Raw genomic sequence first — 887046 nt, 5'->3', positions numbered from 1 at the left:
TGGTACATGCTCCACTGGTTTGTTCCCCTTGTCGCCTCTGTCCTAAGCAGTAAGTTCCGAGTCAAGTGTGTACGCCCGAGTCATCTGAAGAGGAGGCAACAAATAAACAGAGACACGATCTCAAGGGTTGTGGTGGTTTGTTTAAGACAACTCGTTATTACCCTCGGTGACACCTAGTACATTACACATGTAGCACGATGGTTCCCGTCATTTACAGCACTGCATGCCATATGCCATGCTGTTAGGACACCAGCCTTTACGTTACCTTCGTCGTAATCAAGTACATTAGGTATTTTCGAAATAACTACGCACCTCCATGGCAAAGGAACTAAAGTGAGGGTAATTACTAAACCAAGCTATCTCGCCTAACCCACGCGACTACTGGCATTTCGACTAATTAGTACTCTCAGTACTACTAGTACCTGAAAGAAACGGGTATAAGGGGGTATCAAACTTCTGCCAGGAAAAACAACCAAACCATAGGCCTCCCCAGCAAAGGCCGAAATGTCAGTCAGGACGGAGTGACAAAGAAAAAGGATGTAAAACGAATGTCGCCGGTCGGAACGACCCACGTCCCTGCGCCAGGTCAACTCAAAAGCCGAGCCACCACCCGTTCCCTGAATATGACCCTCCCTTACGCCCTCGCCTTTTCCTTCCCCTTTTCCTTATCCCTCCCTTCTCTTTTGTCCTTTTCCTTTTCCTTTTCCTTCTCCTTCCCGGATTTCCCTTTGCCCTTATTATCCTTCTCTCTGTCCTTGCTCTCCCTATCCCACAGCTTCGCTCTTCCCTGATGCCGTCTCCACTCGGCATGCGCAACTTTCATCAGCAAATCCTCGTCCTTGACCGGGATCCACGCCGTCAGAGCCTTCATGGCGTTCTCGAAGTCAGAGTCAAGCAGCACGTCTCGCAGCGCATGGATCAACGCGGCGCTGGTGGCGTGAAGGATATCGAGGCCTTTCGGTCGCGGTGATGGTGGCAAGATGCCATCTGGTTGGTTGTTGTTGTTGTTGTTGTTGCTGTTGTCGTCATTCTCCGGGGGACAGTCGCCCAGGAGCATGAAGACGTCCCACACGCGCAGCTGGGCGGGGAAGGGGATGGAGAGGTTGAAGAGGGTGAGGTACCAGCGGGTTCCGTAGGCCGTCGCGTCGATGGACAGTTCGTTCTGGCGCGCAATATCAGTTTCCACAGCCCAAGACTAGGACTGGATCGGCGGCGGGAGAGAGGCGGATACTTACAAGCTTGGCAGCGACATCCTTCCCGGCCCCCGCCAACCACCTCTTCTCGAAGTCCTCCAGCGCAGCCATCAGCCCGGCAAAGCCAGGCTTGTACAACCTCTCCAAGCCCCGATATCTCCATAGCCTCACCAGCATCACAAACGTCCTCTCCTCGTCAAAATAGCACAGCAGCGTGGCCGCCGGCGACGCCATGCCCTGCACGTAGCCCGTCTCGGGGAAGTACAGCGATATGGCGTGCAGGACCCGAAAAAGCAGGCGCTGCCCGCCGCGATAGCGCCTGCGGAACATGATGTGCCCGTTCACGGTCCGCGGCACGTCTAGGTCGATCTGAACGTCGTCCGGAGATGAGACACCTTGGAGGCGTTTGAACTCGGCGATGAGGTAGTCCTCGGTTTCGGCGTTCTCCCACGCTTTGGCGCTCGTCGCCAGGAAGGAGTACCACGCTGCCGAGCGCCAGCAGTCGGGAATTCCCTTCCAGGTACGCTCGATGAGTTTGGAATTTTTGGTGTCGAACTCGTAGTCCATTCCTTGGCCTTGGGCTTGGTGCACCGGGCGTTGGTTTTGGGTTTGGCCATCCTTGCCGATCTTGACGGCAGTAGCCATCTTCCTCCACTTCTCGGATCGTTCTGCCTCCTTGCGCTTCTGGGCCTCGAGAATTTTGCCCATCTTCTCATCGTCTGTGATGCCGGTCAGACCTGCTTGTAAGGAAAGCATCTCACCAGCCTCGTCCATCCATCTGCGGTCGCGGCTGTGCGTCAGGCGGTTTGTGGCGGAGCGGATAGAGGACCGTGTGGACTGTCGCGAGGTAGTCGATAGCTCGGATGTGTACGTGTTAAGTGACCGTGCCGAGACCTTGCGGCTTGGCGGGCGGATGAGACCGCCTGGTCCTGGTAGTGATACTGAGTAGGAGGTGGAAGGGCGCTTCGTCAAGACATTTCTCCTCCTAGACGAGAAAGGCGATGGCTTTGCATGGGCCGTCTCCGCGCGGGACACGGGCCGCTTGGGGCTGATGAAGCCATAACGGTCGATCTCGACGCCGTCGAGATCTTGCCAATCCTCGATGCCTCCGGCGCGCTCGTACTCCCTCCTAGCCTGGCTATCTCGTAGCGGAGACAAGGAATTGGCCGAACGCGGTGAAATTGTAGTGCGCGTAGGATTGGGCGGGTCGCTTTGTGCCGGACCTGCCGAAGCTGAAGGAGCATCGGAGGGACGAGACGGTCTAGACGTGTCACAAGCGGTCGTGTCAGCATTAGCAAGGACACAAATGCAAGCCGGAGAGCTCAAGGAAAACCGTACACGACGTTCTCTTCCTCTTCCGATGGGACCTCCGCTGTGGGCTCTAGGCGTTCGGCGAACGAGACGCGCCCCCCATCTTCCCAATTCAGGTCGTCGCCGGATTCATAGAGCGATCTCACCTTTTGTGATTCCCTCTCTACATCCATCGACGAGACGCGAATGCTGGGGACTGGCGGCGGCGGGTCCGCTTGGATCGCCGCCTGGGGTTGCTCTGTCGTCGCGACCCTTTCGTCGCCATTGCCAGTGCCTGGCCCCGTCGCGGTTGGCCGAGGCTGGGGTTGGGATGCGGATGCGCTCGTGCGCTGCTGCTCTTCGCGGAATAACGATGCGTTCGCTTTCGCTTCGGGGGCAGACATCATCAGCGACTTAAAGGGGTTGCTCTTGCTGCCGACCATGATGCTCCCCCTGTTGGAGAACGAGACAGTGCCCAAGTCGTCCCATAGACTGTCACTGGGGATCGGGGTGGTGATCGGCGCAAAGGAGTTGTCGGTTGCTGTGGCAGAGGATAATGTTAATGTTAATAAGGGGCGTTCGAGGTCCTGCTCCCTGTCCGCGCTAAAGCGACCGGGCCCTGGCGGCAGCAGGGGGCCCTTGGGGGGTTCAGATTGGGGAGATTTCGGCGATTTAGGCGATTTTGGCGGCTTGGCCGAGCCCCGCACGGGCGCCGTCTCGCCGTGGGATGCAGCCCTGTCGGAATCAAACATCTTTTTCCGCAACCGTTTCGATCCCTCAGGCGCCATGCCGAAAGTCTTGCTGAGTTTCCTAACGAGCGAAAAATGGCGTGTGGGCGACTGGGCCTCCGACGGTGTTGGTGAGTCGACCGTGGTTTCCGGGCTTCTGGTGCGAGGCGGGATTGAAACCGTTAGCGGGGGCGGTGCGACGCGATCGTTGCTTGACGGGGCCGGCTTGGGGATCTGCTCGTCACTGGGATACACTGGTTGCGTGTCGTCAATGTCGCTTATTAAAAGCTTTTGATACACTGAGTCCGCACCGCCTTCTTCCCGAAGCGTGACCGATGACGATGTCGGGGCCCCCGAGTCTCTCTTCCATTCCTCGGTGTGCGACCGCCGTGGTTGCCTCTGGGCCCGGAAAAGGGGGTGCTCTTCCTGGGGCGGAGGCACTTGTGGAGGGGCGACGATGATGGGAGAAGTCGGAGAAGTCGGAGCAGTTGAAGTTGTGAATGTCGATGGGGGGCGGTTGAGGCGGCGCGGGTTTCGCGGCGGAGGCAAGGGAATGGGCGGCTCTGCCTGTTTGGTCTGTTCGTACCGTAGTGCAACCAGGCCGGTGTCGTCTCGGAAAGGAGTTAGACGTGCTGCTGCTGGCTTCGCCTTGTGGCGCACACTGGCAAATTTCTGAGGCACCATCGTTGTGAGAGCTGAGGTTCAGCTCTTTCCCGAAATGCCGTGATTGCTGGTTCGCTCAGCTCTTCGGATCTCCCTTGCAATACGTAGATTGGAAACCTCGTGTTCTTGGTGGGTATGGATGACGACAAAGATCAGAGAGAACTTGAAGCATTGGTAGAGAGGCCTCTTTTAACGATCCAAGGACGTAACCAAGTACCGGTACACTAATCGAGAAAGTAGTCTAGGCCAAACGCTCAAACAAGTGTTGTCTCGTACTGCAGTGTCCCGGTTATGCACAGCTCTCCCAAGTTCAGTCCTTCCCAGCTTGGAGGAGGGGCACAACTTGTTTCACTGATGAGAGGGGCCGAGAACTCATGTCAAGCAAAGAGGGGTTCAGCACAAAACTGTTTCTGAAGGGCACATGAGTTCTATTTGAACCAGAAATAGAGAGAGAAAGGGACTTCTTGTTATTCCCTCATACCCACCATCTTGGCCACTTCTCTTTTACCATGCCGGGGCAATTGGGCCTGGGTTTGCCCGGTATCGTGGGAGCCCAATAGTATCACCTATGTGGACGTGGCTTCCTGCTACCCCGGTCTAGTACTAGAAGTAACTCTAAACTTTGTTTTCTGAACTCCTCCCACCCCGCCACCCCCAACGTTCATGGTGCGGGGAGCTCAGTGCATGTTTCCACGGCCAGCCAGCCAGAGCCAGCCACCTGCCCAAAACGCCGTCTGCTGCACTTCTTGGTGGTCCTGAGTGGGCTCTCGTCACTTTGAGCGGGATATGTGGTCATGTTACGGACTAGTCTCTCGCATCTTTTATGCAGAGCTTTGTTAGCTTTATCAATGACTCAGAGATGTACAAATGCTCATGGTATATACTACCTTACCTCCTCTCTCCTCCATGCAAAGTATTAGGCGTTCATTGATGGCTAAAGGTATTGGGTAGGGACTTGTTGCCCATTCCAGTACACCCGTATGCTTTCTTCGCTAACACTTACACAGACCATCTTCGGCTCCAGATACCTTTGGAGAAGCGGTCCAACATCCGACTTTCGGATACAACAATACTATCATAATCTATGAATATTCTAATTCCGTTTCTTCTTGATTCTCGCTCCAGAGCATGATATCCTCGACGTACGGTTCCCTGTCATTGAGACCGCATAAAAGCGTGGATGGACCATCAAGAGACGAGAACATCTGTGGAAGTTCTGGACTCTGACCCACACACACGATGACCCCATTTTGCTTTTCCAACGGGCCGGCGCGCCCTCGGGGGTCGTCCATCACTCACTCTGAACTTGGGTTCATAGATTACTACATCTCTCTCATCTTCCAGTCGCCAACCCACCAGCGCAATCCGCCCCGCAAAGACCGAATAAGGTCGCGATGACAGACAGTTGACGAGACAAAAGACGAGTCAACCAACGAGTCACGTTCTGCGCATGACCTTCGCCAACGGAAATCCAGGGTCCGATTCGACGAGTAGTCGACCACTGATTGGGCGTCTTGACGTGGCGGCAATTTAGCCAACTCATCCGTCCTTCTTCTCCGCCCTTTTCGAGACACGGAATTGGGAGGAATGACTGGGCAGGAATATTCAATTGGCGGGAAGGCCTGATGCTTTTTCCTCCGTGCTCCCATATCGGGCTTGTCGGACTGAACTGATCCTCTGCGTGTCTAAAACGATTTCGGCGTCATGGGTCACGGAAACGTCATGATTGAGGCAGGATGAGTGAAGCGGCCACATAAGAACCAGAATAAAGCCGTCGTCTTTCCTGTCCGGCTCTCATCGTCAATCCTGGAGAAGAGTAAGAAGCAAATCGCACTTGAGCCCCACAGGAACCACGTTGAGTGCTTGCAGAGAGCTTGGAACATCGCAGTTTACCAACAGCAGCATTGGGTGTCAACGGACGCAGTCAACCCCACGATAACCAGGTGCAAGTCATGGCAAGTCTGCATGTCTGACGACGCCAACGACATCACGCAGCTTGAGGTGACCAACCTTAGACGCCACGATGCAGATGCTCAACAACACACCTATCGGACGCCCGTGCCTTACATATAGACGGGGCCGGAGATTTGCACTTTCGCAATCTCACAATCTGTCCTCCGCCTGTCCGTGTCAGCCATCTGGCACCAGACATTTCACCGGTGTTCCCGTACCAGACGAACGGGAAGGGGAGAAAATCCCTCAAGAAGCCGTGTCCATAGATACGTGGATACACACGCTTCGCGTTGCCGTGCAGCTTGCATGAGTCCACAAAATAAGGAGGGCCAGTCCGAACCCATCAAGGCTTGCTCTGATTCCACGGACGGGTCTGGAAGCACACATCTTGGCTGGTCGGAAATAAGAAATTGGTTTCGCTATCAGACCAGAGACAATCATGTAAAGGTCACTCACTGTATCTCCTCGTTGAAAACAAACACGTGGCCACCGCCATTCCGAATGATGGCTACACGTGAAAGAGCCTCGATTCAGCTGGCAAAGTCCTTGATGACACGACATGACACGGGATCGAAACATTAGAAACTTCGAGACCGAGGGCGAAGCAATGTTTTGATCTATCCTGATTATAGTTGATGCGCGCTGATATTGTCGTAGCAATGATACCTCCCGCCCCGTTTATACCTCCCTCGCTCATTCTTTCCAACCAGACGTTTATCTGCATGTCGTGCGTCCGTTAGCGCGTTCAATTATCCGCCGGCCCCTCCCGGCGGTGTGCGGAATCTCCGCTCCCAGAGTCAGAAAGCGAAACCACTCCAGACGACTGCGTTGAGGTATGCGACTTGCCATGCCCCTTCTCGCCCCGACCGACGAGGAGTTGAATCGTTTGCTACACTTCCTCGTTCTCCCAATCCCTCCCCTCATACAACGACGTCTTCTTGCCTCCGGAGCCCCCCATACCCGCCTCGACCTTCTCTAAAAACTCAGCCGGGATAGTCGGAATGTACTTCCTCTCCCGCTCCCGATTCACTCCTCCAAACCCGGCCCCGTAACTCACCAACATGTCCGTGACGCTCGGCAGGGTGAACGGCAGCATCAGCGCCGGGTCGAAAAGCAGGTTCGCGGGTGCTTCGTCTGCGTCGTCCTCTGCTGACGGAGATTCGGGTTTGGGCGTTCCGGGTGTGGATTGACCGTGACCGTTCGACTTGATCGATCGGCCCGGGGTAGCGGGCGGAGAGGAGGAAGCGGCTGCTGCTGCCGCCGCGGCGCGGTTCCTTTCCCGCCGCAGAGTGGCTTCCTTCTGGATCGCGACGAGGTACTTCATCGCACTCTTTGGGAGACCCTTCTCGCCTACTTCGGGTCGGTAGTGCGTTGCCGCGTGGATGAGTTGTTGTGGGCTGAGGGCTCTGAGCTGCTGCAGAGTACCGACGAGGGCTTCGAGATCGTCGGCGCCGAGAGAGGAGAAGCACTGTAGCCATTGAAGCAGCTGGATGACGGGTGCTAGGTGGCGCCTGGCGGCTTCGACGGTCGTCTCCCCGCTCGATTTCATCTCGCCCTTCTCGTAATGTTCGGGTTGGCGGTTGTTCTGGCGCGCCCAGTCTTCTAATGTGGAGATATTCATGCGGATCTGCATGGCTTTGGTGCGTGCTAGGTACTTTCGGTTGGACATGATGCGGTTGAAGAGCTCCGCGCCGAGCCAGTATATCAATTGTGATATGATTTGAGCAGTGATGACGGAATGAACGTCATAGAGGTCTAGGACGAAAAGCGTTGACGAGAGTAGTGATGTGACGTTGCGCGGCGAGGGCTTCGCTCTCTGCTTCGGAGACGGCGGCCGTAACCGCTTCTCTAGAGGTTCCTCCTTGACCTCCTTTTTCCGCTTGAAGATCTTCCATTCGTTCTGGAATGTGATGTCCTCGAATCCCGGTATTGTTTCATGATCCAGCATGGCCACGTCCAGGACTTTGTCGAGGCGCCTCTCGGCATCTCTGACTATAAGGATGAAGATTTCGTTGATCAGCTCGGCGAGCTGCGCCTGAAACTCGGTTGTGGCCTCGACAAGGCCAGCATCCTTCTTCAGGTAGTGTAGTAGTAGCGTCGCGTTTGACATCCAGAACGCCAGGATGGTCATATCCCATTGGTGTTTCTCTACCACGGAGTTGATCTTGTCCATGGCGGTGACGAGCAGCTTTGCGAGCAGCTCCTGACTCGAATGATAGTGCGCGTATCTCGCGCCCAGGAAGATCATGTTTGCTGGCACTGGTTTCTGAGACGGTGACCGCTGAGGGGTCATGTTGGTGATGACGATATCGAGGATGCGCTCCAGCTCGTTCTCTTGGAAGACGAACATTTGGTCATGCAGACATCTCGACCAGTCAAACTCCTGTTGCTCCTCCTCAAGGTCCTCCAGTGACTGACTGAGAGTCAGCTACGGTGCATCACAGATACGAGATAAGGCGGCGCAAGGGCACGAACCTCGGGCTGATCATCCATGCCCACATTCCCGAGATCGACTTCCAGGTCACGGGCACTCTCCATCATCATACGCCGTCGCATCTCGTTCTCGGCCAGCTCCTCTTCGAACCTATCCTGACTGAACCCCGGGTTGTAGAAGTCGTCGGCTGCTCCGGCGGTCCCAATCCCATATCCGCTAAGGTAAAGTGACATGTCGCTGTCGGGCCCGACAAAGTCGAACGCTGTCCGCCCCGTCGACGTCTTCGCTTCTGTCGAAGCACCGTTATTCAAGAGCACTTTTGCAATGCCCTTGTGTCGGTTTGTCATGGCCCACATCAGCGCGCTCCACTGGTTTCGGTCCTGCTTGTTGACGTCTGCCCCGGCATCAATGAGGGCTTGCACAACCGACTCGTGGCCCTGCGGTCGGTATTAGCGGAGGACCGGGCGCCCCGCGAGCATAAGACTCACAAAGCAGCTTGCATATATCAGGGCGGGCGTGCCCTCGTCGTCCGGCGCATTGATATCGACATACTGTCTCGCCTTGCCGTTCAGGATTTTGTTGACCGACTCGACGTTACCATTGCTCGCAGCCATGATGAATGTCTTTTGCAGGATATCTCGCTTCTCGTCCTCTGATCTCTGCTCATCGGTTGCGATAGCATCTTCGTCGTCGAAGGCGGCGCTTGCCGCATGGGCAGCCTGGGCGGCGAGCATCTCCATCAGGCGGGTCTCGCTGTCTGGCCCGCCTTTCGTCAGATCTTCGCCATAATTGTCCTCGAGCGTCAAGTCACTGAAGGACAGGGGTTTCGCAACTATGGGCGATGTCAAGAACTGGGATTGTCCTGAAGTGGCCAAGCCTTAGCGCAAGCCATCGCGGGTCGTGTGGCAAGACACGACGAGGAGGACAGGACAAGGGGCACCAACCCTGCCATCCATCATACATCTCCGTTTCAGGCACCAACTCGGTCGGGACGTGCCGCCTGTCGTCGAGAGACCGTGGGAGATCGTCAGGCAGGACCCTGTTCTTTGGCGGCAGCCCTCCCACGCCGGCATCGAAGCCGCCATCCGAATCCCCTAAATCCCCTAGGTCCATGGCTCAGGGTGACGCTGTGCGGCGTGCAACGGCGATTTATGGGCTCATGGGCGGATACGTTGGGAAACGGTGGCTGGCGCACATTGGGACGTACTCGAACTCGAAAATCCGGTGTCGGCGTAGCGGCTGATTCGTAGACAGCTCACGGGGCGCGGGAACAAAAGTAAGATAAGGTTGTGACGTTGTCCAGTTGTGTCCCCTCCAAGGCGATATTTGGCGCGCCTGAAGGAGCATCGCTAAAGGCGGCCACCCCACACTCGAGGGTCCGTGCGGCCACATTGTTAATCGAGAAGGCCTGCGACTGGGCCCACGAGCCGCCGGAGATGACGCCTTCTAGCCTTGTAGGTCGCTGCCACTCGAGTCCCGTCTTCCGTCGAGGAGAACATTTTAGAGATTACAGGAAAGGCTTCGATTATTACATTATCACATTAAACAACTAAGGCATTTCCTTCGGACACTCCAGGGAAAAAGCATATCGTCTAGGAGATTAGACTTCGCTTTAAGGAGCGCACAGTGGCCCTCCAGGTTCGGCGTGTCCTCGAATAATAAGGGTGCTTTTCTACTTTTCCTAAACTTGTGTGCTCCTTGTGACACTACTAGTATTCTCTAGCTCCTTCCAAGTATCGGTAGCCATCCAACATTCTGCGACGTCAGACCGCCCGCTTCGCAAAGACACGCAGTCTCTTCACGCCTCCGTCCGGGACCATGATGAGCTTCGCGTGAGTAAACGGGCTACTCTTCACCAAGCTCTCAACCGGATGCTCCTGGTCGGGGCCGCACTTGATCGGTTCGGCCATATTCACCCACCCCTCGGCATCCGCTGGCGGTTCTGATTCACCCTTCCACTCGATGGCCTCCAGCTTTACCTGCTGTGGATAGTTGCCTCGAAAATGTGCCGTGTCGACGATGAAACTCTGAATGTATCCGGGGGCTCCTAGCCTGATAATGGCCCAATCGAAATGACCTTTGCTTCTGGACCGGGCAGTCTCCCACCCATCCCCCATATCCTTGCCGCGGCCGGGGAGGACCAGGTTGTCCTTGGTCCCGAAATGTTGGTCGCTGCATGACACTACAACGCCACCGTTCTGCGCAGCCGCAAGATCAAAAATGGCCTCCTTGTCTTCCGGAAAGACGGGTACGGCATGTCCAAACAGCCGGAACCTGGCGATACCACCGTCGGGATACATGTTCAGCCGAACATGGGTGTATTGCTTCGTCGTCGGACTGTCAAGCTTCCAGCCGAATCTCTGACTTGGGCCGCACTCCTGTATACCGAGGATAGTTTCCCAGCCGCCGCGGGTCCCACCCCAGGACAGAACCTCATCATCCTTCTGGCTGAAGCACCCTTCGACCGAAATGGCCGGCGCGTGGTTTCCCGAGAAGAATGCGGTGTCCACCTCGACGCCTTCAACTGTGCCCGAGGCGACACCCAGCCGGATCACAACCCAGTCAAATGGCTCCGCATTGTGCCTCCTGGTCTCCCACCCATCGTACCAGGCGCCAGTGTAGACCATTTTGCCCGGCTGGCGGATAGGGGCAGCCGGGTTGATGAGGTTCGAAGCTTCGGCGAACCACTGATCTGAGAAACCCAGGACCTTGCCGCCGAGGGCAGCAGACACGAGGTCTACACGGTCTAGTCAGATCAGGGGCATCCCGTCCGGGACTGAGCGTATACTAACCAATACAGCTGGAGCGGAAGGTCTTGTCAATATCTTCCGCGGGGACTCGCGTGGCCTTGACGGCCTCGAGCTTGTACTCGATGTCTTCCATAGTGACTGGACTGGAACTCCCCGCAATTGCCAGTGTTGGAATATGATCGTTGCTCAGGTGAAAGGAGTAAGCTCGCAGACAGGAGTCATACGCAACACGAACACAATAGAGGCAGGGCAATGGAGATTATCTTATCTGGCTTCGACGCTGGCGTCTTCCAGTAGTGGAATGTTCCACCATCCAGCCGCTGCTCAACGAGTCCCGTGGCCGTTCGGCCGGCTCCGACACCGGTCCAAAGCGGAGAAAACTTGATGGACCCATCTCGACCCTTCGGACAACTGTGATAACGGTAAAGGGGAGCAGTTTCCACCCGGCTTGCAAGTTTCCATCTTGGGCATGTGCTCGTCTGCGGAAGCGGGGCAACAACTGGGTCCCCGTGCATGGAGAACAGGCAGCCCCGCCAAATCGGAGCTTTAAAATCGGATCGATCTCATTGGCAGATTGAACACCAGCTCGGTGCCGTCATCGCCGGCCTGGGGTACGCCATCCTTCGATTTTGGTTGACTCGGTTCAGCCGTAAAGCTTCACGACAATGACCACTCCGGTATAGAGCTGCGTCTTGAAACAGTCAGAGGCCAATAGCCTCGTTCCTCATGCAGCTGACCGAGCAGCTGGTTGTGTGACACGGATCGAGCCCCTTTTAACGCCCGGAGCTTCCCTGCTCCTCGTTCCCCGCAACTCCCATCGGACGACGAGTTACGACGTCCAGGCTTCTTCACTTAGATTCTCGCGCTTAAAAGCGCTGGGAAGCTTTACTTGATCCTCGGACAATTTTGACTTCAGGTTTTCCACAGCCCACGACCAAGATGGCTTCGACAGAACCAACACATCCCGCACAGGGCGACGCTCCCGCCCCAGCCGAGAGCGAGCCTCTCCTCGGAAGGCCAGGCGATGCGACACAAAGGCCCGATGCGCCCATGATCAAGAACATCTTTCTTGGTGAGCCCACAACCCAAAGCGTCCCAATTCCTCCCGTCCTTCTTACTTACCGCCGTCCTCTGCAGGAACGGCCTGGATCTCCCAACTAGGCGGCGTTCTCCTCCTCGCAGTGACCTGGTCATCGGTCTTCACCCACCCGAAGCTCCCCTTAGTCTCCCCTCACCCCTTGCTCCAGACGCTCGGGGTGTTCACTGGCCTCCAAGCCATTCTCGTCCTCCAACCAACCAACACCCCGCGCACCAAATCCCTCGGACAGCGCTACCACTTCATCCTTCATATCCTCTCCTTCGCCCTCTTCGTTGCCGGCACGACCATCATTGAGGTCAACAAGCACGCCAACCACATGCCGCACTTCCACTCCCCGCACGCCTACCTCGGCGTGAGTACCTTCGCTCTCCTCGTGCTCCAGTACCTGTTCGGCTTCACCATCTGGGCCGTGCCTCGCGTCTGGGGCGGCGAGGAGCGCGCCAAGAGCATGTGGAAGTACCACCGCTGGGTGGGCTATTCTGCGCTGGTGCTGCTGCTTGCCACGGTGGCGGCCGCGGTGGAGACGGATTACAGCAAGGCAGTGCTGCGGATTAGGCTGTGGGCGGTGCTGCTTGCCGAGGGTTTGATTGTCGTCGGGGTGCTTCCGAGGGTGCACTTGAGGAAGTTGGGCATTCAGAGCAGGTGAAGGGCTGAATGGAAGATTTACAAAAAGACGTTTACTATGCTATGGGAAATACGGTTCGAGGAAATGGCTGGCGATATGATTGGGAGCTAACTGGAGGAAGGAATCTTGTGTGCTCTGTTTCCCCTAGGGTCTTCTGATTTGCCAGGCGGTATCATTATCATTGTTTTCCTTACTTAGCTCCGCTTGGATCAAAGCTCGGGAATAATGAGTTCGAACGGGTTCAGGGCGTTGGATGACGTGAGACTTTTGCATGATCTGGGAACTAGACGGCTTTTCCTTTGTTTTCCTCTTCAACTTGATCAGTGGCCAAAGGTGGTCAATGAGAGTCGAACATGTCCACGACGCTGAAAGCAGCATATGCACTTATGAAATAAACGCATCCATAGCCCAAAATTCAGCCTGCGAGGTTTGCTAAGGCTCCGGAACAACTGGCGGCCAGAAATTGCGCTTCGCCATTCTCATATTGTAAGGCTCCTTGCCAATTCGGGAAGCAGCCGTTGTCAGAGGAACCTCACGGGTCTCATTCCACTCTATCACGTCCCATCCGTATCAAACGTAGCGTTGGCGGACATGCATTATAATCAGTAAGTCCGCGACTAACTATCCTATTCCTCATTAAACTGTGGCATCAACTCTCGGGTATACAGACGCCAAACATATTCTAGCCCCATGATACATCTCGGTACAGCCCAATACACAGAGTCGTAGAGAACATCCAACGCAGCAATCGTATCCCTCCCCACAATGGCCTGCCCGGTCATTAAGTCGTCCCCGTTTATCGCTCTTCAATGCTGAAGCTAACCGGAAATCTGCCGCTTTTCAACTAAGCTTGCGGTTCGAGCTCCGTTGGACACAACGGCCGACTCGTCGGCCTGCAACCCAACCCGTGCCCGCCCGCACCATGTACTCGTATTATCCCTCGGGTTTCGAAACCCCGGGTTTCAGCTTTTTGTTGTATATGTCCGTGTGTTTTGTTGCTTTGTTTCGTATTCGTTTGGCGTTGGACGACGACATTCCGCCAAGCAAAAGTTAAGATCCGCCACCAAGCAGAAGAAAAAGGTATCACAAAAAAGAGCGTCATGAAACATCCCGTCACAGAACTCCAATACTCCTCGCCGCCCGGCTTGTACGTCAAAGACGTGGGTATCTCGATCGTGTTTAGGGATAGGGGTTGCCCGGGTCCATCGGCCAGTCGTCCTCCGTGATGCTGGACCAGAAAAGCCAGACGAGAACGACGGACACGAGGGTAAACAAGGTCTCAAAGAGAGCCCCGTCGATCGCTCCGGAGGTACCGTTGCAAATGTACGGGCTGACGACAAAGTCGAAGACCTGTCCCGCGGCGAAAGCAACCGCCGCCGAACACAGGAAGAGCATCGGCCTGATCTCGCCGAGTACCCTCAGGACAAGGACCGTCTCCAAGACGAAGTAGAGCACGATCCACAAGAGCGGCAGGAGCAGGTAGAGGACGTAGAGCGCAATATTCCTGTTGGGCGTATCATAGCTCGAGTTCCAGTAGCCGGTAAAGGAGAATCCGGTATCGAGGGCGATGTAGCCGACACCGATGAGGAAAATCAGTGCCGAGCCGAGAACCAAGCCGATAGAAAGGGGCGTGCCGTCGTCCATCAATTGGTAGCCGACAATGCCATTGAGGAATAGCATCCACGTGGTAGCTGCAATAGCGCCAATGTGGACAGCACTGAATGCCTGTGAGGCGCCAGGGTCAGCTCGAACACGGCTTCAAGTTTCCCTCGAACTGGCTTTACTTACCAGCCGCGCTTTTGAGTTCAACGGAAATTCTCCCACCGAGAAAATTTCGCATATTGAAATTAGTAGGTACCCAAGTAGGAATGCTTGCATTTCCCTATGAGGACCGTTAGCTCCCAGACATACATCGCAGAGTGAAGGCACACTGACCGTCGACCAACAGCAGCCCGTTTCCTCTCGGAGCGAAGCAACAGCAAAACGGTTGTAGCTATCGCAATGCCGCAAAGCAGTATGGACCCTAGGGCGTGTTAGCTGATCAAGCATGGGATAAGGCGGTCGTAAAGGAGCATAACGGACCCAGGTTGCCCAGATGCCGGTTATCGGACAAAGGGATGCCCCTCAGCTCGCAGCCCTGCCATGGTCCCGCCTGGTTATCAGTGGGTGAGAGGAGCTGCAGAGTTCCGTCAGTAACGCTGGTGGAGATGGGATGAGTAGTTTTTGTTCAACAGAGACTGACGTTGCAGACAGGGAGTGTTGTGTCGCGACAGAACTCCTGCGCGGCGCAATCGATTAGTTAATGGCGCTCAGCCAGTGAGAACCCTCCGCATTGCGGACTGTGTCGCTCACATCAAAGTTGCCAAACTTTGTTGAACCCATTGTGTAATGTGGAGCGGAGCCGCGGTAGGCGGTCTGTTCGAGCGACGCGACCGAGATGCGACCGGCGGATGGTTGTGCTTCGGCGGCGGCGGCTCTAATGCTGCCCTGTGCTTTTGTAACGTCTCGAGCTCTGCCAGTCCCGTCGTTTACCGTCCGTCACAATTCTGAGTGACCATCCGTTGTTGTTGTTATGCACAATGTTCGCCGGGTAACGTTGAGGAAGTTGGCGGTGGAGGTTTTCGAGCTAAGCCCAACACACCTGGCGGCAATGGATTCAGCTGCCTGCGTCGCTCGGGAATACGGATTCCGTCTCTTTCTATCGCATACACCTCTCAACGGACTTGGCCATGCGAGGGGGGCCACCGCAGCTTCGTCGGGCGTGATTGAGGGATTAGTCTCGTGTTCTGTTCGTGCGGGAGGCCGCGCTGTTGCGGGATGATTTCCGTAGGACGGTAGGAATCGAGAAGACGGAGGTTGTTAGGACCCGAACTGGGGTTTTGGTCGGGCTCCGCAATATAAAGTCAACGTCAATGCCCCGTCGCAGGCTTGGGCAACTGGCACTTTTCTCAGCCCACCACCCACTTTGCGGCAGGAACGCAGGTGGCTCGCCCCGTTTTTGTGGCACTGGGGAATGGCCCACACTCCGATCGCGAGATTTCAATTGGTTTGAGGCAGGGTCACTTTTCTCGGTCCATGGCCCAAGCCAGCCTCTTCGCGAAATGACAGTGAGACTCAAACCAACCAGCTTTGAATCGACTCGGTTGGAACCGTAACATGGAACGTTTCTTTTACCTGGACCGAGGACATTCATTCAAAATGATAATCTCTACAGCACTGATGCTGACTACAGGAATGATGGCAAAAGTACTGTAAGGGTTCCGGCAGAAGGGAGTTGATATATATAGACAATAGTATGCGGCGTTCCGCCTTGTTGGCCATGCCAGGTCGGGATGGCGTAGCTCAGCAGCTCAGCGTTGTGTCTTGCCGCGTCAGGCCGTGAAAGGATGAACGAGAACGCCCTGAAATACGGATACCGGGTGCGCAGATCTCTCCTCCGTATTCCGTCCGGCCCCCAAACGGTCAGATTTCCCCACATCAGCATCCTTTATTCATTGTAGGGGTGTTTCACCAACAAAAGGCCCAACAACAGTATGCGGGGACTGCAGTATGCGAGATTCAGACTCTTCATTGTTGGCCGTGCAATACCATTGTTACGAGTTTACAGTCTGTACTGAGTCTGTAGGCTGCTTACATTCTCGTTATCCTAGTGAAAGTCGCACTTTCAAGCAGGCTTGATGCTCTTATTTACGCCCGAACTCTCCTCTAGCCGTCATCAAGAAAGGAGAAAGGCGAGTTGATTGGCCAGGAGAACTCCTGAAAGTACCTGTGGGAACCATTGAGTTAGGTTACTCACTGTGGAACTATGAGCCCAGGTTTATGGGTTGCGGTGAGCTCAACGACTCATGAGAGAGATCAAAGAACAATTTTGATAATAGATAGTTCGGTTGTGCGAATGTTCTTGAGACGTCTCAGAGCATTGGCGCACTTCGTTCCGCCGGAGATGTGACGTCACTTTATGAGACATATCACGGGGTTACTTGAACAGAGCGACCACTCCAAATAGGGTACAAACAGACAAGACAGCCTACAATTCAGGTACAGGCAGGGTGGAAAACAAGAGAAGGAGGAAAGGGAAATTCAACCAGTTGTGAAAGACATCTTTCTAACGGCTAACGTGGTGGCGCGGTACAAAAAGCCCAGGGACTCTTACTTCACGGCAGGCAGGATTCAATGGGTGTTCTATCAGCTCTATCTGGCCATGTGATCATACCGGCCAGGGCAGTGCAGTGTTGACTTCACCGCTCATCCCTCTCATTCCTCTTGGCAACCTTACCTCTAGGTTGATTTGAAAGTTCCGGGGAGGCTAATAGTATGGGAATGCTGAGCTTATAGTCTACGAGGTATTTAAGGACTGAGGCTGGCGCCGTGTCCGGAAATTACGCACATACCGCGCCGTCGATTCTCTTTCTCTGACTAGTTGGCAGCGTGTCTTGTAGTCAGTTAGCAACTCGTTGCGAATCAAGTTGGATAAGCCAGCACAGGAATCGTTGCTTCTAGTGCTGCCAAACACTACAGTGCTGACTCTGGGGAGAATGGCAAGGTCAAGGTAGTATCGCTTGGTAAGGTTCTGTCAATGCGACAATTCATCTACTGATACAACATAGTCCCAGATTGCAAAGCGGGGGAAAGTCAAGTCGTGATATCTCCAGACGTTGACAGGATTATAGGCATAGTAGGCCAGGAACCAGACCCCAAGACTCCTTTATCTAGATAGTCTGCTGCGTCAGGTTTTGCCGCAAGCGTTGTAATCAAGACAAACGTACTGCTCATCTTGTTATTTGCTCGACTTGAATTACGGAAGCTGAATCACGCAAGTCTTGGCCACTGGATGTTCTGAAGGGAAAATTGGATATAACCCCAAGCACTTTGCCATTCTTGGTGCATTCTCAAGCTAGTTGCCAGCGCCGTCTATTCCCCAGATGGCCTCCGAGTTTTGCCAGATCGCCTTTGCGTAACCTGGATCTATCATACAGTATGTGAGCTGATGAAGCTGTAAGTTGACATGCATGGCGTTGGTAGGTACCTACCATAGCTAATAATTAGACGGTGATTCGACAACTCAACCAACACTACATCTCGGCATCGCTCATCAATCAGGTCGTAGGTTGCACTAGATCTGCAGAGAGACATCTATTACTGTTCTTTTCGCTCGCTAGTCGGCATTATATCGTCATGTCAGATCGAAGCTTGATCCCTCTAGCTTGGTATTATGATTCAGGGCCGGGAAAGGGATTTTGAAAGTTGAGATGACGTACTACAAACCAAAATTATTTCCCGCTCTCACTGCCCCCTGTAGTCCGCTCGCCTTGATAAATGTCCAAGAAGCTTGAAACGACCTTACCTGTTACCTTAGACTGTTCCCACTTCGGCTCTGTTCCTCCCGCTCGGCGAAGGACGTACTCAGATCCTTGGTACATATATAGTCGTCTATGACTCCGTGTAGTGTACCCTCTTGTCCAGGCAGCCTTATCTGTCCGGGGGGCGCGTCTCTAAGAGAGCGTAAACCATTACGCCCGACATAGCGTGATAGGGGATTACCGAGTGGTTCTGAGCACTTGTATCGAGCTTGAGCGACAGGGCTTGAAACTTGAAAGAGACATCCATATGAGGGTTCTTGTAGAATTCAACCATACGTGACCAAGACATTGTCTCCTTCGTAAGGCGGGATTGGTCATTGTTGTCACCATAGCGAAGTTTGATTATGCCAACGGCAGTCCTAGGCGAGGTCAACCCTTGCATGGCGGGTTGAAGTTAATTACTTCACTTAGGGACTTGGTCACTCCGGGGACACGATTTTAGAAGGAGCTCGTGTCCTACCTCGGTATCTGCAGTGATCTTCCTCGGTCTCTGCAGAACCTTCTAGGAGATGATACTCAGCAGCAGATACAGACTGCTGGCGTATACTTGGGAGGCCGATGCCTTCCCGAATAGCCGAGCAGCGTTTCAAGTGTTTATCAGGTAGTTCAAAGCATGTTGGCAGTGTCTTGTCGTAAGTAAGTACATTCAACTCTTCAAGGCTCTATCTTCAGTTCTGTGCAAGCGCCCCGCAACTGCCACTATTCCCCGTGCCGCCTTCCCAACGTATGTTCCCGGCATCGCTGGGGGTGAACAGATGTCGGGTAACTTAGCAGAGCGCAGTTCCGTTGGTTTGCATCGACATGTGGACAACTTCGTAAGCAGGCTTTGAGTTTCCTTATACCTAGTCAAAATCAGTTGCTACGGCAAACCCGGCGAGACACAGCCGGGAACTGTCACGCCGGCTGTCGTTATGAACTGTTTCGCTTCCGGCGGATTGCCTTATGTTCCCTGGTCTGTCTGTCCTACGGTGGGCAAACACTGAAGTTGCCACAAGAAGCGACGCATCGGGCTGAGGCTGACACGGCTGCCTTACCTACCCTATGTAGGTATGTAGGGCCATGCCAATGGGTGTTGGATCCAGCAGTGAGAACTTGATGATGGCACAGATGACCTGGGCCCGGTCAACCTCTGGGTCGGGATGTGATGGACAGTCCGGAACTGTGCGAGGCCAGAAGCGGTCATACTACGGTTAACCAACTCGAAAAAGAAATGGGGACTCCTCCGGCCCAGATCTCGCGTATCTGCTCCGAGTCTGTTACTTCAGGGCGGCTGGCTTGATTAGCCTATGTAGGCTTGATCGTAGCCGCCGGTCTGCAATTGTGGTCCTTTGAGAGGAGTTTCGTCGATCCTTGCCAGCCGCGCCTCCAAAGAGTTTGTTTCACAGGTGGAGCGTCCTGCCAATTCTTGAATCGATCTGTCGCTTGTGTCCCGTGATGCAATGAACGTCCCGTGAACGTCCCAGAAGCCTTGGAAAAGGGGGAAAGCAGAACTGCATTTTGTGGGTAATTGAAAGGCCCTTTTCGCGCTTTTTTGTGCCGTGAAGCCGAGTTCTGGCAGTGATTTGCGGTGATATGCACATGACAGGATTACTTGGCGACCCGTGGAGGGCAACGTGAAGTCCCGCGGGTTGGAAGTGGACCGTGAAGACCCCTTGATGGCGGGTTAGCGGCTTGGCGACCAGGGGGGTGCCGCCTGCTATTGCACACGGCGCGGTCCTCACACGTCGAACTGCCAACTTTGACCATTCTTCTTGCACCACCGCCAGTGACCCCGAGGCCCGGAGACCCGATACACCGCGCAGCAGTCTTTGCACAGCTGACCGATGAGTCCCCCATCTGCGGAGCCCGTCAACCTTCAAGGACGCTCCCCGCAACTCCCCGCAACAGAGACCATCGTGCATCTGCACTCTCCGCGGACGAGGGCTGCTGCCAAACAGCCCCATCTCGCCCAAGATTCCGCACCCGAATCCGACCCGTCTTCCCTCCAACATCCCACTCCGAACACTCAGCGTGCACAACGAGCGGCGTCCTCGGCAGAGTCAAGAGCAACACTCTTCGCTGCTTCCGTCGCACCGGCATCGACACCCGGTGGATGAATCCGGTTACTCCGACTCTGAAGACGACGGTTCCGACGAATCTTCCTGGGCTGACACGGGCGACATTGCCGAGCAGCTCGGCGAGGAAGATCCGTTGCGCGAGCAGGTAAAGGCAAACGGGACCCTCGACGACGACGACACATTAGCCGGCGTATTCAAGCGCCACCCGAAACATCACCGTCACCAAAAGCGAGTCAGGTACCGAGAGCCGCTGTCCTCGGCGAGCAGCAGGTCCACCTCTCGACACGGAGGTCTCGTTGATAAAGAAGCCATCCATATCCCTAGCGTCGACCCTCAGAAGCCGTCTAGGGCGGAACGCCTGCTAGCCGCCATCATGACGGGCGGTTCGAGTTCCATCCATGGCCTGACGGGCAAGCCATTACTGTTGGTTTGACCCGGGAAACATGGTGTTTTCAGGCCGTGTCTGCGTGCTAACGCTTCGCCAATAGGTACTTCACTTCTATCTTTGTGTCTTTAGGCGTCTTCCTGTTCGGATATGACCAGGGTGTTATGTCGGGTATTCTTATGTAGGTCTACGTCCCGGATTTTCCTTCCCTCGGTCATCGTTGGGGCTAACCTTATTTCCGCAGCGGTGATTATTTTAGAGAGTATTTCCACCACCCGTCACCTGTGCAGATTGCGACCATGGTCGCCATTCTCGAGGTTGGCGCTTTCATTTCTTCTCTCATGGTCGGCAGGATTGGAGATATCATTGGTCGGAGGAGGACGATCTTCTACGGATCCTGCGTCTTCGTCGTTGGCGGTGCTCTGCAAACTTTTGCAAAGGACATGGCCATGATGATGACGGGCAGAGTCCTGGCTGGTCTGGGTGTTGGGATGCTCTCAACCATCGTTCCCGTCTACCAATCCGAAATATCCCCGCCCCATAACCGGGGACAGCTCGCCTGCATCGAGTTCACGGGGAACATTATTGGGTATGCGACCTCTGTTTGGGTGGACTACTTCTGTGGCTTTATTAAGGGCAACTTGTCCTGGCGCCTGCCATTGTTGATGCAGTGCATCATGGGCGCACTACTTGGCCTTGGAAGTTTGATAATCGTGGAATCGCCCAGGTACGCAACCCACTGCTTCAGAATCTGCCCGTGTGCTAACCAACCTGGAAGATGGCTACTTGACAACGACCATGACGAAGAGGGCATTGTGGTCATTGCCAACCTCTACGGCGGCGGTGACATCCACAATCCGCGTGCCCGGGATGAGTTCCGTGAGATCAAGATGAACGTCCTCTTGCACCGGCAAGAAGGTGAGCGCACCTACAGCGAGATGTTCAAGCGTTATGGCCGGCGGGTCTTCATTGCCATGTCGGCGCAGGCGTTGGCTCAGCTCAACGGCATCAATGTCATTTCGTACTACGCCCCTTACGTTTTCGAGAAAGCCGGCTGGGTGGGTCACGACGCAGTGCTGATGGCGGGGATCAATGGTATCACATATGTCTTGTCGACCATCCCGCCGTGGTACGTCATAGACCGATGGGGACGTCGGCCGATTCTGCTGTCGGGAGCCATAGCCATGGTGACTTCGCTTTCGCTGATTTCATATGTTTTGTACCTCAACATCCCGTCTACGCCGAAGTTGGTCGTCATTCTCGTCATGATCTACAACGCCGCGTTCGGGTATTCGTGGGGTCCGGTCCCATGGCTCTATCCTCCGGAAATCCTCCCGCTCAAGATTCGGTCCAAGGGTGCCAGTCTGTCGACGGCCACCAACTGGGCGTTCAACTGGCTGGTTGGCGAGATGACGCCCATCCTTCAGGAGTGGATTGCCTGGCGACTGTATCTTTTGCATGCATTCTTCTGCGCTGTCAGTTTCGTTGTTGGTACGTATTCCACCTCCATCCCCTGAACCCTCCCCTAAACGTTGGGACTAACCCGCTTGTTCAAGTATACTTCTTATATCCCGAGACACGCGGCGTCCGTCTCGAGGACATGGACGCCCTCTTTGGCGACTCTACGCGGGCTCTGGGCACCCCGTCCGCGGCCACTCCAACCGTGCATGCCGAGTCGGATGCGCTGCTACGCCCGGCGTCGCCTATACCGCCGCTCAATATCAGGAACCGTTCTCCAATGAGAGCGGCGAACGCGGCCATTCCCGGTCTTAACATCAACCCGCCGGATGATGTCGAAGCTGACCGCAAGCCGCGCGAAGCTAATAAGAGCCCTGGCGCGCAGGCCGACGGTGGGGTTGGTGGCTTTTTCTCGAGGCTTATGGGCCGTGGCCGTGCTGGTGGGTCAAGTAGGGTTGGGCAGTATGCGCCGGTTGAGCAGCGCGAAGATTGATTGACTCATATAGATGGTTGAGGCCATCTAAAGGTAGGCGCTGGACCTGGATGCTCGTGTTGGGGAACTGTGGACTTCGGTGATACATCTTGGTGCATATAGATGGCGGGGGATGCGTGTGGCCTCGCCCCGGGTGGCAGGCTTCTTTGATATTGGTGTGTTTTGTGTAACGTTCTGGATCTACGTGGGTGATCAGGGTTGATTACCTAGGCATATAGAGATGCATCACTGGTGCACAGCCGGCCTGTTCAACGTGGGGTATGTCAGCTCGTAGGTTTGACATAGATACATGGGGCCAAGGAGGATTGTATCCCATTGTTATGGCATATTAGATATTCTGATTCAATATCATTATCGGAACTACAGTATCCGCAGGACGAAGTTCCATTTTCGAGTGCTACTATCCGTACCAAGGGCGGTCTAATACGTGTAAATGTGTAAGTCATAGCCAGATGGTCCGTGCAGCTAGGCTTCCAATCTCATTCTAGTTCAACTTTCACGTTCTAAGAAATCTCACGACACAACCCCAACCTGAACTCACTGCTATCATAATGTCACCCAACCTCGAACTCATCCACGCCTACCGCCGCCTCCTCCGCGCCGGCCTGCGTGCCGTGCAATTCTCACAACCATCCCGATCGACGCTCACCGAGCGGCTGCGCGAAGGGTTCCGCGACCCAAAGGGCGTGTTGGACGCCGAGCGGGTCAGGAGAACGGTCTGGTTCCTTAACGCGGCCGCGCAACAGCGGGGGCTCGAGCACAAGATCCTCAAGAATCTGTGCCGTGTCCACTGGGACAGGATGCGCGAGGCGCGGAGGACGCCGTGGAAGATGAGGCTCAAGAAGGAGCAGGAGCAGGAGCAGCAGCGGGCGAAGGGGAAAGCGAAGTGGGTTTCTTTCTTATTGCCCTTTTTTTTTCGCTCTGTTTTCTCCCATGGAGAAACGAAGTGACGGGTTGTGTTTGGCAGCTGCTAACTACCCGGCCTGGGGAAAAGGGATCCCGATGTCATCAGCGGGACGGAGTATGAGCATTATGAGCGCACGATTGCTATGCTTAATGACACAATGGGGTTGTGTTTGCGCTGAACACCTCCCTGTCGAGGTGGTCGCAATGGAAATGACCCTCATGGCCCTCATCCAAATCAGTCAGCTGCTGGATGACAGCTTCCTTCGACGAGGTGATCAGGACCCTGAAGGATCCGGTGGTAAGATGATGCCACGGTGCGCCACTAGAAACGGAAGCCCTCGGGTGTCTCAAACAAGCTTTAGCAGGTCGGGTCCTTTTCGTCGCTGCAGCTGATGTCGGTTGGGAGCGAGCTGTTGCAGTGGGAGATCTCACCACTAGATGGGCGATGATTCTCGCGTTCAGACAGGATCTCAGGGTCCTCTTCGGCATGGGAGAGTTGCAACTTGCAAGGCCAATGAAACGGCAAACCAATCCAAGGCTGCCGTTGTCCGATCCGTTGCATCGGATCGACGCATGTGCGGCACTGTGCCGGTGGAGTGGGGCTTGGCTTGTCAACTGCAAGCTGTTGTCCCTTGAGAGGGGAGAGGAATGCGTCGAGCCCTGCTGGCGTTGGGCACTTTGTTGGAAGGCACTTCGGACGAGAAGATGATGGCGAAGTGGATAGTACTAGTAGTAGAATATCTGGCCACGCCTCGAGCAAACCTCGCCAATCTGAAACTCATACCTACCGGTAGTACCACAGTATACGCGGTAGTGAGTTACTACTACTAAGGTCCAATACTCCGTAGAGTCCCAGACACTAGCCGTGGTCTGTGCAGGTCGCAGGAGGTTGCACCTCAATCGGGAAAAGCGGCGCTGCAGCAATGACGTTACCAATACCTATCCCCCCGGTCCACTCTAGACCGGCATGAAGCCATCGTCAACCGAGACCGTGCGGGCTCAAACTCTGCACCTGCACGGCCCCGGCAAAGTGTGCCGTGATGTTCTAACCACAGTTGCTGGCCGCCTAAAAGACAACATCCTGCTACCAAGTGCCCAATTTTGGTCGGCTGACGCCGAAGGGTGGAAGCCTGATGCTGCTGCCGAGGTCGGCCGAGCGTTGAGTAAAGCGTCTGGGATAGTGTAGTGGACCGTGTTTCTGAGCTGAGCTGGACGATCAAGCCAACCAGCGACCAACAAGGGGAGCAGAGCTTCCCTTCTTTGTGCTGCAAACCCCGCATCGTCGAGCAACGCCGACCACACCGTCACCATTTTCCCCAATTGTGAATCCCGTTGCACAACAGATTCGACGAGCCGTCTGCGTTGTCGATCAGCCAATTGAAGGCCAAGCGGCGACTCACCAGGGTATCTATATCGACGCCTGGCCTCCGCCCCTCACCTCGAGCATTTGAACCTTTCAGCAACCCGACTCCCGTAATTTTCATTTTGCGGAACACGGCGACCTTGCATACGACGTCCGAGTGCGCGAGAGACGGAAAGGAAAGCCCTCCCGACCAGGACGGCGGGGGTTCTTATGGACCCTCACCCGCTGGCAAAGGCCCTTTCGCGACCGCTCCGCTGAGGACCTTGGTCTCGGTTGCCGCCGAGGCCACCGTCTGCTAGCTGACGGCTGCTCCGTGAGAGGTGCCCTGCCGCGACCCGCGATACGCGAAAGCAAAGGCAGAAAAACGGAAAGTGCGAGACAAACTAGCAAGACAGAGAGAAGGAGGAGGGAGCTATTATGCCTGCTGAGCTCAGGCCCGCCGCCCTCAAACACGAACACGATCACCGCGCCCAGCTACTGCAAGATGATCCGACCCATGCAAGCCACCCCGCGTTTCCGATCATGTCTGGCTCTTCTTCGAGCTCCGAGTCTTCTCAGCAAAACGACGGCCAGCAGCGGCGAGGACAATGCCAACAGCCGCGCACCAGCGTGAGCGAGCGCGGCAGCACCAAGACGAACTCGAGTGCCGACAACAACAACAACAACGAGGGAGATGATATCTGTCCAGACCCACGCCTTGCCGTGTCGGCGGCGGCAGCGGCAGCCGAAGCGCTGGATCGCGATCCGGCCACTGGTGCCAAAGCAACAGCCAGCACGAGCGCAAACAAAGCCGTCCCAGACTACCAGCGTCTGGTCAAGCGCTACCGTGTTGAGGTGGCCGCCTCGGCATCGAGCGTGCTGTCGAGCTTCACGACCTTCCCGCTCGACAGTGTCAAGACCAGAATGCAGACCTACCGGTATGCCGGGTTCATGGACTGTGTGAGACACACATATCACACCGAGCACTTGAGGGGTTTCTTTCGAGGTAGGACCGCAGTCAGAGATCCGAGATGGCATCGGTCGTCGAAGCACTAGGGCATGGTGATTAACAGTAGTATGCAGGAGTCACTGCGCCCATGGCGAGTATTACTCTCGTGCGGACTACGTCTTTCTCGATCTATCAGCGCTGCAAATACGTCTACTGCGACTGGGTTAAGCGCAACTTTGGGTACGACGTCATGGCCCACGTCTGCCAAGGAGGGACGTATCCCAATCTCTGGTCTGTCGCTACGTTTGGAGCCGCCGGGGCGACGGCGGGGTCTTGTATAACAGTCATAGCCTGTAAGTTCGCCGTGGGATGGCATGGCTGGCATCGAGTGGGTGCAGGAGCCAGCGATACGGTTGTTCCGGATGCTGATATCGGTCGCCATCAGGCCCCTTCGAGTTGACCAAGCTCAGCGCTCAAGTGTCTGTTCTGATGGCGGACAAGTCAAAGTGTCCGAAGCCAGAAAGCTATGCGATTGCCGCGAGTTACCAGAACAAGGGAACCCTGAAGACCCTAGCCAACATTATCAAGCATAGGGGATTTGGCGGACTGTATACGGGTTTCAGGTTCCATTTCAGTATGTTTTCCCACTCCCCTTTTTTCCCAGCCGTGTCAACACGATTACGTAACTAACTCGCCCTCCCCGTAGTGCGTGACACCCTCGGGACGGCAACCTATTTCATGACCTACGAAAGCAGCAAGCAGCTTTTGACGACCTTCGGCGGTGACGGCACCCATTCCAATCCGCTTGCCGTCCTGGTAGCAGGCGGGCTGTGCGGCATCGTGTCGTGGGCCCTGATTTGTAAGACGCCCATCACGTTGTACTTGTATTCTGACGACACATACCAACTAATGCCTCCCGACACGCAGACCCGGTCGACTCAGCCAAATCGATCTACCAGCGCAACTCGCTCATGTACTCGAAAGGCGAGAAGGTCGAGCCCGTCAAGATCCAGTTCTTCCAGCGCAACATGTACCGCGGCCTGGGCGTGTCTATGGCGCGGTCCTGCGCGGTCAATGCCGTCTTCTTCTCGTCGTTCGAGTTCCTGAAGAAGCGCATCAAGGCTTGGGATGGTTGAATTACACTGATTTCTGGTCCTCACCCTCCTCGGTCTGGCTTGACATTCTTCTCGCTGGTCATCCTCGTGCAGATTACTGTATTGTTTATTTCTCCCTTTTTTTTCTTAAGTACATGTGTCGGATTAGGGTCTGGTTTTCGGGGCGAAACTGTACAAAAGACATTGCGCGGTGTGGTCCGCGTGGAAATGGAACGGGAGGGGTTGGGCTGTGGCGCATACAATCGGATTGTTTGTTCATTGGTTGCATTGGTTCGCGGCTGAGGCAACCTGGAAGGCACCTTATTTACATCCTAGTGCTCAATGGCGTATTTCTTTTCTTCTTCCCTGCCTGATGGTTTTCATTGTCTGCTGTTGCCGCGTCGGTCATCTTCTGTAAAGGGCAGTTGGCGTTTCTGTTTCTGACTTTCCCGAACTGGCGGGCGGGACGATCACTCGGATCCAGCAAAGCGGAGCGGGCTGTATCGCTTTCGTGTGCAGTGGCATACATATCTACTACGGGATTTGACAAAGGGGAGACATTCGGTTCTCAGGAAATACATTGCTCCTGCCCTAACGATCGGCGGGGTTGCCGTATTGTATTGTACCGGAAATATCCCCGTGCCTCTCGCCGGTTTATTGACACCTTGGTGATCCAATGTGAACAAGCAGGAACAACAAGCAAACCCTTTCAGGCCAGGGTGAGGATCTCTGTCTCGAGCTTCTCCTGCGCCCAGGCATCGACATGCATCATGCCCGTCCCGAGGCGGAAGGCAACGTTGCCGACGCGTTCAACAAACAGGAATTCATACATGCAGAACGGCTTATAGGCGTCGTACCGCTGGCGGTCAAACGGCAAGGGGTGCGCTGCGTCTTCTGTGCTCACCTCGTCCGGGTATGACGCTGCCTCCGTCAACACGTCGTCGTCCTCATCCGAGTCCCTCTCGAATCCATGGTCGGTGGTGGTGGATGCTGCAGGCTCAGCAGGCAACGGACGCGGATCTTCCTTCCCGTCCTTTTTCCGTTCCCGGATCTGTTGCGGCGTGAGATAGTGTGCTCGCACCCTGGCGATGCGCACAGCCGAGTACTTCTTCTCGTGGCTCAGCTCGTTTGCCAGATGTGTGGGCACGCGGAAATAGCCCATGAGTTTCCGGTCATCATTCTGGAGGCTGAGTTGCCAAACGGGAGGCATCGTGTCTTCCCGCGTTCCTGCATGCAACACTGCTGTGCTCTGCGGGTTCCAGTCCCTGGACATGTTGACCTGGAGGGTCTGAGCTTCCAGCCACAGGTGCTGGGGGGTGTCTGGGTCGCAATTCGGACCCCGGCGTGGCCCAGGCGCAGTGGGATTGAGGAACCAGGCGTCGGGATCGGAAGGGTGGTGGAAGAAGCGGATCCCCCTTTTCGTCTTGTCCTGCTGCCATTCCTCCCACCACTCCGATTCCGTTGTACTTGTACTTGTACCTCCATTTCCATCCTGGGGGCTCGGACCCCGGTACTCGGCGCTGGTGAACGTCTGCTCTGTCGATGCTTGTCCAGCAACTCCAGGACGCGATTCGACCCAGCGCACACGAGACAGTCGGTCCCGGAGAGGATAGGTCACAGCGCCCTCCCAGCCCGCCCAGGACCAGCTAGGGAATATGGGATCGAGGCTGTTGGGGCTGGGACAACCGAGGTTCTTGCAATCTACGTCCCGACAGACGCGGCGCTTGATCTCCCCGACAGGCTCCCACATCAAGCCATAATCGAGCTCGGACTGAGGCAGTCCGTAGAGAAAGCCGCTTCGGAAAATGGGCTCCATCCTGGCCTCGATGCCCCTGAAGGCGTTGAGGATGTCGCACTTCTTGGTGATGTCGCGCGAGGTGAAGTTCTCCACGGTTCTTCGGTAGGTTTCGGTGTTGATGCTCCCATGGATCGGGATCCGGTCCTCTCCCGTGTCGTCCATAGGCCAAGTGACCCGTCTGCGAACCTCGGGCTCCACGTTCAGATCCTCTTGCGCCAGCGAGGGGCTATGGTCGCACCGGAAAAACATCATCTGAGGCGTAATGAAGAGCGTCCTCTTGGATAGCACCCGTTCCTGGAATGTCCAAGCTCTGGTGTTCCATTTGGATTCCGAGACAGACTTGTCGAAGTCCCAGGGGCGGTTGGCCAAACGGAGGCCCTGGACGATCTCCATTCTCTGGATAAGCTTCCGCGGACCGGCACTGACACCCGGCAAACTGGCCTCGGCCCCATTCCCACACGTCGCGGCAATCGTGAGGACTGATGCGCCGTAGATGATGTCCATGGCCCGGATCTGGGCCGACTTGTCCCCGTCGATACGGTCGTCGTCCTGGATGATGCAGAGAGCATCGACCCACAAATAGCGGTCGTTGATGCGGCGACAGATCTCCATGGCATCCCGGATTGTCTGTGGAATTCTGTCTCTGAACTGCGGCTTGGCCAAGGGCCTACCCGGGCCCATGAGATCGTCTCTGTTTCCCATCTCGAGCTTCAGTTGTGGAGCCTTGGGCCAGACATAGCTCAGGGTGACATATTGCATGGAAGGATCAGCCTCGACGATGCGCATGCCCTGGGCATCGATGAGCCGGAAATTGGGAGGCAGCTTCCGCCGCGACTCGAGTTCGTCGGAATCAGCCTCTTTCTTGTGAACGCCCCAGCCCAACCGGCAGGACCGGACCCAGTACATGGCCAGGAGATAATCCAGCTGCTCGTGGTCGACCGGCCGGCCGCGCGCCGAGCCGCGGGCCGAAGCTTCCCCCCCTTCCCCTTCCTGGTAGAGAAGCTGGATCTGTCGAGTCGGCCCTGACTTCGTCGCTGGCGTGCCCTTCTTGCGCTGAGGATCCGGCGTGAGAAACACGGACAGCAGGCGAGGATGCGACGCATTAAGTGTCGTGCCCAGGGGGGTCCCGTCCATCGAGAGCATGACCGGCTTCCCCTCGTGTTCCGTGGGCACGGCTTCGTCTTCAGAATTCCGCGAACTGTCCAGGGCGGCCTTGACCAGTCGACAGAAGGCGCAGGATTGCCGTTCCAAGACGTCCGAGTAAGACCCCAGCGGTATCTCGTAGTCTCCGCGTACATCGAGCATGGGCTTTTCAAAGAGCATGAAGCGGAAGTTGATGTGTCTGCATGTCTCGCAGAGGAAGGACTTGTCCGACTCGTCCAACACCGCCGGATCCTTCAGCCACCACTTCCGCTGCGACAAGTCGTCTTGGGCTGGCATATTGGACTCTTGGTTCTTGGAGTCTTCTTGAGCGCCGTTCGGGGAAGATGGATCTGAGCCGACTGACCGCAGCGCAGGCACCGCCGCCCAGCCAAGCGCCGAAGCAGCGCCACCATGAGGGGTATAGCTGATACGCCTAGTTTCTTTTCGGGAAATCGTCCAATTACTGTCTAGACAGTAGTGGGAAGATCCATAGAGAGTTCTTGTTTCCAGAGAAAGATCTGTTTACCATTTGGCTAATAATGGGGAGGATCTTTTGACTACAGCCTGCGATGCTCGTCCTATAACCTATTTCTGTTGACTTTGAATGTCCAGCAGTATACCTTAATCCAGAAGCTATTTAAAAATACCTGTTTCGTAGCAGCTGGAGCGCGCATTTTGCTAGACCACAAACTTCCTCTTAATTCGGCTTTTGAGTTGTTGAATCCGTCGGGCTCGTCTCCTAGATACGACTGCAGCAGTGCAAGATCGCCAGTTCTCTCATCATCTTCATCTCTGTTGCTCACATGATTGGTGACTCGTTTTGATATCCAGGGCGATCTCACAGACTCGCACCATCAAACGATGGTATCATGCATACACCTCAACGCGTAATCTGATTCTATGATCTGGCGTGCAAGTTAGTAAAGTAGAATGGCCGATTGGATTCCCTCATTGCCCGAAGGCAGCGATTGATATTCCCGGACTTACCCGTCTCAACAAAGCGCGAGGGCGTGTATCAACACCCTTATTACTCTCATTAACACATGGGGCAGGCTCCGCTACCGCTTAGACTGGGACAGCCAGCATACATGAAATAATTGATCAAGACTCGCCTTGTGAGGAACGGGCATTTCCTCCTAATGGTATCTACCCTCGTCGACAATGAAAAACAAAGGACGTTGTCACAATGCGCTGCCTGTGTCTCGAAGCGGTGGTGTTCCTATTGGGCCGGGATTGGTAGAACAACGTTCCGGAAGCGATACAATGAGGGGTTGAGGCTGAGACAATATGCGGTTAAGAGAAGCGGTTGGAAACAAACATACAATGGGGCAGAAAGGTGGAGGAGAGATGATGTGTCACATCGAGGCGGGCTTTGTCGCAGGCCGCGCTGTGGTCCGAGTTCGAGGATGTGGCTTCCCCCTATGACAGAGTATGGTCAACTGGCGTCGAGATGGATCATGGATGGCTGTGCCTGAAAGACCGTAGGGCCGGGACGATACAGGACGCTTCTCCGCCTGGGCCTGTAAAGGGCGATGGGGGTGATGTTGACGGCTATTTTAAAGTGATGAATGTCCTCTCGGTGGTTTGGCTTGCTGTGTCGTCCAGATACGGAGAGCGTTGCATAGGTAATCTTGAGAGAAATACGCCATAGCAGAGCAGTCTGTGTGTCTAAATCACAGTCACTCTCCCCGTTTCACGAAGATGCGATATCAACTCCTCAGCGAACTCGGCCGTGGCGGATATGGGACCGTGTACAAGGTGCTCGACAACTACAGACATCAGCTGTTGGCCGTCAAGATCATGGCCCAGAAGGACGAATCTGACGACACATGGGAGCGGCGTCTGACTTCGGCTTTCAAGGGGGAGGCGATCATCCTACCAGCCCTCCACCATGTAAAACCACCCGCTTAGTACCCTGCCCGTCTCTTAAAACAACTACTAGTAACTAACCACCTTTGTTTATTTCCTCCCTCCCTCGCGCAGGCACACATCATCCGCTGCTTCTACTCCCACGGCTGGGGCACACCGCGGGTCGAGATCTTCATGGAGCTCATGGAGGGCAGCCTCGCGTCACTCATGCAATGGCCCCAGCCGCCGTACTTGGAGTCCGGGGCCGTCGCCGACACGGTCCTGCACCAGATGCTCCAGGCACTGGAGCACCTCGCCTCGCTGGGCTATGTCCACCGCGACGTCAAGCCAGAGAACATCCTCTACACGTCGTCGCCGGGCCTTCTGCTGGGACGACCGGCGCCGCACCCGGTAGCACGCTCGCTCTATCATTTCCGCCTCGGCGACTTCGGCCTCTGCGACCTCGCGGCCAACATTGACGCCATCCGCGGCAGCGAACTCTTCATGGCGCCGGAGCTGCTCGAGCGGCCGCGCCGGCACATGCAGTCGCACAAGTCGGACGTGTGGGCGCTGTATGCGACCGTCTTGTGGACGCTGAAGGCGGACTGGTTCCGCCAGAGGGGGCGCGGGAAGCGGCAGACGGTGGCCGATTTCGCGCAGGCGGTCGAATTGGACGGGAGAATCACGTCGCTCAGCGAGATGGCCGTGGCCGATCCCGGGGAGAGGGCGACGGCGGCGGAGATGCTGAAGAACTTGTACCCATATATGGGCGGTTGTGCAGGTTGAGAGGGTAATGACGGTTGCCCAAGGTGCTTGCAGTTGTAGGGGCGGGTTGGTTTCTCTGATGTATTGTACCCCCGTCACTCCGTACACACACAGAAGCCCTTGTGAGACAATGTGGTTTATATCGATGTGACTAATCGTGTGTCCTGCATCTCCCAGTGATCACGGAACACGCGACCGAAATAAATGCCAACCCTGCGATAGGTGTCAGAGCCCGCACTCTCCAATATCAGAACCACCTCGTCAGAATCTTCATGACCAGGGAGCAGTAGGCGCAGGTAGAAGCAGTCCTCCCGCGCCGGCAATCCGGACTCGAGATCGGGCATCACGCTCCTGCTGTCACCCGAAGCTGTTGCACGGCGTTCAAAAGCCCAATCCCCTCCACAGATGATCTTCCCGCTCAGAGTAAGCCTCCAAGGGTCACCGCCTAGAACAGGACTAACGGCGGGCTTAAGGTCAAGCCAGAGTACGCACCCCTCAATGCCTCCGTCAAGACTTGCCCACGACCAGGTCGGGGCCCTTCTGCTTCGTACTTGGCTTGGAGGTCGCGCACTCCAAGCCAGGCTTTCTGGCCACCACGTCGGGATGCCGAAGCGGACAGTCCGTCCGTGGAGCGACTGGATATGGTCCACTACTCCCTGGAAGGCATGTAGCCGATCCTCAGGGTCGGTTAGGAGCCGGCAGGTGTAATCTGCCAGCACGTCCCTCCAGCCATCCGCCATCGTCTTCTCACGTCGAAGCGCCAACAAGGTATCATTCCTAGACCGGTAATACGGATATTCCAGCATACTGCCCCGCAGCGACCGCTTGGAATGCTTGCGGCACTCAACTAGAAGCTCGAACTGCGCAAAGATCAGTTTGCGGCGCGGGAGCAGGTATTCTTGGCAGGCTCATGCCCTCGAATCAAGCGGGTGCACCGGGTTGAGCCTCTGCTGCGGTACGACCCGAATGTTGCCGGCGACACCATTGGGGAAGGGCACGCCGACGTCGAGACCACCGTCCCGGAGGACGGAATCCCGGTTACGCCGAAGGAATCCGTCGTTCGAGCTAGCTGCAGTCGCTGCGAAGATGGTCGCCGTCGCGTTGCTGTATATCGATGCCATCTTGTGGATCTCGGCCTGCTTGTCCTCTTCGCTGTCTTGTACAGTGCAGAGCGCGTCCACCAACAAATATCGAAACCCGAGACGCCGAGTGGTTTCTATGGCGTCCCTGATCGTCAAGCCGATCTGGTCTACGGGGATGCTGTCCTGGAGCCGCTCCAGAGATGCGCGGGTAGCCGTGACTCTCTGTGCGCCACCCCAGCAGTAGCTGAGGCAGAGATACTTGGACCGTTGGCCAACCGCGGGCATAATAAGTCGGGCCGCCGTGCCAGGTTCACCGGGTTCCACGTTGATAATGCGTGTCGGCATCGGCGGGTCGGCTCGATCCTTGCACTCGGCATGTGTTTCTTCGCACTCGCCGAGCCATGACTTCGCCAGAGAATAGACGTGCTCGCTCGTGAGATCGGTCAGGACGGGTCGAAGACCAGCAATCGACGTTGCCGGGTCGCCTGCGCATATTCCATATGGGTAAGCTTCCCATTCAGGAGCACCTGTAATACAATATACCTTCATTTGCAATCAAACAGAGGCAGCTCCCCATCGCGCCCACGCCTGGGGCACTGGCTGTGCACTGGAGCCTCTTAATAGTATGACCCCCTTCGGGAACATCCTCAATCCCCCAGTACTTTGAGAGCCTGACTATCGCGGATCCCTCCAGATCTTCGTAGAAACCATCGTCCATGCCTTCTAAGGATCCTCTGATCAACAGACAGAGCGGGCAAGGGTGACTGCTCGAAGTATTGTCACGCATATTTTGGATGTTGCCATGCCGAAAGTCACTCCCTGACTGGATTTTCGAGAGCTCATCGTACGTCATCAACTGCATGCAGCTTTCACATAACGCAACATCGCTCCCGGAAGGCAAGCCGGACCCAGCGTCTTCATTCGGGGTCGAAGCGTTGAGTGTGTCTTGGGGAGGGATCACCGGAGACGGAGAGGCGCCGACAGCTCGGACGGTGTCACTGAGCATATCCATCGGGTCAGTACCACCACCAATACAGGGCGGAGGTCGACAGGAAACACAAGAATTTCATATAGGGACTAAGATATTGCGCGTTCCGGTGAGATGGGATGGCTCTCCGGACCCGGGGCTGACGGACCGCTTAAATCACGGGCGGTTGTTAATGATGAGGGGTTGATGAGGGGGTGATGTTGCCCAAAATGGCCAAATATGTACTTCAATGGTGCAGCCTTTGCATATGACTTTCTAGCGGGCCTTTTGTAGAGGGATATTGCACACCTGGCAGGTTGTCATGTCTCCCATCTTGTGGAAAAGGAAGGGAAAATACGGACACCGTTCGATTCTGATCTCCGAGTCATACATAGTAGTACCCCTAACCCTAGTCTTCGTGACCAAACCTCGGAAGCACAATTCGAAATTACCGAACCTTGAAATGTAATATTACGCAGTGAATTGGTGGTGAGACAGTATGAATCCGGTCAGCTGCACGATACGCCGATACTCATTTCAACACAGAGATGACTTGATTAGCAGTCTTGAATCGGGAGCACGAATAACAAGGAGCTTTCGAACTTCAATCAAATGTCGCTACTCAGATTTTCCCTTTCAGACACGCTGATACAGCATCCTGTCGGGAACTTGTGAGACAGGCCTCTCAGCACAAGCGCCGCACAGTACGGCTGCGGTACCCTTTGCACAGTTTCCGTTTTTTCTCTCTTATGGATCCGTCAGCTTGCACTCTCATCACACATGGAGTACGTAACTGCAAATTCCCATCTTGGGCAGCTTTCATGTGATAAAGTTGTCTCAACGAAGCCTGTCTCAAATCACATGTTGTAATCTCGTTACTTAACTCTTTTTGGTTCCCTTATCATTTATTTGATACCCTCCTTGGCTTCCAAGACAGCATGTCGCGTCGGTCCTCCACCAACTTAAGATTAGGGATAGATCGGGACGTCTACCAGATCGTTCTTAAACTCGAGGAGCAGGAGGAGGAGGGTGGACGCAAACATCGCCTCACAGTGGGATCGGTCTACGATAGCATCAAGCGCTCGAACTCGAGCTTAGCACGGCAGAAAAAGCGGTCGCTGGAGGACTCGATCGAGCGGGTGCTTGCGGTGCGGAAGCAGCAGTCCAAGGTTGACGAGGAAGAGGACTCGGACGATCTACTCGAGGCACAGGAACTCGAGAGGGCAAAGGCGGCAAAGGCGGAGCGCGACGCCAATCTGCTCAACAGGCAGATCGCCAAGTCTTGGGGCTTCGCGGGCAACGAAAAGGGGGGCAGCGGCACAAACTCTGCTGCAACGCCTGTAGCAACGCCAGACATCGCGGGGGTTGCAACCAGCATGGAGACGCCCAGCGGCGCCGTCCCCGCTGCCTCGTCTGCGTTTGCCCCTGACAGACAGGCGAATGGGGAACCAAGGCCGAAGAAGAGAAAGGGAACCCCCAAGGAGGTCGACCGGAGCCCCCCCACCAAGATCTCCATCCGGGATATTGCCGGCATCGGGCCCACGCTGAAGATGCTGTTGAAGGAGGTCTGGTTCCCGCTACGCGGCGGCGAGGCTTGCGAGAAGATGGGCTACCGATACGACAACGGCGTCTTGCTCCACGGCCCCTCGGGCTGCGGCAAAACTACCCTTGCACATGCTGTCGCGGGGAGCATCGGCGTCGCCTTCATACCCGTTTCTGCCCCGTCCGTGGTGGGCGGCACTTCCGGCGAGTCGGAGAAGAACATCCGCGACGTGTTCGACGAGGCCATTCGGCTCGCCCCCTGTCTGGTCTTCTTCGATGAGATTGATGCCATTGCCGGCAAGCGGGAAAGTGCCAACAAAGGCATGGAGGGCCGTATCGTGGCCGAGATCATGAACGGGATGGATCGGATCAAGCAGAACACGCCCCTAGGCAAGAATGTGGTGGTACTGGCTGCTACGAACCGGCCGGACTTCCTGGATTCTGCCATCCGTCGCCGGTTCAGCACCGAGATCGACATGGGCATGCCGAGCGAGCGGGCGCGCGAGCAGATCCTCCGGTCGCTGTCTCGCGACCTGAGCCTCGCCGACGACGTCGACTTCAAGCAGTTGGCGAAGATGACACCGGGCTATGTCGGCAGCGATCTACAATACGTGGTCAAGGCAGCAGTGTCTGAGAGCTTCCAGGGGAATCTAAGCCAGCTCCTGGACCAAGCGCGGACTTTGCATTCCGAACGAGTCCCCGACGACGTCGAGGAAGAGCAGCGCGACTGGCTACTCCTGGAGGACCACAACCATATCTCGTGGGGCGACAGCCGCATCACCATGGCCCAATTCAAGACAGCCGTCGCGCGGGTACAGCCCGCGTCCAAACGTGAAGGCTTCAGCACCATCCCCGACACCACCTGGGCCAACGTCGGCGCCCTCGAGGACGTCCGCAAGAAGCTCGAGATGTCCATCATAGGGCCCATCAAAAACCCCGAGCTCTTTGCTCGCGTGGGCATCAAGCCCGCGGCCGGCATCCTCCTCTGGGGCCCGCCGGGGTGCGGCAAGACGCTCGTGGCCAAAGCCGTGGCCAACGAGTCCAAAGCCAACTTCATCTCCATCAAGGGGCCCGAGCTGCTGAACAAGTACGTCGGCGAGTCGGAGCGCGCGGTGCGCCAGCTCTTCGGCCGTGCCAAGTCGTCGGCGCCCTGTATCCTCTTCTTCGACGAGATGGACGCGCTCGTGCCCAAGCGCGACGACTCGCTGTCGGACGCGTCCGCCCGCGTCGTCAACACCCTGCTCACCGAGCTCGACGGCGTCGGCGACCGCTCGGGAATCTACGTCATCGGCGCCACCAACCGGCCCGACATCATCGACGAGGCCATCCGCCGCCCGGGCCGCCTGGGCACCAGCATCTACGTGGGGCTGCCCTCGGCCCACGACCGCGTCGCGATCCTTAAGACGCTGTACCGCAACACGGTCGCCAAGGCACGGAGGGAGGCCGCCGCACCGGATGCGGACGTGGATATGCCGGATGTTGCGGGCGGCATAGCGGCAGCGGCAGCGGCAGCGGCGGGCACGCGGGAGGCCGACCTGGAGAAAGTGGCGCTCGATCTGCGCTGCACGGGCTTCTCGGGCGCCGACCTGGGTAATCTGATGCAGGCGGCTGCTCAGGCGTGCCTGGAGAGGGCCTATGCGATGGCGGCGCGGGGAGAGGAGAGGGATTCGGTGGCGTCGGACCCGGTGATTACCATGGACGACTGGGAGAAGGCGCTGAACGAGGTGAAGCCGAGCGTCAAGGATGCCGAGAAGTACGCGCTGGATGGGTAGGAACCATTTGACCCGCCGGGGACATCTGGCAACGGAATAGAGAATGGGGAGTCGGGAGTTCTAACGTCAACTACCTAGTACTTACGTACATGTATAAATCTGATCAATTCAACGTTTCGGGCGGATAGACAATGACCATGTCTCGTATACTTACCACCGCAATATGGCCGCTGATGAATGCCCTAAATCTGTACGGTGTTCTTCCTGCATCGCACAAGGTCCTGGCAGCCACCACTGCGTAACCAAACACTCGGCGTTCGGCATCTCGGCAATGCAATCATTGCATTGAGTGCCTGCCGATCACCACCCGATCCGAGACAACTCAGAGCCGCATTGGAGCACAGACGTTTTGAAACACAGATGCCATCATTAGCAAGAGCAGAGAGTCATTTCAATCAAGTCACCAAAAGCACAAGTCTAGTAGCCGCCCCTCTATGGTACAGATAATGTGCTTTACATGTGCCGCCCCGTCTAATGCAAAAATATGTAGCAAAAAACGGACAACGCCTTCGAAACCGAGCCGCAACCGTGTTGGTGGCGGGAAACAGTTGGTATTAGTACAACGACGCCCGGACCCGGGTTCTACTCCGAAATCTATGCCGTAGCCTCCTTGAGGTAGCTATTGAACGGGTGATTAGTCCATCTACATAATCCGTCAAGAGGTGTTGGGTGGGGGGGAAGGATGCATACGTGATCAGGTCGTTCCTCTCCTTCTCCTTCTTCAGACCACCGAAAGCCATCTTGGTGCCGGGGATGTACTTCTTGGGGTTCTCAAGGTACTCGAACTATACGAGCGTTAGAAATGCCGGCCAACTTAACCTTTTTCCTTGTCCACTTTGAATGCGGAAAACATACCAGAGTGTTCTCGTCCCATGTGATGCCCTTCTGCTTGTTGGCGTCGGTGTAGGCGTAGCCGTCGACGGAGCCAGTCTTGCGGCCAAAAAGGCCGTGCAGCGCAGGGCCGATCTTGTTGCCACCGCCCGCCTCGAGAGTGTGGCACTGCGCGCACCGCGTCTTGAAGAGGTTCGCACCCTTCTTGGAGTCACCTGCGGGACCATCATGTTAGCCAGTTGTCTCTGTCAACGGTCGTCGGTACGTGTTCCTGGTAGTCTTCCGAGACGGCCACGCTCCCGCGGTGCAACACGTCGGCCGTTATATCTCGCGCAAGATCTTGGCGTCTTGTTTGAGTTGAGCAAAATGACGCAATGGGTCGTAGCCCGCGCAAGACGGCGTTCGATGGCGACAGCGGAGGAAACCACATGTTTCTCGTGACACTGGGCCAGTCTCGGCGTTGCAGGGCGCTCTCAGAGCCACCTTGCCACGTACAGAGTGCCAATGGCTTGGGGGAGGCTTGTAATAATGGGTGCACTGGCAAAGGCCGGGAAACCGATAATATGAAGAATTGCTAGACACGTACCAGCAGAGAAGCCCATTTTGACGGTTGGGTATTAGGAATAGTGTGTATGGAAAGGAAGCGCTGCCGAAGAGTAGCGTATGTTGCTTGGAGAAGGATCTGGTTGCAAAGGAGGCAAAAGTGAGCAGAGAGAGAAAAACCGGACGGAGTGATATGTAGTTGGCTGCCGCGCCGCGCCGGGGCCGTGCCGGAATTTTTTTGCAGGTTTTCAGGCCATCCATGACCCTGGCCCAGCACGCATCATCGGGGCGAACCACTGTGAGCTCGAGTATGTATCCACTCTTTTGTTCATCCCACCAATCACATTCATGAGGTTAGTCAGTCGCAAGTTTGCAACGGGCGATTTCGGGATTGACCGGCACTTTCTTGGTCCGGGGATGCGAAGAAGTGGCCCGGAAACGAGGAGCCGCTAGTCCCAAAGAAAAGCGACACATGCGGTTTTTGCGGCCCGCTCACGATCGCCAATTGAGCCGCACCAACGACGTCCGCTGCTCCGGGGAATAGCGAAGCTTGCCTTGCCTGCCCAGTGTCTGGAGGTCACCCGCCGGCCGTCGAAGGCATTGCATTGTTTGCAATCAGTCAAAAGGCTATTTCTTGATCCGAGCCGTACCGGATCCTTAAGGACAGCCATGGCATCCACAACAACCTCCATCCCCCGGTTCCTCCTCCCGCAATCCGGCCTGCTCTGGCGCCGGGCGGGCCCCTCTTTCTCCGGCTCCGCATCTGCCTCCCGCCGGCTCTTCCTTCGGCTAGCCAGCAGCAGCAGCAGCAGCAGCAGCAGCAGCAGTAGCACACCAAGTAACCCTTCTGGCCCACGAGTACTGGCCAAACCCGAACGCTTCAACCCCCCCTCCCATGGCTCCCGCCTACCCAAGAAGACCCCGCCGCGGCACTACGGGGGCGACCTCAGCTTCGAAGAAGCCGCCGCCCAAGCGCAGCGCGAATATCCGGGGTTGCCGCCGCCACCAAACACCCGCGCATACTGGTTCATTCACAACCGGTGGATCCACGTCTTCATCACCGTGGGCACGCTGTCCGGCCTGGCCATCTTCACCTTCGCCATGAACTTCAAGCACACCTCGCCCTTCGCCGACATGCTGCCCCCGGCGTCCGACTACCTCTACCACCCGATCAGCTCGGTGCGGATACTGATCGAGGTGCTGCGGCTGCACGAGGCGCACAAGACGGCAAAAATCAACGAGAAGCGCAAGCGCAACGTCGAGGACGTAGCCAAGCGGGCGGCGTACCGCAAGGCGCACGGCTTGCCGGACGAGATGGGGCTGTTCAACCAGCCCATGGCGAGGATCAAGACGGATGAGGAGATGGCTGCGGAGCGAGGTCAGGCTGGGGAGGGCGCGCCACAGCAGGTAGGAGGGGAACAGCAACTGGAGGAGAGCGGGCTGGCTGCTGCTGCGGTTGAGACACAAAAGAGCGCGCCTGAAGTGAGGAGGCTCACGGAGGAGGAACGGCAAGCGGTAGTGAAGGAGGCAAAGCAGAAGTGGCTGGGTATCTTTTGATTACTCCGGCGTTGTATACATCCATGGGATGGACAGTCCCTGTATACTACATGGCCGGGACATATGGTTTGGATGGGTAAAAAGGGCAAAACGGATCATGGCAGCCTTGCTTCTTTTTTTTTCCCAGGCCGCTTAACTCCCTACCCCAAATCTACCCCCTCCAATGCATCCAACACCTCATCTACCACTCCTCCCCTCTCCAGCACCTTCTGCACCAGCGCCCCAAGTACCATCCTCTTGGCGCCGCCCCTGGGCGCCTTCCAGACCCCTTCGACAACCTCTGTCTCAGCCGTCCTCGCCTCGAGCATTTTCTGCTGTGTTGCGGCCCCATTCGCCGTGCCGTAAGCCGCGTTCGCAGCGTTCGCGACGCCAGGCGGTGTCAACCTCGAGGGCGGGTCAATCGTCCTGATGGACAACAGTCTCAGGTTCCTCCCGACCTTCCCTTCTGCTTGCACCGTATCCTCAGCATGAGGTGTTGTACCTGTGACAGACACGGCCAGAGCAACGTCGGCGACGGCGAGCTCTTCCTTGGAGGGGTCGAAGATGATGTTGTTGCCCACCGCCATGACGAGGAGGGTTATTGGTGGTCGGCTCGCTGTGGGGTCTTCGGCGGTAGATTGGGCGCTGGCCGTGACGGAGCGCGGGAAGAGGTAGGGCGCCGCGGCCCAGTCATCATCGAAGAAGGGGTCCTCGTCGCCCTCGGATTTGAGGCGCGGCAGGCGGGTGGACAGGAGGGCGAGGTGGGTCGTGAGCGAAAGCAGAGGGAGCGGGTATGAGAGCGGTGGTGAGATGAGAATTATCTGGTCGGAAGAGTCAGTCAGTGCGCAGATGGTCGGGTGTGGAACTGGCATACGTCGAGATAAAGCTTCCAATGGAAACGCCTGTTGATCCACAACCTCTTGACGAACTCGCCATCCGCCAGTAGCGCCTCGCTCAACATGGCCGCCAGAAATGCCGTCCCGGAATCGTCGTCCCTCAAACCCGGAATCTCAACTGTCATCTCCACCCACGAGGAGTCGCCCCTCCTCTTGTCTACCCCCTCTTTTGCTTCCCCGTCCTCAACATCCTCATCTTCATCCCCGCCAAAGTTTCCCTCTGTGAAGGTGGTTTCCTCCCCCGCCCGTTGCGCCGTCCGCTCCACTTCGGCCTTCACGCCGACAATGGCCTCGGTGCCGTCTGCAAAACATATTCTTGCGCTGCCATTGGTGCCTGGCAGGATGCCTGTCTCAGCGGCGAGCGGGCGGAATTGGGTTGGTGTGCGGCCATCGGGTCGGATCGGCGGGGTCAGCGAGAGCGAGGCATGCAGGTAGGCTAGCTCGGCAGGGGAGAGCAGGACGTGCTGGCTTGATGCCATTCTGCCCGCTCTTCTCTGTTCTTTTTTGCTCCCTTTCTACGACTTCTCAGCGGAGTTCCTGGGTTTCAGCCTTTTGACTGCTGGATTGTTTCGTGGTTACCGTGATCGCAGGGGACGGAACGGTGCTAAGCTGTCTTAGAAGCTTTGTTAGTTGACAGCGTGAGCTAGAGGTCGGGTGCTCGGAAATTTTGGGAACTGAGGGACGCGGCTGCGGATTGGCACGAGGCTGATGTGGGGCGAGGCTGCCTGCATTGTAGTTTGTGTAACCTACCCGTCTGGGCGTCGCCTTGTAGATCTACACACAACTCCGTACGACGCCCAATATCAATGTCCTTTCGCCCAGCTCCTGTCACATACGACCATACCTGGTAGAAAACACGGGATCCCGTCCGCTCTCCCTTAGTTAAGCTACCAAGGGCCGAACCAGTACTCAGGTCGGTGACGACTGGGGAATCCTCGGTGTTGTATGTTGGCTTTGTTTTCTTTTTTCCTCTCCTATTCCCTCCCTATACTTTGTGTTCCATTTTGGCCTAGAGAGACGGATGTCGTGCGTGTGATCCGGTCCCTTTTCAGTTGTGTTGTACAGTACTGTACATACGATTTAAGTGCCCTCAGGGGGTTCCTATCCTAACATACTGGCTCCCCTTGGGTAAAACAACCGACATCGGAAATTCTCCTCGGGTTGGTAGCTTTTCGATAAGTGAGACTGTGACTCGTGAGAGCGGCCGGAATCTACAATCTCTCCCCAGTCCCGCCTGCGATCGACAGTGCGCTTTATGATTCTGGAAGTGGGTTTTACAGTGTCGAGTTGCCTTTACAAAGAGGTCTCTGTGCGGACGGGGCCTGTACCCCATAGATAAGCTGCCAAAAGGCCAGCGCCGGTAGTTTACCTAGGGGAAAAGGAGGACCGGGGAGCCAAAGTAGATGAGCCACCTCACGTTGGCTGCAGAAACTGAAGTATGGCTACATCATTGTTTGTTTACTTTCACCGGAGATCGATGGTACTTTAATCATTTAATGGTAACAGCAAGCTCGAGGCAAGTTTGTATTCATGGGACACGGAGTCGTGAACCCAAAGGGAGCATCTCCGAGAATGCTCCGTACTGCTATCCGCTGGTAGAAAGCTTACATGAAGAGACTTCCCCGTAACCATTCTCCGTAACCGTTCCCCGTAACCGTTCCCCGTAACCGTTCCCAAGGACGCCGCAACCTCAGACGCCAAGCGCCGTGACACGCAAATCCTTGGGCACCTCCCAACCATGCATGTTCGCTGCTCTGATGTACGCATCAATAGCCTCGCCAACAGCATAATCACCAACTTTCTTTCCCAACCGGACCGCCGGGTCTAGCCGCGCAGGCTGCGGTTCCAGATTGCAGAGCGCCATGCGCACCTGCAGCAAGACGCTCTCCATGCTACTGGCGGGGCTCCACCCGCTGCTGGTCAGCAGTTCCATGCACATGGCGCCGCCCGCCGTGACGTGGCCGCCTCCGCCGGCCCCGAAGGGCAGGAAGCGCGGGCGCACAACGCGTACGAAGGGCGGGCTGAATGGGAAGTCCGCCCCGAAGCGCAGCTCGAGCACGATGGAGGTGAATCCAGCGCTCTTCATGTCTTTGGCGAGCGGGAGGGACTCGTCGAAGGTATGTAGCTGGACGATCCACTGGAAGAGGTTGGTCACTTCGTCAAAGTCCATGTACCAGCCGAGCTCGTGGAGTGGGGTGTTGGCCTGGACGGCCTGAAGGCGCTTGAGCTCGGAGCTGAGGGCCTTGGTGGCGGCGTAGGTAGCAAAGGACGGGGGAGCTAGTTGAGGGAGGGTGGAGAGGTCGAGCGAACCAGGTTCGAAGTCAGTCAGGGAGCGGCTGGTGCTGCAAGGTGTGGGTGGACCGTCGCCGGCGATCTCAAGACGCCCAGTCGACGTCGTGTCTATGCTAGGGGCACACGACGCGGATTTCTTCCTCGGCGGGCCCTGGGCGGCGTCAGATTCGTCGTCTGTATCCGTGAACAGGATGCCGACTTCTTCGGTATGCTCATCGGCACCATCTTCCAAGCGCTCAACGGCTCGCTTAGAGGGGCTTGACGGAGACGCCGCAGCTGGTGAGCCAACAGTGCGGAGCGGGATGGCGGACAGGGGAATCTGCAGTATCTTTCCCGACTGCCCATAGACCTCGCTTCCGGGTGCTTGCTGGTGGAATTTCGGGTCACTCGCTTGCTGCTCTGCTGCATCGGTCTGGTGATTTGTGACCTTGCGCCACCAGCCGCCAGATTGGACCCCTGCGGGGGCTGTCTGGACGAACAGATAGCGGCATTGGTGCCAGTCCAGTTGCGGAACCACATAATGCGGGTCGCGACTGACAAACTCGTCTGGCGCGTTGATGATTTCGTTCAGACTAAGGCAGCTAGTGATCCTGAGGGCTGAACCTGGCCAGGAATGTGCTCCCGCAGCCGAATAGCCCATGCTCGTGGTGGCATGCCGGCTAAAATAGACCCCGTGTCCATAGGCGCGGCCGCACCTGATGTCCTTGAAGTCCAAGCCAGTCCTCACGATGCTATGCCAGTTGGACAGACTGCTTCCGTGCCAGGCAAAAATGGTGGGATGGGCCCGGAGACCTTTCCTCGCAGCCACTTCTTGGAGCGCCCGGCTGAATCGCAGTTCCTTGTCGGGCGAGCCTTGAGCAAAGCGGAACTGTACCCACCCGTCCATACCCAATATTCGCTCGTGCTCTCGGTTCTTACTGCCTCCCACGGCTCCCAAGTTTTCATTGCCTTTCCGGGAAGGATCCTGCGGCCGATCGACTTGAAAAATACAAGACCGGTTCGAGGAGATAATCCACTGCAGGAGCGAAGCGGCCGCCGGGGAGATGCGATCCATGGAGCGGAAGCTGCTATGCGGATGGCTGATCAGCCACTCTTGGATCTCAGTTATACGCGGAAGCGTATCCAGGGCGTGGCGCATGGCGACGGCCTTGCTGCTGTTATCCAGGGAGTCGAAATCAGTATCGTAGAGAAATACCTCGACGATGCCAACGTCCGACCCAACAGAGCCTGGAGTTGGGGAATGCACCGCGCTAGACATTGGATAAATTGGATCATTGACCTTTTTGCCCCAAGCGGCAGCGGACTGGCCCATCACTTCGATGTGAACCGTCTTTGCGGCGCTGTTCACTTCATGGATACGGGCGTGCTGAGTCAAGGTCTGTCCGGGTCTCCGGAATGCCAGCCATTTCATCGGTGCCACACGCTCGCCGAAGATTTTCGCCCCTTCTGCCTCGAACACAAGCTGAGTGCCATCCGCGCTCACTTTTGCCTTCAAGAAATCGGATACTTCGCTAGCCAGATTTGGGACCCGAAGACGCAACCCGACCGGAAGGGTACGGATGGGGAGCACACTGCTGGAACCCCCAGGGTAGATGGAACCGCAGGGTTGAATCGCGGCGTAGCAGAAGCTGACAAGAAGGTCGACAACATAGGGCTCGGAGAGAATCTCGTGCTCGATGGACGGGCCAAACCCCATGGCCATGTATTGGAACAGGCAGAGCGGGTCAGAACAGACGTACGGGCGTAGAGCCTCGAAGCCATTCTCAAGCCGCCGATGGCAGCGCAGGCAGTACTTCGTACATTTGACAAAGTAGTGCATGGCGAACTGCATGGCGATGAGCGGGAAGCTGCGCTCGCTTGCGGACTCCTTTTCGAGTAAGTGGTCTTGTTTCGGAACAGGGTGCGGCTCCGGTGACGCATCCGGGTCCGGAGAGCTGTTCCCAAGATCCGTAGGCTCAGTCGGCCTCTCATCTTCGGCGACGAGGCCAATCCTGGACAGCAGAAACTCGTTGGCCTGTTCCCAGTTGATCCCATAGGTTTCGCGGAGCTTCAGCAGAGACACGAAGCTCTCGCACAGGAATTGATCTAGGGAGTTGGATATGAACAGTTTCTCGAAGCTTCCACTGCCATGCTCCGAGCCCTGGGCTGCCAAACTCGAGCTTGCAGTTCCGAGAGCAGAGTTGGACTCTGAGAACGCGACCAACGCTTGGCTGAGCGAAGGTTTATAGGTATCACACCTCCCGATGCGGAGATCCACCTTCGTATGTGAGGCGGGGTGCTGCAGGATGCGCTCCAAAGGGGTGTACGGCCTCTCGAACCGGAGAAGGAGGACGACATACTCGGCGGGCTTCAGGTTCCAGGCCTCCATGGCCTCGTTGGACAAGGCTAGTTTATCGACACGGATGGAGATAGAGAGGATTCCTGTGGTGGAAGTCTTGCCAAACTCATCGACAAAGCCAACTTTGAATCCGGCCTGCTCCACCCGTCGGAGGTCTCGCCTGATGCGCCGAAGCAGGGGTTTCCGGCTCTCTGTGGACTCCAAGTCCTGACGAGAGTGCCGCCTACCAGCCAATGATGGCAATCCGAACTCTTCTCCGTCGGAGGAGAAGTCTTCATCATATGCGGCGTCGTAGTCGCTTGCATCGTCATCGTCCTCGTTGTTGCCGTCGACGTTTATGTCATCGAGCTCAATGTCGCTGGTCTGACTCTCACTATTTCCTCCCTTGGTGGTACGAGCAATTTCCTTCTCGACACGTGTGGCCACTTCGGACACCATCTCGCAGACAGACATGCCCAGCAGATAATCTTGAGCCACTTCGATGGCGGCCACAATGGGCTGCGGAGGGTCAGGCTCGTCGGTCCACAGCATGAACACGTTTCCGTCGGGATACTCGCTGACGTACTGGGCCAGCGCCTGAATCCGTACGTCTCGTGGTAGTGCCTCGTCGCGGTATTTGATCACGACCTCGCCATCAGACTCGCCGTGCCCCACGAATATGACGCCAGCGAAGCCGCCCTTGGCCGCCTTCTGAGCGGCCGTCGAGACATCTGATTTGAATTTCTTCAGGCTCATCGCTGCGGCAAGTGGGCATACCGGAGCGATAGCCACTGGGTAGAAAGAGGAAATGTAATGGTGGGTATTTCTGTTGGGGTGATTTGTGCGCTGCCAGCCTTGTGTGTGGCGGGGCTGGTTCTTAACAGGTCGAAGGTCGGTTGTGAGGTGTTCCGGGAAATCGGTCAGTCCTGTGTGAATAGGCCACAACCAAGGCTCCCAACTCAGCGTCCTCTACCTTACTGGATGCCAGTCGAAACGCCCAATGACTCTCCTCACATTCAGAACTAAGACTTGAATGAGTGCAACACGGCAGCCAGTCGTGTCTTTCTATTGACTTCGAGGCTGACAATAGACGGGGATAGGAGAATCACGGGACCCTTGCATGCGGCCGTGATTTAGGTATTAGGGTGGATGACTGCAGCAAAGAGGTTTTCTGGGGACGGGAGGTATTAAGAAAGATGTCCTGGCTCTCGCAAACAGGGCTGAGGTTGTCCGCGTAGGTAGGTAAAGTAGGGTACCTCCAGGGCGTACCTACGGTATGTATATAGGTAAGGTAGGTACTGTACGTGGGCGTGCTGGTTGACACTTGACAGGCAGCAACGGCGGGGTTGTGCTGTGAACAGGGACATTTCGAAAGGCCACCCCAGCGCCACCTGGGACATGCAAGACCAGTCCAAACTGCCCGAAGGGCACATTGACGGGGTGTTTCTGTCATCTATTGAATAGATGACGCACATTGAGAGTATCTCATGCTCAAGCCCCGCTTGAGCTCACGGCCAGGCGGTTACCCCATGCCAAAACAAGGACGATGGAAGGTACTGTGAGATAGTGCTAGTACCGAAGTATACTGTATATACCGTGTGAGCCACGCTAAGGATGGTGCACCGTGAGGGCCGGTAGGAACTCACCAACATGCCGGAATCACCGACAAACGACTCTTTTACCCAGAGGACATCAGCAAGGCATCGTAGACACCTCGTTCATCACAAGCATAAGAGTTGCATGTCGTTCATTGATAGGTGGAGTTCCTTGCTGAAAGGCATGAAATAGTGGTGTAACCCTAAGTCGAAGCAAGTCAGCTGCTAACACCTGGCACCGCTTGACGTAGGACTCTGGAGAAACCTCCCGTTCATTGGTAACGTCAGCCGTCAGGCATCTCACACGGCGATAACAATCAGCTAAGGTTAGAGGTGCATACTACCTAAGGTATCCGTAATCCGTAATGTTGCCTCGGTACAGTACCTTTCTCCTGCAATGATCGTTGAATAACCTTTGCCCAGTGAGAACCCCAACAGCAAAAACAAGCAACCGCTTCTTTGGGCGGTATTTTGGCAGGCAGTCCGATTATAACTCGGATTGAAAGCGGTTACGAAAGGATCAAGTTGCTAGAGCAGTTGTGCCGTTGGATCTTGTGCGAGACGATGGCCTGGGACTCAAAGGCCTCACGTCGGCGCCAGAGCAGCGCCGCATCAGGGACCAAAAACATTGCCATACAAGCCAGACAGCAGTCAAGACGGGTCGTCCAACCGCAGTCTCCGCATGTGGCCGACCCCTTTCTCCAGCACTTCCTGGGCCCAGCATTTGACCCTGCTGCCTACCTCAACGCCGCCCTACCACCCTTACAAACGTCATCCAGAGTTCCAGGCAGCCAGGGTGCAACTCAACCGGGCGCGGTGCCGCTCGCAGAGCTCTCCATCCAGGCGCAGTCCGTGCTCTCACAGCTCAGCGCTCATACAACCAGACTCACCAACACCTTGACGGAGCTCACAAACGACATCCTGAGGAGCGGCGGTCGCCTAGCCTACGAGGTGGAACTGTTGCGGGGCGAGACTCTGGGACTGGCAGAGACCCTGACGGAGCGGCTGGAGGACGACATTGCGAAGTTTGTGCCAGGCGGCATCCGGGACAACCTCGCCGAGCCAAAGGCAGCAGCCGACAGCCATGGCAGCTCGTCATCACACCAACGGCGCATGTCGATTCTCGCGCCGCCGGCCGCAGCGACCACGGCCGGTGCGAGCACTCCCAATGAAGCCACGACCGCTACGTCCGCCGCAGCCCAGGCACCCTCACCAGACGAACCCGCTTCCATCGCACAGCTGCGCACTCTGACACTAGTGCGCTCCCGGCTCGACTCGGTAATCAAGACATTCGGCGAGGCCATGGAATTCGTATTCCCACCCTCCGAAGTCTCCGTGAGCTCCTCCTTCTTGTCCGTCTCGGCCCCCGACGCCGGCGGCGAGAACCACAGCACCGAGGAGAAAGGGCAGCAGGTTCTCCAGGCGCTCCGGGACGAAATATCCCGGCTACTCAACCACCCTTCGGACCCCATCAAGGGCATTGAGGACGCTGCCCGTCGCATCGAAGAGCTGAAGGAGCTCGCGACGGTATGGAAGGGCACCGCCGAGGAAAAGGGCCGCACCAAGTTCATCGAGAGCTTGGCTAGGACGGTGGAGGACCGGCACAGGGAGCTTCTGCGGGAGGTGGAGCAGTCGAGTAATAATCGACGCGATAATACTTCCAGACCACCGCAACTGGAAGCGGGCGCAGCGGGGAAGGCTGCTGCCGACGCAGACGCCGGGCAGGCCGAAACTAGAAGCTACGGTGCCTATGGCCTGATCAGCCAGCTCCAGAAGTTGAGGAATGGGCTATAATCTGGGGCACACCTAAGTAGACTTGATATCGTATGTGTATCCGGCGTACCGGTCTGCCGATCTAAACCTGTGGTCCGTTTTTCAAATATGTGCCTACTCCTTGTCATAACTGGCTTTGGTCCTGAAGCTGTGTTATACCTACTAGTACTTAACCTGTGACCGCCGCCCAGTTGCTAGGCAAGAAGTGTATCATGCCCTCGCAACCAAAGGTTGGATGGAGCTACCTCTTGTTCACCCAAGGGAGTCCATTAGCTATGCATATAACTTTACTAGCACGGTCCTCCGCGAATCCTGACCCGCCAACTCTCAAAAGAAAAGCACACAGTCTACCACCCTAATACATGTCGAACTTCCCGGAAGACAGAAAAGCCTATGAAACCTCCTCAACCATCTTTCCCGGCGCGAGCCCCCTTCCCTTTCCCCGAGTCCCACCCGTAAACACCCGCCCAGCGGGCCCGCTAAGCAACTCATCCGGCACGGCTACACGGCTGCCGTCTTTGTTGTTCAACCACCGAATGATCATGGGATCCGGGCGCTGGGCCTCCGTGTCGGGCGTCTCGTCGCCGGCGGCCAGGAGCGCGGCGTTCTTGCGGGTCGTCTTGGGCGCTTGCTTCTTGAGAAGCTTGTTGATCGTTTCCATCTTGACCTCCTCGTTCCGCTTCTCGCTGAGGTTGCGTCTGCGCCGGGCCATTTCGGCGCGCCGCATGGAGAGTTCCTCCGCAGTGAAGTGTTTCTTAGCCTGGACCTCTGTTCCGGCGTTAGAAGTACGTCCTGCTGCTAGAGTTTCGAAACGAGCATATGAAGTTCGAAGAGGGGGAAGATTGTGTCAAGTGTCAAGCTTACCATCCGACAGCTTCATGTACTCGTGCGAAACGTCTCCGAGCTTCGCCCGTTGCCGGGCTGTTAGTTTTGACAGATCCGGCGTGTCGGGACGGCTGATATTCTCCTCATCGCTCAATAGTTCGTCGTCCTCTTCGCCTTCCGCATCCTCATCGGCAACTTCGATTTCCTCTTCGCCTTCGGCATCGACGTCCTCGTCGTCTTCGCCCTCAGCGTCCTGATTGCCACTGGCGACCTCGACGGTCACATCTTCTGGCTCGCTCTCGAGCTCGCTCAGTTCCTCGTCGTCCTCATCATCTCCGGCCCTTGCTACGCCCTTCGCTACAGCCGTGCCCTTCCCGCTCGGCTTCGCGGGTGAGCCCTTCCCTTTGCCGCTAGGAGCGGATGTGCTTTTGGGAGGTTTGGTCACCTTGATGATGGGGGGCTGCGGAACAGGAGTGACGTCCATGTCGACATCCCCATCGGCATCCTCATCGTCTTCGCCTTCCGCATCAACGTCCATATCATCGTCGTCATCATCGTCGTCATCATCGCCCTCGGCATCCTCGTCACCGAGGTCCTCCATCTCCTGGTCTTCATTGTCATCCTCCTCCTCCTCTTCATCTCCGTCCTGCTCGTCGACCTTGGCAAAACCCGCTCGAGTGCCAACCTCAATCTCGTCCTTTTCTACCTCTGCCTCCTCTTCCTCCTGGTCATCCTCTTCCTCGTCTTCCTCCTCCTCCTCTTCGTTCTCCTCGTCCTCTTCCTCGTCTTCACTGCTCTCGATCACGTAGCTCTTCTTACCGACCCTGCTCCGCTTGCTAACAGGGCCACTGCTACCTCTGCTTTTACCTGCCTCAGCCAAGCTACTCGGAGACTTGCGCTTGGTCCTGCCGTTGTCGTTGCCGTTGCTGGTAGCCTGGCGCAGCTTGCTCGACGGAAGCTTGACGGTAAGATGAATATGCCGGTCGCCGTCGCCGGCGCTGCTTGCGGGCGATGAGGAGGGCAGGCCCCTCGACACCGAGGCGATGCCGTTACCCGAACGGCGTCCGCTGGGGCGTGACGACATGGTGCGCTGCTCGCTAGTGTCTCGGTCTCTATCGGCCATGTCAGTGATTGCCATGGTGGCGCGCTGGGCGGCCGAGCGGCGCGGCCGGGAAGACATGATGATGATGTGTCTGATGTGTCAAGGGGGCTGCTGGCTGCTAGCCTGATGAGAGACGGTATGTGCGATGAAGTGAGATGTGTGTGAATGATGTTGATGAGGACGACAGGCGGCGGTGGCGGTAGTAGATTGTGGTTGGTTGCCCGGGGCGGCAGAAGTGGGAGGTGCGCCGCAAACGAGATGGCGTTGTGTGTGCGTTTGCCCTTCTAGGCCACAAAGGGTGTGGGGGTTCTTGCTCAGTGATGTTTCGGGGCACCCGGCATGTCGTTGGAATAAGGTTGCCGTGGCCGAGAAGGCGTCAATCAAAGGCTTCCGTGCCAATGGAGAAGCCGCAGGGGATCAAGCCCACAAGCCCACGGAACTGCAGTCTGCCATTCGCTGCCCGGGTCATACGGCTTTGCAGCCCGAGAAATGACGCGACCTCGTTGGCGTTGAACCGCAGGACCGGTTCCGGTCTTTTTATCGTGCGGCGTGTTGTTGGAGCTCAACTCGAGTCGCGACAACACGGCAGTAGTTGGCAGGTTTCACAAGTGATCAAGGCGTGGCCCGATGGATGGAGCTGCCAATCAACATCTGTGCCTTACAGCAACAGGGTCGCGTTCCTACCGGGTAGTTCGCCAAAGGTATTTATCCCATCTCGCATCAACACCGTGGATGGAGGTCCCAACCACAACTCACAACTTACAATAGCAGAATCAAACCACAGCCGCGCAGCCCCGGTGCCTCCAGCATTCGAAACAGTGTATTAGGGAATTAGGAATCACCATGCATGAGCTACTCACATTGTGGTTGATAAGATTCGGCTGTGGCTGGGCGGCCAAGCAGCACTGCAGCACTCGGGTCGCACAGCTCGCGTCGCAGGCTAACTCAGGTATCTTGCATTCGGCGCCTTGCCTCCGTTTGGCGGTCTAATCGACAGGTTGGTTCAGATGGCTGCTCTGCAGAGTGTTGATGTCATATTAGCATCCTAAACCCATATGGGTTTGAAGATTTCGTCTTGTACGTACGCTATGCTCTGAGAACGCGGCCTGTCTCCGATCCTACGTCCAAGACGGTCAACGCAACGTGGATCTGCGCTTGCGAATGGCTGTATCTCCGTGTTGTAGCAAGTATCAATCGATCCGACGATGGACTAAAATATGATCAACTCTCATCTATAACTTTGGAGATGTGTGGATCGTGAACTGACAACCACTACGGAATACAAGATCTTGGCACATCCAAGAAGGCTGTTTTGCCTCTCATCAGTCCACAGTCGTGACAGGCCACACACTGGCGGCCCGCCGTTCTGTCGACTGGTCTCCACTTACTAGTAGCGTGCACGGACCAGATATATGGAAACACCACGGCCCCGGCCCTTGGCAGAGCTGCAGGCTGGCGAGCCTCGGCAAAAGGCAGGCATCCCGGTCACAAGTTCCGAATGACAATCACGTCGCGCTTCTCCGGTCCAACAACACCCAGCCTTGCTGCATACAACCAACGTTCGCTTGATACGATCCAATTGCTGTTCTGACTAGACCTCCAGATTCTCAAAATGGGTGGCCTGAAGAACGAAACCAAATCACAGTCCCCGGACGCGCCCTCAACCTCACCAAGCGCAGAGCTGAGCGCCGAACAATGCACGTCACACGAAGAGACACTTAAGCAAGCCAGGAAATTCCTGCAAGATGACCAAGTACAGAACACGACGCCAGAACGCAAAGCCGAGTTTCTCAAGAGCAAGGGCCTTTCCGACGCCGATATTGAGGAGCTACTAAAGGAGATCTCTCAAGATGCGCGGCCAGAGTCACAAGCATCAGTATGTTGCACCCCTAGGCACTGATTACTCGGACGCACCAGATATATGGACTGACACCATTATCAGAGTCAAATTGAAGAACAAAAGATAGAAACTCCTCTCTCGAAGAAGGAAGACCGGCCACCTATTGTCACCTATCCAGAGTTTCTCACGAAGCCTGCACGGCCACCACCCCTCGTAACTGTCAATGGCTTCCTCAATACCCTCTACGCTTTCGGCGGCCTATCAGCGCTTGTATACGGCGCAAGCAAGTATGTGGTCGAGCCCATGGTCAACACGCTTACGGAAGCGCGGATTTCTTTCCACGACACCGCCAATCAAGACCTTGCAAAGCTGGTCTCGAAACTAGAAAGCATCGTCTCCGAGATCCCAGCCCCGAAACCCAAGCCAAGTTCCGCCCAAGATGACGATGCAACGAGCAGCTACGACGACCCGACCGAGCTCTTTCACCGCGATATAGGCGTGCAGACTTCCCTTCCGACCTCCCCCTCCCCCGAGCCATCCCAACCCCACAAGGAGAGCGCCACAACCATTCACAACCGCCGCCTTAGCTCTCTCATAACCTCTCTGAGATCGCTCAACGAAGGACTTATTGACCACACAGAGTCCCTCGGCGACGTGCAGACGGTTCTAGATATACTCAAGCAGGACCTCGACAAGCTGAGTAGTGCAGCGGCAGCAACCGATTTTGTGGGCGGGTTCTCGCTGTACGGGCCGTCCGGTAAGAACGAGCCGGACGATGAAATTAAGAGGGCGAAGGAGAATATCAGGCGGGTCAAAGGGGTGCTGTTGAGCACGAGAAGCTTCCCGGCGAGCAGGTAAATCGCCCCTTGGGATTGCAGACGTCGGGCGGTGTGGACACTGGGGTGCGGAGGCTGCTGTGTGGTCGCCACCGATAGCCACGCTGCAGTCCTACGGAGCTTCGCATCATTTGTGAGGAAAAGGGGCTCATGCAGAACTACAATCCATGGTTTGCTCTTCGTGAGTTGTGGGCTTCTTGAGCTGCTTGCCAGGGCCCACTGGCTGGGTTGCTTAAAGCGGGTGCAGGCCGACTTCCCACACAGAAACGCTACTGCAGCTGAAGAGGGGCTGTCATGAGGTGATCAAGCAGATGGTTCCGGCGTGAGGATGGGCAATGCGTACTTGAACGAACTGCTGTGGTACGCTACACTATTCAATCAAGCACATGCTGCATCTCGTCTCCGCGGCGCCTGTCGGAGTGGGCGATGGTAAGCTGTTCCGCCATGGGACGCTCCGTTTCCCCGCTCACCGCTGTCCATCACTTGGGGAAGCGGGGACTGGGCAAACTGTTCACACAGGGGACCGCTGTTTTAACAACCTGGCTCAAAGTTGCACTGTGGACAAGTTGCATCTGATCGTCTTCCATACGGACGTAAGGCTTGCGATGAGTAGGGGACTCGGAGGTTTCCAGCTACGAATTGATTGAGCGATATTCTGAGCAACAGCTTACTTGTGAGCGCGTAAGTAAACATGGGGATTGGATGCAGGTGTCCAGTCTAGAGACATGCTTGGAGTTCCGATCCCTGGTCACACGATCGTCGAGAGCGGACGCTGCCGGTCCCCGCAGCCAGCAGCGTTGGAGCTCCGCATCCCCACTCATACCATGTCGTATTTTTCGCTTTCAATATCAAGCAGTTCGAGGCGGCAGAGTTTGTCTCTCCTGACTTCCAGTCTGCCAGTGTGTCACAGTATATTGTCGGATCAAGCCGGAATCACCTGGGCAGGAGTGTGCACGAAGCACAACCGGAAGCGGAACGGGAGGTGGAAAGCGGTGAACCGCCATCCCACCACTTGTAGGTCGAACCAGGCGTGCAGCCCCCGGGGGCCAGACTCGACAGACCAATCCGGAAGCAGCAGACCTTGGATCGAGCTGAAGAGGGAGGGCAGCGAGCGAGAACAGGATGCGACGGGACCAAGACATGCTAGTGCTCCCATCAGAAGCGCCCGAGCTGTCCAACAAAGCGCTGATCCCTGGAAGGCAAGGGCACGAGTCATGCCCCTCGACCTGGAGCCCAGGTCCTGCTGCGCTGTGCTTAGATGAAGCCGGTGAGCATGTGCCGTGCGCCACAACCTCTGGTATGTCACTTCAAGTTGTCGCTTGTCCTTTCCTTCCTCCACCTAGCTAAGACTATTGTCTATACCTGAATCGATATTTCTTGGCGGGAGCTCCCCCGCCTCTCACGATTCCCATCTTTTATGTTTTGTTGTCCTGGGAAGAATTGCTCTCGTTCCATAACGAACAAGGAATTCTTCGTCAACTCCAACTAGACGAGTTTAGCACAGCCATATGAGGCTGCAGTCAATCTGCAGATCGCTAACATCTGTCACCCTTGCCCAGGTCTAGGCAAGCTCGGCCTGCTTGGCAAGGGCATCATACCACCATCAAGGCTAGTCACCCCGCACCCACCCAATCGCCAAAACCCTGTATCGCCAGCCCCTATAAGGGCAGGCTCGCTAGGGCCGTCGCGCGAGAGCACCGGTGGCGATCACAAATCACCCGCCGCTCAAACACCAGGAACTATGATTTTCACCGACCTATATAAGTCGCCCCGGTCGACTTTCAACAAACTCCGGAGTTCTCTGCCTCACGGTGTCCCGCCGCCGCCCGACATCGATCCAGATCTTGTCAGCAGAGACAAGGCCAAGCAGAAGGAGGCCGTGAAGAGGCACCTCGCTGAGAAGATCCGCAATGATTGGGAGTTTACGTGGCCGCCTGTGGTAGCTGCAGCGGCTGCCACTGCAGAGCCTACGATTGCTGCACAGGATGGAGTGGTTCCCCCAGTGACGGAGGGGGATGTCACCAATTTGACGCCAGTCCCAGAAACAGCAGATGGAGATCCCCTCAGGGATGCCGGGGAAGAGGCCGATTCAGATTCGGATGCAGAGTCGACATACAGCACCATCTCGGAAGACCCTGAGCGCTTCCGGCCTCGCGCAGAGTGGACTTCAGACCTCTCCGACAATGACGATTTTCATGTGCCTACCTCTCCCTTCCGTTTCGACAGCCCAGAAGCCGTTGGTGCGGCTGTGCGCGACTCCATTGAGTCCAAACGAGCTCAGCGGCGGAAGGCGGTTCGCGAGGAGGCGAAATGGAACCCGGGGCTGGCATGCTTTGAAGCACGTCGCAACGCCTGGACAGGTGCAAGGATTGTACGAGTGAAGCCGAAACCGCCAAACGCAGTATCTCCCACCTCCGCTCGCCGCTTCTTCTGGCGCCATTCCCGGACAGAGTCCACAGTCATTTCCAGCTCCCCGCCGAGTCCTACATCTCCTCTTCAGCCCACAGCAACCCGCACATCGACTACAACTGCCTCAGAGTCGGATTCAGGAAAGAGCGCAACATACGTGCAGAAAACGGCCTCCCACAACCAGACCCCATCCATCCCCTATCCCGTCGAGACCGTCATTCCGATTCCTCCCCCACTCCTGCCACCGCAAAACCCAATGCGTGCCTCGATACAGCCTTCGATGTACGGATCGCTCTACGACAAGGTCGTGGTCCAAAGCATGCAGCCTTCTTGCCCGGTCAATCTCTCCGATATGCTACGAGCCTGCGTCGTGGGCTGGAAACGAGACGGCGAATGGCCGCCGAAGTCGAGCTACCCGGCCCCGGCTTCCTCCCAGACAGCGGCAATCACCATGCGGCAGCGTAAGGCGCAGCAGCAGCGCAGCAAGAATGCTGCTGCGAGTGCGTCAGCATCGGCCGCGGGGAACGGATCAGGGTCGAGGAGGCTAAGTTTGGTTGGCTTCTTCAACGGAACTAGCAGGTCGGCGGTGACGACGCAGGAGGTAAAGGATAAAGATAAAGAAGGCAAAGAGAATGGCCTGGACCGTTCTCAGTCTCACTCGTCCGAAAGTGCCGGCTCTCCAGGCAAGACCCTATTCAGAAGGAGCTTGCACCGGGTTCTTTCCCTGGGTCAGCATGGGCATGGAGCTCATGGCAGCAACGGGAACGGGGAGGCGAACGGTGCGGGTATGCCGCTGAGTCCTACAAGTCCGACTACCAAGGAAGGCACCGCGGCTAGCTGATGTCTCGGCGGGTCTGCACTGTGGCGTGCTGCGTCGTCCGCACGCCTGTTCCCACTAAACATACTACTAGTACTTTACGCATATGTTTTGCTGGACTCCCGCTCGGCCGTCAATACGACTGGTAATGAGACGTGCCGTACTGGTTTGATACCCCGGTCATTTGCTATGAGTTTATATGGTGCTGGGTTGGAGGCATCAACAGGATGGTAATGATCAGCCTCGCCTGGAGCAAATGGCCAAGCTGACGATGATAGTGAATTAAATAGAATTACTCGGACTCTGTGCTCCCCTCTTGTTGTCGTTTCAAATCGCTCTGCACCGTATTCTCTGTAACCCCAAAACGGGAGTGTACTCAGGCGGTTTCGGTCATACCCCTGGTACCAGCAACCCAATATTGATGGGCACTCTGGCCGCCAGCGGCTGTCACATTGGAGCTGGACGTATCCGGAAACTATGACTTAGGTATCTATCCATCCGTGCACGTCTTTCCAAATGATTAGAGAACGCTGCATTACACTCCATAATCTAGTGGTACCGCCGGCTCATCTCCGAGATCACACACAGGAAAATCCACTGGCTTCCTTGTTTGTGGCCTCTTATCTATTGCACATGTGATTACATACCAGTTACCCTCATGGCAGCATACCCCACAGTAACCACCACCACAAGGGTAAGTAAACTGCTGGGCACGCCGACTTTGATGAAGTGCTTGACCTGCAAGTACCGCTGGCCGGCCGGGTCCTCCTTCATGATGGCAGCTAAATAAAACGGAACAACCCCGGATTAGCCACTGTCCCTGACACGAAAAGAAGGAGGGAATGGACTTACTCATGTTAGGAAACCCGCTCGTGGGGAGGGCCATGGCGGCGCTGCACATCAGCACGCCCGCCATGACCAACAGGTTAGGATGAGGCTGCTCCAGACCCTTTCCGACGTCGTATACCAGCGGCAGGATAATCAGGGCGGCGACGGTGTGGCTGATGAAGGTGGCGATGACGAGGATCAAGCTCGAGAACACGACCAGGATGCCATATAGGCTGTACTCTTGGACACGCTCCGTTATGATCTTGGTAACGGTGTGTAGCAGGCCGGAGGAGTTGACCGCCTTGCCTAAGGAGAGACCACCTGCGGCCAGCATGATGATGGTCCAGGGAAAGTTGTTGAAGTCTTCCTTGGTGAGGATTCCGACGCCGAAGAACAATACGATGGGAATGATGGCGATGACGCCCATGTCGCCGAAGACGCCTTCTAGGCTGTGCGAGGCACACCACAGTCCGATGATGGCGATGGTCACGGCTGAGACGAACCACTGAATCCCCGTGAAGGGGTCGCGGACGGGGCGGACAGGGACGATGGTGGTGCCCTTGCCAGGCTTGAACGACACGAGCAAGAGGACCCAGATCAGCAAGATGGAGATAACGCCGACGGGGATGACGATGAAGAACCACTGGCCCCAGGTGGGCTCGGGCTGCATGATGCCAATGGCGACGACATTCTGCGGGGACGCAATGGGCGAGAGCATGCCACCGATGTTGGAGGCGAGGGCGATGCCGATGATGACGGCCTTGGACATATCCGAGCCGGCCGGGAGATTGCGGAGCATGGGTTCGATGATGCCGAAGCAGAGGACGGGCGCGGCCACGTTGCTGATCAGCATGCTGGCTACCGCGGCGACGGCCATGTTGGCGATGAGGACGGTTTTGGGGCGCGTGCCGGCTTTGCTGAGGACGAAGGTAGCGATGCGCTTGTCGATGTTGCACTTGGAGAGGGCTGCTGCCAGGGTGAAGCCGCCAAGGAGAAGCATGATGACCGGTGTCCACATGGCGGAAAAGACGACGGCGGTAGCTTCTTTCGAGCCCAGCCTCGCATGCGGCTTGTCTTTGTCGCGGAACACCTGCAAGACGACGCATAGAAAGGGGATGATGAGCGAGGTCACAAATAGAGGCAACGCCTCGGTGGCCCAGAGCAGACTGACGAGCACCAGCATCGCCAGGCAGTTCTGCTGTTCGGGCTTCTCCATGATTGGAACGAAGAGGAGCGCGAAAAAGAGAGAGACGATGATGACGAGATTGAGCGTCGTTGTCGTGAACAGCCAGGTCGGGCAGACAACGCGGCCTAGAGGTGTGGATACAACTTTGGTCGGCAGCACTATCTCCTCGTCACCCTGAAGCCGCGTCGTTTTGGGGTCGGTGTCTCGCCCAAGAAGCGCGGGTCCTAACCTAGCAGCCTCGGCTCGCCGCTCCAGACCGATCAATTCTCTCCAGACTGTGTTCCGCTCCCAGACGACGTGCTCCCTTAAGTGCGATCTCAGATCCCGAAGTGCTGCGTCGCCGTCGCCCTTGGTCACGATAGAGGTGTATGCATCGACAATGAGAGATATTCGCTCCTCCAGCCCCTTGGCGGTATCAGGGCGGAACGGATGAGCAGTGTCAACGAAGGTGCTCATGTACCTCGGCCGGAGCCGGCGATCGATGATCTTGTCAAACTTCTTGAGGACCTTGCGGAAGCCGGTATGGTTGAGCTGGATGTACGACTTGAGCTCGCACAGCTGAACGTAGAGATTGATCATCCGCTTTTTCAGCATGATGCCCGACGAGAACAGCGCGGCTTGCTCGGCATAGTCATCGTAGTTCATACTATACCGCCGCAGTGATCGCGTGGAAGCTGTCATGTTTGTCGAGGCCATCATCGAGTCTCCCAGCGACCTCCGCTTCCCAACGCTGCCCCTCCGCCTCCTGGAGGTGAGGCCAGTCTCTTCGTCGTCCCCTTCGTCATCGCTATCCTCGTCCATTGCGTCCTCGGTCGAGTGCTGACTGCGTGCGCTTTGGCTCTGGGGCCGCTCCGAGCGTTGCCTCTCGCTGGACGGTCGAGCTCCCTCGGCTGCGCCAGGCCCTTCCTCGAACTCATCGATGTCTTTGAGAAGTAATGCGACCTCGTCGAACAGCTCCTGTTCTTTGAGGCCGTAGAAGGACGTTATCTTCTCCAGTTCGACATCGAGAGCGCGGCCGAAGATGGCTTCCGGGTCATCGTTCTGGATCAGCGGTCGGGACTCGGCGTCGCCCGCCGGTAGGTGGATGGCCTTCTCGAGCTGATATATGCTAGTAGTGTACGTCAGTGCAACGGCCGGCGAGTTGGACAAGGTCAGTCACGCTTACAGCTTCTTGAGGTTGCTATACGCAATGTAGTGGTTGCTCCAGTCCGGAACGGCGTTGAACTGGATGCTATGGGAGAACTTCATTTCGTCTTGCTCCTCAAGCCACTTACGCTTCTCGGCCCGCTTGGTGTCGTACTTGAGTTGACGCTCCCGTATGGCGCCGTGGTACTTTCGGTTGGCGGCCGGGTATTCTGTAAGCTCAATTTGCTCGGGAGGGCTGTCGAACGTCGCACACTGCGTGCTCCCTCCCCTGTCGAGAAAGCCTGAGCGTGTCTGTGGGTGCGATGTGGGTTGTCGTTGCGCTCGAAGACCTGTCGTTCGGCTAGAGGAGGGCTCCTGGGATGCGGCCGGTGGTGGTATTTTCAATGTCTTGCCTCCAGGGCCGTGGTTGACGGATTGGATCAAATCACACGCACATCGATGGCGTTCAACTGATCTCAACTGGCGGCGCTGACGACCAACGCAGACAAGGCAATAGGTGGGTCCATATCTGCACTGTTCGGCTCCTAGCCTCCTACGGCTTGGCACGGCTGATCACCGAAGCCTGGAAGCCTGTAGTGGAGTGGGGTCTTGTGGGTTTCTGCCCAATCGGAGAGGATCTAAGCACACGTGTGTTCCACAACTTGAGGCCGGCGAGTTACCGGTATTGCGGTACGGACTACGAATACCAAGGGTCTTCGTACGGGCGTAACTACCCTCAAGCTACCTTCCAGGTAACTGATGCTTGAAATGATGCTACACACGTGTTATTAGTACTATGGTAGATGTTGTCAGCTGCCAGTCTCGGAGCCGGTTCATCACAGCTTGTGCTTGTTACTGTCGGCAGGTAGTTTAGAGAACTATTTCCAGGAAGCAACACATTGCGATATCTCCGTATTCACTCTGTCATCCCAAGGTACACTCCAAGTTAGATTGCCGCCTTACGTACCGGACGTGTAAGAAAGCCTTAACGTATCACGCTACCTGCTACGGATACAACGTAGTACAAACAGTATTGATGCTTCTGATGTCGTCGTGTGACCTTGGACTTGCGTGAGGTTGTGACGAAGAGAGTTGAGCTCAAAAGACTCCTTAAGCCTTAAACACTGTACTGAGATGGCGAGCTTGCATTGTATAGCGGAATGAGTTCCGATGTAACAGAATTCAGGGCGATAGGTGTTGGTGTCCCGATTACCGATTAGGTAGGCAAGTTGGAGAACCTTGACGGCCGCGGCTGTTACTATCAGTCTGTCTTGAAATGGGAGTCGATGCACCGTTGGCGTTTTTCTGCACCTCGCCGTTGGACTCGATGCGGACAGTGTCTGTGTAGTATAGTCACCACATTGCAATGAAGACCATGTAAACACCGCGGATTTCGTTCAGCCGTTGAAGACTCCAACCGCTTCGGATTCGCAGTTGAACTCTGCGGAGCAGCCACATACCCTAACCCGAACCAGCCAGCTGCCTTGCACGGGGACGCCAATGCCGTCATCCCCCGATGCGCCAAGGAGGCAAGCTGCCGACCCTGAATAACCACCTCCAAGCTACTAATACGTCCAACATACTGAGACCGTGCATTTCTCTCTCGCCGAACTTGCACGTTCACGGTTCACAGCCATATCTGATGTACCAACAACCGCGCTGAGCGCACGAAACCCGACGAGCTGGCGACCGCCATGCTCTCCGCATTCACAGCTCGACCCATCATCGAGCTCAAGCAACGGGACAAGTCCAAGATCGAGTCTATCCTCGCCTATGGTATACTTGTTCTGCGTGCCGCGATCAGATGAAGCTTGGCTGACTACGGCGCTCAGGTGATCGTGTTCTCGTCGGCCTCAACACTGGCTCCCTGCGCATCTACCGAGTCAACGACCCTCCTGCTGGGCCCGACGCGACAGCCGACAACGGCATCTCCTCCGTTCCGCCTGATACCGAGGATGCAACCTCTGCGCCTCCAGCCTCCCAGAATGGACAGAAAGCGCCAAACTCACAGGCAGGCAAGCCAACAGACCTCCTCCGCGAGGTAGAGAAATTCTCGACACGTGCTATCGAGCGGCTCGCCAGAATTAAAGAGGCCAACATCCTCGTGTCCCTCTCGAACTATGCCGTGTCTCTGCACGACCTCCAAACCTTCGAGCCCATCGAAGCACCTATTGCCCGCACCAAGAATGCCTCCACTTTCGCCGTGACCAGCAACATTGTCAAGGACCCGGCCACGGGCATTCCCGAGATTATCTCCAGGCTAGCTGTGTCCGTCAAGCGCCGCCTCCTTCTCTGGTCGTGGCACGAGAGTGAACTGTCACCGGATGTCACCGAGATTGTTCTTGCCGAGTCGATCCGGTCCATTACCTGGGCCAATGCAACAAGGGTTGTTTGTGGCATCAACAGCGGCTATGTCATGGTTGATATCGAGACCGGAAATACCGAGGATATTGTCTGGCCCGGCGCCATCGGTGGTGTGGCAGGTGGACAAGGGCGCTTTGGAGCCGTCAGCGCTGCCGGGATGGGATACATGGGTCTGGGCAGCTACATGCCGAAGCCGCTTGCAGCAAAGCTTGCTGATGGTGAGCTGCTGCTCGCCAAAGATACCAACTCCTTGTTCATCAATGACCAGGGAAAGGCTACTGAGAAACGTCAGATTCCCTGGCAGGCAGCGCCCGAGGAGATTGGGTACAGCTACCCATACATACTAGCGCTGCAGTCTCCAGCAAAGGGGAGTCTAGAAGTCCGAAACCCCGACACCCTCAGCCTGTTACAGACTATTAGCCTTCCTGGGGCCTCCTCGCTGCATGTCCCGCCTCCCACCGGCAGTCTCGCACACGCCGGGAAGGGCTTCCATGTCGTAAGCGAAAGGGTGGTGTGGAAGATGGACGCCACGAACTATGACTCTCAGGTCGATGAGCTGGTCGGTAGTGGTAGGCTCGATGAAGCAATCAGTGTCTTGGGTATGCTCGAAGATGCTTTGCTCAAGAACAAAACAGAAACATTGCGTGAGATCAAGATGCAAAAGGCGGAGGTCCTATTTCGCCAAAAGAAGTACCGCGAATCAATGGACCTGTTCAATGAGGACGAAGTCAACGCCCCGCCGGAAAGGGTGCTGCGGCTCTTTCCCAAAATCATCGCCGGCGATCTGTCAGCGGTCGAGGACGAAAGGCAAGATGAATCGGAGCAGGAGAGCTTCGACGGGAAGGCGAACGGGGAGCAGGAGGCAAAGCAAGACGTCGTCGATGTTTCCTCGCCTATCAAGGCCGGGGGGTTCGCCAAGTATCTCATGGGTGGCAACCGGAAACATAACCCCGAAACATCCTCGATCGCCTCGTCCAAGAGGGGTTCTGACGACGAGGCAGCAAGCATCAAGGCAAAAGCCCAGGACGAACAAAGTCAACGGGAAAAGGACCTAATGGCCTCCGTTCTGGAACTGAACAGCTACCTTGCCGGCGCCAGAGCACGACTCCAGCGAGTCATCGACCCAGCGACGGGCAAGCTGAAGCCGCGCAAATCGCACAGCGGCTCGGCTGAAGATGCGTTCAAGAGCTTGATGCTGTCCTCCCCGGACGAAAGCGACGAGCAGCTCGAAAGGGAGCTGCAGAACACGTTCAAGCTCGTCGACACCACCCTATTCCGCGCCTTCATGTACTCACGTCCAACACTAGCAAGCTCGCTGTTTCGCATTCCCAACTTCTGCGACCCTGACGTGGTCAACGAGCGGCTCGTCGAGCAAAACCGCTTCAACGAGCTGGTCGACTTCTTTTACGGCAAGAAGCTCCATCGCGAGGCGCTCAGCCTGCTGCGCAAATTCGGCTCGCCGGATGAACCCGACGAGGCGGCGCCGACCTTGCACGGCCCGCAGAGGACGGTCATGTATCTGCAGGGCTTGCCACCCGACATGATTGACGTTATCCTCGAGTTCTCAGAGTGGACGCTAAGGAAGGATCCCGAGCTTGGGATGGAGGTGTTCCTTGCGGACTCGGAAAATGCAGAGACGCTGCCGAGGGACGAGGTCATCGCCTTCCTTGATGGGATTGACATTGGACTCGAGATTCGGTACCTGGAGCACATCATCAACGAGCTGAATGACATGACGCCCGACTTTCACAACCGACTGGTTGAGTTGTTTATCAGGCAGCTGATGGGGAAAGAAAATGGAGACGAATGGGATGCTCTCATGGAGCGACTGGTGCGCTTCTTGAGGGAAAGCAAGCAGTACAGCCTCGGCAAGGCGCGCGGCCTGATCCCAAGGAATGGTGAGTTTACCGCCTGGTTTTGCTGTGCTTGGATTCAGACTGACAACCCTGCCAGACCCGCGCTTCTACGAAGCACAGGCCGTTGTGCTCAGCAACATGGGCCAGCACAGACAGGCACTGATGATTTATGTCTTCAACATGAAAGACTACGCCAAGGCCGAAGAGTATGTTCCCAATCAACGCCCCTTTTCTACCTCTCTCTGCCCTTTTAGACTCCTCTGACTTTCCCCCATAGTTACTGCAATCGTATCCACAAGACCCAAGACGCCCAGTGTCACACAACCGATGGCATTGCCCCTTCTACCACAAAAGACGAAGCCCAACCAACTAGCACCGAAAAGCCGTCCATCTACCACACGCTGCTCTCCCTCTACCTGACCCCGCCGCCAGAATACTCCCCCGAGCTCGAGCCAGCCCTCGACCTTCTCTCGAAACACGGCTCCCGCCTCCCTGCGGCCTCAACCCTCTCTCTCGTCCCAGACACCCTCCCCGTGGCTCAGCTTGAGTCCTACTTCCGCGGCCGCATGCGCAGCGCCAATAGCGCGGTGAACGAGACCCGCGTGCTAGCGGGCCTGAGGAAGACGGCGCTCTTCACCAGCCAGTCGCTGCTCTACCTAGGAGACGGAATTCCCGGCGGACAAGGAGGGAGGAATAGACGGGTGCTGATTGGTGAGGAGGAGGTATGCGGTGTGTGCCACAAGCGGATCGGCGGTAGTGTTGTCGCCGTGCTGCCGGATAATGCGGTGGTCCATTATGGGTGCTTGGGCAGGTCGGCTGCTGGTACTGGGATGGGTGCCGGGTTGAGATCGTTGTCGCCTGGAGATAGCAGGACTGCGAGCATGAGATCAGGGTCGGCGGGGCTTTCAGCTGGTTCGTGGGGGAGGGTAGGCGGGTGACCAGGGGGATTAATGCTGGGTATGGAAGTTAGGACCGACAGGTTGGGCGTAGGTATGGCGCTTCTGATATCGTGTCATATCTTGATCGGCTAGTCTGTATTGCGAGCGCCTTCTCCGGTCCAGTTAACCTGAGGGCTCGACTTCGATCATGGCAAGCTTGTCTACACCGAGACAACAGCATTACCGCTCCGATGCTTATTGCTGTTCTTCGTCCTGCACTTCCTCCCCGTAGTTCTCCTCTTCCTTCTCGTCATCGATAATCTTCTTGACCCCGTTGGCCTTTGTGGCGCTCGAATTTCGCGCCTGGTCTTCCTCCATCCGGGCCGTCAACTCCTGGTTGATCTGGTTTTGCAGAACGATTATGGACCGTCGGAGCTCGGCAAGGGATGCGATTTTGTTTTCGACAGTTGTGCTACTTGGCGGGGCCGTCAGGGGATGGTGTATGGTGAATGAGGCATTCCCAGTGGACGTGTAGTTAGCCGACAGCGTCGGTTGTGACTGTGAGGAAGTCATGCTGGGGTCAAGCTCAGAGGGTGGATGTGGTGTTGTTAGGCGGTGGACGAGTTGTCTAGGTAGGTCTTGTATAGTATGTACACTACCGTTCCGATCTTTAGATTTATGACGCGGCGCGGGAGAGTGGAGGAAATCGACTGTAGCTTTGATGTAAAGGGCTGGTACAGATCCTGTGTGGTGTATGGTGGTAGGAGTGTCGCGAAGTGCCCCGCGGAGAATTTGGGGTGGACTGCGGGGCTTCTAGTCATTCAGATGTCTGCCCCTCTTTGCGTCCTTGGCTTCGTCACTGCATCCCACTCACTGCATGCAGCAGGGTTCGTTACCTTGGGTAGCGCCGAGTGCCCGGTTTGCTAACGCCTTAGAACCTCCCAAGTGCTCGGGACGTTTACCCAACCTTGATCGCTTTCACTTTCTATCCCTGAATAGTTACCCGTCCGCAGCATGATCGGCTGAGTAGGTCTAGTATATCGCATACGGCCCAGGGACCATCCCGCCAAGATGTAACAGATCGCTTCACCGTTCCAGCGAAATCCTTACCCATGCAGCCAGCAAGACCCACGCCGAGGGCACCAGGGAGCTTCTCGCCCCTGTCAGCTGCCAATTCAGCAAGCGCGACCGACCTTTCAAGATCGAGACCGAGCCGGCAGGATTCGTTGTCGAGCGACGAGCCAGCGCCATTGAATGTTGTGAAGACACGCGGCCAACAGGGACAGGCGCCATCCCCAACGCCCATCTACTCCAGCTTTATGTCGGGAAATAACAACAGCACGACCAGCCTTCAGAACTTCTCGCGACCCACGCTGTCCACCGTTGTTACCCCCGCCCGGTCCGTCGCTGGCGCACATTCGCCCAGCGACGGTCTTCCGCGCAACGCGCCGTCCCCGCTGACGCTCCCGCCGGCTACCTCGTCCCCCGTCACGCCAACCTTCGGGGGACGGTTCACCCATAACCGCAAGCACTCGCAAAACGCGGGCCTGTTCGAACCTACCCTGCCGTCGACAGGCACCTCAAACCTGTCCCAAGTCGGCCTGACGCAGCCCTCCCCGAGGGCCACTCCGGCACCGCACAGAGAGATGTCCGCGAGCCAGATCGCTGCACAGGCGGCGGTGATGCAGCATCAGAACCAGCAGCAACAGGCGCAACAAGCACAGCAACAGCAAGCTCGGCATCGATCGCAAACGGTGCCGCCTCACGGGCAAGATGAGCAAGGGCAGACAACTAGACGTGGAAGTGGGCCGATGAACCCCCCGATGTTGAGCCTTACCGAAGCGAGCGTTCCCCGAGATAGTGCGCTTGGGGCGCAGACGTATCACAATGGGCTTCCTGGCAACCACACTCTTGCAGCGACGGCCGCCGCCAATATGGTCTTTCCGCGGTCGGGTCAGACGTCTCCCGCATTGCCCGCGCAGTCAATGCCCCCGCCTCCACCCCCAGCCTCCGAGAAGCCGCTGAAGCAGGAAAAGTCAAAGGTGAAGCTCTTCGCTCGCCAAGTGAAGATCGGTGGTAAAAGCGACACGAAGGACAAACCGTTGCCCAGTCCTGGAAAGGTCTCGAACCCGTTTGCCAACCTACAACGGGCCAACTTCAGCACAACCAGTCTCGACTCGATGTCTCAGTCGTTTTACAGTCTGCCCAACACTTCCGCTGCAACAATTCGACCGACGGACCTACAGCCCGAGAAGGAAAGCAAAGAGAAGGAGAAGAAACACCACTTCTTGTCACGCCAGAAGCAGAAGCTTAAGGATGACTACCACCTGCCCCTCTCGTCTGCGATGAGCAACTCCAGGCCGACGGATCCCAGTGCACCCAGCAGTTTGTATAGCTTCAACGTGCCGCAGAGTCCCGGCACGCACAGCACCAGCTTCAAGTCAGCCTTGGATCTGCGTCATGGCGGGCGGGTATTCCGGGAGAAGAGGAAAGAGGAGAAGTCGCTTGATGACGCCTCGAGTTCGGCCATCGGGAGTGAGTGGCCTGGTGCGAGCACCGCTCCTTCGGGTTCCGCCACGGCCGCTTCCACGCTTTACCTCAACGAGCCGTTCGACAGCCACAAATATGGCTTGAACAACATGACACATGATGATGCATGGCCATTCCTGAAGGCCAAGCTACTTGTCGTATTCGAGGCCGAAGATCTCAGGCTTCCCGTCGAGGACCTGAACCGCGTGGTCACGATGCACATCCAGTATTGCATGGCTCGCCGCAGTCCAAACATCATCGTGGATGACCTGAGGGAGCTATTGACTACCGGTTTCTCCAGCCTTGACCACACCCTGCGCAAGACTCCGGAGGACAGATTGATCCCTTCGCTAGTCGAGCTATGGATTTTCACCTTCACGGGCATCCTACCATACATGCAGGCCGTGTTCCTGCCGCTAGACCAGGAGTTCTCGGGTCACGGGCCCCTGATGTCGCCCGAGCAAGCACGCGATTTCTGGGGCGGCATTCCTTCGTCTACCCCATCAGTTGCCCCGTCAGCTGCCGCCAAAGCCGATTCCTCCGCTACTCAGAAAGCGGGCCGCAGCCAAAGCGTCAGCGTATCTCCAGCCTCGTCAGTGCTCGAGGTACGCCGGTTCGTGCTCCTCGCTTTTCGTGACATTGTCATCCTCCCCCGCTACGACCTGCTCAAAGGGATGTTCTCTCGCCTCTCCCTCGAGTTTCTGCCGCAGTCTCTCGCGTCCATGGCCCTCGCCTCCCCGCCGCTCCCCATCCCATCGCCAGGCTACCACAACCAGGCCCAGAGCCTCAACCAACAACTGTCTGCCTCCCCTTCCGACTTCCACGCTTCCACAAGCCTCCCCAGTGCGCTCGGCTACCGGCCAGGCACCGCCGCCTCCGTCGACCCGTCCGTGGCGAGCTACAACAGCACCGGAAGCACCCTGCTCGGGGACAGCTCAGGAAGCGGCAACCGCAGCCGCGCCATCAGCAACGTCAGTTTCGGCAGTGACAGCGCCGCACACCCGATGCGGCCCTTTACTCCGAGCAGCTTACACGCTCTCGGCGGCGCCGCCCCAACTAGCAACACTACCATGAATTACGGCGGCGACGGCGGCAGCCTCCGCGATCAGAACGTCGAGGACTCGAAGCAGGTCACTGAAATGGTCGGTCGCATGCTCCAGTGCATGAGTGTGCTGGCATCGGTGGGGGTGGCGCTTACCGCGGGGGGCCGGGATGAAGAGGATGGCAACAAGAAGGTAGAGGAGCTGAATAAGCTGCTCAAGCTCAACTGGCTGGGGCGGGGCCGGACGGGTCGGAATAGAAGGGGCATGGTTGGGGGCCGGGTGAAGCGCGGAGGGGTGACTGGGACTGGAACCGGGATCGGTGCGCCGCCACAGCAACAGCAATCTACGGTTGGTTTAGGATTGTCTACAAGTGCTGGGTAGTGCGTACGCGTGTGGCTATAGGCTGATGGGGCTCTGGACTGGACGGTATGAGAAGAAGGTGTTGCGGGTTCATACTTCAGCGGGGCAGACGAGGCTTTGGAAATGTCGGATTAGGCAACTACGGTACCTTACATACCACACACAGGCGTTTGCGGACTTGAGGTCTGGAGTAGGGGTCAGGTAGGCGATCAAAGGGTAGGCAAGGAGACTTGGGCTGGGGGTAAGGAAAGGCTACAGATATCTCTCAGGTACGTGGTTATGGAATGTCAAGACGTCCTGAAGTGGTCGCAGGGGTCTGACGGTGGTCTTGTGCTTATGTAAGGGTCCAAAGCCATTAAAGGTAAGGTAGGTCAGGTACCTTACCTGCATGTAGAAAATCTACACGTACCTCCTTATATAGGACACTCGACTCTGACTGTACCTTCCTTTGCTACGTATTGTGTAACTTTAATTTATGGGAGGCGCATGCGCCGAATCCTACTACGAATTCCGTCCGGATTGAGAGCTCACTTTGGGGGTAGAGCTGGAGCGACACGATGAACCGGCCATGTCTTGGGAACAGATGGTGGGATTTGTAAAAGGTTACGACAAGAGGCACGCCCACAACACAGCAAACGCATGAACGGGCCAGAGGCTGTCAATGGTACGGCAGATGGGTGTTCAACAACGCCATGTATTATTATCATGGTACTTATGTTATCCTATGGAACTTGGAACAAGGCTACGCAAAAGCAATGTGGGAGCTGATAAGACCGGTTACCTAAGCCAGCATGTTAGCGCCTGGTTTCTTGCACTCAGCACTCAAGTGAACAAGTGATTGACTTTGCGATCAGACATCCAAGGAAGAATTGCCCCTCATCTGTCCCGAGAAAGGCTCTGGTGGGACTCAAGTGGAAACTGCGAATGTAGGGAAAATTTTCATCATGCAGAGTCGAGAGGGAGGTAGAAGAAAGCTGCGTAGACTGACCTTGCTGTTTGTTGCGAATGTCGTTCACTGTTGAATCAGTATGTGTAAGAGTTGAGGAACCCAGGAGGCTGTCGCGAGAGAAAGGGCCAAGATATATTGTCTTCGTGGGAGCTGCTCTCGAAGTGTCTACTGTTGCCGGGTCAGTGACTGGGCTTGGAGAAAAACCAACAGAAAAGGTGGAGATGGAGACAAAGCAGTCGTGAGCTCCACCGACCCAAACATCGAAAATGATGTTCCGCGGTTGTCAGACAAATATACTGGCAAGTAACAGGCCCGCTCCCGTAGGAGAGAAGCCCGAGACAGACTGACTTTCGTTCATGGTCGATTCAGGTGGGAAAAGAAGACATTTCGAATGTTGTCATCATTCAACGGCGGGGGAGCGTCATATATGCAGAAAACGGAAGAACAGAGAAGGGAAAGCTTACCTTTGCCTTGCAGAATGTGTGTCGTTGCAGCAGCTCAAGCTCCCACAGGTGCTGAGGATGCCTTCCACAAACCAATCAGCCCTGACTCGCTCACTCACTAGTCAGGCAGTAAAAAATAGGCGCAGCACCAAAGCATCGCCATTGACGATTAGACTGATGGATGGACATAGCGCGGTGTCCTAGGCGGGCAAGCAAATCTGGGTCGAAGATGTTTCGAGTGAGGAAAGGAAGAGGAGGATTGGGGTTCTGAAGTCTGCAGGAGTTCTAAAATACCTTCGTCACGAGATAACGATAAGAAAATTTGGCAGCTTTTCTGCACATGCAGCTCACGTGAGTTTCCGCTCTAATCAGCTGCCTGTGGGGCACGCACGCTAGCTTCTGATTACCACATCACGTGGGCACCTCAACTCGGAGCCAATCAAAAGTTTTGACTGCGCATGAATATATTTCCGGAGCCAAATTCGAGCATTCCATTCTGTTTACATCTACACGGTATGAGGAAAGTAGGCTTCTGCTTACAACACGTGCGGTGGGCTGATTCGATATCACTTTCAACAAACTTGGTGTATAGTAGACTTGGCTGACGTATCTGCTTTTGCGCCGCCTGAGATCACTATTTTGCTGCACGGTAATGCTACCAAAAGCAGGTGTACTGTAAGATCACTGCTGATTCAGATAAAGCCCCGGTTGCTCCAGATTTGCAGACTACCTGAATCAACCGGCTTGAAGAGAGGACTGTGCCACAACTGCCACAGAAAGGCTTTCCCATTTGACCCCTCGGGAAGATTTCAATCGGGCAACCACCCGGGACTCCTTGGGTTCCGCGTTCCCACCTTAACTAATCATCTTGCCAATCCCCTACAACCAACCCCCCGTCCCCAAACTCCACAGACGACCGCACTTCGCACCGCGACACGTCGTTGCCGCAACAAACGGCCTCACCCCAACGTTCGCTCAACTCAACCATAAGCTGCACGGCAGCGCAATTACGTCGCGTATTGCTCCTCGGCCGCTGGAGTCCGGAACTTCCATTTGCACCCGTCACGCCACCCGCGACCGGGCCATCCAAGCACCATCGCGACTGGGACACACATCCGACAATCCACGCTATCGCGATCGCTTTCTCGACTCCGCCTGTGGCGGCAATACACTCCCGCCGGCCGCGTAACGCTTGCGCATACACTTCGGACACCGCACGAGCGTCCCATCTTCTCAACGCCTTCGACCCCCGGGTCAGCTTCGCATGCGATAACTTGGAGGACTTCGGGTCGGTATCCACTCTGTGGATAGTCGGCAGTTTTGGAGATGATGGCGAGCATGCCACCAGGCTTTTCGCCGCATCCCGGTGCGATGCAGCAGCACCCAGGTGCTCCGCCGGGCCATCCTATGGCTCCGGCTATGGGCCATAACCCGAGTCAGCCCGGCGCAGCACCGGGTGGCATCCCTCACCAGCTCGTGGGGCACATGGGAGTGTCGGGTCCAGGCCCTCAGATCAATGCTGCCGCCCTCATGGGAGGCATGCCGCCCGGGGCGGGAAACCCGAACGCCCATGCGATGCAACATCTGAGTCCGGCGCAGGCCCAGATGTTTCATCATCCGCAATTAAACCAAATGTGTATGTACCGCGGTCCCAATTGCTGCGCAGATCCCTTGTATGGCGTGCTGACTTCTTTTCTAGATGCCGCAAACAACCCGGCATTGCAGCAACAGATGCAGCAACATCGGCTGCAAATGCTTCAACAACAGCAGCATGCGAGACAAGCGCTGATGACCCACGGGGCCTTTGGGGCCATGAACACGGCGGGCATGGGTATCCCGCTTGGACAAATGAACCCGGCCCAAGCTGCTCAGATGGCAGCACTTAGAAGGATGCCAGTAGCTTCCCCGATGCACCTTCAACAAGCCCAATTGGCTCAACAACAACAGGGCCAGCCTATGAATGTAAGAGAACCTCAACCGGCTCGATACCCTCAACTTGGCTTCCTGAACGTTGCGCTGACCCGTATCCGCAGCCGAATATGATGGCCCACCAGCTGGCACTACAACAGCAGCAAATGCAGATGAACCAACAAGGGGGTAATCCGAACCAACACCCGATGAACCCCCAGCACCTGAACCAGATGCAACAAGCCCAACTGGCCGCGCTCCAGGCTCAGCAGGCCCAGCAAGCGCAAGCGGAAGCTCGCATGCAAGCGCAGGCGCAGGCGCAGGCCCAACACCAGGCAGCGCAAGCAGCTCAAGCCCAGCAGCAAGGGCCAGGGCAGTCACAGCAAGCGCAACAAGTCCCTCAACCACCGCCTGGTCAGCAGCAACAACAGCCTCCGCCACCCGGACAAGGTGGCCCCGGAGCCAACGGATCAGCGCCGACTCCAGGCGCTACCCAGGGTCATACGCCACAACCCAACCCACAGCAACAGCCCCAGGCGCCGCCCCAGACGCCGCAAGTCACACAAGCACAGCAACAGGCCCAGATGATTGCGCAGGTCCAGCAGGCCCAGCAACAGCAGGCCCAACAGCAGCAAGCGCAACAGCAAGCGCAACAACAGCACGCCGCAAACCTAGCGAGCCTGATGCAACAAAGGCGTGATCAGATGGCGTTGAAGGGCGGCATGCATCAGCTCAAAATGCTGCAGTTCTGCGAGCAGCTGAGCGGGTTTCCAGTAAGTCAGCCCTCCCCAGCCCGGCGGGCATTGATCTCGAGCTCACTCAGCCTCACTGTAGGGATCGAAGGGCAGAGATGATTTGGACTACTGGAACAAGTTTGTCCAACACTTCTTCTCACAAAAGGGCATCTTTCGCCATACAATCCTCGTCCGGGATGGCGAAGATCAAGGCCAGGAGAAGCAGTATGAAATTGCATATCCCGCACTCGCCCGATACTTCCACACCCATTTTGAAAGCGGCGTGAAGCACATGCAGTTGGTTTTGGATAAGGGGACAGCAGAGCGACCGCTGCCAAACGACTGCCACCTGATTGAGAACCAGAAGGCAAGCCTCGTCTACTGGTTCGAGGACAATTCGCATGTGAGCTTTACTTCTCCCGCCCTGGTTTCGAATAAGGTATTGACGCAGTGAAACAGCTTGTAGCTCAGGGCATCCTCCGTGTCCAGTTTGACAGTGAGTCAAGGTTTGATCTCTTCGAATTTCAAACTACGGCGCACGAGGAATACATTTCCAGGCGAGTAGTAATTCAGGCCGCCCGGCCGGCGCACAACTGGGTTAAGGAGTGGCGAAGTCTCAACCAGCAAGACCCAAAGCAGTCCCCGGAACTCACCAAGAAGGGGAAGCCTAAACCAGCAAAGGTACCTGCTCGTGCTCCTCCGGATCTTGACCTCCCGCACTCTGTTGTCAAGAGCGGCATGGGAATCACGGAGGCTGTCTATCAATTTCTCGAGGTACCCTCACCCGCTTCACTCCTGGCCTTTCCATATGTGACTGACCCGTTAACAGATGGTCGAGATTATGAACCAAATGGGCCCACTCTTTGGATACTACCACGCCCACCCTGGACTGGCTCCTTATGCTGCCCTGGATCAGTATGTCAGCCAGATCAATGCCCAGATCAATGCGTCTGCACCTCAAGGCATGAACGGCCAGCAGATGGCCCAGGGCGGGCCCAGGACGCCCGGATTTGGCCAGTTCCAGATGGGTGCCAGCCCTGCCATGGCCAATTCCATGCTTCCGGGTTCTCCCCATATCACCGGTAGTCCGATTCCAGGACAGATGGCTGCGCCGACGATGCAGCTCCAGCCTAGCCAGCAAGGGAGCTCGAGCGGGCCGAGCGCTAATACTTCGCCCGCCCAAAACAGCAACAAGCGGAGGAGGCCATCGACCGTTAAGAACGAGGACGAGGCGCCCACGTCAGCCCCAACACCGGCGGCCATGGGTACTCCACAGTTAAACGGAGTGCAAATCAAGGGGAAGCAGCCCCCGACCCCTCGAATGCAGAAGCGGCACAAGACTGGGAACAATCCGGGGGTATAGAGACCTCCCAGATGTGTGAGTCTTTCTCGTGCGCTAAGGGGCCCCTTTTCCGGAAGCCCCGGCATTCCGCGCTATCCTTGTCTGGCATATTGTGACGCAGGTGACCGTTGGGTCATGGTACGCCAAACAGTGCTGGCAAGCGATATGGGGCTGTTGAGTCTCAAAAAGGTTGTTGCGCCACTTCACCGATCCCCATTTTTGGCCACCACTATCAGACCGTCGTAAGCCCTCTGATAATCTCTCTGATAAAGAGTTTCTGTTTCTCCAAGGTCTCTCCTGCAGGATCCTGCGCTGTGTTTCCTCGTGGCGCTGCACTCGAACGCTTGGGAGATTCCAAGGAGATCCCGACGCGCTCGCATCCCGCCTCTTCCATATACAACTTCTTCCACCCGTTGGGCGTCGGGGGAGTTCCGCGTCTTTACCGTTATGTCTTGGCGTAGGGATTTTTCGGGATTCTAATGTGGTTTCTGGTTGGAGACGTCCCTGGAGTCAAACGTGTTTCGGGGGGTAAAGGATAAAACCAGCTTGTTTCTTATTTTCTCGCCTGCATCTGTGACTCGGCTGTCGTGTTGTTTATACTGTTTTCTGGTTCTGTTTCTGGAGACCGGCGAAGCATATTTTCTGGAATTGGACCCTGCATATACCCCGTCATTGTCCCCATATCACTCGCACATACTGACTGTCACGCATGTCGTACGCACGCGTGTTGGCAGTGGCAGGAGGAATTGGGACTCATATTTTCTATGTGGCCCAACCCGGTCGTTCTTCCAGTCGCCGTCGTCAGTGTGATTCTGCGCGGTGGCGTAGCTTTTGTCAGGCAAACAGCAAACCCCTTTGCCGTTGCCCCGACCGAGGGTTGATCTGATCGGCTTCTCTCCTACTCGGCTGCCTCGTCATCAAGAGCAGATGGGCCGCTGCCATTCCTTCAATGAGAAGCCGTCCACAAGGGGCCGAGGTTGGAGAGCAACGTGGTCCAGCCTTTGCCTTAAATGGGCAGTCTCGGTGGAAGTTGGTCGTTGGGCGAGCGAGGCGGGAAGACAACGGCTTAAGGTATCCCTGTGCGGGTTGGACAATGACTTAATGATGATGCGGTGGACAGTACGGGCTTGTGGTAACGACTGCCACAAAGCACTGGTTGCGAAGCGAGAAGTGTGAAAAGAAACGGGCGAAGGTGGTAGGGGCAAGGGGACGCTAGCGGCCTATAATCATGACCTGTTGTTTCTGCATCTCTGTTTAGGAGAAGGAAGAAAAGGAAGCAGACGGTAGTTTGCTATGTGGCGCTGCGCTTGTGTAAAATTATATGGTGTCATGTTTTGGTCATGTCTTCTAGTTTGGTTTTACCTTACCTCATTCCATCATAGCACGTTAGGCAGTTGGTCTTATTTATTATCAGTCTACAGCGTTATAAGCATCGAGTTTTAAGCAAAGCGTCAATTGTTATCTGTCAGGAGTCGCCTTGCTGTTGTGCTTGACATGGTGACTCTCAAGAAGAAGATGTCTAACAGCATCGACTGACTCGACCAGGGCACTGAGCGTCCGAGTGGAGGAATCATAGGTAATGATTCTCCTGACGAGGCTTTTGTTGACTGGGTGGACGCCTCTACGAGCGTTGGCGATGTAAGCTGTCTAAGACAGCCATCCCCGGACTTCAGTCATCTTGAACCTTCGGTACGTGCAGTTGCCACGATGTTGAAGATGATGATGATGCTGATAACTGTGGACGACCAAACAATGTCTACACCAAACAAAGCCCTGATTGAATCCGGGATGCCCGGAGACATTGCTCCGTTGCTCTACCAACGATAACAAGAGCAGCTTCTCTCGCTCGGTTGGTCCCTTTCCGTGGAGCAGCGCCAAGTCCGGGATTAGGTCCACCCCCGACCCGGACAAGGCAGCCAAGCCGGGCGTGTGGGGATGGTGGCACTCAAGAAGTCAAGATCGCTTGTGGTTAGGTATCTAGCCGGCGATAGCAGATTCATGGGATCTAGGCATCAAAGAAAACGATAGTAGATTATTACCCAGTGTCGGCACTGAAAAGAATACTCTCAGGGAAAGTTGATGATCTAGCAAGCCGGTCCCGGAATGATCCTTCTCTGCCCTGCCTTGGTGACTGCTGAAGTTGCAAGGAACTTAGGTGAGTAACGTGCGGCGGGAAGACCGGTCACCCATAGTCCAGTCGCAGATGCCTCCCCGTTTCCCCGTAGCTTATCTCCTCCCTCAAAGCCAGAAGCCACTACCGGAAAAGCTAAAGAAACTCAAACCATGATACATATTCAGTCCAACCTCTTCCCAGTGGTGAGCAACCCTTGTGAAGCAGAACCCTACCAATAACCGAGAACGCCAGTATCGCAACTAGGAAAGGCAGGACGACGATCGTCTCCAAGAAAGTAGTCAGGAGTTTCAGGATTCCGTCGTCCATGGCAAAACAAGTTCCGTCTCCAGGCGACGCCCACGCCCCGAAGCGCCGGGGTTGGCCATCTAGGCGGTCTCGAAGTTGCCGAATGTGTTCTCGCCTGAGTACGTGATGTAGAGGAACCTGTGCGCAAGGGTTAAGGTTAGTGTCACACTGCAGGCTGCGAGCCGCGTGACCGGTGGATTCCGGCGGACTCACCCGTCCTCGTCCTTGTGCTCTTCATAGATGCTGCTCATGAGTGCTGCAGTTGGAGGCAGGACCTCATCAACGAAGATGAAAATGGCCTTCTCCGGAGAGAGCTTGATCCGTTTCCGGATGACGTAGACGAACTGCCCGACCGTGAGGTCTGCTGGTACCAAGTACTTCTTCTTGTCGATCGTGGCGATGTCGCTCTTCTCGACCTTTTCGCATATGACCTAGAGAGGAGGGCGTGTTAGTGATATACCGGGGGTTGTGGTGTTGTGCGACGGGTAGGGAAGCAAGCGGGCTCCGCGGGGGCTCATCAAGCGGAATCCGGGAGCTGCTTCACCGCCTGCGGACGGATGACTTACGGGAATGCGATCAGAGTACTTCTGTCGGATGCGTTCGGCCTCTGCCTTGCGCTTCTCGAACGGGTGTTCGTCCTTGAACTTGCTGCGCATTTTGGTGGGCGGCACCTCGCGATGTCTAAAAGATGGTGCGAAGATAGATGTTACCTCTCAGCGTATGCCTGGACACAAGCAGATGAAACGTCAGCAACGTTGTTCTAGAGCGCAAATGGCCGCGCGGTCAAGCGGTAGCGGCCCGGGTCGAGGGAGGTTGTGTACCTGAGATGAAAAGCGATGGAGTTTGTTGAAAGGGAGAAGGTTGATGTCGGGCAAGCTTGCGTCTGCCTGTAGCCTTGATAAACGCTGGGGGTTAGGTTGCACTGACGCTGTTGGCGGAGGCGGGGCTGACCGATGACTAAATGGGGAGGGGCGTGCATTATCCGCTTTTGGCTTAGCGTGATGCCCATGCTTGGTGAATCGGTGTGCACAGTGCGCATGCGCATGCCAGGTGCTTATGCTCATGATGCTTGTTGAACAGCTGGTACAGCACCGGTATGACCCATCTCCCAGCTTTGATGAATCCAGTCCACTAGGGTTGACATCAACGACGGGCTACCAGTGACATAACTACCTTATGCATTCAGTATAACTACTACTAGTAATACACAGCAGCTGATGATTCATGAATGCCATGCTATGTTATCGATCCTCTTGGCAGCCGGAGTCACATGGTCCCCACACACGTCATTTACATACCGTATTACCGCACCTATGTAGGACGGATGTGTCGCTGTGTGTTCCACAGAGTACAAAACAGCTCCCTGTTTCCTAAGTAGAACGACTTGATCCGATTGCGTGTGGTGTACCTGCAGCTGTAGATGGAGTTATCGCCGGATGACCCGCCATGCCCGCTTCCAGGTTGCGGCGGCTCCCAACCTCCGCTGTGCGCGGATGTCGCAAGACCGGCACGTAGCTGGTTCGTGCCCTGGCCCGATCGGACCGGATTCCACTTGGCGCCGGCGAGTCCCCGGTTCCCGTTAACCATTCCAGTCCCGAAGCGCTGGATTTCGCGAACATCCGATTTTGACAGCCAGATCAGCCGAGCAAGACAGGCAGCGCAACGAGCGGATCTTCTAGACGCGTAGGCGTGGATCTCGGCGGTGCATTCCGGTCCGTGGGTTGCTTATCCGCAAAGTGGCCTTATGTCTGCGCCTAGAATCGCCTGATGCTCCGAGGTACCGTCAGTTTGGTAACCCGCCCGCCACCAGAGTGTCGGTACATAAAGGCCGTCGCGATGGCTTCTCGGAGGCCGGCCCTTCGTTTCCTCGCGCCGTGCACGCCACGCAGTCAATTGAGCGTCTCGCTGTCCCTCGCTTCCCGCTCGAGCTCTCGGAGGGCGTTGTCAAGCCTCCCAGGTCCTGCAACCTCTGGTCAAACATTCGCACCTCGGAGGAGATACTTGGGCTGGGCTGCCTTTGGTCTCCTGGTTACTGTGCCCCTGACGTATAAGATGGTATGCTCTCCGCCGTGCTCGCCAACTAGGATTGTGCCTCGCTGACAGGTCGCTGAGCGCAGGCCATCGATGAACCCCTCAACATGGATTCGCTCGCGGAGCGTGACCAGCAACTCAAGGCCGATCAGGGCGTGTCGGAGCTCTCGCCGATGCGTCTGCGCATGGAGAAATTCGTCAAGGAGCAGCAAAAGGCCATTGTGCGCGCGCTGGAGGAAGTGGACGGCACGAAGTTCCGGGTAGACGAATGGCAGCGCAAGGAGGGCGGCGGCGGCATCACCTGCGTGCTGCAAGAGGGCAAGGTATTCGAGAAGGCGGGTGTCGGCGTCAGCGTTGTCTACGGCACCCTGCCGAAGGCGGCCATTCTGAAGATGCGCGCAAACCACAAAAACATCGCCGACGAGAAGAACATCCCAGACAGCCTTGAGTTCTTCGCGGCAGGGCTCAGCTTGATCGTGCATCCGCACAACCCAATGGCGCCAACGGTGCACCTGAACTACAGATATTTCGAGACCGCGAACCCAGACGGGTCGCCCGGTGCTTGGTGGTTCGGCGGCGGCTGCGACCTGACTCCATGCTATCTCTTCGACGAGGACGCGATAGAATTCCACAAGTCGATCAAGGAGGCATGCGACAAGCACAACAAGGACTACTACCCGAGGTTCAAGAAGTGGTGCGACGAGTATTTCTACAATAAGCATCGCGGCGAGTGCCGCGGCATTGGCGGCATCTTCTTCGACGACCAAGACGAGTCGGTGGCGGACAAAGAGAACCTCTTCGCCTTCATCCAGGACGCGCTCAAGTCGTTTGTGCCGACCTACGTCCCCATCGTGAACAGGCGCAAGGACATGCCATTCACGGAGAAGGAGAAGGAGTGGCAGCAGATCCGCAGGGGCAAGTACGTGGAGTTCAACCTGGTGCACGATCGGGGAACGGCATTCGGGTTGAACACGCCTGGGGCCAGGGTAGAAAGTATTCTCATGAGCATGCCGCTGACGGCGAGCTGGAAGTACATGTATGAGCCGGAGCCGAAGAGCAGAGAAGCGCGGTTGGTTGAGGTGCTGAAGAATCCCAAGGAGTGGGTATAGTCGCGCTTGACGGACGTCTACGATCTACCTAGTGTGCTTGCGAGTTAGACTTGTATGTACGTGGGCCATGAGCGATCATGTCAATCTATATGTTCAACAGCTGAAAATCTTGCCCCTTTGATTGCGTTGTTGTCCTAGTTCGATGCCTCAGGATAAACCGTGACAATTCAACTATTACTAGTAGTACTACCCAAGTACCTCAATGATGCTCCATCTCTGCCTCGCAAACACCGCCCAGACAACGAACTCACAGCCAATCCGACTTGCACGCCAGAAAACCGCATGACAATCCTATTATAAATAACCGAAGCTCTCCCTCGTCAACAATGCAAACAACACACAGTCACCCAACCAGTCCGCCTCTCCCCACATCCCGCGCCCTGCTAACCTCCCTGATCACCTCCATCTCCAACATCCCCCTCCTGGACGTACCCGACTCCGACAGCCATGGCAAAGCCAGCCACAGACTCATACAGTCCGAACACTACAACAGCAACCCGCTCCGTCGCGTGCCCCCTTCCCACAGACATCTCATCACCACCCTGCACGTGCTCTTTCCGGGGATGGTTCTGCCCGCTCTGGATCTACTTGAGCGCGGATTCGTGAGTCGAGTGATTCCCGAGCATAGGGACCCCGCCGACGGAGATGCAGCCGTGAAGCGAGGACGCCCTAAGAATTCCGGAGCCGGAGTTGGAGCCGGGGTAAGGGTGGAGGAAGGGGAAGGGGAAGCGGAGGGCCACGACGCGTCCTCGTCATCCGCTTCGGCGCATGTCCCTCCTTTTGAAGCGGTGTCCTCGCGGGGAGCAGGGAACGCATTTTATTTCGTCGGTTCTGCCTCAGCAGCGGCGGCGGCGACGCAATCCAGCATGCGTGGAAGGAGACGAGGAAGGAGGAGGGCAGACAGTGATGGCGGGGCGGGCACGGCGATTGCAGGGAAGAAGGGGTATGTTGTGCGGTTGGAAGCATGGCACTGCACTTGTGCTGCGTTCGCGTTCGCTACGGTCCAGGGGGAAGCGGTAAGGTCAAGCTGGGAGGTGGAATCGTTAGAGCTTGGGGCAGAGCTTCGGGAGACGGGGGTGGAGAGGGAGATCGAGCCGGAGTGGTCGTTTGGTGGGACGAGTCTCGACGGGTTGGTGGCTGGCGAGGGGATCCCCGTCTGTAAGCACCTGCTGGCGTGCGTGCTGGCTGAGAGGTGGAGTGCTGTGTTGGGGGGCTATGTGGTTGAATGCAGGGCTGGAAGAGAGGAGATAGCAGGCATTGTTGCGGATGTGTAGGCGGTAGTTCCGCAACGTCAATCGGTATTACGAGTGTACTTGCTAGAAAGGTGAGGATGACGGGCAGGAAGACCCTCGACGAATGCCACGGGGGAAGACACCGCCATCCTTTATCCTACCCCAGTGCAGTCATCCCGAACAATGGATGCCGTTGTATAACACGCCCGGAGATTGTCTCGAGCAACCTGCGAAAACTGCATACAGCCATTTTCCATGCCCTCGGGTGTCAACCGCCTCTAGCCTATTTCTTCTTCTCCTTGGGCCCTTCCTTTTCCTTCTCCCCGGCACTTTCTTTGGTATCACCGTTGACCGCCGGGCTGCCTTCCTTCTTCTCGCCCTCCTTGACCCCATTCTCACCCTCCTTCTTCGCCGCCTCCTTTTCTTCCTGTTGTTGCCGGTTCTGAATTTTGTTCTCAATCAGATCGTGGAAAGCGGTGATCGCACGGATGAGACTGCTGAGGTAGATGGCCATGAGCTGATCGTTGGTCTTGACACTCATTGCGTAGTTGAGCTCGGTGTCGGCCTTGGCACCATTCGCGCCAGCGCCGGACTTGGGCGTCGAGAGGTTCGGTAGCAGATTGAATACATCTTGGAGATTGCCGAGGATGGCATGGTTGACCGGGAGTTGCCCTTCAAGGACCTTCTGCAGGTATGCTGCGATGTCTCGCAGGCGGAGATGGAGGCCTTGCAAGGATTGGAGTTGATTGGTGACGCGAGTAGACAGAGTGCCGACCGCTACATCGCGGATGTCGCGCAAAAGATGCTCGACGCCAATCTCTTCGGCTTCCTCGGCCTCGATGGTCGACGGTGTGTGGACGAAGGTCTTTGATGTGGTGGTTCCATCCTGTGCAGGACCAGTCAGCAAGATCGCGCGGCGCAGGGCCGGTCAGCGGGCGAGACGCACGTCCTTAATCTCCTCCACAGCGAAGTACGCATCCGTCGGAACACCCGCCTCCTTCGGTTGCACGTCAATGATAACCAGCAAGGGGTTGGGCGTGTAGCGCTTGAAGAGCTCGTTGATCTCGAGGTCCGATGCCCGCAGCTTGGGGCCCGAGTGGTACCAGCCTATTAACTTCTCGCGCGCATTGACCTTCTTGAACATGTCGTTCATCGATTCAACGTAGTTGTGGTCCAGGAACCACACCGATGGATCCTTGTCATCCTCCTCAAACGGAACTGTGCATTCGTGTCAGCAGGCGATCGCAGAACACAAGGCGGAAGGCTTCCTGCTCACCTGCGAAGCTGTTCGAGACGCGGACGTTCTTGCCATCGTTCTGCCCTAATAGTACGCCCACAACCCGCTTCGTTTTGCTCTTGTAGGCTTCTGTGCGGTTGTAGTGGTCGACGACCGAGAGGAGGACCAGTGGGGCAACTGAGACGTTGCGCGTCACCAAGGACAGCGTCTCTGCGGTTGTGGCTGGCATGACGAGAACCGACTGCGGAAATGTGAAGGCGGATGTCGGTATGGATCGTTGTTCACGGGGTGAAGTTTGTCGGTTAGGGGAAGCGTGCGGCGAGCTGTGTCGCTTCAGTTAGCAGTCCGCCGTCGTCACTGTTCGCTGCCTCGCCCAGATTAAAAGGTAAGTACCCAATAAGGTTAGTTCGTGCTTCTGTTGTTGCTACACTAGCAGCTCGGGTCCGCTCAATACAAAGCTGGAAGGCGCTTGGGCCAACAAACAGCTCGGACGGATTACCTCTGGAAGCTTTGGCCTTCCGAGCCTGCCCGCTTGAAGCAGCAGGTTACATAAGCGATGCATGGCCGTTAGCAGCTGCCTGTTACGGCACTTCGCTGCCCGCCGGCAGATCGGCAGGCCACTTCGCAAACGGGACCGACTGCTCTCCCTTTATACACCCAGATTCTGGAACCATCCTCTCCCAGGCAACGCAGCACCAACCCCCATCGAACGCAGCGCCACCTCTTCGACTTCAACTCGGAGACCAATCTTAGACGTTCACACGGTCTCTCACTAAGTTACAAAGCCGAAACTAAGAGCAGCAGACGATTCCACTCGAAGTCGCAACCATGAGACTGTACTCCTTCTTTATCGCCGCCCTGGCGCTCCTCTCTGGGGTCACTGCTGTCGACGTCCATAAGTCGGTCCTCATCACCTACCCACCCGAGACTCCCGACTCGGTCGTGAACCAGGCAAAGAAGGCAGTTGTCGATGCCGGCGGAGTGATCACACACGAATATACCCTCATCAAGTAGGTGCCCGGCAACAGCTTCAGCCTGGGCCTGGCGGTTCCGGGATTGGCGGCACCGCGTGCTGACAAGAACAGGGGCTTCGCCGCTAAGGTCGGCGAGAAAGTCATTGATACGGTGTCGGCGTGGGGTCAGGAATACCAGGTGCTTGTCGAGGAGGACGAAGAGGTGCATGCCCTTTGAAGGGACCGATTTGGGGAAGACGGCTGAGGAAGGAATTGCGCGATCACGAGCCATGAGCCACCTTTCTAGCGACGGGTTGTTCGGGGAAGATGCTTTTGCTGGCGTGCTTGGGACATTCTGGGGTTGGCTTGGCGTTTTGGAAGGATATCCTGCAAGCGGTTTCATAGAGTACGTAAGTATCGCAGGTAGCACCCGACTGGTTTTGTTGGATTCAGTCCGGTTCAAGGTTTTCGATACTATTCATCATCTTCGCAATGCAAACCGCTTGATACTTTCGCGAATGTGCCATGGGGAAAGCATGACTAACCGAAATAGCGAAGGTCTTGAATCCATTCAACGAGTAGACCGTCGGGGGTGCTAGACGAAGACCGATGAGCAGGTTTCGCTCAAGACACCCACGGCACGCTGTGTTGACATGGCTGCAGCGATCACAGCACATTCTATATGCTGTACAGAGTACTCCGTACAGAGTGTCCATACCGTCCTCATCCTTCTCGAGTCTCATCTCAGGGGCAGGAAGTGCAATGGTCATGGCTCACTCGGCGGGGCTCCCGCTGGGGATGTCACCCTGGAGGGGTTATGAAACAAATCGCTTGACCGTGCGAGTGTCCACGAGTGCGGACTCCCTGAGCAGATCCGGCACTGCTGTCCTCCTTGGCATTGAATATCTTGATGCAGCAGACGTGGGTAATGTTGTGCGGTGAGAAGGCCGGAGCTATAGAGTCGCAAAAGTGCCAGCAAAAGTCGGGTCCCAGAACAATGGAAGCGACTCTTCGAATCATGCATGATGGAATGGCGGTGTCTTGCTGCCAACAGGGGCCGGGACTGCCCCTGTGCTCCACATCGAATGGGGACAGCCGCAACGCGCCGAAGCTCCACTGCAGGGACCGCGCCCAAGCGAGCAGCAACCCTGAACAATGCCTTCTCGGCGACAAATGCGACCAGCACAATGATGAAACACGGGAGCCCTGACAGATGCAAGGTGTCTCATAAGTCATAACGGATCTGTCACTCGCCAATGACCTCTACAGCAATGTACCTGGGAAGATATCAATAAACCTCTCTTTCTCGCTTCAACATCAGTGCGTGAACGATCCAATTCAACCCCTGGATTGGAATCTCCGGCTGCGCGTCTGTGAACTGGCGCGCGAGAGCTGGACCTAGGCACATACACAGTATCTGTTGGAACCCCACGGCGACGGGACTGATCTCTATCTCTACAACCGACACCGAATTTATGAGCCCATCCAGTCTTGTGAGAACCGGAACACCCTTCCTGCCATGATTCAGTACGGCCCCCTTACCCAGGTGGCCCTCTTGAGATGGGTCAACTCGTTCGAGACCCGGCGCAAGGCCGAGACGCTGCAGGACCTCCGAGACGGCATCATTCTCGGCCAGATCCTCGAGCAGATGCTGGCACCCGAATTCCACTCCTCGGCGCTCATTCTGAACCCCGCCTCCGACCACGACAACCGGCAAAACCTTGAGACAGTCTACCGGGGCCTGGCCGGATTTCTCCGTACCGATAACCCGCTCCTGGCGCCATCACCCTCCGAATTCCGTGCCATTGCCGAGAACCCAACCGACAATGCGCTATGCGAGTTCCTCACGGCCTTCGTGGCCGCCGCTTGCATGGGCTCCCTCACCAAGACGTACGTCCCCAAGGTCATGGAGCTCGACCAGTCAGCCCAGAGCGAAATTGCAAAAATCCTCAACCAGAAGGCCCAATTGAAGATGGACAAGGAGCGGAAGGCGGCGGAGGAGCCATGGGCAGGGGACAAGGTTGACGTGGATGTCGACATTCACGCTGTCAGAGATCCGGAGTTGATGGCCGAAGAGCTCGAACAGATGAAGGGCAAGGTCGAGGTTCTCAAGAAGCAGAATGCAGATCTGCAGTCTCGCCTGGACAAGCTTCTCGACACGCGGGAGGCCATGCTGCACGACCTGAGGCTCGCCCAGGATGAGCTCACGACGCTGAAGCGTGCCCGGGGTTCTGATGTGACAACCGCCATTCGGGACCTGCGGAACGAGATCCGCGAGAAGATGGCCGAGATTGACCGCTTGGAAGACCTGGTTGAGAAGGAAAGCATGCGCGCAACGAGACTCGAAAAGGAGAACGAGACGTTGCGTACAAAGGCTGAGCGGGTAAAAGACCTCGAGGACAAGGTCACGGTTCTTGAGCACGAGACGAAACAGCAGCAGCAGCTGATCAAGGGGCTGGAGAATTACAAGAAGAAGGCCCAAGATTTGACCATTATCCAGCAACGAAACCGGGCCTTGGACGAACAAATTCTTCAGCTCGAGCAGGAACTGAAGAATTTTGACGAGGTGAAGGCGCAAAATAGGAAGCTCCAGAAGGAGATCGAGGAAAAGGTCAAGGTCCTGTCGACCAACGAGCAGGAGATCATCTACACGCTGCAGTCCAAGAATGTCCTGCAAGACGCCAATGAGGAACTCAAGAGGAGGATCGAGTATCTCGAATCGAAGCGCCAGCTCGACGAGAGCACCATCAGGGAGCTCCAAGAGCAGCTTCAGCTGGGCGATATCCCTCAGCCAGGATCCGACAGCCCAGGCGCCAGCACTACCAAGTTCAGCCTCGAACAGGAGCTCGAGACCACGGCGGACCCGGCAACTGTTGCCCTACGCCTGGAAGTCCAGCGGCTCAAAGCCGAGAATAACCTCCTTCGTAACAACATGGCGGTGGCGTCGGAAAACGAGCGGCTTCGCAGCGAGCTCGAGAGCGCCAGCCAGAGGGTGGAACACAACCGGCTCAAGTGCATAGAGGCGATGGAGAAGCACGCTGTGGTACAGGAGCAGATCAACGCTCTGGTCAACAACGCCACCGGTGAAGGGTTAGTCCGCTTCCTCCGCGGTCGAGACCGCCTCCGTCTTGATCAATCTTCGCGTGCTAACTTCCGGTTGCTTCAGGGACGCCGCATTCATTAACATGCGCCGCGAACTGCTCGATACAGCTAAGGACCTCGAAAGACTTCGCAAGCGCACACAGGAGCTCGAGCGCGAATCGGCGGATCGGGAGCGCGAGCTGCTGCGCCTCAAGGCAGAGCGTAGGTTCCAAACCGCACAGATCGAATATGTATTCAGGGGGAATTTGTTAACATGAGCATTCTTCTAGTCGATGCGGTCGGGCACGAAGAGAGCGCCGCTCTCGCAGCGCTCAAGTCGTCAGACGAGCTCATTTCCGACTCGCTGCGAACAGAGCTCGAGGCGACGCGCAAACAGCTCACCCAGAAGGCGTTTGAGCTCGACGAGACGAAGGAGCAGCTCATGGGCACGCTGTTGTCGAAAGACAAGGTGCAGCGGAAGCTGGATGATGCGTTGGCGTCGGCAGGACAGCAGCAGCCTGAAGAAGCGCAGCAGCCCAAGAGCAAGAAGGAGGATGCTGAGAAGATGGAGAAGCTCAAGGCCGCGCTACGGCAGAAGATCGAGGTGAGCAGAGCAATGACCACGGGGCGGAGATCTATTCGCATTCATGTGGCCCTTGTTCTGGCGATGCTGCACACATCTATCTCTTATGCGCGGATTTTCTTCTAACTCTCTTCTCTTCTAGCAACTGGAGAAGTCGGAACAAGAGAAGTATGACCTACAACGACGGCTCAAAGTCGCTGAGAGTGGCGGTGCATACGCGGCTCAGAAGGTTCGTGTTTATCCCCCGACTTTCTACAAACCCCCCCGAAGTTTCAATCTGGCGTTTGACTGACCCACCCTCATCCCAGACCGCCAATGAGCAGATGATCCGGAACCTGCAGCGCGAAAACGCCATGATCACAACCGCGTGGTACGACCTCACTAGTCGTCTGCAAAGCAACCATGTCGTGCTGCAGAGGAGGCATGACGCGCCCCGGAGCTGGCTGAACAAGCAGCGACAAATGGTGAATGGTGAGTTCTCCCTGGCTCTTGGGTGGTCTTTACGCCGGTTCTTGGCTAATAATATCGTCTATGCTAGCTACACCAAGGAGGTAGTAGCTCCCCAGGGCTATCGACTGCCTGAGATAGTAGCATTGCCTGCCCGATTTCCCATCTTCTTGTATATTTCTTTCTCTTGGAGGGAGAGACCACCGTCCTTCATCAAACGGAGGGCTGGGCCGGTGGGCTGTTCTGCATAGCGTGGGTATGGACACATTTTGTGTTGTCATGGCATGCCGTTGATCCGTTTCTTCACTCCGGTGGGCGTTATACCTTTGTGGTAGCTTAGATCTACTAGGTACTTATAGGTTATGTCCCTTGGTTTAGTTCGCCAGGCAGGGCATGCATTTGGAATACCCTTTTCCTCAAGCATAGGTAGCGGAGGGTTGAATATTTATTAGGTGGGGGGGTTTTGGTTGCCTCTGCTTTATTTGATCCATGAGCATACCACTTGCCCGCCTTGGGGATTCGAGTCTGGCAGGGAGTGGACTAGTGGAGAATCCTTTGCATACCTCCTGAGTTCAGATACTGCTATCAATTGAGTCGTACGATGGACCGGGAGTTGTCAATACGATGGGTAAGGTAGGTATTCAAGCTAGTGCGTCTAAATACCTGTCAGGAGTAGTGAGAGATGGACAGCAGTAAGACGGCGAAGGCGGGTTGTCTCCAGAATAGCTTCCTTCAGATCGCGACATGGCGGTTCCCCGCCCCTTGGCAGAGCTTGGACCCGTCAGCTTAAGGTTTCGGGATTACTTACCTAGGTCCTGTACCTAAGCATTTCACAAACTGTGTGTATGCAGCAGCGTAAGGCATAAAGCTTTTCTACAATGTGGTTAAGTACAGTGCTCTAATCATGGAGCTCTCCAGCCGCTCCGGAGAACCTTGCCCGACACCCGCGCTGGGTATACGCCGTTTTCCATGACTCCTTTGGACCAACCCCTAAGAAGTTTCTTGATCATAAAGCGTTGGGCGACAGGATAGAAGTATTGGGTAACCGGAGCTGATTCCCTCTTCCCAAGGTCCCCATATCAGGGACGAACAAAACCTCCGGAAGAACACCTACCATCCCCCACTAACCGCGGCTGAACTACAGCAGCAAGTCGAGCTCATCAAGCTTCGGATACTTGCCCTTCTTTCCCATACCAACTCCGTTCCCATTCCCGACCCCGTCCGGACCCACGCCGCCGATCTACGAGCTGGGCGCGAGCTTGCTGAGGATGCCGCTGCCAGCCTTGCCGGCCTTGGCCTTGTCGCCGTCGAAGATGGCTAACAGTTGTTTCCAGACCTGGTTGGGCTCCTGGGCAGCGTCAACAGCCTTCCAGATACCCGTCTTCTTGTAGTAGTCAACCACGGGGCCGGTCTGCTTGTGGTAGGTCACCAGGCGCTTCTTGAGGGCCTCGGCGTTGTCGTCGCTGCGCTGGATCAGCGGCTCGCCCGTGATATCGTCCGTCATGGCCTTCTTGGGCGGGTTGAAGGTGGTGTGATAGCTACGTCCGCTGGCGGGGTGGATCAGACGACCCGTGATGCGCGAAACCAGCAGCTCGTCGTCGATCTTCAGCTCGACGGCGTGCTGCAGGGCCTGGTTGCGATCCCGCAGCATCTTGTCCAAGCCCTCGGCTTGGGGGACGGTACGCGGGAAGCCGTCGAGGATGAAACTATGATAGAGAAATGTCAGCCTGGATAACTGGATCCCTTTTTGCCCGCGGAGCCTGGGAAGAAGCCATACCCGCCCTGGCACTCCTTGTTGTTGTCCAGCTCCTCCTTGATCATGCCAATGACGATGTCATCACTGACCAAACCGCCCGCATCCATGATCTTCTTGGCTTCTCGGCCGAGGGTGGTCTTCTTGGCGACCTGGGATCGCAGCATGTCACCCGTTGCCTGATGGTCGCAAAGGGGCGATGGTTAGCGATCACACGGCAGTTCCGGGACCGCATTTCGAGCCAATTGGCTTACCAGATGACAGCAGCGGAACTTCTCCTTGATCTTAGGTGCTTGCGTCCCCTTTCCTGCGTCGTGTGAGCGCACCGTTTACGTGTTTGCGGCGTTTCTCGTTCCCTCTGAAGCAGCCGGACAGCTTCACATACCAGCGCCGGGAGGGCCGATGAGGATCATGCGGACCTCCTCTGCCGTCTTCTTCTGGCCTCCACCAAACTGCCTCTCTTCTAGGGCTTGCACCCGGTTCTCCAGTCTGTTGATGACGCCCTGGAGGCGCTTGACCTCATCCTCGATGATTCCCATCTTGTCGAGTATCCGGTATCGGCTAACGTTGTTCGGATGGAATGCAAAGGGGAACCAGGCAGAACCCGAGCTCGCTAAAGACGGAGGAGGAGGTAGAAGGGAAGGGCAAGCGCAATTGACCGTGGGGTCGGCTGGGAAGTTGCGTCAAAAGCTCAAGAGACTGGCTCCCGAAATTTCGATGCGACTGTATCCTGTACGAAGTAGGCCCAGCAGGTGGTCGTTACGGCTAGGCGATTTTTTGCCGATTCGCAGCGCGCATTACTTGGGGGTCCGAGCGTTGTTGCACCGATGGCCCCTCTAAAGAGGGTGCAATAATTCGGAGACATGCCAAAAATTCGGAGACATGCAGAGACAAAACCACACCAAATTTTGCAGCGAATACGTCCAACATCGATGCGTTTAGTCCCTACATGTCTCCGAATTTTGGCATGTCTCCGAATTATTGCACCCCCTAGAGGGGTGCGTCATTGAGCTATTGTACCTTACATACGGAGTACAACTACTGTTGTCAACTTGTCATTGTCTGTTCCGCGGTCCGGGTGACAGGAACGGTTGCACTTCGGCTACTAGCATCTAGCTTTGTTCCTATTCAATGTTGCTGTGGCATGTGAATCGTGAGGCCACCCAATTGGTCTTCTGTCCTTCACAGCTCGGTGCTCTACGATCAACGTACACTATAGCACCATACCTCCCTTCAAAGCACATCTTCCACCTAAGTACCTTAGTCACCATACAGGGAGGACGAGATTGTTGTAATGCATGGACTCAACAACAACATTTTAGTACATAAGCTTGCAAAGGTATTTCAACTATGAATGGGCTGCTCCTTCTGAGTTGTAGCTTCATGATCTTGGTGCCTCTACTATGTTTCCAATGCGATCGATCTAGCGCAGGAGGCATGTACTGGCGAATGCCGCAGTATGTGATACTCATCGGGCATTAGCTTGTCTCGCATGACTTCAGGCGAAGTCGAGATTATATTGGAGATTGCTCGCAAAGAACAATGCAGACAATCCCCTGGTGGCCTAGTTCTTGAGCGGTCGTTAAGCTAGCTGTAGTGAGACGGGAGTTTATTCTAAACTCGGAACCACTGTCAACCAGGTTGGACAAACCAGAGCGGGTTGAGGGCGGTCCGGTGAGGCCGGGCCGGCTCAATGGGTCGCTCGGCCGACCGGGGGACGCAAGCTCGACGGCCCGCCCGTCCGGTTTCCGTCAAGTTGGATCGTAGGCCCCGAACAGGGTCCAGCTGTCTCGTGATCCAGCGGTGGTGCAGGAGGTCTCGGTTCGAGCACGAGATCAGGTACAATGAATGATATGAGTCAGGTGATACCGAGGGCTTTGGTGAAGCTAAGGGCCTAAGAGTGGGACGGGAGCTCGGGGAAGCCTTTGCTGTGTAACTGCCAAAAGTTGAAAAGATGTCCAGATCATTGAGTCTACACTAACTACGACCTCGATAGTGTAAGGTAAGGGGGTTCTCTGGCATGGATATATTTTTTACTCTCCCTTTGAAAGGTTAAGAAACCGGCACCATCGGTTAGCCCGTCCTTCCGGCTCGACCAAAGGCAGCCGACGCCACTCGGAGCCACTCGGCATTCGCAGTCATCGCTAGTGTACGGAACGCCGGAAAGAGAGGAACCTGATATTTCAAGTTTAGCGCCCAGTACAATGTACAAGAACCTATCGGTATCTCCGTGCCCTGTAGCGAGCAAAGGCCGATTTCTCCCAACTGCCATGGCGAACCGAGGCCGAGGGATTTCCCGGCCCGCCTTGAGTCCCCGCAACCTGAAAATCCCAGCGGGCGGTTTCGCCTTGCTGGAGAGCGCAGATGGTCACTGCAGCTACATGCGAACCATCCATTGAGCCCCTCGAGAGCCCTCCTTGCCCGTGCCTCGCGGCTGTGCCGCGCTAGTTATCGTAGTGGATGCGTCAATGCGGAGCTGGGGAGCTTGGGCATGGTCTGGGGAAGAAGCAAGCTCGAGGCAAGTTCACGCATCGAAGTGGCGTTCGAACACACCACCAGATTTCCCCGCAGCCCGCCCGTGACAGCGGCAGCCTGACCAGTGCCTACGACAATGTGAATGTGCTGCACAATATGCTTGCAAAGAGCGGTGTGTGTACTGTACGCCATACACCCTAACTTGGTCAGGTATTGGCTGATGGCTCGGCCAGCATGGCCGTTCATACAATGTGCCGTATTAACAGTACTATCGTAAGGCCCTCATGGCAACCTGGTACTCCGTAGGCGGTATCATGTTGTCAGCACACGCAGGAATGGAACCTAGGTTGACACACTAAAGTACCATAGGCTGTAGCTCTCCAAGCTTCCATCCTCAATGGCTTCGGAACCCCAAGGAGCGCCGCCCTGCTATTTAAGACAGTCATTGGCGAGCCGATGGATTGCACGCAGGTCGATAACTTCTGCAAAAACAACCCGGCGAATGAGACATTGGGCAACAAAGGTGGGAAGCATCGTCTTCTCGGTTCGTCGAGTTGCTGCATTCAGGTTCAGTTGCTTTACTAGCGGCAGTCCCACACATTCGGTCTTGGCTTCGAGCAAAGTGGCTGGGCACCCCTCCTGTCGAAACACTTAACTGTACGGAGACTGCGTCCAAGTTTGAGTTTCATCCCCTTATACATACGGATACCTACCTACCTACAAACAGAACCCCTCCATTTTACCTACAGTATTACGACATTCCGTGCAGGTGGGAGTGTGGTCATGTCCATAACAACCTCGCATTCCAAGATCATCTTCACTCTGCCAATCCCATTGACAAACTACCAGGTACCTGAAATAATAAGCTCGAGTTGCTGCCCCGCTTCAGGCACACCGGCATGGCCATTAGGGTACAAGTACCTATGCGTACCCGACGTTAACGAACACCCACAAATGCACGAGAGCAGGTCAAGGAAGCTCGATCCTCATGAGAAATGTCTTGAGTAGAGAAGTCTCAGTACTTCGTGTATATGTGAATGTCACTGTAAGGCCGCGAACCAGTGGTGAATTCAGCCACACCGTACCGAGAGAGCCGTTTGTTAAACCGAAGACGACTTCCTTTGCTACCTTCAACTCCATACCACACATTCGGTACATACTGTCTCGGAAAGTGTGTCCGGGTTTGCCGGCTTTTCAGGTACAAGCCCACCACTTGAATCGTGCGCTACTCTTACATAGAACTGTACAAGTTCCTGGCGACGGGGCGGTAAGTTGGACTTTTAGTAGGTATATATTGTTGCAACGCGGATCTACTGTTCTCCTCGTTCATGACAGACCCATCGTGACCAAGGTAGTCCGATCTTGGGACATCTCAACCTGGAAGCGCCCCGCGTTGGACCACTTTCATCCTGCATCGCCTGTCAGCGCAAAAGGCGCCTGGTGGAACAAGCGAACGGCGCCTATCAGCCAGGCATCATATTGATAGTAATCTACATACCAGCGGACGTTTAGACGCACCTCATGCACGTAGAGTTAGCTGCGGGCTGGCCATTCAGGGGCCTTTAGCTTCATTCAAAACACCATACCTTCGTATGTACATTACATACCATGGTAACTGTACTTTTGCCCCAGGTGGGAACCGTGGGGAATGATACCTACATGTAGCTTGGTACCTTGGTTATTAGCACCTACTGTAGTATCTTGCTGCAGGCGTCCCTCGATGACGATACCATGGTTCCGCTGTGGGCTCTCCTTTGCCAGACGATACATGATGTGCAAATGGCTCTATCTTTGTATGCAAGCACTTTACAATCTCATACAGGAGCAAGCGCATCTCACCTCGTCGTCAGTACCTACGGAACACCGCGGCCAGGAACGATCGGCGCCGTACCTCACATTCCTTACCACGCGCCCGTACGGTAGCCGGAGGTGGTCTGCCCGGAGGTCTCGAGAGGTCGGTGATGTTTTACCATCCAGCGGCGACCACTCAAAGCGTCCCGACCGGAGCCCGCGCCACAAGGCTAGACAAGTAGGTCTCTGATGGGCATTCCATGATGATCATCTCGAGGTGCGACCGCAGTAGTGTACGTATGTGCAGCGCTCCACAGGAACCACGGACAGTCTGAACCAATCGGTCGTAGCGCCTACACAGTAGCTCCAGCGTTCCACGGCGCCTGACTGCAGTTTTACCGCGCACCAGAGACCATGGACATTCGAAAGCCACAAATCCGGTTTCGTGACAGCGTCTCTGTAGTATAGTAGCGCAGTTCTGCAGGTAGTAGGTAAGGGCCGGAGCCCTGACCGAGCCCCTGAGACATACTACCTAGTAAACAAAGAACCCAGCGATTGAGGACCTGACACTTGGGACTAAAAAGTAGCAAGCAAAGAGAGCACCCTTTCTTCTATAAACAGGTCGGTGCTGTTTCGTTGAAGCCGGCCCAGATGACCAAGCAGGTGCAGCAGGTTTGTGCCAGACCACGTCGGATCGCAGTTGTGGACAGGAGTAGGTTGGGTGGAGCGACGAGGACGACTGTCAGGCTTCGCAGAAGCAGCGCCTCAAAACATTTACCTCCGGCTCCAATCAGAAGGAGACAGGCCCAGGAGCCACGAGTCGGCGAGTCCAGGCCGTTTTCGGCACTGAATTGTTGTTGAATGCGGCCAAAATTACACGACAGCAGCTCCAGCAAAGCTACGCCGGTTTAGCTCTAGCGTATAGCTTCAACCAATCGCCAACGTTGTGGCCCCACTCGTAGATGCGGTCTCGCCACCCAGCTCGGGAGGAGAGTGGTCAGTGCATGCGCAGGTGAGGGTCCTGCCACTCTTGTGCATTAGCACGGACCTCAGTGTGACCCCACCCATGTCGTTAGACTGGTTCTTGTCCAACCTTTCGCCCCCCGCCGACTTGTTTCTTCTTGCCTTTGCCTCTTCTTTACTTTACCTTCCACCTGCCCATCCCACGTCCCACCGAATCCTATCACAACAACCGCTTCCCCAACCACACCCCCCTTTCAAAGGCGCAAGCAAGAACAACAATAGCTTGACGAATCTCAGGATCCCTACCTTCGACTTTCCCTCCCAACGACACAGCGTGCTGAATTCGGCTTGACTCACTACCACATTGCTCCATTGCCACAACAGTCCGGTCTATGTTCATCTGTTTTTAGACGATCTTGTCTGCTATTCGAATTATTGGACTGCCGGTTGCATCGCCTCGTTGACCCCTTACGGCCTATAATGTCTGCATACTACCACTTCAGCGCTCACCAACAGCACCCAACACCGGCGACGGCAGCGGCTGTCTCGCACAGCCACCACGGCGGTCGAAATCGCCGAGCGCCGAGGTTGTCTGTGTCGCAAAATCCGCAGAAGCAATTTCGTGGTGCGAGAAGTATGAAGGAGCTTACCGAGTCGACAAACCTCTGGACGTTTCGAATGAGATTCGAAGCTGTGCGGTCATTCGACTTGGAAGACGACATCGAGTTCTGCCCGGGGCTCTTGACTGAGAGCGATGTGAGTCCCCACCGCTGACGCAGTCCGGCAGTCTTTGGCTGGCTTCGGGACTGACACTGTGGCCAAAGCTTGTGTCGATACACAGCTCTTCCTCGGAACGGTCCTCGTTGGCAAGCAACTCGCCGCGAGGATCCCCGACCCAGCAACCCACCCAGGTTGCGCCAACCTTCTCGTTCAACTCGTCATCTCCGTCGTTCATCCCCCCGGTGTACCAAAGTCATCAGTCGCCCTTAAAGATCCACCAGCCCTCTGCCACGCGCGCCCGCAACGCCATCCCAATCATCAACCCTGCCACCGGCGTTTCCCTGTCGAGCCCGTCCCCTTCGGTGTCGCCCGCCAGGATGCAGCCGCAACCCGTCGGCCGACGTTGGTAAGGTAGTTGGCGTCTCGCTTCTGTGACACCCAGACGAGACCTAACTAACCCGAAGCCGTCGTCACGTTTGCATCATGCTGATGGCAAACCTGCTCTGCACATTCGCTCATCGCAACGGTTCATCTTGGCGGGCACCGACTTCTACATACGTCGCAGGCAGCGATTGCTCCTCGCTCACTCCGGCAGACCACAAAGGCTTCGAGACCTACTCTTCGTACTTTCCGACACATTACGAATATCGGCGGGAACAGAACGCATTATCCGACCGCGGCGACGATCAGCTTTCCTTTGCAGACTATGGGTCCTCGACTTACACTGACCTCCCGAATTGGTACTCACGTGTATGAGAATCTCCTGTTCGACATATGCCTCCAGTCAGTCCATGACATACGACATCCTTCAGCTGCAGTCGCACGCCAAAGAAACCTTCGCTTCTAAGCGACGAGCCTCGGACATTTTCGGCGGACGTCTCACGAATTGCGTAATCTTCGTCACGTGCCTCTCCGGCAGCGGCGGGACCACCGCTCGCCCCTGCTTGGCGCGATGGAAGATTAATCGATACCTCCTGCGTTGTTCATCCCTACCGATCGATCCCCACTACCAAAAAAAGCCCTGTTCGGATACGGTGTTTCGGGCCTTGAAAGACGGAGGCTGCTTTTCCTCTTTTTGCGACCTGGGCGTTTCCACGGCGGTTTTGCATCATCAAACCAGCTTTTGCATCAATGCCACGACGGAGTTTCTTCGGGTTTGATTTTTCTCGATACCATACATATGGTGTTTTGGGTGCTTGTTTTCTCCATCACAGAAGCGGCGACTTTCTACCAATACGGCAAAGATAATGGCTCACGGGTCCTATGAACATCAGAAAAGATACCGGCTTATAGAACGATTCGAGATGGGCGGGGTGGTTTTTTTTCTTGGCGACCTTTGGTGTTTCTCGACTTTCTGGCGTACTGGGACGCGAAAGGAAATCGTTGACGGAGGAGACAGCGTCGCTAGGCTAAGGCGAAGCGAGGAGATACGCATCTTAACCGTTGGGACTTCATGATTAAGTACGTCGGTGCGGCGCGGGTTGTCAAAGACATTGTGCGGGTTTTTGTTGGAGAATCTGGTGAGCTGGCATTTCTGGAACGGTTCAAGGAGGGCGGGCTGAGGAGTTGGTTGATATTTTGCGTTCTGTTTCCATTTTCCCAATTTGCGTTTCACTGTATCATGGGTTTGACGGTGGGCAGCTACGGCTTGCTTCCCGCCTTATATCCTCTTTACATCTCTACTTGTCTGAACTTTCAAGGCCTGCATCTCGGGTACGGTTATGGCGGAAGGAGAACGTTTGCATTAGCTTGCTTGTGTTACGCGTCACCGCATCTTGGGGCTGGTGGGATTGGCTGGCAAAGCATTCGGGAACTCGGGAGCTGGGTGCGTCGGTGTTGAATTTGTCAGGCGGTCGGTGTTGATTTTGGCCAGGTGGCAGGTGTTCCATCGACTTGTCTGTCTGCTGCACGGTCTTGGTGTTGCTTGTGGGATAAGTGTGGTGTGCAATAGGTTCTGGCTCTCTTGACTATCCGGCTTTGCTGCTTTCCCCGGTCTGGACTTTGGCGGGCGGCGAGGCGTTCCAATATGCCAGGATGTGAAGCATTAAGCAAGCGAGCAAGCGGTTATTATGGGAATTGAAACATGGTGACGTGTCCGTCTCACGCTCTGATCCCCCATGCGTTGTGTGTCATGTGTTGATGGGGCTCTCTTGATAACGGCCCCCCATACGTCCAAGTCCTCAGTACAGGTCACAACCCAGGACCTACTGGCAGATGGCAGATATTATCTAGGTATTGTACTTAGTGTTTCTGCTTGTCTGGTATGTCCTGTTCCATTCCTAAGTTCCCCTGAACTCGGTAAACATCCCACGTGCCGCCCCATGCATTGAGTAGGTACCTTACTGTGTCTAGGGAGAGGGAGACGAAATTCTTGATCTCAAGCGTTTCCCGGGCCTATGATTGAGCACCAACTCGTAACGGGTAGGCTCCCAGCCAAGGAGGCAGTGGAGATGGGAGCACTGGCCCGGCACCTGCTGTGAGAAGCTCGAGAACATGATGCCTAGGGCAACGACGACGATTTTAACTAGGGTGTATCCGTAGGTGTAGTCCCATTTGTTTGGATAGCCTTTTCCCTGACTCACTCTTGAATGTGATTTTCTGTATGATGGCCATGCTGTATGTGGCACTTCTTAGACCAGTACGGATATGGCTCTGGTATTTGTGTTTGTCACATGGTCGTCTTGAGCAGATCCCAAGGGCGCCTGTCGCCGCGGCGATGGCGAAAGTCTTGGCGCAACTCAGGGGTGTCAACAAACGGCGTTGGCCGTTCTCGAGCGTGCTTATATGCATACGTATGAAGTCCCCTTTTGGATTGGGATGATTCACGTTTATAATGCTGCTTCTCTCGTGTTTTTGGGTTTCTTGCACGTTTGATTGCGTTCGAGTCGTTGTACACCATCATTAGGGGTCAGGAAGACCGTGTGACTCTCGGGCTCGCTGCTCGGGCGCTTCTATATCGAGCTGGCGGGCCATGTTTCGGGGTGTTGAATCATGCCTGCGGATGGTTAAATTTACTTGGAATCAGGCTTGTTGCAGATGAGCCCATGAGTTCAACAACGCCTAACTCCTGGCCTCTGCTGGGTGGTGTCTTGGTGTGGGAGAGATGAAGTGTTTGTCAGTCAGGACCTCTGACGACCATCTGGCTTTCCCCTTGCTCCAACCCTGCCTTCACATCTCCGATGCCTGTAAGATGGAGCAAACAGTTATCACTCGTCCGATCTCTTGATGAGCGGGCACCTTTATTGCATTTTCTGGCCTAGACCTTTCTATTCATCTGCACACACTCCCATTGTTTATTTCCTTGACTGCCTTCTACTCCCAATTTCCTGGACGGCTTCAAAATTCATATTCACCCCTCCTGCGTTTCCTTTTTTCCATCCTTCACCCACACCTCGCACGCCTGCGTGACATGCTGCTCGGGCTTCTGCATCTTTATCCTCATCGCTCGAATAATTCGCCCTTCACGTTGGCAGTAATCAGCAACAAATATCGTCAGTGACCAATATCTTTCCATTTCTGCCCCGCGAATTTAAGTTTCCGGCTTTCCCACTAACTGCTTCTCGCCGTGATGCTCAAGATGTCCGACCGTACCCAGAATACGCAATTGCCTTGGCCGACAGGCTCCTCAGGCAGCCATGGTGCTATTGAGCAAAATGCGTAAGTCGCGAACACTCCCTTGATGCATTTCTTGGAGCCAGGAGTAGGCGAATGCTAACCTGCCGGCGCCGGACCAAGCTGGCTGAACGACCCCGTCGTCACCATTCTCGTCGGGGCCCAAGACAAGCGCTTCACCGTCCATGTTGCGCTGCTCACTAGGGAGTCGGAAACTTTCAAAAATTGGTTCAGCCAGGGCCGAGACGAGATGAGGCTCCCCGATGAGGAGCCGAAAATTTTTACCCTCTTCGTCGGCTGGCTATATGGTACAGCATTCACGCTCTCCGGGGGACCGCGGGGATACCGGTTCCCGCAGCCGGATGGCGTGGAGCGAACCGTCCGAGACTAGTATGTGGCTTGTCCCTTCTGTATCATCTTTCGAGCTGTTGATAATATGATACTGATAATCGCCTTCTCTAGTCTCGGCGTCTATGTCATGGGATTCAAGTTTGGCATTACTGGCATCCGCAATGCGGTGGTGGACTGCCTCTACACCTACTTCGGCACGTCGTCCGACGATCACAAGGCGCCCGCCTTCTACGATGTCAAGTACATCTTTGACAACACCGAGCCCGGTGCTCCCATGCGCCGCCTTCTGACCGCTCATCTGCTATTTTTTCTTTTCAGCAAGTCCCGGCGCAACTCGCCGCTGCCCGGGGACTGGGTTGAGGTGCTCAGCAAGGATGCCGCGATCGGCTTCGCCATGATCCAGATGCTCGCCGAGTGGAACTGGGTCATGGGCGACAACGCGCCGCGCATGAACATCCGCCCCCGTGCCGACTTCCACGAGAAGGTTCCCTTCGTCAAGTATGAGCCGGATGAGGACCTCACCGAGCTGTGAGCGCGCAGCCACCATCCCGAGCAAGATGGACGTCTGGTCGACAAGAGAGAACGATAAATCTCCTTCGCTCAATTTGCAGGTAATACTAGGTCGCTGGGATAATGGGCTTTTGTGGTTGCATGGTCTGCTGAAGGGATGGGTGGTTCTGATTCTGGTTCGGGTTCGGGTTCTGCTTTTAGGATCGTGCTTGCATTGCGTTGGCGCAAAGGCGTTCATCGGTTCGTTGAGGAACCACCTCATCCGGATTTCTGCTCGCTAGATGGCAATAGCAACCAAAAACACGTTCTTTCCTACTTAAGAAGGTGCCTGACCAGCCTGGGTTCAGGTACGCAGCAATCTCCGGTCTTGCCGCAATGAATCATGAGCTTTCTAAATTCTGGTACTGCATCGGTCTTGCATTCATTCGCACTTGCCCAGAATCAACGACACGATAATCAGTTGAGGTGCCTTGCTACTGTTGCGCTTGTCCGTGAGAATGGATCGAGCTAAGGGAAAGAAGCTCAGGTTGCGGACGCCCTCCGCTGTCTTGCTCCTTCTCCCTGGTGTCTGTACCTCCTTCCTTTAATTCGCAGTGTTGCGCCATGCGTAGCCTGAGGAAACCACATCTTTGGAATTTGAAGGCCCCATCCGGGCCTCATTCCACTCTTGTCCAGTCTTCTGCCGCTTTTTTTCTTTGCTCTCCTACCATCCATCCTCTCGTGCTCAGTCAGAGCAGAATCCTGAACATCGTTACACCTCCCAACAACCTCACGCACACCGTGCTCCTGTTAGATTATCCAGGCCGCCAACATGCCAGTCCAGAGAGACACCAACGGCCAACCCGACGACACCTCCCGTTCATCACCCATCCGGATCCAAACGGTCGTCCCAGAGCGGGTCAACTACGGCACCCCCATTTCAGGCGTGTCAGCCGGATTGTCGACGTCTGCCCCAGCAGGACCGCCGCTGTCACCAAGCGAGCTGCCACCAAGCCGCCCGGCCAGTGCCATGTCCGATTCATGGTCCACTATTACCCAGACAGAACACGGCAGCCCAGCACCCATGGAGATGCCGGCTGGGACCATGTCACCCTTGCCCCTCACCGCGTCACCGTACGCCGAGCCGTTCCCTGTACTGCCGTCGGCGTTCGATATTCTGCTGGATCTACTACCGCCACCCTTGACAGTCGATGACTTCGAAGATAGATTCCCAACCGGAACCTCAAGTGGACCTGGAGCCAGCTCATCCTCATGGAAAAGAGACTCAGAGGTCGATCGTGGACACGATGAAGAGCGCAAACATATTCAGCACCGTTTGCTTACGCTCGAAAAGCGCCTGGACCAGGAACAGAAAAAGATTGATGAGATGCTCAATTCCGGCACGGCAGAGACTGCGGACGTCGAAGTCACAGAGTCTGTCGCGGCCTTGCTTCGGAAGAAGATGATGCAGGAGCGTGCTAAGCTTGCCAAACATCATCCACAGCTCCCGCGTCAGCCTCAGCATGCTGTACCACAGTGGCTCCCGTTAACGGAGCCGCCTTCCGGAAACGGCCCTCAAATGCGGGCGGGGGATCACAGGATGCCGGAGCCGGACCGGGGGGGCAACGGCTCCGATGGTGGCAATTCCCATGAAGCTCACGCCGGAGATCAGCAAGTGGGAGAGCCAGAGTCAGACAGGGGGAGCAACATCTCCGGTGGCACCAGCCCCGGAATCTGGGTTACGCCCGAAGCCAGCGGCGAAGATGACCAGCCGGGAGAGCGGGACACGGAGGACAACGGGTCCTCTTCCGACGACAACGGCACCGGCAATGCTTCCGACGCCAGTGTCATAGATCATCATGCGAGCGAGTCAGACAAACAGGGCAGCACCTTTTCCACGGGCAGCAGCAGCACTGAACCCAACAAATTCAGTTGGGCCGACGATAGCCCCTTCGAGAGCGAAGCTGCCGATTCTCCCAAGATCGACACCTCCCCAAAGAGCAGCAGCCCTGGATCGAATGAACTCAGCTGGGCCGGCGATAGCCCTCCCGTGAGCGAACCCCCCGACTCCGACGCCTGGGCCGTCGGGCTTGACATCGACAAGGAGGCTCCAACGGGCGCCCCGGTTCGCAAAGTTGAGCATCCCATTGAGAAGAAAACTCCAATAAACGCCCCGATTCCGAAACCCGTGCTGTCTTGGGCACAAGTGGCGCGCAGAGGAATGGAGAAACATCCCACGCGGAGCTTACGCCAACCCGTGAAGCCTGATTGTCCCGTTCAAGGTTCCAAGGGCCGGCCCGCTTCTCCCTCAGGACAGGGCAGCTCGAGTGATGCGAGTCCGCACGATACTCCAGCAAGTGGCGATGAGCCTAGCGGCGGGCAGTCTTCCTCGGAGTCTGAACCGGACAAGGGCGACAGCAAGAATGAGGAGAAGAAGACGGCAGAGTCGGAGAGCGCGTATGCGCAAAACACGCCGAGCAGCTCGGGCTCGGAGACGCCTTCAGCTCCAGGAGAGCAGAGCAAGAAGAAGGATAAGAACAGGAAGAAGAAGGGTTCAAGCAAGGGGAAGCAAGAGGGTGAGGAGGAAAAGAAGGAGGAGGTCGAAGCGGATTGGACGGTACAGGACTGGCCCGAACAGGACCAGGGCACGTGGTGAGAGCCTGTTACGCGGCTGTTGGTGCTGTCTGATGGTGGTTTGGAGAAGATGTTTAGTGATAGCGATGGGCGGTATTTCGAAACGCCATACTGACCAGCGATAAGAATAGCCTAGTACTTCACAGCGATAGGGTAGACATAGAGTAACAGCATGTTTCTGTTTCTACAAAGCTCGCTGACCAGCCCTTGGCATCGAGGATGTGTGTAACCAGTCACCTCGATACATGTGGCGACTCAACGATAGGTTGTAGCTCGATGTGCATTGAGCTGCCAGAAGGAAGACACAGGGAACTGAAGCCCCGTCGCCATAGATCAATATAGCAGAGCTCGGGACTGACTTATCCAAGGTTCTTGTATCACCTCGCGCGAGCTAGCGCAAGGATGCTCCTGTCTCGACTCCGCTCTGTCGCTCGCCCCCTGGACTTAAAGACCAGCATCATTCCCGAGCAGCCTCACTTGCTATAAGAACACCAACTCCCCTTCAATCTTTCGCGCTTCTTGTGAACACACTTTCCTTGGAATCGAGGCATCCCGGCCTGGCTGGTTTGCAGGCGCTTCGGAACTGGAGCGGAAGTCTTGGAAGTTGACGTTGGGAGACGACAGAGGAGAAGACGAGGGCACCTCTCCTCAAACAGCCATACTGAGCATGATTGCAGCACCCCTCGATGGTCACCCTCGAATCGCGGTTCTGGCTTTGCCTTTCACAGCCCGAACAATGTCGGCCAGATGCGAGCGAAACTCTGGGGGGAGCCCATGCTGCGTGAATCGCGGCCCCTGAGGGGAGAACTCGGTGAGTATGATGGTTCGGCCCGCTGCTTGACGGATCTTGATCCGACTGGGACCTCTCGGTTTTGTTGGATGCCACCGCGGATATCCCGGCTGGCGGGAGACCCGTATTTCCTTCGCGACTCCCTCGTCGTCTGTTGGGGTTGCGCTGAGATGATGAGAAGATGAACCGTTCTTGCTGGGAACCGAGGGCGTGGGAAGAAGTAATCTCTCAACCGCTGGGGATTCTCATTTGTCCAGACTCCGTGCCTTGATGAACCGGCTGATCTGTTCCCGCGTGTGCTTGTCGTTGTACTGCTCGTGACATTCATAAAATGAGATCAGCTCCTGGGTGCAGTCGACCATGGCCTCGATGTCGATGTTGCTCTCTGCCAGCCACGCGGCAAAGCGCTGCACTTTGGCCAACCGAGGGTCCGTCGCTTTCTTCGGCTCCGCCGCCTGGCCCTCTCCCTGCGAGGCCCCCTGCGAGTAAACCATCTGCTGCGACTGAGATCCCTGTGAAGCGAAACCCGGCGTGCCGCCCGCCATAGCCGCCGCTCTGGCCTGGGCTTGCGCCAACGCAGTAGCCGCCATGGCGACCCCTCCAGCCGCGTTCGCCGCCGCCGCCGCCGCCGCGGCACTCCCGCCGCCGCCGGCAGCGCCCGCTCCACTACTGCTCGGCCTCAGCACGAGCGCCAACAAGACGGCCGTGAGCGCCACGACGTGCGGCGGATGCAGTAGCGGCAGGTCGGTCATGTAGTGGTCGTTGATGACGGTCCAGGCGAGCGACATCTCGTCGTGGGTGAGCGCGAACTGGTCCTGCACGGCCAGCAGCGTGCGGTAGGGCTGGTGCACGATCAGCTGCGACTGCATCTCGGAGATGAGGCTGAACTCGCACTCGCCGACGCGGGGCGCGTCCAGCCCGTGCATATCGGACGGCCACAGCGAGCGCGCCTCCTGCGAGAGCAGCCGGATGTGCTGCGGGCACTCCTCCATCTTGCAGGCCAGGTACAGCGCCGTCGTGATGACCAGGTACGGGTTCGTCTGCCGGATCGGGACACGCGTGTAGAAGCGCTTGATGTAGACCTGGGCCGTGGCCATGGCTTGTTGGCGCACGCCGAGACGCTTGCCGAGGCGGTTGATTTCTGAGAGGCAGAAGATGTCAGCTTGGGCTGTAACAACGGTGGTTTATTCACCAAAAAAAAGGTGCATACGCTGGTTGAAGTAGATGTTCAGATGACGAAGCTGCGGCAAGGGGAACATCTGGACCACGGCCGGGTCTTCATCGTCGAGGCGCTGCCGGATGGCCGCGAGCTCGTCCTTGGTGAACTGCCAGTGCTTCCGCTGTGTCGATTCCCAGTAGTTGGCTGCCATTTGGGCAGTCACCGCCCCTTACGGGCCCGTTCTCGATGCCTCGATGTTCTCAGGAGCGGTTGGTTCGGGATGCTGAAGGCGTTATCTTATCGCAGCTGAGGTTTCAGGGGCCAGGGGTTGTGGAATGGGAGGGCGATTGTTTCCGATCTGTTTTGTGGAGCTGCCTCTGGCACTGTCAGTGCGTGAAACGGGCTCAACCGTAACTTACCGTACCGACCAGGTAGTTGCGGAGTATTGCCTAGTGCAACGATGCACCACAAGTTCTCGAGACTGTCGTGTGCAGCTTGAAGAGTATCACAGAGAGGTGTCTCTAAAATACGACTTATCGCTTCATGTTAGAACATTGGGTTTCACTTACATAGTTCAGCTAGAGACGATACACGAAATAGCACCAGGCCCGGCGAGTACTAGTATCTATGAGACGTATTGTTACTTGAAAGATAGTAACCGGGACCACGGCCTTGAGGCTTGCTCCGCTCCTTTTTCTGCCTGCCGCGCGGAACCCAACATCCCATTCAATGAATTTCGGTAGCAGCCCAGCAAGCTGCAAAGCATCCAAGCAGTGATCGCCCGTGGTCCCGCGCAATTGGTCACCATCCTCCAAGGTACTACTTCTCTCGCTTTCCACCAAAGCTATGCGATAGCAACAGCGGGACACTGCAAACCAATTCTCTTCTGGTCGGGGATGTTGTGTCCGGAACCTCGATTGGACAGGTTGTTTTCTCGAGCCTCGCATCCTGAACCGGGCATCATCCGGTATTTCCCTCATACGTCATAACAAGCGCGCTGTTTTCGGGTGCGCATCTCGTTCCGCGCCGACGCCGACTCCGACGCCCCACGCCGAGCCCACGGAATTTGCATGCCGCGGGTACCGGCGCCGTCTCTTCCGGTGACGAGGGATCCATCAATGGCCGAGTGCGGGAATGAAGATCTCTGATGTCGTCTCAGAGCTAGAGGTGGAGATGGAGGAGCCGCAGAACCAGCGCGACAAGCGCGTCGAGGAGCTCTGGAGGAAGCTCGACCCTGCTGGACACGGGGAGCTCGACTTCAAGGGGTTGCAGAAGGGTTTGAAGCGGATCGACCACCGTGAGCTCTCCGCCCCTGAGGGGCCGTGGATATCTTGCTTATGCGTCCGGCCACAGCTTTGAAGAACGCCGATCAGATGCTCAAGGGCATTATTAGCATGGTCGACACGAGCGGCGACGGCAAGATTCAGTATGAAGGTGCGTTGATGGCGGCGGGGGGTCAGAGCACGGAGAGGAGCCGGGCGCAAGAGCTGAGACAACATGCCTCTAGAATTCCGCGTCTTCGTCGAGGCCGCCGAGAGGCAGCTGCTCCTGCTGTTCCGGTCCATCGACCGCGACAAGGACGGCCGGCTGAACAAGCAGGAGCTTCACGCTGCCTTCGAGCGCGCTGGACTATCGGTTCCGATGAGACGGCTGTCGGGCTTTTTTGACGAGATCGACATGAACAATGACGGCTTCATCACCTTTGAAGAGTGGCGGTAAGTCTTGCCTGCTCTGTGTGTTTAGCCCCTTTCCTCTTTTTTCCTGCTTTCTTCGCTACCTTGCGCCGCTGTCTCGAGACCCACCCCAAGGTGGATTCTCCCTGTTGTGTTTTTTAGTTGTTTATTCAAGGAGTCCCGCTTCGTGAGTCCTGTCTTCATGCTTTTGCATGTGATGTATGTCGATGAAAGTTCATCTGGACTCGGAGTCGACGGTTGGAAACGGAAGGGTGCTTCTGAGTTGCTTGGTTCCTCTTGTGAGCATGGAGCCTCTCCGAATTGGGTGCTAACTCGCATTAATAAGGGATTTCCTATTGTTTATGCCCACCAACCACAACGGGTCTCCCTTGGAGGCTGCGCTCTCGTTCTATTCCTCTATTGTCACGGTCAGCTCGGAGGGCGATTCGCTGGTCAGTGATGAGACACTAGAGGGTCTAGGTACGGCCGGCTTCCTTCTTCAAGCTCTTTTTGGTTCGCTTCTCAAAATCGCGAACCCGGACATGATCTACTCTCGGCGGCGCTCCCCGGACGCAACCCGCCTGACGACCTCTGGATCGCCTCAATCCCTCTTCGGCAACGACCAGAAACCGGAACTGCCCGCCGACATGGCCGCTTCTGCTGCAGCCGTCCGCTACGGGCCCGTTGTCACCGGCCCCTCGCAAGTCCTCCCCCACGCAGCAGTCAAGCGACCTATTCTGCAATACGAGGGCGCGCAGCAGTCTGACGCTCAAGAATTTTCTGATGTTATCGAGGAGGACGAGGCGAGCGCAGCCATCAGACTGACAGATCTGCTCCCTGAACCAGGATATTTTCTTGCCGGTGCCGTTTCGGGGGCTGTGTCGCGAACTGCTACCGCGCCACTGGATCGTTTGAAAGTCTACCTTCTCGTTAGCACGAAGACCAGAACTGTGAATGCGGCTATTGCCGCTGCGAAAGACGGCCGCCCTGTTGCCTCGCTGCGGCATGTGGGCGGGCCCATCATTGAGGGTATTCTGACCCTGTGGAAGGCCGGTGGGCTGCGCACTTTCTTCGCAGGTAATTCCATACCGTGAATCTGTGTTCACGATTGAACGGGCGCTGATGGCCTTTTAGGAAACGGCCTCAATGTTGTCAAAATTATGCCGGAGTCTGCTATTCGGGTAATGGGCACCTGATTGGGATTCCAAACCAGCAAGGAGGTGCTGACAGTGAACTAGTTTGGCTCCTACGAAGCCTCAAAGCGGTTTCTCGCAGCATATGAGGGTCACAATGATCCTACACAGATCAGCACCGTCTCGAAGTTCGTCGCCGGTGGCGTCGGCGGCATGACTGCGCAGTTCTGCGTGTACCCCATCGACACCCTCAAATTCCGACTGCAATGTGAAACCGTTCAGGGCGGGCCTCAGGGCAATGTTCTGCTCTTCCGTACGGCCAAGAAGATGTGGGCAGATGGTGGTCTCCGCGCAGCGTACCGCGGCCTTGGACTCGGACTTATCGGCATGTTTCCCTACAGCGCCATCGACATTGGTACCTTTGAGCTTCTCAAGAAGTCGTACATTCGTGCGATGGCGAAATACTACGGCATTCACGAAGATGATGCGCATCTCGGCAATGTTGCCACGGCAGTTTTAGGCGCGAGCTCGGGAGCGCTGGGCGCTACCATCGTTTATCCGCTTAATGTCCTCCGTACGCGGCTGCAGACTCAGGGCACTGCCATGCACCCGCCTACATACACGGGCATAGCCGATGTGGCAACCAAGACGATCCGCAACGAGGGCGTGCGCGGTCTCTACAAGGGCCTGACGCCCAACCTGCTCAAGGTGGCGCCGGCCCTGAGCATCACTTGGGTGTGCTATGAGAACATGAAGCGTCTTCTGGGGCTGAATTGAGGGTGACATGGTTCCGCACAAAAGAAAGGAGTTGGGTATGGAAGGCCGTGCCGCTTCGCCGCCCTGCCCGCGTAGGACGTCGTGCAGTACCGGTGATGGGCTGTGGAGGACAGAGGCGAAGCTTTAGCATCTACGTTGGCGTCAGGGTGATTGGGAAGCGCTTGGCCCATTGCAAATTTTGCATCTTTTGAAGGCCACCATGGCCGCGGCGTTTGGTTTGGCGGCTACCGAAGATACCAGTTAGAGGGCCAACGGGAGCCTGCAGGCACAGAGCCTTGGATGCACTCGGTAATTCCAAGGAGGTGATAGCTGAGATGACGACGAGGACATACTACCTCGGTGACTAGTCGGAGATGGAGACTTAGAGGTTTCCCACGGCGCCGGTGATCAAATCACTTATCCGTAACCTGCCTCGTCAGCCCTCGCACTCCTCCCATCCATAACCGCGTCCCACTTAACCAAAATGCCAAATACATAAGCTGGAAGGGTGATGGATGAGGTGTCCCAAGAACCGGGGGTCATACAGCAGCTGCAGTGAACTACTGGAGGTGAGGCGCCAACTTGGTATGCTGCGTCATCCGAGTGAATCCCCGCATCTGCCTGCCCTATCGTCCCATGGGCTGCATTCGCAGCTTCCTAATTCGGCAACAGCGTGATAGCTAGGCCAGCTTTTGGTGTGAGGACTTTGTGCAAGCTCTTTACAGGATTTTTGGCTCCCCTGCTGAATGCCCCGGGCATTGTCGTATCAGCAGCATGCTGACGAGGCCATGGTTACGGCGTGCATCCCCCTCACCTCAACGGAACCGAGCGTGGTGAGTCCAATCTGTCCTCGAGTGTTCTGTGTGTTCCGGAGGTCAGTATCGATCCCAGGACTGCGGAACACTCTTCACTTCCTCTCGGTTTCCCGAACCAATTGGTTCCAGGCCGCTGCGGTGTCTCGAATTTCGCACTTCATGAACGTTGACTGTGGGGGGTTCTTTATTATTTTTGTTCAATTGGCTTCACCAGGTGCTGTCTGAAGTGAGACGTCTAAAGAAGCTCTGTGCACTGTTTCATCGCTGCTTGGCTCCCCGAATAGCGTCTCGTCCACGGAGCCTTGGTCAGTAGCCATGCCTTACTCAGACAACCTTTACTCAATGGTGGACGATGAGTCGGATATCGAGCAGATTGGTGACTCTCCAGCCCAAGATGGGAACGATGGATCAGGTGTAGCTTCCCGGGCCTCGCGGCTGGACGCCCGCGACAGCTATGTGCCTACGCATATGGACGCACACGAAGCAATAGGCTCGGTTGACGCTGTCGACGACGGGGAGCCACATGCTCTCTCGCCTACTGACGGCTACTTTGGCGCGGCGACCGATACTCCGTCCGGGACCGCGGTGCCAACGTCATCCAATGTCCCCTATGTGCCCAACGTTTTGGTCGAGGATCCGTCCCTGCAACGGAGCACGGCCGAAAGCAAGGCGAGAGAGGCTGAACAAGAGAGACTTCGCAATGCAGAGGGCCGCGCAAGCTCAGATGGCGGAAACACACCAGCTTCTCCGTCTCGTGGGACGGCAGCATCCCAGAATAGATCCTCATCCGCTTACGGCATGGCCCCTGCGGCCCGAAGCATCGCCTCTAGCTTGCAGTCCGTAGGGGCCACGTACTACAGCTCGTCGTCATCCACTCACAGTCCGACAGCTGCAACGTCAAGTTCCCCCACAGTCTATTCGACGCGTACGTCCGCGTACGATGGCGAACACTTCCCGTTCTTGCCGAGGGAGGCGCCCCCTGCTTATACTCCGTCCCCGACCTCTCCCTCCAACGCTTCTGGCCTTGTCCCCTCGAGGAATTACAGGACATTCTCACAGGACACGGACGCCATCGCTATCAACATGGGTCGACCGGAAGAGACTCAAGGCCTCTTGGCCCACCAGCCCGAAAGTATGCGGGACCACTACCCTGAGGGGCGTGACGACACGTCAGGAACATGGAGAGCCCATGCCAGGAGAATGCGGCAGCATGCCAACTGGGGATGCTGCAAGACAGCGTTGATCGTCCTGCTCCTTCTCCTGGTTACATCTGGCTTTCTGAGTAGCATCTTCACTGGCACAAAGGGACGGGTGAGTTACTACGGGTCTCTTATTGTTCCATCTTCTGATTGTTAAGCACTGTGTCACGCATATGGGTGCATGTCTCGAACATGTTCTATCTCACGATGCACTTCTGCGCTGATGAGCTGATGAGCCCGGCTCTCCCACCCGTCACTGACAGTAGTATTATAGACTGGTCCTCATGACCCTCCCGTTGACAAGCCTCAGACCCGGCCTGGAGAGCCGAACACGAGCTACCCCGAGGTCGACGGTGGTTTCAGCTGGGATGCTGTGTCTTTCTGCAAAGACACTCAGATTCACCGCCACATCCAGGGTTACGACTTCTCATTTGGCTCCGACAGGGAGCTTGTCTTGGTGGAAAAGACCACCGAGGACGACGGCCGCCGCGGTTGGGGCGAAGTCCACACCCAAGGAGCCGTCATCTTGCGCAGGGCTGGGCCTGGGGCACCTGACACTGCAGTGACTGTAGAGGTTACCGTCACTGACGAGCGTCTCCAAGTCCCAATCAGGTGGGATGGAGAGGCTGGCGGGAAGCTGAAGATCACAGTGCCGCACCGAGTCGAGTGGAGCCCAGATAAACCAAGGGCGTGCGTGAATGTTAAGGTCACCGTCTGGGTTCCCGAGAACAGTGAGCTCGAGAGACTCACCGTCGATGCTGTGCACCTTGACATCAAGCTTCTTGACAACCTGGCGCTGTCCGTTAGCGACTATGCCAAGCTTGACAGCATTGTTGGCTCAGTCGTTGCAGCCTCCACGGGCACTAGCAACCGAGACGACAAGCTTATCGACTCCGGGGCGCCCGAATCCTTCCTCTTCCACTCGCGCAGCATCGCGGTCAAGACCACGTCGTCCCCAATCAAGGGCTCCTGGCCGCTATATGACGAGCTCAGCCTACAATCCGTCTCAGGCGACATCAGAGTCGGCATCGAGCCCAAGGAGGCCGACGCCAACGCCCCTGCACCGGCAGCCCTCTATGTCAAATCCCTCTCCGGCGACGCCGAGTTCCGTGAGCCAATCCTCGCCGCCGAACACTCCTTGCGCATGAGCCAAGCCTTCCCGTCTCTGCCAGACCGGGACCTAGCGCAGCACAAAGCCGAGTCCGTCCTCCCTCCGCGCGACTACCGTGTCGACGTGCAGACCACGAGCGGCGATATCACGGGCGCCGTGGCCTTCAGCTCGTGGGCCAGCTTCAAGTCGACGTCGGGGACCGTCAGCCTGGATCTGCTTCCTGTCCTAAACTCGTCGCTGGCGGGGCAGACAGGAAAGCAAGGGGATGTCGAGCTGAGGACGTACAGCACGAGCGGGGCGACGGATGTGAGGGTCTTGGATCCGCTCTGGGTTGATACCTCCGCCCCTGCCCCTGCCCCTGATGAGCCGGTCAAGGAGATAGGGGATAAGAAGGAGAAGGGTGGGAGGGCGACGCCGGGGTATGTCGTGCTAAGCTCTTCTTCTTCTTCTTCTTCTTCTTCTTCTTCTTCTTCTTCTTCTTCTTCTCCCTCCGTGTATGGGAGTGAGGGGGGGAAGCTGCGGTGTCTGTACAGCACGCACAGCACCACCTCGGCAAATATCAAGCTGCGGTATCCGGAGAGCTGGGAGGGGGATATCAGCCTGTCGTCGCTCACGGGGTTCTTGCAGGTGGCCGGCGATGGCGTGAAGCTGATCAAGGCCGGCAGTGATTGGCCGGGGGTGAACAAGAATATGTTGGCTAGGAAAGGGGAGAAGGGCAAGGGCGGGATGATGACGGGGAAGAGTACCAGTGGCGGGGTGGATGTCTTTGTTGGGAAGAAATGATGTCTGGGGTGCGGGGGATAGGGGGTATAGGTCGGCGAAGTAGTAGGGAGGGAACCTGGATCCTGATGGCAAGGACATACTTGCGTTATGGGTGAAGATATGGGCATTTCTGTGTGTGATGGGGGATATTCTATGATTAAAGTCGGTCAAGGCATCTGGTTTCATGGTTTGTTAATTTCTTCGGTTCGTTTGGCTTTGTTACTCAATTTTGTGTCCTTACCTACCTATACAGCCAGCCTCCACGGTGCGTTGCTAAAACCTTCTCGGGGGAGATCATGGTTTAAGCTAAGGTAGCCTCCACAGTTTACAATAGGACTGATACAGAAACAATTTGTCTGAAAGTGACATTACCAAGATGCTTCAGGATATGAAAGGTAGAGAGGCATTAACGATGACGTGACAGACACATGGACGGCAGCAGGGTGCTGGGTTCACGTACCGCCTTTGCCTGTTCTTCCTCAATACTGAATGTCGTCAATCTAAACCTACCAGGTTTCCTGCGCCAGTTGGAAAAGCTCGGTACCAAGTCCTCTGTTGTATTTTGCTGCGGGGGAGGTCGGTGGCACACGCTCTGCTTGGAAAAAGCTCGCATGCCAACGTCTGTACCTGTAAGTAAAGGACATCTCCCATCGCATTTCTTTCTTTTCTTTTCGTCTTCCTCTTCATCTTCGTCCTCCTCCTCTTCATCTTCGTCCTCCTCCTCTTCATTTTCCTCTTCCTGTTCTTCCTCCTCGTTGTTTTGTATTTCGTCTTTTCATTACTTTTCTCCTTTTGGTCTTTTCCCTTTAGATTAGTTCTGTCTGATTGACCCCTTATCGCTTGAACTGTCGGGGTGATATGGTGTATGCAGGGCCCTTTAACCTTTTGCCCATGGCATGGGAAGGGTGGTCAAGAAACCTTCTGCGTGATCCGCCTGGCATTGTGTGCGCTGCTTAATCACGGAGTGCAACTCCCCCAGCATGGGCCTGGCTTGAACTTCAGCGAGCTATGATGTTGGAGATTTGCCACGACCTGTTAATAAGCTGTTCAGCGAAATGTGTGCCGCACTAGGGCACGGGACCTACCCTCAACGTGACTTACACGCGCGTTTACAGAGTTACGCAACTTCTGGAGATAGATAGAGATAGTGACTTATACGTAATCACCAGCGTGGCCGAATACCTACAGCAGGAGCAGGCCGTTACAGGAGGCACACTCCTTCGTGACTGGGTCTGACCCTGTGAGCCCTTGAAGGGGGGAACACATACCTTATACAAAGATTGATGGGTCCAGATAGATAGCAGTTCCTGGACAGCGTCGTGACAGGGTGTGAATGAATAGGAAGGGCCGTAACTAGCTTAGCCTACTAGTATACCATAGAAGAGCTGAGGCTTCCACCCAGGGGAGGGCCATATCTGAGTCCATGATCTGCTATCCAGGCACCTCGCCTTTCGTCTGAACACAGCGCGTTAAGGAAAGATAACCGCGTCTATCTGGATACGCGTCCCTTCTAAAAACGCGTCCCAGCAGCTTCTATCCGATGACTAGCCCTACTTTCACTACTAGCTCGGGACACATCGAATTTCTGGCTTGCAGCCGCGTCGCGGGATCCGGCCGCCGTCCACCACGCCGGATACTCCGGCACGCCCGTGGGCTCGCGCCCCCGGCCGTCCGCCACCGCCACCGCCACCGCCCCCACCAGCAGCAGCAGCACCAGCCACTTCGGGTACCATCCGATGATGAGACCGTACGAGGCCGAGGTGGTGACGACCAGAGCGGGTAAGGTTCCCCCCCCTTCCCAAAAAAAAAAGTAATAATAAAGACGAGAGTATAAGTACCTGGTGGCTAACTACTTCGAAATATTAATTTACCTTACTACAGCCGGGCCAGGCCACGCCGACGGCGCCGAAGCGCGGCCGCAGATGCTGCCCGCTCTCTACCGCCCGGATCGTCCAAATGAGCCGGGCTACCTAGATTTCTGCAAGAGATCGTCTACCGTTCATCCCAATCAGACCATGTCTGGCTCAGATACTGGCTAAGGGTATCCGGTGGTATCCTAGGATCAGTGAAGTCCATTGGCTACCATGCTTGAGGCTTCGATCTTCATTTCTTTTGCATATCAGCTTGTTTTGATTCGTGGAGCAGAATGTTACCGGTGCAGCCTGTCTACATGTCCTCTGAAAAGGATGACGGCTAAAGTTTCCGCATGTTGGGGAGGGCATCACACAACTCCCGGGTGCTACTACAGCAGGTTATACGCCGGGAGAATGGACTATACAAACCCGCGAACGGTATTTTGACCCCCCTCTTCCCCCCGGCCAAGATGCACTTGATATAAAGACCAAATGGAAGGAAGGGGTGTTTGCAGTATCGGGCTCTTCTGGGATTGCTGTCATTCCACCCACGACGCCATGTTGCTTTTACTCCTACTTGCCTCGCATGCTTCTGCGGCATGCACCCGCGCCTCCCTCCAAGACGCCACGGCGAGCTACCTCGCAGCGCTGAGTGCCGGGAAAGGGCCAGCGGGCATCTCGGGCCTGGCAGAGGGCAATGTCACGTACCAGGAGAACGATGAGGCCATCGACATCTCCAAGGGCGTGCTGTCGCTGGGCATCAAGATCGACTTCAACCGCAGTCTCTACGACACGACCGAGTGTGCGTCGTACACCGAAATCGTGGCCACCACGGCTCACCCGTACGTCATCGGGACGCGGCTCGCCTTCAACGCCGACGACAAGATCGACAGGATCGAGTCGGTCGTCTGTGACACGGGCGACTGGCTGTTCAACGCCACGAGCTCCCTCAGCTACAACAAGCGGGAGAACTGGGATCCCATCCCCGAGCCACAGCGGGACTCGCGCGCCGTCATCAAGGCGGCCGGCGACGCCTACATCGACGCGTGGGGCGACGCGACCGTCAACCCGCCCTTCACCAAGGACTGCGCCCGGCTCGAGGGCGGCGCGTATATCGGGGGTGGCAACTGCAAGCTGAACTTCCCGCCGCCCTTCAACGTCACGAACCGGCGGTACACCATCGACGAGGAGCTCGGCGCGGTCGACATCTTCCACAATTTCCCCTTCCTCGACGCGTCAATCCCGCGGGAACCGGGCACGCAAACCAACAATCTGATCAGGGTCGAGCGTGGTCAGATCAAGTACATCCATGAGAATACAGTCTGTGTTGCGAATAACTGTGGGAGATGAGAGCAGGATCTGTATGTAATCCAAACATTTATTAGGGAGATCACGGCCCAGGCAGGCATCTTACCATTTTACCGCTCCTAGGATGTAAATGCGATGAAAATTCTCTCGCTGGAAAGATTAACGTCTCGGCTGCCGCTATTAACGGCCTTGATAATTTGCAATGAATTATCGAGATCATTACCATATACGCATAGAGAGACATCATTTTAGGAGGAGCAAACTACCGGCTATTAGCACGACTGCTATTGCTAACTTAGCAAGGCGACTTCTCGCTCGCCCGATGTTTTGCCGGCCGAGACGACCGCATTTACGTTCCCGATTTACGGCCGCCTCTATAACAACTACAAATAGCGCCGGCAACGGTGGCCGGAAGGCATCGGTCTGGTGTCGATCTGGAGGTGATATTTTTCATCGTTCGATATTCTGCGATGATGTGTGAGTTTACACGTGTAAGTGTAAGGTGCCTGAAACCTCGAAATCTTGCACTAGCTGATACTGATGCTGGCACCTTGGCATTTCTTGCGCTCTGTCGGCAGTGTGAAAACCCGAAGCCATGTGGCACCCTGGCTGGAGTTTGTGGACCTCTTTACTTCGTAGGGCATGAAGGGTACGACCGCCAGATCCCGGCCGACAAGGGTGGTGACGCCCTTGGGAAACGTCACAAATGCCAATACGGACCGAGTGAGTCGTGAGTGTGAATGCCATGGGGCTGTCGAGATAGACAAGGAAGATCTGTTGTGGTACAATACAGATAAGGTGAAAGACAACAACTTGACACAAGTTCTGCTTGACCAACATTAACATCACGGGAGAGGAACTTGCGGATACAAAAACACCAGAGAGGACTGGACCGATGGAAAAGAAAAGAATGTTCGCTACATTGTTTTAAGAATATAAACTAACACTACAACCGCTAACAATGTCACTACCCAAAACGCCAAAAGCCTTGACGTCCAGTCCCCCTCCCAATCGAGATGCCACACAGAGCCCCCCCGGATCTCCGCCAAGTCCCACCGGCCCGCCCCTCCCGACGGCACCGACACCCTACCCTCCTCCAACCCCCGGGCTGAGACCGTGCCGCTGCACCGGCCTCAAGCTGGTCAGGGAAATCGAACGTTAGCTTCACAAGCGGAGTGAGGGGATGTGGATAGCGTACATCTATGGTGGCGGGGGTGGGGGAGGGTCGGGCGCCGGCGACGCCGGGTGTGGGGTCGCGGCCGGTCGGCGGGGATGGAGCCGGCCGGGTGGGCTCCGTGCGGAAACCCGATTGGGAGAGGAGACCGGGCGCCAGGTCCAAAAAGATACTGTTCCGGTCGTCCAATGTCAGCGTGAGCTCAATACCATGAGGAGAGCGAGGTTGGAGTCCTTACAGTTTAACCATGTTGTAAAATGATTAAAACTTGACGATGTTAATTTTTCTTTTCTTAAGAATGTGCGTTTTCTTAAGCAACTGACCGTGCCGAGAAAAAGGGAAAAGGATGAAGAGAGACGGCGAAGCGGTCAATATATACAGACTGTCTCCAGCCTCTCTACTTACTTCTACAGCTTGTCCGTCCTCGCCAAATGGCAAGAACGCAGAATGAGCCGCGCCCAAGCTTCTTCCAGGACGGAAGTCGCCAGGTTGGAAAAGCGGAAGCAACCAGCGTCCAGCATGTGGATCCGACAAGCCAGGTAAGTACGACATAGGACCTCCCATCTCAGGTGAGGGAGGCACGATGCAGCATGGAATGTTGGATATGGTACATATCCATGGTCCTGTTTTGCTTGTGACATTGCATGACTTTTGCTTCAGAATATCGCCTGCGGGCAGTCCAGATTAAGATACCCGGGTAGTTGAGGTCGAGAATTCAGCCACCGTTTACCATGTTTATAATTACTGGAGAGTGTGCCTTTGATCTTCCATTTTAGACGAGCAGCATAAGTGGGCTCTGCCTCTCTGCTTGTGGCGAGCATGACGCCATGCTGCTGCTGATTGTATGCATCGCACTGGCATAAAAGCCGGCACCTCCCGACTCTTCCCTCCCGTCCTCCCTCCTCCCTCCTTCCTCCAATATTCCCGACCGACAGAAACGTGCTCAGCAAGAATCATGCAACTGCCGCACCTTCCACCCACCTACGAGAGCGCCGTGGCTTCCTCAACCACAGCCACATCGCCCATTAGAGAAGCCACAGGCGACGCCAAGCAAAGTGGTCATTCTTCAGCGCAAGAATTGAAGATGCCAACAACCACCCAGGGATGGGCCACTTTGTGGCTTAGGATGGTCACCAACCCCAGCATCCCAGATGACGCTACCACGTTTAATTCTAGTATCATGCCGTGGGTGGCCACACTTAACGCCAAATGCGAGGATCTGCCGCGGTTGATGAGAGAGGGTTTCTTCTGCTCCGCCGACAATGTTGTGCCCGAGAGAGGCTACATGTCGAGCTCGATCGAGCCGGAGTGGACCGCCAAAGGGTACCATCATGCGCGCAAATTGATCCTCGTCGACAAGACCTGCAGCCCGGACGAGACTCCCCGGTGGGCTGCCAGTCTCGAAGTCGTTGCCACCTCGGTCGAGCTTCTCTCGAAATTCCGCGTGGAGAACCTGTCACCCGAAAACGTGCTCAGTGCCTACGCCTGGAACACGAGAGGACAGGATTGCTACAGCCATCACCGCCAATTTCCAGACTTCAACTACAACTGCATCTACGATGACAAGCCCCTGGCTGGCTGGTGGCCTTGGCCAAAATAAGGTGACCTCCCGCGGCGCACGAACCATGCGCCGGCGGAGGTGCACGGCAAGATTGGTGTGTTTGAGTTTATTGTTTGTTGATAACCTACCTTAGATAATTGAAGGTTGTCCCTGTATCCAAAGGCCTGCGGAGACAACATCAGTTCGAGCCCTGCTGTAAGACATTGCGTAGATACCCATTCCGGAATCAGAATCTGGCGTCATGGAGTGGTCATTTCATGCCATGAACAATGGACGCTGCACAGCTGCAGTGACTGCGGTTCGCAGCTCAATGGCCCATACAGCACACGAGGGAAAATCATAAAATATGAATCACCATGATTGATTGATGCCTTGTCTGGCCTTGCTGCTCGAGCTCTACCTAATGAAGATGAGGTGGCCTGAAGTGCTAGGTGATTGCTCTAGTGACCAATGCTTCTGTCAGTGCACCACAGCCCACAAATTCAACTATCTATTCTCTCTTCTCTTTCCAACCGTCACCGCTAACATGTCGGAACACGGCGATGGCAATGACAAGCTCACACGCGATCGCCCAGCAGGTGGACGCGGCTGAACAGTAAACATGCATATGTATGACACGTAATAAACACACGAAGACGGGCACCGGCAAACTTGCAAGGGACCGGCGTCGGTGCGAGCACATTGTCCGGGCCGACGAGAACAGCGATGACCGCCAGCTGAGATGCATCGCGTAGAATTCCTGCCCTTGTCAAACGTCATAGAGGCCAATACCGAGCCGTGGCTGCCACCACCTCAGCGATGGGTTTCACTGAATGGGCGGTACTTTTGTAATGGGCAATTGCAGCTCGCTCGCAATCTGCATCGCAAGTTTTCAAAGCTCAACTGCAGACCCTTGTTCATCCCAGGAAGAGAAGCAACTTCTGCTCTTGAAAACTACCTATGATGTGATCCAAACTCTAGGCTGCTGTACTTTATTCGGCCTTTTTGTAAGAGGTGGGCTTTTCGGACTGTGTTGGGCCCAAATGACTGTAGCTAACCGCATCTGGACTAGCGCCGCCCAAAACTCCGCGCATCGCACCCGCGCATCGTATCTCGACATGACAGTCAATTGCCATACATTCTACTCCGTATTGCCATTCGGACACTTCAATTTACACCATATTACGGAGGTATATACATGCATATGCACCAATTGCGCGCAAAATGCAGTAAAACTAGCCGTCTGTCCGTTCTGTCCATTCCGTACATGTGGCTTATCTAACCGCCCTGCCCTGTGCCATGCCCTGTGCCCTGTCAGGTTGCCCTTTGCGTATTGGGTACTCTGTCGTTATTATCCAGCTGTTACGGATATAGGTCAATTCCTTCCTACTAAGACACGTTGCGGCATATCGATAGGCGTGTTCGTGTCCCGGGCGCCGGCTGAGTACTTGGAACAATTATTGGCTGCGACGCGGGCACCTATAGTGCTTGGGTAGTGTTCGGGAACAATGCGGTCGTCGTCTATATGGCCTGGAAGTGCTGTAAATGCTGGTATCCGTAGACAATTGGATGCGTGGGCAAAAATGACTGGCAAACTAGGTGCAGTGGATAAGTGCCCCGCCACTATGCCCGCTTCCCCGCTTCTTCCATCCATGCATGCCAAGACTAACAAGGGTCCTCCCGCTCTATGGCACGTCTTGGGACGCGCGCGATAACAGCTGCCCATTTTCTAGGTTCAATTCAACCAATACATGCATCTTTATTCCAATTGCGCGGTCTTACCTTCTTTGTGCAATGCTCTCATCGTGCGCCTTGCGACAGGGTTAGAACTGGAATCTTGTTCAGCTTCGGACCGGGCCGCCCCACAGGTCCGGACCTCTCGGCAGCCCACGGACACCGACCTCAGAAGCGGCTGTCTAGACGCCTCTTTGCTCGAGACTGCCTTTGCATGGTATCAACTCTGGTCCCGTTCATAACATGGCGAAGAAAGCTCGCCAGAGGATAAGCTATGGTTCGTCCTTTTCGTTTCCCCAGCTGTCCCTGCCCCCCATCTCTTCCAGACGGTTGTGTAGGACCACCCCCGCACAGGCCGCGTGGTGCCCATGAAACATGACATCGGCATGGGACTGGCCCCGCGATCCGGACTGTAGCCACGTCCATCACACAGCATCGTATTTATTGGATATCCGTGCATGAAGACACCTTGCATTGACCTGTTTGCTGCTTTTCAGTCCTTGAGCTTCCCAATTCTTCGCCTGGTGGCCATCGCCTTGGTGTCAATGGCTTGGCTGTCGATCGCGACAATGCTATCCTGTGAGATCAACCTAATTAGGGATCCATCTACCACCCCGAGAACCTGTCTTGCTCCGGGGCTTGTTGCTGACTGTCTCCTCACAGTTATTCTGGCGGACGAGATGGCGTGATCTGTGCTTGGGATCTGAACCGCAGTGTGAACAGTGGTCGTCAGTCCGCCGTGGTTGACACATCGGCCCAACCCAATGGCAGTAAACCAAAGGCAATCACCCGGTTTCGTGCGCAAACTCAGGCACACACCCACTGGGTCAATGATATTACCCTCGCGAAGCAGCACACCGCCCTGGTGTCGGCCTCTTCTGATCTGCTCGTCAAGGTCTGGCGCCCCCTGGCCAGTGATGCGGAGGAGCCCGCTACCATCGGTCAGCATGCCGACTACGTGAAGTGTATCGCAACACCAAGTCAGTCCACCAACTGGGTGGCTTCAGGAGGACTGGACCGCAAGCTGTACCTGTGGGATCTGTCAGGCGCCGGCAAGACGCTTGAGATCGATGTCCAGGGCGAGGAGGTGCCGCAGAAGGGAAGCGTCTACGCGCTCGGTGCCACCCACGACATCCTGGCCAACGGCGGGCCCGAGAGCATTGTCCGGTTGTGGGATCCGAGATCCGGCAAGCGCATCACCAAGTTCGTAGGCCACACCGACATGGTCCGCGCCATCCTGATCAGTGCGTCCGGGGACATGGTCCTGTCGGCGAGCGCGGACCAGACCGTCAAGGTGTGGAGCGTGGCGGCGGGCCGCTGCATGCACACGCTTACCATGCACGACCACAGCGTATGGGCCTTGTTCTCGGATGATCCGGGCCTGAACATCTTCTACAGCAGCGATCGCTCTGGACTGGTGGTCAAGACCGATGTGCGCGGGTGCATGGGCGATATGGACAGGGGTCTGTCTTTAGCCATTGCGAAGGAGAACGATGGCGTGAGCAAGATTGTGGCCTTTGAAGACAGCATATGGACGGCAACGGCCCGGGCGTCTATTAATCGCTGGAAGGATGTGGATACAAGCGAGAACCTTCAGCTCCCTGACGCGTACAAACAACACCGAGCGTCGATGGTGACGGTGCGAAGCAGGGAGAGCGTGGCACCGTCCATCCCCTCTCCACCTACGACAGGGGAACCGGTCAAGGCCGCAATCCCTGCGAAGTCTATTCTTCGGATCTCTAATACAGCATCCTTCCCACTGGTCATCGGCCGAGATGCTGACGAACCGTTCCCGGGCCTGGTGCGGAAAGGATCAGATTTTCTCACTGAGCCTGTGGCTAGTCTCGTCGAGCCGATCCACCATCTGCCGGAGGAGACCATTGAGGGACAGTTTGGCCTCGTCAAACACAGGCTGCTGAACGATAGGCGACGGGTCTTGACGCTGGATACCGCCGGCGATGTCTTGCTGTGGGATCTGATTCAGGTGCGACATATCTGACACTCAATGTCCCTGCTTCCAGTCCTCCCTTGTGCTAACTGCCACTCTCCAGTGCCGTCCCGTCAAGAGCTTCGGAAAACGGCACCTCGAGGACGTGGAGCCAGAGGTCAACACGCGGGAGGCTGTCGCTCCTTGGTGTTCGATCGACATCAGCTCCGGGAACCTGACGGTGGTGCTGGAACCCTACAACTGCTTTGACGCCGAAATGTACGCCGATGAGTTAGCTTTAGATGAGCCTGTGGAATTTAGGGAAGATCAGAGAAGTATGTTGTCTTTTGCATCCATCATTGAGCTATGAAATTGCTGACCACTCACAGTCAACCTCGGAAAGTGGGTGCTTCGATACCTATTTTCCAATCTCATCGACGAGGAGATACGGCGTGACGAGACATTCAGGCAAAAGCTCAACGAAGGCGCGGCCAACAGAAAGGCGGCTGGAAGGACCGCGCCGCCACTGTCAATATCCATACCTTCCCGACCGAGCTTTGGCTCAGCAGACTTGTCGTCGGCAACCCCTCGGCCGAGCGGACCATACCCGCCCATGACTCCGGGATTGGCGATAGGGATAGCCACTCCCGGCTCGCCCGTGCCACCGGTGCCTGAGGGATTCGCAAGCAACTTTACCCCGCTTGACGGCAGGTTATCCCACGCCAGCCGGCCATCACAGGACAGAGAAGATTACTTCTCGGATGCGATTCAGAGCCCCGAGGGAGCGCAGAGTGCCAAACCAGCCCAGACACCTGCGACGGAGGCACCTCCATCGGAAGACAAGGCGCCCAAGACGCCCGGCGACAACGGCAAGGAAAAGGACAAGGATGCCAAGGATGCCAAGGATAAGGATAAGGATAAGGATAAGGACAAAGACAACGCAAAGTCGCCCACGACATTTGGCAAGAAGTTCCGCATGGGCATGTCCTTCGGCACTAAGAAACTGGGACGGTCCTTGTCCACGGTGACGGCTGAGAAACCGGCGGTCTTGGACGAGAGGGCAGAGGAGTCGGAGTCGTCGTCCAACCACGAAAAGGAGTTCGACGACAGCTTTCTCGGCGTGATTCAGAAGATCCGAAACGAATACGAGAAGCAGGCAACCGAGAGCCCGGACCAGCTGGTCGAGACCAAGCTCACGCCGAGCTTGGCCAACGACACGCCCGTGCTGAAACTGCCTGCCGGCACAAAGGTCATCATCCAGGAGGAGACCACGGGCGGTTCGGCCGAGATCTACCGCGGCACGGTGGCATCTGTCGGCGCCGACGCCGACGCCATCGAGGAGCGGGCGCCGCAGTGGCTGGGCGAGGTGCTGCTGCTCAACGCGCTGCCGCCCAAGGACCCCGTCAAGATCTCGTTCATGCTGTACCCGTGGAGGGACACGCTGCCGGCCATCGTGGCGGCTGACGGCAACAACCGGCTGAATGCTAATCGCATGCTGCGCGTCAAGAAGATCCTGGCTTATGTGGCCGAGCGGATTGACCCGGTTCCCGAGGGCCAGGAGCCGGATCCAAATGCGCTGAAGCCGGAGGAGTATTTGGAGTTGTACTGCAACGATCAGGTGAGTTTTACTTTTTACCGCGCATCAGAAGGTGTTGTTTGGCTCGGCTTGGAACTGATGGTTCGTCGTCTAGTTGTTGCCCATCAAGATGACGCTGGCCACTCTGCGGACCCATGTCTGGAGGGGCGGTAACGACATCATCCTCCACTACAAGGCCAACGGCAGGAAGGAGATCCCCATGCCCGCTCCGGTGGAGGAAGAGGAACAGGGTGCGCCTGAAACCGCTGCTCAGGGAGCATAGTGTCTGCCTTGATGAGTCGCTCAGCGCTGCCCATGGAAGCCAAGCCCGTTCTATGATTAGGTTCTGTATGCCCAAGTCTATAGGGTATATCCGTTAGCCCAACATAATGTACATTACATCCGTAGTTTTTACATGGGTAGCGTTCGGAAGATACCCCTCGAAGGGAGCCGCGAGGATCTGCCGTGGTGGCTCCTGGCTGGGGGCGTCCGTCTCTTCCCAGCACTGCTTGCTGGTCGGATCATCCCTATTACGAGACCGTCTCTCGTCATGATACTGGCCCCCTTTTCTCCAGGGAATTCACCGCCCACTGGTAACTCCCCAGGAAGATGGCGCCGCCGGCACTGATCCACATCACGCGCGGCCCGATGCCGGCGAAGAACGGCCTGATACCATTCTCCTTCAGGATCGTCCTCACGATTTCCACCATGCTCTCGCGGCGCGTGCTCAGCATGATCCGCGTCTTGAGCACATCCAACGGCGTGGTCACACCCGCCGCCACCCCGCCCGCTATGCTCCCGTATAGCGCCGACTCGGCCGCGCTGACCTCGCCGCCCACCTCCCGGCCGCCCGCTTCGTTCGTTGCCGTCGCAGCACGCGCGCTGCTCACATCGCCAAACAGGCCCCTCCCCGTCCGGACCTTCCTCTCGCGCCCCCACGCCTTGAGCGCCTCCCACAGCGGGAACTGCAGGATCGTGAAGGGCACCTCCCGCATGACGGTGACCCCCCACCCGCGGTACAGCTCCCGCCACATCCCGACGAGCCCCGCACTGCGCCGCAGGCCCAGGATGTGCCGCAGCGCCGACGCCGAGCTGCCCCCGTGCTGGCCCGCCTGCGCCCGCTGCTTGACCACCTCGGTCGGCACCCGCACCGCGCACGCCGCGATCTCCCCCGCGGACGCGGCGAGCATGTGCTCCACCGGTCCCGCATGACTATTGATGACGACGGAGGAGGAGGACGAGGAGGAGGAGAAGGTAGAGAGAAAAAAGGATTTGCTTGCTTCGTACGTGCAGAAGAAGAAGGCCGCGCCCGGGGCCGACCCGACCACGGCGGATCCGACCCCGCGGTAGATGCCCCGGAAGCCGCCCGACGCGAAGAAGCCGGCTGAGGATTGTAGGCGGGTCTTGAGCGTGTCGAGCGGGAAAAGCGAGAGGTCGACTGTTGTACCTGCCAAGGCGCCGGCTAGGAGGGCGGTTTGGAACGGTGGCGGGGGTGGGGAGGTGGATGGTTTTGGGGGGGTTGTTGACATGGTGGTCTTGATTTTTGTTTTTTAAATTAGGATGCTTTGGAGTCGGGAGTGGTGGCGTATAGCCAACAGGTTCGCGCAGCTCGGGGGTTGGTGATGCACAATACGCTAAATGGGTTTCGTCGGAGGGGATGGTGCTAAACTAGGCCTAGTTGATGAAGGATGGGATGGGATGGGAAGGTTCTGTTCGGCCGTGCTGGCGGATGCGATCATTGGGTCGTGGTGTTCATCGTGGGTCCGGACAGCAGCCACGATGAGTCGATGAGTCCAATGTTGGTGTTTTGCCCGAGATTTTGTCTCCGGTACCGACAGGCAAACGGCCTTGTGAGGTCATGGGCCAGGGTCTAAGCTACAACCTACCGTAGGAGCTTGGACCACTTCGCTTCATGCATGCATCCAATTGAGGAAGGAAACACTTCAATACTTCCCACACTTTCAACTGAATCGAGGTGTCAGTCTTCAGTCCCAGAGACCTGACTCTGTGATGGAATGAGCACAATACCGCCGGTCCTGCACCGCAGTGCGCGGGCCATCACCCCCCATGAGTTCCTCGAGGCTCTGCAGGCCACATGTGCCCCACGCTTCCCTCTGGCGCGTGGACGCACTCATCGACCAATCGGTGGGTCCCCCCCCCTTTTTACGCACATGGTGCAAGGTTGACGACGATGGTGGTTAACGCGCAAAATACAAAAGCCCTGGCGGTGAGTGGCGGAGTAGACTCTATGGCCCTCGCCTACCTCTGCACCACCATCAAACAGACAGATCACTGGTTCAAGGTTGCGGACCATCCTGTCAGCAATGCCTTCGGCCTCATCATCGACCACGGCTTGCGCGAGGGCAGCGCCGACGAGGCGGAGAGTGTCGCCAAAGTCCTCAGACAGCTTGGCCTGAGGCCGAAGACGCTGAAGATCCGCTGGGGTGACGTAAACGCCGGAGATGCTAACCCAAATGACCTGCCCAATGTTGAGACGGTGGCTCGCTACCTCCGCTACCGCCGTCTCGGCACATTCTGCAAGGCTTGGCGTGTGGCCTCTCTCTTTACCGCACACCATGAGGACGACCAGTATGAGACTGTCATGATGAGGCTGCTCTCGGGCCACGGGCACCGCGGCTTGCAGGGGATGCGTCCCGCAACTGATATCCCGGAGTGCTACGACTTGCACGGCGTGTACCAGAGCGGATTCATCGACGACCAGCGGCGCGACAATCCCTTCTGGAACCTGACGCCGAATGAGCGCCAGAGGAGGGAGTTGAGGAGGGGCCTCAGGCATGAGATAGACCCTGCTGTTCTCGCCAAGGAGGTTGAAGAAGGCCTGAAGATCGACGCTGTCGCCGCATACGCCGACGATTATGACGGTATCGCAAAAGGAAGCAAGCGTGCCCCTGCTGTGATGCCGCTGGAGTTTGAGGATGGCGGCGTCATGGTGTACCGCCCGCTGCTCCGTTTCAGCAAGGAGAGGTTGATCGCAACGTGCCTTGAGAACGGCATTCCCTGGTTTGAGGACCACACCAACGCCGACCAGACGTTGACTATGAGGAACGCTGTCCGATACATGCACAAGAACCACAAGCTGCCTGTCGCTCTGCAGAAGCCCGCCATTCTTCAACTCGCAGAGCGGTGCCGAGCAAGGGTGGCTTCGGCCGAAGCCGAGGCGGGGAGGCTCCTTAGCCGCACCGCGATCCACGAGTTTTGGGCCAATGCCGGCACCGTGGTGCTGACTCTTCCCAAGCTTTCTTTTCCGTCTGTGCCCAGGAGGTCCTCAGCTTCTCCGACCGCGCGGCGGAGGCGCGCCGAGCATTACCGCCACATCGCCGCGCTCCTGATCCGCAAGCTGCTCTCCATGGTGACGCCGGAACGGGAGCTGAGCCAAGTTGCCCAACTGAGCCACCTGGTCTCCATGTTCTTCCCGTCCTTGGCAGAAGAAGACGCAACCCCACCGGAACCCAAACCCTATGTCATCTGTGGCGTGCACTTCATTCCCCTGGCCGCGGACGACTACCCCCTCCGCTGGCTGCTGACAAGAGCACCGCACGCCTCGAACGTCCCGCGGCCCTCAATCACCTTCCGGGAACTCCCGTTTGCGAAACGTCTCGGCAAGCATCCCAGCGCGTGGAAGACACTGGGCTGGGCCGAGCCTGAGCTCTTCGACGGCCGCTACTGGATCCGCATCCTGCACCGCCTGCCCTGCAAAGTCGTTGTTGCTCCTTTCGAACCGGAGCACCACAAACCGTTCAGGGAGGGCCTCGCCGACGACCACGCCAGGAAGGGGCTCGCTTCAATGCTCCGGCGATATGCGCCGGGCAAGACCCGATTCACCCTCCCAGCGATTTACGCCACCGTCGACATGAGCGACCTCCTCGCTGGCGGCAGCTGGTGGCCGAAGGACCTGCAGTGCACACAGCCTCAGTCTGCTGCTGCTACCGGCGATGGTGGCGCGGAATCTCACGGTGAGGAACACCTGGACGAACCGAAGGTCGTTGCTCAGATCAGAACGGGCGGGTTGAACAGTCTCTTTGCGGGCCGGCTGGAGTGGGAAAGGCAGCTGAAGGAAGAGGAGAAGCTGCAGCTGCTGGCCTTGCCTACGCTGGGCGTTGCCCTGCCGGGAGTGGAGGATTGGTTGCGCTGGGAAGTGCGGTACCGGAAGGTGGATGACGAGCTGTTGCGGTTGAGCAGGCTCGGCGGGCGGATCATTGAACGGCGGGGGTTGAGAGGACGGGTGAGGTGGTTGTATTGGTGGTTAAAGCTGGGGCGAAGGAAAGGCACCACTACAAGGCCTAGGCGGTGGGGGTATAGCGATTGGCGAGCCTCGAGACGAAGAATTACACGCTAATGAGCCTGGATACACGCCTTTCAGACCGTTATTCTGCATCCCTTCCCTCCTTCAGCCCCAACTCCGTTTCAACGTCAGCCCATCTTCCCTTTCGCATCGGATCTAACCGCTTGAGCTTTCCTAGCCACGCTACTAGGTCTGCTCGCTCGCCGGCATCGGCCTGTCTCCCCTCGAGCTGGCAAAGGTAGAGTGTGTACTCAAACAGTCCCTCGTAAATCAGCTGCACGTCGGTGTAGTCCTCCAGCAGATCCTTGATCTCATCAATCTCGCGCGTCAAGTAGGCGATGCGGTCCTGTGTCGTGAGCCCTCGTGTCATGACGGGGTGTTTGTCCGGGTAGACCAGGTTGAGGACCAAGAACTGGTGGTAGTACCACAGCGACTGGTCCTCAGGCCCGACATTGAGGGCTTCGCGGATCTTGCTTAGCTCTGCGTGGCACCGTTAGCTCCGTTGTCTTCGGTACACCACATATGGTGGGCTATGTTAGGAGAGGTAATGTAGGCGGGTGCATGCTGCAATTTGGCGGATGGACCAGAGAGGAAACGGAAACATACCCTCCTCTAGGAATGCCCTCCTCGCCGCGTCGTCGGCACCCCTCTCCTCCAGCAGCCGCGGGATCAGCTTGCTCCGGCTGTGCCACGCCGAGAAGTTGGACAGGTCCGTGTGGATCATCCGCTCGGTGTATGCGAACTCGGCCTCGACCATGCTGCCGCCCTGCAGGGTCGCGCTCTCCAGCTGGGCGACGACGTGCCGGCGATAGCCCCAGGCGTGGAAATTGCGCCGGTCCTTGCCCAGCATCTTGGACGCCAGCCCCAGCTCCTCCTCCCATATCTGGCGCGATACGCGGCTGCGGAGGCGCTGGATGGCTTGCTGCAGGATCCAGAGGCGGTAGCTCCATATCCAGTAGCATTTGGGGCTCTCCAGGAGGAGCGGGATCGTGAAGCTGAGCTCGGTCTTGATCGTTGAGAGGTCCTGCTGTTCCGCGGCGGCGGCGGCGGCGGCAGCAGCATCGCAGTTGCTGTCCCCCCTGGCTTCCGACGCTTCCGGCCCGCTGCTGCTTGCCTCAGCTGTTGTACCACTCCTCCCAGCTGTCTGGGAGGCGGGGCCGCGCGGGGTCGCGGCCGAAGACGAGGACGAGGAGCTGGTGGAAGATGGTGTTGTAGTGGCGGTAGGAGAAGTATTCGAGCACGCCGTCGAGCATGATGACCCAGCCGATGGTCTGGAGAATAAGCCAGAGATTAGGCAGCGCCTGCGGACGTTCCATATTGTGTAATATTCCGGGTTGAGGCGCAGGAGCTTGGACGTGAGCTGGAAGACGGAGGCGGAGTAGTCGCCCCGAGAGACGTACGACCGGACTTGGTCCTCGAGCTCGCGGTATTTCTGGATGCGCTCGAGGTCGCGCTTCTTCTGGTCCTCTGTGCGCACGCGCGATGTCCGGGCTATGCCGTGTTGCGACCCGCCTTGCTAGTCGCGGCCTTGCTATCAGTCAACTTTCCGGCCAGTGGCTGCGCAGGCGTGGTGCGGGGCTAGATATCCTTACGTCGGCCATTATTGCCCTCAAGCGGAGTGTTCGAGTCGGCTTGCGCCGCCCTAGGCTTGAAGCTTCGAGTGTCTTTTTCGTCGCTACTTGAAGTCGAGGATGGACTGATTATTCGATGGTCTCGGACCGGGACCACCGGGTTGTCTGCAACCGCAGGGTTGTCGCTTGATAGAGTAAGTAACGCTAACTACTATCGATAAGAACCTTGGACCCACTAGTTCAATAACGGACTTGAGGACTCGAGACCGATTCCGGAACTTGTTGACGTCTCTAACACGTCCGTGCCTTCCTCTGTGCTCCGGGCTTCAAAAACTCTCCACAACCACGTTCGTTCCTTCCAGAATCAGGGGATCGTGGTTCGAGTCGCGAATCGAGGTCCTGCCCGGTGACTTGTGTCCGATTGGGTCAGGCGTCTCGGTTGCCACAGTGATCCCCCTGAGGTCGAACTTGCTCTGGTTGAACCAAACCATCATCAGTCACAGGCCACTCCTCCTTCCGTGAATCTTTGGAGTACCCGACACTTGTCTCAGTTACAGTCCCATTGTGACATAACCTGTTACAACCAAGCTCCCCTATGCAACTTACATAATATTATTGATACGCCCATCGCAATATCGTTCTCGGTGACCAAGTGATCCGCCTTGGACAGTCGGACAAGGTTGCAGCCGCCGTACGCTGACCTCTTTGAGCATTGTTGTACTCACTCGGCGTGCTTGTTGGACCACAAGGCTCCCATGATCGTCTACCTGTGACCAAGAAGATTGCAATCTGGGGCTGCCATTCTTTTGTCCCCTTGCGTTTGCTTGCTTCCGTTTCCAATTCACGCAGTGGCCCGGAACCTCGCCCGTGGTTGGGGCGGTGCTTAGTGTTGTGTTCCGAGAAACAGCAGCAGGGCCCGCAGCCTGATCCGAAGAAATCATGCCGCCATCTGACGACTTCCGTCGACGACCCAGTCATGGGAGCCATGAACTTCGCTCTACGCCTAGCCCTGTCAGCCCAACGGACTCTGGTTATGGCTCTGCTGCTACGACGCCGTCCACACCAAGGAAATCTGGCAAAGAGCATCAGGGACGATTGATAGACCACTGGACCGATATTGACGGCGACCAGTCTGACTCGGACGATCCTTTCATCGACAGTGATGACGAGCAGACATTCAGCGGTAAAGTAGCCAGCTCAGCAGCCTCTGCAACAGCAAGAGAGGTACGGGAGGATCAGGAGACAAAATTGTTCACTCTGCCAAACCGGTGCCGTCTAATCTTTCCGGCATACCCTCCTTCGACGGCTAAACTTGGACAACGGGCTTCTAGCAGCACCTCGCTGCGTCATCTAGACCGCTTCATCCCTGCGAGACCTCAAGGGACAGCGTCCTCCGAAAGGTTCAGGACAAGCAAGTCACCGCAACAGTTGACCGCTGCAGAGAAGATTCTCCGACACAGCGGAGCAACCGAAGACGCATTTGTCTACCGCCGGAGGATTCTAACCCCCCTTGCCCCCGAATTCCGCTCACTATCCCGCGCTGAGATCGCAGCAAGCCGGAACAGAGGTCAGTCTCTCAATGTTGGGGTTCGAGCTAAATTAGTGCTTGCTAACTGCCCAGTAGTGGGCACTGTCCTTAGCCCACTGGATCAGAATAATGTGGAAGGCAATGAGACACAAGTCAACGACAACATGGCGTTGAGCCCGGGACTTGGAGGAATTGCCGTTAACAACGGCCGAGGCGAGTTAGTCAGGAGTGGGACTAACGCTCGGCTTTTCCGCGCCACATTTCCAACGGTGAAACCGAAAAACGATGAGCAGCTGGAGAAGTATCGGGCTCGGCTCGCTGCCGCACTCGGATTAGATCGAGCGCAGCGCGTGCTCGATGTCGGCTTAACGGTGAGCCATGACGGCACCAGTTCCAACAAATTAGGCCGCGTCCTGACTCAATGGGACGGCTCGCAATGGGTTAACGAAGGCCCCATCCCGAAGGCTCAGAGGCCCCTGGGAAACCGAGCATTGCCCGTAGCTCCATTCAAGTGAGCGATTCCGTGCCTGTGATTGATAGTGTCGCGGATAGCTGACGATTGTTAGGGTTCTCGATGCCCCTAATCTGCGGGATGATTTCTATTGTTCGAACCTAGCATATTGCCCTACCGCACAGACGTTGGCTGTTGGCCTGGGCTGTTTGCTTTACGGCTGGTCTGAGACACGGGGCGTGCAGCTCCTCAATGCTGGGACTGATGCCAACTGCTATCTAACTAGCTTGTCGTTCTCATCGCCTGAGGGGTGCAAAGCAATCCTCGCTTTCGGGCGATCGACCAGCACAGAGAAGACCCTCTGTTTGATGTCATTATACGATGACCCAGATCGGCCACTTGGCTGTCCCACGCCACGGTTTGAGAAGGATTGTCCGTCCCCCGTTTCCTGTCTAAGCTGGAAGCCAGTTTGCACAATCCGGCCGTCTCTGAACCCATTCAATCCTGGGGTTCCCGTCAAGACGGAAGATCTTCTCGTCGGAAGTGAAGCTGGCCATGTTTACTACTATTCCGTCGAGTGGCCCGAGAGGTGGGAGGTGGAGCGCAACAACTGGAAAGGGGAAATGACGATGCTGGTCCATATCTCCATTCATTCCCAGCAGATCTGCGGGCTGGCTTGGTCGGCCCACGGAGAAATGTTTAGCACAGGGGCAAACGACAACCTGTGCTGCTTATTCGAGACTGCCAATGTCGTTGGAAAGCCAGCCAACGGCCACGGTGAGGAAGAGGAACACCAGGCCGAGTCGTCTTCTGCGGAGTATGTGCGTACAGCCAGCGGGATATCAGACGCCCAAACCGAGATCCAGGTCACTGAACTTGGCGGGGCCAAAGAGCTTAGGACTGGCGACGAGAAGCACCGGTGGGTGCATGGAGCCGCGGTCAAGGCCATTGCATTTTGCCCCTGGCAAACTAGCCTGGTGGCGACTGGAGGGGGTTCCAACGATATGTGCATCCATTTCTGGCACACCGGGTCTGGTGCCGCGCTGGCATCCATCTCGGTTTCAGCCCAAGTGACCAGCCTAATCTGGTCGACGACCCGCCACGAGATTGCCGCCACCTTCGGCTTCGCCCAGCCAGAGCACCCGATCCGCATTGCTGTCTTCTCCTGGCCGGACTGCCGCCAGATTGCCGCCGTACCTTGGAACGGCGAGCATCGGGCGCTCTATGCGATCCCGTACCCTTGCGTATCCCCTAGCGGCCCGGCCACGGAAAGGTCGAATAGTAGAAGAAGGGACAAGAAGGCGCGGGGTAGCAGCCGCACACCTGTCGAAGGATGCATTATGGTTGCGTCAAGCGACAGGAGCGTCAAGTTTCATGAAGTATGGGCGGCAGACAAGAAGGCAACGCCTGTTGGGGTCGGCGTGCTCGGGGGCAGTGCCATCCTCGAGTTTCTGGAGGATATTAACAAGGATGAGATGGTAATTCGCTGAATGTAGGGTTGCGGGCGTTTTAATCGGGATGAAAGGTGTGGTTTTGCGAAGAGGGAATACCCGGAAGGAAGACCATAGGTGCCGGATTCAGGAACGCTTCTCTGTCGGGGTCACACAGGCCCAGGGGTGGTTTGGAGATCACGTTGATCCTGGACGCACCAGAGGAGAGCATGCCGTGCTGCAAAGCGTTGCTTGACCAGAGCTGAGGAGGAGCTGCTACGTGAGGATGGCCACTCGACGGGAACAGAATGCAGACTTGATGAGCAACATCAATTTAACCGTATCTTGTAACGCCGGCTCCTTGACCTATTGCTGATGCTGACGGTTGGTGCCATTCAATATTGTCCTCGATGTAGCAACCCAGCTGTTGGCGATGATGAGCTTCCCAAGGCTATCCCAGGACTCGGTTCACTCATTTCGTACCAAGGACAAAAGAATAAGGGGCACAAAAGAAACGGACCGCAGTAAGCAAAAGGAAATATGCGCAAAAGGAAAGGCGAATGCCCAATAACAGGATTGAACTGTTGACCTTCGCATACCATATACGGGTGGAACCGGTATTAGTACGACGCTCTAACCAGCTGAGCTAATCGGGCTTGTGGATTGGTGATGGTTGAGGGTCCGATGCGGGCTCCATCAGAGTGGAGAGGACCGGTGATGACTCTGTCTTGGTGTTGTTCCTTGAGCGCGACAGGTAAGTCAATAAGCTTGGACACGGACATCCGTTGAGAAAGGTGGGTCTTTATCAGGGGAGAAATCATAAACCCCAAAAGAAGCCGCCAGCTAGCTCTCTACCGGAACGCCAAGACGCCGTGCATAAGTTCCAACCTAGCCGCAACTCCCGAAATGACACGGCGGCTTTGCAAGACTCATCAGGTAGCGAGCCCAGACTGGGAAAAGAGACACTTGCCTCTTCCACGATCATTGTATCGCAGCTCAACCGTGCCGGGAGAACTAACCCAACCCTGAATCGTCCCCCATTCCCCAAACCTTCCAGTACATCGCTCTAAAAGGAAAAATGAACCGCGACAACCCTGATGTTGTCCGAGCCTGGGCTACTTCAAGATAACAATAAGCAGCACCAGCACGATAATCAAGACGATGATGGCGCCCATCTGCCTCCCCTCGCCGCTCCGCGCCGCCCCGCGCGCAATCCGCCCCACCTGCCGCCGCGCCCGGCTGAGCGCGTTGGCCTGCCGGTCCGCCGCCCGCTCGCTCTCGTCCAGCATCAGCACCTGCTCGTCCAGCTCGTCGCCGATCTGCAGCGAGAGCTCGCGCTGCCGCGCGATCGAGGCGCCCAGCGCGTCGAGCTGCGCGTCCTGCTCCTCCAGGATCTGCTGGTGGTACGCGTGGATCTGCGTGTTGCTCAGCGCCGAGGCCTCGATGGCGTCGCGGTACCCCGCCGTGTCGTCGTCTTCTCCAGGGACGGGGTCGTCGCGGTATCGTCCGCCCTGGAAGAGGTGGGAGCGGGGGGTGGTGGTTGTTTGTTGGGTTTGGGATTCGAGGTCTGTGGTTGGGGAGGAGAAGCGGACTGCTTTTTTCTGAGTGTGTGTTTGAGGGGCGATCGGCGTGGAGGGTGGCGGTGATTGTGATGGTTGGGTTTGGGGGTGGGAGGAGGAGGAGGATTGAGCGTGGGCGAACTCGGCTGCGAGGGAGGGGTCGTTGGGATGGGTGAGGGTTGAGGCGGTCGCGGTGGACGAGTTGCCCTGGAATTGCGACGAGAGGTCGGAATACTGCTTGCGCAGCAAGGCGATGGTGTCAGCTAGCGTGGAGGCTTTGCTGCGCTGTGTCAGCAAGGACAAGGCCGGATTGTTAGAGAGTAAGGGGGGACGCACGAATCATCGCCTCCGTCTTGTAGTCGTTGATGCTCTTTCTCGAGGGTTTCTAGCCCTTCCCGGAACTGGTCCAGGGAGCGAGAGATGTGTCCATCTTGTGAGTCGCGCCGCAGGTTCAGCGTCTTGGCACGCTGCTGCTCGAGGAGTGACAGCTTAATGTGGTCGGCAAGGAGGAGCAGCGCATTGGGATTCGACATAGTGGAGCGAGTGAATGGCAGTCGGCAACATGCGCTGGACGTAAAAATGTATCTCGCTCAGCGAAGGACTGAATTCGGCGCAATCGACGGTTCAAACAAGTGCGCAATGTTGCTGTTTCGGTTGGCACGGCGCAGGCTGCCGTTCCAAGTTATCGGCTAATGCCGCATTGGCCGTCGCATTACGTCGGCGCTGGAGGGTTGGCGGCGTGGCGCCAGTTGGTGTAAACCCCTGACTAATTGTTACCAGTAGTCACGGACCGCAACAACACTCCTAAACTGCGAAGAAAAACTAACCCAGCGCATGAGTATGGAGAATCTCACATTAACTAAAAGCTTGAGCTCATCTATAAACGTTTCCCGTAGAGAAAACGGCGGTTTTGATGTCGAGGTTCAGATTTCGGGGCAGACCCTAGTCTTCAAGTAAGCGCTTGCACAATGCAATACGGATATACGGAGTACTGTGAGGTTGTACTGTATTGTATAAGTACAATACCTGCGCTGCGCTGTGGCCGGAAACCACCAAGTCCTCTTGGCATTGCATTTGACGGCACAAGTAAGAACAACAAAGGCCGGGCAGATATGGTAAAACGTATCAAACTGGCCAAAACAGTGTTTTCTGGGCTTTTTGGGCCATTTTACATAGTTCCATAGATCCGGGGACCTCGAATTACCCTATTCCAAGTGCCCGTAGTCACATGCGCGTACGTGATAGCCCTGTCCGCTATGGTAGGTCAACCGGGTTCGCAATCCGGTATGTCGACTGGCTTCCTAGTGCCGTAGGTCGACGGCATTCGCGATCGGGTATATTGACTAGGTTTGTAGTGATGTAGATTGATCGCATTCGCGATCGGGTACGTCGACGGCATTCGCGATACGGTATATCAATGGCATTTGCAATGAAGGATAGTTACTACTAGTATTAACTATCTACGGTAGGCTTATAATATAAGATGTTAGTTCTGTTCGCATAGCACTGCTAGCTTGGTTAACATACTATATTGCAATTGCCACCGACATACCATATCGCAAATATCATCAACCTACGGCACTAGGAAGCCAGTCGACATACCGGATTGCGAACCCGGTTGACCTACCATAGCGGACAGGGCTATCACGTACGCGCATGTGACTACGGGCACTTGGAATAGGGTAATTCGAGGTCCCCGGATCTATGGAACTATGTAAAATGGCCCAAAAAGCCCAGAAAACACTGTTTTGGCCAGTTTGATACGTTTTACCATATCTGCCCGGCCTTTGTTGTTCTTACTTGTGCCGTCAAATGCAATGCCAAGAGGACTTGGTGGTTTCCGGCCACAGCAACACGTGCATGATCCACAATTTCTGCATCCTCCAACCAACCTCGACTTGACATCGCGACTACAAAATAAGCGCCCAAACCACTATCTTCATCACAGCTTTCTTGTAGCCGACGGTCCATTAGCTCTGCATCGCCAATCAGGGCTGTTTGCAAGATAAATCCACATGCCAGACACGGGAGACGAAGCAGGCGACACGCCCATGACGGAAACGCCTGCCGCCAACAACGCCGTGCATGAATCTGGTGGGCATTTGCCAGAGGAAGCATCATACGCGCAACACAATGACCAGGAAACTGAACAGCAGAGCGACCAAAGCCTGCAGGAACAGTCCCCACAAGAGTCAACCGAGAGACAGCGTCCCGCGCTGCTAGTAGAAACGCTTCTGTCGCAAGATGGTCAGCAATCGGATCCGGGCGCTTCCACAACATCGCCTCTGCCAGCGGAGTTCCCCAAGAAACGCCGTGGTCGGCCCCCAGGACGTCCAAACGCGACGGTGCGCGAGGCAGATTATGAGGGAAACCCTTTGGTGCAGGCTTGGAACGCGGCCAAGGGAGAGCGGGCCGTCCCCGTCGTGTCCATCTGCATCCGCGCCGCCCTAACGGAACAGTCGCTCGTCCACGAAACCCAGCGGGCCATCTTCCGCCTTCCCAGCCGCGAGATCATTTACTTCGTGCAAGGCTGGATAACGTCCAAGCACATCGCTTCGCAGCGGCCGAGCTACGTGAACGGGCTACTGATCCACTCGCGTGGGCAGGATGCTCCCGTATCGTGCGTCCAGTGCAACGAGAAGCGGGCCAAGCATGCTCTGGGCCCCTTCGTCACCTGCCGAGTATTGCCGGGGAGCTACCACAACAGCTGCTCGAACTGTAAGTGGTTTGATAACACTTCCAGCTGCTCGCTGTACACGGGGCCCAAGCCGAACCGGAAACGCAAGGCAAAGGAACAGCTTCCACCGCCGCCAGCCGATGGAGTCGGTCCGCCTCCCAACGACGGCGACACCCATGGCAGTCCCGCCGGGGTGCCTTCTGCCCAAGGAAGCTACAGCTATGTCCCATCTGCTCATTCACAACCCAACACCGACGCCAGCAGACCCGAGTTGGCTGAAGTTCCGAGCCAGCCCGACTCTCTGGCAGAGTCACATTACGACTCAGAGTGAGTACTAAAGGTCCCTGGCACAGCACCTGACCTTGCTAACCGGCCCAAAGCTACGTAGCCGCTCAACTTGCGGCTCAACTGCAATAATGAACGACTTCCGCGGCAGGAGGCGCCACGGTCTCCCCACTCTGGCAGATACCGCAAGCCCTGTCAGACTCTTGATCCCCAGCGGCTTTCTGCACCCTGTGCACCCACGGTTGATGTACATTTACCCTTCTAGCACCCTTACTTGTGGTCATATTGTTTGTAGTCTCGCGGTGACTCTGGCCGCGGCCAGCCTCGGCTGGTGTTGGATTCTGGGATCGGAAAGAAGCCACGGCCATGACAACGACTTGGCCATAAAATCTTCTGTGCCTCATTAAATTTAATATACTTCATTACGCTCCTAGTACTCAAGCTAGTACTTGTCATGTCGGTTGCAAGCTGAAGTGTAACGTATCTTATAAGCGAGCGGGACATATAAGCGAGCGGGACACTAAGTTCTTGGCACGACGCGTCCTTCTTCCACCTCCAACAACGCGTTTTTCCTACAACTAAAGATGTCTTCCGCTTCAAAGGAAGCTAGGGTAACCTTAGCCCTCAAAGCTCTTGAAAATGATACGAAACTAAGCCTCCGAGCCGCGGCCAAGCTCTATAACGTGCCAGTTTCAACCCTCGGCTACCGACGTACCGGCCGGCCTATACGACGCGATCTTCCAGCCAACTCACGGAAGCTTACCGATCTAGAAGAGAAGACTATAGTCCAGTATATAACTGAGCTATCTGAGCGAGCTTTTCCACCAAGGCTACGTGGTGTGGAAGATATGGCCAACCAACTGCTACGCGTACGCGACGCGCCCCCTGTCGGCAAGCTCTGGGCTTATAATTTCGTTAAACGCCAGCCCGCTCTCCATACGCGTTGGTCACGTCGATACGACTACCAGAGGGCCAAGTGCAAGGATCCAGAGGTTATTGGCGAGTGGTTCGCGCTCGTATAGAATGTCAAGGCCAAGTACGGCATTGTGGTTGACGATATCTACAACTTCGACGAGACTGGGTTCATGATAGGTATCATCTTCCCAGGCATGGTAGTTACGACCTCTGATGGCCGTAGCAAGGCAAAGCTGACCCAGCCTGGTAACCGCGAGTGGGCTACGGTAATCCAGGGAGTCAATGCCCTCGGCTGGGCTATCCCACCCTTCATCATCTTGGCCGCGCAATACCACCTTGCCAACTGGTATCAAGAGTGCAACCTCCCGGCCGACTGGCGTATCGCGACCACCGAGAACGGCTGGACCACCAATGCCGTAGGCCTCGATTGGATCAAGCACTTTGACTTCCATACAGCACCCCATACAAAGGGCAAATATCGGTTATTGATCATCGACGGCCACGAGAGCCACCACTCGACCGAATTCGAGCTCTACTGCCAGGAGCATCACATTATCACACTCTGTATGCCTCCGCATTCCTCCCACCTCCTCCAGCCACTCGATATTGGCTGCTTTGGGCCGCTGAAGCAGGCGTACGGTCGCCAGGTCGAGGACTTGATACGCATGCATATCAACCACATAAGCAAGCTCGAGTTCCTCTATGCCTTCCGCGAGGCCTTCTTCGCCTCTATAACGGAGAAGAATATACAGGGTGGCTTTACAGGTGCTGGCCTTGTGCCGTACGATCCAGAGAGGGTACTTTCTAAGCTGGATATCAAGCTTCGTACACCAACACCCCCAACCTCACGGCCTAGCACTGCACAGTCTTGGGTCTTCCAGACACCACACAACTCCCGGGAAGCCAATGCGCAGTCTACACTCATCAAGACTCGTATTGCCAACCATCAAAATAGCTCCCCAACCTCGATGTTGGCTGCTGTGGACCAGTTGGCCAAGGGTACAATGGCTGTGATGCACCAGATGGCTCTTCTTCGCGCCGAGGTCTCTTCGCTCCGCAAGGCCAACGAGGCACTCAGCAAGCGCCGGAGAGCCAAAAGAACACGCGTGCAGCTTGGGGGATCGCTTGCGGTACAAGATGCAAAGGATCTACTGGACCAGAAGGCCGTGGTTGGGGAGATGGCGCAAGAAAAGGAGCCGGATAGTGGTGGTGCAGGGGGGGCTCGTACGAAGGTTCGGTGCTGTGGTGTGTGCGGCAAGCCTGGCCATAATGCCCGTACGTGCCAGGAGGTTGTAGAAGGGTCTGATTCAGCTGTTTCTGATGTAATTGTAGTTGGTTAATGGTCTTATTGTATTGCAATTGAGGATGGTTGTTGTAGAGTGGTGGAGAGTGTCCCGCTCGCTTATATGTCCCGCTCGCTTATAAGACACGTTATACGTTCAAATCACCGCTGCTGACACGGATCCAAGCGTCGGGCCTTACGTATTGTGTTATCCGCCATGCATCGATTTGACATGGCGCTTGTGAATGGAGCAGGCCATCAATGACACGTGGGATAGTTATCCGAGCAAGTTCAGCGATGGGCAAGGTGTCCTGGACGGTAGGGGAAACTGCAGATGCTGGAGGCGGTATGACTGTCGAGGGTAACAAGAACAAAGACGTGCCGGGCTCCTCCCTGGCCTCAACTCCGAGCGCAATCACTGTAGGTGCGCTAGGCTTCGGTGATTTGAGAGTAAGTCCTCCAACTGGGCATCAGGTGTTGATGTCTTCGCTCCTGGAGTCGACGGGACTAACGCCTGGATTAGAAGCGATGATGCAACTAAAACCATCAGCGGCACGAATCATATGTACGTTCCCTTCAACTTTCAAACGTGGATTCTTGAGTTCTCACAATTTACAAATAGAGCGTGCCCCCATGTTTCCGGCCTTGCGGCCTACTATATCCGACTGGTCGGCCTCCATGGGAAGGCTGTTAAGGACATGATCATTAAATCGGCGACCCTGGACGATGTGATCGATCCTCATGGTAGCCCTAATCGTATTGCCTGCAACAGCAGTAACGCCGAGAGTGACGCCTATTAGCCAACGCGATCACTTCGTGACAAGGCAAGAGCGATCTGGCAAGAGCGGGAGCGGTGACGGGTCTGCCAGGGGAATCAATGTAAGACGCATCTGAGAGAATGCCTGGCTGCCTGGCTATTTTGCCAGGAACTTGAAAACTGAATCAGCCCTCAATACTACCTCATTTCCGCGGTGAACAAATCAGATATCACTTTCCTGATCAAAACCTGCATCCGCCTTCATCCAATCTTAACCCGCGTTACCCGCCTCATCATGCATAACCGAGGGGGTCTGGCACAGCCACCTACTTACTGCGTAGCGCGAGGCTTCAGCTCTTTCAGGTTCTCCTTCATCATACTGTAGGCAGTCGTTGACTTGTTCATTGGTTGCTATCGCCCGTATTACTTGCTAGACACCAAGAGTCCAAGACAGTTAGCGGCCTGTGTTCATACCGTCCATTTCTAGTTCACCTCTCACATAGCCGTTTCCCGGCATTGCCTGGTATATCGTTCGTTAAATTACCCCAGCACGCATTACATTGTGTTCATCACATCTGCATACCACGGCATCTTCACCTGGCCGGGTGCCATCCGAGATGTCAACGTCAACAATTGAGCCTAATGCCAGACCTTCCAGGCGCAGGGTAACGTTCGCTAGGAGCCCTCAACGGCCTGCAGAAAATGCCGAAGACTCGGGATGTGCTGCGCGCCCGGGAGCCGTGCCACCGAGGCCGGACGCAGCGACAAGGAACCTTCGTTGCAAACGCCTCGAGATCTCCAGACGGGATGGAGAAGTCGTCAAACTCGAGATACAGGACGTGGTCGATATCAGAGCGTTGGGCACAGACGAAGTCCTTCCTGACACGAACGTGGACGACGTGATATATCTGTTGGAAATCACAGACGAATTGGACGAACTGGTGAGGACACAGCTGAGCCGCTCCGGGTTAGAGGTGCCCAAACAGGTGTTCGACGCACACCTGGGACGTGACGTGTCCGGTAGCTGCTTCGTGAACGAGGCCTTCTTCATGTATTGGCCCGTTCCGGTCCAACAGGACTTGAAGTACTGGGAGATCGAACAGAGACTCCGGTATGAAGGCACCGAGTCTCTGAGCACTGATCTAGATCACAACCTGATTTGGACGGGCTACGAGAGATGGCCGAAAGGACTCCCTCGTCGGCCATATTATCCATTACTTCCTGCCGTCACCGGCAGCAGGATCCTCCACTACGCGATGACGGCTGCCTCCTTCTATTCACACACCAGAGACAACTCGGGACGGTCCGTGCACGGCTGCGTGCTTGTTGATCCTAGGCGTCAGTATACGATTAAGAGATTCAACTACGAATCTCCAGTCTCCGTTTCGAGTCTCGAGGTTGTTGAACTACCTCCGAGCAGCCAGTTTTGTTTCTTGGAGGAGCAAGCTAACCTTGAACGGATATGCGACATGATCGAGTCCAGACGCGGCTATTTCTCGAGGCAGAACACGTCAACCGCAGTGATCCAATGCATCACGAGTCTAATACTTGATGACATGTTCGGCGTCATGTTTCAAGTCAGCAGAGGACTAGACTACATCGAGCTCTCGCTCTACATGGACGATCTTCCGGCATCAGTTGTATCAACTTGGCGAAAGTACCTGGGGCACTGGCGGAATTCCTTGGTCTACTTCCGCACTTCCGCATCTACTCTGCTGGAGGTATTCGAGCACAGCTTAGGATACGATAAGCAACATGCCAGGGGCTTCCATGGCCAACAAGCATCGGAAATGGATCTGAGAACCCTCAGCAATCTCAGGCGACTGAGCAAAGACGTGGAGGCGACACGGGCTAGGGTTGAGACGGTATTCCAGGCTCTAATGTCGACACTTAGCATCATGGAGAGCCAGCGAGCTATCGCCCAGGCTAAGGAGGTCTCAAAGCTGACAAATTTGGCCTTCTTTTTCATCCCTCTGAGCTTCGTAGCCACCGTCTTCGGGACAAATGTTGTGGTAAGTTTTGCTTTTCCTGTGGAGGGACGTTTACACTTTCAACCCTTGGCGCCCCTCGTCACCCTATGCCACCTAGACACTCCCGCATATCCTAAACGCTCATCAGCCGCACAAGCGGACACACGAATGTGCTTGCTAACCGAATGATCATAGGAGTTCCAAGAACATTTCACCTGGCGACTCTGGGTCGGCGTGTCTATCGGCACGACCGCTATCACATATTTCGTGCTGTACTTCGCCGAGATTAGCAACGCCTGGCGGAATATCACCGACTTCATCCTCAGATGGCTCGTTCCCCCGCCCATCTTCACGTTGATGTTTCTCCGCAAGATGAAATTCAGAAATCCAGCTGGCCCGTTGGTCACTTTATCGCGCCTTCCTGCCCTGGCTGTCTTTGTGGTCGACGCCGCTGTCCTGGCCGGCCTGTCGGTTGTGGCGATGCGGTTTCCTCTGTCGACTGGCGCGGCAGTTGCAGTGTCGTTTGCAATGGCCATCGGCGCCACGGCATTTTGCCTTGGGCCTGCTATTCGGTTTTACAGCTGGCGCTTGTTAAAGTATCCACCGTATTCCCGCCCCTCGAGGATGCCGACTGACAAACAAGCCGGTGGCCGTCGACCTTGGCTGTCGCATTCGGAGATTCTGCGTCGACTTGCCCGCCTCCCGTACGGGGGCGTGGACGATTCCGCAGAGCTCCACGCCAGGAGAGCAGCGGACCCAGCAGTTCGACTTCCGCAACCACAACCTAAACTCATCAACCCGGCACCTGGACGACCAACAGATTCGGTGGCCAAGGTTGGCAGCCATGGCAAGCTAGAAGCACTCAAGACTAAGTTGCCTACTGTCTAGGTGCCAAAGCTGGAGTCCAGCACGTGCCACTGCCAGCCCCAACTACATATTAATGTTCGACTTAACCTGAGCCTTTTTTTTTTTTTTTTTTTTTTTTTTTTTTTTTTTTTTTTTTTTTTTTTTTGGCAATCAGCCCAACCCGGTGCCCGAAGTTGGGCTTGATTGGGTTTGATTGGGGACGCTCCCGGAAAGACAGTTAAGGGGCAGGGCAATTCGGTGGATTGCAAGATCGTGGGGCACCCAAAGGCAAGGCTTCGTGGTTGTCCCGAGAAGTCGATAGAAGTCTAGCGGGGCCGGTCTTTGCACGCTGGTTGCATAATCAATGCATGCTTCCGCGGAGGTAACCGAGCATGCATGCCGAGTTTCATAACTGTGGGCACGGTGAGGCCGGCGAGCGGCCCCGCAGGCGGCCTCGGTACGGCAAAGAAACTGGACGTCGGAGCGGATCTTGCCGCTCGGATCATGCGGCATCATCCTGCGGCATATCTGAGCGGCTCATACATACACTAGGTGGTTTACATAGGCGAGGCGTGTCGAGCAGGCGGGTGGGGAGGGCGAATACGAGTGGGTTAGGTGCCGGGAGCATTGTATGTACTGCGTGTACATCCGTACTGTACTCACCGCGTCCGCTCAGCCACGGTAGACCGTGGTACTGTGTGAGTCTACACTACGTTAGTGTGTAGAGACATGAAGGCTAAATACGAGGCCAAGTCCTGGACTGATCTGCGAGGACGACGCCACTTCCACGAATAGGAGACGAATTGGAACAGAAAGCGGTAGGTAAGCCAAGAGTTTACGGTGGGGCTCGACCTTCAACAATGTCAATTGTCAATGCGATTTCCATGTTTACCCTACATCACAGCTGCTCTCGTATCTGCTTCACCGCCAGCCTGGATACTACCGGGTTTGGCACATGTCTTGCCGCCTTGCGGCATGACGATGGTTGAGAGAAGGGGGATGGACGGTATAAAGAGGCCGGACTAGAACTGGCCCAACATCCATCTGAGCCATCAACACAATCAGATCGACTTCCACTGCAACAATCACTCCATCGCCTCAGTCTCACTCAACCTCTCAACTCTCGCATTCTCAACCAGCGCTACACTAGCCAACAACAAACCCACACAGCAAACATGCAGCTCAACGCCGTCGTCCTCTCCCTCTTCGCCGCCGCGGCTTCGGCTGCGCCCACCGACAGCTCTGAGCGCAAGTTCGGCATCATGGCCCTCCGCTCGGCCTCCCCCATCCACTTTGCCATGGCCGGCGCCTCGCAGGGCAAGCTCGGCTTCAACTTCCCCGACAGCAAGAACGACGCTCAGTGCACCGACGGGCAGAAGCCCACGGCGGCCACCTTCACCCTCAAGGACGGCGAGCTCTACCTGTACGGCAGCGACCAGGTGCAGCAGATCTACGTCGACCGCTCCGGCATGGGTACGTAAACTAAACCCGTCTTTCTTCAGCTGTGTAACTATCATATCAGAAAGCCAACTAGTCTAACAAACCAAAAAAAAAACAGGCCAGGGCGTGCTTGGCTACTTCAACAAGGACGTCTCGCGCCCGCCGAGGAACGGTGAGCTCAGCGGATGGTCGGTCGACGAGAACGACAACCTCACCTTCGACGGCACCCCGCTCAAGGCCTGCCCGGGCACCGACAACGCCTACTACATCTGGGCATCGGGCGCCGACAAGCCCGCCGGCATCGAGGGCTGCCTCGGCTTCTCGGCCCGCACCGTCACCAAGTCCGACGCCGTCCAGTGCACCTACAGCACCTACTCGGCTTAAATCTTTTTGTTTTGGTCGGCGTGAACTAACTGGGTTGGAGAGAGGGAAGCCGCGGGGGCAGGTCTTTTTCAAGATCATGGTGGTGCTTCCGAGGGGAGTGTGTGTGTGCGCGTGATGACAACCTGCATCGTTCTCGATATTTTTAGTATCTATTATCTAGTATCAGCATCAAAGCACAGCGGCATTTGATATCTTTATCAATTTTTAGCCCGACTGTTCTGCAGGCGTTGCCTTTTTGTGAAGAATGAGTGCTGCTAGTGATACACGATTGACATTAACATTGATACAAAGGGCATTATTATTATGGCCCTTCTGCTCACCCAAGTGTGTGTATTTCAAACCCCGCCTGACCGAACCGCGAACCAGCTGCCAGTGTTACTAGCTAGAGGGTCAGCATCGCATTACCTAGGAATTCCAGTATCATTTTCGAAGAAAAGGAGCAAAACTGACTTGACGGGATCCAATCCCAAACAACCAAGGGTACCTCTGCCTGAGCTCTTGCTCCCACTCTTCGCTGCGGCGCGCCTGGTTCAGAGCCGAGATAATCGTGCCACCACCACCACCACCACTGCTTTGTGTTTGTTGGGGCTGCGGGATTGTATTTGTCGGAGCTTCGCAGCGGTGTATCCCTCCTACTTCCGTCCTCCTCGCCGCCACCGCCACCGCCACCGCATCGAACGGGTCCATGTCCAAATCCATGCAATCCAGCTCCGTCGTGGCGGAAGGCGTGGAAAGTGCGCTGATATCGTTGAATGTCGACGTCGATGCGGAGCAGGATGGTGAGAGACTATCGCGTGTCGGCGGCGCGTAGTATGCGGACAGCGCGTCGGAAAGCCGCGTTTTTTTCGCGATGTGCGTCGTCGCGTCCCCGAAGTCGTCACGGCATCGCTTACGGTTGCACATCTCCATTTTCCTTGATTTATTAAGGAAATTATTTAAATGGTTATGCGGCAAGTGAGGGATGAAGAGTTGGAATGATGAAGAAAAACTAATCAACAATTGCCGTGTGAAGATGGTGTGTTAACTAGATTCCGGGGAACGCAGACGGGAGTAGGGATGGTTTGAAGTTTAATTAAACGTGACAGGGGGTTTAGGGAGGTCACCCTAGCGACGCCCCAGCAACGACGACAACTGTTGCACTCAGCCTCACGTTAGCTGAAGTCGGGAAGCTGAAGTTGAGAAGCAGAACTCTGCTCTATCGCAGAATTCAGCCGGTGCGCACCACCATGTCTGATGCGAATCATGCGATCGGTCGCACCTTGATGCTTGATTGCCTGATATGCGTGCGCTGCAGCATGCGCTAGCCTCTAGGGCTTTAGCTTTAGCCTGTGATAACGTGTGGACGAGAAGGGTTCAAACATGTCTCAAAAGGCTATAGAGTGAAGTAAGTTCTCGTTCTACTACGCACGAAGAATCATGAAGTTCTTCCCCTCTCTGTCCTAAGTTTTCTTTTATCTGCTCCAGGAGAAAGACAAACCCAAAGTCCCAGACTCCCAAATGGAACTAGGCGGACGCCTAGGATGAATGCTCGCTGATGATCGAAGCTTCATAGTTAATCAATGCTCTTTCAAGAATGTGTGCTATCCCTTACTCTGCAACAGTTATAGGAACTCTGGGCTTTCGGTCCCTTCCTCAGTCAGTTCCCGGCAGAATTGGGTACAGCTTCACCTTCAATGATTCATGAGGTGAACTACTAGTACTAGTACTTCTACATGTCATGACCAACGCCCTTGTCTAGGAGGGCCTATGGTATGCGAATCGCCGATTTTCAACAACCGGACCGCTTTCGTCTCGGACTGCAAAGAGGCAGCAGGGTTGTGTGCATTCTGCGCTTGGGACGAGCAAGCATCTCTCCAACATTCTTGCTACCATCATCCACCAGTTCCAGACTCCGCAGTAAATACCTGAGATAGCTTTGGGAACAGTAGTTGGAGACCAGAGCCAGCCAGCTGGATACGGCTAAATGGGAATACCATTCACACTAGGTCACAAGCTCGACGATGGACGCGGCAATCTTCGATGGAGGTATTGTGAGAGTAGGGCTTCGATGGTATTTGAAGATACAACTATCTAAACATGTCATTGTCTATTCCCTTCCTTTCGATATGCACCATGATCCAAAGTCACCCTGACACCCCACCCAGCCACCCAACACAACACAGCCCCGGGAACTCCCTCCACCAGCCGACCAGGTGGTTGTAGCAGGCGTGCCCCGTCGCGAAGGCGGCCAGGATGCCTTCGACCGTGGCGGGCGGGAGGAGGGATTGCAGCTCGGCGAGCGGGAAGGCGACGCCGCACGTGGCCCCGTTGCCGATGCAGGTGATCGCGGAGGCCGAGGGGGAGAGGGCCGCAGGGCTGCACACCGCGACGAAGCAGGTCGCGCAATACACATGGCCGCACGACGTGTGGATTGCGCCCTCGGCCGGGGTCAAGCAGACCGGGCAGTCGCTGCTGTCCGACTCTGCTGTGTCGGCGGCAACAACAGGCCCAGGGACGGGCGTGGTGACGGTCTGCCGGCTGTTGGCGAGGGAGGTGGTCGCGGCGTCCTCCCGCAGGCTCAGCAGCTCGCCTTCCAGGATCCGCTCGAGCGCCGCCTTAGCCCGGGCCACCGCCTGGCCGTCGGGCCCTTGCAGCTCCAGCAAGATATATCCGTCCTGCCTACGCGAGAGCACCGCGACGAGCTCCGCCTCCCAGACCTTTGCCTGTCTGTCGAGGTACCGCTGCAGGGTGTTGTTGTTGTTGTTGGCTACCACCCGGTCCTCCTCGATTTCGAACGCGGCCGACGTGACGAGCTGTGCCGTCATCTTGAGGTCCTCCGTCGTCGGCAAGTCCTTGTTGTCGAGCCCCGCAACGGCCCGTCTCGCGTGGGACTCGTTTGCAAAGCGTGTCTCGACCGTGACGCGCGTGCCCCTGAGCATGTGCCCGGCACGCCCCCCCCCCCCCCCCCCCCCCCCCCAAAAAAAAAAAAAAAAACCGCACCAGCCCCCGGGACCTCCGCAGCATCCTCTCGACCGCGCGGCAAGCAGTGTCGGGGTGGTCCGTATACGTCGGGTAGCCCAGCTTGACCTGCTCCGGCCAGCAGCAGAACGGGATGGCCGCGTAGACGTGCGCCACTCCGGCCTCGCTCAGCACCCGGTCGAGGACGAGCGTAAATCCGGGATGCTCCTCCCGGACGCACTCGGCGGACACGATGAAGTGCCGGCCGTCGCCGCCGCCAGCGCGGCACGTGAAGATGCGGGAGGCGGCCGAGAGGTCCGACGGCAGGTCCACGTCGATGACGGCGCCGCGGAGGTTCCGGAGGAGGAGGAGGAGGAGGAGGCTGGTGTTGACCGGCGCGCCATTCTGTGTCTGTGTTAGTAAAATCGTCATGTTGGGATCCCACAATAGAAGATGCAAAAAATGGAGATCGGCCTGGGAGAGGTTACGGTAAAGGTCGCCTCCTCGGCCTGGTGGTCTTTCCCTTCCGCGATGCTGCCGGGCGTGGGAAACCCCCGCTGCGAGGCGGAGGCGGAGGGCGAGGAAGGTTGGGCGGCCTCGTGGCCTGCGGTGAGGTTGCGACAGGGTGCCGACGGCGTGGAGACCCTCCTGTCGTCCATGACGGTGGTAGTTAATTATTTTTGGATCAATACCATGAGGAGAGCGAGATTGGAGTCCTTACACTTTGACCATGTTGTGAAAATTGTTGTTTCTTAAGAATCTGTTTTCTCTTAAGTAACTGGCCGTGCTGAGAAAAAGGGAAAAGGATGACGAGAGACGGCGAAGCGGTCGATATATACAGACTGTCTCCAGCCTCTCTACCTCGAATATCGTAAAGTATCGGTCACTATGAGTCGACTCGACTACGATATCGATCCGGAAAGCCGTGATGGTAAGGAAGAAGCAAAGAGCAGGAGAAATTCGGAGGGCGGCCAGCTTCTTATACCCTCCCATGCTGGGAGCAGCAGATGCCCCTGCTGTTCGGTATCGTGTTCCGCAAAGCTCAACGTCAACGAATGATATGAACAGAGGCGCCGATGTCAACCAAAGGGTCGGAGCGCTCGCCAAAGATGGGATGACGACAGATTTAGACGCCAGAATTCGGATGGCGCCTTGAACAGACTTGAAGTTCAGCAAAGATAAACCGGATGCTCCATCTGAGCAACGAGTGTGTTCGTCATCCTGGGATTCGTGGCGGTTTTCTGAACGTCACGACTGTTCGGTCCTGGGATGTATATGCCGTCCTGGCGCACCATGAGTATGGTTAGTGGTGAGGTCATGTGTCTCTCCCGGGGAGTCCTGGGACTGCAATCAGCCCGTGCTCGGGCCATCTGCCGTGCCAGCGTCCTTCTCCCTCGCCACTCCGCTCAACTAAGTTGAAGGGCTCGATTAGAGGGTACAGCAAGTACTTACGCAGGTGATATGCCACTGTCTATACATCATCTCCTCCTGGGGGTATTAGGTAAGGTAGTTTGGGAATGACCTGCGGACTGCGTGTGTGTTTCAGAACAAAGGTAGGGTACCTAGCAAAACGGTAGCTCCTATCCGTGTTCATGACGTGTATCTGTGCCCGTAGAGTGGTGCGGGTAGCGTTAGGGGTTAGGAAGCAATATTCGACTGCCCACTGCCATTTAAGTTGATTTGCATGTATATAAGCCAAGTGGACGGGGTAGAAGTAGACGGTTTTGATATAATCGCGTCAGCTAAGGATACCTACCTGGAAGATAGAGAGATCGCTGGTGATTGCTAGAGGGTAAACATACCTTTAACTACCTAATTTTGTTTGACCCTTTCTAACTCAAACCCCAATCAGCTTGGATACATCATGGACATGCTACGGTTTCTGCATCTAGCCGGTAGTGTCACAACAACAAGCGACATTGTTATCTGCACACCGCGCGTCACACATCATTTCCGTGTAAGCCACAGCTTGCTGTGAATCTAGAATAAACCACGAGAGAGTAGACCGTAAGTGCTGTGATAAATAGAAGAGACTGGCGCAATGTCGGTTGCCATCCACCATTCTCCATGACTGTGTTCTCTCCGAGGAGCGAGTCTGTGGAGTCTTGGTCCCTAAGTCTGCGGCCGCTGTTCTGGTCCGGCGCGGGAAAGTATATTTCGACGGCATGTTGCGAGTTACCGGGCAGATGAACAATGTCCGTGTTTGTGTTGAGGAAGGGAGCTGCATATTAAGGTGAGAAATGAAAAAAGAGATAACAAGCGTTTCAGTCAGAAGGTTTGAGCGCAGTTCCGAGGTGTTCAATGGGAAGCGCGAGAGAAGACATTTAGCCCCTTTTCCCCGCAGGAAGTGAATTCCGACGACCTAACTGGAAGCCCACGCTTCTGGCTCGCAATTCATACTTTGTTCATCACAAACCATTGGCAGTGGTCATCCTCGGCTTGAAGTTGTCACCTACAGGCTACTCACTGCCCACCAGTAATGATTATTTTGGAAGGAGGTAACAGATTGCTTTGGCATTGGTGGAAAGACCAACCTACACCGTTCGGCTCGTGATGTGACAGACTGGTGGAAACTGAACTTGCAGATTCTGGGACACCGTGCGAGTGGACATGGTGGGCGGCTTGTCACTTATGGATCTCGACCTCAGTTCAATACCTTTTACCTTCCCTACCTACCTATCTTAACGTGTACAACATGTGGTGACTGGCTGTAAAGCCTCGCCTCTGTTAACTGTAGCTGGCTGACTCCGATGCCAGATACCCCCTCATGGATCCATGGCTGTCGGTCGTAGTGACCGTACGTAACCTAGTCAGGACGTCTTTCACTACTCGGCTATAATGGCGATGGTTGCATTGACAGGGGGGAGACAAGACGAGAAGACAGCTGCGCGAGTTTCGAGGATTAGGCTCAACGCACGAAGGGAGTCTCAGTCGAGGGAGTAAGAAATAATGGTACTAGACACGTCGGTTCAACCATAACTACTATGTGTCGAGAGCGGAAATAAAGGGCTGGATTGTTTCGATGGCTGAGGGCGGTGCCTTCTTTGAAGTTCGAACTCTCTATCTCGAGGGCCAATCAATGCCCCCATTTCATGGCTGCGCAGCATCGACCTTCGCTTTCTTTTGTCACATCGGGTGCGCAAAGTCGGAAAGTCGGAACTGGATGGATGGTTCTTAGATATTATATAACCTCGAAAGCTCATAGGTAACTCGATACATTGCGCAGTCTCAAGTGGTGATTCTGACCGCTACGGGTCTTCCTTGCTGGCGGTGCCGCACTGGCAATATATTATTATTTGGATATTCCGTGGACTTAGTTAGGTACTGCTAGTGGTAGCCAGTCAACCCTACACACAGAACCACTCTCGATCCCCATCCACTATGCCCACCTGTTCCCCGGATTACTGCGCCAAAAAGCCCCCTCTTACAGCCTTCACTTTACAGAGCTCTTGGGAAAGGTCATAGCAGGGGTCATTGTGGGTTGTAGGTTCGGTCGGAGGAACTTCTTCTAGGCGCCTGTCGAGTTTGTTGTTGTTGGCACCGCTAAGGGCGGATGGATTGAGCTGAATGTGTGCAAGTCGGTTTGGGTGAGGATTGTGGTGGCAGGATCATAGACTTGAAGACGGGAACGCAGTGACCTGAACTTTGACGATGAATCAGGAATGCCGCCGGTATATGCCTTGCCAGTTGCCACCGTATGTTGGCAGTGTTACCCCATCCAACGAGCCGTTGCTTCGGATTTGATTGGGCGCACGAGAGGATGGAGGTGCGGCAGGGTAGGTTGCAGCCCAGATCAAACGGGCCGTGATGAGCTTGATACAGTTACAGCACAACACAAAACCCTTGCTGTAGGCCTCGGTGCGTCCCGTCCCGTCGCAGCCATCCCTCCTCGATACGTGGTCTCCTCGCGGGCCAATGGCCATAGTGAGTCACGACTGCCCGCATTCGCATATCGCTGAACGAGTGTTTGATTTGGCACCCCCCTTTCTTCTGCCTGAACTGCTCGCGACTTCAGACAACCTGGAAGACATGAAGCTCCATGATACTTACCTGTTCGGAGATACTGCATTGTCCCGGACCACAGCCGGATTGCTGCGCCAATGAAATCCGTGGTCTTGACCGGTTACACAGGACCAACTCAGTTTGACGCATCTGGGGAGCCTGGAGATACGCATCGGGTCGACGAGGCTCTGGGCTCGTCGACAAACAGATGAGGCATACACAAGGCCGGAGTCATACAGCTGCAGCGCAGAAGGAGGCAAACGGTAGACCCCAGAGATGATCAGTATGCCCCCCCAAAGTATCAGCCAATTGCAGGCTGCAAGGTGTGCTGTGACTTCTGTGAGCCTCCTCAAACAAACGGAAGTCGTGGCCCTGGGAGGACGAGCTTCGATAGCTCGCTCACGTGGTCGGTCGAGGGTTTGACTCATCGATATCTCAAGTCTCTCGAAGGAAAGGCTGCGCACAGGTGTCCCAAGGAAAGGTATAAAGTCGATGATGGGTGCTGTTGCGGAGACGGTCTCGATGGCTTCTTCTCTCTCCTCGAAACCGGTCAACGCCATTTACGTTGGAAAGACCACCAGTCAGCTCGAGTGATCCTCATCATTTAGCCCCTGTTGACCACCATGCTTTACATTACCGTTCTGTTGGCGGTCATCTTCTGGGTTGTCGCCATCCTGCGGATCCAACGATTCCGTCTCTTAAGACTCCTGACCCCGGCCCGGCGGCAACAACGAGTTGGAGTTGAGCAGTGGACCAAAGAGCAGCGCAACATCGCGAGCTTCGGCTACGCGGGTGAGACAACTCCCCAACAACGGCTGCGCCTGCGCGCCAGGGAGAACCGCCGGCTCAGGGCCGCGTTTGGCATCACCAACTCGCTCACCACCGAATCGCTCCACGAACACAAGGCCTTCCTCACGACAGCAACTCGTCTGGTGAACAACAAGAGCCGGAACTGGGAAACGCTGTACGGCGTGGCCGAAAGGTTCCTCCAAGCTGAGCTGCGAACAGCAACAACAGCATCCGCAGACAAGAATGGACAGCGCAGCCTGCGTCTCGCCGAATCTGTACGGTGCATGGTCCTGGCCGTCGTGCTCTTCGACAACTTCGGCATCGACCCGGCCACCATCCCGCGCGACGCCCTCGTCACCATCACCGAGGAGATCAACACGCAGTGGCTGCGGAGCAAATGCGCCCCGGACGTCGTTCTCCGCTCGGGCTTGCTCAACGCCACCATCGACTCGCTGCACCTCACGTCCCCTTCCCCGCCCCCCTTCCACCCTCCTCCCGAGCACCCGACCGCGACCGAGGTGCTCAGTCTGCTGATGCCGCAGTACGAGACCCTCTGGCGGGTGGTGCTGCTGACCTTCGCGACGGCCTACCACCACCAGCCCGGCGCGCGCCAGGACGCGGAGCAGCGCACGGCCGCGGTGCCCTCCTGTCTGGGCGGCGGCGGCGACCGGACCCGTGAGAAGGAAGCTTTGAAGCTAGCCAAGGAAGGACTACGCCTCTACCCTTCCAACAAACACCTCTACCGCTCCCCCGCTTTATTAGCTCCTCGGTCCCTTCTCCCCCGTCTTCTCCCTAGGTTCAACAACCATCGGCCGCCGCTCGCAGCCGATATCTCGGCGCTACACCGCCACCCTGGAATCTGGGGCAACGACCACAACAACGACAGCGACGACGACGCGGCGCATCTCTTCCGCCCTTCGCGCTTCGACGACGACAAGCTCACGCCCGCCCAGCGCGAGGCCTACATCCCCTTCTCGGTCGGCAAGCACAAGTGTCCGGCCGGCGCGGCGAGCGGGTTCGGCGAGAGGATGGTTACGCTGTTGGTTGTTGCTCTGGGCCGCCGGTTGGGGCCTTCGGTGGGCCGCGTTCAGTTTGGTGGTACCGGGGATGGCGATGCGGAAGGAGATGGGGGTGGGGATGGCAACTTTGGTAAGAGGAAGGCGGTGGGGGAGGGGGAGGGGGAAGGAAGAAAGGAAAAGGAGAAGGGGAAAGGGTTGCCCACGGGAAGGGATGAGATGGAGGGGTGGAGGTTTTGGTTTTGAACTTTTCAGTTGGAATACACAGAGAGAGTGCGGGGAGGTGTGTGATGTGGGAAGGGAAAGGGGGGGCAAGTGCGAAGTTGAGGATTATTCTTGTCTGTTCAACTTCCGCCCGGACCCTGACAGCAGCAAGGTGGTACTGATTTTGCATGGCAGGAGACTCGAGTGCAATCAATGATGAGTTCTTGTTATCAACCCGGCGAGGCTGCATCCACGTCGCGGATGTCCGCAACTATTTGGAGAACCTGACCACCATCTCAGACACGGAAGAGATGACGCGGCCGCCGGCAGCCTGCGCAGGCTCAGCGTCATCACCGGGATAGAGACAGATAATCTCCACCTGCGGTACATCGCCCGTTGTTGAACGCGCTTCTGCCGCTCGGTGTACCACGAACAACTCTCGATAGCCGGTAGGCGTAAAGCCCAGTCTTTCAAACGTCCTCTTCCCTGCCGGCGTAGCCGTAAGCGCTGCCTGCAGTCAGCATTTCCATCACGAACTCTTGTTACCGGTTACCCTCATTCGTGGCAAACTGATCGACAGAAGCTACACGTACCTGACATACCAACAACCCTCCACCCCGACAAAAGCCGCATCCGTCTCTCAATTTCTTCCAGCGCAAGCTCAGCAAAGCGCCTCCCCCTCTTCCGTCCCTCCTTCTCAACGCCCGTGACACCCGAATCGAACCGCTCAATGTGGTAAACATGCAAGCCAACCTCCTCCGCCTGTCCTACTTCCTCCTCCTCTCCAACGCGGCTTTCGTCGGAAGCAGGGAGAGCAGGGAACATCTGCCTGGGATCAATGTCCATCTCCCTCAGATGTCCCGCCAACAGATCCTCCCAATGCGGTCGCCGGAGAGGGAGCACGATCACGACGCCCACGGCAGCCGCAGCCCGGCTTTCATTCTCCCAGAAGAAGCAAATGGACAGGTCCGGACATGTGTCGACCCATGCCCTTAGCCGCGTGTAGGAAAGTGACACGGGGTACATCGCCTGGTCTGACGCGTAGACGGCGCGCAGGACATCATCGGGGATCTTCTGCGCTTCCATTTCCGTCGAGCAGGCCTAGTCTGGTGGGCGGGATCGATGAATTGTCGTTTAGGTCGCCGGCTTTGTGCTTTCGGCTCACTTTCGCATGCGCATTCATCAACCGCAGCACGGAGCAGTTACCGACCTCCGGTCAACTTCGGAATCATACAAGACGGGTTCCAGAGTGCTGCCAACATTTGAGATTGCGTTTTATCTTGACATACAGCTCCTTTCTTCCTCACGTCCCGAGCAAGCCCGAGACTGCAATGAAAAAAAGAAGGATTTGGCCGGTCAGACTTCCATCGATACCCACCCCGCCCGAGCGCCCGAAGGCAAGACCTCAGGAAAAAGCCGGGGTACAGATCATCGCCACTCTCTATACAGCCGCCAGGCACAAGGCCAGCGACCGCCACCTTTGCAGGCAGAGCGAGAGTAAAAAAAGAGGACCTCACTGTAGGGTACCGAGGATCTCGTTCATCAACCCGGGTGGGATCTGTGGCTCCTTTAGGGAACACAAAAGAGGACAACTACTATAGAAATGATTCTCTGAAGTATTGTCGACATGAAGAAAAAAAGAAGAAAAGGAAACCCCAAAAGGTTGGGGGCAGAAGCTGAATAAATAGGCAGAGCAGGTGGTCTGTGCACGCTTGCAAATTTGCAAGTCGGCGCCCCACTCGGGCTTCGGAGCCGGGAGAAGGGAGCGGCCGCTTGGAGCCGGCGCACGGGCGCATCGGCAATCTGCCGTGCCTGCCTCGCTTTTTCATCAGCATGCAGGCGCTGTAGGTCGTTTTCCCTGGCTGGCACAGATCTCGCCCGAGGTGGCGGCCGAGAACTCAAAGCAGACATTCAGAAAACTTGCGACGGAGGCAAAAATCTGGGAGATAAATCACAAAAGGAAGGTCCTACCCGGACTCGAACCGGGGTTGCCGGAATGCTCTGATTGAATCAGAATCCGGAGTGATAACCGCTACACTATAGAACCTTTGTTAGTTCAGAGGGGTTGGAACATGCTGTTAAGGCACTCCACTCATGGCTATCATATACCCACATGTGACTACAGGCACTTGGAATAGGGTAATTCGAGGTCCCCGAATCTATGGAACTATGTAAAATGGCCCAAAAAGCCCAGAAAACGCTGTTTTGGCCAGTTTGATACGCTTTACCATATCTGTTTGGCTGCCCGGCCTTTGCTGTTCTTACTACCTGTGCCCGTCAAATGCAATGCCAAGAGGACTTGGTGGTTTCCGCCCATAGGGGAACACTTTAATTGTTTCCCTATGTGCTTTGTTTGCTTGCATCTAATGAAACGCACTGCGTTGCCGCCGACGAGAATGGCATTGCGCTCCAAGAGCGCGCCGAAAACGCTGCGTGCAGTGTGCATCAATGCAGTGTGCTTCATTGACAGCATGAATTGGTCGATTGCTGCCCGCCCACTAAAGTCTAAAACTGAAAGGCATCCTGGCACATCCAGTGACTCCAAGCCGCGAGTGAGTCGAGTCTGTTCTTCGTAAAGTTAGCTAGTATCCGTAGTTACCCCCGTCTGCCGTCGAAACAAGGATGCGGAGTGGCTCAGATCGTCTCCATCTGGCCGATGCCGCAGATCTCGGAATCGAGTCTTGGCTTCTCGTCGGGGGGCGGACGCCACGGCGGGAGGTGCCGCTCTATCGCTCAGACCTCGTACGTATTCGGTGCCACGACGGGCTCAAGGTGGTTTAGTCAATCCTGGGGCTTTTAGATCTTTAGTTTCTTAAAGCGGGTATGGTGATGAGTTGGTGAATCGGCTGCTGGCAGCGCATCGGGCTGTGGCTTTATCCGGCAAGAGTAAGACGATGCTCTACAGAATTACAGCTGGCCGCTGTTAGCAAGTATCGTGAGGTTCAAAGCTCGAGTCCCTTTGTTCGACCCCGACATCTTAGCGTCCCGAATATGGACGAGATTGGTTTGTTGACTGACGCTGATTCTTCAGTGCAGGTTCCTTTGTGAGATCGGCCCCATGTCCCGAGTTACGCAAGCGGAACAAGTAAATCGGCGCCGCCACCGTGGCACCGGGACCCAATTCGCCCGTGGTTTAGAGGTAGAGTCCGAGACAACCAGCGATCTGAGCTGAGTCAAAGAAATGAAGAGTGACAACATTCGTGGTCCGAGTGTTGCAAATGTGTAACAGACCTCGACCGTGTTGAGATTGAGTTTTGAATCTTGCTGATCATGGCTTCGGCGACTCGAAGCCCTAATAATTAACGCGTGAAGCGATTGCTTGAGCCAGTTCTCCGAGTGGCAAGACTCGGGTTTCTTTTCCAAAGCTTATTCCTCTGGCGCGGAAAGACTCCGGAGTTCTCGTGCTCCTAAGATAACAAGCCCTGCTGGAGAGTAAGGATGTTGTAATACCAAGCCGGCCGAAACCCAGCAGCCAGGTAGAGTCCCTCATGGAAATTGAAGTGAACTGACCGCTGCAACGGGAGATTTGACGGACAGTCCTTGAGCTGAGGCTGCAGGCATGGTTGGTCGATCGGGATATGGCAGCGCCGTTTTCCTGCCACCTGCGAGGTCCCGCCGTCCAAGCACATCCTACGTACCATTGATTTCGAAACAGTAGCTAGGTATCGTTGGGTTTTCAAGGTCGACAATAATCGTCGTCACGGCTCGTGCCCACGGGTTTCTACATCGGGTACTCGGCGTCCTTCCCACCTTCGGCTCTCTAAAGGCCCGGAAAGAAAGACAGAAATGCAAAGATATCCTCAGCTAATTCACGGAGGTGCCTGGCCGACCCAGGGTGGCTTCATACGATCCTGTAGTCGGAAGAGCCTCGGACGCGGTATGTCTGAGCGTACACCGACCTGTTTCACAACACACTGCCCATTTCGACGAAGAAGGAAAGATCTATCAGCAATACCACTCAGGGGCGGTCAAGATCTGCGGAGGCCCAAGCAATGGCAGGATGGACTGGGGATGGACATTACGAGAATGAGCCAAATTTCATACGACTGCCGGATTACAAGACGGACAAATAACTATATAAGCTGCCATCTTCCTCTCCTACCGCCCCTCGACATCACATCCAACTCAGCAGTCAGCAGTCCTCAGCATCTCAACCCACCACCCTCAAAGTCCCAAACACATTTTAAGCCTTTTTGTTTTCTCAAAAGCATAACCTTGCTACAACCGCAAAGATGCAGTTCACCAGCATCGTCTCCCTCTTGGTTGTTGCTATGACCGCGGCCGCTCTCCCCGCAGCCAACGTCGGCGCACGCACCGACGGCGGAAACTGCAACAGCGCGATCTCCAACGTCTGCTGCAACAGCGCTCTCGGCTGCGTCGTCACCCTCCTGGGCAAGAACTGCGAGGGCTCGTCCTACTGCTGCGAGACCGAGGCTGACCAGGTAAGCTGTGCTGTGCACTTTGACACTCTCACTGGAAAAGCGGGGGACACAGCAGTCAGTCCATCGGCTGGGTGGGAGGTGCTTGCTGCCTTTCAGGGGAACAAGGGAGTCGAAAAGAGTGTCAGTGAGGAAATGAAACAGGATGCTAATCTCAGTTTGCAATGCACAGAGCGGCCTCATCGACATCAGCGCTCTCAACTGCGTCAAGGTTCTCTAAGCGGAGACTGCGGCACAGAACCTAGGTACCTCGGACGACAAAAGGCGGAAAGTTGGGGGGGGGGGGGGGGGGGGGGTGGCACGCCACCAGACAACAACAATGATAAAGCCGCCCCCTATGGTGTGGAGGTTAGGACCGGAACAGGCACACTAGGTGAAGAACAACTTGTTTGGCGATACAGGCTTTCAAGGGAGATAATTTGGGCGGGGTTCTATTTGCTTTCCTCTAACGTTAGCTTTTGTTTCCTCGGCGCTGGGGCATTAACCCCAGCGCCACTCGTTCACACAGACATAAAACACACATGGACATACCAAGTACCTAGGGCATTCTCAGTAATTTAGTAATTTTATGCTGGCCATCTGTACTAAGTCCCTCTTTGGTCGATCTGCTGGAAGTCTATAACTACAGTATGTGCCCTTAACATGTTGTCGCGTCTTCCTGGCGGCTGGGTCATAGAAACGAGATTCTCGAGAAGTCTGGGCTCCTCACTTATTGGTTTCACAACAGCAGGAAACTATCGTCCCACTCGGGCATTGCATGCCCCTGCATTCGGCATTGCAATGTCTCGGTATATTGTCAGACAACATCGGAATGTTTAGGTAATACAGAGGGACAAGGCCGGAACACATACAAGCTGATGCAATGTGGTTCGCGTTCACAAAACAACATTGTCATCTCGGTACGGCTGCTCGCTGAACGGTAATTATGTGGGCTTATGAACTCAGGCTTTGTTGATAAGGGAGATAGGTACTGTATTCGTAATCAGCAACTAAGGTACCTTACTGGTATGGGCTGAGCCCGGGTTACACATCTTCCAGGTTGTGAGCGCGAAGCCTTCCAAGTCCGAAACCCGTCGGACCGTCGACATCCTCTTCGTCCACTGTCCCGCCGGCGGTGAAACATCGCGTATCACCAGCCTGGCCATCTTCGACAGAGGCGAGTCGCTCTACCGTACTGAACACCCGCTCGAGTCTCCCCAGCCAGTCAACGGGCATTCGGCCATCCTAGCCAACAGGTCCTGGGAGCCTCTCGTGGACCGTCTGAACAAACTCCAAATCGAGTGGGATCCATCCACCCGCGCCATCTTTTACCCCCGGGCTGAGGTTGAGGCCCTCATCACTGCGGAAGAAGTCGCCCGAGGTCATCAAACAAGGAAGAGTGTTGCTTGAGGAAGCAAACAAGACTCTGACGAACGACGAAATCGACGAGTATGCCTTGCGCGTCTGCCGAGACACACTCCCCGACGGCACCCATGTCAGCTACAAGAGAACCTTTGCCATCTTGCTTCTCTTCCGCCGGGGCTACGACATTGTCTTGTTTGTCGACGTGCGGATCCATGACGCAAAGCTCCCTCTCGAAAAGGTTACAGTCCAAGGCAACGTGAGGATGCGCCACGAAAGCGACGTCGGGACTGACCTCCCTTGCCTACGCCACTGGGATACCACGGCCCACAGGGATTTCGGCGAGAAGCAGTGGAGTATGCTTGCACCCTTCCTGGCCAAAGGCAACCGTCGACGCGCTTGGTTCTACCAGCTCTCCGAAAGGGACATCCTCCCGTGGACCAGCAAAGAAGTTTCTGTGCGCGAGGGAGGCTATGGCTCCATATCCAAGGTCAAGATCTATTCAGGCCATCATAACTTTGACGGGGGCAATGGTTTCTTTGCCGTCAAAGAGTTCAAGCCTAAGGCCACGCCAACCTCCGGAACGGACCTGTCGGAAAGCTTTGAGCGCGAGATTGAGATCCTCATGGTAAGTCAAATTCGTGATGTTTCTACTGTGTATACTACCCCAGTCTGTTTGTCTCTGGAATTACTTGTGCTCCTGATCCAGGCCTTTTACTACTCCCGAATTCCTCCCGAGACATCCCGACCGGGGAAGACTTGACTGATATTATTGAATAGCGATTCTCTGGTGACGTCCACCCACACCTGATATCACTTCAGGCGGCTTACCGGCAAGGTGACACTTACTGTGTCATCCTGCCCTGGGCAGATTGCGACCTTAAGTCTCTTTGGAAGAGAAGCTCGCTCGGAGACCCCTTGCACAAGCCCAACCTCGTATGGATGCTGGGTCAGTGTGTGGGAATAGCCAGCGGCCTGAACAGAATCCATCGCTACACAAGCACCGAAACCGCGACGGATGAAGAGGCCGATGCTTCGCCACGCAACAACAAGATCTATGGCCGGCACGGAGACATCAAGCCGGAAAACATCCTCCTATTCCGCGACCATCAGAACTCCCAAGACCTGGGTAGGCTGGTCCTCACTGACTTTGGCCTCTCTCGCTTCCACAGCGAGACCACCAAGACATGTTTCTCATCTAAGGATATCATAACAACAATAACTTATCGACCGCCAGAGTGCGACATGGAGAAACGCACCGTATCCAGATCCTTTGACATCTGGTCGCTCGGGTGTGTCTTGCTGGAATTCGTTGCCTGGTACCTTGGCGGCTGGGACTTGGTCAGCGAATTCGTCACTTGCCGCAAGACGACGAACCCTCTCTACGCCGGCTGGCTGGTCGATGATTTCTTTGAGATCATCAGACACGAGCAAACATCACTCGGAACCGTATATGTCCGGGTAAAATGCGAAGTCCATGATGTATGTGTGTACCTCGAGGAACCTTTGAGACGGACAGTTTTCTAACCTGTCAGTTCGTTCACAACAACCTGCACGCTCACCCAAAATGCCCGAAGCCAGTTCAAGATCTCCTGGACTTCGTTATGGAGAGGATGCTAGTCGTCGAGTCAAGGGGTATTAGGAAGCGAGCTCAATGTGGCGAAGTTGACGCGACCCTCCAAGCCATCTACCACGCGGTTGAGGATAGCAACCTCCAGACGCTGACGGCCCAGCCCCGGTCAAAGGTGAACAACCTCCCGGAAGCGGTCGAGATGTCCCCCAACACAATGGCAAGGCGGATTGCGCTGCACAGGTATGCGGAGCTTCCCACGCATACTGGCGATACTCGTACAATCTTCCCCTAGTTTGTTCGTTAGTGTTAATTAGACTTTGAGACCAGGGTCAACCTCAATACTGCGATCGTAGCTGATATGGAGGTACTTGGGAGGTATATGATGTATTTGGGCAGGGGCTCACGATGGGTTATGAGGAATCGTATCAGACTTTTGTCATTAATACACTCTCAAATCGCTATTCACGGAGCACACTCCTAAGAGTTCTTTCGAGCTTACAGCAGAGAAGCATGCGAGGCTCGAGAACTCACTAGGGGTTCCGTTACTTCCGTACATTCTATCGATTTCTCAATGGCTAAGGTAGGAGCTGACTGAAACCGGCGTTGCACTCCATCAGCCTCATTATCCCAAGTTCCCAACAGGAGCGCTCGTCAGACCCAATCTGACTGATCCAGTCGACTTATTAGAATCAGTGGTTTCATCTTCCAGAACAAAAAAAAAAAGAAAAATGACAAACAATTGATAATGGACGAACCGGGGTTTGAACCCGGGACCGTCTGTATTCGCAGGTGCCAATGAAGCATTGCAAAACAGAAATCATACCACTAGACCATTCGCCCATCGATGGTTCTTATAAGAACGAGCCACCTTTCTTTTTATAGGGTTCCATTGCAGGTCTCGACTTCGCTCAACCGTGTACTGTCCAGGCGGCAGTGTGATCTGAACACTTTTGCATGTCCAATTCGTCTTATTACGAATGGACTCTCCGTGAAATGTGGTAATAGTAAATTCCTGGGAGTTTCAGCAATGACGCACTCCAGGTTCGGGGGGTTTGGCAGTGAGTGGTTGGGCAGCATTCGTCCAGGATAGCGTCGGGTGGCGAAGGCAACTGCCCAACATGCAATCACACTTGGCACTCGGGAGTCGGGACATCATCAATGGGCTGGGCTTCTCTTATCTTCCCACTGGTATTTTAAATCGACGACATTGAGAGATCTAGGAGACAACTAATCGAATATTCTTGCATCCCGTCAATTCAATCCGAAGCCCCAAACCAACAACCTAAGTTTCAACTTTGAAGATGCTCGCCACGCCATACATCCCTCCCCCTTTACCTCCATCTCATCATGAATCCGACCAGCGCAACAATAACCCAACAAACGACCCATTCCACGCCCTCTACTACTCCCTCGCCAACCTCACCCTAACCACGAGGGAAACAACAACTGACCCGCCGTCATCATCATCATTCCCAACGGTTCCTGCCCAAACCGTTACCGGACCCGAAGAAGTAATCCAAGTCACCCCGCTCTTCCCATCAGGCGACAACGTGGTGTTCGCACACTCGTCCTTCTTCTCCCGTCACCACCGCCGCGCCCCCCACGGCCTGCCCGCCCCGTACTGGCAGCAGCAGCAGCCCGACCTACCCTCTCCCGTCCAGGTCCGGGAGCGGGCTGCTGCAGCCCACTTGGGACCACTGCTCAGTACGTATCATGGAGGGTCGCATGCCCAGCAGCAGCAGCAGCAGGAGGAGGGGGGGAGGAAAGAGGAGGAGAAGGGAAAGGAGGAGGTGCTGGTTCCCTTTCCCGAGTTCCCTGTCCGGTTGATGGTCAAGTATCACTATCACCGGGTAGGACGGAACGGGAATAGTAGTAGTAGCAGCAATGGGAATTGGAATTGGAATGGCAATGGAAGCCAAGCGGCGAGCAGTGAGGGAAAGGCGATGATGCTCGTCCGATCCGTCGTCACGGGATCTGAGGCGGCGGTTGTGGTGCCAGAGGTGTTCGGGTGGCGGCGCGATGCGGGGAGTGGGGATGGGTTTGTGTACATGGCCATGCCGGAGGGGGATGTGTTGGCGGACCGGTGGGAGGGGATGGGTGAGATGGAAAGGGGGCAAGTGTGTGCGCAGCTGAGAGGGGTGGTGAGTGAGTGGAGGAGGTTGAGGTTGGGTGGTGTTGGGTTTGTTGGTGAGTACCTTACCTACCTTATATAACGCTTCGGAGTTGCTTGGGTGAGACGCAAGGGGGATACTGATATGCATCTTGCGTTCTAGGGAGCGTTGATAACGGACCGCTGGGGGATCTAATCTTCCAGCGCTGCACGGCGGCGGGCGCACCGCCGCCCGGTCCGTTCCCTACGGTGGCCGCCTTCCACGACTATTTTGTCACCATGGCGGTCAGCATTTCGCAGGACAAGTATGGCGGTGCTGGGGGGTCCGGTCAGATTCGGTATACCCCTCATCATCTCTTCCCGGACGATGTTCCCGTTCTATTCACGCATGGAGCCCTTCATCCGCGGAATATCATTGTCTCGGCCGGTCAGAGCCCGCGCTTGGTTTCCATCATCGGGTGGGAGCAGGCCGGGTGGTATCCGGCGTACTGGGAGCTGTGCAAAGCAAGGTTGGAGTGTTCCCGGCATGGCGGCCTTGGGAGCTGGGAGACCAAATATCTACCGTGGATTCTCGATGTCGAGGGCTTGAGCAGGGAGACGCGGGGATGGCAAGTGGGTTCATTGTGTCAGTATTGGGATTACTTTGTTGGGTTAATGTGAGCACCGGGGAAGTCATGTGGTCAAACTAGGCGTTGGAACTGGGGCTTTTGGGATTGAAGAGGCAAGAATATGGATTTCGAAGCTTTTGCTCATACTTTCCATCTTTTGAACCACGGAGACGGAGCTGACAGACAACGCACTACACCATCCTCTCCGCCCAGCTCTGAATAACACCCTCAACGGTAGGCTCGTATTCCTCGAGAATAACTTTGATCCCCGTTCAGGAATGTGGCGGAATCACGTAGCATAACCTTATAGAACGCAGCATCATTGTCCCAAAAGGTCATCTCAATCCAAATAGGTTTTGAGCGGAGGGGTGACGACAGCCATTTCCCCAAGAGACCGGGCCAACTAGTACAGAAGTGTGTAAAGACCAATCTCAGAAGAGAATCACCCAAACGCGGACTGAAAGACCCAGCTCATGTTCTCCGTGCCGGTCGGATCAACCAGGAAGTCCGACACCTAGACCGAGTCAGCGCCTTTCCCCAACCGGAAAAGTCCACGCAGCATCACTTACCATATAATCCATATCCCACTCCTCGGCGCCCCACGTTTCCGGCGGCGTATCCAACATGCTGCTCCCCGTCCCACCGCCAACACTCACTGCCTCGTTTTCCTGAATGGGCCTGGTCCTCGCTTCGGCCTCCTCCAGCAACCGCATACTCCTCTTCTCAGCCTCCTCGGCCGCCTTCTCCACGTACGCGGCAGTCTGCGTCTCGTCCAACCCCTTCCGCACGGCTTCCACCTGCGCGAAGACCATACAGGACACCAGGTAGCCCTTGCTATTCGTCTCGCCCGCCTCCATGGCCTTCCACGACCAGGCCTTGAAGTCCTGCAGCGCAAGCAGCAGGTCCGGCCGCACCTCCCCGGGACCGAGAAGGACCAGGCTCTCCTCCTCGCGGATGAGCGTCTTCAGCTCGACGGCGACGGCTACGAATCCCTGGATCGCCACGGTGCCGAACAGACCCGACCCGGAGGTTGCAATCCGGGCGACGGGGTCATCCAGATCGGCCGAGTCGGCGGACAGAGAGAGAGGCATGAGGAAGGCGGCGCGCCATAGGCGGAGGGCGGTGTCGACGACCACGCGGCGGGAGAAGGCGAATTCGGAATCTCGGAAGGAAGGGCCGAAGAAAGGGAGGTGGAGGCAGAGGAGGTAGCGGCGGAGGAGGAGCTCAAGGAGGCGGAGCGCAACGTCGGAAGGACCGCCTGAGGGCGCTTTCATTGCCTGCAGGCTTCGGGTGAGACTCTTGTACGCTTCGCGGAGTTCGGCATCGAGTCTCAGGGTCTCCGTGTAGCTCGCACGGGAAGAAAGATCGTTGAGGTACTTGACAATGGCTAGTCGTTGTGGCAGCAGCTTGCGGAGCGCGATAGCGATGGTCGTCTGAGTGAACTCGGCTTGCGGTTTGGGGACCGGAGGCTCCAGCGATTCGCGGCTTAGCTGCTCGTCGTCAAAGTTTCCCGGCGGCTCCGTGTCGAAGTCGTCTAGATTGAATAGCGGCGGTCCGCCCGAGCTAAGGCTTGACTGTAGCGCTAACTCGAGGATGGTATTCCACAATCGCCGACGCATCTCAGCTATGAGTGGGACCTTCCTCCTGGGCCCCAGACCTGACGGATCCCGGTGCAGGCCCATGTACATTGCCATGCGAAACGTAGTGCCGACGCCGGCCCAGACCATGTCCTCGCCAACACCTACTGTCTCACGCGCCATGTGGAGCAGTATGCCGGTCTGCAGCGAGGGGAGGACCAGCTGGTGCTTGAACTCTGGGGCTGAAATCCAGGTTTGAGCCTCGTATGTCCATCGTATGGCGAAGGGGCGTAGTGAGAAGATGGAGTCATAGGCTACCGCACCAAGGGCTAGAACTAGCTTGAGCTGGACGCGGAACGCTGGATCGGGGTTGCTGCTTGGGTCCCAAAGTGCTTCGTAGTCGCGTCTGAAGCTGGGCACATGCAGCACGCGCATCACGGCTTCGCTTGTGCGGAGATAGCAGTCGATGAGAGCGTCGCACATGGCCCGGGCCGGCAACTCAGGGGAGGGTGGGCAGGGCCAAGCCGGGGAACGGCGAGCTTTGATGGTCCTAGCCAGGGCCTTGCATCGTTTTTCGTAGACGAAGATGTTGGATCTCTCATTTCGTAAGTTTTGTTCGAGGACGTGGAACATGTCATAAAGCTAGATCGCGCATTAGTTGATTAGGGAGACAAAGGCCACGTTGAAGCTTGGGGACAGACCATTACTGCGGTATTGGCCCAGTGACTCGGCCCAAACAGGCGCGTCTTGTGTGTGACACTCCTCTTGACGGCTTGGGGCTGGCCAGCCAGGCGATGCTCGGAGTGGAAATAGAAGTCCCCGGAGACATGCATATACCGTGTCTCGACCCGCGAGCTTTTGGTAAAGGTCGAGTACGGAGTGTCGGCTGCTGGACATGTTGACTCCTCCGGTGCTGTCTGGCTGTTGTTGGCCGTGGCATTGCCGAGGGGCGGCCAGTTAGTGTCGACAACAGCATTACTTGAAGTGTCGACCGTGGTGCTAGTGGGAGCCGCGGTACTGAGAGTGCTCGGAGTTAAGGGGGAGGTTGTCTCGGATCCGATCAGCGGCGTCTCGCGTGGCTCGACAAAGGTTCCCTGCTGCCCTGTCTTAGACGCAGGAGGCGGCGCGTCCCTGTAAGTGCACGTGGCATTTTTGGATCTCATGCAATTACTGCACGGTGTTCCTCTGTTGCATTTGATCTTGCGTCTTCGACAAAGGGTGCAGGAGCTATTGCAGGTTAGTCAGCTAGCTGCTCGTCGGTGGTGGTCGGGGGAATGGTTGCACCGCCAAGCGAGGCTAGTGCACCGAATGGCCTACACTGCTGGTCTTCTCCGCCGTCGTTGTGGTTGCAGCTCCATTGCCCAGAGAAATGGTTTATCAGATCAGATAAGATGCCTGATGCTGAGTCGTGTGGAACTTCAGAAAGATCGGTTCGGAGATGTTGGAAGGGGTGGCGTCGTGGTTTGAATGAATGAGAAGAGTCGGCAATTTGTGGAGCCGAAGGATTCAGGCACCACCAGTTTCCCGGAAAGTCGAGATCTTGTAACATAATTGGTCGAAAATGCCGATTCCAGTGTATCGGGTGTTGTTAACTCCGACCACTCCAGGAGTCGCCGCGGGACGTGTGGGTTGCGTAGGTGTTTTCAGCCGCGGATGGTCCGATTGTGCGACCTCGGAGCCGAAGCTGTGCTTTGCGGAAGACCGGGTGTAACATGTACATACCTAGGTATATATATTGATTCTTAGACTCTCAGACCCTTCCCTGACTTGGCTGTCTTGTTTGATGTATCTCAGCGGGCCTCATCGACGTTCCAGAAGAAAGTTGCAGAGACAGCGGAATTCGAGCTGCCAATAACCCTAGCTCATAGAATTCAACCCCTTGTCCATCTTTACTCCGTCGTCTTTTTCGGCCACCCTACCCTCACCTGCTCACCATCACCGTCCTTACCCTACTCCAACCAGATATCGGCACCAGTTGCCGCCCAATTAACCGCCATGGCTACGCTCGACGCACAACCCCAAAGCTCCCCAGCTCTAGCAGTCCAAGACGAGAAACACGAAAACGTCGACACAACAACAGACACCGAGTCGGCCCTCCCTCCGAACCCTCCCGACGCGAACCCGGCCTTCTCCCCGGCCCCGGACGGCGGCGCCCGCGCGTGGCTCGTCGTCGCGGGAGCGGGCTGCATCTTCTTCAGCTGCCTCGGCTTCATGAACTCGTTCGGCGTGTTCCAGGAGTACTACCTGTCGCACCAGCTGGCGGACGAGCCGCCGGACAACATCGCGTGGATCGGGTCCCTGACGTCCTTCATCCAGTTCGCGGGCGGCGCGCTGGCGGGGCCGCTCTTCGACCGCTACGGCGTGTGGGTGCTGCGCCCCGGCGCCGTGCTCTACGTCTTCGCGCTCATGATGACCAGCATCTGCAAGGAGTACTGGCAGTTCATGCTCGCGCAGGGCGTGCTGGCCGGGTTTGCCATGAGCCTGGTGCAGGTCCCGGCCTTTGCGGCCGTCGCGCAGTACTTCGATAAGAAGAGGGCGGCCGCGCTAGGCATTGTGGCCTCCGGGTCGTCGATCGGCGGCGTCATCTTCCCGATCGCGCTGTCCAAGATGTTCAATGGCTCGACGCTCGGGTTTGGGTGGAGCGTGAGGGTCATGGCGTTCGTTGTCGTGCCGCTTCTGACGTTCAGTGCCTTCACCGTGGCGCCGAGGCTGCCGCCGAGGAAGACAAACTTCTTCATCGCGGCTGCGTTCAAGGATGTCAGGTTCATGTTGGTCATTGCGTCGGCCTTCTGCTGCTTCATCGGCATGTTCACGCCGCTCTTTTTCATCCCGACGTATGCGGTGACCCGCGGCATCGAGCCCACGTTCGCGTCGTATCTTCTGGCCATCGTCAACGCGGCGTCGACCTTCGGGCGGATCATCCCGGGCATTTTGGCCGACCGGTTCGGGAAGCTGAATGTGTTTGGCATCGGAGGTATCTTCACGGGCGTGATCGTGATGTGCCTCACCACCGCCACGAGCACGGCGGGGCTGGTCGTGTACTCGATCGCGTTCGGCTTTGCGTCGGGCACCATCATCTCCGGGGTGTCATCGGCGCTTTCGATCTGCACCGATGAGCCCCGCAACCTAGGAACATACATAGGCATGGGCATGGCGCTGGCCGCTTCCGCCTCCTTGGTCGGGCCGCCTGTGGATGGCGTCATGTTGAAAACATACGGCGGGTTTCTTGAGGCGACGCTTTTCAGTGGTGTTGTCTGTCTCTTCGGCGGCGCCCTGGCAATTGCCACGAAGGCCACGACACCGAAGGGCCTCTTTGGCAGAGTTTAAGGTATCATGAGACACAGTTGGGCATCCATGTATGTGCTGGATATGTGATTTAAGAGGCGTGTATATGAAGGAGTTTGCGCTTGGGGGGGGGTATAGAGTATAGACAAATGTTAGATATAAGGACACACTAAGATACTTCCGATATACTTACCTAATCAGACACTCTCTGCTCTTCATACCTGCCCCGAGTGCCGGTTCCTGGAGATGAAATGAGCACCAGACAATCAAATCAGGTCGCTCACAGAAATAGAGCGACCTTGTGGTGGAATACGAGGCAGGTTCGGGTATCGATTTGACTGCTTTGTGCTAAGTTCCGGTCTTAAACGGAAAGCGAATATTGCCAAACATACCTCCCGCGAAGTTCAAAATTGAAGGCACACACACGAAGTGCTAGGCGAAAAGGGGGGCAATGGGTGACCGGAACGCCGGAGCTGACGTAACCGAAACGGGTTAGGGTTGAACCGTTGCCCCTTGTGCCCGGACATCGAATACCGGTACACCTTGTCAAGGTACAAGTCCTGCAAGATGAGTTCTCTGATGAAGACATTCATGTGGTAATTGGAGAACTCTTTGTATTGTGAGCAGATTGCCTGACTCAAATCCGAGTTTCCATTATCCGTCGAGTAGTACCGTGGCCACCATGAGGCATAAAGATTCCGGTACATCTAACCAAGCAGAGCCAAGTCAGCATTGACTTCGTGATCAACATGACTGTGCACACAAACAAAGAAAGTATGTGCAACAGCTAGCCTCTCAAAAGGAGCCTGAAAGTCATGCTTGTTCCAGGAACCCGGTACTGCAACCGCACGGCGGAGCAGGTGAGCTCTGCAAGCACTTCGGACGGTCGTCCCGTTCTAACCGACTAGAAATGGAAGGCTTTCTTGCTTGCCCCCTTTGTGGTTCACAACCTTGGGACGGAGATGATGTACTAGACAACTCAGCCCCGTGGTTCCGGACGGTTGCTGTGGCACAAATATGGATGGATTCTGGGTGTAAATTGCCGTTCGCTTGCACAATCCATGGAGCAGCCCGGCCGCTGATATCTCTTGGAAGCGCACTGAACCTCACCCAAGTAATCGCTTCATGGTTTTGATAAAACAGGACGCTTGAGAATTCTGTTAAGGGCGCTGGACCGTTGTCGTGGTTGCTCGTTCCCCATCTCTGCGATCCTGGCAGACAGTCCCTATCTGCGATAATGGGCTCGCAATACAAAGGTACCGACATCAACTTTCCGATTCGCGTATCAAGCACCCAGCAGCCATCCAAGTCCCCTGCGCGTGACCTGCACCGGTACTGGCGGAGCAACGCAGACGAAGGGTACCTTGAGCGGTACTGGCCAGACGACCACAGTAACCATGACGACTGGATTACCATCGTCCGCCGGCTTGTGGCCCCCCTCTTCCCGGAGTTCGCCAACGCCGAAGTCAGGTACGTCGCAAAAGGAACGTTCAACCGCCTCTACAGCCTCTCCGCGCACAACCTCCTCGTCGACCGGGACACCTTCACGCTCACGGCCGTCATCGACTGGGAATGTGTCAGCGTTGTGCCCGCGTTCGAGACCTACGACGCCGTCCCGGCGTTTCTGTCCGACAGGGAGTGGATCAGGCCGACCCCGCTCGTCCTTCTCGCCCACGGCATCCCGCCCAATGATGAGGTAATTGCCGCCGATAGGTTGAGGAGGGAGGCGGAGATGGGGCCGGCGAGGCGTGCGTATCATCGAATTGTCGGCCCGCTGTATGACATTACTACTACTACTAGTACTAGTAATAACTTGCCCGGAACACGCGAGCGGGTCAAGGGGAAGCAGGGTCTTGCCAAGCAGCTGGAAATTGCGAGTTTCCAGCATCGCCCGTGGTGGACCGCGGCGTGGCTCGCTGAGAATGGATTTGGCGAGGACAAGAGGGTTGGCGTCATTTTCCCGCCGATGGCTGCCACTATGCTGTGGTGCTTCCAAGCCATCGTAGATGACGGGGGTGATACCCTCGCCGCGTATGACAGCGAGAGGCGGGTCAGGGTTGGGAAGTTTATCGGCATTGCCAGGCTCACCGGGCAAATCCTCAACCAAGTCGGGCAGAGGCCACTTAAAGGGACCAGGGAAATTGTTGCGAGCATGAACTTGCTGAGGGGCCGCCCACGCCCAGCCACTTGGCCCACATGCCGAGATCGCCTGTCGCCAACCTCGCGCGCGTCGCGGTGAACCCCTCCTGCATGGTTGGCGGTACAGGTCCTCGACCGGCACGAGCACGCGGTGCTCTGGCTTCCGATTCAGCGGCGCCAGCTCCATAAGGTCCTTGTACACGCCTCCGAGCTGCAGAGCACCGCCCTCTGCGGCGAAGTTGAAATGGGGCACCACGTGGTACGTGGGTATACGCTGTTTGGACGTTGCCATCACGGGAGGCCTGAGGACCAACGTGTGAGTAGGGATAGAATCGGGCTGGGCTGGGCTTTATTTTGGTACTACTTACCTACCTAGGTAAGGTGCCTTATCCTTGCGTATTAGGTAGGCTGGCGGGATTTATGTCCAGTACTTGTAGCTGTAAGTTGAGGCTGGGTTGGGTACTATCGAGGTTAGTTGTGCTGAAGGAAGGAGGAGGGATATATGCTGCACAGAGCGTGAAGTCTTGAGTTCAGCCGGAGGTCATCCAACTCGGCCGAGCGAGTAGAATGCAAGGTGACTGAACGATTGGTCTTGAGAGTTCCTGTTGAAAGCCTCACATACCTTATGGAGGCCTCACCAACATTCTGGGTCTCGGAACGGAACTGGGCTCATGCTGTGTTACCTAGATCGGAATCATCTGAATCATGCAAGCAATGCCCAACATCAGAATGATCAGATGGTGTGACAACAACCACGCAAATCCAACTTCTCGGTAATATCCCATCTTGAACTCATGGCAACGATTTCTCTGCAGTACTAAACGCATATGTCATCATCACCATACTCCTTGTTTACACATTAGCGAACAACAGCCAGAAGCCCGACGCATGACGGCACAATATCTGCATGTATTCAGTACCGTCCTCTGATCAGTCCATCCCAGCCCTACCGCTCCCATTCCCACACGCGGGTTGCTGCCTGCTAGACGGGTGCGGGAGCAGCTATTGATGATTGCGCCGGGGGAAGGGATTGTTCATGGCGCGGGTAGGGGATCACACTCCCTTCCCATCACGTCTTCTGCTGCCGTCATGGGATCGATCGTGAAGTCCATTGACACGTATAATCCAGTTACCTACCTTACCTAGGTACCTAGGTACCTTAAAATACTAGTACAGTAGTCGTGTGCGAAAATTACCTAAGGTACCTGGCACCAAGTTTCGTACACCATAATACCACGAGGCATCGGGTAACTTACCGTACGCCATTCACTATGTGAACGTCAGTACAATACAATACGTATGAAGCAGACATGTAGATTGGGTCTTTACAAGGCACAAAACTATCAGCTATTCCTCCATTGCATGAATTTCCCGTCGTCCAGGACTCCAGATACACTTCTTTTCTTCATTGTTTTGCTCAATGCTTACCAACATACCAAACTCTCGCGGCGCTCTATTTCTGAGTGATTCTGACCGCTCCCCTTTCTTCCGGCGTTGTCAAGTCCACAATAGCCCTTCTCTCCGTCCAATCACCTGCCCTTGTAGGGGCCCTACTAACAAGTAACAACCCAGTTCCCAATGTAACCACTAGTCTACTCGTAGATATCATCATCACCATGGAAAAACCTCAACACCGCCTTCGCAACGACCAAACCATCATGCTCCCAATCGGCCCGCTCGGCGGCCTCATCGGCATCCTCCTTACTGACGCTGCCGCTCTCGACCCGCATCTCCAGCTGCCGCTTGACCAGCTTCTCATCAAACTCCATATGCCCCTGCGTCGTGAAGAGCCGCTTGTGGATGTACACGCCCTGCACGCCGGTGTGATCCGACGTGCCCCAGACGTGGACCTTGGTTCCCTCCGGCAACAGATCCGTCTTCTCCTTCTCGGGCGACGGTGGGTCCACGACGTGGTCGACATGCATCTGGTGGACATGGATTATGGCCTTCTCTGCAGTATTGGGGAGGTTGAAGAGCCTGCGGCCGAGGTCGGTGAGGGACACGGGCGTGTGGCCGAGCTCCCATTCGCCGCTGGGCGCCGGTCGGACGGTGGAGCCGAGCACGCGGCAGATCAGCTGGTGCCCGAAGCAGATACCGGCGAGGCGAATGTCAGGCCGCTTCGTCCAGACGTCTGTGAGAAGGCGGGTGGGGGGTTTGTTTTATCAGTAAAGGTAACTTAGAGTTTAGGCAGTCAAGAGGAGTGGAGGATCAGACGTTTCATCTCTTTTACCTTTGATGAGACTCATTAACTTATGTATCCAGGCATCATCACCATGGGCATCCCAGGTACTGCCAGTGATAAGTATAGCGTGTATATCTTCGCCAATCTCCTCCAGTGTTGGAGTCATACCCCCTTCGGACTCGACGACGTACTGCATCACCGTCTCGATGCCCAAAGTCGGTTCGTGCTGGTCCCCAGCCTTTTTCAGTAGCTGGCCGAGGACATCGCCAAAAGAGCCAGTTTCTTTCTGCGTCTCTGGACTGCAGTGTCCAATAATGTCAGCCCTTTCTTGGCTGCTGATCGACATGTCACAGGGGCAATTCGGGAGTAAACAGCCCTGTCTCAGAAGCACAATGACTCCCGAGACAGCCAGATTGGGGCATAAACAGCGCCAATTTGACATACTGAGTTTCGTCAGTCTCTAAAACGAGTAATCTGACTTTGTCTGGATGTTCCGAGATTAGTGTACGTGCTGCTGGTGGACTCATTGTCTGACTCGTGGAGGTCAGATGAAATATCTTGGTATATGTAAACCGACACTGTTATATCGATGGAGCCTTCGGAGGTGGTCTTTGAATGCTGTACCTTGAGTAGGTGTGCGATGTAATGTACAGACCTCTTCTACTCGCTAGGCTACTATGGCGTTCGGTTCGATATCTGGAATGATATGACGTCAATTGCAGGACAATGACCCCCCAAGACCACCTCGGGGCCTGGGCATGATCCACACGATCCCACTCCTACACTCTTGGCGAGGTTGAGTTGCTTCATTTTCTAAGTTCTCCGAGACGGTCACCGTACCCTCATCCATAACATTCATTGTGATGAAGGCAAACTTCACCAAACTGAAGTAAACTGTCCACATTTCAGACTGTGCTTGTATCTCTTCGGTATAGTATATAGACGTACAAGCTTCACTCCACTTAACATAATATGCATAGGTACTGCCTAGGTCTATTACCCCTAACTACCTGGTAGTGAGTGAATCCTAGTCCTGTACTTTAGTCATTGCTCTATTCCTATTATGTCTCGATCGATCATGCTGCGCCGTAGACAATGAACTGCCATGGTTCGGCCGTCGAGGGCACACCACGCTCCGCACATAGACGACTCAAACTCGTCAAAGTCCGGGGCCCTTCCGGCCAGCTCATCCTGTGAAAATGCCCACTATGATCATGCTCAACGCCCAAACTTAAATCAAACCGCCGCCCTCATGCCGTATCCCGAATTAAAAGATCCCCATGCCAGCCATTTACGCCCTCCATCCTGCCGTGACTGCTCATTTCCTTCAAGGACAAGAGTCGGATGTGGATGTTGAAGCCGCCTTCGACTCCTGGAACCAGAATGAATCAAATAGGTATCATGTCCATCGCCCGAAAATGCAAATCAAAACCCTCGTTTCCCAACCTGCTCTCTCATGAGCAGTTCATCGCATCCGAAGCACCGTTCCTCGCCTCCGACTGAGGCGCGGAAGGGCTCATACCAGCAGTCTTAACGTTCTTCCCCTCATCCCTCTCCACCTCGATGGACCTCCTGCACACAGGGCAGGTGTTGTGCTGTTTCAGCCACGGCGTCACACACTCGCCGTGGAAGAAATGGTCGCAGGGTAACACGGCCGCCTTCTCGCCCTTCAGCAGGTCGTCTACGCAGATGACGCACTTGGAGCAGACGCCAAGCATCTTGTCGTCTAGCTCCTTCGTCTGCAGCCGGTCGATGGCGGCCTGCGATGCCGGCGGAGCCCCGCCCGCAGCCTCCTGCTCGCGCAGCTGTGAGATGATGCGGTCGAGCGCCTCCTGTGAGTAGACCGCGTCGCCGAAGATGGCGTTGGCCGGGTTGAAGAGATGCCCGGTTGACATGAGTCTGAAGAACAAGGATGGGACGTGTTGGAACCAGGCATCTATGCCGGGTTGCAAAGGTTGTTGCGCCTGAGCATCACTCTGCTGGGTCTCGCTGTGCTGGTTATTTGTCTGCTCGTTATTTTGGTCATGAGTCGTCGGGTTTGTTGAGCTTGTGTTCGTTGTTGGCGGCCGAGAAAAGGTAATGACGAAGGGGAAGATTTGCGTGTCAAACACCTCAGGATGTGTCGGCGGCGGCACCTGAGACCCCTGCGGCATAGAAGATAGCGGGACGCTGAACGATACGAAGGTAACCGGTGAGATCTGGATCCTTGTGGCGGCAGGCTGTGGCGTGCTACCACTCGTGTGCTGTGCGGTGCTACTTGAATTCGCTCCTTCGAGGCCGGGCTGAGAAGGCGGACTGGAAACAGTGGAAGTCGAGGATGTGTCTGAGATGTGCGGTGCAGGGAGAGGGTCGGAATTTACGGCAGTCCGTTGCCGGTTGTGGAAGTTTCGTGGGTCATGTTGAGAGTCAATCTGCAAGGCAATTTTTAGTTGCTGCGTTGGGGTCATCTAGAGTCGTCTAAACGTACTATTTCCGTTGACATGCAGCCACAAGCCGGGCATTCCATGCCGTTGCCTTGCCTTCGCCATTGGTGATGGCAGGCGTGGCAATACATGTCTTCATGACGTCCTTGGTCGGCCATTGTGATCGGTGTGTGTGTCGGGGAGAACCGAGCTCAGCAGCACCTTGCGTGGACTGGCCTTATGCGGGAGGAATGTTGTCTTTAGTAAGAGTTGCTGATTAGGCCGGCGAACCGATGCAAGCTGCAAAGTGATCCTGCACTTGCAGCTTTGGCCAGAAGTGTAGGTGTCGATCAATTGAGATGTTGTTTGTGAGGAAAGTGAACAGGAAACCGAGACCAGTAGGCATCTTGCTGAGTTTAATAATAATAAAGAGCAGTCGGTCTCCTGTCATCGACCAACCTGTCGTCACTCCACGGTTCTGGAAGCTACTACCAGTACGGATTACAAGGATGACATATTCCGAGGCATTCTAGTTGCTACTGTGGGGCTGCTCATTAACTAACCAATCAAAGTGCAATCTCCCGGTGATATGTACTGTGTACACTAGCTGGTTCGTGCGCAAACAGTGCTGAACCTCTGTGGGTACTGTACCTTCTGGAAGACCGTGGCATTCCATTCAAAATCCGCATGTAACTGGAGGGTTTACCATGTAGCCGGCTGGTCAAAATCTGACGGCCGCAGATCCCACTCACTCCAATTCCGTCAGAACTCCGGAACTATCACAGACGCGCGTCAGGAATGAGGAATCAGACACTGCCGGTCAACCGCCGGAAGAAACGCTGTCTTGAAACTGTGAGTGCCAGTGTGTAGCACACTGCACAGCCATGAATGACATCAATGAGTCCACACTCAGAAATTGGCATATATCCCCAAATTCATCCCTATTTACGCTGTTACTTCCTTCCTAGAAATCCACCGCCCTACAGACCGCCATAACTTAACCCCAAAACAAAACAAGCCCCGTTCGGCACATCGACCACCTTCCTACCCTCCCGATCTTCAATCTCACCACCACCACCACCACCACCACCGTTGACCTTCTCCCCATCTAGGCCAGACTGCAGCGTCCGCGGCACATCGTTCACCCGCGCCAAGAACGGCACGATCCGCGTGTAGGCCAGCGGGGCCTCGTGCGACTTAACCCAGTAGCGGGGCCGCGCGAGCCGCTCCAGCGCCAGCCCGCCGGCCACGCCCAGCATGAAGCGCATGCCGAAGGAAAAGTTGTCCTTGAGTGCGTGTAGGATAACCAGCACACTGATGCGGCTCGTCTCTTCGTTGCTGTCGTTTGACTCGGGCTCGTCTAGGTTCTCTAGGAAGGTTGTCAGAGCCGCCTGGTCCGTCTTGATCCCGTGCGGTGAACACAATAGCGCCTCGTGCTTCTTCATCTTCCCCTCCTCAGGAGGAGACGAAGAGTAGACGATGGCCGTGGCGAAGTTGAGCTCGTGGTGGCCCTGCAGGCGGAACACGTTCAGCCTGTGGGGCAGGCCGCCGCCCGGGTGGAGAGACGGCCAGGTGTTGGCCGGCGCGGCCGGGTCGAGGTCGAGTGTTTCCGTGACGTGGGAGAAGTAACCCCAGCGCTGGACAATGGCGGCGGCTTCGGGCGTGGCGAAGACGGGGATTCCGTGGTGGAAGTTGAGGAAGATTGCGTCGAGGAGCGGTGGCTGTTCGGTGGTGGCCGCTGTGTGTTGGCGAGAGGAGGCAGTGCGGTTTGCTAAGGCGGCCGCGTTTTCGATTTTTTAAATGACCCCTTCGACAGCGGCGCCCGAGCTGTTGCACGGATATATAGGGTACCCCTAGGAGTTTGCAGGCAACGATGTCGTTTTGCCGTGTGACACGAGCCAATGGCTGCCTCCTCGGTCCTGATTGTCATCATCCAGGAGGTAATGAGTTCTGCATGTCCGGACAACCAGGGGTCGGACACGATGTGGGAAAAGAGCTTGCTGCCGGGGCGGGCGCGCTTGGACGCCGGGCCCGGAAATGATATGAGCCATGAGTTGTTGCCGTTCAGCGATGTGAGAATGGGGCGGGGAATGGCATTGGCAGAACCGAGATGCGCTCGAAGTGTATCAGCGCGTGATTGTGACATGATGGGTGTGGGTGGTTTATTACTAGTAGTTGTACCTCAGGACTGGAGCGGGTTGCGGCCATGTTGGGTTTAAAAACCAGATTCCAGCCCGGGCGATGAAGATGAACTCGGGACGATCGGAACCACAGCCCTTCCCATTCGTTGTGCGTTGTTATTCAGCCAGAACTGTTTTACACGCAAGCATGTTGACCGGGCGACTACCTCGCCTCACTGGCGTACCACAATCAGGGAGCTGAGCTGGCTGATTGTGAAATAAGGGCAATGTTAACATGCGGGAGTACTTCCCGTATATCTAATTCTACAGTTCCGGCCGTCTATACAGGACATTCTGCCTACCAGGTCTTCGGTTAGCAATTTCCATTTTAATGCCACTGGAGTGTCTCATCCACTTTTAATTGTGCCGTGAATAGGCAACCTGGAAGCAACAGTAAGTCCCGTGCGAGTAGAGCTTAGCGAGCAGAACCGATTCGGGTTACCTATAGGTACCCGGTAGGGAAGGTGTAAAGGAGAGATCCTCGCGCTCTTTCTTCCTAGTGCCTATTTTGAAATGATTCAAGTCGTTATTATAATTCTGAAGGAGCCCGTTTTGGCGGAACGGAGACTGAGCTGCAATCTTCAGTCTGTTGCAGGCGTGACAAACTTACCACACACACTGTGTTGTTTGTCAAGCCCTTCCCTGCACCCGAGAGGTAGGTGGCCGTGTCATACCTGCCTCGCAAACGTCTTCTAGAGTCCAGACCCCACAAGTTTACCTAGATGCCCTCCCTCCGGCTCACTCCCTCTCTCCCTCCCTCCCTCCCTCCCTCCCTTTTCACCCGAGCCTTACACTTCCGAAATTCAGGGTCACTTTTGACAGACGTTCCCGACAGGTCTAATACTTCATACCAGCAAGGTACCTTACTACCTATCCAGCACCATCAATTGCATGACAATTTCACACCCTGATTCTCCGGCACTAATTACATAGGTGCATTTTGTAGACAACGGCCACATTAATCACGTCGGATCCCGCAGCGCAGCGCAACATGGCTTCCAAAACGAATCGAACCGTCTCGTCATCATCCGCGGCTCCTACCTTCGACACAAATCTGACAGCCCCTGACCAGCAGCCCCCTTCCTACGAAGCTGCCACTTCCGAAGGACAACCTACACCCGCCGCCTCCAGCACGGATGAAGCCCAGCCCAGCCCGTCCTCCGCACCTTCCTCTGAGGAGGCAGTCTCCGGTCAAGAGGCGGTCTCGGAAACAGCACCATTTCTCCAGCAACGGGAACAGCCGCGACACCAGCGGGGAGAAATTTAATGGCCACCATGGCAACAGTGGCGACAACGGCGACAAGAACGGCGGGAACAACGGCGACATTAACGTGAACAGCGGCTGCAAAAACGTAAGAACAGCGACAACAGCGGCTGCAAAATCTAGAACAGCGACAGCAATGGATAGACAACTATTATCGCGACCAACCCGTCTGGTCCCGTCCCCTAATTTACTCTCCGCTAAGTCCCAGCGAATTTCAAGCCATGTCGCCGAGTTCAAGGGAGCGAGAAGTACAAGAGCGACAGCAATGGCTAGAGAACCATTATCGTGAACGGCCCTGGGAACGTCCGGCAGGCTACCGTCCGCTAAGCCCCATGACTCTCGAAGCCACGCTAGGTCCAAGTCCAGAGGGACGCGGGATCTGCTGTCGCGATGCGGGCGCCTGCTTTTGTTCCGATACGCGCGGGTGGTTCTGTTCCAACACGAAGGGGTGCTGTTTCTCTCGTAATGGCGGAATCTGTTTCAGCGACAATGCTGGGTGCTGCTTCTCTGATAACAATGGTGTGTGTTGCTCTGACGCAGGAGGGGTTTGCTTTTCTCACAACGGTGGATGGTGTTGCAGTGATAGAGTCCGGCTGCCGTTCCTCGTGAAGCGGGCGTAAGATTTGCTGGGGGAGGGGGTGGAGTTGTTTCTCAAGGGAGTGGGCCTGGCGTCCTGCGAGTGCGATGATGTTCTCGATTGGTTTTGTTGTGAGTACTAGTAGTTGGTGGGTGAAGCGGCCTTATTATGGGGGTTTCATGTAATGGAGGAAGCAGCGGGGAAAGCCTGCCAATAAGGCATTTCGCTCTTTATCAGGATAGATGTATGGCTAATAGGGTATTCTTTGGTTAGGGTGTGGAATGCATAATCTATTGTTGGTTTTTAGGTTGCGTTTGGACTTTCTATAGCCGTTCGAAACATTGACCTATTCCTTCGGGAGAGAGTTCGCCTTCCCTCGTCCCTCTATTGAGGCTGGACGGTGCAACACACATTGGGGTTCCAATGCATTTCTCACTGCAGGCATTGCCCCGGGGCTCCGAGAACGAACTCCTGTAACCAACCTGTACCTCTCCACAATATTCAAGCACTTCTTGGCCTTCCTTTCCACCTCCTGAGTCCCGGTTGCTAGATCAGCTGAGCCGCTTCCTCTCTTGACGTTCCTTTCTTGTGCTACTCTTGATTTCTTCTCAGACAACTTGCGGCCAGTGCCGTGGGGAGTGCGTCATGAGGGGGATCTGGTAGAGCACGGATAGCTAATTGGACATCTGATACTTACGATATACAACATAGATTCCAGCAAGGTCAAGTCCGGCGTCAAGATACACTCCTATAAAAATCAAACCCCCCGAGTTTAGAGGTCGTTCGGCAGATCGATTGGTGATTCCTTGGACCTATGAACATCCCTCCGGTGATTCACTTTCTCGACCCAAGTCATAAAAGTCGTATTGCAGCCGTCGCAACGCACATCAGACTACAATGCAGCGCAGCAATGGTTTGCCAAAATTAGTATGGATGTAGCAGGAGTGCACTCGGGGCGGGATCAATGGAGACTTGCCTTGCGAACATATGGCTCTTGAAACCAGTACGACTGGTCATCGGTATTGATGACGTACATGGCAGTCAAGTCGTCAGGCTTCAATCGGGGCTGCTCTCGCTCCTGTTCATTGGCGTAGCCTATAATCTCGTTGCACAACTTGGCGAAGCCTGGCGGGGGGCTTGGGGGCAGCTCCTCGGGGAGGATCTTCCGTTGCGCAAACACAAAGATTGAGCCGTAGGCAACGTATGCGAAGGCGGACAATCGGTGTCCCAGCCGGTGCGGTATGAACAGGCGCGTTTTGGAGTCGCCCAGTTTCGTTCGCAGCAACTTGGACGGTTCATCGAGCGTGTTGTAACGCGGTGGCCAGCCGCATGTTTCGTCAATGCCGTTTGCCTGGAGGAAGCGGTCGAGGACGGCTACGGGCACTTTGAAGCCGCGCAGAATGGTGGTTACAGGCCCTTCTGGCATCGTCCTTCTTGTTTAGGTTTTACGCGCTGGCGGGTTGTTCGACGTCGATATGCGTTGCAATAGCAGAAGCGGGCAGGACAAAATGTGCCGAAAGCGATCAAGCGATGACTGAGGTTGGAAGTGTGGAATGAAGGTCGGATGCAGCCTGCAGGTGCTGACAGCTGACCACGGATTGCGACGCCTCTATTAATACCTTGATCTACCTTATTGTTGGTTTAGGTTGGCTTTGGGCTTTCTGTAGCCGTTCGAAACAATGTATTGCTTCGGGAGACGGTTCGCCTTCCCCGTCCCTCGGTTGAGCCGCAACACACATTGGGGTTCAAATGCATTTCTCAAGCATCGGCCGGCCGGGCCGGGGCTCTGAGAATGAACTCTTGTAATCAACCTACCTCTGCAATTTCAAGGTGAGCTACGGCTGCCTAGGTACGAGTAGGTAAGGTAGGTAGTAGTACCTGCGCCGGGTAGTCACATTCCCATTCCATAACGGTCCAAGTGCTCCCTCCACAACCTCTCCTGACAATCAAGACACAGGGTTTCCCTCCACAGCCCTCGGACTATGCCTTCACAGTCCTTGCCATTGCTGGAGTCCCAGCAGGTCTCCGTGAACACCCTCCAAGAGTGCATCTGTCCGCACTCGGGGCATTTGAAATTGACAATGGACACGTTGCACATCTTATAGAATAAAATTTGGCTTGAGCGTAGCCAAACTCTGTGTGTGTGCGATGTATAACGTAGAAAGTCTAGAAAGTGGGAGGTGGGCATTGGTTCCTTTTATTACCTAGGTAGATAAGGATAGACGTGCGAATCACGGCCTGGGGTGTGTCGTCTGGTTAGAGACGCGTTATTCATGTCAACAAACAACTAATAAGGTACCGTACGCAACGCGTAACGGATCCCGTGCAACACAGCGCGCTTGCCATTAACCACCCGACACCAACTGATCTCTTTGCCACTGCGCGGTGCCCACGCCACACCACGCCACTACTGTGCTCCGCTATCCTGCACCTGCTAACGTCAGCATTTTCACGATAGAGCGTTGAAAGCCACTCAAGTGCGCAGGGCTGCCACACCTACGTGACTCGACACGTGACCTATTTACGGTGTAAGTGCTGAATGAGCCAATGACATCCATCAGCCAGGATCGCCTCCACCACACCATCACCCCTTTAGGTTGATCGGACCAGACTGCACGTCCATGCTCACAGATGCAGAATAATGGTTTCGACGCAAAGTCTCCTTTTGGTAGACGCACACCAAGTGTCCCAAGGGTGCTTTTACGCTCAAGCTGCTGTGTGTTATTCATGATAGTGGCCTGCCAGGAGTCAGGACCGGCATGGGGCAGCAAGGGGGTCGGTCCCGTGGCGGGGGGTAGCGACGAGGGAGACGTAGGCGGGTGGATAGGAGGGGCAGGGGCGGCCTTGAGGGCGGCAGCGGCGAGCGCCGAGGGGTGCTCTTGGCGGCGACGACCTGTGGCGGTGGGGCGCGCAGATGTCGAAATGCTTCGCGGCAGATCGTCGCCACGGGGTCACACCCCATGCGAAGATCTAGCGAACCCACTATGGCCCCGAACTCATTATAATGGGTAGGCGCTCTAAGTTTCACATCCCACACACACACAGAGAGAGAGTGAGTTCCACTACGCTCAAGCCAACTCTTACAAGATGTGCAACATTTCTATTGTCAAATTCAAATGCCTAGAGCGTGGGCAGTACACTCTTGGAGAGTGTACACGGAGACCTTTCTAGATCAGGTTTATGTGCCTAGAGTGTGGGCCCATACAAGCTGCCACGGTCACCACGGACACGTGTGCTGACGCGATCGAAGGGAAGCAGTGCGAGGGTGTCTATAACGGGCTATGGAGGGAAAGCCTCTGCCTCGACTGACAAATACCTAGTTGCCGTAGAGCTTTACAGATGACATATACAGACGTTCCGGACTGAACCCCATCGCTCAGAGCAGACTGGGAGTGTATCGAAGGCAAGGTATACGAGATTTTGCAGGCGCACTAGGCAACTGCAAACAAAATCACCGAGCTCGCCCTCCACACCTACAGACTCTCTAGGCATTACTTCAACAATCTCCTCACGGTTTTCATCACGGTTAATTACGAATCTAATAAGGAGGCCAGATGGCCCATAGTCATCAGTGAGATACAAGAGTACCTCAGCACATTCCCATACAATTTCCGCGTGCACATGGAACATGAGTATACATGTCATAGAGCGAGCTCTGGGAATCGGCCTTCAGTTAGATAGAAATATTCTGGAAGGAGCACTCTTAGCTAGGTAGATGCTAATGATAATGGGCTAAGTGGTGCGTAAACAGCGTATACTTGATTCTAACTTCTACGTCGACATCTGAGGGGCTCCCAATCAACGCTCCTTCTCTACATGCTCTATCTCCTTCTCTACATGCTCTATCTCCTCCACGGACAGCCTCTTCCCGCCGCTCGCAGCCTGCGCGAACGGATCGATCTTGGCGCTCGCGAACTTCCTCGCCGGCACGCCCTTCTCAAACAGCAGATCCAGCTCGGCATACGTCCTGCCCCTGGGCTCCGGCAGCCTGAAGTACACCCACACGGCCGAAAGCAGGCAGCTGCCCGCCCAGAAGAAGGCCGTGCGGGCGCCCCAGTTCCACGCCGTCGAGCTGAGCTGGTAGTTGGTCATGACGTTGACAAAGATGTTGCTCGCGTTGTATGCGGCCCTCGCCAGCACGATGGTTTTGGCTTTCAGCCGCGTAGACGAGAGCTCCGACACGAGCGAGTACGTCACGGGCCCGACGGTGAAGTCGTACACGAACGTAAAGACGATCAGCATCGCGCCGATGGCCCACACCGACGCCTTGGTCTGCCCGAACGAGAGGCAGCCCACGATGAGGAGCAGCGTGAGCTGTGCGCAGAGCCCGCCGAAGTGGATCGTCCTTCGCCCGACGCGGGCCATGAGGAACCACGAGCCGGCGGTGCCGATCAGGCCGAGGGCGTACTGGCACAGGGAGAGGGTGAAGGAATTGCTCGGGTCCATGCCGGCTTGCGTGCTATCATCAGGAGTAAGCAATGAGGGATACACATGTGAGCCATGACCTAAATTGGGGGGCTTGACTCACAGGAAGTAGGCGAAGTAGCCCATCAAATTCTGGCCTCCTAGCGTTTGGACGAGCCAGATCCCGACGACGGTCTCGGTACGGCGGAGATCGACGCCGCTGAAGCAGTCTCGGAAGCGAACCCCTTCCTTCATATTCTTCTCCAGCTCATTGGTGTGTTCCATCATAGCAATCGTCTCCGAGACATCAAAGCCCGGCTGGTTCCGTGAGGTCAGGCGCAGGAGAGACTTCCTGGCTTCGTCCCTTCTACCATGTCTCACATACCACCAGGGAGATCTGCAGCAATATTATTAGATTTCGTATTCGAAGAGCACAGGGTAGGTAAGGAGGCAACTGACTCAGGGGCAAACAGGAGGGGTGGAAGTATGAGCACCGGCCACACCCACTGGACGGCGAATGGGATCTTGTAGGAGTAGTCGTCGGTCCTGCTCACCGAGCCCTTGTTGACCGCGACGGCGAAGAACTGCCCAATCACCCAGCACATGTTGATGAAGGTCGTGAGGTACGGCCTGAGCACGAGCGGCGCGACCTCGGACGCATACGCCGCCGTGACACTCTGGAAGGCGCCCCATGGCATACCTGGGACTATCAGTTAATATCGGCCCGTTACAGTATGCTAGACAAGCATCAGGGAGTAGAAAAGGAACTCACCGCATAGCACCTCGCCAACAACCAACACCTGCACGTTCGGTGCAAAGAACAGCACGAACACAAAGCAGGTCAGCATGATCAGCGACCAGAGGGTCGTTTGCTTGTATCCATAGCGATCCGAGAACCAGCCGGCGACGATCAGGCCGAGGATCTCGCCCGCCCGCGCCCCGTTCGAGAGGCCCGACTGCCACGCGGCCGAGACGACGTACTTCTTGGCCGCCTCGTCGTACGCGCCAAACTTGCGGTTGAAGGCCGGCGAGGCGTATAGGTTGCCCAGCAGTGCCAGATCGTAGCCCTCCATGATAATGGTGGCTGAGACGAGGACTGACCAGCCGATCGCGTTGGGGTACAACTTGAGGGCTGTGAGGAGGGACATGTCGTGCTCCTTATCCGTGGCGTGCTTTGCGTCGACGACAACATGGCCGTCTAGTGGCATGCTGGGCATGTTTACCTCGGCTTTTTCCTGGTCTTGGGACGGAATGGGAGGTGCTCGAGGCGGTGTTACTGTGTCGGCGGCCATGGTGGCGGCGGAGAATCCGAGTATAAAGTTAAGAAGGAAAAGGGGATCGGTTACTGTGGAGGTCGAGAGGTCGGTGTGGCAGACATGGCCGGGCTATTTATCGCTGTAGATTGCGTCCGCGTGTCTTTGAGGTACTTATGGTGTAGGCCGTGAACTCGTAGCTGACCCGGGGAAAATTGGCCCAAGACTATGGCGAGTCAGGGGTTAGCTTCTAGCGCGATTGATTGAATTTTTGATTGGCTTGCTCCTAGGTAGTGGTTCGATTGAGAAACCTGAACAACCTTACCGCTGACGAAGGTAACAAAATCCAAGCAGTTTCCTCTTCCCCGCATCCGAGTATGTGGTTCCGGGAAAGATCCTCTCGTCCTCGGCCATTCCTCGTGGAGGTTGTGGTGGGCCAAGCGCGAGTGGTTGGTTATGCAACAGTACCCCGGATCTCTTTAGCCAATTAGCGAGCGCTAACTCCGCCCATGCGTCCGACACCCTGGGATGGACCCCGCTTTTAAGAAAGGCTAACTTGACCTCTTGTTTTCAGGTCTCGCTAGTTTTCTTCTCGTCTTGAGGTTTTGAACTCCGTAGGCGGGGCTTCCACCTGAGAAGTGGCGATCGATGAACTGCTTTGGCTGTCAGAGTTCAGATTTGCTCGAGTTCAGCAACTGCCAAGAGACTATCTACATACCCATATCAGGTTTGGCGATGCAGCTCCGATCCCCCTGACCCTGCCGCAACTCAAAGATGGCAGAACCAGGTTGTCGGAGTTTTGACCGCCGGCCCGTTGGTGATTGCACATGCCGGGCTGAGCCAGGGTCCGGTACAGTACAGTTTATACATACACCGCGGTGGTCACGAGCTGATGCGCGAAAACAAGCGTCGCCCTTTTCTGCGCATTAGTATACAATAAATACCTTTATAAATCCTTCCCTGGCCTCCCACCCGACCTGCGGATATCGAGGTCAATCGACCATGGGCTCCAACTGGCATCACCATCCAAACGGCTGGGTCGGGAAAACACCATGGTGGAAGGACGCCGTCTTCTACCAGGTCTACCCGGCCAGCTTCAAGGACTCCAATGGCGACGGCTGGGGCGACATTCCGGGCCTCATCTCCAAGATCGATTACCTCCACCACCTCGGCGTCGACGTGGTCTGGCTCTCCCCGATGTTTGAGAGCCCGCAGCAGGACATGGGCTACGACATTTCGGACTACCAGGCCGTGTACTCGCGGTATGGCACGCTCGACGACGTCGACCGCCTGATCGAGGCATGCCACCTCCGCGGCATGAAGCTGATCCTGGATCTGGTCGTCAACCACACGTCGGACCAGCACCCCTGGTTCCAGGAATCCCGCTCCTCCAAGACCAACCCCAAGCGCGACTGGTACATCTGGAAGCCGCCGCGGTACGACAACGAGGGGAACCGCATCCCGCCGACAAACTGGCGCGGCTATTTTGCTGGCTCAACCTGGACCTGGGATGAAATGACACAGGAGTATTATCTCAACCTGTACGGCCCATTCCAACCCGACCTAAACTGGGAGAACCCGGCCTGCCGCGAGGCCATCTACGACACGGCGATGCGCTTCTGGCTGGACAGGGGCGTCGACGGCTTCCGCATCGACACGGTCAACAAGTACTCGAAACGCACTGACTTCCCAGATGCCCCCGTCACCATCCCCGGGGCGCCGCACCAGCCGGCGCCCGAGATGTGGTGCAACGGGCCGCGCATCCACGAGTTCCTGCACGAGATGCAGACGCAAGTGCTGAGCCGGTACAATAACGCCGTGTCGGTCGGCGAGCTCTCCAACACGCCCCTGCCCAGCCAGGTGCTGCCCTACGTGTCGGCCACGGCGCGCGAGCTGGACATGGTGTTCGAGTTCAGCATGATCCGGCTCGGCACCGGCGATCTCTTCCACGGGAAGTACTTGTACCGCCCCTTTGCGCTGCGCGAGCTCAAGCGACACGTCGCTACCTGGCAGACCTTTATCGAGGGCACCGACGGGTGGCACACGGTGTTCTGCGAGAACCACGACAACGGCCGGGCGGTATCGCGTTTTGGGGATGACTCCACGCCGGAACTGTGGGAGGCCAGCGCCAAGACCATCGCGCTATGGCAGGCCACGCTAACGGGCACCCTGTTCCTGTACCAGGGCCAAGAGATTGGCATGCGGAATATGCCCGCGTCCTGGGGCATCGACGAGTACAAGGACGTGGAGAGCCTGGGGTTCTATAACGAGGCCGTGGCGTCGGGCGATGCGGAGCGGGTCAAGGCGACGATGCATGGCCTGAGGATATTGGCTCGCGATCATGCCAGGCTGCCGTTCCAGTGGGACGACTCGCGTAACGCGGGATTTACCAACGGGGAGAGTGCTACGCCGTGGATGAGGGTGCACGACGCATATGGCGAGCTCAATGCCGCTCGACAGCTTGACGATGCGGACTCGGTGCTAGGCTTCTATCGGAAGGTCTTGGCGCTCCGTAAGCAGTACAGAGATCTCTTCATCCACGGAGCATTCAGGCTGCTCGATCCGGAGGATGATTCGCTGTTTGTGTATGTTAAGGAGAGCGAGATCCCGGTTGATCCCGGGTCTTCGGATGTGGTCATCAGGAAGGCAGTGGTGGTGTTGAATTTCACTAGTCGTGAGCAGGAATGCCCCGACATCAGCAGCGCGCTGGGATGCAAGGCGGCCAAGGGGAAGCTGCTTGTCAGCACTCTCAGAGAAGGGCAAACTCCAAGGGATACTGTGTTGAGGGCTTGGGAGGGCAGGGTGTATGTGAACTTCTCATAGAGATAGAGTATTGCCTTAGCTTTGGGAACGTAAGATGAACAGATTTCCGGTGTGCTTAACTGTTGGTACCGGGCTTATAATTAGTGGCAGGTGCCACCCACTGCGGTGGGCTGGGCTATTTCTCGCAGGCGGGCATTTCTTGAGTCGCACAGCTGGAATCGTATCATCGATTATGATGCTGTCGATATAATAACTTTCGAGACCATCAAGATGAGACTATCAAGATGACTGCCATCGATATCCCCCTCACGGACAATCTGGGGTACACGGCGCTGCTGCAGATCTGCCTAGCCTGAAATGGCTAGGCAAAATGCGGGGTGGGTACCGTTTGGAAATTGGACGTCTTGTCCTGCTTGACTTCCCTATTTCACTCAACCAAGACATCCCCAAGCATGAGTGGCATGACCAAGCCGGGTCCCGATTGCGCCGGGAGGCGGAAAAGAGTACAAGTATCCAAGGCCTGCCACCGATGCAGGAGATTGCAAAAGGGCTGCAGCGAGACCAGGCCATGCCAGCGATGCGTCAGGGTCGGCTTAGAGGACCAGTGTAGCAGCACTGGGCGGAAAAGAGGCGAAGAACGGGCGCAGCAACCCCTTGACGGAAGAGCCTGGTTGTCCTACCCGCAGCTACCGGCAAGTCTCTCTCCAGAAACCCTCTACGCCACCAATCCCCTTGTTGGGCGCCTAGACGTAGAGCAGCCGCGATGTTTGCCTCCAAACTCTGTCGTCATTCACTGCACCCGGGCCTTTTTCGCAAGGCTATATCCGACGATCCCTATTCTGAGCAACGAGTATGTCGACATGTTGGTTGAGGAGGCAGAGTCGATAGAGTCGCCCCGGTGCGACGAAGCGCAATGCCTGCTGACGGCTCTCTGTGCCGTGGTCCTCATCCAAGTCGAAGCACCAGCCGCGCGCCTGTTCGAGGCTGACGGCATCCTCAATACCAACGCCGATTTCGGCAGGATCCTGTTCGAGAAGGCCATGGCGGCCCGCAACCGTCTCTCATTGCGCTTCAACCCATGCTTGGAACGAGCCCTTGCAACATTCTTTCTCTATGCCGGACACGCATCGCTCTTCCACCACAGTCAGGCCTTTTGCTTCCTTCGAGAGGCTGCCACTCTTTGGATGGTGCTACGCGTCGATGAGCGGGACGTTCTACGGCGTAGACTGGCCGACAGACTGTTCTGGGTCATCTTGATATCAGAGCGTGCCCACGGGATCCGATACAGGCGGCCACTCACATTGCAAGTCACCCCGTCACAACGGCCCGATCTGGGTGATAGCGATACCGCTACATCCGCGGACGACTTGAGTTTATCGGGGCTGCGGTGTTTGGTAGCTCTCTTCTACCCCCTAGACACGACCTTCTTTGCGTTGCTGAACCAGGAGAGCACACCAGCGTTGGCATCGTCGGCCCTCCTCATTCCGTTGCTGGACGGCATCCAGGCTTCCATTCGAAACGCCCTCGAGCCACAGCAGACCAAGGTACTCTGCGAAACACAGCTAGCTAACCTCAGGGTCACTCAGCTCTGGTTACTGGTCATTCTCTGGCAGCTCAGGCTGCGTTTGGGACTGCTTGTCGAGGAGCCCGGAGTGCCGTGCCACCTCGCATTCCACTATCCCGTGGAGGTGGGTGACGAGTTGGTCGGTGTCTTGCGGACAATGTCTCTGGAGAGCATGCGTGTCCACGGTGTCGGCATCAACGAGAAGATCTTTGACGTCGCGTGCGCCATGGCAGATGTTCTGTCTCGCGTGCTAACTGTTAAGGATAGCGGCGGCGCGTCCGCGTTAGAAAATATACGCTGTCTCCGGCGGCTTATCCATCACCTTCCGGGCGGAGAATCGACGTACGATGCACTGCTGGACGAGCACATTAGCAATACGCTGCCGAACATGCTGGACAATGACCCTGGTTCCGGCAAGGCGTTTTGACTCGAGAGCAGGACTTTCAGGCTACGCCACGCAGTGATTTGGTCCAGTACTCCAAAGACAAGACAGATTTGGCGAGTCGAGAAAATGAGCACGCCGGCCCGCTGCACTCAAGTATCATTGATTACGAGTGGTTCAGTGCGCACCACGCAGCGGGTCATTGACGATATGAAGTAGTTCAGGCACAGCCGCAGCCTTCACCTGGTCGGAACCACAGTCGGAACGGTACGGGTAATTGCGGGTTTTGACTGCAACCTAACTATGGCAGTACAAATGAGGCACAGTCCAGCCATCGTGCCACGCAATCGCCTGTGTGTGTGGCGACGGTGGAATCCCCCTGAGCGCTTCGGCGCTTCAGCCTCAAGTTGCGGCCGAATGCAGCGTCAAACTCCGTCAATACATCCAACCCGGGATACTCGACTCGACATGGCGGAACTCCAGCAAGGACAACTCAAGGAGGCACTGAAAGACTTGGTCGCTGCCTTGGAGACGCAGAATCGACATTTGCAAACTATCATTTCCCTGTTTGGGTCGCAAGCAGAAGAGGGCGAAGCAGAAGGAGGAGCCAATGATAACGACGCTGGTCCGATTCAGGATGTCGAGGAGAGTGGACACCAGGATCGAGGCGATCGGTCGAGTGACGCTGGTGTAAACCAGGACCAGGACGCTACAGGTAACGGGGAGGACCAGGATCGGAGCGGCCGGACACCGTCGATCGACTCTAATCGCGAAACCGATCAGGGACGTCAACAGTTCTATGAATACGCAGATGTCGGCCCCTTTAGATGCGCCGGAATCGCTCCGTTCAAGACATGGAGCGCTACGCCTAATTGGAAGTACTGGCGCCCGCGACCCGACCCCCGACGGGGGGATTATTCGGGCCGTGGTCGGCCAGGTTATGTTCCAGAGTGGGAATTGATTCAAAGGGAGGACGGAAAGTGGTATCACTTTGTTGACACCATCCGTGCAACTCCAGTGGTGTACGAAGGGTGGGCTCGCTCCGAAGGTAACGAAGATGGACCAACCTTCATACCCTATGCTCGAGCATCGCCAAGGCCTATCGAACGCATCTCCCGCGCCAGTCTTGGACATATGAAGAACCAGCTTGACTCAACGCTGGTAACGCTTTATTCAGTGCCTCCTGATGGAAGACTTCCATTGGCGTTTGAAAGCAATCGACTGCGACAAGCTTGCGAAGACGGAACGCTGACCGAATATTTGAGCAAGGTGGACAGGCTACTTGGTGCCTTGCGCCAGGTTGGCGGTTCTTTCATTGTCACGGACGTCGATGATCTCATGACTTCGGCAGAATACACGAATTTGGGGGCATACGAGCCGACGGGCTGTGACTGCAACGGCTTTCTGGCCCGATATGCGCTAGAGGCCGAGGAATCCTACTTGAACGTTCGTCCCGGTCTCTACAATGTTGGTCGAGACGGCGCATCATGCTTGTCGATAGGTGATTCTGGCTCCAGGGAGTGGCATCGGATCATCCGTCTCCAAGGACTCGCCCAATCTTCCTTCATAGGCGGTGATGCGCAACAGAGCCCACGGAGTCTCAGAGGAGCTTGCGGCCACTTGGGAGCTGCTCTTTCGTCCATACCTAGACTCCGCTATTTGCCACGTCGTGGATAGGACATTCCGTTACACATCCTATGCAGTCCCCGGCAGGATTTGATTAATCCCTACCTCAAGAGTTGGGAGCCGTTTCACGTCGCGTGGTACCGAATCATAGAAACAAAGGAGAAGGATCATTCAGTCTGGAAATCCGGGACTCTCTACCGAACCAACCAGGTTGTGGAGCAGGCGTCCTTCACCCTTGCAATTTCCCCTGATTCTGTAGATGTCTGGCGGTTGAATTTGGTGCCGGACATCCGCTCGTGTGGCTACTGGACCATTCTTATTTTGTCCTCGCTTTACACCACCAGAACCGAGCGCCCTGGCCGTCACCCCTTTATGACCGTCCTGCTCTCAGTCAACGACGCTTTGTACGATGCAGTCACATCCTGGCAGAAGATCGAAAAATCCCTTTCCGAGATGCTTGTGGACGACGAGGATACACTGCTTAACCCCGACAACTGCGACCGTCTGCTTTTCGATGACAACACATTCTCTCGGTCACGGCGGTACTTTTGGGCCATCAACATGCTGAGTGCATTTCGAGGATACATTCGGGATGCCATTGTTTAGTGGAGATATTGGTGGATTGCGTGGGAGGATATTGTTCGCGCTTGCGAGAAGGAACAGTGGGAAAGGGCAAAGACTCGTAAATGGGCAGACTTTGAGGGGAAGCCTATTGTTAGGAGGGTTGGCAAGTTGGGTTGGCCACCCACGGACTCGATTGATGACCATATACTACCCAAGATCGAATCCCAGATTGTGGAGTTGGAACATTTAGACTCGCGGTTTCAAGGGTATCTGGAGAGGGTGGAGAAGCTTAGAGACGGTGTAAGTGCCCCCTTTGCGGCGATTCCTAATTTAGCTTACACCCCCCTTCTCTCGTTCGCTAAAGTATTTGAGGTGTCACTAATGACAGATCTCCCAAACAGCTCTTTAGTGCCAGTAGCATCATCGAAAGTCGAGCGGCAACGGACTTGGGCCGATATCATGCCGTCCAAGTGGTTCATCCTCTGGTACGCAGCTTTGAAGCCTGTCAGACAGCTTACCTTCCGCCGAGCGGAACGAGAGAACGAGGACATCAGCCAGGGCAACGGGGTATTGGGCGAGCATAACTCACCCACATCTCCCTCGATATCCTCCTCTACCAAGCGGTTCTTCCTCCGTAAGCCAAGGCGCTTCAGGGGTTGTAACCAATGCGTCTTGGTCGATGTCTGGGCAGGTGCTGACCGACCCGTCGAGCTATGCCCACTCGCTGAGTTCTGTTCCCTTGATGTGCTGCATTCGCTCATTGAGCTAAGTGCACTCGCTGGGGAATAACCCCACAACACCTCTTAGTTAGGCATTCATTGTTTTCTCAGTGATAACTTATGAATGTATCCGTCCAGTTCAGATTTAACATAACAAGCGTGCGTCCCTCTGGAAGAAGGACGTCGGGGCCGAAACGAAATGAGATGGTATCTGGTGGACATGTCGTTTCCACAAATATATAGAAATCTCTCGTTCTTGATAGGATATCCAAGGAGTTGCATCTCCAGCCCATATCGCTGGCCATGTGGAACTCCTAGAGCTTGATACCCCAATTCTGTTGTGGATTGTAGCACTGTATGTAGAGTAGTGAAACATGGTATGCGACCTATTGATGTTGCTTGGGCTCATAACTTAGAAGATAGGCCGAAAAGTCAACCATCGATCTTATTCTGTATTTCTTCCGTGAGTTCCATCGAAATAGTATGAGCCTACCTTGGACAGATCGCACGGCATAGGACACCCGGTACACCAGCACTTCTTTTGTTTATGGTCCTGCGCTACTTGGGTTTGCCCCCTTCGAGAGGCCAGCGATTATACGCTTCATGATTCAGGCCAGACACGCAAAAAACAGGAGTTTTTATGTTGAACCCGTCCTGGACCTGCCAAAGGTTGCGAGTCGTGTTGGGACCCTGCCCATATTAAGTGATTAAGGCAAGTAAATGGCTTTGTTCCAGCAGATGGGATGTAGAACGACCATCCACTTGCACATGGTTTCCGTAGTTGACGAAGTAAATAGCGTTCATAGAAGCTTCGACTTTGAAGGAAGGTGCAAATTGGAGTGCTAGTAATTTCAACCTTGGGGTGACATGGCCAACTAAGGTACCCTTCCTCCGTCCTTTTCCAATGATTCACCAAGCTCTTTCTCTTCCACATAAACCCCTAGGATTGACAGGGTCACTCCGTGAGGACGAGTCTGTCTTTAAGAAGCGACGCGGGTCGCAGCTGGGGGCTGGTCCTGAGGCTTGGCGGGAAAGGTAAGGGTATATGTGGCAGCCGCCGAGAGACGCTTACCATAAGTGATAAACGGGAATCCTAGCGTGGATGCCAACACCTTTTAGCCGAATAGGTGGTTAAAGATGGCAAGCCACGACGTCCTGGTGGCTGGCCTGTAATGGTCGAATTGACCTCACGCGCGAATATGTCGCGCGAATATGTAGCGACAGGTGGGATGTTGGGCATCAATTTCGGTGTTTCGACGTCTCAGGATCGTGGCCGTTTGCCGCCACTGGGGTTAAGGGCTCGGATAACGAGGACGAAGATATGGGCGGCGTCGACCTCGCCACGGGGTTGCACGCATGAAGCTGGACGAGAACACGGATCGAGTTGACGAGAAAGCGATCCCGCGTTATGCCGGGACAGTCGCACCGGTGTGTTGGACGTCGCGGGCTGGCGTCGTTTGGTACGGGGACGAGCCCGCCGGATGGGAAGATGACGTGCGCCTTATAGAAGGTCTTGACTCTTGAGCAGATAATACAGTGAGGATGATGCCATCTTCGCGGGTAGCTGGCTTGGGTTACCTGGACCTCATGTCTACCGACACCGAATAATATGGTTCGGGAGCTCCTGCCGATGAGAACAGTCACAGCCTCACAACCTGCTTCCCCGCGGCGGCTCTCAAGGCCAAGGTTGACGGCGATGGAGACGTCGCCATGGATGAGACCGCAGTTGCCAATGACAAGACGACGGAGGCAACCATCAAGAAAGAGGAGCTCATCTCACCCCGAGATGGCGATGGCCTTCTCTACTCGCATCCTGTATTTAAAGCCTACCTTGCAGTCTCGAGGATTTCTTTCCTCCTGCAAGTTCAATATTCTTGCAATGCAGTCAGTTTACCACCAGAGGCTTGACCCTGGCCTTGAACGACGGCCCTCGTGACACGGTCTCTCTATTAGCATAAGTATGGTATTTAGCTTGACCCGCCTGCTGCCGATAGGATACTAAGTCTAGGTCTTCTAGTCCGAAACATAGTTATTTGATAAGATACTTAGGTTTTCTATTCTCGTCACGTTGACGTTATGACCTACTTAAGGCTCGATATCGAACGGGCTGGTATTGCCTATAGATGCTCTTCCCCACTCGCCTTATACAGCTCTCCTAGTAGGTGTTGGAAGGCAAACGCACGCCATTATTATTTTCCTACTATACGCTATTCTTGATCCTGCCGGGTACACCATCCAAGTACTATACTACTGAGTAACGCTGCAACTATGTTCGCCCTACGAGTGCCTGCTATATCCGCTGCTCTGACTTTTCCCGCCGCGAAATGTTCGCGGCTGCTAAACTTATCGACGACCTCTAGCTCGTCCGGCCCAGTAATAGTTACCGTAGCGGTTAGGGCAGTAAGCGAGATATAAAGGCCTAGTCTATAATATATGCTAATTTACAGTAGACCAGGCACATCTTTACTCTATACGAAGCCGAGGCTAATGTCGGCAACATAATTAATAAGTCCTGGATTACCCTTCCTAGTCCCCGTTCTATTCAGCCGGACTCGACTTACACTGTCTATACTTCCAATACCAAAAATTCAACTTCTACCCTAATGGCCATCGAGTTGCCCACGCCGAATTTAGATGGCCGTATATCCCATACAAGTACGCCAATATCAATAAAGCGGGCTTTTACACCGGCATTTTCAAGCCGCAGGTGGTTTCCAACAACATAAGGACCTCTCAACATCCCTAACAGGTCACGCTAGAGAGTTAACGATCCTATAGCTACCGAACTACCAAGTCAGAGTTAATAATATAGAACCTATCTTCTTCTACTATATAGCATCCGGCTCCTGCGTCGACTACCGTATAATAGGCGTCATTAATCTCAACACAACGCAGACCCTTTATACACAGTTGGCATTCGCCGGAAACGCTACCTACCAGCTTGTGCCAGGCGACCCCTTCCCCTCAGAAACCCCCGTCCCGAGACCGGCACCCGGCTCAGGCCCATCCTACTCAGATTCGAACTCGGGAGGAGGTGGGGGAGGAGGCTCCTCAGGCGGTCTTAGGCCCCGCGCGATTGCGGGCATCGCCATCGGCGCAGGCGCTGTGCTTATCGCGGGAGCCGGCCTGATCTACCTCTACAACCGGAGGCACCGCTTTGAGAAAGCCTACCGCAAATCGGCACAGTCCTGCGCGGTATAGGCGTCTCCCCTTGGGTTTGCTATGGCACCAGGTAGTACTACTCCGGGTAGACCCTGGCAAACGACGCTGCCCGGATATGAGGTTGCGACGGGCGGTGAGCCTAAGCTCCTTGGTGCTACTACGCCGTGAGTTTCCCGAGATTGGTGCTGGCAGCTAACAACTAGGGTCTGACGGGTGTTTAATATAGGCCTCCGCACTCGTCGCGGCCCCATCAATACAGGGTTTCTATCCGCCCCCCGGTGGAATTGCCCACCGGGGATTCGCCTGCGCGAATACAGTCCCCCCTCCCGGATACTAACTAGCGAAATCGGCTTCTGCTTTTCACTCCTTCGTTTATTGCCTGAGGGCGCATTGTTTTGGGATTCTTGGCACTTGCCCCGTCCCTGTCCCATGGTTGGATGTACCGTGAGGCACTGGCTGGCTTTTGCTTACGAAGGCACGCAGAAGCAAGAAACTGCGACGAGGACGTGGCGGCGGCGCCAACTTTGAAGTATGGCAAAGGTCAGCGTGAGGAAGTTCTGTGGTGGATGGCGACATGCCAGCTGCTTGCTTGGAAATGTACGATTTCATTGAAATGCAGAGCTTGCAGACACATGGCGAGGCTTGCCGTGGTACGATCTGAGTAGCGAACAGCCGCTTGCTGGAAGCATTGCTCCAGTGACCTCTATGACGTGTGATGAGAAGTGTCTCTCAAAGTCGAACGGCACCACCGGCATCCGTAATCTTGGCCATCAGTCAAAACACTGTTCCGCGTTGACCGTCGTAATATTTCGCAGTTGACGCCGCACCGATGTTCCCGGCGCGGTCGTCACGCGGTCGCGACTGCTCCATTAGGCGCACTGCCGATTATCGTCGACAGGACCTCGCCCATCTCCATAGTCCGACGCACCTCCCGAAGCATCCGCGCTGCAAATCTGGACAACCTCCGCTGCGCCTGTCGCGGTCTCCAACCCTCTGTCCCCAGGGCTTGGAGACCGTGGCGGAGGGCAGCGCTGCTATAAAGTCGAGTAGGTCGCCGCCTCTGCCCTGCCCTCTCGGAAAGCCTAGCGTGTCGACCACCTCGTGCATTGGTACCTCGTGTTTAGCGAGTCCTCAGCTCACTGCTTCCCTCTCGTAGTCTCATCACCGTCCATTGCCTCAACGGCCACCGTGACAGAACCTGGACCGCAAGCAGCGGTGTCCACTGGCCCTGCGATTTCCCCCCGCACGACATCCCTTACGCCTGCATCCTCTGCTAGGGTTTACGACGCCAGTACCCATGACAGCTCCCGAGTCAGCTGCCAATACCTCTACGACGATGCGCCGACGCTCATATTCAACTTGTGTAGGAAGTGGAAGTCTGATGTAGGAGCTATATCTGCCTGCTGGCAATCGGCGTAGCTTGGGAGGCTGCTGATGAATGTTGCCTCCCTGTTCATGGCTGCGGATGACCGGATTCTGAGGCACCTCGAATGGGACTCGGAGTGGCTTCAGCAGCAGCTGGGCAGTATGGGCCGATCAGCGGCGATTTCGTGACGAAGTTTGCGTTTGACGAGAACGAGACTCCGACGGCCTTTGGCCGCTCTATCATGGTACTGTACGTTGCATTTGCCTTGCTAGATAAGTAGCAGCTAACGAAAAGCAGGGTAGTACCCCGCGCGTCCGCCATGGTGCTGGGCTAGGCGAACACCGAATCGACTTTCATACACGCGGCATACCAACATGGTCAGATACAGGTCAGGAGAAGACGTCAGGTACAATATTATATTGAACACCTCCAGATTATGGAGTGCGTTGCGCCTGTGGAGATTCAGTGGTGCTGGAGGCGGAGAAGAGGGTGGGGAAGGGTAGGCGACCCTAAAACCGACAGCATTCTAGAGCAGACTATTATGATTAACGAATTCGCCCGATCTCTTGCGTTTCGGCAGTTCCGGCTCGGCATTTGCAATCCACTTCAGCTTGTTCGAAGTCAGCGATGTCTACTATTTCGTAGCAAGGGAGGAAGAACTTGCCGCAATTCGCAAGGTGTTCGACGAAGCCGGCGGTGGCTGGCGGACCGCTATAGTTCATGGACTGGGAGGAATGGGCGGTACCAGTTGGCGGCGGCTTACACGAAACGACACTGCTTAGAAGCCTCTAGCGACGTCCTCATCGACAGTTGCACGAGCCCGTGCATCTCAAACTCGTCCTGTGCCTCGTCCGCGACGATGAGACAGTAATCCGTCAGCATCGCCACATCGTCTTCGAATGCGCCGTCATCTCTTCGTTTTCTGTGGCACTGTTGTCATCATCGGAATCCCGGTCTCCTGCCTCGTTTGTGCCTTTCGCTTGTTTTGCGTCCTTGGCGGTCCTAGAAGGGTTCAGAACTCACCCAGGGATATCCTGTCGGTCGAAAAAGCTCATAAGTGACAAGAGATCCGCCGCCAAAGGTCGCTTGGACCGGATATGGTCAAAGGATATCTGCCATATCGTGAGAATCGCGTTCGATACGCTTCCATCCCGCCGTAGGTCCCTAGCATCGTGCTCTAAAAGCCTGCTCCTTTTGCGCTCACTCTCCCGAACTCGGCCAGGTACAGTACTTCTCAGCCGAGCTCCGCGGCGCCCTCGCCTATATATACGCGGCAGCCTGGCTGATGGCCAGCGGAACGAGGTGGAGTGCCTGTATAAGATCGAGCGCCTGCACTAGATCGAGCGCCATATCTCTGCCTGAGGGCGATCCTAGCTTTTTCTCTAGAAGCGTGAGGGCGTCCGCCTGCACTATCGGTCCGATCTCGATGATGTTTTGGCGGCGTCCGGTCAGCCTGAACGCTAGGCCCACTTAGGCTTGCTCTGCCTGCGCCCGAAGGCAATCAAGTGACATTTTTTGCCGGGAGTTTACAGATATCATTACGAATCAAGGACTAACTATAAGTAAGCTCTAAATGATAGTTATCCAGGTTGTACAAAAAGAACGTTCGTGCCAGTCTATTGTGAATACCTTCCCATCTTTACCGCATACAAATAGGTCGAGATGGTCGTTCTTGCGAGTCACAACTGCCACCGGGGCCCGGGGGGAATTTGCCTCGCAAGGATTGCCAGCTTGGCAATCTTTGAACGTTCGTGCCAGTAAGCTGCATATACCTTCCCGTCCTCCCCGCAAACAAATAGGTCAAGGGCGTCATTCTTGCGAACCACAGCTGCTGCCGCTGCCGGGACTAATAGTGGACGTTCAAGTGACTGCGTTGTCCAATCCGAATCTAAGAATATGTTAACAAAAAAACAACCGCCAAGTGGTGGCCAAGGGAGCCGTCAAGGTAGGACTGCGGAGCCCACTTACATAACAACCACCCGACTCTCCGAGGACTTCGAGTATTTTTGCCCTTGCTATTGGGTATCCAGCATTCCAAAACGTAAACGCAATCTAGCGAGATCAACCTCGTGCCCGAAGGTCCTGTCCGCACCGCCCGCTGCGTGGCCGTGCCAACGCACTCGCGGTGGAAGGGAGCCAGAGGACCCTTCACCCTTGCGAGGCGTGTCGTCGCTACGGCAGTCCTACACAGGGTGATGTCCGAGTCCTAGCTCATGGACAGCTGCATATGGTCTGTCATTGTCTGCTTGAGAAGATTTCGAGCGAAGTGTAAGGAACTCTATCCATGAACTGGGAACAACAGAGATCTGGTCCCGGTTGTTGGCACTTAATGGGATCCAGCGAGAGATGCCAGGGCTTAGTTAACATCTTACAGCTGCTATGCACGGGCCGGTAGCCGCGTACCGCCTTTTGCATCAGCCCATAAGGTAGCTAGGTAGTGTATCCCACTTCTCTAGACGCACATGGTTAAGGAATCGGTATATAGTTCAGCCAATGTGAACTGCCAGGATGAGGCCACTATGAATTGCGGGGACAGAACAGAACAGTTGAGTGAGAAAAGGGTCCATTTCATCGGAAAGATCGGTACATTATTCCCCCTACCCTTGCCGTCTTCAATCGAAACCCTGCTGCTTCACTGCTTTGCGGGCCTTCACTGGAATATAGGCCATGCGCTTCTGGTTGCCGAACTTGACGGTGATGGTCTCAACCTCATATTTGTCGCTGATACTTCCGTACAGCCCGATAGGTACAAGGCCCGCCTGGACAGTGCCCAGGCTCTTCCCCTCCTCGATATCGTCGTAGATTCCCAGGATGCGGTCGACGGTGGTGATCTTTGTGTTCGGGCCCGCCATCTTCTTGATGTCCGTTGCGATGGCATCAGGCGACTTGTTGAAGACCAGCACAACCGACGGCTCCTTCTCGGCGTTGGGCAGCGACTTCTGCCAGTGCTCCTGCCAGTAAAACTCCTTCTTTGATTGGGCTTCTTCGTATTCCGGGTCCTTCATGTCATCGTGCTGGGCCGAGGTCGGGCCGGACGTCGACGTCGCCGCCGCCGCCTTGCCCTTTGCTGGGCGAGCTGCACTTCTCGCACTTCCTGTGCTTCCTGCACCTTGGCTAGACATGATGCTGCTTTTTTGAGGTTGGGGCTGCTTGTTCTGGGCCTGGCGGAAAGAAGGAGTCAAGGACTCGAAAAACCAAATGTCAATGATGACAGACGATGGGAGGTGCGGACTTGATGCTGTCGTTTTGGACTTTGTGCGGATCGCTTAAGTTACCAGTTCTCTTATAGAGCATAGATTCATACATTTGTTTCTGTTGCCTAGCGGCGCGGGTCCGGCGCTCTTGGTTGGGGCGCGTCAAAGCCTCTTGAGAGGATGAAACATGAGATGACCTGTTTCGCCGCCATTGCGTTGCGTGATGCGGCGTGAAATGGCCGCCAATTCCTGCCGTCGGCATTTCGGGCCCCATTGACACAGGAACATTAGCCCATTACTTTTTCTATGTTTTTGAACCATGGGACTGAGATCTGCGACTACCTAAAGGTTTATTACACCTGATCCACGGTGACATCCACCCTATGGCCCCATCGATATAACGTTGACCCCAACCGGGCCACTTGCTCGCACCTTTCTTTGCATATACTTCGCTGACTCGAATACTCGGGATTTACATCGCCGTCTACCTCTCACGTACTTCGGTGCGGGTAACAGTTAAATCGCTGCCCACAAAGACGCTACTATAGTCTGTCAGCGGGCCTGCACCGCGACTTAGACTATCTTTCTGAAATTCTGTTGGACTCAGCTGGGGCAGATCGCAAGAGTCCACTTAGTAATACACCTGACCATAAGCCTGAATGGCACTTAGGGTGTTTTATGCCTATCTGTCTGCACGGGACCGGAGAATGGTGATATCCTATGTAGGTAGGGAACTGGACCAGGTGTCGATCCATTCCGGGCGAGCGATAGCAACGGTATCAGGCCATGGACGACACAACGCACATCATGACACATTCATGTGGAAAAGCAGTAGCCGGGGGCTACCCTGAGCTGCGTCGGCCGAGCAGGAGGCCCACCGGGCAGGTAGTCCTGCCCAACCAACACCCCCACGGGCTGAACATCAGGTTCCGAGGAGGGAAAGTCTCGATGAAGGGCCGGCCTAGAAGTAGAGCCGCTAAGGTGATCTGCCCCGTATGCGATCCCGCCCCGGTCCTGTGGTCGGGCTCAGGACCGCGGACCTAGCTTCCAGTTGCGGTCGCAACGCTGCGTAAAACGGTAACAGGAACTTGCATGCGACGGGCCAGGTGCTCCCAAGGTCTCGGGCTCCCGGGCAAGATGGCAGTGGCCCGTTGTTCATACCAATCTGAGCTGATCGACGGTGCGGACGGTTGTCGGGGTCCGAGCATAGCTGCGGTATCTTATGAAGGTAGAGTAATCGCATCGTATATAGTGGTCCTCTTCGATCTTCAATCCACGGCTTGATCTCTGTCTCAACACCACCAGCAACCCCTTCAAACGAGCTCGGGCAGCGCCTTGGCTTCCACACTCCTTAATCCACGCTCCTTAATTTGCACTACTTACTCTCACAGTCTCACTTCTTAAGCCACAGTGCTTACACTTCACTGATTGGAACTGCACTCCTTACGTCCGCGCTCTTTGGCAGCCGCCTCTTCCATTCCACGCACTCCTTTTTTCGCAGCAGTCGTTGCTAGCTACCATGGCATCCAGTCGCTCAGCGAGAGCGGCCCCGTCGGCTGGACCGGCGTACAGGCCGTACTTTGGTGTTGAGATCGAGATATTCGTCAAACTCCGCGATGGCCTCGAGCAGAGGCTCAAAGACATACACCATGACCGATATAACGGACGCGCTTATCAAAATTTGCCTGCATATTACCAACAGTGGAACTTTACACTGTCCAATGCTGCCGACAACGGGTCACGAGAGATAGCTGAGCAGAAAGCTAAGCAGCGGTTATGTGTTGGCCTGGCCGTTGAGCATCTCATCAAGGAAGTCCTCGGTAAAAACAATGGTTGGGCGTGCAAGCCCGATGCCAGTCTGAGGGAATTCGAGATCAAGGACGCGGAGAGCCGGTGGAAATGGTGTATGTGTTCTAGCAATTCCTCCTCTCTGCGGGTACGCTAACAGGTGACGATGATTACAGGGGGAATCGAGATCGTCTCGCCGGCTATGTCGACCAGCAGGCCCTGGCGAACGGAGATAGAGAGCGTCTTCAAAGCCGTCGGCAAGGAGTTCGAATTCTGGACGCACGAATGCTGCTCTACCCACGTACATGTGTCCCCAGGACCCGATAAAAAGACCAAGTATAGACTCTCCGACCTCGTGGACAAGGCAAAAGGGGCCTACTTATGGGAAGAGGCGCTCTGCGAGCTTATCGAGCCCAAGCGCCGCAAAAGCGTATGGGCACGGCCGAACCATAAGGTCTACGCAGGCCTCGAGTACGCCAACGTCGCGAACTATGGCTGGAAAGTGGTCTTTGATGAGCTCGAGAACGCTGCCATGGACGGAACAGAAAGGTTTCTTAACCGCATGAGGGGCGGGCCTGTGGGCACGAGCGATTGTACCAGGTACGTCTCGACCAGTTTCCATCCCACCGATAGGTTAGGGACCGTCGAGCTCCGTCGGCAGGCTGGCTCTGCCTCGGCCACGACCGTCATCTACCGCGTACTGTTCGCCGTCACGTTGCACGTCAGCGGGCTGAGCTACCCCTACGCCAAGGCTTCGGACCGCCGAGACCACCCGACCGCTCAGGAGCTGATCGCGGAGCTGAGCTATTGCATGGGCCAACTCCCCAAGACATGCAGCAGCACTAGTTTCATCAACTGGCTCAGGTGGTGCGTAGCCAGGTACGCGGGCGGCTACCAGCCCAGCGAGCTGGAGACCAATGTACACGAAATGAAGTTGCGCTTGGGAGCCGTGTACCCGAATGTCAACCTGCCGGCGCGAACGAGACCGCAAGGCCCCTCAATTCCCGACGCCACCAGTCGGGACTCACCGTCAGGATCCCGAACGATAACCCGGCCCGCGCCCACTCCCACTCACGCCGCCTCGCCGCCACCGTCCCGACCGGTAGCCGGGATAGTCCGGTATGACCTCCCCGAACGTCCGGCGCCGCGTCGTGATAGCCGTGACGGTCGGGCTAGGTCTCCGCCTCCTCCCGCCACTCAGGGACGGCGAGCCGTTTCCCGGCCTCCGCCCGGCTCGAGTTCGCGTGCGGCTCCGGAGGCCCGAGCACAACTCATTGCATTGGATGAAACCCGAGCGGGCCGTAGTCGGCGTCCACTGTCGTAGATATAATCATAAATCGGCGAAAGACTGGGGGTCTAGTTCTTGCTGGCTCATACTATACTCGGGCAATTACTATGAGGAGTAGTACGTAGGCCAGAATTGAAATATCATTTGCCCCGAAGCAAACGGACCGACTCTGAAGATGCAGACCAAAAAGTCCTGGATTTGCGGGATGATAGGTTGCTCACACCTAGGAATCGTTTTTTGTCCGGCGAGACCTTTCCTACAGTCCGGAACGCCCTGCTCTCATTTTTTTTTTGTTAGAGCCCGCCAGCGAAAACTCTTTTGTAAGTCCCCCGGGTATGTATGCATTACACCTTCCATGCAACAAGGAATGCGCAGAGGTGCAGATGACGAACGCCGGTTAACTATGACTCGAGCGGGACGGACGCGGTCTGAACACCAATTTACCGATACCGGTACTAGTACTGAATAGATGTGCCCAGGCAAACCCGAAGAAGATCAGTAACTACCAGTACTACCTACTAGTAGCAATGAACCCGTAAAGAAGGATGTCCTCGGGATTCAGTAATACTACTCGCGAAAATCGCCAAAACCGATCGAGTGCCAACCTTCCAGGCGCTCGTTGATCGATTCTGCCATACCACAGTCGATGGGTCACACGGCGATCCTCTTCAAAGGAAATGGAGAGCCAGCACAAGTGAGATGGAAAGAGAAAAGGAGCCTCCGGATCCCGGATTCAAACAGGCCCCTTATTGTATCGGCTCCCCCGTCCCCCTAGGCGGGCCAGATCCAACTGGATAAGAAAGGCATAACCATGACAGCATTGACAGCACGGGGCGTGATGCCGGTCAAGTGCGTATCAGGTTACCGATGACAACTCCCCCATGGTACTGGGAAACAAAGAGCCCTACGGCCTATGACCGCCCTCATCAACCAGGCGAGCAAACGCTCGCTTAATGCCTACCAGTCTATATATACGGTCTATAAGTAGCCTGCTCTTCTGCCTCTCTCCTTCACTCACAGCATCCCACTCGAAGTTTACCAACCACTCAGGCTCTTACCCTCTTAATCCGAGACTCCGAAACCTAATACTCCGACTATCAAGAAGGCCATCCTTCTGCTTTCTGGACTGGGAAAGAAAACAATTCGTCGCTGGCAAGCCGACGTATCCTCCCTCTGCGGGCACCAGTACCGCGAGACCTACCTCTCACGCTGCCCGGCCAGCCTGGTGGACGCCGGGCGGTACCCCAACGGCTGCGAGAACACGGTGGGCACTCCCGACGAACCGGTCGACGGAGACACAGTCCAGGACCCGGATTTCCTCTGCCTCCTGTCGCGGATGGATTGCCAGAGGAACTACGACCTCACCGAAAGATGGATCTGCTGCGGGTGTTACCATAACAATGAGAGCACCAAGAACTGCGCCAGCTGCAGCCACGAGTTCTGTCTTCGGAGGTGCATGGTCCAACAGCCCGTGACAAATGGCGGTCGTGTGAACTACAACTGGCTGCCGGCGGGGTATGGAGAGGAGCAGGGTGCCAGTGATGAGGGATCGGGCGACACGACCATCTCGGCGGCTGGGACGAACGAAGCGAACGGCGCAAACGGAACGAATGGGCACTGATGACGGGGGGGAGCTTCACAATGGGTTGTATGTAGGTATGTACTGGCAGGTTCCCAGCACTACCACTACTACCTGCTTGACCCCCCCTGAGGCACGGCGGACACCCGTAGTCTCAACAAAATACACACACAACTCTTTAACAAAACGTTACCAAGTTCCGCATAGGGTTTTGTTTGACGTACAAGTGTGATTTGCCTTTCGATATCGCTGTAATCATCCCGGCCGGGAGTGAATATTTGTGCTCAATACATGTGTCCAAGAACGGAGGACGCCACGCTTGCTACCCCCCCGGGAGAACCAGGGGTAGAGCAGCGCGAGCTAGTCATGGAGTACTGGGGCCATCCTTCTTCGCCCGGAGCAGCCATCGGAGACGACGAGTACGCTGGCAGAAGTTCAGGCGCGCGGGCTTCGCGCAGGTCTTTTGACTGACGGTGATGGCGGCCTGACGATTTGAGGTTGGTGGAGCTGGTTTAGCGCTGTGCTTGCATGGATGTATTGTAATGTAACATACCTCTTGATGCAGAAGCTGTTGGTGGTTAGGATTGAACACCCGGGGCTCCGTTCCCTGTAACAACATCAATTTTCGATGACCGACACGAATGAGTGACGAACACTAACGCCCTCCATAGCCAGCGCAAGGGTAAAGGTATACTTGTAAGAAACGGTCAGGTAGTGTGGTGGCTGATGATACCTGGCACACTCCCCATATCACAACATCAACAGCAACCCATTGGTACAATACAATGCAAGTAACTGGTAGTCGGCAACAGCAACTCGACGGTTGAACAGCGCAGACGCCGCACAATGCTTGCTATCTATTCGTAGCGTGGTATCATTTCATCAACTGCTAACATGACATAGCCCCCTAACTTGAAAACGTTTTTGACCCATGACAAAAGATTCCATGGATGCTTGCTTTCAGCAGCATCTCATCTCCTCTCATAACCCTAAACAAACAGCGTGTGGAAAATCCTCTTGAGCGCCGGCATCGCCGCCAACTCGGCGCGGTACGCGTTGATGGCATCCCAGTCATGCTCGCGAAGGCCCGTGTCGACGTCGATCTGGTCCGTGCGGAGCCAGCCGGTGCGCTTCCACAAGAAGCCGCCAATCCAGAAGACAATGACGACAGGCATGGCGAGGTACGACTTGAAGAAGCCCTCGGCATCGTTGAAGCCGCCCCCGACGGGGCAGATGGCAACGTAGAGCTAGAACCAGGTCAGTAAGAGAAGGACGGCGGATGGGGGAAAGAGGGGGCGTTTGCCGTACCTGAGCGATAAGAACGAGGACGTTGAGGAAAAGACCTAGGTAGGAGCCGTACACGCCACCGACGGCCTTGAAGGGAATCTCGTCCAGGGTGTGGCCCTGGCGGAGCCATGCCTTGCGGAAGCGAATGTGCGCCAGGCAGATCGAGCCCCAGGTGAAGAGCGCGGCCAGACCGGACAGGGCAAGAAGCCAGTCGAAGACGGTGGGGCCTTCGGCAGCAAGGCTGACGTATGCCAGCGGGCCGAACGCGCAAAGGAAGATGACCGAGATCAGAGGGCGGCCGGAGCGGTCAATGTAGCTAAAGATCTTGGGCGCGTAGCCCTGCTGCGCGAGGGCCGTGAGGGTGCGTGAGCCGCCATAAACCGCAGAGACGCCAATGGACAGGACCGAGACCAGGATGATCACGTTCATGAAGGAGTCGTAGCCTTTCAGATTGGCATACTTGCCCACCAGAACGAACGGCGAGGCGTTAACGTTCACATAGGGGTTGGCCCCCAGCAAGTTGTCGTCGTTCCAGGCGATGAGCAGACCGACGAAGAACAGCCCGAGGACGTAGAACAGAGTGATCCGCCAGAAGACCTGCTTGATGGCACCAGGCAGCGACTTGGCCGGATTGCGAGCCTCAGCGGCGGCCAGACCGACAAGCTCCGTGCCGGAGAAGGAGAAGGCAGCCGTGACGAAGACGCTGCAGAAGCCACGGAAGCCGTTGGCAAAGGCACCTGGCTCGTACCAGAGGCGGGCACCCCAGTACTCGCCGTAGCGACCATCTTTGGGACCGCCGCCGCAGACCAGGACGAGGGCAAGGATCATGAAGACAACGATCGCTCCCAGCTTGAGAACTGACGACCAGAACTCCTCCTCGGCGTAACCGAGAGCTCCGAAAACGTTAACTATGATGATGAGGACGAAGAAGACCGTGATCCAGACAGCTAAAGCCAAGGTCAGCAATTGAACCGAAAAGTTCGATCTCCCTTTTTCGTTCCCAAAGAAATGCTACTTACCAACGTTGATATCAGGGTTCCAGTATCCTATCGTGAAGGAGCAGACCGTGAGTTCCAGGGGTAAGACGGCGGCCCATTGCATGACGTAGTTCCAGCCCATGGCGAAGCCCCAGGACGGGTCGATGAAGCGGGTCGAGTATGTGTAGAAACCACCAGAGACGGGGTACATGACGGCAAGTTCACCCAGAGCGTAAACCGTGTTGAACATCATGACGCCGACAATGAGGAAATCAATCAGCATGGAGGCCGGGCCGCCCGTGTTGAGCGCCTTGCCGGAACTGACGAAGAAACCGGCGCCGATTGAGCCTCCAATCGAGATCATGTGCATGTGGCGCGTCTTTAGGCTGCGGTCGAGCGAGTCGACCACGCCCGAGCCCATATCCCTCTTTTGGAAGGAACGGAGGTTCAAGCCATTGCGCGTGAGAAAGTCCTCCTGGTCGCGTGTGCGGACGGAGGCGCCCTCGTCGAAGTTGTATGCTGGCGACGCATCCTTCTCGGGCGTCGAGGCGCCAGCGGCGCCTTTCTCTTCCAATGACATGGTGGAACTTGCGTGTACAACCGGGTTGGGGATGACGGCGGAACGGGTGACACGAAGAGAGGAGAGAGTGGGAGGGGAGAGGAGGTGGGAAGGAAGGGGATTTTAATAGCAGTCCGGAGGTTCAAATGGTTGCGGCCCGAGCAACACAACGTTGCGGCTCTTGTCTGCTACCCTACTGTGTAAGGCCTGCACTGTGTAGCCCCTCCCCTGGGACGGTACGGTATCTTGGTGGATAAGACGGTAAAATGAGCTGAGGAGGGAAAGCGGAACCCTGTCACTCCAGTCGGACGCACAGAAAAGGGCTAGAAGCTGCACCGAAGGAATTGATGCGCTAGCAAGTGCACTAATGTCAGGAGGGGAACTGGTTTGCCACACGCAGATTGGAGTCGGTCTTCGAGTTGAAAAAGGCAGCTCAGGGCAGGCCCAAGTCAATAGCCCGAAGGGCCAAGGCAGACGCGCCCAAGGCGCAACACGTATTGTTTGTGTCCTAGGTGGCGGACTTTTACAGCCAAGGACGCCAATGACGCGAGTGGTTGCAATCGACATCTGAGGGGGGGGGGCTCCGGCGGCCACCGTGATTCGTACGTCGGGCCATCCCAAAGAACGTTAAGCTGAACGCACACCTCTCCTTCGAAACAGGGAAGATCGCCGTTATCGCAGGGTCCGTCTCGGTGGCTCAACTTGGGAAGGCTCCGGAGCAGACGGCCAATGGCAACGGACGCCTGGTGGTTGAATCCTTTGGTCACGGATTTCACTTTCACCAGGCGCAAGCTGACAGGCTGCCCGTCACAGGCAGACTGACGGGAAAAGCGCCAAGACGGCTCCATAGATAACCACCCTTGCGCAGGACATGCAATGGAGTGGAATTGGCTGGCCGGATTCTGGGGTAGAGAATCCTCCCAAGGCAGGGACCCCGCCGTGATAGGATCTCAGCAGACAGCGCAGCACGAACAGTATCTCGCCTCTCTCTATCCATTATTCAAAATCCCCAGCGAGGCCTCCGGAAGGCTAGGTCCCGTGTACGGATGTATAGATGACCAGTAAATAAGCCACTGGCGTAACAAACGTAGGTTTCCGATGACGTCGTGCGACGCGACGCCAGCAGAGCCACAAGACCACCCGCTGTGTACTGTTGCCAGAGCTACCGTCCCCGGGAGCGCAAACAATCGTCAAGCTCCAATGTGTTCCCCAAACCGGCGCTTGTTGACTGAGACCTGTTGTAAACCGGGCAATCTTGACTTCTTGACACATCAAAAGCCAGCCCGCGAGTTAGAGCAACGGCTCCGGCCAAGTCGGCGGCATCCCGGTGTGGCTAGCGCAGTCTGCATCAAGCGTGGAGAAAATGGACCGAAGCCAAGCCTGATTCATCTTGGCGTTGCTTGGACTTTCTTGCCAGCTTCCTAACCTAGAAAAGCTTGGCTACGCCCCCTGTCGGCTGGTCCGGGCTCGGCCAGACCGTCGCGCGCCAGTGGAGTCATGATAAGGACGACGTTGCCAAGCGAAGGAGGGCTCAGATAGGCGAATTAAGACATCCCGCGCACTTTATTACAGAGATATCGTTCATCGATTGAACGGTAGGGAGCTGATATCGACTGACGAACGTAAGATACAAACTTCAAGTTTCCTAGGGACCTCGGTAGACAAAGAGCTTGCGAATGGAGTCATTTCATGTGCGTATCTGGCAACTGCGGCGTTGCGAGTTCTCTCCGCATTGGTTTACGTAAGATCAACAGTTCATTTTGCGGGGGAAAGCCCGGTCCCCAAAGTGCCCCGGATGTGGAGAGTGGCAACAAAGTTGCGGGGAACACGTGAGGAAAGTGGCCCAGAATCTCGCCTTCCATAACAACCAGCACAACTGATGCATCATGCGCGGACCAATATTTTATTACACTAGCATTCGGGGAAGCTGCTGTAATTACCTAGGTACGCTGTCGTTGTCAGCCCGTGGAATCGTCTAAAAGCGCGGCATTTTGCGAGCATCTTCAATTTTGTGCACATGCCACGGGTTCATCGTCGCCGAGGTTGATGCGATTCATCAGTTGATACCGCGCTCCAATCCTACTAGCGTACCGCGCGAGCTAAGTCGACCTAGACAGGTAAGGTCAATACGTAAATCGAGGCGAGCAGTGCTCAGCCGCACGCGTCTTTCCGCCCCATCGTCGACATCAGCAGATCTGGTTGATGGACACACGACAAACTCGAGGACATCGCATCATCCTTGCCTAACACGTGCAGGCACTGTGGTAGATGAAACATTGATTGACCTCTGCCATGTTCACCGATCCCCGTTTTCAGCCCACCCGAACCTGTCTAGCCTATTCCTCGGGACGCTCTAGACTTCGAGAGACATGTGTGAACCGACCTTTCCTCAAATTCCGCTGCCGCAGCTTACCGATTCCGTCACACCATGATTAACGGCGGCACGATCAACGCAGCATCTTCCCGTCGATACCTACCTGGCATGTGCTACCGGTACTAGGTACTAAGTGCCCTGACTGAACGCTGTCCATAATCCGGCGCACGAGATCCTTCTCCAAACAGGCAAGGGCCCGCCACGATCACCGTAGCATCTAGGTACGCTAGCACTGGGACTTTCGTAGGTGTGAGGGGCCTAGCCGCTGCTGGCGGAAGATATTCGGGGGGAACACTGGTACCTATGGGAACGAAGATCGAGCCACTGCCGTCACTAGGGGCACGGGAGTGGCAAGAACGGAAGCCACAAGCGAAGACGCAGTGAAGCCCAAGCAAAATCGAAATGAATGACCCGAACAGATGTTGAGGGGAAGCCTCGGTCCCAAGGTTCTTCATCCACGGATAGCCCCTGGTCTTGCAGCATTGGCCCCGGTCACCGGGTGCAACTTGGGGACCTACCGCTCGCCCGCGGAAAGCCACCCGGCGTAAAAATACGACTTACGACAACGGAATAAGCCCCGGCCACAAAACACAACGGGCACAAGAGAAGGATCGTTTCATCTTCAGGGGTCATACGGCCGTTCGATATCCCGCCAGTGTTTCTCGGTCAAGAAATTCAAATTGATTCAAACAGGAGCTACCCGATACATAGTGCACATCGCACCGCGCGTCAGTTCATGTTTGCCTTGGCCTCGCGCGCTGTGGCACAGATCTTGCGGGGACAGAGCGATCGTAGATTCGTAACCTGGGCCAAAGCGATCCGTCAATCGCCGGCAGGGCCGTCCATCACAGCTAGCCCTGCTGCATATTCACCAACCATGAGGATGGGACAAAACTGACCCCCAACCACTGCTCTTTGGGAGCTAGATCGGCGATCCGTGTCGCATTGGGAGTTGACGCGCGTAACGGTCGCAGTCTGTGTAACCCTTTCTTTGCTGCAGAGTTTCAGCACAGCCAGCCTGCTGAGATAATTCCCATTTGCCTGCTAACAGCTTGTGGTGGGCAGGCGGGAGGGATTCCCATTTATCTCAAGGAAGGGGGGTAACGTGACGGGAAGTCCGAACCGCACAGTCGCACTCGCACTTTAGCTTGGTTCCCGTGCAAGCAAAGATAAGGTGCCGAGGCTACCGAACGGGCAGGTCCGCTTGCGTGCATGGATCACATCAGCCTTATTGGATTTGGCAGGTGTGTATGTATGGTGCTAGCTCTACTAGCCTATCTGCGGTGATCTGTGAAGGTTGGTGGGGAGCAACGAGCTCGACAACTCATTCTTGCGGAGGTGGGAAGAACGGCTGGCTTGAGCGTTTTCCAAACATGGAAATGCGGTGCTCACAACGATCACAACATTGCTCCGTCTTCTACCTCACACCTCAACGCCCACACTGTCCATAAAGTCTTCGGTTGTCTGGCAAAGGTTCGGCGTCGAGTTTGGTACAAGACTCTAGCCGGCGTTGCTGGATCAAACACTACCAAAGCGTGTTTCTACCACTTTCAAGAGACAATCCGTTGATATGTCTGGGTCGTAGGATAAACGGTCGGTTGGTTGCCACCAAATCGGTGTCAGGGAGGTTTCCCCTCGATTGTCGAAGGAGTATGGCACTAGCCGTTGATGAGTAATCTTGGGAGTTGGAGATTGAAAGTGTTAACACCATTGACCATTTCCTCCCCAGAGACACCCACGATAACGGCAGGGACTTTGAAAGGCTTTTGTGGGACACAAGGTGTTAGGATCTTGGACATTTCAGCGAAGAACACAGATCGGTGGCGAAGGATAGAACCCCAACCACGGGTAGGAGTCGTGTCTCAAAAGCGAGACTCCAGGCCGAGAACCGAAGTATAGAGGAGGCGCCAGGGTAGTCAAGCGCGTCCACCAGGGATCTCCAAGACTAAATATTATATGTTCTAGGCCACAAATCTGAGACGAGAGGTACCAATGTCCTTAGGAGCAGCTTTCAGATTCAAAGGCGTCTGCGCGTCCAAAACTTCAATCATCAGGCTCAGAAATTTACGAATCGTTCAGCAGTCAAGGTGAGCCAGGGAGATAACGCCACGAGAGCCCTCTTCTGGGCCAAGGTCAAAGTACTCGCGTACGGATCACGGGGTTGCCGACCTCTCGACTCGCCCTAGAGACCGCTCATACTACTCAAACTACAACTCCATGGCCCCTGGAAAGGCTATATATCGTTGTCCAGTTGTTGCTCCATACGTAGGACCTGCGTTTGAAGGGGCAATATCAGTCATGGCCAAAATCCTATCATTCGGAAGGGCTCGGGTAGTATTCGGAGCGCGATAAAAGTTGATTAAGTTTTGAATGTTGAACGTGAAGGGAAGCGATCGGTTGAGGTGGAGGGTGCGTGTAGGAAAGCATGACCTACAAGAAGCTTACGGATCTCTGATGGCCACAGCGTTGCAACGCAAGGCATCCTACACGGACGGCTGGTCCTCGTATATGTCGGCAACCCTCTCGGTGCCGCTCTGCTAGATTGAACTCTCTCTGTCTCGAGACGAGGAATTCCGAAGCAACAGTCCCACCCTGCCGGCCACCCCCCTGTTACAGAAAATAACACATCAACTGCTACACTGGTGACAAAAGTCAATTATAACGGACCGCCTGCTGATTAATATCCATAGAACAATAAGGAGAAACGATAACCATCACGACCTGTACTCCCGAAAGAAACTCCTTTCAAACCGTGGACCGGCGCAGTACCTGTTGGAACAAGACCCGGGCCCAAAACCAAGGTACTCCAGGAATCATCCACCCGCTCAAGTACACACACACACACACGCACACACACCTATACTTCCTCTATCCATACCGGATAAAGCAACTTAATACCACCCCTCAACCCCCGGATCCCTTCCTCACCCATCACTCCTCCTCCTCGTCGTCATCCTCCTCATCAGCATACTGCACATGGAACGCAACCAGCAACCAGTCGGCGCCAGCGGTCTGCCTCCAGGTGGAACTGGCACTAGCCACGATCTCGCGCGCGCCGCCCTTCCTGCTCTGGCGGAACAAGCTGACCTTGTACACGAGCGCGACCGCCATCAGGCCGACCTCCACCACTAAGGGGTCACCGTGGAAGCGAAAACCCGTGAACTTGCCGCTCTTGCTGGCGGCCTGCAGCACGTCGACGACGCTGGGGTGCGTGTCCTTGCTCAGGGCGGACGAGTCCCGGCCGTTGGGGAACAGCACGGGCGCGATCATGATGCAGTCGTGGGCGAGGTACTCGCGCAGCGAGTCCGGGTCGTCGCAGAGGGCGCGCCAGAGCAGCGTCTCCATCTCGCGGGCCGACGCGTGGTTGCGCTTGGAGATGGTGTCGAGCCGCTTGTTGGAGCCCATCGTGGTGGAGGAGGAGATGTGCGGTCCGTTCTTGGACTTGTCGTTTGTCATGCCGAGGACGGTGGGCATTTTGTTCCTTTTTTTCCCCCTCTATCTGTTCTTGTTGTTCTTGTTGTGATGTTGGAGGGAATGAGAAGAGTGAGAGTAAGTGATAGTGTCTTGGCGTGTGTAGACAGCGAAATCGCTAACAGTTGGTATCGACTTGGCAAGGCAGCAGCAGCAAGCAGTCGCGCGCTTGATGAGGCAAAATTGGATACGACGGTGATATAAAGGCAATAACGATCTAATGAAGGACAGACCAAATGACGACAATGTGCTCTACATATCAGCTTTATACCAGGGCAGAAAACAGGAATGAACGTCCAGGCGGACGGGTGCTGAAACCAAGTCCAAGCAGGTGTGGTCGGCGCTGACGTCACAGCTCCGGACCCGAAGCTCAAAGCCACCTGCCGCCGGTCCCCGCCCTCCATCTTCAGATGATCTTGTGCACGCCAAACACATGCTCGAGACATGCTGATGGTTCATGGCTCCCAGGAACATGGGTGGAGCTTGATTCCTCCTATATGCAGACAAATTCGAACAAATACACAAAAAGGTAACGAGACATACAGAACTACATATCGACGGAAGTCACACATGCGATTCTGAAAATACCATGTTGATACACATATCGCGGCATGATGCCTTGACAGTTAAACACCAAAAGCACCTGTCTTAAACGCCGCTCTTTCCCCCCTTCGCAAAAACGGAAGCATACCGAGATGAAAAGGATATATTGTCCCCGCCAAAAGAACACCGCCTCCCTTCCCAAGCCAGAAGAGTCTAAGAATTGCATGTTCGTTGTACGAACGTGAGTGAGTAGTCCATTGTGCTTCATGTCTCATCCCTGATCCGGCCCGAAGCCCCCAAACTGCATGCTTGCCCTGCGAAGATTCATCATCACCCTCTCCACGTAAATATTGTTATCCTGGGCGTCCCCGGTCGGCGGTATCGCTGGGCTCCCCTGGAGCGGCTGTGCCTGGGCGGGTTGTGCCCACGATTGGAAGTCCAGCGATGACTGGGCAGTCGGACCCGGCGTCGACCCGGGTGCTGGAGGTGCCCAAGGCGCTGCTGCTGTCGAGCCAGGCTCATTGGCACTCGGCGGTGTCCAGTGCCCGTTCGGTGACGGACCCATGTGAGCCTCTGTTGGCTTGCCATTCGCTTGCGGCGGAGTCAGGCCCGGGTTAGATGCAGAGGCTGCCTGAGGCGTGATGTGCCAGGCGGCATTCTCTGTGCGATCGCCCAGCGGAGAGGGTCTGGCCGCGCTTTGGGACGAGGTCGGTATCGGCTTCACATACGGCGGTAACGGGATCGGGCTGTGGCTTTGCTTCGCAAGCGCTGGTTTCGCTTGTACCGAAGCCTGTAACGGTTGCGTAGCCGAACCTGGCGGCTGTGTGGCCGGTGTCCGGACTTGATGATTGGCCTGGGTTGGGAGTTGCGTCTGCGCTGCCCCGTAGTGCGGCCGAATACTAGCTGGGTGCAGCTGTCCCGATTCGGGCTGCCTGACCTCATAGGACTCACCGCCAGGAACCATCGGCACTGGGTATCCCTGGTTCTGATACGTTTGCGGCTGATGCGGGCTAGGGCTTGCCATTGCGACGCGTGGTGATGGGGTTTGGGGAGCGTTGGATGACGGCCGAGGCAATATTTGGGCGTACGGAGCGGCGTGATGGGGATAAGACGGGGTGTTCGGTCGCGGTGAAGCACTGAGCCGTGGCTGCAGAGGCTTCAATAGTGAGGGAGGAACCTGTTTGATCTGAGTCTTGCCGGAGCCTCCCGAGAGAGCCTTTTGCGCCTTGATCAAAAACTCTCGGAGGTTGCCTTCATATCCGTTGGTGAAGCCGCCCCATTGTCCATACGGGGTCCGGTATCCGGACGAGTCTCTGAAGCAGTGTTAGCTGTAAGTCATGATACCTAGGACCGCTTAAAGTAGCGTACCTGTTGTGATGGACCTGGAAGAAGCTGTATTTCTGACATGCACTGTTTTGTGGCTGCGCTCCTGCTACTCCAGCCTCCCGGTCGCCAACATTTGGGGATCTCAAAGCTGACGAGGTCATCGGCGCGGAATGTAGCATGGAAGGAGGCGCGCCCGTCGATGAAGACCAGGCTCTTGACTGAGGCTGAACATATTGCCCTGATTTCATGTGAGCAGGGGGCCAGGTCAAGCCAGGAAGCTTCGGGAATCCATTACTACCTCCGACGGGCGCGAAACGGTTTGATGAATACAGCGTTGATGGACTCTTATTCTGGGTGTGCAAGCCAGGTGACTGCTGCTGCTGCTGAACGGAAGGTAGTGCCTGCTGCAGTTGCGGTTGCGGTTGCGGTTGCGGTTGCGGTTGCGGTTGCGGTTGCGGTTGCGGTTGCTGCACGTATTGGTGGGGTTGTTGAGAAGACATAAGATGGAAGGCGGGCTGGAATGCCTGTTGTTGTGGCCGGAGCTGCTGAAAGCCCGCCGACGGTGAAGGTGTGTTGAGTGCGAACATGTGTGATGTCAACAATGCAGTATGCGGGCTGGGACCTGGAGTAACTGGCTTTCTCGGCTTGTAGATGTATGGCTTCTCCTGTTTGGCCGACGTGGTCCCTGGCAGCAACCCAGAGACGGCCTGATACGCTGGATACTGTGCGGACATAGATGGCCTCGCCCGAGGGGCAGGCTGCATTCGCGGCGCAGCCACCGGCTTTGGTATGGTGTCAAGGAAGTTGGCCTTGGGGTCGTGCCACGGCCTTGACGGTTCCCCGGTGTACTGAGCCTTGGCTTCGGTCGACGTCTTCCCAAGATAATGCCAGACCTGGTTTTCCTTGGATAAGTCGACCTTAGCCTGCTCCCGGTTCTTGACAGCATCAGCTGTATGGAACTCGGCCCAGACATAGCCGGGAGCAAACTCGTCGTCCTTCCTAGGAGCTTCGTCCACAGCGCGCTTCGCGTTGATCTCCTTCTGTGCTTTCCTACATGTCGGCATCGGGACGGCGTTTGGCGATGCCTTCGGGAGTCGGAAGTCCGAAGGATCCGGCAGAAGCAGCCACTTCCACTCGACCTCAAGCCGATCACTGCGGATTGTTAGTCCACGTTCATAGAAGCCGTCTCGGTATCCATACCCGTTCGGGATGATGTCGAGAAGAAACGTCTCCTCATCAATGCGGTTCTCAACCACCACGCCAGCGAATATGTCCCCACGATAGTATTGCAGCTGGCAGATATCGTTCTTCCTGAGAGCCTTCGCGGCCTCGCGGACCTGGTGATTATTCTCCAGCACATCTCCCTCCGCCTTCCTATCCCTCTTGGTGCGATGGAACCGGCAACTGAACTCGAAGGCCTGTTCTTTGTATTCGGTCCCATCCTCTCCAAATACCGGGACTTCCCCTTCCTCCACGAAGACGCCCGCAGCCGCCGCACAGGTGGCGTGGTATGCTCTGGGACACTTCTTCTGGGAGCACTGGAAGCATGCGCCCTTCTTGGAACGGCAGTACAGGCACTTAAGTTCCAGACGGGCCTTGTCGATGCCTCCCACGTTTGCAATAATCTCCGTGCCGTCCACCGTTTCGATATACGTTTCCGGAAGGTAGAGAGCACACATGCGATGGGCCTTGCGGCCGTCGTCGGTGGACATGATCTCGACCCCTGGAATGTCGTTCGGGCAGAGACAGCATGGAGGCTCGATATGTGACTTGAGGCGTAGGCGAACTTTCCTCCTCCTGGCCTTTGGCTCCTTCTCGTTCGCCGCCCGCTTGCGTTTCCGGCCGGGAGCCTTGACTCTGACGGTATGGCTCGAAGGTGGACTGGGAAGACCGGTTTCCTCTTCTTCATCTTCCTCATCCTCTTCGTCCTCGTCTTCCGTCTCTTCGTACTCTGTCTCCTCACCGCGGAGTTTACGTTCAATGTCGTAAACATCAACCCAAACGCTGTCTTGGGCCTGCGCGCATTGGCACTTCTTGGCGATCTTGCCCATTGGCAGCCAACTGTCGAGCGCGAAGTTGACTGCCTCGGCGCAGTTGTAACCCAGGTTGTATCCGGAGTGGTAGCCGTACGGGTAGGTGACAACAAACTCGCCGGGATATGAGACCACTTTGTTGACCGTGATATTATAGTGTTGTTTGAGGTGCGACGGGGAGATGAGGAAAGACTTGTGCCTGAGAAACTGATCGCAGGCTTTTGCTTCCTGCGGCCAGATGTTCTTCATGGCATTCTCGAACCGACGGGCGTCGGCTTGGGAGATGCTGTACCATTGTTTTGGCGCCCCAAAGTGGAGATAGTTGATGCTGTAGAGATCGACGTCCTCCAAGTGCCAGGCGAATGTTGCCTTCCACATGCCGAGGTAGAGGTATGCGGTATTGACGCCAGGTACTTTGGTGCCAATAACGTCGAGAAGATTCGGTAGCTTGTTCAGATTCCAGAGCTTGGTGTCTTCGTCGAACAAGGTGCCCGGGAGGTCCGCACCATACAACGGCGGTGCATAGGTGAGCGTCTTCCAGTAGATCTTCTCCAGCTCTTCGCAGCGTTCCGGCGTGAATTCCGAGATATCCATCCGATAATCCCAATCCTTGAAAGCTGCTTCATCTATCACGGCTGAGCCTTCCCGGCGAATGTTTTTCCGACGAGCCGAGGTGGACTGAGTCTTTGGTTTGGATTGTCTAGCGAATCCCATTCGCCGGACAACTGGGGCATCATCTTCGTCTTCGCACTCCTCCGCCTTGACGCCGGGGTCGTTTTCCACCGAGTCCACGATTTCCTCCTTTTCAGGAACAGGCGATACCGGCGTCATCGGGCGGTCCTCAGGTTCTTCAGTCTCCTCCTTTGCAGCCCTAGCCGATCGCCGGGTCACTCTTCCGCCTCGGCGCTTCCTAGTCGAAGGGGCGGATGGAGCAGGCCGAGTGTTCTGATGTGCGGGCGCGCGGGACCTGGTAGGTGGCTTTTTGTCCGCGTTCGCACGACGCTCGCCTCGCCTCGCGGGAGGCTGGTGTTCGCTCTGATCACATAGCTGTCTCCATTGCGGAAGGTTGTACGTGCGCTGGTGGAGAACGTTGACTTGACGGTAGGTTCCATTTGTCCCCATGATCTCCTGCTTGATCGGCTCGCGAACTCGGATGTGCTTTATCCTGTCGTCCAATGGCCCCAGCGACTCTTTCCACTCCTGCGGGGGAATAATCTTGATGATGCCAGACTTCATGCCGTAGTCGTTGACTGACTCCATCTGAAATAGTAGCTGTTAGTGGAGAGGTAAAGGTTGAAAGTGCCTTAAAGCGAGTATTGACGTACGAAGCGGATGAAATCCTCGAATTGCTTCATGGTCGGCTTAAACACCGGCACATTGCCCGACCAGTGATCCGGCAGGATCTCGCCAATGTCCTCGACCGGAGGCTGCGGTTCAGGTTCGAGCTCAACTTGAGCTTCGACCTGGGGTTCAATTCCCAGACTGACATCGAGCTTGCCGGCGATCTCATCATCAAGGTCACTAAGCTCCGAGTCGCTGCCGTCAACACCGATGGCGTTATTACTGTCGGGGGGCGAATGCAGGCCGATGGGCTTGAGGCCGTCGGGGGACGACATGTCAACATCCATAGCCACGGGCGCCGGGGCGCCAATCGCTTCGATGGACATGGCTTGTGTCGGGCGCTACATGCGTCGCAATTCTTTTTTGCGATGAATGACGGCAGTCGAAAACCGACAAGGAAAAAATCCAAGGGTCGAGGTGTCGTATCACCGATCGACAGAGGAGATGCGCCTAGCGCTAACAGCTGCCGCGTCGGAGAGCGGCAGGTACGGCACTCGGATTCGATGATCTGGAGGTTTCGTCGTCGGACTGCAGGCGGGGGCTGGGGCTTGCCAATGGGACGATGTGGAAGGGAATCTGGGCTGATCGGCTCCCTGGCACTGCACAAAATGCAGGCGAGAGCAAAACGGGAAAAGTGCTGGAGCTTGCGGGTTTCGGTGGCTGCAGTTTGAGCAGGGTTGTGTGTAAATCGCCTAGGTGGTAGGTACTCACGCCTGTAGCAACTGGCAGGCGGTTTCAAAGAGGCAAGCAGAGGACAGCCACCAACGATGTAAGAAGTTATAAGAGACGGGATATGCCTGGCCTTTCTTGCAAGGTGGATGCACTTCACATGGCAGTCGCAGGCTGTGTGACGCGGGATAGACGAAATCGGAGATTCATATCGAAGGGAATGGCCTTGCCACTTGCGTCAAAGCAGCAGAAGACGCTAATGCAGCGATGCACGGACCACGTCAAGCAAGACCATCGTTATCCCTGGGGCTTGATTGGGCAAGAGGCCCGCTAATAAATGACGAGGAAGTACTTGCTTAGGTTTTTGAGCAGCGTCACCATCATTGATCGCTACCGATCTGTTATTACGGGCATCATTTCATTATTCTGAGGGAAGCGCGTAGACTTGGCTTTCTGATGTGGTAGTATTGTACATGAATTAGTTTAGTGAGGGCAACGGCTGGAACGTTGAGAATCATCACATTACGGAGGAGTTGTCTCTGACTCCTTGATGTTGCTCCCTTTATTGAGAGGAAGACGTGGACTGGTTGAAGGGACCTTGCAGCCACGCTCCGAGTCTACTGATTGTGTGACTGCAAGAGTGCCGGTCGTGCGTTACTAGCAACATCTAGAGAGAAGCACTCCCAGCCTATACTGAAGGAGTGACGACAGCACTGAGAGGGCGGCTGCCATAAAACATACACCATCACATGCTGTAACAATGGAAATCTTAGTGTAATGGCAGCGGTCCCGGGAGTCGGACCTCTGCAACGTGCAATAACCACTGATGGCGAGAGCAAATCGGGTTGAGGCGGATCAGATAAGATCCAAAGAGCCAAACAACGCGCACCGAGTACCCCCGGCAGCCCGGGGTACAGGTGCCGTGCCGAGCGTGCGTGGGGTTCGACGGTTGCTCCGCCGATCTAGGGGCGGGCAGCCGACATTGTGGATGGTGATACACAGATTGGTCATCTGGTCGATGAGGGCGTCTTAGCTGCTGATCACCACGTTTACCTAGGTACCTAGGTACCTACTGCCTTCACTTGGTACCCGACGCAACACATCACATCACGGTGGTAGTGTGTGCGGCATCCATTTACCAAACCAGGCCATTATTCATTACCAACATAGCAAGGAGCTAGCCCAACTCCAAGCGACAAGAAGCGAACACAGGTATCTGCCTAGAGTACAGCGATGTCGGGAGACCATCCTATGTCATCGCGTGCTGAGATGACCTGCTCCTAAGCCAATGGCCTCAAAGGCGACAAGAATACCATCTACCGCCAACCACGCAATGCCTGTGCGAAAATGTTAGCTGGAGGTTCATCGCCGAAACCGGATCGCTTTCATGATAGTTGTACGGGAACTCACCGGTATAAACCACCAACTTGGTCACCACCTCAACATCGTACCTCACTCGCGGCTTAACCAAGTTCGAAAAGACCTCCTCATCATCCAATTCATCGTCCTCTCCCAGATACATCCCTGCTCGTCCCGCGACACCACAATTCGCGTCCTGGACCTCAAGCGTCGGACCAGCAGCTACCGTCCCCGCCCCCATCATCTTCTCATACTCCGCCAACCGGCCCCCACTCTGGACTCCTGAGACCTGCGAACACTCTCCGTCCTTGGCAGTAGCCTCGACCTTCTCGCGCAACCTACTCAAACTCCTCTTCCCCCGCACTCCGCCACCGCCACCGCCAGCGTCGCTTCCCAAGCTCTCCCTCCTCCTGCGCTCGCGGTACGCCAGCGTCTCGTACGCATCCGCCGCGCTCTGCGGGCCGATGCTGACGGACCGACCCCGCCCAGGACCCCTGATGCTGCGGACCAGTTTCGGCAGGTCGCTCACGTTGGGCAGGACATTGTCGTCGCGCACGTGCAGGGGCACGTCCTTGTACTCGGACGCGGGCACGAAGAAGCGGCGCGGCAGCGACAGGCCGTGCGTCTCGATGACGCGGTACAGGTGCGGCAGGAAGCGCAACAAGGTAGGTTTCATGACCTCGCGCCAGGCAAAGACCACGGCGACGCCGAAGACCAGCCGCGCGATGACGCGCGGCCAGCCCAATGCCGACAGGTCGAAGGACGCGTCGGGCCCGTTGTAGATGTGCGCGAACCGCGAGAAGCGCGCGAAGCGCCAGGTGCCGCCCTCGACCCCGATCATGACGCCCGCGAAGGCGACGCTGTCGTCGAAGCAGGGGCAGTCATCGGCTGGTTCCGGGTGGACGCGGACGAGCACGATGATGAGCAGGGCGATGGCCAGAGGGGCGAGGTAGCTACTGGAGTACAGCCAGGCCTCGACCCCCGGGGCGTAGTAGAACTCGACCAGAGAGATGGCGGCGCCCGTGAGCGAGCCGATGATGACGTCGACGAAGCCGTGCATGCCGCAGTACAGACGGCCGAACACGATGGAGAGGGCGTAGAAGTAGGCAAGACCCTCCAGAGCGAGCGTCGTGGTGGGAGAGAGGGTGTTTGTGTCCCGGCGGAGCATGAGCATGCCGTAGACGGCGACGGAGACGGCGTTGGCGGAGTGGGTGGACGGGAAGCCGTACTCGAGCGCGGCTGAGCCGGACATGGTGATGCGCTGTAGGGGCGGAGACAGCGGGCGCGGGAGGGAACACATGTCTTTGATGAAGCCCGTGAAGAAGACGCCCGAGGCGAGGATGTGGACGAGTCTGTCGGTCCCGTTGTCAGCGGTGGTTCATCCTGCCTGCTGCTGCTCTCGGCCGCCCTACCCCTTGCCAAACTCCCGGAAGCCACACCAGAACAGAATAGGCAGGAAGACCATGAAGAATGTATGGGTGCCGAGATTGGCCGTGATGGCGAAGTAGCTGTCAAGGGCTGGGGTGCGCATCGAGCTCTGGATCGCGGCGAGATACGGCGTCTCCCATCGCACGATCGGGAGCAGTTTCTGTCGCAGGTCGTACCGCCATTTTGGAAGCGCTCGCTTGTCTGGGAAGCAGGCGTCAGTGATCCTGCCTTCCGAACAGCATGTCCGAGAGCGCTAGGTGTGCTTCCAGGCTAGAGTTGCTGCGTTGCGGCACAATGCGGGCGCGATAAGACGAGGGAGGGACTAGGGGATAGACGGAGCTCTCCTCATGCAGTCGGCGCGGTTAAGCACGTACAATGGTGTATGCTTCTCAATCCGGCGTCAACAACGCCATTGTGTGTCTTCGGTTCGTCGATAGCGGGCGTCGAGAGTGTTGTACCGCACTGCCCTACGCCGGTGCCGGTACCGTGGTTCGGTGGATTCATGGGAACGTTGTCTTGCCGAGGCGCTGCCCGCCGGTTCGACCGCGGAGCAAGCAGCAGGAACAAGCAAGCGAGCAGCGATGCGATCTGGTGCTTTGGCAGCCCCGGCCGTGAGACATTGGCGTGGAACTGCGACGCTGGGAATCGAGCGATGAGGGAGAATGTCTGGATGTCTGGTCATGGGTGCTTGAGGTTGCGAAGTTTCATCAAATTCTCCAACCTGTGAAACTGTCCACGAATCCAATGCCGGGCACCATTGGGTGGCCGTTCTTGGCTTCGGCGCCTTGGACCGAGGCCAGCAACGCCTGCAGCGGGATTTCCACTGTCAACGGACCACCAAAATCTGATTCGTCTCTCCAAAACACAGACGCACATCCTTGTCCTGCCCCTGACGTTGAATGTAATAATGTATCCGTACATACAATACAAACCTAGCTAGCCGTTTTTGCAGCATCAAAGTGCATGTGATATCCATAGGCACAAGGTAGCTCACACATCGTCTCAACACAAGTGAACCATAACTTACCGTGTCTGCGGGATCCCCACAATAATGAGTCCGCTTTCCCTAGTAGGCAAAAAAGCCGTTATCACCGGAGGCTCGCGCGGGATCGGCTTTGCCATAGCGCAACGGTTCGCCCGAGAAGGCGCCAGCGTTGTGTTGGCCGCCCGAACTCTGTCTAAGCTCGAGACCGCGCACAATGAGATACGCAAGGCGGTACCGCCACTAGAGGGGTCCGAAGAACCTGAAACGGCCCAGACTCACAGCATATTCCCTCTCAATATCCAGGGAGAGGAAGGGTGGAAGCGCCTTGTAAAAGACCATCCGGTCTGTCCCTCCCTCTCCCCGCTTGCTCAGCATGGAGTAAGAGTACACTTACTCACGTATGTGGCTGATATTGGGGGGCACAGCGAATCGATATCCTAGTTAACTGCGCCGGTATAGCACAGCAGTCCCTGCTCGTCCGAACGAGCGAGGACCAGGTCGAGCAGCTGCTCGATGCCAACCTGCGCGGCACCATCCTGGGATGCAAGATCGTCGGCAAGCAGATGATCTCCCAGCGACAGGGCGGATGTATCATCAACCTCTCGAGCCTGCTAGCCATGCGTGGTTCTATCGGGACAGCGGTGTATGCCGCCACCAAGGCTGGTCAACTAGGTGTGCATTACCTGTCCCGTGTGCGTTGGTGTTGGCATCCATTTAACTTACATCTACATGCACCAGGCTTGACTACTGCTTTGTCCCAGGAATATGGCAGCTACGGGGTCCGCGTCAACGCCATCGTACCAGGCTACATCAACAGTGACATGACCCAGGGTGAGTCACCTCTTCCGTGATACGATGCCTGTCAATCCCCTAGTATTCCACCACACATATCGTGCTTGGAGATTCGTACACTGCTCAGGCCTAATTCTACATACACTGACATGGTGGCGCAAGATCTCGCGAAGAAAGACGAATTGACCGGAAAGATACCCCTCCGACGCTTTGGTCATGTAGACGAGGTCGCTGATGCCGCCGCCTTCCTCGCCAAAAACGAGTATGCAAACAACTGCATCCTCCATATCGATGGCGGGCTGAGCGCCGTCTGAGATACCATCATGCGCCGGTTGCCTTTCGCTGCTCCTGGTATCTCCCATGGGAGCTTTCAATCATCGTCAATCACGATGGCACCCCCTGTGCTATCGTCAACGACGACAATCTCGTCATCATCTTGGCCTGCGGTCGGCCCTGCAGCAGTCCTCGCTTTCTTGATCGCCCCTGTATCCTCGGCCTCATCCGGGTGTGGGCGTTTAGCTGGCGTAATCTCGGGTACTACTATGCTCTGCTGCCTGCTGCCGTTCTCCATCACATGTCCATTCTGACCGTTGATCTCGGGCACCGGCGTCTTCTTCGGTTTGGTCGGAATCTTCACCTCTCCCGAGACAACGCTTTTGATTGGCTTCTCCTCCAGGGGTTCCTTGCTAGAGAACTGTCAGCAGTGTGAAGCACTTTTGGGGCCGCGGGGGCATACGCTTCTTGGATGGCGACCACCACATTGACATAGGGATTCTCGTCATCCTCGTCCGTGACCGTCAAGAAGGAATCCGGCTTGATACCTGTACAGTACTGTGAGATACTCTATTCGTTTGCATACTGGAATGCATGCTTACCAAGCTCGCTCAGCTTCTTCCCGAGGTTGTCAGTTTCGTCAGGGTCGTACAGAATCCCGACCTCATTGCTGACGGAGATCTCCTTCTCGCCGTATCCCAATTGAAGCTTCAAAAAGTCCTCCACGAGATCGTTTAGCGTCGCCCTCGATAAGTCGACGTAGGCCCGCGTCTGGAAGACACCGCAAACCGGGCAGTCAGGGTTTGGCTCTCTTGACCTGTCTGAGGCTAGGAGCCTGGCAGGTGCGAAAGGCGTCAGGAACACCTCCTTCGCCTTGTCGTACTTCCCCTTGAGCACCTTGAAGGCCTCGAGAACACAGAGACCGGCCACGATGGCATTGGTCGTCGCGATGGCGGGGATGATATTGCCCGCCATCTGTTTGATGTCAAACTTGGACTTTCGGTCAATGCCAAAAAGCGTTGACCTGATGTTTGCGCTTGCAGCAACGAAGTCCAAGGTGTCGGCGTCGTCCTTGTCGAACGTGATGATCGTATTTTCCGACCCCGCCTTCTTCATGTCGAGGACGCGCTTGCTCAGCCGGTCCAAGCTATCCTTGAAGACAACCAGGTTCTCTTCTAATGACCAAACCTTCTGGTCATCCTTCAGCACAGCATCCTTGGCTGCCATCGCTTTCGAAGCCTGCGCTAAAAGGGTCTTGTAGTCGAGGGCCTCTGGGGGCTTCCTGTTCTTCCACATGTCCTCCATAGAGCGCAATCGGACAATGTCTGTGTTGAAGACTTTGTCGAAGAGCATCTGATGGAACTCTGGGCTGCCGACGGATTCGCGGATCTTTCTTAGCGCCTCGGATTCCCTCTTCAGCTCCTCGATCTCCTTCGCATTGTCGGCGTCTGAGGAATGGTCGAAGGCTGATTCCTCCTCGCTCGTGCCGAATATCTCGTTGAGCAGATAGCTCTTGCCCCATACAATGCAGTGAATTGGCTGGCTCGGGGTGCTGCGGATTGTGCAAACGGGAAACGTCTTGGGCGTCTCCTTCGGCGTGCAATCGTAGCACGCCGTCACACCCTTCTTGATGACCTGGACCTGCCCGTTGAAGCCCGTGGTCCCGCTCTCGATCAACGGTACGTCTGCAGCTAGGCACATCCTGTTGACATGCCGCCTTGCCTCCAGGTTATCCAACGCATTGAAAACTAGGTTGAACCCACTAAACCATTCGATGCTAAACTCTGGGTCCTTAATGTTGGCATGGTGGGCGACAATCTTGACAACCGGGTTGAACTTCTCGGCGACCCCTTTTGCGACCTGGACAAATTAAGGCTATTAGTCCGGCAACCACGATCTAAGGCACTGAGGGAGGTTCGCACCAATGCCTTAGACTTCTTGATGTGTTCTTGCCGGAATAGGAACTGCCGGTTGAGATTGCTCAGGTCGATCGTATCGAGGTCGACAACGTGAACCTCTCCGAAGCCGGTAAGCACCAGGTTTTTGAGCAATTCGCAGCCAATTCCTCCGGCGCCGACCATTAGCACGCGCGACTGTTCGGTCTCGGTTAGCGGCGATGGACAATCGAGCTCCGTGTCAGAGGACATGGTTAGTTCAGACGAATATGGTAAAGGAAACGTTTAACAATCCCCAAGCGCGAGTTGAGCTTAGCGTGGAGAAGAGTAGAGTTTGGATGAGTGTTTTCCCTGGAAGTCTTTGCAGGAGCACCGAACATGGGGTTGAGTGTGAGTACAAGGGAGCAGTTGACTTTCGGCTACCCACCTGCTTGACATGCGCATTTAAACTGCGGCCTAGCGACTGCGCGTTGAAGCTATCACGAGTCAAAGAAAGGCTTGCCGGTGGCGCAACCGGCGCCATTGGCACAGAGAGCACCGAGCTGTCGGCTCCATTTGTTGGATCCATGATGCAATGGTGTAGCGATTCAGAGCGAAGAGAACGCCAGGTTAGCGAGGAAACGGGCAGAAAGCTATATGGTCGTTCGCGATAATGTCGTCATGAGAAAGAGGAACAGCTGGACTCGCAGCCTTGTCATGGCGTGGATTCCGTTTTCCAAACCCGGTTGCGACCAGAATCTGGAACCGCCTCAGGAACATTGATCGGCGTTGCGAGTGGGTCGACACGCGCAGGCGCCAACGCGCCGGAATTGAATTGAAAGTGGCCCAAGCGCCTGCAACCAACGGTACACGTACCGTAGATCTGTACAGTACGTGACGTTGCCGAAAAAGTATCCAATCGCTGACGTTATGATGATGAGCACTCCACTTCCAGAGATACACCAAACAGGCCGTTAGGAATCGAACCTAATCCTAATTGATATACCCGGACAGACAGAGAGCTTCCAAGATAGTACATTCACGGATTACAGTACCAACAGTCGTATTACTGACAGTATCCCATAAGACTACCTTACCCTTCGCATTGTATCTATTGTACTGAAACGGCCATGTAAGGTGGGTTAATTTTTCTTCGATCCCGTGGCCAAATCACACTTACCTGGTGAGCCTGGTAAGGGTTAGGTGAGCTTGAAATCTGAAGCTCTGTTTCCGAGCCGTATCAAAACCCACTTCTGTTTGGCGTATTACGACATCTTTCATCCACAAACCTAGCTAACAGCTTAAGACACAGCCTGGACTCTGCTTCCGTCCTCGATCTTCACAGCCCTCTCCGTTCCACCCCAAAATGTCGGACGACGAAGCCGACCCGGAACTGCTTGCACTCCTCCGGCAGCACCTGCAAGGGAAACTCACCATCAGTGAAGAGCCCGAAACAGGGGTTCTAGAGGGGGCGGAGTATGTCTACAACAACGCCATCGACGTTGCGATCGACATGCGCTCATGCAAGAACGCGGCCGCGGTAATCTATTCGCGGATGCAGCGAAAGCAGTACTCGCCGGCGACCTGGTCCGACCATGAGCTGCACCCCAAGGCGGCGCACGATGGCGCGGAAGGGGACAGGGCCACCATCGCCTTCATCTTCACCATGGACCTGCTCAACTTCTCCTTCTGGTCCGAGAGGCCTGAGGCTGAGCGGTTTGCGATTGAGTACCGCGGCAAACGGTGGACCGGGTACTGGAGCCTGGTTGCCGCATTGCAGCGGGCGTTGGAAGAAGGTAGGCGGGTTCCCGTACGCAGGTGTCTAACGGCGTTTTCGTCGCTACCGGCCTATGCTATGAAACGTATTTGTTCCTCATGGAGCTTAGATATTGATACGACTGTCATAAGGAATCCCCATCACGGACTCCCACTTCTGGCAAGATGAAGAGGAGTTCACTTTGGACATCCTAAAGCGGGTCTTCAGGTCTTGTACAGACGAGGAGATACCGTTGCTGCCGGAGAGGTTAGCCTGTCTGCGTGAGGCCGGCAAGGTGCTGTACGAAGTATGTTTCCAACCGTCGGGCTCCAATGGGTTCTTTGAGCCCAGTGTAGTCGCGAGCCGGGATCTGACACGGGCTCCATCCAGAGATACCAATGCCATCCTGTAAACCTGATTGACGCCGCCAACGGATCGGCCGCCCGTCTGGTCAACCTGATGGCGCGGGACTTCGACTGCTTCCGAGATGAGCATGCCTTTGACGGACGGCGCAAGCCTATCCGTATTCTCAAACGAGCACAGATATTGGTTGCTGATTTGTGGGCCTGCTTTGAGGGTGAGGGATACGGAGAGTTTTGGGATATCGACAAGATCACCATGTTTGCGGACTACCGCGTGCCCCAGATCTTGAACAGCATGGGGTGTCTCACCTACTGCCCGCCACTCAACTCGGCAATCCAGGAGAAGAAGGAAATACCGTCAGGCGGGAGCTGGGAGGTGCAGCTGAGGGGTAAGCATATTGTGTCTATTACGGAACCATTCGGCAGTCTGACAGCATTTGCAGCATGTACCATCTGGTGCGTAGAGCTGATACGGAGGGAGATTATCAAAGAGCACCCGGAGTCTCACATCAACGCTGTGCTCATCGATTTCTTCTTGTACGACACCATAAAGGAGATGGAAGCTGCAGGGCAGGAGACGGTCCCGCACCATCGAACAAGAAGCATCTGGTACTGAGCGAGCAGAGCCCAACCGCTGCAGAGCACAGGAGAGCTAGCAAGTCCATAGGGGAAAGAAAAAGCTCGAGGTAGAACCCAGTTAACTAAACACATCCTCTTCCTTTAAAAGAATCTTCTTCCTTCCCCTTCCTCAAAGAAATGTCCTTCCCCAAAGAGATCCCTTTCCTTCCTCAACACCGGAACGCCAGCCCTCAAGCCATCATCACCGTACAAACCACGTACTCCATATGATCCGAAGGGAAACGCGGCCAATGGTCGCACCGCAACAGCTCAGACCCCAACTGAGCCCACAGCAGTTGAGTTTAACAGCACATCCATATGTGCCTTCTCAATCCCCTCATTTCCCTTCGCCTCCTCCTTCAGCAGCACCGCAAGGGCCTCGAGAGGCGGGTTCAGCCCTAATCGCTGCGCCCGCTCCCACCGCTTGATCCGCGAGATTCCGATGCACGGCTGCAGCACACGACGAGTTAACGGTGGCCCTTCCAGAACAGGCAGTTACCGAAAATGCAAAGCGGATACGTACCCCATACTGTGAACTGACATCAAAGTACCTGAGAACCTTCTCCCCAGTCGCCAAGCCCTCCGTGTGCTTCTTATGCACAGCCCTCGCATTACGGCTTGCTTCAATGCGGTCCCAGTACCGCTGGATTTCTCTATCAGTGATCTCACTAGCTCGGAGTTCAGCCTCAGATTTGGTTTCGACTTTGGGCTGTGCTTGTACTTCAGGCTGAGCAAGACCGTGGTCCTTCTCATTGTCGGTGGCCGGAGAAGCCTCCTCCTCCTCGAGCTTCTTGTTCTCGGGCTCGGGGGAGGGTTTCGGGAGATATTCCCGAGTGCGAGGTGGAGACTTGTAGCTCCCCTTCCCCGTATTAATGGCCTTGGAGACCTTGTGTTTGAAACTGAGTTTCTGTTGTTTGCCTTTGGACCCTTTGCCTTTGGCGGCCGACGGTCGGATAGCCTTGCTGGCGATCGGCATTTTGGAGATGACGTCAACGGGTGGTCTTTTGAAAATGATTAGATCGAGAAACTGGACTACTAATAGTCCGGTGAGGTGGTCGGAATAAGGGAAGTGGGAAGTGAGCGAACCGCCTGGATGGAGTTGCAATATATCGGTCGGAAGTTGATGCAGGAGAAAATGACGACACGATTGTAGCGATTGCAGCTTGGACCCTTGGCACGGTCTCTTTGAAAGTGCTGGCGGGGCAACCGAGGTGTCACGACAGGTGCGCCAACCCACGTGACCAAAATCAAGTGAACGCATCATCGGGTACCACCTTCGCCACCGTACCAGGAGGCCGCAGCCCTCATCGTCTCCTGATAAACCGCTCAATCAGAGTATGAGCGAGCAAAGCAGCTGTTCTTGGAGGGAGTCCCTGAATACCATCAATAACAAGATATGCTTATTGGACTTGTCGCAACCCAAAGGAGTCGCCCTCGGACTGGCAAATGAGCAAGCAGGAGGGGAAAATGTATGGAAGCTCATTAGCTGGCTCAATTGCCATTCTGAGGGAACGTTCCCTGTGGTGAGCAGAATTATGCCAGTGCACTGTCAACCCGACAAGCCCTTTACAGAACTTGGTCTATGGAAGGATGTCTAGCACAGCAAGAGCTTGAGCCGCGGAGCCCGTAACTGAGTTCCTGGAGTCAGAGGGACCGAAATCTCGTAGGTCAGTCAGCTATGGCTGCCATTAACAGAATCGAGCAACTCCTCTGGCCGAGCGCCGTGTCCATGCATTTTCTCTATCCCACCCACCAAGCAGTTGGGCAAATGACATGCCAACATTCCTCTCAGCTTGCCCATGCCGAAGCAACCGATCCCGAAGCATCACGCTCATGACCCAGTCGCTTCCCGGTAGAACGAGAGACTGCGGCTCGCACCCGCGGCGCAAAACATCTCGCTCTTGCCCATGCCCGGCCCCAGGGCCCGCTCCGTCTTGGGAAGCCACCTGACACTCCACAAAGCTGATTCCGTTTCGCTGTGTGTCGCCACGCAGGCTCCGCGTGCCACATCCCAGACCTTGACCTTGCCATCGAGCGACCCGCTGAGAAGGTACTCGCCCGTGTCGTTCCAGTCCAGCGAGGTAATCCACGCGGGCCGGCCGCTGGGCGTCGTGAGGTTGCCAACGTGCTCGCCATGCTCCATGTCATAAAGCGCAATGATGCCGGCGTTGCCCGCAGCAGCAAGACGCTTGCCCCCAGGGGAAAACGCAACAGCCCTCACAGGTTTCGCCAGGCCTACCACCGCGTGTCAGTTCAGCTCTCCCCTTACAGGCCCGACGTGACTCACCGGAAAGCGAATAAACCATCCTCCCCGCATCGTTATTGAACACGTACACGGCGCCGCTCTCGTGCCCACTGGCCGTCAGCCTGCCGTCGCGACTCAGATCCACCGCCATCGCGAAACTGCCCCCTCCCCTGGCGCCGGTCTCGTATGTCTGGATCTTCTCCCGCGTCCCGATCTCCCACACGTGAATCCTCCCGTCGCTGGTCGTGCACGCGAGGTACTCCTCGTCGGCGCTCAGCGCCACGGCCCAGACATCGCCGCCGTTGGTCTTGGACGGCGGCAGTTCCCACTCGAGCTGCCACTCGTTTCGCTTTTCGCCTTCTGATGATGATGGCCCCAGGCGCCAGACTTTGATCTCGCCGCCAAAGCCGACACTCGCGGCGACGTTGCCCAATCCCCCGCGCGCCGTGCAGACGTGGTGGCATCCGAGTTTATGCGCGTTTGGAATCGTTTGTTGGAGGGGGAAGGACGGGTCGGTCGTGCTGTGGACGTGGAGGGCTGAGGAGCCGCTTGCCGACAGGAGTGAGGTCGGCGTGGGCGCGAGGGAGAAGATCTCAGCGGGATGGGCTGGCGTTCGTCCTCGGGTGTTAGCAGGACCTAGGATATGGCGGGGTAGTGGAGCTTGCCTTCGTCCACTGTGTGGGCGGTGAGGTATTGTTTTGACTGCGAACATGTCAGCAATAATGTCTTTAGGCCGATTGGGAGTTCATCTTACCATTGCTGCTTCTATGGATCGCTTTGGATCTGGAAGTGGTTTGTTGAGAAGTGGTGAGGAACTGGGTCAAGTTGCAGCTGCAGGAGAAATGGTGGGGTTCAAGCTGATTGCAGCTCCTTATCGAACATGATCTTAGAACCCGCGATCTGCTTTAGACCCTGGCCGGAAGTGCGAAGTGAGTGATTCCAATCTGAATTTCAAATACGAATTATCTGTCCGTACATAACCGGGCGTCATTTCAATGCTTTCCAAGCCGCTTCCTTTTGCTTAAACTAGCTGCTTACTCATTCCAGGGCGGGAGCCAACAACACCTTACAGCAACATTGGCATTGGCGCTGTTAATGTTACAGTATATATACATCAGGTCCTGTGAATAGCCCACTCCCAGTTTCGAGCTGAGGGGGTGCCATATATATCGGCCCTTGGGGCGTGCCCTTCTACCAATGAAATGAACCCGCAACGTAGCGACGTGAGCACAACGCTTCAAGCATTCTTTGCCCGAGCCTCCTTGTTCATGAACTCCCTCAGTCCTGTAATCCCTGTCAGCTTGGACATCATCGTCCAGGGCACGGCTATTCTCACTTGATGCGCAGTGCGGGCATAGAAAGTGCATCCTCTTGATCTCTCCGCACGCAGGGCATTTGCACAACGATGTCACGTCTTTCAACGCCTTCCCCGCCATCTGCCTATGTCTCTTCTTCATATGTGAGGTCTTCTTCTTGGGTACCGCCTTGAGGATCGACTCCCATATCCCTTCGAGAATTGATGGTAATGACGGCAGGCCGAGCTGGAAGCCGACAGGAACGGCGAGGGCGAGAGACGGGAACAGGGGTAGCGAGAACTGTTGGACATATATCTGTATCCTCGATGTCGAGAACAGAGTCGTGGGTAGGCTTCTTGGGAGGAAGGCGCTGGAGGATGCCATCCTCATCACCGGCGCTGCTACCGCCATCTTTGATTCTCGCGAAGTCCGTCGAGGATCCCTTTTCTGTCGTAGACTTGGTCCGGGATGCGCTCGGCCCTCAGTCGTGTCCCCTAGTTATCCGCTGCTCTTGTTGGATAAATGCAACTACGGCATGCCCTCCTATTGTCGTTTCGCCGGGGCCTGTGGTGAATCTGAGTGATCGCGCCGTCGGTTGCAGGTCCCCAGAAAAAATGTCAGCAACGGAATGTTCCATCCCTGAAGACTGGAGACAGGGCTGGCACGGCCCACCTGAGCTCGCTGCATGCCTTAACCCAATTTGGCTCGTGCCTGGGGCGGGTCCCACAAGCCAATCAAGAGCCAACAGCTTCCCTACCCCTTTCCCAGCCAGCTCAGCGACCCCTTGATGGAAATTATTGCTTTACGAGGATCTGTCAGGACTCGGAAGCCCGCGAAAGGAATCCTCCTCCAACACCACACTCGAGCGCATCCACTCGGTCTCAATTCGTCGCCAGCGGACTCTGTCGTCCTCGACTTCCACCTACCGACTTGCGCGATCACACACACGGCGCGTGACTCTCGATCATTACTGTATTTACTTTTTGGATTTGAGACGCCGTCTCCCCAACCACAGAAAAAATGGCGTCGATGCCCGCTGCGACCATCTATCCCCAAAGCCATGTCGGTTTCGACAGCATCACATCCCAGATCGAGCGCAAGCTGCTCAAGCGTGGCTTCCAGTTCAACGTCATCTGCGTTGGTCAGTTTCCCCCTTTAGTTCAGCTTGTATTCTCCACTCTCTATCACACGAGCTGGGATTGACGTGTCTCGTGTTGCAGGCCAGACGGGTCTGGGCAAGTCGACACTGATCAACACCATCTTTGCCTCGCACCTGATCGATTCTAAGGGCAGGCTCAACCCCGACGAGGTCATCCGCTCGACCACCGAGATCCAGTCCGTGTCGCACATCATCGAGGAGAACGGCGTCCGCCTGAGGCTGAACATCGTCGACACCCCCGGCTACGGCGATCTGATCAACAACGACCGGTGCTGGGACCCCATCGTCAAGTACATCAAGGACCAGCACTCGGCCTACCTCCGGAAGGAGCTTACTGCTCAGCGTGAGCGGTACATCCAGGACACGCGAATCCATTGCTGCCTGTTTTTCATCCAACCCTCGGGCCACTCGCTCAAGCCAATCGATATTGTCGTGCTTAAGAAGCTGTCGGACGTTGTCAATGTCGTCCCCGTTATCGCCAAGGCCGACTCGCTCACTCTTGAGGAGCGGATGGCGTTCAAGGAGCGCATCAAGGAGGAGTTTGCTTTCCACAACCTGAGAATGTACCCGTACGACAACGACGAGTTTGACGATGAGGAGCGCGCAGTCAACCAACAGATCAAGGTAGGCCTTCCGTGTCTGCGGAGAATCACGTGCAGAGAGTTTCTAACCCCGAGGACAGAGCTTGATTCCCTTCGCGGTTGTCGGTTCCGAGAAGTCCATCATTGTCAACGGCAAGCAGGTTCGCGGTCGTCAGAACCGGTGGGGCGTGATCAACGTGGAAGACGAGAACCACTGCGAATTCGTCTACCTCCGGAACTTCCTCCTCCGCACACACCTCCAAGACCTTATCGAGACGACATCTCAGATCCACTATGAGACGTTCCGCGCCAAGCAGCTCCTGGCCCTCAAGGAGAGCAGCGCCCAGGGCCACGGCAGCAGACCGATCAGCCCGGCAGCGGATCGCGAGATGAGCCGCAGCTCGCAACGGATGACCATGAACGGCTACTAGGAGTACTAAATCCCGGAATGCCATTGCCGAGAGACACAGCGGAATGTGTTCGTGTGTGTTAATGACTGCGAAGACCTCTTGATATCCCGGCGAAAAGAAGTGCCAAAAGCTCTTGCAGCAATAGGCGACGGCGCCGGAGACAGAGTTTGCGGGGAGGAAATAGCGCGGCGCAATTCGATGCGGTTTAACAGGTCAATACCCGCTTTGGCCTATGGTGTTTACGTCTTGTTGGCGAAGCCGTATTCCCCGTGGTCCGGAATTCTTTCACTACTATTTTCTTTTAGTATCCGAAGCTCCTTCGCACCTTTGCTGCTCCCTTTTCTTTTACCTAATTACCCCGGCCCTCGATGCTTAATTAGAGAGCTAGCTACTAGTTTCGATACCTGGCGGAATACCATTTATGATGTGTTGCAGAATGACTCGGTGGTGTTAAAGTGTTCGCAGAGGCTTTCGGGTGCAGGACCTCCTTTGTTCATTTCCTGTGATCTCGTTCTGGCCCGGTTCAACCTAATCTTGCAGATTGAAAGAGGGTCATTCTTAGAGACACGACAGCCAGCAATCCATCCGATGCGAATAGCTTTACAGATGTGGTTGCTCCCGCTGTAGATGTCTTGAACTGCTTTGGTTGTCTGGGTTAGGGTCTAGGACTCTCAACTTCTCCTTAACCAGACGCTTCCTAATAGTTGCGTTAAAACGCGGTCCCCTGCCAGAGCCTGCTTGGAAGTTGGAACCACACTCATCAACCTGTTCAGGTCAACTGCAGGTGTCACCCAGAGCAGCGAAATGGCATGGCACTAACCACCAAACAACGATAATAATTCCCCTGCCTCTTTCGTTTCTCTCCAGTTCCATACACAGAAACCATGCATTCTCACACGCTCATTACCTTACTACCAACCCCGCCACAATGCCCAACCCCGTACCTCACCCACCTTCCTCCTCTTCAACTGCCTTAAATACCAAGAATAAGAACAACCCCATAATCCCCCTGGACCCAGCCCAACCCCTACTCCTAAACCCGCAACCGCTCATAGCCGACATCCTGCGCACAAAGTGCTGCATGCCGGGGTCGGTGTTCCTCGTCGAATCCATCGAGCGACAGATCCCCATACCACCACCACCAGGCTCAAGCTCAGCCGACGATGGTCGTCCGCGTCGTCGTCATAGTAGTAGTCACCACCGCAGACGTGCCGTGCGCTTGCTGCTGGGCGACGGGGAGCTGTGCATCCAGGCTTTTGTGAAGCCTGAGATGCACTGCCTCGTTGATCGAGGCAGTGTGTGGGAGGGATGTTATGTGAGGGTGGATAAATTCCGGCTTGCCTGGTTTGATGATCTTTTTGTGGAGGAGGAGGGAGTGAAAGGGGAAGGGGAAAGGGAAGGGGAAGGGAAGGAGCGCGGGGGGTTGGTTGATGATGGGGTTGGGGATCCGGCAGTTCTGGAGAGGGAGAGGGAGCGGGAGAGGATGAGGAAGGAAGAGGGGGAACAGCGGCGGAGAATGCGGAGGGTGGTGTATCTTGTGGTGGAGGACTTGGTTACCGTTGGGTGGAATGAGGAGTATGTTGGGATATTGAAAAGGGAGAGGGAGGCGAAAGCGGAACTAGGGAGGGCAGGGGAATCCCAAGCGAAGGAGGGACCTGAGGTTCCCGAGAAGGGCGAGGAAAGTAGTCTCGTGGATGCGGAACCGGCGGATGGCAACGGGGAGCGTGAAGATGGCAGCGGCGAAGAGGATGGAGTGGACGATGATATTATACAGCAACTTATGGCAGCTGAAACTTCGGCGGCGGTGGAAGATGAAGCTTCCAAGACTCGGCCCTCAGAAACGCCAGTTCCGGGTGAACCAGACGGCATCATCGACTCCGACTCCGATTCTGATTCCGCCTTCGAAAGCCTCGTTGTCGCAGCAGCCAAAGTCGCGCAGCGCCGCATCGCCATCTCCTCTCCCGCTCCCGCTCCCGCTCTCGCTCCCGCTCTCGCCTCTGAACCCGATCCCAGGCAAGAGCTCGAAGCAGCCATCATCAACCAAAACCGAAAGCAAAACCAGGCGCTAAACCACTCGACAACCTCAAACAACAACAATCCGCGCCCTCCGCCTTGGATGCCCATCAACCCGCTCCAGCCGCTCCGACTCACCCCGCTCGCCTCGATCCCGCACTTGCCCTACCGCCAAAACTGGATGGTCAATGTCCTGGCCGTGGTCACGTCGCTCGGCGGCGTCGAGCCCGCCCACATCGCGCCGTCCTTCAGGCAGCGCACGGCGCGGCTGGCCGACATGAGCACCGCGAAGCGGGTCCACCTCTCCGTCTTCCTCGACCCGGAGGACTTCGCCCCCGAGGTCGGCCGCGTGCTGCTGCTGTTGGGAGTCAAGAACCACTTGTTCGACGGCGGTTCGCTGAGGAAGTACGTCAGTGATAGGCCGAGGAACGGGACCAGCTGGTGGATTCAGCGGCCGGAGAGCCTGGCTTGGTGTCGCGCGGAGGTGGAGCGGCTGAGGGGTTGGTGGGAGGGGAATTTGATGTTGGAGGAAGGTGAAGGTTGAAGGCGGATAGTTGGACGGAGGACAACACAGAGGAGAAGACGGGCAAGCTTCGCTCCACTCCTTACCACTGTGGCGTTTCTCCTGTGCATACAATGGAGTAGGCTATGATCTCTCTGATCGTCTACTTCAATGCATTTGTTCCGTCATATGCTCCTAGGTGATCGTCTACCCCTGGCTGTTGTTGCTGCTCGATTGTGCATAGCTTTGATTTACATTCATACCGCGTGGACCGGGAATCGAAGACTCTAACCAAACTAAGGTCCTCAGCCTAAGGTAAGGTAACCTTCAAGCAGGGAACAGCCATTTTCCGCTGAGCCCATCGAAAGTTTACTTCGGGGTAGGTAATTGTCCCTCTCATCCGCCAAGTCACAACCGTGTTTTATAGTATAGGCCTATTAGAGGGGGTGAAGTTATCGAGTTATCGACTTCACACTTAGTTATTAGATGGCTTGGAGTTGAACTCCACGCTCACTGGCCATGGTGCACCGAATCGCACGCAGGAAGGAATATAACGAACGGGTGTTCTAATACCCAGTACTGCTGTGATGTCTACCTGCTTGACCTTTTCACCCGGCTCTCCTTTAACGCACTCCCCTCCTCCCCGTCCACAGGCCCGGGTATTGTAATCTAGAAGTTGAGAGTTATGACGAACAATCTAGTGAAGAAGGGGTATGACCCTGTCCTGATGGGAGGAAGTGAGGGAAAAAAAAACACCAAGACTCCCCAAATGCAGTGCGCTAGAATGGATAAAAGCACAAAACTAACAGGCAAACCATCCGAATGCTCCGGATAACTGCATATAGATCAAAGAGAGGGGCGGTGCAGTGTCTGTCGACGGATCCATCTCCATCTCTGAAACGCCATGCCACCCGGTGAAGCTCGCACGCAACTCATCAGCTTTGCTTGACCGGATTCAGTATCTCCTCCGTGATATCCTTAGGCTCCGCCGCCCTCCTCGTCGCCAATAACGGACCCCGACGCAGCTGATTCCCCACCTTCACCGTCATCCTCCGGCGCCCGCTCTCCGCCGCTAACAAAGCTCGGCGCACGACTAACACTCCTGCTCGGAGCTCCAGTCGCGATCTCAGGACTGACCACAGCCGGGGCCGGCGCACCGACAGCGACGACAGCAGCCGGCTTGTTGTTGTTCTTCATCACAGACCGCTCACTTGACAGCCGCTGCTGCTCCCTAGCCTTAACCAGCTCCCTCTCGCCCTCGATCGCCTTGCGCCGGCGGACCTCAATGTCCTCGCGACGGACGAGCCGCCGCAGCGCCTCACTCGCCTGCACGAGCCCGTCGATGCTAATGGCGTGGTTGGTCATCTGGTGGTTGATGTAGGTGTAGACCTCGGCGGGGCTGTCGCAGGCGAGGAGCAAGTTCTCGTTGAGCTTGAGCAGGGCGAGGGCGACTTGGAACAGAAACGCGCCGCCGTCGTGCGGCGAACAGAGCACGACGTCCCAGACGCGGAAGAGCGCCTCGGCCGAAAGGCAATCCGTGAAGAGGGAGAGGAACCATTGGAAGGTCATGGTCTCGAGGTCGATGGAGAGGGCATCGAAGTGGGCGGATAGTTTGGGCAGCACCTCGGCGACGTATTGCCGCAGGACGACCTGGTCGGCGCGCGAGGCCAGCAGGGAGTGGTCGAAGTAGTTGGGCGGCAGGATGTTCTCGACCACGGAGACGAGGATCCAGAAGGCGTCCTCGGCCGAGGGCGTGATGAGCAGCAGGTTGGCTACCACCAGATTCATGCCCTGGCAGTAGCCAACGTCCGGGTTGCGGCGGGAGTAGGCGAGGAGGACCTCGTGGAGCTTCTCAACGCCGGGGCCTTTGCGGAAGAAGATGTTGTCCGTGAGGGTGCGGGTGATGTCGGCCTTGATCTGCGAGACCACTTGCGGGTCGTCTTGGTCTTCGGAGCGGTTGACGAGGGTGACATAGTAGCCTGGGATGCGGAGCGCTTTGGCGCCGCAGCACTCGGACCAGATCTTGGAGCGGTAGGCAACCGGGATCCCACCGAGGACGAGCGACCTGAACTCGTTGGCTTTCGCGCGGCCGACTTTGCCTTGGATGCCGAGACTGGCGACACCAATGAGTTCGCCATCGCCGAGTCGAGCTTCGGGCATAACGGCAGTGGCTCGTTGAAATCTTGCCTCGGCTGCTGCGGCGGCGGCTGCTGCTGCAGCCTCCCCATCTCGTTTCCGCTCTGCTCTAACCTTTCTGAGGAAGTCGTTCCACCGCACCGTCTTTTCCCGCTGGAGAGTATCATGCAGTTGGTTGAGGTTCTCAAGCAGTAGCTTCACCGGCTCGGCATCCTCCTTCGCGAGGGTTGCAGAAGGCTGCTCGCTCTCGGAAGGGGGAAGGGTCTCGGTGTCACTTGGCGTTATGGCGGCGGTAGTCGTGGCGGACGGCAAGAAGCCGCGATCTTCCGACATGATACTCGGCGAGCAGCTCGGCGACTTCGGTGTTTCGGCCGCTTCTAGCACCACAAAGCCCTGGGCGCTGATCGAAGGGGTGTGCGAGAGCAGCTCCGTAGGGAAGGTCGCGATCTTCAGGTAGTCCTGCCACCTTTTGGGTTTGGCGTCCTCGCGGAGCTCTTCAGATGAGCCTGGCGTGCCGGGTCTGCCGTCGCTCCCAACACTCATTTTGCCACTCGCGCTGTCCTCCAGCAGCGGCGGGGAAATGCCGTTCCGACCGTTGGATATCATCTCAGTGCGGCTGCCCTTCTTGGCGTGGCGGGCCATCTGGGCGGCTTCCCGTTGGCGCTTCTTCCTACGCTGATCATAGATGAAGCCGAAGCGGTCAGTTAGATAATCGGCGCCCGGATAGTTGTTGTAGATATGTGTTAGGGTCGGCGGCTGATCTTCCGGCGGAAGAATGGCGTCCATCTCCACGGGGCCATAGCTCTGGTGCTGGGCGATGAGAGGCCCGCCAGGCGTAGAAACCATCGCGTCCCAGCGCTCCTGGGGTTGGGTCCGCAGAGGTACATCTATCGGTCGGAGAGAACCAGTGGGCCGACGCATTGACATCAACGCTTTCGGGCCTCCTTGGGCTGAGACAGCACGGGCGGACCCGCTCGCGTTCAAGCTCGAGCTTGACGGCGTCCTCACTGAACCCCCGCGTTGCGAGCCGCTGTTGGCGCGTCCGCGGATCTCGCCATCTCGTCCTATCGACGCCCCTCCTGCAACGAGCCGCAGGGCCATGCTTGCCAAAGACGGTTTCCTTGCATTATGCGCAGAGCTGACACTAGAAGCTCTGCTAGAGCTTCGCACGGGATTATCCTCCGGCGGGTCGAAGAGGTCGTCCTGCAGCGCCGGCCGGCGCTCTACTGGCGTGGCTTTCACCACAGTCGGCTGTTGCTTATCGGCCTCTCTCGTTGTGCTGCTAGCCCGGCTGGACTTCTTCGCAGTGCCGCTCCCCCATAAGTACTCCTTCCAGCCTCGCGTGCTGCCTCTTGCAGTCTCGGCCTCGGCGTCTGAAGGGGCAGGCAGCGGCACCGAGCTTGCGCGAAGAGTTGCGTCGTCTAGGGCGTTGCTTGCGTAGGGTCTCACATCCTCGGCCATGGCATCCGTCATGAGATCCGAGATACCCTCTCCCGAGATGCGGCTCGGCGTTCCGTTGGGCCGTGCTTCCCGTTCGATGGCCCGCAGGCGCGTCTCCAGATCTAGGCTGGAGAGACCGCATTCCAGGACAATCTTGCGCAGGGCGCGCTCGCGCTCCTCGGCCCGACGGCGCAGCTTTGCGATCTGGGCATCTCGTACTGCCAAATCTTCGGCAATTTGTCTCACGAGATTGACAGCACCGTGGCGAGCGATCAAGCGCTCGATGTGTTCATCGTCTGCATGGTGCAGCGCGCCGGGGATCTTGTGCGAAGCCAGCGGCGCATCCTCAAACAGAGCGCTACGAGCGGCTTCGGTCGGTGAGGACGTGGTAAGGTGGTCGACGATCGCTGATGGTTGTGGGCGCTCCTGTCCTTGTGCCTGTTCTTGCCTCTCGCCCTGCTCCGAGTTGGCGAAGCTCTGTCCAGATGTTTTGCGGGAAGAGGTCGCCGTGGTTGAATCGTCATCGCCGCGGAAGAAGAAAAAGGAGGATCTCTCTTGACGGGGCGAGTCTGGGGAGAAAGATGGGAACGAGGTCAGCGACTTGTCGGAGGGCGCGATGGAAGAGGCAGAGCTTGAGGGCTGTGATGTGAGCTTCTTGCGGGTGCGAGCGCCGGATCGGTGGCTCCTGATTGAGGTGCCAGATTGCTGCGAGATGGAGCGCTCAAGCGGAGCCGATAATGAAGCGGCCGTCACCTCCATGTTGCCGGGTCAGAATGTCGCATCCTCCTAGATTGTATCACAAATTGTGACAGCGGCGGCGGCAGCAGGGTGATGCCGCATGCGCATTGCGTGTCTTATCACCGAGTCATTCCACCGCTCATTCCGAGGGACGTTGCGCTTTCAACCCGGTTGTATCGAATATTCGGACGGAAACGGCGTGTTGCACTTTTCTAGGTTATAAACGGCCGGCGGTCGCTGTCGTCATCGGCGGTCCAGGCTGAGTCCGCTGCTGCACTGGCGTGTCATGCAAGATGATCCAGGATCACAGTTCATGCACCGTCGATGATGTCTGGAGCTTGGCCCCTCGCCCAAGCCGTCATTGGGCCGCAGCGACGGCAGATGGCAGATGTGGCAGGTCGCTCATTGGTCAATCTCCGCCAAGTCTGATGACCAACATTCCCCGCTGCTCCGCATGCGTCCCACACTGTTCCAGGCCGTTGGAAGAGTGGAAGCTTCGATTGCTTCCAAAGGTTGCATCAACTCGATGCTAGGCTTCGGCTGTTGCACCGAGCTTTGCATCCTCTCTATCACGGATTTTAAGAGGTTTGAGCTTGGATCACGTGCCAGCAGAGACAAGATAACATCTCGGGTCACTTTGAGACGACGCTGCCATGGGCGTACTAAGGAGGTAAACATTCGATCACGATCAGCAACCGCTAACCCTGGTCTGGAAACTGGGAACTCTGCGTCCTCTAGAGGATTACCGGATTCAATAGAACGTTCAACCTGGAGGATCCTCTAAGGCTACCTCGGATATAGACTATTGAGTAACCAGTGTACATGGTAGAAAGCAATTTTAATCCAACAATCTCGATAACGGTACGCCCCTCCCCTTGTTCGCTGAAAATCCATCCCATCACCCAGGAGTCCGGGACTGGGTTGACAAACCTCCAACCAGTGATCTGAGTTAGATGGTCAGCAAGAATGGCTTCGGCGGCTTCGGTGCGAACACGCGCTTGGCCAACGCAGTCTTCTCCATGCTGTTCCTCTTAGCAGTCACGTTACCACCGCCCTCGAAATACTCCAGTATCTCATCAAATCCGCTCGTCCCCGCAAACAGGGGGACATGCACGTCACAAATCGTTCCAGGCTCGGGCAACGTGCCGTTCACAAAGTACGCCCGGGTCGCCAGGGCGGTGCACAGCGAGGCTTGGGCGAGAGAGGAGTGCTATGTAGGGAGTGAGTTTCTTGTCAGCCATTCACACGTCACACACCACACATCACACATCAACAAACCCGCCAAAGACAAAGAGAAAAGGTAAAGAGAAAGAGAAAAAAAGGCATACCCCGTAACCATCATGCTGCAGGAGCACGCTCCCCTCCAGCGTAGCACTGACATTCCTCGCGGCGACAAGCGGCGTGACAGGATCATACGTGTTCCCAATCACCAGCACGGGCTTCCTCGTCTTCACACGAAAGTCTCCCCGGTAGCGCTCCTTGGCATCGATCCGCCACTGCGCGCACCACATGGGCAGGTGGTCGGCCGCGTCGCCGGCGACCTTGCTGGCCCGGTGCCGGCCCTCTACCACGGGGAGGATGCCCTCGAGCCCGGAGGAGGAGGAGGAGGTCCGTGTTAGCACGTCGCCGCACTTGATCCCCGGGAGTGCTTCGGCCGCTATCGGGGAAGGTTGGGCGAGGAGGTTGGTGAGGTACGCCACGACGGGGTCCATGTTGCGGGAGAGGAGGCCGTCGAGGAAGGTTGCGAAGGCCGGCCAGAGGGCGGGCGCGTACAGCATGTTGAGAGTCAGTTGGCGGATCAGCGTGTACTCGAGCAGGTAGTAGCCTCCCCCGAGTTCCCCCGGGCCCCCCGGGACGTGGACGACGATGGGGTTGTACTTGAGGTCGTACATGAAGGACAGGACGGCCGCTTCGAGGGAGGCGGCGCTGTGGTTGCGGCCGAGCGGGCAGCGGGCCGGGTCGGCGACGCAGCCGGCGCAGAAGCCGGCGAAGACCGCGTCGGTGTCGGTGAACATCTCGACTTCCCTGTGGGCGGGTATCAGTTGTCATAGCCCCCAACATGGAGGTTGGGATAGCAAGAGGTGTATCACATTGCGTACCTGTTATGGTAGTACTCGTGGGGATTGACCACGCCGTCCAGGATCACCTTGTCCATTCTGTCGGGGAACATGGCAGCGGCGGTTGCTCCGAGCAGCGTCCCGTACGAGAGGCCTGCATACAAAATGAGGCAAACTCATGTCAGGTTGAGCCCCTTGGCCAGACTCTGGGATCACTCTTACCCCAGTACCGAAGCAGTCCGTCTTCACCGAGCGCGTCCACGATGCGCATCATGTCCCTGGCGACGAAGGAGGTGCCGACGAGTGCGCCGGTCTCGTTCCGGGCGGCATAGCAGCTCTCGGCCAGGATCTGTGCATTGCCCCAGTTCCTTCCGGCAGCGACGTCGGAGGAATTCCCCGCGGCCAAGGCTAGTTGGGCCATGGTTCGCTCGGCTGCGTTGTTGTAGCACGAAAAGGGCAGGGTGTTGTTGTCGGTCCCCCTGCGTATTTGATTAGCCTTACTAAATTACGAATGAAATGTGTAATGACCCGGCCACCCACCTCGGCACAAACACCACGAGATCATGGTCGCCACCCGTCAAGCTAAGGTAGGTGGGTAGTTATTCCCAACGTCAGCACCACCCTACACCCCTAACGTTTATCTCTGAGGAGAGCAGGTACGAAAAGGATAAGCGGAAGTCTTACACCCGCAGCACATCACCCAAAGCGACCAAGCTGTCGATTCCCGGATCACCGGGACCCCCAAAGTTGAACAGAATGCTGCCTTTCGACGGCGTATTGGCAGCCGGGATCCTAGCGAGCTCGAGATCGATGGCCGTGTTTGACGCTGCGTTGGTGTAGTCCAGGGGCACGCTCAAGCTGCCACAATCGACCGGCACAGTTGCCCCCTGGATGTCACATGCGTGCCACGCGATGCTCGATTGGCCTCGGGAATGATGCCTGCTGTCCGGTCGCGGAATCTTCGGTTGATGAGCAGCAGCAGAAGTGAGCAAGAACGCTTGCACCAGCGCCAGGATGAGAGGAGCCATCTTTTCTGGGGGGTCGAGAGTCGGGAGAAGGTGTGGGTGTAGTTTGTAGGCGAGTGGATGGGGGCCTTCATAGTTCATCCAGCTGGACCTGCGTCGCGTATGGCATTCTTTTATAGTATTCTTCAAGCCTCGATTCCGGATATCTCGGTGTCCCGACTCGCGGGTGTGGGAGGGATGCACGTCCATGATCCATCATCCATGTGGTCGGGTGGCGTGAAAGCGGTGCTGGCGTGCGGCGTGCCTTGGATTCAATGGCTCTCTTGACGATTCGCCTGGGTAAGGCATTGTATCCGGCGATCTCATCCGCTATCATAGGGAATCATTTCCGAAGTTGTGAGAGAAAGGTTGTCGTAAGCTGTTGTTGACTTTCCCAATTGGGAAAGAGGATGTATACCGGTACCACGGTCTGCGCCACCTGACCGCACCGCCCCGCCCTTTTTGCACGACACGACTTGCCTGCTTGCTGGACGTTCCATGCAAGGCAGATTCCGGGTACAGAAAGCTGGCGTCCAAGACAGCCCAAGCTGGTCTGCTGCAGCTATTGGCCCACGCTCCGAGCGTGGCCGATCCTACGGAAGAGCAAGGCTAATACGGAGGTTTGGGCACAAGTGTGGATACAGCTACATGTATTTTCCTCATGCGGAAACAAGGTTATGGGAACTTTCCTATCCGTGTGTCTGACCCCGGCGTTTACTAGTGCCGGTAACTACTAGTAGTTCCTGCTAATGTGAAGGGGATGAGTTCAATCTTCTTCTACAACTGTTCGCTAAGGGTAAACTCCTTGTCCCTAACACCTTTCTCCTCTTGACTTGGAGTTCGAAGCAGGGCATAACCCGGATCGTGGACTTGTATACTGATATTTCGCCAAGATCGGAGACCCGTTTGAAGTGACGTGGAAGCATATGTGAGAGTAGTAAAATCAGGCCGAGAGAAAAATTGTGGCTCGTTGGGATAAGACGGAAAAGAGATCAAACGTAGAAGATCAGAGGTAGAGAAAGGCAAAACTGCCAAATCATCTCCATAGTAATTGCTATTGGATGTTAGGTACTAAGACGGGGCTAGATGGATGATTTGGAGCCAGAGGGTCCGAGTATCGGTCGAGTCGGTCACTGATAAGGCCACGGTATATATAGAAGGTCCGCGTGCCAGATCATCAACGGCCCTCACCTGGAGTTTCCTTCGTGGTCGAGCGGTATTAGGAGGAGGGCCAAGGCACCTGTCCTGCTCGCTCTGTGCGTTCCGCCTGATCACTGAAAACCTGCGCGGTCGAGCCACACAGAGGTAGCAAAAACCTCTGGGTTTTTCGTAACCGACTACAGTCTGGTCCTGCGTACCCACCAAAAGTTACCCGGGCCAGAATCTAGTCGACTAGCTTTTTGGAGAGGGGATTAATGAATGAGTTTGGGATATAAGTAGAGACAAATCAAAACGATAATGTGGTGGTGATAGCAAAGTGAGAGAGTCTACGCTCCTTCCCCAAGTGTGGCTGGCATAATCATTTCAATTGATGGAGCTCCTCAACGTCGTCGAGTGCTGGGTTCACCATATCGGCGACAATGAATTTCAATTCCATCACGAGACAGACGCCTTTTACACTTATTGGATGTTTCTCGAGCCCCGGGCCGACTCTGAGCGATTTTGAGCAATGTGCTGACTCTGCTGAGGAGGTGACGGGATTCAGACCGGGATAAATGGTCGGAATGGTTGTTGAACAAGCTCAGTGCATTACCATACGATCGTACATCTTGATCCCCTCATCTACTCAACCCATCTCGTTCCCCTACTATGAGTCTATGACGGGAGCGGTGTTCTGGCTTGATAGGCAATGGGCCATTCCTCCAATCACCCCGTATAACCTGCCAAAGCCCCCCCAACAAGCGCGAGGTTCTCAATCGCCGCCAGGCCATACTGCGCAACGTCATTCGTGGCAAACCAGCTGGCCTCCTCGACGCCCCCCTCGCCCAGCACCGTCTGGCCCTTCCCATCGATCGTCGTGACATTCCACGGCGCGCTCTCCTTCAGGCCATCCGTGGTATAAAACTCCTTCCAGGCGCGTTGCCGGAGCGCCTCATCATCCCCCCTTTCCCTAGCCACATAGGCCGTGAGGCGCGAATGGCCCTGGTACAGATTCAGATTCCCAAAATCCACCCCGTACCGCGCCTTCTGTTCGGCCTTGCCGGCGTTGAAGTAGTAGCAGTACTCCAGCCACGCGTCTTTAAAACCCGCGGGCAACTCCTCCTCCTCCGAGTCGCCAAACCAGTCGATCAGCTCGGCCACGACCTCGACCAGGCCAAACACCGCCGACAAGTGCGACACGGCCACCACGGTGCCCTCGTTGCCTGGGTCGGCCGGCGGAGGCCCCAGCGTCCAGTCCGACAGGTTATACAGCCCGCTACCCGTGACAAACCCATTTTTCAACCTCGCAATCCCGGCCATGGTCTTCACCAACTTGGTCCTCGACCCCCTCCACCTCTCCCCCCTCCGCTCCCAATCCATCAACCACCCGGCCGCCAGGGCACTCCAGTCCGTGCCCAACCCAATCGCCACCGCCCTACCCGGAGCGGGCGTCCACCCGTCGGTCCTGACCTTGCGATTCGGATCCAGCACGCCATACGTCACATCCGTATCCAACGCCTCCTCGAGCAACTCCCCAACCCTCTCATCCCCACCACTCAAATAGTAAAAATACTTCCGGTACTGCGGCTGCGAAATGCGCGCCTGCTTCGCCGAGTCGCTCCAGTGCTGCACGCCATGGCGCGTGCCCAGCCCCTTCCACTTCCCTAGATGATAGACGTCCACCTCGGCGGTGTGCCGCGTTAGGGCCTCGGCGAAGCGGTAGATATCTTCCCGCCCTGTGCGGAGGAAGTACAGCCAGAAGAACAGGTCCGGCGAGAGCTCCGAGTTGTCCCATGCGTAGCCGCCCACGTCGTACCGCCAGGTGTGGCGGTCGGCGTCGTACGTGTGCATGATGTCGCCGTAGTCGAGGAAGCCGTACCAGCGCCGCTGGGCGGTTTGGGTTTGGTAGAAGGTTGCGAGGAGGGAGAGGTGGGCTTCGATTTTTGTGTGGGCACGCCCGGTGGTGGTGGTGTTGCTATTGGAAGAAGAGAGGGGGAGGTCCCAGTATGTGCCCAGCGCGGCAGAGGATCGGATATACCCCGGGGAAGCGACCAGGACGGGCGGGTTGTGGAGATAGCCACCCGCCAGCGAGGAGAGGGTTTCCCGTGACGGGGTGCTGTCGAAGGCGAAGAAGGAAATCTCGCTCGTGCGGGCGATGCCGTAGGGCGTGTCGAACCCCGGCTCGTAGTCCTCGTACGTGATGTCCAGCGCGTCGAGCTGCTCCGCGTAGGTGTCCTCGCCCAGGCCGTCGTGGTAGGGGCGGAGATCCAGCGGCGGCGCCTGGGGGCTGTACAGCCAGAGGGTGATGGTCCCGGTGTCGTCCGAGGAGGCGTTGGCAATGTCAATACCCGTGGGATAGCGCTTCCAGAAATCCCGCAGCCCGACCGCCACGCCGCCGACGGTGGCGCCGCCGAGGTAGGCCAGCCCGTCGGCGCGCGTGCCCCCCGGGATGGTGAGCCACGACTGGCCGGTCTTGGTCCGCTTGCGGAGGGTGAAGCCGTCGGGCGAGAGCTGGCTCAGGCTATAATCGGCCCATGTCGGGATCCAGCGCAGCCGGGACGACACGCGCGCGTCCCACGTCGAGATGTCCGGCAGCTCCCGGCCCTCGACCTGCGCCGTGCGCACCGCCTGCCCCGGGTCGCGCCGCAAGCCCGTGATACCCTGCACGGCTTCGCTGAGCAGGCCCCCATCCACGCCGGCGAGCCGCACGTGGCGGTTGTACTGCGCTTCGCCCTGCAGCGGCACGTCGAGACGCACGCCGAGGCCGCTCACGAAGTTGCTTGTGGCGTTCCCGTCGAACACGATGCTGTGCACGAGCCGGATGGCGTGGGAGTTGGCGTACAGGTAGAACCGCAGGACAAACGGAAGCCAGGCGGCGTGCGAGGAGCCGTCCAGGGGGGAGTGCGTGCCCCGGACGGTGACGAGGGCGCGCACCGAGGTCGGGTCGCTGACGGTGACGTTGCTGACGCGGCTCTGGAAGTGGAAGTAGTTGATCGGCGTCTTGCCGCGCGCGTCGGGCGTGTCGTAGACGGCGTCCTGCGACTGCAGGACTAGCCGTCCGTTCTTGCCGACCGTCTTGCCCGCCGCCGTCTCGATGGCGGCAATGACCACGTCGCCCGATTTGGGGAACGAGACTGCGATCTTTCCCGTGTCGACCTTGATCTGCTGCGGTGTCTCGCTCACGGTGATCCCGGGAGTTGACTTGCGCGGATGCGACGACGAGGAGGATGCCGATGACCCCGAAGTTGCCTTGACCGTGTAAGTGTCCGGCACCGTGTCTGATGCCGGGATGGCATGGCCCGTCCATTTGAAGGAACCGTCCGGCCAGTAACCCGTGGCCCAGGACTGGAGATCAAGACTCTGGCCGTCCGAGTCCGAGGCCGAGAATGTGGTCTGCTCGGGGAAGTATTTGCCACGCGGCCATGGCAGGCCGAAAGTAGCGCCCAGGTTCACCTCGGGCTTGGATCCCAGCCAGTGGACTGTGGCGGACGACGAGCTAGAGTTGGAGATGTGGACGGCAGTGACCGTCTGGCCGAGAAGACCTAAAACGCCAGCAAGGCAGGCGGCCAAGGACGCCATCTCGACGGACGTGGTGCAGAATCACTGCTGCAGCGGCTATTCCGCTGACCTCTCTGGGCTGTGCCATGCTGCAGAGCGTCCGGGTATGAGCCGGTTAAGTACTGCAGGCTCGTTCGTAGTCCGTTCCCGGGAATATGTATTGTACAAGTTGTCACTTTGTTGTCCGATGCCGACGATCGAGCCGATCCAGCAAATCTCGGCCCAGATTCTAGTTCCCCTGCTTATCGCTAATGATAATAAGAGTCCAATGCAAATATCATGGGGGCGATGACGCCAGTACTGAGTACCTTACCAAGCAGCCCTACTAACCATTCTCCTTTGCAGTGAAAATTTACGGGGGAAGTTACCCCGAGATGTATTTGATTCGCGGAATGCCACTGCAGAGACTTCAACCGTCGTTGCATTCGCCAGCGGCCTTTCCCCCCACACGCCCCGACTCTCTCCATGTTTCCCCCCGCATGTCGATATGTCGATCTTGATTACAATACGACAATACTAGAGATACTCGGCATTCTTTACCCCGAACGTTGGCTGCTGTGTCTGCATCCGGTCGGATATTGCCGCTGCTGGAGGATAAGACGAATACCAGGTACACTAGAAAGTGGCCTGCACTAATGACAAGATCTGGAAGCCAAGCTGCCGGCTACCCCGTGTACTCTCCACTGCTCGGTAATATACTTGTCGAAGTGGATACCGTTACTATCTTGTAAGTTGTGGCTTCGAGATTCCGTGGTGTTACTTTATTGGAGCATGCATAGTTATAGGTACCATCCCTCAAGGACGCTATGCTGATCATTAGCCAGGACTTTTTTTTTTAAAAAAAAAAAAGGCTGTTGAAGTGCAGCTCGGGTTTGGCTGCCTTCAAGTTTGAATTGAAAGAGCGAATTGATAGAACTCATTATGCTAAGAGAAAATCATAAATACACCTTAGACCATGCAGCATATCCGTCCCAACTCCCATTAGCCCAAGAAAAAAGATAAAGTCAGAAAGATAAAAGAAAATCCCTTGACATCCTACGTGCTTTTCCAAAAAGACACTCGCAAAAATCTATCGCTCGTCCAAAACGTCTCGAACTCAACGCTCCACGGAGCGGAAGTGGCTGCATCGGTGGTTGCCCCTTTTCCCGTGCAGACTGCTCTGGTTGGCTGAGCAGTCCCGCAACCCTGCGAACACACTCTCGCCCTCAACGCTCGCGTCTTTCGTCCTCGTCGGTACTCGGTACCCCATCCTCCTCGCACGACGCGTCCACTCCGGCACGGAATGAGCCTGGGAGGGGGCCCCGGGGGGCTGCTGCTGCTGTAAGCTACGGCAGCGGATGGTAGAAACCCGGGGGCAGGAGATGGAGCCGGGGCGGCGGCGTGTTGGTGAAATGCTCCAACAACCGCTGCCGGAAAAGGGGCATCTCCTCCGCGAGCCCGCATCCGTTGCACGGACACTCCCTGCACGCGGGGATGGCGGCGCAGAAGGCGGCCACCTCCCGGGTCAAGGGACACGGCTCGTCGGCGTCCCAGTCCCACTGGATGGTGATGGTCTCCAGGGTTGAGCAGACGAGGGCCAGGAACCGGCAGAGCTTGACGAGCCGGGTCAAGCCGCCACCGTAGGGGGGGTCCGAGTCTTGCCAGATCCATGCGACGTGCCGGAATCTGGGCAAGACATCGGCGTCGAAGCCCCCCAGCACCTCCGACGCATCCGCACTGGTCCGCAGATGGACGACGGTGGTGTCCAGGTTGACCCAGTGCGGGCGCCTGGACCACGGGCTGCTGGTGCCCATCACAACACCGGCGGGGCCGAAGATCTGCTGGACGCCCGAGCGGTTGGGCCGCCGCAGCAGCGCCATGGCCTCGCGGCAGGCCAGGCCCACGAGGTACGGCGCCGGGCCGACGAAGCTCATGGCGTACGCGGGGGCTTCCGCGTCGATGTCGTCCACGGCGTCGGCGTCTGCGGCTGTGGGCCCGCCCACGTGGACGGCGGCCAGGACTGCTGGCGCGGCGAAGGCGGCCTCCCAGATCTGGAAGCGGAGCTCGGCGGGCAGGTCGAGGAAGCGAGGGAATCCGACTTGCGAGGACGACGAGGGCGACGACATGTTGGCAAGGGGTGCGGAAATTGACGAGCAGAAATGGCTGGTCGGGGGGTAGCTCCTTCTCACAGTGTCGGTCAGGAAAGTGACAGGTGAGCGGAACTGAAAGAGAGGAAGAAAAAGGTTCGTCGGTGAGTGCTAAGCCGAAGGAGGCCCTCGGTATTTAAGGCTGCCGCCGGGTGCGGCTGCACTAGTTCGTGAGATCAGACGGTCTAACCTCTAGAGTGATTAGGTCACGACTCACTGGCGCAAGGTCAATCAGCGCCCGTTCGCCATGGATTTGCCACTGCAGCTCGCCCCCATTACGCGTATACTTTGCGCTAGGATCCTGCACCATCTGTAGCTGACGTCAAGATAGAGCATGTGATGTACGTAGGTAGCTTAGGCAGTACTCAGTGCGCAAGACCCTCTTGACGGGGACTCATGTAACCTGTGACGCCTGTGTTAAAAGCGTACTTTAGCTACTACCTTGATACCTAGTACTATATAAAACCCTCAACGTGTCGAATGTACCACCCCGAGCACCACCTAGTCAAGTAGTCGGTCTGCCCCAGCTGCCAGCTTACCGACGACTTCAGACTTATTAGAGTTGTTCCGCCATCATCCAGCAAATGTTAGCGTCATCAGTCATCATCCAGTAGATAGTAGCGTCACGGCACTTGCCACTGTGCGGTCGGGCAACCGCAAAAACCAGTTTATGTGAATCAGCGGTTGCTCTCGTACTGGGCCGAATGATGAATCACCATCGCCATAAGTTCATCAGTTCAGTAGCGTAGAACTAACCTGTCTCACAACGGTCCAAACCCGTCCCCTTGTACGTAGTAACCCTCTATTGCCCGAATCCGAGATGCGTCTCGAATGCCTTGATATATCCCTTGCCACCATGTCCACGACAGAGTTTGAAAAGATCACCGAGGCTGCTCACTACAGTGACCGAATAGCACCGAGTCATGTTGTAACTTGTATCCCAGCCGGTACCAGCCCTGCGCACGTAGCAGTGAAAGTATTCATCTGGATGAACCCAAATCCGTAGAGTCGGAATATCTAGTCCGATTGCCGATGCGGGCAATACGCGTAGGGCTTTAGATGACTCTATTGTTTGATTGCTGTGTAGAGTCTTCGACTGAAAATCTGCCAAGCAATACCAAGATATATTGAAGAATCCGAGCTTTGAGTCGTTAGAGAATTCATCCAAATCAACGGGGAGATTATAGACTAGAAATTTCGATTCTACGGGTTCAGTTATAAGGGCCAGTCTAACACTTGCATGTGTATGCTGTAGGTAATCCGTACATTGCCACGTGATTGCCACATGCAAATGCAAGTGCCAAAAGGACTTGCTGTTGGTATGATCGAATAGGAAATGGTGTTGTGCTTAGTCATCTCGATAAGGTGGTGCGATAAGCGGCACCTTCACAACGTCACTTTGTCTCAGAAAGCTGCACTGCAGAACCGCTCGTCGTCGCAACAGAGCTGCGATGAGATGCCAAACTGAGCGAATTAGGAGCTGAAAAACAGCCAACTTCTTTCTGGGGGCCTTATTATTATTACCCAGCTCAAGCAACCCACAATCCGGCCAATATGGCTCCCGTAGACGACTTACAGCCGCCCGAAGGGCTCAGATCCAAGCTCACAGCATGGGGAAGTAAGTTCAAAACACCACTTCATTGCCCCCGTTGGGCTTCTTGTCACCGAGCATCTCCAAAGTCTCAAAACACCACCACACCCAACAACATGTTTTTTTGCTTTACCTCTCTCTCCTCTAGACCGAATTCAGCGACTAAACAATTAACAAAATGGAAAAATTGCCCATAGCCTCCGCAATCCCCCCCATGACACTAACCTCCCTGATCATCGCGCTGCACGCCCGCCCCTTCCAGCCGTTGCCCATGCTCTTCACCCCGCTCCTGATCTTCAGCAGCTACCTGACGCTGGCCGGGTTCAAGATCGACGGGGCGGGCATGACGGCGGCCTGGAGCGGCGTGTACGCGCTGCTGGCCGCGCGGCGGCGCCCGGCCTCGCTGCGCAGCCGCTTCTCCGTGCGCGGGGCAGTCCGCGCTTCGGCCATGGGGCTGGGTGCCGCGAACTCCGTTGCGGGTCTGTACACGTACGCAACCGGGGACCGCAAGCGGGAGGAGGAGGAGCGGAAGGCGGCGAACCGGTGGGGTGTCTATAGAGATTAGCCATGAAGGGGCTCGGGAGGTATGAGGAATGTGTGAGGAGGGTATGAGCCAGAAAAGCATGGAGTTGAGGGCGGTTTGGCTGAGTGGGTGTTTGCTGGCGTGTTATGCGGTGCATTCGGAAGAGTGAGCAGCGAGAGAATTATGCGCAGGCTGGTGAAGGTAACCGGATCGTGCGGATGGAGACAGCATGTTTGTCTCTTGTTCTATTAATATGCTGTACGTGCATTCACCTCTTAAAAGAACCTGGGCATTCAGGCCCCTGAAGACGAAGAGGAAAAGCCATCTGGACAACCCTGCGCCTCGAGGACAGTACAACAGATCCAATACATATACAAGAGGCAAAATACAACAATAAGAACCCGCAATCAAGACAGAGTAGCATACAGAAAGAGAGAAAATAAATAAAGCCAACCACTCGAACGCCATGGAGACAGCTCAGCACTTGATAGTCTCCAACCTATCCCACCGTCTTCTATGTGTCCCAATCTCATGCAATGTGTATGCTGCGCCGGAAACGAAAACGCTCAGATAGCCAACCCGACTGCTTTCTCGCACAAGCAGTGCATCTTTCCCTTCTTGCAAGACCTGAGGCACCCAGCGTCGTCCTCGGCGGAGATCATGGGCCCTTTCCTAATCTTCGTTCTTTCACATCCCGGTTCCTGAAGGCGGGGGACGCGGCGGGGCGCACCGGTCTGGTAAAGATTGGTGTGGTTGGTCCCTGAACTTCGTCCCCAATAACTGAAGAGCTGATGGAATTGATATGATACAGGGGACCGCGGTTGTTCTTTCCAGTGGAAGGGATGACGTAGCGGTATCCGAATGAAGCCGTATAGGCAAATAGGTGCGGTGAATGCCGGGTGCCGGGAGTGTGTCGAGATTCACAGCCCAATGGGCAGCGATTCACCTAGCAAGTGGCGCTCCGACGCCGGTCCAGTCCTAGCCTTGGTAATCCTGGTGCTCGAGGTGAGCCAGACGACGACCATGATAAGGGCGAAGAGGCTTGCGCGCAGGAAGCCGGCGGTACGAAAGGGCCAACTAGCTTCTCGAAACAGGTTCGAGATGTTGGCCAGCTCAAAGCCCGTGATATACTTAATATCACAGTCGCGCGCCTTCGGATTGGCGTACGTCTTGTACTCGCTGACGATGGAATTGACATCCCAGCCTGACAGTTTGCGCACGATACCGATGACACAGCCAGTCCGGTGCTGCTTGAGATCAGCATCCGCATTCAGGACCTGGCGAGGACAAGGAACATACCTTGCCGTGGTTGCAGTGCACAAGGAGAGGGTGATTGCGCCGGTCGAGGACCAGACGAAGAATGGACTTCATGGTCTGGAGCGGAATATCTTGCTTCTTCGTACCCTGCATGTCGAACACGCAGTGCCTGATACCGTTCTTCTGAAGAAAGGCATCGTATCCCTCAGGGAAGTCCTTCCGTACCAATGTGCTAGGAAGAGGGTCAGTAGGTCCGGACTTCCAGAGCACAGAATGCCGGTACACTTACACAATGGTCTTGAGCTTCAAGCCCTCGAGAAATGCATAGTCCTCCGACTGCGGAAAGCTGCTCCGATAGACACCCGGCACCACAACACCAAAGTTGCGCGGTCGGCCTTCGGCCGGGAGGCTCTGCTCCAGCTCGTACGCCGAAAAGGCGGGATGCTGGTTCGCGAGCGGTGGGTGGAATGCCTCTCGGAGTTCGGAATCGCTTCTGCGTCGTCCTAAGCCGCCTAATACCAGATTGTCTACCACTTGTATTCCACTTGTGGGCTGGACAATCGGCGACGACTCAAGGCTCGATTGGCTGGCATGCCTTGTCGTCGTGGAGGATGAGCTTTGTTTGTCCCACCCTTCGACCTCGGTCTCTTCGCATCCGCCATTCCGTTTGGGTTGGTATTCTTCTGTTCCTTTGTCCATGCCGTCTTCGACGTACAGCCTGCTGCTTCGCTTCGACACCACTGCCTTCTGGACCGAAGCCATGTCAGTCTGCTCGGGATTGTTTGACTGACACCACGAAGTGTCGCAGTCGTGGGGCGAAGGAGACCGGATCCTGCGGCCGGCGGCGTTTGGGTCAGGAAACGCGCGGTGGGATTGCTCGAAGGCGGCGTGGTGGGGTGAGCTATCGGGCAGGGCCGGATTGGACGGTGCACACCAAGCGAAGGCGAATTCCGAGACCAAGAATGGGGCGCAAGACTGGGCTTTGCAAAGAGGATGGCTCGAGCGAAAGGCGAAGCGGAATGTCGAGCCTGTTCAGAGCCCTGACGGACCTCTTGGCGGCGCACTCGGCTATATCGACGTAAACATTTTGGGAAGTTGAATCAGTAAAGATTGAGAAAGGGACAGCGCGTAGCACGTCGTATGAGAGAGAGAGGGGTGTCTTGGTGATGCAGAATGTGGATGGATCTGATCTGTGTTCGCGTAAACAGAGTGAAGAACTTGAGTTGGTGGGAAGTTTTGGTTATGAAGGTCGTGTGAGGAAGCACCTGCTTTGCGTTTTGTTGGCAGGTGCATGCGGGTGGCCTTGCAGGGTTGCTGAATGCGAGTGTGGGGGTTTCTGAGGGTCTGTGCACTGAGCTTCCGGCAGGGTAAACCACAAGGAAGCAGTGGGAGGTAATGGACGATCGTTTATTTGTTGCCACAGTACCTATGTTGAGCGGCCATGAGCGATCAGGATCACTCGCATTAAACCCGGATGTGGTAGTACGGTAATTCCGGCTTACCTTACATACACAGACACTGACAGAGTGAATGGTGCACAAAGTGCTCAACTTTAGCGTTTTATGTACCTTTCATGGCGTAAGGTGGTTCAGTCTAATGATAATGATATATGTTTTCGAATATTGCATTTCTTGGCTGTTACTAATTGTAGGCGTGGGTTGTTCATTCTCGGTGATCCAAGATCGGAGGCTCGCTCACACGTTGATCGAGGATAATACAGTACAAAAGACTGGGCCTGAATATCAAGCATTGACAGCGCGGTTAGCAATCCGCCGTATAAGACACAAATGTCGTGAGTGTCTCCGGTGCGCAAGTGCAAGGTTCCCCAATCGACCGGTGGAACGTGTTCATCGGGACTCGACGTCATCCATTCAACGCGCAACCGCATTGTATTGGTCGGCTGGCGGGAACATACCTCTGTATATACCTGAAGACCTATGCACCGGTATGCGTCTCTCACTCATCTAAAAGACGAAGTCTTGTGCTGAAACTTCAGCGAGCTTCCCAAAAGTCCGAATGTCTCATACATATCCGTACACTGCAATTGCAAGGCATTGAGGCAGATCGAAACTTTAGGTAATGAACCGCTGCGCTGGGCACTCAACATGCACCCCAGACACGGCCCCGCAATGGTGTGGATACATCCCGCGCCTGCCGACAATTTGAGGCGTCCGCTCCTTTTGGTAGCGAACGACCTGTAGCTGGTACTGGGTGCATTGTGCTTCAAATTCTGACTCCTTACCAGAGACTTCAGTTAGGTGATTCAACCAGAATAACGAGACAAGACGGTGAAGCTGCCAAGATGAAAAATAGGAATTGAAAACACATACATCAGTGTCTTCTCATTGTCATTAATTACCTCCTTTTAGCAAACAGCCACTAGCTCGCTATGAGTCCTTCCTTAACAGAATTGCCAGAGTTCTGCGGAAGCAGCCTTGGCGCAACGCCTCCGTGCACCAAACCTGGAACAAATGCAACCCGCTCAGCACCCACACAAGTGGCTGCCGGACGTCTGAGACACATTTTTGTGCTTTGCTCGCCTCATCTGCTTGTCATCTGACTTGACTCTCACTTCCCCTTTTGAGAATGTCGATGTTTACCGCTTCGTATAGATGCCTGTCGGGTTCACACCGCCAATGGCAGCCAGCCAAGAAAACCGACTAGTGACCCCCTTGGCCACGGACCTGACCGTTGCTGGCCTCAGAATTGCTTTTACTTTTAGGGAGATGAAGAGAGATTGCGAATTACAGTCCATGACTACCAGACTGCACGCAGCCTAAAATGTGTCCTTAAATATCTATTATGATGCGAACAGCGTCTTCATGAGCAAGCCTCAAGCACTCAATGAGTCAAGACACGCCCCCAAGAGTCCAAAAAGCCACCGGATCAACCCAACCGCCCCGGCACGTACGGATGGCCCGCGCTCAGCCCACCATCCACCGCCCAGGCCTGCCCGTTGACATAGCTGCTCTCGTCGCTGCCGAGGAACAGCGCGACGCGCGCGATCTCGTCGGCGTGGCCCGCCCGCTTGAGCGGGTTGAGCTGGCCGATGCGGCCCTGAGTACCGCGGGCCCGCGCCATCTCGAAGACGGGCGCCGTCATGCCCGTCTCGATCAGGCCCGGGCACAGCGCGTTGATTCGCACCCCCGTCCCCGCCAGCTGGAAGGCCACCGTCTGCGCCATCGAGACCACGGCCGCCTTGGACGCCGAGTAGGGCGTGCTCCCCGCGTTGGAGCGCAGGCCGGCCACCGACGCCGTTGCGATGATGCTCCCTGAGGGGGTGGGTTTGGTGGCCGAGGTGACTTGCATTGCTGGGGCGGCGTGCTTGGCGGCGAGAAAAACCCTGGAGTTTTGTCAGCGGTGACCAGGTGTGTGAGCATCTTAAAGGGGGAAGAGACAGAGTCTACGTACCCAAGTGAGTTCACCCGCATGGTCTCCATGAAGTCGTCGGCGTCAATCTCCGTAAACAAGGCGTGTGGGCCGATTGTGCCGGCGTTGGCGAAGAAGACGTCGAGGCGGCCATATCGCTTCATCGCGTCGTCGATGACTTCCTTCACGGCCTTCTCGTCGGCCGCATCAAACTGCCGCGTGTGGACGTCTACCTGGGGAAACAGGGCGTTGATCTCGCGCTTGTGCGCCTCGAGGTTGGTGTCATCGTAGTCGCAGATGTACACGGCCTTGGCGCCGTGTTCTGCGAACTGATGCGCCGAGGCGCGGCCGATGCCGAGGATGGAGTTCGTGCCTTGATGAAGATTTGTGAGTGAAGGCCCTGTAGACCATATATATTGATGAAGAATTACCGGTGATAATGACCACTTTGCCGGCAACTCGCGGGCCGCTCGGGGCGACCTTGAAGATGGGTGGAATACTGGTCTCGCCGGCAAGCTGATCGCCGATCGCTTGAACACGGCGCTGCGCTGAGTCGGACATGGTGCTCACTCACTTCGCCTCATGTGTTTGATGAAACCGCTCTTCCTCTGAGAATGTAAAACAGCAGTTCAGTCTTACATTGAGAGCTAAACGAGACTTGAGAGGCGCAGGATAAGCGCTCCCCGTGACTCGCTCCTTCGTAGCATCAACCCCAGGTTACATCGTGCCAAGCCGGCCTGGAAGGCGGGGGGCCTTAGTGGGCCGAGGTCCCGGCCCGACCGGGTTGGGGCGCCTCGGCCGGATTCTCTTAGCGGATTCGGGGCCTCACACCTCACCGCCTTTGTTAGGATTCAGGGGTACAGGCGCTTCTAGACTGTTTCCAATCTCGCAGCCGCTGACGAAGCTTCTGCAATCTCGGATAGGGCAGACTCTCTTGTCTCTCTCTTCCTCCTTAGCAGTCGATTCCAAGCACGCGAATGAGCGCCCGTTGGAATACAGCGTAGCGTCTTGGTAGGGTCCGTACTCCGTCGGGCTTGCGGCTTTACGTATGAGTCAGCGGTGCTTGTTCAGTGGATATACGAGATCTTGTCGGATACTAGTACCTGGAGGCTGGTACTGTATATATCTTGGACTACGTTAGAACTTGGTACTAGGGAGTAGCCCCTCCGACTATCCCTGATGGTACCTAACTTTAAATGCACATCCTTCTGGGCTGCAATATTCCGTAGCAAAGCATGCGGAGAGAGCATGAATGGAATTGGAATTGATTGGAATTGGATGTGGTGTCAAGCTGCAGGGAATGTCTCGGTGTGCTGGCCGACATGTTGAGCACTTGAGTACACTGAGCGCAGTGTATAAAATTGAAGGACAAACTTGTTCTCCAATACTTGATCCTGCACTACTAGTATAGAGCCAAGTACCATAGTTAAAGGATGGAAACAAGTGTGAATTGGTATAATGGAAGTAGCGCCCTCAGAAATGTGGTTACACAGTGGAGGTGCCTCATGTGAGAACGTCGGTGATGCCCGGACCACCGAGTTATCGCAAACTGACCTGAGCAGCGGTAGAGCGGAACAACTCAGCTGTCGTGAGCGGCCAGTTGCGGACGAATCGGACGGCACTGCCTCATTGAATGTGCTTTGCACAGCGGACAAGCCTCGCCGGTTCAGCTGGTTTCGCCTGCCGCACACCTCCGAGTCGGGAACTCGGTACGGCCGAGTCGTAGCTGAAAAAGCCTGAAACCTATCTTAGCTGATAGTCGTCGACAAATAACCACTGCAGCAAGCATGTTGCATGAGCATAAGGTTACAGGTATTATTGGATGGCAGTGCCTGCAAAGTAACCTTCTCTTTCCATTTTTGCGAGTTAGATAGGGAGCACTTCGGGGTGGTGTTCTGCGGGGGTTCCGGTTGCCCGTTCATTGTATAGGTACCAGGTAGGTTTCGATGTTGTGGAACAGATACCGAGATCCCATCGAACTCGGAGACGGAGCACTTTCTGCCCAAGATGGAATATGTCCAGCGCTTCGAAGGGCATTTCGGACTTGGGGCGAACATTCTGAGAGTATAATAACTCCCGTTGACCACGGCGGATGGGGGTGTGATTCACATGAGAAGACAGCACTACAATTTCTTGCAATCCGCCAGGTCTTCGACTAGGTACTTCCCAGTAGCACACTTGTAGGTCCCAGACGAACAACTTCACAGCCTAAGGTCCCAAGATGCCCTCCACCACTCTGCATGCCGAATCTGCCCACCCCCTGAAGGACATTGTGCCGCCGACCGTTCTCTCCCAAGCCACGATTCATCCCAATGCCGAGGAAATTGACCGCGAGGTTGTCACCTACCTCGTCGACACGTGGGAGTGGCCATCAGAAAAGCATAAGCAAGGCTTCATCAGCTGGAAGCTGAGCGAGGTCGTCCTGTTCATGTTCCCAACCGGCGAAACCAACCGGGTCAAGCTTGCCACCGAACTTCTTCTCCTGGGGTTCCTGATGGATGGTTTGTCATGTTCCCCATCCCGAAAGCCAGCGGCTCGTTATTGACTTCCTCCAGATTGGTTCGACCACCACCCACTAGCCGAGAACTCGCTCGTGGTCTCACGCCTGCAGTCGCTCCTCTCCTCCTCCTCCTCCTCATCACCACCGTCCCCGCTCTCAAACTCAATCTCCCCCTTAACACTAACAACAACAATCGACCGAATGCACGCCTCCCTCTTCGCACGCATCCTAGCCGTGCCCACGCCGCGAGACTCGTCGTCCCGCCGGGTGCTGGAGGCCTACATGGCCATGCTGGCGTGCCACTGCGAGGCTTCGCGCGGCACGGGCGCCGCGTCGGCCGCGCTGGGCGACTACCTCGCCTTCCGCGAGACCGACGTCGGCATGCCCATCTGCGCCGAGCTGCTGTACTGGACCGAGCCCGACCTGGACGCGGCGCTGGGGGGCGCCGCCGAGCGGGCGATGCTGCGCCCGCTCGACAGGGTTGCGAATTACCACGTCAGCATTCTGAACGACGTGTTCTCGTTTGAGAGGGAGTGGAAGGCGGCTCAGGCGCTGGAGGACGGTGCAGTGCTGGTCAACGGCGTGGCGGTCCTGGCCAAGGAGGCGAACCTGTCGGTCCACGCGGCGCGGCAGCTGTGTCTTGGGCTTGTGAGGGCCTGGGAGGTGGAGTTCTTGAGTATGGCGGAGGGGCTGCTCGGTTCATATGGTCTGGGTGGTCAGCAGGGCGAGGCGAGGAGTCTGATGGATAGAGCGATCAAGGGGATCGAGAGGAGGATGACGGGCGCCGAGGCCTTTTCGTGGCGGACTTCGAGGTATCTTTAGTAGCGGAAGGTCAACGGTGTATTAGGGTGTTTTTGGGACAAGGCTAGAAGGCACCGCGTACTCAATTGTATATGGACGATTCGAATGACTGGCTAAAGCAACAGCATAAACTGAGGATAAAACATAGCCCCTCCAAAGATGGACGCCGTAAGTTGGAAGTGGATTGAACATAGGTACCCAACGACCTTCATCCCAAGGCGGAAGCACTGCAGTGGCGTGCCCGTGTAACGGATCGTGCCTGCCTTGCTCTCCATAGACGCACCAGCCCGGTCAGCCAGCAATGCCAATGATCGAACTTGTCTAATAGTGACGGCGATTTTTTCAGTGGACCAGACATCTAGACACCCTTGAAACAGTTTCCGGTCCTTAACAGCTGGCTAAAACCTAACTTGAAGCAGCATCAGTCCTCGCGTTCTTCGTGCTAACACCAACTTCTTGTTCGTGCCATTCTCCGCGTTTCTGCTTCCTTGACCAGAGGCGCTCTATCACACCCGATGGAAGACTTCGGTGCCGAGTGTGTCTGATACGCAACCTGAAGAAGTCATCGACAACAAACCCGTCCGATTTCGACTCATGAGCAGAACACCGGGCTCGTCACACCGATGATCCTCAGCTCGACAGCCTCAAGTTACCGCGAGTTGACTCGTGGATGCATGCGTGATTGATCGGGAACTTCTTCCCGCCATGCACGCGGACTCCCAGTGGCTACTAACTGCCCCTTAAGGCTGATTGAAAGCGGCGTTCGGTATGATTGATTCCGACACGAAATGCCAAAGGTGCTGCTATTAATACTTATTTTCACAGTAGGTAGTGCTGTTCATGTCGTACATATTGCTCAGGCCCCGCTGATAAACGGATGAGTCGGGTAGTCGAGTGGACCAATGCCGAATCGTTCGAGTCAAGGTCCCAAGGTAAACGCCGGCGGAGTCACGGAGGTCCGCCATCATCGCCTCGCAGGTCAGAAGATTTTATTGTTTGCGTCTCCCCTTGTCAGCCACAAACTCTTCGTGTCTTCGTACTCGGCCTTACGCCACAAACGGATAGAAGCATGGAGCGCTGTACCGAGCCGTTGAGACACGCCTGTGCCAGGCCGGCAACTGAGCTTCGAGAAGGGCTCAATTCTCAGCCACCGACACTGACGAGCAGGGGGGTCTGCCTGCCGCAATCCACGAGACGCGAAGCATTCACATCATGCGGAGACTAACAAGCATGTAAACTGGAATCATCAGACTAGTTGTGCTATTAACCATCTCAAAACGTACAGGTAGGCGGGCTCGAGACCAGATGCTATGCCATGCGATGCAATGTAGTTGTACAAAAATCAAGCAGGAGTTTTCTTCGGCGACGCCGACAAGGCGCTTCGTGCTGTTCCGCTGTGCTGCCAACAAACGGGAAATGCGATGCAAGAGGAGCAAACACTGCAAGAACTCGAAACAGGCGGGTCACTTCAGAGATGAAGTTACCTTAGTAAGGTACCTACCGAACCTTCAAGAGATGGAACAAAATTAACCAATGGCCATACGAACTGTTTGATCCCCCCTTATCTCGGTGGATTGAGGTATCACTTGTGTTCTCTCAAACTGAAGAACTTCACCTGATGTCCTCGGGTAATCATCACAGCCATTGGTTGCGGTGGACATGCAGACCAAACGCACAAGCTTTGATTTTCCGGAGCCACCTAGTGAGACACACAGCCCGGAGTCTGGTGGCCGTCATTTACAGCCTCCGTTTCTGTTTGTGCATAGGTACATATCATGAGCAGTGCCGTGGTCCAAAAAGTGATTGGCAGAAATGGCATCATTCACAGCCAATGCTGGTAAGGTGAGAGATGACTAGTATTTCTCACCTCCCGAGATCGCCCTTCTCTGACATATCCGTTTTCGTCTTTTTCCAAGCAGCAGAACACCAGATCTCGCATCGGAATCCTAAGCTCCATCAAGAGACCGGGAAACTCAACACAGCATGACGGGTACCGGCTCGTATTGTTCCCGGGCCGTGCCCGACACCCAAGGAGCCGTTCCCACTTTCCAGATTTTCTGTGATCGGATCGGCAGTCACGTCACAACACAGAGTGATGGATCAATCGGGTCCCTCTACCCGCTGCTGCACCTTCGCCCTTCAGCAAGTCTGGCGCCCACACATGCTATGGCCGTTCTGCCAGTGTGGGGGTGGCGTTACCTACTTGGGGTGAGAATGGGACACGCGGATTCTCTCATCTCGTCCCCTCGGCGACCTCTCCCGTACTGATGATACTCCCTCCGGCCGCACGAGAGAAACGGCGGGGTGCAGCTTATAGCTTGGGGGTACGGTCTTGTCCTTCCAACTTTGACAATGGCCGTTCCCCCGCTGATTCGCTTCCTGCTGGTCTTGTTCCTCCTGTCCGCGGTGGCCTTGTCCCCCATTGTACTACTTGCAACGAAGATTCATCATTTTCCTGGTACGATACTTTTCTCTCTCGTTTGAGACCCTTGACCTGTTGAAGGGGACAGGACGGAGAGGTGCAGCAGGAAAGAAACGTGTAACGTGCGTATTCTGCCTGCCTGTCTGCCCATTCCCCCCCCCTCCCTCCACAATGCGCAACCCTTTCTGCCCAGGGGGAGGGAGCCAGGGGGAGTTCTGTGTGAGGGGAGCGAGCGTGGAGGGACCATACTATCATCTCATTCCTGTTGTCCTTCGGTGGTGCGTCCGTCTCACTGTACACAGGTCTTCGTGCGCTACGTTAGGCCAGGGCAGTTCCCTGTGTACTGCAGCAGGACTTGGGTTTCGAAGACAGCTACCAGCTCTCTCTTTCGTGCTGCCCCCCTCTCTCGGCCATGTTGTGTGATGTGCGTGTGTGTGTGTGGTCTCTGTGCCGTACCTTAGTTGCTCAGCGCCTGGGTTGCCGGACACACACAAGTACAGCACAGGTTAGGTAACGCCGTTCGCCTTTCCTGGCTGGACGAGAGGCTGGTACACCGTACACCGCGCTATTGCCGGGACGGGAGAGCAATTACCTTACTTTACTCACTCGAGGAAGTTGTGTTGCGTAATGTCCCGGCCGGGGGGGGGGGGGGGGCCTATATAGCTCCCCTCTCCCTAGCATGGGCCGCCTCCCACGCATATGCGTTGCACCGTTCTGATTCCTGGACTCGGATTACCTACGTTTTTTTGTCTGGGCGGATAGGACCTGTCATCTTCGGATTCTGATGACGAGTCTTGTTCTGGTCTGACTCAGATACCCGACACCAACCGGAAACGAAACCTTCTTGGTCTCGTCCTTGGAAGGGTTGTCGAATCTGTGTTTGCTCTCCTTGTGTCCGTTTGCTTCCCCCCGTCGACGGGCCAACTGCCCTCCCCCGTTTTCCTGCGCGACATCGACATGCTCTTAGCTGGCTCCTGCTTCCACCTGGAATTGCAGATACTAGTAGTGCTATGTCAGTAGTGGCTGCCACTGCCGCTTCCCTCGTCCCTTGTCCCTTTACCTCAGGAAACACAGCTCCAGAAACCGGCAACCCCGTCTCTCTGGTACTATGAAACGGACAAGAAGGGCCACGGCGACGACGTGCGAGTGCTACCTCGACACAGCCGAGATCAAGCGGGGGAGATGGCAGGAGGATTCCAGCGAATGTCTACGCAACTGCAAGGAGCACGTCATGCGGAGCGTGTTGAAGGGCTGGGGGGAGAGCTCGGGCTGGGTTGATGGCTGCCGTATCCTCAACGACACCGTGCCGGTCCGCGATTTCTGGTCCCTCTACTGGTGCGACGAGACCTTCTGCGGCGTGGCGATCAGCCAGACGGGCGGGCTCGGGCAAGACCGTGAGTATTACTAGCGGAGGTTTTGGTGGCTCCTGTTTTCTCGGGCTAAGGATGGTATTTTGTACTAGCCAACGTCGACCTCATCATCAACACCTGCCAGAAGTGAGCGGTTCCGCCTCCTCTTGGAAAGGGCCGTCTTGCGCTGACCGTTTGTTCTCCTTAGTATTGGGTTCTACTCGGTGCTCGACCCGGGCCCTCGCCCGCCGGGTTTCAAATGCAGCACGGAAGCCGATACATCGGACGGCTGTTCGTTCACAGCGATGGGATTGCCCGGGGCTACCAAGGCGCCGCTGCCGGATGCTACACAGCAGCCCATACCTGCCGACTCGGCCGTCCCGAGTGCGGCAAGGACACAGGTAGCCCCCACGCCCGCTGTAGTTGCGTCAGTGGCTAGCTCGGCGCCCGCTGCTGCTACCGAGCAATCATCGTCAACCGCCGCGGCCGGAACCACGTCAACAACATCCGGGAGCGACCTGACCGACCAAGGGAAGGCAGCGGTTGCAATCTGCTCCGCTCTCGCGCTGATGCTGCTGGTGACCTTCGCCCTGGTGTGGCTCCGACGGCGGAAGCGACGCAAGGCCTCCTTCGACCGGGCTCTGCGCTCACGACGGGCGCCAGGTCACGGTATCCCGCCGGCCGGATCCCCTACCCCCTTAATCTCCCCGGCCCAGTCCGCGGTCGGCACTCGCACAGTGCTCACGCCGCCCCTCCGCCTCCGCGACCGCAAGTTCCTGCTCCCGTCCATCCTCCGACACGGCAGCCGCTCGCCTTCCCCGCCGCTGACGCCACTCACGCCCGCCCACGGCCCGCAACCGGGCGGCGGAGGCAGCAGCAACAGCAACAAAGGCAGCGCCGTCTTCCCCGCCTCCCCGATCTGCTCCTCAACCACGACCAAACTCGTGCCGCGGCCCGAGCGCACCGTCGCACTCACAAGAGTCACAACAACAACAGCAAACTCCCGCACACAGGCCACGACCACCACTACCACAGCCGGCTTCCCACCTGCACTCTCGCTCTCCTCGCTCACGGGGGCCGACTCAACCCTCTCCCTGCCGATTCCCGTCCCAGGCTCCTGGCCGGCCGAGCGTCATAACCATAGCCGAGCCAGCGCCAGCGCGAGCAGCTGCTACACGGGCACGTCCACGGCTCATTCCTCGCTCCGCCACGAGATCCCCATTGGCGTTCCCCTGCATGCTTCTTCTTCTGTGCCGCAGAATGGCAATATCAGCCCCAGTGGTGGTGGGAGTGGAAGTGGAAGTAGCGCATATACCACCCCTCCTCCTCCTCCTCCTCCTCCTCCTCCTCCTCCTCCTCCTCCTCCTCCTCCGCCTCCGCCTCCGCCATCGCGGGTCTCGCCCTCCCTCCTCCCCCCCTCTCATCAGCAATCCAAACAGTTCTTCCAGTCCCCACCGCCCCCACCTCCATACCACCACCCCCACCACCACCCCCACACACACCAAGACCACTCAGAGTATCATCATCATTACCATCATCCCTCCTCCCCTGCCCGCCCACCCAGACCGCACGAAAGCATGCTGGAGATCCCGGACCTGCTCACCCCCGCCCCGTCTCCAATTCCAGGCGGAGCGGGAAAGGGTTGGGGAGGAGGAGGAGGGAAGATCGGAACGTCCCCACCGCCACCGCCGCCGTTGCCGCCGGTGAGTCCGCCCCCGACCAAGGCCCTCCCTCCCCGTCCTCCTCCTCCTCCGCCGCCTCCGCCCCGGCGAGGAGGCTCGGGGAAGGGTGTTAACAGGTTTGGAGTCGGTGGTGGGGTGGGGATTGCGAGGGGTTCTGGGCTCGGTTCTGGTTCTGGTTTTGGATCTGGATTTGGTTCTGGGTCTTTCTCTGGGAGTGGTGATGGTGGTGGTCCTACCACAACTACTACCACTCCTTTTTATCGAGACCATCACCACCACCGTACGCTGTCAGGGCCGCACCATCCGCACGGATCTAGTACTCATCCGACTCAGGAGTCGTCCCTGAAGCGGTTCCTAGAGCCGGACCCGGATCCGGATCCGAGGGGGAGCTGGGGAAGCTGGAGCGGCGGCGCTGGTGTTTGCTATGGCAAACAAGCTGGTCATTCTGGTGTTACGAAGAGAAGTTTGGCTCGGAATGGGCATGGAGGAGGAGGAGGAGGAGGAAGAGGAGGAGGAAGAGGAGGAGGAAGAGGAGGAGGAAGAGGAGGAGGAAGAGGAGGAGGGACTATTAGTACTAATATGGCTGACGATGACCTGGATCTGGTGAGTCCTAGGACGAGCGAGAGCAGCAGCGACCGGACGGCGACGGGGGGCACCATGGTGTCTGCTGTTTCGAGGATGTCTAGCACGAGGGGAGGGAATGATACCATTGCTGGGAGGATCTGAAACTGGGCTGGTTTAATTAGGGTTGAGAATTGCTGTGCTTGGGCTTTGGGGAGGTAGTAAATGAGGCGTTGCGTTGGGATAACTTGGAGTTATTTGCTTTTAAGGGGGAAACCGGTAATGGAACCCGCGAAGCAGAGGTCGGCTGGCTGGCCTTGTTGAAATGAACTGGAGGATAACAAGGATTCTGCGTGGTAATTCGCTGTTTCTGCCTCAGCTCTTCGCCATGCGTACAAGCAGTCAGTGACTGGGCTGAGAAATTGAGAAATGCGTGGATTTGATCACCTAGAAGAAGGAAAGCAAACATCGAGACACGTAAACTCCAAAAACTTTCAACGAAATTGACCGAGTGGAGGAAAAGAAAAAGAAAAAGGAGAGGTAACCGACTTGGCCGCCCTCCGTGGAGGGCAGGTTGCTCGGCTACTTTAATCCCAGCCGTACTGGCCATTGCGGGAAAGAATCCGGTACCAGGTCCGGTTCGAACTGATGACCTCTCGGTCACCAAGTTCACCCCGGCCGGTGGTCGGCACCGAGCCCCCGTAACCGCTAGGCCATGTCACCTGGGAAGTTGCTTGAACATGCCTGTGGCGAACTTGCTTATTAGGGCCCAGAGCATGGACGTCGTTGGCCCCACGTGGAATCAATCGCGGGTCCTAAAAAACACTTTCTGATACCATCCATTTCCTTTGCTAGGCGTCAAGGAGCATGCTTCAGTCCCGAATTTTGAACTTCCTTTCAACCAAATCATTAGGTGGTCGCCCCCCTCCTTCCCACCTTTGTCCCTGCTTCTTCTGCCTGCCGTATTGGTTTTCCGTGTCCGTCCACGTCGAGAGCGAAGAGTTGAACAATCCCTGTTCGATTCGTCGCTAGGTCTGCGATAGGCTGCGGCTGAAGCTCGTCAAGCTCATCTGGAGTATGGTGGTTGGGGGCAGTGATCCACCGTGAAAGTCATCGTGAGGGTCTAACGAGCTCTGGACAGCATTTCCGCTGCCACCTGAAAGCGTGGAGCACTATGCCACTTATGAGGTGTAGATGTTGGTACAAGCTGTCGTATGCTTACGCATGTTGCTGTTGGGGGGCAGTGGCACTGTGTCTTCCAAGTCTTCTTTTTTAAATTCGCCTGAGGGTTCTACTGACAGCTTTCCATGCCGTGTCAGAAAGCTAAGACGGTCATGTTCCTGTGCCGCAATGTTGCCTATATCGCCGAGCAGAGTTAAGGTAGTTACAGCATATGGGCTCAATCTCGAACACATCGTATGCTTTGGGGGCCTCGAGCTGCAGGTCCGAGAGAACCTGGATCGCCAGTTTGAGCGAGGATCGGGGCTTGGTTTCTTCAAGCAAACAGTTCTGTTATTCAGGGTGAGAGCTAACACACTCTTCTCGGCTTGTGGGCTCATGCTACTCCAATTGTCCTTGCTGGGACAGGTTTGGACCTCTGTAAGATGAGGGAAGAGGATCAAGAGATGTCGTGAACCTGCCACTTACACGTCGCTGGCTATCGGAAACGATAAGCAGGCCATCCCTGCTCATGTCCCACCATTTCCTGGTGGGCCCTGATGAATGCCAAGAGCGCACAGACACTGTGCCCGTCTGTCAGCTGTCTTTCTGGAAAGTGTCCAGACATCCTTCGACGTGGAAGAACGGCATCGCCAAATTCCCGTCAGCAGTTGACGACAATATCTGTATTTTGTCGCCAACGGTGTTCTCACTAACTGAGGCCCAACCTCTTTAATCACTCCGACTTTCAACGCCTGGTGGCCCGCGCAGTTTCGTTTCAATCGCCGCTCGAGCAATCGGCGCAAAAGATCTCTCGCTACCGCTCCCGAACATCCAACCCAGCGAGCAAGCGCCATCGACGACCCCATAGCACGCTGTACACAGGGCAGCATGCCCGCCGACGCCTCGGCCTCGGGGGCCGCGACTTCACAGAACGACGGCTCGGCGCGCAGCCGGCGCGAGCACAACCAGGGCAACCAGGAGCGCAAGTACACGGCCGAGCAGAAGGCGGCGGTGCTGCGCATCCGGCGGTGCCAGCCGACCGCCTTCTACGAGATTCTCGAGCTGCAACGGACATGCACCGACGCCGAGGTGAAGAAGGCGTACCGCAAGCTCTCGCTGCTGACGCACCCGGACAAGAACGGCCACGAGCACGCCGACGAGGCCTTCAAGATGGTGGCGCGCGCCTTCAGCGTGCTGGGCGACAAGGAGAAGCGCGACAAGTATGACCGCTTCGGCACAGACCCCGATAGCAGATTCGCGAGTGCCCAGGCGCAGGCGCAGGCGCAGAATCCGTTTGCTGGGTTTGCGGGGCGGAGAGCGGGCGGTGGTGGTGGTGGCATGTGGGAGGAGGAGATCAGTCCCGAGGAGATGTTTGCGAGGTTCTTTGGCGGCGGCGGTCTTGGAGGTGGGTTTGGTGGGCCGTTTGCAGGTGGGTGATCCGCTGTGATCCGAGTTCCTAATTCCTTTGCCGCAAAACTGACATCGATCCTCAGGCTTCGATGGCGGGCCGCAGTTCGTCTTCAACTTTGGCGGACCCGGTATCAGAGTACATCAATTCGGGGGGGCTAGGCCACGAGCCCGACCCCGGAACCCCGGGCAGGAAGAGCCGGCGAGCATGTGGAGCACCATCATCGGCTTGTTACCCATTCTGCTGCTCGTTGTCTGGCCCATCCTCTCGTCCATATTCTCAGGCATGACCTCGTCGACCCCGTCAACGCCCAGCATGGTCTTCGACGAACCCCACCCGCCACTGTACACGATGGAGCGCACGATGCCCAACCTCAACGTGAGATATTACCTTAATCCGGCCGATGTCCAGTCGTACAGTCCGTCCAAGCTGTACTCGCTCGACAAGAAGGCCGAGGTGGTGCTGGTGCAGCAGCTCCGCATCAAGTGCGAGAGTGAGATGGCGCATAAGCAGCAGCTTCAAAACGCGGCCCAGGGCTGGTTCTACCCGGACCCGGAGAAGATGGAGGTGGCGAACGCGTACCCGATGCCCGCGTGCCAAAGGCTGAATTCCATGCGGTTATAGTGGGGAAGCAGAGATAGAAGTAATATTTTAGGACGCCCTTGAGGGGACATGCTGTGTGCCCCATCTAGATCGTTTATGTTGGTGGTGACTCTTGGGCGGTCTTGCTATACTAGACCAGGACGGCGTTGGAGGGCATTTGCATACGAGGCGCAGTGTGTCCGGAAAGCTGCTTATGGCGGACGCAATGGGCGTTATTCATGTCTTGTCTCTAGTCACATGCGGGATGCCATGATACATCAACTCATCCCCATACATGAGCAACTAATGTAACGTCAATCACGGGGAACTCGAAATTAGGATATCTATGAGGCGGTAGCTGAATTTGGCCGCTTAAGGGCGGCCCTGATTCAGCGACACGCAATCCAATGGCTCGGTGACCAGAACGTCCGGACACGCAGCTCCCGTACTTGGCTGATGAAGCCTGGTTAGCGGGAGGGATGACGACAGCCTGGCAAGCGGCCGGTCCCTCCGGTTCATTGGATTGGTCGGAGCTGGATCTACCCCACATGCCACCGACCGCCCAGGGACTCCCCGCCGTCGTGAGTTAGCGGACCTTAACTATAAGCTATGACGGATATGCGCGGGATGTCCTCTTTACTACTAGTAGTAACTGCAGGTCCCTGAGGTCGTGTGTTAAACCACTTCATTTTCTCGAACTGTTTCCAGAAAACGTAACGGACACACAGGCTTCTCAAGTTTGAACTCTTGAATTACTTCATACACTCCAGATCTTGAAAACTGAAGTACACTCCCATCCGCAACCCCACGGCATCACTTCCTCACTGCAAATCGCATCCGAACCGTGCCAGCGACCTAGAGCCTATTGTTACCAGATAATGCGAGTCCGTTCTGCGACTTGGTCTCAAACGCAACAGTAACCATTACCATTTCCGTTGAGCCTTGTTCGCTTTATCTGCGATTGCTACGGAATAGGATCGAGTCTGATTTTCGTTTTGCTGTGGACCAAGTGCGACACCCGTGCTCCCCGATCGGCTGGCTGCCTCCAAACCCAGCCTCTGGCCTGATCCCTTTGCTCTGCCACGAACCTTTGGCGAACGGATATACAACGTCATTTGCACATCGACATAATGGTCATTCGAAAACCTCTCCCTGAGCATGCCGACCTCGACTCGGCTGTGCCCCAGCACGTGCGAGATACATGGTCGGGCAGTAACACGGAAGAGGAGGCAATATGGGGGGACGTCGCTCAACACCAGCACGGCCAACACAGTACATCAGGTGGTGACGCACAAGCAGAGGTACCAAACTCCCTGAGACCCGGCGGCGCCGCCAATCTTGCCGACTTTAAGGAAGACGGGAATGTATGGGCTGAAGGCGTCCCCGCGCTGGCCAAGCCAGAAGATCTGGGCGCTGTGCCCGACGTACTCAGGCCCGGCACCAGCCATGGAAAGCAGGCGGCAGACACCGCCAGTCAAAACACTGGGGCAGACCAAGGATCTGTTCCAATACCGGCAGCTCTTCGGCCAGGCCACGGAGTGCCCAAACCCGAGACCAACCCGTTCAAGAGGAAGATGTCCCTGCGCGGCCAGTCGGGGGTCGACAAGCAGACGACAACCGATGTCCCACCCGTTCCCTCCCTTCCATCACTTCCCACCGCGGACTTCCAGCAGCTCAGTATCAACGAGACGGGCGCCAACCCCTGGCAACCAGCGGTGGACGAAAACAAAGCGAGCATGCCCCCAGTTCCGAAGTTACCGGAGCAAGATTCCGTGGGCGATAATGTGTGGGCATCGGCAAAGCCGTCGCGCCAGCCAACGCCTGGGCCGAGGTCTACGTCGCCAGCTCTCTTGTCTTTGCCTTCAGAGGAGGGATCGGCTGGTTGGGAAGAGGAACCCAGAAAACCGGCCAATGCTCCAGGGCAACTCATTAGCACCGGCGATGAGGAAATGCTCGGTGATGCGCATGCGTGGGATGACCTCCGAACCGTCGACAAAGGGAAGGGCCTCGCGCAGCCACCACCAGTACCAAGCAAGGGGGCCGCTGGGGCGGAGGACTGGAATCTAGTTGACGCTGATACCCGGCTTGGACCTCCTTCTAGGCAAAGTAGCTGGGAGAACTTCAGGGACAAAGAGGAGAATGCGAGGAAAACGACCGCCGCGGCGCAGCCGACGGCCCAGGAACCACCAACTCTGCCTCCCCGGACATCGGGCGAGGCGCCAGCACCACCCCCATTATTACCTCCCCGACCGGTGGACGACTCTGAGACGTATCAAATCAAAAACATCACATGGCACGATGGCTCAGCTTCCAAAAATCCCAGGGTATCGCCTATCCTCGTCCAGAATGCAAACGGGCCATGTCCGCTCGTCGCCCTGGTCAATGCCCTGACGCTCACAACACCAGACCAGGCAAACACAGCGCTTGTTGAGGCGCTAAGGTCCCGTGAGCAGGTCAGCTTGGGCCTTCTTCTGGATGCCGTCTTTGACGAGCTGATGTCGGAACGGAGGACGCAACCAGACGTGCCTCTGCCGGACGTGACGGAATTGTATTCCTTTCTCAAGGGCCTACATACCGGCATGAACGTCAACCCACGCTTCATTCCCGCACCGGAGGTCGTCACGGCTTTCAAGCGCACATCGCTCACCCACCTCCACCCAACGGAACGCACCGACATGATCCCGGGGACGTTTGAGCACACGAAGGAGATGGCCCTCTACTCGACCTTTTCAGTACCGCTCATCCACGGCTGGCTGCCCTCCAAGGATGATGCTGTATACGAGGCATTTGCACGGCAGGCAGCGTCGTATGAAGATGCGCAGAACCTGCTATTCAGGGAAGAAGAGCTCGAAGAGAAGCTGTGCAACCATCACGAGGGGCTCACTCCAGAAGAGCAGCAGATCTATCAAGACATCTTGACCATCAAGTCGTTTTTGAGCATATCCGCTACGCAGCTTACTAGGTTTGGCCTGGATGTTATCAAAAAGGCGATGAAGCCTGGTTCTGTGGCTATCCTCTTCCGCAATGACCACTTCTCAACGCTGTATCGACACCCGCAGACGCTGGAGCTGCTCACTCTCGTCACCGACGCCGGATATGCTGGCCACGCCGAGGTCGTGTGGGAGTCTCTCGTCGACGTCAACGGCGAGAGCGCCGAGTTCTTCTCGGGCGACTTCCGCCTCGTCGGCGGCGTCACCCACGACCAGCCGGGTCCTCCCGCGGGCGACCAGGGGGGCAACGACGGATGGACCACCGTGCAGGGCCGCCGGGGCCGTAGCCAGTCGACACAGCAAAACGGCTCCCCGGAACCCCCGCGGTCTCCGCAACACGAGCAGGAAGACCGCGATCTTGCCCTAGCGCTGCAGCTGCAAGAGGAAGAGGACGCGCGCGCCCACGCCGAGCAAGAGCGCCGCCGCCGCGAGAGCTTGCTCTCAGAGCAGTACATCGAGCAACAGGCGCGCTCCGGCGCCGGCGCCGGCAACGGCAGAGCAACCACCACCGCGCCGGCAAGCACGGGCGCCCTCCCGGCCAACCAGCAGCGCAACCGCGGCGCCTCGTACAGCTCCGCCTCCCTCGCCTCCACCGCGACCACCACCACAGGCTCCAGCGGCCGACGCACCACCCCGATCCAGCCATCCATCAACCGCACACACCCGCGGCCCGCCTCGGCGTCTGCAGTCACATCGGTCTCCACGCACTCGGCGTCGGGCGCCAACGCCAGCCGTCCCAGCCGGCCGACGACGCAAACTGTGCGTTCGCTTCTACCCCCTCCCACCACCGGCACGAACGCGAACAGGCTGGATGACGATGACGCGCCGCCGAGCTACGAACAGGCTGCCAAACAGCTGCCGTATGTCCCGCCTGCAGGGCACCCGAGCCATCCTACCAGTAGTCCGGCGACTGGTACTGCTGGTGCTTCTTCTTCAGCCTCGAGTTCGGCAGTGCCGCAGCAGTTGGGGAGGGGTGGCAGGCCGCAGCAGGGTGGGAACGGGATGGGGCACGGAATGATGAGTCCGCCCCCGGGGTTCGGTCCGTTTAGGAGAGGGGTGCCGCCGCCTGTTGGGTCTGGCGTTGGGAATGGAAATGGAAATGGTAATGGTGGGAGGGATAGAGAATGTGTTGTTATGTGAGAGTTGAGTCACTTTATGGAGTAAGCTATGTATGTTAGGGATGACATGGTATGGTATGATATGATGATGGGTTTATGGTGTATGTGTCAATGGGATTTGGGCAGTAGCAACGGCAGACGGTGTGAGGGAGTTCGGTTCCTTTTTTTTCTTTCCTTTCTTTTTGACCGGTGGATTGGCGGGAAGTTACTTACTCTATGGGCTGGTAGATGGGTTGCTTGGGCTGGCTGGCGTAGTGTGAGGGACGTGGTGTCGAACAGGTTATCGTTGGGGGTGGTGTTCAATGGGATGACTAAGGTACCTATGAAGCAATAGCTGGTCGGTTGGTTGGGCTTTTGAGTGTCAAGGGGCTTGGTTCAAGGAGAGAAACTTCGTCGACGCTGAAAAGGGAAGTCTGTTTTCAGCCCAGTGTCTCTCCATTTGTTGCTGAGGGTTTCACCGTTGAATCGTCCCTGGGATACCTCACTCTCAGCATCAGTTCTGGAAATGAAGGTCCACGCTGCTTTGCGAACTCTCGCGGTACTCTATACACAGTAGACGGAGCTTGTTTCGAATGGAGGTACACACCTGGGTACTGTACGGATTACGGAATACATTGAACTGTATTGTAACGCTCGTAATTCCACCTCTGCCTTCGCTCCTCTAGCGGCCAGAACGACGATTTCCTCCCGCTATTATATTCACCATGTACACAGTATCGTATAAACGCACTACTGTCTAAAGGTTCCTCAGACGAGTAAGGTAAGACATTACCTACCACAATCGAATCGTAATCTTAGTATAGACTATAGCGTGTTATATACTAGGTACTATGTGCATGTGATCTGATACTTACAATGCAATAGTCACAGTACATAATGCCATCACGATTGTAAAAGTGGGGCATAGCCACTACCCCTGACATCATGCCAGGTTGCTTGGCTCGAACCGCCTCAAGGACGTGCATGGACAAACATTGGACATTGTAACGGTGGTACAGAGGGGGACACGGCGGTTAATAAGTTGACGGGAGTCTCGGCAATCCTGTCCTCCCTCTCATCATCCGGAGCTGCTTTGTTGTTTTTACTCTTTCCAATTGCCCACATACAACGCGAGCGACGAAAACAGTGTGAATTGGTCCTCCCGCGGTGTAAACAACTTCGGATCTGGGAAAACTCATCAGCGGGCCACGTCGGACTCACCCATAGCTCAATTGTGATCAATTAGGTGCAGTCAGACTTTTGGACGTTCAGAAAACAGCGAACTAGAAAGACAAGCATGGCCACCTCAACAGTAGGCCTCATCAACAACTGGCTCCCGCCGAGCCGGGCCAACTACGACCTGATCATCTCCCTCTGGAAATGGTTCCCCGTAGTACGCGAAACCCGTCTTCCCCCCACTCTCTGCCATTCCCATGGAACCCAACTAAACCTCCCGCAGGCCGCCTCTCTCCAATGGCTAATCCCCTGGTACGGGATGGGCAAAACCTCCGTCACGTCCCGCCTCAACCTGCCCGGCCGAGTGGGGTGGCTAGCGATGGAATGCCCGGGCTTCCTCACCCTCCTATACACCCTGCGCACCCTCCCCTCCCAAACCCTGCCGCACCACCTCCTAGCAACCGACGGCCTCCCCTGGCAGAACAAGGTGCTCGCGGGGCTCTTCGTGCTGCACTACACGTACCGCGCCATCCTGTTCCCCTTCCTGCAGCCGTCCATGTCGCCGCTGCACCTGATCATCTTCCTGTCGGGCGTCTCGTTCCAGGTAATCAACGGCCTGGCCATCGGGTCGTGGCTGGGCGGGTACGGCCCGGCCACACAGGCCGACTGGGCCTCGCAGTCCGGCGGCGGGACGATGCAGTTCGCGGTGGGGATCGCGCTGTTCTACGTCGGCCTGGCGGCGAATTACTACCACGACGACGAGCTGCGCGAGATCCGGCGGCGGGCGCAGCGAAGGAATAGGAACGGGAAGGTGGAGAAGCACTACGAGATCCCCCAGGCGGGTTTGTTCAAGGTGATGCTGTACCCGCATTACTTTGTCGAGTGGGTCGAGTGGTTCGGCTTCTGGATGGCGGCCGGGTGGGGGTGTGTGCCGGCGCGGAGTTTCGTGTTGAATGAGGTCGCGGCCATGCTGCCGAGGGCCGTCAAGGGGAAGAAGTGGTATGTCGACAGGTTCGGCGAGGAGAAGGTGAAGGGGCGGTGGGCTGTGATTCCGGGGATCTGGTAGGGGAACGTGTGGTATGATAGTATGGTTTGGTCGACGGAGCTGGTATGAGGATGAGTTAGTGGGTAGGCTTGTGATGTTACTTTTTCACGACACTGATTCCTCTCTGGGTTGCTCTGACGTTGAGCATGCTCTATGCTTCGCTGGGAGTGGTAGAACTTAATGGTACATGTACCTGCAGCCAGTCCTGGTGCAGTCCAGGCAGGCTTCGTCCATCAATGCTTTTCAGGCTCCGAACAGGCTGGTAGGGATGCACATACTGCTATGACGCCTTGTAAACACACAAAGAAAATATACACATCGCCATGGAGGTAGAGAGACCCCTCGAGTGATGAGAAACACAAACGCCTCCTATGCCATTCCGTCCGTTCCCTATCGTCTCATTCTCGGCAGCAGACGCTTCGAGCCCACTATGGGGAACCATTCTGCCACGCCATTCCAACCCAAAGAACCCCATTCATCCGCATCCACCAGGTGCAATACCCCCAGCTCGTGATCGTAAAGCGACCGACTCCCCCTACTCCTGGCTAATATCCGGCCCCGATATTTGCCTCGTGGGTGCCGGGGGTGGGGGCGCCGGCGGCGGCGGACTTCCCGGTCCCGCACCGTCACCAGGCGCACCAGGCAGCGGCGGGATCAAGCCAGGCTCAATAGGCTCTGTAGGCTTGGGCACTGCCATCGGCCCAGGCGGAATGGAGATGCGGCCCTCTAGCTTCTCACCGCGGATGACCTTCTCGACCTCGGCACGGTCAAGCGTCTCGTACTCTACAAGGGCCTTGGCAAGGAGATCGAGCTCCTTCCTCTTGGAAACCAGTAGAGCGCGAGCACGCGCATAAGACTCGTCCAGCAACCTCTTCACTTCGGCCTCGACCATTGCGCGCGTCTCGGAGCTCAGCCGATCGTACGCGCGAAGGTACTCGACAGGGCCAAGACGCTCAGACATGCCGAGCTGGCCCACCATCTGCCAGGCCGTCCGGGTGGCCGAGTCCAGATCCTGAACGTCGGTTAGCGTTTGAAAGATGAGAATAAAATTGAAGATTTAGAGAGAATTACGCACCGAATGGACGCCACTAGTCACATACTCATTGCCGTAGACAATCTCCTCGGCAACCTTGCCACCCATGGCGCGGTCAATGATACTCAAGTAGTCGCGGACGGTATATGAGTACTTGTCCATCTCGGGAAGGAAGGCCGTGTGGCCAAGGCTTTGGCCGCGCGGGAGGATAGTGACCTTGTAGAGCTCGAACGCGTTGGGCTTGGAGTAGTAGGCAACCAGGGCGTGGCCGGCCTCGTGGTACGCCGTCATCTCCTTCTCCTTGGGCGTGATGACCATGCTCCTCTTCTCGGCACCCATGATCACCTTGTCCTTGGCCCACTCGAAATGCGTCTGCAGAACGGAGTTGGCCTTGGCCTTGCTAGCACGGATAGCCGCCTGGTTGACAATGTTCTCGAGCTCGGCACCAGACAAGCCCGAGGTGCGGGCAGCAATAGCTTCAAGGTTGACGTCGGGACCCATCTTGATCTTCTTTGCGTGGTGGCGCAGGATGGCGATCCGGCCACGGACGTCGGGGAGGGAGACGACGACGTGGCGATCAAAGCGGCCAGGCCGGGTAAGCGCTTTATCGAGTGACTCGGGGAAGTTGGTGGCGGCCAGAATGATGACTCCGCTGTTCTGGGCGAAGCCGTCCATCTCGGTAAGTAATTGATTCAGTGTCTGCCGGACGTAGGTGGCATCGCGCGAGTTGCGTCGGCCACCAATAGCGTCCAGTTCATCGATGAAGACAATGGAAGGAGACTTCGATTTAGCCGCATTGAAGAGCTCGCGAACGCGCTTAGCACCGACACCGACGTAGATCTCGTCGAACTCGCTACCGGACATGAAGAAGAACGGCACGCCAGCCTCGCCGGCGACCGCCCGAGCCAGTAGGGTCTTGCCAGTGCCCGGGGGACCAACCAGCAGGACACCCTTGGGAAGCTTGCCGCCGAGGTTGCTGAACTTATCAGGATTCCGCAGAAAGTCGACCAGCTCCTGGAGTTCTTCCTTAGCTTCGTCGCAGCCGTGCACGTCAGCAAAGCGGGCTTTCTGGTTCTCCGCTTTCGCCTCGATGCCGTCAACCTTGCTGCCTGGTCGCTTGAACGTCGTCATGCCCTCCACGACCATGGTGACGATAACCAAGCTGAGGTAAGCGCAGAGACCGAACCAAAGGAGAAACCGGATCCAGCGAAGAGCAGACGAACCAAACGTCTCGTCGACGATGACGTGCAGAGGTCCGTTCTTAGCGCCGTTGCCTGTCGAGAATGCCATGTTGCCGCCGGTGCGATGGGCCGCAACCGCCTGACCGACCATCTGCAGTCCGGTGGGGGTAAGCCCAGAAGCATTGGCAGTCGAATCGCCGAGAGAGTTCACAGTCGTACTACCGTTGATCATCGAGAGCGCCTTTTGGTAAGCCTCGTCCGTAGCCTCGTTGGTTGCAAACCGGCCTAGCACACACGTTAGCACATTGTGGGTAGAGAATCCGGGTTGACAAGATATGAAGTACCAGACTGGTAGCGCTCAACAACAATTGCAGGCATGTTCGCCTTCAAGAGCAGCTGATAGAACGAGTTTTGGGCGGTGGCGCTGTTGGGGTTCCGGTTGGCAGCAGCCTCGCGGTTAGCGAGGAGGTCGCGGGGGACGCCACCGGTGCCAAAGCGCCGAGTCTGAATGTTCCGAGAGAAGGGCTGACTATCGATCCAGGTGAACTGCTGCATGCGGCTCGGCTGGTAGGTGCTCATCGACCGGAAGCCGGGGAGCGTAGTCAACGGGCGGGCCATCAGAGCCGCGTAGGAGCGGCGCATGAGCGGATTCGCCATGTTGATAGAGGTCCTTGAGCTGTTCAATACTTCGGAGAAGATGTTGACGGGCGATGCATTTGCGAGGCGGCGGTCGAGGAAGGGTGACGAGACCATCGCATCCCGGAGGAATTCGGGCAGCTCGGTTTTCGTCTGGGTCGCCGCATTCCTCGGCGCTTGGGTAGAGATACCGTCCTTGACATGTTGATTCGCTGTCGCCACCGGCGACTTGCCCGCCGGGGTATAGTTTGGTCGGGTTCTTGAGGTTGCACCGCCGTAGGTTGAGCTTCTCCAGGGGATTGCGAGGGTGTTCGCGAGCGACGGCCACAAATCGGACGTCGCGGCCGCGATACTCTGGAGAGGGGCTGTCAGCTTTAGGCGAAGAGAACCTTTGCTTTACAAAATTGACTCACCGGCAACCCACTTGCGTGGAAAGCCATGATGTTGCGCGGCTGTCTGCCCCCGAAGTGTCAGATGCGGGATGCAGATGCAGAGCGAAGAGGTGATGCAAGGGCCACCGAAATGTTGGGACGACCAGGCATTGGCGGGCAGGTGTCAGGCTTGGCGAAGCGACCTCCCCGGTTTCGCCCCGATATCTCACGTGATGTGGCGTTAAATTGCTGCGTCGCCTGCCCAGGTGGGCAGTCGCGTCGCGAGTATTCATGCCTTAGACTTTCGTGCCAGTGAGATTTGACAACGGTTTTATAAGGAACCAGAGATACCGAGAAGCCACGCATATGTGCTACAAGTTTGCATGTCACAGCAAGCCTGACGGTTTTAGACGATTTTCATCTCCCCTCAAAATACAGGCTTCAGTTGTTAACTCATCATGAACCGCTCAATTGAGCAGGCGCTCTTGTCGCTGCTGCCCACTCATAACTCCGAGCTGCCGCCGCCTCTCGCGGACCTGGCCAGCTCCCTGCTCGCGCAATCCCGCCATCGCGCGAGCATCCTCAAGGCAGAGGAGGAAATCGCCCGACCATACGCGTGCGCACACCTGGCATGCGACAGGCTCAAGACCACGCTCAACCTCCCACCCATCGCCCCGCGGCCGCCAATCCCCCCGCGCATCTACAAGCGGCTGTACAACCACCTGGACAAGATCCTGCCCGCTCCCTCTTCCACTCCAAGCCGCAGCACACCGGGCGGCGCTCTGGGTCTGGGGGGCAGCGGACGCACACGAACCCCCGGCTCCAAGCTGCGCGAGCAGCAGCACATCCTGGGCACCTCCCCCTGGCCAACAAGTTAAGACAGACACCCAGCAAGGATAAATCCCTCTCCCAGTTCCGTAACAACTCCACAGCAGCAGCAGCAACAACAACAACATCTGTACCGGACACCCCTTCCAAAAAGCGCACCGGATCAAAAAACAACAACAGCAGTATCAACGACTCAGTCAACCTCCCGCGCTGGATCCGCCCAACCCTGCGCCTCCTCCTTACCCGCCTCGGCCCAGCCCACATCGGCCCCGTGGTCGCGACCGGTCTGGAATCCATCATCACGCCGCGCGGCAAACTCACCGCCGACGCCTGGGTGCGGGACAACTTAGCGGCCGTGGTGGGCGGGCTATACGTCTACGTCTGGCGGGGCGTGACCTGGCCGGTGGCAGGAGAGAAGGTGGATCGGGCGCGGTATGTCAAGTTCCGGAATGAAGTCGCTTCCTGTCTTGGGGTGGCGAGGGGTCAAGTCGAGATTCCTCGGAATAGGGATGACGATGATGAGAAGGAGGAAGCGTGGGAGGGGTGGGGGAAGGTTACGGGGAAGGAGTTGGATGAGGCGGTGCTGACGGGGAATCGGCACGGGTGGTTTGACATGGAGTGGGTGAAGGGGGTTGGGGATTTGGTGGAGAGGGAGAGGGCTAGAGCGGAGGAGGATGCGGATGCGGACGTGGAAGAGGAGGAGAGGATAGCGGCGGTGCAGATTAGCCGGCCGGATACCATGTTTCAGGAGAGGTATGATTACCTGAGCGAGCGGAAGAGGAAGGCGTATGCCGAGTGGAAGGAGGGGGCCTTGAAGCGGATCAAGGAGCTAGAGGCGCGGTAGACCCGGCAGGGGAGATGACTCGGGGGAGCGTTGTGGTCAGAAAACATGTCTACCACTATCTATCACCCAACCAAACCGACAACCTCACGCACCGAGCTTCTTCAAACTCTCCACCGTGTCTACGACACACTTCTCAAACGGAGTCCACTCGATCCCCAGCAACCGCGTCGTCGCCGAGTTGTCAAACTTGTACCGCTCCCCTTCGGCCGGCAGCTCCCCGCCTTTCGTCTGCTCCGTCGGCAGCCGGTCCGCATACTCGGGGAAACGCCTCCTCACAATCTGCGCCAGCTCCGCGTTACTGAACAGCCCGGCCGTGGTGAACAGCCTCTTCCCGCCGGCCTCGGGCGCCTCCAAGCCGGCCTTGACATGCGCCGCCGCAACGTCGCGCACGTCGATCCAGATCACCGCCGCCCCCGTGCTCGGCACCTCCTCCTTCCACTTCCCCCGCAGAAGATCCACCACCCGCTCATTACTCGTGTTGACCGCATCCAAGCTCCCCACGTTGTGCTGCAGGACGGGACCGAAAACCATGGGCGGGTTGACCGTGACCAGATCGAACTTGGCGCCACTCGCGGGGTCGCGCACAAACTCCCACGCGGCCCTCTCGGCCAGCGTCTTGCTCGCGCGGTACGCCGTGGCGGGCGAGCGGTGGATGTCAGCCAGCGTGACCGGGTTCCACGAGGCTTCCGAGAAGGTGTGGCTGCCGTCCGCGATGTGCGCCTCGTCCAGGATGGCCGCGAAGGACGAGGTCACCACGACGCGGCGCACGGTCGGCGCCGACCGCGCGATGGCGCGCAGGATGGAGGTCGTGCCGATCACGGCCGGGTCGATCAGTTCCTTTTTGGCGTCCGCTGTTTTTATGGGCGAAGGAGAGGGGAGGGGTTAGTTACATCTTATTTGAGAGAAAAGGGGGGGAAGGGGGAAAAGGGGGAAATGGGGTGGGGGAAAACGCACTCCACTTGAAATGGAAGGGGGATGCCGTGTGCAGGACGACTTCGAGCCCGGGAGTCTTGACCACCTCGTCAAAGGCGTCGGGCTGGGCGATGTCGGGGACGATGGCGACGGCGAGATCGCCCGAGGCGGCTTGCGACGGGTAGGCTTCGCGGATCTTGGCGGCCTTTTCCTCGCTGCGGACGGTCGTCACGACGCTGTGGCCTTTGGCGAGGAGCTGGTCAAGGACGTGGGCTGTGCACATGTCAGCCAAATCCACTTCCCTCCCTCCGGCGAGGGATTCCGAGTGTTGTTTTGGAACTTACCGGCAATGAAGCCGGAGCCACCTACGGTACTCATGTATCAGTTATTTCCCCGTCCGTCCCCAAGAGTGGGTAAGTCACTACAAGCGCTCACCTGTCAAAAGAACCTTGGTCATCGTTGTTGCTTTGCTGTACTATCCCGTCAGGAAGAGATTGGATGTCGAGGCACAGAATACCTTAGGTATACAGCGCAGAGTCCCGAGCGGCAGCAACCTGTTCCAATGCAGAACGAACCTCATATATACCTTCCATCATTCCATGGGCATACGACATTGTCAACCCCGCTTAGCAGCCCCTCTTCGGTACCTAGTGAGTGGGGGTTGAACTTCAGAGAGCTACCTTACACGCTGGCGGCGAGTGTTCGGGTTTAGTAACTCCGATGAGCGGACTCGTGCTTGCCGTATGTGCGCTGTAAACTGTAAAAGTTTATTAAACCCCTGATTATCTCCGGCACCGCCAGCCGAGCCGCAGATTTCGTGTGTTGCTTATAATGTATTACACGACGTACTTGCACCATGTCTGGTTATGACAGTCTGTCGAGAGCGAAACGGGTGACGTCAGCGGTAAACATGTTTGCCAGTGGAATAACAGGATAGTCCGAGTCGGCACTGCAACCTGACGGGAACCACAGATCACTCAGTAAGCCTCCCCCCGAAGTCCTTGCGTAATAAGTAAGGCGGAAGAAAGAACTCGGTACGGCTGGGTACTGTAACCAGGCCCCGAAGTAATGAAGGAACCCGATTCCCTGAACACTCTACTCTTCAGGAGAGAGTCTGGAACGGACAAGCCTAGGGAGGTACCCTGCCATGGAAGGACGACGTCCACAACCAAATTTGATATTGGAAACATTAAACGCGCAGCACACCCGACCCATTTTTTTAAAGTATCCTGGCGGGCACTGGCCTCCATGTTGAATACGTTAACTGATCGTGGCGTCACAGATTCGATGTCTCTCGGATCAATGATAAAAAGCAATACTACACTACAAAAATCCAGCCTCCCCTTTCCCATCTTAACACCCCAACCCCGAAGCAAAAGAAGTTCTCTATCCCATCATGATGATGCCAAAGCCGGAATCCGAGTACCATCAACCCACCTCCTACCCAGGCACACACACACACCCCAACCCTACCCTAGGTACAAATAACCCGTGCACAAACCGTTACCCTACTTTACTCAGTTGTATCCATAGCCTCGGCATCCGCAGCCCTGGCTTTCGCCCTCTTCTCCGCCTTCCACGCCTCAATCCTCTCCTTGAGCTCCACATCGGGCACGACATCATCCACCGTCATCGGCTGCCTGGTATACGGGTCCTTGGGGTCGCTCAGCAAGTGCTGCACGATCGTCGACCGATCGACGACATGCTTCGACGGCAGGATCACGGGCTCGTTCATGAGGATGCCCATGATGGGATCCTCGAACTCCGGGGGCACGTCGTCGTACTCCAGCTCGTAGCGGTCTAGCGCCTCCTTTGCGCTCGCGAACTGGGCCGCCAGCACCTCCCACGCCTGGATGTCCTGCTCGTCCTTGAGGTGCTTGCTGCGGAGGATGTGGGCGGTCGCCGACATGGTGGACGGCTTGTAGGACCGGCCGTCGGCGGCCACAGCCTCGACAAAGGCCTGGGAGGAGCCCAGGTTGATGTAGATGTCGACCAGCTCCGGGAGGAGCGTTTTTGGGTTGAAGAAGTACTTCTCCGGGTTTTCGACCTTCAGCATCTTGGACTTGGGCCCCGTCAGGATGTCGAGGTTGTAGTCGAGCATACCGGCCAGCCGCTGGACGATCTCGGGCATGGTGAAGGCCTCGCCGAGCGTCGTGGTGAAGAGCTTCATCATGCTGACTGTTTCGTTGGCCAGTTGCATGTAGGACTGTGCTTGGCCCTCTGCAGTGCGCAGCTCCTCCTCGGTCTTCTCGCGGTCCTGTTGGGACATGTTTGGGTCCCTCAACTTCATCTGCAAGTCGTGGATCTTGGGAAACTTGCTCAAGCCTTCGTCCAACACGTAGGTAGCGTCGTTCATCAGCAGGTTGACGAAGCGGACGAAGAATGCCCGGTTCGATCTGCATTTGGTGTCAGCTGGAAACAGCAACTTCCCAGCTGCGTCGGATAACCCAACTCACCTGCTCGACTGAACCAGCTGCTGCCGGTACAAGTCATTGGGCCAGACACACTTAATTACCTGGAAGATCTCGTACCGTATGTTGAACTTGTCGTAGAACTGCGTGTGGGCGCCCGTCGACTCGCACTCAATGTAAAACTTCATGACCGCATGCAGGAGGTAGTCGTTGGCGAACTTGGTGTTAGTCATGAGATCGCCCAATACGCCCTTCTTAAGGTGATATGTGGGCCACGTCCCTTGGAAGAGCAGCGTGACGAGCGACGACTTCAGATAGGGGTTCTTGACATATTCCGACGACTCCAGGAAGGTGATGCAGAGTGCAATCATCTCGTCGCCGGCCGCCGTGAGAATGATCTGCGGAAGATGGCGGAAGACGAACTTGAAGTTGTCCACTATATCCTGCAGGGCATACTCCGGCAGGCACTTGAACGCGTCGGGCTGGTCTGCCGGCAGCGGAAGCCGCAGCGGCTTGTCCGGAGTGTACTCTGTCTGGCTGGCTACTCTTAGCAGCCAGACCGTCACATACCGCATAAACTGCAGCGATCGGGTCTGCATCTTCTGCTCGAGCAGGACTCCCTCGATGGAAAGCCTCAAGGCGACGGCCCGTTCCAGGACATTCGTGTGGCGCTTGAGAGCTGCTTCTAGTACCACAAGCTGCTCGGGCCGACTGGCAAGCTTGTGGCGCTCTGCCTCCATCATGGCGATGCTCTTCTCGTAATACTTGATCTCTCTGTCGAGAGTCTTCATCTTGGCGTTTGCCGCCTCGCTGCCGTAGTGGTGCGCGGCGAGCGTCAAGAAAAAGACCTCCGTGATGAAATTCGACTCCCCATCTACCTTGTTCGCGTAGAAGGAATCCGACTGCGCCTGGTCCGCGTTCAGCTTCGTCTCGTCCTTGATGTCAATCCTCGGATTTCTCCTAAAGTAGTTGACATCGATGCGGCCCACTTTCGAGAAGGTGCTGTCCATGAAGGGCTCGCATAGACAGTCTAGGATGACAGTCACGTTCATCATGAAGCCGTCCGACGAGACCTCCCGGTGGTCGACCTGCATGGCGCGCCGCTTGTGGTTGACGTTCATGATGTAGGCGAACCAGTCCAGCACCTTGTTTCGGGCCTCGGGACTTGCGCGGATGAAGGCGTTGACGATCGTCCTAAGATCGGACTGGTGCGCCCCGAGGGACATCTGGAGAGCATCCTGCGATGTCTTGATGCGCCCTTTGTCCATCGTCCTCGGCCCTGGAAAATACACTGCGGTCACCTCTGGCTGGAGAGGGGATATCCTGAAGAAAGGTCCGAGGATGGTGTTCTTCTCGATCCCGGGTGCTGACTGCGCCATTTGGAAGCACGGATGCTGTGTCAAGGCATTGAGCAGAGGCGGGAATCTCGAGTATGTTAAGAGTGCCTAACAAAAGATCAGCGACGGAGAGAAGGCCATCCAGTCCATCCTGCCCACTCACGTTGACGCAAGGCTTATAATCATCGTTCATGGACATGGTAGCGAGTTTGCTACTGATGTCCGCCATAGCCTTGGTGAACAGCGGGGCAATAGTCTCGTCCTCATCCAGGCGAGCCACAGCCTCCGCAAAGAAGTCCATGCACAGGCCATTTTCACTCTCGACCTCGTGCAACAGATACGGCACCAATGAATCGTGCTGTGGGTTCGCCTCGCGACTTGAAGTGGCACATAGATAGTCAGCGCCAGGGACGCAAGTCTCGTCAGAAATCAGCCAGCCTCACCTGAACAGCTCGGGCACCGTCAGCGCAAAGATGCAGTTGCTGAAGCACAACCGCCGCGCCTCCTTCAGCAACGCCTCCTTCTCCGGGGCGGGAGCACGCAGCACCTTAAGCGTCCTAGTCACCCGCTTCCAGCAGGGCAGCAGGTAATCCAACAGCGGCCGGTCGGCAGGCCACGCCGTCGCCGCCTCCATGATCGCTTCCTCCACGCGGCCGGCCGACAGCTTGAGCGGCGCGCCCTCGTCCGCCAGCTCCTGGCTCAAGTTCGGTAAGAAGGTGAGTTTATGTCCGTGGCTGTCCGTCGCGCGGCTCGGGTCGAGGGTGACGCGGAAGATGGACGACAGTACCCGGTCGCCGTAGTCCTCGATCGTCTCCTGAGCGACCGGGGTGTGCTTCCGGGCCGGCGGCGTCGCTGAGGGCCCGTCAACATCTGATGCTCGTCTTTTCGCTCCAGGCTCCTTCTCGATGTTACTACCTGGTCTGCTGCTGCCCGCACTGCCGGCAGTCTGTGGGGCGGCGGAGGCGGCGGGAGTGATGTTGATTTTTGGGCGGATCTCTGACGGCACGGGCTTCTCGGACTCGTTTATCGCGGCCTTCTCTTGAGCGGGTATTGACGAGGCGGCGCCCGAGCCGGACGGTGTCTCAGTGCTGGGCGACCCCGCCGTTCCTGTTGCGGCTGACGCCGGGGGTCCGCCGAGCTTGGCCAGCCGTCTCCGGCGGATCTGCTCCATCGTTTCTTGGTCCGGCGCATCGGGCGTCGACGGCGGCGGTGGCTGTTCGTTCGGATCCATCTTGTTGATCGTCGACGTTGATGTTCGGGAATTAGCGTGTCGAGGACGACAGGGGAAGTTGGTAAGGGAAGTTGAAGGAAATCGCCGGGACCGATAAGGCTGAGACCGGGGGGGGGGGGGGGGTCAGAATGTTGCCCGAAGCTTCCAAACCTTAAGAACCCGGTCGGGGTTGTATTACGGCGGGGTAAAAGTTACAACGCCCCAAGCTAAGTCGGTTGGAATCTTGCTGTAACCTACCAGTGCCTGCTCACAGTCACAGTCGTGTCAGTGCAGCGGCTCAGCGTGCGGGCTGGGGATCGAAAATGACGTATTACTAATCTGGTTCCAAGTCTTATCGCTAGGAGTAACAGTACCACTTCTCGAGCACTTTTATCAAGATCGATGTTAACGACGGGTGTTGCACTCACAACAGGTGTAGGCAGTGACAACTCTACCTCACTAAATATAGATATACTAGTATCATTTAAACAATCACCTCACTAGTTTACTCTAATTCATTATCTAGATTTGGAACTAGGCGGATACCTATTGGCGCTTGATCAACCTATCGACGGTGAACCCCCGGCCCCCCAACGAGCTCAAGCAGCTACGTTCTATGCTCGGCGTTGTAGTAGAGGTCGAGATATGGTGAATAATAGTACTACTATCGGTCCACGCTGGAAGCTCAGCTACAACCCGCCCAAGGTGTATAACAGTGTTGCGTTTGGGGAGAGCATTTGGGTTGGAAGGAGAGTTCGGGAGCGCTACTTTGGGCCGCTGACACAGTTATAACTTGATCAAATAATAAGCTTGCTTTCGTTAAGTCATCTGTTTCGTCAAGTCATCCGATCATATCGTCGTAAGCGCCGATCCATATCCAACTCTTTGCCTCACAACTCTCTAGCCCCAGTCCCAAGCAATTCACATCCACATCTCTAAACCGGCGGCGACCCGGGCAACGGCACCGTCTCAGGCCCACCGGCATCACTCATCGCCACATCTCCCTCTCCATCCCTCCTTTGACTTGAACTCCCCCCTGATATACCCTCGCCATCCTCTTCCTCCCCTCATAATCCTCACTCCCACTCCATTCACTCCCACTGCCCTCCTCCCCCCCTCCAGAACCCCCGCCATTCACCAACCTCAGCGTCTCCTCGAGGATCAAGAACTCGCGCTCCAGCATCTCGGCCCAGTTCTGCACATTGCCAATCTCCTTGACCTTCCCGGCGTGCGTTTCGGCCAGCTTGCCGAGCTTGTCGTTTTCCTTGCGCAGCGCCTCGGTCGCGCGTGCCACGTCTCGCTCCTGCTTCTCGATGGCCGCGTTGTTGGCGTGCAGCAGCCGCGCCCGCGACGTCAGCTCCCGGTCGAACAGGTTGCCGATCGACGCGATCACCGCCGACCGGGCCTGCTCGATCTCCCGCTGGCCCGACGGTCCTGAGAGGGGTCCCGATCCGGACACTGGGTCTGGGCCTGATGTACGTCCTGATAGAGATAGAGGAGACCCCGATCCTAAAATAGGACCTGATCCTGATGGAGGTTCGGATCTTAAGATAGGTTGGCGGGGTGGGAGTGGGGAGGAGGAAGAAGCGATCGTGGTGGATGGTGGGATGGACGAGGAGGAGGGTGTGGTGGGGAGAAGGGTTGTTGCTGTTGTTGTTCTTGTTGTAGTTGAGGTGATGCTTGTGCTGGGAGGATGGGGACGGGAGGTGGTGGATACTGAGACCGAGACAGAGGAGGAGGCGACAGATGGCGGACTGGAAGGCTTGGGCGTGGGCCTGGTGGTTGACCTGGAGAGGAGGGAGGAGAAGATGCTTGCACGCCTATAGGCGCTGCGAGTATTATTGCCCTTGTCTGTAGACGGCGAGAATGCTGTGGCAGTCACGCTGCTGACGGAGGCGGCGGACGGTTGCGCCGGTGTGATGGACGCTGTTGTCAAGGAGATAGGAGCCGCTGCTGAAGAAGGCATCTTGATAACCTCTACCTTGAACTTGGGTACACAACGGAATAAGTCTGAAAAATAACTGGACCCTCAATTGACGGCCCGCAAAGACGCTTATCCACTTGAGCCAAGCGATCCGTTTGCTTGAGCGAGCTCTTAGCTGTTAGTGTTTCGCAGCATGCGATGAGGGATGTCGTGAAATGTGTCGTGATGCGGGGCAGTTGTGTGCTCCGAAGATCTGCAGCTGTTCATCCAACCCCATGTGACCGGCCCACGTACACCCGAGGGGGCCATATGAGTTGGGTACACAAGCTGTTGCGGCAAGATGATTGAACTCACCACCAGGAAGTCCATATTGTCATACAGGTAAAACTCACTTTGGGAAGCTTCATTGTTTGATTACCCTGTCTATCCATTCACCACGCCCTCATCAACCCGCTCAGGGTGACACATATGCGTGCCCATCCAAAACCCCCCTCTCCTTCCAATGCGCCCAATTGACAAAACACTACGGATATCCATTATGCAACCAGGACCGTTGTCTTTCCTGCGCCACCATGCCAAACCCTGTCTCTCCCCGTTCCCATCGCAGGACCACCAGACGCCAGACTTGCTTCGAAACAGGATACAATGTTCCAAGAATCCGGTCGTCTAAATTCAACCGTGAATCACAAGGCCGGTAGATCTCCCCCATATATCAACCCCACTGCCCTCATATCACCCCCCTAGAATCCGCCCACTTTCATATTGCCTCCGCCGCGATCCCCTAACCGAAAGGGCAACTGCCCAAACGGCCCGCCGCCCGGACTCAGTGCCGACGATGGGGTAACTACCTCATGGGACGACCCGACACTGCTCATCGAGTTGAGACTGGACGCGGTCAGGCTCGCCGTTGAGCTGGAATTCATAGTTCCGCTGCGCGACATGCCGTTCCCGTACCCGCCGCCGCCGCCGCCGCCGCCGCCACCCATAGAAAGCATCGTGTCCGAGCGGTCGCGCTCAAATACACCCGAGAACGCCGACGAGAACGAGGCGCTCTGCGGTGTAGACGGTACGGTGGCCTGCACCGCAGGACCCAAGGCCGCGCTCTGCGGTGTCATGGGAAGGGGTACCGGCGTGCTAGATTGTGTGCTGCTGTAGGGCGAGGCGATGGGTTCCGCGCCCGGGTGGCGGAGGAAGTAGGACCATGGAGACGACATCATGAGGTCACATGTTTCTTTCATGCTGCGTTGGATGGGGCGTAGGCGAGACTTGGTATCTATGGGCAGTTGTATGTCGTTCTGCAGGTGCATGATCCTCTTGATCAGGACGTACCACGAGTCGACGAAGCTGTTGCAGAGGCGCCAGAAGGATGGTTGCGTGCGGATACCCGGCTCCTTTAGCTTGATCGTTGAGAGTTTACCCTTGAGCATGTCTGTTTGCTGGATCGACGTAGTGCACTTAGCAATTAGCGTCTTCCAACAGTGGACTTGGTGATCAGGGGAGCGCTGTGCCGCCGCTGCCCGCATCGCAGATACGAACTGGCCCCTCATCGTCGGCAAGACACGCATCACTAGCTCTGTGGTCTTCTGCAGCGAGAGGAATATCCTCTCGAAGATGCGATCCTCCTCGGTGAAGTCGGCCGATAGGTTGCGGGTGCCCGTGGTGCTCGTCGACGCGAAGGATTCTCCGGACCTGGGCGTAGCGGCCCCCGCAATCGCTGACCGGCTAAAGCCGTTGAAATAGGGCATCGAGACATCTGTGGCAACCCGAAGATTGCTGGGGTTGTATACGAACATGCCGTTCCGCGGCCTGCCGTTCGCAAGCACTCGGTCGATCGTTGGCGTGGTCGAATTCTCACGCGAATGAGGCTTAATAGTCTCCCCAAGATCAGGTCGAGCAAGGGTAGCGGCGGGCCGCGAATTACCGTCCGGTGCTATCTGGGAGCAAGTTACACGCAGTTCCATAACGCTATTATAGAGCTGCGTCAACAACGTTCGGATGTATCGCGGGTCGCCGTTGTCCAGAAACAGGTCCACGTTGCTCATCACGAGCGAACACACATGCTGGTAGGCATGGATAAGTGTGAGGCAGGCCCGTTGTACGTTTTCGTTCTCTTTCTGACCGTATCCGTCTTCGGCCGCCTGTTCATGTTTCTGTATTTCCAGTTCCAGCTGCTCAACATGGGCATTTGTGTTGTGCACCACAAACTCGAGGTTCGACCGCCGCGACGTGCCGTCGTTGGTCAAGCCGACCAGCGTCTGAATCATAGGATGGATCTGGAAGATGGAATAGAGAACACCCTTGGCAGCTTCAAGCACAGGGTCGAAGACCTTAGACTCGCGCCGTCTCTCGGGCAGGACCGATAGCCTACGGATGTAGACAGGGCGCTGCAATGCCGGCTCGGCCGGGCTCCCATTGCTAGGGCTTTTCGTCTGCGTAGCCGCACCGTTGCCCTGCATTGCGGAGCCATGACTGAGGCCCCGATAATGACTGAAGCGGTTGTTCACGTCTTCTTCTAGCGTACTGAGCTCTGACCTCTTGGACACAATCGTGGCCATGCGCCGAGACCGGCTTTCGGATCGCTCCCGGCTCGAGGTCTGGAAAATGGTTTCGGAGTTGCTACGCACCCTTTCATTTGGGTTTCCGATGATCAGAGGCATGACCCCTGGCCTGCGCTGCGCTGCGTTTTGTTGTGAGAGTCCGCGGTAGTGCGACCGATTCGGGATCGGTGGCGGGCGAGGAGCAGCTGGCGATCTGAGGTCAGGCACTTCGTTGCCATTGACTTTGATTGGGAACCGTCCACTAAAGACCCGCTTGATCGTTGGTCGCGGCGTTTCTGTGCCTTCAGACGCCCCGTCGCCAGGTGAATCCGCCTGACCGCTGGCCTCTTGCTTCAGGAACTTCTTGAGAAGCGCCGTGGCAGCAACCTCTGATAGCTCGCTCTCCTTCCCAGTCCCGTCATTCTGCCCGCCGTTCCCTTGCACTCGTAGTATCTCAGGCGGTGGAAACTTCAGCGGGTTGCCCTCCAACTTCACGACGGATAGGGACGGCATGTCGGCCAAGCAAAGCGGCAGGTGGGTGATCTTGTTCTTCGGGATTGAGAACACCTTGAGAGATGATAGCTTTACTATCTCTGGTGGCAGGACTTGAAGCATGTTTCGCCCCAAATCAAGGATCTCGAGTGACTTGAGGTCACAGAGCTGGAAGCGGCTTGTCAGCACCTGAACGTTGGGGCTGAGAACCCCACAGAAGAATCCATGCTCACCGCTAGAGGAAACTCCTTTATCCTGTTCTGCCTGACATTGAGATACCGCAGGGAGGTGCATTCGGAGAACCTGGCCGGGAGGGTCTGCAGGTAGTTGTGCGACAGCGCAAGACTGTTGCGGCGCATTAGAAAAGCCAGGGCTGTAGAAAGCAGGGTAAGGAGGGAACCCTACCGCTCCAATTCGTCTTTGATTATGTCCACGATCTCCTCGGGCAGTGTCTGGATTTTCTTCCTGCTCAGGTCTATGGTCAGGCCCGGCTTAAGCGTATTGCTGACCCCGCTGGCCTCGGCTGCCTTGGCCTCGTTCTCGTGAGCAGTCCGCATCGCTTCTCTTGCCAGCGCAAGCACCTGGTTGGGCGAGATGGGTTGGCCCGCCGAAAGATTCGACGTCGACGGAACATCTCGAAGGCTCGGGACCGGAGGCGGAGGCGTCGGGTTTGCGAGCGCGGCAGCTGCAATTGCCCTACGGGCCTGCGCCGGATTATCGGGCAGCCCCCGGGGAAAGTCGACCAGGAAGTCCATCGAGCCGGTCTGCCTTTGGTCGATACCCGTTCGATCTCTCGATCTCGAGGCCAACAGCAATGCCGCCAGAGAAGGGCGCCCGTTCGAAGTTTTAGTCCGGTAGTACCTTTCGATACCTCGTGAGACCGGCAGTTGGACGACAGATTTAAGCCGTTGGACAGAGTGGTGGCAGCCGGTCGGATGGATTCATGGCGAGACCAGCCTCCTTATGGTCGGACAGGGGGGGCCAGGAAGCGACCTAGGCGGTGAACTGTCTGCTAAACCGCTACGGGCACAGCAAGCGGCACGTTCTCGCTGAAGTTCGGACGCGGCGTTGTCGTTGAGGCGAAGGAACGGTGCAAGTAGCGAATTCTCGTAACAAAAAACTGCCTTGCTCTGTCTGAACTGCTGAGTTTCCAGTCTCGGGCCCATGTCGGGTAGCAAAACGCCCAACATAGGGGTTAGCGTAGGCACACAGTCGGGGTGCATGTCGCAAATAGACAAGGGGTGTAGTGGGCTGCTGGCGGTGCATGGGCCAGACCAATGGGACCCCGCTGTTTAAGGACAAGGAGGGGCGTGCACCTAGCGAAGACCTGCGGCAAAACTGCAAGGGACAAGCAGACTTCCAACGTCACCGTCGCGGCAGCCGGTGCACCATTCAACGCCCTTTCGTAGCCAAGATCTCAGTAATTGGCTGCTCGCGTAGTCGCGACTGAGCGCGGATAACCACCAAGAGCCCAGGCGTCTAGTTGAAACGAAACACACACGGAGGAGCTGGCTGGGCGTGGAAAAGCATCTCGAGTTACACACATCAATTGGGTGCTTACCTCCCCTATCTCTCCAGATCTGATCTTGTTGATCTGCCTTGTCCTTCTGTTCGTGGTAGACGTAAGCCAATATTTGGCAAGTTTATCCGAGGCGCAGTGCTTACTCGCGTAACACTGCACCGAACGATGGTTTGGTGTAATTGAAGATGCTAAATCGGATCATACGGAGTAGTAAGTACGGGTACTCGTGCCTGAATGCTCTCCTGCACTCCCGGCCAACCCTCAAATCCGGAAAATCGTAGCTGACGAGTCTGAACCCACAATCTTAAAGGGAACAGCTCTTGGCATGGGTAGGAACATGGGTTCTTGAGGCTGTCCAGCTTCATTCACAGCTTCAAGCCGGATATCCCCATCACCTCAGATGGGCTTCTTCCTCAACCCTAACCCTGTCTTCAGCCTTCAAGTTCACCCAACAAGCGTCCTGCAACTCGATGTCGTACTACTAGTAATAACTCTTTTGATGGCACTTCGTCGAAGTTTGTGCTGGGTCAAAGTAGAAGTTCAACTAAAATCGAGACAGTTCTGTTAAGGCATCTTGGATCTCGACTTCACTTCACCTCTCCACCCGGCTTTTGCAAAGCCGAACAACCAAATCAAGTCCTCATGCTGACCATCGGATGAGACCCAACATCGCTCCTGGCCTGCTACCTACAAGTCATCAGTCCCAGCCCACAAATGCATCGGGGACTTTGGAAAGGAGATTAATATGAAGCATTTATACTCCTTTTGGGGAAAGCAGAAGGGGCCAAAATGCCTCTCGCCAGGAGCGACTCGTTCCACGACATTGACTTTACTCTCCGACGGCAGTTCAACAAGGAGACATTCAGGTATCTAGAACCCCTCAACGTACTGCTGGAGTCCGCGTGCTAACATGGTAAGGCCGTATCAGCGTGAAATCATTCTTGCCGCACTCGAAGGCAAAGATGTCTTCGTCCAGGCAGCAACGTCGTTTGGCAAGAGCCTGTGCTTCCAACTGCCTGCTGTGATAGACCGGGGGAGTATGTTCTGCAACATTTTTTTCAATTTAGGGAGCGATGAGTGGGTAGCTAATGCACGCTCAGTTACGATTGTCATCTCTCCGTTGCTGAGTCTCATGGCAAGTCTATCTCCGACTGCCGTAAGCAATCTCCGTATAGTACCTAACCAGGCGCGCAGATCAATCAAGTCGAAGCACTGCGTGCAGCCAACGTAGACGCGCGCACGCTCAACAGTAACACCCCTTTAGCGGAGCGAGACTATATCTACCAAGACCTGGCCACGGGTCACCCGCACACGCGCCTCCTCTATGTGACCCCCGAGCTCTGCTCCTTCGACCGCTTCCGCGACCGTCTCAAGCTGGTCCACGAGCAAAAGGAGCTCGCCCGAATCGCCGTAGACGAAGCCCACTGCATCTCAGAATGGGGCCACGACTTCCGCAGGGACTTCAAGCGCCTGTCATGGTTCCGCGACACCTTCCCGGACGTGCCGATCATGTGTCTGACGGCCACAGCCAACGACCAGGTCCGTCGGGACATCCTGTCCACGCTTGGGCTCGACAGGACGCCCGATAGGCTGCGGAACTTCACCATGACCGCGCACCGGCCGAATCTGCACCTCGAGGTCCGCTTCACCAGCGACGAGGCCAACGACCGCTACGACGACTTCGTCACCTGGCTGAAGGGCGTGTACGCGCGGCGTGCGGCGCCCGACCGCAGACCGGAGCTGGAAGCGGCCGGCGAGCGCGTCGAGAACGTGCCGGGAATCATCTACACCATCTCCCGCGACGAGTGCGAGTCGCTGGCCGCCGCGCTCCGCCACGACGAGATCGGCGCCCGACCGTTCCACGCCAAGCTGCCCAAGGAAGTCAAGGAGGAGACGCTGGCGCGGTGGATTGCCAACGAGCCCGGCTACGACATCATCGTGGCCACCACGGCCTTCGGCATGGGCATCGACAAGGAGAACGTGCGCTTTGTCGTACACTGGCGGCTGCCGAAGAGTTTTGAGGGATACTATCAAGAGGCTGGCAGAGCGGGGCGCGACGGGAACGCGAGTTATTGCTTCTTGTACTATGCTCGCGAGGACAGGGACCGCGTGTGCAACATGGTGATGAGGGACGGGCAGGCGGCCAGGGACGGGAGTGTGGATGGGAATAAGCAGGCGAGGATGCAGAGTCTGAACCGGCTGGTCGAGTACTGCGAGGACACGAACACCTGCCGGCACGCCGCGATTTGCAAGTATTTTGGCGAGGAGCGGGTGCCTGAGTGTGACTATGCTTGTGATTGGCACAAGGACGCTCCGGGGCTAAAAAGGAGGATGAAGAGGGGGTTGGCGAGTGAAGAGTGGGTGAGCACGCAGAGGGAAGAGGGCATGTATGATGACTATTATTACAGCGATTAGCTCTAGAGACGGCGACGTGACACTTAGATATGATACCCAGTTGGTATGAAAATTACGGGCAAAATGCACTTCTTTCTTGGATATGCAGCACCATCTCCGATTCACTATCTATCTTTCGGATCACTGGCCCCCTGTACTGTACCCTACCCAAACTCTTACATCTCGGTCGTTTCAAGCAGTTCCGGCCGCTCCTTCACCAGCCTCTCCAAGTTCCTCTGCCACTGGAGCCAAACCGCACCCTGCAGCACAGCATCTGACAAGTCATCCATCTTGGTAAGGATCTCATCCACCGCGTCCTTCTCCTCCTTCGACTTCCTCCCACGCTTCCTCTGCCCCCTTGCCGCCAACCCCTCCAGGAACAACCCCACCATCTCCCTCGCCTGTTCCGTCTGGGGCACAACCAACTGGCCCTCCTTCAACCCCGCCCCCAGCACATCGACCTTGCCCTTCTTCAGCAGCTGATACGCCCCATTACCCCCCCTCCCCTTCCCTTTCCCCTTTCGCTTCCCCTCACCTGCTCCTGTCAGCGAACCGACACCGGCCACCTCCGGCTCCGGCACCGGCACCGGCAGCAGTCCATCAGGGAACAAAAACCCGGCCACCCGTCTGGGCAGCACCGAATCCACCACCAACGGCATCCCATTCGGCAACCCATCCCCGGCCGGGGCCGCCCCTCGCAGCGCGGCAAAGACGGCATGCAGCATCGCCTCGAGCGTGTTCACCCGCAGCGTCCACTCAAAGATGGCCGCGGCGCCGCCCGTGCGGAAGCGCTGCCGCTCGATGAGCACGTGGGTCGGCTGCAGCGGGAGGAGGTGCGACTTGACCAGGTCGACAGTCACGGCGGAGAGCGTGGCCGGGGAGAAGCCATCTCCTCCTCCTTCTTCTTCTTTTTCGTTGTCCTTCTCGGCGGCTTCTCCTCCTTGTTCATCGGGCGTGCTTGAGGGCGGAAGGGTCAGGTCCAGGCGGTGCCAGGCGTGCAGGTGCACTGGGGAGATGTTCAGGAGGGGTGAGGATGGGGTTGGGGCTCGGGGTGGTGCTGGTGCTGGTGCTGGTGTTGATGCTGGTGCCGGGCTGAGGAGGCTGAAGGCGAAGTTCTTGAGGCCGAGGTCGATGCTGAGCACGCGGGTATTTGGGGGCAATGGCTGGAAGTGTTTGGCCGCGAGGGAGAGGCGTAGGACCAGCGCGGCTTTGGTGCCGGATTTCTTGAGGCCGCAGGACGCACAGAGGGCTTGCAGTGAGGCCGCGGAGTGTTTGAGGAGGGGTACGTTGGTCATGGTGGCATTGTCTTGTGGTAGAGATATGAGGAGGTGATGTACGTGAGTTGGTTGTGAGTGGATGTAGTGGGCAATGGCGAGGGGAGATGACGAAAGGAGCAGGGCCAGGAAGGTCGTGAAGAATAAGACTTCAATACCAGCGACTAAGTTACCTACCAGGTAGTATTACAGGATGCGCAGATCCAGTTGTCTGATATAGTAATCCTTCCAGTCACTATGCCACCACAGTTAAGGTCAAGGAGTCATGTCTCCAACTCACACCTCCATGGAGCCAAATGTGAACAACTGAGTGAGTCCGGCGAAATGTCAAAGCCCATGCGGACACTCGGTGCCTCCTCACAAAATATTCCGTACACAGAGGCCCTCACCCCGGCACTTGAGCCGACGGGTCACGCAAATACAGTCAGGCTTACCATAAGAAAAACGCGAGAATGGAAAGAAAATAGGGAGAAAAGAAGGAAGGAAGAACCAGCCGCTAAATGACTGTCTTTTCATCTCTTGAGATTCCGGTTGACATCGGAAGGTGTACTTCTGTCCGGCGTTGTCCCGCAGAAGTGGGACCGGATTCTCAGATCAGATCTCAAAGTCCGTCGTCGGCGACCTGGGGTTTCGAACCGGACAGCTTACGAGACCAGTCAATTTTCTAATCAACTCGTTGCTGATTCATCAAGTGTTGGAGTCGGAGCTAGAATACTACTAGTAATTGCTGCATACATTGGGCTCCGAGTCAGCATCGCGCATTGTGCAATCGCAAGGCCGAGGTTTCTGCGCGCCATCGGATTTGTCACCCTGTCCGTATCTGTATAATAACCCCTCCAACCCCGCGGCTCCTTCTCCGTTCGTCAACAAGACGATACCTATTTCCATGCAACCACTTTCTGTACTAGCTAGACGCTCCCTGCTCTCGTCTAGACCTGCCGCAGGCCGCATCAGCAACATCTCCCGCCACTTTTCCCACACATCACTCACCATGGCGCCGATTTCGAAGGAGACGGATTTCCTCGTGATAGGAGGCGGCAGCGGAGGACTCGGCGCCGCCCGCGCGGCCAGCTCCAGGTACGGGGCCAGGGCGATGGTCATTGAGGGCAAGCGGCTGGGAGGGACATGTGTTAACGTCGGGTGAGTGTTTACGGGACCCAATGCAAACGCTGCGCTTCAACATGCTGACAGCATCCTGCTTCCAATAGCTGTGTTCCAAAGAAGGTCACCTTCAACGCCGCCTTGATCGCCGAGACGATCCACGAAGCCAAGTCATACGGCTTCAGCGTCCAAGAGACAGCCCCGTTCGACTGGACTAGCTTCAAGAAAAAGCGAGACGCCTACATCCTGCGGCTCAACGGCATCTACGAGCGCAATCTCGCCAACGACAAGGTCGAGTACGTGCATGGCTGGGCGAAGCTGTTGTCTCGTAACCAGGTCGAGGTGACGCTCGACGACGGCACTAAGACGGTGGTCAACGCCAAGAGAATACTGCTCGCTGTTGGTGGCAACCCGACTATTCCACCACAAATTCCAGGGTCTGAGCTCGGCACAAACAGCGACGGCTTCTTCGACATCGACAAGCTACCAAAGAAGGTGGCGCTTGTTGGCGCCGGCTACATCGCTGTTGAATTTGCGGGCATGTTCAACGCGCTTGGCGTCGAGACGCATCTGTTTATCCGGCATGACACCTTCCTGCGCGCGTTTGACCCGATGATCCAGGAGGGCGTGACGAAGGAGTACGAGAGGCTGGGCGTCAAGCTGCACAAGCGGAGCGCGGTGCAGAAGGTGGAGAAGGACGAGAAGACAGGCAATCTCTCGATCCACTACAAGGAGGGCGACAGTGAGGGCGTCGTTTCGGATGTGAACCACCTCATCTGGGCGATCGGCCGGACCCCTGCGACGAAGGGTATCGGGTTGGAAGACGCTGGCGTCAAGCTCAACGAGAAGGGCTATGTCGTGGTGGATGACTACCAAAACACGAGCGTCGACAACATCTACGCTCTGGGCGACGTGACCGGGCAGGTTGAGCTCACGCCGGTGGCGATTGCCGCGGGCCGGAAGCTGGCCGCGCGGTTGTACGGGCCGGAGCAGTTCAGGACGGCAAAGCTCGACTACAACTTCATCCCGTCGGTCGTGTTTGCACACCCCGAGGTAGGCTCGGTTGGCTTGACGGAGCCACAAGCGGTCGAGAAGTATGGGCGCGAGAACCTGAAGATCTACAAGACGAATTTCACTGCCATGTACTACGCCATGATGGACCCTGAGCAGAAGGGCCCTACCAGCTACAAGCTGATCTGCGCCGGTCCGGAGGAGAAGGTGGTGGGCCTGCACATCATGGGTCTGGGCAGCGGCGAGATGCTACAGGGCTTTGGCGTTGCCGTCAAGATGGGCGCCACGAAGGCCGATTTTGACAACTGTGTGGCCATCCACCCGACGAGCGCCGAGGAGCTGGTGACGATGAGGTAGACTTGGGGAATGTGATACCAGAACCTTAGAATAATCGAACAGATTTTGTGTAATATCTATGTGCCTTCTTATGCCCCGGGTTCCGTCTCGCAGCTTGCATTGAGATATAAGTCAGTGGTGAAGATATGGACACCAGAGGGGTGAGTTTGATGTTGTACAATACAGGATAGTGCCAGCTCGGCAGCGTACGCGAGCGTTTTCAGTACCACATACATATCGGCTCAAAATCTAGGATAAGCTCAAGATTATACTCCGGTTCGATCCTTTCACACGCTAAAGTTGCTGTGTCAGAACTCATACTTGCTGTCGACGATTTCGCTTCAACTAGCCGCTCTCACACTAAACCCTAACCCACGATTTGCGACTCCGGCAGGCCAGTTCCGCGCACCTCACAAAAAGTCACACCACCCTCAGCCGAGCTCCCGCCAATCCGAATCGCTGGCGTCACAATCCGGAAGCAAGCTCGAATTCACCTCACTACATCACCACCTCATTGCTCCGCGACAGCAACACAGAGACTCCCCACTCATTCAAGGTAGCCCTCCAGACCTCCTCTCGCCCATGCTCTTTACGCCCATCGCAATTGCGCAATCGGACAACTCATTCTGACTAACCCAATTCCTGCGTTGCAAATTAGATGCTCGCCCGCGCGACCCTCCGCACCGGCAACCAGCTCGCCGCCGCGACCGCCCGCCGCGGCTTCCACGCCACGCGCGCCCAGCTCTCCTCGCCGTACCACTACCCAGAGGGCCCGCTGTCCAACCTGCCCTTCAACCCGCGCAAGAGGGGCCCCGGGTTCACCATCGGCTACTGGACCTTCTGCGTCACCGGGTTCGGGCTGCCGTTCGGCATTGCCTGTACGTCTGCCCTGCTCTGCCCTTGCTTTTGCTTGCTTATATGGCTTCCGCTTTGCTCCTATTTTGGTACCAACGGGTTGGGGAGGAGTAGAACGGGGTCGGCGGCAAACAGTGGTTGGAATTGCAGGACGTTTTGCTGACGGAATGAAACATAGACTGGCAGATGCACCACCCTGCGAAGGCATAAGCTGGTGGCTGCCTTTGCGGGTTATCGGGGAGGTTGTGGGAGAGATTCTTCGCGGCTTTGGCGCCGTGAAGAGCGACTGGGGCTATTTGGACAGGCGCTGCAAAGGGAAAGCGCTGTGTACATCTGCACATGACATGGGGCCGATAGAGAGGTAGACATCAAGACGAACTGTTTCCTTGGGTCGGTTACAACATGTCTCGTGTCCGGTCCTGTGTGCACGGCGCCAAGTGGAGGCGGCCAGAGCGGTACGGACGAATAGGTGCTGGCCAGTCGGCTGGGAACAATGATGGCTGCGGAAGCTCCTTAGGACTTCCTTCCGAGAGATACGAGGTCCCTTAACCGTTCACCCATGACGGTTCGCCTAGCTTCTCACCCGTTGTTGGGGGAGGGTCTTCCCGAAACTGAGTGAGACATCAGTTGCAGCACAATTGCAGGCAGAAGCAAGCTGTCCTGTCCTGTGCATTCGCCATCCCCACTCCCTGTGCATCCTTCTGGCTGGTTTCTGGAGATATCCGGCGCATAGAGGTGGCAGCTATTGTCTCGTTGGATCTAGCTTTTGATACAATCCGGCAATGACACAGCGGGCGTCACCGCAGCTACTGTAGCTCGGTATATTGACCACTAAGCAAAAGTGTCAGTGATGGCAGCTGCGGGAGAATATCTTGCCTGACTCAAACTATCTCGACCTTCTTCTTCCTTCTTCACATTACTTCTTCTCTATTTGTTCTGAACTTTCCTCCGTACTCTGTTTTGGTTGCCTTTTGAGCTGGCTTTGCTTGAGGGATAGCTAGCGCACGGACCATATCTGTGGATGCTGCTTGTCCGTGATCAATCAAGGGAATGTGTGTCGCTTCGCTGCGCCGACCTGCAGCGACCGAAACTCGAGCCTGCTAAATAAACACCACGGTATCTTCCAACGGAGGACCGCACCACAACATAGCACGCGATGGTTTGACATCGGACTACGCAGACACCCAAACAATGGACGTGCCGCCGGTCAAGCTGTCGGAGCTGCTTCGGCACCCTGACGACCTCGACAAGATCGCGGCGCTCAAGGCCGAGTTCGCGCGCAAGAAGGCGGCCGTGGACTCGCAGCTGCGCGGCGGCCTGCGCGAGCAGCTCGAGACCACGCAGGCCGGCATGAATGGCTTGGCCGACGGCCAGAAGACGGTGCAGCAAATCAAGGAGGAGATGATGAAAATCGACAAGATATGCTCCGAGTCGCAGAACATGATCACCGACTTCGCGACCATCAACCTCGTGTCGCAGGCCCACCGCAACTTTGGCGCCGTCGAGGCGATGCGCCGCAACCTCGAGACCTTCAACGAGCGCCTCAACGGCATCCAGGAGATGCTGCGCCAGGACGACGAGGACGCCGAAAACATGCCGAACCTGCTCGCCGTGCACTACGAGCTCACGCAGCTGCGCAACATCCGGGATGATGCGATGGAGCAGATCCAAAGGGGCGACGACCCGAGCTTGCAGTCGACGTTGGAGGATTATTTTGAGCGTCTCGACCAGGCCATCGAGTGGTTCGACGAGCACATCGGCCTGATTGCCAGGAGCCTGATCAACCTCGTGGTGGCAGACAATACGAGTCTGGTGGTGCGCTTTGCACTGATAATAGAGGCGGAGGAGAAGAGCGACCAGAGGGTGCTCGCGCTGCAGGAGGCGCTGAAGGACCACAAGGAGATGGCCACGCGGTTCCAAAGCATTACCGACGGGGCCAAGACAGTGCGAGGGTACAAGGACAGGTTCCTTGAGTACATCAGGAAGATCGGCGAGGGGCAGTTTGAGGAGAGCAAGGAGAAGTTTATGGAGGACCCAGGGGAGCTGGAGAAGAGCCTGCGATGGTATTTCAACGACCTCAACACGGTCAGACTAGGCATGGTGCCCCTGATGCCCAAGAAATGGAAGATTTTCAGGACGTGGACAAACATCTACCACGGGATGATGCACGACTTCCTCATAGGCATCATCAACGATCCCCAGACCTCGTCCGCACATACGCTGGAAATCGTCGGCTGGCCCGAGAAGTACTACCGCAAGATGACCAAGCTCGGATTCAAGCAGGAGGAGCTGACACCGCACGTCATCGACAATCGCGAGGCGGAGCTTGTGCGAGATTTCCGCGCGCTCATCATCAAATACCTGGACGAGTGGATCGGGCGCATCTGGGAAACGGAGAAGAAGGACTTTGCCGACCGCAACGTCGAAGGGGGCAACCTCGACCAGGATGAGTACGGCTACTTCCGGAACAGAAACCTGGTCGACCTCTGGCGCATGCTGCGCGGGCAGCTCGAGGCAGCTGCCAATTCGAAGCGGGCCGACGTGGCCGAAGGCGTGGTGGATGCCATGTTCCAGCGGCTCAGACAACGACAACAGTCGTGGCAGAAGATGCTCGAAGAGGAAGCGTCGCGCTACGAGACAGACAAGGTGGCTGACCTCGAGGGGTTCCAGCCGCTACAGGACTGGCTCGTGGCGACAGCCAATGACCAGATCGCATGCATCGACGACAACGAGGACGAGGGCCGGGTCGCATACCTGACCGACTTCAAGAAGGTGGTCAGCACGATGGTCACGCCGGCGTACATGGACCGCGCCGAGGCCGAAGTGGCGATGCTGCGCGACGGCTACCTCGACCTCAGCACTTGGTGCATGACCAAGTTCGCGCAGCTCGTGTTCGCCGTCGACTTCAAGTCCGTCATGCCGGACTTCTTCACGCCGCGGTGGTACACGACGACGCACATGGCACGCATGATCGCCACGTTCGAGGAGTACGTCGGCGACTACCGGCAGGTGCTGCACCACTCGCTGGTCGACATCTTCATCGAGATCTTTGCCGACGAGCTGCTGATCCGGTATCTGTCGTCGGTGCGCAACAAGGGCGCCAAGTTCCGCCGGTCGGACCAGTTCCAGGACAAGATCTTCGACGACCTCAAGACGGCGTTTGACTTTTTCAACACGCTGAACCCCGCCGTGGGCAACTCCATCAAGGAGACGTGGCGTGTGACCGAGCCGTTCCTGCAGTTGCTGTCGGTGGAGAAAGAGGCGATACCGGACACGTTTGGGGCCTTCAAGTCGGCGTACTGGGATCTGCAGATTAGCTGGGTTGAGGCGGTGCTGAGGTCTAGAGACGACTTCGAGCGGAGCATGTTGAATGCTGTCAAGGCGAGGGCTGCCCAGATGGACGTAGTCCGGGGGCCTGAGACGATAATGAGCAAGGTGAAGTAAAGTATGATGTACTATCCACGAGCGATGATGATGATGATGATGGTATCATGGTCCGGTTGCCGGCAGTGGCAGTGTGTAACGGCGGCTGGAAGCGTCCGGACCCCTATTGGTGGTCTGTCTCTTCACCCGGGCAACTGCCTGATTAGGAAATCAGCACAACACTCAAAGCCACATCATCGAGTTTGAAAACATTTGAAGCACAACCACTCGGGCCTGCCACCGTTCTTTGACAGGATGTTCAGATTTCTCCCTAAGGGAATGGAAATCGCTTCGAAAGGGGCTTGCAAGCCACTTCAGCATTGATTTTAGACTCGTTCTCGTCTCGAAAAGCATCTGGCATCTTTGAGTCATGGCACGAAACTTCAACACACAAAACGGCGCCAACACCAGGGTCATCTCATCCTGGCTACATGAGATTCCCTCCGATGCAGGCGGCGGCAGTGAAGCGACCTTGATCGAACCGTCTGTGTACGAACAGCCTGCCCCTCGGAGGCGCAAAGATCAGCCACGGAAAGCCCAACCTCGATCCGCAAAGCCCCCACCTCAAACACCGCAGAAACTACCCCTGCGCCCTTCCGCCCCGGCTCCGAGCCCGGCTTCTGTTAAAACCGAAGATCATCCGCGCCCCACCCCGAGCCCAACTCGCCTCAAGTCGGCTCCGGCCCGGGCCCAACGCCAAAGCCCAGTCCCACCAAGACCATACCAGAAAACAGACTAGACCACATCAGCACTAACCCCCTCCGCCAAAAAATCATCACCAACTTCCGCTCCCACTGCCTCGTCTGCCACCCGCCCGGAGGAGGAGGAGGCGCTCCGAAATTTACTAGTGCCAACCCTCCTCCTCCTCCACAGACCGCAGCCTCCCCTTCTCCTCTTCTTCCGCCACCCACCACCACTACTACCAACCTCGGCAACAATAACAATAATAGCAACAGCTACAACAACAACAGGAAACCATGCCCCCGCTGCGCCGCAGCGAGATCCTACACGCTTCGCCCGCACCACCACCAGAAATTCCTGGCCTGTCACCTGCTGCCCATCTCGGAGGTGCTCTCCTTCGACGAGACGGTCGCCTATCTCAACGAGGCGCTGGTGGCGCGGCTGGCCGGGGTGCTGGAGCGCGGTGGAACGGGGGACGGGGTGAGAGGGGTGGCAAGACCGTTTCCGACGTTGGATGACTTCGATGTTGTGAGGGGCCTGGCGGAGAGAAGGAGGAGGGTTTTGGAAGGGTTCGAGGGGCTTGGGGTGGACGTCTTTTGGGTTGGCTCGGGATCGGCCTATCCTGCCTTAGGGCGGGCCGGGGTGGTGTCCTCGAAAGGGAATGCGATGCACTGGATTGAAAAGATTGATGTCGGGTATGTTACAGGTTGCAGGGGGTGTGGCTGCGAGAAGTGGTGGGATGAGTTAAGATGAGGAACGTTGGTTAGTGAGAAGCGGGTGTCTCGCCGCTAATAGGGGATATGGTTACGGCGGTTATTCTGAACTTGGGAGGAGGTATTGTAATGGTGTTCCAGGTTAAAGATGACAGTTCCCAAGGTCCCCGAACTTATGCCCATGTCCAAGTAATCCATGCAATGCAGTGTAATAATAGTGTCCAAGTACACCGACCGGCCCTCGCGTAAGAGATAGATAGGTATCCCCTAACCAACCAACCAGTAAACCAGCAAACCATACCCATGACCCAAAGAGAACAAAAGCATCCAACCAACGCTGGTACTATTATGCCAGAAGAAAACCCAGCCTCCCTCCTTATCATGCCGTTTATCCATCCCTCGGCCCTATTCCCGACCACCAACAAACCTCTTCAGCCACCCACCCCCCTCTTTAGACCTCCCCTCCTCCAGCTTAAACCCCTTCCCAAACATACTAGACAACTCGTTACGCGGATCGCTCTTCGCACGCTCCCCACCAACCACGACATCGGCAAAGAAACTCGGCTCCGCAAATGCGACCGGTTGCTTCTTCTCCGCGCTCGTCGCTCCCCCGGTCCCCAATCCCATCATCCCAACCGCCTTATTAGTAGTAGTGCCACCACCGTCCCGCGCCAGTGTCGTCCCGTCCCCGCGAAAGCGCACCTGCTGCTGCTGCTGCCGCTGCCGCTGATCGACAGGGCTCGGCCGCAACCGCGGCTGATTCGGCGGGTTGAAGACGCGCTGGGCCGGGGTGGTGGGCGCGGGCGGGACGCGGTACCAGAAGGGCTTCTCGCGCGGCTCGGTCGGGGCGGAGCCGAAGGGCTGGGATTGGCGCTGGCCCTGCGTGTTGAAGGCGCGGTAGGGGGACTTGAAGTCGGATGTGAAGTAGGAGGAGGAGGAGGATGCGGAGGAGGAGGCTGGGGTGGGGGACCAGTCCATTTCTTCCGAGGCGTAGTATGACGATGAGTGCCTCGAGGAGGCAGGGTGGTCAGCGAAGCTGAGAGAGTTGAGGTGTTGGAGGGAGCTGGAGATTGTTTGCGCGGCTTGCGTGTGGGCGTGCCCCATGGGAGGGTGGTTGGAGCGCCGTGGGATGGATGGAGAGAGGTCGACGGGGCTGGGTGGGGTGGACGAGGTTGGAGAGCGGATGATCTCGTCGAGAAGTTCGGCCATGACCTTTGTGTCGTCGGGGCGGGAGGAGGAGGAGGAAGAGATGGAGGGTTCTGATGGTTCGCGGAGTTGGATGGGTTTAGAACCAAATAAGGGAGCAGTGTCGATTTTGATTGAGCGGGCCGCGAGGTTGAATATCTATGGAGGTCAGCGCCTCACTTCATATCGTTCGCATGTGTGAGGTGAGAGCATGACCTACGATTAGAGAGAAGGCCGCAGCAAAGGCGTGGCCGGCAATCTTCAGATGATGCAGCCGCGGGCCCGGAGTCGTCAAGTCCACCTTTGGCAGGCATATGCGGATAACGAGGGCCACGGCCTGGAAGAAGTACCATTTTGTGACTCCGCTGATGTGTCTGGTGAAGCCCCTAAACACCTGGGCGAAGCGCGGATTCCACCACAGCCCGAGAATGCTGGCTAGAGTACTCCATCCGAGCAGCCGCTCTGCGGACGGGAGCCGGGCCACAAACGGCCCGCATATCCTCAGCAGCCTGAAAGTAAACAAACTCTCATCCAGCCCAGCCCACAGAAAGTACTCCGACACAAGCATATGTACTACGACAGCGTGCCACGCCAACTGCAACACAAACCCGGCGATCCACAGCCACTTGCCCGCCGCCTGGAACAGCTCCAGCCAGCCCTGCGTCTTGAGGGTCTTCCTCGCGCTTGCGCTCCGATCAAGCATGCGCCGCAAGAGGTCCGTCTTGGCCGTGTAGACGGCTTGCTCGAGGCGCTCGCGCACCTTCGGCTCGCACTTGTCGCATATCTGTGGATAGAGGTTCTCTTGGTTTCGCCGGAAGCGGTAGAAGTTCCTCTCGCGCTCGGCGTACTCGGGGTCGTCCGGGTCAGGCAGGTATTGCGCGAGGGATGCGCTCAGCAGATGCTGGTTCTTGAGGCAGGTGGCGCAGAAGATGGGGTCGCGGGACGGGCTCAAGGGAGGGGATACAGGCCGGGGAACGGCGTATTGTCGCGGGGTGGCCTCCTTGTCGGTTGCAACCGGCGGGTCTGCAATGTCGCCGTTCTGTTCATTGTCAGTCGAGTGCTTAGGGACGGTTCCCACATGCAAAAATGAGGCTAGCAGGGGCCATGTACTTCGTCGAGATAGTTCGTCGCATCGCAAGTGGGACAATCGAAGCGTCGTATCCTGCCATCGTATGGTGTTGACGTCCTGCGCCCGCAGTAGAAACACGTCAGATAGCGATTGCGCCGGAGTCGCGGCATCTTGTTTGTGCAGCCAAGGGGACAAGCATGGCACAGCGACTGCACAATGGGACAAGCAAAGGAGGTATTTGAAGCCGGCGGCTAGATGCGAGTTGTTGGCGTGTTGTGCTTGACAGATCACAGGCATGGAGTTTCCAGGTTCTGCCGGGCGGTCGTGATTTCCAGCCCGTTCACGATCGGTCACCATTGCACCACTGCAGGTTAGGGGTGGGGCGGCGCGCCAATCGGATGGGATCCAACTTGTGGCAGTTTTGAGCCGCCCTTTCAGGTGTGCGACAGCCCTGTCGATTGAGACCGAAAGCACCTCAAGGCATGTTTCAATTACTGGTATCGCTGAACGGTAATACGATACCGGCAAGCGTGGTGTAATAAGACAAAGGTGGCCGCCAGCAAACCTCTCAGCGTTCACCCAAGATCAGTCCACGAGTTCTTTGAGCACCGTACCATTACCCAAACGTGTCATTTGACGTTGAAGCAATTGGTCCTGTTTCACAGAAGTGTCTTTGAACGGTCCGTGACCTTCGAGTATAACTCGCTCCAGTTCAACTTCAAGATATATAGACGCACGCTCCAGGAGTATACCTTCCTGATCCTTCCTTGTTTGGTGGTTAGACCCGGGTACTTTACCACAAGTCTCTCGTATGTTCTAACTTTTAAGTTCTGGACTAGGTATACTAGAGCTTTAAGTTGACATGTCATGGTCCTAAGCCGAGCTCTCATTGCAACTAATAACACCTCGGCCCTGTTAACAACTGTGGGTTGCGAGCTGTCTATCATTGTCGGACTGCCCCTTGAGCTTCACAGTTCACACCAGCTACGCAGCGAACAGCCTCGAGTCACTCACATACATCAGGACGTGGTCCAACTCCCTTAAGTCCCGATCTACTCGGGTTCTGGACACCCCTTCAACCTCCCTTTCTGGACCTTCATTCGCGGCTATTATATATGTGCCTCTGGCGCACAGGGTGCTTACGCAGGAAACCAGAGACAATCACTGGCACTCTTCCTAAGGTGGTGTCTTACCCCTGAAGAAACACTTGCTCCTAGGACCCGTCATTCCGGAGCGTCAAGGTCGACGTTGACCAGACACGTGCTGCGGCTTGGTCGTGACCCCCTCTCACTGCCGGCCGCCTGGCTGCGGTTGACATCGCCGCCGCTTAGTCGGCGACATCATACACCTGAACAGAATGGGCTCGCACAGGAGCGCACGGAGCGATGCGATGGACCCGCATCAAAGAGAAGAGAATGGCCAAGCAGATGGTCTGCCGCAAATTCTCACCCAAACACCCGACGACAAGACCAGGACAGCCGGGCATCAAGGGGTCACCACGCCTCAAACCGAAGAATCATCTCGAATACCCGTTTCAAACGCAGACATGGAGCGGCTCGCCGATGTACAGGAGTACTTAAGGTATGAGGCACGGCACGACCTCGGTAGGGACGACTTTGCTGTTCTCTTTGCCCTTGGTTTCATCTGCGTCTTGATCAGCTCGGTCATCGCCTTCTTCTGCTTCTCCTGGTCCCAGATCACCGCCGCTGTCTGCGTCTTCGTCGGCTTCCTCATCGTAAGTCCATCAAGGTCCAACCTCTATCATCTCTCGCAGAACTGACCACCACCCTCAGTGGCGCCATGTCTCCATCACGCGCGAGCCGTATCCTCCGCAGAGGGGACGTCGCTGGATCAGCGACGACGGCAACACCTCGGTGCCCGATACCAGCCGCCTCCCCGCCGTCTACTTCTTCTACGTGCTCGGCTCCGGCGGCCACACGACCGAGATGCTCGACATCATCAAGCAGAAGTTCCGACCGCAAGCCAACCAGCACCGGCGCTATCTGGTGACCATCGGCGACCAGGATTCGCTCAGCCGCGTCGCCAGGCTCGAGGCGCAGATCCACAACGCGTGCGCCGGCGACAACACGCGGGGCACGCTCGACACGTTCCAGGTCCCGCGCGCTCGCCGCGTGCACCAGCCCTTCTGGACGGCGCCCCTCACCTGCGGCCTGACGGCCGTCTACTGCATCAACGCGCTGACGCGCGAGCCCGAGATGCGCCCGCGCGCCCGCCACAGCACGCAGTTCAAGTACCCGCACGTGATCGTCACCAACGGCCCCGCGACGGGGTTTGTCGTGTGCGCCGTCGCGCACCTGCTCAAGATGTTGTACCTCGTCCCGGACAACCGCCTTAAGATGGTGTACGTCGAATCGTGGGCCCGCAGCCGCACGCTCAGCCTGACGGGCCGCCTCTTCTGGCGGACCAACATTGCCAACATGTTCTGCGTGCAGCACGAGGAGCTGGCCCAGCGGCTCGACGGCGCCGTGTACCTGCCGGCCCCGGCGCTGAGGGGTTCCGGTTAGGAGCCGGAGGATGGTGCCGCAGAAGCGGAGGCGGAGGCTGAAGTCGGTCAGTCGGAGGAAGAGGTCTCGGTCTCGGGCGACGTCGGGCGGCCGGAAAGCGAGCCGGGATCGGACGTTGACTTTGGACCGGATGATGAGCCCCCTTATCAGGGGCCTGTGGTCGTCAGGTCCAAGCTTTAGGGGAATGGTTGAGGCTTCTCAGGCGCCGCGGCGCCCCCTCTGCGTTGATTTCGAATGGATTTGAATCCCAAAGGGGCAGCAAGCACCCTTTAGTACATTGGTCTGATCTTGACCCCGCACCGCGAGTCGGACGGTATGAGCTATGCGTCTGGCGTTTAGCGAGGGGCCTGCGTCTAAATGCAGAAATTCGCCCTGATATCTCATGTTCCCAACCGTGGAGACGTACACACTGACTTTCAACATTGACAAAATTTTATACAGGTATACACGAGCGGGCACAGGTTCTGTCCCAGCTCAAGCGGCTGCCACCAAAATAAGTCACCCTCACAAAGCCTCAGCCTCATCCAAATCGTCCTTCGGATCCTCCTCCACGTCCACGACGTTGACGTACGCGGCGCTCCGCTCGGCCTCGAGCTTGGCGATCTGGTCGGTGGCCCACTTCTTCCAGTGCTCGTAGACCTGGTCCTCGAGCTCCATGCCGACCTGCAGGTTGTTCTTTCCAAAGTAGGCGCCGTAGTGGCGCGCCTCCTCGACCGCTATCCTGCGCTCGATCTCCTCCTGCTGCCGCAGCTTGTAGAACTCCTTGCGCGCCACGTCGTACGCCTGCTGCTTCGGCATGTCCCTGGCCTCCATCAGCCAGAGCTGCCGCTGGACGACGCTGTGGCACGGGGTGTGGTTCGTCAGCATAACTATGCTTTTTCTTTCCTACCTGGAAAAAATGGGACGGAGAGTGAAAAGAGAGCAAAAACGACGTACCTCTCACCGCTGAGCGCCATCCCTGGCTGCCGCAGGCCCTTGCTCCAGTCCCTGTACCGCGCATCCTGCCCGTCCAGCTCGAGCACCAGCTTCGGCCGCGCCAGCTCCCACGGGTGGTCGCGGTAGAACTCCTGCCGCAGCTGGTCCTCCGGGTGCACGATCTTGGTGGGCCGGAACAGGTTGCGCGGCTGCCGCCCGGGCTTCAGCGCGCGGTCGCGCGGCGGCGTGTGCTGGATCGGGTACGGCCGCGTGAGCACCTCGGCCGGCGGGATGTGGACCACGGCTTTGAGCCACGCCGGCGCGCGGTTGGACGTGTCGCCCTTGATGATGGTGGAGGAGAGGTACGCTTCGGCTCGGTCGTAGACGCGCGCCGCGAGGAATTGGCGGCCGCGGGCCATGGTGGAATTTCTTTCTTCTTATCTCGACGATGTTCGGTCTACAAAGCTGCGGAGGTGCTCGCTCGAAGGGTGGGGGGGATTTGGTGAGAATTACAGGTCCGGAGGCTCCACAGTCAAGTCAATCGAGCATCGCAGGATCGTCTAGGATCGGACCATTGGTCTGGACCACGCTCATACGGCACTTCTACTGCCCTGAAGATACCAGGCCGTTTTCTGCTCGAGGTTGTCGGACTCGAAGCGCACGTCGGGTGTGGAACTTTGCGGCTTCTTCTACTTGTAAATTTCAGTGGGGCCTTTCTAACGTTAACGTCCGCGAGCGCGGGACCCAAGCCGCGGAGTCGGCCCCGGCGGAATTTTGTCCCTCACCAAAGCGGCCATTCAGCCCCACTTAAGCCCCATGCAAAATGATCCCTGTCGATGCGGATGCTCGGCGCCCCATGGCATTCGATAAGCTCCCGTCGTCTCGACTTTTTCTCGCCGCAGTTGTATCAAAAGCCGGGCCCGAAGCTCAACACACATCGCCGTCCCTCAGCCCCCTGACTGCACCACGCCGACTGCGATACCCGGGGCGAGAGGCTGGGCTAGACCACGGGCCACCATGTTGGACGACAGCTCATGAGAGCCACCAGCCGATTTGACGGGTCGATATGCGGCGCGATCCTCTCTTTGCACCGCCCGTCGCTGTCGTCGAACCGGTTCGCCGCCGCCAACACACTTGCGGTTTCCGTCTCTAGGCCCGGACTGGAGCCCGCGCAGAGCCCTGACGGCAGTTGCACGCCTCGACGCAGCATCAGCACGGGGAATTCTGGCCTCAGCTCCCCAATTCCCCAGCCCCGCCCGCTATCCATCCCGGCCCTCCGCACATCGAGCACCGGCTTTGGCAGCTCTCCCGGACCCTCCATATCCGGCACCCGCGTGAGCCACACGGCCACGGCGGCGGAACCAGACTTTGACCCAGAGATTCATGACGATGACGCTTCGAGGCATTCGCGCTCGCAGTCGCCGTCCCGCAGGCCGAAACCGCTACGCAACTACACCAAGAAGGAGCTCCTCGACCTTATCGACGACTACGATGGCGAGCAAATTGGCCCGGTTGATGAATACCTCGAGTATCTCCGCGACCCCTACCTGCGGGGATATGCCCAACCTTACGCCCAAAGGTTCACCTTTGCCCGCACTGCCGAGGACTTTGCATACCCAAACCTCGAGCAGGTGATCCACGCCGGCGAAGAGGAGCAGAAAACCCTCTGGGAGCTCCGATTCGCCGTACTTACCCGCCTCAGGACGCCTCAAAAGGTCGACCTCGACCACATCTTCGAGCTTTACCAGCGCCTTCCCGAGCCGCGCATGCTCTACATCCACGCTCGGTTCCGTCACCAGCTGCTGCGGGCCCTCGGCCAGCCTGACGAGCGCGACTTCACGTCGATGCTGCGGTATTTTGCCGTCATCGCTGATGTCAAGAACACCGGAATCACCCTAACCACTGCGGAGTGGAATTGCGCCATTTCCTTTGCCACCAAATATGTAGGTACCGTGACAGAGACGGAAATCGAGGCGGCCCTGAAGCTGTGGCGCGAGATGGAGCTGGATGCCGGCGTCAAGGCGACCAACGTGACCTTCAACATCCTCTTCGACGTCGCCTGCAAGGCCGGTAACTTCGCGCTGGCCGAGATGATCTACCGGGAGATGGAGGGGCGTGGGCACCAGTACAACCGCTACCACTACACCAGCCTGATCCACTTCTTCGGCCTCAAGCACGAGACGAGCGGCATGCGCGCCGCGTACAAAGAGATGGTCAACGCGGGCGAGATGATCGACACGGTGGTGCTCAACGCCATGATCGCGGGCCTGTTGCGGTCGGGCGAGGAGGCCCCCGCCGAGCGGCTCTACGAGCGCATGAAAGCCGCGAGCCTCGGCGACGGGGCCGCGGACGCGGACGGGAAGACCCCTGACGGCGGCGACATCCCCGTCCGCACCGCGCCCTCCGACCGCGTCATCACACAGGCACTCCTGATGTTCGCCAAGATCGGCCGGCGCCACCCTCCCTCGCGGCCTTCGCTGCAGCGGATGGCCCCGCTCGCGCCGGACCTGCAGACCTACCGCATCCTGGTCAACCACTACGGCGTGAAGCGCGGCGACCTGGCCAAGACGGCGGCCTACATCGATGAGATGAAGTTCTTCAAGATCCCGCTGCACCACGCCATCTTCCTGGCGCTGTTCAAGGGCTTCGCCCTGCACGGCGGGTACCCGCGCTCCGCCTGGAGCGAGCAGCGGCTGCACGGGATATGGAACGCGCTGCTCGACGCCCTCGACTCGGGCGCGGCCGGGCTCGAGGTCAAGACGTGGTTGGCCGTGTGGGCGCTGCGGGCGTTTGCGCGCTGTTCCAGCAAGGAGCGTACGCTGCATGTCTACGACGCGCTCAAGGCCCGCTGGAGCTTGAGTCACGCCGATGAGCAGTTCATGATTGATTTCCTGAATGGGCTGGTTAATAAATCGCGGGGGCGGTAAGCACGGGCTAGAGGCTGGGTACGGTAAAATTATATCAGGTTATATAAAAAGAGATGATGGATGGATAAAATGCAAGCATCATGAGGGTTTGCGGGTTGGGGGCGTCTGTATAATACTGTAAGGATGTACCTCGCATACTGAATGTATGTATTCTAAGTAGGTTGTACAACCTGCGTTGCGGCTGACTTAGGAATTAAAAAGCTGCTCCAAGAGAGCTTGGTCGAGATGACAACTCAGATGATACCGTTATTCCTGTGTCTACATTGGAGCACCAAGCAGATTTCTTCAACACTCAACGGATGGGCATAGGTTTGATGGGATCCCTTCTTCCAGCCCTTGAGTCGAAAGCTACAGTAAGAGCTGCAGCTAAGGGGGAAAATGAGAAGATCAAAAATATCTGATCATACACGGGTATCGTCTATAATATTCCGTAGGAGAAGCCTCCTCCAGCTAACGACAGCAAACACCTCCCCTTTTCTATCTCCATGCCATCATTCCATAATCCAGTGTTCGGGGATCTTTTTATAACCCCCTCCGAACGCCATCGCCTGACATGACGAATACCAAAAGATAAGGGACCAGTCTTGGTTCTGGGAAAACACCTACCTGGTCCCATTCCACTCCGAGGTCCAACAAGCTCAGAAGAAAACACTTACTAAGCACTAGGATAGAAAGACAGGAAGTAAAGGAAAACGAATGAACAAAAGATGAAAGAAAACAGGCAAGAGATCACCTCGGAGGCCCAGCTCTTAACAAAGCCTCCCAGTCCTGCTCAACACCACTCGCGCCACTCTCTCTCTCCGTAGCATAGGAATCATCCCTTCCGACCGCCCTCCTTGGGATTAGAATTGGCTTTGGGTTTGGTTGTCTTGCAACAACAACAACCGCTGCGGGCGGCACCAATACACCGCCCCTCCCCGCTCCTGCTGCCATGGCCATAATGCTGCTGCTGCTGCTGTTGCTCCCAGTGCTAACCCCGGTTTTATCACCAGCAGCAGCAGCGGCGACTGCAGCAATATACTCCTCATTCAGCTCCTCGAAGACCTCGACCTCGACCGTCTTGATGATCCCTCCGCGTGGCCACCAGGCTTCCAGGTCCATATCAGCGCCCCGTCCTCTGTCTTCGTCGTGGTCGTTACCATATCCATACCCTTCCCCCCTTTCCTTCTCCTCCTTCTCATCATCCATGCCCCTATTCTTGTGCGTCACATACCCGAGATGTCTCTCACCCTCCACCCCCGGCGGTCCGTCCATATCCGGACGCTGTCTCTTTCGTCTTCCTCTTCCCCTCCTCCCGCGCTCGTCATCATCAAACCCCAGTGCTAAATCATCCTTCCGCGCTCTCTGCTCCACGGCCACAACACTAGAGTCGCGGTCCGGGTGGCGGTCGTCGTCCCGGGAACGGGAACTGCCAGTGCCAGGCCGCACAATAGTACTCCGCTTGCTGTCCGTGCGACTGAGCGGGGATGATGATGCCGTAGTAGTAGTGGTAGTGGTAGCGGTGCGGTTGGTAGACGTGGACGTGGACTTTCCGCTGCGCCCAGACCGGGATGCTGAGCGGCTTGTTGTGCCTGCAACGGAGGAGGAGAAGAAGGAGGAGGAGGAGGAGGAGCGGTAGGGATCACGCCCGCTTTTGTTGCCGTTGGCCTTGCGGTCGGTGGACGATGTCGTCGTTGTCGTTGAAGTACTTCTACTTCTTCTGCCGGCGGTTGTGGTGGCTGCCGTGGTAAAGGAGGGACGAGTGGGGGAGAAGAAGAGGGGCCCGAGGGTGAGGAGATTGGAGGCGGTTAGAGAGAGGTTTTGTTCTAGGCTGATGGGTGGTTAAATAGAGTGAGTTAGGGTGTTGGTAGTAAGGAAATAAAAGGGTGTGAGACCCACTTGGCCATGAGCGAGGCGTAGAAGAAGTGGAGGGTGTAGGTCGTCACGCCCGCTGTTTGGGAGATCTGTGCGGTTCGGACTATGACGAAGATCCCGCAGCTGGATGGGATGATTAGTGGTCGGGAGAGAGAAATTCAACGAGGGCCAGAAAACAGTGAGAAAGCAGGACGGAAGGAAAAGAAAATACTTACACCAAGCTCAGGACGGATGTGACATAGAACGGCCATCGTGGCTCGCCGTCACGCGAGATGTCGCGCAGTATCAGCAGCGGGAAGAGGGCAGAGAAGACCCATGAGAAGACGGAGAATGCTGTATCTGTCAGCGACCGGCACATGAATATTCCAGAGAGAACTAGCCCACCCCCCTGAGCGTAGCCAAGACTCATCTGTGTACCCGGCCCCGAGAGGCAGTCGCCCGGGACATCCGGATCCCACATCTTCTCCAACGGCCGGCATTGCAGATACCCAGCCAAGGCAAAAGCCAGGTTGGTGATGGCCATTACCACAACAAGCGCGGCGAGCAATATCCTCCACTGCCGCGCCCTCCTCAAGAGGTCCATGAAGAAAAGGCATATCGAGATCTTGCTGAGGGTGACGCTGACGAGGTACCACGGCTGCCCGAGCACGTTGAACTGCAGGGCGCGCGCCGGATCCGAGGCTGTGCTCTCCAGGATGCCGAAGACGGTCCCTATTAGTGCTATCACCTGGCACAGAGTTAATGATTACCACACCTAGATTCCCAGTTTCCGTTTGATTCAACTCAGACTCACACTGGCCGCCCCGCTCGTGTAGTCGTCGGCTCCGTACCCGCCGTGGATTCCCTTGCGGGTGCAGAAGCGGACGAAGGTGGTGGCGAAAACAAAACTTGCAGTGGCCAGAGAAAGGGAAAGAAGGATCGGCCCTCGGGAGAGGTTGGCTGTGGGGTCTGCCATGATGGGGTGGATGGGTAGAACTTGGGGGTATCAACGTGTGTAAGTGTCATTGCCTCATCATAGTATCATACCGGGGTTGATGAGAAGAGGAGAAACGATGAAGAAACTAAACGCAAAGGGGAGAGACTGCCCGCGATCTTAAAGGCTGGCTAGCTGGCACAATGGAACAGGGCTACTAGCTGGAGACGGGAGGGACGGGAGAGTCGCGGCTAAGGTTGTTTTTGGGGGCAGTCAATATGACTCGCCAGAGAGAGAACGGAAACGACCGAGAGCTTCTCCTAGAGCCAGGGCCGTATGGGGCTCGGAAAATCGAACTTCAAACCTGGCAGAGGACACGGCAAGACGAGACCGCGTGGGGTTGGAACTTCTCATCTATGGGGACATCTCAAACGCCGTCTACCCTACTTCCCTGCGCAATGCTCATCCTCGAGGTTGTTGCTCGAACACTGCGTGAAGGTTGAGGAAGGACAGCATGACAAGGGGACTCCCTGACTCCCTTGCTTCGTCGAGAACGTGACGCCGATCGGAAACGGAGCTTCTCTCATGGCCTTCCCATGACCAGTCCTCGAAGACAGGCTTGAACGGGTCGGAGGAATAGGCTGATGGAAAGAATAAGGCAACGATAGCGATTAGACCGTCGAGACACGCACAAGAGCCGGGTCTCCGTGTCAATTGGGATTCATCCATGCGCGGGCTAGTGTAGACGGCAGGGAAACAAGTGCCGTTGGTTGAAATGCCGTCTTACCTTATTGGAGACAGTCCAGCCGTGAAACGTTGTGCTGTCGGCTGATCGCCAGAGCTTACAAGTTTAGTACAGCAGGAAGCATAATCCAGGAGGTCAGACCACTTGTTGGTGTGCGGGAACTGAGATTGGACACGGGTTAGCAGTGAACGCACATTGGATGGTGGCTGACTGAAGAGCGGAAGGTGCGAGCGATGCATTCAGCGCCATCCTGCAACGCATAATCCGTGGCTTGTTTGGAGGCGCGTGATCAGCCGAATCGAAGCTTCAGGGAACAATCTCAAACACCACACGGACCCCTTGACTTTTGGTGTGGTTGCCGAGATGGTAAATCTTCGCGAAACCGCTCGCACTTATCATAAACAACCTAATATTGTCTACTTATTCTAGTTGTGTTGTTTAAGTCAGCCATGGGCCGAACATATGCTCTAGATAGACTCACACTCGTCGATCTCAAGGGATACCGAGAACAGAAATTTTCGACAACTCCGAGAATGAGCGTCCTGGTCATGACTTGGCCGGGCCATTTCTAGCAAGAAACAAGCCGCAACGCTGCAATCAGCATGGAACTCAATTTAACCTACCTACCTACCTGGTAGCTGCCTGGTAGTCATTACTCATATCATGTACATATTGACAACATGATGAACACAACCCCCCCTTCCCAGCTACACCTTGGCCTGCGCAGCCTTCAACATAGGCAGCGTAGCCGTCATGGCCCAGTCATGCGTCTTATCCTTACTCCGGACCCTTCTCGCCTGCTCCTCGGTGAAGCTGCGCGCCTCCACGGCCGGGTTATAGCCCAGCTTATTCGCCCTCCCAACGTCCTCCGACGCAACCACCTGCGCCTCCTGCCCATCCGCCCGGCAGTAGACCGTCACCACCGCCGCGCCCCCCAAGCCCAGGTTATGCTGCAGCGCCCACCGGGTGCGCGGAACGGCCCTGTTGTTGGCCCATCCGCGCAGATGCCACACTAGCTCGGCGCACTGCGCGATCCCCGTTGCGCCGAGCGGGTGGCCCTTGGAGATGAGCCCGCCGCTGGGATTGACCACCACCACGCCTTCACCCTTTTCCCCGTACGTGATCCCGCCGGCCCGCACCAGCTCGTGCGCCTTCCCCGGCTCGGCCAGGCCCAGCGCGTCGAGGAGCACCATCTCGTTGGCGCTGAAGCAGTCGTGCAGCTCGCACACGGCGAAGTCGCGCGGCGTGACCCCGGCCTCGGCCATGGCGGCCGCCGCGGCGCGCTGGGTCATTTCGCGCCCGACCAGGTCGATCGCGCTCTGCGAGAAGAGGGATGGCCCGTCCGTGGCCAGGCACTGGCCCGCGATGAGCACCGCCTGGTCCTTCAGGTGCGGGCGGGCGTCGAGGAAGGCCTGCGAGACGAGCACTGCGGCGGCGCCGCCGTCCGAGGTCGGGCAGCACTGCAGCTTGGTCAGGGGCGAGTGGATCGTGGGCGACGAGAGGATCTGCTCGAGCGTGTAGACGTCCTGGAACTGCGAGTAAGGGTTGTTGACGCTGTGCGCGTGGTTGATGCGCGCGATTTCGGCGAAGTCTTCGGCCGTGGCGCCGTACTTCTCCATGTACTCGCGGCCGGCGTTGCCGAAGATCTGGGCCGCGCCGGGCGCCTTGGTGATGCCCCTCGTCGTCGCCATCATGGCGTACGTGGTGCCGATCGGGTTCTCGCGGTCGTTGAAGAAGGACTGCAGGCTGCCCGGCATCATCTTCTCGAAGCCGACTACCAGGACGCAGTCGGCGCCGCCGGAGGCGATCGTGTTGCGCGCCATGGCCAGCCCCGTCGAGCCCGTCGAGCAGTTGTTGTTGACGTTGTAGATGGGGATCCCCGTCATGCCGAACTGGTAGAAGACGCGCTGGCCGCAGGTCGAGTCGCCGTAGCAGTAGCACGCGATCCCCTGCTCGACGTCGTCGTACGTGATCTGCGCGTCCAGCAGCGCCTTGATGCCCGCCTCGTAGCCCAGCTCCGTGTAGTCGACCTTGCCGCGCGGCTTGATGAACTTGGTCAGGCCCACGCCGAGCACGTAGCACGGCTGTTTCGGCTTGGGGGCCATGGTGGCGGTGGACGGTGGTGCAGGAATTGCTATGTGAAATTTAATTTACAGAAACCGCTTACTAGGACGATAGACCTATGGGAATTGATCATGCCATAGGTAGATGGATTATCAAGGGAACGGCTGTCCTTTAAATACGGAGACAGCCCATTGTCGTCGCCGCATGGATGTGCTATAAGTAATCCGTACCGTGACCCCTGTATGCCGTTCTTTCCCCACTCCTACCCCAGATGCGGGGGTCCGCCGAAGTGCCGAGGCCGAGGCACACTTGCCACTGTCCCGCTTTCTCCTGGTCCCAACCTCCATATTGCGCAGTATGGGGGGCCTACAGTACTACACGTGCAGGAGGGTAACCTGGGAACTGTAAATGCCTCGAAGGGCCTTCACACGCCCTTTGCTCCCCGCACTATCGCTCAAGGGTTGGTTGATGGTCTTTTGTTTCCTCCGGCCTTGGCAACTCCGAGCGCTCCACAACCGGCTCCGGGTACCGGTGTAGAGTGGAGTTGGACCTCGGGGTTGGGCCTTCGGCGAAACCTCGAGGGGATAATGATGTGTAGACCACCGGCATCGCGGGAATATAACGACTCTGCTCCCTTCCTTTGAACGCTAGGCAGTATGTGTGTTCGGCCCGGTGTAGCGTTCTTTAACTAAGCCTGACGTCCATCGAGAGCATTTAACAGTTTGCCCTGCTGGCTGGGACAGGCTTCGAACCGTCTCTCATTAATTCTTCCATAGAAGGTCCTGTCCTACCCAATCTCGATCTTTCCTCTGCCAGAGAAGTCCTGTGCTCTCCATACTGCCTCAGTAGACTTCTCGCATAAGCACTTTATTTTAGCCCGGCAGGCTTGCCCATTTGATGGATATCGGAACCCCGGCCTGTAGCTCCTCCTCCAGCCCGCCCATGTGAATAAAATCCCGGAACGTGCTCATGTGCTCTCTCATGCCCGCAAGGCAATGGGCCAGCCAATGGACGGGATACGGCGTGACGTCTACCTCCGGCAGGGGGGCTTCCGCCTCCTCCCAGTAGGGCCGCGCAACCTCAGTCACCTCCCAGCGCGCGTACAGGAACCCACCGTAAGGGTCGGTCCTCTTCGACTCCGGAACTTTCCCCCGTCCCCAGTTGAAGCCGCGCTCCGGGCGAGGCCGGTTGAGCACCACGCCCTCCCAGCCCTCCTCGAGGCGGTCGATGACGACCAGGGCGCGCCACCAACCGTCCGTGTGGAACGTGGCGGGCAGGTAATAATCTCGGCGGCGCGTCGCGATGCGCGCCGCCACCTCCGCCATGTGGTGCGCCTGGCAGCACTCCACGCGCCGCCCGTCGGGCACGTCGGCCGCCATGGGCAGGCCCACCACCTGGACGCGGTCGCGCATGAGGTCCGGCGCGGCCGTGGCGTCGCACCGCTCGAACTCGGTGCCCGTGTGCAGCTGGAGGGCAAGCTGGCGGATGCGCTCCGTGTCGCCCGCCGCGGGCATGGTGTCGTAGAGCATGATGTCGTAGATGCGGAGGGCGAATAAGGGCGGGCGATGCCTCTCGGCGCTCCTGGTGTAGGCCGTGAAGCAGGGGGCTCCATCGTGGCTGGGTGCCTGGTCGACGACGACTTCCTCCGGCGGACGTTTACGCGGTGGTTTGCCGCCCAACGCTTTCGGAGGTGTCATGGGACCTGCTGGCCTGCTACGAGCCGGTGATAATAGTATGCTGGTGATGGACTAGATGCCGCAGACGCCAGCGGACTGTTCGTTCCCTGTTTTGAGTGGATATTGTAGGTTCAGATCCCGCAGTTTTTGATGGTTATTTTATCAGCTGTATTCAGAACGTGGGCCGGGAATTACAGTGGGATGGTTAAACATGTTCCGTGCAGACATGCCTGGCTTCACCGCACTAGTTGCTCGACGACGGGACTCACGGGAGACAACAGCACGCCGGTCTCTACCAGCCATCTCAATCTCCGGAGCTGCCACAACTCGAACTGCGTGGGCAGAGCTGCAAGATCCGAAGCGACATAGCCTACCTGCTCCTAGCCTCTTTCTAGAGGCTCGTGTGAAGCCTCTCTCACCGACAGAGTTTCAACTTTCAAACGGAGATATTCGTGGAGTGTCGGAGTTTCAGAACGTCCATGCTTCACTCCGTACGGCGTACGCTGCCCACATAGGGTTAGGGTGTGGAGGCTCCGGCCCCCTCCGAGTCCCTCCCCAACGGCGGCTGCCGACGGGCTAGGGCGCTGTGAGGTGGGGCCGATAGTTAGCGACTACCCCACCTCCCAGATAAGCTCCCCCGCGGTCAACCAAGAGCAAGAGCAAGTTGGAGCAGAACACTGGCAACCTCATTCGCCATGGCCAGTAATACACCAGCTATTGAGACTTATCTGCTCGACAAGTAGAGGGACGTGCGGAGTTCAAGGTTTGGGTGCCATGGCGCACTCCGCAGCGGGAAGCTTAGGTATTAGTAAAAGATAAATCCATTGCTATAAGGTGGTATCCTCAGCTTCCGGTTCGCCACCCAACAGACTCGAGAGACATTCTCGCATCTATCTCACCTCGCCGGACGGGGTGTCTCTGATATTGATCCTGCAGCGTTACTGCCCAAGTGCTCTTAGTAGTGTCAGTTACCCCCTCTGGAATGCTACTTCAAGACCGACGCGACCGGTCCCAGCGATTACTCCTCCGTCAACCTCCAGGTTGACTCCCTGAAGCCAGCATCGGACCTTGGTTAATTCTTCGCGATGACTCCTTCTGCTGTTCTCCCCCAGCGGCCAAAGGTGCCGGCGGGGACGCTGACCACCGACTTCGACGACACCCTCCGCTTCTACCTCAACGGCACCCGCATTGTGCTGGACGAGATTGATCCCGAGGTGACCTTGCTAGAATACCTCCGGGGCATCGGATTAACAGGCACCAAGCTGTATGTATATCCCTCCACCTACCTACGTACGTGACCATCACCGCATGAAGCTGACCAACCGTCCGTCACGTCCAGCGGCTGCGGCGAAGGCGGCTGCGGCGCCTGCACGGTCGTGATATCCCAATACAACCCGACGACAAAACACATCTACCACGCGAGCGTCAACGCCTGCCTCGCGCCGCTCGCGTCCGTCGACGGCAAGCACGTCATTACCGTCGAGGGCATCGGCAACGTGCAGCGGCCGCATCCGGCGCAGGAGCGCGTCGCCAAGGGCAACGGCTCGCAGTGCGGCTTCTGCACCCCCGGGATCGTCATGAGCCTATACGCGCTGCTGCGCAACAACTCCGCGCCGACCGAGCACGATGTCGAGGAGGCCTTTGACGGGAACCTGTGTCGCTGTACGGGGTACAGGCCGATTCTGGATGCCGCGCAGACGTTTAGCGTCAGGAGGGATACGAATGGTGTCGGGGCTAGTAATGGGTGCGGAAATGCGAGGGCGAATGGGGGCAGCGGGTGTTGCATGGAGAACGGCAATGGTGATGGGGGGTGTTGTATGAAGGATGGGAAGGTAGACCAGCCGATCAAGAGGTTCACGCCGCCGGGATTCATCGAATACAACCCGGACACGGAACTCATCTTCCCGCCGGCGCTGACGAAGCACGAGTTCCGGCCGCTGGCGTTTGGCAACAAGCGCAAGAAGTGGTTCCGCCCCGTGACGCTGGACCAGCTGCTCGAGATCAAGAGCGCGTATCCCGAGGCCAAGATCATCGGCGGCAGCACCGAGACGCAGATCGAGATCAAGTTCAAGGCGCTGCAGTACCCCGTGTCGGTGTACGTGGGCGATATCGCGGAGCTGAGGCAGTACTCCCTAAACGAGGACCATGTCGAGATCGGGGGTAACATCACCCTGACCGACCTTGAGACCGTCTGCCAGGAGGCCCTGGCGGAGTACGGAGAAGCCAGGGGCCAGGTCTTCAGTGCCATACACAAGCAGCTCAAATACTTCGCCGGGAGGCAGATCCGCAACGTCGGCACCCCAGCTGGGAATCTGGTCACGGCCTCTCCCATATCGGATCTGAATCCTGTCTTCATGGCCGCAGACGCCGTCTTGGTTGCGAAGACGGTAGGCAAGGACATCGAGATTCCTATGGCGGAGTTCTTCATGGGTTATCGTCGGACAGCGCTACCAGACAAAGCGGTGCTCGCTTCCATCCGCATTCCCCTTACCCAGGAAAAGAACGAGTTCTTCCGCGCCTACAAGCAGGCGAAGCGCAAGGATGATGATATCGCCATCGTAACGGCCGCCCTGAAACTGCGGCTCAGCGATGACGGAGTTGTCGAGACGGCTAATCTCGTCTACGGCGGCATGGCACCCATGACCGTGGCGGCGAAGCAGGCGAATGCGTACCTCGTCGGGAGCAAATTCGCGGAGCTCGAGACGCTCGAAGGGGTCATGAACGCGCTTGGTCGTGATTTCGACCTGCAGTTCAGTGTGCCCGGCGGCATGGCCTCCTACCGAAAGTCACTGGCCCTGGGCTTCTTCTACCGCTTCTACCACGAAGTTATGTTGACAGTGGGCGCAAACGCCGATAAGGAGGCTGCCTCGGAACTGGAGAGGGAGCTTTCCACGGGCAACGAGGACAGGGAGGCGGCGGCAGCATACATGCAGGAGACGGTCGGGAAGTCCAACCCGCACGTGGCCGCGCTGAAGCAAGTGACGGGCGAGGCGCAGTATACCGACGACATGCCGCCGTTGAAGAATGAGCTGTACGGCTGCCTCGTGCTGTCGACGAAGGCGCACGCCAAGCTCAAATCGGTCGACCACACGCCGGCGCTCGAGATTCCCGGCGTGGTGGACTACATCGACAGGAGCCACATGCCCAGTCCGCGGGCCAACCGCTGGGGCGCGCCGCATTTTGAGGAGACCTTCTTTGCCGAGGACGAGGTGCACACCGCCGGGCAGCCCATCGGCCTGATCCTGGCCACATCGGCGGCGCGTGCTGCTGAGGGGGCCCGGGCGGTGAAGATTGAGTATGAAGAGCTACCAGCCATTTTCACGATTGAAGAGGCCATTGAGAAGGAGAGCTTCTTCAACTTCTTCAGGGAGATCAAGAAGGGTGATCCCGAAGAAGCCTTCAAGCAGTGCGATTATGTGTTCACGGGGACGACGAGGATGGGCGGCCAGGAGCATTTCTACCTGGAGACGAACGCCGCCGTCGTGATTCCCAAGCCGGAAGACGGAGAGATGGAGATCTGGTCGAGTACACAGAATCCAAACGAAGCGTATGTTGTCCTTCTCTCTCAAGATGGTGTAGAACGAACGATGCACTGACTGACACTGTCTTTGAAGTCAAGCATATGCCGCGCAAGTCTGCGAGGTCCAGTCTAACAAGATCGTCGTCAAAGTGAAGCGCATGGGTGGAGGCTTTGGGGGCAAGGAGAGCCGGTCCGTTCCGCTCAGCACCATCCTCGCGCTGGCAGCGAAGAAGACGCGCCGGCCTGTCCGCTGCATGCTTACGCGTGAGGAGGACATGGTCACGTCCGGCCAGCGGCACCCCTTTCTGGGGCGATGGAAGGTGGGCGTCAACAAGGACGGCAAGATCCAGGCGCTCGACCTCGACATCTTCAACAACGCCGGCTGGAGCTGGGACCTCAGCGCGGCCGTATGCGAGCGCTCCATGACCCACTCGGACGGCTGCTACCGGATCCCCAACATCCACGTGCGCGGGCGCATCTGCAGGACTAACACCATGTCCAACACGGCCTTCCGCGGCTTCGGCGGGCCGCAGGGCATGTTCATCGCCGAGTCGTACATGTCCGAGGTGGCCGACCGCCTGGGCATACCGGTCGAGCAGCTGCGCGAGATCAACATGTACCAGCCCAACGACCTCACCCACTTCAACCAGCCGCTGACCGACTGGCACGTGCCGCTAATGTACCGACAGGTGCAGGAGGAGGCCGACTACGCTGCGCGCCGGGAAGCCATCACGCAGTTCAACGCGTCCCACAAGTGGCGCAAGCGCGGGCTCGCGCTCATCCCAACAAAGTTCGGCATCTCGTTCACGGCGCTGTGGTTCAACCAGGCCGGCGCCCTCGTGCACATCTACCACGACGGCTCCGTGCTGGTCGCGCACGGCGGCACCGAGATGGGGCAGGGGCTGCACACCAAGATGACCATGATCGCGGCGCAGGCCCTGGGCGTGCCCATGGAGGACGTGTACATCTCGGAGACGGCCACCAACACGGTCGCCAACGCCTCGGCCACCGCCGCCTCGGCCTCGTCCGACCTGAACGGCTACGCCATCTACAACGCCTGCGCGCAGCTCAATGCCCGCTTGCAGCCCTACCGCGAGAAACTAGGCCCCTCCGCCACCATGCGCGAACTGGCGCACGCAGCCTACTTCGACCGTGTCAACCTCTCCGCCCAGGGGTTCTACAAGACCCCCGAGATCGGTTACACGTGGGGCGAGAACAAGGGCAAGATGTTCTTCTACTTCACGCAGGGCGTCACCGCCGCGGAAGTGGAACTCGACACTCTCACGGGATCCTGGACCTGCCTACGGGCAGATATCAAGATGGACGTGGGCCAGTCCATCAACCCGGCGATCGACTACGGCCAGATCCAGGGCGCCTTCGTCCAGGGCATGGGGCTGTTCACCATGGAAGAGTCCCTCTGGCTACGCAACGGTCCGCAGCGGGGCACTCTGTTCACCCGCGGGCCGGGCACCTACAAGATCCCCGGGTTCAGGGACATCCCGCAGGTGTGGAACGTGAGTCTGCTCAAGGGCGTGGAGTGGCAGGACCTGAGGACAATCCAGCGCAGCAGGGGGGTCGGGGAGCCGCCGCTCTTCATGGGCAGCGCTGTGTTCTTTGCTATCAGGGATGCGCTGAAGGCCGCGAGGAAGGAGTATGGGGTCGAGGCGACGCGGGGCGTGGATGACCCCGCCGATGGGCTTCTGAGGCTGGAGAGCCCGGCTACGCCCGAGAGGATCAGGCTGGCGTGTGTTGATCCCATTATGGAGAGGGCTAGGGTCAGGCCGAAGGAAGGGGAGAAGAGCTTTTTCATAGCTATTTAAGTGGTGGGGAACTTGGGGTTTTGGATTGAGTTGTCACAGTTCAGGTTGGGTAAGGTAACCTTACTGTGTATGCCAGATTCCGAGTCTGACACGAGGCAATAGCACACCCGATATGGCATGGTTTGAGCTGGCTGCCTTTGCCAACCTATATACATGGATCAATGCTACCTAGGTACCTAGCCGGTGTGACTTGATACCTCCGAAGTAGTTCCCCTGAATCTCTGTTCTGCTAAGTCGTCTTGAGGACTGTTGCCAACCAGCTCAGATCAGACGCGGCAGCTCTCACTGACTACTAATAGGTACCACAGAAGCTATTTAACCTGATCCCCCATCGAAGCTCAACCGCAGATATCTGCTTTGCAAGATCTCTTCCAGCCTCCCATCGTTGCAATAATGTGCCAAGTTGATCGCCTTGGTCGCCCACTCCTTGGCCCGCTCAGCCTCATGAGCACTGTAGCAGTCGATGGCGTGGTTAAATGCCGTGGTAGCCATCCATTCCAGCTCCTCTTCCGGCCATGTGGCTTCACTCTGCTGTCAGTGTCAGAAACCTTTCCCTTTCTAGCTTTTTCAGAGGAAAAAATGTCGAAGGTAGGTCATGGATGGGTGCAAGGACAACGTACCTCTCGCAACTCCCTTGCCTTACTGCACGCCTCATCCAGCAGCTTCATCGCCAGCCCATCATCCAGCGGCAATGTCGCATGGAACAGGCAGCGCGTGTACTTGGCCAGCTTGACCGCGTCGAAGCTCTCGAGCACCCAAATTTCGTTGACAATCTTGCGCATGGTAGAGTACAACACTTTTGAACATCGTTAGCCTCTGGGTCAGGAAATGGAGGATATTGAGATACCAGTAATCATACCTTGTCCCGGAGCCTTAGCTCGCAGCAGGCTGTCTGCCATAGCCTGGAACGCCGTGATGTTCTTGCATGGTACCGCCCTGTGCACGATGCCGCCCAGGTCTTCCCATTGTTTTAGCGCAACGGCGGCTTCAAAGTCGAACGCAAGCAACGTGGCGTGCTTCCGGAGCATGTCGTCCTTTGACTGCTCGTCCAACTGGGGCAGGTGCTCGGGGAGCTCGCTGTCAAAGGCCATGATGTGTTTCCGCATCTTAGTGTAATCCTGCCGTTGCTGGTCGACACTGTCTTGCGTCCTTGCCAGGGCGACTAGTGCCGACGAAATGACAAAATGAGAGAAGAGAGACTTGAGGGATAACTCAACCTTGTCTCCTATATCGGACGGGAAATGGTTGATGATGTTGACGCATGCCGTTAGCATCTGTACGACACAACGGAGCTCCCAGAACGCCGTATTCTTTAAGGCTAGGTTGTAGGCATTTCTACTAAACCACTCGAGTTCCTCAATTGTGAATAGTTTGCGCCCTGGTATACTGTCTTCCTTCTGCCGCTCGAGAGCAAGCACGACTGCTGTGGTCAGTATGCTATCCCGTAAAGTCTCAGAGAAAAGTGCTCACCAGCATCAAACTCCTCACAGAGGCCATTCACGATCATGTCCGTGTCAACTCCAGGCCTCTCAGCCAGCAAATTTAACAAGCGGATGGTGCACCGAAACAGAGCAGGCAGATGTATTGGATTTGGTTCCTTGTACTCGTATTTCTCATGGAGCTTTCTCAAAGCGTTGATGGCACACAGAATGTCGCCGGCCTTCTGTGACTCTGCGATGCAAGCGCCGAGGTAGTCGACGTGGTCTGGTGCCTGGGCCACGTTCTCGAGACATTCCGCAGCTAGAGCACGATCCTCAATGCGGACGGCGACCTTGAATGCTAGGTACGCCGTCATGGGTTCCTTCCGGCTCTGTGGCGACATCTTGTGGACGATGGATGCCGCTAAATCCAAGCTGTTCCTTGCAAGAGCACATAGAAGTAACTTCCTTCCCGTTGTCAGCATTCTCTCGAGTCGGGATTAAAGCGTAGGTCTACCTTTCTAATTTGGACATGTTGCCAGGGCCGCAACTCCGGAAAACGCTGTTCAAGGAAAGCTGGCACCAGCTTTCAGCCAGATCATACTGCCCCTGATTATAGTTCGACTCCAGCTTCTTCCAGAGCAGCTGCCGCGCTCATTAGTACGTAGCCAGTACCTAGACCGACGAGGTAACATACCGCCTGCGCTGCGACGGCCGCCTCCGCGCTCAATGGACCAGTAAGATATCCAAGTACATTCCTCGCGGCATTGATAGTCTCGACTGTATCCCGCTGGTTGGTGATCATCCACATGCGCGTCACCACGGCCTTTTCCATCCACCCGCTCTTCTGTGCACAATTGAGCGCCATTATGAAGTCGTCCAGTACAGCGCATCCGGCCCCAGGGCTCTTGTCGTGAAGCTTCCGAATGTGGTGCATGATCACTTTGAACCCGGACTCGGAGAAGGAAAAGTTCCGTATGATATGCCGTAAGACGTCAGCATATGCTTCGCTATCGAAGACCTCGGCAGGTGTTTTCTGAAGTAGTTCGAGCTTGAGCAACGAGACGACAAACTTGTTGCCTGCTTCCGCCTCGATGAACTCGACGTAGTGTTTGGCCTTCTCGAGTCCCTCCGGAGTGCCCGTGCCTAGAAGGGCGGTAACTATGGCCTGCAAGGTTGCCAGCCGCAGCTCAAGGCCTTCTCGTGATAGCCGTTCCAGCTCTTGGGCGTTGATGATTGTGTTCGCCCGCTCCAACCACTTGACCGCTATTGCGAAGTCGCTCCGAGCAGACAGAGACTTGCCAATCTCGTACAGAACGTCGGCGAGTCGCTCGGCATATTCGGGGGTAAGAAGTTCTTGGAGACACTCAGTCTTGGTGTACATGTGTTCCGCGACGTCGAGTCTGTCTTCAACCCAGGACTGTCTCTGTCAGTGCCGTAGCGCATTTCTCTGTCAAGAAAATACATACCAACGCCGTCCGCATGATGAAATATTCCACCTCCATGCATCGACACTCTCTGACTTCGTCCTCCGGCAAAGATTCCATCATATCTTGCAGCCACCCCTTATAATCAGCTGCCATCTGCATCACCTGCCCAGCGAACTTCACCTCCCCGGAATCTGCTTGTGTCAGCCAAGTATCACAACCCTCACAGAAATGACAACCAAACCAACTCACCAATGCAATCCCTAACCACCTTCAGAGCCAACCTCATCAGCCTCACCACAACCCCAACCCGTCCATTCTCCTTCGGCCTAGCCACTCCCAACAGACGGAAGGCAAGGACCCTCCCGTAAAGGTATAGCCGCCCCAATAACCCAAGCTTACTTCGCCCCTTCCCATCTCCTTCCCCGTGTCTCTCCCTCCCAGCACCACCATCCACTTGACGTTCACCACCAACCTTACAACATTCCTTCTCCCGATTCAGCCTCCCCAGCCGCGTACAAACGTTCCACAACCCCGTCGCCAGCTCATCGATCTCCGGATCCCCGCTCAGTCCGGGCACGTAGGTCTGCTGGCACACGTGCAGGCGCTCGACGTGCTTGGCGACGTCGGCCACGAGCTGGTCGGCGAGCGGGGTGTCGGAGGGGTCCGGGGCGGAAAGGAGTTTCTTAAGGTGAGTTGCGAATTCTATACCCAAGCCAATCACATATAGGTTAGCCAGTGAGTTTTCGCTTGTGGCAGAACCAAAACGGAAGGGAGGGTACCGGCATGCCTGGATATGTATGTATGTTGCGGCGGTGTGGGGGTTCTAACTGGAAAAGGGGGACGGGGGTACTAGAGATAGACTGTGGAAAAAGGGGTAAGGGGGGAGGAGATGGATAGACATACCGACGGCTGCTTCTATGTGTTTCGCCGATTTACCCGATGAGTGGGACGCTGGTTTTGGTGTCCGTACGAGTGGCATGGCGAAGGGAAGTGGGCGGTCTTAGAAGAGAGGGGGTTTCGCTGGATGGATGTCTTTCACTTGAAAGTTTAGATGTCATGGGACGTGAGACAAAACAAGTCGCAGAGGATCAAGGGATTCCGTCAAGTTGAGAAGAAGCGCGGAGCGTTCCGCTGGGTTGGTTGATTTCTGCCTGGGCTCCTTCAATCTATCTAAGGAAGGTGCGATCGACCACCATCCATCCGCCTTATGGCAGTGCCTCAGGATGTGAACGTCCCGTCCTCTATGAACGATAAATGTAACGGCGTCCCATCTCGTGGGTATCACATATACGAGGCCTAGTAATCTCAACTACAACGGTCAAGCTATCCAAATGTATCCATCCATATTGGTTCGTCACGGAACCGGAACCAGTACACCAACCTTCGTTGCTCTTTGACGCAGGACAAAAACTTAGAAGCATGGTCGGGGTTAACTGGCATGTAGTGATAGTTGGAGCTTTGGCAACAACGGTAGTTGTTTGGTGTTGGTGGATGTCCACGACCGGCTCCGTTATTGCTCGGGTTCCGGGTCGTGGGGAAGGAAATTGCCAATGATCAGGCTCGGACTGCGACGGTCAGCGGAAGGGTTTGCTAAGTCGGGCGAGCCAGGAAAGCATACATCTTGTGCTCATCCTTGCGGACTCGGAATGAGAAACAGCAGTTGACGCGGTGATCTACCCCATCAATGGGGCTCTTGAGCGAGCAGGCCGTGAGCAGAGTGTCGTGCGCCGGATCGAAGGCGATGGTTCCGAACTCTTCCCAGTACCGCACGTTCGACTCCTCTGTGAGTATCTGGTGCAGGGCAATTTTACCCTGCCAAATATGTCAGTCGAGCTACACGGGGACCCCAGCAACGGCTCTGTACTCACGCCCCGCAAATCCTCGACCGGCACCTTGATGAGCTCGGCCATCTCTTTGTTTCCCCGAAAAATCTCTCCTGTGCGCCTCCAGCAACAGGCGGGGACGGCCATACTGGCAAAGACGCGGTCGAGGTCCATCAGCGTCCTCTCAAACCACATCTCGACCAACACGAGATCCATGTCGGTCAGGTCCTTCATCTTCTCGCGGAACTTCGGTCGGAAGCGGTCCAGTTGCCTGAGGATCTTCTGCTTCGACGACGCGGCGACGTGGGTGTCGAGGTAGTTCTGCAGACGAGTGTACCCCTTGATGTAGTTGAACGGCTTCAGCAGCCCCGCTTCGTACTTGGCCTGCAGCACCTGGCGCATGCGCTCCTCTGGCGTGGCGTTTCCGGAGGGGTCTGCCGCCTGGAGGTAGTATGCGCGCGTCTTGTCCGTGGGCAGCGCACTTGTGGGCCGCGAGATGGTTTTGCCCTGCTCGGCATTTGGCGCGGGCATCGAGGTTCCCGGGACGGCACTTGGTGGGAGCATGGCGCTGCTGCTGGGAAACAGGGAGGCGGAGTCAGCCTGGTTCGGGTCTTCGACCAGGAGAGCGCCGTCATCGAGCAGGCTTGTCTGTAAAAAGTCGTTCAAGAGGCTGAACTCATTTGAGACCTCGGGCGCGATCCCGAAGGTGCTGTGGAAGTTATGCATGTCGTGATAATGATTCTGGGACGCCAGCCAGGCATCGGACAAACCGGCAACTGCGGAAGGTAGCTTCAGCTCCTGTCGTGTCTCAGGCATAATACGGTGTTTCATGGAAATTGAAGTCACCTACACTGGCTCATTGCGCTGCCCAGGGTACTGGCCGCTATGCCGGACACTGGTGTGGGTTGCACGAGCTGGAGGGGATTGGCACTTCGGCTTGCTAGCGCCGCGGCGTCGAACGCGGCCTTCGCCGCCTGCCCCGGTCCGCTACTCATGGCCGAGTCGAAGGAGGGCGGCCTCATGGAGCCGGCATTCTGGTTGACGCTGCTGTGTCCCGTGTCCGGCTGGGATTCAGTCTCGTGGACTGTGGACAGGCCGCTCTTGGACTTCCTCGACTCGTGGTCACGAGGTTCGTCATGACACAAATGGCCAATGTTGCGTTTGATGCATCTCGTACACGGCCTCGCCTGTCCACGACATGGCCTCGGGTCAACATCTGCCCGTTGCCGGACCAATAGGTCGAGGCATGGAAGGAAAGGGAAGAGCACGTACAAGATCGCAGGTCATGTGCTAGGTTTAGCAGGACATGGTTAGCCACTAGAACGACCAGAGGATTGTGCGCAGGCTGTTGCCGTATCCGGCCAGGCGAACGTCTGTGCGCCGCAGCAGGACACCCTTCGCGGCGACAGCCCCCAGCAGCGCCACTGAGAATCGTGAAGCAGAAGGCCGACTTGCGGACAGGGGGTTGCGTGGTATGCCCGGCGCATTGGGACGATTGACTTACAGATCGACGGCAGTAGAGACAGGCTGCGGGGTACAAGCAATCGATGTTAGTTTATTACGGGCACCATCGTGGGGACAAACAGCGCGAAGGCCAGCTCTCACCATGATTCACCTTGCGCCGCTTCTTGGGGGTCCTCTGGGCATCATCTGCGGCTGGTGCACGCCGATCCTGGGCCTTGGCCTCTCCCTCGGACTTGGAGGCACTGCCCTCGTTCCCGCTCGTCCTCTCCATGGCTTCGGTTGCCGTCATTGTCTATTGGATGCGGCTCCCATTGGGTCTTGTGGTTACGCAACGGACGTCGAGTTCGCAGCTCATTTGAGCAGGGCCGACGGGTCCTCGCAGGGCTTGGAAGCGATTCGAGGGCCCTTCCGACGCAGCACCTGCTGCTCTGTCGGTTGTGCTGCCGCTGCCGCCGTTCTACCTAACGCTGCTGCTATGCTTCTGCTCCCTTCCCAGCTGCCCTCGCTGTCTCGGTTGTTCTGCGACACTTGGTGGGCGGTTGTGCGCGGCTGCGATCGGCTCGGGTTGCCACGGTGACGGTCGCGTCGTTTGTACTTTCTATTGTGGCCGTGGACAGAGCATCGTTGCGTGCAATTGACCGCATTACGTGGGCGGTCTTGGGCAGGCGAGCAAGCAGAAAGCAGTCCGCTTCGCTCGAGTTAAAGAAACACTGCCTCTCCACCTTCAGGCCGACCTTGCGCGCCCACTGCGGGACCCGATGACTAGGGCGCAACTTGCACAGCGGGTCCGGACGACCGGCCCACCTTGGCGGTTGCCGAGCGGGGGGCGGGTTCCATCAACCGAGGGGCAAATTTTTGAAAAGGCCGAGAACGCCCAGGCTCGGCGGGCGCCATGGTGATGGTTCGTCACACGGCTGACGGTTTTAAAATTCCCAGTTTTCCAATCGTTGTGTCCCATGTTATCGACTTTCAAGAGCTACGATCTCAGCTTCGTGTTCCCGCCCATCAAGCCAGCAATTTACTAGCGAATCAACGTTGGGAAAGCCTCAAGGCATGCCTTTCCCTTCTCGTGGCTCCGTTACTCGCTAAAATGCTCTATTCCTAGCGTGCAGAGATCAGACCGTCATCATGCGAGTTCTTTCCATATTGGGTTGGCTTGGGAAGCTGCGAAGTCAGCTGGGCAGGAATCGCTGTGATTGCCTGCTTGAGGCTTGGTATTCCGTAATGCCATCCCCCATCAATTCCTGCCAGCCATTCTTCCCGCTTCCTTCCTTTTCATGTGACGGTTTTCTGAACGCTACTGGGGATATTGCATTCAGCTTACAGTTCACGGAAACATATGAACTTAGGAAATCAGTAGCGGGTGTCTTGCACACGCATTGAGTAGCTTAGCTAAGTAGATATTGTACAATACACATATATAAGTATACAATACATACCGTACCCAGCATACTACCTACGTATCGTATAACAGCAATGATATCTTAAGACAGCGGGAGTACCTTACCTACCTACTATACACGTACCGTACCTTGCCTGTGTAAGTTACTACCGAGTCTCGTCAATCCCCTATATATGAGCCTCCAACAATCATTCCACTCTTGGCTTAGATATTCCCTTCTCGCACAAGCATTGCGCTAATAATGCGACTGTCGTATTTCAGCCTGGCTCGGCAGGTGTCGAGACACAAAGCGGGTTGAGACAGAAATACGATCCCACTGCTACCTTCGTGCCTGACGAATCGACAAGGCGTCTGTTTCACAGCAGCTGATCACCAACCGTCCCTTGGGAGATTGGTTCCCCGCGGAGCTTCCAGCCACAAATCCTACCTCCGCTGGGTTGGTGCTATGACCAAGCAACCATGGAAGCTTCGGACGATACACAGTATGCACAATACCAGCCTTCTCCTTAGTCTTACCAACTGCCACAGTACCACTTCATGAGGCAAACTTCCAGATCGAATGGGCTTGGCAGTTGTCAGTGCAGACTTGCCACAGCAGCAAGACACCTACACTAGGTTGGCCTTCAGCCGCAGAAGGTGGCACTACGATGACCATGGTCGTGCACCTCTTGGGTGTTCTTGGCGCGTCTTAAGTGAAGTCATGTCTCAACTGAAGCTACCGTGCGGCGTGTGCTGTGGTAGACAGTCGCGACCAAGATGCTCAGAGGTGAGCTCATTGGAAATGTACCCTTCATGATGCATAGGGTACATGCAATTCACGAGACCAAGCACGATATACAGCAGATCGTGCCCGAGGAATTTCTAAGTTCCGAGGGGGACCTCGGCATTGAGAATGAGACACCTTGATAGTTAAAAGATACCTTAGGTATTTCCTTACGGAGGTGCATGATCTGTACGCGACTCTACATAACCCACAAAACTAAGGAGCAGGTTGTCTCTGTGTAGACAGTACAAAAGGAGCTATGACGGGCTCAATGTCGTTCAAATATATTACGCCACACTCTACGTAGCTTCTGGACGATGTCTTCCTCCTTGGCTAGGGTGGCATTCTTGTTGCCCAGACTTGGTATTTGGGCCGTGTCTAATGCACTCATAGAGGTGTGGTGAACGGCTTCCGCCGCACGGTATCATTGCGATGGCCCCTTCCAAGGTCAGGAGAGTAAGGTAGTGATTAACCAAAGATGACAATGTACGAGGTAGGCATGTGCAGTAACGTTATTTGTCTATAGCAGTGTAGCTTTATGATAAACGGATTTCAGGAGCTGACTTCCTGAATACTCCGACAGCCGACAGTATCTACACTACTGTGGTAAGGTAAGCTACCGTCTCCGTAGGTTCCAATAGTGCAAGTGATGATCGCTTAACAACCTAAATTACTCGACTTCCTCATTCAGTTTCAAGGGCTGATAGTAGCGTAACCAGGATTCAAAATAGTAATGAATGACAATAAATGCGGCAAGACAAGAATTTGAGGTAATGAACCAGTCTAGTACTCTCACTAGGTAAAGTTCACTACTCATACTCTGCGTCTGTTTGTTAAGACAGTATCGTGACCTCCACGACTCCTGGTGGGGCCGCAGCTCAAGTGGGGCCGTCTGATGCGGGCAGTTGCGGGATCGATGATGCTCGCAGCGACCAGCGGGGCACCATCATTCGTAATTGTGTACGTAGATGATAGGTAGGTAAATATCGTCTGAACTCAAACACCACGAACTGCAACGCGTCGGCCTTCCAAGCATCCACGGATGGGGTACGTTGCTAGATCAACCAGGCGCTCAGACTACATAAAAGCAAGAGGTCTCTCGCACCGTATTCTCTTCCTTCTTTTCTCTCCATCGTTCGCTCGCTCAACGGTTCTCACTCTCAACCCATCACTTAACAGACTTATCTCATCATTCTCCGACGCGCATTTCCGAGATGCCTCCTCCTAATACCCCCGAAGGAGTGGTTACGGCGCCGGCATCGCCACCGGCATCTCCTGCTGCCTCTCAGCCAACAGCACTACTTACGGGCGGCGGGGCCGGTAACACGCCGCTCCCCGAACCTGAGATTCTGGAGCTGGATTATTTAAGCATCGAGTACGTCGGGCCTGTTGATGAGACACTGCTCTGCCCGATCTGCCGCACGCCCTTCCACTCGCCAGTAATGATGCCCTGCGGCCATACATTCTGCGTCGGATGCATCAACCAGGCGCTTGAGGCGCGGTCGGTCTGCCCGCTTGACCGTCAGCCGATCAACAAGACACGGGACTACTGCCGATCACCATTGATCGTCAAGGAGCAGCTTGATCGGCTCAAGGTTAAATGTCCAAACAGGCGTTGCGACTACGAATGCAATCGCGAGCATCTGCGGGGACACTATGAGCGCCGCTGCGAATATACTCCGGTCCGCTGCCCCATACCGGACTGCACGAAGTACGTTGCCCGACGAGACGCGAAATCTGAGAATGGTTGCCTACACAAAGAGTTTCCCTGCCAGTACTGCGGAGAGGCCGTCACATCTGCGGATTGCGACGATCATTACACCGACAGCTGCAAGGGCGCCATAGTGTCGTGTGACGAGTGCGGAGAAACAGTAGTACGTCATCGCCTGGGGAAACATCTGGCACAGGACTGCCCTGAGGGGATCGCACGATGCAAGTGGCATGCGGCTAAGTGGCATCGGGCTAGGTGCCAGGTGAAGGGCAAGCGCCGAGACGTTCGAGAGCACGAACGTGGGTGCGCGTATGAGTTTATCAATGAATTGAAGGACCTGCGGGACCAGCGGGCCCGACGGGAGGCTGAAGATCGCCAGATGATCAATGATCTTGCCGCCCGCCTTGCCAGAGTAGAGGCAGCCAGCAGGAGGAAACGCCGGCCTCGTGAGCGGCGTGAGAGGCATGAACAGGGGAACGAACCAGCGCCGATGAACGAAACACCGCTCAACCCTGGGAACACTGAAACTGCCAGCCGCTCAATCCCCACCCGAAACGACGAGACGTCTCTATTACCAGATTTCCCAGTCGATAACGGAGCCCGGGCCTCCCCGGAAGCCCCTTCTCCAGAAGACTACATGCTGGCGCAATTCGAGCGCATAGAAGGTCATCTTGAAGATCTCCGAAAGCAAATGATGGAGATGGACGCCCACCAGTCGTTGGGCCTGTTGCGGACGACGGCTCGCTTCAACGAACAGTTTGCTGAGCTCGGCAGCAAAGTGGGCGTCCTCAACATGCACACTACTTGGCTGATGAACATGCAGCGGCAGACCCACGTGCAGCAGAGGACCGGGTCGACGACGGCGGGGCCACCTACCGCTGGGATATCCCACACTGATGACACGAGTACCACAGGGGCGTTATCTTCTGGAACCGGCGTTCGTTACCAGGCTGCCAGTCGACGGAGTAGCAGTTCCGGAAGGGGAGAGCATCCTCCACGGCTCTAAGGGGTGAGAATGGCTGATATCTTTTACCGGGTTTCTGAGTTGCACAGGCGTCTGCGTGTGGAGTTATTTGGTCATGGTACAACAACGAGCATGGCATATGGACAACGTACCTCGCGACGGGCATTTCAGGCATTGGATGGCTAGGCGTGTTGTCACTTCTTTGAGTTGGGTATTCGTTCGGGGAAATGCATCACCGGGAGACATGCAACGGCGCATCAGGAGGTGGCGATATTATATTAGAGATATGACACAAGTCGATGAGCGTGAAGTAGACAGGATGTCACACTAATCAGGAGAGCCTAGATAATTAATAACAATTCGAAGATCGAAACTATCACAGGAGTTCAAGCGAGACGTGAGCTGCCCTGGGTTATACTCACGACCCACGCTTTCCCTTGTGTTCCAAGTGCGCCTCTCTACTCGTCCACCCAATCCCCATCCTTCACCGCCTTCTTGGATAATGCAAGGAGCAATGTCTAAATCTATAGCCCATACCCATCATGGCAGAACGCTAGTGGCGTGCCCCTAACATCACAGTTTTTCATCGCACAGCTTACACCTGAACAGTCTCAGTGGCTCAACCATACATGCCGACTAGATCAGCCCCGGCAGCATGGTGTACCGCTTCTTCTTGTACCTGTCGCCAAACTCCTTGCGCAGGGCCTTCTCCTTACCGCGGGACCAGCTGCGCATGTAAATCATGCCGGTGCAAATGAACAACACGACCGCCCAGCTGCGGCTGATCAGGATGACGCCCACCCAGGCAATCACCTCGAACATGTAGTTGGGGCTTGTGACGAGGTTGCTGCCGATGCAGTTCGGGATGCCCTTCTCGGTGCCGCCGGGCTTCCTAAGACTGGCCAGGTGCTTGTGGACAATCAGGTTGCACGTCTCGCCAACCACAAAGATCGCCATGCCCAGGTAGTCGAGCAGGCCGAGCTCATTGCGCGTGGACATGCTGCCGGGGGCGTAGATCTCGAGAGCACAGAGCACTCCCGCGATGAGCCAGTAGAAGGCCGAGTTGCGGACAATGTTGCGAGCGGGCATCGTGTTGGCCGAGAACTTGTGCATGAAGACGGTCTCGAACTCGCGCTTCAGGAAATGGAGGTGGAACAGGGCGAATAGCAGCCATTGCACCTGCGTCATGGGCGTCTCGCTCTCGTTCCTATACAAGAACGGCGGGAACCGGTAGATGTATGGCCGAGCGAGGGGGATGAGGGCGTGGAAGATAATTGGCCCGAGGTACTCGATGATATATACGGTGCGCCATGCAACCTGGGGGCCTTCTCGAAGTTAGCAAAGCGGTCAGGCCTGGAACAGACACCGGCGGATACCGTACCCAGGTCTTTGACGACCAGCTCACGGGCCTGGGCAACGTCCGGATGGTCCCAAACGATAGCCTTGCGGTCCTTAATCGTTTGCCTGTAGATCGGGTCGTACAAGCCAATGCGGTTGTAGTCGCTAATACCCGACTGGCGGGCAATCATCCGCTTCGCATCCTCGACAGTGGCGTCGCGGGGCAGGTCAATCAGCTCCACGAGCCCCTTGAGAGGCTCGCTGGACTTTTTGTTGGTGATCTTGAGTTTGTTCCTATGCTCCGCCATCGTGCCGAATTGTGGTTGTCGGACGCAATGGCAAAAGGATGCTAGTTGGACCTAATTGGAGTGGAAGTTGGATTTATTGCTTGATGTTGGAGCGGCAAGAAGCATGTTCAACAACAAGAATTCGATCACCGATTCCTCAATATTTACTTGTTGATGTGGGTCCACAGCGGCCGCGGAGCGACTGCCTCGGCAGGGTCCGGTCACTCCGGCCGGTACCCACTGCCAGTGTGACGCGGTAATGTAGGGTAAGGGTTGTATATGGATGCACTGATTCCGCTCTTTTCACCGCCCTGCGGAACTTTGGGGGTGGCTGGCAGAATGTGGGGATCCGGATCACTGCAGGGCGACGACTTTTTTTATCAAGCAGCATCGAGCCCGCGCCGTATCCAGGATTGGCAAGAGCGTCCTTCTCGCACCACATCCGTCGCCCGGCGACAGCCAAATCTCCCTTGTAATAAACCACAGTGCATGAGAGCTGGTACCTTGCAAGATGGATGACCTCTTCGCCGTCTTTGAGGAGCAGCCCCGCGCTCCGAAGCGCAAGGCCGATGAAAACGTGCAAATGGCCGACGGCCCCGACAATGGCCAACAAGCTACAATCAAAGATGAAGAGATGACTGCTCCGGACGACCATGCAAACGGCGAATCCGATGCCCAAGCGCAAAGCGACAGCAAAAGGCGGAAGGTGGAAGAGGAGGCCGAAACCATCATCACCGACACATTCGAGACCGCCGAGTCCCGAGAAGTAACTGCTGCACAGGGCTTCGCTCCTTCGACAGGCGAAGGTTCGCTCGTCCTGTCGCACAATATCCAACATCAAGTCGCGTTGCCACCAGACCTCGACTATGAATACATCCCTCTTTCAGAACACAAACCACCTGCAGAACCTGCGAGGACATATCCCTTCAGGCTCGACCCATTCCAAGCCCTGTCTGTTGCCTCAATTGAGCGCGAGGAGAGTGTGCTCGTCTCGGCACACACCAGCGCCGGCAAGACAGTCGTTGCCGAGTATGCGATTGCTCAGTGTCTAAAACGGAACCAAAGAGTCATTTACACGAGTCCGATAAAGGCCCTCAGCAACCAGAAGTACCGCGATTTTGGTGAGATCTTTGGCGACGTCGGCTTGATGACCGGCGATGTCACCATCAACCCTACGGCAAGCTGCTTGGTCATGACAACCGAGATTCTGCGATCCATGCTGTACCGTGGCTCCGAGATTATGCGCGAGGTTGCTTGGGTCATCTTCGACGAGATCCACTATATGCGAGACAAGACGAGAGGTGTCGTCTGGGAGGAAACCATTATCCTGCTTCCGGACAAGGTCCGATATGTCTTTCTCTCGGCCACTATCCCCAATGCCTTCCAGTTCGCCGAATGGATCGCCAAGATCCACCGCCAGGCCTGCCATGTCGTCTACACCGATTTCCGGCCAACTCCGCTGCAAAACTACTTCTTCCCGGCCGGTGGAAGTGGCATCTACCTGATCGTGGATGAGAAAGGCAATTTCAAGGAGCACAACTTCAACGAGGCCATGACTGCCATCGAAAGCAAGAAGGGGGCTGACCCTGCCGACTGGAGCACGAAGCAGAAGGGCAGGGGGAAGAACAAGAAGACCGACAAGGGAGGCGAGGCGACAAACGAAAAGTCCGACATCGCCAAGGTCATCAGGATGATTATCAAGCGAAATTTCCAACCTGTGATTGTCTTTAATTTCAGCAAGCGCGAGTGCGAGCAGCTGGCTCTACAGACCTCGCAAATGAAGTTCAATGCACCAGACGAGGAGGAGATGGTCAACAAGGTGTTCGAAAACGCGCTGAATCAGCTGTCTGAGGAAGATAAGGGCCTCCCCCAGATCTCAAACATTCTGCCCCTGCTGCGGAAGGGCATCGGTGTCCATCATTCAGGACTGCTGCCGATCCTAAAAGAGACGATCGAGATTCTGTTCCAAGAAGGCTTGATCAAGGTTCTGTTTGCGACCGAGACTTTCTCCATCGGTCTCAACATGCCTGCAAGGACAGTTGTCTTCACCAAGGTGACAAAGTGGGACGGCGTGCAACGACGGCCGCTAACCTCGTCCGAGTACATCCAGATGGCAGGGAGAGCCGGCCGTCGTGGTCTCGATGATCGCGGTATCGTGATCATGATGGTCGACGAGACCCTTGAACCCGATGTTGCGAGGGCCGTCGTCGTCGGGCACCAAGACCGGCTGAATTCCGCCTTCCATCTCGGCTACAATATGATTCTAAACCTCCTCCGCATTGAGGCGATCTCGCCCGAATTCATGCTCGAGCGCTGCTTCTTCCAATTCCAGAACGCTGCCAGCGTGCCGCAGCTCGAGCGGGAACTGGCGAGCCTGCAGCAGGAGCGCGACAACATGATCATCCCCGACGAGAGCACCGTCAAAGATTATCACAGCATTCGCCAGCAACTCGACGGCTACCAGAAGGATATGATTACCGTCATGCAGCACCCAACTTACTGCATCAATTTCATGACTCCAGGTCGTGTTGTGCAGATTGCAACGCCGAACGGGACTGACTACGGCTGGGGTGTCGTCGTTGAATTTGTCGAGCGCAAGCCCCCTAAGAACGGGAAGGCCGATTACCCGGCGCAAGAATCCTACTTCATCGACGTCCTGCTCAAAATCTCCTCAAACAGCCCAGAAGTGAACTCGGAGGCTAAGGGAGACCTTGCAGTGCCCGAAGGCATCCTGCCGGCGAAGCCCGGCGATCCGGGGAGGTGGGAGGTTGTACCGTGCCTTCTGTCCTGCATGAAGGCGCTCGGCCAGATCAGGCTCAAGGCGCCCAAGAAGAAGGATCTCACCAAGCAGGAACTGCGGGACAGATTCGGCAAAATGCTTGAGGAAGCCAAGCGGCGGTTCCCCGATGGCTTCCCGTTGGTCGACCCGCTCGAAAACATGGGCATCACGGACGACTCGTTCAAGAAGCTGCTCCGCAAGATCGAGGTGCTCGAATCGCGCCTCCTCGCCAGCCCGCTGCACCACTCGCCGCTCCTCGAGGAGCTGTGGCAGAAGTACGAGGCCAAGCTCGCGCTCAAGGACAAGATCAAGGAGAAGAAGCGGGCCATCATGAAGGCGCACAGCATCGCGCAACTAGACGAGCTCAAGTCGCGCAAGCGCGTCCTCCGCCGGTTGGGCTTCATCAACGAGGCCGAGGTGGTGCAGATGAAGGCGCGCGTGGCGTGCGAGATCTCGTCGACCGAGGGCCACGAGCTGCTGCTGGCCGAGCTGCTCTTCAACCGCTTCTTCAACGAGCTGACGCCCGAGCTGTGCGCGTCGGTGCTCAGCGTCTTCATCTTCGACGAGAAGGTCGAGACGCAGGCGCTCAAGGAGGAGCTCGCCAAGCCGTTCCGCGAGATCCAGGCGCAGGCGCGCATCATCGCCAAGGTCAGCGCCGAGAGCAAGCTCGAGGTCAATGAGGACGAGTACGTGCAGAGCCTGAAGTGGCAGCTGATGGAGACGGTGCTGCAGTGGGCGAACGGGCGGCCGTTTGCCGAGATTTGGTAAGCTTTCTTTCTTGCCTGTCTGTCTGTCTGTCTATTTTGGATTAGCTCGCTAACATTTGCGCCAAAAGTAAAATGACCAACGCATACGAGGGCTCGCTGATCCGTTTGTTCCGCCGGCTGGAAGAGCTGCTCCGGCAGATGGCCGAGGCGGCCAAGGTCATGGGCAGCGAGGAGCTCAAGGACAAGTTCGAGCTGAGCCTGGCCAAGATCCGCCGCGACATTGTCTCGTTCAACAGTCTATATCTCTGATCTGAGACAGGGCGAGGGGAACGAACTGCTTGTATGGGTCGTTTGTTGTGTTGGGTTGCATTGCATGGTGCTTTTACCGTCTGGCGTTTTTTTGGGTGGTTGGGAAAAGAATACCATGACTATACTAGGTAATTCGTTTCACGTACGCATAGATAGAGATCAGGCCGTAGTTGTAGTCTAGCTGTACGGCGTCAGATATCCGTGGACGGACGTTGGGGTTGAACACCAAGCTAAGGAACCCGGGGAAGGCCCTCTTTTCAAGGTCTTCCTTGATGAATTCCTTACCTGGAGTCCAATCCCGTAACGGACCTCGGCAAAACACGGCCACCCGCCTAGCCGGGCGCCATCGCCCATCTCTGACGACTTCTTCGCATTACAGTATTAGTTCTCTTGCGGTCTGGGGTATCTGCATAACACAAACGCCGTACACCTGTCTAACAACTTCCCAATGCCTCTTTCCGTCTCTCCTCGTACACAAAGGGGAGGATTGCCCAGCATCCAGGGTTGACCTCCTCTTCGCTCGCAAAACTCCCCCGATCATAATCCCGTCGACCATCCAACATCCTCTGTTTACACTAAACCCCTTCCTTTTTTAGCCCCTTTCTTAAAGATCGACCCAAGGTAAATTTCACCCTTCCCCGGTCAACCCCCTAACCAACCCGACCGAAACGCTCAACAACACCCCGAACACCACAAACACCTGCATCCTCCGCGACCACACGCCGTCTTCCTTGCCCAACCACCCAATCACCCCGAGGGGGAACACAAACCCGATCAGCATCCCCTGGATCAACGGGCCCGCGACGGCACTCAGCCCGAACGCGTCGTCCATCGCCCCCTCCCCGCCGCCGCCGCCCTGATCACCGTCCCCGACGACGACATCGACATCGCCGGTGCTCGCGTTGTTGTAGCCATGTGCAGTAGTAGGAATAGTAGTAGTAAGAGGCACATGCGACGACTGGCCGCTGTTGTCGAGCCAGGCGTCCTCCATAGCGCGCAGCGTGTCCGGGCTGGGCATGGTGTCGGGCGTGAAGCGGGCCGTGTGGATGGCACGGAAGTGGGAGCGCAGCGTCGAGATCTCGGCCGCTGTCAGGCCGGCTTGCTGGAGTCGGTCGAAGCCTAGCGGTTGCCTTTCCGTCTGGGCTGCTGCTGCTCCTCCTCCCTGGGCCAGGGCGTCGTCGTCATTGTTGTTGTTGTTGGTGGTGGTGGTGTTGGTTTCTGGGGGTGGGAGGTTGGTGGTTATTAGAGGATGAGGAGGACGGGGGCCAGGGGAGCGCGATGGGGAAGGGGAGGGTAACGGGGAGGTGGGGGTTAAGGTCGTTAGAGGAGGAGGAGCGGAGGCTGCGGTGGCTTCGGCTTCGAGGTCGGTGGTGGAGAGCTCGTCGCCTATGCTGCAGTTTATGAAGACGCGCTGTTGCTGGCGAGGGCGCACGCCGGCGGGTGATTTGCCCTTCGGGTCGTTGTGTTGGTGGGAAAGCGGCGGGGGTGGGGGCGCTTTAAGGACTGCGCTGAGGGCCGAGGCGTCCGGGAGGATGCGGCCGTTGTGGATGAAGCGCAGGCGGGCGCGCGAGGCCTGCGCTGCGGGAGTGGGCTGTGTGGAGGGCTCATCGCTATCCGCTTGAGATCCGGCGTCGGCTGCCAGGCGGCCGCGTATGAGGTGTTTGAGCGCAACGACGGTGGTCTGCTGTGGCGAGGGGATATCGAGTTCTACGTCGGGGAGCGCGGTGCTGAAGCGGATGGTGATATGGAGCGGAGGCGGCGCGGGCGGGAAGAGCAGCGCAGATGGGCTCCGCGGTATGAGATGATGCCTTTCTCGCGGAGGCCTGGTCGGAGAGGAAGCGGACGAGGAGTTCCCGCTGCCGCTGCCGCTGCCGCTGCCACTACCGCCATTGTTCCTACGAGAGCTGCTCATGACGGCGAGTATCTCTGAAAACACACCGCCTGATTTATGGCCAGTAGGGGTCAGCTATGGCAGCAAAATGCGCACATTTGCAAGACTGTATTGCCCTATACCACGGGTCCGGCTCAGAGGAGGGTTGGTTTGCGACTCAGATGAGCTCACCGACCAAGAGCAGCTCAACCGGAAGTTAGGATGATAGCCGGGAGTTTACATACACTAGGTTGCATGATCGACGACAGATCAGATGGGAGTTGCGCCAAGACCCTGACGTGGAGCTTCTCCAATTCTTTTCCCGCTTGTGTCAGACTGTCAGTGCTTAGCGGTCTTGGCATGCATCTTTCGAGGTTCAGCACGAACGTCATTCTTCCGTTGATGCAATATACGGGGTAGTAGTGGAATAGGCAGGTCCCAATGAATCTGCGAGATATTCCGAGATGAAAGAGGACGCCAGATCAGGGCATTGGACACCAGGTTGAGATACGCAAGAGGCCAAACAAACGCGAGTTCAGTTAGGTATGCATTTAAGGCAGAACGAGTCCGTGGCTAAGGTATTTAGTGGTGAGTTACCATATGAGGCCATGAACCATTCACAAAGGTAGAGATTCGTCATACACCCCAAACTTTCCAAAGTCTTCTACTACTGATATATGACCTATCAACATTGTTATTCGCTTTTTGGAGCGGGCATCAATCAATTCAATTTGTATCGGAGAAATAAGACAGCTAGAAATTTGAAAGGCTGGAAGAGGTCCAAGATACCCTAGTAGATCTAGGCCCGTCATGACTGCGAACTGAAAGTCCCGGCTCACTATGAGCCCATTATCCAACTCTCGGGTCCTACCAGCGGTTGCGTAAACCTAGTAGTACCTGCCAGCTTGTCCGCTGGAGGACTGGGGGCTAATCACAAACACAGGTGGCTGCCAACTCAAAAGACCATTCCTACTAGCAGTGGACCATCGTAGCCGCCTAACTTCTAAGTGTGCCTAAGATTGGGCCTCCCTTTTTCAATAGGAAGCAGAAAGAGGCCAAGTCTAGCTCAGGAGAGCAATCCATACAACTCGCGGCGCCTCAATCTTACTCCTCTTGCGTTGCAGATGATGCGTTGCGGATGATAAGAATGATTAGTCAATATAACAAACCTGGAGGGCTACAACACACTGCGCACCTTGCCATAACGGAGGTTGTCGTCGATGACGATCCACAATGGTCCTATGCAGCAAGAGATGGAGCTTTCATTGCTGTGCTTCGGAGAGCCGAGAACAGTACAATACATCTTGGTGCTTCTGTACAAGTACATCTCCAGCAAGCAACTGTAGGCACCTAATTAAGGTATGCGCCCATGTCCGGGTACTGTACATCCCCGTGAGCCTCAACAGCAGTTCTTTTTTAAATGACATTAATTCCCCCAAAAGCCACCGGCAGGAGTCCTCCACAGTCAAAAAGCTTTCAAATAGATACAGCATCTCTCGATCTCAAAACTCATCCTCCCACTCAGACATGAAACTCAAGACAAAAAGTTCTTTTCACAGCAAACCATAGACGAAAATCCCCAAACCGAGGACCACCGACAGCGCAACAGACTGGGCGTGGGGCTTGCTCGCGGCGCCAGCCGTCGACACAGCCGAGTCCGCCGGGGCATCACCACCCGACGTGGATGATGGCGACGAGGACCCGTTTGTTGCCGCGGTGGTGGTGGCCGGTGCCCGCGTCAGGGTCGAAGGAGACGGCGCGGCCGAGGGCGCGTAGGTTGGGGACGGCACGCCGGGCGGGCAGTGCCAGTGATCGTGGTGCGGCGTGCAGGTCGCGGTGGAGGCCGGGGGTTCGTCGTCGTCGTCGTCATCCGGGTCGGATGAGGAGGAGGAGGAGGTTTCAGCAGCGGTGGTGCCGGTGCCGGTGGGCGAGGGGTGGCAATGCCCTTTTGCGGCGGAGAAACCAGGTTATTTAGCCTAGACTCTAATGGAGGTCTGTGGGGTGGGTTGGATGAAATGGGAAATTTCTCTTTCCACTTACAGTGATCTCCGTGCGGGCTGCAGATGGACCCCGTCGGCGAGGGCGGCAGCGTCTCGGACGGCTCGTCGGTCTCGGGCGGCTCGGTGGGCTCGCACGACGTTTCCGTGACGGTCTGGGTCACAAAGTTGAAGCCCTCGGATGCCAGGGCGTCGGACTCGTAGATGCCGTAGCCCGTGAAGCTGCCTCCCGGGTAGGTGTAGACCGACGTGTGGATGAAGACGGTGTTGGTGATGTCGCCGCCCGTTTTGGAGTACTTGGCGTCCATGGAGCTCTGGAAGGCGGACAGGTCCGACACCGTCGTGGCGATGCCCACCTGCGTCGTGGTGACAGTCTTGCATTGGGCCGCGGCGAGCTTGAACAGCAAGCCTGCGCTCCCCGTGAGCAACGTGGCACGCATCTTGGCTTATTGTTAGGTAGGCTAGTGTCCCTCCCTGCAGCTTGGAGTCTGGGGCTGGTCTTGTCAACTGTTCGTGTGCTTGGAGAAGGTTGATGAGATCCAGCTGCACTGCTAATAAGCTCGGCGAGTCGCACATGTATGATTTTCTCTCACATGCGGCCGACCTCTTATTGATCGGCGTGGCCAAGCTGTTTGTTGACTGTATTCACTGTAACGGTGCACCTTGATGGCCGAGTCTGCTCTCCCGCCTTCCTGTTCCGGTCGCCTCCAGCCCTCGTACCATCGTTCCTTCAGCTTCCTCGCTGTCTCGGAGCCAATCATGATTCACACATGACGGTGAGCTCTGTCCTTTTGGTAGCTCTGCGTTTCCGGTCCTTGTGCCTGAGAACCTCTACGGCCCGTACTAACGATTCGGGCTGCCACTGCATGCCTTGGCTCCGATGCTGATTGGCACGACTTACAGAAGGCCATTGTAGATGCGAGCTTGTGGATAGTTCCTGGTACTCGGTCAGCACGTCTGCTGAGGGTGGTGCTACTCCGGCCTTCCAAGTTTTGTGGCAGGTATCACGGGATCGAGACCCGTTGCCAAAATGCATGTGAGATGGTGGGCTCACAGATGTCTTCAAAAACCGTCTAACTCGCCGTCTTGGCGCGTGGGAAAGGGCGTCTTCAGCTCTACGCGATGGCACTGTGATGGGAATCATGGACGTCTGCCTAACCACTCAGTTCTCATCGTCGACCGTCCGAACCTTAATGGCTCGTTCTAGGTTGCGGAAGGAGCAGACCTCACATGCAGTTCACCACCACCTCAGATCGGTGGTCACGAAGGAAACTGCTACTGCAGATATTCGTTTGGTAATGAGTGAGTGTCATCATGAATGTCATGGTAATAAGCCGCTGGAAGCAAGAAGTATAAAGCCTCGAGAAAATCCCAAACGGCATCAACCCATCTCCTCTGTAAACAAACCACCTACCTCAGTTTGCAACCAAAGCCACACAGACAGAGATCTGCCAGATCCTCTCTCTCGAACATCTTCCACCTACCTATCTTTTCCAAATCGCGCAACACACACAAACACCCGACCGCCCAACATGGTCTCCCTCAAGTTCCTCATCGCCCTGCCGTTCGCCCTCCACGCCCTGGCCAGCCCCATGACCTCCAACCTGGTCAAGGAAGGCGAATACCTCATCACCCGAGTCTGCGTGCCGCCGTCCAACTGCGGCGCCCCCGTGGGCGCCTGCGAGTTCTGCTGCGGCACCGTCCGCCCCAACAACAACGTCTGCCACTCCCACGGTGGGAAGTGCCCCGACGGAACCACCAAGTGGCACTGCGATGACGCTTCTCGCTAAAGGAATATTCCCTAGAGTACGTTTTTTTCCTCTCTTTTGTCTGGGAAGGTACTGAGGGGGTTGATTCTGTGACTGACTAAGAAGCTAATAGGCTGCCAGTACTCGGAGGAATTCTCACTGCCCCGAGGGGGGGTCAGGAATACTCTCAAGGGCTTGGTTGGGACTGCTGCTGTTGTGAAGAATGGGAAGAACAGAAACAACGAAGGGAATGCCGCTGGAAGACAGGATTTCATGGCACACTCTTTTTTTGTAACACGTCTGCTTTCCACTGGCCCCTCTCGTTTGGCACATAAATCAAACATGAGTCTTTTTGCCTTCACCGGACTGAGAGACAGACACTTTCTGTGAATGAATGCGTCCCCCCAGGCAACGCGGTGACAGTGTCTCGGACTCTAGGAATGTCTTTGCAACAGGAACCGTTATTTGACACGGTGTCTCACCCTCTTACTTTCTGCCGCTCTCCCATGGCTGCTCACGTGCATGCATGATGCCCCCGATGGTGGAAAAAATCAAGAATAAAATGCTGTTGTTCCTGACTGATGTATCATGATTCATGAGTACTTACCCAAAGTATGTTCTTCACCAAGACTGTAGCTCACGGGAAAAGGTAAGATAATGGAGGTACATACCTTGCGTACATACCTTAGGTACTTCGAGTTATTACCTTGGGCTAACTCTGAGCAGGGGCGGTTATTGTCAAATAGCACTGCACTTTGTTACGAGGTGTGATCTCGGACTCCCGAGTGCTTATTTTGCGGCACAAGTGCTTGGCCTTTCGCAGCGCCGAGACAATGCTCCCTCAAAGGAGGAAGGTAGTACCTTACCTACTAGTAGTGCAGGGAGGCTCCCAGTACCTTGATGGCCATGGCCAACCAACAGACGGCATTTTCTTTTGGCAATGTAAATGGAAGGCATCGAGCTCGGTCAAGCTTTGATGTTTCTTCGACAAATCACCTCCTACCTTAAGGTACCTTACCTTACCTCCCTACCTTGAGTCTTTGGTTTTGGGGAACTTTCAATTGCCTCCAGCGACTCAGAGCTGGCGCAGCGTACACCCCACCCAAATCATACCTCGTACATACCTACATAGAAAATGCTCGCCCCAAAACGTTGCGTGGGCCAGGATAGGTGAACCTTTTCGGCTCTCCCTACACCGTGTACAGCAATGGAGGGACCTGCCTTTGAACCTTGATGGAAAACCTTGATGGTCGTAGACTCGTAGGTTTAGAATTGCTGGCAGATGATCCTTTAAAATTAAGACAATCCGGGAAGGAAAAGAATATATGGTTGGTTTTGATATTCCTGGCCGTCCCCTTCGAAAACCATCCGTCTAGGTAATCAGCCAGCGGCTTGTCCACCAATTTGTTAAATTTCACCATCCGAACTGTCCACCGCCATGGGGCTCTTCAGCAGACGCAACTACCTCTGCCCGGCAGTCTTCTGCCTCTCCATGATGCTCTCGGTGTCGGCCTTTGGCGTCCACAGGTCCCAGTACCAGGTCGTGCGTCAGGCGAGCCCGACGAAGGTACCGGTCACAGCCGCGGCGGACCCAAGTTTTACCGCGGTCTCGGAATGCCACATGCATGGTTCCTCGGTGTGGGTGTTCCCCAGCTCGGAACGTTAAAAGGGTTCTCTTCAGCGTGGAGCTGGCCGCGTCCGTCGTCCGGGTACTGCGTGGCTGGCACGGCGGAGTATCAAGTCGTCGTGACCGGCACATCAAGCCCGGCTCCAGATTACACGGGCTGTCATCACCACGGCGCGGACACATATGTTGGTTCTTGTCCTGTTAAGCGATTGAAATAGCAAAAGGACAGGAGCTGACGGTATTATTTGTTTAAAAGATACTGCATTGGCCCAGACGGGGAAGATGTCGAAGTTCTTGTCGACGGGACAGAGGGCTCAGCCACGCCCGCCCCGACTACGGAGGACAAGCCCGATGAACGTCATTGCCACTTCCATGCTGGTGTCGAGTAAGTCGTTAACGATATAGCCCGGCATATGTGCAGCTATGCGAACCCGAACATTAATAACCTAATCCTGCTACAGACACTGCGTTGGAGGCGGATCCGACTCACATGAATCCAAGCGCTCGTGTTCTCGCACGGACCGAGACTACAATATCCCCGTGAGAATTGGCCTACTATTTGCCATATTGGTTACGAGCTTCGTCGGTAAGTGCGTCAAAAAACCCAGCACAGCAGCTTCAGCAGATGAGACTTACAGGTCGATAACAGGTGTCGTCATCCCCATTGTTCTGGATCCCTTACTGCCGGCCCGTTTCGGCATCATCTTCGTCGCCCTGAAGCAGTTTGGTACCGGCGTAATCATATCCACCGCGTTTGTGCATGTTAGTGTCGTCTCCCGTCAATCTGACAACATGATATCCAATGTTGGCCCCTGTTTCCGAGTGCTAATAAACCCTCACCCGCCAACTAGTTGTTCACGCACTCATACCTCATGTTCACGAACGAATGCCTCTCACTCGAGTACGAGGGCATCACGGCAGCGATTGTGATGGCCGGCATCTTCCTCTCCTTCGCCGTCGACTACGTAAGCCATCGCCTGTCGAAGATGGCAGCGACCACATGGGGGCCCGGCGCGAGCTACAACGGCGATTTCGTGACCGTCATGGTGCTCGAGGCAGGCATCATCTTCCACTCCCTGCGTAAGTACTCTCTGCTTTCCGGCCCCTGCGAAGTGAACTCACACAAAAGGATTTGCAGTGATTGGCCTCGCCCTGGTAGTGGCGGGGGACTCGTTCTTCATCACGCTCTCCATCGTGATCATTTTCTACCAGATGTTCGAAGGCATCGCCCTGGGGAGCCGAATTGCCTCCATCGGTCGAGCGATGCCGCGCCACGGGCATCATCATCATCTCACTCCGTCATCCGAAATCAACATCAACAGTGACAGTTCGGGAAGATTCAGTATTCTGAAAGCAACAGACGAACCGACGACGACGACAGCGCGTGTTACGGAGAATGACGAGACTGCCACTCCCACTTGAATATGCGGGCAAGTCGCTGTCAACCGGCGGCAAGATGATGATGGCGCTGGCCTTCGCGCTGGTCACGCCTGTCGGCATGGCCATCGGCATCGGCGTGCTGCACCGGTTCAACAGGAATGACCCGTCGACGCTGATCGCGCTGGGCACGTTGGATGCGCTGTCCGCCGGCATCCTCGTCTGGGTGGGAATAGGTGATGTCATTTTACATTTTTGTTTTTGTCACCAACCACACCTTTGTGTGAATTTTCCCTACGAGATATGGGGACTGACCGTGAGTACCTACTTACTCTTTTAACACAGTGGAAATGTGGGCGCGCGACTGGATGTATGATGGCGAGCTCGTCGAGGCGGGCGCGGTTGTGACCTGGCTGGCTGGATTTGGCCTCGTGGCGGGGATGGCGTTGATGAGTTTCTTGGGGAAATGGGCTTGAAGGGATACGTAAAGACTACTGTGGTAGTTGCCCGTATAGATCCCGAGTTGCAGACATCGAAGGTAAGGTATGGTATGTAAGGTATCTTGGCTCGTCATCAGTCTCTAAATACCTCGGCCCTGACCATCACGTAGACTTGGATGTCTTCTGCGGTTTCGCTATATGCTTAGCAAAGGAAGGTTTAGATAGAGTCTAGAGTACTAGACACCAGGACGTCCTTCCACCGTCGATCACGTAGGCTCCTTAACGGAATCTGGCCACTGGTGACGTCCAGCAATCAAGGACAATTCTCAATTCCGTAAAAACATCATTAACTAGAAGCAAACGAAATGTGCACGAGAGCCTTCCTTGCATGATGAAACCCTTGGACCTAATAACACCTCACACGAGTCCTGAAGCAAGCAAAAGTCCCAACGCCTCCATGACAATGCAATGCGACCCCCGGGGTATCATTGAATGCCCTTCCATGCATACCTGGTACTCTCCCATCGTCCAATATCAGTGAAACCAGTGTGAATGCATCTACTCTTGTCCAAGGAGGAGAGGGGACCGGTAGAGCGAGGTGGCCTGAGATTGAAATCAGACTGCAATCATTATCTCTGCGCCGCGGGATAGAGGGGCGCAGTGCTTTGCAAAATGAAAAGGAATTTGCGAGAAATCCGACATGGCAGGTTACTGTTGTGGTTACCCCCAATCCTCCTTGCTGGATGAGCAGTTCTTATAAGCTCATGACATCGCGACTTCCTGAAGGTTAAGCATCGTCCTCATGAATGATTGAGATCTTATGGCTGAACGTTGTGATCTTTTTGCCACGTGTGAGAGAAAGCCCGGGGGATTCGGTACGTGACGCCCTCAATCTGTGACATTCACTTCGTGATTGATGTCGTGCGAGGAGATAGCTTGCCGAAGTTGTCGCATGCAGGAAGAACCAGTGGACCTAAAGGAGATGGGAAATTCGAGAAACTAGCATATCGAGAGTCGAAGACTGGGGGGATGGGGGGGGGCGGGTTTGTAGTTTATCTCGTCGTCATTCTTGACCCTTTGAATCTTGAGAAAGTCGGCGGTAAGGTATAGCCTTCTTCAGCTTTGCAATCTCAGCCTCTTAAATGGAGGATCATAATCTCGTAGAACGCCGCGATCCCTTAGAGGGTGAGCACAGTTGATATTTTCAGCCTTTTTTTTCCGCGACGGTTGGTCTTGAATCGTGATATTCCCCGGTCTTTGATCACCCCGGGATGAAGGATGGTGATAAGTTAGGCGCCCTAGTCTGTTTCTTTTCTCAAAGGCTGCGTGACATAGCCGGGCGGCACTGGTACCGTAGTATTCAGTTCCGCTCTCCCCGCACGAACCGACTCAGCGCGCAGTTGGCAAGACAGCGCTCAAACGCCGCCCTTGCGCGTCCACGCCTTCGGCTCCTGCTCATATCCCTCTCGTGTGCGGTGAGACCGTTGATCACCTCGTTGATCATGCCGTTGAAAGCCTCCTGGACGTTGTCGTCGGCCATGGCGGAGCATTCGCCGTAGCCGTTGGCGTGGATCGCCCGGGCGGACTCCACGGCGAGTGCCTGACTCACTGGCTCTTTCGCGGGCAGAAAGGGGAGGTCGAGGGTCGGGAAGGACGGGCGTAAGTCGCGCTTGAGACCGAGCACGAAAAGAGCGCCGTCATGCAGCGACCCGTCGAGCTTGGGCTTCCAGACCTGGGAGAGGGCGGCAAGGTTCCCCTTATCTTCCAGGCTGAAACAAATAATTGCCGCATGGAAAAAGGTGGAGAGGAGAGGACCCCGGGGCTCGCCAGCCACGATTCCCGGGAAATCCCAGAGCTCGACGTGCACTAGGGTGTCGTCCTCGGTGTGAACGGTGAAGGTCTTGAAGTCCGGAGCCAGGGAGGGGGAGGTCTATGAGGGTGTTAGTTTTGGTCTGATGTCGGAACCAGGAGATTAAGTGAAAGCAAACATACCGGAGTGAAAGGGTTGCCGACAAGACGGCTGGCCAAAAGAGTCACTCGTTAGCGCCACATTCATAATTTCATGTTCCGTGTGGTCCAGTCACAATCACTCACTTGAAAAAAGCAGTCTTGCCCGCGCCAACATCTCCAACCAGGCACACCTTGATGGTGCGCGGGACAGCAGACGCACCGGTGCCGGAGGCGATAGTGGCTGCAACGGCCGAGCCCGCGCGGAAGAAGACGCGGGAGATGGCACTCGGACCGCCGGGCGGGGCGGACATGTTGCCGGTTGCGGCAACCGGGGACGAGGCGGTCGTGGCCTTGGCCCTGTTCCTTCTGAATATGCTGCCCACGCGGCTACGCTTGGGCGCGGGCTGGTCAGTGTCGGCAACCGCGTTGTTGTGGCCATCGGACGGCTAGAGGAAGAGGCAGGGTTGGTTAGCTGGTTGAGCTGCTCCAAAATCGCAAATAGCGGTGAGAGGGTGAGATGGTGAGGCCGGAGGGCAAGCCATAGCCAGGGGATTCAAAGCAGCGGTGTTTTGACATGTTTTGACATAAGGGATGAATGGAAAGGAATAACAGAGGGTGTGAGCTTACTGAACTTCTCTTGTCGCCGGCCCGGGCATTCTCGCTGCTGCCATTTCTGGCAGCGTTCTCACTCGCGGGGCTGATAACAGCGGCAGCCACAGCCGAGCCCCCAACCACTTCCTGCTGCTGCTGCTCTTCCTCTTCCTCCTCTTGCTGCCGCTCGAGCGACAGCACCTGCAACCGGCCGATCCAGTCGTCCATGCGGGAGGTCTAGCAGACACAGTTATTAGCTTCGTAACCTCTCTTTGTGCCTCGCTCTTCTCCCGCTTTCAAGAAGTCCATGTTAGGAAGCAAGTCCCGGGAGGCGCAACACACACGGCGCCTCTCCACTCCACTTGAAGGCAGTCTGAGTATGACAGGTATTGGTGGCAACAGCGCTCAGATGGTCCCCCCGTGCAACGTCATGACACCATCTGGCCAACAGATACTATGCCCCTTCCAAGCAGCCCAAGGCAGATTTCAACACCCCAAATACACTTGAAAAATCCGCATGCTCCACAGCCCGAAACGCAGGGAACAGTCCTCCAACAACAGTAGTACCGCGGAGGGGGGGACTGTGACCGTCATGGCATTCGATGTTCATGTCCCCTGTCCCCGCCACGGAGTATGGCGACAAGCAAGTCCGACCTCAGAGGATCGGACGAAATGAAGTGGTCCAGCGCGCACTCTGCATCGTGTGTACGCACAAGCAGCTCCAAAGGACACACGCTTCCGAGCGTAGCGCCGCTTTGGCTGGATTTTCCATTGCCAACCACACAACCAAAGGACAACGATGTGTCTGGATCCTTGAGGGCGCTCTGGGGCACATAAAAGGGCCCACCCTAGTGACAAGGCGCACGAAACGGCAGGACATGCAGCTACCTAGCTGCGCTTCAAAGGCCTTCTGCTACGGCCGTGATGTTTTTTCTCATCGAGCTGCCGCTGCAGTCTCTCAGGGCTGCTGCTGCAAGGAGTGATGGCAACCAAGTGGCCTCAACCGGTGCACATCCGGGCAACATACAGGGTCCAAGAAAAAAAAGCCCTAGAATAATGGGTAGAACTTACGGCTTCGTAGTGCAGCCGCCCCGCCCCAACCACGTACGCCTGGCCATAAAGGCCACCCGCACGTGGCCCCAGGGCCGGGGGCCGGCGACCGGGAGGGGGAACGGGAAGGGCGCGGGGCGGGTCAGGGACAGCATCAGATGCCTCCTCCTCCGCCTCCCGGTGGTGGTGGTTGTCCACCCCGGCGCGGACAGAGCCGGCCGGGGAGCCGGGAGGGGCGATGGTGCCGCGGGTGACGCCGCTCTCGAAGGTAAATTCGAAAACGGCGCCCCCCGCGGCACCGGCGCCGAGGGCGGGCGAGGCGGAAGGCGGCGAGGCGGCCAGCGGACGGCGCGTGTGGTGGCGGCGGCGGAGATGGCCCGGCTGCGGGCGGCCGCCCGCCATCTGCAGCGGGATGGGAGGCCTGGGGCGGCCAGACATCGTCGTCTTGCGGAGGGGGGAGGGGGAGGGGGGGAGCCGGCTGGTGTCGTCTTGGTTTATTTTTCTTTTAAAAAAAGAAATAAAAAAGCTTGAGCGAGGCGAGAAAACTTGGTGGTGATGTTATTGTCGGCGGAGAGATGAGGAGGAGAAAAAAGAGCACAATGGGTCTGGCACAAATGGAAGGCAGGAGAAAGTCGGTCGCGTCACGGTTGGGATGGAAGATTAGTCGCGTCTCTTGACGCGCGTGCTACGCGATGGAAGGACTACACTTACAATGGCCCAAGCGTGTTTGCTCGGATTTTGCAGTGCCTTCTAGCTTTGTGAATAGTCACAGGCGGTGTTTTGGTTGGTTCAGGGGCAGATAGGGCAGCCCCTTATCGCCTTGTTTACATGCTTGCACAAGCCAATAAGAGTGGTGAGATGCTCAAGAAGCTCTTTGCAGAGAATGCCTGGTGGATCTGGAATAAGAGTTTGTTGAGATATTCATGGCAAATGAAGGCCATAGTTGTGCAGTTCACCCGAAGAATCAAACATCTGTGGGACGAATCAACCATATATGTGTGCGCTGAACAGTAGTGGCTACATAACTGTAACGATATGAGAACTGGGAGAATTTGACAGTTAATCGTGTCTATTTACCCGCCAGCAACAAGGTGAACAATGGTCAAAGAGACTTCATTAATTTCAATCTAATGGCAGTCAACTTGGATCAGTTGTGGCCCTTGTGAAGTGTAAGAAGGGGCTCTGATAGACGATAGCAAGGTGAGCTCCAAGCACAGTAGAGTCGTAGCCTTGACGGGACTCTACCAGATACAATTAATCAGACCAAATAAGTAGAACATACACCTTGATTCGAATCAAAACAATGCATCCGTCAGGAGTCGAGCCGGCGTTGAACGGTTGGCGTCCATTCAACCGTCGGCAAATCTGCTGCAGACTTTCCAACATGCGCATAACATGCCTTCCCTCCTATGACTCCAGCTACATCCCATTCTGAAACCGAAAACCGCTTCTAAGAGTCCCTAGGAGCGACGACATCAACCGCATGTAGTCGCTTGATATCTAACTATCGCAGCAGGACTCGGATTGATGCATATAAGCGCAACCCCTGCCCTGTGCCAAGCACGGACCCCTCCGGTCCCCCGCCGGCCGGATTGCGCCATCGCACATCAATCCTCAAGGTACCGGGACAAGTCGCGTGCCGAGGACGGAAAGGCGCTGATTGTGTACGGATTGCCTGGTAGGTATTCGGACGGTGACACCCGGTAGTGGCCGCTGCAAAGCGAAGCCCGAGGAGGGATCCGCATCTGAATAGCGCGATATGACTGTGTCCAGTATGTAGAGTGGTGATTGGCTCTCGGTTTTGACAAAATCACTCTCGAGCGACAATCTCATGAACTCGTCATTCCCGGCACTCGCGCCTCTCCTCCGGCGGCCCTTGACTACTGCGCTTAAGTTCCCATTGAGACGACTACACCAATCCCGACCCGCCATGAGTGAGAAGCTGAAGCCCGCTGCCCGGGTGTCCGGGCGACGGCAGGATGTCTGGTGAGCTTTCATTCCGTCTTTCTTGCTTTCATTTTTCTAGATATTGTCCTTCCAGCCCCCCCACTAACGCGCACCCCAGGACCATCATCAACGAGGCCGCAGCTGCCTCGCCCAAGCAGCCCATCATCAACATGGGCCAGGGCTTCTTCGGCTACAACCCGCCGGAATTCATCCTGAATGCCGCCAAGGACGCGCTCAACCGGGTCGAGTGCAACCAGTACTCTCCCACCAAGGGGCGTCCAAGGCTGAAGAAGGCCATCTCCGAGGCCTATGCACCGCATTGGGGACGGAAACTGGACCCGGAGACCGAGATCACCATCACCACGGGGGCGAACGAGGGTTTGCACCATCCCGACTTTGGCCGGGCGCTGCGCCTGTTGCTGACTGGTATCAAGGCATGCTGAGCGCCTTCATGGCCTTCATCGAGCCGGGGGACGAGGTCATTATCTTTGAACCCTTTTTCGACCAGTAGGAACACCCTCTGCACCCGGCAACTAAGGTACCTTAGCTACTAGTACTAACTCCTCTCAGATACATCAGCAACATCGAGATGCCCGGCGGCAAGATCGTCTACGTGCCCATGCACCCGCCCAAAGAAGGCGCCGTCAAGACGCTTTCGGCGGGGGAATGGACCATTGACTTTGACGAGCTCGAGCGGGCCATCACCCCCCGAACCAAGATGCTAGTCCTCAACACGCCGCGTATGCTTCCCCCCTTCCCCCTGGTCTTGTCACTAAGTTGCTGTCCCCTTGACACTAACCGGAGCGAAAAGACAATCCCGTCGGCAAGGTCTACTCCCGCGACGAGCTCCAGAAGATCGCCGACCTCTGCCTCAAGCACAAGATCATCATCCTCTCCGACGAGGTCTACGACCGCCTCTACTACGTGCCCTTCACGCGCATCGCGACGCTGTCCCCGGAGGTGGAGCAGATCACTCTGACAGTGGGCTCGGCCGGCAAGAACTTTTACGCCACGGGGTGGCGGGTCGGTATGTTTTCCCCCTAACTTTACTCTGTCCATTCCCGGCCCGTGATAGTAAAGTTGACCAACGGTCGGTCAACAGGCTGGTTAATGGGGCCTCCCCATCTGATCCAGTACGTCTCGGCCGCCCACACCCGCATCTGCTACTCCTCCGTCTCGCCGCTGCAAGAAGCATGCGCAATCGGTACGTCCCTTTCCCACCTTAACCTTCTTTCTTTCTTTCTGTCTTTCCTTCTTTCCTTTCCCCCAAATCTAAATCTAACTGTGACGCAGGCTTCGAGCAAGCCGACTCCCACAACTTCTGGACGCAGTGCATCACCGACATGAAGCACAAGATGAGCCTCTTCAACGCCGTCTGGGACGAGCTGGGCATCCCCTACTCGGAGCCCGAGGGCGGGTACTTTGTGATGGTGAACCTGGCGAAGGTCGCCATCCCGGAGGGCTACCACTTCCCGCCCCACGTGGCGGAGCGCCCGCGCGACTTCAAGCTCGCCTGGTTCCTGATCCAGGAGTTGGGCGTCGCGGCCATCCCGCCCAGCGAGTTCTACACCGATGCGAACTGCCATATTGCCGAGGACTATCTGCGGTTTGCGGTCTGTAAGCCCGATGAGGTCCTCGAGGATGCCAAGGAGCGGTTGAGGGGGTTGAGGAGGTATCTGAAGTAAAGAGGGAGGGAGGTAGGGGGGTATTTACCTCTCATAGCTTAGGGCGCCAAAAAAAAAAAAAAAAAAAAAAAAGAATCCCTACCTGAACAAGCCTCTCTCACACACTGCCACAAACCCGGCGTCCAGGTATCTACATGTTGTCTGGCTCGACGCCCATACTTGCTGTCTCGGACAGGGGACCTCCGCCAAGACCGGCAATGGAGCAAAAGTTCAACAAAAACATACAACACCGAGGATTCCCCAGTCGTCACCGACCTGAGTACTGATTCGGCCCTTGGTAGCTTGACGAGGGCAGAGCGGACGGGATGCCGTACTTTCTACCAGGTATGGTCGTATGTACTGGACTGTCTCCCGAGGGGAATATTATATCCAGATGTCTTTCCTGCTGGTCTCAGGATCTTCAACCTAACGCCCCTCATCACAGCCAGTCGACACCAAGTGAGAGAGAGAGAGCTTTCAGATCAAGATGGTGTATGCCTTGATTTTCTAGACGGGACCTTAGGCTGCAAAAGCAAAAGCAAAAAAGAGAGAGAGAGAAACACCGCGCTAGCTACCGTAGGCAAAAAACTCAACCCAATCCCAAAGAGAAAAACCCCCCCTTAACAACCGCCCCCCTTGCGTAGAGACTCCGGCTCTACCATCCGCCCCCGCGCGCGCATGACATGATCCATCTATTTTTCTTCATTCAGCCGGCACGTCAACAGACTGCGCAACGCCATCCGCCTCGCCGCTGTTGACCTTCTTGCCCGTCTTGGCGATCGTGCGCAGCACCCTGTCGTAGGGCAGCGACTCGTCGGCGATGACGGTCGCCGTCTGGGTTTCGAGCGAGACGTTGTAGCTCTTGACGCCTATTTTTGGGGTGTGTGTTCCACTCTTGTCAGTCACTCGATACTGTATTTTCTAATATACCTACCTAGCGAGGTAGGTACTGCGTAGGATAAGGGGGGTGAAGGGGGAGGGGGTTGCGGGTTGGGGAGGAAGAGATGTGCTCACCCTCCAGCTTCTTCAGCACGCGCTCGACTGCGCCCGAGCAGCCGCCGCACGACATGCTCACGTTGAATTGGTACTTGTGCTCAGCGACGGCGTCGGCCATTGTGTCTACGTAGTTTGGTTTGCGGTCGGGTCGAAGGGGGACGGTAGAAGTGTACGTTGGTGAAATCTGCAGAGCTGTCTGTCGGGAACTGCGGAAGTTGGTTTTGCTGCTCTAGAGTTAAGAATCTCTGGGGTAGGCGTGAACGGTAGCCGTGAGACGGTTTATATGTAAGAGTACGAGTTTATCAAGGTGCCAGAGTGTGCAGGAAGTAGGTGGGTGGTCTCCGTTTTAAGGATGAAGCTGCCCCGCGATCCAGGAGCGGGTGGGGAGGGGTCCTTGAAGGAAGCTGCCAGATTGCGACAATGGCGCCATCCGTCCCTACAACGCAACCGCGTGGATTGTGCCGTTGAGCGCCTGAAATATTCCGCCTTGGAAAGAACTGGACATTCATTAATAATGTATTTGCTGACGCTTACTGTCCCTTATTTCTTCTTCAGGCTACTCCCGAGTCTCGTGCCACAGTAGGGATGAGTACCTAGGTACCTTTGGCCCTTGGCAGCCTTCCACATGGCACAGATCAGGGGCCCCGGCCTCGTGCCGATTGGGAGTCGGACCATGCTTTGAGCAACGGGATTACCAACGTGCAGACCGGTAATCCGTACTCCGATCTTTGCGCTTGTTTCGCTGTGGCACAAAACTGTGGGAACGTATCTCTCGGTACCTGCCAAGATATGGAGCTGATCAGTGAATGTGGCCGACCGGAACATGAAACGTGCTCATCTGACTCACTGTTACTCCGTACACCTCCAAGTTTCGGGTCTCCAAACTTGCTCGCAGCGGACAGAGACATTCCGGTGAGGGGCGGATGCACGGCAAGTTCAGATACGTACCAGGTACCTACTATTATCTTGTAAGTATCTTAGGCATCCCGTCGCTTCGGGAAACTTAAACACCTGCCAAGACTGGTGATGCGCCAGGGAATTGCATTCCCACGTGCTCACAAACGAGTCAAGGTCTACGATACCATGTCTAAGTGGAACCGTGATCCCCATGCTTTCTCCCTTATCCGTATCCCAGAGACCTTGCTTCAAAGAGAGTTCCGTTGCCCAGTCAAGCTCCACTCTACCTCCTCCCGGGCGCCTCGGGACGATGCTCATCGCCCTCACCGTCATCACCTCCTCCCCCCTCAAAATCATCCACCCCCTCGAAGTCATCCTGGCCCCAGTAATCATCGACCTCATCCTCCTCCCAACCATCTCCCTCTCCCCAGCCACCAGGCATCGCAACACGCGCCTGACCCTGAGACGGGCCGGTAGGTTCCTCCACACCGTCGGCGTCCTCCTCCCCCGGCCGGCCAAGAATATACCTCAAATAGTTCAGCACGCCCGGTGCTATGTTCGGCAAGGCCTCACGACGGGCAGCCTCCTCGCCCTCCTCCCAGGCCTCTTCCATAGCAACCTGCTCATCAATGCCCGGCTCGCCCTGCTCCCTCAGCCACTGATCAGCGAACGCCCTGGCCTCGGCCAGCACCTGTTGACGCTCCGCCTCGGTCCTGGCTCTCCTGATCGTCGCCGCCTCTGCGCCTGCGGGTCGCGGCGCCTCCCTCCACGGCATCTCCTGTGTCGCACTCGAGAAGATGTTCTGCTCCTTGGGCGGCGGCAGCGGGTCGAAATCGTAGTTGGGTGACGCGTGCAGCATCCCGCGCGGGACCAGAGACATGAGCGCCGGCGTGTTGTCCAGGTAGATGAAGCGCGCTGTGGCGAGGTCGACGCGCGGGCCCGACGGCAGCGTGGCGGGGTCGGCGACTCTGGTGGCGGAGGTGGCGGCGTCTTTGAGGAGAGAGATGGTTTGCGGCGTGTTCCAGAGGTCCTTGGTCATGTGGATGTATAGCTCGGTGTGGAGGCGCTCGTCTTCGTCGCGGGGCTGGATGCCCCAGATGGACTTGGGCGCGTCGAGGTTGAGGGCGCTGAAGAGGGTGCAGTAGAGCCACGGCAGCCTTTCCATGCCCTGGATGAGCGTGGATTTGGCCTTCTCTGTGTCCTTGAGTTGGAGGTAGGAGAGGGGAAGGCTTTGCTTGACGTAGGTGCTGAAAAGGTTGACAGAGTCCCAGTCTTTGTGGGAGTCCAAGTTGCAGAAGTCTATGAACCATTGTGCCTCGTGGGCCCGGATGGCGAGGACATGAATCCAGTTGCGCATACCGTAAGGGTCGGCCTGGTCGAGGCTCAGGAAGAGCTTGGCCCATTCCAGTGCTGTCCGGTAAGTGCCCTTCAGTATCAACCTCTGGATGTAATTGTAGCCGGCGAGGAAGAATTGGCGGTTTTCGGGCCTTCGGAAGTCCATCCTTACCAAGCCCTTCTCCAGCTTCTTGCGGAATTCGCTAATGCTGACTCGTCCGAAGGTGAAGAGGGCGCGCTCGATGAGATCGGCTGCGAGCGCAGAATTTTGGTCCTGGCGCGCAACCTTGCTCACTTGAATAAGCGTTGAGACGTGGTAAGGGTACTGGTAGAGAAAGTGGACAAGCCGCATGGGATCGTATGCTTGGACCTGCAACATGAAGCTGCATTCTAGTTTGTCGTAGTGGTCGTCGTGCGCGAAGGCGAACTCGACCTCGCCCCGTCGCGTTCCACTCCGTCCCGGCTCACTGTCACTGACACGAATCATCTTGAGCCCTTGCGCTGTGCCGCGCGGCCATGTCTTCTTGCCGTCAATGAAAGGGTTTGCGCGCAGGACAGTGTCAAATAAGCTCTTGTTGGCCTGGTGTCCTTGGCCAGGATGCGCTGCCCGGGCGCTCAGGAAGGTCTCGAGGTCCATGTTGTCAGGCAACGCCCGACGTCGGCGGTCTTCTGTGCGCTCCTCCCCTTCGGCCGCATCTATGGCCTTCCCAAACAGCCTGCGCATCTCGTTGATGGCCTTGAGATGCTGGAAATTGATGCTCAGGAGAGCATTGAGGGCGTTGGCCGTTTCGTCTTCTCCCAGCTGCATAGCAGGGCCAGAGCTCGGGTCGTTCGACCCTTGAGCTTCCAGTCGGAGCTGTTCAAGCACCCGGTCGATCTCATCGACGGAATCGCCCTCCTTCCGAGCCGGTGTGGATGCTTCAGCCGGCTGTTTGCCCTTCTTCTTTTTCTTCTTGGACTTCTTCTTGCTCTTTTTAGCAGGATCTCCCTGTTCGCCTGCCTGTTCCTGTGCTCCTTGCTGAGGTGCAGCGTCTTCTACCTCACTCCTTTGCTGCTCTTCATCATCGTCATCCCCACCATCGCCCTCATCGCCGAGAGCAGCAAAACCAGAAAACGGGTTGCCGCGGGGCTTTGTAACAATGGGCTCGTCTTCAGATTCCTCGCTCCCGCCTGCACCTTCATTCTGGAGGTTGAGCAGCTCCTGCTGCTTTCTAAGCTTGCGTAGTTGTCTGCTAGCCATGTCGGTCCTCGGATATGACGTGCGTTGGGATTTGGTTGTGGCGGGGTTATGGAATGGCAGTCGGGTAGTCGAGGATACCTATCCTGGGAAGTAAAATCCAGTGATGTGTCTAAGTGGAATGTTACGCAATCCTTTTCAATACAGGTTTCATATGAAGAATCGAGCATGAAATGGGCAGTCAAAGACGATCTCACGGATTCTCACGGATGAATCATGAATCAGGCTGTCCATGCCTTCACTCAATTGCCACATCGCCCCACTTCTTGATGTACGGGGGTATAAAATTGTGTAAGTGACGAGCTGTGTGTGGTAAGATACGTATGGTATGTATGATTCTATCGTATTACTAACGATACTGCATATCTTGTACATACCAACGACTGCTTTCTGGATCTGCTTTGTCCTTCCATGTTTAATAGTCTTACTCTCCTTCTATTCATCATCTACTGACAGATATGTAAAGGTAGATAGTGAGTTTTAACAGTCTTATATTGCTTCATTATAAGTTTGATGTCTGAATATACCCCGTGTTGTTCTGCGTGTGCATATTATACACAGTGTGTCGAAAGACTGAAACTTTACACAGCTGTTACTGGTTGAACAACCCTGGCAGTGACTGCCTTCCTGCTCACTCCCGGAGTCCAGTCTCTCGTGGCCTCGTCTCTCGACAACACTGCAGGTCAGTCAAGGATTCCAGACAACCTGGCCGAACGACTAAGGAGATGCCGTGGTCTGCCAGTGCGGGCCGATATGTTTCTGCTTTTTCGCTTGAGCTCTTCGTTGGTTCTTCTCTTGAACCGAGTCCCAGACTCCCAGTCTATCAAGTGATGGATGAGCGATCTATCGGGAGATGAGAGAATACCACCTGGACACAGGACATGTCAAACAATGTGGCTGGCTTGCGCATGGTTCCCGCATGGCGCACACTAGTTTGATGCGGCATCGGGTCGTGGTTCGGTTAGGCTCTTCAGCTACCTAGCCTTTCCATTCTCGTCGAGCTGTCTCGTGAGGCTGAATGACCCATGTTTCCCCAGCAGCGGACGCATTCAAATGATGGCGAGGCTCTCCGTTCGCTCCTCTCCTTTTGGGCATGTGCCCCAGTGGATCTGGGTTGAACTACCTTACCTTATGCTTTCCAACCGACAAGAGATGGGGCTACACGTCTGCTATGGCAGCCCAGAAACACGATGATAGTGTCTTGACGAGAACTTGGTGTTTATGTGGACTCGTGTTGAGCTGGATTATTGGAATTGGCGCGCTCCTGGCCGGTGGTATATGCGTTTATGTTGAGGTTCGAGATGGCAACGCCACACATATCATCATGTCGCACTATTGGCGGGAGGTGCTTCCCCTGGGCTTGAATATTCTCGGTATGTCCTCACAGCACCTTCTTGCTGCCCTGACGACTAGCATCCATGACTACGGATTGTCCAGTCACCCTGCTCAACGACAGTATGGGCTACGTCCACACCTGTTCTCTCCGCTGGTCCTTACAACGAGAAGGGAAACTTGACTTCAACTCGAACTTGCGTCTCCTCACCGCGCCGACACACAGCCGCCCGAACGGTGTGATTCCCAATGCCGTCTACCTTGTTGGCATTATCCTCTCATATGGGTCGACGTCGCTTATCTTCCTGAGCCTGAACCCTGAACTGGCCAGACTGTTGAGTAAAGAGTATGACAGCGCGGACATCAACGGCGTGCAGATCAATGCTACCGCGCTCTTCACATTAGGCGGAGGCTTCTTGCTGCAAGCCATCATCACGAACTGGGCGCTAGCAAAGACGAACATTCCCACCTGGAGCTCCAACCCCCTCGACGTTGCCCGAGCATGTACCGTTGAGGAGCACGATGGATACCGCGTGGAGCCACGCATCGGCCGGTGCATGATGGGAGTCCATCTGGCCAAGGAAGACGCGAGGTGCTACAAGCCGAGGCCGAAGCAGAAACCCATGATCACGGCACATTCGCGGGTCAGACGCATCCTGATCCTCCTATGGATCCTCCCGATACTGAGCGGTATCTGGGGAGGCGGTGTTTATGCCTACCTTCTGAAGGGTCCCAAGGACGGCGTGTTTGGACGATCGTGGTCGCTGCTCCCCTTCTTCACTGGCAGCACGGATTCCAAATGCGCGACTCGCCAATGCACGGATGGCACCTCGGTGCTCAACGTTGGTTGGAGTGCCTCGAATGGGGCGGCCGGAACCGTCGGCGCCGTGTTCCTTATCATGGCCTTTCAGTCCATCGTCACGCTCTCGCTGCACTGCGCTGAACTGATTGTCAACTTGGCTCGAGACGAGACTGTGTACCGCGCCCTGATTGGGCCAAGGGGGACCAACGGTCACTACAACTCAATCCTTGCTGCCTTCACATCCTGGCGGACGATGTTCTTATTTGCCCTGAAAGCTGGCGTCCACTGGATGTTTGGTCTTGCCATCAATCTGCAGTTCCAGCTCGGCGTCAACATGCACCTGCCACAGATCTTCTACTTTGCTGGCTTCTCGCTGGCAGCCGCCATCTTCGGGCTGCTCCTCTCGGTCTGGCGCCCAAGCGGATACCTGCCTGCCTCGTATGGACACATACAAACCATTGCCGATGTGGTGGACGAGTGGGCCGACTCCGGGTGCATGTTCTGGGGTGAGAAGTATGCGGGAAACCCGGCTACACAGGGACGAGCACTCACCGACTGCCGCAGCCAGACGAGAGAAGATGGTACGGCGGCCAGCACAATAATCAGCATTCCAGAACCCGCATCAGTGCAATTCCGACCGAACTGCAGAGTCTCAGCCCGACCCCGACCAAACTTATGGTGCAGTTCCCCTCGTTCCAACCCCCGCCGCAATACCCATCACCGTATAACGTATTTTATAAGCGAGCTGCGCATACAAGCGAGCTGCACACTGGTAAGAGCTGCACAGACATTTAGTGGTGGCACTAACAACCGGGATTAAGCCCGGAATTAGCTGTTAGTATTGCGACTAAATGTCTTCAGAACTCTTACCAGTGCGCAGCTCGCTTGTATGCGCAGCTCGCTTATAAAATACGTTATGCAACAACAGCAAAACCCCTGGGCTCACCAGGCCCAAACCCGACCGAGTCACAACAGCTTGAGCAGCGCTTACTCGGGCTACTCTGAATATTCGAGGGACAGCAACCAGAGCACGCAGCCTTTTCTTTCCAACCATCAGCGGGGTTGGTGAACATGCCGGGCATTAGGTTAAGCTTGGCACGAGGAGGTCTTTGGGGCATGTATGGGGTCAACCAGCGCGGCGGGTTGCGAATGAGTGAACATGCCTTTGGCCACTCATGTAGTATATAAACTGAGAAAGAGAATGTAGAATCGGAAATGTAAGGTAGAATTGTGTTGAATTATAAGTTCTGTCTGTTAACTGTTGAATTCTCAATGAATCTCGCGAATAGTACGGAGTCGAGATGTTTTTGTGACGGGACCCCATGATGAGATGCCCTGGCCGTGGCTGCACTGTGGCAGTGCAACCAGTAAGCTGGACACCTGGCCTGTTATTTTGTACATGTACTACAAAAAAGCGCACTGGCCAACCCCGCGAATTTGCGCCTCCATACAAAATCGGGAGGCTGAGGTTGCTGAGTTTTCATAGGTTGAGCCGCCTTCACCTCTCGAGCTTCCCTTTCCAACTTCAGGGCTCGGAGCCAACACAAAAACAACCTCGGACGATGGTGCCTGGCGCGCGTGGCCAGAACACTTCTTAACCTTCTCGCCTTCCTCCAGTTCATCTTCCCAACACCCTTCTCTTTCATTCTTCTCGTTTCGATACCCCGCAACTCTTCGTACCGTAGCGCAGTCGACGCACAACTTTGCATTTCGTCACGCATCTTTCCCAACAATGTCCGAATTTCTCGGGTTCGTTTCGACGCCCAATGGCTCCTTCTGGTTAACCGACAGATTCACTTACTGGCTCTTCATGCTACAGTTCCAGAATATCTCTCATATCGCGGAGCGACATTCGGTAAGCGAGAATTGCATTCTTCTTGATAGACTCAGCTGACAATTGCTCTGTCTAGTTATGTCGGCATCCTGCATAGCATCAACTCGGATGACTCGACCGTGTCCCTCGAGAATGTGAGGTCGTTCGGCACCGAAGATCGGAAATCGGACCCAGATGAATTTGTCCCGCCGTCCGAGCAGCTTTATGAGTACATCGTTTTCCGTGGCACAGATGTCAAGGACTTGAGGATCGAAGAGGCACCTGCGGCGGTCAAGGAGCCCGAACCGCCGGCTATGCCCAACGATCCTGCTATTGTTGGTGTAAGTACTGTCCATTTCCCGCGATCGTCGTTCTGCTCGGCCTATCATGATGAACTATTTTCGGATGTAAAACTTTGCATGTCTGAAATGCGCAAACAAACAATGTTGAGATTTCCGTTGCCTTCCTTCTGATCTTATGGCCGAATCAATGCTCCACACAGTTTTCGAAGCCTTTGGGTGGAGAAATTGCTAACTGACCTCGTCAAAGGCTCGCCCACAGCCCAGGAATGCCGCTCCTGGGCCCCCGGTTCCTCCTGGGCCCCAAGGACCCCAAGGACCCCAGGGACCGCAGGGACCTATGGCTCATCCAGGTCTACAGAATCAGCAGGGTCCGCCACCCGGTGCGCCAGGCTTTGGCTATTTCCCACCGCACATGGGAGGCTGGGGCCGTGGCGGTGCCCCCGGTCCTGTGCCATTCGGTGGCATGCCATATCCGCCTCCGGGGTGGTTTCCTCCGGGACAAGAATTCCCACCCATGGGTCATGGTCCGTGGAATCCTTATCCGTTCCAGCCTGGCCCTGGGGCTCCTCCCGGAGCCCCTGGCGCTCCCGGCGCTCCTGGACAAGGTCGACAAACTGCAAATCGTACGCCTGGTACACAAGGGCCTCAGCAAAAGCCGGCTCCAATTGGGCCTGCTGCCGACAGGAAACCCGCGACCCCTTCTCAGCAAGCCAGGCCCACTTCTGAGCCGAGGGCCGTAGGCCAGCCGCCCAAGCAACAGGTGGCTACAGGTGCGCCTACGCCGCCGGTGGAATCGAAACCTAGTGTGGAGGAAGTGAAGGCAACCGCAGCGTCTCTGGCTAACCAGTCTCCCGCAACGGCGGCAGGCGAGCCAGCTAAGGCCATTCCCACGGGACCGAAGAGCAACCGACCCACTCAGATCCTGCCGGCAGTTCCTCTGCCCGCTGCACTCACTGCCAAAGCCGCTCAGGCGACCCAGGCTGCCCAGAAGTCAGTTACTGAGCAACCCAGTGGTGCTGCGGCTGCAGCAGCTTTGAAAAGTGCCACACAGGCTGCTAAGGAGGCCGTGGCAGTTGCTATGGCGAAGCTCGATACTTCGGCTACCTTGCAACAGGCGCAAGCGAATGGCATGGACAACCTGGCCAAGAAGGTGCAGGAAATGAGAGTCAATGCCGCTCGTACAGGCCACGGCAACAGGGGTGATAGGGCTGATAGGGCTGATAGGGGTGGTCGTGGTCGTGGCGGTCCTCGTCCTGCGAAGGTTGACGTTCCGGACGCGGACTTTGACTTTGCTTCGGCGAACGCGAAGTTTAACAAGCAAGACTTGGTCAAGGAGGCCATCGCGGGCTCGCCGCTCACTGAGATGCCTGTCGGTAATGTCGTCACATCGGACGCTGCGGAGGACGCGCCTGCCCCTGTTGAACCGGCCTACAATAAAAACAAGTCGTTCTTCGACAACATCTCGAGGGAAGCGAAGGACAAAGAGAATCCGGCGGAGAAACTTGGTGGCCGCCAGTGGCGCGAAGAGCAAACGCGCAAGAACATCGAGACGTTTGGTCAAGGCAGCGTTGATGGAGGCCACCGCGGCTATGGTCGTGGTCGTGGCCGTGGTCGGGGTGGTCGGGGCCGCGGGTACCGTGGCGGTCGCGGCGGCGGCGGTTACCGCCCGCGCGAGGGCTCCCAGCAGGCTGCTCAGTAAACGACCTATCTCTCGGTACATACTCCTCAGCCGCCTCGTGCCTTTGGAGTCTTCTGTATCACTAGTCATTTCCTCTGGATTTGGAGTTGCTTTCTTTATCGGCGGCGGTGGCGGCAGGCATCAGGCTCCTAGCATCATTTCTTTTTGGGGCCGGGAGTTGGGGATGAACGACAGGACAACGGGGTAAACATAACTGGCTTTCTGACGATTTGGCGAATCTGGGTTCTACGCAGTCTTTCACATGAGGGCGGTGGCGGAAGGGAACCCGGGGCGCACAGGCACACATAATGCAGATGGCCTGAGATGGAGGCGGACTGGGCTGGTTTCACTTGGTGAAGGGGTCACATCATCGCGATGCCGTCAGTGAATCACAGATATCATTGTCTTGGTGCTGTCACGGCACTGGACGGAAGGCTGCAGACAGATACCTACCTCAGTAGCTAGCTGAGATTCGGTTGAGTTGGTCGCCAATTATGCGGCTCAACCTATCCGGCTGTCATTGACGTGGGATGGCCATGAAATACCGTTAACTCCTAATCGGGCTTATGCTGTTTTGTGTGTGCTGCTGCTTCGCCGCTGCGGTTGGTGTTGAGAGCATCCCCGATGGTGGGCGTCACCTCATGATATTGGGCCTAGCTTGTATCGTTATGGGGAACTCCTGCTTACTCGTAATAACGGTTGAGTCAGATGCCCATTTCCAATGCTATGACTATACCAACAACTCGTGACACAGTCGTTGACTGGTCTGTCAGTACATGTCTCACTGATCTGTGTAAAACCGTCTGAAATTGGGGCAACTATGAACTACCTCACTTCTGGCGTGGTTTTGGCAGTTGTTGCAGTTGGCTTTTCGTGCGGCATACAGTTGCACTTAGAATAACTATGTCGACAGAGGGTCTCAGGAGAATGTAATGTACACCCGCTTTCTCCTCGATGCTTGCACGACTACTCGCTCCTTATAGACTCACCATAACAATGACCTTGTCCTCGAGCAGCAGTTGATACCGTCTGTTGTTGGCACTAGGCGATCACGGGATGCACCTGACAAGCCAAGGGACGGGACTAAGTTTGTAGATCACCTCTTTGGTCAACCCTTCTTGCGATAACCTCGACTACGATGATTGTAAAGCCAACGTATCCCTATCGGTGAGTCTTACTGCTAGGGCTCATATGTCTACTGTCGAATTATCTGGTGTATAGGTTATACATCCGACCTTGAGGACGTAGAACGTCCATCGATCGATCGGAGCGCTGCTTTAAGGAGCCGTCGGTGTCCAGGCATACGACGCCGCACAGCGTTGGGTGGCCGCAGACTCGACCAGCGATGAGGCTCTGCCACCAATGCCATTGCTCCTTTGGGTTTGCAAGTTGTTCCATCGGCAACGCATGCTGAGCGCCAATATCGGCAACTCGCAGGGAATCCTCTGTGATGGTCAAAAGCTCGACGCTGTGTTTCTTGCGTCTCAATGTTTGCGACGGCTGCAGGCATGGTGAACTTAGAAATCTTATCAATCTTCATCTGCTGCCAGCCGTCTTATAGATATTCCTCTGTCAGACATGCTGTCTCGTTTGTGCTCCGTTTGTTGCAGGCCGATGGCAGTCAACGCTGAAGCGAACTGCATGGCAAACAGATCCCCACCACCAAGCTTTTTGCGCGGCACCCCACAGCGGAGTTGGATTTCCCCCTCCACCGAGGCGGGACGGGAGCTGAGATGGAGCCAGATCAACGAACACGGTCATAGCGGCCTGGCAGGCAAAAAGCAAGCAACACATCCCAGCTCGCAACCCCGCTTCGCATGCAGTTTCAGGAACCGCGTTGTTATGCGCAGGTCTGAGCTTCAATTGCTATGACAGGTTGGCACAGCGTTTGTTTTGCTGCAAGCTGTCGGATATATTGTGAAGCCGATGCAGTAATCGGGCTGGGCGCCCGTCCGCAAGAGTGTCGTGGCCCGTGGGGGCATCACCTGCATGGGTGGAACCCTCGCCCATGCCAAGGTGTGCGTTCTCGCTGGAACTTTCTTCCTCAGAGGGCCGCAGACCTTGGATGGAAATGCTTGTTGGATTGATCATTTCAGTGCCCGCCTGTGGGAGCGACCTCGTTGCGTCGCCGTCGTCAGTGACTGCCGTCAAATGGGTCCGGGCACGCCATTGCTTGCCGATCTCCACGAGTTTCCATTTTGGTGCATAGCGGCCGACGCCAACCTCCTCAGATGAGACGTCTCGTCGCGTGCTGTGTGCGAAATAGATTTGTGATGCCGTGCGCCGTTTTGTTTGATCAACTTCCTAATAACGGCAGGGAAAGCTGCAGCTTGTTCTCGGACCCCTCAAGGCAAGATTGAAGATGCCCTCCGTTGACCCGTCAGACTGGCTCACCGCAGTCACCTGGCCCAAGAGGCGAAATAGGTATACTGAGGAAGCAAGGTGATGTGCGAGCGCTATGCAGGGGCAGTCAAGAAGTGGCCCGTCGCGGTCACGGAAGCCCCTTTTCAGCCTCCGACCTCTCCGAGTAGGGTTTCTCCGCCGACCCTCGTTATTCCAGGCTACATACAATGCCATCAGAAAAAGACAGATGCTGTTGTCATCTTATTGTCCAGCCCGATACCTTAACTTGAACATTCGAGAAGGCGCACAGTGACAGCCATTCGGAGCAAGGGCTACGCATTGACGTGATCTGTGAAAGAGCCGATTTCCTGCATGCACAAACGAAAGCTTCTGGCACAGGATCCACAGAAAAAGAGAAGGTTTATCGAATGAAAGCAATGTCAACAAACGGTAAGGAGAGCAGGGCCAAGTACCAGGTACTAACCAGCTTGGCGCATTTTGCATTGAGATTGCATGCATTTCCACAGCTCCAAGTGCTCCCGCCGCTCAGGAAGGGCGGCGATCTTGAAACAGAATCCGAAGCCGACAGTACCGAGTACCCACGTGCCGAAACCAACCATGATCTTGGCGCACGGAACCCTGGTTAGCTTGCCCTTGCTTCTGCTGCAGTGCTGCTCCTTTCCCCTTGCATGGGTGCGCCGTTAGCTCCCTCCACCTTGCATTTCCCAATTCCGCATTCGCCGACGCCATTTCCTAAAGTTGCTTGGCTGCTTTCCCTGACCTTGCAACCTGCAGGCTGCCTTTCTTTTGCAGGCCCTCCTGCTGCTGCGACGAATTGGCGAATCCGTCTCGCTGAGCGCGGCGCACCTCAACTGCCCTCATTTGCTCCGTTTTTCTCATCCCATCCTGGCCTCGTGTGTGTGGCCCGGGCAAAGGCGCTCGGCCCTTCTCCCCACCCCGGCCTTGCCTCTCCTCAACTTTTCTTCGTGCCTTTCGTTAGTGAGCTCTCCCACCAACAATCTCCGCGCCCTCTTTTCCCTTTCCAGGGACAACCCAGCAGAGCAGCGTGGGAAGCACCAAGACTGGGAGCATCAACAGCGAGTCTGTCGTGCCTGTCTTCCCCGTGCCTGTCTGTCTTAGGACGCGGTGAGATTGCGCCGTCTCCTCCGTCTTCTTACGCCGGGTTGCAACGAGACACACCAGGCGCCTGTTTTCCGCGACGAACCGGCAGCATCGCGGCACGCCGGCTTGTGGCTACAGTTTGCTGAACCGGTGTCAGAGAGTTAGGTATTGCAGTCCAAACACCTGGCTGCCGCCAGCGGGGTTGGTGATTGATTCGCAAACAAGCTGCAACGATAGGGACCGACTGACGGCCTCAGACTCACCAAAATGCCGCCCTCACTCAATGCTCATTCTTCGTTTACACGCCCGCGGACTGGCGACCGCGATGGCCGTCCCGTCACCCGCGATCAGGCCGACGCCAACCTAATAATCCCGAGCCGGACCTCGTCCCTCCACTCTCGCATCACCCAGCCAATTCCTTCAACGCTGAATATGAAGCCGCAGCAAAGGACGCCCAAGACGCTTACTCATGCCTATATGGTCTGCGGCGTTGGCCGGGAGCCGTCACAATGGGTCAAGGCCCCGGCGCCGGCTCAGGGAAAGATCGGGCACATGAAGGGTGCGGTTCCCCAGTTCTGGCTCCCCGAGATTCTGGGAAGCAGTCCGAGGTTGGAACAGGACAACGAGATCGCCCGGGCGTTACATGCTGCTATGAGGGTATGTTCTTCGATGCGCGCCTGCCGGGAACCGGCTCTACCCCTTCCCCCTTCCCGAACTCGTTTGCTGACTGACCATAGGCGTGCTTCCCTCATGACGTGGAGATCTGCACTGGCCGTAGCCAGCCACACTGCGTCCACCATGCCTTTGTTCTCCAGCAGGACTCGTCTCACACTCTTTACGGTATCTGCCTGCGCGTCTGGTCGCGCGCTGATGAGAAGCGGGCCGAGACCATCCGGGAGCTCAGGAAGCGGACGGAGCCCGACTTCTACGACAACCCGGAGGAGCAGTACTGGATCCCCTACTGCCTGTCATTCCTTTCGCGCTACCCGCTCTATAATCTGCTCGGGGACTACCTGCGCGGCATGTGGATTCACTGGAATAAGGCTACTAACCTCTTCCACGCCGAGGAGGTGTCTCGAATCCTGAGCTTCCCCGCGCCTCGGCTGAATGATCTGGTCCGCATTGACATGAAGGACTATGCGCTCTGCTATCAGTTCCCTTCCTCGCCAACCGGTTTCCAGAACTTCGCCATGTGGCCGCTTTTCTGCTGCCTCTCGATCCCCAACATTGTTGGTGTGATTGAGGCAGCCATCTCTCCTACACGCCGCATCATCTTCGTCAGTCATTACCCCGCCATGCTGACCATGGCTGCTGAAACGGTCCGCTTCTGTGTTCGGGTCTACGAGTGGAGCGGCCTTTATGTACCGATTGTCCATGCCCGCCACGCCAAGGATCTCGTCGAGGAGCCTGGTCCGTACATCCTGGGTATCACAGCCGAATGCCGGTCCCTGTTTACCGCTCCTCAAGACGCCTTGGTTGTTGACCTGGACCGCAACTTCGTTCTCACCTCGAACCCGCCGACAGCTCTTAACCCAGGCCAGCGCAATAAGTTCGTGACGAGACTCACCCAGGCACTCAACGGTGATGTCACACCATCCGGCGTTCCTCAGCACCTGCGTTCGGCCTACGGCGGCGGAAAGCTAGTTCCGGCTGGACAAATCATTGTTATGCGTGGGGAAGTAGAATCCATTCAGGATCCTGAGTGGTGGAACCAAGACGCGGTGATGGCGGTCATGGACCATGTCTGCGAGAAGATGGTGAGTCACGAGCTCGGTGGCGGAGCTGCGGAGTGACTGTTAAATGCTGACGATGCGCAGGGTCGCAATACGGGCCTGAAGGCCGTCTTCGGTGGATCCGTTAAGAAGCCGCTGATGACGAAGGTTTCGATGAGGCATCTGAATGAGATCGTGCGTGAGCGGAACCAGTACTCGAGAGATGCGCTGGAAGCGTGGCAAGATTTCATCAATCTCAAGGGCCGCCTGGATACGGAGCTCAACAAGGTTACCAAGCGCAACAACTACCTGAACGAGGAATTGGAGAGCTGGAAGCAACAGGTGAGCTTTCTAGAAACATGGCGGGAGTGTAGCGCATGTGCTGACAAGGATGCAGTTCCTTAAATTCCAAGCGTTCGCCGACACTCTCACAAAGGAGACGCAGGATCTTAAGGTCAAGATCGAGAACCACAAGCGTGAGAACCGCCGTCTGGCCGGCCTCATCGACCAGCAGAAGGATGATGCCTCTAGACTCTCGGTCCGTCTTGCTGGCACTGAGAAGCAGCGTGACGATGCACTTGAGGCTCTTGTTCTTCAACAGGAGATTGCCGAGGAGCTAGAGAGGGAGCGCAAGAGGAATAGGAAAGAACTAAGCGCCCTCCAGCACACCAACGTGACGATCGTTAGGCAACGAGATGAGGCCCGCCGTGTCGTGCTGCACCTCCGGAGCTTGATCTCTGGCCAGCACCACCACATGGAGCACCTCGTCAAGACGCTGACGTCCCCAGAAGAGCTTGCCGCAGAGATCGAGGCCGGTTTTGCCGCCCAGGAAGAGGCCGAGGCTGCTGCTGTTGCGGCTGCTGCTCAACGTAAGATGCCCTTGCCCACCACTGATTGGAACGGTGGCACTCACAGTATCGTAGAAGAAGGTGTGGACGAGAACGACGCCCGCTTCATCAAGAACCTCACGCTCGCCAGCCGGCGCATCTCGACCCAAACGTTCATCGACGTGGCCGACCGTCATCTCAAAGACAAGACGGATGCCATCGCCCACATCATCCGCAACATTGCGGAACAGTGCCAGGCCGCTGTCGAAGGCCTGCAACTCGCACAAGATGCCGAGCTCGGGAGGCCGCAATCGTCGGCCTCCAGGGCTCGGGAGAGTTTAAAAAGCAGGAGAGGGAGTTCTCTCTCAACTGCCCCCAGTGACGACGGAACCGCCTCGGCGGCCACGTCCGACGTCGGTGATGATTCCACCCTCCTCAGACCCAATAGTGCGCGCCTCTCTAGCATCCCACCCACACCGGATCTCATTCCCAACCGCAGCAGCACTAGCATGTCTTTCGCGAGCACCACGGCCACGACCCCTGAGCGGACCTCCCAGCAGTACCTCATCGGAGGCGGAGCGAGTCACCTCGCCGGACATGACATCCCCACCAAGATCGTGGAGGACGACGAGGACGTCGATGACCTCGACGGCGACGAGCGCGTGGGAGAGTCCGAGGGAAACCCCATCCCCGCGCCCCCGCAGGAACCGGGCGTCGTGGGTAAGCACGCGGAGAGTCTGATCCACCGGCCCTCGGGCGCGAGAATCAGCGCCCTCGGGGGCTCGCGCTAATCTACAGACTCGCTGGAGGAAAAAGGTAGAAAATGGTCTTTGGGTTAGGCCAGTGGGAGCCAGGAAAGAGAAGTTCAGGCCCCGTCTGTCTGTCTGTTTGTCTTGATCTTGTAGTGCAATGTGGATTTGTATATCCCTGTCTGTTTATACCACTTATGCGAGGAGGGCGATCCTATTTCCTTTTCTTTTGGCTTTCTCTATCTTCAAAGCTCATGGGCTTGTTGATATTCACGACGACGACTTCCTCTCATTTTCCTCTCGTCCTCTCTTCGATTCACATATGCCTGGCTGGCTATTATTCTTATCCCCTAGCCTTCAGCATAGGTAGTCCCTCCAGATATCATTTTAGTTATCCTGTTCATAACGCTTTGGCCCGATTTTTATTGGGGTCGATGTTCTATGCCTTCGTGCCGGGTTGTATGTATCGTGGTGTGAGGGTTTGGTGTGCTACTGTAGCTGTGTCTGCAGGACCTAAATCCATGACTACATCAGTCAGTAAGATTCCCATCTCGCTCTCACATCCCATGACGCCATGCGTTGATTGGAGAGTCGGGCGCTATTTAAGCAGACTTGCGGCGCATGCTACCGTCTCCATACCTTGAAGAGGGGTAACATCCAAGCGGAGTGGAGTAATAACGGGTATAAGGTAGGGGCAATCACCGTTCCGGGGCCTTTGGATTCATGTTCTATCCTCACATCTCACATCTAAGGTATTGTACCACTGATCAACTCCAGTCCAAGTTCTTCTACAGATACCGTTAACTTCGTATCATGTTTCACTAACCGGCTCCCCTTAACAGAGCTTAATCCGTTAGGTGATTCCTCTGGACTCACGTCCTGCTGCTTTATCATGTCTCAAGAGGAAGGGAAAACGCCCGTAGACACTCCTCCGAAGCAGCAGAAAGAGGAAGAGCAGAAGAGCAGCGGCACGTACGAGGCGGGCTGCCATTGCGGTTATATCAGATTCAGCGTCACGTTGACGCCCGCGCTGCCCCAGTACAAGGTGCTGAACTGCAACTGCTCGGCGTGTACACGATTCGGTTATCTTCTCGTTTGTGAGTCGCTGCTTCAACTACTCCACTCCCACAGTTGGCTTGGAAAAGGACCGGGATGGGGGAGAGGGGGAGAGAGGGAGAGGGAGAGAGAGAGATGGAGAGACTAAAAGCAGTGATTTATATTTCCCAGACCCCGAGGCCTCAGCTGTTACGTGGCACAACGACAGCCGCGCCCGCTGCAGTAACTACCGCTTCAACACAAAGGCTAAGGATCAGATGTTCTGCAAGCACTGCGGCGCCAGCATCGGCATCGACTTCCGCGAGGTTCACGCACCGAAACACATTTATGGTATCAGTGTAAGTCCTCTTAGTTAGGTAGTCTTTGTCCCAGCTCTTCTCGTCTGTGTTGTTATTTATTTTATTCCTTTCCTCCCGCTTCTTGTCTCAATGATATGAATAAGTGGGTGAGGCACACTCGGGCAAGAGACGGTTCTTAGAGTTGGAAGCTGATGAGTTGTAAAAGGTTCGTACTTTCTTCGACGTCGATCTCGACTCCCTTACTTACGAAAAGTTGGATGGACGCAACATGGTTCGGCCAGCGGGAGATCTGTCCGGTCAGTATTGGGACGAGGAGGCGCAGAGGCTGAAATAAGGGTGAGGGGTTGAAATAAATTCCAGCTTGGAACCTGGAATGGCCGAGTTGGAAATGACCAAGCCCAACCCATAAGCACCTTCTACACTGCCGCAGCGACAGCGGTCTTGACCATGGCTTTTCTGCCAGCAACTCTCCTGGCTGTGAGCACCCTTTGTATTATCATCGTCTTCAAGAAATAGAAAGCCGCTTGCACCATCGTCTGTGACATCGACTAACGGCACCGGCGGCGTTTCTTCAGACATATTTCGCCACCCCTTTCATGACGGAAGAAGCGCCCGGCCAGAAACCATTTTGGGCAACAGCATGCCCCTAACACTGTTCGTTTTCACGTTGGCAAATTTATTGCATGGGGGCCTGCGGTGCTTCCTGGGTAGGCTTCCATGGGATTCCTGTTGGTCAAAAGCGAAGGCGTCACAGACGAAGCGCTCTGCGGATATAAGATTGCGCGAGACAGGGTTCAAGTTAGTTGAGTACGAGGGGAGAATATACCGATCATTATAGCATCGAAATATCCCACTGCCCGAACAAATGGATAAACCACAGGCAATGAATGCTTAACCCCCAGATTACCCTGAGAATAGGTGCGTCTAGTCACTAGTCACGGCCAGGCTAATTGAGCTTCCTCTGACTGAGGTCATCTTTTTACTTTAAGCCTAATCTACGCGAGATTCGTAGGTCAGGTCCTCATCAAGTGCAGATGAGTTTAGCGTGGGGGATTTTGACCATGGAGTGTTCGTTTTCATCCGATCTTTTTCCTGGTGTTGTCATCCGGCTAGATAACGCCGGGCTGCTGAAATTGTTGTCCGTCGCATCTCGAGACAGTTTCGTTGGCACATGCGTGGGCTGGTTGAAGTTCACCGTGGAAGGCGGCGTGGATTCTGAAAGGAGGCAGTCGGCAGAAGGCTGCAAGTGGCCAAAAAAGTTCCGATAACGCTTATCGGCCATCAAGTGATCTGCTCCTCGAGAACCGCTTTTCAGACCACAACTCGCGGAATCAGACCTCGGTCCCGAGACTCGAGAACCCGCGATCGCCCTCGCCATGTCCGGGACGGTGCTCAGCACTCTCTGTAGCATCTGCCATGCGCAACCCCCCAAGTACAAGTGTCCACGATGCGGCGCGCGCACTTGCTCTGTGCCGTGCATCCAAAAGCACAAGGCGCGCGCCGATTGCGATGGTGTCCGCAATCCCCGAGCGTTCATGCCTCTGAGCCAGCTGAAGACCGAAGCCGGAATCGACCACGACTTCAACTTCCTCACCTCTATCGAGCGTGCACGTGAACGGGCTGAGAAAGACATCGTTGAAGCGCGCCGACTGCTGAGCGAGAAGGACCTGCGACCGCCCAACGAGGACAAGCTGTACGAAAAGGTCTGGCACGGCGACGAGCTGCGCCATGTCCCTGTACAACCGCAGGATCATATCAAGCATGGCCGGCCCAACAAAAGCTTCTCGTTGGCTGACGGTGGTGGCTTCGAGAAGCGTGTGCGCAGACGGCTGCGGCACTTGAACATCGAGGCGCTCATGATGCCCAAGGGCATGGCACGGCAGCGAGAAAACAAGACAGCTTTCAACAGGCGCACGGAGACTATCAATTGGCAGGTGGAATGGCTCGTCTACGGAGCTTCCCAGCTCGGCCTGCCGGGTTTACAAACCGACCAACAACAGCAGCAACCTCTGCGCGTCTTGTACAAAAGTCTTGAAGGGACGCCCCTCAACACCGCCCTCGCCACAACGCTCGAGTGGCACCGCGGCCAGCTCAACCGTCAGGCCCGCGAACAACAATACGACCCCGAGGGCAGCGAGAACAACGAATTGGACGATTCAGCTCCGCGAAAGAAGCGCAAAACCCACCATCACCACCACCACCACCACCACCACCACCACCACCACAAGCGCAACGAAAATAAACCCGCCTCACCACCAACAGTCCAAGACCCAACAACATGCACCTGGCCCGCGGCGCCATACCCGTCCCAATACCCGCTCACATCAGCCTGGTCCCAAACCAGCAACACCTCCCCTTCCGTCCCGTCAACGTTCGAGGAGCAGCTCAGCCGGTCTTGGCGCTTCTACCTCCTGAAAGTCGGGCGGCCGATGCCGACGCCCAAGACGCTCATCCCGCTGGCCGCGACAGAGACCCTGGCGAGCGCGCTTGCCGGACGGACAGTCCTGGAGTTCCCTACCGTGGTGGTCACCCCTAGCTGCGGTGGTAGTAGTAGTAGTAGTACTATACCGGAGGGTTATGTGGTTGGCGACCCGGCTGAGCGGAGGAGCGAGCCGGCGGCTGTGAAGGAGGTGGGTGAGGAGGGGAGAGCGAGCGGGTATACTACTGGTGGTCGGGGCGATAACAGGGTTAATGGTACGAAAAGAGCCTTTGATGAGGGAGGGAGCAGGAATTGGAACGGCAATGGGTATGGGTACGGAAGGGGAGGGAAGCGGGTCAGGTTTGAGCAGCGCCGCCCTCCGCAGGCGCGGGAAGCTGTTGTTGAGGAGCCGGAGCCGGAGCCTGATGATGAGTTCGAGGAAGGCGAGGTTTGTAGCGACGAGGATGAGGCCGTGGCTGAGCCTGACGGGAGGGTTAGCGTGGGAGTGGTGGATGTTGATGGGAAGAGTGGGGATGAGAGTGAGAGGGACAGCAGCGCTATGATTGGGGAAGGCAACGAGGAGGGGGAGATCCGTGCGACCAAAGGTGTCAAAGTGCAGGGTGGCCTGGTTGACTACGGGTCATCGGATGATTCGGAGTGATGGGCGTGATGGTAAGCGGAGGAAGTAGAAGGAAGGGGGGGGGCGGGGGCAGTAGGGGGGAGAGTAGGATCTGATACCCTTGGCTGGGATGCAACAGCTACGATGCCTACTTCTGCAATTTCCGCTCGAGGTGGCCGAATGTAGCCCACTTCGGCATGCTTGTATATTCGCAAACTATTATACGATATAGAAACCCCCTGGCCAGAACAGACCGTATACTTAACATCGTTTGTCAGCTAGACCTATACCCTAAGAGATAGAACGAGCTTCAATCAGCTACTAATTCATCTCTCCTCTCTTCCTGTTATTTCACGCTTAGGTGTCACTCGATCGTACAAGTGAGAGTATACACATTTGAAGTCTAGGTATCTTGCTCCCCAACACTAGCACACAACCAAGCAGTCTACCCGGCCCCCTTCCTTCCTTTACAAGCCATATTCGCCTAATGCACCATGCTCTTCCCAATCTCGCTCTCCCACCCGTTGGCCCTCTCAAATCCGTTCGAGTGCGTCTGGTAGTCCATAAACGCCTGGTACACCTCCTCCTGGCTGGTCAGCACAAACGGGCCGTACTGCACCACCTTCTGGTCGAGCGGCGTTCCAGCGACCAGCACAAACCGCGCGCTCTTCTCGGCGCCCGGGTCCACCGCCGCATACACGGCCTGACCCTGGGACTCGAACACGACGTTGTGGAACTCCCCGACCGTCCGCTGGCTGCCTTCCTCCCCGATCAGCACCTCCCCCTCGAGGGTGTACGCGAACGCGGTCCACCCCTCCGGCAGCGGCTGCACGATCTTGCCGCCGGGCTTCACCTCGACATCGAGCAGCCAGACGGGCGTGTACGCCAGGTCCTTGACCGAGTCCACGCCGTGGCTCTGCCCGCTGATCACCTTGACCCTCACCCTCCCGTCGTCCACGTCCACCTGGGGCACCTCGTCGGCCTTGAGATCCCGATATCTCGGCTCGCACTGCTTCAGCCGCTTCGGCAGGTCGACCCACAGCTGCAGGCCGACGTTGACGTCGGTGTCCTGCGCGGGCATCTCGGCGTGCACGATGCCGCGGCCGGCGGTCATGAACTGCAAGTCGCCCGGGTCCAGCCGCCCGCGGTGGCCCGCGAAGTCCTCGTGCTCGATGCCGCCCTTCAGCAGGTACGTGATGGTCTCCTGCCCGCGGTGCGGGTGGTCCGGGAAGCCGGCGCCGGGCGAGACCGAGAAGTGGTCGAGCATCAGGAAGGGCGACAGGTTGCGCAGCCGCGGCGTGCCGATCGACCGGCGCACCGTGGCGCCCGCGCCTTCGGATTGCTCGATGGCGAGGAAGGTCTGGCGGATGGCGCGGGGGATGAGCCGTGTGCTGGTGGTGGACATGTTGTTGGGATTGGTTGTAGTTGTGACTGAGCTGTTGCTGGAAGTTTTAATGTCTGCTGGGAAAATATGGGAAAGAAGGGCTGATGATGATGCGTTCGTGAAGCTGAGAATGTCTTGGCTAAAGAGGACAGCTAAGATGGAGCAGATTCCCACGATGATGGAGATACTTGCAACGGTGACTGGAGAGAAGGTCCTCATCGAGTCAATCGAGATGATGAGGCCTTATATAGAGAACTAACGTCTTAGTCTGTTTTTAATGTACAACACCGGCTGTGAGACCAGTTTCCCAAACAGCGACAAAGCATCCGCTCAGCTTTTTATAACGGCCACGGAAATCTCATGAAGTTTCTCATCGCTGCCCCTCAATGACTAAGGCTAAGGTAAGAAAACCGCCGGAGCAGTTTTGGTGGCTAAAAGGGAGGTTGTTGCCGGATTGGCTAGCGCCAGTTGCATTTGCTGCTTACGTCATGTGTCTGTCATCAGCATACACAGTAGAGGGGGACTCGAGGAAGGAAATAAGAGCGCGTCAATCACCTCATCACCAGTCATGTCGGTTGTGTTGGTTTGTCATGAGAGTAATTATCTCTCTATTCCATATTTACCAACCCGCGCCTTAATCAGACAGTTTCCATCCTACTAGAACGATATTAATCTTCACCAAGGAGAAGCCTGCACTGAGTGGCTCCGAAGCCCAATGAGGGGCTCCTTTCGCCGTCGAGGCACATCCGAAATCCCAGGATAAAGCTCCAGCTCCCTCCATTCCGATCCGGCAATATGCACTTTCTCACCATCCACAGGACTAGCCGCTGTCTCTTTGCTGTAGTTGAGAGTTTTTGGGGGTTTGACGTTTGACGCCTACTAGATCTGCCACCGATTATGCCCACACCACACCTTCTCAAGAGCTCGCGCTCTTCGGCTGGCGTCCGTTCTGAGACTCGGCGTTCTGCTCTTGCCGGGCGACGGCGGCCTCGAGGTTGTCGACCTTGGCCTTGATGGTTTCGCCGAGGTGCAGGGACTCGGTCCACTTGAGGAGGCTGCGCGCGGCGTAGACAAGGCCCTCGCCCGTGATGACGGCCGCTGTCATGACCGCCGCCTTGCCGCTGGCGACGGCGTACCCGCCGCTGGTCTGCTGGTACTTGCCGTTGTATACCTCGGTCACGTGCTTGACTGGGCCGTAGACCACCTGCTTGGCCTCGTTTAGGAGCTCGGGCGACGGCTTCTTGACGACCGGAAACTTCTCCTCCACCTTGGACAGCGTCTGGTCGCCGAGCTCGTCCACCCGCTTCACGTAGGGCTCCACATACCCGTACGGCTTGTTCAGCATCGACAGCATGGGCGCCGTCATGTTGTACGCCGAGTTGCTAAGCTGAATGGACATCCTCCCAAGCGGGTTCGACTTGAAGACCCTGACGCTATCCTGAACGGCGGGATATGTGAGAAGGTGCTGTGTGTTACGCGTCAGCCCGCTGTACTGGGAACGGCGAGATGCGATGTAGAGAGAGGAGTTAGCATACGCGGAGGGTGTTCAGCTGCGGTACATCGCCGTCTGGCACAGAGGTGGTCTTTGCGCTGGACATGGTTTTGGTATTGCCGTTGATCTTTGGAGCCACGTTAGAACTTTGCCGTCCTGTAACGAGAGAAACAGGACTCCGGTGGATTAAGACAGAAGCGAAACAATGTACGAGGGAGATACGACGCTGTACCCGAGTGGACAGAACTGCAGGTTTCGGCTCACTTTTTGTGATGGTTGGGATTGGAATAGGTTGAGGTCAGCCAACAGGGTGCCGTGATAAGCCAACAAACAGTACGTGAGGTATGTGCGACCACAAGCTTTGGGAAGGAACGTGAGACAATCAAGGGAGGAGACCGGGAGAATGTGGGAAGGACGGGTCTGGAATGCCTTAATATGTCTGCAGCAGAACGGTTACGCCACTCCGACAGTGGGAATCTCCATGTGCTCAGACAGCCAACCAATGTCCGCCATGACGGCTCGGTCTCTCGTGGTGGGCTGTCGCAAGTTGGATCTTTATCGCCGGCAGCTGTCCTGCATGGCCGGTGGGGTGGTTGAAGTGGGCTGAAGCGCAATGGATTGCTTCATCGACCACTCAGAACCACCAGAGCCCGTATGCATTGATAACGCCCTGCCCTCTTGGCTGGCATGTGAAGTGGCCCAAGCTCCCTAACGGTCTTCGAATGCGTCAGACCCAAGTAACTACCGCCAGAATATGCCTGATTCGGCATCGCAAAGCCTCTCCCTTAGGAGTTGGTTCGTTTCCGGAATCAACAAAGGCGCTTGGCTGCCAGAAGCTGAAGAAAGGCCTGACGCTCCAGCCTCGGTGAAGCTCGGCTCGGAGAAGAAGCCTCGCTCTGCGCCTTTCTCGAGTCAAAGAGCTGCGTGCTATCCGTATAACTGCATCATCCCTGATTGCGATGTCAACAGTGAGGGGAAATGCAAGCCGCCGCGTCACGATAACGTATTCATATCCTCTCCTCGTACGATAGATAGTGGATAACGTAGTCAGGCCTATGCATTAAGCACCGCGGACAGCCATGCAAGCCCCGAGGAACTATCCCTGACACTTTTTTTTACAATGAGATCACGTCTTGACTTCGAAATGAATGTCCTATGGAACCGCTGCGGTTGACATCAGAAACAGAGCAGCCCCACCCGAAGCACGGTTACCCTTTCCGTTACGTTGGGCCCACACCTCGATGCAACCTCAAAACTTTGACAGGGGTGCGTTTTCACATGCCAACAAACGATCCATTGACTCTCTGGCCTGGAATGCCACGAGGGTTCCCAATCAGGTGATTTTCTGGCGGCAAAACATCGAGAACGTGCAAATACAAGCCCTAACTAGTGTATTGCTTTGTTTTGCCACCACGGCCGAGGTAATTGAAGATTCTGGCGGCGAATAACTTACCCGGTCAACAAGGTATTTGTACACGCCGGAAAACTCAAATCTCTAGTTCATCATACCGAGTGGCGTGCCATCTACATACATATGTAAAATCTTGCACCTGAATTTCCAGAACGTGTTGGTACCATGTCCACTTCGGACCGAGCGGCATCGGCAAGGTAAATGAACAGCAGTCGCCTGTGAAGCCGACGCCCCACACGCCTTCAGCTGCTTGCCTCGTTGCCCCGAATGTCATCATGATAATACATAAGGTAAGGATCGAAGAGAATGATGGAATGGACCGATGAGATAAATATCGAGTGGTTGGATCTACATACAGACTCCATACATATGCACCTGGGCAAACCAAGTCGTATACTGTAGTATCAAGCGTCACGATCGAGGCCAGCTGAACTCAAGTCCCAGGCCTCAGGAAACTGGACGATACTCATCAGGCTGCTGCTTCTTTCCATTCCAATCATCCATTCATCTACCTATTGGATTTTGATTCCGTCTGCTAGACTCCGTTGCTTCAACGGTCAGCATATCTCAAGAGACAGATAGCAGCTCGAAGGGTGGCCTGTACGCTTCGCTTCGTTCTCGGTTTTTTTCGACTGAAGTTTTCAGCACATATGCAGTGTTTGAATAACCTGTTTCTGTATACGCAAACTCGCGCCAATCGGGTAAGCGCTGGGTTGCTAGCATGCATGGTATCCCATGACGACATGGTGGCATAATAAGCAGTCTGCCTGTGTTGTCAGTGTGAAATCATATATCGAATTAACATTGACCCCAAAGCATGCTGACAACACGGGTATTCATTTAGTAGTAACCAATTCCTCCAAGAATCAGGTGCCCTGATCTCTACTAGTATCACAAGTTCTTTAGTTGGTTTTTGTTTGTGTTCACCCCTGTGAGTGTCAACCGCTATGGAAGCCACCGCAAGCCGGTCCATGAGCAGACGCATTATGTACGACCTTACATATATTCAACCGTGATTGCCCCGTGATACTGCTCCCTATCCTGAACCATCCATTCCGTCGCCCAACAGTGTAGTCAACCCGCCTACCAAGGTTTCTCTGAATCCATTGTAACGTCTAACTGTTGGTGTCCGACAACATCTGGTCTTGCAGATCGTATATTTGCTGCATTAACATATCAGCCAAGCCCTCCTCAGGAATCGATGGCAAAGCCGAGGGCAGGCCGACAAGCAACTGATTCGATCTCGAACGCCGACTAGGACGCTTCCTTCGAACCCATGCCTTGGATGATGCAGGGTGCCGAAAAGGTCGTGACCATTGATGCCGGGTCCCTTCTTTTCCGGAAAGATGCTTCCTTCCCACAACTGATGTGTGGATAGGCGGCACGTGGGCCTCGGGAGGGTTGCGGGCAAAGTCCCGGCCCGCAGCAGTTCTCCTTTTCGCCGACGTATCGTCGGGACGCGACGGAGCCAGAAGAACGGATCCGGTAGCAGTTCTCCTTATCGTCGCCGTCTCGCTGGGGCACGACGGAGTCAGAAGAGCGGATCCGGCGGCAGTTCCATTTATACTTCCACCGCATGCCGGACCTGGCTGCGAGCTTGATAAGGGCCGGGCATATACGGGGAAGAAGGGGCTCGCGGTCTGGTCCGGGAATGCGGCGGTGTCGAGCGGGTCGTCCCCGCGCAGCGCGCTCTCGCACGAGCCGCGCGGGAGGTAGGCGGTCTCATGGGCCCAGCGGCCCAGGGGGCGGCCGTGTGGCCCGCGGGGGGCCACCCACTGGAAAAAGTCCCCGCACGACACCGGGGCCCACGGCCCTATCCCACACAGTTCCAAACAGAGGGCGTCGGCCATCTGGTCGTAGAGGCGACGCCTCAGCTCGGCCCGGTATTCCCGGTTCGCGTCCGGGGGGTGAAAAAGACGGCACAGAAGTGGTTTAGTATCGAAGTTGAATAGTTTGTGGTTGTTCGGGTAGGGGTGACGTCTGAAGCCCCCCATGCCTGTAAGAAATGCCATAACGTCGTAGCAATCCCCTGTAACTTCCGAAGGTGGTGCGCAATGCGCGGGTGCCCGGGGCGTTTGCGCAGGCGGTTGCCGAGGGCCGAGAGGAAATTTCCGATCTTCGAGCGGGGGGGTTCGGGGTCGTCCTCGGTCTCGACCTCCAGGTCGGCCCAGTTGCCCGGGTCGTCGGATATCCCGAAGATATTCACGGGGGACGGCTCGGGGGGCGGCTCGGGGGGGGGCTTGTGCACTCTCGGGGGGCCGGTGAAGGTAGAGGTCGAGGGCCGAAAGCCACACGCCGGATCTGGAGGGGAAGAGGGAGAGGGACGGGGAGGCAGCGCCACCCCTATCGAGGCCAGCTCGGACAGCTCGGACAGCTCGATACCTTCCTCCTCCACGGAAGGAGCATGACGAGAGAGTCGCCGGCGAAAGCGGCGTGACGACGGGGTGTTGGCGACGGGAAATCGCCGAATGCTCAACTTCGCCGGGGCAGGGTGAGGCAAAGCCACCCCTGTCGAGGACAGCTCGGGGAGCTCGATACCTTCCTCCTCTGGGTAAGGTGGACGACGAGCGGATCGCTGGAGAAAGCTGCGCAACGACGCGAGATTGGCGACAATGAGCTCGGGTAAGGAGGCCCCTCGAACCAGCTTGGAGGCTAGACGACCCATGGTGAAGGTGCGGTGCCGGAATAAAGATTAGTTGATTAAATATTAATCAGCTCAAGTAATAAAGCTGTTGGCTCAAATACGGCGTCTGGGAGAAGCTGCGGCCCTTCGAGGGATGGATGGTGAGTTTATACACAAGAGCGCGCTCAGTTGGGGTGACCCGCTCAAAGCACAGTGGCGAGGGGTGTTTATACAGAAGGATAGTGGCAGACGTAACCCATGCGGAATCGCAAGTTTCCCAGGCATCCTTGCTGCAGGTTTGAGAACAGACGGGTCATGGGCCCAACCATGCCAAGGCGAAGTTGGACGCCGTAAGCCTAACATCCAAGGACAGCCCAGAACGGCTGAGTGAATCGTCATCACAACCTCACAGTGGCGACGAAGACAGTGCGAGGTCAATGTGCCTTAAAACGGGAGGACACGTGCAGCCCCACGAACAAGCAGGGGCGTGTTGGATGGAGCGGCATCTTGCTGTGATGATATTCGAGCCCAGACTAGAGTAAGCTAGACAGCACCATCTACGGCGAATTCGCTGCGGGCGCGTTGTAAGTGGGCGGGCTCCTGTCCCCATCGCACACCCTGCCGCTGCCGTCGTATGGTGTTTGCACCTTGCGTGGCCCCGACCACGCCGCCTCGATTGACGGTAAAACCGGAAGGCCGCCTGCACCGATCAGCTGGATGTTTGGCGCCGGGATCGGCAGCCTCCGCGAGGGGTCGTCGTTCAGCATGCCGGGATACGAAACCGAATTGTTCACGGCTAGCGCATTTTCCGGGTCCTTGTTCTCCGTGTAGCCGGCCAGGTCCGCCACGAACTGAAAGACGTTCGCCCCAACATCGTACCTGCCCAGGTTGTGCAATCCCCAGTTGGCCTCGACGGTCGACAGGATGCTGTAATGCGTGTAGAAGGTGTCGTCCCGCGTGCCCCTGAGGGAGCGCGGGATGGCGCTGCCCAGGAGCAGCGTCACGATGTGGTTCGGCTCGCTGTACGTCTCCGACTCATCGTACGTCAATGCAATCAGCGTCCGCTCATTGAAGGCCTTCCCATCCAGAAGCGGCTGGAGGAACTTGTGCGACCATTTGGTCGCAAAGTCAAGGGTCGTGTTGTGACCGTCGTTCATCATGTTGGGCGACATGAAGACGAACTGAGGCACCTTCTTGGCCGCAAATGCCCGCCTGAAGTCGTCGAAGGACCCCAGGTTCAAAAGCCGCTCGCCATTTGCGGTGATGCTGTCATACGACACAAACGGGCTATATCAGAGAACGGGTCAGCGGGACTGTCCCTGCTATGGATTTTAGAGTGGCGCTGGTTTGTTATTACTTGTGTTTCCGGACGTAATCCCACGTGCCATTGCCGGTTGGCCCGTCACTATAATTCCCCATGTAGCCCGGACCGGGCAGGTTTTCAAAGTATCCAGCCCATGATATGTTTTTGAACTCCAACAAATCGGCCACAGTTGCGACGCCCTCGGGGATGCGCACGAAGTCGTCGTGGTTTAGACCGAAGTAGTCCCCGCCCACGGCAGCAAGGTAGTTTGGCTGGCTCGGATGGGTGTGGGCATAGTACCGAGTCAGCAGAATGCCGTGCCTCTTCAGGTCGGCGATGCTGGGGTCCGCAGCGACTTTGGCGTAGTCCTGCGATGCGATGCGTCGTCAGTTTAGAGTTGTGGGGCTCATCGCGGGCATGCAAGCGACAATCCGGAGAGACGAACCTGGTTCTCCAGCCAGATGGTGATGAACCGCTCAAACGCCTTGCCTGGAATGAGGGCCGCCGCAGATACGACCCCCAAGCAGACCCATCCGAGGAGGGATGCAATCAAGCGCTGCATGGTGGTCTCCTGTCATCGCATTTTTCAAAGATGGGAGATGGGTGCAAGAGAACAAGTTTGTGATGCCAAGAGGATGGTTAGGCGCCCTGCCAAGCAATTCAGGTGTGCTTGGATTCCTGGAAGGAGCAACGAGATGCTGACCAGAACCCGAAGCAGCCATGGGATGGATATGAAAGTGACCTTCATTCTATTTGAGGACTCAGAGTAGATAATGTGAGCCTTTGCGACATATAATGCTTCGCTGTTGCACTGATCTCTCCGACCAACCTCATCTTGTTTCCGACGAGTCTTAGACATGCGTGTCCTCGTGGCCCAAGAAAGCTGGACACTATGCCGGGTAGCCGACAGCTTAAGCAATGAGTCATTCAAGCAGGACCAAAATGGAAGGAAAAAAAGAAAGATGAAGGAGTATCCTGGGGAAAAAAGAAAAAGAAAAGAAAAAAACCCAGGGTGACCTAAGAGGATGACGAGGAAGAAAGAGTGGAATGAGATGAATGAGGTAGTGGATTTGTTCGAGTTCCTATTGAACTTTGGCGGTAGCTACCTTACAACGTTTTCTGGCCAGACGGAGGCATCATGGAAGCAGGGGTAAGGGTTAGGGTTCTTTGCGATAGCAGCACCACTGCCAGCCGTCAAAGTCTCTTCCAACCTCCAACCACGCACGACATCTCGTCCCGGCTCCTCCTCGAACGAACCGTGTCTATGATGCGTTGGCAAACCTGCTGGCATGGTGCATGATCAATTGTGACGGTCTTGCTCGGCGATGCTCGGATTTATTTATTCATCTTACTCTTGTGTCTCTATCTGGCAGGACCGCTCGGCGCTTGCTCGGAGCTCCGAGGCAAAGCTGTGACAAAGAAAATCCTGCGGCCCTGGAATGGCAAGAGGTGAGAGCAACGTCAATCCCTCGTCCTCAGAAGTCGTCCGGAATCGGCAGGGTTCGTTTTGATCATTTGTCATCCTCGTACAAAATCCAGCAGAAGTGATTTGGGGAAGCCGACGGTTTTTTGACTGTTGGAGTGTAATGGAGGTGTTACTTATCAGATCGATTGATAAAACCTCGGCTTTCACCTCGGGCTTGTCGAGGACAGCGCCCCCTTGCCACCGCTGTGTTCCGGCTTAATAACACCAGTGCGCGTGTTTTCATTTGTTGTTGTCTGTCTCAGTCCGACGGCTGGGCCGAATCGCCGATAGCGCGGATCCGGTGTGAGACAATGTCGGAGCCGAGCGAGCGCAGTGAAAGCCCCGCCGGCACCGAGTCGCACCAGGACCACCAGGAGCGTCAGGAGCGCCATGACAGCGGGGAGCGGGACGATCGCCCGCCGCCGCGCAAGCGCCAGCGCGTGAGACTGTCGTGTCTCGAGTGCCGCCGGCGCAAGCTGTCGTGCGACCGCGAGTTCCCGTGCTCGCGCTGTCTGCAGTCCGGCACGCCGGAGCGGTGCGAGTACGAGACGCGCCCCGGCTTGGCGCCGCCGAACAAGCTCGGCCTGCCGCCAACCGCCCTGGCCGGGCTCGATGCCCGCCTGTCGCTGCCGAGCACGGGCGGGGAATCGCCCTATTTCCGCAAGGATGGCCGCGAGGCCGACCGCATCCGCCGCCTCGAGCTCGAAGTCGCCCAGCTCAAGAGCCTCCTGACCAAGCAGATCTCGTCGCTCGACGGCAGCACAGTCCAGGACCGGTCGCCTCCCGACCATCCCAAGTCGGACGCCGACGCCGAGGCCGAGCACGAAGTGGTGCTGCCGCCGTTCTTGCAGACGCAGCAGACGTGTGCCGACAGGGAGGAGCTCCGCTTCTTCCGCGGCAAGGAGTTCAAGACGCGCTACTTCGGTCCGCACAGCGCATTCCTGGCCTTTCAGGAGCTTACCGGGCTGTGCCCCTTCATGAAGGAGACTTCCGAGGAGTGGCTGCGGCCGCTGTTCATCCACAAACCCAAGGACCGCCTCCGGGGCGCCGAGGAGAGGGAGCGCAAGTTCCGCGCGCCGGATCCCACTCTCGAGTCCCTCCTCCCTCCCCAGGAAGAAACGGATACCCTGGTCAATATTTACTTGGATCAGTTCGAGCAGGTCCACCGCATCGTCCACATCCCCAGCTTCCGCAGAGACTATGCGAAGTTCTGGCTGCCGGGGGAAACCCGCAATGCCGCCTTCACCGCGCTCGTCCTCGCCATTATGGCCATCTCCAGCTGCCTCGGGACACACGGGCCGGGCAGGTTCGAGAAGATGATGTCCACGTCACATGCCACTGCCATCAAATGGGTAGAGGCCGTGGATCAGTGGCAGGAGCGGCAGAGCCAGAAACACCGCCGGCTGATCCACTACCAGATCGCCTGCCTCGTCTATCTGGCCAAGAGGGTCAACACGGTGAAGAAGAAGCGCTTCTGGAAGAACGCGGGCGCCATGACCCAGGACGCCGTCAGCGTCGGCCTACACCGCGAGCCCAGCCACATGTGCGACAAGATCTCGCCGTTCATCCAGGAGATGCGCCGCCGGATATGGGCCACCATCCAGAGCTACGACCTGCAGGCCTCCTTCGACCACGGCCTGCCCTCGATCCTCTGCTCGTTGCACTACGATGTCAACCCGCCGCGCAACATCGACGACGACGAGTTCGACGAGGACACCAAGGAACTTCCCCCTTCGCGGCCGCCGACCGAGTACACCTTCTCGTCCTACCAGCACATCAGCCGCCACAGCCTGCCGCTCCGTCTCGAGCTCAGCCGCGTGCTGACGGGCCCGCCCGGCGAGCTCGACTACGACCGTGTGATCCGCTACACCAACGAGATCAACCAGGAAATCGACTCCCTCCCGTCGTGGGACGTAGGCGACGCCTCCTCGTCGCAGAGCACGGTCCTCAAGAAGCCGCTGCTCGCCTACACGCTCCTGCACATCCAGCTGCGGCAGTACATCATCCCGCTGCACCAGCCCTTCCTGCGCTTGCGCAAGGCCAACTCCAAGTACCAGTACTCGGAGATCATCTACTACAACGCGGCACGCGACATGGTGCTGCTCAACGACCGGCTCGCGCAGCTGGGCATCCGCACGCTCAACTTCTTCCGCGAGGACTGCCTGACGCTCGCCATCAACCTGACGAGCGTCACTATGCTGCAGCCGCGCGGCAGCACCAACATGATCATGATCAACAGCCAGCACACGCTGCAGCTGCTGGAGAAGTGCCTCGCCATGAAGGAGGACCGCATCCTGCGCTGCGGCAACAACGAGCCCTGGGGGTACAGCATCATGTGTGCCGCCTTTGGCCTGCTGGAGGCCCACCTGGGCACCAAGACCCCCGAGGCCGCCAAGGCGGCGAGTGCGGAGCGGTTCGTCACACTGCATTACAAGCTGTTGGCCGGGCAGGATCCGCCAGGGTCGAGTCAGCAGTCTGCTGCTACTGGTGGTGGTGGTGGTGGTGGTGGTGGGTGTTGTGGTGGTTCTGGTGCTGCGGGAGGGGTAGACCAGGGCAGGACGACGACGGCAGTGGCTTCTACACCGTATGGACCGGTGCCGTCGGAGGTGTTTGTCAGGTCCAAGGTTCGTCTTGATTTTACTGCCGTATTTTTCTGCGATACTGCATTGTATAGTACGATGCTGACCTCGGCTGTGTGTGTGTATTAGTCAGTCACTCCGTTCGCTCCGCCGTCTTCCCAGCAGGGTGGCGCAGCAGGGCAGCAGGTCGAGGTGCCCGGCACGCCGTGGTGGCTGCCAAACGCGGCGGACCCGTCTGCTATCCCACAGGTTGGTGCTTTTCCCCCTCGTTGAAGGCTCTTTTCTATTCTGACCACTGAAATTCAATTCTCCTTTGCCAGATGCTGCCTCTTCATCCGGATTTCAGCCTCGAGACCCTGGGATTCAGCCTCAATGAGCTCTGGGGGACTGGCAACTTTGACTGGGACGCCATCATGTCGTGATCCCTCTGCCTCTGCCTCCATTAGGGTGTTGTATTATGGCACTTGGCGTGTCACGGTCGGCGTGATGTTTGGCGGGGGGGCATGAGAGACTATCTGGGTTATTTTGGAGATGCAAGGGGGGAGAGAGAAAAAAACGTCATTGTACAGTTTTATACCCAACATCCTCGCTCGATCAGATCTTGTTTGCAATCCGAATAGTTAACTCTCTTACCTAAACCTACTTCGTATCAAATTGCTCCGACAGGTTAAGTAATCACGGGTCAAGTCGAATAGAAAGAGATCGGGATAAAGACAAGAATGGAACGTGAGAATTGGAAAGAGGATGGAGAACAAGAACATGAAGACGGAGGAGGCGGAGAGGATGAAGAGAAAGGAAGCAAAGAAAGAAATACTAATAAGTCACTCATTCTTTGGTTTCTATTCCCGTCTATCTCTTCGGTCCGGCTGACATCGAGGTTTGGTTAATAAGAGCTGGTTTGGCCAGAGGGTGCTCTTGCCTCGTTCCCATGGCAGCTATCATCTTTGAAGTGTCCAAACCACCAAAAAAAACCTCGATGGTCCACAGGCTGCTGCTTTGCTTGCTCCGCCTAAGCATTGGAACATGGACTTTCCTCGTGCGCCCTGCATGAACGGAGCGGGCCGTTGCCGAAGTTCGACCGGGCCATGGCTCTGATTTTCCGGCCAAGGCCCCACTGACCCCCGGCTCCCCTGCCGTCTTGGCAAACAGGGCATGTCAATTTCCACCTCGTCCTCACCTCATCCTTCCTCCTTACAAAGCATAACCTCTACTTATTCTCTCTCTTACAGTCCCGAACTCCGAATTGTGAAACCCCACGAGCCTGGTTTTGTTCGCTCATTTTTCATCCACGTCTAGGGACTTTGATACCCTAGAACAAGACAAAACAAAACGGGGCCCGCCCAAGATGCCCAGTAACGAAGAAATCCCCCCGGCCCAAAAGGCCCGCACCATCGCGCACATGAACAAAGACCACCGGCGCAACATGCGCCACATCCTACAGCACTTCGGCTCCGTCCCGCCTGCGCCTTCCCTGCCGGCGGAGGATGAGCAGGACGCCCCAGACTCGGACTCGGACCCCCTGATGGTCGACATCGCCCTCACCCACTTCACCGTCTCCCTCCCACACTTCAACAACGCCGCCACTGAGTACTGCATCGCCTTCAACCCGCCCCTGGCAAGCTGGGACGAGCGCCGGCCGCGGCTGGTGGAGATGACGCGGGCTGCGTGCGCGGCGCTGGGGATCCAGGACCCTGAATCTCCCGGGTCTGAGGCGAAGAGTGGTGGTGGTGGTGATGGTGGGAGGAAGGCGGTGGTGGTGGTGGTGAACGAGTACATGCCGCCTCGCATCCCCGTCGACATAACCATCTTTTCCTCCGTCCTCTTCTATTACGCCTGCTTTATCGCCGTGCAGCTCGGCTATTTCGCGCCCGGGACGCCGGCGTCGCGGATCGTGGAGGAGGTGGTGCGGTTTCCGTACGGGCCGGCCGGGTTCACGTGGCTTGTCAGGGCCATCTTCGTGCCGGTGCTGGCGATCCATGTGGCGGAGACGTGGTGGCTTGAGCGGAGCCGGCTGAGGAGGTTTGGGGTCAGGAGGGGGAGGAAGGTGTGGTGGCTTTGGATGGGGAGTGTCTTTATTGAGGGCGGGATGGCGTTTAAGAGGTTCGATCTTGTTGTCGAGCGGTTGAAGGGCGAGAAGGCGAGGAAGGGGCTGTAAAGGGGGGAAGGGAATGGGGATTGTACTATTACGCTACTCCCGAGGTCCGGACATGCTCATACTGGACTGTCTCAGCAACCTCCTGGATGACGCCGGGCATCGATATACGGTCTTCGGGCTCGGCAATCTGAGCATCCGTCGAACCTAGCTACTACCAACTCATGCCTATGATCTGACGGTATTGCCGACTCTTGGACCTTAGTCCGTCCTGAGGTAGTAGTATGTTCGAAATGATCATCGAACGCCAGCTTCCCCCGGCGGCAAAAAGAATGGGGTCAAGGCCACCAACAGCAATCCGACACAAAAGATATCATCCAAAAGACATCGGCTTTGCCCAATAACAGGATTGAACTGTTGACCTTCGCATACCATATACAGGTAGAACCGGTATTAGTACGACGCTCTAACCAGCTGAGCTAATCGGGCTTGTGTTCTGATGGTCATGCGTAAAGCTTTGAGGCATTTATGAAGAAATGGTTTGGTTGGTTGTGCGGGGACCGAAAGCTTTTGTGGTGGGGTTAGAGGGGGTTGTGGAGGACCGCGAGCGCAGACCACAGTCGCTGAGTTGTTCAAGAATTACATGGGATCCTTCGTGCAGCCCACCCTTGTGCTTACAAGTTCGAAGTTAAACTGTCTGTCTGTCACGACTCCAGGGCTGGTTCCCCTGGCTCCCATTCCTGTGCTCCGTCCTGCATTGGTTAGCGGGGCCATCGGAGTCGGCCCCACCTTTCCCGTTGCCCGCGATACTCCGGCGGACTGAGTTCACTCCGGCCGAGAGCCAACATGGCACGGCCTCCAAAGAAGAAACAGAACCCAGTCCACGCGGCCATCAGCTCATGGCTAGACACCCTCCCACTTCCGCTCTTGGAATCCCTTGCCAACCAGCTCAACACCGACCCCGCCGATGCCAAGAAGTTCCTGGTCGAGCGCGCGCCAAAGCGCTGGGTCGTCTATGAGCCCATGGTTCTCCTCCCCAGCGGTAGCTTCACATCCCATCCCTGGCCGGCCCTCCTAGAATGTGCGACGCCATCCCAGAAGGAAGCCCTGTGGATAGGCATCCTCCAGCACCTTTCCCGCGGCAACTCCAAACCAGCGCTGACCCACCTGGCCATCAACGAGGGCATCCCTTTGCACCTCAACAACGTCACACCCTCCCAGTCAGCATGCGAGCCAGCACAACGACGGACAGAACAAGATACAGAAAACCTCCTCCGCGCCCCGACAGCGCTACAACCCCTCCACGGCTCCTTCGGCCCCGACCCTCCTACCACCACCACTTCCTCCTCCTCCTCCCGCCCAACCCAAGAAGACTTCCGCTCCGCTCTCTGGGTATCCACAACCCAGAACGGGATCGTCCAGACCTGGGTACCGCGGCACACCATGTTCAGCCGGGGCAACATCAAGGAGAAGGCCCGTCTCTTGTCCTTCCACCACCACCACCAACACTCCCCCTCCTCCCCTTCTCCTCCTCCTCCTTCTCCTTCGCCTTCGTCCAGCAGTTCCCCTGCTGCACGGCGAGCGCGAAAAGGAGGCGAAAAAGACGCACTGCGCGGCAAATGGGCGGTGGACCTCTACGCGGGGATAGGCTACTTCGCCTTCTCGTACGCCCGGCTCGGGATGCGGGTGCTGTGCTGGGAGCTGAATCCGTGGAGCGTCGAGGGGCTGAGGCGGGGCGCCGAGGCGAACGGGTTCTCGGTTCGAGTCGTTGCTCCGCCGCCGCCGCAGTCTGGAACTGAGTGGGAAGGAGGAGGAGGAAGAGGAGGAGGAGGAGAAAGTGAGGTGGATGATCTGGCTGAGGTGCTTGGGGGAGGGAGCCAGATTGTGGTGTTCTTGGAAGATAACCGGCACGCGGCCGGGAGGGTGCGGGAGGCGAGGGAGAGGATTGTTGGACCTGCGCGGCTGGAGGTGGTGCATGTCAATTGTGGCTTCTTGCCGAGTAGCCAGGGCGTGTGGAGGGATGCCTGGGAGATCATGCAAACAGGGGGTTGCGGTGCTGGGTGGCTGCATCTGCACGAGAACGTTGGGGTGGGCGATATAGAGGGGAGGAGGGAGCAGATCCAGGCGCTGTTTGATCGGTGGAAGAGGGAGGGCGGTGATGGCGGCGCAGGAGATGCCAAGGTAGAACATGTCGAATTGGTCAAGACGTACGCGCCGGGGGTATGGCACTGCGTCTTTGACGTCTTTATTAAAAAGGACTAGTGTGTAAAATAATGATACTCGTGTGCGTCGTCGCGGCCCGTGCCGGAGTCATTACCATTAGGTGTATGCCGTCTGTTTCGTGTATATATCTCGGTTCTGTCGCTCTCCTCAACCCTAGTCGCGCCGGAACCTGGCCGGGATGTTGGCCTCGATGATGCTCTGCTTGTTGAGCTGCTCTAGCCGCTCTTGCTCGGCTTCCATTTGCTCGTGCTTCTTGAAGTGCTCAATGTCTTCGGGGTGCGTAAGGTCCTCGAGTTTGGTGTTTTCATCGTGGTATCTTTGCTCATCAGTCCCAAGTCCACATTCACAACCGGTTGCAAGTTCTGAAACTCACTTCTCCCAATGGTGAATCTCATACTCGTATTCGTCGTCGCCGTGATGCCCGGGCCCTGTGCCCATGTCCGGCAGGGTCTTACCCTCTGCCTCGATGGCCTGCACAAACTCGTCACGACTGATGCGCCCATCGTTGTTGCGGTCGAGCAGCCTCAAAACGCCTTGCGTAATTTCGGATTTCCGTTCCTCTGTGACATGCTTGTTCGACTCGTCCATCAGACCGTACGTCCGGAGAATCTCCTCCGCCTCCCAGTTGCCGTCGGCATCGAAGTCGTGTAACGCGAAGAATGAGGCTGCGTCGAAGCCGCTCATATGGTGCTCCTCTGGAGAGCTGGCCGTCAGCGATCAGTGGTGATACTCAAGCAGCGCGTTGAGGGGAATGCGCAGCACAGTTCAAGGCTGAAGCATACCGGCCATGTGTTTTTGCATCCAGCTGGCATTGCCGTCCACAATCGGCTTCTCCGACCCGCTCCCATGGTTCCCGTGGGCAAGGGCGTGCCCGGCTATCCCAGCAAAGAGGATGAAGGAGGGGCGCATGTTTTCTTTCTGCTTTGGTACAGAACAGTCGATATCGGCGCTTGTCCGAGTTATCTTGGATTGGCTGTTGTTGGTTTGGCCGAATGCGAATCGCGAGACTCCGATGCCGAGACCGCGCTTGGCACGCTTGGCAAGCCGTGATCAAAAGAGACCCACTCCGGAACGGTGATTTTGGCACGGCACTTAGCACTCGGGGCCGGGACGGCTATTTCCGTCAGATCCGTTCAGTTGCCTGAAACTGGCATTCTACCTAAGGAGGAAACGTATATTGTATAGTATAGGTAGGTAGCTACGTAATACCGAGGCTTGCGTCGATGCGGTCATCCTAGTCCTTTAGCTAACGCTGCCAAGCGGGGCATCACGCACGAAATCAACCTGCCCCACCACCTTAGCTGCCGCTTTCTAAGATCACCAACCTGAGCGCTTTGTGACATGGCGCCGACATGGCGGCACCACACACCCAATCACAGGCACCGTCAACGGTGGCAGTTCGACGCTAACAATGGCACCTTCGTCGTCCATAATCCTGCATTGGGCATGTAGAAACCCTCGCTGTGAGAGTTGGGGACATTGCCGGCAATGTGACGGGACCTCAAGAAGCTTACACACCCGGCTCAACTTGTTCCACATCTGCCTCTCTCTGCCAGTGCTTTGAGCAGACGACCTTCTCTAGCTGTCAGTTGGCACTGAACGAGACTTCGTGCAGGCAGGTGACCCCTCGAGCCTTCTTTGTACGCAGTCTCTTCACAAGTTCAACTCCTCGGCTCCGTCTCATCACTCCCTCCCTGCGCCGAGGACCGGCTATGTAGCGAAGCTGAACGACGGCAACCTGCAGCGGTATTACCCGAACCTCGGCGCTACAGCCTCACATTGCAGCTTTACCCAAGATTGAAGCCGCGCGGCAGAATTCTTCCAGAAGGGAATTCAAGGCGTGAAAGACGGGAACAGACGCCGGGCCCAAGCGAACCATCTGATTTACCTACCTTGCAGTTGCATCAGCGTCTGCATCTGTATTGCCATTGAGCCGGAAAGCTCGACGGTTGACGCTTTACCGTTTGCGCGTGTTATGCCCGTCGATTGGCCGGCCTTGTGCCAACTCCGCCGTACAGCCGCCTTGCAGATGAAGGTCTGCCAGGCAGCCAGACGGCATGGATACCGGTTACGAGCGAAGCGGCCAAGTCGACAATACTACATGCGGCACGGCTCAGCTGGAAAGCAAGCAGATCTACTGAGGACATCTACCTATATCTGGCATCGTAGGACGGAGATAGCGGTTCTGGAGCTTGGTGTCTCTTCCCCGCTGACATCGGCATCCGTGTTTGTCCCTTCCCACGACCATCGGACGGACATTTCATCGTGAACGAGCTGATTCATATCAAGCTGGCAATCACTTATTCTTAGCGTTGACGGCTAAATTGGGTTGGTGTGTACGATACTCCCTTCCACGCGCCTTCCTCTCGAACCCTACACCTACATGGTTGCTGCCGCTCGAGCTCTGTGCAGGTGCGTGTGAGAGATTTCAGATGAAGATGACCTCCAGTTTCCCTCCCATTTCCTTGCTTCCACCTACTGTACTCACCGCTCCTGCCGTTCGGCACTTCCACTCTGTTCTCGACGAGCCGGCCTCAGGTTCAGGATCTACTCTTGGACATCATAAGCAGACCGCGCCTCCTCTGGGCAACAGCAGCATGGGACTCGAATTGTCTGGTCCGCTAAGGGGTCAATCTTTGCCGTCTCTCTTCCTCGTCCACCCCAGGGCACTGTCCACCGCCTGGTATCATCGCTTGCCCTTACCGCCCGTTCTATTGCTCAAGGAAAAGCACTCCCCGCCAATGGAATCGGCTCAGGCGCCATTGCATGCATATTCTGGCCTCGCCCCAACGGTCGACCGACTCGGAAGTGTCACACGAGGCGGATTCCCAAATGCGAGGGCGGCGAGGAGGAGCATGAAAATACGCTTCGAGCCCAGAAAGCCTTCGAGAGTCGCTCGAACAGCAAGGTGGTGCGTTCAGTTGAGAGGACACAATGTTCATTAAAAAGGACGACGTCATGCCGACAAACTCCGGTCGAATCCGAATCCGCACACCGAGCACGAGTCATGAAAACCGGTCACACCTACGATATTCCTCGACCTCGCTACCACCAGGATTACCTGATTGTTCAACCGTCCAACATTACCAAGGGCAAGGAACGGCTTGAGAGTAACGGCCTAGGTATTCACCGTCGCACACAAGAGATCCAACCACGATAAGGTTAGGTGATACCTATCATAGACTGATCAAAGACAGATAAAAAGGTAACGTACATGTGCAAACATAGTCTGATCCATTCTTAAAGACTGATCAAAGACAGATAAAAAGGCAACGTACATGTGCAAACACAGTCTGATCCATTCTTAGATTCTCTCCGACACTTCCTCCCGTTTTGGTTCCTTCCTGCCTTCCTTCGTCGCTGTATAGAACGCGGGGTATAGCAAACACCTCTCTGCCTCGTCCGTCCCATGATATCTCCACCGTTGTTAATATCCCATCATACATAGAGACCCAAACCGACCATGGGGATATCTCTGATCCGACCCGACCGTCGAAACCTTGCATACGCCCAAACGCCACCAGCCAAGGGAAGGAAAGCACAAAAGAGAAACAAGAGGGCCGCCTCCGTTTTCCGTCCCGCCTCATCATTGAAAGCCAGCACCAATTCGACGCATCCCAATTTAAGACATCCCAACTGCGCCATGGTACAACCAGCAGTGGGAGACCCAACCCTGGCACCCATCCACCATGTCGAATCAGTCGGTGATGCTCTGAGTTATCATCAACCGAATGACGACCAGGGCGTGGACGGGCCCAGCAAGTCCGTTCCCGCTGGTGTGCAGGCCGCTTAGGGTAAGAAGCACGCAAACGACAAAACACGCAAACGACAAAACACGCAAACGACAAAACACGCAAACGACAAAACACGCAAACGACAAAACACGCAAACGACAGTACACGCGAGTACTTCGCATCGAATCCAATACATGAAACAGCAAGTTAGGCGAGCGACGGGAGGGAGCGAAAGATCTCCGAAACCCGTCAGCAGCGCAGAGAGGGTCGCCCAAGGGCCGCCCGGCTCAAGTCATCGATAAGGTACCCGAACTCGGCACCTGGACGTCGCCATGCTTAATGGCTTCATTCACACATTAACTGGCGCGCCGTAGACCTGCGCGATCAACTGATATGCGTCCGGCAGCAGCGGCATATGGTTGATGGCAGGTGGCGGCATCAGGGGATAAGGGAGCATCCCGTATCCCTGCGGGAGCGGCGCCTGGTGGCAGAAGCCGGAGAACGCTGGTGCCGGCTGTGCGTTGGGATACGACTGCTGCCCCGCTGGTGCCGGCATGACGACGCTGTTGTCGTACGACGGATTCAGAGCCAGCTGAAACAGCGGCGTCAGCGGTGCCGGCTGCTCGGGCGTTGGCGCGGTACTGTGGCTCATCTCTGGCGTGCTTGCGGCCAGCTGGTTACGCGACTCGGGGCCCAGGTTGTGGACTCTCTTGCGGTGTTTGACGCAGCTGCTTTTTCTTGCGTAGCTGCCAGTTCACCATGATGGTTAGTGCCACATCACTGGTAAAGCCTTGCAGAGAAGGGGTCGCCTACCTTTTGCCACAGCCGGGGACGGTGCAAGGTACGTGGCCCTGTCTCATGTGGATTTTTCGATGGCGCGCCCGGCTGGACGACTATACTGAAGTCAGTATAAGAGGTCGGCGACAAAAAGCCCAACTACAAGTGGGTTACGCACATCTGCGAAAGGTTTCTCGCATATGTCGCATTTATGCGGCTTTTCGCCCGTATGGATGCGCATGTGCACGGTTAGTGCACTTTTTTGTATGAACTCCTTGGTGCACCCGAGCCATGTGCACTTGTGCTCCTTCTCGCCCGTGTGGATCTTCACATGGCGCTTGAGATCCGACGCTCGCACAAAGGCCTGTAAGGCAATCAGTCAATCAGGGTCTGTCCGAGCATCACGGACGCTTTGAGCACGGAGGCAAAAGCTTCAAAGCGTCAAGGCGTCAAGGATGCACGCACACTCTCACACAGCTGACCGTTCGTGAGCCGGAAGTTGCACCGGTGGTTCTTGTCCTGCGGGGTCTTCTCCTGGAAAGCTGTGTTCATGGCCTCCATGGTTTCGATGTCGGTTATATTTCTGCTTTGGTGTCAGGAAAGTAAACGAGCGTCAAAAAGTTCGAAAAGAGGGTAGACCAGCGAAGCTGCCAAGATGAAGCGAGAGTGGCGGGGAAGAGGAAGCTCGAAGGGGGCAGCAGCCGTAATAAGGCCATCCAGCAAGCAGAGAGCCGGCATCGATGACTCAGCGACAGAGAGCCGACATATGACATCGACGAGGTCATTGTCGACGTCACGATGTCCAACTTGAGTTGCCACGGAGCAGGAGGGCCAATGGTGGCCGAGTTGGGACGACGGGAATGGGCACAACGAGCTGGACACCCAGTACGTGACTTAACGTACTCAGTACATACCTTCTGTGGCACCCTAGGATGGCACGAGCGCGCTTTGGTTCTCAGTATTAACGTTCCGCCCGCGCGTGTCAGGTTTCAGATGAGGGATGCGCGGAGAGATGAGAGACCTGATATGGGGAGGGAGAGAAGATCAAGGCTGGGTCGGGGCCTCCCAGCACGTTTGGCCACACACCTCTGAGTTTGCCAGTCTTCGAGGCAGTTCAAGTTTCTCGGCCTGCGGTCCTTGGCGGTGGGTTCGGTGCAGACTTCTGTTGGCCTTGTACTTGTACCTCACGCGAGTCATCGGCTGATGGGAGACGTTGTTAGGCGTTACCTGAGGCTCAGCTGGCACTGATCCGGTCGAATTAGTGCCAACCCGAGATGCCCCGCGAATACGTCTCTTTCCCGTGTTCGCCACCACAGTGGGATTCGATCGAAGTCCCGCACTGGCTGCTGTCATCAACGCGTGGAGCAAGATAACCGAAGGCGTCCGTCTACGTCGATGGCCAGGTCCTGACGTTAAGAGGAGCCAGTCATCGAATGCCTTGGCACGGGCCGACCTCTGGTGCTGCTAATTTTTTGCTATCGATTTCTGCTTCGGTAGCCGCAAGAGCCCGGCCAGCGACTGTGGGACTCCGGTCTGGATCCAGCAGGGAGGTAGGTCGTGGATTGGTGACTTATGTACACTGGCGGAGGACGATGTGGAATATGATAAAGGTGAGGTTCGCCATGCACCGAAAGTCCCAAACGACGGGCTGCCGAAATGCGTGTGCGCCGGAGTCCCAAGCGCGCCGCGGCTCTGATGAAGCTATATGAAGAAGGGTCCTATCCGCGGCCCTCCGCTCGGCTAGCTGTCCGGTGCGGGGAGAGGAGCGATGGTGATGATACCACGGGAGGGAGATGGTGGATTAAGAACAAACGGCACGAGCGTTCGAGTTCCTGTCGCTACAAGCTGGTATGTGCTCCGGAGCCACAGCAGTGCAACGTGGATGGACGTTCCCCTTGGGCTAGGTTGCACCAGAATATGTACGCGCGGAATGGCTGGCAGGTAGTCTGGACGCCCAAGCACCAGCTTCCTGGCCGCCGGTGCTGCTGGTGCTGCTGGTGCTGTGAGATCGCTGATAGCCCGCGTACAGAATGCTGGGTCGCTTGAGGAGGCTCAACGGCGGGACCCTGGCGATCTGTAGTTGCCTCCCTGTGAGTGTGGATGGGTCTGGTGAGGTCCGTCCAGACTGGAAAAGCTGCACGAAGAGCTGCACGCCCGAACAAGCTCGCGCAAGACTGAATATGGCAACAAGGGAAGAATTAGTCCCGAGCAAGAAGGAAAGGCTTGATCGTGCCCCTACATAGGTAATAGCTTCCTCCTGCGCAGATGCACCTACGACACGGGAGTCGGCTGGGGCGGGAGCCCCACGCTTACACGATCCGATATGCAGGTTCGTCTGGGCATGAAGTACATGTACAATACCAAAGGGGTCGGGTGTCTACGGAGGGGCCACTCTCACAATACGTACCGCGCTTTTTCGAGGGCGCAAGAAGAAACCGCAAGGCAATAAGCGTAACATCGACGAGGTGTAGTTTACAGCTAGAGTATACGGGCGCTAGCTTGATAACCGGGGACAACTGCCCACATGGGATAAAGTGTGGAAAGCGTCTCCCTCACTACCATGTTCTTAAAACAAGAGGCCTGGCCCGGTGATGAGCGCGCGGCGAGCTAGTCAAGGGTAGGGGTTGCTGGTGAACACCCACCCCGGCCGGCTAATGGATGCAGGTCGCAGTCTTCTCCAGCCTCCAGCCACTCTCCCCTCGACGGGATCTTTTCCGTCTTGAATTTACCCGAGTTTTGTCTCGAAGAGGCAAAGGTTGACACCAGAATGAACAGAAAGAGGAACAGGAGAGGCAGACAGTTTCTTGTGGTTGGTCCATAACTATCTGTACCTAGGTATGTATTGTAACAAGCGTTAACATCCGGAAGGGCTCCGGCGGGCCATCTCGAACACCGGACAGCTCGCTTCGAAAACGAAGAAAACTTGCGTTAGGTTAGGATGGCTGGCTTGCCCTCGAACATCTTCGATTGATTGCGGCACAACTTTTTGATCCCGAGTGCCAGAACAATCTCTTTGCAGATGCACGAAGCTACCAGCACCGGACAGAATCCGGAAACCCTCCCGCTCCGGCAATGATCTCAAACATGATGGATCTGGATGAGTCTTGGGTAGGGGATGGGGCGGCTGGTGACCGTGGCTTAGGTTGCTCTGTTGGACAGAAACAGGAAGCCTTAGGGCCAGAATGGAGGTGACGGGATTTCCGTCCCTTCCAGCGGTCAATTGACCGGGTGGGTAGTTACATACCTCGTATGTGAGAAGTAACCTGAAGTGCAGAGGCGGGCAGGTGGGAAAGCAGCGACGGGAGAGTCGAGACAGGTGACACACGCGGCTTATTCGTGTATGCCCCGCGGGCTGCAGGTGCTGCCCAATTGGCGAATCGGCCAACTGCATCCAGCACCCCAGACGGGACCCTTGCCGGCTTGCCCACCTGTCTGGCTAGGCTCAGGACCCACTGACTGCAAGGGACAGGCTCACATCGAGGCGCGGTAGTAGCACCGTACAGTAGTCCGTGTTTTGTAAGATCTGCACAGTACAGGAGTTGGCTCCGGACCCGGGCTGTAAGGGTCCAGGATTCCCCCGCATAAGCTGGAAGCGAGACCTAGCGTGAGGCTTCTGGCCAGAGAGGGACGGGAATATCTTCAAAGGGCTGGCACTCTCTCCTGCGCTATTAGCTGGCTAATCCTGTGGCAATGAGATTTTGACCGGAAACGTTGTTACACTGAGTACGGTACCTAGTTTTTCCAACCTAGGTGTGCTGACAACCTCCCAATATCCTGCCCTTTCTTTTTCGGCATGCGGTGGGTTTTACTCGTCGCGAGTGGGCGATCGCTAAGGAATAATTTCACGCGCAGGACGAGATCGAGAGGTGCCCTACGATGCAACGGCGAGATACGACTGTGAACGCCATTTTCGCCTGCATCAAGGCGATACCCTCGCCCCCGCGGTATCAATGGACCCTATCGCAAGGGATACTGCGGACAGTGTATGTTTTCTCCCCCTTTCCTAGCTTCTGTACTCAAACCGCACGAGATAGAATCGGAGAACCGGCAGCAGCAAAGAAAACGGAAATCTGAAAGAGAGCCGCCAGATTGAGATGCAACTCTCAGCTGCGGCCAGCCTCCGCTGCGTGTCTCATATCGTGGATCCAATGTCTCATGAATGCTTCCGCTGCTCCGGCTCCATTGTATGACAACAGGTTCGGAGATCAAGAAATCTACGGTAGATACGTTGATCAAAGCCTTGCGTCACCGTGGCCTCACCTCCCAAGCAATGGAAACGGACCACACAAGCCACTTCGCACTACCAGAACCCAACACTCTGGATCTCCTGGTGCCACACGCCACCGCCATCTCGGGAACCAAGTCATGACAGAGTACTTTACCTACTAAGACAATTGGCAGCTCGTCCCAGCCGGATGATGAACTCGAGGACTTACTAGTACTTTTTCTTCAAAGCAATATGTTGTTTTAGGAGAGACCCCCGTAGTCAAGCCCGGCCGACCAGCTGCGGCCGAGATGCAGAACACACAAATCTGAAATGGCAAGCGACAATCGCGGCAAGCGACAAGAAACATCTCGCAAATGAAAGCGCGACGAGCGGGAAACCGCAGATATACGCGCTCGGCTGACGCTTACGTGGAAAGCAGGGATACCTTTCCCCTTCCGACACAGGTTGGTCCTTTTACCTACTTCCCTATGCCAGCTATTCGATCCGAACGGAAAATGTGCGTCCATACCAGCACCGCTCACTCATCGCAGAGGGTATACTCAACCGGGCGGGAGAGGATCTCTGGCCTGTCTTGCAAGTGTTCCATATCATGCAGTGCGGCGAGACAAATCTCACCGGTTACCTACCTTACATTATTAACGTGCGGATCAGATAAGGTAAAACTGCACCTGCGGTGTCGTCTGTCGCTGCGCGGTTCCGTACGATGGTGTGACGACTGACTCAACTACCAATGGCCATGAACCCATGCTGATGAGCCTCGTAGTCCAATTGGGCTGCATGAGCCATGCTTGATCTGCTTGCCGCGGCCATCTCCACCATCAACACGACCTTGGGCCCTTATTGACTGTAACCGAGTGTGGATTTGAAGGGATCGGGTGCTGTAATCGTAGTAATTTCTCCGAAATTATTAGCATCGTTCTTAAGCTGAGTTTGGACGTGGGCCGTGTCAGCGAATCTCGCGACGTCGAGACAGGTTTCCAACATCAGTCCTGGTTAGCAGGCTGTTCCCCTATCGAAGGCCGGGATGAGACAACTGCAGCCATAAACTATGACCAACCGTGCCATGCGAGGATAAACCGGCTCTCGATGGATACGGCAGGGATTCCCCAGACTCGAGCTCTAGGAACGGGAAATCTCGAACCAGACAATTGACCCGCTGGATCGAGCGTCCTCGGATGGCTGACTCGCTGCAGCCATCCACTGCTTCACTATAACCTCACGAACGAATGGACAAGCACTAAACAAGTCTCCTTTGTTCCTGTCTTTGCTGGAAATGTTCACCTTAGACCCTGAGACTCCGCAGCACCATGGGTAATTCTGGCAAAATTGGTCCGCCCCTCTTTTGATACCGATTCGACAAGCCGCATGCTTGTGTGGTTGAAGTGTGTTGCGTTACCAGTTCGCTGCGGCGAACGGCTCCTCCAATGTCAGAGTGGCGCCATTGAGAAAGGCGGGTGGCTGAACGAGAGGAATGAGTGTGGTAAGTCTGGGGTACATACATACGCGGAAGCCGTGCTAGGACGGCGGCAACCCGGCAGACACGGGAACGGATTGGCTGCCGGCCTGATCTTAGAAACGACGAAGGGCCGTGCCAATATGTCTAGTCGATGATTGTGATGAGTTGGCTCGAGTGCCGAGCCGAAACGGGATGAAAGCGGCCCCGGGGCATATGTCTGGCTTGACCGGAGCGTCCTCACCAGCCGGCCGCTGATACAACAGCAACAAAGCCGTCGTGGCATCGTGTCCTTCAACTGTCAAGGCCTCAACGGCCGTCGGAGCTTGCCGGTGCGAGTATTGGCTGGTTTTGGAAGGCCACATGATGAAGAAACGGCAGAAGTGGTAAGTTTTGGCCGTTGTAAGGAGACTCTTGACCGACTGCCATGGCCAGCACCCCGCAAATCGAGCCGCTCCAGTCTGCGACCCTCGTAGAGACCTCCCGTTGAAGGTTGTAGTTGCGGGTGCCGGAACAGAACAAAATGCGGGGTGCTTGCCGAACGGCAACAGACCCACGGCAGCCAAATACCGCTGTTCCCTGGCGAGCGCCTCATGTGAAGAGAAGCCCATGCAGACGCGGCTGGTAGCGTGAACGGGCGCAAATCCTTCACCACATCATGCCTTGATGTCGGATATGGAATCATCTCTCCGCATCCAGTGCGCATCCCGACCATGAACGGTGCCGCAGGTGAAGTATGTAGAGATCCATTTAGCCAGCCATATCAAGGCAAGGTAGGACGTCGCCGACGAGGGAGGGCGCAAAGGGGCGAGTGAAAAGCCTTTCGCGACGCAGCTTCGAACAACATCCATTTCCATCGCCTATACAGAGCGCCGCCTTGGGTGAAGTTGCATGAATTGACGTGTACGCTACAAATCCTCAAGATGGGTGAGGTACTACATAACCAGAAGTTGGAAGAGGAAACCGCCGCCTTCAAGATCAAGAAAGCTCCAACTGGTCCGTGCGCGCGCCTCGGGGGCGCTCATGGCCGGACGACGCTGATAGGCTGTACCGAATGCCCCGCCCACTCAAGCTTCAGAGACAAGAACTCGATCTCGGTACTGTAGTACATAAAAGCTTTCTTGTGTTGCTTACAGTACGGTGTAGATGCAACCTTACTTGTAGTTAACTGAGTTCCAGATCAAGAATTCGTCAATGGAATCCCGCCTTCCAATTCGCAGGTTGCCCTTGAGAGTCGAACAAACGCGGGGGTGGGGTAGGTGGGGCGCGCGGTATGAAACTTGCCTCCGCAAGGCAACTCCGTGCTTAACCGATTCGTCGGCCATCCGTTTCCTCGAAGGGCAGCTCGGTTATTAGCGCCTTTGTCTTTTAAATGCCGTAACTTCGTCCTGTTGATCAGCGCTCAGAGTTTATGTACTAGTTATTTGCGTAGGTACCTAGGGTTCAACTACCGACCGCTGACACCCTATCGCCTAGCATACATACACTGCCCCAGGACCAGTAGGGTTGGAATCGGTAATGAGGGGCACCAGAATGCAACTGTCAGGGCGGGATAACCACTTACCCGGCTAGTCCGTGGGGACCAATGGAGACCTGGAGTATCTTCGCGAGTGTATCAGATGTTAGAAGGCCGACGCGGCCTACAACGAAGGTGTCATCAACCTTCTGTCCCGTCCTAGCGAAGCCAAGACACTTCCCTTCCTGTCGTCGGTGGCATGCAGGAGCAAGAGGTGCGAGTTGCGCCACCACAATCGCACAACATGTCAGTGCCAGAGGTGTCTAACGAGACACTTGTCTTCCTAATTAGGTAGCCATTGGAACCCTTGAATCTGCAAGCTCGGCACAGCTGACACCCCACTAAACGTGAACAGGAGGCATCCATGACACTCTAACAATCCGTGAATCGTCTAACACGGCTCGTACGCAGCACTCCGTACACCGTTTCTCACCTGCGGACACGATCGGCTATGTATTACATAGGTATCGAGGCATGCCACAGCCAACAAGGAGCCAAGACGGGACAAGGAGATCCGTGGTGGGTTCTACTAGCATGCAACATCAGCAAACTCTACTGTCCTGGCACTTATCGGCTGGCCAACAAGAGGCATAATTCAATACGTTAGCTGCAGTTGCCAGGACAGAAGAGTTAAATTTAGACAACTTCTAAAGACCTCGCCAGCCAATAGACAGTGATGGTCGACATCGCTTGACCTGAAACGGGGTCGAAACAGTAACGCCGGGCCTTGGTAAGTTTCCACATCTTTAACATTGCGTATCGCTCGCCTCCAGTGTGTCTTCACTCTCTTATCGGTCCGAGTTGCAGTGTATAAATTACTGTGTGAAGGCTTGAAAAGATAACCGAAGGATTATTAAAGGAAATAATTCTGGGATGGTAGCAGTACTACCGTATAATTCGGACCAGCCAGCCGAATGTCTCCAGCCTGGAGATGGAGGGAAATCGGTTACCTTCATCGGCATACCTTCATTGCGACAATGTTCTAGACATTGAGGATGTGAAAGACTGGACCCCGCACCAGATCCAGAGATCGACGATGAGCCCATTGTCCCCACCAACCCCCCTAGCTACGCTACGAGGCTACATAAGCGGCCCCGCTATCGATAAGAGTCTAAGGCCCGCTTTACGCTTTACACACCTGATTACCCATACCTACACTATTGCAATTGCACTTGTGAGTGGAAATGTAGTGTTTCAGAATCACCGGCATAAGAAAAATTCACCTTTAGAAAAGATCAAGCTCAAGGCAAGATATATTCCATACAGCGCATGCATCTTTCATCCATCCAGGCTGTCCAACGGAGATGCACGACGATTGTGATCTTTCCCCGAAAGCTGGCTGGTACACATTTTGGCTATCTTGTCTCCTTATTCTCCTCCCGATTGCATCTCATTTACTTAGCGTGCGAAAACCTGTCGAGAACCATGGCCGTGTGATCTACATCGAACCTTAGCAATTGGCCAGGTAGGTATAAAGTGAGGCTCACTGTTGGTCTAGAAGCAGCATGCTCTCGCGTCCCTGAGCCGCAATTGTGGTTACGGGTCTTGCCGCGTCCGATTTGCGGCTTGTTTTCCCCAATTCGGCAATGTTTCCGGTTAGCTTGCTGCAAATGCAAAGTCATATCACTTCGCGGACTACGAAATATCAACTGCAAAGTATCTGCCTGCTCAGTTGTGGAAAGATGCTTGATGCTTGTCAGTAAACAAGGTAGCATTATTACGCAATGCCACCCCTTCACTCTCCTAGACATCTACCTACCGTAGGTACCTACAGGTAGGTAAGTAGTCCGGTGTCTGAGCAGGGAAGAGTCCGACCCCGGTGGTTGCATCGCGGCCGCATCGAACGAGGCCAATATCAACGCACCGATCCGTCTACGAAACAATCTAATCTCGACATGGAAGAGGCTCACGATTGCAGGTTATACATACAGGTCACCGCCCGGCTACCCCTATCCTATGAGACAGGTCCTCTTAGAGCCAGGTTCCGGGACCATTCCGCGGGTGGCACAGAGGCGATCTCTGAGACATCTTCCCAGTTCGGTGTCAACTTGCGGGACAACTGCAGTCTGCCACCAAAAATTTCCGAATCGCCGCAGCCCTGCAAGATATCAGATGTCCGGTTTCACACACGTCACATGAGTAAACTACCTATCCCTTTAGACTCGGAAGCAGAGCGGGTACAGAGGACGCAAGATGCAGGAACACCGATCACTCAGTCATCCGCATCATGCATCGTTTACCGAGGAGTTCCATTCTGAGAAGGAGCGACTGCCTCTTTTGGGATTACTTCGTTAGCTCCTCGGAAATCCGCATCCCCAATGATCTTTAAGCGAGTCGAATCGAGTCGGTCTCAACGGCCGCTGAGAGCTGTCCCGCAATTGGCCTGCTCGCTGCTGCCGCCGAGTAAAGGATCTGCCCGGCCACCAGCTTAAGATAGATCGTCCGCAGGGTCCCATCATTGCCATGGCCCACTGCTCCGGCTGCATGACCCTGGCCGGCTGCCGAACAGCGCAGGGAAGGACACGGCCCGGTATCTATCTGCGCAAATTTTAGTTCGAGACCATCGGAGGCACAGTGCCTACGCGGCGGCTCTACACAATGGCACTGCGGTTTATCATTGAAGGCAGTCCAGCATTTCGCCGATGCCCAACTGTGTGTCTGATGACTTTTGGCCCCCAATATCAAAAGGGGCCTCTCCCCGGAAATCAAACGCAGATCGAACCCACCGGGTAAGTGGGGCCAGAGACAAGCACCTTTGTGGCATGCATATGTACACTATAGCTAGATCGGTGCCGATTACGGAGACAGAGCCGAGTTACACTAACCCCGTCGCTCTGCAACTCGTCGGTGTGCGTGGGCCTCCCATCTCAACAGCTCAGCGAGTCTCGCTTCCAGTAGCGTGAATCGGAGGGGCTTGAAAGGGAACCCTCCCCCCCCCCTCCCCCCACAAAAGACACCAAGCCCATCGAAGGATAGCGTCACGTCTCACTAGACAATGTGCGGAGAGAAACTATGGGTTGCAGCACGTTACCCAAGAGACCTACATCTCTTTGGTGACTTGGTCCAATACTGCGCGTTCCCATCACACACCAAGCTGACAAATACAGACAACAAGCTCCTACAACCTACTGCTCTCTCCTCTCAGGAAAGCAAGGCTCCCGACCTTACTTCACTTGCGTGTCTCACCGGGGAAAATCTGGTGGTTCCTCAGCTGCTCGCTACGGGATGCTCAGATGGGCCTAATCTTGGACCAGGCAGCTGAATCCCAAGGCGTTTCTGCACATCCAGGATAAGAATCATATCGTGGTGAAGTCATCTCAAGACCGGCTAGTTGCACTTCCGATCAATACTCGAAGCAGACTCGGAAGCTCGGGAATCGAGCTGGAAATGCAGCTGCCCGAGAGGGTTCGTCGCTTAGATGGCGTATGCTCGACGCTTCCTTTGCCGCGTATTCGTCGATAATGTTTCTCCTGAACCCCGGGCTGTGAAACATTGTGGCTGCCAGAGCGGCCCGTCGCGTCCTCACGGATGGCCATTCCGCTTCTGTCTCTTTCTTCTGATTCTGTTCTCCGGCTTTCAGCAGCCCGGATCCCGGGGGCTATGGCTAGCACCGACGCCGAGTGGCGTGTGCTGTGAACCTTAGTGAGGAGACAATGCCCTTGCTCGATAGACAAGAGGGATATCGACACACCTGCACTTTGCCCTGGCCCCATCTCAGGGCATCTTCGAGCAGCAACATTTGGCCGCGCGATGTCCGGAGAGTACGACCATAGCCCTGATGGACCGCGAGTGACACAGGCTTTGTTGGCCGGGCGCAGCATCGAGCGGTGAGCAATGAGATGCAGGTACCCTGGTGAATATTGACGCCCCCGGTCTTTACCCGTTAGAGGACAATCCGGGTCCATCGGAGGCTTTCCCAGTCTACGAAAGCGTAGAGTTCGGACAGCTGAGCAACTGGCAGCTGGCAACGGAGATTCGGGCATCCCTTCAAACGCATCCATCCACGCGGCAATAGATGGACGATGGGGCACGCCCTTAAGTGACGGTGGTTCTCTTTATGGAAGACAACGAGGGATGGCATGAGGGGTGTTGAAGCGCCGGGCCGTCCAGGAAAGAGTCAGATGCGCCAACCGGTTCCGGGGAAAGCTTGGTCGGGCTCCGATGGCCAGTTGTGCCCATCGGACTCGGAGACGAGGACATGACCGTAGAGAAGCTCTGCGTTTCTCTAGAAGGGCATTCTTCGTGAGTATTCGCGCATACGAGGTAAGCCAAGATCTCCTGAGGCTCTGCGGCAACGATGAACTTACATGATGCCTTAGCTATACCGAGAGACAGAGCCTCACAGGCTGCTACTTACTCCTGGAGGACGCCGATAGCCCTTGTGTGGCCCGGAGGAAATGGCTTGCTCAAGCTGGGGCGACCCTCTGCAGGCCTTCGCATCCCCGGTGATGTTGGGCCAACGTTAAAGTCCACGAGCCGCACTCGCTAGCCAAGTCGCATGCGCAGACGAAGCTTCAGACTACTATTCCCCTTCCTACTCTGCAGGCTACGTATCTTGAATGGTTCGTCCAATCCGGGTCTTCGTCCTGCGTCCGGGATAGGGACAGGGGCTGGCAAGGAGGTTCCGGTCCCGGCCGTTAGGATGGACTGTGCCTTCCTACCAGCTTTCCCCCTTCAGCCCGGGACCTGATCCAGCGATCTAGATCCTGATCGATAAGGGATATTGGTCGTACTTGTGTGGGCACTCGAGGATGAGGAGTTTTTGGCTATGCAAGGTACTACTAGTATTTGGTCTTTCCGTCATGACTGGGGTCAAGACAAGCACCCCCGGAATTCAGCTCACAAGGGCTATTCTGTTAGCCTCGGTCAACACAGGCTTCTAGAGATTCCAGCACCATCGGACTTCGACGTGCGCCAGTGGAGGGGCTGTGGAAAACAGCCATGGATGCGCAGTGCATCTGGTACTATGAGCTTCTTTCTCGGAAGGACTGCCTGACGTCCTTTAGACGGTACAGACAAAACGTTGGTACAGATAGTAAGTTAGATACCCTTCAATCTACTCTGTCCGCCAAAGAGAATGACGAACAGTGGCCAGAAAGCATTTGCGCTGCATAAGCCAAACAGAGATACTCTTCTTCAGAGCAGCAATCAGACACATCTCGCTAACACTCCTTAGTGTAACCACATGAGATTCGTTAAGAAGGGACTGATGAATGGAGTCTGGGGTCCCGCCGCTCCCGCTCCCCGCCCTCTCCAATCCCGGCCCGCGGAGGTCCGGCCGGCTTGGAAGGGAGGGTTACACACGGTTCTCATCAGTCAGGATTTCCTATCTAGTCTTACGGGAGGTTAGCGGATGTACCTATGCTACAGACGTGGCCGGAAGAGAAGCCCCTTGCTAACCCACGCTTTCGGCAGCAGCACATCGGCAAAGCGCTTGTCCCTCGTGAACAGCTCGTTGCTCTTTTTCTTTACACGGCCCGAACCCTCCTCGGCAGCCCACGGAGGTTTTGGAGGGGTTGAGTTACTGAGATGTTGTCTTCCACGTGTAGCTGTCAGATGGCTCGGCGCTTTTTCTCTCGCTGACTGCGACAATACTCCATTACATGAACACTTTCACACTGGACTACCTATGATGCTGCTGCCTTCGCCTTCCGAACTTGCCGGGAGACACAAGCTAGCCGGGCATCCCTAATCCAGTCCATGCCTTGTGAGATGGCAACGTGGCTCGCTACGGTTCTGGTATCCAAACAGGCAAACAGGGGGTAGTGTTAGGTTGTAGGAACTACTACCTGCTGCAGGAGCGTTCAGCTGGCAACTATCCAGCAAGCTAACTATATATCGTTAATAAGAGACAGCGGTGTTCGAGAACCATGGGACTGTCGGCATCGCGTAGTCCCTTGGCGCTGTCAAAGGGTGCCAAGCATGACTATCTACCTATCTGGGAGTCCGCTTGTCAGGACCTCCCCTAATAAGGCCCGATCTCTGTCAAAGAGTTGACTGCCAGGGAAGGGTTCAAGGGGGGTACATACTACAAACGTAAGCCTGAAGCATATAAGCGGGACAACCACACCCGAATAAGACACAAGCAGCGAGACGACGCTAACTACTAGTAGCGCTAATTAGCTCGGAAACAGGATGACAGCGACCAGGTCCTAAAGGCTAAACCACGCAGTACCTACATCTACTAAGAAGCGATGGGCACGACCTTCCCATTCAGGTACAAGTACACACAATACCGGGGATAGCTTGTGCGTGTTGACCGCGCAGAGCCGTAAGGGACCTGCTCTTGAAGAATACTTACGTGGTACTTTTTGCAAGTACGAACACGCTGGTCAAGAAGTTTAATCCTGCTCGGTGGCAGACAAGTAAGCAACAAGCGGACGCGGCCCGGACAAAGAACGCCTACCTAGACACTCGGGCGAGAGATACAATACTTCACCGAGTCCGAAGCATCTCATTCTTCGGTGGGAAGGAGCCGGGCGACTCGGCCCTGCCGTCCCCGGCGGTGTTGGAAAGAGGAAAAAAAAAGGATTTGGACCGAGGCCTCCGAAGAGATGAGATTTCGAGTCTCGCGCAACTTACGATTTCTTCAGTTCCTTTCTGGTTTGTGTGTGTGGGACCCGTTGTGATTTTAGGATAAATAATAAGACCCTGTTAACTTGGGAAGTGTGCTCGATTCGGGAGTTGCATAGGTATGCCATGCAGCCGGAAATGGAGGCGTGCAGCGGGAAGCGGGCGAGGAAGAAAGTGAAAAAAAGAGAGTTGCCAGTGACAACTTCTCTTGTGACAAGATGGAGATGCATATGCAGATGCAGATGCTCTCCTGCAGGTGCGTGCTTGGGAACCAGCCTGAGATGCCCCTGAACACACACACGTTTCAAAGTTCAAACTTTCCCTCAGGAGAAGGGGTTGTGTTGTTGGTGAATGACTAGAACTAAAATGACAATAGCTGCAGCGCCCTTTTCTTTAGCTGCCGTTCGTGCATCCACACTAGGTACTGTGTAGGTATGTACTCCGTATGCAGCGCCATGTGTGATGTTGAACAGTAGCGTACCTCTGAAGTGCGTTAGCGAAACACGGGATGTGTGCCCGACTTGGGCGAGCTGCATAGCGTAGTGTTCTGGAAGCAGTTGGGTATCCGCGACGAATTGGAAGCTCGCCAAGACAGAGCCGGTGTGATGTCTTGACCGGAGTCACAGACGGGAACGAGATGGGCGATGCCTCCCCCGGGGGCCTTACCTAGGTTGTCCCCGCACCTGTCTGGACTCTGGCTACCTAAAGAGGTCCTTGAGAAGGTATAATCTTGGTAAGCGGTTCTGTTTTAGCAGTCTAGCGATACCAGTGTTTGAGCTCAGAAGTGCTGCACTGCAATTCTGTCCGTCGAGATGTGTTTCATGTCTCAAGTGGCTCTCTCTGCCGCCGGGGCTATCACTATCCGGTGCTGTAATGGTTGTTACTTGTGTGGAAATGGTTGTCCTGAGGGCGGCAGAGTTGGGTCATTGTGATATGATGTGACGTGATGTTGTCTCTCCTAAACGAGGCCATCGGTCCCAAGGTGGAAATCTGGAATCTTCGATCGAGTACTTTTGATTGCTGTAGTTCTCGAGATACTACACCAGTTTCCTGGTCTGAAGCGGAAATAAATGCCTCGACTACAACTCAGTCGAAAGACTTGCTATGCCTTCGTAAGCAAGCTGAACTGTCAACAAGTGCTGTCTCTACAGCTTAGTACCGGAACAGGTGATTAAGGATCGCCTTACACCTAATGTACAAACAGGAGCTATACGACAATGATGTGTATTAGGTCGGCAGGGGCAACTGACCACTACTGAGCTACGCGCTGCGTTACCTTACTGAATGTCGAACTATCTAGGGAACTAACTCTCACAAAACACAGCCCCTGAATTCTCGGTGAGATTGCTTAGAGCTAGCTCACATACTGAAGAGTTGGGATATTTCTGACGGGATCTGATAATATGGAGCTTCAAGAGAGAATGGTTCTGCTGACAAGATGCAGCTCACACGGTGTTTTCCTACCTTGTTGGTGCTAAGGCGTACCTCAAACGACTGAAGACGCTAAGGAGAAGGCCATGGTGTAGCTAGTCTCTTCCAGGGTTTGTGGGCGTTGTTGGTGTGAAGCTCACATTCTCCCCTTAGAGCTCTAAACACGGAGTATCCTTCCAAGACATACACCTGCGGCTCTGAGAGCGTGAACCTACGAGGCGCTGGCGGAAACGTTAACGCAGATAAGGACTCGGCTGCGAGGGTTGCTGCGTAGTCTCTCAACGGTGCTGTCTTGTGATCGACGACGGCAACATATGCATATGCCGCCGTTCTTCCGTCTCCAACACTCGACTCAGGCTTTGCTTGAATCACACGACGGAGTCGGCATCGGATCTGTCCCCCACAATGCTCTTTGACCAGTGGATAGGTATCTATTCATAACATAACCAATACTGGCGGTAATAACCAAACCTCCTGATATCAATCCAAACGCCAGAACCCGAGAAAAGTTGAGATGTTTCGTTTCGATTCATACAACGCTAGGCGTGACATGCCCGCGTCCAACTCGGAATTCTTGGAGCATCACAACTGCTCATAGAAGTCTAGGAGCTTCTTGGCACCGAGCTCCCAAGTGATATCGTTCTGTAGGTGGTGCCCAGCTCGAGGAACGACGCAATACCTCACGCCCAGGCCGCTGTCGTCTAGCCCACCTTCCCCAGGGAGGGACTTGACCCCATCTTCCTCGCCGTCAAGCTTCTTTTGCTGGACCATGTCGCGGTACGTCTTGCGGTACGTCTCTGCGAGGTCTTCCATGATGGGCAGCCTCATGATCTTGTCGACCTCGCCGCTTAGCACTAGGATACCCTGCCTGCTGCTGCCCCAGCTGGAGATCTGCCCGACGACTTTTTGGTAGTGGATAAATGGCTTCATCATGCCCAGTGCCCAGATGAAGCTCTCATACGGAGCGGCTCTCTCCTGGAACTTCTCGACGTAGGCATCCGACATCTCCGGGTTGAAGAAGGCCCTCTTGGTGAAGGCCGGGTGGGAGAGCGGCGAGTTCGGATGCCAGAGGTGGAAGATCATCCTGGGGATGAACCAGCGATCCAGAGCGTACCAGCTGTCGTATACCCGTTGCCTATAGCAGTGCGTCAGTACTACTCATGTACACCACGTCCTCCACCTCGGATGAATAAGGTGGGCAGGTAAAACTTACGACCCGAACCCGGGCACGGCGGCCACAAGCGCCAGTCCCTTCACCTTCGCCTCCTGCTCCGAGAGGATCATCTGGGACAGCCCGCCGCCGCTCGAGTGTCCAACGAGGACGACCTCCTTCCCTCCCTCGCGCTCCTGCACCCAGCGCAGGCCGGCAAGGACATCATCCGCTAGGTGGTGCTTGGTGGTCGCATACACCATGCGTAGGAAGGACGGATAGTAGCTCCCGCCGTGGCCGCGCATCGACACGGCGTAGCAGGGGATGCCGCGGGCAGCGAAGTACTCGAGGTACTCCAGCCATACCCAGGCACCGCCCATGCCTCCGTGGACAAAGAATAGGGGCGCAGCATTGGACCGCTGTGTTGTTGCTGTTGCTGTTGCTGATGAGCGCTGGGGGTTCCCGCGCAGCACCTCGATCTTGCCGCCGGGCGTGTCGACGAAGTGGCGTTCGATCCCGTCCGGCAGCGTGGGTAAGGGCGCGGTTGGGCGGCGCCAGCGAAGCCATCTGAAGGTGAAGTTTTTGAACATTTTTAGGAGTCTCTTCTTCTTGGCAGTTGATGTCGTTCGATCGAGTCAAGTGTCACTCAGTGAGACAAGTGCAGGGGGGCTGAGCTGAGGTTGGCGAGATTCTGTCACAAGCAGCCGGATCGAGAAGACGAGTTGGGGTTCTCAAGAACAAAGACATCTTCCAGGCTGTCTATCCTGGCTTGTCTTTATATCCCCTACATTCCTGAGATGTTTGCAAGCCTCCGAATTGAACCGCAGCTGAGGCGGAAATTTTAGGGTGTGACTCCTTGCTGATGCCGCAAACGGCAAAGGGCCTTTCGTATGCGGCTCTTGGCTGTGCGCATCAGGCATTGACTGCGAGAACAGAGCAAACCGGATCCAGAACGCCATACACGGTGCGATTGGGCGACTTGAGAAGACGTGGAGGCCCTCCATTGTACTCGAGCTCTGGTAAAGGATGAGACGCAAACTTTGAAGGCTCAAGGCGATTGCAATGGCTCACTCAAAGGGGTCTCGAGGTCAATTGCATTGCCCTGCTCCAATCGCAGCGACAAAATTTCGGCCTCTCCAAGGGGCGCACTTGCCTCATTCATCAACAAGCGGCTCAACGTACGTTCGTCTCCACCGTCATTGCTCGACGCTTGAGGGCATCCAAATGACCTGAGGATATTTCTCATAAAGAAAATACAGGTCCTCAAAAATCTTCACCGAACGGGATGGCTTCAAGCGGTGCGCACGAAGTTAGCGGTGTTCGTATCGCCGTGGAAGGCTGTGTAAGCAAAATAAATAGGATGGCCCCTGCATTGACCAGCTGCTGACCATATCCAGGGACACGGCACACTCAACGCCATCTATGCTGCCGTCGACAGGTCATGCAAAGAACGCCAATGGGATGGCGTCGACCTGCTCATTATCGGCGGCGACTTCCAGGCCGTCCGCAATGCCGCCGACCTCAACGTCATGTCGGTGCCGCCGAAGTACCGACAGCTCGGCGACTTCCACGAGTATTACAGCGGGGCCCGCAAGGCACCCTATCTGACCGTCTTCGTGGCCGGTAACCACGAGGCCTCGTCCCACCTCTGGGAGCTCTACTACGGTGGCTGGGTTGCTCCCAACATCTACTACATGGGCGCGGCCAATGTGCTCCGCCTGGGCCCGCTGCGCATCGCCGGCATGAGCGGGATCTGGAAGGGCTTCGACTACAAGAAGCCGCATCACGAGCGCCTGCCATTCAACGCCGACGACGTCAAGAGCTTCTACCATGTGCGCGAGATCGACGTGCGCAAGCTCCTGCAGCTGCGCACCCAGGTGGACATCTGCATCAGCCACGACTGGCCGCGCGCCATCGAGAAACACGGGAACCAGAGGAGCCTGTTCAAGAAGAAGCCCGACTTCGAGCGCGAGTCCCGCGACGGCACACTAGGGAATCCGGCCGCCGAGTATGTCCTCGACAGGCTGCGGCCGCGGTTCTGGTTCTCGGCGCATCTGCACTGCAAGTTCGCGGCGATCAAAGTCTTTGCGCCATCAGAGCCCTCAGGGGCAGAGGCCGCAGAAGCCTCGCAACCGGTCCCTGAGCCTGCTGCAGAGCCGGTCCCAGTCGCCAACCCGGAGGAAATCGACCTCGGTCTGGAGGACGACGAAGACAACGCGGGGGGTGAGGCTCCAGCAGCTGACACAGCCGAACCAACCGTGAACCCCGCTGTTGAAGAAGATCCCGCCACCACAACAGAGGACCTGCGCGCCCAACTCCCCGCCGCCTTCGCCAAACCGGCCCAAGTACGACAACCACATGTCCCCCGTCCCGTCCCAGGCCAACCTGTCCCCCCAGGAATCACCAACACGACCACCCGCTTCCTGGCGCTCGACAAGTGCCTCCCAGGCCGTAAATTCCTCCAGCTCCTCGAGATCCCCTTCTCCTCCTCCTCCTCAGAAGAAGAAGAAGGAGGAGGAGGAGGAAAACTCACCCGCCCGCTCCGTCTGCAGTACGACCCGGAATGGCTCTCCATCCTGCGCGTCTTCCACCCACTCCTCAAAATAGGCGACCGCACCGCACAGACCGAACCCGACCAGGGCGAAGCGCACTACCTGCCCCTGATCGAGGCCGAGCGGCGCTGGGTCGAAGAGAACGTCGTCGCCAAGGGGCCGGTGAGCCTCGACGTACCCCTGAGCTTTGAGCCGACCGCCCCTCCCCACAGGCCCGGCGTGGATGCAGAACGGGTGGACGAGCAGCCGCTGGAGTGGACGAACCCCCAGACGACGGTGTTCTGTGAGATGTTGGGGCTGGAGAACCACTGGCATGCTAGCGAGGAGGAGAGGAAGGCGAGGCGGGAAATGGGCCCTGCGCCGGCTGAGTTTGGCGGTGGCGGTTGGGGCGGGCAGCGCGGAGGGGGATGGGGATGGAGAGGAGGTGGAAGGGGTGGTGGTAGGGGCCGAGGAGGACGAGCGGGAAGGGGCGGTGGCGGTGGTGGGAGAGGAAGGGGTAGAGGAGGCAGAGGAGGGAGGTGGTAGGGGGGGCTTTCATCGATCGTTCAATACTATTCATGTGATCGAGGTTGAGGTTAAGGCGTAAGGTCATAATTTGGTCTGATCTGGTACGGTTATTGTGAAGTGTCAACCTTATTATTTCCTTTTTTTTCTACATGTCTCCTTTCGAATAAAAGCGAGAGCTCAACGGGTTCAATGAGCCAGGCAGATCGCGGAGGACTATTGTCCATCTTCCATCTATTTTAGACGTCGTGCCCATGGGGAGCGAGAGCTAGACGCATATGCTAAGATGGGAGGCAGAGATCAATCACGGGCAGCGCACAACAAGAGGGACGAGGAGGCTCAAACATTTGCCTGCTCGTTGAGGCCAGAATATGAGGAGCTTCCGGTTCAACCACGGACCGCTCCAACACTTCCTCAAGCCGGGAAGCGTTCCATTACCGAAACCGTTCCCTGTAACGCCATACCATACCCAGATCCTTTAACCGTACCGTAGCAGACGCCATAGTCGCAATAGCATGGCAGATGCCCTCGTAAAATGCCTTGTCGAAAATGCACTTCGGAAACATCGCTCACGTCCAGTCTCTCAAGCCTGTCGCGGGTTCTAGATTCAAGTAGTTGGCCGCCATCAGCAGCTCCAGGCACAGCTCGACGGGGATCTCCATGTCGGGCACCTCCTCCTTGTCCCGGTTGCGGTACCAGTAGTGGAAATAGTCTACCACCTTCTCAAGAATGACACCGCTATCCGATTCTAAGTTAGCAATCTTGTTTCTCGGCTGTCCTCATGTGGCAGAGGGAAGGCGGGGGAAGGGGAGCTGTGCGGTCAGATCAAGTGTAGACGACGCTCATGCAGTCCTTGTCTCTGGCCCCCCCTTGGCCGTCGTGAACGTGCCGGGAGGAGAGCGGTCTGTCAGAAAGAACACAGCGAATATTTTCGGATCATCATCATTTTGCAGCGGAAGTCTGATGAATGAAAGTATGGTGGTGGCGGTGATGATGAGGGACCTACTCGATCTCAGGGAAGCAGCACCGGCCCGTCCGCGCCTCGATGAACTGGCTCCGCAGCATGCCCTTGATGGTCGGGCTGACGAGGGCCGCTTCGCGCAGGACGACGAACTCGAAGCCGTCTCGCGAAACGAGCGTGATGTACTTGCTGTCCGCCATGGTTGTGTCCCTTGGCTAGGTGCCTAGGGTGAAGAATCTTCAACCCGGGAGAAAAGTTTGCACACGCCGGCAACTGGCCGTAGATGAGGGAGTAAAACCTTGTTTTGGGACAAAGATTGTGTAATCCCGAACTAGGTGTTCGTCATCTTAGACAAAACCAGAGGAATCCTGAATCTTTGGTGGGAGCTTGGGTCCAGTGTCTTGGACTCCAAACACGCCACAAACACGGTGGAAGAAAACTTGGACTTCACTTTGCGAAGGTGAGAACTTTGCGCGATGCCCAAAATCGCACTAGCCATAGCGAACCAAGGCAGCTGAAAATCCACAGCGGGGCTGTGACGGTGGGGCAGTACGCGGGTACTTGGCTGGCTACGTAGGGCTGGCGCTTGTAAACGCTTCGTGTATTGGCGAGAGAGGAGAACGGCTACAGAAAGTAATGGTTTTAAAAAGTTATCCGGTAACCTCAACAACTGAACTATTGACAACCCAACATTGCGAATCAGTTTGAAGAAGCGCAAGGGATGAAAACCTACCCCGCTTCATCCAGCGCTGGAAACTGTTCTGCCTTGATTCAGATTGCCCTGGACTGCAGTGGGTCCCTGCCATTTTTAGCGCCGGGGTTGTGCATTAGGCGATCAGAGCAACGGTTGCCCAGCCGACCGTTTACTTCCCGCAAGTTGCAGTTGGTCGGTTTCTCATCACCACACGATTCCCTCGAACAACGCAGCACTGCAGAGAACCTCGGATCAACAACTTACATCACACCTCGCATCACGCACGTCAATTGACTCGGGAGCAGACTAACTCGACACATCATCCTGGCGGGGCGGGGAGATCAGCTTTGCATCGATTGCGGGTGCCTTTCACTGAGTCAACAAAGAAAACAGGCGGCCTCGACCTCGGTGGCTTATCATCCAAATTCCACCTCCGAAACAAACATCCGATCATTGCCTACCTGACCTTTTTTTACACACCATGGCGTCATACCAGTATCGCAACTCGACCTACATGCACGAGCGGCATGACAGCAATGCTTCGCGGCGGCCTGACTCCCAGAGGCGAGACACGCGCGGCACAAGGTCAAGCGACGGCACAGTCAGCACAATGATGAGCACCAACTCGAGTGGCAGGGAATCTTCGGCCACGGCCATGACAGAGGGCCCCGCCTACTCCAAGAAGATTGTCGTAGTTGGCGACGGCGGCTGCGGGAAGACGTGCCTGCTTATCAGCTACAGTCAAGGATACTTTCCAGAGGTGAGTGTCGATGTTTTCTGCTCAGTTATGCTTGGGTGCCCTAGTGTATCTCTACGTATACTTTTTCATTCCAACCTGTGCATCGGAATCGAGACCCTGACCGCTTTTCCACCAGAAATACGTCCCAACCGTCTTCGAAAACTATATCACCTATCCCATACACCCTCCCACCGGTAAGACGGTGGAGCTGGCGCTGTGGGATACGGCCGGGCAGGAGGAGTACGACCGACTACGTCCGCTCTCCTACCCAGAAACCGACTTGATCTTTGTGTGCTTCGCCATCGACTGTCCGAACTCGCTGGAGAATGTTATGGACAAGGTTTGTCTTCCTTCCCTCCATCGCCCCGTGTCGACCTTGACTGGTATTAATTGTTCGTCTTCAGTGGTACCCCGAAGTGCTGCATTTCTGCCCCTACACCCCGCTAATCCTGGTCGGGCTGAAATCCGACCTGCGCTACAAGAAGACGTGCATCGACATGCTCAAGACACAGGGCCTCACGCCAGTAACCACCGAGCAAGGGCTGGCGGTGGCCAAGAAGATGGGCGCGCAGTACATGGAGTGCAGCAGCAAGGAGATGAAGGGCGTCGAGGAGGTGTTCGAGCGCGCCATCCTCACCGTTGTGGCTAACGACCGCAAGACGCTCGAGGCCGAGGCGGCCGCCAACGGTGGCCGGAACAGCAGTCTCGGGAGGAGAGGGAGCGTGGGCAACGCCCTGCAAGGCGGGATAACGTTTGGGAGCGACGGCGTGCCCATTCCGATTGTTAAGAAGAAGAAGAGAAAGTGCGGTGTGCTCTAAAAAGGGGGGGGAAGGGACCGAGGTTTTTAAACCTTGTCGGCCTGGCGATGCGAAGAACTCACCCAACTACTACAGCAAAACCAAGGCAGTTGGGGGGTGGATCATGATCTTTTACTCATTGCATGCGATGATGCCCGACACGACATGCGCTGCTGTCATTTTTTCTTTTCTTATTCTTCTTGCATGTCCACGCTTTTCCTTTTTCATTCTGTCATGACCTTACCGATAGCAATGGCGAGGCATACAAAGCGGGCGATTGACTTCTGGGACACTTTTTTTTCTTATTTCCGCTCTTCTAACTGTTTTATCTTATTGTTGTGACTGAGAACCGGAACGATGGACGATGGATGATGGAGCGTGGGTTGGGGAAGGGATGGATGATGATGCTGACGGGTTGGGGAAGAGATAACTGGAAACTGATGTATTACTGGAGTATAACTTCTCTTCGTGAACACTGCTATAGGGTTTTAGAAGGGATGCGATACCCCCCTAGGGATGGATGGATGAGACAGGACGGGGGGCGAGGCATGGGGGAAGTGGACGTTCGCCTGGATGAAGGCGGGGAGAGTTTGGATGGGCTTGTCGAGGTCTCGGGCTCTGCAACACCAATGCGGGTATTGTTCCTTGGGACCGTTTATGACTTGCGCAGCAGGGTCTCACTGAGTTTCCCATCGTTCGTGCCTATTGATTAGGGGTAGGGAAGCATCTGAATTGAAACGATATTAAACCATGTGTGTTACTTGTGAATCAGCCTTCCGAGCCGAACATGTGATTGCCTTGTTTTTGGGTATCATTTTCGTAACCGTTCTATGTCTTCTTCTATCACGACGTGATCGCTCGGAACCCACCATTTCCCAAATAACGCCTACCTCTCCCAACCTTTTCCGCTCAAGACTTCTCGTCTTCCTCGTTCTTGGTCTGATCACCCTCGTCATGCCCATCACCCTGCTCCTCCTGCTTGGTATTGCCCTCTTCGGGATCCTGGGCCATGACATTCTCAAACTGTGACCACAACGCCTCTACCGACGAGAACTCATTGCCCACCTTATGTCTCTGTCAGCTCATGAGATGGAACGGGAGAATTTGTACGGGCAACTACGGACAGCAATAACCGCCTCAAGAGACCGGTTCAGCTTGTTGATGTTGGCCAGGACATGCTCAAAGCTCTGCGGATCGTTAGCACTGGTCGGTTCGTCTTTTACACATCCCTCGCCGAGGCCTTCTCACCATGGCAATCTCCCCTATTAACGCCTCCCTCTGCTGCTCAAAATAGGTCTTCTCCCTTGTGCCGGCCACGGAGGCCGACCGCTGGTGTGAAGCCATGATTATTTCTTGGCTAAGCTGAGGCTTGCTTAAGTGGAACGCGACACGGGCTCGAAGGATTGGCGTCGCGGTGCGAGAGATGTCGTGGGGCACTGACTCAGCTCACTTGCCCCGCGTTATACAAGCTAGAACCCTAACCCTTCATCGTTGCTGTGGCAACGCTTCAAGTTTCTTCCTCCCCTACCTCTGCCTTGACCGATTGCCCGGGCATGTTTGAGATTGATTAAAGGGACTGCTGACTCAGATTCTGTCAAAATCAAATCAGCTGATGAGGGGTAAAGCAGATGCTTGAAGATTTTTCTCACGTCATCGGCATCGTCCCTCGGGAAATAGCTACTCAGGTTTGTTTGGCTCTGGATATAGTTATGGGGGTCGCTGACAACAGCGATAACCGGAGTTATTAGCGAATTTGTGTACGGAGTACTCGGCGCAGCACCTAGATTCGTATCTGATCCAATCGGACAACATTGTTTCCGATACCGCCTGCCGAGTATCAAGACCAGGATCGTTAGCTTCCATCAGTCCCGGACTCAGCTTCCGTCTATCTGCTCGTCCGCCCGGCATCTTCCTCGAAACACTTGTGTACTAGTAGTTTGAAGCAGGCTGATCCATTGCTCCGCAAGTGGGAAAAGTTGTGAGTTGTAAGACCCCGGTCGGAAAGCCGAACAACTCTTGACTCGGACGCATGAATTTGCGACAACTGAACGCCGGTGGGAACAGAGCATGCTGCTACAATACAACTACTAATAGGTACTCATTGCGGCAACATACCATTGTTCCGGGTGCTGGTCTGGTCTCGGTGGCCATGCTGGTTCGTCCGGTAGACTCTCAATGGAAGGCAGTAGGTTGTGATTGTTGGCGGACGAATCGCTCACCCGATAGTAGTAAATCCGAAGCGGCAAGGTGCGGTATTAAGGTGGCGTAGACGGACTTGGTTCGTTACTGTTCAATACGTGAACCCTGTGCCTCCTCGAATGTTCGCAAACCACCTGCAAGACTGGAGCCTTGCCATTATACTCCGTACACCACCACCATCCTCTCACATGTCGACCTTGTTCATCGGATGCGTCATGGCGGTCCATTTATGTCATCATGTCTCGAGATTGATGGTTTTCCCGAATCTGGCATACAGCTCGACCTTTAGTTGCGTCATCTCCTCGCGGATGCTCTCTAGCTTGTCCTCAAGCGCCCCGATTTCTTCTTCTATCCTTGCCGTAGAGGAGCCAAGCATCTCCTGCGCCTTCTCGAGGGAGACATGGAAGAAAGCGTCGCCGATTTTGTAGCTGCGGGGTGCTTAGCATGTTTTCTCAATGTATCCTTCCCTATCGGTGTCACTCACGGGACGGTTTCCTCCTCGTCAGCCAATTCCAACTCGGTAGTGATATCGTCGAGCTCCTCCTTCTCTTTCTGCATTCCAGAATTAGCTACCCAGCTCGCCCAGCGTCATCCGTGCGGCTCCCTCACATTTTTGGCCTTCAGTTCTTCGACTATTGTCAACTCATGTTGGTGCAGACGGCTGAACTTGTTGATCTTGTCCTGGTCCTCGCGGCGCACCTCGATTTCGTCGCCCATCGCATCCTCCTCCTCCTTCGTCAACTGCAAAACGGAGCTGTCAGCTGGTTCTCGACTGCGTCAAGATCAAAACAAATTGGGCGCACCATTCGACGGCTCATCATCTTGCCGTTTTCTGATCGAAAACTGTGCCCAACAATACCTAACCCTCTAGTTGTTGTGCGATCACGGGCTTGAGCAACCACAGCTCTCAACTGGCCGAACTTTGGCGGGGATCTAAAGCTTAGTCGGCAAAGGTGTCAACCCTAACCCTTCGAAACCTCCCGCGGCAGGAAGTTTCCAGGGCTGGGCACGTGCTGGGGTTGTGTGCCATATGCAAGGGTAGCTCATTTACGGAAGCCGATAGTGAACCAGTATATACGCTCACACCGACCGTAGCACGGTCTGACGGACCTCCTCGGCCTTCAGGTCCTAGCTGGACACGGAGCCAAGATGATGCAGGAGTTCGACCTCTCTGGCAGCGGCCGCGAAGGGGTCGTCATGCTGGATGCTGAAGATACAAAGATTGACAAGGTCTAGTCTATCGGGTCACGGGGTGGTCCGCCGACACCGATACGACAGGCGTCAGCGAACTCAAAGGCAACGACGTCCACTCTCCTATGCAAAACGGAAACCATAAGATTTTCCAAGATTCCAAATTGACTGACGATAAGAACCTCATCGACGTGCTGAAACGTGAGGAGATCGTCAACTAAGGCTGGCGTCCCATGCGCACGGCTGACCAACGTTCGACCTTGGAGGGTTTCAGGGCGGCAATGGCCGAAAAGAGTACCTAACTTAGGAAATTAGGATAGGAAACAGCTCTCAAATCCGAATTCTGTCTGTCATTGTCGATACGATGCTCGCAGATTCGATATTATTATGCATCTCCTAGTTCACTTGCCAAGAACGTGCTGCCGGCCCTTCCTCCCCTATGGTACCATTCTTCCTCCGTAGTATATCAGTGCCGGCTTTAGTTGACAGGGAAGCTGAGCCGTAGCCGTGAACGCCTAGGGAGCGATCTTTAGACCTAAAATGAGGCCGTCGAGTATTTTAATAGAGGTATTATTCGTACCCCCAACTCCTACTACTCCCTTGCGTCCAGGCTTGTACGAGATGCCATACCGGAGGAACGATCCAGCTAGTCTCGCAAGCCGAATTAACTCCATCTTATATTGGTACACCCCACCGACCATTTCGCAGAAAACCCTCCAGAATTGATCCTGTAGGTACTCAGCAGTGCCATGAAAAACCCATCCGTTAGGTGTTAGGTAGCCAAGGATGCTGTCCAGCGCATAAAGAGCGAAGCCGAACGGCTGGATGCTTGCCTCGGCCCAGTCGACGATTCCCGTAATCTCGCCGGTCCTGGGGTCGGCGAGGATGTTTCTCTCGTTGAGGTCGCCGTGCGTTAGGACCAATGGATACTCCCAAAGAAGAGAGTTAGGAGGTTTTCCTGAACTTGGCTGACAGTTTTTTTTGGAAGCGTGGGGGGAGGTTGCTGCACAGGTCATTGAAGCTGGAGCAGCAGCATTCAAAGCAGGTAGAAATAGTATTCGGATCCGGTCGGCTGCTCTTCAGCCAGGATTGCGCAAAGAACCTATATGTTTTGATTATTGGTATTATTAGCGGGTTTGAAGTGTAGAAGAAGTCATAATATCCGCGAACCTCGCCAGGCTGTGCACAGTGGCCAGCTGGTGATCCAGTTCGTCGCCCAGCATAGAGAAGGAGATGTTGAAATAGCTGTCTCCTGCGAGCATGTCCATTGAGTATATTAGCAGCGCCGGTGATGAGCCAATCGTCCCACGGTAGCTACAGCCAGCCACGAAGCCTGGATGAATGGTTTGGACTGTCGCTAGCATTTGTGTATCCAGCGGTGAGTCCGGTTCTCGGAATTGGACGATGACCGTGTCATTCGCTGCCGCCACGGTGTAACTATATACGCCCTGGACTGGAATAGGTTTAACCGGCCCACCGAAAGTGGCGTTGGCAAATGCGTCGCATTGACTCCTCGTCGTGCACGCTCCCGCCTTCGAGAAGAAATCGGAGATGGACTCCTCAAGTTTGCCGTCGACAGATGTCATTATGGAGTATGGGAGAGGGACGCAGCGATGGGACTTTGATGGTGCTTGGTGATCCTCGGCTCGTGAATGAAGGTACCTGTCTCGGTTGGAGAATGCGACACGATGTTGAAAAAGAAGATCACGTGCAGCGCACAGGTCAAGCAGAGGTCTGTTGGATTGGCAGGTTAAACTTCTCGAAGGTATACGGAATATCGTTGGCTACGATAGGCGTTCTAATCCTTATACTAGAACGCCTATTAAATTCGCAGCGTAGCTTTAAGGTAGAGTCGTTCAAATAGGTAACGTCGTCAACAGGGATCCGGCCCCTATATAAATCCGGGCCACTCCATTTTCCCATACAAATGAACAGATTTTGAAAGATCATTGTAAATTCCTCTTAGGCCCAAACTTAATGCAACTTTGAACACAGTTGTATAACTCATAGGTCTATAGCATATAATACCCCGTGAGGATTATCTCCCAAAGCTAAGTGGGAAAAGTGAGAAATACCGGATATAAGCATGCTAAGAGTATCCTTATATCCAGTTTTCCTCAGTTTTCTCATTGGCCGCGTCTCTTGAAGTCAACAAACCGTTCGCAACTCCCCTGCAAGTCCAAACAAGACCCGAGCACGATGCTGGCGGACATGACTACCGGTTGAGCTGCTCAGTCCGCCTCCACATTACCTGTCTCGACTCATCAGAATGGCCGGCCAAAAGTTGTACCCTCGCGCGACGGTCAAGAAGATCGTTAAGGCTCACTCGAATTGCAACGTGAGCAAGAACGCTGATGTCATGGTACGTTCATCCATTTACCCCAAACAGCCGCGTGTCTGCTGAAGCGCTTCTTCACCAGTACTGATAACAGCCCAGATGTTCTTGGATTATATGCTTTTTATGCAGACGTGAGGAAGCTTGCGACTCGAGCGCCCATCTCGTCCGCTGACCTTGTTTAACAGCCTTATGAGAGAGGCTACTATTGAGGCAAAGCAAGGGGGTGAGCGAGGCATCACGGCAAGGAGCGTAAAGAAGGTTACAGCGGTAAGAGAACATTGCTCTCTGATGGTGCATGTTTGCTGCGAGGAGTTGTAGCTTACACAACCTCTTGCCGTAGGACTCACTCGCCAAGTTTAGAGGATGAGACATTGTTGACGGCCATAAAGTCGACCGGAACGACCAAGCCTGGGACCGCTGGCTCCGTTGACCGTAGCGAAACGGAGCATATCGGAGCCGCGCCAGGGCTGGATCTTGATGGAGCTCGCGGTGTTGAGCGCTAGAGGTTGTGGTTACTTAGTTACTTGGCATGGATGTCGACCCGCGGGCGGGCCCAGTCGGAGCACGCGACACCGATGTAAAGCTGCGGTGTGGGGCCGAGCGTCGGCGCCGGGATGCCGAAATGCGGACTGTCAAGTAGTTGACCTTGAAATCTGATATCAAGGGCAGGAAACCAAGTACCTAATACGGATTCCCAAGCTGACGCTTGAACCTCGTAGCGCTGTGCTACCTACCTTCAGCTCTATGCACATAGTGTGACCTGTTTATGAGCTCATATCGATATTCGGGGTGCTTCTGTATCATTCTGCCTGAGCGTTAAAGGCGGGGGTGGAGTGTGGTCCGTGTTGGGGTAGCTGCAAGAAATCAGAGCTGAGGTTGGAAGCCTCGCCATCAGGCACACAACTTAAGCTACCAGAAAAATTTCAGACCGATCTCAGTTGAATCCTTATTATCCAACAACACATCCGCATCTCTCCACGAGTCCACTACCGAACAACCGAAAACCTTCTCAAACCCCGCCACTTAGATTTCGTCGTCCGAGTTAGCTTTCTCCCAAGCTTCCATCCTCCTCTGACCCAGTTGAGGAAACCTTCGTCACAATCCGACCAGCGCGAAGCTTGCTCCCTGGTTTCGACCGTAAACAATACCTACCTGCGTTGAGCAATCTACATAATATCGATATGGCAGCTTCAGATGTTCAGAACCCCCCGGCGCCGGTCGAGTCCAAGTCGGCCAAGAAGAAGAAGGCGAAGGCTGGCATCGAGTCGCCCGCACCTGCTGCCTCCATCGCTGAGAATGCCGGCTCGGTCGCTGCCAGTGACGCGCATGACGACAACGAAAACGCCTACATTCGCGACCTCCAGAAGTGAGCGCGCCATAGCATATTGCGCTTGTCCACATTGCTGACTCGTTTCTGCAGGAGCATCCGCAACGTCACTAAGAAGATTGTAAGTGGTCCCGTGGCTTGCGCACTCAAACTTCCGTTGGCCATGCCATGGATACTGACATCATCACTTAGACCAACGCCTCCAGGATCGACCACATCGTCGCCGAGCACGGTGGCAAGTCCCTCGACGAGTTGGTGTCACTGAAGATCATCAATGCCGACCAGAAGGCGGCCCACCTGAAGAAGCCCCAGCTGGAAGCCCAGCTGTTCCACCTCGAAGAGCAGCTTGCTCAACATAAGAAAGTCGCCCAGGAATTCAAGGCTCGTCTCGGAGAGCAGGAGAAGGCCCTGACAGACAAGTTCGAGAAGGAGAAGGCGGATCTTGTTGCTGAGCTCACAGAGAAGGCTGAGGCGGATGCTAAAGCCAACCTCCACGACAATCTCCTGATCCTCTCCCAATTCCTTCGTCTCGCGGCGGCCCGCCGCGCAGAGGATGTCGATAGCACATCTGACGAGAGCATGGCTCTCGAGGGTGTCCTCCTTCACATCTACACCGGCGACGAGAATGCCGTTTCCGCCATGTTCAAGCTCGTGCAGGGTGCGGAGGAACCGACGCGCAGCACCACCGGGGAGACGCTGCAAACGACTTGTAAGTTGTGCAGTTCAACTTTACTTCCTTCAGCTAATACTAACCGTTCTCAGTCGCTCAGGTCAAGCAGCTGGCCATCGCCCATGCTGCACCGTTCACGCAGACCGAAGCCTCGCAGCCGGCCGAGTCCAGCATCGTCGACTCCAAGCAGGAGCCCCAGACCGATCCGACCGTCGCTAACGCCGGCCTGACCGAGGTTGAGGAGGGATCCGCCACCGCCCTGACCAATGGTCATGCCCAGGAACCTTCTTCCGGCAGTGCTGGACTGAGCAACGCTGATGTTGATGACAGCGCTGCCAACGCGGCGGGCGAGAGCCAGTGGGATACGGGCAACGATGCGCCCTCGTCGCAGGAATGGGTGGACGTTAAGATCCCGCGCGAGCCTGGCGAAACGGAGACGGGCGTTGCCGCAACTCCGGCAGCCCCGTCCAACACTCAGTCCTGGGCGGACGACCATCCCGAGGCCGAGGCGGGTGCCCCCGCTGCCCCTGCAGACGACGGCTTCCAGTCTGTGCAGGGCCGCAACCGCGGTAACCGCGAGAATGGCTGGCGTGGTCGCGGCGGTTACCGCGGCCGCGGCGGGTTCCGCGGCGAGGGTCGCGGTCGCGGCCGCGGTGGCCAGCGTGGCAGCTTCCCGACGCGGCCGCGTCGTGGCGGTGAGCCGCAGCAGCAGCAGCAGTAATCTGCCTTCGTCCCATCTTCTCGGGGGCGCGCGCACAGGGAAGGTATTTCTCGCTTGATCTTGTCTCCCATCTGTTTGTCAGCGGGTCGTCATTTGCACTCATCACTGGCGTTGCATGAACGGGGTTAAAAAAAGCACAACTTGTCTGCATGTACATTTAGGGGGTAAATATGGGGCGACCTTCATGAGGGCAACTGTCCCGAGGATCGAGCAAAGGGGACATATGACTGGGAATTAACAGAGACGAAATGAGATCAGGTTTTGCTGGCGTTCGGGATGCAGGGACGGTTTTGCGAGGAAGGTCTGGTGCGCGGGTCAACCGGGTCAATAGGATGGATGTATCATATGGATGGGTAGGCCACCTCAATGGACGATGTTGTGGCTAGGTGTGGACATTATTGCGGCACGCCCTGGACATGAAGCTCTTCTTACATATGGTGCGATGAATAGGCTGGATTCCGGAGTCAACCCACGGCATCCAAGGCCAACCCAACCACCCGCATTCCATACCATATATCCTTCGTGCAGTTAACTAACAAAGTCGCGCCTTGATTAAGACTGGTGTCAAAATCTATTTTCCTATGAACATGGGAAGATCATATTCGACGCCAGACACCAACCCTCCGCCCGACTCTCCAGCCTCTGACCAGTTACGCACTGGTAACCAAACGCCCCCTCCTCCCCGTTCCCGAGCTTCTTCCACCACACACACAAGGCAAATACCCGTGAGACCGAACGCAACCTATACCTGACTGGGACTGTACTAAATAGTACAGATACCTAGAGAAAGCCACGGAACGGAGTGCCCAGGACCTTGGCGCCCGCAGCATCGAACTTGACTCCTTCTTTGCGCAGCAGCGCGCGCTTCTCGACCAGCGTGATGCCCTCCCCGTCGCGGCGGGCGATCTTGCCTTTGAATCCGCCCAGGCTGCCGCCTGTTGCTACGACGCGATGGCTAGGTAAAGGTTGAGGGGGGGGCCGAAAATGTTAGTCAGGGGAACGTCGGTTCGTTGTTTATTTGGTTATTGTTGATTTCTCTTCTTCTCTTTCCTCCCTTTGCCCCCTTCGCTATGTCACACATACTGTCTCTATGTCCCTGTCTCTCTGTGTGTGTGTGCGGGTGGCTGGGTGCTGAGTTTTGGGTGGTGGGGTTTACTACCTCCCTCCCTTAAATAGAAGGGGTCTCACGGAGGAGAGAGAGGGGGAAAAGAAAAAGAAAGAAAGTAGAAGGAAAAAGAAGAGAGAAAAGAAAAAAAGAAAAACGTACCAAGGTATCTCGGGCGCAAAAGGGTTCCGGCGCAGGGCATTGCCCACTGCCCGCGGAGAGGACCTGAGGTGGGCGGCGAGCAGGGCGTAGGTGCTGAAGGAGCCGGCGGGGATCTGGTAGGTCAGGCACCACACGGCGCGCTCGAAGGGGGTGCCCCGCGGGGAGGTCTGAAGTGGTGGTGGGAGGGGAAGGGGAAGTTTCGTCAGGGTTAGAGACATGGACGGAGAGGAGCCGGAGGAGGAGTCTGCGGATTTCGCGGTCCTGGAGATGGTTGTCGTCGTCTTCGTCGTCGTGATCATGACTGCTTTTTTTTCCGTCTTCTTCTTTGACTTGTCAATCGCTCGACGCGCTCGAGACCACTGTGGGAGTCGCGGAATCTCGTCTTTTCTGCGGCTTGTGGTACGGGAAAGACAATCCAGCGTATTCGGTCCTATGCCTTGCGGTTTTTGACTGTTATGGGACAGGTCATAGGTTATTGGAAGCAAGAAAGCGAAAAGACGAAGCAGATGAGGGACAAAGTGGCAACGCGGTTGTCAGACCAAGGGCGCGCTTCGGGAACAATGGTGCCTTCCGAAGCGCGTGACTGGTGCGCAATCACGTGAAGGGCCCATTAAAATGCTTGATGTTGGTTCATCGAGCGTTGTCTACTGTGCAACTTCAAGTTCCCGTCTTATCAACACTGCCGGGTTTCTCTGGCAGCCACGTTTCGCTGATACCGCAGCCAAACGTGTCTGCCGCCATGCGTCGGAATGTGGCACTGTATGGGGAGCTTATTTTGCTTTCTCTTCAAACAGAGTGTCAGACTGCAGTGCTTAGATGAGCAACGGCCATCCTGCACTCCTTCCAAACCAGTCGTTATTAGCGGAGAGGACCGGGACTGGCATTGGCCCCGTCGCTTTTGTGCCCCGCGTTGGAGGATGCTTGTGCCCGGCAGAGATGTCTCAGGTTGCAGCCACCACTTGACCACGAGCTCCATTGAAGACACCAATCATCGACCCCGACTTTCCTGCGAGACCTGTTGCCCAAGATGCAGGGTTGGCTGATCGCCTTGTGGTGGCGCAAGTGCGCCGAACCTTGGCCTGCACTGCATATCGCCCGGTTACTGTGATGCTGCTCAGCCTGCTTAGCGGATCGTGACTGATAAGTGTGACATATGCCGTCTAGCTCGCCCAACCAGCCCCAGGCATGATGTATTCCCGTCGACTGGTCTTTCCCTCAGTTCCATCCCCCATCGTTGGCGAAGTTCTGTATTGGCATTGTGACCGACTCAACAAAGACGTATGACGATGAACCGAAGGATCAAATGTCAGAGTGAAGGATGCCCCAACGAGGTGCTCTTCAAGACGCACGACGGGGCATTCGACGACAGGAGAGGCAGTGGCGGGAGGTCTCCTCTATCGCCCCATGATAGACACTCGACCGGCCCCTTACAGGTCTCCCCTTACTGCAAACAACGTAGGATACTCCTCTAGAATTGTACCTGATGCTTACCAATTCGGCTCACGTTCCATGACTCTCATCAGACACGTGCATCCACTTCTACGGCGACGAGCGATGCATCTACAAGAAGCCGCCGCACGACACAGTCTGCGCCATCCGTAAGCGCATTATTCGATGTCTCTAGATCAGCTCCAAACTCACTGGATCGTGGCAGATGCACGATGTCCCGTCCCAAACTGTTACCAAGCCCGCGCCCAGTACCTCGCTCCCAACTTCGACCCCTTATCCAATGCCGCCCCGCGATATGCTCGCTATGAAGTCTGCTCCGATCGTGCGTTCCAACGTCTCCGTTTGCCTATTGCCTATCCGGGAACTGATGTCTATCAGACAAGTGCACCATTCCACGATGTCCCGCGAGCCGAGCGTCATCGAGGACCACCTTCTGTCAAGCTCGTATGCATATATGGCCCATTATCCAAGTCCACGACAACTCGAATGTTTCTGACGACAGGAAGACGCCTGCCAGGCCGAAGGCTGTGCAAGGCAGCGCCAGGATCAGCGGAACTGCTGTGTGGAGCGTAAGTTGCTCAGCTATTTTCCGAGGACGATGGCAGCTAACAACAGCGCATGCAAGACCAATGCAAGACTAGGGGCTGTCGGACCATCGTGGAGGGCGAATTCCCACACTGCGCGATCCGTAAGCCCACCAGACTGATAACCAGCGTGTCCAAGGATGTATGACGGACTTTGTCAACAGATATCAAGTGCCAGATGAGCGGCTGTGGCGAATCAAGACACTTCTCGGCCAAGGCCAAGGACTATCTTGCCTACTGTACCAACCGTACGTTGTCCGCCGGTTTTATCTGTCTGGAAGGCCTAATTTGCTCCAGATTCTACCTGCTCCTTCCGCCGATGTACTGCTATCAGAATAGAGGGCTCGCCGTTCTGCGACGTCCACACTTGCCGGGAGCGAGCCTGCGATAAGCCGACAGCTGCTAAACCATTCTGCGAGGATCGTACGTCTCTCAAAATCCCCGATACGCCTAATCGTTATAGGCTCCGCAGCTGTTCTCCTCCTGACCTGCCTCAGATTGCTGCGCCGAGTCGGCCTGCCAGAACCCCCGACGCTGGGCTCCGAATACCGAGCACGCGGGGAAGTACTGCCCCTTGCGTGAGTATTCGTCCTCACTACTCACCGGTGTTTGTCCAGCAACGGCCCCTAACCGTGGAGTCTGTTGTTTAGACACATGCCGCAGCCAAAAGTGCCACGAATATGTCGACAGGCTGGCTCTGTTTTGCGGCTCCCGTAGGATCCCCTCCCCCGTGGCCCTTTGGCACCAATCTCGTAGCGTTGCTAACACAATAAACCAGACGGCTGCGCCAAGCCCAAATGCCATCAGGAAGCCCTCGCCGAGCGTCTTTGCATAGACCGTAGGTTCTCCCCAGGCCTGGATCTATTGTATCAGTCCCACTCCCCCACTGACACTGTGCCCTCCAGACTTCAAAGAGCACTACATAGTCCAGGGCAAACGCCAGGCCCATGGCAGAAGACATACGAACAGCCGTCCCGACCAGAATCCGAAACGGGAAGATGAGCAGCTCCACGATGCCCTCAACAATAATATCCGTCCAGACACAGCAGGCGATTCAAGCGATGACGAAACCCTGGAGAGCCGGCCCATAGCAATAGCAGGAAGCCCGCTATCTGCCCTCAGCCAGGCCCTGAGACAGAACCCGCCCAGCTACAGGGGGCCGAGCCCGACGAGCTACACGAAGCAGACTCCTCCTGTTGAGTACGCGACCGCTGCTGGCGGGGTCAAGAGTGTTCGCGGTGGCGGAGGCGGAGACGGTGACGGTGACGGTGAGAGGCCGGATATGCTCGTCAAGATCCCCGAGACCGCCAGCAATGAGAGCGGCTCCACGGGGCGGCCAATACAGGGGAGACGGGTTGAGGTTGAAGAGGCGAATGAGGATAGCGAGGGTTGGTGCGGTGATACTTGATGGGATGGGTATTGCTAGTAGTAGTTTGCATATATCCTAGTCTTGGCTCAGACTGATGACCCAGGAGACCTGAAACTCCAGTATCTCCCGGTCTCTGCTGAGCGCGCGCTGCTTTCCCGAGGAGTGGTGCTACGCTCCTATCAGCAGCAAGTCTCTGCCCTATACCATAAGACACTCCTCTGCCATCAGAAGTAACAGGTCACACCATGGACCCAACCACTGCCATCCCACATCGCGATCGCACTCGGGCAATCCTCCTCAGCTCCGCGCTAGCCCTTCACTGCCCCAAAAAAATAGCGTACCCAGACATTCCAACGACAACTAGCTGTAGCACAGCAGCAAGGACGACAGTACACAAACCCCCAACCCACCACCACCACCTCTCACCCGCACATCGCATCGCACACTTATCGCGTCGTCGTCGTCGTCGTCGTCCACCACTGCCTGAAACCCCAGCCCTTACTTATTTACTTAAACTAAGGGCCCTTCTTCGTCTCACGTCAATCAATCAATCACCGGTATCAACCTCCAAGTCCAGCTGCACGCCATTCGACACCCCGTAGTCGCCCAGGCTGATGTGGTCCTTGAACGGCCTCTCCCCTTGCCGCTTGAGCAGGATCTCGTGCGGCTCCCGCCCGATCTTGGCCGCCACCATGATCTTGAACTGTCCCACCGTGTCGCTAGGGAACGCGGGGATCTGGGCCTTGGTGCCCAGCCGGTCGTTGACCGTCACGATGATCATTTCCTCCCCTTGCTGTCGTTGTTGTTGTTGTTGTTGGGGTTTTCGGAGTTTGGGTTGTGCTGCTGCTGCTGCTCCGCCTCCTGCTCCTGCGGTGGGTCTTGGTGGGTTGTCAGAGGAGGACGACTTGTCGTTCTTTGGTGGTGGTCTAGTTGAAGTCTCGCGGTCTCTCGCGTCTCGTGGATCTCTGCCCCCGTCTCTGTATCTGTCGCCGTGCCTGGTGGTGTTGTTGTTGTTGTACCTGTCTCCATCCCGTTCTCGGTCCCGCCTGGGTGATCGGTCACGGTATCTGTCTCCTTCTCTAGTTCTGTCCCTTCCATACCCGCGATCGTCCCTCCTGGGTGACCGATCGCGGTACGAGTCGCGGCGCGGGCCCCTGTCGTCTGCATCGTCGGTGGAGCGCTTGTCCTTCCATTTGAAGCCTTTGCTGACTTTGGGCCGGCGCGCGGGTGAGCGCGATCGTGAGCGCGACCGTCGCCTGGAAGAGTCTGCCATGTTTGATGATGTTTGGGTTGTGGGGTGGAATCGGCAGGGAGGAAGTAAGGTACCTGGAAGCAGGTGTGATGGACCATCGTGTAGATTTCAGGTTAGTGGGGCGGATGAATGTTTTCGACGTCAGGGTTAGGGGTCACTCAGAGGCGTGAGAGGTCAGTACGTACTGCCACACAGCGGTTCTGAGTTCACCATGACGACTCCTTGATAGCAATCCAGCTCCGGGTGAATCGCTTCAAGATGCCATGCTACTAAAGCAAGTGAAAAACAATCAGCCAGTCTAAGGTACCATCCTTCTGGGGCTTCACCGCTGTGAAACCGTTCTATCGTTTTAGAGCCCCTAGTTCCCTTACACAGGCTCTCGTCAACGTCACCACCAGCTGCTGTTATCGTCAAGCATGGGTCTATTCGTCATCTATGGCTTGAGGAAAAGCTTTATTGCACAGTAATCTCGTACAGTCTCCATTAGCCTTTTTTCGGGGTCGTTTGACTACTTCTCTGATAAGATAGCAACTGTCACGACAGAGTCACTGAGCAAGCTTCTGTGAGCAATAGATGTGCCTGTATACGTACCTGGTAATCCTGAAGAACTGGTAACCTGCGTTAGGAGCCTATCCGTGTGCTCTGGTCCAGATTCACAAAGTTAGATTGTGAGCTTCGAATATACAATGGAGCTCCCTTTTCTAGTGAAATGCAATACGTCCGTCCATAGATGATCCTCCGTGGTCGTGTCTTGCTACACGTACGGATCGTATGTGTGTTGACGGTTATGAGTCGTCACTGTCAGGTCCAGGAGGAAATGTACAAGTAAGCTACGCAGGGTCGAAATCTTATGCTTCTTCTATTTGATTGATCATCGCTTCCATACCTTACCTTCTCCAGACCATGGTATCTCATTCTCTCTGACTATTATCAGAGAGTGTACATTCCAGATCTCAAGCCATGATGCAGCATTGGTGCTTCAGTTTAGTCGCAATGTTCAGGAGACACAACGACACGTGCCCGAACGGCGAATGCAGCCAGCGGCTTGCCATCTCCCACTCACTGCCTGTTCCGCAGCCTTACCTTACTCCTTCCCTTGCCTCCTCGTTGATATGTTGGGTATCCTCGAGAAGTCCACACAAAGTGAAAGAATGCACCGCATAGATCTCCATTACCTCATACATAAACTTGTTTATAGATCTCGCGCATACGAGCACACACCTTGCGCAGCCGCCAAAACCGCGCGAGCCCCTCCTGGCAGTAGACCTGCATCGAGTCCTTCCACAGCAGCTTCTCGACGTCGCGGCCGAAGCCGTCGACCATCCACCCCGGGTCGCCCCAGAGGCGCACGTACCTGCCCTGCTCGTCCGTCTCGACCATGCGCGACTTCCTGTCGAGGATGCGCGTGAAGTCCGGGTCGACGCCGTTGTGGTGGAAGAACATGACCCGGCTGTCGCCATGGTCCTTTAGTGCGAGTGTCAGGTTGCCGAAGGTGTCCAGGGGGGTTGTGTCGGTGAGGAAACTTTCCTCTTTGACTGGGGCCACCGTCTCATTCCGCCAGCGTGGAGGTGGCGGCGGCGGTGGTGGGTTGGCGCTCGGCCTGGATTTCGCTTCGCTCCCTTCTTTTTTCTTCTTGGCCTCCTCGATGACAGACATCACAGCGCGGTAGTCCGCCATTGGATCCTTCTGCATCATGAACATCCCATCCCATTTCCCTTTGGCCGACCGCCCGTGCACCGTGGGCAAGGTCTTCACGTCGTAGTACCCCTTCTTGACGCCAACGCCAGGCTTCATCCACGCGGTCGGCTGTTTGTACCTCCCTTTTTCCCGCAGCGCTTGCAGCACCTGCGCCGCCCGGAGAAAGCTCTCCCTATCACCCTCGCCGGCGCCCGCCTGGCTGAACAACGGGTAGTAGTGCTTGGGCCCGTTGTAGTTGTAGTAGGCGGCAAGGAGGAGCGTGTCGGCATGGCGCACCTTGTCGTACACCATCATGCCGGCCTCCGGGCTGGTGCGCGGCGTCACTGGCGGAACCTCGATATCGCCGGCAATCCCGTAGAAGCGAGGCGAAGTGTTGGTCACCCAAAAGTCGGGCCAACTGATGAACCCGGCCGACGTGAACGGTTCCGCGCCTCGGTCGAAGATCGGGTCCGGGTTCAAGACGGGCAGGCAGTCGGCATCGAGGAAGAGCACGTTCTGAAACGTGGAGCCAATGATAGAGACGATCTTCCACTGGAAGCGCACCAACCTTCTTGGCAGCGGCCGGCTCATACCGCCCCACGTATCCTCCAGCGACACGCACTTGGCGTTGAAGCGCGGCATGGTGTGGGAGCAAACCCAATCGACCCAGGGGGAGGACGAATCGAGGAAGATCTGTATGGGCAAGCGCGAGCCAGCCCGCCGCGTCATCAACACCAGCGAGACCACCTGCCCGAAGTTGGGCACGCCGGCCGTCGTCACGATGCCGGTGGTGTTGGCGTGGTAGGGAAGGTGACTGGCGAACAGAGCAAGCTGGTCGACGAAGGCCGCGTGCGACTGCCGGAACTTGGCTTCGTCATCTTCGCGCAGTTGGATCAGGTCGGGGCGCGTAGCGTCGATGTCGGGTTTCCAGTTGATGCTGGGCCCTCGGTCGCGCATCCGAAGTGCCCGTGCGGTGACGCGGGTTTCTTCGAGGCGGGCGAAGAACTCGGCCCACCAGCCGCCATGGCCATGGTTGAGGGTATCGCCACGATGGCCGAGGATCCGAGCGGAGACGTAAAAGTCATCGTAGATGCCGTAGCGGTAAAAGAAGCCGGCAAATGTAAACAATAGGAGAAGGGCCAGGAGGGACTTGACGCCGCGGAAGAAGAGGGCTTTGAGTACGAAGTGGCGGAGGAACGCCACGCTTCTTCCCCAAGGCGTTTGGGCATACATCAGGGCGTAACGGCGTGGGCGCTATTGCAGCGATACCCGTCGCTATGGATTCATATCATGTTTCCCATGTTGATAAGGTAACAGCGTGGAGGGGACGGGATTCGGACAAAGAACGCTGGTAGTACAAGACGCGAGAAGTTAAATCACAGCGCCAAGGCGCAAGTCGCGTATTCGGGTATTCGCCTATAGCATGTCCCTGTCCGATCCATATCAAGCATACGTCAAGACGTTGCTACTGCAGTAGCTCATTGCAGTGGTGATTGTCGTTACTAGTAGGGACCTAAAGTATGGAAGGTATCTAGTAGTACCAAACATCCTTCCACGAGAATGATGCGCGAAAAGTACTAATACCTATGCTATGTACTGACAGCGATCAGGCCACAGCAACGTCATGGAAAATCCCGTTGATTTCCGTGTGAGAGGCTCACCCTCCAATGTACCAAGAATAAGTGCCGCTTGAAAGCAGGACACTGAGGAACTAGCCAGCCAATCCTGCGTTTTTCATCACCGTGTAGTTGCAAGCGCGGTATGAATATACAGTACACAAAACCCACCCCCAACGCCGTTCTTTCTTTCGCCCCAACCAAACGCCAAAACCACCAGCCGGTACGCCAGAAGGTGTGTATCATACAGGAGAGAAGCAGCGAAGAAAAAGAGAAGCTCAGAAGACGCGGAAATAGCCTACTCCTTGCTGTGCTTCTTCTTTTTCTTCTTCGGCTTCTCCTCCTTGGCCGGTGTCTCCCCGTCCTCCTCGTCGCGCTGGCGCTTCGAGCTCTTGGCCTTGACAGGCGTCTCAGCAACTTCCTCCTCCTCGGCCTCCTGAGCTTTGGAGTCCTTTTTGCCGAGAACTTCCACCGTGCCATCGGCGTTCACCTTAATCTGTCCCTTTGCGAACCGCTTCGCAAACTTAGACACCGACATACCAGCTGCCTTGGCTAGACGCTCATAGTCCTTCTCAGTGATTTCAGTCTTGACCGGCGCAGCAGACTTTGTCTCCTTGGACTTCTTGGACTTCTCCTTCTTTTCCTTCTTATCCTTCTTGTCTTTCTTGTCCTTCTTGCTCGTCGCGTCCTCCATCTCTGCGTCTGATGGTTCCGCGCCATTGGCATCCACCATCTCCTCATCAACCTCCTCGATGAGAGGCTGCTTCGGTGCCGGCGCCTCGGTAGTAGCGAGACCGTCAGCATCAATGTTGTACTTGCGAGCCTCCTTGATGTCCCACTTGCTGGGCGCGCCAAGCGGGATGCCGTTGGGCCCAAGGGAAACGCCCTTGTTGAGCGGCTTGCCCTCGAGTAGCCGCAGGTCGTTCTCGAGCTTGGCTCTGGACCGGATGCCTAGAGCGGCACGCGTCTCGTCATCCGCGTCGTCTTCGAATTCAGCCAGAGCGTCGGTGCGGACACCAAGGGCCGTCTTGGCAGCGAGTTTACGAGCCATCTTGCCCTTGTTCGCACCAGAAGCCTGACCGACTAGTGAAGCATGGTAGATCAACCCGTACTTGGGAGTCGCGTGCTTTGTCTTGAGCGCTCGGAAGAGAGCCTTCTCGGCACCGAGAATCTGGATGGTGGAACCAGGGTTCTTGGCGAGATTAATGAGAGACCCGGCATGGGCGATGAGCCGAGCACCAACGAGGGCGCCAACAAGCTCAGTCATGTTGGGCGAAATGGCTTTCATGCGGTTTTCGAGGTACTCAGCAAGCTGTCTCCGGTACTCTGAGTAGCTGATGACTTGCTCAGCAAGGAGTTTGATGTTCTCGAGATCCTCATCAGTGATCTCGGTGCCCATGCTAATGTCGGCGGCCGCCTTGACCGCTGTCTCAATCTCGTGAGGGAGAATTTCGGACAGATCGGCCTTGGACGCGTTGGAACGCATGCCCAGGGTAACAATGACCCTAGCGTACGACAGGTTGTCGGGAAGGATTTTGCCCAACTCGGGGAAATGCCACCCGTACCACTCCTTCACACGCATCGCATAGATGTTTAGCTCCTTGTCGAGGTCATCCAAAAGCGAGACAGCGTGCACGATCATGACGTCAACCTTATCCGGAGAGAACTTCAGCTTATGCCGCGAGAGCGAGTGCGACAGGCCCAGAGACATCTCCTGGAAGTTCTCGGGAAGCATGCCGGGAATGAGGTCGGGCAAGTGCTGGCGAATGGCGCGGAACAGCTCCGTGGTCTTTGAGTCCGAGATAGGCTTGATGTTGAGGCCCGGGAGCTTGACGATGGAGCTTCCGAGCTTGCTCTCGGCCACGGCCAAAGTGACCTTCTTCTCGTCCTTGAACTCATTGAGGAGGCTGGACAGTTTTGGCGTGACCTTGCCCTCAATGACTCCGGTAATCTCCTCAAGTGCGCTCGCCGCACTGTCGAATTTGGCGAATTCCTTGTACTTGACCCTGCACGGCGTTGGCAAAGGAACATTGACGCAACCATTTCCGCTCGCAGCTGGATCCACTTACTCCTTTACAATCTTGTCGACGGTAGATAGCCGTTCAGAGAGGTTATCCGAGTCGAGTAGCTTCTTGTCGGAGGCTTTAAAGAGACCGTAACTAAGAATACAAGTTAGATCGGCCGGTTGGCTTTCTAGCTGTACAAGGCAACGACGAGGCAGCGCACACGCGTTCCGCCACACTTGCTGCCATTGATCAAGATGCACTTACCCGGCGCTGGTCTCTGTGAGGATAAAAAGACCCATTTTGGCGACTTTGTGTCTTGTTGCCCCAGCCGCGCTTGCAGTTTGTCGTGGGAAAGCGGCTCGATCGCGGCTGTACTTGCACTTTCTGGCGGTTTCGCGGGCAGGAAAAAAGTCAAGAGCGAGGAACAATTTTTTTACCACCAGTTGAAGCGTAGGTGGGGCATAAGGTCTGAGCTCAGTTAGCTCCGTGCCGGTCTGGGCAGGCAAACGGTACGTACCGTTTCCCAGTGTCTGTCTTGGCAATTTGAAGGTTGCGTACCATGCACGGTCCAAGGCTCTAACAAGCGCAGGAACCAACGCCGCTTTGAGCCGCATCTCGAGCTTCCAACAACCAGGCAGCCCGAAGAAGCGATCATCAGAGCTTCACAATTCAAGGCAGCGCAGCATGGAGGGGTTACTATTTAATGTGAACAATGGGTATGTTGTGGCTCTCTCTCTCTGGTCACAGGATCGAGGATATGCGCTAACAATTGCTTTACTCCGCGTGCAGCTACATCGAGGGCATCGTCCGCGGCTATCGCAACGGACTGCTCACTGGCGGCCACTACACCAACATGACACAATGCGAGAACATCGATGGTACCGAAACCCTATCCGAGATACCCCATATACGTGACCCTAACAACCTCCCTGCAGATCTCAAGTTGCAATTAGGCCCAGCCTATGGCGACTTTCTCGCTTCCCTCCCACCCAACCCCTCCACATCCAGCCTCGCAGCCAAGGCAACAGACAAGCTCGTCTCCGAGTTCCGCTACGTACGGGCGAACGCCGTGGGCTCGCTCGCCAAGTTCATGGACTACGTAACATACGGCTACATGATCGACAACGTGGCGCTGCTCATCACCGGCACGCTCCACGAGCGCGACACGCGCGAGCTACTGGACCGGTGCCACCCGCTGGGTTGGTTCGAGACGATGCCGGTGCTCTGCGTGGCGACAAACATCGAGGAGCTGTACAACAGCGTGCTGATCGAGACGCCGCTCGCCCCATACTTCAAGGGCAGCCTGAGCCACCAGGACCTGGACGAGCTCAACATCGAGATCGTGCGCAACACGCTCTACAAGAACTACCTCGAGGACTTCTACCACTTTGTCAACTCCCACCCGGACATGGCCGGCACCCCGACCGCGGAGGTCATGTCGGAGCTGCTCGAGTTCGAGGCCGACCGGCGCGCCATCAACATCACGCTCAACTCGTTCGGCACCGAGCTGTCCAAGGCCGACCGCAAGAAGCTGTACCCCAGCTTTGGGAGGTTGTATCCCGAGGGCACGCTAATGCTGTCCCGGGCGGACGATTTTGAGGGCGTGCGTTTGGCTGTGGACGGGGTGGCTGACTACAAGGCCTTCTTCGACGCGGCGGGGCTGGGCGGCGGTCCTGGCGGGCCCGGGAATATGGCCGGCGGCACGGGGTCGGACGGCAGGAGTCTGGAGGACATGTTCTACCAGAAGGAGATGGAGATCGCCAAGGGCGCCTTTACACGGCAGTTTACCTACGCCATCGTCTATGCGTGGGTCAAATTGAGGGAGCAGGTAAGTTTGGCCCTTTTCGCATACTCGGGGGTCGCTACTAACCAGATTCTAGGAAATCCGCAACATCACCTGGATTGCCGAGTGCATAGCGCAGAACCAAAAGGAGCGCATCGGCAATTACATCAGTGTCTTCTAATGGAAGCTGTGCTTGGTATATGGTGTTGAAGTGTTTATTTGTCGGGGAACTCTGAGCATGTGTTTTTGTTTTGGCGTATGGCGAAGGACTGCGGGAATCTGTGCTCGCTCGTGTCTATTCTGTCGGTATGATACATAGAAGTTACACATCTTCTTGGTTTTACAAGCTTTCTGCTTCCCAAATGAACTCATGATTATCACAGTGAGATCTGCTCCTTGTACGTAGCTGGTGTCAGGCCTAGCGTCTCAACCAGATGCTGCCACCTCCCGCTTCCCCGCTCCTTCCTCTCCAGATATTTCAGCAGCTTCTGCCGCTTGTGACACAACCTCCGCAGACTCCTCTTGTTGTTCTTATCCCGGTGTCCCTTAGGCCCCTCCAACGCCAACGCAAGCGCCCGAATCTTGGACGTCAGGATGGCAATCTGCACCTCGCTGCTCCCCGTGTCCGGCCCGGCCCGGATCGGCCTCGGCTGCGGTACGACCCCGCGCGCCGGTGGCGGTGCTGGATTCTCAAGCTTCTCGTCCGTGACATGCCGCCCAAACGTCTCGATGCAGCGGCGGATGTTGGCGTGCTTCCGGTCCTTGGCGCTGGCGTTCTTGAGGTCGGTGATGCGCTGCAACGCCACCAACGCCTTGGCGTGCTTCTCCTCGTGCTCCTTCAACTCGTGCGTCTCCAGCTCCGGGTCCGATGTGGTGTTCTCCTCGCCCACCAGCGGCTGTGTCACCCGCCGCGCATGCTCAATCGCTTGCTCGAGTTCTTCCTTGGTAAGAAAGTTGTTGATGATGTGCGGCGAGGTTGGTAACGGGTGAGGCTCGTCGGACGCGCTGCCCTCGCCGGCTACGGGCTGCTGACCGGCCGTGTCGAAGGACTCGACGAAGGGCGTAACGATGCCGTGTACGGGGTCGCCCCAGCCGGCCTTGCGCTCCTTCTCAAGCTCTTCTCGCCGCTTGAGGTTTGCGTTCTTGCGCTGCTGCGCCTGGGCCCAGCCGTACGGATCCTGCTTCATCAGCCGCTTCTTCTCCTTCGTCGAAAGTTTAGCCGCTTGCACCAGCGGCGTGAAACTGGGAGCCGCAACGGGCGCCGGGCGCAGGCAGACTACAGAGCAACTGTCAGCTAATCCTCTCCGATGCCGAGGGCGCTAGGTTCGCATTCTCACGCGTAAGACTTCGCAGCCCTTGTGGGGCGGGTATCCGAGGAGGCATCGTGAGGATCTTGTCTGGGTCAACCGTCTCCTCAGCGGTTCACCTTGCGTCCGCGTCTCACGGCTCGCAACTTTCTCGCTGCGGCATGCGACCCAGATTTTGGAGCCATATACGCTAAGCCTATTTGAGATTAGCTTTGAATCATCGCTCGTGGATTCCTCCGTCGGCAAAGCTGTGGCTAAAAGCAGAGCACGGCTCAACAGCCCAACAGCTGGTGCCGGCCCGCCTTGCCCGATTCATATGTGTCGTCAATTGCACGCAGCGCAACCCTGGCGGGGCACCCCACAAAATTGAATTTGTGCGCCAAAATCGCAGAGCTCCGCCTGCAGCTCGCGCCGATAGCCAGAAAAAATATCCCACCCTCGAACGCCTCAGCCTTGACATCTTTCTCCCGTCGTCACGTCCGCGAGAGAAAGCACAGTCAAGATGGCGCCCGCTAACCTCCCCTCCATCTTCAATGCCACCAGCCAGGACATTGAGCAGCTGCTCGCTGCTCAGTGCCACATCGGCTCTAAGAAGTGCGTTGCTCGCGAGAGATTACCCGTGTATGCAACTCGGGCGCATTACTGACAGTTTTCAATAGCCTCGGTGTGCACATGCAGCGTAAATATCCCCGACCGATGATCCAGCGGAAGAGCTCTCTGACAAACCCTTGCGTGCAGCCTACCTTTGGAAGACTCGTGCCGACGGCGTGAACATCATCAACATCGGCAAGACCTGGTGCGTGGACTCGGTCCTGTCTCGGGCGGAGAATCCCGGTCAAGGATGGCGAGAAGGGAGAATGCTGACGGCGGAATGTCTACAGGGAGAAGATCGTCCTTGCGGCCCGGATCATCGCCGCCATCGACAACCCGAGCGATGTCTGTGTTATCTCTGCCCGTCCCTACGGTCAGCGTGCCGTCCTCAAGTTCGCCGCCCACACCGGCGCCCAGGCCATTGCCGGCCGCTTCACCCCCGGTTCCTTCACCAACTACATCACCCGGTCGTTCAAGGAGCCCCGTCTGATCGTCGTCACCGACCCACGCACCGACGCCCAGGCCATCAAGGAGGCCTCGTACGTCAACATCCCGGTCATCGCCCTCTGCGACACCGACTCGCCCACCGAATACGTCGACGTTGCCATCCCGACCAACAACAAGGGTCGCCATGCTATTGGCCTGGTCTGGTGGATGCTGGCCCGTGAGGTCCTCCGCCTCCGTGGCACCATCTACAACCGCGAGACCCCTTGGGACGTGATGGTCGATCTCTACTTCTGTATGCTTCGCGTGCTGTGAAACTATTGGGATTACAGGTCAAGCTAACAGTTTGCACAGACCGCGACCCTGAGGCTGAGGCCGAGGACAAGGTTGAGGAGGAGAAGCTTCCTGACGTCGAGGAAGTGGGCCCTGTCGCCATCGAGTCCGGCTTCCCTACGGCTGGCGCTGGTGACTGGGAGGCTGCTCCCGGCGCTGGCTTCCCGGCGGCCGCTGCTACCGAGTGGAGCGAGGCCGCGCCTGTGACCTGGGAGACTGGTGCCGCCGCTGCGACCACCGAGTGGGCTGCTGATGCCCCCAAGGAGTCCGGCTGGTAGACAAGAGACGGCACATTAAAATAAAAAAGGCGATTTTTCGGGGTCGGGCGTAACGGCGCGGATACAAGGGGCACTGTCTCTTCTGGCTTGATTCTCCCTGACCCATTCCCACAACACCCGCAATGTCTTTTTTCGTCTGGGTTCGGATACTCGCTTGCACAGTAGCATCCCCTCGGCGAAGGTAACACATGTACCGCACTAATGAGGGAAAGATATCCTCTCCGGCACGCTGGAGAGGGGGAATGCCCTGTGGGGTCATGAGGGGTGGACTTAATCGTTATCCCGCCTTGCCTTGGAGGAAGCTCGCTCTGCCCTGTTTCCGACTGACGAGGAAAGTGGCTAGATCCTCTTAGCAACTGGGAACGGACGAAACTTGGACTCCTGATTGCTGTCTCTCCGTGCGCGATTGTCTAGGCTTACAGTGCAGAACCACAACGTGCTTGCGCCTCAACGCTGTATGTTGACTCGGATGTGCAAAGTTGAATCGAGGATGACTCCCGATATCGTGGCAGGATAGGGTTCATGGGAATAGTGACTGGAAACTGGAACCAAACACAGCAATCCATCCTATACATGGCGCTGCGGAGGGGGAAGGGTGAGAGTAAGTCTACTGTGATAGGCGATCTGACTGTTTCCCAATCCCTAGCCGGCGGTTTCACTCATTGTATATCAGCCACCTCCTGTACCCTGGCCCGGTTCATTCGGTCGCGGGTTCATATGCATCTGGTCTCCTATTTCGTCCCTCTTGAGTCCCAGCCGGCGACGTCTCCATTCCTATGGGCCGGGGTGACCAAGGCAAGTAAGGTAGTCATCGCCCGAGGAGGTTTTCAACGGGGATTATAGAAACCATTTGCTGCTGTGTCAGACAATAAGACTTTCCCCACGGAAGTCGAATGATATGTAAGAGGGATACAGTGTCCGTATAACGGCAAGGTTAGGGGACAACGATATGGTCTGGTTAGCTTAATAGAGGCAACTCTACAGACACCAGGACGAGGGGATGAGACCGTTGCCTTCACAGTTTGTTACCCTGAAAAGCAGAAGACCTAGCTAGGCCATCCCCAGCTCCCATGGTATGAGGTAGTACAACGGAGTACTAGTTGTCATACATACAAAGGCCTAGATCCATCCACCTTGATGGTGCCGCTGAGCGGGTGACATGGACAACGTCGATTTCGCCTAACTGGGATCACGGGTACTTGAGTGCCTAAGTAAGGTAGACAAAAGACTCAGGCAGATACGGGGCTTGATCTATTCCTTGGACTCCGTCCCCCTTGCTGTAAACGACATATGACCTTTCCTCACTGGAACGTTGCGCCAGCCCGGGTTACGTATGAACTGCCCAGCAAGGCTTTAGGGCGTAACCCATGGATACTAGTAGTAAGTAATGAATCACAAAACGCATGCCATGAACTTTAACATCTTCGATTGCTGGCCAATCCGCTAGTCCAATCAGTGAGACCGAGCTACGGCAGGTACAATACCTAGCCAAACCCTCATCTGCGATGGAAGGGAAGTCAGGTCGAACTCTCTGTCCTAAACATCCCTCTTCGCCGGGACATCTGAGTTCAGATATCCTACATGGCCAGATCAGATCAACCCCCCAATCCCCCAACCCCATCTTGCTACCGTATATTACCCCTTCGGGTGCTCTCTCTCCTTGGTATCACACCACCTAGATAACAACAAATACACAACACCAATCAAACCATAGCTGACTTCCCACGGTGCTAGAGATATCCAAAACTCACGAGAAAGGCACAACAAGCCCAAAAAAGAAAAAAAAAAAAAACGTACACATGTCCTCCCATATCCGCTAAAAATCCCACTTGATCGACCAGCGCTCACCAACCACAAATAGCAAGGGGGCGAAAAGGGCCAAGGTATCTTTTTCCCTGATTCGCACACATTTCAACAAATAAAACATCAAAAAGTAACTTGGAAAGAAAGGAAAACTCCTATTGCGCCTCGCCTTTGCCTCGCCGGGCCCTTTCATAGCATAGGGCGGCTTGTTCCCATCCCATATCACCAGCAACCTAAAAATCATACGGAGACGGAAAAGGAAATAGATAGAGCCAGACACAGGTAGGTTGGTTTTTAGTTTAGTTTAGAGATTAGGAAATAGGTGGCAGGTATCGGTAAGGGGTATCGAGGTAAATAAATAGATCGCAGTACGGTAGGTAAACGAGAGGATGCGCTTGCAAGCGGATTCCAAAATCTGCAATGATGCTCGTACAAAGCGTGAGCGTCGACGGTCTAATGATGCGATGCGATGCAATAAATGATGCCGTATGCTGGCCGAGTTCCTTTCCCGGGATGTGGTGTTGGGTGGTCGGAACTGGGTGGAAGTGCATGTACAGAAAGAGATGGCGCATGCATGTAAGGTATATATGTCGATACGCTCGTACGTTTCGGGTTTCATTCATGTAGGTAGTCGTCCTCTCGGGGGTCATTACGTCGTCGTCACTCGCTCGCTCAACGGCTCTCACTCCAACCCGTCACTCAACCGCCGGATCTCGTCATCTTCCAACGCGCCCATCCACAGACACCGCTCCGTTATCCCCTCGATCGGTTGGAAGGTGTACAGCGTACTGGCTTCCAACAACCTCATCAGCGTCTTCACCACGCCGGCCGCCGTCCTGCACCTCTCAAAGTTCACCAGCGGCGCAGTGGTTGGCGAGCTCGCGATCTCGCTCGGCTTGTTCGCATTGAATAGCAGATCATGGGTGTAGATCCCGACGAAGGGAATACACCCCATCTCTGCCCCCGAGACACCTCCGCCCTCCATTTCGGCGCGCAGGTTGTAGAAGTTCCTTGTGGGCGACATGAGGGCTTCCAGCTCGCTCAGCGTACGCTTATCGCTAGCAGGCACCATTTGCCAAGTCTTGCTGAGCCGACTGACTTCGTTGCTGGTCAGGGCAATGGTGATCTGGCTCATGGTCGCGAAGTTCCGGTAACGACGGCAGTGGGCCGCAACGTGGATGAGCTTGATGATGCACCGCGCGCGCTCTTCGATATTCTGGGTGAGAACGACTTCTGAGATAGCCCATTTCACCATGATATTGAAGCGGGCGATGACCACCTCGACGCCGCGTGCGTTGGTATCGCGCAGGAAGGAGACCCAGCTGCGCATGTTGACGCCGTTTTGTTCGGCATTCTTCCAGCGCATGTCGATCAGCTCTTTCCAGTCGATCTCATTGAGCGCGTCCTTTTCGACGAGAGTGAACTGCTGCGCAAGGATTTCGCTGTCGAAGGCGAGAATGAAGGGAAGGTGGACCGAGTAGTTGCCGTTTGGCTCCTTGGAACGTTCCGAGATTGAGTCCGAGACCTCGGGCTTGGGCGCATTTCGCAAGGCCTCTTTCGTACCAGTCGGGTCCGAGGGCGACGAAAGGGGATACTGATCCAAAGGCGCCCCTGGTGTCGTCGGCGTGGTCTCAGGCGTGGGCGGTAGCGGCTTCTCCCAGAGCTGGTGGTCCTGGAGCGTTGGGACGTCGGCGGCCTCTGGCGACATCTGGAGGGCCTGGACGAGAGTGATAGGTGGGGATGGGGGACTAGCGGAGGGTGGCGGGTTCTCGGCAAGAGGATGTGCCGGTAGCGTAGATATGGCGATCCCAATACTCGAAGGATCAATTTCTTCCGCGTTCTGAATAAGTTCTTCCGCAGACAACTCGGAGGAAAGGTCGCTTTCTATGTCGCTCTCAATGTCTAGAAACGACTGTTCCAAACTGTCCCGCAGCGGCTCGGCTGCCTGTGCCGCATCGCCAGGTCGGGTCTCGTCCATGCTCTTTGTCTTCTCGACAAAATCGTACGACGGATGCTGCGAATCGTGGACGCTGCGGTCGTCTGGTGTTACCGGATCTTCGTCAGGTCCCTGTAGGACGGAACGATCTGTCCACTCCCGGGTGTCCGTCCGTCTGCTGCGTCCGTCATCTGTCAGACCGCGATCCAACAACGGTATCGACGAGTACGATGCCCTAGAATCATCGGACAGGAAAGATTGCACGCCATTGTGGCGTCTTTCACCGGGGCCGATGACGTTCAGCAGGCCGTCGTTGGCAGTGATCGTCGAGGGTGCGGTGGTCGATGGCGCGGAGGACGAAGGTGGCGGATACGGTTCATCGCCGAGCTCCACATTGCGATGCTCCCTTTTCTCTTCCTTTGTCGCGATGTGGTCCTCGACTCCTTCCAGTTCGGGTTCAGAAGAGACATCGAGCTGGGGAGGGCTGTTCCGCAGATCCATCGATAGTTTAGCGCCAATCTTCCTATGATATTTACCCTCCAGCTTCAGCAGGGCGGCCTCGACACCTCCATCATCGTCCAAGTCGTCCGGGATCTGAGCGAGCTTTTGAGCTTCGCGCTCGAACGAGGGTCGCATGATCGGCTTGGATGAGTGTGTACTGAACAGAGACAGATGTGCCTGGGGGTTCCGCTCCGTAATAGCACCGAGGGAGAACGCTTCGGCATGAGCATGGCTGGGGGAGCAGTCGCTCGCCACGACATTGACATAGCCGCCAGAATCCGCACCCGCGCCGCGGAAATGTGAGCTGCGTATGGACTCCGAGTACGTTGTTAGCGACGCGTCTGAACGTGATCTTCTGAGGCCTGTCGAATCTAGCTCGCCGACGTTAGCAACAGCACGAAGATCGCCGCCCGGTCTTCTCCTGAGCACTCGAAGAGGTTGTGGGACAAGAACCGCGGAGGAATCGTCAATAGACTGCCCAGACACTGTTGTAGCATCGAAACTGCGAACGGTGGGCTGCTGGAAGGTGTCGCTGGTGAAAGATGCGTGGACGGTATGGTGTTCTGAGCGATTTGAGGCGTCTGAGTGATTCGAAGACTGCCTTACATGCCCTTTCACACCACTGAGCGCTTGTTGTTGTGCGTCCTGAATTAGAAATGATAGCGAAGGGTGGGCTTGGTCCTGAGACGGGCGTCCGCTCGGTCCTAGCGTCGCCATATCCGGGATAAACGGCGGTAGCGGGTCCGCGGATAGAGAACGGCGTAGTACATGCTGGCCCAGAAGGTGTGAGGACCTCCGAGGCGTCCCCGTAGGGCGGCCAGGAGGCGTGTTAGGCGGTGTCGGATCTGCGCCGTTTGGCACATAAGCCTCGGCGAACATCTCCACTGATGGGTTTACCGCCGGCAAGGCACCCGTCATGATCGGGTAGTTCGCCGGCAGCGAGGTGTCATCGACAATGACGATGGACTTGCTGCCGGCGGTGATGCCCATATCACTTGTTGGTCGGGTTATCACGTAGTCGTTGGAGGATTCGAACGGAGAAGGTTCTGTAGGCGCCTCGGAGGGCTGCGGGTTTGCGGCGGCGGGAAAGTGTACGGATTGTTCACTCCGAGCTTGCGAGTCTTCTCGAACAGCTTTCTTGAAATCCTCGGCAATCTCGGCCCCGAGCAAATCAATGCGAACCGAAGGGCGACCGCCGTTCCGCCGGCCGTGCGCCTGCGGTACTATCGCAGTGCCGGGAAGCCTGTTGGTTGTCGCGCCTTTGGGCCCGATTGGGCACATGTTGAATGTCTCCTGCGTGGGTGGTGCACTTTGTCCTCTAGTGCTCAAAGCCCGCCGGACGCTGCCTAGAAGCCTTTTCATGCCTTGTCCGGACATGGCAGACGCTACAGTCGCCTCTTTCGTCAGCTCGGGCGGCACCGGCTGAAAGAGCGTGGTTTGTCTCCCATTATTACTCGGTGGGTGGACTTCGGCGAGTGCCTGAGATGGAGGTAGCAGGTTTCCGCGGACCAGGCTTCCAGCATATGGCAGCGCCAAAAGGATATCGGCGAGCCCTCTCTCCGTCGTTGTCGGATGCTCACGCAGGGAATCACTTAGGCTTCCGTTCCGCTTGTGGCCCCCCTGCGAACGGACACGCTTGCCAACGACGGAGCGGGGAGTGGTGGCGACCGAGTCGGTGTTGGGTACAGATCTCAGATCGACTGGATGCGCGGCTGGATACTTGAGGCCGGATTGTGTGGGTCGTGTACTCTTGGTAGGAAACGAGCAAGATACAGCGTCCACCGTCGCGATACTGGTCGGCGAGATGGCGCCGTTCCTCTCCAACCCGGCGTTATCCTCGGTATTCTCGGGGGTCGCCGGCCTGTCGCCGGCCACAATCGCGTCGATATTCCCAGGAGTCGCCACTGAGGCATAGAAACTGACACGCCCTGGAGAGCTGGCTGGCACGAACAGGTCGTCCAGCAGCGGCGGCGTGCTGTCAGTGGTGAGCCAATATGTCGGGTCCAAGTTTGGATCGCGGTGGCCTGCGATACCCCCAGGTGTAATGGGAACATCCGGCCCAAGTGATGCATCGAACATTGACCCGTCCCAGAACTGCGCGCACACCCTTCGCCAACACTTCATGAGTTCCCCAAGAATCTTGAGGGGCGATTTCCGTGTTTGCAGTTCCTGTGACAGTTCCTCGACAAGCTCGTTGAGTAACATGCAGAACGTGACTCGTAGGTTGTAGTCGACCAGGAAGTCGTCCAGGAAATAGTTGAGGATCCAATGGCGTAACGCGACAAAGGTACGGACCCTCACCACTAGGCCGATCTCATCATCCCTCCTCAGCGCCCATTTCAACCGTGCAAAGAGCATACGAAGGAGGTCTTGGACTTCGAGGAAAGAGCGGTAGGTCAAGAAGAAATCTGATAACAACTCGTAGTCGAGGAAGCTGGGAGATGTGATCTCGGCGACCAAGCGGGGCGGGGTGGCTGCTATCACAGATCCGGATGCGGAGTATCGGACAATTGTCCGGTCGTCGCACGCGGGCTTGAACGTCAAGCCATCGAACATGGAAGGCTCGATGACCAGGTGGGTGGACATGTATGTTGCTCGTAGCCGGGGCGGAAGGCGAGGTGTTTGAGGACTGGGACGATCGGAATTGGCCGACGGGGATAGGAGCCCCGATCTGCGAAAGAAAAAGCTCTGCCTCCTAGAGTTGTTTGACGTACCCTCTAAGGGAGTGAGACGTAGAAAGGAAGCACTGCTCGAGCGCATCTCCTCAGTCGGGGCATACGACGAGCCCCGGAAGAACGGGGTCCCTCGAACACTGAATCTGGGAGTGCCTATCCTCCACGATGGAATGGCCACTTCCAATAATGGCGGGGGGGTCGTGTCCATTTTATCAACGGTCCTCGGGCGTTCCTCCTCGCCTGGTCTCGTGATGACGACTTTGAATCCTCCTGGTTCTGACTCTCGGGCTATACTAGTATCGGGCACTGTCGAGTCAGACATGGCGCGACGGTGCCGTTGACGTATCCTGATCTGTTTCTCGTTCGAATTCCCCCGTCCAAGACTGGGCGATGAAGATCGGGGGTGTGATGGCGTCCAGTCTCGAGGTGGCAGCTGGAGTCGCGCGGCCCCATCTTGACCCAAGCGTTCGTCCGATGTCAAAGCCTCCAGTCCGGCAGTGCTAGGTGGCGTCATTGGGAACACAAAGGGCGGCTGCGGGTAGCGCTGATATGCGGGGCGGACAGTTGGCCTGCGACTCGTCAGAGATGGTTGGGCGACGTAGGGCGCGCTTCAATAGTATCAAGCATAGCTGGAAGCCCATGTTTGGCCTACCTCAGATATATGCGACCATTGTTCCCAACGTTGGCAACAGCAAACTGCCTGCCCTCCCGACCCGCAGAGCCCCCGTCTGGGGTAAGATCCCACTTCCCCTCATCCTTGCTGCCCTTCCTTGCCCTCCGCCCCGCGAGCGTCTCCTCGTGTGACTTGCGTTCTGTCACAGGTACTAGCGGCTTCGGCTGTGGATTCTTGGACGCCCAGAGCTTCGCCGCTCCTAGCCCGAGACCCGGCGCTGCGCGTCCGGCCTTGGATCGATCGCGGTCCTTCCGTGGCTTGGGTGGTGGGCGCAAGATGCGCACGTCCCTCAGCAACCGCTCCGAGCGCGATGCCGTGACACGCGGAGGAGATGCGGTCAGTGGAAGTGGTTGCTGAATGAGCGATGTTGTCGATCCCATCGCTGCGCGTGGCGGCGACGAGTTGCGGTCCATTGCGCGCGACCAGGGCTATATCGCAGGGAGCTAGCTGCGTCTGGTGCTGATGCTCCTGCTGCCGACGGCGGAAAGGACTAGAGATAAGGCATTGAGTCAACACGCGGGGAGTCGCATTACGGGTGATGCGTCATAGGAAATCCATGGTGTGGTTTGTGGCAATTGAAGTGAAGCGGGAGCGGGAGCGCAGCATTCGTGGTTAAAGAGACCCAGTCGATCTGTTTACCCAAACTCTGCGGAAGAGCAAAGGAGGGGGCCCCAGGAGGAACAGCGGAGCAAATGCAGAAAAGGGGCCACATACCGGTACACGCCATAAAGTGGCTCGGATCACAGATTGTACACAGGATCAAGAAGTGGTATTTTTCGGTGATTCTACTGGTCAATCAGAGTGCGACCGATCCAGAGCTCTCATCAAGACAATTTGTTGCGAGCCGAGAGGTTACTGTAGGTAGTGCAGTGGCCGAACGGGAGACCAGCCATTTCATGGGCGAGTGGGGACAGGACCTGACCCTTGAAAGCAGGAACAACCGAGTTGCTACCCCGGCCACAGATCAGCGTGTGATGAAATCTGCACTGACGATAAAGCCTCTGGCAGGTGGGGCAGCTTTGGTATAGGATCCCTGAACTTTCGTTGAGTTTCCTCAACGCCGGTAATTACCATACCAATGCTATACACTACTACCACGAATACCTAGTGTACGGATCTACCTTGGTTATTCTCAACCAGTCTGAGTGCGAGATTCGATTCAATGACTCCAGGCGTGTCAATGTAGGCGGATTTAAAGTTCCCCCAGTGCCGGGGTGCTAAACTCAACATTCGGAGACTAGGCTGCTATGGACGATGTCCACAACCGAAAAGCCTGATCCAGGCCGGTGCTTTGGACCCAGGTTGTCTCGACTGAGCACTTGATGCTGCTCTAGCGTGTGAGTATTCGTTGCTAGTCAGCCTCGATTTAAGCCTCTACCCCTCCTCGGATCTCGGCGTGAGCATGCAAACACTAGTAGTACTACTACGTACCCCGCTGTATATGTAGTTATCCGTAGATTAACGACGGCTGGACCTCGACGAGGCGGAAGGGAGCGATCCCTGGCAGCAAGACGGAGTCGGATTCGACAGGAACAAAAGGAATGACCCGGTGCTGCCTGGGCGCTGGCACCGGCAGAAGATTGGACGCATGATGAATCCGCTCCTGGCACAAAGCACTGCACGTGGTTCGACCAAGTTTAGCGCACCCGGCCGTCGGGGCGTGCTGGGTCCCCGATGGGGTCCATGATGCGCGTCGTGGTTCAGGGCCAAGAGGGTGTCCACTAGTGTACGGAGTATGGTTCGGCGTATCCTACAGTTTTCTGCATCGCAAAAAAAGCCTAATTTCCTCACTCGGTACATCAGTCGCCCTTTGACGGAACGTAACGTCTGCACTACGGTTGCCAGATGAACAGTTTCCATGCCGCCGCTTATATCGGTACCGCATGTATGATTATGGTGTAACTTACACCGTTACCTTTACGGTCACGTTCCTTGCAACCTCCCCTCGCTCCCCTGCACTCGCTTCCACGCGGGCCAGCTTCCGGTCCCGCTTGGCGCTTTCCGTCATTTCCCAGACGGCCGGATTCGTTCGTGCTGAAGTGACGGAACCTTCATGTTGAGGAGATGAGCTGTGCACGATGCAGACAAACTTCAATTTGTTTGCTGCCACTATCTTTCTTTTTCCTTTCTTCTTTCTTTGCTTTTTCCCCTCTATCGATGGAGACAGAACCAGATTGGCAAACAGAAGGCACAATGGCACTCTGCTGCGGCTCTGTTCACCGTCGACTTCGTCGGCCAGGAGTTGGAAAGTCACTCTTCCAGCTTACCGGGACGACAGTGGCGCCTTTCCGGGACCAGCGTTTGAGGAAGATCGGTGTGGAGAAATGGTCATTTAATGCCCAGACGCATGAGGAGGAAGCATTGTGACCGGACCCCCACGCCACTCACCCATCCCGCCGGCGCCGACCGGGATCGCCGGAATCCCCACGGTGTACGGAGTGTACACTACAAGTATGGTCTCGGGCCCGCAGAACTGTCGAATGATGATGTCTGACGACAGATTTTGCGATGGATGAACCAGTCCTGCGTCATGCACTGCTTCCGTTGGCCCAGATTTGCGTTCCACAACAGACGGAAGAGCGAGCTGATAATGCGAGCATTGCCGCAGCTACCGCAAAAAAGCCTTCAGGAATACACTGCTCGGTTTCGATGTATTTCCATGTCTATCAGACATGTTTGCTATGCTCAAGTCGAGCAATGACGAAAGACCCTCCCGTTATGCCCGGCCAGAACCAAGGCCCAACGGTTAAGCGAACAACCGCCGGTGCCTGATCGTCGTCAAGCTAACCCTGTTCTCGCCATGGCGAGGGCATGATGCGGAGCAGATGAGGTCGATCACTCAAACCACAAGGCTTCCGGCATGTGATATCCTCAAATGAGATCAGAACAGGCCTCACACAGTAAGCAGCTGCCCTGTTCAGCCATCCTCTGGTACTATTATCATCAACCATTCTGGCAGAGTCTCATCAAGCCATCCAAATGCTGTTCCCCAACAAGCCGTGATGTGAAAAGTGCAGAAATACCACCTCTTTTCCTGTTGCACGGAAGGAATCGGGGGTCGCATCATGCTTTCAACCCCTGGCTGCTCCCACTCGAGTGCTACCACACGCCCCAATTCTGTCCAATCCCTCACCACTGCCGCTTGAACACACCCCAAATGAGCCCATCAATACCACCACGCGGGGAAACGACCCGAGGAGAAATACACAACCAGCTGCATGCAGGAGCTTGTGCATATCTAGACTACAGTGTGCTGCGAGGAACCGACTGCATGACGCAATCTAGTTACCAGACAGGGGATTTCGTAGGGGTTCTGGTCGGCGGAAAGACCTTCCAGGTTGACTCCCAAGGAAACCATTCCAACTTCACAGTACAGCACCTACAGTCGAGGACATAATGATAATGGCCCTCCACGAGTGTAAAGGGGTTGGAGCCTAGACACGACCGACGTCTTATAAGCCTAAGTCCCTTCAGGCCGCTCCAGGTCACTGATTCAGAGGATCGGTGTCGGTATTGTACTTGTACAATTCATACAAGGAAGCAAGTGGCCATCATAGATAGCCGAGTTGGCAATGCTTTCTTAATACTACTTAGTTAGGGTGTCGTTAAATTAAATACAAATCAAGCTTCTCAAGGAGATCTCGTCAATAAGGTTAAGCAAGTATAGAGAGGAGAAGTCATCGCAAGAGCAAAGTTAAACTCCTTGTTCTAAAGGTACGAGGTAGAATCTTGCGGAAGAGCACAACACAACACTACATAATAGAATGTAGAATTAAACATCAAAAAGCTCACCCAACTCGGCATCCCGCCCGAGCTGGGCTACGAAAACTGCGTCCGGTTTTACCATTCTTTCCCTCCCCTCCTACCCTTTCTACAGGTAGGAGGGAGGTACAGAGTCAGGGGACACACTCTTTTCTTCATGTTCCCTTCTTGGGTCGAACTGGCGACCTTCAGGTCCTTCTCTCAGTTCTTTCTTGAACCGGCTCTTTCCTACTGGGCAATGGCCCTTGCTTGCCCAGTGGGCGATATGAGATGATGTCGAACTCCTACATATAGTGCGGTCGAGGATCGCTCCTTCCTAACGCGAGAAGAAACTTCGGGCCAACCGCTCGGACGAGAGCGCGGGACTGAGGTGCCCTTGCCCACCAGCTCCTTCTCCATTGCTCAAGTTCTATTCGCAAAGCGGCGACTTAGGTAAGGCAGATGAAGATAGTGGAATGAAAGAACATCATCGTCATCATCAATGTATTATTCCAGCTCTATTTCCCGTCCGTCCCAACTTTAGATTTCATCCAACACAACACCTTGACTTCGTAAATACAGCCATTATTGCCCCATGGACATCCCCTCACCATACGGGTTATACCGATTGATCTGCCCGGCAATCTGCTCAGCAAACCACTCCGCCGGCTGGGCACTCAGCCGCGCCGTCTCGGCCGTCGTGAGGATCGTCTTGATGCCCACGCCGACCCGCTCCGAGTTGGTATACTCCCTCACGCGGTTCAGCACCTCGTTGACATCAGCGGGCGACTCAAACGTGCCCGACTCGGCCAAAACGGCCTCCATCTCGCGCGTGTTCTGCACCGCGGGGACGCGGATCTGCCGGTCAAAGGCGGTCGTGATGTCGAGCTGCTCCATGACCGGTAGCTGGGAGGTAGTGGCCAGGATGAGGAGGCGGTGGCCCTTTGGAGGAGGGGTCTGGAGAAGGGTGACGAGTGCTTGGAGGATGCTGTTGGAGAGACGGGGCCCGACTGGGTTCCATTCTATGAGGCGTTCGATGTTGTCTGCGGGCTTGTTAGAGGGGTGTGAACGAAGGGGATGCTGAGCAGAAACATACCGATGATGAGCAAGCTCAGGGGGGACTTGTAGGCGTCGGTGAAGATCTTGTGTAAGTGGTCTTTCTTGGCCACCTCATCCCTAAAGCCAACCATGGATGCGGGTGTGATGATCTTGATGAAGGGGAAATCTGATTTCATGGCAACGTGTGCAGCTAGCGCCGTCTTGCCGCTTGCTGGCGGACCATGCAGCAACACAGACATGTGCCGCAGCCGCTCCTGCTGCCGGACGTTCTCGACATACAGCATGCCATCGTTGAGGATGGCCGAAATGCTCGGTGAGAAGTGGATGACGCCGTACGGAATGGCATCCTCGAGCTCCGAGTCATCAGCACCAAAGGCGGGCTTGACTTCGCTCAGCGCATGGAGGAAATCCTGCCGAACGACCTTCATGTTGACCACATCCTCGCTGACGCTGGCCATGGTGCCGACTTTGATATTCCGCGCAAAAGCGAAGGATGTGGCCGACTTGACGAGACCGCTCAGCTCGGCACCAGAGAAGTTCTTGGTTAGAGCGGCCAGCTCGGTGATGTCGACGTCGCTGCCCATGACGCCGTTCTCCTTCATCTTGGCCGTGTGGATCTTGAGGATCTGCGACCGGCCGAACTCGTCGGGCAGTGAGATCTCAATCTGAACTTCGAGACGGCCGGGACGCAGCAGAGCGTCGTCGATCATGTCTTTGCGGTTCGTCATTCCGATAAGGAGGATATTGTTGAGCTGATCGACACCGTCCAGCTTGGACAGAAGCTGGTTGACGACGCTGTCGCCTACACCTGTGCCACCCCCGGCACCTGAGCCTCTTTGCTTACACACAGCATCCAGCTCATCGAAGATGATGATGTGCAGGCCCGACTCGTCACCCTTCTCCTTGTACTCCTTCTCGGCGTCCGCGAAGAGCTTCCGGATGTTCTCTTCGCTCTGGCCGACGTATTTGTTGAGGACTTCAGGGCCGTTGATGATCTTGGGCTCCCTGGCATTCAGCATCTTACCAATCTGCCGCGCAATAAGCGTTTTGCCTGTCCCGGGCGGTCCATACAGCAGCATGCCCTTCACGTGCATGATGCCGAGCTTGTCGATGAGCCCTGGCGGAAAGATTCGCGAAGCGAAGGCACGGCGAAAGATGGTAGAGAACTCGGTATCCAGCCCGCCGATGCCCATATCCTCGAACTTGAAGTCGGGACTAATGATGGCGTTGGCGGCCGGGCGCTTGTTGGAGCCCTTGAGCTTGATGGGCGATTTTGCGTCCTTGTAGAAGCCTATGCTGGCCTGGTTGGTTAGGATACCCCGCGCCCCTGGATCGCTGCGTGTAGGGAGCTCGGCGGTCTGTTTCTGCTGCATGGTGAGATCGATCAAGGTGATCGTCTTGACCATAATGGCCAACGGCACGTTCTTCACGTCCAGCAGCAGCCTCTGTCCGGGCGAAAAGATCTGGTTCTGGAAGGTCTTGGTGAACATACTGGCGAGCTCATCCTGATCGTAGGGGGCGTCCACCAATTTCTTCGCGGATGCAAAGCCGACCTCGACATCCATGGAGCCAATGTACACCGTACTTCCTTGACTGAACGGATCGTAGATCTCGCCAATGACCTCGTCCATCATGCCAATACTGGCCCATGTTCTCTGGGGATCGGACAGGCTGATGCAGCTGTCAGGGAAGCCGGGGGTAGGGCGTGCAGTCACGACGTAGTCGCCCCTGAGCTGGTTGCCCGTCAAGCGGATGTACAGATCAGAGCCGTCGCGGTTCGGCGGGAAGTCGTTGGGTGACACAGCGCAGCTGAGCTCCGGTTAGCGACGGAGTCTTCGGAATTAGACCGTCTGTGTCGTCCACTCACATATTCCCAAAGATGTACTGCGCTTGAAGCGTCTTGTCTTCAACTTTTGCAAGCCGAAGCCGCACCTGTCGGCCTCTCGGCTGAGATTGATATGACCCTGGCCCATCGGCATATCCGCCACCGTAACCAGCACCACCGTAGCTCCCCCTTCCGTAACCATCGTCGGCGTAACCTCCACCGCCAGGCGGGTTCTGTGGCCTTGCCGGGGCCGGGGCCGGGGCCGGGGACCGTCCGCCATATCCGTCATAGCCAGTGGGCGCGGGCGAGTATCCCCCTGGGCCTCCACCGGGTGGCCGCTGAACCTGGCGCCCAGGTAAACCGGGCGCTCCGCCACGGGCGGCCGGCTTGCTAAAGAGGTTGTTGCGCAGATCCATGGTAGGGTCCCGCGAGAAGATAAAGGAACGAGATGTATTTAGAAGGACAGTTGCTTTTGGAATCGGATTGGGTTGGGTCGTAGAGATCAAAATTCCGGGTGCCGGGTGCCGGGTGCGGGACGCTGGCAAGATGTAAATGTCCAGGCAGAAGTGATGTCCGGGCTCGAGTGTTTCCCGAAACGTGGCCTGTGGCTGGCTACTCGCTGATCTTTATCGGTGCCTTGTCCTGGATGAATGTGGCACGGCCGCACGCAGACGACTAACCCAGAGCCAACAAGTCACTATGGCTATGGAAAGCGAAAGTCCGTTGGTGATGTGCGCTTTGTTGCCGGAGAGCTCAGCCAGCTGCCGCTGGAACAGGATGCCGTTTCAGCTGAGCCCCGCGACCAGGTGGCTCTTGGCATCACATCACTGATACAGTGTAAATTACAGTACGAGGACACACCATGGGGATGCTGGCTGTCTCCACTATGGTTCTTGGATTCGTCTGAAGCTGTTCTGGGCTGGCCATCAAGGTGTATCAAGACTGTACCTAAATTCAAGATCGAGTCTTCGTCCACAACCTGATAGTCGGACCTTTGCCGAGCACCGCGATTATGCCTCTGTATGTCCTGTTCTGCGATCATGCTGAAATTCTGCTAACACCCCGTAGCCATCTCCTAGGCAAAAAGTCATGGAACGTCTACAACCCCGCTAACATCGCCCGGGTGCGGCGCGATGAAGCCGAGGCAGCGGCTCGGGAGGCCGCGGAAGAGCAGCGCATGCAAGAACTTGACGCCGCGCGCCGTCTAGCCATACTGCGCGGCGAGGTCCAGCCTCCACTTGAAGAAGGAGAACCTGACGCAGCCGCCATCCCGCCAGTCCGGGACTCAAATGACCGCCGGGGCTTCGGGCGCAAGCGCAAGCGCCATGGTGAGGATGACACTGACTTTGAGATGCGCCTCGCACGAGAGCGCGCTGCAGCCGGCGACCACGCCGCGCGAGAGCTAGAGCTAGCTCCCAACACCCACCCTGCTGCCGCCCCAGCATCGCTGGTCGATAGCAAGGGGCACATTTCCCTTTTTCCCGAAGTCGAGACCGGCCGATCGCGCGAGAAAAACGAGGAAGTCACCAAGGAGGCCGCGCGTAAAGAACGTGAGCTCAAGGACCAGTACCAGATGCGCTTCGTGAACGCCGCTGGCCGAGACGGGCAGGGGCTGACGGACGGCGGGCCGTGGTATGCCTCGGCCGATGGCGAAGCCTCCGGTGCCCTGGTGCCGAGTAAGAATGTATGGGCGAGGGAGGACCCAGGGAGGAAAGTCAGAGAGGCCGCGAGGCTGGATGCGGGTGACCCGCTCGCGATGATGAAGAAGGCCGCGGCGAAGGTGAGGGAATTAGAGCAAGAGCGGAAGAAGGAAGTGGAGAGGAGAGAGAGGGAATTGAAGATGCTCGAGGATGAGGAGAAGCGGGAATGTAGGAGGAGGGACAGGAAGAGGAGGAAGGAGGGTGATGGCGAAAATAGGAGAGAACGGCCATCCAGTGTGGATAAGAGGGCCGACAGCTCAGTAAGACGTGAGCACTCCCACCGGGGACATGATCGAGATCCTGGAAGGCATAGAGATCGAAGCGAGGAGCGGGAGAGGCACAATCGTGGTAGGAGGTTTAGCCCGGATAGAGGCCGTGACCCAGATAGGCACGAGCCTTCTCGTAGGCACCACGAGGAACGGCACAGACATCGAAGCAGGGAGCGAGGGGGTCGAGGGGGTCGAGGGGAAGAGGGCAGTCATGAGAGACGGCGCCATAGGGACGAGGAGAGACGCCATCACCACCACCGTGACTATAGCAAAGAGACACCTGGACACGGGAGCGACCATCGCTAGGACCTTTAACGAACATACAATAGGTATCCACAACTCAATATCAGACAGCGGTTTGATACCCTAACCTACACTTCCTTCCAAGGCAATTGTACAGCCACAGCCTTCATATCCCGCTTGACCATCTCGCCCAATTTCCCCTTCCCCTCCGTCACCCGCCCCAACTCGGCCATCACCTCCTCAACCAGCCCTTCACTCCCGCCCCCCATCCGATCACTATACACATCCACCCCCTCCGCAGTGAAAAGAGTCGGCGCGAACCACGTAACAACCCACCTCTCCTTCTCCTTCTCCCCCTCCCCTTCCCCGTTAGCACCGGGTACCTCCCACTCCCCCCACCCGAGCACCTCCCACTGGCTGCCCACGAAAAAGAGCCACCCACTGCCCCTCCAGTCCCAAACACTCGTGTCGCCCGCCGACGAGGCAGTGTCGACGCCCGCGACCCGCCTGACCCCTCCCGACGACCCGGAGAGGGGCTCATACTCGACCAGGTCGGAGAGCCGGTCCCTGGACTTGGACGACGGTAAGGGGCCGTAGGTGATGCGCACGTTGCGGGCGGAGCGCCACATGCGCAGGGTCGAGTGGGTTACTGTCCAGGTGCGGTGGAGGAATCCTAGAGTCGGCGGGGTGAATGAAGGGGCGGGGGAGCCTTCAGAGGATTGGGAGGCGTCACGATATTTTGAGGGGAGACGGAGGGTGATAGGGGCCGCCATGGTGAGTCTGCGACTGAGAGATAGTGGGGTTCCTTCCGTTCAGGTTCCAGGGCTTTTGTTTCAAAAGTGGTTTGACAGGAGTTGAGGCGGTGAGGGTGTGATGATGTTTTGAGCCAAACTTTGAGAGAGTTCTGGCTCTTGAGATCACAGGGTTCGGTGCCAGTGACTGTCGCCGGATGTTGTGAGGTTGCAGGGTAGTAACTTGAAGTGACAAGGTTCACTTTGTGGAGCAGCCATGGAGATCCGTCCCTACCTTATGTACACAATGCCAAGAGAACTCTCCATGCAATTGACAGGAAGTGCCGGCTTCGATTTCACACTCCTAGAGAAGACCGTGTACTACTGAATGTTTCGAAGACTTGCTGCTCCTTTAGCGAGTACTATACCTGGAGGAAAGATATGTCTCAGCCTGTCTTAACCGGTATATCCTCAACGATGCCGTTACACGGTGCAGGCCGCCGCTGACTTCACCAGATGGAGTGCGGCTCCAGACTGTCTCTTTAGTAGCCCCACAAGGCTGATGAACGACAAAAACAATCATTTAACAAAAGTTCGAGGTACGGAATCACGGAGCTTCGAACTCCATTGATGATATTCGCCGCGCATAGTGCTTGAAGATAAACCCTTCATCGAGAGGTCACAACAAACCTTTGGTTGATTGGCTTACATAAGGAACCATTGCAGGTACTCGGCCCGGGCCCTTTTTCAGTTTTAGTTACAACCGCAAACGGACATCTCAACAAAGGTCCACGGGTGTCGTTTCAACAATTGAATGGCTCATAGCTTCCCCTTGATTCATTCATTCACAGGAGCTGCATATATCAACCTCAGTGCATACACCTCCGCTTTCTCATTCTAATTCACTCATTCCGGCGCGCTAACCCGCCCAAATGACGAGTAAACCGCTTACCTCACATCCTCACACCATGTCCCAGCCAAACCCAGATGAGGTCAACCTCTCGGACGGGGATTTCTACGATGACACCGGCGCCAGTAACAACGACTACGAAGTAGTCCAAGATCCCGACATGGCCGCAACGCTAGGCTTCGTGAGCTTTGGCGCCCAAGATAACGACTTACGCCCCGCCAAAAAGCGACGCTTCAACCCCCAGTCCGGCAGCGCCATCATCGCGGACGACGCCTCCCGCTCAATGGAGGCCACAGCGGAATCGACCTCCACACTGGCGGGCTACCACAAAGCACAGCTGCCCAGCAGCAAACGGACAAAGCCAGCAACCACAGACGAAATCACCTATTCCGACTCCGACGACGGAACCGGCAAGGGTGACAACGCCAACAAGAACGACGACGATTTCGAGCTGGACCTCGACCCGGGAGCGCCGCCGTCGCCATCCGCCGAGGGCACATCCACCCGAACCCCTGCTGCAGCAGTGGGGGCAGTGGACGCAGGAGGCCCTACGCCCACCTCAGCCTCGGCATCGGCGTCAACTTCAGGCCCATTCCAGCCCTCCGCCCGCGGTGGCAGAGGTGGTGGACGAGGCGGCGGCGTGAGAGACGGAGGAGCAGGGGGAGGAGGAGGAGGAGCCAATCCGCAGTGGTACATCGACTACTACGACCCCAGCAGCAATGAGAACCCGTGGGAAGGGATGGAGAAGTTCAAGGGCCTAGAGCCCGTGGGGACGTGGTTGCCATCGCGCTGGGCTTCTAGTAACGATGCCGCTGGGGTTGGGGCGGCGCGTCAGGAGGTTGGTGCCGGAGCGGGAGGGGAGGGTACTGTGCTTGCTTCCACGGCCACGGCTGCTTGAGTGAGCGGTCGCCTCATCTTTGAGGTCATCGGTAGCAGTATGGTGGTAACTATGTTACTTCGGAATGGGTAATGGGGAAAAGGGGGAAGGGAGAACTGAGAGGTGCGTCACGTGACACGGTCAGGGGTGAAACGCACTTCATACGGCAGCAGGGCAGGTCCCCGACCGGGCCGGGTTGGGCAGCACCACGTCACCAGGCGGTCTAATTCTACGCTCGGTGCGGCTGGAGTAGAGGGAAGGACACAGTGCCCACTGCCGGGGCGAGACCCGTTCGTTGGTCGAGTTTCCACATCACAGACACTGTGTGTCTCTGCCAAGAGCAAGGAGAGACGGGTCCAGTCACGGGGAACCAGCTCGCACTGGGCAGCAAGAACGAAGAGGATCATAGTTCTACCGTGTGCTTTACGACCTCCCTACGGACAGGAACAAGCCAAACAAGAGAGACAAGACGCCTGGAAGCACCAAGAGCACGTGTTCCACCACCTGACCCCGTACCTGTAGAGTAGTAGATTCCCACACACCCGTGCCGTGTTTTACGCTCCCAGCCTCTCGTAAAAGCAAGCCAGCCCATCCCTCCGGGGTGTCCGAAAAAGGAAAAGGTCAGCCCTCCACTTAGGTTCCCTCCCCTCTACCCCGTGTTCTCGTCTCACGTGGGCTGGTCCCGCTGCCCCGCCTGCTTATTAGCCGCTCCGTCGTTCTTCCCAAGTCTTGGTCCTGTTGCTCCCAAGGCAAGGGCCACAGACAAGCGGAGCCGAAAGCAGCCCCGGATACCTAGGGCGGCCAAGCCAGCTCACACCCACTCCCCATCTCGTCCCAACCCGCTGGGACTGCGCTAGCCCTGGGCCGCGCCATCAACCTGCAGCCTACAAGGTTGTCAGGGGATCTTCCCGGTCTGCCGAGGGAGGACCCGCCGCAGTGCGAGGGTAAAGGTGGGGGGAAGGAAGGGGGGGGGTTGTCTGGTAAGCGGAAGCGGGTGGATGCCCACGCGAGCGAAGCGGGCCGCAGGCGTGAAAGCTGACGGGAGAGCCCCTGTACCGGTACTTTTCCCCATCCATCCATCCACACACCCCCCTCCCTTGAAAACGCTGCCCAGTGGCCCCCATCCTTGTTTTTTCCCTTCCCCCAGTCCGTCCGCCCAGCCGTATTTCCAGAAATAAGAAAGCCCGCTGCCAGTCCGTCCAATCATAAAGCCATAACAGTTTCGTGAAACAGCCGCGCCCATGCGATGCAGGAAACTTGAAGCCAAGGACAGGGTTGGGTTGGGTTGGGTTGGGTTGGTGGAGGGCGGGGAGCGGGCGGGTCGCCCCGTCGCGAGACAAGCGCCGCTCGGGTTGCCCCCCCTGGAAGAGCTGATGGGAAAGGGAGGGGGCGTGTGAGATCTGCCTCCAAAACGGCGGAGGAGGACCCCGAAAAAAAGCTGCAGAATCGCACCGCGCTGCCACACTACACGGCCCCTGCCACGTTTTCTCCCCCGCCATAATGGAAGTCGGAAACGGCCGTAAAAAGCGGGCTGGTAAGGGGGAGGGGGGGTGTGTTTGTATAGCGCGCGCGCGGGGGGCTGATTTTGCAGCCTCGCCCGTTTTATGGATTTGCCCTGGGATCTCCAACGTCACCTCCCTCGCGAGGCTCCGACTTACACACACCTCAGGCTTTCCTCCTCCCGGAGGTGCCATCATTTTTGGCGCTGCCCCTGTCAATTAGAGAAAGAATGATGAAAATGTGAGTGACCGGGTGGTGCGAGATGTGTTTTTTGTGAACAAAAGAATCCGGGAAAACGCCAAAATCACCCAGAACGCCGCCGGGCGAGAAATCGAAATCGAGGCTCAGGAGAAATTTAGTTTAGTACAGAGGAGGCGACGGGTATCGCGCCCGTGCCTTGGCGTATTCCTTGGAATGCTTTTTGGAAGCCCTCGCTTTCAGGGATCTGCCATTTTTCCGTGCTGTTAGCCTTGAGACCTGGAGATTCTGCGAATACAAGGGGCTCGCCGCTCGCGATTTTAAGTCCTCCAAAACCAACTCGCGCGAATCCGCGAGCGGCTTTAAACTCTAGTCGCCCCCCCACATCGTCAGGTCAGGATTTAGGATTTTTTTGCGGACTTACGAGACTTTCTTCTGCGTCCACTCGAGGTCGGCGTGCACCTCTCGCGCATCCTCGAGCCCCTGCGCAAACCGCGCGCGGGTCTTTGCCAGGCGCGCCTGCGCCTTTGCCTGCAGCTCGAGCAGCTCGCGGTGCTTAGCGTTCAGATGTCCGGATCTGGCAGTGCGAAAGTTCGCGAGTCAGCAAGCCAGTTTTTTCAACAGCCCGTTTGTAGCAGCGCTCGCGGGCAACAATTACAGAAACACGCGCGATGCCGCTTGCAGTGCTCAAACTTGAACTCTGGGGGGAGGGGGGGAAGCAACTTACGTCTGGGCCTGCTTGGCAGTGCACTTGTCCAGGGCAATCGGGTCAAAGGTGGCCGCAAACCGCTCCTGCATGTACTCGTTGAGGTCGACGCCGCTCGCGGAGCCCGCGCTCTCGTACTCCCCCTGGCTGCTGCCGGCGTAGCTGGTGGTCACAGAGTAGCTGTTCCCATAGCCGGACGCGGAGCTGACAGAGGTATCCAGATCCTCGGGCGGCGATACCGAGTAGGTGCTGTCGCCGCCGGTGTAATAGCTGGGGTTTGGGTGCTGGCCTTTGCTTGGAGGAGGGATGGGGAGCGCGCCAGCGGCATAGTACTGAGTGGAGTAGGAGGCAGACATGGTGAAGTGTGTAAGGGTGTAAAGGTCTCTAAAGAAGAAGTAAGGGGGGTTCAAGAGGTGTGACGACGCTTGTGGTCGGTGTGAGGCTCTCCAAGGGCTTTGGTGATGATGTGTTTGTGATAGTGATGAACGGTGTCACTCGGGACCACGCAGCTGGGGTATGTCCAAGACCTGTGGGGGCAGTGTGCCTTGTGCTTCAGAGTGCGGACCTGTTGAGGAGCAGGGAAAAGTGAAGAAGAGAAAAGGAGAAAGAAGAACTGCCTCAACCCCGTCAACAGCCACCCTTTTTATACTTTTCTGATGCCCTTCCTGACCCACGGCTCGCCGCCATCACGGGCAGAGCAGGATAAGAGCCGGTGACTCTATTCGTCGAGGTCCTTGCTGACCCCGCTTGAGGCTAGGAAGAGTAGGATGTGATGAGGGTTGATGGCGAACGGCGAACGGCCGGTCTTCATGGAGACACACCTCTCACCCGTCCACCCTCCGCGGGGACAAGCCAACCAGAAGACGGGATGGCAGGGTCAATGGGGTGATCCCTGAGCAATTGGCCGAGGAGGCGGTCCCGGATTGGCTTCAGGCCAAGTTTCCATTGCTCAGAGAAAGAACTGAATGAAACGAGCGCATATGCCGGGACCGACTATCACCCGTTTGTATTGGTGGAGCCATGCCCATGAAGGGGGAAACGGAATGGAATCCTGCCCGCGCCCAGGACAAGTCGAACTGGTCCTCAGTTCTAGCCCCCGGACCCAGGGACGGACAAGTCCAACAGGAGGCGAAGGGCGCACTAGGTGGGACTGTGAACTGGAGGCTCAATGGTCAAGGCCTGGGAGGGAGGATCCAGGCGGAGGGGTGAACGTAGCGGTGCCGGACGAGCGAGGGATGGACGGCCAGAAGAGCTGCCGGAGGCATGGGCAGGGGTGTGTGATCTCTTGCCGAAGACTAGGCCGAGAAGGCGTAATGGGGGATGGGGACAGAGCATGACAGGCTGAACCAGCGGTGGAGGTCAAGGATAGACCGTCCGGCTTCTTGGAAAATTCGGAGGTCATGGGCCATCTGCCCGCAGACTGGCCGATAGCACTCAATGTGAATAACGGCGAATAACGGCGGGCAGGATGGTATGAATGGCGGCCGAGCCGGATGCCGGAAGACGACGAATGGGCCATGTAGCATGGGAGTACAAAGACCTCCACATGAATTGGATCAACCACCCGCAGGGGCCCCAGTGAACGGGGGGACGAACGAGCAAACGTGCCATGACGCTAATCAGACCTGCAAAAAGCGGCGTGAGATCTGGACCCTCAAAATTGGCACCTCGTTGGTCCGTTGGGGTTCATGACGAGGTCAAACAGATATCAAAAGTCGGGTTAGGCAGTGATGCATCAGGTCGGGCTATGTGTTGTCCACAGAACGCCCGCAGCTGGGCTTATTTTTTTCTATTTGGATTTTGGAGGGGCTATTTAACGTTAAGAGGCAAAACGGCTGCGTGGCCTGTGCGCCTCCCGAGCTCCAAGCGGGATAACAAGCAGGGCACAGCACTTGCGATGCTCTGAGTGAGACGAAAAGGGAAATTCCGGATGGTCAGGAAGGGGATTTAAAAGCCTCGAGTACTCACTCTGCAAGAAGTGGCAAAATCGGTCAGAGATGGATGCGTACTGTAGGTATATATTATACCAGTATGTATGTACAATACAAGTACAGTACCTGGCATGCCGGCCAAACAAATGCTTGGCACAGAGGGTATTATCCACGGCCGGAGGCATCGAGGACGGGTGCATCTTGATAAGCCCTGCCGTGTGCCTCCCTAATGTGGCATGAACTTGCAATTGCTCTGCATTTCTCTAGGTGAACGTATTGCGACCGAACCACGACCAGGATCTGTGCGTTTGAGTCTGAGACTGCCTTCTGTTCTGCCCTGCCAGATTGGTTGCAGGTCTCAAGATGTAAAAGCAGCGCTAGCCAGCCACGAATGCTACCGTGAAGGGCTCGGGTAGTATACTTCCTTGAACTCAGCCAACCGCTGAGCAGAGCAGAAAAAGGTCTAGGTAAGGCAGGTCGTCCTTAGGTTGTGCGTAGCAGTGTCAAATGATGTACGTCAAGAGACAGGAGATGGAAACCTGAGGTCCACACGAAACGGTTGCAGCAGGTCTAAGACAAGCTGACTGCGGACCGTATGCGGTCCTGGGGTTCCCGGCTTGATATGCACCGCCTGGCTGATCAATGTTTGCCGTGGTGATGGCCCAGGATTTCTTCCCTCACTCCGGCCCAGCCAGGGCTTCGAGAAAGCCGCCCATGCACGCCGCCTGCCAGGGGCTATCTCGGCGAGACAGGATAGGTTCGGAAGAAGCCCGTCTGTCGAACGTCATCCACAGTTACACACGTCCGGCATCACCAAGGGAGGCTCCAGCAAGCCGACTGCCTCAGGCTAGGGCGTCCGTGTAGCAGGCAGCGGCAGGAAAGGGGGCATGACTTGCGGGCCATGCAGAGTCAAGGAGACTGGTGCCTCGTTCGCCCGTCATGGTATCCATTGGGGCCATACGACGGCTGCCAATTGGGCCACTGGTCGATAAAGTCAAAAACCCGGGCCCGCCAGGATGGGAACTAACCTTGGCCCTTCCAAAGATCCTCTGCATAGCTGACACGACCGGCTCGGCTATGGAAATCCTCACGCTAATAAGGAAGCACCCAACATGCCGCAGTGAGCATTGCATCAGAGGGGTTCGCGGAAGGGAGTCCTAGAGAGAGAAAGAGCAGGCTGAGAAGCCGCAGGCAGCAGTTGGAGGTCAGATGGGATCAACACCTTGTCCGTCGAAACGGAGAGCGACGGCCGTTGAACGGTGGGACGGACGAGATGCAGGCTGAGGCCAGCAATGAGAAAACGCATCAGAGGTGTGTCCTGCACGTCGGCGAGGTGTTGCAGCACCGTGCATTCCCCATTCCTTGATCGCAGGGTCCGCCGGCTTCGAGAAGGAGTGGAGAGAGCAGGGTAAGAGTGACGATATGTTGGAACGGCGAAATGTAACATAAAAGGGCTGGCGTGGAATTAGGAAATGCAGTCAAACCAAACCTGCGCTGCCGATTGATGACTAGGCACGATGCTATAGGACAGCGACGCCACAGCCGGGTCTTGACGGCGCCTTCTGAGAGGTGGAGGGAGGAGAGCCTATGTACAGTACATGAACGTACAGATGTGCCCACTCTACCCTCCAGCGTGGCCGACGTTGCCTTCTTGGCCGGGCGGAGAAAAGGGGAAGGCAGAACAAGGGAAGTTCACATACCCCTGGCATTGTTGTGAGGTAGAGAGTCGCGATACATCTTTCTGCCTTGCGCAGCTATACGTTCAAACACTTGAGAGACACCGGATGCCAAACGCGGGCGATTTCGGACATTTCGGGCATTTTGTGTGAGGTCTCCCCGTTGGTGCGAAAAAGGGCAGCGGTTCATGAGATGCTGCGGCTACTGCTGTGCTCAAGTGGAAGCTCGTCTGCACAAATCAGACATGCTTCATGCGGTGAGAGCGAACTGCTTGTAAGACGAAGAATTTGTCGTATCGGAATTGAAAGAGAGGCACGTCTTAATCTTCCCGCATGCTGAGGTTCGGAACACGGCGACGGCAAAGCGCGAGGACGGCGGCGGTGGAAAGAGGCCGCCCCACTCTAACTTTTTCGTTTCGGTCTCGTCCCCCCTGCCGAATGGTCCCTTTCCGCTCCCGTGTGGTGATCCCCGCGTCCAGACGCAGAGGGTAGAATATGCAAGACATCTGTACTTGCGTGGCAGCTGCAGAGCCAACGGACGCCCAGGACATTATTGGACGCCATAAAACCAAAGCTCCCCATTCTCGGGGCCGTAATATATGCCTTCCAAACAGGAGGGATCCGGGACGGCAGAACCACAGCTCCGCATGCTGTCTCTCAAGAGACGCGGGGTAACGCAATAATGAGAATGGCTCTCGGTTCTCAGGGTGCGTAAGCAGAGTCCGGGCAAGGTGAAAGGAGAGAGACAGTGAGATTTGATATGACCTCAAGATCCGCCCAGATTGTACCACACCCGACCGCACCGCAAAAACCGACCTCCGTCCACTTCCCTTCCCTGCCTTCCAAAACGCCACCCCATGCACCTGATAAACATACACGTCCAGCCCATGCCGGTCATTACGTATCACGGTCATCGGCCATATTTGTCTCCGTCGTCTCGTTTTTTGCACCCACCCCTCAACCAAAAACCTTCAGGAACCCCCAGATTCCCAGACCGCTCAGAACGGGTATCGTCAGGTTGTCATCCCACCCAAACACATCCACCGCCTCACTGACAGCAGCCACCAACCCGGACCAGACACTCATGATGCCCAGCGCAAGCCCGCCCGAAACCGCGGCCTTCGCCGGCTCCAGCCCGACCGCATCAGCCAGGGCCCGAGGCAGGCTCAGCGCCCCAGTGAACATGAAGTTCTCGTCCCCCGGGAACGGGCCCTTCGTGGGCGCCAACCACCCCCAGAAGAACATCGACGTGCCCACGCCGACAACAAACGCGGCGAGCGACCCGGCCAGCGACTTTCCCCGGCGAATGCGCGGCGTGTACCGGCCGTACAGCCTGCCAAACGTGCTCGCGGCGGTGTCGCACCAGCTGAGCAGCAGCGTGCCCATGACGCCGACATCCTTGGGGAAGAGGTACAGCACGGCCCAGGCGCCCAGCAGGTAGAAGATGACGCCGTTGTAGCCCGAGAACTCGGACTCGCGCATCAGCGCGCCCAGGACGCGCACGTAGAGGCGGTTGAAGGGCGCGTAGTGGTGGCGCAGCACGTCGACGGCCGCGATGGGCACCAGCGCGCCCATCAGGTAGGGGCACACGGCGCGGGTCTGCGTGCCGGACAGGTAGAGCCACACGACGAAGAAGCCGATCGAGACGTGCAGCGCCTTGCGCGGCACCTCGTGCTTGTGCACAAAGGTGCGCCAGTGCCGGTGGATCGGGATCAGGCCGAGTGGGCTCGGGCTGCGGCTGAAGTCGCGCCAGCTCGGCCATCCGTAGTAGTAGTAGGAGGAGGAGGGCGTTGGCAGGGATAGGTGACCGTTTCCGTTTGCTGCGCCGTCTGCCTTTGCTTCTTCGGGGATGTGTCCGTTTGTCGTCGGCCCGGCTGTCGCGATCTTGGTACCGTTGGCGCCACCCTTCGTGGACTTCTTTGTTGTGAGCTTGCGAAGGGTTTGTGTGTCAATCGGGCTGCGGCTGCGGCTTCTGGCCCTCCGGAGGTCCGGGCTGTCCTCCTCGTCGAGTTCTTCCGGCGCGGGCTGAGGGGTAGCCGCTAGCCGCCTCCGCGCGGCTGATCGCGTGGTCGGGCCATAGTATGACGAGGACTCAGGAGCGCTCCCGTCTCTTTCTGACGGCGTCGGGCTCGGAGAGATAACTCGCGGCGTAGCCGGGACGTTCCGTCTCGTGCGGGTCGACATGTTGTAGGGGAATGGCGGTAGTGCGGGGAGCGGGATTACGCCGGCGAGGATGCGCCGGAAGTCGCAAGAAGGTAGTGGCCAGAGAGCCGCTGAGCTATTATGCTTATCTCGTCTCGACTCGCGCGCCCCGGTCAGCGGGCTGGTGACTACGCGAGACTCGGAGTGTCGGTGTTGGCAAAAGGCCGAAGTGTTCTGGGTGATAGAATCCAGTGTGATGAGGAAGATACGGCGGAGTGTGTGTACTCCACCGCATGGCTGGGTCGAAGCCTGCCGAGAGGATGATGCTGGCGACAGCTGTCCCTGCGCCGAGGCAGACTCCGTTTCGAGCAGATGAACTGACGGGTTGGGGTATGTTGCGGGCGGATAGGCCGGGCCGTGTGGTGGGATGGGCTGTACAAAGAAATTTCGGCTGCGGCGGAAGCCAACCAACAACACGGCTCATGCGACAGTCCGTGCCAAGATTGCATGTGACACAAGACTTGAGGGAGCCCGACGCAGTTCAAAGTCGTCTTGTAGTGATCCAAAATCGTTGAATGTCTTTACGGATGGGTAAGTATAAGAACAGGATGATGTGAGGTAGTGATTTGCAATGACCAGCGCGGCCTGGCGATTGCTGAGCTCCCCAAATCAAAGCCCTTTTGACGTCTGCGAAGGTACGATGACGCAAATCCTGGAACTGCCACGTGAGCCTGAACTAACCACTTCCACCCTGGTCACTTCGACTGTTTGATGAATGAAGATTCCACAACGTTTGATTCATAGAATGCACAAGCGATGACAATTGACCTACACTATGCGCATCTCCGCCATCGTTAGATCCTGATGGTGCAGTGGAGTGCTCTATCAACTTATTACGGGCTGGACGAAGTACCTTGTTCTCTGACGCACAGACCAGCTTTTAGCTACAGCAGCTGTCAGCAGCTGGCACGCGCCCGTCGGCCATAGCAAGTCTAAGTCCAAGTGTAAGGTCTTGTACTTGTACAAGTCAGGTGGTTGAATCAACAATCCGTCCTTGAGTCCTAGGTTTGTTTATTGATTAGTTTGTGTATTCGCTCTATATCTGGGAGCAACTCTGGTAGATCCGATTTTCTCCGGGCAATTATAAACTGATAAAGTCTCTGTCTTGTCTTACTCTTTGCAAGCCAGTACTCAGCGCGTGTTGAGCTTTGACTTGAAAATGGTAACAGGACGAGCAAAAAGAATCCTTAGAAAAGCCAGGATCCAATATGTTGTCTTTTCAGCCATACTTTACCTACCGTACCAAATCGGAGGCGCTGGCGATGGAAACAGCTTGTAAAGGCGTAGGTGCTGTCACTGTCACCCTCCGAGAGGCTATAGGCTTTGGTCATATACTTCGGGCCTGGATGTCTGATTAAATCCATGGCACAATGAGGCGGAACAGACGAATTTCACGAGCTCTATCTAGGTGTAGTGTCCGCTGTCCTCATAACGCTCTCGATGTCTGTTCAGCAGAGGAAAAGCCAGTCTCAACCCACTAGCATAGAGAGAAGGCTGAGGCCTGGCCCTGAAGCTCGTTCGTTTTTCCAACGCCTTTCTGAGTCTCGTACTTTCAATGCCAAACATACAGATCTACACTATCACAGATCCAAACTATGACAGTATCATAAGGTGACCGGGAGATCTTGAAATTTGACGATGCATACTAAAAAAGTCACGTTCTATGAAAGACATTGCAAGTTGAAACCAACCAACCAACTAATTACTTAGTACCGACTCGTCCACATCAGCACTCCTCAATAGGTAGCCACACTGAGCCCACCTACGGTAATCATACAACGCACTTCCAGCTATCAGGCTCCCTCGGATCCCCCTGCCCCGTATAGGTATTCCTCAGCGGGTACTTACAATGCCTCCTCCGAAAGGCAACCTCGGTGGTGCCATTAATAAACGCCGTGCCCAGGATCCCCTCGGGCGCCGTGCCCTGCTCGACCCACCTCACCACCGCCATGAGCACGTTCTGCTCCGGGTCCAGGCTCGCGGTCGAGCCGCGCGCCTGGCCGATGAAAGTGGCGCCGGACCCGCCCGTGCAGTGGCCCATGCCCGAGATCTGGAAGAAGCGGTAGAAGTCGTCGAGCCCCGCGACGCCGCCGCCGGACAGGTGGGCTTGGGCCATGGTGCGGGCGACGTGGTCGTAGTAGCGCGGCGAGTTGGCGCTGGAGATGATCTGGTCCTGCAGGCCGTGGTAGTGCAGCAGCTTGGCGCCGCGGGCGCGGAAGGCGGCCAGGTCGCCGGACCAGGTGCGGATGTCGGACGGGTTGAGCGCGTCGGCGCGCGCGTAGTCGTCGGGCCCCAGCGTGGCCGGGTCCCAGGCCGGGTCGTTGTAGACCGCGTACCTGAACCAGTCGGCCGCGTAGGGGAAGGGCCGGCCGCCGTAGTAGAGGTAGGGCGTGCCGAGCTGCTCCGAGCCGGGCTGCATGCGCGGGTAGACCAGCGTGCCGTTGGCGCCGTGGAGGTCCGAGAACACGGCGCGGACGGTGCCGGCCTGTGCGCCGGTGATGCACGTGCTGCTGCTGCTGTTGGCTGGCGTGCCGGGCGGGCAGATCAGCGACTCCGGGCGGTACTGGCAGAGTCGTGGCTCCTCGATGATCCCGTCGACGTAGCCGTCGAGGCCGTCGCATTGGGCCATGATGTCGTCGTGCACGGCGGACCATTGCTCGGGCGTCAGATAGGTGGGGGAGCCGGCGGGGCCGGTGAGGAGATAGAAGTGGCCGGACCAGGAATTCAGGTTGTTGAAATCGACGGCGGGCGCGCCGGCCACAATGCCGTCAAAGTCCTCTGGAAAGGACTGGGCCGACTTGAATCCCTGGCGGCCGCCGGTCGAGCAGCCGAGGTAGTACGACTTGGTGTGCTTCCTGTTGTAGAAGGCTTCCGAGATGCGCTTTCCGACCACGACGTTGGTGTGGACAGACCGCCAGGCAAAGTCCTCGACCACGTCGGGGTTGTTGAGGAAGGGCTCGCCCGACGTGCCGTTGTGGCCGTTGTTGGCGCCGACGGTTGCGAAGCCGAGCTCGGTCGCGTAGGCCATGTCGTCGTAGCTGAGGCAGCCGTTGAGCCCGCCGTTGCCCGTGCTCAGGAAGCGGCCGGTCCAGTTGCGCGGCAGCCAGGCTTCCATGCTGATGCCCGAGCGGCCCGACGTGGCCACATACAGCGTGATGCGGCAGAAGTCGACGCCCACGGCCAGGGCGGTCTGGCCACATGACGGGTCCGCGTCCGGGAAGGTCAGGTTGGTGCCCGCGGCCACCGGCTGGGCGAGCCAGACAGTGGCGTTGTCGATGTCCAGCTTCTGCGCGAACTTGGAGCACTGCTGCTCGAAGCTGCTGCTGCTGCTGTTGCTGTTGCGGCTACATTCACATTGCCCTGCCGCCACGACCGAGGTGAGCAACGCTGCAAACACCGGGCTTCGCATGATGACGACGTTTTCTGACGGTTACCACCGTGGCCGACGAGAGCGCTGCGAAACGGGCGAAGGGACGGCAAATTCCACGGGTGACCATCTTGGAAGACTTGGATCCTGGACGGCCTTTATGTTGTCCTCCTGAGGGTTAAACGCTTATCCTAGGTACCTGACTTAATTTACTTGCCGTGTCAAGGAGCCGATTAAGATGCTACCTAGGTGCTGGGGTCTGGAGGGGGGATCGGGGCCGGGCACGCGGCTTTCCAAGGAAAGCAGGGTTCTTCCCCGGAACTGGAGCCCCCTGCAACTGCGGAGAATGGAACGCTTCGGCAGCACTGCCGGTACCGGGTCTCTACCCATCGCCGTATGTAAAGTAGTTCCCGCAAGCGTTTCCAAGTCAGGTTCCAAAGCCGAGGAGACAGTATGCAATCGCGCCAGCAAGAGCCCTGTACTGGGCCGCCTGGGCTGACCGTTGATGCGTTGAGCCTTTAGAGACCCACATGTTGTCACATAAAGTACCTCCTGTTGTCATGCTGAAGCTTTATACTAACTACAGTACCTATCTTAGGTCGCATTCGTCTATTGAGGCGAGTCTCACCTTATAGGAGCCAAATGGGACTTGGTTAAGGGATGAAAACATCGTCAGCGAGGTATCTTGGCTTATGGTGTATAGACTCTATACTACTACAATCAGTCGAGCCTAACGTGCAGTGTCCCACAGAGAAGCAGCTGGCCAAGGAAGGCAGACTAACATTTCGCATTGAACGATTGACACATAAGATTGAAATCTGGGTTTTGCCCCGATTCGGAATCTAGGGCGCATCCAGGCTACAGAAACGAGCGTAACGAAGCACTTCAAAGGGAGGGACACTCAACGTCTGCGTTTTGGAGCAATGCTGTGGAATTCGACGCATCCGCGGAGCATACCACGACAGGCGGCAAACAAGTACAAACACTATCTACTAGGTCTAGTGTCGGCTGTCCTCATAGCGCTCTCATATGAGGCCACGGGCGGGAGATGGAAAGGACCTGTGACCACGAGGATCATGAAGGCCTCTTGGTACGGCAAAGAACCATGGGTAACACATCATTACCAATGCAGTCCGCGATGAAATCAATGTCATTAACGAGCGACTAATGTTTCATAAATCATGCCCGTCGTGGGATTCAACCCTAAACATCCACCCAACGGAGTAAAGTCGGGTATCTCTCCCAGCTCATAAGAATCGAAAAGACTACCAGCATGGCCTGTGTACGAGAGCGGTGTGGGTAGGCGGCCAGATTGCTGTCACTTGCCTGTAAAACAGTGGTTTTTGTAAGCACTATTGTTCATTCATTCATTTCCAAAACGGATTTGACTCGAGAGAAAGGCACGCACCATCCAAAGTACCTAGGTAGCAGTGCCCAACTTATATTTAAATACCTAGCACGGGACAAAGATGCAGTTGGTTCTGGCGGCAGAGTCGGTGACGCAGCCGCCGGTTCCGTCGTCGGTGAACCAGGCCGCACCGGAGCAGTCCCGGTTGTCGTGGAAGCGGGTACGAAGTCCGTTGGCAAAGTTGAGTCGGATGCCGTGGATGAGAGGCGAGAGCGGCATCGGGTTGGGCCCGCAGGCCAGAGTGCCCGACCCGACCACGTCGCCGGTGCACCGGTTGCCCGTGTAGTAGACATAGTCTTCCGCTGACACGGCAGCGACGAGACCGAGCAGGATTGAGGCGAAGGTCTTCATGGTTGATATGGGGTTTGGGCTTTGGTTTGGTGCAAAGTGGTTTGGTAGGTTCAAAAGTCAAGCTGTTGTTGCTCAGTGGAGGACTGGATGTGAAGTGAATCTAGATGGTTGAAAGGGCCCGAGGTGGACGTCCTTATATACATAGTCCCTCCTCGCAAAGCCTACCGCTCTCGGGTGCCCTCCCACCATGTCTTGTCATGATGCAGCAGTTCGAGCCGTTCGCCGAAGCCGGCGAGACCCATGAGCAGCGTGTAGGTTCACATGCGCAACATGCCCTATGACAGCTACAAGATGGAACTAGAGCGGCTCGAACGCGGAAGGTAACACAAACGATATAGGGAGGCGGCTTGTCCTACAGCTAGCCTTATTTGCCGATCAGTGTAGTAAGCGCATGACAGCAATGTAGCACAATACTCGAGATGGGCCCAATGGCATCGTTGGATTTCCTATCCCAACTGAGACGCCAACTTTCTCTTGATGGTTTTCGGGCAAACACCAAGCCGATTACTCTAGATCAGCAATATTGTCGTGGTATTCATGACCGCAACAAGAAACCCTCACACACGAGAAATGGCGGGGAAGGCAGCACAAGGGTTCTAGATTCAAGAAATGACCTCCCCTGTGTCTGGTGTGCCAACCAATTCTCAGATACCCGGACACTACGAATCACGGGGCCGGCGTGTTGCGTCTTGACTCGTCACCCAGTGAAACAAGCACATGCAGAGACAAGGGATATGCAGTAGCGAACGACTGCTGACTTAGCACAGAGGTGGAAGGCTACGGTAGAGACGTGAAGGATAATGGGAGAGCGGGGCCATAAATCAGGACTCGCCAACTGCCATGTCCACGTTCGCCGGATATTCGAGTAATAGACGAGGAGATAGTTGAAAACGTAGGTACCTAGGTATGTGATGTTGAAGACAAAATGTGACAAAATAATCAACCTAGCGGTGTAGCAGTTGGAAAACATCTAGAAGACTTGTCAGGCAGATACAACCTCAAATGAAGAGTATGAATCTACGTTTAGAAATGGGCCTATAGAATCATGGTTAACAGTCGTACAACATAGTGGTGAGTGCACTTCTGGTGCATACAACGCGCGGAGACGGAATAGGAGTTCATATGACAAATGGAAACTAGAAGGTCGGTGATCTCCTCCGACGAAGTCCATAACGAGTATTCTCAGCTTGGAACAAATCGATGGTTAACCCTAGTTAAGCACGGCAACCGACAAGAAGACTGCTCAGTCTATCTGCTAGGCAAACTTCTGCCCTGTTGGCTCGGCTTGGGTTTCTACCTCGGAGATACAGGTTTGGTTTTTCACCTTACTTTTAACACTAGGAGAGACGTGCTCAACCGATGTCCCGGACGGAGTGGTGGTACTTAAACCTCCTTCCTGTTTTGGCTTCGGCACCGCAACTTGTGGTGGCCTATCCGGCATTGTCCAACTACCTAGGTACAAGTCGCGTCCTGTTATATCCGTGATCGCTGTCCAGCTGAAAGCCTCTTTCAGCACCCTTCGTGTCGATCATAGACTTGGCGCATCGGGATATGTCCGATAAAGCGGGGTATATACATCTTGTAGGGCTGTCGTTTCTGTCGTGAATCACATACCGCATACTGAGTACGGACTGATTGTCGACAACACTCTATCCATGAGACTCCTACCAACTGCCGTCGTCCTCAGATTCTGCCATCGTCAAAAACCGCATGCTGGTCAGTTTGACTTTCCTTTCGCCTCCCCTATTTGTTGGTACGGCTTAGCTGAAGCTTCGTCTTAGTTTCTGGGGGTATACTTACCGTATGCCCCCCTTGATATATGAGTGGTGTGACTACCCTAGCTACTTGCAGTTCCTAGCTACCTTAGAGGCTTAGACAAGGTGGGTAGCTCCCAAGGATGCAGAGCCAAGCGGCCAGTGTCGCCTTCGCTGCTTCGACACATGCCGTGGGCGTTTGGCTGTAATGTTGACGATCAGTAGAAGGCACGTGCAAATGTACACTGGTAGTAGTTACGTGGTAATCATCATCCACAAGTCGGTGGTGCTCTGTTTGCTAGTACTGTTTACTTGGCCACTCGGAATCCTCATCAGGAAATGCTGGTTGCGGGTACCTAGTATGATGGATTTGTAAATTGTAACTGTTGCCGCGCCCTAAGACGGTCTATGTTCCCTAGCCCCAGCCTGCTTCGGCGTCCAACGTGAAATAGCACAATAAAAAGGCAAAAACTCCATTGTGTCTTCTTTACCCAGTGTCAAAGCGGCCGTCCTCATCCTTGCAACGCCGCAATAGCTGTTTGCGACCGCCTTCTTCTCTCGTTCCGCTTACCAGCACGAGTTTGACCTGCGCCATTGCGGTCCGCGACTCGCAGGTCTCAGCGATTGTAGAGCTAGCCTTTCAGGAGAGACACCTCGGACACTTTCCTGACTGCTTGGAGGCGCCCATCTGCATGACCTTTGCCATTCTCTCCTAGAGCGGGAGCAGCATTGTCACATATGAAGCAGCTCTTCAGTGCTCTGTCGCACTTCTCATATTTGCGTCTTGTAACGACGTGTTTCGAAACCCTTTCGCAGTCTTTGAAGCTGACCTTGATCTCGAAGTATTGCGCATGTTGGTAGATGAGGTCTTTGGTTCGTAATGCTGGATGCCAGAGGTACTCGCTCGCTGGTCCTATTGCTGCAGGGCAGGGGCAAGGGCAATAGAGGGCGAACAAGAGCGACTGTCTACCACCCTTACTTATAGCTCGCAAGCCCGTCCGCGGAGTTCAGTGCATGTTACCACTTTGTCCTGCCGTGGGACGGAGCCTCGATGGAAGGCTCGTTGTAGGCCTAAGGCCACATATGGCGGCCAGAGGCCCAGAAGAGTGATGCCAACACTCGTGCGTATCTAGCCATCAAAAGCTTCGCTAGACTGCCCGTGTCGTACAGGAGAAGGTGGTCGAGATATCTCATAGGTTGGTTGCTGGGACGGGTTGGCACATCTTCCCTCTGATTCCACGCCCGGTTCATTTTGCGTGAGCGTGACAAAGGAATGCATCATTTTTCGGTCCGCAGAAGTCACCAAACAATCTCCCAAGACTGGCTCAGCCCGTGACTCTTCTGTGTCTTATTAGACAACCAAGACGTTTCGAGGTTGCCTATACCGACGTGGCTACGGTGGCTGTTGATTCCCATTGAGTTTGAAAATCGGGAATCACCAGAAGGCCGAGGAGGCTAGACACTGATTAATGAAACCACGTCCGGATTTTGAACATGAAGAGGTCAACTACCTGGCTTGGTCACATTGACAATTCCGCCATCCATTGAGGGTTCTCATCGCGGTCGTCCTAGGTTGATGGAGTGTTTACACAGTGCTCTCCAGTACAGTACGAGTAGGTACTTACTGTACAGTACTACCTTCACCACGTGGGTCTGGCATGTACTGTACCAATCAGCCGCAGTCGCAAAATAAAGTTATCGATAAGATATCGCTTGATCACCCATCGCCTTTACTACCTGAGTTTTTGGTAAGAGGGTCTCCCGTATTAAAAAGTGACGAGCATCTCGCGCAATGGCGCCAACACAACCCCGCGCCAGGAAGGCTCCCAGGTCGTGGGACGCCCTTACCCCGAGCCTTGCGCAATGGATCCTTGACTACCTCTCCTCGATGGGCTTTGAACAGCCCACACCAGTGCAGAAATCATGTCTGGACATCTTCCGCGGCAACAAGGACGTCGTGGTGGAGGCCGTCACTGGCAGCGGGAAGACCCTGGCGTTCTTGATACCCGTGGTCGAGGTGCGCGTTTGCTCTCCTAATGGGTACGAGGCTGCATTCCTGACAAGATTTTAACAGAAACTCCTGCGCTGTGAGGAGCCCGCAAAGCGACACCATGTCCAGGGCATTATCATCTCTCCGACCCGGGAACTCGCGTCGCAGATCTACAACGTCCTCGTATCCCTCATCAAGTTCCATGCCCCGTCCGCCGATCTCCTACCATACTCGAAAAGCGATGAGAAGCGGCCTGCGACGGCTGAGCCGGTGGTTGTCCCGCAGCTCCTGGTTGGAGGGACGACCAAGGCCGCCGAAGACCTGAGCACATTCCTGCGGCTGTCACCGAACCTGCTCATCGGCACCCCCGGGCGCCTTGCAGAACTGTTGTCGAGCCCCTATGTCAAGGCGCCTTCTTCCTCGTTTGAGGTGCTGGTTATGGACGAGGCCGACCGCCTTCTCGATCTTGGCTTTTCCCAGGAACTTACTCGGATACTGGGCTACCTCCCGAAACAGCGACGTACTGGGCTGTTCAGTGCCTCATTAAGCGAAGCGGTAGAGAGGTTGATTACTGTGGGCCTACTATACCCGCACAAGATCACGGTGCGGGTGAAGAGCTTAAAGGACGGCGGTGTCATCCAGGAGAGGAAGACGCCCATGTCGTTGCAGATGTCTTACATTGTGACGCCGGCAAGCCAGAAGATCCCCGCTCTGTGCCAGCTGCTAGAAAAGCTCGAGCCACGCCCGTCCCGGTCCATCGTCTTCTTCTCCACCTGTTTCGCCGTCAAGTACTTCGCCCGGGTCCTGCACGGGATACTACCCTCGGGCTTTTCCATCGTCTCGCTCCACGGCAAGCTCGAACCGCAGGTCCGCGAGAAGAACTTCGAGCGCTTCGTCAACGCCACCTCCCCCACCGTCCTCCTCACGACCGACATCGCCGCCCGCGGCCTCGACATCCCCCAGGTGGACCTCGTCGTCCAGCACGACCCGCCCACCGACACCAAAGTCTTCATCCACCGCTGCGGGCGCGCCGGCCGCGCCGGCCGCCGCGGCCTAGCCGTCGTCATGCTCCAGCCGGGCCGGGAAGAAGGCTACGTGCAGCTCCTCGAAGTGCGGCAGACGCCCATCACCCCCCTTGAAAAGCCGGCCATCTCGGTGACCGACGCCGACGCCGAGTCTGCCGCGTCCAAGATCCGCGCCCAGGCCCAGGCCGACCGCGAGATCTTCCAGCTCGCGCAGCGCGCCTTCGTCAGCTGGGCGCGCAGCTACATCGAGCACCAGGCGAGCTCCATCTTCCGGGTGGCGGACCTCGACTGGGCCGACCTGGCCAAAGGGTACGGCCTGCTCGAGCTGCCCAAGATGCCCGAGGTGAAAGGGCTCGATCGCTCGCTGGGGCTGGGCATCGACACGGAGAGTATCCCGTTCCGGGACAAGGTCCGCGAACAGAAGCGCCTGGCCGAGCTGGAGCGGTGGAAGAAGGAGAAGGCGGAACGGGATGCCGAGCGGGCGGCGGGGAATAGTAGTACTGGCGCTCCGTCGTTGAAGAGGAAGAAGAATGAGGCGTGGAGCGGGAAGCACGAGGCTGAGGATCTCAAGCTTGCGCGGCGGGAGAAGAAGAGGAGGAAGAGGGAGGCGCAGCGGCTAGGGAAGATGACGGAGAAGGAGAAGGAAGAGCAGCGGAAGCTGGAGGAGATGATTGGGCAGGTGAGGAAGAGGAATGAGGAGGCGGTTGCTGCTGTTGCTGGGGGGGCAAGGGCGGTGGTGATGAGTTTGAGGGGTTTGATGATTGAAGGGGAGGAAGGAAGGAAAGTACAATAAAGGGGGCGGGGTGAGACGAGGTTATAGTGTAGATACCCACAAGTAGTTCGGTCCTATGTATCTGGACCGATCATGAACCTGCCCAAAATGTGTTTATCTCGCTCCTCCCATCTTACCGTCCATTTTAGCCCTCGAGCCTCAAGATACCTCAGGACATTACGCCCTCAAGATGGGATTGTCACCTGTAGGGGCACAGCTGGCACCCTCCTTGCGAGGAATGCCGGCCTGGACAACTTCGGCACCGTGGTATCTTTCGGTCCTGCTGTCCTGGAAAGGTGGACCTTCGGGGGGAAAGGGCTTGGTAAGCCGGCCGAGAAAATGAGCTGTATGCAGGTCATGGGGGGGGCGGGTTTCCTCTTACAATAATCAGATCCCTCGCAAATAATGAAGGTTCGGTACTAGACAGGCCTGTCATCTAACCTAACTCTTTTGGTATAGGAAGCAAAGGGGAGGTATCATTACTCAACGACAAAACACAAACGATGGTGGTCTTAAGCAATGCCCCTTTCCGTGTCCCGCTCCAAAAGTCTGCTAATTTGGGTATCCCCCGTTTCATTCCATCCCTTCCCCCCCGTCAAACATTCCATCAATAACATGTACAGGAGTAGAAAAATCTGTCGAAACAAGTCGTTATGGTATCGAAAGCCAGAGCGAATCATTCCGGCCCCACTCCCACTGCCACTCCAGGTCATACAATACAATTCCAACACAGTGAACAAACTGTTCGACATAAAAAAAGAATGATAAGAGACCACGGTCATAATATTATCCCATCAATCTCGACATTTCAACATATCCGCGGAGACTGTACAGCGACGCGAGAGATCGAGTGCCACCGGCCCCCCACTTGAGAGGAGAGGGGATCATCACATACTCAAATATTCTCGATCACGCGCGCGTTCATAGCTTGCTGGAAGCCGGTGTCGTGCGTTCCAAAGTCGTGGTCGTTGGACTTGCCGGCCGAGCTGCCGCCCTCCTCGAACGGGTTGCCGTGGCGCTCGCCGGCCATGGCGGCATTGAACGCCGCGGAGCCGGGCATGGTCTGGTTAGCGGCCGGCAGGAAGATGACCTTGCTGTTGGCGCTCTTGGCCATGGCCTGCATCGCCTCGAGATAGCGGATCTGCATGGCCGGCGCCGATGACAAGATGTCGGCCGCCTGGCGCATTAGCTTGGCGGCTTCGACCTGTGTGGGGAGGAAGGCTGTTAGTCATCATGATGGAAACTGGCGAAAGAGGGGATGGCATCCGGAGCGGGGGGGACGGGATGTAACGTACCTCTGCCTTCGCGGCAATGATCTTGCTCTCTCCGATGCGCTTGCTCTGCGCGGCCATGGAGAGGGATTCCTGCAGTTCCTGGCTGAAGATGATGTCCTTCATCAGCATACTCTCCACCTGCACTCCCCAGCCGGCCGCGACCTCCTCGATGATCTCGCCGATGGCCTTCGCAATCTCCTCACGGCGCTCAATCACATCCTGCAGCACGCGCGCACCGATGACGTGGCGGAGGGTGGTCTGGGTGCGCTCGATGAGTGCCTGGCGGATGTTGGTGATGCCGAAGGCTGCCTTGTGCGGGGCAACGATGTGGTAGTAGATGACCGAGGTGAGGTGCAGCGAGACGTTGTCCTTGGTCATGCAGGTCTGCTGGGGCACCTCGACGATCTGGATCTTGACGTCCACCTGGATCAGGGACTCTGACAGGGGGTTGATTTTGGTGAGACCAGGATCCCTACAGAACGTTCAGTCTCTTGTCTCAGGAGATCAACTATCGGGGATCACTTACACTGCTTTGTAGAAGCGGCCGAATTTCTTTTCAGGTTCCGGCGGTCAGCATACCCATTCTATAACGACACTCCGGGATGAGGCAGGGCTTACCGTGACCAGGCCAACATTTCCCTGTGAGACCTTCTTATAAGGATTCGGAAAGCAGACGCAAAACGGAATGGCGCCAAAGCATCCAATGACTTCGCCGAGGACATTGACTGTTGTGTATTAGCGGGCAAGCAATCCTGGGACTACCGAGCAAAGATGACGTACTCATGCCTCCGTACCAGCCGGGACTGTGAACCTCGTCAACAACGCTGGCGTAGCTCTTCTGGAGGTCCTCGGGCTTCGGTGGCCTGACTTCCATGTTCACTTGCGGGCGGAAACCGCCGGCGCCAATGAGATCGGCCGCCTTGCCCTTTGACGAACTCTGATCGGAAGCGTCCATGTTTCGAAGATACAACAAGGGTATAGAGACTTGGGGGATGTTGATTGCGTGTCACTGTCTTCAATTTCCGCAAGAAGACAGCGAGAAAGTTATGAGTAGACCGAAAGACGTATGCCTGAGGGACGTCTGAGGTGGTTTTAAGTGTTTTGAAACGTCATTCGAGCCGGCTGTATGCAGCGTGCCATCGTGGCATGGGGTGTCATGTGCGACAGCTTGTAGCGCGGCGACAAGGGTCAAAGCTCCCTGCAGGCACCACTGCGGGGGCGGGGCCTTGGCAGTCTCCACGGCGGTAAGTGGAGGCGTGGCCATGTTCAACAGCGTTCATTGGACCAGCAGCTGAAGGTTACCGGTTTCGCCCCACCCGGGATCGGATGCCCGGCAATACGGCGGATACGATTGTCGGTTCGCAATTGTGCATCGCCGTTCTGCCTTGTATGCCAACCGGGCAGAGCCACTGCTCAGCCAGCATAATTGTGGCAAAAGGCCTATGTGAAAGTATGTCATGTCATGTCATGTCATTCGGACTCACACTCAAAGATGCCCTAAGCGGTACAGTTGCAGTAAGGCATCATTCCAATCTCAACATCTTGCCATGCACATTGGCACCCATGCGAGGCTGTGCTCCTTGGCAGTTGCTTTGGGAATTGCTATGCCGTAAGTTGTAGCTAACTGCCATCACCTGGCAATGACAGAGTATCTTATTACAGGACTTACCTCTGGTAGACAACATTCGCATCCTCTCTCTCTCTCATAGATTTCGCCACAGAACTTGGACCGAGTATCCCTGCGTGAAAACACGCGGGCAGCAAGCAACGGTGGAAAGCACATAACATCCAACGGGGCAGAGCCACAACACAGGTTCCAAGCATGTCAACCTCAATACTTAACTAGGAACCGGAACAGCCGTCTTAACGGATTAAGTTACTCCATAATAGTCAACGCATGTCATGCTGGGGCGGTTGTATGTAGATCATGTCTCCACTCCGAAGTCTTCCAGAATCCTTCCTCTTGGGACATGGTGGCTGAGTTCCAACTCTGTGATGCTAATTGGTAAGGCCGACCGGTGGGCGGCTCCCGGTTCAAACGAAGTTCCGGGCCAGTCCTGAGCCCGGGCTTCCCGTCGGGACGACGTCCCCAATTAACTGTGGAGGATGTGGCTCCCAGCTCCCTGGGACGGGTAAATACCTAGTATGTGGTGATCAGAACTGTGAGGTGTTACGGTCCGTGATAAGTACCGACCTGAGACGAAGACGCCCGCTGGTATGCCCTGTCAGCTTATCCCTGAATCCAAAGACAGGCCATACTCGGCGCGAAGTGCGCCTCTAAGCCATGTGCAATAACCACAGATGTGATGCTTATGTACACTTGGTCGATTACTCCAGTGTTTGTAGAAATACCAACCGGTAACCATGAGCCAGACCGGGATCTAGATAAGAGTCACCAGCAGAAGATCGTGAAAGGGCCGTGGTAGGCCCCTTGGAATAACACGCCTTTGGGCTGGTTTAGCGACAGATCGACCAGCAACACCGCTCACCTTAACCCGATGTTTTGCGATAATGTCCAGTCCTGAAATGCTGAATCTGCTACGTTTGACTAAAGTAGGTTCACTGACAGCTCCAAGTCCAGCTCTGACAGGTGACCCGTCAGCCCGCCTATGTCTTGTGCAGCGGGCATGAGCCCGTCAAGCAACTTCAACACGTCGGGGATGGGAAAGTTAGTGAAGGGCTTTCCGCTGTTTCTTTGGAGAAGCTGATGGATAATGACACACTTGGAAACTCTGCGCAGCTTCTCCGTTAGAGGTCTCGGGGTTGCATGTCATTTATGAAAGAGGTGTGTTTATCGATTGCGACTGACTCTAGCTGGGAAAGTATAGTTCGTATGGGACCTAAATTGATATAGAAGCAAACTATGGAAAAGCAAAAAAAAAAAAGGAAAAAAAAGGAAGAGATGCAACCGCGAATCGAACATGTGTTCCCACAATCTCCGCAGCAGGGTTGCGCACGCGGAGGATGTTAGACGATTTCTCACAGCTCGACCACTACGCCACGAAGAGTTACGTGACGTTCTGTGTGCGGTTGCGGGGGGTGTTGGAAGGGGAGCCCACCAAGCCGCCTTATATACCCTATCTTATCTTCTTCCCTTCCAGCGAACATTGTGACACATAACTGGAGCAGCTCGCTCTCTTTCTTGGTCATACCACTTACCATAGACTGTTTATGGTCCTCAGATCTCACGGTGACGTGCGCAATTCAGCCCATGAGGACATTTGCAAAGCTGCTTACGGTAGATGAGAAACACAAGAGGGCCAGACACTACTTCAACCTAGACAACCCAACCAGTCAGCCCATGGGTCTATATCAACATGGAAGGACGAGGGTTACGGGACTTGCCTCTCCCCTGAGCGCCGGAGCCGGCGATAATAGCCCACATGCGTCCTCTCCTAATGGAACCTTGAATGGTTCTTGCCTCTGAAAAGCATAACGAGAAAACCTTTTACAGCTGAAGGCCAAACTCCGTCTTGCCCGATTCTAACACACTGGCACTTGGTGACGGGGATCACGGATCGTCTCAAGCTCCGTTAGTCGTCTGACACGCCGTTTTCTCCGTCCCAACCTCCACATCCCGCGAACCCCCGGTTTCATTCCGCTCACAGCGCAACAAAGCGCGCCCGTCCTCTCGCTCCTCGCGTTTTAGTTCCCGGCTCATGGAGAGGCCCAACAGGGGGCTATGTCGATGACCAGGATGAGCAAGCTGGCGAGGCCATCCCATGACGAACTCGTTGATTATATCAATGCGGCTCCAGAGGCGTAGGGGCTCAGCGGTCATGAGCGGGACAGCAGTGGCCTGGTGGGCAGACGAGGCACCCTACGGCGAGCGGGATGGATGTGTCCTTTCTTGCTGAAATATTCGCGATGTTCTGATAGCTATATGTTCTTTGACGCTGGGTAGGTAGGTAGTCTGGGAGCCGGGTTTAGCAGTCTCCTTCCCAATTCGGAAACTCCCAGAGCGGCGGTAACCAATGACAACCCATGATGAGAGGGCCGTTGATGGGGCGTGTGGGGCCGGACCGGCTCCGACTCAACCCCGGGCGACCTCCGGATCCATCCCGAGGGGCATGTGTGCCCTTTCAACAATAATCTGCAGACGCACATCGCCCTGACGTCTGCAACCTTGCGTAAAATAGGCTAACTGCTGCTACAACCTCTTAACACCCTGCAGTTAGCTCAGGATGCGGCCCCCAGAGATTGCCCCAATGCAAGTGTTTGATTCATCACGATGTAGTTCGACTGACAGGCTGAGGAAGGCGTTCCTCCATGCAATGATGTGGCTACGCTACCAGCTGCATACCTCCTGCTTTGAATGAGCGTACCAGAAAAGTACCTATGGTAACCCGTAAACCATACTCCCACTCGCCTCCCTTTTTTTCACGGATTGCATCGAGGTAGGAAGATTATCTGGATATCTGCTTTTAATTGAACTCAGTCCGCAAGCAGAAGGAAGGGGCTTCCTCAAGGTGAGCTATCTAGCGGCATCTGGGCCGCCTTCACCCGACTTCTCACCGTTTCAAGGCAACCCGGCTAACTGACGCTCCGTTCCTTTGATAGGTGAAAGGAGGAGGTCTCGTCCAACACCACGGCACCGCCTTATTCTCTTGCCATCCCATTCCACCACTGAGATCGGAACACCTTGAGTCTACCGACCGGCTGTCCTTCTCCGCGGCGCTTTAATTGGGAAACGAACGGACAATAGTATCCTTCCCATCAGTCGTGAGTGGTCCTAACAATACTGTAATGATGGCCATCGAATACAGAACTTCTGTCGTTGAGGAAGGGACGCGGAAAGGATACCAACCCACGTCATACGGCACCGTACTCAAAGAATTTAATGTTACTTCCCCGTCCATTTTCGCTAGTACTAACACTCGTGATATTTGATAGTAGGCATCATATCATAATCATCAGCAGCAGCAGCAGCGTCTCAACATGTCCACTCCCTAGGTACCCAGATAGCAGATACAGCACCTACCTAGGTAATCAACGCTTATATTATATTTTATTTTCCTACACCGCTATGCCCATCATAACAGGCGTGCCGGACCCTCATATGCTTTGTCAGCAGGAAAACCGCACTTATTGCTAGGCCGGGTGAAAAACCTGCATCGGATGATCTAGGTACGGTACATGGTTCGGTGCGTACCGCTCCCGATTCGGCTAGTTGCAATTGAAGAAGGCCGTCTCCCTATACGACCTTGTACGGGCTCACCCTCCGCACCGCATAAACCAACGCTTATATTTATTTCACACAACGCTAAGCCCGCACATCTACACACACACCAACCAGCCAGCCTTTCTTCGACAACCTAGGTGACACACACCTCATCCTAAGACCTGTGCACCCTAAGCTTCGTCCCAGGCGGATGATCCTCCTTCGCAAATCTGCAAAACGGGTGCGTACACGCTCCGTCACGAACGCTAGGGCACTGATTCGGTTCGTGCGTGTCCCTTGCATGTCAACAACCAGAAGCACTCCATTGACCAAGAGGCTGCCAGAAAAGAAACAGCGGGAAAGGAAATAAGGGGAAAAGGAGAAGAAGAAATAGGAAAAGAGGAACGTACGTGATGACCATAGATACAATCGGGAATATCACACTCCTGGCCCTTGGAGCACGGGTTCAGCCGCGTCAAAAATGCAATGGCCACCAGCTCATCCCTGGTCGGCTTATAATCGTGCTCGAACATGCAAGCGCTGCCCTTGGTGCATGGCCCGCGAAGGTAGTGGTTGTTGCACAGCTTGTGGTTGTCGCGCCGCTTCTTGATGGTGTCGAGCGCCGTCTGCGAGACCAGGAGCGGCGGGTCCAGTCCGCGGGGCCCTGGGTTCCTATTTTCATGCCAGTCCATTTAGTTTGCGGTTTACGAGGAAGAGTCTTCGTTGGGGTGAGCGGGAAGCAAAATTACCATGTTGCTGGCTTTGACTGTGGTTGTTGGGAAGGACGAGCTGAGGCGGTAGCTGGCTTGAGCTGCATCGGGAGCGTGATCTGCGGCGGGGGAGTGGCATTCTTAATAGCTCGGGCATATGTTGTGGCCGAAACCTGAGCCGGTGTCGAGGCGATAGATGTGGAGGGCGTCAAGATACTGGCGCTTGTGACGCTGGCGGCCACACCTCTTACATCGGAGGGCGCAGGTATTAGGGTAGGCCCGAGTGAAACCTTATCCACGAGCTTTTCGGACCGGAACAGCCGGTCATTCAAATTCAAGATGTTCACCCCGGTTGCTACAAGCTCGCGAACTGTTGGGAAGCCTTCCAAAACGGTCACCCGTACGCGGAGTGAAGCGTCCTGGAACAGCTCGTCCAGAAAAGGGGCGTATCCGGCGTCGTGCGATATGCCGAGAATAACCTGTTTGCAGTTGCTATTGCGGAGGTGCCATTTCGTTGTTTCTGGTAAGCGCTCTCATCAGCGCGTGCCCTCAACAAGCCAGCCCTCTTAAGAATGCGATAAAACAATATTCCTACCCCTTATCTTGTTGTCTGCCCGCTCTTTGCCATGGCCGACGTCGACAAAGTCAAAACTAGCCTTGGCCTGGGTAAATCCCAACGAGAAATCCTTGAGGTCGCTCTCGTTGCTCGAACAGCCGTCGCGGCGCATGGCCCTACAAAGACCGGCGAGGTTGGCGTAAACCTTAGCAATGATCTCGATGCTGCTGGCGTGGCTGCCACACTGCTCGAGGATGGCGGCACGCAGGGCGTACGCTGCCTTCTTGCCGCCTTCAATGCCCTGCCCGATCAGGGATTCTTTGAACTAGCCGCGACATCATCTGAGCTACACGGAATTGGTGGGGGTCAGGGGAAGGCCGGGACATCTCACCAGAAGGCAGTCACCGTCAATTAAAACAGTAACATACGGGTTACTGTTCTGCGGAGGAGTGAGCAATGGGCGTACGTCCCCGTGCCGTGGGGTTGTATGTAAAAGTACATACTTTCAAATAGCTGTCTTGCAGTGCAGCCTCGTGATATGCTTCTAGCTGCTGTATCTGTTGCTGGAGCTCCCTTCTCGACCTGGTGGCATCTTCAAGGTCAAGCTCTGCGTCGCGAAGCCGGCTCATCAAGTTGGTATTCTCCGCACGGAGGCTGGATTCTACCGACTCAGAGTAGAGAATAAGATCCTGCCGGCCAAAGAGTCAGAAGTGGGATGAAGTATTTGCATTGAGGCTGTCACCCTGGTCCAGGTTGTTGGGGGCACATACCTTGATCAGCTCTTCCTGTGAGTCCCGGTGCGCCGAAAGGCTCTGGTATCGGCGGACAAACTCGGCCATGGGGCTACTTAAAGGGATACCCGCCGTCGGAGAGACGGCTTGGCCATTCTGTAAGCCGTCCATGGCGCAAGGAGGCCAGTGCTTAAGAAAACCAATATCTCGACTATTCGTGTATCTGGAATGCTGAATGGATTTATTTCGTTAGTCTCGGAGGTCGGCCCTCTTGCTATCAGGCTGGGTTGAAGAAGACCAGTGACACGTTTGGTAAAGCTGAAGGCCCTAGTGGTTGAATTCGAACAATTATCTCAGCCCGGAGTCGGCTGCCTCGTCTACTGCCACTTGTGAACCCTCAACCCGAGAGTAAGCGAAGCTCGATCTGATGGAGATGGATGTCTAGCGGACCTCGTCGGGATTGGTTGTCAAGAATATGCAAAAGAGGCAATCAACAGCTGCTCAATGAGACGTCGAGCGAGTAAGCGATTGATAATACAAGCGATGAGAAGAGAGCAATGGGAGGACGAGCTGCAATGTCAGAAGCATGTCTGGAACAGGGAAAAGAGGACGAAGGTGCTCTTTCCATGAACGAGATGGAGTGGGAGCTATGGCCGAGCTCTGATCGTTGTGGCTGTAGCTCCCGACGTCATGATCCCATTCGTCGGTTTTCTGGCTGCGCACCTGTCAGATGTTCCCGAGGTGGCATGCGGTCCCGGGCCCTCTGCTGAACCATTGGACATCCCTTCCAGGTTGGTACGGTGCATCCATTGAAGTGAGGTAGTGGCGCAGTCTCGATAATTTCGAGCTCGCCAAAATGGTAAGGCCTATGGTAAACTTTCTATGGCAAGTGGCACGAAGAAACATGAAGTCATCTGCAACCATGTCCACCTGGGTGTTTTGGGGTCTCAGGGGCGTTGCCAGGGTTCGTTTGATTGAGGGAGCAGTTACTATGTATAAAGTGTAGCACCAAGCGCATAAATCCCAATCCCACAGCCACCCTACAAATTGCTACTTCCACGAACTTCCCACCAACCCCACGCACAGATCTAACCTTAATCATCGCCAAGGGGACCCCACTATGAACCTCTGTTCATTAACGTTCATCCCCCACCACCATCTACTACTCGACAACAAACCACAAACCCGCCGTCACCGCAAACATGTCCCACCCGCGGGTAGAAGAGGTCTCCGACAGCGACGTCGACATGTCCGACCCGTCAGAGGGCGACATCGACGACTTTGTCGAATCGGACATCATGCGGCGAGTCCACGACAGCAAAAAGCCACCATCACAACCACCCCAACCGCAGTCTTTCTCCAGACCATTACCATCCGTGGCCCAAGGAGGACTCCCACAGGTCCAAATGCGCACCACCACCGACGAGAAAGCCTACAAGTCGTACCAGTGCCTCTACCCAGTCTACTTCGACGCCACACGCACGCGCGCCGAGGGCCGGCGCGTGCCACGCTCGCTCGCCGTCGCCAACCCGCTCGCCATCGACATCGTGCAAGCGTGTGCCCAGCTGCGTCTGCAGACCGTGCTCGAGGCCGGCAAGCTGCACCCCAAGGACTGGGCCAACCCGGGCCGCGTCAAGGTCAACCTCCGCGGCGACAACCAACCAGGGTCGGGATCACAACTGGTGAAAAACAAACACCACCTGTACGTCCTCGTCGCAAAGCACCTCCGCGCCAACCCGACGACAGACGACTCGCCCGCGCTGCGCATGCGGGTGGGCGGGGCGCCGCCGCCGCCGCAGGTGGAGCCGGGCAAGCCGTGGCCGCGGCCGGCAGTGCCGCGCGGGTGGAAGATGGGCGAGCTGCTGCCGTACTACAGCCCCGCCATGACGGGCGGCGGGGTGAGCGAGAATTTCCTGAAGGACATGATGAAGGAGATGCAGGCGGCGGGCGGCGGGGCGGGAGGGATGCCGGACATGGCGAGTCTGCTGGCGGCTGCTGGAGCGGGTGGTGGTAGTGGTGCGGCGGGAGGGGCTGGGGGAGGCGGGGGGAAGAAGGAGAAGAAGGGGAAGGGGAAGTAAAGCAGGGTTCGTTACCGCGAGTGTAGTGAATTGCCCAGTGGAGAGTGTGCGGGTCACAGCACGGGCTACCAAGTGACAGTCATGCTGGCGGGGACTTGAATTGCTAGCAAAGGCAGCTGCCTCGCTGCGTGTCTGTCATCAACATAGTGATGCTTGTTTGCCATCATTCAGTCCCATTAGAACTCCCCATCTCATGTCCCAACCACATCCAAACCCGAGACTCTCAGGCTCCTCACGTAAACAACGCTTGACCACTAAAGGCCTCCCATTCTTTTCGATCCTGCACCTGCACCTCCCGTTCACCACTTCACCCTCTGCCTGAAAAAGCAGCTGCCTTCCGCTCCGGGATTTATTCTGGGTATGCTCTCATCCAGTCTCATGAAACCACTCCTCCTCCGATGCGACATTACAAGCCCAAGGGCCATTTCCGAACCAGTTCCCTGAAAATCATCGAGGGGAATGTCAACTGATTTCCATGAACGCGCAACAGATGATGTTTTCCAAAGCACCGCACAATGCACCCTTTAAAGATCCGTCCCGCCATACGGATACATGCCCGTCACCTTTTGATGTGTTACCACTATCTCCCTTCCTGTCCGAGCAATGTTAGGACCTTTCTCCAAACACCATGTCCGAAGGGGACCGCACTCCTCAGTCTTTGCCTCTTGACACAGATATACAATACAATACAGGTAACTCAACGGCCCGCCGGCGTCTTGAAACAACCGGAAGGACTTATAGCCCTCGGCCTGGATGGTTGCATAGTCTCGCGGTGGTTTTTTTTTTGCCGGCGGCCCACGCTCGACTGCCCAAGCTTCATCTGGTCTTTGTCATCTTAGACTTGTCAATCTCGGTGGCGGAGGCGAGAGGGACAAGGGTGGGAGAACATACTCGATAAGATCCAAGGGAGGATAGATCGGTGTTCGTAAAAGTTGTACTTCCACAGACGAAAGGGATGATTCTCGACGTGGTCGTCGGTGAGGCCTCTGGAGCGGGCTGGGGGCGGATTGTTTAATACAGTATGAACAGGCAACCCCCCTTAGGAAGCTGAGGGGAGGAGGAGCAGCCTTGGGGTTTTCTGAATAGGTAGTACTCAAGGTGGACTGAAGAAGAGGAGGAAGAGGAGAGAAGAGGATCCCAGAGGAAAGGACAAGAGGAAAGGACAAGAGAGAACAAGAGGAAGGCACGAAAGAACATGAAAATGGGCAATAAGAAAAGAAGAGAAAGGTGAACAACACAAACGCAAGTCACGAGCTGAGCACGGGTACTGCAGATCCAGGGAATTTACTCTTCAACTTTATTTAAGATCGTGTACTTGATTTATTCAAGCCTCTTATTCAAGCCCCTTTCCTGTCTCTAAGAATGTGTGTTTGACAATGCCACCCCCTCATTCATCTTCCTGCACAATGTGGACTTCGCCACCGTGCTCGCCATCATGAACCTTTTGGTCGTTCATCCGGGGCAGCCGGACTTGCCGGGCTGCCCCGGGTTTCCTCTCCTTCCTCACACTCCTTTCCTCCACCTTCCAGGATTCGTAATCCTCTAACTGGATTGCAGCATGATGCTGCGGAGAGTGCTTGGCCGGTTTCCATGCGGCCTTATCACTCGGTAACCTCGCCAAGTTGTAGACCCTAGCATTGCTCGACAGGTTGACCAGCTCCCTAAGCACGGCCCTGCTCTCCGACCCAACCTTCGCTTTGCGCTGCTCAGCCGGCGGGACGTTCTTAGCGAGGGGCTCGGCAAGCCAGTCGTAGCTCGGCTGCTCAATCAACCTGGCGCGGCGGTTATCCTCGCGCAGGTATAGGACAGCGGCTTGAAGACCTTGGAACGCAGACTGAAGACCATCCATGGCACGTGCTCTGGCGGCGGCGCGTTCCTCGTTTGCTTTAGACCCTGCCTCTTCGGCACTAGTGCCAGCGGACACACGGCTGCTGCTGCTGCTAGCGACCTGCTTCCATTTGTCGCGGTCAAGCTCGAGCGCTTTGAGCTCGCGGTCCTGCTTGGAAATGGTGTCTGAGAGGATGGCGGCGTCTGCTTTGGCCGAGTCGATTTGAGCTTCCAGCTCCGAGATGCGAGAGGCCTTGGCCTTGGCATCACGCATGCGGAATTCAAGCGTTTCAATTTTGACTTCAGCTGTGCTGAGGTCTTCCTTGAGCATGGCAATTGTGCGGCGCGCGCTACCAAGCTCATCCTTAAGACGGCGGGCTTCGGCCTCAACCTCGATCGGAATCTTTTTGAGCTCCTTAAGCTCTTGGCTGCGCAGAACCCAGGGCGCCGGACCATATTCGAACTCTTGTGTCTGGGTCAAATCGGTGCTGAGCGCGGCGAGATCAGAAATCTGCGAGGTGGCGGCACGCAGTTTGCTGAGGTAGGTTGAGAACAGATCGGTCTCGCTGGAGTTGAAGACAGTCGTGACCATATTCTGGATGCAGGACTGCACTTCGGCGTATGTGTATGGTTCGGTTCTGCCCTCGTCATGAAGGAACTGATGGAGCTCCAAACCAATTCTTCGAGCCATGTCGGCGAGCTCAGCGGTGGCACCCTCACACTGCTCGAAAACCTCGAGGGTTTCGGGCAGGAGGGACAGGGATCTCGTTTTGAGATCCTCCAAGCCGCGAGCACACTTACCGGCAATGACCTTGGCGCTGCGTGTCTGGGTGACAACAGCGTCGGTCATGCTCAAGAAGTATTGGGTGAATTCGTCGTCCTCCTCATTGGACAGAACAACCCGCTGCACCATGGCCTTCGTGGTTGTGAATGCGAGGGCTGCGGATTCCAAATGGTTCTGCATGAGAAGAGCTCGCATGTGCACGTCGCCTGCGAAGCTCTGTAGATCGGTGGGGATGTGCACCTCGGCGAGGTGTGTCATGAGGGCAATCGTCCTCTGCAACTCGACGGAGCATTGTTTCTCCTTGAGTTCATCGCGCCGCAGGCCGTCGATCCAGCCGTTCAACGCCCTCTCCGCTGGCTCAAGCTCGTACAAAGCACCTTGGTATTTGGCGAATTGCTCGAGCGAGCAGTGGCTGATAGCGCTGACAAAGCGGTCGCACATGAAAGAGACCCAATTGAGTTTGTCGAGAGCAGCGCAACCCTCGAACACGTCGTCCTCGTGACCAGGATGCGGCTGACCACTGACGCGCTCCTTGATGAAGCCGTTGACGAGGTTCGCTTTGAACGCGAGGCGCTTGAACCTGAGCAGCGCGAGAACCGAGTCCTTGTCGTCCTTGTAGCTCTCGGGCAGGAACAGTTTGACGATTTCGAGATGCTGCTCGGCCTCTTGCGCCTCCATATGGCGCAATTCGAGGTCAATTGTCTTTGCTTGGGCCTTGGCGGCCGAGATCTGCAGCTTCTGGTTCAGATCCAGCATGGCGCGGGAGCGGTCGTTCAACTGCTCTGACTCCTTCTCCGTCACGGCATGCGAAGCGCGCATGTCTGCTAAGTCGCTCTGCAGGCTAGTAACCAGCTCTCGGAATCTCGACAGAGTGTACTCCATGTCGTCCTTGGCCTGCTTCTGCAGGGCGATCTGGCGGTTCTTCTCCGAGATCAATGCATCTTTCGCATCGATCTCCTGCTGCAGTTCCTTTGCGTTCTGAATGTGGTTGATTTCGAGCTCATCACTGATCTCCTTGAGCTCTTGGAGATCAGAAATCACCGCCTTGAGCTCCTGGATCTCCTCAGAGAGGTTCATGTTCCGTTCAGTGAGGTTTTCGATCATCTCTTCAGCGCCAAGAGCGTTGTTGAGCTGTTCGCGGAGGTCTTCGATCGCGGTCTCTTTCTGAGCCAGGTCCTCCTTACAGGCGGCAAATTGCTCCGCGAGAGTCTCCAGCTCCTGCATGTCTTGCTCCATGCTCTTGATCTTCTCGTTGAACTCCCGTTGCTGTTCCTTCGAGATGTCGCGGAGGTTGATCAACGCTCCACGGAGGCGCTCGTTGTCCTTCTGCATGTGCAGCCATCCAGCTTTGGCCCTATCCTCTGATGACATGCCCTGGCAGAGTTCTTCCTTCTCCTCGCGGAGGATCTCGACATCAAGCTCCAGCGACTCGTTCTTTTGCTTGAGCTCTTCGAGCTCAGCCTTGTGGCGTTCAGCCATCTCCTCGGCTATCTCTCGGTCGAGCGTAGCCATCTCCAGAGCGGTGTCATGCTCCGCTTGCTTCTCTTCGAGCTCGCTGATGCGAGACTCCGCCTCCTTGAGCTGCCTTTTTAGGTCGGCAAGCTCATGCTGTTGGGGCTGATACTTGATTGTGAGAGTCTGGATGATTCTCTCGAACTTATCGCGCTCGCCCTTAATGGTGTCGAGCGTGGCCAGTTTGTCCCGGTCCTCGATCCTCTTCTTCTCCAGGACGCGGAGCTTGGCCTTGAGATCCTCGATCTCTTTGTTGGTGGCAGGGGGTTTGGCCGCAGGCCGTGTTGCTGCCGCTGACACAACCGTGGATTTGGTCGTGATGGTAGGTACCACAACGGTCTCCTTGTCGGAGTCGCTGCTCTTGCGCGAGGAGACGGAGCTTTCGCTGGCGCGTTTGTTGCTGGGACGAGCGCCGGCAATGCCCGAGAGGGAGACAGCAGATCCATGTTTGGTGGTGGGCGGACGAGATACGGCCGGCTTTGCAGCTGTCGGCAGCCGACCGCTCAGAGTGCGGGTAGGAACGCCAGCTGTCTTGGGCGCGGCGGAGGTAGATACCTGGCGGGCTTGTTTGGCTGCAGGGACAGGCGGAGCAGCCATGGACCCGCGGCCCGACGTGACCGAAGGACGGGGCCGAGCCCCGGCAGCAGGTTTGGCATTCGAAGGTGTGGTGGTGCGTGACGGCACCGAGCTGGAAGGTGCGCTGCCCAGTTGCTTCGTGGGAGATCTGGTAGGAGACTGCGATGGTACCAATGTCAGCTTCCAAGGCCGTAAACAAACAGAGCTGGTGCGACTTACTCGAAGACCACTCGGCGGGCGCGCCGGACGCGGTGCGGGGGTGGGCGACGGATCATTCAGGCTCTTGCGACGCGCCAGGTTCGCGTCCGTGACGCGTGAGACCGCGTTGTTGTTAAACGCGCTGACGCCAGGACGATCGAGCTTGGGGGCCGCGGCGTTGTCCACAGCGGGCTGGTCGACAACGCGGAAGTTCGAAGGTCTGACAAACATGCCCCGACCCATCTGACAGTCGAAGTAGCGAGTACCTTGGACGCTCCCGTCATTCTTGCCGGAGTCATCGTCAAGCTCGATGCCAACCCAGTCTCCGGGCGCAAAGGAAGTCTGACCCAGGAACCGGATGGTGGCGGTGCGATTGTCCTTCATGTGAATCTTCTGGCCAATGGCCAGATCACCGATGGAAGACATCTTAGCATTCTAGGCTGCGACTGCCTTTCCGTTGGCGTTGAGATTGACTGGGATGCTGGACGAAGACATTCCGAAAATGCAGGCGAAGCCGATTAAGCTGAGAGCTGATTTTTGGAAAGAGTAGATTGAGTAGAATTGAGTATGTTGCAGTTGCTGATAGCTTTGATTCTCCAAATTGAGCGCGCGCGCGATTGAACTGGTTCAATTGCAAAGTGAAGTGCGATCGAGTCTGAAGTTTGTTGGAAGAAGGAGGAAGTTGGGAGGGACTGAGGGGAGAGGGAGCGGCTTCTTAATGCTGCCCCAGGTGGCCCAAGCTCCAAAACGATCAGCACTGGCAAGCACGCATTCAGCAATACTGGGAGGAAAGAACCCAACGACGTGCCTTCCCAATTCAAAGAGACAGGAGGGATCGGACGGCGTGCCTTGCCAGTTGGTGAATTGCGTGCTCAGCAAAGCTCACTGAGAGAAGGAGCCCTCCAGCGTCCCTGCTCTGCTCCGGCTCCCTAGGGCCACCCCCTCAGGCCATCTGGGGGGGTGAGCTTAGAGTCCTCAGGTTGCGCATGTGATGCCCTCACCTGCTTACTTTGGAGAGGTGGCATGGCATGAGCACTCTCGCGAGGCATTAAGGCAAGGTAGGTAGATAGGTAGACAGGTAGATAGAACTAGAGGTGACGACCACAACTGTCCTTCCGGTCCTTCTGTGTCCATGCTGCCGGTGTGAGTGAATCCGTAGATGTTCTGTTGCGCGAGATGTCCAGCCCAGCCCAGCTCCTGCCGCGACCGTGCCAGTGTGGTGATGTCAAGCGTACTCGGGTCCCCGAGACGGAAAGGCCGCCATGCTGGTACAGACTACAGAGTACCAAGCACATGTGGTCTCTCAATATGTGCGATTAGAATGGGAGGGAAGGAGCAGATGGTCTTGCTCTTCCAAGCTCCCCGTAGGCAGCAACAGTAGGAACCATCACAATCTCCGTCTAAACAACTTGAATCCGAGAGCCAACGGTACCAGCCATCAACAATAACTTGAAATCTAATATTCCATCGCCGTCTGCCCGTCCATTCCTCTAACGATGTTCACCCATCCAGCACTCCGCACCCACTCGACAACCTCGAACCCTAACCGCCGTTCCATCTTCTCGTCCACCACGACCGCGACCCGTTCGCTCCTCGCAACCTCACCGCTCTCATCAAGCGCCGAACCGGGCCCAACAACAGAAACAGAAACAGGTGCGGGAACGGGGACCTTCACAACAATCAACCCAGCGCTCCTAACCTCCACTGCCCCTCCTCCTCCTCCTCCTGCCATAACACCGCCGCCAGTAGAAACCTCATCCACACTGGATTGATACGGAGCCTGAGCCAGCGGCGAGACATACACAACTAGATCGGGCCCCACAATCCCCCGCCACAGCGTCGCCATCCACTGCCAGTGGTCGACGGGAGCGTAGGCGTCTGAGATGGGAGCGGCGCAGGCGAAGCGGTCGGATAAGGTGAGTGAGAACCCCGAGGGGAGGAAGGCGATAGGTAGCTTGGGCTTTGGTTTCTGGTTCTGGCCACTCGGAGGGCTGGCAGGGACGGGGTGTTTGGGCAGGGGGTGACGCTGTGTTGTCGGGTCTGTTGGGAGCGCAGTTGATTCCCTTTCAGTCTTGTCATCATCGGTGGTGATGCTGCGTTTTTGCGTGGGGGTAGTCGAGACTGTTGACGAAGTCGTGATGGGGGTGCCAGTAACGAACTTGACGATCTCAGCGGATTTGGCGTGCCACTCTGTGATGGTGCGAAGATAAGCCGTGAACGGATTGATGCCGCTGCAGCAGCTGCTGCTGCTGCTGACGCCACTGGCACTGCTCGCAGCAATACTGGCCTGACTTCCATGCCGCGAAGCCGCAACAACAGCATCAGGCATGTGCACATCCTCCCCACCACAACCACCATCACCCGATCCCAATTCCCCTTGTTGCTGCTGCCTCCAACCGTTACGAACGCTCTCGTCCTCCCAGCACCGAACCAACCACGCGCCATCCTCAGCCGCCGACGCCGCCTTCAACGCCCGTTCCACAACCCGAGCGACAGCCTTCACCAACCTCGCGTCGGGGCCCTCCACCGCAATGACCGGCCCTCTCCCCGTCGCGTCAGGAGCAGCCAGGGGCGGGCTAATCCTCTCCAACACCCTCAACTTACTCACGAACGAGATACTCATGACCATGGCCTCGACACTCCGCGCCTGTGCCCGCTCGACAGCATCCCGCTCCCGCTTCGTCACCACTCCACCATATCCCAACGACGAATAAGAAGAAGAAGAAGAAGAAGAATATGAAGGGATAGTCGGCGTGGGATGGATGATTCCCAGCCCCGTTGCCCCGCCTCCTCCTCCTCCTCCACCACCTCCTACTGCTCCTCCTCCATGCTGGCCGCCACCACCTGTGCTCGGCTCGCTGCCGTTGTCCGGGGAAGTCGGCAGGTGGGATGTTTGCAGCGGGGGCAGGCGGAGGGATTCGTCGAAGTCTGATGACGGCGGTCCTCCTCCTCCTCCGGCACCGCCTCGGTAGGGAAGCGGGCCGGACGGGTAGTGAGGCTGCAATTGTGGTGGCACGGCGTGCATGGGCCGCTGCGGAGGGGGCATGGGCCCTGCTGCGCTCGGGCCGGGACTGCTGCGCTGGAGCATCGAGGATGGGCCCGGGAGGGATGGCGGAGGCGGGTAAGCGGACGGAGGCATGGATTGGTTGCGCAGGGATAGTTGTTGTCGTGAGTGAGGGTGAGGGTGGGAGTAGGAGGCGGTGGAGTGCTGGTTGGACGGCGGGAACGGGGGCGGAGGTGACGGCAGGGCGTGGTAGCTTTGGTAACCTCCTGCGGAGTTGTACCGGCGACGCTTGGCTTCGTGGGGAGAGACGGTGCTCTCGTAATCCTCGTGGATGTTGTACAGGCCGCCGCTGCCCGAGGGTTGAGAGGGTCCCCAGTGCTGCGAGCGGCTGCTCCGGCTCATGGCGGATCTCGACTCGGACGTCTGGTGAAGCCCCGACGGAGGACCGTAAGGGGTGGAGCTCCCCGACTTGGCGGCTGTCGGCGTCATGAAGGGCGTGGAAGGGGTTCTCGGCGTGGCGATGTACCGCCCGCCGCACTTGGGACAACGGTGGGGATCTTCGCCCGGCGCCACCGAAGGCCGGCCCGACTGCGAGCTGCCCGGCTTGTTCCCTCGGCGTGGCTGGTACCGGTAGTCCGGGTACTGTCGCTGGTGGCGCTGCTTCTCCTCCTCGGCAAGCAGCTTCCACTGGTTCTTGCGCTCCTCGGGCTCGTCGCGCCACTGCTCGCCGATGATTTTGGAGATCTCCGGGTTGGCGAGCCCCGGGTTCTGCTGCACCACCTGAGCTTGATGGTGCTGGCGGTAAAGAATGAAGGCTGGATGAAATTGTCTGTTGTCAGCGGGTGGTCCTGGCTATGGAGATGGCTCTCCATTGTATTGTATGGCTGGCCTGGGTCCACAACACAAAGAAAGAGGGACAGAGACAGATTTTGACTTTGCCAAGTACATGGCCAAGTCAACAAGAGATGCCAAATCTGCCGTCTCATTTTACCAGGCCAGGGCACGAAGAGAAGAGGAGGCGGCAACATACCGTTTCGCGGTCGTGGAACTTTAGGTGCCGGGGTGCAGAGGCAGATCAGGTCACGGCCGGCGTCGATAGCTGGCCGCGGACTCGCCGTGGTGGGTGTTCTGAGACTCAGGCTCTCGATTTTGGAACGGTTAGCCTCCTCCGTGTCGATGGAAGCAGCACGCTTCTTAGTTGTAGTCCTCCGGGCAGATCCCCGAGAACCGGAGCCGGGTGAAGGTGGTGGAGGAGGAGGAGGAGGAATAGGCGGGCGTGGGCCGGAAGAGAGAGATAAAGGGGCTGTCGGTGAGGTCTCGGATTCGTGCTGTCTCGCAACTGCCGGCTCTACTCCTCCGGTCTCTCTCTTAGTCGCCATGGCAGAGCTGTTGGGCGGCCCCGTCAACGCAGAATGGTGATTCCTCGGTTGGGAAGGCGTGGTTACTAGTTCTGTCATTTTTGCCCCCGGCCCCTGGGACCGAGCGACAGGCAAGAGTTGAACAAACGGAGGAGAAGTGGAAAGAAAGGAGAAGGACCAGATTCAGAAACACCACCACCACAACCACCACAAAACACAACTGTGACCGGGAGGGTCTGTTCCAGATGGGTGGGAACTTGACCTGTGTGTCTCTCCCTCTGTCTCTCTACACGGACGGGGAGAAGAAAGGGAAAGAAGTGGATTTGGATGAAGGAGAGAGGCTAGAGAGGTGGAAAGAAAAAAAAAAGGGCCTGTCCCCAAATTGCCATTCAGAATGAATAATATAACAAATCACAGTTGGAAAGTCGGTTCGATTGTCTCCTTTGTGATCTATCCCTCCCACTAACACACTCACCGGCCAGACAATGATCCCGGCCAACAACGGTGAATGGCCTTATCGCATTGGCAAAACCCACTCACTGTTGCTATGATGAACAACGGGCAACGCACCAGGCCGGCCCCAGTTGCCCGTGGCTTCAAAGTGTGGATAGGCTCGCTCCCTTCAGATGTCTCGGGAATGCGCCGCAGAGCAGTGGAGAGAGTGCATCCATCGCCCATGGTTCTTTGTCTTCAGGGCGTTTGCAGTGATTTTTTCCGTTCGCAGTTCGGCGCAGCGGCGGGAGGACATCTCCCCCAAAATCTTCAAACCCAGCCTCCCCCTCAGCCATGGCGGACAATGCCAAAGGAATTTCCCAGAATGCTGCCCTCTGGAATGCGCTGCACTGAACAAAGACCATGTCAGCCGAATCGGGCCTAGTCCACCCTCCCACAATTTGCTCGCTCTTACTTGTTCATTTCCATTTCAGTGCTCCTGCTGGCTGGCCGGACCGGCGGTTTGAACGATGCGGCAAAAAGTCATTGTCGGGTGTTGGTGGTTGTTGTGATGGGATACCAAGTTGTCTTTGACGGGCGGAAGAAGCAGCAGCCGCGCAGCCAACGGCCAGCCAGCAGTAGCCCGTGCAGTAAAGGCTGACGACATAACAAGACAAAAAAGAACATCCCGCGCCAACTCCAACCTGCAACGCGACCTTTTCCCAACCTGCCCGTGCCCTCTTCTGTCATACATGCACAACCTAGAAATCAGAGATGTGACTGCCCCTTGAGCCACAACGCCACCCCTCCCCCTCGGTCTGCTACCAGTAACCTCCAGTAGCATCACTTCAGTGCACCTAGGAATCAACGTACAGCGAGATATGTAGGCCCCTTCCTTCCACCACGGCCTACTACTGGCCGACTGGCTGAAGAACGCTTGTGAGTCTCACGATACCTACTGCCTCCGATACTTGCCCAATGGCTACTCGGGGATGTTCACTTCGCCAGCATCGACATCGCAGACCTCGCCAATCAAAGTCTCGGCTCAATGAAGCCCCGGCCAGCTTCACTAGCCAAGACATCGGCGCTCCGCCGGGCGTCCAGGAAGAGGTCCTCGCACTCTGCGACATCCTGGACGTCGATCTGGCTGCGGCCATTGACCCGCGCGAGGATGCTGTCAACTTGGTCAGCGCACTGATCCCTCCTCTCCCCACATCCCATCCTCCACAGACACAGCGGGCATCCGAGACATGGCTGAACGTACCTCGCAGGGGTTAGCAGCTGAAGGCAGTAGCGAAGGCTGATTCGCACGCCGTGCTCGGCAATCTTGTCGATAGCAGGGTCCGTGATCTGGACACCCTCGGTGGATGCGCGGATGCGTACAATCCGCTTGATCTCGTCGGGCTCGTACGGGTGGGTTGGGATGATGAGAAGACGGGTTAAGAAATCTGGCGGGATGCCGTGGGCGGCTACGAGGTCGTCAGCACCGCGGATGGTGGCCATGCCCCTGTTGGAAGCAAGGATCACAATGGGCGAGATGGGCGACTCCAGCGCCTTGTTCAGGTACGTGAAGCATTCGACATCCAGCATGTGTGCCTAGAGATAAGTCAGCTTCCACATACGGCCCCACTCCCATCACATCTGATGTGAGACACACCTCGTCAATAAAGAGCACACCCGGCACGAGCTCGGCGACACCCTGGTTGATGTACTTGCTGACCACCTTGTTGATCTCGGCCCGCAGCTTGTCCGTGATCTCGGTCATCTTGGGCTTCATCAGCTGACCCATCATCGACATGATGTCCTGGCCGCCCTGCGGACGCGCGTTTGCCACATCCAGGTCGTGCAGTGACACGTCTTGGACGATCTCCTTCTTCTTGTGCACCTCGCCCTTGGGAATCGGCACATACTCCTCGGCCTCGAGGTCGAACTCGGTCGCGTAGGCATCCGACCGGCCGACGCGTTTGCAGGCGCCCGTGTTGGTCTCGATGTAGATGACGTCGCCCACCTGGACCCTCTCCTTCTGTATCGCCTCGTATATGCTTGGGTCGAGCCGCAGCTTCTTCTGTCCCCTGGCGCTCTTGAGCCCGATTAGCAGGGTGCTGATGGTCTTGCCATAGCCGCCGAGTGGGTTCTCCGCCTCCTCCGGTGTCAACTCCGTGACCTCGCCCTCGTAGACGTCCTTGGTTTCGCGGACCCTCAGCCCGATGGCGCGCCGGAAGTTCTCCATGAGCACCTCGGTCTTCTTCACTTCGGTCGAGTAGATTTCGCTGCCAGTGATGGGGCAGAAGGGGATTTTGGTGCCGAGCTCCTGGCTGATAGCAAGTGCCAGTGCTGTCTTTCCTGTGCCTGGACCGCCTGCGAGCAGCACCCCCCGGCCAGCCATCTTGTGTGCTTTGATGAGGTCGACGACGACGCCGCAGGCCTGCAGTAGAGAAAAATCGTCAGGTCAAGGTCCAAGATAGGATGAAGGTTGATCTGTATACTCATACCTCACGCGCGGAGGCTTGGCCGACAAAGCCAGCAGCTTGCTTCTCGGCGATGCCATTTGTATTGAGGCCCAGGCCTTTGATATGTGTGTGCGCCGCTGTGCGGTGGTCGCGACTGTTGCCGCGCACTTCGCTAATTTGGACCATCGTGTGCTGGTGCACTGCCGGATCTGGTTTCACGAACTGAATGGTGCAAAGGCGGCGGGAAGGTCTTTCGGCGTCGCGAAAAACAACGAGGCTGACGAGATGCTACAATAGAGTTGAAGGGAACTCGACTCTTGAGCTCTGGCGAAGCATCGCAATGGATTTTGGACCAGATCTTGGCAACTTTCCTGTTTAGGCTAGGCAGCCAAGGTACCTGCTTGCCTGCCACCGGGAACGGCCCGGCACGGCCCGCACGACAGCTGATTCCATACACTTTGATGAGTCTCACGTTCATAACATCACCTACATGAGACGGATCATTGTGTTTATTAGAACTACTTTAAACCCCTAGATGAGCATCAAGTTGTCGGCTCTTGCTGGCTTGGGACAATCTATATTGCCTAGAACCATCAAGTTCACTCCTTATTTCCAAGCACTCATCCATACTTATTCAAAGCGACCACCAGTCAGTGCAGTCACCACCTTCATTACGTCCTACGAGTTTTCCACACACCTTTTTCTATTTCAGGTGGCCATGGTTGAGGTGGTCTTATTAGGAGATACATTGCATTGAGTAGGTGCTGACCAACCGGTATTTTTCAAGTACATGATATCCATATACACAGTACACTAGTGCAGTACCAGTCTAGGAGTTTATATTTAGTTATACCGTATACGTCTGAAATCGGCGACCTTCACAATCGTGGGAGACTGGGAGTTGAGTACTGAAGCACCCGGGTGCTCAGCACTTAACGTTCAGCTCTCATACCTTACTTGAACACGATGGGATATAGACATCAGCAGAAGATGCAGGCTCACAGAGTTTGGTCGGGCCTAGGATACTTCCGCGTGTTGTCTATGGCAATTAACACCACGGAACGATCGCTCCGAGGACTATTTCACAATTTGGAAGAAGCTTTCGTGATACTGTCCTGATTCAATAACCGTGTTACGCTGTGCATGCTCTCTTAAAGTTTTAGGCCGACCCAGTAGCCTCCCTTTTCAGATGCCGCTCGGAGCAGACCACCATAGCCTGGTATGTAACCCTGCACGTATAGCCACATAGAGGTACTTATGATCTCTATGGATGGTTTCTCGGTGAACGCCGCTGCTCGCCCTCTGCTTCTTCCTCCCCCTCGTCCCCGACACCACCATCGCCCAGCATAGGCACGGCCTCCTCCCCTCCGCCCACCGCATTCCTCTCCACATCCCCGCTCCGCTCCCTCCCCCCCCCTCCCTCACCAGGCGACACAGCGGGGGTCTTCTTCCCCAGAGCAGCCCACAACGCACTGCCGACGATCAACCCACAGCCGACGACGCTAACGACACCCATGCGGTGGTCAAACACCCAGCGATCGAAGGCAGCCGCAAACAGCATATGCGTGTAAGTCATGGCGGTCGCGCGGTTCGCGTTCCGCCCGTCGGAGCCGCCCAACCCGGCCGTCATGATGAACTGCATGACAAACCCGCACGTGCCGAGCGACAACAGCAAGAACCACTCGTAGGCCGACGAGAGCAGCAGGCCGGCAAAGTTCATATCTGGCCAGCCGACGTGGGGGAGGACGAGGAGGGCGACGGTGCTCACCACCGTGCTGCACGCCGAGAAGTAGGTTACTGTGATGAGCGGGTGCGCCCGCTTGCCGATGCAGCGGATGGCTGTGTAGGCGCCTGCGGCGCCCAGCACGCCGACTAGGGCGACCATGATTGCGAGGAGGCGCTGGGCTGGCGTCGGTTCGGTTTCATTAGTACCTGCGCCGGCTACTCTGGCGAAAACGGTGGGGATTTCGGGGATGATTGTTGAGTTGGTTTGGTCCGCGGGGAGTACGCCTCCGTCGTCCGAGTGCCCGCTGCCGAACAGGGAGGTTGGCCTGGCAATGAGAACGACACCCGCAATGGCGATGAAGGAGGCCAGTTGTTCTCGGCGAGTGAAGGGATCTTTAAGGAGGAGGTCGCACATGTAGCCTGAGAGCATCGGGGCGAGGAAGGTGATGACGGTGGCTTCGGCAAGGGGTAAGTACCGCATTGAAAACCACATGCCGTAGATACCAAACTATAGGTAGTGTTCATTAGTGATGGTCGTTGGTATAAACAGAAGATTGTAGTCATGGATACGTACGAAGCCCGAGATGCCCCGGATAAGGAGCACTCCCCTGACACCTCTCGGGCCGAGTGGGAAGTCGGGAATCATATTCCACCACATGTACAGGCAAGAGAGAGCAGTAGTCATACTCTGGCGAGCAAAGAGGATCTGCATCGGACGCATCCCGCTCTCCATTTCCAGCAGCTTCGCCGCCAGGTTCATGAGAGCACCGAAGAACTGGGATACGCCCACCAGCAGCACAGCTCGGTTGTCGGCCCAAAACCGTCGCAAGCATTGTGCGATAGCCGCCCTCCGCGTCTGTAGAGGATGGGTGTACGGAGCAGGCGACAAAGCTCTCGTTTGGCACGGCGAGAGTCGGCCATGCTCCGAGAATGGGCTTGCAGACAGAGACCGAGAAACATGTGGGTTTAGGAACGGCGAGGAAGGCTTGTTGCTGCTCAGCTCCTCGAGGGGGATACTATCGAGAGCATCGTCACTGTCATCTCCCAACCGCGTCGTCTTCCGAGGCGTTTGTCGTGGGTTCAAAGACGGAAGCATAGCTAGGTGTTGTTGACCATCCTAATAGAAAACTGTCAGCAGACACGAGTTGACGAGAGGCTATCGGTCAGGGAAGGAGTCGGTCCCAGAAGAAGGATCCGTCCAAAACCCTGTAATGTGGTGAGGTGAAGTAACCATGTCGTCGGCGAGTAATCGGAGCTGAGGATAGGCGAACAGTAATTATTTCAATCAAGCCTCTGGCTCCCGAGTCCCGCCAACCATTGAACTCCCCAGAACTGGGGAAGCCGCGTATGTCCATGCTATTCCCCCAGAATAGCACATCTCTGCGCTGTCAGCTCCGCGCAAGCTCTCGCGCAGGCTCTGGCGCTTCAAGCGGGGCGGACAAGCCATGGCACCTGCATGGAAGGTCACGCTCTCTCTGCATGGCACTTGCTGTTGAATTGGCATCCTCTGGCAAGGAAAAGCGGCGCATATACTAAAAGATCAAGATGGACGAAATGGAACATCATGGTGGCTATTTATCTCATTCCTCATTCTTTCTTCTTCATCCTCTTCCTTTTGATTCTTATGATTCTCCGCTTGGTTCTTTCTTTGGTGAGGTTGGCTGCTGGTACCGTAAACTGCCCACCCCTCACAATCACGTTAACCCCTCTCACTTTTGCTCACTCTTCCACACATCGCATACCAACGAAGGTATCTAGTTCCCCTCGATACAACCTGGGATAGATTTCAATGCCTCCTATAAGGGGTTTTCAGCTACTATCCTGTGCTTAGCCTTTTCCATACTCTTTCCTTCTTCCCTCATTTTATTATTTCTCATTTCTCCTTATTTTTGATTTTCTTTTGTCTAATCTCGACCATAGTGAAATGGATCTTTCATAGCCTTGACAACTTGCTGGGCATCCCGAAGGGGTCAAATCCAGCTCCCGCCAGAGAAAAAGCACGCCCTGTTAATAATAAGGGTCGTAGCTGATCTAGACCCTAGCTTGTCACCATCTGAAGATAATCACCAGGCGTGCGGATACTGTGAGGTTCGGCTGACAACACCTTTGTCGGCACTTGCCACTGAGAATACTACGACTGTCTGGGAAGAAAAGGCGAAGTGTGGGAGAGGGGGCAACTTCTAGGTTACACTAATCAGAATGAGCAAATCTTGTGGTGGTCACTGGTCAGACTTCGATTGCTTGGCAAGTTTACATGTACTTATCAGGGATAAATTAGACGCGATGCATTGTTGATCAGTTGACCATTTCCAAACAAAAACACTAAACAATTCTCGGAAGGTCCTCATCAGTGAGCTCACCACAAATCGACATCGATTCAAATTCACCAGTCTCTCCGGCCCAGAACCTTACAACTGAGGGATCAACACGAAACGTTAACTGTCTGGCTTCCTTGGCTTTCTCATCCCGCCAACCATGTCTCGCAAACATCCTGCGGGCACTGACGGCGGCGCGTCTGATGGACCGCGTCAGTTCAAGCAGATGAAGCTGGATTTCTTCACCTCGTCAACGAGGCAGCCGAAGAAGCCGAGGACCGAAACAGAGGCGCACCAAGAAAAGTCAACAAACACGGCCACGGCGGGAACAGGAGACGGAGACGACGACACGGATCCGAAGCCAGCAACTGTGTCATCAAATCCGTCTGTCGATGTGACAAAGCCAGGGCGGCAGACAGACATCATCATCACCCACGCGGAAGCCAAACCGCAAGAATCCGAAACAGAACCGCCACCGACCCCAGCGTCACAACCACCAGCAACGGCGACCGCCACCACCACCACCCCCCAAAGCCGCCCTCACCAGCAGCAGCAGTATCTGCATCAAGAATTCGCATCACCGACCGCACAGGCAACCTCTTCGCGGCCCCATCCGACAGCTTGCTCATCCACGCCTGCAACAGCGTCGGCTCCTGGGGCGGCGGCATCGCCCTGGCCTTCCGCAACCTGTACCCGGAGGCATTCAAGATCTACCGCGCCCACTGTGCGCACTCGACGCCGGACCAGCTGGTGGGTACCGCGCTGCTTATCGCCCCGCAGCCACGGGGAGGGGGTAAAGAAGGTGAGGGAGGAGGGAAGAAGAGGCCGCAGCAGCAGCAGCATTACATCGGGTGTCTGTTCACCAGTCGGCGCTATGGCAAGGCCAGGGATTCGCCGGAGAGGATTTTGAGGGCTACGGGCCCGGCTATGAGGCATCTAATGAGGCTGGTTGCGGAGGAAGAGCGGAGGAAAGGGGAGGGGGTTATTAAGGAGGTGAGGATGTGTAAGATCAATGCTGGACTGTTTGCTGTTCCGTGGGAGAGGAGTAAGAAGGCTATTCAAGGGTTGGAGTTGGATCAAGGGGAGGTACCCCAGTGTGCGGAGGACGGTGTAGTGAAGGTTGTGGCTTATGAGAGGGAGTAGAACTGGAGTGGGTGTGAGAGGATGGAATCTTTGCGGTAGGGATACCGGGGTACGCTGCTTCGCGAGAGAAGACAGCCGTGTATGATACCAAGCATGTCGATACTCATGTTCATATAGAATCAGGTCTCGACTGGCCCTGCAGTCTTGTTTCTGACGGAAGCCAACTCTTGCCAGGTCAGGTTCTATGACCCATCCCGTCGTCCGGAACGCCACTCCTGTCCTGTACCCAGTCCATAATGACCCAAGGCCCCAGACCCGAACTCCGTCCCTATGCATACTAATCCTAAGCCAAAAAGAAAAAAAGAGAACCGCGAAGTCGAACTCGCCTTACTTCCTCCTACTCGAACCCCCAGCTTCCTCCAGATCATCATCCACGTCATCCAAATCATCCTCACCGATCTGCATCTGCGACGACACGGACTTGCGCCCCCTCTTCCCCTCGGCCCCCTTCCCCCTCTCCTTCTCGGCCGCCTTCTCTTCCTTATCCGCATCCTTCATCAGCTGATCCTCGATGCTGAAGTTCTTCCTGGCCGCCTCGATCTCCCTCTTCTTCTCGAACGTCTCCTGGATCTTGCCCATGTACACCGGGTTCCGCCGCATGGCGAACTCAAAGTCCTCGAACTTGACCTTCTGGCGGCCCGCGTGATTGGCCACCCGCATCGCCTCGAAGCTGACATTCTGAATGAACTCGGTCACGATCTCGTCCAGCACGCGCACCGTCTCGCTGAGCGGCGCGCGCACGTCGCCGTGTGCGTAGAGGAGCTGGGCCACTGTGGGTTTGATGAAATTGTGAGCTGCCTGTTTGTGTGGGAAGGAAGATCAGACAAGGGGGAGGATAGATGAGGGTCCCGTACGCTCGTTGTGGCCGAAGTTCATCTTGCCGACATTCTTGCCGGCGCGAGCTCGAGGCTCCATCCTGATTATGACGACAGAGTGTTTGGTCAAAAGCTTGCGTTGTGGTTTTTATCTGGAGGCCGAGTAGCGTGGCAACGAGAGGTTGTGAATGACCCAAGATAGCAGGTGTGCTGTTAAATGCTTCTGTCAATGCTTTGGTGCGAAACTGGGTACCTAGGTTGAGATGAATCGGCAGGATGATAGTTTAGACAGTGAGAAAGCTAATGTACCAGGTACGATCCTCGGATCGAAGGCTGACCTGGACGGTAAGGCGGCTGCGGCCCGCCTAAGAATCAGCTCCCCACCGACCCACAGCCAAGCTGCCCCACTCAAGCAGCTACTTGACCCACCTAGGTACTCCACCGAGCTCACTTCCAGGTTGGAATCTCCTCACGAGTCACGAGCTAGACGAGCGAGTAAGGTTTCTCACCCCAGAATGGAACAACTCTTTGGATGTCAGGTGGATGTATATTGACGAAAAGACCGCTAGCGCTGGCTTAACCAGCGCTTCATCATATGTAGACGTGGTTGTCCCTCTCCAACAATTCGAACATCGCTCCTCAACGCACGCATGCCCCCCTGATTACCTCGCTAGTGCCGCCCCCTCCCCAAAAGCATCCCTCGCCTCCTGCTCAAGCACGCTCCTTCTAATGCTCCTCGCTTTGACCCTGACGAACGCAACAAGTACAATGCCAATCCCCAGTCCCAACCCCAACAACAGCAGGTTCACCGGCATCGGATCTCCCTCAAACGTCTTCTCAAACAAGTAATCCAACCCGGACTGTGAGAAGTTTAGTATTCCCGACAGGCAGATAATCGTGCCGTAGACGGTCCCAAACGTCTTGAACCCGAACACCTTCGCGCTGTAGTCCGAAACGGCCGTGTAGTAAAACGGGCGAAAGAGCACGAACAGGATCACGTTGGCGTACCCGGCCCATATAGCGCGCGGGATGATGCCCAGCACGCCGATCGTCGTGGAACAGCTGACCAAGATGACCAGCACCGTGAGCGTGCTGGTGTGGTCGAGGATGGTGCCTATGAAGGGTATGGCGAGTATGCCACCTACCGGCAGTGCGACGTCGAAGAAGTCGTTGAGGGCAATGGCGTCGCGATGCGAGGCGAAGAGGCTTTCGTATTGGCGCCGTATGGTCGCAACGAAGAAGTTTATGCGGGTCATTTGGACAACTTTCGGCCCTCACAATCAGCTGGATATCTCATATGATATCCGGGGATGGGAGGGGTGGCTTACCTGTGAATAAGCAGATGAGGATGAACCAGGGGGACTTGATTTGTTCCCAAGCCGAGTAGCGATGCATCACGCCCCACACACCCGACGATTTGTTGATGTCCTCCTCGCGCCGTGTCTGTTTGTCGACATTGGCGGCACCGAGGATACTCTGGACACTTTCTATCACCTCGGCCCGCTGCTCCCGCTCCTCTTCCTGCAACAGGGCCGTCTCTTCGTCGACCTGATCGTACGGCCCAGCGTCTGCGGCAACGTGTAGAGGCGCCTCAATTTCCTCGACCAGCTCGCCTACCGTCTTGTAGGACTGCGCTGGCATCAGTGTAACCTGCAGCAGGAGTAAAGTGACGGGTACAGCGAGGTAAGCAAGGAAGAAGTCCCGCCTACCGAACGCGCCTTCTGTCGCTTGATAGATGAGGCGGTAGATGAGGAACAGAGCACTCGAGGCATCGAAGGCACCCGTCAAAAGGGCGAGGATGGAGCCCGAGTGGCGGGGGAAAGCATTGGACAGCTGGAAGGAGGGGATGTAAGTGAAGGGACCGCCCAGAGCCAGAAAGAGATAGCCGAACAGCAAGCCGTCGAACGGCAAACGCTCCTCGAAGGCCATCAACAGCGCGCCCGCCGCGAGGAAGAAGCTGCCGAGCAGGCCGCAGACCCGCGGCCCGTAGTGATCAAGTATCGTCCCAACCGGCAGGGCGACGACATTGGTAGCTACGGCAGCCGTAGTGAACATCAAGTTGAGATGAAACTCAACACACATATCCTCATCGTCAAATAACTCGTCCGAAACGGAACATAAATGCCTGTAGGCTCCCTCTGACTTCAACACGGGCTTAAGTGCCGCATACCCAAAGACGATACCGGCTGCGAAGAAGCAGACGACGACCGCTGCTGCGACTTGGACTGTTCCAGAGCGTCAACATTGGAGTGTTGCGGGGTGCGATCGACGGCTTATGGACCTACGTAGTCTCTTCCATCCAGGCACATGGAATGCCCCAAGAGCCTGGGGCTGGACGACTGCTGGAGGATCCCATGACGACGGAAGAGGGTTGAACGTCAGTTTGCGAGCACGAGTCGCCGCATCTGAGGCCCTTCTTGACCGAGGCACCGTAGAGACGGTGGTGAAGGTCTCGATGGACGAAACGCGTTGTAATGACATGGCGGGCGTTCTTCACGGTGAGGCAGGGAACTTGTCTACAGAGAAGAACGGATGGGGAAACGGTGGTGTCAAGTAATTCAGTTCTCCAATGACGTCAAGCGGGGCCGCAGCATTGTGGGGCCGCTGCGGCTACTAGTCCACCCACTTTAAGCTGAACGCTCACGAATCTCTAGAGAGAGCATATATATCTCGTTTCTCAACCCAAGCAAACATAGCGATGTTTAATACAAGAGCGGCTAGTGATTCGGGTTTTTCCGTCGTTCTCAGATGTATACTAAGAGGTATAGAATTCCGCTTCCTCTGATAGTCTGTCGCCGGTTGTTGTGGGTGCTTATCAGATACTACTCAAATGCGTTACCTCATGATCATTTGATAACTACCTAATAGGGCGGTCGTCCTGGAAGCGGGAATTATGCGAAGAATTGTTCAGCTCACCTGATGAGTGCGAGTAAAGTGATGCAAGATGGGTTCATGGACCTCTTGACTTTTGAAAAGCGCAGGAACGCCATCTTGGTGATCCGGGTAGCGTACCTTAGGGTAAGTACGATTGTACGAAGTAGATCGGATTATGAGGTGAGGATGGAAACGCCAGAGGATGCTGGTTAGGTGAGGGCATGTCCCTACGACGTAGCCACGCTCCGCCTGAGCAATTTCATGGAGACAGATCCCAAGACAACGATTCAGGGCATAGTAGAAAAGGTAACAATGTTACAATATTGTCACCAAGTAAAAGAAGGATCATAGGCTTCAAAGCTATTTCAACTGCCTGTTAAGCCCAGATTTCGTACCAATCGAGTTGGCATGGCAGTTACCAAAGCAGTATACTAAGGGAGTGCCCTGTTTCGACGATAATACGGTGAAGGAGCGCGCGCAGGAAGGCTGGGATGCAGTCAACCAGGAATCTATCAATCATTGGATTAACAGGATCCCTTTTAGATTGAACAAATACATAGAAGCCGATAGAGGATTGACTGGCTTTTAGATAGATACATTGTTTACCATCTAGTTGTGATGTGTGGTATGGTGGTGTAATACATTTGGATCTGTGTCCATTAAATTGCTCAGGAAGAGCCACGGTAAGGCGATCGCGGGGCGGAGGCTGAAGAACAGCTCCCCACTGACACGGTTGGACGAAGCCAAGCAACCCCACTCAAGCTACCTTATTGGACGGCCCCCCAGCTCCATGCATCTGTCTTGGCACCTCCGCTGCGCTGTCGCAAGCAGGAAATGGTGTTCTTTCCCGGGAGCAGCTCTTTGCGCAGAAAGACAACATCGTGATCCTCGGCGCCAACCACCCCTTGAAGGGCCAATTCACCGCCTGTTCATTAAGGACACGGAATAGGTAATCAAGATGGTACGCTCTGGCGCCTCCCCTGAAGCAGAACAACAAGCGGCGCGCATCCAAACTGACTCGAGATCTTCCCCTATTCCAGACAGCGCTCTTCAACTTCTCGAGTCTGCTGCTCGTCATTGTTCTCCTCATCTGGTACGGCTCCCCATGAAGATGACCTAGTTCTGATTTCTTCAAACGCCCGTCGCATATTGTTCAACACCAAGACACTGCGTTGGTTCAGGAGCAAGGGAAGCTAACCGATGTCTGTCGCCGCTAGCACCTGCGCCTACGTGCACCAGCTGTTCCCCGCCATCCTCGACCGCAACAAGACCGGGTGAGTCCGACAGATGGAGTTGCAGCAGGAGAGATTATATACTGATAACTGCCGACAAGCGTGATTGGTATCTTTTGGAAGTGCGCGCGGATAGGCGAGCGGCTCAGTCCCTACGTGAGCCTGTGTTGTGGGTTCATGGCGGTAAGGATCACTGAAGCCTTGCTGGCGGACGGGGTGGTCAGTACGTGTGCTGACTTTACAATGGTGGTAGATTTCGATATTCCTTGGGATGTAACTGCCTTGGATATTTCTACGACCGACGTTCGGAAGGTACCGGCGCTGCTACTGGAGGAGTTTGGTTGCTTTTCCCGGGGCGTTCAAGGGTTGGGTTGACTTGGGGCGTCATGAAGCGGCTTTTTTACGATCAACGATGACAACTAATCATTGGGGTATGTTTGCCCACGACGACAAGCGAGAAGACCTACCACCACTCTGCGGCTCGTGTCCCAATTGCTCCTACACTCCGCCATAGCAAGGGGATAAGGAAGGGGGTTGGGCGGTCGAAACCGGTCCTCGAGAGTAGCCTCCGCCTTCGACTTCAGGTTCCACAGCTCCGCCTCAAGTCGGACGTTCACTTTAGGCTTGTTTGTGCGTTGTTTGCCTTCGGGTGAGTTACACAAACTTTGAAGGTCACTTGGAAAAGCAAGACTGCGGGATCGGGTTTGCGGGGAAGTCTTCAGAGCTTTGGCCGCGACCCATGCCATGGGGGTCGGCATATTGCAGCTATGTACCAGGTGGGCAGGTGGGCAGGTGGGCAGACACCGCAGCTCAGGTCAAGCTGTGGAAAGGGGTTGAACCGCCGTTGAAGGATGCCGCGAGCCGCGACTAACACAGTAATGAGGAAGACGGGGCATAGCTCTTGCGTCATTCAATAGATGCGCTGATCCGCTTTAAGGTTGTTAGGGTTCAATCTCTGCGGATGCCCTCTCCCTTCTCTCGGTTGCCTTGTTCTCTGGAGGTGCCGCTGCATGTCTCCCTGTTTTTGACAATGGCCGCCGTAGGGCGGCCCCTGCTGGGTACTTTGGTGCATATTTGAGAGATCCGTTGTGTCTCCTCCTGAATGGTGATTATAGCCTGGGGAACCGGTGACCCCTTGGAGAGCGGTCTTGTTCAGGATCAGATGCTCACTCACCATTTCTCTGCGGATATAGAGTGGTAAAGCTCTCACAGTAAGGCATCAGATGCGGACAAGCGCACTGGATGCCTTCATTATGTGCAAGGAGACGGCTCACCGCAGCACGATGGAAGGCGATATCACACCGAGGCGCCGTGCCTGAATAGGTAACCTGCCTGAGACATCTGCACTGTAGCATACAGCTGTACTATGCCGCGCAGGGGAGGCATTTCGGCGAGATGTCAAAGTTGCAAAGGCCGAGAATTTGCTGCTTCCCCAAGCAGCTGGGCCGGTTGTCGATCCCTATTCCGGAGATGGGGAAGCGGTGTTCCTCGCCCTGCGCTCTAGCTGCGTGACAAGGTTAGGATTAAGATCGCTACGATGTGAAGGGCATATCTATCTGCATCCTTCAACTGTCTCAACTGGAACGTCGTCAAACTTCAAGATACGGAATTGTGTTTGACTCGGTTGAGTACGTATACATCCCTCGATGTGCTTTGAGATATAAACCCTCATCTCGTAGTACCGGCGCACAACTCTGCTTCGACTGCCGGGATGGGCGATCCATCCTGATATCACTCATTGGCTGGCCCTGTTTTCAATTGAATCTCAGCTCGTGTCCAGGAACGGGCAGCGGCAGACCCCGGCCGTGACCCGAAGCTCCCTCAGACTGATGCATATTGACCTGTCTAACTCGAACAGATGGAATAAGCATTGATAAGCGACTTGCAGCACTTCCGCGCTGTGGCACGTGTGGCAATACATGTACATAGCTGAGAGGCGCACGGATACAGCACGGGAGGCCTGTGTAGTTACCGTAAACGGCAATCCACATGAAACAGACACTGCAGGACCGCTTGGGAGCCGAGGAAATGCCGCATCCAAATTCTCAAGGGATCACGTGATTTTGGATCAGGTACGAAGGGTTCGGTTGTTCAGGGCGAGTTTCATCTGACCCCTGCGCCTTTCTGCCTGTGAGGGAGCTCTGCCGCCTCACTCACTTCAGCTACACTAGGCTCCACCCTGAGCTTTGGAGGAATTTGGTGTTTGAGGATGCTGGATCGAATGAGGCGGCTGGGCGGCAACACGTAAGGCGAGATCCGGTGGGGATACGATGTACATACGATTGTGGCAACGGCATCGGCCCGGAAGAATCCTGACTGGGATCACTGGATGAGACGGACAAAGTATTAGGCGCCGCAGAAGCCGGGCACATATCAGTCGAGCCATCGCACTCGGCCTGTGCGATCGATGCGGCACGCGTCTCGTTCTATCGTGCAACTGCTTGGGTCTCTAAAGCTGTGGCCCAAGGTCTTCGCGACACCGTGTACTAGTATCTGGACAAAATGCGTTATCGGCCCGAGGAAAGCTGGCCTTGTGCAGCACCGGTGGTAGTCGTTGGCCGGTGATAGAAAGAATACGATGACTCGGTGGGCACCGAGTGCGAGACAGTAACTGATGGCGTCGATACTTCGATTTCGGTGCGCTTTGGGCTCCGAGGTGTGCTGTCCGCACATACATGCGCAGCCAGAGCCTATACAACGCATCGCAAGACGGGGCGTTGTCGCCGAAGTCTCTAGTAGGCGTGGCGCCATCAAAGCATACCTATGCAATGGATGGCTTTGGGCTCACGCAAAAACCAGGGACTAGGTAGTTATTGCCAGAGACCCCTTGGTAGCAACGGCATATCGGCGAATGCGTTGGCGGCCACAGCAGTTGGGTGATAAAGTGGAAGACTACCGCCCAATACCACAACTCTCATCTCGCATGCCGGGCTGCAACGTCGGGTTGAGTCAAAGACGGTGTGTTTTCGACTGACAGGTATTGAAGGAAAGGAGAGGCTCTCATCTCGTCTCGGGGCTGCAGTCTGCAGGTGTGGATACCTGACACCTTAGGTGGACCATGGATGGGTGGGTAGGTAAGTTTCGGCAGGAATTTCAGGGTATCCGGCTGTTATGTACCGTCTTCAGATGAACTTGAAGTCCACATAGGTTACCATCCAGCTCCGAAGCCGTCACTACTTGCAATAGTTAGTTGGGAGGAAAAATAAGATGTTCACCTCTGCCTCCTACGATGATGCCTGTGAAGTATCGCGTGTCTCCTCCCAGCCCCTTGACACCGGCAGGATCGGGAGGTGTCCGATTGCCGGCCGGAATGATGGAGTTCGCTCTGCAAAGTGGTGGCCAACCTCGCGACCCGGGTGGGGTCCGCGCCACATGGCCACCGCTGGGATTGTGGATCCACCCAGCCGTCTGGAACCGGGGCAAGTTCCGCCTAACGGCTTTTGTACCGCTGGATAGAGAGACAACGCCATTCTAGAGTCTCTTTTCCCGTCCTCTCATCTGCTTCTTCTGGTGTAGGCAGTTGGTATTCTGGTTGGGCGTGGCGATTGGGCCAATTCATCCGGGAAATTTCTCTCTGCTTTGGGGACTCGAAGCATTGCGGCTGAGGGAGTGGTGCGAAGGATGGACAGCGCCACCAGAGAGCGAGAGCTGCTCAATACAGTCTAATATTATAGGTAATCTTGCCGAGCATTCAACGCATGACAGCACTAGTGCTAGTGTCGTGGACTGATGAAGTAGCCATGCCTAGGCGTGTTAGTGATCACCTACTGATCAGCGAGAGCGACAAGAGCACAAAATATACCAAGCAAGCCCTGGATTCGAACTTATTCTGGCTCAACGCCGAGAACGTGGGGCGAGGCTTGAGGTGGCTGGAGCTGGCGTGGGATGATCCAGACAGCTGGTACCTCCCAAGGCCCAATCTGGAAGGCACCTCTACAGCTGATCGCTTGACCCGTGCTCGGTGACGGGAATTCCGGGGCGCATTGACTGCCCTCAGTTAACGTTAGTTCCATTCCCTGGCGGCTTGCTAATTGCGATGTTGCTTTCTTCAGAAATCGGCTGCCGCCTATCGTCTCGAGACTGCTGCAAAGAGTCACCTGAACTGGCTCATTAGGGCATGCATGGTTAGCCTCTTGCTATCTGCACCTCTTTCATTCAGGATGCATATCCAAGCGGCGAGACTCCACCAGAGTCCTCTCCGCGGGTCTGTCGGCGGCAAATTGATACGAGCCGCGAGAGAACCACACCTGGAAGCCAAGGGTTGGGACGATTTGACGGTTACCGTTCAAAAATCGTCGATCGCATCTGCAGAGATCAGGAGAGATCTTCACCTTCCCGCCCCACGCCCCATGTTAGAGCCACAGACTCCGTCCTCTGAGCACTGGCAGCAACAGCACGGCGGTCTCCTTTGCTTGTATCAACCGCGAACATTGCATCAAACATCGCAAGGGAGTGCGCAATACCTGCCACATACACACTGCTACGTGCGATGGGCGCTTCTCCAGAATCCATCGAGCAGAGCGAGGTCGCAGAGGATCGGATCGGCGACCTATGAAGCTGATCCAACCCAAGGGCGAGCAGCAGCAGTGCCCCAGGGCGACATCGATTCCGTTCCAAAAATGCGCCGGAGGAAGATGATGACATGAGAAGCAGCCCAAGCGTGGCATGCGCCGTCCAACCACCTCAAAGCTAACGCTGAAGGCACCTAACACCGCATTGCGCTGCGGTGTAAGAAACGTTTCAAAACGCTGCCCAGAGATGCCGCCGCAGTGCTTTTGCAACCCTACTGTGGTATGCATTAGGCGTGCCCACCCTCGGAGGCATGGGCAAGGCAGCGATGAATCATGCCCTGACAGCGCATCACCCAGCGAAGCCAAAACGGCTCCGTTGTTTCCATTGCCAGTTCGCCGTTGCATCTATTCATGGATGCCCAGCGACGTGTTGTTCACCTTTGCATTGCTGAGGTGTCGGGTCCTTATTGCCCAACTGGGTTGCCGGTGAGAGGGTCCGGGCCGCTCGTTCTCTCATGGATCCCCTGCGTTTGCACCGTCGAGTTATGAGGCTTGCATTCGCGACGCACTTATCCTCGGTAGCGTTAACGTAAGCCCTGATTCTCACCTTAGTTGCCCCCATCAGGCCATCTGGGTGCGTCATGTGGAAAGCACTCGCGGTGCGGTGCCAGACGTGGTGGCATTGGGCGGTGGTATCACAATCTTAAGAGGACTGAGGGAACATGATCATAGCGGTACCGCACAAAAGATTGTACAGTAACTGTGTACATTCCGCCCTTCAGTGCCCAGAACAACCTAGCAGCCTAGAGTGCGAGGCAAGGGCGACATCTCTCCTATGTAGGACGGAGAATTCCTGCCCTTGAACCCGGGGGAGGCGGCGTTATCGTTCGCCTGAACAGGCAACGGGTACCTGGCTCTGGAGGGATGGACCTGGCGGGTGTGGTGGCGTGGACTTAACGATTTCTAGGCTCTGATTTCCGCGCTGACTTTTGCCTGCTGCGCAGCGTGCTGGCACAGAACGCAAAAAGAATCTCACAAAAGCACGGAGCGCCGAGTGGCCCAATTGCCGCTAACGTTAGCCCCCAGCGAGTTGCCGCACATTGTTTGGAAGCCAGTGGAGGACCCATGACCCACACCCAATGTTCCAGGATAGGCCCACCTCGCCAGTGACCCCTTGCTGCTTCCGCTCATTGTCTTTCCTCTCTCATCCTGGTCGCCCCCTTTTGCCATGCCCATGCCTCGCTCTGTCCGCTCTTTTAGCATGTAATAAATAATAATTCAAGCTTTGCCACACCTCGCAGTTTACATTCGTTTGTTTCCTCTCCTGCTCTTTCCGTCTTTCTAGTTATTCTCCGGTTCCTATTTGCGGCTGTTTTCCCATTTCCGCATCCACATCCGCACCCGCATCGCAGTGCCTTCTCGTCAGGCATTGGCTTCTCCCGTGCCTCACCGACTACCCTACGCATCCGGACCAGGTCCCAGTTGCCAGTTGGCTTCACTGAAAACCAAGGGTGCATCGTCGACTGCTGCTCACCGCCCAACGCACTCGGGCCCTCGCATGCGCCTACTGTGCTTTGTTACCAAGTCTTAATAAGACCCCTCTCTCTTTCGAGCATACCCATATCAAGGACACCGACGCTCACTCAGCCCTCGACGCTTGTGTGGTGTTTGCTTCCCGTCTGCACTCCAACATAACACCCTGGGATCGAAGGCCAGGAACCCTGCAGGTAAGTCGGTACATGGGCTTCAACGGACCTGTACACAACAAGTTCCCCTCCGCCGCTGCCCGAGAACCTCTCCTTTCCTGCCTCAGGCCGGCCACGGCTACATTGCTTCATGCAGCGTGCCGCTCTCACGAGACCTCGCCACGAGATGATTGTGTTGCCACCTGCTTGTTTGCACCCTGCACCGTTCCCGTCGCCTTCCCGCCTCTCGAGTTCGCCGCACGGACGCTGACCTGGAATATCCAGCTGCCTCGTTTCTCTATATAGACGCGACAGAACTAATTGGTGCTCTGTCCATTCCACTGTTGCTTTCTATCTCGGCTTGCCACCATACTTCAGCCGTTAGATATCAGCACTCACACCGCCAAGTCTGTGGACGGGTAGCAGCTGCCCGAAGATGAGCGATCAAGGCGCTGGTGGGGGAATCGAGAGCCATATGTCGACTCACAGGAGACAGGATTCCGGGGAGGAGCCGATACCCACCGAGCCCGCCCCGGAGACGCGGAATCCGCCGTCGGAATCGGATTCCGTAACCCTCTCACCGCCTCTCCAACATCTCCCCCGCGGCTCCCGGAAGCTTAGCCAAAGTGGCTCGGACAGGGGGACGCAAGTAGTCGGGACTCCACAGGGACTGTCAAGGAACCCATCCAGCTGCTCGACAGCCTCTAACTCAAGGCCACACACCGAATACCTTCCGGGACGCACACAAGGATCGGACAGGTCACCGCAACCACCGACAGGTCAGAACAATGACAACACCCACACATCCCCCCAGCTAGAACCCCCAGTGACCAAGACGACGCTCAGCGAGCTTGATGTACACAAAATAGTGCACAATCCCAAGCTGCGGCACGATATCAACTTCGATCCCGAGCTGCATTTCAGGCCGAACCTCGATGGCGACAAGGGGAGGAAAAAGCAGGAGAAGGCAAACCAGTTCTGGAACACGCTGTTCGAGCAGCTGGTGCTGTTTGTCATGGACAGGGAGACGTTCCACGCGAGATACGGGTATGGTGATTGGTGTCTCCCGGTGCTGCTCCGGGCGATCAGGGAGATCATCGAGACCTTGGTACCGCAGCGGGACCGAGAGCTTCTCAACGAGGGATTGAACGTGGAGCTCCTGATGCAGCAGTTTAACCGCGGCGTTGCCGACCTCGAGAAGCTGGCGTCGTGGTTGTCGAGTGTGCTGAAGCTGCATTGCGCCCCGATGCGCGACGAATGGGTCGATGAGATGTACCAGGAGCTGAGCAACGGGAACCGCAACAACGACATGGCGGAGCTCGTCAAGGGGATGCGAAGCCTGCTCAGCGTGCTGGAGGCGATGAAACTTGACGTGGCGAACCATCAGATCCGGTGCCTGCGTCCGGTACTCATCGAGGATACGGTCTCCTTCGAGCAGCGCTTTTTCATAAAGAAGATGGAGTCGAGGAAGCTCAGCATCAGCCAGTCCAGGATGTGGTATCAGACAGCACGGGCGGAGATGGAGCGGTTGTACGCCGGCTCGCCCATGCCATACCTACATGCGTTTGGCGAGATGTCTGTGTTCTTCGAGGCGCTGTCCAGGCTAGTCCTCCCCTCCACGGACCTGAAAGTCATACCCCACACCTTCATCTTCGACGAGGACCGGCTCCTCAAGCTCCGGTCGGATATGCACGACAGCATCTGCCTTGAGATCTGCATGCGGAGGTACGAAGAGTTGGAGCGCCTATCCAGAGTAACCCAGATGTGCGCCCAGGTTCCGTCGTATGCCAGCGAAGAGGCCGCAGGCAATCGTTTATCAGGCACCTTCAACTTCATGGCCGCGGGCGCGTCACGTCCGTCCAGCCTCGCCTTCAGCGACCACGGCTCGAACTTCTCGTCGCCGCGGACGTCGGGCGGTTTCTTCGCACAGCCCGCCCCCGATTCCGCAGACTCGCGTTCCAGGGCGTCAGAGCTCTACAACTCGCTCCTCGCGCTTCTCCACACGGCGGCACCGGCCAGCAGCCCAGCCGAGCGGTGGAAGGAGCTCGCAGGCGCGGTGGCCCTGCAGATCCTGCGCTACGCCAACGCGCCCACCTCGCTTCCCGGATTCGAGAACCAGCTCGCCGCGTGCCTGGACGACTTGAACTCGAGTATCTTCCGCGAGGTTGAGTCCCACTTCCAGCAGCGGCTGATCGCCGAGCTGGCGAGAAGGGTGAGCGAGTTCAAGAACCTGTCAGGCGTCGCTCTCTTCTCGGTCGCGACTGGCGGGGCCCGGGTCTTGGGGCACGGCCGGTCTCGCGATCAGAGCCGGGCCCGCGTCATCGGCCTGTTTGGCGACCAGCCACGCGATCCCCGTGAGGAGGCCGGCGTCGACGACATTGCCACCCGGCTGGCGCACCTCGGCATCCTGCACTGGAGGGTGTGGGCGCCCCTGGCTTACGAGGGTGACATTGAGAGCGAGCTTAACGCTGCTGCTGCTGTTGCTGCTGCCGCTGCTCAGAGCGCTGCTCTATAAGCCGGCTCCAGACCTCGTTTACCAACTCTACTTCTCTCACGGACATGCAACTTCCCGCAATACTACCCTTTTAATCAGCAACCCTCTGCGCATCTGGGCAAATCGGGGTTGCCACGCTGCTCAAGGGGGGTCCACATCTTCCTCTCTACCTTGCATCATACCTGTCGTCCCACTCTAGAAGTTGTCTCTCTCTCTCTCTCTTCTTATTCAGTCTATCGTCAGAAATACCCCATAGCATACCCCATCTACGACTGTTTAATATGCATCTCTCTCTCTCGAGGTCGTTTTTATCCCCGATGGCTCATTCATTTTGTCTTGCTTTTTTCTCCCATCTTTATGCCAGCCGGGGAGGACCGAGAGATAGAACACGGAGTTTATTTGAGTTGCGAGCACTACATACATACACTGCATGGCGTTTTTCGTTTTTACTGTCTTCTCGCTTTGGGGGGCAGGCAGTTACACTGGAGAGACTGGGCGGAGAGGCAACAATGATTATTTGAGTTTTGAGTTTGAGTTTGGGAGATTGGTTTGCCCTGCGCTGCCCTTGTGCAGCGTGTCAGGGCGGGGGTAGAAAGGGATATGGCAGAAAGGAAAGAAGCAACGCGGATTAGACAATTGGGTTTGGGTCTGGTGGCTTCTGGTCTCAGAGACTGTTTTCTTGCTAGCTGTGATTCTGAGTCTTGAGTTGGGTTGAGTCTGCTATCAGAACCAGGGCGTGATACCTTACTAGAGAGAAACAGGAAACATACCACCCACGCGGTTTATAATACCGCTAGACTAAGCTCATCAGTGCCCACATCAACTCGTTGCTGTGTCAGTCTTTTGCTTGCCTCTATGGGACCTTCATCACATCGCGACTACAACCACTTCAAGTTAGGTCCCATAACACCGAACTACCTACATGTACATGTGGCAGCACCTGGCAATGGGTAGCCTGTTTCAGCGGCAGGCAGGCAACTAAAGCCGCCATCCTTGCTTTCCCGCTTAAGGCGATGATGGATGGTAGCGTTTTCCCACGATGCTACCTCTCTCTCGCCTGCCCGTGCCTCAGGAGAGGGTCGGGTTGCATAAAAAACGAGGCGAGCCTCGTACATGCAGGCAGATCCAGCGATCTTTCGGTCTTAGCTTTGCCTATATCACGTAGGTACCCAGAAACAGGTTGCCTGTCGAGCCGGTGTTAATCCGGTTCGATCAGGTTGCATTTGGAATCGGTGATGGTGAAACGAGGCTGCGGCGTGGTAGGTAAGTAAGGTAGTAGGTGCTGTTGGTGTGTGGCGCTGGTGTTAGTTACCTAGGTCAGGTAAGGTTGATGTCAAAGATTCCTTTTCTGGTAGCACGGGATTGATGCCCTGGGGGCTATTTTCGGTGGTGCCTGGATCTGATGCTTCCAGAAGAACATCCAATATCTGCACGGAATTTTGAGGTCTCGTCTACTTACCTATTTTCCGCCCTTGTGGGCTTTATGCATCCGTGTGGTGTGGTGTGTTCTCTGTTCCGTTTCTCTCACGGACCGGCCACCAAAGGAGCCGTAGGCTACAGTGTCGGGTTGCAGACTGAGATGCGCAAGGACAGGAAATCAGCATAAGCAACGGCGCAAAATAGATGACATCCGTGGGGAGGATGCGAATAAAGTCGTGTTGTTAGCCTCGCCTACAAGGTTGAGAGGACTCACTTACATACTCTAGTAAGCTTGCGATCTCACCCGAAGTGGTGGGTTACACGACATGCGGTCAACATACGGTGGTGAGGTAACGGGGTGTGTGTATCAATCTTGACGGCAGACGCTCATGTACAATACATAAAGACTGCACTGTACGTGCCGCGGATGTGCTGCTCACTCAAGATACGCATAGAAATTGCTCATAACCGGTCACTCGCTGTCATCATCGAGCGTCGCCCCACACTGGTATGTTAAATGTGTCCGTCCCTTATTCAACTGCCTGTCATGCAGTCCAAGACATGGTAGTCAAGACTCAAGAGGCACCCAAGGGGTGGTTACACAAGATTAAGATTCCGCTTGGCACTTCTCACGTCACGGAGAATGGAGGTGGAAGTTTTGTCACATAGGAACTTGTTCTCCTGTGCCACATCATGCTCAACCTACGTTGTCGCTTGGCCGTAGTAACGTCGCAAACCCGACTTCAGATGCCGGGTGCTAAGTCTAAGCGGCGCAGGATGCATACCTCATATATCTACCTAACATAGTGTATACAGAGCTAAGATATGGCACGCATGCTTGAATCCATCAGCCACAGTGCTCAGCTGCGTGAACTCGCTCATACCCTTTACCATGGATCACTGAGAGGAAAGGTTATCTTGGAACATGGCCTAACAAGGCAAGCCGGCAACTAGCCATTTGCAGGTGTGAGTAGATATCTAAGGTATTTGAGGATCTGTCTAGCCTAGGGGGCAACCATCTGACTAGACCAGACGCTATAGAAAACGAAAGAAATCGCAAAGAAAACAAAAACCGCAATAACATCCCCTGCCTGCTTAGTTGTAAGATCACAGCACGAGGCAGGCCATCACACAACATCATCCCCAAGCATCGGCAAGATCACCTCACTGTACACTGTATGAGAAAACAGATTGCTACTCTATTGCAATGCATGCTAACAACTATTATACTTCTACAAATCGCACACACCCCGACTCGGACCCTATAGAAACAATCTGTTACCCTAGGAACTCCTTCAACTCATCCGTCTCCTCTAGTAGCTGCTTAAACGAGAAGGGCGCGAACGGCCACCCGCCGAACTCGGCAAACTTGGAGAAGGACTCGACCCAGGCCAGACGCAGCGAGTGCAGCATGGCCGACACACCCTCCATGATGATCAGGATGATGCAGCTGAGGCAGAAGAAGGCGGCGAACACGACCACCAGGAAAATGGCACCGCCGACCCCCGTCCCCTTGAGCGCGATGTCCATGGTCATAGACCACAGCACGGCCGACAGCTGCTGGTGGGCGAGCGAGAGGGCCCAGAGACGGAGGTACGAGGCCGTGTGCGAAACGCAGTTGAGGCAGAATTCTAGGAAAATCAAGAGTCAGTAAACTTTCTGAAGGTAGAAGGAGGAGGGCGTGTGTATGGGAAAACGTACCAATGGTGTGGATAACCTGATGGATCATGACCTCGCCAAACTCAAACTCCTCCCCATGCCCGTGACCAGCCTCGTCATCATCCGCATCATGCGCGATCATAGCGACGCCCTCGCCGGCGCTGTCGACACTCGGCCTCCCGTTCGCATTTCCGTTCGCATCATCATCGTCCTCGTCCAGCGCACTGACCCTCGAACGCTCGCCGATCCCGCGATAGCCTTTAGCGCGGGCGCGGTTGTGCTCCCAGCGCAGATAGAACGGCTTGAGGAACAAGAGAATGGGCACTTGAACGAGCGCGAGCAGGAGCAGCCCCACCTGGACATACTTCTGGCCCGGGTAGAGCGGGATGTCGATGTAGCCCGGCTGGAGGAACATGTAAATGAGCATGTTGAGCAGGCCAGGGGGCTGGCGGCCGGTGCCGAACCAGTCGACGGACCACTTGTAGATGATGCAGACGACGAGATAGCCGAAGATGGACTGGAAGAAGATCATGCCGGGGACAAAGTTGCCCCAGATGTCGATGGGCCGCTTGAAGTGGCGGGCGTTAATGTACGAGAAGCAGAGCGAGTACGTCATGTGCGCCCAGCCGAGGATGATGCTCATCTTCATCTTGTAGCTGTTGGAGAAAAGGAGGTCGTTTTCGGTGCCGTGCCACCTCCAGTCCAGGCCGAACGGGTACCGGTAGTTGGGGTCCCGGATCCTCGCGGTCACCGTCTGACCGGTTTGGTAGTCGGGCGGCACGTCCCACTCCCACGAGCTCTTGAACAGCGTCATGGACTTGGAGAAGATGTCGTTGTAGATGAGCCCGGTGTAGACGGAGAAGACTGCCATGACTAGAGCGATGTACCGACCGTAGTAGACCATGGCAAACAGCTCAAAGGTAACCTTCTTGAGCGGCTTCTCCCAGTAAATCATGGCCAGCGCGGCACACAGCATGATCAGGGCATGGCCGAGATCGCCAAACATGACGGCGAAGAGAAAGGGGAAGGTGACGATGACGGGGATGGCAGGGTTGACCTCCTGGTACGTTGCGGTGCCGTAGGCATTGACGATGGTCTGGAAAGCCTCGGTGAACTTGTTAGTCTTGAGGTATGTCGGCGGCTTTTTGTTGGTTCGGATTTCGTTGATGATGGACGGTACCGACAAGCCAGCTCGGTTGGTCACGTCCTGCAGGGTCGACCGGATGAGTGGCAAGTCGTGCGTAGGACACCAGCCCTCGGCAATGAGGGTCCGGCGAGCGCGGTCGTAGGAGAAGAGGTTCAGTGTGTTGTACACGGCCTTTTCCTTGCTGACGAGGACCAACCAGGCCGACAGAGAGCGCGAGATCTGGGTGAGTTCCACTTCGAGCGTCTGCTGGGTGTTGCGGAGCACGCTCTGGACGTCGTGGAGTCGAGCGTTCACCTCGTGCACCTGGTCCCTCCGCAGATCGCTGTTCTCATCGACGTTGTACACATCGGCGCCCATGGACTCGGAGATCTTCCGGATCTTGGCCAAGATCTCCTTTCCGTGGGCGAAGATAACAAAGACATTCTTCTGCACAGGCTCGTTGTTGGCGGGGTCGATCAGCGGTTCGGGAATTTCGGCCTGATTCATGTAGAGGTTGCCACGCAGGGTCCGCCACAGGATGCGCTCAAAGGCAGCGACGCGGTCCCGGGCAATGACGCCGGCGATGAAGCCGATGTTCATGCCGGAAAAGGACCGCTCGACCTCGGGCGCCGCGATGTGCTGTTCTACGTCACGCAGCAGAGGTGCATCGTCGTTGTCGGTTGAGGCCCGGATCTCCTCCACGTTGCCGTGCGCGCGGTCGAAGAACCCCCCGGCCTCCCTAAGAACCCAACGCCACTCCGTCAGCTCCACCTCGCGCTTCTTCAGCGTTTCGTAGCTCTCGTTCAGTGAGGAGATGCGCTGCTCTAGGCTCTGGCTGCGCTCGGCTAGCTCGTCGATCTCGGTGGTCGTCGGCGCGGCCAGTGTGTCGACATCCAGGTCGAGTTTGCGAAGAGGGATACCGGCCTTCTCCATCTGGGCGTGGAAATAACCTGCGTAATACTGTCAGCGAGTGGCGGAGTGGCGGTTGCTGTGCAGCGACATACGAAGCTGGCGTTCGACATTGTCGAGGCGGCGGATATCCTGGGTAAAGGCCCGCTGGAAGGCACTCAAATCGCCATTGAGCTGTAGGGTTACATCGACGTCAGCAAACAGTCAGTATCTAAGAGAAAGAGGAAGGATGATGCGCACATCGCGGAACTGGACAAGGCCAAGTTCGCCTAGAGCGTTGACGACTTCGCGGCCAATTTCATTCGAGATGTAGAGTTGAACCATGCTCATGTCCGCCGAGCGGAACGGCGTGTTCCGTGCGGGAGCCATCGCGACGGTTGCGCAGGGAGGAGACTGCGATGGCCACGGCGATGGTAGTTGATGATGTTAGTCTTGGGAGACGGGTTCGGAGGGAGTGTTGGATCGGACGTCAGACCAACAGCTTGCCTTGCCTTGTCTCAGCCGCGTGTCGGCAGAGCTTCGGCAGGCTAAAGACCCGCTTATTAGAAAGCAATGATTGGTTAATGGATCGTAGCACAGTGCCAAAAACGATATGTGCAAAGGCACACGGTACCATATATGTATGTATGTACAGTATGGATACTGAGTACAGATATTGGAGTACGTATGACGTGAAGCATTGAAACCGATGAGTTCCAGAGCTGCCGGCTATCAGAGTCGAAACAGCCATCCAGTTCATCCGGAGGATTACGCAGTGCTTTGGGCAATATGCGCAGTTTGAAAGCCTGAGGCGTGTGCATCGAGGACTTATTCTAAACATTACCTGTACGCACAATCCGCACCCACTCATTACCACCCCAGAAGTGGCTTCACGCAGTATGCAGATTCCGTAGACACCCAGCAGGACCGTCCATGGTACGACACATAATGGTGGCTACTAGTACGGGAACATCCAATGCCGTCCTCTTCGCTGTCAATGTCTGGAGTCCCGAGTCGATGTCCGCCCAACCGCCATGACCCCGTACTGATGTCTGACATACCTTTATCAGTTCTTTTTTTCGCAGTAGACTATCAACCTGAGGTCAAAAAGGCCACTGGGGTCTCCTTCTCACATCAAGCCGGTGAGGACAGAACAAGAGCATGAGATCGTCAGCCGAGGTAATCTTCAGGAAGCTAAAAATGTAACTACTGTGTAAGTTGCTCATGATCGCCATCCCACGTTTAATGCCGCATCGGGACCCCAGAGCAGCCACAAGTCACAAGGAAGCATCACAGGCGACCCGGCACTTGCACCGCACCGCACGTGGGGGTTGATCGTGATTGGGCTGATTCCGTAATCTGCATGGCTAAAAGCTTCACCTCTTATCTCTGGCCTTGTCTGGGACGAGCGATATATAAAGTTCAAGCTGCCCTTCCCCTCCACACCCTTTGCCGTGATATGTATGAATCGTTGAGCTGATTCAACCGCTGGGTATAGCAACCTATCTCCTCAAGCTATTCTCGAAGCCCGCTATTACTTTCTGAGACAATACTATGTACAAGACATGCATATCCTTCCTGAACCAGAGTACAATAATTCAAGCCCCCTTTCTCAAATCAGGCCCGCTTTATCCTGTTCTCGCTCGCCATGCCCAACATATGCGCCGCTGTTTTTCAAAGTTTTTTGTCCATGACCATGCCGGTTGTCAAACTAACTCCCAGGAAAAAGAACTCCGTGCAAATGCAAATGATGCCAGAGACAATGACGAAAGAAGCAGGGAAACGACCGCTCGAAACTCCGCTCCAAACCCCCCCAGCCAGAAATCGACTCCCACCCGCTTCGCTTTGCAATGGTATCGAAAGAGAAGAGATGATAGAGAAAACCCCTAACAATGACCAACCAACGAACCCAAATATATGATCAAAGCTTCCGTCCGAACATGAACGACCCATACATGCCGCCCACCTCGGCCTTCGCGACGGGAATCTTCCGCATGCCCCAGGACTCGGCGCCCATTTTCCACCCGCGGCGCCCATCGTCCGCCCTAGGGCCGGTGGGATTGCGCACGAGCCAGCCGCGGTTGCCGCACTCGGACTGGCGCCAGCCTATGCGCTGCAGCGTGGTCGCCGACTTTCCGACCCGCCGAAAGGCCTCCTCGGCCAGCTCGACCACTTCGAGCGGCTCCGAGTAGGGCTTCAGGACCGCGCAGGCGCTGCTAAAGAGATATACCAGGTCGAGCTCGGCGGCGCCCCAGAAGTCAGACAGGTCGAGGTACCGGAGCGTGTGCGGCACCCAGTCGACCTGCATGGCTACGGCCTTGTCATCGTCGTCGCTGCCGTCGGGAATGAACAGCCGGTTGACATCCTGCAGCGTCAGGGACCGGCCGAGCGCGAGCTCCTCTAGGTGCTTTGTGAGCGGGCGCAGCAGGTCGATGTGCGAGGACTCCATCTTGGCGCCCTTGATGCTGAGCGACTTTAGGGTCCTCGGCAGGATCGGGAGGAGCTCGGTGATGTTCTCGGCGTCAAAGGCCTGGTGGCTCCGGGCGTCTGTGGCCAGGCTCAGGAACTGCAGCTCCTTGGCCGCCGGATGGTTCGCCAGGAAGTCGATGATGGCCCGGGACGAGAGTAGCGTGCACTTGGCGAGGTTCAAGTGGGTGAGCCTGGCGGTCCGTGGAATCGAGGCCAGCGCCGCGTCCGTTATGCGCGTGCCGGCGACGTCGAGATGGGTGAGTCGGGTCAGCCGTGGCAGGATGGCTTCGAACACCGACGACGGCAGTGTCAGACACTTGTGCATCGAGAGACGGCGGATCGACAGCTCCTTCGGCCAGTTGGGCGAGATGATCGCGACGAGGGCCTCCTTGAAGCGGTTCGAAGTGCAACCACAAAAGTCCACCGCCTTGAGCTGGGGCAGCCCAAGGAACAACTTCTGTAGGACGCCCGCGTCCAGATCATCGTCAATATACTCCTGGGCAAGGAACTCTTGGAGGTGCGGCGTGAGCTCCAGGCACTGGAGCAGCGTCTCCGATGTCAGGTTACGTGCTTGCGAGCGCTCGGCGGCCGTCGAGAACAGTTGCGATGGGTTAAAGTGGCAGAAATCGAGTCGCCGCACGATGGTGCCCAGGTTTGGGTGCGCGGCGATGTGGGTCAGGAATTTCTGAAAGATCCGGGAGTGGGGGATGGTGATCTTGCTGTACAGGGTACTGAGGGTCGCGACGTGCAGCGTCCTCGACGTCCGCAGCAGCGACATCAAGTCCACATTGCGTCTCGTGAGGCCATTGGTGGGCACATCAATAACAAGGAGGCTGATGATGGAGCCTGCGTCCGGTATTAGCAGCCAAGAAACGAGGCGGGTGCAGGATAGACTTACTGAGGATCTCTGCCGGCAGCCTCTCGATCGGAGCCTCGCCGGGTCTGCACCGGCCACGCTGGGCCGGCCTGGGCGGAGGGCCGCTGAAGACCTGATGCAAGACCTGAAGGTCGCCAAAGCTTTTGCTGGCGAGCTTGCCCTTGACCTGGATGCCCTTCCAGCCCTTGAAGCTGTCTGCTGGGGTCCAGTAGCCGAGGAGCTTGCTGTTGGGATGAGTGACAGGAGGTTGAAACTGGGTCTGGATCATGTTGATGTCCCGGCCCGAGCGGGTACGTGGGGTGGTCGGTCTGGACGATGAGTCGTCGATGGCGTCTTCACTCTCAAGGCTGAAGTAGGACGAGACTTTGGAGCGGGAGAAGGTCTGGGGAAGCGTGTCTTCGTCTTCGCGGATGGATGAGAAGGAAGAGCGAGATGCCCGGTCCGGGGTGCGAGGCCGGGCTTGTTCGTCGGCCGCCATGGCTTTGTAGTCCGGGGACCGAAGGGATTGCAGACGGTCTGCGGTTGGTCTTGGCTTGGAGACCGCCATGGAACGAGCAAGAGCCAGGGGTGGTGGAGGCCGACAGGGGCTTGGCGGTACGTGGTCCGGGGGGAAATTGCCAGCCGGTCAGGTGCGCGATGCTGCACTGAGATGGCGACAGGCCGGTTGGAGAAGGAGGCAGCACCCGGACGGGTCGGGGTCCGTGATTCGATGCGGAGCTCAGTAGACTATGGTCTGGTCTCGCAGGGTGGTGGAAGGCCGGCGGAAGGCTGCCGGACCCGTTTCTATTAGTCAAGGAACCAGCTTGTTAGGTAACAACAAGAAGGTTCGCGACACAGTGGTGCGGGGAAGGTGCAAAACCCTCTTGACTGGAATCCGCAAATTGTGAATATCGTGTCTCGGATAGGTATGCTAGCGGTTGGTCGCTGGTGCAAATTCCCAGTGCTGAACGAGCTCCGTGGAATCGTTGAGCGGGTAGTGTTGCTGTCGAATTCCCGGCGTTGTGGTTGGCTGCGGAAGTAAATCGTCCCTTCTGCTGGATGAGACGGGATAAAAATGTCACCAGCCTGGCCGTATGGGTGTCTGCGACGTTGCCGGATGAGAGTTACTCGAGGCCCGCGGAGAAGAAAGGATATCGAATCCGTATGGTGTTGTCGCACAACAGAAACAATGCCTACGGCAGATGCAAGACAATATACGAAGTAGATGTCGCAAGTGAAAGGTGTGTGGGAAGTAATATGTGTGAATATGCCAGGCGGGCGCCGATGCAGGCCGAAGGAAAATCAAGCTCACAAAGACCCCAGTGTTTTGCAAGTTCAACGACAAGGAATCGCTGGCCGAACTGAGCACAGATTTTGTCACTTGGACTCAGCCGGTGTCTTGGCTACAAACTCGGTCTGCCAGCGAAGCGGTCGGGGGCCGAATTGCGGAACAAAGCAGCAATGGAACCTGGAAGGCGCGAAGCGGCGAAGACCTAACGAATTCGGTATCAAACTCTCGGCGACTGGCCCGACCGAGCGGATTTAAAAGCAGGGCCTTGCCACTTGGCAAAAGTTTGAATATCTGAGTTTCCATGACATAACTGGCACAACATCATGCTGCATCTGGGAATGCCAGTGAACTCCATTGGAACACGGATTTAACACCAAAAGTTCCTTCAGTTCCCTCAGTTTCCTCCCGATACCAGCTTGCACCATTGTGCCACCATGAGCTGCACGCTCCTCGGCGGTTTTGACATCCTCCCAATGAACCATCAAGTCATCCAATGCATCAAAGCTTTGTCGTCGCCTGATCTTGCCTGCTGGGCTGATGTGACGTTGTTTGTTGGAAGTTGAACTCCCATTGGCTCAGAGACATTTATCTTACCTAATCAACAAACCGCCAACCGTTTCTGCCCCGTTCGACCAGACGGTCATTCGATGTCGCCTCCTCTGGACACGAGCACGACGAGAGAGACACTGATCGTAATGAAAATGAAGTTCAATACGCCGTGGTAAATGTGGTAAGAATCGTTCGGCCGTCAACCCGAAGCCTAAAACTCATCACCTGCGCTTCAAAGGTTGCCGCTGAGGATGAGCTCTCCGTTTCGCGCCTGCCTCCTCAGTTCTGGCCGCCTATTAAAGCTTCCGAGCCCATCAAAGAAATGATGCTGCCGGGCCATGGATATGGGTCCAACCGACTCCAACGAAGACATCTGCTGGAATGGCCGTCTCAACGACAACAAATCCAAAGTTCACGTGGTCTCAAGATCAGCTGGGAGATTCCACTTGGCGCCCTAGTGCTAATGCAGCAAGGATTAGGAGAGTCCGGGGGAGCCGCTTGCAGCCGCGCCGCGTTTGCAACCCTGCCCCTGGATGAGTCCCCTCCTCTTTTGGCGGTTCTCCCTCCCGCTCTGGGATGATCCCAGACTCCTTATTCCAGACTCCGAAGGGCTCGGCCGACAGATCGGACGACCCCATGGGTTCATTTGAGAACTGCAGATCGTGGTTCGAAGAGCTCGAAGCTCCCTTGTTTGATGTCCTTGTGGCAATGATCAGCTTGAAGTACATGTACGTACCGCCCGACCTCAATCTCCCTCACCAACGGACCCGGACCGTGAAATTGCCAGACACGCCATGGAACTCGACAAAAGACACATTCACTTATACGTAGTGGATACCACTCTTGCAACGTGGTAGTCAAAGAGCTCACATGACCGTCCTCCGCATGCCAGCTAAGCGGAAAGACAGTTTCGCCTCATGTTGATCATATCTCGGCATCAAAAGATGTGGCCGTCCCCAACTAGGAAAAGGAGGTCTGGATGGGATATGGGAGAACTCCATCCGTACCATAGAGATGACATTTCAAACTGTAAAGTCGAGGGAGAAGAAGAGTTGAAAGGGACGGTCCAGTCTCCGCTGCGTCGACGCACCGGAAAATAACAGCTGCCCGATGTTGTGCAAGACGCACTAACTACGGTACCGAGCAAATAACGTTACGTATTGTACGACAGTACCAACAACAGTGACTTTCGAATCAACCCAGGGCGATGATACTGCAGGAACCCCCAGCTGTGATCATGCAAGGTATGCAGGCAATCCTTTGATAGCTGCAAACTATAAGTAAAGGAACGCGGAACAGCCAAGCAAAAAAACAAGATGTGTCCCGAGTATGCATTGTATCCTACTGTACACTGCAGAGACATAATATCTCTCGCTGTTACACAACTGAAAGCCGCCAGCGTGTCCTGCCATCCATGCGTTGCAACACATTATATCTCAGCGCAAAGCCGTCTGATTTCCTACTTTGGGAAGCAAAAGAAAGCCGAGCAACTCAGGTGTTGGAATGCCAAATCCCAATGCCCTTTTTGCTGCGATAAAAATAAACTCTGTTTGGTTGAATGAGAGGGTAGGGAGGACCAACTAGAGGATCCCGCCCACTTTTGCGGTGGTATATGCGTATATAGACGGCCGCCGTGAGGGGCCACGTCTACCAGGGAACGAAGAGCTGACGACTCCGGGTGTAGGAAAAGAGGGATAGAATAGAAAGAGAGCAGCCAGAAGGAAGCTTAGCTCATCTCCGCTCGGCGATCTTCAACCTCTTCTTGCAGTCCTCACAGTACCATTTCGCTGGGGAGTCAACATGCGTTAGCATTCTCCAATTCGGGCTCACCCACATGGGGAAAGGCAGGCAATAAATGTGAAAGCAGAAACAAAGAACAAGTACTTACCATCTCTCTTCGGCGCTACCTTCAACCCAACACACTCCAAGTGGAACCACTCCCTTGGACACCCCTCGCCATCGCACGCCACCATCTCCCCGTAGCTGCCCTGGTTGCAGAAGCAGTAGAGCTCGTCGTCAGCAACCGGCTCGTCGTCGCCGTCTTGCTCCTCGTCGTCCTCATCATCGGCGCGGGCCCCACTGTTGGCCTTTTCCTTCCTACTACTAGTCGCCGGTGCCTTGTCCTTTTCTTTGTCCTTGTCTGCCGCGGTGGCGACTGGTTGCGTTGCTTGGGATAGTGCGACGGCCGTTGCCGAGATAGAGGCCCCTTTTTTGTGGCTGCGTTTTGTGGTAGAGCTCGTCGCCGTTGTTGTACTGGAGGATATGGAGGCGGTGATGGAAGTGGTCGTTGCTGTGTTCGCGACGCCACTTCCGCTGCTTTCTGTGGTGTTATTACGTGATGGCCTCGACCGGGAAGATGTTGTCACTGTGGTGCTGGAAGCCGCTTCGGCAAATGTTGCCGTGGCTGGAGTAGACGGCTTGCTTGCGCGGCCGCTCTTAGTCCTTGCCATAGCAGTTGACATGGGCTGGATGATAAGCGGCGCCGTATCCTTCCTCTGCTGCTCCCGCTCGTCGGTCGGTTTTGTGCCGACCTCCTTTTTGTTGCCATTCTGTGCCGGCTCCAGTGCCAGAGGAGGATTTTCAATCTCCGGTCTTAAAGGAGGCGGCTTGCTCAGAACAGAAAGACCCGCCGCCTCCTTCTGAACTTTCATGTCGGTGTAAGCCCTTGCGCCGTTAATCGGCTGGCCTGGGTCAGGGATTTCTTGAGAGTTGCCATTCGACTTGTTCGTCATAGTCGATGGCGGGCGCTGTCGCGTGTTCTCGACGCTTGACTGTGTAGAGTTCCGCCGAGCGCGAGACGAAGCAGGTCGGGGGCCAGCAGCTGACGGGGCAGGTGAGCCCCTGCCAGCTCTAATGACAGGGTCGGGGAGCGATCCGATGACAGGAGAGGACGTGAGCGACGGAGACATCGTTGCATTGGCCCTACTGTGAGATCTGGTCAGCGGCGCGATCAGAAATCCAGTTGAAGAGAAGGGCGGTAACTTGCCTCCGCTTTGCCTGATTGCTTGACGTAGGGAGCGCCTTGCGCTTCTTGTTGCCGCTCTCGGGAGCTGGAGTCTCCCTTGGACTTGTGGTCTTTCCCTTCGAAGCATTGTTGTTAAAGACCGTGCTCATCGCCCGCTCTGTAGGCGTCCCTCCGTTTGGCTTTGTTGCCTCGACTTTGCGTCTCTTGTTCGGCGGAGCACTCGCCGAAGGTGTAGGAATATTGATGCCAAGGCCTACTGGCCCCGAGTCCGGGAGAGGTTTCCTTGCCTTGCCTCCTTGTGTTCTCTTTCCCGAGTCTTGCGCCTTGTCGCCGTCGGTATCGGCCGTTTGGTTCTTCGAGTTCTTCTTGGCTGCCAGGGCCTGCTTCCGGTCATTACTGCGGGCGGCCGCCTCTTCAGCCAGCTGCTGGGCAGCAGCAGAAAGACTGGCCGCGCCTTCTCGACGCGAGCGCTCTACCTGCTTGTCATTGGCCTTTGCTTGCCTATTTTCCACGTATGCCCAGTGTGTGGTGCTGCCCCATTTGGCCTCGTCGCTGAATTCGCCTTCGAGGTGGGGCCAAATGTCCTCGATCCGCGACAACTGCTTCTGTAGGGCGTCATTGGCAGTCGCAATGAGATGGTTCTTCTCCTCCATGGACACAAGCATCGATTGTATCTTCAGTGCAGTGTCGCGGAAGAGGGTACGCCGAGGGATATTGGCGGGATGGAACACTGAGCTGACAGAACCCTCAGAGGGCGCAGCCGGCGGGTTGGCGACCCCGGTGGTGCTGTTCTGAGCGTTCGCGGCCGCAGAGACCGACGCAGTGGTGCTCGATGCATCATTGAGTGGCCTGTTGAGGTCCGGGGCCGCGGTGTTGAGGACTTCGTTGAGGAGTTCGAAGAGGGCGGCTTCGGGTGCGAAAATCTTGGCGTCGACTTCTTTGAGAAGCGTGAAGTGCCGGACAAGCTCTTTCGGGAGTGCTGTAATGGCATCTGCGAAGTGCGTAACGCCGGGTAGGATGCTGATGGGTTGCTCTGGCGCGGGGGCGCTCGCCAAGGGGTTCAGGCGATTCAGCGACGACGTGCGCGGCGGGTTGACTCGCGTCTGGCGCACCGGCTGAGCTCTGCGACTGGAACCGGTGGCGCCCTCAGGCGCAGGCGGCTTCGCCGTCTTCATCGTACCGGCTCTGTCGAGGGAACGTGTCTGGGGAAGAGGACAGTAGTCGTGGGCCGGGAAATGATGTGGAGGGCGGTTGCGAGAGGGTGGAGAGGAAAGAGAAGGGCCAGAGGAAAGTTACCTCTGAGCTTGTCGCGACTCCTCGTCGAATGCCGAAGGGCTGCAATAAAAGCCAAGACACAGATTATTGAAGGCAAACGCAGTTGTAAGAGCATGTCCGATCCGAAAAACATGAGCCTGCAGACTGGAAGACATGAGCTGCGACACGGTACCTATTTTGCTCGGGCGCAGGAAAATGGGCGACCCTCGAAGCGGCTTTCGGCGCGCTTCAACATCACCCGCTAACAACCAGGGCCCGGCCCGGATTGTGCAAGGTGTGGGGTGTCTCCAATGAAGTGCTCTGATACGTCACCGCCAGTTAGAGTAGATAAGATAAGGTAAGAGCACATGAAATCATTGAAATGCCCCTGCCCGTGGTGCATGGCCCCGGCAGCTCTCATCTGAACTTCTGAAGTCCCGACAAAGTGAAAAGGTTGATTGCGAACAGGACACAATCTAGGCAGTATCCAAGACAGAACCAGTGTATAAGGATCACATTGAATACCGCTCTCTTTCGCGCCCCAACGCCTCGCCTTGTTTGACAGCTAACGGTCTATCCTTCCGCCACCCTACTACTCCAATGCTTCTGCAAAATCCCGTCATTACGACTGCTTCACCCGCCGGCGAGGCCTCTCCTCCCTCGCTTTTTGCTTTTGCCGCCACTGCCATTCGACCAGCACCGGGAGGAAATGCCAGAGATCAAACTCGGGCCAGAAACATTTGAGGAAGAAGATATGTGTGTCCTGGTGGCACTGCCACAGCATGAAATCGCTCAACCTCTCCACGCCGCTCGTTCTTACAAAGATGTCGAGGGGTGGCGCGCCCGCCGTGTACATGTGCTTGTCGATAGTCTCGGACGTGATGGTCTCCGCATTAGGGTAAATGGCCACCGTCTCCGCAGCGTCATTCTTAGCGGGTGCTGAATCGGAATGGAGGGTTGTCGCGGTGGACACGGCGTCGTCTTGATCCTCTGGCTGGCTCGGAGTTGGCGACGGAGTAGGCGACGGCGATTCGGTGATCGAGTCGAGCATGTCGGCTTTTGCTGATTGCTTAGACATGATTTTCTGTGTTATCCTGTTCTGAGCAAAGGGAGTGCTGTGAGGCCGTGGCGTGGTCGAGTACTCCTCCACGGTAGTTCGGATGGCTGTGGTCATCTCTTCTCTCGAAGTGTAGGGGAAGCAAATGTTGAGAACGCAGCTGAAGGGGGGTGTTAGCATGGGTAAATGTCACCACCTACAACCTAGCCACATACTCTGTATTGTGCTGCGTCGTGGCAACCGCTCGTTCCACAACTTCGAGGACATCTGGAGGAATGAGATCAAGACGACCTAACACCTTCACACTCGCACCGTATCGATCCAGCAGCTCTCCATGCTGGATGATCTGCTCGAGTTTGAGTTTGGCAAGCTGCATAAGCCCGTCGACCTCATACTGGGGCCGGTGAAAGTTCTCGAGACTGAAAGCGTAGACCGTGACGACCTTGACGCCGCACTTGTAGCAGACCTCTAGCACCTTCGCGATCTGTCAGTCCGGTGTATACGCCAAAGACCGGCACCAGCGTACGCACCCTGGCAAGGGCCTCGAACCCCAAATGATGGCCCTCAATCGTCTCAATCTTGTGGCTGCGGGCGTACCGCCGGTTGCCATCCATTTCGAAAGCTACATGGCCTGGAATCGGTCCCTGCGAGAGAGCCCCGATAAGCGTCGACCTTAGGCGATTGAGGGCCCATTCGGCAGGCGGTGAGCTGAGAAGCCAGCTTCGTAAGCGCGAGAGGTAAAGATCGGACATTGTGTTGTTCGGATGATGGCCGAACCTTCGCTCGACGTGCTTATCCGGAATAAGGATTAAATGATTCTCGACAGCATCGAGTCGTCGCAGTCAAGCCGCTACCTTAGAGTATGGCTCGAAAAGGGCCATTAAGTTCCGGACAACTTTAAGAGGGAGAAATTGTGGCTTGTGAACTAATAAACCTGCAACTTGCGCGTCTGATAACGTGGAAGCTTCATGCGCCTCGAGAAGAGTGGGTCTACCGCAGCATTGTGGAATCGACCGATGTCATTTCCGTGGTATTTTTGGTGGGTCTGGTCTTGGCTCAGGAACGGCGCATGTGGCATGTTCGGCTGCGGGCTGCCGTTGTTCTGGGCAACACCATTGTCAACGAGCTTGACGAGGACGAGTACTATCTTCAAGAGAGGGGTTCACAATTTTTGTTCACTATTACCATTCCATTCCTCCACTAGATCGCCAGCCGGCGTACCGTCCTTTGATAAGGCTCTGGGGTAGAAAGAGCGGGCAACGTTCGACCTAGAAGTCGTTGGCCTTGTCATTCATTCTCTTTCATTCATTCTCACGTCATTCCGGTGCCCACAGATGCAGATAATGTTGAGGTAGCGACTCTGAGGAGCACGCCGCGCAGCAATGTCGTTTGCCAGCACGCCTGTGACTCGCACCCTAGTGCTAGGCCTGGTAGGGTCTTCCATTGCGGCCAGCCTCTTCGACATCAAGCACTACTTCTACATCTCGATCGGCACCCACATCCTACAGTACCGCCAAACATGGCGTGTGTTGATTTGGCAGTTGTGCTACACCAACTCGTCCGAGGTGCTGTTTGCCGCCATGACCCTGTATAACCTGAGGGTGGTTGAGCAGCAATGGGGCTCGAGGAAATACGCTGTACGTCTAAGTGTCTCCTAGGCATTCTTTTCCCTTTTATCTTCGGAAAATAGATTTGCTGACAAGAGAAAAGTCGTTCATCCTCGTCTCGGGACTTCTCACTTCCATCATCCCGCCACTTGTTTTGACGGCAACTCTCCGGCCTTTAAGCTGGGGTGTCTTCGACTTCTTGCCTGCCGGACCTACCCCTATTATCTTTGCCATCTTGGCACAGTACCATGCCATGATCCCGCACATTTACAAGTACAAAGTTGCGCTCAGCACGGGTGCCCCGACCGACAACGCGGCCGACTCCGGGCTGACGTTCTCGGACAAGTCGACCAAGTACCTGATGGCACTCCAACTGGCACTGTTCCAGTGGCCTGGCTCCGTCCTTGGGGCAGCGGTGGGCTGGATGGTGGGGCAGGCGTGGCGCAGTGAACTTCTCCCGGGAGCGCTTACGCGCTGGCGCGTGCCGGCGTGGCTTGTGGGAATGAGGAGTCCGAAGAGCAGTGAGCGGTTCGAAGGGATGCGGAGGAGACTCGAGAGCGAAGGCGCTTCTACCGGCGCTGCTTCGGGGGCCCAGCAGCAGCCCGGAGGCGAAGGCAACAGGCGCAGGACCATGGGGCAGCAGCTTCTTGATGAGGTACGGGGGGCGTTTTGAGAGCCAGGACGCAGACTTACTGGGCTTGTTGGTTCTGTGCGGTTCCTACCTATCAAACGTTCCATTCTTGTCCGTTGTGCATACATATAAGCGAGACTGCATCAAACATCACTGGGATACCGTATCCGGAGATTCACACTGGAATTGCATCTGCTCGTGAATCTTGCTGGCCAGCTTTCAGCCCGAGTGCTGCTGCTTGAAAAGCGCATGCATGTGTAAGTCAGTTTGATTTGCTTGATCCTGGACTGGATGGCCACCGGTCTGTGACCTCACCAGCCGCCTGCGCCCCTGCCGGGGCAAACAAACAAGAGGATGGGATGCAGCTTGCATAACTCTCTGACGCCAGATCCGGGGGTTGAATAGACCTCCGCCGAGGCTGGATTGTAACGGCAGCATCATGCGCTGGCAACGGCAGACGGGACAACCTAAAAATACGGCTGGCACAGTGGCACGGCTCCCCCACATGCCAAGGAGACGCAGTCCGTCGGGTCTGCAAACACACATTGGATGGTGACGAGGACAGGTTGGCGGACTGGAATCCAGGGCTTCGGGATCGGCTCAGCCCGGACAATCCACAGACCACAGCGCCTCCCAACAGTACCGTAATTTTGCTTCGGCCGGTTATTAGCGTGAAGGTACGCAACACGCAGGGCATTGCTTATCTCATTATTGCTGCATTCATAATTCGTTGCAAACTTATAAACCGGACCTCCGTGTCCAACATCCCTCGCCATCTCCGGTTTGCGCTACCTAATAATTACAACCGATCCGGCAGCGGAACCGGCCCGCGGCCTGCAGCGTAATTTCCACGTGCAACCTGAGAGCTGAGGAGACATCCCGTTTTGACTGGCTTCAAGGGACCGAGATCCACTTCCGCGCAACCTCACATCTTTCTTTGAAGCAGCGCGCCGGAACCCCTAGCTCCAACTCATTCGCTGCTCTGCTCACTTCATGCACCCGATTCAAGTCACAGGCACCGAAGCACCCGTTCTCACCTCTGTCAAACGCCAATTCGTCGCTATCATTACGCATGACTTAGCAAACTAGGTCCTTCGAAGAACGCCCCCGCGAGAGAACAGAATATAGAGCTTCATTGGATCGCACTCGTCCCCCTTGAAATTGAATGATGTCTGTCTGAAGCAGCATTCCTGGTCCCGAGCTTTTGCTTTCCAAACGCCCACGATGAACGGCGCCGCGACGAGGAGAGGGGGTTCGGCAGGAGGGGCGGTCGGACAGAGTTTCAATGGCTTCACTCCCCCGGGGAGGATGCTTCCTCCAGGTGGTCCGCCCGCCGTAACACCGACGGCAAAGGCGTTGGTAGAAGGCTACAGAAAGGACATTTTCAGCGGCTTCGCGAAGGAGAGGCCACAGTCCATTCCCGTATGATCCCTCCCTTGAAGCGTGCCTCGGAGTGTCTTTTGTCTAACCAGCTTCCATGCGCAGTCCGATGAGAACCGGCCACAGAGTTCCGCACTCGTCGACCTAAAAGATCCCATTCAGGTGCATCTCCTGACCGAAACCGCCCTTTCCGACAGCAGGACGTTCGAGATTCTGTCGCAAGAGGAGGTGGACGACCTCAAGAAGCAGATCCAGTCCCTTTCCATGCGCATCGAGCAGGCCCGAGCAAACCTCGCGATACAGTCCAAGTACCGTGACGCCGCGATTTCAATGGCTAAGCTGTACTCGCCCTCCAAGGCGGACGGCAAGAGGAGGAGTTTGCTGAGCAATCGGATGAGCGACTCGGCGGCCAAGGAGGCGGAGATGGAAAGGCAGGCCAGCGAGCGTCGCTGTGAGGAGCTGGCGGCGGAGTTGTTCTCCCTCGAGAAGCGCCTCATGGAGCCTCAGCGGCGTCTACTGCAACACACAGCCGGCATTCTGCAGATGACGCACCGCGCCTCTTCCAAGAAATCCGGGCCGGTGCCGGTCACGCCAATGATGAATGGCATCCCTAGCAGCCCCGAGAGCCTCTACACCTACACGAACACCCGCAACAGCATGGAGATCCCCAGCGACGAGCTTGACTTCAACGACAGGAGTTTGTACCTGCCGCTGGACCAGCCGGAGGGCCCAGGTGCACGCCGGCGCAAAAACACCATCGAGATACCTCTGAAGTCGCCTATCCGCGAACAGAATGCGCAGCTGCGTGACCTGCGCGAGGAGCTAGAGAAAGTGAAGGAGGAGAACGAGCGGATTATGGAGGAGAACATGCAGCTCAAGACGGCGGAGCAGCAGTTGAAGAATGACTTGGCGGGGCTAACAGCATCGGAGAGTAAGCTCAGGGAAGACGAGGCACGTGCCAGAGACGAGATATCCCGGTTACAGTCGAGAGAGCAGGAGCTCAGGGAGGAGCACGCGAAAGCCCTGGAGGAGAGCTCACGCATCAGGAGCGAGACGTCACAACTGATGGACGAGACGTCGCGACTCAAGGATGCCGACTCGCGGCTCAAGGCGATCGAGCAGCATATGAGCGCTGAAACGGAGGCTCTCCGGGCGCAGATCACAAGCCAGCTACGCACAATCTCGGATACGGAGGCGAAGCTGGAGGTCTTGAACAGCAAGCTCCGGGATGTTATTGTGGGATTTCATCCAACGAAGAACGGGACATACGGAGGCCCTGGGGTTGCGGCCGGCTCTGGCGAGACCTTGCCAGGCCAGCTGGAGTACTTGGAGAGAGGCTTGGCCACCGCCTTGGAAGAGCAGAAGTTATATGCGGCTGAAGCATCCAGGGCCGCTGAAGACGCCGCCGCTGAGGCCTCGGCAATGGCGTCCTCTCTCAGCCAGGTGGAAGCGTCGCTCGACCAAGCCAGCGCGCGCGTCCAGGCTCTGACCCGGCAAGTGCAGGCCGTGCTGCAACAGACAGGTTCCAGCCTACCGGCGCCGGCTGAAGCTGATCTAGATCAGCAGCTCGAGTACCTAGAGGAGTCCCTCAGAGCCCTGGAATCGGAGCTTGGCAAGGCTCGCGAAGCGTCATCGTCTGCTTCTGCCAAGAAGCAGAACATCGAACAGGTTGACGCGGTCCTCATGGGCTTGTGGGAGATCATTCAGACGGGCTACGCCGAGATCGAGCAGCAAAGGGCCGCTCGACGGCAGAACCGCGCCCTGGGTCAGGGCGGCGATGACGACGACGAACTGTCCAGCAACGAGTTCGAGGGCGATACCAATGAGCCGTACTCCCTGCAAGCCTTCTCGACCAAGGTTCAATGGCTATACGCACAGGCAACCGGCCTGAGGGAGCAGAAATACATCCTGCAGCGACAAATCAAGCAGCAGCGCGAACTCAACAACCGCAGCGAATCCGAGAAGGATCGCGAGCTCAAAGCCAAATCCGACGAGCTCGAACAGACGCACCACCTCCTCGACGAAGCAGAGCGCGCTGCTCAGGAAGCCCAAACCCAGCTCCAACGGGTCCTCGCCGACATGGACACCCTCCAGAAGACCACGGCCGCCAACGAAGCCGCCTCGGCCTCCTCGACCAAGGCGATCCAAGACCAGCTCAAGGAGCGCACCGCCCGCATCGCCGCGCTGGAGTCCGAGGTGCGTGAGGCCGAGTCCCGCCTCGCCACCGCCGAGGCCAACACCTCGGCTACGCAGTCCCAGCTCCAGCAATCCAACTCGGCCCGCACAGCGGCCGAAGCCGAGCTCGCCACCCTCCAGTCCCAACTCGCGTCCGCCACCGAGGCGGCCAACACCGCCTCGGCCGAGGTCAGCAAGCTCCAGCAGGAGCTCCAGTCCAAGGACGCCGAGCTCGAGAGCATGAACACGATGGTGATCGAGCTCAAGACCGAGGTGGCCTTCACAAAGGCCGAGCTCGACGGCGCGTACGGCTCGCGCAAGCAGCGCGCCGCCGAGGCCGCCGCTGCCGCTAACAACAGCAATAATAACAACAACGGCAACACGGAGGAGCTCAACCAGCAGATCGTGCGGCTGCGCGCCGAGCTGGAGAATGCCCTGCGCGACCTGGAGGAGATCACGCGTGAGTCGATCGCCGCGGAACGGGACCGCCTGGAGATTGAGAGCAAGCTGGACGAGGTCGTGGGCGTCAAGTCGGACCTGGAGGCCGAGGTGGGTAGCTTGAGGGACCGGCTGGCGCGAGCGCAGGAGGAGCTCGATAAGGAGCGACTCAAGCCTGCTGCCGCGGGGACGAGAGGCGGGGCGGGGGCGAGTATGTTGAGCGAGCAGTTCCGTGGCATGATGAAGGAGGAGCGGAGGAAGTTCCAGGAGGAGTTGAAGGTGAGTTTTCTCTTTTCTTTTTCCTTGGTGGTCCTGACGGGCTTGGAAACTGGGAGAGAGAAAGAGAGATCGATACTAATGATTGCGTTTTTCTTTTCTTTTCTGCAGGAGGAACAAGCGAAACGCCGCAAGCTGGAGGACGAGCTACGCTCGATGAGGAGGGGCGGTCTCAGTCCCCTCCAGGCCACGCGCGCTTCTACTGCAAGGGGTACGCTCAGCCCCAGGTGACCTCTCCACGGAGGGAAGTGGATGGTGGGCAAGAGGGAGGAGCGGGTGGTTAGAGATGGCTTGGATGATTTACGGCTGCAGGGGGGTAGATGGCTTTTTCTTCCCCCGGGGGAGCACTTTTTCTTTTTTGGATGATTTTAGCAGTTTCTCATGTGGTGCCGGTTGGTATATACCCCATCGCTCTATTTACTTTCTGCCTTGAGCCTTGTTTGCAGGGCGAGCTAGCAGCGGATGTGTTATCTCTGGGTGTTGGTGGGTTTTACCGGAGAAATGGGCTTGTATGCTGAAAATTTGTTTGGATATGTCTGTCCTGCTTCAACCCTCGTAATCACTCTTACTACTAAGCTTTTGCATATGGGGGTACGAGATAGATAGAAAAGATACCTTTTTTGAGTTCATAGGACTTTTCATCGTTTAGCATAACAAGGAAATCAACATACCTGGTACCAGGTATTCTCGGCGACGAGGTGGAAGGACGTCAGTGAGGGAAGTGTTCAGCAGCGCATACACTCAATCTTATAGAACTACCAGTCGAGACGAAAATAGAGATACAATACGACGTATCTCCAAAAAAAAAAAAAAAAAAAAAAAAAAAATTGAAAAGCGAAATGACCTAGAAAACAGGACGCTATCCCATAACTACTAGTACTTCCTTTCCCCCTTCCCACCCTCTCTAACAAGCTCGTCACATCCACCCTCCCCCTAATTCACCATCTGTATCGATCTTCATCTTTCCCTTCATCGCACCCTCCTCCGCCCCCCAATCCCCAACACAAACTCCTCGTCTTTTTCTAAGTTGGAATAAGCGTTTTGTCTTACCCCCACAGCGGCGCCGTAACCTCCACGGCCCGTTCCACCACGGCCCTCACCCGATCGGCAAACACCTTGTTCCCGCACTCGACCTCCAGCCCTTCCAACCACACGTTCGCCTCCATCTTGTCCACCTTGATGTGCACCCCTGGCACGGGAATGCCCTGCTTATGCAGCCGCGCCAGCTCGCGCTCCTTCATCATAAGCAACCTCCTCCTCCTCCTCTCCTCCTCCTCCTCCTCTTCTTCTTCTCCTTCTTCCTCCTTCTCCTTGCGGTTGTTGGCTTGCTCATCATCCTCTGACACGTCCATGGACGCGCCCCCGTTCTCGGAGGAGGGCGACGGGGAGGGGGCCGGGGAGGGTTTTGGAGGAGGAAGTGAAGAAAGGGTGTGATGATGGGGGGGCAGTTTGGGCTCGGCGATGGGCGAGACATTGTCGGCGCCGAACTGGGCTTCCAGGAACAGCATCAGGCGCTCGAGGCGGTCGGTCGGGGTGAGGTTGGCGTGGAGATTGCGGTGAGGGAGGGTTAGCATGTCGGAGTCCGCGTGGGAGTGGGAATGGGAATGTTTATTTCCGGAGCCTGTAGGGCGGGTTTTTTTTTGTTAGTTCGGATAAGAAACTAAAAAGAAAAATAAAAAAATGGGAAAGGTTAAGTAAGGTAAACTAGGCTTACGCTTCACCGCCGCGGGACTGCTTTCAATCCCCAGGAGCACGGCCATGACGGCGTCAGCGATGCCGTCGTTAAGCATGTTGCCCTCCCACTCGAGCTCGACCTCGCCACTGGCGCGGTACCGGACGGTCACGCAGCCCATGACCAGGTAGGCGGCGACGACCTCGTCGATCGGGAACTCCTCGTCCACGTCCTCCTCCATCTTCCCGTTGCTCTTCTCGTCGCCGCTCTCGCCGTTCGCGCCAATCCCGCGGCGCGGCTTGCCCTCGAGCAGTACCTCGATGCTGCCAAAGGTGCCCTCGAGGCCCCACTTGATGAGTTCGATGCCCGCTGCACTCAGCCGCAGGCGCTGCTTGCAGGTGATGGTGGTCGTGGTGAGGCCGGCGTATTCGCGCAGGTCCTCGGGCGCCATCAGCGACATCTTGAAGTCGTTCTGGACCAGCACGCCCGTGATGAGCTGCGGCTCCTGCGTGCTGTCTTCCCGGGCCGTTTTCATCGGGTGCGGGATCGAGGCCAGCTTGCCGACCACCTTGGCTGTCTTGTCGGTCTTGAAGGGGATGCGAAGCTCCTCGCAGTTCCGGGGGCTGTAGACCTTGACCTTGTTGGTCTTGTTCGCGTTCAGCGACAGCAGCTTGGACTTGAGGCGCATCATGTTGTGCACCTCGCCGTGCACCAGGATCTGGATTGCTTTGTTAGCTCCACACTCCGGGACCGAAATGTGAGTTGAGACGACCAGGAACGGACTTACCACCACCGGCGCGGCAACCTCCTCGATGAACTCCCTGTTCTCGGTGCCGTCAACGTGGGCGGCAAACGAGAACTCCTGGACGGTACAGCGGCGAGGGATCATGACCTTCTCGGCATCGCCGCCAGGGGCCCGCCTCCCTCCGGCGGAGCTCCGGGTCATGACGGCCTGGATCTGCTCCGGCTCCTGCATGATCTGCTTGGCCATGGTGCCCTCGACACTGTAGCCGGTAATGATGACGCCGTTCTTCTCGCTCGGCGCCCACCGCTCGAGCAGCTCGCGGCTCACGCCGTTCTGCAGCATACCGGGGCTGGCGAGCATCACACAGCCGCCGACATCCTCAAAGCGGTCGATGCTCTTGAGCGAGCGGATGAACTTGAAATCCCACGGCCCGCCCTTGCCGGCGGCGTCCCCGGATGCCTCGGCCTCGGCCATGCGCTCCCGGAAGAGCCGCTTGATGTTGTCGTTCATGGCGCCGACGTAGGTCTGGTAGACCAGCATGCACTTGCGGGCCAGGTTGCTGGCGTAGTAGATGGGGTACTTCTGGTACTCCTTGTGCTTGGCCCAGTACTCGTCGAGGATGAGCAGCAGCTCCTGGGCGCGCCCCAGCGCGAAGACGGGCATGAGTACCCGGCCGCCGCGGTTGAGGATCCCCGTGATCGACTTCATCAGCGCCTGCTCCCTCTCGACCCGCGGCACATGCGAGGCAATGCCGTAGGTGGACTCGGTGATGAGCACGTCGACCCGGACCCCCTTCGGCACTTCGGCAGACACCAGATGCCGGTCCTGCTCCCGCGAGTAGTCGCCCGTGAAGAGGATGTTGAGGCCCGCGATTTCGATCAGGAACATGGCGGCACCGAGGACATGGCCGGCCGGGTAAGGGGTGATGCGGATGGAGGAGATGGTGTGCGTGGTGTGGTAGTCGATGGCCTCGATCATGGGGAAGGTGTTGAGATGGTCCTGCTCCGTGTAGACGAGCTGCGTGGTCGGATTGGATGACGTGTTGCCGACGCGCACGCTGTCCTGGATCAGCCATTTGTAGATGGCTTTGGTAGGATGTGTCATGAAGACGCGGCCGCGAAAGTTCGTCTTGGCCAGGACATAGGGTAGTGATGCCGCATGGTCGATGTGGAAACTGCCGCAGTCAGTCAGGAGGTGCCACAGAACTGCACTGCGAGGGGGGCGAGAACGACTAAGGGTCGCGGGCAAGCTTTACAGGGGGTGCATGCAGCGCGCAGAGTCAAAGCGGGCAGGCGAGGAGCAGCTCTGGGCAACGGGCGAGAAGATATTGTATTTTGATATCTCTTGAGTACACACAGAATGGTGGTGGATGGTACATGATGCGGGAGCGGGCAGGAGACTGATGAGCCTGCAATCCAGTGACAACAGAGTGCCACGGCGACTCTACGCAATTCCGGCCCTATCCCGGGATCCCGGGACGTTGCCCCAAGCCAAACGCCGCAAGACTAGTGTGCTGTAACGCGGGAGGTCACTCGGAGAAGACTTACTGGCTGATGAGAAGCACATCCACAGTGCTGAGATCAAAGTCATCGAAGAACGGGAGGGCTGCGAGCCCATCGTATGCTGGGTGCTGACCGGCATCAAGCTGCGGGCGTTGCATCCATGTCAGCGGATACAGCTGTCCATACTCAGACTCTGGCAATGAGAGCAACACACCATGACGGTCTTCCCCTTGTATTGGATGATGTGACAAGACCGGCCAACTTCGTTGCCGCCGCCCAGGCAGAGAAACATCAATTCATCGGCCGGATCGACTGGCTCTTCAGGCGCGGCCGATGCCATCGCAGAGGCCTTCCTCTTGGAAGCCATGGTGTGTGACCACGACGCTGGTCGTGACGCACGCCAGGACTTTCAATGTCTAATCTGCGCGTGTCCAACGCGGGTCCGAAAGGTGAAGATGAAGTTAAGGTAAAATATTGGCTTCCCGTCAATCAAGAGATCCTGCTTCTGTCATGCGACTTGTTGCTGGCTATGCAATTCTTGGGCTGCAGAGCGTCAAGCAATGTGTCTGGAGTGTCGAGATTGCCATTCGGCAAACCGATGACCCAAATCAAATGGCGATGCAGGACCCGTTTTCTTATGCGACACGCCTACACAGAGCCGATATTGAATAGGGACAATAGGAAGCGGGAGCAAGCTGATAAGGCGGCAAATCGAGATGCGGATGCGCGGTCAAAATGGAGGTTGGCCACCGCAACACCTTCTTTCCTTTCACAACACAACGTTTCCGATTCAGCACAAGTCCGGCCTTGCAGCTGCCAGAGAGCCGCAGAGCCAAGAAGTTCGAGACCCACAGCAGACGAACCGGCCTGACACGTGACCAATCTGAACGCGACAGACTCCACCGCGAGGCAACTGTCGCTAGTTTTGAACCCGACCTCAGCAAAAGCCCGGCCTGGCTTCTGCGGCACCTACGCTCGCACATCTATCGAACCCGCCGATTCCGCAGCTACCGAGCGCTCAGCGATTTCGAAAAGCCCATCGATTTGATTTGCGCCGACTCCGAGAAAGTGAAAACGTCGGATGGGCTCCGAAAAGCGCAGTCTTGCCGGCGAACGCAGGTGCGCCTGCCCGGGTTGCAAGTGAGCTCGCCAACGCGCCTCTGGAAACAACCGACTTCCACTTTTGCGCTCTGAATTTACCGACTTGGGCCTTTCTCGTCTCCCACAAAACCCGCCGCCGAAATTCTGAGCAACCCACCAAGCAACAACGCTCTTCCCGCTGCTATGCTTCTTCCACCTTCCGACACCCGCATCCCAAGAACGGAGCCGCGAGAGCAAACCGCGCCGCAACCTACCATGGCGCAACCGCAGCCGCAGGTGCCGCCGCAGATGTCGCAACCTCCTCACATGCAGCAAATTTCCCAGATGCCGCAAATGCCACAGATGCCGCAGATGGCCCAGATGCACCAGCGGCCATCGTACTCGCCGCCTCAGCATTCGCCAGCCAGCACCCCTCAACAGGCATATGCGATGCCTGCGATGCCTCCGAATAAGCGACCACGCACTTCTCCCGCCTCTCCGCCCCAAAATCCACAGTCACCTTACGCCGCTTCGCCCTACGCGGCCAGTCCCCAAATGCCGGCGGCTTCCCTCCCGCCTACTCCTTCTCAATACCAGAACCTCGCTGCGCCTGCTGCAATGCAGCAACACCAACAACACTATGCCCCGCCGCACACAAACGGCAACTCTGTGCCATCTTCCGCGCCGACGCCTACTCTTTCCCTTCCGGAAACACGGCCGTCCTACCCGCCGTCTCCGGCGGCTCAGGGTTCGCAACAGTACACCGCAGCAACGTTTGGACCGGTTGTCCCCCCGCCTCCCCCAACGCCAGGCACTATGGGCCCTCCGTCAAAACCTCCGGCAAAGGAGATCGAGTACGACGTGGCCGACTCGCTCGCCGGCACTGGGATTGACCTCCGCGCGGAAGAACAATATATGGCCGAGTTGTACGGCGGCTCCTTCGCTCAAGAGGCAAGGACCGGCCTACCAGCGAACGCCCCGGGAAGCAAGGGTTCCTTTTATGGTGCCGGGTTTGCGAATCAGCCTGGCGAATCAATCGTCGCTCCTAGCCAGGAGGCTTACGAGGCCGAGCTGGCGCAGAGAGTCTGGGACGAATCCGCTCAGCGGTTGGCTGTCATACGCAGCATCGAGATCCTTAACCCTTTCCTGATAATTCCTAACCTGCATCACCGGGTTGAGAAAATCGCACAGGAGCACGGACTTGGCGTGAACCTTGAACTGAAGAACGCGAACCCGGCCGGGAAGCTGAGACCTCCCCAGGAATTCCCACCTCCGAAGGTCACGGTGGGCACGAAGCTTGGACCGGACGGGGCCATGGTGGTAACCACAGGCTCATTCATACCGCATGATGCCTATCTGGTCGATCAGCTGGCGCTTCTGTCTATCGCCACCAAGCATCGACTTAGAGAGTTGATCGAGGACGCCAACGGCGTCGCCACCATTCGCCAGACGACGTCGCATGGAGAGATACCCGCAGAATGGGGTGACGTCGCAGTGCCTCTCCGGACCGGTCTGGATTCTCTCCCGGATGGCCCAGAGGGCGCTGCGGGCTCAAACCCACTCAAGCGTACGGTATCACCAGTTCTCTTCTGTCTCTGTCCCTGTTAACATGACGGTGTTTCTAGGCTCCTTTGATGCGTTCACACAAGGCTCGACCGCTAAGGGCGGCAAGCATGGTTCGAGAAACATCATGGAAGCTGTGCGCGACGGCGCCAAGGCCGATCGCGACGTCGAGGAAGCAAGGCTTCGGAAGCGGCAGAAACGCCTCAACCCCGAGCCAGCGCACAACGGATCCCGTGCCGGCTCAGCGGCGCCTGGCACGCCCGGCGCAGGTGCAGCCCCAGAGAACGAGGCCGGCGCCGCCAAAGCACCCTCCAAGAAGGAATTGAAGAAGGGCGCCGCGGCGGCAAGACTCGCCGAGGCTTCGAGCACGGCCAGCACGAATCAAACGCTCAGCACGCTCATGGGCGGATTCGGCAAGAAGAGGAAGGAGTATTCTTGGATGCAGAAGTCGGGCAGCGGCGCCAGCACGCCCAGGCAAAACACGGGAGACGCGGGCGCGGCTACGGCCGGAGGCGGCGCAAGGGTACCCGAGAAGACACAGCTTACGGGAGATCCCAGATACCCGCGACTCGGCACGTGGCGCGAGGACAAAGAGAAGGGCAAGAACATACAGCTCAGGGACTGGGTGACGGCGCTGGAGCTGGACGCCATCGAGATCAAGGCCATCCAGGACGCTTATCTCAAGTTGGACTCGTCGACTCCCAAGGACAGGAGCTAGCCCGGCAGGTAGACTGACTACCTTACTGGGCTTTCCACGCCCATCTTCTCCGTCCGTTCCTCTTTACCGGTGTTCTCCCGTCCATCATCATTGGAATCAGAGAGAATCTAAGGAGGAACAAGGGAAGAAATGGCAGGGGAGACGATGATAACATTATATTCCTTTCATAACACGGCAAAAGAGGAGAGAACCGGAAACCTCACCAACGGAGGCTGCCAACGGATAGGAGCCTCTCTTCGCCATCTCGAGACTTTGTAATTCCTGTTTTTTTCTCCCCCCCATTGTTTGTTTTCATCACCGGCTCTTTGTTTGGGAGTCACTCATACCTAAGGTAGCCAGGCGTTCTTGGCACAAAGGATTCTTCACACTGGTTTGGTTTGGTTTGGTTTGGTCTGGCTCTTAGTCTGGGCACAGCATCCCGGGAAGGAAGGGAAAGAGAGTGTGTGTGTGTGCTGCACATTGCACTTGGCCGCACTGAAGGCTGTTTTGTGTCTCTTACTCTCCCTTAGGGGGAAGGGGGGGAGTGGAAGGGCAGGTGGAAGGGGGGTTGGGTTTCTGCACTGGGAGTGCACTGGCTTGAGTGCGTGAAGGCATCATGTCCCATTGCCCATACCCGTACCCACACCCATGCGATACTCATTTGCCAATTAGATAGATCAATGGTGGATGACTGCTTGCCTAGGCCTAGGTATGGTATCTATAGAGTTGGGTTGGGGCACAAGTGAGAAAATTGGAGTATGCATAGCATAGCCTTACGAGGCGACCCTGTTCTCACTTTGGCTTAGGTGATCCTCCTAGTGAGTGAGTGACGGTCGCTATGTTGAGTGTGTGGCAGACAAGACATCGGACATTCAGCCACTAGGTTGCTCCCCAGACTCCCCAGACTGCCTCAGTGTCCATCCCTCTTTGCTCAGCCCAAGATGGCCATGCTTGGTCATATTTTTTCGCTGTGGAGTGTGGACTTTCTTCAGACCGGGTGTACAACGTGGTCTGTGTTTCAACGAGGCTGGTGTAGAAGATAGTGGCACTGGAGATAATGGCAGTACTTAACCAGGCACAGATGATGTGTTAAGTCCCCAAGTCCCTTGTTACTGTCACTTTATAATGGAAGAGTCGGCACTCTACCCTCAATCGGGTAACATCTCCTGATTATAAGCGTCAGTGGTTTAGTGGTAAAATCCATCGTTGCCATCGATGGGCCCCGCGTTCGATTCGCGGCTGACGCAGTGTTTTTGCTGCTTTTCTCCTGCTGTTCTTTTTACTTGCCTTTGCGGAATCAGTGCCATTGATTGTTTTTAGACGAGATAGATGGTAAAGTGATACGCCTGGTACCAGTCGTGAAATGATGATATGTATGGCTTAGGTAGAGGCTAAAGCGACGGTCTGTCTAGCTACCAGATGAAGTATGGTATATACTCAGGGTGAGTGAGCCTCTGTGAGACTTTTATGTTGTCCTTATCCTCGTAACCGTTTAAAGATCGTACATTGACTCGTACTTGAGAGCTATGAAACTGTAATTTCTCCGGGGCCGTACCAGGATAAATATTCTATCTCGATCTGGGCAGACGAGAACACCTTCAAGACTACCACCAGCAGCACAGTATACCCGGGTTCCGCTGGGTTGGTAATATTATTCCTAGAGCCGTGATGGTAAGCTAGGGTCTTTTAAGATGTAGTTAAAGCGGCGACTTATATGATCAAGCTACCTAAGTCTTAAGCAAGGAGTCACCCCTTTGGACGCCGTTGTCACGGCTAGGCAAAGGCACAGCTAGAGATTTGTGCTAGCGAGGCTGCTTTCTAGGTGGATGGAAGATTTCTTGTTGGTTAGGAGGACATTTCTACTTCGGGTAGCTTTGGACGTCTAAGCACAAGGCTGGATCCCCTTCTCCCTCCCTTTTTCGCCCCCTCTGAACGCGGCTCGAGCGAGCCATGCGAAGGGATACTATACCGGCCCAAGATTCCCATACGATTTCTCCCCATTACGAGCGTCTGTCAGCAGCGGAAAGATATCCGGCCAAAAGCCTCAGGGGCAAGCATAGGATGATCCGTTTCCTCAACGTGTTTCCTCAACGTCTCGCTCAGTGTCGGTGAAAAGATCATCAGATGCATCCTCCGCACCCTCAGTCTCAAGAACCCAAAGAGCTATCGGGTGTAGAAACTGTAGACAGCAAGAAGGCATTCGGGCTCCTCGAACCCGGGGACGTCTTCAGTCCGAGCAAAGGCATGTTATTAACGGGCCATGCCAGGTTGCAGGTTGTGAGTAGATTAAAGTCTACAAAATGCTGGTGCTGACAGTTAAGCAGACACACAGGAGAAGACCCAAGGTCCTTCCACTGTCGGTATACACAAGCTGGATGATTTGGTCCGCGACTACTGTCAGGAATATCTGAGGGCAGTAGACCTACCCGTTACACCCGGTAATATCCCCCGCGTTCCTGATCCAGATCAGAACCTCGGCGTCTATGAACTCGTAGTCCCGTTCAACATATATCAGAGTCGGGTACTGGACCTGAAGAGCTGCATAAACGGAGACACAGGGTACTCGCCGTCTGCTACCAGGTTCACCGGATGGCCGATTCTATACACTGGCAATACTAGCAAGATGACCATTCCAAGGAGCTTGTCTTTCTCAAAAGAATAGTAGCTGTGGAAGAGTTTGAACCACAACCTACCTTGGATTTCTCCTCTATCTGAGGCCGCGTATGAGAACCATTGGCTACTCTTCAACGAACAATTCTCATTCCGCACATTCGATTAGCCGTGCTTGACAGCCTCCTGGCCTGAGAACGGAGTTATGAAAATTCACGCTCCAAGTATTTGGTATTGTACTCCTAGTGATAGACTAGATCTAGTCTGTAGAGTGGGTAGAAAGTGCCTTATCTGGTCTTCACCCCGACCCTTCAATTGACGTATGTAGTGTATTCAACCAAGAAATTCCAGCATACCAGACTAGTCAACCAGTCGGCCGGCTCACCGGATGAGCTCAGTTTGGACATTTCGATCAAGCACGTTACTCAGATACTTACTGTGAGGCAGGCAGATATCCGAGCGACAACCATGATTGAGGGGAACTTTCAGCCTCCCGAGCTTGTTTGTTTCATTACAAGAACCACTACAAAGCTTTGTGGCTGGCAGAACTTTTGTCATCTTGCTTGCCAAAGATGAAGGCCGATGCCCTGGTCACGTAGTTGGTCAGGTAATTGTTGCTGTTGGTCCTCCGTATCTTAGTTAAACCAAGTCAGGATCCACCAAACACTGGACTGATGGTCTCAGAAATTATGTATATGTTAACGTTAACCAAGGTACCTAGTTACTCAGTCTTTGCTTGACCCACGAGCCAAAGGAACCATCTTTGCCGGATAAAGAAGGGCTGCCGACAACGGGAAAGAGATGGCAGCCTGGGTACATATCATTCTGCCGGAACACGGAAGTTACAAGTCGAACTGGAGCCTTTTGTTTTCATCATTTTTTTCTTTTTCTTGTCTTTATCCTTTTCCTTCCCCTTCCCATCTAACTAAGTACCACACAAGTCGCCGTGCTTATGGCTCTCACCCGGTAACCGCAACGCAACCGAGAGCATGTAGTTAACAATAAGATGGGCTGCCGGCATGAGGCAAAGAGCAACTTCGCCAACCCCCGTTATCAATCAGGCTGTTGTTCACTAGACAGGTAAACGAAGCGGCACCAGCGATATAGCCCTTGGCATGGCAACGCCTCGTGCATCGTATCTAACACATCAGCCGACCCGACCCCAGAATCCCGAGTATTCGGGCCTTTGGGCTAGCTGGTTACGGATCTCGGGAACATCCAACGGCTGCTGAAACTGTGCCAGAACACGCGGCTTTTGCTTGGATGACAGGAAAATGTTACATACGGCAAGGCTACCTACCTAGGTACCTAACGCGATCCGTCAAAGCCGGGTGCTCGACCCTGGCGTCTGTCGTCGTTGTTTGTCTGCCCCAAAGAAGAAATATAAAAAAATTGAAGAACTGGCCCATGGCAGAAGAGAGAGCGAAAATTTTTCCAATAAATAACACCACAGTTATGATTTATCGAAGCATGGATGGGACGAACTGGAACACGACGCCGGCAGAAATGTGGGTTTTGCTGCAAAGGCGGAATTGCTCCCCGGTCCCAGTTTGTTTCCACGCGGCGCCCGTTCGATGGTCAACGGTCCCAGGATGATGCAACGTCGAGGGCGCGCATGGCTGACTTGGGGCAAAGTGAGGCGAAAAGGTGAGAGGTGAAAAGGTGGGTAGGTGTTCCAGCCCGGGAATGTGTCCGACCGGTCGGTGAGTCCCCCCTTGTTGGCATCTCATCAATTCCTTCCCACACACAACCATCACAATGGGCAGGCTCCTACACTAGGCTTCCAGAAGTGTTCTTTGGGATCCGCTCCCGCACGGAGTACCCTGCAGCTCTTGGTACCGGCCGGCCCCCCCTTCCAACACAACCCATGTCGGTTCATCTGTGACCGGGCCGCCCATACGCTAGCGTGGGCCGTCGCAAAACTCACCCATCGGAATCCTCCCGGCCAGTTTTGCAAACACAACAGGGGAAGGAAAACCCTCGGAACGCCCGCTTTGCACTAACTACCCACAAAGCTGGGTTTTGTCTACTTGTGCAATGCGAACCACTGCCAGGACTCGGGACTCGGGAGTCAGGAGTCATCGACGTCAAGGCCATTTCATCAATGGACGGGAACAGCGCACCTTGTGGAGTTGCGGGTCGCCGACAGCGTGGTGAGCGGAGCGGCAGGCTGCCAGAACGGGCTTAGTCGCATCGCGCGTGAGATTCCGTTGGGCCTTCTGGAAATTTGGATCTGAGTTTGGCGCGAACCGAGCTGTGGGCCCTCTGTCATTGAGGGAGGGAGGTGGTGTCCGCTGCCGTTTCGGTAACGTTCAAGGTGAGTGGCACCGTTATATTTTAATGTCAACGTTATGCCGGACGGTGAACATTTTTGTCCCTGGCTTAACTCATCTCGCCGTGCAATCCCGTGATCTGTGTTGTTTCGTCCATCATTACCCAAAATCGACAGTGAGATTGCAAACCGGCATGCGTGATCTGAGATGACCAGCTGGGGCCGCGATCGATACATCACATTCTCAGGCTCCGTGTCGCACAGCTGACTGCTGCGGCATCAGAGACATGGCTTGCCAAGAGTGACCACTCCCTTTGCCATTCCTGTTGCTGTTTGCTGAGATCTGATTTCTCTGGGGTCTCGATTGGGCATGTTCCGGCCGCAACACCTCAGCTGTCAAGCAATCGCCGGCGACTTCAAGCGTTGATCGTGAGGGATGAAACATCGAGCGGCCACTGGACGCCCAACCGTAGTTATCCCTTACATTACACAAAACCCAATCGCCCATCGTTGTCGTCAGGTGATCAAAAGCAAATGCGCCGGGCAAGCCTCGGTTCTCACCTCCAGGGTGGCCGCCAATCGATCAATGGGAAGACTCCCGGAAGCGCTCGCTTCAACCCGCATGGCCTGCACAGGGCGATCCGGCGTACAAATTGTACGTACTATTAGAAGGGATAGGGAGTTCTCGGAAACGGTCCTATGTCGAGTGTACTGTGTACAGTGCTCTGTGAAGTCCAATGAGCTCAATCTGCTCAGCCCCCATACCCGGCCTGTGGTTCTAATTTGCGCTCTCGATGTTGAAGCAAACGAATCAACTGCAGCAAAAAAAGCAACGGAACTGCCGACTCCCAATCGCAATGCATAACGTTTGAGTGATGAGGGAGGTTGAACCAGGTCTCACGTCAACTTGACGTACTGTACAAGTACAGTACATACCCGGGAACTGCCAGAGGCTAATGCAGGTACGAAGACAGTGGCTCGGCTTCGCGTCTAAAGGATCGTCCGTTTTCCGCTTCTGGACTCCAGATTCCAGAATACCGTCACATTACCCTACTAGTACTGTATATGCACTCCAAATGGACGTGCCCGGTTTTCTGTAATCGCAGTGTCAACTTCAGATGTAAGTGGCGGGAGGAGAAACGGGATTAAATTGCGGTCATTGTGTAGTTACAGAGTACTCGCCTGAAAGACAACCGCTCAACTTTTAGCAGCCGCATGAAGCGTTGGAAGTGGCACCATAATAACACGTGCTGGCCTTCCGGTCCGGGAGCTCGACCCGGAGGTCAAAGCATGTTTCCATGTGGCATTACCCTTAAATTTACCGTGCCGCGGCCCGGTTCCACCAGCCACTTTGCATTTGTGGGCTGTCCCCGAAGAGCAAAGAGCCGTCCTCGAAAAAATTCCCATGATGGTAACGCTGTGTCGTTGCATGCTTCACGGGCTGCCGCGTCATCGTTCTGTTGATTGCAAGGTGACGGAGGATCCGTAGATATGACAAGGCGCAATGGCAAATTCTGCGGATTCTGTGTTTCAGAAGTCCTGTGCATCTGCTCAAGGGACGGCGTAAGGCCACCGAGATTCTGCCGTGATGTGCTGCGACACCCGTGTCAGCTCGGAGGTATGCAACGGGAGGTGACGTATGACGCTACCGAAGTAACCGAGTCCCAAGTTTTCCGAGCATCACACAACAGCAGCTATTTCAAGCGGCTGGAACGGAGGAGTATGATTGCAGAGAATACGGCTTCCTGGTGACACAGCCAACTCCTCTGCCCCTCGCACGCAACCAGACGTGCTCAGACGCGTTATTGTTGTGCACATCGCTCATCCGCGATGTCCCCTGAATCCGTATGGAGCACTCTTCTATCGCTGATGAACCGTTGAGGCGGCGCGAGCGGCTTGTTGATAAGTTATTGTATGGAAGTGGAGATATGTAGGCCCCTCCCCCTGCTGAGGTTCATGCTTCTAGAAGTTTTCTGCAGGACCACTGCGGGCACTGCGGCAGAGACGGGCTCCATTCGCCTCTCCTCGGCATCAACACCGCACCGAAGCTGTCAAAAGCGTCTCCACCAGATAAAGGATGTGCGATCTCTGCGATGCGCTATGCAGGATCGGGTTATGGGGCTTGTGCTCCGCGAGACTCGGCTCCCCTTTCCCTCTTGCTGATGCGAGACGTCGCTTAAAGCACTAGTTCGCTTTGAGCCCGGCTCAAGCCTCAGCCTTGCTTGTTCGCTTCTGCAATCGTGGATAACATTACCGGCCGTTTGGTAAAGACAGACATGTTCGTGCACGGCAGCTGGGCCAATGTCCGATGCAGCAATGTTTCTCAAGTCAGTCTTCTTGTCTGCGGCTGCCCTGCTGTCTCGGGCACAACGTCTGGCGGGGTCCCGGGCATATTAATGAATCCAATATTATGTAGAGAGCCTCATCTGCTCCCGCACTGAACGGCCGACGCATACAGCGAAGCCCGCGCCGTGTGATGCTTGGCGATGTCGATTTATTTGGCTCTGTTCGTCCGAAACAACACGGGCCTGCTGAGATGCGTCCGAACGCAGGTCGGACAGGGTTCAGCTCGCCTCACTTCCGCTAGGCGTGATCCGTACCGCTACGGCCTCAAGCGGCCGGGTCTCGAGGAGGGAACGATGTATGCGTTGAAGCCAAGCTCTTTAAGGACCCTACGTGTACGGGCGCAACCTCATTGACTGCGTGCGTAGAGCCCGTGATACAAAGCTGTCCATATGAAACAGAGGGCAGGGTCTTCAGGCATTGCAACCTTGGAGAGCCCATGTTTTGTGTCGGAGCATCGTTCTTTCCCTCCGCCTGCTCTTAATCGGGGCCATCAGTGAAGTTGCGGTGGGGATGCCAACGTGCACAGATATGCACCTAAAGTTGCTGCTTTCCACTGCCCTGCATGCAAGAGGCAGGATATTGGGCATCATCGCATTATTTTGACATTTTAGCGTGTCTCTCCGGCATGTCTCCAGCATCTTCACCTTGTCTGTGAGGAGCCAACAAATCGGCCGCATGCCGGACCTCATTCTGTTTTGGTTCACCGCTGCATGCCTAGGTCGATGTTGCCATCCGACCCGGGGCATCGGATGATTCCCCCAACTATTTGGCCGCTGCCGTAGTTTACGGGGGCAGGTGAAGCAGGTTTCGGGCTGCCCTCAGAGTCGTTGTATCCGCGCGATGTCAGGCAGGTCTCCGGTCTAGCCCCGTTGTCTTTGTCCGGCTCTTGTTTGGTTGCATGGCGTCGCAGAAACGGACCACAATTTGTGTCTGCATATTCGTTGTATGCCGATACTTACGTAGAAAGGTCGGAACAAACCGTCACTGCTGGTTTGGGTACTAGTACTAGTAGGTAGTAGTCATCGGTACACCCCAGAGCCCGGCTGTGGCAGTCCTCCCGTTTTCGGACCGCCCCGCAACGGCCATGGCCGGTGCAACTCGGAACCTCGACCGGCCAATGAGTATATCGTGTTTCTTAAGAAAGCGGTACCGTAACTCGGAGCTGCAGAACTCCGCCTCGGCTTGGATCAAGACCTCTGTACTCGGCGGAGTCTTCGACAATCACTACCCGTCAATGTTGCGGAGGCCGGGACCGTTTGTTGCGTGTATGTACTTTTGTGGTCCGTTGGATTCGGTGTCTCGATGGGCCTTTGTCCTGCCCGCCAACTGGACCGCAAACGCAACTCATGCGAGCGCGGATAGGCGGATAGCAAGCCTACCTATCATCTTTTGTCGTAACACCCCCAGAAGTCGCGCGATGCAGGAGTCCAATCACCCCGGAGGCGCCTTGCTCGGATCGAATAACGTGGCCCCTGCATCATGACGTCCGACATCATCGGACGCAACACCTCCCACATGCAAAGGCCGGGGAACACCTCCGGCAAACCTTTTTGTTGTGCCAGCGCGTTATGCGATGTCGAAGGGCATCGCCTTCGCTGCGAGGACAGACTGCTCTCAACGCTGCCTATTACCAGGTTACCGCTACGCTCGTCTCGGCTAACAACAACCTTGGTGCTGGTGATCTGGATTGCACGGATAGCCACCGTTTAAAGTTCTGGGCCAAGCCTCGATACTGTGCGAGTCTCGAAGCCTGGAGTGCGGCAGGAAACGTGGACTGCAGTTAGCCAACATTGCGGCCGGCCGGCGTCTTCACTATCAGGGCAGACGAGCCCTAAGAATAGTGTGCATCCGATGCAGTGCCACGACAACCGGCAGTGAGCCTATCTTATGCAGTGTACAGATGCAGGATGGATCTACCGGGGCATGTCCTCTGTCGGCCGGGGTGTGTGGACGAGGGGGTGGGTGTCTCGAATGAACGCTTCCGCTGTCTCAATTGGACGTTCGGAGCTGGTAGAGCACCCGAGTTGATCTCCCGTTGCCATGGCTCCTCGATGCGGTCCTGGAGTGGTGAGTCAAAGGGGTACCAGTTGGGCACCGACTGCACGAGAGATCGTAATGGACTTCCTTCTGCGACTAGATGAACCGTATGCCTGAGCAAACGGTGATCGGTAATGTAAGGGAAGTTGTTGTTCGCAGACGGAGCGAGCTGGTGTGAAACCGGAAGAAAATCTCAGAATTGAGAGAGCCCGAGTCAATTTTCTGTGACGGGAACCACGGCCGGTCCCGAAGTGTGCAACCGGTCTTTTCGTGTTTGCTCCGCAGAGTGACCGCAAGACTCAGGCTGCTGCTTGCTTTTTCATCAGATTAAAGCCATATTCTCCTAAAGTTCCCCGCGCAGCCCGGGATGGATGGAAGCTTGTGCTGCATTGATGTGCGCTGTGGCTGGTGGGTGCATAGGTTGTGAGGGCATCCGTCCCCATCATCTGACCGATCGGGCAAACCCGTGGCTTGTGTATCTCCAATCCTAAGGCAGGTAAGGTAGGTAGGTGGTCGTCGGTGGTAGGGTAGTGCTTTCATCTTTGATCGAGATTGCCTCACACCTGCTCCCAGGTTCCATTGGAATTGTTTACCAGTGTGGTAGGACGACTGCGAGTAGTAGAGGTGGCGGCCTGCTTTTGGATCCCTTCCTTCCGCGGCCCCAAGCAGGCAGTCAGGTTCTTAGTCCGCCTGACCGGCCGTGTCCCGTCCCGTCCATCCAACCCTTCAGCATCTACCAGGTACCTAACTCCCGAATGCTGATTTGTTGCGAAAATAATTCGCACCGGAAATTCCTATACAGCACTAGTACGCTAATCGTACAGCACGAGCACCTCCCTCAGTCTTGCATCCACGGTGAGCTGTCCCAAAAGAGAAATCTAGTCCCAAAGCTTGGGCATGGATTTCACCTTCACCTCGCTCGGACATCCCGTTAAGTTAGCCTCAGCACAGGCCAAAGGACACCATGACGATGGAGACACGCGAAATCCACTGGGCCTTCAGCACCAGCTAAGCCGAACGTCGCGCTTTTTGGGCTGGAGAGAATCTGGGTAACGATGCCGCGCCGAGAAGCGTGGCTTTGACGCTGTGCCTGGCAGTTTTATCGTTCTGCCGATACGGTGTGCATCGCTGCTCACATCATCTCCAGCTGAGAAGGACGCGCAGGTACCCACGAGCTGCGGTACCTCCGTTGTGGAACAGGGTACCACGACCGCGGCCTGGTAAATCCGCCGAGACCTGGGATCCTGAAATGGAAGCCGCTCGGGTCATAGCCGTCAAAGCAGCACTGCCAGAAAGGGGTTCAGGCTTCGAACAAACGGTAACTGACCGGGACGCCAAGACTCGTAACGGAGCGAGTCCAGGGGTAAGTGATGTACACTGGAGCCAGGTACCCAGCTCAAATCTCTCGACGCCAACACCCACTTGTGTCCGGGGTGCAGGGGCAGGGTAGGGAAAAAAGTGTCTGTTGAATTTCGTTTCCCTGTTGTCCCATCAATCCCATCCCCTTCGTTTTATGTTTATAAGGCCGACGGCTCCCCGTCGCATCCTGCTCCTTCTCTTTGGATTCCCCATCACAGCATTTACACCCTTTCTATTGGGTTAGCTTTACCGGTCCCTTTCGTGGTTACCGTTGACACTCTTCGAACAACACCCTAAGTCCACTCGTCTCAGTCTCCCGTGACATTACTCTCAACTCTCTCGAAGTTGTAGAGCTGAAACCACCACGAGACCAACAACCCAGACCGCCATTGCCGACACTTGGGGAAAGAAGGTTCTAAGAGGAAGAAACCTCCGGACTCATCACCTTACGCCCACTGCGCCGCAGTCTACGGATCCCAACTGTTACAGACATCCCCTGAACGGGTGTCCATCACGGAGCCACTCAGATAGCACCGGCAAACCCGCGCTTATCTCCAGTCTCAGACGATTCGACAGCACTATACCTGCTTGCTTCATCGCCTCGGCACCTTCGCCAATCCCGCATTCAGTTTGTCTTTCGACGAGGTCTATTAGACTGTGAGTCACTGCAAAATGCCATTGTCCGCTCAGCCTAGACTCAATCTCGGCTCGGCTTGCCGACCCTTTTGGGCTCGGAGACTGGCTGGTGTTCCCGTGCCGCGGGTCGTATTTATATCTGGCGTTTTGAACATTGTCGCTAACATGCATCCTTCGCGCTGCAGCTCCACCCTCATCAGATCCAACCGTGACCATGGTTGTCAAAGAGCCAGTACAGCAGTCCAACTTCGGCCGAGGGGCCTACGACACAACTGGCGTTCCGAAGCCGCCGCCGCCCAAGCCCCGGTAACGTCTCGCAGCTTGCGACGGAGCGTAGCGATGCACATCCCTTGATTTGCGCCGATGCAGATCACGGGTGCATCACGGCCAGTCCAAGTTCGAACCACGGAACACCAACATCGGACCGCGTCGGTAGCGCTCGCAGCATGAGCTTGTCTGACCGAGTATCCCGAGTACACATTCAGCATGACATCCATTTTCATTTTCCTCGCTTTGACGACTACTCGGTTTTAATCACGCCTGTAATACTGCACCATTTCGCACCCTGGTCCTAATGGCGTGGGACATTCTCATTCCGATACCACATTTTAATCATCATTCCTCGCACGATACACAGTACGGCTCGGCGCCACTTGCTTCCCAGCAGCAAGTAATGGGATACTTCAGGGAGGGCGATTTCCGGGATTTTCTGATCGGCGTTCAAACATATAGACGGCACCGGCTCGGGGGTTTCCGGCGGCGTGACCTAGGTCACTTGCACTTTGCTTCCTGTTTACACGCACCACATCAGCAACACAGCGCCAGCGCAACAAACAGCTGGCACAGTGCTTGAATCCCACCGAGCGATCTCGATCATCTAATTCGCCGAGCGGAGCACCAGAGTTCCAATGGACATGCGGCACCGGCCGTACCCACTTGGTCAGAACCACGCTGGTTGCCCTTCGGCCTGGGAGGGAGGGCATATGATGCCCTTGCTCCACCGTGAAGCGAGCGCGCATTTTCCTTTTACAGTTCAACGGTTATAGGGATTTGGCTATCTATGGATAAGACTTGGTGGGCGGGAAAAAAAGAACTGATTTGCATATAGACTTTTGTTGTGTTTTCCTCACCCCCTGTAACACTTCTGTTTCTTGGATGGCTTCGTCTCCTCGCGGGGATGGGCCATCAGCACCACGGCAATGACTCTTTTTCCTTTTCAGAAATGTTTTCACTACTGTATACAACTGGTTGGAGCGGAGGAGTCCTTTACATTTCGGCCCACGACGGTAGCTGGGCTGGATCCAGGCACAATGGAGATACCCCCTTGGTGTTTAGACAACTTGTACAATACAATCCATATAAGACGCGAGATAGCTTCACAGCCTAGAGCATGGCTCGATCTTGGGGGTTTATTCAAGAATCTTATTTCAGAGTATGCTTCATATGTGCCGGACCACTTTGCAGGTGCGACTAGCTTTCTTTCCGCCTACACTCATGCATAGTTACTTGGCTATAGTGGTATATATGACGTGAGTTTGGTCTCAGCGATGATATGAGCGTATACTGCTGGCCACCAGTGCATCGACGTCGGACTGCATCAGTAGCTCCGGTTGCACATATCACACAGGACTACAAATGGCAGCCTAAAGTTCCTTCCCCCGTGACCTTCCCCATAATAACAGTACCACAGAGCCTGTTCAACTCGAGTTGAAGGCCTTTTACTACAATAAGCAAGACTCGGCTTCGGGATCAAGACACCATAGGAGGGAGTCTTGCCGGGAATCCACTGACGATACTGGCCGGACTCATCGCGGTTGTACTACACTATGCGGTGGACTTTTGTCATCAGGGGCCGCACATAAGCACGGCGCATGCGACGCCGCCATGAGGTCATCCACATGGTATGGGACGGGACGGGAAGCGCCCACGCCCGGAGCGAGGCGTGGATTCGGATGGTCCCACTGGAACGAAGCCGGAATCTGTCAGCCTTTCCTGGAAGGACCGGGAACGCCGGAGTTGACTCCGTCATCGTGCCAGTGCGGGTGATTCATCATTCTTAGACGAAGGTGTGTTACACAAAGGCGGCGGGGTTATGCACTGTGTCATGACCCGAGGATACCCAACCGAACCAAAATTATGTTCGCAGTTTTCAGCCAGAACCGCGGGTCGGATGGCTATAGTTAGCAGGCATCCAAGAGGAAGAATGCATCCATCAAGTTCACCGGTCCGTCTCATCCCGCGCAGCATCTTCTCATCTCGTGTGTCCTCCTCCTCCTACATGCGCCTTATCGGAACACATTCTGTCGAAGATCACTCTGTCGTCAGCACAGTTCGGTCCCGACTCCAAGGGCGCGGCGACACCGCAGCGTCCCATTCCCCAGGAGCGGCACTAATGCACGCTTAATGAAGGGGAACAAAATCCAGACAGCATTCCCGGGACCAGAGGCCTGGGTCCGCGTCTGCTGCACCGGGAACGTCCGCCGGGCGGGGGCCTGCTTTGCTTCACTCATGCAGGATCCCCACCCAAATTTCCCTCGCAGAGAGAAGCATGGCGTCCAGGATGGCTAGTCACTGCTAGTGTAGAGTTCAAGTTTTGGGAAGTGGCTGTTGCAGCCACAGACTCTCCACTCTCAGCACCTGAGACGGCTATGATCTTAATTTCCCCCATAACACCACCACACGTGTTGGGATGTTTTCATCGCGATCCGCACATCAGTCGATCACCGTTATCTCTGTGATGAGTCGATTACAACTGTACAATATGTACTTCGCCACAGTCATCTTGCACTGCCACCCCGGCACTGGCTAAATACCGTTCATTAGAAATGTCGGCTCGCTGCATCTGTGCCGCTATGAGCAGCGTGAGAGCGTATGCAAGGTCAGGAAGGTTGTGCAGCGATTATTATGGGATGCCGTCATCATAATGTAAGGTACAAGGCGACGAGGTTACAGTGAGCATACCCTTTCTCCTCACCGAAGTGTTTCCGTTCGTCTCATCTTCCTTCCATCCGTTCGCGATACGTGGGGGTTACCGTCCATAGAACCTTTTCCGTTTCGAGATAACACTCACTGGCACCCAGCCATCCATCACCTCAGCCCAGGTAAGGAAATGCCGATTTCCTCCCCAGAATCAATCGGCAGTGGACTTGATCTCCCGTTTTGACTTCTGGTTCAGGAGGAAAAGACAGCTCGTCATTTCATTTCAAGTTCATCGCATTTTCATTCCGTCGTGGTATTTTCCCATACGCTAACGCACTGATCTCCCCCTTAACGCTCATCGCTAACGCGGTTTTCGCATGATCGACGGGGCGCGACCCACTTCGGTCCCCGAGCGCCCTGCATGAGCGAACCGCGGATTGATCCCGGTGGATTGGGTCGCCTTTTCCCGTTCGTCGGTTTGACACCGAGCCCGCACGGGCGCTCTGGTCACCAGGGGACCCGCTCAGCAGTTGCCAATCCCAATCCCATCGATCTTGTCGAATCGTTCCTTGCACGCCTCGTTGGCGCGGTGATCCATCACCTTGTGCCCTCTCTTTTGCTTTCTTCAGTTTTGGTGTGGATATCGGTGGTTTTGGCATAGCAACGCCGGCCAGATCCTGCGCATTCCTGAAGGGCGAGAACCTTCCTTGCCCAGCTGGGCCTCAATGGGTCCTCGGACTATTACGTAGTTCTAGAAGCTCCACTTTCTTCTATAGCATTTCTAAATAAGGAAGTGTGATTCTCCATAGAACTCGGCGCCGCGTTGAGCAACCTCTTCAGGATCAACAAGTGTCCGTTTTCTCCAGCGAAGTGCTTCAATTCTTGTCCCACGGATCTGGTACCGTTCGCTTGGCTCGTGCCAAGCTGCGATCATGATGCATCATTTCGACGCGGGAGGTCTTCCCAACCAACCATCTTTTCTCTGCTTTTTTGCCAGCTTGGCAGGCAGTTGCAAACAGCCAACCTGGGAAAAAAAAAAAGAAACAACACTGCACACGCGGAAACAGAGAAGTGATAAGGAGCACCAACCCAACCTGAACGACGGTAACGTTAGAGCACGCAATACAAGCTTCCAAAGTCACCATGCCTCCACCCATGGGCAAAACGGAGAGGGACTCAAACATGGCCCTTCAAGATCGTCTCAAACCCCTGAGAGTCCCTGAACTGGCAAGACCCAACCTGCAACGAACTGCGCCCGGTTCCCCTATGTAACGTAACTACCGTCCGTTATTCCCATCTGCATTCCCATTCCTAGCCTTCTCACTTCCCTTCCCCAAATTCCCAGAGACAGAACGCACCGGTATCCAAGCCACCGGGTCCGACCCCTTATTAGCCTAACCCGCACTAGTATGGCGCTAGTGACCGCACGCACACCCGCGCTCGCCCTGGCATCGCTGTCCCGTGGTCAGCGATTGGCCGTGCAGCTAGAAGCTAGGACAACCGGTGTGTTGCCGGCGAGACGAGCCGGCTGCGTGGACGCTACGCTAACCGTACGTTTAGGTAGCTCGCCGGCTTGCTGAGGTTGGCCAAGGGGGGCGGAATTTGATGTAAAGAGTTGCGATGTGGTACTGTGGGGTAGGGAATAGGCGAGAGAAAGTTTTCGCGTCGTGGTTCCTGGTCGTGACCAGTGGCTTCACGGTGTCTTATTACCGTGTACGGACTGTAGTTATGGTCAGGTTCCAGGTTGTTCGACGAAGGTATCAGCTAGACTGCTCCGTTAGCTGACCATTGCATTGCGATGCTGAGAGCAATGCCGAACGTAATCCGTCAGAGACCCCAGGGCCAGGCTCAACCTTGATGACTCGCCAGGGGACATGGGACAGAGCTTGTGTTGGCGGATACCGTACCAGAGACGCCAGGGAGGATCCAATTCCCGTGAGTGCCGGTGTCCACCCTGCTGGCACTTTGTTGCCGGGAGTGGTTGCCTGGCGAGCCTGGGGCGGGATCCAACAACGGTTTTCTCCGGGTCACTCAGGGAGCTCCTGTTTTGTTGCATGAGAAGTGGCAAACATTGGCACCTCGGAAGCTCAGTAATAAGTGGGCATTGAATTTGTGATATGCTGCCGGCTCTTCGATGCTCTCAGGGTTGAATGAATAGGGAAGACTGATCCACCACTGCAGTTTACTTCATGAACGACTAAGAGTTGTTCAGTTGACTAAGAGAGGAGGCTGCTAGATGAAAGCCGTGGACAGTAACTCTGGGCAGATCACGATACCTTGGGCGGCATGATAAAGAGGTTGACTACCTGGGTAAGTAGGGACCTACGACACCAATATCGAGTTTCCAGGTTTCATTTTTCGGCGATCTAGTACATACCTAAAACCAAATCACCATACATGCAACCATGATGGCACCGATATCACTGCGTGTTACCATTCTGACAGCAGGAGCCCATAGTAGGTTGAAGATGAAGGGAAGAAATGAAGGGCAAAAAAGTTACAAAAAGCTCAGCTAGAAGCGGGATTTGAACCTACAAATCTGAGGCCTACAAAAACTGCCCTTGCCCATACCACACATGGCATAAAGGTCGTTTTGATAGTCGTGCACACTTGTGTTGAGCACAACACAATACCACTTGACCAGACGGCCTCTGGAAGGGATGCTGACCTGACAATGTGTACGGATGTCGCTACCAAAAGAAAATGCTCACCGCCTTCAGTGCCAAGAACGCCACCACTGTAAACCACTGTAAGGCGGTAAATTACCTCCTTCCCCTATCCTCCTGCATCTGCTAGTTACTGGTTATTCAGTACTGGGCCCGGGTGCCAGAACCACATCTTGACGGCGGTTCTTTGACCTCCCTTCTGCGTATTCGTTCCCGCCTTTCAAGCGAATGACCTCCTGGATATGATGCGGGATCCTCTCAATCCAACGTTGTATCCTCCACTGCTCTAGATCATCCCATGCCTGCTTCTATACTATCTCTGCTTGGCTCTTGCTCTTTGGGGCTCCCTTCTTTGTCGTCTCCCGCTTTAGATACGGCCAACACGGCTCGATCATATTAAGATCAGGCGAGTTGGGGCACCAAAGTAGTCTTAATACTTCAGCCGCTGAGAAGACTATAGCTTATGCATAGTGGGCGTAAGACGGTGCAAGGTCTTCCTGAACAAGAGCATCCGGACTACATTGCTTAGTGTACGGAATAAGCTTCTTCATTAGGATCTCCGTTTGGTAGCGATACCAATTAATACTAGAGCCTTCTCGTCGTATAAGCTTGCCGTGCTTTGTATCCCACCTCCATTAAGGAGCTCGCCCGCCTTGATTCCGCAGTTTCAAACGCCTTATACCAGTCTCTAGCTCCTATTGCTTGCGGAGGATAGGTTCTAGCTTTGTATTCAGCTCCTTAAGGTCCTTCTCGGCCGCCTTCCTCTCTTGCGGGGTCTCTGGATGCCAGATATAACATGGCCCCTTTGAATCGTATAAGAAACAGCCCCAGAACTAGAACTCGGCATATCCCTTCTATCGCTTGCGAATGCAAGACTTAATAAACTTCTCCTTAGGGGTCCTCCAAACTCGGTAGCCACTACGACGGTGATTTAAGACGATAGATGTCTCGTCGGACTAGATAACCCGCTTCCAATCTTTAAGAGTCCAGTACTAATAGCGAAGATAGAACTCAAGGCGATCCTTCTTCATCTTCTCTGTCAGACCAGGCTTGCGTGTTGGCTTTGTCTTCTTTATCCTAGCGGCGCGGAGGATACGCCAGATAGTCATCGGCGAGATAGTATTACCTAGCTCTATGGAGATATAAGCGCAGGTTATCTTACGACCAAACCGGTCCTGGCGAACCTTCTTAAGAACCGCATCTATTTTATCGCCTTGCTTCGAGGGACGGCCAGTCTTTAGAGTATCGCGGACGTGTTCGTCGAGGATAATAGGGCGGGAGCTATTTGGATCGAAGCCGCGTTCAAGAGCTCTGTTAGCGAGGTTGTTAAGAGCGCGGGCCTTGACGCCGGTAATCGCTTCAATCTGCTTATTATCGAGCTGAACAATAAGCTTGAGAGTAAGCGCTTGAGCGCGCGTAGCGATATCGTAGTAAACCATAGTAAGAAGGTTCGTTGAAGGAGGATGCTGATGGAAAAGGACGTACGACTGCGGGGAAGGACCAAATACAGCTGTTGTAAATACCGGCTAATTCTGCCGGTTGTTTTTTAAAGCGGTGAGTATTTTCTTTTGGTAGCGACATCCGTACACGAGACGTTCCCCATATACTGCCTTCCCCAAACTTTTATTTGAGGGAAGAACACACCACCTCATCTCACCTGTTCTATCTTTCCCCAGATAAACACTCATCACACGATCCATTCACAACATCCGTTCACGATCCTTGACTGCGCCTTGGAGTCCCATCACGCTCAGTGATAATGATTTTACCGCCATCACTTGGGAAGTTCGTAATTGAACATCACGTAAAGGAGGATCGGCCTTTCAAACAATCAGGCTCCTAATACTCTTAACAACCTAATTTTAAAACGAAGAAGATAGTGGCATGTAGTAACGATGTGGCCACCTTTTCGTCTTGGTACAATAGCACTCTGATACTCTGGGTACAGAAGAGCTCGATCAAACCAAGGAAATGCCGCTTCTTACGTTTTAGAGAAGCTGTTTTCAAATCCGACATCACCTCCGGCTTTCGGATCCGGCTCCGGCATAATTGCAACAGGCTCCCGCGCCGGAGTGGGTCGCACTGGTCCGGCCAAGCTCGGCCCCACAATCACCGTGCGGGGCTTGCTTTCCAGGTTGCAACGTCGAGCAACTCCAACTGCTGCACCTCTGTCAAAACCAACGGCCCAACGAACCCCGTCTCGACTTCAAGCAGCATTTGCTGAATAGCCGGATTTTGGCTCGAGCCCACAACTCCCACACGATCAACATCTTACCTAGGCAAACGACCAACAGCACCCGGGAAGCGCCGCATCATCGTCACCGCAAACCCGACCGCATCCACCACGCTCCGCCCGCTCTTGCACCTCCCCCCGTTCGAACCGCCCACCATGTCCATCATCCGCGAGCACACGCAAGCGACGCTAAGCGACGCGTGGCGGACCATCAACATCGACGCGCTGCAGGAGGACTCGTCGGTCAACTTCGACACGGCGACGCTGCACCCGCCGCAGCCCGAGATCAGCGAGGGCGACGCACGGCAGATCCAGTCCCAGGTGCGGCAGCTCCTGCGCGGCGGCGACGCCGAGGGCGCGCTGCGCGGCTGCCTCGAGACGCCCGTGTACAACGGCGGCGAGCTGGCGCGCGAGACCCACCTGCAGACCGTCATCGAGGTGCTCCAGAGCATCAAGGCGAGCGAGATGACTCCCATGCTCCAGAGGATCTACTCCAGCCCCGGGGGCAGTGAGTGCTTGGATGTTTTGATGAAGTACTTGTATGTTTTTTGGCCCTTTCTCCCTCGTCTCTTCGTTACGATTCCAAGATTGCTGGCAATTTGGCTGATGCTCGATGTCTTGCAGATACAAGGGAATGGCTGGGTCGTCATCATCTTCTGCTGGTAGCGCTCCCCGGACACCGAGCCGCATGACGCCTCAACCGACCGGCTTCAGCCAGGTTGGAGCGAGACCTGGTGCCCCGGCCGAGTCGACGGGCGCGGCCATGAGCGTGTTGCTTAGCTGGCACGAGAAGGTGGTGGAAGTGGCGGGGCTGGGTTGTATAGGCCGGGTCATGACCGACTGGCGGCGAGTGTAAAGCGTGCTCTTGCGGCGTTGGGGAATATAGCGATAAGGTGTTTAAAACGCAAGTCTTCGGCTGCCTATAGACATGGTTGGCGTTCTGCAACGAGGGATGCGAAGACATGCTTGCCGGAGGATCCAGCTCATCCGTTATGACTGCATTTCATGGACTTGGACAACCACCGAGAGAAGAGATGAAGAACCGACCGCTAATAGTAGGCGCAGTAACGTCAGTCAATTCGCCGTCTTTCAAGGTATTCCTACATAAAATGCCCTATACAAAATCGAACCCCCTACTTCTGCTCTAGGATATCCTTCAGATTCACATCTCCGCTCCCCCTCTTCAGCGGCTTCGGTTGGTTCGCACCCTCCTTCCACCCGATCATATGAATGATCCTAAACGTCGCCGGCAGTGTCCCGTCCTCATTTCCGTGCAAAGCACGATAGATGGCCTCATTCGCCAGCAGCACATCCCGCCGTATGGCACCCATCTCCCGCCCCAACACGGCGTTCCCCTCGCCCATGGCCTGCAGATCCTGCATCAGCGCGAACGTGTCCGGGTAGTCCACCACGATGTCCTCCACATCGACCGTCAGCATCTGGAACCCGGCCCGCTGCAGCAGCCCGCCGACGTCGCGCACGTCCGCGAGCGGCGAGACGTGCGGCGAGATGCCGCCACGCCGCTCCTGCTCTGCCAGCTGCAGCGACGTCCGCAACTCGAACAGCGTGTCGCCGCCCAGCATGGCCCCGATGAAGGGGCTGTCCGGCTTCAGCACGCTGTTGATCTGCGCCAGCACCCCGGGCAGGTCGTTGATCCAGTGCAGCGACATGCTGCTTAGGACCATGTCGAAGGAGGACGGCTCGAACGGCAGGGACTCGTCGTCGGCTAGCACGTGGCGCGTCATGTTGAGCTGGCTGTTGAAGGGGAGGTCGGCGTCGCGGTGGAGGAGGGCGACTGATGACTCGGCGGCGACGAGCTCGTCTATCTTCGCCTGCGTCGCAAGGGGCGGGGAGACCGGGCTGGACGGGTCGGGATCGGGGTTCTCGCGCGTTAGAGCGCGGGCGATGTTGCACGAATTCGCGCCGAGGTCCAGCACGCGGGGAAACTGGCGCTTGATGTCCTGGAAGCCATGATGATGCTGTGTTAGTGTTTCGTGCAGTAGGGAACACTATCAGGGGCCGGCGGGGGAGGCATGCCAGTAACCGCTCACACACGCGCATGGCTACCTCGTCCTTGAGGTAGTCGGCCTGCCTGCTGATCTCGGGATGGGCTGCTGCCCGTTCCTTTTGCAGCCATTTCGTGCGGCTGTTGAACACTTTGAAGACGGTGCTGCCTGAAGCCTGGACGGCGTATGTCCGTCGCGTGCAGTGGGGTGCTGCAGGCAGTCGTAGACTCTGCGGCCGGCAGACCCGAGGCAAATTCAGCCGCATTGTCGGAGTCCTGGCAGGCAATGGCCTAGCATTGCCGCAGTTGTATGATGTCAGGAGCTGATTGCGGAAGTTGACAGCTTAATCGATAAGCGGCAAGAGCCACACATCGCATCGCAAGCCACAGATGGTGGGCCACGAGCAGCTGCGGCTCAAGTGGAGCTTGGTCCATGCGGGGCGCCAAATTGATGTGCAGGGGGTCGGCAGCTAACGCGACGGGAGGACGGACGACCAGTCCCACTGCAACCCCCTGAGCGACGTTGTCGCCGCCGAGCAACTCGACTTACTCGAGACATGCACCCGTTGTCTGACCGAACTCGATTGGGCTTGCTGAATTAATTCACTTCTTCTGGACGCTCAAGTGAGATGCAGGTGACCGAGGCGCCCGTTTCCCGGTGACCTCCACGCGCACGCGACGAGTCAGGTCTTCCGCTGTTCCGCTCTCGCCGAACCCGCCCCCGAGGTATCGATTCTCCTCGACAATGAATTTCTTCTGAGAGCCTGTCACCATCACGTCTGGCAGCCAATATCTGAAAATTAGCCGACGGGACTGCGAGCACGGCTGGATCAGTATAGGAGGAAGAAAGTCGTCCAGGTCTTGGCTCGATTGCGGATTCTGCCTGCACGCTGCAGTTGTGAAAGGGAGGTGCTGCCCTAATACTCCAAGATGTCGTCTTCAGGGCCAACCGGCTTTCTGGGCCGGTCCAGCAGTAGCAACTCGAACATGCGAGGACTCGTCCAATTCATCGCCGACCTTAGGAACGCCCGTGCACGCGAGCTGGAGGAGAAGCGCATCAACAAAGAGTTGGCCAATATCCGGTATGTCCATCCGTCATCTCGGCGTTCTATCCCAGTCATGCTGAATTGAGTGTCTTTTAGGCAAAAGTTTAAAGGTCCGCATGCTCTGCTGATTGTCGCCTGGCATGTTGCTGACACACTGATGCAGATGGCAATCTGAGCGGATACCATAAGAAGAAATACGTCTGCAAAGTGGGTATGGCATTTCTCTTCGTGACAAGGACAGGAAGCTGACTCGGGAGCAGCTCCTTTACATATACATCCTCGGTTGGAACGTCGATTTCGGCCATCTTGAGGCTGTCAACCTCATCTCGGCGACGAAGTACTCGGAAAAGCAGATCGGTTATCTTGCAATGACGCTCTTCCTGCATGAGAAGCACGAACTCCTGCATCTAGTGTTCAACAGCATCAGGAAAGACTTGCTGGACCACAATGAGCTGTTCAATTGCCTGGCACTTCACGCCATAGCAAACGTTGGTGGTCGGGAGATGGGAGAAGTGCTGAGCGGAGAGGTCCACAGGCTCCTGATCTCACCGTACGTTTTCGTTCCCGGATTTGCCCACTGCGGACTTGGGACTGACCCGCGGACAGGACTTCCAAGGCGTTTGTTAAGAAGAAGGCTGCATTAACATTGCTTCGACTCTACCGAAAACACCCTGGCATAGTTCAGCCACAGTGGGCCGAGAGGATAATATCCCTAATGGACGATGTCGACCTGGGGGTGGCGCTGTCCGTGACGTCCTTGGTAATGGCCTTGGCGCAAGATAATCTGGACCAGTACAAGGGCGCATATGCAAAGGCTGCCGGGCGGCTGAAGCGAATCGTAATCGACGGAGAATACTCGCCGGATTATCTGTATTACAAGGTCCCATGCCCTTGGATTCAGGTCAAGCTTCTGAGGCTGCTGCAGTACTTCCCGCCTTCAGGTATGTTCCGTTACCGGTAGCCGTCAATGGGACGCAATCTGACAACATGTAGAGGACAGTCATATCCGGGGAATGATCCGGGACTCACTCCAGAAGATCCTGGATCTCGCCATGGAGCCGAACAAGAACGTACAGCAGAACAATGCGCAAAACGCGGTCCTTTTTGAAGCCATCAACCTCATAATCCACCTGGACACCGAGCATGCCTTGATGAAGCAAATATCGTCTCGGCTTGGCCGTTTCATTCAATCGAGGGAGACCAATGTCCGTTATCTGGGATTGGAAGCCATGACCCATTTGGCGGCCCGAGCCGACACGCTGGAGCCGATCAAGCAGCATCAGGATGTAATTATCGGGTCGCTGAAGGACCGAGATATCAGCGTCAGACGGAAGGGGCTTGACCTCCTGTACAGCATGTGCGACGCCACGAACGCGCGGGTCATCGTCGGTGAACTTCTACACTACCTTCAGAACGCAGACTTCGCCATACGGGAAGAGATGGTGCTCAAGATCGCCATTCTGACAGAGAAATATGCCACCGACGTGCAGTGGTATGTCGACATATCCCTTCGCCTCATTGCCATGGCGGGGGACCATGTGAGCGACGAGGTGTGGCAGAGAGTGATCCAGATCATTACGAACAACGAGGAGCTGCAGGTCTATGCGGCGAAGAATACGCTCCAGTACTGCAAGCAGGATCACTGCCACGAAACGCTGGTCAAGATCGGTGCCTACATTCTCGGGGAATTCGGTCATCTTGTTGCCGAGGAGAGGGGATGCAGCCCGATCGAGCAGTTCCTGGCGCTCCAGAGCAAGCTCCCTGCCTGCTCGTCGAGCACCCGGGCGATGATCCTGTCGTGCTTCGTCAAGTTTGTTAACTTGTTCCCCGAGATCAAGCCGCAGCTTATCAGCGTCTTTAGCGTCTATAGCCACACGCTTGATCCTGAACTCCAGCAAAGAGCATGCGAGTATCTCGCCCTGGCGACGATGCCCACGGACGATCTTCTTAGAACCGTCTGCGATGAAATGCCGCCGTTCCCGGAGCGCGAGTCCGCCTTGCTCTCCAGGCTACACCAGAAGCACTCCAGGACAAGTGACAAGAGGACATGGGTTGTCGGCGGGAAGGACGCCAACGCGGATGTGGCCGAGCTCACCATGGCCAAGCAGGGCAGTCTTAGGAGAACCTTTACCGCGAACGACCATCCAAACGGTGCCTCGTCCGCCACCGCGGCTAACGGAAACTCAGCAGCCAACGATCTCATGGGTCTCGATATGAGCAATATCGGACCCGCCGAGGCCAAGGCACTCAAGCCGCCCAACCTTGCCAGCGCTGCCCATCTCTCACCCGGTTGGGAGAAGGGCTTCAACCGCCTCCTGCTCAAGGCGGACGGCGTTCTCTACGAAGACGGTCAGCTCCAAGTGGGCGTGCGGTCCGAGTACCGCGGCCAGATGGCGTGCTTGATCCTCTACTTCACGAACAAGACACCCGCACTCATCAGCTCTTTCACCACGACGCTCGACCTCGACGCGTCCGAAAAGGGCAACCTGACCTGGGACATCAAGGGCCTGCCGGACACCACGCTGGCACAGGGCGCCCAAGCCCAGCAAGTCATTGTGTTCGAGGCGAAGAAGGTGTTCGAGAAGAGCCCAACCATTCGCATCAGCTATCTGGCCGGCGCGCTGCAGGCCATCACGCTGAAACTGCCCCTGACGATCCACAAGTTTATGGATCCTGCCGAGCTGTCGGCCGAGGATTTCTTCAAGCGGTGGAAGCAAATCGGCGGGGCGCCGCGCGAGGCACAGCAGATCTTTGGGCTGGCTGCCGGGTCCAAGAGCAGCGGGCGGGAGATGACAGAGAGTTTCGTGAGGGGCGTCGTCGAAGGCTTCAGGTGGGGGGTGCTGCAGGGGGTCGATCCGAACCAGAAGAATTTCGTCGGAGCGAGTGTCGTGCATACCTCGGAGGGCGGCAAATACGGGTGCCTGCTGCGGTTGGAGCCTAATTATTTAACCCAGGTAAGATTTGCTCTTATCCCTTTTCTAAGGGGTTGAAGGTCACGTCTGGCTGACGAATATTTTAATTTCACAGATGGTGCGATTGACGATTAGGGCGACTGATGACAGCCTCCCGCCGCTGCTCTTGAAGCTGATGGAGGCCAGGATTGCGCAGGGGGTGTCGACAGCGCCGGAAAGGCCTGTGCCGCCCTCTGTGACCGAGATTTCGGATTCGTTCAGGAATATCATGGTTACTACTAGTAGTAGGTGAGGTGAAATCGAATGAAGCTGAGGTACGGGGCCGCCCACGCTGCGTTTAACAACTGCAGGCGACCGGAGGGAAATTGTGAGGAAGAAGATCAATGCAACAGCTGTCTTGGGACCGTTGTCAATCGTTGGAGAGCTCCACAGTTATTAAGCTAGCTCTGCCTTGGGCACAGAAAGGTGGATGTCCGCCATTATTAGCCTTGCTTATTCTTTACATGGTACATCTTGGGCCGATCAACGTAGCTGTTGTAAATTGTAATGGATCAAAAACCGAGGCTTGAACACGACTTGGACAGGTGGTGGCCCCTCTCCATCGCTCAGTTTGAAGTAAGAGTAGTAAAGCAAAGGAATGCCCTACATCAAACTCCCGGCCTCCCTGGCAATGAGCAGCGCGGGAGTCGAGCACTTCGCCTTAAACTGTAGAGACGAACTAGAAGAAACCAGCGGAGCAGTAGAAAATGATAAAAACTCAAGACGGAAGAAGAAACAAAAAGAGAATGAGGAAAGCAGAAGAAAAGCTAGATTAATGATTAGGATCGACAGCCAAGTGATTCTGGTTCCCGTCTCCTTATTAGGTGCGAATTCGACCTTTATATCGATGCTCTGTGCACGGTTGCTTGGCCAAACAGCGGCTCTGCGTGTGACGGCCGAGTCATGACGACATGGCCCGAGCTCCTGACGGGGGGTTGGTTTGGAGGGGGGTGCGCTTCCACAACAGTTATCTTCCCCAACGGGAATGGCAGCTGATCGTTGATCCCTCCAACAGCATCTCTTGTCGCACCAGGCAGTCTTGCCAAAGCCGGGGTCTCCACGAATAGGTTGCCGTTCGGAACGATTGACAGGACACAACTGCATGCACAGATATAGGCAGGCAAACTTAGCGATACCGCCGCATCTGATTGCAGCAACGTCCTCTTCAGCCCTACAGCTTTCACCGACAGACACCCCCGCACTCGCCGCCACAGCAGCCTGCCTTCTGACCGCAGCCGGACGCTTCTCACGACAGCTACGCCACCATGTCGGGCAGCTCACTCAACTTCGTAACGTTCAACCAAGACCACAGCTGTATTGCTGTCGGCACCACCAAAGGCTTCCGTATCTACCACACGGATCCATTCTCCAAGGTCTTCAAGAGCGATGAGGGTAGGGTCTCACTCATCGAGATGCTCTTCTCGACCTCGCTGGTGGCACTGGTGCTCTCCCCTCGCCAATTGGTGATACAAAACACAAAGGTCTGTTGACGGGCGCTGTTTGCATCGTACTTTTCGCCATTAGAGACTGTTCTGACACCGCTTGTAGCGTGGTTCCATTATCTGCGAGCTCACCTTCCCGACCGCCGTACTGGCCGTGCGGTTGAACAGGAAACGCCTGGCTGTGGTGCTTGAAGAGGAGATCTACCTCTATGATATCTCCAACATGGCCATGCTGACCACGATCGCGACATCGCCGAACCCGAACGGCATCTTCGCTCTGTCGCCCTCGTCAGAAAACTGCTACATGACATACCCACTTCCCAAGCCGCGTGAGGACCAAGGCGAACGGCGACCCGCCCATGCTCCTCCCCTGTCAGCCCTTGTGCCGCCGACGTCCGGGGAGGTCATTGTCTATGACACGGTCGGTCTGAAAGCCGTCAACGTGATCGAGGCACACCGATCGCCCCTCTCCTGCGTGGCCCTGAACAGCGACGGCACCCGGCTCGCCACAGCATCCGAGACTGGCACGATAATCCGAGTCTTCTCCGTCCCAGACGGCCAGAAACTCTTCCAGTTCCGCCGCGGAACTATTCCATCCAGCATATACAGCATGTCGTTCAACCTCGCCTCCACGCTGCTCTGTGTCTCATCCGCATCGGAGACAATACACATCTTCCGCCTGGCCAGTCCTAGAAGCAGCACCGGCGCGGGAGGTACCGCTCGCGCGGAATCCGAAGCCCCAAGCTCGCCCCGCACAAACCGCTGGTCCCGAGCCCGCAGCATCGACAGCGCCGACTACTCGCCCAGCGGCAGCACGACCGGCTCGTCACCGCGCGGCGGCGAAGGGCCCGAGTATGCCGTCCCGCCAGCCGCGGGTCCCAGCAGCAACAACGGAGGCAGTGATGCCGCGGCGCCGTCCAGGGGTCTGCTTGGCAGCATGCTCCGGCGCTCGTCTCTGATCGTGGGTCGCAGCGTGGCCGGGGCTGTCGGGTCCTATCTTCCGCAGTCGGTGACCGAGATGCTGGAACCGCAGCGCGACTTTGCGAGCATCAAGATCCCCCGGCCGACCAACACGCCGGGGGCGAGGAATAACATGGCGCGTGGCGCCTCTGCGCCTCTGAAGAGCCTGGTCGCCATGTGCAGCAATGCACCGCAGGTCATCGTCGTGACTAGTGATGGCGGCTTCTACATCTATCATATCGACTTGGAGAGGGGTGGTGAGGGATATCTCTTGAAGAAGTTCTCGTATGTTTTGACTCTCCCCCCTCACACTCTTTTGTAGTCGATCGAGTACATTACTTACCGATTCTGCGCTGTGTAGTATCCTCGATAGCGACGACAAGCTAGAGTCCTCGGCGTACGGTTCATAGGAGCGGACCGACGCTGATTGGGAGCGGTATCGTCTTGATACAATCTTTCCGCTAAGGGACCTTGCAGCAGGGGGGGATCGGCGAAGTGGCGAAGGGAACACACCCGAACCGTCCCACGATGGGCCATCCACAGAGGATGATGAACGAAGCTTATCGCATTCATAGGAGGTTGTTGATTAGTCGGGGTTCTTTATTTTGTTATTGATGGAGAGTTGGTTGCTTCGGGGGCTTTTTTATGGGTCTTGCGGCGAAAAGGGTAGGGCAATCCGTGGCGTTCTTGGGAATCTCCGGATCAGGGAGTCGGGAAGGTTATTGGAGTCTCACCTTTTGCTGCATAGCGGTTGGCGTTTTGGTCTTTCCTCTTGCTCCTGGTCTGTATTAACAGTCAAGCGAGGGGATCTGGATATCGAGGTAATTCAGTATTGTTTGGCCCCAAGTAGGTGATTTGGGAGCATTGATAATTCAGAATTCCAAGTTGAGGGGAGCCTGACTGGGCTTGCTGGTGACGCTATCACTGTGTGATTGCCCTGTTCCGGGATGAGCAAACTGCATTTGACTAATAGCATACCTTCCTCCGCCTGCTTGTCTTTCATGCAGAGATGGAGAGTGGGACGAATACACTGTACACCTCGCCCACCTTGGCTACAAGGAAACACTCCCCTTCTTTGCTTTTACCCCTCCGACCCACCGCCGTGTCGTAGGATATGTCCGCGGCTCATGTGCCGCAATAGGTGAGGTTGGCTTATGGCTATGTGTCCGTCTGGCTGATGGATGGCTCACGACGGGTCATGGATGTATTCGACCCGACCGCTTCCGTTTTCATGAGTGGTACTATGCCATATTCAGAATCCACACAATGCAGAGCAAAGGCAAACAACAACACGCAAATAGGTAGGATGAGATTGTACCCTTTTCCCACCATCACTACAAAGGCACCTTGCTATCCGGGTGTTCTGAACCGTTTTCCATTTCGTAATACCTGAGCCAGTCCATTCCATTTGATATCCACCTGACCCTGGAGAGAATAAAAGAGGCCTAAAATGACAAACCCAAACAAACAGAAAGACCCAAATCCCCAAGGAAAAAGGAAATAAAAAGGCAATCCAACCCAGCCATATTTCCCCCAAACGAACAAAATTACAACGCGGAGAAGCAGAGAAAGCAAGACGCCGGTCGTCAATAAGCGGAACCGATCCCTTCCTTGTATTGTACCAAACCAATCCCGCCCCGATCCCAACCCGCCGTTCCATCCCTGATATCCAATCCGTTGCCCATCCCCATCCCAACAAATAGAACCTCTCGGACATTTAGAGGAGGAAGATTGGAGACGAAGGTAAAACATGGTACTAAAATCGTGGTAGGTAGATAGATAGATAGATAGCTGTGATTCGGAAACTCAAAACGCTGGAATAAAAGAAGTATGAGAGAAATCGAAACGGTCGTGTCGTATAGTTGTTTTGTGATAGATAAAGCTGGTTTTCGCTTGTATGCGTATGCGTGCGTATGCTGGCGCTGATGTGAAATTCCAGGTAGTGAACGTTGTGACGAAGCAATATACGCAGTCGGGTGGTTGAGGCAGGATCGGTTGAGGACGGAGGCAGCCCTCCTTCTTGAGCCTCCCTTGCCTTTGTTGTTTCAGTGGGACAGGTGCCCTCCATGTCGGAACAGGGTGTCTGTTGTAGGTCGGAGGCGAGGCTCGTCGCCTGCGATCAGGAAAGCCACAAGCAATCAGTCTCCCGCCAGGGGTCGACTTTCCCGCTGGCCATTCAGCTTCCCTGACACATTGCACCACCGGGGGATGCTATCCTTCCCGTTCATCGCGCGTAAGGCCTGTTCATCAGAGCGATCTCGCGCGCAATCTCGGCCCACTCGAGCTCCCTCTTGAAGCCGCCTGCTTCCTCGCTCGTACTGTCGCCGGCACGCAGCAGCTCCTCCCACTTGAGCAGCTCGTACGCGAACCGCAGATGCGGTTGGATGATGACGTTCAGCCGTCGCGCGCGCACGAAGCAGTATGCCCGCGGGAACGACAAGCCCATGCTGCGCATGACCTCGGCAATGCAGATGGTGGCGCTGCGCGAGACGCCGACGCGGCAGTGCACCAGCGTTGCTGTGCTGTTTGTGCGGCCGCGGTCTGTTATCCCACGCGTTAGCCTCTCTCTTCATCTCATCTCATCTCAGAGTCACCAACGCCAAAGTAACCCGGACAGGTCAGGACAGACAAAAGAGGGAAAAGAACATACCAATGAAGGCCAGACATCGCTCAAACTCGCTCGTCAGGGGGTCAATGCCGTTATCCTGCACCCCCTGCACGACGCAGACATTCTCGGGGCCCCACGCCTCGAGCTCACCGTCGCGCCACATGGCCGTCTCGCCCACGCTCAGGATCTGCCCGATGCCCATGGCCCGCAGCAGATCCGGGTTGTTCGCGTGACCCAGGTTGCCGAGGTACATATACTCCGTAATGCGGCTGGGGAAGGAGCCGTCGAACCCGGCAGCGAACCAGCGCGGCTCGTTGCGCGCCAGTTCGCCGATCTCCGTCAGGGAGAGTTGTTGTCCTTGCCCGGATCGTGCGGGTGAGTCTTGCAGCAGCCGTGGCGTGATGGCGCTCAGCATGGCCACGTCGGATGGATAGGCGAAGCAGTTGCGCTGCTGGGTCGTGTGCAGGTCCAGCCAGGCGTCCGGCACGGGACGGCCCATGCTGAAGCTGTGGTAAGCCACGGCGAGCATGGTGGATTCTGTGTAGCCGTCCCCGCAGTGGATGAGTATTTTGCGCGGACGGGAGGTCGGGCAGGGGGGAGCTGACGAGACAGTCGTTGCTGTCATGGGAGTGTCACCGTCAGCGTCGACTTCCACCTCGGGTTGCTGTTCCTCTGGTTGTTGCTGGTCCTTCGTGGGGGTGGGGAGAGCAGGACGGGTGCCGTGAGCGAGGTGGTAGATCCATTTGCAGGTCTCTATGATGCCGTCTGCTTCGGCATGGGACCAGGTAGGAGCGAGGATGCTCCCGGAGGAGGGGAAGTCTACGTGGAAGTGCTTAGTCTCGTCGTCAGGGGCCTCAGCGATGCTTTGCAGCAGAGCAGGGTTCAGTCGTCCCAAGTCGCTGCACTCTATCAGGACGTCGTAGTCCTGCTCCTCCTCCGATCCGGACTCGGGCGACGGCCCCAGCCAGACGTTGTGCGAGATCTCTGACGCCCGCGTCATCTCGTACATCTCCCTCCTCTCCTGGTTGAAGAAATCTAGCACGTTGCCCGTCAGCAACCCCTCCGCGTTGACGGCCACGATCTCGGGGTGTTTGTCCTGGATCTCGGCAAACGGGCTGACGCAGACAAAGGTGTTGTACCTGGGCACGTGCTGGCGCAGGATTTCGTTCCTGTCGCGCCATCTCTGCTGGGCGCCGGCAATGTCCCAAGCAAGCTTGCGCACAGCCGCATCGTCGTCGCCATAGACGATGATATCGGAGGTCATGGCCGATTTAGCCGCCTGTATCTGGAAATTGCGCACGGAGAAGCCGTCCCGGGGATCAACCTCGAGGAACTCGACGGTGGCGCTCCCGACTTGGAGGAACTCATGCGGCGCGATGGCGCCCTTCAGACGCGAAGCGTCCAAGTTACCGTCAGCCTTGACAACGGTAATCCCGCGGAGGCAGGGAGGCGTCCGCCTCTGGGAGCGTCTCCGGGCCATGAAGAAGGTCTGCTGAACATGGTTGTCCGGATGGAGGCCATGGAGCCAGGGGAAGACCCGGGAGGGGTCGGGCAGGGGCTGTCGCGCGAGATGATCCAGGGCGGCAGCCACGTCGTCGGCGTCCACCTTGTAGAGTGACAGACTGCCCATGTCCACCCGTGGGAACTTGTCCGGGGGATATAACAGCGAACGTTGCAGCTGGTCCTCCTCTTTGACCGGAGACAGGGGCGGTGTGGTCGGCTTTTCTTGGGGAATCGGCCCCGGCGGGCACACAGGAATGTGCTTGTTGGGCACGGGAGCGGGACACTGCGTAGAGTGGCCATCAAGTGTAATCGTCGGCGTCGTGAGAGAGCCGATGTTGGATGTCGGCCGATGGGGTGTAATGGGCCGGGAAATGGTTATTGTTGCCATGATGGTGCGCTGGCGAGGAGTTCACGGAGTTGTGGTTATCCCAGAAGCGTGGCCGGCGACCATGGACACGCGAAACACAGGCCCGGAGAGCGAGGCTCGGAAGGAGTGCGTGATGGATGACGTTTATTACAGGAGATAACCAGAGGCGATTGTAGGCTCCTGGAGGGCTTAAGCGCCTTTGGGCGATCCCGTGCTGGTCGATGTTTACAAAGATATCGCCAATGACTGAGGTAGTAGTCCTAAAGGAAGAGAGGAAGACGTCCCTGCAAGCAGCCACTACACGATCGCTTGATAATTCTGATGTCTTCGTCGAGGACGGGACGAGAGAGAGACGCAAGTGAGGAGTTGAGGGGGAGGGAGGATGCAGCCTTATCACAGACCCCTGTGTCTTATGTGAAGCGGGTTGGCTGTCTTCCAGGTTGTTGCTCATAAACGACACAGTGCAGCTACTGCGCGGCAGATAAGACACTTGTGGAACAGCAATGGCGTCAGTCAAAGCGTCAGTCAAGGCGCATCTATCCGCAATGCCTGCGAGCGATCGACTCCAGACTCTAGAGTGCTAAAGGACAACGCTACCATGCATTGGGGTCGAAGCAACAAAGAAAGGGAAAAGGGTGAGATTGCGACAGCGGAGACAGAAGTAGGAACGAAAGTCAGAAAATCAGGCAATCAAACATGGGATGGAATTGGGCCCAGGAGAGGCGTCAGGTGAGCTGGAAGAGAGATGGTAATTTGACACGTCCACGGCTATGCTGATCCTAGTTTCTTCAACAGTTTCACCCTCACTGATGCCGCAAATGAAGCGAATTGTTTGATGGGGATACAGATTATCATCCTGTGAATCAAGCTGGCAGTGGCCAAACGAGGCGATCTTTGAACTCTGAGAGCTCCGCGGCGCCGGTGGCGGGCTGCTGATAACGCTACGTACCTACGCAGATCTGCGCCAGGGACCCATCACCACGCGAGTCATCACATACCACAATAGGTTTCGCGGCGGACATGCAACAACGAAGCATCAATCTTCCGAAACTAACTGGTAATGATCTCGCCTCAAGTCTGTCCCTATCCATTGTTTTATCCTCACTTCTATCGACTTTCACACGTCAAGAAGCTCGGATGGAGAGGAATCTGAGCGCGGGTGGTGACGTTCCCAGAGCGTTCCCAGCGTTCATTACGCGGAGAACGGACCCGCTGGGCAGAACAAGGGGGTGTGTGCGGGCTGCGCTGTCATTCGTCAGGCGCTCTCGATGGTCTCGCGCTAGCAGATCCACCTCCCGCTTTAGCCTCCGGCTTCCATCCCAAGCCAATGGCTCACAACATCGCCCCACCATCGTGCTTAACCTCTTGCATTTGCATGGTGGGTGACCAATTGTCGGCCATCACCAATCCAGTCATACAGAGCCGTAATCCAGCGCAGAGTCGCAGCTCGTCCCTTTGAGCAACGGTCAAATCCCACTGCTTTATGCTAGTCTCCTGTAGGGCAGGCTCATAGCGGGGCTATGATGAAGGCAATTGGGATCGACCTACGTCAATCCTCTGCGAAAGTTCTTTTTGACTTTCCCTCAGGTTTCTCATGTAGCGGGGGAACCTTTCCTGTGAGCATGAAACCATTAAATCGCCCCTGTTCTCTCTTGACAATCGGGAGAGAGGGGGGAAAGGACGGTGTGTTGGGTTTTGATCGTCCCGAGATCTTGGGTTTGTAACCCGGCCTTGTTCCGGCTAGGGGTGTGTGCTCGTAGATCACGAGACGAACGAGGCCACAAGCTTTACCAATCGGTCAGCGCATTTTCGCCGGGATTGCCATTGTCGATATGGCTCGAACGAGTTACCCCGTCCCATAACCACCCGAAAGGAGCCAGTGACTAGGGGAAGCTTGCAGACTTGCAGCAACCCTAATGTAATGGTGACCAGACGACCTTCAGCTGTGGGCATTTCTTATCTGATCGAATTCCGATATTGAACAGAGCAGGAAGCGGGAGTCCCACAGGTCAGTTATCCGATTCGAGACACCATTGTTGAGAGTTATCGAGTCTGAAGCTTTACCATGTAACTCTAGGTCTCCGGCTTGTCTGTCGTCTTCCATTGTACTCGTAGCATACATCAATGGGACGAACCTACACAGTAAACAACTCTAATACGTTGTCTCACATCGGATGAGACTGGCGAAAACTGGCCCCGCAATTCGGTTGGCGTGCCAGTGCGGGGCAAATTCTGCTTGTTTCCCGCAGTTTTTGCGGCCCCGCCCGCCGATGCTCGGCACCGCCTTCCGCTCGCCAACCTTCTGACTCTTTTTCCATCTTGCTGTCCGCTCCGACCCCGAGCAGTTGGGTCTAATCACAACACCGACCGCTCGCAAGCAGTCTTTATTGATACTGGTAGAGCGGCAGCATGGCAAACAGCGCTGCCACCAACGGGTCTGCGGACCAGACGCACACCGCGTCCCAGCGCTACCTGAGCACGCGGGGTGATGATAGCGGTGTAGGCCGTCCCTTCCCCTAGTACCAAACAAGTCGCGCCGCTCACCAGATGAGAACTTGAAACCGCTAATACGTTGAGGATAACAGCTGTCCTTTGAGCAGGTCGTCCTCAAAGGCCTCGCGTCCGACGGCGGCCTGTACATTCCCGAGCAGATCCCCATCGCTACCGAGTGGCAGGATTGGAAGGACCTCTCCTACGTCGACCTCGCCTTCAACGTCTTGTCGCTCTATATCTCGCCTTCCGAGATCCCACCTGAGGATCTCAAGGACATCATCCGGCGTAGCTACACCACTTTCCGCTCCGACGAGGTCACCCCCTTGATCCAGCTGCAAGGAAACATCCATCTGCTGGAACTCTTCCACGGGCCGACGTTCGCTTTCAAGGATGTTGCCCTGCAGTTCCTCGGAAACCTCTTCGAGTACTTCTTGGTGCGGCGGAACGAAGGGAAGACGGGGCGGGACAGGTATCACCTTACCGTGGTGGGGGCAACAAGCGGTGACACGGGCTCGGCCGCCATCTATGGCCTGCGGGGTAAGAAGGACGTCTCGGTCTTCATGCTCTATCCCAAGGGTCGCGTGAGCCCGATCCAGGAGCTCCAGATGACCACGGTCCTCGACGCCAATGTGCACAACCTCGCCGTAACGGGTAACTTCGACAACTGCCAGGTGAATTTTGCTCCGCCTTCCCAGTTTTACTGTACCGTTGTTCTTACATGTACAGGACATTCTCAAAACCCTGTTTGCAGACCCCGACGCCAACTCTACCCTGAAGCTCGGCGCCGTCAACTCGATCAACTGGGCACGCATCCTCGCCCAGACCGTCTACTACTTCTATTCCTACTTCTCCCTCGCCCGCCAACAACCCGACACGTTCAAGATCGGCGACAAAGTCCGGTTCTCTGTCCCATCAGGCAACTTCGGCGACATACTGGCCGGCTACTTCGCCCACCGAATGGGCCTGCCGGTCGATAAGTTTGTCATCGCGACAAACGAAAACGACATCCTCGACCGCTTCTGGAAGACGGGCCGGTACGAGAAGAAACCGACCCACGGCCCTTCGGCCGCCGGCGGCCTCCCTGAGGACGGGGCCAAGGCGCACGAGGACGGTGTCAAGGAGACACTTTCTCCGGCCATGGACATCCTGGTTTCCTCCAACTTCGAGCGTCTCCTCTGGTTCCTCGCGTACGAGTTCGCGTCGAGCGCGGGTATGGACGACGACTGGAACAAGAAGCAGGCCGGCCAGGAAGTCTCGTCCTGGCTGCGCGCGCTCAAGGTCAAGGGCGGCTTCGGCCCCGTGTACAAGGACGTACTGGAGGCCGCGCGCCGGACGTTTGAGAGCGAGCGGGTCAGCGACCAGGAGACCCTCGACACCATCCGGAGCCTGTACCGCGAGGTCGGATACGTGCTGGATCCGCACACGGCCGTGGGCGTCGAGGCCGCCAGGAGATCGGCTGCGCGCGCCGGCTCCGACGTGCCCATCATCTCGCTGTCGACGGCGCATCCGGCCAAGTTTGCCGGCGCCGTGACCCTCGCGCTCAAGGACGAGGAGGGGTTCGAGTTTGATGCCAAGGTGCTGCCGCCCGAATTCGTCGGGCTGGATCAGAAGGAGAAGAGAGTCAGAGAGGTGGAGAATGACTGGACGGCGGTGCGGGAGGTGGTGAAGACGGAGGTGGAGGAGGAGCTGAAGGGAGAGAGGTGACAGGGGGAAAGGGGGTAATGTGTATTATGTTGGGGTGATTCCACGATGCCTCCCGTGGTTGTCAATTCTTTTGCATATAATTCACAGATAGAGATATGCTCGAAAGGGGTTGGGTGAGATAGGGCGGTATATAGACGGCGGGCGACATACGGATCGATCGTTTTAGGACAGCCCCATAGCAGCATGGTAGTCACCTAGGGTATGATATCCCGCATTCCGCAACTTGAACTGCAAGCATTCATCAATAACAGCATGCCAAGCTCAGTGCAGCGCTCAGCCAAAGGTAATCTGCCCATTACGCACATGGCCCTGAACTCGGGATCCGTGGCAGTTCGAACGAGAGACCGGGTAGAAGGGTATCTGAATGCCGCCTGTTTCTCATTCGAAACCATAATATACAAGACACGCTATTCCCAGTACCTCATCCGTTCGCTCCAACCCGTTACATGCATCCATCTCACAAGCCGCACCCCTGGAAGAAACCTCTAGAAGCCAACAAAGAAGGTCACCGACCAAGAGGGCCGGTACCCCTTTGAGGCCATTTCCAAGACGGCGTGGGCATGGTGCTACCCGCTTCCGCCCCCTCTCGGCAGGCTCCTTCTTCTCCCGATATTCCCACATTATGCATCGTCACCATCATCATCATCATGGTCACGACCTTGACCACGACCAGTCGTCAATCCATCAATAGGAGCATCCCGTGGTTCGCTAGCCCAGGGCTGACTAGAGAAAATAGTCGCCGGCGCCGCGGCGGCCGCCGGGGATGTGGCGCTGGTCGTCGGGCACGGCCGAGAAGATGGAGAACTTTGTGTTGAGGCAGCTGTCGACCGTCATGATGGAGGCGACGTTGCCGCAGCGATAGCAGTAGTTGGGGGCTGACCAGACGGTGACGACTGACTTTTCGGGGAAGTGGAACTATATTGGAAATAGTGAGCGGGTGAGTGAGTGGGATACAAATACATATCCCAGGGGAAAGACAGCGAAGAAGGGGAAAGAGAGAGGCAGTCCATTGTACTAACCTTGTACCCCTCGTTGACCAGCTGATGGGCGCGCGCGATTGTCTTGAGACCGTTGACGTGGTTGAACTCGGTGGCGACCTTGTGGCCGAACAGCCAGCCGGCGCCGCGCGGGCTGACGGCCCACGTATCGATGTCCTCCGGGTCGCTCCAAACCAGGTCGCAGAAGGCGCCCTCGTGGGGAATCTCCTGGGCCCGCGCCACGACCCGGATCTGGTCGATGGTGCGGATCTCCGGGCTCAGGCCGCCGTGCACGCACAGCACGGTCCCGTCGACGATGGCGGCCAGAACCAGGAAGTCAAACACCTGGCAGCAGGCCTTCCAGACCGAGGCGTTGCCGTACTTCTGCTGGCACTCTTCGTAAAATCCATACACCCGTGTTATCTGGCGGGATTCGTGGTTGCCGCGGACGAGGACTATCCTGTCTGGGTATCTGTGGAAGGGGGGAAAGAGGATTGTTAGCTAGGTGAGCCCAGCTTTGATTGGGGAATTAGCTGGTGATCCCTCACTTTGCTTTGAGACACATGAGGAGAGTGAACGTCTCTAAGCTGAAGTATCCCCGGTCGACGAAGTCACCGAGGAAGACGAAGCGGGTGTCCGCTGATTGCACGCCCGAGTCGGCGGGCGGCGGTGAGTGCGTACTTGTATTTGCCTCCTGCTGTTGTGCTTCTGTCGCGGCATCATCGTCGTTATCGTCACCGCCAGCATCGCCCTCCCCCGGTGACTCGGCATTCTTAACTTTGCTTTTGAGCTTTGGATTTGTGATCTCTGACGGCGGCTCGATGTCGTCGGAGGTGATGACGGTCGTGCTGGTCATGGGTGCCTGGACATTCGATTCGCCAGGCATACCGCCCGCCACGCGGAACATCTCGAGCAGATCGTAAAATTGGCCGTGGATGTCGCCGCATATTGTGACGGGCGTGACGACGGGCTGGATGTTGGACTCCTCCATCAGCACTTCCTTGACCATTTCGCACAGCTGCTTCATGACCGGCTCCGGCAGGTAGTGGCATTGCTTGGCCTCCTCGAGCCATTCGTCCAGTCCGGCGCCTGGCCGGAGGTTTGCCGGGCCCGGCTTTGGCACGGTAGCCATTATGGTGCCGTGTTGTAGAATACCAGGAGTTGTGTTTGGGGGTTTGAGTCTGGCCTTGGATTCGGTGGAACATGGAGGTGTTGACGACCCCCTGTGCCCGCCATGCACGCCTGAAGGCTCGGCCCCACTACGCCATCCCGGCGGGGACGATAAGCTGTCCCCGCAGCCTTATCGGAGTTTTTGGGAAGCTGCATCACATCAAGTTCATGCAGCTTGTGATGTGACTAACAACCTGAGATCAGATCCCACCTATAAGTTCAGCCCCTGCTAACATCTCGCCCCGGACGTCCTCTTGTGACTAAGTAGTTCCTTCACTCGTCAGCTCAACTGCCGAAACAATACCAACCCCCATTCACCACCGAACAAACTCACGGAGCGGGGCTCCATAATCACCCATGAGCACATCACGTACACCACAGCTGCTGTCTAGGCATACAAATGGCGCCACAAGCCGCCAGTCCGTCAGCGATGCGGCAAAAGCTCCTAAGACGAAACCGCCGCAGCAGGGTGAGAAAGTCGTGATCCGCCGCTTGCCGCCAGGCATGACTGAAGAGGAATTCCTTACGATCCTGGGCGACGACTGGAGATTGGGAAATGGAAAAGTTGACTGGTTTTCCTACCGGCAGGGGAAGGTCTCAAAACAGTCAGTTGTCAGATCTCGGCCGTGGCTGTTCTGCAATGCAAGCGCTAACACGAGATCTTCCTAGTGCGTCAAAACCATCAGCGCCCTCACGGGCTTATCTGCATGTTGTCCAGAGAGACCTGTTGTCCGCGCTCGTCCAGGTGCTGCAATTGGCAAAATGGGAGGACGCCAGAGAGACGTACAACGATCCGGTCCTGGTTTCACCACCTACGGTCGAGTTCGCGCTCTTCAAGAAGATCCCTAGCGACAAGAAACGTGTTGACGGGAGGCAAGGCACGATCGACCAAGATCCGGAGTTTATGGCATTCCTTGAGGCGCTAGCGAATCCCGACGCACACAAGGAGGCGCCAGAAGCTGATCAGGCCGCGCAAGAGGGTAACAAGGCCGACAAAACCACGACAACGCCGTTAGTGGCATATATCAAGGAAAAGAAAGCGGCTAAAGCCAAAGAGACGGCTGCTGGGAAGCATGCCAAACATGCGCGGCAGGATTCACAGGGGGCCAAGGGCAAGGCCACCCCGGCGCCGCCCGAGGAACCTAAAAAGAAGTCCAAGGATGGAAAGAACGAGAAGGAGAAAGGCCCAGAAAAGGCACCTGACAGGGCCGCTGAGAAGCCAAGGGAGTCTGTCAAGGTCCTCACCAAGAAGGCCGCCGCTGCGGCGGCAGCCGCTGCCGATGCCGCAAAGGCTGTTGTGGCCCAGATGCAGCCGAATACCCAGTCCGCAACACACGAGCCGCTACCCAAGAGCCGCAAGGCTGGGATAGCAGCTGCAGCCAAGATCTTGCAACGCGATTTGGGCCTAAGTCCGGGCAACGCTCATCGCAAGGCCCGTCAGGATGCGGCCAAGGCGGAGGCGGAGGCGAAGGCTACCGCTGCGAAGGACAACAAGCAGCAAGCCACACCACCCCAGGCTGAGGTTGCACCTGCTCGCAGCCCTATCGAAGCCTCGCAGGCGTCTGCTCCGGCCAAGTCGCAATCACCCGCTCCTAGCAAATCTCGGAATCGGAAACGCGGCGAGGATAGCGGTAAGGCCAAAGCAGACGCTAAGGGTGAAGGCGCCAAAGGTGAGAAGGCCCTCGAGCCGCCAACAACAGCGCCGGCAAAAGCGCCCATTGCAATGTTGAAGAAGAAGGACGGTCAGCAAGGGGCCGCGTCACAATCCCAGCCCACAGCGGGTCCATCCGCGACAGCTCCTTCGCCGGCTCCACCCTCAGGGCCCAAGGCGACGTCGCAGAAGCAAGGTGGAAGTTCCAAGAAAGCGAACCCAAACGCGACACCCAGCCCGGGTGCGACGCGAGCTTTCATTAAACATGCCAACCACTCCCAGGGCGTCACCGAGACGCTCCTCAAGGAGGCCCTGCAGGCGTTCGGAACCGTAACGAGCGTCGAGATCGACCGCAAGAAGGGGTTCGCCTATGTCGACTTTGCCGATCACAACGGCCTCGTCAAGGCCATGGCTGCCAGCCCGGTGACGGTTGCCCAGGCCACAGTGCAGATCCTCGAACGGAAAGAGATGGGCAAAAAGGCCTCGAATTCGGGAGCGGCAGCGGGACAGGCGAAGAACGCTGCAGCGGCTACCCCGTCGGGTCCTGCTCAAGCCCCCGCGCCGGCGCCGGCCCCGGCTCAGAAGCCTGCTCCCGCAAAGCAGACTGCTGCGCCGCCATCGTCGGCCCCGGCTTCGACTCCCTCTGGTCCATCTGAGAAGCCGGCTGGTGAGCAGCAGAGCAAACGGGGTGGCAGGAGAAGGGGTGGGCGGGGCAGAGGGGATAAAGAGAGCAAGGAATCCAAGGAGCCTGCCGCGAAGGACGGGGCCGCGAAGAAACAGGATGGAGGCGGCCCTTCGGCACCCGCAGCCCATGCTGGTTGAGCGTCGGCGAGGCCGCCGCAAGGGATCTTGAAACGGGGAGGATGGTAGGGGAGATCAGGGCGGAATATCTAGGGTACCCAGTGGCGGCGGGCAGATCGGGTCTTCTGTAGGAACGGACACCAAGTGATCAGCGGAGACCTCAGGCCGCTCTCTCTTCCATAGCCGTAGAGTCCAACATCTATTTAAATACGCATAACTACCCTTAATATTTCCCAAGTAGGTCGTCTTCGAGTTCTTGTAGTTATCGTCTTGCGCATTCCTGACCGTCCTGGGATAACTGAAATCTGCGTACAACGCTGAAGGGATCAAGAATGTTTGGAGCCATGGGGCAATTGGGAAGAAGACACAGATGGGACACCAGACATGAGCGCGAATCTGTTATTAATCTGCATTCCACTTTTGTCAAAGGCTCATTCGGGTAACTAGAGCCTTACCACAAAGTGCCAGATACATACTAGCAACTGTCCAGCAGGAATTCTATCGTGGTACAATACACCGCTTCTCTACCTGAAGCTTTCTCGTCCTTTCTTCTTTCCCTTTACACCTTTCTTTTCTCCTCTTTCTCTCTCTTTCCCTGCTCCGTTCTGTATGACTTATGGATGCGCCCGCAAAATCATTACTGGGAGAGGTCCTCTCGTTGATACACAACGGTACCACCGATATGGTAAGCTTAGTTTGGCGGCACTGAACAGGGCCGGTGGGCATGTCATGACATGAGCGGTGCAGCAGAGACTCAAAGCATAGCAGACAGTATGCGTCTTCATTGTCACAAGACAGGAGCAAATTCTACTTTGGGAGAAACCAAAGTCTCAGATATTTTGATTCCAATTCCATCTTCAGCGAGGATGTGTCGCATCTATTGCAGTGGTCCCTAGTAGTCCCGTAACCCTATCCCGTGAATCCCCACTTCAATGCAACAGCATAATCCGTACTACATGTTTGTCATACAAAAAAAAAGGATAAAGCCGTTTGCCGTGGGGTCAAACACAAGGAAATGTCTATCTAAGCTCTATAGTGCACACATCCCAGATCATCCCTTATATCTTCATCCATGCCCAAATGTGAAGTGGTGAAACCCGTGTCCGCCTCCATTCATCCTTTCCCATCCATCTACCCTCCCTTCTGAAGACAAGACATACATGCCAAACGTAATATGTGACGTTGATACAGACATGAAAAAGACAACATCACACGGGGTATATGAGAAACAGATATCCAAGAGAGATGCCCCAAAAACCAAAAACCTAATGAAATGAAACAATGCAAGAATGACTTTGTGGGAACTGTGGGGTGCGGTTGGTTCGCCCGATGGAGTCGTATGGGGCCTCCCGCTGCCGTTCCCGAGCCGGTGGGAAAGGGGGGATCCATAAGGAGACGGCCCGGTGTGGAGTGATTTTCAATGTCGGGTTGCTTGGCTGGACCCACAGCTTCCGGAAGGCTTGTGGCTGATGCGGTGAGGCGGAGGGCTGAGTGCGGCGTAGCATCCTGTTCGTCTGGTGCCGGAAATGAGCTCAGGAGGCCGCCTGAGAATTTTCCATCCTTCCACGCTTCCAAAGTTGTAGTGTGTGTGGGCTGGGGTCGAATGCGACGTTAGGTTCCGGGTGAAAAGGTGGGGCGGCATTGGGTTGGGCCAAGGTTGGGCAGCAACAGGAAAAAAGCGTTGGATGCGCGCCCGACGAGTAAACTTGAAGAATTGGCGGAGATCGAAACGCTCGCAGCAGCGCATCGCAGGGCTGCAGCAAGGAAGGGAATCCCCCGTGCAGGTACCGCCAATCGGCGGATAGGCGTCAGAAATGCAAAACTCGGGACCAACCGAAGATGCTGCTGCTGTCGCATTCGTCGCGCGTGTTTAGTCGCCAGTGCATCACCTTGCGTGCCGTGTAGATCGCGGGACTGCGTATTGATCGTCCGCTACGCCATAGGTATCGGCGGCGACGTAGACGGCGGGATGATGTGGCCGCGGCGTGGTCGCCGAATAGGGCTCACGAATGCTTTGGTAAGACTGTGCTGTTGAGTAGGCCGGGGTGGTCGTCGGCGCGTACGACGAGTACTGCCGTGTGGGCGCGAGAGGGCCAGTAACTGAGACTTGTGGCCTCGGCGCCGGGTGGCCGAGGGGCTCGATGTAGCTGTCGCTTCTGTTGCGCTGGCTCCTGGTGGAAGTGCTGCTGCTTTTTGCATCGCTTTCCTCGCCGCGCGAATCGAAGCGCTGTCGAAGACGGTCGAGGCGGTCTTGCTCTTCCTGCGCAGCCTTCTCTTCTTTGCGCCGCTCGCGGGCGCGTTCTTTCTCCTTTTCTTTCTCCCGCTCCCGGTCGCGCTCCTTCTCTTTCTCCGTCCTCCCAGACGGCTCTTTGCGTCGCTTGCTTGAGCTTCTGTGTAACTTCTTCTCATCCGACGACTCGGAGGCGTTGCCGCTGGACCCTGAGGGTGACGAGCCGCTGTTGCTCTTCCGGTTGGCCTTCTTCAAGTCCTTGTTCAACTCCTTGACTGTCTCTTCTAGTTGCGCATTCTGCTCGGCAAGTTCTTTGTTGGATTTGGTGAGCGACTTCTTCTCCTCGACAAGATTTTCATTCTCGTTCGACAGTGCCCTCATGCGCGCCTTGGCTTCTTCGAGTTCGGTGGTGACTTTCTTGAGGGTGCGCTCGAGCTCTTTGGCTCGGGCCTTTGCCTCGTCGCATTCTTGCCGGCTGGACTCGAGCGCTCGTCGGATGCTGTAGATGCCGGGTTCCTCGTTCCCAGGGACTAGGTAGCCGCGATCAGGAGTTGATGTGTGGCTCTCGCAATCACTGAACCCCGAGTCGCTCCGCTGGTGCTCGTAACCCCCATTGGGGGACGACCTGCGGAACTTCACGCTCATTGCGGCGGAAGTGTTAGAAGGTGGTGCGAGGCGGTGAAGCGGTGAACAAGCTCGATTTATGGCTAAAGCAGCAGAGAAGTGGGTGTGTTGTTTGCTGGTTCAACGAGGTGACTGCGACAATGCCAGATCGTTGGCGAGGGAGGTAGAGAGGTATATAAGAGAGAAAAAAAGTGTGGGCGGGTCCCAGTCCAGGGGTAAATTTGGGCGCTGCAGCCGGGGCGCAGGTGAGCAAGGCTAGATCAGGAATGCTCGTTCCTTCCGGTTGGGCGTGTAAGAGAAACAAAGTTACTCCTTGGGCAGGAAACAAATCTCGCTTGAATGTCTCACTTGTGAATCTCAGTATGGGGACTAAGAGAAGACTTTAAATAATAGAACTAAGCTCTTCCGCTGAGGACAACCGTCTTTATTAATGTAGGACTTGGAGTGAGAGAGGCTGTTGCCTTCAAGAGGGCAATGCAAAAGCGGCCGCTTGTCAATGGAGGTGGCATGCAGAAGGAGGGGAGGGGTGGAACTATCAACCGCCGCGGTGGGCGAGTGGAATTCGAGTCAGACTGTGGCCCGGCGGTCGCAAGGTTCCCAGGTCCGAAAGCAGTGCCTCAGAAACGCCCCGCAACGTCGATGGGATCCTGGCCAGACACACCAGGCATTTGCGCAAGGCAGACAGCGCTTGTGGTCGTACGTACGGATTAACAATCAACAATTCCGGATGCCTCGTTCCAGAGGAAAAATTTTATAGTGCAAAGGAATTGTCCCGCTCCGGCACCGGGAACCTGAACGGATCACGCCACTACCGTAGTTGTGAAGGGTGTGCGAGGCTAAGGTACTTCCTGTTGTTCACGCCAGCATCTTTCCACGCAACGATGGGAGTCCGACATTTGTTGTTTTGAGCAGGAATATGTGTGCTGAATTTCGACAGCGACAAAGGGCTGTGTCACCAAAAGTGGGTTGGTGCTGAGCAGACGAATAAAACTTTAGCCGTCTTGCTCACCCCTGTCAATGATCCTCGCTTGTTTTGGTGGCCGCCGGACGGTGAGTCACGGCGAACGTGATGCCACCTTTCATCCTTTCTTCACATTCTTCCCGTAACTTCCCAAAGAGGTTCCGTCTTCGTCTGCCTCCCAGGCAAGGACCGCAGCGCTTGTCGTTCTGCCAAGATGCCAGGGAATGGGGCCACCTACCTGGTGAGGAGCTCTTGTTCTCGTCCTTGACATCCACTGCATGCTAGTTTCACGCCCAGGCCACAGCATCCGTTCTGGCCTATTCTTGATGTTTCGAACGTCATATGAAATGGACTAGAAGGGCGCACCTGCGCCTTCCGACTATCTTCTCAACCGTCTCGTCGCCTTCACTGTGGGGTAGTAATGGACTGTATCTGGGGTCAGAATCAAGGGCAACTGCATGTCATCAAAGCCCTTATGGTTATCCCTTGTGGTGATCTTAGCTGGATCCTGACTGGAGGAGGTCCGTAGGCATTGGCAGGGAGCAAGCGACAAGAACGGATGAACATCATCCAGCCTTACCACAGGATCGCTCGCTGCTGTCTCCCCGTCTCCACCGATCAGAATTGAGTTAAACCACTCCAACCCCGGTTCTGCCCGAAAAGGCATGCGGCAATCTGCAGCGGGACGGACGTGGGGCGCCGTGGTGGGCTCCATCGTTTTGCTCGTCGTCATGTGGACTGTGCTAGTAATCGACTGGACGAGTGAGGACGGCTGCCTTCCTAACGTACCTGGTGGATGCCACCGTTTGACTCACGGACCGGCCGCGAGAGCTGGAAGCTCGGCGGTCATCGGGAAGCTGCCGTCGAGAGGGTTGCGTCGGGGTACGCAGACAGCCAGTTAGGCACCAACCTCATGGCTGCGGGGCAGCTGCAAGCTCTTGATTGAATCTTTGCTCAGATGAGCTCGATTGATAGGCAGCGGGGAAAGCAGAACCGATATCGCGCAGGCCAGAGAAGAGCGCGTCTAAGCAGAACATGGATGGACAATCTGGCTGATTGATCGAGCTGCATCTGATTACCCGGCCAGGGACAATGGGCAATGGCAGTCCGCGATAAGGGAATGGGAGATCAGGGACGGTCACGGATGCAGACAGTCCAACATGCAGTCAGGGACGGTTCCCATTGAAGCAGAAGACGCGGCGACTCGGTTGAACTCGATTTTCCCGTCTCAGGGCGGCTTCGAAAAAGTGTCGCGAGGGACTGCGGGGGAGGGGCAGACAGCGGGGTGGAGGCGATTCCGTTGCCAAGACGGAGCTGCCTCCTGCGCCAAGAACGTCGCGATGATACAACCTACATAGGCTTTGTCCAAAGACCGCGCAGCTGCGCAAGCACTGCGCAAACCAGCTCTGATCGTTAACCTCGAGGTCATGTGGGCCTCACTGTCGAGACACTCAGTAACTCTACCGTCCGGTATACACGATCGAACCGCTAATAAGGCACCCCTCCCTGGTGTTGTGACAACCCTGGGCAAGGAACGGTCCACTGTCGTCATGCCGTCCAGGGTTTCACATCATACCCGACAACGGCGGCGACAGCCGGCGTATGTGGTGCTTGTCCAACCCATACAAATCCGCACGAGCGGAGTGAATAGTTTCAGGAGATCCTGAAGCTAGCTCAGGCACAAGGGTGAGGCAGCCAGATATTCCAGATAGCCGGATCTAGGACCGCGAGATCCCTGCTCAGAGCTTATCACAGTCCTATTGATTCTAGGTGAACGCCTAGGTGGCGAGCGGGGAAGTGAGTTCTGGCTTGTCGTCTAGAACGGGAAAGGAAAATCCTTCAAAACCGATCACCCCGGCCCGCATTTCGACCTCGACAGCCAAGACGGGCAGGCACGGCCAGTGGAGACAGGGGACCGCATGCCCCACTTGGTACGGAAACAGGGCGGGGCTGGCTACTTACACTAACTTCGCTTCCACGACCTGAGAACGGCAACTTTGGTCGAAGAACACTATAATCCTCCGTCGTCATTACCTGAAAGACCTCGATGAAACAAAAGAAGAGCCCATCATGGACGGAACACCGAGATTTACACATCCGCATAGCAGCTTTATTAAAGGCACACCTCCACAAGGGATGCGAGCGAACACCGATCAACACGTGTCTGCCAGCGCCGAAAGCCAGACCACGGATGGATCCATCAGAGTAACCACCCTCTCTCTCTCTCCCTCTGACCGCCGCCTTTTTGCTGCAATGTTTTTTGCCACTCCCCGTTACTCGTACCCATGTTTGTTGTTGCTGCCAGCGCAGTCTACATATGTACGAGGGAGGTGGGGGGTGCGATGGCGATGTGTGAGAGAGCTTGTGGTCGATTAGATGTCGGATGCATGCGATTAAGGGTCGTACAAGTACACTACATACCTCGTCTTGCATTGTATAGGTAGGTAGCCAGGGTGTCAGCCCAGAGAAGGTCTGGGCCCCGGGGCCAAACAGCTGACGGGACTCTGACCGAAACTTTTGAGGCTCGAGCTCGCCAGTTTGGAAGTTGCCGAGATCGAGTCTCACGAGGTTCGTTTATGCATCCCGCTTTGTCATCACGTCACCAGGTTGCGCAATGAACAAAGTTTGGTGTGAGAGATTAGTAGTAAACATCAAAGCAAATGTATTGATACTGGCTGTTTTTATTATGGGATTCGATTCCCCACCGCTTTGCCCTTGTTGTTTTTCTTGATTGAGACTTCTATGCGGATGAGCTCTGCCAACCTATCTATCCGGGCAACCAAAAACAATAACACAGATTCAGCCGGGGAATTACCTGCCTGGTATCCAACCCTTCTCGGATAGGAAAGAAGATAAAAAGAGAAAATACGAAATGTAGAACTGAAAAAAAAAAATGGATAATACAAATCCAGCAAACCCGCCCCAACGTTGCAGAGTTCACATTTGATGATAACAATCTCCCGTGGTATCTCATCCGTAGTATCCGTGGTATCAACATGCCAATATCCTGTATCCCCAAGTATCTTCCAGATAACGTACAATCCCGTGAAGGAGAGAATGAAATGAAAGGAAATGAAATGAAATGAAACGAGGCCGAATCTGCTTTGTAGTACCGACCATCCTTTGACCCCTGAGGGAAAGGAGGGCTAAGATGCACTGCAGTAGACGGAGACCATGGTCTAGTAGGGCCGGATCTGTCTGTTTCTGAGAGCGGATGTCAATACCCATGCAGACCGCCAGTTGTAGATAGTGGTGGGGATGTGACGTACTCTTCATCCAACACGTAAACACAGAAGAAAAAGGCTTTTTTTTTTCTTTTTGCTTTTCCCGCCTTGGTGAACTCTATGAGGCTACCGCAGAGTAGACCGGAACGTAGAGAGAGAGAAGCCCGCGGTCGAGGGACAAAAGCTGACGAAAAGTGATAGATGACTGCTGACATCACGGTCCGTTGCCTCGAGGGGGACGGCGCGGCCCTACTACCTTACTATGGCCAGTAGCTCCGCCGCCGCTCGTAGTTGGCCCGCTGCTCGATCTCGAGGCGGCGCTTGAGAGCAGCGACCTCTTCGGCGAGCGAGCTGTTGGTGGTCTCGAGGACGGTGTAGCTCTTGCGGTACGTCTCGAGCCGGCGGTTGGCGTCTTCGGCGTGACGGCTCGCGTTCTCGTAGAGCTCCTTGTAGTCGAGCGCTTTCTTCTTCCACTCTGCCAGCCTGCTCTTGAGCTCGACGGCCTCGGCCTCGAGCTTGGCGTACTTCTTGCGCAGCTTGCTGTGCTCCTTGCGGGCTTCGTTGTTGTTGGCGTTGTTGTCTGAGGCGTAGTCGACGGCGGTAGTCCGGCGGAGCTCGCGGTTCTCGCGCTTGAGCTCGGCGTTTTGGCGCTCGAGCTCCGGGATCCACGCCTGGGCCTGCTGTAGCTCGCGCACCTCGGAGCGGAGGTACTCGTTCTGGCGGAGCACCTCGTTGTAGGCGTCGCGCCCGACCACGCGTGGCCCTTGCATGTCGGAGGGGAGGTCGTCGAAGATGCTGTGGACTCGGTCGGCGCTTCTGCTTCGGTGGCTGCTGAGGCCTCTGGTGCGCCGTGCGCTGGGTCCCGGCTCCTCGTCCTCAAAGTAGACTCGGCGGGAACGGCCGGGCATGTGAGAGGGCGGTTTACGAGTCTAGTGAATGAGTCTTGGGGGTGGGGGGGGGGGGGGGGTGCGCTGATGCTCTTCAGCTGATGAGTTGGTGCTTGGTGTTTGTGTAAGTTTGTGAGTTGCAACATGAACGGGGGAGAGTCGGAGGAGGAAGAGGAAGGAAACCGCGCAGTCTTATATGACATCTGCGAACCAAGGTGTGTTGAGGTCGGGCAAGGCTGAAGCAACGGCCTATGGGAAAGTATCCAGTTGACCGCGTATGCAAGAAATCCTGCATGGCTGTCCGGGGTCAACCAGTAACAAGCCGGAAGTAGATCAGGGTCTGGACATAAGCGGCCGGAAGGGGCTTGCACTAAGACGGGATCACAGGAACAAGTTGCGATGAGACTACTCATCAGGTACGGGTACATTTGGGGATGGTGGAGGGGGGGTTGTGATACGAGTGGTGAGCTATGTCCAAGCACATGAGTTCGGGCGTACGAGCATGGCAACGCAAGGTTGAATTCAAGGTACCTTTTGCGGGACAATGTAGTCAGTCATGAGGGTATGACATCGGATCGGAGACTTAGACCTCGGTCAGAGCGGCCGCTTCTGGACAGACAGCATTTCGCGGGTCCATCCACAGCGTCCAGAATCTCGGTGCCTGACCAGGTGGTGGACAATCCCGGAGCACACAAGGATATGGACGCCCCCGGAAGTGCTACTAGTTCGTAACTCCACCATCAGTGTCCTGTAGTTCCAGCATGGTTCACAGGTTCACACATTCTCCGACTAGTAGTGATGCCAGCCGGAGGCCGTCGGCGACTGACAGACAGAGAGCGGCGCAGCGCAGGCCGGATCGGGCATTGAACACAGAGCCGCCACTGATGAATTGGTAGAATCTGCGATCCTTTGAGAAGACCGGGGGGTGATAAACAATGTGGGTTGGGAGACGGAACAAGCTTCTGGACCATCGCGGCAGTGCGCTTGATTATTCAATCCTTATTAGGCGCGGCGTGCTGGTGTCGTCACCCCGCATGCTCATCAGTTTAGGTAGTCAGTCGCGGTTCAAACTCGCCAGTCTGGACGCTGACCCCTGTTGAATTCCTTCCTTGCGCCACGGAACCAAGAGCCTACCCTTGTCGATCACGTGATGGAGGCTAACATCTTGATCGCAGCTTGGTGGGGTGTCAGCCTTCTCAAGTTCTCTCCGTTGGTGTGGATGCAATAACGATAGCCACAGCCACCTCATCTGTCCCAGGCGTTTTCCTTTGTTCTCTTCAACTCGAACGAGGTCACACATCGCAACACCAATGGGTACCATTGCTGGCCGATGGTCTTTATGCGCACTCCCGATTGTATAACCTCATCGAAGTTTTCTGGGGTGATGTCCTCCCCTTCGCCGCCGGCAGAGAGTTGGCGTTTTGCAGAGCCGCATGGGCGTCCTCCCATTGGGATTGGCATTGAATGGCAGCAACGACTGCTTCGGGCCTAGCTGCGGCTGGGGTGCCGCTCACTAACACAGTTATGTTCTCTTCCCCTCCCGTTCGAGAGCAAGGCTGCGGCGCAATAATAAGTTTTTCTGTTTCCTCGAGGCATAGACCTGCTGTGCCGTCGCCGCTCATTCTAGGCGACAATCCTCTCTCAGCTGAGCAGGGAACTGGAAAGCCTTAATAGACGGAGGCCGCCTTATCGGTTCCTCAGCCCGCCGTTCCTCCATTGTTCATACCCCCGTTGTTCCGTGACGTCAGTTGCTTTTTCGCCGTTGTTGTTGATGACCCACGAACGGTCGCCGGTCCGCTGTTTGCTTGAACTTGCAAGGGGCACACAGCCACATCGCTTTTGTCTTGATGGTTCCTGCCCCAACTCTCTTTGTTAACATCGAACTCCGAGGGCATCAAGCCCAGTACACGGCTCATCGGTTTCTGAGCTCAGAGGCGGCGACTATTCGGAGCCCCTCGGGACGTTCCGTGTCCTGCCCCGTGGTGTGGCACCCACAGCTCACGGCTTTGTCCGAGGGCATGCTCTCTCGTCGCTTCTCCTTTCTTCGTTTCCATTCCTCAAGGCAGAAAGCGACCCAGAGGGTGGAGCGATGGGCGTGGATGGGCCACTTACACAGGCTGACAGCGGGGATGCTTTGATCAACGCGGAACACAAGCACCGCTCTAGCGCCCAAATTCAGTGCAACCGGAGTGGCATGACGCACTCCCAGAGATTAACCACGGAGTTGCTGGTGTCAAACCCTCTGTGCTGAGGCTGGATACCAGCTCTGCTCGGCACGCTGACGGGCTTGTGCTGTACGGATCGCGGCAGCCGTCTGATGTCCTAGGAATGGTCGTCGGCAACCAACGTGGCGAGAGCTCACCCGTCCAGACCCGTGTCTCGACCCTCGTTGCGTTTATTGATTGCAGATCTCCGCCGTCTTACGAAACTGGTAGGATCCTTTTCGCAGGGCAACGCTCCCTGGGGTGCGCGCAGAAGACAGTCGGTTAGGAAAGACCGAACTAGGAGGAGCACTGATACGGACACACCGCACTGGCACACCAACACTCGGTGAGGACGAAGTGGCACCCCCTTACCGTTGACTTGTTGTTCCACACGCCATAAGGCAATCGCTCGGCGCTCACACTAACTGTGACGTGACGTAGGCCCGACAGGTCCGAGCCAGGAAGGATGCCTTGGCCAGGCCACTTCATCCAGTTTGCTCATGGGGAGAGGTGTAAGGGGATGGACCGTCGGCTTGCAGAAACGTTACTATCGAGTGAAAGGCATAGCGCCCCAACCCCCATGCCGCACCAACCAGCCAGAGCATGACCCGGATACGGGAAGCTGCGGAACGAAGGGTGCCCTCCAGATAACAGCCCTCCATATCCCGACCCAGAGCAGCTCCGAGGGGAAAAAGTACAACAACTGTTGCCGTGGTACACAAGAAGCCGCAAGGCAACCGAGAGTGTCAACCGAAGCTCATGCGAGCCAGAAGAAACTCCGCGGATTCTCGGCGGGCATGCCGAGACGTCTTCACCAGCTCGTTGAAGGGACAACGGTCCGGCTTGTGAGACGCGTCTGTTTTGTGTCCCCCCTCTAGCCTGACCTTCCCATAAAAACTCAGCTGATGCCTGTCCCCCTCAATCACTATCCAAACTCCGAGTGAAGACCGGAAGAGCGGAATACCAGGCGGCCGTCGAGGATACAGAACGGGTACAGACAGACAGAGTTGTCTGTCCCTCTCTCTCCGGACCCGAGCTCCAGAAAGAGCCTAGTCAGTGCATGTGGAGAAGGCTGTTGGTTCTCTTGACCCGCCCTCGCTTTGTACCCTCGCCTCTCCTGCGCTTCACCCGTGGGATTCTCACAACCATTGACCCTGCTGTTAGCACAAGAAGCAGTCTGCCGAATAGAGAGGTAACACCCACGCCCTAATCTATGATCTAGGTGACCCAAGAATCCGGATGTCTGTCGTACCCCAACTGAGATCGTGTATCCAGCCAATCTAGAACTTGGTGGCTCGTCCTTATGACCAGTCTCACTGTGAGAGGGTCGTTTTCCATGAGTGGAGCACCCGTTTCCACAGGGAAAAGGGTCAGCTTGCGGTTATCTTGGGTGGGAGGGGGTGGGGTGGGGGGGGGGGGGGGGGGGGGTGGGGATGTACCGGTGACATCGGCCATCGGTGCCTTTTATGTTCACTTCTTTGCCTCCTATGCTTCGCGTTCTCGTGCCGGCGCAAACGTGTATGGGGGCCGTCTGTGTTCTTGAGAGACCGAAGCCTAGCAGCAGGGCGGAGCGGTCTGCTGATCGGTAACATCGGCAATATTGCATGCTGGTGTACAGTGTAGATATTGAGAGGGGTGTTGTGGTGGGTAAGCAGATAACAGAGGGATGGGGAGAGCGCGTGCGCATGTGTGTGACTGGCCTTTAGCGGGAAACCAGAGCACTATGACTTCAGGTATAGGGGAAGGAGCAACGCCGTTGGAGAGTCGTGCTCTGCTTCAAGGATCACTATCTCTCCGAAGAGCAGCCGGCGTTCATACACCGCTGATGGTAAACTTCTCTCGCTGTGGCAAAAAGGGCCGTACATCAAACATGGATTTTATGTATTTCATTATCTTAAATCTCTTGTCTGACATCCTCTCGGGGGGTTTCTCCGTCGTGTTGTATTACTTCCCCTTCTTGTTCCTTTCCACTATTTCCGTTTTATTCGTTTGCTAGAACTTGCGCAGACTATCGGATTGCCAGCCTGGTGTACGGCTTTCCTTGACCATGGGTCGACTCTTTCTACCACTTTGAAGCCATTAACTACCTCCAGAAGCGCAGCCCGCATAGTCCTTTCGATAAGACCCCATTCAGGGATTTTCTCAATCCTCAGCGATGCGGATATCAGTGACCTTACCCTTCCAGAGCTCTAATGTTGTGGAAGACATCTTCGATCAGGGTGATATATGCCCACGAATTCGCAGGGTTCTGAGCATTGTGTCCCCCCAACAGCAGTCCCACCGAGCGCTCTCCCATCCCTGTCGAACACCACCGGTCCCGAATCTCCTGGTCTGGCAAGCCATTGATTGTCAGGGTCTCTGATGAACATCAACTCCTCTGACGTACGCCTCGCCTTGCCTATGACGGCCTCTAGGCATGTATCGAAACCTGAGTATATGCATTCGTAAGGAGCCAATCAGTGAGAACGCCTCTTCACAATAGGGTCAAGGGTGCCGAATCTTGTCGTGGCACTCTTGATGTGCGTTCGTAAGGCGCCAATCGTTGAGAACCTCTTCCCACAATGGGAGCAACGATGCCGAATTCCGCGGTGGACTTTGGCGATATGAACATTTAAGGCGCCCATCGATGTATACTTGGCGCTGCAGCCGGGCTCTTCCCAAAAATACCGCCCTTGTTTAGGTGCCCAGTAGGCGGAGCCAACTTGGTTCTTCTCCGGGTCAGGCGGGTCGTGGGTCGCCAGATGCTGTGCGCCGGGGAGCGGATCGTATGCCAATACCGGGGGCTCTGAAGTTTGGGAACACTAGCCGTTGCCATTAGCATTATACGACCACGATAGGTTGAGTAGCGTGTATACGAAGCACTTACGCTGAAACCACCCCGTAACTTCCATCCCACTGACCTTAGTGCCAAATAGAGCTAGATATGTCCCTGAAGCCCAAAGAGACATATAGTTCTCCTGAAAAAAAAAGGAACTGTCCCATCATCGTCCGTAACCTTTCAGGCACATTTTGGATTTTCAGGTTTGTGATAGTGGACTGTATACGGTCGAACAAGTACTACCATCGGTGCTGCAGCACTTTGTCCATGTACCTGAGCCGGGCAACGACCTCATTATCCTCCGTGGAGTGGCGTGTTAGCATAGTGCAGCCTCCATCCTCATAGATAGGCTCGAAGCCGCCATCAAGCAGCTATCCGGCATTCATACCGGTACGGCGGGAATTATAGGCGGGCGAGAGCCCGAACACCCTCGCGCGTCTTAAGGGACGGCGATGGAGAACTGTGAGCATCCCCCTTTGAATAACGGAGGTTTGGAAACAAGGTCGGCAGCTTTAACCAAGCTTCGAGACTGGATGTGGCCTGGACAGAGACGACATTGAAAGTCCGGGCGGATGCGCCGCCGTCTCGTCTCTTCTTTCGTGAAGTGCTCTGTCACACGCCTCTTGACAAACTGGCAGTCGTTTGTATCAAGACTGTCCCATTTGAGGACTGGGAACTCGACGCCGATTGGCGGCCGGGATCCATCGGCGACGGCTTCGCCCTTGGGAGCGAGAGGAACTTTGTCCAGTGCTCGATTGGGACCGTGCGTATCTCGACAGCGACCGTGGGTAGCCGGAGGACAACCTGCAGCTCGGTATCCAGTTGCTCTACCCAGGGCTAGAGCCCAAGCTTCGATTTCACCCGCCAGAAGGGATGGCTCAGCGGTACCTCTTCAAGGGCAGCGAGAATGTCATCCCAGGTCCTAGCTGAAAGGTTCTTCAATCCCAATAACTCAAGATCGCGGCATAGTCCGAGTTCGTGAGGTTGCTATTCACTTCTAGAACGTATGCCAGTGTCTGTTACTTCAGCCGCTCGTAGAGTGGTCGTTGACAGAGGCGGCCCGGAGGGCGGACTGGGGCTCGGATTCGGCGGGGATAACAGGGTACCGCAGCTCCTCGTCGGGGTTTTCGCTGATGGTCCGCTCTTCTTCGCGTCGGCATTGCTCCTCCGACATATGGCTCTCGGCTTCTTCGCGGAGGCGCCGCTCTTCTTCGAGGAGGCGCAGTGACTGTCGATAGTCACTGTGCAGCGCGAGAGGTCGAAGTGGTTGACGAGATCAAGGGTGTAGTGGCAGACCGAATCACCTTCGTTTGTATGAGCTATGCCATGCCCTGTTTGAACGGCCTGTTCGTAAAGCTGGAACCAGCCCAATGGTCGATGAAATGATCATGCTGAACGAATCGCTTACACAGCAGCACTCGATGCCCGATGGGTTCTCTGATGGACAGGGTCCTTTTACAACCCGGCCTCTTAGCGAGGGCGGCCTTCTCCGTGGCCTGATGCAAAGCATATCGCAGGCATATCACTTACTGGCATTCTCCTCGGCGCCAATTGTGGCAACCAAAACAATGTCAGCATATACCAAAACCACAGATAAGAGTTGCAACATACATCTACCACCACGACTAGCCTGGTGGCTGGGAGGGACCCAGCCATGGGTCGGGTTTGCAATTGGACCATGGTGGTAACCATGCTCAGAGGGATTGGCGGGGTTCTTCACGGAGTTGTTTGTCTGATCTAGTTAGGCATATGCAGAGCATATCGTATGCACATTGGAACACGTACCGAATTGCGCACGAAGTGCGCGGACGTTCTGGGAACGCCGGACATGGTGACGGTGCTAGATAAGGTCAATATATATAAAAGGATGGCAACCATAATGTTGTCTTACTGGTAGTGCTATTGATAAGAAAACCTGGTTCCTCTTCGGTTCGCCGATGGGGGCCAGGCAAAGCATTAATGTCGCAGAACCGCAGTCTTGTTTTCGGCAACGGCTATCCCGATGATGTCGGCGTTCTCGCGCTGCAGCACCTCGAGGAGAGTAGGCATGGCTACGGTTGAGCGTTACGAGTTTACGCTTGGTACCGCGGTTCATACTCCCCGATGAGTAATTCAATTGCCCCGCGTCCATCTAGGTTCGCAGATCATCTTCATCGTTCCTCCGAACTCTTCTTCTATTAATGTATTCCTAGTGCATGTTATATTAGTAGAAAGCATGGCATGACTCTGGCCGGCATCTTACGTTATCCGAATTTCTTCAGCTTTCTCAAGTGTGTCGTTCGTGGAGACCTTTCCGTTCTTAACACGCTTCTGCACAACTTTGGCAGCCTTCAACTCGTATTTTTCTTGAATGACAGGAATTAGGCGCGTAAAGCCGGGGCTATATGGCAAGACCACCATCCGACCCTGGGGGAACCGACTTCGATACCGCGCATGCTGGTAATGTTTTGCGGCAGAACGTCATCCATATATGAACGGCGATCGACCTCGTGCAGTTCTTATTCCGGGCAAAAAACCGACGACACCCCTTGCAGCTGAGGTTCCTAGACGCAGCTGGCTTGGGCTTTCCGATAATCTTCGCAGCCTGCATCGCGGCCAAGGACGCACTCGGCCTTGGTACCGGAAAGGAGAGCAGGCAGCGGACAAGGGCAGGTAGTATTGCCGTTTTTCTGGTTGATTTTGACGGACGTCCGGAGGCAGTGCAGAGAAAACAACGCACGCGTTCTCAACAGCGGAGCTACCAAGGGGCAGGGTATGACAGTGTACGATGGATGAATCGGAGCAGTAGAGCAAGGTCGGAGGAGCAACCTCGGCTGTAGAGTAGATTCCGCATTGGAAGAGGGAATTGTTGGGATCTGAGTCTGCAGGAACTACCTACAGTAGATGCATACCTGGTACCTACCTGCCTGAAATGGTCGAACGATTTCAATAAAACCTAACCTTGTGCCTGAAGGAAGGAAAGAGCGGACCGGTCGTTTATTTCGCGATCATATGACACCCGACAGACTGCCGAAACCTACCAGCACCGCCCGAGTACTCGCCATGAATCTTATCTCATTATTCCCTGTTAACGTATCTTATAAGCGAGTCGTACATATAAGCGAGTCGTACATATAAGCGAGTCGTACATATAAGCGAGTCGTACATATAAGCGAGTCGTACATATAAGCGAGTCGTACATATAAGCGAGTCGTACATATAAGCGAGTCGTACATATAAGCGAGTCGTACATATAAGCGAGTCGTACATATAAGCGAGTCGTACATATAAGCGAGTCGTACATATAAGCGAGTCGTACAGTCTCCACCACAACGCGTCCTCCTTACACCTAACACCAATCTTTTCTACAACCCAATATGCGTCCTACTTCAAAGGAAGCCAGGATACTCCTGGCCATTGAAGCTCTTCAAAACGATGGAAAATTAAGCCTCCGAGCCGCAGCTAGGCTCTACAACGTACCAGCTATGACTCTCTCTAACCGACGCGCTGGCCGGCCTGCACGACGCGACATCACACCCAACTCGTGCCGGCTTACAGATTCCGAAGAGGAGGCTATTGTTCAATATATCATTGAGCTAGTTGCACATGCATTTCCACCCAGACTACGTGGTATAGAAGATATGGCCAACCAACTATTACACGTATATAACGCGCCCCCTGTCGGCAAGCTCTGAGCCCATAACTTCGTCAAACGCAAGCCAGAGCTCCGGATACGTTGGACACGTCGGTACGACTACCAGAGGGCTAAGTGCGAGGATCCAAAGGTCATTGCCGAGTAGTTCGCGCTCGTACGGAACACTAAGGCCAAGTACGGTATCGTGGACGACGATATCTACAACTTCGACGAGACTAGGTTTATAATGGGCATTATCTCTGCGGGCATAGTAGTTACGACCTCTGACGGCCTTAGCAAGGCGAAACTCGCCCAGCCTAGTAACCGCGAATGGGTAACGGTGATCCAGGGAGTCAATGCGTTTGGCTGGGCTATCCCGCCCTTCATCATCTTGGCTGCGCAATACTACCTTGCTAACTGGTATACCGAGTGCAACCTCCTAGCAAACTAGCGTATTATAACTACCGATAACGGCTGGACTACCAATACGGTAGGCCTAGATTGGATCAAGCACTTCGACTTCTATATAGCACCTCGTACAAAGGGCAAAAAGCGGTTGTTGATCCTCGACGGCCACAAAAGCCACTACTCTACCGAATTCGAGCTCTACTGCCAGGAGAATAACATCATCACGCTCTGCATACCTCCGCATTCCTCCTATAAGCTCCAGCCACTTGATGTTGGCTGCTTTGGGCCGTTGAAACAGTCATACGGTCGCCAGATTGAGGACTTAATACGCACGCATATCAACCACATCAGCAAGCTCGAGTTCCTCTGCGGCTTTCGCAAGGCCTTCTTTGCTTCTATAACGGAGAAGAACATACAGGGTGGCTTTGCAGGGGCTGGCCTAGTACTATACGATCCAGAGAAGATCCTTTCTACGCTAGACGTAAAGCTTCGTACACCGACACCTCCAACCTCACGACCTAGTGTTACGAACCAACCATATAACCCGACCTAGTGGGACCATGCAGGTGACGGGGTTACCAATCAGGAAGCGTAAGGCCGCAGGATGCCCCACATGGACGCTCGAGGACGACGGCGAGCACGAGCGTCCACGGGGAAATAGCTAGTATATAGTCATTCGTTAGGGAGGGCTCTGGGAGTCCTCTAGTGAGCAATACAAGCAGTAAGGTAGCCCTATATTACTGTGCAGACATTGCGACTTGCATTGTTGTGAACCTTTTGGCTTCACCAAGACCTATAGTCCGACCAGCAGATACCTTCGACCGGCGAACCCTTTCAGAGGCAGGACTGCCTGTGGTTTCGTCACACCTAGCACTGCATAATCTTGGGTCTTCCAGACACCATATAACCCCCGAGAAGCCAAATCGCAGTCAACACTTATCAAGACTTGCATTGCCAACTATTAAAACAGCTCTCCAACTTTAATATTAGGTGCTGTGGATCAACTTACTAAGGGTACGATGGCTATGATGCACCAGGTGGCCCTCCTTTGGTCAGAGGTCTCTTCGCTCCGTAAGGCCAACGAGGCACTAAGCAAGCGCCGGAGAGCCAAAAGAACACGCGTGCAGCTTGGAGGATCACTTGCAGTACAGGATGCAAAGGATCTACTAGACCAGAAGGCCGTGGTTGGGGAGGTGGTACAAGAAACGCAGCCGGACGGTGGTGGTACAGGGGGGGGTCGTACGAAGGTTCGGTGCTGTGGTGTGTGCGGCAAGCCTGGCCATAATGTACGTACGTGCCAGGAGGTTGCAGAAGGGTCTGATTCAGCTGTTTCTGATGTAATTATAGTTGGTTCCTAGTGTTAGTGTATTGTAATTGAGGATAGATGTTTTGGTGTGGTGGAAATTGATCGGCTCGCTGATATGATCGGCTCGCTGATAAGATACGTTATCTGTCTATCAAATTTCCTTCTTCGTCCTCTTCGCCTTCTACTTTGTGCTTTTTCCTCCTCTTCTTTGTCGTTTTCTTCCTTGACTGCGTTTTTGTCTTCTTAGTCGTCTTTCTTTCTGTTTTCATCTATTCTCCCCAATATTATATTTGTTTGACTCGCCTGGACTGGCGGCGTGACAAGCTTGTTGCAAGGCTTACTTCGCTCAGAGGGAGCTCAGGTTACCTACTCTGCCCATCACATTTGCCTAGCTGAGAAATAAAAACTGTAAAGGGGAAAGAAGAGAGCGAAAATCCAACACCTGGAGACACCACTCGCTCAGGGACGCACCTTGCCTGCTAGTTTCTTAGGTACTCAGGTGCTTTTAAGAGTCTACCCTCGTGGAAATTCATTTATGATCTCTCCCATGGTAATCAAAGATGGCTGAAAGAAGAACAGCTAGGTACCAGAGATCGTATGATACGAATGAAGGCACTGCAGTGTCGACTCATCAACAGACCTTATGCAATGATTATTTGCTCCGAGTTATACAGCTTTGAATTAGCAAGAAGACAATCCGTCAACTTGGCTCCGGTTGAGGAGAGCATTAAGCTGACTCTACCACAGGAAGGCATAGTTAAGGGTGAAGAAAAAGAACGGAAGGAAAAGCGAACTAGTGGCCCTAAAATGAACTCAATAGCAAGGTATATATACAGAAATGAACGGACACTGAATGGGAAGAAGGATGAAGAAACGAAATACCTCTAATTATGCTGAGCATGTGAGTCCCAAAATCAAACACTGACGGGTGCTCTCGGCTTACCGGCAACGGCCTGGCTCCGTCCTCAAGTCTTTATGGTGTTTTTTTTTCACACACCAGACCAGCCCGTCCTTGATGCTCCCGCCCGACCGCCTCCCTGTCCCAAATAAACGCCCGAAGAGAGACCAAAGCATGGTATTCCGAGAATACATCCCTTCGGATCTCAGTAAACCAGCCCTAACTCGCCTCCCACGAAGTCGAAAGTCAACCTCCCTTATTTATGTTTAGATCCCCCCTCCTCTCAATAACTAAAAGCACCAATCTCTTCCCATTGGTTACCCGCATACAGCACCCAAGAGAATGTTGTTCCCCGCTCAGCCCACCAAAGTTTAAGCAGTCTTCCCCTTGCTCCTTCTCGGCAACCCCGCCGCCTTCCTGGCCCTGAGGTCGCCCTCGGCAAGCCACTTGCTCGCCTTGACGAGCTGCACGACGTTGATGATCTGCTTAAGCGCCATGACGGGGAAGCTGACGCCCGCCACCACCCACGGCCAGAAGCTGTCCATCTTGTTGGCGCGCGCGAGCTCGAGCGCGCCCGCGCTGTACGGGTTCGTGAATATCTGCTTGAGCAGCGACGAGTTGACCTGCGCGCCGTGGTGCTGGATCGCCTCGCGCGCCGCGTGGTCGGGCACGGTCTGCAGCAGGGAGGGGGAGAGAAAGGGGGAGGAGAAGGACAGCAGGTACAGCGCGATGAAGAAGGTTTCGTTGAACAGGCACATGATGAAGAGGACGGTCTGTGGAGAACGGGTAAGTTAAGTGTGGCTGGAGTGGGATGACCGGAGGTCCAACTAGATGGGAGGATGAAACGTTACCTTGTTGGTGTAGTAAAGCGACAGGATGCGGCTGCGCGATTTGTCGATGTTCTTGTGGCTGTTCTCGGCGCCGCCCATAGCCAGCGTCGCGTACATATGCATGTAGTGGCTGGCCAGGTCGAGCGAGATCAGGCCCTGGAAGAGAATGGCCCAGCGCGGGAAGGCTGACGACAGGAAGACGAGCAGGCAGGCCGTGGTGCACCGGTCCGTCACCATGTCGAGGACGGCGCCGAAGCGGGTCGACTGCTCAAAGTAGCGCGCCGCATAGCCGTCAAGCGCGTCGAGCAGGCAGGAGACGCTATAAAGGATAGAGCAGGTGCGTGGGTGCAGTGGCATGTAGTAGAGCGAGGCAACGGCCAGGACGATGCGGGAGTAGCCTGCGGGGGGAATGGAACAGTTAGCTTGCGACGGCGCCAAGTATACCCATCCATCCTTTTCGCGATTCGTACCGATAATGTTTGGCCACAGCAAAAAGATATTCTCCCGAGGTTCCCCATCAGCGATGGTATCGTCTGCTACCTGGGCGCTTCCATTGCTTCGCGCAATCTCCTTATCTTCCGGGGAGGCACCCGCTGTGCCCTGTCTCCGATTCTTCGTTCCAGACATGGGTGCTCGTCTCTACTCGTGAATCATCCAAAGAGATACAGAGATTTACTCCTCCCGCCTCGATCAACTGCGCTCGAAGTTTTATCGGACCGGCTTTGCACAGCTGGACCCCGAGCGATCCGGGTGATGCGGAATTCGCAATCTGATGTGGGTATTAACAAAGACAAGGAGCAGGCGAAAGCTCCGGACGGTTGGAAGGGCAGCGATGGTGTCAATGAGTGTAACGGATCGCCGTTGGAGACGGACCGCAAAGACTGAGATGCACTCTCGGGGTCTCGGGGATTCCGGAAGTTGTGGACTTGCGGACCGGCCTTGTCGGACAACATTCGATGGCATCGATGACGAGTGGCGCGTAATCGATCGTTGGGTCTCGGAATTTGCGATATCGATAAGAAGCTTGGCACTATGTAGTACGCGAAATCTCGAAATCAACACCGTTGCCGAAAGACGATAAGATGAGCAAGTGGGGCGCCCAACGCCTCGCTAGGGCTGTCTCGAGGCTGCTACATACGATCGCCTCATCAGCCCTGAACACAACTTCCCAGCATAGGGTGTCGTGAGTGTCTCTGATATTAAGTCCGCTGTTCGCTGATGAGCGCCAATTGAACGCGCTGATGACAATCTCTTGCGGATCCTTCTGGTGCTGCGCAGTGGCTGCGCGTACAAAGTGGAACACGGTTCAATATTATTTGAGGCTTGGCTTGGTGAGAGAGTCAGAGGATGGAGCTGACCCGCTCGTGCCCTTCGCCACGAACGGGCCGGTATTTGACCGCATTCTCGCGGACCGCGGAGCATTTCCTTGAGGTTAAGGGACAATGACGCGGAACCCCGGGCCGTTCCTGGTTGGTTGCTCCGAGGTCACGACTGCATCGATCCTCTTTGCCTCGACTCTGGAGCGTCTCGAGCCTTTCGACGACGATGTCCGCCTTGCGTAGCGGACCATATATCGGCTTCTACTCTGACCTCAACTACTCAGTGTGTGGTTGGCAGGGACATCGTCGCGTGCGGCGAGCATGCCCACCTCGCAACTTGTGCCGTCAGTTGTGGGAACGGGAGTTGCCCTGGGTCTGTGCTCGTATTGAGCAGCCCTGCAGCTTGCGGGCAATCGAAGCTGCAGACTCGCACATCTCAAGCACCCCATCGGATTGCGCTCCGGGCGCTTCGAGATAGATCAGATTGCTGCCCTGCATGCGGCTGCCGGGGATGTGGTCCGTGGACCATGTAGGTCTCGCTCGACTACAGCATGCCCTGCATCAGTGTGCTGGGGCTGAGCTTATTAGCGCTCTCTGTTGCTCCTACTTGGCCAAAGCTGTTGCATGGAGATTGCAATGGTCTAGATGCCCACAAAGATGCTGCTGCCGGTGAGGTATAATCTTCTCTAAATCAAGCCGGCCCTAGCCGCAAGAGTCTCCCGTTTTGGACTGTAAGACCACCAAGACACGGTCTAGCGGATGGTTATTCAAGGCTGAGCTTTTTGTCAACTCTCAATGACTGATGAAGCCACCCAGGGAGACAGCATTGCATCCTGACCTCGGAACGGGCGTCCAATCATACTCTTCATAGCATGCGATATCCGGAGCTCGGTGGTCTCTCCGAGGCTCGGATGAGATGTTTGGTAGATCTGGGCCCGCGCACTGTGACCCCACAGAGACGACTGGGGCTTAGTTTTGAGCTTGTGCACAGCAAGGGCCGGCACAAACGGCAATTCCGTTCCGATTCAAGTTCAACAGGAATTTGACAGCCGCATCTCTATGGCGGGTGTCGCCGTGCGGTGATGTCCCGGGCACAATACCGATACTCTAAGACATCTACTTCTATTTTTCGAGTCTCGTACCAATTCTGGTCTGTTGCTTGAGCTGGACATAAGCATTGCACAATCGGCATCCGCCTCTAGCGCTCGAGTCTCGACTCACCGGTGCCTGCATTGCATCGTCCCATTGTGCACACAGGGTCGGCGCCAAGCCCGCATGACTGGCTGGGGGTTAGAGCCGTTAGCTGGCGTTGGATCGATCCGTTCCACTCTGTTGCTGTGTTGCTTTGCTTTTTCTGAGTGTTTGCAAATCCGCGGGGCCTCGACTGGATTTGCTGGGCTACACTCTCATTCAGTTATCCATGATATGCGGCCTGGACGGCCATTGACTATAATAAGACTTGGCTCCCAGCCCATTGCCGCCTCTTTCTGAAGCTTGGTGTCGTATCCCACTTTTCAGCTCGACAGTGCAAAGTCCAGACCGCGATTTCTCCTGTCCTCTTGCTCTCCCGAAGTGGAAAGCGTGCTCAGGGCTGCGGGGTCGAGCTAGCAAACTCGCATCCGCCCATACGGGACCCGCTGCACCAAGATCCATCAAGAGTTGAAGAGAGTGAAGAGACCCTGTCCTTTCTTTTCTGTCGAACACTGTCTTTCGTTGTTTGATATCGCCCCCCAAAGCCTCCCATCCGGGCCGTTGTGCGCCTGCTCCCTCCCGTTTCCTTTCTCATTCTTCCATCAGTGACGACTCGTCGGCACCCCGATCAGCTGCTCAGTTCACCAGCTGCAACGTTTCGGAGAAAACGCCAAAATAGCGGCGCATTTCCGTGGCGTCCGCTAATATAGTCGGCCAACTCATCGTCACTTTCGGGCATACCTGCGTCTCCGTGGGTCGCTTCCAAGCTACCGGGTCTCGCCGGTCGCCACAATTCGTCTAGCGGTCAGGGTCTACAAAAGATCGAGAAGAGCTGCCAGACCTCCCCACTGCTGAACCCCGATTTATCCTGACTTGCGACGCTTCTTGCCATTCTTTGCGGCTTGCACTGCATCACAAAACGACAAAGATGTCAGACCGCCATCCAACTCTGGCCCAGAGCTATGCCGAGCGGGCAAAGACGGCCACGCACCCGCTCACGCGCTACCTCTTTCGCCTGATGGACCTCAAAGCCTCCAACCTCTGCCTCAGCGCCGATGTGACGACGGCGCGGGAGCTCCTGACGCTCGCGGACAAGGTCGGCCCGTCGATCGTGGTGCTCAAGACGCACTACGATCTGGTCTCCGGGTGGGACTACAACCCGCACACGGGCACGGGCGCCAAGCTGGCGGCGCTGGCGAGGAAGCACGGCTTCCTCATCTTCGAGGACCGCAAGTTCGTCGACATCGGCAAGACGGTGCAGATGCAGTACACGGCCGGCACGGCGCGCATAATAGAGTGGGCGCACATCACTAACGCCAATATCGACGCGGGCAAGGACATGGTGCGGGCCATGGCTGAGGCGGCGGCGCAGTGGAAGCACCGCCTGCCGTACGAGGTCAGGACGTCGGTCACGGTGGGCACGCCCGTGTCGGACCAGTTCGACGACCGCGAGGAGGCGGCGCAGGCGCAGCAGGCGCCGGCCGGTGGCGGCGACGAGAAAGGTGAGGAGCCCCGCAGCAGCAGGCTCGAGGCCAAGGAGCAGCAGACCAAGGACAACGGGAACGTTGACGGCCGGAAAGGGAGCATTGTCTCCATCACGACGGTGACGCAGTCCTTCGAGCCGGCCGACTCGCCGCGGCTGTCCAAGACCACCGAGGAGGGCGACGAGGACATCTTCCCGGGCATCGAGGAGGCGCCACTGGACCGTGGCCTGCTGCTGCTGGCACAGATGTCGACCAAGGGCTGCCTCATGACCAAGGAGTACACGCAGGCGTGCGTCGAGGCGGCGCGCGAGCACAAGGGCTTCGTCATGGGCTACGTGGCGCAGGAGTGCCTCAACTCGGCGCCCGACGACAACTTCCTCCACATGACGCCCGGTTGCAAGCTGCCGCCACCGGGCGAGGAGGACAATGGAGAGCTCGAGGGCGACGGCCTGGGCCAGCAGTACAACACGCCGGCTAAGCTGATCAACGTCTGCGGCACCGACATTGTCATCGTGGGGCGCGGCATCATTTCGGCCGGCGACCCGCCGTCGGAGGCGGAGCGGTACAGGAGGAAGGCATGGAAGGCGTATCTGGCGCGTCTGGCATAATGGAGCGGGGGGGAGTTTAATAATAAGCTTGTTGGTTGGGCTTCAAGTGGATGATGGTTAGGCAGCTTCACATATGTACACATACCCTGATGATTCGCGAGGGGGGGAAGAGGGAAGATCTACAGGAGAACTACCTACCTTGACAAATATTGCGGGGCCTGCGTCTTACGTTGGAGGAGCGGGGGGGACAACAAAGACACGGTTTATTAGAACTTAAGGATGATGTCTCTGCCGTATGTAAAACTTTGGGTTCGACGGCGAAGGCAAAAAACAAGGCTTCCGCCAGGGTGCTGCATATTATACGCTTTTACTCCGTACGGGGTGGTGTCCTTATCTTTGCTTCAAACACCCGAAGTCTGGCTTCACTGCGTCAGACATGTGATCTCTGAACAAGGGTGAAAACATCCATGGTAACGGAGGTGCCTCCGGTTCGGTGTTAACGGACTCCAGGGGCTGCAAGCGCCGGCAGGGGGCCTGGAGATAACGGGCCTTAGCGTGCGGGAAGGACCAGTCCCGGCAAAGCTTGGAGACATGGGACCGTTGCCCGCTCTTTCCCCCACCGAACCGGGCAGCCGTGCAGCGGCGGATGCCAGCTTACCAATCCTTCAAAGAGTGCGACCTCATCTCTCGAGATCCGAGACGGGTTGACAAACAATTGAACCCCCGACTTGCCTCGCCTGGAGCAGGGCCCAGTCCGCGACAACTGAGCGATGAATAAGCATAAGCGCGGGGCTCGCATTCGATCCGGCGCCGGAATTGTTTACTCAACGCAGTCCGTGTCCTGCTATTTACCCCGACTAGGTAATAAGGTAGTCAGGCCGAGTTTCCGTCATGTTCCTTGAAGCTTCCACGCTGCCGACCGGTCCGGGAGACAGGGCACCCGCGGCGGACCTGGGCTGGACCGATGCGCCGGCGGCTACTAGTACTAAGCAGGAACAAGAAGCGAGACCGCCGCCGCGCAAGCGGAGGAGGATCGTCATCTCGTGCACCGAGTGCCATCGGCGGAAGCAGAAGGTGTGTGTAACTGTGTTTCTTTTTCTTTCTTTTGGAATTTCCAACTCAGCTGCGACGGGCAGAGCCAAGGCTCACATATATTCCCGCAGTGCGACCGCAAGCTTCCCTGCACAAACTGCGTCTCGCGCAACAAACAGAGCGCATGCCAATATGAAAAGGGGGCGCCGACTGCCAAACAGCTGCAGAACAATGGCAATGGCAATGGCAGGGCGGTGATGACCAGCAAGGGCACGGCGTCGTCGGCCTCCCCCGGCGGTTGCATCACCATGGCGGCCCAACAAGCCCTCGATGAGGAATATGAATCCACCACCGACACAACCACAACCGTCATAACCGGCATCCCCACCAAAGCAACCGCCTTCGGCTACTCCCACACAGGCGTCAACACGCTCGACTTCCTCACCCGCATCGAAGCCATCAACACAGCTACCTCCTCCTCCTCTTCCCCCTCCCAACCCTTCATGTCGTCAGCAGCCGCAGCAGCGTGCACCACCCCGGAGGCGATCGCCACCCGCGACCGCTACCGCAGCCTGATCCGCCAACTCCCCCCGCGCGCGGCGATCGAGCGCCTGAGCACCATCTACTTCACCGAGTTCAACTGGCAGTACGACATGCTGGACCGCGACGTGTTCGACGCCCAGCTGAGCGAATGGTACCGCCAGCCGTTCACGCTGCTCTCGGGCGGGGGGCCCGGCCCGGGGGCGCTGGACGTGGAGTTGAGGGCGTTCCCGGCCGTGGTGTTTCAGGTTTGCGCTGTTGCGCTGCTTACGCTTGATCATGATAATGATGATACTAGTAATGATGACGTTGACGTTGTTAAGGGGGGCGGTGATAAGGCGGGGAATTGGGGGGACGGGGTGTTGCAAGGGCTCAAGTATGCCGGCGGCATGACATTTGAGGATTTGGCGAGGGAGTATAGTGAGAGCGGCATGGAGATTCTGGCGGTCTTGGGGAAGCGGGGGATGGGGTTGAATACCGTCCTGGCCGGGTGGGTAAGGGCGAGCTTTCTGAAGTATTTTGGGTGGGTGACTGAGTCGGTAGGTGATTTCTTCTTGGGGTCTCTCTCGTTTCAGGGTGTGGTGGGGAGGGTTATTAACGGGATGATTCTACCAGTGGCACGCCGTGGGCTCGGCAATACGCGACGCGCAGGAAATCGGGCTGCACCAGGACAGCCGGGATCCCAAGCCGGCGAGCGACAGCGCCGAGGCGGTGCTGGAGAACCAGTGGTACATCCAGCGGCGGCGCAAGTGCTGGATGACGCTGGTCTGCTGGGACCTGCACATGGCCTGCGTGCTGGGCCGCCCGACCACGGCGAGCCTGGGCATGGCAACCCCTACGCTGCCCGTTGACGCGCCCGTGCCCAGGGACCGGTCCAGGACGCCCGTGGTGCCGCGCGGCGACAACGACCCGCCCACGCCGCTGACGAGGGAGCTCTGGACGCACCACATCATCCAGCCGCTCAAGGAGGTTCTCGAGCTGCAGAAGGACGGGCCGTGTCCCAAGGACTTCAGTCGCGTCGACCGGCTGCACAACGAGGTGCTGCGCCTCGACGCCAGCATGCCCGCCTTTTTCCGGCTGCAGAACCCGGACAGGCGCTTCGACGGCCTGCCCGAGTGCTACTGGATGAACCTGGCGCGCGCCATCCTGCCGCAGATCACCAGCTTCGAGCTGATGGCGCTACACCGGCCGTACATCTTCACACGGCCCAAGAGCCGGACCGAGGCGCTCAAGGCGAGTCTGGACATGCTGCACGCCCAGCGGCTGCACTTTATGGCGCTCAAGCCGCGGATGTACAAGACGTGCGTTCTCTGTTTTATTCTTTTATTTTATTTTATCTTAATTTTGTTTCCCCTTTTTCTTGTAGATGCCTAACCGCATTTTAGGTTCTCGCTCTTCTTCGGCACCTTCGACGCCATCGTCCTCATGGCCGCCATCTACATCCTCTTCCCTAAGGAGCACCCGGACCTGGTGCAGAGCGCACTCCAGCACTTCCAGTGGGCCGTCGAGCGCTTCGAGGCCATGTCGCAGCGCAACCCCCTGGCGAGGTCGGCCCTCGGCGTCCTCGGCGCCATCTACCCGCGGCTGAAGCGGGCGCTAGGCATATCCTGCCGCGCGGCGCGCGCCATGCTGACGCCGTCGTCTTCGTCCACCGGCACAGGCAGCACAGGCAGCACCGTCCCGTCTCTCGCCGACACGCCGCACACCACCACCAGCAGCACGACGAGCTTTTCCAACCATTCTCCGTCCGTCAGCAAACTACCTGTAGTACCTACCAGCAACAGTAGCTTAAATGTATCCACTCCGGCCAGCAGCACAGCAGACACCACCAACGACTTCTCCCGTCCTCCTCAACAGACGACCACCTCCTTCAACCCCCTTTCAAGCAGCAACAACAACCGTGTAACCTCCTCGTCGGTATCATCAGTCTCAGCCACGCCGGGCGAGTTCAACTTCAACCTCGACCCGGACCTGTTCCGCACCACCGACACCACAGGCACAGATACCACCACCACCCAGCATAGCCAACCAGGTAATGGCGGCGATGGCAGCAGCGCGATAGACTGGACGCTGCCCAGCGACTTTGACTGGGCCAGCCTGCAGCCTATCTATGCGACCAGCGATCTGGTGTATCACGACCTGGGCGGGAGGTTTGGTCTCAATCATTCCGGTTCCGGTTCCGCGTGGGGGTTTGAGTTTCACGGTTCTGGTGCGGGTTCGGGTTCGGGTGGTGGTGATGGTGGTGGTGCGTCAAACTATGCCGGGACAGGGACAGGTAACGGTAACGGGGTGGAGGTGAACGGGAATGGCAATGTGACCACAGAGATAGCAGATGGAGGCGGAGGCGGAGGCGGAGGAGGAGGAGGGGGAGGGATAGGGGCGACGGGTTCGGGTCCGGCGTTTTGTCAATTTGCGGGCGATTTTGGGGATGATAGTGTCTGGAGTTTGCTGAATCAGTATGTGCCCTTTTGAGGACTCGGAGGGTGAAAAGAGGGGGCTTTGCTTTGGTGTCGAAGTGGGAGAGATATACTACGCTTACCAGGTACCTAGAGGGAGCTCACCTTGGTTGTTTTGGGGAACTTATATATATATATATCCGGGTCCTGGTCAAGGTTCACAGGCGCTCAGAATAGTTATTTAGAAGAGGTCCGAATTGGAGTATTAATACATCATGACTGGCCCAAAGCCATGTCTCTCTATAGGGACTTCACTCGGTATATCAGCGATTTCCCTCTCCGTATTGCCACCAGGCCCATGTATACAGGGCAAGCAGACTATGTCAAAAGTCCATTCATTCTTCTTCTTTCAGACTTGGCTTCGATGAGGGCACGGGCCGTAAAGGTCTGGGCTGCTCAAGTCAAGTCAACGGCTCACACTTCGACTCACATCCACAGTCTACCAGGTACGTAAGGTAAGTAATGGTGAAGATACTTGATACTTGACAAATGTATAATCTCAGTTCAGACCTACCAGGCCAACGCCTATCCCATGGTATCATCTGCTAGGACTCTTTCTAAAGAAAGGAAAACAGCCCCAAAACCCTCTCCATCCAGTCTATCAGAGCGCCATACCACTGACTGACTGACTGCCAGCTAGACTAAAACCAAAATAAAGCCTCTCCGGTAATAGGCATTTTATGCGTGTAGTCCGCAAAACAAAGTCAATACTTCAACGATAAACGCTCTTGTGATGGTCACCGCTTTTAATCGTGCTCTTTCCCTCCTTCTATCCGTTGTGTCAGGATGCGCAGCAAGTCCAAGCTCCCTAGACCCGGTGTAGACGATGCAATAGTAATCGGAGTGTTGCACAGCTCTCTGTATGCCTACCATCCCCAATATCACATCTAGTGCACCGAGCCGCCGGACACCGCTGTAGCCTGACTAGCCTGGGAGAGGTGGTTCTCGTCAGCGATGGCAGCCTGCAGCTTCTCAATGAACTCAGTATCCTGGGCATGGTCGGGCGTGGAATGGTGATTGGGCGGAATAGGCGGTGTCGGCAAAGGTTGGTGGTGTTGGTGATCTGCGGCAGCAGGGGGGGCTGCCGGCCCTTGGCCCTGTGGCGGCTGCTGCGGTGAAGTTTGCGGTGAAGGTTGAGATGTGGGTTGAGATGTGGCCGGTTGAGGTAGCACTGGCTGAGGGGCCGGCGAAGGCTGCGTAACGGGCTGTTGTGCGCTGCTGGGTTGAGGTTGAATCTGGCTCTGGACCGGCGGTTGCGGTTGTTGCTGCTGTTGTTGCTGCGGTAGTGGTGGCGGCTGCTGCTGTTGTGGATGCACCTGGTGATGTTGCTGCTGGTGCTGCTGTTGGGGAAGTGCTTGCAACTGTGCTGATGCTTGGGTTTGCGGTGGTCGCTGCTGCGGTAACGCCACCGCCGCATCCTGCGCTTCCTGAGGACGAAGCTGTTGCGGTTGCTGGACGCGCAGCTGCTGCTGCAGTGGCGGCAGACTCGGAAAGGGCTGAAGCGGTGGCAAAGGATGTCGGGCGGCTTGTGGCGTTGCTGGAGCCGGAGCCGGAGCCGGGGCTGGCTGGATCGGAGGAAATGCCGTGGTTTTGGGGAACAACTGATGGTCTGACGGCTCCGTCTTCACCCGCGGCGAGATGGGAACTGCCGCCGGCACCGTCATACTGCTCATTGACATGCTGGTTCCTCCCACCGCAGCCGTCACGGGGCTACTTTGTTTCGGCGGCGAGGCAGCGAGCGGAGCGCTAGAGACAGGCCGGTGGTTCTGCAGGCCGCCCGCCAGAGTCATGATACCCTGGATTCTCGCCTGCTCTTCTTCCACCTGCATGCGCGCTTTCTCCTCCGCCTCTTTGCGAGCCGCCTGACTCGGCGCTCTGGTCTTCAGCTCTCCTGTCACGCTTTGGAGGTAATAGGGCATCTCTGAGTTTGTCTTCAGGAAGAACAACTTCAGATTTCTTGCTTTGTCCTTCAACTGGACCTGCGTGCGGTCCTTCAAGATGGTCGAGATGGTACCTTGCTTGCCGAACAGCTGGAGAATTTGGCTCCAATGCGGCCCTTTAACCATGTCAAGCCCGGCCATGAGCGCCTTCTCCTCTTCAGGCGTCCACGGCCTCCGTGTAGAATGCAAGCCTTCGCGTCTGGTTGTGTTAGAAGACTTGGCCACGGCCGCTTGCCGGGCTTTCTCATACAGTGCAGCGGTCGGCATGGACTGGTTGGGAGGCAGAGCCTCCCCATCCGCTGCAGCAGGGGTTGCAGAAGCTGAATTCTGTGTGTATGGTTGGTATGCTGCCTGACTGTTGTGGGTGAGCTGCGCCATGAACTGAGGATGCATTGCTGCTGGTCCTGCCAGGCTGGACCCGTCGGCCGTGGACAGACCCGGAAGTCCGTGGGTAGGAATCTCGAGTTCGTTCTTCAGTTTCTCGGATATCAACGACGCTAGATTCTTGGAATCAAAGTCTGCAAGTCCTGCCGAAGTATGCTGGTTCGTCGACGCATCTCTCAGCTCAGGCACGTGCTTAGAGATCCCTTCCTCAATAAGCTTTGTCAAGTCATCGTTGCCATTCTCTAGTAAGCCGACTTGCCCCGGGATGCTTCCAGCAGAGAGGGCACCCTGCCCTGGCTCAGTGACCCCTTCGTACTTAGCTAGGTGCGAATGCAGAAGGGCAGCTAAACCGTCATGCTCTTCTTGGGGGGCGTTGGAGGTGACAATCTCGTCCTCGTTGGGAGGAATATTCACACCGTACTTCTCTGCGTAATCCACGACTACGCCGAGGTGGCTCTGCAGAAAGGCGCTCAAGCCCTCTGCAAGCTTCGCGGAGGACGACTGAGCTTCAAGAGATTCTAGTGGAATTAGCAAAATGTAAGCCTAAAAGTGAATGTGTAAGGGAGACACGTACTTTTGATGGGTTCGTCAGCTGCACTCCGGACCAGCAGTTCCCTTCGCTCTCGGATTTGACTGACGAGGACCTCCTCATCCGGGTTCAAGTGAGACTCGCCGCTGCGCTCTTTCAACATGTTGTCAAAATTCGCCGGAAACAGCTCATTGAGAAGCCGCGAGACCACCTGGGATTGATCAGGCTTGTCGAGAGCGTCCAGCAAGAGACGAGTCTTCAAACAGACAACGAACTCGGTCAATGGTGAACCATACTCTCCATCTTCGGGTATGAAGACCGAGAAGAAGGCGTCGTGTACATCTTTCAAAGGGACGTCATGGGCGCCGAATACACTCGCAGCAGTGGCGGCCAGATTCGACATGCGTACTGTCTCGCGGTCTTCGACGTCGGTGATTTCCAGTTCGTCCGGCGACATCAGCGGAGAATCAGAAAAGGCTTTCCTGGTCGATCGGAAGATATCGAGCAATATGTCGTACGCTTTGCGGAACTCGGACTCGGGGTCGGCTAAGAGTGATTGTGTCTCAGCCAGCGGCTGCTGGGACAGCCTGAGCAGGATCTGAACCGCAATGTTTCCCAAGACGGGCAGGCTCATGGAGCGCATGACGTAGAAAGGGTTGCTGGAAGCCTTCATGATCTTGTTCTCGGCCTTTTCGAGCTCGGGTGTCGCGACTCTCGCAACGGCTGTTTGCGCAGCGTCCGCATCTGGCATGATGATATCGTCGCCCTCCGGTCTCGCTTGTTGGTCGAGCTCGGCAAGGGCATCGCTCAGCTCGGCTGCCAGATCGAAATTGGGCGCCTCCACTCCATTCTCTTGAGCTTGCCCCGAATGATCCGTCCTCTGACGCTTCACATTGCTTCCATCAGTGTCGTCTGGGCTCCGAGGGCGTTTCGGGGAACGTGCACCACCGGTTTCTTGGGGCGCAGGGTTGGGCACACCCTGTAGAGGCTGTAGAGGCTGTAGAGGCTGTAGAGGCTGCTGAGGCTGCTGAGACGTCGCATTTGCATGAGACAGCTCAGGTGCCTGCATAAACGACGGGGCTGGCTGAAGAGGCGGTGGGTTCGGAACCTTCGTGCTCGTTTCGGGGGCTGGGAGTGGACCGTGAGCCGAGAGAGTGGACACAGTAGAAGGCGTGGCCGGCCCTGGAGCTGGAGCGGCGACGGTGGCAGCAATAGAAACAGCAGAAGAGTCGGGAGCAGGAGCAGGAGGAGGACGATCAGGAGACATGAGCGACGCGGATACTACATTCTCGCCTTGGGTTGGCGAGCCCAACGGCTGAGGTTGAGGCGTATCCGTACTCGTCGCTGCAAGCTCGTTTGGCACGGGGAGCGAGCCCAGGGCAGCAAGAAGCTCCGCTTCTAAATCCGTCGCGTCGGCCATGTTGAGCAAGTCGCAATTGCGCGGCCCATTGAGGTGAATTAGCTGATGGCCTGTTCGCGTCCTTGAGCGGGGCAGTTCGTGCAGAGACCGATCTTGTCAGGATGGTAACGCGGCAACAGTCGCAATCCGGCGCCTCAAAGTGAGTTACAGGTCTTTTAGAGTTCGCGAGATCGCTTTTATTGCTACAACGGTGTTGGATGTTGGCTATCGATGCCGTCGTGGCCTGTCGCGCGAGGGAGAACGAGGTGTCGGAGAAATTTTTGGGAGCTCCGATCTCCAAAAGTTGCCCTCATTTTCTGCCCCAGCCTTCCGATACACAATCGGCCGAGAACTCCAGGAAATTGCATCGCCCGTGCGCAAAATTGAAACCATCTCAGTGCTGCAACAGCGTGAAGCGGCATCCAGGGCTTTCTCAACCTTTTGCGTGTCATAGGGTAAATTCATTTTCCGTTCCATGTGACGTCAAGTTGCAACAGCGATGTCGATATCGGAATGCCGAAATCTTGAGCCTTTCTGCCCAGACAACGCCCTAAACTGATACTGCTAGCCGCAAGTAGCACCCTGCGGCTCCTTTAAATCGGAAGCCAGGCGCTTCGCTTCATACTCAGTTTGAGAAGGTGTGGCAAGGCGGCAACGAGTGAGGGGTGTCTGAGACGACTCTTGAGTTGCAACTGAACCAGTGCATATCGCAGGCCGGTCGGGTCCCTGTCAGGCAGACGTCGACGGTAAGCAATAGACTTCAATGGCCTTGCATGCAGAACGGGGAGAGGGAAGGATCCCGGCCCTCCGGAGCCTGCTTTCGGCATCGACGAGCGGAGCCGTTAACCGCCATCTGTCCGGGTGTCCGGATCTCGCCGTCAGTTGGCAGGAAGGGGCTAATAGAACCACGCCATGCGGACTTATAGTCCCACTCCTCAATTGCTTCGCTAAACATTACCCCGAGCTCATAGCAAGCTTCCCCGACCTACAATACATTGTTGCTAATTAACCTGCAGTTGGCAAAGCTTAAAGCACTTTGAGATATGTAAGGTACGTTCAGAGTAGGCCCGCTTTTCCATTTTCACATCCACCATTCAGCAATTACAACCTTCCGACAGGAACATGACAAGGGAAGAGTGCCATTGACTGCCGACGGGAAAGGTGGGACGGCGTCTCCTGCAGATGTCTCTCAAATGCGGGGAGGGACTCAGTGTTCACACGTTCGATACTGTTAGGTATGTAACTTCTGCACTGCAAGAGGTGGCGTCGCAGAACATGCAACTAGGACAGATGGAAGCTGTCTAGGGTAATCAGGTCTACAGGCTTTGAGAAGTTCATGCCAATAGTCGAGGAGGCGTCACAAGTCCTTGTTGCGGTGCGGCATCGGGATCGCTTCAGCACGGCTTAGCGTCACAATGGTGGGGCGCACTTCCCCGCTCTGCACCCCGACCTGCGGGGAACCGGGGCCCACGGCAGCCTGCGGGAAGGCAGGCTCAGGCGGGAAACCAGGCATGAGAACTGGAAGCACGCGTGGATAGGAGAGTCGATCCAGCGGGACGTCGCCCTCCAGTTACCGATCATAGACTACCAAACTACGCAATTCCCGTCGCATCGAGAAACTGGTACTGTGTAGGAATGCTTCAATAGCAAATAAGCTTTTGTACGGTGGCATCGCCCTGGACACGGCCCGTAGTGAGTCGTGACAAAGCCTGTATGTAACAAAAGGTTTGTACGTCTGAGGTGAGCTTCCTCACGTCCGATAGGAGCCAGCCGTCGAGGTGGCTTGCTCCCCTCGAATCACAATTATCGCCTTTCAATGCCCAGCCCTGTTGTCGCACCCCATTGACCCGTCAACCCCGCTTCGCATCCCTAAACCGTGCATCATCTCGTTCCACTCGACCGTTGGAGAGAGGGGGAGCAGCACGAGGAGCTTCATTGTGGATCGCCCGAGTGCTGAGCTGTCCGGCAAGTTCCTCGCCACGCTTTGTCCCGTTCACCTTCTGCTCGGATTTAAGATATATAACTGCGGGGGGGAACCCATCGGAGCTCTTTCAAGTCTACCCGTCTCCCACTTCCCAGCTTTCCGTTCCTTTACCATTCGAAGTCGGATTGTTTCAAACTGATACCCCTTATCCGCCAACATGTCTAACCTATTCGTCGAGCTCAAGACACCGGTCACCGGGCCATACAAGCAGCCCACCGGACTGTACGTCATGTTGCGCCTATGAGATTTTGGAAGCGAACTGACACTTGCGCCAAGGTTCATCAACAACGAGTTCGTTGAGGGTGTTGAAAAGAAGCAGTTCGAGGTCATCAACCCGGCGACCGAGGAGGTTATCTGCTCAGTCCATGAGGCCACAGAGAAGGATGTTGACATTGCGGTTGCCGCGGCGCGGAAGGCCTTCGATAGCGTCTGGCGCCGCACAACACCCCAACAGCGGGGCATCTACCTGCTGAAGCTGGCCGAGCTCTGCGAGAAGAACCTAGACCTCCTGGCCTCGGTCGAGTCGCTCGATAATGGCAAGTCCATCAGCTTGGCGCGTGGCGACGTTGGCGCCGTCATTGGCTGCATCCGGTACTACGGCGGCTGGGCCGACAAGATCTATGGGCAGACGATCGATGTCAACCCAGACATGTTCCATTACACAAAGCGAGAGCCGGTATGCAGAACCCGAGAAGCCACCTGTGTTGAGCTATGTATTAATCAACCGACGGGGCATCTAGATCGGCGTGTGCGGGCAAATCGTGCCATGGAACTTTCCGCTGTTGATGTTGGCGTGGAAGATTGGCCCTGCGCTGGCGACCGGTAACACCATTGTGCTGAAGACAGCTGAGCAGACACCGCTCTCTGGTCTCGTCATGGCCCAGTTGATCAAGGAGGCCGGCTTCCCGCCTGGAGTCGTCAACATCATCTCTGGTTTCGGCAAGACCGCAGGTGCCGCCATCTCTGCACACATGGACATCGACAAGGTCGCCTTCACCGGCTCAACCCTTGTCGGGCGCACCATCATGAAGGCCGCGGCCAACTCGAACCTGAAGAAGGTGACGCTCGAGCTGGGAGGCAAGAGTCCGAGCATTATCTTCAACGACGCCGACATCGAGGAGGCGGTTAGCTGGGTCAACTTCGGCATCTACTACAACCACGGGCAGTGCTGCTGCGCCGGCTCTCGCATCTACGTGCAGGAAGGCATCTATGACAAGGTCGTCGAGGCGTTCAAGAAGCGGGCCGAGCAGAACAAGGTCGGCGACCCGTTCCACCCGGAGACCTTCCAGGGCCCGCAGGTCAGCCAGCTTCAGTACGACCGCATCATGGGCTACATCAAGGCCGGCAAGGAGGAGGGTGCGCGGGTCGTCACGGGTGGTGAGCGCCACGGCGACAAGGGCTACTTCATCCAACCTACCATTTTCGCCGACGTCACGCACAGCATGAAAATCATGCAGGAGGAGATCTTCGGGCCCGTCTGCGCCATCTCCAAGTTCTCGACCGAGGAGGAGGCCATCAAGCTGGGCAACGACACATCATACGGCCTCGCGGCTTCCGTCCACACCAAGGATCTCAACACCGCTATCCGCGTCAGCAACGGCCTCAAGGCCGGCACCGTCTGGGTCAACTGTAAGTTTCCCTCCATCCATCAACTATGCCAGCCCTCCTTTTGCCATCTACTTCACTTACTAACCAGGGTCACTGCGACAGGCCATAACATGTTGACCCACCAGGTCCCCTTCGGCGGTTACAAGACCTCGGGCATCGGGCGCGAACTCGGCGAGATTGCGTTGTCGAACTACACCGAGCACAAGAGCGTCTCCATCAACATGCAGGGCGCGTTGTTCTAAAACGGCTGACTCCCCTCCGCAAAGCCAAAAGGAGACTCAAGACTGCAATATGCACGGGTTTCCCCCCCCGACTTCCTCACCGAGTCGGACCGTATTCATCCTGTCGGTTTTGCGACGATGCTGGAAGCGTTGGCGTTCGGGTAAGGGGCTAGTGGGTAAATGGGAAACGAGCACTCGACGCGCAAATGGCTCTGGGTTGAGCGACGGGAGGCCGCTTCGGGAATGGGACGACCCCTCATCAGATGAGGGCCATGAACATGAAAACAACGGAGGCCCTGAATGGTACTCGTTGGACAGATTGTGACGAGTGATGCCTGTATTTTGTGAGATAGTTTCGTAAGCTTGATGGCAATGTGATGTGCTTTGAGATCAAAAGCTGCTTGGGTCAATTGCAAGGCCGGTGTCGGTTGCCGTAGTGACTGTGACTCTGTTACAGGGGGCGACAATACATACCTCTAGTCACGGTCCGTTCCCTTCTGTTAATCATCCGTCGCACCTTCCTCGTAGCAGGCTTGTACGTCCCCATCACCATTACTCTCAATCAATCTGAGAGCTGAGATGGTAGATGGCACACCGTTTTGCCATCATCCTCACATTATCGCTCCATAAGCCGTAATGTTGTCTCGTGGTTGAAACAACTTCTGCCGCTGCTGCCTGAATTGAAAGCTGTGTATTGTATGACTATGTGGGCAACGCCGTCTTGTTCTCGTCAGAGGATACGAGCAGAAGGCCCGGTGTGGTCTCTGTGGTTGTTGCTGTGCCGCATCTCAAAGTTTCTTAAAACTCTTACGCCGTACCGTCTCGCCATATAAGGTATATTCCTTCCCCCCCTTCAAAGTGGCTTGGTTTTCGGGCCGCTCACTTTGTGGGGTTTGGGGCCTTGCAAGATGGTCATTTGCTGATTAAGTACCTAGCTCTGACAGCGCGATGCAATCTTTCTTCTCGTTGATCTGTCTGGGGATGAGACAGCACCGCCGACGCCTCGGGAACCAAGGGACGCTAAGGCCGGACGGGGCTTTGAAAATGTCGGCATCGATACTAGTTAAGTACCCACCCGGTCCTGACCTAGTTTGCTTATGTCTAAAGGAGGCGGCCGAGTCAGCTTGGTGCAGTTGGGTGCGGTACTCCTAGCTGTGCGATCAGTAATCATCAGTTAGATGATACGAGCCGGTGAGAAAGTCATGGATGGACAGGTTTATATAACGTGAGTTTGGATCCAAGGTAAGTGGCGTTTCGGCACCAGTATCCTCTTCTCTGCCCTGTCCTCTGTCCTCTGTTATCAGTCTGAATTCTGCGGTCTGGTACTGCAAGCACGTTGCTATCCCTCTCGCCCAGTCTTATACTCACATTTGCCTCGCTCTTCCCCTAAATCCAGCAGTCCGGCACTACCTGTTCTGCGGCTCTGTCATCCGTTCCTCCCCGGCTTTCTGTTTCTTCTTTCCTTTACCACCATGAGCACCAGCAGGGGCGACAAGAAACCTGAGAGCGACAAGAAACCTGACACCTTTATTTTGAGGCAGATCAGGCACGATGACTCGAAGTACTACCGAACACACGAAGAGCTAGGCAAGGGTACGTATGGCACGGTCTATCGGGTGGAGAAGAGGCAGAACGGCCAGATGATGGCGTGCAAGCTGCAGCAGGTGAAAGGCTCGTACGAGGAATGGGCGACGAAGCGGGAGCTGGACGTGTGGCGGAAGGCCGCGAGCTGGTCCAAGTACGTGGTGCAGGTGTACGACGCGTCATACAATGTCGACACGCGCGAGGTGCGAATCTACACGGAGCTGCTCGAGGGCGGCGACCTGCACCGGTTCATGAACAACATGTACACCAGCAGCCGGGACGAGAAGACGCGGCGGATCCATCCGCTGATCGTCGCGCACGTGTCGTGGCAGCTGGCCTGCGCCCTCGCCGACATCCAAGCGGCCCACATCCTGCACCGCGACATCAAGACGGACAACGTGCTCATGACCATGAAGGTCACGCCCGGGATGAACCAGGCGCTGTGGCGGCTGAGCGAGGGAAAGGCGCTGGATGCGGCCGCGGAGAAGCACCTCCTTGACCACCACGCCATGCTCGCCCGCAAGGACGACCGTCTCTGCGTGCTCACCGACTTCGGGCTCAGCCGGGACAGGACGGTGCAGGAGCGGTCGGCGTACACCATGGCACCGGGCGCGCGGTGGACGCTGGGCACCAGCGCGCCCGAACTGCTGTTCTACAACCACCAGTCGCCCATGGCCGACGTCTACAGCGTCGGCGTGCTCATCAACATGATCTGCACCGGCCGGAGCCCCCCGCCGGCGGGGACGGCCTTCCCTCGGCTGCCGTCGTGCTACGACGCGGAGCTGCAGGATCTGGTCGACGAGTGCCTCTCGATCGACCCGGTGGACCGCCCGACGGCTGGCAGCATGAGCTCGCGCTTGTATGCCCTGCGGCTGAAGGAAGGCGAGCGCATCAACAAGCTCTTTGGCGCGCAGCAGCAGTATAAGCAGTACCAGGAATGGATGGTGCGCGAGCGCGAGCGACAGAAGGACGTGGAGCGCCGGGCGCGCGAGCGCGACCAGGCCGCTGCCCCCGTGTGGCGGCAGTCCATCACCGACTGGGCCGACTTCCAGAAGAGGCAGAAGGAGGAGGAGGCCAAGCAGCTGCCGGCACGGCCGGGCGCCCAGTACACCAAGGCCGAACGCGCCGCCTTCCTGGCCCAGTCCAAAGCGAAGATGCCGCCGCCGCCGCAGCAGCAGCAGCAGCCTGCCGCTGGAGCAGTCCCGGTTCTGGATTCGGTGCAGCAGGCGGAGAAAGAGTATCTGGAGTCTAAGCGCCGCTACGAGGAAAAGCTCCGGGAGCGGCAGCAGCGGCGTCAGCAGCAACAGCAGGCCACCGCCGCCGCTCAGCAACAACAGCACCAACAGCAGCAGCAGCAGCAACAACAACAACAACAACAACAACAACAACAGCGTCAGCGTCGTGGGTCGACGAATGCAGGTGCAGCGGGGTATCCCGCCGCGCAGCCAGGCCGGGCAGCTCAGCCGGTGGTTCCTCAGGCTCCTCTACCAGTCCGCCCGGCTCCGCCGGCTCCTCATCCCGCCCCGCAGCAGCCGCGCCGCGACCCGTCCATCTTCGTGTACGAGCCGAAGCCCGCACAGCCGCAACAACCACAGCAGCAGAGGCCGCGCAAGAACTCGTATGTTCCACCGGCGCAGCCTCAGCCTCAACCTCAACCTCAACCTCACCGTGCCCAGCAGCCGGTACAACCTGTACGTCCGGTGCAGCCCGTCTATGTGCAGCCGCAGCTGGCACAGCGTGTCCAGCCCATGTATGTGCAACCTATCCCCGTGCAGCCTGTCCCCGTGCAGCCGGTGCAGCCGGTACAGCCGGTACAGCCGCAGCGGGATCCGAGGCGGGAGCGCAGGCCCTCGAATGCGGGTAGGCGCTAGGGGTGAGTGCTAGAATCTGAGTCTGGGTATTGGTATAATAAGGCTGCTGGGGGAACGGCGTTCTACAATTGTTGTTTTGCTGGGATATTTGGAGTTTAAGATTGTCTGTATGCTGCGGTCTGGCACCGCACCGCGCTTCTAAGTGCCAATGGTCCGGGGATGGATACAGGTGAGGAGAGGCAGGGAAGGAGGTCTACAGGGGAAGAGGTGAGAAGATGCACAGAAGGTTGTTGGAGGCGTCGAAGGTACTACTGTAATATAGGGTCAAAGATCCCGGAGATCTGACTAGCCCAGCCCATAGGTTGCAGCATACATCGCAGAATTTCGATCTTGGATGCTTGCTTAGAACAGATCCGGGCAGATAAACTACCGGTAGGTAGGTATGATGTATCCCGTGTTGGGCTTTTCCCGGTCGGTGGGGGATGTAATCAACTCTTCGCCCCTGATTTTCACCCTCTACACTACCTAGGTAACCTGGAAATACCTAAACAAGATCATCGCCCCCCGTCCCCATCAACACTCGCAACAACACCCTCCGTCCGCCCCACACCACCACCCCCATCCTCACCCTCCCCCAGCACTACTACTGATCTTCCCCCCTCCGGCGGCTCGACCACCCCGGTTTGCTTTTGCCCCTGCCCTGTCACCGCTCCTCTACGGCTCCCCTCTTGTTGTTGTTGCTGCTGCCCAGGCTGCTCCGCGAACCCATACCACGCGACCACCGCCACGCCGAGGATGCCGCTCACACAGCTGAACACCAGTGCGACGATGCCGCGGGGCGTGAATCTGTGCGTTTCGACAAGTCAGTTATGGAAAATATCTCATCATATTTCATTATTGGCAGAATAGAAGGCGAGAAAAGAAAAAGAGAGGAGGGGAACGTACCCGGAAGGCAAAGGCCCAGGCGGCGCGTTCTGGCCGGACAAGTCGAGCAAGTCGACGGTATTCCCCGCGGCGTTGCCCGCCGTCGGCATGCCCGCCTTCTCACAGGCGGCCAGGTGGTCGGCGGGGAGGGCGGGGAGGGCCTTTTGGATCTCGAGCGGCGCCTCGATGAAGGTGGCCATCAGGCCGGACTGGACGTGCCATTCGATGTGGCAGTGGAAGAGCCAGACTCCTGTTTTTCTCTCACATATTAGTAATTACTAGTACCTCAGGTACCTATGGGTTCACAGAAAAGTGTATTGTACTTGTACTGTACTACTTGTACGTACCAGGATTATCACTCTTAAACCGCAGCACCATATTCCCGCCGGGCCTCAACACCACAGTATCCCGCTTCATGGGGACCCTCGGGAAATCGGTGGTGACGTTCGAGTCGGCGACCGGGAAGGTGCCAGCGTCGTCCTCCGAGCGCCACACGACCTGGAAGGCGTGGCCGTGCAGGTGGAAGGGGTGCTTGCCCGAGTCGAGGTTGTTGACGACGATGTCGACGACCTGGTCCTTCTTGGCCAGCACGACCGAGTGCGTGTAGCTGCCGTACACGGTCGCGTCGGTCGCGAGCGTGCCGGCGCTGAGCACCGTGTACAGCGTCGGCACCTTGGGCGAGACGTAGGTGATGTTGTTGAAGAAGGCGCTGGATAAGAAAGGTATTGGTGTTAGAGGGGAGGGGATGCTTCTGCTAGTAGGATGGAAGGAGAGAGAGGGGAGGGTTTGTTTACTAGTTGGCTCCGTCGCCCAGGTTGTCCATGATCACGTCCAGGACGACGGTTTGGTCCGGCTCGCCAAGCAGGGTCTGGTTGTCCCAAGGCACGAGGCCGAAGTCGTCGAAGGGGTCGAAGGGGTCGTACAGGACGGCCGGCTCGGGAAGGGTCTTGGAAGAATCGTAGACCAGCCATCCGGTCACGTTCCAGTTCAAGTCGCCCGGCAGCGTATCAAAGAGGTCCTGGTCGACTCAGCCTTACACACCATTAAACCGCAGAGTAAGGGCACTCACCGTGTCCATGCTGGCCACAATCGGGAAATTCACCGAGGTATCGTCCCTCGCCGTGATGAGGAAGCTGCAGCGCTGGGCAGCGGAGAGGTAGATCATGCTCGCCTCGGCCGGGTGCGTGTAGACGCCGTCGACCTCGACGATGGTCATGTTGTGGCCCTCGAACCACAGGTACTGGCCGGCGAAGGCGCCGATGTTGGCCACGCGGAAGAGATACGTCCTGCCCGGCCGCACGGCCACCGTCAGGTTCTGGGTCTCGTTGAGCAGCGCCGAGTTGGGCACCGGCTCGGCGCCCGTCGGGTTGGCCTTGCTGATGAACCAGCGCAGCAGGCCCGGCATCTGGTCGTGGTACCAGTCCGAGACCGACATGACCACCTCCTCGTCGTACAGGTGCCGGAACGGCGAGCCGGGGTCGTTGACGATCAGCGGGCCGCGCAGGCCGTCGGGATACTGGCCGTGCACGTGCGAATGGTACCAGTACGTTCCCGGCTGGTCAATCTATAGGAGGGGGGGGGGGGGGTTGGGGTTGAGGGTCAGCAACTTCTGCTATCTGCTATAATCTGGCTCGACCTGGACCTGGGTAGAACCTCACTGACTGTAAAGTTATATGTGAACCGCGACCCGGGCGGGATGGGGCATTGCGACACGCCGCCGGGACCGTCCATGTGCGTGGCGTTCTGCATGAAGAGGCCGTGGAAGTGAAGCGAGGTGGACTGGTTGCCCAGCAGGTTGAGCACGTTGACCACGAGCCGGTCGCCGACGTCGACCCGGACGGTTGGGATCGGCCACTGTCCGTTGATGCCGATGGTGGGCCGCTCGGCCAGGCCATCCGGGTTGGCCGTGACCCATGTGATGTTGAAGTCGTACGTCACTGTCGCGGCCTGCGCAAGGAGACCGTGCCAGAGAAGAAGCCAAACCAGCCAAACAAGGCCAGATCGGCTGTACACTTGGGCGTGACCATGGCTGAAGAGCCTGGTGTTAGTGCCGGCCAGCTGGGCCATCGTTGACTGAGCGTTGATGGTGGGAGGAGCTCAACTGTTTTGCTGAAGCCCTCGTCGACGCTCTGCTGAACTCTAAACGTGCCGGAAAAAATCCCCGGCTGAAGAGAAAAACCGTATGGAAACGGGCCAGTCTCTCGGCTAGAGGAAGGGTTATGGGAGAAGTCGGGGCATCTTATCAATCAAATCAGATAATCAGATCGTTTCGGGAACCTTAAACAGCCTATCAGATCATAAACCCGGAGCGGGAAGCAACACAGGCGAATGAAGATTTTCCATGGGACGATGCCCGGCACACGTCCCACACTATTGGTATTTGGTAAGGTACCCCATCTGCCCATCCAGCCCGCGCGGGGAGGTTGCACCGTCCCAATGAACGACAAACAGGAGCCACAGTGGCCAATCTACATTCCCACATTGCGCGAAGTTCCCAACTGTCCTTTTGCCGAGATCGGCTCGGAACGGACGGTTTCGAAGAAACCTCGGTCCACAGCAATGGAGAGCGAGAACCTTGTTGTTCCTGACGTTCGAGACCGGAGGGATCCGCAATGCTTAACCAGACTTGGCTTAAACTTGGCTATGGCTTGGCGGCTATGACCACAAGGGTTAGAGCTTGGCGGGAACTTGAAGTGGTTTCTTTCTCGTGGTTCGATCATCGTGTGACAAGGCTCGCAGCTCCACACGATAGTAAAAATTCATGAAGCAGCTCGAGGATGGGGATGGAGGGCTGCATCGAAGATGATACTCAAACAGGCAATCATGAACACATTGCATAGCTCACTAGACTTAGGTACCTTAGGTAGGTAGACACAACATGTTATTGGACGAGTAAGACCAAGCAATTTGAGCAGCAGAATATCACGCCCGCAGATGAAATCCAAACCTCGCTCCCGAGTTCCGTAGCCGGACACGGAATGGAAGCGCGATTTATTGAAAAGTTCATTCATCAACAGGGATCGTATCTGATGGAACCTGGGCAAAGGCAGGCCGAGATCAGCCGATTGCCCTGGTTGGTATGACAATTCCCCCCACTACAACACGCAGATCGAACCCGAGCGCACAGCACGGGTTGCAGTTGTGTGACATAGGTACGTTGTTATCTGATGGAATTTATCGGCAGATCAGATAATCACTTGCGTGCTCCCCCTCGCTGCCCTTCACCCCCAGCCCTCCCTCTCCTGGTCTAATAAGGCACCCAGCCAAAAAGGTATCGAAAATCAACTAGAGAGAGAGGCCGGAAGAGAATCGAGAAAAAAAAAAAAAGGAAAAATGCCCGACGTCTTCTCCGTCCCAATCTTCCTCGTCACCTTCCGCGAGGCCCTCGAGACAGTGATCATCGTCTCGGTCCTCCTCGCCTTCCTCAAGCAGACCCTCAACAACAACGACAACGACAGCGACAGGGCCCTGCACAAGCGGCTCGTGCGGCAGGTATGGCTGGGCACCTTGCTCGGCCTGGTGGTGTGCCTGGTGATCGCGGCGGCGCTGATCGCCGTCTTCTACACGGCCGGCGCCAACAAGTGGGACGCCTCGGAGATGCAGTTCGAGGGCGCCTTCTCGCTGGTCGCGTCGCTGATCATCAGCGTCGTGGGCGCCGCCCTGCTGCGCATCGGTAAGATGCAGGACAAGTGGCGCGCCAAGCTCGCCGGTGTCATGGACAAGCAGCAGCAGCAGCAGCTTGACAAGACCGGTACTGGTACTGGTGCGACGGCGACGACGATGACGATGACGACCAGGTGGGGTGCGCTCAAGCGGTGGATGGAGCGGTATGCCATGTTCGCGCTGCCGTTTGTGACCGTGCTGAGGGAGGGCATCGAGGCGGTGGTGTTCATTGCCGGCGTGACCTTCACGGCGCCGGCCACGGCGGTGCCGCTGCCGGTTGTGGTGGGCATTGCCGCCGGGGCTGCCGTCGGGTATTTGTTGTACAAGTGAGTGGAAACAACACAAAAAAAAAATAAACTCGCTTGGAACTCTCCAGCTAAGGGGGTGGGGGGTTCCCGTTATTGACTAAAATTAAACTAACTACGTGCCGCTCAGGGGAGGATCCACGTCCAAGTTGCAGCTCTTCCTGGTCATCTCGACGTGTCTCCTGTACCTGGTTGCCGCCGGACTCTTCTCGCGCGCCGTGTGGTCGTTTGAGGCCAAGGACTGGCAAGACATCGTGGGAAGTGACGCCGCCGAGCTGGGAGAGGGTCCCGGCTCGTATGACGTCGACAGGTCGGTGTGGCATGTCAATGTAAGCTACCTACCTACCGTATCCTTTCGAGTTCCCACCTCCCTGAGACACAGAGCTGACGACATTATACAGTGCTGCAGTCCAAACTACAACGGCGGTGGCGGCTGGGGCTTCTTCAATGCCATCTTCGGGTGGCAGAACTCGGCCACCTACGGCTCGGTCATCTCGTACAACGTGTACTGGATTTGCGTGATGGCTTCGTTCTTCGTCATGAGATACCGCGAGGTGAAGGGCCACTGGCCGTTGATGAAAGCCAAGAGCGCTCCGCTTGCGGCCGACGCAGGATCGGAGGAGGAGAGTAGTGAGAAGCCTGCGAGTCGAGGCGCGGGTGACAACAAAGCTGTCTCAAGAGACGAGGTAACTGTGCTGGGGGTTTAGCATAGGGTACGCAATGTGATTGGGGCAAGCCAGGGATACACGCCCTCTAGATAGGGCTTGACCACGTCTCTTGAATCTACTTATGAGCATCGCATTCATAAGCTAGTCTCACTGCACGGAACAGAGTCGAGGTAGGACTTCTCGGTGGTGATGGCTGCCCGGTGTATCGACCGAGGTCCGTGATATCAAGGCTTCCGCTATGACGGACCTTGTTTTCTCATTTCTGTGTTGGTCTGTGTGTTCACCTAATCCACCAACCTGCCGGGCCATCTTCCAAACTCGGCACCCCTCGACTCATCCCGATCCTCGGGTGTCCAATCCCACCGATCAGCCGTGAACAGCGCCTTTGCCGCATTATCCAACCCCATGGCCCCCTCGTAGCGCAGACGCTGCTCGGCGGCCATGGACCGCGTGAACCGAAACACTCTCGGCTCGGCCCTCTCATCTGCTTCCTCCTGTGGGCACCAGGCCGTCGCCCTCCGATCCCTGCTCCACGCCCGCCTCGAGATGAACACGACGCTGGACGACAACATGGCCTGGATGTACTCGACGATCGGCAGGATGCGCGTGCGCAGGCCGCAGTTTGTGTGGTTCTTGTCGATCTGGTAGCTGGGACACTGCTTCAGCGCGGCGAGGATCTGGCCGATGTCGACGGTGGCGTAGTCTCGGCGGGTGGCGTCCGGCGACAGGGACGAGAAGTCGGCGAGGAAAAGCAGGTCGCGGCTGGCGAGGAACTTGACCATCTCGCCCAGCTGGTACGAGTCGCAGCTGGCGCTGGAGTCGTAGCCGAGCTTGCACTGCCGCGTGCGCGACGTGTAGAGCTGGAGGAAGTGCCGCTGCACCGAGGCGATGGTGTTGAGGATGCATTCGCGGCGGTAGTGTAGTTCTCCTTGGGTTTTTGATGGTCAACACATGAAATGGGGGGTTGGCTTCCCGGGAGGGGGGGGGGGGAGGGTTGGCTCTCACTCTCGAGATCGTCAGGAAGATCCCACCACGCAGCAGCATCGACGTTACCATCTTCTTCCTCGTCGAAGGATGCGCTCCACCTCCTCGAGCCGTACATTATGAGTTCACGGGTCGTGACTTGCATCTTCAGGGGCTGGTCGAGCAGCCATGACACCAGGATCTTCTGCCGCAGGGTCTCTTCCGCCGCCTTAGCGAGGGCTGGCCCGTCCCGCGACGCGGAAGTCCGTGTGACCGGCCAATTGAACTTCAAGACCTGCGACTTGGACACAGTCGCCGTGCAGTCGAACCGGTCAGAGAGGACAGCCAGCACAGCAAGATATTGCATCGTTACGGTTCCCGAAGCAGCAGGCGGCCTTTTATGCAGGATCCTCAGCATGTCTTCAAACACGGCATGTTGGCCGGCTGACCGCGTTGCCTCGTCGTCCTCGTGGATTTTCACCACAGGGAGTTCCGCGGCATCCGCCTCTGACGGGTTCACATTTCTCAGAGACAGCTGCTGGAAACCGGTCTCTATCGCCCTGGCCTCGGCGAACCTGGTATCATTAAGCAGGTTGTCAAAGTATTTCGAGCTCTGCTTCAGAACGGCGAGCTTGGCCCTGTATCCTACACGATGCCTCGCTTCGGGAGCCGGTGGAGGTGCAGGCTTCTGTCCCGGTCTGGGCCTGGCCGCCTTTCTAGCTGCCTTCAGGGTTTCTCTGGACGCTTCGAAGGTCACATCGAGCACGATGTCCCCGTCCGGCACAATCTCAACGATCTGAAGATCCCCTTTGGTGGCCGAATCTGTCGGGTCGCCATCTTGACCTTCCGCCGTGTCGCCCATTACTTGAAATGGCCGTCATGCAAACTTGGGCACCATGTACGGTGGGACGGAGCAGGAGAGAAATACACCGAAGAAAGTAGAAACTATCTCTGAAGAGATTCCTGGTCTGTTTCCAGGACCTAGGTGGAAAATCGACTTGGATCCAAGCAAGATCTGTGAGATCGGAGCAGATCTCATGGGGTGAGATCCAAGGCCTCCGACGTCCGTTAGGTTTAGGGAGGCAGCAAAGGAGTCGAATGCCAAGCCATGGATTGATAACTTTACCCACAATTCCACACAATGACGTTGGCCGACTGGCAGCGCCCCACCAAACTTCGGCGGGGGATTTTCTTGGGATGAAAGCGAGAGTGAAAAGGATGTACACATCTCACCCTCAACATGAATGTGGAACTTTTAGTTGGTGTATCAGCCCCTGGATAGTGTACTGATCCTCCAGAACATGGAATTGAACTCAGAAATAACTGAATTAATAGAACGGTTGTTTTGGTTATGTCCTTTGGCCCCTGACTGCCAAGCATCGGCCCCTGCTAGGCGCTAGTATTGACCCTGTCCACCAATCGCTGCAACGCCGCATTTCTGGAAAAGGCCGAGAAGCAGCCAACATTTGTCCTCACACTCCTCAGCCCCGACACCCAGTTCAGCCCTACCTGATAGTTTCCTTCCGGCGAGCCACCCGGTCGTGTCATGGCTGTACGACCCGACACCTCACCTGATCGATCTTTGCTTGGATAGTGCGGCTTGCATTGGCTGGTTGCCCCAGAATGCCATCAGTCCGTCGTCGGCCGCTGGGACACGCCCGAACTCGCGCGATTCGCAGGCCGCCAGCAACCCTTCTAGATGCCTTCATGGGCTATGTCGCTACGTTCCTTCACCTTCACGGACAAGGCTGCAACAGTGGGGTCGCCATGTTACCAAGCGTTCTACGAGTCGCCGGGATCCGGCGCCCGCTCCGAGCTCCGGCGCGGACAACGGCCGCCGTGACCCTCCATGATGCGACGCATTTTCATAGCGGCTACTATGGACAGCAACTAGGCAGCCGATTCATCCGGCGTGGATTTAATACCTACTTTGTAACGCACCTCCCTTCGTCCTCGATGCATCCCGACTCCCGGTCGTTGGCCGGCCCCGGTCACAAGCTTCCGCGTTCCGCCTCAACACCCCACACTCCGGATCCCGGCTCCCGCCCGGCCGTGGCCCCCCCAGACATGCCCAGCCGCGACCTGACCGTCGTCCGTATACCTCTGCGAAGCGCGAAACACCACTTCGGCGTCTCCGTTTCCCGCGGGCAGCGCAAGTACAACGAGGATACGAACCAGGCCGGGACAATACACATGCCTGCCTTCGCAAAGCGCGTCCCCATAAGTCTGGTGCGCAACCAGGCAGCGAGGACGGCAGCAGCGGGCGAGGGCACCAACGCCGCCAGCGCGCTAGGGGATCCTCAGATCTTCTACTTTGGCGTATTCGACGGACATGGCGGCAGCGAGTGCAGCGAGTTCCTCCGAGACGAGCTTCACGGGTACATCGAGGAGGCTGCAGCCGAGTTTGGACTGAAGAGCAGTCTGAAAAGGGATCCTGGCGCCCCCGACTCAACCAAAGACCCCGACAGTGGGGCCGGGGGCCTGGCGGCGGAGACGAGGCAACAACAACAACAACACCAAGAGACTCTGCCGGATACCATCAAGGCTACCAAGCTGCAATCTGAACTCCTAGCCGAGTACAAGCGCACGATAGGCGGCTACTTCCGACGCTTCCAACCCAACTACTTCAGCGTCCCGGTAGCCGCCTCCACACGCGAACCATCCTCCTCCTCCTCCTCCTCCTCCTCCATTCACGGCTCTTCCCTTCAACAACAGCGAGTAAGCCTCGAAGCAGTGCTCACCTACGCCTTCCTCCGCGCCGATCTCGACTTCGTCACGGCCCAAGCCCGCAAACCGGACCCGGACGACCCTTACGTCTCCGACTTCCCACTCAACAAGGACGAGATCCTTGGCAGCCCGCACCTGCCGCCCTCGGGACACGGCATCGGCGGGCCGGCCCGCTTCAAGGGCGGCTCGACCGCCTCGGTGGCGCTGATCTCCACGCCAACGCCGTCCCCCTTCTGGCACCCGTCCGCCCACTCGACGCTGGTGGTCGCCCACGTGGGCGACACGCGCATCCTGCTCTGCGAGACGGCCACGGGCCTGCCCGTGCCGCTCACGTCGGACCACCGGCCCTCGTCGCCGACCGAGTCGCGCCGGCTGCGCAAGTACATCACCGACTCGCTGGTGACGGACTCGTTCGGCGAGGAGCGCTTCCAGGGGCTCGCCAACAGCCGCGCGTTCGGCGATATGCTCAGCAAGCGCATTGGCGTGTCGGCCGAGCCGGACATCACGCGCGTCGAGATCCGCCCGGCCGAGTTCGCCTTCCTGGTGTTAGTCAGCGACGGCGTCAGCGGCACGCTCAGCGACCGGGAGATTGTGGATGTTATTAAAGAGGCGAGCACCCCGGAGGAAGGCGCCAGGAAGGTTGTCGAGTATGCGACCGAGGTGAGCGGGGACGGGGATAATGCGACGTGTCTTGTTGTCAGGCTCGGCGGGTGGGAGAGGAGGAGTGAAGGTGGTGTGGGCAGTTTGGGCACGCGCGAGATGCGCGAGATGAGGAGGGCTGAGGCTTGCGATCCGCGGCGGCGGGGCAGGTAGAGTACCTGATCTGAGGTACTAGTATTCAACCATCCTTGGCCTTGGCCTTTTTCCCCTTCATTCCTTCTCTCTTTCTGTCGTTTCTTTCCTTTCCACTACTCTTTTACTATCTGACTTCTACGTTTATTCAACCCTTCATTTCCTACTGTTTCTACATTTTTTATTTTCTTTTAACAACGGCATCGTGGGGTCTGGGTTCCTCAGCAGTTTCTGCATAGCATGGCATGGCATGGCATGGAAAAAGGGCATATATGGGAGAAGCAGTCAGTCAGTATAGGTAGCTATATAAGCATTTTGTGTGACGGTGGAGGTTTATCGGGCAAAAAGCAACAAAGATGGGGGTAACCCTCATGGCATGGAGAAACGGCGTTTTTTTTTGTTTGGGGTGGGGTCCGGCGATGGGATGGGATGAGTTTAGACTACTACCACTATCTAGATTCCTCGATCTGTGTGTTTACTGTTTATAGTGAGCTTTTCGCAAAAAAAAAAAAAAAAAAAAAAAAAAAAAAAAAAAAAAAAAAAAAAGAAAGAAAGAAAGAAAAGCCGGCGAGATAGACGCCAACGCAACGAGACAACGACGGGGTGTCCCATCTTAGACCCGGTCTGAAATGATAACAAAGTAAATCAGGATATCACAACATGATCATTTCATTAGAGACCCCTTTTTGGCTCAGTTCAATACCACCTCCCACGTCGTTCTGCCATGTTCTTAATACGGCGGATACTGGCCCCACGAAGGCGGCTGTCCGTGAGGCGGATACGGCGACGGCTGGGGCGGCGGCGCACCATATCCGCCTCCTCCTCCTCCTCCACCGTAAGGGGGCTGGTGGTGTCCCGGACCCGGGCCCTGGTAATACCCTCCCTGATGCGACGGCGGGCCGGGCGGCGGATGTTGTCCGTACGGACCCTGGTGCTGGTACCCATACCCTGAGTGAGGTTGAGGTTGAAGAGGAGGCGGCGGTGTAGGGTGGCCGTAGCTCCCCGCATACCCGCTGCCGCCAGAGGAATCAGGCCGTCCGTGAGGTGCGCCGGCGCCGTAGTAGCCCGCTGCCTGGCCGTGCGTGGGCGGTGGTGGCGGCGCATGATAGTGGCTGCCGCTGGCGCTCTCGCGGTTCTGCGTCTGGATCTGCGACCAGAGCGAGCCGGCGGGCTTGCCGTGGCCGCCGTCGCCGTGGCCGCATCCGCCTGCACCACCACCGCCGCCGCCAAGGCCGCGCGAGCTTTGGCCGCTGGGGAGGATGTGGTTCTTGTGGTTCCGGACGGACTCGGACGAGAGGAGGTGGTTGAGCTGGTGGCGGTGGGGCGTCTCCTGCGTCCACTTGCGCACCGTCTCGAACATGTCGCGCTGGATCTGGATGTGCTCGTTGCGGGCGGCCGGGTGGTGGAAGGCTCGGAGCACGTCGTTGACGACCTCGTCGACGGGGACGCCAGGGTTCTCCCAGGCGTAGACGACGCGGCTTTCATCCGGGGGAGGTTAGGGGTCAGGGGTCAGAAGTAGGAGCAGGGATGGGAAGGGAAGGGAGCGAAGCTTACGGAACGACATATTCCAGGATGGTAGCGGCCACGCGGCCGGCGCACGAGTTGAGGATGTTGGTGAAGTGGTCTTTGGACAGCATCGAGTGGGTCGGGTTGTCGCAGCGCGGGTTGGTCCACGGCTCCAGCTGCTGTTGAGCGCTCGTCTCGATCAGGCCGGAGGAGCCTTCCTTCAGCACCTGCGACACCTGGTTGATGATGGGGCGGATAAAGGGCGCGAGCAGTCCCAGAATGAAAGCCGTCAGCGTCTCGCTAATGCGCTCCAGCAGACTCTCGAGGCCGGGGATCTTGGAGATCATATTGTTGATGGACCGGACAATCTTGTCGCGGAATTCGAGGATCGGGTAGATCTGCCCTGCGACCTTGACCGGATCGAAGTTGGCGCTCATGCCAGGGACGACGTTGGCGTTGGCGGCGCGTACATCGCTGTGGGCAGAGCGGGCGTTTTCCTGCTCCTGAGCCTCTGACATGGCCTTTAGGTTTCTAGCCTGAGAGGCGTAGCCATCGCCGACACCAGGGAGCTTGGAGATCATGGAAATAAAGTCGCCGCCGCCAGAGCCAAAGTTCAAGCCAAAGATGCCGCGTTGGCCATCGCCGCTGGCTCTGTTCAGTTGCTCGGCGTTCAGGAGGGCAACATTCATCTCATCGACCTCGGATTGAGTGAAATGGTCGTTGGCCTCGCTGTGGTTGGGTTAGCGGGGGATTCCGTAACGGAGTATGAGGAGAAGAGATGCCTACCCGAGAACAGAGTGCAAGAAATCGACCGCTCCAAACGTCCCTGCATGCTATCAGCGCCGCCCTGATACGACAGATCTCACAGCTGTTCTCCGTACCAGTAACCAGAGGATAGACGGTCCTGCCATTCAAGTGGATCTGGGTAGCACTGCCGCAGTGAGGAAAGACGTTGTGGTAGCCCATCTCAATGAGGGCAAGCTCGCAGTAGTTGCTGTGAGCGGGGAAGTCCTGCCAGATTTATCAGAAACAGGTCATGCCGTTCCCTGGTATGAACCGACGCACCTCCATGCAGTGGAGGGCCTGACCCAGGCACCGCAGAGCTTCACATAGATCAGCCTCTTTGCCCGCCGCGCCATGCGAGCCGCTGGTGTAGAGCCGGCCATAGTGGATGCTGCGGGTGAAGCTATAGCGCAAGTAGCCGGCGCTGGTGGCCCAGCCGCCGTGCTCGTTGGCGATGTAGTTCTTCATGCCAGTCCGCGGGTCGATCTCGAGTTCCCTGGGATCCACGGGAGGGCGCAGGCGGGGATCATACTTGCGGGCATCCTGGTTGTCGGCATAGCCAAGCGGGTTGTCGATGTGCTCCTCCGGTCGGTAGACGCCCAAGCGCTCGTCGGTCACCTCAAATTCCTCGGTTGCGTAGCCGTGGGCCATGAAGGACAGGACCCAGACCTGGAACCGTCAGTGTGGGGGGTAGAGTATGTGAGCACACGAACAACATACGATGATTCTAATGGTGGCTGCATTGATTCCCTTCAAGCTACCGACATCGACCGCCTGCGAGTAGTCTCGCAACCAGTTGCCAAAGTAGACGCGCGAGACCATCAGCGTCGTCCATTTCTTCCCATGCAGGAAGGCGAGGGTCTTGAGCACGTCCTCGATGTCTGCATCACAGCCTGTCAGTCATGCTCATGCATGGGACTTAAAATGTAACCCTCACGCACCTCCATGTCTCCAGTTGTGGCCCTCAACCTGGGCGATTGAGGGAATGTTGCCAGCACCGAACGCGGCAGCTTTTCCCGGAAGAACGACAAGAAGCAGAGCGAGGACCAGGAGCGTACTGCTCCAGCCCATCCTGAGCCCTGCCATGCCGTTGATGGTGGGAGATGTGTTGGCTATATCAGCAATGAAATCCAGCAGTCTTGAACTTCTGTCAGTATTCAAGTCCTCCGCACTTGGATACGGGTACACGCACACACAGATTACGTTGGTGCGTAAATTTGACCTGCTAGATGATGATGACACGGCAACAAGAGTTTAGAGTTGAAGAGAGATGAGTAAACTTTGGCGGCCTCCGTAAGCTCAGCAAGCTGAAGTTGAACTTGTGTGGTGGATGCCAAGAAGGCGATGCCTTTACGTCAGTGGAATTCACGGTGTAAGCGGCACATTGCACTCTCAAGGCATCATTACAACTGCCATCGTTTATGATATAGTAGCCTCTTCATAGGCTGCATTGAGATTGTGTGAAGGCTTTCACGCAAGACAAACTACCAATTACCTACCTAACATAGCCTTCCGTTTTACGATCCCCTATGTCACGAGAGGAGTTGACAACTTTCCCACTGGGCAGCATTGAAAAAAAAATGCCCGGATGAGGAGGGGCACTGCAAGACCCCGCCATCGGCTGGCCGAGCGCTCGTTGGGCGAATACCTAGCTTGGCGCCAAGAGCGTTGTCCTCGTTTGCCGTAATGGAAAAGCAATTTCATGCATCAGCTGGTAAAACAATAATGGAACGTTTCAAGTTCGGGCAGTGGTAAGGTACCTTACCTAAGGTAGTAAATACGATACGTGGTTAAGGTACATAGATGGTCTTCGATCCGGAAGGTCCGAAAGAGGTCTCAGAGCCCTACAATACTCGTCGTCACTTCCTCCAAGTAAGGTATTATGGGTGTACTTCTGCAGCCCTAGAACAGACTATCCGAGCCTTCCTTTGCCTACCTAGGTAAGCTTCGGATTCGCTCCTTTCCGAAGGCTTCAGATCGGGTGATTTTTACATGCTTTCCGTGAAAGCTTGGCGGTTCTTACGGCCATGTCCAGTGCGTAACGCCACTGTGGTCCGATGGCAGGAACGCGCATCCGAATCTGTTCGCGCCTGTGATTCGCGGGACCCCTGAATCTTGAACAAAATCTCATCCGCCTAGTCCGCAGCGGTCAATAGAAGTTTTGCGATGTCCTGGGTGTTCCTCTCCCTTTCATGATCTCTCCATAGCTCTCGTCGCTCTCTGAACCTGCCTTCTTACGCTTCGGTCTCGCCCTTCAGTGCCAGAGCGTTATCTATCTATCGCCGTTCTGCTTCTAAGCAGCCGCAAAGATGCCCGGCCGGACGTTGCCCACATTCACGCTCGCCGAGGTCGAGTCGCACAACTCGAGGAAGTCCTGTTTCGTCACAGTAGGCAACAATGTCTACGACGTGACGGACTTCGTTGACTCCCACCCCGGCGGCGCCGACCTGGTGCTCGACTACGCGGGCAAGGACATCACCGACATTCTCAAGGACGAGGCGTCGCATGCGCACTCCGAGGCGGCCTACGAGGTCCTTGACGATTCACTGGTTGGCTTCCTTGCCTCTGCGAACGGAACGACAAAGTCGGCGAGCGGCAATGGGTTGGCCAATGGCGCGAATGGCACCAACGTGCACCCGAGGACGGGCATGTCCTGTGAGGAGGACCTGACCAAGGACACCGACATCGCCTCCGACTACAAGACGCACAAGTTCCTTGACCTCAGCCGGCCGCTGTTCCCGCAAGTCTGGAATGGCGGCTTCTCCAAGGAGTTCTACCTGGACCAGGTCCACAGGCCACGCCACTACAGGGGCGGGGCGTCGGCTCCTCTCTTTGGCAACTTCCTCGAGCCTCTCACCAAGACGCCGTGGTGGGTTATCCCGCTGGTCTGGGTCCCCCCTGTCTGCTACGGTCTCTACCTCGCCAGCAAGGGGTTCAGCAATCCGGCTGGAGAGGTCGCCTGCTTTGTGGCTGGCTTGTGTCTGTGGACCTTGATTGAGTACATCATGCATCGGTTCTTGTTCCACCTTGATTAGTGAGTGCTTCTTGCTTTCTGCACCTTGTGTGGCTTCCTGCTGACACATGTTAGCTACCTTCCCGATAACCGCGTGGGCATCACCTTACATTTCACTCTACACGGCATCCACCATTACCTCCCCATGGACAAGTACCGTCTTGTCATGCCGCCCACACTGTTCCTTGCGCTGGCGACGCCTTTCTGGAAGCTGGCCCACACCATCTTCTTCTGGAACTGGCACATTGCAACGGCTGTCTATTGCGGCGGTGTCTTCGGCTACATCTGCTACGACCTGACGCACTACTTCCTGCACCACCAGAACCTGCCATTGTGGTGGAAGCAGCTGAAGAAGCTCCACCTCGAGCACCACTTCCTCGACTACGAGAACGGCTTTGGTGTCACCAGCCCCTTCTGGGATTACGTGTTCGGCACCGAACTCGGGCCGGCGACGAAGAAGAAGATCTAGGCGACTGCATGACGAGTTAATGACTGGGTTGAGGGACATATATCTTGTAATGAGGCCGGCGAGGCAAGGTACATAGCAGGCATCTGCCGGCTGCCCTTCATAATAAGGGTGGTGCAGGTGGGTGGTCTTGCAGCTTTTTCATGTGGCCTTGCAGCAGCGGGTGTTTTCGGCCGCCAAACTACAACTGAGTTTTGAGTGAGGCATGTGATGGATGCCATGGATTTAATTCTCTCAAAACGGCTTCTCCATGTGGTACTGTGTTGGAAATACCCTAATACTAGTAATTCACTGGGTTTGTGGCAATTGTCAAAGAAAGATATCAAAGATATTATCAACAAGCCTTTCCTCCTGCGCTTCAGTCTTGGGGTCCTTCATATTCACATATCGAAGCTGTCCTGTGTAAGCACTGCTACAGACGTGTTCAGTCTGTATTCACACGGTGCACCGAAGCCTAAAATGCCAAGCCACCACGTGATCCTTCAGTTATAGCAAAGAACTTCTCGAGCCACAATTTACCATTTCCCAACCTTCAAAGTTGATCCCTCTCGTCAGGCTATTTCGCCGCCCCCCGACATCGTAAACATCGCGGCTTTTCCACGTTTGCAATCTGCATCTCAGCTGTAACCCAGTAAAATCGACATCAACGCGCCGCTGCGCTTGATTCAAAAATGTCAGGCTTAGACGTGGAGGCCCTCCTTGATTCGACTGCGTCCTCCAAGGAGCAGGGCAGCAAGGCAACCGCTAATGGCGACTCGCCCCAGAACGGAAGCCGCAGCGAGTATGATCGCGACCGCGAACGTCGGGACCGCGAACGCGACCGAGACCGTGGCCGGGATCGCAGCCGTGACCGGAGTCGTGAGCGCCGCCGGGATCGCAGCGGCGGCCGGCACCGCACCTCGTCGCCGAGCGGAAGAGACACGCCCAGAAGTGAGGCCGGAAGCCACAAGAGTAGGCGGCGGAGCCGGAGCCGTGATTCTGGCCGACACTCACGTCGTCATAGACCCGACGGAGACTATTACCGCGGCAGTGGCAGTGGCCGTGGGCGTGGCGGCCGTTCGCGCTCCCGCTCGCCCACGCGGCACTATCGACCCCCTGGTGACGACCGCCGTGACCGCGACGATCGCAGCTATCGGCGCCGCGATGATGAGCGCCGTGGCAGTGCCGGCAGAAACAGCACGCCCCGAGAGCCGTCGCCTCCCCCGGATGAGCGTGACCGCCGGACCGTCTTTGTCCAGCAGCTGGCCGCTCGCCTCCGTACTCGCGAGCTGAAGGAGTTCTTCGAGAAGGCCGGCCCCGTTGCCGAAGCCCAGATCGTGAAGGATCGTGTTAGCAACCGATCTAAAGGGTGCGTTCACTCCGTTGATTTCTTTCCTCCTTGGTGATGGCGCGACGAAGGCTAACAGATTTTTTTTGCAGTGTCGGCTACGTCGAGTTCAAAAATGAAGAATCCGTTGCGGCCGCCCTCCAGCTCACTGGTCAGAAACTATTAGGTATTCCGGTTATCGTTCAGCCTACCGAGGCGGAGAAGAATCGTCAAGCACGAAACACAGAGTCGTCGGGCCACCCGAATTCCATCCCGTTCCACCGACTATATGTCGGGAACATCCACTTTAGTATCACGGAGACCGATCTACAGCATGTTTTTGAGCCCTTTGGTGAGCTCGAATTCGTCCAGCTGCAGAAAGATGATAACGGTCGGAGCCGAGGCTACGGGTTTGTCCAGTATGTTTCACTCTTTGATTCATTCCCCCTCCTCCCCCCCCCCCCCCCCCCTTCTCTTTCCACCAACTGTTTACTAACCCCCCGCATAGGTTCCGCGATGCTACTCAGGCACGTGAGGCTCTTGAGAAGATGAACGGGTTTGACCTCGCCGGTCGTCCGATCCGCGTTGGTCTTGGAAACGATAAGTTTACCCCAGAGTCAACTGCGAACCTTTTACGGGGATTCCAAGGCCAAAACCAACAGGGATCCGCATTCTCCGGCGCCGGGGGCAGAGGCCCCCAGGCTTCCAACTTCGACCGGGCCGGTGGCCGAGACAACGACAAGGGTACCGGTGCCAGTGCGTTAGATGACACCGATGTCGCTGGTGTGAACTTTAACAATTACAGCCGTGACGCTCTCATGCGGAAGCTGGCAAGAACTGACGAGCCAACCAACGGCCAACCTGAGCGACAGATTCTCAAGCCCAAGACCGAGGCGCCGAAGCCACTGCCTGTCAATGTCAGCATGGCAAGTCGTTGTGTGGTCCTGCACAACATGTTCGACCCTGCCGAGTGCGTACCTCCCTTTTTCAAACTCCCACTCAGTTGAAGAGAGTTATACTGACGCGGCAACAGACAAGAGGGCGAGGACTGGGCCAAGGAGCTCGAAGAAGAAGTTCGACAAGAGGCCGAGGAGAAATACGGCCACGTCGTCCACATCGCTCTTGACGCCAATTCCGCGGGTGACATATACCTCAAGTTTGACAAGGTTCAGGGCGGAGAGAACGCCATCAAGGGCTTGAACGGCCGCTATTTCGATGGGCGGATGATCACAGCTGCTCCGGTTGTGGACGCGGTCTACAGCAGTTTGTTCTCTCGCACCAAGGCCATCTGAGACACTAATCACGGCACCCTGTTGTCTGCATAGGAATCCCGCACAGTGAGCCATCCGTCTCTACTGCGCTTGTGCAGCGGGATTCTAACATGCCATCAGGCTACCGTATCGCCGCACAAGGCGATGGCTGTCCGCGCTCTAGCCCTAGTCTCGACATTGACTAGGTACTCATTTGTTGGATTATCTTTCCCCGATTCTAGGAGTCGATGGCTTTATGCCTTTCGCCAGCATCATTCGCTATTCCACCGTCCGCTATTCCACCAACCCTCCCGGCTTCCTAAGACAGTGGGAAAACCCCTGATTTACGGTCATAGACTCGACCTGCCTTGCTTCTCGATTTGATCTCCTGTTGGCTGATCAACCCCTGGCAAGAGCGGATCACTGAAGCCTCCCGCATGGCGTTGGCGTTGTTGCAGTTGCTGATTTTTGTACCTAGGCAGAACCAGGCTCGCATAGGTGGGGGATGCGATCCGCCCGCAGAGAGCAGCGTTCCTTAAGACTTTGGCCCGTTGCTCCATTCAGGTAGTCTGCTTATGAGAATAAACCTTCAGGCTTTTTTATGCATGACATCTGCCCGCACTTCCATGTCTGCGGTGCTCTAAGTCGCTTCACTGCTGACACTGAATGATATAGATGCTGTGACTCCAAGTCTGCGGACCTGTTGTGCCTGCTTTTCTCCACCAGGTATCTTAGCAAAAAGGGGAGGCTTGGGTGAATCCTGGAAGCCTCTCCGTTGGAAGGTGCAACGTACACCTGGGGTAGGTATAAAAGGCAAAAAGTCTGGCCAACCGGCCGGGCTCTGGACTTCTGAACTCTCACATCCCACAACCACCAGTCCACAAACTCAAGCACATTTCACCCCTTTCTCTTCACTCCTTAGCTATGCTACTACAGTGGGCAACACCGAAACAAAGGTTCCCCAGCACTAACCATAGTCATAGGTTCTCAAGCGGGTTCATTTGAGCTTCTGTTGCCCCCTTACCGCTTCGAGACGCCCTCCCCCTGACGTGATGCATCCTCCTTCTGTTACAATGCCTGCCTCCAACATCACCAACATCACAACACAACTATCCTCCATAACATCGAGGCTCCTTTCCCTGACTTGGTACGTCCTCATTCTTTGTTACAACGCCGGCCTCCAACATCATGGCACGACTGTTCTCCATATTATTGAGACTCTTTCCCCTGACTTGGTGCGTCCTCGTTCTTACAATGCCAACGTCTTGACACGACTGTCCGAGAAATACCGACATCCTAATCGTTGCTAACCGGGGCTTCATTGCACAGGGCCGAGCAAGCGTTGTTGTCGTCGGGTCCCATGCCGTCGTCCTACCAGTATTCGGCAGACGCCATCGGCCGGCAGCTGAAGCGTTGACGAAGAGCAAGTGCATCTGAGCTACTCCTGCCTGTTTGCGTCCTGCATCCAAACTCAGCCCCCCGGGGCGTTCCGAGTTCTCTCGATTTCGTCTGACCTGCCCGGTACTAGTACGTGCCACGGTGCCGAGCCCAGCCCCTTTCACCGTGGTCAGACCATCAGCCCATCTTGAGGATGCATATGCTCACCTATATGTAGGTCAGGACTCAGGTGTGCTCCTTGGTCCTTGCTCCGTCCCGGACGCGCACCTCCTCCCGGCAAACGCCTGCGGAGCTAGAACTTCCCCTCCGCATCCCACAATCACAGCTCTGATCCGGACCGTGACCCAATACCACACCACACCACCAACCGGACTACGGGCGCGTGCCGGAAGGCGGCTACTTCACGGACAGCACCATGTCGCATGCAAACCCAACAATTCCGAGAACGCCGGCGTTCAGTGTGTCCTCGCAGCCCTCGAATTCTCCCGGAGCGGTCTCCGGGGCTCCGGAACGGTGCCCAACAGACGGCTGGCTGTATGCTGTGCTGACTTCCCACTTCCGGCGACGGGCAAAGTGGGTGTCCGGCTGGGAGGACCCACTTGCTTTGGCCCTCTTTTCTCTCCCAGGTCAGCTTCAACGTCCTTCCAGAGGCTCCTCATTAAGGAGTCACACGCCGGGGAGCACTCCGGGAACCTTGCGTCGTCTCTTGTTCAACCAATACCTTCTGTTCTTGAACCAACATCTTCCTCTCTTCTTCAACCAACACTGGGTACGGCAGCCGGTCTGCACCCGTGCCAACTTCAAGTTCCTTCTCCCCCGGGGCTTTCCGAGGATCCTCCTTTCTTTCCTTCTTCAGCCAACACGGGGTACGACAGCCGGTCGTTACCCCGTTATTTCTTCCAAGTTCCAACCCGGAGGGACTTGTTAACCAAGGCTGCTCCCATGTCAACCAACTTTAAGTTCCATTTTCCACAGGCTCCGTGCCAGCTCGGTGAGAACCTTCCTTTCTTTTTCTTCCTTACATTGTTGTTCTCTGCCTGCTCTGTCGCCCTTGTTCCTGAGCAGTGCTCTCACCCACGTGAGGCGCATGCATAGTTCTTCCCAACTCAACATCGGGCCGTCTTTTCCGTCCGATGCAAGTCCGGGACCGCGGTCCGATCTTCACGCGGGGAACCGGTTCCTCGACCTGCATCCCCGGGCCCTCGTGACATGGTCTGATCTTCCACAACACCTACGGAACTCTTCCGGAACTGCACTAAACCTTATTCCGACGACGCGTGATGCCTTTTTAGCACATCAGACCGCCATCTTAGTTATGCGGATGGCAGTGCCGGGACCGTGATCCGTTCCACCCGGGGAACACCATCCCCGGATCCCCGGATATAGACCCGCTTATACGGACCCGCGTTATACGATCTAATCTTCCGGAACTGCAATAAACCTTGATTCGACGACGCGTGATTCCTTTTCACATTCCAGACTACTATCCTATCAGGTCTGTGTTATACGAGGACAGTGCCAGGACGGCGATCTGACCTCCCAGGGAACTGTTCCGGATCACGGATCCCTAGTCCCGAATCTCTGGACCTGGACCTGCTTATCCGGGCCTGCGTTACACGATCAGATCTTCCGGAAGTGCACCAAACCTTAATCCGACGACGTGTGATGCTTCTCGGCATCAGACCACCGTCTTATATATAAAGTCCGGTTCACGGAGATAATACCCGGACCACCATCTGATCTCTACCCGGGGAACCGAGATCCTGGATCCCCTTCCCCGGACCCGGGTGACGTGGTCTCATCTTCCGGAACCCTTCCGGAACCGCACTAAACCTTATTCCGACGACGCGTGATGCCTCTCGACATCAGATCGACGATCTTATTGGATCTGTGTTCCAGACGATGGGGGCCGGGACCAGGATCTGATCTACGATTCGGCCCGGGCGATGTGGCTAGCGGGATTCTCTCGATGCGTCCCAGTGGGGGCCATCTCTGCTCCCCCTATAAAGGGCTCTCCCTCCAGCCTTGTTCTCCATCTTCCTTCGTTCTTCCACTTCCTTCACTCTTCCATTTCCTTCGTTGTTCAACCTCCTTCGTTGTTCATCTTCTGTTACCTCGCTTTCATGTTGACAAAGCAGGGGCGTGACCTTCATACTAACTCCTAGCTTAGCGCAGGGCTACTCTCCAGCCAGGATATCCTCTCAGCTGTCGACATGGTTAGGGGGGATGAGCAGCTTTGTCCGGGCGCCCTCCTTTGGCGGGGATTGCTCTCATTCTGCTCTGGCCGGGGGGGGGGGGTTGGGTTAGTGCGCCGGCGATTTTCCTTGATGGCTGCCCCTTCACTGAAGGTGAACGGGCAGCGACATGTTCATCCGCAGACCTCGCTGCCGCGGTGGCTTGTCTCACAAAGGCTTTGGTGGTTCGCCCGGCGAGCTTGCTTGCCTCCCCCCCCAGGCCTTTGTCGACCTCATGTGTGTGCCTCTTTCTTTACCTCGGCACGGCGCGGGGCCGCCATAGCCGGCAAGAAAGCCCTTTTTCGATGACCATCCTCTCGCCCTTAGCTTGATGATCGAGCTCGTTCCCCGGCCAGTGTCTCCGAGGGTGAGGGATGTCGCCCCAGTGGGCGGCCCTCTTTGCCGAGACGTAGCTCTCAGGATTAGGGTCGATCTCCTAGGCTAGGCCTTTGGGATGGTGATGTGGTATTGGGGCATGAAAGGTCTGTTGGTCTCTTTCCCCCTGTCGTCTCCTATTTCTGTGTGAATGCTCAGTATCAGTTAGCTTCCTTGTCATTAATGACAGCACATCCAGGGCTTGACTGACGATATCAGCAGGTCGAAGACATGCCCGCCAGCACCTCTGAGGTACGTTCCGTGAAGGACTTTATGTGTCCGTTCGTCCACGAACCGCCGGCCGGACATTCGTTCTTCCCGCGCCGCTTAGATGGCGGCTCACGCCCATGGATCCCCATGGCTCGAGCGGTTTCATCCGATATCAGACGGTTCGGCGAGTCAGGTTTCGGTGTTGTGGATGCCATGAGGCTTGCTTGGACCGCGTTGACACACAGACACAGCGCCCGGGCCCAGCCTCACCTCCTCTTAAGCCGCGTATCGCCACGGTCAGGGACGCGTCTAGGCTCTCTTGCACATTCATCCCACAACGAGCAGTCGGTCTCTCCCAGCCGCGTATTGGTCTTCATCGGTACCCCGGGAAGTCCGAGTGCCTTCCTCCCACCACGGTTCACTGGCTAAAGCTCGGCTATTCTACGACCGACTCTCACGGGGCTTCCCTCCTCAAGAATATTTCTTCCAGGATTCACTTTGCAGTCCTCGCCTGGAAACCTTCTTCTTCTCTGGACCTCTTATCTGCGCCTCGAGAACCATTCCCCCAATCGTTTCCCAGCAGCTACCGGTTGTTCATCTTGTTCATCGGTCTTCTGCTACTTATTCTCTGACCACGTCACTCTTTGAGGACTTTCTCTTCAGCCCATTCACCGAGCGGTTCGCGCGTATCGGCATTGTGCTCCTTCTTTGGATAGCGTTGGCCCTTGAAAACTTCCCTCCGAGGACTTACTGACTTCCCTCACTTCTCTGAACCAACATCTTCTCCCATTTCTTCAGCAGTTCAGAGCAGCACGACTTGGTCCCATCGGGAGCTCGACGGCTGCATCGCTAAGGTATTTCTCCTTACTGCAGAGACTATGGGCAATTGACATACTGATATTCTATCACAGCACTTCTCTTATCTCCCCCCGGCCTGTTGCAAAGACCGCGGCCTAAGTAAGTAAAGCCCTCCACAAGACAGGAACGAGCCTCACGTGTTGCTAACAACGGCAGCAGAAACCAGCACGTTCTGTCTTACGCGCGGACACTTCTCATCCAGAAAATTCGGGCCGCATCCGCCCGCCTCAGAACCCAACTTCCCTCACTCAGCAGACCAAGTCGGCCGGCCGTCTGCCGTTCTGTGTGCGCGTCCCGTTCGCGTCTCTGCACCCCTTGGCCGACCCTCACATCACCGGCCATCATCATCATGTCGGGAGCTCCTCGTGGTTCGGCGCCCCCTGCTGGCGGTCGTGGCGGTCGCGGTGGTCCCCGCGGTGGCACGGGCGCCCCTCGGGCGGGCGAGGGGCGCTCGTTGCGTCCAGAGGATGTGCGTGGGTTCCCCCCTGGTGGCGTTGCCCCGCCGCCGCCGGCCCTAACGCTGGCGGCGTACCCGGGCCCCGGGATTGGTCCCCCGCGTGGCCCGGCCATGGCGTTCGGGTACCCCCCGCCGCCGCAGCCCCTGCCCTATGGCCCGCCCCCGGCTGGGGTGTTTCCCGGCGCGCCCTTCGCCGGTTCCCCCTTCCCGCCTGCCCCGACGCCCTCCTTCCTCCCTGGGTCAACCACCCAGGCGTTCATGGAGGCGGCGCAGGGGGTCCGCCTGGACCCCCTGGAGCCCGGGATCCATGCGGCGCAAAAGGTAAATTTATCTTCCTCCCCCAACTTTGTTCTGTTTTATCACAAACTTCTCAATCTTGCTTCTATTACCGACTTTTGTTCGCTTTTATTATCACCCAGCTTCGTTTTCTTTTCTTCTTATGATCACCCATCCAAGATTTCCCTTCTATGATCACCCACTCATGATTCCTTTCTATGACCCAGTTTCGTTCGTTCTCCCCATCACCTCCATCATGATTTTCACATAAAAACATCTTTCATTGTGTGCTGACTGATAAAACTCAGACGCACCGCGAGCAGATCCAGAAGGGCCAGGCGCGGATGTGGGGGCTGCGCTGCGGCCTCTACCGGCAGCCGGCGCTGTCGCGAGACTTTTTAGTCTCGTTCGACTACGACATGACCGAGTTGGTGAGGAGCTCGGTCAAGCTGAGCGAGGCCAACGAGAGCCTCGCCCGCGACTTCAGGGCGCTGGAGTCGGCGGTGAACAACGTGCTCCCCGGCACCGCCAGTGCCGAGGGCAAGATCCAGAGCCTGCAGGCCGAGCTGCAGAACTGGAAGCAGCGGTGCGAGCGGTCCGAGAAGGCCATGTCCAGCGTGGTGAGGCGCAGTGACGAGGACCGGAAGACCATCCAGGTACGTCCCGGACAGTCGCAGATCGTCGACTGAACGAGCTGCGAGCAGCTAAGCTAACCGTCGATTGACCACAGTCCCTGCGTGAGCAGCTTCGTGAGACAGAGGCGCAGCTGCGCGAGGCCGAGGAGGCCAAGAAAGTACGTGGACCGACCCTTCTTCTGGTGGCGTCGGGCCCTTGGGGGATTGCAGCACTAACAATCAAATCGAAATGGCAGATCCTGCAGGAGCAGGTTAGCAATAAGCGGTACCTCTGGATGCAGATTCACACTGCGCCAGAGGAGCGCGCCGCCCTGCTGGAGGAACTCCGCCGCCCTCCGACCGGACCGATGGCTGGGCGACGTGCGGCCACCACTACTACTACTACCAGCGCGACCAGTGCCGCCGCCGCGCGGCCCGTCGCCGCCGAACGTCCGGGACACACGCGCCCGAAGACTGCGCAGCCCGCCGCCGCCGAACGTCCGGGCAACAACCGTCCGAAGACCGCGCAGCCGCCGAGTAACGCAATGCCTGCCAGCTACTGGAACTACGGCCCCCCCTGGTTTCGTGGCGGATACGTGCAGCACTACGGGCCGCCGCCATTTTTCCCTCTCCCCGCTAATAACCCGCCGCTGCAGCGCAAGAAGTCGGTCGCGGACACGTCCGGCTCGTCCCTCGACCTGCATCCCGGCGACAGGTTCAATACAGATGGGAAAGGCAGTCCCAAGGAGCGGAAGAGAGACACCCCCCGCGCCGTCTTGTCCGACCCGGAGACAGTGAAGTGGGCGGACGAATTTAACACGCTCTTCTCGATGATCCGCGGCTTCTGCGTGCAGTACTTCCAGCAGCTGCCCCCTGTCGAGGGAGACCTTAAGGCCCGCCTCCAAAAGCAGACGGACGGCTACCTCTGGGGGTTCATCTCGAACCTCGCGGCCCACGACCAGGAAGCGAGCCGTGGCAAGTACGTCCTGCGGCTGCTGAATTCCCCCGGGGCCCGCACCTACTTCCTGCAGCGCCTCATCTTCCAGTACGTGTTCACAGCGATGATGAGCGTGCAAGCGTGGGCCGACTATTCCACCGACTGTGGTGACAAGCTGCGGGCGACGGAGCGCGAGTTGGACGCCATAGACGGTGAGTAAAACAAAACGCATTCCCCCCTAATATCGTGCGTGCTTGTCAACTGACTAGTCATCTTTCCCCCGCCATATAGCGTCCAAGCCGCACGAGAGGCAGGCTCTCATTGAGCGACGCGCAAAGCTGATTCGGGAGATTGTCGAAAGCCCGGAAGCAACCAAATACCGATCCAACAAAATCACACAGCATGCGAGCCGACTCAAGGATATCCTTGCAGTCTTTCTCCCCAGCGACATGGACTCCAAAGCGGCCAAGGACGGCGTGGTCTACGACATCTCAGTGATTGCCAGCACCGCCTGGGACGTCTCGGCCAAGGTCCTCCAGGCGCCCATCACCTTCGTGTTCACATTTAACGACGTCAACTCGCTGTTTATGACCGAGATGCACGAGGCGCTGGACTGTTCCACCGACCCTCGCCAGCTGCAGGCCGAGAAGTGCCGCGTTAAGCTGTGCGTGACGCCCGCCATCACCCTGCGGAAGGATCAGGGCTCGACGATCCATGCCAAGAATATCCTCAAGGCTTCGGTTCTCGTTATGAAATACTAGGGGTCCCCCCGCCCCCCCCCCCCTTCTCTCTCTCTCTCTTTCTCCGGCCGCGCTGCGTCGCATTTGTCTCAAGCGAACTCGGGCCAGCCTAGTTAAGGGCTTGGGCAGGACTCTTTCTCCGGTTCTGCGGTGGTGGCGCCATGAGAAATTCTGAGGGTCTGGCTTCCAACAACAAAAAGAAAAGTCGCTTTGTTCTGGAGTTTCTTCTCTCTCTCTTCTTCTTTCCTTTTATTTCCGTGGCATCAAAAATCAGGACGGTCGCTCACGGGGCACGGGGGGGCATGTCATGACGGCCCAGCTCTTCACTTCGCTCATGAGCAACAGCACAGTATTGACGACGGCAAGGGTGGATGCGGATGCGGTCGTGGTACCAATACCAATACAATACCAGCACGGTCGTCACGGGCAGTCGGGCAAGGGCGCATGGGGGCCATTGTGTTGCCATCACGCCAGCTTTAGACTCATGAGCGATGCATCATTCATGGCAAGGTTCTGCTTTTCGAATCAAGGTTGTTTCTCTGGGCCTTTCCTTCTTATTTCATTAATTCTTCGTTTTTCTTTTCTTCCGATTCTCTCTACCAATGGTATCGGGACGGTCAGTCAGTCAAGTCAGTCAGTGAGCAAGGCATGGGCATGGCATGGCATGGCATGGCACATTCACTCAAGGACTGGATAGGGTTCACAAACAAGAGGGGTGGTGGATCGGTTGTCGGGGGGAGGGGCGCCGTAATAGTAACCTTCGGGTGAGATGGGCGCCCTCTGGCTCTCTCTGGGCGTTGCTGTTTATTGCCGGATTGGGCGCAATGGCTGCTGCTGCTGCTTTATTTCAGGGACTGACGACGGCATGGAATCACAAAAACAAGGGGCGATATGTAGGGTACATTCATCACGGTCACTGGCATCGGGAGTGACGGGAGTGACAGGAGCCCGCGTGGCATAATCAGAAGTTCGGTTTGTGGTTTTCAATGACTTCCAACTAACCGGGGGTTGGTGATGATGTGATGTGATGTGAAAGATCTGCTCTGGAAGCTGGCCTGTGAGGAACAGGAAGCATATGAGGGTAGGTCAGGGTGCAGTATGGTGATGGCAGGCAGCACCGCATCCGCATCGGGATTTTACATGACGATCGGCTACTCTGACAACTGGCGGGGACTTGCTCACGGTATGATAAGGTCGAGAACCAGAGGTTGTGGACTAGACACCATCTACCTTCCTATCCTACCAGCCTGCATGACGGCAATCAAGGCCCCTACCACGGCAGCGGCAGCCACCAAGACCACCAACCCCGACACCCCAGACCTCCTCAACCCCTTCTTCTTCTCCATTCCCTCAAAGATCCCCTCCAACCGTTCCGCCATCTGCGCCTCCGCAAACCTCCCCTTCACCCTCTCCACCCCGGCCCTGCCCATCTTCTTCAGTTCCTCCTCCCCCATCTCATTCAGCACCCGATCCATGACCTCACACCAAGCCCTCGGCTGCCCGGGGTCCCTCAACCAGCCCGTAACCCCCTCGACAACCGTCTCCCTCGGCCCGCCACTATCCGCCGCAAGCACCGGCACACCGCGCAACATAGCCTCGAGCGGCACAATGCCGAAGTGCTCGTTGGACGGGGTATACACGAGCAGCCTCGCCGAGCGCAGCAACATCTCCTTGAGCACGTTGGGCACGCTCAGCAGAAACAGCACCTGCACACCCTCCTCCTCGTTCTCCTCCAACGACGACGATGACGAGGACATCACGCTGAGCGCCGAAGGCAGGGTCTTGGCCGTGGCGTTCTTGAGGCCCAGCTCGTCGGCCAGCGCCACCAGTTCCGCGTGGTACGACACATTCTCGGCCACGCGGTTGTCATACCCGCCCGCGAGGATCAGCCTCGCCCGCTTGCGCTGCCGGGGGGCAAGGAGGGCGAAGGCGCGCAGGGCGAGCGCGACGTCCTTCTTCCGCTCGAAGCGGTTGATTGAGAGGATGATTCCGTCGCTGGTCCAGGGCAGCGGTTCGACGACCTTGTTGTTGTTATTGTTATTGTCATTATCGGGCCCGGAGGGTGGGGAGAAGGAGAAGGAGATAGAGGTGGAGGTGGAGGTGTCGATGCAGGGGTAGACGACGTGCAGGATCTTGCTGCGTGCCAGGGCCGGCCAGGTCTGCGAGACGATGGACTGGGTGAAGGCCGAGTTGACGGCGACCGCGTCGGCGAAGGCCATGCTCCACCCTTCGAGCCGGTCGAAGGGGACGCGGTAGAGGCGCTTCCAGAGGCGGGCGCGCCCTTGCGCCAGGAGGAGGTCCGGGAAGTGGCAGTAGAAGAAGATGGGCGTGGTGGTGGCGGAGAGCCATGTCAGCAGCGGGAGGCCGGCGCTGAGCTGGTCGACGAAGAAGGCGTCGGGGCTGAGGTCGCGCAGTTCCGAGGTGAAGAGCGCGATGTGCAGGATCAGGTGCAGCTGCCGCAGGATGGCGCAGAGGATGGCGAAGCGGCCGAGAAGGTTCGTTGGGACGACGGTGTCGCCGCGCACGCGGACGTCGAGGGTGCCTGTGTGGTTTTGGCGTTTCTGAATTAGCATATGACCATGACCATGACCATGACCAATGGGTACTGTAGACCTGCAGTCAGTTTTGTATACATACCATCGCGGGCCTCGTCGAAGCAGTGCGCGGGATCGCAGTGGCTCGTGAAGATGACCACTCTGTGTCCGCGCTTCTGCAGTCCCACGGCCGCGTCCACCACCAGCCGCTCGGCCCCGCCAATTCCCAAGTCCGGGTGCAGGAACACTATGGTCTTGCTCCGTTTCTTGTCGCCGGCCATACCTTAATGACGGCTGGTTCACGATTATGATGTGGGGTGCCGTAGGCGGCCGGCCGACGTTTGGCGAGTTCCAAGTCCGATAATGCCAAGCATCTAGATCATTCCGGCAGGCAAGCGTAAATTACAGGCCTGTATGTATTTACCAATATCTCGTACCGATCACACGTAAGTATCAAGGTACTCCGTAATCCGTACTCTCACCTCAATTCGAGCCTCACCGCCGCATCTCCAATTCCACCCCTCACGGCTTCCCGATTCGAGAAAACCGAACCACCAAACCCACGATCATCTAGCGTGGATGGTGGACAAGAACAACCGCGGTACGGAGGTAGAACACGACTTTCTCACGATGGTCCGGCTCGAGTAACATCGGCCGGACTCCATATACGTTACGTGGCATACCCACCCACTGCCTCGGTCGATCTACACCAGCAACTACGGATACCATGGTATGGATCAGCATGTTCGAGACAAATAGTTAGTTATCTGAGTCCATCCAAAGGCAGGAGCTGTATGTATGTACAATACAATATAATACATACTTGTAGATGCGGTGTGTGGCATATCGGCCCAACACAGGTCCCTAATACGACATACGATAGAACCGAGGGACGGGGACTTCGCTGAATCAGCGAGGGCAACCGGGCCATCTATGCAATAAACGGAGAACAACCAGTACAAGGACAGATGGGCATCATAGCCTAGGATATGGGGCAACACAACGCCCTCCCATCGCTGAGAGAGTCCATTGAATTGCTCACCTCTACAGCATGAACTAAGCCTCGCTATCCTAGCCGCCGACAAGATCAAAGCCCCTGGATATAACCAACGCTTACTGCACTATTCACCTGGCGCCTCCGCGACTGCCCATCCAACCACGCCCACATCCCATTTCCCACCCGAGTAGCCACGGCGATGAACAAGCCATACATCAATGTCTCATCAAGTTATGCCTGCCGAATTTCTGAATTGAGAGTGTGATTAGATATATGCACAGAAACCCGCCGAAGAAGATGAAGAAAAAGAAGACTAGAAACAGGATGGTAAGTAAAAGCGGTAATAGTAGTAACAAGGTATCCCACTCCAGAAAAGCTTCGCCCCCAATCTCCTGTTCCAACCAACCTACACCAAAGAATCAAGACTCCGCTCCCCCAAAGTAGAAATCAGTTCACCGGTTCATGTGTTTCAGGCCGTAGCCAAAGCCAAAACAAAACAAAAAAAGAAAAAAAGAAAAAAGGACTTATAAGCATCCGTCATCCATCCATCACCCGTCACTTCCCCCCGCCCTATTCATTCACTTCATCCGAGACCGACACCGGGTCGACGACCCAACACCCAGTCCATGCAACCATGTAACTCCAAAAAAATGCGGGCAGTCTGTCTATAAAAGCCAAATGAAAACCTCTCCCGAGAGCGATGCGCCGCGAGGAAAGACAAAGAGACATGTTTTTGGTCGCTTTTTCATCAGGAAGCCAGGCCCGCGGAACAAAGTCAGCTGGATGGCGGAGGAAACTGGAACGAATAAAAGGCATTTGCGTGTGCATTCGAGCGTTCAGTGGACCCAACACAGGCGACATGCTGACAGCATGCTCACTCGCCATCTACGACGAGCTTCTTGGCCGTCTCGGTACTGCCCACGCTCCAATTGGTGTCTCTCCGTCTCGCATTCCCAATCAGTCGGTCCACCCGGTGTGTCTGGGGCGCCTGCGCGTCTCTAGGAAGCGAGCCAGAATCAGGCTCCGTCGGGGTCGGCAGCCTTTTCCTCGGCATGGCCATGGTTAAGCCTTCGTCGCTATCACTATCATCATCGTCGTCACAATCATCGTCACGGTGACTTCGCGATGCTCTCCAAGTGCCAAACTTGCCGCGGCTCGGAGGGAGATCGGCGGCGCTATCCAGTTTCACGCGGACTGCGCCTTCCGGCATGTCCTGCGCTTCCAGCGGGAATCCCGAGATGGGTTCCTTGGTCAAGGCCGGAGGCGTGAGGGAGTCGGTCGTGTCGATGACCGAAGATCGTCCAACGACTCCTGGGTTGCCGAGGAAGTCTCCTTCTGGGTCTGCCGATACCGAACTTGTGCTGCTGAGAAGAGCCGGCAGTGAGGGATCCGACTGGAAAGCGAGCATCCGATCAGTAACCTCCTTGGTCATCTGACTGCTGAGCCCACAGATCGGGCTCGCCGACTCGCTTGGGGTTGTCAATGGGGTCGTGAGTGCGCCCATTGACGTTGAGCTCGAGGACTTGCCTGTCGGAAGCGTCTCATTCGGAGGGGATCTTTCGTCTCCGGGGGATGGAGGGCATGTCGTAGACCCTGGATCCACTGGTTCAGGCGTCGATGGCTTCGGCCGGTCACGTTGGGGTGTCCCAGGGTCGACGGAGGCGTCGACGCGATGAGCCGTTGCTGGCTCCTCTTCAACGTCGACAAGAACACGCTGCCTGCTGTGCATATTTGGTTCCGACTTGAATGGACCGCTTTGAGACTCAGAAATCGGATTGGGAGTCGGAGGCATCGAAGACGCAGCTCGCTCAAGTCCCTTAATGAGCTCGATTGACGGCTTATGGCGAGGCCGCGGGGTGAACTGCACGTTGCCCGGCGCGACAGCCGTGCTCAGCGACACCATTGCCTCGGCGCGTTTATCGTTGCTCCCGAACAGTCCGCGGTCAACGGACCGTGCTCGGCCAAGCTCGTCTGCCTTAGGCTTCGTGTCGCGGGCCTTCCTCAGTGCGCTGATTGGGTCATCCATGGGACTGTCGAACAGTGGCGTTGGCGGGAGTGTCTGCGCTTCGGCTGGTGTGTGGTGGTGTGGGCTCAGACTGAGAAATGCGTTTGTGATGGACCGAGCATGTCCATGACGGGGTCCTGGTTTGTTTGGCGATGTGGCTGCCTGCCGAGCCCATTGATCGTCAAGTGCCGTGAGCAACTCCAGTGGCTTACGCAAAGCGTGGCTAAAATTCGATGACTGCGCCGCAGGGGAAGATGCAAGGGTGTCCGCCGGGGACCCTTCCTCGGGGCTAGCCAGGACACTGTGTGTCAAGGGGTGACCGCTGGTTTGGCCCGGAGGAGAGAAGTAATCATCGGGGCGCAAGCTTCTTCGCCGGGTCTCGCGGAGATGAGGGGCGCTCATTCCGGTTATGGGACTGTCCCCTCCTACGGAGGATGCTGCGCTGCTGGCAGCACGCCTCCTAGATGATACACTCTCCGTCCGATCGCCACGATGCATGACCTTGCCCACGGTCTTCCTGATTACCGATCTCGCACGCTCGAAGATATTCAGCGGAACAACAGCACGAGCCATATCCTTCTCATCAACCTGAATCCTTTGGCCAGATGTCGTCCTCGACGGATCAGTGTCGTCGAGCCACGCAATCCTATTGTCGATGTCCTTGATCACCCAGGGATGCCTCTTGACGTCACGCAAGCGGATTCTTTTCTCGGGGTTCTTGGTGAGCATCTTCCTCAGAAGATCTTGGAGGTCGGGTTCAATGTCTTCATAAGCAAGCTCATCGTCATCGCGGTAGGGCGGCGTGTTCACACGTGTGTACAAGGACTTTTCGCTGGGTTTGGTGGAGGGATCGACAGGGCGCAATCGTCGGCTAGGGATGTAGACCTCTTCGTTTGCGATTTTCCTGAACATCTGCCACTCGTCCTCAGCGAGGAAGGGAAGGCGAGCAAAGATCAGACAGTACAACGTGACCCCCAAGGACCAAACATCAATCTGCTCAGTGATCTTGGGCTGCTCGCCAGGAGGCGCATCGTAGAGATCGGTGGCACAGAGCTCAGGTGCGAAAAAAGCGGGTGTTCCAACCGTCTTGGCAAGTTCCAGATCGTTGTCGAAATCCTTAGCCTCCGATTCCGAGATGGTGTCATCCGGCTCTCCGTCCCTGACAGGTCGGCCAAAGTAGGACACGCCAAAATCGGCAATTTTCGCTCTCTGATCCCTGGTCCAGAGTAGGTTCGCCGGCTTGATGTCCCGGTGAACTACGCCCTCATAATGCAAGTACTCCAGACCCAAGACAGTGTCGCGGAATGTGTTCTTTGCCTGCTCCATGGTGAAGCAGGGCACGTAGGAGAAGTCATCCACATAGGGGTCGTGCACCTTGCTGAAGTCGAAGGCGGAGATGTGCGAAGTGATCGATTCCGCCATGCTGGGCGACCTCGCACGCGAACCAGTATCCTCGACGTACGCGCCGTACATGGTCCCGTCGAGCGCCGTCGAGGTGTCGGGTTTGCTTGGTAGAGCTCCGCTCGCTTCCGGTTCACGCTCTTGGGCAACGGAGGCGACATTTGACTCGGCACGAGGAACCTCAAGGTGCCTCGACAGCGATTTACTTGACTGTGTCCGAGAAGGTGCCCGGGACGTGGCTCTTGACCCAGCCAGAGAACTCGCCATGGACGGGGTGCGACGTATTGTTGACAAGACCGCATCGTCTCTGCCTAGCGAACCAACGTATGCGTCAAGCTCCTCATCGTCCAGGGGCCCATATTCGAAACTCCAATAATCGGCCGAAGGTCTTTGGGCCTTGGCCCTCAGCTTCGCTCGCTCGGCGTCCTTCGCAGCCTGGCGCTGCAGCAGGAGTCGTTCGAACCGTTCCTCCTCGGGCGTGGGCTTAGCGCCGTGCATCTCTCTTTCAACACGACGGCGTTCGTACTCGCAGATATGGGGAAGGCCCTTCTTCCTCCACACAACCTCGCCCAGTTCGACGTGTTCGAGCACCATGTAGATCTTCTTCAACTCCGGATCGTCGATGACCTCGAGGAGCGCGACGACATTAGGGTGCCGGATCTTCTTGAGGATAGCGATCTCCTTCTTGCTCTTGTCCTGGGTGGACATCGCCATGACCTTGCCCAATCGCCTCTTCTTAGAAAACCTTGGAATGATCTTGATGGCAACATACTCGCCGTTCGATACGTTCCGGGCGAGCTTCACCTTGCCATGCATGCCGCGGCCGATCTCCTCAATGATCTCGTAGTTATTGATGTGCTTTCTGCCCGTTGCGTAGTCATGCTCAACATTGGCCTTGTGTGTCCTGGTGGCGAGGTTAGCGGAATGGGCTGGGACAGCTAGTGGTATCAGGGTTGGAAGCCTAGCATTCTCTATCCTGATCTCAACACTTACTCTCGGACCTTGTGGCCGTGTAGGCTGTGCAGGTTGCCCTGCAAATCGCGCAGCTGCAACGGATGCAGATACGACATGTTCGAGCCTCCGGGTGCCGCAGCCTCGGGGCCGGGCTGCGACGAGAGAAGAATTCTGTTGGGGGGGCGGGTGAGAGTCGGACTGAAGAGGCCCGTCGATGATACCGGCGTGTTATTGGCGCTCCGGTGCGTAACATTCGACGGCGGGAGGATATTGTGAAGAAAGGGTTGCGAGGGTCGACGGAACGGTGAATGTGGTCGTTGGGGCTCCATGGTGGGAATCCTGTTGAGCACAGTAAAGCAAGGCCGTCATGCTGGACAGCAGTGTCGTCTGGCATTCAGCGCATTTGTCCAGAGCGGTTGGCGCAATTGAAATGGCGATTAGACAGCCATAACACGTTGCCACAAGGACCGTTGCCACATGGACCGCGTAAACAAGCACGAAAAGGAGTTGAGACGGGTGTGTTCGGCTGACAGCGCGACATCAAAATTATCAGATGGTTCGGGGGCTGTGGAACACATCAACGTCAGATGTGTGGTGTCAAAAGTAAAAGAGGCAAGACCGGTGCACAGATTTTGGTCGGCTCCGGTTGACGCTAGTGGCTGCTCATATTGCTGAGGCGTCGTCCGAAGTACCGTGTACATACAAAGGCACCTGCATGGCCAAAGTACACAGTAAGTACAGTACGAATTACATCTGTGCATACTCCGCGCTGCGGGGTGACGTCGAGAGAACAAACACTGTGTGCTCTGAAGCACATGGTACCTGAAGCATTGCAATATCATTGATTTGCACTTGGGCCGTTGCTCTGCCCCTCAATCGCCCACTATATCGCCGGAGGATATATGATGAGGGGTTTAAAGATGTCCATGCGCCGTTAACTTAGACCCATCACAACATTACAATCAAATCCATCGACCACGCCTCGAAACAAGGAGAGTGATTTAATGTGTATACACTCATGAAGCGACAGGACCGAGACCGGCATTGATACCTGTACGGATTCAATACTTCTGGAGTTACACACACACGGTGCAGACAATCGCCAAGACTCTGGCGGGGACTTGGAACAAGCAGCAAAGAGGTCCCGCCTTATCGCGGCTAACCCATGCAGGCAATGATTGGCGGGGAAGCCTGATGAGCCCCCCCTCGAGCACTCCTGCAGCGTCCCCTCACCACCCTCCTTGACTTGCATGTGTGGTGGGTTTTCTGCTGTGGGTACATGTCGAAGGTCAACGAACATGCGTCGCGAAATTCGATACAGATCAACACCGTACAATTCCAGACGGCTTGCCCGCTCGGGCCGGCGAAAATGTTAGTTATAGCTATTCAATACCTAAGGTAGTGACCCAATCTATCAGGAGGATGATGAGGCTTTTAAACAAGCTTAAGGTAGTTAACTACCTACCTGAGTGCTTAATAAAGGCCTAACCTGGCTGTGTGTAGGTCCGTTGCGTCACACCTATCACCAATGCCTGTCCTCTCGGTTAGCTCCGGGACGGCGCCTTGCTGCCGGAACGGAATCTCAAGGGTCCAAATCGCGCCAGCTACGCCGCGGCTCAACAATTATCGCAAGCCTCCGGGACGATACCAATCGCAAGAGGCAAACTTACGGCACAGGTTCTCAGAGCAAAGTTGACGATACATGTGGTGTGTAGTCGCATACCAGGCCATCTGTTGCGGCTCCAATCCGGTGCTCTGCCGATAACCCGAGGTGCATCGGTCGGCACAACGGCAAACCAATTGGAAGCTTACTCCGCGCAATCACAGCAGATGTGGCTGGGCGGCTGGATGTCGTAGATGCGAAAGTCGAATTTCTCAACGGCCAGAGATCTGGTTAGGCATCATCTGACTGTCCACGTTGATGGGAAGCTGAACGATGCAGTGTACTCAGTACACACGACGACCAACACATCCAATGCGTCGTCGCTAGCCTACCGGCCTCTCGTGGCTGGAAGGCTAGGTTTAAGTTGGTGATACGGAGATACGTATCTCGGCTTACCGAAACGGGATGCTTCAGCTCCGGAACCCCCTCCACTACATACACATAAGCTGTCACGCTAGCGTGCCCGATCTCAATAGAGATCTCGTGGAAAAGACGCTTCGGTCTGGAGAAGTGAACCGGTGCGCTGTAGTATTAGAGCAGTGAAAGCCAATTCAGTGACGTTTCTCGTGATACGTGATTATCAGGACTGCGGCCTCTACTGAATTCTTGATCGAACGCGTGGGAATCCCCGTCACTATGTTTCTCGTCCATGTCATCTAGGCTTGACGTAAGGAGACTCGAGCAAAAGAAGCTCTACCGGGCTGCGTGGTCAGGCTCGGGTAACCGTGTTGAGGAACGTGGAATTCAGAGGCGGTCCAGACCGTTACCGGCTTGTGCCAGACTTGTCGCTGTGTCAGTACATCTTCCTGCAGTCCTGAGTGGTTGGGGACTTCCGGGCATCGGTGCCCAAGGCACCCGCGCTTGCGGTTCGAGCACCGAACAGCGCAAGGTATAGTTAGCGCACTACGCACGTGTAGTTGTAGGCCCCCTGCGCTGAAACTGGAGAAGGGCGCCTTGTATGTACTGCGTACGTAAGGTAGTGGAAAATCTACCATCTTCGGCCCCTCAGTCCATATCTACAGTACTGTGTGAAATCGTGACATCCCATCAGGGACATACCGAAGGAGTGGGTAAAGTGGAAGAAGCCAGCCACGACCAAGCACGAGAGCAGATCTGCGAAGGATACGGATAAAGATCCTCGAAACTTGATTGGATCGCTGAGTTGGCACGGACCTCCACAATATGCTGACATCCCGCCCAACGCTGTCGAACTTTCTTCGAACTTCAAGCCAAACCACGTACCCAGAGCCAGCTTCCCATGCCCGTCCCTCTCCATTGTTTTGGTCTTCGAGCACAGTATACAGACCAAAATACGCGGTAATGTATGAACCGTGCGTCTCGCTGGGATCGCAGCTCGCTATCGAACCACCGTCCACAATCGCGAACACATGCAAACCTACCCTCCAGGTCCTAAACAGGAATGGCTTCGAGAACCCCAGTTCGCCACGGCCAATCAAGGGCACATGCTGCCATGCAGGTCTCTGGTCTCACACATGGCAGAGGTGACAAGTCGGATGCCAACGGCATGGAAAGATGAAAAGCCGGCACGACGAGTTCCGATTCCGTTTCCTCAATCGACCGACGGAGCAAGAAGAGCGAGACGAGAAGAACCCCCTCGAAGTCGTGCACATTTACGGTCACGGCAAGGCAATTTGGTTACTCAAGGAAACCCCCCCCGAGCTCAGGGCCGTTTTTTCGACCAAGGGTCCTTCTAAAATGTTCGGTGAAACACAGGCAGCTGTATACCTAGCCGCCGTTCGAATTGCAGGTTGTTCCCATCCTCGACTCGTCTTCATTCGCCCTTGTCGCTGTTGCTCCTTTGCTTCCCGCTGCGGATACCATAAAACCCTCATTCTCCTGCAAGGAATCAGGACGGGAACGGGAGATGGTTGCCGCGGGCAAATGCGATGATGCGCCGGTGGCCTGATTGCCTCCGTTTCGTCCAGCATTAGGAATTGCACTGCAGTACGGAGTATCTGACGCTCAAGTAGCGCAGGATCGCATTGCCTTGGACGCTTGTTGAACCCTGATTCCAACCTCCCGTCGATACAACGCTCCTCTCGAATCTGGCCGTGGCAGTTTCCAAGGCCCAGGATGACTTGCCCGTCCAGTTGCGGGAGCATGGCTGGCCTGCTCCCTTCCCGCTGTCCTGCAGCTGGTTCTCCACAAGGCAATATCGAGGCAATAGCACCCGTGCTATCACCAGACGCCAGCCCCTTCACCAATGCACGTCATTTTCGGAGTTCTGGTGGGTGGTCATTGCTTTGTACCACGCAGGCTGTGCCATGAACTTGCATCTGAGAAATCTCATGTGCAGCAGCCCGTGATGCTGAGGGTCGACCACTGGCTTGTCTCGGCTAACCTGATGCATCGTACGCCTTCCCAGCTCCTTCCCTTTAGCCGGCCATTTTGACTTAGCACCTGATTCGACATGTGACCAGGTTCGACATCGACATTATGATGGGGTATCGCACATGTCCATCATCGCCCCAGCATGTTCAACAAGCCAATGCTTCAAGTCGGTTGGTAGTCGTGGAGCTTGGGCTACAATATACCCACACCACTTAGACTGGACTAATAACTGGGCATGTCTCGCCTGCCCTCACTCAGTCTTCTCAGCCCCGAGTAGCCGGGAGCACACGATCCTTACACGATCTTTTTCATGGCTCCTGTTTGGTCGCATTCGTAGCGTGCTTGGCCTTGACCAAAACCGCGGAAAACCTGCCTTAGCTCGAAGGGAAGGGGTTCGGTGGTTGGCTGGACCGCTCCGATCGCATGCCAGATCATGTTGGAATCTCCATCGTAAGCAGAAGTCCTTTCTTGACATCTTACCGTGGGAACGCTGTACCGTCAGCCACATGTATCCTCTACAATAGTACATTCTCGACATGCATCCTTTTATTAGAATGAGGTTCGAAGCGCCTACTGAGAAGCATACTGTGTACATACGTACACAGAACCCCGGAGAGGGGAGTGGCTTCTCCGGCGCTGCCGCCAGGGCTCGCTCATGAGAAACATCATTGGCGGAGCGACGCCACAACGAAACGACAGGCGGGATCCGACAGTACGGTCCTTTGACCCCGGATTTCACGGGCAGCGGCGCAGCAAAGCCATCGTCTATGTCCGCGCCGCAAAAGATCCTGATCCCGCTGCTTTGTTTGCTGCCTCCATTGTTGCGATCCCTCAAGTTCGTAACGTTCATTGGAGAGGCAGCGCAGCCACACGGTCTACCGGGTGACCCTTTGGTGATTCGGTTCCACTAGGCTCGACATTTGACAATGGCGGCCTTCCTTCTCCCAGCTATCCCGCATTCTGCGTCCATCTTCTCTCTTCGATTTTCGGTGCAGCTCGCTGATCTCGCTGATACGGGATCATACATAACGGGAGACACGATAGGGAGGTAGCAGTGCAGGCGAATATATGGCGTAACCGAGCATATCGCCGAATGCACCGGCAAGGAGAGGAGATAGAAACAGAACATGAAGGAGCAACGGAGAAAGCCACTCTGGCTTGGCCCTGTGGTTGGCGGTTGGACGCCACTTGCATCCCATGCTCTGAGCAGAGGAGGTCGTCCTCGCGGTGCTTGGCAAAATGCGGAGATTTCTCGATTGGCTCTAGCGCGGTGGAGAGCAGCGGTAATGGTGGAGCCATCGATGGCGGGAACGGAGTGAGTGGGGCTACGTAGTGGAGCAGCAGTGCGACACTCCCGTCTCGACTGGCATGTTCTGAGGATGACGATCGCAGGATCACCGCCGGGCAGCAAAAACCCGGGCGAGAAGCATGATAAAGCTGATGAAGACCTTCCTCTGTGGAGACTTTGGGCTCAACTCAACGGTAAGGAGCAACTACCGGAGTTCTACCGACATCTGTTTCACAACTACACTTCTTGCCTTGAGAAGTCGACATGTGCCCGTCTCGGTGCAGATCGAGCTGCCCAAATGCGACACCGGCGTAGTAGTTACGTCCAGACTGTCGATTTTCCTGATCCTCTCAGTATCGATACGAATATTAGATCAACATCGTGTTTGGAGCAGGACTCTGAGACATTCAAGGTGAGCTATCGCTATCCTGGCAACGGTGTGGTGTGCTCAGGGGAAGCTAGAGAGTCCTCCACGCCAATAGCCTGGTCTAGTTCATACAGTATCCATGGCAGCTGGACGTCCTCAGGTGTGTGGCGGCTCCAGCTGAGCCCCCTTCAGCACACCTTGGGGAGCCGGGTGCGTGTGTGCCCTCCTGGTGCCGTGAATGGCGAAGCAAGAACTGCCCATCTTATTTCCGAAGAGTTGCGTAGGATGTCTTGACTCGTTGCAACTGCAAGCAACATTTGGAGGCATTTACGCAGCAGGGAAATGCAGCTCACCTCTTTGGCCATCTTGATTCACAGCGTCTGAACACACCAATTCAGCCATGCACTCCCGCCTGCACCACGTAGATCGTCCGGCTCAGAGAGTTGCAATCTGGCACCACCCGCGGCCGTTATGCCGCTGATCTCGGTAGACTCAGGCGAAACACGGGGGCCTCCCGCTCCGTGACGGGTGTGAATCTTGTATGCTTTGCGAAAAAGCCGCTCCGGGACCGGGACTCGAGACCTGACCAGTCCAGATCGTCCAGTACCAGTTACTTTGACTTCAAACCACGTTTGGCAGGAGGAGGTCGCGAGCCCGTCTCCCCGCAGGTTTCTCTGATGTCTCTCTCTCCCCCCCCTCACTGTGTAGGTAGGTAAGGTATGCAACTCCGGCTCATGCAGGCGCGGCTGCTCCCTAACTTCAACGTCTTCCACTTACAGTACGTCATCGCGGGCAAATATCGTATGACCACTGATCCTTTGCCTGAACGAGACCTGATCAAGCATCAAGACCACTTCCCTTGAGTGACATGGATAGGCTGCTACTTTGTACATACTACCTGCCCTGCTTGGTACTTCTAGTTAGTCAAATGACCGCCGCTAGTCTCAGGGAAAATACCATATCGTTTGTGTCAGTTGTAGTGCTGTGTGAAAGGTCTAGGTCAGGCCCAATGTAAACAAAAACGTCAGCCCCTTTTTCGGTGCCCAGCAACACAAACAACACGCACCACTCAGTCAAGGCGACCACGAGCTCACCAGCCTACCTAGGCAATTACGCCCTGACTGTAGGTATCATGTTCTTTTCCTTCTATGGTGGTTGGCTAGGAACAAATGACTATTCTCTCGCCAGGGCAAATCTCGAGGGAGTGTCCTCACCGTCGTGTAGTGTATATATGCCAGAGCCGAAACAAGAAACGGAGTGAGAGCAACATGAATTTCGAAATCTCTCAAGACCATGATTATCTTGACGATTAACCCAGAAGACCGTCCTCGAATCCCAAACCTGGGTCGATCTTGATCTCCAAACTGCCGCTGGACAGTATAATCCAGCTCTCGGCTCCAGCAGTTGAGACGGAGCAAACAACAATCCAAACTGGCTATTGGGCGTGCTCTTGTGTAGACTAGTCGATACATAACCGACCACTAGGCTGCTGGGTTCCGTTCAAACCTCACCTCTAGAAATTGGCCAGACTGCTACAGATACACTTTACTGGCATATACGCATACAATCCTGTCTACCACTACTGAGCAAGACGGTGAGTAGGTACCAGCTAGGTGCTGTTGATTACGGTGAAAGTCGGAAAGGGCCGCGTAAGCATGTACTATACCTGAGGTATCTATGTACTCTGCCGAGTCGGTGGCGATGAGCTTCGATGGATATCAGGAGAGATCTCGTTCTGTTTAAACACAACTTGAAGCCTGAGACAGGGGCTTACTCTCAACCTTCCTCCAGTTCACTGTCGGAAGGTGTCGTTGCGCCTCAACCTCGAACTCTTGGATATGCAGACGATGTTCCGTACTTCACTCCTCGTACCTCCAACCTGACATTTCGAGCCAAACAGCAGATATGGATGAAACGGTAGTTTGATTCCGGCACCCATTGCCTGAGGTCGAATATTAATCGGCAGTCGGTCATACAAGGAGCAAAATCACTATAGCGAGACCCCATCGTGGGTATCTGTCCATACCTAGAACGCCTCCCTCTAGTATGTACAAGAACGATGCCCAGCAGTCAAACGACAGACTATCGATGGGAGATATCAAAGCAAAGAAACGGCCATAAAATCCGGGGTCTCCATTGGTAACCATGTCCCAATTCCCATTAAGATTGATATCGTGCGGCCCGCAACCCCAGCCGTCATGGCGTCATAAAAGCATCGATCAAAAACAAATCATCAAAAATCATGTGCCGAACTCCGGCAAGCTGCGCAGGTCAAGCTCATAGAAGAGCGACCGCGATACCGGCGGCGGCGAGGACACCAAGGGCCGGAGCGGCAGTCACTTGGGCACCCTAACAACAAGTTAGTGACATGCTAAGACCGCCATTGCGCGCAAGACATACCTGGCCGCTGCTGGTAGACGTGGCATCCGAAGCCTGGCTAGACAGCTCGCTGCTCAGAGCGTCCCCGGTGACGCTGGACACGATGGTCGTGGATCCCACCGTGGTCTCGAAGGTCGACGAGCCACTAGTCTGCGTCGAGACTATCGGCGAAGTCACAGTGGTCTGAGGGACCGACGTGGCGCCTGCTACGCCGCTAACACCGGAGACGGTCGTCTCTCCAGTGAGCGTGGTGGTAAGCGAGCCGCTGGTGAAGACCGAGGTCCAAGTGCTGGTGGTGATGGGTGTCGGGGAGACGTTCTCACTCGAGCCGGCACCAGAACCGAACACCGTGGTGACAGAGGTGGTCACGAAGGTCGACGAGCCGCTGATAATGGTAGTAACCACTGACGAAGTCGCCACGGGGCTGCCCGAGGCACCGCCTGCTGCCTGAGAATGAGCGTCAATGGACCCTGTTCCACCGATAACAGGTCGGGGGTGTGCTTACACTCACGGCAGTGGCCGAAGGGATATTGATCGGCTTGCCGGCATTGGCGCACATGTTGTTGGCCCAGCCGATGGCGATGTTTGCCTGGTCAACGTCGGGGCAGGACTGGACATTGCAGTCATGGATGCCATAACCAAAGTCGGCTTTCTCGCAGATGCAGGGCTTGACGTCGGTGCCAGTGCAGTTAAACTCACCGGCCTTGGCAAGCATGTTGTCACCGCAAGTTTTCTGTCAAAACCTCCAGTCAGCACATGTGGTCATATGCGGTAGGATATGCAAAAAAGATGAAAGTCATGCGAAAACCAAAAGAAAAGGGACGCTTCTTACGCCGCAAGCAGGCATGTTGGCGGGGTAGTCCTCGGCGGCCGCGACGGCAACAACGCCGACAACGGCAAAGACGGCGCTGACGGAGATCTTCATGGTGACGCGGTCGGTATGTGTCCTCGGGTTTTCTTTCGAATTGATCTAGCTGAGTAGCTGGAAAGGTTGTTCGTCGCACCAACAGACGTCCCAAGCGATCCGACGAAGTAGGATGAGGTTGGGTAATGTAGAAAGGTGAAGGGTGCAAATTGGGGAAAGTCGGTTTGTAACTCTTAGATTTGGAAGGTTCAATGGATTTGTGAGCTTCGTGTAGATAAGGTTGTGCGATGGGGGGGAAGTAGGAAGGTGGCCCTTGATTGCGAATCACTCCACCAAGCTGGCTACCAAACGCTTCAAGTTCTGTGAGGCCTTTTGAAAGAAGTGGGAAGGAAGAACGCTGAGGGGGGCACAATGGAAAATTATGAGGGCTTATATTGCGAGGGAAATCGCGTCACCGAAACCAGGTACTTGCCGGCTGTGGCAGGGAGGACGAACGCTCCTTCCCGGATGAAAACAAAGTAAGGCGACTCGGCCCATAAGTTCGCTGGAGCTGCCTCGGGCTGTTGTGGTTTGTTCTCTCCACAATAACAAAGGAAAAAGGCCTGTACAATGGAGGCCGCCCTGATGAGGCCCAGCCTCTTGAGATCATCGCTCCAGGAGGCTGCGTACTAGGTATACTTCCTGCACCTCAGAATTCTTAGCTAGGTATTATTGACATTCGTTCCGCAGACGGCGGCCTGCCGTAAGATAGCTGCCGCTTCTCTGGAAGCAAGAAATCTAGGTAACTCTCAGCTTGCTGGATCCTCATTTGGATGTTGGATTCACCCAGCATGAGGGGAACAGATCTAGGACGTGGGGAGAAGATGCAGTCAGCTCTACATTGCTGCGGCCCGCAGCTTGTCATGGACGGATTGGGGCTTCTGTCTGCCACATCACGGCCCGATATGCAGCCACATGGGAACCGACGTTAAGCAGGTGCCGTCCGACGAGTCCACTGATGCAGTACCCCGGGAATCAACTCCCAATCACTGACGAGTGACTGTAGAGTATGACGACGTTCAGCCACCGAAGTCATCGATCGCTTGCCTGCTGCCTGCCTCTGAAAGGAACAGCGTTGCCTCGAAGAAAGGCAGACTCTTGCGTGGGACATGTTTGACGTTGGACGACCGCCGGTTTCGTTCATTTGATGTTTCCATCCGAGGAAGTTTGGTTGCCTCCACCGACAGCCGCGGTGGGATCGTTGCCACGAAGACAAAGCCGCCAAGGCAAACGGACCATCAATAGTTCCCTCCAGCACAGTCACGATGCGGAAAACCCCAGCTTTGCTGCTTAAGGTCCGGACCATTTTCTTTGAGATTTCCGCTGATGTTGACGCGGATCGAAAATGGACGTCCAGATTTAGGTCCGTGCGTTATGATGGCGCCTTCCTATTGGCCAATGGACAGATCTGCACGGAACCCCTTGTCTGGCACACACCCAGCACAGCTGGATGCGGCCCCTGTAAACCTGATCGGCGGAGCCAAGATCGACGACATCGACCAGACCGACTTTGTTTTTTAGCCTCATGACAACAGCAAGCCAGCGATTATCTGAGCCTAGCCGTGAAGACAGTTTACTAGCTCAGCGGATCGCAATTTGCAAGTCTTGAAATTGAACCCTTGCGGTCAGGTTTGAAAAGCTTCATCCCTCGGTGACTATCCGTAGACTGGCTCGCCTTCGGCTCGGGCTGGCCTCGGCGTACGCACTGCTCCCGACGCCACGGACGTCAGCAGGCGCATCGCTTATTAGATCAAGTTTCAACAACCGTCTTTGCCAATCGACGACATCACCGGCGAGCAACCCCCCGGAAACAGCCGAGAATTAAAATGAATCTCCAGATGGCTGCATGGCACACAAAGCAAGGGAGATGGACAACTGGCGAAAAGGAGAGAGGAAATGGAAAGGCGTAGTAGTATCCCTTCATTCATCTGAGGTGAGGAGAGCTGCATCAATTAGCGTCGGTAAAACTGTGAAGTGACGTCTGTCTTTCGGGTGAGACATGCATCACCAACTATCGTGTCTCGCTGTCTCCCCCCCTTCCGCCCTCCCCTCAATCTCCTGCTGTGCGCGCCTCTGAATATTAGCCAACAAGCAGAAAGGAGAAACATCGCATGGTGCGAGGCCACAAAGGTGTCGTGGGATGTGCCTCTGAAACACACACCTCGTCTGGAAGCATCGCACAGAACGGGTACGAAAGCGTCACAACAAACCAGCCCCCTTGGCGTGACATGGCCTAGGTAATAACCAACAGTGTGCTGTGCTGTGTTGTACCACCTCAGCTTTAGATCGTTTAATTATCTCATCGAAGCAAGGCTTTCGACTTGGGCTTGTTTTGCAAAGAAAGGTCCTGCAGCTTCCATTCTGTGTGATCTGCTCTGGAATGACAGCATCGCTTCCTCCAGGTTTCTGGCAATGCCGGGCCTCGCGCACTCGCGGGGGGCACTTGTTGGAAAAGAGGAACAACACCCCCATACCACACCGTAGCTGTCCCTAGCCAGCTCAACCGCAGTTTATTACCGTGGTGCAAAAGAGGTCGCGCGGACTACAAAAAGCTCGGCAGCTTGCTTCTGGAGAGCCGGAGCACATCGGTCAATGCCAACAAATGGATGGGCTTTGTGTTCCCGCTTGCGTAAACCGGTGCACACCTTTGGTCCGCCTGCCGACCTCGCCCGTCTCCTCTTGTGTCATTGAACCGAGAACAAAGCTTTGCACAACAAGTGAGCAGGTATTGTCCTGTGGCTGGGCTTTTTGTCCGGGTATGAGATAAGTCGACGTGAGGAGCTCTAGACGTGCTGAAGATGATACACAAGGGGAACAAGACTGCCCAGCACCCAATGTTTCGCCAATGGTAGAATACCTAAGGTATCTTGAGGCTAGAGAAAGACAGATATAAAAACCAATCATCCAACACCTTTCCCTGCAAAAGGAGAAAAAGCCAGATACATATCAGGCATCTTTATGTTCTCCCCTTCGTTTCCGCCAAACGTTATGTATGTGTACACCCGTCCAATGCCCACTGGACGGCCACGACATTAGGATGCCCGCATAAAACCGATGACAATGATGCCCCCTACAAAAAAACAAACCGAAACATGCCCCGACCCGTGCCAAATGAATCCCTACCCATCCATCATCACACTGCATCACACATGCCGTCCACGATCAGACAAGATCAACCACTGCACATCACACATGCCTCGGGATTCTCAATGCTGCCTAGAAGTGGAAAAATTTTTGGTTAGCCATACAAATGTCATGAAAAGGGTAATATCACAAGGTATGGGCAAAACTCACAAGCAAGGACAGCCTCAGAGTAGATATCCAACTCGCGCTCTTTGCTCTCATCTTCCTTGTCCTCGGCATCCTTCTTGCCCTCGAGCGCCGGCGACCCGATGCTTTCGAGCTTGGGCTTCTCGATGGGCTCAGTGGGCAGTGCCTTGGGGCTGTCGCCTTCGTCGACATCGGCCTTGAACGCTGGCGGCTTGGATGGCGAGTTCAGAGCGCGGGCCTTCACCTCGCCAACGACAGGGGCCTTGACGGGAGGAGGCGTCGTGGGAGCTGAGGATGGCGAGCCGTCCTTGTTGACAAAAGCCATGGGACGAGGAATTGCGGTAGGTGACGACATGTAGCTGCCGACCGGGGGAGCGCGCTTCTTCAGCCCGGACGACGCCTTGCCGACGTTGGTGTCCTGGACCTTGAGCGCCTCCTGATCGACGGTGAACTGGATGGGCTGCGCGGCGGCCTGAGTGCGGAGATAGTACATGCCCGTCTTGAGACCCAGCTTCCAGCCGGTGAAGTGCATGCTAGTGATCTTGCCCATGGTCGGCTCACGCATGTGGATGTTGAGGGACTGGGACTGATCGATGAAAGCACCACGATCGGCTGCCATCTGGACGACGGTCCGTTGGGAGATCTCCCAGACAGTCTTGTAGAGAGCCTTGATGTCGTCGGGAATGTTGGGGATGTTCTGGATGGAACCGCCCTCGGCAATGATGCGGTTCTTCATGCCATCTGACCAGAGACCCATGTCGACAAGGTCCTTCAAGAGCCAGGGGTTGACCACCTGGAACTCGCCGGCCAACACACGGCGCTGGTAGATGTTGGACGTGTAGGGCTCGAAGCACTCATTGTTGCCCAAGATCTGAGAGGTGGAAGCGGTCGGCATGGGAGCGAGGAGCAGGCTGTTCCGGACACCGTGCTCCTTGATCTTGGCCTTAAGAGCATCCCAGTCCCAGAGACTGCTCGGCTTCACGTTCCACATGTCGTACTGGAGGATACCCTGAGACACTGGGGAGCCTTCGTACGTCGAGTAGGTGCCCTGTTCCTTGGCAAGATCGCACGAAGCGGTCAGCGCCGCATGGTAGATGGTCTCAAAGATCTGCTTGTTGAGTTCACGAGCCTCGGGCGACTCGAACGGCATGCGCAGGGCCAGGAAGGCATCGGCCAGACCCTGGACACCAACACCGATGGGGCGGTGCCGCATGTTGCTGTTGTACGCCTCCTTCACGGGGTAGTGGTTGATGTCAATGATCTTGTTCAGGTTACGGACAACCACTTGGGTGACCTCGTGCAGCTTCTGGAAGTCGTAGAGGCCTTCGTTGTAGTCGACGAACTGCGGAAGCGCAAGCGAGGCCAGGTTGCACACGGCAACCTCATCAGGAGCCGAGTATTCAATGATTTCGGTGCACAGGTTGGAGCTGCGAATGGTGCCCAGATTCTTCTGGTTGCTCTTCCGGTTGCAGTGGTCCTTGTAGAGCATGAAGGGGTTGCCCGTCTCGGTCTGCGCCTCAAGGATCGCATACCAGAGCTTCTGGGCCTTGACAGTCTTACGGCCACGGCCCTCCTTCTCGTACTTCTCGTACAGGGCCTCGAACTCGTCACCGTAGCAGTCGGCAAGGCCCGGGCATTCGTTCGGGCACATGAGAGTCCACTCGCCGTTCTTTTCTACGCGCTTCATGAAGAGGTCGGGAATCCAAAGCGCCAGGAAGAGGTCACGGGCACGGACCTCCTCCTTTCCGTGGTTCTTTCGGAGATCGAGGAACTCAAAAACATCGGCATGCCAAGGCTCAAGGTAGATGGCAAAGGCACCCGGGCGCTTGTTGCCGCCCTGGTCGACGTACCGGGCGGTGTTGTTGAAGACGCGCAGCATGGGAATGATTCCGTTGGAGGTGCCGTTCGTGCCGGCAATGTATGAACCGGTGGCGCGAATACGGTGGATGTTCAAGCCGATGCCACCAGCCATCTTCGAGATCATAGCACAAGTCTTCAGGGTGTCATAGATGCCCTCAATGCTGTCATCCTTCATGTCGACCAGGAAGCAGGACGAAAGCTGAGCTTGAGGGGTACCGGCGTTGAACAGGGTTGGCGAAGCGTGTGTGAAGAACTTGTTGGACATGAGGTTGTATGTCTCGATGACGCGCTCAACGTCGTCGCCCCAGATGCCGACAGCAACGCGCATGATCATGTGCTGTGGCCGCTCGACAATCTTGCCGTCGAGCTTCAGCAGGTACGACCGCTCCAAGGTCTTGAAGCCGAAGTATTGGTAGTTGAAGTCCCGGTCATAGACAATGGCCGAGTCGAACTCTTCCTTGTGCCGCATGACGCACTCGTATGTCTCCTTGGCGATCATGGGCGATGGCTGACCATTCTTGGGGTTGACATAGTTGTAAAGGTCCGTCACAACTTGCGACCATTGCTTTTTTGTTTGCTTGTGGAGGTTGGATACGGCGATACGGGCGGCGAGAATGGCATAGTCAGGGTGGGTTACCGTCATGTAGGCGGCAGTTTCGGCGGCCTAGTAGAGAATGGTGTCAGACCCATTGAGCACGAGACGCTACGAGTGTCTGGTGCATGTCTTACCAGATCATCCAACTGGGCCGTTGTCACGCCGCCATAGACACCTGAGATGACTTTCTGGGTGATGGCAACCGGGTCGACATGGTCCATGTCAAGGCCATAGCACAGACGCGAGACGCGCGCTGTGATCTTGTCGAACTGAACGCGCTCCTGGCGCCCATCTGCACGAAATCAGCATCACCAGTCTGCTTGGTTGGTGTCAGGTGTATACATACCACGCTTCCTGACATACATGGCGTGAGCTTGGTCGGCTACGCCAGGCTCAGACTACGGAATACAAGGGCCCGAAGATCGGGCAGCGAGGTCAAAGGGGAAGGGAAAGAAATTGGTCTGCTCTCAGAGTCAACGAGATCTTGCAGACAGGCTGAAACAAGGGCCGCAACACGAACTCCCTTGTGTATGGAAGACGTGGTTTGTATGGTAGGTGAGGATGTGGAAGGGAGAAGGAAGCAAGTCTCGCGTTGCATGCACTCTTTTAACGTCTCGGTGGACCGCGTCGGACGCGCCGCCAGATTTTTGGCGCGTCACTCCTGCCCCGCTCCATTAAACAAACAGCCAGGGCGGCGCAGGGCCAAGCTCACGCTGTGCCCCACCACGCAGCTGTCAAACCCAGGACATCGGCTCGATTTCTCAGGCAGCAACGGAGCATTTGCCAGGATGCAAGTTGCAATTGATTGTTAACGCTCATTCCGTGCCTCCCGGACTTGCTCCCGGGTCCAGTTCTCTGTATTGGCGGAGCCACTTTTTCCCTGACTCAAAGAATAACGACATGCGAGGTAGCGGAGTAGTAGCAGCTTATGTAATCTTCATCTTACCTTGCTGTGGAGGTGGGCCTCAGGCTGACAGCCGCTGGCAACTGGCATGCTTTACTACTCAGCTCCTTGAGGACCACCACGACTTGAGGTGTGAGGACAACTGTGAGTCAAGACTTGAAGGTGAGACAGGAAGCAGTTATAAGCACCGAATTTGGCCTGGCTATGAGATATAGATGTTTCCAGTCGGTTCAACGGACACCATTTGTTAGTCTACCGAGTCGGGGCGGGCCGCCACTCTCCGCTGCAGCCAAAATGGCCGAAGCCATGTCAGATCAACCAAACGGCGCTTCAACCGCGCCCGTTGATGCTCCGCTCACAACTTATACACCCAGATACATAGACGTGAGTTTTTGACGGGCAAATCTCATTGAAAGCATACTAATCTTCCATTTCTCTCTCATAGATTGGCATTAACCTGGCGGATCCCATCTTCAGGGGTCGCTACCATGGCAAATCGAGACATCCCGACGACCTGAAGGCTGTGGTGGGAAGGGCGGTCGAGGTCGGATGCACAAAACTCATCGTCACCGGCTCATCTTTCAAGAGTTCAAGGGATGCGCTCAAGCTCGCCAAAGAATTCCGTTAGTCTCCACACCACCCGAACTGCCATGTTCATAAGGCACCCAAGAATCAAGAGTGATAGACTGACAGGCTATATGGTTATAGCCGGCACAGTCTTCGCGACGGCGGGCATCCACCCGTGCAGCAGTTCCATCTTCAGCACATCACACCACAAACACCACGACGAGAGCCAGAGCGAGGGCGAGGGCGAGGGCGCGGACGAGGCAGAGCACACCCCAGCCTGCGATCCGGACCCGTCCCAGCCGATCCCGGACGGCGAAGGGGTCGACCACGCGCGGAGCGAGAAGATCATCGCCGACCTAGCCGACCTGATCGCCCAGGCCCGCAAAGAGTCGTCGTCGTCCTCGTCTTCTTCTTCCCATCCTCCGGGCGGCGACCTCGTGGCCTTCGGGGAATTCGGCCTGGACTACGACCGACTGCACTACTGCTCCAAGGAGGTGCAGCTGCACTCCTTCTCGGCGCAGCTGCGCCTCGCGTCCTCCCTGAGCCCGCCGCTGCCGCTCTTCCTGCACTCGCGCGCCGCGCACGCCGACTTTGTGCGCCTGCTGCAGGAGGCCTTTGGCGCGCGGCTCGAGCGGCTGGAGAGGGGCGGCGTGGTGCACAGCTTCACCGGCACGGTCGCCGAGATGCGCGAGCTGATGGACCTGGGCCTGTACATCGGCGTGAACGGGTGCAGCTTCAAGACGGCCGAGAACTGTGCCGTGGTCAAGGAGATCGAGCTGTCACGGCTGATGCTGGAGACGGATGGCCCGTGGTGCGAGGTCAGGCCCAGTCACGAGGGGTGGAAGTATTTGGTCGAGTTTGAGGCGAAGGTGAAAGCGAACGCTGCTGCTGCTGCTGCGGCTTCCTCGCCGGCGCAGGGGGAGGTTGGAACCTCGGGGAAGCAGCAGCAGCAGCAGCAGCAGGGCAAGAAGAAGAACCAGAAGAAGGAGCCCGAGGTTCCAGAGCGGTTCAAGACGGTGAAGAAGGAAAAGTGGGAGGAGGGTGCCATGGTCAAGGGGCGGAATGAGCCGTGTACGATCGAGCGTATCGCCAAGATCGTGGCGGGCATAAAGGGGGTCTCCGTCGAAGAGGTTTGCGAGGCCGCCTGGGCGAATACGGTTAAGGTGTTTGGGTTAGACTCCTAGATTTGTTCTGTTTGCGACGGCACATTGTGGGTTTCCGGGTATACTGTTGACTCTGAGACTCTGGGGACGGATAATACGCTTCGGGGTATTTAGATCTGCTCGCAATCCATACAAAGACAACCGATAGAACTGCACAGTTGCGCCCTACAACCCAGATCCCTTGTGGCCCCGTATCCTGCCGTGCCGCACAGCGCCTATTGTCACCCCTTCCTCGCCCGTCATCCACCCGGGCATCCGCTCACCGTCAATAATGCCACACTCGACAAGCTGTCTAATTCCCGCGAACACGTGCGACCCGTGAAACGTCAGCCTGACATTCGGGCGCCACACTTGCGCGGGTTGCTCTTCCCGTCGCCCACCGCCGCCCTCGTCGTCGTCGTCGTCGTCCTCCTCCTCCTCTGCCCTCTCGAGTGCCGCATCAACCTGGCTCTTCCTCCCAGCCCTAGCCGAACGCCCAGCTCTATCCCGGTCGTATGTCTCATCTTGTTCCTCCTCCTCCTCCACCGCAACACTCTCCCCAGGTCCTTGAGGAAACGCATCCTCCAACACAACATCCACCCTCTCCACCCCTTTTCCATCCCCCACCTTCGCCGTATCTCCAAACCTCGCCTGCGCAACCAACCTCGCCCGCTTCCTCACCCGCTCCTCCCTCCTTTCCCCAGCCGACAAGGGCAGCGGACCAACAACAACAGCCCTTTTCTTCCCCCCCTCATCTTCTCCTTCTTCCAAGAAAGAAGAGGCAGCAGAAGAAGAAGAAAGCGGCGGGCTGACGGGCAGGGGGAGGACCAAATCCAGCGGCGTCTCGTTCTTCCTCTTCGGGTCCTTCTCGTCATCATCCGCATAGACACTCCACCCGCCCGCGGCGGCGTTCGTCCGGCCCCCGCCGCGGCGCGCCACCAGCTCGGCCAGGTTGCGCGTCACCAGCTTGGTCGCCTGCAGCGTGAAGCGCTGCCGCTGCAGCGGCCGCGACAGCGCCTTGGGGATGCCCTCCAGCAGGAGCGTACGCAGCGATTTGGACTCGCCGCCGCCGCCGCCGCTTGGCCCCGAGGAGGACGAATAAGAGGAGGAGGAAGAGAGGGTAATGGTGGTCGTGGTCGTGGTCGTCGTTGTGGTTTGGGGTTTCGAGATGAAGATGTGCGGCGACGCGTCCGGGAAGGCGATATACACCGTTCTGGAGGCGTCGAAGCCCGTCGTGGTGGTGGTGGTGGTAGTACCGGTGGTGGTGGTTTGCAGGCCCAGGTTGGTGCTGTAGGGGGAGTCAAGAATGAAGATGCGCAGGAGGAGCAGCGGCAGGGACTTGTGCGCGTCGAAGTTGTAGTGCGCCTTCACGTCCGGCAGGACCTGGGCCTGGAGGGTTTTGAGGAAGGTGGACGGGTGGAAGCGCGGGATGGCGAGGGACTGTTTGTCCACTTCGAGCGCTTCCTCGCCTTCCGGGTCGCGCGGCGGCTTGAGCGGCACTACGCGGTAGGCCGACCACTGCTGCGACGTCGGGTGGTCGTAGAGGTACTGCAGGTCGGCCATGGCCAGCTGGTACAGCGTCAGGCCGTGCCGCCAGTCGCCGTCGGTGATGCGTTCCAGCACCTCCCGCTTAGAGCCCTTGCGCCCCTGGAAAGAGGAATAGACATCGCGCACTTCCTCGACTGAGCGCGCGGGGGGGTATAAGCCGTCGGCATCCTCATCTTCCAGTTCTTCTTCGTACTCTTCGTCCCCGCGCAGAAACGGCTGTGCTAGTGGCAGGTTGCTGTCGTCCAACCAATCCAATGCGACGGTCAGGAGAGACGAACGCGATAGACGACCGAGGATCTTGGTGGCCGTCGGGTGAGACGGGTCAACGCGTAATGATGAGGGCAGACGCGCTGTTGTTGGGACCGAGAGACGCGGCATTGTCCTTTATCGGTGTTATTGCTGTCGTGTAGATGCCAAATTTTGTCATTCAGTTTCTGGCAGAGACCTATGAACCTATTCCCTGGCTGAGCTTGATAATAAGGCGCCCATTCACCTCCCCTATGAGTTGCATAGGGTGAAGCAGTTGTATTGATTTGGTCATCTGTGGGGCAACGCTGTCTGTGTCGTTGACAGAGGTTTGTTTGTTGGTCGAACAGCAAAACAGGGTACAATCTGAATCTCTGTAGAGTCAATGACATCCAAAGAAGCCCATCAACCTCGTTATATAATTCCCAAGGACTTTTATGAGTGAGGCTTCTCGGATCATTTCAAACCCAGGCCTGGTTTGGTTTCACCGCCAGGAAGGTCGCCATAACCCTAACCCATATCCTTTTCTTCCGGTCCCGGTTGTTTGGTTCCTTCCCGTCGGGTCCATGCCTTTTGCTCCCGGGAACTCTCACATACAATCTGCCGATCCTGTGTCAGAACTCACCTCGACAGGCCAAGGAATATGACAAGAAAATGGAATGAAAGGAAGCAATGACACCATTAGTGCCATCATATTCACTGATCATGGGTGTCCATGTATTGGACCTCAACAACCATCGCAGAAACTCAACGGCTATGAGGCCTCTCTTCCGGGAATCCGTCTTCCGCTCTGTAAGTTCACCGGATAACGTTATAGAGAATTTAGGCCATGGCAATAAAGATGCGGCACCATACAACACACAATACACGGTACGTTATATGTATCCGTAGCTACCAGGTAGTACTGTGTGTACGGTAAGTAAGGTAGGTATTCCAGCAGCCCTTGCCGCGTTCGGCGTGGGCCGTGAATACTAATCCATTATCCGTCTTCCCCTTCCTGGAACTTCCGACCGCCCGCGACCGCTCGTCAATGCCTTTCGTCACTGCGCCGATCGAGCATGTCGATTGCCGAAGGGCGTGGCAAAGTTTGTCTCCACAGACTTAACGTTTGCGTCAGCCAGACGAGCAGTCTCAATTCACCTATTTGGACGAGTACCGACAAATCGCGAACGTTGAGTTTGTGGTTTTAGAAGTGCAATTGAAGCGCGCGACTGGAGGCTGGGAACAGGCAGTCAATAATTGGTAAAGCGGCTTCGTGATGAAAACGATTGATGGTGGGGTTGTTGAGCGGGTCAACGGGCAAACTCGAGATTTACCGAGAACGTGGGATGAAGTTGGTGACTTGACAAATGTGGGCTGCATCCGCAGTCCGCACCACCACGTTTGTGCACACTTCCGATTGCCTTGCCCGCAGTCCAGACCCTGATTTGAATCACTCCTCATCAATCCCCTCTTGCCTCCAACTTTGCAGAAATCACCACCAGTCATTGCAGTTGCCAACCGTCCCAGAGGAGCACGGTGGTCTCTTTGTTTCAACTTGCTTGTCTGACTCGCCAAAAGTTGAAGCCAAAGCCGAGTCAAAGCTCCGAACAGGCTCCGGAGGACCCCGCTTAGCACCCTTTGTCTGCTTTCTAATCAACCAGGCCGAGACTGCCAAAAAAGGGCCGTGATTCCCACATAATCCGCGGGGCCCCGACTCGACGACCACCACCCACGAAATCTTAGATCCGAGGACGACCAGCCTTCACCGGGAAAGGGCCTGCATAAGACCAGCGGCGCGATCTGAGCGCTCGGATCAACTGTCAGCGGAGGAAAGCCATGGCATCATACGGCGCCGGCAGGGGAGTCAACGTCTCCCAGTACCTGCGCGACCTCAGGGTCCCCGAGTCCGCAGTGGAAGAGACGCTCGTCACGGACGAAGACCTCGCCAAGGACCTCGCCCTCTTCACCAACACGCAGTTCTATGACTTCGAGACGGGGCAACACACGGACTACCAGGCGCCGCCTGCTAAGCCGGAGGTGACACGATCGCCCACCGAAGATGTGCCGTCGACGGACCCGATCATGGGTTTTGATTTCGTGCCGGGTGAGTTGCAGCTCTGTTATACTCGGCCTTCCCTTCATTTCAGGGCTCTACTTCGTTGCTCTTCTCTATTCCATCTTCAGTCTTCTTGCTCGTCCTTATGTCTCAACACTGTTTCTTTTGCTCCGAGATGGGGCGTTCTCAACGGATTGCGAGCTGCAATTGGCCGGCTTGCAACGTGGTGGCACGGCAGCACATGGGAGGTTCAGCAACTTCGAACCTCATTGCGCAATAGAGGGGCTCAGCTATCAGCTACGGGCCAAAGAGCTTCATTTCCCTTATCACGAAATCGGGGAAGAGGCGCCTTGCAGGAGTGATGGCACCCCAAGTTTTGGGCTGCGTCGTGATTGGAAGGCTGGTCTGTCTTGTGCGTTGCGCCTCGAAACATCGATCCCGGGGCCCGCATAAACCATCCTGACAAATGATCGTCGCTGCCGAAGATGGTGCCATTTCTCGTGACTTTGGGCGGATTGCACCATCGACCATGTCCGGGGGGGGCATCTACTACAATGGACGGCCTGCTTAAGCATGCTTCCATGCCCCCCGGACTCTGCCTCTGCCCTTTCCCGTGGGCGGCGCCGCCGTTGCACTTAGCTTGCTCTTGGCTATTCCGTCATCACCTTCATCTCTGTCCGACCTTCGCTTGTCCCGTCCGCTGACCATGGCACAATGTCTCCAGGCGACTTCAGTTTCGGGGACTTCAGCAGCACCTACACCTCGCCGACGATCCCCACCTTTCCAGATGCTCTAGGTAACCTGCAGCCCATCCAGCCCAACCCACAGACGACCTACCCGGCCCCGCCAGTCGCCCAGCATCACCACCAGCCTCCACCAGCAGGGTATGTACCGCCCGCGGCTTCTGCTGCTGCCGCCCCCAGGATAGGAGGAGGAGTCGTCGCCGGGGAGAAGCGCAAAGCTGAATCGCCCATTAGCCCTCCGAACGGCCGGGTGCTGAGCTTCGAGGAGGCGTCGCGGCTGGCGGCCGAGGAGGACAAGCGGAGGCGCAACACGGCGGCCAGCGCGCGCTTCCGCATCAAGAAGAAGCAGCGCGAGCAGGCGCTCGAGAAGTCGGCCAAGGAGATGACGGAGAAGGTGACGCTGCTCGAGAGCCGCATCTCGGCGCTCGAGACGGAGAACAAGTGGCTCAAGAGCCTGGTCACCGAGAAGCACGGCGGCCGCGACGACATCCTCGAGAAGCTGCTCAAGGAATTTGCTGCCAAGGAGACGGCGGCGAAGAAGAACGGGGAGGTCAAGGACAGCATCAATGCTGCGGCGAGCTCGACCGCGTCGTCTTCCGCTGACGAGAAAGAGTCCAGAAAGGATTGATCAGAATCTCGTTGGGGTTGGGGGCCATGATGGGTTCGGGGTGCTGCGGATTGGATGGGACTTTGTCGATATAACGAACATCATCATGCGAGAGGCGTTTTAGGTGGCTATGGGTAGCGAGAGGGAGGGAGTTGTTGAAATGGGAGGGACTATCTGATGTTCAAATGGGAGTGGGATCGGCTTTGGCTTTGGCTTTCTCACAAGGCGTTCTGTGTGCTCTCTCCTCTTGACTTCTACTCCAAGAAGACGTAGTTGTGTGCGTACTGTGGCCCGCGAATATACACCCCGTATGTCCGAATATGCCATGGATCCTACTGAAGCGTGTATTACGTTCTTGCCTTAAACATGTCTGATATTCTTGTCGTCTCGTACATACAAACACAATGCAAATACAGCAGACCGCAGGCTGGTTTTGCTTGGCCAGTGGATCTAACAAAAAAGCCACCGCATCTCCTCTACATCTTAAAAATCCACCCGACCCAACTCTTATCTACCTTAGCTATCTTACCGTCTTTAACATCAACCCCCCCTTCCCTTCCAGGTTTCTAAATCTACATGCATATACAATACATAAACAACTAAGATGCCCCCCTCAGGAGTCAGGACTCACGAGTCAGCAGCAGCAGCAGCAGCAGCAGCAGCAGCAGGCTTCTGATCAGCAGGCAAGCCCGCGCGCAGGTTGGCCAGCCGCAGCTGGTTGCGCTTGCCCAGGATCCGCAGCGTGTTCTGCCGCTCGATCTCGCTCATCTCGGCCCAGTTGGCGATCCGCGATACCGTCCCGTCCCGCCCGACCACCATCGGCCCCAGGTTGTCCAGCGCCACCGCCTGCCCGTTGACCACCACCGTGCGGAGGCCGTTTTTTCCTTCTGCTCCGTTACTAGTAGCGTCTTCTGGGGCGGGTAGTGCAGGAAGGACGGCGGAAGAAGATTCAGAAGTTGATGGTGATGATGATGATGAAGTCGGGATTGCGCCATCGCTCCCATTCTTTGAGGTGTTGTTGTTGCCCTGATCTTCGTTCTCGATCTCAACGGTGGGCGGCGGCTGGTTGTGGGCAGCTGCTGTTGGTGCTGTTGACGCTGTCGCGGCGGCGGGTGTTGCACCCCCTGCACCTGCACCTGCGGCGGCTGACATGTGTGATGGTGAGCTACCGGGGCGCGGTGACGTGCTCGCGGCCGGTGCGGGGCCGCTGCTGCTGCCCGGGGCTGTCGTGGTACCTGGGCTGACGGTGCTGCTGCTCATCTTCCGCAGGTAGACGGCTGGAAGCGGTGATGGTTGTTGTGTCCGTGTCCGTGGGGGTCGGACCAGGGGCGCTCGGCTGAGGATGATTGTTGACGGTCTGCACCAAGCCTGAGGTCGGGTTGGTGGGATGCGGATGGGCATTGAGAAATTGAGCCAAAAAGGTGTTGGTGCAGGAGCGGGTCAGCGCTGCCTGCCCTTCCGAGGATGCTAGTCTTTGCAGATGAAGACTGGTGGCTGGCTCTGACTTGGCCTGGCTGGTTGGTGTTTGAGATGGTGAGCTTCGATGTACTAGGCACTGTTGTAGATGAGTGTTGACGTTGAGAAATCTGAATAGAATATGATTTGAATTGGCACGCTTCGAACCTTGTATATTTCGGCTCAGGAATGTTGAATTTGCGAACGTTTGCAACGAGGGTTCAATATCACAGCACTGCCCGTGAAATAGCTGGCTGGTTGTCTTGAATTCTCATGATGCTAACTGAGCTTGGCTGGAAACGTCTAGAACTCTCCCATGGTGTATTTCGGTGAGCCTTGGTGAGCGACCTTCACCTTGGCAGGCCTGATCTCCAGCGCCAAGACATCCATGTTGCTTTCCAGCAACGGATGTCAACATTTCAACCCCTGATTGCTTGGCAGTCGAAACAATCGCGCATCTAGCCTGCCTTTTCAAATGCAGTTTGCAAATTTCAACAGCTTAGATCTTTGGATAAGCTGTTTGATGTAGGTTGTCTGTGGAGCAACATCTTTACCTACACATAGGTAGGTAGCTGTCAATGATGGGTGCTTCGTGCAACTGGAACCAGTCCCTCGCAGCGTCTTTGTTCTGGCCGAGGGCAGCCGAGACCCTGATCACGCAATTTACTCGTCGGGAGGCGTCAGTTTAGGGCAGCCTACTGTGTCGGTAGCTCTTTGTCCCTGTCCCGCTTCTGGTAGCAGGCATAATGATCTCTGCAGATGCAGATTCTGCGTCTCGACAACGGCTCCCGTCCTCGTATCTAGGTAGGCTGTCCTTTGCAACTCGGTCGGCCAACACCTCCCTTTCTGGGCTTGCATCCTTCTATGCAACACGCGTCTCGTGCAGCTGAGTCTCGGGCCGAGGGTCATGAGCTGCATAGATGTCTCCCTCCCTATCCGGCAGGTCTCGAGGGCCTCCCTTACACAGCACCCGCGGTGAAGCGGACGGGTGTGCCCTACACGACGCTGGTGTCGTAGCTGATCTACCCATCTTCCCGCACGAGCTCGTCCCACATGTGGCCAGGAATATAGCATGGAAATTATTGAATGATGAATCTATATTAATATGGGGTAAGAGAAACCTGGGATGAGCACCCGGCTTCATCAGCTGGCTGGTCTTGCAGAGGCAACCCGCTCAACCAGGCCCGTCGGTAACACTCCGACGCGCCCAGACCATTAGAACTGACCGGCCGAACGTGGGGGAAGGCGAGTAGCATCCTCCCACGTGCTCCTTTCCCTCTTCCCCCCTGAATCCTCCCAGCGTGGGGGGCTTCCGTCGTCAGAGGACTACTTTGGCCATCTTACCCAGGGCTCATCTTATCCCCTTCACCTACCAGGTACCTAGCTTACCTACCGAGGCTTGTGCTGCTCTCGGCTTTCCGGCTTGCTGCGGCTTTCTCTGCCTATGCCAGCACGACCTTGCCCCGGTCTTGTTCGAAACGGGACAGACGGAACCCGAGACCTCGGTGGTCTTTCAAGGTTCCAGCCAAATCCAGCCTTCTGCCGCCAACCACCTCTGGCCTCGACGAATTGCCAACCAAACCGCAACCGTTGTCCGAACAGTACTCTTCATCTGACAGTCACGTCTCTAGACACGTGCTCTGGTAAACTCTCAGCCACCATCTACGCCCCTTGATTATGCCTTCTGAGCTAGGCTACGGCAAAGAAAGGATCCCAAAACATTCGTCCACCATTTTCGCTTCGCGTCAGACCTCATCCGCTACACCACCGCTCCTCCCACTCGTCGACTGGCCTTGCCCTGTATTTGGTTGCGACCACCGACGATCCCGAACGGAACGACAGCGGAGACCTGTGCCCCTTCGGCCGTTCCAATCGGAGGAACTACTACTCCAGCGCCACTGCCCACACAACCATACAGAGCAGCAGCATCCTCACTTATTATCTCTTCCTCAGTACCACAAACAAAGGGGGCAAAGCTTCCCGTCATTTTTATGAAGTTCTCTCCTCTCTCCGGCAATACCAAATCAAACAAAACTGGCAGTACTCGGGATTTGGGCGGAACAGACCTCGGCAAAGACGTATGTATGATATGAGCTGATAAAAGCAACCGGGTCTGATTCTAGTATTCGTATGCGATACCTAATTCACCATCAGCAGCCGGCGCCGTGCCTCTGGGAAGAAGAAAGAGGATATCGATGAGCAGCAGTTGAGTGAGGACCATATGGGTGGACTGGGACATGAAATGCGAATGCTGGGTAGGCACAAAAAGATGGGAGAGAAAAGGCTCACCACCAAGCCTCCCCATCGCATCTTTTTGCTTGGGCGGTCGGTGGCTACGAAGACCCCCCACCAGGGGTTTTACTTCGCTGGATACAATCTGAATCAAACCCAAGCCATCTCGGGGCGAGAGGGTCTGCGACGCCGTGGCGTGTGGGTGCACCGAGGTGAACCACTTGGACACTTTGTGTTGTGGCGCCGTTGGAAGTCGGTTCAATGATGTTCCCCATGTATGGCAACTTCCTTGCCCGGCCTGCCACGATTTCGCACATTGGCCGGTTTGGCTTTCCCACCAGTGCAGTATCCCGCGTCAATATCCCTATGATACCCTCCAAAGAGCTAACTAGCCTTAGTATCTCCCTCTCCTACTCCGTGAAGTCAGCGTCCAAATCAAGCATCAAGTTCTATAAACCCACCACAAGTCTACGGGAAGTAGGTAGATGCCCACTTAAGAGAAAGGCCCGAGGGATGGCAACTGCCTACGAAAAACTAAAGGCGAGCGAAGCATACCGGCTACAAAGACGACTGATGAGACATATGTGTCTTCGTGTCTGACAAGTTCGTCAAGTCGAGCTGTGATTTCTGCGACTGCACTCAGGGGTTTGGCCAGCCAGAGAGAAGGGCAAGAGGCTTTTGAGTTGCTGGCCAGCTCCAGTGGTCGAGGCGGCCGTTGAGAACACGGGACGTAGCATTTCCTGTTCACCACTGATGAGCTATCAACCCCCGTTATAGACAGGATGGCGTCCGACACAACGTTGGTAAGCTAGTCGAAGTCGTAGTACTGCGTATGAGGAGGACGGCATGGCTGTTCTCGCTGCAGCCGCACGTGAATGGTCAATGATGGGGACGTGGCCTTATTGAGATTATACCGCCGTGGGTTGGATACGTGAAAGACTCTTGTCAACGCGGAGCTGGAGGAGCAAAGTAGGGCAATGACAGGGCGCGACGACATGTCCCCATTCGGAGATTGCTGTTGAAGAATAAGGGAGCCCGCTGCTATCTAGATATCAGGGCCCTCTAACTTCTCAAGCATCTCTATCACTCTCAACCTGGCAAAGACGAGATCATACGGAGATGGCAGGGATATGACCTCAAGCTCTAGGTGAGATGTGACATAAAGCAATATATAACGACCATCTATCACACCTCTACCCCCAACGGAACTTCGATCCAATAGGAGACTATGGGCTTCTGAATCCGATCCAACCCAGGCTCATACACGGCCGTTACTTCCCTCTCCAACTCAGTGGCTCACGAAGGTCTTGAACCTGAAAGCAGAAAAGTCAGCATATGGAGAGACGAACCTAGCAACCCGCCACGTTTAGTCGGGTACCAGTCAGAGCCAAAACAACTTACTTGTTAATAACCCTCTCAATCCCATCACACCCCATCTTGAGCACCTCCATCCGGGGCCCATACGAGAAGCGCACAAAGTGGTGGCAGGGGCTGTCAAACAGATCCCTTCTCCTCGACGGGTTCAGGTCGAAGAAGATGCCGGGGACAACAATGACCTTCTCGGCCAGGCAGGCCTGGAAGAAGTTGAGCCCGTCCGAGATGGGGCCCGGCAGGCCCTCGAGGTTGAGCCACAGGTAGAAGGTCGAGTCGGGCACGTGGCGGATGGTGAAGCCCATGTCGCGCAGGCGCTTGACCACGTAGTCGCGCTTCTCGCGGAAGTGGCGCTGCAGCGCCGCCATCTCCTGCTTCACCAGCGACGGCTCCAGCATCGGGATGGCCGCCTCCTGGAAGGGAACGTTGGTGCCGCCGTCGAGGTAGGAGCCGCACGAGCCGATGCTAGATTGCCAGAGAGTACAGATGTTAGTCTTTTTGTGGAACTGGAGCGCTTGGGGGGTGGAAGGGAGAAATAGGGGAAAGAAGCAACTGACGCCTTGATGAACTCCTTCGGGCCCAGGATCCATGCCACGCGCCAGCCGGGCAGGCGGAAGCGCTTGGTGAGGCCGTCGATGATCAGCACGTCGTCCTCGTCGACGTCGATCACGTTTTCCTGGTTTTATGTCAGCGAAAGGGAGGTTACTTGCTAAAGAAAAGATGAGGGAAAAAAGGCCACTTACAGCAGCGCTGATGGTCGAGCCGTCGCAGCCGCTGGTGTAGTTGTAGCCTGAGTAAAATTCGTCGCTCACGAGCGTGGCGCGCTCACGGCACAGGTCCTGGATCTCGGCCAGCTCCGGGTTCTGGACGACACGGCCTGTGGGGTTCCTGGGATTGGACGTGAGAATCACGCTGGTTCCACGGGCGATTTCCTCGGCAATCTTCTCGGGGTGGATGTGGTAGCCGTCTTCTTCTGAGAGAGGAACGGGGATGGCGGCGAACTGATCATGTCAGCATTGTTTTGAGATCATCATTACTCAGGGGTAGGATGAAGTTCCATACGTTCTTGAACAGAGACAGCATTTCGTTGTATGCTAAGCCCGTAATTAGCCTCCAGGTCGCCCGCCATTACGACATGGGACCATTATGCATATATTTTGCCTTCATACCTGTGTAGTCGGGAATGAAGAACCCGACATAAGCATTGTTCAAGACAGCAGCGATGCGGATGAGGCCCGCACGGCCGCCGGGGACGATGGCGACGTTCTCCCAGGTGTACTGGCTGGGCTTGCCCTTGCGGTGCATCTCGTTGTACAGACGCGCAACTGCCTCTCTCAGGGGCTTGATGCCGGCCGTAGGGCCATACTCACGGCTGGCGGTGCTGATGTCGATGTGCTGCGGCCGCGGGAAGCAGCCTTCGATATCGTCATCCACCTCGGGAGCACCCTCTGATGGACATGGTCAGCTTTCACGCTGCTAGTGACTATCTTACTCATCGTGGAAGGATGATACATACGGCCTAGGTTGGCCCACTTTTCGGGCTCCTCGAGGAAGCCATGCTCGGCTGCTTGTTCCGTGCACCAGACGACGCCGGTCGAGGCTCTGGTAGCGTCTAGTCCAGCGTGGGGGAGATGGCTGCCAAGTCGTGTCAGTGGCACGGTGTTTGGGAGTAAGAGGGAGTTGGACCAATGCTGTTAACGCACCCCTCATGAGCAGCGCGGAACTGTCTGTGGACCTTGCTGCTGGCCTCTGGTAGCCCATGTTAGCAGGCCAGGACGCGCTCTCTGCTTATATTGATAGCGTGCAGATGTTTGCATACCGCTCAACCCTGGCTCTCCGACCGAGAAACGGCGTGCCGGTCTCGGAACGCCTGTGTTGCGGTTGATGCTGAACTTGCGGTTCGCAAAGACGTCCGACATGGTGGCGGCTGCCTAATAAGGGAGGACCGCGTCGCAGACTTTTTATGGGGCGTTTGCCAGCAAATTGAGAATGCCAAAATCTGAGGAAGCAGATGGTAGGGAAATAAACAGATAAATAGGAAGATACCAAACGCCCCAGCTGAAAACAAGGCCTCAGTTCCTTCACCTCGCAGTTATGAGGGGCAGTGGGCGGCACAAGAATACGCTATTCCTGCGGCTCGACTGTAGAATCGGGCTCACCGCAACTGCATAGATGGACCCAACAAAAAGGAAGCTTTTCGCGATCCTGCCCAATGCCAGTTGCCAGTTCTGTCACCGCCGCCGGGTTTACTGTCGCCCCGTCATTTACCGTCTAAGGTGCCTGTCGTCCACATTTCACGTAAACCCAGGGTGACATGGCGACCCGACTGGCTACAGGAAGCTGGGATGTTCGTGGCATCCTCGCACATCGCTCGGTCAAGGTCACGCAGAATGAGTGGAAGAAGCCACGACCTACGGGTGCGAGCTGTGTCACTACGCTACCTTCACTTAGCTGTAGCTGTCCACAACCTAGCCTCTAGCTTGTACAGTAGACAAATTGGGGATATTGGCATCGAAGCTCATGTGCAACACAAGAAGAGGACTCCGAATCGAGGGACCGGATACCATGATAATTGGGAAGTCGAATTCATTCAACACCCCGCCATGACAATCAGCTACCCCGCTGTTGGGCCCCATAGACGCGTTGGGGTGGATCTGGCGGGGTCCGTCGCAGGGTGGCGGCAAATCCCGGCAATGCCACCCGGTTGCGAGCTCATTTCCCCTGCCAAGAAATCGGATAGCCGCAGGCGGGGGGTCGCCCGGGTCGTCAACTCCAAGATCTGAACAGAACATCAGAGTCGTTACACCAACGTGTCCGACTGCAGGTCATGCGTTCTAGGCAGCCTGGCAGCGACCGGGCTCCTCATGACCCGGGGCTCACGTCAGATAGGTACGCAAGGCCTCTAACACCCGCCAAAGGATTGAAGAGTGAGATTGGGGACTGGCGGTGTTCTCAATGGGTTGGTTGCCACTCGCCTTTTAGTCCACAGTTACTGGTTTCGAGTCATGACTGCAACACACACCACTACGGGACACGGGCTGATACCGCCAAGGTCATCTGGTAGTCTTCGAGAATGGGCAACATCAGCCACCGAGCAAGAGACCTTCTGCTGCGGCTCAAGTCAGTTTGCAGAAGGTCCCTTACATCCAAGTAGATCCGATGGCTTTGGGTCGGCGGTTTTCAATGGGGTGAAAGGCTTGCCCAGCACGAGGCACTTTATGCATCGCCTCAGTCCCGTTGTTGAGAACCTGTTAGAGCAGTCGGCACATCATCGTGCGAATCTTAACAGACAAATAGCTCGTGATGTGGGTCGCCGTGGCTGAGCATATCGACGACCATAGCTCAGCCACCATCACCCTCCACACTTCCATTCCTGAGGTGTCACTGTGTGTCTTTCGATCGCGATGGCATTCAGTAAACTCAGTTACGCGCCAGAGCCTCTACAAAGGCATTCGGCAAGGCAGGAACCGCTCTTGGGTCTTCAATGTAGGTCAGATGCTGTATCCACCAGAAAGCACGATCAAGTGATTGAGGAGCATAAAGAATGGGAATGCCCTAGGCGGCACAAGTTACAACAGGCGCCTGACTTCAGTTTCAGCAATCAATCTTGCCTAGCGCAAAGCACTTGGTCGCACCTTGCCTCTTGGTGTTTGCTCCTCCACTCGTGGCATTTAAGACCTTCGCCTCCAAATCAGTTGCCTTCTTCCATTGCCTTTAAGGAACGAGAGCCGACTGGTCAGGTAGCCTCCGGGCCTGCAGCATATTGCAAGAAATCGCCTCCACGATGACACCGCCACTATCTCCAAGCCGTTCCTTGCTCGGGTCCCTAAGGGACAAGCTGTCGAAGAAGTCACGTTCTCGCTCACCGAGCCCGAATCCGAGCCCGAATTCCAACAACCCGTTCAGCCCGGCCCCACAGTCTTTCAAACCGGGGCCCAATGACCCACCTCCGCCGCCGTACTCGGCAATAGCCCCGACCGCCGACGCCGGTGCCTCGTCGTCCGCGGCGAACCCCAGTATCACAATCAACAACGCCCCGGTGCCGGACCGGGCCCCGTCGCCGGCACCGTCGTACTCCAGCGCGCGCTCCGACCCGAGCATCACCTCCCCCGAAGACCCGTACGCCTTCCTCAGCGCCTTCGACACCATCTTCCTCGTCGACGACAGCGCGTCCATGCAGGGCGCATCCTGGCGCGAGACCAAAGAAGCCATCCGCGCCATCGCCCCAACCTGCACCGCCCACGACGAGAACGGCATCGACGTCTACTTCCTCAACGCGCGCAACACTTCCAACAGCAGCAACACCAGGTACCGCACTTCCCGTTTCGGCAGCAGCAGCAGCAGCAGCTACTCCACGGGGGACAACAACAACAGCAGCGCGGGCGGCTTCTGCAACATCAAGAGCGCCGACCAGGTCGAGCGGCTGTTCCACACGGTGCGCCCGGCCGGCGGCACGCCGACGGGGACGCGCATCAACCACATCCTGAAACCCTACCTGCGCGAGTACGAGGCGGCGGTGGCGCGCACGGGCAACCCGGACGAGTGCGGCGTCAAGCCGGTCAACATGATCGTCATCACCGACGGCGTGCCGACGGACGACCCGGAGGCGGTCATCCTCAGCCTGGCCAAGAAGCTGGACAGGCTGGAGGCGCCGCCGCATCAGGTGGGCATCCAGTTCTTCCAGGTCGGCCGGGAGGCCGGCGCGGCGGCAGCGCTGAAGGAGCTGGACGACGGCCTGGCCGAGCAGGGCGGCGGCGTGAGGGACATGGTGGACACGGTCACCTGGGACGGCAGGCAGGGGTCGCACCACGTGCTGTCGGCGGATGCTATCCTCAAAGTCGTGCTCGGTGCCGTGGTCAAGAGGTTGGATCGGCGGCGGATCAGTGTTGAGTCCGGACGGAGTCGGAATCACCTTGCTCCGTAACTTACCGAAACAAAGGGGAGGAGGGGAGGGGGGGTTAGATCTGAGTGATCGATGGCTTGCGCAGGCGTTAGGAGTTGAGGATGGGAAGAAGAACGCTGGGGAACATGGCTTTTTTTTATATCTACTTTTTGCACGGTATTGGGTTTCCCCGTCTATCTCTATCCTCGCTGCTTCAGATGCTCGTGGGAGGTTAAAAGCAGGACTAGTGCGAATACCGCATGAGAATGATGCTGCCATAGTGGGTATGGCTAGGTTGATATCCATCAATACAGAACGACATCGGATTGGCCTTAACTTCTTGCAGTGACGACGTTACTATAAACAGAGTGTGATCCTGATTCAGTGATAGCTACCGTGTGTCGTAGCAGACAGTACTAAGCTCTAATCAATAATTAACAAGTCAAACAGAGCCCCTTACTACGGGTGGTTTGATAGAGAATCCCTATGTCAGACAGTTATGATGAGAGTACTAGTAGCAATGCCATGCCATGCCTCGAACGGGGTAGTGAATGGCCAAAGCCATGTCCCTTGAATCATTATCCTAATCTTCCCCAGAACCGCCGCATACAATGCTAGTAACCATACACCAGACCAGTACTGTTACAGACAACCTAACGCCGTGCCGGATCCTGCTCCCAAAGCTCTACAAATAACCTGAAACCAACCCTCCATACCTAAGTCCAACATCTGTTTCCATTCCACCCTGGAAATAAACAAAGCGCAACACACTTCCAACGCCCGTAATGCCCACGCCCACACGGCGTCAGCTCAACAGTCAAGCAAAGCTGTCCTCGGCCGGCCACCGGCTGCAGCGCTCAACCGCCTTATTACCCTTCCCAGCATCCACTTTCTCGTCGACGGCGTTCACAAGCCCCTTCTCCGCCATAGCAAGCCACACCACATCCCTCTCATCTTCCGCCCCGCCCTTTACCCCTCTCTTCAACGACAGGCCATCCAGCTTCTTCACCCTGGCACACCTCTTCCCCACCATGGTCTCATACAGCCTCCTCTTCACACGGGTATCCATATCCAACCGCGCACAATACTTCTCGTCCCTCCTTGGGTCCTGATCAGCCAGCATGAACTGCTCCTCCTCCTCCGCCTCCCCAACTTCTTCTTCTCCTTCTTCCCCATCATCACCACCCTTACCACCACCACCGCCCACCTTGCTACGCAGAACAACCCGCACCTGCTGCAGCACAGACGCATAGAATCCTTGCGTGACGGGGTTATCCCTCAGGTCGACCACGACCAGATGCTGGAAGCCAGCAAGGGTATTTACCACCTTCGCCGGATCCGCGAGCCGGTTACCCACAGCAAACAGCTTCTTCAGCCGCGGCACACACCGCAGCGGCGCCAGGTCGGCGAGGGCGTTCATGTTGAGGTTGAGCACGCGCAGGTTGGGCATCATGAGCCCGACCTCCTCGGGCAGGGCCGACAAGCCGCAGTTGGCCAGCTCCAACAACTGCAGGTTGAGCAGGTCGATTGTCGGGCAGAAGGAGCCGAGGAGGTTGCCGGAGAGGTAGAGCTTGCGGACCTCGTAGGCGCGCGAGAGTAAGTGCGCGAGATTGAGCGGTGCGGTCCCGCGCTGTTCGCGCAGCGAGAGGCTGTCGATGCGGCGGGCGCGGGAGAAGCCTGATATTTGCACGAGGCAGTTGCGGTCTGCGTGCAGGAGGCGGAGGTGGGGTAGTTTTTGGACGTTGAGGAAGGTGAGTTTGTTGTCGTCCAGGCGGAGGTAGCGGAGGGAGTGCATGGGCTCGTCGGACTCGACGGAGAAGGTTGACAGTTGGTTGGCTTCAAGGTTGAGGGAGTTCAGCGCGGGGAGCTGCCCGACGTGCGCGAGTTGGCTGATTCTGTTGCCCTTGAGGTCCAGCTCGGTGAGCTGATGGAGTGTGCTTCCGTCGAAGTCTACTTCTTCCATAAGGTTGCCCCTGACGCGCAGCATCTGCAGCCCCTTGTGGAACTTGATGCCGTCTAGACTCGTAATCTGATTGTTATCCGCCCTCAAACTGCGCAAGTGGATGAGGCTCTTGAAGGCTGAAAGGCTGGTAAGCCCATTGTTCGAGACGTCAACATATTGCAGGTTCATCAAATGGTTCCAGGCGGTGAGGCTCGAGAGCTGGTTGTCTGTCATCCTCAGGCGCAAGACCGAGGACGGCACGCCGCCGAGATTCCTAATCTTGTTCTTGGAAGCATCCAGGCTTTGGAGCTTCCCGCAGAACTGGTCCAGGGTATGCAGGCTACTCAACCCCTTGTCGCGCAGCTCCAGCTCCCGCATGTCTTCCCAGTACGGCTCGAACGGCTCCACTTCGGCGAGCTTATCCACGAGCTCGCGCATGCTCATCGACATGACGCGCCTCGAGGGATCGCCGGTAACCAGGCGGTGATTATCCACCACATAACTGGCTTCGAGAGGGAGCGTGTCCTCGCCGCAATGGATGGTGAACTCCGAGAGCGGGCTGAGCGAGAACGTCCCAACGTACTGGCTGATGACGGCGGCCTGATCAACCCCTGCGGCAGGGCAGTTCTGACCCTGAGCCGGAGCTGCGACCAGGAAGCTGAGACTCGCTTGTCGCCGACCGTGCTCGCGACTGACAACGCTGTAGTCTCCCAGCACGCTGAGTTCCATCCCAGAAGTGGGCTCCTGATCCTGGGATCTATTGGGACTTGACTCCTCATCCCGCTCCTCGATTCTGGACACGGGCCGCCCCATCAAAGGACGGCCTTTGACGGAGAGGTAGCGGGTTGGGCCGCGCGAAGCGCTGCGGGACCTTGCCTGAATCGAGATATTCCTCCTGTCCCGAGCTGGTGCGTCTCGATATAGCATCTCAGCGGCCTGGTCACGGTTGTTTCCCTCCATACCCGTGTCGTTGATACCGGCGACATCCTGGATCACGGATGCAACGGGAGAGGAGAAGCTGATGGTGAGTCGCCTAGGCTCGTTCGCTGGACTGCTGTCCCCGCTTGGTTCATGCTCACCGGTCTCTTCGGCATTGCTTGGATGATTTGCATAATTGATATGGGTCAGGGACTCGGGGCTCGCATCAGGGGTCGTCCTTGTAGCTGAGCCCACCCTAGGGGCTCTTGTAGGACTGATCTCCGCAGCGCCTGGAAGGCGGTCTTGAAGCTCGAACTGCTTTTTGGCGGCCAATTTCAGGTTCTGCATCTCCCTGGTGACGTCGACGGTGAGGTCTGGGATACCAGCGAAGGGGTCGTCTTCGCTGGCCACGGATTGAGAGAAACTCCTACTTCTCCTCGACTCCTCCGACCCCTTCCGCCTGACCCAGACGTTACGCTGCCTGTCCAAAACCATACTCCCGATCTGGTCCGGAATCAGATGCGAGACGCTCTCCGGCATGATTGTTTTTCTTGCATCGGATCCTGATCCCCTTGATGATCCTCTAGACGAACCAGTCGGCATGGACATTCCAGTACTCTGGGTAGGGAAGCTGGCCGAGCCCTGAGACGGCACGCTATCGTCAACGCCGTTGGTGGACGGGTGTTCTTGCCAATCGGTGTTTTGGGAAATGCGGACTTTGGGCAGGTCGCTGACTGTCCCGGCACCAGACGCCGAGTGCCGGCTCCGCCTGCTGGGCCACGCTCCCGACTCCTGTTCCTCAGCGGCATGATTGACCTCCTGGGCAAGCTTGTTCGAACGCACGGACGAAGTAATCATGTCGCCCATGTCGCTGGCCTCCTTGTACTTCTTGAGCTGTTCAGCAAGGATCGGGTCTTCCTGCTTTGTGGATCTGCGAGTAAGAGGAGGGCGTCCCTCACGACTGGGTGGCCGGTCGAACGGCTCTTGGGTCGAATCTTCGAAAGACCCGTCCAGTTCCGGAGACCCCTGGACCTTTTCTTCGTCTGATTCCTCCACGCTGGCCAGGCCGCTGGGCAGACCAGCCTTGCTGCGGATCATGGCCATGATCTTGTTGGCCTCATTTATGAAGTCCTCCGTCTTGATGGAGACCTTCCTGTTCGTCTCCCTTGCGCTGCCCACTGGGAGCGGCGCCGGAGGCTGCCCATGCCTGCTGGAACGAGCAGGCGACCTCTCAATCTCGGCAAGGGGCTGGCGCTCGCGCTGCAATGAGGACCTCTGGCTCGGTGTCGGTGTGCGAGGCCGCACCGCCTGGCCAGTTGCAGGTGCTACAGCCTCTTGCATATCGTATCGGTCGCTGCTCCGCGCATCTTGGCGGGACATGGAAAGAGCGGACTGCATTTGCTGGTGTGACAGCTGAACCGAGTCGACTGCCGAGTCGAAGTCGTCTACTCCATATGAAACATCAGACTTGTGCAGGGTCCTGCGCCGCTTTGGAGTAGGATGGTCTTTCGAAGGAGATGTGCGGGGCCGCTTGATTTCCGAGCCGGATGCATCTCTCTGCCTGCCTGGCGTAGAGAGCAGGTCAGAATAGGCCGGGAACGACGCCCTGCCAGGACGTCGTGACGTGTGGGAGGCTGTAGACTTTTGCCGTCGCCGGTGCACCACGACGTCTGCTGCCGACGAGGGGGAAGAGTTGTGGCTGACGTCGAAAATAGGGGGCCGCGGAGGTGACATGGAGTCTTCGCGGGGGCCGCGGTTCTCCTTGTCCCCGTCCATGGCGGACAGGTCGTTGGGTATGTGAGAAAATTCCTCATTGAACTCGTAGCCATCGAGCTCTCCGACTCCGAACCAATTTGGATTGCTGGAGTGCTGGTCCCTGCTCCCACTCGCACTCGCTGTCGGCGGGGGCAGTAACCAAGACGGAGTCGCAGCTAGATACGGGCTGTTGCCGTCCACGGCTATTGAGAATGATATATCGCCGAATTCTCCGTGCATTTGGCTAAGCCGCCTCATCAGTGTCTGACTGGTAAAAGTGTCGTAAGGCTGGAACAGTTTCAAAGGGCTGTTGTTGCCTGGTTGGGGTGGTGCGAGACCCTTGTCAGGGCTCGGATCAGGAGCACGGGGGAGGTCCGGGCTGTTCTCAGACGAGTCCCAGCGCTCGACTCTCACTGTGGGGAATTGCTTCGGCGTACTCGCCTGCAATGACTCCTCCGGATGGAGCTCAGAGCTGTCGCTAAGAGCAGAGCTCAGCACACGGTTGCGGAATGATCCCTCGTTGGATCGACCACCCCTTTGAAAGTTGATGAATGCCTCCAGTCTGCCATAAGACTCCCCTGCCCCTTCATTCCGTGATGCGGTGTTTACACGGACAGAGCCCTCATCGGCACCACCCGTGAGGTACTTCTGGCTTAGCTGTAGTGTCTCCAGTCGCTTCCGAAGCTCGTCCGGCGGAAGGTCTGCCGGCCCATAAATCGTCTTGCCATTGCTCGCCTCACGCCGCTCGAGCAGAATGGGACTAAAGTCTTCGTGGCGCAAGTCGCTTCGGCCACTGACTCTGCGCGACTCAACGTCCTCCGACAGTGCTGTTTGATCCGCCTGGGTGCCTCCCTGGGAACGGCCACTTGGCGGCATACCGGCGTCGGATAACCTGCTCGCATCGGGCGACTCCTCAGAGCGTCTATATCGCATCCCCGCGGGCCCCTGTCTTTGGGGTTGTTGGGGAAGCTCTTGTTCTTCCATCGGCCCGTCCACGTGGATGTCGACTGTCGAGGGATCGCGTTGATAGAGCGGCGGGCTAGATGGCATGGCGGCATCCACTTGCGGTTCTTCTACTTGCGAGGAAGCATCGACATCGCCCCCTCTTGATGGACCCGGTGTCTGCTGAGGCGGCTTGAAGATGTTCTCCAACCCTGTCCCTGCAGATGTGAAGAGGTCCCGCTGTTCCCCATAAGACAAATCGCCATAGACCAAGCGCCTCTTCCACTCGGGCGTTTCCCCTTCCTTCCCCTTGTCTTGTGATGCGCCCGTTGATTTGCGAAGGAATGTTCTGCGGACGACCGAGTTGGTTGCCGAAGCAGAGGCGGAGCGGCAGGCATGGCAGTCGCGGCCACTGGGACTGATCTCCTGCGAGAGCTTGGACGGCGTGGGACGGGACAAGGCGGCTAACCGCTCGTTGAGGCTCCGTTCGCCGAGGACTTTGCCTCCGTTGCTACTGCTGCCATCGATGGAATTTTGGTATTTCTTATGGTGCGGGCTAAATCGCGGTATCCTACTAGGAGTCTTCGGCTTTGGGAGCGGCTTCGTGGCCGGGGACGGAGTTGCAGCTTCGGCAAAGGAGCCGTCGTTGGCCGGGGATCCGGGCTGCGACACCCAGTCCTCCGACAGAGAGTCGAGCCAGGCGTGGCCCATAGTGGCGCACGGTGGATATCCCCAGGAATGCGGCGTGTCTGCGGAGTTGCTGTATCAAGCAGTCATCAAGGCGTGGGAACACGTAGCAGCGCAGGCGGAATTTTAGTTGGCGGGGTTCGTCGGCACTGCAGTGCGGCGAGAGGTATGCGCAACGGAGCGTCCCCAGTTGATGTGGGTTAAGAAATCGGATTGTATAAAGTTAAAATGTAATGTACCAGCGACACATGGTCGCAGAAGCATGGGAATGCGAATGCAAGTAATCAGCGAGGCCGCTATCAAGATTGGTCGACTCTCATTTTGGGAGCGGCCGATCGCGTATTGGGGGTAAACAGCTACACATGGACTGATTGGCTGGCTGGGGTGCCACCTCTCATTTCCCTAGCAACCGGGAAGCAGGTGGCCCCGCATCTCAGCCCAGAGAGCTGGCAGAGTTCAGGTGACTGCGCGCCGCTTTTTAATTAGAACAGCGCGGTTCACCGCGCCTCGCTCCACCTGCAGCCACCCTGGCTTATTTCGTCGGCAACCGAGACACAACTTGAAATGCAGCTCACAGCCTCAGGTAGTTATCGAGCGACTCAATTGTTGAGGCACATTATGGTCCCAGCGTAGAGACTGTCGAACACAATCGTATCCGCCATGAAGCGCTGTTTTGGAGCTCCAGATCGCGAATGGCTTCATCCAAGGCAATTCCTCGATGAGCCCGTCTACAGCGAGGCCCCGCACGACCCTGACGACGTGATCTACCCCGGCTCCGACGATGAGGCATACAGCAGCCCGACCGAGCGGCGCAGCCGCTGCGAAGCACAAGCGCAGCGCTTCCTCGATGGAAAGCCGGTGTTCTTGCTCTCGGCCGCCCTGCGCGGACCGTTCGATAGTAAATCGGGCTGGATCAACCCCTGGCGCTCCAAGTCGACATCCAGGGTGACAAAGCCGAGGCAAAGAAATCGCCGCTCATCTTCAAAGAGCGCTGCCGAACAACATGAGTCTAGCCGGGTGGTAGAAGCGGTCAACCGTGACCCACGCCTTACAGGGGGCAGTGCCGCACCACGCCGGAACGCTTGCGCCGCAGCACAGTACATGGACAATGAAAAGTTCCTCCTGGTACAGGCGTGGAGAGAGAAGGTGCTGGCGGAAACCGATGTCTCTACAAGTCCAGCTGGGCGTGAGTTACAGTCAGAACCTGCGTCTGCGGACTCAAGGCGAGCCACCCAACAAACAACGAGGAGGGAATCCGACTTGACGCTAGATACAAGCGAGGACAGGCCCAGGGGCACTGCGCCGTATACACCGAGCGCGGCCAACAAGGTTGAGACACGAGTTTCGTCAGCGACGTCAAAGCGGAAACGTTGTCAGATGTCATCGAACTCAGCGGACGACGCCCGGTCGCCTCTCTACTCGAATCGGGCAGCGATCGGCCAATACTGCCCCAGCTCTAGTGCACCCGCGCCGGAAGCAAGAATTACCACGCCGGGCGAAGCCCTCCTGGAAACCAAAGCATCGGCTCTGGCGCTTAAAACACAAGCAAGCGCCCGCACGGACGGAAGCTTCCGCTTCCGACGCAAGGACGCTCGAGATAAGGGTTCGACTTTGGGCAAGAGCAGATTGGCTGGCTCTCAGTCTATGCCCAGCGACCCAGCGGAACTCGTGGGTGTGGAAAGCCAGCCGGTCGAAGGACGGCTGCCGGGTGAGACGAAGATCCCTGAGCATACTGGAATGAGAAAGTCACCAGGTTGTACGACGGCCCTGCCGAAGCCTATCCAGCAACTCAATGAGGCTGCTCCAAACTCTGAAGTACAGGAAACAACCGAAGAAGATGCGCCCGAACCCGGGGGCTCTCAGAGCATCGAAGGGCTGGACGAACAGGCATCGGACCATGGCCAGTATGAAAAGGCCGACGGGACGGAAACAGCGTCACAGATTGACGGTCCTACATTGGTTCCTTCGCAGTCCCCACGTAGCTCTGAGGATCCAAGTATGCCCAGCTTTGGACACTTTTCGTGCGAGAAGCAGTCGCAGGACGTCATATCGGATGCCGTGGGATTCCCTAGGAAGCTGCTTTGGCCAAGACCACAGCAAAGCGCCAGCGGCGACGGCTTGCCACTCTTCGGTATAGAATCGACTCCAATCGTATCGCCGAAACAACCAGAGCCTGTCGATTTCTATCCTGGTCATCCTATATTGTCTGATCTTGCGACATGCACGAAACAAACGGGGTGCCAGCCTGTGGAGGAGCCTGAAGCCGTCCAAGCTTTACCCGAAGGCAATGTCGAGACTCCAATACAAGAGCACCGATCTGCATTTGCTGAGCCAGATGAAGTACCTGCGAAACCTTCACCAGCAAGAGCATCCGTAGTTGAAGATGCGAGAGAAGCAGAAGGAGACGATGTCCATGAGACAGGACAGGTGCAGGTCTGGGTGAAGATCGAACCCGGTATCGAGGACGACATGGAACGTGGACTACAGCCAACTACTTCTCGCCCTCCAGAGGTCCAGAGTCCCTGGGTGAAGGATGATGCAGCACTCTTCGCCAGGCAAGCCTCTAATGCCCACTCACAATGGCAATGGCCCAACCAAAATGTCGAGTCGGCACACATCAGATCCAGCTCACCCAAAGCTACTCAGAGTCCGTGGAATAAAGATGTGGACTTCATGGCCGCAGCCATCACTGGGCGATCCCCTTCCTTGCTCATCTCCAATGAAAGACTCTCCGTCATCGCCAATCAGGCACTCGAGGAACCAGCCTCGCAAAGTCCCTGGGCCAAAGACGATTCGCAGCTGCAGATACCGGGCGCCCAGTTGTTTAACCCGGTGTCTTTGCCCGCTCCGAGTCACGACCTTCCGGTTGAAGAAGATGTCATATCCGGCCACGGTCTCCAAATTGTTGAAGATATAATTCCCAGTCATGGTCTTCCAATCGCCCACGCTGGGGTTCAGTCACCGGCACCTGGCGATGAGAACATCGATATGTGCGATCCCTCCTGTCCATCCACGCCGGAAACGAAACGATCAAGCATCCCAACCCCGGATGTCACTTTGTCGGTCAAGTCCTTCAAGGAGTTCATGACTCCCTCGCCCCGACCAGCGGCCAAGAGACGCCGCATCTCCACCACCACAACATATGGCCATCTCCCTAGCACACAGGCCCTCGTTGATGCCACGGTCTCCAACCCCTGGCTTAAGCCTGCAAGCACAAAAGCCCACAAACAGAAGAAGCATAAACGAACACCAAAGCGTGTCTCGTGGGCCGCGCTGCCAGACGAAGAGGAACCCAGCACACCATGCCCCGACATCGACACGACAACCTCCTCTCCATACGGAGCCGCGCCGTCAAGCGACTCCATTCGACGCAGAAAAGACCTGCCGGCTACCCTCCGATCCCGCGCCGCCTCTCCCCCGCCAAGCAGCCTCTCAGCCTCCAAGCTCCCCGCCGCAAACCAGAAATTTGGCAAGCACTTCGCCGCCGTGGCAAGCCGTCGTATTGGAACGACACCCTTGCGGCAGACGGCCAACGTACGCCGTCTACTGCCGAGTGCCTCGCAGCAGGTGTGTGAGAGCCCTGCTGTTGACGCGATGGCGGAGGCTTTCATACGGGCTGAGAAGGGCGCCGTCGACCTCTCTCAGGGGGAAGTGGTGGAAGACGATTCTTCCGCTGTGGAATTGATGTGTGAGGGCGCGGCAGGGATGAATGTGGATCAACCGGATGAGGGATCTGAAGAAGGAGGGGAGGATGAGGATGAAGACAAGGAGAATGCGCAAGAGGAGGAGACGCAAGAGGCGGAGCAGCCGGTCGACGACGTCAGTGCGGTGTTGCAGAACCTGGATGATTTCTTGGGGAGTTGGAACTTGGATGCGGACCTCGCGAAGGCAAGGGCTGAGAGTGAGCGGGAGAACAAGCGGGCGGATCGTAATGCGGTAGGGCTGAGTGGGTTGATGGATGCTGGGGTTTGGTACTGAGAGAGCTTTGAGTTGTTGAGAGTGTCGAGTGTCCGACATCTGGGTTGTTGATAGTAGTAGTTGGCTTGGCTGGTTGTTTATACCCCCGGCATGACTGAGTCCATATAGGTTTGGACTTGGAGTGGCATAGCAAGGACGCGGAGTTGAGGAGTAAAGTTGAAAGTACTCACAAATGAAGTATTCTATATAATTGCTTCAACATGACTTGGGGACACAGCTCTCTTAGGCGGCCTCGGCGAGGAAAGAACGCTGTCTGTTTACCCACCGGTCATACCGAAGCATAGCACTTCAGCAAGCTTTTCATGTTTTTGCTAGATGCTTACTGTTTAAGCTGGCTCCTTCCTTCACAGTTGCTTGACCAGGCTGAGCAGTTTGAATTGCCAGGCTTCGGCTGACCAAGGAAAGCTGAATACTCAGGAGCACGTTGATGTCAACCCGGACTCACACCTCAAGACGTAGGTCGAAAATCGTTGGGCTATTTCCTTCCCCCCCTTCCTCCTCCCCGCTTCTTTTCGTGTTCTTGTTTGTTCCTCTGTCCTTTTTATTATTAGTTGAGTTGCTGTATAAAAGTTCAGATAAGAAGCTTGGTGTAAACGCCTTTTTTCTTACATTGGGGTGCCAGGTTGAGCTGCCTCGAGCAGAGGTGTGCTTGGGAAACATCAGATTTTGATTACCGATAGTTACACCACAACAACGCCGGACCGATATAGGCCGAAGTTGACTTGAAGAAAGCAGCACGATAGTTATATTACTGGCTTGACAGTTTCAAGTTAAGTCGATGAACATTTCAAGGCTCACAAGCACTGGCCAAGTGTCGCATGACGAGAGTAGATAGATGTGTTGTAGGAGAGTACATATTGGGATAAACAACCTGGAGATGTTGGCGTCGGCTACTACTACGAGTACTACTCCATTGTCCAACTTTTATGATCTAGTCACTCTCGCAGCGTGCAGAGGGCACACGATAGGAACGCTGTTATTAGGGAACGAATACCCAGATGAAAGTGACAGTGGCGTCCAGAGGAGGCATAACCCGCTGTGGGATGCTACTCGTAGGTAGTGTGCAGGAAGTGGAAACGGAATATTGAAGCTATGGATCCGATGCCCCTTGATGGCATGCGGCACGATCTCCCTCTGAGCGAGCAACCGCCGTTACCGCCCTGACCTGTCAACCCGAACGGCGTGATTTATCGACTTAGCTCCCCGTCTTTCGGCGGTGAATGAGCCCAGATTCAAACCTGGAGTCGCGGGTTTACCTAATAGCAGCCCGTTCATATCCTCTCTCATGCATGCGCTACTTTCATGTCCCACCTATCCGAAGCTCTGGATCGGCCACGCATATCTGGTCTCTTCAGTCCGGCAGGACGACACGTGGGCTCTTTCCAGCAAAGATAGAGGAGGCCTCCGGGAAGAGCGGACAAGGTTGCGAAAGAATGAGCTGCGATGACGGTGCATGACGACGAGATGAGGTGCTCATTGCTCAGACGCAGATGTCAAGGGCCCGAGCTGGCGTCTTACAGCATGGAAACCTGAGAAACCGCGCACCACATGGGTGAACCATTGGCTCACCTTGGGTGGATTCCTGGTGTAGGAGCAAATGGCCGAGGCGAGACGACGTTTTGAGAGGAAATGCTGTATGTTGTGTAACCGTTCTACATAGAATCATAGGCGAAATGGCCAGTCCACCACCGATGACGCCAAGCTTTGTCGTTGAACGTGCTGGCGCTAAGGCAATCTCACAGATAATGGCTCCGTCTTCAACCAGATAAGGTGGGCAGAAGGGAGGCGGGAGGCGTCTGTTGCACGCAGCCTCCCTCAGGACGCCTCTGTATCCATGATATTTTGATCACCTCGGGAGATATCAAGGCAAAATCTAGTCTAGCCCGTTTATTAGCCATGTAACTGCTGTTACTCAAACAGGAAAGGAGGTGGCACGTAAAAAGGGCAAAGTGGACAACTCCTTCGAAGACGGCAACTGCACGAGTCCGGTCAGCATGGGGCCACCCCAGATTCCCGAGTCCATGGCTCCTGTAGCCCAACCTGTCAAATCTCGGCCTAACCGGCGTGGGCCAGGGAAATGTAAAAAACCACCTAAAGTTTCACAGAATTCCGGGAGCCGCGTAATCGGTGTCCTGGCCCGACCCAGTCAAGCTAGGTTTGTGCTCGGCGAGGTTGAGACATCCTACTGTGTACGACACGAGCTATAAGCCGCTGCCTTCTTCGGGACTTTCGGGGGCTACCAAGGTACAAAGTAGCGCCGCAAAGTAGGGTCTGTACTATAGTGAGGAGACGCAGACGAAGATGGAAAGATCAGAAGTACATACCTAGGATGAGTGATGTTGGGATCAAAGCGGTGCAGGCCGTTGGAGCACGTTTTCGACTGATTGGCGGTGATGAGCCCCCTCCCTACCTTATCCATGACCGTGCAGGGGACCCAGCTGCCGGGCCTTCAACCATCCGCATTTCATAGTTGTATGCGACCAGACGAGGGGATTCGCTAGGTACCTATTCGGACTCCGGAGTCACAGTGGTGCCAGTGTACCGGATGTGCATACACTCATGCATACAGAGCACGTTGATAGGCTCAGCCCAGTATCTTGGGAACGTTCTTGGTTAGCGCTCTGCGCCGTGCCGTGCCGTCAAACTGGAGTGGTTTCCGTCCAGCCATCGGTTGAGAACTTGAGAGATGGTGGGATGGATGTGTGGTAACGTCAGGTGCTGCAGAGATAAGGTATGCCGATCAACTCTATACAGTAGGTACTCAGCTTCGATAGCGATAAAACCACCTGCAGACTGCAGTACGGTAGTACCTGGTAACGTTAGCGATATCGGACGATCTTGCGCAATGCCAGATGGGCACCGCCGGCCGCTGCATGTGTCCGTTGCTCACAGAGAGTTAGATATCTGGAGATAGCTCTCGCCGGTCGAGCCTCAGTTGCCAGAACATGCGGTGCCCAATGGGAAACCTTCCAGCTGCCAAAGAAGCCTCTCATGTCTTGGAGCAGCGCAACGTGATCGGGCGGTCAGTGGGGATTCCGTTGCGTAACGGCCGCCAATCGACGGCGCAGATCCATTAAGTGGGGTCTTCAATATCTCGGAATCCTCCTTAAGTCACCGGTGCTATCTTGGCCATCAATCAGCACGAGGAAGGGGATGTGCCTTTCATCGACCATTCTGTCGGGGTGTTCACTCTGCTGCCAATGTGCATAGCCAACGGAACTTTGAAGGCAGAGGAAGAATGTTGCTTGAATGCATTGGGACCTGGACGTGCCAAGAAGTTTGCGTTATAGCTGTGCGTGTACGGCTGATGTTGGAATATTATCTAGGAGGCCGAGAGAACCGCCCAAGAATTGGGTGAAATCCAGTATGGCATGTCACTATTCATTGAGGCCATCAAGGATATTAGACTCAGGGGAGAACCTTAACTGACTATACTAGCTCATGATCCCACGCTGTCGCGCTGTTGTCAATGTGTGTTAGTGTTAGGATGGTACCTTCCTTCATGCTCCATTGTGGGCTTCCCCGCTGCCAAGCTTCAATTGCCAATGAGCGGGCGTGTGACCCGCCACCACAGCAAATGGCCCCACTCCAGTCTTGTCGCCTTTTGCGTCAGAGCTCGCCAACCAAATGCACTTTGCATCCATTTCCATCCCTTCTTATCTCGATAACTTGCAACCTGTTACCGTCCCGTGCCAACAACCAGACGTCCACACCTGTTGGATGAGTTGATTGAAGGTACTGCTGAGGTATTGGGCTTTTTGCAGCATTAGCGGTTGGGCTTTGTACCGATTGTTTACAGTTAGATCGGTGACACGGGCCGGGAACAGTTCCATTCCGAAGAGATCCCGTTTTATCTTCTCTCCTTCATTCTGGAAACCGACCCGGTAGCAGCGCACCTCCCCATGCGCCGCCCAATGTTCTATATTACTCATGTCCAACCCGCCCTCTCCCCCTGAAAATGCCGCTGCCCCAGCAGCGGTGAGTCCCGCACGGACTGCTGGCGACGCCACGAACTCTGTTCCTGAAGCAGAAGCGCCACCGCCTTGTCCACCCGCGGTCCCGACACAAGAGACAGGGACCCTCTCGTCGGTACCACCACTACCACCATCAACACCCCCTGCCCAGCAAGGCACGCCCGGCACCGATCCCCTGGTTGAACAGGCCACGGTGATCTCTGCCGCGTCCCATGCTGATCCCGTCAAATATGCCCGGGGCCCTGCCATCCTGCAACGGCCCCACGGCCCTTCCTTGCTGACCCAAGCTTTAGCAACAGCTCGTGGCATCCCTCGACAGCATCAGCCCAACAATTCTCCGTACCCGCCTCAGCATCCTCCTGAGCTCCAAGAGTCGCTGAGTACAGACGCCGAAGATCGAGACCCGCGTCATGGCTCCCTGACACAAGCTGATGGCAATTCACTGCCGCTACGACTTTCCCCTCGAAAGACAACAATGCCTTCCGCAACCGCAACGTCCACGGCAGTGGCCTCTCCACTCCATGGCAGAATTGATCTCAGCGAAGTCAACTCGGTGCTCAATGGCCACCGCGAGTTCCTGACCAAGACCAAGGGTAGAACCGGGTCGTTCGAGGGAACCGAGAGGGAGCGCCCAGGTCGATGGCATACTTACTCGCACGATAAGGCTGCTACCAACCCTCTAGCCTCTCCGCGGCTTACCGACTCCCCTCCTCCTTCGCAGGATGAGATTGCCGGCGAGAACCGTGGGTCAGAACCCCGTCCTCAGCCAAGAGCTTGGAAGACAGAGCACCGGGTGTCCATGGGCCCCGAGAAAGCATGGTCAATCGGGGCGGGAGACTCCACCAACAGCCAAGATGGACAGGTAGAGAAATCCATCTCCGAGGTGCTCGCGGGAGTTGAGCACAATACACGCAGCCGGAAGGCTAGCCACAGCCTACGGTTCTTCAAGGAAGGCCTGCCCGAGAAAGGGAGGCGGAAGGACCAGCGCTCTGCACTGACCCCGCGAGACAAGTCACCCCCAAGAGGGGAGAGGCTTGCCGACATCAAGGAGCAAACCGTGGACGCTGAAACAGTGGAGCCCCAAGTGCTTGGGGACGCTGGGTTGTCACATCAGCAGCAAAACAGGGCTCCAGTCCCTCCTACACGGTCGCCGGAGGCTAAGGTCACTCACGGCTCTGCCGAAGACTACTTCGCCCAGAGACACAGCGAAACAATCCGACATGTGGCCGCTGAACCCGTGCTCTCCCAGTACGAGGGGGATGACGGCGACCACAAAGTTGTCGAGTCTACCGAATCGGGACAATTACTAAAGCCGCGGGGAGAGGGCGACCTCGGTGTCGCAGCTGGGGAGAGCGCCGAGGAGGGCGAGGACTCTGGAGAGGAAAAGATCTCATCAGCAGTGTTCTTGCCGCATCAGGGTCTTGAGCAGGAGCAGGAACACTCACCTGTTCCTGGAATTCCTCAAAGGGTTGCGCCCTCGAGGAGACACTCGCGGCATGATGATTTCCATCCGTGGCTTGTCAAAGCTGATGAGCCCGAGACCGACGACAAGGGTGATGACGTTGACTTGGAGAGCAAAGTCAGGCCGGAAGCTGCCGAATATGCCAGTATAGCTCCAGAGGTAGCCTCCAGGCAGGTTGATGAATCTGCCCCTGTTGATGAACGTGAACCTGGTGTCCCCTCTTCCCGCCCGTCTCGTCCGGTCTCCCAGTACTATGAGGATGCCGTCCACGAACACCAACTGACTCCAAAGCAACCGTTGGAGGCCATTGAACTCATTCCCTACAAGCACCAGGTCGGGGGGCATACCACGCTGTGGAGGTTTTCGCGTCGAGCTGTCTGTAAGCAGCTGAACAACCGTGAGAACGAATTCTACGAAAAGGTCGAAAAGTACCATCGCGATTTACTGGCGTTTCTGCCCAGGTAAGTACTGAACCAAAGCTATTTCTGAGTGAAATTGCTGACAGCTGTGTCCAGGTATATCGGGGTGCTGAATGTCACCTTCCAGAAGCAGCCGCGCCGCAAGTCCACCATGAGACGAGACGAAGCTGCTCCCTCTGGACGCCCTCAGGCGGCTCCGAGTGAGCCCGCACAGCTGGAGGGTAACGGGACGGCCAATGGCGAGATCGCCTCGCCGTCTAAAGAGTCCCAGAATTCGGATGCGCGGGTAGTCAGCCAGTCGATGCAGTCATCGGCGGCTCAGATCCCGACCGTTACGTTTGCAGATAACCAACATATCTTACCAAGAAACCTCCTTCAACCGGCAGCAAACCTCCCTAGTCACCTTGGGCGCTTCCGGAGTGCTTCAGCGTATGCGCAGGGCACAGGGGGACAGGATGCACGGGCGACAGGCAACCGAGAGGAGCTGTCACGCCCAGGCTTGCAGGATCGTCCAAACAGCTGGGGCGCCACAACCGTGAACAAGAAGCTCCGTAACGAGGTTTTCAACGATGCTTTCTTGAAGCAGCCAATCGCCATCCACCGGCATCGCAAGGGCCATCAGCGAGTGCCGCGGCGCGCACTTCAGCAGGTGCTTCGGCCATCCGGGTCGGATCCGAGTTTGATAGAATCCCATGAGAAGAAGGCTCAGGCAGCGGCCAGCGCCGTTGAAGAGTCTGCCAACCCGACCGGCAGCTCGCATATGCACAGCCAGAGCGATCTTGGCCGCAGGCTTGAGTGCTGCGAGGATGAGGAGGAGGCGCCGAAGGACGTGACAGGCACCAGCGCGCCGGAGCCCGAGATCTTGGGGGAATCGTCGCCCGCCCAGAAGAGGAAGCGCCGCTACTCCGGCACCGGTCTGCGTAGGAAGCCGAAGGATGTCAGGGAGGGCCGCGGTGATCTGAAATACTTCGCGGAGGCGGACGATGCGGGCTACAAAGGGGACCGCGAAGACGCTCAGCAGTTCGAGGTGTTCAGAGCCTCGCCGGAACGAACAGCGCCGGAAGCTGAGACTAAAGCTGTTGAGATTCCCGCCGCGGCTCCAGCGCCACCCGTTGGTCCTCTGGGATACAGCAAGATTCCGCGCCCGGTCAACCCTAAGGAAGCCCAGACTCAGCGCGATTCGCGCGTCGAATATTTCCTCCTCCTCGAAGACCTGACCGCCGGTATGAAGCGCCCCTGCATCATGGACCTCAAGATGGGTACACGCCAATACGGCGTCGACGCCAATCCCAAGAAGCAGAAATCCCAGCAAGGGAAGTGTGCTAAGACCACCTCGCGCGAGCTCGGCGTCCGCGTCTGCGGGCTCCAGGTCTGGGACGTCAAGACCCAAAGCTACGAGTTCAAAGACAAATACTACGGCCGCGAGCTCAAAAAGGGCGCCGAATTCCAAGCCGCCCTCACGCGCTTCTTGTACGACGGCGTCGACCGCGCCAGCATCCTGCGCCACATCCCCACCGTCCTGCAGAAACTGGACGAGCTAGAAGTCATCATCAAGCGGCTACGCGGCTACCGCTTCTACGCGGCCAGCCTGCTGATGTTCTACGACGGCGACGATACCGCCGATAATAACAACAATAATAATAACTACTATGCCGAGGACTCGACAACGGACTTTGCCACGGACACGGAGGAGGCCTCGCCCTACAACAGCAACAACAACAACCGCCGGGCGCGGCACAGCAGGCGCGAGATCGATTTCAAGATGGCGGACTTTGCGAACTGTGTCACGGCGGGTGACCTGTCGGCGCGCGACCGCCCGTGCCCGCCGAAGCACCCGGACCAGCCGGACCGCGGGTTCTTGAGGGGCCTGCGGAGCCTGAGGAAGTATTTCTTGAAGATCCAGCGGGATACGCGGGCGGAAATGGGGTTGGTGGCGCCCTCGAGGCAGGGGGATACTATTTCGGAGCTGGATTTGGAGGTTACTGAGGATGAGGGGAGCGTTAGTGAATGAGTGAGTGATTTGAGGGGAGGGAGGAGTGAATAACTATGCTGTTTCTCTTTTCTTAAGATCCAAGTTTCTACTTGACTACGGATGAGGTTGGGGCCGGGGTTTCTTCTGTAACGGCAGCGCACGGGGCGTTGTGTTCCTTTTTCTGTTTCATGGTTGAGGCAAAATCAACATACCCCTACATCGGTTTTGTGGTCGCATTTGTTTTTCCTTTCCCCTCGACAGCAGTCTTTGCTGCCGTTCTAGCGTAGAGATTGTTATGAGTAGTACGCATATGTTTGATGTTCTCCGGGTTGTGTGTACTCGAGGCGGGCCACGGCTTAGCTTCTTCTTTTCCTTCTCTCCAAAGAGTGGCCATTAGGGCCCTGGACATTTTGGGGCCGGGTGGGTTGGTGATCGTCTGGGCGGTAGAGTGTAGACAAAAACTTAGGCTATGGTGATCTGTTTTACTTGCCTCTCTACGGGTGTTGTCATGTGTTGGGTGTTTTGGCCATCCATTGATGTGGTCGGCGGCGAAACGAAGGAAGAGAAGAAGCAGAGGGAATGGAAGCTACGGTTGACCGACGTTGAGTACAGTACATGTCTATTACGAGCTAACGTACGCAGGACTATTGTACAGCACCCCTACAGCTTCGCCTTCTCTCTCAATTCCCTCACCCTCCTCTCCCCTGCGGCCCGCCTCTCCCCCTCGCTCTCCGCCAAGCGCCTCTCCCTCGCCTCCTCGGCCGCATGCCCCTCGGCGCTCAGCAGCGCCACACTCTCGCGGTACATCTCGGCCTTCAGCAGGCCGTAGATGCCCGTCTTGGCCTTGCCCGCCAGCTTCTTTTCCGCCACCAGCGCCAGCACGGCCTCGAGGCCGCCCACGCGGTCCGCGATGCCCACGTCGACCGCCGCGGCGCCGCCGAACCGGTGCGCCTCCAGCACCAGCTGCCGGTACGCCTGCGGTGCCAGCTTCAGCCGGAAGATGCTGCTCATGGCCGCCTTGAGCGGCACGCCGAACTCGAGCTCGTTGACGCACGCGAAGCCGCGCGTCGGGTTCATGACCCGGTAGTCGTGGTGCATGGCCAGCATGAGACCGGCCGCGAAGGCGTGGCCCGGGAGGAGGGCTATTGTTGGCATGGGGTATCTTTTTTTTTTCTCATGGCGTTAATAAACAACTGCATTGTTTGTTCCATGGTGGTCATAAAATAAGGAGGATAATAATATCAGGAGTATCCATACGTGAGAAAGCGGTGAAACAACCTATACAGCACCCGCGGCATGAACCCGTCCGTGGCCACGGCGTGCTCGAGGTCGAGCCCGTTCGAGTAGAACTTGGCGATGCCGCTGGTCGTGACCACCACGCCGGGGGTGTAGCCGCCGAACTCGATCAGGTCGAGCGCGTCGAGCAGGGCCGTGCATGACGCCGTCGTCAGCCGGTTGTCGGGCGGCGAGGTGATGGTGAGCAGGTACACGGCCGGCGCGGGCTCCGTGGCTACGATGGCGCCGCCCGGGTGGGCGCCCAGGGGTGGGATGGGAACTGTGAAGAGGGGTTTTGAGTTGGTGGCGGCCATTTTGTGTGTTATTTATTTTGTTGGTGCTGGTTGGTAGGTAGGTATCCTGACCAGATCGGATGAATTGGGATGGATGTACTGTGTGTAGTTTGTAAGTGTCGAACTTGCGGGCGTCAGGTAAACAAGTCGGGTAATGCCCCTTGTTCCGGGCTTCCTCAGGAGTCAGCTTTGGGCGGGAACTAGGCACTTAGACCGGTAGAACCTAGTGTACTTGATCAGAGAGACTGGCAAGCCGTAGGAGTGTGTTCACCGAGTCGGGTATCAGATCCAGCTTCGAGTACGTAGGTAATTCGTTCAGTCCTGTAACTTCAACAACGGCACGTTATGTCCAGTACATCCCGATTGGCATTCGCTCGGTCCGCTCGGCACGAGGCGGATCTGCGGTTTACATGCCGCGGCATGTGACAGCGCACTCCGGTGGACGTCCTAGGGTCCCACTTCCCCACGGGGACATTCAGAGCCGCTTAATAAAAAGACGGATAACGTTCTTCTTCTCCAAGACCACATTCAAGAAACGGGATATGATAGTAAGAACAATATCCTGTACTGCTACGCTGCACATAAATATACAACAACCCCGCTGATGACGCAGCCAGCAACGATACTGCGTAAAGCAAGATACATACGGAACGCCTCAAGTGCTTGCTAACGAACTCACACCTTCTACACCCACTGGTTCTCGTGGACTGCGGACGGGTGATACCACTAATGAACCCTATTTATAACCCGTACTCTAATGTCCGGCGACCGCGACCCGTTCCGAACGGTGTTAGCGTTCTCCTCACCAGCATCCTACACAGCCGAGTACCCGCCCCTACTGCCGGTGCTCTGCAGCGTGTTGAGCACCCTGCGGATCAGGTCCTTCATCAGGTAGGGGATGTCGCGGAGCGTGTCGCCGTGCGGCAGCAGGTCCCAGCCCCGCGCGCCGTACCGGTTGTAGTTGAGCCACGAGCCGAAGATGAGGTACGATGCGATGGCGAGGAAAACCCTGGGCTGTGTTAGCGTTGAAACTGCTTCAACTCGCTAAAAAAAGGCGTGAGGGTGAAATGAGTGAGAGACGGGGAGGGGGTCGGCGTACAGAATGACCAGCCAAGTAAAGAACCCCCAATGCTTGCTCTCCTCGACTGGCTGGTCCACCGCGGCATCGCACGCCTGTTTCGTGTACCACGTTAGGTACAGCGTATCCATATCCCCGCCATCCCCGTCCTTCTCCCGCTTGTACCCCTCCCACACCAGCGCCGCGCCGTCTTTCTTGAGCTGCGTTTCCGGGGTACTCTGGTCCTTGTCGCCATCCTTCTCTTCCCGCCGCCGCCGCCGCTGGCTCTCTTTCTTCCCGTCCCCTTCCTTATCTTTCCCAGGCGGGACATACTCGTCCACGCTCTCCCACTCGTTCTCCGCCCCGGTCAGGTCCGGATTGCACCTGAGCTCGACTACCGTCCGCTGCGCCCGCTGCTGGTACGTCCCGCCCCGCAGCGTGAGCTTGAGCCCTTCCTTCTTCGCATCCTTGTTCTGCGCCGGATCGTCCGCGGCCAACCTTTGCGCCTCCCACGTCACCTGCTTGTCGCTCCCGTGCTCGATCACGATGGGGATCACCTGGTCGATGTCGGCGACCTTGCCTGCTTTGGGGTCCCAGCGGTGTTTTATCGCGCATACTATCCAGCAAGGAGTCGGTTTCGGTTAGTTTATAAGGACTGTCCCGGTCTCTCCTAAACCCCAAATCCCCAAAAGGTGTGGGCTCGGTTGGTTAATAGAGAAATTACACACCTCTCGTCCCGTCAGGGCATCTTTCCTCGGCCGGTACCTCCCCCTTCCTCACAAGCGGCGCACATAGGTCAATGGTATACGTCGTATTATGATATGTCGGCCGCGTGTACTCGTACGTGATGACTGTATGCGGGCCGGAGAGTGGTTGGAGATTGTACTTGTGGCCGTCCACCACAAGGTTGTCGCAGATCAGTGCTGCTGCGCCGGATGCTGCGGAGACAGGCCCCAAGAGGAGCAGGGAAGTCAAGGTGGTCGCCTCGAAGCTGGGCCACAGACTTGATGGTCTCTTCATGGCGGTGGTGGTGGCTGGAGTGGACTGCGGTCTCTGTGGGATTGAGCAGAAAAGGGTGTCGATTCGGAACTTTACGTAGTAAGCAGTGAGGTCGCGTGTCTCTCTCGACACTACGAATAAGACGGCGCAAAGGAAGCAGAAGAAGGGGAAATGGAGAATGAACGAGAGTGAAGAAACTACTCGCTGAAGTTAATCGAAAGATCTGTATCGACGCAGAAGATTGTCGCCGGATGCTCTACTGTGGACCGCAGAATGGAAGGTCGGCGCGAAACCTCCTCGATGCTCCAGATTTCCTGTTGGAGCTCCAGATGCAGGGCACGACGAGCAGCACGCCCAAGCCGATTCCGTCATTGGGATTCGGCTTGGCCGTGGTCCGTGCGCCGCTTGTCACGTGCATCTCAATTACTACTTAAGTCCTAACTTAGTAGGGAGTAGTCGTGGTAGTGGTCACAGAAACGGTGTTCATCATAGACGAATATTAAAAACAGATATCATATCTGAGGCCATGGCCCAGCTACCTAACGCTCCAAAGTGAACAAATTGTGCCCAAATTTCAGGTCTCCCTGGGGGTTGGGCTTACTATCTGCACTCTGCACAGCTGAGTGCATGGCTCTCCTACTACTTTGTCGTTGGATAACTGACCGTTTCCATCGCCGAAGATCTTTGTGTAGAACTCCTTGGCCAATTGCATGCTGATCTCATCAGAAGCAGACCAAAGAGTGCTAACGGTATGCACAAATCCGGTCCCCTAAAAGATGCTAACCAGGTGCAGGGCCTGACCCCCAATCTCGCTGGCCGCCTTGACCTCGGCTGTCGAACAAGCCGAGAGGAATGCGAGAAAACTATGGTGTTCCAAACTGATCTTGGACAGCTTTTCCACTGTGAGCCGGTCGACAGCAAAAGTATTCCCCTCCCGCTTTTGGAAAAGCAAATGGCTCTCCAAGGGAAGCCTCGAATTGGTGAACCCGTGGCATGCAAAGTGAACCACATTTGAGCCTTTGACTGAGTGACGTTTTCCAACACCTCGCCGGCCATCGGGTGTCGGCGGGATTCGAACCAGTACTTCTCGAGACATGCTTCCTTGACGACTGATCCCTCCCTGAGGACCCCCGGCTGCAGCCTGGAGTCACCGGGCGTCGTCGGCATTCCCACAAATAAGAAGATTGTTTGGTTCTTTGCCGTGAGTGGCCCTGGAACTTTGGCTCCTTGGAGAATTCAAGGGCTTTGATGCTCGAGGCGTAGGACAAGACTGCTCTCATTAAATCAGCTGTCGAGGGAGCCTGGGAACCACGGCATCCCCAGAACCCGTCCTGCTTAACTCTCTGTTAACCAGGGCTATTAGGTATCGTATACTAGCCCGCTGGGCTTGCTGACGTCGAATCGATTGTTTTGTAATCATCCAAAAGATTGGTTCCCTACCAATATACCTGTCATTTCTGTGTCCACGACCTGAAAAACCGGCGTCAAACTCGTGCAGCATGAGCTGAGATCTGATCTCTTTTAAAAGCTAACCAAAAATTCCATGCCCAGGAGAGAGTCATCTGCTGGGAATGTCAACAAAACTTTCCTTTTCAGAGCTTTCTACGCCGTAAGTACTACTCAATGTTAGACTTTTCTAATATCTGAGCCAACTGGATTTAGGTCACTGCTCCATCGATAATGATATTTGTCTGTGCCAGGATTATATTTGTACCTAAGATCGAAAAGGACCGTCCAGACGCAGATATCAGCCTACGCGTCGGTATGGATAGGGGTGTCGGAGAAGACAGAGGAGGCAAGGACTACGGAGGCGAGGGTCGCAAACAGGGTCAAGGATTCAAAGCCACAGAGAAAAAAGAGTGCATACAGATCGTGGCTGAATCAGGGAGATGGTATTGTTGGAACTTCTGGTCTCTTCCACAATGGTGCCGGCATTTGCTATTCACTCGCTGTCTACCCAAGAGCTGTATCCTTAGAGCTAACAAGTATGCTCGGAACTAAGCAATGTTGTTATGATGAGCACCTTTTCCATACGGATAATGCACTACCTCTCCGTTAGAGAATCAATTTTAATGACTGATGTTTTGGCACTCCAAAGGCAATTCAAAACGGCGTGGCGAGATCATCCGCAGAGATTTCTATTTAACGCACCTGGAATCAGTACAAATGGACCCAAGAGACAAGACGACTCACACGACAGTTCAGTGCGCTAGTGTAGAACACTTAGGTAATTAAACCTCGTATAAAGCAAGCTCTCATACTAAATACACTACTAGTACAGTACCAAGCACCGCTGCTCTAATAAAAGCTGAATAAGCCCGCCACTCCATCTTCCAAAAACACCGACCCCAAATTCAAAATCATCCAAGCTTCAAGTACACATACACATCCAGGGCAGTGCCAACTCCCCAGGGTACACAGCATCATCGTACACCAACAAAGCTGCCCGACCTGACCACACCCGATAGAAACCCTAGCGCCTCCACCAGACCAGGAATCCGGGGTATATAGTAACATGTCCTCAAGCTGTACGAGGCAAAGAGACACAAGAAACAAAAATGAACCTTGAAACAAAAACCACCGACCTGCGCTTCCAATCGTGCCCGATGCATAGATGCAATATTGGAAAGCAAAATCCGCCAAGACGTCAACCCCATTCCCTTCATCCAACGTCAACCATGCGTCCATGACCAAGCTTCAGCTCCAGGCGCCATTGGAAGGCAGAGGAAAGCCAACAAAACGAATATAGCGCTCCTAATTATCCCGAGAAAGTAGCTCCAGCCGTAGATGCGCTCTCTCTCTCCAACGTGTGGTTCCAGCCCGGAACATCCAGTCGAAGCAACCAGTAGGCCATCCACGATCCTGCCCACACCCTCCCCAGCAGTAAGCAAGAAAGCAGCAAGCAGCAAGCAGCAGAAAAGTAGCAAGCTCGAAATAGTAGCTGACCCTCAGCAAGCTCTCTAGTATCAGCCCCCACGTCCCAGCTAGCTTCGCAGTTGCATGGGGCATCGACGAAAACGCAAACGGACGCCCCTACAGCCCCTGCATCATCCCGCCGCCGCCGTTCATCTGCTGCTGCATCGCAGCCGCCTGATTCTGGCTCTGCGCCTGCGCCTGCTGGGCCTGGTGCTGGGCCAGCATCTGCGCCTGTGCTTGCGCATGGGCCTGCGCTTGCGCTTGCGCCTGTGGGTCGGGGATGGGATTCGGAAGCCGTCCTTGCTGCATGGCAAGGAGTATGTTGGTGCGGGCCTGCATCTGGCACTGACGCTTGAAGTTTGCAAGGGCGTCTTCCGGGATACTGCCCGGTGGGAACTGCGCAGTAAACTGGGGAAGGTTCTTCGCCACCAGGGCTGCCGTTTGGGTCCGGATTTTCCCCATAATGTCTGGGTGGTTCAAGGCAGCCAGTTGCGCCTGGGTGGGTTGAAGTTGCGGGCGCCGAGCTTGCTGCTGTTGCTGAGCTTGTTGGGCCTGAACCTGTTGGGCCTGTGCCTGTTGTTGCAGCTGCTGTTGATGATGCTGTTGCCGCTGCTGGTGCTGAGCGGCAGCAGCAGCTTGCTGCTGCTGTTGTTGTTGTTGCTGCTGCTGTTGTTGCTGCTGCTGGGCCTGGGCCTGTTGAATCTGCTGCATGATAGCCAACTGCTGTGCTGGCGTCATGCCGTTCATGGCCATCATATTTTGCCGCTGCTGGGCTTGGGCCTGGGCAGCGAGGAACTGCCGTTGTGCGGCCTGGGCTGCCATTTGGTTGTTCAGCCGACCGTCCTGCTGCATCATGAGAAGATGTTGCGTGTACTGTTGGGCCAATTGAGCCGCGTTGGGCTGGCCCATCATCTGCCCTCCCCGTTGCTGCTGCGGCTGCATCAGGAGCTGCGGTTGCTGCATCATCCGCTGTTGCGGCGCCATCCCATACTGTACCATGTTCGCAGGCACCCCGTTGGGCATGCCGTTCTGGTGCATTTGCAACATCTGTTGTTGTTGTTGCTGCTGCAGGAAGCGCTGCTGCTGGGCGATTTGTGCCGCCGTGAACCCGACATTCGGCATCTGGCCTGCGTTTAAAAGCATGGCTTGCCCCATCTGCTGCGGAGTCGCCATCATGGCCGGCGACGGGCTCGCTTGCGACATCCGCGGCGTCGGCACAATACCGGGCCGGGAGATAGGCGTGGCGTGCGCCATGTTCGGAGTAGCCGTGTGCATTCTCGGCGTGCCACCTGCGTGGCTTTGCTGACTCCCCCGCGCAGACATGGTGGGCGCCATGGGCGCAGCCATAGGATGATTTTGCACAACAGAGGGCGGTCTTTGGTGGGGGCTTCCTGCTTGCCCCATGTTCGAGTTGGAGTGCTGCATGGCCGCTGCTGTCATGCCCATGGGAGATGACATCGCCTGTGGCGTGTTCTGCCCGACGATTGGCGACGACACCTGCGGTTGTGAGGCCTGGGCGAACCGTGCTTGCGCCTGGGCCATGCTGACCGGTACGCCGACCGCCATTCCTGCCGGCAAGGGACTGTGATGCAGCTGGTGCGGCTGAGGAGTGCCCATGTTTGCGGCGTTGGCGGTGTGCTGCGCCTGGGCCTGGGCTTGAGCCTGGGCTTGGGCGGCTTGAGCTGCATGGGCCTGAGCTTGCGCCTGAGCTTGCAAAGCTTGTGCCTGGGCCTGGGCCTGGGCTTGAGCTGCCTGGGTGGCTTGCACCCGTCTCTGTGCTTCCTGCCGTTCGCGAAACATCTGTTCCTTTCTCTGGCGCTCCGCCTCCGCCTGTCTTGCTTGAAGCATGGCAGCCTCCTGTTGCTGCAGCTGTTGCTGCAGCTGTTGCTGCTGCTGCTTCTGGACCAAGAGCTTCCGCTCGGCCTCGGCCTGCTTGATCTTCTCTTGTTCCCTCCGCTCGGCCCACTGCTGCTTAATCTCAAATATCGTCTTGAAACGTTCGAACCTGGGCTCCCAAGCTGCCGTTCCAGCCTGGCCGTCGCCATCCGTACCGTTACCGCCGGCCTGCGCGCTGACAACCTTGGAGTGAAGACGCTCATCCAGGGTAAGCATAAAGCGCTCCTGACCGGCTGCTAGCGCCTCGTCAGCGGCCATTTCAGCGACTGTTCTCTTCCGCGTCTTGGGCTGGGGCGGTTTCTGAGAATGCTCTGGGTGTGCCAGCTTCTCGAGTTTGGCAATCGTCTCCTCGGCATTCTTGGTTGGCTCCAGGTCTAGCGGCGCCGTGGTTGCCAGTCGAATTTGCGCTTCGGCGTCGTATATGTTGTTAATATCAAGCTCCATACGCTCCCGCTTCTGCTTCTTAGCAGGTGGCGGCATATTCGCAGCCGTCGGTGTTGGTGGCACGGCAGAATGAGGCGTTGGTGGGGGAGCCGCCCCGTCTGTGCGCGCATCCGATGTCCCGCGAGATGTGGTGGCCTTGATGGCGAGATCCGAGTGCAGACTTTGCTCTGTAGGGTGGAGAACGATGGTACAGATCTTTGGCTTAGGGGTGCCTTTGCTCTTCTGTCCGTCTGCAGACGCGCTCGGGGCCGGCATGTTCTCCTTGTCTACTTCGGCGGCTGTCTTCTCCGGGACAGCGCCAGACACGCCATTCGCCTGGAGGTTCTCCTTCGGGTAGGGTACATACGGCGACGGGGTGATGTACTGGTTATAATTATGGATGGAAAACGGGACGGTTGTGCTCGAGGCTGACGTCGGCCTCGCAGCGTCCTTGGCCTGGTTGACCGTTCTATGGTCATGGACCTGCACAATAAGACATCCGTCGTAGAAAGGCACCCCCCACTGGGTGAGATATTCTAGCATTTCATGGGGAACTGTTCGTGTCCTCAGATGTTCCAAGAGTAGTCGCATCGGTGACTTGTACTGGAACATCCCCTCCTGCTGGTCGAAGCGGAAGTGGCTCTGGTGGAGGTGGATGACGAGTGATGGGCGGTTACCGGCAAACTTTTTGAGGACATATTCATCTGTAACCACTGAGTCAAGCGTTAGCACGTCGCACAGGGAACTGGGCAGGATCCAGGGACCATGGTATGTACCATAAGGTGGCGGGTCTGTTGTAGGTGATGCCGCGAAGTCTGGGGCAATGCTGGCCGATCTGAGCCCGGCACTTCTTTGGGCCCTCACCAATGCCTGTCCAGGGACGTCCCGACGTGCCCGGTTGGCAGGACGGGCTGATCCTGGAGTTGTCGCGTTGTTCGCCGAGGGGGGGTTTGACGGCTGGCGCACGGCCGAAGACGGAGCGCGCTTCGCGGACATGGAAGGCGACGGCGACGATCGCGATGGGGTGACCCCGGTGGTCTGAATTCCCGGGGGAATGGGGCGTTTGAATTTGGTCGGCCCGGGTGTCGCAGGCGGGGCGCCGACGGCAGTGGGCGCCATTGACGTAGCCAGGTGGCGCCCTGCACCAGCGATGTCAGAGTCCAACGCGGCGTCTGGAGAACGTAATCGTTGAGCCCGTATCGGCTGGGGCGAGCCGGAATTCTGAGTGTTGTCGGCGGTTGGTGTCGGAAGCGTTGCGCGGATGGGTCGCGGCAGCCTTGGCAGCGGACAAGTGAAATAATGCTCCGCTGATCGGAAGTCCTGATTAATTATATCCGCAGAGAAACTGCGGAAAGACTGGTTCGCGTCGATGTTATCCCACAGCTGACTTTGGCTTAATGGCTGTAATGAGTTTGAACGCCTGTCATATGATCTGTTGCTGATGAAAGTGACGGTTGTCTAGTTGTCGGCCTTGTGTGGGGTGTTCTGGCGATCTTTCTGGGCGATGGTCGTTTGCAAGCGGAATGCTGAGATGGGTCCACTTCCTGCTGGCGTGAAGAACAGTTGAAGTTGACGGGAAGTAGGAGAGTGGGGCGCGAAACCCAGAGCCTACGTAATGTACTTATTCCGCACCGACTGCCAGGTGGTCACTCAACCAGCCATTGGAAAAAGCACTGATTGGTTGCAAGCTCGCTTACTGTACGATACTACCTACGTAGTAGGGTGTTCTCGAGAATCATGATTGGACAACGAAGGTCGTGCAGTAGCAAAAGCGCTGGCTGGATGGAAACGTCACGTGACTATATGCCGATACTGTGTATGTATGCCTCCAGGTGTGTTCTCACTCACAGTGTGTGTATGTATGTGACTGACACCAACAGAGCGAGATAGAAAACACTTTCGCGACCAACCTTCGTATGGAGAGCAACATTAAATATGCATTGTACTAGTAGAGCACCCAGTGGCAGTATCACGTCTTCACTGGGCATAATTCCATGTAGGCGTTTATTGTCTTGTAAAGATCAGTCTTTCAGTGGAATTGGAAGCCAGCGCCACGGAGAGCCCACATCAACATCGCATGGTCTTGTTGTTTGCAACCGACCCGCGGACCCTTGTCGCCTTGGCATCCGCCTCAAAGGACTGAGAGCCGCATCACGTGTAACCGGACACGAGCCTTCAGATGCCTGTACAATACATACAATACATAGAATCGAGGATAGCGCGTTGGAAAGGTAGTAGGCAGATTACTCGTGGCACCCCCCACCTGCCCCGCTTTTCTTCGGACCAGCCAACGAACCGCCAGGCAGGTTGGTGGTGGACAGCCAAACGGCCAGATCACCCTAATGGCCACCTTTTTCGACCTCTTCAACATAACCACCACTTTTGAAGCCCACACTCGAATTCAACGATCAACAAGATGGAGGCCCGTATCCAAGATGCCGTCGAATACATTGCTAAAAATCCGGATGCCCCAGTGGCTGCAGTTGCCCGAGAATTCGCTGTCCCGCGGGGCCGCCTGCGTCGCCGCCTCGCCGGCACTGGGCCCAGAACTGGCCGCCCACCAACGCATACCAAGTTGTCAGCTCCCGAAGAAGTTGCATTGTGCCGATATATCGATCGGCTTGACAATATCAACCTTGCGGTCGGCCAGCCTTCGTTACCGACGCAGCGAACCATATCTTGCGTTCGCGGGCCAGCCGGGCTGAGCAGGACAACCCACCAGTTGTTGGCCAGAAATGGACCTCCCGGTTTATCAAGCGCCATGGATACTTCAAGCAGTGGCAAAGGAAGCTCAACGCTAACCGCCAGAAGGCTGAACAGCCTGCTGTTGTTGCCGAATACTTTGACAAGCTCCTGGCCGTCCTTAGGGGTAAGGGGGTAAACCCTGAAGATATCTGGAACATGGATGAGACTGGCTTTCGCATTGGGATAGGAAAGGACCAACTTATCGTTACCAAACGTAAGCGGGCACACTACTTTGGCATCGCGGAGAACCGAGAGTCGGCAACAGCCATTGAAGCTATCTCTGCTGGAGGGAGGGTGATCCCAGCCTTCATCATCTTGGCTGGCCAAGTCCACATGTCGCAATGGTACGAGCAACCCGAATTGACCCTGAGATGGCGATCATTACGACGGAAAGTGGCTACTCAAACGATGAGATTAGCCTCCAGTGGCTACAGCACTTTGAAGAGCACTCCCGGCGAGGGATGGTTGGAAAATATCGGCTCCTGATCTTTGACGGCCATAGCTCGCATCTTACTTGGGAGTTCGTCAAATATTGCGAGGATCACGATATTATCCCATTTGGCCTACCACCACATCTCACACATCTGATCCAGCCGCTCGACGTTGTCGTCTTCCAGCCATTGAAGCACTACCATGCAAAGGCGCTTGACATCCTGATCGGCGACGGCCTAGTCAATATCACGAAGATCGAGTTCCTTATTGTTATCCAGCAAGCCCGCAAGCAAGCCTTCAAAGAAGCTACTATCCGAGCTGCATTTAAGAAGACAGGGATCTGGCCATTCCAGCCATCTATTGTCTTACAAGTTGTTCAAGAACGCCAGGCAGTTCGGACACCCTCGCCACCAACCAGCGCAGTTCTCAACAGCTCTCCTTTCGCTACCCCCATCACGCTCCAACAGATGAATAAGGTAGCCGACAAGCTAGCTACCATCGCGGGAGACATTGCCCATCTTCAACAATTTATCAAAGGTTCGCTTGCTACGGCTACTGAGCTTGTCCAAGTCAAGCGTGACCTCCAGAGGACGAAGATGGCCGAGGACATCGCCAATCGCAGAAGACTTCAAAAGAACCGGCCACTACAGTCAGGGGGGGTCCTGACAGTAGCCCAGGCACGTCGAATGGTCAAGGTCAGGGAGGATGATGAGCTCGCAAAAGCCAGGCGGGTGGTGCAGGCCGCTGAACAGCGGGCTCACAACAAGATCAAACGCGTATATGCAGATGCGGCCAAGGAAGCCCGGAAATGGAGGTTGACTGGCCGGCTGGGCCCTGCCGAGGTTGTTGAAGAAGTGGGAAAGATAAGGCTACTACGCAGAGGGCTGTAGATGGCTGGGACGTTGGCATCGCCAAGGGGTCAGAAAGGTGGCCATTAGGGTGATCTGGCCGTATGGCTGTCCACCACCAACCTGCCTGGCGGTTCGTTGCCTGGTCCGAAGAAAAGCGGGGCAGGTGGGGGGGTGCCACGAGTATATATAATCCACATTGCTGCTCCAATGGAGAACCTTGAGCAACAGGAGACAGTTGGGGTGCTGGAGTAATCGGAGACATACGGCCGCTTGCTAAGTTCGAAGCTGCCAACCGGCCTCACAGAAACCACCTAGGTGAGCGCAGGTGAGCTACGAAGTACTCCGGATGATAACATCACTCACCATCACATTACTGCGTCATGCCCAACCATGAGTTCGAACTATCCTACTTGAATTTGTCCTACATAGCGGCACCCAGGTGGCAAAAACAGGAGATACATAAGGGGTTATCACAATCATCGCCGACATAACATGCCCGTAACCTTCATCTTCATCTTTCATCGACACGTCGTATCCTCCGTTACTAAAACCTTCCACTTCCATTACTCCTTGCCCTGTACCCTCCGAGCCCTGTGCAACAGTGTCAGCCATACTGGTTCATTCCGTGACTCTCCCGGGCGACTTCGAAAGGGAATTCAGCTTCTTAGTGCCACATGATGGCTCCCAAGACAGCCGCACGTGGGTAGGGTATAAATTTAATCGGACATACCAGTCGTCTTGAACCCTCGAACCATCCACTACCACGACGCCGCGGCCCCTGCCGACGCGGTCCTCTCTATGCCACCACAACTCCTTCTCCTTCTCGGGCTTCTCGGCCTCCGACTCGCTGTCCGCGAGGCCGCCATGGCCGCTCTCGGCGCCCACGACCAAGATCACATCGTGCTTCAGCCAGGTCTGCAAATTGGTGACCACGCTGCCGTTCTCACCCGAGAGCGACTCCTGCAAGTAGATGATCTCGGGCTGGATGTGGCGCAGGATGTGTGCATGGCCGCTGGGCGTCGTGAAAGTGAGGATCATGCTGTCCTTCTCGACGAGCGCCTGCGCCTGCGAGTAGATGGCGTTGTAGACCGCGTCTGAGGAGGATGCCCCAATTCTGCGCATTTGGTCAGTGGAACTGAAGTATTGCAGCAGGGAAGGAGATACAACTTACAGAGGACTCTTCGCTTCCTCTGCGGGTTGAGCCTGCGCAGGATCAATGTTGGAAAAGGACGAGCTGAGCGACTGCGGGGGGCGATTGCTAGCCGCATCCATCCCAGTATCTTTGAGGTTGGGGGCGTAGATCAGCACGTAGAGCTTGATCTTGGAGAAGTCGACCTGGCGCGGGATGTGGGAGAGTATGGACTAGTTCCGGGGGGTTAGCACGTCCCAGGAGCACCCACGAACGGCTTCTGAACTACTCAGCGACTCACAGCATGCTCGTGGATATATCCATCGGCATCCAGATCGTCGAGGCGGTGGTCTGCCGAGACGACGATGGCCACCTTCTTCCGGCGCTTGTTCGTATCTTTACTTTGGGATGGCCCGGCGACAGCCCTGTCCTTCTTGGCATCCGCCTCCTCGGACCATGTCTCGTGGTCGGCATACGCCGTCTTGTCCTCTTCCGTGATAGCCGCCAGGGCGCTCCCCACCGCCGTCACTCCGGCCGCAACAGTCCGCTTCGCGCTGTCGAAGAATTGCTGGGGGCTAGGGGTGCGGCGTAACGCCGCCCACCCAGAGCTTGCCGATTCCACCGCCGGCGGTGCCGTGCCGTAGCCAGCGTCGCCCGAGCGAGGCTGCCCACCGCTGACGGCGGAAGGGCCTGCGCCGGCGCCGTCTTTGCTTGCGCCGTAAGCGGGATTGTCGCCATAGTCGGCGTTCTCATAGTCGAGGTCTGGGAGGCCCCCCGAGTCCTCGGCCTCCTCGTGGTCGTCGTCCTTGCGCTGGCTCCATACCCATGCGGCAACGCCGACCGTCGCGACCGTCACGGTCACGAGCAGCGGCACCCAGTGGTTCCACACCCCGCGCCGGCGGGACGACTCATACGGAGGTGACATTGGCTACACAGCGATTGATCATTGCGCTGCCCGCACGAGCTGCGGGATACGGTATTCGATAGGGTAGGTAGTGTATGTATTCCGTATGTGTTTCCGGTGTAGAGCGAGAATTCAGGGACTGCAGCGAGTATGCCGCCACCACTCGCCTCTGCCGGGTGTGAAATTCAAGACTTTGCGGCGCGACCTGAGCAATCCTGTAGTTAATTATGTGGCTGGTGTGGGCGATCCAAGAAGGCTGGGGATCGGGTTGTTGATGCACCCCCAGCTCTTGACAGGCCGAGCTCTCAGCTCCATTTCTGGGCCTGAACCGAGGCAGGTGGTTGGCCGGGCGAGGAAAACAAGACCAGGAGCCGAATGCCAAGAAAAGGAGCCAGGGGCTTCGACGGTTCCACCACGCTGCACTCACACCCCACCCCGGCCCGAGCTGCTTTCAGCTGCCAGTGATCCCTAATCCCTTGTTTGATTGATTCCCTTCTGCCCAGACGTGACGCACGGACCATTTCAGATTGAAGTGGGATGAATGTTCACGGTGGGATTTCTGAGGGTTCCAGTCGATTGAAGTGACTCAGTGAAGGGAACGACAAACTTAGTGCAGCCTTGAACGAACAGCGAAAGGAAAAGCAGCATACTGACCCAGTCTCTGCTGAAAACCAACAGTACCATTGTCAGCGATCTTTTGAGATTTGAAGTATAATATCGCGGTTCGAACTTGAAATCGAGAGAATCTCATCCGCGCGGGGCAGAAGCTGCCATTTGCAATGCCCCACGCAGTGAGCATCGCGACGCCGGGCCTGCAGGCGTTGATACTCTGCGGCCCGGGCAGTTCATTCCCAACATTCACAGCTAATCCCGATGAGAATCCGAAGGCCCTCCTCCCGATTGCGAACCGGCCTATGGTCTGGTACCCGCTTGACTTTTGCTACCGGGCCGGGATAACAAGTAAGTGAAGCTTGCGGTGCCCTGCAGTGAGCCCTTAGTTCAGGGTTCTCATGTCACTCGAGCCTTCCTCATCGCATTCTCCAATTCTCATGAGCAACATCGCTGATTCTGGCCAAGATATCACTCTGGTCTGTCCTCCTTCCGTCGCACAGGCCATCTCTACTGCCCTGAAGACGAACCCCTTCCTGACCAGCCTGCCCTTCCCTCGACCCGACCTCCTGGCACCGAAGGACCTGGACCAGAACACAGGAACAGCCGAGATCCTCCGACTTCCTGAGCTGCAGGACGTCGTCACCTCGGACTTCCTGGTGCTTCCCTGTGATCTCGTCTGTGAACTGGGGGCGGACAAGCTGCTGCAGGCGTGGATGGTTAAGTCGGCCAGCCTCGAGGACCTCGTCGGCGACTCTCGATCCCGTGCCCCGCGCAGTGGCGGCCTTGGGGTATGGTACCAGACCAAGACCGCCACGCCCATCAAGGGCGAGGAGACCGACTTCGTGGCAACGGTGCCACTCCCGTCGTCGGCGGTCCTGCCCGCAAAAGGCTCTCTATTCCCTCACATGGCGAAACTAGTCTACTCTTTGCCCACTGATTCGCTCAAGGACTTATTAGAGGACAAGAAGGGCTTTCCCGTCCGCCACGGACTCCTACGACAACACCCCCGTGTCCGGATGCTGACTACTCACCGCGATGCCCATATCTACATCTTCCCGCATTGGGTAATGCAGTTTATCAAGGAGAACGAGCGTCTAGAAACGATCGGTGAGGACGTTGTCGGGTGGTGGGCCAAGGCAAGCTGGCAAAAGGGGCTGTCTGCGAAACTAGGACTGGACAAGGTTCTTCGGCGAGCCGGCGGTGATCATGGCGACGGACACGTAAGCCCCGGAGGGAACAACCCCCCAACCCAGAAACTTGGCGTCGATTCCCGCGCGACCGACGCACCCACCACCGTCGTGACCATCAAGAACGGGGACGGGGACGACAGCCATTCCGACCACAGCGATAACCCGTCCCCGGACAACGATGCCGAAAACGAACCCGCCATTCCACCCATGGTAGCCTACATCCACCCTTCGACACCAGACACCCCGCTCATCCGGCGAGCCGACACAGCGCAGCTGCTCCTGCAGATCTCCCTCCAGCTCGCGAAGCTGCCTTCCATCGAAGAGGTCGGCCCGGAGGCCGCATCGCCCTTCGCGCACGCCCGCAAGGTCGCCTACCCGGAGGGCGTGAAACCGCGCACGACCATCACCAAGGCGGACAGCCTGGTGGCAGACAACGTGACGGTGCAGGAGAAGACGTCGATCAAGGAGTGCGTGGTGGGCGCCAACTGCCAGATCAGCGAGGGCGCCAAGCTGTCGCAGTGCCTACTCATGGACGGCGTCGTGGTGGGCAAGAACTGCAAGCTGACGCGCTGCATTCTGGGGAAGCGGGCCGAGATCGGCGAGGGTTGCGTGCTCACCGACTGTGAAGTGCAGGAGAACTTGCTTGTTGAGGCCAAGAGTGAGTTTTCCTTTTATTTTATTTTTCTTGTTGAACCTTTCCACATTGTGGGAACGATATCGGTAGCAACAGTATGCTGACGACGAATATGTCTCCAGCCGAAGCAAAGGAAGAGAAGTTCATGTCCTCTTCCGGTCTGGAGGCGACCGAGCAGGACTTAGACGCGTTCGAGGATAGCGACAGGATGGATGATGAGGCTGTGGAAGACTAGCCCGACTCAGCCTGGGTCTGTGATCACCTCAGGAGAATCCGAAGCATGCCAGATGCTCCTCTGGGGCTGAGATGGTGTTATGTAGGACCGGCCGTCCGTGAACAACGTCAATCAAATCCGGTAGACAAGTCAAGATATGGGGTTCTTCGCTGGTGTGTGTAGTAGGTTCCGGCAGTTGGAACCGACGTTTCGGGGCTGTCTATACATACCGCCCCTGACAAACAGCAGGTGTTCAACAGTCATGGTCAGAAACAGGCTTCACACCTCTGCTGAGCACGGAAACTGTGAGACATCTCCCCAGATCGTATCTTTCTTCATAACGCTAGGATTACCGAACCGGTCGCATGAGAGGCGGGTCATCACACTTCATCCCTCATCAGATGCTTGCCTAGTAAGGGTACGCAGGTAGCTTAGATCTACAAGACTGGAACACAGCTCGTCCAAAAGATCCTCGGTTTTTAAGATACGTAGTTACCTTATAGTAGAAACAGAGAGGACATGGCATACTATTTACGTTACCTATCTCGGTATCTTGCGATGGAGGGCAGAGAAAGACCCGAAAGCTTTGTTCCTGTCCCTGACCTCATCCAGCTACGTAGCAGGTAAGGAAGGAATTCGGAACATGGCTCCCGGCACCCGTACTACCACCTGCAAGACCGGTAGGTAGTAAGCGGTTCATAGCTGGTGAAAGGCGGGAGATGCTATCAAGGTTATTGATACATTGGTAGAAGAAACGGCGTCTCGTGACTCTGGTGTAGTGTTGTTTGTGCTCGTCATACCTACCGAGAGAGCAGCACAACAAGGGCTCCCTGCCACGTTTCTGGAATAGCGGTCTTGGATGGTTACGGATACGGAACATCAGCCAGGTCGGGTATATGTTTCCTACATTCATCACAAACCTAAGGTACTCATCGCGACCCCTATTTCCGTCATGGGAGCTGTCTATCTCTACCTTGCCGGATGCGGTGCTGTGTACTACTTGCGAAGGTTCAACTCGGCAAACGCCGGAGGCCGGGGACAGCGCGGGTAAAGGGTGGGTGGGAATAGCGAAGGCAATCGTCGACCTGGTGCCCCGGTTCCCAGATTGGCCCTTGGGACGGGACGTGATCATGGTGATCTGTTTTGCGCCAGCCCAGAGGATGGAGTCCGCCGGTCTCGGGCGGACCGTAGACCTTTTTCTTTCACTTTCCCATGTCCAGTTGACCAAGCTCTGGCACTGAAGGAAGGCAGATGAAGTCCTGGAGGAGAGAGTTGTGCGTTGGTTAAGAAGCAGCCGGATACCATCGCTCTGCGAGGGGGAAACAATGAATCGTAGGATAAGCCGTTACAAAGCAGAGCCAGGATCCGGGGCTAACTTTCTGCTCCGAAATAAGTCGGTTATGGGCCTCGGAAAGAGGCAACAGGCGTGCTGAGGAACGGCCACTCGTCACGTTTGTACACGGAAGTCAACCTCCCCTGTAGTTGTAAACCCCGCTAAGCCCCATGTTTGCTTGGAGTCATTTGCTTCCAGAGCGGCGGAGTGCTACGATAGAGTTAGCCGAATCTACCACAACTCGGTTTCGGTTCAGGGGCCCTTATTGGCGAGGGGTTCCAAGAATAGAGCAACCATGTTCTCTCTTACAGCGGTCGGGTTAGTATCATCGTGTGCCAACGATGGTGTAGCGGCGACGGCGAGGCCGGCGTCCTGCCGAGAGACATTAGCAAAGAGAGCAGGCTGGGCGGCACCGGTCAGTCGCCCGGCCCAAATCGGCTCTGAACCGGCAGTACGGTGTGCCTAATATCTTGAAGAGCGGGCCAGACCTCATGAAGAAGAAAATGTGGGGATATGGCTAATGGGGTTTATGGACTCGACAGTGTTTGCGGCAGAGCTGGGCCGTGGCAGACTCTCCGGTTGTCATTGTCCGGTGCCAGGCCATTTCGAGAGAAGGTAGGACGGTGATGAGCATAGCAAGCTGCCTCTCATGTGCGGGCAACTGGGAGCTTCCTTGGGACGTTCGTCCTTGGGAGATGATCCGGCATACTGCCGAACCCGTCCCTTGCCTCAAATGTTCTCAGATTAATCAAGGCACTGTACAGAGCACACTACAGGGAGGCCAAGGTGTGATGGAATGTCTCGAATATAATGAATTTAAGACAGACACTGAGATACGCGTGGGATGAGAGAAGCTTCAAACGTGGGATCGCGATGTGAGGAGCACTTATAGACGACGGAAGGATGAAAGAAGGCCTCGTAGGGCGGCACCACATGCGCGCGACGGACATCAGCTGCACCCAAACTTCCCCACGGCAAAAGGCGTTGTTTGCTTCATGTAAGCATCGTACCCTGGCGTTGAGGCTGTTGTTCCCTGTCAACTCAGCCGGCAGACTTGCCTCTTGCATTGCGCGCACGACCCACATCGGGGTTTGAGATGCATCTGGGACAGTGTAAACTCCGTTAGAAGTTGAGATAAGGTTGGGAACGTCGCAGCACAGTGCAAGGTGCTTGCACGTTTCGGGCTCCACTCTGGGTGGATAGGCACCGGCCCTATCGAAATTCCACTCAGCTCCCGCAGCGAACGGTGGCTGGCTCAGATCCGCGATCTCAAAGTGCGATGCCTGCACAGTGTAAAGTCACCAGACCCGACACGACGCTTCCCCTCCGCGAAAGCTAAGAAAGATAACCTAACCTGGAAGTGGAGGTCTCTTACTAGTACCTACCGCGGGAACCAGCCGGATCTCACACTGAGCTACCGTAGGAAATCGCCTGCAAGTGTCGAGCCTTTCCGCTTCTGTCCCGTACCACACGGACACAGGCAGCGGACCGACCTGCATTGACAGATGCGACTGCCGGTTTCTCGCTTCTCGACCCCCTGGTGCTGCTGGATGCCCTTGAAGTTGATTTCCAGTTCCTTACAAGCAGCTGAGTTACATTTCTCAGTGCATACAATATTCTGGTGCAGGGAGAAGGGTGGCCTGATGAATGGCGTGGGAAGACTCCTCACGATCTGGAAGAGCTCCCTAGTCGGCATCCCGAGTCTTGGTTCAATTTAAGTTACGCTTCTCAAGGGCTTCTTCTACACGGTACAGGAAACAAAGAAAACCGCCCTTTGTTTCCGCCAAGTCCCTCGCAGTTAGAGCGTCGTTCGATCGAGGACTCGGACACAACCGCCGCGGCTGTCTCAGTGGCGCATTGGCGAGAGCAACAACTCGCTTGTTCCCCATTCCATATTCAGTTATCGCCATTCCAGGTACGCGGCCCAGAGCCCCGTGCGAGTCTACACCAGGATGGCGCGATGAGCACCCCCAGGATCTCGGCTGATCTGCGCCGTTGCTTTTTGTCCGGTGCTACGGAACCTGAAAGTGTGCCCGGCCCTTGACCCTTCCCCGACGAACCCTGGTTTGCTCCCAGGTTAGCCGTTTGGGTCCAAGTGGTTGACCTTTTTGGGCCTGTTTGGAGGGGCACACCACCTCAGCCTTAATGTTTGGCACACCCAAGCGGGGGTGGCTATCCTTGAGTTGAGATCGTCGGTGTGGTTCCCCTGTTGGTTGGATGTTCCTGCGTGCTGCGTGTGCGGCGCTGCTGCAGGCGGCTCAGGACAAGGGTGTTCGGGATGTAGTCGCTATCATTGTCATGACGCACATCGCCGACATGGTTACTTTGGGTTACTCTGGGGATCTTTGAGGGAGCGACGAATGTGGTGGGGATCTGCCCAGACCAGATGCCCCCTTCGTCCCCCTTGCCCCCTCCTCTCGGCGAGTTGAGCCGCGGCATTCCTCCATCGCCCTTATATTGGCGAGATAATTCCCTGTTCGAGCATGGCCTTGTCTCTGCTCTGTCTAAGGGGAAGGGTCGGGTTCCTGACTATCATCTCGGATTCTTGTATACATATCTCCCCGGAATTCCTCCATTGTTGCCTCCCTCGGGATCACCCAGCGTTGTTTACCCTTCCTCTCCTTCACACATCTCGCAACCAACTGAACCTGGTTGAGCAAAGATGACGCTCCAGACGATGGCCTTGTGCAACGTGCCTCTTGATTTTGACGACAGCGGCGTCAACTTCGACTTCAATGACCTGCCGGAGCGATGCTCGTCAGCTAGCATCAGCGGCTCATCGTCCGCCTCGTCAAGCTTCGGTCCGCACACGCCAACCAGCGACCGTTCAACTCCGTTCTTCTCTGCTTCACTAGACTTTAGTTCCTCCTTTGCCTCGTCTGTCGACACGGTTCCGTTTGACCTGACGCCCCCTTCTTCTGCTGCATCCAACTGCTTCCCCGTGACTCCCAGAGGCGGCAATGTCACCGACTTTGGTTATTCTGGCTTTCCCGTCACGCCTTCACGGGGACAGATTGGTTTCTCTGGTCACCCGTTCAGCAATTGCAGTAGCAGTACTCAGCTAGCCCCTTCACAAACCATGGACTGCGGCTCCTACCCAAATCATCTCGGGGCGAGCCCTTTCATGTCGACGCCTTCCTCCGTGGCACAGTTCGACCACTCATGCGACATGGCCTGGATGCACACAGACAGCCCCATTAGCTTCGAGAACGACTCTTCTTCTTCAAGACTTGTCGATCCATTCCGTTCAGCCAAGCCGGAAGCAGAAGGCGATATGATGTCGCCGTCCATGCGTTCAAGCGCAGCAAGGAAGCGAGCCGTGATAGGGGAGGCGCGGCACAAGACGACAGCCCTCCACCAAGCACAGCAGCGCCCACAGCCCAACGTACGGAGGCAGATCAAGAAGGAAAGGCGGATCCGCTCCTTGGAGACGGAGGGTGGTAGCATGGCCATGAGCAGTGTCGAGCCGTCCAACAGACATTATTGCCCCGAAGAGGGATGCAATAAGGGGCCATACCAAAGGAAAGAACATCTGAAGAGACACATTGACTCGTAAGTCTCACAATCCATTGGGGATTGCGCCTCAAATCTGCTTGACACATCATCTGACCTCGCGACAGCATACACAACGGGAAGATGTTCAAGTGCAAGTTCTGCAACCACCGCTCCAACCGGTCGGATAACTTGCAGCAACATCTCAAACTGCATACCCGGCCAGAGCGCATGGGGGTGGAGGGGAAGCGCGGAGTCGATTACCATGCTGGCGCGGTGCGGGAGTACGAGGAAGTGCAAAAGCGGAATCGGGCTCGACGACGGCCGAGCTCGAAAGACGCACGCAAACCCTCAGCTCCATGAGCGCAAGGGGAAGTGGGTGAAAGAAAAGAAAATCGTTTCGACAGTTTGGCGTCCGGCAAGACGCCCTTACACACAACAACCTCGGCTTTTCTCTGCTAGCGCAACAGGAGTCGACCAGATAATGCTAATGTACGTTATGTTGATGGGAGGATGGGTGCGCTTATTTGGGGGGGTTTCGCAAGGCCAGGCTTGGGGATAAGGCTTTATAGGGTCACTTGGATTGTCACTTAAGTGTGCAGTGTATGGAAGGGGCGAACGTTACAGGCAGTGTACTATTGAAATCTGGGAACCTGGACGAACAGCGTCACGGAGACGCTGTCAACACGGTAATGTATTATGATGATGCATCATCTAAGGACCGCAAAGTACGACAAGGAACATGACACGAAATACATACCTTACCTACGTCTGTGGAATGAGCATCACCATCACATCCGTACTGTGGTTGGAGTAGTAGTATTGTTTACTTCCGAAAGCATGCCTCGCATTGTATTAGTCAGTTGTTGTGTTCTCCTGGCTCAACACTGACACGTTCTTCCTGTTCTTGCGCGTCTTGTGGTATGCGACTCCGTGTCTCGGCCCAATGTCTCAGCCCAGAGCCTCGCGGGGGTTCTCCAAGCGAGACACCTCGGCGACATCTTGCAGCTGGCACTCATTGTTGCTTTTTCCCAGCCCCAATAGCCCAGGACAGCTGACACCCCGGGTTATACTGGCGACACAGTACGTCATGTATCCACGTACGGTCTTCTATGCCATTTTCAAATATATAGACTTGCACCTCCATTTCATCATGTCCTACGACCATGATTAATTGTACTAGAGATGGAGGTGGTGCAACTTGCAAGACTCATGCTAAGCAGCCCCCGGGTAATCACCCGTCTGGTCACATTCTGTGATGGATTACACAGTCAAGGGAGTCAATAAGAAGCATAATACCTAACACTTTGCGTTAGTCCAGCCTCTCTCACCTCTTGCGCGATGACTAGATAGTCTGCCGGATCCCAAAGGATGCAGCGCGGCAGAGACATGCGGCAGAGCTGGGCCGTAGCAGACTCTCCGGTTGTCATTGTCCGGTGCCAGATAGAGTGAGTAATAGATCGCTGCTCTATACCGAGAATCCAGCGTGCAGGCTTGAGATGTGATGTCTCGTCATAAAGATGAGAACAAGGCGCTCAGTGAGAGGGCGGGCAACCCAATCGGATGGCAACGATTTTGCGCTAGTCCTTAGGTGGCGCTCCCGGGCTGCATGAACCGCACAGGAACCATTGACATATTCTTTTACCAACAGTAGCCATGGAGGACGGCAGATTCCTCGCGGATCACGGCACCGCATATCTGCCCTCTTATGAGGATGCCATGATACGGCCGGACTGGCTGCAGCTCGTTGCGCCCTACTTGCCAGTTAGGGAATATGCACGCCTCTCTCTAGTCTCACGGCGCTTCTACCACCAGTTTGCGCCGCGTCTCTGGAATGACCCCCTCACTGCTGCAGCCCTCATCCATCGAGACAATGGCTAGTTTCCTCTCTCGCTCACCAACTTATTTCATACTGCATGCATGTCTGACCGCCATGCAGATCCCGAGTGGTGCCATCGTTTCCTGGAGCATACCGTCCGTGTTCGAGCGGAGACTCTTGCTTTGGTCACTTGCCTTGACCTGCGAAGATTCACTGCCATCACCTCTGATTTCCCGTTGTACTCAGGCTGCAAGTCACTCTCCGCAGCTTTCCGCTCGCTGCCCAGCACCTTCTCCCGGCTGCGGTGTATTCTCCTCGACGGGCATCTCAGCGCGGAGTCTCAGGCACTAGTGGACTCCCTTGCCTCAGCGCGGGCGCTGCCACCAAGCCTCAACCCCCCTCTGCTTTTGAGTATTCCACGGTGCCCCTCCGAGCAGTCGCCATCTTTCTTTGCCTCCCCTTATCTAACGAGTCTCGTGTATCTGGACGTATCAGATCTGCCCGGCTCTCTGAAGACTGCCCTGGTACAGCGGAAACTGAGTCCGGCCAACCTGCCCAGCCTCCGTATCCTGAAGGCGCAGGGGCGGGAGATAGACGACGCAGTCGCGAGTCTGCTCTTCAAGGTCTTCAAACAACAGCTGTGGAGTGTTAACCTCAGCCGAAACAAGCTGACGGATGCCGTCTTCGTTGGCATGCATGAGTTTTCCTTCCCAGCGCAGAGCTCACGGGCAGGTGATCCTGCTGTTGAAGGTCGACTTTCGTACTCCTCCGATGGCAGTATCTCGTTTGGCAAGTTCTGCTTTGTCAAGGAGTCGGATTGGAGCACAGCTTTTAGCCATCCTCATAGATATCTTGCCGATGCCCCCTTTTACACTACCCATGAACACACCTGTTCCGAAGAGTCTCTTCATCCCCGCCTGAACGGCCGGGCCAAAATACGCCCTGACTCGGCGGATGCAATCAGGAGGATACTCTCCGGTGATGTGGGCTCTCATAGCCCGCCATTAGAGCACATTCATGGATTGGACATATGCCGAGATCACCAAGGCATCACCCACCTGCACCTTAATGACAACAACATCTCCGCAGCAGGCCTTGCCAGAATGATCAGGTCGTCTCCCGGGCAGCTGCAGTATCTTGAGTGTGACACCATGTCATTCAAGCTCCCAACAGCCGCCCCCTTCTCCTGGCTTTCCAACACGAAACTCTCAGGTATCCTCGGCTCGGCACATGTGTTTCGGCCCTTGTTCTCGGCCAACCTGCAGGTACTGCGCATCCATCACTCGCTGGTTACGCAGCTTCTGTCTCTTGAGCTCGACGGCCAGTCGCCCATGGCGAACCTGTGGCTGGCTGAGACAGACGTGCTTCCGCGGGCAGAACTTGCATATCCCGAGGCATTCGTCCCTGACATGAACCCCAGGCTGCAATGTCTCGTCTTGACACGAATCCCCAGGTACTCCACCGGGCCGCTCATTGACAAGCTGATTGCATTCTTGAAGCTAGCCTCCATACAGGAGGGCGCCATCCAAGAGGTTAGAGTCTCGACCAGTCGCCGTGGACCGGCAACCTTGCTCGGCCTGTGTCATATCCGTCTCGAATTCGATGCCGACCCCAGTGGGGATCTCGCCGACGATTCCGATTTCGAACTCCTGCTCGACCCGGCCACAGTCATGGACGATTCGTCCAAGGAGTTCAGCTTCTTTGGCGATTCACACTGGGCACCTTCCCCGGCAACCACCGCCCAGCCACCATTGCCATCAACATCCGCGAGAGAAAACCAGTCCCCTGCGTCCACGGCCAAGGCCAGCCAGTCGGCCCAACCAGGATCGCCACCCGCGGGGCCCGACCCGAGCCATCTCATGTACACCTGGACCTGGAATGGCCAGACATGCACCCTCCCCATCTGGATCGGTTCCACTACTGCTAGTACTACTCCTACTACTACTAGCCACCCCAACAACAACAGCCACACGCCCGCCGTGGCCGAATACATGCGGCTCCTCCGTGCCCACCCCGATCTGAGAACCGGCCCGGTACCTGCGTCGCCATGCCATGTCGCCGCTGGCGTGCCATCAGGGAGCTACATCTTCTCCGCTGCCTGGGACGCTATGCTTGCTCCAACTCCACCTACACCACCAACCACCACCACCAGTAGCAGTAGCAGTAGTAGTAGTAGTCCCCCCAAACCGACCGGCGCCGAACTGCGTGGGATGAGGGATGTCGTTGCTGCTATCAAGGGGTACAGAGCACAGACTAGAAGGGCATACGAGGAGGTGACAAGGGAGGCAAGGCTGAGGGGGGAGGCGGGTAGGGAGGTGAACTTGGGAGAGCCGCATTTCCATTGGATGGGGAGGCTGGAGGTGATGTTGGTGGAGGATCCAATGACGCGGTATCACGCGTCGAGGTATTGGCGGTAACTACCTAGCGGCCTCGCTTTGGAGGGTTCTGACTTGAGGTGTTGTGCCTGGGATGGAGACACTGCACTGTACATACCTTACGCGCTGCGAGGTGCCTAAGGTAGGTGGTACAATAACATGTACATACCTCGGCAAAAAAACCCGAAAGTTTAATTAGCTGCGACTCGTTTCGATCGAGTGACCTCCGGGTTATGAGCCCGGCGCTATTCCGCTTAGCTACGCAGCTTATCCGTACATACCTCGGCGTGTCCATCGCCTGATGAAGGCACGATGCTTCCCATCATCACGACGCCTGGGGTTTGGGCCTGACATTCATCATCCATGAATTTGCGCCTTCGTGCGGTGAGTTCTCTTCGACCTCCCTTGAGATTGACGAGGTTGGCCCTGAATCAAATGACGGCAAAACTGTCTGCATCTCACCCCATCCCTCATCATTCGGACGACGCAGTGATATTCAGGGATGCGTATGCGCCTTGACCAAGCCAGGGATGCTTCACAAACCGCTCCGCCGATCCAGTACTACGTATGTACTTGTACACCCTTAGAGAGAGAGAAGGGATATATACTTTGAATCTACTACACTAAAAGTGGTCTAGCTGTCAAGCAATAAAGCGACCGACTAGATCCTCGCTCCCAAACTGGTCAAAAAACGGCGCCGCTTTTGCCTGAAGCTACGAGGCGTTTTGCCGACCAGTTTACTCCCCCCCAAAACGAGTACTCTATCCTATCCCATCCATCTTTCTACCCCGCCGGCCGTTGCTGCATTGCATAGAGAGGTGTCGTCTGTTCCCACAACGCCTGAAAAGAAAGACCCACCCTATTCCGATACCATACGCTTTTTGATACGTTATGTACTGTTACACGGGGCGCGTCGAACGGCGTGTTCGTTCATGGCCCACAAAAAACCCAACGCTCATCATCCTCCTCACTTCCTGGCAAACGCCGAGTCAAACGCGGGGATTAGTGTTTGCGCCAGCCAGAAGGAGAAGACGAGCTTGGGGCCGGTCATCAGGAGCTGTGTGTGGTTCCCCAAGTATCAGCATCACCCCGCGCAACCTCTCATACCAGCAAAAAATAACGGGACAGCATAAACAAACCTTGGGAACCAGGCCTTTGAAGAAGGCCGAAGCGCCTTCGTTCTTGGCCATGTTGGTCAGGATGCGGAAGCCGCTCTCCGGGTTCTCGAAGTTGCGGTTCTGGATGCGCGTCTTGATGACGTCGAGCGGAGCCGACACCACGAGCGAGGCGGACGCGCCCGCGATGGAGGCGACGAAGTTCTGGAACCACGAGGCCTTGTTGTAGTCTTGCAGCTTGAAGAGGAATTCCTTGGCGAAGGCCGAACCGCCGAAGAGCTGTGACACACGTTAGTTAGTACATAAGCGCTCGTCAGCCAGTTTGTTGCTGTGCCCGGCTGTAACCGGCGGGGACATTAGGACGCACCGCGAAGGAGCCCGGAGCATTTCTCGCTGCCGTCCAGCCCCAGCCCCTGTACAAGCCAAACCCTTCGTCCTTGATGATCTTGAAGATGCCTCGGCCACGGAAGGCCTCCGGGTTGGTCTGGCGCTTGATCTTGAGGACGTCAAGTGGTAGTAGCACGATCTCGCCGATGCCGATGAGACTGCCCGCGGTTGAGTGCATGATCGCCTTGCCCGTCTTCTTGCCGAACGCGCGCTCGAAGTCCTTGCCGTAGTGCGTGGTGAGGTAGTCGCGCGCCACAGGCTGCCCGCCGTACTTGTATATCCGCTGCAGCACCTTGTAGCCGGCGGCGTACCCGAGTCCGGGGAACAGCGACACAAACTTCCTCCCGAGCGGTGCGGCGGCTTTGTCCTTGAAGATGACCGTGTTGAGCTGTGACATGGAAGCGACCTGATTCCAATCCGTGATATCAGCAAAAGCCCATCGCAATACCTGCTGCTTCTGATACCGGGTAAAGATCGAGAGTAGCGCACCTTCCCCTCATTGCTCATCAGTCGCTTCGCAATGGTATCGACCTGTCGAGCATGGCACTGTCAGCCCCATGCCGTCTTCGCACCAACTCACAGCCGGAGTTCGTTCCGATATGGCGAGTAGTCCGGGAGGAACGCACGGGATGGAAGATGGCGAGCTCGGCAATACCGGCGGAGCCTACACACAAGAAGAGTCAATTACGATCCCATCGACTCATAGAAGGACGCGGCCTAGCAACATACCGGACCCCAACAACCTCGCCAGGTTCGACTCCTTCTCCCGCGCACCAGCCATTGGAGGAGACATCTTGTCTATCTTTTTCTTTTCCTTTCACGTCTAGAAATCGAAACGGGACGCCCCCAGCAGCAACAAATCAATTGGACCGACGGGGAGTTAATACCGAACGAAACAAAAGAGGGACTCGGATGTTTACTCGGAGCAAGCACTACTGTTACACACACAGGACCACGGGCAGAAAGTCCGACTTATTATCGGGCGGGTCACCCACCACCCGGTGCGTCAAAAAAAAAAAATAATCGTCTGGGGTTCTGCGAATCCGAGCTCCGACAGCGGGGATTGGGTGCGATAAGCCCCCTGGTTCCTGGAGCTTATCGCTTATCGGGCATTCGGCGACAGGGGGCTCGGGGGCCGAATTACACAGTTACATGTTGGATTCATTCCATCAACGCTTACCTGGTATCGGGACCGCAGCTCAGCAACCTGAAAAAGGACAGAGCGCAGTAGTTGAGAAAGGCGATAGAAAAGGCCATCCTGATTATAGACGAGTACTACAAATTTAAAAGCTCTTCCCCTGCGCTGCAAAAGCCACCCAATTTCTATATCATACAATAGAAGCTGGGTAGCTGGGCAACATCGAGTTTCCCAAGATATCCTCTCTCCCAAGATTTTTTGTTGATGGCTGGACTTCAAAACCAGATAGTACCTCGGAACGCAGAATACAGAGACCATCCAGGACCATAACGCCAACCATATGCATTCAAGAACCCGATGTTTTGAGATCCGATCCCTGCCAACTACGCCCGCCGATGCAGAAAACTGTGACTGGGACTTTGACCACCACCAAAGTAAGCAGGTAATTATGACCACACGGGAACGGCCGCATGGAGCTCTTCTCTAAAAGTCCCTCAGCACCGAGACCAGGTCATCCACCCTCGCGACCTGGGCAAACAGCCTGCGCTCGCACTCGAGAAACCTCGAGTATCGCTCGTAGTACTCCTTGCGCATCGTATCCTTCTCCCGGCCCCTGACATCCGTGCGCTTGGTCGTCTCGAGCACGTCCCTCTCCTTCTGCCGGAGCGCCTCAAGCACCTGGATGCAGTGCACCATCGTCTTGTAGCTAGTATCCAGCAGGCGGTCGAGCGTGCGGTCCACGTCGCAGAACCACAGAAAGAACGACTTCTTAACGTCGGCCTTGACGTCGCGGGGAACTTCCTGCACGTCGACGAAGCCGGCCGTCTGCATCTCCAGCATCTTCTGCTGCAGCTCCGACTTGCGCATCAGCGCAACGTTGGGCAGGGCCTTCTCGTCGAGTTTGCCCTTCGCTCGGAGGATGCGCACGAGTCGGAGACCTTGCCGGCCAGAGGTCCGCTCAATCACCGAGTCGAGCTCGACCTCTCGCAGAGCGTTCATCAAAGGGGGGAAGTCGACAGTCCACTCGTTTGGCCCGCAGTGCCGGACAAACCGCTGGGTGCTCTCTGTTAGTAAAAGGAGGTGTTGCCGAAGTTGTGTAGGCCGGTCCATCCGCTGCTCCTTGGAGCCTGCCGAATCGTCGAACTTGACCTTTGCGCCGTTTGTGCCATTCACGCCGTTCGTCCCGTTCGCCATCGGGGCTTTGTAATCAGCGTCGTGCTCAGGCTCTTCACCGGCGCCCTCGTCTTCTTCCTCTTCGTCTTCGCTAGCTTCACCTTCCACTTCCGCCTCTTCGATTTTCGGCTTCTTCTCCGGCGGGTACTGTCTGATGGTCTCGGCAGCACTGAGAGAGATGTGCTTCATCTCTGCTTTCCCTATTCCCAGAGATAGGTCGACCGATGTCTTCAGGTTGTCGAGAATTTGCTCGGTCGTCACAAACCCCGGGCCTTTCCTCTGGTCTTCATCTTCATCCTCCTCGACGTCCATCACAGAATCCGGCCGGCAACGGGGTAGATCCTTGGTGAGTAACTTCAGCAGCACACCGTATACGTATGCCGTTGTCTCTGAAAGCATGTCGCTTGCAAATTGGACAAGTCGCCGATTGCGCAACTCGACGAGACACTTCTCATAATTTATCCTGATGACTTGTTTCGGCTGTCAAGAGGTTAGCATTGTGATTCTCAAACCCACGACATTGTGACTTCACCCACATCCAAAGCAGGGTCCATATCCTCGTCGTGGACGCCGTTCGTCATGCCGCTTAGCCCTGCTAAAAGTTTCCGTCTCTTTGCCGCCGAACCGTTCTGTTCCAGCTTCCGTTTAAGTGACTTAGACTCGCCACGGACTTTGCGAAGGCCTTCGGCGATCCTCTGCTGCAGCTCGACCTTGGCCTTGTTTCCCTTTACTCCGGTGGGGAAGTACCTGTCCATGACCTCCTTTTCTACAACCTTCAGGATGTCCGTGGGGCTTTCAAAAGTCTTCGCATGAACGACATCGATCAGCTCAGCCTCAACTAGCCGGCAGATGATCGAGTTCAGATGAGCAGTGCTTTTAACCAACGGTCCCCCCTTTTTGGCTGGCCGAGAATCTCCGTTTACTCCGTTCGGCTCAGATTCAACTTCGCCATTTCCCCCCATAAGAGCTGTGGTCCTGTTCGCCTGCTCGATCTTCTCCTGGTACGCGGCGACCAGGTCTGCTATCCTTGTCTGCCCAGAGAGAAGGAGGTTCTGTATGACATCCTTCGCAGGGGCCCCGAAAGATGAGTCGATCATGTCAAGAATTTTGCCAATGCGTACAAGGTTGTACGCGTGCTCGCCGTTCGCCTCGTAGGATGCAAATTCGGCGCCCGGGTCGAGATGGTAGAACAGCAGGTTGTGCTGTTGGAGGACGGCGAGACCATGGCGCAGCTGGCGCGGGGTCATCGAGGTATGCAGCGCGAGTTGCGGCAAGGTTGACTTACCCTTGCTGAGCAGGGTCGCAAAGATTCTCTGCGGTCAGTTCGTCAGTCTCGGTGTAAGTCGCCCAGGCGCGGCACGTGGCTCAGGGGCAGGTGGATGGCGGACTACATACTGAGGGGAGTTCGCCATAAAGCTCGTCAATAAGCAGAGCGCATAGCTCTGCGACCGGCTTCGTCTAGGACCACCTCATGATGTTAGCAGTTGTGGCTTGGACACAGGGCAACACGCTTCAGTTCGCGACATGCAACACGACGGCGTGGGGGCATCACTCACCACCAGCATGATGCAAGATAGAAGTAGTTGATTGTCGAGATTTGGCGTCTAGAGATCCTCTCACTATCTCTAGAGCTGCCACAATTGTCACCGGGCAGTCATTGAGGCACCTCTACGGTGATGCAAGGTGCAGCGCCGAAAAAGGCGAATGGTTGTATGGCGGGGGACAGAAGGCTCTGATAATTTTTGGTTGCAACTGCTGGAGTCACCTATTCAAGGCAAAACAGGGGTGCCGTCGCGGGGCACCTTCAAAAGCCAATCGTGACGTGTGCTTCGGTGCTGACCACGGCTATGGGAAGGTAGGGGACTGCTAAACAAAAAAGGTGCTAGCCCAACGAAACTGCGCATGGAGCGTATCTGTCTTAAGGTGGACTACCACGGGAAGGAAAAGTAGTAGAAAACTGTGCCTATCTACATGAACCGTGTCTGGTGTACTTAATAGAAATGGGATGCTACCACTAAGGCGCTATGACTATTATATAAGTATCGGAACGTACATAGATTCTCACTTATAATGTCACGAGAGAAGTATAAATTGCATGCTAAATACTGTGTTTTGCGTGCTAAATACTGTGTTTGCATGCTAAATACTGTGTAAGCATTGAAGCGGGAGCAGCAGCACAGTCCTTCTAGCCAGTTCTGCTCTGACCCAGCCTTTCTAGCCGGCGCGGGCTCGGCACAGGCAATTTTTCCGCCATACCGGGAAGCCCCCAGGGATTTTTCGGAAGCGCTCAAGGCCCGAGCAGAGCTCGCTCACGCAGTGTTGCTGCCGCAAACCTACACAAGTGTCAATTGACGACAACCGGCCCCCCCAAACCATGATCTGCAGACCGGCTCTGACGAGGGGCAGCCAACTGGCTCTTCGCCGTCAGGGAGCTGCGAAGCTTGCGCAGCGCGGATTCGCGGCGGTTGCATCGCCAACGGCGTCGTACGAGCCCACGACCATCGCCGGTGTCAAGGTCGCTTCTCGAGACGACAATGGCCCGACCACCCGCCTCGCCATCGTCGCGAAGGCCGGTACCCGATACGAACCGGCTCCGGGCCTGACGGTTGGGTTGGAAGAGTACGCCTTCAAGGCAAGTTTCGCTGGTTTCCGAGCCGAGGGTGGAGGAGCTGTGGTTGTTGGTGCGACTTGTCAACAGATGAGCTAATTTGCTTCTCGCCTGCAGAACACCGAGAAGCGCTCCGCTCTCCGCATCACCCGCGAGTCCGAGCTCCTCGGCGGCCAATTGAGCGCGTACCACACCCGCGAGGCCCTGGTGCTGCAGGCAAACTTCCTCCGGGAGGATCTCCCTTACTTCACCGAGCTGCTTGCCGAGGTGCTCTCGCAGACACGGTACACCAGTGCGTCATATCGATTACCTCCGTCAGTCTCGCGTGAGACGAGTTGTGCTCATTGTTCTACATAGCCCACGAGTATCATGAGGAGGTCCAGCAAGTCATCCAACTCAAGCAAGCCAAGGTCGACGCTGCTGCCGTGGCCCTCGATGCCGCCCATTCAGCTGCCTTCCACACCGGCCTTGGTGAACCTCTCTACCCGACGCCCAACACTCCCATCTCCTCCTACTTGAACGAACACGCGGTCGCCGCCTTCGCCGAGGCTGCCTACACCAAGAACACGATCGCGGTGATCGCCGACGGCGCCAGCCAAACCGGCCTTTCGAAGTGGATCGAGCCCTTCTTCAAGACCGTGCCCGCCCAATCCTCTACCCCGTTGACCACTGCGGCTTCCAAGTACCACGGCGGCGAGCAGCGGATCCCCAAGATTGGCGGCAACGCGATGGTTATTGCCTTCCCCGGCGCGGCCCTTGGCGCCAACCAACCCGAGATCTCCGTCCTCGTCGGCCTCCTCGGCGGCGAGTCCGGCATCAAGTGGTCGCCTGGCTTCTCTCTCCTCTCCAACGCTACCTCTGCCAGCCCCGGTGCGACAGCCAAGGCCGCCAACTTCGCTTATTCCGATGCTGGCCTTCTGGCGATCCAGATCAAGGGCGCCGCTCCTGCGGTCCGCAAGGTGGCTGAGGAGGCTGTCAAGTCGCTCAAGAGCGTTGCCGAGGGCGGTGTCTCGCAGGAGACTCTGGCCAAGGCTATTGCCAAGGCCAAGTTCAACCTGCTCTCAGCCAGCGAGGTCACCGGGACCGGTATGGTGCACGCTGGCGCCAACCTCATCCACGGCGGCCAGCCCCTGCAGGTTGCCGAGACGGTCAAGGCTCTGGAGGGCGTGACCGGCGACAAGCTCAAGGCTGTAAGTCATGCATCATCATTTCATCCTGTCATTGCATTAAGGATACTGGACTGACCTTCTTCAACAGGCGGCCAAGACACTATTAGAGGGCAAGGCGTCGGTTGCGGCGGTGGGTGACCTGCACGTATTGCCGTTCGCCGAGGACCTAGGGCTCAAGGTATAGAAGGGGGTTAGTTCGTAAGCCGGGTGGAAAAGCGGAAAGAGGAAAATGTGGAATATGTACCAACAGCCCTCCGCCGTCATAGACTCGTGGCTCACACACGGCATTGTGCATATAGTGATTCTAGACCAACTCAGTTTCCTATGTTTTGTGACCTCGGTGAGCTGCTGTTCTAGGAAGGGGCAGGGGTTGGTGTACGTACCTATGCATTTGGGCGATTTGGTAGCGCTTGAAGGAGTGTATCTGAAGTTGCTGTTTCCTTCACCATGTGAAACAAATCATTATGACAGCACATCCTCCCAGTAGGTATCCCTAAGCTGGCTTCTACAGTACCATAGTATACAACTTAACTTTAGTGACCTTGACATCGGAAGGTTGCGGGATCTACTGACTGCAGTCACGTGATACGAAGCTTGGCGGAGCATCTCGGCTGCGCGAGCGTTTTCTCAAGCCAAAAACAGCTCCCGAATCTGGAACAGCGCAAACCCCAAGTCAACCGTCCTGCCAAACCGCCAAAATGACGTTCGCGTGGAAAGCCGCTGGCCTTACGTGAGTCAATTGCCTTTTCTTCCCCCCCGCCCCCTCTTCGAACCGTTTTGCGATCCGTGCGGAAAGGGAAACCGGAGGGGCCCTAGGAACAAACGGGAAGGAGGATGGCTTTGGAGTGGAATTTGGAACGAAAGCTAATGCGGGCTTTTGCTTCGCGGAATCAGCTACAACCGCTATCTCGCCGTCGCCGCCCGCGTCGTGCGCCGCAGCCTGCAGGAGGAGAAGAGACTCGTGGCTGAGCGCCGGGGCCAGCAGGAACTGAGATTTGCGAAGTGGACGGTAAGTGGGATGTTCTCAAGGGGAGGTTTGGAGTTTGGATGAAGGAGAACACCGGGGCTGATCGGCGAATTCTGTTGCGATGCGGACACAGAACGGCAAGCAGGGCGATGTCAAGAACCTAGCTGATGCCAACGCCCAAGCGGCGGTCGAGAGCGCTGCGAGCGGTGGCACGGCTTAAGTGGGAGGATGAGAACGGGTTGAAGGGAGGATAGATGCATCTAGATGGATGGGATGAGGTGTGAAGCTTGACGGACGGGCGCACGACACCGTCTCGTTGGCTTCTGGCGGCTGCAAGCGTTCCTCCAGGCGTCAAAACTGTATCATAAAGGGGGAAGCTCAATAAAGGAGGATACTGATAAGCATGGGCTGCGGACATTGTTGTCGAGCTGACGTGCCAGTTCGAGCTCGTATGCGTTGGAAAATATCTGCATAAAGCCCTTATGTGCATTTTCCTGTTTGACGAGCAATTTAAAGATACCATAAAACTCCAACGCATGTCCGCGGTCAAAGTCTTCCGATGAATGCGAGACAGATTCCTGTGACAGGTTCAAGTGCCTGCGCGGGTTATCCACACCAGACATCGGGAAAGCCTAAGCTCTCTCTCTCAAACAGCTGACAGCTTGGGCTCGCACATGTCAAAGCACTTCTCACTTAAAACCTACCCTCAACTCCCAACCTAGGACTGCACCTCTGCAGCTAGGCGGAATTGAAAGAATTAAATTGCAAAACTACAAATCCTCCATTTTTCTCTGCAGCGATAGAGACAAATGGACCCATCCCATGATGATGATGGAGACGGCATGTCTCGCCGTACGTTGACGTCTTTCATCTCAGGCTGTATGTCCTTTCCAAGATGAGAGCCTGGGTTTGTTAACGATTGATTGAATTGGCCAGAGCTTGCGGATCTCGGGCTCGGCCAGCCTTTTGTTGGCGGGCCGCATTTCAACGCCCTTGACGAACCCCCGCCGCCGCCCAGAATATCCAGTGAAGGCGTAGTTGCAGTTGACATCACGCAGAAATTCTTATCGGCCGCTTCAAGTACGTCAACCCCTAGTTCAATGCGGACCCCCTGGATCGCCACCCGTATTGACTGCTGACAACTCCCAACCACAGGCTTGGAACCTGGCGAGCTTGTCAAGGATGGCTACTTTACTTTGTTTGAGTCCGTTGGGGCACTCGAGGTCATGGACCCTAAGATGGATAGCGGCTGTCTGGCACCGGGCGAGACCCTTGACGAGGGGTATGACGTGACGCGGCCTCTCCTCCCCAGTGAGGTTGTGGGAATCATCGACCAGCTGCTCTCCCTTGAGGTATTGGTCATCCCTTGTGGGCGAACGCTGTGAGAGGCAGACGATACTAACACCGATGTGTGAGGATAGATGGCATGGCACCTTGGCTACCCGCTGTCGCAGTCCCTGTTCACCAGCGTCTACATCGAGCGGATGCTGCAGCTGGCTCCCACCACCGTCCAAGAGGCCGACTTCATCAAGGGCCGTTCCTCGGATGCTCCAAGAGATCCCATGCTTGGTGCCCTCAGGGCTTATTGTCTCGGTCTGCTGAAGTCATGTTCGTTTGTGAATCAACGAATCAAGGGTGAGCACTATTACGAGGTATGTACATACATCAACTCTTGCATTACCCCCGATCCCTTGGCAAGCGCTGATGTCCGGCAAAGGAAGAAGATTTCGTTACAAACACGTATCATCGGTCACTCTTAGACAACCTAGACATCTATGAGGTCCGGGACGAGATTATGGCAGCCCGGAAGGTCATCCACGACCTCAGAAGCACACTGACGGAGGAGATGGCACATGCTTTGGGCTTCCGTCTCGAGTTGAGGACCGCCTTCCTGCGAGCAATCGAGCTATTCCAGCTACGGAGCAACCCGGACTCGCTCAGCCTGCCGTGGTCCCATATGCAGGAGGTTTGGGAGACCATCAACAAGACACGCCACCTCGGAAAGTCCGTGCCGGAAGCTTTCAGCACCAAAATCCAACGTCGGCTTGCGAGTACCATGCCACCGCGGCCCATTGTTCAGCCGAGTCCGGAGGAGACGTACAAGCACTTCAAGAAGCTAATTGCTGACGGTGCGAATGTGCCCAAGGTTCTCAACTATGTCGACTCACAGACACTCCTGGTGGGTTTTTGACTGTCTTCCGCCCTCTGGTCCTGAGGCTCTGCTCTCCTAACATAGCTACAGACCTTTGTCATGACGTTCCAGGCTCAAAAACCCCAGCCACTAGTGTACATTCGTGCGCTTCTCCAGAACTTCCTGTTCCAGGATATGGTAGTCCTCGGTCGCCTGAGCATCCGCCAGATCTTGGACAACGACCTCTGTACCATCGTCTTGCCGTGCAGCATCCTTCTCGACCCATCAAACGACGATGTTGAATCCCCCCATCACCCGCGCTACGCCATCGCCCACCAGATGGAGCTGTTCCGGCAGCGAGCGGCGCAGTCATACCTCGACATCTTTCGAACCTTCTGCCAGAACCGCTGCCGTGTCCGCCGCACACTGTACCATATGCTCCAAGACTGGGAAACGGTCCAGCTCGACGCCGAGGAAGTTGACCAGCTACTGCAAGCCCAGATCGAGGAGAAACCCGTCATCTACCCACCCTCCACCGGCGTGCCCAGTTACTCCCTCCCGCTCTCATCCTGGGCCTACCACTACAAGCTGCGGCTCATGCAGTGGACCGTCCAGCTCGGGTTCGAACTCGACATCTACCAGCCCGACGAGCTGGCCGGCATGTACTGGTACCTCGGCTACCTGGCCAAATGCCACGTCCAGCACGCCGAGCGCATCAAGTTCTTCATCAAACATCGCGTCGAGGCAGACGCCAACAACAAGATCAACAACATCAACAATAAGACGGCCGCCCAGTACACCCGCTGCAAATCCTACCTCTACCTCACCGTCCTCGAAGCCGCCATCACCACGGAGCTGGCCGAGGCCTTGACCAACCTATACGCGGCGCTGTCCCGCCTAGGCCTAATCGTCCCCCCACCAAGGCCGTACAGCACGGACGCGCTGCGCTACGAGGTGCGCATGAAGCCGTTCGCGCCCATCGGCCTGCCCGAGCTGCCATCCTTCGAGGTCTTCAGGCGGCACGTGACGCAACCGAACACCCCAACGGCCGAACTGCTGGAGACTGCGGCCAAGGCGGCGGCGGATGCCAAGGGCGGGCTGGAGGCGGTGGCCAAGATGGGCGAGAGCGAGGCGTTTGCTGTGGGCTGCCACGATCGCTGGCTGAGGAGCATCAAGGACTGGACCAAGGCGGCCATTGCGGCGGGCGTTGCGATCGGTACGGTCAAGAGGGCGGTTGCGAATGGGAGGGTGAAGGGGTTGAAGGTGGAGGTGCAGCCTTCGGAGAAGGGGTATCATCCGTGGTGGGTTGTGCCCAAGGTGAAGGAGCAAAGGTAGAAGAAACTTTAGGTCTGCACAGGGATGGAGAAAAGGCGGTTGCCAGGAGACAAGAGGAGTGTAACGGTAATTACAAATCAACATTGCTGCCGTTCAACTCTATGCGCCTGCCCTGTCCTCAACATTCTCGGAAAACTTGTGTACAAGATTAGGTATTCACCACACAGTGCTCTCGACCGCATGGTGGTCACCTCCGTCAAAACTCCCATCCCACCCACTCCACCTCTGAAAGAACTACTAGTATTGTTTCTTGGTTGGGCGTGATAGATCCTCTAAACCAGTTAGAACATCCCAGCCGATCATGTATGTAGTCTTACAGATGAAACTTCACACGAGTTTCAAGATTTCCATCTCGAGAGTGCGTGTGTTAGTTTTGTCACCCGTGCTATCGTTCAGCCGCCGTCTATGGAGCGATGGCCTTCTTCGCCATGGTGCTCCTTAGCCGGACAGAATACGCATAGAGCACATCCTTAAAGGCGAAAAGGAAGGCAGCGGTCAGCACGCTCTGCGTAACCTTGGGGCCAATACCTAAATTGCAGAAAGTCAGTTTGCATTCCCTAACAACAGAAAGTGGCGGGGGGCGATGAAAAGAATTACCCTTGTACAGCCCAGCATACCCTTCCTCCCTGATAACCCGCCTAATGGCCTCGGTCACGCCCTCCTTCTTGTCTCCGGCCTTAGCGACGTGCATCTGGCTCTTCACGGTGATGTAAGGGTACGTCACACTCGTGGCGAACAGCTTCCCAAGCGCGCCCAGGAAGAAGGCCACGGTGGGCGTCACGCGCCGCCGCTTCTCGACCACGTTCTTCATCTGCTCGAACAGCGTGTACTGCAGGATCGGGTTGATGACCAGCACGAGCGCGGGGACCACGCCCGCAAACAGCGCCTGCGGGCCCTCCATGCGCAGCAGGCTCAGCAGCGTGCCGATGGTGCTCGGCCGCTTCGGCTTGGCGGGCGGCGCGCCGCCGGGGAGGACCTGTTCCGCAGCCACGGCGGCATCCTTCTCGTCTCCGTCGCTACCGCTACTGCTGCTGCTGCTGGTGTTTCTCCGTGCCGTCATGCGGGTGTTGACGACCCAGATAGGGTTCGTCAAGATGACGGTGGCCGAGCCGGCGATGGCGCCGGCGATCATGCTCTCGACCGTGGTAAGCTTCTTGGACGCGCGCCCGGCCTTGGCGGCCGCGGCCTCGAAGAAGGCGCGCGTCCACTCGTACCAGTAATAGTAGACAAAGTTGGTCACGCTGATGCCGAACAGCGCCGACGACAGGCCCGAGTACAGGCCCGAGATGCCCTCGCGTGCGACGATGTGCTGCACCGCGGCCAGGAAGGCCGTCTCGGCCCGCTTGGACTCGACCTGTGCGCGGGTAGAGAGCGTGATGAGCGGGTAACTGGACGGTAGTCATTCAAGTGTTAGTTTCGAAGGGGAGGTTTTCTGATGCATGGAGGGATTGGGGGGGGGATGCTTTACGTTAGAGCCATCGACAAGACACCGCCCCCGGCGCCGGCGAGGGCGTGGGCGACATTGTCGTTTTGCGGTAACACGGGTTTCGAGTACGACATGTTGCTCAACTTGATGTGAGTGATGCGCTTGGATATAATCGCAGGTAAGTCGCTGTCGGTGGTGGCGTCCGGCGGGGTTCAAGTCAGGGAGGTATATTAGGTGCAACACAGTTGGAATGGAGCGGTTGATTATTATATGGGGATGGAATCCGGGTATCACACGGTATATGAGATGAACCTAGGATCAGTGTCGGAAGAATCATCCCAATCCCATTGTCATGCCGCTCCTGGATTGAACGTCTGTACTGTAGCTGCGGTTTGACATGTTACTATGCTGCTTGCCGCCTGCCGAGGTCCGATAAGTGCGGGACCCCAGAAATGGCACGGAGCCGCTCGGATGCATCCAGCGACGTCACTGCCGCGAGCCGGGGCGGGTTTTCACGGCAGTTGGGATCATGTGAAAGCGCGTTGAAAGTACCACTTGTCTCCACCAATTCACTGCAACATCCGAACTCAGGTCAGAAATCAAAAGACTGACAGGGGAAACTTCAGGATAGCTCCCTACCAACATGTAATGGCCAGAACGCCGAGGTTAGAAAATGGGTAAGCTGCGGTCCAGGCTGCTAAGACTTGTTTTTATGCTTACCTTTAGATACTTAGGCGGGCCATATACAGTATATAACACCTGACTTATCTCACAGTCTCACCCATTGAAGAGCAATGCATCGTGCATAGTCTGCAGCTTGATTGCTTCTATGGCCAACTTTGACTCATCAATTCACAGTGCGATGCACCCTTCTCAACTCGACTCCAAGCTCATGCCGGGCCGATCTGGGCACCGCCGGAGATTTGAAACCCCCTTATTAGTTAACGAGACGTACAATACATGATAGTATGGTATCACGTGACTGATATCCATACAGTGCGCACTACAGTCCAGAGACGGTCCTCCCCATGCTTGGCAACCTATTTTTGGAACCGGATCACCCTTCCCCCAGACGATTCGAGGCTCAGGGTACACCTCACACTGGTTATTGAAGGAAACATGAACAGCATGGCCGGAGCCTCGCCAGCTTTATCTCACCAAATCAACCTGGCACGTCGTCATACGGGAGCGTGCGACTCTCAAGAAGTGAAACGAGTGAAGCGATCTTGAATTCGTGAGAGTGAGATGTTTCAGGTTCCGCAGAGACGCTGGTGAAGAAACGCTCGGCTGTATGCGCGAGGCCCGTTGTCTGCTTCAGGTCTTATCACCAACTCATTGTCTCGGATCCAACGCAGATGCTAGGATTTCACAAGAACTTGGGTCGTTGCACTTGGGATTGTGGATTCTCAGCGTCTGAGGACAGGGGGGGTTCCAGCTTCAGTGGCTGGGCGGCACGGGTTGGTTGAAAGGTTCGGCTTTGGAGATGGGAGAATTGTCCTCTTCAACAACACTCGAATCTTGCTTCTGGTATCGGTACAGCTCGGATGATTGAGGATGGCCACGATGCAGCACCCGCCGCAGCACAACTACACGAACTCATCCCCGTCCATCCAGACCGGGCCTACCGCGCGATCTTCGTCAAACCTACGGACGCTGCCAGCGAGGAACGTGGATGGCGCATCGATAGAAGATGCCTATGTTGCATTCATTCTCTATTGCAACCCGGGCGTGCCCTTGGAGACTGACACAGCAGCTCTGAGGGAGGGATTCCGCACCCCGCCAAAGAGCGGAGGCAAGACCTTTAGCACGCTCGCGTTATTCGACCTCATTAAGAAGCTAGAGACAAAGGAACTGAGGACATGGGCCGAGCTGGCGTTGAAATTGGGCGTTGAGCCACCGGATCAGGAGAAGGGCCAGAGTTCACAGAGAGTCCAACAGTATGCTGTTCGACTCAAGGTATGCATGCGCCAATTTACACTCGGCCCGCGGCGGCGCAACCTGGCTAACACGTAGCAGCGGTGGATGAAATCAATGCATGTGGATGCCTTCTTCGAGTATCTCATTGGCCGCCCCTCTCCCTACTGGACCGAGATACCCTCGGAGCATCTCCCGATCGCTGAACTTGAGCGGGATGGCGTGGCAGCGGAGGATGACATGGCTCTGCGGGCGCTCCTCCCTCAGATCAAGCCGCGGAGAGGGAAGAGAAGACCTGAGGAAGATGAGACAGGGAAATCACCTTCACAACGCCCGTCTCCGCGGGCTGATGAATACGGGATCGGAGGACGTACTGAGGTGACGGCGATGGAGCCATGGACGGCGCAGCCAGACGGGAGAGAAAGCGTTTTTTTATTCCCCCCGGTGCCCGATTCTTCGAGGCTGAACGCACCAGGACACTCGTGGACAAACACCGACATCGTCCAAACGCCCATGTCTGCTTGTCCGATGCCCCAATCCGCCATCACACCGTCGACCAGGAACGCTTTTTGGGCGGACGAACCGAAGTCAGCCATCGTCCCTTCGAAGCCCAGGTCAAGCAGACGCCATGGAGCGAAGGTGGTTTCCTCGGCATGGCGAAGCGGTGGCATTGGCGCAAAGGGCAAGACACGCGGTCGCCCTCCCATCAATCGCGGTGCCAATAATGAGGGACCTTTCTCGGCTTTCCCGGTCTCAGACACGCCCGTTTTCAGATTCCCCTCTCCAACCCCCGATAAAAGCGCCAGACCGCAGGAATCCGCAGCCTCAACTGTGGACAACGCTCTCACGGCGTCAATAACCGTCGCACAACAGGGCTCTACTGCTCATCCTCCTCCACCCGCGTCCTATCCCCAGCCGACACAGAACGCAAGCAACGTATCACCGGTTCAGGAGGCAGCGCCGCCGCGGCCGGCAAAACGCAGCAGGCTCTCATTGCAGGTGCCCGAAAGGGTAGGGGGCGAAGTTCGACTGGCGACTCCCCCCTTGTCTGAGCCGGCAGTGCCGCCAGTCGTCATGGTCAACGGGCAGACAGCTGGTGCCGAGCCACGTGTCGAGCCGGCAACCACGGCGCCAAGTGGAAGCAGGGAGAGCAGGGTCAACAATATCTTCACCCGAGCCTCGGGAACCCTAGTCGGGTCGTCTCTCCCGCCGGGGTTCACGCTGGGCGGGGAACAGCGCAGTTTCTCTCAAGACCCGACGGACCGCACCAACGTGGACGAGATCGAGGCCCTGTTCGTGTCGAGCATCCTCCAAGCAGACTGGTATGACGCGAAGCAGAACCGGATCCCGCCGTGCGGCGTCGACGAGGCATACGCCTTCGCCCAGCGGGTCATCGACAACCTGCAAAAGGCCGCCACCACCAAGGAGGCCTTCCTGATCAACCTGTCTGCGTTGGCGGGAGGCAAGCTGCTGATGCACAGGGGCAGCTTGCGCGTTACTCGTCTTGAGGAACTGCCGGACCGCACGCGCTACTCGTGCAACTGGCAGCTCCGGTTCGGGGATATCGTCGGCGACATGGCCATGGAGGAGACGGTGATGCACGAGAAGTGGAAGAAGCCGAAGGGGGCCGACCAAGGGAGCAGCACCGGCACGGGCACAACAGCCGCCTCCGCTACGCCGAAAGGCGCCGGTGGGCCGCAGTCCGAGGCGGAATGGGAGCGCAAGTACAGGGAGGTTGCGAACACTTTGCAGCAGCGAGACGAAGAGCTGATGCGGCTCAGGGCGAAGGTCCTTGACTCGATCCGAGACCGCTGAGAGCCGGTGGTCAGGCAGTTAGGGGGTGGTTGCTTTGATTTGGCGAGTTGCTTTGTAGCGCTTTACGATACCCATATCCATATGCAATCAGATAATAAGAGCATGAAGATCTTATGCCGGTTTGTCACGCAAGACTGCGAAATTCATCGTCTCTGCACCCCTACCTTAGGAAACGCCTACACGAGACCACCTCCTCTCTAGCAGCACAGAAACATCAACTTCTTGTTACCCTCTTAAACCCTCACCTCCCGCCATCACAGACCAATTACCTAAGGTTATATGGGCAACATCAATGAACCAACTTCCAACGGCGCCACAAAAGTGGTCAAGTGGTTCACCTCGGTGCACACCCACATGCTACGGCATCGTAGACCACCTCCCTCGGAGATGACCTGGGGTCGATTCCTATGATGGTAGGTACAATACAATGTACCCAGCGAAGTAAAAACCCTACGGGGGGCTTTTCGTAGCCCACAACCTCCCAAGTACCTTACATTCAAAATGCGTTCGGGAGCTTGGTGGTGAGCTTTTTCTTTTAGAAGTTTATTGTATTCCCATCTTTTTTCTCTCTCTCATACGTTATTATTGCATTGCATGTCCCATTCATTATCCCTCGACCTGGTCTTTACTTGACTTAGATAACTTATGGCTGCCGATAGTCTCCTCTCTTCCTTCCTTCCTGAGCAACTGATGATGGGAATGAACTATACCTACCTATATTCCCCACCACCTCCGTAGGTAGTAGTAACTACTTCGGCGCGTAAACAAAAGCAAGCTGGTCCACCTCATCCCCAGCCTGGCCCAAGAACCCCACAATATGCCACCCCTCGGGCGCGGCAAACGTCGCACAGCTGGCCGTCGCCGTGCCCGCCGCCAGAGTGCGTCCGGACGAGGTGACCGCCTTGATGTAGAAATTCCTCGTCGTATGCCCGTCCTTCTCCCCCTTGCACAGCTCCACCCGCACCCAGTACTCGCCCCCCGCGAGCGCCAGCGAGGAGGCTGTCCCGCCCGTACCGCCGTGCGTGAAGGTCGTGCCGTCCGTTAGCGTGAGCGATACGCTGTCCAGCCGGGACGCGCCGCGGAAGGTTAAGGTGGCTGGCTTTGGCTTGGTGGTGGTGGTCTTGCTGGAGAGAGTGGGGACGTCGCTAAACCAGGTCCCATAATCTCCTCCGAAAAAGGCGCTCTGCTGCAGCTGCAAGGGGGAAGAGCTTGCCGTCGTCGTCGTCGTCGCCCAGGAAAACTCGGCATACACCGGGTTGTGGTCCGACAGGATGCTGCCGTTGGCCTGCAGGAAGCGGGCGCTCTCGTAGCGGAATGCCGTCGCGGCCAGGGTGACCAGGGGCGAGGACCGGTAGAAGATCTTGTCGACCGTCTCGCACGTGTTGTTGCGGCTCGGGTTGTCGCACAGGCTTTCTAGCGTTGGGACGACGCCGCCGCGCTGCAGCTGCACCCACGGGTCGGCGAAGCCGCTCGACAGCAGGGAGCGCACGGCGGTGTCGCCTGCCCGGCTGTAGCGGCTGTTGGTGTCGCCGAAGACCAGCACGGCGTTGCCCGTGCTCCAGGCGGCGATGTAGGCGGCCACTTGGTTGAGGTTGGCTTGGCGCGCCGTGAGGTCGTCGGCTTCGGTGCCCGCGTCGGTGTGCAGGTTGTAGACGTCGACGTAGACAGCTGTTGAGGGGTTGTCGCTCGAGCCGGACAGCGCCAGGCGCATGAAGGTGAAGCCCTTGGGCGTCAGGCAGTCGGCGCCCGACGCATTGGAGCACTGGTCCCACTTGATGCGCCGGAAGCTGACCCAGTCATATTTGGACAGCGTGTTGAGCCCGGATCCGAACGGGACCCCGCCGGATGTGGCGGTCCGGTACGGGTGGTTGTCGGTGGCGTAGATGTAGGCGTGGTAGTTGAAGTCCTAGGAGTCCGGTTAACCGTCAGTTGGTTTCTTTCCACGGAACTGTAACGTGTCTGAGCTGAGTAGCTAGCGATCTGAGCATACCTCCTGAACATGGATGGCATCATAGCCATACTCGGCAAACTTGGACCCGATCAGCCGTGAGTTTGTTGCTTTGTCTCCGGGCACTTCATTGCCGTTGAGTATCGCAGGAAGACCGGCGACATTCATGGACAGGACATTGAATTTGCCAGATGTTGCTGCCACGGCTCCGTCGAGCAGCAGCGCCGCGGAGGTCGCAACACTGAGGCCCAGTGCTGTCTTCATGTTTGCGATGTGCCCGAACAAGAGCAAACAAACGGCTTGAAACACCACAGGAGCGCCTGGGCTTCTGATCAAGTTATTGCAAAGCGAAAACTCTCATCCGTATTTATGTCCTTTCATCATCGACCTGCCGAGGGCGAGCGCGCCCAGGCCATCATCTGGCCATGGGACAGTGCGCTCTCGTAGCGTAGCATCACGACTGCCGAACATGCGCAAGCAGTCTACTGGGGTGCTTCGCTTAGGTTGGGAATAGCATCGAGAAGAACCACGTGAAAGAAGTAACTGGATGACAAAAGCAGTGTGCATCGACGTTACTCTCGCTTCCCCTTCCACGTCCAGGTCGGATTGTTTTCCCGTTCAGTGACCGATGTCCGGTTTCCCGCGCTGTTGATCCCGGCACGATATCACCTTACCGTGTATGCACAGTACATGAACACTACCCGCAGTAGCCAAGTGCAGTACCTAATGAGCAAAGCACGGCGCACGTGGGTGTGGAAGCGTCGGCATAATAACTAACGCGATACCTCTATCCTGTACGGAGTACACCTCGGTACCTTCAAATCTGTGGAAGTTGGATCAATATCGTGATTGACGTTAGGGAATCAGGTTCGAGTTACTAGTATCTTCAACTGGAGGCTTTTCACATGACATACCATTACCCTAACCCTTATCTAATGCTGCCATTATCAGTGGAGCGCCCGCGTCACGCATCCGTCTTATCGATTGCCGCAACGACCTGACGGAGCTGTCGGAACTTCCACCCATGGACGATATCCGATCAGATATCTAGCCAGCAGGCAGTGCCAGGCTCAGGGACAGACAGCTAGCAGGGCAATCAAGTCTCTCTGGTCACTGACACGATGCGTTGATCTATCGACTTCTTTTTCTTTCAATTCGACGATTCCGACCAGAGCTTCCACTCGTTTCGCTAAAGTATCAGTACTCCGGCTTCTGATGCTCCATCTTCTTTCATTCGTGCACATCGTGTAACGAACCAATTCCGCCTCCAACGAACAAACGGATAAAGGCTGCCTGTGTCTTGGACATTCCTCCAATTCTTCATCCAGCAAAAATGCCGAGACAATACGTCGTTTGCGGCCGGCCAGTGCCCCCGCTCGGCGCCCGCCGCCTATCGCTCCTTTTCGTCAGCCTCGCGCTCTTCGCCGTCTTCAGCCTTGTCTTCACCTTGCCGGGCTCAACAAGCGCAAGTCTGCGGGCCGCCGCCAGCCAAAGGTTCTCCGTTCCCAAGTCACTCAAGAGCCCGTGGATGAACAAGCTCAACCCGTTCAAGCAGCCAATGCACCCGCCCCGCAGTCAGAAGAACGACACGGATGGCGAGTCGGTGTGGTACGCCGACTGGAACTGGCTTCTGATGCCCTTCAGCAGCTCCGTCACCCTCGACGAGAACCGCGCTCTTCTGCCCATGCTCAAGGAGCGCACCCCGGTCTACTGCTATTACGATAACACCGTCGAGAAGGAGGAGGATCACTCGAGCAAGGAGGCCGAGAGCGACCTGCTGCTGACCTGGCGTCGTGCGTGGTGGGCACAGGGATTCAAACCCATCATTCTGGGCCCGGCCGAGGCCATGAACAACCCCTTGTACGAGGAGCTGCAAAAGCTGCAGGGCATGAAGCCGGCCCTGAAGACGGACCTGATGCGGTGGCTGGCCTGGGAGAACATGGGCGACGGCATGCTCGCCCAGTCCCTCCTCTTCCCCATGGGCCCGCACGACGATCCCCTATTGAAGTACCTCCGCCGCGCAGAGTTCCCTAGGTTGACGCGGTTCAAGGACCTGGAGGATGGCCTGTTTATGGGTTCCAAAAATGAAGTCGCAGCTGCGATCAAGGCTGCCATGGCCAGTCCGCACATCAAGGAGGCCGATGGCTTTGTTGCCGCCGTGGAATCCGACAAGAAGGACAGTCCATTCACCGTTGATGACGCCCCGAAATCTCTCGCCTACTACTCAACTCGTCAGATCCAGACCCTGTATCCCAAGGTCGACGAGGCCATCAAGAGCTCACGAGGGTCGGGACTTAAGAACCTCAACCAGCTCATTACCGCACACCTTCACGTCACCTGGCAGAATATCTTCACCGCCGGTATCGCCGTGGTCAAACCCCTTCCGCACCACACCACCCACCTCATCAAGCCCGCCTACGAGCTAGCCTCGCGACTGGCCCACTGCTTAGAATCACCCCTCCCCGACAGCTGCCCTCCCAACCGGCCGAACTGCCGGCCATGTGACGACACGAAGCCCATGAAGATCACGACTCCGGCGTCCTACACCAACACAAGCACGCTCTACACGATAGGCACCGTCCCTCATCCCTACACCACCTCGACGCTCAACTCCCTCAAGTCCCAGATCTCCATCGCCTGGATCCGCCGCGAAGCGCACCGCGACGCATGGATAACCTCTCTCACCTCCTCCCTCTTCGGGGACAAGGAGGTCTCCACCACGCCGCGCCTGCTCCGCTTCAAAGAAGCCGTCGCGGCGTCCGAGGACACCACCACCGGCGGCGGCGCCGCCCGCTCCCTCTGGCTGCCCGCCGAGCAGGCCATGCCCGACGATCTCGACTGGCACTTCGGCTTCGCCCTGCCGGACAGCGCCACCTACGCAACAGACAACCAACCTGACGCTTCTTCTTCTTCCTCTTCCACAGACGCCTCTAACACCGGTAGTAGCGGTACCATCGTCGTCGGCGGAGGTCCGCCGCTGCACAGCGAAGAAGACGGGCCCCTCCCTTCTAAGGAAGAAATAGCCCTCGAGCCAGCGCTCTTCTCCCGCGCCCAGAGCGTCGTGCTGCACGGTAGCAAATCCAAACCCGCTTCCATCCCGGGATCATCATCATCAACAAAATCCAAGACAGGAGGAGCAGGAAAAAACGAAGAAAAAAAAAGCGACAAAGGAAGACCTGGCCATCCGCAACGCCATCGAGGCCTGGAACCTAGCCGACACCGAGGCCTGGCGCTTCGCGCGCGCCTACCTCGCCCGCAAGACGGTCGAGCGGCGCAAGTGGGAGGAAGAAGAAGCCAAGTACGCGGACGGGATGGGGTCGGAGAAGAAGTCTGCGAGGAAAAAGGGTCAGGGTCATCAGGGTGGTCATGCGGGAAGCGGCGGCGGTGGTGGTGCGGGGTGGGATCGGTGGTTAGATCGTCGTCGGGATTGATCTTTTTGTTCATGCGATCATCATCATCGTCGTCGTTATATTTATCATATCATGGAAGGCAGAAAAGGGAAGGAGTCATTTTGGTGGGTGGTTCCAAGAAAAGGCGTTCGTTGCATTGTCTTGATGAAAGTGCTCTAAGTTGTCAGTCATGTACTGGGCATGGCGTTAGGTTAATTAGTAGTATGATGGTTTGAAAGCATTTCCAGGTAAAAAGGACAGGTTTCCCCAGATTCTCAATATCAACCATGTGTCAAAACAGTCAAGCAAGCAAGCATGATGCCAATCTACCCCCTGTTCGCTAAGGAACGTTTCATGGGGCAACTCGATATCTCGCACCATGCACATCATCGCACGCACACGTCGTAACACATGTAATACGTTCTCTGTTGTATGAAAGCCCTATTCTACATCGATTAGTAGTAAGCTGCCCTCAGTATGCCATGCTGCTGGGTCCAGAGATCCTTCAGACAGCCGCCACCCATCCATTACGGCGGCAGAGCGCCTGAAGGAAAACAAAATAAACATGCGACAAAAGACCATAACACTGCCAGTTCCATCAACCCTTTCCCCCGGTATTGTAAGGATGCGATTATGCCGACACAATTATTGAAATCCGTGTCACTCCGTCAACAATGTCCAGCTCTTCACATACTGAAGGCTGAAGTCAGGTTCCCACGGCTGGCAATGTCAAGAGCGAGATTCTTGAACTTGTTATCCAGCGAGTCCACGCTGTTCGGAGGGCGGTTCTCTCCGTGCTGTCCCGGAGTAGCCGAGAGACGCGCGCCACCATTCCCGCTCAGATCGTGAACATCAGACATCTTGCCCGGTGTGACCTCCCTGGATGAGCTTGCCTGGTTGGGTGTGAGTGACGGGCCGAGGGATGCCGCAGCGTGTCCTGTGTAGTGCGGCAACAAGCCTTGAGCTGTGGTCGAAGACAAAGCGCTGCTGGTCGCGCCTTTCTTTAGAACCGTCTCCCAGAGCTTCCCACTGCTGTTTTTCATTGTTAGCATTTCCCAACCATGCATGTTCATGTTAGAGAGCTAGCTACCTTGAGTTCTCCCCGCGCCGATCAGCAGAGCCAACGGAGTCACCATCCATGCTCCCTTCACGGGTCTTCCTGCTGCTCCCGGCATTAATGAAGTCTTCCGAGCCGCTGTTGACCTGTGTTTCAAAGGAGATAGTCCTAGTGAGTCTGCGGTTCTCTTCGGTGGCCGTCGAGTCATTGGCCTCACAAGCCTGCACAGGAGTTACGGGCCTGAACGGGTCGCAGCTCGATTCCGACGCGCGATTGTCAGGATGCCGAGCAGGCTGAGGCGACTTCTCTTTGACAGGTGAGGGCGGGTAGAAATGCTTCCCATCGAACTTGGGCAAGCCTTTGACAGCCGATTTGGGTGCCTTGCCCCAGTACAGAAACCGAGCACGACGCTCGTCATCGGTCAGCGGCCGTTTGTAAACATAATCCTGGTCTCTGGCAGTGCGAGGATCGACGCCTTTGGGAAGAGTGCCGAGCAAGTACGGCACGCCATAGTTGGATTTCCTCTTCCTCGCTGCATTGGCATCCTTGCCAGGCCGGCTTGCTTTCTCGGAAGCATCATCGCTGTTGCTCTGGGCACGTGGCGCTGTAGCTCCGAGTGCCGCCGCAAACGGCTGCGACACCGATCGCTGCTCGCCCATGTGCATGTGCTCCATGCTCTTGGACTGCGCGGCAGCCAGCCTCTTTTCTGCATCTTCGTAGGCCTTCATCTCCCTGGCATACTTACTGCCCGTCCAGGTCGAAGCATAGCCACGGGGCTGGAAGACGGGAGCCAGAGCCGCCTCGCTTGGGAGGGACTGCCCATTGGACAAGCCGTTGATGCCGAAATACGCTTGGTCCGGAAGGCTTCTAAGTGAGTCGTAGTGCTTGAGTCCGTGGCTGGCAAGCTCAATTCTCCGGCGAAATGACTCATCTGTCTGCTTGTTCTGAGCATCCGAGGCTTTGTGTTCAGCCGGTGCCGTCGACTGGGACGGAGGTTTGTTGGTCTCCATGGCCACGTCGGGTTGGGATGGTTTGTTATCCCCCTTGCCCTGGGTGGCCTTGCGGTGCGCTTCCTCATATTCGAGCTGGGCCTTCAGGGTTGCCTCAAATCTCTGGATGTGGCCCTTGAGGATTTGGATTCTGTTCTCCATATCCCTCTCGTCAATCTGGTGCCGATTGTACTGGAGCTGATCTTCGTGGTACTTGAGATTCTGCTTGAACGAGGCAATCTGCTTCTTGGTGATGTCGCTGAGTTTGATTGACGAGATCGGGGGCGCGGCACCCGCATTGAAGTTGGCATTAGCTGGGACAATGTGGTTGACAACCGGTGGAATTCCAGAGAGGCTGGAGTTAGATGGTGCGTATGACGGTCCAGCAGCCGCAGACGAGGTCGAAGCAGGCTGAGGCTGCATGAACTGTCCCGGGACTGGTGCAAGACCCTGCGGGATGCCCAGCATTTGGACGGGGACCATCGGATTGGTGAGGGGCGCCGAAAATGGTCCAGCTGGGTACATGAGCTGACCGTTGTAGAAGAATGCCCTGGAGCTGTCAAAGGGCTCGGGCATCTTGTTGGCGTTGCCTTGCTTGTCGTCCGCCGCATAGTTGTCGCTTCGAACATGCACTGAATTCTCGTTGTGCATGTCCTTTGGCGCATTATCTGGCGCACGTGGTGCCATGGTAGGCGCGCTGATGGTAGGATGGGCGAAAGAGAAAGGATGAGGCAAAGGGGTTCCAAACGCCATGGGCACAAACGAGACCGGCGCCTGGATCGGCTGGAACCCAGGGGGATATCCGGTCACAAGCTGCGGCATAATTGGAACCGGCTGGGGAATACCAATCGGGGCGAGCTGTGGCTTGCTGGGCACTGCTTTATCAGACAGGCTCTGATTGTCCAGGGCGCTGTGCTCGCTGGACCTCTTGGAGGTGGGAGACAGCGGGCCGCGGGTATTCGGGACAATGCGACCACCCGCTGTCACTCGAACATGCGGGGGGGAGACGACGGCCTTCCTGAAGCGCTGGAAACCTTCGTCTCGCTGAGCTGTGGCCCCAGTAGGTGCAGGAATTGGTTCTGCGGTGGCGGCCTCCGTCACGCTCCTACCGCGATACTTCCATTCCGCCAGGTGAGAAGGCCCATGATCTGAGTCCCTGGCTGGGTCTTGCGAACTGACCCGGGCATGCTCTTTCGCGGTGTGCCGGGTAGGAAGTCGCATGGAGGAGACTTCTCGAGCAAGCTCACGGCCCATGCGGCGGTTCACAGTACCCTTGTACACGAGTTCTTCCGAGGTTACGGATGAATCGTCTTTCTTGTGCCTGCCATTCACCGGTCTGCAACTGGAGCCGGAAGAAGACTCGCTTCCAGAACGGCGAACAATATCAGCTAGAGTGAGTCCATTAGTCTGCGAGCCGATAACGCGTAGGACGGTCTCCAAACGTACCAATCTCGGGGTTTGCTGCCATGGCTAGGATCTTGCCCGAGGCCTGATTCGCGCGAAGAGCCAGCAGCTCAGTGACTGTGTACGTCTGGCGCGGCATGTTGTGCTGAATGTGGGCGAAGACGTAGTATGTCCGATGCCGTGGCGGATGGTACCAACGAAACAGAGTGGGATACAACTTCCCGTGCCCACAGTCCGATGACAATGACTGAATGACGAAGGCGACAACGGTTGGCACCGAAACCGACTCGCTGCAGCGGTCTGTCAGTCTCTGTTCCTCAAGTTGAGATACAATAAACTTTGGTAGATGCGAACGAGAGCATTCGACTGGGTTATTCGCTGCCAGCGAGTCGATCTTGACTTCGATAAGCTTGCACCGGCTATGAAGTATAAGGAGATGCTTGATAGCGAATAGAGTGGGAGGGGTGATCGTGCAGTCATTTTCCTGCAGGTCCTTCAAAAGGTTAAGCAAACGCTTCGCGCGTCTGCGATGGCTAGGTTGCCTCATTTGTTATGGAATACAAACAAACAGGCATGGCCAGATGGGGTGTGCAGAAAGATATGCAGGGCTGTGATTGTGTTTTGTTCTGTTGTTTGGGGATCGGTGGTAGACAGACAAGGAGTCAAAAAGGAAACATACCTTGAAGTGCTTGAAAAGGCAGCGAACGAGTTAGGAGGTTGGTCGGCGACACAAGGACGATGGACGAACTGGCTCTAGCTCAGACACGACTGGTATAGGAGAGGTACAGCCCAGTCCTGATGGATGTGCCAGCGGGAAAGACGAGGGAACTTGTCGGATCGAGAAAAACGACGAGATGGTATGGGAGTCCAAAAAGCGGATTTTGCCAAAAGGACGAGAAGGGATCGAGCAAAGCGACAGGTCGCGTTGCGGTCCTACAAAAAGACCAGGTAAAGGAAGCCTAGTTAGTAGGCCAGAGAACAAAAGGTGGGTTGGGTGATGCAAAACTGTGCGGTGGTGATGGATGAGGAGGAAGACGAGAGGCGACCAAGAAGGTGGAATTATGTGGAAGACAGTCGAGGCAACAGTGCAGCGATGGGAAGGCTTGAAGGGGCCCGAACTGACAAGACCAGGAAGGTGCGAGGGATCACCAGGTTGGGAGGGACAGGAAGGACTGCCGCCGCTGGGAGCACCTCATGAAAGTGGTTCTGAAACATCTGGCACTAGGGAAATCGCGACCCAGGAGAGCCACCAACCTCGACCGAGGCCATTTGAGAGTCAAGAAGAGGACAGGAAGGAACGCAAACAGATGAAGCCAAGGTTCCGAACGGAAGGAGCAGCGAGTTGCTTGCCGACTAGACTAGGAGCCCCAGTTGGCATTGGGATTTACAGTTCAAGTTGGTAAAGTAGCGTCACTTAATAAGGTACGTCAGGGGTATAAACATGCGATGCTCTTTGATCGCCGCAGCAACCAGCACCCCATTGCCCATGAAACACACTCCCCCCAACACGCAATGGACAGCTTCCCGTTGAATGAGTGTGATTCGACTGCTGGGTCCCAAATGGTATACCATCCATCCATTCCACGTCCCGCAACATTAACAGCACAATCACCATCTCTCACACTTCCCGCAATGGGATTTAAGTCGCGCCCCAGATGCCCAGCGTCCAAGTGGAACCAGCAGCGGACCCTCTCATCAGCCCGCCAGCTCCTAAGCTCTGTCTCTGTGTCTTGTGGTCCACATCTTCTGGCTTGCTCGCCCCGGCAGCTCCATGCTGCAGCCAAGCCTCGCGGTCGACCGTGGCCAGAGCTGACGCCTTGAGGTGGGTGATCAAGCTCGCGCCGCTCCATGCACCCACTGACTCAACGGCCCTCATCTCGCCGTGAACCCGGGGTCTCTTGTCGATCCCTCTCTTCAGCTGCTCCTCGAAGGGGTCTGGTTCTGGCACCGTGTTGGCTGCATCGTGCCAAACGCCGTCTTGCTCATCACCAGCACCGGGCTGTGACACGACGCCCACCGGTCCCTCACCCGCTTGGCGCGTTCCTCCCCTCTTCAGATTCGGGTTCGTTCGGAACTGCTGTACGCCCTTGCCCTGCACTGGATCCCAGCCCCGCTGCCGGGCAATTTCTACAACTTCGTCGAAGACTCGCTTGCGAAGCCCAAGCACATTTGAGCATCCGCCGGTGAAGATGATGCGGGACATGCAGAGTGCCCGGACATCGACGGGTAGCTGGAGTAGACTGCGGTACACGAGAAGATGCAACGGCAATTCGTGATCATCAAAGCTGGTGTGCGAATATTGGGAGTCGAAGAACGTGTTCTCGCATGGTTCGGCAAGGGCATCGAACGGGAGCTCCAGCGACGTTGGCGAGAGCCACGACTTCAAGGGAATGACCACCGGGCCACGCCTGTGCCCCGGCTGGACGCCCTCCGATTCTGTTTCATCTTGCTCATGAACAGTCGCCAAAGCATCGGAAGATGGCTGGTCGGGACGAGATGACTGGCGAGGTCTACACCACACCATGCGGGTGGTGATGTCGTTGCACTCTTCAAAGCTCAGAACATACTCTTGGTTGCTATCCTGGTCTCCTCGACCGTCGGGGAGGTGTTTTGCCAGGAGTTTGTGTGTCTGCTCCACAAGCATCCTGCCTCCGCGAATGCTTCTGCTGGAGCCTACTTCCCGGTACTCGTAGACGCTGGTGACCACCGTCTCGGACCAGCCGAGATTCACGACTAGTGCTGATCGTACTCCAGCTCCAGCAGCCAAGGCAAGCGGAGACGACAACAACGAGACAGTTGGCGGCTGGAATCGACTGAAGACGCTGTACAGGGCTGCCGACAGTAATGGAATGGGCAGGGACGAAGGCAGAACCCAGACCATCCTTCGTGGCCGCGAGTCAATGAGCAAGTACCTAGCCGGCGTATTAGCTACTAGTACACAAAACAGTAGGAGTGGGATGAAGTCGCAGTACTTAGTGAACGCCTCCCTCAGAGCCCTCTCAATCCTATCGCCGACCAGTCCAAGGTCCGCGCCCCGGACATCATACTGCCATAGCTCGTGATCCTTCCCCCACAGCCCGCCAGCAGCCGCGCTCCTCCAGTCATAGCGGTAATCTGTCTGCCAGTCTCGGAAATCACCAACCCGACGCTGCTGGTCTGGGCCGAACCAAATGCATCCTCTAGGTGCCGGGTCCCCTGAAAACCCAACCTGCAGCTTCCGGGTGCCAAACTCAATGATGATTATCTCCTCGTCGGCACGGAGGCTAGATGGCGACCCAAAGTTGGACGGGATCGGCCGCAGCGGCGTTGACGGCCCACTCGCTCCCGACGGCGACCGGATGTTAGCGACCGACCGATGCGGAAGCGGTGCGGAGCCCGCCGGCGCTGACATCTTGTACCCAGGAAGTGACCTAGGACGGCATAAATCAGGTTTCTCTAACTGGAATCCTTGCTAGCCAAAAGTAGTGGGAATTTGGGTTCCTGTTTTGCGTCTTGGGCTCAAGAATTCACGAAACGCGGGAAACTGTTTCTTGATGCATCCAGGCACTCGAGTTCCTCCGTTGCGCGGCTTCGCGCCTGCCCTATTCCGATAACTAAATACAGATGAATGAGGTGGTATGTAACTATCCGATATAGGCGTGCATTGGAGTCTGGACTCTCACACTGGTGGCTGTGACAACCCTCACTTCCCAAAAACGGAATAACGTCAACAACTTGAAAGCCAAACAACGTCCCTTCTTCATCGTTTTCCCCAGTTGCTCGCTGCAAGCCCAACTTCGGATTGCTCCATAACTTTGCTTGCCATGGCTTAATAATTGAGATCTCTAATAAATTTTGGCTCGCATTATCGTCTATTTCTGACAATTCGACTGGCCAACGGGAGGCGTCGGGAGCTGCTAAAATGGGCATTAAAGGGTGAGTGAGACCGTGCAATCTTTTGAGTTGGTATCGCCACGGAAATAAGAATAAGAATAACAGCTTACCATTACCACTTCCACGTAGCATCTACAAAGAAATTGGACCTGGCGACAGGATATCCCTTTGCAAACTAGCTGTTAAAACATTAGAAGAAACCGGCCGTCCGCTGCGTCTGGCCATCGATTTCTCAATATGGCAGTTCCAAGTCCAAGCAGCTAGGGGTTGGTTTTCCTTGGTCTTCACTTTCTCAAAAGATCACAGTATCCAACTAATCTAACTCCCAGGCGGCTCCAACCCCGCAATCCGCACCCTCTTCTACCGTCTCGTCCGCCTCCTCGGTCTTGCAATCCAGCCGGTCTTTGTCTTCGACGGCCCCAACAAGCCCGCATTCAAGCGCAACAAGCGCTCGTCCGGCCGCGGCGACGCCGTTGCCACGGCCATGGCGAAGCGTCTCATCAGCCTCTTCGGTTTTCTGACGCATGACGCCCCCGGCGAGGCAGAGGCCGAGTGCGCTCTGCTCGAGCAGCAGGGTGTTGTAGACGCTGTGCTCAGCGAGGACGTGGACACCATCATGTTTGGCTGCCGGAAAACGCTGCGGAATTGGTCGGCTGAAGGACCCAGGGCCTCGAAGACGCCGACGCATGTGTCGATGTACGACGCCACCGCCATAGCTGGGGGCCCAAGCAAGCTGGACCGGGAAGGGATGGTGCTAGTGGCCTTGATGAGTGGTGGTGACTACCTCCCCGAGGGTGTCCCTGGCTGTGGTGTGAAGGTCGCGTGCGAGGTGGCGAGGGCGGGATTCGGTCGTGACCTATGCCGCATTAAGAGGGCGGACAGGGACGGCCTGGCGGCGTGGAAGGAGCGGCTTTTGCATGAGCTGCGGACGAACGAGAGCGGGCTTTTCCGGACAAGACACAAGGCTTTGGAAATACCGGAGTGCTTCCCAAACATGGAGGTCTTAAGGTACTATACCCACCCGGTCGTGTCGCGGGAGGCCACCGTCGCCAGGCTTAAGGATGAGCTTACCACGGCTCGCGCTGTGGATGTCGTGGGGTTGCGGGAGTTCACCCGCGAGACATTTGACTGGGCATTCCGGATAGGTGCCGTCAAGCTTACCCGTGTCCTCGCCCCAAGTCTCTTGGTCCAGGAGTTTCTGAAAAGATCCGACGCATCGCAAGGCTGCCATGAGGATCCCGGTATCCAGCAGCAAGAGGAATCAGCTCTTGCCAAAGCCATCTCCAGCAAAAGGGCGCATTTCAGCACCGATGCAACGCCGGAGCTTCGGGTTTCCTTCGTCCCGGCTAATATCGTCGGGCTGGATCTTGACAAGGAGCCCGAGGAAGAGGTAGAAGCGTTTGGCAGAGACGGTATCGCGCTGAATAGCGACGACGAGTTCGACGAGGAAGCTGCGGAACTGGATGGCCAATCGAAGGCAGGAAACGTCAAGAAGCCGTTTGACCCACTCCAGCCGGATCTTGTCTGGGTTCCCGAGACAGTGGCAAGATTGGGCATACCGCGGACCGTAGAGAAGTGGGAAGCCAAACAACAGGTGAAAGAGCAACAAGCTGCCGCCAAAGCCACTCGGAAGACGAGAACCAAAAAGACAGACATGCCGGTTGGGGCGCTTGACAAGTACGTCAAGGTCACAAAGCGCGCCGCCGATAGCACGGTCAAGGACTCTGTTGTTGGTCTTGGTTCTACGCCGTCACCTCCAAAAGTCAGCAGCCACTCCGAACCGGTCGCGCCGAGAGGGAGAAGTAAGCAGTCCAAGAATCCCGCTAAAGCCCCTCAAGCGACCCAGCCCTCGGCAGATGTCAATCCTTGGACGCTTGCCGGCTCACAAGCCAGTCCCAAGGCCACCAAGTCGTTTCCATATCCCGCCTCACAAGTCCAGGTCAGACAGGGTTCTGCCAGCGACCCTATTATTTTCTCGTCTAGCCCTGTGGCCGCTGCATCACCTCAGCCACTTGGCGAGACCACGAAAGACAGCCAGAGGACGCCAACCAGGGCGACGGCTAAGCAGAGGCCGCTGCTTGAGAATGCCTCATCTCCCCCGCCTTTATTTGGTCTATCGCCAAGCCCCAGGAAGTACTTGTTTCGGGCCCCCGAAGACTCTATGGAACAGGCACCGAGCGGGACAGAGACTCAGCTTTCGAGGAAAGCAAGGCCCTTCAAGAGGGTCAAGAGCGGCGCCGAAGACAAACCTAGGACGGCAATGCAAAAGTCCATCAAGGACTTTAGCCGGATTTCGAAGGGCCCGAGCTCTTCTCAAGAGCAAACCAAGGTCTCTATCTCCAGCACCGGGCCGATCGAGATCCCATCAGACGACGAGGCATTTCCCCTGTCTCCACCAATGCGGCCGCCCGTGAATGAGTCTGATAGCCTCAAGCGGAATACCACTCCTCCACCGGCAGGCAATTTCAACATCACCAGCGACGACGACGATCCCTTTGCCTCGCCGCTCTCCGCAATTCATCCCCCGAGGTCCTCGTGCGCACCGCCAAAAGCAGGAAGAAGCGAGGACGACACAGACCACCTAGCACGTCTAGGGGAAGACTGTAGTGCACCGGCATCTAATGCTAGCAGCACCAGCATCGGCTCGGACCTACCACCAACCGTTACCAAGCAAGCAGAAAGTGCCACGGCGAAAGCAAAAGGTACAACCACAAAGGTGTACATCCCGCGCACAAGCCTCAACGGATTGGGTTACTTCGACGAAGTCGAAGTCAGCCGGGAAGAGGCTGAGCGCATGACGGCTGCTCTCAGTGATGATGGTGATGATGGCCTAGAACTACCTGGTATCAAGCGAGGGAAAGGACCAAGGCGGAGGGCATATCGGTTGAGTGAGGTCGAGGTTCTGGACTTGACGGGGGAGGATTGAGCGAGGATAGGAGATGGATACCTTGCAATACCTTGTGTTTGCGGAATGGGACGTTTTTATTATCCACCGGGGTTGTAAGATGGACGCGAATACCTTATTATATACCATAGTGAGAGACGAATACCCAAGACACTTATGAATTCGATGACTTCAATGCTGGTCAGTTCTGTCACAGATAGATGCTAGCACACTGCAAATTTACGAGCACACGCAGCGGATCCATGATATCTCTGCACTCCCCCATCTAACATAGAGCCCAGGTTTACTTCGTATAACTAAAGTACATTGTCTCCACAAGACATTCCAGTATAAGAGACGACCCGCCACCAAACAAACGCCTTCGACAAATCAACCTGATCAGAAGACCCTTGAACCTTACGCCCTCATAGGCTGCTTCGAGAGCAAGACATTCACACTCTCCCTCGCGTTGGGCGTGGCCCAGACACTATCCCGACCGCCGCGCCTCCACTCGTCGCCCGTGGCATCCTCCCCGCCGCCGCGCGTCGCCTCGCCCATCATCACCTCCACGTCCCTCTTCTGCGAGCTCAGCCAGGCCTTGACGAAGCTGACGGGGTCCTGCGCCATGGACGCGAGGAAGGTGTGCTTCGCCTTGGAGTGCGCGACCGCCTGCACCAGCGTGGCCAGCTGCTCGTCGAGGACGGCGACCTCCTTGAGCATCGCCGCGTACTGCGGGTTCTGGATGAAGGGGAGCAGCTTGGCGCGAAGGGGGTCGTCGACTGCGACGCGGACGTCGTAGATGGTAGGTTTGGGATCCTTGTGGAACTCTTCGTCGACGCGGATCGTGTATGGCAGTTTGATGGGTGGCAGGGGCCGGAGGTGAGGGGTCAGGTAGTCGTTGAGATGGGGAATGTAGCCGGTTTCGCGGTCGCGCGGTACTATCTGCATACTGTGTCAGCGGGAACCAGAAAGAAAGAAGGCGGAGGGAGGGGAACATGGGGGAAAAGGTACCTTTCGTAGTAGGTCGTCGCATCTGAAGTTGCGCTTTTCTTCGTCCTCTTGCAGGTTCATCAGCTTAATGTAGTCCCACAGAGCCATGACTGCTTCCTGGCGCGTCGCCTCGCGCATGTCGATGATTTCGGCGAGCTCCGGGCTGAGCTCAAAGCGCTCTGGATCTTCGTGTCTGAATAGGCTGATGGTAATATTCATGTTTTCGTCCCCGTTTCTCTTGAATGTGAACTCGTCGAAGTCGGCCATGGCGGGCAAATTGGCTGCCCCGGCCGGGGTCCTGTCGGGTTTCTTCCACTCAACGCTGGTCTCCGAGCCTGGGCGACCAGATCTTGGGCGCTCAAAATCGACCGTGAGTGCCTTGAAGAAATGGGACAGGCGGGACCGCTTGGCGGGCGCAGACTTGGTCTTGTTCTTGCTGGGCGTATCTGTCTCCATCTTGTCGTCGTCTCCCGCGTTCTCCCCGGCCTTGCTGGCCTCCTCGTCCGCTTCCAGGTCATATTCGTCGTCAAGCAGTCGGCCTTCTATCTTCACACGATATGAGGATTCAAGGCTGGAGGTGAAGTCGAACGTGTCAACATTGAGGCTGCTGTTCTGCCAGAACTGGTCCTCCACGGTGTTACTGATCCATATGCGCAAGGTCTTGTAGCGCTGCAGCGGATGTGTGTCAGCTGTGGCCATCGCGACACGGAACCAGTCCCAAATCGCAGTGTATATACCTTAGCATTGCGGCTCAGCGAGTCGACAATGTCCAGCCGTTTCCGCGTCATGGTGGCATCCAGCCGCCGCTCCAAGTCGCGAAGGTTCTTGTAAGCGGCGGCGACATCGCTCCCAACCAGAGTCTCCTCGACGCCATCGGGCAGTGACTTGTCGGTCGGCTTTCGACTCCTCAGCTTTGCAAGGTGATTCGCCTGCTGCTGCTGGTGATGCTGCTGGTTGATCTGCGCCTGCGTGATGGGCATCGAATGGTGAGGGCCGGCTGATGCTGACATCATGGGACCTATGGAAGACAGGGGTTAGGGGAAGCGATTCGATCAATGGTGAATGAAGTGATGCTCTGGCGCCCTGTTGTGATTTGCGATTCGCGCGGTTTCAAGAGACTTGAAGTCTGGCGTGGCCCGGAAGGAACAGTTGCAGAGCTCCACCAGCCTAAGTGCCCTAAGCATGCTTAGGTGTATGCCGGGAGGGGCCGGGGCCAACGAAAAGCGGAGCGTGCCCCGGGGGTCAGGGCAGCCCGGGGTTGGACGAGGGGGAAGAATCGGACGAAAGCCGATTTAGATCGTTCACGTACCGATGCCGCCACGGCGTTGTGGGACATGTTGTCCCGCTGCCCTCGGCGGGACATGTTGTGGTGTGTAGCCACGGTACTGCGGCTGCATCGTGGCGGGTCAATTCGGCAGCTACAACGTGGCTCGTTCAAGAGGCGGTTGCTGAAGCCAGGCAAATACTTGTATTTTCCGACGATGGCCGTGTTCGGCGCTTGGTCCGGTCTGGGGGCAGTGTGTCGATCGCGTCGTGGTTTCTTCGCGATGGAGTTCGCATGAGACGCCCCACATGATGTTCTTGGCAAAAAGCGTGGATCGATGAGCGCCGACATGAAAAGAACGTCTCTTTGCAGTCCGGCGTTTTCTCGGATTAACTTGGAGTGAGGTCATGTGACACCCCGGAGACCGTCCACCAGTCTCACAATTAAGCGCTGAAGCGCCACTTATACCTTACATTTGAATTTTCAAATTCCATACTCCGTACAAGATTGCTAAAGTACCCTACATAGGTGAAACACAGAAAATGCAAGCAGAAAGGTAGGAAGCCCGAACGTCCTTTGAAATGCTGAAATTCGTAACCACATCATCCGAGGCAATGAGACGAGTGGCCATATGACCCAGTAGTATGCCTACGCCACGCAAGCAAAATGCCCATTAAAGGTAGTAAAAAAATGTCAGCGGCCAGAATGCTATGCACCCTCCCTACTATCCGTAGGGTTCTCTCGGAAACGCTCAAAGGAAACGCTCCATGTATGCCCCTCTCCAGGTCCTTCGAAAACACCACAACCCACCACAGCGGTATCCCACCCCGTTAGCCTTGCGTTTTGTTGCTGGTGACGGTGAGATGTTACCGCATGCATAATCTTATGATGGCGGCGATATTGAATCAGAAAGCTGCCCCCAGTCCGTTCTTGGACTGTCGTTTACTAAACCGGTTGCGCTTCACGCTCGTGTCCTCCAGGCTTGCTTGGCTCTTGGTGAGCTGGTTGCGACCCGACCTGTCGCTGATGCTGTAACCTTCGCCCAAGGTTGCCCGTCCTCCCATGGTACTGGCCGGGCTAGACATGGACGAGGACATGTCGCCGAATCCGTTGTCGCTGCTGTAGGAACCCACCAGGTTCTGCGAGATGGCCAGGTCCTTGGCCCGCTCCAGCGACTCGATCCAATCGTCCACTGAGAATTTGGCGTCGCTGTTTTGCGACGACTTGGGCTCTTCAAAAGTGTAATGTACACCGTTCTAGATGTATACATGAGTCAGCAAGCTGTCTCGAGCACTTGACAAGGAGAACGAGCGTGGCTACTTACCGCGTCGACGCAGAAGACTGTCTGCCCCTTGGCATCTATTTGGGTCTTCCACGCGCAGTCCGGCGCCAGCAGCGAGATTTCCTGCTTGGCCCGCTTCTCCTCGCCACCAGCCGGGGCAAGCAGAATACGTCCGCTAGACGTAACCATGACAAGCCGTTGTCTCTTCTTCGTTGTGCTACCGCCGAAAAAGCGTGCAAGCTTCTTGTGCCCGTCGCCGTCGCCCCGTCCGTGCGGGCTGTTTGGGATCGGGGATGAGATAACCATCAAGTCACCAAGCTTCAGTATCCTCTCGTTGTTCTTTGTCAAGACCGGTGACCATTCGATGTCCAGCTGCGTCGGCGGCGGCAGCTCGGTGATGATCCTGGCAGGTCTTGAGCCGTTGGACTGCGTGTGCTGCCCTCGGGATGTGGGCGGCTTTGGCGGGCTTGGTCCCGCCCCGTTCAGCTGGATGATGTGAGGCTCCTGTGCCGGTGGTACATATGGCCGTAGGCGCGGTGCCTTCATCCGCCACAACTCCCTGCCAAACTGCTGTCCGTCAAAAAACTCGTGGTTCTTGACGTGCTCCACCGTCAGACGCCGGGCAGGATCCAGCACCAAACACCGCTCGACAAGATCCCGCGCAGCCGGGGGGAAACCGGGGGGGAACTCGTAATCCAAGCCGACAATCTTTTGGAAGGTGAGATATTCCGTGGGAGCTTTGAAGGGCGGTCGGCCGGCGAGGAGTTGGTATATTATGCAGCCGAATGCCCATAGGTCACTGGGTTTCCCCGCGGCCTTGTCCGTGAGCAGCTCCGGGCTCACGTACTCGGCGGTGCCGACAAACGACGCTGCCCGCTCGTCCCCGCGCGAGTTGCCGTGGCCTGATGCATCTTCAGGGGGTCTCGGCTCTCGAGGGTCTGGCAACAGTTTGGCAGTGCCAAAGTCCGTGATTTTGATGTGCATCTGGTCATCCAGGAGTACATTCTCAGGCTTGAGATCGCGGTGAATGACACCTCTCGAGTGCATGTACGCAACAGCGTCCAGGATTTGAGCGCCATAAAACCTTGTGCACTCCACATCAAAAGTCCCTGTCTTCTTCAGGACGCCCAGCAGTTCCCCGCCGTTGCAGAGATCCAGTACATAATACAGGGAGGATTCGTCCTGGAATGTGTAGTAAAGCCGGACGATGCCTGGATGCTCCGTGAGTCTGTTCAGGGTGTCTTTTTCGATATTGACGTATTTTATCTTTTTCTCCTTGATGATATGCTTCTTGTCGAGCACCTTGACGGCGTACTCGCGGAGGGTCTGGCGGTCTGTGGCGAGAAAGACAGTGCTGTAGGAGCCCTCACCAAGCACCTTCCCGAACGAAAAGTCTCGGACACCCTTCTTGACCGACCTTATGACGGTCCTCCCTTCAGCGTCGACTTCCCTTCTCACGCTGACAGCCGCGCCCCGGTCCTTCCACTCTTCACTGCTCGCGAGCATCGGCGCTTCTGGCCCATAACTACCGGGCGGCGCTTGTGGAATGCCAGGGATTGGTGCATACCCTCCACCCACTCCCTTAGAGCTCCTTCTCGGGGGAGGGATGCCATTGGGGCCGTTTCCTTGTTGGACCGGGTGGGGACGCCCAGCTTGATGCCCCCGGCTCGGGTCACGCGATGGGATTTGAGATGCATTCGGCTGATCGAACCTTGTTGGGTCGCTCCTCGCTCCGTACATGGAGGATCGTGCTACCTCATTCCTGGGGCCTGCATATGGCCGTCCTTCTGGGTTGTGCTCCACCATCCGACTCTGACCAGGCAAGGGCGCTGAGGCTGGAAGTTGACTCTCGTTCGCTGGCCGGTATGCGCCATACTGTGCTGCAGGACTGGGATCACTGGGGCCAGTTGAACCTGTGCGACCCCGAGCAGCGTTCAAGCTATCCTGAGCGTTCTTCAAGATCAGGGCGGCCGACTCGTACGTGTGAGGTTGTCGCACGGGGACTTCTCGAGCGACCGATTGAGGCTCGTCATTTCGTGGGATCTTGTCAGCGCTGTTCACTTCAGTTCCACCGCTAATGCCTTGCTGTGTTGTTTGACCATTGTCTGCATTCGTCACGACCTCTCTTGGGGGGCTGGGCGAGTCGGAGTCGTCCGGGTTGGCAATCCGAAGGCCGCCGAGTGCCCGCGACAGACTAAGGTCACCATTCATGCTAGCGACCGTTCACGTCTTTGAGCAAGCAAAGACGTCACTGATATACAGAGAGAGGATGTCGGTTCGGTTGAGGACAGTGAGCGGTGCCCTCTTATCGAACGACGCACATGCGGTCTGGGCGCGGCAGAACGCGGGGACTCGACCACGGGGAGCCGCGCAACAAGCGGCGGGTGCCGACTGATGAGACGATGGAGGCTGTTGATGCAGGCAGTGATAGCTGCTGTACCGTCGGGCACTCTGAATGTCGTCTCGTATCTATCGAGGCGCAGCGAGCGAATGTTACTCAAGTTGTTCGTCCTTCGTGGCAGAGTCGGTCCGTGAATTTATCGATAGTCGGGCACCAAATGCTGAAGTTACCAGGCACAAGCTTCTTAGAGGTGCAGGTGCGTGGCCTCACAGGGTCTCTGTCACGGTGCGGATATGTGGCTTACACCGTGTTTACACGGAGTACAAAGGGAACTCCCCCGGGTGGAGCAGAGAGTGTCTCACTCCGTCCATGAAACATCTGAACAGTTGGAGCTTTATTATTACTGTAGACAGTAAAAGCGAGTTCCTGGGAGAAGCCCGCATCATCATATCGTTGTACGCTGATTAGTCATCGTTTTCAGCGTCAGATCTTCTTCCGCTGGCGGGGAAAAGCGAACGCGTCTAGCAAGGAGCAGAGCCACTCTTCCATGACTGCCAACGAGGCTATGCATGTAATGAGGAGTTGTTCCCCAGTTAGGTGGGCAGTGGTGGGTTGACTGGGACTCTACAGCTGTAAATAAACGATGTTTGGTTGGAAAGGTCGGGCTCGGTTAGCTATGAATAGCTACTGTGTAACTAGATGTTCCCAGATTGATATCTCCATTGCCCTGAATAGGGGAGTTAATTAAAGATTAGCTTCAAGCTTGGGTTGACGGGTCAGATCTGAGGCTTTGGGAGGCTTGGATGTCTATCTGTCTATATCATATGGACGGCCCAAGTGATAGGATCAAACCTCTAGGTATGACACTGTTGATTGTGTGCTGATTTTATCGCTGCTCCAATGCTCCATTATTAGTCGTCCCATGTGATGGAGCTTAGTGGCAGTGGTACTTTGTTCAGTCTCGATATGCACGTGCATTTCAGCCCTTTGCTCCTTCCCTCAGAACAAGCATCCCGGTTGTAGCATCCATACGAGTAAAATGACATGCTCCCTTCTTTCAAGTGCCGCTTTGTCCGCTACCTTCTGGGACAATATCTGCCCTGATCTCGCCCAACTCATCTACAGTGGCCGCTGCCATCATCTGAACTGGGAACGCGGTGTCCCCTTTCTCTAATCCTTTCAATTCCCCCACCATACCAATACTTTCATCAACTTGTTCTCAGGATGCTGCGTCTCACACCCACGGTGACATCTCTGACTATGGCAGAAGTCACGGAGGTTGGCCATCGCCGTCGGTTTCGGAGGTTCCTCGAAGCCGATGAGCCGGCGGGGGTTAGCTGGGTATCAACCATGAACCATACCGAGAGTGGATCGACGTTCAACATAACTCAATTCAACCAGACGTCGCAGCCGCACAGTAGCAAAAGGGACATGTCCCCTCCCATCAACAGGTCGCGGCCGCTGGTGGTGGACCCGCCCGTCATGCTTCTCCATGAGCAGAGAGTTGAGGAACACCTCTCGCCAATGCCGGAACCATCAGGTAGTTTAGAGCGTGGCGTGAAGGCTGGAGAGGAGCAACGCCAAGGTCCCGGGGGAACAGTACAGCTATGTATCCGGCTCAGACGCAGCAGCCTGCCAGCTGCAACAGAGGATGATGTGATGCTTGACCCGGGTTGCGCAACCAGTCAGCATGTATCGCCGGAAAGGGACACGCACATGTCCGAGAAGAAGTCCATCACGGAACAGACCGCTGGAGGGATTCTGGGCACGTCCGCGCGGATATCGTTGCCAGAGTCTGGTTCGCAAGTCCCTTCGCGATCGACGTCTGCTCAGCGCGTTAGTCGCTTCAGTAGTCCATGCTGTGAGGTTCCTCCTGAGCTAACTCATGGGTAACAAGGCCGAGGTCTTGGTAGACGGAGCAGATACGACGCTTGAGACTGAGACGGGTCCGTCCACTCCACGCCGGAGCTCTTCCCTGGAGTCTTTCGCTGCTACTACACCCCCTGTTTGGTCTGGCCGAGTATGTCCAAGCGGGAATTTTGCAGACACCCTGAGCAACGGTTGCTAACGTGATATCAGCTTTCGCCGGTGCCATCTGAAGGATCAGACTTTCATGCGTCTCAGGGTGTAAGTTTGCGAACATCTCTGTGACGAGTCGATATGGATGACTGACCTTAGAAACTGGAACCTAGTCGCCCACGGCCGCTTTCCAAACACAGGGCCGATTTCGCATCTACGACGACTCCTTGCCGGCTTCATCTCAACCACAAACGCCGCGAAACCTACCTGAAGCCCGTCATCAGAGTCGTCTGCTAGGATCCTTCACGGCCCCGGCAAGGCGTACTTCATCACATCTTTCCTGGACGCCTACGAGGAGTCGTTCGCGGCGTGGCTTTGGCAGGAGAAGGGAGACTAGCCCACTCGGATCTCGGACGCCAGGTTTGATGGGTTTGTATGGCGGTAGGGAGAACATTCATGATGCAGCAGTGATTGAGGAGATGGTGGAGGGAACTCAGGAGAGAGGACGAAGGGTATCCCCCACATCGCGGCTCCGAGGCTCTGCATGATTGTCTTGGGATCCCAAGGCCGGACCGGCATGATGGCGGGGAGGGAAGAGTGCACGTAGCCTTGGAGAGGCTGCTCACCTTACTTCGTCTTGTTAAGATACGTTTTGGCTGATCCGAGTATGCTCTGAGGTTCAGTTGAATAGACTTACGGCAACTTATCCCTAATCGCTGCTGCACTTGAGGATGATGGAGGCAGAAGCAGTTAAACCCCGATCTCATGAGCCTCGCCATCTTTTTCCTAACCACAACTGGATGAGCAGCGGGGAGTGTATGCTGTGATCGATATTGAAGACAAGCCTGTGAACACATTGGATGCTGCCTGCCGTGGTATGTCTTACGGCTAGAAGTTCGAACGGCGGACATACCTTAGGTACCTATTTGGAACACTAGAGTTCCAATGAGCGACACTCACGCTCAAGCAGATTAGATGGCCTTTCCGCACCACAAAGCCGAATGAGACGTTGTGACACCTACGTGAGCAAAGGCTTGCCAAAACGGACAGCTGCAGTCATTTGTGCGACGCTAAAGTTGGAAAAGCAGGAACGGATCCATTGGTGGATTTGCCGGCAGGCTGAGCGGCACAGCACGGGGAAGAACGGAGCGGGGTCAAGCAGCTGACACTGCAGCTGACACTGGCAACCAGGGCGCAACAGCCGATCGATCCATTCACGGAGTTCTGGCATTTTCCGCCGCCCTCAAACCGCCTGCAGGAGCAGTTGGCAAATCAGAAGAGGCAAAGGTGGAGCAAAGTTGTACTCCTACTAGAGCCAATGAGATGTCGCATATCGGAAGCCCTTGCCAGTCCTGCCAGGATCCACTCCCTGCGCGGCATCCACAGCTCCAGCTCTCCCGATGCCCTTTTGTCTGCCTCGCCCAGATCTTGCAGGTCCTCGCATGCCAGTCTTCTTCCTCTGCCTCAGCTTCTTTGGCCGCCCTTTTTCCTCCTCTGGTTTCCCTTCTTTTTCCCTTTCACATCTTCCCCTTCAACTTCCTCACCCCCAAAGCAACACTCTCAGTTACAACCTCGACTGGTTAGACATTCTTGTCCTACCCACGTCGCTCATCTCGACTTACACGACACTGGTCTCGGTGCGCGCCAGGCCAGCCCTCCTCCCCTATACACCAACGCGCCGCTTACCCTCACTACCGACATAGTCGCCGCCGTCATCCTCGTCTACTCATTCTACCGATTCGTAGCACTTTCTTCCCTTCTGGCCAATTGCCTTTCCGGAACCCGGCCTTACCCTACCACTCGCCCATCTCTTCCCTGTCCTTCAGGCCGTCCTCTCACCACAGCACTTGGGCCATTGACACGCGCTGAACTAACCAGTGTCACTTCACTCACATCTAACCTGTTTCACTGTCACTCATCTAGTACCCGACAAGTCTTCCAAGATGCCGTCGTTCGATCGTATCTACGCTTCGTCGCCGGTTCTCGCCTTTCCACCCCAGGCAGCTCACCAAGTCTCGCTGGGCAAGTCCTTCCTGCAGCACCAAGCCATGTCCCTCGGCCAGCCAACTTCATGGCGCGCGCAACTTGTTCGGACCTGCTCAGCCGCCGGTCGCAAGCGGTCAAGAGACGAGGCCTCTGTCAATCTCGACCCGCCAGAGAAGGTGGTCGAGCCTCCTGTCGTCAAAGAAGCAGAGGATGAATGGATCTACGGTCCTGGGATGACACTCATCAAGAAGTCCGCTGGCTATGTCGCCGATGCCAGCACCCAGTCTGGCACGTGGGTTGAGGAAAGGGCGGCTAAAGAAGAGGCGCGCAAGGCTGAAGCCGCTCTTCTTGCGCAAGAGCAATTGGCCCAGTCGCGGCCTTCATTGAGAAGCCATAAATCTCAACGGCTCGACATTGCGACTTCGACCAACGCAGACAGCAGGTCAAACCGTCGCGCTAGCCCCACTCGCGAAGCGATCAATCCAATGGCCGCATCCTCGGATTCCCCTGCGCAGCCAATCGTGGACGACTTCACCCTTCACCTTGGCATCGGCTGGAGCCGAATCAGTGACGAAGAGCACATCCAGGCGGCCGCCCGTGGATGGGCTCGCTTCATCGAAAACCATTATCCCGTTACCAACGTCAAGATTCTCCTGGAAAGCCGCGGCCTCCAGTCGTACCTGGTCGAAGCTACCGAAGGATATTTCTTATTCGCGGAGAACCTTCGTCAAGGCCGACTCGTCAGCAAGACTCCCGAAGGCGCTCTTCGCAACCTGAAGACCTCGCCGCCTGTCTTTGACGGGCCGCACACTATGGATGCGTCCGAATTGGCCAAGCCGCACGGCTCCTTTGCGGCTGTCGCCTCGGTTGAGATCGATATGAGCTGAAAAACCTTGGGATTCTGGTCTTGGCGTTACAGGGATGTGCTTGTTTTGCGGCGCGACTTGCTGAGCAGCCAGTGGCCGGAATGGCGTTGAATTGGCACCGTCGAGGCGACTGACGTTTCTCTGATCCTTATGGCTTCGAAGCAGAGGTTGGGTTTTCGGAAATTGCCAAACTTCGCGCAACAACAGTGTACAAGTAGAACCAAATTTACCATGCATTGCACTTACCATCTAAACACCGGCGCCTCTGAGTGAGATGTGTTGCACTGGCCCCTTCGATACCTCAAAAGTCATATCGAACTTTAAGACAGTCGTCTCGTGGTCCCGAAAGCAGAAGAGATAGTGGTATCTCAGTCGCAATTACAGTTGTTTTGTTTCCCAACAAGGGATGAATGGATGAGATGAGCTCACCAAGGACGGCCTCTCTTGTACCTCTACACAGTAGAAGACAGAAATATGTAGGTACACATATCTCATCATCTGTTGGCCAGGTGCACTTGTCTAGAAACAACCTACTTTCCCTCAATACCCATTCCATTGGCATTACAATGAAAGCTCTTTATGTCATGAAGTCATGAAGCCAAAGTTTGCTCCTTCTCACCTCCCAGTCAAAGCCTCTTAAGTTTGCTGTGAGATTGTGCCGGAAGCAACCACTTCAATCGAGCGGCGGGGCACCCGACCCAATTGAATCAGATCAGAGAGGAATCTGGCACCGTCGCACAATCTACAAAGGAAAACCGGATCTGTGGACAGAATGTGCGAACGCGCCTCGGGGCTGCACCGCGGCCTGCATGAGGAAGAAGTACTAAGATGTGCAGGATTCGCATGGTCCGCTTCCGTGGTATTCGGGTCAACATGGCCGTGTTTTCTCTGACGCGCCGTCCCCCTGCCCAGAAACTCACTTTTTAGCCTTTCTCACCTGTTTCACCTACTTCTTCCCCGCTATTTTATTGCTGCTCAGGCTGCCTATGGTTGTCCACGAGGTCCAGTCTTCTGCAACGCCAGCTGCCCTGGACCTTCGTCGCCAATCGTTGCCAGTAGGGGACGGACTAATGCCCTGGCCTGCCGAGCTCGCTGGCAGTGGCAAAATCACAAGCAGCTGCTGCTTTTCTTTCGCTGGACACAGCCTCGCCCGAGTCATAGCCTCGACAAACGTTGGTCTCTTTGAGCCGAAAACAGCAGCTCTTCGCAAAACCCGGTGCTCGAGCTATTTAAACACGTCTTTGTTGTGACTCGCGAGATAAACATTGGACAGCATTTGTTGTGACGAGCTCCCATCCAATGTGCTGACCCCTCCCTCGTGCGACCATCAACCTGCACCCACACGATCTCCCGTCTGCCAGCTGTCAAAGGTGCTGGTGCCAGCCGGGAGCTGTCTTCCCAGAGAGGCAGCCGGCGTTCGCGAGGGCGCCCGTTGCCACCAAAAGCTCGCACGAGAGAGCAAGCCAAATCCTCCGAGAGCGACCGGTCCTGGGCTGTCGCGACGGCCGAAAAACCATCCGCAGTCATGGTGTCGCAACACAGCGACGGGCCGACCTCATTGACGCTGCGGGGGCCGTCGTCGGTCGTCGGGACCAGCTCCAGCGGCCGGGCGCCAGGCTTACACAGCTCATCGCGCTCCCGCCGCTACAACCGCTCCCACGCCGGCGGCAGCTCCTTCACGCCGCAGAATGAGTTCCCCATCTTCAGCCACAGCGGCGACGTCGAGATCGTTGTGCGCGTCGCATCCGGTCACGAGAACCGCTACCTCCTGCACCGGCACATCCTTACCCGCTGCTCCGGCTTCTTCGAGGCTAGCACAAGCAACGAATGGTCGCGTGCGCAAGCAGTTCCTGAGTTACCGGCGCCGGGAACAGCCGGAGCGATTGAAGGAGGGGCGAGCGCCGCTGGTGGGGAGTTGGCACGGGTAGGCGATCGGGCCCGGGATAGCGAAGGGCCCGGCAAAACCGCGCAAACGAGGAAGAGGTGGAGGTACGAGCTGGATTACGGGTCAGGGGACAACGACATACCGATGCTGGTACAGAAGGAGGAGAGCACCAAGCCGTCGCCAGTCAACAACTCGATATTTGGTGGCCCTCCACCCAGTCACTCTTCAAGCCGGCACTCCCATCACAAGTCAGGGTCGCACTCCTTCTTCCGATCTGTTGCCAACCTCACCCTGTCTGCGACGCACACACCATCCCTTCCACCGCCAACGCCTGAAGAGCAGGATTTATTACGAGATTATGACAACCTTTTCCGCATCATGTACAACTATCCCCCATTACTGGACGGCATCAACATCGCAGATGCCTACGTACAGTGCAAGTCACTGCTCAACCTCGCAGACCAGTACGACGCTCTCGCTGTAGTCGGACCGCGCGTCGACCACCACCTACTCCAATTCCAGTCTCGGCTATGGAAGCAAATTGCCAAGTACCCTATCAGTTACCTCCGCCTAGGCTACCTCGCTCGGTCCAAGGTGATCTTCCAAGAAGCACTGATCCACGTCGTGGGACAGTGGCCAGCTGGCGAGCGCTCCATCCGCGCCGCACTCCCGGAAACGGTGGTCGACATCATCGAGGACAAAGTCGACGAGCTCGAGGAAACCGTCAGCCGCATCGAAGCCCGCCTCTTCCGCCTCACTCTCACCACCCGCACGGGCGAGCGCGTGACGCCCGCCAACGGATACCTCGAGTGGCTCGCCATCAGTCTCTTCCGGCAATGGCTGGCAGAGAATACCACGCCGCCGATGCCGCCTGCTCCGGAGCGCAGTAGCGGCGGTAGCCACTCCCGCAATGCGGCCGCTTCCCGGGGGAGGGCTGGGAGTCACAGCAGCGGCAGCGGCGGGAGCGCGACTGGTGGCATGAACAGTCGGTCGAGTACGCACGGCAACTACAACTTACAACTAGCCGCGCCCGCTCCAATACCACCGCTTTCATCGCTGGGGAGGACGTACAGGTTGCTCGGTGCGGGTCCCGGTAATAGTGCAGACAAAGGGTACCTCGGGCACGACGAGTGTAAGCGCTTCCTAAAACTCACGCCGGAGCTGTATACGCGGGATAATCTGCGGAAGTTTGAGAAGAGGATCGATGAGCTGAAGGCCATGGCACGCGAGGTCGTGCGTCCGCTGATGGGGAGTAGCCTCGAGCTGGAATTGGTCTATGGTGCTGGGGCGGGAGGGATTGGGTATCTGACGTGTACCACGGTGAGGGATCGGGATCTGCCGTGGGCATATGATTAATGAGTCATGAACCCCGGGGCATGGAAGGTTGAGGATGATGAGTCTAGATGATTGTCATTGGGAGGATAGGATGATGGGTAAGTTTGGATTGGGGTCAAGGGGCCTGGCGTCCTGTGATATCCGGATCCTGCATGTCGATGTTGGATTGTCGGCTATGAAAGAGGAGGCAACCTGCTGTGCGATGCTTTTCCTGACGGTATATATGACGACTTTATGTAATGGATGGTTGGCGTGCTCTGGAGGATACCCGCTGTTGGTTAGATCGCAATTTAGGTATATTGTCTTCAAATCTAAGATAGTATCAGGAAGCGAGTGTTTTGCGGTGTCTTGCGGTGGTCTTGATGTCTGTTGCGAACACTTGCTGTCAAGTAACTGGAAGTAACAGACAAAATCGGGCTGTAACAGTTCAGGCGCAGGTCATGAGTTTCAATTAACACCCGTATGCGAAATACATGAAACTTGGTTCGTTACATTACAGCGGTACTTTGTCTGGTCTGTGCGCTTGCCAAGGGTTGCCGGTACTGCTTGAAACTTTGAAACGTGTTAGTAAGTTACATGGGGAACATGACCCCGCGACCCCGCTACCCCTCCAAATCCCGAGTGTGACTGAGACCGTCGCCGAAATTTATTGTGACCGCAGAAAGTGTGAGTCAGCCTGTAACATCTCACTCACGCCGCAAATAATAAAGTTCTCGCTGCGGTTTTGGGAAGTTTCCCTACCCCGTTGGCATATCTCGATATCTCGCCCACTGGAGAATCCCGCGCGGTAACTCACCAGTATGTCGATCGAGTTTCCGAAGGAGGAGGAGGCCGTGATCGCGAGATGGCGCGAGATCAAGGCCTTCGAGCGGCAGGTGCGCTGAGATTCAGTTTACTCACACCAGCCGCTGTAATGTTTTGATGTTGATTTTGTGCCCCAGGTCGAGCTGTCTAAGGGGCGACCCAACTATACCTTTTACGATGGCCCGCCGTTCGCGACCGGTCTTCCCCATTACGGCCATCTCCTCGCCTCGACCATCAAAGATATCATCCCGAGGTATTGGTCCATGAAGGGCTACCACGTTGAGCGTCGGTTTGGCTGGGACACCCACGGCTTGCCCATCGAACATGAAATCGACAAGAAGTTGAAAGTGACGGGCAAGGCCGCTGTCATGCAAATAGGGTTGGAGAAGTACAATGCCGAGTGCAGGGCCATTGTCATGAGGTACCGTGAGGAGTGGAGGCACACTATCGAGCGGCTAGGCCGCTGGATCGACTTCGACAACGACTACAAGGTGGGTTTCTCGGCGTCGTGGAGGGGGCACTTGTCATGGCAGAACGCTGATGGCGGCAGACTATGGACCCCACGTTCATGGAATCCGAGTGGTGGGTGTTCAAGCAGCTCTTCGACAAAGGCCAGGTCTACCAAGGATACCGCGTGATGCCGTACTCTACGGCTCTCACCACTGCCCTTAGCAACTTCGAAGCGAACCAGAACTACCAGGACGTGACCGACCCAGCCATCGTGGTCTCTTTCCCACTTGATGACGACCTCGAAACAAGTCTGCTTGCCTGGACAACCACACCATGGACGCTACCATCCCATCTGGGCCTAGCAGTCCACCCAGACTTCGACTACATCAAGATCCAGGATGAGAAATCCGGGAAGAACTATATCCTTCTGGAGAAACTGCTTGGCACGCTGTACAAGGATCCGAAGAAGGCCAAGTTCAAGGTGCTGCAAAAGCTCAAGGGCAAGGAAATGGTTGGTTGGAAGTACCAGCCGCCTTTCGACTACCTGTACGAGGAATACAAAGATGTCGCGTTCAAGGTCCTCAGCGCAACCTATGTCCAGGACGACAACGGTACTGGTATTGTCCACCAGGCACCAGCCTTCGGCGAGGAGGACTATAACGTCGCTGTCGCAAACGGTATCGTGACCGAGAAGCGCCCGCCTCCCGACCCGGTAGACGACGCCGGTCGCTTTACCAGCAAGGTTCCCGACTATGCGGGAATGCACGTTAAGGAAGCCGACAAACACATCATCAAGCACCTAAAGGGGACCGGCAGAATCGTCGTAGAGTCACAGACCAAGCACTCGTACCCGATGTGCTACCGCTCAGATACACCACTTATCTACAAGGCCGTGCCCTCCTGGTTCGTGCGCATTCCCAATATCATCCCGAAGATGCTGGAGAACATTGAGGGTTCTCACTGGGTCCCGTCTTTTGTCAAGGAGAAGCGTTTCGCCAGCTGGATTTCCAACGCCCGGGATTGGAACGTGTCCCGGAACCGATACTGGGGCACTCCTATCCCCCTGTGGGTGAGCGAGGATAGAGAGGAGATCGTCTGTATCGGCAGCATCGCCGAGCTCAAGGAGCTGAGTGGCTACGAGGGCGAGATCACCGACCTGCATCGCGACAAAATCGACCACATCACCATCCCCAGCAAAAAGGGCAAGGGCGTCCTCAGGCGAGTGGAGGAGGTCTTTGACTGCTGGTTCGAGTCCGGAAGTATGCCTTACTCCAGCAAGCACTATCCTTTCGAGAACCGCGACGAATTCGAGAAGTCATTCCCCGGCGATTTCATTGCAGAGGGTCTCGATCAGACGAGGGGTTGGTTCTACACGCTGCTCGTCTTGGGAACACACCTTTTTGGCGTCTCTCCGTTCAAGAACTGTGTCGTCAACGGCATCGTATTGGCTGAGGACGGCAAGAAGATGTCGAAGCGGTTGAAGAACTACCCCGATCCCACCACGGTCATGACCAAGTACGGATCTGATGCGCTTCGTTTGTACCTCATCAACTCTCCCGTGGTGAGAGCCGAACCTCTCAAGTTTAAAGAGGCCGGGGTTAAGGAGGTCGTTGCCAAAGTGCTCCTCCCGCTATGGAACAGCTACAAGTTCTTCGAAGGTCAAGTCACCCTGTTAAAGAAGGTGGAAGACGTTGACTACATGTTCAACCCGACTATGGAATCCTCGAATACCAATGTGATGGACAAGTGGATCCTGGCCAGCTGCCAGAGCTTGCTCAAGTTTGTCAATGAGGAGATGGCAGGTTCGTTGATACTTCCCCTCCCCCCTCTCACCTCTCCTCCCAGCCCCATACCCCCGTCCCCACCATGGCCGTGTGGATGCTTACCCGGGTTGCAGCCTATCGTTTGTACACGGTCGTCCCCAAGCTGCTGGAGCTGATCGATAACACGACGAACTGGTACATCCGATTCAACCGGAAACGTCTCAAGGGTGAAAATGGGCTTGACGATACTCTCCATGCCCTGAACACCCTGTTCGAGGTCCTTTTCACGCTGTGCCGCGGCCTCGCGCCCTTTACGCCCTTCCTTACGGAAACCATCTACCTTAAGCTCCTGCCACACATCCCTGAGGAGCTTCGAGGCGAAGATTTCCGCAGTGTCCACTTCCTACCATTCCCTGAAGTGCGTCAAGAGCTATTCAACACCGACATCGAGCGACAGGTGCAGCGGATGCAAAAGGTCATCGAGTTGGCTAGAGTCTCCCGCGAGAGGCGTGGTATTGGCCTGAAGCAGCCCCTGAAGACGCTTATTGTCATCCACCCTGATCCTCAATACCTCGAGGATGTACAGTCGCTCCAAGGATACATTACCGAGGAGCTGAATGTCCGCGACCTGGTATTGACGTCGGACGAGGCCCAGTATGGGGTTCAATACAGCGTTACCGCGGATTGGCCCGTACTCGGGAAGAAGCTCAAGAAGGACATGGCTCGGGTTAAGAGGGCCCTCCCGAACGTCACTAGCCAAGAAGCGCAGGGCTACGCAGCCAACGGTACGCTTGTGGTCGACGGCATCACGCTTGAGGCAGGCGACTTGGTGGTCAAGCGCGGCCTGAGGGAGGATGATGCATCCCGGAACCTCGAGACTAACACGGATAACGATGTCCTCACTATCCTCGATGCCGAGATCTACCCCGGCCTTGCCGAGGAGGGTCTCGCTCGCGAGATCATCAACCGGGTACAGCGGCTGCGCAAGAAAGCCGGCCTTCAGCCAACAGACGACGTCAAGATGGAGTACAAGGTCCTGGCTGACCCCGACGAGACTGGCATCGAGAAAGTGTTTGAGACGCACCAACCGATCATCGTGAAGGCGCTGCGGCGGCCGCTGGATAAGCATGAGGTCACCCATGTGGATGGCCAGATCCCAGAGCAGAAGGAGGAGGGTATCATTGCCGAGGAAGAGCAGGAGGTGCAAAAGGCCACGTTTCTATTGCGGCTGCTTAAGCTGTGAGGAGGTGGGAAGCCGGTAATAGATACCTTACACTGTAGAGTGCTGTGGGGGTGAGCAAGGGCTCTTGATGGGTGTATAGAACACCGAGAAGTAAGGCAGGAAAGACCTGTATTTCGATTAAGAGCTATCTGATTTCACCTTCCCCCCTTCGACATGGCCTGCTTGGATGAGTGAGCTGGTGTGTTCCCCAATACCGTTTTGAGTGGGAGTGAAGCTATACCAAGTAGCAATCCTTTAGCTTCATAAACTCTTTGGCGCATTTGTCTTTATGCACAGAGTTATAATCCGCGACGATGCATTGCCCGTACACAGCAGCCTGGGGTTCATTAGTTCGGTTCGAGGTTCGTCTCCAGCTTGAATGCAGACTCTGTTCTCACCTCGGCAGAGCATTTCGAGACTGCCTGGGCAAACCGCTGGATCGGTCGAGGTTTTGGCTGCATGGCCGTAGTAAAGATATGTCCGTTGTCGAGATGGGCTGACTGAAGATATCGAAAATAAAGAATCAATGTTACATTTGACCGGTCAGCTCTACCATGCCGTCGAATATTCGACCCGAATGTCCGCAGCCAGAGTGATAAGTGATGATGCTAGTCGGGAATTGCAGTTCAAGTCTCCAGACACAGTGCCGAAGCGCCAAAGAGACACTGTATGCTTCCAATGAGCTAGCCCCCAAGCGTCCAGCCACGCCAAGGCTCCCAGCCACCGAATTGTTAAGCTCGAGCCACAGTTGCACCCTGGTCTGTGCACATCACATATGTCGCCCAGCAACTGCCACTTTACTGTGGTACGCGCGCCTGACGAACGCGCCCCGCGACCCTTTGTCCCGCTGCGACCATCTTGCGAATCTGCGACCCATTGATTGACACAGTTCAGCTGCGTTGCTTCCCAAGCAATTGGCTTCTTGCTTCAATTTCATATCGCGCATCCCAGTCGTAGTTTCCAAGAACTCAGATTCTTCTTTGCGCCTACAGAAGGCACATACTATTTGCTCTCAATCGGCTTCCAGAAGTATGCCCCAAAGTTGGCTGCCGGCTTCATTCCCATGCAACATCCATCGTCTTTGTTCCCCCACAATGGTGGTCTTGATTATCCTCCTCCTTCTGCCGCTCATTCCGGTTATCCTGCCTCTTCTGCTCTTCACCATGGTGCCCATCCTCACGAGTCGTATTCTGACCAAGGTGAGTACTGTGTCTCGGGTCATGCTCTGCCGCATCTGCCCGGTATGGCTAACAAATTTGTGTTGCGCAGACATTGAACTGGTCCACCAAATCGTCTCTCTGGCTGAATCTCTCTACCCGACCCTCCCTGAACGCGAGCGTCTTCCAACCAATGCTCTCTTCCTGGCCGCTGAGCAGCTTCTTCCCGAACATGGCTACGACCCCGAAGACCCCCCGTCCCACATATCTCGCCTCATCTTCAAAATCGGAGGGCAACGCGCCGGCGACACACTCAGCGACAAATTCAAGTCCGTCCTAGGTGGAATGGGCATTAAGCTTGAGTTTGTTCCCAGCAGCAACCCTTCATCACGGCCAGGATCCAGAGCCTCCATCGCCCCAAGCGACGCGATCCCCGCACAACCAGAATCCCGAGCCTCCTCTAGCCTCAGCGATAGAGGAATTCTTGATGGGATTCTACGACAGCCACCCATACGAGATTCTCATAATTCCCCTCCTGTGGTGGACATCCGATTCCAGACTTTGGGAGATGACCTAGCGGATCTTGAGGATCGTGAGAATCTATTGCGAGACTTCAGAATGCAGCAGGATCGAGAACTCGTGGGGGATGTTTTCTCGACCTGGCGCGCAACTGCACGCCAAGCCAAGCGAAACAATGATGAGCTCAGAACCCATGCTGTGGAGTTCGATAACAATGACCTCCTGGGTGAGGTTCTCGACATATGGAACGAGGAAGCCGCCCTCGCACGACAGCAGCGGCTCGAAGCAGAGGCCGCTGCCAAACACGAGGCCTACGTGGCAAAGATGGAGAGGCGCGCCACGAGGGTCTACGAAATCTTCACGATCCGTAACGTGCTGGCACTGTGGCAAGACCAAGCACAGGAGGAAATCGACCGGACGGCGGTAGCACGCAGGCACCTTGTCCGGAAACGGACATTCGAGGGTTGGCATGCACAACACGTCGAGGACGAAACCAAAGTGAAGAACTTTATCCTTGGGAACGCCCTTCAGAAATGGAGTCAAGTGGCCCTCCATCACGAGGTGCGCCACGAAGTCGCCGCACAATGGCATCAGCAGCAGCTGTGCAATGTCACTCTCAACCAAATGTTGGAGGAGACCAAGAAGCGTATCGCGGATGAATTCTACGCGGTCAATCTTGCCAAGCAGAGTCTGGATACCTGGGCCGACAAAGCTCGCGATCTCAATGAGGAGTACCAGGTCGCCGTCGCCCTTGACGAGAGACTGGTTCTCGACGAGGCAGTTAACATCTGGCTCGAGGAGCTTGAAGTCCAACAGTACGATGCCTACGAATGTACCCGGCAGTTCCTGGTTCTGGGTTGTCGCCGGGATTTGGAGTACTGGCAAGAGCAAGCAAGACTGTCAGTGTTATTGAAGCAGTACAACGCCAAACGGGCACACGACACAAGACGCCAGGTCATGGAAACGTGGCATGGCAATCTCCAGAACGTGAAAGGCAACACCATGGTTGCTGACGCCTTCTTCCTGGAGGAACCTGTCGAGCACTGGGAGCGTGAGATGAAGCTGAAACTCTTCATTGAGCGGGATGAGTACGAAATCAAAGCTGCCGTGCTGAGCCAGTGGGCGCTCGAAGAAAAGCTTGCCTGGTACAAGAGATATCTTGATACCAGGACCAAACGAGAAACATTCAATACACTGTTCAAAGCTGCCCGGCAAGCCCGTGACGATCGGGTTAGATATGAGGAAGAGGCCGATTACGTTGATTCCTACTACACACAAACTGATGCCCTCGAGACTTGGATCTTCGAGACGGACAAGATGTACAGGCATCACCATAACGCCAACGTCGTCAACCTCTACTGGACTACCCGCCCGTGCATCGACCATTGGCGGGAGCAGTGCCATCAGAGCCAAGCCCGGGATACTTACTATAAAAGAAAGGCGAACAAACACAGAGCCATATCTATGGTGCTTGGAGTGCTTGACGAATGGCCCGACATTGCCGAAACGACTCGAAGGCAGCGGATGGTGAGCTCGCTGCGGCAGTTCAGGCGAAAATACAAAATCGCACTGGCGCAGGAGTGTCTCGGCAAGTGGTTAGATGCGACTGCGGACGCCCTCGACGTCGGCCATGACGCCCATCGAACCAACCTGCACTACAAGTGGGAGGACCTCAACGACTGCATCGATTACTGGAGCCTCATGACAAAGAGAGCGCAGAACATACAACAGATCGCTGCAGATGCCGAACTTGAAGTGTATTACGGGAAATGGCAAGCCCAGCTTTACGAAACGAAGGAGAACATGGCGGATGCCATCGACTATGATACAGAAAAGACACGAAAAAGCTGCTGGGAGAGATGGGAGTTCCAGGCGATCCAAAACGAAAGCAAACGCCACATGGCCAACACACTACGAGAGAAGAATGAGAGGCGCCTTTGTCACCAACTCCTCGAAGACTGGCAGCAAAAGGCAGTGCCGGAAGCAGCGGCGCGCTTCGATCCACGCTTCAGCACCCTCTCTGCACGCCGCAGCGTCCGGCAGAGCACCCGCCAGCAGCTCGCTCGGTCGTCCACAGCGGGCTTTTACACCGCGAGCCAATTGGCTACTCTCCCCTTCCGCTCGCTCGGTCCAATGCCGGAGTTTGATGAGGAACCGCTGCTCCCAGACGCAGAGGTCGACGACCCGGGCTTTATGAGCACGCCCACCAGACGAACAGGCAGTGCGCGACCGCTGGGGTATCGTCCGACCACGACACCGTCGGCGATCTTGCCGTCCCCTTATGAAAGGGAGCTCAGGCGGCGATATGGCGGTCCGAGGCCGGACTTTGTCAATATCACCGAGGAGTCGGGAGAATTAGAGTTTTGAACTTTGTTATGGGTGTTTGGAAATGGAGGAGAGATTTCTATCTTTTTTGGAACTGAGGGTATTGGTGTTTTTGGTTTCAATGGAGTTTGGTTTTGGCTTGAGCATAGCTACGGCGTTTTGCATGGGAAAGGAAAAGGGCTTGAATTGGGTTTCACGGCGGTCGCTCGTTGGATATACCCAGGGTCGCATTATGCATGGTTAGTAGGCGTTTGGAGAGCATTGGGATGCTGAGAGCATGGTCATGGAATGACCGGAAACATGGTTAGGCGTCTTGTGGGTGGGGGGTGGGGAAGGTTGAGATGTGATAGAACCTGGTCATGAAATGACCTCGAGAACACTGTGAATTAATCTTTGGTTGTAATCCGTTCTGAACTGTCCACACTCGACTGGTGTGCGTGTCCGGTTAAGTGCCATGTTATGATGTTGAGGGGCATATGATGGCCGTCATGTTCAGGAAAGTTGAAACATCAGAGACACCGGCGCTGGCATCGAATGGCGTGTTTCATATTCTGTACTCCCTACCTCGTTCTTGACACGGGAGGATTGGAATATCTCACCCAGCTTAGAGGCCTGAAAAGACCCATTGGAACTTTGGAAGCGACCTCGAGACGAAGTCCCAGCGCAGTGAGCGCACAGACTCGAGTCCCAGCTTGAAGAGTGCGCAAGGGCCAAGAGTCGACATAAGGAAGGACTGGACCCACTCAGAAATGAGGTGCAACCTAGAGCAGAACTGGAAAGCGGTAAAGCCTTTGATTCTGCCACAGCGCACCAATTTTCTCACACCCACAGAATTCGCATTTTCTTTTCAGCGGCTTCTTCAAGATCACGGCGATCATCACTCGACTCCTTGTCCCCCCTCGACAACATCAATCACAATGGTCAAGGTCCGCTCAAGTTAGTCTCAGCAGCCATTCAAATGATCCCATGCAGTTCAATTAACCTCTGAATCTCGCAGCCGTTTCGTCCTCGAGGCGCAAGTCTCGCAAGGCGCACTTCAGCGCGCCTTCGAGCGTCCGCCGCGACATCATGAGCGCTCCGCTCAGCAAGGAGCTCCGTGAGAAGTACAACGTACGTTTTCTCACTGCTCACGGCTATGACTTTCTTTCTTCGGCTTCGAACTGACAAATATCCCATCACAGGTCCGGAGCATCCCCATCCGCAAGGACGACGAGGTCACCATCATCCGGGGCTCCAACAAGGACAAGGAGGGCAAGGTCACCTCGGTCTACCGCCTCAAATACGTCATCCACGTTGAGCGTGTCACGCGCGAGAAGGCCACCGGCCAGAGCGTTCCCCTCGGCATTCACCCCAGCAACGTGGTCATCACCAAGCTCAAGCTCGACAAGGATCGTGAGAACATCCTGGCTCGCATCAAGGCCGGCCGCGAGCAGGCCGCCAAGGCCAAGGGCAAGAGCAAGGCATGAATTGCCCGAGCTCGTGCTGGACGGAATGAAACGTGACGACAAAAGAAGGGCGAAAAGGAACGACTCGGTTCGGTTGCGACGGAGAAATACCCCATTTGCTTACCGTCGGGGAATTGCCCCGGTTTGCGCTGGCGTCTTTACGCCATTGTTCTCGGTTGCATACTTGGGCGACCGTCCGCCATGTCACAGTGACATGGCACAAAGGACGGACGCGGGATCTAGATGCAGAGTCAACGAATCGAGACATTGTTCTCTATGGCCGTTTCACAATGCTAGTCGCTTTGCGCTCGCTGTGAAATGCTCCATGGGAGGTTCTCCCGAAGCCCCACGCCTCTTGCGAGTGCCGCAGAGGCTTTTCCATGCAGTTGACCAAGTGACTTTGCGGCTTGAACTAACATCCACAGGACTACCCCGGGCCAAAAGTATAAGGCCATGACATTGCATCTTGACCAGCCGCTTGGCGTTTTCATCTTTCATCATTGGGCCCAGGAAAGGTAGGGACGGCAACCGCTAGGATATCTCCGCGTTAACCACTAGACCGATGGTTCTCGAGGTATACGACTGGCGAAGAGTAAATCCAGCAAGGGGGAAATCACCAGTTCCTCCATGCTCTCGTCTGCAGACTTCCACGGAGATATTTCGATGAGAATGGAGGTTTGATGGCGAGGCACATCTCAACCGTAGCTGGACTAAGAGACGTAGATAGACCTGGCATGGTCAGCAGTAACTCGTGTAAATGCTATGAGTCTGGCAAAGCATTGTGTCGAGCTGTGATAGCAAACAGACGAATTTACCAGTCTGTGAACGGGAATCCGCGGCTGCCACCGGCGGTTCGGTGAGGATCAGTCCAGTCGTGGCAGGTAACGCCGAGGCAGAGGATATCCGTCCTCTTTATAGAAGTAGGCTACCTCGGAAGACACACGCAAAGAATGTCATCAAGGGCTAAAAGACGTCATCTTCTATTCTGCGCTGTGTCTTGCTGTCCTTTGTTAGACCGTCGTGAGCGATTGGGCCTTGGAGGCTTGTTGTTTGGTCGTTACAGGGTAAATACGGTTGCCAGGACGCCGTGACAGCGCATACACCTGCCCTCCGGCGGCAACGTGCGCCCATTCAGTCCAAGTACACCCAGCTCAGCCAGCGAACTTCTGGTTACTGCCCTTGAGTTGCGGCACCTAGTCTTGCCGACCCGACGAAGAATTGGCATTTCGATCTGCTTGGGCATCCAGGTTTCCCTGCCAAGGGCGGTTGGCATCTTTGAAGCTCACAGCAAACTTGAACCCCCCACTGTTGTGTTATCGCTTGTTGAGGGAGCTGCAGCGATCGCCAAACCGTTGACCCCGCGGCGCCCTCGACAGCCGACAAAATGTCCTTCTTCTTTGGGAGAACACGCACGAGAACAAATACGGTAGATCTTGCCAAGCAGGCGCGAGACCATGTAACAAAGCTCGAGGGGCCGCAAGGGGCCGCAAAGGTAAACAGACATCCAAAGAGACCCAGACACCTCACCCCGCCCAGCACGCCGTCCATGCCATGCGCCCACCGAACGACCGCTAACATGCGGCTAGGCCGAAGAACTCGCAAAGGTGCTTTCACAGATGAAACAGGTGCTACAGGGCACGCATGGTACGCTTGACTCCCCCGCAAGAAGCTCCCCGCCAGACGACCCGCCTCTCTAACAAACAGTTGCAAAACCAGAGGCCGAACCAAATCCCGAGCAGATTGCCCAATTGGTGACGGGCATGATCGAAGAAGACCTCCTGTACCTCCTCGCCGTGCACCTCCACCGACTGCCGTTCGAGTCTCGAAAGGACACCCAAGTTATCTTCTCGTACGTCTTCCGCTTCCGGCCGCCAACGGGGCCGCAACGACCCGAGCCGCTCGCCCTGGCCTACGTCGTCGAACGGCGGCCGCAGGTGCTGGTCGAGCTGTGCAGGGGCTACGACCACAAGGAGAGCGCCACGCCCGCGGGGACAGTGCTGAGGGAGGTGCTGAAGAGTGAGGCGGCTGCGGCCATAATTCTGTACGACGACGGCGATGAGCCCGGGTCGAGTTCCCGGGGCGTGGGCGGGATCAACCCGGACCGGCCACAGAGCGGCCGCGGCGTGTTCTGGAACTTCTTTGACTGGATTGACAAGAGCTCGTTTGAGGTCAGCGCGGATGCGTTTACAACCTTCAGGGTAAGGAGGCGGCGGTCTATAACAAACACCCTTCAGGGTTCCTGCTGGGTTTTGTGATTCGATCGACTAACACATTTTTCTTTTGGCAGGAACTGATCACCAAGCACAAAGAGCTGGTCCCACGGTACCTCGCCGTCAACTTCGACCTCTTCTTCGCGCGGTACAACAGCGTGCTGGTGCAGTCCAACAGCTACGTCACCAAGCGCCAGTCGATCAAGCTGCTCGGTGAGATCCTGCTGGACCGCGCCAACTACAACATCATGACGGCCTACGTCGACAGGGGGGAGCACCTCAAGATCTGCATGAACCTGCTGCGTGACGACCGCAAGATGGTGCAGTACGAGGGCTTCCACGTTTTCAAGGTGTTCGTGGCGAACCCGCACAAGTCATTGCCCGTGCAGAAGATCCTGATTATGAACCGGGACAAGCTCCTGCACTTCCTGTCGCACTTCCTGGAGGACCGCACCGAGGACGAGCAGTTCATTGATGAGAGGGAGTTTCTGATCAAGCAGATCCGGAATATGCCGCCCGCTCCCGTGCCACCTCAGCGGTAGGGCCGGTGGTAAGCAGATAAGGGGTTTTTTTTTCTACTGCTGTGTGGCTTGTGAGAGAGAAGGCGTCGGGCGTAATGACAAACCAGGGCTAGCTAGGTGTTTCATGATGCATGATGAGCATTGCGTGGTAATAGGGTAAATATTCAATACTACTGCTTTTGATGACAGATGTTGCAAGAGGCCAAGCCGAAGCTAACCAGTTTCCTTCCGTATTTGGCTCTCCCTGATGACTACGGGCAGGGGAATATTGGATGCCGAATATCGAGTATTCAAACTCCGTAAGCAGACTTCGGTTGCTCTCCTGGCCCAGATTGGGGGGAAACATCAGTCAGTGTACCATAAAGCCAACGAGCCGAAGTACATGGATGTGCTTGGATTCGGGGAATACCTAAAGTCATTGAAATGTATGCATGGAAAACAATACGGGTATCATCAGAGCATATGAATGTCCTCCGCGCCAGCATCCTCCACCCCGTCCAGTTCAACCACTCCATCCATCACCTCCGGTTCCTCCGGTTCCTCGAGGTCATCTAGTTCCTCGGAACCTTCCCCATCGGACAGATCCCCAGGGCTAACAGCACCAGCGCCACCGTCCCAGTCATCTACATCTTCCGAGAAGCAAGGTCTCCCAGGGTCAACATCGAAACACGCGGGGAACCGCCTCGGCTTCTCGGACACGTCCCTGACGCAAGCATCTGTCGCGGCATCCCAGATGTGGATCTCGCCGTTCGGGGCCAGGTGCACAATCTCGGCTCGCCGGGGCTCCGCCATCTCCCTCACCAACGGCTTCATCGTCCCGCGCATCTCGTCCATCGGGTTCGCCCGCGCCCACGTACGGCCCAAGCCCGAGGAGGAGGAGTCGCACGACCAGCTCGCATTGAGCTTGGGGTTGTGGTCCGACACCCGCCCCAGGTAGAGGTTCAGCGAGATCTCGCCGAGCGTCACGGGCTGGTCGTCGAGCGGCCAGAGCGCCTCGTGGCAGATGCGCCGCAGCCGCAGCCTCAGCGACCGCAGCCGCGACAGCAGCGGCCGCACATGCCAGCAGAAATGCACCGCGCGGCCGTCGTCGTCGGTGATGTTGGTCCCGCAGAGATCCAGGTCCAGCGAGGCCACGTGCTGCGTCGTCAGCGCCAGGTGGAGGTACGGCCGCAGGCTGCTCGTGCTCAGGTAGTTGGCCTGCAGCGGGTCGGCGCGCCACTCGCGGTTCGGCCAGTACGCGGTGAAGCGCACGTGTGTGAGCGCGCCGAAGTCGAGCAGCATGCGGCCGAAGCGGGTCAGGTTGGACGGCGTGTTGAAGCACGCCGTTTTCGGGTCGCCCCCGACGACCCGCCCGCCCCGGACCCCGGGCGGATACAGCCCGAGCCCCGGGTCGAGCACGATGTTGACGCTGCGGAGGGTCTTGCGGAGCAGGCTGCGGGTCCTGCTGAGGCTGGCGGTCTTGCGGTGCACCAGCCGGCTGATCACCCGCGGCGTGAACTCGATGCGCGGGTAGAAGGCCGGCAGCGCCAGGCTGTACCAGCTCTTGCTCACCATGAGGCGGCGGATGTCGCGCTGGAAGAAGGAGGCCGGCAGGTGCTCGAAGATGATCATCCAGATCTCCGGGGGCAGGCGGGGCATGGGTTTGATGGTGCTTGTGGTTGCGTCATTCTTTCTCTTCTTCCTCACTACTTTCCTCTTTCTTACTACCTCTTTTTCTTTATCTTTACTCATTGTATTCTTTAGAAGCTGTTGGCCGTGGCCGTGCCTGGATCGGGTCAGGTTTTGTGAAGTCATTGTGACAACAATAGTTATGGTGTAATGAGAGACGATGGGTGCCCGCCGCTCGAGAGGATCGGCGTGACAGCTTGCATCCGTTACTTTTAAACACCTGTTCGAGGCTCGCCAGCTAGGGTCTATCAAAGAGGACAAGGGGGTTGGAGAGCTCGGGGCGGTCTTGGATTGGTTCGAGGCTGACCGAATTGCACAGCCCAGGAATCACAGGGAAGGGGGCGTATCGGCAGCCAATCTCGTCTTATGGGTGAGCTCCAACCATTACCGAACCATGGGCTACTGCATATGATACAGGTCGTGAGTGGTTTCGATTGCAGCTGAGAGAAGAGAAACAGTGTCGAATGGTGATTCCCAATCGCTTTACTAGACTTGGTTGGTCTCAAGGTTGGAAAAGGAGCTGAGGTTCGCATGTGCCTGCCCAATGATCGATACCGTATTAATACGTTTCGGCTTACCGTTTTCGTTCGATGAGCGCCCCACAAGAAGCTGGCAACGCAATGATGAGTCTGATGACAGAACCTTGGACCAAATGCGGAATCTGATCACATCTCACAATGAGCGAGCCAGATATGAAGGCTGATCCTGCACGAGCATCTGCTCTGATCTCCCAGTTACAGAGCGTCAATCAGAGAATAGCAGCAGTGGCTAAGGGTCGTTCAGTATGTTCAAATTCATCTACTTACTATGAGGAAAACACCCTGTCATGCTCATGTCATTAAGCATCTAACAATCTGACTCTCAAGGTACGACTAGTGGCCGTCTCAAAACTCAAGCCGGTCAATGACATCCTCGCCCTGCACGAGTCTCCGGCTCGGCAGTTGCACTTCGGTGAGAACTACGCGCAGGAGCTGAGCCAAAAAGCCGAGCTGTTACCGAGAACGATCCAGTGGCACTTCATCGGCGGTCTGCAGTCGGGCATGTAACCCCCACGGGACCCAGCACGCCATATCGCGAAAGAAGGGTGGCTAACCGACTCAAATCAGGCCGATGCAAAGACATCGCAAAGATCCCTAACCTTTGGTGCGTATCGAGCGTGGACAGTCTCAAGAAGGCGCAGCTGCTGGATAAGTACCGCGGCGAGAAGATCAAAGCCGAGCCTGACACCCCGAAACTCAACGTCCACGTCCAGGTGAACACCTCGGGCGAGGAATCCAAGTCCGGGTGTCCGCCGGGCGACGACGTCGTGTCGCTGTGCCGGTCCATCGTCAACGATTGCCCCAACCTCCACCTGCTGGGCCTGATGACCATCGGTTCCATTGCGAGGAGCGTGGCGACCACGGCGGAGAACGAGAACGAGGACTTTGCGCTTCTGAGGCAGCAGAGGGATCTTATCGCGAAGGAGCTGGGCCTCGATAGGGAGCTGGAGCTGAGCATGGGCATGAGTGAGGACTTTGAGGGCGCCATCGCGATGGGCAGCAGCGAGGTCCGCGTCGGGAGCACCATCTTTGGGCAGCGGCCGGCCAAGTCGGAGGCCAAGATTGTAGCGTAACCGATAGTTGGATAATGAACGATGTTCTACGTAGACTCGGGCATGTTCATTGCGTGCCATTTAGTAAGGTAGTCCGGCGAGATGAAAGATGCAAGCCTTGAAAAGAATCATTGCCCGTCTGGCCGGTTGTGCTGTGGTCTCCAAAGGCGGTTCTCTATGTGAGTTCTGCAACTCGCGACCTCCATCGCCGCCTGTCCCACGCCCCTTCTGGTGAGCTGGTAAGATTTGTCGGAACCCGGGCTCCAAGCTTGCTGTTGGTCTTCCTACCTACGCATATTCTGAGTTTTCTGGCGTCTGGGGTAGTGCAATTACCTGCGCCTCCCTGATATCACCACCTAGTTCATCAACTGGAGGACCTCTTTTTAGAGTCCTAGGCTTCAGAAGTTCAGGTTGCAAGAACGTCATCGGCAGGGGCTAGCTTATCGATAACGGGAGCGCCCGTGGTGTGCCATCCTTCCCCGGTGAGGGGTAACGAGGTTGATCCTGGTCGCGCCTACACGTTGCTCGGGAAACGCCAACAATCAACACAACAGAGGCAAGCAATGACAGGCAATTGGCTGGTCGGGCGCCAACGCAGGGCTCAAATCAAGCTGTTGACAGCGATCCCGTCCCCAACTTTCTCTCCCCTCTCGACAGTCTTAACAAGACTTCAATATATCCGGCAAAATCATGTCGGCATTCCTTTGACTCAATTCAGCATTCAGCTTTTTGCTGCTTGTGGTCCTTTTTCCTGGCCCGGGAGTCTGGTACTCGAGTCGTTGTTCACTCGAGGCGAGACTTTTTGTTTGATATTGCATTCTGAAGATACCCAACCCGCATCGAGTCGCCGCATTCCAGCGACCATCCACATTCCACCGTCTCGTCCTGAGCACATAAACAGACGACATCGCCACCACAATGCCGCCCGTAGAGAGGGACGCCCCGCGCGACCTTGACAGGCCTCTAAGACACCAACATTCCGGGTCTGTCGACCACGGCCGCTCCCTGGTGCCCATGTATGTCCAGATTCTTTTACCTCTCCAAAATCATGCACGTCTTCCCAGAACCCGAAGATCTCCACTCTCGCAAGCCGCGGTGACCATGTCATGTCGCAACTCTGGCGCACACTAATGAGGAACAGGTGGGACAGCTCCGACCCCGAGCGGGCTCCTCCCCCGCTCCCGCTGAACCCGCAGTCGCCCGGCGTCTCGCGCGCCGGGACGTCGACGGCTATCCAGTCGGCCCATGCCGCCATGGCTGAGAAGGCGCGTGAGACGGCATTGGTGCCGCATCTGGCCAAGCGCATCGACACTTCGCCAGAACGGCCGGCGCTGCGGCCCAATTCGCATCGCCGCATGCAGTCGCTACAACCTGCGTCAGTCAAGGACATCAGCTTGATGATAGAGTCTGGCGCTCGCGATTCGGCCCAGTCGTCGCCGAGATCGCCGGAGAAGACGGAGAGGCCGAAGACCCCCCAGAGGAGGGACACCTTCATGAGCGAGCCAAGGGAAGACAAGCAGGAACGGTCTTCCGTTGGAACCACTCCGACTCCAGGACCAAGCCTGACTCCTATCATCCGCCCGACTGTGCGGCGACCGCATCAGAGCATTTTGGGCGAGAACACGCCGCCCCAATCGGCAACAATGCTTGCTCTCCAGAACATGAGCACGCAGAGCAACAATAGCACCCCCTCTAAGGAGCCCGAGACTCCTCTAGCCAACATCACTAATGGCTCTAAGGCGATGGTCAGGGTTCCTCAGTCACTCGAATCGCTGTCCAACCAGATCCTCACCCTGACCGACATCGCAACCACTCTGCAGAAGGAGATGTCGCTACTCAGCCGCCGCAGCCGAGACAATGCCACCGATCTGCTGAGCCTGAAGGAAGCCACTAATGCTCGGGATGAAGACATCCGGCGGAGTCTGAGGGAACTGATCTCGGACGCAAAAGCGCGATCGGCATCGAGAGACCCATATGGCGGGCCTCTGCTTCTGGAAGGGGGCAAGCATCATCCCTCATCCCCGACACAGCTGGCCAAGCCTCGGCCATTCTCGCTGCCGCGGATACCTTCCCCCAACAGCTTTGCCACCTCTCTCGACAGCGAGTCCCTGCTGAGCGCAGCACCTTCTCTCGTCTCCGACGCACCCTCGCCCGCTACCGTTGCTCTCCTTGAAAAGATCATCCGGGAGATGGGCACCAAGGAAGGCCAGGACACGCTGCTCAACCGGCTCACAGAGCTGGCCAACAAGCTTTCCGGCATGGCTACGGCCGAGAAGGTCGAGGAGCTTGCCCGTTTCGTCAAGTCGAATCAGCAACATGCTGTCGTGCCTGCTGCGGGAGGCGGTGGCAGAGGGGGCGGCGGCGGCATGATGCGGGACCGCAACTGGAGCTTTGGCGACGATGACGATGACCAGTCGCGTCAAGGGGCGCTCGACTTCCTTCATGCCGCAGCCGGCATGCCCCAATCCTCCAGGTCGCTCCCGTCGACATCCGGCGCCAGCTCTGCCGATGTCCTCAACGACGAAGTCATGAAAGCCATCCGCGCCGTCAAGGACAGCGTCGCACAAGGCGGCGGTCTGACCGCCGAAGTCAAGGCACTCGTCCGGGAGCTCCGCGGCGAGGTCCTCGGGATGGGACGCGAGATCGGGCGGCGGCTGGACGACGTCGCTGAAAGAAACGTCGGCAAGTCCGAGGATGTTACCAAAGCCGAGATGACCAAGGTTATCGAGGAGGGGCTGTCCGAGATGAGCCAGCAGATGAGCAACCTTCTCCGGGAACACCGTCGCCAGTCGACGGCTTCCCTCTCCTCCCGTGAATCCTCGATCGACTACAAGGAGATCTACAACAGCGTGCGCGCCGCGCTCAAGGACACCCAGGCCAGCAAGCCGCGCACGCCTGAGCTCCGCCGGGAAGACGTCATGCAGGCGGTCAAGGATGCGTGGGAGAAGTACAAGCCCGAGATCGAGATCCAGCAGATTGGCCTGGAGCGCGACGAGGTCCTCGCCTGCCTGCAGGAGGGTCTCCGCGCCTACGCCCCTCGCGACGACCGGCCTCCCGGCGCCACCCGGGACGAGGTGTTCCATGCTGTGATCGAAGGCATGAAGCACTACGTCCCTCCCAAGGTGGAAATCCCGGCAACGCTATCGCGGGACGAGGTCCTCGAAGCAGTTAGAGAGTGCTTGGAGGAGTTCGAGTTCCCCGTCGCGCCGTCCGCCATGGGCGCCGCCCGAGAGGACATGCTGGATGCCGTTAAGGAGGGCCTTCGGTCCTTTGAGTTCCCTGCGCCCCCCGCTCCGGCCCCGCCTGCACCGAGCAGCGACCTCACCAGGGACGACGTGCTCGACGCGGTCAACGAGGGCCTGCAGTCCTTCGACTTCTCGTCCATCTACTCCTCCGCCCTGATACCCCAGTCTGTGTCCAAGGGGGACGTTTCCGATGCCGTGAAATCGGGGCTCAAGTCGCTTGATCTGTCACCGGAGATGCTGGATGCGGTGAAGGAGGGGCTTGATTCGTTCGACTTCGCAGCGCACGTGCTACATGCAGTCAAGCAAGGGCTGCAGTCGTTCGACTTCACCGCCGTAATCCCACGGCCCGATCTCTCCCGCGTGGATGTGGCTGATGCGGTCAAGGAAGGCATGGAGTGCCTCGATGTCACCGACAGCGTCACGGCCGCGGTCAAGAAGGCCCTCGAGGACTTCGACTTTGCTGCTCCGGCCTACTCTTCTGCCCTCGTCCCGCACGCGGACTCGGGCGTGGACGTTGGCGGCGATGTCACCGATGCCGTCAAGAAGGGCTTCGAGTCGGTTGACCTTGCCAAGGATGTCACGGAAGCGGTCAAGAAGGCGCTGGAAGCCTTTGACTTTGCCTCGCTCTCTTCCGCCGTTGCGGCCAAGCCGGACTTGTCTCGTGTGGACGTGGTCGATGCCGTCAAAGAGGCGCTTGACACGGCGAACGTTGCTGACGATGTCGTGGGTGCCGTGAAGAGCGTTCTAGAGGCCTCTGAGTTGGCTTCCCTGTCTTCGGCCATTGTCGCCCGGTCGGATCTCTCCCGCGTTGACGTGATCGACGCCGTCAAGGAGGGTCTCGGGTCCGTGGACCTGTCTGCTGGGTTGGGCGACGTCGTGAAGAAGGAGCTCCAGGCGTTCGACTTCTCCACAGCCGCCCAGTCCACCGCCCTGATCGCGCAGACTGGTGACAATGACGAGGTCATGCAACGCCTGCACGAAATCAAGGAGTTTCTGCAAGCTGAGATCAAGGCGGCCTCGGAGGAGGCCAAGGAGACTATCGCGGCGAACGCCCGGGACACGGAGCAGATTCTCGACGCAACCAAGGACGGATTTGAGAAGCTACGCCAGGACATTGAGGGCTATGTCGACCGCGCAAAGGGCGACACCGACCCGGAGCAGGCCGTAGATCAGCTCATCAGCACCCTCGACGGCTTCCGTGATGAGATCGCCGAGCTTGTGAACCGGTCCTCCGACAGCTCTCGATCGATGCTGAAAGAGGAAATCGAGTCTCTCCGGGATGCGGTGAACTCTTCGCTGATTCCGGCGCTCCCTCAGCCCGGCAACAACAAGGAGGTTCTCGAGGCTTTGCACGACGGGATCCATTGCCTCCGGTCGGAGATCAGCACCCGGCCGATTGCTGGTCTTACCGAGATCCTGGATGCGTTGCAAGAAGGTCTGGGCGACATCCGAACGAGCATCAACAATCTCCGGGATAAGCCCGCAGATTTAACGGCTAATGACGAGATCCTCGACGCCCTCAAGGAAGGTTTGGGCAGCGTGAGAACTGATATCGACAGCCTCCGCGAGGAAACCAAGAATGACCGGGCTCTGACTACCATTGGCGACAACGCGAATGCCTTGGTGCCCGCTGAGCAGATGCTTAAGCATGACGACATCAAGAACCTGGAAGTGTTGATCGCCCAGCTCGGTGTCAAGGTGGAAGCGCTGGAATCGGCGCCGAAGCCCGATGTGAACCCCCTGTCCAAGTCTGACTTGGCCGACATGGAGGAGACACTCCGCAATGTCGCCGAATCCGTCGCGGGAATGCCGAACCGGGCGCCATTCGAAGCTCTGGAGGAGAGCATCCGGAAGATTCAGGAGACCGTGACCGAGCTGTCAGCCCGGGAACAAGCAGCACCTCCGGCGGCTGCGCCCGCCAGCACCGACCCTGCCTCGAGAGAAGACGTCGAGGCCATCGAGACCATCCTGCGCAACACCAAGGCGCGTCTGGACGATCTCATGGATGGGGAACAAGCTGTCCGCAAGGACCACATCGACAGTCTGGGGACCATCATGCTCGAGGCGCGGGACACTCTGACGGGCATGTCCTCGAACCTGGACGGCATCTCGCGCAAGGAACACATCGACGCGCTGGAGACGTTGCTTGCCGAGACCCGCGACGGGCTCGGCGGCCTGGCGGGACAGGTGGACACGCTCTCGCGCAAGGAGGATGTCGCCATGGTCGAGTCGCTCGTCACCCAGGTTGTGGCCGCCTTCGACGAGATGAAGGAGCGCCACGAGAAGGCGCTCGACGATCCCGAAAGGATCACCAAGACGGATGTCGAGGCCGTCGAGGCAGTCTGTCTCGATACGAAGTCGCTCATTGAGCACATCCAGAGGGTCGACCTTGCCAGCGTCCCCTCGAAGCAGGATATCGAAGCGCTGGAGACCCGTTTCGGCGAGCTCAAGGAGCGCTTCGATGCGCACGCCGACGCGAGTGCCAAGGCATTTGAGGACCGCCAGGCCGAGACCGTCGGCGTGGGCGTGCGGGTGACCGAGGTGAAGACGGTGCTGGAGGAGTTCCAGGCGCTCATGCGGTCGAAGCTTGAGGACGGCGCACGCGGTATCGATTCTATTCATAGCATTCTCGACACGCTGGGCGAGAGCGTCCGCAAGAACGAGAAGGTCGGCGATGTTGTCCAGGAGGTCCTCGACACGGTGAAGTTGGAGTCGGAGGATGCGAAGACCGGCATGGTGGGCGTCAAGATCGAGCTCGAGGAGAAGCTGCAAGGCGCTGCCGATGTCCTTCTTACTAAGATTGATGAGCGCATGGGCGAACTGATCACCAAGTACGAAGAGCTCCAGCTTCTGCAGGACGACCGCGCCACAAAGGGCGAGGCGAGAGACGCGGAGATCGAGGCCGCGGTCAACGGGACCAAGGCGATTGCAGAGGAGCTCAAGTCTCTTGTCGACACCCTCGGCACGGCTGTCACCGACTCCATGGAGAAGATGGAGGAGGCGTCCAAGACGGTCTTCGTGCGCGTCGAGGATCTGGTTGCCAAGTCGGACGAGCACCACGCGGACGGCAAGGCCGAGCACCAGCTCACGAGAGAGCAGGTGCAGGAGGCCATTGGCAAGGTGGAGGGCCTTCGGTGCCAGGTCTCGGAGTACCAGCCCAAGATCCTCGAAACGGTGCAGGAGGTCATGGTGGCCCTCGCACAGAACTACGAGAAGCTCGAGACGTCGACCACGGCGATCAAGGAGCAAGTCGAGCAGCTGCCTCCTCCGCCGGAGAAGTACGACGACGCCGCAGTCATCGAGAAGCTCGATGCGCTTGTTAGCCACACGCAGGTGGCTGACAAGGCGTTTGCGCACCTCGAGACGCTCGACCAGGTCCACGCCCAAGTCAGAGCCACGGCAGCGGAACTGGCCGCTTTTCTCGCCGCCCAGACCCAGCGCATCGCCGACGAGCACGAGGACCGGGAGAAGACTCTCCAGGAGACCGTCATTGCGCTCGAGCGCCGCCGCGAAGAGAAGGAGCAGGTCGAGGCCCAACTCGCGAGCCTGAGGGAAGAGGAGGCGCGCCTGAAGGAGAGCATCACCGTCACCCTCCCCGAGGAGCAGAGCAAGATCACGGAGCAGTTCCTTGTAAACCTGCAGACCGAGGAGGCTAGGCTCAATGAGGCGATTGCTAAGCTCTTAGAGGAACAGGCGCAGCTCAAGGAGATGTTCCTTGCGAACCTTAAGGAGGAGCAGGTCCGTCTCGCTGAGGCGAATATCGCCCTGAAGGAGGAGCAGGATCAGATGAAGGAGACCTTCCTCGCGACCCTCAAGGGCGAGGAAGCGCGCCTGATGGAGACAAATCTGGCCCTGAAGGAGGAGCAGGACCAGCTAAAAGAGACCTTCCTCGCGAATCTTAAGGAGGAGCAAGCACGTATCATGGAGACGAACGTTACCCTGAAGGAGGAACAGGATCAGATGAAGGAGAGCTTCCTCGCCAACCTCAAGGAGGAGCAGGCACGCCTCATGGAGACCAATGTCGCGCTCAAAGAGGAGCAAGACAAGTTGAAGGAGGCCTTCCTCGCCAACCTCCGTGAGGAAGAGACCAGGCTGAAGGAGATGAACGATGCTCTCCGCAACGAACAGCAGGCTCTCAAGGACACGTTCTTGGCCAACCTCCGCGAGGAGGAGTCACTCCTAAAGGAGGCCAACGCCGGCCTCCGAGAGGAGCATGAGCGCCTCAAGGAGACCTTCCTGGCCAACTTCAAGGAGGAAGAGGCGCGGCTCCGCGCAGCCAACGAAGCGCTGAGGCAGGAACAGGAGCAAATGAAGGCCACCCTCAAGGAGGAGCAAGAGCGCTTCAAGATCGAGCTCCTGGCCAACCTCATGGAAGAGGAGGCGCGCCTGAAGGACGCCAACGCTGCCCTACACGAAGAGCAGGAGCAGCTGCGCGCCGAGTTCCTGGCCACGCTGCGCGAGGAAGAGTCGCGGCTCAAGGGCACCCTCCAGTCCATGCGCGCCGAGCAGGAGAACCTCCACCGCCAGAAGGCCCGCCTCACCGCCGACCTCTCCTCGCTCGACACCGCCCTGCGCCTCCGCCGCGAGGAGCTCCACGACATGGAGGCTCGCGCCGAGAGCCTCGAGCGCCGCATCCTGGAGGGTGTCATGGACCACTCGCGCGTGCTGCTCATGGCCAAGACGAACCGCGCCGCTGCTTTTGCCAATGGTCGTGGTGACCCCATGAGCCGCAAGCGGGTGCCCTCCTCTACCTCTTCGTCTTCCGCTCGAGGTCCTGCTCCCGCTGGGGATAACGAGAATGTGAAGCCGCGCAGCGCAATCAACCTGGCCATGTCGGCGCGGAGCAAGGCGAATAACACCCCGAACGGGACCCCTTCGTCGTCCAATCGGCGGATCCTCTCCCTGAGCCAGATCACCAACAACATACCCTCGGGCGGCATCAAGAGAAGCCAGAGCGTCAGGACCGCTGCTGGTGGCGCTGCCGCGGCTGCTAGGGGTGTGAGGAAGGCTAGCTGGGTACCTCAGGGTGTTGCCCCGCCTGCTGCGGCTGCTGGGAAGGGATATGGAGACCTGGGAATGACAATGGCATCTTCTGGTGGTGAGGACAAGGAGAATATGAATATGAGCATGGGCATGGATCATCTGCGGGAGGGGGATGAGGATGCTTATAATAACGAGCGCGAGGAGGTCGATGGGGTGGAGAAGGTGGATATCGTCGTCTCCGAGCCAGCCGCCCCTCCGGCCGCAGGGAATGAGCAGCATCTCCCCGAAGCCGGAGAAGAAGAAGAAGGAGCGCTCGCGGGCGGTGTTGGCGACGGCGACGAGGATGGTGAAGAAGAAGACCGTTTCAGCGACCTGGGTGATGTCGACCACAGAGGAGAGGAGGAGGAAGACGTCAGGAGTCTCAGAAGGTCGAGTCATGGCACGACCGTGATTACGCCCGCCGAGGAGGAAGAGGCTGCTGAGCATCATGAGGAGGAGGAGGAGGAGGAGGAGTGGTCGGAACACGAGGGCGCGGATGATCACCATCACCATGACGATATTGACGACGATGCCGCCAGTGACTGGACGGAGGGTGAGGTTGTTGTTGGCAGGGAGAGTGATGTGGATGGTCACGGTGTGACTAAAGAGGCTGAGGGTGCCGCCGTGCCTGTTGCTGCGGCGAGTTAAGAGGGACTTTGCAATGAAGGGCTACGGGGAATGGTTTGGATGAGATGACACTTGATGGGATGGACTGGATTGGCCTGAATGTGGGCGGCTAGGAATGATCCATAAGTTAGCGGGAGTCTCTGTATCTTTCTTTTGTCGAGTTTCTTATGTTCTTTTTACGATATGATTAGGACGGCTGGGTTGTTTGAGTAGGTAGTAAAGGGTGGCTTTTTGCCTGGCGGTATTTGAGTTATGGATACCACTGGGCGGATAGGTAATTATGGCTGCACCGTCAACTTGATGATGATGGGATTTGTATGACATACATAGCTTTCCGACGACCAATATGCGTCAAGTTGGGCAAACCCGTCCCATACACACACACACACAGAGACAAACACACTGCGGCAACTGACAATGAATTGTACTGTATTGTACATGTACATACGAAGTAGAAACGACTAGATCGACTAAGAGGGTCAACTGGGCTATTTACTACTCCCCACGCGCTACTCGATGCCTCGGCCCAATCTTCTCCCTTCCCTCCATCCACGGTCTGAGCACCTCGGGGATCGTGACCGACTTCTCGCTCTCATCCCAGCCGTTCTCCAAGATGGCTGCCAACACCCGCGGCACGGCCAGCGCCGTACCGTTCACCGTCCAGGGGTACGCCAGCTTCCCGCTCGCCAGCTTGACCCGCGTGGCGAGCCGGCGCGTCTGGTAGTCGGTGCAGATGCTCGCGCTGGTCACCTCGCCCCAGCCGTCGTTGCGCTCGCGGCGCGAGGGGAAGAAGGCCTCGATGTCGCACTTGCGCGTGGCCGACGCGCCCAGGTCGGCCGTCGGCATTTCCAGGATGCGGCAGTGCAGGCCCAGCGACCCCAGCAGCTCCGTCTGCAGGTCGACCATCTCGTCGAAGATCTCCTGCGTCGCATCCTCGTCCGCGGGGGTCCACGCGAACAGCTCCACCTTGGTGAACTCGTGCACGCGGTAGAGCCCCTTGGTCTCGCCGCCGCGCGCGCCGGCTTCGGCGCGGTAGCACCGCGATGCGGCGACCCGTTTGATGGGCAGCTCGGCCTCGTCGAGCACCGTGTCGGCCTTCATCCCCGCCAGCGGGATCTCGGCCGTCCCCGCCATGCACAGCTCGGGCTTGCCGCGCGCCGCGTCCTCGGCCGCCTGTGCGACGGTGTAGATCTGCGTCTCGCCGTGCTGGTCGCGCGGCTGGAACCCGCACGCGCCCGCGATGTGCGAGTACACCATGCTCGGCGGGCTGACCTGCCGCCAGCCGGCGCGCGTGGCCGCCGCGAGCGCGTAGTTGACCAGCGCCTGCTCCAGCTGCGCGGCTTCGTCCAGCAGGTAGTACCACCCCCACCCGGAAGCGGCCGCCGCGCCCGCGAAGTCTAGGATGCCCAGCTCGGCGCCGATGTGTGCGTGCGAGCGCCACACGCGGTCGGATGGCGCCGGCCCCGGTTCCGGGTGGTCGTTGATGTAGCTCAGTACGAGTGGGTCGTTGCCGCGCGGCGTGGCGTCGCTGGTGAGGTTGGGGATGGCGAGCGCGAGGCGCTGCATTTCCGACGCGAGCGCCGTCTCGGCTTCTTCGATTGCGCTTAGTTCGGCCTTGATCTTGCGTGCTTCTTCAAGTAGCTGGTCGCGCGACAGCGAGCGGAGCGCCGCCGCTTCCTCCTCGGCGGCGTCGTCGTTGTCGCGCCCCGTCCCCGCGGGGTCGGCGAGCTGGCGACGGATGAAGTTGCCCCGCTCCCGCAGGCCGCGTCCCTCACGCTGCTTGGCTTGCCATTGGGCGAAGAGGTCGTTGATGCGGGCCGGATAGGCGGCGGCGGCGTGGTAGTTGCGCTCGCGGCAGTTCTGTACGTAGAGGTCCGGGTTCTGGCGGATGTGCTTTAGGTCGAGGACGGCTTTCGGCGCTGTGGTTGGTGCTCGGACGGGAGCTGGCTGCTGGTGCTCTGCTGAGGTGGGCGCATCTTGTAGCCGCACGCGCGTGCCATGATAGAAAGCGGATGGTAAAGATGCTTGTGGCCTTCGCAGGCGGTAACGGGCAGGAGCGGCTGGGCGCCTGAGCGAGGTCTGGAGAAGGCATTGCAGGCAGGTGAACGGCCTGCCGGCTCTGGCTACTGGTGGCCGCATTTCATGCAATCGACTTCGAAGGCAGCCTGTAGGGTTGCACAGAGAAAAGGTTCCTTTTGCCAACCCCTGTTGATATTAAAACCGCAACACTCTTCTGATCAGTGATCACCTCATTCCCAACCATCTGCAGTCTGCGCAGAAAGATGGTGAGTCCTAGCTTTGACGGACACTGATCGCCAAGGTCTGCGGGAGCTATGACCATCTCTTGGCGACACTGAGACTTTCTCTGCGTCTCAACTGAGTCAAGACATCCTCAGCTTCAAGCACAGTCGTTTTCGATCAACACCTTGCAGTTGCTTTGCATGCTTCCATCGCATGGCTTTTGGAGACACCGGGTTAGTATCATTGAAACGTTGAATCAATGTATCACGCTTCTCCACATCAACGGCCACAGGGAGGTACTCGTCCCAGCTCCCGAGCACCAGCCAGGTCGACAGGCCGATCGTCAGCGGGATGGCCATGCCTCTCTTGAACTCTACGGGAAGTCGGGCTCATACCTCCGACGGCCTTGCATGGACCGAATGATGTAGCCTCTGATCTGCTGTAGCGGTATCCTCCGGCTTACAATGCCATTCAGTATCCAGGTCCACGGTTCCAGTAGCCCGGCGCCGACTCAACTTCCCGTTTTACATATATCGCCGGCTTTGCAGATCATATACCCAGGGACACCGACCGCCAAGCCGGGAGCATGAGCTCGGAATACGGGTTTCCACTTTGCAGAGACGGTCGTGAGACTGCATACCCGGTTGCCAGCGACATGTGCTGACGTCTTCGGCATTACGCCTTCCACTTACGGGTACTTGTACATACGGATTGACAACAACTGCGGCATAGCAGCACACAGTTGAGGCTAACCAAGACAACTAACGGAAGTCGTTTAGAATTATGAAGCAGTCAAGTTTGTTTCAGCGCATATTTCGAACGAGATAGTAACCGCCTCTTTCAAAAACATATGTCAGACGGCCCTGTCCGCGGGCCCTGGTTGATCCGATTCCCAGATTTTGGCTGCTGTGGTCGGCCGCTTCTAAGACCTTATGCGATCCTATCTCACCGAGGTAAGCCACCAACAAATGCAACGGACTTTCGAGAACCAGAGCAGATCACCACCCCTCAATGCTTTACGAAGCAGCCTCAAAAGCTGCACGTAGTGCATGGGACGGTTCAGAAGACAAGGAGCAAGATAAGTGTTCTGTGCTGCTTCTCCGTCAACACCGATGCAGTGACACCAAAGACGGAGCCACTCACGGGCCAATTGCCGCGCCACATACAAACATGTAATCCGTACGGGCCGAACTCTGCGGCTTTTGGCTTTTTTGATTGCTTATCCCGTATTCCGGCACAGTGGATAACTGACGCTGTGCTGGGAATGGAATCCTTCCCAGCCGCGTTCGACCAGGTACAGACACAGATAGGTACCGCTTTCACTTTCACAGGCCAAGTTGTACAAGACCGCCAACATCTCACAGGTCAGACTCGTCATTGCGCCCACTACCATCCCATCCGAATTCAAAGCTCTCTGTCATCGATTGTCCACTAGTGCCTTCTCTTTACCCACTGCGTATCGTCATCGTGGACCCTGAGCAAGTTCTGCTTGGCAAGATCTGTCGCCGGTTCCTTGTCAGATCGGGACTTGTTGGCGCCAGCCCCAAATGCCTGCAATTTCACGGCATTGGTCCCAGCTCCAAATGATCGCCCCAATGGCCAATTGGCTGGGCCGGCCAACACGGGGGGTCGTCCACTTGAAACAGGGAAAAAATGCATTAGGGCGTTTTGGCTTGGTCCAAGAGCTGCGTGTCAGTGGGCTGTTCTGGTGCCAAGAGCATTCCAGTGCAGGCCGCGGATTCGATCTGCCCCTGGCATCCGGCCGAATCGCGCTAGAACTCCCGGGCTCACGTCCGTCGTGCCATTTTTGCTTCCCGCGGCGCGCCAGGGGGAGGCCGTTGAGGCTTGAGAGAGTGGTCTGGCCGACGCCATTTCTCCATGCCCTTTTCGTGAAGAAGGGTGGAAGATCCGGGGTAATACTACTTGCAAAAAATAAAAAAAAAAATAAAAGATAAAAAATTCGAGAAAGGCCATCCTCACAAAGAAACTGACTTCCCACCTACCGGCTTCTTTCTGTCACCTTCCACAACCCGTTTAGTTGATGTGACACTCACACGTGTGGCTCCCTCTACTGGACCTTCGTTTTAGCCCACGATCTGCTTCACCCCGCCAGTAGATGTCATCGACCGAGGTCTCTCCATTGTTCGGTTCCTGATCTTTGACAGAGGGGCAACCCAACCACGCTCTTTATTGTCCCTTTTTCCTGCTTTGTGCTATTCTCGACAACGCACCCTCTTCAATATTTGGTATATTGGAGGCGAAGCTTCTGAAACCCATCATTGACCCTCGGTGCTACCGGCGAGTCACAACCCGGTGCCGGTCAAGGCCAGTTTTGGACCACACGACATCTTGACTGCACTGGCATTCTTCAGCGAGTCAGTTGTCTCACGCGACTGAGACGACACCCACCCAGTCCTTTCGCACCCCCGCCCCCTCCCAACCCGGCCAGATGTCATTAAGAGGGCCGAGGTCGCCTCAGCAGAGAGGCTTCCTGCCCATCTCGGGCGACTCGAGCGTCACCGAGATGCAGGACATACCCCTGCACCCCGTCCGCACCAACGCATCGACGGGCTCCCGGAGGGTCAACACCGACGGCATGGACGAGAAGCACGCGCTCTTCTCCAAGGCGGTCGGCGGCCCCGCTGGCCGGCGGCGGCTGAGGCGGGACCTGCAGCGCGCCGGCTCGACGGGCATGTCCGAGGAGGCGTCGCTCAACGCCATGGGCCGCCTGTACAACAAGATCGTCAACTTCTCGGTCGTGACGCGCTACCTCGTCTACGTCGTGCCCGTCGCCGTGCTGCTCGCCGTGCCCATCATCGTCTTCCCGCTCACGGGCGACAAGGACCGCGTCAGTCTCGGGGACGACCGCCGCCACAGCCTGTTCTTCCTCTTCGTCTGGATCGAGATCTCGTGGCTCGCCCTCTGGACGGGCAAGCTGGTCGCCCACTTCCTGCCCTTCATCTTCATGTTCTTCTGCGGCGTCATCAGCTCCGGCACGCGCAAGTACGCCACCGTCCTGCGCGCCCTCGAGATCCCGCTGTCGCTGTTCTTCTGGGGCCTGGCCTCGTGGCTGTCGTTCAAGTTCATGTTCGAGGGCACCCGGCGGTCGTGGGCCGACGTCATCGAGCGCATCGTGCTGTCGCTGTTCCTCTCCTCGGCCGTGCTGCTGGGCGAGAAGTTCATCGTGCAGCTCATCAGCATCAGCTACCACCAGCGCTCGTTCGCGAACCGCATCCACGACTCAAAGCGCGAGATCTACCTCTTGGGACTGATGTATGAGGCCTCGCGGACGCTCTTCCCCATGTACTGCGACGAGTTTGCCGACGAGGACTACATCATCGCCGACAGCATCGACCTGCTGCTCACCGGCGGCAAGGGGGCCGGCGGCAAGCCGGGCGCCGCGGCCAAGCCGATGCGGTTGGTGGGCGAGGTGGGCCGTCTGGGCGACAAGATCACGTCCGTCTTTGGCAACATCGCGTCCGAGATCACGGGCAAGCAGGTCTTCAACCCCAACTCGGCCCACTCGGTCGTGGTCGAGGCGCTCGAGAAGGTGCGCAGCTCCGAGGCCATGGCGCGTCGCATCTGGATGTCGTTTGTCGTCGAGGGCCAGGACGCGCTCTCGCTGGACGACATCGTCGAGGTCATGGGCCCCGCGCACCGCGAAGAAGCCGAGGAGTGCTTCAACGCCATCGACGCCGACCAGAACGGCGACATCAGCCTGGACGAGATGATCCGCAAGGTGGTCGAGATCGGAAAGGAGCGCAAAGCCATCGCCAACAGCATGAAGGACATCAGCCAGGCGCTGCAGGTATTCGACAAGGTCCTCCTCTTTGTTGTCCTGATCATCGTCATCATCATCTTCCTGGCCGTCTTCCAGAGCAGCTTCATCGCCACGCTGACGACGGCCGGAACCACGCTGCTCTCGCTCTCGTTCGTCTTTGCCGTCACAACCCAGGAGTTTCTGGGCTCCTGCATCTTCCTTTTCGTCAAGCACCCGTACGACGTCGGCGACCGCGTCGACATCCAGGGGCCCGAGAAGGAGCAGTTGCTGGTCGAGAAGATCTCCCTTCTCTACACCGTCTTCACGCGCATCGACAAGATGCAAGTCGTGCAGGTACGTTCGTTTGCCAGTCGTGACGTGGCGCTCGGGAGAGAACGGACGGAACGCGTGTCCAAGCGGTTGGCTAACCTTCCAGTTTTAGGTTCCCAACATTGTTCTCAACAACCTCTGGATCGAGAACGTGACGCGGAGCAAGGCCATGAAGGAGGTAATCGATGTCAACGTCGCGTTCGACACGTCGTTTGAGGACATCGAGCTGCTGCGCGTCGAGATGGAGAATTTCGTGCGCGCGCCCGAGAACAGCCGCGACTTCCAGCCGGACATTGCGATCGGCGTGGGCGGCGTGGGCGACTGCGACAAGCTGACGCTCAAGATCGCCATCAAGCACAAGTCCAACTGGCACAACGAGGCCGTGCGCGCCACGCGCCGCTCCAAGTTCATGTGCGCCCTCGCCCTGGCCCTCAAGCGCGTGCCCATCAACGGCCCCGGCGGCGGTGGCGACGCCCTGGGCGGTCCCGCCAACCCTTCATACAGCGTCGCCGTTTCGGATGAGTTCGCCGCCGCCGCGCGCGAGAAGGCCGAGAAGGAAAGGGCGGCCAAGAAGCTGGCCACCTTGCTAGAAAACCCGGACCAGTCCGCCGCTACCGAAACCGCAGCCACCACCGCGGCCGAGCAGCGCGCAGCCGAGCACATCAACACGATCAACCCGGTAGTCGACGCCATCGACGACTGGGGCTACGAACGAGACACCCTCCGCGACCAACCCCACCCCCACCACGCTTCTGGCGACCGCAACAGCAACAGCAACCTCGCCCGCGCCGCCACCTCGGCCACCTCTCGCTCCAACATCCTCAGCCTCCGCGGCGAATCCCAGCGCGGCCGCCGCAAGGCCGGCGAGACCCTCCCGCCGGGCGCGCTCGACGACAACATGGACATGCCGGCCGTGCAAGTGACGCGCAGCTCCAGCAGGGCGAGCAGCAGCAACAACAACAACAACAACAACAATAACAACAAACTGTCCTTCGACGTGGAGCGACACGCCGGTATCCCGCCCCCCGCCGGGTCGCCCTATACCACCTGGGCGGCCTACAACAATGCCCAGGCAGCGGGGGCCGGGGCAGGGGTAGGGTCGTCGTCCGCAGCCCCGAGTCCGAGTTCCGTGCCGAGTGATGCCAGTCTCAACCCCAACCCCGCGCAGTCTGCCTACTACTATGGGACAACAACAACAACATCGTCTCCGCCGGCGCCGGCCGTGATAGGCGGGCCGTCGCATCTCAGTGTGCAGCAGCCGGGCGGCGTGCCGCCGAGAAATGTGGTCGGGGCCAGGTCGAGAGGCCAGAGTGTGAGCCAGTCGCAGCAGGGGCAGCAAGGGGGTGGTGGTGGTGGTCCTGCTCAGGGCGGGGCTCAGGGTAGGTTTTAGAGAGGGTGTGGGGTGTTGTTGACTACTGTATGTACTTGCCGGCGGAATGAGCAAATTTTGATCAGAGGAAAAGGGAGACGTATTCGGCTGGGATGTTGGGTCACAAGTAATGGGGATGGAAACGGAGAAATGGGGGATGTGTCTCAAATCGGTATTGATGTATTGGAAAAAGGGGAGGGGGGGAGGGCGTCAACAAATCAACAACAGACGGCGTTGGGGTCGGGAAGTTGTGTGGACTGTATCCCGCCCTTTTTGGGACCAGTCAATTCTAAAATGCGCATGGACGTTTTGGGGGTAAAGAGCATTGCTTCTTTTACACCATTTCATGGCCGACGGCAGGCCTTGATATTCAATTGCGAATATAGACTTCATGCTCCGATTAGAGGCATATCATGGGTATTCGACGATCTTCCCTGGCACAGTCCAGGACGACCGTACTGGGCTATACGCGGAACTCCCTCGCTATTTGCAACAACACTGCACGTCTAATGCTCGCAACCGTCTTCTTTGCATCCGGGCCCTGTCAAGGCAGGCACAGTAAGTAGTAACTCAGCAAACGTGCTCCACCTCATGCACCTTGCCATCCCGCTCGCCCAACTCGGTCTTCAGCACGCGCCCAAACAGTTCCAGCAGCACCTCGAAACAGGCCTTGCTCACGGCCGGGTCGTAGCGGCCCTTGCTGAGCTCGTCGCGGATGAAGGCGTGCTGCGCCCACGCGAACTCGTGGAAGCTGAAGACCACGCTGGCCTCGCGCATCTTGTGCCGGATCAGATCCCGCCCCCCGTCGGGGACGTGCGTGTCCTTGACCCCGAAGATGAGCGCCACCTCACCGCGGATCTTGGACAAGAGATCGATCGTGTGGTTGCTGTCAGGAGGGGCGGATGGGGAGGAGTTGGCCGCGTCGTAAGGCCCCAGGGTGCGCGTGTGGATGTCGGTTGGGAAGTAACAGACGGAGGCTGTTATGCGAGGGTCGAGCTACGATGGCCGAGGGGGTCAGTGATCTACCTCCTTTTCGTTCGTCCCTTTTCGCTCTCAATCTTTGGCAACCCCTTCTTCCTATTCCCCGTCTCTTCCTGCTCGCTTTCCCTTACCCTCTTCTCCTCATTTCCTCAAGTCTTTCTCCCACGCGTTGCAGAACGGCAGGGCCTGGGAAGTACTATACAAGGAAAGGGGTGACATACACTCGCGCGCAGGGCAAGGTGTCCGCCCAGGCACATGCCGGTTGCGCCAATTCGTCCAGTGCATGTGGGCAGGGAGAGGAGATAGTCGACCGTCTTGTAGGAGTCTTCGTCGTAGGACTCGAGGGTCTTCGTTATCTTCCATTCATTTCCCTGGTCAGTCCCCGGTACATCGTACGCTAAAGGTTCAGGGCCGGTAAAGTCATGGTAGCTGCTCGGAGCGGCGACGATGTAGCCCTGGCCGGCAATCTGCCTGGCGAAACGAACAACGGGCCCAGTGACTGTTCAACATCCATGAGTCGTTGGTCTCCGCTGACAGCGAGGGAGGATGTCGTCTCACCCTGGTAGATTTCGCTGAACAGCACAACTCCGGGGAACCGCCTAGGTAGAACGGTGTGAATCGACGGACATGGACCAGTCTTTACTCAGAGTGCTCACGCATTCGGATATCCAGGGATTGTAGGATGGAACAGGAAGATTCCTTTCAGACGTTGCCTATCAGTATGGTACTCTAGCAGGACCCTAATGCCAATTGCAACAAGCAGCTGGACGTAAAGGAGAGCTGGCGGAGCTTACGCATGGAGCTCTCCTTTCCATGAGCAGATGTCTGCACATCGGCGAAGCTCTCCTTGATCAACATAGTGGGCAACGTGATTTTGAACGAACACTGTGCTAAAAATGGCTGCAAAGCAAACAATGCAAGATCCGGACAACCGACTCAAGAAAGCACCACAGCCGTCTGTCACTTCGGTGTATTTGCAGCGAGAAACACCTGTTTGGGAAGCTGCACAAAGCCGGTGCCCCCCGCTTCTGGCTAGCTGCTCTGAATCTGCCCCGCGTTTTGCAGGTGGTTTGAGAGAGAATCGACTGCGGGGCAGCTAGACCTTATCTTATCGCACCATGACTTCATCCATCTTAGTGGGTCTTTTTCAGCAGCGGCGTTCAAGAGCTAGCTGACCTCGGAGCTCAGCAGAAATGAATCAGGATTGCTTCAAAGGCAGGCCGGCAGGCCCAAAGGTCTGTGATGAAGCTTAATAGCGAAAATCACGTGGTCTTCATTGGGCATTGCAAGGCAGACATGCCAGCAGTGGCCGGTTTTACGGTCTGGCGAGTCTGGGTGCCTGAAGTAAAGCATGGAGAAACTCCATTCGAGAAGTGGTGGGAGATCGTGGTGGGCCTTGAAAGGTACTTTGGGGTACATCGTCGATGCATGGAGAACCAGCCCAGCTTAGCCATCCAACGCTTCCACAGCGGCTGCCGCGCCCCAGTCTAGCTGTTGAGAATGTGTGCAGGATCTTGTGATATTCTAACCAAATGATTTTGAATGGTCAGGAAGCCTGGAGTGACGTCTGCTTGACAGGTGAACAAGATCGCATCGAAGGTTTCATTCAGGGTTACCGTATTGACTGCCCAAACATGAGAACCTTCCACGCCGTTGCGAAATCGACTTTCAGCTCAGCTTGGGATTTTCTGTGGCAAGACCTCCCCCTACCTAAGGCGAATGTCACGGTAGCCCCCAATTCTTGGTGACGCTGGAATGATCTACACGTGTAGTTGGAAGGCAAGTGGAATGCTTCGGTGGCTATGGAAACGGTCTTGACTTTGAACCGGGAAGGTTGCAAGGGGCAAAATCGAGGGCTGGAAGAAGCACGATTCGCAATGCTGCTGCGGGAGCCTGGAAGAAGATTCCAGCGCTGCATGGAGGCATCAGGAGGCTGCGTGTGCTTGAAAGGCCAATCGAGAAGTAGCGCGCAGTACCCGTGTGTAGTGGGGTGGAGGAAACCCACAGAAGGTCGTAGAAACAAAGCCCAAGTTTAACTAACAGCTTAAATTCGGAAAGCTCTTCTGCCCCTCCTCCGACTCTCATACTTTCCATCAACCAATTCTTTTGCAACCCATTGTAATTCCCACCACACTCTCGGGAATCTTCAGCGCGCGTTTCTTTTCTGCCCATCAACACAGCATTCCAAGTAAGAAAAGCGCACACAGACAAGATGGCTCCCGCAGTCGGTATCGACTTGGGCACGACCTACTCGTGTGTCGGTGTCTTCCGTGAGGATCGGTAAGTTCAACCCGGTCGGTCGGCTTGGGAAGATCGGTAGCGGTCGGCATCACCAGGCAGCTCGGGGGGAATCAGCTCGGCCATCGTTCAACAATACGATCGGCTCCTCGATTGGTTCCCGAGCTGTCGGGTCTACCCCGCGGTCCAGCCCCACGCCTTGGCCCCGCCGCCCTACGACAATGGATGTTGAATATGGCCTAACTTTCTGTTTGCAGTTGTGAAATTATCGCCAATGACCAGGGTAACCGGACAACTCCTTCGTTCGTTGCCTTCACCGACACCGAGCGTCTCATTGGAGATGCGGCGAAGAACCAGGTCGCCATGAACCCGCATAACACAGTGTTTGACGCCAAGCGTCTGATCGGCCGCAAGTTCAACGACCCTGAGGTTCAGGCCGACATGAAGCACTTCCCCTTCAAGGTCATCGACCGCAACGGCAAGCCTCACATTGAGGTTGAGTTCAAGGGCGAGAAGAAGGTCTTCACTCCTGAGGAGATCTCGTCCATGGTCCTGACCAAGATGCGTGAGACTGCTGAGTCTTACCTTGGCGGCACTGTCAACAATGCTGTCGTTACGGTTCCTGCCTACTTCAACGACTCGCAGCGTCAGGCCACCAAGGATGCCGGTCTCATTGCCGGCCTCAACGTCCTCCGTATCATCAACGAGCCCACTGCGGCTGCTATTGCGTACGGTCTCGACAAGAAGGTTGAGGGCGAGCGCAATGTTCTGATCTTCGATCTTGGTGGTGGTACGTTCGATGTTTCCCTCCTGACCATTGAGGAGGGTATCTTCGAGGTCAAGTCGACCGCTGGTGATACTCACTTGGGTGGTGAGGACTTCGACAACCGCCTTGTGAACCACTTCGTTGCGGAGTTCAAGCGCAAGCATAAGAAGTGAGTAAATGCCATTTCCCTCGGACCCGGCATCAAAAGCCTTTGAACATGCACTAACATGGCCCTAGGGATCTTTCTACTAACGCGCGTGCTCTCCGCCGCCTGCGTACTGCTTGCGAGCGTGCCAAGCGCACCCTCTCGTCCTCAGCACAGACCTCGATTGAGATCGACTCTCTCTTCGAGGGTATCGACTTCTACACCTCGATCACCCGTGCCCGTTTCGAGGAGCTGTGCCAGGATCTCTTCCGGTCCACTCTCCAGCCTGTGGACCGTGTCCTGACGGATGCGAAGATCGACAAGTCTCAGGTCCACGAGATCGTGCTCGTCGGTGGCTCGACCCGTATTCCCCGCATCCAGAAGCTCATCACCGACTACTTCAACGGCAAGGAGCCCAACAAGTCCATCAACCCCGATGAGGCCGTTGCCTACGGTGCTGCCGTCCAGGCTGCTATCTTGTCTGGTGACACTTCTTCCAAGTCGACCAACGAGATTCTCCTTCTCGACGTCGCCCCCCTGTCGCTCGGTATCGAGACCGCTGGTGGCATGATGACCAAGCTCATCCCGCGCAACACTACCATCCCCACCAAGAAGTCCGAGGTCTTCTCGACCTTCTCCGACAACCAGCCTGGTGTGCTCATCCAGGTTTACGAGGGTGAGCGTCAGCGCACCAAGGACAACAACTTGCTCGGCAAGTTCGAACTTACCGGCATTCCGCCCGCTCCTCGTGGTGTCCCCCAGATTGAGGTCACCTTCGACCTTGATGCCAACGGTATCATGAACGTCTCGGCTCTCGAGAAGGGCACCGGCAAGACGAACCACATTGTCATCACCAACGACAAGGGCCGTCTGTCCAAGGAGGAGATCGAGCGCATGCTGGCTGAGGCTGAGAAGTTCAAGGAGGAGGATGAGGCCGAGGCCCGCCGTGTCTCTGCCAAGAACGGCCTCGAGTCGTACGCCTACTCGCTGCGCAACACGCTCAGCGACTCCAAGGTCGATGAGAAGCTCGACCAGGCCGACAAGGACACGCTCCGCACCGAGATCGACAAGATCGTCTCCTGGCTCGATGAGAACCAGCAGGCTACTCGCGAGGAGTACGAGGAGCACCAGAAGGAGCTCGAGGCTATTGCCAACCCCATCATGATGAAATTTTATGGTGCGGGTGGTGCTCCTGGCGGCATGCCCGGCGGCATGCCTGGTGGCGCTCCTGGCGGTTTCCCTGGCGCGGGTGGTGCTCCCGGCCATGACAACGATGGCCCGACCGTCGAGGAGGTTGACTAAGCTGGTTGTTGATGGGGGACTTTGGCGTTTCTGCTTTTTCCGCTAGTAGATTGGATCCGCGTCGATAAGCCGTGAGATGCGTTCTCTTGGGATGCGGAGTATCTCGGGTATGCGGTAACACCTAGATCTGGTTGGTTTCTCTTTCATGATCATGATACAGGGGAAAAGTCAGGTCGGCGGCATGGGTTGTACTTTAGTTACGATTCCCGTTTCCTTGCAATGAAGGACATTTTCACAAAGACAAAGTGGCGCTCTCAATGCTGTGACATGAGTACCATGCAAAGACATATTGCCTTGGCCCATACTAGATCGATCACACTCACCCGTTGACCCCTATGAATGAAGACTGCAAGTATTTTCTTTCTGCGATCGGGTATGTGAAAGTGGCTGGCAGGTGATACAATACGTTAACTGGGCTCGGGCAAACAAAGTATTTCCATCACTTCTTATCCTCTTTATTCTCGTTCCCCTGTTCAATGCCCATCATCTCCCGAATCCGCCTCCTCCTCTCCGCATCCATCCTCTGAAACTCAGCATCATCCATGATGGGGGGCTCGAACTTCGCCTGGAAGGCCGTCCCCGGCGGCACCCGCTCCTCGCGGCTCTCCCAGACATCCTCGCTGCTGGGCTTCCCGCCGCCGTACTTGGCTTCCTCCTTGGCGCGGTAGTGCGCCTTGATCACCTCGGCGCGCATCTCAGGCGAGTACGACTTGGTGCGCATGCAGAACCAGAAGTCGTCCCACAGCTCGGAGCACGTGCGCACGCTGCCGTACCGGTACACGGCGTTCCATTGCGAGCCGGGCGTGTGGCAGTACCAGGCGTAGTCGAACGCGTCGCGGCAGGACATGGTCGTCGGCAGCAGGTGCTCGGACATGGCGAGGGATTCGGGGGTGCGGGTGCGGATGCGAGTTGTTGTTGGTCTTGTTTGTTCGGATGCGGAGGGGGTCGGGTCGTCGGCGGATCGTGGCCTTCCCCACGAGAACCATGAATCGGCTTTGGCACTAGAGGCTGCTGGTGGTTGTGGTGATTGCTGTTGTGTCTCTGGTTGCGGGGTGTTGGAGGCTTGGGCGTCTTTCTGGAGCATCTGCATGAACACGGCCATTTCGCGGTCGGTTGCCGACTCGGTATGTTGTGCTTGAATTGGTGCCGTATCTACTGGCTGTGTCGGAGCCGTTGGCGCCTGTGTTGAGCTGCCGCTTGAGCTCCCCGGTTCGGGAGAGGTCGGGGAAGAGTTCCAGAACCAGCCCATTGTGAGAACTTGAACTCTGGTCTCGCTCTGGTGGGTGTATCAGTGTCGGTGTTGGAAGGGATTCTCGACTGCGCAGAAGGAACAAGGTGCAAATCGCCTCAGACGGTGGAATGGTCAGGGGAAGGGGAAGTGAGGGGAAGGTCGATGTGGTCAGCCTGCGCAATGTCTCGCTTTGGAAGTCAAAAGGCCCTGCAGCCGCATGCGGCTAAGATTCTCTCATGCATCGGGCCGGCAGCGACGCCTGGCGGGACGTCGGGACTGGCGGGTGTAGTGGGGTTGCCGACCCATTGGTTACCCGAAAAGATATAGTATGGCCGAACAAGGAAAAGGATGCTAGCAGTTAGACACTATACACAATTTCGTCCACAGGACCGATGACAGACGAAAAAAAAAAGAGGAAAAAAACATACAACACCGAGGATTCCCCAGTGGTCACCCACCTGAGTACTGGTTCGGCCCTTGGCAGCTTGACTAAGGGAGAGCGGACGGGATCCCGTATTTTCTACCAGGTATGGTCGTATGTGCTGAAACATAGCGAAGCCCAGCATAATATGCCCTTGTTGGCAAGCAAGGTGATCCTGTGATGTTCGTCAAGACACTTGACGCCCCTGGCAGGATTTACCACTATGTTGGGCTTGATCATCAACTTGAGCCTTATATGGAAAATGAAACCCCAGATATACCCAGCATATTAGTAACATCGGTCATGCCGGTGATTCGGGGCATGCTATTACCTTTGTTACACAAGAGTATGTTGAGGCACTCCCAAGCATCTTCGATTTTCCCTTGGCCGGCCAAGTTAACATGTTGTCTGCAGCGATCTAGGGCTCTATATCCGCCTAGAGAAGGTTCTTGACGTGCACTTGGCGGAATATGCCGCAAGTGGAAGAGGCTACGCTTGAGGATCCTTCACTAAGATACACGGATTAGGAGTCAGCAGGAGAACAAGCAGGTCGGGGGCTGGGCTTACCTCACCCGGGATTCCACAAGGACAGTCATGAGGTGTCTATATAAGTAACGTCTCACTGTCAGCCGGCAGCAAACTGTGTCTTTCAACTCAGTCAAACCGTGAAGCAGTCCCCGTGTCCAAGTTTGAACGTAAGGTAGGCACGGGAAATCCAAAATCTGCTCATGTACCAGTCAGCTACTTGGAGCTATGATATGGTAATTATGTCTCGTTTCATTCCAGCTACCGCTGGCAAAATCAAAGGCAAGCGCCGTCTGAGCTTATACTCCCGAGCGCAGGATCCTTCGGGCTGTGGACGTTATGGTCAAGTACGAATCACGATGAGGAGACCCGAGGAAGGCACCACACAAGCATGGGATGCTGACCGATGAATTGAGGAGATGGGATGCGCCTTTATTGGGAAAAGAATATACGCCCCGGTGTAGCACAGACATCACATTCGGGAGTCTACGACGCAACTATCATTGACGTTAGCTTCATCACGGTTAGACAAGGATTAGTGTTTAGAGATCTTCGTATCACCCAGGCTCTGCATAAGGACTGCCGTGCCAACCCAGGAGGTTGAAAACTAGTACGCAATCCTCTAATACGTATCATACGAGATCGTCCACAACACACTTCGCGAATCGGCCGAAGCAAGACAACCATCCCTGTAGGGCGAGCCTCACGTCACCGGCGACCACTTGGAGTATAAGAACTCTCTATCCATGTCCTAATATCAAGACACGTCCGATTCTCGGTTTCAGACCGTTGAAGTCCTGGTGGATTTGAATATGCGTCTGGAAGCACGGCGCCAGATCAAGTCGCCCATGCTATCAGAGATGTAGCTGGATAGACTAGATTCATTTTCCGATTCCTGAAGCATTCTGTCTAACTCCCGCCACAAAAGCCGACAAGATATTGACCGCTATGCGATGATGCCGTTGGTTCTGCCCATGTTTGATCCTCCGAGTAACATTCACCTGGGACCTAAATTCATCAGAAGCAGTTCCAGTGTGGAAGATCACATCTGCAAGTTCAATTAACTATCCCTTCGGCACAACACAGGCTAGGACAGACCTTCCGGTACAGTTCATATTTCGCTCATGTTCGACAGCTGTGTTGAGCCTCCCTAATCCGCTAGTGCCTCCTGACACAACATCCAGTACTATAGACTAACAGTCAAGCCCAGACGCCCCCCTCTGAACAATTTTCCCCAGTACTCCTGAACCAATACAACCTCCAGTTCCGTATAGTCCCCTAGTTAAGCCCACCACACATCACTCTTCGCCGCTCTCTGTTTCCCCTTCACTAACCTCCACCTCTTCGTCCGCATCACCCTCACCATCCGCAGCCTCTTCCTCCGCCACAGGCTTGGCCGTCATCTCCTGCCCTTGCGAGAAGAAGATGCGGGCAGGGTATTCATAGTCGTTCTCGATGGTGTATTCGTTGTCTGCACCGCACAAGAAAATCAGTATACCTCTTCCCACGGTGCATCTGAGGGGAAAATATTCCGGAACTTACACCTGGGCACGATAAAGATCCCACCCTTGCTGATGCGGAAACTCGTCTCCTGAACGGTCACCAGCACCCGGCCAACGTGCACGAAGAAGATCATGAACACCTTGCGCGAGTTCTTGAGCCGCTTGATGGATCCAGGCGGCAGGTCCACCACGCCGGCGCCAATGAACCCTTCGCTGAACACCTTTGCGTACCGGAACTCGCCGCCCACAATCTCGGTCGTCTTGATGGCCGCGCTGCTGATGGCGAGCTGCTTGTCCATGACGCTGACCAGATCATTCGGCGCGGGCGGGTTGAACTCGTACTCGGGCTGCCAAACGACCACCTCACCCGTGACAGTACCCGGATCGAGCTCCCACAACTCCGCAGGCCCGTCGTCTTCGTCCTCCTCGAAGACGTGGCCCCCCCTCCTCCTACCGCGCCTCGCACCACCACCTCCCCTCTTACCCACCCCACTTGCCCTGCGCGACTTCGGCCGCATCTCTGGTTCCGGCTCGTCGACCCTGACAACCTCCTTGATACTGGGCAAGACAAACCGACCCCGGTGCGTCCGCCCCCTAAACGTGTCCTCGGCCTCGTCCTTCTCGAATTCGACCCGCTCGTTGCGCCAGAATGCAAGCGGCTTCAAGGACGTGCGCCCCGACCGTGTCCGGAACATGGAGTTTGAAGCGTCGCCCGGAACCTCGCGGCGGTTGATGAGCAGGCCGCGGGATTTGGGTAAGGGCGGGCGCCGGGCTATCGCAACTTGGGAGACATCGCCAGGGTCGATGGAGGATTTTCGTTCCCGGCCTCTGCCGGGTTTCGCTGCTGGAACCGGTTCGGCGACCTTTTTCTCTGCGGCTGCGGATCTCTTCTGGGCTGGTTTCGCGGTGTTGGAAGCGGTCGAGGCGCGCTGGCGTTTTGGCTGAGGCTCCGGTGAAGGTTCCCTGGCAGCGACAACTCCTTCTTCATCTAATGATCGCCGCCTTTTCCCTCCACGAGCGGGAGGCGGAGCTGGGGCGGGAGCTGGGGCCTTTGAGGCTTTGGCGGGCCGTCCTCGTCTCCCTGATCCTGGTTTCTGTGGCCTAGGCGTTGGCTCCTCTTCCTCTTCTTCCTGCTCATCCGCATCCTCCTCCTCCTCCTCCTCCTCCGGTTCGGGCCTGGTAGGTTTCTTTGGCGGCTTTGCAGGGTTTGCCGGCGCAGTCTCCTTCTGTTTCGGCGGACGACCTCGTTTCTTACCGGCAGCAGCGGGAGACGAGTCCCTGTCTTCGATCATTGAGACCTTCTCCTCTTCATCTTCGTTACGCGCCGGTTCGGGATCGGGTTGTTGGGGATCATAGTCGTCGCCGTCGTTCAGCAAGGCCATGGATTCCTCAACGAAGTCATTAACCTCATCGTCTTCTCCTCCGCTCTGCAGCCCTTCTTCCTCGTCCTCGTCCTGCTGCAGAGGCTGCAAGCGGTTGCCATTAACGAGCCTCCTGCCGTCAGCTGCTAAGCGTCTGCCCGGAAGCGGTTGTGATAGGGAGTGTGGGCCTCCGCTTGCGACACTCCGGAAGTCGATTCGGCGTTCTGCGCCCCGTTCGCCTGTCAGCTGGCTACTCGACTTAGCGCGCTCGTCTCTAACGATTGCACCGCGGGCCGGCGACGACGAGTTGCGTGCGAGGAGTCGATTTCGTTGGGCGGGCGACTTGAGGAGCGACTTTGCCGGCGAACGGACGCGCGACACGGGCACGGGCAACCTATTCACGTGGCCGTTTAGCAGTGCCGCTGGGCCGATGCCGGATGCTGTAACCAGGAGTTAGCTGCCATAAGTGTGTTTCGCCTGCGCCATCTTGACGGTGACCCGTACTGGTAGTGATATCCATCGCCTCCCCGCCACTCTCCTCCTCCTCGTCCGAGGCCCCGTTCTGCTGCTCCTCCTGGTCCGACTTGCCGGGGGACGAGAAGAGATTTTCGATGGGTTCCATGCCATGCTCGTCGCGCACGCCCGAGTCGGGAACCGTTACACCGGTTTTCCTGCGCCGGCGTCAGCAACCCTTATTCTCCCAGGCCAGCTCCCTGTCTGTCATTCGTTAACATACCTCCCTACTACGCCCAGCTCGTAGATATGTTCGCCCTGCGGCGCAAGGGTGCGCCGCGCCAGGGACGGTCGTGGCGCCATTTCCTCGGGGTCAGTACAAATTCGGACAGGGACGTGACGGGCGTGAAGCCTCCGGATCGACAGTGGCTCGGAAGCGCGTCAAACAGGCGTAGTTGTAGCAATACTACACTTGGTTCAGTTCGGAGCAGAACGGGGTTCTACGACTTGCAAAACAAGGTGCAAAATCCGCTGTTGTTTACTTGCTCCGGAGTGGTGGGACGATAAGGCGCGTTGCGTCTTTCGCAGTGTTGCATTGGTCTACACAGTAGGTGGTACTCGGCTTTTGTTAAGGCGGCTGACATCCTGAGCTGTGATTGGCTGGAGGGTCGACGCGCTGGTCCCGGCGATTTACGCAGCACGCGTCAAGCTCAGCCCCCTCCAAAGGTAAGTAAGTTAAAGACAGGGGTATGGCGGCATGTGTTTCCGTGATGCAATCGGAGTTTCCTGCAGTGCAAGTCCTCGCGAACACAAGCTCATTGACGATAGTTTACTGTGCAAGCAATTGGATATCGCACAGAACCCAGCCGCCATGGAAGATTCACAACAAGCCGAGGATATCGCCCTCGAAACACCTGCCTCGGATGTCTTCATCCCCCCGTCAATTAACGAAGCCGCCCTTCTCGCCGGCGACTCGTACACTCACTTCTCCCCCTTGCCGCCCTCCCTGCTCCCACAACGAACAAACTCGCCCGACCCCTCCGGGCCCCCTTGCGTACTAGGCGTCGACGAAGCCGGCCGCGGCCCCGTCCTGGGCCCCATGGTCTACGGCGTGTTCTACGTCCCGCTCCCGCTCTCCGACCCGCTCCTCCGCACCGCCCACCACTTCGACGACAGCAAGGTCCTGACCCCGACCGTGCGTTCCTCCCTCATGCAGACGCTGTGCACCCCGTCGACCGACCTCCACACATCCTGCGGCTGGGCCACCACCGCCCTGTCGGCGCGTGACATCGGCGCCGGTATGCTGCGCCCGGGCCTCTCGGCGTACAACCTCAACGCGCAGGCCATGGACGCAACCGTGGAGCTGATAAAAGGCGTGTATGCGCGCGGGGTGAATGTCAGGGAGATCTACGTCGACACGATCGGGCAGCCGGCGGCGTACCAGGCCAAGCTGGAGAGGGTGTTCCCGACGGCCAAGATCACGGTGGCCAAGAAGGCCGATAGTCTGTACCCTTGTGTCAGCGCCGCCAGTGTCTGCGCGAAGGTTACGAGGGATGCGGCGTTGGAGACGCTATGGAAGGCGAGAGGGAGGAGAGTGAACGGGGCCGGGCTAGGAGAAGTGGAGGGGGAGGAGAAGAAGCAGGAGGGGGAAGAAGAAGGCATGGCCTGGGGGTCGGGCTACCCTTCGGACGGCAGATGTGTCTCCTGGCTGAAGGGTAACATGCACCCGGTCTTTGGTTGGGGCCCCGAGTGCAGGTTTAGTTGGGGTACCGCCAAGGACATGCTTGAGGCAGCATCGGCAAAAGGAGGCGGCGTCAAGGTGGAATGGCCCGCTGATGAGGATACAGACGCACATCGCCTGACAGATCTCTTCGTCTCGAAGGACCAAGAGAAAGACGCCGATGAGCTGGGGACATGGTTCGGAGCACCAGTTGGGCTGGAAGCCTTCTAAGCTGACTTGTACATTTGTTCATTGCTGTGTCGTCAATGGCGTTGCTGGAGTCCGGCGTAATGTAGTGAGGGAATACAATACAATCCTATGTAGCTATGCAACAACGAGTAAAACAATACATCCCAAGAAACCGGCGTGGCCCCGTTACACTATGTGCCAATCTTGTCTAAATGTCATCGTCGTCCTCCGTCTCCTGCGCCTTCTTCCCCCGACTATCCAGCCTGTCCATGCTGATGGAACCGCCCTGCTTGGCCGGCATGGCAATGGCTTGTCTGACTGTCTGGTTGCTCTCCAGGAAGTCACGCAGCTTCTCCTTGCCTATCTCAACGGCCTGGTTGGAAGCCGCGTTCGCCATCTGCATCATTGGGCCGAGGAGGTTGAGAGTGTAGGCCACGTAAGTACCGCCACCCATAACCAGGATGAGCATAAACAGCACAGGGTTGCGCAAGACTGTCATCGTCAGCAGTTTGTCCCTGTCGTATGAAGGGGAGGCACTTACCCATAACAATCTCGTTCCACCCGAGGACGAGGAGAACCACGTAGAAGTAGAGCGGCACCTGGGTGATGCCTCCGATCGCGCTCCGCTTCGCCTCCACATACACTCCATCAGCCATCTTCTTGAACCTAACCACCAGGTCCTGCCGCTTGCTCTCGCTAAGGACCGTCATCTCCTCCTCGAGACTCTTGCCCTCCTCCTCGTCCACGCCGCCAATGGGAACGAGATCCTCCTCGTCCTCGGACTCGACGCCAGCAGGCTGGGCACCAATGAAGCCCGGCAGGTCCGGCGGAGCGTACGTCTCGGAAACCCTGAACCTCGACAGCAGCGGAATCAGGGCCAGCGTAGACTCGCGAGCCCGAGTGTAGACGCCTTCGATATCGTCCGAGGGGCGCCAGATCCGGGGAACGCCCTCATCGTCGTAGCGGAACTTGTCCTCGAAATTCTCACGGAGCTTCATGAGGATGTTGCTCTCCATCATCTCCTCTTCGATCTTCTCCCTGAGCGTCACCCAGGCCTTACGCCGCAGCCGCCAGAGACCAACCTCAACCTCTTCGGGGCTCGCCTCGAAGCTCTTCGCCCTGTCGACAAACCGGGTTTCGGCCTCTCTGACGATGTCAATGAAGGCCTTCCAGACACGGTCCCACAGATCTTTTTCCGTGGCCGGCTTCTCACCCGTCTCGGGCGCCCCGGACCCGCCCCTACCGGATCCAAGCTTGTTGAATTCGAGGCCAATGGCATCGCCAAGTCTAGACTTGACCCAGCGCTCGACCCGGATCGCCAACCGCCTCATTTCTTCCTTGCGCAGCCGCGCGCTGACCTCGTCAAGCTCCTTCTCGAAAAGCCGATACTGCGGCTTGAAGTTCGTCCACGCCACGCCCTGGATCAACAGGCTCTGCGCCTCCTTTTTAAAGATCTCGAGCGTCTTCTTCTTCTGCTTGTCCACAATTTCGGCAAACTCGTACGCGCCGCCGGCCTTCTGCCCGGCCTTCACCGCGGCCGCGACAGCCTCGCTGAACGCCGCCACGCCGGCCTTGTGCGCCGCCGTCAGCTGGCCCTGGTACAGCGTCTTCAGCCGCGCGTCGATGTTGCTCTCGAGCTCGCCCCGCTTCGTCGCGTACACTCCCTTGTGATACCGGCTAGCCTGCGTCTCGAACGCATTGATACACTTCTCCCTCGCGCCCGCGCCGGTGGCGCCCAGGTCGGGGAGGACAGTGGGTTTGCCGATGCGGATTCCTTCCGCTTGCTGCTCCTCGAGCGGGGTGATGACGGCGTCAAATCCGACGAGGACTTCGCGCGAGATCTCGTCGCAGCGAAACTGCGCCAGGAGTTCTTGCTGGGTGGGCAGGTCGAGGTCTTTGTTGTTGACGATCTGATCCCATACGCCTTCTGCGTAGACAGACAGGCCATCGGCGGGTATCCTCCTGTGGTATTCGGGGAGGAAGACGCCGCCTACATACTCTTGGTCCTTCGCGGAGCGGTGGCCAGGGGTAAAGCGGGTACTCAATCTGTCAACCTCCTCGATGAATTTGTCTGGTTGGAGAATTTTGTGTGGCAGTGCAGCAAAAGCGAAGTCGAAGTAGTCTTCGATCGTGGAGTTCTCGAGCCCCTGAGGTTTGGAGATCGAGGACCAAATCCTAGTCAGATCCTGGATCAAGGTGTCTCGCAGGTTAGCTAAGGGGGTATTTCCGATGTGGTCCCGGATGACGAAGAACAAGAGAGACCGCGTCTGGGATCTAAGGCATTCATCATGTCAGGTACATCTATAGGAGTGGGCCTGGGATGGCGCGGCGACTTACTGCCTGTCCTTCAGGAACAGTTGTAGGTTGACCTCGAACACGGTCTTCAGCAGGCCCATATTTGCGCCCTGGTACAGGCCGACCTGGTGCTCCCAGATGTTGACAATCAGAACCTCGCTCGTGGCCAGGGCAAACAGCGCGCTCTTGCGCTCGAAGTCCTGGTCCTCGCCACGCTCGCGACCGTCGGTGCCCTCGACATCCATGACCAGGATGTTGTCAGCCATCGTGGGAGCGTCGCCATTTGCGCCCGCCCTCTTGTTTTTGGACATCCATATTCCCTTGGTCGTCTGGCGGCGTTCCGTCTCGGACATGACGTTGAACTCGGTTTTGAACAGATGGTTGAGCAGAGTCGACTTGCCCGTCGACTGCGATCCGAAGACCGAGACCAGGTGGTAGTTGAACCCGGCCTCGGCGACCCGAGTCTCGTTGAGGTAGTCATTGAGGTTCGTGCTGCAAAATGGGCGCCGTCTGTTAGTTGTGCGGTGCTCCAGTGACCAGATGTCTCCTTTGCGGACAGCGTGGCGGCGGGGACGAACTTGAATGATTTATCCTCGTCGATGACCTGGATGCCATGCTCGTACTGCTTAGCAGTCGGCCCGTCGCCGACCCCCGCAAAATGGCCGTTCATCGCGGCGTTTGGCGTTCAGTTGGCAATGCAGAATGGCAGCGAAGAGCAAATTCGGATGTTCTCGTCCCCAAGTCGTCACGGCAAACATGCCATCATGCAGCCGATGCAGGGGAGGTAATTTCCGCTACTACTGCGCAATGATGCGCTTGTGACATCCCCTTGTTGCCGCCCTTGCCTTGGTGTGCGGATGACGGGCCATGGCTTCGCTAATCCCGATCTGGTTAGTGCGTTTCTGGGAACAAGGTGCAAGATCGACTCCCAAGTCCAACAGCGAAGGTACTGGCCACAAGGGCATCACCGTCGTCACGTAACATCCTCAGTCAAAGTCCGCTGACCTTTATGTCGCCTAGAAAGGAGGTGCACACGTGGGGGTTTTATGTTGGATGGGTCAGCTGCAGATTGTCAGAACAACTCATTGTGCATCATGATCGGGGCTTGTCATTTGCTGTTATCGTGCGCTTCAGTTTCCTCCTGCCAAGAGTCTGTTAGATATGCTATGGGCAGAGACTGTTGCTTCATTCTACGGCGTTAAACTCCGACCTGAAGGAAGGGTTTTGGGTCTTGAGCATGGCTACGACTGTGCTGCATGAATGCGAGTCTAATTGCCCCTGACTCAGCCATCTCTTGCCCTCATAAGGAAGAAAGGCATTGTTCCCATCCCCGTACTCCACTTGGCCTTTGTAAGTAGCTTCCTGGTTCTCGCGGAGCCACGTAGTCCCGCTAGGAGACTCGTCATACCTACCTTAGGTAGTCCAAAATCAAAGCATTCTAGGTTGGCGAAGATGCAGTTCATTTCCCCAAGAGTGTCCATCTCCCCTTCGTTCTGTCCACTTGTTTCCATTGTCTTCCCTTCGGCTCATTCTACGGTAGAGCTTTGGATCTCGAAACATACATCGAAGCCGTTGAAGTTGAGCTACTAGATTCACAGTTGGGCTAGGGTAATGAGCCTTTCAACCATCAAAGACATATCCGGTCAGATAACAACCCCTCTGTGCTAGCCAGGCACCTCAAGGTCAAAAGAAACCGTGCACCAAGCTCCTAAGCTCGGTGGGTTAAGCAGGGAGCAAGCAGACAGAATTAAAGGGTCAAAGGAAAGGAGATAAAAGAGACAGAGAAAATAGAAGAGGACGAAATGGAAGAAGTGAAGAGAGGGGAAGGAGATTACAAGAAAATGAGGAATCAGAAGTATAGTTAGGATACTACAGCAGGATCCAGTTCGTTCCGCCCCTTGGGTCACGAGATGCGAGTCTGGCTGTGTACTGCCCGCACGGCACTCTCTCGGCTATACGGAACAGATAGGGTACAATGTAGACTGCACTGAGTGAAGTAAAGGGGCAATCAAATGAATACAAGTGCGAGCAACAATTTCTAGAGCACAATTCCTGGCTGTTGAACCCGACGTTGACCATTGTCTAAGGGTTAAGACGTGCTGATGACAACTGCTCCCCTTCATGTTTCTTGGTGACAGGCCGAGTAGGAACGGTAGTTTTGGGGAAATTGAGCGAGGTTGGGAAACGTAGGACACAGACGAGCTACCTTCACGTATGGGTTGCCAGGATATAGACGCGGTTTTCTTCACTCGGCGCCATTCTGTGGCCCCAGCCTGTGGATAAAACTGATTTCACGGTTATGATAGTGCTGCTAAGTCCATACACCCCTGACTACGGCCTGGCGTTGCCCATGAGGTACCCCGTCCGCAAATCTCTGTGAATAGTGACATATAGCGACGACAGACCATGGCATCAACATGTGTCGATAGTTCTATGTCACTGACAGGTTGCGTGCCAGCGAGAAGTGAAGACGAGGTCGATTCCAAACCACATCTTGCGCCCCACGCTCTTTACTTCGTCGTTCAGGAAAGATCTTGGCACTATGCTTTCTTCCCACTGACGGAATACAATCCCATCCCCGGAGAGCCGAGTATAGTATGGCTACTCCTAGTTGTGCAGCGTCGAGAACTTTCAACCAAGCAGCAAAACGACCGAATACGACTTGAATTAAGCCTCCCGTTTAACGTACTTACGATGCTGCTATTGAACCGACTCGCGATGTACCTCTGGGTGTCGTTGTTCGTCGCGCTTGCGGGCTGCCAACCTCTGTTGACCTATCACACGCTCCCGGCATGTAGTGTAAAACTTCCTGGACTATACATCACAGGGTATGCTAATATCAGGTACTAACGGCTTCCTCCAGCTGGGCTACTTTGGGGACATTGTCTCCGTGTCCCGCGAGGGCTGCAACACCATCGCGCCCGCCAGTCGCTTTGGCATGCTGTACTGGACCCTGAGCAAGTCACCCATCCTGCTGGAGTGTTCAAGCTCTGCATCACCGCGGCCAAGTTGTCCATCCTCGCCTTCTACATCCGCGTCTTCGATGCGCCAAGAGTCCGCGTTCGCCCATGCATACTGACACCGACACCGAAATTCTGTGTGGTACCGATCTTACAGTTAGGACCGTGATCCACGGCGCCATATTATTCGTCGTCGGCGTCAACGTCAACGCCATGTTGTTTGTTGTGCACTTGAGGTTGCGTTTCCCGTCATTATCCCGTGTCTGCCGGCCTTGCGTGCCCTGATCAAACATTGGATGGCTTCTCGCTGTCCATCGTCTCGGCAGACCCTATTCTGAGTCCCAAACTAGGTACCGGAGGAGGTAAGCATACAAGTGGAGCTAGATGAATATCCTGGCTACGCAGCACTGATTACCTGAGTATCATGATAACAGATGCTTCCAACGGCATCCAGCTCCAGGATCTTGCTCCGAAACAGCATGCAAAACTGCCTCCAGGACTCCCGAGCCATGGTCTCGGAAGTTGTCGCACACAGTGCTGGTGGGAGGCGGGGGGTTTGGGGGGGTTTGGGGGGGTTCGAGCAATTCAAAAGCTGCAAGAAAGGAGTAATGATCCAACAGAACATCAACAATGTTACGACCTGGGAAGCTCCTGTGGTATGGACCCTGCAGGTTACTCGTTGCAACGACTGTGGGACTGTTGCTGATGGTCTCTCAGAGGCTATTTAGGACTTCAACTTCTCAATCCTCGACCGTGACGTTAGCCGAGAAGGGAAGACGTTGTCCAATGAATCAAGTGACCAGAGAGAGGATGGCAGGCTTGCCTCTGTTAGATGGACTTGAAAGGGGAGAGTGTGCGCGGGCTCTATATGCAATTTGCGCCGGCCGGTGCGCAGTCGTACGAAGTTCAGTGGTTGAGCACCAATAATGCGGCTTCTCCTCCCCACCTACAAGAACCCCAAGTTGAATTGATAAATCGACAAGCTTGTCCACCGCGCAGTCTGTACGACAAGGGCCGGGCAAACCGCCACCTGGCAGCGCCACGTAAAGGACTACCAGGCCGTGGATTGATCCCATGAAGAGAGGCTTTTGCGTTGTGGTCTCGCAGATATCTCCGTGAGTGACAGGATGCATTTATCGCTTGGAATCAGTCGAAACTGACGTCACTCGGAGCTTCATTCCTCGTTCCCCTTTAACTCACTAGAGATGCCTCCCAACGTTGATCCAGCAATCCTTGAGGCCTTAGGCCTCGAGGCAACAAGCTCCAAGCTGATTCCCCATGGCGGCTCGGGCTTCTCCTCCACCTTCAAGCTGGTTGCAACCAAAGATGGCGAAGACATCGCCTACTTTGTCAAAACCAAATCCGGGCCCGATGCTGAGATCATGTTCCGAGGTACAGCAACACCCCCTCCCTCTCTCACAGCTACTTCTCCGCAGTCGAGACTAACACCTCCGCATGCGAACACGCCTCACTGAACGCCATCCATGCCGTGGACCCCACGCTCTGCCCACGCTCCTACGCCCACGGCGCCATGCGTTCGTCGCCAGGCGAATTCTTCCTCGTCACTGACTTCCTCAACTTGGGCACTTCTGCCACCACAGGCGGCGGCGGCGGCGGCACGGGTTTGTCTCTCGCGGCCAAGCTTGCTAAGCTCCACACAACGCCGGCCCCGATCCCGAAAGGGTTGTCCAAGCCCATGTTTGGGTTTCCCGTGCCAACTTGCTGTGGTGCGACTAAGCAGGACAACGCCTGGACAGAGTCATGGGCCGAGTTTTATGCCGAGCACCGCCTGAGAGCCATCCTGAGGGAAGGTGTTAGGAATAACGGGCGAAATAAGGAACTGGCCGAGGCGGTGGAGACGGTGGCCGGTATGGTGGTGCCCCGGCTGCTTGGGGACGGCCATCTCAAGGGGGCGGTACCCGTGGTTGTGCACGGTGATCTGTGGAGCGGAAATCACGGGCGGGGAACCATCGCGGGCAAGGGAGGGGTGGAGGAGGTAGTGTTTGATCCGGCCTGCGTTTACGGGCACTCAGAGTATGAATTGGGAATCATGCGTATGTTTGGAGGGTTTGGGAGAGGGTTTTGGCAAGAATATGAGGCACTGGTCCCAAACGCCGAGCCAAAGGAAGAGTGGGAGGATCGGATTGCCTTGTATGAACTGTGGGTTCTCCGACATGTCAAGTACTACAGCATGCATAAGATCGCTGACGTCGTGGCAGATATCACCATCTCAACCACTACGCTCTGTTCGGAGGGGGATATCGGGCCGGCGCCATGTCGATCATGCGGAGGCTGATTGCTAAGTATGGGTAACTTGGCCCATGGGAGGGTTCGGCTATACCACAAAGTCACACCCGGATTGAGCTGACGTTGTTGTGTCAAAGCCGCTGCTGGTGATGCCGATGGTCGGTCAACACGCCAATGTTCTCGTAGACGAGCAGTAGGACATAGAGGGAATACCAGAGAAGTAGATTGGCTAAATGGTAAGATGCCGACGAAAGAGAGAAAGGGTTACTCCAGAAGAAGAAAGGGAGAAAGAAAGGGCCTCGTACGACAATAAAACATGGTTGCCTGGCGAAGGTCTGTAGAGATAGCCCCTTGCTCAAAAGGTATGAACGGCAGGGCAGTAAAAAACTGCAAAAACATACAACACCGAGGATTCCCCAGTGGTTACCCACCTGGGTACTAGTTCGGCCCTTGGTTGCTTAACTACTGGGAGAGCGGACGAGATCCCGTGTTTTCTACCAGGTATGGCCGTATGTACTTGCAAGAACAGAAAGGAGGCATCATATTCAGGGCACAAGACCACAAGTAGGCTGCCAGTAATCGACGATCCTTCGTCATGTTCTACTCTGCAAAGAGCGTGGCCCACTTTCTTGAACGTACTAGTAGCCATCATCGCGAGTAGTCAACTACTAGTACTCTATACTACTATGTATATATATCCCTTACTAGCCTGACATCAAGACACAGGCTCGATTACTCTATTTGCGGGATTTTGCTTCGTCTAACAGTGGACTGAATCCCTAGTATTACAGCGTCGTAATCATGGTCGTAACATTCAACGACGTCCTACTCGAGGTATTCGCGTGTGTTCGTCTTGAAAATTCCGATTCAAAGCCACCAACTTCGCAGCCCTTACTTTCCAAGATTATTAACTTGCTGCCGATCTTACAGATGTTGCATTTTGTTGAATGAAAGTGCGCCATTCTTCGCTAGAGTGGGTCCGGGCCCATTTCTACGACGGCCGCAGCGACTTGCTCGGACTCCCAAGTAGCTCCCTCGACCCGACCAACTTCATCTGCATTTTTCAATACCCATCTCAGATTATCCATTCATAGGCCGCCCTCACTGAAACCATCACCTCAGTATATTTATCCAGAAATGCCACACGAGATCTTCCTCAGCGCTATCGTCGCCGATGCGGATGTGGCCAGAGCTCGGGCCCTTCTGGGCGGCTACACCGAGATGCGCGAGCGACATGCCTATACGCGTGTCCAACACTACCAACCCCAAGACCTAAGTGTCAAGGGCTTTCCCACAATTAAACAAGTCCTGCGGGAACCCACACCGAGCAACGCCCGATGGCAAGAATTGCACCAGATCCTTGTCAAACAACCATCTGTGCTGCACTTACGCTTCGATATCACGGAAAGCGTTCACAATGTCATGACGAGGTCAGTTGCTTTCCGAACTATCGAGGGCTGGCTGCCACATATGCTAATGGACATTCTTAGCGAGGCGTCGTCTAGTGCCGTTGTCCCTGCCGACACTCAATGTGTCCTCAGGTGGACCGAGTTTCCGGAACCCACAAATCCCCGGTTCCCATTCCTTACACAACGTAAGGTTGTCGAGATTGCGGATCAGAGGGCGGAAAGGATACTCGCCGATAACAAGTTCGCGTTCGTGGTCGCAGGCTTTCCCATCGTTGTTCGTCTTCTAACTGTTTCTATAGGGTAACATCAGACCTGGTCGAAGAGTCCTACCACTGGTGGCTCAATGATGTGGAGTATGTCCTAATTCGGACGTTTGTGTTTGCCCTCGGCCCCGATGGCGTCCCGTCGCAAGAGATACCGAACCTGGCATCAGCCGAGCCCGTCGCCGGTTTCTGGCTCCTCTACGTCCGTACCCGCGCTGAATCACCCTCGCCGGCCACGTTGCCTGAGCAGATTAGAAAGTGCCAAGCCCAGCTTGAACAGGTACGGGGAAAATTGGCGGGTGTATTCCACTTCAGAGCCTATGACCGCCGTTGCCACGATACTCGGATACAGGAAGGACCGGCTTAGGAGCCCGTTCCCCAGCATGACCGAGCCGAGCATTCGAACGACAATAAAAGGACCAGAGATGGTGCAGAAGAAAACATTGGGACGAATGAGGATGTCGGAGAAAACATCAGAGCTAATGAGGATGAAGGACAAAGCATAGGGACCAAGGATGACGAAGATGGTGAACAAGACCCTGACTTTGACTATGAGGCCTACGTTGACCTTTGTGACGAGCTTGGAAGGGGATTCCTTCAACTAGAGGCCTAACAATGACCTGGGTCCGACATTAGACGCGGGCCTTTGAAGCGGGTAGATGTTGTAGTGTCAGGACTCGCAGTCGTGGGCGTCATTGTCAAAAATCCTTGAAGTATTTGCGTCGCATGTTCTGACAGTCCGCATCTTCCTTTTGCTTCCTGGTCGCTTAGCGGCATTGGTCGGTGGGACCATAAAGTCTACTGCAACCGTAGCGTCGGGTAGACTGGATAGTAACAACAGGCAAGCGGGTGGTGATCGCACTCAGCTGGTGATGTATTGATTGAGAGATTGTAGCCTGACGCCACAATGATCTTATGTTATAGGGCGGCGCAGGACTATCCTCGGCAGCAAGAACCATCATTGGGAGTGAAGTATTAGTTGGTTACCCTGTTGAATGTTCCTGCATGAAGTTCTGCTCAAATCACAGACGTCACTCAAAGTTGCCAGTAGACTTTCCATGGTCCTTATAGTTGCAGGTAGGGGTGGTACAACACATCTACCCAGTCCGGTTCACCCTCTAAAGGTTAGCCTTTGGAAACGGATCTTTGTACGGTAGTTTTCCCATTGGCTGGCATCCGGATGTTGTCTTCCTGCGTTTTCCGCAAGAGGCTGCTCCCCCCCTCCCCTCCCCTCACCCACCTCTTGCCGTGTCAGCGACGGCACTACTGATGGCATGGCAACGTTCGGCCGAGCCCTTTCACCGTCCTCTGACCATTCAGATGTCCGACTGGCCACATCTGAACGAGGCCATGAACCATCAGAGGTTCTGCAATAGCAGAGCTCTGAATGCTTCCTCACTGCTGCGGGCGCCGCGGGTTACCAGCAGCCGCCAGTATTACATCAGCGCATGATAATAGAACAATAGAGTGAGAGAGGCCGCGTCTTTATAGAGGGTTATCACTCTTCTTTCAGCCTCTTACGATTTACAGTGGGTGCCCAAAAAAACACCCACAGAGTTTTCTGACCCCGCACCACCGTCATCACCACCACAATTGTAAATTCAATTGCGATCGCATTGCTTAACGTACATGATAAGCGAGCGTCGCACTTTCAGTGCGACGCGCCTCCTCTAAACTTTTCCACCAAATACCACCGCAACAAGCCATGCGTAGCCCCTCAAAAGAAGCCAGGCTTCTTTTAGCCCTCGAAGCTATCAAACAGAGCGAGAATCTCAGTATCCGGGCGGTAGCCAAGCTATACAACGTTCCAGAAGCAACGATTCGCCACCGGCGCAAGGGACGTGCTACAAGACGCGATGTTCTAGCCAACTCGCGTAAGCTCACGGATCTAGAAGAGAAGTCAATAGTTCAGTATATAACTGAGCTATCTACACGCGCATTCCCACCTAGATTAAGTGGTGTGGAAGATATGGCCAACCACCTACTACGCGAACGCGATGCGCCCCCTGTCGGCAAACGCTGGGCTTATAACTTTGTCAAACGCCAGCCAGAGCTCCGTACGCGGTATATACGCAAGTACGACTACCAGAGGGCTAAATGCGAGGATCCATAGGTTATCAGCGAGTGGTTTGCACTTGTGTGGAATACTAGGGCTAAATATAGGATTGTCAATGACGATGTCTACAACTTTGATGAGACTGGGTTTATAATGGGTGTTATCTTCGCGGGTATGGTGGTTATAACCTCGGATGGGCGTGGCAAGGCAAAACTAGCTCAGCCTAGTAATCGGGAGTGGGCGACTGTGATCCAGAGAGTCAACGCCTTTGGCTGGGTTATCCCTCCGTTCATCATCCTAGCCGCATAGTACCACCAGAGTAACTGGTACCGGGAGTGCAACCTACCACTTACCTGGCGCATTGCAACCACCGATAATGGCTGGACTACCAATGCAGTAGGTCTGGATTGGATCAAGCACTTCGATTACCATATGGCACCTCGAACAAAGGGCATATACCGGTTGTTGATCCTCGACGGCCACGAGAGGCATACGGTCGCCAGATCGAGGGCTTAATGCGCATGCATATCAACCACATCAGCAAGCTTAAGTTCCTCTATGCCTTCCGAGAAGCCTTCTTTGCTTCTATGATAGAGAAGAACGCATAGGGTGGCTTTGCAGGGACTGGCCTTATGCCATACGACCCAGAGCGGGTGCTTTCTAAGCTAGATATAAAGCTTCGTACGCCAACACCCCCAACCTCACGGCCCAGCACTGCGCAACCCTAGGTCTTCTAGATACCATATAACCTACGAGAAGCCGACGCACAGTCAACACTCATCAAGACTCGCATTGCGAACCATCAAAATAGCTCCCCAACTTCAATGTTGGATGCTATAGACCAGCTTGCCAAGGGTATGATAGCTATAATACACCAGGTGGCCCTCCTTCGGTCAGAGGTCTCTTCGCTTCGCAAGGCCAATGAGGCACTAAGCAAGCGCCGGCATGCCAAGAACACGTGTGCAGCTTGGAGGTTCACTTACTATGCAAGATGCAAAGGATCTACTAGATTAGAACGCTATAGGTGGGGAGACAGTGCAGGAAACGCAGCCGGATAGTAGCGGTTCAGGGAGGGCTCGTACGAAGGTTCGATGCTATAGGGTATACGGCAGGCCTGGCCATAATGCTCGCACTTGCCAGGAGGCTGTAGAATCATCTGATTCATCTATTTCTGATGTAATTGTAGTTGGTTGCTAGCGTTGTTATATTATAATTGAGGATAGTTGCTGTAGGGTGGTAGAAAGTGCGTCGCTCGCTTATCATGTACGTTAGGCAATTTCCATTTAATATAGATTCTCGAGGTTCCTAAAGGTGCCAATAAGACAATGTAATTCAATGCTTTATATACTAGCCTTTGGCCTAGTAAATATTTGGCTTCGACACGCTTAGGCATCGAACTTCTTAACCTATTGTGACGAAACCACAGGCAGTCCTGCCTCTGAAAGGGTTCGCCGGTCGAAGGTACTGCTAGTCGGACTATAGGTCTCGGTGAAGCTAAGGGGTTCACAACACTGCAAGCCGCAATGTCTGCACAATAGGTGAAGGCTACTGCTTGAAACATTGCTCACTGGTGAACTTCCTAAGTCCACCAGAACGAATGACTAGCTATCCTATATACCACGGGTTTCCTATGGATTATTGACCATCTCTGGTGATCCCCTTCTACTGGCTCGCTCTGGATCACCAGTGATCCTTTGTGAGCCTTGTAGTTGGATCACCAGACCTCTCTTGAGCCGAGCGTGATCCTCTTCTGATTGGTTCGTTCCGGGACCAGAATGATTGGACACGGGCGCCGCCCGCAGACCATGCAGGTCGGCTCCGCCGGCCTCTGCAGGTTAATTCATGACAATAATCTAATAATATATAATAATATAAAAATAAAGATTACCTAGTTTACATAAGGATAAAGCTTTGGAAATACTATAATAATAAGATATAACGTACATGATAAGCGAATGACACAGACAAGCGAATGACATACAAAATCGAACCTTCGCAACCAAAACTCTATCTGTCCCACCACAATAGCTCAAAACAATTGAAACTACTTAGTCTCATCTTCTTCAGATGTTTCCACAACTATCTGACAGGTGCGCGCATTGTGGCCGGGCTCCCCGCAGTTGCCACAACGCCGCGCGCGCGTCTCGGTCCTCGGCTTCCGACCACTACCCGCCTGCGTTTCCTCCTTGATCTGCACCTCCACCTCTCTCTGACCCTGCAAATCCTGTATATCCTATACACTAAGCGATCTTCCTTGCCGAAGACGTTGTTTCTTTGCCCTCCGGCGCTTGCTTAGCGTCTCATTTGCTGCTCGAAGGCTCTGGTTCTCTGCCTTCAACAATGCCAACTGATGCATTATCTTGGACGTCCCTTTCGCAAGGATATCAATAGCTCTAAGATTCTTAGTCGGCGAACTATTCTGATGCCGGGCAATTCGATTTCTGATGAGATTGGTCTATAAGAAGGCTTTAGTCGGGTTGTTTGGCGTTTTAGAGACCAAGGTATAGGTATTGCTAGGCTGAGAGTTCGAGGGTGATGGCGTCTTAAGCCGGATATCGAGCTGGGAGATCACCTTGTCGGGGTCAAAAGGAACAAGTCCGGTGCCTCGGAAACCTCCTTGAATGTTTTCGCGTATTATCGCCGCCTGGTAAGCTATAAAAAAGGCGGGAAAGAAGTCCTCCTTAGTAATATAGGTTATACCGGCCTATATTATCTCCTTAACCTGCTTTCCGTATACTACTTTAAGTAGGCTGAAACACCTAACATTAGCTGGCTGGAGGATATAAGATGAGTGGGGAGGTATATAGAGAGTAATAATATTATTCTCCTTATAGTAGACCTCGAAGTCGGTCGAGTAGTGGCTATTATGGCCGTTGAGGATAAGGAGGCGATAAACCCTGGCTGTTCGAGCTCTAGTATGCTTATCGAAGTGTTAAATCTATTCAAGGCCTCTCTTATTGGTCGTCTAACCATTCTTAGATATCGTAATAACCTAGTCCTTCGGCAATAGGCTATTCTCGTACCAAGAGGAGAGGTAATATTTGCCCTGGATGATAATGAATGGTAGGACCGCCTAGCCAGTTGTATTAATGCCCCGGATCACTGTTGCCCATTCCCGATTTCCAGGCTACTTCGACTTTGCCCTGCTATGCCATTCGGAGCTTATGACAACCATTGCGGTTGAAATAATACCTATCTGAAACCCGGTCTCGTCAAAGTTATAGATATCTGCCTCCTAGATGCCATACTTCGCGATTATATTCCGTACAAGTGCGAACCAGCTATAAATGGTTTTTAGATCTTTGTATTTGGCCCTCTAGTAATTATATTGCCGATTAAAACGTATAGTGAGTTATAGTTGCCGTTTAACGAAGTTATAAGCCTAACGCGTCCCGACGCGTCCCGTATCGCGTTCGGCAAGTAGTCGGTTAGCTATATCTTCTATACTAGATAAGCGGGGAGGAAATCCTTTCGTATCTAGGTCGAGGATGTATTAAACAATTGTTGATTCTTCCAAATCAGTCAACTTCCGCGAGTTGGCGGGAATATCGCGTTGTAATTTCATACCGCGTTTGCGACGACTTATTTTTTAGTGATCCACATTGTAGATCTTGCCAGCAGCTCGAGCGCTTAGATTCGGGTCATTTTACATTGCCTGAATAGCTAAGATCAACTAGGCATCATCGTTTTTGTAATGCATGTTTGTGTTATAAAGAGAATCAAGGAAGAAGCTAGGAGATATATAAGTCCGATGTCGTATGTCATTCGCTTGTCTATGTCATTCGCTTATCATATACGTTATATAAAGATAGATAATGCTATATAAATAATAATAAAAGACTAAAACAGCTAAAGAAATATAATAGTGATTTAATAAAATTCTAAGACTTAGACTATAGGATAATAACTAAAAGGTATAGAAGGATAGGGATACCCATCTAGATATCTAGAAAAAGTTAGAAAATAGCTTAAGACCTTCTAAGAGGCCTAGAAACTATTAAATCTATTATAATAATATTAGATCTACAGATATAGGAAGACCTATATAAATAAAAGCATGTATAACCTCCTAGTAGGCATAAAAGAGCTATTATAATTTAAAGCGATAAACCTAAGATAGAATTTAGGTTAACCTTATCTTACTGATACTTATTAATTGATTTAGAATCCTCTAAAGGATTAATAAATAATATATTATTAAAGGACTATTCAATAAAAGGATGGATTAATACTTGCTACCTATACCTGTTGATATCTATCTCGAGCCTAGTATCTAAGTCTATTATATAGGCTAGCAAGTTATAAATATCTAAAAGAATCGAGCCAAATAGCTTAAGTATAATAGGGATAATATTCAAATACGGTTTCTAAAATACTATAAAAGGAACTAGCAAAAGAGGTAGATAGCTATAATCAAGCAGTATGGTCTATAATATAGTCTAAACTTAATAAAAATATTCATAATAGTAAAGACTAGACATCTTTATATACCTAGTTAGTTATGAAATATTAATATAAGTAAGCTAAGAGCTTAAGCCCTTTATATAATAATAGTATTATTACTATAGGATAACACTAAGACTATACTTTATTATAGATATAATATACCATAAAAGGAGTAGAAAGAAGGGTTTTTATATTGGAAGTCTTTAGGCTAAATTTATAGTTAAGTACGATGATGCTCTTCAAGCCTCCTAAGTATCTATATAGCCTTTAGATAGGCCTAGTCGTCCTTAATAATATAGAGTTCTAATCTCTGGTAGCTACCTATAAAATATAGAGAGAGAAGCTAAGAACCTTCATTATTAAAGGAAAGCTCCTATGCTCGAGGGCCTCTTAGACCAAGACTATCCTCTCCCCTATCTAACGTTCCTTTTTATTACTATTAACACTGTAGAGCTAGGAACCGAGAGCAACCTTGTAGATCATAGCGGTACGGTGGTGAGAAGCATCCGATATCATATAGATACTAAGGCGAAACACTCTATAGAGGAGGAGAAATTCCTCATTAAGGTTTAGTCACTTAAGTAATACAAACACCTACTAATATAAACCACTTACTATTCTTAAGTGCTAGAACCTTTCTCGACTATAAATTATAGGTATATTATTATAATTTATAACCCTTGTTAAAGTAATCGATAAGATAGCACCTAGCCAAGTTAGCACGCTACTTCGGATTATCCTAAATACTAGAGAGCTGATTAGTAAAAGTACTTATTAGAGAGATGCTATATTAGCCTTAGACCTAGATCGGATAGTTATAAAAGCAAGTAACTACTTCCTATATAAAATGGCGTTAAAGCACTAGCTTTTCCAATTCGAATAAATATAATTATACTAAAGCTAGTAAGGTTAAAAGTTTAATTTAACTTCTAATTACTATCTTACTTTTACAAAGAGAAGAATAGCTCTAAGATTTAAAGAAAGCCTATATTAGAGACCCTAAGCAATATAATACCGATAAGAATAAGATTTTACTAGCGCTAGGTTTAATATTATATATAACGTAGGTATATAGCGAAAGTTACATAGATACGAAAGTTATACGAAACTATACGTCTCAATCCTCAGCTTCCAACCACTACCCGCCTGTGTTTCCTCCTTTTATTTATACCTTAATCTCTCTCTCTAACCCTCTAGATTTTATATATCCTATATAGAAAGCGATCCCCCTTACCGTAGCCGTTGTTGTTTTAGCTTTCTAGTATTTACTTAGTCTTTTCTTTATAGCTTAGAGGTCTCAGTTCTCTACGTATAATAATACTAACTAATATATAACCTTAACGTGGTTGATAAGCGAATGCTCCAGACAAGCGGATGCTCCACGAAGTTGCACCTATATAACAAAATGTATATCAATCCCACCAAAACCGCTTCAAACAAATGAAACTACTCGGAATCGTCTTCCTCAGACGTTTCTACAACTATCTGACAGGTACGCGCATTGTGACCAGGTTCGCCGCAGGTGCTATAGCGCCGCGCGCGTCTCGACCCTCGGCTTCCGACCACTACCCGCCCGTGTTTCCTCCTTTATCTGCACCTTAATCTCTCTCTAACCCTGCAAGTCCTTTATATCTTGTACAGTAAGCAATCCTCCTTGTCGGAGCCGTTGTTTTTTAGCCTGCCGACGTCTGCTTAGTGCTTCATTTGCTGCTCGGAGGCTTTAGTTCTCTGCTCTCAATAATGCCAATTGATATATAACCTTAGACGTCCCTTTTGCAAGGATATTAACTGCTTTTAAAATCTCGGTTGGAGAGCTATTTTGATGCCGGGCAATTCGATTCTTGATAAGGGCGAACTATAAGGAGGCTTCGGCTAGGTTGTTCGGGGTCTTGGAAACCCAGGTATAGGCACTGCCAGGCCGGGAGTTCGAGGGTATTGGTGTCTTCAGACGGATGTCGAGCTGGGAGATCACCTTCTTGGGATTAAAAGGAACGAGTCTAGCACCTCGAAAACCTCCTCGAATCTTTTCAGGCGTTATAGTAGCCTGGAAAGCCGTATAGAACGCAGGAATGAAGTCGTCCTTAGTAATATAGGTTACGCTTGCCTGTATTATCCCCTCGACCTACTTGCCGTATGCTATCTTAAGCGGGCTGAAATATCTAACATCGAGTGGCTGGAGTATATAGGATGAGTGCGGAGGTATATAGAACGTAATAATATTATTCTCCTTATAGTAGACCTCGAAGTTAGTCGAGTGTTGGCTATTATAGCCGTCGAGGATAAGAAGGCGATAAACTCTAGTTGTATAAGCTCTAGTATACTTATCGAAGTGTTAAATCCATTTAAGGCCTCTCTTATTAGTTGTCCAACCATTCTTAGATATTGCGATAACCTAGTCCTTCGGCAATAGGCTGTTCTTATACTAAGAGGAGAGGTGATATTTGCTCTTGACGATAATAAATGGTAGGACTGTCTAGCTAGTTATATTGATGCCCTGGATTACTATTGCCCACTCCTAATTGCCAGGCTGCTTTGACTTTGCCCTACTACGCCGTTCGGAGCTTATAACAACCATTGAGGTTATAATAATACCTATTAGAAACCTAGTCTTATCGAAGTTATAGATATCTACCTCCTAGATACTATACTTTGCGATCGTGTTCCGTATAAGTGCAAACTAGCCCTGAATAATTTCTAGGTCTTTATATTAGGCCCTTTGGTAGTTGTATTTCCAATTGAAATATATAGTAAGCTTAGGGTGCCGTTTGACGAAGTTATATGCCCAATATATTCCGATACGTCCCGCGTTGCGTTCGGCAAGTAGTCGATTGGCTATATCTTCTATACTAGATAGGCAGGGAGGAAATCCTTTGGAATCTAGGTCGAGGATATATTAAACAATGGCCGATTCTTCTAAATTGGTCAACTTCTGTGAATTGGCTGGAATATCGCGTTATAATTATATATTACGCCTATAACAGCTTAGCTTAGTATAATAAACCGTATAGATCTTAGCCGTAGCTCTTAGGCTCAAAGTAGAGTCTTTCTCAAGAGCTTGCAGGGCTAATATTATCTGGCGTTCGTCGTCTTTTGGATGTATGTTGGGTTGCAAAGAAAATATATACAAGGAGGAGGTATTATATAGGCGTGGTAGAGTAGAGCATTCGCTTCTCTGGAGCATTCGCTTATCAACCACGTTATCCTTTTTATAAATATATTAACCGCCCTTAAAGTTTTAGAGAACTACTTTAAGACTAAGTAATTGAATTTTAAGAAGGGTAAACTATAAGAAGGCTTCTATTAGGTTGTTTAGGGTTTTAGAAACCTAGGTATAGGTATTACTGGGCTGCGAATTCGAGGCTGTTTGTATCTTTCGATGGATATCGAACTATGAGATTACTCTCTTAGAACTAAAATGAGTAAGTCTAGTAGCTTAAAAACCTCCGTAAATATTTTAAGAGTTAGAGTGGCTTAGGATATAATATAGAATATAAGAAAAAAGTTCTCCTTAATAATATAGATTATATTTATTTATATTAACGTCTTGATTAATTTATTTTATATTATTTTAAGTAGACTGAAACAACTAATATTAAGTAGCTAAAGGATGTAAGATAAGTAGGGAGATATATAGAGTATAATAAGATTATTCTTCTTATAATAAAGCTTCAAGTTAGTCGAGTAATAGCTATTATAGCCGTTGAGGATAAAGAGGTAATAAACTCTAACTATTCGAGCTTTAATATACCTATTGAAATATTAGGTTTATTCTAGGCCTCTCTTATTAATTATCTAATTGTTGTTAGAAGTCGCAATAATTTAGTCTTTAGAGAATAGGCTATTTTTATACTAACAAAAAGGTAATAATTACCCTAAACAATAATAAATAATATGATTGCCTATCTAGTAGTATTAATACCCTAGATTACTATTACTTATTTATAATACTAAGTTATTTTAACTTTAGCCTTTCATATTAGTTAAAGCTTATAATAACTATTATTGTCAAGATAATACCTATTTAAAACCCGGTCTTATTAAAGTTATAGATATCTATCTTCTAAAGATTATATTTTATATTTATATTCTATATAAGTATAAATTAACTATACATAATCCCTAGATCCCTATATTAGGCCCTTTAATAATTATACCTCGAATTAAAATATATAGTAACCTGTTATAAAAGGACTAGTTCGATTCTATGTATATAAAATACTAACTTAAGTTAGAGCGGCATAAATTATAAGAAAAGCTACGCTTTTCGTAAAAGGAATAGTGGTATTTTATTTTATAGGATTTTAGAGGATACCCTTTAAAGGGGTATTATATTGGGTTGTTTTTTCATAAAGAATATTAGACATAACATTTAACGTATCTTATAAGCGAGCTGGCCATATAAGCGAGCTGGCCATATAAGCGAGCCGGCCACTTTACCCGCGACGCGTCACTTCCGCGCTTAAAACCAGATTTTCTTTACAACCGAACATATCTTCTTCTTCGTACGAGGCTAGGATAAACCTAGCCCTCGAAGCGATATAAAAGACCAAAAACTAAGCATAAGGGCTATAGCGAAGTACTACGACGTTCGACGAACAACCTTGCAAGACCGACTAGCGGGTCGGCCTGCACGACGCGACACTAAGCCCAACTCGCGCCGGCTCACCGATTCAGAAGAGAAGGCTCTTGTTCAGTATATAATTGAGCTATCTGAGCGAGCTTTTCCGCCGAGACTACGTGGTATGGAAGATATGGCTAACCAACTGCTATGTGTACGCGATGCGCCCCCTGTCGGCAAGCTCTAGGCGTATAACTTTGTCAAACACCAGCTAGAGCTCTGGACGCGTTATACGCGTAGATATAACTACTAGAGGGCCAAGTGCGAGGATCCGAAACTTATTGCCGAATGGTTTGGCCTTATGCGGAACGTCAAGGCCAAGTACGGCATTATAGATAACGATATCTACAACTTCGATAAGACTGGGTTTATAATGGGCATTATCTTCCCGGGCATAGTGGTTACAACCTTGGATGGCCATGGTAAGGCGAAGCTAGCCCAGCCTGGCAACCGCGAATGGGCGATAGTGATCCAGGGAGTCAATGCTCTCGGCTGGGCTATCCCTCTGTTTATCATCTTAGCCGCGCAATACCACCTTGCCAACTGGTATACCGAGTGCAACCTCCCGGCCGACTGGCGCATCACAACCACCGAGAACGGCTGGACTACCAACGTAGTAGGCCTAGATTGGATTAAGCACTTCAACTACCATACGGCACCCTATATAAAGGGTAAATACCAGTTGTTAATCCTCGATGGCCACGAAAGCCACCACTCGACCGAGTTCGAGCTCTACTGCCAGCAGAACAACATTATCACGCTCTGCATACCTCCACATTCCTCCTACCTCCTCCAGCCGCTCGATGTTGGCTGCTTTAGGCCGTTGAAGCAGGCGTACGGTCGCCAGATCGAGGACTTAATGCGCGCACATATCAACCACATAAGTAAGCTCGAGTTCCTTTGTGCCTTTCGTACAGCCTTCTTTGCCTCTATCACTAAGAGGAATATACAGGGCGGTTTTGCAGGGGCTGGCCTTATGCTATACGATCCAGAGAGGGTGCTTTCGAAGCTAGATATCAAGCTTCGTATACTAACACCCCCAACCTCACGGCCGGGCACTGTACAATCTTGGGTCTTCCAGATACCATACAACACCCGAGAAGCCAACTCACAGTCAACGCTCATCAAGACTTGCATTGCCACCCACCAAAATAGCTCCCCGACTTCGATATTGGCTGCTATGGACCAGCTGACAAAGAGTACAATGGCTATAATGCACCAGGTGGCTCTCCTACAGGCAGAGAATACTTCGCTCCGCAAGGCCAACGAGGCGCTAAGCAAGCGCCGAAGAGCCAAAAGAACACGTATATAGCTTAGAGGATCACTTACAGTGGAAGATGCAAAGGATCTACTAAACCAAAAGGCTATGGTTGGGGAGGTGGCACAAGAAATGCAGCGAGATGGTGGTGGTATAGGGGGGGCTTGTACGAAGGTTCGGTGCTGTGGTGTATGCGGCAAGCCTGGTCATAATGCCCGCACTTGCCAGGAGGTTGCAGAAGCATCTGATTCAGCCGTTTCTGATGTAATTGTAGTTGGTTGATAGTTTTGTTATTTTGTAATTGAGGATAATGTATATAGGGTAGTGGAGAGTGGGTCATTCGCTTGTCTGGGTCACTCGCTTATCATGTACGTTATAGGTAATATAATATTGTTACGATTATAGTATTAGAATTTATAAAAGAATAGGGATGTTAACTAACCTAGAATATAAAAGATTAATAGAGAATATAGTAATTAAATAACGAACCTATTAGTCTAAACTCTATCTTCCTTATTTATTACCTCTAGAAGCTTAAAGAAGAATAAGCCAAGCTTCGAACAACTCTTTAAAGGGTTATAGAAGAAAGAGTTTAAGCTATAAGCCAGCTAGAATTCATTAAAGCTAAATCGGTTAGGGTCTAGGAAGAATATAACTCGAATATATAGGATAGACTAATATAAGGTATAGGCTAGGAAGGGTAGCTTAGTAATATTAAACATTTTAAAATAGAATTCTAAAAAGCCTAGAGCTAATATAGGCTTAAGAGATAGGAACTATAGGATTAGGATAACTTTTAGAAAAAATGGCTATATAATAATAATATTAGAGATAACGTAGGTGTATAGCGAAAGTTACATATCTGCGAAAGTTACACTAAACTATACCCTTTTAACTAAATCTGTATTAATTCTATCCAACCACCTTAAAACAAATGAAACTACTCGGAATCGTCTTCCTCTAACGTTTCTATAACTATCTGATAGGTACGCGTATTATAGCCTAGTTCACCGCAGTTGCTATAACGTTACGTACGCGTCTTAATCCTTGGCTTCCGACTACTACCCGCCTATATTTCCTCCTTTATCTGTATCTCAACCTCTCTTTGACTTTCTAGATCCTATATATCCTATATAGAAAGCGATCCTTCTTGCCGCAGCTGCTGTTTTTTTAGCTCTCCGGCATTTACTTAGCGCCTTATTTGTAGCTCGGAGGCTCTAGTTCTCTACCTGCAATAATACCAACTGATATATGACCTTGGATGTCCCTTTTACAAATATATCAACCGCCCTTAAAATCTCGGTTGGAGAGCTATTTTAATGCCAGGCAATTCGATTCTTGATAAGGGTGGATTGCAAAGAGGCTTCTATTGGGTTGTTTAGGGTCTTAGAAACCTAGGCGTAGGTATTATCAGGCCGTAAGTTCGAGGGCGTTGGCGTATTTAGACGAATATTAAGCTACGAGATTACTCTCTTAGGATTAAATGTCACGAACCAACCATATAGCAAGACCCGGTGGGGCACAACGGAAACAGGCATAACCAATCAGCAGGGGTAAAAGCTGCAGGCGGCCGCATAAGGGGCGACCTGGGTAGCTCAGAGTCGCCGGCGAGCGAGAGCGATCATGATAGACTTGGGTAGCCGTCTACCCAAGGCGATCGAGGGTAGACCACGGTAGCCGGCGAACGACGGCGAGCCAACAGGATCGGCTAGGTATATAGTCATTCGTTATGGAGGACTCTGGGAGTTCTCCAGTGAGCAATACAAGCAGTAAGGTAGCCCTACATTACTGTGCAGACATTGCGACTTGCATTGTTGTGAACCTTTTGGCTTCACCGAGACCTACAGTCCGACCAGCAGATACCTTCGACCGGCGAACCCTTTCAGAGGCAGACTGCCTGTGGTTTAGTCACATTAAAAGGAGCAAGTCTAGCATCTTGAAAACCTCCTTAAATATTTTTAGGGGTTAGGGCGGCTTAGAAAACAGTATAGAATATAGGAAAGAAGTCCTTTTTAATAATATAAGTTATACTTACCTATATTAACCCCTTGATTTACTTGCTATATATTGTCTTAAGCAGGCTAAAATATCTAATATCAAGCGGCTAGAGGATATAAGATAAGTAGGGAGGTATATAGAGCGTAATAATATTGTTCTTCTTATAGTAGAGTTCGAAGTCGGTCGAATGGTGGCTATTGTAGCTATTGAGGACGAGGAGGCGATAAACCCTAACTGTTCGAGCTTTGGTATGCCTATCGAAATACTGGATCTATTCTAGGCCTCTTTCGTTGGTTGTCCAACCGTTTTCGGAAGATGCAATAACCTAGTCCTTAGGCAATAGGCTATTTTTATACTAAGAGGAGAGGTAATATTTGCCCTTGACGATAATAAACGGTAGGATCGCCTAGCTAATAGTATTAACGCCCTAGATTACTATTGCCCACTTACAATTGCTAGGCTATTTTAACTTTGCCGTCCTATACTGTTCGGAGCTTATAATAACTATTATAGTCAAGGTAACGCCTATCTAAAACCTAATCTTGTTAAAGTTATAGATATCTGCCTCCTAGATACTATACTTCGCAATTGTGTTCTATACAAGGGTAAACCAACTGCAAATGATCTCTGGATCTTCGCATTAGGCCCTCTAGTAGTTATATTTCCGATTGAAACATATAGTAAGCTCTAGATGCCATTTGACGAAGTTTGAAGCCTAACGCGTTCTAACGTATCCTATATCGCGTTCGGCAAGCAATTGATTGGCTATATCTTGCATACCAAATAAGCGGGGAGGAAATCCTTTAGTATCTAGGTCAAGGATATATTAAACAATAATAAATTCCTCTAAATTAGTCAATTCTGAGAGTTGGCTTGAATATTACGTTGTAACTGCTGACCGTGTCGATGGCGGCTTAGCTTTAATAGGTCTATAGAAAAGATCCGAGCTATAGCTCTAAGACTTAATTTGGGATCATTCTTAAGAGCCTAGAGGGCCAAGATAATTTGGCTTTCGTCATTTTTCTAAGGTATCTTAGGTTATAGAGGAAGTAGGTATAAAAGTAAAATATCGCATTGATATAGTTTAGTGTAACTTTCGTATGTATATAACTTTCGCTATATATATATGTTAAGCTTTATTATAAAGAGAATAATATTATTATAGTATATATACCTCTCTATTCGTTTTATATCCTTTAGCTACTTAATATTAGGTATTTTAGCCCTGTTAACATAATATATAATAAATAAATCGAAGGATTAATATAGGTAAACATACCCTATATTATAAAAAAGGACTTCTTTCCCATTTTCTACGCTACTTTCTAAGCTACCCTAACCTTTAAAAATATTTCAGGACGTTTTTAAGGCGCTAGACTTATTCCTTTTAATCCTAAGAGAATAATCTCGTAGCTTAATATCCGTCTAAAGACGTTAATATCCTCGAACTCGCGGTCTAGTAGTACCTATACCAAGGTTTCTAAGACCCTAAACAACCTAATAGAAGCCTCTTTATAATCTACCCTTATTAAGAATCGAATTATCTAATATTAAAATATCTCTTTAACTAAGATTTTATAGACAATTAATATATTTATAAAGAGGATATCTAAGATTATATATTGGTTAGTATTATTTTAGATAGAGAATTAAAGCCTCTAGGCTATAAATAAGGTGCTAAGTAAATGCTAGAGAGCTAAAAGACAACGACTATAGTAAGGAGGATCGCTTTTTATATAGGATATATAGGATCTAGAGTGTTAGAGAGAGGTTAGGATATAGATAAAAGAAAAAATATAGGTAGGTAGTAGTCGGAAGCTAAGGATTAAAATACATATACGGCGTTATAGCAACTATAGTAAACCAGGCTATAATACATATACTTATTAGATAGTTATAGAAATCTTAGAGGAAGACGGTTCCAAGTAGTTTTATTTATTTTAAGCTAGTTGGGTCGAGTTAATATAAATATAATTGAAAGTATATAGTTTAGTATAACCATTATATATATATAACTTTTGCTATATATTTATATTAGTCTAGTAGCCTCTTTAGATACTTTACTTTAAATACTAAGTATCCTTAGTATTCTATTTGAATTTTACCGATTTTTATATTTTTCTTTATATTTTAATAATATAAAAAGTTATCTTTAGCTATAATATTAGCTACTTCCTTCTAAATAATCCAATCCTAGAATTCAAATTTCCAAGTCTTATTAATAGAGATAATAACAATTTTAATATTGTCTATATCTCTTAAAGCTATATAAGGGTATTATTATAAGTAGGATTATTTCTGGCCTAGTCTTATTAATCCTTACTATTTATTCTAATAACTATTCTCTCTTCCTAAATTTATAATACTTTATCTAATACTATCTATCTTTTGTAATAGATTTATAGGGGTTGTCTCTTATAATATTCTATCCTATTATAATCTATTATCTTTACTTTATATTATATTAGTAAGATATGGCCTTTATTCCTCAGGTTATAAATAGCAATCCTTTTTTAAATAATATTTAGGTTATAATTTTAATATTATAGGTAGTCTAGAATTATATCCTTCTAAGGCCTTATTTTAAAAATATTATTTATTACTTTAGTAGTTTTCCCTTCTATTATAATTATAAATAGCTTTAACGTACATTATCAGCGAGCGGGACATATCAGCGAGCGGGATATATCAGCGAGCGGGATATATCAGCGAGCGGGACACTCTCTACTACTCTATAACAACTACTCTCAATTGCAATGCAACAATACTAAGAACCAACTACAATTACATCAGAAAAAGATGGATCAGACCCTTCTACACCCTCCTGGCAAGTGCGGGCATTATGACCAGGCTTGCCGTATATACTATAGCACCGAACCTTCGTACGACCCCCCCTAGTACTACTACCATCTAGCTCTGTTTCTTGCATTGCCTCCCTACCTATAGCCCCCTGGCCTACTACCTCCTGTGCCTCCTGCATAGTAAGTGATCCTCCAAGCCGTACACGTGTTTTTTGGCTCTCCGGCGCTTGCTTAGTGCCTTGTTGGCCTTGCGGAGCGAAGATACCTCTGCCTGAAGGAGGGCCACCTGGTGCATTATAGCCATTGTACCCTTGGTAAGCTGGTCTATAGCAGCCAACATCGAAGTCGGGGAGCTATTTTGATGGTTGGCAATGCGAGTCTTGATAAGCGTTAACTGTGAGTCGGCTTCTCGAGGGTTATGTGGTGTCTAGAAGACCTAAGAATGTATAGTGCCTGGCTGTGAGGTTGGGGGTGTTGGTGTACGAAGCTTGATATCTAGCTTCGAAAGTACCCTCTCTAGATCGTACGGCACAAGGCCAGCCCCTGTAAAACCACCCTGGATATTCCTCTTAGTGATAGAGGCAAAGAAGGCCGTGCAAAAGGTATAAAGGAACTCGAGCTTGCTTATATAGTTGATATGTACGTATATCAAGTCCTTGATCTGGCGACTGTACGCCTGCTTCAACAGCCCAAAGCAGCCAACATCAAGTGGCTGGAGGAGGTAGGAGGAATGTAGAGGCATATAGAGCGTGATAATGTTATTCTGCTGGCAGTAGAGCTCGAACTCGGTTGAGTAGTGGCTTTCGTGGCCATCGAGGATCAATAACCGGTATTTGCCCTTTATCCGAGGCGCTATATGGTAGTCGAAGTGCTTGATCCAATCAAGGCCTACTGTATTGGTAGTCTAGCCATTGTCGGTGGTTGCAATTCGCCAATCGGCCGGGAGGTTGCACTTGGTATACCAGTTGGCGAGGTGGTATTGCGCCGCTAAGATGATGAACGGAGGGATAGCCCAGCCAAGGGCATTGACGCCTTGGATTATAGTCGCCCATTCGCGGTTGCTAGGCTGGGCTAGCTTCGCCTTGCTACGGCCATCTGAGGTTGTTACCACCATGCCTGGGAAGATAATGCCTATTATAAACCTAGTCTCGTCGAAGTTATAGATATCGTCATCTACGATACTGTACTTGGCCTTAACGTTCTATATAAGGGTAAACCATTCGCCAATGACCTTTGGATCCTCGCATTTGGCCCTCTGGTAGTTGTATCTACATATATAATGCGTCCGGAGCTCTGGCTGGCGTTTGACGAAGTTATACGCCCAGAGCTTGCCGACAGGGGGCATATCGCATACGTATAGCAGTTGGTTGGCTATATCTTCCATACTACATAGTCTCGGGGGAAAGGCTCGCTTAGATAGCTTAATTATATACTGAATAAGAGCCTTCTCTTCGGAATCGGTGAGCCGGCGCGAGTTGGGCGTAGTATCGTGTCGTATAGGCTTGCCGTTGCGTCGGTTTCGGATGGTATTGACTATGACGTTATAGATCTTTGCTACAGTACAAAGACTAAGTTTTAGGTTCTTTTAAATAGCTTCAAGGGCTAAGATTACCCTAGACTCTCTTAAAGCCGAAGACATCGTTAGATATAGAGGATTTTGGTTGTAGTATAGAGAGAAGACACGTCGCGGTCAAAGTGTTCAATTCGCTTATATGTTTATCTTGCTTATAAAATACATTATATTTCTTATTTTTATAGTATTTCTAGAGCTTTGTCTTTATATAGATTAGGTAGTCCTAGCTCATATACTATTATTTATTATTTGGCTATTATTAGTAATCCTCTAGGTAGACTTTGATTAGTATTACCCTAATTCTATAATATATACTCTAATCTTCTATAGGGACTAGTTATTATTAGTTCTTATATTCTAAACCTAGGGAACTAATCGAGGTTCTTTATTGCAATCAATAAGCCGATCTAGCTAAAACTTATTATTAAATTTTCATCGAAAATAATATTAGTATTTATATATAATATACTAGAACTAATGTAGGTATATAGCGAAAGTTACTTATATACAAAAGTTATACTAAACTATACCAATACGATATTTTACTTCTATACCTACTTCCTCTATAACCTAATATACCTCAGAAAAATGACGAAAGCCAAATTATCTTGGCCCTCTAGGCTCTTAAGAATGATCCTAAATTAAGTCTTAGAGCTATAGCTTGGATCTTTTCTATAGACCTAATGAAGCTAAGCCGCCGTCGACGCGGTTAGTAGTTACGACGTAATATTCAAGCCAACTCTCGGAAATTGACTAATTTAGAGGAATCTATTATTGTTTAATATATCCTCGACCTAGACGCCAAAGGATTTCCTCCCCGCTTATCTAGTATAGAAGATATAGCAATCGACTGCTTACCGAACGCAATATAGGACGTATTAGAACGTATTAGGCTTTAACCTTTATCAAACGCTACCTAGAGCTTACTATATATTTTAATTGGAAATATAACTATTAGAGGGCCTAATACGAAGATCTAGAGATTATTTGCGGTTAGTTTATGCTTATACGGAATATAATCGCGAAGTATAGCATCTAGGAGGGGGATATCTATAACTTTGACGAGACCGGGTTTCAGATAGGTATTATTTCGACTATAATAGTTATTATAAGCTCCGAATAGCATAGGAGGGCAAAGTTAAAACAGCCTAGTAATCGCAAGTAGGCAATAGTAATCTAGGGTGTCAATGCTACTAGCTAGGCGATCCCGCTGTTTATTATTATTAAGGGCAAGCATTACCTCTCCTCTTGGTATAAAAACCGCCTATTACCTAAGGACTAGGTTATTGCAACTTCCGAAAACGGTTAGATAACCAATAAAAGAGGCCTAGAATAGATCTAGTATTTTAATAGGTATACTAAAGCTCGAATAGTTAGGGTTTATTACCTTTTTATCCTCGACGGCTATAATAGCTACTACTTGACCGACTTCGAACGCTATTGTAAAGAGAATAATATTATTACGCTCTATATACCTCCCTACTTGTCTTATATCCTCTAGCCGCTTAATATTAGGTGTTTTAGCCTGCTTAAGATAGTATATAGTAAGTAAATCGAGGGGTTAATATAGGCAAGTATAACTTATATTACTAAGAAGGACTTCTTTCCTATATTCTACGCTATTTTCTAAGCCGCCCTAACCCCTAAAAACATTCAAAGAGGTTTTCGAGGTACTAGACTTATTCCTTTTGATCCTAAGAGAGTAATCTCGTAGCTCGATATCCGTCTAAATATACTAACGCCCTCGAACTTACGGCCCGGCAATACCTATACCTAGGTTTCTAAGACCCTAAACAACCTAATAGAAGCCTTCTTGTAGTCTACCCTTATCAAGAATCGAATTACCCGGCATCAAAATAGCTCTCCAACCGAGATTTTAAGGGCGGTTAATATATTTGCAAAAGGGATATCTAAGGATCGCTTTCTATATAGGATATATAGGATCTAGAAAGTCAAAGAGAGGTTGAGATACAGATAAAGGAGGAAATATAGGCGGGTAGTAGTCGGAAGCCAAGGATTAAGACGCGTACGTAACGTTATAGCAACTGCGGTGAACTAGGCTATAATACGCGTACCTATTAGGTTGTTATAGAAATATCGGAGGAAGACGATTCCAAGTAGTTTCATTTGTTTTAAGGTAGTTAGATAGAATTAATACAGATTTAGTTAAGAGGGTATAGTTTAATATAACTTTCGTATATATATAACTTTTGCTATATACCTACGTTATTATTAATAGAAGTTATAAATCTAAGAAAGGCCTAGATTTTATAAAGTATAATTAGTTCTAACTATTCTTTTATGGTTTAAACCTATTTAAGGTCTTTTTTAAGACTTTGTTATAAAATAATCTATCCTAAAACTCGATTTGGTTCTAATAATAGGAATATTTATTACTAAATATTTATAAAGCATATATATATATAAAATACTACACTTTATATATTATCTTTATAGATATAGATATAGTAATATACGTTTTTTATATCTAGTTATAAACGAAACTATACCCTTAATAGCTAATCTAGGACTTCTAAAATAAAAGAAAAAAGATAGTAATTCTTTATAATTTTATTAAGCCCTTAGGAATTTATATAAAACTATAAAGTACTTTCTTTCTTACAAATAAAACTAGAGTAGCTACTAGGCTCTTTAAAGACTAAATATAGCCTTTTACTAGTAAATTATAAATATAATCTTGAAAAATAGATAACTCCTTTAATTTAACAAGGATTTTAATATTAATTTATAATGATATTATTTTACTTTTATTAGGTAGGAAATAGAGTTTATAATATATCGAGATACTAAGATATAATACTATAAACCTATTCTTAATTCTAATATATTTTAGGATAATCTATTAGGCTATTAGAGATATATATAGTTTATTTAAAATAGGTATTTTTAATATTATTAATAGCGTATTAAATATTATAAAATAATCAATTATAATATAAAAAATATAATCTTGTAGATTATCTATTATAAATTAACCTGACAAGGCTAAATAGGCCGACCTATATAGTCTATAGGCAGCACCTATATCTGATCATTATAGACCAATGGCAAATCGAGATAAGTTGGAATAATACTAAGGAGCATTATTCCAAATATTCTAGAGATCTGTGACGGTAGAACCTACCGTACTATATATGATATATGCAGTATGATTGGTTGGTTGTAGAGCGTATGCTCTACCTTCTATATCTGGCAAGTGCCCTATATCCTATATCCTGTATTTAGACTTTCCTGCTTTGTATCTTCCACTTGTAGAACTCTTCCTTCTGCAAGTTCAGTATTCTTGCAATACAGTCAGTTGCCTACCAGAGCCATTGAGCCTGGCCTGCATCTACCGATTCGTGATAAGATCTAGGTACAGAAATACCTAGAGGAGGAAGCTATATTTAGATCTATTATTCTATTACTTCTTTAGATAACTAGCTTCATTAGTAAGTAATTTAAACAGTAGCTTCTACTCTATTATATAGATATTATAGACTATAGTATCGTAAAGCTTTTAGTATTACTAAGACCTATAGCTCGACTAGACTACGTTCGACCGGCGAACCCTTTTAGAGGTAGGACTACCTAGTTTTATTATATATTGCTTATTCCTTCTGACTCTATTACGATTTAGATCGAAGGTACTACCCGAACACTATAATCTATGCGATTCTAATATCAATATAACCTTAGTACCTATAAACGACACTGCTAGGATTATTATAGACCTCTAGGCTAAGTTTCGCGAGCTAGCGAAAGAGGCAGCCGTTAACTAGAGCCTTATTAATAAAATTAGCGGTGAGATTAATAATAGTAAGAAAGTTAAATTTAAAAGTTACCTGATGAGTTTAATAGGGAATAAGGGGACCTTTTACGGTTCCTAATAGATATCCTCCTATATCGAATATTATAATATTTACTTTTTAATAAGGATACTAAGACCTAGTATATAGCTTTTTAATTCGGAGGCTAAGCTATTAGATAGTTTAAGCCTACCTTTAAAGATTATATTAAGTAATACTAAGGCCTAGTAGCTATTTACTTAGAAGATCTTTAGTAACTATAATAATTTAAAAATAAACTTATTAAGTTATTTAGAGGCTAGGATAAGGTGATTTATATATATTATTAACTTATATAGCTTTAGTAAACTCAATCGTTATTAACTTATATAACTATCTTCTAATAAGATTCTTTTAGGGTCAGATTTAATAAAGCTAGTTTAATATAACTATTTTATTATAGTTTTAAGGATAATATAAAAGACGAACTTTATAAGGAAGATTAATCTACGACTTTCGATAAATATATCACTAAGGTAGCTTATATCGACAACCGACTATTTATCTAGAAATAATAGAAAAAGCGTTAAGGATAGTTTATTATTAAGAGCTTTTATAATAAAGGTAGTAACTAGGCTAACTATAGTAGAAAATAGTATTTTAGAAGTATATCGTTTAGTATATATTTAGGTCCTATAGATATAGATGCTATATAATATAAAGTAGGGGAAAGGTTAAAGGATAAGTCCTAGATTACGTATTTTAACTATAATGTATCTTATAAGCGAGCGGGACACTCTCTACCACTCTACAACAACCATCCTCAATTGCAATATAATAAGACCATTAACCAACTACAATTATATTAGAAACAGCTGAATCAGACCCTTCTATAACCTCCTAGCACATATAGGTATTATAGCCAGGCTTGCCGTACATACTATAGCACCGAACCTTCGTATAAGCCCCCCCTATACTACTACTATCCGGCTCCTTTTCTTGCGCTATCTCCCCAACTACGGCCTTCTAGTCTAGTAGATCCTTTGTATTTTGTACCGCAAGCGATCCTCCAAGCTGCATACGTGTTCTTTTGGCTCTCCGGCGCTTGCTGAGTGCCTCGTTGGCCTTATAGAGCGAAGAGACCTTGTCACAAAGAGCCATCTGGTGCATTATAGCCATTGTACCCTTGGCCAACTGGTCTATAGCAGCCAACATCGAGGTTGGAGAGCTATTTTGATAGTTGGCAATATAAGTCTTGATGAGTATAGACTGCGTATTAGCTTCCCGGGAGTTATATAGTGTCTAAAAGACCTAAGACTATATAGTGCTAGGCCGTAATACGACGAAACTATAGGCAGTCCTACCTCTAAAAAGGTTCGCCGGTCGAAGGTATCTGCTAGTCGGACTATAGGTCTCGGTAAAGCCAAAAGGTTTATAATAATGCAAGTCGCAATATCTATATAGTAAGGTAGGGCTACTCTATTGCTTATATTACTTACTGGAGAACTCCTAGAGTCCTCTAGAATAAGTAACTATATACTAGCTATTTTCTATAGCCGCCTACGCTTGCCGTCGTCTATAAGCGTCTATAGTCGCTAGTGCTCGCTAGCGTCCTCGAGCGTCTATACGGACGCTCTTGGACGCTGTTATCTATCGGCATCTATATAGGGTATTCTACTATCTTATACTCTCTAATTAGTAACCTCTATTACTTATATAGCCCTACTAGGTTAGGTTATATAGTTAGTTCGTAATATAATACCCCTCCTCGATATCCTTTGCCCTAAAAGAACCTTGGCCGTCGTTATATTTCCTTTTAATACTAACTATCCCCTTTATTTTAGTCCCCTAGTAAGTCGTTATTCTTCTTTCTTTATTATTATTATAGCTGATATAGTAGCGGTTAGGCCTTGTCGAAACTATGTCTTTGAACGCTATATCGCCTTAATAACAATCGAGCGCGACAGTAAGGAATCCGATATACCTTGCGAACGTTATTGAAACGCAAAGCCGCGTAGGCGTTATATTATAGTGCCTGGTTCCAATAAGTGTTCTTCCTATATTTATATAGGGAAGAGGTACAGTAGCCCTAGTATTGCGAATGCTTATAGGTACCCCCCCCTTATTAATGCTTGCTTAGTTCTTCCTAACGAAACAATAGTAGCAAACTTATCGGCCTACAATAAGATTAATAAAGCGATTATAGATGCTAAGCGTCAGCTTGCCGAGGCGTTAAGCCGTCTTTCCTGTCTTTGTCAGTAATATTAACGCCTAATAGAGACCGGCTTGTCGTTGTTAGCCTATAGGCTAGAGGGTTTAGAGAAGAATAGGCCCCTTTCCCTAGAACCGATATTAGAGGACCAGCAGCTTATTGGTCAGATATAGGCCTTAGGTGCCTTTAGCGTGGTTGATTAGGAGGCTATCGGTATTGTTCCTTATAGTTCTAGTGTTTCGATAGGGCCCCTTGATTTTAACGTGCTCCTATAGTCTAGAGATTCTCCGCCCGTCCAGGGTATTATTGATAAGGCTCGGGATAATATAAGTTGATAGTTGGTAGTAGCCAGGTCTTAGTCGTACCTACTGTATATATATATCTATAGTGTCGCTGCCTATAGTTGCTCTTCCCTACCTAGGGTTTTTAATCTAATTCTTACTGCCTTTTTCCAACAAATGAAATAGCTTAGTAGTATAGCTTGGTTATTGTACCTAAATAAATACTTTAGGAGATTATAGGTTCGAATCCTATCTAGGCTCCTTCTCTATATAGGTTATATTACTATAGAGTAATACGACCTAGCCGGAGATTTTTATACTTCCCTCTTGGTCGGTCTAGGTTCTATCGATAGAACTCTTTTAATTTCTCTATATAGCTAAGGTATTCTACTAGTTCCTATAAGTTATCTTCTAGTCCAAAGTCCAGCTATTTAATTAAGTACTCTAGCCTTCCGTTAGCTATTCGTAAGTCCAAGATTTCTTTAATATCCTATTCTTCTTCTTTGTCCTTGGCTTCGATATTCTTTATAACCTATATATACTTAGGTATTAGTTCAAGGAGCAAAATATAGAAGATATTAGTTTATAATTTTATTATTAGTAGTAACGAAAGTCGGTAGTTAGATATTGAAATTTTCTTGTCGATTTTGAACGGTCTAATCTTCTTAAAGTCGAGTTTCTAGCTTGGCCGTTTCGTTCTTAAATTCCGAGAAATAAGATAGACTATATCTCCTCTCTTAAGGTAAGGCCCCTTAAGCCGATATCTATTATAGTACTTTTTTATTCTAAGCCTGACGAACTTAAGTTCTTCCTTTAATATCGTATATAGTATATATATTTTTTCTACCTTAACTCTTGCCCTAGGTATTATAATATCCAGTCCCTAGCGTAAATCTGCTTCGTACCTAAAGTTCGTAAAGAATAGAGTTACCTTTATTGTTTCTATTAGTAGTATATTATATATAAGCTATACTATTAGCAATAGATTAACTTAATTATCCTATTAGAAGTTAACGAATGTTCTAAAATACTATTCGACGATCTAGTTAAGCCTTTCTATCTGGCCATCCGTCTATAGGTAGTATACTATCGAAAGCTTGCTTTTCGTGCCTAAACGCTTTATAAGCGCTTGCTAAAATTTTAATGCGAACTTAGTGTCTTAGTCTATAATCTATTCCTTCGGCTATCTATAAACCAATACAATATACTAATAGATTATATCTATAAGCTGCTCTATTGACTATAATTCTTTATATAGGAAAAAGTAGCTCTACTTAGTAAGTCGATTAACTATAGTAAGAATGCTGTCGTACTTTATTCCGGTAGTTAAATCCTTCGAAAGTGGCAGTTTAATAATAAAGTCTATTGTTACTAAGTTCTATAGTTGTTCTATAACTAGCAATGGCTCTAAGAGCCTATATAGTTTATACTATACCGACTTGCTCCGATTACAGAGGTCGCAGTTCTATATAATATCCTTGACTCTAGTTCTAAGTCCTAGGAAATCGTAGTATTGCCGAACCTTGGCCATTATTTTGGCGATTCCTATATATCCTCCAAGTCTTAACTTATAGATCGTCTTGATCAGTTCTATCTAATCTTGTAATATAATATAGACCTTGCCATTATACTATAACGCTCTATCTCTCCAGGAGATTCCTACCTTTTTATCTATGTCTTCCTATTTCCTATCCTAGAAATCTTTTCCTAGCCGTTCTTCTCTAAAGACCGTATAGTATTCTTTAAGCAGTTATAGAGGTTATATATCGGGATCTTCGCCCTATTATAGAAGCGTATTATCGTTAAGATCTTCTATAGGTTGGAGAGTATACTATAAGGAACCGTCTAGCTATTGTTGAAGTAATAGTAGTAAGGCTTCTGGTTGGCTATTTCTAAAGTGATCTGGCCGTTTGCTTAGTGTATCTGCTTGTATATTTTCCGAGCCTTTCTTATAGTTGATTTTAAAGTTAAACTCTAAGAGGAACTCTGCCTATCGAGTTTGTTGTCTATTTAGCACCTTTATAGTAGCAAAGTACCGCAAGTTCTTATAGTCTATATAGACCTAAACTTTATAAGTTATACCGCTGAGATATAGTCTCTATTCTTAAAAGGCCTCGATTTATGGCTAGCAACTCCTTGTTGTAGGTTAGGTAGTTAAGCCGTAGTCCTTCGAGCTTTTTCGAAAAGAATACAACTGGGTATAGCTTCCTATATTCGTTATATTAACCTAGTTGTCCTCTGATCGTATAGTCTAATATATCGGTTTCAACCTTAAATAGCTTCTATAGGTCTAGTAAGTAGAGTATTAAATCGGCAATAATTATATTATAGATCTTCTAAAATGCTTATTCGTATTCGGCTTCCTACTAGAACTCGATATCTTTCTTTATAAGTTTATATAGTAGTTATATAAGGTTACTAAAGTTCCTAATAAATATCTAGTAGAAGTTAGTAAATCCGATAAATCCTTATACTTCCGTTGTCGTTATTAGTTATAGCTATATTTTAATCGCTTTAATCTTTACTAGCTCTATCCTAATTCTACTAGGCGAAATTTTATATCTAAGAAATACTATCTTTATAACATAGAACTTGCTTTTGTCCTTGTTAACTAATAACTTATGCTTATAGAATACGTTTAGCACCGCCTTTATATATTTCTTATGCTCTTCGAGTATCTTAGAGAAGATAAGAATATTATCTAGGTAATAGACTGCAAATCAGTCGAGGAATAGGCAGATTATATAGTCAATAACCGCCTAGAAGGTCGCCGGTATATTTATTAATCCAAAGGGCATTATAAGGTACTTGTAATAGCTATAGGACGTACGAAACGCTATCTTCTATTTATCCCCTTTCTTAATGCAAATATAGGCGTACGCTATTAGAAGGTCGAGACAAATAAAGTAGTAGGCGTCTACTAACTGATCTCGAAGCCGCAAGATAAATAGCAGGGGATACTAGTTCTTTACCGTCTCTCCGTTCAGCTATCGGTAGTCTATATATATCTAAAGCTTCCTATCCTTCTTTAGAACGAATAGGACTAGATAGCCTACCGGTAATATCAATAGTTTAATATACCCTATCTTAAGATTCTCCTTAAGATATCTTCTTAACTTAGTATCTTGTTTTTTATTAGTATAATCTACCTTGAAGAACTTTAACTAGGCTTCTTTCTTAAGTTTGATTTTATAATCCCAAGGTCTATAGTCTAGTAGCCCTTTAAGATGCTTTGCTTCGAACGCCGGGTGTCCCTAGTATTCTGCTAGGATCTTATCCGTTTCTATATTCTTCTCTATACTTCGGTAATATAAGAACTTATCTCCGGCCGTAATACTGGCTGCCTCCCTCTAGGTAACCTAATCCTAGAATTCGAATTCTCTGGTCTCGTCGATTAAAATAATAGTGATCTTGGTATCGTCTATGTCTCTCTAAGCCGTATAAGGGTATCGTCGCAAGTAGTATTATCTCTAGCCTAGTCTTGCCAGTTCTTACTATTCGTTCTAGTGACTACTACCTCTTCCTAAATCCGTAGTGCTTTGTCTAGCATTGCCTATCTCTTATAGTAGATCTATAGGGGCTGCCTCTTGGGGCGGTCTTCCCTACTATAATCTATTGTCTGTGCTTTCTACCTGGTTAGTCGGATATAGCCTTGGGTTTCGAGGTTATAAGTGGCTACCTCTCTTCTAACTAATATCTAGGTTGTAATTTCAATGCCAGGGGCGTCCTAGGATTATATTTTTCCTAGACCCTATTTTAACAATGTCAAATACTACTTTAGTGGTTTTCCCTTCTATTATAATTATAAGTGGTTCTATTTCTTATTGGACCTATTAGGTATCGAATAGTCCCTTAATAATATATTATTTCTTTTTAATCCTCTATAGGATCCTAAGTTGGTTAACAAGTGCTAGTAAGATAAGGTCGACCTAAGATCTTCTATCTACTAATGCTAATATCTAGAATCCTTTCTACTGTAGTATACTATAACCTAGATTCTATTATCGGGTTTATTATCTTGAATCGCAATAGCTTCTTTTTCGCTCGCTAGAAGGTTATAGATCCTTCTTCTTATATGGTTCTTCATATACCTATAGATTTATTGTTGCTATAATGGATTTAGTGGTTTCCAGGCCCCTTGGAGAGCCCTAAGCCGTTTCCTAACTCCGTCCTAGCGTCTAGATAGGTATCCCCATCCTCCTATACCTCTTGGTTACCATCCTACGGCCCAAGTTTCGGGAGTTTATCGAACAATTATCGAATTCTATTGGCTCTTCTTTCTTCCTATTATCGTTTGCAAGGCGTTATCCATCTTCGTATATGCATCTTATACTCGTAGTGTTTCTGGATCTTTAGCTATCTATAAATCAGGCAGTCTTAGCTTTTATACCGTTATATACTGTTAGGCCACCGCTAGCAATCTTCTAGTTGGATTCTTTACGGTATTGCCTTGATTCTATTATATATACTGGTCCTCTTGACCTTCTATAGGAACTAGTCGGCGCCGGTTCCTATATCCCAAACCTATAAAACTAGTCGAGCTTCTCTGTTCCGGTCGGTAGGCCTATTAGGCCAAAAGTTGTCAAACTTTGATCGGAAGTAGTATTAGCATTTATATACAATATACTAGAACTATAGGATATAGACATAGTTATATCGCTAAGGTTGGAGTTATAGTATATCTTCTTTATAGGGTTTATAGCGTAGGCCAAATCCGATCTAGATATATACCGCGCTGCTATCCCCAACGCCGTTGTATAGTCTCTTATTCCAAAAGGTATCCCATCTTATAGTTCCTGCCCCTTGAGCCTTCGCTAGTTCTAGGCCTTCTGATATTTAGCCTCGGGGTTCTTAATTCTCCTAATTCTCCTATCTTGGCCTTAGTCTTATGCCGGTCCATCCTATAAGTTCAAGTAGTGCTCTTCCTAGACTCTAACCAACTTGGCCTTAACAAACTCTAGCTGGCTTATAGCCTGAGCTTTTTCTTCTATAAGTCTTTGAGCGATTGATCGAAGCTTGGCTTATTCCTCCTCGGCCTCCTAAAGGCGCTAAGCGAGAAAGATAGGGTTCGGACTAACAGGTTCGTTACCCGATTATTATATCCTCTATTGACCTTCTTCGTTCTAAGTCAAACTAGAAGCCCCAATCTTCTATAAGTTATAATACTATAGTGGCGGCAATATTATAGCCTATAATAGGCTCTTCGAATATAACCCGGGGGCTGTTACCTGGCTACAAGGAGTCGTCGATGCTTCCTTCGGCCATGCTCTAGTCGACAGCGTTATCGAAGTCGTCCTTAGTATAGCTTGCCGCAGCCACTTTAACTATATAGGTTAACTTGTCAATTGTGGTACTTTCCTTGCCAGGTACCTTCCTCCAATCCTTCTTGCTTTGGCACTCCTATTTGAAATATCCCTTTTTGCCGTAGTTAAAGCAAGTGATCTAGGATTTATCCCTTTATCCTTTTCCTGCTTCGCGTTAAGTGGTATCTATATATATAGGCCCTATATAAGTGCCATATACCATGCTAGGGTACTGGCGCTTCTTCTTATTATTGGCTTTAACGAATGCAGGCGGCGTTCTACATCCCCTATACTACTAGCGCCTAGTGTAGATTCAATCATCGATATAGATAGTTATAGCAATATATTCGTCAAGTATATTAGGCCGGTCTTTCTAGTATAGTTTATCCTTAACTTCTTCCTTTAAGCTATTATAGAATAACTATATAAGACCTTCGTCGTTGATTTCGTATCAATGCGAGTCCTAGCGGAACTATATAGCGTAGGCAGCCGCTAACTTAGTCTGCCTTAGGCGTACGAGTTGCTCCTATATATAGAACTTCTTATTATAGTTACCGAACACCTTCTAGATTTCCTACTTAAACTTGCCGTACGACTTGAAAACTTCAATAGTAAAGCCGTCCTAAGCGTCTATATTGTTGGTTAGCCAATCCTTAAGAGTAGGTTTAAACTATCGAAGTACCCTTCCCTTAAGCTATAAGGAGATAAATATAACTTTGGCGGATTCGTCTATAAACTTATCCGGGTAGTACCTAAGGTAGGCCCTTATAGATATAAGGAATCTAGTAAGTCCTTCCTTGTCGCCTTTATATTTAGGGGGTGCTTCGAGTTTAGCCTTGTCCTTAGGTTTACTATTATAGGCCTTGTTAACAAGCTATTGCATATAACCATTCTCGGCCTCGAGCTAGGCGATTTTGGTGTTAAGAGCTTCAAGAGCCTGCTACATCTATTATATAGTTGCGGCCTAGCCCTAGGAGTCTAGGGTGCTAGGTGTTTAAGGCGTTATAATAATCGGTATTACCTTTGATCTAAACCGTAATAGAGTCAAAGGGAGTAAGGAACATGCGACGAAACTATAGGTAGTCCCTGCCTCTAAAAGGGTTCGCCGGTCGAAGGTACTGCTAGTCGGACTATAGGTCTTAGTAAAGCCGAAAGGTTCATAACAATGCAAGTCGCAATATCTATATAGTAGGTAAAGGCTACTATTTGAATTGCTCACTGGAGAACTCCCAGAGTCCTCTAGAACGAGTGACTATATACTGTCTATCCTTAGGTGCTCTTATATACTCTATAGAGCTCCTTAGATCTTGATGCTTTGCTGACTCTATCGAGAGCTTCCATCCCCTTGTACTGATTGGCTTAGTTCCTTGAGCTCTCGTCCGCTCTCTAGAGCTCCCTAGAGCTCCTCTTCATTGGTTCTAAATGATTGGTTCGGGTGCGTCCTATGCCACCCGCCAGGTTGTCCTACCTGCAGCTGTCCTATTGGCTTAATTCGTGACATTAGTAATATAAGTTATACTTACCTATATTATCCCCTTAATCTACTTGCTATATACTGTCTTAAGTAGCTTAAAATATCGAATAGCTAGAGTATATAAGATAAGTATAAAGGTATATAAGTATAATAATAATTATGCTATTTATAATAGAGCTCGAAGTTAGTCGAATCGTAGCTATATAGCTGTTAAAGATAAAAAGGTAATAAACCCTAGTTATTCGAGCTTTAAGATATATATTACAGTACTTAATCTAATCTAGACCTTTTTTATTATTAGTCTAACCGTTTTCGCATATTATAATAACCTATTCCTTTAGTAATAGGCTATCCTTATATTAAAAGGAAAGGCAATATTTACCCTAGATAATAATAAATAGTAGAATTATCTAGCTAGTAGTATTAATACTCTAGACTACTATTATCTACTCCTGATTACTAGGCTACTTTAACTTTGTCCTACTATAATATTTAGACTTTGTAATAACTATTAAGATTATAATAACACCTATTAAATACCTAATTTTATTGAAGTTATAGATATCTACCTCTTAGATACTATATTTGCAATCGTATTCTATATAAGTATAAATGTGACGGCAAGTGCAGCCTGAGGGGTGCTTGCCGTTAGGGAAGATATAATCCATTGAGTCGCAAGTCCGAGGGATTTGCGATTCCGACATCCTTTTCGGAAGGTGTGCATAGCCGAGTAGGTTAGGTTTATGCTCTACCGTCACAATAAACTAGCCTGAAATAATTTCCAGGTTTTTATATTAGGCCCTCTAGTAGTTATATTTCTAATTAAAACGTATAATAAGCTTAATATACCATTTAACAAAAGTTAAATACCTAATATATACTGACGTATCCTATATCGTATTCAGCAAGTAATTAATTTATTATATCTTCTATACTAGATAAGCGGGGAGGAAACGCTTTGGAATCTAGGTCAAGGATATATTAAATAATGACCGATTCTTCCAAATTAGTTAACTTCTACGAATTGGCTAAAATATCGCGTTATAATTATATATTACGCCTATAACGGCTTAGCTTAATATAATAAACCGCATAGATCTTAGATAATGTGGTTGATAAGCGAATGCTCCAGACAAGCGAATGCTCCACTTTACCGCGCCTATATAATACCTTCTCCTTGTATACATTTTCTTTGCAACCCAATATGCATCTAAAAGACGACGAACGCCAGATAATCTTAGCCCTCCAAGCTCTTGAGAAAGACTCTACTTTGAGCCTAAGAGCTATAACTAAGATCTATACAGTTTATTATACTAAGCTAAGCCGTTATAGGCATAGTATATAATTATAACGCGATATCCTAGCCAATTTACGGAAGTTGACCAATTTAGAAGAATCGGTTATTGCTTAATATATCCTCGACCTGGATTCCAAAGGGTTTCCTCCCTGCTTATCTGGTATAGAAAATATGGCAAATCGACTACTTGCCGAACGCAATATGGGATGCGTCGGTATATATTAGGTATATAACTTTGTCAAATAGTACCCCGAGCTTACTACGCGTTTCAATTGGAAATACAACTACTAGAGGGCCTAATATAAAGACCCAGAAATTATTCGGGGCTAGTTTGCACTTGTACGGAATATAATCGCGAAATATAGTATCTAGGAGACAGATATCTATAACTTCGATAAGACTGGGTTTCTAATAGGCGTTATTACAACCTCAATGGTTGTTACAAGCTCCGAACGTCATAGCAGGGCAAAATCAAAGCAGCCTGGCAATCGGGAGTAGGCAATAGTAATCCAGGGTATCAATACTACTGGCTAGGCGATCCCGCTATTTATCATCGTCCAGGGCAAATATTACCTCTCCTCTTAGTATAAGGGCAGCCTATTGCCAAAGGAATAGGTTATCGCAACATCCGAAAACGGTTGGACTAGCAATAAGAGAGGTTTAGATTGGATCAAGCATTTCGATATATATACCAGAGCTCGAACAACTGGGGTTTATCGCCTTCTCGTCCTCGACAGCTATAATAGCCACCACTCAACCGACTTCGAGCTCTATTGTAAGAAGAATAACATTATTACGCTCTATATACCTCCGCACTTATCTTATATCCTCTAGCCGCTCGATATTAGGTGTTTTAGCCCGCTCAAGACGGCATATAGCAAGCAGATCGAGGCGATAATACAGGCAAGCATAACCTATATCACCAAGGAAGACTTCATTCCTATATTCCTTGCAGCTCACCAGGTAGTAATAACGCCCAGAAACATTCAGGGAGGTTTTCGAGGCGCTAGACTCGTTCCTTTTGATCCTAAGAAGGTAATCTCCTAGCTCGACATCCGTCTGAAGACACTAACACCCTCGAACTCCCGCCCTGGCAGTACCTATACCTGGGTTTCCAAGACCCCGAATAACCCAGCCGAAGCCTCCTTATAGTCTGCCCTTATCAAGAATCAAATTGCCTAGCATCAAAATAGCTCTCCAACCGAGATTTTGAGAGCAGTTAATATCCTTGCGAAAGGGACGTCTAAGGTTATATATCAATTGGCATTGTTAAGAGCAGAGAACCAAAGCCTCCGAGCAGCAAATGAGGCACTAAGCAGGTGTCGGCAGGCTAAAAAACAACGGCTCCGACAAGGAGGATTACTTACTATATAAGATATAAAGGACTTATAGGGTTAGAGAGAGGTTGAGATATAGATAAAGGAGGAAACACGGGCGGGTAGTGGTCGGAAGCCGAGGGTCGAGATGCGTGCGTGGCGCTATAGCACCTGCGGCGAACCTGGCCATAATATATATACCTGTCAGATAGTTATAGAAACGTCTGAGGAAGACAATTCCGAGTAGTTTCATTTGTTTAAAGCGGTTTTAGTAGGATTGATATATATTTTATTATATAGGTATAGCTTTGTAGAGCATTCGCTTATCTGGAGCATTCGCTTATTAACTATATTATAGCTCTTAGGCTTAAAATAGAGTTTTTCTCAAGAACTTAGAGGGTTAAAATTATCTATCGTTCGTCGTCTTTTGGATATATATTGGGTTATAAATAAAATATATATATAGAGAAGGTATTATATAGGCATAGTAGAGTAGAGCATTGGCTTGTCTAGAGTATTCGCTTATTAACTATGTTATATAGAATATAATTATAAAGTATAGTATTTAGGAGGTAGATATTTATAACTTTAATAAAACTAGGTTGTAAATAGGTATTATTCTAACTATAATAATTACTATAAGCTCTAAATAGTATAGGAGGGTAAGGTTAAAATAGTCTAGTAAGTGTAAATAGGTAATAGTAATTTAGGGTATTAATACTATTAATTAGGTAACCCTATTATTATTAAAGGTAAATATTATCTTTTTTCTTAAAATAAAAATAACCTATTATCTAAAAGCTAGTTTATTATAACTTCTAAAAACGGTTAGACAACTAATAAAAAAAGCCTAGAATAACTTTAGTATTTTAATAAATATATTAAAGCTTAAAATAGTTAAGGTTTATTACTTCCCTATCTTTAATAGCTATAATAGCCATTATTCAATTAACTTTAACGTAGGTGTATAGCGAAAGTTATACTAAACCATACCCTTTCAACTAAATCTATATTAATTCCACCTAACTACCTTAAAACAAATGAAACTATTTGGAATCGTCTTCCTCTGATATTTCTATAACTATCTGACAGGTACGTATATTATGGCCTGGTTCACCGCAGTTGCTATAACGCCATATATATGTCTCAATCCTCGGCTTCCGACCACTACCCACCTGCGTTTCCTCGTTTATCTGTACCTTAACCTCTTTCTAACCCTTTAGATCCTATATATCCTATATAGAAAGCGATCCTCCTTGCCGCAGCTGTTGTTTTTTAGCTCTCCAGCGTTTACTTAGCGCCTTATTTGTAGCTCGGAGGCTCTGGTTCTCTGCCTATAACAATGCCAACTGATATATGACCTTGGATGTCCCTTTTGCAAATATATCAACCGCCCTTAAAATCTCGGTTAGAGAGCTATTTTAAGGCCGGGCAATTCGATTCTTAATATAGGTAGACTATAAGGAGGCTTCTATTAGGTTGTTTAGGGTCTCAAAAACCTAGGTATAGGTATTAC

The 887046-nt window shown here is 55.6% G+C and overlaps 274 protein-coding genes, 7 non-coding genes and 1 pseudogene across 282 annotated transcripts; 137 read left to right on the top strand and 145 right to left on the bottom strand.

The window, feature by feature from the left end:
- Nucleotides 1–269: 269 nt before the first annotated feature.
- On the bottom strand, nucleotides 270–4192 carry B0T15DRAFT_233483 (uncharacterized protein). The gene is made up of 3 exons (XM_062862979.1): nucleotides 2532–4192; nucleotides 1236–2454; nucleotides 270–1162 (listed from the first exon to the last, which is right to left on the bottom strand). Exons 1-3 carry the CDS (start codon nucleotides 3893–3895, stop codon nucleotides 635–637), a joined length of 3111 nt encoding a protein of 1036 aa, XP_062720011.1. The 5' UTR covers nucleotides 3896–4192; the 3' UTR covers nucleotides 270–634.
- Nucleotides 4193–6716: 2524 nt separating this feature from the next.
- Nucleotides 6717–11144, bottom strand: B0T15DRAFT_485940 (uncharacterized protein; the record flags this gene model as incomplete). Its single annotated transcript, XM_062866325.1, has 7 exons — nucleotides 6717–8240; nucleotides 8303–8698; nucleotides 8750–9123; nucleotides 9206–9355; nucleotides 9405–9447; nucleotides 10064–10998; nucleotides 11054–11144. 7 exons carry the CDS (start codon nucleotides 11142–11144, stop codon nucleotides 6717–6719), a joined length of 3513 nt encoding a protein of 1170 aa, XP_062720010.1.
- Nucleotides 11145–11738: 594 nt separating this feature from the next.
- On the top strand, nucleotides 11739–12818 carry B0T15DRAFT_233358 (eukaryotic cytochrome b561-domain-containing protein). Its single transcript, XM_062862978.1, has 2 exons — nucleotides 11739–12083; nucleotides 12149–12818. Exons 1-2 carry the CDS (start codon nucleotides 11951–11953, stop codon nucleotides 12754–12756), a joined length of 741 nt encoding a protein of 246 aa, XP_062720009.1. The 5' UTR covers nucleotides 11739–11950; the 3' UTR covers nucleotides 12757–12818.
- An 897-nt stretch (nucleotides 12819–13715) lies between these two features.
- On the bottom strand, nucleotides 13716–15212 carry B0T15DRAFT_233334 (chitin synthase III catalytic subunit). The gene is made up of 6 exons (XM_062862977.1): nucleotides 15088–15212; nucleotides 14978–15013; nucleotides 14818–14911; nucleotides 14671–14758; nucleotides 14524–14617; nucleotides 13716–14460 (listed from the first exon to the last, which is right to left on the bottom strand). Exons 1-6 carry the CDS (start codon nucleotides 15115–15117, stop codon nucleotides 13915–13917), a joined length of 888 nt encoding a protein of 295 aa, XP_062720008.1. The 5' UTR covers nucleotides 15118–15212; the 3' UTR covers nucleotides 13716–13914.
- Nucleotides 15213–19305: 4093 nt separating this feature from the next.
- B0T15DRAFT_485937 (uncharacterized protein) lies at nucleotides 19306–22488 on the top strand (the record flags this gene model as incomplete). The annotated part of the gene is made up of 6 exons (XM_062866324.1): nucleotides 19306–19346; nucleotides 20033–20575; nucleotides 20641–20718; nucleotides 20782–21264; nucleotides 21316–22028; nucleotides 22094–22488. 6 exons carry the CDS (start codon nucleotides 19306–19308, stop codon nucleotides 22486–22488), a joined length of 2253 nt encoding a protein of 750 aa, XP_062720007.1.
- Nucleotides 22489–22874: 386 nt separating this feature from the next.
- Nucleotides 22875–23706, top strand: B0T15DRAFT_233315 (uncharacterized protein). Its single transcript, XM_062862976.1, has 2 exons — nucleotides 22875–23374; nucleotides 23483–23706. The coding sequence occupies exons 1-2, from the start codon at nucleotides 23040–23042 to the stop codon at nucleotides 23571–23573; spliced, it is 426 nt and encodes a 141-aa protein (XP_062720006.1). The 5' UTR covers nucleotides 22875–23039; the 3' UTR covers nucleotides 23574–23706.
- A 1573-nt stretch (nucleotides 23707–25279) lies between these two features.
- Nucleotides 25280–26821, top strand: B0T15DRAFT_399508 (mitochondrial carrier domain-containing protein; the record flags this gene model as incomplete). The annotated part of the gene is made up of 5 exons (XM_062865012.1): nucleotides 25280–25742; nucleotides 25820–26038; nucleotides 26131–26319; nucleotides 26392–26544; nucleotides 26613–26821. The coding sequence occupies 5 exons, from the start codon at nucleotides 25280–25282 to the stop codon at nucleotides 26819–26821; spliced, it is 1233 nt and encodes a 410-aa protein (XP_062720005.1).
- A 667-nt stretch (nucleotides 26822–27488) lies between these two features.
- Nucleotides 27489–30017, bottom strand: B0T15DRAFT_494702 (heterokaryon incompatibility protein-domain-containing protein; the record flags this gene model as incomplete). Its single annotated transcript, XM_062867030.1, has 1 exon — nucleotides 27489–30017. One exon carries the CDS (start codon nucleotides 30015–30017, stop codon nucleotides 27489–27491), a length of 2529 nt encoding a protein of 842 aa, XP_062720004.1.
- Nucleotides 30018–31394: 1377 nt separating this feature from the next.
- B0T15DRAFT_400210 (kinase-like domain-containing protein) lies at nucleotides 31395–32354 on the top strand (the record flags this gene model as incomplete). Its single annotated transcript, XM_062865045.1, has 2 exons — nucleotides 31395–31613; nucleotides 31704–32354. Coding segments are annotated over 2 exons (870 nt in total), but the record flags the coding sequence as incomplete, so codon positions are not given.
- A 1436-nt stretch (nucleotides 32355–33790) lies between these two features.
- On the top strand, nucleotides 33791–37911 carry B0T15DRAFT_568178 (P-loop containing nucleoside triphosphate hydrolase protein; the record flags this gene model as incomplete). Its single annotated transcript, XM_062870751.1, has 2 exons — nucleotides 33791–33794; nucleotides 35355–37911. The coding sequence occupies 2 exons, from the start codon at nucleotides 33791–33793 to the stop codon at nucleotides 37694–37696; spliced, it is 2346 nt and encodes a 781-aa protein (XP_062720002.1). The 3' UTR covers nucleotides 37697–37911.
- Nucleotides 37912–37986: 75 nt separating this feature from the next.
- Nucleotides 37987–39478, bottom strand: B0T15DRAFT_535824 (cytochrome c-like domain-containing protein). The gene is made up of 4 exons (XM_062869526.1): nucleotides 39114–39478; nucleotides 38552–38742; nucleotides 38387–38481; nucleotides 37987–38315 (listed from the first exon to the last, which is right to left on the bottom strand). Exons 1-4 carry the CDS (start codon nucleotides 39127–39129, stop codon nucleotides 38291–38293), a joined length of 327 nt encoding a protein of 108 aa, XP_062720001.1. The 5' UTR covers nucleotides 39130–39478; the 3' UTR covers nucleotides 37987–38290.
- A 5-nt stretch (nucleotides 39479–39483) lies between these two features.
- B0T15DRAFT_233109 (uncharacterized protein) lies at nucleotides 39484–40697 on the top strand. The gene has a single exon (XM_062862975.1). It carries the CDS (start codon nucleotides 39740–39742, stop codon nucleotides 40625–40627), a length of 888 nt encoding a protein of 295 aa, XP_062720000.1. The 5' UTR covers nucleotides 39484–39739; the 3' UTR covers nucleotides 40628–40697.
- On the bottom strand, nucleotides 40698–42063 carry B0T15DRAFT_233108 (ribosomal protein S5 domain 2-type protein). The gene is made up of 2 exons (XM_062862974.1): nucleotides 41481–42063; nucleotides 40698–41427 (listed from the first exon to the last, which is right to left on the bottom strand). The coding sequence occupies exons 1-2, from the start codon at nucleotides 41979–41981 to the stop codon at nucleotides 40768–40770; spliced, it is 1161 nt and encodes a 386-aa protein (XP_062719999.1). The 5' UTR covers nucleotides 41982–42063; the 3' UTR covers nucleotides 40698–40767.
- A 933-nt stretch (nucleotides 42064–42996) lies between these two features.
- On the bottom strand, nucleotides 42997–47041 carry B0T15DRAFT_233100 (uncharacterized protein). The gene has a single exon (XM_062862973.1). It carries the CDS (start codon nucleotides 46865–46867, stop codon nucleotides 43193–43195), a length of 3675 nt encoding a protein of 1224 aa, XP_062719998.1. The 5' UTR covers nucleotides 46868–47041; the 3' UTR covers nucleotides 42997–43192.
- Nucleotides 47042–48000: 959 nt separating this feature from the next.
- On the top strand, nucleotides 48001–49597 carry B0T15DRAFT_535814 (uncharacterized protein). The gene has a single exon (XM_062869525.1). It carries the CDS (start codon nucleotides 48271–48273, stop codon nucleotides 49498–49500), a length of 1230 nt encoding a protein of 409 aa, XP_062719997.1. The 5' UTR covers nucleotides 48001–48270; the 3' UTR covers nucleotides 49501–49597.
- A 17-nt stretch (nucleotides 49598–49614) lies between these two features.
- On the bottom strand, nucleotides 49615–51605 carry B0T15DRAFT_233046 (PAPA-1-like conserved region-domain-containing protein). Its single transcript, XM_062862971.1, has 2 exons — nucleotides 50344–51605; nucleotides 49615–50247 (listed from the first exon to the last, which is right to left on the bottom strand). The coding sequence occupies exons 1-2, from the start codon at nucleotides 51482–51484 to the stop codon at nucleotides 49871–49873; spliced, it is 1518 nt and encodes a 505-aa protein (XP_062719996.1). The 5' UTR covers nucleotides 51485–51605; the 3' UTR covers nucleotides 49615–49870.
- On the top strand, nucleotides 51606–52486 carry B0T15DRAFT_233086 (uncharacterized protein). The gene is made up of 2 exons (XM_062862972.1): nucleotides 51606–52107; nucleotides 52175–52486. Exons 1-2 carry the CDS (start codon nucleotides 51727–51729, stop codon nucleotides 52394–52396), a joined length of 603 nt encoding a protein of 200 aa, XP_062719995.1. The 5' UTR covers nucleotides 51606–51726; the 3' UTR covers nucleotides 52397–52486.
- Nucleotides 52487–52859: 373 nt separating this feature from the next.
- Nucleotides 52860–54456, top strand: B0T15DRAFT_232983 (peroxisomal membrane anchor protein conserved region-domain-containing protein). The gene is made up of 2 exons (XM_062862969.1): nucleotides 52860–53282; nucleotides 53349–54456. Exons 1-2 carry the CDS (start codon nucleotides 53019–53021, stop codon nucleotides 54102–54104), a joined length of 1020 nt encoding a protein of 339 aa, XP_062719994.1. The 5' UTR covers nucleotides 52860–53018; the 3' UTR covers nucleotides 54105–54456.
- Nucleotides 54457–54967: 511 nt separating this feature from the next.
- Nucleotides 54968–57612, top strand: B0T15DRAFT_233004 (uncharacterized protein). The gene is made up of 3 exons (XM_062862970.1): nucleotides 54968–55379; nucleotides 55642–57538; nucleotides 57587–57612. Exons 1-2 carry the CDS (start codon nucleotides 55205–55207, stop codon nucleotides 57330–57332), a joined length of 1866 nt encoding a protein of 621 aa, XP_062719993.1. The 5' UTR covers nucleotides 54968–55204; the 3' UTR covers nucleotides 57333–57538; nucleotides 57587–57612.
- Nucleotides 57613–57947: 335 nt separating this feature from the next.
- On the bottom strand, nucleotides 57948–60974 carry B0T15DRAFT_485926 (SPX domain-containing protein; the record flags this gene model as incomplete). Its single annotated transcript, XM_062866323.1, has 4 exons — nucleotides 57948–58090; nucleotides 58161–60430; nucleotides 60488–60860; nucleotides 60929–60974. The coding sequence occupies 4 exons, from the start codon at nucleotides 60972–60974 to the stop codon at nucleotides 57948–57950; spliced, it is 2832 nt and encodes a 943-aa protein (XP_062719992.1).
- A 758-nt stretch (nucleotides 60975–61732) lies between these two features.
- On the top strand, nucleotides 61733–65781 carry B0T15DRAFT_535805 (uncharacterized protein). Its single transcript, XM_062869524.1, has 4 exons — nucleotides 61733–62223; nucleotides 62280–64709; nucleotides 64765–64873; nucleotides 64945–65781. Exons 1-4 carry the CDS (start codon nucleotides 62142–62144, stop codon nucleotides 65603–65605), a joined length of 3282 nt encoding a protein of 1093 aa, XP_062719991.1. The 5' UTR covers nucleotides 61733–62141; the 3' UTR covers nucleotides 65606–65781.
- On the bottom strand, nucleotides 65782–66322 carry B0T15DRAFT_535803 (uncharacterized protein). Its single transcript, XM_062869523.1, has one exon. The coding sequence runs from the start codon at nucleotides 66116–66118 to the stop codon at nucleotides 65801–65803; it is 318 nt and encodes a 105-aa protein (XP_062719990.1). The 5' UTR covers nucleotides 66119–66322; the 3' UTR covers nucleotides 65782–65800.
- Nucleotides 66323–66421: 99 nt separating this feature from the next.
- B0T15DRAFT_535802 (HbrB-like-domain-containing protein) lies at nucleotides 66422–69965 on the top strand. Its single transcript, XM_062869522.1, has one exon. The coding sequence runs from the start codon at nucleotides 66658–66660 to the stop codon at nucleotides 69496–69498; it is 2841 nt and encodes a 946-aa protein (XP_062719989.1). The 5' UTR covers nucleotides 66422–66657; the 3' UTR covers nucleotides 69499–69965.
- A 2323-nt stretch (nucleotides 69966–72288) lies between these two features.
- On the top strand, nucleotides 72289–74874 carry B0T15DRAFT_399602 (LIM-domain binding protein-domain-containing protein; the record flags this gene model as incomplete). Its single annotated transcript, XM_062865018.1, has 6 exons — nucleotides 72289–72505; nucleotides 72569–72831; nucleotides 72903–73550; nucleotides 73612–73914; nucleotides 73971–74285; nucleotides 74341–74874. 6 exons carry the CDS (start codon nucleotides 72289–72291, stop codon nucleotides 74872–74874), a joined length of 2280 nt encoding a protein of 759 aa, XP_062719988.1.
- A 1991-nt stretch (nucleotides 74875–76865) lies between these two features.
- Nucleotides 76866–78183, bottom strand: B0T15DRAFT_535794 (autophagy protein Atg8 ubiquitin like protein). Its single transcript, XM_062869521.1, has 4 exons — nucleotides 78094–78183; nucleotides 77839–77996; nucleotides 77486–77703; nucleotides 76866–77410 (listed from the first exon to the last, which is right to left on the bottom strand). The coding sequence occupies exons 2-4, from the start codon at nucleotides 77926–77928 to the stop codon at nucleotides 77353–77355; spliced, it is 366 nt and encodes a 121-aa protein (XP_062719987.1). The 5' UTR covers nucleotides 77929–77996; nucleotides 78094–78183; the 3' UTR covers nucleotides 76866–77352.
- Nucleotides 78184–79108: 925 nt separating this feature from the next.
- On the top strand, nucleotides 79109–80412 carry B0T15DRAFT_400631 (Coproporphyrinogen III oxidase; the record flags this gene model as incomplete). The annotated part of the gene is made up of 2 exons (XM_062865072.1): nucleotides 79109–79327; nucleotides 79390–80412. The coding sequence occupies 2 exons, from the start codon at nucleotides 79109–79111 to the stop codon at nucleotides 80410–80412; spliced, it is 1242 nt and encodes a 413-aa protein (XP_062719986.1).
- A 180-nt stretch (nucleotides 80413–80592) lies between these two features.
- On the top strand, nucleotides 80593–81807 carry B0T15DRAFT_232819 (uncharacterized protein). The gene has a single exon (XM_062862967.1). It carries the CDS (start codon nucleotides 80739–80741, stop codon nucleotides 81684–81686), a length of 948 nt encoding a protein of 315 aa, XP_062719985.1. The 5' UTR covers nucleotides 80593–80738; the 3' UTR covers nucleotides 81687–81807.
- B0T15DRAFT_232809 (26S proteasome regulatory subunit rpn-8) lies at nucleotides 81807–83483 on the bottom strand. The gene is made up of 4 exons (XM_062862966.1): nucleotides 83275–83483; nucleotides 82921–83204; nucleotides 82591–82862; nucleotides 81807–82530 (listed from the first exon to the last, which is right to left on the bottom strand). The coding sequence occupies exons 2-4, from the start codon at nucleotides 83108–83110 to the stop codon at nucleotides 81928–81930; spliced, it is 1065 nt and encodes a 354-aa protein (XP_062719984.1). The 5' UTR covers nucleotides 83111–83204; nucleotides 83275–83483; the 3' UTR covers nucleotides 81807–81927.
- Nucleotides 83484–83709: 226 nt separating this feature from the next.
- On the top strand, nucleotides 83710–84072 carry B0T15DRAFT_485919 (uncharacterized protein; the record flags this gene model as incomplete). Its single annotated transcript, XM_062866322.1, has 2 exons — nucleotides 83710–83891; nucleotides 83967–84072. The coding sequence occupies 2 exons, from the start codon at nucleotides 83710–83712 to the stop codon at nucleotides 84070–84072; spliced, it is 288 nt and encodes a 95-aa protein (XP_062719983.1).
- Nucleotides 84073–84967: 895 nt separating this feature from the next.
- Nucleotides 84968–88081, top strand: B0T15DRAFT_568162 (uncharacterized protein; the record flags this gene model as incomplete). The annotated part of the gene is made up of 6 exons (XM_062870750.1): nucleotides 84968–86924; nucleotides 87001–87137; nucleotides 87206–87519; nucleotides 87641–87727; nucleotides 87807–87969; nucleotides 88050–88081. The coding sequence occupies exons 1-6, from the start codon at nucleotides 85354–85356 to the stop codon at nucleotides 88079–88081; spliced, it is 2304 nt and encodes a 767-aa protein (XP_062719982.1). The 5' UTR covers nucleotides 84968–85353.
- Nucleotides 88082–88785: 704 nt separating this feature from the next.
- On the bottom strand, nucleotides 88786–90551 carry B0T15DRAFT_535786 (adenylate kinase-domain-containing protein). Its single transcript, XM_062869520.1, has 4 exons — nucleotides 90084–90551; nucleotides 89953–90005; nucleotides 89723–89877; nucleotides 88786–89651 (listed from the first exon to the last, which is right to left on the bottom strand). Exons 1-4 carry the CDS (start codon nucleotides 90235–90237, stop codon nucleotides 89186–89188), a joined length of 828 nt encoding a protein of 275 aa, XP_062719981.1. The 5' UTR covers nucleotides 90238–90551; the 3' UTR covers nucleotides 88786–89185.
- A 4856-nt stretch (nucleotides 90552–95407) lies between these two features.
- On the top strand, nucleotides 95408–96057 carry B0T15DRAFT_494680 (uncharacterized protein; the record flags this gene model as incomplete). Its single annotated transcript, XM_062867028.1, has 2 exons — nucleotides 95408–95683; nucleotides 95752–96057. The coding sequence occupies 2 exons, from the start codon at nucleotides 95408–95410 to the stop codon at nucleotides 96055–96057; spliced, it is 582 nt and encodes a 193-aa protein (XP_062719980.1).
- B0T15DRAFT_232588 (uncharacterized protein) lies at nucleotides 96007–96954 on the top strand. The gene is made up of 2 exons (XM_062862965.1): nucleotides 96007–96397; nucleotides 96466–96954. The coding sequence occupies exons 1-2, from the start codon at nucleotides 96131–96133 to the stop codon at nucleotides 96805–96807; spliced, it is 609 nt and encodes a 202-aa protein (XP_062719979.1). The 5' UTR covers nucleotides 96007–96130; the 3' UTR covers nucleotides 96808–96954.
- Nucleotides 96955–98864: 1910 nt separating this feature from the next.
- On the top strand, nucleotides 98865–100537 carry B0T15DRAFT_232436 (uncharacterized protein). Its single transcript, XM_062862963.1, has 4 exons — nucleotides 98865–99138; nucleotides 99225–99304; nucleotides 99383–99649; nucleotides 99722–100537. Exons 2-4 carry the CDS (start codon nucleotides 99225–99227, stop codon nucleotides 100140–100142), a joined length of 768 nt encoding a protein of 255 aa, XP_062719978.1. The 5' UTR covers nucleotides 98865–99138; the 3' UTR covers nucleotides 100143–100537.
- Nucleotides 100538–100931: 394 nt separating this feature from the next.
- On the top strand, nucleotides 100932–102755 carry B0T15DRAFT_494678 (uncharacterized protein; the record flags this gene model as incomplete). Its single annotated transcript, XM_062867027.1, has 1 exon — nucleotides 100932–102755. One exon carries the CDS (start codon nucleotides 100932–100934, stop codon nucleotides 102753–102755), a length of 1824 nt encoding a protein of 607 aa, XP_062719977.1.
- Nucleotides 102756–103738: 983 nt separating this feature from the next.
- B0T15DRAFT_232481 (cyclin-like protein) lies at nucleotides 103739–105076 on the bottom strand. The gene is made up of 2 exons (XM_062862964.1): nucleotides 104734–105076; nucleotides 103739–104664 (listed from the first exon to the last, which is right to left on the bottom strand). The coding sequence occupies exons 1-2, from the start codon at nucleotides 104891–104893 to the stop codon at nucleotides 103769–103771; spliced, it is 1056 nt and encodes a 351-aa protein (XP_062719976.1). The 5' UTR covers nucleotides 104894–105076; the 3' UTR covers nucleotides 103739–103768.
- Nucleotides 105077–105816: 740 nt separating this feature from the next.
- B0T15DRAFT_575695 (mitochondrial carrier domain-containing protein) lies at nucleotides 105817–108755 on the top strand (the record flags this gene model as incomplete). Its single annotated transcript, XM_062871001.1, has 7 exons — nucleotides 105817–105979; nucleotides 106036–106116; nucleotides 106190–106397; nucleotides 106518–106574; nucleotides 106702–107432; nucleotides 107490–107536; nucleotides 107594–108755. 7 exons carry the CDS (start codon nucleotides 105817–105819, stop codon nucleotides 108263–108265), a joined length of 1959 nt encoding a protein of 652 aa, XP_062719975.1. The 3' UTR covers nucleotides 108266–108755.
- Nucleotides 108756–109374: 619 nt separating this feature from the next.
- B0T15DRAFT_494675 (uncharacterized protein) lies at nucleotides 109375–114170 on the top strand (the record flags this gene model as incomplete). Its single annotated transcript, XM_062867026.1, has 4 exons — nucleotides 109375–110370; nucleotides 110569–112111; nucleotides 113698–113910; nucleotides 114013–114170. 4 exons carry the CDS (start codon nucleotides 109375–109377, stop codon nucleotides 114168–114170), a joined length of 2910 nt encoding a protein of 969 aa, XP_062719974.1.
- Nucleotides 114171–114211: 41 nt separating this feature from the next.
- Nucleotides 114212–115626, top strand: B0T15DRAFT_232359 (uncharacterized protein). Its single transcript, XM_062862962.1, has 3 exons — nucleotides 114212–114422; nucleotides 114488–115345; nucleotides 115416–115626. The coding sequence occupies exon 2, from the start codon at nucleotides 114543–114545 to the stop codon at nucleotides 115332–115334; it is 792 nt and encodes a 263-aa protein (XP_062719973.1). The 5' UTR covers nucleotides 114212–114422; nucleotides 114488–114542; the 3' UTR covers nucleotides 115335–115345; nucleotides 115416–115626.
- A 1765-nt stretch (nucleotides 115627–117391) lies between these two features.
- Nucleotides 117392–118182, top strand: B0T15DRAFT_535761 (uncharacterized protein). Its single transcript, XM_062869519.1, has one exon. The coding sequence runs from the start codon at nucleotides 117422–117424 to the stop codon at nucleotides 118064–118066; it is 645 nt and encodes a 214-aa protein (XP_062719972.1). The 5' UTR covers nucleotides 117392–117421; the 3' UTR covers nucleotides 118067–118182.
- Nucleotides 118183–119983: 1801 nt separating this feature from the next.
- On the top strand, nucleotides 119984–123659 carry B0T15DRAFT_557706 (uncharacterized protein; the record flags this gene model as incomplete). Its single annotated transcript, XM_062870455.1, has 6 exons — nucleotides 119984–120017; nucleotides 120238–120319; nucleotides 120404–121724; nucleotides 121792–122002; nucleotides 122057–123285; nucleotides 123359–123659. 6 exons carry the CDS (start codon nucleotides 119984–119986, stop codon nucleotides 123524–123526), a joined length of 3045 nt encoding a protein of 1014 aa, XP_062719971.1. The 3' UTR covers nucleotides 123527–123659.
- A 132-nt stretch (nucleotides 123660–123791) lies between these two features.
- Nucleotides 123792–125186, bottom strand: B0T15DRAFT_568153 (mitochondrial carrier domain-containing protein; the record flags this gene model as incomplete). Its single annotated transcript, XM_062870749.1, has 2 exons — nucleotides 124134–125186; nucleotides 123792–124070 (listed from the first exon to the last, which is right to left on the bottom strand). Exons 1-2 carry the CDS (start codon nucleotides 124770–124772, stop codon nucleotides 123792–123794), a joined length of 918 nt encoding a protein of 305 aa, XP_062719970.1. The 5' UTR covers nucleotides 124773–125186.
- A 72-nt stretch (nucleotides 125187–125258) lies between these two features.
- On the top strand, nucleotides 125259–127600 carry B0T15DRAFT_398959 (uncharacterized protein; the record flags this gene model as incomplete). The annotated part of the gene is made up of 3 exons (XM_062864982.1): nucleotides 125259–125388; nucleotides 125463–127108; nucleotides 127301–127600. The coding sequence occupies 3 exons, from the start codon at nucleotides 125259–125261 to the stop codon at nucleotides 127598–127600; spliced, it is 2076 nt and encodes a 691-aa protein (XP_062719969.1).
- Nucleotides 127601–127628: 28 nt separating this feature from the next.
- B0T15DRAFT_485907 (uncharacterized protein) lies at nucleotides 127629–129147 on the bottom strand (the record flags this gene model as incomplete). Its single annotated transcript, XM_062866321.1, has 3 exons — nucleotides 127629–128026; nucleotides 128153–129062; nucleotides 129139–129147. The coding sequence occupies 3 exons, from the start codon at nucleotides 129145–129147 to the stop codon at nucleotides 127629–127631; spliced, it is 1317 nt and encodes a 438-aa protein (XP_062719968.1).
- A 620-nt stretch (nucleotides 129148–129767) lies between these two features.
- Nucleotides 129768–132586, top strand: B0T15DRAFT_568151 (WD40 repeat-like protein; the record flags this gene model as incomplete). The annotated part of the gene is made up of 3 exons (XM_062870748.1): nucleotides 129768–131156; nucleotides 131212–132511; nucleotides 132545–132586. The coding sequence occupies exons 1-3, from the start codon at nucleotides 130057–130059 to the stop codon at nucleotides 132584–132586; spliced, it is 2442 nt and encodes an 813-aa protein (XP_062719967.1). The 5' UTR covers nucleotides 129768–130056.
- A 501-nt stretch (nucleotides 132587–133087) lies between these two features.
- On the bottom strand, nucleotides 133088–133182 carry B0T15DRAFT_t156. Its single transcript has one exon. It is a non-coding gene; the product is annotated as a tRNA-Ile (tRNA).
- A 459-nt stretch (nucleotides 133183–133641) lies between these two features.
- Nucleotides 133642–134618, bottom strand: B0T15DRAFT_399856 (uncharacterized protein; the record flags this gene model as incomplete). Its single annotated transcript, XM_062865030.1, has 2 exons — nucleotides 133642–134365; nucleotides 134422–134618. The coding sequence occupies 2 exons, from the start codon at nucleotides 134616–134618 to the stop codon at nucleotides 133642–133644; spliced, it is 921 nt and encodes a 306-aa protein (XP_062719966.1).
- Nucleotides 134619–135976: 1358 nt separating this feature from the next.
- B0T15DRAFT_535745 (uncharacterized protein) lies at nucleotides 135977–137478 on the top strand. The gene is made up of 2 exons (XM_062869518.1): nucleotides 135977–137089; nucleotides 137143–137478. The coding sequence occupies exons 1-2, from the start codon at nucleotides 136101–136103 to the stop codon at nucleotides 137177–137179; spliced, it is 1026 nt and encodes a 341-aa protein (XP_062719965.1). The 5' UTR covers nucleotides 135977–136100; the 3' UTR covers nucleotides 137180–137478.
- Nucleotides 137479–140385: 2907 nt separating this feature from the next.
- B0T15DRAFT_535726 (uncharacterized protein) lies at nucleotides 140386–142955 on the top strand. The gene is made up of 2 exons (XM_062869516.1): nucleotides 140386–142013; nucleotides 142167–142955. Exons 1-2 carry the CDS (start codon nucleotides 140619–140621, stop codon nucleotides 142857–142859), a joined length of 2088 nt encoding a protein of 695 aa, XP_062719964.1. The 5' UTR covers nucleotides 140386–140618; the 3' UTR covers nucleotides 142860–142955.
- A 641-nt stretch (nucleotides 142956–143596) lies between these two features.
- Nucleotides 143597–144890, top strand: B0T15DRAFT_232133 (uncharacterized protein). The gene is made up of 2 exons (XM_062862961.1): nucleotides 143597–144290; nucleotides 144376–144890. The coding sequence occupies exons 1-2, from the start codon at nucleotides 143993–143995 to the stop codon at nucleotides 144639–144641; spliced, it is 564 nt and encodes a 187-aa protein (XP_062719963.1). The 5' UTR covers nucleotides 143597–143992; the 3' UTR covers nucleotides 144642–144890.
- Nucleotides 144891–146583: 1693 nt separating this feature from the next.
- On the bottom strand, nucleotides 146584–148310 carry B0T15DRAFT_557701 (uncharacterized protein; the record flags this gene model as incomplete). Its single annotated transcript, XM_062870454.1, has 5 exons — nucleotides 146584–146707; nucleotides 146823–147551; nucleotides 147634–147983; nucleotides 148067–148226; nucleotides 148300–148310. The coding sequence occupies 5 exons, from the start codon at nucleotides 148308–148310 to the stop codon at nucleotides 146623–146625; spliced, it is 1335 nt and encodes a 444-aa protein (XP_062719962.1). The 3' UTR covers nucleotides 146584–146622.
- A 3893-nt stretch (nucleotides 148311–152203) lies between these two features.
- B0T15DRAFT_400694 (uncharacterized protein) lies at nucleotides 152204–153631 on the top strand (the record flags this gene model as incomplete). The annotated part of the gene is made up of 2 exons (XM_062865078.1): nucleotides 152204–153467; nucleotides 153555–153631. The coding sequence occupies 2 exons, from the start codon at nucleotides 152204–152206 to the stop codon at nucleotides 153629–153631; spliced, it is 1341 nt and encodes a 446-aa protein (XP_062719961.1).
- On the bottom strand, nucleotides 153537–154930 carry B0T15DRAFT_535717 (uncharacterized protein). The gene is made up of 2 exons (XM_062869515.1): nucleotides 154183–154930; nucleotides 153537–154096 (listed from the first exon to the last, which is right to left on the bottom strand). Exons 1-2 carry the CDS (start codon nucleotides 154673–154675, stop codon nucleotides 153861–153863), a joined length of 729 nt encoding a protein of 242 aa, XP_062719960.1. The 5' UTR covers nucleotides 154676–154930; the 3' UTR covers nucleotides 153537–153860.
- Nucleotides 154931–155551: 621 nt separating this feature from the next.
- On the bottom strand, nucleotides 155552–155636 carry B0T15DRAFT_t155. Its single transcript has one exon. It is a non-coding gene; the product is annotated as a tRNA-Gln (tRNA).
- Nucleotides 155637–158890: 3254 nt separating this feature from the next.
- B0T15DRAFT_557684 (kinase-like domain-containing protein) lies at nucleotides 158891–161351 on the top strand (the record flags this gene model as incomplete). The annotated part of the gene is made up of 7 exons (XM_062870453.1): nucleotides 158891–158927; nucleotides 159015–159022; nucleotides 159067–159378; nucleotides 159431–159997; nucleotides 160150–160498; nucleotides 160607–160851; nucleotides 160905–161351. The coding sequence occupies 7 exons, from the start codon at nucleotides 158891–158893 to the stop codon at nucleotides 161232–161234; spliced, it is 1848 nt and encodes a 615-aa protein (XP_062719959.1). The 3' UTR covers nucleotides 161235–161351.
- Nucleotides 161352–161688: 337 nt separating this feature from the next.
- On the bottom strand, nucleotides 161689–161782 carry B0T15DRAFT_t154. The gene has a single exon. It is a non-coding gene; the product is annotated as a tRNA-Ala (tRNA).
- A 356-nt stretch (nucleotides 161783–162138) lies between these two features.
- B0T15DRAFT_232028 (uncharacterized protein) lies at nucleotides 162139–163948 on the top strand. The gene is made up of 2 exons (XM_062862960.1): nucleotides 162139–163129; nucleotides 163216–163948. The coding sequence occupies exons 1-2, from the start codon at nucleotides 162244–162246 to the stop codon at nucleotides 163710–163712; spliced, it is 1383 nt and encodes a 460-aa protein (XP_062719958.1). The 5' UTR covers nucleotides 162139–162243; the 3' UTR covers nucleotides 163713–163948.
- A 154-nt stretch (nucleotides 163949–164102) lies between these two features.
- Nucleotides 164103–166400, bottom strand: B0T15DRAFT_494658 (uncharacterized protein; the record flags this gene model as incomplete). The annotated part of the gene is made up of 3 exons (XM_062867025.1): nucleotides 164103–164174; nucleotides 164230–165879; nucleotides 165939–166400. 3 exons carry the CDS (start codon nucleotides 166398–166400, stop codon nucleotides 164103–164105), a joined length of 2184 nt encoding a protein of 727 aa, XP_062719957.1.
- A 463-nt stretch (nucleotides 166401–166863) lies between these two features.
- Nucleotides 166864–168925, top strand: B0T15DRAFT_535707 (major facilitator superfamily domain-containing protein). The gene has a single exon (XM_062869514.1). The coding sequence runs from the start codon at nucleotides 167233–167235 to the stop codon at nucleotides 168562–168564; it is 1332 nt and encodes a 443-aa protein (XP_062719956.1). The 5' UTR covers nucleotides 166864–167232; the 3' UTR covers nucleotides 168565–168925.
- Nucleotides 168926–169759: 834 nt separating this feature from the next.
- Nucleotides 169760–170761, top strand: B0T15DRAFT_503481 (uncharacterized protein; the record flags this gene model as incomplete). The annotated part of the gene is made up of 1 exon (XM_062867473.1): nucleotides 169760–170761. One exon carries the CDS (start codon nucleotides 169760–169762, stop codon nucleotides 170759–170761), a length of 1002 nt encoding a protein of 333 aa, XP_062719955.1.
- A 1492-nt stretch (nucleotides 170762–172253) lies between these two features.
- Nucleotides 172254–173653, bottom strand: B0T15DRAFT_485900 (class I glutamine amidotransferase-like protein; the record flags this gene model as incomplete). The annotated part of the gene is made up of 4 exons (XM_062866320.1): nucleotides 172254–172792; nucleotides 172892–173142; nucleotides 173288–173421; nucleotides 173627–173653. 4 exons carry the CDS (start codon nucleotides 173651–173653, stop codon nucleotides 172254–172256), a joined length of 951 nt encoding a protein of 316 aa, XP_062719954.1.
- Nucleotides 173654–173843: 190 nt separating this feature from the next.
- On the bottom strand, nucleotides 173844–175698 carry B0T15DRAFT_418112 (uncharacterized protein). The gene is made up of 2 exons (XM_062865502.1): nucleotides 175311–175698; nucleotides 173844–175254 (listed from the first exon to the last, which is right to left on the bottom strand). Exons 1-2 carry the CDS (start codon nucleotides 175422–175424, stop codon nucleotides 174298–174300), a joined length of 1071 nt encoding a protein of 356 aa, XP_062719953.1. The 5' UTR covers nucleotides 175425–175698; the 3' UTR covers nucleotides 173844–174297.
- Nucleotides 175699–176225: 527 nt separating this feature from the next.
- B0T15DRAFT_575675 (uncharacterized protein) lies at nucleotides 176226–177649 on the bottom strand (the record flags this gene model as incomplete). The annotated part of the gene is made up of 2 exons (XM_062871000.1): nucleotides 177139–177649; nucleotides 176226–176983 (listed from the first exon to the last, which is right to left on the bottom strand). Exons 1-2 carry the CDS (start codon nucleotides 177389–177391, stop codon nucleotides 176226–176228), a joined length of 1011 nt encoding a protein of 336 aa, XP_062719952.1. The 5' UTR covers nucleotides 177392–177649.
- A 1945-nt stretch (nucleotides 177650–179594) lies between these two features.
- On the bottom strand, nucleotides 179595–180779 carry B0T15DRAFT_575674 (uncharacterized protein). Its single transcript, XM_062870999.1, has 2 exons — nucleotides 180243–180779; nucleotides 179595–180158 (listed from the first exon to the last, which is right to left on the bottom strand). The coding sequence occupies exons 1-2, from the start codon at nucleotides 180690–180692 to the stop codon at nucleotides 180039–180041; spliced, it is 570 nt and encodes a 189-aa protein (XP_062719951.1). The 5' UTR covers nucleotides 180693–180779; the 3' UTR covers nucleotides 179595–180038.
- Nucleotides 180780–183064: 2285 nt separating this feature from the next.
- On the bottom strand, nucleotides 183065–184962 carry B0T15DRAFT_494653 (general substrate transporter; the record flags this gene model as incomplete). The annotated part of the gene is made up of 4 exons (XM_062867024.1): nucleotides 183065–183725; nucleotides 183795–184067; nucleotides 184130–184370; nucleotides 184443–184962. 4 exons carry the CDS (start codon nucleotides 184960–184962, stop codon nucleotides 183065–183067), a joined length of 1695 nt encoding a protein of 564 aa, XP_062719950.1.
- A 549-nt stretch (nucleotides 184963–185511) lies between these two features.
- On the top strand, nucleotides 185512–187942 carry B0T15DRAFT_231906 (glycoside hydrolase superfamily). The gene has a single exon (XM_062862958.1). It carries the CDS (start codon nucleotides 185926–185928, stop codon nucleotides 187744–187746), a length of 1821 nt encoding a protein of 606 aa, XP_062719949.1. The 5' UTR covers nucleotides 185512–185925; the 3' UTR covers nucleotides 187747–187942.
- On the top strand, nucleotides 187943–189806 carry B0T15DRAFT_231918 (uncharacterized protein). The gene has a single exon (XM_062862959.1). The coding sequence runs from the start codon at nucleotides 188139–188141 to the stop codon at nucleotides 189675–189677; it is 1539 nt and encodes a 512-aa protein (XP_062719948.1). The 5' UTR covers nucleotides 187943–188138; the 3' UTR covers nucleotides 189678–189806.
- A 5338-nt stretch (nucleotides 189807–195144) lies between these two features.
- On the top strand, nucleotides 195145–195742 carry B0T15DRAFT_512355 (uncharacterized protein; the record flags this gene model as incomplete). The annotated part of the gene is made up of 2 exons (XM_062867977.1): nucleotides 195145–195196; nucleotides 195378–195742. 2 exons carry the CDS (start codon nucleotides 195145–195147, stop codon nucleotides 195740–195742), a joined length of 417 nt encoding a protein of 138 aa, XP_062719947.1.
- Nucleotides 195743–197476: 1734 nt separating this feature from the next.
- On the bottom strand, nucleotides 197477–198239 carry B0T15DRAFT_231885 (uncharacterized protein). Its single transcript, XM_062862957.1, has 4 exons — nucleotides 198093–198239; nucleotides 197833–197991; nucleotides 197734–197769; nucleotides 197477–197673 (listed from the first exon to the last, which is right to left on the bottom strand). The coding sequence occupies exons 1-4, from the start codon at nucleotides 198122–198124 to the stop codon at nucleotides 197532–197534; spliced, it is 369 nt and encodes a 122-aa protein (XP_062719946.1). The 5' UTR covers nucleotides 198125–198239; the 3' UTR covers nucleotides 197477–197531.
- A 1046-nt stretch (nucleotides 198240–199285) lies between these two features.
- Nucleotides 199286–200470, bottom strand: B0T15DRAFT_503477 (uncharacterized protein). The gene has a single exon (XM_062867472.1). It carries the CDS (start codon nucleotides 200189–200191, stop codon nucleotides 199682–199684), a length of 510 nt encoding a protein of 169 aa, XP_062719945.1. The 5' UTR covers nucleotides 200192–200470; the 3' UTR covers nucleotides 199286–199681.
- Nucleotides 200471–201782: 1312 nt separating this feature from the next.
- On the top strand, nucleotides 201783–203375 carry B0T15DRAFT_398996 (uncharacterized protein; the record flags this gene model as incomplete). The annotated part of the gene is made up of 2 exons (XM_062864984.1): nucleotides 201783–202167; nucleotides 202228–203375. 2 exons carry the CDS (start codon nucleotides 201783–201785, stop codon nucleotides 203373–203375), a joined length of 1533 nt encoding a protein of 510 aa, XP_062719944.1.
- Nucleotides 203376–205626: 2251 nt separating this feature from the next.
- Nucleotides 205627–207976, bottom strand: B0T15DRAFT_231840 (amino acid permease/ SLC12A domain-containing protein). The gene is made up of 3 exons (XM_062862956.1): nucleotides 207225–207976; nucleotides 206227–207152; nucleotides 205627–206165 (listed from the first exon to the last, which is right to left on the bottom strand). Exons 1-3 carry the CDS (start codon nucleotides 207760–207762, stop codon nucleotides 205908–205910), a joined length of 1722 nt encoding a protein of 573 aa, XP_062719943.1. The 5' UTR covers nucleotides 207763–207976; the 3' UTR covers nucleotides 205627–205907.
- A 5026-nt stretch (nucleotides 207977–213002) lies between these two features.
- B0T15DRAFT_535685 (uncharacterized protein) lies at nucleotides 213003–213978 on the bottom strand. The gene has a single exon (XM_062869512.1). The coding sequence runs from the start codon at nucleotides 213587–213589 to the stop codon at nucleotides 213047–213049; it is 543 nt and encodes a 180-aa protein (XP_062719942.1). The 5' UTR covers nucleotides 213590–213978; the 3' UTR covers nucleotides 213003–213046.
- Nucleotides 213979–214230: 252 nt separating this feature from the next.
- B0T15DRAFT_231774 (uncharacterized protein) lies at nucleotides 214231–219388 on the bottom strand. Its single transcript, XM_062862955.1, has 4 exons — nucleotides 218814–219388; nucleotides 216656–218748; nucleotides 215498–216607; nucleotides 214231–215442 (listed from the first exon to the last, which is right to left on the bottom strand). The coding sequence occupies exons 1-4, from the start codon at nucleotides 219153–219155 to the stop codon at nucleotides 214401–214403; spliced, it is 4587 nt and encodes a 1528-aa protein (XP_062719941.1). The 5' UTR covers nucleotides 219156–219388; the 3' UTR covers nucleotides 214231–214400.
- A 1081-nt stretch (nucleotides 219389–220469) lies between these two features.
- On the bottom strand, nucleotides 220470–223177 carry B0T15DRAFT_535678 (phosphatidic acid phosphatase type 2/haloperoxidase). Its single transcript, XM_062869511.1, has 4 exons — nucleotides 222660–223177; nucleotides 222270–222486; nucleotides 220909–222209; nucleotides 220470–220835 (listed from the first exon to the last, which is right to left on the bottom strand). The coding sequence occupies exons 1-4, from the start codon at nucleotides 222787–222789 to the stop codon at nucleotides 220753–220755; spliced, it is 1731 nt and encodes a 576-aa protein (XP_062719940.1). The 5' UTR covers nucleotides 222790–223177; the 3' UTR covers nucleotides 220470–220752.
- A 56-nt stretch (nucleotides 223178–223233) lies between these two features.
- Nucleotides 223234–224618, top strand: B0T15DRAFT_231557 (uncharacterized protein). The gene is made up of 4 exons (XM_062862953.1): nucleotides 223234–223612; nucleotides 223696–223942; nucleotides 224009–224101; nucleotides 224225–224618. The coding sequence occupies exons 1-4, from the start codon at nucleotides 223337–223339 to the stop codon at nucleotides 224374–224376; spliced, it is 768 nt and encodes a 255-aa protein (XP_062719939.1). The 5' UTR covers nucleotides 223234–223336; the 3' UTR covers nucleotides 224377–224618.
- Nucleotides 224103–227203, bottom strand: B0T15DRAFT_535673 (uncharacterized protein). The gene is made up of 6 exons (XM_062869510.1): nucleotides 227165–227203; nucleotides 226658–227099; nucleotides 226258–226428; nucleotides 224938–226195; nucleotides 224799–224883; nucleotides 224103–224748 (listed from the first exon to the last, which is right to left on the bottom strand). Exons 2-6 carry the CDS (start codon nucleotides 226796–226798, stop codon nucleotides 224433–224435), a joined length of 1971 nt encoding a protein of 656 aa, XP_062719938.1. The 5' UTR covers nucleotides 226799–227099; nucleotides 227165–227203; the 3' UTR covers nucleotides 224103–224432.
- A 372-nt stretch (nucleotides 227204–227575) lies between these two features.
- On the top strand, nucleotides 227576–229150 carry B0T15DRAFT_557632 (uncharacterized protein; the record flags this gene model as incomplete). The annotated part of the gene is made up of 4 exons (XM_062870452.1): nucleotides 227576–228005; nucleotides 228118–228272; nucleotides 228317–228716; nucleotides 228771–229150. 4 exons carry the CDS (start codon nucleotides 227576–227578, stop codon nucleotides 228941–228943), a joined length of 1158 nt encoding a protein of 385 aa, XP_062719937.1. The 3' UTR covers nucleotides 228944–229150.
- B0T15DRAFT_557630 (DNA polymerase delta, subunit 4-domain-containing protein) lies at nucleotides 229058–229921 on the bottom strand (the record flags this gene model as incomplete). The annotated part of the gene is made up of 2 exons (XM_062870451.1): nucleotides 229058–229395; nucleotides 229469–229921. 2 exons carry the CDS (start codon nucleotides 229919–229921, stop codon nucleotides 229216–229218), a joined length of 633 nt encoding a protein of 210 aa, XP_062719936.1. The 3' UTR covers nucleotides 229058–229215.
- Nucleotides 229922–230492: 571 nt separating this feature from the next.
- B0T15DRAFT_231588 (WD40-repeat-containing domain protein) lies at nucleotides 230493–232298 on the bottom strand. The gene is made up of 4 exons (XM_062862954.1): nucleotides 231945–232298; nucleotides 231856–231892; nucleotides 231233–231796; nucleotides 230493–231180 (listed from the first exon to the last, which is right to left on the bottom strand). The coding sequence occupies exons 1-4, from the start codon at nucleotides 231945–231947 to the stop codon at nucleotides 230777–230779; spliced, it is 1008 nt and encodes a 335-aa protein (XP_062719935.1). The 5' UTR covers nucleotides 231948–232298; the 3' UTR covers nucleotides 230493–230776.
- On the bottom strand, nucleotides 232126–233119 carry B0T15DRAFT_535663 (uncharacterized protein). The gene is made up of 2 exons (XM_062869509.1): nucleotides 232527–233119; nucleotides 232126–232474 (listed from the first exon to the last, which is right to left on the bottom strand). Exons 1-2 carry the CDS (start codon nucleotides 232894–232896, stop codon nucleotides 232428–232430), a joined length of 417 nt encoding a protein of 138 aa, XP_062719934.1. The 5' UTR covers nucleotides 232897–233119; the 3' UTR covers nucleotides 232126–232427.
- Nucleotides 233120–233505: 386 nt separating this feature from the next.
- Nucleotides 233506–234656, top strand: B0T15DRAFT_398927 (Septin-type guanine nucleotide-binding (G) domain-containing protein; the record flags this gene model as incomplete). The annotated part of the gene is made up of 3 exons (XM_062864979.1): nucleotides 233506–233626; nucleotides 233706–234268; nucleotides 234327–234656. 3 exons carry the CDS (start codon nucleotides 233506–233508, stop codon nucleotides 234654–234656), a joined length of 1014 nt encoding a protein of 337 aa, XP_062719933.1.
- Nucleotides 234657–236047: 1391 nt separating this feature from the next.
- Nucleotides 236048–237436, top strand: B0T15DRAFT_535659 (uncharacterized protein). Its single transcript, XM_062869508.1, has one exon. The coding sequence runs from the start codon at nucleotides 236119–236121 to the stop codon at nucleotides 237190–237192; it is 1074 nt and encodes a 357-aa protein (XP_062719932.1). The 5' UTR covers nucleotides 236048–236118; the 3' UTR covers nucleotides 237193–237436.
- A 692-nt stretch (nucleotides 237437–238128) lies between these two features.
- B0T15DRAFT_494636 (rab-GTPase-TBC domain-containing protein) lies at nucleotides 238129–241485 on the bottom strand (the record flags this gene model as incomplete). Its single annotated transcript, XM_062867023.1, has 1 exon — nucleotides 238129–241485. One exon carries the CDS (start codon nucleotides 241483–241485, stop codon nucleotides 238129–238131), a length of 3357 nt encoding a protein of 1118 aa, XP_062719931.1.
- Nucleotides 241486–241975: 490 nt separating this feature from the next.
- On the bottom strand, nucleotides 241976–244887 carry B0T15DRAFT_535657 (TAP-like protein-domain-containing protein). The gene is made up of 6 exons (XM_062869507.1): nucleotides 244206–244887; nucleotides 244062–244103; nucleotides 243744–244000; nucleotides 243564–243675; nucleotides 242793–243489; nucleotides 241976–242674 (listed from the first exon to the last, which is right to left on the bottom strand). The coding sequence occupies exons 1-6, from the start codon at nucleotides 244733–244735 to the stop codon at nucleotides 242414–242416; spliced, it is 1899 nt and encodes a 632-aa protein (XP_062719930.1). The 5' UTR covers nucleotides 244736–244887; the 3' UTR covers nucleotides 241976–242413.
- A 1212-nt stretch (nucleotides 244888–246099) lies between these two features.
- B0T15DRAFT_535651 (uncharacterized protein) lies at nucleotides 246100–249554 on the bottom strand. Its single transcript, XM_062869506.1, has one exon. The coding sequence runs from the start codon at nucleotides 249242–249244 to the stop codon at nucleotides 246392–246394; it is 2853 nt and encodes a 950-aa protein (XP_062719929.1). The 5' UTR covers nucleotides 249245–249554; the 3' UTR covers nucleotides 246100–246391.
- Nucleotides 249555–250346: 792 nt separating this feature from the next.
- On the bottom strand, nucleotides 250347–251509 carry B0T15DRAFT_231473 (uncharacterized protein). Its single transcript, XM_062862952.1, has one exon. The coding sequence runs from the start codon at nucleotides 251326–251328 to the stop codon at nucleotides 250549–250551; it is 780 nt and encodes a 259-aa protein (XP_062719928.1). The 5' UTR covers nucleotides 251329–251509; the 3' UTR covers nucleotides 250347–250548.
- A 1259-nt stretch (nucleotides 251510–252768) lies between these two features.
- On the top strand, nucleotides 252769–253599 carry B0T15DRAFT_231451 (uncharacterized protein). Its single transcript, XM_062862949.1, has 2 exons — nucleotides 252769–252967; nucleotides 253138–253599. The coding sequence occupies exons 1-2, from the start codon at nucleotides 252904–252906 to the stop codon at nucleotides 253503–253505; spliced, it is 432 nt and encodes a 143-aa protein (XP_062719927.1). The 5' UTR covers nucleotides 252769–252903; the 3' UTR covers nucleotides 253506–253599.
- On the bottom strand, nucleotides 253553–254157 carry B0T15DRAFT_231458 (uncharacterized protein). Its single transcript, XM_062862951.1, has one exon. The coding sequence runs from the start codon at nucleotides 253929–253931 to the stop codon at nucleotides 253608–253610; it is 324 nt and encodes a 107-aa protein (XP_062719926.1). The 5' UTR covers nucleotides 253932–254157; the 3' UTR covers nucleotides 253553–253607.
- Nucleotides 254158–255635, bottom strand: B0T15DRAFT_231457 (tyrosine phosphatase family-domain-containing protein). Its single transcript, XM_062862950.1, has 3 exons — nucleotides 255010–255635; nucleotides 254763–254952; nucleotides 254158–254710 (listed from the first exon to the last, which is right to left on the bottom strand). Exons 1-3 carry the CDS (start codon nucleotides 255480–255482, stop codon nucleotides 254384–254386), a joined length of 990 nt encoding a protein of 329 aa, XP_062719925.1. The 5' UTR covers nucleotides 255483–255635; the 3' UTR covers nucleotides 254158–254383.
- Nucleotides 255636–257443: 1808 nt separating this feature from the next.
- On the bottom strand, nucleotides 257444–258893 carry B0T15DRAFT_231426 (uncharacterized protein). Its single transcript, XM_062862948.1, has 3 exons — nucleotides 258521–258893; nucleotides 258132–258462; nucleotides 257444–258063 (listed from the first exon to the last, which is right to left on the bottom strand). Exons 1-3 carry the CDS (start codon nucleotides 258648–258650, stop codon nucleotides 257607–257609), a joined length of 918 nt encoding a protein of 305 aa, XP_062719924.1. The 5' UTR covers nucleotides 258651–258893; the 3' UTR covers nucleotides 257444–257606.
- Nucleotides 258894–260212: 1319 nt separating this feature from the next.
- On the top strand, nucleotides 260213–261411 carry B0T15DRAFT_557606 (isoprenoid synthase domain-containing protein; the record flags this gene model as incomplete). The annotated part of the gene is made up of 2 exons (XM_062870450.1): nucleotides 260213–260590; nucleotides 260645–261411. The coding sequence occupies exons 1-2, from the start codon at nucleotides 260311–260313 to the stop codon at nucleotides 261409–261411; spliced, it is 1047 nt and encodes a 348-aa protein (XP_062719923.1). The 5' UTR covers nucleotides 260213–260310.
- A 3114-nt stretch (nucleotides 261412–264525) lies between these two features.
- On the top strand, nucleotides 264526–267956 carry B0T15DRAFT_575655 (uncharacterized protein). Its single transcript, XM_062870998.1, has 6 exons — nucleotides 264526–265206; nucleotides 265275–265308; nucleotides 265370–266445; nucleotides 266788–266864; nucleotides 267202–267414; nucleotides 267458–267956. Exons 1-6 carry the CDS (start codon nucleotides 264921–264923, stop codon nucleotides 267527–267529), a joined length of 1758 nt encoding a protein of 585 aa, XP_062719922.1. The 5' UTR covers nucleotides 264526–264920; the 3' UTR covers nucleotides 267530–267956.
- A 72-nt stretch (nucleotides 267957–268028) lies between these two features.
- On the bottom strand, nucleotides 268029–268127 carry B0T15DRAFT_t153. The gene has a single exon. It is a non-coding gene; the product is annotated as a tRNA-Arg (tRNA).
- On the top strand, nucleotides 268126–269185 carry B0T15DRAFT_535634 (uncharacterized protein; the record flags this gene model as incomplete). The annotated part of the gene is made up of 1 exon (XM_062869505.1): nucleotides 268126–269185. A coding segment is annotated over exon 1 (409 nt), but the record flags the coding sequence as incomplete, so codon positions are not given.
- Nucleotides 269163–270919, top strand: B0T15DRAFT_575654 (uncharacterized protein). Its single transcript, XM_062870997.1, has 2 exons — nucleotides 269163–269994; nucleotides 270059–270919. Exons 1-2 carry the CDS (start codon nucleotides 269454–269456, stop codon nucleotides 270595–270597), a joined length of 1080 nt encoding a protein of 359 aa, XP_062719920.1. The 5' UTR covers nucleotides 269163–269453; the 3' UTR covers nucleotides 270598–270919.
- Nucleotides 270920–271685: 766 nt separating this feature from the next.
- Nucleotides 271686–274685, top strand: B0T15DRAFT_512332 (uncharacterized protein; the record flags this gene model as incomplete). The annotated part of the gene is made up of 1 exon (XM_062867975.1): nucleotides 271686–274685. One exon carries the CDS (start codon nucleotides 271686–271688, stop codon nucleotides 274683–274685), a length of 3000 nt encoding a protein of 999 aa, XP_062719919.1.
- Nucleotides 274686–275939: 1254 nt separating this feature from the next.
- On the top strand, nucleotides 275940–276884 carry B0T15DRAFT_400315 (3-oxo-5-alpha-steroid 4-dehydrogenase-domain-containing protein; the record flags this gene model as incomplete). Its single annotated transcript, XM_062865053.1, has 2 exons — nucleotides 275940–276035; nucleotides 276102–276884. The coding sequence occupies 2 exons, from the start codon at nucleotides 275940–275942 to the stop codon at nucleotides 276882–276884; spliced, it is 879 nt and encodes a 292-aa protein (XP_062719918.1).
- A 514-nt stretch (nucleotides 276885–277398) lies between these two features.
- On the bottom strand, nucleotides 277399–280153 carry B0T15DRAFT_399436 (P-loop containing nucleoside triphosphate hydrolase protein; the record flags this gene model as incomplete). The annotated part of the gene is made up of 4 exons (XM_062865007.1): nucleotides 277399–277875; nucleotides 277939–279362; nucleotides 279422–280067; nucleotides 280127–280153. The coding sequence occupies 4 exons, from the start codon at nucleotides 280151–280153 to the stop codon at nucleotides 277399–277401; spliced, it is 2574 nt and encodes an 857-aa protein (XP_062719917.1).
- A 389-nt stretch (nucleotides 280154–280542) lies between these two features.
- Nucleotides 280543–281756, top strand: B0T15DRAFT_503455 (origin recognition complex, subunit 6; the record flags this gene model as incomplete). The annotated part of the gene is made up of 2 exons (XM_062867471.1): nucleotides 280543–280957; nucleotides 281017–281756. 2 exons carry the CDS (start codon nucleotides 280543–280545, stop codon nucleotides 281754–281756), a joined length of 1155 nt encoding a protein of 384 aa, XP_062719916.1.
- Nucleotides 281757–281840: 84 nt separating this feature from the next.
- Nucleotides 281841–283046, bottom strand: B0T15DRAFT_399339 (uncharacterized protein; the record flags this gene model as incomplete). The annotated part of the gene is made up of 3 exons (XM_062864997.1): nucleotides 281841–282607; nucleotides 282711–282941; nucleotides 283013–283046. 3 exons carry the CDS (start codon nucleotides 283044–283046, stop codon nucleotides 281841–281843), a joined length of 1032 nt encoding a protein of 343 aa, XP_062719915.1.
- Nucleotides 283047–283799: 753 nt separating this feature from the next.
- B0T15DRAFT_568125 (ubiquitin elongating factor core-domain-containing protein) lies at nucleotides 283800–287754 on the bottom strand. Its single transcript, XM_062870747.1, has 4 exons — nucleotides 286860–287754; nucleotides 286580–286793; nucleotides 285125–286524; nucleotides 283800–285064 (listed from the first exon to the last, which is right to left on the bottom strand). Exons 1-4 carry the CDS (start codon nucleotides 287645–287647, stop codon nucleotides 284182–284184), a joined length of 3285 nt encoding a protein of 1094 aa, XP_062719914.1. The 5' UTR covers nucleotides 287648–287754; the 3' UTR covers nucleotides 283800–284181.
- Nucleotides 287755–288415: 661 nt separating this feature from the next.
- On the bottom strand, nucleotides 288416–289791 carry B0T15DRAFT_535622 (uncharacterized protein). Its single transcript, XM_062869504.1, has 2 exons — nucleotides 288707–289791; nucleotides 288416–288662 (listed from the first exon to the last, which is right to left on the bottom strand). The coding sequence occupies exons 1-2, from the start codon at nucleotides 289590–289592 to the stop codon at nucleotides 288562–288564; spliced, it is 987 nt and encodes a 328-aa protein (XP_062719913.1). The 5' UTR covers nucleotides 289593–289791; the 3' UTR covers nucleotides 288416–288561.
- Nucleotides 289792–289835: 44 nt separating this feature from the next.
- On the bottom strand, nucleotides 289836–293751 carry B0T15DRAFT_418052 (RAM signaling pathway protein-domain-containing protein). The gene is made up of 3 exons (XM_062865501.1): nucleotides 292985–293751; nucleotides 292813–292924; nucleotides 289836–292747 (listed from the first exon to the last, which is right to left on the bottom strand). Exons 1-3 carry the CDS (start codon nucleotides 293332–293334, stop codon nucleotides 290291–290293), a joined length of 2919 nt encoding a protein of 972 aa, XP_062719912.1. The 5' UTR covers nucleotides 293335–293751; the 3' UTR covers nucleotides 289836–290290.
- Nucleotides 293752–294890: 1139 nt separating this feature from the next.
- B0T15DRAFT_494618 (P-loop containing nucleoside triphosphate hydrolase protein) lies at nucleotides 294891–296516 on the top strand (the record flags this gene model as incomplete). Its single annotated transcript, XM_062867022.1, has 4 exons — nucleotides 294891–294967; nucleotides 295020–295138; nucleotides 295202–295257; nucleotides 295296–296516. The coding sequence occupies 4 exons, from the start codon at nucleotides 294891–294893 to the stop codon at nucleotides 296514–296516; spliced, it is 1473 nt and encodes a 490-aa protein (XP_062719911.1).
- A 75-nt stretch (nucleotides 296517–296591) lies between these two features.
- Nucleotides 296592–297790, bottom strand: B0T15DRAFT_503449 (mitochondrial resolvase Ydc2; the record flags this gene model as incomplete). The annotated part of the gene is made up of 1 exon (XM_062867470.1): nucleotides 296592–297790. The coding sequence occupies one exon, from the start codon at nucleotides 297788–297790 to the stop codon at nucleotides 296672–296674; it is 1119 nt and encodes a 372-aa protein (XP_062719910.1). The 3' UTR covers nucleotides 296592–296671.
- A 590-nt stretch (nucleotides 297791–298380) lies between these two features.
- Nucleotides 298381–300506, top strand: B0T15DRAFT_231159 (uncharacterized protein). Its single transcript, XM_062862947.1, has 2 exons — nucleotides 298381–298909; nucleotides 298978–300506. The coding sequence occupies exons 1-2, from the start codon at nucleotides 298656–298658 to the stop codon at nucleotides 300236–300238; spliced, it is 1515 nt and encodes a 504-aa protein (XP_062719909.1). The 5' UTR covers nucleotides 298381–298655; the 3' UTR covers nucleotides 300239–300506.
- A 1515-nt stretch (nucleotides 300507–302021) lies between these two features.
- On the top strand, nucleotides 302022–304691 carry B0T15DRAFT_231121 (exocyst complex component Sec6-domain-containing protein). The gene has a single exon (XM_062862946.1). The coding sequence runs from the start codon at nucleotides 302264–302266 to the stop codon at nucleotides 304514–304516; it is 2253 nt and encodes a 750-aa protein (XP_062719908.1). The 5' UTR covers nucleotides 302022–302263; the 3' UTR covers nucleotides 304517–304691.
- Nucleotides 304692–306216: 1525 nt separating this feature from the next.
- B0T15DRAFT_231104 (Ima1 N-terminal domain-containing protein) lies at nucleotides 306217–308493 on the bottom strand. The gene is made up of 3 exons (XM_062862945.1): nucleotides 308185–308493; nucleotides 307295–308113; nucleotides 306217–307233 (listed from the first exon to the last, which is right to left on the bottom strand). The coding sequence occupies exons 1-3, from the start codon at nucleotides 308311–308313 to the stop codon at nucleotides 306295–306297; spliced, it is 1887 nt and encodes a 628-aa protein (XP_062719907.1). The 5' UTR covers nucleotides 308314–308493; the 3' UTR covers nucleotides 306217–306294.
- A 1196-nt stretch (nucleotides 308494–309689) lies between these two features.
- Nucleotides 309690–310668, top strand: B0T15DRAFT_494613 (glycosyltransferase family 1 protein; the record flags this gene model as incomplete). Its single annotated transcript, XM_062867021.1, has 2 exons — nucleotides 309690–309878; nucleotides 309937–310668. 2 exons carry the CDS (start codon nucleotides 309690–309692, stop codon nucleotides 310666–310668), a joined length of 921 nt encoding a protein of 306 aa, XP_062719906.1.
- A 624-nt stretch (nucleotides 310669–311292) lies between these two features.
- Nucleotides 311293–311798, bottom strand: B0T15DRAFT_383884 (mitochondrial ribosomal protein S25; the record flags this gene model as incomplete). The annotated part of the gene is made up of 2 exons (XM_062864266.1): nucleotides 311293–311506; nucleotides 311605–311798. Coding segments are annotated over 2 exons (408 nt in total), but the record flags the coding sequence as incomplete, so codon positions are not given.
- A 76-nt stretch (nucleotides 311799–311874) lies between these two features.
- B0T15DRAFT_485868 (uncharacterized protein) lies at nucleotides 311875–314510 on the top strand (the record flags this gene model as incomplete). Its single annotated transcript, XM_062866319.1, has 2 exons — nucleotides 311875–311945; nucleotides 312632–314510. The coding sequence occupies 2 exons, from the start codon at nucleotides 311875–311877 to the stop codon at nucleotides 314508–314510; spliced, it is 1950 nt and encodes a 649-aa protein (XP_062719904.1).
- A 773-nt stretch (nucleotides 314511–315283) lies between these two features.
- Nucleotides 315284–316351, top strand: B0T15DRAFT_231000 (uncharacterized protein). The gene has a single exon (XM_062862944.1). It carries the CDS (start codon nucleotides 315442–315444, stop codon nucleotides 316126–316128), a length of 687 nt encoding a protein of 228 aa, XP_062719903.1. The 5' UTR covers nucleotides 315284–315441; the 3' UTR covers nucleotides 316129–316351.
- Nucleotides 316237–317529, bottom strand: B0T15DRAFT_230970 (uncharacterized protein). Its single transcript, XM_062862943.1, has 4 exons — nucleotides 317158–317529; nucleotides 316749–317091; nucleotides 316580–316697; nucleotides 316237–316487 (listed from the first exon to the last, which is right to left on the bottom strand). Exons 1-4 carry the CDS (start codon nucleotides 317317–317319, stop codon nucleotides 316346–316348), a joined length of 765 nt encoding a protein of 254 aa, XP_062719902.1. The 5' UTR covers nucleotides 317320–317529; the 3' UTR covers nucleotides 316237–316345.
- Nucleotides 317530–318729: 1200 nt separating this feature from the next.
- Nucleotides 318730–320127, bottom strand: B0T15DRAFT_436367 (thiolase-like protein; the record flags this gene model as incomplete). Its single annotated transcript, XM_062865834.1, has 1 exon — nucleotides 318730–320127. The coding sequence occupies one exon, from the start codon at nucleotides 320125–320127 to the stop codon at nucleotides 318730–318732; it is 1398 nt and encodes a 465-aa protein (XP_062719901.1).
- Nucleotides 320128–320844: 717 nt separating this feature from the next.
- B0T15DRAFT_230931 (uncharacterized protein) lies at nucleotides 320845–321878 on the bottom strand. Its single transcript, XM_062862942.1, has one exon. The coding sequence runs from the start codon at nucleotides 321781–321783 to the stop codon at nucleotides 320959–320961; it is 825 nt and encodes a 274-aa protein (XP_062719900.1). The 5' UTR covers nucleotides 321784–321878; the 3' UTR covers nucleotides 320845–320958.
- A 491-nt stretch (nucleotides 321879–322369) lies between these two features.
- B0T15DRAFT_436364 (molybdopterin binding aldehyde oxidase/xanthine dehydrogenase) lies at nucleotides 322370–327365 on the top strand. The gene is made up of 3 exons (XM_062865833.1): nucleotides 322370–323026; nucleotides 323102–325309; nucleotides 325377–327365. Exons 1-3 carry the CDS (start codon nucleotides 322848–322850, stop codon nucleotides 327100–327102), a joined length of 4113 nt encoding a protein of 1370 aa, XP_062719899.1. The 5' UTR covers nucleotides 322370–322847; the 3' UTR covers nucleotides 327103–327365.
- Nucleotides 327366–327417: 52 nt separating this feature from the next.
- On the bottom strand, nucleotides 327418–333526 carry B0T15DRAFT_398653 (meiosis protein SPO22/ZIP4 like-domain-containing protein; the record flags this gene model as incomplete). Its single annotated transcript, XM_062864963.1, has 15 exons — nucleotides 327418–327630; nucleotides 327723–327898; nucleotides 328573–328955; nucleotides 329038–329165; nucleotides 329218–329940; nucleotides 329990–330124; nucleotides 330192–330773; nucleotides 330801–330901; nucleotides 331242–331246; nucleotides 331569–331762; nucleotides 331819–332549; nucleotides 332624–332960; nucleotides 333046–333063; nucleotides 333278–333300; nucleotides 333379–333526. 15 exons carry the CDS (start codon nucleotides 333524–333526, stop codon nucleotides 327418–327420), a joined length of 3897 nt encoding a protein of 1298 aa, XP_062719898.1.
- Nucleotides 333527–334049: 523 nt separating this feature from the next.
- B0T15DRAFT_535594 (uncharacterized protein) lies at nucleotides 334050–334677 on the top strand. Its single transcript, XM_062869503.1, has one exon. The coding sequence runs from the start codon at nucleotides 334366–334368 to the stop codon at nucleotides 334618–334620; it is 255 nt and encodes an 84-aa protein (XP_062719897.1). The 5' UTR covers nucleotides 334050–334365; the 3' UTR covers nucleotides 334621–334677.
- Nucleotides 334678–336337: 1660 nt separating this feature from the next.
- B0T15DRAFT_230792 (uncharacterized protein) lies at nucleotides 336338–338416 on the top strand. Its single transcript, XM_062862941.1, has one exon. It carries the CDS (start codon nucleotides 336617–336619, stop codon nucleotides 338117–338119), a length of 1503 nt encoding a protein of 500 aa, XP_062719896.1. The 5' UTR covers nucleotides 336338–336616; the 3' UTR covers nucleotides 338120–338416.
- B0T15DRAFT_230791 (3-oxo-5-alpha-steroid 4-dehydrogenase-domain-containing protein) lies at nucleotides 338417–339927 on the bottom strand. Its single transcript, XM_062862940.1, has 2 exons — nucleotides 339459–339927; nucleotides 338417–339402 (listed from the first exon to the last, which is right to left on the bottom strand). The coding sequence occupies exons 1-2, from the start codon at nucleotides 339721–339723 to the stop codon at nucleotides 338714–338716; spliced, it is 954 nt and encodes a 317-aa protein (XP_062719895.1). The 5' UTR covers nucleotides 339724–339927; the 3' UTR covers nucleotides 338417–338713.
- A 165-nt stretch (nucleotides 339928–340092) lies between these two features.
- On the top strand, nucleotides 340093–343633 carry B0T15DRAFT_230775 (rRNA-processing arch domain-containing protein). The gene is made up of 2 exons (XM_062862939.1): nucleotides 340093–343245; nucleotides 343317–343633. Exons 1-2 carry the CDS (start codon nucleotides 340214–340216, stop codon nucleotides 343495–343497), a joined length of 3213 nt encoding a protein of 1070 aa, XP_062719894.1. The 5' UTR covers nucleotides 340093–340213; the 3' UTR covers nucleotides 343498–343633.
- A 492-nt stretch (nucleotides 343634–344125) lies between these two features.
- B0T15DRAFT_503434 (DUF2407 C-terminal domain-containing protein) lies at nucleotides 344126–347958 on the bottom strand (the record flags this gene model as incomplete). Its single annotated transcript, XM_062867469.1, has 3 exons — nucleotides 347408–347958; nucleotides 346932–347312; nucleotides 344126–345438 (listed from the first exon to the last, which is right to left on the bottom strand). Exons 1-3 carry the CDS (start codon nucleotides 347802–347804, stop codon nucleotides 344126–344128), a joined length of 2091 nt encoding a protein of 696 aa, XP_062719893.1. The 5' UTR covers nucleotides 347805–347958.
- Nucleotides 347959–350607: 2649 nt separating this feature from the next.
- B0T15DRAFT_436354 (ZIP zinc transporter) lies at nucleotides 350608–352592 on the top strand (the record flags this gene model as incomplete). The annotated part of the gene is made up of 8 exons (XM_062865832.1): nucleotides 350608–350750; nucleotides 350996–351124; nucleotides 351201–351325; nucleotides 351389–351501; nucleotides 351591–351819; nucleotides 351878–352125; nucleotides 352196–352352; nucleotides 352462–352592. The coding sequence occupies 8 exons, from the start codon at nucleotides 350608–350610 to the stop codon at nucleotides 352590–352592; spliced, it is 1275 nt and encodes a 424-aa protein (XP_062719892.1).
- Nucleotides 352593–353916: 1324 nt separating this feature from the next.
- B0T15DRAFT_494597 (P-loop containing nucleoside triphosphate hydrolase protein) lies at nucleotides 353917–356585 on the bottom strand (the record flags this gene model as incomplete). Its single annotated transcript, XM_062867020.1, has 5 exons — nucleotides 353917–354486; nucleotides 354549–354576; nucleotides 354651–354952; nucleotides 355134–355334; nucleotides 356169–356585. 5 exons carry the CDS (start codon nucleotides 356583–356585, stop codon nucleotides 353917–353919), a joined length of 1518 nt encoding a protein of 505 aa, XP_062719891.1.
- A 1492-nt stretch (nucleotides 356586–358077) lies between these two features.
- B0T15DRAFT_485860 (pyridoxal phosphate-dependent transferase) lies at nucleotides 358078–359779 on the top strand (the record flags this gene model as incomplete). Its single annotated transcript, XM_062866318.1, has 7 exons — nucleotides 358078–358133; nucleotides 358213–358472; nucleotides 358529–358601; nucleotides 358665–358834; nucleotides 358906–359121; nucleotides 359197–359298; nucleotides 359388–359779. 7 exons carry the CDS (start codon nucleotides 358078–358080, stop codon nucleotides 359777–359779), a joined length of 1269 nt encoding a protein of 422 aa, XP_062719890.1.
- Nucleotides 359780–360360: 581 nt separating this feature from the next.
- B0T15DRAFT_230680 (uncharacterized protein) lies at nucleotides 360361–361083 on the bottom strand. The gene is made up of 2 exons (XM_062862938.1): nucleotides 360773–361083; nucleotides 360361–360627 (listed from the first exon to the last, which is right to left on the bottom strand). Exons 1-2 carry the CDS (start codon nucleotides 360870–360872, stop codon nucleotides 360461–360463), a joined length of 267 nt encoding a protein of 88 aa, XP_062719889.1. The 5' UTR covers nucleotides 360873–361083; the 3' UTR covers nucleotides 360361–360460.
- A 1334-nt stretch (nucleotides 361084–362417) lies between these two features.
- B0T15DRAFT_379634 (transcriptional repressor TCF25-domain-containing protein) lies at nucleotides 362418–364226 on the bottom strand (the record flags this gene model as incomplete). Its single annotated transcript, XM_062864245.1, has 1 exon — nucleotides 362418–364226. A coding segment is annotated over one exon (1809 nt), but the record flags the coding sequence as incomplete, so codon positions are not given.
- A 1168-nt stretch (nucleotides 364227–365394) lies between these two features.
- On the top strand, nucleotides 365395–367426 carry B0T15DRAFT_485858 (uncharacterized protein; the record flags this gene model as incomplete). Its single annotated transcript, XM_062866317.1, has 4 exons — nucleotides 365395–365596; nucleotides 365661–366870; nucleotides 366903–367086; nucleotides 367286–367426. 4 exons carry the CDS (start codon nucleotides 365395–365397, stop codon nucleotides 367424–367426), a joined length of 1737 nt encoding a protein of 578 aa, XP_062719887.1.
- Nucleotides 367427–368089: 663 nt separating this feature from the next.
- Nucleotides 368090–370171, top strand: B0T15DRAFT_512304 (Scd6-like Sm domain-containing protein; the record flags this gene model as incomplete). The annotated part of the gene is made up of 4 exons (XM_062867974.1): nucleotides 368090–368136; nucleotides 368177–368212; nucleotides 368268–368511; nucleotides 368720–370171. The coding sequence occupies 4 exons, from the start codon at nucleotides 368090–368092 to the stop codon at nucleotides 370169–370171; spliced, it is 1779 nt and encodes a 592-aa protein (XP_062719886.1).
- A 3711-nt stretch (nucleotides 370172–373882) lies between these two features.
- On the top strand, nucleotides 373883–376945 carry B0T15DRAFT_400687 (AEX-3 domain-containing protein; the record flags this gene model as incomplete). The annotated part of the gene is made up of 5 exons (XM_062865076.1): nucleotides 373883–374272; nucleotides 374353–375372; nucleotides 375433–375669; nucleotides 375725–376196; nucleotides 376251–376945. 5 exons carry the CDS (start codon nucleotides 373883–373885, stop codon nucleotides 376943–376945), a joined length of 2814 nt encoding a protein of 937 aa, XP_062719885.1.
- Nucleotides 376946–377795: 850 nt separating this feature from the next.
- On the top strand, nucleotides 377796–378592 carry B0T15DRAFT_512302 (Mss4-like protein; the record flags this gene model as incomplete). Its single annotated transcript, XM_062867973.1, has 3 exons — nucleotides 377796–378000; nucleotides 378131–378297; nucleotides 378464–378592. 3 exons carry the CDS (start codon nucleotides 377796–377798, stop codon nucleotides 378590–378592), a joined length of 501 nt encoding a protein of 166 aa, XP_062719884.1.
- A 563-nt stretch (nucleotides 378593–379155) lies between these two features.
- B0T15DRAFT_535556 (uncharacterized protein) lies at nucleotides 379156–381415 on the top strand. Its single transcript, XM_062869502.1, has one exon. The coding sequence runs from the start codon at nucleotides 379635–379637 to the stop codon at nucleotides 381336–381338; it is 1704 nt and encodes a 567-aa protein (XP_062719883.1). The 5' UTR covers nucleotides 379156–379634; the 3' UTR covers nucleotides 381339–381415.
- B0T15DRAFT_535555 (RmlC-like cupin domain-containing protein) lies at nucleotides 381373–383266 on the bottom strand. The gene has a single exon (XM_062869501.1). It carries the CDS (start codon nucleotides 382897–382899, stop codon nucleotides 381781–381783), a length of 1119 nt encoding a protein of 372 aa, XP_062719882.1. The 5' UTR covers nucleotides 382900–383266; the 3' UTR covers nucleotides 381373–381780.
- Nucleotides 383267–383268: 2 nt separating this feature from the next.
- On the bottom strand, nucleotides 383269–384750 carry B0T15DRAFT_535554 (uncharacterized protein). The gene is made up of 3 exons (XM_062869500.1): nucleotides 384437–384750; nucleotides 384216–384299; nucleotides 383269–384145 (listed from the first exon to the last, which is right to left on the bottom strand). Exons 2-3 carry the CDS (start codon nucleotides 384276–384278, stop codon nucleotides 383597–383599), a joined length of 612 nt encoding a protein of 203 aa, XP_062719881.1. The 5' UTR covers nucleotides 384279–384299; nucleotides 384437–384750; the 3' UTR covers nucleotides 383269–383596.
- A 1948-nt stretch (nucleotides 384751–386698) lies between these two features.
- B0T15DRAFT_512298 (uncharacterized protein) lies at nucleotides 386699–388248 on the bottom strand (the record flags this gene model as incomplete). Its single annotated transcript, XM_062867972.1, has 2 exons — nucleotides 386699–387563; nucleotides 387599–388248. 2 exons carry the CDS (start codon nucleotides 388246–388248, stop codon nucleotides 386699–386701), a joined length of 1515 nt encoding a protein of 504 aa, XP_062719880.1.
- A 428-nt stretch (nucleotides 388249–388676) lies between these two features.
- Nucleotides 388677–390162, bottom strand: B0T15DRAFT_230204 (phosphoesterase family-domain-containing protein). Its single transcript, XM_062862935.1, has 3 exons — nucleotides 389955–390162; nucleotides 389564–389877; nucleotides 388677–389493 (listed from the first exon to the last, which is right to left on the bottom strand). Exons 1-3 carry the CDS (start codon nucleotides 390069–390071, stop codon nucleotides 388764–388766), a joined length of 1161 nt encoding a protein of 386 aa, XP_062719879.1. The 5' UTR covers nucleotides 390072–390162; the 3' UTR covers nucleotides 388677–388763.
- Nucleotides 390163–391171: 1009 nt separating this feature from the next.
- Nucleotides 391172–394049, top strand: B0T15DRAFT_230268 (uncharacterized protein). The gene is made up of 2 exons (XM_062862936.1): nucleotides 391172–393598; nucleotides 393683–394049. Exons 1-2 carry the CDS (start codon nucleotides 391286–391288, stop codon nucleotides 393824–393826), a joined length of 2457 nt encoding a protein of 818 aa, XP_062719878.1. The 5' UTR covers nucleotides 391172–391285; the 3' UTR covers nucleotides 393827–394049.
- Nucleotides 394050–394586: 537 nt separating this feature from the next.
- Nucleotides 394587–397907, top strand: B0T15DRAFT_436332 (S-adenosyl-L-methionine-dependent methyltransferase; the record flags this gene model as incomplete). Its single annotated transcript, XM_062865831.1, has 2 exons — nucleotides 394587–395644; nucleotides 396470–397907. Exons 1-2 carry the CDS (start codon nucleotides 394899–394901, stop codon nucleotides 397905–397907), a joined length of 2184 nt encoding a protein of 727 aa, XP_062719877.1. The 5' UTR covers nucleotides 394587–394898.
- B0T15DRAFT_t152 lies at nucleotides 396040–396134 on the bottom strand. Its single transcript has one exon. It is a non-coding gene; the product is annotated as a tRNA-Ile (tRNA).
- A 57-nt stretch (nucleotides 397908–397964) lies between the features above and the next one.
- On the bottom strand, nucleotides 397965–399051 carry B0T15DRAFT_230189 (putative calcium ion binding protein). The gene is made up of 3 exons (XM_062862934.1): nucleotides 398651–399051; nucleotides 398242–398563; nucleotides 397965–398184 (listed from the first exon to the last, which is right to left on the bottom strand). Exons 1-3 carry the CDS (start codon nucleotides 398775–398777, stop codon nucleotides 398022–398024), a joined length of 612 nt encoding a protein of 203 aa, XP_062719876.1. The 5' UTR covers nucleotides 398778–399051; the 3' UTR covers nucleotides 397965–398021.
- Nucleotides 399052–400157: 1106 nt separating this feature from the next.
- On the top strand, nucleotides 400158–400966 carry B0T15DRAFT_229968 (uncharacterized protein). The gene has a single exon (XM_062862933.1). It carries the CDS (start codon nucleotides 400301–400303, stop codon nucleotides 400811–400813), a length of 513 nt encoding a protein of 170 aa, XP_062719875.1. The 5' UTR covers nucleotides 400158–400300; the 3' UTR covers nucleotides 400814–400966.
- Nucleotides 400967–402411: 1445 nt separating this feature from the next.
- B0T15DRAFT_399372 (uncharacterized protein) lies at nucleotides 402412–402746 on the bottom strand (the record flags this gene model as incomplete). Its single annotated transcript, XM_062865003.1, has 2 exons — nucleotides 402412–402495; nucleotides 402558–402746. Coding segments are annotated over 2 exons (273 nt in total), but the record flags the coding sequence as incomplete, so codon positions are not given.
- A 5226-nt stretch (nucleotides 402747–407972) lies between these two features.
- On the top strand, nucleotides 407973–409166 carry B0T15DRAFT_512291 (uncharacterized protein; the record flags this gene model as incomplete). The annotated part of the gene is made up of 5 exons (XM_062867971.1): nucleotides 407973–408087; nucleotides 408229–408446; nucleotides 408612–408655; nucleotides 408689–408794; nucleotides 408984–409166. The coding sequence occupies 5 exons, from the start codon at nucleotides 407973–407975 to the stop codon at nucleotides 409164–409166; spliced, it is 666 nt and encodes a 221-aa protein (XP_062719873.1).
- Nucleotides 409167–417733: 8567 nt separating this feature from the next.
- On the bottom strand, nucleotides 417734–419456 carry B0T15DRAFT_229542 (Alpha/Beta hydrolase protein). Its single transcript, XM_062862930.1, has 2 exons — nucleotides 418794–419456; nucleotides 417734–418715 (listed from the first exon to the last, which is right to left on the bottom strand). Exons 1-2 carry the CDS (start codon nucleotides 419318–419320, stop codon nucleotides 418163–418165), a joined length of 1080 nt encoding a protein of 359 aa, XP_062719872.1. The 5' UTR covers nucleotides 419321–419456; the 3' UTR covers nucleotides 417734–418162.
- A 432-nt stretch (nucleotides 419457–419888) lies between these two features.
- On the top strand, nucleotides 419889–421940 carry B0T15DRAFT_229600 (lariat debranching enzyme, C-terminal domain-containing protein). The gene is made up of 2 exons (XM_062862932.1): nucleotides 419889–420072; nucleotides 420128–421940. Exons 1-2 carry the CDS (start codon nucleotides 420016–420018, stop codon nucleotides 421805–421807), a joined length of 1737 nt encoding a protein of 578 aa, XP_062719871.1. The 5' UTR covers nucleotides 419889–420015; the 3' UTR covers nucleotides 421808–421940.
- Nucleotides 421941–422317: 377 nt separating this feature from the next.
- Nucleotides 422318–423238, bottom strand: B0T15DRAFT_229549 (BTB/POZ protein). The gene is made up of 3 exons (XM_062862931.1): nucleotides 423046–423238; nucleotides 422793–422984; nucleotides 422318–422524 (listed from the first exon to the last, which is right to left on the bottom strand). Exons 2-3 carry the CDS (start codon nucleotides 422945–422947, stop codon nucleotides 422356–422358), a joined length of 324 nt encoding a protein of 107 aa, XP_062719870.1. The 5' UTR covers nucleotides 422948–422984; nucleotides 423046–423238; the 3' UTR covers nucleotides 422318–422355.
- Nucleotides 423239–423829: 591 nt separating this feature from the next.
- Nucleotides 423830–425172, top strand: B0T15DRAFT_229470 (P-loop containing nucleoside triphosphate hydrolase protein). The gene is made up of 3 exons (XM_062862929.1): nucleotides 423830–424201; nucleotides 424317–424520; nucleotides 424585–425172. Exons 1-3 carry the CDS (start codon nucleotides 423923–423925, stop codon nucleotides 424996–424998), a joined length of 897 nt encoding a protein of 298 aa, XP_062719869.1. The 5' UTR covers nucleotides 423830–423922; the 3' UTR covers nucleotides 424999–425172.
- Nucleotides 425173–425732: 560 nt separating this feature from the next.
- Nucleotides 425733–426392, bottom strand: B0T15DRAFT_535477 (DASH complex subunit Dad1-domain-containing protein). Its single transcript, XM_062869499.1, has 3 exons — nucleotides 426226–426392; nucleotides 426102–426164; nucleotides 425733–426042 (listed from the first exon to the last, which is right to left on the bottom strand). Exons 1-3 carry the CDS (start codon nucleotides 426319–426321, stop codon nucleotides 425887–425889), a joined length of 315 nt encoding a protein of 104 aa, XP_062719868.1. The 5' UTR covers nucleotides 426322–426392; the 3' UTR covers nucleotides 425733–425886.
- A 1019-nt stretch (nucleotides 426393–427411) lies between these two features.
- On the bottom strand, nucleotides 427412–427997 carry B0T15DRAFT_512284 (Prefoldin subunit-domain-containing protein; the record flags this gene model as incomplete). Its single annotated transcript, XM_062867970.1, has 4 exons — nucleotides 427412–427604; nucleotides 427661–427728; nucleotides 427786–427917; nucleotides 427980–427997. The coding sequence occupies 4 exons, from the start codon at nucleotides 427995–427997 to the stop codon at nucleotides 427412–427414; spliced, it is 411 nt and encodes a 136-aa protein (XP_062719867.1).
- A 1205-nt stretch (nucleotides 427998–429202) lies between these two features.
- Nucleotides 429203–430171, bottom strand: B0T15DRAFT_229428 (uncharacterized protein). Its single transcript, XM_062862928.1, has 2 exons — nucleotides 429538–430171; nucleotides 429203–429469 (listed from the first exon to the last, which is right to left on the bottom strand). The coding sequence occupies exons 1-2, from the start codon at nucleotides 429951–429953 to the stop codon at nucleotides 429313–429315; spliced, it is 573 nt and encodes a 190-aa protein (XP_062719866.1). The 5' UTR covers nucleotides 429954–430171; the 3' UTR covers nucleotides 429203–429312.
- Nucleotides 430172–430238: 67 nt separating this feature from the next.
- Nucleotides 430239–431516, top strand: B0T15DRAFT_535470 (uncharacterized protein). Its single transcript, XM_062869498.1, has 4 exons — nucleotides 430239–430729; nucleotides 430805–430836; nucleotides 430891–430972; nucleotides 431046–431516. The coding sequence occupies exons 1-4, from the start codon at nucleotides 430637–430639 to the stop codon at nucleotides 431070–431072; spliced, it is 234 nt and encodes a 77-aa protein (XP_062719865.1). The 5' UTR covers nucleotides 430239–430636; the 3' UTR covers nucleotides 431073–431516.
- B0T15DRAFT_503408 (uncharacterized protein) lies at nucleotides 431517–433423 on the top strand (the record flags this gene model as incomplete). The annotated part of the gene is made up of 4 exons (XM_062867468.1): nucleotides 431517–432071; nucleotides 432126–432153; nucleotides 432225–432741; nucleotides 432795–433423. Exons 1-4 carry the CDS (start codon nucleotides 431887–431889, stop codon nucleotides 433421–433423), a joined length of 1359 nt encoding a protein of 452 aa, XP_062719864.1. The 5' UTR covers nucleotides 431517–431886.
- A 656-nt stretch (nucleotides 433424–434079) lies between these two features.
- B0T15DRAFT_229315 (6-O-methylguanine DNA methyltransferase) lies at nucleotides 434080–435187 on the bottom strand. Its single transcript, XM_062862926.1, has 3 exons — nucleotides 435068–435187; nucleotides 434691–434963; nucleotides 434080–434378 (listed from the first exon to the last, which is right to left on the bottom strand). The coding sequence occupies exons 2-3, from the start codon at nucleotides 434906–434908 to the stop codon at nucleotides 434204–434206; spliced, it is 393 nt and encodes a 130-aa protein (XP_062719863.1). The 5' UTR covers nucleotides 434909–434963; nucleotides 435068–435187; the 3' UTR covers nucleotides 434080–434203.
- Nucleotides 435188–435818: 631 nt separating this feature from the next.
- Nucleotides 435819–438373, top strand: B0T15DRAFT_229234 (uncharacterized protein). Its single transcript, XM_062862925.1, has 11 exons — nucleotides 435819–436145; nucleotides 436214–436288; nucleotides 436345–436461; nucleotides 436518–436583; nucleotides 436646–436708; nucleotides 436765–436827; nucleotides 436888–436971; nucleotides 437374–437436; nucleotides 437502–437561; nucleotides 437629–437826; nucleotides 438027–438373. The coding sequence occupies exons 1-11, from the start codon at nucleotides 435971–435973 to the stop codon at nucleotides 438038–438040; spliced, it is 978 nt and encodes a 325-aa protein (XP_062719862.1). The 5' UTR covers nucleotides 435819–435970; the 3' UTR covers nucleotides 438041–438373.
- Nucleotides 438374–438639: 266 nt separating this feature from the next.
- On the bottom strand, nucleotides 438640–442254 carry B0T15DRAFT_512280 (mannosyltransferase putative-domain-containing protein; the record flags this gene model as incomplete). Its single annotated transcript, XM_062867969.1, has 8 exons — nucleotides 438640–439138; nucleotides 439193–439358; nucleotides 439530–439613; nucleotides 439652–439672; nucleotides 439716–439742; nucleotides 439936–439952; nucleotides 440428–440468; nucleotides 440566–442254. The coding sequence occupies 8 exons, from the start codon at nucleotides 442252–442254 to the stop codon at nucleotides 438640–438642; spliced, it is 2544 nt and encodes an 847-aa protein (XP_062719861.1).
- A 340-nt stretch (nucleotides 442255–442594) lies between these two features.
- On the bottom strand, nucleotides 442595–445043 carry B0T15DRAFT_229113 (uncharacterized protein). The gene is made up of 3 exons (XM_062862923.1): nucleotides 444908–445043; nucleotides 444707–444796; nucleotides 442595–444643 (listed from the first exon to the last, which is right to left on the bottom strand). The coding sequence occupies exons 1-3, from the start codon at nucleotides 444940–444942 to the stop codon at nucleotides 442936–442938; spliced, it is 1833 nt and encodes a 610-aa protein (XP_062719860.1). The 5' UTR covers nucleotides 444943–445043; the 3' UTR covers nucleotides 442595–442935.
- Nucleotides 445044–445231: 188 nt separating this feature from the next.
- B0T15DRAFT_229100 (V0 complex, c/d subunit of ATPase) lies at nucleotides 445232–446705 on the top strand. The gene is made up of 4 exons (XM_062862922.1): nucleotides 445232–445359; nucleotides 445433–445521; nucleotides 445579–446471; nucleotides 446524–446705. Exons 1-4 carry the CDS (start codon nucleotides 445328–445330, stop codon nucleotides 446605–446607), a joined length of 1098 nt encoding a protein of 365 aa, XP_062719859.1. The 5' UTR covers nucleotides 445232–445327; the 3' UTR covers nucleotides 446608–446705.
- Nucleotides 446706–446803: 98 nt separating this feature from the next.
- Nucleotides 446804–447809, bottom strand: B0T15DRAFT_485843 (uncharacterized protein; the record flags this gene model as incomplete). The annotated part of the gene is made up of 2 exons (XM_062866316.1): nucleotides 446804–447702; nucleotides 447764–447809. 2 exons carry the CDS (start codon nucleotides 447807–447809, stop codon nucleotides 446804–446806), a joined length of 945 nt encoding a protein of 314 aa, XP_062719858.1.
- A 426-nt stretch (nucleotides 447810–448235) lies between these two features.
- B0T15DRAFT_557518 (40S ribosomal protein S0) lies at nucleotides 448236–449817 on the top strand (the record flags this gene model as incomplete). The annotated part of the gene is made up of 5 exons (XM_062870448.1): nucleotides 448236–448327; nucleotides 448393–448412; nucleotides 448472–448529; nucleotides 448615–449063; nucleotides 449123–449817. 5 exons carry the CDS (start codon nucleotides 448236–448238, stop codon nucleotides 449377–449379), a joined length of 876 nt encoding a protein of 291 aa, XP_062719857.1. The 3' UTR covers nucleotides 449380–449817.
- A 2047-nt stretch (nucleotides 449818–451864) lies between these two features.
- On the bottom strand, nucleotides 451865–456999 carry B0T15DRAFT_503402 (uncharacterized protein; the record flags this gene model as incomplete). Its single annotated transcript, XM_062867467.1, has 2 exons — nucleotides 456947–456999; nucleotides 451865–456863 (listed from the first exon to the last, which is right to left on the bottom strand). Exon 2 carries the CDS (start codon nucleotides 456806–456808, stop codon nucleotides 451865–451867), a length of 4944 nt encoding a protein of 1647 aa, XP_062719856.1. The 5' UTR covers nucleotides 456809–456863; nucleotides 456947–456999.
- B0T15DRAFT_494562 (uncharacterized protein) lies at nucleotides 456943–457380 on the bottom strand (the record flags this gene model as incomplete). Its single annotated transcript, XM_062867019.1, has 1 exon — nucleotides 456943–457380. The coding sequence occupies one exon, from the start codon at nucleotides 457378–457380 to the stop codon at nucleotides 456943–456945; it is 438 nt and encodes a 145-aa protein (XP_062719855.1).
- A 3746-nt stretch (nucleotides 457381–461126) lies between these two features.
- On the bottom strand, nucleotides 461127–464467 carry B0T15DRAFT_417963 (P-loop containing nucleoside triphosphate hydrolase protein). Its single transcript, XM_062865500.1, has 3 exons — nucleotides 463635–464467; nucleotides 461805–463576; nucleotides 461127–461751 (listed from the first exon to the last, which is right to left on the bottom strand). Exons 1-3 carry the CDS (start codon nucleotides 464006–464008, stop codon nucleotides 461294–461296), a joined length of 2604 nt encoding a protein of 867 aa, XP_062719854.1. The 5' UTR covers nucleotides 464009–464467; the 3' UTR covers nucleotides 461127–461293.
- A 22-nt stretch (nucleotides 464468–464489) lies between these two features.
- B0T15DRAFT_228921 (uncharacterized protein) lies at nucleotides 464490–465900 on the top strand. The gene is made up of 2 exons (XM_062862917.1): nucleotides 464490–464612; nucleotides 464661–465900. Exons 1-2 carry the CDS (start codon nucleotides 464605–464607, stop codon nucleotides 465865–465867), a joined length of 1215 nt encoding a protein of 404 aa, XP_062719853.1. The 5' UTR covers nucleotides 464490–464604; the 3' UTR covers nucleotides 465868–465900.
- Nucleotides 465901–465932: 32 nt separating this feature from the next.
- Nucleotides 465933–466577, bottom strand: B0T15DRAFT_494559 (uncharacterized protein; the record flags this gene model as incomplete). The annotated part of the gene is made up of 1 exon (XM_062867018.1): nucleotides 465933–466577. One exon carries the CDS (start codon nucleotides 466575–466577, stop codon nucleotides 465933–465935), a length of 645 nt encoding a protein of 214 aa, XP_062719852.1.
- Nucleotides 466578–467236: 659 nt separating this feature from the next.
- B0T15DRAFT_229023 (uncharacterized protein) lies at nucleotides 467237–468397 on the top strand. The gene is made up of 2 exons (XM_062862920.1): nucleotides 467237–467261; nucleotides 467513–468397. Exon 2 carries the CDS (start codon nucleotides 467606–467608, stop codon nucleotides 468341–468343), a length of 738 nt encoding a protein of 245 aa, XP_062719851.1. The 5' UTR covers nucleotides 467237–467261; nucleotides 467513–467605; the 3' UTR covers nucleotides 468344–468397.
- A 571-nt stretch (nucleotides 468398–468968) lies between these two features.
- B0T15DRAFT_228948 (uncharacterized protein) lies at nucleotides 468969–470267 on the bottom strand. Its single transcript, XM_062862919.1, has one exon. The coding sequence runs from the start codon at nucleotides 470017–470019 to the stop codon at nucleotides 469207–469209; it is 813 nt and encodes a 270-aa protein (XP_062719850.1). The 5' UTR covers nucleotides 470020–470267; the 3' UTR covers nucleotides 468969–469206.
- B0T15DRAFT_228929 (uncharacterized protein) lies at nucleotides 470101–471486 on the bottom strand. Its single transcript, XM_062862918.1, has 3 exons — nucleotides 470748–471486; nucleotides 470445–470597; nucleotides 470101–470267 (listed from the first exon to the last, which is right to left on the bottom strand). The coding sequence occupies exons 1-3, from the start codon at nucleotides 471080–471082 to the stop codon at nucleotides 470183–470185; spliced, it is 573 nt and encodes a 190-aa protein (XP_062719849.1). The 5' UTR covers nucleotides 471083–471486; the 3' UTR covers nucleotides 470101–470182.
- A 3616-nt stretch (nucleotides 471487–475102) lies between these two features.
- B0T15DRAFT_228899 (uncharacterized protein) lies at nucleotides 475103–476642 on the bottom strand. The gene has a single exon (XM_062862916.1). The coding sequence runs from the start codon at nucleotides 476515–476517 to the stop codon at nucleotides 475291–475293; it is 1227 nt and encodes a 408-aa protein (XP_062719848.1). The 5' UTR covers nucleotides 476518–476642; the 3' UTR covers nucleotides 475103–475290.
- A 1578-nt stretch (nucleotides 476643–478220) lies between these two features.
- Nucleotides 478221–480042, bottom strand: B0T15DRAFT_228863 (Tannase/feruloyl esterase). The gene has a single exon (XM_062862914.1). The coding sequence runs from the start codon at nucleotides 479942–479944 to the stop codon at nucleotides 478307–478309; it is 1638 nt and encodes a 545-aa protein (XP_062719847.1). The 5' UTR covers nucleotides 479945–480042; the 3' UTR covers nucleotides 478221–478306.
- A 1104-nt stretch (nucleotides 480043–481146) lies between these two features.
- Nucleotides 481147–481785, bottom strand: B0T15DRAFT_228872 (uncharacterized protein). Its single transcript, XM_062862915.1, has 2 exons — nucleotides 481346–481785; nucleotides 481147–481238 (listed from the first exon to the last, which is right to left on the bottom strand). The coding sequence occupies exon 1, from the start codon at nucleotides 481659–481661 to the stop codon at nucleotides 481356–481358; it is 306 nt and encodes a 101-aa protein (XP_062719846.1). The 5' UTR covers nucleotides 481662–481785; the 3' UTR covers nucleotides 481147–481238; nucleotides 481346–481355.
- A 3422-nt stretch (nucleotides 481786–485207) lies between these two features.
- On the top strand, nucleotides 485208–487223 carry B0T15DRAFT_400245 (P-loop containing nucleoside triphosphate hydrolase protein; the record flags this gene model as incomplete). Its single annotated transcript, XM_062865047.1, has 2 exons — nucleotides 485208–485432; nucleotides 485490–487223. The coding sequence occupies 2 exons, from the start codon at nucleotides 485208–485210 to the stop codon at nucleotides 487221–487223; spliced, it is 1959 nt and encodes a 652-aa protein (XP_062719845.1).
- An 809-nt stretch (nucleotides 487224–488032) lies between these two features.
- On the bottom strand, nucleotides 488033–489601 carry B0T15DRAFT_228810 (uncharacterized protein). The gene is made up of 5 exons (XM_062862913.1): nucleotides 489257–489601; nucleotides 489095–489201; nucleotides 489003–489028; nucleotides 488498–488948; nucleotides 488033–488406 (listed from the first exon to the last, which is right to left on the bottom strand). Exons 1-5 carry the CDS (start codon nucleotides 489429–489431, stop codon nucleotides 488098–488100), a joined length of 1068 nt encoding a protein of 355 aa, XP_062719844.1. The 5' UTR covers nucleotides 489432–489601; the 3' UTR covers nucleotides 488033–488097.
- A 4211-nt stretch (nucleotides 489602–493812) lies between these two features.
- B0T15DRAFT_485833 (uncharacterized protein) lies at nucleotides 493813–495742 on the bottom strand (the record flags this gene model as incomplete). Its single annotated transcript, XM_062866315.1, has 7 exons — nucleotides 493813–493911; nucleotides 494048–494309; nucleotides 494405–494867; nucleotides 494943–495228; nucleotides 495295–495342; nucleotides 495407–495592; nucleotides 495674–495742. The coding sequence occupies 7 exons, from the start codon at nucleotides 495740–495742 to the stop codon at nucleotides 493813–493815; spliced, it is 1413 nt and encodes a 470-aa protein (XP_062719843.1).
- Nucleotides 495743–496836: 1094 nt separating this feature from the next.
- B0T15DRAFT_485832 (signal recognition particle, SRP19 subunit) lies at nucleotides 496837–497712 on the top strand (the record flags this gene model as incomplete). Its single annotated transcript, XM_062866314.1, has 1 exon — nucleotides 496837–497712. One exon carries the CDS (start codon nucleotides 496837–496839, stop codon nucleotides 497710–497712), a length of 876 nt encoding a protein of 291 aa, XP_062719842.1.
- Nucleotides 497713–503984: 6272 nt separating this feature from the next.
- On the bottom strand, nucleotides 503985–507274 carry B0T15DRAFT_228473 (uncharacterized protein). Its single transcript, XM_062862911.1, has 2 exons — nucleotides 506644–507274; nucleotides 503985–506428 (listed from the first exon to the last, which is right to left on the bottom strand). Exons 1-2 carry the CDS (start codon nucleotides 507068–507070, stop codon nucleotides 504066–504068), a joined length of 2790 nt encoding a protein of 929 aa, XP_062719841.1. The 5' UTR covers nucleotides 507071–507274; the 3' UTR covers nucleotides 503985–504065.
- A 1161-nt stretch (nucleotides 507275–508435) lies between these two features.
- B0T15DRAFT_399434 (AAA family ATPase-like protein) lies at nucleotides 508436–510039 on the bottom strand (the record flags this gene model as incomplete). Its single annotated transcript, XM_062865006.1, has 4 exons — nucleotides 508436–508577; nucleotides 508668–508999; nucleotides 509061–509828; nucleotides 509896–510039. The coding sequence occupies 4 exons, from the start codon at nucleotides 510037–510039 to the stop codon at nucleotides 508436–508438; spliced, it is 1386 nt and encodes a 461-aa protein (XP_062719840.1).
- A 1078-nt stretch (nucleotides 510040–511117) lies between these two features.
- B0T15DRAFT_512260 (uncharacterized protein) lies at nucleotides 511118–512674 on the bottom strand (the record flags this gene model as incomplete). The annotated part of the gene is made up of 2 exons (XM_062867968.1): nucleotides 511118–512086; nucleotides 512153–512674. 2 exons carry the CDS (start codon nucleotides 512672–512674, stop codon nucleotides 511118–511120), a joined length of 1491 nt encoding a protein of 496 aa, XP_062719839.1.
- Nucleotides 512675–513892: 1218 nt separating this feature from the next.
- On the top strand, nucleotides 513893–515137 carry B0T15DRAFT_535385 (uncharacterized protein). Its single transcript, XM_062869497.1, has 2 exons — nucleotides 513893–514287; nucleotides 514428–515137. The coding sequence occupies exons 1-2, from the start codon at nucleotides 514054–514056 to the stop codon at nucleotides 515034–515036; spliced, it is 843 nt and encodes a 280-aa protein (XP_062719838.1). The 5' UTR covers nucleotides 513893–514053; the 3' UTR covers nucleotides 515037–515137.
- Nucleotides 515138–515363: 226 nt separating this feature from the next.
- B0T15DRAFT_436271 (transcription initiation factor IID, 18kD subunit-domain-containing protein) lies at nucleotides 515364–516164 on the bottom strand (the record flags this gene model as incomplete). The annotated part of the gene is made up of 2 exons (XM_062865830.1): nucleotides 515891–516164; nucleotides 515364–515806 (listed from the first exon to the last, which is right to left on the bottom strand). Exons 1-2 carry the CDS (start codon nucleotides 515949–515951, stop codon nucleotides 515364–515366), a joined length of 504 nt encoding a protein of 167 aa, XP_062719837.1. The 5' UTR covers nucleotides 515952–516164.
- Nucleotides 516165–516378: 214 nt separating this feature from the next.
- On the bottom strand, nucleotides 516379–518386 carry B0T15DRAFT_535381 (major facilitator superfamily domain-containing protein). Its single transcript, XM_062869496.1, has 3 exons — nucleotides 518137–518386; nucleotides 517180–518076; nucleotides 516379–517115 (listed from the first exon to the last, which is right to left on the bottom strand). The coding sequence occupies exons 1-3, from the start codon at nucleotides 518330–518332 to the stop codon at nucleotides 516514–516516; spliced, it is 1695 nt and encodes a 564-aa protein (XP_062719836.1). The 5' UTR covers nucleotides 518333–518386; the 3' UTR covers nucleotides 516379–516513.
- A 1379-nt stretch (nucleotides 518387–519765) lies between these two features.
- On the top strand, nucleotides 519766–520149 carry B0T15DRAFT_368987 (uncharacterized protein; the record flags this gene model as incomplete). Its single annotated transcript, XM_062864186.1, has 3 exons — nucleotides 519766–519818; nucleotides 519943–519999; nucleotides 520059–520149. Coding segments are annotated over 3 exons (201 nt in total), but the record flags the coding sequence as incomplete, so codon positions are not given.
- Nucleotides 520150–526204: 6055 nt separating this feature from the next.
- On the top strand, nucleotides 526205–528798 carry B0T15DRAFT_228284 (T-complex protein 11-domain-containing protein). Its single transcript, XM_062862910.1, has one exon. It carries the CDS (start codon nucleotides 526590–526592, stop codon nucleotides 528666–528668), a length of 2079 nt encoding a protein of 692 aa, XP_062719834.1. The 5' UTR covers nucleotides 526205–526589; the 3' UTR covers nucleotides 528669–528798.
- A 2059-nt stretch (nucleotides 528799–530857) lies between these two features.
- Nucleotides 530858–531298, bottom strand: B0T15DRAFT_228248 (uncharacterized protein). Its single transcript, XM_062862909.1, has one exon. It carries the CDS (start codon nucleotides 531205–531207, stop codon nucleotides 530980–530982), a length of 228 nt encoding a protein of 75 aa, XP_062719833.1. The 5' UTR covers nucleotides 531208–531298; the 3' UTR covers nucleotides 530858–530979.
- On the bottom strand, nucleotides 530904–534206 carry B0T15DRAFT_568080 (vacuolar ATP synthase 98 kDa subunit). The gene is made up of 4 exons (XM_062870746.1): nucleotides 534001–534206; nucleotides 533856–533934; nucleotides 531768–533801; nucleotides 530904–531697 (listed from the first exon to the last, which is right to left on the bottom strand). Exons 1-4 carry the CDS (start codon nucleotides 534127–534129, stop codon nucleotides 531345–531347), a joined length of 2595 nt encoding a protein of 864 aa, XP_062719832.1. The 5' UTR covers nucleotides 534130–534206; the 3' UTR covers nucleotides 530904–531344.
- Nucleotides 534207–535644: 1438 nt separating this feature from the next.
- B0T15DRAFT_228155 (uncharacterized protein) lies at nucleotides 535645–537960 on the bottom strand. Its single transcript, XM_062862908.1, has 2 exons — nucleotides 537107–537960; nucleotides 535645–537054 (listed from the first exon to the last, which is right to left on the bottom strand). The coding sequence occupies exons 1-2, from the start codon at nucleotides 537630–537632 to the stop codon at nucleotides 535661–535663; spliced, it is 1920 nt and encodes a 639-aa protein (XP_062719831.1). The 5' UTR covers nucleotides 537633–537960; the 3' UTR covers nucleotides 535645–535660.
- A 2590-nt stretch (nucleotides 537961–540550) lies between these two features.
- B0T15DRAFT_228092 (uncharacterized protein) lies at nucleotides 540551–543214 on the bottom strand. Its single transcript, XM_062862907.1, has 3 exons — nucleotides 541891–543214; nucleotides 540793–541826; nucleotides 540551–540691 (listed from the first exon to the last, which is right to left on the bottom strand). The coding sequence occupies exons 1-3, from the start codon at nucleotides 543042–543044 to the stop codon at nucleotides 540636–540638; spliced, it is 2244 nt and encodes a 747-aa protein (XP_062719830.1). The 5' UTR covers nucleotides 543045–543214; the 3' UTR covers nucleotides 540551–540635.
- Nucleotides 543215–543387: 173 nt separating this feature from the next.
- B0T15DRAFT_535359 (Decaprenyl diphosphate synthase-like protein) lies at nucleotides 543388–545236 on the bottom strand. Its single transcript, XM_062869495.1, has 3 exons — nucleotides 544711–545236; nucleotides 544396–544655; nucleotides 543388–544340 (listed from the first exon to the last, which is right to left on the bottom strand). Exons 1-3 carry the CDS (start codon nucleotides 544930–544932, stop codon nucleotides 543746–543748), a joined length of 1077 nt encoding a protein of 358 aa, XP_062719829.1. The 5' UTR covers nucleotides 544933–545236; the 3' UTR covers nucleotides 543388–543745.
- An 11-nt stretch (nucleotides 545237–545247) lies between these two features.
- Nucleotides 545248–546653, top strand: B0T15DRAFT_228058 (uncharacterized protein). Its single transcript, XM_062862906.1, has 2 exons — nucleotides 545248–545817; nucleotides 545891–546653. Exons 1-2 carry the CDS (start codon nucleotides 545563–545565, stop codon nucleotides 546458–546460), a joined length of 825 nt encoding a protein of 274 aa, XP_062719828.1. The 5' UTR covers nucleotides 545248–545562; the 3' UTR covers nucleotides 546461–546653.
- A 989-nt stretch (nucleotides 546654–547642) lies between these two features.
- Nucleotides 547643–550918, top strand: B0T15DRAFT_398771 (Up-regulated during septation-domain-containing protein; the record flags this gene model as incomplete). The annotated part of the gene is made up of 3 exons (XM_062864968.1): nucleotides 547643–547840; nucleotides 547904–548691; nucleotides 548731–550918. 3 exons carry the CDS (start codon nucleotides 547643–547645, stop codon nucleotides 550916–550918), a joined length of 3174 nt encoding a protein of 1057 aa, XP_062719827.1.
- A 690-nt stretch (nucleotides 550919–551608) lies between these two features.
- B0T15DRAFT_535353 (beta-lactamase-like protein) lies at nucleotides 551609–555387 on the bottom strand. The gene is made up of 5 exons (XM_062869494.1): nucleotides 554821–555387; nucleotides 554652–554749; nucleotides 553147–554278; nucleotides 552402–553077; nucleotides 551609–552308 (listed from the first exon to the last, which is right to left on the bottom strand). Exons 1-5 carry the CDS (start codon nucleotides 554971–554973, stop codon nucleotides 551734–551736), a joined length of 2634 nt encoding a protein of 877 aa, XP_062719826.1. The 5' UTR covers nucleotides 554974–555387; the 3' UTR covers nucleotides 551609–551733.
- A 575-nt stretch (nucleotides 555388–555962) lies between these two features.
- B0T15DRAFT_512248 (uncharacterized protein) lies at nucleotides 555963–557967 on the top strand (the record flags this gene model as incomplete). The annotated part of the gene is made up of 2 exons (XM_062867967.1): nucleotides 555963–557253; nucleotides 557312–557967. The coding sequence occupies 2 exons, from the start codon at nucleotides 555963–555965 to the stop codon at nucleotides 557965–557967; spliced, it is 1947 nt and encodes a 648-aa protein (XP_062719825.1).
- Nucleotides 557968–559122: 1155 nt separating this feature from the next.
- On the top strand, nucleotides 559123–559193 carry B0T15DRAFT_t169. The gene has a single exon. It is a non-coding gene; the product is annotated as a tRNA-Gly (tRNA).
- Nucleotides 559194–576895: 17702 nt separating this feature from the next.
- On the top strand, nucleotides 576896–578072 carry B0T15DRAFT_227895 (actin-related protein 2/3 complex subunit 5). Its single transcript, XM_062862905.1, has 2 exons — nucleotides 576896–577563; nucleotides 577649–578072. Exons 1-2 carry the CDS (start codon nucleotides 577181–577183, stop codon nucleotides 577878–577880), a joined length of 615 nt encoding a protein of 204 aa, XP_062719824.1. The 5' UTR covers nucleotides 576896–577180; the 3' UTR covers nucleotides 577881–578072.
- Nucleotides 578073–578144: 72 nt separating this feature from the next.
- Nucleotides 578145–579407, bottom strand: B0T15DRAFT_227882 (S-adenosyl-L-methionine-dependent methyltransferase). Its single transcript, XM_062862904.1, has 2 exons — nucleotides 579062–579407; nucleotides 578145–578985 (listed from the first exon to the last, which is right to left on the bottom strand). The coding sequence occupies exons 1-2, from the start codon at nucleotides 579293–579295 to the stop codon at nucleotides 578158–578160; spliced, it is 1062 nt and encodes a 353-aa protein (XP_062719823.1). The 5' UTR covers nucleotides 579296–579407; the 3' UTR covers nucleotides 578145–578157.
- Nucleotides 579408–579529: 122 nt separating this feature from the next.
- B0T15DRAFT_557470 (adaptin N terminal region-domain-containing protein) lies at nucleotides 579530–583279 on the top strand (the record flags this gene model as incomplete). Its single annotated transcript, XM_062870447.1, has 7 exons — nucleotides 579530–580111; nucleotides 580172–580185; nucleotides 580239–580282; nucleotides 580336–580625; nucleotides 580682–581016; nucleotides 581069–583029; nucleotides 583103–583279. The coding sequence occupies exons 1-7, from the start codon at nucleotides 579960–579962 to the stop codon at nucleotides 583277–583279; spliced, it is 2973 nt and encodes a 990-aa protein (XP_062719822.1). The 5' UTR covers nucleotides 579530–579959.
- Nucleotides 583280–584014: 735 nt separating this feature from the next.
- Nucleotides 584015–585940, top strand: B0T15DRAFT_227819 (WD40-repeat-containing domain protein). Its single transcript, XM_062862902.1, has 3 exons — nucleotides 584015–584507; nucleotides 584575–585713; nucleotides 585790–585940. The coding sequence occupies exons 1-3, from the start codon at nucleotides 584292–584294 to the stop codon at nucleotides 585836–585838; spliced, it is 1404 nt and encodes a 467-aa protein (XP_062719821.1). The 5' UTR covers nucleotides 584015–584291; the 3' UTR covers nucleotides 585839–585940.
- Nucleotides 585941–587652: 1712 nt separating this feature from the next.
- On the bottom strand, nucleotides 587653–589927 carry B0T15DRAFT_512243 (uncharacterized protein; the record flags this gene model as incomplete). Its single annotated transcript, XM_062867966.1, has 2 exons — nucleotides 587653–587969; nucleotides 588079–589927. The coding sequence occupies 2 exons, from the start codon at nucleotides 589925–589927 to the stop codon at nucleotides 587653–587655; spliced, it is 2166 nt and encodes a 721-aa protein (XP_062719820.1).
- A 2388-nt stretch (nucleotides 589928–592315) lies between these two features.
- B0T15DRAFT_512242 (tryptophan synthase beta subunit-like PLP-dependent enzyme) lies at nucleotides 592316–594103 on the top strand (the record flags this gene model as incomplete). Its single annotated transcript, XM_062867965.1, has 3 exons — nucleotides 592316–592405; nucleotides 592492–593070; nucleotides 593126–594103. 3 exons carry the CDS (start codon nucleotides 592316–592318, stop codon nucleotides 594101–594103), a joined length of 1647 nt encoding a protein of 548 aa, XP_062719819.1.
- A 723-nt stretch (nucleotides 594104–594826) lies between these two features.
- B0T15DRAFT_399695 (Metallo-dependent phosphatase-like protein) lies at nucleotides 594827–596212 on the bottom strand (the record flags this gene model as incomplete). Its single annotated transcript, XM_062865023.1, has 3 exons — nucleotides 594827–595018; nucleotides 595123–595552; nucleotides 595629–596212. The coding sequence occupies 3 exons, from the start codon at nucleotides 596210–596212 to the stop codon at nucleotides 594827–594829; spliced, it is 1206 nt and encodes a 401-aa protein (XP_062719818.1).
- Nucleotides 596213–596432: 220 nt separating this feature from the next.
- Nucleotides 596433–599195, top strand: B0T15DRAFT_568065 (Smg-4/UPF3 family-domain-containing protein). Its single transcript, XM_062870745.1, has 2 exons — nucleotides 596433–596855; nucleotides 596920–599195. Exons 1-2 carry the CDS (start codon nucleotides 596608–596610, stop codon nucleotides 598721–598723), a joined length of 2052 nt encoding a protein of 683 aa, XP_062719817.1. The 5' UTR covers nucleotides 596433–596607; the 3' UTR covers nucleotides 598724–599195.
- Nucleotides 599196–600339: 1144 nt separating this feature from the next.
- On the bottom strand, nucleotides 600340–601984 carry B0T15DRAFT_227689 (uncharacterized protein). Its single transcript, XM_062862901.1, has one exon. It carries the CDS (start codon nucleotides 601575–601577, stop codon nucleotides 600588–600590), a length of 990 nt encoding a protein of 329 aa, XP_062719816.1. The 5' UTR covers nucleotides 601578–601984; the 3' UTR covers nucleotides 600340–600587.
- A 4017-nt stretch (nucleotides 601985–606001) lies between these two features.
- B0T15DRAFT_494523 (uncharacterized protein) lies at nucleotides 606002–606649 on the bottom strand (the record flags this gene model as incomplete). Its single annotated transcript, XM_062867017.1, has 1 exon — nucleotides 606002–606649. The coding sequence occupies one exon, from the start codon at nucleotides 606647–606649 to the stop codon at nucleotides 606002–606004; it is 648 nt and encodes a 215-aa protein (XP_062719815.1).
- A 4639-nt stretch (nucleotides 606650–611288) lies between these two features.
- On the bottom strand, nucleotides 611289–611840 carry B0T15DRAFT_512237 (uncharacterized protein; the record flags this gene model as incomplete). Its single annotated transcript, XM_062867964.1, has 4 exons — nucleotides 611289–611617; nucleotide 611699; nucleotides 611733–611761; nucleotides 611828–611840. The coding sequence occupies 4 exons, from the start codon at nucleotides 611838–611840 to the stop codon at nucleotides 611289–611291; spliced, it is 372 nt and encodes a 123-aa protein (XP_062719814.1).
- A 766-nt stretch (nucleotides 611841–612606) lies between these two features.
- B0T15DRAFT_227520 (uncharacterized protein) lies at nucleotides 612607–613646 on the bottom strand. The gene is made up of 5 exons (XM_062862900.1): nucleotides 613542–613646; nucleotides 613436–613490; nucleotides 613262–613382; nucleotides 613059–613175; nucleotides 612607–612954 (listed from the first exon to the last, which is right to left on the bottom strand). Exons 2-5 carry the CDS (start codon nucleotides 613478–613480, stop codon nucleotides 612638–612640), a joined length of 600 nt encoding a protein of 199 aa, XP_062719813.1. The 5' UTR covers nucleotides 613481–613490; nucleotides 613542–613646; the 3' UTR covers nucleotides 612607–612637.
- Nucleotides 613647–618055: 4409 nt separating this feature from the next.
- B0T15DRAFT_227460 (CDP-alcohol phosphatidyltransferase-domain-containing protein) lies at nucleotides 618056–619573 on the bottom strand. The gene is made up of 3 exons (XM_062862899.1): nucleotides 619176–619573; nucleotides 618727–619103; nucleotides 618056–618648 (listed from the first exon to the last, which is right to left on the bottom strand). The coding sequence occupies exons 1-3, from the start codon at nucleotides 619330–619332 to the stop codon at nucleotides 618247–618249; spliced, it is 936 nt and encodes a 311-aa protein (XP_062719812.1). The 5' UTR covers nucleotides 619333–619573; the 3' UTR covers nucleotides 618056–618246.
- A 2337-nt stretch (nucleotides 619574–621910) lies between these two features.
- B0T15DRAFT_227384 (Orotidine 5'-phosphate decarboxylase domain-containing protein) lies at nucleotides 621911–623416 on the top strand. The gene has a single exon (XM_062862898.1). The coding sequence runs from the start codon at nucleotides 622144–622146 to the stop codon at nucleotides 623305–623307; it is 1164 nt and encodes a 387-aa protein (XP_062719811.1). The 5' UTR covers nucleotides 621911–622143; the 3' UTR covers nucleotides 623308–623416.
- A 448-nt stretch (nucleotides 623417–623864) lies between these two features.
- Nucleotides 623865–627557, top strand: B0T15DRAFT_417879 (uncharacterized protein). Its single transcript, XM_062865499.1, has 4 exons — nucleotides 623865–624321; nucleotides 624411–625358; nucleotides 625435–626120; nucleotides 626205–627557. Exons 1-4 carry the CDS (start codon nucleotides 624139–624141, stop codon nucleotides 627289–627291), a joined length of 2904 nt encoding a protein of 967 aa, XP_062719810.1. The 5' UTR covers nucleotides 623865–624138; the 3' UTR covers nucleotides 627292–627557.
- Nucleotides 627558–627948: 391 nt separating this feature from the next.
- B0T15DRAFT_227359 (telomere repeat binding factor-domain-containing protein) lies at nucleotides 627949–631646 on the bottom strand. Its single transcript, XM_062862897.1, has 2 exons — nucleotides 630174–631646; nucleotides 627949–630117 (listed from the first exon to the last, which is right to left on the bottom strand). The coding sequence occupies exons 1-2, from the start codon at nucleotides 631546–631548 to the stop codon at nucleotides 628163–628165; spliced, it is 3330 nt and encodes a 1109-aa protein (XP_062719809.1). The 5' UTR covers nucleotides 631549–631646; the 3' UTR covers nucleotides 627949–628162.
- Nucleotides 631647–633668: 2022 nt separating this feature from the next.
- B0T15DRAFT_485805 (aldehyde dehydrogenase domain-containing protein) lies at nucleotides 633669–635361 on the top strand (the record flags this gene model as incomplete). The annotated part of the gene is made up of 4 exons (XM_062866313.1): nucleotides 633669–633733; nucleotides 633767–634187; nucleotides 634252–635140; nucleotides 635222–635361. 4 exons carry the CDS (start codon nucleotides 633669–633671, stop codon nucleotides 635359–635361), a joined length of 1515 nt encoding a protein of 504 aa, XP_062719808.1.
- Nucleotides 635362–636812: 1451 nt separating this feature from the next.
- On the top strand, nucleotides 636813–638060 carry B0T15DRAFT_400561 (kinase-like domain-containing protein; the record flags this gene model as incomplete). Its single annotated transcript, XM_062865066.1, has 1 exon — nucleotides 636813–638060. A coding segment is annotated over one exon (1248 nt), but the record flags the coding sequence as incomplete, so codon positions are not given.
- A 1200-nt stretch (nucleotides 638061–639260) lies between these two features.
- Nucleotides 639261–641726, bottom strand: B0T15DRAFT_512229 (multicopper like protein; the record flags this gene model as incomplete). The annotated part of the gene is made up of 7 exons (XM_062867963.1): nucleotides 639261–639279; nucleotides 639507–639581; nucleotides 639681–639909; nucleotides 640007–640368; nucleotides 640454–640677; nucleotides 640729–641223; nucleotides 641322–641726. The coding sequence occupies 7 exons, from the start codon at nucleotides 641724–641726 to the stop codon at nucleotides 639261–639263; spliced, it is 1809 nt and encodes a 602-aa protein (XP_062719806.1).
- Nucleotides 641727–642552: 826 nt separating this feature from the next.
- On the top strand, nucleotides 642553–644457 carry B0T15DRAFT_226959 (iron permease FTR1/Fip1/EfeU). The gene is made up of 3 exons (XM_062862893.1): nucleotides 642553–643648; nucleotides 643758–643956; nucleotides 644029–644457. Exons 1-3 carry the CDS (start codon nucleotides 642993–642995, stop codon nucleotides 644332–644334), a joined length of 1161 nt encoding a protein of 386 aa, XP_062719805.1. The 5' UTR covers nucleotides 642553–642992; the 3' UTR covers nucleotides 644335–644457.
- On the bottom strand, nucleotides 644457–646250 carry B0T15DRAFT_227230 (uncharacterized protein). Its single transcript, XM_062862896.1, has 2 exons — nucleotides 645301–646250; nucleotides 644457–645223 (listed from the first exon to the last, which is right to left on the bottom strand). The coding sequence occupies exons 1-2, from the start codon at nucleotides 646118–646120 to the stop codon at nucleotides 644580–644582; spliced, it is 1464 nt and encodes a 487-aa protein (XP_062719804.1). The 5' UTR covers nucleotides 646121–646250; the 3' UTR covers nucleotides 644457–644579.
- On the bottom strand, nucleotides 646251–646759 carry B0T15DRAFT_227229 (uncharacterized protein). Its single transcript, XM_062862895.1, has one exon. The coding sequence runs from the start codon at nucleotides 646636–646638 to the stop codon at nucleotides 646381–646383; it is 258 nt and encodes an 85-aa protein (XP_062719803.1). The 5' UTR covers nucleotides 646639–646759; the 3' UTR covers nucleotides 646251–646380.
- A 206-nt stretch (nucleotides 646760–646965) lies between these two features.
- B0T15DRAFT_485801 (phosphatase 2C-like domain-containing protein) lies at nucleotides 646966–648798 on the top strand (the record flags this gene model as incomplete). Its single annotated transcript, XM_062866312.1, has 1 exon — nucleotides 646966–648798. The coding sequence occupies one exon, from the start codon at nucleotides 646966–646968 to the stop codon at nucleotides 648796–648798; it is 1833 nt and encodes a 610-aa protein (XP_062719802.1).
- A 502-nt stretch (nucleotides 648799–649300) lies between these two features.
- On the bottom strand, nucleotides 649301–652390 carry B0T15DRAFT_568055 (heterokaryon incompatibility Het-C). The gene is made up of 7 exons (XM_062870744.1): nucleotides 652008–652390; nucleotides 651787–651947; nucleotides 651349–651735; nucleotides 651165–651294; nucleotides 651070–651109; nucleotides 650332–651012; nucleotides 649301–650255 (listed from the first exon to the last, which is right to left on the bottom strand). Exons 1-7 carry the CDS (start codon nucleotides 652150–652152, stop codon nucleotides 649508–649510), a joined length of 2292 nt encoding a protein of 763 aa, XP_062719801.1. The 5' UTR covers nucleotides 652153–652390; the 3' UTR covers nucleotides 649301–649507.
- An 896-nt stretch (nucleotides 652391–653286) lies between these two features.
- Nucleotides 653287–654652, top strand: B0T15DRAFT_226911 (uncharacterized protein). Its single transcript, XM_062862892.1, has 2 exons — nucleotides 653287–654100; nucleotides 654155–654652. The coding sequence occupies exons 1-2, from the start codon at nucleotides 653376–653378 to the stop codon at nucleotides 654546–654548; spliced, it is 1119 nt and encodes a 372-aa protein (XP_062719800.1). The 5' UTR covers nucleotides 653287–653375; the 3' UTR covers nucleotides 654549–654652.
- Nucleotides 654653–655216: 564 nt separating this feature from the next.
- Nucleotides 655217–657143, top strand: B0T15DRAFT_512223 (uncharacterized protein; the record flags this gene model as incomplete). The annotated part of the gene is made up of 4 exons (XM_062867962.1): nucleotides 655217–655893; nucleotides 655965–656270; nucleotides 656360–656821; nucleotides 656885–657143. The coding sequence occupies 4 exons, from the start codon at nucleotides 655217–655219 to the stop codon at nucleotides 657141–657143; spliced, it is 1704 nt and encodes a 567-aa protein (XP_062719799.1).
- Nucleotides 657144–662744: 5601 nt separating this feature from the next.
- Nucleotides 662745–665221, top strand: B0T15DRAFT_399437 (uncharacterized protein; the record flags this gene model as incomplete). Its single annotated transcript, XM_062865008.1, has 5 exons — nucleotides 662745–662954; nucleotides 663218–663565; nucleotides 663652–663702; nucleotides 663781–664672; nucleotides 664752–665221. 5 exons carry the CDS (start codon nucleotides 662745–662747, stop codon nucleotides 665219–665221), a joined length of 1971 nt encoding a protein of 656 aa, XP_062719798.1.
- Nucleotides 665222–665364: 143 nt separating this feature from the next.
- On the top strand, nucleotides 665365–665951 carry B0T15DRAFT_226838 (uncharacterized protein). The gene has a single exon (XM_062862891.1). It carries the CDS (start codon nucleotides 665508–665510, stop codon nucleotides 665895–665897), a length of 390 nt encoding a protein of 129 aa, XP_062719797.1. The 5' UTR covers nucleotides 665365–665507; the 3' UTR covers nucleotides 665898–665951.
- Nucleotides 665952–666426: 475 nt separating this feature from the next.
- On the bottom strand, nucleotides 666427–668216 carry B0T15DRAFT_436178 (glycosyltransferase family 4 protein; the record flags this gene model as incomplete). The annotated part of the gene is made up of 3 exons (XM_062865828.1): nucleotides 667838–668216; nucleotides 666961–667742; nucleotides 666427–666927 (listed from the first exon to the last, which is right to left on the bottom strand). The coding sequence occupies exons 1-3, from the start codon at nucleotides 668013–668015 to the stop codon at nucleotides 666427–666429; spliced, it is 1461 nt and encodes a 486-aa protein (XP_062719796.1). The 5' UTR covers nucleotides 668016–668216.
- Nucleotides 668217–669390: 1174 nt separating this feature from the next.
- Nucleotides 669391–673706, bottom strand: B0T15DRAFT_226816 (uncharacterized protein). The gene is made up of 2 exons (XM_062862890.1): nucleotides 673131–673706; nucleotides 669391–673041 (listed from the first exon to the last, which is right to left on the bottom strand). The coding sequence occupies exons 1-2, from the start codon at nucleotides 673418–673420 to the stop codon at nucleotides 669606–669608; spliced, it is 3726 nt and encodes a 1241-aa protein (XP_062719795.1). The 5' UTR covers nucleotides 673421–673706; the 3' UTR covers nucleotides 669391–669605.
- A 790-nt stretch (nucleotides 673707–674496) lies between these two features.
- B0T15DRAFT_575550 (uncharacterized protein) lies at nucleotides 674497–676030 on the bottom strand (the record flags this gene model as incomplete). Its single annotated transcript, XM_062870996.1, has 7 exons — nucleotides 674497–674540; nucleotides 674595–674623; nucleotides 674762–675020; nucleotides 675151–675277; nucleotides 675666–675717; nucleotides 675814–675867; nucleotides 675997–676030. The coding sequence occupies 5 exons, from the start codon at nucleotides 676028–676030 to the stop codon at nucleotides 674967–674969; spliced, it is 321 nt and encodes a 106-aa protein (XP_062719794.1). The 3' UTR covers nucleotides 674497–674540; nucleotides 674595–674623; nucleotides 674762–674966.
- A 1046-nt stretch (nucleotides 676031–677076) lies between these two features.
- On the bottom strand, nucleotides 677077–678077 carry B0T15DRAFT_226801 (uncharacterized protein). The gene is made up of 2 exons (XM_062862889.1): nucleotides 677229–678077; nucleotides 677077–677148 (listed from the first exon to the last, which is right to left on the bottom strand). The coding sequence occupies exon 1, from the start codon at nucleotides 677954–677956 to the stop codon at nucleotides 677357–677359; it is 600 nt and encodes a 199-aa protein (XP_062719793.1). The 5' UTR covers nucleotides 677957–678077; the 3' UTR covers nucleotides 677077–677148; nucleotides 677229–677356.
- Nucleotides 678078–680669: 2592 nt separating this feature from the next.
- On the bottom strand, nucleotides 680670–682065 carry B0T15DRAFT_557428 (uncharacterized protein; the record flags this gene model as incomplete). The annotated part of the gene is made up of 4 exons (XM_062870446.1): nucleotides 680670–681110; nucleotides 681162–681587; nucleotides 681646–681873; nucleotides 681973–682065. 4 exons carry the CDS (start codon nucleotides 682063–682065, stop codon nucleotides 681039–681041), a joined length of 819 nt encoding a protein of 272 aa, XP_062719792.1. The 3' UTR covers nucleotides 680670–681038.
- A 3017-nt stretch (nucleotides 682066–685082) lies between these two features.
- Nucleotides 685083–688473, bottom strand: B0T15DRAFT_226534 (ribonucleotide reductase). Its single transcript, XM_062862886.1, has 4 exons — nucleotides 688116–688473; nucleotides 687904–688061; nucleotides 685339–687838; nucleotides 685083–685260 (listed from the first exon to the last, which is right to left on the bottom strand). The coding sequence occupies exons 1-4, from the start codon at nucleotides 688132–688134 to the stop codon at nucleotides 685217–685219; spliced, it is 2721 nt and encodes a 906-aa protein (XP_062719791.1). The 5' UTR covers nucleotides 688135–688473; the 3' UTR covers nucleotides 685083–685216.
- Nucleotides 688474–688967: 494 nt separating this feature from the next.
- Nucleotides 688968–690424, top strand: B0T15DRAFT_399924 (uncharacterized protein; the record flags this gene model as incomplete). Its single annotated transcript, XM_062865033.1, has 3 exons — nucleotides 688968–689057; nucleotides 689119–689296; nucleotides 689382–690424. The coding sequence occupies 3 exons, from the start codon at nucleotides 688968–688970 to the stop codon at nucleotides 690422–690424; spliced, it is 1311 nt and encodes a 436-aa protein (XP_062719790.1).
- B0T15DRAFT_226698 (centromere protein Chl4/mis15/CENP-N) lies at nucleotides 690336–692578 on the bottom strand. The gene has a single exon (XM_062862888.1). It carries the CDS (start codon nucleotides 692306–692308, stop codon nucleotides 690569–690571), a length of 1740 nt encoding a protein of 579 aa, XP_062719789.1. The 5' UTR covers nucleotides 692309–692578; the 3' UTR covers nucleotides 690336–690568.
- Nucleotides 692579–693994: 1416 nt separating this feature from the next.
- B0T15DRAFT_399514 (uncharacterized protein) lies at nucleotides 693995–695585 on the top strand (the record flags this gene model as incomplete). The annotated part of the gene is made up of 2 exons (XM_062865013.1): nucleotides 693995–694262; nucleotides 694939–695585. The coding sequence occupies 2 exons, from the start codon at nucleotides 693995–693997 to the stop codon at nucleotides 695583–695585; spliced, it is 915 nt and encodes a 304-aa protein (XP_062719788.1).
- Nucleotides 695586–695907: 322 nt separating this feature from the next.
- Nucleotides 695908–697329, bottom strand: B0T15DRAFT_535234 (uncharacterized protein). Its single transcript, XM_062869493.1, has 2 exons — nucleotides 697188–697329; nucleotides 695908–697119 (listed from the first exon to the last, which is right to left on the bottom strand). The coding sequence occupies exon 2, from the start codon at nucleotides 696963–696965 to the stop codon at nucleotides 696192–696194; it is 774 nt and encodes a 257-aa protein (XP_062719787.1). The 5' UTR covers nucleotides 696966–697119; nucleotides 697188–697329; the 3' UTR covers nucleotides 695908–696191.
- Nucleotides 697330–700648: 3319 nt separating this feature from the next.
- Nucleotides 700649–702541, bottom strand: B0T15DRAFT_398711 (pyridoxal phosphate-dependent transferase; the record flags this gene model as incomplete). The annotated part of the gene is made up of 8 exons (XM_062864965.1): nucleotides 700649–701087; nucleotides 701180–701298; nucleotides 701366–701623; nucleotides 701685–701716; nucleotides 701792–702070; nucleotides 702139–702257; nucleotides 702326–702371; nucleotides 702442–702541. The coding sequence occupies 8 exons, from the start codon at nucleotides 702539–702541 to the stop codon at nucleotides 700649–700651; spliced, it is 1392 nt and encodes a 463-aa protein (XP_062719786.1).
- Nucleotides 702542–704085: 1544 nt separating this feature from the next.
- B0T15DRAFT_535221 (uncharacterized protein) lies at nucleotides 704086–705858 on the top strand. Its single transcript, XM_062869492.1, has 2 exons — nucleotides 704086–704108; nucleotides 704166–705858. The coding sequence occupies exon 2, from the start codon at nucleotides 704407–704409 to the stop codon at nucleotides 705544–705546; it is 1140 nt and encodes a 379-aa protein (XP_062719785.1). The 5' UTR covers nucleotides 704086–704108; nucleotides 704166–704406; the 3' UTR covers nucleotides 705547–705858.
- A 20-nt stretch (nucleotides 705859–705878) lies between these two features.
- On the bottom strand, nucleotides 705879–712045 carry B0T15DRAFT_535220 (uncharacterized protein). The gene has a single exon (XM_062869491.1). It carries the CDS (start codon nucleotides 711770–711772, stop codon nucleotides 706322–706324), a length of 5451 nt encoding a protein of 1816 aa, XP_062719784.1. The 5' UTR covers nucleotides 711773–712045; the 3' UTR covers nucleotides 705879–706321.
- A 204-nt stretch (nucleotides 712046–712249) lies between these two features.
- On the top strand, nucleotides 712250–715914 carry B0T15DRAFT_535218 (uncharacterized protein). Its single transcript, XM_062869490.1, has one exon. It carries the CDS (start codon nucleotides 712409–712411, stop codon nucleotides 715724–715726), a length of 3318 nt encoding a protein of 1105 aa, XP_062719783.1. The 5' UTR covers nucleotides 712250–712408; the 3' UTR covers nucleotides 715727–715914.
- Nucleotides 715915–719553: 3639 nt separating this feature from the next.
- B0T15DRAFT_226244 (uncharacterized protein) lies at nucleotides 719554–723680 on the top strand. The gene is made up of 2 exons (XM_062862883.1): nucleotides 719554–721623; nucleotides 721678–723680. Exons 1-2 carry the CDS (start codon nucleotides 719657–719659, stop codon nucleotides 723590–723592), a joined length of 3882 nt encoding a protein of 1293 aa, XP_062719782.1. The 5' UTR covers nucleotides 719554–719656; the 3' UTR covers nucleotides 723593–723680.
- Nucleotides 723681–724213: 533 nt separating this feature from the next.
- B0T15DRAFT_485784 (ClpP/crotonase-like domain-containing protein) lies at nucleotides 724214–725142 on the bottom strand (the record flags this gene model as incomplete). The annotated part of the gene is made up of 2 exons (XM_062866311.1): nucleotides 724214–724715; nucleotides 724811–725142. The coding sequence occupies 2 exons, from the start codon at nucleotides 725140–725142 to the stop codon at nucleotides 724214–724216; spliced, it is 834 nt and encodes a 277-aa protein (XP_062719781.1).
- A 477-nt stretch (nucleotides 725143–725619) lies between these two features.
- B0T15DRAFT_535208 (autophagy-related protein 27) lies at nucleotides 725620–727612 on the bottom strand. The gene is made up of 3 exons (XM_062869489.1): nucleotides 726907–727612; nucleotides 726221–726794; nucleotides 725620–726130 (listed from the first exon to the last, which is right to left on the bottom strand). Exons 1-3 carry the CDS (start codon nucleotides 727196–727198, stop codon nucleotides 725935–725937), a joined length of 1062 nt encoding a protein of 353 aa, XP_062719780.1. The 5' UTR covers nucleotides 727199–727612; the 3' UTR covers nucleotides 725620–725934.
- A 2425-nt stretch (nucleotides 727613–730037) lies between these two features.
- On the bottom strand, nucleotides 730038–733668 carry B0T15DRAFT_226206 (Spt20 family-domain-containing protein). The gene is made up of 2 exons (XM_062862882.1): nucleotides 733189–733668; nucleotides 730038–733125 (listed from the first exon to the last, which is right to left on the bottom strand). Exons 1-2 carry the CDS (start codon nucleotides 733529–733531, stop codon nucleotides 730211–730213), a joined length of 3258 nt encoding a protein of 1085 aa, XP_062719779.1. The 5' UTR covers nucleotides 733532–733668; the 3' UTR covers nucleotides 730038–730210.
- Nucleotides 733669–737058: 3390 nt separating this feature from the next.
- On the bottom strand, nucleotides 737059–738494 carry B0T15DRAFT_400438 (uncharacterized protein; the record flags this gene model as incomplete). Its single annotated transcript, XM_062865061.1, has 3 exons — nucleotides 737059–737554; nucleotides 737612–737802; nucleotides 737871–738494. 3 exons carry the CDS (start codon nucleotides 738492–738494, stop codon nucleotides 737059–737061), a joined length of 1311 nt encoding a protein of 436 aa, XP_062719778.1.
- Nucleotides 738495–739123: 629 nt separating this feature from the next.
- On the top strand, nucleotides 739124–741338 carry B0T15DRAFT_226177 (uncharacterized protein). The gene is made up of 3 exons (XM_062862881.1): nucleotides 739124–739433; nucleotides 739551–740933; nucleotides 741032–741338. The coding sequence occupies exons 1-3, from the start codon at nucleotides 739253–739255 to the stop codon at nucleotides 741142–741144; spliced, it is 1677 nt and encodes a 558-aa protein (XP_062719777.1). The 5' UTR covers nucleotides 739124–739252; the 3' UTR covers nucleotides 741145–741338.
- Nucleotides 741339–745007: 3669 nt separating this feature from the next.
- On the top strand, nucleotides 745008–746478 carry B0T15DRAFT_226122 (uncharacterized protein). The gene is made up of 2 exons (XM_062862880.1): nucleotides 745008–746008; nucleotides 746077–746478. The coding sequence occupies exons 1-2, from the start codon at nucleotides 745119–745121 to the stop codon at nucleotides 746309–746311; spliced, it is 1125 nt and encodes a 374-aa protein (XP_062719776.1). The 5' UTR covers nucleotides 745008–745118; the 3' UTR covers nucleotides 746312–746478.
- A 1098-nt stretch (nucleotides 746479–747576) lies between these two features.
- B0T15DRAFT_535195 (uncharacterized protein) lies at nucleotides 747577–750358 on the top strand. Its single transcript, XM_062869488.1, has one exon. It carries the CDS (start codon nucleotides 747869–747871, stop codon nucleotides 750182–750184), a length of 2316 nt encoding a protein of 771 aa, XP_062719775.1. The 5' UTR covers nucleotides 747577–747868; the 3' UTR covers nucleotides 750185–750358.
- B0T15DRAFT_t151 lies at nucleotides 750339–750410 on the bottom strand. The gene has a single exon. It is a non-coding gene; the product is annotated as a tRNA-Met (tRNA).
- A 509-nt stretch (nucleotides 750411–750919) lies between these two features.
- On the bottom strand, nucleotides 750920–752646 carry B0T15DRAFT_226090 (mitochondrial carrier domain-containing protein). Its single transcript, XM_062862879.1, has 6 exons — nucleotides 752374–752646; nucleotides 752271–752308; nucleotides 752134–752175; nucleotides 751625–752050; nucleotides 751282–751536; nucleotides 750920–751199 (listed from the first exon to the last, which is right to left on the bottom strand). Exons 1-6 carry the CDS (start codon nucleotides 752435–752437, stop codon nucleotides 751110–751112), a joined length of 915 nt encoding a protein of 304 aa, XP_062719774.1. The 5' UTR covers nucleotides 752438–752646; the 3' UTR covers nucleotides 750920–751109.
- Nucleotides 752647–752838: 192 nt separating this feature from the next.
- On the bottom strand, nucleotides 752839–755739 carry B0T15DRAFT_575530 (RNA polymerase III subunit RPC82-domain-containing protein). The gene is made up of 4 exons (XM_062870995.1): nucleotides 755512–755739; nucleotides 755351–755413; nucleotides 754492–755268; nucleotides 752839–754435 (listed from the first exon to the last, which is right to left on the bottom strand). Exons 1-4 carry the CDS (start codon nucleotides 755518–755520, stop codon nucleotides 753266–753268), a joined length of 2019 nt encoding a protein of 672 aa, XP_062719773.1. The 5' UTR covers nucleotides 755521–755739; the 3' UTR covers nucleotides 752839–753265.
- Nucleotides 755740–756160: 421 nt separating this feature from the next.
- Nucleotides 756161–758235, top strand: B0T15DRAFT_535188 (ubiquinol-cytochrome C reductase complex CORE protein 2 precursor). The gene is made up of 5 exons (XM_062869487.1): nucleotides 756161–756587; nucleotides 756681–756855; nucleotides 756921–757753; nucleotides 757821–758053; nucleotides 758115–758235. The coding sequence occupies exons 1-4, from the start codon at nucleotides 756330–756332 to the stop codon at nucleotides 757914–757916; spliced, it is 1362 nt and encodes a 453-aa protein (XP_062719772.1). The 5' UTR covers nucleotides 756161–756329; the 3' UTR covers nucleotides 757917–758053; nucleotides 758115–758235.
- A 155-nt stretch (nucleotides 758236–758390) lies between these two features.
- B0T15DRAFT_535186 (mitochondrial ATP synthase epsilon chain domain-containing protein) lies at nucleotides 758391–759245 on the top strand. Its single transcript, XM_062869486.1, has 3 exons — nucleotides 758391–758462; nucleotides 758627–758741; nucleotides 758833–759245. Exons 1-3 carry the CDS (start codon nucleotides 758431–758433, stop codon nucleotides 758917–758919), a joined length of 234 nt encoding a protein of 77 aa, XP_062719771.1. The 5' UTR covers nucleotides 758391–758430; the 3' UTR covers nucleotides 758920–759245.
- Nucleotides 759246–759252: 7 nt separating this feature from the next.
- B0T15DRAFT_535183 (Mak10 subunit, NatC N-terminal acetyltransferase-domain-containing protein) lies at nucleotides 759253–762248 on the top strand. The gene is made up of 6 exons (XM_062869485.1): nucleotides 759253–759551; nucleotides 759636–759779; nucleotides 759855–760051; nucleotides 760121–760351; nucleotides 760417–760878; nucleotides 760942–762248. The coding sequence occupies exons 1-6, from the start codon at nucleotides 759509–759511 to the stop codon at nucleotides 762163–762165; spliced, it is 2301 nt and encodes a 766-aa protein (XP_062719770.1). The 5' UTR covers nucleotides 759253–759508; the 3' UTR covers nucleotides 762166–762248.
- B0T15DRAFT_535180 (mitochondrial carrier domain-containing protein) lies at nucleotides 762249–764204 on the bottom strand. Its single transcript, XM_062869484.1, has 3 exons — nucleotides 763634–764204; nucleotides 762483–763553; nucleotides 762249–762437 (listed from the first exon to the last, which is right to left on the bottom strand). Exons 1-2 carry the CDS (start codon nucleotides 763723–763725, stop codon nucleotides 762569–762571), a joined length of 1077 nt encoding a protein of 358 aa, XP_062719769.1. The 5' UTR covers nucleotides 763726–764204; the 3' UTR covers nucleotides 762249–762437; nucleotides 762483–762568.
- Nucleotides 764205–764983: 779 nt separating this feature from the next.
- B0T15DRAFT_225963 (ARS binding protein 2-domain-containing protein) lies at nucleotides 764984–767508 on the top strand. Its single transcript, XM_062862878.1, has 2 exons — nucleotides 764984–765547; nucleotides 765608–767508. Exons 1-2 carry the CDS (start codon nucleotides 765146–765148, stop codon nucleotides 767318–767320), a joined length of 2115 nt encoding a protein of 704 aa, XP_062719768.1. The 5' UTR covers nucleotides 764984–765145; the 3' UTR covers nucleotides 767321–767508.
- A 560-nt stretch (nucleotides 767509–768068) lies between these two features.
- On the bottom strand, nucleotides 768069–769532 carry B0T15DRAFT_399108 (Endonuclease/exonuclease/phosphatase; the record flags this gene model as incomplete). Its single annotated transcript, XM_062864989.1, has 2 exons — nucleotides 768069–769226; nucleotides 769311–769532. 2 exons carry the CDS (start codon nucleotides 769530–769532, stop codon nucleotides 768069–768071), a joined length of 1380 nt encoding a protein of 459 aa, XP_062719767.1.
- Nucleotides 769533–770601: 1069 nt separating this feature from the next.
- Nucleotides 770602–773011, top strand: B0T15DRAFT_503320 (uncharacterized protein; the record flags this gene model as incomplete). Its single annotated transcript, XM_062867466.1, has 2 exons — nucleotides 770602–772339; nucleotides 772431–773011. The coding sequence occupies 2 exons, from the start codon at nucleotides 770602–770604 to the stop codon at nucleotides 772697–772699; spliced, it is 2007 nt and encodes a 668-aa protein (XP_062719766.1). The 3' UTR covers nucleotides 772700–773011.
- A 263-nt stretch (nucleotides 773012–773274) lies between these two features.
- B0T15DRAFT_225783 (uncharacterized protein) lies at nucleotides 773275–776336 on the bottom strand. The gene is made up of 3 exons (XM_062862877.1): nucleotides 776150–776336; nucleotides 773748–776091; nucleotides 773275–773686 (listed from the first exon to the last, which is right to left on the bottom strand). The coding sequence occupies exons 1-3, from the start codon at nucleotides 776244–776246 to the stop codon at nucleotides 773344–773346; spliced, it is 2784 nt and encodes a 927-aa protein (XP_062719765.1). The 5' UTR covers nucleotides 776247–776336; the 3' UTR covers nucleotides 773275–773343.
- Nucleotides 776337–777435: 1099 nt separating this feature from the next.
- B0T15DRAFT_417764 (uncharacterized protein) lies at nucleotides 777436–779640 on the bottom strand. Its single transcript, XM_062865498.1, has 2 exons — nucleotides 779080–779640; nucleotides 777436–779019 (listed from the first exon to the last, which is right to left on the bottom strand). The coding sequence occupies exons 1-2, from the start codon at nucleotides 779496–779498 to the stop codon at nucleotides 777747–777749; spliced, it is 1692 nt and encodes a 563-aa protein (XP_062719764.1). The 5' UTR covers nucleotides 779499–779640; the 3' UTR covers nucleotides 777436–777746.
- A 79-nt stretch (nucleotides 779641–779719) lies between these two features.
- On the top strand, nucleotides 779720–783049 carry B0T15DRAFT_436098 (uncharacterized protein). The gene is made up of 3 exons (XM_062865827.1): nucleotides 779720–780022; nucleotides 780110–780246; nucleotides 780310–783049. Exons 1-3 carry the CDS (start codon nucleotides 780009–780011, stop codon nucleotides 782904–782906), a joined length of 2748 nt encoding a protein of 915 aa, XP_062719763.1. The 5' UTR covers nucleotides 779720–780008; the 3' UTR covers nucleotides 782907–783049.
- B0T15DRAFT_535173 (uncharacterized protein) lies at nucleotides 783050–785438 on the bottom strand. Its single transcript, XM_062869483.1, has 4 exons — nucleotides 785164–785438; nucleotides 784592–784872; nucleotides 783876–784523; nucleotides 783050–783806 (listed from the first exon to the last, which is right to left on the bottom strand). Exons 1-4 carry the CDS (start codon nucleotides 785249–785251, stop codon nucleotides 783282–783284), a joined length of 1542 nt encoding a protein of 513 aa, XP_062719762.1. The 5' UTR covers nucleotides 785252–785438; the 3' UTR covers nucleotides 783050–783281.
- Nucleotides 785439–785987: 549 nt separating this feature from the next.
- On the bottom strand, nucleotides 785988–788733 carry B0T15DRAFT_225726 (kinase-like domain-containing protein). The gene is made up of 2 exons (XM_062862876.1): nucleotides 786443–788733; nucleotides 785988–786374 (listed from the first exon to the last, which is right to left on the bottom strand). The coding sequence occupies exons 1-2, from the start codon at nucleotides 788609–788611 to the stop codon at nucleotides 786024–786026; spliced, it is 2520 nt and encodes an 839-aa protein (XP_062719761.1). The 5' UTR covers nucleotides 788612–788733; the 3' UTR covers nucleotides 785988–786023.
- Nucleotides 788734–789842: 1109 nt separating this feature from the next.
- B0T15DRAFT_225676 (uncharacterized protein) lies at nucleotides 789843–791478 on the top strand. Its single transcript, XM_062862875.1, has 4 exons — nucleotides 789843–790577; nucleotides 790639–790761; nucleotides 790821–790868; nucleotides 790934–791478. Exons 1-4 carry the CDS (start codon nucleotides 789966–789968, stop codon nucleotides 791306–791308), a joined length of 1158 nt encoding a protein of 385 aa, XP_062719760.1. The 5' UTR covers nucleotides 789843–789965; the 3' UTR covers nucleotides 791309–791478.
- A 1105-nt stretch (nucleotides 791479–792583) lies between these two features.
- On the top strand, nucleotides 792584–793773 carry B0T15DRAFT_225638 (uncharacterized protein). The gene has a single exon (XM_062862874.1). The coding sequence runs from the start codon at nucleotides 792704–792706 to the stop codon at nucleotides 793631–793633; it is 930 nt and encodes a 309-aa protein (XP_062719759.1). The 5' UTR covers nucleotides 792584–792703; the 3' UTR covers nucleotides 793634–793773.
- A 1364-nt stretch (nucleotides 793774–795137) lies between these two features.
- Nucleotides 795138–796853, top strand: B0T15DRAFT_400363 (uncharacterized protein; the record flags this gene model as incomplete). Its single annotated transcript, XM_062865055.1, has 1 exon — nucleotides 795138–796853. The coding sequence occupies one exon, from the start codon at nucleotides 795138–795140 to the stop codon at nucleotides 796851–796853; it is 1716 nt and encodes a 571-aa protein (XP_062719758.1).
- A 620-nt stretch (nucleotides 796854–797473) lies between these two features.
- B0T15DRAFT_225625 (tRNA synthetases class I-domain-containing protein) lies at nucleotides 797474–801239 on the top strand. Its single transcript, XM_062862873.1, has 4 exons — nucleotides 797474–797630; nucleotides 797774–798127; nucleotides 798187–799888; nucleotides 799984–801239. Exons 2-4 carry the CDS (start codon nucleotides 797900–797902, stop codon nucleotides 801090–801092), a joined length of 3039 nt encoding a protein of 1012 aa, XP_062719757.1. The 5' UTR covers nucleotides 797474–797630; nucleotides 797774–797899; the 3' UTR covers nucleotides 801093–801239.
- B0T15DRAFT_535154 (uncharacterized protein) lies at nucleotides 801197–801694 on the bottom strand. The gene is made up of 3 exons (XM_062869482.1): nucleotides 801470–801694; nucleotides 801313–801408; nucleotides 801197–801253 (listed from the first exon to the last, which is right to left on the bottom strand). Exons 1-3 carry the CDS (start codon nucleotides 801530–801532, stop codon nucleotides 801227–801229), a joined length of 186 nt encoding a protein of 61 aa, XP_062719756.1. The 5' UTR covers nucleotides 801533–801694; the 3' UTR covers nucleotides 801197–801226.
- A 214-nt stretch (nucleotides 801695–801908) lies between these two features.
- Nucleotides 801909–805423, top strand: B0T15DRAFT_417743 (Sfi1 spindle body protein-domain-containing protein). Its single transcript, XM_062865497.1, has 2 exons — nucleotides 801909–802270; nucleotides 802341–805423. Exons 1-2 carry the CDS (start codon nucleotides 802135–802137, stop codon nucleotides 805112–805114), a joined length of 2910 nt encoding a protein of 969 aa, XP_062719755.1. The 5' UTR covers nucleotides 801909–802134; the 3' UTR covers nucleotides 805115–805423.
- Nucleotides 805424–805989: 566 nt separating this feature from the next.
- B0T15DRAFT_512181 (translation protein SH3-like domain-containing protein) lies at nucleotides 805990–806538 on the top strand (the record flags this gene model as incomplete). Its single annotated transcript, XM_062867961.1, has 3 exons — nucleotides 805990–806008; nucleotides 806070–806182; nucleotides 806254–806538. The coding sequence occupies 3 exons, from the start codon at nucleotides 805990–805992 to the stop codon at nucleotides 806536–806538; spliced, it is 417 nt and encodes a 138-aa protein (XP_062719754.1).
- Nucleotides 806539–807775: 1237 nt separating this feature from the next.
- B0T15DRAFT_225459 (Mo25-like protein) lies at nucleotides 807776–809443 on the top strand. Its single transcript, XM_062862872.1, has 4 exons — nucleotides 807776–808009; nucleotides 808104–808161; nucleotides 808234–808715; nucleotides 808805–809443. Exons 1-4 carry the CDS (start codon nucleotides 807902–807904, stop codon nucleotides 809267–809269), a joined length of 1113 nt encoding a protein of 370 aa, XP_062719753.1. The 5' UTR covers nucleotides 807776–807901; the 3' UTR covers nucleotides 809270–809443.
- A 258-nt stretch (nucleotides 809444–809701) lies between these two features.
- B0T15DRAFT_485771 (uncharacterized protein) lies at nucleotides 809702–810886 on the bottom strand (the record flags this gene model as incomplete). The annotated part of the gene is made up of 1 exon (XM_062866310.1): nucleotides 809702–810886. The coding sequence occupies one exon, from the start codon at nucleotides 810884–810886 to the stop codon at nucleotides 809702–809704; it is 1185 nt and encodes a 394-aa protein (XP_062719752.1).
- Nucleotides 810887–811593: 707 nt separating this feature from the next.
- B0T15DRAFT_399347 (uncharacterized protein) lies at nucleotides 811594–812528 on the top strand (the record flags this gene model as incomplete). The annotated part of the gene is made up of 3 exons (XM_062864999.1): nucleotides 811594–811698; nucleotides 811783–811949; nucleotides 812000–812528. The coding sequence occupies 3 exons, from the start codon at nucleotides 811594–811596 to the stop codon at nucleotides 812526–812528; spliced, it is 801 nt and encodes a 266-aa protein (XP_062719751.1).
- An 897-nt stretch (nucleotides 812529–813425) lies between these two features.
- B0T15DRAFT_399316 (uncharacterized protein) lies at nucleotides 813426–821422 on the top strand (the record flags this gene model as incomplete). The annotated part of the gene is made up of 3 exons (XM_062864995.1): nucleotides 813426–813523; nucleotides 813649–819494; nucleotides 819666–821422. 3 exons carry the CDS (start codon nucleotides 813426–813428, stop codon nucleotides 821420–821422), a joined length of 7701 nt encoding a protein of 2566 aa, XP_062719750.1.
- Nucleotides 821423–821659: 237 nt separating this feature from the next.
- B0T15DRAFT_225241 (uncharacterized protein) lies at nucleotides 821660–823757 on the bottom strand. The gene has a single exon (XM_062862869.1). The coding sequence runs from the start codon at nucleotides 823538–823540 to the stop codon at nucleotides 821897–821899; it is 1644 nt and encodes a 547-aa protein (XP_062719749.1). The 5' UTR covers nucleotides 823541–823757; the 3' UTR covers nucleotides 821660–821896.
- A 524-nt stretch (nucleotides 823758–824281) lies between these two features.
- B0T15DRAFT_225439 (uncharacterized protein) lies at nucleotides 824282–825460 on the top strand. Its single transcript, XM_062862871.1, has 2 exons — nucleotides 824282–824952; nucleotides 825012–825460. Exons 1-2 carry the CDS (start codon nucleotides 824493–824495, stop codon nucleotides 825227–825229), a joined length of 678 nt encoding a protein of 225 aa, XP_062719748.1. The 5' UTR covers nucleotides 824282–824492; the 3' UTR covers nucleotides 825230–825460.
- Nucleotides 825461–826091: 631 nt separating this feature from the next.
- B0T15DRAFT_485770 (Mechanosensitive ion channel-domain-containing protein) lies at nucleotides 826092–829122 on the top strand (the record flags this gene model as incomplete). The annotated part of the gene is made up of 2 exons (XM_062866309.1): nucleotides 826092–827756; nucleotides 827845–829122. The coding sequence occupies 2 exons, from the start codon at nucleotides 826092–826094 to the stop codon at nucleotides 829120–829122; spliced, it is 2943 nt and encodes a 980-aa protein (XP_062719747.1).
- A 519-nt stretch (nucleotides 829123–829641) lies between these two features.
- Nucleotides 829642–831088, bottom strand: B0T15DRAFT_225246 (Alpha/Beta hydrolase protein). The gene is made up of 5 exons (XM_062862870.1): nucleotides 830877–831088; nucleotides 830739–830781; nucleotides 830641–830681; nucleotides 830304–830581; nucleotides 829642–830097 (listed from the first exon to the last, which is right to left on the bottom strand). The coding sequence occupies exons 1-5, from the start codon at nucleotides 830938–830940 to the stop codon at nucleotides 829672–829674; spliced, it is 852 nt and encodes a 283-aa protein (XP_062719746.1). The 5' UTR covers nucleotides 830941–831088; the 3' UTR covers nucleotides 829642–829671.
- A 1014-nt stretch (nucleotides 831089–832102) lies between these two features.
- B0T15DRAFT_225222 (heat shock protein 70 family) lies at nucleotides 832103–834770 on the top strand. The gene is made up of 3 exons (XM_062862868.1): nucleotides 832103–832362; nucleotides 832578–833255; nucleotides 833324–834770. The coding sequence occupies exons 1-3, from the start codon at nucleotides 832295–832297 to the stop codon at nucleotides 834531–834533; spliced, it is 1956 nt and encodes a 651-aa protein (XP_062719745.1). The 5' UTR covers nucleotides 832103–832294; the 3' UTR covers nucleotides 834534–834770.
- On the bottom strand, nucleotides 834696–836156 carry B0T15DRAFT_535133 (uncharacterized protein). The gene has a single exon (XM_062869481.1). It carries the CDS (start codon nucleotides 835780–835782, stop codon nucleotides 834973–834975), a length of 810 nt encoding a protein of 269 aa, XP_062719744.1. The 5' UTR covers nucleotides 835783–836156; the 3' UTR covers nucleotides 834696–834972.
- Nucleotides 836157–837745: 1589 nt separating this feature from the next.
- B0T15DRAFT_225171 (kinetochore CENP-C fungal-like protein) lies at nucleotides 837746–840614 on the bottom strand. The gene is made up of 4 exons (XM_062862867.1): nucleotides 840310–840614; nucleotides 840078–840244; nucleotides 838253–840013; nucleotides 837746–838181 (listed from the first exon to the last, which is right to left on the bottom strand). The coding sequence occupies exons 1-4, from the start codon at nucleotides 840387–840389 to the stop codon at nucleotides 838009–838011; spliced, it is 2181 nt and encodes a 726-aa protein (XP_062719743.1). The 5' UTR covers nucleotides 840390–840614; the 3' UTR covers nucleotides 837746–838008.
- A 283-nt stretch (nucleotides 840615–840897) lies between these two features.
- Nucleotides 840898–841977, top strand: B0T15DRAFT_400578 (ribonuclease H-like domain-containing protein; the record flags this gene model as incomplete). The annotated part of the gene is made up of 1 exon (XM_062865067.1): nucleotides 840898–841977. The coding sequence occupies one exon, from the start codon at nucleotides 840898–840900 to the stop codon at nucleotides 841975–841977; it is 1080 nt and encodes a 359-aa protein (XP_062719742.1).
- Nucleotides 841978–842061: 84 nt separating this feature from the next.
- B0T15DRAFT_417707 (RHD3/Sey1) lies at nucleotides 842062–845195 on the bottom strand. Its single transcript, XM_062865496.1, has 4 exons — nucleotides 844809–845195; nucleotides 844273–844722; nucleotides 842477–844209; nucleotides 842062–842427 (listed from the first exon to the last, which is right to left on the bottom strand). Exons 1-4 carry the CDS (start codon nucleotides 844898–844900, stop codon nucleotides 842144–842146), a joined length of 2559 nt encoding a protein of 852 aa, XP_062719741.1. The 5' UTR covers nucleotides 844901–845195; the 3' UTR covers nucleotides 842062–842143.
- A 1642-nt stretch (nucleotides 845196–846837) lies between these two features.
- B0T15DRAFT_512168 (uncharacterized protein) lies at nucleotides 846838–847405 on the bottom strand (the record flags this gene model as incomplete). The annotated part of the gene is made up of 4 exons (XM_062867960.1): nucleotides 846838–846858; nucleotides 846924–846996; nucleotides 847103–847305; nucleotides 847346–847405. 4 exons carry the CDS (start codon nucleotides 847403–847405, stop codon nucleotides 846838–846840), a joined length of 357 nt encoding a protein of 118 aa, XP_062719740.1.
- A 676-nt stretch (nucleotides 847406–848081) lies between these two features.
- On the top strand, nucleotides 848082–849770 carry B0T15DRAFT_535121 (Fructosamine/Ketosamine-3-kinase). The gene is made up of 4 exons (XM_062869480.1): nucleotides 848082–848305; nucleotides 848363–848582; nucleotides 848648–849350; nucleotides 849410–849770. Exons 2-4 carry the CDS (start codon nucleotides 848396–848398, stop codon nucleotides 849501–849503), a joined length of 984 nt encoding a protein of 327 aa, XP_062719739.1. The 5' UTR covers nucleotides 848082–848305; nucleotides 848363–848395; the 3' UTR covers nucleotides 849504–849770.
- A 681-nt stretch (nucleotides 849771–850451) lies between these two features.
- B0T15DRAFT_225003 (uncharacterized protein) lies at nucleotides 850452–851676 on the top strand. Its single transcript, XM_062862865.1, has 3 exons — nucleotides 850452–850867; nucleotides 850928–851092; nucleotides 851146–851676. Exons 1-3 carry the CDS (start codon nucleotides 850575–850577, stop codon nucleotides 851474–851476), a joined length of 789 nt encoding a protein of 262 aa, XP_062719738.1. The 5' UTR covers nucleotides 850452–850574; the 3' UTR covers nucleotides 851477–851676.
- A 24648-nt stretch (nucleotides 851677–876324) lies between these two features.
- B0T15DRAFT_t170 lies at nucleotides 876325–876401 on the top strand (annotated as a pseudogene). The gene has a single exon. The product of its transcript is annotated as a tRNA-OTHER (tRNA).
- Nucleotides 876402–887046: the final 10645 nt, after the last annotated feature.

The sequence above is a fragment of the Chaetomium strumarium genome (genome assembly GCF_033439665.1).
Source record: "Chaetomium strumarium strain CBS 333.67 chromosome Unknown B0T15scaffold_5, whole genome shotgun sequence".
Classification (NCBI taxonomy): domain Eukaryota; kingdom Fungi; phylum Ascomycota; class Sordariomycetes; order Sordariales; family Chaetomiaceae; genus Chaetomium; species Chaetomium strumarium.
Note: the sequence above shows the minus strand (reverse complement) of the source record. Positions and strands in the feature narration are given on the sequence as shown.

Bases quoted from the DNA above. Each gene is read 5' to 3' on its own strand.
- B0T15DRAFT_233483 (XM_062862979.1), bottom strand. From the start codon at position 3,895: ATGGTGCCTCAGAAATTTGCCAGTGTGCGCCACAAGGCGAAGCCAGCA. The intron at 2,455-2,531 runs GTACGGTTTTCC...TGACACGTCTAG, and splicing joins GAAGAGGAAGAGAACGTCGT to ACCGTCTCGTCCCTCCGATG. The intron at 1,163-1,235 runs GTAAGTATCCGC...ATTGCGCGCCAG, and splicing joins AGGATGTCGCTGCCAAGCTT to AACGAACTGTCCATCGACGC.
- B0T15DRAFT_233358 (XM_062862978.1), top strand. From the start codon at position 11,951: ATGGCTTCGACAGAACCAACACATCCCGCACAGGGCGACGCTCCCGCC. The intron at 12,084-12,148 runs GTGAGCCCACAA...CGTCCTCTGCAG, and splicing joins GATCAAGAACATCTTTCTTG to GAACGGCCTGGATCTCCCAA.
- B0T15DRAFT_233334 (XM_062862977.1), bottom strand. From the start codon at position 15,117: ATGGGTTCAACAAAGTTTGGCAACTTTGAT. The intron at 15,014-15,087 runs GTGAGCGACACA...TGCGCCGCGCAG, and splicing joins CAAAGTTTGGCAACTTTGAT to GAGTTCTGTCGCGACACAAC. The intron at 14,912-14,977 runs GTCAGTCTCTGT...GGAACTCTGCAG, and splicing joins CAACACTCCCTGTCTGCAAC to CTCCTCTCACCCACTGATAA.
- B0T15DRAFT_233315 (XM_062862976.1), top strand. From the start codon at position 23,040: ATGTCACCCAACCTCGAACTCATCCACGCCTACCGCCGCCTCCTCCGC. The intron at 23,375-23,482 runs GTGGGTTTCTTT...CCTGGGGAAAAG, and splicing joins CGGGCGAAGGGGAAAGCGAA to GGATCCCGATGTCATCAGCG.
- B0T15DRAFT_535824 (XM_062869526.1), bottom strand. The intron at 38,482-38,551 runs GTATGTTTTCCG...ACGCTCGTATAG, and splicing joins CATGGGACGAGAACACTCTG to TTCGAGTACCTTGAGAACCC. The intron at 38,316-38,386 runs GTATGCATCCTT...CCCGTTCAATAG, and splicing joins GAGAGGAACGACCTGATCAC to CTACCTCAAGGAGGCTACGG.
- B0T15DRAFT_233109 (XM_062862975.1), top strand. From the start codon at position 39,740: ATGGCATCCACAACAACCTCCATCCCCCGGTTCCTCCTCCCGCAATCC.
- B0T15DRAFT_233108 (XM_062862974.1), bottom strand. From the start codon at position 41,981: ATGGCATCAAGCCAGCACGTCCTGCTCTCCCCTGCCGAGCTAGCCTAC. The intron at 41,428-41,480 runs GTATGCCAGTTC...TCTTCCGACCAG, and splicing joins ATTGGAAGCTTTATCTCGAC to ATAATTCTCATCTCACCACC.
- B0T15DRAFT_233100 (XM_062862973.1), bottom strand. From the start codon at position 46,867: ATGAGCCTGAAGAAATTCAAATCAGATGTCTCGACGGCCGCTCAGAAG.
- B0T15DRAFT_535814 (XM_062869525.1), top strand. From the start codon at position 48,271: ATGGCCTGGGACTCAAAGGCCTCACGTCGGCGCCAGAGCAGCGCCGCA.
- B0T15DRAFT_233046 (XM_062862971.1), bottom strand. From the start codon at position 51,484: ATGTCTTCCCGGCCGCGCCGCTCGGCCGCCCAGCGCGCCACCATGGCA. The intron at 50,248-50,343 runs GTAAGCTTGACA...ACGCCGGAACAG, and splicing joins GTACATGAAGCTGTCGGATG to AGGTCCAGGCTAAGAAACAC.
- B0T15DRAFT_233086 (XM_062862972.1), top strand. From the start codon at position 51,727: ATGTTTCGGGGCACCCGGCATGTCGTTGGAATAAGGTTGCCGTGGCCG. The intron at 52,108-52,174 runs GTATTTATCCCA...AACTTACAATAG, and splicing joins TACCGGGTAGTTCGCCAAAG to CAGAATCAAACCACAGCCGC.
- B0T15DRAFT_232983 (XM_062862969.1), top strand. From the start codon at position 53,019: ATGGGTGGCCTGAAGAACGAAACCAAATCACAGTCCCCGGACGCGCCC. The intron at 53,283-53,348 runs GTATGTTGCACC...CACCATTATCAG, and splicing joins GGCCAGAGTCACAAGCATCA to AGTCAAATTGAAGAACAAAA.
- B0T15DRAFT_233004 (XM_062862970.1), top strand. From the start codon at position 55,205: ATGCGACGGGACCAAGACATGCTAGTGCTCCCATCAGAAGCGCCCGAG. The intron at 55,380-55,641 runs GTATGTCACTTC...ACCCTTGCCCAG, and splicing joins GCCGTGCGCCACAACCTCTG to GTCTAGGCAAGCTCGGCCTG.
- B0T15DRAFT_535805 (XM_062869524.1), top strand. From the start codon at position 62,142: ATGCTCTCCGCATTCACAGCTCGACCCATCATCGAGCTCAAGCAACGG. The intron at 62,224-62,279 runs GTATACTTGTTC...TACGGCGCTCAG, and splicing joins CGAGTCTATCCTCGCCTATG to GTGATCGTGTTCTCGTCGGC. The intron at 64,874-64,944 runs GTATGTTCCCAA...TTTCCCCCATAG, and splicing joins GACTACGCCAAGGCCGAAGA to TTACTGCAATCGTATCCACA.
- B0T15DRAFT_535803 (XM_062869523.1), bottom strand. From the start codon at position 66,118: ATGACTTCCTCACAGTCACAACCGACGCTGTCGGCTAACTACACGTCC.
- B0T15DRAFT_535802 (XM_062869522.1), top strand. From the start codon at position 66,658: ATGCAGCCAGCAAGACCCACGCCGAGGGCACCAGGGAGCTTCTCGCCC.
- B0T15DRAFT_535794 (XM_062869521.1), bottom strand. From the start codon at position 77,928: ATGCGCAGCAAGTTCAAGGACGAACACCCGTTCGAGAAGCGCAAGGCA. The intron at 77,704-77,838 runs GTAAGTCATCCG...CCTCCTCTCTAG, and splicing joins AGTACTCTGATCGCATTCCC to GTCATATGCGAAAAGGTCGA. The intron at 77,411-77,485 runs GTGAGTCCGCCG...CCTTGCGCACAG, and splicing joins GAGCACAAGGACGAGGACGG to GTTCCTCTACATCACGTACT.
- B0T15DRAFT_232819 (XM_062862967.1), top strand. From the start codon at position 80,739: ATGCAAACAACACACAGTCACCCAACCAGTCCGCCTCTCCCCACATCC.
- B0T15DRAFT_232809 (XM_062862966.1), bottom strand. From the start codon at position 83,110: ATGCCAGCCACAACCGCAGAGACGCTGTCCTTGGTGACGCGCAACGTC. The intron at 82,863-82,920 runs GTGAGCAGGAAG...ACGAATGCACAG, and splicing joins CGTCTCGAACAGCTTCGCAG to TTCCGTTTGAGGAGGATGAC. The intron at 82,531-82,590 runs GTGCGTCTCGCC...GGTCCTGCACAG, and splicing joins CTGTGGAGGAGATTAAGGAC to GATGGAACCACCACATCAAA.
- B0T15DRAFT_535786 (XM_062869520.1), bottom strand. From the start codon at position 90,237: ATGGGAATCATCGAGGATGAGGTCAAGCGCCTCCAGGGCGTCATCAAC. The intron at 89,878-89,952 runs GTAAGCCAATTG...TGCGACCATCAG, and splicing joins AGTTCCGCTGCTGTCATCTG to GCAACGGGTGACATGCTGCG. The intron at 89,652-89,722 runs GTATGGCTTCTT...TCTCTATCATAG, and splicing joins AACAAGGAGTGCCAGGGCGG to TTTCATCCTCGACGGCTTCC.
- B0T15DRAFT_232588 (XM_062862965.1), top strand. From the start codon at position 96,131: ATGCTGATGGCAAACCTGCTCTGCACATTCGCTCATCGCAACGGTTCA. The intron at 96,398-96,465 runs GTATGAGAATCT...CTTCAGCTGCAG, and splicing joins TCCCGAATTGGTACTCACGT to TCGCACGCCAAAGAAACCTT.
- B0T15DRAFT_232436 (XM_062862963.1), top strand. From the start codon at position 99,225: ATGTCCGACCGTACCCAGAATACGCAATTGCCTTGGCCGACAGGCTCC. The intron at 99,305-99,382 runs GTAAGTCGCGAA...CGCCGGACCAAG, and splicing joins GGTGCTATTGAGCAAAATGC to CTGGCTGAACGACCCCGTCG. The intron at 99,650-99,721 runs GTATGTGGCTTG...CGCCTTCTCTAG, and splicing joins GAGCGAACCGTCCGAGACTA to TCTCGGCGTCTATGTCATGG.
- B0T15DRAFT_232481 (XM_062862964.1), bottom strand. From the start codon at position 104,893: ATGGCAGCCAACTACTGGGAATCGACACAGCGGAAGCACTGGCAGTTC. The intron at 104,665-104,733 runs GTATGCACCTTT...TCTGCCTCTCAG, and splicing joins GAACATCTACTTCAACCAGC to AAATCAACCGCCTCGGCAAG.
- B0T15DRAFT_232359 (XM_062862962.1), top strand. From the start codon at position 114,543: ATGTTGCTTTTACTCCTACTTGCCTCGCATGCTTCTGCGGCATGCACC.
- B0T15DRAFT_535761 (XM_062869519.1), top strand. From the start codon at position 117,422: ATGCAACTGCCGCACCTTCCACCCACCTACGAGAGCGCCGTGGCTTCC.
- B0T15DRAFT_535745 (XM_062869518.1), top strand. From the start codon at position 136,101: ATGCCAGACACGGGAGACGAAGCAGGCGACACGCCCATGACGGAAACG. The intron at 137,090-137,142 runs GTGAGTACTAAA...ACCGGCCCAAAG, and splicing joins GAGTCACATTACGACTCAGA to CTACGTAGCCGCTCAACTTG.
- B0T15DRAFT_535726 (XM_062869516.1), top strand. From the start codon at position 140,619: ATGTCAACGTCAACAATTGAGCCTAATGCCAGACCTTCCAGGCGCAGG. The intron at 142,014-142,166 runs GTAAGTTTTGCT...GAATGATCATAG, and splicing joins TCTTCGGGACAAATGTTGTG to GAGTTCCAAGAACATTTCAC.
- B0T15DRAFT_232133 (XM_062862961.1), top strand. From the start codon at position 143,993: ATGCAGCTCAACGCCGTCGTCCTCTCCCTCTTCGCCGCCGCGGCTTCG. The intron at 144,291-144,375 runs GTACGTAAACTA...AAAAAAAAACAG, and splicing joins CGTCGACCGCTCCGGCATGG to GCCAGGGCGTGCTTGGCTAC.
- B0T15DRAFT_535717 (XM_062869515.1), bottom strand. From the start codon at position 154,675: ATGGAAGCGCAGAAGATCCCCGATGATGTCCTGCGCGCCGTCTACGCG. The intron at 154,097-154,182 runs GTACGTGTAGCT...GACTGCAGGCAG, and splicing joins GAGGGTTGTTGGTATGTCAG to CGCTTACGGCTACGCCGGCA.
- B0T15DRAFT_232028 (XM_062862960.1), top strand. From the start codon at position 162,244: ATGCTCGCCACGCCATACATCCCTCCCCCTTTACCTCCATCTCATCAT. The intron at 163,130-163,215 runs GTGAGTACCTTA...CTTGCGTTCTAG, and splicing joins GGGTGGTGTTGGGTTTGTTG to GGAGCGTTGATAACGGACCG.
- B0T15DRAFT_535707 (XM_062869514.1), top strand. From the start codon at position 167,233: ATGGCTACGCTCGACGCACAACCCCAAAGCTCCCCAGCTCTAGCAGTC.
- B0T15DRAFT_418112 (XM_062865502.1), bottom strand. From the start codon at position 175,424: ATGGCCGACCAAGGACGTCATGAAGACATGTATTGCCACGCCTGCCAT. The intron at 175,255-175,310 runs GTACGTTTAGAC...ATTGCCTTGCAG, and splicing joins GCTGCATGTCAACGGAAATA to ATTGACTCTCAACATGACCC.
- B0T15DRAFT_575674 (XM_062870999.1), bottom strand. From the start codon at position 180,692: ATGCCAGAAGGGCCTGTAACCACCATTCTGCGCGGCTTCAAAGTGCCC. The intron at 180,159-180,242 runs GCAAGTCTCCAT...GCTGCATTGTAG, and splicing joins AAGAGCCATATGTTCGCAAG to TCTGATGTGCGTTGCGACGG.
- B0T15DRAFT_231906 (XM_062862958.1), top strand. From the start codon at position 185,926: ATGGGCTCCAACTGGCATCACCATCCAAACGGCTGGGTCGGGAAAACA.
- B0T15DRAFT_231918 (XM_062862959.1), top strand. From the start codon at position 188,139: ATGAGTGGCATGACCAAGCCGGGTCCCGATTGCGCCGGGAGGCGGAAA.
- B0T15DRAFT_231885 (XM_062862957.1), bottom strand. From the start codon at position 198,124: ATGAGCTTTTTCGACCGACAGGATATCCCTGG. The intron at 197,992-198,092 runs GTGAGTTCTGAA...ACAGTGCCACAG, and splicing joins GACCGACAGGATATCCCTGG to AAAACGAAGAGATGACGGCG. The intron at 197,674-197,733 runs GCAAGTTCTTCC...AACAAGCTGAAG, and splicing joins CGAACACCTTGCGAATTGCG to TGGATTGCAAATGCCGAGCC.
- B0T15DRAFT_503477 (XM_062867472.1), bottom strand. From the start codon at position 200,191: ATGTCTAGCCAAGGTGCAGGAAGCACAGGAAGTGCGAGAAGTGCAGCT.
- B0T15DRAFT_231840 (XM_062862956.1), bottom strand. From the start codon at position 207,762: ATGTCATTGGAAGAGAAAGGCGCCGCTGGCGCCTCGACGCCCGAGAAG. The intron at 207,153-207,224 runs GTAAGTAGCATT...CCTTGGCTTTAG, and splicing joins GAACCCTGATATCAACGTTG to CTGTCTGGATCACGGTCTTC. The intron at 206,166-206,226 runs GTACGGCAAACG...ACCTGGTTCTAG, and splicing joins TCCTCGTTCTTATCGCTCAG to CTCTACGTTGCCATCTGCCC.
- B0T15DRAFT_535685 (XM_062869512.1), bottom strand. From the start codon at position 213,589: ATGCCCACCGTCCTCGGCATGACAAACGACAAGTCCAAGAACGGACCG.
- B0T15DRAFT_231774 (XM_062862955.1), bottom strand. From the start codon at position 219,155: ATGTCCATCGAAGCGATTGGCGCCCCGGCGCCCGTGGCTATGGATGTT. The intron at 218,749-218,813 runs GTACGTCAATAC...CTACTATTTCAG, and splicing joins TCGAGGATTTCATCCGCTTC to ATGGAGTCAGTCAACGACTA. The intron at 216,608-216,655 runs GTATGGATACCG...AACAATCCGCAG, and splicing joins CTCGACATCATCCCGAACGG to TGATCGGCTTGAGGTCGAGT.
- B0T15DRAFT_535678 (XM_062869511.1), bottom strand. From the start codon at position 222,789: ATGAATCCACCGAACCACGGTACCGGCACCGGCGTAGGGCAGTGCGGT. The intron at 222,487-222,659 runs GTACGTGCTTAA...CCTGCTTCCCAG, and splicing joins ATTGAGAAGCATACACCATT to ACAAGCGAGCGCTTCCAAAA. The intron at 220,836-220,908 runs GTGAGTTCCCGT...ATTTTCGCACAG, and splicing joins CAAGTTGGTGGTTTATACCG to GCATTGCGTGGTTGGCGGTA.
- B0T15DRAFT_231557 (XM_062862953.1), top strand. From the start codon at position 223,337: ATGAGTCCGCTTTCCCTAGTAGGCAAAAAAGCCGTTATCACCGGAGGC. The intron at 223,613-223,695 runs GTCTGTCCCTCC...TGGGGGGCACAG, and splicing joins GCCTTGTAAAAGACCATCCG to CGAATCGATATCCTAGTTAA. The intron at 224,102-224,224 runs GTGAGTCACCTC...TGGTGGCGCAAG, and splicing joins CAACAGTGACATGACCCAGG to ATCTCGCGAAGAAAGACGAA.
- B0T15DRAFT_535673 (XM_062869510.1), bottom strand. From the start codon at position 226,798: ATGGATCCAACAAATGGAGCCGACAGCTCGGTGCTCTCTGTGCCAATG. The intron at 226,429-226,657 runs GTGGGTAGCCGA...GAGACCGAACAG, and splicing joins TAAATGCGCATGTCAAGCAG to TCGCGCGTGCTAATGGTCGG. The intron at 224,884-224,937 runs GTAAGCATGCAT...AGTACTGTACAG, and splicing joins GAAGAAGCTGAGCGAGCTTG to GTATCAAGCCGGATTCCTTC.
- B0T15DRAFT_231588 (XM_062862954.1), bottom strand. The intron at 231,797-231,855 runs GCAAGCTCCACT...GACGAACGCCAG, and splicing joins CGCCCACACAGTGGACGAAG to CCCATCCCGCTGAGATCTTC. The intron at 231,181-231,232 runs GTGAGTCACGTC...ACGCGGTGGTAG, and splicing joins GATGGTTTATTCGCTTTCCG to GCCTGGCGAAACCTGTGAGG.
- B0T15DRAFT_535663 (XM_062869509.1), bottom strand. From the start codon at position 232,896: ATGGCGGTAGCAGCGCCGGTGATGAGGATGGCATCCTCCAGCGCCTTC. The intron at 232,475-232,526 runs GTGAGAATAGCC...CAGGGATTACAG, and splicing joins ATGCCCGCACTGCGCATCAA to GACTGAGGGAGTTCATGAAC.
- B0T15DRAFT_535659 (XM_062869508.1), top strand. From the start codon at position 236,119: ATGAGGAAGGAAGAGGGGGAACAGCGGCGGAGAATGCGGAGGGTGGTG.
- B0T15DRAFT_535657 (XM_062869507.1), bottom strand. From the start codon at position 244,735: ATGGACGTGCATCCCTCCCACACCCGCGAGTCGGGACACCGAGATATC. The intron at 244,104-244,205 runs GTAAGACTTCCG...CACCTACCTTAG, and splicing joins TTGGGTGATGTGCTGCGGGT to CTTGACGGGTGGCGACCATG. The intron at 244,001-244,061 runs GTGGGTGGCCGG...TCAAATACGCAG, and splicing joins CTCGTGGTGTTTGTGCCGAG to GGGGACCGACAACAACACCC.
- B0T15DRAFT_535651 (XM_062869506.1), bottom strand. From the start codon at position 249,244: ATGGCGTCCTTGGCCGCCTGCCTTGCTGGCGTTTTAGGTCTTCTCGGC.
- B0T15DRAFT_231473 (XM_062862952.1), bottom strand. From the start codon at position 251,328: ATGTCGTCGCCCTCGTCGTCCTCGCAAGTCGGATTCCCTCGCTTCCTC.
- B0T15DRAFT_231451 (XM_062862949.1), top strand. From the start codon at position 252,904: ATGGCTCCCGTAGACGACTTACAGCCGCCCGAAGGGCTCAGATCCAAG. The intron at 252,968-253,137 runs GTAAGTTCAAAA...AATTGCCCATAG, and splicing joins CAAGCTCACAGCATGGGGAA to CCTCCGCAATCCCCCCCATG.
- B0T15DRAFT_231458 (XM_062862951.1), bottom strand. From the start codon at position 253,931: ATGGCGTTCGAGTGGTTGGCTTTATTTATTTTCTCTCTTTCTGTATGC.
- B0T15DRAFT_231457 (XM_062862950.1), bottom strand. From the start codon at position 255,482: ATGGCTTCGGTCCAGAAGGCAGTGGTGTCGAAGCGAAGCAGCAGGCTG. The intron at 254,953-255,009 runs GTAAGTGTACCG...CCCTCTTCCTAG, and splicing joins TTGAAGCTCAAGACCATTGT to CACATTGGTACGGAAGGACT. The intron at 254,711-254,762 runs GTATGTTCCTTG...GATCTCAAGCAG, and splicing joins TGCACTGCAACCACGGCAAG to CACCGGACTGGCTGTGTCAT.
- B0T15DRAFT_231426 (XM_062862948.1), bottom strand. From the start codon at position 258,650: ATGTCCGACTCAGCGCAGCGCCGTGTTCAAGCGATCGGCGATCAGCTT. The intron at 258,463-258,520 runs GTAATTCTTCAT...ATCTTCATCAAG, and splicing joins CAAAGTGGTCATTATCACCG to GCACGAACTCCATCCTCGGC. The intron at 258,064-258,131 runs GTACGTAGACTC...ACAAAACTCCAG, and splicing joins ATGCGGGTGAACTCACTTGG to GGTTTTTCTCGCCGCCAAGC.
- B0T15DRAFT_575655 (XM_062870998.1), top strand. From the start codon at position 264,921: ATGAAACGGACAAGAAGGGCCACGGCGACGACGTGCGAGTGCTACCTC. The intron at 265,309-265,369 runs GTGAGCGGTTCC...TGTTCTCCTTAG, and splicing joins ATCATCAACACCTGCCAGAA to TATTGGGTTCTACTCGGTGC. The intron at 266,446-266,787 runs GTGGGAGTGGAA...CTCCAATTCCAG, and splicing joins CAATATCAGCCCCAGTGGTG to GCGGAGCGGGAAAGGGTTGG.
- B0T15DRAFT_575654 (XM_062870997.1), top strand. From the start codon at position 269,454: ATGCCCGCCGACGCCTCGGCCTCGGGGGCCGCGACTTCACAGAACGAC. The intron at 269,995-270,058 runs GTGGGTGATCCG...ATCGATCCTCAG, and splicing joins GTTTGGTGGGCCGTTTGCAG to GCTTCGATGGCGGGCCGCAG.
- B0T15DRAFT_568125 (XM_062870747.1), bottom strand. From the start codon at position 287,647: ATGGATCCGAACGAACAGCCACCGCCGCCGTCGACGCCCGATGCGCCG. The intron at 286,794-286,859 runs GTGAGGCTGGCT...TGCCACTTCAAG, and splicing joins ACGGTGCCCGAGCTGTTCAG to TCGCGAGGCGAACCCACAGC. The intron at 285,065-285,124 runs GTGAGTTGGGTT...CACCAAATGCAG, and splicing joins CAGCTGGTTCAGTCGAGCAG to ATCGAACCGGGCATTCTTCG.
- B0T15DRAFT_535622 (XM_062869504.1), bottom strand. From the start codon at position 289,592: ATGCCTTCTTCAGCAGCGGCTCCTATCTCCTTGACAACAGCGTCCATC. The intron at 288,663-288,706 runs GTGAGGATTATG...AGGGTATATCAG, and splicing joins TGGGAGTGAATGGAGTGGGA to GGGGGAGTTCAAGTCAAAGG.
- B0T15DRAFT_418052 (XM_062865501.1), bottom strand. From the start codon at position 293,334: ATGGACTTCCTGGTCGACTTTCCCCGGGGGCTGCCCGATAATCCGGCG. The intron at 292,925-292,984 runs GTAGGGTTCCCT...GCGCCGCAACAG, and splicing joins ATCAAAGACGAATTGGAGCG to TCTTGCGCTGTCGCACAACT. The intron at 292,748-292,812 runs GTGAGCATGGAT...AGCCGCTTCCAG, and splicing joins TAAAGGAGTTTCCTCTAGCG to CTCTGTGACCTCAAGTCACT.
- B0T15DRAFT_231159 (XM_062862947.1), top strand. From the start codon at position 298,656: ATGCAACCACTTTCTGTACTAGCTAGACGCTCCCTGCTCTCGTCTAGA. The intron at 298,910-298,977 runs GTGAGTGTTTAC...TGCTTCCAATAG, and splicing joins GGGACATGTGTTAACGTCGG to CTGTGTTCCAAAGAAGGTCA.
- B0T15DRAFT_231121 (XM_062862946.1), top strand. From the start codon at position 302,264: ATGGACGTGCCGCCGGTCAAGCTGTCGGAGCTGCTTCGGCACCCTGAC.
- B0T15DRAFT_231104 (XM_062862945.1), bottom strand. From the start codon at position 308,313: ATGCCGCGACTCCGGCGCAATCGCTATCTGACGTGTTTCTACTGCGGG. The intron at 308,114-308,184 runs GTACATGGCCCC...GACAATGAACAG, and splicing joins CGACGAACTATCTCGACGAA to AACGGCGACATTGCAGACCC. The intron at 307,234-307,294 runs GTAGGTCATGCT...TGACCTCCATAG, and splicing joins CTGCGGCCTTCTCTCTAATC to ATATTCAACCTCGCGGCCCG.
- B0T15DRAFT_231000 (XM_062862944.1), top strand. From the start codon at position 315,442: ATGGCCATAATGCTGCTGCTGCTGCTGTTGCTCCCAGTGCTAACCCCG.
- B0T15DRAFT_230970 (XM_062862943.1), bottom strand. From the start codon at position 317,319: ATGGCAGACCCCACAGCCAACCTCTCCCGAGGGCCGATCCTTCTTTCC. The intron at 317,092-317,157 runs GTGAGTCTGAGT...ACTCTGTGCCAG, and splicing joins ACACGAGCGGGGCGGCCAGT to GTGATAGCACTAATAGGGAC. The intron at 316,488-316,579 runs GTAAGTATTTTC...CATCCCATCCAG, and splicing joins ACATCCGTCCTGAGCTTGGT to CTGCGGGATCTTCGTCATAG.
- B0T15DRAFT_230931 (XM_062862942.1), bottom strand. From the start codon at position 321,783: ATGACACCTCCGAAAGCGTTGGGCGGCAAACCACCGCGTAAACGTCCG.
- B0T15DRAFT_436364 (XM_062865833.1), top strand. From the start codon at position 322,848: ATGACTCCTTCTGCTGTTCTCCCCCAGCGGCCAAAGGTGCCGGCGGGG. The intron at 323,027-323,101 runs GTATGTATATCC...CGTCACGTCCAG, and splicing joins GGATTAACAGGCACCAAGCT to CGGCTGCGGCGAAGGCGGCT. The intron at 325,310-325,376 runs GTATGTTGTCCT...CTGTCTTTGAAG, and splicing joins ACACAGAATCCAAACGAAGC to TCAAGCATATGCCGCGCAAG.
- B0T15DRAFT_535594 (XM_062869503.1), top strand. From the start codon at position 334,366: ATGCGAGTTCTTTCCATATTGGGTTGGCTTGGGAAGCTGCGAAGTCAG.
- B0T15DRAFT_230792 (XM_062862941.1), top strand. From the start codon at position 336,617: ATGCCTCCTCCTAATACCCCCGAAGGAGTGGTTACGGCGCCGGCATCG.
- B0T15DRAFT_230791 (XM_062862940.1), bottom strand. From the start codon at position 339,723: ATGGCGGAGCATAGGAACAAACTCAAGATCACCAACAAAAAGTCCAGC. The intron at 339,403-339,458 runs GTACGGTATCCG...AACTTCGAGAAG, and splicing joins GCTGGTCGTCAAAGACCTGG to GCCCCCAGGTTGCATGGCGC.
- B0T15DRAFT_230775 (XM_062862939.1), top strand. From the start codon at position 340,214: ATGGATGACCTCTTCGCCGTCTTTGAGGAGCAGCCCCGCGCTCCGAAG. The intron at 343,246-343,316 runs GTAAGCTTTCTT...TTGCGCCAAAAG, and splicing joins CGGCCGTTTGCCGAGATTTG to TAAAATGACCAACGCATACG.
- B0T15DRAFT_230680 (XM_062862938.1), bottom strand. From the start codon at position 360,872: ATGGCCGACGCCGTCGCTGAGCACAAGTACCAATTCAACGTGAGCATG. The intron at 360,628-360,772 runs GTGAGCACATCT...CCCCAAAAATAG, and splicing joins CGTGCTGAAGAAGCTGGAGG to GCGTCAAGAGCTACAACGTC.
- B0T15DRAFT_535556 (XM_062869502.1), top strand. From the start codon at position 379,635: ATGTCCGGGACGGTGCTCAGCACTCTCTGTAGCATCTGCCATGCGCAA.
- B0T15DRAFT_535555 (XM_062869501.1), bottom strand. From the start codon at position 382,899: ATGAGGACCTTCTCTCCAGTCACCGTTGCAAGTATCTCCATCATCGTG.
- B0T15DRAFT_535554 (XM_062869500.1), bottom strand. From the start codon at position 384,278: ATGTCCAGCGCAAAGACCACCTCTGTGCCAGACGGCGATGTACCGCAG. The intron at 384,146-384,215 runs GTATGCTAACTC...CGTAACACACAG, and splicing joins CGCAGCTGAACACCCTCCGC to CACCTTCTCACATATCCCGC.
- B0T15DRAFT_230204 (XM_062862935.1), bottom strand. From the start codon at position 390,071: ATGCAGCGCTTGATTGCATCCCTCCTCGGATGGGTCTGCTTGGGGGTC. The intron at 389,878-389,954 runs GTTCGTCTCTCC...ATCGCATCGCAG, and splicing joins CCATCTGGCTGGAGAACCAG to GACTACGCCAAAGTCGCTGC. The intron at 389,494-389,563 runs GTAATAACAAAC...TCTCTGATATAG, and splicing joins GATTACGTCCGGAAACACAA to CCCGTTTGTGTCGTATGACA.
- B0T15DRAFT_230268 (XM_062862936.1), top strand. From the start codon at position 391,286: ATGTCGGAGCCGAGCGAGCGCAGTGAAAGCCCCGCCGGCACCGAGTCG. The intron at 393,599-393,682 runs GTTCGTCTTGAT...TGTGTGTATTAG, and splicing joins AGGTGTTTGTCAGGTCCAAG to TCAGTCACTCCGTTCGCTCC.
- B0T15DRAFT_230189 (XM_062862934.1), bottom strand. From the start codon at position 398,777: ATGCGCCCCTCCTTCATCCTCTTTGCTGGGATAGCCGGGCACGCCCTT. The intron at 398,564-398,650 runs GTATGCTTCAGC...CCAGCTCTCCAG, and splicing joins GATGCAAAAACACATGGCCG to AGGAGCACCATATGAGCGGC. The intron at 398,185-398,241 runs GTGAGTTTCAGA...TGATGAGCAAAG, and splicing joins GAGATTCACCATTGGGAGAA to ATACCACGATGAAAACACCA.
- B0T15DRAFT_229968 (XM_062862933.1), top strand. From the start codon at position 400,301: ATGAAGATGACCTCCAGTTTCCCTCCCATTTCCTTGCTTCCACCTACT.
- B0T15DRAFT_229542 (XM_062862930.1), bottom strand. From the start codon at position 419,320: ATGTTCAAAAACTTCACCTTCAGATGGCTTCGCTGGCGCCGCCCAACC. The intron at 418,716-418,793 runs GTAAGTTTTACC...GCACTGCTATAG, and splicing joins GCCGTGCCCGGGTTCGGGTC to GCAACGGGTATACGACAGCT.
- B0T15DRAFT_229600 (XM_062862932.1), top strand. From the start codon at position 420,016: ATGGCTTCAAGCGGTGCGCACGAAGTTAGCGGTGTTCGTATCGCCGTG. The intron at 420,073-420,127 runs GTAAGCAAAATA...GACCATATCCAG, and splicing joins GTATCGCCGTGGAAGGCTGT to GGACACGGCACACTCAACGC.
- B0T15DRAFT_229549 (XM_062862931.1), bottom strand. From the start codon at position 422,947: ATGGCGGACAGCAAGTACATCACGCTCGTTTCGCGAGACGGCTTCGAG. The intron at 422,525-422,792 runs GTAGGTCCCTCA...AGAATCGGATAG, and splicing joins TGCTGCTTCCCTGAGATCGA to CGGTGTCATTCTTGAGAAGG.
- B0T15DRAFT_229470 (XM_062862929.1), top strand. From the start codon at position 423,923: ATGGCGTCATACCAGTATCGCAACTCGACCTACATGCACGAGCGGCAT. The intron at 424,202-424,316 runs GTGAGTGTCGAT...CTTTTCCACCAG, and splicing joins GTCAAGGATACTTTCCAGAG to AAATACGTCCCAACCGTCTT. The intron at 424,521-424,584 runs GTTTGTCTTCCT...GTTCGTCTTCAG, and splicing joins TGGAGAATGTTATGGACAAG to TGGTACCCCGAAGTGCTGCA.
- B0T15DRAFT_535477 (XM_062869499.1), bottom strand. From the start codon at position 426,321: ATGGCTTCACACCAGCGGTCGGCCTCCGTGGCCGGCACAAGGGAGAAG. The intron at 426,165-426,225 runs GTGAGAAGGCCT...AACGATCCGCAG, and splicing joins TAATAGGGGAGATTGCCATG to AGCTTTGAGCATGTCCTGGC. The intron at 426,043-426,101 runs GTCCGTAGTTGC...CAGAGACATAAG, and splicing joins CTCTTGAGGCGGTTATTGCT to GTGGGCAATGAGTTCTCGTC.
- B0T15DRAFT_229428 (XM_062862928.1), bottom strand. From the start codon at position 429,953: ATGACATCTGTCGACGGCAAACTTGAGGAGTCCATCTCCGATTTCTTC. The intron at 429,470-429,537 runs GTTCGCGGATAT...CAAAACATATAG, and splicing joins ACTGTGCACAGCCTGGCGAG to GTTCTTTGCGCAATCCTGGC.
- B0T15DRAFT_535470 (XM_062869498.1), top strand. From the start codon at position 430,637: ATGGCCGGCCAAAAGTTGTACCCTCGCGCGACGGTCAAGAAGATCGTT. The intron at 430,730-430,804 runs GTACGTTCATCC...ATAACAGCCCAG, and splicing joins GCAAGAACGCTGATGTCATG to ATGTTCTTGGATTATATGCT. The intron at 430,973-431,045 runs GTAAGAGAACAT...CTCTTGCCGTAG, and splicing joins GCGTAAAGAAGGTTACAGCG to GACTCACTCGCCAAGTTTAG.
- B0T15DRAFT_229315 (XM_062862926.1), bottom strand. From the start codon at position 434,908: ATGTCTCTAACCCTGACGAAACTTCCCCTTCCCCTCCCACCACCACTT. The intron at 434,379-434,690 runs GTACGTTTTTCT...ACCTTTACCTAG, and splicing joins TTTGCGCCCGAGATACCTTG to CCATCGCGTCGTAGCAACAG.
- B0T15DRAFT_229234 (XM_062862925.1), top strand. From the start codon at position 435,971: ATGACGATGAACCGAAGGATCAAATGTCAGAGTGAAGGATGCCCCAAC. The intron at 436,828-436,887 runs GTAAGCCCACCA...CTTTGTCAACAG, and splicing joins ATTCCCACACTGCGCGATCC to ATATCAAGTGCCAGATGAGC. The intron at 437,437-437,501 runs GTAGGATCCCCT...ACAATAAACCAG, and splicing joins GGCTCTGTTTTGCGGCTCCC to ACGGCTGCGCCAAGCCCAAA.
- B0T15DRAFT_229113 (XM_062862923.1), bottom strand. From the start codon at position 444,942: ATGGGTCTTTTTATCCTCACAGAGACCAGCGCCGG. The intron at 444,797-444,907 runs GTAAGTGCATCT...TTGTATTCTTAG, and splicing joins CTCACAGAGACCAGCGCCGG to TTACGGTCTCTTTAAAGCCT. The intron at 444,644-444,706 runs GTAAGTGGATCC...AACGCCGTGCAG, and splicing joins GTCGACAAGATTGTAAAGGA to GGTCAAGTACAAGGAATTCG.
- B0T15DRAFT_229100 (XM_062862922.1), top strand. From the start codon at position 445,328: ATGGAGGGGTTACTATTTAATGTGAACAATGG. The intron at 445,522-445,578 runs GTACCGAAACCC...ACCTCCCTGCAG, and splicing joins ACAATGCGAGAACATCGATG to ATCTCAAGTTGCAATTAGGC. The intron at 446,472-446,523 runs GTAAGTTTGGCC...ACCAGATTCTAG, and splicing joins GGGTCAAATTGAGGGAGCAG to GAAATCCGCAACATCACCTG.
- B0T15DRAFT_417963 (XM_062865500.1), bottom strand. From the start codon at position 464,008: ATGGATCTGCGCAACAACCTCTTTAGCAAGCCGGCCGCCCGTGGCGGA. The intron at 463,577-463,634 runs GTGAGTGGACGA...ACCGGAGCTCAG, and splicing joins CAGTACATCTTTGGGAATAT to CTGCGCTGTGTCACCCAACG. The intron at 461,752-461,804 runs GTATGTTTCTGC...ACAAGCCCGCAG, and splicing joins CCTGAGCTTGCTCATCATCG to ACAACATCGAACGCCTCATA.
- B0T15DRAFT_229023 (XM_062862920.1), top strand. From the start codon at position 467,606: ATGGCCGCAACGCTAGGCTTCGTGAGCTTTGGCGCCCAAGATAACGAC.
- B0T15DRAFT_228948 (XM_062862919.1), bottom strand. From the start codon at position 470,019: ATGATGGCACCTCCGGGAGGAGGAAAGCCTGAGGTGTGTGTAAGTCGG.
- B0T15DRAFT_228929 (XM_062862918.1), bottom strand. From the start codon at position 471,082: ATGTCTGCCTCCTACTCCACTCAGTACTATGCCGCTGGCGCGCTCCCC. The intron at 470,598-470,747 runs GTAAGTTGCTTC...TCGCACTGCCAG, and splicing joins ACTGCCAAGCAGGCCCAGAC to ATCCGGACATCTGAACGCTA. The intron at 470,268-470,444 runs GTAAGTCCGCAA...GAAAAATGGCAG, and splicing joins TGGACGCAGAAGAAAGTCTC to ATCCCTGAAAGCGAGGGCTT.
- B0T15DRAFT_228899 (XM_062862916.1), bottom strand. From the start codon at position 476,517: ATGTCGACCCGCACGAGACGGAACGTCCCGGCTACGCCGCGAGTTATC.
- B0T15DRAFT_228863 (XM_062862914.1), bottom strand. From the start codon at position 479,944: ATGCGAAGCCCGGTGTTTGCAGCGTTGCTCACCTCGGTCGTGGCGGCA.
- B0T15DRAFT_228872 (XM_062862915.1), bottom strand. From the start codon at position 481,661: ATGAAGACCTTCGCCTCAATCCTGCTCGGTCTCGTCGCTGCCGTGTCA.
- B0T15DRAFT_228810 (XM_062862913.1), bottom strand. From the start codon at position 489,431: ATGGACGCTTCCGATCAGAGTTCGTCAAAGGGCAAGGCGGCCGATCTC. The intron at 489,202-489,256 runs GTACGTCATCTT...AATACACAACAG, and splicing joins CGGCTGGTACGGAGGCATGA to TCAATGTCCTCGGCGAAGTC. The intron at 488,407-488,497 runs GTACGTTACATC...CTCCCCACACAG, and splicing joins TCATTGCCGCGAAGGCAGAG to GTCGAAGCCGCCAAGCTAAT.
- B0T15DRAFT_228473 (XM_062862911.1), bottom strand. From the start codon at position 507,070: ATGACAGAACTAGTAACCACGCCTTCCCAACCGAGGAATCACCATTCT. The intron at 506,429-506,643 runs GTATGTTGCCGC...AATTTCATCCAG, and splicing joins AGTTCCACGACCGCGAAACG to CCTTCATTCTTTACCGCCAG.
- B0T15DRAFT_535385 (XM_062869497.1), top strand. From the start codon at position 514,054: ATGTCTCGCAAACATCCTGCGGGCACTGACGGCGGCGCGTCTGATGGA. The intron at 514,288-514,427 runs GTGACAAAGCCA...CACCCCCCAAAG, and splicing joins CATCAAATCCGTCTGTCGAT to CCGCCCTCACCAGCAGCAGC.
- B0T15DRAFT_535381 (XM_062869496.1), bottom strand. From the start codon at position 518,332: ATGTCATTACAACGCGTTTCGTCCATCGAGACCTTCACCACCGTCTCT. The intron at 518,077-518,136 runs GTAGGTCCATAA...GCTCTGGAACAG, and splicing joins GCCTGGATGGAAGAGACTAC to TCCAAGTCGCAGCAGCGGTC. The intron at 517,116-517,179 runs GTAAGCCACCCC...GAGGGCCGAAAG, and splicing joins CCTCATCTGCTTATTCACAG to TTGTCCAAATGACCCGCATA.
- B0T15DRAFT_228284 (XM_062862910.1), top strand. From the start codon at position 526,590: ATGAGCGATCAAGGCGCTGGTGGGGGAATCGAGAGCCATATGTCGACT.
- B0T15DRAFT_228248 (XM_062862909.1), bottom strand. From the start codon at position 531,207: ATGATGTTGTGTGATGGCCTGCCTCGTGCTGTGATCTTACAACTAAGC.
- B0T15DRAFT_568080 (XM_062870746.1), bottom strand. From the start codon at position 534,129: ATGGCTCCCGCACGGAACACGCCGTTCCGCTCGGCGGACATGAGCATG. The intron at 533,935-534,000 runs GTGCGCATCATC...GTAACCCTACAG, and splicing joins GCCTTGTCCAGTTCCGCGAT to CTCAATGGCGATTTGAGTGC. The intron at 533,802-533,855 runs GTATGTCGCTGC...AGTATTACGCAG, and splicing joins CAATGTCGAACGCCAGCTTC to GTTATTTCCACGCCCAGATG.
- B0T15DRAFT_228155 (XM_062862908.1), bottom strand. From the start codon at position 537,632: ATGGCGGTCTCCAAGCCAAGACCAACCGCAGACCGTCTGCAATCCCTT. The intron at 537,055-537,106 runs GTAAGTCTATCC...TACCGGACGCAG, and splicing joins GCTGCCGGCAGAGATCCTCA to GCTCCATCATCAGCCTCCTT.
- B0T15DRAFT_228092 (XM_062862907.1), bottom strand. From the start codon at position 543,044: ATGAAGACGGCGAAGCCGCCTGCGCCTGAGGGCGCCACCGGTTCCAGT. The intron at 541,827-541,890 runs GCAAGTTACCGC...ATCTCACAGTAG, and splicing joins AGCAATCAGGCAAAGCGGAG to GGCCAATGCAACGATGTCTC. The intron at 540,692-540,792 runs GTAAGTACTTGT...TTGACTCCCCAG, and splicing joins GGTAGCGCCGAAGAGAGATG to CGAAATGGTACTGTGAGGAC.
- B0T15DRAFT_535359 (XM_062869495.1), bottom strand. From the start codon at position 544,932: ATGTCCGATCTTTACCTCTCGCGCTTACGAAGCTGGCTTCTCAGCTCA. The intron at 544,656-544,710 runs GTGCGTACGCTG...CAGATCGCGAAG, and splicing joins GGTTCGAGGCCCTTGCCAGG to GTGCTAGAGGTCTGCTACAA. The intron at 544,341-544,395 runs GTATGTGGCTAG...ACCCCCCTTCAG, and splicing joins ACGACGCAGCACAATACAGA to CTGCGTTCTCAACATTTGCT.
- B0T15DRAFT_228058 (XM_062862906.1), top strand. From the start codon at position 545,563: ATGTCGTTTGCCAGCACGCCTGTGACTCGCACCCTAGTGCTAGGCCTG. The intron at 545,818-545,890 runs GTACGTCTAAGT...ACAAGAGAAAAG, and splicing joins GGGGCTCGAGGAAATACGCT to TCGTTCATCCTCGTCTCGGG.
- B0T15DRAFT_535353 (XM_062869494.1), bottom strand. From the start codon at position 554,973: ATGGCTTCCAAGAGGAAGGCCTCTGCGATGGCATCGGCCGCGCCTGAA. The intron at 554,279-554,651 runs GTAAGTCTTCTC...TGACTGCGGCAG, and splicing joins GATGTGCTTCTCATCAGCCA to TTTCCACATCGACCATGCGG. The intron at 552,309-552,401 runs GTAAGCCTAGTT...CCCGCCCTACAG, and splicing joins CAGTCCCGCGGCGGTGAAGC to GCTCCGGAAATAAACATTCC.
- B0T15DRAFT_227895 (XM_062862905.1), top strand. From the start codon at position 577,181: ATGTCCATCATCCGCGAGCACACGCAAGCGACGCTAAGCGACGCGTGG. The intron at 577,564-577,648 runs GTATGTTTTTTG...GATGTCTTGCAG, and splicing joins GATGTTTTGATGAAGTACTT to ATACAAGGGAATGGCTGGGT.
- B0T15DRAFT_227882 (XM_062862904.1), bottom strand. From the start codon at position 579,295: ATGCGGCTGAATTTGCCTCGGGTCTGCCGGCCGCAGAGTCTACGACTG. The intron at 578,986-579,061 runs GCATGCCTCCCC...CATGGCTTCCAG, and splicing joins GCGTGTGTGAGCGGTTACTG to GACATCAAGCGCCAGTTTCC.
- B0T15DRAFT_227819 (XM_062862902.1), top strand. From the start codon at position 584,292: ATGTCGGGCAGCTCACTCAACTTCGTAACGTTCAACCAAGACCACAGC. The intron at 584,508-584,574 runs GTCTGTTGACGG...CACCGCTTGTAG, and splicing joins TGGTGATACAAAACACAAAG to CGTGGTTCCATTATCTGCGA. The intron at 585,714-585,789 runs GTATGTTTTGAC...TGCGCTGTGTAG, and splicing joins TATCTCTTGAAGAAGTTCTC to TATCCTCGATAGCGACGACA.
- B0T15DRAFT_568065 (XM_062870745.1), top strand. From the start codon at position 596,608: ATGAGCACATCACGTACACCACAGCTGCTGTCTAGGCATACAAATGGC. The intron at 596,856-596,919 runs GTCAGTTGTCAG...AGATCTTCCTAG, and splicing joins CAGGGGAAGGTCTCAAAACA to TGCGTCAAAACCATCAGCGC.
- B0T15DRAFT_227689 (XM_062862901.1), bottom strand. From the start codon at position 601,577: ATGAGCGTGAAGTTCCGCAGGTCGTCCCCCAATGGGGGTTACGAGCAC.
- B0T15DRAFT_227520 (XM_062862900.1), bottom strand. From the start codon at position 613,480: ATGTCCGGCGTTCCCAGAACGTCCGCGCACTTCGTGCGCAATTCG. The intron at 613,383-613,435 runs GTACGTGTTCCA...TAACTAGATCAG, and splicing joins CGCACTTCGTGCGCAATTCG to ACAAACAACTCCGTGAAGAA. The intron at 613,176-613,261 runs GTATGTTGCAAC...AATGCCAGTAAG, and splicing joins GGCTAGTCGTGGTGGTAGAT to TGATATGCCTGCGATATGCT.
- B0T15DRAFT_227460 (XM_062862899.1), bottom strand. From the start codon at position 619,332: ATGTCTGGAACGAAGAATCGGAGACAGGGCACAGCGGGTGCCTCCCCG. The intron at 619,104-619,175 runs GTACGAATCGCG...TTCCCCCCGCAG, and splicing joins GCTGTGGCCAAACATTATCG to GCTACTCCCGCATCGTCCTG. The intron at 618,649-618,726 runs GTAACGTTTCAT...CGTTCTCCACAG, and splicing joins CGCTTTACTACACCAACAAG to ACCGTCCTCTTCATCATGTG.
- B0T15DRAFT_227384 (XM_062862898.1), top strand. From the start codon at position 622,144: ATGTCAGACCGCCATCCAACTCTGGCCCAGAGCTATGCCGAGCGGGCA.
- B0T15DRAFT_417879 (XM_062865499.1), top strand. From the start codon at position 624,139: ATGTTCCTTGAAGCTTCCACGCTGCCGACCGGTCCGGGAGACAGGGCA. The intron at 624,322-624,410 runs GTGTGTGTAACT...ATATTCCCGCAG, and splicing joins GCCATCGGCGGAAGCAGAAG to TGCGACCGCAAGCTTCCCTG. The intron at 626,121-626,204 runs GTGCGTTCTCTG...ACCGCATTTTAG, and splicing joins AAGCCGCGGATGTACAAGAC to GTTCTCGCTCTTCTTCGGCA.
- B0T15DRAFT_227359 (XM_062862897.1), bottom strand. From the start codon at position 631,548: ATGGCCGACGCGACGGATTTAGAAGCGGAGCTTCTTGCTGCCCTGGGC. The intron at 630,118-630,173 runs GTACGTGTCTCC...TAATTCCACTAG, and splicing joins AGCTGACGAACCCATCAAAA to AATCTCTTGAAGCTCAGTCG.
- B0T15DRAFT_226959 (XM_062862893.1), top strand. From the start codon at position 642,993: ATGCCCGACGTCTTCTCCGTCCCAATCTTCCTCGTCACCTTCCGCGAG. The intron at 643,649-643,757 runs GTGAGTGGAAAC...CGTGCCGCTCAG, and splicing joins GTCGGGTATTTGTTGTACAA to GGGAGGATCCACGTCCAAGT. The intron at 643,957-644,028 runs GTAAGCTACCTA...GACATTATACAG, and splicing joins GGTCGGTGTGGCATGTCAAT to TGCTGCAGTCCAAACTACAA.
- B0T15DRAFT_227230 (XM_062862896.1), bottom strand. From the start codon at position 646,120: ATGGGCGACACGGCGGAAGGTCAAGATGGCGACCCGACAGATTCGGCC. The intron at 645,224-645,300 runs GTGAGAGCCAAC...CAAAAACCCAAG, and splicing joins TCTTCCTGACGATCTCGAGA to GAGAACTACACTACCGCCGC.
- B0T15DRAFT_227229 (XM_062862895.1), bottom strand. From the start codon at position 646,638: ATGCTTGGCAGTCAGGGGCCAAAGGACATAACCAAAACAACCGTTCTA.
- B0T15DRAFT_568055 (XM_062870744.1), bottom strand. From the start codon at position 652,152: ATGGCAGGGCTCAGGATGGGCTGGAGCAGTACGCTCCTGGTCCTCGCT. The intron at 651,295-651,348 runs GTGCGTCGGTTC...TAAATCTGGCAG, and splicing joins AGGCCCTCCACTGCATGGAG to GACTTCCCCGCTCACAGCAA. The intron at 651,013-651,069 runs GTAGGCATCTCT...ACCCAACCACAG, and splicing joins TTCTTGCACTCTGTTCTCGG to CGAGGCCAACGACCATTTCA.
- B0T15DRAFT_226911 (XM_062862892.1), top strand. From the start codon at position 653,376: ATGCCCGGCCGGACGTTGCCCACATTCACGCTCGCCGAGGTCGAGTCG. The intron at 654,101-654,154 runs GTGAGTGCTTCT...GACACATGTTAG, and splicing joins TTCTTGTTCCACCTTGATTA to CTACCTTCCCGATAACCGCG.
- B0T15DRAFT_226838 (XM_062862891.1), top strand. From the start codon at position 665,508: ATGACGGCCCAGCTCTTCACTTCGCTCATGAGCAACAGCACAGTATTG.
- B0T15DRAFT_226816 (XM_062862890.1), bottom strand. From the start codon at position 673,420: ATGGAGCCCCAACGACCACATTCACCGTTCCGTCGACCCTCGCAACCC. The intron at 673,042-673,130 runs GTAAGTGTTGAG...CCTCGCCACCAG, and splicing joins CACGGCCACAAGGTCCGAGA to GACACACAAGGCCAATGTTG.
- B0T15DRAFT_226801 (XM_062862889.1), bottom strand. From the start codon at position 677,956: ATGAACGTTACGAACTTGAGGGATCGCAACAATGGAGGCAGCAAACAA.
- B0T15DRAFT_226534 (XM_062862886.1), bottom strand. The intron at 687,839-687,903 runs GTAAGACATGCA...ATTCTCTACTAG, and splicing joins CGGCCCAGTTGGATGATCTG to GCCGCCGAAACTGCCGCCTA. The intron at 685,261-685,338 runs GTGAGTTTTGCC...TTCCACTTCTAG, and splicing joins CTCTGAGGCTGTCCTTGCTT to GCAGCATTGAGAATCCCGAG.
- B0T15DRAFT_226698 (XM_062862888.1), bottom strand. From the start codon at position 692,308: ATGCCGCGTCTCTCGGTCCCAACAACAGCGCGTCTGCCCTCATCATTA.
- B0T15DRAFT_535234 (XM_062869493.1), bottom strand. From the start codon at position 696,965: ATGCCCATCCGCATCCCACCAACCCGACCTCAGGCTTGGTGCAGACCG.
- B0T15DRAFT_535221 (XM_062869492.1), top strand. From the start codon at position 704,407: ATGACACCGCCACTATCTCCAAGCCGTTCCTTGCTCGGGTCCCTAAGG.
- B0T15DRAFT_535220 (XM_062869491.1), bottom strand. From the start codon at position 711,772: ATGGGCCACGCCTGGCTCGACTCTCTGTCGGAGGACTGGGTGTCGCAG.
- B0T15DRAFT_535218 (XM_062869490.1), top strand. From the start codon at position 712,409: ATGAAGCGCTGTTTTGGAGCTCCAGATCGCGAATGGCTTCATCCAAGG.
- B0T15DRAFT_226244 (XM_062862883.1), top strand. From the start codon at position 719,657: ATGTCCAACCCGCCCTCTCCCCCTGAAAATGCCGCTGCCCCAGCAGCG. The intron at 721,624-721,677 runs GTAAGTACTGAA...AGCTGTGTCCAG, and splicing joins TTACTGGCGTTTCTGCCCAG to GTATATCGGGGTGCTGAATG.
- B0T15DRAFT_535208 (XM_062869489.1), bottom strand. From the start codon at position 727,198: ATGAAGAGACCATCAAGTCTGTGGCCCAGCTTCGAGGCGACCACCTTG. The intron at 726,795-726,906 runs GTGTGTAATTTC...CTTGCTGGATAG, and splicing joins ATGCCCTGACGGGACGAGAG to TATGCGCGATAAAACACCGC. The intron at 726,131-726,220 runs GTACGCCGACCC...AACACAGCCCAG, and splicing joins TTTACTTGGCTGGTCATTCT to GGTTTTCCTCGCCATCGCAT.
- B0T15DRAFT_226206 (XM_062862882.1), bottom strand. From the start codon at position 733,531: ATGGCGCCCACTGCCGTCGGCGCCCCGCCTGCGACACCCGGGCCGACC. The intron at 733,126-733,188 runs GTACATACCATG...CGCTTGACTCAG, and splicing joins AACAGACCCGCCACCTTATG to TGGTTACAGATGAATATGTC.
- B0T15DRAFT_226177 (XM_062862881.1), top strand. From the start codon at position 739,253: ATGCCCCACGCAGTGAGCATCGCGACGCCGGGCCTGCAGGCGTTGATA. The intron at 739,434-739,550 runs GTAAGTGAAGCT...ATTCTGGCCAAG, and splicing joins CTACCGGGCCGGGATAACAA to ATATCACTCTGGTCTGTCCT. The intron at 740,934-741,031 runs GTGAGTTTTCCT...ATATGTCTCCAG, and splicing joins CTTGCTTGTTGAGGCCAAGA to CCGAAGCAAAGGAAGAGAAG.
- B0T15DRAFT_226122 (XM_062862880.1), top strand. From the start codon at position 745,119: ATGACGCTCCAGACGATGGCCTTGTGCAACGTGCCTCTTGATTTTGAC. The intron at 746,009-746,076 runs GTAAGTCTCACA...ACCTCGCGACAG, and splicing joins CTGAAGAGACACATTGACTC to CATACACAACGGGAAGATGT.
- B0T15DRAFT_535195 (XM_062869488.1), top strand. From the start codon at position 747,869: ATGTCTGACCGCCATGCAGATCCCGAGTGGTGCCATCGTTTCCTGGAG.
- B0T15DRAFT_226090 (XM_062862879.1), bottom strand. From the start codon at position 752,437: ATGTCTCCTCCAATGGCTGGTGCGCGGGAGAAGGAGTCGAACCTGGCG. The intron at 752,309-752,373 runs GTATGTTGCTAG...TCTTGTGTGTAG, and splicing joins GGCGAGGTTGTTGGGGTCCG to GCTCCGCCGGTATTGCCGAG. The intron at 752,176-752,270 runs GTGCGTTCCTCC...CATGCTCGACAG, and splicing joins AGCTCGCCATCTTCCATCCC to GTCGATACCATTGCGAAGCG.
- B0T15DRAFT_575530 (XM_062870995.1), bottom strand. The intron at 755,269-755,350 runs GTATGTAGTCCG...AACTGACCGCAG, and splicing joins TTTATGGCGAACTCCCCTCA to AGAATCTTTGCGACCCTGCT. The intron at 754,436-754,491 runs GTGGGTGAAGTC...ACCTCTTGACAG, and splicing joins ATATGGACCCTGCTTTGGAT to CCGAAACAAGTCATCAGGAT.
- B0T15DRAFT_535188 (XM_062869487.1), top strand. From the start codon at position 756,330: ATGATCTGCAGACCGGCTCTGACGAGGGGCAGCCAACTGGCTCTTCGC. The intron at 756,588-756,680 runs GCAAGTTTCGCT...TCTCGCCTGCAG, and splicing joins TGGAAGAGTACGCCTTCAAG to AACACCGAGAAGCGCTCCGC. The intron at 757,754-757,820 runs GTAAGTCATGCA...CTTCTTCAACAG, and splicing joins CCGGCGACAAGCTCAAGGCT to GCGGCCAAGACACTATTAGA.
- B0T15DRAFT_535186 (XM_062869486.1), top strand. From the start codon at position 758,431: ATGACGTTCGCGTGGAAAGCCGCTGGCCTTAC. The intron at 758,463-758,626 runs GTGAGTCAATTG...TCGCGGAATCAG, and splicing joins TGGAAAGCCGCTGGCCTTAC to CTACAACCGCTATCTCGCCG. The intron at 758,742-758,832 runs GTAAGTGGGATG...ATGCGGACACAG, and splicing joins TGAGATTTGCGAAGTGGACG to AACGGCAAGCAGGGCGATGT.
- B0T15DRAFT_535183 (XM_062869485.1), top strand. From the start codon at position 759,509: ATGGACCCATCCCATGATGATGATGGAGACGGCATGTCTCGCC. The intron at 759,552-759,635 runs GTACGTTGACGT...TGAATTGGCCAG, and splicing joins TGGAGACGGCATGTCTCGCC to AGCTTGCGGATCTCGGGCTC. The intron at 760,879-760,941 runs GTGGGTTTTTGA...ACATAGCTACAG, and splicing joins TCGACTCACAGACACTCCTG to ACCTTTGTCATGACGTTCCA.
- B0T15DRAFT_535180 (XM_062869484.1), bottom strand. From the start codon at position 763,725: ATGTCGTACTCGAAACCCGTGTTACCGCAAAACGACAATGTCGCCCAC. The intron at 763,554-763,633 runs GTAAAGCATCCC...ACTACCGTCCAG, and splicing joins GTCTTGTCGATGGCTCTAAC to TTACCCGCTCATCACGCTCT.
- B0T15DRAFT_225963 (XM_062862878.1), top strand. From the start codon at position 765,146: ATGGCCACGATGCAGCACCCGCCGCAGCACAACTACACGAACTCATCC. The intron at 765,548-765,607 runs GTATGCATGCGC...AACACGTAGCAG, and splicing joins AGTATGCTGTTCGACTCAAG to CGGTGGATGAAATCAATGCA.
- B0T15DRAFT_225783 (XM_062862877.1), bottom strand. From the start codon at position 776,246: ATGCCGCGCCAGACGTACACAGTCACTGAGCTGCTGGCTCTTCGCGCG. The intron at 776,092-776,149 runs GTACGTTTGGAG...GACTCACTCTAG, and splicing joins GGCAGCAAACCCCGAGATTG to CTGATATTGTTCGCCGTTCT. The intron at 773,687-773,747 runs GTAGCTAGCTCT...GAAAAACAGCAG, and splicing joins CGGCGCGGGGAGAACTCAAG to TGGGAAGCTCTGGGAGACGG.
- B0T15DRAFT_417764 (XM_062865498.1), bottom strand. From the start codon at position 779,498: ATGTCAGCGCCGGCGGGCTCCGCACCGCTTCCGCATCGGTCGGTCGCT. The intron at 779,020-779,079 runs GTACTGCGACTT...TACGCCGGCTAG, and splicing joins CTGAGGGAGGCGTTCACTAA to GTACTTGCTCATTGACTCGC.
- B0T15DRAFT_436098 (XM_062865827.1), top strand. The intron at 780,247-780,309 runs GTTGGTTTTCCT...TCTAACTCCCAG, and splicing joins CCAAGTCCAAGCAGCTAGGG to GCGGCTCCAACCCCGCAATC.
- B0T15DRAFT_535173 (XM_062869483.1), bottom strand. From the start codon at position 785,251: ATGCAGCCGCAGTACCGTGGCTACACACCACAACATGTCCCGCCGAGG. The intron at 784,524-784,591 runs GTATATACACTG...CATCCGCTGCAG, and splicing joins CGCTGAGCCGCAATGCTAAG to CGCTACAAGACCTTGCGCAT. The intron at 783,807-783,875 runs GTACCTTTTCCC...CACAGTATGCAG, and splicing joins GCGACGACCTACTACGAAAG to ATAGTACCGCGCGACCGCGA.
- B0T15DRAFT_225726 (XM_062862876.1), bottom strand. From the start codon at position 788,611: ATGAATGGTGACCTTAGTCTGTCGCGGGCACTCGGCGGCCTTCGGATT. The intron at 786,375-786,442 runs GTAAGTAGCCAC...GTATACATCTAG, and splicing joins CAGTCTTCTGCGTCGACGCG to AACGGTGTACATTACACTTT.
- B0T15DRAFT_225676 (XM_062862875.1), top strand. From the start codon at position 789,966: ATGCTGCGTCTCACACCCACGGTGACATCTCTGACTATGGCAGAAGTC. The intron at 790,578-790,638 runs GTTAGTCGCTTC...ATGGGTAACAAG, and splicing joins GATCGACGTCTGCTCAGCGC to GCCGAGGTCTTGGTAGACGG. The intron at 790,869-790,933 runs GTAAGTTTGCGA...ACTGGAACCTAG, and splicing joins ACTTTCATGCGTCTCAGGGT to TCGCCCACGGCCGCTTTCCA.
- B0T15DRAFT_225638 (XM_062862874.1), top strand. From the start codon at position 792,704: ATGCCGTCGTTCGATCGTATCTACGCTTCGTCGCCGGTTCTCGCCTTT.
- B0T15DRAFT_225625 (XM_062862873.1), top strand. From the start codon at position 797,900: ATGAAGGGCTACCACGTTGAGCGTCGGTTTGGCTGGGACACCCACGGC. The intron at 798,128-798,186 runs GTGGGTTTCTCG...TGATGGCGGCAG, and splicing joins ACTTCGACAACGACTACAAG to ACTATGGACCCCACGTTCAT. The intron at 799,889-799,983 runs GTTCGTTGATAC...CCCGGGTTGCAG, and splicing joins TGTCAATGAGGAGATGGCAG to CCTATCGTTTGTACACGGTC.
- B0T15DRAFT_535154 (XM_062869482.1), bottom strand. From the start codon at position 801,532: ATGCAGCCAAAACCTCGACCGATCCAGCGGTTTGCCCAGGCAGTCTCG. The intron at 801,409-801,469 runs GTGAGAACAGAG...AATGAACCCCAG, and splicing joins TCTCGAAATGCTCTGCCGAG to GCTGCTGTGTACGGGCAATG. The intron at 801,254-801,312 runs GTATAGCTTCAC...CACTCATCCAAG, and splicing joins AGCTAAAGGATTGCTACTTG to CAGGCCATGTCGAAGGGGGG.
- B0T15DRAFT_417743 (XM_062865497.1), top strand. From the start codon at position 802,135: ATGCAACATCCATCGTCTTTGTTCCCCCACAATGGTGGTCTTGATTAT. The intron at 802,271-802,340 runs GTGAGTACTGTG...TGTGTTGCGCAG, and splicing joins CGAGTCGTATTCTGACCAAG to ACATTGAACTGGTCCACCAA.
- B0T15DRAFT_225459 (XM_062862872.1), top strand. From the start codon at position 807,902: ATGTCCTTCTTCTTTGGGAGAACACGCACGAGAACAAATACGGTAGAT. The intron at 808,010-808,103 runs GTAAACAGACAT...ACATGCGGCTAG, and splicing joins GGCCGCAAGGGGCCGCAAAG to GCCGAAGAACTCGCAAAGGT. The intron at 808,162-808,233 runs GTACGCTTGACT...TTGCAAAACCAG, and splicing joins GGTGCTACAGGGCACGCATG to AGGCCGAACCAAATCCCGAG.
- B0T15DRAFT_225241 (XM_062862869.1), bottom strand. From the start codon at position 823,540: ATGCGGCCACCAGTAGCCAGAGCCGGCAGGCCGTTCACCTGCCTGCAA.
- B0T15DRAFT_225439 (XM_062862871.1), top strand. From the start codon at position 824,493: ATGTCAGACGGCCCTGTCCGCGGGCCCTGGTTGATCCGATTCCCAGAT. The intron at 824,953-825,011 runs GTACCGCTTTCA...CTCACAGGTCAG, and splicing joins CCAGGTACAGACACAGATAG to ACTCGTCATTGCGCCCACTA.
- B0T15DRAFT_225246 (XM_062862870.1), bottom strand. From the start codon at position 830,940: ATGTTGATCAAGGAGAGCTTCGCCGATGTGCAGACATCTGCTCATGGA. The intron at 830,682-830,738 runs GTGAGCACTCTG...CGTTCTACCTAG, and splicing joins ATCCCTGGATATCCGAATGC to GCGGTTCCCCGGAGTTGTGC. The intron at 830,098-830,303 runs GTATGTCACCCC...CGGCCATCGTAG, and splicing joins ACCTTGCCCTGCGCGCGAGT to CTCGACCCTCGCATAACAGC.
- B0T15DRAFT_225222 (XM_062862868.1), top strand. From the start codon at position 832,295: ATGGCTCCCGCAGTCGGTATCGACTTGGGCACGACCTACTCGTGTGTC. The intron at 832,363-832,577 runs GTAAGTTCAACC...TTCTGTTTGCAG, and splicing joins GGTGTCTTCCGTGAGGATCG to TTGTGAAATTATCGCCAATG. The intron at 833,256-833,323 runs GTGAGTAAATGC...ACATGGCCCTAG, and splicing joins TTCAAGCGCAAGCATAAGAA to GGATCTTTCTACTAACGCGC.
- B0T15DRAFT_535133 (XM_062869481.1), bottom strand. From the start codon at position 835,782: ATGGGCTGGTTCTGGAACTCTTCCCCGACCTCTCCCGAACCGGGGAGC.
- B0T15DRAFT_225171 (XM_062862867.1), bottom strand. From the start codon at position 840,389: ATGGCGCCACGACCGTCCCTGGCGCGGCGCACCCTTGCGCCGCAGGGC. The intron at 840,245-840,309 runs GTATGTTAACGA...ACGCCGGCGCAG, and splicing joins GAGCTGGGCGTAGTAGGGAG to GAAAACCGGTGTAACGGTTC. The intron at 840,014-840,077 runs GTACGGGTCACC...TCCTGGTTACAG, and splicing joins GGCGATGGATATCACTACCA to CATCCGGCATCGGCCCAGCG.
- B0T15DRAFT_417707 (XM_062865496.1), bottom strand. From the start codon at position 844,900: ATGAACGGCCATTTTGCGGGGGTCGGCGACGGGCCGACTGCTAAGCAG. The intron at 844,723-844,808 runs GTTCGTCCCCGC...CCCATTTTGCAG, and splicing joins GACGAGGATAAATCATTCAA to CACGAACCTCAATGACTACC. The intron at 842,428-842,476 runs GTAAGTGCCTCC...TGACGATGACAG, and splicing joins GTGGAACGAGATTGTTATGG to TCTTGCGCAACCCTGTGCTG.
- B0T15DRAFT_535121 (XM_062869480.1), top strand. From the start codon at position 848,396: ATGCCTCCCAACGTTGATCCAGCAATCCTTGAGGCCTTAGGCCTCGAG. The intron at 848,583-848,647 runs GTACAGCAACAC...ACACCTCCGCAT, and splicing joins TGCTGAGATCATGTTCCGAG to GCGAACACGCCTCACTGAAC. The intron at 849,351-849,409 runs GTGGGTTCTCCG...ACGTCGTGGCAG, and splicing joins CGGATTGCCTTGTATGAACT to ATATCACCATCTCAACCACT.
- B0T15DRAFT_225003 (XM_062862865.1), top strand. From the start codon at position 850,575: ATGCCACACGAGATCTTCCTCAGCGCTATCGTCGCCGATGCGGATGTG. The intron at 850,868-850,927 runs GTCAGTTGCTTT...GGACATTCTTAG, and splicing joins GTTCACAATGTCATGACGAG to CGAGGCGTCGTCTAGTGCCG. The intron at 851,093-851,145 runs GTTCGTGGTCGC...CTGTTTCTATAG, and splicing joins CTCGCCGATAACAAGTTCGC to GGTAACATCAGACCTGGTCG.